General features: G+C 37.6%; 1 protein-coding gene across 3 annotated transcripts; it reads right to left on the bottom strand.

The window, feature by feature from the left end:
- Nucleotides 1-540,852: 540,852 nt before the first annotated feature.
- On the bottom strand, nt 540,853-1,083,502 carry CDH12 (cadherin 12). 3 transcript variants are annotated; one of them, XM_057396674.1, is made up of 13 exons: nt 1,083,020-1,083,500; nt 749,251-749,400; nt 689,575-689,987; nt 657,119-657,413; nt 612,390-612,509; nt 606,761-606,928; nt 587,948-588,135; nt 578,242-578,495; nt 557,943-558,079; nt 550,787-550,908; nt 549,150-549,267; nt 545,872-546,123; nt 540,854-542,059 (listed from the first exon to the last, which is right to left on the bottom strand). In XM_057396674.1, the coding sequence occupies exons 3-13, from the start codon at nt 689,800-689,802 to the stop codon at nt 541,560-541,562; spliced, it is 2,382 nt and encodes a 793-aa protein (XP_057252657.1). In that variant the 5' UTR covers nt 689,803-689,987; nt 749,251-749,400; nt 1,083,020-1,083,500; the 3' UTR covers nt 540,854-541,559. The 3 variants fall into 3 exon arrangements, with proteins under 3 accessions (XP_057252834.1, XP_057252657.1, XP_057252752.1); XM_057396769.1 differs by lacking the exon at nt 1,083,020-1,083,500 and adding an exon at nt 1,082,675-1,082,934; XM_057396851.1 differs by lacking the exons at nt 549,150-549,267; nt 550,787-550,908 and having other exon boundaries at nt 540,853-542,059; nt 1,083,020-1,083,502.
- Nucleotides 1,083,503-1,153,433: the final 69,931 nt, after the last annotated feature.

The following is a 1,153,433-nucleotide window of genomic DNA, read 5'->3' as shown; positions in this document are numbered from 1 at the left end:
TTTAGTCCACCTCACTATCTGCTTGTTTGGCCTGTACATCAACACCTTGTCGATGAGGATCGTATGGGAGACAGTATCAAAAGCCTTATGGAAATGCAGGTAGACAACATCCACTGCTCTCCTTTCATCTACCAGGACAGTCATTTCATTGTAGAAATTTAGACAACATCCACTACTCTCCTTTCATCTACCAGGACAGTCATTTCAGAGTAGAAATTTATCGTTAGTCAAGCATGATTTCCCCTTGGTGAAGCTTTACGTACTACTCATGATGATTTTGTCATCCTTAATGTGCCTGGAAATGGTACAAAGACTTGCTGCTCCATGACCTTCCCAAGGATCAAGGTGAGGCTGACTAGCCTGTAGTTCTCTGGGTCCTCCTTTTTTGCCCTTCTTGAAAATGGGGTTGTGACATTTTCTTTCCTCTAGCCTTCAGGCACTTCTCCCGTTACCATGATAGAACCAAAGATAAGTGACCATAGTTTTACAATGACATCAGCAAGCTCCGTCAGCACTTGTGGGTGCATCCTATCAGGGCCCATGGACATCTGTGTGTCCAGTTTGTCTAATTATTCCCTAACCTGATGCTCTTCTACCAAGGATATGTTTTGAGGTTTCAGGGGGGAAGGTATATGTCTTCTACCTTTTTAATATTTAAATAATTCTGGCATCCTTTTCTATATTCAAACACTTTAGGTAAAGGAATTCTACCTGCAACTTCTTACAGTGTAAGTATTGGCGGTAACACGCATGCTTTTTAACTACCAGAATTCCCTCCAGAATCTTAAGAATTGCTGAAAAAAATGGAGACTTGTTGATCTCTTTATGAAAACACTTATTTGCCTGAGACCCTATGCAGGCCAAGGCTGAATGCTTCAATATTATATTGCATATACCACCATTTCATGTGTGTATCTCTCTTGAACGAGAACTGCATCTTTCAAGGTAATTTCTCAAAGTATTTCCACTATTTTAAGTTCCTGAAGACAGCTCAGCAGAAAAAGGACTCTGTGCTCTTTACCATTAGTGCAGAGGTGGCAGAAACATTTGTTGTACTAATCACAATTCATTGTATTGCCTCTTTATAGATTTGGGAAAAAAAAATAGTACCATTGAGAGACTTGTACTGGCTTTCATGTTCCAGTGTTCATACAGTCATTTTTATGCCAGTGTCATTAGATCAGCTATTTCTCAGCTCACCGTAGGCTAGTCAAAACTTCTTTTCTTTGTCGTCCTTTACTGCAAGGATTCTTTTCACCTTTGTATCATTTACTTTAGATGCATGTCACATTGCTAATGACACAAAGCACAAATACAATATTCAAAGTTTTCGGGTGTTCATACATTACATCCTTTAACAGTCCCTTACCTTTAATTACTGTAATGCATCCTTTATAAAATAAGCAGGAGGCTTTTTTCTGGTTTCTCTCCATGCATTGCCATGCAGTTTAAATTTTGCATCCATCTTAAAGAGAAAAATAGTCTAGTGTACCCCAGCAAAATCTCAGTTTTCTTTAAGAGTAAATCACATGTGTTTTGTTACCTTTCATGTAGTAGTTCAGATGTCTTTATTTCCCCATCTTCCCAGGGTCTTGATCCAACCTCTTTATTCCATACATTTTTTTCTGGCTTTACCCTAATAAAACAGTGGTGAAAAGAATTCACATTTACATTACAGGGACATTTCTTTTACTTGTCATAGCCTGCTAGAAAAATGGAAATGTTTGTATCAGAATTTTGTTGTGGAAGTAATTTATTTGAAATAGGCACACTCTAAAATAAGATTTTCAATATAAAATTGCATCTTTTATTAGTGGTACTTAATCTGAGTAAATTTATGGCTTCTTAAAAGAACTTTTTAGAGGCACAAACCTTTTCATTCAGATCAGCAGATCATGGAAAAGATTTCATATGCGAGGATTCATAATCTCCACTCTACAGTTTAAGAAAATCCTGTATCTGAAATCAGAGGAAGTGACAGAAGTATTAAGTGTCTAAACATACTAGCAGAGTAGAGAAAAAAATGTTATTTCTGAATGTCTTATAAAATACGAAAGACTTTCTCTTTTGAACTCTTTCATGAGTTAATGAAAATATTGAAAAATGTTAAAAGTAAAGGTTAAAAAATGCTGGTTTTCCATAACATAGCTTTCAGACATTAGACAGATACCAGCTCTTTAATGGGGTAAGAGACCGAGTGAGAAAGACCAGTCAATTCCAGAATAATGAAAGAGCCCTTTACCTGTATTTTTACAATGAATGTGAAAAATTAATCAGAAAAAGTGAGAATTTATTTGTGCTATTGAGATGATGACAATTGTGTAAACTATTACAGTAATGGCAGTTTGCAATCACTTTTTTATATCTAGACAGATGCTTCTTCAAATGAGATATGAAAGGAACAGCATGGTGCTCAGATGAGGAAGAGTATGAATAATAATATACTTGCTAGAATACAGGAACCATTGCTGTGGTTGTGTATCTCAGAATTACTTATTCAGTATCTCCTACATTCTCAGGGAAAAATTTCTGTCTATAGAGAGTTCACCTTGAAATTGGATCAGAATAACAGCCTTAGAATTGAGCCCTGTTAAATGTTTGTCTAATTCTTTATGCATAAGGCAATAATATTATGCTAGTTTTTCAGAGAAGAAAACAAAGACAGAGTTGAGATAGCAACAGTGCACAAGCTCAAGTTTTATTCTGAAAAAAAAGTGAATATATTTTAATGTGTTTCAGTGGCAAATGTCCTAAAATTGAGAGTGATCTGTGAAGAAAATAAGGGATCTTTATTTTATGGAGAATAACTGACAAATATGTAACACTGACAATATTTACAAGAACTCCTGAACAAATGTATGTCTTTGTAAGTGGTATGGGAGAAGAAGGAAGAGTGAAAAAATGCTGCAGGGGAAGATATTCTGAAAACTGAGAATAATTTTGTAAACCAGACAGTTCTATACTTTGAACAGTGTTGTTACGATAGCAAGACTTGATATTAAAGTTTATTTGAGGAAAGGTCATTGGATAAGTATTATTTATATAGTCAGGTAATTTTTGCATTACCTATTACAAGCAGAGAGTATAGCAAATAGCCTGTAATCGAAAGACCTTGAGGATATAAAGGATTCTCTCTTAAAATAACAGACCAAGGAGGCAGAGTTCTGCTGGCATTCCTCACTGGAGTAAAATTGTTAAAGGACCAGTTTCTGTACAACTTGTATATACTCTCAAAGGCAGCAGTAGTTTCAGGATTCAGAATTTGAGAATCAGATATGATTTTTAAGAGAGAGAATTTGAGAGGTTTGTCGTCGTTGTTTAAGAAAAAGCCAAGCACGTGGAAATTTTCCTGTGGGCTTCTCTGATAGAATGAAGAACAGCCAAGCAATGCTGCAGTACTCCAGCCTGAAAAGGAAGAGGTACTTGACCTTTAAAAAGCATCATCTCCTGTATTAAGGTGAAGAAAAAATTCCTATTCACATTACCAAGACAAAACAAAATGAAACAAAAAGTAAAAAACAAAGGTACAGGTTCTTTCAGAACAAAACAGAATGTGATTAACAAAACTTTTATTCTCAGAATGAAAGTCATTTATAAGAATGATTGTATAATCATATTTAACATTTTCGTGTTATATACTCATTCTGTATTTCCAGTAGTTCTGGACTAGATTCAACTTCTTCCTCGGGAGCACTGAAAGAATCAAGAGTCATAGCTGCCATAAAAATGGGACATACATAGGTCCAGAATGCTAAATCAGCTAGAAGGGTGCATTATTACACCTTCCTTGTCCATCTTTTCTTGGCAACCATCAGAAACAACACAATTATACTTTCATGTCCCACCTCCCAGGTATCATCTCTTTCTGATACATAGGACCTCTTCAGGTCACTGAATTGTAGAATCATAGACTCAAAACCACAGCACTGCACAAGCTACTAAGAATGAGAAAAATGACTGCTACTGCTGAGCCCAGGACACATATGTATGCCCTGTTTTCAGTAAAATAAAGGAACTTTCAAAGCCATCTGAATGTATTACATAGTTTCTAGATATAATGTATCCTTTTCTTAGTTCACCTAAGTAGGATAAGACTTTTCACAGTATGTCTGTTCTTTGTTTCATCAGTAATAGCACCAGAATTCGTTAATAAATATGTTGGTGTTTATTTATAGAATGGTGGAGCTGAAGAGAGAAGCAGTAACCCGTTTTCCCAAACAAATACTGAAACAGTTTCTCACATTTTTTGTTCACATGTTGCAGAAAAGGAATATGAAATAGAAACTGGAGGCAAGACAAGTTTTAAGCATTCATAATACATTCATCCTCAGAAAAGAGGCAGGCAGAGGTTCAGCAGTATAAAGCTGGCTGAACCCCAGGGTACAGCCACTACACTGCAGACACAGAGGCATGGAGTATAGCAACAGCAGAGGCAGAGAAAAAAAATACATGAAAAGTCTAAACTGCTGAGTGTCCCAGAGATGACAGCAAGTTTGATGTGGCAGATACAACCTTTGCCTTGAAGCTGTTCAAAAGAGAAATGTCTAGCAGCCTCACATGGTTTTGCAAGCTGTTTGGAAGTACAAGTAGCTATTCAGCTAAATTCTCACCTAACTACAAGATGGCGGCAAAATGCATAGTCAGCACATCTTGTTGAGACAAAATATGATCAGAAGACATTCAGAAGGCTAAAGATACAATTTCCTCACACTAAAAACTTTGATTTTGATTACACATATTATTGTCATATTTGTGTACCCTCTTGATCTGTTGTGTGATACAAATTTCTGATAAAGCAGTGGAAAGATACATGCTTTCATGAAGATTAAATTTTAAAAAGTCACACTTGCTTTTTTTTCTCAAATAATTATTATTTTTATGTTGCCCCATGACATTAATGAGAATTTAGTTTGTTACTTATAAGAATTTTCTAGAAGACCAGAATAAGAAGGTAGAGAATTAAAATCTGTATGTGTCAGTAGTACTTCACTTCTGCCCACCTGCTAAAGTTTTACCAATCTAATTTATAAAGTTGATTAGTATTTACCTTTATAGCTGTCTGGATTTCAAATTAATACATCACACAAATCAGACCAATGTATTTAATACAGGAAGAATTAAAAACACAGCAGCATATATTTTGAATCTAATGTCTTGAAGCCAGCAGTCAATTTGTACCTCAGTATGTATTTTAAAAAAATACCTATTTTGCACATAATAATATATTTTAAAGATGTTTTTTAAATATGAAACATTTTTAAAATTAAGCATTATCTTGATTTAAATCAGAAAAAGTTGTAGGTGTTTGGCATCTGTCTAGTATGAGTATAAACTTTCAGATCATTTAATCATTAAAGTCTTTCAGGAATAAAATCAAATTTGCATAGGGATAAATCCTGAATATTATTTCCATCTTCTTGAGGAACAGCGTTCAAATATTGTTGATAATTTACTTGTTAAATATGATATGACTGCAAAAGACATGAGAGGAATTTGAAAGGAAAAAGGGGAGAAAAAAAGTATTAATTTATGTTATTGTGAGGAACTGACAAGGGGTTTCTTACAAAATCTAGATCAAACCAGGAGCATGTCATATTCAAATAATTCTTTTACTGTATCATGGAAAAAAACCAACCAAACAAAAAAAAAATAAAAAAAATGACACTGCACAGCCTGTTTAGATCTGGGAGTAGGCCAAGACTATCTAGGATCTATCTTCAGGTCAATACTTGAATCTGAATGACTTTCTTCCAAAATCTAAGTTTTATGTTTTCTGTACTTAGTAAATTTAAGAAGCTTATTTACCTTTAGACTTCCAGCTGTGAATAGAATCTTTCATTGTTGTTAAGATCATTCTCAACATGAACTTTTTCTGCTCAATATTGGGCATGTGTTTGAATGATAACCTAAATTTAATCTAAATGCCTACCTCAGTTTCTAGTATTTGATAAAACATGTAGTGAACTTCAGTGAACATCGTCATAGCAATGCAATAGCCAGACTGCTGAATAAAAAAAAAAAAAAAAAAAAAAAAATTAAGTAAGTTTTAAAAAAATCATTGAGCTTAAAGGTACCTTCAACTTTATGATTATAAAATGGGGGCTCTGTGTGTGTGTGTGTCTATCTGGAAAAAGGATTTTTTTTTTTCCTTCCTCTTTATCAGACTAGATGAGTATCATAGGATTGGAAATGAGTTATTTTTTTCATCCATTGAGAAGAGAAAATACAAATATTACAAATATTCATTTTCCAGTAACAGTCTGAGATTCTGTATTAATATTGTAGACAGAGTAAGACACACTAAAAAGAAGTTAAAAATATGCTTTCAGATTTCAGGGATATATTCTGAAATTGTAGGCAGTGTGTATTTGGTCAATAGACTTTTCTAGGAAAATTAAAATGATGGGTTTCTGTTTAAATCAATTGCAGAAATTATTGCGCTTTCAGAATGAAATTACTTTTTAAATTTAAGATCAAAGAAGGATGGAGAAGACTAACATTTATGGACAATGTTTCTAAGACATCAATTTCATCAACAATGCATTTCTGCTCACCTAGTACCCATGCTTTGGATCCACACTCACAGAGTTATTTTGCTGTAGATGAATTAGAATTTTCTTTTCAAAAACCTGTTCGTTTTTATTCATTGTGAAGAAGAATCCTGAAAATCTGACCATGACAAAACGACAAAACTCAGGCTTTGAGCTTGCAGATAAACTCCTCATGGCAAAGGCAGTCAGCAGCGTCCTGGGCTACCTTCAAAAGCATTGCCAGTAGGTGAAGGGAAGTGACCTTCCCCTCTACTCAGCACTTGTGAGGCACATCTGGCATAGTGGGTCCAGCTCTTATCTCCCCAGCACAAGAAAGATATGGGCATATTGCAGTAAGTCCAGAAAAGGGCCATAAAAATGACTAATGGATAGAGGCATCTGTCAGACTAGGAGAGGCTGAGAGAGCTGGGACTGTTCAGGCTGGAGAAAAGGTGCCTCTGGAATTGATGGAGTGTCAGTGTGTGTAAACACCTGAAGCATGGAAGTAAGGAACAAGGATCCAGACTCCTCTCAGTGGTGTCTTGTGATAAGACGAGTTTGTGCAATGGACACAAATTTTAAAATACAAGAAATTCCACTTAAATACGAGAAAAATCTCTTTTTATTGTAAGGACAATCCAGCACTAGAATAGATTTCCTGGAGGTTGTGGAGTTCTTGGGGATACTCAAAACCCTAATGGACACGGCCCTGAGAAACTTATGGCCTTAATAGACTTGGCCTTGCTTTGGGTAGGGGAGCTGCACTGGATGTCTTCTAGAGGTCTCTGTTGATCTCAATGACTATTATTCAGTTCTACAAACAATTCAAGTTTTAGTTTGAAGACTTGAGTAGGCTGACGGGAGGTTATCTTTCCAATGTGGCCAGTTTTATGACGTGACTGCTGGCATAGTAGTCTGCTCCAGTTTACCTGCCATATTTTACTCCTACCGTGGCAGCAAAAAGTCTTTCATGCCTGGACAGAGCAAGACCTCCTTGGTGCTGTGGATATGTGGGGTACTTTCAGTTGTTCTTTGATTCCTTTTCATTATTGTTCCAAAAATATCTTTCTTCTGCTGAGATTAACTTTTTTTTTATTGTTGTTAAAAATATTTCTTAAACGTATTTCTTGTTGTTTTGCTTGTGTTTAGTTACTAGTATGCTTATCATGTCCAGATTTTTGGTAGCATCTGGAAATGGGGTGTGTATCCTCTATTACTTCCTTTATTTGTTTTCATTTAGCATTCAGCTGACACATCTTTCCAACCTAATTTTCACTTAGTTCATTCTGGGCTACAACAAATGTGGTTTTTTGTGGCAACAACTAAAGGTTTTTCTCCTCTCCTTGGCCTTCGTATTTAACAGTTACACTCAAAAGTGAATCATGCTTCTGCTCATAAGTCAGACATACCTTTCTTGTAATGTTGCTTTTTTTTTTTTTTAGCTTCTGTACTTCTTTTGCATTGCAGTAAGTCGCTTCTTAATATAGCAGGATAGTGATTAATTCATACTTACAGGTTCTGTGAAATTATGATCATACTTTCACACAGTTTCTTTTGAAGGATAACTATGCCCATGTGTCCTTTTTTCAGTTCCTTTACACTTTTCTTGTTATGCTTGCTATTTTAAAAGTCATGTTTCTCTTCAGGACCTACAATACCATTTCTTTAGTTGTACACCTCATTATTTTTTTTCCCTCCTTCTTTGCAGAGATCTTTTTCTGTCTACATACTACTCAGTTTCTCATGGGGAAAGCCAATTACACCACACTGAATATTGGCAAGATAAAAACTCTTTTCTTACCCTGTGACTCTTTGTCTTCTCTACTGACTTAGTTAAGAACACTCAGGGTTTCTTTTGTATTTTAAGAGCATCAGCTGAAATCATATGGCAAATCTATGACAAATCTCTCTACAACTCGAAAGATGGCAAGACTTAACCTGTATGCTGTAGAAGTATATGCCTTGTGAAATGCCATTGTGTTATCTTTCATTAATATCCTGAGCATTACTTATGGCTGCATCTGTTCTCAAACATTACTGCAATGTCTTAAATTTTATTCTGAAGTAGAATTCCTTCAGTAACAAATGGAGCATGCTGCTGGATTTTTAATGCATAGTTCTGTTATTTAATAACTTTATTTTCAGTGAAAATAAAATGTTAAAGACAATCATGGTCTACACAGTACCTCAGACATCTTCATGGTTTTATTAGACCTTATCAGACTATTTATATCCTCAGATACCAAACTGATACCAGTTTTTCCAGCAGCAGGGAAGTTGGCTATGTTTGCATGGGGAAAAAATTTGCAATTATATCACTGATTATTGAGTTAAGGAGATGTGAGAGAACCTGTAATTCTGCAGTCCTACAAAGTAGCAGCACTAGAGTTATCCTTGGATCTTGAAAGGGAGTGGGAGGTGATCTCTGTGAAAGTTCTTCCTTTACAAGGAAGCATTATATTTATATAGATTTTTTTTTTAAAGTTAAAAACAAATGAAAGGGATTCTGTGATCCCTCCTGGGTTACCCACAGGTGACTGCAACCTGATAAAGCACATGTTAAGTGTCAACTATCAAAATCAATTGTTGGTAAACTGCTGTGTAAAATATCTGCATAAATTAGGTTCAGCTGTGCTTTCTAGGGCATCTATTTTACATTCTGTGGTTACATGTGTTGAAACATCATGAATACAGAAAACATAATTAAATACTAAAGCTGTAAATTTAAAAGCAAAAGGAACACTGAAATAAATTTAAAAGAAAACGGAAATTCATTGTAAATAATATCAAGTGATGCTAATTTTCTCAGAGGTATGTACAGCACAAGTTGGGATTGATTCTCAGTTCCTGTTTTCACTTGCCCTCCCCGTCGGATCAAGAGCAAAGGTCGCAAAGGTCACAAAGGGCACTGAGAGCAGTTGACATCAGTTTCCTACTCTAACTTTTGACGTTGAAAAAGCTTCATATTTGTATTCACATTCACATCCTTCCCTTACTGCAAATGTGTACTTTCTGTTAGAACTAAGGGGAGATACACATGCGCATCAAAGAGAGAGAATCTGTCTCTCAAGCCCAATTTGAAATAGGGCTATCTAGAAGACATATTCGCTAGATCTAGTTTCCCTCATGCATTATTCTTGCAGGTGACACTGTAACTACTGATTTTCTACCAGATAGGAAATCATTAACAGCTCATTTTCTAATTCATTTCCTGATTTGGATAATTCATTTCATTTTCATCCACCTCCTGCTTATCTCCCTTCTACTCAGAATGCTAATTTCCCTTTCAAATCAAGTTCTGCTGAAGTCAGCAAAGATCTAAACAAATTGATTTGTTTTAAACATGTGCTCCCCATAGAATCAAATCTGATTTTCCTGAAATGTCAAGACAGCTAACTTCTTTATCTATACATTTTCTAATGTGTATTTCATCTAAGACTTTTACTTCAATATATTTGCAGTATGCTAAGGTCACTGCTAGCCACAAACAAAAGTTTTGAGGTTTTTTTTTCATTTTTTTATTTATCTGTAACTACTGAAATATTTCCCCTTTTAAATTTTTAAAGTTGCTCAAGGAAATCTAAACTAGTATGATTTTCTTCCAGTTTGGATATATTTTCTTTTTAAGAAATTTGTTCATGTAATGCTCACTTCTTCCTACTAAACCAAAAGCCATAACTTGAACTCACTTTACAATGCAGAGAGGAGACATGCCTACATGCATTTTTTATTGATTTAGCAGAAGGGTTTTACACTACATTGCCAAATGATATTCTTTGGTATTAAAAAAAACAAAAGCCTCTAAAATGTCTTTATTAAAGGTATTGGTCAGCAAAGATGTTATTTATGGCGAACCTGGATTGTGACAAACTTAATTTACATTTAGTGGATGGTTTGGATTCTGGGCTTGATTCTGGTTTGTTTGGATTTGGGGTTTTTTTTGTTTGGTTGGTTGTTTGGTTGGTTTTGGGTTTTTTTTTTGTTTGCTTTTTTTTTTACCTTTCCCATTACTATTAGTGGCACCTGAAACTCTTTTCATCCAAGGTTTAATTTCAGCTGTATATGAGTGTTTTTTCTGCATTTGCTTTTTCAGTGACAATTTAAAATGCCCAGCACATTGCAGCTGAGCTGTAAGAGGAAATATCTATTCCTTAAACCTTCATATTTTACTATAAAGAAAAATGAATTTGCTTTTTTTTTCCAGTATTCTGCTAATAGCTTTACTGAAAGGAAACTGCCAAAAAAATTTGTTAAGATTAATCCTTAAATATCCACAGTGTTGGAATACCATGCCCTGTAGTCTTACTTTCTAAAATTAAATGGTCTGCTCTTGGCAAATTTAATCCTGTGTTTTGCCATTTTGGCATACTGACAACTAACATAACCTTCCAAAATAATGTTTGCATATACATGAATCTTGTCTGTATTTGTCTTCTGCTGCCAATAGCTATTGCTCCTCAAATTTACTTTCTCATTATTTTTGTCATTCGTTTTGTAGTCTTTAAGAAGTTCATTGTATTATGTTACTTGAGGAATTTCAGTGCATGTTACTTGAAGAATATCAGTGCTTGTAACTAACTGTGCATACCTCAAGTCAGTTTTTTTTATTGCCAGGTGTTTCAGTTTCTATTAATGAAATTCAGACACTTGCATATTGTATTCTAATTTGGACAAACAGCTGCCATTTCCAAACCCCCTTAGTAGTACTTTTCTCACAGTGTTTGTTTCTTAGTTTTCACATTGCAGCTTTTATCTGAGGTGTCTTGAAAACTTTCACAAGGCAAATATATGCTTACTAGCATGGCTGAAAACTATATTAAAACTATATGAATTTGTAGATTATCCTTGGTTTTCCTGGTAAAAAAAAAAAAAAATGTTTTTTTATTTATTCCTCTGTAGTAGAGGCAAAAAAACCTTGATTCCTTGTGGTCCTCATGCTCCTCCGCAGTCTGGTTATGATAAAAGTAAAGCAATCATAGTATTTTTAGAGAGACTAATATATATGCTTAGGATGTACCTGACATGTTGTAAATTAATACAAAGAAATTTTGAGTACTTATATATATATATATATACACACAAATAACTTATTTACAATTCCAAAATATATTTCAGCTTTAACATGAGAATTTTTATCTGCCTTCAAGCCATCCCCACAAGTTTTCTTGACTTAATCAGACTTTCTTTTTTTTTTTGTCGGCATCGATATTTAATAAATCCACATCAAATTGTCCATTCTTGAGAACATGTTGCAGCAAGAACTGTGGGTGTAAATGAGCATTGTGGTTTTTTTTCAAGTTCAAAGAAAAAGGAAAGCAAAAAAAAAAAAAGCTGACACAGCAGCAAAACCAGTTGGAAGGGTATACACAGAAGATTGCTCTTCATATTTGAAAACAGAAAAAGGTCTGAACTGCACTGCCCAGATATAGATTGGAATTTCATCAAAGTTCAATGTTACACTTACTGGTCATTGTAGGTAGAAGGAATAGTGCACCAGTACATAAGCTTCAGTTTTTATCTTGCATTTTGCTTGGAGAGTTTATCTTCGGCTTTTTAACATCCAAATTATTTGAACAATAACAAAAAGTTGGTACCCCCTTCTACAGGGTCTCCCTCTTTATTGCTTACATTTAATTTCCAGTGAATCGGTGTGTTTCCTCTAGCTTCATTAACAATTCCTTAAAATAATTGTTAAAGGCAGCTGTTTATCAGAAAGGTAGGTCCGCTTCCTCTGCTTGATTTTTTTAGAAAACAAATAGCATGATACAAAATTCTGCTTTGCTCACTCACTGAATATAGTGCCTAACACCAAAGACATTTAGCGGAGGAAGACAGTTTCAGGCTTTTCTCCTGAACCCGCAGAACCAGTCTTTTACATAATAGGATTTTACTGCAGTATTTCAAGGCACTACTATTTTTTCATTGTAGCCTGGAATTGATTTTTAAGAAAAATGCTATTATTTTGTTATTTATAGCAGTGACAGTAATAGGCCAGTAACCAAGGCATTACCAGTTTAAGCATAGAAGTTACTTGATCGTGATTCATTAATGAGGTTGTACCAGTCTCTAATCCCTTTAGGTGGTTATATTGCTCCCATTTCATTGTACTTCAGTATATTTGTAGTATTCACGAAATAATCCTCACAATATCAACCATGTCATGGAATGGTTACAATGTTATGTAGCAAAAAAAAAAGACTCAAGATGCAAAGAAATTGAGACTTCCCAAAGTCTTTCAGGCCTAAAGCAACCGCTGAATCTTTATTGGTTTTCTTCTTCTTTCCTACCCCAAGCATCAAAGCTGGCTAGGGACCTAAATATCCTTCAGATCTGATTAGCACCTTAATTTCTTCCATTAACACAAGACAACTAACACCTTAGACTCTATAGAGTGTTTGGACAAGCACAGATAGGAAAAGCCTCACGCTCACAGGCCCTTGTTCTCATGGGTGACTTCAACCACCCTGACATCTGTTGGAAGGATGGTATGGCCGAGCACAAGCAATCCAGGAGGTTCCTCTATTGTGTGGAAGACAACTTCCTGCTTCAAGTAATAGAGGAGCCGACAAGGAGAGGTGCCATGCTTGGCCTCGTGCTCACCAACAGGGAAGGGCTTGTTGGAAATGTGATGCTCAGAAGCAGCCTTGGATGCAGCGATCAAGAGATGGTCGAATTTGAGATCCTCAGGACAGTGAGAGAGCTCACTGCCCTGGACGTCAAGAGAGCAGGCTTTGGCCTCTTCCGGAAGGAAGGTTCCATGGGATATAGCCCTAGAGGGCAGGGGGCACAAGACTGTGGGTTGCTATTCAAGGATCACCTGCTACAAGGTGTTGCATCCCAACCAGGAGGAAGTGCAGCAGGAGGGCCAGGAGACCTCCATGGATGGATAAGGAGCTCCTGAGGAAAATTCAAATGAAAAAAGAGGCTTATAAAAGGCGGAAGCAAGGACAGGCGGCCTGGAAAGAGTACAGGGATATTGTCCAGGAAGCTAGGGACCAGGTTAGGAAAGCTAAGGCCCAGTTAGAATTAAACTTGGCTAGAGGTATTAAAGATAACAGGAAGGGATTCTACAGGTACATAGCAAATAAAAAACACACTAGGAGAATGTAGGCCCCCTCAGGAAGCTCTCGAGAGGTCTAGCTACACAGGATTTGGAGAAGGCTGAGGTTCTGCATGACTTCTTTGCCTTGGTCTTCACTGGCAAAGGCTCTGACCACACCACCTAAGTCTTGGAAGGCAGATGCAGGGACTGTGAGAGTGAAGATCTTGCGCCCACTGTAGGAGAGGATCTGGGTCAAGACCATTTTAAAAATCTGAACATGCACAAGTCCATGGGTCCTGATGAAATCCACCCGCGGGTCCTGAAGGAGCTGGTGAATAAAGTTGCTAAGCCACTGGCCATCATATTTGAGAAATCATGGCGGTTAGGTGAAGTTCCTGGTGACTGGAAAAAGGGAAATATAGCCCCCTTTTTCAAGAAGGGAAAATGGATGACACAGGGAATTACAGACCAGTCAGTCTCACCTCTGTGCCTGGCAAAATCTTGGAGCAGATTCTCCTGGAAGGCATGCTAAGGCACATGAAAATCCACAAGGTGCTTGGTGACAACCAGCATGGCTTCACTAAGGGGAAATCCTGCCTGACCAATTTGGTGGCCTTCTGTGATGGGGCTACGAAACTGATGGACAGGGGTAGAGCAGTTGATGTCATCTACCTGGACTTCTGTAAAGTGGTTGACACTGTCCCACACGACATCCTTGTCTCTAAATTGGAGAGACATCAATTTGATGGATGGAGCACTTGGTGAATAAAGAGCAGGCTGGATGGCTGCACGGAAATAGTTGTGGTCAATGGCTCAGTGACCGTCTGGAGACCAGTAACAAGTGGTGTCCCTCAGGGATTGGTGCTGGGACCAGTCTTGTTTAACATCTTCGTCACTGACATGGACAGTGGGATTGAGTGCGCCCTCACCAAGTTTGCTGATGACACCAAGCTGGGTGGTTCGGTTGATACCCTGGAGGGAAGGAATGCCATCCAGAGGGACCTCGACACGCTTGTGAGGTGGGCTGATGCTAATGTTATGAAGTTTAACCATGCCAAATGCAAGCTCCTACACCTGGGTGGGAGCAATCGCAGACACAGCTACAGGTTGGGCAGAGAAGAAATTCAGAGCAGCCCTGCGGAGAAGGACTTGGGGGGCTGCGGGAAGGTTGGGGAACGACCTGTTAGAGAGCAGTGTAGGGGAGAGGGACCTGGGGGTACTAGTGGACGACAGGATGACCATGAGCCAACACTGTGCCCTTGTGGCTAAGAAGGCCAATGGCATCCTGGGGTGTATTAGAAGGGCGGTGGTTAGTAGGTCGAGAGAGGTCCTCCTTCCCCTCTACTCTGCCCTGGTGAGACCGCATCTGGAGTATTGTGTCCAGTTCTGGGCCCCTCAGTTCAAGAAGGACAGGGAGCTGCTGGAGAGAGTCCAGCGCAGGGCAACAAAGATGATTAAGGGAGTGGAACATCTCCCTTATGAGGAAAGACTGAGGGAGCTGGGTCTCTATAGTTTGGAGAAGAGGAGACTGAGGGGTGACCTTATCAGTGTCTATAAATATATAAAGGGGGAGTGTCACGAGGACGGAGCCAGGCTCTACTCAGTGGCAAACAATGATAGGACAAGGGGTAATGGGTACAAACTGGAACACAAGAGGTTCCACTTAAACTTGAGAAGAAACTTCTTCTCAGTGAGGGTGACGGAACACTGGAACAGGCTGCCCAGGGAGGTTGTGGAGTCTCCTTCCCTGGAGACATTCAAAACCCGCCTGGATGCATTCCTGTGTAACATTATCTAGGTGTTCCTGCTCCGGCAGGGGGATTGGACTAGATGATCTTTTGAGGTCCCTTCCAATCTCTAACATACTGTGATACTGTGATACTGTGATACTGTGTTGGTTGATGAGAAACTTAACATGAGCTGGCAGTGTTCACTCGCAGCCCAGAACGCCAACCGTATCCTGGGCTGCATCAACAGCAGTGTGACCAGCAGGTCAAAGGAGGTGATCCTGCCCCTCGACTCTGCTCTTGTGAGACCTCACCTGGAGTATTGTGTGCAGTTCTGGTGCCCTCAACATAAAAAGGACATGGAACTCTTGGAACAAGTCCAGAGAAAGGCCACGAGGATGATCAGGGGGCTGCAGCACCTCCCATATGAAGATAGGCTGAGGAAGTTGGGGCTGGTCAGCTTGGAGAAGAGAAGGCTGCATGGAGACCTCATAGCAGCCTTCCAGTATCTGAAGGGGGGCTACAAGGATGATGGGGAGGAACTATTCATTAGGGACTGTAGTGATAGGACAAGGGGTAAAAGCTTCAAACTTAAACAGGGGAAGTTTAGGTTGGATATAAGGAAGAAATTCTTTCCTGTTAGGGTGGTGAGGCACTGGAATGGGTTGCCCAGGGAGGTTGTGAATGCTCCATCCATGGCAGTGTTGAAGGCCAGGTTGGACGAGGCCTTGGGTGATATTCTTTAGTGTGAGGTGTCCCTGCCCATGGCAGGGGGGTTGGAACTAGATGAACTTAAGGTCCCTTCCAACCCTAACTATTCTATGATTCTATGATTCTATGATTCTATGACTTGATTGCTCACTGCAAGGTCACAGTGTGTTTTTCCTTTGTATTCATCCCCCTGGTAGTGGAGTCTTTAAAACTGAAGAGAAAGTTTTCCCAGTGAGCTCCAGAGGGATAGCTGCTAAGAAGGAGCACTTTTTCCTAACCTGAGTGAGAAATAATGTGAAAAGGGACCAGTGGGTTGGCATTAAACTTGTTCAGCTTGCAGTGAACTTTTGCACCTATATATCACAAATTTATGTTTAAAAAATATGGCCATCATAAAGTACAGGAGAATACCTAGGTGAGACGATACCTGAAAGTCTGGGAAAATAATTATGTCTAAGCACACCTGAGGTGAAAAGCACCCAAATCTGAAGCATCAGTATAAATAAGGAGTCTAGAGACATTGACTGTGAGAGCAAAAGGGCCATGGCAGGTATGTCAAAGAGAATACCGAGTATTTTTTTTTTTTTTTTAATGAGCTTTAAATATATTTTGCTGTTGTACTTTGGGGAATGAATAATTGCATATTGATCTGTTCATCTCCCTTGTCCTTTTCTTCAGTAAAGTTTTGCTTTATTGAATCATTTGATTCAGTATATGTGAAATACGAGTATAGTGTTCTATTAAATTTTCTAGGCTTGCAGGTGAGAGCTTCAGCTAGAAATTGCTATGAAATAACCAGTAAAACCTGAAGATGGTCGCTACTAATTCAGGCTACAAAGGGCTACAAAGTTGTGTATCTCTTAAGTAGCCACTTTGTGACGGTGTTTTGTTTTTTTTTTAAGTTATGGCATAGATGAATTTGTCATGCCTCTGCTTCCTAAAATGATCAGCTAATAACAGCATCCACCAGAGCATCACAAAAGCATGTGCAGTATGTTTCCTTACTGTACAAAGACTTGATAAATGGATTTTACTCATGTTTTGTTCAGAAGAAGCTAGGTGTACCAGATCTGCCGTCTGTGATAAAGACTGTGAACATCACTATCATTTCATAGTCCAGTGCTGAAATGAGATCATTTTTCCTGGCTCTGCTGCAAACATTCCATTTCTGAAAAAAAAACAGGCAACTATCTTTGTGATTTATGAGTTGAATTAGTAATGTGTTAAGTAGTATTACTATATGCAACCATGTACTTTGTAGTTTCTGTGACAAGTATGCTACACCGTATTTGCTAGAGAGCTATGGACAACCCCTGACCAGCACTGCTTGCTAGAAGATAAACATGTCAAGGTCGATAAGGGACCTCTGACATTTGACTGCAGTCATTGACTGCTCATAGTAAGTGGCCCACACTTAGTATTTCTCTGCAAGTTTTGATTTGGCCTAGAGACAGAGAAAGAATGAATCTACATCAATTTTAACGGTTTCTGTAACCAGATTTTCTTCCCTAGATAGTATCTCTTTTCTGCTTGTAACCCAGGGAGAAGCAAGTTTTTCCAAGTAACCATCTTGCCTGCCAGCAGCTACAAAGGGAGAAAGCCGCCGCACATGTGCAACAAAATTGTTACAGTTTCAATTAGCTTTGATCAAAATCTCTGAGATACTTTTCTGAGATTGCAAGGGTAAATTTTCCATCTGCTTAATAACAATCCAGTGTAAATGGCAGGCACAGAAGGAGAAGCTACTATCTGCTAAGTGTGTCATCATTACACCAGTTATTCAATGTACAATAGATTCCTTTTTAACTCTACCAAAATTGCAATCAGCATTTGTTTGTGTTCAGTGTTAGAGAAATCTGTGCCTGAATGCAGAGATGGTTCTAAGTTAAAGAAAGTTTTCCAAGAGAATAATTCTTCGGCTTCATCAAGTTTTCCTTAACAGTCTGCCAACAAATGTTACGTCAGACTTGTTATTTCATTATGGCCAAGTCCAATCTAAGTTGACCTCTCAAGTGTTTCGTTTCGGTTTATGTTGTTTTTTTTTTTTTATTTCCCATCATCTTCAATTACATGGAATGAAATTTCAATAGAATTATGGTATTATGTATAAGGGTTGAAACTTGAAACTGAGTGGGCAGTGGCATTGTTACACAAGTAACAGCTACATTATGTTCCATTAATCCTCTCCAAATACTGTTTAAACTAACTTTATTTATCATATTGTATATTAACAGGTATTACAAATATTCCTTCTAAGTGAGAAGTTTTTTAAATTTATAAAAAGAGAAGGGAAATGGAAATTTGGAATATACACATCTCTCTGATACTAGCAATCCTTTTCCTCTGTATTTTCTCTATCTGATTAATTAATTAAGCAGCTCTTGATTCTAAGATGATAGCACTGATATCTCACATGGAGCATTATGGTAGATTGTGAAGAATACCTGGAAAATTGAATCAAGCAATTCAGAATACAGTTTAGTCACTAAGTGTCAACTCTTTCTTTGCTCCGAGTGTGGCTGCCAACCTATTATGATTTAATTGAATTTGCATTAAAAAAAAAAAAAAAACACAAAAAACATGTTTTGTATGGATAATTATTTGTCTGGAGCTTATTAATGGGCAGTTTGTTTTGGCTGCTTAATAATTAAAATTCAGTTTGTTGTGACTGAACACTGGAAACCTGAACTACAAAGTTACCCATATTTTAAAAGGGTGCTTAATCTTGGTCATATGCTTAAATTCTAGTTAAGAAAAATGAGAGTTAGGTATGCACAAGTAACACAGTGGTGGCTTTTCACTAGACAGCTAGGAATACTTTTACCCAATTTCTTCTTTAAAAACATACCACAACTGATAATATTTCTCATAAATCAGCATTATGCGTCACTTCCTGGGGATTTTGCTGTGTGATAGAAAAGACATTCTCAAGAGATCTGTTGAACTGTGGGGACAAAGAGTGTCAGAACAGCCACTAGCTTTCAATATGGGGATAATTATAGGCAATGAGTTATTAGAGGCAACATAGTATACCTCAAGCATATATGAGCGCAAGCTGGCAGCATGAAAACAGATTATCACAGAATTTTCCTAAGAAATTAAAATATACAATGCAGATTCCCAATGATCTTAAAGAGACAAATACCTGTGCAGGCATTGTTTGTGGTTTTGCTTTAGGTTATTAGATCTTGTGGTTATGTTTGAGGATAACTGACATAACAACTAATTCACAATGAGGTATATGTAGCCTTTTACATGACCACTAATCTACATGACAGCTCTGAGGTGTACAGTTGTCACCACACTTATGTGTTGGTCTTCATGGATTTATATGTCATAGGCCTCCACAAAACAGAATCTGTTGTTATATAAAAAGAGAAATATGAAGAGACTGATACAGTTAGTAATTTAAATGGCTATATTTACATGTTACTGTTAGCTCTAGGGGAGCTTTACTAGCACACTATTGTAAGAGCTGGTTTACAGAACTATGAATAGTGTACGTTGGTAGATTTTTCTAAATTGTTTTGAATTGGGTAGGAAATGGAAGAAAATGTGTAGGAAAAAACCCACACACATAGGCAGAGGAAAGTAGCAGAAAGATGGCTATCTGGAACAAGCACTGTATCAACATTTATCAATAAGATCTAAGCTGGAGGCTTATTTCTTGAACTTCTTATACAATGAATCAGTTTCCTGAAAATGATTACTTACATAACCTCAAATCTTATTATCATGCATCTTGTCAGTAGCATAAAATCTGTACCCATAGAATCATATAAAACCTCAATTCACAGTGTTCTGCCAGGCAATGAAGCTAAAATATCACAGGCAAAAGGTAGGAACTGAATGGTTTATGCAGCCTGGCAAGCACACTCCTCAGCCAAAAAGGGTCAAGTATTAACATTTTGGAATCTTTCCAAGGGCCTTGTTTGTATTATCCACAGAATAAGTCCACTGAAACCACACAATTTCTGTAGAATACTAACATTTAAGTTACAAATAAGAGAAGGCAGATTTCTGCCTGGATTCCCTTTACTACACTCCAGGTAATTATGTCACTGTTTTGACTGTGTTAACTGCTTAGGGACTTCAGCCTTACCTTGTTGAAGTGTTAGCTGTACCATGCTCTCTTCTGTCTTGCTCTAAGACTGTCTTTCATGTTTTAGACCAGCAGAACACTTCAATAGCCAATATTTTTAAGCTATTAAATATAGTATTTCTTCTTCCTATTTGATTTCTAATATTTAAACATGTAAAAAGGCAGAAATTTCAAAGGTTTTTGTCCAGTATTCAGAAAACTTGGTTGGTGACAAACCAAAATGTAATCGTTACAAAAAAAAAATCAAAAGCACCAAGCAGTAAGGATTCACAAATTGCATATATGGTTGGAAAGCATTTGCTGAATAATCGTCTTGTCTAATAGCTTTGAGCAAACAAATATTAAAGCCTGCTTTAGATAATCCATAAACATGAAACAGTAAGAGTATTCTTTACATGTGGCAATCTGCATCCAAGAACTAGGTGGGAAATACCATACAGGTAGGGCACACACAGGCAAATTTTTCACTGACTTCAAAATGTTTAATTGGGGATACCACATGTAGAGGTTAGAAGTATAATCACAAAGTCCATCTTTGGGTTGCCACAGCATGATGTGTTAAGCCAGCATCCATTTCTCATTAGGCAGCTGTCCTGGGTTCAGCAGTAGCAGTCATTTTTCTCCTTCTTGGTAGCTGGTGCAGTGCAGTGTTTTGACTTTTGGCTTGGGAACAGAGCTGATAACAATGATGTTTTGGTTTGGCCAAGGACTTTGTGAGCCTCATGCTCTGCCAGGGAGGAGGGGAAGCCAGGAGGAAGAAGAGACAGGACACCTGACCCAAGCTAGACAAAGAGGTATTCATACCACAGCATGTCATGCTCAGCATGTAACTGAGAGTTACTCAGAAGGGCTAGGATTGCAGAGTTGGAGGAGGTATCAGTAGGTGTTTGGTTAGGCTGGGGGGGGGGGGGGGTGGGGTGAGTTATCAGTCTGCTGGTGGTGAGGTGTTGTATTCTCTTCCCTTGTTATTTCCTTTATTATTATTATTATTGGTGGTAGCAGTAGTGATTTGTGTTATACCTTAGTTACTAAACTGTTCTTATCTCAACCCGTGGGAGTTGCATTCTTTTGATTCTCCTCTCTGTCCCTCCAGGAGTAGGGAGAGGGAAAGAAGGGGGGGCGTGAGTGAACAAGCTGTCTGTCTGGGTTTAAACCACGACAGCAGCTCATCCTGTCACGGTAGTTTTCCTTAACAAGAAATTTCTTACGCATGAATTTTCAAGATAGTATGTAGCTTTGCAGTCTTTTGGGCTTTCATTAACTCTAGTAAGAGACACACTGACAAAACGTATGTTTGCCTATGACTAGTGTACTTAAAGTGTCCTTAAAGAATACAACAGATTTCTGTGTACGTTTTGGTAAAGTTTCACCATGGGAATGTGTCCTGGGTTCAGCAGTAGCAGTCATGTTTCTCCTTTGTGGTAGCTGGTGCAGTGCTGTGTTTTGACTTCCAGCCTGGGAACAATGTTGGTGAAACCGATGTTTTCGGTTGTTGCTAAGTGATGTTTACCCTGACCAAGGACTTTGTGAGGCTCATGCTCTGCCAGGGAAGAGGGGAAGCTGTGAGGAAGCAGAGACAGGGCACTCGATTGTTGTCAGCCCAGCACCACTCACTGGGAGTGAGTGAACAAGTTGCCTGGCTGGGTTTAAACCACGACAGAATGTTATAACAGAAGGGTGCATCATATGGCAGATACAAACAGAAAAATTGCTTTGTGGCAACATCTATATATGAAATAATTTCATGTATGGTTAATTTTACTGAATGGCAGAGAAATTACAGTAAAAAAAAAGGAGTGCCCTCAATAAAGGTGATTTAATGAACAAACTACTGAATTCAGAGTCAGGATTCAGTTCTCTTTTTCAGGTTCTACTACAGACATGATCTTAGGGGAAGCAGTTTTAATCTGCTGTTTTACAACCATGAGATATCCTTTTTAGAGAGCACTTTTATTGTTCTTAGAAATGTACCTTGGGAGTATAAGCCAATTGGGAAGCAAAAAGAATTAGAAACTCATGTTCCATGATCAACATGTACAGAATAATGAAAAGGAAAGATAAAAGCCAACTGGTTTATGGCCTAATTTTAGTACGAAGGTGAGGGCTCACCTATGGGTAAAGCCACTATGTTTTACTTAAACTATAAATAACACTCACCCCACTGAAGGTAGTAGAATGTTAGCAAGATTACTTGTGTAACAGAAATTGCAAGAGACAAAATTGTGTTGAAAATAATGAAGTAAAATTTAAGGCATTATTTAACTATTTCATAATGCCATGTACCCTATTTTACTCCTCAAATCATTTCTAGGTTGTACATATGCAAGAAGATCTGTCTTCACCTTGGTCTTAGAAAGATATTCTTACCTTTGCTGATTGTGCAGTGGTCTCTGGTAAAGCAGTATTTGAAGTGATGTCATGGCACTTGTACCATCTTGGCTTCTGATGTTCTGCACAAATACACCAAGAAACGTGTCTTCTTGGCGCTGCTCTTGAATTTTTTTTTTCTTTTTATTTTTTTTCTTAAAACTAAACAACTTTGCTTTATCACCATCATTGCCATAAATATCAGACCAACAGGAACCCTTGGTGCTTTTATTTCCAGCCTGTGGAACATGGAATTCCTTCTAGTGGTTTACTGGGATGTGACATAGCACTTGAACAATTGCAGGAAAATCTTTTTTCTTTAAACCAGGTGTCACCACTGAAGTGATTTTAGAGGAGGAGCAGAAGAATAATAGGTTTGCAGGTTTCAAAATGCATGGAGACAATATAGGTATACATTTAAAGAAAAACAGTTCTGATTTTGACTAAATAAAAGGTTTAATGGAAATGTTCTTATACAGCTGATCTTCAAAGTGCCTGAGCAAAAATACCGGTGATATTCAGAGGCATTCTACTAAGCTAAGTTTTTCACTATGCTGTCCAGCTTCATTGAGCTGTGGAGCTAAAGGAATCTAAAGGAGCTACAACATCAACTGTAGAAGTAAAAGTGGAGAGATTCTGCAAAATATACTGTATATGTGAGATGTGTGTCAGACAGTGTGGCTCTGATCACACCACCCAGGTATTGGAAGGCAGACACAGACTGTGAGAATGAAGACCTTGGGCCCACTGTAGGAGAGCATCTGGTTTGTGACCATCTTAAGAACCTGAACATGCACAAATCCATGGGACCTGATGAAATCCGTCCATGGATCCTGAAGGAGATGGTAAATGAAGTGGCTAAGACACTGTTCATCATATTTGAAAAGTCATGGCAGTCAGGGGAAGTTCCCGATGACTGGAAAAAGGGAAATATAACCCCCATTTTCAAGAAGGGGAAAATGGATGACCCAGGGAATTACAGACCAGTCAGTCTCACCTCTGTGCCTGGCAAAGTCTTGGAGCAGATTCTCCTGGAGGGCATGCTAAGGCACATGAAAATCAATGTCAATGGTGACAGCCAGCATGGGTTCACTAAGGGGAAATCCTCCCTGACCAATTTGGTGGCCTTCTGTGATGGGGCTACGGAACTGATGGACAGGGGTAGAGCAGTTGATGGCATCTACCTGGACTTCTGTAAAGCATTTGACACTGTCCCACACAACATCCTTGTCTCTAAATTGGAGAGACATCAATTTGATAGGTGGACCATTTGGTGGATAAAGAACAGGCTGGGTGACCTCACATAAAGTGTTGTGGTCAATGGCTGAATGTCCAGCTGGAGACCAGTAACGAGTGGTGTTCCTCAGGGATTGGTGCTGGGACCAGTCTTGTTTAACATCTTCATCACTGACATGGACAGTGGGATTGAGTGAGCCCTCATCAAGTTTGCTGATGACACCAAGCTGTGTGGTTTGGTTGATACCCTGGAGGGAAGGAATGCCATCCAGAGGGACCTCGACACGCTTGTGAGGTGGGCTGATGCCAATGTTATGAAGTTTAACCATGCCAAGTGCAAGGTCCTACACCTGGGTTGGAGCAATCCCAGGCACAGCTACAGGTTGGGCAGAGAAGAGATTCAGAGCAGCCCTGTAGAGAAGGACTTGGGGGTGTTGGTTGATGAGAAACTTAACATGAGCTGGCAGTGTTCACTCGCAGCCCAGATAGCAAACCGTATCCTGGGCTGCATCAACAGCAGTGTGACCAGCAGGTCAAAGGAGGTGATCCTGCCCCTCTACTAGGCTCTCGTGAGACCTCACCTGGAGTATTGTGTGCAGTTCTGGGGTCCTCAACATAAAAAAGACATGTTTCTGTTGGAGCAAGTCCAGAGAAAGGCCACGAGGATGATCAGGGGACGCATCACCTCCCCTATGAAGACAGGCTGGGTGCATGGAGACCTCATAGCAGCCTTCCAGTATCTGAAGAGTCCCTGTAAGAGTGCTGGGGAGAGACTCTTCATTAGGGACTGTAGTGATAGGACAAGGGGTAATGGGTTAAAACTTACACAGGGGAAGTTTAGATTGGATATAAGGAAGAAATTCTTTCCTGTTAGGGTGGTGAGGCACTGGAATAGGTTGCCCAGGGAAGTTGTGAATGCTCCATCCCTGGCAGTGTTTAAGGCCAGGTTGGACAGAGCCTTGGGTGATACGGTTTAGCTTGAAGTGTCCCTGCCCATGGCAGGGATGTTGGAACTTGATGATCTTAAGGTCCTTTCCAGCCCTAGCTTTTCTATGTTTCTATGATTCTATAAAAACAGGTAGCAAAACTGTCACAGTAACTCTCCAGGTTCAATGTGGCATGGAGACAGACTACAGGCAGCCTTAAGAATTCATCTGAAATCTGTATTGTTACATACTTTGAACTTAGATATCAGACTGTGCATTCAGGTACATGTGGAAGGGAAGGCAGGATTAGTGATATTTTCTCCTCTGTTTTGTTGATAGTCTTCTGATCTTCCTACATTTTCTATACAGGCCGGGCGAAGTAGTCTTCAGGAGAGGATTTTATAAGGATCCTAGTCAGCAAATGAAAAGTTCAGAGACCACTAGTCACTGAAAGTATTCAGAGCTTCACTGAAATATCTCTTACCTCTTTCAGTCCCTCTAAGTTATTCTCAAGAAGTTTAAAGCCAGATGGCTATATTAGATTTTTGTTATTAAGTGAAATATAAGAACAACAGCCATTTAGAACAGGTATTTATTGACATTTAATTCCACCTTTTCCTGTAAACCATTCTTTCTAAATATTATATTAGTGTTATGTATGTTCTCAGACAGCCAGGAACCTACTTCCAGGTGCCAGTATTTTCTTCCTGCCCTTTCTGCTAAGAGCAGGTTTGTATTGACTGTTGCTTGTTGGTGTTATGTTTTGTTTTGTTTTGTTTTCTCTAAGAGGATATTATGTGATAAGAATATTTACAGTGATAATGTTATAAGTAACTTGGAAATGAAAATGTTTAAGTAAAATGAAGTACTGTGTGTATATTCAAAACACTGGTAATGTCAGCAAACTTTGATAAAGGTGGTGTGATTCTAGAGTAGCAGAATAAGAAAGGAAGTTTAAAGGTATGTATCTTTTCCTTTTATCAGCAGGCCTACTGAAACTCATTAAAAAAAGCACTATTTTGTCAATGTGTACTGATTTTGCTGATTAAAATAATAATACAGGGAATAATGTAGTTTACTCATAATAGTGGTATACTAAATTATATTTGTCGTGGTTTAAGCCCAGTCAGCCACGCAGCTCACTCTCTCACTCACTCCCCGTTCCTCCCCCACTGCTCCCAGAGGGATGGGGAGGAGAATCGAAAGAATGTGACTCCCACAGGTTGAGGTGAGAACAGTTCAGTAACTAAGGTATAACACAAATCACTGCTGCTACAACCAATAATAATAATGATAAGGGAAATAACAAGAGAACACAACCACTCACCACCTGCCAACCGATACCCAGCCCCATCGAGCAGTGATCTAGCCCTTCCGGGTAACTGCCCCCAGTTTACATCCTGGGCATGACGTGTTGTGGTATGGAATACCTCTTTGTCTAGCCTGGGTCAGGTGTCCTGTCTCTGCTTCATCCCAGCTTCCCCTCCTCCCTGGCAGAGCATGGGAAAGTCCTTGATCAGACTAAACATTACTAAGCAGCAACTAAAACCGGTGGTGTTATCAGCATTGTTCCCAGGCTGAAAGTCAAAACCACAGCACTGCACCAGCTACTAAGAAGGAGAAAAAATGACTGCTACTGCTGAACTCAGGACACTATTTTATAACAAGTTTCAAACATTTACAAAATTTTCAGTCTGCATACTTGGCTAAAAATATTTGGACATGTGTTGCGGTCTCCTCTTCCTACCCGTTTGGATTTCAGAGAGATAGCTGTTCTACAATGACAAACGCACTTTAAAACAATCTAAGTACATACCTGTAGCCATGATTTTATATTGCAAAGCTGGTTTGATAAATACTTTATTTTACAACCCTGGTGCTGTGAAGTGCCTGTGGCTGCCAAATCAGTGTGATCTCAGTGAATGAGTGTTAACTCCTGTTAAATGTGTGGTGTACGCTCTGCAGGCTATAAACAGAGCAGCACCTTATGGGTATTGTCCTGTGAGCATTAATACAGTATTTCAGCATTATGATTTTAGTAAGTCTCTGAGGGTAATTACAAGTTATTGAAATATCTTAGCCAATTAACAGGTAATAATCATAATTATTCAATGAACATCAACAGTTAATTGAAGTGTCATAAATTTATCTTTGATATTTCAAGAATCATCTTACGGATCTCAGGACCCAAAGAATGAGAGCAGCCTTCAGCTCACTTCCAGTAAGTTATACCACAGTTGTCATCACTGAACTTGATTTACTAAGGTTACCAGACATGACAGACTCACAGACCTGGAGCTCATAGTGCCAGAGTTCCCCACTGCTCTTCTACAGTTTTTTTCTAAGTTTGTTTCTTAATACATAGTTTTTAAACCAGTGATAACACTAGTTACAGTTTGATGGATTATGCTTTGAGGCTGCATTCATTAAATGACTGCTAAGTGCTGATTAAAATCTAACTAAGTTTCTTTTCCATAGCACTTAGGGATTAGTTTATGTTTTTCCACCTCTCACTTGCATATGAATAATTTTTAGAGCAAATACATTTTCACCACTGGCATTTGAAGAGTGACTTCCTGAATACTAATTGCTAATTCTGGTACCTAGCTAAAATATCTCTTAAAAGCTTCAACAGCAAAGAAGCTTTATGAACATCTGGCTTCCTGTCAGCCGGCAAATAATTTACTATACCACTAAGACCCTGAGCTTCCCTGGGTGGAAGAAATTGTACTAGAAATCAAACAGGTCTTGAAATGCTGGGTATTTCAAAGATATTTGTAACAAATTGCTTCCAGAAAAAATATTTACTAGTTAACTGAACATTTCAAATGCCCAATTCTGCCTTTTCTGCATCTGTGTAAATTAAAGTGTTACTAGCAAAGTAAAAATTAAATTTCATTATTTTTTCCTGTTTTTTTATATATTTATATATTTTGTGATGAAATTTTAGCAATAAAAGCAGCATAATGACAAAATATACTTTGAAGGACAGGAAAGTAATTGCAAATTGCCCCCCACCCCATAACTTACCGAAGTAGAGAAATAAATTTCAGTTATAATTTATAGTGGCACCTAAATATCCCAAATGAAATTAAATTCTCCCTGTAACATACTTACACAATCAGAACAAAAGGAAGTCTCTGCTGTGAAACATATTTTCAATTTAAATGAATGAGAGATTTATTTGTAGAGCTCAGAATAGGAAAAGACACCCTGTTCTGATAAAAGACGTGTCTGTGTATACATTTCAAACCCTGCAGGAAACAATTTCAGTTCAACATGTCAGGTCAGAAGTATTTCTTCATCTCAGAACTGCTGAGGACATAGCTTAAATGATTTGTCTACAAAGTTTACACAGTATCAAAACAATGAACAGTATCAAAACATACAAGTTTACACAGTATGAAAACAATGAATGAGCCTAGGTCTCCTGAGCACCTCTTCAGCATTTAGATATATTTTCTCCAAATAGATAACTTTTGTCTAACTGTATATTTTAGCTGTAAATTCCTAATTCAAATTCCTTTTAGAGTAGATCAAACAGAAATTGTTGTTTTCTTTTCTCCTCTGCATTTTAGAAATATGTGCAATGCCTTGAGCAGTGTCCACACAAACACGAAAACCTCTCTTTAAAGAGTTCCATGATCATGAAATACAAAAATTTTAAGAAGCATGTTTCACATGTAATATTTTACACCTAAGTTCTTTGTAATTGATCCTCATGCAGTATAGGAAGATGTTATCTGCTGCTGAATATGATACCTAGCTGCAATGACTCTTCAGTGCCAGTAATTTACTTGCTGGATTATGGGGCAGTTCAGTGATTTAATGTAGAGTTCTTTATAGGAGGATTCCTTGCTTCTGGGTTTTTCTTCAGTCAGCTCAATGGCTTTCTAAACTGTAGCAGACACTGTAGAGCCTTCTTGGTGCCTAGGAGGAGTGTCAGCCAAGACTGACCAGCCTGCAGAAGGCTGTGCTTGAAGGGAGGCTTTTAGATCTTCTGCAACTTTCTTTGACCAGCTGTGAGGCCAAGTGTCTCCGAACTTCAGACATTTGCCTCCAGATGGGAAACCCTTTTTTTACTTTGAAGTTTCATTAACTACATGGCAGAATTAGTATGGACAGCATCTACTTCATGTTTTTTTTTCCTATTGATTTTACAGAGAGACATTTGTAGTACCTCTAGGAAAATCTATTGCTTGAACCAAACTGCTTTTTTTTGTTCTTGGATTTTTATTTTTATTTTTTATTGTTGTGGTAGTTCTCTGTGTATGACTCTGAGAAAGATCACAGAATCATTAGGGTTGGAAGGGATCTCTGACCATCATCTAGTTCAATCCCCATGCCAAGGCAGGGCCACCTAGAGTAGGTCACACAGGAATATGTCCAGGTGGGTTTTGACTATCTCCAGAGAGGGAGATGCCACAGCCTCCCTGGACAGCTTGTTCCTGTGTTCTGCCACCCTCAATGTAAATAAGTTCTTCGTCATGTTGAGTGAAATGTGGAGTCATGTTGAGTGAAACTTCTCGTGTTTTAGTTCATGGCCATAGCTTCTTGTCCTGTCACTGGGCCACTGAAAAGAGTCTGGCACCATCCTACTGGCACCCGCCTTTGAGATATTTATATGCATTAATGAGATCCTCTATCAGTCTTCTCTTCTCTAGACTAAACAGGTGCAGCTCTCACAATCGCTCCTCATAAGAAACATGTTCCAGTGATAAATGGCATATCATAGTAACACAGCCTTTGTATATATACAACCAGACTGCTTGTATAACAGGAAATAGCAATTAGGCCCTTGGACTTCCCAAGAATGATTCTGACCAGTATGGATTTCCAAAGGACTCTGAAGATCTTAGGATAAGTCTAGTTTTCAGAGGTCTAACTAATTCCTGTGAGATTTCTGTGGAAAAAAAAATAGTGTATGGATGGTACTATCTAGACAGAAAATTAGTGAATCTCTGGCTAGTACAGTGTAAAACATGCAATCTAGTTCTAAATGAATTAATTTAGATGTAAAAAGCAGTAAGGCTGAAGTGGTTGTTAAATTAAATTGGTTCTTTCAAGAAATACCAAGGAGAGAAGGTTGCATGTCTCTGTGGCCATTACCTCGTAATATGAGATAGCACTCTGTGTGACCATACTAGATTAACTCCTTAAATACAGGTTTTGTTTCCAATTCTTTCCTACTACATTTATGCAGTTTGATTTTGAGGTTGTGCGAAATTCAGCTAATTGTGGGCCTTGTCCCTGGAATTTGTTTCCCTTTGCTATCAGTAAAAAAAACCCATCATTTTTTCTGAGAGAGATTTTGTCTTAGTGCTGGCGAGCCTTTAAGTTTCATCCCTTAGTTTCACAGTCTTCCATTTCATGCAAAAGCAATAAAACCCCCTTACATATAAGCCAATTTTACTTAATGGTGACTTCAGTTTACTCCAAATTAGTTCCATTCATTCAAGTATATTGTTTTCTATGACCTTCTTATTCTTAAATTTCCGTTGCTTATTAAAATAAGCTGAAATGGCATCCACAGTGGTGTTGCCATTAATTGTCTGGTAAAAAAATCTTGGAATCTTGGAAAGCATGTCTGATATTGGGCCATATTATTATTCAAGGCATTTCTTCTTGTAATTTCATCTGAGAATATAAAGATCTAAAAAATTACACAATTCTCAGGCTTATTGATAGTCAACACATTGTGTTGTTGTGGCTGCCTTTTAAACTTATCATGGCCCAATTCTATCTTAAAAACATTACCCTTGGTTTTTTTTTCCCTTCTGAAAATGAATGTATTATTCCATAATTTTTTTCTATTATGATTTTATTATTTGGTCTGATGACTTATTTATGATTTACTACTTGATGATACCTTGCAGCAGTTGTTCTATCTTTTTTATTACCCAGGATCCTGGTCTTAGCATTTACAAATTTAATTTACTTTTTTCTGATCATTGCATTCTATTTTCCAGCTAGTTTGAAGACCATTTCATTACCAGTGATATCACTTACCGCACTACTACAGACACCAAAATGACACATTGTTCATCTTCATTAGTTTTACAGTACATTTTTAGAGAACTATCCTGCTTAATATGGACTCAGCCACTGCTGTGACTCTTCTGAAGTATGTAATTTTTACCCTTTATCCCTTCCATTGGGAATCTGACAGTGAAGTTTGTTCTACTGTGCAGAAGTCTTGTTGGATTTTTTTCATACTTATGTTTTTTGTTCTCATTTCACTTTCACCTGTACATACTGGATTTTCTTCTGTCACCTGTATCTCTGTATGCCTAGGTGTCCACTGTTGATTGACAGTTCTTAATAGGTCACAGGGAGTCACATTTGAATCCTGATAGATAATGCTTTAATATGTCTGGAAAAAGTGGCTATCCTCCTGCTACCTAAAGCATTTATTTTTAGAAGTACACACAAGTATTACTTGATCTGTCTCCATATTAATGCCACTGTAGCTTCCATAGCAATGAGAGGGTGAGTATTAATTGTGCTGACAATAATAAAAGTTCCATACTTTGCTGAATTGTTTTACTACAGCCTTGCAAATTAATTCAGCATTATTGTAGGCAATGAGGAAAAGATACAAACCCTTATAATAATACAGCTCTTAACAAATTTTAAGGAACATTTGACAACACAGAGATTTTTTACATTCCCAGGGGCTTTTCAGAATGTAGCAGTCTTGGAGAGTCATGTAGGTTTTTGCAAAATCAGTGTCTAGTAACATTGGTATCTTAGCTGGAATTTGGCTGCAGGTTTGATAGGGAAGACATTTTGACTGGAATACAGATTTCCCTAAAGACATATTAATATAAGGAATAAAATTGCTTTTCAGCGCTTTACACTGTTATTTTTTTGGTTTGGTTGGGGTTTGGTTTTGGTTCAGTAGGATAAGTTCAATTAGAGCTACAACTACTGTACTCAACTGGTTTCACACTCTGGCAAATATAATTCTGTAATTATTGTTGTTAACTGATGTTTGTTACTTTTAGGGCTGAATAAGACTTTTTTAGTACTTTGCCTTCCTTCTAGAATGGTTGGTATTTTTATCATTGTCAAAACTAATAGATAGCTTTACAGATCAGTCATTCAGTCCTAATTGTCAGGCCTGAGAACAGTGCATACTGTGATTTTCCACAATAATCAGTTACAGTATTTAGATTAAGACATTATGTCCAGTTATCCTGCATACATTATTTCTGTTTAAAATAGCAAAAGATGGTGTAACACTCCAATTGCATTATTCTGCTCTTAAATTTCTGCTAATGAAGAGGTTTTCTTATGTAGCTTCCCAAATTCTTTGAATTTAAGTACTTAAATTAGGTAAGATTTGTGGGTTTGTATACTTTTTTTTTTCCCTGAAAGAATCATTATTCCACAATTTTCACACAGTACTTTTTTTTTTTTTTTTTAATTTTCACTCCTTAGCTATATACATGTTTCCTAAATAGCACTCTAGCACAAGAAATTGCCATGTCATTGTGTTTTGTAATGTTCTTTGTTTTCTTATATTGTGACATTTAGGTGCTAAGTAAATTATTCTCATTTGTATCATGAAAACTTGGTCTATTTCTGGTAGGAACCTTGAATTCCCATTAATTCCCTGATAACAGATGGGATCAACAGCATTCAGCCAAGACACGGTATGCACTACACAGTCCAGTTTTGTTGACGTAGAATCCATTACGTTGTTGAAAAAATATTTTAATAGCAAAAAAAACCCAAATATTGTACCAAACATAATTTTCCAAATTATGCAATTATGTTGTGGTTTCTTTCTTCTACTGTAATGAAATACTACAATATTCTGTGGGATATTCTGAACTTACAAATTGTGTTGGTCTAATTTTGATTTGGACAAACTATTTAATTTCAAATTGATAAATTTAGATATAATTTGAAAACAATATGGCGATTTGAAGTGGACATCCTAATTTCAAGTTGATGTTGACATGTTTAATTTTTTTTTTTTTTTTTACAAATATCTAAATCTGCTTTTTCCCTCGGAATAAAAATGGCAGTATTAGGCTTTTGATCCTGATTAATGGTGAAAACAGATACTGAAATAACTGAATATTCCTGGCAATGTAGATGCAATTTCCTGAATTTTTTCACATAATATCTTAAGAACATTTTTTTCTATTTTAGACAGAAATAAGCAGCTATGATGGACAAGAACAGGGAAAATAAGGAATCGTCAGGTCAAACTTGATTTCAATTATAACAGTGAAGGAGCTGAGTATGTAAGCAAAGAAACAGTCAGAAACATCTGTTGTAAAAGTCTACAGCCTAGATAAAATGAGCAGAGAAACAGAGGAAACTGTAGGTTTCCTTAGAAAGAGCTGCTGAACAGTGACGGCATTAGGGAGGGACCAATGTAACGAAGGAGACCTATTGCCTGAGAAAGTAAGAACCATCCACTGGAAGTGGGTGAGAGTCCATACTTGCAGTCTTTCTTTGATTATTGAATAAAAAGACAGAGCTGAAACCTGAAGAAAAAGCTGCACCTGTATTTTCCTGCACCGCCTTTTCCTGACAAAACAGAAATGAAAGTTCTGCATAGAATGGGTTACGGGGAAAAGCTCCCTAATAGTGTACAACCTTCTAAATTCTGGGCTTCAACTTGAACTCTGCTGTTCATAAGGCTGGAAACCTAAACTGACTATAGTGATAAAAATGGATGGGGATGATGGAATATGAAGCCTCATCAAAGTGAGTACTTTTTGAGACTACTATAGACTGAAAAAAAAAGACATTTTAGGTGCTTTTGTTGTCTGGTGTCTATAGACTCCAGGGTATCCATGTGTCAAAACAGCAGTCCACTGCTCTTAAAAGCACCTTACATGGAAAAGAGTTTTATCTTCACTGAAGGCAACTGGCAGGAGTAGCATTTCCACAGACAATACAAGTCAACTATAAAATTCACCACTGGTTTTAAATGAAAGACTATATTGCTCAATATCAAGAAATTGATATGTATGTGAGGGACTCCATTCACCACAGAAATGGTAGAAATGATGTAGTGTCTCTCAATCTGTTAATACTCAGGGCTAGAACAAAAGCGAACACAAAAGGTAATGGAAGAAGAGGTGTAAAGCGTAGAAAACTTGGGAAAGGAGCCTTAAAATGACAGAGGGTAGAAAAAAGCACTAAGACTTAATGGAAGCTAAAAAAGAAAATTAATGTATACCCATTAGTGATTAAAGCATGTGCAATCAGATAATAAGAAAATAATAGGAGCACTTCCTCTGACTGCTGGTGACATTACTTGGTTTTGATGACAATATGTAAAAAAAAGTATGAAGTACAAAGAGGATGGAGTCAAGGCAGCCTGAGGGAGAAGAAGTTGTATTCCTGTCTTTAAACTATTGATCAAATTAATTAATGCACCTGCTTTACATTCACTGTACATACTGGTTTTCTTTCTCAAGAAAGGTTTTTCTTTCTTTCTTAATTTTGTCATATAAACTAATATATGAAAAATAATTACATAAGTAAAATTTCATGAAAAGTAAAAGTTACTGCAAAATTGTAATAATATATAGCAGAACCGAACATTTTTTCCAAATAAGGATGTATTTCTACAAAATGAGAAATATTTTTCTTCTGTCTGGAAAGGAAGGAAGGATGAAAACCTTAAAATGAAGAGTAATGTAGTACTTAGAACACGTGCTAAGGATCTGAAATATCCAGGTTCAATCAAGAGACTTGAAACACAAAACATTCATGCAAGTTAACCATCTGAACAATGACTGTGAAGGGAAAAAGATCTCAGTTATTCTCTGTTTATTTCAGGAGAAAAGAACTAACAAAGCTCCAAAAGAGTGAAATGGAACTTACGTCATGTGTGAAAATTTACTTAAAGAAGGGAGCAATTAGCTAATACACTCTAGATACTGAAGAATTAAAACACGTACTTCACATTAATAGATATTTATGTTTTTTTTTAAAAAACAGAGAGGGACCATTAGACTCATGCTCACTTCTAGAAGTAATAAAACATACTGTCATGAGTCCTTTATATATTATTCAGGCAAAAATGAAAAGCTAAAATTTGTAAGCAATTTATTCATGCCTTTGGGGAACTAAAACAAATGAATGTAAATAGTCATTTTAAATGAGTTTTTGTCCTGCCTGACCTTTGCCAAAAAAACTTACTTAATAGTACCAACAGAGCTGATTATCAAATAAATTAGATTTGTCCAAATACAGTTGCAGAATTTTCAGTTCCATGTAATTATGAATATTAGATTCATTGTTAGTAGTGACTGGTAGTAGTAATGCTTAGTCTAAATCAAATCCTCTGTCTTGGGCAAATATGTGCCTTAAAAAGAGAATATTCCTGCTTTGCATTGTTTACAGTCTGAGACCTACATCACAGAAACACTTATGCAGGAGATTAACTTCAAGCTTCTGAGTAGTCCCACTGTTCATCTGATTTTGTGCTTGGTGTCAATGTAATCAAATATATTTATGCTTACAGAGTCTTGTTTTACAAGATAAGGGTCCACATAGACAGGACAGATAAAGAGCAAAGGGAGAAATGATGTTTTCCTCCTCATACAAACAGGAGGTTGAGAAACCACACAAGGCATTAGGTTAACTTTTTGGGAGAATAGTATTTCCAGTTAATTCTTGCAAATCAGAATTGGAATCCCAATGAAATTAGTGCATGTAGCAGCCTGCATTTGGTTTCTGTACTCAGGTTTCCTTTTCAAGCCTGAGGCAGAAAAAATGCCCTGTTCTGGCTTTGATACAGAGCTCGGACACCATATGATCAAGTACCTGGAATTCAAGGCACTCAAAAATCTTCTGGGTATGGCAGTGCAACTGTATCCTCAGGGAGCTGAGGAAAGAGACTGAGTCACGGCTTCACCAAAATGCTCCTGTTTCCTTTGTGTTCTGATGTTTAGAACCTGGAAATTCAGAGGCTGGTTTTAACTGTAGAATTCTACAGACAGTGCAATACACACAATAAAATAATTCTTCCTTGCAGGTGGTTTCTCTTTTTTTCCTATTGGATTTTTTTTTGTCGGTTGTTTGGTTTTTTTTGTTGTCTTTTTTTTGTTTGTTGTTTGGTTTTTTTTTGGGGGGGTAATCGTTTTGGGTTTTTTTTTGGTTGGTTGGTTATTTTGGGATTTATTTTGTTTTGTAGTTTTGTTTTTTTTTTGGGGGGGGGAGTGGTTGTTGTTGTGTTTTTTTTGTGAAAACCTTTACAAATTTTACACAAAAATGTACCAACTTAATAATGGTAAACCCTGGAGCTGAGAGGAATCTCAGGGCTCCAATATAGCCAGTGGAAATCAAATACTGAAAACTTTAGAAAATAATTGGATTTTTACCTAAAGACAAAACTTCCTTCTCAGACAAGATTAAATAGATTTTCTATCCTATTACACACAAGGGGGAATAAGAGGAAGCAGAAAAAAAAAACCTCTTCATGTCTGTTTTAATTGTCTGTAGTGAAGTTAGAAGACTGTGTTGCACATTGGAAGCAGTTTGGCCTTCGCAAAAAAAAAATATTGAAGCACACTTTAGATTAGGAACTGCGTTTCTGGTGGGCTGAGATTTCTTGAAATTACTCATTAGGAACTGTGGGTTCAGTGATGTCAAAGCTTTGAATGAAATGAAATAGCAATCCATTCTCTAGTCAGGAGGGCACTGAGTTCTAAATTCCATCCCAGTTGCAGTGCCCAGCTGTTGACTTGCTTCAGCCTTTTAGAAGCACTAAAGCACTAGAAGACTGCTGGCAAGAGCTCTAGGTGGAAATCGGACCATCCGAGTCTGCACCACAAACTAGATGATTGTGTCACAGCTGGTGATTAGCTCACTGTCAACACCCAGTGGCAAAGAGACAAAAATAAGCTCCCTGACAAAGGAGAAAGAGGATGGAAAGGATAAAGAAAGAAGATTTTCTTTCATTGTATGTGTGAAAGGAATATCACTGCCTGGAAGATACATCAGCGGGGATGTTATTTTGGGCCATTATGACCTTAAAAAGGTATATTAACTTTTCCATCATTGCAGATGATGTCATATTTGGCTCTCCTATCTGCATCTCATTAAGTACACACTCAAGGATAAGACAGAGGGAACAAAGAGGAATACTTTTGCTGTATTTCCTCTGTGTTTGATACTCCTATGGTGCAGGCATTGTGAGATTTGAGGAGCTCCAGAGAAATAAATTGTGACACATTTAACGTTAAGGATTAAAAGAAGTACTAGTGGCCAGTTCTGGTAATTTTCACATAGCCAAATCTGAACATTTTCTTTATCTTTTTCATTTTTCTTCCTTTTCCAGTGTTCTTCAGTCTTTGAAAGAATGTGAGTGACTTCTGAAATGTTCCAAAATATACTTGTGAAATTGTAGATCATAGAATGAACGGGATTGGAAGTTACTTCCAGCAGTCATCTGGTCTGACTCTTGTGGCCAAATCTGGGCCATCATAAAAAGATTTTGTCAGGGTCAGATGAGGCTTTTTACTTTTTTTTTTCTTTCTTTTTCTTTTTTTTTCTTTTTTCTTCTTAATAAAACTACATGTATTTCCTCCAGCCACAGAGTTCATAGTCTCAGTATATGAGAAGAAAAAGAGAAATACTGACTGATTAATATTATCAGCACAAAGTAACAGAGTGGCTTACCCTAAATGGGATACAAAGCTTTACATCATCAGTTTACAAGGGATTATTATGATTCATGTCAGTGTTTCTGAGGTTTGAAAAGGATCTCTGTCCCTTCTGAGATGAAATGTCGGAGGGCAAGAGTGGAGTATAATGAAGTTTAAATGAATATTAAGAGAACTCTTGGATTAACCCACCATTTTTTGTCAATACAGGATTATTCGTTATTCTTTCTTTTTTTTTTTTTTTTTTTTTTTTTTTTTTTTTTTTTTGTGGTTTAAATTTAAGAAATGAAAAGACGTCTTACATTTCTTTGGATGCTATGCCATAGCCCAAACCATCTTCGTCTTGGAAGATTTTTTTCTTTCTTAATTTTGTATTGTCTTAAATTCATTATTAGTTGCATGCTCCTTTTTCTTCCTGTGTCTCTCAGATATAGTCAATAGTCCAAACATAGGATCATACATTACATAGTAAAAGCAGGAAATTATCCATCATGCACTAGGGAAAGGGGTGGGGGAAAGCAGTTTTGTTTCACTCTTAGTCACAGCACTGACTCATATATTCTTTAAAAATCTCTTGCTTTGTGTGGAATATTCAAATCAGGTGGCTACTTCTTCAGATGTATTGAAACATCCAACAAGATGAAATTCTGTGTTTGAATGTAGCAGTACCATGACTTTTGCTTACTGCCTGATATTTATACATATGGCGAAAGAATGTTTTGGAGGAATGAATAGTTTTGGAGGAAATGTGCATTTTGAATGAAAGGTAGTAAGGCATGTTACTGCTGAAATACTGTATACTTATTTGTTGTTACCCACATATCTCAGTTCCAGCATCAAGAATGATGTAACAGAAAAGCTATTCTTTTCTGTGGTAATGTGATAAGAGTGTTAGGAAGGAGGTGGACAAATTAGCTTTATGAACTATCTGTAGGGCTGATCCGTTAGATGTAAATTAGGGCAACTGTCAGGAGGTTTCCTGTCATCTCATCTGTCATCCTAGTAGCTGAGAGAGGATAAGACACTGCAGGTTTAAGTGCTTTGCTTCTCATAGTAGGAAAATCAGTATTTCCTAATCTGCCATAGTCCATAGGCAACCATGCTGTGAAGTTGTCATACTGCATGCAATACAGTTTTTTTGGTCCTCTTCTTGGCTTTGGTTTTTTTGTCACTTTTTTTGGCTCTTGAGAGTAGCTTGTTACTCACAGTCTTTAAGACTGTGGAAGTTCCTGTTGTTTCTCTGTTGCTGCCAGGTTTGTTGAGCTTGGTATCTGCAGTCAGCTATGTCTGGTGGACTACTACTCTGCAGTAGTGGTGCAGTGCTAAATTGCAGCTTGCAGCCAAGTAACAGTGATAAATAGTGCCAGATAATAAGCTGTCTTTAAATTCTAAAAGAATAATTAGTAGAAAGATAAGCGTATCTGACAAGAAATTAAGGTTTGTTCTCAGCATCCATACGTACTTGTTCTTATTCACTTGTTAATGTTACCTCTTTGCACTGCTCTCTGGAAAAGAACAAAGAACACACATAGTGATGATTTATCAGTACACAGGCAGATTCTTTATTCATAAACTGTAGCATGGGTAGAAATAGGCCATTACACAAATAGTAGCAATATTTTACATACAGTCTTTAAGGAGCACCTGTAAGAATTGCATGTTACCCTGTAGACATAAATCACTCTTGTATTTATTTTTAAAGCCATTTCAGATGGAGAAACAAGATTAACTATTCACCAACCCATAGTAATAATTTAGATCTCTAGTAGAGGGTGGTAAGGCACTGGAACAGATTGCCCAAAGAAGTGGTAAATATTTCATCCCTGGCAGTGTTCAAGGCCAGGTTGGACAGAGCCTTGGGAGACATGGTCCAGTGAGGCATCCCTGCCCATGTCAGGGGGGTTGGACTAGATGGTCTTAAGGTCCTTTCCAATCCTAACTATTCTGTGATTCTATATCACAAATTGTTATGAGATCTGACTATCTTAGCGTTATCCTGCAGAAATCTGAGAAGTGTGGTGAGTTGACCCTGGCTGGACACCAGTTGCCCACCAGAGCTGTCCTCAATGGAACAGGAGAAATAAAACATAATGAAAAACTCACAGGTTGAGATAAGGACAGGGAGAGGTCATTCACCAATTGCTGTCATGGGCAATGCAAACTTGACTCAGGGAAATCTGTTTAGTTTATTACCAATCAAATTAGAGTAGGGTAACAGAAACAAACCCAAATCTTAAAACACTTTCCACCCACACCTTCCTTCTTCCTGGGCTAAATTTTCTCCTGATTTTCTCTACCTTCCTCCCCACTCCCAGCAGCACAGGGGGACAGGGAATGGGGGTTGCAGTCAGTTCATCACACGTTGTCTCTGCCACTCCTTCCTTCTTAGGGGGAAGGACTCCTCACACTCTCCCCTTGCACCAGTATGGGGTCCCTCCCACAGGAGACAACTCTCTAAAATTTCTCTGATGTGAGTCCTTCCCACAGGCTACAGTTCTTAGAAACATAGAATAGTTAGGTTTGGAAAGGACCTTAAGCTCATCTAGTTCCAATCCCCCCCGCTATGGGCAGAGATGCCTCACACTAGACCATGTCACCTAAGGCTCTATCCAGCCTTGCCTTGAACATTACCAGGGATGGAGCATTATTCATGAACTGCTCCAACATGGGTCCTTTCCATGGGGTGCATCTGCTCCACCATGAACCTCTATGGTGGATATCTGCTCCACCATGGGCTCCTCTCTCCATGGAGCCACAGGTTCTACAAGGAGCTTACTCCTGCTCAGGCTACCCACAGGGTCACAGCCTCCTTTGGGCATTCCTCTGATGTAGCGTGGGGATCTCCATGGGCTACAAGTTGCTATCTGCTCCTCCATGGACCTCCATGTGCTGCAGTGGCACAGCCTGTCACACCATGGTCTACACCACAGGCTGCAGGGGAACCTCTGCTCCAGCGCCTCAGCACCTCCTCCCCTCCTTCTGTACTGACCATGGTGCTTGGTGGAGCTGTTGCTCTCACATACTCTCACTCCTCACTCTGGCTGCAATTGCTGTTGCACGGCTTTTTTTTCCCTCCTCCTTAAATATGTTATCCCAGAGGTGCTACCACCATCACTGGTTGGCTCAGCTTTGGCCAACAGTGAGTTCAGCTTGGAGGCAGGTGGCATTTGCTCTTTCAGATACAGGGGAAACTTCTAGCATCTTTGTGTATGGTTATTGTTCTATGTTAAAATAAAATAATACATCAATAAATGCAGAGTTCCATGGTACAACTGCCTGATTTCTTAGAGCAGAAATTTGGTGTCCAGATGTAAGATGAATGAAAAATTAAAGTCCAGCACTGCCATGTTTGGAATAGAAAGTGATGGTTCATCTTGAACTCATCTGTTTAAATTCTTGTAAATTCTGTTGTAAAAAGATTATTTACATATATTCAGACTTACGCCTTTAAAACTAGAGCTCTATGTTTTATGACACTACATTTACAATGAGTTGATAATAATACCACATGGTCAGATGGAGAAGTCTCACTAAAGTATTTTGAAACACTAACAAAACCCAAAACCTTGAGATAGTTTTCACCAGTTTGAAGGAAGACTGGAAAAACAGTTTTAATTAAAATGAAAAATTCTGTACTGGAATAAGCAGTGGTTTTTGTATATCCATACAAATTAATCTCCAATCTGTTTCCATATTTCATATTTGGAAACTCTAACAATTCTCCTTTTTTCTTAGGGTTTTGGTTTTGTTATTTTTTTTAGTTTTACTGTACCTGATTATTTTCCCCTCATTATTAGACAGACAAGGCAGCTGATCAGACTTTCCAGTAGAAAGCAGTCATTCTAATTTGTCTAGAATTACTCTTTATATGTGTTCCAAAGAGTGTATATCCCATAGATCCCTTTCTTTCTTGCTTCTTCTTTTAAATGTGTATTTCTTACTTAAGTTTAAACTTTTGAAATGGCAAGTTGGAAATGCTTTCAGTAGAGATACAAGTTTTGAGATATTTATAGAATCATAGAATCATAGAATAGTTAAGGTTGCAAAGGACCTTAAGATCATCTAGTTCCAACCCCTCTGCCATAGGCAGAGACACCTCACACTAAACACCCAAGGCTCTGTCTGACCTGAACTTGAATTCTGCCAGGGATGGAGCATTCACAGCCTCCCTGGGCAGCCCATTCCAGTGCCTCACCACCCTTACAGTAAAGAACTTCCTCCTTATATCCAATCTAAACTTCCCCTGTTTAAGTTTGAACCCGTTACCCCTTGTCTTATCACTACAGTCCCTAATGAAGAGTCCCTCCCCAGCATCCCTACAGGCTCCCTTCAGATACTGGAAGGCTGCTATGAGGTCTCCATGAAGACGTCTCTTCTCCAGGCTGACCAGCCCCAACTTTCTCAGCCTATCTTCATATGGGAGGTGCTGCAGCCCCCTGATCATCCTCGTGGCCCTTCTCTGGACTTCTTCCAACAGTTCCATGTTCTTTTTATGTTGAGGACACCAGAACTGCACCCAGTACTCCAGGTGAGGTCTCACAAGAGCAAACTAAAGGGGCAGGATTACCTCCTTCAACCTGCTGGTCACACTGCTTTTGATGCAGCCCAGGATACGGTTGGCTTTCCGGGCTATGAGCACAACTGCCGGCTCATGTTCATTTTCTCATCAACCAACACCCCCAAGTCCTTCTCTGCAGAAGAATATTCTGGGCACAATATGCCCAGAATGAATCCCTATGCTTAGCTTAGAAGAATAGACTTACCCTTTCATTAAGGAATATTTTTATTGAACAATTAGTTTTATTTTATATGGGATAGCTAAAGTGCTCTTCCTCAGATTTTCAGGTCTTTCTTTTAGGCAGTGGAAAGGCACAATTTTAGCTAAAGGTGTTGATGCTTCAGTGACTTTTGAGCAAAAGTAGGCATTCTCATTACTCTGATTTACTTGCAAACAAAAAGCATGTAAAACTTCACTAAATGTGTTAGGATTTTAAACTGACTTATTTTAGAGGAACTTTATTATAATGGTATTTTATTATGCTTTTGACATTTATGTGCTGCTCTTTAAAAAATGCTGAACTGTGGCAACAGCTAGTGAAATTCTGTTATTATTTCTGAGCTATCTCTTAGGTTCCCCCATCCAAACACTTACAAATAAAGTTAGGAAGAGTGTGGTAGAGAAGTTCTTTCTCTCAAAGAAAAACCCAGAAGCATAAAAGTTGACATTTCTGGTACCTGAAAGACAGGGATGTCCAGGTGAGGCAGCAGCAATCAGGCTGGTGCTGACTAACACCAGGCAGTGGGGACAGTGTGGCTCTTGTGCCTTGGGCCAGGCCAAGGCTGAGGGCACTTTTCTTAGTGTTCACAAAGTTTTATTGTCATCTGCTTCTATCTTACAGACCCAAATTTCATGATTCGATTTTACAGCTCAGAGGAGTAAGAGTTCTGTGTATGCTCTGGTGCAAAGCCATCCAGGCTGGGCTAAACAACCTTTCCAAATGTCATACTATGCACTTTCTCATACAGTGTTCAAAATCACCTGAATTTATTTCTGTGTATGTTTACCATAAGGTAAATGTGTGTATACACCAGGTGTACACTTTAGCCATGATTAAGCCCAGTTCAAATTTAGTGAAAGTGATTTTGGAATGTCACCTGTTCCACTTAATTCAATATACAAAATGATATGAAAAAGAGAACAGCAGGTTTGAAGGGTAATTATAGAGCAGATAAGCTTTAAACAACAGGGTAGTCACTGCAGCCCATGATTTAGTCCCTTAATGAACAGCCTACAGGTTTCCATCTGAGTAGCTGTGGTTCGTATGCATTGTCTTTTCTTGATAGTGCTTGAAACTGGACTACAAAAAAGCACAGATTGTGCTTTTCCTAGAAGCAGATCTAGGTTTTCTAATTTGGAGGCCTGTAGGCATTTGTCACTTTTGGGAGCCCCATAAAGAATTAAAAGCAACATCGCTGCAGGCCTGTTTCCTCTTGAGTAATTTACCAGAACTGGAAATACTTGGCTGTTCTTCCTGGAACCTGTCCCACCTTTCCTCTTTGTATTCAAGTTGCATAGTACTTGAAGTAGAAACTAAAAACCTGTGTGCTTCCGTGTGAAATAAAAACCAGATGAGGAACCCTGCAAAGCATTTAGCCTTACAAAACCAGTGAACAGGTTAATACTATTGAAAATTATATTGACATGTACAACTGTGCAAGACTCTATTTTCACTGTATATAACGTGGTTGGTAGAATTTTAAATGTGTAAGAACAGATTTCCCAGGTAAATGAAGGCACTGAAAATACTGAAAGTGAATTGTTTTTGTGCATTACGGCCAATACACTTGCAAAAGGACTCTAATTTCTGCCAAGCTAATCATCTGTTAAGGACAGTATGTTTCTTTCACAACTTTGCTGCAAGGGAGAAACAGAATGTAATGTAATGTAATGTAATGTAATCAAGCTTGCCTAAACAGCCCTTCAGACATCACATGTATGTGCTAAGCATTCCTTAGAGCTACAATTCAGCCCTGTAAAATAAATAGGTATAAAAATAATGAAATTATTTTTGATTCACTTGAATTAAAAGTCTCAGGAAGCCAAGATGTGTATTTACCTCAATATTATATAAATAATATTCTATTATTGTTATTAAGGATTTATTTCTTTTTTGATCTTTCATTTTAAATACAATTACTCCCTGTTCACAGTTTAATTAGTCATTGCATACCCCTACATATTCCCAAATGAGGGTTCCTGTTATTGCTGTTGAATTGGTGCCAGAGTTCCTAGAGCATTTCCGACTTGAGACCCTAAACTTTACCTGAAATAAATAACACACTGTATTTCCACAAGTATAGTTATTGCTAAATTGATAAAACATTATATATGGTACTGTAAACATTTCAGACTAATTTGAATCCTGGTTCATATTCATAGTATCAAAATGAAATACCCACATGGTAGACTGATGGAACATAATAGATTGTAATAATGAGGATGAATAACTGCATTCTTTAGAGGACATACTGTATCAAAATAAACTAAATACATCTTTTATCGTAAGAACTCTGAATTAATTTTCTTTTTTGAAGGAATGCAACAATACTCTGAAAACATCCTCAAATACATAATAGTGCACTTCAACCTGGGAAATGGTGCTCAACTACTAGTCAATTAATATGCTGAGATCAAAGCCTTTTAATAAATTTACTGCAAATGGTTGCGTTACTTGTGTATGGGTCCATACCTCAAATGATTTTTGAGTAAATGCAAACAAACACACCATATATAAAGTATTGAGAATCAAAAATAACTCACAAGCTTATATATGGAGTTTGACTTTTTAACTGTCTTAATTGTTCAAGTGACACATGCCATCTTTGTTTCTCAACTCAGAATCTAATTCAGAAGGTGACTGGTATCCCAGCTATGTCTGTATTGTTAAGGCTGTGTTTATCTAAAGGTACTTGTACCTTTCTGATCTTCAGAACAGTTTAAACAGACACTAGAATATTAATAGCAAATATGAGCTTGTGTGAAATCATGAATTAGGTTCAGGGTATGTACATGTACATATTGTACATGTACAAGAACAACCGTGCAAGACTAATTATTTTCACATTTACCCTGTTAGAGGACAGAAAAATATTAGGGGCCTGTCCGAATGTTTGTATAAAAGCTAAACAACTTAAAAAAGAAGCTTAGAATCATACTATAATCATAATATAATCCATAATATAATCTATAATATAATCATAATATGATCCATAATATAATCATAAATAACTCTTCAGCATGCTGAGGAGTACTGGACATGGGAATGGAGCATACTCCTGAAACAGTACTGAAAAGACTAACATTTCCGATTATATAGTAATATCTGTCATCTCAAACAACATTTTTCATAGCTTCCATCAGTTTGGATTTATAGTACAGGAAGTCTGATATTCAAATGTAATCTAAGGTATCTTAATATGGGCTAATTATGGTTGTAAAATGTTTCAGTGCATTCAATTCTTCTTTTATTACATACAGTGTTTCACTATCTCATACTAAATTGTTGTCCTTTTGTATGAATTTGCAAGTTTTATTTAATTAGATTTTCTACAAAGTGGATGAAGATAGGTTTCTGTTACTGGAAAACCATTCTCTTTGATATTTTTCAATTAATAGCGAGTGAACTAATTAAGGGCTGGGACATTCTATGCTTGCTACAAATCTACACTGATTTAGTACCACTGACATGAAAGTTAATTTTCAAGTTCATATTGCAGAAGAAGAGTTTGCAATATATTTAATGGAAAAACAGTAACAGTACACTATCACAGCAGTATTACAGAGTTTTTTTCCCCTTTGGGTCTGACAGAATGTTGTTCATTAGCATGGTCTTATCAAAGTCAACAAGGAAGGCATTTTCACATAGTTCAACAAAATATGATTGGAGCTATTTTTCTGTCCTTCCTATGCTATTGTATGTAGGAGAGATTTCATCCCAGTTATATTGGCAATAAGAATTTTACAGCTGTCTTGAGGGCTGAAAAGGTGAAGTTTGCTATACAATTTACCATATCACATTTTGACACCTTTTAAAAATTATTTTCCAATAGAAATTAACTTAATTCAAGCCACTTTAACTATCTGGGAGGACGGGATTAGTATTTCTTTTTGCCAGTTTTTGTGTGACATGCTAAACATTTTAGTTTTGTTTTGTTTTTTTTTTTAGCTCTCTGTTGTTTGATCATGTAATTGTAACATGCACTGGAAAATATTCCTGTACAAATTCTGATACTTTTTATGTTCTTCCAGTAAGAAAACATCCATCATTTCATTCTAATTTCAGGTGTTTTCATGTGCAGTGTGAATATTTTCTTAATTTACTTGACTAAAATCTGCTACTGAAAGTTTTTTAACTCAAGTCCTACAGTTTGATGAAGTGCATCAGTCTCCTGGCGTAGATTTTTTATGCCCTCAGTACATTATGAATACAGATCTGTGGATGTCTGCTGTCTCTCTTGTTTTCTGAATACAACTGCATGACCAATTCTGAGTCTGGTAATAAAACAGAGACACTTCAACACAATAGAGAAGAGCAGCAAAATAGTACACCTAGAACTGCAGCTGGAGCAAATTTGTATAGCATCATAGATACAGGTGAAGAGCAGTAGTATATGCGACCGAATAAAAGCTGTATTGATGCTTCATAAATCTTATTCACAAAATTGCACATTGATACACTAGCAGAACTGAGAACAAAACTGCAAGGATGGCTTTGAAAGAAATAATGTGTGTTACCCAGCCTTCATGTTCTGTTGTATTGTGTGTAAAACAGTCAGTGGTGACCAATCCTCCAAAATGCCTGTTAGCTAAGAGACCAACAACACATCACTAAAATAAAAGGTTTTCTTTTTCCATTCACTTAAGAAGGAGCTGGGTCAAGCCCACAGTATCTAATGGATGAAGAATTCCATTTGAGCCAGAATGATGTCTAAGGCATACTCTGGAATGAGGATGTGTGCTATCTAACTGCTGCATAACATAACTATCATTTCTGTCTCTTCTGCTGGTACTCCTCACCAATATATGCTTCATGAAGTCTGTTGAGGTTCTGCTGGAATCTCATTGGATTGCAGTAATTTCAAAACCTGGCAACACAAGCCTTTCACTCTCTCTTTGCTACTGGGTTACTCCACTATTCTACTGTTCTCAGTTTTAAAGGTCAGTTTGCATCAGTTACGTTTAAATGGCATGTTAAGAATATTTTAATACTTTCTTCCCTTAGCTACTTTTACCTTTTTCCACTGTTACACAAAGAGGAGACAGACACGTTTCTATTCAAAACAGGTTTGTAATCTGTAGAAATACTTTGTTACTAGTGTTCATCTCTGAATATATGTGACATTCATAATCATTTCATGTCTTCTGTTTACATTAAATACTGTATACTAGAACTGTATTCAGTATAACAGAAAGTATCTGTACTCCTGATAAATATCAGACTTATGAATTTATGCCATGGAATGGAAAAGTGACTTGTCATGGTTTAACCAGGACTGTGACTCTTTGGAATTTTTCTCTTAGTGCTTGTAGTGCTGTCTGAGATTTTTCGCAAATGGGAATAAGTGGTCTTAAGGAAATGGTCAAGGAGTGATGAGGGAAAAAAAAACAAACAAAAAAAACAACAAAAACCCCACTGGCATTGCATGGGAATTTTCCTTCACTTCTGCAGTGTTCATTTCTCTGAAAACAATACAGGAAATGTGCTGAAAAACACAGTAAGTCTTTCTTTAAGTACTGTGATATTAAATGTGAAGATTTTTGTAACATTATCACCACACCAATGATGATCAATATTTTCTTCGAAGGTCTAGCTTTTGGACTCATTTAAGTATATGTATTATCCTTTGTTGAAGAAAAATACAACTTTTTAAATCTTTTTGCTAGCAGGCAGAGGCATGACCCAAAGCCTTTGACTCAAAGGCAACCTTGTGTTCCAAAAATTTTTCTGATTGAGAATGCTTCCTCTAAAAGAACAGATGATCAGACAGATGATCAGACAGGAAACTTTAATGATACTAAGTTAAGTTTGAATTAATGGGTATTTAAGAGACTATGGATCAAAGCTTCATCCAGAGGTGAACTGAGATGCCTCATATTGAAAAGCAATACACAGGATTAACACTTTGGTTTGTCAAAATATTTCTGACATCAATCAAGAAACAGTTATTCTAAAAACTTTGTTTCTGTGCTACCCAGGCACTGAATGAAATATTCTTTCCTGGGGATACACACAGGGTTAGTCTCGAGCAAAGATAATTAACTCCATTTGTTGAATGCATTTTCATTAGTCAGGCAGAACATGAATGGAACTGAACGGTAGAGTCTGAAGAACGTTGTATTTATTCAGGTAACAAATATATCCAAGAAATGAGTGCTCTAAGTGGAGAAAATCTTCTGAAACTTACTTTAATGTAGTCCATCTCTGCTCGTCTGTGGAGACTTATTTAATTAGCTGGTGGATTTAGCTTGCTTTTGATGTGTTTATTGAAAGTCTGTGAATCCTCTCCTTTTGAGATCAGTAGGCTATTGCTTCTCATTTAGCAATCAGCCTTTTGTGAATCCTAAGAAAAATCTGAAGGGTCATCCTATAGTATGAATAAATAATGCACTACAAAGCTGTAATTTAAGCACATTGTGTATTAAGAAAACCATGCTACCTCAGTACAAAGCTCAGAACTACAGTAATAGGACAAAAAACGGCTTCCTTACAGCTTTAGTATGCTTTTGTACATTCAACCTACAATAATCCATGAAGACATCATGTGTTCTGACACGATCTCCCTTTTACTACACATTGATAATTGCTATAAGACATGCAGGCATCTTTAGATTTGACCAGCTACTCTACATGCTTTCCTTTTCCTGGATAATACACCACTGTCATTTTACTGTAGCTGTTACTACCACTTCCTAATAAAGTAATTCCCCTGGCTATACTAAAAGCAGCATATTTTTAATATGTCAGAAAGTAATAGTAAACATGGAAAAAGTAATACCTCTTTAGTTGCTGAAGAATAAAACATAGGGCAAACAGGAGCAAAGGGTGGGGGATAGAGACCAATGTGTGCCTGTATGCAGAGTAAGCTCATATTCATCCTCTGATTTGCCAGTCCACAGATAGTAAAATTAGGAAAGTCATGGAATAAACAGACATATGACAAGGTCCTGTTCTACATCATCACTTTGAAAAATAACAGAGGCACGAAAGTTGACACATTTCTTTCTAGAGCAAGCCATAATTGTTCTCCTGTTTCACAGGCTACCTTATATTTTAGCAATGTGATCTGCTTGGACACACGTTGGTTAATACCACAGCTTATAACACTAACACTAAACCTCAGAAGGATGTGAAAGATAGGCTGGTGCTAATAATTGCCTCCTGAGGCCACAGAGAGGTGTTTGTTTGAGAGCTGATACCCTGGTAACCATATTTTAGAATTTAGGGGTTGTGTTAAAAATGTTCATATTCATGCAAAATTCCGTTAGGGCAACATAGATAATTTCCATGAAATAGACTAGTTTTTGGAAATAACAGACATTTCTATCAATATTACTAGCTTGAGGCTGGATCAGATTTAGGCATACAAAAATGGTAAAATACATTCTAGGGATCATTTTACTATATAAGTTTTGCTACCTTTCAGTCAAGAATCTTTGAGAAAAGTTATATATTATGTGTTTTTATTGCTGGGTGATATTAGATCTAGAAGTAGAATCACATTCTGTAATTTGCACATCTGCACTGGTACTCACTTCTGGCTAGTGTGAAACCCAGGAGTATCAAAGTTTGAAGGAAACTCCACTGTGACAGAACATTTTGATATCAGTATATTCCTCGGTGGATGGAAGCATTGTAGGTGCAGTAGGTGCAGTAAAGGAAACTTGAAGGATATTTTAGAGGCAGTAGCTGTTTAGAGAAAAGAAAAAAAAAGGATCCTCAGATATTTTTTAGTCACAGAATGTCTTGTTGCTCGTGTTGAAGCTGGTTGCACAATTGAAGTCTGTGAAAAAGGGTATGTTTGCATGTATATCTTCATATGGGTATCATTCAGTATGGCGTAGTTTAGTAGCTAGGTATCACTTAGAAGGGGAAAAAAGTACCAAAATCAAGGTCACTTTTACCAACAGGTAGTACACTGGGAAAATAAATTTTACCTTTTTTGCTTGCTTAACCTGTGATTCTCAGTTTTCATAGGATCTTTGTGAGATATGGAATATTATAATCTTAAAGCTTCAAGGAGCAAGGAAATGATTATGTCATTCAAGTCCTGAGAGGTAAGACATACTCTTACGTATCAGGGTTAACTCGGCACATGACAGATTCATCTTTTCTCTGTGGAATACTTTTACCCTTAGTTTTGTTTTGTTTCTGGGATTTGTGCTTTTTGGTATTTAAAAAAAAACAAAACTATTTTTCTTTTTTTTTTTATTTTTTAATAGATGATAGGGTCAAAAGTAATTAATTTCATTTCATGAAACTGCCAGAGGATTGCAGATGTTTTCCTTTAGAAGACATGGTAGAATAATTCTCTGCAAGCATCCTACTCAGTGCTTGTCAAGCCATACCTGAGTACTCTGTCCACTTCTGGTCTCACCATACTAAAAGACACAGACATATTGAAGAGAGTCAAAAGGAGGGCCGTGAAGATGATGAAAGCACTAGAGATCCTGTTCTTACAATGCATTTGCTGAAGACTGTGATAAGGATGATCAACACAGCATAACAGTCTAAAACCCTAATCTGTTGGGATAAAGACTACAGCAGCTTTCAAGGGTTAGCTGTCGCATGCATCATGGAATAGGCTATCACATTTATTTTTAAAAACCAATAAAATATTTCTTGATTATAATAAACATTTAATTTTAATATAGTGCTCTAATATAGTGTAACAGGACTTTAATGTTTTATATACATTCTATTAAGAACATTGCTTTGGTGGTTTGAGCTGTGGTTAAACATGATAAATGAGACACAATTTTATTGTGGTAAGATTTCCATGTCGTGCCCTTTGGAGAAACACAATAGTACAAGCTGACTTTTTATTTTATTTTTAGTATTTTTTTGCAAGTGTGGCTTTGTTTTCCACCAGCTTACAAAGCAACTGAGGTTTCAAGCAAGCAGAATTGCATTTCTGAGGTGCAAATATAGATAGATGTGCTAGCTAGCATCTTAAATAAATGTATTCATGAAATTTTGCAGCCCAGTAAACTTAATAACAGCCATTAAAAATTCTTAAGATTTTTTCTAATTAGAATATTTTTTTAATTTGAATTTGAACAAGAATACTTTCAAGATAGCTGTGACTAATGCTTCTGCAGCTAAAAATTTTATTAGTAAAACAACAGTAATTCTTAACACCTTAACATGAAACAAATAGATGCTAACAATTAAAAGCCTTGGCTCTTTTCCTTTGTAACACAAAACTGACATGGATTCAGGAAAGTTAATTTATTTTCCAAATAGAATTTGCTTGTCTAAAATAAAATTTCAAGTACATTTTACCAAATATCAGCTGCTGTGGTATATGCAGACATTTCTTCCACAGAACTAGGAAAATTCACATAATTTCAGTATAATAATCAGAAAAAGATGACCTTCGTTTATGCAATCAGAGTTTTCACAGCTTTGGCAAGCCAATAAAGCAGTAAAAGACAGGAAAGTTAAGCAGAAGAAAACAAATGTTAATAAAGGAAAAATAATTTTCAGTCAAAATGAAAACTAACAGACATTGTAGGAATACACATGAAATATGAGAGGAGGTTTATTTTTTATTACCCACATTTTTTGTCAGTGTTTTTCTAATGCATGCAATCTCTTTGCTTAAAAAAAAAAAAAAAAAATCCCAAAAATCACTTTGTGAGGTGCCTTTCACTTTCATTGTCTTTGTATGTCAGTAAAGCTCTGTATAGATTCTTCTGTATTTATTTTATCTCAGGAAGTGTGTGAATTAAAACATTCTTTGAGGATGAAGGTGGAAGGAAAGAGCAAACATAGGACAAATTCAGAGTCCTTCATTTAGTTTAATTTTTTAGAGACTTTTTAGTTGGTACTAAATATCTTAACATTGACAATTGAATTAAACAATCTCTCTGGAGAGTGCCCCTTTTAACTCTGCCTTCTTAACCACATGAATTGTATTTCCTTTACATGGCTACTCATACAGTAGTTAGGAGCTTATTACCATCTGCAGAATTTGAGAGAAAAATAGTTCAAGCAGAAGAGTGAGTCTTAAATGACAAGTTCCTGAGAATGACCTGTGATGTTTTCCTCAAATTATTCACAGATATATTTAGCAGACAAGTATCTTTTCTTCCTTCCCCTTTTCTCCCTCCCTCCTTCCCCTCCACCTCCAATAATAGACGTATTTTAAATATTTCAACTGGGAACTCCTTGGCTTTTGTTTCATTCATTCCTATTCCATTAATCTCATTCACTGACTTTGTTTCATTTCCTTCCTAGTGTTTGATCTGCTAAATTGTTTCTTCTGAGTGGGGTTGGCAACTACCTTTTGAGATTTTCCTCTTTTTCTGAGATCTTCTCAGAAATGAGAATTGTGATCGCTTGATTGTCTTATATTTCTTCCTTCTCTGTGCAAAGCTGTACGTAATGATACTCTGCTTAAATTACCCATAGACTGAAAATAATAGAAACACAGTAGTTAGTCATCTCAGCTGGAGTCACTGAAATCAGATGTGTGGGATGAATCAAGATTTTAGTTTTGTATTGAGGTTAATGCTTGATGTACAGCTGCTGAATATACTCTAAAAAAATCACCTGACTATTCTTCCATATTCTTTAAGGTGTTTCTGTTGGTTGGTTACTTGAGAAATAGACCATTTTGGAACAGGAAAGTGCAGTCATTAGAATTATTGGTTTAAATGTCTTAACAGAAAAAAACTAGGACAGGTTCTTCCAGGACAGGTGCTTGAACACTAGTTTCAATTTTTTTCCCTTTCGTTCCCTCTCATGTTTATTTGCCAGATGTCTGGTGGCAGGAGCTTCTTTCAGCATGAGAACCAGGCTGCAACGAGTGTCTTGTAGAAAACCCAAAGGTGGAGTCACAGATCCACACTCTAAATCTGAGCCAAAACTTCCTACTTGGGAGGAGCAAGATCTTGAGGAGTAAAGTGAGTGTTCTTGCTGTGCTTCCAAGTTTGACATGGTTTTTGTCCTGCTTCAGTTCTGTGTGAATCCTATAACCTTTTCCTGTTAAATGGAAACAATCACTTCCTGAGCCTATAGATTCAGAGATGTTCAGTTATTACATAAACTGGTAGATGGCTGAAATATAAGGATACAGAAATATTCAGACGTCAAATTCAATGTAACACATCAGAAGTAACGGGTGCCAAAGGAGAGATTTCTAGAACAATTAGAACAATTATAATGCTGTATATATATATAATATATATAGATATGAAATACAGAGATATTCATAGAATCATGGAATGGTTGGGTTGGAAGGAACCTTAGAGATCACCCAGTTCCAAACCCCTGCCATGGGCAGGGACACCTTATAGAATCATAGAATCATAGAATAGTTAGGGTTGGAAAGGACCTTAAGATCATCAAGTTCCAACCCCCATGCCATGGGCAGGGACACCTCACACTAAACCATATCACCCAAGACCTCATCCAACCTGGCCTTGAACACTGCCAGGAATGGAGCATTCACAGCTTCCCTGGGAAACCTATTCCAGTGCCTCATCACCCTAACAAGAAAAAATTTCCTCCTTATATCCAATCTAAACTTCCCCTGTTTAAGTTTTAACCCGTTACCCCTTGTCCTATCACTACAGCCCCTAATGAAGAGTTCCTCCCCAGCACCCCTGTAGGCCCCCTTCAGATACTGGAAGGCTGCTATGAGGTCTCCACGCAGCCTTCTCTTCTCCAGGCTGAACAACCCCAACTTCCTCAGCCTATCTTCTCAAAGCCCAATCTATCCTGGCCTTAAACACTTTAGGAATGGGGCATCAACAGCTTCTCTGGGCAACCTGTTCCAGTGTCTCACTACCCTCACAGGAAAGAATTTCTTCCTCATATCTAAACTAAATCTACCCTCTTTCAGTTTAAAGCCATTCCCCCTTGTGTGATCACTATGGCCTCTTGTAAAAAGTCCTATCTAGCTTTCCTGTAGGCCTGCTTAAGGTACAGGAAGGCTGCTGTGAAGTCTCCAAGGAGTCTTCTGCAGGCTGAGCTACCCAAACGCTCTCAGCCTGTCTTCATACGCGGTCCAGCTCTCTGATAATCTTCATGGCCTCCTCTGGATTTGGTCCAACAGCTCCATGTCCTTCTTATGTTCGGGCCCCAGAGCTGAATGCAGTACTGCAGGTGGGGTTTCACAAGAGTGGAGGGGGAGAATATCCTCTCTTGACCTGGTGGCCATGCTCTTTTTGATGTAGCCCAGTATATGGTTGGTTTCTGGGCTGTGAGTGCACACTGCCAGGTTATATTGAGCTTTTCATCAACCAACACCTCCAAGTCCTTCTCCTCAGGGCTGCTCTCAGTCCAGTCTCCACCCAGCCTGTATTTGTGCTTGGGATTGTCCTGACCCAGGTACAGGACCTTAGCTTTCTTGAACTTCATGAGGTTTCCACTGGCCCATCTCTCGAGCCTGTCCAGGTCCTTCTGGATGGCATCCCTACCCTTCTGTGTGTTGATTGTACCACACATCTTGGTGTTACCAGCAAACTTGCTGAGGGTGTGCTAGATCCCACTGTCCGTCTTGCCAACAAAGATGTTAATTATATTCCTGTTAGTAATGTTGGTTTAATTTTAAGACAAAGGAAGAAATCCTCCTAAAAACAAGTAATTGACTACTCATCAGTCTGCACATCTGTGGTTGGCAAACAGAAGATTCATTAACTAGCTTAGCCTTGGCTGTTAGGAATGAGGTGAATAAGACTCCTCTAACATGATAATTCTTTGGGATGAATAAATTTTAAGGAAGTCTTTTTCTGGTGTCTATTCTAGGAATTAACAATGTTGATGCTAAATAAAAAGTGTACTGGTCAGGCAAGTGCTGGTTGAGAGCAATGCACTGCTGTTAGCATGCGCTGAATGCCTCACACCAGGTGTGTATGAAGTCACTGCCTCCACCGTGCCTGTCTAGTAGGCTCTTGTCTCTTTGAAGCATTTTGGAAAATCACCCTTACCCTTCAGGGCCAATGTTTGTCTCCAACCCAGTGCTCATGAATGTTTGAGACATTATTTTTATCTTTTTTCAATCATTCCATTGATCCACAGTACACTAATGACTGTGAGAGTCAGACTGCGCAGTCAAGGGTGCTCTTCATGCTACATTGAGTTATTGTCAGAGGAAATAGATTTTAAAGCTGAGAGAAATCATTAGATCATTAACCTGTTTTCACAGTATATCAAAAGCATTATATTTCACCCAGTTATCCCCCTAAGAGATTTCATAGATTAAAGTTTGCTAAAAGGCAATGATTCTTTTGAAGGAAGCCCCACTGTTCTAGTTGTAAAGATCTTTTTAATACAGATAGCCTCTGCATGGTCCTATTCAGCTTTTCAGCTATGAAGACAATTTTTCATACTGCAATTTGGAAGTTCTAGTTCACACAGAGCATGCAGCCACAGATATTAATTAAAATCTGGGAGGACATTAATGAGTTGATATATTCTTTAAACTGCCAGTGGTCTTCTTGAAAATAGTATCTTGTAACTCACTTAGAAGTTGCAAAAAGTATTAATAGTTGAACATTTTCTCTATTATGTAGAATATCCCATTAAATTGTCATAATAGTTTCTTTGGCTGTTAAAGTATAAGCAGCTGGAACTTATGTTATTGTTACTAAGAGAAATTGAGATATTCATTCTGTTCATTCTCTGTTGCAACTACTTATATATAGGCTAAATAAGCTGTAATAATTTTTGTCTCTGACCACATTGGTAACAAGCAAGTAATATTAAACCATATGTTCACAGTTAGAATGTTCAAGAAGGGAGCTGCTTCTACCAGCAGTTTGTGCTTCAGCTGCACTTGTGCCATATTTTGCCACCTTGCTGGGTGAAGGAATGAGAAAATTTACATTTTTTCACATATAAAGAAGAGTCATGTGAAGATGGTGAACAGCTGAGTAAGCATATAGTTTAATGAGAACTTTTGGAGCTACCAGGAGCCATTGAAAAGGGAGAATAGCACAGATGAACCCAGCCACTTACCTCCAAAGTAACTGACATTAAATTGGCTAGGCCATATACCTTGAAACAGAAGCAAATAGGAAAAGACTGAATGATTTAGTCTAATGGCTTTTTTTCCTGTATGCCTTTCACAGAGAAGAAAATCATGACAGGGAGAAGTTGAATTCTGTACTTGTGGTTATAAATATAGCTTGCATTTTAAAAGTACTGACTAAGGCTGGAATCCTAACTCTGTAATTTTTAACACAGATTTTAAAAAGGATGTGTTTTCCAGTTTTTCTTCCTCCCAATGTCCTTCTCTCTGTCTTACCTGAAAACTCCATCATGTGGAACCCTACCACTGCGCCAGGGGGCTAACACGCATTCTGCTGCCATTTGAATTAATGAAGTTACAGAAGTTGTCAAGGTAATTTGTTTGTTGGTTTTGTTGTTTTGGGTTGTTTTTTGTTTTGTTATTTTTGCTTCAAGTGCAAGAAAGAGAAGGTGTGTTGATGAATATAAGCTTTCTGTTATTTTACCTTGGTGCACTCTTTTTCCAAATGGTTTCCATCCCACCTCTTCTTCTCTGTAGTTTTTAGCCAAGGCTCATTTTCCTCATCCCTGTAATTTCCAAGCTTTGGAAGTTTCATTCCACCTCCTCCAACTTCTTGACGATTTTTTTATGTACTCACATAGGCTAGTTTGAACACTTGCATATTTGACACATTTCCCTTTTCCCCAGTTCAATACAAGCTTTCCCTAAAATTTCTCATTTAATTATTCACTGATAGTCCTTCCCTACCTTTTTATGCTCCTTATTCTGGTCTCATTAAACAAATATTTCCTTCACTTCCTTTTTAATACCCAGGTACTTTGTACTGCAAGTACAGCTTTCAGCACTCTTCTGTTTCCCACTGATGGCTTCTGTTATAGCTTAAGACCTTTGCCTCAATCTACTCATGCCCTCTTTGTTTTAGCTGTAATTCATCCCAGTACATTTTTTGGCACGTACCTTAGGCTTGAGAGAAGAAAGCTTCCTTACTATTTGTTGAAGTATTTAGGCTATTCACAAAATATTACATTTCAGTGCTGCAAGGGAGATTCTAAGTGGTTCTGCCCTTGCACATGTATTTGTCTGGAAACTATGCAGGGGGATAGTGTGAAATACGGATAAATGCTGGATAAATTTATTTTAAAAAAACTCTTCACCTTTTTTATTCTGCTCCATGCTGCCTGACACTAGATTGGGGGGGGGGGGGGGGGAAGAAACTTTAAATTCTTATCTGCCCTCAAAATAAGGCAGAATGGATATACTGCAGTTTCTGTACAGAACATCTCATTTAATTCGTATTATGTGGAGGTGAAAATATAAGTTCTGTTTCAAGTGTATCTATAATAATGAAGTTATTTCATGGTAAGATATTTGGTTTATAGTGACTATATTCAATAGCATTTTCAGAGTTTCAAGTTTCTTGGGGATTCCTTTTTCTTTTCTTTGTTCCCTGTTAATTTAAGCATTGTAATTTATAAATTTATAACACCCAGAAAGCTGTATTTTTTTAATTATTTTTTATTTTTTAGTAATAGCATGTACTGGCACCAACTTATAAGAAATACGTAAAAGGCAAATTCTCACTTCATTATTTTCAGCTAGGTGTATAGCATACATTGTAACTTAGTACTTTCTTGTATGTTCTTCATTATGTTTTTTTTAATTTGTGAAAAGAATGGAAAGACCATGACAAAAGGTCTTTCTTAGGGACTAGAAATAAAGAACAGTATAAAAATTTGCTAAGTCTGGCTACCTTAGAAGTGGCTGATGGAAGTCAGAGGACAAAGTAACAAAAGGCGCAATTCATGCCTTAAACTGTGCAAGGCAAGTCAGAAAACAATCCCACTCCACCTGGACACCAGTTGCAACTCTGACTCTGAGAAAACATGAAATTCTCTCTCTTTTCCATGGATCACCTTTCTTGACATCATGAATCCACTCACTCCAGGTTTTCTCTTGTGCTAAATTAGTTTTGAAAACACAGACTAGACCAGGAAAAAAAAAAAGAATCCAAAAAAAAAAAATTTGGGTGGGGGAATTCCATTACAAGAAACAGCTTATGTAGCTTCTGTAGAAAGAGGACTTCTGAAACAGACAGGAACAATACTTTAAATAAAACCAATAGAATTATTCTACTGATTTCAGTCAGTATTGCAAGATAAATTGGTAACAAATAGAATTTACTTCTATTTAATACCTCTTCTTAAAATTTTACTATTGCTTCACTTACTTCAATTGTCACAAACACAGATTTTACTAATTTAATTTCAAAACGTTCTGAAGAACAAATTAAATTTTTTTTTTTTTTGCACCAACTGATCATGGCAGCTCAGTTTAAACATTCTAATTCCAAGAGAAGACTTTCTATAATATTCAAGGGTTATTTTACATCAGATGCTCTTTTGTGTGGCTGTCTAAATGACTTGCTGCTACTGTAATGTAGCAAGACATCCTTGAAGCTGAAGGCAAACAGTGAAGGCAACTTTAAGTTACCTTTTACTTTTTCTAATCCAGGGCTACTCTGCTGCTTTTGACATAGCAGAAAATCCTGGGAACTCATTCTATAATGCGTGCCTTGTGTGCCAATAAGCTGGCAGAAGTTCTGGAGTCACTCAGTACCTTTTTCAGACCCATCCATGTTAACAGCTCACCAGCTCTGCCTCTAGCCAGATGTTCAGATGCTCATTAGTGGGTTGCCTTGTGGCTGTTTTCCTCAGTGCCTGAACTAAGGAAATCCTCCCACAGTTAGAAATAAGACTTTGATAGATACTCTGCCTCACGGGTCTTTGGTGCAACGCTTAGGATAAGTTCAACTACTGAAATAAAATTCAATAAATCTAGGTATTTTTCAAAAATGTCTTTTTTGTTGTTGTTGTTGAGAGGTTCTAAAGGTCTTGCAATTCAGTTAGTTTTCACCTCTCACAAATACGTACCAATACCAAATATTGAAGTGGATATAGCCTCCAAATTATGAACTACTGCTAATTAACAGCTGTGCAGAAGTCATGATTCCATTTCAGAAGAGAAACAGCAAAAGCTCAACTGTATAGGGGCACAAAGTTTCAGTTCCAAATTACTTCAGTCTTTGTGTGCAACATGTCTTGGCGAAGTCAAACCATGATAGTATAGCTGAAAAGTTAGCTTCAGTTTGATGTGGGTATGCAACTCAGACACGATACATTTAGCCTGATGTATTAGTTGCTACAGTGTAGATATAGCCCTTGGTATGAAAAATGTGCTGTATTCAAGGTGTGGTGCAGAAAGAAAAAAAAATAATCCTGTTTGATACGTTAATTGAGGATAAAACATGCATGAAACCACTTGGATTTAGGAAGAAGTCTGTTAATACACAGAAATAGTGTCAATCTACATAGAATCATAGAAGCATTTAAGTTAAATAGGATATCCATGTCCTTTTTATATATATTTAAAAAATCTGAAAGAGAGAAAAATATGTAAAATTTCCTAATGTGAACTGGTTTAGTAATGGCTGTATTAAGTACATCAAAGGATATAGATTGATCTTTTTTGCTGTTGCTTAATTCACTCATTGTTTAGCGATGGCTGATTGCCAGTCCTACTCAGTAATTGTTACTGTTATTGCAGAATTACTGCAACTACAAAATCTTGGTTTTTAAAAATCTTTCTTACTATAAACAGGCTTTGAAGTGGATTCCTTAGCTAGAGTAAGTTGTGATACTTCATTGATTTCATTTGACTAGAGGTGACTTTTGCAACTCAAAACCAAGCCTATTCCATTTCAATAAAACACACCTAAAAGGAAAGAACGTGCCTGCTTTGACTGCATAATGACGCTATTGCTCCATGTATTTCTTTAGATAGAATACTGAATAACATAAAGTAATACTAAAAATTACTTATTTTCGGGAAAAAAGGTGTAAAGAAATTTTTATTATGTCTGGGTTTACTCTGTATTTGATAAGTAACTTCAAATCAGTAAGTTATTTTTGGCTAAAGAAAACCAACACAAATATTTCTTATAATTTGTTGTTTAGAGAACAGAGCAGAAACCATATGCCTTATAGCTTACAATGTTATCTTCCACTACAGGTCTGTAGCTGAGATTTCTTTGTCTTCTTTCTCCATAATGCTATACACTGCTATGCATGGCCTAACATTTAAGTTTTGCTTGCAGGTGTTTACAAGAAAGGCTTTAATGCTGGGCAAGTAGGTGAGGAAGCTGCTTTAACTGTGTATATGCTACATGCAGAACAGGCTGGCATGTCTGATTGAAAGCCCACAACATAACTAGTTGTGAGAGAGATACTGATCTGAAGAGTAGGTCTTGGCATGGTCAGGCTATGGAAAAAAAGGAGAATCTTCTGGCAATCCAGTCATCTGTGGGAATAAAAGACAGGATGTAGCATATGAGGACACAGCAGGATGACTTTCAGTTACACTTTCTGTTTCATAAGACTGGAGATGTGTTTTTGAAAAGGTTGTTCTTGCAGCTTTTTGTAAGAGCTGAGCCTGGTTCCATGAGCTCTCTCATGATTTTGTGGTGTGTTGGCTCTGAGGACAAGATCTCCACATTGTTCTGTCACAGAATTTCATTGTTAAACCTATCCTTTTGTAGGCGCTTTGAGTTTTTCTTTAATCTCTTGTCTTTTATTGCTCCATCCCTACTCTGGCATTGTATTGTCTGCTGTTATTTCTTTCCCATGAACTAAAAATTTACTTTCTTGAATGAAACAACAGGTATGGTTTTTCAAGCTGCGTTTAACTTGTAACTGCTAACAAGAGAACGTTTTCCTCTTCTCCACTTCGTTTTAGATAAAAAAAAATGTTTGATTAAAAAGAACTGTGAACATGAAAGGTTTTCCATCTCTAAATAAAAAGGGTCTGACAATACCTTTTGTATTTACCAACAGTAGTGCAATTTCTCAACCCTGTGTGACTGGTTTTGTTCCCTGTGGCAAAAGGAGAAGACTTGAACTCTGCATAGATTGCAGGGCTGAGCCTCATCTATTTCAGTGGCACTTTGTGGAATAATAAGGATCTTCATAAAAATGTGTTACAAAACTGAAATCTAAGTCGTGTACAAATCTGATTGAAAGAGCTAAACACAGGCTCCCTTCAGCACCCTTTGCAAGTGATGCTGCTACTGGTATTAGCTGACTTCTTGCTCTCTTAGATATGAAGTCAATATTCTGTCACTAATTATATCTAAAACCTGTGTTAGTTTAATCTGTAGGTGTGCTCAAACTGTGAGAAATGCCAAGGATAATAAGGCTAGCTATAATGTGTTTTATTGTGCCAAGAATGTTCTATTCAGAAGATGGAACACCTATATTTTATGTTGAGCAAAGGACGGCTGTCTCTGTCTTCTGTGCTGGACTTAGCTTGTGCTGTGGTTGTGTCAGGGTCTGGCTCTGTCTCAAGCTGTCTTTGGACAGTCATTGAGCTTTCAAGGATTGTCCTCATTCCTGACTTGATAACATTGCTTTTGCCTGAAGGTCACAGGGCTGTCATTGGAACATGTTGCTGTCACCATCAGTCGCTGCTTATCGTGCTCAGGTGCTGCAGGACAGTGCCCCAGCGGTGAAGGCACTTCCTGTGCTGTCACTGTTGGTTCCTGCCTCATCTTCTCTTGGAGCGCAGCCCCACTCTTGCTGCTCCTTGATGGAAGTTTTCAAAACCAGACTCTAATTGACTGCCTCTACAATTAAATTGTTAGCTAAAGGTCAAGCGAGTCAGTAACTGAAGCCGGTAAAGGCATGAACAACCAGTCAGTCTGTGACCTAGCTGAATTTCGTGATTTACACAATCTGTTCTTCCTGTTAATTGCCTGCCATTAGGGTGGTGCAGCATTGGGTTCAAGTGAAAGGCAGTGTTAGAGTCTAATACTCTCTGACTGGGTTCTTTTAGATATTCATATGCATGAAGGGTGTAAAGCTTAATATCAAATTTACTTATTTAAATATAGTCAATGTTACACATAATTTCTGATTTAGCAGAGTGATACAAAATGTAGTGAAAACACAAAAAATATAAGTTCATACTTAGAGAAATAGAGCAATTGCAATACAAAATTAAATGCCAATGTGATTCCCCTTACCAGCCTCTGTAACATGTTCATTGTCACAACGCTGGGCATCTCCACTAACCAGGAAGGAATCTGTGAGTTGAAGCCACCTCAAGCTTGTTGCTGTGTTTGAAGTTCTTCTGCTAGTTGTCTAGTTTTAATACTCCTTGGTGTCCTGGGCCACACATTCACTCAACGGCTGTGGTCAGTCATAGTCTGCGTTATTTCCTGAGCTTCATGTACACATCTCTGTCACAGGTGACACCCCATCTGGGATGGTGTGTTTGGTTTTGGACTCACCAGTACAATCCAGTGATGTTCTGGAGTGTTTGAAACACAAGGCAACTGAGATGGTTAGGGGGATTGAACACATGACGTGAAAGTAGAGACTGAGATGAATGGGCTTGTCTAGTTTCAAGAAGAAAAGGCAGAGAGGAAATTTTAAGTCTGACTACAATTACCCGTGGGGAGGACATGCTGAAGATGGGGTCAGAGTCTTTGTGGAGGTTCACAGTAGAAGGATGAGAGGCCACAAACACAGGCTGCAATGTGGAAAATGCCTGCTTGATGTAAGGAGATTGTTTTTTTACCATGAGGATGTTCAAATACTGGAAGAGGTGCCTCAGGAGTTTGTGTGATCTTCAGAACTCAATATGGCCCTAAGCCGCCTGTTCTAACTGGACCTGCTTTCCGAAAAGGCTTGGAGAATATAACATCTGGAGGTATCTTCCAACCTGCATGACTCTGATTCTGTTCCTTTTGTTTGAGAAATGTGACATGCCAGAGACTCTCTCAGTGGAATAAATTTACAAACAACAGTATTCTTGTAATAAAAAACTTTGACGAGGTAAAGTTAGAATTCTGCCTATTTGATAAATTGTGGGGTTTTTTTTAAGGCTTTTTAGCCTCAATAATTTCTCGTGAAACAGGGGGGAGGGATGTTCATCAGACACAAAAGCATTGAATATATACTATTTACAATTTGCAAAAATTGCAGGTTTTAGTAACAGTAAAACGTAATAAAAGCAAACTGCAAACTGAAGTCTCTGCATAAGGTGAAAATATTATGGGTTTCATCAAGAAGTGTCTTTTGCATCAGCCTCCATAAGCTCCTTATAATTTTACATCAACTAAATTTATTCTTCAGTTCTCCACTTAACTATATAAAAAATTTAGGTTTGTATGAAAAGATTTTACTTCCTATGTAGGAAAAAATGTGTAAACAGGTAGATTTTTATAGTGTTATACATCAGGAATGATGATGAAAGGAAACAACTTAGCATCATAGTTAGAAAGAAACAACCACTGGCAGTTTCTTGGACGGAGCCTTGGGCTACAGGGGCTAGTGTAAGGCGTCCCTGCCTGTGACGGGGGGGTGGAACTGGACGATCTTAAGGTCCTTTCCAATCCAAACTATTCTATGATTCTATTCAAAAGTAAATAACTTGTCACAGGAATAAATATTCTTCTGTTCACATAATGTACTCAATTTCTTGCTTGCATTGTATGAAAGATACTTGTATCAAATGCAGCTGTTTTACTATTCCAAGCATTTGTAAATACTGCAGTAACTAAGACAGAAATACTACATTTCCATGAGCAAACTCATAAATGAGACATCTAAAAAATTTTGTCTTGAGGTATTTTACAGCATTCTCCTAACAGCTCTATGAAATATAGGAGCAGTCACTTTCTTGGGAGAGGGAGTGTAGACTAGACAAAACATTAAGCAAATAACAGCTTTTGCACAATTACCTCTGCTGCGGTGTTTTGAATGTCTCATTATGTCAAGTGCAGTGATTTGCTGAACAAATATTTACACTGGCTTTTTCTATCTTTTTTGCTAATGACAGCATATTAGGTTCTGATTAGCTATTCTTCATTGTAACAGCTGTGAGATGTTCTACTTGCTCATTTTTTGTGTTTGAATGAGAAATAATGTTAGACCATGAACGATTAAGAAAAAAGTGCTTAATTTATGAGTCTTTGCATTTTCTTTTTCAGAAGAAAAGCTTCAGGCACCTTATGCAGAGTTTTTCTAATTTTTAGTTTTGAAAGCTACAAAAGAACAAACTGTTCAGCTAGATGTTCAAAGCTGAGTTATCAATACAACTGATATTTGTGCAGTTGTATTTCATTTGAAATCACAACTACTTTACTTAAGGCTTCCAGCACCTTACCAATCAAAACTTGGTGGTGTGGTAGAGTATTATATTTCTCTCTGTATGAAATATAATTTAATTATTTTAAATTGAAAACTCAGGGTTGTATTTGGTTTTTTGTTTTTTTGTTTTTTTTTTCCAGTAATACTTGCTTGGAACCACAGGAGTTTCAAGAGTCCTTAGCACTTACGATGACACTGTTCTGAAAAATTATTTATCAGTTGGCAGCTATCAAGAATTTTCTGTGGCCATAAATGACACCAGAGAATAAGCACTGAGTTATGCTCCTTAAAAGGTTCTTCATAATGGACAAAAAAGTAAGACAATACTTGTCTTTTAAGCTGATATGAAATACTGGGGGATCATTTTTTTACAAGTATTTATCACTGTTTTTTTTTTTTAACCTGGTAAGAAAATCAGTTTGCACAATGGTTTGTCAATTGCTAGAAGTATTTTGACAAAAAGAAGTTTTGGGTTCCAGAACCTGCAGGTCTGTATCACCTGTCTTAGTGCACTCACTATCTGTTTTCTTCCATTTGTCTCTTCAGCAACCTTTCACATATTTCAATACTATCATCATATTATCTGATGCATGTCCACCAGTGTCTTCACTGAGAAAGGCTACGCCATTGATTCTTTTTTTTCTTAGTTGCTGTTATGGGAAACATTAATTCTATTTTCAAATAAGTTTATCTTACTGAAAGTTTAGCATACAGAAATATTCACAGTATTATACCTGAGGATTTATTGAGATAAGGTCCTGTTTATTTTCCCAGTGTAGCTTCTGTCTTGGTTAGAACACTGTGGCAATGTTGACTTCAACTGATCTTATGTCTTGCTACCATTTATTACTTCTCTTTTTCCTGAACAGCTGCAGCCTAGTATATTGTTCCTTATTCTATAATTATGCAGCTGATGATTTCTGCTTGAATATAGTATTTTGCAGTTGGTCCTGATGAATTCTATCAGGTTTCTTCTCCTCAGAAATCTGAACACCCCCCCCCCCCCCCCCAAAAAAAAAAAAAAAAACAACAAAAAAACCTTCAAGGCTCATTTTTGAAGTCATATAATGGGGAACTAGGCCAAGGTGTTTTGCAATACACTGAGTATGGAGATGGACATGTCTTAATTTTCAAGAATACTTAGTACACTGTAACAAGTTCTATTGTCTTGGCAATGTTTATTCATATCACAGCTTGAGAAACTTTCCATTAGGTTATTTGCTTTACATTTCTAAAGAACATATGCACTTGATATTGTAACAGTGACTTGCATCCCCTTTTGCCTTGGTTGTAAAATCTATGAGATTCTGTGTGCTTTATACATGCTCATGTTGCATGCCGGTGGAACACCGGACAAGACTGCAGTCAGTTCAGAGGAGCTGCTCATTTGCTTTGTTTTCAGTTTGACATTAGAAATTACAAATGTTACATTAAAGTGTGTGTAGGAGGTGGTGTCTCTTTTCTGTAAATAAAATTTCTGTTTTACTGAGATCCTACTGATTTCGTCATTCTAGGCTTTTAGGTAGACATAAAGAAAAACTGTTTCCAAAGGTTTAATGTGTTACTTTTTAATTTGTCATAGCCACCTAACTGTAAAATATTCCCACACAGATTTGTAAGATGCTTCCTGGCCATGTACCTGCTAAATTTTACTTGCCAACCAAGTCTTTGCTATATGTGAAGTTTTTGATTGTCTGGTTGTGCCACAATTTCTTCCACAGTTGTCCAGTGTTAATGCTTAAGAAAAGATACTGTCTTTTGTTTCATGGCTTAAACTAATTTACGTTCAGTGTCTTCTATAGGTAGCCAGAAGCCTTGACAATTAATTAAAAAGGATTTCCTATTATACAACCTTCTAAGATAACTTGTTTTGGTTTTGAGATAATATTAAGCATACTTCCCAAACCTAATTCTGTTTTCTGGGCAGACTATTGGAGAGATTAAACATACACAAACTTGCATTGATCTAATAAATTTTTGTTAATTATGAAACTGGTTGTAATTATATGCTTAAACCCAAGTAATTTCAGTAAGACATGAGACATTCAAAATACAGTATGATCACCCAAGTCAAGTGTATCTATCTGTAAAAATACTCTATATCTGCTTTGTTCTCTCCTCAGTCGTGATTACTCTTAATACTGTTAATTTGGCATTTTCTCTATTTTTGCAGTGAACTATTTTTTTCCTCAAAACATCAGCAACTCTTTTACCCTTATATCTAGCACTAGTGTCAATTTAACTGAGCCTATTGCTTTATTTATTGCTCACCTTTATTAATACGAGGTTTTGTCAAGCCTCTTAAGCTTGGCACTGACCGACTATTTTTCACAGACAGTATTGAGCTGTGGTTATTTTAGGCTTGGTTAGGTGTAGTTTTTCAGGAAAGTTGCATAGTACTTTTTCTGTTCCTTGAACAGAGTTTCATCATTCATAAGACTCACAAGACTTAAGAGCATTTAGCCTCTGAAGTTTGTGTAGCTTCAAAAACTTCTATACAGCTAAAACTGGGTCTAAAGATCAAAATCAGATTCTTAAAAAACATTTAGAATGGGGAATGCGTTCTTAAGAAGAGTTCACCTACATAAGGGAACAGGCAGTTGGACATGATGATCCTTATGGGTCCCTTCCAACTCAAGATATTCAGTGATATCTGCAAGTACCTTGAAAATTAAGGTGCCAGGACTGTATTGAATTCCTTGCTTGGTATGCATATGGTACCTAATGCAATGAGATTTAGGTGTTACTTCAGCTGTCATTTTGGATTCTGGGGAAACAAATTCATTCTGTCCTTCTCATCTCCATCTCCAAGGTGTGTCAACTTCTCTCACCTCTTCCTATTTAATCCTCTCCCTGGCAACGTATTACACTTCAGCATGCATATTGTGTACATATCCCCTACACATAAGCAGACAGTAGTAGAAGTTCTGTTTGGAGCTAGCTGGAAGGCACTGTGTCAGTGTTCCCCTTGAGCATTACTGTCTGGCTACTGCCTCCTCACTCAGAATTAACTGCGGTTACAATACTCCCAATATAGCATAGAGTCAGACCTATTCTCTTCCAGACTTGTGTTATTTTAATATTGAATACATTCAAATTGACAGATGTGGATAGAAAAAGCTTGAGTCAGGCCACATATAGCTCTAGTCTGTAGCTGCACAGCTTCTCCACCCACAGCTGCTGTCAGTCAAAAGCCCTGGGTGGATGCAGCTCTTCAGGCAGTAGTGCACCATCACACTTAGATCTATTCTTGTCTGAAGACTGAATCTTTCTTTTTCTTTATGTCATATTGCAGAGTAACATTGTAGACTTCTAAGGGGTGGAGGACCATGGAAGGCTTCTGTCATGGTTTAAACCCAGTCAGGTAACTTGTTCACTCACTCCCCCCCTTCTTTCCCTCCCCCTACTCCCAGAGGGACGGAGAGGAGAATGGAAAAGAATGCAACTCCCACGGGTTGAGATAAGAACAGTTTAGTAACTAAGGTATAACACAAATCACTACTGCTACCACGAATGATAATAATGATAAAGGAAATAACAAGGGAACAGAATACAACACCTCACCACCAGCCGACTGATAACTTGCCCCCCTCAGCCCGACCAAGCACCGACCGATACCTCCTCCAACCCTGCAGTCTCCCAGCCCTTCCGGCTAACTCCCAGTTACATCCTGGGCATGACGTGCTGTGGTATGGAATACTTCTTTGGTCAGTTTGGGTCAGGTGTCCTGTCTCTGCTTCCTCCCGGCTTCCCCTCCTCCCTGGCAGAGCATGAGGCTCATAAAGTCCTTGGCCAAACCAAAACATCGCTATCAGCTCTGTTCCCAAGCCAAAAGTCAAAACACTGCACCGCACCAGCTACCAAGAAGGAGAAAAATGACTGCTACTGCTGAACCCAGGACAGCTTCTAAGTAAAACAGATTATTGATAGAATGTCTTTCCTGCCTGCAGAATGGAGAAAAGTAAATAACATGGCAAAGTAATGCCAGCAACAAAGTGCTGTTCCTCACTTTCTTATGCGTAATAGGCTGCAGGACTTTGGCACCGTTTAACTGAGATACAGTATTTTATTTATGTTCCTTCTCAGGTTAAATTAAGTGAACTGCTCAAATAAATTCTATGGACTCTATTTGAGAGATAGTACTTCATCAACTTTTCACCAACAGAGTTTAACAAACCAGAATAACGAATTAAGAACTTCTAGTATTTATGTGAAAGTAAACAGCCATGACAATAATGGTTGCATACTCTTCTTTTTACTCACTGGGAATGCTGCTGTCTGGGAGATGGAGGAATGGGACTGAAAAGCGTGTAGCACAGGTCTGCAAAGAAAACTTAAAAACACGTAATGAAAACCAAAACAAAACCTATATAAGAAAATTCAGTTGAGTAATGGTAGTTGCAAATATTTTAATAGTTAGCTTATAGTATATGTAAACCAGTGAAAAGTAAATGCAGTTTTATCTGAAAAGTCAGTTAATCGAAATGAAGATTTTGGAGCTTAGAGAAGATATACAAAGTTTTAATTGAAAACTAGGATTTGATAAAAGCTGAAAAATGGATTTATACCACATGTAGAAAAATGTTTTGTATCTTGCAAGATGTAAATTGCAACCTCATTCCATATTCTGAAATGCTTTGTGCTCACTCCATTCAGATGCTCTTATAACACATATTTTCGGATTCACCTTTCCTAAAGGACTGAGCTTAACACAAGTGTAGCAGTTTTCTTAGATGTATTTGGGATCATCAGAATCTAAAATTTTGCTAATGTTAAGTATATTGCACATACTAACCTGGTGAATATTCCTCTGGGTTTTTTGAGGGGAAAGCTCATCAAAATATACAGTATTTCTTATTTGCTACTTACACAGTTTAGTAGGGATAATCTTATCCTGGTTTCATTAAGCATACAAATACACATACCTGTGGTTTTTACCTGTAAAAGGAATTAGTCCAAGTAAGGGAAGTAACTTAAAAAAAAATGAATAATCCTCTAATAGCTGTATTTTTCTTTGGTCTTTAAGGATTAAATGACAAAATCCTTAATGAATAATTTAGTGAAATAGTGAGCAAGCTATATCCAGTACTAAGCAGATCTATATGAAATAGCGAAATTGTAAATAGCATTACGTAAATCATCTTCTTTTTATCTTTTTTTGCTCTTTTACACTAAAAGTACTGTAAGTATGAAAGACTAGTTTTGTGTAGTATATTTCATCTTAAAAAAAAAAAAAAAGAAGGCAGGAATGCAGAGATTTTTAAGGGAACACTTTCTTCCACTGCCAAGAACAGAAATTCATGGTATACAGTAGCAAATGATTATATGACAGCAATATAATATCAATACATAATATCAGTTGCTAGAGCTTTGTATTTGAAGATTTTTTTAAAGGTCTTAGGATCCAACTTTGAGTCAATCTTTAAAGCCTAGTGAGAAAGATTAACCTTCCATTTAGATCTTGAGAATTAAGAGTAACATTCTTGATTTAGTGTAGACTTCTCTTACTTACTCTGGCAGAGCAAATGCACTAGGAATCTTACTGTTGGAAACATGTAAACATTTTCCTGTGCTGCAAAGGAAGTACTAGTAAATTTATTTACCTTTTTAACAGGAACTTTTATGTGTTTTGGGACTTGTAGAGAATTTGTTTAGCAGCTGAAAGACTCAACACAGGCAAACACTAAATGTTTCAAAATCACTTAAAATTTAAACCCCCCTACTTTTCAGAGATTTTGTTTTTAAGTGAAGAAATTAATGATCTTTTTAAAAGAATGTGCGGAAAGATAGGCTAGTGATAGGGAAATAGTTGACAGGGAGTTTGATACAAGAAATCCTTTACTGAATTTGGAACATACTTTAATTTTGCAGACAGTGGATCAGGCTTTATTACTTTTACTGTACAATATCAAATGTATGTATGCAGACTCAGACACCCTCTAAGGGTGACTGAAAGATAGTCCTTTATGAAGGAAATATGGAGCTACTGGGTTGGTTGCACAAAATCATGGATTTTTATTTCACAATTTTCAGAACTGAGAAGATCAGAAGTTTACTTGTGATGAAGACACCATACTGACTACCCATGCAAGGCTTTTGCTACATTTTGTGAAATAGCCTACACCTGGACTTATTAATTTGATGTTGTAAAGACTAGATTATTATAAACATATTACTTGTAGTTAAGAGAGTGTTTAGAACCCCTTCTTCCAGTATCAACAGCCACCTTTCAGTCCAGAGCTGGACCTGGAACCCTGGGAGGTCTCAACTAGAATAAGTTCTCAAAAAAATAAAGTGACTGGTGCTCATATATTCCTTCTCTTTCATTTGAAACTTCTAGCTGAAGAAGTCAGGAGCACTAGGCTATCAAGTTCTTGATACAGAAGAGATAAGAAAGAGAGACAGCCTTCTTTTAATCTCTAGGAAATTAGAAAATAGATGCTGCCATCTCACTGGTGCTTCTTTAACTGTTCTGCTAGTGCTGACTCTCTAAGGAGAGATCCACAAGATGTTTCTGATTTTGCTCTGCCTAGTTGCAGCATCTTGTTGCTGACTCTTTTGCAAAGACCAGGATAGGATGATCTTTGTGCATTGTCACTAATGGTCCTGACATTCTCTGTTCTACATCCTCTTTCTCTTGCTCAGTGAATTGAGGTTCTTAGATGTCTTTCTGTACTCTGAGCCTTAGATGTCTTCATTGTGCTAGCTCTTTCTTATTATTATTCTGTGCTTTTGCATGGTTTACATATAAAATCCATGATATTTTTGCAGTTCAGTAGTCACAAAACAATGTCATAACAATAGAAAAAATCTCTACTTGCTGAATGTTGATTTAAGCAAACTAGCAATTTTCATAAACCAATTGCATGTTGATTTGGTGTAACAGGCTGCTGACATTTTCAAAGCACACAGAAGAGGAAGTGAGGGTGAGAGGAAGAAGGTATTTTGTTTTGTAACACAGCACGACAGGCATAAATTGTCTGTTACTCTTTGAGTGAGCTACTGACATAGTTGGTCACTGAAAACTTTGACCCTGAATCCAAATAATAAAAGCACTGACTTTGAAAGGAGCTAAGAATGTAAATATGTTTCATCTCATGAATACTCCTATTGATTTTGATGAGACTGTAGAAGTTCATGAAGTCCTGTGTGTGCATAAGCTTTAGAATCCAAGCCTGAGGCCAGAGATGATCTCATTTTACAATCTGAGATTCTGTAAGACAGCAAAGTACATACCTCACAATTCAGTTCACATTTAGCAAAGGCATTTTCTTTTTCTTTCCAGGCCTAGATTTTCGGTTTTGGCACAGATAGACTGCAAACTGGCACAGGTCAGGATTTTATCTTTGACAGAGAAATATGTTGTAAAGCAAACCGAAACAGCTCTTAGTCATTTCAATACAAATATGAAAAAGAGAATAAGTTGGAAAATTTCACTGTGCATGACCTAAACAGTTGATTATACCATTGCTAATACTACAGTCACCTCTTGTGGAATAAAAGGTATGAGAACATTTTGAAGTACTAGGCATTTCTAAAGTTGAACTAAGCTGTCTTACATCATTTCCTAATAGTTTAAGTGTCTGTGAAAGCAATTGCTCCAAAGTCTAAGGGAGTTAGACCACTTTTTGACCCTGTTAATTCACGATCTGTAACATATCCATCTACCGTGTTACTCAGCAATAGATGCTTAGGGATGTCTTGTCCTGTTCTTGAAGCATAAAATGTAAATGAGAGATGGGAGGCGCAGGACTCCTTGAACTTTCTCACCTGTAGAAAAAAAAACAAGGGACTTTGCATGTGTAAAAATTGTAAGTCACAGTCTGTAAGTCCAGCTTAATGTCTGGCAGGTCATATTTGTTTATAATACTTAAAACCATTGTAGTAAATCAGAAGAGGTAGATTACCTAACCATACCTCAAATTATAGTTCATGCGGCTGAGCTTTATTTCTTATTTTTTATTTTGCTGCATCAATATTGTAGTATTCTGTGCTTTTAGACTGTCAAAAATGTGGAAAGGGAAAACTGAGATACTTCTTGTGCATTTCATATGACTTTCTCTGATAGTTCACTATGTCTGTTTTCAGCATAAAGTAAGGTAACATGGAATTTGATGTGTATTTGGAGAACACAGCTGGGTAAGACTGCCAGTTGACTAACTGCAAATGTCAGCATGAATTTAATCTGGCCCTGGCAGTGTCTGGCTGAAGGGGGGAGGGGGGTGTGTGTGGTGGTGTGTTTCTCCTCTGTAGAGCTAAGAAATACTTAAGTTCCCTGCTACAAAAAAAGTCTCACATCCAACAGCATGTGATCATTAATGGCAATCAGAAGGTTCTTTAGCCAGAGCTCAACTAAAAGAAAAGTGTTTTCCTATGAGCAACTCAAATTCCTGATTTGCTTGCTTTTTTGACTGAAATAGCCTTATTCTGTTGATCTGAAAGTTTTTTGTATGTTTGTTTGGGATTTTTTCCTTATGAACAACATTTTAGTAAGAAGAGAGCACTGTAAAAGTTGGCAAAATTATGTGATTGAAGGGTAAGATTTTGATTTTTCAGAATTCTGTGGTTTTGTTTAATTGTCCATTAGATAAAAAAAAGACCTATTTCATTCTTAACGGACATTATTTACAAGTTGGAATGTAAATTCCTTCTATTTCTTTTATAATGCGAACTGTAAAGAAGTAGTTACCAAAGTCACGTACTTATTCCTCTTGTACTGAAACCTTGGATTACATTACTTGGAGAGGAACTCTTCATCAGCGATTGTAGCAATAGGACAAGGGGTAATGGGTTTAAACTGAAACAGGAGAAGTTCAAGTTAAAGATAAGGGAGTTTTTTACTGTGAGGGTGGTGAAGCACTGGAAGAGGTTGCCCAAAGACGTGGTAAATTCTTCAACTCTGGCAGTGTTCAAGGCCAGGTTGGACAGAGCCTTGGGTGATATGATGTAGTGTGAGGTGTCCCTGCCCATGGAAAGGAGGCTGGAGCTAGAGGATCATAAGGTCCTTTCCAACCCTAACTTTTTTGTGATTCGCCTTGGTATCCTTGTTTTGTTTAATTTCAGTGATTATCAGAGTTTTCAGGCAGCGTGGTGGAAAACTTTTAATGAACTGGTTTACCTCCTCTTTTTTGATATTGCTTTTGTTTTTGAAAACACTATTACCAGTTCATTTAGTGAGAATTGTTTTTTTTCAGTTTGACCTTGAATTAGCATGTTTCAAATTGGTGACTGAAAATTAATACCTTAATTCCATAAAAGTAAATTAAAATGCTACCACAAAGTTAAAGGAATACTGCATGCTTGAATTCAAATATTATTTTTTTGGGACCTAGTATTGAGAACTTGGGCATAGAATTTTTTCTGTTTGCTTTCAAGCACTTTCTGTAGATTTTTACAGAACTGGGAGTTAATTTCAAATTTGATAGGTAGTATTTTAGTCACACTTTCTATTATCACAAAACCTAACTGTGCATTTCAGTGGAGATCATAACCTTCTGCCATATGTTCTTTTGCTGCTATTTTTTGTTCAAATATTGCTACTCCCAGTCTGAACTGATTCCATGCAACCACTATGGGTTTAGTAGGGATAATTTTTGCTGGTCAAGATACACAGCAGAAAAAAACTTGTCTATATCATACCTATGCACTGCACTCCTTGATTTTAATATCTCAAGCACTTAGAAGTGTCTGAAGAGCGCATGCCAAATGTGTGTTAGGTATGGGGAGCTAGGAAAGAAACAGAAAGCAAATGGAAGAAGAAACTAATTTTTTTTTCAGAGTAGCAAAATAAAACAAAACCTCACATTTTACCAAAATAAAGATACAGCAATCTTATTGCTGAAAATATCAGTGTTTTGATGGAGGCATTGTACATCCTATAAAGGCATAACTAAAACTATTCTCGTGACATGCAGTTTCACAAGGAAGGATATTGGTGGGCGCAGACAGTAGACACAGACATGTGTATATTAATTGACCATCTCTTTCTGCTGAAGTAACATTAGGCAATTAAAAGATTAATTACAACAGAGAGGGATAATGTATTCAAAAGTCCTATAATTAGAGCACCACACTCATGCTGAATCTTTTGGATATGAATTGTTATGTAGCACAAAGGAATAGTTACAATAAGTAGAAGGCAGGCTGCTGACATTGTTGGAGATTAAAAATATCTAACATTTGACAATGGCCTTATTATAATATAAAAAAAAAGAGTGCACATGAATTATTTTGACTTCATGAAACCATTTTTTTAAAGTATTTCAAGTGTGTCCTTTTCACCCAGTGTACCACTCCTTACTGTGGACTTATGAACCATACCTTTGATTAGCTCTAGTTCTGTACTTTGGTTTAATAGACCTTATTAAGAAATAGTCAGCACCCAGAGAACATAAATTTGTAGGTGAACTTAGATGTGTAGTTCAGATTGGAGTTAGCCATCTTGTTTGTGTTTTACATGTTTTCTCTCCTGCATTATTTTTAACCCTTTTTGAAATACAACTTCTTTTTGTCAGAACGCTCATGTTTAGCATTTTCTTGTCAGCTTTTTTTTTTTGTTATTATTATTATCACTGCAGAATATCTGGGAAAACCATATAAAAAAATTTATACTGATGGATAGATTTTAGAACAATTAATAAGCTAAACCGCTTTTCATTTCCTAGGCTCAACTTTCACCCTTAAAATGGCTCATAACAGATCCACCATTGCATTTTCATAAATTTAGTTAAATCTGGATCTCTGGATGTGAATTAAACTCCATTTGTGGTGAAGTTCAGTACTGCTTTTGGCTGGGATAAGAGTTAGTTTTCTCCACATCAGCTGCTATGGTGCTGAGTTTTCAATTAGTGACTAAAACAGTGGTAATAACACAGGGATACATTGCTTACACAGAGTCAAGGCCTTTTCTGCTTCTCACCCCATCAGAGAGTAGGCTGGAGGTGCAAAGGAACCTGGGAGAGGGGACAGCTGGAACAGGTGACCCCAACTGACCAGAGGGATAGTCCATGCAATATGATGTCAAGCTCAGCAATATAAAGCTGGGAGGAGGAAGGCGAGGGGGTATGTTCAGAGTGATGACATTTGTCTTCGCATGTAACAGTTACGCATGATGGACCCCTACTTTCCTGATGATGGTGGAACACATGCCTGCCAATGGGAAGCAGTAAATAATTCCTTATTTTGCATTGCTTACGTGCATGGATTTTTCTTTCCCTATTAAACTGTCTTCATTTCAGCCCACAGTTTGTCTCATTGTTTACTCTTCCATCTTCTCACCCATTACACCAGTGGGGAGTGAGTAAGCAGCTGACAGGGACTCAGCTGCTGGGTGAGGTTAGGCCAAGACAAGTTCTAAATGAAAGATGAACGTTTCAGACTTTAACTTTAGTCAGAAAGGAAATCAATTCTATAGAACAAAACCGATATTCATTTTGCTATTTTTTCTGCTTTATATAACTTGAAAAATTACTCAACTTGGATAAAACAGCTTGTATCTACTACATCTGTTTGCTATCCATTTATATGTATTAACAAAACTTATTTTTAAACTAAATAGCATTCTTTTTTTAGAGAAATTAGTAATTTTATAATAAAATCTTTTCCTTTTCTTACAATCATGCATAGTAAGAGATAAGAACAACCTTAAGATTTCTGTATCGCTATTCAGGATAGCTGAGGAGCTTTATATTGAATCCAGTCTCTACAACTTCATAGTAGTCATTAAATGAACGCATACTGATGTCCTCTTTTTAGCTGTCAGTGGAAGTCAGTAAGTTCACAAACCATGCCTAAATGTCTTCTGAACTGTTCAGTAAATCCCTGTCACTGAATTATGCAGGTTTCTTTGGACACATAGCACATCAGAAGTGGTTGGTTACAGCTGTTGGATCAGCTAAACCAAAATTTAATAGCTTTGTATATTAATAGAAACTGCTCTTCTTACCCTGTTTTTTACATAACTGCATTATCATAATTTGTTCTTTTAAGCAGAAAGAAGATAAACTGTAAGTAGTGTTCATCTCAGATCGTAGTAACTTTATAATTACCCAAAAAATTAAAATAAGGACCTGCACTTCCTTTAGGTTCTGCATAGCCATTTTTTAAAATAAGCAGACTCAGCTTAACTGAAATTAAAGTTGAACCAATATTCCTTTAGGTTCAGCCCTTCTGCTGTCCCTGTAACATTAAACACAACTAATGACCACCTATGAACTTGTGGGTGTCTTGAAAATTTAGTTACGGATACAATTATCTTCAGCTCTGTTTAACTACATGTGTTCAAACCGCAATAGAATTAATTCGATTGAAAATTGTAACCAAGAAGTCTAGCTTAGTAGCAAATAATATCTAGATTCATGTTACCAATTGCATGAAGCAAATATGTGTTATCAGGCAAAACTCCTTCTCTTCAGTGTGCTAATCAGCGTTGTCACTGCCCTCTTCTGATTATTGGTGAGGAAAGACAGACCAGGTAATATTTAGCTAGAAATACTATCTGTGCAAGAACTCTTTGGTAATGTCAGTTTGTCTCACGTATATAGATAGCCACTGCATCTTTTGGCTGTTATGACCTGAGCTGTGGTCAAGTCACTGCATTGCTGGGAGCAACATTTACTAACTCTAGAAAGATGTAGCTGGTGAGCTTATACTTTTCACCCGTATTTCTTTCAAGTGTTTTCTAACTAGTCAGACTTGTTAGTGCTTCTCTTCTTCTTGTGCTTCCAGCAAACATCTGAAGTGCAGCATATCTTGTTTCTTTATTGTTTTTTTTTAAATGGAAATTTTCTTTTTATTAATGCTTTTTTTGGCTTACATTCACCCCTACTACCACACCCTTAATCTGAATAAGTGGCAAAGGAACCTAAGGATGAAAAACTGCTTTAAGTAGACTCTCAAATTTTTTATCTCTAGCTAGCAGTTCATAACAAAAAAAGAAAAAAGAATTTTTCTGAGTGATGGAAAATAAAATTTCAAAATCATTATTTCTTTTTAAAAACAAAAGAAGAGGGGAATCTCTACTCAGCTTCTTATTGGTACACTCAATACAGAAAATTAAGTGTATATTAAAAGCTAAACCTCTGAAATTCTGAAATCGTCTTTCAAAATCTGATAAATTTAATTGCCAAGGTTTTCAGCGTCAGATTACTTCCTCAGGGTGAACAAAAAAGATGTTTCAGAAGTTATGGAAACAGACTAATGAAGAAACTGGTCTGCACCTCAAAGTGCTTACTACTGCAGGCAAAATGTCTGCCCAGATACAGCAGTTTTATACCAATCTTTATTTATGAAGTTCTTTAGAATCTGGAATATAGACTCACAGGTCCTTTACATGGAAAACATTTGGGTTTTTTCTGCAATTGGAATGTTTTGTGTCATTCAGGATTGTATCCAGCTTGGTTGTACCATGGTCTAGACTTTCTTTGGCAGTGTATCCTGGAACTATGTACAGCATAAAAATAAAAATCGTGACTCAGTATAAATGTAAATTCCCTATAGTGGTGTACTGTGTTGAAGCATACTACGTTATTTTTATTATTCTCTTTGGCCTAATTTTGAGTCAGCAATCAGACTTCCCAGAGAGAGATAAAGTCCTAACCCCCATCCAAGAAAGCTTTCCATTCCCCATCTAAGATGCAAAAATGCAACCATTTTGCCATCTGGAAACCTGTTAATGACTTATACACCACTTGCATTACTGAACAACAGCATGATGCTGTTATTATGTCATTATATAAAGCAAAGTGGTTATTCTGTGTTATCTTCTATATTTAAAGGAAACTATTGTAAATATCCATGTACTACAGTTCAAATTGTTACTTGCTACAACCTGTCCATATGTCAGCTTAACAAAACACCTTATTAGCTGGTTTATCGAGGTCTGATTCAAGCCTGACTGGGAATCAATTAGCCTACTGTGAGTTTTGTTTAATTTCACCAAGTAACCTGTTTAGACGACATAATCAATTTTGGAGCTTTTCCCAGCAGATGCAGCATGGTCACTCAGAAAATATTGGGAGAAATCAGGAAAACCAGAAGATCAGATCTCTGCTTTTTTACTCTCTCTCTGTTTTGGGAACTGATTGCAATTTAGCTTTCAGGAGGGTAAACTAAGTATGTCTTCACACTTGGCATGAAGTAATTATTTCCAGTCTTCAAAGTAAAATGTTCAGGATTTTCTCAAACTAATTTATATTCCTCTGAGCCTAAATAAAATAACTGTAAGTAAAATGGCTTGTCGCAAGCTCCCTTGTGTTGCTGAAATGGCAGACAAAAAGTGAGAACTCAGACACTGTTAAGATGATAAATGTATATGTATGAAAATAGCCTACCACTTTATTTTTGTAACTTTAGGTTCCTCATATAATAGAGGATAATAACAAGAATTTTCACCTTTTTCAAAATCATGTATTATCTGTGTCGTGGTTTAAACCCAGTCAGGTAATTCGTTCGCTCACTTCCCCCCCTTTCTTGCCCTCCCCCTGCTCTCGGAGGGACGGAGAGGAGAATCAAAAAGAATGCAACTCCCACGGGTTGAGATAAGAACAGTTTAGTAACTAAGGTATAACACAAATCACTACTGCTACCACCAATGATAATAATGATAAAGGAAATAACAAGGAAAGAGAATACAACACCTCACCACCAGCCAACCGATAACTCGCCCCCCAAGCCCGACCAAGCTCCGACCGATACCTCCTCCAACCCTGCAGTGCACCAGCCCTTCCGGCTAACTCCCAGTTACATCCTGGGCATGACGTGCTGTGGTATGGAATACCTCTTTGGTCAGTTTGGGTCAGGTGTCCTGTCTCTGCTTCCTCCTGGCTTCCCCTCCCTCCTGGCAGAGCATGAGGCTCACAAAGTCCTTGGCCAAACCAAAACATCTCTATCAGCTCTGTTCCCGAGCCGAAAGTCAAAACACTGCACTGCACCAGCTACCAAGGAGGAGAAACATGACTGCTGCTGCTGAACCCAGGACAATCTGAAATAATATAAAATGTTTACAAGAAATAATTTACTTTTAAAAGTTAAGGATGAAAAGTTTGGGGATTTCATTCGCTGCTAGACTGAAAGGCATAATGCAAGACACATTTTGGTAAAGCAGTAAGTAGAGCTTTTAATTAAATCATGAAGTTAACATGTCTCGAGATTTTTTAAGTACTTTTTTTTTTCTCCTGTCTAAACTGATGCTTGAAAAGTAAAAGTAACATATCATATGGTATATCAATTTCAATACTTAAAGCTTTTCTCTTTCAAAGTTTTACTAAAAAGGTTTTTCTTTATGATGGAGGAGAAAAGAAATAGAGTGTGCAGAAACAACATTCTTAAAACTTTAAGAACTATGAGTTTCAATATTATATTTGATTTCTCTGCAAGGGTTGATTTTGGGCAGTATTTCTTCTTGAAATCAGTCTTCTTCCTCTCTGTTGTTCCTGATTTATAGGAAGCTACTGGGGGTAGCTAGTATATTTTGTCCCAGTTTTCCCAAAGTCAGACTAGAATTTGCAGCTTCATTGAAACTAAATGGTGGGGATGGTGGAGATCGTGGTGTTTGAGAGCAAGAAGTAATTTTGATACAGGGCACAAGATCCAGTATTAATCAGCATTATTTATATCCCTAACTAATCTTGCAGAATTCTCTGACCATGAAGGCATAACCTCTCAAGTTCCCATATAAGCATTTATTCTGCATTTTTAAAAACATCAAAAGTGTGACTTTGTTTTGTGCCTTTTTATTTTTTTTTTTAATATCTGTTCTTATCAGGGTACAAAGTGTGTATTTTTATGGCAAATTGACAGATGTCAGTTGTGCTTATGTGGATGGTTGGTTGGTTTGGTTGCCATGAAATGAAATGGAGTTTTTTTTGTTCTTTCAAGTCACACAATAGCTCATTCTAACAAAATGAAATGTATGAATTGGCAGATATTTTATATCTGTACTTTTTCTGTAAGTAAATCACTACCCAGAGACAGTTCAGATTAATTTCACTTTCACTTTAGACAAAGAAATTATTAATCTGAAAATTTTCTACCAATCCTGATTAGCACTGCACAATATTAGACTTCTGAAGTCCAAATATGCTAAGCTTGATTGCTTTGTTTCATACCTTTTGAATGACATACATTCACTGGGAACCTGCTGTGTACAAAGCATAGCAATCCCATTGTTTAGCAAGTCATGTTGCTGTTAACAAATGCTCCAAGTTCTTTGTACTTTGTTTTGATGTCCCACAGGGACCCCAGTGAGAATTTTGACTTTAATATTCAAAGCCCTTTATGGGACTAGACCATGCTATTTCAGACACCTGGATAATATTTTCCCTCAGGTTAACCCTGATTATCAGTGTGGCCTGAGAATAGAAAGGTAGAAAATTGCAGATAAGTTGTGATGATAGTCAGTTTTAGCCTTTCTTCTCTATTGTAATATCCAGTCTATTTTACTAAGCAGGCCTTGTGAAGGTTGAACAGTTTTCTGTGGTTATAGAGAATAAACGCACATTATTTGTTTGATTTTATGATATCCAGGTGGTATTCGCAGCATCCCTGACAAGCACCAGATTTTGACTAAAATTTGTCACAGTACAGGGGAAAGAAAAATGTGTTCTTAATCTGACTGCTTAGATATCCCGATATATTGTCTGGAAATCCAGGCAAGAATTCATTAATTTTGTCTTTTGTTGGGATATCAAACCTATTAGAAAAAAATAAAAAGTCAGCTGCATTCTCATGCATCAGATTTCCCTCTCTGTAACCTTTCAAGATGAGTCACAAATGGTTTTATTCTATATCATACTGGCATCTAACCTTTGTAAATTTGGACACTGGAGAGAATTAGAAAAACAAAAGTGTAAAAAGAGATTCAATCTTCCATTTTAAAATGTTATAATTTGAGAAAACAACAACTTATAAAGTTCAGAGTTGTGCTAGCTTACACCTCCCTTCACTTTTCTTATCTTTTAACCTTGATAATTGTTTATTCTTGTCTATATTAGCTGTTGATATTTCATACCTTTGATACCTTTTAAAATGCAGAATAAATGCTGTCCTGGGTTCAGCAGTAGCAGTCATGTTTCTCCTCCTTGGTAGCTGGTGCAGTGCAGTGTTTTGACTTTCGGCTTGGGAACAGAGCTGATAGAGAAGTTTTGGTTTGGCCAAGGACTTTGTGAGCCTCATGCTCTGCCAGGGAGGAGGGGAAGCCGGGAGGAAGCAGAGACAGGACACCTGACCCAAACTGACCAAAGAGGTATTCCATACCACAGCACGTCATGCCCAGGATGTAACTGGGAGTTAGCCGGAAGGGCTGGGAGACTGCAGGGTTGGAGGAGGTATCGGTCGGAGCTTGGTCGGGCTTGGGGGGCGAGTTATCGGTCAGCGGGTGGTGAGGTGTTGTATTCTGTTCCCTTGTTATTTCCTTTATCATTATTATCATTGGTGGTAGCAGTAGTGATTTGTGTTATACCTTAGTTACTAAACTGTTCTTATCTCAACCCGTGGGAGTTGCATTCTTTTGATTCTCCTCTCTGTCCCTCCGAGAGCAGGGGGAGGGCAAGAAAGGGGGGGAAGTGAGCGAACGAGTTACCTGACTGGGTTTAAACCACAACAAATGCTTATATGGGAACTTGAGAGATTATGTCTTCATGGTCAGAGAATTCCACAAGATTAGTCAGGAATATAAAGTCCTGCATGCTGGGTCATTTTGTGAGATGACTGCAGAAAAGAGTGTTTCAGTTGAAATACATGGAACTAACTTACTGCAGTGGGCTGTTTGGCCTCTTGCACAAAGAATTTGAGTAACAAATCTGGTAAACCTGATCACAGTAACAGAGATCTCTGTGGTTCTTCAGAACACTGGCTTCCTTAAGCAATGGGACATATTAATGTATATATTTAGCAAACTTTTTGTATTCTTGGAGGGTTTCTTTCAATAAGATATGTAAACAAATTGTTTTTTTTCCCCACTAAAGTTGCCAAAGTCTTCATTCCAAACCTCTGATTTCTTCATAGCTGATAGTGGGTGATAATTCAAGTTCACACGGATACCAAAAAATTTCAGCCATCAGAGTCTTGTCCTCCTTCTCCCTCTGATATATTTTGTGTAGAATGTCTTTCTACACAGTTTTAAGGCTTTTTACTGCTATGAAAACAAATATAGATACATAAGAATAGTATAATTAGAAAAATCATATTAGCTTACTTAAATCTCTCATGTCTATAGCTACTATTTTTGACATTTCAAAAGGAAGAATGCTAGTTACTCAAGCAATCTCTTCCAGGTAAATGCATGTAAGTAAGTGTCACATTCATAAATCAGAAGGGACCGGTTTGAATTTTGATTCTTTCCTTCTGCACGATGCAGGTCCATATATGTTGTGAGAATTTTAACAGATATGTATTTTGAAATTTTTCTGGATGGAAACGTCTGGAAAAGAGGAAGGAAGGGACCTGTAGTAGAAACAGTCAGGAAAAATATTTTTGCTCACTCTGCTTCCCACACCATTTCCTTAGAAGTCACTTTTTACTGCAGTTCTCATCTCAACAGACCTTTGTCTTGATTCAGGACAGAAAGCCTTGAATACAGCAGCTGATCTTAGGTACACGTATTTTGGATTATGAAAATTGTATTATGGGTGTTTATCAGTTGTGCTAGTGGTTAATAAATAAAGGCAATAAGGGACATAATGTTTTGTGACATTGAAAATTACTCTTACCATTTCCCAGAGTTTGTTTGCTTTCACATACTGCAATCTTTATACAGTAGTAGCAACTACTGTAGCAGACTGTATGCACTTTATGTAACAGAAATTGTGCCTGAAATCCCCCGAGGGAAATTCTGAGCAAGGCTGCACAGTATTTAAACCCTACTTTATGGGTGCAAGAAGAAGCAGAACTGCTAGACCCATATTGTTACTGCACTACTCCCCTTACAATTTATGTAGGCTAAAGAAACACAGATAATATGCAGTACATATCTTGGTTGCATGCACAGCTTTTGCTTTCACTATTAAGCTGCCTTTATCTCAGCGTGGAAGTTTGCTCACTTTTATCCTTCCCATTCCCATTTATCTGCCATCCCACTGAGGGGGAGTGAGCAAGGGGCTGATCTGCCAGCTGGTATTTGTTAACCCAGGGTGTTTGAATGGTAGTCAGTAAGTACCAAAGGGACAGCACATTATTTAGATATTAAAGAAAAAAAAAGTCAAGAAACAAAACCACCAAAAGTCTGTTGTAGTTTATAGGTGCTAATATGAGTATCTCCAAGACAAATACGTGCTCTGATAAAAGAAAATACACCTTCAGAATTCAGCAGAATTGTAATTTTTCCTAATAACAAAAGTATCACTCCTGATAACAAAAAATGTCACTTTTGGTTACTATTTTGCTTGGAAAATAAGGGAGGAACATAGGAAAGATAGAAAATACTTCCTTTTTCTTTTGATTTCATGCTTCCATTTTAAGCACATTAATCATCTCTCTGCCTGGTGCCATGGTCAGCACAATTAAAGTAAGCAGGTGGAAACAGCCCCCATCCAACTGAGATCAATTCCTTGGTGAGGGCCTTTGTAAACTTCATAGGTTCTTGTTGCAGTGTGGCACCTGTTTTTAAAGGTATCTTTGTTGCCTTCCAGCCATACTGCGGTTATCCTGTATTTCATTAAAAGTAAAATGGGTGAAAAAAAACAAGGGGCTGAGCAGATAGCTAGTGTTTTGGCTGAAGTTACATGCTTATTGCAGTGTTGGTGCCAAGCTTGGTTTTGGTTTGCTTTGTTTGTTGGGTTTTTTGTTCACTTATTTTGGGTTGGGTTTTTTTTGTGTGTGTGTGTTTGGTTTGGGTCTGTTTCAAACTGTTCAGATGTTGATTGCTGTTATGAACACGAGTCAGAGTTTGTCTGTACAGTGGACAAAGACCCACAATGTAGTCATCTTTTCCCTCTAAGTGTTTTCTTTTTCCTTTGCTTGAGACTTCTGTAGTTTTCATTCCAAAGTTTTATCCCTAAGGGAAGGCACAGTGATGAGAAGTGGAAAGAACTGGTGAAAGGTAATTTTATGCATGCATCATGCATCCCCTTCTACTATGAAATTTTCACTTTAGAATTCATTTGCAGTATCTTCTGCGATTCCTATAGAAGTGGCAAATGATGTATGAAATGAAACATTTTTGTTGACTGATTGTACCAAGTATTCAGATAATAACGTTATAGTCGTTGCTGAGGCATATTTATCTTACTTGCCGTAATACTTAATATTAAGGCAAGCTGTCAAAAGTTTACTTGGATCAAAAGAGTTAGAGAATGAGGGCAAGGGATTTTTAAGGCAAATAGACTATTCTAAGGAAAAGCAAAAGAAAAGAAAAGTATTGTCACTGAATAACCCAATTGTTAGACTTCATCTCGGAAGTAGGTCATCTTTCCTGAGGAAGGATGAGATTGCCCTTGAGATGGAGCAATGTAAGGTTAAGACAATGATTCAGGTGTTAAAACTACTTATTAGAAATACAGTGTGTTATGCGAAACAGAGGTTAGGGTCTATAATTAGGATTACAACAGAAACGGAGAATTCAAACTAGTTGAAGAGCTTTTCTCTTTTTTTCTTTTTTTTTTCTTTTCTATATGTATATGCACAGGTTATGTGAGTTTCTTTTCTGTTTCTTTTGGATTAGAGCCTTAAAAGTTTTTCTTCTGAAGTTCAGAGAGCTGCAGGGTCAAAGCAGCTTACTGACAAGAGGCTAGCTTTTCTTCATCAGCTTCCGGGAAGCACTAGGACTTAAAGACTTTATCAACAGTAGGTTTAAGATAATTTTTCTGGGGTGGTCTGTCTTTCTTACTGCTTTAAATGGTAACTTAAGAGTGGCAAAGTACTTTCTTCTAAAGGTTAGTGAACACACATACAAAACCATGTGAAATGTTGACATCTGCATTCAATTTTGTGATACAATCTGATCACTTGATCTACCCAGGTTTGCTTCTGTTTTCACAGCTGTCATGACTCATAAGTAGCGTTACTGCTGTTAAGTCCTTAACTTACTGGTCTTGTGTCCTCTGTTGCTCTTTTGACCTCCACACTTGAAACTGTCAGTACAGAGAACTGACAGGTTTTGCAGAACCGAAATCAAAGACATATTTCTCTTCTTCCTCACTATGATTATTTCTTCTCACTCTGCCTAAATCAGAGATTAGAAAAGGAGTCAGAACAAAGCGTGCATCAGTGCAATAAATAACTTATGGTGCAGCCACAGTTTTGTTGTCATTGCCTTTTTGCAGAGGCATTAGCTTTGTTTTGTAGGGGAGAATGCTGCTGCATTTAATATAGGAGTGGAAACACTGACCTCTGTGTTCTTTCTCTCTCTCCTGCAGACTTGCAATAAAACTTGGGTGGCTTCTTTGTTGTGTCTTTAAAGCAGCCAGCATATCTTACTGTGTTTTAATGGTGCTTAGAACACTTTCTGTGGAAATTGCCTACTTTGGTCTTTGAGTTCATGACTGATGGTCTTGTACGGAAAAGATCTAATCATAAGGAAGCAAATACTGTAAAATGGAGAAATGTGAGAATGTTCTCACTTTTCTTCAGGAAGGTCATTTTTATTATAGTAGTCTTTCTGCAAAATCTATATTTCTCATCCTATGTATTTTCTGGAATACTGGGGGTAAACTAAAATCTACCGTAGAAATCATGGCAGATAATCCAGGATTTCACAAGAAAGTGAAAAAAGGCGTAGACTCCCACCTTGATAGTTCTTAACCAGAATAGTCAGAAATGTAAAAAAAACCAGCCATCCAACAGAAAAAAACACCCCAACAAAACAAACAAAAAAAACCAACAAAACAAACAAAAAAACCCACCAAAAATCAAAACTCAAAATGTTGTAAATATTCAGCTGGTGGATGGACTTCTCTCTTGTAAATTAAAGAAAAAAGCACAAATTTTTAAACATAGAACAAGTACTCACCTTTTCAGGTGACCATGAGAATTTTTACTGTGGTAAAGACATTGTTTCTTAATACCTGAGAAGCAAGCATAACGAAAACAGTTTTTACTTTTCTTCTTTCTCCACAGCTTCCTCTCTTTTCATTTTAAGGTGTGTTTTTCCTGCTCTTCACCTCGTAATAGTTGATGTTTTACTTTGATAAACTTCATCTTATTAAGTGATAGTGTCTGGTACAGCCCCAGTAGCCCTCAACAAGACTCATTGGAAGCACAGAGCAGATCGAAAAGCAATTAGCATTCTGGCTTGTGATAATTATCCGCAGTATGGGAGGCTTATCCAAGATGTAGTTTCCACTGTGTCTAATAATAGGATTTTTTTTAACACTGATATATTTTCATGGACACACTAGTGCTCTCATTTCAATTCTGTCACTTAGCTCAGATAGGGGAAATAAACATCCCTCACACACTTTTTTCCCTTCATAAAGGAAAGTGCACTGCTGTTCTGACAACTTGTTGTGTCACCTAAAAGTCACCTTGAATCATGTTTTAATCAGCTGGAACAAGGTAACATCTCATTTATTTCTGCAGTTTCCTTGCTCTGCAATGCACTGATTGCAGAGACATAGAAATCCAAATTGAGCTCTGATTAAAATGGAATGAGGATGCAGATGCTGCCATTGGTTCAGAGGGGCACTCTGCTCTATGCTAGGAAAGGTCAAGGTGATTCAAGTTCCAATTAAACCAGAAAGATTTACTCTAGTTCAGGAAGATGTTGCATTGTAACAAAGTTTATGCTGTGACAGGTTGAATAATTCCTGAATCATTTCTCTTTGATCTATTAGTTTTTGTTACTACAAGAGCTTACTTAAAAACAAACTCAGTAATTTTTGCATACTGCAGCAGGACCCAATTCTATTCTTATAAAAACATTGTTTCTCAGACTTGGAAATCATGCATCACGTCCCAGATGTAGCTAGTACCGTAAAGAGTTTTGAGGGTTTGCTGAATTTTGATTTACTGTTGATTTCTAACATCTGGGTAAATAATTTTTTTATTCAAACACACTTTAATTTTAAGCTGTATCTAAAGGCGCAATGCATAAATCAATGGGTGGTTACCTAGATGTGCTAGAGGTGAGGCACCCATGTTGTTTTCAACTCCTAGCTAAATATAGCTAAAGGAAAAATGATTATAATAATAACCCATGTCGCACAGAGATTTTGAAAAGAGATACTGGTGGTTGAATTGCAATATACAGAAAACACACCTCATTTATACACTTCAGGCTATGTCTACTACAAGGCGATACTATATTGGTAATGTTTTACAATGGATGAAATTGCATATTAATTCAAGTGCACTCCTGTTAACCTGATGGCCACAAATACGAAAGAAACCACACAATGTTATTCTTAGCTGTAGAAATCGTGTTTTGAGATCTGGGAAAGAAGTTATGTCATATTATAGAGGCAGAAAGTGAAATAATACCAGGTGATTTTTAAATTTATTATCTAGAACCTTCCAGAAATAATAAATAAAAATAAAAATATTTTTTATTTATTTATTTTATTACAAATAAATAAAAAGCTGAGGTGTGAGCTAAAATAAACACTGATTATAGTTGGGGACTAAAAATATGTAATGTGAACACACTGGAAGAACATGGTTGTTATTTCTATTTTCTAATTTCTGGGGTTTACTGAGAGTATTGACAATACTGGCAATATTGTGATGGAATGTTTTCCTGAATTAGTGCTGTACAGCCTCCTTATTCTTACAACTGATATGTACAGCCTCAGTACAGTGCCTCACCCTTACACTGGAAGAGGCAATAAGAAAGGGAAGAAAAATAAACCTGAAACTGCTTCATAAACTGCTTATGAGATTGAGTATGATGACTTGTTAATAAGTAAAATGTGAGAGCAGCTTTCCATATGCAGACTGAAACTATTAAAGAATACTAAGCAGGAAGTTGTTAGGAGCAAAGAAAAGGTGCTGTAGAAGTTACCTGTTCGGATGGATTTTTTTTTAATTTTCTTCCTTACTGGCAATGCTACAGTGAGCCAGTTAAAGTCAGTGATTCCTGAAGGAAAGGGAGTTTGCATGCAGGGCCACAGAGAGTCACAGCATATTCCCAAGGGCTCTTTGCTCAGGGGGAATCATGTTTTTGTGGTGGTGTGGCAGTGTATAGACAGAGTAGCCCTTTGCACTCCTGCTCTTGAGGGGTGCAGGAAGACTGCTTAGGGGAAAAGCAAATGGAGATTTGATAATTTTACTTGCTGTAAGGGTACACCACAAAGATTTCCCATCCCCATTCTTTAAGGTCATGTGCCATTTTCTTTCTGAGAAGCTGGTAGTTCAAAGGTTCTGCCTTTCTGTATGACTTTACTTGGTTTACTTGACTATCTTAGCTTTTATAGCCTAGGTGTGGTGAGATCCCTGACTTAGGCTCACCCATATTTTCAGTCCTGGACAAAGACCATTAGTTGTTATTTAAACACAGCTGGCAACTAAGTGCCATGCAGCCCCTTGCTCACAACCCCCTCTGACCAGCTCCCTAGATGGGATGAGGGGAGAATCAAAAGCATGTAAAACCTGTGGGTTGAGATGAGAACAGTTTAATAACTAAAATGAAGTTAAATATAGTGATAATAGAAAGAACGCCAATAACAATAATGAAAAACAGAAAAGGAGAAATGGAAATTCAGAAAACACAAGTGATAAATCCATAATCTAAATACATAAATCCCCATACTAAATCCAAAACACAGCACTGTGCCAACTACTAGGAAGAAAATTAACTCTATCCTAGCTGAAAGTGGGACATTGTCCCTGACTTTTAAGAAGCAACAGTGTGAAAATGTAGGATGGCTCAGAGCACAGAAATGGAAGTAATTTTGTTTGAAAAGTTACATAAGATTTAGGATCACTCAACAAAATAAAAAAAAACGAAATCAAGAAGGGCTACCTTGGATGTGCAGAACTGCTAAGTTTATAGTGGCTGGTTTTGGTGCACTGTTTGTATTTGGATGCAACATAAAAGAAAAAAGGATGTTTAAATAAATGGGCAATAAATCTTTTAGGGGGTGGAGAGGCAGTGAAGTAAATTTACCTCCTGTAATATATAAAACAACCTATGAATGACTAATTCATTCTTCAAGAGATCAGTTCAAGTAAGATGGATAGATTTGAAGTATGTCTAACATCATACTTATACAAATTAAATAAAGGCTAATAAAAGTTCATCCTCATCTCACAAAATGATCACTTCCTAGGGCAAGGTTTTTTCGCTTATGTACATTGGCTAGATAGATTACGGGAAGGAGCTTAATCACCAATTATTCTCAAGTAGAAAACCATGAATTTTCTCCTCATTATGAAGTTCAAAAATACTAAATATCCTGAACTGTTTAACAGCTCAAGGAGATGTATGATGTGCTATCTCTGTAGATCAGATGAGAAACGTGGAAGGAGTAATGTTGTGTCGTGCATGTTCCCCTTGGTGTGCCTTTTGCAGCCCCAGTGTCCCTGGAACTGTAGGCTTTGTGGCTTTCTTAGTCTGAATAGGAGCTTGGAGTCCTTATGTCAAAGCTGCATTAGTTTCTTTTCTTTTGCTGGGTTTTAGCCATAGTACAGTCAAAGAGGGTCTGTCTCTATTTACAAATGGCAGGTGTCATGCTCCATTTTTGGATATATTGCCCCTTTGGTTTCCGGTAACACAAAAATGCATTTTAAAATATCTTCAAGCAGTGATACAGGAATTCAGAGTGACACTTCAAAAATAACCTTTCTAGAAAGAAAATAGGTTTTTAAGCCAAAGCATTGCATTGAAATCATTCTGGTCTTCAAAACATATGATACAAGGTTGTTGAATATTTGGTGAGTCAGTCAATAAATACCAATGTATCCTTGAGAGCAGCTACATCTTTGATGTGCTGTCACTTTGCAGGTGATTTTTTTTATTTGATATCTTTGCTTCTTGAAACTCATTGTATGCATTTGAAGAAAGAGTCTTCTGGTTATTAGCTGGAAACTGCCATATATTTTTTCATAGCCTTTGCTATCAGCAGATTAAACTCCCAGTAGAAATACTTTCGTCTGTTTATTCATATGTTCAGCTGGGATGCATTTATGTATGTATATGTATAGACATAGATTTATGTAAATATGTGTTTATGTGTTTGGGGTTTTATTCCATAGGAGAACATTTCTTTTCAAAACACTTGGTATCTCTGGTTTGTTTTCCTCAAAGATAAGGAGCACTGACTGAGGCCACCTTTAGACATACAAAGCTACTATTTCTTGTTATTTATAAAATAACAATCTGTAAAAGAATGCAAGGTATTTTAGTCTGACTATACAAATCATTGCAATAATTTTGAAATTATTATATGCAGATATCATGTTAATATACAGCTGAACTAGGGTATATTAACCTGAATAGTTAGTTAACATGACAAGCTCACATATTGCTTACTGACAGTCATGTCACTAAAACCACTTATGTGACTTACAGACGCTAAAGGAAAACATGTGTAACACTGGAGCAAAAATATCCTTTTTCTGAGTAATAATAGCATATTCAAATGATGATCTTTTCATTTTAAACTGAAAGTTCTTTTTTCTCAGTGTCAGCATTTTCAGCACTGAAATACAAATTTAGCAAATACAAAAGCAAGACAATCCAATGCTCATTAAATTGAATGGATATATTCTCACTGAATTTAGCAGAAAGCACTGAGCCTAAAATGGATAGAAAAAACAATTTATGGGAGCTAAAGTATAAGACAGAACCCTGGTTTCATGGAATGCAACTGGGGAGCTAATGATCAGTACTACAGCAATGGAAAAATTATTTCACTTCAGCTTCCCTTATTGTCACTAACCCAACAGTACGTGAGAAGGAGAAAGTTGTTTAAAGAACACCCTACTACCAACAAGCCTATAAATCCTGAACCACTTCTCTGAAAATTGCCTGGTCACAACACACAATTTTTTTTGACAAGGCAGGCTATAAATTTTTATGTTCCTATTAGCCATCTCTACATAGGTTAATCCATGTGAGTTGCAAGTGAAAGAATTTTCCTGGTTCCAGCTGGGGAAGAGACTTTGTAAAAAGGCACCTGATGTAAAGAGCTGCTGACTACTGAGGCTGTTTGTCTTCTAGGCTGAATGCAACTGAAACCAGAAATCAATACAGACAACAAAACTGTGTGAAAAGACTTTAGTGGAGTCTATGCAGTTCCAAAGGGAGACTCTGGTCCTTCCCTCAGTGATATATTAAGACTCTTGATGTAAATAGCGTTAAAGAAGCTTTGATAAATGCTTCCCTTGCCAAAGAAAAATAGAAGATTTAAATGCCAATATACTTGCTTTGTCTTTTCCTGGAGACATCCTTCTGGTGGTTGTTTTTTGTTTATTTCTTCATGAGAATCAAGACTAGCTAAAACAGCAGATAGTTGGGGTCAGTGGCAGAAGCTGAACAGTGAATGGGGATCACATTACATTGTATCACATATTTTTTAAAGGAAAGAGAAGAATACAAAATTGTATGAAGAATTAAGCTTTCCTCCTCCTCCCCCCTCCATTAAGAGGATTGCAGAGGGTGAAAAACTGCATTGGGATAAATAGTAAAAGACAGGACACAACCAAATGACTTCATTTTTCACCATGGAAGGTGAGCAGTTCTGAAACATTAAGTGTTGTCACAGAGGAGATGAATGCTGCATGTATGGTGTAGTAATTATTCTCTACTCTCTCAAACATTTCAAGTGAATTGAATCAGAGTCTTGATGCTTTTATGTGGAAGTAAATGGAAGTTCTGCCTTTGGCTTTGATTCAAGTTCCAGATGTTCACAAGATTTTTTCAATTTTCCCTCTAAAGAATTTCAAAAGCAACAGCTCAGTTTTTGGCTACAGAGTAAAGCAGTATTAAAAATGGCTCTTGTGTTAATATGTATGTGTATCAGCACATTTCTTTTCCCCACACAGACTGTTTTTACTGATACTTTCAACTTGGCTGAATGGAGTGAAAATATTTGGGTATAAACAGATGGTGTTAGCTGAGTGAGAACTACTTTCAAAGACAGTGTAATGTTAACAAACTGAATATTTCAGTATATTTACATTTTAAATGGAAATTGGATTAAAACTTGAATAAGAACTATTTTTAGGGTTGTGCAGCCCTTGATACTGCAGTGGCTGAAGTTTGTCAGTATCCCTTTCATGCCATTGCAGTACTGATTCTTTGTATCTATCTGTAGGTGCACATACATAATTACTTAAAACAATGACTAAAATTCTTAACAAGTAATGAAAATTCTGTTTCATCTTTAACTAATCATACTTGGAGATATTCCCTGCTCTGAGTGTTTACACCTTTAAAGAGACTGAGCATCTCTTAGGCTATAGAGAAAGCGAGAGGTTAAAAAGAATTTGTTCTAAAACAATTACAAAGTTATTACGTAAACTGGATTTATATTTCAGTTGTGAATGTCACATAAGCTTCATGCATTCCAGTGGCATTTATAGATCCAACTGACAGGTTTCATAAAGTCCTTCCAGACAAAAATAGATTAGGATTTCCTGTGGGTCCTCCTTAGTAGACTCGGATGTACAATTAGAAAGGTCAGAGCTCAGCTAAGACCTTAGGCAATGTTTGATATCTTGACACTAGAGGACAGAAGACATTCCTCTGAATGCAGAATGGCTACCTGGACTCTTCTGGAGAAAGTAGTTCAAACAGTAAACAGTTGCATAAAGATGCTTGAATTCAGAAAACTCAATTGCATTGTAACTCATTCCAAGTACAGAGTGAAAGAAAGGTTAGCAATTGTTTTAAAAAGCATATGTCAGTTCCTATGCAATGCTTGAAGGGTTAAACTCAGAAAGAGGTAGTAGTAGTTTTGTATTGTACCTTAGTTACTGGAGTGTGCTTATCTCAACCTATGGTATTTACATTCTTTCAATTCTCTTCCTCATCCCTCCGGGAGCTGGGGAGTGAGCAAGCTGCTACATGGTTCTGAGTTATCGGCTGGGCTTAAACTATGACAGGAGGGAAGATCATTTGGAAGGCTGAAGTTCTATTTTCACACAATAACATGAGTAAGTACATCACCCTACCCTGCACATTTAAAAGGGTGCTGGTAGCTGTACTCAAGCTCAGCAGCTGACAGTGTCAGCAAGATTCCTGATAGCAGGCAAAAGAAAAAATGTTTTTTCTCTATGCTGCTCAGGCAATGATGAAGGGCTACGTGTCTCTACAGACTTTGCTGACAACGGGTGACCAAGAAACTGCTGTCAAGGTGCCATAGATTCCACGGCAGTAGGTACTGACTCAGTAACAGCAGCAGTAAGACAACACCTCCAGCAGCAATTTACACAAGACCTTACTAAGAAACGAAGCTAGAATATCATATAAAAAAATGGCAGCTTTCTGTATTTCTACATTTTCTAGTGTCTGATCAAATCAAGATCTAATTTATCATTTTGTTTGATATTAGCCGTATAACCTATGCTAGTCGAATTTCTAAAATTCCAACTGGATAAATGAAGTTCTAAACTACTGTGACCAGTTCTATTCCAAAAACAAAAGGAGGAAGCAAGATATTCTGGGAATTATAAGCATTGATACGTATATATACATATGCAGGTTAAAACATAATTATTTTTTTTAATGCTTTAGAAATAAATGGTTTCATATAAATAATAGAAGAAAACCCGTCAAATTTTAGATATTGTATTGTAATAGCTAAGCTTACCAAAAAAGTAACAACAACAAAAAAAAGAAATTAAAATTGTATTTAAAATTAAATTCAATATCTGCACCAAAGGAAACACAAAGGAAAAGGTTTTTTCATACCCTGTCTCCAAATGTGAAAGTAACTTCAGAAAGTTTGTTTAGTTTGTTTGTTTTGCTTTCCTTTGTTTTTTCTCCTGTGGACTCCAGATGAAGGCCCACTTGGGGAAAGAAAAACAGAAGACAAAAACTCATCATATTCTCTGCTCACTCTAACTAACAAGTTCTTTCCCTGCTGTAGCTCAGACGATTCAAATTACATTAAAATAAGCCTTTCAATTACGCAGAGTTGTCTTAATATTAAAGATAGCACATTTTTTCAGAAACTCTGTGATTGGCAATTACTCCGCAATGCTATCTAAACAGAAAGCAGTATTTAGCTACAAATTGTTGGAGTGTGAGAGGGAGAGTTTGTCTTGAATATTTTTATCCCAGCCAAAACGGAAAGAGTACAGATACCTTCACAGACTGTTGTAGACATCGATCCTGGTAACTCTCACGGTAAATTGCAGCAAGAATTTTCAACCTTGGCTGATGAGAATTGCTTAATTTGAAAATAGGAAACTAAAAGCAATGCAGGTTCAGGAGAGAATATTAAGAAATGGACTACTGTTTAATCTGCTCTGTAGGAAAAGTGGGGAAGATACGCACAGCTTGTTCACTGCAGGCCTGATCCACTGGGATTTTTGCCTTTCATAGTTACACTCTGTTTGAAGAAGAGTTAGTAATCATGTTGCTTCAAGTCAGCTTTAGGAAAATGACAGGCAAAAATGAAAAATTAGTTGCATTAAGCTAACACCAACCCATGAGCTCAGAAAATGTGACTAATTTCTACCAAATCTTCTTATCGCCATAGAAACCCTTAAAATCACAGGAAAGACACCAGGCGGTGTGTTCAGTAAACGACACACAAAGCCTAAATTAAATGATGGCTAATAGTACTTGAACAAAACTGGACCTATGCTGCTCTTATCTGATAAGGCTACTCTACCCGGCGTCAACTAAAACTCATTAAGTGAGCACCAAATAACCATGGGACTGAGGTCAAAATGAAGAAATAGCTTATAGTTGAGTGTGCTAGTGGTTATTTCAGAAATTATGGATCTGGGATAATGCTGAGCTTTCCTGAAGGACTGTCTTTCTTGGACTTTGTTGTTTGGTTTTTTTTAATTTATATTTTTCAGCAGCTTTTTTATTCTTCACCTGCCCTAGCAGCTGGTTTTAGGGTGCATGGGTTAGTAAGGTGACTTATTTACTGAGTTTGCCTTTTTTTCTTAACAAAAGTTCTTTCAGGTCCTACTGGTAGCAGTGACGATACCTGGGCACATCAGACACTGTGACCCATATGACACTCCTGAGGAAGTTGCTGTTCTCTGGGTCTGGAGCAGCTAGGACTGCCTGGTGGAGGCAGCCGTCTCACTTGCGGGAAATGAGTGGTGGTGAGAGTTCTGAGTTGCTGGGTGGAAATTGCACTTGGGTCACAACAACTATGTGAAATACTACAGGCTTGGGAAAACCTATGAATGGCCATAGAGGCCAGGAGAGGGCTTTTTTTGACTGAAGACTGACAGACAGATGTCAGAGGTTAGGTGGGAATATCTATGAAACTCCAGGGAGAGGCTGGTGAACCACACTTCAGTCCCTGGTAATACCATGTGTTTGAATGGAACACTTATTGGACATATGAAGGTGATAGGGAATTGCTAGCATGAATTCACCAAGGGTAAATCAAGCTTGATTAATCTGACTGTCTTTTATGTTGAGATTATTATTTTCCACTCGTTCTATAGATGTAGGGGGAGGGGGGGCTGTTTTCTGCCCTAACGAGGAGAGTTTCTGGCCCTGTTTACCTGAGCATCTTTGTAGTCAAAGTAGGATCTTACAGTGTAGATTGGTGAGCTAATAGCTTGGTAGAGTGCTGGCAAGGTGGTTGACCCCAAAGAAAAGGGGTTAACAGTTTGTACTCGGAGGTCATTTGCAAGTGATGTTCTTCAGGGGTTTATCTTGAGGCCTATCCTCTTGTATTTTTTGATTCATATCCAGGACAAAGTGAGCAAATGCATCTTTATCAAATTTGTGTATGACAATAAAAACTGTGTAAAATTCCATTTTACAGTTGTTATGCTCCAGGGCAGGGGTCTAAATGACATCTCTGTGTGCATGAATAGTGCTAATAGTTAAGGTGTAAGCAGATTGATTTGGCTTGGGGACCAGTGCTATTCTTTATTACTCTCTGAAACTTACGACTTCCATGACAGGCTGTCCAACACATTTTATTTTGCAGAAATTCTGAAATGTACTTAAGGTAGCTGCTGATTACAAGCCCTTATGATTATGACTTCACGTGATGTTCATGGAGCATTTTTTTTGCTTTGATGTGTATTTTAGCTATATATACATATATATATACATGCACACACAAGTATGCATGGTTATCACCATAAATGATAATGATTTAGGGACATCTGCTAGAGTTGTTTTTTTTTTAACTGACAAATTAGCTCAGTTCTTTTCATTATAATGGTTCACTTTTCTTTCTAAAGGTATAGTGGAACACCTTATTTTTAAAACTGGTTTGCTGTATTTTTTACTTTGAGGGGGTATTTCCTGTGTATCAGTTCACTATCAGTCTGTATTTCCAGTTAACCATGCTGGTTTTAATCAATATTTGGCTAACTTGGGCTTGTTGCCCAAGGAATTGAATACAATGTAAAGCTCTCTGACCTAGTGTCCAGTGTGTGGTAGATTCGTATAGTGTAGTGCAACAACATGGATGTTAGATTAAATTCCAGAAACAGTAAAAAAATGCCAGCATGGCTAAGGATTCTTGCTCATTATTCTAGACCTTAAATGCTGTTCTGAAGTAACTATGTTGCTTTCAATTCTAAAGTGAGATAGTCATTTAATTACCATTGTGTTCACGCTATCAGTTTTCCATCAAGTAGATATGAGCTAAGCGTAGCAAAATAAAGCTGCTAGTTCTGTAGGGTTCCACAGTGATCTGACTTACATCAGAACACTGCAGAAATTTTGTTACAGATCTGAGAGCTGGGTTTCAATCGTAATAGTACTTGTCAAAATAACTCTGTGTAATTATCTCTGTAGAAAAAAAAAAGCTTTCTGCACAGTTAAAAATCCAAGTTGATGGCTATTGAAAGGGATTTAAAAAACTGCTTTTCATCCAGCTGTGTGAATTTTTCATTGCATTTTTAATGTCTTTGTTTACACAAATGCTCTTATAACTAAAATCACTTGCAAAAATGTAAATTAATAGTTAATACTCTTTGAAGCAAGCAGTAAAATGCATGCAATTATTTCTAATAACCTGTTCCATCTACACTTCTAGTCTGCCAAAAATCTGTTCCAGTTGTAGGGGAGGGCACTTGCCTTGATTTTTCCAAGTGCTCATCCCAGGTGTTTAATCTGTGGTTTTATGAATCAACTCCTGTACAAGATAGAGTATTGTGCTGTAAACTACAGTGATTAGGGGCCTGCAACAAATTAGTTGCCTCATTACAGATGCCTAGCATTATATGAGATGCCAAGGGTATCCAGCTAGGCTTCTAGACCTGGGCAAGAAGAGCCTACGTCTGCTACAGGCCCTGTAATATACCCGGCAGCCTGTGGCAATATAACTTCATCAGATGCTGTGCTGGTTTTTGGCTGGGATAGAGTTAATTTTTTTTCATAGTAGCTGGTATGGTGCTGTGTTTTGGATTTGTGACCAATTAATAACACAAGGATGTTTTATCCATTGCTGAGTAGTGCTTTTCTGTTTCTCACACTACTCCACCAGTGAGTAGGCTAGGGGTGCACAAGAAGTTGGGAGAGGACACAGCTGAGGCAGCTGACCCGAACTGACCAAAGGATATCCCACACTGTATGGTGTCATGCTCAGCAATAAAAGATAGGGAGGATGTTTAGAGTCCTGATATTTGTTGTTCCAGATTTCAAGGATTCCAGGTTGAGAGAAAAGCAACACAATAAAGAATCATAGCTAGTTTATTAAATACAGGGAAAATATAGATTTAACAAAAGATACAGTAAAAGTTATCTCTGATGTTTGGTTATCTTCCCAACCCCAAGGACCACATAATGATGATCAGGAAACCAGCTCTGAGAAACATCATCGCAGTGTGAGGTGGCAGGCTCAACCTTAGCAGGCGTCCCTGCAGAGGCAACGTTGACCTGGGTGGTATGCGGTTCTGCCTCCCTGCATCACCTGAGGCTTGGGCTTTTATAGTAGCAGAAATGCATGCTCATTCTGATGCAGTGGGCCAGCCTACATTGGAAGAAGGGGCCAGCTATATCTAGAAAAGTCTCCAAAGGTCAGGACTTTTCTGGGAAGGACCCAAAGCGGGACCTTCTGGGGACAATCTGTACTTTTCTATTTTTGTGTGTTCCACCACAGACCATTATCTAGTGTCACTGACTCACCCAGTAACTGCTATGTGTGATGGAGTCCTGCTTTCCTGAGGATGTCTGAACATCTGGTTGGTGATAATTCCTTGTTTTGGTTTGCTTGTGCACACAGGTTCTGCTTTCCCTATCATAGCATCTTTATCTCAACCTATGAGTTTTCTCACTGTTACCCTTCTCCTTCTTTCCCATCCCCCTGTGGGAAGAGTGAACAAGTGGCTGTGTGGGGCTGAGTTGCCTGCTGGGCTTAATCCACAATGAATTATGGTTTGACACTGAAATTAAACATTCATGCTCATGCACTGTGAAGCAGGTGGCTGTGCTCTAATGCACAATCCCAAGCAAAAGATTCCTTTCTTTCTGAAGACCCTAGAGAATATTCAAGGTTCACAGGCCAGGTTATATCCCCCTTGATGGATGGTTCTTAAAAATAACAAGAGTACACATTTAAAATCCAAAACACCTTTAATTACAGATATGAGACACCTAATCAAATTTGATATATAAGTATTAATTTTCCTTGTTGGCTGCATACAAATTATAAATTATAAGGAATAATTTATATCCATTTACTAGAATTTATTTGCTTCATTCTACCATACTTTATTTGGGTTCCAGTTCAGTTGAGAATTATGAGGATTACTTATGTGTACAAGAACTGCATGAAAATCATTGTGTGCAGAAACAGGACTGTTACAAACATCAGTACAATTTAAGGAAATAAAAATATGTGCTTCACGTACTCTTGTTCTGGAAACAACTCTTCTGTACTTCATTCTTTGTCCTTCTCCAATCCCAGAATATTAAGAGCATTATTTCTTCTTATTCTATGGTCAATTAGAGTTGAGGAGACAACGCTTAATTTAAAAAAGTCTCTCTACATGAATGTGTAAAACCAAATTCCACAGTGCAGGAGGGAGCAATGGAAAGAATGGACTGGGAAAAAAAAACAAACTAACAAAAAAACCAAAACATCTGTGGACTTTATGAGAATTGTATTAGGGGGGGGAGTAAATCTGGCACAAGTCAGAAGTTCTCTGGATGAGGGAGCCCTGGAAGTCTGGGCATAACCTAAAGTCAAGGGCAGAGACTAGGAGGGGTTGGGTGAAAGGGAGGGGAAAAGATGGATTTAATTCCTGTGTTGAACTATACATTTAATAAGGCTTCTCTGTGGGCTTTCACAGTCCTGGCAGGATCTTGTGTCAAGTCTGCCTTTTTTGTGTATGTGCATGGTTTATTAAAAACCTGAGGAAAGGGAAGAAGACATTTTTTGCTTTGGTCTTGCTGCAAGAGTGCAAGTATATCTGGGTGAACTTTGGTGTGGAGATGAGGCAGCAGAGGTGCTGACAGTGTTACACTAAAATCTGAGAGAGAAAGAAAAGAGGCAGACCCTGAAGCAGTCTGAGAAGAGGTAGGACCCTGTAACACCCTGTAAAAGAGACAGGGTTTCAGTCTCTGTTCACAGTCTGAGGAGATCAGAGGTCTCTGCTTCCAGCTCTCTTTTGTGACCTGGTTGAATCCAGGTGTTTGGTCTTTTTGACAGGATTTTCTGTGAAGATGATGGAAAAGCAGAAGGCCAGGCACACCTGTCTCCCAGACAAGGAAAAGAAGAGCAAATTTCTGCACATTCCTGGCCCCACACTAGATGCTTGCTCTGCTGCTACATGAGTTCTCAGGGCTGAGATGAGTAAAGGGATTATACATTGAGAACTAAAGCCCTGGAGCTGGGCTCCTGGGAAGGGGGATTCTGCAGTGTAACTCTCAGAGCTTTCTCTGTGGGTGAAATGTATTGAAAGGGAGAGAGGAGTGTGGTACTGTAACAAGGCTGCCTTGTTACTACCAAGGGAGGGGTGGAAAGTTTTTAAGTGTTCTTAATGCATAAACACTGCTGACTGCAGTATTACACAGTTAACTTTCCAAGTCAGAAGGTAGAACAAATCATTGATTACTGATCCTTTCTTGTATTAAAAACTGTAGACTATCAGGCTGTGAATGCATCAGTCATCACGTAACAAAGTATACGTACTTTAAATCCATGATTATGTACAAACCCAATCACTGCTTGTATGAAATCTCATCTTTAATTTAAGCTACTGTTTGTTAACCTGCATTATACCGTATACTTCCACTGTGTTGTGTTGCTTCAAATATCCACAGCCTCCCCTCCCAACCTCCAGCTCCTTTGCATTATTTTTCCCATGCTGTATATTTGACTTTATTTGCTTCTGAGGAACTGACAATTTTCTTGCTAGGGGGTCTTTCTGAAATGATTTTTATGCAGGACTCGCCTGTTTTCTAGGCTTGTATAACCTTGAGTATCTGGAACTGACTATGCCGGCTAAGATGGAAGTCCAGATGCTAGATCTAAATTTGGCTACACATATTAGAGGTTGCAGCTATCATTGTGTTGGTTTTCCTGCTACAAAATACAACTGGCAGCAGTGACCTGTGCATCTGTCTCTGTGTGTTTAAAGGTTCCCCCTGACTTCAGTATAAAGTTTGGAGCTTTGGCACATACAGCCTTTCAAAGCTGGCTGTTGTGAACCCAGCCACTCCTGAAAGAAACCAGCGTTCTAATAGCATCTTCCTCCTGCTGGTACTGGCATGAGCAGTACCAGAGGGCAGGTACTCTTTCCATCATTTGGTTGTTTATGTCCATTGTATTTAGTAGTGTCTGTAGGGTTACATGTGAAACTTTGTTGTCAGTAGTATGACTGCATCATTGTTTCTGGGCCTGGGTTAGTTAGGTTGAGGAGATCTAGAGAAAACTTGTAACAGAAGAAATTTTGAAGTAGATCTCATAGTATATAAACGTCTAAATTGATTCTGTCATTGTGCTGCAAGAGGTGGCAAAATTAGCCTAGTGTTTTTCTAGAGTGAAATCTGATTTTGGGGCTAGTACTTGCAGGCTTGCTAAAGATTTACATCTCTCCTGTCTAAAACGTACCATTACTGGAAGACAGGACTCACTCTGGAGTCTAATACATTAATAATATTCTTTTGTATTGTTATTACAGTAGGAGTTCTGTTCCCTCAAGCACAACAGAGATCAGCTGAGACCCATGAGACAGGCTTCAATTGTATCAAATTTCTCAACATTTACTGAAATAGTCTGCTTGCATCCTGAATCAGAGGAGTAGATTTTCCCAATGGACAACTGTTCCACATTCAGAGACAGTGTGTCTCCATGTCTGCATGTGGTTAAAACCAAAACCAACCCCATTGTGTCTTTCAATATGGCAATTAGGGAACATGAGTAAAATCAGGAGGAAAACCTTAAACAAAAAGAAAGTGTAGCTTTACAGTATGTTAAATGAAAATGTGCAGCTCCTTCCTGCAGAATATTGTGTTTTACTAAAAGTGAGGTCAGATAACTGGCCAAAATTTAAACCTATTTAATGTGGTGGTTTTCTGTATCTATCTTACTTCAAATCTCTTTATGCAAGGAGCCAGTATAATGAACCCTATTTCACAGGAGACCCTGAATCATGAAGAGATAAGTTCACCTGCTGAAATTATTTTTATTGCACCTCGTAATTATTCTCCTTCTCCAAATAAAACTCTTGAGAGTGCTGTTTTCAACACATTTTTGTGCTACCCACTCTTCTTACAACTCATAAGCAAGTGTTCGGTTTGTAATTCAGGAATACACAAGCCATACACAAACAAAAGGGAGTTTGGCCTAGCAACACTCAGTCTTACCCCAGCTGAATTTCAGGATGCTGGTTCCCTGTGTGGAATCCACATTCCTCAAGTCAGATGACAGTGGTTAAATCTGAAATATGAAGGGAGCCAGCCATAAGCTTCTGTGTCCAAGTCCTAAGGCGGTTGGAAGCTAGTTTATGATGTTAAGTTGGGTCCATCTCCTTGCTAATACCTCCTGTCTTCATCATAATGTCTCTTAATAGTGAGACATCAAACTTAGTCACTATACCACAGAGGCTGCCACCTGATGAGCTGCAACATTTGTGGTGCACCTGTAAAATTTAGCACTAAAGATGTCACATTAAGTCCTCAAGGATGGTATATCTTCTTTAATTCAATAGTGCAATGCATTATAAGAGAGTTTGTTCTTTGGTGTATTCATTTATATGTATGTAAGTTACAGGATGGTGACATTTAAATGGGCAGTCCTATCAAGTTAAAAAAAACCTGAAAGATTTCCTGATTTAAATTTCTGTTTTGCTTAGGGAAGATACTGGTCTTTCTACTGCTCCATAGCATATGCATATTGACAGTCAAAAACAATCCCTCAGTTATATTGCCCTGACAAGACAAAAGCCAACTATTTTTGTCAGTTAATAATTTAGATAATTCATCCCAATCTCCCAGTTGGAGAAATAGTCTAACAAGAATTTTAAAATGGCCTTATGCTGTCAAGCCATATTCTCACGCAGCCTATTATCTTTATAATAGTGGCCTCAAGCAGTTGCCAAGAGAATAGGAAAAGAGTGTAGTGATTATTCTCAATAGCTCTTGAATCAGGAAATATGAGAGTATGGGTAGTCTTTACCATTCTGAAAACAGTAATATTTTGAGTTAGTCATTAGTTCCCAGAGTTATCATCCAGGGATAAGAGGCTAAAAGGAAAATTGTTTTAAATTTGCATTTACTTGCTGAAAGTGAGATTTTGAAAGTGTTCACAAAAACATGAATTGGGAAATAGAAATGTTAAGTTGCTCTGAAAAACCTTAAGCTTTCAAACATGGTTTTGCTCTTTCCATGTCTTTTACTTTTTTTGGCTTAAATGATTCATTTTGGTTTAGGTGGGTAATTTCTTGCGTGAATAGCTATTAATAGTGTATAAAAACATGCTATTGATTGTATTACATTTGTGCTTAAAGGAAACAACTGAGAATCTGTTTGCACTACTCTCTGATATCAGCAAGATGGTTCCTGCTCCTCAAATATTTTCTAATCCAACTAGAAGTAATATAAACTGATGTTAAAATGACAACATAGAGTGTTTATGAAGCTTGAAATGCTAGAAATAATATAGTGTAAAATGTGCAATCATCTCAGCCTTCAGCTGATTCTTACAACCTTTGTCAAGTTGATTGGTTAATTTAGGTTTGAAGGAAGATGTTTGTTATATATTAAGATTCAGACCACTATTTTAGTGAACAAGTCAATAGATTTTGACTTCTTCAAAATTAGTTGTGAACTGAAGGTTTCATAGAACTATTTAATTGAATGTATCAGACAGAACAGTTTATTTCACTTCCCCTACATCCTACCACTTGCACTGGTGAGTCTCATGGAAAGCCTAAGTATGGCAGACTCTTAATGTGGACTCCTCTCATAGTCAGGCTCCACCATTACTATGACTCATGTAAACTGATACATCAGCCTGGGATTACTGCCATGCTTTGACATCAGCTATGGTTCTTCTGATCAGTTACATTTTGGCAGTCTTCAGATCTCCACTTAACTGAAGCAGATCCCTGATTTTAACTTGTCTTTGGAATGAAGTCCCATGGCTATGATACTAAAAAAATTAGAAAAACGTAATTGTTTTTATTGAGCCAAATCCTTAAAGAACCAAAGTTCAGTCGATGTGCATACATAAAACCTTAGTTTGCATTTGTTGCAGGCAGTCTACTTGGTCAGGGGTTTTGCCCAGAAGACTGTGTTTCTACCAAATGTCCTCAGTCACAACCCTGACAACTTGCCTTCAGATAACTTCTCTGGTTTCTAGAATTGGCTCAGGTTACTCCTATTTAATGAAGCATGTTAGCTCATACTCCCAGTATCCTTGTGAAGTCTTTCAGAATGTCAGGAGAACATTTTCTTAAGCTTTAGCTTTCCTGTCCTAGTGTAACAGATAGTCTGATTATTCTTAAATTGTTTCTCTTAAGTATGCAGATGCATCTTGGTTAAAGAAAGAGCCAACTGCTCAATTCACTTGGCAGACAGTGAGCTTCTGTCCTGAAAAGCCTTTCTTCTTTCCCACTAGGACATTATCTCTCGGTGGGAAATGTGTCTTAAACTTGCATGAGGCCTTTCATTCTACATCAGTCTGTTAAGTTTATTTAGTTTATAAATAGGATAAATATGTGTACCTACCGCTAGCTCTTGACAGAACACAGACATGGTTATAATTAATCACTCTGGGGTGGCAGTGGATTAAGGAATATTGATCCCTAATGTCCTTCTTAGAAGGAGTTATGTATGCATGGCATTGCCTGTTTGACTCTAAGTTTTATAATGAAAGGATTATAACATAAAATTACAGTTAGAGTTAATAAGGAAATTTTTGAGTGATAATGGACTCATCTCCTAAGGAGTAATACAGAATTATGTTTCTTGAGATATTTGAAAATAGGAAAAGCAGCTGACCTTTCCCATCTCTGACTCCTGTATTTCAAGCTTTGATTTCAAGCAGCCTCACTAAGCATTTGTCTTCAATATTTTTAATTGAGCAATGAATTTTTGCTGTTCAGTAGAACTTACTTTGCAGACAATACAGAAATGTTTAGGTTAAACAGTTTAATCATAATCCCTTCTGGTTGAAGGCATAATATATTCAATGTTCATATCCTGACTCAGGAGAGGCAGTTACGTGTAAAAAAGATAACTTTATTTCAAATATAAAAAGAGTCTCTGTGTTACGTTAATATTGTGGGCTTTTAATACTGCACTTATTTTTATTAGTGGCACCTTTAAAACCAGTTTCTGATAGGAATAGCCCTATAGTGTTTAATTTCTTCCAGCTGCAAGCTTTGTCATGGCAGAACTAACTCATTCTGAAAGTGTAAGGCATGAGAAAGTGATTGTTAAGAATTTTCTATTGCATGCTGTGGTTTGCCATTTAGCTAAAGAACATATATCTTTTAATCTCAGTGTTTAGATATTCTTATGCATTCTTTCTGGGTGGAAGTGCAGCCTTCACATTTACTCTTATGGCTTTGCTGTTCTTAATCTGTACATGCTGTGTTTCCTTAAATAGACAAAATAAGTTGTTTGCCTTACCTTATTGTCCTGTGTTCAGCAGTAGCAATCATTTTTCTCCTTCTTAGTAGCTGGTGCAGTGCTGTGGTTTTGACTTTCGGCCTGTGAACAGCTCTGGTAACACTGATAGTTTTAGTTACTGCTCAAATGTTTAGTCTGACCAAGGACTGAGACTCATGCTCTGCCAGGGAGGAAGGGAAGCTGGGATGAAGCAGAGACAGGACACCTGACCCAGGCTAGACAAAGAGGTATTCCATACCACAGCACGTCATACCCAGGATGTAAACTGGGGGCAGTTACCCGGAAGGGCTAGATCACTGCTCGATGGGGCTGGGTATCGGTTGGCAGGTGGTGAGTGGTTGTGTTCTCTTCCATTGTTATTTCCCTTATCATTATTATTATTGGTGGTAGCAGCAGTGATTTGTGTTATACCTTAGTTACTGGACTGTTCTTATCTCAACCCGTGGGAGTCACATTCTTTCGATTCTCCTCCCCATCCCTCCGGGAGCAGGGGGAGGAAAGTGGGGGAGGGGGTGAACTAGGACTGCGTGTCTGATTTACAACTGAGCTTAAACCATGACACTTATGAAGGAACTTTCATTCTCCCAAGGGCATCAGGCATACTCGGTTACGTCATTTTGAGTTAAAATCAAAATCTCTTAAAACACAGAAAAGTCTGTGGGCCTTAGCCTGAATTTGGGTAGGGGGGAAGAGGAAGGTAGAAGAAAAGGATGCTCATGATTTTCTATTTCCAATGAGACATGGAAATAAACAAAAAATAAACTTTTTAAGTTCAACATCCCTGCTGGAAGGATGGAAGGAGGAAGGAAAAAAAAAAAAGAAAGCACAACAATCACCTCTGTTCCACAGGAGCCATAAAATCCTGAGTGCCACTTTGGATTTGCTCCTTGAAAGACGTGTGTCTCTGTGGCAGTTCTGAAGCTTGAAAAGCTTTGTTCTCAGCTGGAGTGACAGACTTAGCTTTATTATTGATGTTCAAATACTTCATTGCAACTCAAGAAAATGATTCTTTAAGAAAGCTCATGGGGATTTGCTCTTTCTGAGAGGTGGATCAAAAATGGCAGCCACATGCAAATCTTCTCTCAAATTTCTATTGTTTAAAGTTTGAGCACTGTATAATTTAAAATCTATATAGGAAAACCCTGATGAACAATATATTTTGTCTTAAATGTGTCACAGATCAAGGAATATGAACATGCTTTACAGGAAGGAAAATAAATGATTCAAAGTATTTTGAGTTCCCTTACTGTAGCACTTGCATTGCATGTGTTTTATTTGAAACAATGTAATAAACTAATGGATGCTATATTGTGAAAATGCAAACAAAGCCTGCGTCCTTATAGCTGTCATTTAAAATTTTGAAATACAAGTGCAAGTTGCAGTCTTTTGTTTATTTTTTTGTCAGAGTATCTGTATACAGAAGAAAACAATGTTAACAGCTTTCACTATTCCTTTATAGTAAAACAGTAACAACCTTTCTTAATGCCTCACTGTGATGCATATTTGTAAAGTCCCTAAAACTCATGCATTTTAAGCAAACTCCTGGGCACAGGAGAGATGCGTGTGGACAAAGAAGTTGGGGGAGTTGTCTATTGGAAACCTTGTCGTTGCTCCCAGCTCTTGGTGTTTAAAACACTGAGTTCTTGTGCTTCCTTACTCTTTTGCAGATGATACACAGTTGCAAAGTACAAATAGTTATCGTGATTAAGAATACCGATCTTTACACTAGTTGAAAATTTAAACTTTATATTCTAACAGTGTTGTGTGTTCTAATTTCTATGGACCTGTCTGAAAATATACCCATAAATTTGTTTTCAGGTAATAAAGCTTATGAGGCTTTGACATTTGTTTTGTGATGTCTGTCCCTTAGGGAGTGGCTTGAGTGGGAAGACTGTATTTCTAAGAGATCTGACCACAATTTCTGAATTACCTGTATCCAAGCATATTAAAATAGACCATTGCACCAAAAAGTGTGAAACACTAGCATAACAAATTACATCGTGTAGCTGGCATTGCTTTATTTCAGTAAAATGTGGTTTAATCTGTATGTTTGCTCTTCAGTCATAAATGGCATGAATTTACTGAGACAAACAAAAATTCTGGTGGTTTCCTCAATAAATTTTCTAAAGGGAGGCTTTCTATTAAGCAATTATACATTTTAATCTGTGCTATGTTATGGTGTCTGTTTTCACACAGGCTTCAATTTTCTCTTTCACATCTCATTCTTCTGTTAGAGGCTAAAGAAGCACAGAGAAAAAAAAAAAACAAACCAACTTTCCTCAGGCTGTTACCAGACTTTTGAATATACCTGGGTTTTATTTTTTTCAATAAGAAGGCAAAATATTCTAAAGATATCAAATATTTTAATTTCATAGAATCAACTAGATTGGAAAAGACCTTTAAGATCATCAGGTCCAACCCTTACCCCAGGACTGCCAAGACCACTGCTAAACCCTGCCACTGATGGCCCCATCTACACTGTTTCTGAAAACTTCCAGGGATGGTGATTCCACCACTTCCCTGGGCAGCCTGTTCCAATACCTGATCATCCTCTGTCAAGAAATGTTTCCTAATATCCAATCTGAACCTCCCCGGTGCAGCTTGAGGCCATTACCTCTTGTCCTATCACTCATTACTTGGGAAAAGAAACCAACTCCCACCTCACTACAACTTCCTTTCAGGTAGGTGTAGACAGCGATAAGGTTTCCCCCTGAGCCTTCTCTTCTCTGGAATAAACCTCTCCAGTTCCCTTAGCTGTTTCTCATGACACCAGTATGAACTGGTGACTGCAATAAAGCTTTGAAAAGTTGATAAAGCTAAGATACTAGCTTATGTAAAAGTTGCAATTTAATTCACTAATATTTAAGTTATTTTCAAGTGCTGTATTAAATCTTTTTTTCTTAGTTCATTTGTCCCTAAAAAGTTAACAGGAAAGAGCTAGGAGTCAGGAATGAATTTTTGCACAAGAGTGAGCTGTTACCTAATTCAAGCATTAATGGCTCATGGTACACAGTATTTTAGGGAAAAAAAAATAAATCAAGGTATGATTTTAAATAACATTCTTAACTGATGTGTGTCCTGTTCTGTAATTCAGCTTGTATACGTGCCCTTACATATACATTTCAATTATACTTTCTTTCAACTTAAGATAATTATGATGAAAATTATGTATATGTAAAAACCAGCAGTCTAACTATTTTAGCTGTATCCAAAGTTGGGGGCTATTTTTAGCTATTTCAGGAAGTAAGCATCAACATGATAATTTTGAAAGAGGGTAGCTATAAGTAGATGTATCTTCTTAGCTGTTCTTGGGAGTATTTGCACATACTCTATTTTCCTTGCAGATCGTGAATGTTGTGAATTCATTATGCAAGCTCACTAACATAGAACAGCCTAATAAATTATGGTGTTAGTGATTGCTATCTTTAAAGCCCTGCTAATATTTTTTACTAGTTGCTTTTGAATCCACTGAACTTAAGCATTAAAAATCCCTGTACTGAGTGCTTCTTTTGGTTAAAACTGATTATTAATTGATATAACGTAAACCAAACCAAATCCATATTAATTAGGAATAAGTGTTTGTTGAGCCTCTGTGTTCATAGAATCATAGAACATTTTAGGTTGGAAAAGACATCTAAGGCCATCAAGTCCAACCATTAACTCAGCACTGCAAAGTCCAACACTAAACCATGTCCCTAAGTGCCATGTCTACAGGTCTTTCAAATACCTCCAGGCATGGTGACTCCAGCACTTCCCTGGGCAGCCTGTTCCAGTGCTTGACAACCCTGAAGAAAGCTTTCCTAATATCCAATCTAAACCTCTTCTGGCAAAACTTGAGGACATTTGCATTCACCCGATTGCTTGCTTTAGAAGATACCAGTCCCCATTTTGCTACATCCTCTTTTCCGGTAACTGTAGAGATCGACAAGGACTCTCAGTCTACTTTTCTCCAGGCTAACCCCAGCTCCCAAAGCTGCTTCTCATAAGACATGTGCTCCAGACCCTTCTCCAGCTTTGTTGCCCTTCTTTGAGCATGCTGCAGTACCTCAGTGTCTTTCTTGCCAAAAACTGAATGCAGTATTTGAGGTGGAGCTTCACCAGTGCTAAGTATACAGGGACCATCACTTCCTGAGTCCTATTCTATTTGCCACACTATTTCTGATACAAGCCAGGATGCTATTGCCCTTTTTGGCCACCTGGGCACACTGCTGGCTCCTATTCAGCCACCTATCAACCCAACACAGCCTCTGATGGCCCCAGGTATCACCCCTAGCCAGTGAAGTAAGCCCTCGGGGGCATCACCATCTGCACTCCCACGCAGCCTAGAGAAACCTGCAGGCACTGCTGCCTCTGAAGTCTCTGGGTATACACAGCCATCTCCCCCAGGCCAAGATCCTCCAGATGCTCACCAGTCCCTACGCTTCAGGCTCCTTTTACACAGCAATCCACCAGTCAGATAACAGCTAACATATGACCACCAACTGGGAAGGAGCCTAGCATCCATAAACCATCCATCCATCAAACCATCCATCCATCCATCCGGCCAGCCAGCCAGCCAGCCAGCAAACAAGCAAGCAAGCAAGCAAGCAATGGCATTTAACAAGCAAAAACCACTGGATTTTACACCTAAGATGGAATAATGGCAGGCAGCAGTATCAATTAGGAGAGGAGTGGCTGGAAAGCAGCCCTGCAGAAAGAGATCTGGGGATGTTGGTAGCCAAGAAGGCAAAAAGCACTCTGGGATGCATAAAACACAGTATAACCAGACAGTCAAAAGAGGCGATTATCCCACTGTATCCAGTTTTGGTGCTGCCTCAACTTGAGTACTGTGTGCATGTCTGGGCACCACAGTTTAAGAAGGATGTGAAGGTCCTCGAATGCATCCAGAGAAGGGCAGCAAGGATGATGAAAGAGCTTGGAAGGAAAGTCCTTTGTTGAGCAGCTAATTAGTCTATTTTGGAGAAAAGGAGATTGAGGGGAAACCTCATTGCCGGTTCCTGAGGAGGAGAAGGAGAGAGGTAGGTGCCAGGTGCCAAGCTCTTATCCCTGGTTATCCAGTGACAGGGTGTGTGGGAATTGCTTAAAGTGTTGTCCCAGATCCATAATTTCTGAAATAACCACTAGCACACTCAACTATAAGCTATTTCTTCATTTTGACCTCAGTCCCATGGTTATTTGGTGCTCACTTGCTCACTTAATGAGTTTTAGTTGACGCCGGGTAGAGTAGCCTTATCAGATAAGAGCAGCATAGGTCCAGTTGTGTTCAAGTACTATTAGCCATCATTTAATTTAGGCTTTGTGTGTCTTTTACTGAACACACCGCCTGGTGTCTTTCCTGTGATTTTAAGGGTTTCTATGGCGATAAGAAGATTTGGTAGAAATTAGTCACATTTTCTGAGCTCATGGGTTGGTGTTAGCTTAATGCAACTAATTTTTCATTTTTGCCTGTCATTTTCCTAAAGCTGACTTGAAGCAACATGATTACTAACTCTTCTTCAAACAGAGTGTAACTATGAAAGGCAAAAATCCCAGTGGATCAGGCCTGCAGTGAACAAGCTGTGCGTATCTTCCCCACTTTTCCTACAGAGCAGATTAAACAGTAGTCCATTTCTTAATATTCTCTCCTGAACCTGCATTGCTTTTAGTTTCCTATTTTCAAATTAAGCAATTCTCATCAGCCAAGGTTGAAAATTCTTGCTGCAATTTACCGTGAGAGTTACCAGGATCGACGTCTACAACAGTCTGTGAAGGTATCTGTACTCTTTCCGTTTTGGCTGGGATAAAAATATTCAAGACAAACTCTCCCTCTCACACTCCAACAATTTGTAGCTAAATACTGCTTTCTGTTTAGATAGCATTGCGGAGTAATTGCCAATCACAGAGTTTCTGAAAAAATGTGCTATCTTTAATATTAAGACAACTCTGCGTAATTGAAAGGCTTATTTTAATGTAATTTGAATCGTCTGAGCTACAGCAGGGAAAGAACTTGTTAGTTAGAGTGAGCAGAGAATATGATGAGTTTTTGTCTTCTGTTTTTCTTTCCCCAAGTGGGCCTTCATCTGGAGTCCATAGGAGAAAAAGCTAAAGCAACATAAACTTTCTCAGAAAAAGAGAGTGACACTCGGCTTGTTATAACCTTCTTTCAGGTAGTTTTCCACCTAGCAAACAGTACACCCATTCAAGTCATAAGCAGGAAGTTCCTCCAGGAGAATGCTGTGGGAGTGCTCTGTGATGGTTTAAGTAATGAATTTTAAATATTTTCAGTGTAACAAAACAAAATCATTTCATACTTCATAAGAGTGTTTGTCATGGGAAACAGCAACATAATGCCTGCACAGGGGATGATGATACCTTAATAAATTAGAGGGAGTTTATACTTTTTTCTTCTGCAAAAGGAAAAGCTCTATGGAAGGTTTATACTTGCAATATAAAGACTGATAAAAAGCATAATTTAGCCAGGCCTCTACAGCATGTGGGTTTCCTAAAGCAAGGAGTAGTTCTTCCTTTCTTCAGCTGACTGCTGTGCAGCATCTGAATCCTGCTAGAGGTCATTCAACATCAGTATCTGCAGCTGTAGCATTCATCATGAGTTTTACACTAGAATGAAGCAGATTTCATGCTATAACATGCATAATATCAGCAATGGATATTGAGCAACCTATGTTATCTTAACATATCTTGATACATTTTTTCCTTAAGCAAGATACTTACATAGAGATTTTTCTGATCAGATTTGAAGGAAGAAAAAGGAAAGACATTTCAGATGTTTGTCTTAAATTGCAAAGAACTAAAGCTGACCTTTTCTAAAGCTTTTCTTAAGTTTGTACTTTAAAAAATAATATTATTGCTCTAAATATTTGTTATACATAAATATTTTGAAGCAGGAATAGAGATATCTTCTCAACACTTCCATGGTTCCTTGTTTAAAAAAGAGAGGCACCCAAACATTAATTACCTAGTTCAATATTACGGGTTCAAGTACATGCTAACTTGCCAGAGCTTGTAGAATTACAACATACTAGCTGATCTATGACAACTACATATTTCAGGTATAAGATAAAGCATTCGGGCTCAAACCTTCTTCATAATAATAATTCCTACTGTATTGCATTTGTGTGGCAAGGTTTTGATGGAGGGGTCTCGAAGGAGTGGCTTCTGTGAGAAAACGCCAGAAGCTTCACCCATGTCTAATAGAGCCAGTGCTTGTTCCAAGATGGACCCACTGCTGGCTGGAGCTGAGCCCATCAGTAACTGTGATTTAAGAGTGGACAAAAACATTAGCTAGAAGAGAGGAGTGAGAATATATGAGAACAACAGCTCTGCAGACACCAAGGTCAGTGCAGAAAGAGGGGAGGAGGTGCTCCAGGCACCAGAGCTGAGATTTCCCTGCAGCCTGTGGTGCAGTCCATGGCGAGGCAGTCTGTGTCCCTGCAGCTCACATGCAGGTCCATGGTGGAGCAGATCTCCACCTGCAGCTCATGGAGGACCCCACACCACAGCAGGAGGGTATGTCTGAAGGAGGCTGTGGCCCTGTGGGAAGCTTGTGCTGAAACAGGCTCCTTGCAGGACCTGTAACCCCACAGAAGGGAGCCCACACTAGAGCATGTCTTCTGTCATGACCTGTGACCCTATGGAAAACACAAAGGATCAGTCCCTTCCCAAGCGACTGTACCCTGTGGAAGGGCCCCTCACCGGAGCAGTTTGTGAGGAACTATAGTCCATGGGAAGGACCCATACTGGAGAATTCTGTGAACGATTGTCTCCTGTGGGAGGGATCCCATGCTGGAACAGGGAAAGAGTGAGGAGGAAGGAATGGCAGAAACAATGTTTAATGAACTGACCACAACCCCCATTCCCCATCATCCTGTGCTACTGACAGGGAAGAATTAGAGAAAATCAGGAATAAGTTGAGCCTGGGAGTAAGGGAGGGTTAGGGAGAAGGTGGGTTAAGATTTGTTTATATTTTTCATTATCAGTCTGATTTGATTGGTAAAAAACTGGATTAATTACCCCAAGTTGGGTCATGTTCTGCTCATGACGGTAACTGGGGAGTGATTTCTCTCTGTTCTTATCTCAACCCAGAAAAGAGTAGTGAATAGAAAATTACTGATGGAGAAGAGTAGAGAACTTGAAGGAGACCTTGACAGTTGTGTTTCTGAACAAGCAGAGGGTTATGACATCAGTCCTTTACTCTGTGCTTGCCCCACGTAAAGAAGCACTTTGAAGGAAACCTCTTTTCGTCAAAATTTGTGTTTTAGGTGCTCATGGTTGCTATCATGACAACACCACATAGTGTTTTCTTCCAATGTATCTTAACACTTTAAAGCTCTACTTGGAGTTCTCTTGGAAAGTGGTAGCAGGATCATGCAGTGTTTTGATTAAGAAAATCCAACCATTGTCATAGGGTAGGACCAAAGGGGGAAGAAGGGGAATATTTGCCTGTTTTTCTGTTCTTCTGTGGGTTTTTTGTTTGTTTTTTTTTTGGAGGGGGGGGGATTTTTTTTTTCGAATTACTTAGTATGAGGTATGTCATATTTAATTCTGAAGATTCTTCAGAATATTAAATTGTATTGAATTTAATAGCATATCTTTGAAAGTGTTAAGTCCTTGGAGTTAATGTTTAAATTACATATTAACTTTGGAGCACAGTAGTGAGCATATATAATAATCATAAGTCCTTTAGACCTGTTATTATCTTTTACAAACATGGAAAGATATTTGTGAATTCAGTACAGAGCCTGAGTGCCTTCATTCATTTTGAGGTAGCTGTAGTTCTGTTGCGCTATATGCCTCTGTAAATCTTTACCATTTCTCTGATTTCTGTTCAACCACTTTGATTTTAAATTTCCACTGCTGTGCTCTGCGTCACTCCTTTCCCTAATTCATGGCAAGGGAGCAGTCAGCAAAAATGGAGCTTTCAAGTACTCAGTCAGTTTGCTCTGATACAGCTTCAATACAGCTAGCCAGGCTTGTGCAATGACATTGCTGTGCAGAAAGAAATTTGCAACCACCTATTCTCAGCAGCCATGAAGAATGTACTATCTCTTGGGATGTCTACAGTATCAACTGGAACAATAGCTAAACATAAAACCTTACAGTAATGCTGCTATGAGCAGGAACAAGAGGAAGATATTTGATTGTTAGGGCAGTGCAATTGAACAAACTTTTGCTATTTCATCTAAGAAATACATGGCAAACTGCTTTCAGTCCATAGCCTGCTCATTGGGCTTCACCAAGTTTCCATATATTAAATTAGTTCCAGTGTATTTTCATGCTTTAGTTCACTCCTTTAATTTGAAATTTAAATGTTCTATTCTTGTGTAGATTTTCTAAGAATAATAGTATAATCAGTAGATTTTCATATGAAATATACATGAGGTATTTTACTATTCAGTGGTGTTGGAGGTACTTGTAATTATCCAGTTGACTTTTGCTATAACAAGGCTATTTTCAGCTGATAGATAGTTAAGCTCTGCAAAGGAAAATGTCAACAGTCCTGCTATTCCAACTCTGCATTGTAATTAAAGATACTGAAATAACTGCCATTCCCTGATTTTGTATATTGTCTTGCATATCTGTTTTATAGTCTGCTTGTCAAAATTAGCAAAGCTGGAAAACTGGCTTTGAATAGTGTTCTGTGTTGCAGAAAGAGAAGTTGTTCTACCTGCTACAGTCATTATAAAGGCTCTCAGTGTAGAACCACTTGTGCAGTGGGTTTGAAGCAACTGGCATTATTTTTGAAAGAAGATGATATTCACTATTAACTAGAAAAATGGGATTCTGACTTTTGGTTTGTAATTATTCTTTGTTACAAATATTCTTATTCACTTAAAGATTTTTTAGTTTGATATTTCACTTCAGGGATGATTCATAATGAAAATATGTTGAACAAAAAAGTATCAAGAGGTTATGTTGTAAACTTTTACTCTACTGAAACTGAAATGAGGTAACATTGTATTTGTTTTTGCAGTCATATATGTGTGCGCTGCTTTTCACAGTAAGCAAAATGCCTTTGATTGCAGTTTGTGTGAGACGAGCTGGAATGCATGGGGTTCTGCCTGGGAACAGGTGATGAGCCAGCAGAGAACAGGTGGGTCAGGATTAAAGGGCAGACCAGCATTTGTAATTTTGCAAAACCACATGATTTGGAAGTAATACATGAGGCCTTCTTCACACAACTGGAAGAAACCTTGCATTTGGCAGCCTTATGAGGAACTTGTTGATCAAGGAGCTGATTGGGGAAGATACTCTGATGTATCTGGTATGTACAGGTAAGGAAGAACTGGTCAGCGATGTGAAGACCAGGGGTATCTTAGCTACTTGCAGTGAACATGAGATGGTGGAGCTTGGAATCCTGAGAGAAGGAAACCGAGCAAATAGCAGGGTCACAAACTTGAACTTTTGAAATTCTATCCAAAAGAGTATATTATATGCTGAAAAATGTTATGTAGGATAAAATATATATATTGAAAAACAAGTCATCAGAAGTAATCAAACAGTAATGGTTCTGTTATTTCTGTTTAGCTCACCTGTATACACACATTAATCTTACGATACACTTTTTTCATGTGCTTCTGGTCTCTTTCAGCTCACAAATTGGTATCTGAAAAGGAACGTGCGTGGGTTGCAGGGATAATTGTAAGTACTGCATTTTCTAATTCTGAAATATTTACATTCTTAACTTCAGATATTTACTGCTTTAACTAAACCCCTTTAAACATTAACTAGCAAAATACACAACTCAGTGAAAATTGATGGGTGTCATATATGGGTGCAAGATTCATATCTGCATAAAACATAGCACAAGTGGGTTGTTTTTTTTTTTCTCCAGAAAACAGTTGTGAGTAGGAACATAACTTTGGTCTCTCTTCTTCGATCTTTCTTTTCCAGGCTGAATTAACTTAAGGAGATGAAAAAGATGAATTAAGAGGTAGTTGCCTGTGGTTTTTTAGTACAGGATGAGTATGTTTAAGTGATTGTAAGTTATTGCTTGTTCTGTTTCTCTTCAAAATATTCTGTGCATACAGTCTGAAAATGTTTCAGTATGTAAGTGGCAGTTACATTATTTAGGTAGAAAATAAAACCAGCAGCAGCCATGGCATCCTATACCCATTTATATCTTAAGCTGGTTTTCCTGGCCTTGAGACAGTTCTGCTTGTAATCACAAATTCTGAGCTAGGAGAGATTCCAGCTGTGTTCTATGTTAGTGCAGTGGAATTAGATAGAGATGAAAACTACATTATAGGAAGAAGCCCAACACTTAAGAGACTTTTGCACCTGTAGTTTCTCAGAAGTTCTGCATTGATCTGGAACTTTAATTTGTACTGGGGCTTTCTTCCTTTTTTTATTCTTCTCTAGAAGCAGCATGTTTTCCATGGTATATGGAATCTATGGCCAAAAATTCTTTGTTTACAAACTTTTTCAGACTTTGCTAGCACTATGTATAATGTATGACTTTTCAGGATTTAAAATTGTATCCTTTAAACTACTCATATTCTTCTGTAATGGTCACTTAGAAAAGTTGGGGTTTGAGGCATACAAAATAGTATGCTGAGGAGTGTTCTTGGCAGAAAAGACTGCATTTCAGGTGAGACACTGCAATCCGTTACAAGCTTACAGGATGCTTGTGACACCCTAGTTTCTATGTCACAAGCATACCCATCGAAATACCCATTTCAAGGAAGAAAGTTTTGAAGAGACATTGGAATTAAGAGACAGTATTGAATAGACTGTTCATTGCAGAAAATCAGAGATTGCATCAAAGTGTCTTTCAAATGTCTGGAATGAAAAGCATTGTGTCCTTTACTTCTAAATGAAGGGGCTATTATTAGGACATAACAGACTTTTTTCAAGCTGGGTTCTTTCAGGAATGGTATGTAAATACTGGTATGGGGGAATGAACAGAGTCTGCGTTTTATTGTTACTGTTCTTATTGTAACAACCTTTTAGTAGGCTCTGAATAGTTGGTGAACCTTGTCTTCTAATTATCAAGTGTATAAAAGACAGGTTGCAGGGCATTCAAGTTGTTCTCTGTTGCTGTTTTCAAGTTGTTCTGAATTGCTGTGTGGAAATGGAAGGCAAGGATATTACTTCTCACTTTCTGATAGTCATCAGTGCTTCGTGCAACAGATTGGGTCTTCGGATATTGGCTATAACCATTAAGAAAAAAGTGGTTTTCACTGACTTGGAAGTTTCAGGAGATAATGAAATTTAAAAGAAGCTGTCTATGAAAAACACAAAAAGTAATGTGTGTCCAAGTGTTTTGATGAAACTTCTTCTGAAATACAAAGTAAGGCTTCTGGTCACCCAGGATTCACTACTTTTTTTGGGCACAATAACACCACATCACTTCACTGCATGCTCTGTTCAAAAAAACAGGCACAGATGTAGGTTACAGAGTACAGAACATGTATTTCTGACAGTTGCTAAAACTCTTAAATATTTATCCAGTGGTTTGTATTGTTGCCTTGTCAATCAACTAGTTCAAAGGAGTTCTTCTGGGAAAAGACATGAGAGAGGATCTGTCAGATGAGGAAACTGTCAAAAGAATGACACCATGGGGCCCTCTTATAATAAGGGCTATGTCTACATTTCAAAACAGGTAGCCTCTGTGATGTGTCCTGCATTTCTGATTGCCTGATTATCCAAGTGAGGCTTCTCTGTCATGCAGAAAAATTTCCTCTCTGCCCCAATCCTGTGCAAATAGGATGTGGGAATTCAGGTTACAAGGTGCTCTTTTGCATTTTCTTGATTCACTGATTATTTATATCTGCTATTGTTATATTTGCAAGCCTTAAACTGCAATTTCTGTGAAATGTTTAACCTGGTATTTTTTAGTATTGGTCCACATGTTAATCAATACCCATTTCAGTTGTCCCTTGTCAATACCAATATTATAAACCTGGAACATATATTCTAACAAAAGTTAATACTTGTGGTTCTGGGATTCATTCTGCAGTTTAGTAGCAAGGTTTTCTTCCCTCTGCCCTTTTCCAACAAAATGGAAGGTGATTCAGTTGGTCTAGGAGCTACTTTACAGGGCAGTACTATACCAGATCTCATTCCTTTTGCCTACTGCAGTCCTCCAACATGTACTGACAGACAACTGCTCTTTCAGCATCATGCCATAAAAATATATATGTCAAGTAGCTGGGTAGCCTTACCATTTTGGTGTTTTATAAAAGCATTTATAGGATGGATTTTTCAAAAGTGTCAGGCCCTTGAAGAGTTTATATAAGGCTCAGAACAGATGTGGCTGTTACTGCAGTCTACCTCAAGCTATCTTGGAGCGAAGAGTGGAATATCTGCCTTCACAAATCTACCTAATTCTCTGTAAGCAAAACAACCTCATGCTGAGAGTTGGAGTGGAGCTCTGAGCAATCTGAGTAGAAAATAAAAGCAACTGCAAAAAATAGCACATGCTAAAAATTGTCTTAAGGCAGCCTGGTCACATGGAAATACAGGGAAAGGAAATGTACAGGATGTGACTGATAAATCAAAAAATTTTTTAGTGTGTACTGAATTTGTAGTTTGCCTTTCTGTATCTGACAATATAAATACCAGAAGGAACAGTTGTGATGTAGAAGAAAAGAGCTAATTATTCCTTTTGGTTTCCTATGCGTGTTTCCTCTGTAAACTGATTTAATTTCACTTTAAACTCTTTCATATAATGAGACCAGCTATATGTCCTAGGAGAAGAGAGTGTGCAAGTGGGTTAGAAATGGAAGAATGGGGTTTCAAATGGGACTTCAAATAAGGGAGTTCTAAGACTAGCTGAATACAGGAAGTAAGCGAAAGATCTGCTGGAAACAGGGAAGACAATAATTGAAGAAGAAATCAAATATAATATTTGTGATTTTTTAGTAGTGTTGGAATAGATGTAGAGGATTCAAAAAAAGAATGAAATTTATAACCAATGTAAAAATGATTGAAGTGTGTATGTAGGATCAAAGAGATGAGTAAAGGCCAGGTGGGCAATACGTAAACTCAATTATACTTTAAAAGATTACATCCCATTAAAGCATCTTCTCAGTAATAGTTTGGTGTTGCCTATCTTAGGTTTCAGAAGAAGAGGAGCTGAATCACTCTTTTACTGTCCTCCTGCAAGAAGTTAGTCCCTTTTCTGGATAATCTTATCTTACTGATTCTTTTTCTTCTTAAAGAGTGTTTTGAAGAATAGAACTTCAAGGTTTTGATAGACTACATCTGAAAAGCAGCTGACATTTTTTCTGCATTACATATAATAAGATATGCCAAAAAGACTGATCGCAGATCTTTGAAGTTCTTTTCCATAGTTACTCCATTTTCAGGATAGTCTTGAAATCACAGAAAGTTTAGATAATATTTGGAAGAGAAGCAGGATCAGGTGAATATAAACAAGGTTTTCTTAGTAAGTTTTTGTACTTATTTATTCATTCCATTAAAACGACACCTCACAGGATATTAATTTTCAGTGTGAGCATGTTTCATTATACCTTAAAGGCCTAACTTGATATCTAGCCATGGGACATGACTATCACTATTGATTCCTGTTACTACAAGAACCAGACTGCTTCAGGTGAGAGAGCTGTGCTTTGTCTAAACAGTAAGGGAACAGTTTCAGTTTATGTTGCCTTCGTAGCAGCCTCTGGCAAATAGCAGATTTCCGGTATCAGTCTGTGCAAATGAATCAAAAAAAAGTTTTTAAATGTAACATGAGTCCTGAAGTTGCAGAATTAAAATTTACAAGTGAACACACTGAAAAAATCAGATGCCCACTGCACTTGTTTCTGAGGTTCAGATCAAACACATTATATAAATCATCTGTGTTGCTATATGGGCCATGTCTACCTTATATATATATGCATGCACACATACACATATGTACTAGGACGGATGTCGAAGCGACAAAGACGAGGTAAAACTGTGTACTTCAAATGAAATAAGAGTTTTACATCTTTTTGTAGTTACCCTGATAGACTGTAACAATGTGAAGGTGATATAGTAAGCTTGTTTTGAAAGAATAATAAGTTGTCTGTATCTGGTAATGTTGTATGTTAGTTGAAATTTAGATAATCTGAAACTTAATTGAATTTCTGAATTTACCATTGTCATATAGCCCAAATTTACTTATTTACGTTGCCACCTATTCTGTGATAACTGTGTCAGGAAAAAAAAAAAAAAAAATTAAATTACAGAGTATTTTTCATCAACAGGCAAAAAAGTTTTGACTTAGTAACCACTGTCAAGTGGCTTACTCAGCTACTGGAAAGCAGACTTCATTCAGCAATACTAAAATCATATTTCTTGGGTATCATTTGTTGTGATTGAAAATTGCAAGTAACTGGAAAAAATATACCAAGGTCTATGAAAAATCTTAAGATTGCAGATATCAGATATTTCTGCATGTGTATTCAGGTGACTTTGAATGAAACTCCTTTTTTTTATAGGTATGGTGAGAATTTTTGGTCCTAGTATGAGTGCAGTTTTCTCATCATCTTCCAAGAAGTCAACTTAATCATAGAATCATAGAATCATTAAGGTTGGAAAGGACCTTAAGATCATCTAGTTCCAACCCCCCCTGCCAGGGGCAGGGACACCTTACGCTAAATCATATCACCCAAGGCCTCGTCCAACCTGGCCTTGAACACTGCCAGGGATGGAGCATTCACAACCTCCCTGGGCAACCTATTCCAGTGCCTCACCAAATACAGCACTCTGGTGTTGAACATTGTTAAAGCAACAAATAGCTCCTTATAAACTCTTCCAGTTTGTGTATCTGTGTTTATAAATTCTCTCAAACTATTCTAATTCAGATGTTTGTTTGTTGTTTTTTTTTTTCCTTAGACCTCTGGGAATTCTGGAGAAAAATGCATCTTCACATTGCAATGCAGTCTTCATCTCTTGGGCAACCTGCAGACTGAACTGTATATTAAAAAGTGAGTATTTAGGGGTCTTATTTTCTGCATTGTTTTCATTTATAGGGTATCACAGATGTTGTGACACATAGTTAAATTCAGTTAGCTAAGCAGTGATTAATGACTTTCTGAGTTATCAGAAATGTGAAAAAGCTGAAAATACATTTTCTCCCTCTTTATCATTGAAGTGGTTTTATGACAAAACATCTCTCTCCCTTAGAATAAGAGAACATTTACTGTAACTGTGAAGTGAAACAAAGCTATAGGGAAAATTTTGATCTCTTTTAACATCTAACTTGGACTAAATTATAGTCTATTACCTTAGTTACTGGCAGATGGGGTTAGGGCAGAAATCAAATCCATTGAACAGAGAGCAAGATGCCTCCTGTGGAGATACACAACACAAATAAATGTGATATAGTCTTTTTTACAGTTTTATGTACAAAACTGTTAGAACTCTGAGCTAACTCAAGATCTTTTCTGAAAAATTTGAAATAGGTTGATGTGTCTAATATGTTTAGACTTAGTTTAGTTTTGGAGGTAGCCTCAGAAAATTAGTACTATAATTACAGTCATGTTCATGTGATTCAAAAGTAACATTTTAGAAACTTCACTAATGATTAGTGATTTAAATTTCAGTATATTTTCTTTTATTAAATATATTAAAACTTGAATTCCTCCTCACACAAAAAGAAGCTATTTCAGTATCATTTTATTTTAATTTTAAAATTAAATTTAATTTTTTAAATAAGCTTTTGAAATATGATGGGTTTTGAAGACTTAAAATGGTTTAAGATAAATTTTGAAATATTCTCTCATTAAAGTCCTTTCAAAACCATTACAAATGCTCATTGAAGCTTGCTGGCAAGTTTATGTCTCTTCTGCATGATTATTGTTTAATAAGGCAAGCTCTTGGCTGGTCACAGAACTTCAGTCATTCCATTTGCAGCTAAAGTGAATGGGAGCTAGGTTTCATCCCCAGAATCAGATTGGTACAGTTGATTATTCTCAGAATGCTGTTTTTGCTGTCCTCTTACTAGGCACCCAGGCAACCAAATTTTGCTTTTTTTTAGCACCTTTCAACAGGGTGTTACTTAGGCTCCCTAGAGTTCTTTTCACCTCCACAACTTCTACTGCTTACCTATTCTTAACTCAAAAAAGAGCATGATAATCGTCTTGGGAGAAAGTAGAAACATGAATGTACAAATCTGTTCACTAAGTTTGAACAGGGAATGCAATGCAGAAAGAAGTTGAGTATATGCCCTTTCATAATCATACTCAAATTTTCTTTGTCCAAACAAAGCTTTGTGGACTGAAATATGTAAAAAGCTTTGTGGACTGAAATATGTAAGTGTCATATATTCTGAAATTTACTACATGCAGTACTAAGCAGAAGCTAATGATTGTTGCTGAGAGACAAGCTATTATGGTTACAAGCGTAGAGAGGCTGGGAGGGAACCTGTCATTCTTCTGAATTTAACATCATGTTCCTTACTAAAAACTTTGATAAAGATTAGTTCTAATGACTTGTGTTTAGGAAATACTGTAGTCTTAATTTAAACATTGATGGACCTAGTTTGTTTCTTGTACTATAATCATGAAGCACAACAAGGGCTTCTGAGTACCAGTCCAAGATGATGCCACACGCCCTCAAGAGTAAAAAGCATGAGACCACAAAATGGTCAGTTACCATTTACTAAAGGAATAGAGCCTTGAGATCTGGGTAAAACTGGCTTTCAGACACAGCAAAGAGAACAAGACCTATGTCCAGCATATGTAAAATATGACTTAGCAAAAACAAAAAAGAAGGTAACAAGAAGATGGAAAGGTCAGTGACAGTCTCTAAAAGAACAGAAAGAAGGAAAAACAGGAAGATAAAGGGTTTTGCCACCCTGCCTCCCATCGCTGCTGATACAGCAGGTTCCCCAGTCGTGTTCAGTCAAGAAAGAGCACAGCTTTCTGGTTTGTCTCTTGTGGTATTTTTTTCCACTCTTACCTTTTGCTATCAAAGACTTAAGAATCACAAATAAAATTCTGTCTTTCACAATGTTACTGGGTGAAACAGATGACAGTTTAAAAGAGGAATTCCATGTGTGTTCTGCACTAGCCTTCCCCTGTGACAAGGTGATTGATACCACCACACCAAATCTGAGTAAACACAGATGAGAGTGTTTTACAGTTTTTCCCAGAAGCTATTTGCTACAGGTACAGGAAATGAGAATGTTCCTAACAAAGCTCTGAAAATAACGAATGTGTTCATTTTGGGGGATATTACAGGCCGATGATTTCAGTTTGTGAGACTCCTCACCTGTCATATACACATCCTAAAACCCAGACAAGCTAGAAGAACAATAACAAAGTGGTATTTGAAATCTTGAGAACGCTAAATCCTGGAAATGTATTTTTGTCAGATCTCTATAATACAATCCCATGAGGAAATAAGGGAAAAAAAACAAACCAATCTAATATTTATAGGGAGATGGGCAGGAGGATTATCAAGGTTATTTGGTAAGTTAAAGTTATTTCGTTATTTGTGAACCTGGAAAAAGTTTGAGTTTTCATTGTTAAGAGGTTTGAAGACTAAGTTAGTGGAATGATCTACCAGCCTTTTTAATTGGAGATATGGGAAGAAAGAAAAAGGTGAAAAATGGAAAAGTGTAATTATCCCAGCTTCTGACTTCCTGAAACTAACAGTAGATTAAAAAGCTTGTATATATAGCTAAGATAGGAATAAGTAGATTTTTCTTGTTTATACCCTTTGGGCAGAAATAATGGTTGTTCTTATTTTTGTTGAAATCATTGCAGAATTTAGATTTTATTCTGGCTCTGAAGTTCTGGGAAATATTCAGGAAAAAACAAGAGCTGGGCTATGCTGAATTTCTAGTATCCCTTGTGACTATGCGTTGAATGAAATTACAAATGAATGAAAATGGTAAAGGAAATAATCCATATAGTTAATTATGAGGGAAGGTTATCAACAGTAATATAGTCAAAGCTTAACAAGAGTCTAATAGATGCTTTGAAATTAGTATTGTAAAAGAAATTGCTTGTAATAAACCCTCTTACAGGCAGTGTTAATGGATTGCATTCACACAGAAGGGCTATTCAGAACAATTTGTATATCATAATACATGCACTTCTGTAGTTCAATGCAGAATACAAAATGAGTCCTAGCCAGCTGCTTTTCAATAATACTGTATTTAATGGCTCTGTTTATTATTCTGCTTCGACATTTTCTGTGATGCACTGCCTACCTGAATTGTAGTTGTTTCATCATTCATCCTGCAATCTTTAGGGAGGAGTCAAGGATCATGAAATGTATACAGTGACATGTATTGCTGCAAGAGATTTACAACTTTCTATTGCTGTAGAAGCCATTCAAACAGCAGAACCCGTTAGCCTGCTGGAGATGAGTGCTTATGCCACTAACAAATGGTGATGCAGAAGGCAATCTAGCATTTTAAACATCAAAATGTTTCCTTTTTTATTCTTCTACAAGATTGTCCAAAGCAAAAATCCTCAGCATCTTTCTACTAGTGGGTTCTGTGTTTTACAGATAGAATGCCAGAGGGCATGAGTGTTGGGAAGACTTATTAAGGACCACATTTGTGCCAAGTATGTATATAGGCTCTGGAGAGAGTTTGAGGGCTTGGCATTTTGAGTGACTTGCACTGTGAGGCTCCTTGGTTTGGTCATATAAATACACTATGACTGTGCAGGTCTCTCTGCTGATTTCATAAAGCCCAATAGGTGTATGCATTTTTACCGGTTCCGTGAAATATAGGCTTACATGCATGCTGGTGTTTGTATCAGTAATGTCATTAGCCCATAGAAGTGAAATTCATGTTGTTATTTCTGTTGAAATAATGTTGATGAGTTTTCCTCTCTTTTTTATGACCTTCAAAATTACACATGTAGCAGGATGCATCCAAGAAGGTTTTAGAAACAATAAAGACCATGGTTAGCTTCAGTATGCTCCCCCTCTCATAACACACATGTAGTTTGCTTCATCACCAGTGCAGTCACTTATTTTCATAAATTCTGTGTAAATTCAATCTCATTTTCTTACTAGCTTTAATGATAGCAGACTCTCAATTTATATGTCAGTCTATATAATCTGACTGGAACCACTAGCCTTTTTTGACCATGTATTTTTATGGTCCATTTTGGATCTAGATAACAGTCTAATTGTATTTAATCCTTTAATGACCATGCTTAGAACTGCCTAATATATGCATGAGCTTTTTATGATTATGGCTATTCTAAAACCACCAAAACCAAAAATAATATTTAAATATTTTCAGTGATTCAGAAAAGTCATCAGCTGGATAGAACACAAAATTCTGAAATAATCCATGTTCTTAAGCAAGACCTAGGAATGTGTGAAAATAACATGAATTTCATGTTGTGGTACCTGGGACTCTGTTAAACCTACTATAATTCTAAAATGTCAGGTGTTGGTGTCTTATGTAGAGACCTGTAATAGAAATTTTGGACTGATATGCATAGAGAAAGAAGGGGAATATCTAGTTGTGAGATCACCAGACAGCCAAGGTTTCAAGAATGGCTGGAATTTGATAGCACACTAGATTAGCAACACTGGGCAGCTCTTGTCACATGTTACTAGTGTCATTGTTAATCCTGACTAGACCACTGGATATATATTTCAGTGCTTCAGTACTGGCCAGGCCACTTGCCTTCATGTGTCTGCAGCCAAACTGCTGGCCAGACTACTTGGACTGAACTGCTTTGGTGGTTTCTGGTATGAATGAGGGCATGAATATGAGTGAATAAAACTGGGTTTGTATTAAAATAAACTCTTCTTTCCTCCTTTAAATTCTTACATTGAACTTTGCTACATCTTTTTCAGCATTACAGTATTTCTATGTATATAAAATGGCCTATGTCTTTAAGACTTTCTGCATCTAGATTTCTTTTTTTAATGATAAAGTCTCCATATCTGCAGAAGGCTCTTATGAATGACTGGATAGTTTGTGAATGTATTAAATTGCTCTCTTTCCTAGAGAGTCTTAAGTATTGATAGTTCTAAATTATTTCATATATCAGGGAATACATTAAATTTAATTGATAATAATCCTAAATATGTCAAAGTTGTGGTCTATCACAAGTCTGCATTTGGTGTTTTACAGGCATAGGAAAAGAAAGTATATGTTTTTGTTTACACTAAGGTGTTATTTTTGTTTGGCTTTTTGGTCCTGAATTACTAGTTAATGCTTTAAAGCTAATTAGTAGTGACTTATATATATATTTTCTATTAAAAAGCATGTGTATGTATGATGTACATATATGAGATATATATGTATATGATATACATATATATGTATATATACCATTATATGTATGTGTAAAAATACCTTTACACCATTATGAGAGAGCTCCCAATAGCTGTATTTTTTTCTAAATCTTTAATGCATGCAGATGACATAGTTAGAAAACACCTGTATGTGAGTGATGCAAAGTGCCAGCTGTACTAATGTGATCTAGAGAGAGCTACTCCCTTCTTCCCCCTCTTGTCTCTTTCCCAAATAATAATGTAGTTCACCTATGCCTTATTTTCCTTTTGAAACCCAGCCCCTGGAACTTGACCTCCTCCCTTCTGAGCCATTGCCTAATGTTCATCAACTGTCCTTGCAGGTGGTGTCCAGGGTAGATCTGGCCTTATCCTGGCTAATGCTGTCAGCTGGTAGGGGCTTGAACAAGGCCTTAGATGTTCCTGGAAGTGCACTCAGGAGTCTTCTTTCTGGTGAGACTTCCATGTGGCCTGACTCTTCTAGCCTATACTATGTTCTTTATTTCTCTATTAATTTTCCTGGTGTGGATGGTGTGCCTGCAGTGCACAAATCATTTCAGGGTCCATTTTAAAAAGTCCCCTTTCTTAAAATTTGTGTTGCTCTTCAGTTAATGTTGAGTGCGAACTGTGTGTACTCTACAGGCTTGTTCTGGCAGATCTGATTTCCTACTGATTGCTGAAAGAGGGCTCACTTATAGACACAGAGAAACTTGCCATCCATGTTGCTTATTGCTGGATTGGAAATTTGCTAAGATCTAGCTATTGCCTGATCTTGGAGAATTAGTAATAATCACATAAGGGAGCAGGCTTTGTGCTTATCTCTGTGTTATATTGCTCTAACAGTGAGTCCCAGGTTCTGGGCAAAGGAAAGAGAGGATCACCCTTCCTGAAGTTTATTTCTAAACATGGAAACTTTTGTTTCTTGCACATTGGTACAATTTTGGTATTTGTCAGGCTTTTCAGTGTGTGCTTAACCTAAGTGTCTTTGAATGTATTAGTCTGGAAATTTCCATGATATTGGGGCTTGCATATACAAAGAAATGCTTAAAAGGCTACAATAAAGACTTGGCACACTTAGTTGTTTTTAAAACAAAGTAATAAATATTTTTAGTCTTAACTTTACAATTAGGAAATAGCCAAGAGTCTGCTTTTCAATGTCCCTGAGCATGGTGGGGGATTAGAACTAGATTGTCTTTAAGCTCCCTTCCAGCTCAAAGTATCCTATGATTTTTTCTATATAGTTGGATACAGACTCCACATGGGATACTTAAACTTGATATGGGCACTGTGGTTGTGGCACGTCTTTGTAGGCATTTGTCTACTAGTCTGTCTGTATGTTTGGTCACCCACTGGTAGACAGAGAAATGAGTGTTGTCATGTGTTCATGGGGATCCCTTTGGTGGCAAGCAGTCCTAAATGAGGAACGCATTTGTGACTAATGAAGGCATTCTGTTGCCAAGTGCTTGTTATCCCTTGCAGGTCGTGCTCTCTCACTGGTGTATCCTTTCTGAGAAAGAAGACTGAAGAGGAGAAATGTGCTGTAAATACTCTCTTTGAGAGAACCTTGAGACTTCTAAACCGTGTTTTGAGGCTTTGCACTTTGAATTCCAAATCAAATTTTCCTATATCCCTCTCATAAATCTCTGTAATACTGTTCTTCTTACTTTTCCTCCTGAATCTACAGCTTCCTTAGGAGAATTTGAAAGTTCAGGTCTGCTTAAATCACAGGACTTTTTCACATTGATCTGATTTATACTTGTAAACATTAATTTCTGTTACCTATGTATTTATGTTGTTAATGTGCAGCTGGAGAGTTGAGAGTATATGCTACTAGGTGTGGAGGAAAATGACATTTTTTTTAATCAAGTTTGTCATACTAACAGTCATGGAAGAGTGTGTTACATGCTCTTTTCATGAAAAAAATGACATTTTCCTAAGGAAGACAGCACAGCTCCATTAAAAGCAGCAGAAATGTGCCCATTTTACTGAATGTTAATATTAGGACTATTTTGTCTGGCTGAGCTGTATCGGACTTCTACGATCATAAAGAATTAACAACTACAAAATAAAAAAATATTAACTAATTGATGAGCCAAGATATGTTTGGAACAGTGAGACTCGAGGTTGAGAATAGGTGTTAGATAGCAAGAAAAAGACTACTAGTTGGTCAGAACTCTGGTGCTGGTGTGAGTATGCTAGATGTGCTGCTTCATTCTCTCTTTCTTGGATGCATAAAGACACTGGATCAGTTTGCTGATCTTGCAAGAAATGCGACACCAATGTAATTAAATTATTCTTATCTTTAAACCAGTCTCTGTCTTGTTCTTAAGGTACTATGTTTAAAAATTTTCCCCCTTCCAAAGTATGGAGCAACTATACCTTCAGGTACATGAGCATTGACAACTCCCTAGTTTCTCCATTCTTTGCACAGGATTGTGCATTTAAGGGGAGTAACTAGCTTATATTCTTGAAAAAATTGGCCTTTGTTTAGGCAGCCAAGTAGATGAAGACCATATACTTAATATTAGACCACCACTTTAGAAAAAATACCATCCCAGTTAATTACTTCTACATGTATTTAGAAACGATTGCACAGCATGGCTCGCAAGCTGTGTAGGGAGAAAGATACACAGCTACCTTGTGGTCTAATCCTTGCCTCCTGATACCTAGAGTAATCTGGACAGGTGGCAATCAAAATTATTAAATAATTCCTACACTGTTTCCATTAAGAATTTTTTACTTGGAAGGGATGGGGAGGGAAGTAGATGAACAGATTTAAAAATAAATCCATAGTAGCATAATTGAAGTAAATGCTGCTAGTAGGTGTTTTCAGAATATTACTTCTTTCTAAATCTGGGAAATTATTTCTTTTATACAAAATGATGCCTGTAGATTTTCCTGGTAGAAGGAATCCCTTCATCCCCCCAAAAAAGGCAAACCACTTTTACCTTTAACAGCTGTATAGACTGCAAAGTGGTGCAACATTGGTAAGATGGATACATTAAAAAAATGAAAAGGTAAGAGCATGAAAATGCAGTGAGGGATAGTTGTATAATTTGATAATCCTTTGGTGAGTTTAAAAATATTAACTAAAAAGAGACTATAATCATAAGATGAAAAAGGAGATTTCTAGCAGAGAGAAAACATGTTCAACTTGTAGAGACAAGTGAAGTGGGATTACAGATGCTCAGCTGCATAAGGGCATAAATTAATGTTATTATGTTCTATTTGTTGGCTGAGAACTTCAGTAGCAGAGAAAGTTTTTGTATTGACTTCTAAAACAATGTGGAAAAGATCTGTGAATGAGATAAAGAGAAACTCGAGTACTTATGTGTATACTTTTTAAGTTTATTTTTACATTTATATTTTCAAAATTGGCCCAGAGGCCTGAGATTTATTATGTTTAAGCTTTTCTGACACTTAACCCAGAACGGTAGAACATTTAAACTACAATACCAAGAAAGCTACAGACACTTGAAAAAGTCTCTTTTTTAAGTGTCAATAGACTGAGAGCAACACAAGACCATAACTGTCCTTAGTAGCTGCCCCTGGGCCTACCCTTCACATTCTGCCTGTGGGTCCAGGACCCCACTGTACTTGAGTCAGGTGCATCCACCTTGTCAGAGCCATGCTGGAGATGTTCCTCTCTCAAGTTTTGTCTCTGGCTCTAGCTTCTGGATGAACCTTGGATCTATGGTGTAGCCTTGTTTCTAGTCATGCTTCTGGCCCCATCTTCTGACTGAACACACTGGCTGGACTATAGAACCAGTTCAGTGTTTTGGATTGTCTGGGACTGTCATTGCAGCCTGTTACCTGCACATTTCTCTGCCCACAACATTCAGATATTCATAGAATCATAGAACCAACCAGGCTGGAAAAGACCTTTAAGATATTGTGCTACTGTGTCCTGGCTAGTGAGGGCACTATACAAGTTGTGATCACCCATGCCTTCTACCTCATCCTCCCATATGGAGAAGTGCCATTCCCTGACATTTAAGTTCTAATGAATATTCTACCATTTTTATGTTTAATACATGTGCAACTTTTTGAGTGTATAGTCCCTGAATGTTTTGAGGTAATGTACCATACAGCAATAAAAAAAAAAAATAAAATCTATAACCTACTAGAAGATTTTATTTATTTAAGTGGTAAAAAATGAGGTATTTTTCTTTTTAATTATAGGCTGAGAATGTCAATATTAGGGAAGGCTTTTAATCCACAGCTGTTTGAAAAAGAATTGGGTATGAGATAATCAGTTGCCAGCTTGGTTTTGCAAAGCACAAGTCTTCCAAAATCTCTGATAGGGTTTTTCAAAAGAATTTTAGAAATAAATCTAAGGGAGGGAGAAGAATGTAGTTTAGATTTTATTAAAGGCTCATTAAAGTGTTACTTATTGTAATCTAAAAGGTCAAAAGTGTAAATGTTAATATTGGGATGGAGTATTTTTCAAAAGCTGACTAAAAGAAGAGATATTATTAGTCATATCAAGCTGAGCTTTGCAAGCTAAGCACTAGCAGTGATTTTACTGCAATCTTTGTTCAAATAATGATTATTGAACCTGATGCAAGCTGTCATGTAGACTTACAAATAGCATTTTTAAGAACTAAACTGTTTAGAGTGACATAAAAACATAGAATGTTTTGGGTTGGAAGGGCCCTTAAAGATTATCTTGTTCCAACCTCCCTGCTATGGGCAGAGACACCTTCCACTAAACCAGGATGCTCAAAATCCCATAAAACCTGACCTTGAACAGTTCTACTTATGGGGCATCCACAACTTCTTGGGGCAACTTTTTCCAGTGTCTCACCACCCTCACAGTAAAGAATTCATTCTTAATATCTATCTAACATAAAAAGTTCTATAAAGGATCAAGTATGGAATGAGACAATTTCAAAATATAAAGCCATTCATGTTGGCAGCATCGAAGAATGCAGCAAAAAAGAAGAACGAAAAAAGGTAAAGACTTTCTGGGGAATTAAATTCGTATTGTGCGTAACATGGTATGAAAGGTGTAGTTTGTGTTAAGTGAAGGAAGTACAGCTAAAGGAATTGCATTGAACATTAATTAGCTGCCATCTTCAAGATTGTTATGGATTTTATTGCTGAACTAGGTGTATGGCTTATGGTATGAGATGCAGAAGTGAAAAAAAGTGTGGATTCAGAGAAGCTAGAGTTGGGGGAAAAAATCTGAAATGTCTAAATAACAGTAAGTGCCTGTACATTGTCAGGTATTTGCAATTATACATTAAAAAAAAATATTTAGTTTGTGCTGAGCATGAAGAATAGTAGGCTGAAAGCCACCCTGTGCTTTCACCTTAACCTCAGCTGAGGCCTGAAGGAGATTATAGACTGTCTTGGTTTTGTTCTGTTTACAGGAATAGTAGCTTCTATGGAAGTGTTATGATGCAAGTGATGTGAGTTTTTTTCTAGAGAAAAATGATGAAATACCTCAGGTGTACTAAGTATATTTAACCTTTCACTAAGGAAGATGAAGAGCTGTCCTGGGTTCAGCAGTAGCAGTCATTTTTTCTCCCTCTTAGCAGCTGGTGCAGTGCTGTGGTTTTGACTCTCAGCCTGGGAACAGTTCTGATAACACTGAAGTTTTTAGTTACTGCTCAGTAATGTTTACTCTGACCAAGGACTTTCTGAATCTCATGCTCTGCCAGGGAGGAGGGGAAGCCAGAACAAGCAGAGACAGGACACCTGACCCAAAGTAGCCAAAGAGGTATTCCATACCACAGCACATCATGCCCAGTATATAAACTGGGGACAGTTACCCGGAAGGGTTAGATCACTGCTTGGTCGGGCTGGGTATCGGTTGGCGGGTAGTGAGCAGTTGTATTCTCTTCCCTTGTTGTTTCCCTTATCATTATTATTATTGGTGGTAGCAGCAGTGGTTTGTGTTATACCTTAGTTACTGGACTGTTCTTATCTCAACCCATAGGAGTTACATTCTTTCTATTTTCCACCCCATCCCTCCGGGAGTGGGTAGGAAGAGGGGGGGGGGTGGGACGGGGGGAGTGAGAGAAGGACTGCGTGGCTCTGAGTCATGGCTGGGCCTAAAGAATGACAAGAGTTTACTGAAATTAAGATCCTTTCTATTTGTAATTTTCAGTTTGCCTTCATAATTTCTCTTGCATTTTTTTCTGATTATAGAATCACTTGATGGAAAGAGTGAACTATCTCTGTAGGAATCGACAAATGTTTTCACCAAGTTGAGTGAATATATTTACAACCTGGCAAATATAGCACTGGCAATGATTAAGTGATATGTGTTTTAACTTCTTTGTTGAAGGATTAACCTGCAATGTCTTACAGAAAAGGTTAAATTCTGAATATTCAATGTCTTCCCTGTCTACTGAGGTAAAAATAGTAAAATCATGCATTTTGTTGGCATGTATTATTACTGAAACAGAGAAAAGAAATTTAACTGTATTATCTGCAGAAATTAATTCACTCAATGACTGACTTACTTTGGTGTTTCCTTTGGTCAATTACAAAACATTAAGAAGATATTAAATAAGAGATGGCATCAAAAAGTAACAATGGACTATTTTAAAAGGTTGAATTAACTAATTTTTTTTCTCCATTAGAAAGTGAGAAGATTAGTTCTTCAAAGTGTTTTTTTTTAATCCAGTGTTAAATATAAGATGAACGTTGCATTCATATTTAAGCAAGACAGGGCATTAATGGGCTTCCTATCTGTCCTGGGTTCAGCAGTAACAGTCATGTTTCTCCTTCGTGGTAGCTGGTGCAGTGCTGTGTTTTGACTTCCAGCCTGGGAACAGTGCTGGTGATACCGATGTTATTGGTTGTTGCTAAGTGATGTTTACCCTGACCAAGGACTTTGTGAGGCTCATGCTCTGCCAGGGAGGAGGGGAAGCTGGGAGAAAGCAGAGACAGGACTCCTGACCCAAGCTAGCCAAAGAGGTATTCCAGGGTTTAAACCACGGCAGTTCTGTTGCCCAACGTGGGGTTCAAGGGGTTGAGATAACGACAGATCTGTCCGGATTAATAGTCACTCGTCACAATGCTGATTTATTGGCTCTCAAGGTTGTTCCTCTTGATCTCACAGTTTCAGTATATCGTATCTTACTTCCATCCAGTATTTGCTGTATTAGTGTTTTTCAAGTGTGGGGCTTGGCCTAAGGTTTTTGTCTCATTGTACTTTATGGTAATGACTTGTAATACAATAGAATCATTGATCATGAAACTGGTCTGGCTTATGTTCCCAGTGTGGTCACCACCTTTATACTTTGGGAGGTATATAGTAGAACTGCTTAGCAATTACACATCTTTTTTCTCCTTCTCAGGTGCTCAACCTGTGAAGGAGACATCCTTTTACCCTCCCAGTCCTCCCCCCAGGCCATTTACATTTGAGAGTTTCAAAGTTTTTGAATGGCCTTTTAATGCTGTTGAGACTTGTTTGCTGATCGTGATGGGAATCACCATGCTAGCACGCATACAGAGTGTCGTGGCTTAAACCCTAGCCAGACAGCTTGTTCTCTCACTCCCAGTGGGTGGTGCCGGGCTGACAACAATCGAGGCCCCCTCCCCCCGCCCCCGGGGCTCTCCCCTTCCCCACTCTCGGAGGAACGGGGAGGAGGATCGAAAGAGTGCAACTCCCACAGGTTGAGACAAGAAGAGTCCAGCACCCAATGTATAACACAAATCACCCCCACTATTACCAATGACAACAGTGATAAGAGAAAATAACAAGGGAAGAAAATACAATACCACCAGCCAAGAAACGAGTCCCACCCGGAAGCCCCTGTCCTTCCGGGTAACTCCCAATTACCCCCCACCCTGGGTATGACGTGCTGTGGTATGGAATACCTCTTTGGCTAGCCTGGGTCAGGCGCCCTGTCTCTGCTTCCTCATGGCTTCCCCTCCTCCCTGGCAGAGCATGAGCCTCACAAAGTCCTTGGTCAGGGTAAACATCACTTAGCAACAACCAAAAACATTGGTTTCACCAGCACTGTTCCCAGGCTGGAAGTCAAAACACAGCACTGCACCAGCTACCACGAATGAGAAACATGACTGCTACTGCTGAACCCAGGACACTATCATATTTCTTTACTGTTTGGATCTTATTGGGTTGTCATGAACATGAAAATCCAGCCTGAAATTATAAAGGATATGAAAATAGATGATACAAATCAAATATGCTCGACATAACATGTCGGATTCCCTTTTTCTCCTGTTTCTGCTCTTGACCAAGCTAAGTTTGTCAGATGCAGTCTGGTTCTGGTCATCCACAACAGTGTCTGGCATAGTGTCAAATGGGAAGTAATGGATTAAACAGAAGAATCAGCACTCAATCACTGTGCAAGTGTCAGTTTGAAGAACTGGCTATATGACTCAACAAAGTTTTGCACCTAGAAGGAAACTAGTGAGGAAGGTTCCTAATGGATATTTTTAAAAATCTTACTCTTTGGGGAGTGTATGTTCAATTTAGAATATTCACAAAAGTAGAAATGGGCTAAAGATACCTGCAGGCACAAAGGTGAGAAGCTTTACCAAAGCAGGGAGAAAATAATATTAACTAGGAAGAACTGAATAGCCTGAAGAATTATGATAGTACAAGTAGCATAACATTGAGTACTGTAGCTGTTACAGAGAAATAACAAGAGTATTGGTTGCAGACCAGTACCTTGAGGTGTTTAATAAAGGGAAAAAATTATCTGGGTTCTTGCATACAGCATCATAGATGTAGGTCATCAACTCCATGCTACCATGAAAAGAGTAAGAATGCAGTCTTAGTCTTTTAAAATACTTATATAGATTTGGGGAATTATTAATACATTGAAGAAGTCATTAGAATATCTTGGTGTGGCAGGAAGGTCATGACCAATTTTTTTTGTGACATGAATTCATTAGAGATTCATAGAACATAAGTGTGTGCCTATATACATGCATATATGTATGTATGAATAAAAATCCTACTGGGCAAAGCCAGTAGTCCTGTTGCCCTGTGTTCTGGCTTCTATCAGAAGAATGAGATTAAAAATGCATATTTAGTTAACATATCAGACTGTGATTTGTCATAGCAATAATGTGTCAGACTATAAGGAAATGTCTGTCTTTCAATCTGTGGTGAAGGGTAGGGGAGTGAAATTCCAGAGATAAAAGCTGTTTAGCAAGGGGATAGCATGCGAGTAGGCAGGACTGGCCATGGACATTCTCGAAAAAGCTAGAAGGTATTTGATTAAGAGTACACTGCATTTCTGATGGAGTTTTCTGCTAAGAACCTGGAGGTAAGTGTCTTAACAAACATGGTGCCTGTAAAAGAAGAAATATGTTATGAATGCATTTGAGAGTGGTAGGTGGAATTGATTCTAGATGTTTTCTTCTGCTATAGTATCAATGCATATATGCATAAGTCTAGGGAAGAGCAGACAGGATTTAAATGGAGTTTCAGGTTTAAAAAGTCTAGTTTACACAGCCATCCAATCCCGTTATAGACAGAATGCAGGAACAGAGAGTGTCTGTGAAAACTGTTTTTCCTTGTGTCTGGACAAATTAAAATAGGCACTGTAGAAAGACAAGACAAAATAAAACAGCTGTTCAGAGACAGATTATCTGAGGTGAAATGGGAGTGTTTTTAAAACAATAGGAGTATACTCAGTATGCAAGTGAGGAAAAGAGGATATATGCAAGTGAGGAAAAGAGCATATATGCAAGTATAAAATGTGCCAGAAAAGGGAACCAGACCACATAAATAATAGCTGTACTGTTCATTTCTATGTGAACAAAATAGATTTCATCCAGTATAGTATCAACTTGGTTTTATATGTTAAGCAGTAGCATTATTCAGCATGTGAATCTTGCTTCTAGAATCTAGAGACATTTCCATTTCACGTGACATGAAAACTTACAAAGCCAAAGTCCTGGATTCAAAGAAATGACACTGTTGTATTAATTTTCAGCATTGCAAATAATTATTTTATAGACATTCCTCCTAAAAATAGCATTTATGCTTTATACTGTAAATAATAATAAAAAAAGTTGGTTTTGTTGAAAGGAGTATTTTAAACCTATATCTGTGTGAATATCTTGTGCTTTGTATTTCAAGTCACCACTTCCTTCTATGAAAAAATCTTGTGCCTTCTTTTCTTGATTATGCCCTATAATCCAATATTATATATAAGTGAAATTTTTGATCAAATAATTTGAGGTAGCTGCTTCAGGTCCATCCTTTTCATTAACTCAAAGATCATACATTGTCAATGAGGCAACTGCTTCAGCTTGCCTTGTTATGCTCAGCTCCCAGTTCTCTGGTCCTTAAAGAAGCAGCCTGCAATACCTGTTGCCCAATATTTTATGCAGAGGATGAGTTATAAGTTTATTCAGAATGGTTCTTTTATGATCCAAAGAAGGAAAATAAGCCATCCTGAGTGGTTGAATAGTCTCAAGTAGGACTAAGGAAGTTACTGGTAAATACAAAATACCTGAATTTGATGAACACTTGAATACTGCAGGCATAAGAAGCTCTGAGCTCAGTGTAATATAGCAGTGCAAGGAGATTCAGTTTCAGGAAAAAGGGTACTATCGGAGTCGAATCACCACCATAAAATTATCCAAGCAACTCAGAAATCAAGAGAGTACTAAAGCCTACACATCCTTGAGCTGGGATCCCAGAACTAGCTCTATGCAGGACTTGGCTTTCTGATACATCAAGAGAGCTTCAAAGTGATGTGTAGGGTACTCAAAGTCCCTTTAAAACTAACAAACAAGAAATCCTTAGGTTTTTACTTCTTAAGCAGTTGCTTTGCAGCTTTACGTAAAATATGGGGAAAGATTAGATAAATGTGTAAGTCTCCTGTGTGACACGTACAGCTATTGGAAAGAAAACGAGAGTCGAGTGAGATTTAAAAGGCTTATGGGAGTTAAGGGGAAGTTATTCTACAAGCTTATCAGGAGAAATATACCAAGATAAGGTGGCTTGATTGATAAATGGGGAATTAAATTAAAGATAAATAATTAAAAGACAAAAAAAAGCTGACTTCAGTTAACTATCTTTAATAAGAAGAAACAGCGACTGGATAATTAGAAAGTAATGAAATTTTCTAAAATAGCTATGAATAAGCAGATAGATTAAAGAATACTTGAAGATATTTGGAATATAAAAAGGTACCTTAGTGACAGTGATGTATATCTTGGAGCATTAAGGGAAAGAAAAACCTGCTCAAGTAGATTTCCGTTGATGTTAAGAGTTGACATCATTGATATTTGTCAGAATTATTTGAAGAAGATAAACTACAGAAAATTAGTTTTAGAACCTTGCAAGAACATTAGAAATCTAACAAAACCAGAGAAATACAGAAGTCTTTATGAAGACAGAAAAATATTACTTTATATAGAGGTCCAAATAAGCTAAAGTAATGAAAAAGAGGGAAGAATCATTTTTAGGTTAGAGATGCATACACAAAACTATTACTAAGGGGAAGTAAATGCAGTTACTTAGTACTTACTTCCCTGATCTTAAAGTAATACCTCTTGAAGTATTCTAAACTGTAAAAAAGAACAGTGAAAATGGGCTTATATTTGAAATAGAATAAATTTATCATCCAGCTAATGATAAATATATTTAATTTCAATTATGAAGGTTTTGGGTTTTGTTTTTTCTCATCACAATATATCGTTTGCATATACTAGGAATGGGAAATGTTTCCCACAGCCACTGTTTTTAGCAGGTTATTGGGAAATCTGTTCAGCTGGGGACTATCAAAATAGTTCATTTAATATTTTGGAGTTTCAGGAGCAAGAATAAATATGTTAATGGAATTCTGATAGGATAATAAACTTATGATGTTGAAATAGCAGTGATAACATTCACTTTTGGTTTTACGACCAAAACGAATTACCTGACTAGGTTTAAACCACGACAAAGATGTGACAGGAAAATCAACAGAATAGGAATGTGTTATAAAAACAAGCTAGTAAATTTTTTTTTTTTTTTTTAAGAAGAAAAAGAGGTGTTTTTTTTTCTGTAGGGTAAGAAAAAAAAAGAACTTAAACCGTAGTTTTCAAAACGCTGTGGTAATGTGGTGTCATGGTTTAAACCCTAGCCAAACAGCTTGTTCTCTCACTCCCAGTGAGTGGTGCCGGGCTGACAGCAATCGAGGCCCCCTCCCCCCGGGGCTCTCCCCTTCCCCGCTTCTGGAGGAATGGGGAGGAGGATCAAAAGAGTGCAACTCCTACAGGTTGAGGCAAGAACAGTCCAGCAACCAATGTACAACACAAATCACCACCGCTACTACCACCAACAACAATGATAAGAGAAAATAACAAGGGAAGAGAAAACAATACCACCGGCCAAGAAAAGAGTCCCACCCGGAAGCCCGTGTCCTTCCAGGTAACCCCCAGTTACCCCCCACCCCGGGCATGATGTGCTGTGGTATGGAATACCTCCTTGGCTAGCCTGGGTCAGGCTCCCTGTCTCTGCTTCCTCACAGCTTCCCCTCCTCCCTGGCAGAGCATGAGCTTCACAAAGTCCTTGGTCAGGGTAAACATCACTTAACAACAACCGAAAACATCGGTATCACCAGCACTGTTCCCAGGCTGGAAGTCAAAACACAGCACTGCACCAGCTACCACAAAGGAAAAACATGACTGCTACTGCTGAACCCAGGACATTATCCACCCCTTATTCCATACCATTCACGTCATGCTCAGATCCCACATTTTCAATACACCATCGCTCTCCCACATATACACATCCATATACACACAGACCAAGAGAAAAAGATCATTTTCTTAGTGCATGGACCAATCCCTGTAATGCTGCCGAGTCCATTCGGTCCATGATGTCAGGTTCCGTCTCTTGTAACAATCTTTCAGGGCAGGAAAGGCTGTGTGCAGTATTGGATCGTTGCATGCTGATGCTGGTCGTTCCTTTTCTGCGGAACTCATCCAGTTCTATCAAAGTTCATTCTCTGTTGGGATGATGGTTGGAGGGAAGTCAGGGCTAGTCGCTGGTGACCTGGAGACATCTAGTTGATGAGCTATGAAAGTATTACACAGCAGGCAACAGCATACTATTAAGTAGGTATACATCGGACTTCCCCATCTTCCCGCATTACCCACCCAGTATATCCAGGTCCCTGAGCAAAAGCAATCCCACAAGTGGGTTTGCCTTTACCTGAAGCAGGAATAACCCAGGCTGTCTTCCCCAGCAAATTCTTCATATGCACCACAGGAACTTTGTCCCCCTCTACAATATGTAAAAGTTCTGACTGACTGGGCTGGGCCAGCCCTCTTGAGAGATCCTCTAGTGTTGACCAACCAGGTGACCTTTGGCTTGAAAGTTCCCCCACCCATTGCTCTCAGTGTAGTTTTTAACAGCCCATTATACCATTTGATTTTCCCAGGGGCTGGTGCGTGGTAGGGGATGTGATATACCCACTCAATGCCATGCTCTTTGGCCCAAATATCTATAAGGTTATTCTGGAAATGAGTCCCATTGTCTGACTCAATTCTCTCTGGGGTGCCGTGTCGCCACAAAATCTGTTTCTCAAGGCCCTGGATAGTGTTCCGGGCAGTGGCATGGGGCACAGCGTATGTTTCCAGCCACCCGGTGGTTGCTTCCACCATGGTAAGCACATGGCGCTTGCCTTGGCGGGTTGGTGGCAGTGTGATATAGTCAATCTGCCAGGCCTCCCCGTATTTATACTTCAACCATCATTCTCCATACCAAAGAGGCTTTAACCGCTTGGCTTGTTTAATTGCAGCACATGTTTCACACTCATGAATAACCTGGGCAATAGTGTCCATTGTTAAGTCCACCCCTAGATCACGAGCCCATCTATATGTTGCATCTCTGCCCTGATGGCCTGAAGTGTCACGGGCCCACCGGGCCAAAAATAATTCACCTTTATGTTGCCAATCTAAGTCCATCTGAGCCACTTCAATCTTAGCCGCTTTATCCACTTGTTGGTTGTTCTGGTATTCCTCAGTGGCCCGACTCTTGGGTACATGGGCATCTACATGACGTACCTTCACCACCAGGTTCTGCACCCTGGCAGCAATATCTTTCCACAGTGCAGCAGCCCAGATGGGTTTACCTCTGCGTTGCCAGTTGCTCTGCTTCCATTGCTTCAACCACCCCCACAGGGCATTTGCCACCATCCATGAGTCAGTATAGAGGTAAAGTACTGGCCACTTTTCTCATTCAGCAATGTCCAGGGCCAGCTGGATGGCTTTCACCTCGGCAAACTGACTCGATTCACCCTCTCCTTCAGCAGTTTCTGCAACTTGTCGTCCAGGACTCTATATAGCTGCCTTCCATCTCCGATGCTTTCCCACAATACGGCAAGACCCATCAGTAAACAAGGCATACTGCTTTTCACTTTCTGACAGTTTATTAGATGGTGGGGCCTCTTCAGCATGCACCACCTCCTCCTCTGGTGACATTCCGAAATGTTTGCCCTCTGGCCAGTCCATGATGACTTCTAGAATGCCTGGACGACTGAGATTTCCTATTCGAGTTCGTTGTGTAATTAGTGCAGCCCATTTACTCCATGTAGCATCAGTTGCATGATGTGTAGAGGAGACCCTGCCTTTGAACATCCAGCCCAGCACGGGCAACCGGGGTGCCAGGAGGATCTGTGCTTCAGTGCCAATCACTTCTGAAGCAGCTCGAACCCCTTCACAGGCTGCCAGTATCTCTTTCTCAGTTGGGGTATAGCTGGCCTCAGATCCTTTGTATCCCCGACTCCAAAAGCCGAGGGGTCGACCTCGAGTCTCCCCTGGAGCTTTCTGCCAGAGGCTCCAGGTAGGACCATTCTCCCCAGCTGCAGCGTACAGTACATTTTTTACATCTGGTCCGGTCCGGACAGGTCCAAGGGCTACTGCATGAACTATCTCACATTTAATTTGCTCAAAGGCTTGTTGTTGCTCAGGGCCCTATTTAAAATCATTCTTCTTCCAGGTCACATGATAGAGAGGGCTTACAATTGAACTGTAATTTGGGACGTGCATTCTCCAGAACCCCACAGCACCCAAGAAAGCTTGCGTTTCTTTCTTATTAGTTGGTGGAGACATTGCTGTTATCTTGTTGATCACATCTGTGGGGATCTGTCTACGTCCATCTTGCCATTTGATTCCCAAAAATTGAATCTCCTCTGCAGGTCCCTTGACCTTACTCCGTTTTATGGCAAAACCGGCTTTCAGCAGGATTTGGATTATTTTCCTCCCTTTCTCAAAGACTTCTTCCGCTGTATTGCCCCACACAATAACATCATCAATGTATTGCAGGTGTTCTGGAGCTTGCCCCTGTTCCAGTGCAGTCTGGATCAGTCCATGGCAAATGGTAGGGCTGTGTTTCCACCCCTGGGGCAGTCGGTTCCAAGTGAACTGGACACCCCTCCTGTAAGCGGCGAGGAGAAGCAAGACACGCCAACCCAATATGGGTGATAAGTAAACTTCTCCTTTATTTGTGGCGCACTTCGCTTAAATCTGCGTGGTGTTTAGCCACGCCTACTAGTCAGAACAGTATTGGTTAGTTCTACACAGCTTCCTTCACATTCTCCTCCCACATACAATATCTGGTTACCTGTGAGGCCTACACCTTGCTTTGCTCGCACAAGGCCTCTAAGGCTCCATGGCCTTGCTCTTAGAGCCACTCTGCACCACCCTCTAAGTAAAAGCAAACTGTGGCCTGCACTCTGCTGCCAAAGGAATTGAGAAAAATGCATTGGCAATATCAATCGTGGCATACCACTTGGCTGCCTTGGACTCTAGTTCATACTGAAGGTCTAGCATGTCCGGTACGGCAGCACTCAATGGTGGTGTGACTTCATTCAGGCCACGATAGTCTACTGTTAGTCTCTATTCTCCATTAGACTTTCGCACTGGCCATATGGGGCTATTAAAGGGTGAGCGGGTCCTGCTGATCACTCCCTGACTCTCCAGTCTACGGATCAGCTGATGGATGGGAATCAGGGAGTCTCGGCTGGTGCGATATTGCCGCCGGTGCACTGTTGTGGTCGCAATTGGCACTTGTTGTTCTTCGACTTTCAGCAACCCCACAGCAGAAGGATCTTCTGAGAGACCAGGCAAGGTGGACAGCTGCTCAATTTCCTCAGTCTCCAAAGCAGCAATACCAAAAGCCCACCGGTACCCTTTTGGGTCTTTGAAGTACCCTCTCCTGAGGTAGTCTATGCCAAGGATGCATGGAGCTTCTGGACCAGTCAATAGGGTGCTTTTGCCATTCCCTCCCAGTCAGGCTGATTTCAGCCTCCAGCACAGTCAACTCTTGGGATCCTCCTGTCATTCCAGAAATATAGATGGGTTCCACCCCTTGACAGCTTGATGGCATCAGGGTACACTGTGCACCGGTTTCTACTAGAGCCTTATACTTCTGTGGGACTGATGTGCCAAGCCATCTGATCCACACAGTCCAGTAAATCCGATTGTCCCCTACCTCCACCTGGCTGGAGGCAGGGCCCCTCTAATGGTCATCACAGCGTTGGATGTGGTAAAAGGGATTATTCTTCATTATCACAGGAGCTGGAGTAAAATCGGCTCTTCCATTCCATCTGGGAAACTGCTCACCAGAGAGTGAAGCCGTAGCTCTCATGGGACGATCAGTCTTGGCCCTTGCTCCCCTCTTCAGTTCACTCACCCATTCCTTCAAAGCTGAAGTAGGTTTTCCATCCCACTTTGTCATGTCTTCTCTGTGATACCGCAGGTAAAACCATAGGGTACCCCATGGCGTATAGCTCCTGTATCTCCTCTCTTGAACAATAGGACACCTTTTGTCAATAGCTGAGACGTGTGTTGGTACACGTGAGGAGCTGGATAAATCAGATAGATTGTCCCTCAACTGTTTGAGGTCCTGGGGCAGTTTTTCCACAGCTGAGATGATGGAAGGGGTGAGATTGTCTTCGAACTCTCAGAGTTTATGAACAATTTCATCCACTGTTAGTGGTACTATGTCATTCCAGGTTACTGTTGCCAATGAATGGGCATAATATGACAGTGCATTCCGTGTAAGTTTTTGCCACATGGGTCATGTACATTCAACTTCATCTGGATCTATGGGTGTATCCCCGTTATTCAGCTTGATGTGATAGATCATCTCTACGATGGCTGATTCCCTCAGAGACTGGATGCCTTTGTCTATAGTAGTCCACTAGGCTGAACGACTCATAACATCGTCCTTGTATGGAAACCTTTCTTTCACAGCTGCCAAGAGCCGCCTCCAAAGACTGAGGGACTTTTTCTCTCTTGTAATTGTTTTGTCAATTCCCCCTTCTCTAGCAAGTGATCCCAGCTGCTTGGCTTCTGTACCTTCTAGTTCGTGACCATCGGCCCCATTGTCCCAGCATCAGAGTAACCAGGTGATGATGTGCTCCCCTGGTTGACAGGCAAAATCTTTTTGCATATTCCGCAGCTCGGTTGAGGTCCGAGGTCGAGAAGTTACCTCTTCTTCTTCTTCTTCGTCATGTGATGATGACTCCTGATCAGATGCTAGACCGGGTGGTGAATTCATTGTTTCTTCATCTCGCTTCACCTTTCTTGCCTCTTTTTTGCTTGTTCTCTTGCGTACAGGGGCAACCGATATTTGTATGAATTGGTCCTCTGGTTTGGCTGCAGTAATTATCACTGTGGTTTGAGTAGCAACTGTACTTTTTGCTTGGGGTGGTGTAGCTGCTGTGCCTGGAGCTGGAGTAGCTGCGCTGACAGTTGCTTTGCCCTCAGATCCACCGACATTCTTTTCCTTTTGAAGGTGCTGGATAGTGTTGAACAAGGCCCTGTAAGCATAGGCCAAGCCCCAGCACGTTGCCATGATTTGTCCATCTCTGGTATGGCCAGAATGACCACACACCTCATTTAAGTGTTTTACTAATTCTTCTGGATTTTGCAGTTGTTCAGTAGTGACATTCCAAAGTACTGGAGTGGCCCACTGACCTAGATACTTGCCCATACTATCCCACACACCCTGCCACTCATGGCTGTCCAGCCTCAGGGAAAATCTCTCGGTCCTCCTACATCGTCGTTTGACCCCAGACAAGACCCAAACCTGACTCTGCTTAACTCTTGAAATCAGTAGTGGGCAAAACACACTCTGTATGCGTGCTAGCATGGTGATTCCCATCAAGATCAGCAAACAAGTCTCAACAGCATTAAAAAGCCATTCAAAAACTTCGAAACTCTCAAATGTAAATGGCCTGGGGAGAGGACTAGGAGGGTAAAAGGATGTCTCCTTCACAGGTTGAGCACCTGAGAAGGAGAAAAAAGATGTATAATTGCTAAGCACTCCATCATATACCTCCCAAAGTATAAAGGTGGTGACCACACTGGGAACATAAGCCAGACCAGTTTCATGATCAATGATTCTATTGTATTACAAGTCATTACCATAAAGTACAATGAGACAAAAACCTTAGGCCAAGCCCCACACTTGAAAAACACTAATACAGCAAATACTGGATGGAAGTAAGATACGATATACTGAAACTGTGAGATCAAGAGGAACAACCTTGAGAGCCAATAAATCAGCATTGTGACGAGTGACTGTTAATCCGGACAGATCTGTCGTTATCTCAACCCCTCTTGCCCCACGTTGGGTGCCAAAAAGAACTGTCGTGGTTTAAACCCAGTCAGGCAATTTGTTCATTCACTCCCAATGAGTGGCGCCAGGCTGACAGCAATCGAGACCCCACCCCTGGCCCCCGGGGCTCTCCCCTTTCCCCGCTCCTGGAGGAAGGGGAAGAGGATCCAAAGAGTGCAACTCCCACAGGTTGAGACAAGAACAGTCCAGCAACCAATGTACAACACAAATCACCACCGCTACTACCAATGCCAACAATAATGAGAGAAAATAACAAAGGAAGAGAATACAATACCACCGGCCAAGAAAAGAGTCCCACCCGGAAGCCCCTGTCCTTCCGGTTAACTCCCAGTTACCCCCCACCCCGGGCATGACGTGCTGTGTTATGGAATACCTCTTTGGCTAGCCTGGGTCAGGAGCCCCGTTTCTGCTTCCTCCCGGCTTCCCTTCCTCCCGGCTTCCCTTCCTCCCTGGCAGAACATGAACCTCACAAAGTCCTTGGTCAGGGTAGACATCACTTAGCAACAACCGAAAACATCGATATCACCAGCACTGTTCCCAGGCTGGAAGTCAAAACACAGCACTGCACCAGGTACCACGAAGGAGAAACATGACTGCTACTGCTGAACCCAGGACATGTGGAAAATAGATTGCACATGAACATGCAACACAATTACCAGTATAATTTACTCAGTTTTACTGGATAACTACTCAATTATAATGATATCATCTCATCCAGCATAGGAATTTGACTATGGTACTAGTATTTATTGAATAATCCATTAGGTATTATGGTATAATAATATAGTTGTACTGAGGACTTTGCTATGATAAGTTTTTGGAATCATTAATATGCCCTACCCAGAAAATACAAAACTAGTATCTTCTCCCAGTTTCTTGGAAACCAAGCTTGTCCTTTCATATTTCACATGTTCTGTAGTAGCTTGAATTCTATTCAGAATCATCATGAGACAGATTAGATTAGAAATCTCAGGAAATGTAGTGCTCGTAATACTCTAGCGGTTAAACATGGGAATAATTTGAGGAAGAATATTAATTGGAAGCCTTAAAATAAGTTGCAGCATGGTAAGTTAATCAGATGTTTCCATCTCATCTCTGGAAACATCCACAATAATGATGTTCTGTACCTTTTAAAGACTTTCTGGTGGTTTAAAAGTCTATTTAGAAGACAGAAAGAAAACATGTCATGCGTAATCTATGCACAATCTTCATTTCACCACTGATACCCAAATACAGATAAATAGCATATTATCTTGCAAAAATCGTAAGTCCAGTAGAAATCATATTCTTTGTACAGTGTATTAGATGGCTACCAATTCTAGCTGAAGGACCACTTCTTCATAAATGTAATGACTTTGTTTATACAGAGCTTTTCATAATTAAATTAAATGAACACAGCCTTTCTTGTAGTTTAAGCAAGACTAGAAATGTTCTTGTGTGTTAAGAATTTAATGAGGACATACAGTCCAGGATACCTGCTCGTACTTTGTGAAATTCAGAACATTTAAATGCTCCTATCTAGGCACTAAGATCCTGGAGCTAAGAAATGGCATGAAATCCAAGAGAAAACACTCTCTTCTGAGCTACTTGAAAGGTTTTCCAGATAGCCTAGCTTCCATATTGTAAAAAACTGTATCTCAGGAACTTTTTTTCCCGTTTTTACATTTTTTCTGTTTACACACAAAGAAATGGTCAGAGTTTAGGTAGGAGGTTGTCGTTTTGTCATTTTACTAGTAAAATAAGTGTGTAGTCTGTTACTCAATGTTAGCATTATAGCTCTTAAGCTAGAATCTTTTGTGGTCTTTCATTACTATGTATATGTTTCTATGTACATATAATCTTTTTACAAGATTAAAATGAATGTGTTCATGCTGATGAGCTAAAAGAATTGGGAGCCAAAGTAATTTCACTGAGATTACATCTTCTGAGATTTTGTTTCCCAGAGCTCAATACAAATAAATGTTAGCTTCTTGTATTATCAGCGTCATGTGATAGTTCACCTTGCAAATCAATATTCATTTCGCACATAATTTTCCAGAAACATGTTTCTTGTAAATGGCGGCAGTTTTCTTAATGAAAGGGCATTTCCACGTTTGGGAAATAGAGACTATAGAATGTTGGGTGGTTTTTTTTTTGGTTTTTTTTTTTTCATGGATTTTAATGATAAAATTTTAAATGTCCCATTTTAAATCATGTGGCTCAGGAATTATCTGAAAATTACTCTCCCAATGGAATTTTCTTCTATTATAGAACAAATTCTTTTAGTTGAAACTTTCCATTCATAATATAATATTTTTAGACTGCTACTCACAGCAGTTCTTTCTGACAATATTTTGAATTGCACAATTGTTGTATTTCATGTCTATATGCTCCTAAAGGGCTATTATAATTTTTGTGTTTTTTTTAGATTTTGTGTTAATGCAACTATAGTAATTATAGCTATTATAAGGTTAAACCATAGCCATTTTGAAACCAAAACTGTGTCTAGCTAGTAGAATAATTAATAACTAAAGTCCCTTCACCTTCAGGACATAAATATGCCACTATATGTTCACTCCCCTGCCAAAAGACAACTTTGATTTCTTTTTTTTTTCTCTATTCTAGTTAGATTGTTTACACATTACTATTGAAGTTCTGAGTCTTGATATTGTATTCTATTTTACCAGTTCTCACAAGTTGGAGGGACAAATTTGGTCTAATTTAGTTACTGTATATTTGTCTTTGTAATCTTTTGATATGTAATCATCTGAACTGGAACTTTATCTCGGAATGTCTAAATCTCTTCTAAGGAACTTACTGTGTGTCATAGAACACTAGAATTCATACAACATATACAAAGCAGTTATCTGTTCTTCATCTGCAAAGCAACTTCAGAGATGCTTAGGTGAACTTCTTTGTTGCTCAGCAAATGATTACATCAATGCCTGACCATATTTCTTGGAGGTGAAGGGTAAAAGAACAAGAGTTAACAAACACAGGTAGCAGCAAGGGAAGTTCCCATTAGATATATAGAAGGAATTCTTCAATTAGGGTATTGGAATAGGTTGCTATGGAAGACAGTGGACTGCCCTTGGAGATGCTTAAAACTAGGCTGAACAAGGTCTTGAACAACCAAGAAATCAATTGTACTAGATGGCTTCCAGTAGTCCCTTGCAACCTAAATTATTCCAAGTTAAGAGAAATTTTAAGACTTTTATAGAGGGACATAATATTTACTTCCCTTGTTCTGGACTCACTCCTGTATCGTTCAAGCAGATTTTTTTCTCTCACTTGAACAAGAACATAATGAAAACCTTTCTTGACTTGAAATACATGGGATCTAATTAGCATAGGTACAGAGTAGTTACAGCTTCCACTGAGAATGAGAGCTGTGAGTAACCAATGATTCTGGAAAAAATCTCTACATTTTGAATTTAGAATTCAGTTCTTATGGCATTTAAATAATGTATTTTCAACTGAGTGCACGAAGACCCCATCTGTGAAGTGGGAATAATAATCCTTTCTTGCTTAATGGGTGTATTGTGAATATTAAACTCCTTAAATGACTATCAAGATACAACAATAAGCAGTACTATAGAAAAACCCAACAGGAAATTATTAATTCTATTCTTGGTCCTGCATTAGTATGGGAAGTAGTAGGGTCTGGCTGTACATATTGAATGATGCAAATACAAAATAAAATTGAATACTTGCCTTATTCCTTAAGCCGTTTTTAGCCTATAGGTGGAATCAGAAAGACAAGAGATGAGAAAAATACTACTTGAAATATTATATAACTTGCCTAAGATGCTACTTCCTAAATCTGAATTCTTCACTAGGTGCTTTTAAGCATAATAGAAGGTTTCCAGTGTAACAGGTATTTGTGGAAAATCAAATTAAGATGCTATTGCTCATAGTATGCTTGGGTAATTTAAGATTTAAACCCTTAATGCTATGAACACTCCAAAACTAGGTAATGCAAAGTTAAGTTAAAAGATAATTTTAAAAAGTAATCACATTGGATTAAAAAAAAATAATGTTTGGTATAGGCAGCTACCCAGTCTCAACTCTCTCCTGTGGTGGGACTCAAATTAAGGAATTTTGGTGCTTTTAAGCTCAGCTTCGGTTAACTTGAATTTACAGGTATAATCAAACACCTTTTGAGAACCAGCACTGAAGAAAAATTAAGCTTCTGTGCTTATTTTTACCAAATGCTTTCTCTGGAAATCCATTTCCTCAGTGTGGAGTATGCTGGCCTTAGAATCCTTGGCTAAGGCTCCATTAACTTACTGAGCAGTGCAAAGACTGACAGAAGCAAAATAATTACATCTGCTAAGGAATGCTACAGATGTTTCTAGGACCCCAGCAAGCAAGATAGAATACCCCAAAGCTGCTTGAGTTGTGCTGTTAACATCCAGAACAGAGAGGCTGCATAGAAATTGTGTGTTGGATGTCTTTCTTGGAGCAGCTTCACTCTTAAACTGCACTCAGGAGCTGTTTCGGAGAATGCTGGTAAACACAGAGCCTAAATCATACCAGGGAGTGCTCTAATAATCTACTAGTATAGACAGTTGCATTTCTATGTAGTTTTCCTCTTCTGGTCATAAACTTAACTGTTAAAAGCATCAAGATTTTAGCTGGCATAAACATTCACACATTTTGTCCAGCAATTAAAAGAAAGAATATGGGTATGTTGCACAATACAGAGCTGTACCAAGAATAGCTACTCAGAGCCAGATTCAGGGCTCTCATTGTAGAAGCAGTTGAGCTCTTTACAGCATGATATTCAAGTCTGGTGGGAGGCTTCCGGTTTTTAAATGGCTAATCAGTCCAGGCAGAGCTCTGTATCGCTGTCAATGCATGATGTATCTTAGGTATCTTTGGTGAGCCCTGCATTAAACCACAAGAGTCCCAACTTCTTGCAGTAGCCAGCAGAGAGAGACTAAGTATCTGAAGGTGGCACATTGCTGCAAATATGGAATAAGCGTGGTTTCTTCAGACTGGCCAGATTGCAAATGACATTAATTTGTTTAAGAAGTGCTTACACACTTTTCCAGGGGCTTAAAGATTATATTGCATCAGAAGAAATCTAACAGAATGGAGTGAAATGGAGGTTCCAGGAAGCAGAGAATCATTCCAGTTTGAATGAAATTCAGGGGCAGTGTAAGCAGGTGTAGGCACAGGCATAGTCATTGTGCTCTGCATTGGCTTTGAATCTGCTATTGAGAACAAAGGTGTTGGGATTGACAGAAGCTCTTCAGAAACGGAAACACAAACCAAATGAACAATTTTACAGCTTTTAAGGAAAATATACTTTCCTAATAACAGGTATTAGAACAGGTAATACTCAGAACTGATTTATGGATGGGCATGTAGGTATATGCCACAATACATCTGACTTGCAGCTGTGTGAGTGGGCAAATCATTTTACACCTCTCTCCCTTTTCCCTACTGTTTTTTTTTCTTGCTCATTTATGTAATAATGTCTCTTTAGAGTAAGGACTTTTCTCTTAGTGTGTACAATACCCAGTATAAATCTTAAAGCCTTTGAGGGGCTACCATACTACAAGTTAAGAAAGTAAATAATGTTGAGGCTTACGTGGTACATACAGTAACAGTGGGATGACTTTTTACAAGATAAGCTATGTTCACGTATGATACATATGCTCCATGTGTATTCACGTATATTTTCTAGAATCACCTATGTTGTATTCTGAAGAAGAAAGATATGTACATTCCTGTTTTTTTTTTTTTTTAAGAAAAAGCAAAATGTAAGCTCATACACATAACATGACCATCAAAAAGATGGATGCTTTGTTAGGTACAAGCAGATTTCTTTGTGAATCTTAGAATATTTATATCACATTCTCTTATCTTTTTCAATTTAGGTTTATGTTTCAACATTCAATGAATTCCTCTATTCTTCTGCCCCTATACATTTTGAAACTTGTTTTCACCAATTTGGCTAATACTCTCTGGAAAAATAGTGTGAATAAAACCACTGAAAATTCCACAATCTATTACAGTTTCAAGGTGAGAATATTTATATCTTCATGGACAAATACAGATATTTATAATGTGTGTTGATATTGATAGTTTCTTTGCAAAAGGTAATCCTTACGCCACCAGTTCAGTTTTAACATTACCTAAGTAATGTAACATATTACCTAAGGGTGAAGTGTTTGATTTTTTTTTAGTGGATTACACAGAGTAATGTAATAGTTCTTTGTAGCAGCATTCGTTTTGGGTTACATTTCGTTTTTATACTTATGTGTAGATTTTTGACACAAGAGAAATGCTTTTTAAGTTTTCAAATTCAGATTGAAACCTCTATATCTATTTATTTCTGGTAATCAACAGCTGAATTTGCAGTTTTCCATCTTCCTTCTGCCCTTTGCATGTTCTTATCTAATCTTGCATGAACTGATTCAAAATATTTTGAACTTTACCACAAATATTAGACATATCTTGATATATGTAGATTTGTTTTAAATGTTAATATGACAATTCAGGTCATAATTGTATAGTCCTATCTCCAAAGATACTAGTGCAACTAAACAAATCTGCTTGACATTTTAAAATGTTAACTGCTGTACGTTATTGTCCAGTGTAATGAATTAGCTTGCCAAGAAAATTTTTTGTTTGTTTATGTGAGAATAGGAGTGCATGAACGATAGTGTTTTACTGAAATTTACTATGTTGAGGGTTAATAATCAAAAATTGAATAATGTTAAAAGTTACAAACAAGACGTCATAGACAGAGTTGAAGATCTGAGCAAGAAAAACTGGTTGCATTATAGGGAAAAAATATGGAGCTTTGTTTGTTTTGGGTTTTTATTTTTTTTTGTTTGTGGTTTGTTTTTTTTTGCCTTCTAATACAACCTATAATTTTCTGTAAGTAAGAAATGCTGGAGTATAGCTTTTTGGAATTTCTCAAGGTTTTAGGTATTTTCTTTGTAGTCTGATTTTTTTTGAATCACAAATTATGTACCTGCCTCTTTTTGCTGGTACTATTCTTACGCATCCAGTGTTTCTGTGTTTTTAAGGTGTCTTCTTGTGAAGCTATGGCTCTAAAGTTACTTCTGTAAGTCTTCTTTAGGAGGTGTGATTATTTTTAATTGCTTCATAACACTGCTTTATTTCCTAATTTACTATCTATGAATACAACCAAAAGTTGTTCTTTGTTATCCTAAAACCATTTTTACCCAGGTCCCAAAGTTGTACTCCTAGAATCATTAGTAATTGTTAGTAATTGATCACCTACAATCAGTGTGTAAAGTTCTAGAGTGTCTAGTGTCATCTTCTGCTTGTACTTTTGAGTGGTACTATTAAAATTCCCAGCTGTGGATCCTCCAAGCAATTGTCTCCTGACAGAAGAACTATAATAGCCAAATCTATTTGTACATACAACGTCGTTCTAAGATCATTAATAGTTCAATCTAAGTGTCTACTAATCATGACAATATCAACGGTATGTTTTCAAAACCTATGTACACAAGTGTATGAAGATGTTTCTTTCTACCACACAAAAATTCAGCTGCCATGTAAAGCATCTGGAGATGGGGTAACCTGAGAGGATATGTTATGTATTATTAAAATTTAGGTGTCAGTACATCATATTGCATAGATTTGGGAAATAGTCTGAACAAGACTTTTGGTACAAACAGAAGTTAAATTAGGCATGATGGTTCCAATCTTTTGTTAACATATGGATAATTAAAATACACAGTTATGGGTAGAAATATAGCTCTATCCACCAGTAACTTTTTATGAAGAAGAGTTATCAAAGTGTGCTGTATGAACAGCACAAGATATCTGATTCATGACCTTATTTCTACAACACAAGTGAGTAGGCTACTTCTAGGATACCTGGACTGTGACAAATCTCAGTGGGCAGTTGAAAAAATCTGGGTTTTGTTCTATTTTACTGAGCATTTCAAAGTACAAAATCTGAATTTTATAATGACAATTTATATTTTCAGTGACAGTTCCTTATATCATACATAACCCTAGAGTATTTGGTAGGTAGAACCTGCAGGATCACTAAGATGTACAATTAATTGCTTGCATTTCACCTATCTGATATGATTAATATTTCTTCCCTAAGGAGAAAAGTTATTATTAAATAATTATTATCCATTAATAGAATTCACATTGTACAAAATACTTTTTAAGTAGAACAATATTTTTCTGCAAACGGATTTTGCAAGAGATTGGAGTTTTCATTGAGTAACTATGTTAGCATTTGTCAGTCTTGTGCATTGTACAACCAGAACTGTAGTCATTGACATTAAAATCATGAGTTTGGATTTATTTTTTTTATATCCACTCATTAATTTCTATCACATTCCATTTTTTTAATACAGCTTCATTTATCTTTGAATATCAATATCTTGCCTCCTGTCTGGTTTCACCATTCAGCAACAGTAAGTGGGTCTGATCACTTGTTTTCTTATGGTGCTGAATTACGCAGCTAAATCAAGGTGGAACTCCATGCCTGGGAAAACTCAAACAGTGCAAGCCTGGGAATTAACACCAGTGCATGCCATTTAAGTTCTCTACATAGAAGTTTATTTATGGCTTTCCTAGTGTTGTTCTCAAAATCTTCCCACTGAACATAAATCATATTTTAATATTCTTCTTTCTCCACATTAAAGAAACAGCTGTATTCATTATTCTCTGTTAGATGAATTTCAGCATTTGCCCCACTTCCACCTTACCATCCACTCTTCTTTTTTAATGTTATAAAGAATTTTATTGTAATCTGTATATTAGTTTTCTGCTAGAGAAGTTGCCTCCAAAACCTACATCTACCGAGTCTCTATTATACCTGTATTTCTTTCTCTGTTTCCCCAGCAATCTTTTTGGGGGTTTATTGTATGTTGGTTTTGTGGTTTTTTTTTCTGGTTTGTTTGTTCGTTTGTTTGTTTGTTTGGGTTTTTTAATAGTTGAGCATGTATCTGTGGGTTTTTTTCATTGTTTATTAATTTTTCCAGTGTTTGCTTTTTTTCTCTCCTCTTTAATTTATTACATGTTCATTCTCCTTTACTGATGTCTTGGGTTTGTTCTTTGGCAAGATTTTAGGTTATCTTTTAGGTTACCATGTCATGTAATATTCATTTTTTACAAATTCCGCTAGTATCATTTCTTCCTGCATCCTCTCTCTTTTTTCCCCTACGAGGTCTAATGTTTGTTTGCTTTAGTTATCCTTTCACTAGTCTTTCAATATCTGACCTTGTGTGATAAGAGTTCCAGTTGAATTCAATACCTTTGCTACTGGTTAGTGTAAGTAGGAATGACAAAGGTTTTAAGATAGGTATGGGTGCTGATCTCAAAGGAGGCTGCCCACATAAGGGCTTCAGCTACAGACTTTAAAAATCCTATTTAAAAAATCTTATTTATTGAATTTTAGTAGTGACATGGTAACTTCCTGGGAGAAATCATACTACTTCTGCTGGCTGACAGTGGTTTTCAGAAGAGTTATTTGAGTTACCTGCTTCTGGGTTGTTTTTTTGTAGGTGGTTTTGGTTGCTGATTGAGGGTTTTATGCAAATGGATTTTTACAAAGTTTTGAAAGAAATGGGTACTCAGTATAGTATATACAGGCATTTCATTCACAAATGCAACTGGTTTAGTCATAGTGTCATGAATTGAAGTACATGTTTCAGTCAGTGAAACACATTATAATTTCTGTGTAATTATATATATAGGTATAATTATATGCTTAAGTATCTTTTCCTGATTTTGATGTAAGGCACCATCTTACAATGGAAACTTTGTTACTTGTGTATCATATAGCTGATCTTGTAAATCAGTTTCTCTTTTGACAGACCTGAATATAATACGTTTTGAATAACATTTCATACATCTAAAGCTCTGATTATTCTTAAAATGCAAAGATTCATAAACTTAGGTATATCATACAGCAAAGTCCCTGTATGTCCCTATCATTAAAGCAAGAATGCTGAATTCTTTGTTTTGCATACTCTCTTGTACAGTGGAGACAATAAATTATGTTCTGTCTTTTAACATTTCCACATCTCATTTTTGCTCCTGACTGTCAAGCTAAATGAAATTTGCTATGATAAATGTTTTAGCTTCTTTCTTCATAAGTTAGTCCCAAATCTCTGACCAGATCTCTTACTGAGCCCTGGAGACTTATAACAATTATTGCTATCATATTTTCTTTCTGTCAGTTTGATCTATCCTCCCAGTTTGGGTAGAGTCTGCCTTTTTGGTCATTTTGTACAACAGATATTTCTGAATTGAGGAGCTACATTAGATATTATTTCTTTCTGTCTACTGTTCCTCTTGTCCAAACTGTGCATTGGGCTAAACTGTATCATTTACAAACAGCTTGCTGTCAAGGGCATCTCAGAGAGGCACCATGCCTGTTGGACTTCACATGCAGACTACCCACTGCAACTTATTGAGAACATGATACAAGTGACACTGGGTTAGACCAGACAATCAGTTTCTCAAGTGTTTTATCTCTATAATAGGGCCAAGCCTACCCAGTCCCAGTTGCTGTGAGGGTAGGAAACGTGAAAAGGGGTTGTTTCTGCAAACTTTTCTCCAAGGTGATTACTGTCACCAATACAATGCTGTCATTATCTTAGGAGATCCAAGACCAGCTGGAATTGAATCTGGTGAAGGAAGTGGAAGACAACATGGCCATCTTCCTTAAGTGCATCAACAGCAAAAGGAAAACCAGAGAATATCTGCTGCTTTGTTGGGCAGGGACCAGGGTGTTCAAGGACATGAAAAATGCCAGTTTGCTGTGTCTTGTTTTGCATCAGTCTGGAACAGTAAAAGTAGGCTTGATGGAAGAGTATCCAGTTAAGGAACATTAAAACAAATTGGACATGTATAAATTCATGGGATGTTCTAGGAAACATCCACAATGCCATCAGAGCTGACTGATACGATTGCAAGGCCACTCTCAATTATCTGAAAGGTCATGGCAATCATGAAGGGTTCCTTAGGACTGGAAGAAAACAAATTCCACTACAATCTTTAAGAAGGGCAAGAATGAGAATCTGGAGAATTACAGGCCAGTCAGGCACACCTCAGTCCCTAAAAGGGTGTGAAAAAAAGGTGATTGGGAGTAGTCAGCATGGATTTATAAAGGGGAAATCATGCTTAACCAATCTGACAGCTTTATTCAGGAATTTGTTTTAGTTTTCTTTATCTATAATTAGATCTGAGCTGTTAGTAATCCATTGATCTGACTGCTGGATTTCATTTACACTAGCTAAATCTTGGCTTTACATAAAGATGTTTTTTATTTTTTGCCTACAGCTGTGTTTTGAGTATAAATCCTTATAATAATTTCAGATTTCAGCAACCTGAACCATGTGTACTGAAAACCTCAGTTTCAGGATAGTGACCTTGTGAAGATAATATTCGTGTTCCAGAAAAAAACACTGCTTCCCATTTCTCAATTGGAAGCTTATTTCTAGGTCTCTACCAGCTTTTTGTACTGTAAGTGCTTTATAATTATAAGAGGAGAGGATCATTGTTCATTCGTGATTCTTGCCCTTGGTCTTCACATGGTACTGAATGCGTTTAATGAGTAAGTGTTCACTGACATTCCTAGTTCCAGTGGTAGCATGCTGTAAACTCAACCTGTCACTTCAAACCTCATTTGGTGCAGTGCAGTATTATGGTCTTGGCCCAGTTTTGTTATGAAACTGTTGCTAAGGCATGGGAAGGGATGTGAGCTAAAGCCATGTACAACAATAAAAAAAAAAAATACAGACAGGCCTGAAATCATTGAGACGGTGACAGCAGCTCAAGGATTTGAAAGAAAAGCTAAGAATGTACCAGAGTAAGGAGAAAAACAGTGAGCTCTAAGATGGCAATTTGACAAGAAGGAGAATTTGGCCCATACTGGGTAGCAGTGGAGGCCACCATACCCCAGTTTTATGGAATTGGCTGGCCACAAGGGACAGCGTATACGTCATAATACAGAGTTTTGTTGCATATGGTTATGATTCCTAATTGTCAGATATTGAAGCTACATCACTATCTTGATAACTAGTTGATCTTCCCCCCCCCAAACAGTGAATTCTATGAAAGAAACTACAGGAATCTTAAGTTCTCTGAACCACAAGCTAAATGTCCAAAAATCACATCTAGCTTACTCAGCTGATAGAACTCTGAAGGGTGTTATTGAAACCTATACCAGCTAGGGCTTTGATCTATCTTGCCTTATCTATATAGACCAGCCACCATACACTGATAAAAGACTCTCCCTCCTGTCTCATGTCTACATGGCAGTATGCAGTTTCATGACCCCTTGGTGCAGGAATTAGGCTCTAGTTTAAACATCTAATATTTACTCCATAGATATGTAAATTCATGCATTAATCCATGCACCTTCATGGAATCTTCTCCAACCACAGGGTATTTTTATTTTAATCCATGGCCTGGGCAAAAAGCACAGTCAAAAGAATGTATAATCCAAGGGGTCCATATTGTGAAGACTTAAGTATATGCTAGTAGTGGTCAGAAACTCAGACTGGTCAGGTGCGTGCATGCCACATTTTTTCCAGGCAATTCATTTCAAGTACTCACTACAATTAAGATTGCTGTTGTCTGTTACTGCAATGACTGCTTATTTTGCAACTAAAGAGCTACTCTTTGGAATTTGATCCAAATCTATCTCTTGGACTTCTAGCAGTCCAGCAGATATCCTCAGCTGCTGCAAACTCCAATAAATGATACACAGACAAATGACCTGACACTAATAGCTTGAGACTGGGGTATGGCTGGAATCACACTCTGCACATCAGAGTCTATCAAGGAGCATTATGTTTTCTCGCTCTAAAATCCATTTGGAATGACTAATTGTTTTGAATATGTACTGATAATGATTGATAGGGAATAGGAATTATTCACTGGCCAAATGTGTTGTTACTGAATGTCAATCCAGTAAGTGCTTTGAAACATGAAAGTGACCTGATTGTTCAGTCTTTTAAACACTGTCAACACAGCAATCTGTAACTCCCTAACAGATAAACATTGTTTAAATACATTTATTTGTGACACCAGCTAAATATTTCACTTGAATTTCAGTGATCATCTTCGAAGTGCCAGGATACTCATGCTTCCTCAAATTAGACAGTACCTCTTCCTGCCTAGTAAGGAAACCTTTATAATAGCAAAAATCAGTTTATCATGTTCATCTAGCAAAGCTAATCAAAGATAAGTCATTGGGGTTTTTCTTGATTTAAGTTCCTCAGAATCAAGTTATTCCACTTTTCTAGAATAATGAATTACGGCCTTTCAGTTGGTTTAGTAAGCAGTTTTTCAACCCCCTGACCTTCTAATACTTTGGGACCCTATTCTTTAGTAGCACATAGATATCCTTCCTTGTCAGCATAGTCTTTATAGTCTTTGCATTTATGGCCACATTTTGCTGCCATACTTTTCTCTGAATGCAGCATTCCTGTATTTATTATTTCTGCCAGACATTTTTTGTAATATTCAGTCTTTATGGTGATTTTCTTCAAAATGTTTAACATAACAATATACTCTTCTGACTTCTGTCAGATCAGGAAATTGACTTTGCTTCTTCCTGCACCAACCCCCCCCCCCCTCCCCCCCCAGTAATTAAAGTTATACTGCATTTTACTACATTACTGTATGTAATATTCAAAAGTAATTATTAGAATGGAGGTTGCAATTTAATTCTGACTATTCAGTTTATTTCAGAGGCTCTTGGAGAAAATAACTAAATGGAAAAAATGCAGAATTTCAATTGGAATATGAAGCCTCTTGAACATTCTCAGTGAATTTTATTTTCTTAATCTGAAATTTATATTGACCATTTTGTATTAGACGTTTAAAAAAAATTATATATACTTAAGAACTATAGGATGATACTGTATTTCCAGGTATTTATTGTCCGTTATTCATTATTATTTATCCTGTTAGCGTAAGTTATGTAATTGTCATGAAAGCTGTGTTTGTTGTTGTCAGCGAACAGCCAAGTTTAGAACCTCTTCTACTTAATTACTGGTATCTTTGTGTGTGTATTTGGTACAATTTAACTCCTTTTACAAAATGAGTCCTATCAGATTTTATGTTATAAACTAATGGAGAGAAGTTGACACTTGTCAGTTTTGCATAGACATTATGTTCAAAATGTGGTCTTGTGCCCTTTTATCATTCATTCACGTTAGGCAGTGCTTGAAATAAAACAATGTGCTAAATAGAGCTTGATTTTCAAGATTTAAAAATATATTTTTTTTAATATAAATACATCTGGGTTGTACATGGTTTTCAGTAATAAGATGAAAGGCAGCTAACAAAACAGTTCCTGAGTGTATCTTGATTTTAAGCTTTGTGGTTTGTTGGTTTCAAATATTTTATGTCAGTAAATCTAATTAATCATAATAGTGTATTAGAAAAATCACAGTATTATCAGTTTGTGAGGTTTAATATGTGTTATTGGTACAGAGATGAATGTATGTCATCATATATGTTCTATATTGATTATTTTTTGAATCCTCACTCTTACATACCCAGTTCTTGATAACTGCTTTAGGAAAGGTTAGTATCAGTATTGCCTTTAGAAGAAGTATAGCAAAACTCAGCATCAGTTGAAGAGGTAGTTGAAGATTGTAGACATGATCTGACTCTGTAAGGCAAAAAACATAATAAAAAAACTCAAGCAATCAAAAACCAGCAAACCAACCAAACTCCTGTTCTGGTAGCTGCTCTCAGTATGGCTTTGTCTGTATTTCCTTCCCAGCTCTGCCCTATGCTGATGTACTAGGGCGACAGACAGCCCAGACACCTCTAACTGGGTATCTCCAGCCAGAGACAGGGGTAACCTCAGAAATCACATACTTTGGGGAGCTTTTGCTACAGGCATTTTCACTGGGTCTTTCATGGCAGTGTGGCAACTTACGAGTTAGTCTCAGGCAAGTGCGTGCTGCAGTACTCTTGTTTGGTACATAGATATGTCTATTGCTATTTCAAAGCGTAATTTTGCTTTGAATTTTAAGTATCTTCTGGGAACTTGATTAATCTTACTCCTTCAGAAAATTAAATTTCTGAAGTATTAAAAGCATAAAGGCTGCATTTTAATAGAAAAATAAGATGCTTAAAACAGAAAGGTCATTTCAGCAGATTCCAGCCTGAATTCAGTGCAGAACAGGGAATATCACCAAAGTGCACTTGGATGATTTTTTCCTTCATCTGACCATGGGGATGGCAAAAATTGCTGTCTCATCTGTACAGGAAGGCTTGGCAGAAGCAGTCACTACAAGAAGCTGTGAGTTGGCCAGAGTTTCTCAATGAACTCTGTAAGATATTCTCTGTCCTGAGAATCATATACCTTACATGTATCCTGAGGAAAACCCAGCTCATTCTGTTTTGAATATCATTTGTTGAAAAGCACTTGAATAAGTTCAGGCTTTTCAGGCTTATTTGGCATGATCTTACAGAGAGAATTTTTTTTTTTTCTGAAAATGTTCTTTCCTAAATTAGGTTCCTAGGCTTGCCCTTTGTTCTTTCTCCCTCTATCCTTCTAGCTTTATTTAGTAAATAAATACTTGTTACGAGCTGTTAGCTGTGCAGGAGTATGCTCCAGATCTTAAAGATTTTTTCTTCTCCAAAACCCACAGCTTTATCTGCAGCAGTGACAGGAAGCTTGGGATGAGAGATGGAGACACTAGAGGTCTGAGAGTGTCATGTGCTCTGACATAGATTTTTGGGGGGATCTTGAGCAAATCTCTTATTTATCATATAATGAAGATTATTTTGAAGATTACCATATCTTACAGACAACAGTTTGAAAGTGGCACTCTTCTGTAGAGCTGAATGTCTCTGACCTGATAGTGATGTGCAAAAACATAAGCTAGAAATCCTTACTCAGATGCAGAGGTATGAACATATTCACACAAGCTGAGTTGTTGAGAAACTGGGCAGTGTGTACTACTTTAATCTCTGAAGCCTCAAACCAATCAAATTAATCCAGAGTTCCATAACATCTGAAGAAAATTACTTCTTGAATTAGAAGGCATTGCAGAAAAATACAAAACTGCAAATTTTTGTTCAAGTTATTGCAGGAGATACTTCATCACTAATTTACACATATATTAGATTTCTCCTTTGTTCCACTAACATTAAAAAAGATAATAACCTAATGTGAAACTAAAAATATATTTATTTTTATTAATATATTTTTATAATATATTGTGCTCGAGTAATACAGTGATGGGATGTTGCATTTTTTGTGCTATTTAATCAACAAAGCCTGCATTCAAAGTAAGAACCACCCTGAAACATATGTATTCATGAAAACGAACATGCAGTTTGCCACTGGTACTCAATAAAGGGCTATATTTTGCTTTTAATGGGGAGAGGGGTTACTGCTGAGCAGAACAAAAAACTTCCTGATGAAGTTTGAATTGGATTTGGATTTCTATTTCAAGGAAGCTGTAAAATAAAAATAAAATAATTTAGCATATTTTTTTCATAAGAGCAACTCAGTCTCCAAAAGTGGTATTATACCTATGGTGGATCCTATAAGCTGGAATCCTGTAATCCTTTCTTTACATAAAGTTTGCTACCTTTATCATAGTTTGATGTATTTATGAATATTTATATTCATAAACTTTAATTGTTGTGGTGTGGTGTTTTTTTTAATTTTCTTTTTTTGGTTACTTTGCTTTGGTTTGGGTTTTTTTTTTTAGGTAAATCCAATTTGCTATGCAGTTGAACAGTAATTTCTCTGAGATTTAGCAGGTTTAGAATATTTTCCTTAGCTGAACTTTTAATTTATATGGACAGTGCTGAAGAGAAAATTTTCAGGGGATCTGAGAGAATGTGGAAGAAAAAAGGCATATGAGGCTGATAACAGCCTGTTTGCTATAATTGCTCTTTATAGGCCTGTTCCAGATAATTCTTGTGAAATCCACACTGAATACAATTTAAAAAAATAAGTCATCACAAATTACAGTGCATTTAAAAATTTCCTGTGCTGCCTTCAGCAACAGAAATACTTTGTATAAAACGGGTTCTTTAAAACATGTCTCTGATTGATCATAATGTCATGATATGGATGAGATTAAGAACCAGCATCAAAACTTATGCAGACCTTTTATTTATAACTGAAGTTTTGTAAGGACCTATATAATTATTTGTTTTATTACTTTATTGTGTTCTTACCATATACCCTGTTGAGGCAGATAATCACTTGCTGATGTTAATAGTATATATCTTTTGAACTGGTTTAGTTACAAACAGCATAGCCAGCAGCATTAGTTTGAAGTTATTGTAAGTAGACTGTATTACTGGTTTCTGTATGTGCGTATAGATTTGTAGAGAAAGGAGACAAACTGTTACATCTGTGAAATGCTGACTGTATAAACAGCGTGGGTGTTGATAACATGAAAGACTAGGGAGAGATTTTTACTTACTTGTATTTCTTTCAGTCACCCTAGGCTGTGATACTGTGTTTGCAGGTAAAGATGTGCAGTAATGGGTTCTTTTCATTCAAAACGAGTTAAGATATATTGAACAGAAAGAAGTCTTGGGCTTGCTTGATGAGAAATGAAAGATTTCATGGTGCGTGACCAAATGTGGGGGGGAGAAGGATTAATTTTTGACTTGAAATAAAATATTGAATTTTTTTCAAATTTGTGTTTTACTTTTTTATCCTTTAAAGACTTATGTGATGTTGAACTAAAACAATTTTAGGATTGAATTTGAAACTTTTTGAAAAAATATATATGCAAAATTTCACAACAAATGTTTTTAATGTAGAATTCAACAAAAATGATTTAGTTAACTTTTCACATAGGTATGAAACTGCACATTTAACTAACAATGTATTTGCTAAGCCTTACTAAAAAAAGGAATTGTTCTCAGCAAGTGCAAGTCTCTTAGAGTGAAAGAAAAATAAAAAAAAATTCTCTTTTATTGTAGGAGATCACAGAACCATCCTAAATTCAGATAGAAGCTGGCAGAAGGGCTCTCATAGCTTTTTTTTAAGCAGAACACTTTACTGAGAATATTTCATTGGCAGCAGGTTTATATCCAGCATCCAGGTGCTGGCAAGCAGGAAGAACTGAAGCCACAGAGGTCACTGGGAAGCATGAGGACAGCCCTCCCTGTTGAGGTACAGGCTGCAGCTTGTCCATTGCAAAAAGACTTGAGCATGGAGGAGACTAGGGATCAGCTAGTTACAGCAGTTCAGCTTAGTTAAACATCTGAATCAATCATCTGTCCCTGAGTGGACCAGGAGGCCTTGCTCTGCAGCACCTCTTTGGAGACATTCAAAACGCACCTGGATGCACTCCTGTGTAACCTGCTCCAGACGGCCCTGCCTGGGCAAGGGGGTTGGAATGCATGATCTCCAGAGGTCCTTTCCAACCCTAACAGTTCTGTGATTGTTTAATACCTTCGCCAACACCATCTCCCAGAAGCTTTGGGCAGCTGTGACCACAGCTACGTGGGAGAGACAGGGGGCCTTGTGGGGACCTCTGCAGTGGCCTAGGAGCTGCATTGAGCCTCAGGCCCTTGCCTTAAACCTGAGGCTTGTCAGGTTGCTGCTGGCCTTGATTTTTTATCTTGCCCTCACTACCCAGGACTCACCTGCACTGTGGCCTGGTCCCCACAGCCTCAGCTGATGCTGGCTACCCCTCAGCTGATGCTGGTCCCCAGCCCCAGCTCTGGCCCTGCTCAGCTTGTTGGGTGGGACTGCAGCTCCAGAAAACAGGCTTCTTCTTACTGGAGATGTCAGATGAAAATCTAGCTCTGAATCAAGGGTCCATCCAAGTTACCAAGTATTCCCTCCAAAAGCTTAAAGGTGAGGGAATGGTAATTCCCAAGAGTTTACGATTTATTGCCACTTGTGATCCAAGCTGGGTCCAGTTCCTTAACCTCCCAAGGGTGCTGCAACTCAAGGAAAATTCGTGGTAGGAGGTTAGATGGATCTTTAGGCTGTCTGTACTAAGCATGCCTCTGGGAACAGTTGCACCACAACCATTTGTGTCTGGCTATTGAAAAATCAACGCTTTCTGAGGCAAGACCAGAAGATTCAAAATAGACATTCCCATTGAGAGGGCTGATGCCGATAGCCAGCACATTGGGGAGTATGTGATCTGAGCACACAATATAAGAAATGCTTGGGTTTTCTTCTCTGTTGTGGCACTGCATTTCAGTAAGAGAGAGCTAGTTTCTGTTTATGTTCTTGTGACATTGCATTATCATGTGTAATGCTATCATATCTGAAGTCCATCAATAGAATTCTTTTAATCTTGCCTTTCAAGCCTTTATAAGTTTTTTTCAAAGTAATGTGTAAACCAGTTCATCTAAAGGTTAGAGTATTAAGTGCTGGTTTTAATACACTTGAGAATACCTTTCCTTTTCCCATTTCACACGAGACAGGATAAATCTTCTCTGCTGTATTGCATAGTTTTACTGTGAAAATGCAAGTGGTGCTGAATTGTGTGCCTTATTACATCTTGAATAAACATGGGACGCTAGTACAGTAGCTATATATTACTGCTGACTTTGTAGCAGCTGAAACTGATAATTTATTATTAATATAGCAAACTGGAAAATAGATGTATTTACCAGCTATATGTGCAGGTTTTTTTTCAGCAAATAAATCATAGAATCATAGGATTGTTTGGGTTGGAGAAGACCCTTAAGATCATCAAGTCCAACAGTTAACCTAGCAGAATGTAAAGTAACTCCAGAATGTCTGCTTGCTAGTCTTAGGGGTTGCACCTACCTAAAAGACCTAGGTGAAAGCCCTGGGGGTGCTTTGTCGCAAATATTTTTATTAGAAAAGAAGACATATAACCTGTTAAATTCAATTATGTTTAAAATATAGGGGAGTACTAAAACAAATGGACAATACCAAACTGACAAGTAAGTACAGCCATGTGCTTGGTCAGTAAAACATTGTAAAAATCCAGAGGGATTTTCAGAATGTACTATGTAAAAATACCCAGAAGATAGAAAGTTTCAGCAAAGCATTCTTGCTTTGCATGGATTGCACCTTGCAAAATCCTTGAAAATCTCTATGTTTTTTCATTATGTTTATATACATTTTTAACTGTGACTGTAGCTGGTAGAAATTTACTGAAGTGACTTGACAAATTGGTATCTTATCAGAATAGACCGGTAACCTGAAATATAAGCATATATTCTCATATCATCAAACTATGAAACTAGACTTTTATTGTTGTACAGAAAGAGCCTTTATTCCTTCCATTTAGTCCAGGGATACTGAGATAATTTTGAAGTCTCTCTGAGCAGAAGATTGCCACAATTAAAGTTTTATCAATATAATTATTTATCAGCAGCAAGATGATTGTATGACTGATAAATCTGAGGATTGTCTTGACACAAGAAGTTATAATGAAATCAAACCAGATCAGACATATGGATTATAATAATAAATGTGTGACTGAGCTGCAAGGATTTATTATAAAATATTGTATGTTGACCATTTTGCTAGAGGCTTCTTACTTATTTCTTGAAATTTTGTCTCACCTTTAAGGAATGATTCAAATTATACTTCCCCCCACCCCCAAAAACAATAAAGTGAGGGAGGACTTGGATGAGAAACTGGAAACAATAGACAGTATTGGGAGAGAAATCTATAAACACAGAAAGTACAATTCAAATAATTAAAGGCTGGAAGAAAAAGATGTAAGAAAAGCAGCCGCAGGAACACTTACATAAATTTACAAGTAAGCTGCTTCATTTTGCATTCTCTTTTTTTCCTTTTGGGCATTCATTAAAAGAGCATGTCTCCCAGGCTTAATCAATTACAATGAATATGCTTTATTTTGGTCAAATAGTTTGTTCTCAGTACAGGCCTCTGTGTTGTTTCACTTGTTATAAGCCTTTAGGTAGAGGACCACTAATTAACCATGATTTTGAGTCCAATCGCCATCACTTTTTTTTTAAGGTGGTTTTTTTTTTTGGTCTATCTAGTAGTTCAACCATCAAGACCTTAATGTGAGAAATTGTGTTGAGTGTCTTCTTACAGGCAAGATAGTTGGCATACATGGCTTTCCCACGTCTACAATCTAGTAAATTTATAAAGAAGCATTATACCAACCTTTAGGAAGGCAGTTGAAGACCAGGATGCTTGTGGTAGCATTCTCTTAAATGTTTATATATAATAAATGTTTATTATATAACTCTGTGCTGTTTTGGAAACTGGCTGAGTGTCAGATTTTCAGTGCCTGGCTGTTGAAGGGGTGGTAAGCAAGACTGGGATGTTGTGTAATAAAGAAATCCTATGCAAAAGAGGTGAACTTAATTTGAATGAAGAACTAGGGCTTTTGAAGTTGAAAACTGTCTGGCTTTTATATAATTTTAAGGGCATGGTAAAGTCAGCAAGAGCGAAAGAGAGCATTATTCAGCACTGAGTATGTGTCGTTGATGAAATTGCAGGAATTCTGTATCCTTGAGCAAAGACATAACAATTCTGAATTCTTCAGTCTCTCTATAACAATAAGCATGATGAATTTATAGTCAATGTCCCTGTAGATTCATTCAAAGAAATCTCTGTATCTCTGCTCAGTTTCAAAAAGGGAAACTGCATGAAAAGAAAGATGAGCAAAATAATCCCTACAATGGCAGCTCTTATACTTCAGCATGAGAATCCCAAGTACAAATACAGTGACTCATAATGTCACTAATCACAATGAGTAATTTATTATAAGCAGCTACAGAGTATGTTGAGTATGTTAAAATAACATCTGCTACAAATAACTATGGATGGTGAGATCTGATCCACTCATATGCACAATGGAAGGGACTGAAAATTATCATTGATTTCTCGACTTCTGGAGGTCCTTTGCTGGTACAATTAGATCAAGACCTTTCATTACCCTCTCCACTTTGCTCCCCCCATCAAGGATGGGAGTAGGTGAGATCGGCTGCCTGGGATGTTTCGGACACTGAAAAGACTGTGTGAATAACATTGTATCCCTAAGATTGTGTAAAGTGCATTGCAACTTGTGATGTGCTGCAGAAGATTTTTATGAATTTAAATCTAATCATCTTTTGTCTAGAATGAAACCTTGTTTGTGAGGCAAGGGCCAACTGTGATGAATTGTGGAAAAATCTTTATGAGTCTCATTGAACAGATAAGAAAGTAGACTTCAATATAGATAAATGTAAAACGATGTTGATGGCAAAGAGTGTCGACAAACCTAACTTGCCATTTGAAATAGACAGCCAATCATTGCAGTCAGATGGCAGATTTCAGGAAGGAGTGAGCCTCAGAAATGTAAGTTTGCTCATCACTGGCAGTCACAAAAGAATTGTTAAGGCTTAATAGGAAGGCAATAGAGATCAGAGAAAATTGTTAAGCCACTGTAAAATTGCATGCTTTTCCAGATGTATACTTTGTACAGTTCTCCTTTATCATGAGAGAAAAGAAGGATGCAAAGCTTGAAAACTTAGGGAAGCATGGTAATGGTGATCAAAGATGCAGGAAAATCTTCCATCAAAGAAATAGCAGGCTAGGACTCTTCAGTCTTGAAAAGAGATGTCTAGGAAAGGATATAACAAAGAGGTTTATTGAGTTTTCATATGGGTTACATGAGAAGAGCAAAAAGGAATGATTATGCACTCTCTCTTCTGATATATGAACCTGGGTTATCAATTTATGTTAATGGGAGTCACATTTACAATAAATTAAGGGAAGCTTAAAATACTTCATATGTAATGAAGTATATACTTAAAATACTTCAATATAAAAAAAAATTCATGTATTGGTTATCCACCCATGGAACTGATAGCCACAGGACATTGTGGCTCCTAAAAATACAGAGACTTGAGACAAGACCAAAGCAATTACAAAACATTCTCTAGTGTGTTTTTGATTCCTGGCATTCAAATTAAATTGAATCATTTTAAAACAAGCTATATGTTTGTAACTCACTATTCAGACTGATTTGAGAACTGAGCTCTGATTTGAAATGTATAGTTGATTTTCAAAAAAGGAGTTGAAGTAGGCATTGAGAATAAACCTTTTCAAATATTTCTCTTTTGCAAACGACTTGTTACAGACTTTTGCAAATTATTAGAACGTTCTTGGGCAACCAAACAGAAACCAATCTTAAATTTCTTTTTGAGTGTGAGCTAAAAGAAAGCTCATGAAGCTTTCTTTCAAAAAGCAAAGATGCTTTTTTGAACTTTTAGCGTCATTGTAATCTAAATTTCAACACTGTTATTGAAACCATTGTTATTACCTATATCAATTACGTAACAAATGTGATGACATATTTCAATTTGGGTTTTACTTGGAAAAACACACATGTTCCAAAGTCTGCATTTTCTCCTTTATGCATATTGAGGTCTTTCTTGATCATTCTTTTCAAAGACAATAAAGTTGACAAAATTTTGAGTGAAAAGAAATGGATGAAATCAAATAAAATTGAAAAAAAGTTGAAGATCAACATGTGCAAGGGAAAACAAGCCAAAATGGATGCAAATTAAAGAAACAGGGTAACATGGATTGGACAGAGAGAGAAGTTTTGCTTGTTTATTTAATCCAAATGCTTCTTTTCCTCAAATAATTCCAAAATGAAGCTGTTGCTACCTTTTATGTGAAAAAAATATTCACTATGAGCCACAACAGCGCTTCTTAATTTAAGAGACTCTTCCAAGTTATATGATAAAGTTGTTCCAGTGTTTCAACATGTAATAATGTTAAGAATTTGTAGATTTAAATTGTATTCCTTCAAACATATTGTTTTATTTGGCAAACTCTCCTGATACTCATCTGCAAAGTTATTTTTTGCTTTCCCCTTCGTTACTGCTTGTGTGTTTTATCATCTGAGCTCAGTAATGATTTCATCTAGTCAAAAAATCCTTAAAAAAAACATACTTGAGGTAAAATAAAATCTTGAGTTTCAAGACTGTAGTTTGTTATTGTTTTGCTATTTGGTCTGCTAGTCAGAGTCTGCTGAGCCTGGAGAGAAATACTGTATGTGAGAGTGAATACCCGTGAGTAGATTGTGCTTTCTTTTTAATTCTGTTCTTGGTTCTGTCATTCTTTAAAGCGGAAAGCATATCTGATGCCTGGTTGAGATTGCTTGTTGAAGCTGGATATTCCTTATTCTCAGTCACTGAGTATTGGGAATTGGTCTGGTACTGGCTTGTAACAGTCATTGCTTGAGTTTTTATGTGTATGAAACATTAGTTCCTGGAACTGTAAAATCAGGATTCATCTGAGGGGTTTAGTTCCTGTCATATAAACTTGTTAAAACTGGTTGTTAAGGTTTCAGTCTGTGGTGGATTGACCTTGGCCCAATGCCAGGTGTCCACCAAGGTGCTCTATCATTTCTCTTTCTCAATCAGATGAGGGAAAAATATGACAAAAAGCTCATGGGTCGAGGTAAGGAGAGCAACAGATCACTTGCCAATTATCTTCATGAGCAAAACAGACTGGACTCAGGGAAATTAATATAATTTGTTGCCAGTGAAATCAGAGTGGGGTAGTAAGGAACAAACCCAAATCTTGAAACACCTTCCCCACCCCTCCCTTTTTCTCAGGTTCAACTCCACTCCCAATTTTCTTTACCTCCTCCCCTTAGGGGCATGGGAAATGAAAGTTGCATCACGCATTGTCCCTGCTGCTCCTTCCTCTGCTGCAGCACGGGGTCCCACCCATGGGAGACAGTTCTTCATGGTCCCTTCTGTGGGTGCAGTCCTTAAGGAGCAGACTGCTCCAGCATAGGCCCCCCACAAGGTCACAAGTCCTGCAGCAAACCCTCTCCAACGTGGGCTTCATGGAGCCGCAGGTTCTGCCAGGAGCTGCAGGTTCTGCCAGGAGCCTGCTCCAACACGGGTTTCCCATGGGGTCACAGCCTCCTTTGAGCATCCATCTGGTCCAACGGGGAGTCCACCACAGGCTGCAGGTGGATTTCTGCTCTGCTGTGGACTTCCATGGGCTGCAGGGGCAGAGCCTGACTCACCGTGGTCTGCACCATGGGCTGCAGGGAAATCTCATTCCTCTCTTCCACTGTTCCGCAGCAATTTTTTTCCACTAAAATACGTATTCCAGAGGTGCTACCACCATCACTGATGGACTCAGTCTTGGCTAGCAGTGGGTCTGTCTTGAAGCCAGCTGGCGTTGGCTCTATCAGATGCTGGGAAGCTTATAGCAGCTTCTCAGAAAAGCTGCCCGTGTAACCCCTTGCTGTCAAAATCTTGCCACACAAACCCAATATACACTCACAGAACATCTGTTGCTTACTGAAAGATTTTTGGTAGTTTTTTGGAGAAAGAGGTGAGGGTGGGGGAAGCAAAATCAATGAGGACACTGCCCTTTTGTGTCTTGGAAGACTTCTGCTTCATTTTTCTGGTTTCCTATGGCTTAACAGAAAGCTTGGATAAGGACACACAGGATCTGATGTGGTATTCTTTCACTCAAGTTTTTTGTTTATTTCAAGGGTATGCAAAGTAGTTACTGCTAATACATGTATGTCTGATAGTGGATATTTTTGCATGTAGTAATTTTGTAAGCATTTCCTATATTTTATAGCAAGAGTGTCCAGATTTAAAATAAAGTTTAACTTCCAAGGAGTAAAATGATGTTTTATTTTGGCATTAGATTTGATACATCCTCAGGGTTGCATGAACTCCCATATCCATATTAGATTTTGGAAGGTTTTTCTTACCTCTTATATAATTACGAATTTATGATGGTTATTTTGGTAAGCTTTAATAGCTGTATTAAAACTTAGCTGGTTGTATGTCCTGATTGTTCTTTTTGTCCTATGCATAGGGTTAGAAAATGCTGTTCTCCCATTTTACTCTCTTTAGAAGCTGCTCTGATTTATACTTGTTGATTTAAAAGTACAGGTAAAGGACACAGGCAATTTAGTAGGACCTAAAAACTTCCATTTCAGATATATGTGTTGAAGAACCAGACATACTGCCTCCGGTAACTGAGCTACAGAGTGTATCTGAGGTGTGACGTGTTTATGATTTTAACGCTCAGGTTGTCTGCTCTGTTCCATAGAGGCTATGGAGTTGCCTGCCTGTCCTACGCAAAGGAATACTTTCTTGATCCTGGTCAGTCCACGTGATCACAGCAGATGTTCAGGCCCCTGCAACTGACTTCCTAACGGGCATGTAAAGGAGCAGCTTCTTTCTCATTTTGATGCAAGTGGAAAATAGCAGTTTCTGGATCACCTGTGTCCTAACATCTCTAGCTACCTCTTTTCACCAAGCAGTACCATACTGGCTTCCTGTGAGCTGGAAGCAACAACAGTGACATGATGATCACCACTGCTCTCTCCTTATGCCTTTAACAACTTCAAAATTTATTCTTTTAACTTGTGGTTGAAGGAACTGACAGATGTCAGATATTTAATTTGGATTTAATTATTTTCATTACTTACTGCAGATATTGGTTGTAGAACATAGATTAGTTATTTCACCATGAGGTGGTAAAACTACACACTCTTCTATATAAAATAATGTGTCTATCTCTGGTTTGCAAAATTCTCTCAGCATTTTTAGCACATAGAAACCTTTATGTAACTTTTGGGGGATTAGGATGCCTATCATGTTTGCTCCTTTGAATTGTGAATGATTACTTTGTATATCACTGACTATTTTATGGAATTCTGTTTCATTTAGTGATGACTATACAGTTCAAATAAAATTTAACTGGATTAGGTTCCAGGTCTTGTGAATGTAATAGGTGAGATGGTCTTAGAATTTCCTCCTTCTGAACTTAGATCTAAATCAACTTTTTTAAAGTAATTAAAAGCTAAAGTGGACTAGTGCACTTCTCACTATCTCCTATGCCTCAGCACTGTGTACAGTGCTATGCAAACCAGCTCTCTATGCCTGATGCAGTCATTCCCTCTTGCAGTAGTTTGCTTCCCATCTTCAGCTGGATTGCATCCACTCTCAGTTTTCACTGCTTCAGCATGATCATTTATAAGCTTTATCAGATTGACTGGCTTAATTTTGAAGTGTTTCTTTTTTTGCTATTACTAAGAGTAGCTAGTAAAAGAACAGTAAAATGTAAATAATTTACACATTTTGATGAACAAGTTGCCTGAAGGTTAAAAGAAACTTCAGCATTTTCACTGTAGTGCTGTGACAACGAATCATTACTGATGCCCAGTGTGCCATAAGTCCCAGGTGCACAGCTTTCAAAAACAAGACACAAACTCAGCAGTGTTTTTTTCTCATTCATCAATTCTGTGAAGCCAAATTGGCTTCCTGGGACCCCCATGGCAATTTGCAAATGATGTATGAAATCAAATATTCCTACCTGTAGAGCACACAGGGAAAAGAAGAAAAAAACCCAGCTTTTTTATCAGTGCTCTGACATGCTATTTCAGTGATACTTGATATCCAGTCAGACACAGCCACACTAGTTCCAGATGCTGTGGAAAATATCATTTACAAAAATCTTGTGCATATTTTTCTTCTTCAGCTTTCCTGTTTGTTCTCTCAGGTCTGTTAACCTTGATAGTTTTGTCTTTTAGAAATCATACTTGTTCATGCAAGCTCATCTTGAGAGCTTTCAGAAATGTCGGAGTGTTTTTCCTCATTTTTTTCTAACTGATCCTGCTTTGGGGAAGTGTATGAACTGGATGACTTCTCAAGGTCCATTGCTTTCTCCTGTGATTCATTAAGATTACCCATGCATATTTTTACTCTGCTGGTTTGCTTATGTAGTATTTCATTCCCTAGATATTTACCAGCTCTGTCTGTAGGCAGAGTAAAAACCTTCCTTTGATGTTAATTTGCCTCATTTTCTACTCTTCTTTAATTTTAATAGTAAAATTCTAGCTCTTCCTTTCCATTTGAAATAGAATACTCAGTATAAAAGAGGCTTGCAATTGTATACTATCTCAGATTATGTAAAATTCTGCATATTATTAATCTCTTCTACTCTCTGTTTTGGTCACCCACATCAAAGACTACATGGTAGACAAATACATGATAAGTTTCTAATGGGTGTGTGGGGATTTCTTGTTTAATTTTGTTAATGCAATGGTACAGAGAGGAAATTTTCACATGGCAGATGTAATGTGAACCTTGAATAGTCGCTTGATTTTGCTCAACTAAAATTTAAGAGCACAAAGGTGATACATTAGCTGAGGGTCAGAAAATGGCATTAATAAAAGAGAGAAAAAAGGTTGTTGGGGGTCAGATCAAAGATCCATCCAGCCTACTAAACTGCGGTCATCAGACCTTATAGGACGAATGTCTAATAAGAAGAACAGGGCACATTATGTTTTTCATTTGAACAATTTTGAACTGGTTTTGGCTTACAAGACCTTTTGAAACAAATGGGCTTTCAGTGTATTTTGTTGCATGTATTCCATGCATTTTTTTTTTTTTATTGTTGCATGTATTCCCTGCAATTTTACAATTTACCATGGAGGCTCTGTAAACTTCTTGCGTTGTTTGAGCAACTGCCTCCTTTGCTCTGAATCTGGCTTATCCACATTTCATCTTATACCCCAGCTCTTATACTGGAAGAGACAGTGTGTAATTTCTCCATATCTACTGTTTCTGTCAGTTTGATTTTATAGTCTTCTGTTATCTCTATCTCTCTTTGCAAGATACAAGTCTTTTGAAGATGCCAAGGCAGTCTGTTGTTTCTCATACAGGAAGAGTCCAATGTCAGTGACCATTCTTATCAAGCAGCTCTGGACCTTTTACTGTCTTATTATTATTTGTTATTATTTCCTGTCTTATTATTATTTAGATTACTTAAATAGCATAATAATAATAATAATCTTGTTCTCTGTGCCTTTCTTAATAATTCCTAATGTTTCATTTGGGTTTTTGACTGCTAGTGAGCTTTTGATTTTGCAGAGCTATCATAATCCCACAATCCCCACCTAATCAGCTCAGGGCCCATAATTTCATTTGTAAATAATTTACATATGCACATTTCCCTTGCACTTCACTTTACATTTACTTATGCATATGCATTTCTGCTGCTGCTTTCTCTGTTTTGTATGAGTAAGACCTGTTTAAGTTGGATGGAATAAAGCAGAGAAATCATGAACCTGGATAGCTCGCTTATTTTTCTCTCCTCCTGTCAGACAGTTAGCTTCCCTAGGATATGAAAACACTGTTTTGTCTGCTAAGAACCCAGGACATGGACAGCAAACACATTTGTATAAAGAGTTGATGCTAAAACTTGAGGTTTGTTAGTTCCAAAATCACAAGCTTCAGACGCCTGAGCTAATGTTCTTCAATCAATTTTTTCCTGTCCTTGGCAAATCCACAGAGCAATCACGTACTACATAAAGTATACCAAGTATATCAAGTATTCTATAAACTATATAAAGCCTGGCTCTGGTAGTCATATATGCTTTAGGTATGCAGTATATATTTGGCTCACTGCTGCACCTGATGAACTGTCTTTTAATTACAGATTTATTTTCCTCATTACTATGTTTTTTATGTTTATATGTAGTATTAATGCCCTTGGTAAGATTTAATCAATTATTTCCTTCTTGATACATTATTTTACTCTTTTCCCCTAGTTTTATTTCTTTTCTCTTGGAATAGGTCAGCACTAATATTATCCAAGGAATTCTGTCCAATTTTGTTCAGAGTTTTATCACTGTCATTCTAGAATTTTGATTTTATTTTTTACAAGTTGGTCTGAAGAGTAGAAATCATTTAGGTATTCCTAATAGCTCACTATCAGTGCTTTTTTTAACGGATATTTACAGATTTCTTTGAAGCTACAGAAGGGTCTTAGTGGTGTTTACCACGTTATTAAATTTCTCAGTTGCCACAATTGTACGATGTCTTCAGGGAGGGGGAAAAGAATGATTTATCAAAGTCAGGTCTTATAGTCATTGATTGATTTTTAGTTTGGATATTATTAAAAATATACCTGTGTGAGGAAGTAGCTGCTGAGGTGTCTCATTCAAGTATCTCTTACCAAAAAACACATCTAGTGTAGCAGCTGGGCTCACCTCATGTAAGGTGTTCACAAGCTATTTATTATATCTATTGAACTTTTTTTAAAATGTATATTAAAGCCCTATTGCATGCAATTATTCATTTGTTTTCTCCCATTGCACTTCAGAAATTGGTTTAAAAGGTATTTCTTTAGAGGTCTGAATTTTCAGATTTCATTTCTTTGAAGAGCTGTGGATCAATCAGAACCCCCTTTCATCCAGCAGTGCACACACAACCTGTTTTAAATTAAGGAAAATAGTTTCATTTGCACAATGTTCTCTGTGTTATATTGTAAAGTCTTCATTAAACTTATTTCTTCCTCATTTTCTTGTACAAATGTATATCATTACAAAGGAATTTTGACTGGAAAGGACCTCAAGACTTCTCTATTCAAACCTCTCATGCAAAGCAGGGCTAGCTACAAGGTGAGCTCAAGTTGCTCAGGGCTTTATCTGCCTGAATCTTGAAAACCTCCAAGGATGGAGACTATGCAGCCTCTCTGGGCAGCCTACTCCACTTTCCTCAGGTGAAATTTCTTCTCTTATGTCCACACCTTACCAGCCATAGTCTTCTACCAAGTACTGCTGTGAAGATTCACCCTTGTTTGCACCTGCTTTTACCCCAGCCAGCTTGCACACAAAACAATACAACCATGTTTTCTTTGCTAGGCTTTTGCTGTTAATACAGCACTAGAAGCTTTTGTTGTGCTTACTGTTCCTTGCAAGTATGAACTCTAGGAGAGCCCTTTTCTAGGCTTTCTTTGTACCGTGTGTGTGTGGGGGCAGTTTTACTATAGTGCTCCCTTGTAGCTTGTTTGTGCTTCCCCCTCCTGTGTACTGCTTTTATGCAGTGAAACAGTCATGAGTTGCCTGTTAAAATTATCTGCTAATCTGTTTCTTTTCCTGGTTGTTGGGAGGGACTATTCTTGAGTTAGGAAGAGATTGCTGTCAATGGCCTGCCAGGTTTTACAAGCTCCTTTGCTCTCCAGAGATCCCTCTCATTGGATCAGTCCTACCAGTTTCTTGAATAAGGTAAATTCTTGATGTCTAAAGTCCAGGGTCTGTAGTCTGCCACTTGCTGCCTTCTCTTCTTTCCCCTGGGGATCTTGAACTCATCCATTTCATGGTCACAACAGCCAAAGCTGCCATTGATTATCTCCCCAGTCTGTCCTTGTTAGTGAATAGCAGATCCACTTGTGTATTCCCTTCAGTTACTTTTATCAAGGAGTTAGCCCTGACACCTTCCCAAAACCCTGCTCAATTGCTTGGGTCTAGCTGTGTTGCCACTCCAATAGATTGCAACAAGGTGAAAATGTCTCCTAAGAGTCAGTGTCTATGATTTAGACACCTTAAGTTGTTTAAAGACTTTTTATGCTTTCTTACCCTGATAGGTAGTCTCTACAATTTCCTACCATAATAACACCTTTACTGGCATTTCCTTTGATCCTGACCTAATTCTCTTTTGAGCCTGATCTTTATGGGAAAGGCTGGGGAGAATCTTTGAAAAAAAACATTATTAGTAGATTGACTAACTGCCATTTGTATAATTTGCAATCGGTCTTAAAGACTAGCCATGTCTTAACAGTTTGTAAATTTTGTGAATACTTTACAATGCCTGTAATCCTAAACCTCCTTCTAGCATGCTTGTGTCTGTTTACTAAGTAAAAATTTAATACTTGCATAGCCTGTCCCTAACTTGCTTTTAATGGAAACGCTGGAAAACTTAGTCAAAGCATCTGCTTAAAATTTTATGCCTGTTTAAATACTTTATTCCATGGAGGTCTTTATGTGATATACTCCTTTCCAACAGGACTTTTCTGCATTTCTCTTCCATGATTCCTCTTAAAAATTCAGAGAAAGAGACACAAAAGTCCAATTAGTGCAGCAAGAGGACACCTTCCATGTCCTCCTTTTTAAAAGAAGTAAAGAATCTTTACTTTGTAGGCAGGTAACACAAGTGACTCATGAACACATAGTAACGTGACTGAATTTTGTAATTATTATTACTAAAATTTTGATGATAGTCGGGAAGGTAGTTTGAAGCAGCACTGAGTAAAGTGTTTTCGCATTGCTGCTTGTGCAAGATTTTATTCATTTTCTCAACATTGCTAAATCCTCTAAATCACACAATACAGCACTCATCATGCCTTGTTATTACTATTTGAATTCATCAGCACTTTGTTATTCTTCACATTTTATTTTGTATTTTCTTGAAAATCTTCCCATAATTCAGGAGGTCACTTAACTACAGAGTGGGTTTTCACATGACATCTTGATCTTCTCTTACATACATGGGCTAATAACAGCGGTGGTAGACTTCCTTCATGGAACAGAAACAGCTAATTTATTTACAGTTGTAGGGTTTGTTTATAGCAGTGAATTAGCATTTTGTTCCATGCAGTGCAATTTAAATTCACTTTTCTGTAATTCTCCTTTTTATAGCTGCAAATAATTACTATGTGAAAAATGATCACATAGTAGAAAATTGTTAAATGAACAATCTCATTTTAAACATATTCATTTCATTAGATATCATTTATTTGAGAGGACTACACTGTGTTACTGTGCATACCCTGGGGCGCTAGAAATCCATTGGTGTAGGGGTTTTGCACAATCCATTTATTTAGTTTTGCCATGAATTTTAGCAGATCCTGGTGCTTCATAAGTATGTAAGCCATCTATTTAATGGGAATAATTTTATTGCCCAAGTGCCTTGGGTTTTAGTCACTCCATAACTGAGGAGATGAGAAGTGTAGACCTTCTGAACAGTCTTAACAGAACTGTAATACCAACAAATACATAGATGGATGTAATTAACTATTTCTTTGTCAGTTTTAGTGAAACTTTAGTCTCAAAATATGTCATATGAACATGAGTTGCATCCACCAAGAGGATTTTATTCTCAAAGATGGGTCTATATGAAAACAACCTTCTTACTCTTTGGAGGCAAGAGAGAGGGATAGCCAGGTAAATTACAGGTAGCAACCAAACTTTTTATGTATAACAACCCTTTTAACATATTTCTTCTTGACATCTTTTTAACATCTTTCTTCTGAACTGGTAGAAGGGGGTGTTATACTGTCAGTTTTGTGTGCTGCCCCCTTCACTAGTGCTTTCCTACACTTTCACAGTCCTTTAGGGATTTGACAGACGACATTGTAGGTGCCTTCTACTGGAGTATCTGAGCCCAAGGGACTGATTTCAAACATTTTCCTGCGTACACACCTGTAGCACAGGTTGCACTGCATATCAGCACTCCCATTTCAGTATCATTATTTCTGTTCCACAGGTGAGTTTATCTTGAGATACCTATTGAAATGGATTAAGTTCACAATTTGAGCTGAAATGAGGAAAAGGAGTGTTCCTATCTAAACATGACCTAATATTCTGAAGCATAGTAACAGTCAATGCAGGCATAATAGCTTGGCTGGTGTACCACTTCAGCAATAATGCAGAGTAAAAGTTGGCCACATAGCCAAAAGGTTTGCAGGGGTTTCGGTTGGGCATTGATGAAATCGGCTGGAAAAGAAGGCAATGAATTTATGAGGTAAACCTGTTACTAGTTTTTGTGGTTTAATCCCAGCCAGTAACTAGGCCCCACACAGCCACTTGCTCATTCCCCACCAGGTGAGCTGGGGGGAGAGAATCAGAAGATAAAATTGAGGGAACTCATGGGTTGGGATAAAGACGGTTTAATAAGTAAAGTATAAGCCACATACACAAGCAGAACAAAACAAAGAATTCATTCATTACTTCTCATCAGCAGACAGGTGTTCAGCCATCTCCAGGGAAGCAGGGCTCTATCATGTATAATGGTTATGTGGGAAGATGAACATCATCAGTCTGAATGTTCCCCCTCCTTGCTTCCCTCTGCCCTCCAGCTTCATGTGCTGAGCATGATGTCATATGGTGTCCTTTTGGTCAGCTGGGATTAGCTGTCCTGGCTGTGTCCCCTTGAGCTCCTTGTGCACCCCCAGCTGCTTGCTGTTGGGGGTAGAAGCAGAAAAGGTCTTCACTCTGTGTAAGCACTGCTCAGCAGTAAATAAAAATCCATGTATTATCAACACTGTTTCCAGCACAGATCAAAACCCTAGCACCATACCAGCTACCATGGTGAAAATTAACTCTATCTCAGCCAAAACCAGCACACTAGCATTGTCATGTTTCATGTTGTTTTACAGATATTATTAAGGAATCCTAACTCAGTGATACCACATTTCAATATCTTCCTGAGATATTAAGCCTGTATTTTTGTCTCTGCTGAGTCTTCTACTGTTCTTTGCAAAGTTCATACTTCTTGTCAAGAAAATGAGAAATGTTCTTTTAATGAGCCTACAAGGTCATGATCTTATTGTGAAGTTCCTTCTTTTTCTTAAAGACCAACTTCTTGTATACATATTTCTTTGTTGAAAGCCCAGTTGTGGCTTTGCATGTGTGGCTGCTTTGCAAATTAGCCATACTAATAAAGTGATAACATTGTTAACAAACCAGGAAATATAAAATTAAACAAGTATAGCAAATATGTCTAATAAGCAGAACAAAAGCTATTCCAATTTCTTCCTAATATCTGCTCGTAAATTTTATATCTGCTTTACAAAAGCAAGATTTGGGCTAAAATAATTGTTGCTATTTCTGTTAATTTTGCTAGAACAATGACCCCAAGAATTATGCAGAAGCTACAAGATATGAATCGTATCTTCATTTTAGAAAAATCTAAACATTTGTGTTTGGTTGTTTAGAGTTTTTTAATACCAAAGTATAATTTTTTTGAACAATATGTGTTCAACATAGCTATGTGTTTATTTTGGGGCATTACATAGAATATTTTGCAGCTTGTGCTACGTTTTTTTCAGACATGATGTTGAAAAAAGCCACATATTTTGAAATGGCCTACAGATTGGTTGTTAATGCTTGTCTGTATTCAAGCAACTCTAGAGTTAACTTCTTTTCCTTAGAATAATAGCATACTCCCTAGTTCCTCTTTCCCTTAGTAAGATGTGCTTAGGTTATCCATCATGCCTGAAAGAAACTGAAACCAGCTATTTTTTGTTTTGAATGCTAGGATAATCAGTTCAGTCACTCTTTTTCATTTTGGTACTGCATTTTTATAATATACTCAGTAAACAAGGATGTATGAAGAGGAGACAGACTTGAGGCATGTAATTCTATACTGTATTTTCTCACAGCAAATACAAAATAAAATTTTTTTTCAGCACTTGTTTTTTAATTTAAATTCTTCAATTAAAATTAATGATAATGCCCTATACTTCTAAAGTGCTTTATTTATTGATATACTCTTGATACATAACTTTTCATGTACAGTATTGAAGTTTCTCCAAGTTTAACACAGATATCATGTATGCTTTTGGAAGAGAATTTTAAAGTTTCAAGATTTTTTTAAGCTTTTGTTCTCTGAAATTACCACTATTCAGATTTTTGTGGTTGGGTTTTTTTAGGGGTTTACATTGGGGTTGTTTTGTGTTTGTTTTGGTTGGTTGGTTGGGGTTTCTTTATGTTTTCCTATAGCTCTGGTCTTTACTGTATCTTAGCATTTCCTTTTTCTTTCTTCTCCTTCAATTTGCTTCTCTAGGCAATTTAGAAACATGCCCTTGCTACAGATATATTCATTCAGGCTCATAACCCTTTGCAAGTTATTATAAATGTCTTGAATGTAATCATGAAAGCGTACAATAGACACATCCTATTTTCTTGTTTGTTAGGTTTGCTATGTGAAAAGCAGATACTTTTCTTTCATCCTGTTTCTGGTTTTAGTGTACTGTTGCAAAGATTAAAATAAAATAACACACACACCTCTCCCCAAACTTTCCAGAGTTCTAATTCCAGCTGTTCAGGGTCTTCTTTATGGAATCAGTGAGGTTACAACTTCTGATTTTGTTAAACTTCATCTTGAGTTTTTTTAATTTGCCTAAAAGGGAGTGTCATGTGATGGAACTCTGCTGTATTTCTTTGTATTTTCACATTTATTAAATTTGAATAACCTATGCCTTTTAAGCATAACATTAACCTTGTGATGTGATGTGGTGGAGTACCTGAATAAAAATATCCTTTTATATGAAAAATTAAAAGGAGAGCTTACAATCATAAACCAACTGTAACATATTTTTGAATTTCTATAGCAAAGCTTCTCATTATTGGATCCCTAGCTCTAAATCAGACTGAGCTATGCAGAAAATTTATTTTCACTCCATTCTGAGTGAGCTTGGTTCTCTTTTTTTAATGTTGCTATAGGCCAGTATCATTTGCAGGGGAGCATAAAGCACAGTGAGAGCTGAGTGAAACAAGATTTTACTTCCTGGATAATCTCCAGATTATCCTGGGCTCATTAGGCGGCTGGGAAGGTGCTCTCTGGGGGTGGATTGAATGTCTGACCTTCAAGACACATTCCTATTCTCTTCCCTTTGGGCATCAGCAAGGAACAATGGTTTAAGAGAAACACAAATAAACTCCTCTAAACCTGCCTTTGTTGAACTGGCATATGGGAACGTGGGAGATCATTTTAAGGCAGCCTGAGCAGGTTCTCTAGAAGTGTTTAAAGCAAGGTTTGATAAGAACAGTATTACATACACCTCCCTTGTTGAAATAGCAGATGAAGGAGTTTTACTTTCCCTGGTAAATGGAGGCATCCTATTTGTGTTTGACATTTTGTCAAAGCATGTGTTAACTACAGGCACAAAGTAAGTTGTGAATATGTTAAGGTTTAGCTTCTTGTATATCTACATATGCAGAAAAAATACTTTAAAATGTGTTTTTAAAGTACAAAAATATTTGCTAAAATAAACACGAAATATTTCTTCTGTTTGCAGTAGACTTGTTTTAATAGATTACAACAAATAACATGTCTTTATGGCTTTGAATATTTCTTGTTTGACAGTTGTTTACACATATCTTCATATTGTGTGCAGGCTTAAGATAGTCCTTTCAGGAAGTAGGAAGTTTTCAGAAGTTTGATTGTAGAGTTCTCACATATTTCTATAAACCAGAAACTAAAGAGCTGAAGATTTTTGTAATGCAGGTAGAGAAATCATATATAAACTAAAAGGAGCACGAGTCAAATGACACATCTGTCAGCAATTTAGTAAATGCTTAAACAATGTTGAAATATGGACTTATACTATGTTGCACTAAGATCTGTTAAAGGATCTTGAATGCTGAAGAGGTACTTAGTAAACCTGCAGAAAATATCGTGGAAGATCTTGGTGACAATCCTGGTTCATAGTCTATCCTTATATGCTGCTGACTGCACACTACCCATATTCCTCAAGTTCACAGCAATTAACAACACTCACTTATAGCTACTGATGTAGGTCACTTTTAAATTTTGGATATCAGGCTATGGTGATCACAACTTCCTCTTTTAGATTGCAGATGATATTTTATTAATTGATGTAAATTTTCAGAATTAGATTGACTTCAGAAAGTGATTTTCATTTTTCTGGAAGGAGAATTCGGTGTTCCTTTGAATTTTTTTTTTTTTTTTTTCTGCTTATAAATTACACGACATGGGGGAAGTAAGAGAATAGTCATATTGTTGCCAAATGCAAAATGTTGCATATTCTGTGATTGAGTCGTCAAACCTGAATATGTAACCTTTCTGCTAACCTAGCTTTCAATGATAATTATCTGATATACAGGTGAATCAGACTGTCTTAAAATAGAATTAATGAGCATTTCCATTGAGGGTGCAATCTACTAGATTATTAAAGAGCATCTGTGTTCTTTCAATTATGGTAATGTCACTGTTTTAAATAGTGTTTTACATTTCCTGATGGGAATGTAACTATACTCAGCATATGCTTATTAAGCCACTTAGCAAACATAGTTGTATTAATAAAACCCAAAGTGTGTCATTCCATTCTATATTCTCAAAACCTTCAAAATACAAGCTCCAAAAGCAGGAAATGAGTCTCAGATACAGTAGCAGCCTATTCAGGATAAGTCATGCCCAAGTACTGGCTGGGAAGTCTAGATGAGTGCTTTTCATGTTGTTTTTCACAGTGTATTCCCAAAGGATTCACAAACATTAGCCAAGGAGGACCACTGGTAAATGTATGTATAGATTTGCCTGTGTATGTGGAATTTCCAAAGGATCTATCTATTCATTAAAGGTTATTACAAAACTATGCGTTTTTTTTGGTTGCAGTTATATTTATTAGAGGTGAGCAGTACCTACAATAGTATATTATATTTTGAGGAGCAAGTGTTAACAGTTTCCCTTGACTTAGAAGATTTTGGAAGCAGCCTCAATATCTTGAAAGCCAGTGCTGTTTAAGAAGAAAGTTTGAGAGATCTGTCCCACCAGGCCTGGGCCTATGAGCAAATCCCTTTGGTAGTTGTTCCTATGGGACAGAAACCTATCTATGTCTTGTAAATGACAGGTAGAGCTCGGTGATGTTGGAGACTGAAAAGGAGGATGTAGTCTCTGGAGTAAAGAAAATAACCTACGTTTTTATATGGGACTTAGAGGCTATGAGGAAGAACTGCTCAATGAAACTGAAGAAAGGTCTTTGGGTGTCAATGATTCTGAGCCTAAGAGGAAGAAGACTGGTAATAAAGGAGAGCATGGGAGCTCTAGTGGCTAAAAGACAGAGTTGCTGTATAATATCTGGGGATCTACCCAAACTTTTGGTTTGCGTCCTTCTGAGACAAAGACCTGAACTATGTCGAAGGGTACCATCAATGGGCTGATGAAGTACTCCAGGAGCATACAGAAGATGTTTTTAATAATGTTGTCTTTGAAGTAAAATTACTATTTGCATAGTACATCTCTTCATGGCAGTCATCTTGCTCCTCAGTTAGAGGTGCAGCTGTAACGGAAAGAGACCAGCTGTGTCAGATTTGCAGGGCTAGGACTCTGTTATGATCCAGTAGGGAACTCCATGTCCTAAAGATCTGGGTATGCAAAGACAAAGTGGTTTGAGTTGTAGTTTACGAGGTATTTAGAAATGTTAAAAAAGGCTCACCAGATGTGTTTGGTTTGTGATTTGTTTTATAGTAAGCCGTTCTGCTACTGTCTGATGGTTGTCAGCTTAGTATAGAGGGCTATTGATATCACTGATATCTAGGACATGATGATACAGCAAAATAAGTATTTTATTTATTTATTTTAAGATAAGCATACCTGAATGGTACAAATTTGCTTTCAAATACCCTATAGTGGTGTTTATTTAAAAAAAAAAAACAAACAACAGCATGAAAAGTACAGCACTCAGGGGAGGCAGGTGGGATGTGGAGTCACAGCAACATGAAAATCTAGATGGTTATTCTGTATCTCCTTATGGAAGTTCAGCTACCCCTTTTTTATTGAAGATGTTTTCAGGAAGCAAGGAATTGTTTTACTGCTTTTGGAGTGTCACCGTAGCCTACAAAACTATGGAATATGTGCTAATTGTGTTCATTTCACTTTTGTGATGCTTATTAACAAAACAAACAAACAAACAAACAAAACAACAAACCCAACATGTAAGAACTTGGCAGTATAACTTGAAATGAGTTTCCTCTTCAATTTGTTAATTTCTTCTCACTCCTCCCCAGAGTTGAGTAGGCCAGGGATAAATCCTGCACTTAAAAGCCCCTTGGAATTCACAAAAGTTGTCTTTCTTCTGCTATGCTAAAAGGCATTCTGTGAATGTTGCTTAATATGTTGTCAGAATTCTTTTACAACTTCAGTGACTATTTTCCCACAATGATACATTGTTTCTCCTTCTTCCTCTCTATACAGTTTCCATAGGTCTAGAAAATTCAGTAGGTAAAAAACACCTCTTCTGCATTTCTTCACTTCCCAGGATTATGTCCTTTGCCCATCTGTTCCACTGTGTAAAAGAAATTCCAAATTAACTGAAATAGAAAAGAAAGGGTGGGTATAGCTGTACAATCTGTATAAGACCTTTATGTGAAAGGAAGAAATTTTTTTTCTCTTTAGGGATATTTCTCTCTCTCTGTGGTGGTTTTTATTGTTAATTGTTTGATTTTAATGATTCATTAATGTCTATTTTATGGAAACACAATAATGACTGCTACTCTGGGTATGAGAGGAGAAGGTTTTTTGAATCAGCACATCAAATTTGTAGGTTAGTAAAATTACAGAGGAAAGACTGTTAGAGTGGAAAAAAAGAAGTGTAGAATGTGTTGAATAGCAGAGATACAGCACCAAGTGAACAGAGTGCTTTTACTGAACTTGGAATGGGAATATAGATGCTATGCCAAAGAGAGAAGAGAGGAAAAATTAAAATTTGTCCAAAGTGGACAATGCTGTTGGAATATGATTCGTGCCTCTGAATAACTACAATTTAACAATAATATGGAATTTTACATGTTTTTGATAATGCCTGGTAGAGTTTCCTTTGTTTTCATTTTTCTAGTAAAAATGTTCTGGTTTTCTGATCTTTTGTACTTACTGGTTGTAGCTGTTATCAATAGTATTAGTAAGGTAACTGATTTAGTAAATACAGCAGTCCTAAGATAAAAAGGCCTTTAAGATCAATGGATTGGCCATGTTAGATGTTCAATGATTTGCAAGCGTTCAAACATCCAGTATTTCTCATCTTTCTGTCTAGTGATTCTTCTTGAAATACTGGGAAAATTGGTATGAGAGCTGGGCCAAGAAGTATGCCATCCCTAACTAACAAGGTAACAGTCCTGATGAAATTCAGGGCCACAAATCCTTTCAGAATAAGTAACATAAAATTGCTTTAACATTCAGGTTGCATTTGCACTAATTATAGCGGTTTAATTTTATATAGTTATTACTATTTTGTTGCACAGTAAAGCAAACAGAGCCTTGTTCTCCTGGATTAATACTTAGCAATATAAGTGAGGTATATGGTTAATAAAAAGTAACAACCAAATACATTGTTTAGATTTTTCATGGACTACTGGACATACATAATCTTTGAACCTGCAAGACAACATAATTTAGTATCTTCATTTTACAGCTGGTTGAATTAAAACATTGGGAAGTGACATTAGGGTTTTTTCATGAATTGCTTCACCCACAGAGTACTGGAAACAATAAATCACTTTTATTAGTGATAAAATACTGAAGTTTATTATAATCTCAAAAGCAGTTTTATGCAAGGAGAGTTTATCACTACAACTATTCTCTTACTGTATGATGATATAAACCAAGTTACAAAAATTAGAGAGGGCTGTTTAGAATGTTACAGAACCAAAAAAAAAAAAAAAAAAAAAAAAAAAATTAGTTCTTTTGCTGATATTCCCTTTTGCTGATCTTCCCTTTTGCTGATCACCCCTTCCCATGGTGACTATGAAATAGAACTCATTATGAGCAGTTCCTTGGGGCTAAAAGAACCTCATGTTGGAACAACTGAACAGGTAAAATGGACTTCCTCAACATTTGCAGGGCCACTAGCTTTGAATTGGGCTTAAAATCATTTATCAATGGGCTTTTTATTACAGAGTTTATTTGTGGATCTAATAATCTAATATTATGATTATTTTCTTATCATATTCTAAATAGAAAATAATCACTTTTATACTTTTTAAATCTTATTTTGCAAGCTAGCTTCATGACGTTAACAATGTTAAGCCAAGATTCCTTTTAGATGATCAAGTACAATACCTAAACCAAGTTTTTCCAAAAGGAAATGGTCTTTTTGAAATGTTTCTTCATGTTGTGGTAGTGATATTCTGAAGTAGGAATGATTTTGTATCTTCCTTTATCATCAAAAAAACCAAAAACCCAAACAAACAAATCAATCAGGAAGATATGATTTTCATGCATGATTTTTAATATTTGTTTTTAACTGCAGTGATATCATATTGTGTGTGTCTAGAAACTCATACATGCCATCTGCTATGTAGTCCGTACTGAAAACTATTTAATTCCTCTGGAGGCAAATAGTGTGAGAGTATTTATTTCATAGCATTCATATTAGGACAGGAAGAAATTTTAATAAATAAGGAAAGTCAGCATGGGAAAGGAATATAACAAGAAAAATGATGAATAAATGAGAAACTAAGAAATTAGGAAGGTTCATTTATTCATTGTATTCTGGAGAATGGAAAAATAAGGGGATGGTATCTATCTAGCTGTTTTTTATATGAAAAACAACTAATGCCACTCTCCAACACCATTAAGACTTTTTTCAATTGTAAAAATAGCTTCCACTGAATCTTGGTGTGTGTGACAAACAGATCTTGCTAGATCTCTATAGCAAAGTAAACAATTTCTAACTGTCAGACATCTTTTTGTATCTCCTATCCAATGTTAACTTATTTTTTTGTTGGATCATTGTTGTGTTCTGCTGCTTTTTTATTTTTGTTTTGAATACCAGCTCATCTTTGGACTGTCATAAATTGCCTGCAATGCTCTATCGCATCCAGTCACCTATGGAATGGATAGAATCTCTGAATGTTGGGCTGTGTCTGAATGTTGTTTAAGTGACACCTTACATGTTCCTATAAAGAAACATGGCTTAGTGTAGTGTTATGTTATGAAACTTCTTTTTTCAATACAACTGTGCATTTAATCTTCCTATAAGCTACATTACAATGGTTTAATTTTCAGTGCTTCAGTGCATAGTGAGAGCACTGACTGAAATAATACACTGGAAACTATGGTTGCTATTTCATTCATTTTGAGCTTTTGATAGGAATTAATATACATTCTCATTTTTCTGACATGTAAAATACTTGAGATGCATTTCAAGTTTAAATGCATGTAAGAAGCAGTAAAATAATAGTATCAAAAATTTGACAGAAAAGTAAAATACAAATAGATACATGGGCAACATTTATCTTAGGTTCTTCATGTATTACAAGAGTCAGGAAATTGTGCTGGGAAGTTGCTGGTAATGACTGGACTCTTATGAGAGATACAGTTCCACAAAGTCCCACAGTATCTTCTTTGCATCAAGTCCTGTTTCCCATGGTAAATAATACATCATTTTCTAATGACAGTGCAGTTGACAAGTTGCACGAGAAGAACCTCTTGAAGGAGTTAAAATTAGAAGTGATAGCCATGAAAGTTTTCTCAGGTGTGGAACTGACTGAAATCAACTCATCAATTCATCTCTTCTTTCTACTAACAGTCAATTCTGTAAAACAAATCTGCTCTGGGAGCAGAAGGGAAAACAAAGGTCACTGATGAGGTCACACTCCATCTTTTTACTTCTGTGATTATATCCACCACAACAGCATGCTCTCTGTGGAATGCAGAGGGTATGTGATCATTTTACTCTTATGCAGAAATAGACGGGTGTGTTTGTGGGGTTTCTCCATAAACCTGCTATTGGCCTTCCAGGAAAAGAAAAACATACTTGATATCATCATGAAGGAAGAAAGTTTCCTTTCTAAGACAAATGCAGAATGTTTGGTTTAGTTCAAAATGTGTCGTGTTTTGCTTCATTTTGTAAAGTATAACTCAAACTTGAAAATAAAGACTTAGAAGTAGGGAAAAGCTAACTGCTACAAATACATGTTGTCTATTCATCTGTCTAAATATGTAAATTTCTGTAAAACAAAAACCTACAAGCAATATGGATCCCAAAACATTTTCTTAAAATCTTTGTCTCCTTGAGGACTTTGAGCTTTAAGATCTTTTTCCGCTGATTTTCTCTTTTAGCTTCAAGCTGAAGAAATAAAAAAGTGTGGGGTCTATTTTAAACTAAGATAGGGAGAAAGAAACTCAAAGGAATATTATTTAAAATAATATCATTTAAATTTTGGCAGTAATTATGAGACTAGATTGTAGTTCATGTCATTGAAAACTATTCATCCTTAAAACTTAGTGTTAGCTGTTCCATAAATTATTGCTCAAACTGCATTATTGTCTTATGAAATAGAACAACCCTCCCCTTATTTTATTTTTCTCCTCAGGAACTCAGTAACCTATAAACCAGTGCCATACACTAGAACATTTATTGCATACTTTTTATATTCACTGTAAAGCGTTAGTTTCTTGAAAGAGTGAAATTTAATCTAAGACAACAGATTGACAAGAGGAACATAATAATTGGTAGATATTTTATGTTACACTGATCTTACTGTCTTGTAATGGAGGTCATTCCATTGCAAATTTCTTCAAAAGAACAAATCAGGGCTTTATCCTTTACTCCTGTGGAGATAAACTGTTCTTTGATACTATTACGAAATACAGAAGTATTCATATTTTTAAATGTAGATTATTCTCCTTTCCATCTCTGTATTGTTACAGACTTTGCCTGTTGTAAATGAAATATGAATATGGTTCACTAAATTAAAAAAATTGAGTGTGAACAACCTAACAGGAAGAGAAAGTCTTCCAGATTTTTCTCTCAAGTAAAATGTTGTTTTATTGAAATGAAATTTATGGTTTAAGATTCAAATTCATTTTCACTGTGGTCTGTCAAAGAACATTGTGGTTATATTATCATGTAATATCATTTGCATATACATTAAAAACTAAGACAGTAAGAAGCATAATGCTTACATGGCTTTAGGAGCTATATAATGGAAGTGCTGAGCAATTACACATCTTTTTTCTCCTTCTCAGGTTACCTCCGTTTCTCACCCCACCCCACCCCACCCCCATTCCTGTAAACACTGTGCTGGAGGCTGAAATCAACCTGACTGGGAGGGAATGGCAAAAGCACCCTATTGTGACTGGTCCAGAGGCTCCATGCATCCTCGGCATAGACTACCTCAAGAGAGGATACTTCAAAGAGCCAAAAGGGTACCAATGGGCTTTTGGTATTGCTTTTTTGGAGACAGAGGAAATTGAGCAGCTGTCTACCTTGACTAGTCTCTCAGAGGATCCTTCTGTTGTGGGGCTGCTGAAGGTTGAAGGGGGGTAAGAGAATGTCTCCTTCACAGGTTGACCACCGGAGATGGAGAAAAAAGATGTGTCATTGCTAAGCACTTCCACTATGTACTTACCAAAGTGTAAAGGTGGTGACCACACTGGGAACACAAGGCAGATAAGTTTCATGATCAATGATTATATTATAAGTCATTGCCATAAAGTACAATGAGAGAAGAACCTTAGCCCAAGCTCCCCCACTTGATAAACACTAACACAGCAAATACCAGCTGTAAGTAAGGTAGGATATACTGAAACTGTAAAATCAGGAACAACACCTTTGAGAGCCAATAAATCAGCATTGTGATGAGTGACTATTAATCCAAAACAATGAATGCTTATCACAAATATGATTAGACACACTCCTGTCAGATCTGTCATTATCTCAAAACTCCATACCCCACATTGGGCGCCAAAAAGACTTGTTGTGGTTTAAGCCCAGACCCTTAAATCAGCCATGCAGCCCTCTTGCTCACTCCACCCCTTTCTTCCCCCACCCTGCTCCTGGAGGGATGGGGAGGAGAATCGAAAGAATGTAACTCCCATGGTTTGAGATAAGAACAGCCCAGTAACTAAGGTATAACACAAAACTACTACTGCTACCACTAATAATAATAATGATAAGGGAAATAACAAGGGAAGAGAATACAATACCACCTGTTGATACCCAGCTCAACTGAGCAGTGAACTAGCCCTACTGGGTAACTCCCAGTTTACAGCCTGGACATGACATGCGGTGGTATGGAATACCTCTTTGGCTAGCCTGGGTCAGGAGCCCCATCTATGCTTCCTCCCGGCTTCCCCTCCTCCATGGCAGAGCATGGGACTCAGAAAATCCTTGGTCAGACTAAACATTTGAGCAGTAACTAAAAACATTGGTGTTTTCAGAGCTGTTCCCAGGCCAGAAGTCAAAATACACAGCACTGCGCCAGCTACTAAGAAGGAGAAAATATGACTGCTACTGCTGAATCCAGGACAACAGCTGAAGTAGAGGCAGAATTGTCACCACTGTCAGTATAACAAAGATGTTATGAACTGTGTTTTAGTTTAATTATTTTAGACAGTTTTAATCTATCTGTTCACTGTGCTTATTAGTGTGGTCATGTAGCTTACTTTTCTGTCTGAAAATTTGTTTAATTCTACCAAAAATTTACATCATAACAACCTGAGAATTTTTTATGCTAATAACAATCCACTATTGATTTAAGCAGAGGCCTTAGAGATTAATGTTCACTGAGGTAAAAATGAAACTGAAATAATTTTTTTGTACTTAGTCTCTGCAATGGCAGAAATATATTGTAGTTTTTGACAGAAACAAGTAAGGTTGGGGTAAACTGCATGTTGTTTGTTGTTTGGGGGTTTTCTTGTTGTTAAGAGTGTGTGTGTATGTGTGGTTGTCTCAGAAGGTGTTGGCGTCCTTTTGGCTTACATGATTAACAAGATTTTTGAGATTTTGTTCATGGTTTCTTTAGGAAAAGAAGAAATAATAGTGAAGGATTTCCCTTCTGCCTTCCCCACCTGCTTAAGTTTCTTGCAATAAAAAGGAGATAAGGTTTTCTGCAGTCTTGTATATAGTAGAAATTATGTAACAGGAGATAAACCCATGATGTGTATTTGCAAAACTCTTCCAGCATTTAATCCTTTTGGGGTTTTGTTTTTGTTTTTCATGGCCTAAGCTTGCTTCTAGCTTCCTGCTGTAAATGTGTGTGTATTTCTTTTCTCTCCATTTTTGTAGTTCTCATTAAATAGAGGGTCTGTTAAATGTTTATCGGCAGCTTTCCAGTTTGGCAGCTTCCCAGCTCAATAACTTTAGCAAAACTGATTTGTTGACTCTTTGTACAGGACTGCTGAAAACTACTGGCCAAAAATAATAGATGTCCAGTAATCAGCCAAAGTCATAGTATCGTTTCCTTCCCTGTGGTGGCCCATATCAGCTGGAGAAGATGCAAAGATGACTAATTATATATATATTGTTCAGATGTACTTCTGAAGAGAGAGTTGATCCTCTAAGCTGTTTTGTTTTTGGTTCCCAATGAATTTAGTGGGACTTGATCTCTCAGTGTTAAGTCCTTCTTATCAAACCTTAATTAAGCAATGCAAACTTCTGTCATCAAGGTGTGTACTTCTGTGATTGATGCAGGCATGAAATGCATCTGTAATTCTGTTGACAAATTCTCTGCAACTTAAAGTGTATTCTGCTTATGGATAAAGAATTTTAGTCTTGATTCCATGTTTGTACTCTTATTAACAGAAACCCAGACTGTCAGGTAGTAAACACATCCCCCCCCACAAAACCCCCTAAAAAACTATTCTGTTCCTCTAAAACTATTATAGTTGATGCATTTTTTTATTCAGGTTGCCAAACTTAGTAAACCAGGGATATTCTCCTTCCTCGTCTGGGACAAACTGATGGGGTCAGGTAACCTTCCTGCTAATCTTCAGACACTCTTTTGTGGACCCTGAGTGCAGTTCTGTGCCCACGTGTAATGGTGTAGCATGGCTATCAGCACTATCCTGAAAAAAAGCAATAAGCAGCAGCAGTATTTTCAGCATCAGTGCACTAAATTTGACTAGTATGTACTTGCAGAGGCTAAATGTCAGCTTCTAATACACCACCTTTCTTTTTTTCCTAGCGCCATATCTGTTGTAGATGTATCTGGTTTAGAGACATCTTAACAGATGAATTGAACATTACCCTCATATTCTATTGTGGTTAATGAATCTTGTCTAAGGGGGTATAAGCCATTGCTTTGCTGTTCTGGTCTTTTTATTCCCAAGGGAAAAATCCCATGCAATTCCCACATAGAATAACTTGGACTGGAATACTCTTTTGGGGCTTTTTGTTGGTTTTCATCCAGCAAAGTAAAAATTTTTTATCTCCCATCCTAAACTACTCAAGTTTAATTTTATTCCTGTTTCATTTTTGTAGTACACTAAGAATTTTGTATTAGGTGTCTACTTTTTGAAGGAAAAAATAGTAGAAAATGAGTTTATAGTGTCTGCAGCAGAACATGCACCTCTAAAACTAGTAGAAATACTGTAGCATCATTCATGTACGAAAAGGGTAAGTTATACACAAAGCACTACTTATAAGATCTAGTGATCTGGGAAGCAGAAATGTATAATTTAAACTTCTCTATATGCACCTAGTCATTACTAAAGTTTGTACTGTATGATAACATGCTGCAGCTTATCAAAAAAAAACAAACCCCACAACAAGAACAGTCTCCCCCAAATAAAAAGCAATGTAGAAATAAAGCACAACTTAACAAAAATTTCCTAATTTTAAAAATATTGCATAGTCTGAGTCTTAATATATACAAAAGGCTTCGACAAATTACATTATTGCTTTTTCTGCTCTATCGCAAATTGTGCTTCTGATATAACTCATAGCAACCATATGTTATCCATTACTTCTGAGCAAGATGACTGACAATTTAGGCATGCCCATAAAGCACCTTTAATGCATTCAAATGAACCTGTTTAAAATGTGCTTTTTTCTTTCTCATGTTTTGGTTGTTTTGAGCTGAACTAGCTGATGTTAAGGTGAGAAATAATTATGAGCAAAGTCTCATGGGGTCACTCAGAGAACTTAATTTGCACTGACTTTAGGACATGATGCCAGAAAAAAAAAAAAAAAAAAAGCCAAAGCACCAAAATCTAATGAGATTTGAACACTCTAATTAAATTTCCCAATCCAAATGGCTGATAAACAGCTGTTATTTTTGACACTGTTTAATGTAATTATTTTTCTTTTCTGTGTATTTTTCTATATCCCAGTGTGTCTTTCAAATTACCTTTTTGTTCAGTGCTGCCAATAATGCTTTTTGAGAGGAAAATGTTTAGGGTGGCTTTTCTCTTTTTCATGGGTAATGAAGCAATTAACCTGTGCTGCATCAGCCTTCAAACTTTTTAGTATAGGTTTTTCTTATCAGGTCTAGTAATTCACTTCTGTAGAACCTTGATCTATGTGTTTGATATTTTCAGTAAAATGGCAAGTCCATGTGGAAACAGATGCAGTGAAGCATCCAGTCTTGAACTTGACCTTTCTTTTATTCTTCTGGTTTGATAACATTTTTACAATACGAGAAACCGTTTTTAACTTAGCCAAAGTGACATTTTTACTTTTTCCATGTACAAGCAAAAGTAGAAATGTAGTTTCATTATGCCTTACTTTTCCCACTGTACTGTCTAGACTTTTTCAAATACCTTTTCATACTACCAAAAGGAAACAAACTTACCATTTTCTTCACTGCAGTACAGTCCATGTCCCTGTGCTGCTCCCAGGCAGGTTCAGCTGGAGTCAGTTGTCCAGAACTGTTTCTAATTGGGTTTTGTATATCTCTAAGCACGGTGACTCCACAACTTCTCTGTTCAAGTATTCAATCACAATCATAGCAAAAGGTGTGGAATGTTTTTTTTTTTGTTTTTTTGTTTGTTTGTTTGTTTTAAATATTTAGATGCAGTTCCCCATTATTTCAGTTTTTGACTATTACCTCTTGTCCTTTCACTGGATACCAATGAGAAGAGTTAGTTTCTCTTCTTTCTAGTAGATGACTGCTGAGAACACATGATGACTGCTGTTAAACAGGAACTGGCATTCAAATTACCATCAAGTGGTGAAGAGATTTCTAATTGCCTCAGCACACAGGAAAAGGGTGAGAACGAAGGCATGGGTGAAAAGCTTTTGTCAAAAGGAAAGTTATTCCAAAATGCCTTTCTAGTAACCAGAGAAGGTGACGCAGGGAGGTGGGAATTTGATGCAACATGCACCTGGGAGGGGTAGTCTTCCTCTTGGTCTAAATGTGCCATCTTCTCTCTGCTCCTGAGATGTGCCACAATGAACAAGGCAATTGAATGGCTTTTTTATGTCTATCCAAATGCACATCTGTATACACCTATCTCTTTGGATGCTGGCAAGAAGTGTTATTTTACTGGTGCGGCGTCCCCATTCCCTAAAAAGGGAGAGTAGCTGAATAACTGCGTCCATAAAGTGAATACCTTCTCTTCAGCCTCAGTAAATGTAGACATGGGTAATCCCAGAATCATAGAACAGTTAGGGTTGGAAAGGACCTTAAGGTCATCAAGTTCCAACCCCCCGGGCATGGGCAGGGACAACTCACACTAAACCATGCCAGCCAAGGCTACGTCCAACCTGGCCTTGAACAGAGCGTTCACAACTTCCTTGGCAACCAATTCCAGTGCCTCGCCATCTTCACAATAAAGAACTCCATCCTTATATCCAATCTAAACTTCCCCTGTTTAAGTTTTAACCCATCACCCTTTGTCCTATCACTATAGTCCCTAGTGAAGAGTCCATCCCCAGCATCATTATAGTCTCCCTTCAGACCCTGGAAGGCTGCTATGAGGTCTCCACGCAGCCTTCTCTTCTCCAGGCTGAACAGCCACAACTTTCTCAGCCTGTCTTTATACCGGAGGTGCTCCAGTCCCCTGATCATCCTCGTGGCACTTCTCTGGACTTGTTCCAACAGTTCCATGTCCTTTTTATGTTGAGGACACCAGAACTGCACACAATACTCCAAGTGAGGTCTTACAAGAGCAGAATAGAGGGGCAGGATCACCTCCTTTGACCTGCTGGTCACGCTCCTTTTGATGCAGCCCAGGATACGGTTGGCTTTCTGGGCTGCAAGCGCACACTGTTGGCTCATATTAAATTTCTCATTGGCCAATACCCCCAAGTCCTTCTCCGCAGGGCTGCTTTGAATCTCTTCCCTGCCCAACTTGTAGCTGTGCCTGGGATTGCTCCGACCCAGGTGTAGGACCTTGCACTTCTCATGGTTAAACCTCATGAGGCTGGCATCAGCCCACCTCACAAGTGTGTCAAGGTCCCTCTGGATGGCATTCCTTCCCTCCAGGGTATCAACCGAACCACACAGCTTGGTGTCATTGGCAAACTTGCTGAGGGCGCACTCAATCCCACTGTCCGTATTGCTGACAAAGATGTTGAACAAGACTGGTCCCAACACCAATCCCTGAGGGACACCACTCGTTACTGGTCTCCAGCTGGACATTGAGCCATTGACCACAACTTTTTGAGTGCAGTTATCCAGCCAGTTCTTTATCCACAGAGTGGTCCACCTATCAAATTGATGTCTCTCTAATTTAGAGACAAGGATATCGTGTGGGACAGTGTCGAATGCTTTGCACAATCCATGTAGACGACATCAGCTGCTCTACCCCTGTCCATCAGTTCTGTAGCCAATGAAGGGAAGGGAAGAATTAATCTTTAGAGCTATGGATTTGGGAGTTAGATAAAAAAAACAAGTTAGAAACACTAGATTAAGATGTATGTTACTCTTAATGTTTATTATGAGCCAATAAACTAATTAGCAACGATTGAACTTCTAGTTCCTACTGTCCAGTTCAGTAATTTCTGAATGACAAGTTCAAGCATGGCAGTATAAGTGAAGGGAGTTAATCCTACAAGATATGTTCCATTAATGTATAGAGTGATTACCTCTTATTGATAGCCCTGACTGGGCAATAAGAAATACTATTTTAAACAAACCAGGAAATCTAGCACCCTTTCTTCATGCTGATCCTACTCTTAAGCAATAGCCAGGATTCACTCCTTTCCTTACAGAGTTTAGTCTTCTTTCTCTATATATGAACATAATTTAAAAGAACCCAGGAAATTCCAATCTGAGAAAAAGACCTGGATCTGCAATCTGTATATGGAATACCATAAGGAAGTGTTGTAGATTAATTTGTGATATATAAATAATCATAATCTGTGGTACAAGTAATGTCTGTCATGTTCATGAATAAGGCATAATGTCCGAAGTGCTACCAGTGTTCCCTTTGGGCTTACGGGATGCATCAGCAACCATGAAAACCATGTGAGCCAGCAAAATTCAGTTCTAACTGCTTTAATCAGCAGGGTTAAAACACAGCCTGTGATATTCTCATTTACACAGTCTACAGGCTTTTGCAGTGAATATAAAATACTGATTCAGGGGCTGTGATGTTTCATTTTGCCGCAAAGACTTGTAAATACTTATGAGAGTAATCATTAATGCAGTAGTAAATTTGAAGATAGCGGACCTGTTTTTCTTTCAGAAACGTAGCAGTTTTATCATTCATTACAGTTACTGCATTATGCACATATCATCTGACTGTCTACTACTATAAATCACGTTTCGAACTGCCACTGCCTCCAAACAGGAACAAAACTACTCAGTAAAAAAGTACAAGTGACAGCATTTTGTATAAGTGCTAAATCCACATGCTTAAATATTAGACATGTACTTTATAGCATGTTGAATCTGTGCTTAAGTGAGCCACAAAAAGCCTATATGTCAAAGGCAATGTGAATTTCATGGAAAGAAATACAGGCAGAATGGAATCATCAGAATTACAGAATATGCTTAATAAGCTACTATTGACTTCTGATAGAAGATGTATTGAGATAAGAATTAAATGTCAATCGATGACAAAATTAGATTATCTCCTCCTTCAAAGAATGATGAATCTTGATTTTTCTTTTTCTTAAACCAGAATTAAAAAGAAGAAAAGCAATTCATTTTTCACTACTACAGTCATTCACATGGGCAAGGTAACTTTCCTTTTAAGTGCAAAGAAGCAGCTAATAAGCATTTTCTTCTTAAAATAAAACCATAATAAGTGAAGCAAACTGGAAGGTCATAAAAAGTTTTCTTTTTGCTACTGAGCAGAGACTGTCTAAACAGGCAGGTTGCATTTTATGTGATTATTTTCACCTCAAATTATTTTCATTATCTCATAAAATCATTTTGGCTAATATTAAACTATCTTAGCATCATCAATAGAAATTTTCCTATCAGAATCCTAAAATTTCTCAAAGATGTGAGAAGAAAAATAGATACTAACATGAACACTTTACATCTCAGAACTTTGAGAGAGCATCAATTTGCAGTAAATTTTACCTCTGCTGTTTGGAGATTGCACATTTTTATGCTGAATAAATTCAGAATTTTAAATCTTATGAACCTAGTTGTATGATGAGAACTAGCTTCACTATTTTCCATGCTTACCTGTTAGTCTTTGACAACATACTTTCTTTTTTTTTTTGTAGCGGTATTTTACTAATTATCTGTAAAGAGTGTTTCATTTCATCTGGGATAGTGTTATGTGTACAGCAATAAAATAGTAAATCGTAATAAGACATAGTTATGGCAAATCCTCAAATATTCTGGAAGCACATGTGAATGTATCAAAGTAAAGATTGTAGTTAGGTTCAGCTTCTTCCTCGTAAAAATTAGAAACAAAGGTACCTAGTCCCTTAATATAGTAAAAAGAACACTTTAGATAATTTTTTTTTCTAGGTAAGAACCATGCTTGTTATATTCTGAAATCTATTACAGAGTTCTAGTGGTGAGAATGGAGGAGCTAATAATCATAAGTTTTTGCCAGGAAGTTTGTCCAGAGTTGTGGCAGTGATACTGTATTTGTGTTCTGTGCTGTAAGGGACACTCTTACCCTGTGTTGCTCTGAAATACTCTATGAAATATCCCTGAGATCATGGAGAGCAATAGATTCTTTTGTGCTAAAAGGATAAATGAACTCCACAGAAAGAAACCTAAGGGGTACAACGCAGGGCAGAAGAAAGACTAGTGATGCATAGCTGAGAAATTAAAACTACTTTCACCTGTTGTGAGGGGGAATGAATTTTGAGGACAGGAAAAGGAGAAATGAGTTCTTCAAAAAATTGTCTGTATTGAAGTGTTAGTGTATATTTTCAAAACATATTTTGCATATCAGTAGAAGTATTTATTCTTATACTTTTTTCCTGACCAACTTCCTTTTTCTTTTTTTTTATCTCTAACAAAAGTTGGCAGGACCAACAGTCCTACATCTTAGGTATTCTTGCTTCAAATCCTCTGTTCCATTGCCAAATGTTTGAGGCTGGATTTTATATTTATTAAGCAGTTTTACTGTAGGAGGTGCATGCTTTTCGGTATTTATTCTTGAGCAATTCTGATACATTCATGTAAATGGATGTCACGTCGTCATGATGGGGTGTTATCTCTTACTGCTCTCTATAAGGATGACTTGGAAGCACTTGTAGACATATTTTTTTAATGTTTATTTTTTAGTATTTACCCGACATATTTCATGTTATATTTGATGTAAATCATAATGATTTATTGAATACCCACTCAATCTGCATGCTGTCAGGTTAGAACATTCTTGCAAATTGAATTCCAGTGCCTTAACTCCACTGACTGCTGTATACAGATTTCAGCTACTCTTAAGTTTCCTTAATGTAACGCCTGTTACATTAGTGCTTAGATTTGAAGTTGTGCATACAAACTGAATCTAGGTTTCTGGAAGTTACTTATGGCTGTTGTGATGAATAAGAGAATATTTTTCCTATGACATGCTTGAAGGCCTTGGCAGTCTTGCCCTGCACAGTTTTGGTATGCCAGCCAAAACCTTTATTCTCTCTAGAAGAGACCATGACAGTTCAGTGTGTTGAAAATACTATTTCCTAAATGTAAATAACCTAGAAGGAGATTTGGTATGTACAGGAAGGACAGAAGCTCAGCTAAAAGTTCATCATGTCTTTACTACTATTCAGCTAAGTTTATGCTAAACAGTGATATTTTTCATATTGCAAGGGGAATTCAACAAGCTTGTCGGCTTCCTTTCATTCACATTCATTGATCCAATAATGTAAATGCACACTTACAGTGTTTATATTTCTGCAGCCACTGCATTTATGTCCTGGGAAATGAGTTATTTTGCCCTACGCTCTTGTGAAGGCCTGCCAAGACCTCTGTAGTTGATGTTACAAAGGGGATTTTCACTGTGAAAGCATTCTTGCACTTTTTTGTAAATTTTACAAGTAACAAATTAATTATCTTAGTCTACTGCTTAGTTGTTGGGGTTTGAGTTTTTTTCCCAAGCTTACCTTTGTAGAAGGGACTTCAGATGGACAGGAGAAACCATATATGAACTGTGGATTTGAGAGAGAATTCTTCCTTTTTATGAACATACCAAACTCCAATAGATACCCACTTTGCTTCTGAAAACATCTTGATTTAACTTCATTCAGCTGAAGTGTCAGCTTAGAAATTTGTTAAGATATCTGGAAAAATCTAAGGTGCATAATGTTGTGTAGATAATTAACCAGTTATTTAAGACCGTTTTTTTGTGTTTAGGGAAGAAAAAAATGTTTATACGTGTGTTTCATTTCAATGAAGAACCCAGGCTTATTAAAACCTGTTGCTGCTGCTGAGCACTTTCATGTTGTTTGCAGAAACTGCATATCGGTTTATAGTAACAACTACAACAAAATCCAGCCCCAAATAATCAAAGAACAGATTAAAATCTACAAGTGTGAGAAAAGGAATGTGCTATAATTTGTCTTGCTTTTTTTTTTTTTTTTTTGGTTCTTGTATGCTTTTTGTTGTTGGTGTTGGGCTTTTTTTTTACATTTAGCCTTTGTTTTTTAAGTAGGTGATGGCTACTTTCCACCTTACCTCATTCTTTTTTCTTTAGCAATTTTTTCTTTTTTTAAGAAAAATAAACCAACAAACCCTGCAAATATGTGTTTAATTCCAGTAAAAAAGACACTTAATGTAGATGTTTAGTCCAATAAACCTGTGATATATCTGGCCACAGCTCTCTGGAGCTGCTTCTATTCATTTCTTAATAAATTAGCATCTCGCATAGGTTCTAACAGAGTTATGCCTGCTTAATTAGGTGTTAGACAGTTACAGATGTCACTCACAGCTCCTCATGTTTCTGGAAGATGAAACAGTAAAGTAAGCTGCAAGCTAATTAGAAATTCTTTATTGGGATTAGTCTTTGCCAGTCCACTATAAGGTAGGGAAAATGTTTTTTTTTGCAGCTATTCCAAAAATGCAGCCTAATGGTAACAAAGCTTGGGACAAAACCTTAAATTTAAGGTTCCTAGACTCTTTTCAGGGTTATTCCATTTGATATGATTTGATCTGATATGACCCCAGACTTTTCCAGTCATTACTACAAAGCTAGTGGCATGTCATGGACAGTGCAAAGCAATGATTCCTCTAATACTGGGGTTTGCCCATTGCCGAGGATACTAGATTGATAGATAAATAAGGTAATCGTTGTAATAATTTGCATGTTGCTGGTGGCTTAATTGACATTCCAGCTTGTAAATACAATACAGAATTGATTTGTGGCTTCCTCTTTTCTTGTGGGCTCTTTGATTAAATTAGAAATCAGTTTTCTTGTGACTACTCATTCATGCTCTGTAGCTGGGAGATGAGTGGTTTACACTCATTAGTGAAGACCTTCAGGGAGGAGTCTGAAGAGGAAGTCCAAATTAAGGGACAATATGCTGGGAGGCTGTGTATCCTCTCTTTCCAGGGATTTAAACAGTTTCCGTAGCAATACTACTTTCTATATTAGGAATGGGCAAAGAGGTTTAAGGACTCATGGTAGAGAAATTTTTTATAATATGGGGTCATAAGTTAAATTATTCAATGAACTAATTTAATAATATTTTATTCCAGCTTCAGGTAGGAGTATGACTATCTGAAGGGAGGTATTTTTGGTTTTATTTCGATTTTTTGTTTTTTTTTAAACTGCATGATGCTAAGGGTTGTAGTTCTGTATAACAAAACCATAGGAAAAACAGGTGACAAAGGAAGAGGACATCAAACATCATTAAGTGCCTTTTGTAATCAACCAGTGTCATTAGCAGAGAGATTTGTTTACATGAAAATATCTCCTGCTCTGGGAATTCTGCCATCCATGGGAATAACTTCTTTTCTGTAGTCTGAAAAGAATGTCTATGTAGATGCAAAAACATATTTCCTGTTCTGTGGCTGACCAACTGAAGACAGTATGTGGTGACTTTTTAAAGAGATCATGATTTTCAAAATGAGACAAAAATAGTTGGATTTGTGAAATTAGGTCTGGTTCTTACAAAAATCACATTGACTTATTGAACTTCTCCATAAAACCCTGAATTTAGTATAAACAAATCCCCTTAAGGCCTGTATTTTAAATTTAAATATAATTTAGAATGTTTAGCAGCAAAGTGTGCAAGTCCTTGAATAAATGAACTGCATTCAGAGGTTCTGTTGATTTTATTAATGTTTTCAATTTTTGAGTGATCTAAAAAACTGACACATTACAGGAATTTCACTGCTTTCAACGCTTTTTCTTATTTTAGGGGAAAGGGGAGGGAGCACAATATGTTTATGATAAATGCTAATAATTCTTTTTAATCTTCCATATAGGAAAAAACCCTTAAACTTTGTAAAAGCATTTTAAATGCCAGTGTCTTAATTGAATCACTTTAAAAAAAAATCTAATATTTCATTGTCCTTTTTGCAAAGAAAGACTAAGTTTAAGTGGGAATATTACCTACCCAGATTAGGACTTCAGAGGTTAGTACTGTATTTTAAAAGGATTTACACGTAAGATTCAGCAAACACCTAAATGTGTTTAGGAACAATATGATCTTATACCATTTATTGGAGTCTAAAAGCACTAGGAAACTCACAAATAAAGACATCCACAAAAAATCGCTTGTCCAGTTCAAATGACTTAGTCCTTAGATCTTGCAGAGAAATAGACTGAGTAGTTTGCTAAGTGGCAGATCATAGGGAGTCTGGATTGTCTGGTCTGTGACAACATGAAGATAGAGGATGTGTTTCTGAACCATATTCTGACTTTTCTTAGGCTTCCAGTGTCAGCGAATTCAGAAAACTCTGGATAAATAGCTCCAAGGATGAATTACAACCTATAAAGGCAAAAATAAAAGCTTGGAAAGGAGAGTGGGAGGTAAGTAACCCACTGGTCAGTAACTGAAATTATGTTTTGTAGGAGAAAACAAGCTAGAACAGATGAAATACAAGTTGGAGAAAATCTCGTCAAAGAGGCTGTGGTTTTACTGTGTTTCTATACTTTTTACTCATTATTTTTCTATCTTAAACTGCTACTGCTGTCTTTCGAAAACATAATCAGAAATTTGGAAATAAGTGCGAACAAATTTAAGAGGGTCTGATAGTTCTGGGATCTGAGCTTTAGAGATGTTTAAAGTATTTCTTCTGTATCTTCATTCAACACTTGCTGAAAACTGGTAGTTTATAGACACATGTGAAAAGGATTAAAAATAATTGTGAAGGATTGTGGAAAATCCAGGAAATAGGCTATCATGAGATTTAAAGCTTTGATCAAGCAATTCAATATGACAAACTTTACTTCCACCCCCACCCATTATTCACCATGTGTATGCAGTAGGAAGGGAAATGCCAGCTATTGTACAAAATCATAGCTTCAGTAAATGCACAGGCTTTAATGTGAATGCAATGAGTTTTCTCTGGTGGTGTTTGCACTTTGACTTCTGTCTGTTTAGTTAGTAACCCTTGGCATAGGCAATAGGGTTCAAGAAATTACTTTTCCACTTTCAGTTAGTAACGGCCTGGTGTTAAGTTTCTTAGGATGAATTGGGTGTTTAGTAACAAACTGCTCCTTGCAGTACACCAAACCAATAGTTCCTTGCATAGTGTATTTTATATTAGGAAATCTGAACAAGTACATGTGAAGCCATTTATCTAGATGCTGAAGCTTGGTTGAATGGCTTTGGGGGAGCGGGGCTGTCCCTCAGCCATATTTTTTAAGGGATTTCTAGCTAATGAGTACATTGGTTTAGGATAATATTTTTGACGTATAAGAGAAAAGTGATAGCACTTCGTCTTTTAGATTCACGCAGGTTACAATGCAGTGCTCAACCCAAAAGGGATATGTGAAGGACAGAGAATTTCCAATCCATGAAGTTCGTTTAACTAAGATTTACTGGTTAATCCCCATATTGCTAATTCAAGTATGCATATATATACACATAAATTACAACTACATATTAATGCTCAGTCCTATGTCTTTTCTTGATTGCTGTCATTGCTTTTCCTGCTTTGGGTAAGCAATTGTGTGGATATATATAGCACTAGCTCAGTATGGATGAGCAGTGATCCCTCCCCAGAAGCGGGTACCTGTGCTGCCTGAGGTATGAGGGGTCGGAAAGGCCCACAGATGCTGTGCTAAGCTCATGTGTTTTCCATCTTAGTTCAGGTAACAAGAGCTTGATTCGGGTCAGTTCACTTGAGCTGATTCAGTTCTGTTTCTGGTAATATTGGATGAATGAATGAATACCAGTTGTCCTTTGATTGTCACTTTATTCCCTTTTTACGTCTTAAGCATACTTCAGCCTTTGAGGATGTATGCCTTAATAACTGGTAATTAGTCATTGGGGGGTTGTTTACAGCCCTGTTTCTTCATGCCTGTACTTTCAAAGCCCCTGCTGTCACACCATCCTTCATGATGCATTTTTATTTCTCAGATCATACACATTTTATTCTACAAAGAACTTGTTACCACTGTTGATCAAATATACATTATGTGCACCTCACCTCATAAGCAAATAGCTGCCTCCCATCTGTATTGCATCAAATATAAGAAAATAACGATTCTGTTTCTCTAAATGAAGTAATCCTCAAAGTATGCTCTTGTTCTCTTAAGTGTGTAGTTAAGTGTGTAGCCAGGGTTTTCTTATTCTTTTGCTTTTGAGCAAAAAAGAAAGAAAGAAAGAGCTGAAATTTGCCAGACAGAGCAACACACGAAAACAATCCCTTTCTGTGTTTCTTTCCTATATTGCGCAGTATCTTTTCTTCCTACTGGTCTCACAAAACATTCCTCCCTCCCTTTTCAGTCATATTACTATGGTCAGCAGAGAATTAAAAGCCAAATAATTGTCTACAGCTAGGGAGACAGCAGTGTAACTTTGTAGGAAGTTGGGCTGAGGGACTCAGCTCATCTGCCTTCAATCTCCATCCCTGAGCTGTCCAAAGGCAACCCTGCAGCAGTAGGACTGGAACAGCCTGACAGTGCCCTGAAGTATGACGGTTCCTAATGACTACAGTGAAAGTAAATTGAATTACTAATCAGTTAAAATGCCAGAATCTATCCTTTAACATTTCAGATGGTTCTTCTGTCAATACAGAGTTTTATTAACTATTCTGAAACTACTTTGGTGGAAATTTTAAAATTCCAGTGCTTGTACTGACCTCAGCTGATAGAGCGTTAATTTTCTTCATAGCAGCTGCATTGGTGCCATGTTTTGTATTGGTGTCCAAAACAGCGTTGTTAACACAGGGATGTAAACACCATGAGTAGTGTATACAGAGTCAAGGCCTTTTCTGCCACTCACCCCACCCCACCAGGAAGTAGGCTAGGGGTGCACAAGAAGATGGGAGGGGACACAGCTGGGACAGCTGACCCCAGCCAACCAAAGGGGTAACCCACACTATATGATGTCATGCTCAGCAGTAAAAGCTGGTGGAGATGATGAGGCAATATGATCAGAGTTAAGCACTTGTCTTCCAAGCCACAGTTACACATGATGGTGTCCTACTATCCTTCCTGCAAGTGTCTAAACACCTGCCTGCCAATAGGTAGTGAATTAATTAATTCCTTATTTTAATTTGACTGTGTGTGCTGCTTTGCTTTTCCCACAAAAGTGCTTTTATCACAATTTAGGAGGCTTTTCATTATTACCCTTCCCATTCTCTGTTCAATCCTACTTGTGGAGGGGAGTGAGTGACTGGTAGGGTGGGACTCAGCTGCTTGCTGGGCTTAACTGAAACCAGTAGTACAGAATATAAAGGAGTAAAGAACAAATATCTCTATGTAAGTACGCATTAGACTGAAGTTGCCTTTTGCAATGTGCATAAGAAATAAAGCTGATATATTTTCCACACAGTAGTTGATAAAGAATCGCTGCTTTCTCCTCCTCTCTACAACACACTTTGTTTTTTTTTATTCAAGTGTGAAAAATATATCCTGCAATTTGCTCATTAATTACTCTAAAGTAGTCAAGAGTTTACAGATTAATTTTTTTGGCTATTACTTTCCCTTATACTTGACTTTGAGACAGGAGGCTTTGAAATCTTTAGCTGTGAGATTTGTCGAATACTAGTGAAACAAAGCATCTCGTTAAAAAAAAAATCTTTGCAGAAAAAGACATAAAATGTACTTTAATAAAGCATCCATGTTTTTCTGTATTTTTAAATCTCTAGTTAAACAGAATCCATTCATTTTTAAGGATAGCTGTTGAGGAGGTGAGGAGGAGAAGCAAACAAAATCCACAAAACCAGGAAAGTGAAACAAAGTGGATATGATGCTAAACTGCACTTTTCTTGGTGAAATTTACTTAAGATCTGAGAATTTTTTTTTCTGAATGTGCCTTCAGTGCTGCTATTCTACAGATTTCATTTCTCTTATTGTTTCCTCTGCTCTGTTCATATTACTTTATGCAAAATTCTGGCTATGAAGGTTAATAGAATTGCTCAATTGGTGATAACACTCGATCTCCAACTGCTTGTGGAACCTGAACAGTACTGAAATTAAACTATTAACATTGGCTTAATGCTTACCCCAGCAGTGGTCACATTTTTCCTAAGAGAAATAATCAGCAGAAGGACAAAATGGAGATTTATTTGCAGATTTAAAATGCTTACCTCTTGCAGATCTCATAGCCAGCAAAATTGAGGTCAAGTGGAAGAAACTGTGTTGCCCTCCAGTATTTCTTATTCCAGGTCTGAAATTTCTAAATTCCCTTTCGTGCTTGGGAGTTCCATCCCAGGAATCCAGCCCAGCTTTATGGATGAGTGAAAAGTCAGGGTCCTTGGGTACTGCTGCCTTAGGGGTAGTTACGTTTTCCTTTTGTATTAATTTGTACACCCTCTGAACAATGCTAAACAGGGCAGTTAAGACAGTGTCCACACTTCTACGTCTTCAATTCTTTCCTGAAAAAGTATTGGAGTTCTGCAGTAAATAATACTTCTCAAAGTACTTGTTCTTGTACACCTTATATCTCCCAGCTGGACACACATAGTGATAGTGAAAGGAAGGCAAAAATTACTGATGCAGAAATCAGTGCATTTTTTTTCTTTTCAATCTGAAGTTGTCAGGTCTCATTTAAAAAAAGAAAAGAAAACAAAACAAAACAAAAAAGAGCCCAAACAACCCCCTTACCCCAAAACAACAACATCAACAACCAAATCCCTGAATCCCTAAAATATTTGAGAGAAAATGTTGAATATTTGAAGAATGGTTTCACTGATGCTCTGGTACCAAGTATTTAACAGGGATATTCACTGTACTTCCTGTACTTGGAGTAAGACCTTTTACTTTTGGCTTTTATTCTGACAGTGAAATCCTGATCCAGACGGATAAAGTGACAAAGCTTCCATTAGCTTCACTAATGCAGAACTTTGCCAAATGAGTTTTCTGTTACTGTTAGTAATAGTGGTAGTAGCCTCTGCTAATTTTGTCAAGGTCTGTCAAGATCAGGTTCTGTGACACATCCAACTAATAATATTCAGGAAGTAGAGGCACGTAGGACATTCTTTAAAACAGTGACATGTGCTATGAAGGCTTTTATTCAATTCCCAACTCCATTAAATTAGAACAATAATACACATTTGTTTGGTACAGTGATTACATTCTTCATTGGCGACATGCAACTCCCTGTCTCTCTAGGCTCAGAATCATCACATAATCTTTCCAAAGACTCAGTATTATGGTGTGAAACCGTGTCAGTGCTTTTCCTATGTTCAGGCTACATTCTCTTTCCTAACTAGTTTAACTGTGTTTGTCAAATAAAAATCTATTTCTGCACTCGTGTGATATGGAAGTAAAATCTGTCCTTCAAAATGGAGAATTATTCTCATTCTCTATTAGCTACTGGAGTTCTTATAATAACTCTTAAAATGACTCACCTTTTTATACGCACTAACTGAAGGCAGTGCTATTCCAGGTGAGTATGACTTGTGAGACCAATTTTAAGAGTTGTTCATGTCTTTGAAATAAAAAACTGTTTTGTTGGTGTGTTTTTTCCTTTCAGTATTGATGTCATAATAAGAGGTAAAAAAAATGTACTTGAAGATACAATAATTAACTTGAAGTGGTAAATTATAAAAGAAGGAGTCTAAGCCTATATCTGTGTTTTGGATTAATATTTTCATGGTTGCTGTCGTGGTTTAAACCCAGTCAGGTAATTCGTTCGCTCACTTCCCCCCCTTTCTTGCCCTCCCCCTGCTCTCGGAGGGACGGAGAGGAGAATCAAAAGAATGCAACTCCCACGGGTTGAGATAAGAACAGTTTAGTAACTAAGGTACAACACAAATCACCACTGCCACCACCAATGACAACAATGACAAAGGAAACAACAAGGGAACAGAATACAACACCCCACCACCCGCTGACCGACAACCCGCCCCCCAAGCCCGACCAAGCTCCGACCGATACCTCCTCCAACCCTGCAGTCTCCCAGCCCTTCCGGCTAACTCCCAGTTACATCCTGGGCATGACGTGCTGTGGTATGGAATACCTCTTTGGTCAGTTTGGGTCAGGTGTCCTGTCTCTGCTTCCTCCTGGCTTGCCCTCCCCCCCGGCAGAGCGTGAGGCTCACAAAGTCCTTGGCCAAACCAAAACATCTCTATCAGCTCTGTTCCCGAGCCGAAAGTCAAAACACTGCACTGCACCAGCTACCAAGGAGGAGAAACATGACTGCTACTGCTGAACCCAGGACATTATCCACCCCTTATTCCATACCATTCATGTCATGCTCAGATCCCACATTTTCAATATACCATCACTCTTATCTCGGTGCACTCTTATCTTAGTGCATGGACCAGTCCCTATAAAGCTGCTGCGTCCATCTGGTCCATGTCAGGCTCCATCTCTTGTAACAGTCTTCCAGAGCAGGAGAGACTGTGTGCAGTGTTCACACTCGTGAATAACCTGGGCAATAGTGTCCATTGTTAAGTCCACCCCTCGATCATGAGTCCATCTCTGTGTTGCATCTCTGCTCTGGTGGCGTGAAGTGCCATGGGCCCACCAGGCTTAAAATAATTCACTGTCCCCTTAAGCAGTTTCTGCAGCTTGTTGCTGGGGACTCCATACAGCTGCCTTCCATCTCCGACGCTTCCAAAGCACTGGAGGGGCCCAGTGGACTAGATACTTGCCCATACTGTCCCACACACCCTGCCACTCATGACTCTCCAGCCTTGGGGAAAATCTCTTGGTCCCCCTATACTGTTGTCTAACCCCAGACAAGACCCAAACCTGACTCTGCTTAACTTTTGAGATCAGACAAAATGGTTGTGGGTAGAACACAGCCTGTGTGTGTGCCAACATGCTGATCCCCATCACAATCAGCAGGCAGGTCCCAAGGATACCCAAAGGCCATTCAGAGCCTTCAGAACTCTCAAACGATGCTGCTGTGCTTGTCACTGGGGCTGGTGTAGCTGCTGTGCTTGCCGGCTCTCCCACCACCGGCTTCTCTTTTCCTGAGTCCAGCTCTTCCTCCTCTGCCTTGCTGGGAAATGCTGCGTGGTCTCCTGCATCCTCCTGGGGCTCGGCGGGTGGCTGCCTGGGAATGCTCTCGGCCGTCGCGGGGCTCGGCTCGGCCGCGGGGCTCGGCTCCTCCGCGGGGCTCGGCTCTGCCGCGGGGCTCGGCTCCTCCGCCGCCTTATCCTGCTGCTCGGCAGCCGCTTCCTTCTGCTCCTCGACCGCCCCGGCCTCCTCCACCGGCAGCCGTCCCCTCGCGGCCTCCGGCCCCGCTCCCGCCGCCGCTTGGTCCCCGGGGCCGCTCTCCCGGGCCGCTTCAGCAGCCGCCGGCTCCCGGGGCCGCTCCCCCTCAGTTCCCCGCAGCCTCACGAAGATGGAGAGTAGGGTGAGGGCCAGGACGGTGAAGAGCAGCCGGACGGCCAGGTACAAGTCCACGGCCACGTCCGTCCCGCCCTGCTGCTGGAGGCCACCCGTATTACAAGCCATTGCCATAAAGCACAGTGAGACAAGAACCTTAGCCCAGGCCCCACACTTGATAAACACTATCACAGCAAATACCGGCTCTACGTAAGTTACAACGGTCTGAAGCTGTGAGATCAACAAGAACAACTCTGATACCCAATAAATCAGCATTGTGATGAGTGACTATTAATCCAGTCAGATCTGTCGTTATCTCAACCCTTCGTGCCCCACGTTGGGCGCCAAAAAGAACTGTCGTGGTTTAAACCCAGTCAGGTAATTCGTTCGCTCACTTCCCCCCCTTTCTTGCCCTCCCCCTGCTCTCGGAGGGACGGAGAGGAGAATCAAAAGAATGCAACTCCCACGGGTTGAGATAAGAACAGTTTAGTAACTAAGGTACAACACAAATCACCACTGCCACCACCAATGACAACAATGACAAAGGAAACAACAAGGGAACAGAATACAACACCCCACCACCCGCTGACCGACAACCCGCCCCCCAAGCCCGACCAAGCTCCGACCGATACCTCCTCCAACCCTGCAGTCTCCCAGCCCTTCCGGCTAACTCCCAGTTACATCCTGGGCATGACGTGCTGTGGTATGGAATACCTCTTTGGTCAGTTTGGGTCAGGTGTCCTGTCTCTGCTTCCTCCTGGCTTGCCCTCCCCCCTGGCAGAGCGTGAGGCTCACAAAGTCCTTGGCCAAACCAAAACATCTCTATCAGCTCTGTTCCCGAGCCGAAAGTCAAAACACTGCACTGCACCAGCTACCAAGGAGGAGAAACATGACTGCTACTGCTGAACCCAGGACAGTTGCTTTGTTTAAATTTCTACCACTTGCATTGAAGTTTATTTCATTACAACATCTCACTCCATAGTATGCCAAGATATATATTTTTCAAAATTTCTGTAGATGTCTATATAGACTGCATGAAATACATCTTGCAGGCCTCAACCCTTGAGATGACTTTTTGAAAGTATGAACGATTTTAGCAGACTATAAACTTTGGTTACTGATATGTGTGTGAGGAATTTTTCAGTTTTGGTCAGAATGATGCATCCATCTGACTATACTGCTTTGGTATTACCCTGTAATAGTCTTCTTGCTTTTGGATGGAACTGTGAATATAATAAATATGACATACATATAAATCATAAAAGCATTACTGTGCAGGACTTCAGTGTGTTCAAAATGCAAGTATTCCCTGTTTGATGCATTTTTCATTTCATGGTTAAAATGTTTCTCAGATAAAATGGTAGGTCTGCAGTGGTAACAGGTGATTGGAAATGTAGGCCTTCTGCTCTATCTGATAATGCACCCTAAAAACTGCATTAAAGTGTTCCATTTACATCAGTGAGACAACTAATATCAACAAGATTTATTTTGGAGCAGGTTTTGGTTGCCTACATAGTCTGAAGGATCACACCTCCAAAAATTTTCAGTTTCTGAACACCTTGACGGTGTTTGAATATTTCTGTGAGAATAATGCCATCTACTGAGTTATCCTGCAGAACATTTTGACATTGACCAAATAATGTCCTTTATGTGCTGTTGTAGTTGGGTCCTGGTTTGTGAAATATAAAAAGGGTTTTCAGGTTGCTCTGGAGTCTTATTTGCAATTTGTCTTCTTTCTCATAACACCCTCACTGGGTAAACTAACATTTTATTGACTGACAGGACATTGTGCAACTGTTGTAATTTTTTCATATTCAAAGTAAAAACTTTAATGTGGTCTCTGTATAAGACAAATGAGAATAAATTATTTATTTCTATCTGATAGAAATTCTAGTAGCCCTATATCTTTCTTTTTTTTGTAATTTGTCGACAATTCTGACTAGAATAAAATTAGATATAGAGTAGATATTTATCTTGCTACCTCAAGCAAAACTTTCATTAATGAATTATTACACTTTTCTCAGCTTCTCATAGGAATGGTATGTAGTATTGAGAGTAATTGTTATCAGGATTCAACAGCTGGTGTTCATGTCAGTAGCATCACCTAAAAATAGCATCTGATTTTCCAAAGGATGCCAGTCTGAAGAGAATTAGTGTTTCTTTCATATAGGTGCATTTTAGTAGTTAAGCATGAAATTGCATCTTCCAAAATGGAAGAAAGGAAATAGAAAGTAAAAACCAAATAATACTTACTTGAAGAAAGCCATTGCAAACAAATGAATGAGAGGATTTAAAGCAATTACTTTAATGCTGTTTTCTCTTTTTTTAACAAGATTGAACCACTGTTTTCTATTCCTATCTTTTAAAAATATAATCATTCCTTATGTGACTTCATTTAAGTGACTAATATAAAAATAGGGAGACGCTGGCACATAACTGCTAGATTGCTGTATTGAATCAAACTCATCTAATGAAACAGTGAGGAAAAAGATACAGTAGTAAGGAAAACAGAAATATGAGACATAGGAGAGCTGGAGTGGTGACATGAGGTTCATAAAAACGAGGCTTCAGAAAAGACATCACAAACCTTATTCTGTAATTGCAAAGTGTGCTGCCATAGTACCTCTAAAGCTGCAAAGTCAGCAGGAACAGCACATGGTGGATGAGTAAGCAAGCAGAAAACAAGCAGCATTGAAAATTTAATACAACATGCTTGAAAAAAAATTATTTACAAGAGACCTACAAGTGAGATGTGAATGGAAAACACAGTATTATGCTGGAGTTTGATATGAAAGGTGGAGAATTTCATGGTTTTATCGCAAGAAGAAATGCTAAGGGAGAGGTAAATGCAAGCTACCAACAAAATAATTGTTGTTGGACAGTGCCAGATTTTTGTTCATCTAATGGAAATTTTATATGCTTTGCCAGCATAAGAAAGTTCATTTTCTATAACAACTACTTTTACCCATCCCCTGTCCCCTGTGCTGCTGAGGGAGAGGTAGAGAAAATCAGCAGAAATTTAAGCCCAGGAAGAAGGGAGGGTTGGGGAAGGTGTTTTTAAGATTTGGTTTTATTTTTCATCATCCTACTCTGATGTTGACACAGTTTTGCCTGTGATAGTAATTGCTCAGTGATATCTTCCTGTCCTTATCTTGACCCATGAGATTTTTGTTACATTTTCTTTCTCCTGTCCAGCTGAGGAGGGTGAGCAATGGCGTGGCTTTGGTGGGCACCTGGTATACAGCCAGGGTCAACCCACAACAGTATGACACGATGTTCTGTAGGTAAATGCCAGGAGTCATATGTCTCCAATTAATGTGATGGATAGAGAGAAAAACTATAGAACAAAGTAGGATGTCTCTGAAAGAATAACAGTGTTCGAAATGTCTCACATGGATATTACTACTAAGCCAGATTTCTTTTTAACTTTTTTTCAAAAAGGAAGAGAGACTCTGGAACAAGACTGAATTGGTAACTTCAGTGCTTTTTGTTTGCACCATAAATCATCAAATATGGTTCAAGAAGAGGGTTTCAACCCTAAAAGGCTACAAAAGTAACAACCATTTTCTAATAGCATCTTCACTAGAATATTTCTAGGACAGAAAAGCAATTTTTCAGTACTGCTTGTGTTGGCTCTTTCAGGGCACTGGACAGTGCTTCTTGGCCCCTCTGTTCTTTGTAGTGAATTTTCATAGTCCTTTGCTCATTCTGTCCTACTTTGTAGCCAGAGGTGAAAATATTTTAACCATTATTTTTTCCATTCAAACTCTGTTCCCTAGTACAATTCTGTTCATATTCTATCCATTTATGTTCTCTAATGTTTCATTCTCAGCAGTCAGAATTAATTTTGTGACCATTGACCATCCAATATCCATTAGTCCCAGAGAGGAAATATAAAAAACACATAGGAGGCATTGATGCATCTATATAGGGAATATCTTCTTTGCAGACTCATCTGTGCTAATTAGTACCGGGATCGGAGTTTTCCTGTTAGCCTAACCTGAGTATAAGTATTCCCACAGCAAAGTCTTCTGTGTGCAGTTATCCCCAAATCAGGATATGGGTGTTCCCAGGGGAGCAAAGCCCTGCTGTTTTGTGCTGTGGTGCTCTGAGGTTTGTTCCTAAGAAGATGAATGAGCTGAGAGAATGTCTTGCCTTCTGAAAGGATTGTTAGAACAGTACTGGAGTACTCACCACATCTCTTTTGCATCTAAACACAGGGTATAGGCAAAACTAAAGGACAGAATAGGCTTAGTTCATACATATAGCTGGAAGCCAGTGTGCCTGGGGTCAAATAAACATATAGCAGAGTTGTTAAGAGGTAAAAATAAGGGTTGAGTGAAAAACAATTTTAAGACTAAAACCTAAATCTGTAGTAGATAAATATTTTTGGTTACCTACTTCATAACTTTGTTCTAGTCAAAACTATTAAAAGAACAAGTGCAACAATCAGAAATATGGCTAAGTAAATATATAATAATCTATTTTTATTGCCATATGCAACTGATGGTTATGGACAGCCTAATGAGTGTTGTTAACACTATTTGTATTTTTACATTTATAATAGGAGGGAAATTTCAGGGTAGCATCTAGTTAAAATTCATAGCTATTTGGAGCAGAAACAAATATGATAATGCTGATAGGCTAATTTATTGACTGGTGAGGTTTTTTAACATGTTGATAATAAGAGTACAAAATCCTTTTGGGTTAGTGTATTTTCCCTCAGAAGTTAGACAGAATAAGACATTAATCTAGCATCTTCAAATGAAGCTGCGGAATCACAGAATGGTTAAGGTTCAAAGAGACCTCTGGTGTTCACTTGGTCCAACTCCTTCCTTCTCAAGTAGGGCCACATAGACTGGGCTGTCCAGGATCATGTCCAGATGTCTCTTAAAGGACTGTCCAGTCAGTCTTCTAGAAGGGAGACCCTACAACCACCCTGGGCAACCTGTGCCAGTGCTCAGTTACCCTCACAGTAACAAAGCGTTTCCTGATGTTCAGAAAGAACCTGCTGTGTTTCAGTTCATGCTAATTGCTTCTAATCCTGGCTCTAGGCACCACTGAAAAGAGCCTGGTTCTGTACTCTTTGTGCCATCCCTTCAGGTATTTACACACATTGGTAAGATCCCTCCTGAGCCTTGCGTTCTCCAGGCTGAACTGTCCCAGCTCTTCCAGCCTTTCCTCATACAGGAGATGCTCCAGTCCATCACCTTCATGGCCCTTTGCTGCACTCTCTCCAGTATGTCCATGTCCCTTGTATACTGAAGAGCCCAGGATTGGACCCAACCCTCCAGGTGTGGCTTCACCAATGCTGAATAAAGGGGAAAGACAACCTCCCTCAACACCTGCTGGCAGCACTCTTACTCATGCAGCGCTCTTACTCATGCAGTGCATAACACCATCAGCCTTTGCCACCAGGGCATATTACTGATTCATGTTAAACTTGGGTGTCCAACAGGACCCCTATTCTTTCTCTGCCAAGCTGTTTTTCCATCTGGGCATCCCTAGTATATGCTGGTGTATGGGATGCTTCCTTCCCAGGTACTGGACTCCACACTTCACTTTGTTGAACTTCATGTGGTCCTTCTCAACCCATTTCTTCCCCTTGTTCAGGTCCGTCTGGATGGCAGCATGATCTTTTAACTTATCAGCCAGTTTTGCTATCAGCACAAATATAGTTAATGAAATGATACATACTAACTGAAGAGAATGATTGTTAAATCCAGGCAGCACACCCCTTGTGACTTGATGAGGATAAGGTATAAGGGCTTTCTTCTCATAATGATGAAAGAGGTCAGTAATCATACAATTAAATGCTTTCACTTATAGTAGAATAGGATATTATAGCCATTAGAAAAATTCATGTTTAACTGGAGCCTATATTAGGCACAAATTTTGTCGGAATCAGGAGTTGTCCATCTGAAGAAATGTGAGCAGAAATGAAGGAAGAAATAATACATGTGTAATGGAAAAAATTACATTGGTAAAAGTTTCCTGACAGGTCTCTTGATAATGAATAAAAAATGAGGTTTTGTATCATAAAAGGAAATGCCAGATAGGAGCTGCTAGTTATTATCTTATGAGAACAAACTATTGAAACTAACAGCTGGTGAGATGGTGAAAATATTTGCAGCACAGTGTTTTTAATGATGAAGGCAACAACTTTTAATCAAACTGTTTATCATTAAAAAAAAATAAATATCTGGGGGAGGGAGAAGCAAAACTGCCATGTTTCTACAGCTTCCTTGCAAATAATACAATACAGGTAACTTTTGCAGTTCACAGTGTAGGTATTAAACAGTCCCAGAAATCTGCACATGGCTTATGATCCAGTTTGAAATTGGCATGTTTGGTAACAGAAGGATTGCTGAGAGGCTTCTGTGCTTGACATGGGAGCTGCTGCTGACACGGACATGCTCTAGGCAGAGACTTGTATTCCTAAGCCCCCATATGTTTGGGCAGACTGGCTCCTAATGTGAGTATGAATATCTTCTCCTTAAATAGCAATGATCAGCCAGAAGACTTAATTATAAAGATTATGTCTTTGGGTTATTTGCAAATTAATTAAAAATGGGAAAGTTCCTTGCAAGCAAATGTCCAGCTAGTTTAGGATTCAACTTGACATTAGAAGGCAATGCAATTAAAGTCTAAAATAGTTTTGAAATTTGTTACCAAAACCTGACTATTACCTTCAGTATTTAATTTTATTCATGGCTTGCTGTTAGGTGCAGTATAAATAAGAACTGAATTTAAGTATATATTTTTGCAAATGTCATTTACTTGTGGATTTATACAGTAAGCAAACCTTACAACAGCTTAAAGTAAAACAAAGTGACTGATAAAAAGTTTATTTTTCTCTAACTAAAATTGCATTAAAAAAAACATTGTTTAAGAGAGGGCAGTTCAAGCATGGATATTCTGAAAATGATATATGGTGAATTTCTTTGGAATCACTAGTCATAAACAGGTATGCAAAATGTCACATTTTGGATTTTGTACCAAAGAAAGGCACTTTTTGCATGTATTTTCTAGGTTTAAGAGAAAAAGAAAAGAGTGGGTCTTGCCACTTGTCCTAGTCCATCTAAGAACATGACATCCTCAGACTGAGATAAGGGGAAAAGGGAAAAAAAAGGGGAAAGTAGGAGTGAAGAAAATATCTGGAAGGAGGAGAGCTCATGTCAATTACTAATTGTAAGTTTTACCTCAGTCTGCAAAATTCACAATAGAATAAATACTACAATACACATTCCATGTAGCTTATATATTGTATGCATTATCACATACACCATCATAATGTAGTATCATATCAACAAAATAGTGAAAATATAAATCTATTTACACAGGTTAGATTTTGTTATGGGGTTTATAGCTATATAAAAACCAAACACTAGAATAGTTTCTTCAAGTGCAAATGGTTTGCGTTTCTTAAGTGGTTCTTCATATCCTGTAACAGTTTATGGATTTTTCTTTACATATAAATCTTTTTTGTTTGTTTGCTTTTTCATGAAGTTGCTTTTTTTTTCCCTGATCCTTGAAATTTACTTAAGTTGCAGCCTTTAGTATTTACATCACAGAACCGTAGTTACTGGACGTGGTTCAAGACAGTATGTTCTTCGTTTTAACCCATCACTGCTGAATTTAAGAGTCTACATTTTGTATAAAAGTGATTGATGACGGAGAAAGGTCATCACAAAGGTTTAAAGAAGGAAGGGTGATAATATAATTGGCCTTTAAATGAGCTCATATTTTGGGATATTAAAACAAAAACCTGTCTTTAAGAGTTGGTCTCTGGAATCCTTTAAGGTTTCAGATATCAATATAGATGATCTTTGCTTAAGTAGGAAACAGCGTTTCTACTTCTGTAACTTGCTTCTGACTTCTTGTTTAAAGAAAGGGTCAAAAAGAAGTGTTTGTAACAATAAAATCTAGAATGATGCTAACAAGCCTCTTTCAGGCCCTGACAGGCAAATACTCTCAGTGCCTGTTTATTATAAATTCCAAACAGTGGAACCCTAATTGATTTTTATGCAGAAATCTCTCGGTAAGATTTCTGTGCACAAATCCTAGGTATGTGTTAACATGTAATTAATTTAACATTGAAGAGGCGAAACAACTTTGTTGTTGTTGTTATTGGTGCTTTTTTTTTTTTTTTTAATTGCTTCTGGTGATGGTTCTTCACCGTTAATTCAGCAAGCCACAAAGTCTTAGAGAAAGAGAACAAAGCTACCCAGTGCTCGTAGAAGTTATGTTTTATATTTCTGAATAATGCAGTGGTTTCTAAAGGAATAAAGATCTGTGTCTTTAAATAACGGTAGTCTGAAAGTAAGATTTCACTGTGGGTTTTATAGCTGCCAAATACCCTATAGCGAGTACTGTTATGTAATCTTAAAATCACCATTTGTGGCTAGCTGGTTTTCCCTAGGGGCATAGATAAACAGGTTTCTGTAATGCTTTCGTGTAGGAAAAACTGATAATCTTCGGATATAAAAGGAAATTTTTTTTTCTTTTAATCTCTAGAGATATAACGTCTGGGAAAGCTTCACCTATCTGTTGTACAGTTGTTTTTCAGAAGCCCATCAACTCTAAATAACCAGTCTGCATACAACGGTCTTTTATAAGTACAAGGTTTGAAAGTTGTTTCAACATACTAATGAACCCAATACTATGGCAGCTTTAGTTCATAGTGCCCATGAATGTCAGTAGGAAGAAATCCGAGCTACTAATTATTTTAACCTTTTTTTTTTTTAATAAGCTGTAAGCAGCATATTCATGAAATATATCAGATATCGTTCTATATCAAGCATAAAACTCCTCTGTAAAGGATGAAAACATCTTTTTGGTCTGTCACGTCTGTCTGGTCAATCTTGTAAGAGTACATGTACAAAACCTATGCCTTTCTTCTGCCTTTTATGCATCAGCAGACCTGAAAGTAGCTGAAAAGATATGGTCATGTAATATAAGGCATGGAAACTGGAAATTCCATGGAGTGTCTTTCTGCCATTTCCAAATAAATATATTTGAATTTCATACAAGCAAATGGGATGATCTTGAATTTTCGGAAACTGATTTATTGATACCTTTTACATAAGTTATTTTGGGGAAAAGATATTCAATCCCAATAAAGGATGAATAAATGGATACTTTTGATAAATAATAAAACTCTAGCAAGGAATGAGAAAAAGAAACGTGTTTATTTATGTCCAGGTGGGTTTGTCCTCTGTTGCTCCTATATCTTAAAATATACTTCCTTAGATTATACTTGCTGCATTCCGAAGCGGAAGGATGACAACTTTTTTGCAGTTATTACTTACTGATATTACTTAACATTGCCAATCCAGAATATATACTGGCGAAGGGAAAAAATATATTTTTGCCAGCTGCACAGCTGGATTGTCAGACTGTGTTTATAACAATTCTATTATAAAAATGTATATTTATATTACGGTAATGTCTGTCTGTTGACTTTCTTTTTTCTAATGGCTAGCTCATTATGATTCTGTTGGTTTTATTTGTAGTTGTTTTCTTCTCCCTAAATACCAGTTTTACCCCTTCTTTTGATTAATACATCACAGTTGTCTCCTTTTTATTGTGCTCTTCTTTTTCAATTTCAAAGAAGAAAATTATTCTGAGGGATAATCGACTCTGTCCAGTTTTGCTAGTGGAGAACATGAAGGAGCAGAAATGGGATAAATTGTTATCTCCTTCAGTGTAAACTAGAGGTTACCCTGAAGCTGAACAGAGCTCATCCTAGAAACCACACAGAAAAATATTGTATTTTTCATGTTGGGAACTCAGGGGAAATATAGGCTCATACTGTGCCAAATCCTTCTTCCAGAAAATGCATTTTTAAAAAATTAATTTCCATCTTGGTCAGAAACAGTGGAAAGCTAAGGTTTACCTTTATATTTATACTAATGGTCTTACCTCCTAAATATTGTACTTGAAACAGTTATGTTTCTGAGGTGATAAAGAAAATAACACTAACATTTGTCATGTTGGGGTTGGGGAAGAGGTAGTGCTTTCTGATCCTTTATACTTAAAGCTTAAAATCCACTTATTTTCATACTTCTATACTTGATAAATAATTAGGCTTAGTCCTCTTACAGTAACTGTTCCTGTTTCAGTGTAATGTACTTTGCTTTTTGGACTATAAGTATCAAATGATATATGAAACAGACAATAGCTACTAGGTTATAATTTATCTCACACTGTTACCACTAGTGTGCTTTTTAAGAACAGTATACAAAATTAGTAACAGCCAAAAATCAGAAATAGTCTTTCAGATCAAATTTCCACCTTACTTTCTCAAGAAGGTTTTGTGAGTGGAAGCAATTATAAGTAATCACAGGTCCACTGCATCAGCCTCCCCTAGGTTCCATATATGCCCCAAATAGAGCCTGGATGTGTAAAACCTACTGGAACAATAGTGTAGAGCTGCGTACATGTTGTAAGAACCAAATCTTAGTGGTATCCTGCTGGTGGTTGGGTCTCTCAATTGTACTATGCTCTATAACTCACCTAGATTTTTTCTTGGACTTGGGGGAAGAGTGAGTTTCCTTGAACAGAAACTGAGTGAACTAACATGCATGCAATATGTTTGATAATGAAACTGAGATTTGGGAGAGAACAGAAATAAAAAGTTATTTGATAGTGTACATGTAAAAAGAATATACCTTTTATATGCATAAAAAAGTCATTTGCCATATTTACTTATTCTTTTAAGGGGAAGAAATCAGAAACTGGTTGTTTGAAATCCAAGAATTATTAGAACTGGATGTAGCTATTTCCCACATGGTTGAAGATTTTGTGCCTCTCAAGTGATCAAACAGGGATTGTGGCAGATGTTATTAGATGAAAAAAAAAAAATAAATTCTGTAGAAGTGTATTTTGGGCCCATCATGAAGCTGTACTCACAATTTTAGTTTTGTGAAAAGCCATTAACTTAAATTTATTCTGCCACCTGCTCATTGGGAAGGTCTTAAAATCTTTCAGTAAACTTGTCTGTTTTTTTTCCCCCCTCAGTGATTATTCAGATGCTTAAATATTTTCCATCAAAAAAATTAAGAACTCTTCTTTTATTCCTGTTATTTGTTTGTTTTTTTTTTTAATGACAGAAAATATGAAAGGCTTTCATGAAATTACTGAAAGTAGATTCCATATAGCCAATAGAGTGAAATTTACTTTTGATATATTTAGACCTGACTTAAACGGTCTCCAAAGCATATCTAAGTGTTTATTCATCTTTTACTTTAGAAGTAATCTCCCAGTCATAAACTGAAGCAGGCAAAACTTCTACTAAATCCAGAAACTGCCTTTTTCACAGCCATTTGATAAAGTTTCTGGGTTGATTGTTTTCATTTTCACTGTTAAGAATTCAATTTCAGAAGACTGAAGCTCTCCTTGGAGCTATTTAAAAGATTGTCGGAAGTCTTTTGTGTTTCTAGTAAACCTGTGGCTTATTTTTCACTTGTATGATTGTTTTGCTTTCCAGATATATTTATATTTGTTAGGTCCATGTTGTAAATCAACTTGTTTCAAGGGGAGTTGTCATTATTTGAGGGCAGAATATTTCACTTCAGACAACTGCTTTATTCCCTGTTGACTATCACATTATTGGGTTTTCTGGGTTGTTATTGTTGTCTTTTTGGGGGTTGTATTTGTTGTTTTTTGTTTTAGTAAATATGTAATATTTAGCCCTCATCTGTTCTTCTTTTCATCTGTTATTGCCCCCTGTCAAATTCTGCCTTTCTGCGAGACCTAATACTCTCTCTTAATCCACTGTAACACTCACCATGTCTTCTTGAATTAAATACCTTTATTCTGCCAATCTTGTAACCTGTTCTTTCACACAGTGATGAACTTCTCTTCAATAATTTACAAATACTAGGTTTATTAAGATCAATCAGTTCTTTTACCTTCAGCTCTTCAGAGGCCTGCTAGAACAATTTTGGAGATTTTATACTGTACAGCTACAATACAGTTTTCTCTTTGGTGATATCTTGTTTAGTCATACACATTTTTCCTCAAGTGTTGTTTCTTCCATTGCACTAAAATGGATAATGCCAGCAGTGGCTAATTCTCCCAGTAAAGTCCCAGTGACTAGGTCACTAGGTCTTGAATAGTGAAGCTGTTGCAAAAATTTGAAAATATAGAAGCAAATGTTAAATTAGCATGCTTGCGATGTTTTCTTGAAACAACTGAGGAGTTTGAAATCGGTATTAATCCCACTACTTCCACCAGCTTCAGGGTCTACAAAGCATTGCAAAATTAGTGACATTCTGTGCTTGAACTAGATAGACTATCTGAAGTTGAGTGGATACAATTACTATATTTCTCTATAAAGCGTTACTGTGAAGAAACACTGTGGCATATAGCACCACATATAGGAGAAAAGGAAAAGCAAACTGCTTAAATTCAATGACCCAAATAAAATGTTAATTATAAAGGGATTCAATTTCTCTTTCCTAACAAAGACATTTCAACGAGTAGGTGATAAGTTCTTCCAAGGGCTATTCTTCTGACTCTATGGGATGTTATCTGAGAAGTGCAAGGAAGAGAATGTTTTTGATTTAGTTTGTTTAATGCTTTCACTTCAGTAGCCTAGGAAATGGTAAAACACATTATAAAGGGGGACTGTATTTATATATAGGTATGAATTTGCACTTGTGCAGATCAGCCACTTGTGTTTCTCTGGAATCTCATCCAGTTTGTATCTTTCTACTTTTATATGCACCCATAGAATGGTTAGGATTCAAAGCATGTTTTTTTTTAGGCATGGACTGTGGAGTCTGAGATGAAGAGAAGGAGTCACATTTTGGTGAGTCCAGTTGGAGCTGAGCTAAGCCGAGCCTGCCTTTAATGGAAATGGCTCCACTTACCTTTAGATGCAGTACTTTTTCCAGCAGCTCATATTCTCCCCCTTCACAGGGGAGACAGCAGCCTTTGAGGGCAATTGGCTAAGCCTTATATTTGCATTATTTGTTTATGCTGAACTCTCAGATCAATTGATTGCTTTAATTTTGCCCCACTGATATGTAACAACATATTTAATGCTTTGTTATACTGGATTATCATTTACAATTCCTTCTAAGCAAATCCATCTGAATATCAAGCTTGACCACATCAGCCAAACCTTCTAAGTACAGCAGCATTCCTGCCTCATCAGTGCTGCAAAAATTGTATGGGATTTTTGCTAGTATATCCAGTGTCTATCTAGCTTTGGTGTACAAGAAGAGCTATTAGCTGCATATAACAAGAAAATTAAGATATATGTCATAATCATCCCTTCCTTTAGCCTAAGAACATAAGCTTACCACAGGGGCACAGTAGAAAGCTCTGAATATGATCAGAGCTTTGCAGCTCAGGCTGACTCTTCTAGTTGATAAATAGTCCCTACATCCATCCTGTTGATCAGCATCACTAACTGAAAGCAAACCAGCAATGAATGGTGAAGAATTTTTAACTTAGGGATAAGTTAGGTTATCTCACTTTCTCATACTGCGTAGCACAGTGGTAGGACCTAGCCTTCGTTTAATGTCTATTGCTCCATACTGCTTTAGCTCTTTCTATCCATAATACTAGGCTTTCCCTGAAGCACCCCCCCATGGCTAAGGCGCTCAGCCCTGCCCTGTGGTGGGGCCATTGGAGCTGGCTGGAAGTGGCTGTGTTCGGCACCAGGCAGCACTGTCCGCTCCATACAGGGGATGACCGGGCAGCACCTCACTGCTGCTGACACGTATTCAGGTAAGCCCAGTACAAATTAATAATTTTACTTAGAAATACGAGTCCTATTTTATTCTTCTGTGAGACAGAGAAAAGGGTAGTGTGTTGTTTATAGAATGCTGTGTAACCTGTTGTTAACTAAATGCATTATCGTGTAACAGCTATGCAGTTCCCAAACATGCAGTGAGATGGTTCTCCAGGTGTTATTACTAGGAAGTATAGCTATAGATCACAGCAATAGATATAAGTTATCTTGGTCTGCTCATTTCGCATTTGAGGATTTACCAGATAGAAGTCTCAGAAGTCTAATTGTTTCTAAAAATTATCTGCTGATGGGAGTACAGTCATTAGCTGATATTCAAATATCCCTGATCCTCTTCAATATCAAAATATCTGCTTTACACTTTTGATTAAATTGCCTTGTCTAGCTTCACTTTTCAGCTGTTGGTTCTTAATATAACTCTTTTGTACCAACTCTGCTATAAAACTTCTATTCCCTTGGAGGTATTCCCCACTTGCAAACAAATTATATTTTTACTCTTTCTGACATGTTAAATAGATTGAAATCCTGAAAGACTATAAAGCATGTTCTTCAGTCCTTCAGTTATTCTTTTTACTATGATCTTGTTCTAGGCTACCAGCAAATTTTGAAAAATAATCCTGTCATCCTCCAAGATTCCTTTCTAATAACTTCTTGATTGAGTTTGATACTTCTTAATGTTTAAGGTAAATATTTAAACTGAGGGCAGATAGTCAAACTTAAGGTACTTTATAATGCAAACATTTTTGTTTGATGAATAGTGTTTCACAGTTGTCTTCTAAACAATCATCTTTGATATAGGGAGGTTGTTTTGTTAAAGTCTTTTGCTTTGTTTTTTTTTTGGGGGGGGGGGGTTGTTCGTGTTTTGGGTTTGCTTTTTGTGTTTTGTTTGTTGTTGTTGTTGTTTGGTTGTTTTTTCAATCTGCTGTTGTGAAATTATGCAGGAAGTGTAAAAAACTATCAAAAAAATCCCAGAACATGCCTCATCCTTCCCGCCCCCTCCCCGCCTCCCCCCCAACACTCCCTTACTGAAAAGTCCTCCATATCAACAGATTCTCCTGCTGGCATCATCTGTTATAAAAACAAGTAAAACTTCCTTGGTCATGCTGTAGTCTCTCAGCAATCTAGTGTACCTTACATAGTCTCCTAAATACTACATAGAATGGGGCTGCTCACTCCTGACAGTTTTGGTTTCACTTTGTATTGGTGATGTTTCCTCCCAGTACAAAAATAATGAGGTTGTTTCGGAAGTATGAGAGGCTCATATATAAGACGAAAAGGTAGAAGATGAAAGCTGATGTGTTCCAAAGTCACTATGTGAGCACCAGTTGATAGTAACTTAGCTGGCAACTTGCTGAGCTAAAGGAAATGTGTGTAGAATCATACAGTCATAGAATAGTTAGGGTTGGAAAGGACCTTAAGATCATCTAGTTACAACCCCCCTGCCACAGGCAGGGACACCTTATGCTAAATCATATCCCCCAAGGCCTCGTCCAACCTGGTCTTGAACACCGCCAGGGATGGAGCATTCACAACTTCCTTGGGCAACACATACCAGTGCTTCACCACCCTAACAGTAAAGAACTTCTTCCTTATATCCAATCTAAACTTCCTCTGTTTAAGTTTTAACCCATTACCCCTTGTCCTACCACTACAGTCCCTAAGGAAGAGTCCCTCCCCAGCATCCTTATAGGCCCCCTTCAGATACTGGAAGGCTGCTATGAGGTCTCCATGCAGCCTTCTCTTCTCCAGGCTAAACAGCCCCAACTTTCCCAGTCTGCCTTCATATGGGAGGTCCTCATGGCCCTCCTCTGGACTTGCTTCAAGAACTCCATGTCCTTCTTATGTTGAGGACAGCAGAACTGCACACAGTATTCCAAGTGAGGTCTCATGAGACCAAAAATCTTCTCTAGGTTCAAACTATCTGTTTGCAGACTGAGAAAATCAAGGCAATGTAAGGTTGTATGCAGAATATGTGTCAGAGGAGTTTGTAGATAGAATTATCTTTTAAATAAAGGCTTACATTCAGCAAGCATTGACAAGGTCACAGAAGGATTATTGACACTGCATAATATGAAGTCATTCTTCAGCTGCAAAGTTTTTGTAGGCTGGACAGCAAATAATTTCATGAAGATCCTTTGCAAATTCCTAAGCTGCTGTCTTGCATCTTCTTTTAAACTAAAATGCTGAGTAAATGCTGAATTGAAAAGTATTTTATGGTCTTTATGATAAATAAATTCTTTTATTTTTTACCTGTGACTTAAGTTGGATTTTCTGTTGCTTGGTGAATGGAGAGAATGTGTTAAGGAAAATAACATTGTTTCAGATGGTGATAAAATCAGTGTGCTTCACAAAAATTGCTTGCATGTACAAAGCCCTATATTTATGCAGGGGTGTCAGATAACTGTGCACATATTTACCAGTTTACATTAATGGCTGTGAAATTTTTGTAGTTATTTCTGGGTTCTGATGTTCACAGTGGGAGCACATACAATTTCAAGATTTATATTTTATCTCAAAGACTCAGGGTGACCTGGAAGATGCTGTCAATATATCTTCCACAATGCTCTCCACACTGCTGGAGCTGAGCAAAACACATTATGTACAAAGCATTTCTTGCAAAGCATAATCACTTTTTAAGAAGAAATGCTCTTTTGAGAAATGAATAAATAAATAAAGTGAGCAGAGAAAAGGATAGGCTTTACAAAGACTTTTAAACAAATTGTGCTGAGCATCACTTCAGTGGCAGAAAGTGTTAAAAAAGGCATTTGAGATTTATTTGATATCCTTTCATCCACTGATTTCCAGTACATAAAATAAATTGCAAAAATTTAAAAACAGATAAATTGGGTAGCACCATTGAATTTGAATAGATTTTGTTTGGTTGGTTTTGGGGTTAGGATGTGAGATTTTGGTTGGTTGTTGTTGTTGGAGAGGCAGTGATTTTGATGGTTGGGGGAAGGGGTTGAAAAAATCAGACTGAATGATGGCAGCCTCTCACTCTTCTGTGAGAGTGGATACTGATTGGGCGACTTTTCTGTGACCAGGAAACTGTGCACAGAAGAGTATCACCATACAAATGTCTCTTTTCAGAAGTGTGATTTGTCCTTGCTGAGCTACTTCGATGGTAATGATACTCACTTGTTGGGTTAAGATATAGAGAAAAGAAAGAATACTTGAGAGACTTCCAGAATGTAGAAATGACATTAGCAAATCCGTTATGTGACAAGGCACATTGCATTGAATGTTCTTTTCTTGCTCTTAGAGTGTGATTTCCCTCCTTTTTTAGAAAACTCAGCACTCTGAGGTTCACTGAAGAGAGATACAACAGAAAAAATTAACTCACCATCCAAAACATACACCTACCTGCCAGATGAAAACAAACAAGATGTGGGATAGGGAAGATACAGTCATTGGGAAACATCAGTGTGAATGCTGTTAAATTCAAGTATTTGAAGTAGATGTTTGGTGTATAACTTCATGACTTGGTAGCTTGCATCTTAAAATCCCTGACAGTACTGTGGAAAAGACAATAAAAATTATTAAGGGCAAGAAATTTAAAGATATTCAAGCCTGTGGTGATTTAACTAAATACTTAAACTTTTTGATAACACCTCAGAGCTTGTTTTTTATTGAATTCAATGGTAGGTTAAACTTGTAGGCTTCTCTCAAAATATTACTATAAACCTATTTCATCATTAAGTGCTTAACTGCTTTTAAAATCTGCCCCTATGCTGTTTCTCCTTTTTAAAGTATGTGGTAATGATACCCCTAAATATAGTATGCACTGCTATAGTGAAAATTCATAATAGCAGTACACTGTCACAGAAAGATATAAATAAAAGTGTTTTTTTTTCTGTGAAAGTTTGATATGTAATGGTGAATAAATAGGATAAATCACAGATTGGAAAAATGAGGGTGAATTAGCCAGCCAAATTGCTACTGGCATTTGAGGTTTTTTGGTCAGTTACTTACAACTAAAAAAACTTTCAAAATGGAGGTAGGAAAATTACATGAAATGTCATAGTTACACTTCCTTCAGGGAATTATGTTCTGAACTGTATTGGATATTGGCTCCCCCTGTGCATGGTTTGGGAAATCTCGATATACTGTTGTTCACTGAACGTATTACTGTAGGCCTGTAATATTTTCAAAATTATTGGGTTTACTTTCACAAGCAAGAGTTTGGAGATTGGATATCCAGTCATGCGCAACCCATTTTGAATTTGTAGTGATCTATGTTCTGCTTACTATAAATGGGAGTATACAAAGTTTCTCTTCTGTATGCAATAATAACGGAAAGCAAATACATCCCTGGCAGAAGAGCACTGCTTTCAATATACTCCTATTCCTCCCCCAGACAAACTAAGAAAGTAAATCATTCAACCCTGTCATAACCAAAAAGCAATGATACAGTCAGAGACCACTTTATAAGTTGTTTATGTTGGGGAATACCTTCTCTGAAATATGGTGATGAGCAGGGCACATCTGAGTTATTACTTCTTTCTATTTAAGACTGTTAATCACAGAAGTGTCAATACAAATCCTATATTTCTTGAGGCTCTATGCAAGTTTAATATGGTTAATACAATTGTCTGCATACCCAAGGCCAGTAAAACGCTTAAGCTTATTCTAAGTGTTCAGCAAGTCAGTAAATTCAAAGAAGTACCACTACTATTTGTGGCATATGATCTGTCATGCAGTGTCAATTTTCTGCGATCAGAAATGTTGTCCTTTGTCTTGGTAAGAAGTGGATACTACAGGGATGGACGGGAATACAGGGACTTGGAGCTTTCACATTTTCAGAATTTAAATAGCGTCACTGAATTTAAATGACTTGCTGGTGAGCATTGCGATAAGCTTATTTCTGTATGTAGGTTTCTTAAATTATTTTTACAGCCAAATTCTGCCTTAATGCTTGTCAAGCATCCCTCAAAACACTAATAAATTTTTAGGGCTTTAAAAAGCATATCATGGCTTCTTTTAACACATATATTCCTGGTATGAATAGTGCAATTAGAACTTTCTTAGAAGATGCTGGAAGGTGCATGTCTACTCCTAACACTCCTAAAACTAAGTAAAGTTTTGAAAGAATTCAAAATGCATAAATATTTTGTAAATTAAAAGCCACAATTTGCATACATACCTGAAATGCAGCACTACATTGAACATATGTAGATGCACAACATGTTCTTTAGAAATACAGAATCAGACAAGTTGTTCTGAAAGCTTGTGCATTTTTTTCATTATGTTCAAGCTCTGTTTTCTGTATCATTATAGTAGGTGAATAAAATTGTTCTCTATTAATAAACACAGAAAATCTGAACTTAAATCCTGTATAAAGCTTTTCCAGAAAAACAGACTCTTATTCTTTTGTTCAGTGAGATGATTATATGAGTTCATTTCATAGAAAACAATAGAAAAAACTTCTTAAGGAAAATACAAACCATCAAGTCTTTCCTCTAAATTTCTAAAACATATTTTGAAGGATGGGCTAATAAGTGTTTCCTCAGACAAGTTTGTCCGATGTTACAGATGGAAGCTGGAAAGTACATCTGTGGCATTTATAATAGAATCAGGTTTAAATTAGTACATATTTCACTTGTTTTCTTTTTAGGTTAGCAGGGAAATAGAAAATTAGTGGAACTCATTACCTATCTGAAGAGGGTGCATTTGGATTTTTATAGGGGAGGACAGACCACAGTTGTATTTTGTATTTTTTATTTTTTTTATGGAGTCCTGTTGAGTTACTTAATTAGAGCAGTAGAAAAGTCCATTAGCCTCTTTAGCCAAATCAGGGGGGATCTTGCTGCCATTACTTCAGAGGCAGACACCTCACCCTGCAAGTCTTCCATGGAAAATAATGGAAAGAAGTATAAAGCAACCTTTAAGCAACATCAAGCAGTACTTTAGATGTTAGGAATGAGTTAAATTCTCTAACCGTACTGCATTCAGTTATTCATTTTTACTAGAATAAATAAGAACAAAACCTGTTTCTTGTCAGTAAAGTTAAAAAAGGGGGGGTGAGGAGGTGGTGGTAAGAGAACCCAAAGCCTAATTTCTGTAGTTCCTCATGCTGCTTATTTCTTATTCATTGTGGTGTTTCATTACAGACATGATACTTAGTTTTTCTATATCTTTTTCACACTAACCATGATATTTTGATACTTTGTATTCAAACCTTAGCGATAGGACAAGGGGTAACGGGTTAAAACTTAAACAGGGGAAGTTTAGATTGGATATAAGGAGGAAGTTCTTTTCTGTTAGGGTGGTGAGGCACTGGAATGGGTTGCCCAGGGAGGTTGTGAATGCTCCATCCCTGGCAGTGGTCAAGACCAGGTTGGATGAGGCTTTGGGTGATATGGTTTAGTGTGAGGTGTCCCTGCCCATGGCAGGGGAGTTGGAACTAGATGATCTTAAGGTCCTTTCCAACCTTAACTATTCTATGATTCTACGATTCTATGATTCTATGATATTAACAATCTATATTTCACAGACAGAAGTATTTGTCTTATACACCAAACACTTCCTCCTCATACACATGCCTACATTTTATGATATGGTAAAAGATGAATTCATAGGGATTACTTTGTAGACCTTCCTATTTAAAATTTGAACTCCTGGTGCTGCATTCCTTGTTGGAAAGGAAATATGTGATGCCATTACCTAAAGCTATCCAGCATACTCTTTCCCATATACTTTTTCTGCATGAATACACAAATTTCATTGAGTTTTACTAAATCTTCTTCTAAATTGACTTTGTTAAATTGGTACAACTCTGGTTCTCCTGAATTAGAGTTCCTTATTTTAGCTTGTTAGAGAATTCAGTTAAATCAATATAATTCACTTATGCTGATTTAAGCATGTTAAATTGATGCAGTTCCCTGGTGTGTATTTTTTTTCCACTATTGAGAAGAAGTGTAGGGAAATTCATGTCATTTTTATGTATTCCATTCTTAAAATTATTTCTTTCACAGTTTTTGCTGGAAGAAATCCAGCTAAAGTGGGGAGTTGCCTTAAAATAAAGTAGGAAAGAGAAGACAACATTAATTATATTCATGTTTAACTGTGTAAAACAAGCCACTTTCTTAGGACTAGTGTACAGTTTTAGCCCATGTAAATTATGACTTAGAATTTGTCAGACAAGCTGCCCCCTCCTCACCCGCCCAAAAGAGCCCCAAAACCCGCAGAATGTCAGAAATCTTATCTAAGTCTGTTTTAGTAACTATATAGTTCTTCTTTGCTGATGTTAAATTTTGCTGTGGATTACACATGGCAGAGGCACTTACTGAATTATCTAGAATTTTGACATGAGATAAAATCACATGAAGGTATTCCATTTCTAGGGTTTTGATTATGAAAAGTATTCTTGACCCGAAAAAAAAAGGAAGATTTAAACAACCTGTGTGGCTTCAGTTCACCTGGGAATTTCGTCAATGGCAAGACTTGTTCTGAATAGCTGCAGAGTACATGCTCATAACCTGTATTTCAAAAGTAGGATAACTTTTTTCATAGCTGGATATGTGTATATTTTTCTAGTGAATTAATTTTAAGAATATTTAGATTTTAAAAAAATCAACAGCAAATTTAAGTGAACTCAAATTTTTGGCCTCTACTTCATGGTAAAATTAAGAAAAATAGGAAATTCCTTCATGGATTAGAACATAATAGTTTCTGCTTAACTTTTTCACTTTCTTTAGTGTACTTTTGATGGTCGCCTTTGAATATTTTCCATGGTTTCCTCCAGCTTTGGCAACCTATTGCGGAACAGATTTACAGGGGAAAAAGTTCATAGAATCATAGAATCATAGAATCATAGAATCATAGAATAGTTAGGGTTGGAAAGGACCTTAAGGTCATCTAGTTCTAACCCCCATGCCATGGGCAGGGACACCTCACACTAAACCATGTCACCCAAGGCTACATCCAACCTGGCCTTGAATGCCCCCAGGGATGGAGAATTCACAACTTCCCTGGGCAATCCATTCCAGTGCCTCACCACCCTAACAGGATGGTGAGGTCTTCCTTATATCCAATATAAGGTCTTCCTTATATCCAATCTAAACTTCCCCTGTTTAAGTTTGAACCCCTTACCCCTTGTCTTATCACTACAGTCTCTAATGAAGAGTCCCTCCCCAGCACCCCTACAGGCCCTCTTGAGATACTGGAAGGCTGCTATGATGTCTCCACACAGCCTTCTCTTCTCCAGGATGAACAGCCACAACTTTCTCAGCCTATCTTCATAGGGGAGGTGCTCCAGTTCCCTCATCATCCTTGTGGCCCTCCACTGGACTTGTTCCAACAGTTCCATGTCCTTTCTATGTTGAGGACACCAGAACTGTACACAATACTCTCCAAGTGAGGTCTCCTGAAGAGAAGTAGAGGGGCAGGATCACCTCCTTTAACCTGCTTATCATGCTCCTTTTATACAATAAACTTCCTGGAATTTCTTTGCTCTACAGTGACATTTAGATCATTAAAGCTGCCTTTGGGTACTTCCCAGTGGGCAAATCTGTTGTACTTGAAAACTGTGATCGTAGTGTTTCTGCATCACAATCCTGTATTATTACCCTTTGTCATGTTTAGACACTTCAGTGGAGAATGAATTGCAATTACAGTGATCTCTTTTTTTCTAAGAACTGATATATTTACTCTCCATTTAAGTGCCAGTCTCCCTGTAAGTAACTTCCCTTGGAGAAATTACTTTCAGCTTATAAACAGTAAAATAATGTTCTTTCTCAGTACTTCTGGGAAGATGTAAAAAACCCTTCATTTTGTGGTATTAATCAGAAAGAATGCATTCTGAAATCAAAGGAAAAGGCATAGGACTCACTCGTGAATATTCAGAAAGATTCTTTAGAAAATTAAATTCCCTTTAGTTGAAACTTTATGTTTCTATTCAGTTTTAGTAGGCTAATCTGTGTAAGTGCCATGAATAGACGAAGTTGGGATGACTCTCTGGTTAATTACCTACCTGTCATTTTCAAAAGGTTGTTGTTTTGTTTTTTGTTGAAGTTAAACATAGGGTGTTTTTCCAAGACTAGTACAATGCTGGACATACTAGGCCTTTCTTGACAGTTCAGAATTTCTGACATGTTTTTGCTGCTTGAACATAAAGCAGACTTGGCTGCGAGCTCTCCATCTTGAAGTAACTATGAGCTCCTTTCCATCCTAATGGAATAACTAGTCTTTACTATAGGTAAGTTGCTCTGTTTGGCCACAGCCTTTACACTCTCCCTGCTGTCTGAAGGGAGTCCCTTAAATTGTAGCATTTCATTGCTGTCTCATGTATTTATGACACACCTCACAGCTGACGCACTCTGTAAATTCCATTTTGTCATGGAACATCCTTCCCCTCCATCCCAAGAATATATGATAGCCATTCACTGGCTGTCACAGTGTGATCCATGAGAAATAAATCAAGATTTTCTGTGATTTCTTGATGCCAAATAGATATCTTAGCAGCAGTTGTTCCCATTAGCAGGTGGAACAATTAACACCTTTGCTGCAGTTCAGGATGGTAGATTTAGAAGAAAAGAAAGCAGTGCACCCTTCACCCCTCAGGAAAAAAACAGTGATTTCAGACATGCTTAGCATGTTGAAAATCATACTGCTTAAACTGCAGGAGGGTTATACTGACATTTTTATCAGATATCATGTGGGATAATGTTGCATGCAAGAAGGCACCCATGACACTTGTTTTGAGAGTCCACTATACTGCATCTGTTTTACTTCTGTCTGTCAAATTCTAATTGCAGAGAACAGAATTAAAGGAGCCTGAGGAATAGAAGGGTCAGGGGTATCAAAATCCATTTTGGTACCAGTATACTCAGAGGATAGAGAACATGATGAAGGAAGGTAGATCCAGGGACTGTGAGAATGAAGACCTTGCGCCCACTGTAGGAGAGGAACTGGTTCGAGACCATCTTAAAAATCTGAACGTGCACAAGTCCATGGGACCTGATGAAATCCTTCCACAGGTCCTAAAGGAGCTGGCAAATGAAGTTGTGAAGCCACTGGCCATGATATTTGAGAAATCATAGCAGTCAGGTGACATTCCTGACAACTGGAAAAAGGGAAATATAACCCCCATTTTCAAGAAGGGGAAAAAAGAGTGACCCAGGGAATTACAGACCAGCCAGTCTCACCTCTGTGCCTGGCAAAATCTTGGAGCAGATTCTCCTGGAAGGCATGCTAAGGCACATGAAAAACAACAAGGTGGTTGGTGACAGCCAGCATGGCTTCACTAAGGGGAAATCCTGCCTGACCAATTTGGTGGCCTTCTATGATGGGGCTATGGAACTGGTGGACAGGGGTAGAGCAGTTGATGTCATCTACCTGGACTTGTGTAAAGCTTTTGACACTGTCCCACGCAACATCCTTGTCTCTAAATTGGAGAGACATCAATTTGATAGGTGGACCACTCAGTGAATAAAGAACTGGCTGGATGGCCACATGACAGGAGTTGTGGTCAATGGCTCAGTGTCTGGCTGGAGACCGGTAACGAGTGGTGTCCCTCAGGGATCGGTGTTGGGACCAGTCTTGTTTAACATCTTTCTCGCTGACATGGACAGTGGGATTGAGTGCGCCCTCAGCAAGTTTGCCAATGGCACCAAGCTGTGTGGTTCGGTTGATACACTGGAGGGAAGGAATGCCATCCAGAGGGACCTTGACATGCTTGTGAGGTGGGCTGATGAAGTTTAACCATGGCAAGTGCAAGGTCCTACACCTGGGTCGAAGCAATCCCAGGCACAGCTACAGGTTGAGCAGTGAAGAGATTCAGAGCAGCCCTGCGGAGAAGGACTTGGGGGTGTTGGTCAATAAGAAAATGAACATGAGCCGGCAGTGTGCGCTTGCAGCCCAGAAAGCCAACCGTATCCTGGGCTGCATCAAAAGGAGCGTGACGAGCAGGTCAAAGGAGGTGATCCTGCCCACCTACTCTGCTCTCGTGAGACCTCACCTGGAGTACTGTGTGCAGTTCTGGTGTGTGTCATCAACATAAAAAGGACATGGAACTGTTGGAACAAGTCCAGAGGAGGGCCACGAGGATGATCAGGGGACTGGAGCACCTCCTGTATGAAGACAGGCTGAGAAAGTTGTGGCTGTTCATCCTGGAGAAGAGAAGGCTGCGTGGAGACCTCATAGCAGCCTTCCAGTATCTGAAGGGGACCCTTCATTAGGAATTGTAGTGGTAGGACAAGGGGTAATGGGTTCAAACTTAAACAGGGGAAGTTTAGATTGGATATAAGGAGGAAATTCTTTCCTGTTAGGGTGGTGAGGCACTGGAATGGGTTGCCCAGGGAGGTTGTGAATGCTCCATCCCTGGCAGTGGTCAAGACCAGGTTGGACGTAGCCTTGGGTGACATGGTTTAGTGTGAGGTGTCCCTGCCCGTGGCAGGGGGGTTGGAACTAGATGATCTTAAGGTCCTTTCCAACCCTAACTATTCTATGATCCTATGATGGGCAGAAATAAGACTTGAAAACCTCAGGTTTATTTCTTCTTCCAGCATATACTTGGAACATGATAAATTTATGTGCTGTGACTGTTGTCTCAATCAGTAGAATTCGTGATTAGAGTTTCGTGGAAGCCTTCATCTGCAAATTGCCATAAAATGAGCCCTTATGTTGGCAAAATTAAGATAGGTGCAAAGTTGTCTTGGCTCACCTCATATTTATCAGTCACAGCTCATAGTTGTCATGCATTTTAAGACTCTGATCAGGATCTAGGCATTCTGAATGTCTGGTGACATACTGTGAGTCTGGACCTAGTGTGGTTTGAGTCTTTCCTCTCTCCTCTTTTCTCCATCTGCCAGACTGATTCTAGAGGCTCTGTGGCATCTCTTAGGGTCTGGATTGCAGTTTCATCATCCGCTAATACCAAGGGGAAACTCCTCTGACCAGAGCATAGCTCTACATCCACTTTCTCAAGAGGTGATGCTTTTATTAGTGGATAGAATTTTCTCTTCTAATCTGTGCTTTAGGACGACTAAATTGGGAGGCTTTGAAAAGGGAAAAAGGCACCCAGGTTTTAATCACATATATTAGGTTTTGATACAGAAAATTAAAGCAGCTACATTCCTACCTCAGGATGACTTCTGAATACTCTAAGTCAATATACTGGGTGCATTATTCACCCATTATTCACCATGTGTCCAAATAGTGTAATATATTTCCTAGAGTATCTTCCTGTTTTCCATCAGCTTCTTGGAAACAAGTAGTGATTCATGTAATTATTGCCATGAAGTAATGAATGTCAGTGGCATTAACATGAAAAATAGAAATCTGAATAATATATCATGCTTGACTTTGGAGCTCTGTAACTTAAGGACTGAAGCAGTGAATTTGACATATTTCTGATTGCAAACCAAAAATTGGCAAAGAAATTTCACTTTCTCTATAGAATAAGAATGAAGCGTATCAGGACCTTGAGGGCTTAATGTGAGGGAAAAAATAAAAGTGAAAAGAATTGGTTTTGCAGCAAGTGTGGCTCATGCACAAAGCTTGCTTCACCCTCTGCACTGAACGAAGTGGTGAATCTTGGACTGGGAGTGGGAAGGAGGAATAACTAGGCTGTGTCCTAGTTGTGTCTTAGTGCAGGTACGCATAGGGCTGAATTGCATAGGTGTGTTGTTGCTTTTTCATGAACAAAGAGAAACATAATTCAAGTTAAAACCAAAACCAAACAACCCCCCCCACTATATTGTACTTTTACTAAGCTCAGAGTATGGTTACAAGCAATTGATGGCAAAGAGCTGATGTTCCAGGCTACATTTATTTCTGTGTCCATGTTCTTAGTTTAGTTGGAGATGCTTGCCTTAAGCCACTTGTGCTTTGGAACAGTTAAATAAGATGCTGAATAGAACTCAGGTGGGTTTTTAATGCTTTAACATCTAATTCCTGAACAACCTCACCAATTTGATTCACACCTCAGAAAATCTCTAGCTAACCAACGGCAAGTCCATGTGCTCTACTGCTGAATTCTCCCATGCTCCTGACATTTCCTGATATAAGGCATTTCTTTTCTGAAGGAGTGATGATTTTAAGCTGACTGGGCTGCTTAAGTGATGGGATAATTGATGCAGACTGTGGTTGCTCCAGGCAGGGAAGTCCATTTCCTTTTGTGAAATGCAAACTTATGCTGGTCATTATGCAAATAAAACTATAAAGGCTTAAGCTCCCTGCAGCTCTCGGTTCACAGAAGTTTATTAGGGAGTATGTCTGTCTGGCTTCCTTCATCTCCTACAAAGAGCTACCAAGCTGTCTTCTGCTGGGTTTATGTTTGCAGTCTCTGGGAACACAGCTGCCTGCTGGCAGTTGTTGTTGCTAAAGCAGCAGGGGTTTTTGAGAAGGGATTTTGACAAGCCTAATTGCTAAAAGTGTTGGGGCTGCATGCTGCCTAAGGTGGTCACAATATCCCTGCACTTTTTTCTTTTGTTTCGTTGTTATTTTTTGTCTCCCTTTTTAAAGGAAGAGCCTCCCTCTTCTAAGAAACTAATTGGAACTGTAATTTACAGTTCTGCTGCTCACTTACCATTATACTTGCAAGATAACTTTAAAATAAAAGTACCTAAATCCATTAATAAAATATTGGGAATTTAGAGTCCAAACCCCCTTATGCCAGGTCTCTGGCATCCTTCCTTGTAACTGCTGCTTAGTGGAGTGGGAGCTGCTTGTAGGAAAGGGAGAGATGCTGACATTTTTTTTGTCTTTTATCACACCATCTGCAGATTGCAGTAAGCAAGAAAAATACCTTGTCAGATAAGCCTAAAACTTATTTAACAGATTAGAATCTTTTCCAAAATAGCATATGTTAAATGCCAAACATGAATGAATGGTTATGAGCAAAAAGTAATACCTGGCTAATGTGATAAGATAAAATAAACAGAACCATTTTTCAAGTGGGGCTGAGAAGAAATACAGACTAAACCACTGCAAATGGGTAGTTTAGGCTATTACTTTCCATTTGGGATTTGTAATATCAAAAAAATTACATTTCCTCTTTCTGTTGGTTTCCTGAGTTAAAACCTGTTTTATCATGCTATGTAGACCATGCATGATAGGCCAGCTGGAGCAATAGTTCAGGATGGAAGAAGAATGTTGTTGTGGTTTAAACCCTAGCCAGACAGCTGGCTCACTCACTCCCAGTGAGTGGTACCGGGCTGACAGCAATAGAGCCCCCCCCCCCCATCCCGGGGCTCTGCCCTTCCCCGCTCCCGGAGGAATGGGGAGGAGGATCGAAAGAGTGCAACTCCCACAGGTTGAGACAAGAACAGTCCAGCAACCAATGTACAACACAAATCACCACCGCTACTACCAACGACAACAATGATAAGAGAAAATAACAAGGGAAGAGAATACGATACCACTGGCCGAGAAACGAGTTCCACCCGGAAGCCGGTGTCCTTCCGGGTAACTCCCAGTTACCCCCCACCCCGGGCATGACGTGCTGTGGTATGGAATACCTCCTTGGCTAGCCTGGGTCAGGCGCCCCGTCTCTGCTTCCTCCCGGCTTCCCCTCCTCCCTGGCAGAGCATGAGCCTCACAGAGTCTTTGGTCAAGGTAAACATCACTTAGCAACAACCAAAAACATCAGCTTCACCAACACTGTTCCCAGGCTGGAAGTCAAAACACAGCACTGCAACAGCTACCACGAATGAGAAACACGACTGCTACTGCTGAACCCAGGACAAATGTATAGATGGGTTTTACCTGAGGCACCAGGGAGGTGGTCTTTTATTCAGCAAATAGTCACAAAAGGTAAATCCACACAGCTAAAATAGCTGTAATAGGAAAGAACACCTTGGCCTTTTCTGGGCACTTTCTCTGTCAGAGTCTCCAAAGAGGGAGCTGGTGGATGCTGTTATTTATTAAACTTGTTGGTGCTCTGTGGAAGTTTCTCTTGATGAGTGAGGCTGTGCTGCTGGATTCCCTACAACTTCCTGGTAGTTTACTTGAGATACAAGTAGTTGGGGACATTGTTCTACACAGCAAATACAAGGATCTTTAATTGAGTGAAATGGGAATCTCTGCAGTGTCAAGCCATTGGAATACCATGGTGATATTAGATCTCAAAAATTTCTTTATGACGGTCATGGAAGCTAAAGCATTGTGGAATGATTAGTGGGAGGCATGCTTTACTGTTTTCTTATTGGTTTCTGTGGCTTTTTTTCCCTTTCCTTCTTAAGCCAGCCCTACAGCACAATATTCAGAAATATACAATAAAGACTGAGTGACTGACTGGATGTCCTAGATAAAACCCAGCAGGCAGCTAAGCATTGCATAGCCATTTGCACACTCGCTGCCCAGTGGGAGGGGAGAGGAAATTGAAAGGGGTTGATAAAGACACTTTAATAGGGAAAGCAAAAGCTGTGTGCTCAAGAGGAGCAAACTAAGGAATTCACCCGTTAGTTCCCATTGGCAGACAGGTGTTTAGCTTCTTCCAGGACAGCAGGGCTCCATCACACGTAATGATTACTTGGAAAGACAAACACCATAACTCTGAACATCCTTCTCTTCTTCCCTTTTCTTCCAATTTTTATTGCCTAGCACAATGTCCATATATTGCGGGATAGTCCTTGGTCAGCTGGGGTCAGCTGTCCCAGGATGTCTCCTCTCAACTTCTTGTGCACCCCCAGCCTACTCACTGGCAGAGCAGTGTGAGAAGCAAAAAAGACCTTGATACTCTGTAAACAATGGCTAAAACATCTCTGTGTTTAGCAGGCGCTATAAAGAAAATTAGCTCTATCCCAGCATAAAACAGTACACCAAACAAAAAAAAGATAAAAAATCTCAGAGAAAGATTTAATTCATCTTGTATGAAATCTTGTATGATGGGAACAAGACGGGCCTGATCTGTCAAGTGCACAAACAAGTTGCACAGCGAGCCATGTCCTGTAATTCAATAAATGACGGGGCTTGTCAGCGCTAGTTGGCCTGTGTCCCACTGTGCCTATTGAGAAGCTGTTTCAGAGCCTTACACCATCAATGATTGGGAGCTTTCTTCTAGTCACTGGCTTGATTTATTCAGAGCTTGTTCTTCTGCCAGCCTCTTTGTTTAGCTGAATTATCTCTTTTTCCCTGGTATTTGCATCCTGATTTATTTGCAGGGAATGGTTCTATTCCCTCTTGGCGTTTGGTGTGGTTAACCAAGCCAAGTTTCTTTAATTCATCTGTGTCAATATAAATTCAAGAAATATTAACATGTGTGACAGAATTACACTCAGCATTTTAAATAGGATTTTCCATCTAGCAGTCATATGGTCTTGGCAGATGTAGGTCTGCTAGAATAGTTTTGCTAGATATATCCAATGATTTTTTTCCTTTTGCATAACTGTATAACAGCTTCCAGGACTGACATAAGCAAAGTAGGCAATTGCCTTAGGCACCAAATTGCTGTGGCAATTAAATAGGCATGGCCTTCTGTTAATTTTGGCCTTTTTTGCCTACACTGTGAACAAACCTTGAGCTGAACGACTTCGTGATCAAGTTGCTTTCTATTTTTTGAGGAGCTTGGATAGAAAAGTCCGTGCTAGTTCCTAAGGATGTTATTAAATTCTGGCTGTTGTCTCTTCTTCCAGGCTCCACAATTGATAACTTGAGTCTTTTATATTAAGGTGCCTCTCAAACTTGGATCAGAAATGAATGCTTTTTTGCCTGTTTGGTGTGACAGTCATTTTGCATAGGAGGAACTTCTGTAGTTATCCACATAAATAGGTACATGTATGAGATATATGAATGGTATCAGACAAAACTCTCTGAGTTTGGTTGTCCTGCAACAAATCTAGGAAAAAATTGCCAGATGTCTTTTCCTCATGTTTTCCAGTTTTTGTTGCTTTGCTGCATTTTCTTAAGCTATGAATGGCAGTGTTTCTTTACTGTACTGTGATATTTCTTAATTTCATCATTGTATAAAAAAATTTAGTTTCTTTGTATTAAGTGGACATGGTGTAAAATAACACCACATTTATTTTAAGTCATAATGGGAAATGCACTTCTGTGGTAGTGACTGACTGTTGCAATTGAACAATATGACAGGGAAGGGGAGAATGTTAATAGAAAGGTAACTTTTGTATAAAGGTCACTTTCATGGTATACCAGAATTGAAGAGATTGGAGATCAGTCACAAAAACTATTTTCAAACTGGTAATTACAGTATTATATGGTCTTCAGCAGTACGCAAAATTATCTCAGGTGTTTGAATCATGCATATTTTTAATACAGAGATTGATACAGGATGCAAACTGCAGTGAAAAATGAATTCTGCAAGGAAGGATATCAAGCAGCTGTGAAATGTAAACCATATGGCTAACAAAAATATTTTTATTAAATGGAAACAAAAAAACTCAAGCAAGGTAAGTAAACTGTACTGGTACTTAATTCTTACAGCATAATTTTACCAACAGCATTTTGTTATGTTTTATTGAGTGGAAGCAACTGCCAGGTCAGCTAGTTCCTTTTTCTCTCCTGTAATAATTGGTACTCACTGTTCAAGGTTTTTTGAAGTCTTGATGGGGATAAGGCTGCATTTTAGCTTAGATGGCCTGGACGCTGTGCAAGCACTGTTTGGTAATAGCTAAAATGTTGTTATCAACACTGGTCTGGTCACAAGTCTAAAGCACAGTACCATACAGCCTAATACTGTATGTCCTACTTGACAGGAAATTCTTATGTTAAAGCCAGAGCTTTTCTTTTTTACAAAATGTTATTCTTTCTCTAGTCTTTGTATTGCAACACTGCTGCTACCATTTATCCTAGATATATTTAGAGAGGCATTAGAAGTGTATGTTACTGTAAACACAAAACTTCCTACTCTAATAGGAATACTTCTCAAACATTACACAACACATGCAAAACAACTGTGCTTTGGGCTTGCTTATTGATCCTACCCATTTGCCTTCCCTTTGCTTGCCTGTCATAAGTAGGCGCCTTTGCTTCTCAGCATCCTCTGCTCCAGGCTTCTTGGAGGTGAGGGGAGGTGTGATGGAATTTTCCTGCATTTTGGTCCTCAGCCAACACCCTTCCTGAGGAAAGGAAGCAATCTGTTTTAACTAAAAGATTGGGCAGCCTCCCTTGAATAAACATGAGGCTGAAAAACAGTAAAAACAGTTTGGAAGTCTGCCAGGACTGTCTCAAAGGAATAAAGTCTCAAAGCGGATATTCACCATGGGAGCTAACATTCTTCACCACAAGGCAGCTGGATGAGTGTTACTGAAGGTGTCCTCTAATGGGAGTGGTCCAAGAGACAATTTTTCCTGTGGGAGAGCTTTCTGGCAGGCTTCATGATAGGTACAGCTAACACAAAGCTTGAAACATTTTACTGCTTTTTAAGAAGACAGGGGAGAAACATGGGAGGCAGAAAGGTAGCTGAACAAGGAACAGAAAGGTTTTTTTGGGGTAACTGTGGTGTAAGTAGTTTAAGTATAGTTCTTCCATTTCTTCACCTGTATCCTTAACAAATATTTGTAACTTTTATTTGATGTAGATTTTATGGATGAATGCTTTTTGCATTTGATGTTAGCCATTTTTAAGTTACCGATGATTTAAGTAACTTGGTTAAAAGCAAGGTGTTCCCCATTTAAAGATGTGTCAAGTTTTTGCATGTGCTGCTTGAAGGAGTTTAACGTGCTCTCTAGCCGCCCACCATGGCGTCTGCCATATGAACCAGCTGCAGCCTCAGGGGCCAGAGGCAGCAGGAGTGCCCTCCAGTGGCTGCTGGTGACAGCTCAGAGCTTTCTGGTGTTGGGCAGGGTACGGGGAAATACGTTTAAACCCTGTGGGCTGCAGAAAGCTTGAAAGAGTCAGAGGGCATTGATGGATGTAAGAAATTTTTTTTCTCTGTATGCCTAGGGGGTTTTAAGTTACATATATCAAGAATTGTGAGGCACGCACATTTTATAGCAAGGAAGCACAGTTCAGTACTGCAGAATATGCATTCCTGGTAAAGATCCACCAGGGATGTATGCTGTAGCATGGGGTAAATATTCAGGGTTATTTTTTCATTTGGCTTTTTTATATATTATACATACTTTGAAATAAATTTACGGACTAATAGATTCTTATGCTAATGACTGCCACAGATTATTAGCTTGCTGGTAATAAATTCCTACTTAAAAAGGAAAAGCTTATTTTATTTTTTTCCTCCCCCAGATGACATGCTGTGCAGGTTATATAAATGAAAGGTTAAATTTAGAACTTTGAATTTAGATCACCTGTATGTGCATTATGAGCAAGTAAGATTATCTGAATAAATAAAATTCACATTTTATGAAAGGTCTTGGAGAAGTAATCGTTAGAGGCTAAATAGTAAAAGCAAAAATTTGGGAATGAGATGCTTTAATCCTATGCAGAAGGTCAGTCAGGATTAAACTCAAAGTCCTGTTTGGTTTTAAGAGCTATAATTCCTGTGGTTAATAGAATAGGAATTTGTGTTACATGCCTACATTATTCTGGACTTTGAGGGTTGTCCATTGCATGCCAATTAAAATGTCCTGTTTCAAGTACATCACCTTTTTTAAATATATAATTACAAACAACTTCTTAAAAGAGCATTCAAAAATATTCTTTATACTGTTTAATATAACTAATTGCAGTAATATCTAAACTATTTTCTTGAGTTCTTAGTTAATGTTCTAGAACACCCCATCCCTCTCAACTAATTTTGGGGTTTGCAGCTCAGAGGTCTGGACTACTTGCGTAAAATTTTTTCTGTGTAATTAAGAATATGTAATATGCTAAAAAAATACTAGAACCATATTCGCTTGTGAGAAGTCACTTTACCTCTTAGTATGCTTCTCTGCAGCTACAGATTTCTTGGCATAATGTTCCACCTACATGTGGTGCTAATAAATATATATCTAGAGAGAGGAACAAATGCACTGTGATTTATGAAGTAACAGAAAAATCCAACTGGTTTACAGTAATGTACATCTTGTCTTGGTTAATCAGAAATAGATTGTTTACATACCAATTACTTTCATTTTTTAAGTTAAAACCCAACCTTTTTGCTCCATGTCAAGGTGTAATACACACATGTTGGAATACATTAAATAAACCACTTCCTTAAAGATCTAATCCATCTGGTGACTAGAGAATAGTTTCTCTAATTCTCTAATATTCTGCAGGGCAATTGAGTGGAAAATGAAGGAGTCCCATGCCCTGATTTATCAGCCTGTTCATGCTTGATCCAGGGAAGTCCATAGCAGAGAAATCCACCCATAAATCACCAGTTTCTGGTGTTTGAACATTATATGCAGACTCCACACAAATTGCAAGTAAAATGTTTTAAAATGCAAACGTTTAGAAGTGTTCACATTTTGGTGGATATTTGTATGTATAAGCCTTTGTAAACATAAAACACTGAAATTTAAGAGGCTACATACACAGGTGATTTGCTTGAGATCCAAATTTGGGAAAATATATATTCTGGAAATCCGGGAAAAATTCATTACTACCAAAAATATTTATTATCTTTAGTGAAAGGTAGCCTATCAACCATTTCAGAGGAGAACTGAAACTTCACTGTAATCTTTTTTTGGTACCTTAAATCAGCTAGCTCTACTTCTTCCATTGCGACTGAATAGGAACCAACTTGTCACCAAGTAGTTTCACCATGTACCATAAAAAGCACATGTATATATGTCTTGCTTCCTTTCTTGATTAGTATATTAGATGTGCTGCTCATAGCAGCCCTTCTCTTTTCCCCCTTTCACTAGTACCTGGAGTTGGATTCAGAATGGTGTCTTAGCACCTGAGTTCCATCACAATCTTTTCTTTGCCAGTCTTCTGAACTTTCTGGGCCCAAGAAAGTACTGCTGTGGGAACGGCCCCTTGCTGACAATATGTAAAAAATATCAGGTTTAGAAATTGAAATGTCTGAGAGACAGGACTGATAATATTGAGCACTTTCTTGCCTGGGGAAGAGAAGGCTCAGAGGAAACCCTAGAGCAACCTTCCAGAGACTTCTTGTAAGAGCAAGTAGTGACAGGACAAGGTGGGGTAGATTTAGACTGGATATTAGGAAAAAGTTCTTTACTACAAGGATGGTGAAACACTGGAACAGGCACCCCAGGGAAGTTGTGGCTGCCTCATCCCTGGCATTGTTTAGGGCCAGGTGGATGGCCTAGTGGAAGCAACTTGGCCAACTGGAAGCAACTTGGTCTAGTGGAAGGTACCCCTGCCCATGATAAGGTGGCTGGAACTAGATGGTCTCTAAGGTGCCTTCCAACCCAAACCATTCAGTGATTCTATGATTTCAGCTGGACACATTGACTTATTGTGCTGTGCAGTGCAATGAAGTTGTCCTTAGCTGTTCACACCTGAGAAAAGCTTATCCTTCACACAGTTAGGAGGTTCACTGTGATCCTCAAGAAAACCTTCATTTGTTATGAATCAAGCTATTCATTATCCGTCTGGTGGTATCTAGTATAGAACGTAACATTTAGCTTTCAGATTAAAATATAGGGGGGAGGGGGGATGGGAGGATGGGAGGGCCTGAAACAATAAGAAGGTAAGTGAAGGACAACTGAAAATGAAAGCAAACACATCCTTCAGTGAGCTTGAAGAAATGTGCTGAGCTCTAAAGGATATCTGAAATTGTGTTTTGCCTTACCTAAAGAAGAGTTGTAGAAAACCCTGGCCAATGCTGATGTCTCTAATACTAACAGCCCTCCTAAACAGTGGAAGTTGCCTTAAAAAGCAACATCAAAATGAATGCTATGAAGGTTTTTAAGGTGGTTGCTGTAAAAGCGTGAAAATGTTTTCCCCAGGCTTTTTGGGTGGTAGATGAAATCCTTATTACATTAGAACATATATCAGAGCATTTAGCTTCAGCCTTGGTTGAGAAAGTGGGAATGTTCTGCTGCTTCTCCCATTTTGACACTTTTTGCTTGGGGCTGTTGCTATCTTCCTTGCTTCACTGGCAAGAAAGAAAAATAAGAAAAAAGATAGAAAGAGGAAAAGGAAAGAAAACCACCTCTGCTGCTGGCTTTTGGAGCCCTCTTTTCCCATCTGTTGCTTCTTCTAGAGGTGCATCACATTGCTGCATATTCTGCAGGAATATGCTCTGAATACTTGCTTTGGGTATGGCAATGTGTATTTCACTTGAATTCATTCCACAGCCATGTGTAAAGTGCTTATCTTTCATATTGATTGCTAATTTGCAAAAATGATCATAAATTATGATGAAAAAGGAACTGAAATGCCCTTTATACCATTTAGAAAATATTGGTACTAACCTGAGGTCATTCAGCTTTTTCCCCTTCCTTTTTATGAATCAGTCAACGTAAGGACACATTTGTGAACTAAAGCAGCAATGATGTAATTCATTACAAAACCCCTGAACTTCTGTGCATGTATGCCATCATCTCTGCTTTTCCAAGACTATTCCAATGACTCTTCTGCTAGATCACATTCTCCTTATAGGCAGCCTTACTGATTAATTTATAATTGTATATCAGGGTAAACTAGACAGACCTCCAAAAACTTACATTTGCCAAAAATCAAGAGATTTCCAAGATGAAGACATTTCCGAGGCCTTTACACTAGATGCTCACTCCAGTCCTAACATCCTTTATCCTTTTGTGACATGTGATTTTTTAATAACCTTCGTTTCACTGTAATAGTCTAGAGAAGTAAATCTAATGTCTCCTATTTTCTTCTGAAGAGTGAGCCGGCACAACAAATATTCTTATTCAGAATATTCCTTTTTAGTGATCATACTGCATGGTTGCTTTCATTTTCCCTTCCAGGCTTGACACAAGCAAAACTCTGTACAGTCTAGGTGAAGGTTCTTCCAGTCCTCTATCTTCACCCAGACATCCAGCTCAAGTCAAGACACCTGGGGGAAATCGTAAACAGCATGATTGTGTATAAGGTAAATATGGAATGATATTTCCACTGAAACTGAAGTCAGCAAAACAATCTGTGTGGTACAGGCTCTACCCAAGTAGGTATTTTCTGAATGAAGGAAATATGCCTGCAAATATATGATAAACATAGTACCGTTTGCTCCTTTTAGGAAGAGTAAATTTAGGATAATGCCTATGTAAAAAATAACATCAGCCTTGTAACTACAGCTTCTTGCAGAAGGAGAAGAGGCATTGGAAAGTCTGAGTGCTTCAACTGCTTTTAATTTTTGTTTGCATTTTTCAGGCCATTTTGCTTTCCTGTTGCTCTGACTGCATTTGTTTCTTCAGAGTATATCTTTTACTCTTGGTATTTCTGCTACTGCTTTTTGAAATAGCATGCTCTGAGAGTCCTTTTTTGGTTACCAATCCACTTCTTCTACTCTATTTTAATGTAAAACCAAGTTACATTCTTGATTTTCCCCTCCCATGTCATCTCTCATATCTTACCTTAAGTCACTTTGTGCAGTGAAATATATTAATAAGTTTTTGTCGTGCAATATGCACAATTTGTATTAATCTTCTTTTTTAAATCCCTTTTTTTTTTTAGTCTGTTTTATGCATTTTCTAACTCATCTTTGCTTAATTTGAATTTTAAATCTTCCAAGAAAGGACCTTGCCCTTTTATGATCTCTTTCAAGGATCATGTACAGTTAATAGTTTGTATGAATGTTTAAGAATAATAATATTCATGGAGAAGTATTTTTTAATAATAATGAAAGTTCTTCAGCTGCATGAATATTCTGTGATATTGCTGCTTTAAATGTTGACATTCAGGATCAAACTTCCTTAAATAATAGCCTTTTTTCCCCACTTCTCTGTATGACCAATACGGTGTCTAAATATATGTTAGGCATTGATTATAGTGTGCAATATGTGCAGGCAGACTCCTAAATCTGTGTGGTTGCTACGTACATAAATCTTGCTGAAACCTCTGTAGACAGAAAGGCTTATATGTGCATCGCAGGAGCCTGCAAATCAGGCACATAAATACCTGTCTACCTAGGAGTTTTCTTGCAAAATTATAGATACAGAAATGGAGGCTTGGATTAATCTGGCAGGCTGCAGTAGAGCTGTAAACAAGGAATTTGTATAGATGCTCTCTGAAGTAGGCATAATTTTTGCTCCTATCAAACTGCAGGTTGTGTATGAGCCATGTCAGACTAACCAGATTTGTGGAGAAGTTTAATCTGTTAAACAATTTAACATTTATTAGCAAGTTTATTTGACTCAACTGACAAAGAATTTTTCAGCCCAATAACTGACTAGTTTGGGGACTTTGGGAAGCATCACCTGTCCCTTCACTTTCCCTTCAGTCAGGCATCCATAACAGGACTTCCAGCTCCCCATTTTCTCTTCCGTCCAGGCAATGAGGCTGAAGGACACAGACTGTAACTGTCACCTTGCTTTTAAAGCTTTGATGTTACTGTCTTCAAAATGGCCATCTGTGTCAAATCCTGGTTCTGAGATCATTGGCTTCCAACCAGCTCATGGGGTAGTTGGGTTTATTACCATGTAAGCAAGCTGAAAAAAAGTGTTTTTCTGATTATATTTGCCATTGTTAGAAAAATTCATAGCATTTTTTACATCTGCTTTCATGACAAGTCAGATTTAAGTAGATGGAAGCACATACAGGGAACACTAACAGAAAGGATGCAGCAGAGACTGTAAACTGGTGAGGAAATGCTATGCAGTCTTGTAAAAATTATTTAAGGGAGACATTTTAGCAGTCTCAGAGAAAGTCATACTTCACACCTGCAGGTGCGCCAGCAGTCAGATTTTATGTTGATTGTCGGCTGTGAGCAGCACTGTCATTACCAGTAACTCAGTGTTTCTAGTATACAGCTCAGCCTCTTCAGTTTTGTCAGTGATTTTGAGCTGTGCTTAGGAGTAGCGTATGTGCCACTTCTCTATGTGTAGTTTTTGGCTTCCTTGCTCTAAGAAGAATCTGTTGGCACTGCCGTTAGTGTTGGGGGCGGGGGGCTGTACCTGTGTTAGCACTTAAATGTACTTTTGTTTACATAGACAGCTCTAATTTTTCACTTTATAAGATCAGTCTGTCAGATGGTTCTTTATCTGCCTCTATTTCTGCGAGAGCCCTTCCATGTTAAGTAGCACATTGAGCACATTGTTGAAATAACAACCTTATACTTCTTTTGACAAGTTTATATAATGTTTTCCTTTATACTTATTCTAAATGTATATTTTTAGGTGTTTAAACAATAGGTTATATAAATAACGCAAATGGTGTGTATGTGTTTTAGAAACATGCAAGCTCACACACATACAAGCATGTAGTTTTACATGGACTTAGTGTTGTCAGGCTGCCATTCCCATGGGCACTGTTGGTTACTGTTAGTGTCAGGTATTTCTTTAAAGAAACATATTCCATGAAGCTGTCAGTAAGATAAAGATAGCATTTTGCTTGTTCTTGCTTAAATAGCTTAAACTCAACTGCAAGCATTTACTGTAAAGAAACTGAAGTTCAGTGTTATGCTTCAACGCTGATAATGTATCTTCTGCATTTAATTCCTCTTGCAGTCTTAAGCCTTTTAAGACAGGGCTTTGATTACACGTCTAAAATCATAAGCGCTAACCTCCTTCCATTTCACATATGTTCATGTTAGCCACTATTCTCTGTAATTTAGAATTCTCTGTTAATCCTAGAGTACTCTTTTCAGAGCTCTTCTTCATTTACCACTCCTCTTAGTGTTGTCTCTGTAAATCAGTGTGCCGTTCAGTTCTGTTGTTCTCTGTCTGAGAATGAAATCCTGACCTCAGGGAAATCAATGGCAAAGTACATCAACTCCGATAAGCACAGAATTTCTTCCTACCAGTTCTATATCCTTCTGTCTCTTGATTTGACACACCGCATCCTTGTGTCAGGAGTGTAGAGTGGAACATTTATTGTTTGCCATTTGCTATCTGATTCCATGAAAACAGAGAAGTTGGATCAAATTTTATCATACAGTCGAAGTCAAGACAAATTACAGTCCTTTACAGAAAAAGAAGACAGCACAAATGACTCATTTTTTACATTAACCAAGCTTGAATGAAACTGGCCAACACCAACGCAAGTGCTTGCAGAGCCCAGGTAGCAAAGTTCACTTGCTTATTGTTTTTATCTTGCTATGATATCAAGACTCAGTTGTAAGTATGTATCTTTTCCATTCTTATGCTTGGTATTATTGACAGCTACTGCAAAAGATAAAGCTAGTATATGAGCATAGCTTGGAAAAACCCAAACATTTTAGCACACTTTATCAATAAAAAATATTGCAGCCTTTTTTGCGTGCCTTGCAAGCTCCAGAGAGACGTGCCATATTGTTAAGTGGTCTTGTGCAAGAAGAGTTTCTTCTTTTTATGGACAGAGGTTTTTGAAGAGATATTTTCATAGTAAGATGAAAATAGGACAACGTGCTTCATTAGAAAAGGATTGATATATTCTTCATTACTAATTGAAATTCTTAGTGTGATGAGATTCCCCCCCCCCCCCAAAGAAGCTGTTTCAATGAGACTTAGTTTTTGGAATAAAGTACTGCTCAACCTAAGCAGCAATTCAGACCAGTGTCAAAGTCTGGCCCATAATTGCTGTTTGCAAGGAAGAAAAACTAGCCTTACATTTGTAGTTTTGAAAGAAAAGTACAGATTTTCAATATTCTGTAATATTTTTTTGTTATATTTCCTGATGTATGTCATGATGTATCACTTTGGAGATGTTTCCCTAAATTTCTTATATGATTCAGACCAAGTATTTTTTTACATTGATTTCTTCTAACTTCCTCATGTATAATAAAACTTAAAAAAAAAAAAAGAAAAAAAACCTCAGCCCTTCTATGCAACATAACAACAGCAAAAATTTATTGCTTCTTTATTATTGTTATCACTTAGTGTTACTTCTCTTTAGAATTGAAAAGGGTAAGTTATATGACTGGATTTAATTAGAGGTTCTTTGTAGTTATTAGAATGATTAAAGATATAAGGTTAAAAGAAGATATACTTTCATGAATTTTAACCAGCATTTCTGTGAGTTATTTTATACATAGGTAGATTTCTCATTTCTTGTATTTTCAACCTGAAGAGAGAGAATATGTATATTTCTCATATGTATAAGTGTGTGTGCTATGTGTCTGTATCTACCTATCTGTTGATCTGGCTGCTTTGTTTGCATTCTTTCTGCAGTCCAGGACACCTGCAAAAACCACCTGCACCTTGCAGGCATCTAATAACTTATAATGATACTCTGTTGAAGACCTGATTGCCTGTATGTAGTTGCTGTTGCTGTTCCTCAGAATGTTTCAGGCTGTAATTACTTGAAAATTAACTCTTATTGCAATGTTTGTATGTGTGTGCGTGTGCATGCTTGCTCACGTGTGCTTGCCATGAGATTTGACCTACAGCCACATAATGATTAGTAACTAAGTATGATCTTTATCTAGCTCAGCAGCTGTTCAAAATAGCTATGACAGAAGGGTGTGATGAATTACAATTTGCTTTCTTGACTGCTAATATCCGTTTTATATAAAATCATCTGTTAGCTGCATCCATAAAAATGTTGATTTTTTCTTAGATTTTCTCTAACATGAATTGTCTAATTTTCCATAGAAAACAGTCATGATAGAATTGCTCAAAAAAAAATATTCAAATATGTGTCCATTGTAATGTCTTATTTACAACAAAATCTTCACATTGTTTCAGAATCATGATACTTTTGGATGGGAAAAAAAAAAAAAAGTTAAGCATCTGATGGTTTCCAGTGAGAGAGTTGTCTGTCTCTGTTTACGAAATGGTTAGATGAATTCCATCAAGCAGTCACTGACATCATCAGTTGCTACAGTTACTGAAGACTGTTTTTTGTCTTGTTCTTTGAATATCTTGAAAAGAAGAAGACTGCACAAATGCTTTTTTGTGCTTTACCACTTCATAGTTTAGAAAAAAAATAGAATCAAAGAATCATAGAATGGTTTGGGCTGGAAAGGACCTTAAGATCATCTAGTTCCAATCCCCCCTGCCATGGGCAGGGACACCTCACACTAGACCAGGTTGCTATAAGGAGGTTAAACAGCAGTGGATGCCATATTGATACTTAGTGTATACCACTAGTGAAAGGGCTTCGGCTGGACTGAATCACAACCCTTTGAAACCAGCAATTTAGACAGCTGTCAGTCCTTCCCCTCATTGTCCATATATCTGGATTGTACTTTATCAGTTTGTCATGATGTTTAAAACATAAGTGGGAGTGCTACTGGGTGCATCTCATGAGGTCCCACTGCCCTATGTCCAGTTTGTTTAAATGTACCCTAGAGAGATGCTGCATCCCTGAAGGTAGATCTTACTTGCTCCAGACTTCTCACAGGTCTCAGGCACCTGGGATTCCTGAAGGTCAGTCTTTCAGGTGACAGATTGAAGCACCTTAGTCTTTTTCCATATCCTTTGTCACCAGACACCCTGCTTCATTCAGCAGGTGGCCTCTCTTTTCTCTGATCTTCCTTTTGCTGCTGATATATCCATAGACACCCTTCTTGTTGCCCTTCATGTCTGTAGTCCAGTTCAGCTCCACATGGGCTTTGTTTTCCTAACCCCATCCCTGCATGCTCAGACAGCATCTTTGTATTTCTCCTGGGTTACCCTACCCTGCTTCCATCTCTTGTACAATTCCTTTCCATGTTTGATCTTGGACGGGAGTTCCTTATTCACCCCTTATTTACTTTAGAGACAGGTATCTGCAGATAGGTATTCTGAACTCCTCTTTTTCATTTTATTTTTTTTTATCAGTTATGTGGAGCTCACTGCCTATAGCTACACTGATTATACAGACATTTAATGCTGTCTCTGACTAAAACACAACCACACTTCTCCCATCTACTCATACTACTCTGATTAGGATTACCTTTGGCAACCTAGAGGATTATCCATGCTTTATCTGTATGGACTCTTGGGCAGAATCTTGTCACACATGCAGTATTAATCTGGAAAGAAAGAATCTAAGAATTTTCTGGGTATTGAGTCATTCATGCCATTATAATGCATAGTATAATTCATTGAGCTGCTGGTCTATGAAATAAATTTTGAGTGTTACATTTTACATAGATCCTTATGTGTTGCCCATCCCATGAGCTTTAGGGAGCAGATCAGGATCATTCTCCTTGCACTGAGTGGAGCTCACACCAAGGTGTAATGTGTAGATATGTCAGTATTGTAATGTGTGTTAGTATTGTAATATGAACGTCCTTGAATGTGTCCAGAGGAGGGCAACAAAGCTGGTAAAAGGGCTGAAAGGAATGTCCTGTGAGGAGTAGCTGAGGACTTTTGGCTTGTCTAGTTTGAAAAAAAAGAGCCTGAGGGGCAACCTCATTGATCTCCACAGCTTCCTGAGGAGGGGAAGAGGAGACGGAGGTGCTGAGCTCTTCTTCCTGGTATCCACTGATATGACGCATGTGAGCAGTTCAAAGCTGAGCCAGCGGAGGTTTAGAGTGGACATATTAGGAAGTATTTCTTTATGAAGAGGGTCGTCAAACCCTGGAACAGATTTCCTAGGAGGTGGTTGAGGCCCCAAGCTTGCTTTAAGCCTGCTTTAAGTTTTGGTCATTCCTGAATCAAGAATCATAAAATGGCTTGGGTTGGAAGGGACTTTAAAATCACCTAGTTCCAAATCCCCTGTCACTAGAACAGGTTGCTCAAGGCCCTGTCCAACCTGGCCTTGAACACTGACAGGGATGGGGCATCCACAGCTTCTCTGGGCAACATGTTCCAGTGTCTCACCATCCTCATAGTAAAGAAATTCTTCCTAATATCTAATCTAAATATCCCCTGTTTCAGTTTAAAACCAGTTCCCTTTGTTCTAAGGCTATATACCCTTGTAAAAAGTCCCTCTCCAGATTTCTTGCAGGCCCCTTTTAAGTACTGGAAGTGCCTGAAGTGCAAATTGCCTGAAGGGGTCACACAGTTTGACTAGATGATCATTGTAGGTACCTTCCAACTGAGATTATTCTGTTCTATTCCTTTCCATTCTATTCTATGTAAAGGGGGATTTATAATTGTCAACATACTGAATCAGAACATGATACAAAATATACAGTATACTGGTTTTGTGGAGGTACAGTCCAGACTCAGTTATTCCATCCATAAATTGTTTATAGAAAGGATAAATACAAGAGCCAACTGTGATAGTTACTTGTCCAGTGTCTTGTGGTTTGCACAGTGCAAACAATACAGTTGTAGGTGATGCTGATACCTGAATTTTAGCCGTGAGAGTAAGGGATGTACTATCTCATCCTGTAGCTGCTGTGGCTACCTTTAGGGCTCTTGGGACACATACAAGACCAGGAAAATATTTTCCTCACTGCAATTTGCTGGACAAAAAGGATGGATTAGGAGGGGGTGCAAAGTTTCGGATTTTCCTCCTCTTACCATTTGATACAAAGACAGCACTAGGATTTTAGAAAATAGTTCATAGTATGCCATCACATAAATTGAGTTGTTGGAGACATTGCTACAGTCTGATTTCCATGAAGGTGGGATGGCTTTAGGCCAGTTCTGGATAGAAGATTCTCCTGGAGAGTGGGTAATATAATATTTCCCTATTTCCAGACAGCATTAATCAAGTATAACTATAAAAATATGTCCCTTAAAACCACATACTGATTGTTGATGATAATTACAACATTTCTTTCTAATTGGAACTATGGCTAAGCACCAGAAGGAGAATTTGGCAATACTAAATAAGTGATGTAATGTTGTGTATCATGCTTCTTCATGAACAGATTTATCTGATGCTTATTTACATCTAAACTGGAAATGCATTTTGCAAATGTTTTAGTAGATTCATCTATTATAAGTTGGTAAAACAAATTTATTGCCATGGAAACAATTTATTTATTTATTTTTTAATAAGGGCTAATTTAAAGTAATCTGATAAAAATAATTAAGGATGAGGAGACTTCAGGTAGCATACTCAGCAGGAATACCTTTGTGCTGTTTAGTAGTTCGCAGACCCTTCAGTGGCTAACTTGATAGTTCAGGTGTTGTGTACTGTGTGTTTCATGCTGTGCATCTTTGGGAACTGAAATATTTGCCCATGTCACTGAACCAACAGAGATGGATTTTTCTCATTAACTGAATCCCAATTAGGTAATCATTGTAGACTTTTGAAATGGATCTGTATATTTGATGTGTATTATTCATTCCACCTAAGAAAACCTGTTAGCTAATCATATTTTAATGACCTAGGAGACTTTGAGAAAACTGTAATTAATATTCAGAAAGTAGTCTGCATTTTGTTCTGCCATGTTCAGTTTAATTAAAGGAAACAAACTGAAAAACAGAACAGTAACTTTGGTTAAACATTTAAAAAAAGGTTTTCAATTCTTAGTGGAGAAAGTTATTTCAATAAAAAGAAAGTAGTTTTCTCAAGAATTGAATGAATAATTTTGTGGTTTATATGTTTGTTTTTTTTTAACTCGGTTCCAAAGTGGTTAAGTTAAAGGATTAGAAAAAGTCATATAATTTTCATTCAGCTTGTAAGAAAAGGATTTATGATTATTTGGAGTTTAACAAAGAATTAGTTTTCTTTCACATGAGTTTTTCTTGATATTGTGAAAGATACTTTTGATACATGGTGTACACTCTAAATGTCTATTTACAGAGCAGCTGTTCCTTGTACCTTGTATTACCGTGGGTTTCTACTACTCTGTTGGAGCCCATCTGCACTTTACTGTACAATACAATAGAGAGACTCAACCTGTGGTCTCTTGACATGAACTGTGCCTGTAATTGGAAGTTAACCACAGCATTATGCTGTGCCTTAGTTAATTAACTGTATGACTGGCAGGTATAACTAGGCGAAGACTGGCTCTGTGCCAGTGGCATTATGTTGTTATAGGAATCAGATGCAGTATTTTCCCAGTTCACTGTACTATGTAAACTTCTCCAAGATGAATTGGTCTTAGCAGTTAGGTTCTTAGGGTCTAATCTGTGTTTCACTATGCAGTGCAGAAATTACTAAGAGGGCAGTTTAATGTTGAAGATCCTGAATACTCAGTGGAGTTAGAATGATGATCTGACTTTAGCTGATGTACATATAAAACATGACAACTGTTAGGTATCCAATATATACTTCTATAATTTTAAATTTGTCAGATTACAGAACCACTCAGAAAAAATTCCACCCAATACCTGACCTCATTTCTGACCATGAAATTAGTTGAAATACCAGGAGGAAATATATTTTAGCTAATTCTAGACTGCTGAGGGCTCTTATTCTGACACTCCTTCCACAAAAGCAAGCAGTGGTCACTGAGGAAGACCATTCATTAAGAGAACATGGAAACTTAAAAATAAAATAAATAAAAATTATGGGGGGTTGTGTTTTGTTGTTTTTTTTTAACAGCATGTGGTACCTCATGACTCAGAGTTCATCATAAAGAATTCATCCAAGGAAGGATAACTTCCAGTTACTTCCATTAGGATAATTAGGATGATTTTTCCTTTCAGAAAAACCTGTATAGAAAGCTTGCTTAAAACTTTTTGCCTGCTGAGACCATCATTTCTTGGCCTTCGTTTGAAGAATAGTCTCATGCCGTATCTAGTAAGACATTGACAGTCTTTGTTTTCATTGTTTCTGATTTGACCTACAACATTTGCAAGCTGTAATAAAAACTGAACTAGTCTGATGCTAAATCAAATTCCAAGGTCACAAATCACAGGTGTATCTGATGCCATAGTCAATCAATACTTTAACTTATGTAATGCCTATGTGTTCTGGGAACTCTTGTAGTCATCAAAGGAAGAAACAGTGTTAGCTGTGAAGTGATCTACAGCTTAAATTAATCTGGCCTCTAGTATTGGAATTTGAGACATTTTTTACTAAAATACTGCTCTCTCGGTTTTGGGGAGTTTTTTAATCTTGTTTAGAAATGTTGCTATTTGTAATGACAATTCTTAAAAAAGTTCTTAGTCAAAGAAAAGAGCCAGCTGCCTTGCAACTTCCTAGTTATCTGCCATTTTTGACCTAGAATATTTGCTGATGTAATTCACATCTCAAACAGGGGGCTTACATACTGGCATATTGACGTTACACAGGTCTTGTTCATAGCGAGCAATGTGTTTGGTTGTCGGTTTAAGTTAATGCGCTTGATGACAGTATCTTACATATAGGTGAGTTTCATCCAAGGGCCACATCTTTAAAACTTTCAATGATGTAAATTCTTTAATAGTGTTATTTCCTGAAAGCAAACATAAAGTTTATTTTTACTCTGTCATCAGTAACTGGTTTGGGAGTCTCAGCTCAGATCTGCATAAGTATGGAAAAGCCTAACATATACTGAGATTTCCAAAAGGTGCTGAAATAGCTTAAAACTGTGTAGCTATGCTTTAAGTCTGCTTCCTAAGATCTCCTGTAATAATCTCCCATGTATATAAATTTCAGTATTTGCCTTTTTTCTTTGTTCTATAATCTTGAATGTGCTAGTTTGTGTATTACTTTCCTGTCCCTGTTTTACAAATCATAACTTTTAGCTGTTATTCTTATTTGATTGAAGGTAATCTCTTTCATAATGTATTAGATATTCTCTAGGTTTCCCTTGTTAGTTAACTTACCAAATAAACAGAACTAGAAATACGCTCCGATTCTTATTTCCTCATCATAAGCAAAAATTTGAGTATTTCAAGATATATTTTTCCAGGAGATTTGATGAAGTTTTTCTTGAGTGTTTCACTTTAACTCATACATTTTCCTCATGTCACATTCAAGAGGGTCCCAGTGGGTGACTTTCTGAGTGGTGTGAAATACTTCAAAACCTGATTAGAGAAAGCATGTGTGAAACGCAGTAAAAAATAGGGGTTTTTTTGAGATACCAAAAGCACTTTCATACATTCATGTTGGCTAGAGATGCTTCAGACAATACCTTTGTCTTGGGGGCATTCTGCTAACTTGTCTTCTAAAAATGTATGTACTCAAATGGATTTATTACTTTCTGTAACTTTACTTACATTCTTTCCACTAGATATTCAAGGTGCATTGATAGCATACCAAAATTATAAAATAAATGTTTTTTTTTGGTTTTGAGATGAGTTTTGTACTGTATCCAAAATCCATTTTAAGTTTCCCTGCAGATAAAGCTGAGGGGAAAGGAAAGGTGAAACAAAACATAGGAAGATTAGACCTCAGTCCCCTGAGGTGATTGCTTAACTTATGTGTGTGTGTAATTCTTGTTGTCTTACTTCAGAAAGTACACAAAACCTAAGAGCCTAAAATCTGACATCAAAGAAATTTCACTTCATATATTTTCAGATAGTAACTTCAGGATACTTTGAAATAACCAGAAATCAACCAGTCTCAGGATACAGCTCCAGGCATTGTACCTCTTTCAGACTGACTAAGAAACTATATCACTGCTAAAAACATCTCCTGTGTTTTCACTGACATTCAAAATCTGGGAGTGAGAAAAGTTATGCTTTCAACTATCCTACAAAGTAAATAAACTATTATTAGGTACATTTAATGGCTTCCAGTTGCTAGCATGGTTGAAATGAGGAACTGAATTCTCAAAAAATAATATTCAAGAGAATTTTGGGAGTATAAACTAACTATATATTGTCAATATAATTGTATGATGACATTTTAAAAAAAAAATGTTGAAGTGTCCAATTTCGTAACAGCTTAACCGAGTCTGTAGAAAATAACTTTATTTCTTTTCCTTTTATTTCTGTGCAGCATATAGATTGTGAATGACTTACTTGTTTGGTTCTCATTAGTAGTTTTGTTTACACATTTGATCTTATTTTCCATTACTGTGATTTGAGAATTGAGAAGAAGGTGTGACTAGATTTGATTCCCAAGATTATGTAAACTCATTGCCTTTAATGGAAAATCTTTATCATGCAGGTATCTTTAACTGTGTGTATAAACCCTAGATGAAAATAGAAATGCTTTCTCTCACAGATTATCTAAAAGCAACTTTCTGATCATCATTCATACTCCCATTTGATGAGGTGAAGAAAACTTGGAAATGAAAGACTTTTTGAAAACAGCATATGTGCATGTACTATAATTTAAAACAAACAAACAAACAAAACCCCCAGTGCTTAAAAATTCTTCCCAGCTGTCATATCTGACAGGGTGCAAATGAAGATTGGAACAATGTTTATTCATTTGTTTTCCCCTGGTGACAGATAAACCCTTGAAGGGGAAGAACTGAGAAACTATGCTGAAGGCTCTCTAATGTTTTTGTAGCTGCAGAGTCAAGTAGTTATAGACATTTGAGCAGCCTTTCCTTCCATTTAAGGCTTTACCTTGATCACTGATCTTGAGATTTGCTTGAATATCGTAATATTCTATTACACCTCTGCATGCTACATTAAGGCTTATGTTATTAAAAGGCTGCACTGAATCATCAAACATGGTAATACTTGAGAGAGCACCTCTCTATTATATAATACTGTGGGAGGCTGGCCTCTGCAATTATAAGAATCTGACCACTTGGAGGAGAACATCTTTAAATGCATGTGTACAGACAAGCAACATAATGGTATAGATTTCAGGGTTCAGTGCTATTGCCTAGTAAAAGACATCCCTAACTGCTGCTGTCATATCACACAGGGCTAATTTTTTATTCACTTCCAGAAAGAGGAACAGCTAGCTATAGCAAGGTGTATACTGTGCTTTTGTTGCTAAAATACAGGGAAAGCTTTCAGAACATTTTTTCCTGTTTACCTATTTGATAAGTTAAATATGTGATTCTTAAAGGACAAGTTCAGGAGAGCTGAAGATAGAAGTACAATTGCCTGAGGAAGGTGCAGGAGGGGAAGGGCAACCAAACCAGAAAGGCACTTCACATACATAATGGAGTGTAGAAAAGTGGGAGTTTGTAGTTGCCTCACAAAAATGGTTCTAAGATGACTTAAAGAGTTCTCAGGAATTGGTACTTAACTGTAATGTTGTTCAAAATTAACAAAAAACAAACAGTTGTGAAAGTTTTCCGATCTTTATACTGGTAATTAGTTGCACTGCAAAGATACAGAGATTCATTTCTGAGCTAATGTCACAAATGGTGTAAAAAAAATAAAAAATATGGTCAGTGCTTGAAAAAAACAGGAGTTGAAGAATGGATTTGTGAATCCCCAGAAGCTCCCGAGTATCCAATACATCAACAAGCACCTAAATGTGTAACCAGAATTATGCAAATGCTGAGGAATCAGGAGTTAACTTTGTCTACTTTACCTTTTAACATTTTATTATTTTTTAGTTTTTTTTTTAGAGGGATGACAACAGACTTCTCCAAAATACTAATACCGTATATTCAACATTATAGTTGGGTAAGAAAAAAAAAAAAAAGCAGATATGCTGGCAATCTGATTCTAGTCCTGCTGACTTTTAAATTACTTGGGATAGTTAAGTTGGAACACAGACATTATTCACTTTAAGTAACGATACCTTGTGAAACTTAATTTTAGTTATTTCTAATGGTAACTGAGGAAATAAATCCTAAGCCATCAGTTTACTAGCAACTTTGCCAATTTTCATTTTGTTAGCAAGCATTAACCAGGGTATTTTCTTTATTTCATAGTCTGAATCAAGTAATGAACAAAAAAGAACAATCAGAGAAAGGGGAAGGGAAAATAAGAGACTGCAAACTACCTCTGAGCTTTTCTCCATTCCACAGTCCTTGACTCCAATGGGAATTTGATATAATATTCTATTAAGATCCTGAAGGAGGAAAATGAGGGCCATATTTTGAACCAGCTCTGATTTTAGATGGTTGCAGAAAAAAGAGAGGTGTTATGAAAATCCGTTCAAATAGAGGACTTCTAGGCAGGGAAGCATCTGAAAATGTTCATTATCATAACTTTATCATCTTTGATCATGGTAAATAGGTATAGACCATAAAGCATAAATCATAATCTGTTAGTAGGTGCAGGGAGAGGCTGAAATGAACTTCTCTGATGTACTATATAATGAAATTATATTTTTGTGACACATATGGCTTTAGAGCATAATGGCACATGAAAGGTAATGATTTATGAGTATCATGCTAGGCATTTTCTAAAGGTTAGCTCATTTAAAGATCATACTTTTGCACAAAGCCTCTTGCAATGAAGTTGCATGTTCTGAATGGGAAAAATTCATTGTCAGATTGTCTTCATTGAGGTCCATGTTTTCTCTCTTTGGGATGCCACTTATAGTTACACCCTTTCTAAAAGGAACAGTCACTAGACACAGTAAAGTATTTGTTTCTACCCAGAGGTCCCTTCCAGCCTTAGTCATTTTCTAATTCTGCGATACCTATAGGCATGAAACTTTTTCCCACAAATCCATATGTCAAAAAGGCACCCCAGAGTTTATCCTAAACTTATATTTTATTCTGCTTTTGTGTTGGCTATATCATTATCTTATTCTGGGAGGCATTCAATGTTTGGATTTTTTATAGCTGTTTTTACTGTTGGAGCAAAAAAGCAGAGAAGGTATAAAACTAGCTAGACAACTCACTGTCAAAACACTTTGGCATTATGCAACGTACTGTTATATTTCTTTAGATCAGCAGTAGATGCCTTTATGAACCAAATATGATAAATAATTACAAAAATAAAATTACTTTGAAATTTTGTACCTTCTACCTTTCCTAAGTGTAAAGTTGGAGCATAAGAGAAATAGAACTATACTTCAGTAAGCAAATTATTCCTGCATCCTACATAAAAATTCTTGCTTTAATGGAGTTTAAGGTCCAGCATACATTCAGTCACTAGTAGACATATAGGTCATATGTAACTATGTGAGAAACTTATAAATTTATATACTTTGAGGGTTATAATTTGAAACTTTGAAGGCATGATTTGTATGTGTGATGTAGTCTGCATTTTTTTTGATTTTGGTGTATGCTACATGTTTTTGCTTGGATTGCCATTCAGTAGTCACTGTAGGCAAAAAGACCTGGGGCAGAATTAAGGTTAACTGTGATCCTCTGTTATTTTTTAAGCTGACCAGAAAAATGTTTCTAACATTGCTTTTTTTATTTGTTTGTTTGTTTTTTCTCAACGTGAACTGTTGGGTGAATGTGTCTGGAGCTGTGTTAAGAATGAACTGAGTAAGTTTTTATTATTTTGTTATAATTTTTCATCTTGTTATCTAGACCAGTTCAATATATTTTGTATGCTGGTATTGTCAGTGATAACCAGCACAAGTGCTGAATCATAGATGTTTGGAAGCATAACTGAAAGTTAATGATGGTTTATCCTTCACATAGACATGTTTTCTTCATGATAATTGCTTCATGACTCAAGAGCCTGAGTTTCTAGGAAAATCATGAAAAGTTATCCTAAAATAGTTGAAAGTATTGTGCTAGTTGAATCAGTCTGAACCATGTAGAGATAGTAAATAAAGAATTCAGAATGTTCTTCCTCATTTTTTGGTACTGACATGAACTGTATTATATATGTAAGTTTATTTTACATAAGTGATAGAAGGAAATGCATGAGAGAAGAAATGCTGACAGTGTTGGTAGATAGGGATTCTATTTTATTTTCTGCTTTTTGCGAATAATGTTTTTGGAAAGTATTATTCAGCAGTCCCAAGTTTTATATGGATTTTCTGTCTTGTATCAAATGATTGATGTTATTGCATTGATATGGGATATACAGATTTCCTCCACGTCTTCCAGACATGCATACATCTTTAGTTCCCCTGGGACATTTTTTTTTATGTGTGTACCTAAGCAGCTGTATACAGACATAGACTCCTCCCTCTACTCTATGAACCATTCAGACATGGGTCAGCACTCATGAAAGCTGAACAGCCACATACACATGCACTTTTCTTCCCACCTTGCAATGGCTGCTACTGCTGCTGATGTGAAAGGGGAGATAAGAGCTTGGGCTACTTCCCAACCTTTATCTTTGCCCAGCTTTTTCTTGTCTATACACTTGTTTGTCACTTGAAGAATTCCTCAGTACTACTTGGTGACCACAGAAGCTTACAGCCTTCTAAATAAAAAAAACCCACAATGCACAGCAATCCAATGCCACCCTCTTAAGTATGCCAGCAATTAATTTTACCAAAATTTCATGTCAAAAGATTGCTTTTATAGCCTCCTAGTCTCCTTATTCTTCCTTTACTGTTCAGGAACTTGTAAAATTCAATCTCAAAATGCTTTGCCTCTGAGCTTTTCAAGAATTAATACCCCATCTAAGCATACTAACTATGGTATCCTCCATTATCACCCATGAAGATTCCTAGTACAACTCACCTAATCATCGCATATCCTGGTGAGTAGCTATACATTATTTCAGCTTTTGTTTTATTAGCATGAAAAAAATAGATTGTTATAATGTCACCTTTTTCCTCTAATAAACCCAGAGGCAATTCTTCACACCAGCCTGGTTTAGATAAATCATTAGACACCTATAAAGAATTCCCTGTGAAACATTTTTAGTGCTTAGAAGATATATACACTTAGCTCTCCATCTCTGAAGACTTACCATTCCCCATTTCTGAAGACTTATCAGTACTTGCCTGTTAGAAACTAATTTGTTTCTTTTCAGGCCAGTGATAATGATCACCTGCAAAAGCAGAATCAACCAATATAGCCTCTCTCATCTTAGGACAAACATTCTTTTTGTTTTTATGTAAGGGCATGAAAGTACAGCTTGCACATTTACATTTCACCTCTTTGGTTTTTTTGGTTTTTTTTTTTAATCTACTAAGTAATCTACTTACTCCTGAAGGGTAATAATGTACTTTCCAGTAGCAATACTGCTTCTGAAATTTGTCGTTGCCAAAACTCCTTGTATTACGGTCACCTTTGAAAATAATAAATGGGGTAAGTCTCAAGGTCAGTTATTGAAGAATATCTTTGGTATCTCTTTCTCATAACCTACCTTTCAACATAACTATTTTGTGGGGTGTCTGGTTTTGGTTGTTGTTGGTTTGATGTTTGGGTTTTTTGTTTTAGAAAATTGCTTTGGTTTTGTTGTTTCTCTGTTTGTTGGGGGGTTTTGCTGTTGATCAATTATTTATTTGTTTACCAGCCCATGTCTGAAACTTCATCTTTTTTGCATTAAATAATTTCCCATGAGACATTTATATCAGAGGCCCTGCTCAGATTCAGATGGATTAGCATGGGTGTATTGCGTTTATCTGAGGAAAGTGATAAGGCAACAAAAGTAAATTCTCATGTTTGATAAATCCATGTTGATTTTAGTCCACTTCCCTCCATGTGCAAGTATCTTTTCTTTGTAATTTCATTCCTGAGTTGTTCTGAAGAAGAATCATGCTAGCTGTCTTGTAGTAGCTGAGGCATTTTGCTTTCATTTTTTTCCTCCATACTAACTTCTGGCAGTAAGAATAGAAGTAGGCTTCTTATTTGTTAGTCCTAGGTTACAACCAGAATTCTGGAATTATCCCAGTTTGTGAAGTTTATTTCCCTTTAATTTTGTCAAAATAAACTCTCACTTTGACATTTGATTTAGTCATTTCCATTACCCTATCTTTAGATAACTAAATTTATGATATTTTAGACTCCTTAGAAAAGTGCAGTTCAAATATGCTTATGGACATTTGTATTTCTGACTTTGATTTATGTAACTCATTGATCCATTATCCATATATTTATAGATATTTTCATAGAATCATAGAATGGCTTGGGTTTGAAGAGACCTTAAAATCATCTAGTTCTGACCTCCCTGCCATGAGCAGGTGCACCTTCCACTAGACCAGGTTGCCCAAGGCCCCATCCAACCTGGCCTCAAACACTGCCAGAGATGGAGCAGCCACGACTTCTCTAGGCAACATTTTCCAGTGTCTCAACATCCTCACAGTAAAGAATTTCTTCCTAATATCTAAATATCTAAACTCTTTCAGTTTAAAACTGTTCCCCTTTGTCCTACCACTACTTGTTCTTACAAGAAGTCCCTCTACAGCTTTTTTTTTTTTCTTTTGTAAGCTCCCTTTAGATACTGGAAGGCTGCTTTAAGGTCTCCCCTGGACCTTCTCCAGACTGAACAAGCCCAGTTCTCTAAGCCTGTCTTCTTAGGAGAGATGTTAATAATTCCCATTACATGCCTCCTAAAGTATAGAGGTGATGGCCACGCTGAGAACACATACCAGATCAGTTTCATGATCAGTAATTCTACTTTATTACAAGCTACTTTCATAAAGTACAATGAAACAAGAACCTTAGCCCAGGCCCCAAAGCCAATAAACACTAAACCAGCAAATGCTGAGCACAGGTAGTCTGTGACATAATGAAACTCAGACCAAGTGCAACAACTCTGAGAGGCAATAAATCAACATTGTGATGAATGACTTAATCCAAAACAGTGAATGCTTATCACAAATACAATTAGACACACTGTGGTCAGATCTGTCATTATCTCAACCATTCATGCCCCATGTGCACCAGAAAAATACTGTTGCGGTTTTAGGCCCAGCCAGTAACTCAGAACCATGCAGTTGCTTGCTCATACCCTTTCCCTGTCTCCTTTGGGTGGGATGGGGAGGAGAATCAAAAAAATGTAAACCCCATGGGTTAACAATCCAATAAATAAGTATAATACAAAATTACTTCTAATAATAATAATAGTAATGATAAGGGAATTAACAAAGGCAGAGAATATGAAACTAAGCAGGGAAAGGGGAAAAACCCACCAATAAACACAAGTGATGCACAATACAATTGCTCACCACCTGCCAACCGATACCCAGCACAACCTGAGCAGCAATCTGGGGCTTCTGGGTGACTCCTCCCATTTTGTATACTGGGCATGGCGTGCTGTGGCATGGAATACCCCTTTGGCAAGTTTGGGTCAGGTGTCCTGTCTCTTCTCCCTTCCAGCATTTTGTGCCCCTCCTCACTGGCAGAGCATGAGATAACTGAAAAGTCCTTGATCAGGGTAAGCACTACTTAGCAACAACTAAAACATCAGTGTGTTATCATCATTGTTCTCAGACTAAAGACAAAACACAGAACTGCACCAGCTACTAGGGAGAAAAAATAACTGTTACAGATGAACCCAGGACAGTATCCCCAGAAAGTGTTTTGTTTGTTTGTTTCTTTTTTTACCCAAGGGGAATATTATCTTTATTTAATCAATCATTTTTATGTATGCCACTATCTTTAATCTTGATTCAATTCCATCATTTCTAAACAGTGGATTCTTTCAGCTAGCTTTATCCCATTTATAAATGTCTGTCCTGGGTTCAGCAGTAGCAGTCATGTTTCTCCTTCTTGGTAGCTGGTGCAGTTCAGTGTTTTGACTTTCGGCCTGGGAACAGAACTGATAGCGATGTTTTGGTTTGGCCAAGGACTTTGTGAGCCTAATGCTCTGCCAGGGAGGAGGGGAATCCAGGAGGAAGCAGAGACAGGACACCTGACCCAAACTGACCAAAGAGGTATTCCATACCACAGCACGTCATGCCCAGGACGTAACTGGGAGTTAGCCGGAAGGGCTGGGAGATGGCAGGGTTGGAGGAGGTATTGGTCGGTGCTTGGTCAGGCTGAGGGGGGCAAGTTGTCGATTGGCTGGTGCTGAGGCGTTGTATTCTCTTCCCTTGTTATTTCCTTTATCATTGTTATTATTGGTGGTAGCAGTAGTGATTTGTGTTATACCTTAGTTACTAAACTGTTCTTGTCTCAACCCGTGGGAGTTGCATTCTTTTCTATTCTCCTCTCCGTCCCTCCGGGAGCAGGGGGAGGGCAAGAAAGGGGGGGAAGTGAGCAAACGAGTTACCTGACTGGGTTTAAACCATGACAATGTCTTGTTTTCTACTTCTATTATTCCTATAATGAATGGTTTCACATCTTTCACAACAATTTCTGAAAGCAATTGTTTACCAATGTTAGTAAACATCCATTTGAGTTGTTTCACTTTGGCCTCATCCTTGCTTTCAGCTGGGGTACAGTTAATTTACTGGCTCAAATTTCTTACAAAATTATGCCTATAAAGAAAATAGGGCTATCCTTTCTATTAAAGTTCCTTTCTCCATCTTCACATTCTTTTTCAGGGGATTTCTCTTCTGCTGTGCAGCTTTCAAATTTTAGTAGTCCTTCAAAATCTTCCTCTGCTCTAGCTGTGGAAGCTCTGGATTCTTTTGAATTCATTTGCCATTCAGACTCCATTTGGCATCTCTCTCCCTGTATGCTGCCCAGAATTTCACTCAAGAAATAGCACAGTCTTCAGCTGTAACTTCGGTTCTTCAGTGATATTTATCAAGTAGATAGATCAAGATCTGTGAAATTTATCAGGTAGTAGTTCCTGCAGCTTACAGTATCCACTTCAAGTTAATGTATTTATGATTTTATGATCTCAATGTAGTTATGATCTTCTTTCTTATTACTATTGCTGCAGTCTTCCTCATGTAATCTATAAGGTTAAAATGAAGAGGGGAAAAAAAAAAGACCCCACTCAGTCACACATTTCTGTGTAAATACATCTTCCTTGGAAGAAACAGTTGTGTAAATATGAAACACTGCTTTACCAGGTAGAAGGTTTTCTTATTAAGTTATCATTGCCTAATTTTTCTCTGAAGCGATAAATGTACGAAGCTTAAGAGTTTCACAAAATGGTATAAGTATTTATAAAAGCTTTTCAGCTTTTTTTTTTTTTTTAAAGCAGGCTGTTGTTAATATGTAATGTCTGCCATGCTGCTGTCTTAAGTTTCTTACTTGGCTTCAATCTTAGGCATTTGTCTAAGATTTAAAAATCTGTTAAATACTATACCCCATTTTCCTACAGTGATCATAATTACTCTGCCTTATCAGGTAAGTACTACTATCATGTTTCAGTATAGCAGAGAATATTATTGCTACTGCTATCAGCGATTCATTAGTTATCATTTTTAAGACACATGAATAGCTGCCAGTACTTTTTACACCTGCAGTGAGAACAGCAGATCATTTCAAGATACTTCCAGTACAACTGTTAAAAGCCTGTAACAATGAATTGATTTCTGAATACATTACTATAGCTGTAGCTTAATCACTGTGTCCGTAGGTACAGTGGAAAATCTGTTCTTGTAGTGTGCAACTCATATACGTACTCTCCGCATTGTGCCTTTTCACAGGGGGCTATAGAAAGGTCTTGTAGGAAATAAACAACACAACTTCAAATAAAGCAGCCTTGTCCTCCTACTTGTTATTTTGTATCAATGCCGCTGGTATTCCTTGTAATATAAGGACTTGCTGTTCTTAGGTACTTCTGATGCAGAATCACATCAATAATCTCTCTATGGAAATCTCTGTGTGTGCAAAAAAAAAAAAAAATAAAAATACCAGCAGGATTTTCTTTGTGCAGTATGCTACTTATTTTGCACAACTGGCATTTCTGTAAGACCAAAATGATGTCATTTAGCTGAAAATTTTTACTGTGATAGTTTTGCAGTTTCATGTGAGTTTTCTGGCTGCACTTTAGAATGTGAGTTGGTGATATTTTTATATATTCAATAGCATAAATCAATATATTGACACCAGAAAAGCAATTTTTTATCTTAATCCTGTTAGAGACAGCAACTAATTTGTCTGCCATGTGAAACTGATCCTTACTGTGACCATTTCCTAAATCAAGGGAAAAATTTTAAAGGATCTGTGTGCTCTAACTTAGGGGTTTAGATTCATGAACATAAGCAGCACTTCTTTTGCTTTTAAGAAAATATAATAGAAACTAGTGTCAACTTAGTATATTTCTTTATAAATCATGCAACTATTAAGGTATGTGTAGCTTTTATTTTTACCTTTTGCCTCCAATATACTGGGTAATTACAAGTAGTTTTGTGTCTTAAATGGTAGCAAGACAAAAACTTTATAATGCATTGTACTATTAAAGGTTGTGTGTGCAGACCATATATAATGCCTTATAATGCCTCCTCTAGTCTGTCTTCTAACCACTGATTTTATTATATAGACTGAAGATTTCCTCATATCTTTATTTTATATGATCATGCATTATTACACAAACGTTATTGGAACTGTATTGAAAGTATCATTACACAATTTTACTGTGTAGGAAAATAATGTTTATCTTTGTAGGCAAGCTGTTCACTCAGGATTTTATGCCAAGATTTTTATTAGATAATAGGCAACAAAATATTTGTATATTCTAATTTACAACCTGTGCCAAAGCCTATACTGCTCACCTCTCTGTGAACTGATATTAAGGCATCTTGGCCTGCCTGCCATGGAAGCCTAGCCAAACCTGTAAATTTATCAGGTTTCAGATAAAGTTTAGGTCCCAAATTAAATTTTAGATGGCAATTAAGACCTTTCTCCTGCCTACACTTACGTATATCTGGTGACTTCTCTGTGCATGAAGAGTCATGTGTACTCTTAAGTCAGACTGTTTGAATACATGCATTTTAATACATACTCAATCTTCCCCAGTAGCTGAGCAGAATGGACCACAAATTCTAATGGAAAGTCTTTGCCTATGATTCCTTCTAAAGAGGCCTTCAAAATATATGCATTTCAGAAAAACGGAGTGTAGGCTAGAAGGGCTTGCTTATTTCTGCTAAATTCATTTTTGCTCTCTGAAAAGGTGAGAAGGATGAGTCATAGTTCCTTCTATCCCACTCTGCAGTGGTGCAACAAACTGGACAACTTGAAAAGGGTTCTCACAATCTCTAATATTCTTCCCTAATGTTGGTATGTCTTTGAAGACAATTTTTCTCTATTTTTGTACATGAAGGACTTTGTGTAAGAAGGGAGTTCCTCCTTTCTCACTCAGCAGCTTTGACAGCTGATTGAGGAGCTCAAGTTGAGAAGTTCTGATTGCAAACTGGCAGAATTAGGTTAAGAGCTAAAAGGAATTTTGCAAGAGCTGATTTCAGACAAAAAATGATAAATTCTTTTCCTGTTTTCCCTGAATTGCTCTATGACAAAAATTAATGCCTTGCATGATAATCTCATGTATGTCATGGAGCACCTACAGGAGCCCCTGTATGTCTCCACACATTTTTTACTGTTAACATTCAGTTTTGCACACTTGTTGCATGGTACAGATTGACGAAATCAATGGCAGGAACTTTCCATAAAACCTTTATTTCTGTGATTTATTATTCATTCTTCATTTTAAAAATGACTGATCCTGTTCCTGCAGAATATACCTGCATTTATAGCTTTTCTGTACAGAAATGAAGAATTAGGTCTAATCTATACAAGGGTCTACAAATTTCTGTGGTGTGTACTTATAGAAGTAGAAAAGATTATTTGATCTTATTAAATCTTCTGTTAGAATTTGATATGTTTTGATCTTTGTGAGTTCTTAGATTTAACTGTTTCTGGAGGATCAGCTGAGAAACAGCATGTTTGATTTTTAAATATAGTAATTCATCAGGCAAGATAAGGAGTTGCATATCGCAAGACCATGTTTCAAGGCAGTTGCTTTTCACTCTTGGATACCAGTATTCAGACTATCAGTACAGCACAGGGGAGTAAGGGCAGGGATCTCAGCCCAGTTCCTTGTTGACAGAAAATAGTTTAATCCAATGGCAACACTAGCCATTTCTGCTGTATAGCTGAGTGCATGTATCAGGTGAGAACCAGAATTCAGAGTTTGTTATGTTAAAATGAGTTAAAACATGCAGAAACGTTGGAATTTTTTCACATGTTGTAATGGTTTCTGGGACCCTTAATGCTAAGGAAGTTACTATTACTTTACTTTTCTAAGTACACAGGATTTTTTTTTTTGGATTTTTTTTTTTTTTTTATATTCTGGATTAAAGGCTGTGCAGAGAGTTGAGCCTGACTGTCATTTGAAATTATTATTCAACTGAATTCAGTGCGAGCAGGATCACACCTTTCATGTCACCAGATATTGGTGACTGGAAAAGCTCAGAAAAGTATTTTTCTTAGGATGAAAGGAGCAGGGATAGTCTATGATATTTTGTATTGAAATTTCTATTACATCAGAATGACAGAGCACATGAAGTATTTCAAGGAGAAAAAGGAAGAAATATAATGTCAGGTAATACTGGATCTAAAAAAAAAAAAAAAAAGCCAAATACAAAATGTGCATGATATAAGGACACGTTGAAATCCTAAATTTTTCTGGAGTTTTAACGAATAGTTCTGTTAACAGTCTTTGTAAACTAAGTAAATCTTAGAATTTCTCATAAATCTCAGCTACTTCTAAAAAATTACTTTCTTTTGACAGCTATGTTACTGTAAAGGAATCATGTTGAATATATGCAATGTAATATTGGGATATAAACTTCAGAAAAAAAAAAAAAAGAGAGATAAGAGGATCCAGAAATATAATCTTCTTGTAATCCTGTATTAATCCGTTCTGTACTGCTAAGGTTTTTATTTGAGCGTGGAGCTCACAAAGACTCTGGCAGCAGCAAAAAAAAAAGAGAAAGAAAATGAAAAGTCTTCTGTATATAAATCCCCAGAGCTACACCTATGAAGAATTTTTGCAATCTGCAAAGAAAGGAACAGCCCCAGGAACTAATCTCTTATTGCATGGATTTCTCTTTTTGTCCTGACCTTGGCTCTTCCACAGCCCCACTAAGTGTGCCTCTGCCTCGTGACGAGTTCAACGCTATCACTGGCTCTCTGGGCATGCCTTTTCAGCACCAGCTTGCTGTTTAACTAATCCCTCACCGATATCACTCAAATGCTGAAAGGAGGTTTAGTTTCACTATCAGTTATACCTGCAGAGATGATGAATCAATTGATTTTGTAGCATGTAATGATAATGCTAATGTTTCATTATCAGTGGTGTGATTAGTGAACTTCACCTTAGGGTCTGATGTAAGCACAGTGTTTGCTTGGAGCTTCAGCCCACCTTAAAAGCTAAGAATGCCAAAAATATGTCTGCTTCCAGGCATTTCTCTACAAACTGGATTAAAGAAGGTTAGCAAGGGAGAAAAATCTGTTTTTTTTTCTTCTGGAGTTCAAATCAATAACAATTTCAATATCATAAATGAACTGAGAGTAAATCTCATAATGTGTAAAGCTGGGAAGCTGTTCCTAAGGGTAGGTAATAATCTGATTTTCACAGTCTGTCTCCCTCACCATTATGGACTGTAATGCTAAATACTACTAGTGGCATTATTTCTACTACTTTTATACACAAAGCATCTATTTATTAGACCAGATAATGCAAAAGCACATCTAGAAACTGAAATACATGAGTGGACAGCTTTGGTAACAGCTAGCTTTACAGCAGTACTAAATTTGGGGTACTGAGCATTTTTTTTGCATGCTTTACATTGCTTATTCACATTTGGTTTTCAGCATTTTTAGGTTTCCTTAAAAATACTTCTTGGATTATTTTTTCTCTCCGAGAAGGAAATAGTTCTTTCATCTATGGGAAAGCAGGCTGCTGCAGTTCTTGGGCCGCTCCTCCATCTTGTCAGGGCAGCCTGCCATCTTGAATTTTGCAAAGGAGCTGTGTTCACAAATCCCACATTTCCTGTGTGCTTAAGTTAACACCATCTCTCCATCCCCTCTTCTATTACTGTTTTTTACTCCTTCAAGAAGACAGAAGATGCAGAGAGATTCTGCTTGTATCAGGCTGTATTCTACTGTATTTCTGCCTTCACAAGTGACTGTTCTGCCAATCTACTAGGTAATATTGATCAGCTCAGAAATTCTTCATTTTCTATACCATGAACCACTGGTGGTATTTGCCACAGTACAATACTATGTGTGCCATCACGTGATGTCAAAACTATCAATTATAAAGGAATTTTTACATCCAAAACACTTATTAAATATGCAGATTTACATGTTACATTTTTGTGCCTTTCCTTGCTGTTGCTGGCAAGCTTTTATTTAAATGATCTCTGTGTTTGTTGATACTATTCTCTTATTAACACTCTGTGCTCCTCTTAATCTTTTACCATCAGGTTTTGATGTTTGCTCAAGAGCACTACGCTGCATTATTCTCCAGGCTTCACAGGTAAAGGCTGTGGAAGATTTCTCAGCTAATACTTTTCTCCTGTAGCCCTATTTTTTCAATTTGCTAAGAGCTGGCATTATACATTCAGGGTTTTGACATTTTTAGGGTAATTTTTCCTGCTGTACATTTTTAGAGCTTGGCAAACAATGCTGCATTTCTAAAATTATCCTTTTGCTGCTTGCTGTTCACTGACTGATCTTTTTGTTAGTTTTTTTAAGAACCTTTCTGTGTTTGATATTTGCATTTATTATCCTTTCTTTGGATCTTTTGTATTCTACAGTTTTCTTGGTTACTGGGGTTTAGCTGACCCTATGAATTTAGAACTTTAATGAATAAGTTAATCGTACTATGAACTTTATATATATTAGCAAGCAAACACATTATTTTCCAGAATTGAGTGATTGCTGTTGCATAGAATAGAAATGGGGTGCATAACTTGAATCACAAAACTTCTCCTAATCCTTGCTACACCTTATTCATGTAGACCTCACTGCATAAGAAAACAAAGTGTGGTCCTACAGCTGCAACACATTCTATGATCATGAACACTGGCAGCATTTTCTCATTTATCTAATTTTAGGAGGTCAGAAATTTCTGTGTGTTGATGGACTGTGTGTGATTCTTAGTTCAGTAGTATTACCTCATTTTGATAACTATTTTTTATAACTGCATTGTGTCCAGGACTACATTAAATATTTTAATTGCAGCAGACTTTAACAACAACAGCAAAAAAGATAAATAAATCCTTTAATATATTTCCTTGTCCAGCCTATTTCTAAAGATTACTAGCTTACATATCTCATTTGTACACAGCTCATTTTAGTTTTAAAATAATTATCCTTTATAAATGTTAGCAGAAATTGCAGTATCGTGAAAAAAAAAAAAGTAGTATGTATGCATAAAAGCTTGTTTTCATTCAGTTTCTGTTCATCTTCATCCCAACAATGACTTTATGAAACCAGTGACTTCATGAAACCAGTGACTTCTCATAAAGCAGTAGAGAAAACAGGCGTTCAAACAGATGGGCTTAATAAAGATTCCGCAGTATATCTGCCACAAATGGTTGAGCACAACTACTGAAGTAGGACTAAGATATGACTGAGAATGAAGAACTTCCAAATGCTTTGTGCTCTCAGTGAAGAAATTTTAGATTAAAAGACAAAGGTTGTGGTGTAAATGTACATAGATCAAATAGAACACATAATGGAACCTTGCTATATAAAAGGAAAAATCCACTTTCATCCAGAGTAATAAAATTGCAGTATGCTGCAGAGGGAAATTGGCAAAACTTGTATTGTTTTTTTTTAACTTAGTTCCCCTCCTAGTCGAGATACGGTTTCTGTCTTTTGACTCAAATGATTTTAAAAAGCCCAAATGATTTAGAGTTTCACAAAAAATAATGTTATTAAAGCTTTAAATTTTCATAAGTACTCCTTTTATGAATTTTTGTGCAAGGTGGAAAGAAGTTGCTCTTATCATCCATTCTCTGCTATAGACTTCTTTCTTCCCAATAGAGAACAGAAAAATTGAAAGAAATTTTTATAGCACTGTGTTTGGAAGGACACATCACTACAGATAAACAGTTACAGAATAAAAAAGTATCATAATGAATGTAGTATGTATTTTTTTACGTTACAACAACTTGCTGACAGAATTAAGTCTAAACTGTCTTGTTGCCTAAAACCTAGAGAAAGATGACATTCAGCTCATCTGCACACTCAGTATTGGCCATGTTCCTGATGCTTCATGGACTTCCATTGTGAGAGAATTTGAGGAGAATCGTCATGTACATTTAGTCTCTATATTTTGATGAAGAGTTCTTCACTTTCCAGGAGAATTGCAAAACCACACTTCAGTATACCCCTGACTTGATTTTGGTTCTAGGTAATATTAGGTAGGGTTTTGCTTTCTCTGTATTGAATTTTGAGATATAACTGGAAGTGTTGTCTTCTTCCAGAAAGACATTAATTCCCTTTGTCTGTGAAACTTCCATAATGGTCATATCTCCTTGAAAACTGGTAACAAGGTTTTGCATAGAGAAATAGGTTCCTAGTGAAACCCTGAATATTTTGGCCATGAATAATTTGTCAGATCCCCTTTTTTAGCTATTCCAGTGTTTTTGTTTAGAAACATTCAATTTAAGCATCTGATTTGAAAATTTTAACCGTTTTTAAAAATACATTCAGTATGAGACCTGTTATTTCCTCAGGTAGATTGTCTTTAAAAATTTAAATCTTCTGTTGATATGATACGTAACTGGCTAGTCTCAGTTCCCCAAATTAGTTTATTTTGGGAAGAACTTTTATTGACAAAAATTGTCAATTGTTGCAGTAAGGATGCTTTCGTAGAAAAGTCTGTTTGGTCTGTATTTTTAAATTAAGGTGTCTGCTGCCTATAAAACCTGAAGAAAAAAAAAAAAAAGAAAAGGGTATTCTTGCTCTGATCAAAGTCTCACGACCTTGTATTTCATGAAGTTCCGTGAATCTTGAATCTACATTTCCCTTTTCCCTTGTAGTTTAGCTGGTTTTTGGAGGCCATCTTGCTGAAAAGGGCTGTTGTGAAGAAGCCCCAGAAGCAGCTTTCTCTGCCTTCGCTTGGGCAGAGTGGCTAAGATCTGAGGCTCCCGAGCTTGTCCCCTATCTGAGCTAGACTGCAGTAATAATAATGCTGCCTTTGTACCCCATTTCATACCCCCTGATACTGATATGCATCCCAACCTGCTGACTTGGCTTTCTATTTTTTTTGGGCCTGCTTCATCGCTATGGACTTGCTGGGTGCTTGGTGGGCTCTCAGCTGCTCCTGATTCTGACTTGATTTCTTGGCTCCTTGTTCAGAAGGCTGCTGTCTTTTCCTCCTTTGTGACACTCAGCTCCCAGCTCACCTTCCTTTACAGGGCAATCTACCCTTGCTGCTTCCTGACAATGCTAAAGGAAAAAAATCATAGTACTCTCTAAATCTGCTGATCTGAATTACTTTGGGAAAGTTTCTGCTGTTTGTTACTGTCACCCAGTTACTGAATCTGTCCACTTGTAGTGACCTTGAAGCTGCACAAGCAAATACTTGCAGGTACTTATGTTCTCACTATTCCCTGCTTCCCCATCCATCATGAAAGTGCATGTTTCTTCACATTAATGGTTATTTGATTAGCAGCAAATTGAAGTTATCTGAATGATTTCTCAGTGGCAATGATTTAGCTATAGCTCAATGTTAACACTGGGGTGAAACACAGACAGATGGACCATAGAGGCTGCAGAGCTAGTTCTTGAAGAACGATTAGAAGGTACGATCGCTACACTCAACTTTCTGGTTCCTGTACTGGAATGCAGCAAATATATAGCTTAACTGTTTCAAATGCTGCCACCATTTTAGGATGCTGCATGCTTAATTTGGTAGTGGTCATTAAAAATTATACAGCTAGTCCAGTTGCCTTGATTCTCCTTGGAGGTTTTATTATCTGAATAATTGTGCAAGAAAATGTGCAATTAAAAAGGCATTTTTTTTTTCCATACTCTTGACTGATTTGAGTTTTCCTGAGTGAAGACACAATGTTACTTAAAAAGAACTCAACAAGAAAAACGAAAATTCATAAATAAAACATAGAGAGACAGCTTCATTCCCTCCAAACATGTCATCAGACATTTAAAATAACTGTCTTTGAGACAGGAGATATTTTAAGAAAAGTATGCATGTCTCCATTCTCAAGACATTAGATTTTAAATATTTTGTCTTTGCCATTAATATCTATTTTATATGTCTTCATAAAAGCTGTTTAAAACATTTATCGAATTGAAGGACAGGCAAATAACTTGTATTCATTCTACAAGCTAGAGTGACTATATGTGTTCATCTGCATAATACAGAAGCATTAAAAAACAAAATTAAGATTGTATAGCTATTAGTAACGGGTGAATACAGGACCAAAGTACTTACAGGCACTTTACAGAGGAAGAATTACTACATTCTTGAGCGTAGCTGAATGGAATAATAAAAGGGAGCTCTTGCTAGAATTATACCTACAAATAGTTCTCTTTACTGTCAGCTTATACTTACAGAAAAAAAAAAAAAAAGAAAAAAGAAGAAAATATCCAAAGAGGTTCACGCAGTGCAATATGAAACACAGCCAGATAAGGTCAGGATTGCTAGTGTTGAGTGATGAGACTGGTGCGAAAGCACTGGTCCTTGAAACCTTGTGTGATCATTATAAAAGCTGCACACAAATATACCAAAATCCTACCAGCTTTTGTTGCCAAAGGCAGGTGGGTAAGCAGGGCAGAGAGCAGGGCAACAAAGGAACCCCAAGAGAATTTTAGGAGGGAAGCAAAGGCCTTTTAAACAGAGAGGGGATGCTTTGAAAATCAGTTCTATTGAACACAGCAAAGCATGATTTATCACTGGCTTTTGTTACTTACTCCTGGGGTTGTCTGGTAATCCAACATTCCAAGAAAGAACTGCAGGTAAACTACAGAGAATCCCTCTGCTAGTTTTGCTAGCAGTGAAGGGCACAATTGTGACATAATACATGCAGAAAGATAACAGTACTGAAATCAAGATGATAGAAAGATTAATGTGTTAAACATTTCAAGTTACCACAGGATGAAGAGTAAATATGCCAAAAAGATAAATTTACTTAAATAAGTATGGTGAGCAACAGACTTAAAGTGTCTATTTAAACCTACGAGTAAGCAAGGAAGAATGGGAATACAGCATCAAGATCTGTACTAGCCCCGCTCTGAAGTTGCCTGGGAACCCACAGAAATGTGAAGCAGGGTCCATCTCTCTGTGGTAACTGCACCCTCTCTGTTCTATCATCAGCTTTCTGATTAACTCTGTTTTAAGATGCATGCTCCATGGTAAGTTCATGTGCCATAGTACACGTGATGTGAGTGAAATCATTCACAAATCTTACTTAATATCTCGAACTCAAAAGGTTGAGAGGAACATATTTCTGTGTTTTAAGGGTAGCATAGAAAATATCCAAGTATCTTTTCTTTTTAAATCTGAAAACCAGCTAATACACCCTGAAGACAGATATTAATATATCAATATGTCAGCTTTTGCTGAGGATAAACAGAATTATGAGAATAAACAGAATCAAATAGGTGAAAAAAAAGGTTCTGAAACTCAGACAAGTTATTAATACTGAAAAAAAAAAATGTCTGAAGCAGCTTACTGTATTTTTCACTTTCTTCTTACTTGTTTGACTTCACAGGACTAGGGAGAAAACATGAATTTATGTTCATTTTCCGAGGCCTTGCATTTGCTGATTATATTAAAGTGAACTAAGTAGCTTTAAGTTAGTGAACTATCTCTTGATCCTGAACTATTTAACTATACCCTGCTGTGTAAAATGACTAAACATAATTAAGTGTAAAACAAGTAAGTAGACATTTATTATTGTCGTGGTTTAAACCCAGTCAGGCAACTTGTTCACTCACTCCCAGTGAATGGTGCTGGGCTGACAACAGTCGAGGCACCCCCCCCCCCCACCGGGGCTCTCCCCTTCCCCGCTCCCGGAGGAACGGGGAGGAGGATCGAAAGGGTGCAACTCCTATGGGTTGAGACAAGAACAGTCCAGCAACCAATGCACAACACAAATCACCACCGCTACTACCAACTACAACAATGATAAAAGAACAAGGGAAGATAATACGATACCACCGGCCAAGAAACAAGTCCCACCCAGAAGCCTGTGTCCTTCTGGGTAACTCCCAGTTACCCCCCACCCCGGGCATGACGTGCTGTGGTATGGAATACCTCCTTGGCTAGCCTGGGTCAGGCGCCCCATCTCTGCTTCCTCCCGGCTTCCCCTCCTCCCTGGCAGAGCATGAGCCTCACAAAGTCCTTGGTCAGGGTAAACATCACTTAGCAACAACCGAAAACATCGGCTTCACCAACACTGTTCTCAGGCTGGAAGTCAAAACACAGCACTGCAACAGCTACCACAAAGGAGAAACATGACTGCTACTGCTGAACCCAGGACAATTATGTACTGATTGCTTTAGTCTGTATTGACTACAAAAGACTGAAACTGTTCTGGCATTGTGAAAAGTATGAAGGGATGGGTTGGTAAAAGGTTGTGTAAATGAATGTTATATTTTTTTTAAAAAGAAAAGGTCTTTTTAATGAAGAAAATGCTTTGATTGTACATATGACTCTTCAAACAAAGCCTGTGTTTTTCAGGTAATGGGCCCATGACCTCAAGCATTAAACACTGCTGCTTCTTTCTTTGGTTCCTCATATCTGCTTGCAGGTGTTACCTGTATTTGATTGTTTATGGAGAGAAAAAAAAACATATATGAACAAGAATACACATGCAGGGGTTATTTTTTGTTGAAGAGATATTGGTAATTGCTTTTGTTAGCCCTGGTTTTACACTGAGCTCTATACAAGGTATCATCTCATCAAAGCAAAGAAACTGAGAAGGAAATCTAATTTCTAAAGCTTGAGTGAGCAGTCATTTGCCTTTGAAGATTACTTACACCATAAAGTTTAGGTGCCAGTAATAGAGGCAGTGACTTAATTATAAATAAAGGGGGCAAATAGAATACTTCTCATTATAAATGTCACTGAGATGTGTTGTGAGTAGTACAGAACATCACATGCTTTTCATATACATGAACCCTTCTGGAGAGATTGCATCTGAAGAGCTGTCAAAGCTTAGGTAAATTCAAAGTCAATAGTTTTTGTCATAAACTCGGTAGCATTATTTTTCCATACTTAAATTTTCTGTGGAGAAATGTATGACGTCTTTATTGGACATAGGGAAAGTACTCTTTCTGATTGCAGCTTTTGACAGTGGTCTAAACTGAGTGGGCAAAGGGTAGCTGCATTTTGATGGTGAGCTTACACAGACATTAGATGATAAAGCTATCCAAAAATATTTGTTCTGAGTTAATTAAATTCAGGTACTTGGAAGAAGTTTATTTGCAAAATTTTAGGAGACTACCTTGCTCTAATAATACACATTTTGAAGAAATGGTCCTCAAATTGCCTCGTTCATTCAGCAGGTAAGTAACTACTTTTATCTGCCCATAGGGGAAGAGTAAGGAACAGGTCATGTAAGAAACTTGAGTGAGCCTGTTAGATGGGTGGCATGCTGTATCTGCCTAGCTTTTGGAGGAGAGCAGCAAGTAACATGGATCCTGCAACTGGGGCCACTACATGGGCTTTGGGTAGTCAGAGGTGCTTTTACTATGATGGCTGTCAGTAGGGCTGTGCTTAGGAGGAGAATGGTTCGGGGGTGGGAGGTAGGGGGTGAGTTTTAGGATGGGGAGGCCTATATAATAATTTACTATATATTTTTGTTGTATTTACTGAATAACGAGTGAACTTCAGATAAAATGTACCTCAGCCTACATAATGAGTTTCAAAACCACTGGTCACTCTTAAAGCTAAGGACTCAAATACATCAGTATGACTTAAACGTTCCAAAGACCAGAGAAGGGGGCAGGTTGATTAAATTTAGACTTTAGTAAGGGACAAATATTTGACTTTAAAGTTAGATTTTCAGTTTTCAAATTTCTTTAGGAAAATCACTTTGTTGGGACAGGGTATGATAATACATTTTGATTTAAAATGGACTTAATTTAGGTTTAATTTCTTTGATCATGTTTTTGGCTATTTAGAAAATCTGAACATAAGCTATAGTTAAACAGATGATTTAATCTCCTTGCTGAAGGAGATAGAGTTTCCATTGTTGCTCAGTCCAGACTCCTCTGATAGTGCTGCTGAAGACTTTGGGTAAAAATGAGATAATAATGGACGGATTGTTGAGATGCAGAGTGAGTTTCAGCATCCCCAGATAGATTGAGTTCCCCCTTGTTGTGACAATATGAAGTGACTGTCCTACCAAATTTATTGGTTCTGCAGTTAAAAAATGTTCCTCTCAATTCAAAAAAGTCATTATTGCTCCTTAGATAATTTTCCAAAAAACCCCACCATTTTTAGGATGGTCACTCCAAGACAAATAAAATAAAAAAGTAAATAGAGTAACCCTCCTTCCTTTGCTTTCCCTTCAGAATACTTTCCAGAAAATCACAAGAGGGTTTGTTTACCATTACAAATTGCATCTGTAGCAAAGACTAACAAAGGTATCTAGTAACATCAAAAATACCCAGAGTTTATTTTAAGTTTTTTTTTTTTTCCAGTTCTTCTCCCATTCTGCATTGAAGTGAGGTATTCAGTCACACTTTTTGACTTTCTGATTAACAGGTGAGATAGCTACTGTGTTCTCATTGATTTTGTTCTATGATGTTGGAGCCTGATTGAGAGGCTTACCTATTAGTTCCTTTTGTTTAGGCGCCTTGAAACCACAACCAGTCAACATAATTCAGACAGGATATTAAGCCTCAATACACGTGGTTAAATCAAAGTCTGGTCCTGATTTTGAGTATAGTATATACATTCATGTAGCAAATTGTAGGTGGACTTGCTTTGAACTCTTGTTAGTAAGGTGAAGTCTATTTCACCATAAAATCACTGTTGTATTATATTCATTACCTATAAACTTGCAAAATAATGATTTATTTTTCTAATTTAATTAGTTACGAGAGGCATAATTTTACTGATAAAATTTGAACATTTGGCTGTGCAATAACAAGGATTAGATTTTTTTTTTTTTAATTATGTTTTGCTAGCCAAAATTTGGCAGCTTCCTTTTGAGGTAATTTAAGTCACAGGTTCTTATACAGCCCTCTGAAGGCATTTAGTTACTGAATGTTAGGTATAGAGATATCTGAGTTATAGTACTAGCGGTCATTACTAGCTTGACTTTGATTTTGTTGTTGCTGACCTTGCTGTGTGAAAAAAAAAAATATACTGTATAACTACATATATGTACACTTGTGTGTATTCAAACATGAAACCTCTCCCTCTTCCATCAGTCTGCAGTAGTGGGGACAATCTACATTTTTGTATGTCTCTTGTGTGTGAGTATGTAAAACCAAATTTTCATGAAACAAAATTTAAATTCTATCTTCATCTAAAAAATATTATTCCTACTATTTCTTAAACATCCTTGACCTCAAAAAAACTCCATAATTGTTCTCTAATACTAAATGCTATGTTGACGTAAGATTTTTAAACAGTTTATTTTTTGTCAGAATATTCTAGCTCAGTGCATTTTCCAGCAGGTTTTCCTGACATATGACACTACAAGACCCAAAAGGAAAAGAAAACCTGGTGACTGCAACAGGAACACAGAAAAATAAGACAGGGGAAATTGTTAATTTGTGAGAGGGAGGTGGAAAATAAGTCACAAAGAAAAACAACAGCAGGAATTAGAAAGCTGTGGGAAGAGATCTGAAGGAAGAATCAGAGAAAGAACAGGCACCATGGCTAACATAATTTAAAAGAGAATTAATCTAGTTCACAAGCATCTAAATGCTTACTTAGAGATAATTCTGTAAGTGGCATATATTTTTGTTGGAAAGGAGTTAGTTTGTAAACTTTAGATTTAGATGAGGTATCCAGGAGGCAGCCAGCGGGCCAGAAGCATGGAAAATGTCTAGCATCATGTGAGATACTCATACCTCATGCCTTCCTTTATGTGGCTAGTGTCCCTACATTACAAGTGGTGAGAAGGGAGGCTTCATCCAGACTGTGATATAGAATAAGGATCTCCCTCTAGAAGTGCTCACCTCTTCAGTGACCAGAAATTGTCACTTGTCTTTCAGAGGTAGGCTGACTGAAGGCTGAAAATGTAATTCCAAGCTCTATCATACTGAAAGTGCTTAAGATCCATTACTATTCAGTGGATTTGGGCTAACACATTCTTTCTTTCTTACAAGGGTTTCTAGTAACTGGAGCATGATTCTAAGTGAAATAATTTGGAGAATTTATATACTTTGTAGGTATTTTAGCTATATCATAATGACTTTTTTGTCTATATTTCACTGGCGATCAACAATTACCTTCTAAGTTGTTATTTCAAGTAGTTTAGAACCACAGTAGCTCATCTGTGTCACCTTTTTTTAAGTGATTTATGGCAATTTGAGCAATGGTAAACTGATAAACTCATGGGAATTCTTACTAATCATGTACATCTTCAAGATCTCTGGCTGTGCTTGATAATGTCAGTGTTCCCTTTGGAGAAAGGTAAGCAGTCACATCTCACACATTCCTTACCCTGCAGGGCCCTACTGCTTAGTTGTATGAGCATACTGGTCTAGGTGAGAGAAGGCTGTGAGAGTGAATGGGTGATAAGTGTTCCAGGTAAGACTCCCTAAGGTGGGAATGTCCATGGCTAAGGGAGTGGGGGCGGACTGGGACTAAAACCCATGCAGGATGCAATACGTGTAGTTTCTGGGCATACTTAATGTGTCCTAGCCCTTTGCTGATTTACTAGATGCTGAAGTTTGGTTACTCTTTGAGACTAACGGAAGTAAGGTAGGGTGAAAGAAGAGGCAAGCTTGTATATGACTTGTGAGGCAATGTAACTGGTTGCATCTGGTCAGAAAGAATTCAACCAATATGAAATGACAACAAAAATTACATATTGATTTGTTAACAACAGTGATGTAGTAATCTTACTTGCTTTTAGAAGCAATATATGCAGCTTCATCCTTGCTCAGCTATATGACAACATAGATTATGCATATATATGTTCAAAAGATATTTTAAAAGTACGGTTAAATGGTTATGTGCCTAAAACTGCAGTGTATTTATTCAATCTCACAAGATGTGATCAGTGTTATATTGATAAATCAGTAAAATCTCTGTATTTACCTTTCTGTCTTCAATTACCCCATTACAGTGTGCACAGCCTACAGTCCCCTGTAGTGGATAAAGTAGTGTTTTTGATTTTCCACCTCATACATCCCACATTAAGAAAGGAGCTTCCTGTACTTACCTACGGAATATTACTCTGATTCACACACTGGACTTGGTGTTTATAAATTAGAAATTATATTCTCACATTTTATTGAGAGATCTTTATTTTTTTGCTCATGATCTTGAACTGTGTTCGCATGTCAGAGTCAGAGATCAACGAAGTGCAAAGTCAGGGCTTCAGAGGTGCTTCCAGTAATTTTGTCCTTGTGAAAGGATTCACCTCAAATTTCTATTACTAGGAATTTCTTGTATTTGCAGTATTGATGTACATACTGGCCCAGAGAGGATGACAGCAGATGTGAACTGCAGCTTCCTTTTCTGTTTCTGAATCTTTGCCTATTGCTAGAAAAAGAATTGTGTGTTGTGTTTGCAGTATATCAGACATTCAGAAATCTAGGAAAATAGTATCAATGAGTTGTTTAAAGCATTACTTTGCCTTGTGAATTTGGGCAATTGGTTTTGTTTGGATCTTATCGGGTTTGAGCAGGCTATCACTGAACAAAAGGAAAGAGCTGGAGGAATTCCAGTGGATGGCAGTGGCAAGTAAGGATAAAAGCTAGTTCTTCCTGTACACATCCAAGTTAAATTAAGGACTCTAGAAATGAATGATGGGTAAAACAATGAATCTTCTCTTAATTCTATTCACCAAATTTCTATTGTACTGAATTGTCTTTCTCAGTTTCAAACTGCAACCCTGTAATCTCCAACAACCCCTATTATGATATTGTCTCTTTTTTTTCTTTTTTTGAATTTAATTTAGTCTTCCTAACTTTTGATATACTTGATATAACAGCTAGTGCTGGTTTCCTGTTACAATGAAATTTTAAGCTTCTGCAAGGGTTTTAGATTTCCTAATGATTTTTCCTTATGACTTCTGTATTTTTATGTTATTTCCCCCACTCATCCTCATTTATTTTAGCACATCAAAAAATCCCTCTGGTCTTCACAAAGTATTCCTGATCCACTGTACCATAGCCTTTTTAATGGATTGCCCAAGGTCTGAAATGAATGCTACAACATTTCTCTGCATGTGGGTGGAGGATTTTGTGCTCTTGCAAAAACAGCAGGCAACTCACTTTTGAACCTGACTGATATAGTCATATCAATTTGTTGACTTATTTGTACCTGTATGTGGTTAGGTAAGGAATTCTAAACTGAGGTGATGAAGGCTCATGGACTCTGCATGTGAAGTGGTTGATTGCCTCATCTTCCATAAAGTTTACATCTCAGGTAGGGAACTAACCCTAGCTCAATAGCTCAGACTGAATCGAAGGTTTCATAAATTCAGTCTGAGAGAACACAGCTTCTTTTCCCCCCCTCATTAAACTAAGATAGATTTCCAAATTAAAGTAACTAGCCAGCAGCTAAATGTGGCTCTGAATCTATTTACTTTATAACAATAGGAGAAACCTCCTCTCCAGAGTCCTTTTTTTAGTTCATAAAATGTATTATATGCAATTATTAAAAAAAAAGAAAAATGAGACCAAATCTAGATTAGATGTAAACTTGCTTTGCCCTGATGAAGCAGGAAAGCAAATACTCAAAATAAGGTAACCTGATGTGACTGTTGATGAGGTTAGTTGGGATTCTCCACTTAGAAACATCTATGAAAAGTACTGAGGTACATTTTGGACTAGATTCTAATCTGAGGAATGAAGATGATTGTGTAATCATGGATGAAGAAGAGAAGGCTGTGTGGAGACCTCATAGCAGCCTTCCAGTATCTAAAGGGGGACTATAAGGATGCTGGGGATAGGCTATTCATTAGGGACTGTAGTGATAGCACAAGCGGTAATGGGTTAAAACTTATACAGGGGAAGTTTAGATTGGATATAAGGAAGAAGTTCTTTACTGTTAGGGTGGTGAGGCGCTGGAATGGGTTGCCCAGGGAAGTTGTGAATGCTCCATCCCTGGTGGTATTCAAGACCAGGTTGTACAGAGCCTTGGGTGACATGGTTTAGTGTGAGATGTCCCTGCCCATGGCAGGGGGGTTGGAACTGGATGATCTTAAGGTCCTTTCCAACCTTAACTATTCTATAATTCTATGATTCTATGCCTATCTAAGGCTACAGTTACCGTAACATTTTAAGTACCTTTAGGAAGCCTCTGTGATGGTCAATAGACCCTTTTGGTGTATGTCTCAAAACAACTCAACAGACAGAAGCAGCTGAGGGAGGCTGAGGCCTGTTGATGGTGGGCAGAGTGTTGGTGGTTGGGGGGAGAGCAGGGACCATGCTTCATGAAGGCAGGGGATGGTTTCCTGTGTTGTCTGCCCTGAGGCCCCAAGCATCAACTGACCCAGCAAGAACCCGGCCGGAGACAGCAGCACAGACCCTGCGGCTACCCAGCACCATGCTGTGCCCCTCAGGGGACAGCATGAACTGGCGCTGGGGCTCACCAAAGAACCCTAGCACTGGCTGGAACCTTCCAGAACAGCTTCCTGTGCGTGTGTGGCAGGAAATGAGTCTGCACCTGTGGGATGAGTCCAAGAGACCCTGACCCTATAAACAGGCAACCGGCTTGCAGCCAACTGCTGTGTTGTTTTAGCTGACTCTCTGAAGAGGTAAGGGTAAGAGTTGTGACTGCAAGGATGTCAACTCGGTGTCCGAGAGGACATTTGGGTCAATTGTTCAGGTGAGTAGCTCGAGAGAGGAGCCTTCAACACCGGAGCGGGGGGAGATCAGCGTCCAGGAGCCTCAACTCAGATCGACAAGAGCCACCGAGGGAGCCTCAAATCCTCAACAGGACCTTCCCAGGAGCCAGCAGCTCAGCTGACGAGAGCGAGCAGCTGACTCACACGGGGTGGAGCCAGGAGGAGCAGCACCAGCCCTGACTGGTTAAAAACCTGCCCCAGGGAGCGTGAGCGACCAGGAGCATGGCGAGGCAGTTTGCGCGGCAGTTCGAGTGGGATGGTGAGCACTTGTGGTATGATCAGGGCCCGGTCTGGGGGCTCTGCTCTGGCTGGCCCGGTGGTGGCTAGCGTAGGCACCCAGACAGAGCCGACGAGAGGGGAGGCTGCAGTGCAGAGCTCAGGGTGTGGAGAGTGCCTGCACTGGTCTGGTGAGGGGAGGGTGTCAAATGGGCAGGGCTGCAATCGGTGCTCCCTGGTGGAGGTCCTCCTGCAGCAGGTGGCTGAGCTGCGGGATGCTGTTAATAGACTGCGAGATGTCAGGGAAGCTGAGAGGAAGCAGGAATGCTTGCTCCTGGCCCAAACTGTGCAGGGGCCTCGAGCTTCACCTCTACCTCATGGAGGAAAGAAGGAGGTCGTTAACCTGGGAAGCTGGGAATTAGTGACAAAAAAAAAAAAAACAAAAAAACAAGGAAAAGGACAACCAAAAACAAGGGGCTTCCCCCTAAATCCCCTGTCCCCACACTGAACCACTTTGCTGTCCCACAGGGGGCTAATGGGGAAATGCACTCGAGCCAGAAACAGCCGGCTGATGCCCTGCTAAAGAAGATCTGTACTGGTGCTGGTAGGAAAAAGCGGCGGGTCGTAGTAGTAGGGGACTCTACACTGAAAGGGACAGAAGCACTCGTCTGTCAGCCTGACCCCGTCTCAAGGGAGGTGTGTTGCCTACCGGGGGCACAGATCAGGGATGTGACAGAGAGGCTGCCTGCTCTAGTAAGTCCCATGGACTATTACCCACTCCTGGTGAACATGTGGGTGCTAGGGATATAGATAGCAGTAGCCTGGGGAACATAAAGAAGGACTACAGAGCCCTGGGGGGGCTCTGGGGCTCAGGTGGTCTTTTCATCAATTCTCCAGAGTATAGGGGTTTGGGTGTCTTGAACACGGGACCCAAGCTTGTAGGCCAGGTCTAGTGGGGGCTCGTGGAGCTGGTCTGATGATAAAGAAGGGAAAGAGCAGTTTTGGTAGGAGGCTTGCCAGACTGGTCAAGGAGGCTTTAAACTAGATGTGCTGGGGGAGGGGGGCATCATTCCATCCCAACACACCCAGTCAGTTGCCAGAACCTATAATAAATGCTTGGAGCAATGCAAAGATATCCCAGCCGCTCCAGCCAATGAGCCGGCTTCAGTTGGAGCTCGGCTCAGATGCCTCTGTACAAATGCCCGTAGCATGGGTAAAAAACAAGAGGAATTAGAGATGTGTGCCCATGTACGGGGGTATGACATGATGGGCATCACAGAAACATGGTGGGATGGCTCCTATGACTGGAGTGTTGAAATGGAAGGTTACAGGCTCTTTAGGAAAGACAGGCCTGGCAGGCTGGTAGGGGAGTTGCCCTTTATGTTAGGGATAGGCTGGAGAGTATGGAACTCTGTCTGGGGACAGGTGAGCAGTCCACAGAGAGTTTGTGGGTCAGGGTTAAAGGGAATATAGCTATGGGAGACATTACTGTGGGGATCTGTTACAGACCACCTGATCAAGGAGAACCTGCGGATGAAGCACTCCATAGACAGATAGGAAAAGCCTCATGCTCACAGGCCCTTGTTCTCATGGGTGACTTCAACCACCCTGACATCTGTTGGAAGGACGGTACAGCCCGGCACAAGCAATCCAGGAGGTTCCTCGATTGTGTAGAAGACAACTTCCTTCTGCAAGTAATAGAGGAGCCGACAAGGAGAGGTGCCGTGCTTGACCTCGTGCTCACCAACAGGGAAGGGCTCGTTGGAAATGTGATGCTCCAGGTCAGCCTTGGATGCAGCGATCATGAGATGCTCGAATTTGAGGTCCTCAGGACAGTGAGAAGAGCGTGCAGCAAGCTCATTGTCCTGGACTTCAAAAGAACAGACTTTGGCCTCTTCAGGAACCTGCTTAGTAAGGTTCCATGGGATACAGCCCTAGAGGGCAGAGGGGCCCAAGACTGCTGGTTGATATTCAAAGATCACCTGCTGCAAGCTCAGGAGTGTTGCATCCCAACCAGAAGGAAGTGCAGCAGGAGGGCCAGGAGACCTCCTTGGATGGATAAGGAGGTCCTGAGGAAAATTCAATTGAAAAAAGAGGCTTATAATAAGTGGAAGCAAGGACAGGTGGCATGGGAAGAGTACAGGGATGTTGTCCAGGAAGCTAGGGACCAGGTTAGGAAAGCTAAGGCTCAGTTAGAATTAAACTTAGCTAGAGGTATTAAAGATAACAGGAAGGGATTCTACAGGTACATAGCAAATTAAAAACAGACTAGGGAGAATGTAGGCCCCCACAGGAAGCTCTCGGGAGAACTGGCTACCCTGGATTTGGAAAAGGCTGAGGTTCTGAATGACTTCTTTGCCTCAGTCTTCACTGGCAAAGGCTCTGACTGCACCACCCAAGTCTTGGAAGGCAGATACAGGGGCTGTGAGAATGAAGACCTTGTGCCCACTGTAGGAGAGGAACTGGTTTGGGACCATCTCAAAAATCTGAACGTGCACAAGTCCATGGGTCCTGATGAGATCCATCCACGGGTCCTGAAGGAGCTGGCAAATGAAGTTGTGAAGCCACTGGCCATGATATTTGAGGAATCATGGCAGTCAGGTGAAGTTCCCGGTGACTGGAAAAAGGGAAATATAACCCCCATTTTCAAGAAGGGGAAAATGGATGACCCAGGGAATTACAGACCAGTCAGTCTCACCTTTGTGCCTGCCAAAATCTTGGAGCAGATTCTCCTGGAAGGCATGCTAAGGCACATGAAAAACAACAAGGTGCTTGGTGACAGCCAGCATGGCTTCACTAAGGGGAAATCCTGCCTGACCAATTTGGTGGCCTTCTATGATGGGGCTACAGAACTGATGGACAGGGGTAGAGCAGTTGATGTCATCTACCTGGACTTGTGTAAAGCGTTTAGCACTGTCCCACACGACATCCTAAGTTGGAGAGACATCAGTTTGATAGGTGGACCACTGGAACTGGCTGGATGGCCGCACACAAAGAGTTGTGGTCAATGCCTCAATGTCCGGCTGGAGACTGGTAACGAGTGGCGTTCCTCAGGGATCGGTGTTGGGACTGGTCTTGTTCAGCATCTTTGTTGCTGACATGGACAGTGGGATTGAGTGCGCCCTCAGCAAGTTTGCCAATGGCACCAAGCTGTGTGGTTCGGTTGATATGCTGGAGGGAAGGAATGCCATCCAGAGGGACCTTGACACACTTGTGAGGTGGGCTGATGCCAGTCTTATGAAGTTTAACCGTGCCAAGTGCAAGGTCCTACACCTGGGTCGGAGCAATCCCAGGCACAGCTACAGGTTGAGCAGAGAAGAGATTCAGAGCTGCCCTGCGGAGAAGGACTTGGGGGTGTTCGTTGATGAGAAAATGAACATGAGCCAGCAGTGTGCGCTTGCAGCCCAGAAAGCCAACCGTATCCTGGGCTGCATCAAAAGGAGCGTGACCAGCAGGTCGAAGGAGGTGATCCTGCCCCTCTAGTCTGCTCTTGTGAGACCTCACCTGGAGTATTGTGTGCAGTTTTGGTGTGTGTCCTCAACATAAAAAGGACATGGAACTCTTGGAACAAGTCCAGAGAAAGGCCACGAGGATGATCAGGGGACTGGAGCGCGTCCAGACAGGTGCTGAGGAAGTCGGAGCTGTTCAGCCTGGAGATGAGAAGGCTGCGTGGTGACCTCATAGCAGCCTTCCAGTATCTGAAGGGGGCCTATAGGGATGCTGGGGAGGGACTCTTCATTAGAGACTGTAGTGACAGGACAAGGGGTAACAGGTTAAAACTTAAACAGGGGAAGTTTAGGTTGGATATAAGGAGGAAATTCTTTCCTGTTAGGGTGGTGAGGCACTGGAATAGGTTACCCAGGGAAGTTGTGAATGCTCCATCCCTGGCAGTGTTCAAGACCAGGTTGGACGAGGCCTTGGGTGATACGATTTAGCGTAATGCGTCCCTGCCCATGGCAGGGGGTTTGGAACTAGATGATCTTAAGGTCCTTTCCAACCCTAACGTTTCTATGATTCTATGATTCTATGTTACTATGTTACTGGATCCGCGGAATTGTGATCCTATTGCTTTGTTTTCTTCTTCCTTTCATTTCTCCTTTTGTCTTGTACTTCAGGTCTTTCATAAGAATTAAGAACTTGTCAAGATTTTTATTTCTGCTGGCACAGTTTTAGGGAACTTTATACTAAATTATTTGTTATTTTTGTTTTCAGTCTTTGCCGGGCCTGTTGTTTCTCCTGCAAATTGTGCAGTGTGGTAAAAGATCAGCTCCCCACACACCCACCAAGTGGGACAGGACAGTTTTCTTGATAAGACGTGCTTAAAATCTGTAGCTGTAAAGATTTTATGTGTGCCCCTAAAAGGTGCATATGTATTTTGTCTTTAGTGAGACAATGAAATGGCACTAAACAAATCAAGTGCTTCTTTTTCAGTGGTCTGTGTTAGAACTGAGCTGAGAGGGACAGAAAGAATACTCATTGCCTAAAACTTAAAAGGTAGTCAGGTCTTTATTGATACTTCTCAACTTTTTATTTTAAAGTTCATATGTATTGTGCTCACTGGCTTACCAGCGGTTTGCCTCTTGGATGTTTTACGATGTGTGCAGATGTGTTCCTTTATTAATACCAATATCTGAAAAAAAACAAACCTGAAAAAAGAGTGGTTTTGAAAGTCCTGAATGAACAAACTGTGCACTTCTGATGGCTTTTATTATGTAAAGGTAAGTAGGCTCAAGCTGCTTATAAAATTCTGGTGAGTTTTGTAAATTTCTAGTCTTGCCAGTGCTCCATTAGAGTTGCAGACTTGTGGAAAAGCTGCTTTTGGAAGAGCTCCCAGGAGGTCCCCTGCTCCAGTGCCCTGCTCAAAGCAGAGCTGCCCTCTGAAAGGGGTGGGTAGCGCAAGCAGGACCTTGCGTGGTTGTGCCGTGAGTCCTTGGGAGGGGAGCTCCAGGGCTTGTTGCCCTGCCCTGCTCCCCATTCGGAGGTACTGCAGACTCCACTGCAGGTGTGTTTGAAAGAAAAGCTTTATTTTGGGGAGAAAAATGTAAAATAATAAGGCTTTAGGTCTTTGAAATGTGTGTGTTTCATTAAGCATGCCTATACCAGTGCCTTGAGTTAACAAGATGTCAGAAAAATCCTGTTTATAAAAATACTATTGTTAGCAAGAACTGACTGAAATAGGTACAGCGTGTAATACTTAAAGCATCATTTTGGAATGATTTATTACTATCATTACTTGAGGACTCACATTGTAGAACTTTGTAAAAAAAAAAGTGTTTTAAGAGGAAGTTTTTCTGCTACATTGAAACTTGCAAATTACCATTATTCACCTATGATTTGTTGTCTGTAATTTTAAGCTTGTTGATTTATAATGCAGCCCCTTAAACAAATACAGGTTAACACAAGAACTGTGCTTTGAGCTCTGTGTGATAACAACATAAAGTTGGGAAATAGAGGTTTTACCAGCCTTTTTTTTTTTTAAATTGAAGTCTTTTCAGGTATATCTTGCCTGGCATTTTTTTTACTTCTGTCCCCTCAGATATTTTCCTAAGAGATGTCTGGATGCGTTGTCCCTTCCTATAAACTGTTAGAGTGGGAATGCATTTAAAAAAAAAGCAAAAAAAACCCAACCAACCAAGAAAAAAAAAACAAAACAGAACCCCAAAGAAAACCCAAAACCTCATAATGACTGTCTTTGATGAAAGGTCTTTCGGTACAAACATGCAAAAAAGGTTTCAACATTTCTAAATCTATGAAGTAAGAGAAAGAAACCAGGATTGTGCTGGTTCATTCATTTGGTATTGAGAAAGGTATATAATTTTATTTTTCAATGAATAATTTTGGTGCTTGTGCTTAAATAAAAAACTAGCTTTTTTAAAAATTATACAGTGTGATTAATAAATAGAATATAAAAAGATTGGAAGAGAGCTCAGGAGGTAACTCATTTTGCAGGGTGCTTGTTTACTATGTAACTGCCTCATTTTAAAGCACTGCTCACTTGGTGAAGTGCAAAACAAAAGAAAGTACAAAGCATGTTCTCAGTCATCAAAAGTTACCTCTGCCTAGGAACCAGAATACAGCAGATATTTCTGAACTCTCAATGTCTAGGAACGGTGCCTCTCTCTCTCCACTTTGTGTGTTTCTTGTTAAAAGGCTTGATTAAGGAACCAGGATCCGGTGTTTAGTCTGCAAACTCGGCCTACAATTTTTGTCTGTAAAGGTGTACTGCAGTTTAATTCCCTCTGTATGTCTTGATTGTTTTTACTTCAATCTCTCAAAGGCAGTACTTAATACAGTAATGACCTACTCTTTTATTTGACACTTTTTAAATGGTCTCTGAATTTCAGTATGTTAATCATTAAAAATACTAAAGTCTACAGTGTCTGCAAGGACCTGGCAATATAAAAGTGATGAAACATTCCCCCCCCCCCCCCCCCCCAAGATCAAGATATCTGCTTCAGAAGCTCATGAACACCTTTGATGACGTTTCCAAAGAAAATGAAAAGATGGGTAAAACAAGAGCAAAAAATTGGGTCTTCAGAGCAAAACTTAATGTGGTTTAATTCAGAGTATAGCCAAGTGAGTGAGCTGGGTGGGTTTCAGAAAATTTTCCATCTTGTTACTATTGTAAGCAATATTTACACATCTCATTTTATGGAGAACAGTACAATTTTTGCTTCACTGTCCTGCTCTCTTGAAGGGTAGTAGAGGCAGAATCTATGTATTTTTGTGGAAAACTCTTTCTATTTGCCTTGAAAAAATCTAAAAGGAATAATTTTCCTTATAAAATTCCAATAATTTTGGCGCCTCCTAAAGAATGGAGTAAAAAAAAACACTCTAGAGAGAAGTCATCGCTTGTTAGAACTGAATCTTCTTTTTTGTTTTGTGTTTTGGTTTTTGTTTGTTTCTTGGCTTTTGGTTTTGCTGGTTGGATTTTTTTTTGTGGGTTTTTTTGTTTGGGGTTTGTTGTTTTTGTTTTTGTTTTTTTAGTGTCTGCAGGTTTAGGCAGCCTTGTATTGAAAAAGGATCTTGGATAATTTGATGGGAAAAGTATGTGCAAGCTGGAAGTCTATTTTAACATTGGTTATAATAGGAAAGCAGTGAAAGAAGACTGATCTCTGTCTGACATAATCATTCAACATTCTGTTCTACTCATTTGTTAATTTCACAAAGAACCATGTTAAAAGATAACTGTCACGAAGAGGGGAGGAAACATATGTCCCAGTATAGATAAGCTCTTTTTCCTGAACCTGCACAGAATTTGGTTGCACAAATGCAACAGATGCTTCCCCTGACAGTAAGCCAAATTGACAATGACCTTGATGTTTTTTGTAAGGTAACATCTAATATAAGAATAGAATGTTCTTGAAGGTGATGGGCATAGTAACACAAACAGCATTTTGTCCCTGTCTCATGTGATTTTTCCAGTGTTCCTTTCTTGAGCACTTAAAAACTCTGTTTACCTTTATTTGATTTCTCACCAAATTCATCAGCTGCTAATGTGAATTTGCAGAGCAGTACACTAGTTACTTTTTATAAAACCAGTTAGACTTGGAGAGTACTCTCTATGTTTTTTTAGCCATTTGCACACAGATGTAGATCGCCCACAGGCGAAAAACACCACTTGCAGCCCTTGGGTGAGATTTTTAAGCATAGATTGTGGCAATTCTTAACAGGGGCAAGGGCATGTGCATTAGTTACTCTAAGCATCTAATTATAGTCCTGTGGCTTTCGGGAACTGAATCTCCCTTGAAGTCCTAAGGAGTCAGTGAGAAGAGGTAAATTTCACTAGAAAGGAAATGCAGGCCCTCTAAATTAGGGCCCACACTTCACATTAACTTCTACAGGAGTCCACTGTCTGGTGTTACTGGATTTTCTTTTCTCAGAAGAAAACTGCTTGACTACAGGTGTAGGGTACCATTTAGTATCTGAAAGTTATGTGGCCATTGGTAATTTAGTAGAAAACTGCTGTATGTATTTGATTCTCCATTTCCTCCTGCTTGTTTAGTTGACTTTGTGTTTACCTAGTGGAAACTCCTCTTACTTTAGACCTTTCCTCATAATAAGATACCCAGATGTAGTCTAAAGACAGAATTACTAGCTTTTGCCCATAGGAAATGGAAAACACTGTTATAGTTTTAATTTATTTTGTTATATTATACATACTACATCAACAAAATGTGTCAAAATTAGTCCAAGTGACGGTTTGAAAGTATATTATCATTGTAATTTTGGTACTTGCTCAGCTTTAACACAAGTTTGCAAGTACTTTTCTGTGTGATCTTTAAGTTCAGGTCCATGAACCAATTTCTGCAAGTAGTCAGTCAAGTGTACCTCTTGACAACTGGAATTAACCTTGGCAACAAAATGCTCAGCCTGAAAGGAAGTTTAAACCTGCTGAAGGCTGCTCATGTTGCTCCCCTGCTACATCTCCATCTTTGTCTTTTCAGTTAAGCTCTAAGAAATGGTAATTGTGGCACAGCGTGGCATCAGGTGAGGCTCATGTGAGCCCTTGGCCCTGCAGTCTTAATTCTCTCATTCTGGCAAGTGAGCGGTTGTTAGAATTACGTTGGATAAGGCTGCACCATACAGACAGTCAGTAGAAAGGAAAAATTGCCTGTGATACTTCCTCTCCTCTTCGTCATTCTTCTGAATTAAGTTACAGAATTTCTTGCAGCCTGAAGGCAGAAAGAGAGGTGCTGAGGACTCACTCTGCCCAGTTTATTATTGGGTGTTCAGTGCATGGGAGGAGGGAAACCTGGGATCTAGCCCTACAGGTATGACTCATAGTTTGTAACAGTAAGGATAGTCTCGCTGCCAGATAGTACTCCCATGCAACAGTATGCATGTAGGCTTAATTTATAATTATAGCTGTGATAAAAATACAGCAATGAAATCTGCCTCAGTGCATGTGAACATGGCATTGATGTATAGAGCTGCGCTGTCTCACTACTACAGCTATTGCTACATCTGTAGTATACGTATGAGCTAACATTGCATACTAGTGTAATTTCACTTAGAAATGCAAGTTCTTGTCTTCCCTTTAAAGTGATTACCACAGAACATTTCTCCAATTAAACACTGCTTTAGACAATAATGTGTTTTATTGTACTACTAAAAAAAATGTAAAGTTTAATTTATTAACAATTTAAATCAGCTTCTTCATATTCAAGTTTCTCTGTTTTTATAAAACAAAAATAAATAAACAGAACATTAAAAACATTAACCCAATATGCAGGTACTTTCTGGAGTGGCATTTGTATTAAGATTTTAATAATGGGACTGCATATACAACATGTATGCTATTATATATATGTATAATGTGCGTGTGTATACATATGCAATACATAAGGTGCACCCCTGTTAGAAGGGGGTAGTCTTGCCTTTTGAATAAATATTGTGCAAATGCTTGTAGTGAAAAACCGATTTGGTTATTTTGAAAAACCTCTTCATAAGTTACTAATTATGTGCATTCCTTGACATGCCACCATTAACGATGTTTTTCTTACAAGACCTTGAAATACCCTACTTACAAAGAGTATAAGCTTTCTTATGAAACAATTAAAGCTCACTTTTTCAAGGCTAGTGGAGTTTAACATCTCTTAATTCAAACTTTGTTGCTTATATTCACTTGATCCTTTAAAAAAAAAAAAGAAAAGACAGGATATTACTGTTTCCCCAGGAAAAAAAAAAAACAACAACTTGCTGTTAAATAACATTGCATGGGACAGCTCATCCATAGTTTCTAGTGGGGTTTGTTCTCTTGTCCTTTGTGCACTGTCTTCACAAGAAATAGCTCTGTTTTAGCTAGTTTTCACTTCAGAATAATGAGGTGAAAAATTCTGATCAGTAATTAGAATTGTATCTACTTTTGGACTGTGCAAGTTATTGCAGCAGTTTTATCCTATAAACAAGCTGATCAAACAGGTGGGCAAATATGCTCTGATACAGGTTTGTCTTGGTTTAAAGGTGTCTCTTAGCAAGCAGCTTTGCAAGAGAAAAGAAACTAAAATGAAATTATACAGTAGGATGTGTGTAGGTTTTCTTCCTAGCCATTTCTTCACTGTAGGCAATAATAATAGCAAGAACAAAGAAGTAACATGATTTTTTTAATAGGAAATATACAAGGGATTGTTACCCTTTGACTTTTTACTTTGTTACATTTGTCTTCTGCATATATGTTTTTAAAACAAACAACAAACAAACAGCATTTCCTGTAATCACAACCCTAGGAGAGTTTGAAGCAATAATAAAGTAAATGTTGTCTTGTATGATTGTTTCTATGGTAAGAAAAAAAATATTTCCTCAAATGGAAAACCGAATCATAGACTCATAGAACAGTTAGGGTTGGAAAGGACCTTAAGATCATCCAATTCCAACCCCCCTGCTGTGGGCAGGGACACCTCACACTAAACCATATCATCCAAGGCCTCGTCCAACCTGGTCTTGAACACTGCCAGGGATGGAGCATTCACAGCTTCCCTGGGTAACCCATTCCAGTGCCTCACCACCCTAACAGGAAAGAATTTATTCCTTATATCCAAACGAAACTTCCCCTGTTTAAGTTTTAACCCGTTACCCCTTGTCCTGTCACTAGGTCTCTAATGAAGAGTCCCTCCCTAGCATCCCTATAGGCCCCCTTTCAGATACTGGAAGGCTGCTATGAGGTCTCCACGCAGCCTTCTCATCTCCAGGCTGAACAGCTCCGACTTTCTCAGCCTATCTTCATAGGGGAAGTGCTCCAATCCCCTGATCATCCTCATGGCCCTTCTCTGGACTTGTTCCAATAGTTCCATGTCCTTTTTATGTTGAGGACACCAGAACTGCACACAATACTCCAAGTGAGGTCTCACAAGAGCAGAGTCGAGGGGCAGGATCACCTCCTTCGACCTGCTGGTCACGCTCCTTTTGATGCAGCCCAGGATATGGTTGGCTTTCTGGGCTGCAAGCACACACTACCTGCTCATGTTCATTTTCTCATCAACCAACACCCCCAAGTCCTCCTTCATCGGGCTGCTCTGAATCTCTTCTTTGCCCAACCTGTAGCTGTTCCTGGGATTGCTCCAACCCAGGTGTAGGACCTTGCACTTGTCATGGTTAAACTTCATAAGGTTGGCATCAGCCCACCTCACAAGCGTGTTGAGGTGCCTCTGGATGGCATTCCTTCCCTCCAGTGTATCAACCAAACCACACAGCTTGGTGTCATCGGCAAACTTGCTGAGGGCACACTCAATCACACTGTCCATGCTGCTGACAAAGATGCTGAACAAGACCAGTCCCAACACTGATCCCTGAGGGACACCACTTGTTACTGGTCTCCAGCCGGACATTGAGCCATTGACCACAACTCTTTGCATGCAGCCATCCAGCCAGTTCTCTATCCACTGAGTGGTCCACCTGTCAAATTGATTGAATTGTCAAATTGATAGAATAACTATTACCATGGGATTATGGTGAATATAATGCAATAATTGAAATCAGTTTATGCATTCCTCATAATACAACCCATCTGCAAGCAGAAGATTTCTTGATTTGTGTTAAAGAATCCTGTTTGTTTTTTAAAAAACATATTTCTCCCTTTTCTCATCTAACATGTTCGTAGTTGAGAGCAACACTTAACACATGATCATTGGATACACCAAACTCAGAACCTCTAACCAAACTAATCATGAGCACTATTTCTTTTTCCTGTCCCAGTCAGCATTGCAGATCTCATCAGCTCAGGTCAGTTATTACAGTGTGTTGTGTGGTGCGTAACAGAAGGATTAAAAAAAGACTATACCCACTGAAAAAGCAGTACGAAATATTGAAATGGCCTCTGTATAACACTGCAGCTTCTGCTGCTGAGTAGGCAGGCTGTGCTTCTGAATTAACTAGAATTTTACTGTGGTTGATGGCTTCATTTCTAGGTGTAATTAGTGGTGGTAATGGACATAAGAGAATATGGATGTAGAGAAGATCATTGTGACTAATGTTTACCCTAGGGAGCAGTTAATCCACTGTATTATTTCTTGTAGAAATGTTGCCTAGGAAATAGAAATACAAACTATTTCCTGCAGTAAGCATTTTGGTCTGCAGAATTGCTGGGGCTAGCTTACCAGAAGTGAATTTAGCTGTCATGGACCTGATAGGTTATAACTCCCTTATGCAGTCTAGTGGTAAAGTGAAGCAGGTAATAAAGTAAAATCAGGATCAGTGTGAATTGGGGTATCCACTCTGCATTCTGAAGCCTGAAGTTCAGTCAAAATAGATGTGTTAAAATATGGGCTAAAAAGGGTGGCATTGTTATTTTTATTGTTTCTCTACTGGTTTGGCATTACACTACTCTCTTCTATGCTTTCTGGTCTTGTTCAGGCTTCACTTCTCAATCAGTTCCTACCAGATTCCTCTGTTTCAGTGTAGCTCTGTGTCATTATTTCTAGGCCTTCGCTTCTAACAGCATTTGCAATCAGCTTTAAACAGCCATAGGCTTGGTTTCTGTTTTCCTAAATTCCCTCCCACTCACACACACAGTTACACTAATTCTTTCAACATTCTCCTCTGTGGACAGCCTCTGATTTGTACCGTTGTCTTCTCCTCTCCCTCTTAGCCCTGCTCAATACCTTGGTATGTGCGGGACCTAAGATGATGGGCCCTGATACAGAGCTGTCACACCAGTGTGCTGCAAAAGCCCTGTCATAAAACAGTTAGGCTAACGTCCAAGTAGATTCCAAGGAAACCCTGATTATCACTGTGGAGACAGTGTTCTCACGGGAGAATGGATTTTTGGTACATAAACTCTGAATAATCCTGAAAGATACAGCAAGGCCATGAGAGGCCCGAGGAAGCTTAAGCAAGCAAGATAAGAAGAAGCTGGAATTCACTGAGTTAATGAGAACTGTGGACTGTTGGCAAGCTTTCGAGGTCAAGTTCTCACACCTGTGCTTAACCAATTATGTGTTAGTCACTAAGGGTCTTCAAGACATGTACCAATCATAATATGACAAATCACTGTAAGTGCATGTAAGAAATAGTATATAAGGAGTTAAGGCTTTGTAATAAATTTGGCAATTGCTTGATCACATTGATCGTCTCTGCGTTGTCCATGACTCCCACGTAAACAAGTGGCGCCCGAACAGGGACTCTCCAATTGGTAACTCAACGAAGACGAGTTTGAAGGTCCGACAAAAAGGAGGGGGTGGAGAGCCGGCCGAAATTCAGCGCTGCCCCGGCACTGGGAAGTCAGACATCTGCAAAACTTCACGAATCTCGCCCTGATCAAGTGAGTGGCGGGGGAGGAGATGGAGCACTTGCTATCCAAAGAGGAACAGGCGGTGGTAAAGCTCCTCCAACACATTCTCTCTAAGAGAGGACTGCAATATGATAGTGCCACCTTGCAGGGGCTGTTAAAGTGGTCCCGTGATCGCGAGGTTAGTAAAGGGACCAAAGATGCACAGAAACACTCTACACTTTGGAGACCGGTGTCCGAGACTTTGAAAGAGATGAAATTGGAAAGGGTGGCGGTAGCTTCTGTATTTGCCGCCACAGCTCCAGAAGGGGCTGTATCCCCTAACCCACATCATAGTGCTGTGGCTATGAGTTTTGCACCTCCTATGGTACCTGGAACGGCGCTGAAAAAATCAACGCCCTGAGCCGATGAAAGCAAGAGCCAGGACCGCAGATGGCCACATACCGAACGAGAGACACCTGACAAGAAAGACATAGCTGCGAACAACAGAGACCCTGAGTTCGACCCAGGATCAGACTCCGAGTCCCCTGAATCCGAGCCAGATTTATATCCTCTGCTTCCAGACTCCAACACTTCATCTCCCGGGTCAGTCTGCTCAGCTCATCAGCAACTACTCACTGGCCTTGGAGATGCTCAGCTGCAACAATTGATGAAAAAGCTTGAAGCCCTCGAGACTGGGATTGAGACATCTCCATCAGTGCCACCACCTCATCCTCTGCAAAACCCCTTCCTTAAAGAAGTCAAACAGGGGGAGGGTGTGGGAGAGGTATCAGGGGGGCACAAATCCTGTGCCCTGTTGGCATGGGTTAATCAAAGATTATGCAGTTATTACTGGTGAATTTTCTGCAATGGGCCTCTCTGCATATCCTGTGTTTACTACACAGCAGGGGGCTAAAGAGTGGGAAGCTTTTGATCTCAAAATAGTTAAAGAGGCCTGACAAGCAGTGACCATGTATGGGTTAAAATCCTCTTATACTCAAGCTGTATATGTTATGATTTTTTTTGCAATTGACAGGAGACTTTAATGACTCCCCTGCTATAATACATGGTCAGGCATTAGGTTCAGGTTATATGACTAAAACTCTGGGTATTCTGGTCAAGTACAAGGATTTGGAAACCGGCATTTGGAAAGGTCCGGCAGAAGTAAAACTAACTGGTTGAGGTTATATGTGTGTAAATTACAGATTCCAGTTTGCGGCGGGTGCCAGCTCGATGGGTGAAACCCTGGAAAGAGTCAGCACCGCTCTAGGACACCCCCCTTGTCAGTGATTGAATGAATTGAAATTTGAGCTTGGGACATCTGTTTTATGGATGTTTTCAGTCCTCCTTAAAGTGAAGGGAGCAACCTTTTTTACAGTAAAGTAAAAAACAAACAACCAAACAAAAAAAACCCAAAACCCAAAAAAACACCACCCCCCCACCCCCCCGCCCCCATCTCCCAAACCTCCAGGGAAGCGAGACCAGCGCGGGATACAGACATACTGTGTGATTTTCCGCTGGTTGGAAGGTCTCTCATATGCTCTTATCAGGGGTATTGGGCATACTGTGACTGACCGTGGACTTGGGAGCCCATATACAACTCATTTGATACAGTCTCTCTGTGATACTCATGTACTAGAAATTGGTAAATATAAGTATGTCCACGTTTCTGTCGACCTTTGGAGACCTTTACAGATATTGCTAGCCACTTCTTCCAACATAGGCTGGCCACCTGTGTCAGAATGAGTGTGCATTTTGGTCAGTATAAAAGCCCAAGCCTCATGCACTGTGGGGGAGGCAGAGCCTCTGCAGGGAAGCCCGCTAAGGTTGAGCCTGCCACCTTGCACTGCGATGATGCTTCTTGGAGCTGGTTTCCTGTTAGTCTCCACAGGGTCCTTGTGCCATGTTCTGTACATGGAACTGTGTAGTGGGAGTAATGATTGTCTGGATTTTGTGCTTCAAGTATTGTAGTTGTGTGGCGTGTGCTTGTGGGATCCCATACGTGTGTGTGTTGAGGGCAGACAGTGTTCTGTGTATTTTTTTGTTGTTGGGTTCATGTAAAAGTTTTTAACGGGTAGCAGTTTAACATTTTGGGCAAGAAAGGGTTAATGCAAAAGTGCGGCTGCCGGCAGGTATTTATGGTTGCTGCTGAAGCAGGCAGGCAGCTGTAGCTGCTGCTGAAGCAGGGAGGCGTTTATGGCTGCTGCTGAGCAGCCTGGCGTTTGTAGCTGTGCAAAGCAGGGTGAGTGACTTTTGGGAAAAAAAAATAAAAAATAAAAATCTGCCCTCCGATTCAGCTCCCGGTGCTCCAAGGGCGGAATGGCCAGGATGGACGCCAGAGCCGAGGAGTGAAGGAAAGAAAAAACAAAAACAAAAACAAAAACAAAAAACCCAACCTCTCAAAGCCTAAAGAGCACCTGCAACACAGTGTGTGCATGGTAGGAGCCTTGCTTAGTATGTTTAAGGTAACCTGGGGGTGAATCCAAGACTTGGAGGAATAGATAGATCGGTTGAAACAAGAACTGCTAACTGAAAAAACAAGAGGAGTAGTGCAACCACAAGCTTTATGAGCCGTCACCTAAGCAGCATCAGGGTGGCAGAAAAAAAAAAAAAGGCAACGATGCAGCAAACTGCTCAACGGTTAACAATGCGCAGTTTAACCTGTCTACTTCTCAAGAACTGATAACCTGGAGGAGGGGGTATATTTGTGTCCTCCTGCCTACAGGTCCATGGCGACTGCCTGCAGAGTTTGTCAAGCCTTGCCATGGGCTGGACAGACAAATGGAAAAACCTGATGTCTCAGCTACAGGAGCTGACTGTGAATACCCCAAGCAGAATGAGACAGAGGAAGAGAAAAACAAATGACTGCAAAACATCACTTGGGGGCAACTGAAAACTAACATCCTGAATATGTGTGCTTGTAAAGTAGAGGCTGTGATTTTGTGTATAAAACCACCTGTATTTACTAGCCAGTTGCTAATGAGGAACTACACCTTGTATTGTATAGATTTGTCACTTGTAAAGGAGATGTTAGAGTATGGAAATTTGCAGTAGCTGCTAGAAAATGCTAAGGCAAAAGCTAAAAATATTCTAATACAATGGTAGTGTTATAAAGCAGGTGATGGAACAAATTAAGAGGGTGGGAGTATTCCAGTGGTAAGAAATTTCTCTGGCTAGTCCCTCGCTGCCATCAGCATCTTCAACATGCTGCTGCACCCTGTAATAGTTACTCTGCTAATGTAAATTTGTGTGTGCCTTGCTGTAGTAGCGACTTGTTACTGTATGAAGCAGGTGAAACTGTGCATTGACAACAAGGTGCAAGGACTGAGGCTGACTAAATGCCTGCTACCACAATCAAGGGCAAGACTGGGTTGGCCTCTGTGTTTGCCACCAAGAAGAACCTTTAGCTCCACTGTTGGCTGCAATCCAGCAGGTGTGAAGCAGGGGGGACACATGCCATGCCAGACCTTGATGTGAAGAGTGGCCTCCCCTGTTACCAGAGCCATACAGCAGAAAAAAGGGGCAGGCCCAGCAGCCTGTAGTTGGCATATGTTGGAGATATAATCTAGCCCAAATCCCCTGCTCAAGTAGGGTCATCCAAAACATATATAAAACAAAAAGGGGGAGATGTGGAGACAGTGTTCTCACAGGAGAATGCATAATTGGTACATAAACTGTGAATAATCCTGAAAGATACAGCAAGGCCATGAGAGGCCCAAAGAAGCTTAAGCAAGCAAGATAATAAGAAGCTGGAATTCACTGAGTTAATGAGAACTGTGGACTGTTGGCAAGCTTTCGAGGTCAAATTCTCACACCTGTGCTTAACCAATTATGTGTTAGTCACTAAGGGTCTTCAAGACATGTATCCAATCATAATATGCCAAATCACTGTAAGTGCATGTAAAAAATAGTATATAAGGAGTTAAGGCTTTGTAATAAATTTGGCAATCACTTGATCACATTGATCATCTCTGTGTTGTCCTTGACTCCCGCATCAACATATCACTCAGACACGGATTTGAGGGGAGGGGAGAGAAGTGAGGGAAGATAGCATGAACATCGTGCTTGTATTTTTAAAGTGTATGTCAGTAAGCTACTTTTTCAAACAGTGTCTAAAACTGAAAAAAGAAAAAAAGGGTGGATTATAAAAACAGTTTTTAAAATGAATGGATTTGAACTGCCATTTGTTTAAACAACCCAAAATTTAAGCCTTTTTCAGGAATGGGTAAAAAAAAAAACCCAACCCAACAACCTCTGTTGAATGGTTCCCTGTGTGGGAGGGTTGCGTAATACCCACTTAAGTAAATTGGTCATCAGATACTTCATTCCTTAGGGTATGTGGGCCCAGTGACTTGGAGGAGCATGGTAGTTTCATGGGAGAATATGTATGTTTTTATGCATAGCAGTGTAACTGATATAATTACAAGCCATACTACACTGTAATCTTTTGGGGTCATATGAGCATGTTTAACACAGTAGGAGCTAATGGCACACAGCTTGTGACAGAAAATTAATATAGATGGAAGAGTGGAATTCCTCTTTTCTAACTTTAGGTTTCCAGTATTTATAGAAAAATAATTTTAAGTTAGTGCAGGAAAAGATATTTTTGTGCCAGATTCATCTGACCTATTTTATCTGACTACTTTTATTATGATATTAATCATGTCCAAAGAGTTCTGAGTTTTCTGTCATTGTCATGGTGGAGAACCTCATCAGACAGCTCAGATGTATGTATCTATATTTTGTCAGATCAAATCATAATGACAAGGGAGAGAAAAACCTGAATTGGTTGAGTCTGTATTGAAATTATTCTTTCTTACTGGTGGAGGAATACCAGGGGGAAGAGTGGGAGGTGATGGACAGCAGTGACACAACTCAGAAGTGGAATTTTAGTGTTCCAGAGAAGGATTTAACAAACATAGCCCTCATGAACCAACCTTAAAGAAAACCCATCTACCTTCCCAAACCAGCGTTCTGTGGGCACCAAATTATCCTGCAAAGGCACCCTGTGTGAAATAGGATTCTGTCCTCAAATGAAGCAAGTTCAGCGGTTACATAGAGCGAGATGTTCATCAGAGTCCTCAAGGCCTCAGTAAAATAAAGACACCATCACGTGTAGCAAAAATGAATGCTTTACTTAATTAGAGCTGCTAAACAGGATGCACGTATCTTTTATTACTTGGAGTAGATTGTATTTATTGTGACTGACTTGCTAAGGGGTGAACTATCACTTTGCCATGGTGGGATGCAGTGGTGGATCCTGTACCCCATGAGAAATCTTGGGCAGCTGGGTTTACTTAACCTGTGAAGGAAAACTTATTATTGCCACTTTCCTACCCTGTAACCACTTGCTAGAACTTTCATTGAAGCTATTTTTTCACTTCGGTAACATGAGCTGTCTTGCTGAAGTAACTTTCTGGAGAGCATGGCTGACCAAGGAACAACTTAAAAGGCAGAGATGGTGTTAATGCCACTGCAGCTTAATTCCTTGTCATTTTCCATCTTTTCCTGCTGTTACTTCCCAGCTATTCTATTGAAAAAACGTTTGAAAGTCTCTGATATGCAAACAGCTCCCCTTGGTGACTCATAGGAGCTGGCAGAAAATACTTTAAGAGAAAAATAGTCAAATGTCTAAATCTACAAGACTAAAAATTACACCATGTCCCACTGGCTAAGTGCTAACACGCACTTTGCAGAGGATGAAGAGTCTTTTTCTCAACATATTTCAGAATTTCTCTTCGTTCCAGATGAGAGGGGAAAAAAGAATGTTTTCAGTTCATCACAAAGGAATATTCTCCTTATAAAAATGCTCAGTATGCTTTCAACATTGGAATTAATTTATTTGATTGTCTTATAACACAACATAATGTAAATTTAAAAATAGAATCATTCAAAGACAGAAAATACTAAGTTTCAAATGCCAAAATTCAACAGTGGAACGAAATGGGAACTTCTTGTCTGTTGGTCCAGAATGATGTTTTGGAATAAAATGATGCAGCACCAAGTAGCGTGTTTATTTCTAACTCAGCCATCTATATTGACAGAACAACGTCATACAAATTGTGACTTTCCTGTGCTCCAGAGCTGTATTAGGAAGGGTTAGAAATTATTTCATCCAAGAAGAGAGGAAGGTGGACTGTGTCTTTACTGTTCTAGTTCAAACAGGAAGTGCGTGCTAAACTTTAGTTTGTAATTCCCACTTCCTTAGGTAATGTGTAGAATTGAATAAATCTGGCAAGATTTGGCATTCACCTTAGTAGAATTTACTGTCACTGTCCTACTCTCTGTCCAATGACAGGGTATAATTTTATCTGAATGTCAATTTATTGTTTTGGCTAATTACAGTGTTTCACAGGAGTACTCAGTTCCTTTGCATACTAACAGGGTTCAGATACCAGATCAGATTGCTTAGCAGAATTTTTTTGTTAATTTGCTGATTCTGGGACTGAGATTCTGGCTCTGTAAAATAACGTTATTCTGGCAAATTTTCCAAGTTAAGTTGCAAAACCCAGCAAACATAATTATGGTCCAATAAGGGAAATTTAAAAAATTATTAAAAATGTAGGTTTCCTTAGTTACACAACCTATTATGGGAAGGGAAGAAGGAAAAAAGGTAGTTTCTGGTCCAGTAACCTATAAGAATAACTTTTTTTTTTTTTTAATCCCAAAAGCATTATTGTAGGATGTCTGTTTACAAGGTAAAACATGCTAGCGTTCCTTTTAAGGGATATACTTAGTTTGAAAAAAAAATAGTGCTTGTATTTGCTGTTTTAATTATATGGTGCTAAAATTTTAAGATGGGTATTATTATTCTGCTCCTTAGACATCAATGTCACTACAAAGCCAACTTTTAACCATAATCCCTTAAACCTGTTCATTGAGTGACTGGCATGAGAGAAAATCCTGTGTTTCTTCAACCACAGTAGTCTCAGTAATGGCTGAGTCCCAGGAAATGACAATTTTTAGTCAATTTTAGCATATTGTATAGGTATGTATGGGCTAGGTGGATTCTAGCTCTGTTTTATGAAGTACTAAAGCTTTCATTCTTCCATAGAGGAAAGACTACGTTATAATGGCTGGTACCAATCAAAACAGTTTTTTAGGTCTCCTCACTGGGGACAGAGATGGTTAGGAGAATGACATTACATATCTTCGGCATCTAACTATTGTTTCATTACCTTTTTATACAATGAATATTTAAAATGTCCATTCAAATGACAGTGTAACACATTTAATGAATGTCAAATGCAGCTTTTTTTCAATATAGTTAATATTTCAGACACTAGCACTGTAGTATTGTAGTCCATTTAAATATGATTTCATTCAAGATGAAATTGAGAAATTTGCATTTAAATGCACTGTAATAGAAAAACCTATCAATTTGATTCTGCATTCAGTTGCATGGCTGAAAAATCTTTCTAGAACTTCAGTGAACTCATACAAGTCTATCAGTGGAAATATCAATGCCTATCAGACCATAAGTGTTCTGACTTTCCTTTAATTGCAGTTTTTGGAGCTGGAATCATGTAATTAACCAAACACTTTGTAGTGACTATGGATTCTAAAATACGTTGTCAGCTGAAATCCTTGTCACTTTTTATATTTGGAGTGGTTACATTATGAAGTCATGTCATTGCCAACCACTTCATAAGCTCCTTACCAAACTTAAACATTTTCAAAATGTCAAAAGCTCTTCTTATTAGCAGTAATGAAGTTTCAAATGAAGTGAGTTTCAGAGACGGCAATCAACTGTTTCAAAATCATTGCAAACTGAAAGGAATTTGGCTTATGTCAGAGGCACTGTTACTATGAGATCTGTTAAAAAGAGTGTTTAGAAATAATAGAAACAATCTATTTCCCATTTTTATATCTTCAAGGGTGCTAATCATCAAACTAAACTTTAAAAATAGAATAGATTTAATTCTACCTTTAGTGTCCTGGAGAAATGAAGTCTGAAGTCAGTATTCAAAGAACTATCATAGCTTTCACTCAACAGAGCAAATAATGTAAATGTAGTTTAGTGAATAATATCAAGCCAGCTTTCATCTGTGAAGAGGTGTATTTCGCCTGCTTCAAGTTGAAAGTAGGACACAGATAAATTGAATGTCAAATGCACCCTGCTGCATTATCTTTATATTTGAAGAAACACAATTTCTTTCTTCTTTATTGTAACTGTGAAAAACTGTAAAATAAATTTAAGGAAAATGTGTTAGAGGATTGTAAAGTATACCTTTCTGCCTCAAGCTGCTGTTCAGCATACATTAATATGCTTAATAAAAAAACCTTGAGAATAGTCAGGAATGCCCATTAGCAGCATGTAAAGATTTTTTTTTTCATTTGCATTTACAATTTTCACAGTTGTAGGTGCTTAGTAATTTAGGGAAGAAAAAAAAGCTAATAAATTTTCAGTTTAAACCTCAGTTTAAAAATCTAGTTTAAAAACAGTTTAAAAACCTTAGCTAGAAAACCCGTAAAACATCTGGTATAGAGAATGCTGACTTCATAGGAGCTTCCTTGCTCTTCAAATGACACATTTCATGTATGTTTATAAAACAGAACAGATTCTTTGAAGGATAAAATTAATTTGTATTTTTGAATATTTTATATAGCAGTAGAAAAACAGACTTCTGGCCTTGGTTTCCTTAAGTAAACCAGAGTAAGGTCAAGCATAGAATAGGTTTGTGTTTAACAAGTCCTCCTCCATATGGGAATTCATGTCCAGTATTTATACTCCTAATTGCTATACACTATACTGTCCATTAAACCTGGGGTTTATTTTGGCTTTCAAAAGGAATTTTTTCATTATTTATCTGAAATAAGATTTAGTAGCTAGAACTACACGCACCTTCTGCTCTAGCATTTTGGGCAAGAATATGATAGATTATTTCTAACTCAAATTGCAAAGAAGAAAGATCTTTCTTGTTCTGCTGGAAATGTTGGCTATCACCATTACCTGCCCATCCTTTCCAATTTTGCTATACCAGATATTCTAAATGTTAAGTCTAAATCTGAGACAAAATTTTGATGTAAAAAGTCAAGTCTGCTAATAAGTCTTGATTTTACAGCCCATTTTTACCTTTTAAATAGTTTAATAGTACATTGTTTCCTCTTCAAAGAATGCTGAAGTTACAGAAATTATGATTATTCTTCATCTCAACATGTAAAATATGTGCATGGCATTCAAAGTAAACTATCAAAATGTGTTTCTAATGGTAGGTACTGGAGCATCCTTCTGAAGTTCACTAAAAGGAATTGAATTTCCTCTGATCTCCTTTCTGTAGTTTTCACTCAGTCTTTTATAAAACTGCTATTTTTAACTACAGTGAGAGATTATGAACCAAAGTAGGTGCTGCAATATCATTGCTCCTTTATTAGCCATAAATATTTATCAATACTTCTTCAGTACGTACACCTTAGAAATGTATCTCACAGCATGTTTTTGCTGCGTTTAGTACTGAACCACTTAAAGCCCATTGATCTTACACCTAGTGTTCAAAATAGAGCTGAAAGAATAGTAGTTCTCTTTTCATTTGGTGGGTGAATTGCAAAAGGAATTTGGTTCAAGTGGAACTAAACTATTTTTAGCATTATTTTTGACAAAATGGAAAAATACAACAGTGATTATTTTTCAGTCAACTTGAAGTTTTTATTCAAGTTGCCATATTAAATATGCAAAACCTATTAGCAAAAGAATAAAAAATGAAATGGAAAAAATATAACTTTAAAATGTAATGTTAAAAAGTTTATTTGAAATCTTTGATGTTTCCAAATGAGTATTTATTCTCTTTTAAAATCTCTTTTAAGGGTTTTCAGTTTTTCTGCCTAACAATGCTCAAAAAACATCTGTAATAATTAACATCTTATCAAATCTCCACCTTTTGGGAGAAACAACTCCCAGCTAGGACAGCTTTGAAACACTTATGTCAGGATCAGCTTCTCGTCCTGTGGAAGTTTGATCTTTGTACTCACTGAAGAGGAATTTATCTGAGATTTCAATGTTCTTTTGTGTGCCTGAAAAAAAATCACAAGGGTAATTTTCTTGGTAAGATTTAATCTCTAGGATTTCATTTAATGAAAGATAATAGAGAAAAATACTGAGAAATGGAATAAGCTGCAATCTATACAGAATTCTAAAAATACCCATAAAATAATCAAAGACCCACGTAAATGTTGCTGTAAGAACAATCATCATTACACCTGCTAATCGGTATTTTCTTCTAGGATTTACAATATTGTACGAATCTACCTTAGGATTCAAACTAAATTACAAATATTCCACAAAAAAAAATCCCATTCCCACATGATGTTTCCTGAGAATGATCTTTGGTTCTTCCACAGTGTTCAGGAATGCAAACCTCACCATTTTGGAGTAGGTAGAAGGGGAGCACACTGGATGGATAAGGATGTGCTGCACTGGGAGCAGCAGGTCCCACAGGCTTGCTAATGTTTGGAAGAAGTGACCATTAAAAAAAAAACCATAAAACCATTGATTCTAATATCCTGTTTAGTACCTGGCAGATTTCAGAAACAGTGCTTTTGAACAGGAAGTTAAGATTTTTTATTTTCTTTTTCCCATGTAAGAGCATGCTCCACTAATCCAAAAGACTATGAATTACTCAACATTACTTCATGGGATAAGTAGATAAATATTTTGAGTAATTGCTGTACTTTCCAAAGCTTTTCATCAAAATACTTCTTACTCATTTAATTTCTGATTTAACTTAGTAAATTTAAAGTTCTTAAAGTTTTATCTTAGCTTCCTAAACTGGCTTTTTTCCCTTCTCTGTGTGTGTGGGTACACATACATATTTTAGGTGGGTAGATACCAGCATGCTTAAACCAAGATGTCTCTGCCTGTGAGGAAATCTAGATCTCTGCAAGAAGTCCATGCAGTGATATGAGTCATCATGCCACATAACTCCCTGTAACCTTCCTTAAAGCTTAGATGTCATGCAGACTCTGCTGTAACTTCCAGATTTTTGACTTTTAACTCATATGCTGTCTTATTTCATTAGCAGTTTTGACTGTCATGATTTTTCTCTAGGGACCAGATTCTAGTTTGTTACTAATTCTGGTCTGTAAATCACATAAGATTTCTCTGTACTAGTTAATTTTATTTATACTCCTGTTGATGCCAGATAATCTAATCCTGTCAGAGGCTGAGAAAGTTGGGGCTGTTCAGCCTGGAGAAGAGAAGGCTGTGTGGAGACCACATAGCAACCTTCCAGTATCTGAAGGGAGGCTACAAGGATGCTGGGGAGGCACTCATCACTAGGGACTGTAGTGACAGGACAAGGGGTAATGAGTTAAAACTTAGGCAGGGAAAGTTTAGATTGGATATAAGGAAGAAGTTCTTTACTGTAAGGGTGGTGAGGCACTGGAATGGGTTGCCCAGGGAAGTTGTGAATGCTCCATTCCTGGCAGTGTTCAAGGCCAGGTTAGACAGAGACTTGGGTGGCATGGTTTAGTGTGAGGTGCCCCTGCCCATGGCAAGGGGTTTGGAACTAGGTGATCTTAAGGTCTTTTCCAGCCCTAACCATTCTATAGGTCTATGATTCTGTGATTAGTTAGGGATTGTAGTGATAGGACAAGGGGCAATGGGTTCAAACTTAAACAGGGGAAGTTTAGGTTAGATATAAGGAAGAAGTTCTGTACTGTGAGGCTGGTGAGGCACTGGAATAGGTTGCCCAGGGAAGCTGTGAATGCTCCATCCCTGGTGGTGTTCAAGGCCAGGTTGGACAGAGCCTTGGGTGACATGATCTAGTGTGAGGCGTCGCTGCCCACAGCAGGGAGGTTGGAACTATGTGATCTTAAGATCCTTTCCAACCCTAACCATTCTATGATTACATTTTATGATATATTTGAAGATCCACCTGAATCATAAAATAGTTTGGGTTGGAAGGGACCTTCAAAAGCTATCAAGTCCACCCCCTCTACAATGAGCAGGGACATCTTCAACTAGATAATGTTGCCCAGAACTGCATCCAGCCTGTTCTTGAATATCTTCAAGGATGGTAAGGTGTCCCTGCCCACAGAAGGGGGATTGGAACTAGATGATCTTAAGGTCCTTTCCAACACTAATTATTCTATGATTCTATGATTCTATGGTGCAACTGCCGCATCTCTGGGCAGCCTGTTCCAGTATTTCACCCTCGTTGTGAAGAATTTTTCCTTTCATTCAGCCTGAATCTCCCCTCTTTTAGTTTAGTACCATCACCCCTTGTTCTTCCAGAGGTTGCGTCTCTCCCCATCTTTTTTACAGGCCCCTTTTAAGAACAGAAAGACTGCAATAAGGTCTCCCTGGATTCTTCTCCAGGCTGAACCCCAACTCTTAGCCTTTCCTCAGGTTAACTGTTACATGGAGCAATAGCTGTTCCATGTGCAGTGGTCTTTCAGACAGGATCACTACAAACAATCAGGCCATCCAGCCTTATCACTTTACCTGCTTTGTTGACAAGATGACTTGGTTACTGGTTGTGGACGCAGTTGCCCAGGGCCATACAAGCACCTTGACTTGTGCTACTTAGCTGCAGATGAGCTCTTTGCCATTTTCATGGTGCTGCTTTTCTTTTCTGTGTGTCACTGGCTGGGTGTCTGAATGCAATAAGCAGAGTCTGAAGTGATGTGGGAACAGAAGTTAATTAATTCTTTCTTTTTAGGGCATGCAGAAAAGAAATTCTGTCACATCCTGAATTTGTTTTTAAGCAAGAAAATTTCTGTAGATAATGTTCAGAAATTATTTTTATGTGTCCATATATATGCCATTACTTGACAGCAGTGGTACCAGACCATCTAATCTTTTTCCATCTCTATAAAGCCTTTTAGGCTGGTGCGTTTTTCTAGTCTTTACATTTACATATGTTTTTCATCTTACATAACGATGAATTATTTGCATTGAATAACATGGAAAGCCATAGGGAGAATACTATGTAGATTCTAGTGTGGTGTGATTAAGGAAGTAATACTAATATATGTGTTTGTAACACTTTTGTTGTTTTCTTAAGTTTTAAAAATTATAATTCCTTTTCCAGAACACTAATGGAAAAGAACCAAAAAAATCAAATACTATCAAACTGTAAAAGTAGTTCCAAAGTTTTCAAAAATACTTGCAGAAGGATGTTTTTGGGTAGTGTTCTAGGAATTTGGAGTAGGACCTCTTATTTTCATTGCCTCTCTTGAAAAATGAGGCCAGAGTTTCCTTGAAACATTTTTGTTTTTCCTTTCCTGACATACTTTTTGGACTGTACTCCAGGTTTTAATTTTTAGGTAACTATACTTTGTGGTTTTTATGGAGTGGCAGTCTGCTGGATCTCTTCACATGTTTCTTTTTCTAGTGTAAAATGTGATGAGACACTGGATATATTTTCTTGCTGGGTAAAGACTAAAGGCTTTGGTTTATCTTTATATGTGTTTTATCAATCTTCTTCCTCAGATTAGTTATACCAAAGAATTTGTTCCTTTTCCCACTATCTCTTACTTCAGTTACTAACTGAATGTCTATGCATCACCTGAGAAGTGGACCTGGTTTAGTTCTGATCCTGGCTAGAATGATTTAATCTAGTGATCTTTCCAATAGCCTGTGCTTTTAGGTGTTTTTTAGGTGCTTTTTTCTCCTGTACTGTAAAGATTACAAAAACAATGTTGTTTGAAAAATACATCTTTTAACAGGCAAACCTTTCATAAGGACAATGACTTTATATATAGATGATGTTAATAATTGGACCCTTACTATTGAACATGGATCATCGGGAGCATGGTAAAAAAGTGCTTTCTTTCCTTGGTACAAATTCACAGCTTCAGATAACAAACCAAAATCATTCCATGCCATGAACTTTCACTAAGAATGAGCTAAAGTACAAAGCATGCTGCATAAGAATAAAATATTAAGAAAATCACGGTGCCTAAGTCACTCCTGTTTCTCATTTCCGAAGTTGTGATATACTTGGTTTTCATTGAAAAACAGCACTTGTGCATGTTCAAACACAACCTGTCTAGACAGTGCAGCTCATTTTGAGAGAAATAGATTGTTAAAGGTGTACCTGTCAATGTAATGCTATAAGATAAAACCTTGGGGATCCCTGGAAGCTTCTCCTGTGGGTGCTTCGTTGTACCAAAGAAAACATTTTGTTTACTTCTTCTCAAACACATCTCTATATTTTGAAGATTACCAAGCTGACAATATGACATGCTGCATTAATTCAAACTTCTGTTTACTGAAGAAACTAACACTACACATGTTTACAATGGTAAAAAAAAGGAGAAGGAGATAGTATTTCTGGTTATATGTCCCAAGCAAATTTGATTATTTCTAAACTAAGCATGTTACCATTTGTTTTTAAAATAGGTTCCTACAAAAGTGATGGATTCTAATGAAGCAATTTATTACTGGGATATGAAGTGTCTGATAAAGTCAGTTATGAAGTACATTCATGTCGTACTAATTTTGGCAGGAGTAAACTAATCAGTGTTTTTCGTAATCAGATTCTGCGGTTGCTGTTAAGATCAGCAAAACCCTTTTTTATTTATTTTTGTCAGACTTTTGTGCTTCCTAACATCACTGGATTTTGCAACAGAAAGTGTTCTCATGTTCTTTAAATTCCAGCCTCCAGAGAAGAGGGGAATAAATATAAAATATTGTGACACAAGATTTTACTGAATTCCATCTTGATTTTTCTTAAAACTGTGCCTGCAGAGGGTTCAACTAAGGCATTTTGGTAAGAGAACATGAGAAAAAAAAGCAGGGAATTAAAATAATTTGTAAGGATATGTAAGAATAGAAGTTATAAAATCATTAATTGTTCATGACTGATGGAAGGTAATACTTGCAAAATTATTCAGTGAGGAATACAGTCCATAGCATAAGTGATGGGGAAAGAAAATCTGTGCAGGAAAGTGAGAAAAAGTAACCCAGGCTAGTATTTCCAAATATTTAGACTTGTATTGTCTGTCTTGTATTGCATTGACTGTCTTTCAGGGTTCTCAGTAGCAGGCAGAGGCAAAAATAACTAGACAAAAGGTTGATTTCTTAACCACTTGTGACACTTCAGGAGGGAAACAGACATTCTCACTCTTTGTGTAGTACATTGCCAGGACAAGATGTATTTGAAAAGAGGGAAATGAATGAAACACTCTGAATCCCCAGAACTTCAATTCAGAGTAGCTGGTATGTTGATACTTTGAGAAATGAGGGGAGAGCAGCAGTGTGGTACTGTAGATATTGGGAAAACTGGGGATGTGGGGACTCAAGCAGCATTGTCACAAAGATGTGAAAAGATGTAGGGAAATGGTTTTCTCTGTTAGCTGTATTATAATAGGCAGCAGTTTCCATGTTACAACTAGACTATTTACATTTGCAAGTAAGTAATGTGTTCAGATTTTGTACCCTGTTGTGGTTTAAGCTCAGCCAGTAACTCAGAACCACACAGCCGCTTGCGCACTCCCCCTTCTTCTCCCTCCCAGCTCCTGGAGGGATGGGGAGGAGAGTCAAAAGAATGTAACTCCCACAGATTGAGATAAGAACAGTCCAGCAACTAAGGTGTAACAAAAAAACCACTACTGCTACCACCAATAATAATAATAAGGGAAATAACAAGGGAAGAGAATAAAACTGCTCCCCACAAACCGGCCGATACCCAGCTCAACCTGAGCAGTGATCTAGGCCTTCTGGGTGACTCCCCCTGATTTATATACTGGACATGACATGTTGTGACATAGAATACCCCTTTGGTTAGTTTGGGTCAGGTGTTCTGTCTCTGCTTCTTTCCAGCTTCCCCTCCTCCCTGGCGAAGCATGAGACTGGGAAAGTCCTTGGTTGGAGTAAACATTACTTAGCAACAACTAAAATCATCGGTGTTATCAGTGCTGTCCCCAGACTAAATTCGAAAACACAGCACTTCACCAGATACTAAGGAGGAGAAAAATGACTGCTACTGCTGAACCCAGGACACACACTAAAAAAAAAAAAAAATCTTTAAAAAGGTCAAGTTACAGTAGGATGTCTGGTAACATTCAGGTTTCTACAGCCAATGATTAGCAGTGGAAACACATGAATATCTTGTGAATTAAAGAGGTAGTGTTTCTGTGCAAGGACCTTGCACTAGTTCCTTGAAATGGTAGTCTCTCAAATGCACTTCAGTGAGCATATGTGTATGAAACATCTGTGATGTGACTATGAGATTTTTTCCATTGATGTTGTAATGAGAGAAAATAAGTAGAAAAGCTTTTTTTTTGCATTTGAACTCAGTAACAGATAACACTAAACCCTTTTTTGTCATCATTACCATAACTACAAAAGAATGCAGTACCTGTACATGAGAAGTTAAATGAATACCAGGTCAGGCTATTTGGAGTGGCAAGTATTTTGGCAGAACAAGATACTTCGAGGGCACAAATTTTGTATCTTACCCAGATTTTCTGCTTTCATAGGAACTTGATAAATATGTAGTTGTTTCTAAATAAAAAAATGACTATTCAAAGTGCCCACTCCCAGACTACCCTTTTCTTCTTTGGACATCAAAGTCCTCAACATATAAGTACCAGGATTTAGCAGATAATCTGACAACTTCAGAATATAAAAGTTTTTTGTCAGTGAAATCATGTATTTCAGATGCTGCTCATTGAGGATGTTTCATTTTTAAAATACAGCGGTCTAGTATAATTTGCTGGTTTTATTCAGTAGATAATGGATTGTGAAGAACAGCAGTGTTGTGGGAGAGGTGCTGTTTGCCTGTATATACCTGAGGTGGGGTGCTCTTAGTCTTCAACTCCACCCGATGCTTCCTAGGTGACATAATATCTCTTTACATTTGTCCTACCTTTGTTAAGAGGAATTTGCCTTTTCTGGTTTTGTTCCTCTGGGCACAGATAATTAAAGTGATCATTGGGGATTTTTACACAGCAGAAGTACAGGAGATCAAAGGATATCGGCTCACAGACTTCTGAAACGTTTGTATCACAGTATCACAGTATGCTAGAGATTGGAAGGGACCTCGAAAGATCATCTAGTCCAATCCCCCTGCCGGAGCAGGAACACCTAGATAAGGTTACACAGGAATGTGTCCAGGCATGTTTTGAATGTCTCCAGGGAAGGAGACTCCACAACCTCCCTGGGCAGCCTGTTCCAGTGTTCCACCACCCTCACTGAGAAGAAGTTTCTTGTCAAGTTTAAGTGGAACCTCTTGTGTTCCAGTTTGTACCCATTACCCCTTGTCCTATCATTGTTTGCCACTGAGTAGAGCCTGGCTCCATCCTCGTGACACTCCCCCTTTATATATTTATAGACACTAATAAGGTCACCCCTCAGTCTCCTCTTCTCCAAACTATAGAGACCTAGCTCCCTCAGTCTTTCCTCATAAGGGAGATGCTCCACTCCCTTAATCATCTTCGTTGCCCTGTGCTGGACTCTCTCCAGCAGCTCCCTGTCCTTCTTGAACTGAGGGGCCCAGAACTGGACACAATATTCCAGATGCGGTCTCACCAGGGCAGAGTAGAGGGGAAGGAGGACCTCTCTCGACCTACTAACCACCCCCTTCTAATACACTTCAGGATGCCATTGGCCTTCTTGGCCACAAGGGCACAGTGTTGGCTCATGGTCATCCTGTCGTCCACTAGGACCCCCAGGTCCCTCTCCCCTACACTGCTCTCTAACAGGTCGTTCCCCAACCTATACTGGAACCTGGGGTTGTTCCTGCCCAGATGCAGGACTCTACACTTCCCCTTGTTATATTTCATCAAGTTATTCCCTGCCCAACTCTCCAGCCTGTCCAGGTCTCGCTGGATGGCAGCACAGCCTTCTGGCGTGTCAGCCACTCCTCCCAGCTTAGTGTCATCAGCAAACTTGCTGATAGTACACTCAATTCCCTCATCTAAATCATTGATGAATATATTAAATAATACTGGTCCCAGTACTGACCCTTGAGGCACTCCACTAGTTACAGGCCTCCAACTAGACTCAGCCCCATAGACTACAACTCTCTGGCTTCTCTCCTTCAGCCAGTTCACAGTCCACCTCACTACCTGATCGTCCACACTTCCTCAATTTAGCTGTGAGGATGCTGTGGGAGACTGTGTCAAATGCTTTGCTGAAGTCAAGGTAGACCACATCCACCGCTCTGCCATCATCCATCCACCGTGTTATTTCCTCATAAAAGGCTAAGAGATTGGTCAAGCATGATTTCCCCTTGGTGAAGCCATGTTGACTGCCCCTCATAACCCTCTTATCCTTGATATGCCTTAAGATGGCACCAAGGATAAGGTGTTCCATCACTTTCCCAGGGATGGAGGTGAGGCTGACCGGTCTATAGTTACCCGGGTCCTCCTTCTTGCCCTTTTTGAAGACTGGAGTGACATTTGCTTTCCTCCAGTCCTCAGGCACCTCTCCCGTTTCCCAAGACTTGGTAAAGATGATGGAGAGTGGTCTAGCAATGACTTCCGCCAGTTCCCTCAGCACCCGCGGGTGCATCCCATCTGGACCCATGGATTTATGGATGTCCAGATTGCTCAACTGGTCTCTAACTCATTCCTCATCGACTAAGGCAAACCGCTCCGTTGACCTGACTTCATCTAAGGTCTCAGGGGTACAGGGCTCTTCAGGACTGCCTGCAGCAGAGTAGACAGAGACAAAGAAGGCATTCAGTAACTCTGCCATCTCTGTATCTTCTGTCACCAGGGCACCCATCCCGTTCATCAGTGGGCCTACATTGCCTCTGGTGTTAGTTTTGTCTGCCATGTATTTGAAAAAGCTCTTTTTGCTGTCCTTGACCCTTCTCGCCAGGTTTAATTCTAAGGAGGCCTTAGTCATCCTAGCTGCCTTCCTACATCCTCTAGCAGCAGCCTTATATTCCTCCCAAGTGGCCAGCCCCTCCTTCCATGACCTGTAAACTCTCCTCTTCCACTTGAGCATACCCAGCAGTTCCCTATTTAGCCACGCAGGTCTCCTGGCCCTCTTCCTTGACTTCCTACGTGTCGGGATGTTCCGATCTTGAGCTCGGAAAAAGCAATCCTTGAATGTCAACCAACTATCTTGGGCCCCTTTACCTTCAAGCAGCCTTGCCCATGGGATTTCCCCTAGCAATTGCTTGAAAAGGCCAAAGTTTGCCCTGCTAAAGTCCAGGGTTGCAATTCTACTTGCTCTTCTACTAGTCCTACCACACAAGATCCTGAATTCCACCATCTCATGGTCGCTGCAACCAAGGCAGCCCTCAACCCTTACTGCTTCGACCAGATCCACCTTGTTAGTGAGGATGAGATCCAGCAGCGCTCCTCCTGGTCGGCTCATCCACCATTTGCAGGAGGAAGTTATCATCCATACACTGGAGGAACCTCCTGGAAGAGGTAAGATGATTGTGCAAATACCACGTAGAAACTCTGAAGTCTGCCCAAGTGTTCTTGGATATTTGTTATCATGGAGCTCTAAAAAGACAGCTTACCATCTCTGGAGAAAACATGACCATCAGTTTCTGTTCAGTCATTTTATATGCTTCTCTAGACAAACAAGGCAACTCGCATCACCATTCCCTTCTTCTTGACATTATTAGTAAATATGTTTGCTCGTAGATCATGATTTTTTGTCTTGCATATGTGCAAATCAGAAGTAGCTCTACTGAAGTACAGCTATGTTAAACCCACATGATAAAATGAAATTCTCATTCTTTATCTGATGTCTTTCACCTGGTCTTCTGTCTTCTATTTTATTCCTTATCTTCATATGTTATGAAGAATGTTCTGTATTATTTTATTTTCTGCTGTCTTTTGTTAATAGCTGGTTCTTTTCTGCTTCTCCCACCTCTTCCCTTTCTCAAGCCTTGCTTCAGTAAATTAGATCTACATTTTTGCTATTTTATTTAGACATCTAAATCTCAAAACAAATCTGAGATAATCACTTGATAATCACTTGATCTTCTCTTTCAGAATTTCTGTAGAATGCTGTATCCACCAAGAAAAAAACAGCCAAGCAATAAACCAAACAATCAGAAAAATTAAAAATATGGTTATCATTCTTTCTGCTATATAATCAGGTCATGATGCCATGATTAGTGCTGCTAGATCTTCAGTAAAAATTTGATACTGATAGTTTGCCAGAATTTGTGTCATTTGTGTTGGAACAACCTGAAGATGAAATAAAGAGCTTATGTGATGCTCTCCTGGTGCTGCAAGAGTGACAATATCAGAAAGAGCCTGTCAGTGAAAAAGTAACCCAATAATATTTCTAACCAGATGGACCACTTTGTATGGTATCAACATTCAGAGCATGTGACCTCTCAGGCCTCTGAGGATACAGATGTGTCCAGTGACTCGTTCGTGGTGGCTTGATTCTTTGTAATGCATTTCTTCATGGTTCTTAATTGAAGTAGAGATTTGTCAAAATTTGGTATTTACATTAACTTAGGACTTCTATGCCTAAAAATCTTTTGTATGTATTCAAGGCATTGAAGATTTTCTCCTGGTAGATACATCTCTTGTAGGACTGTTCAAAACATTCTCAAGAAATCATATAATGGTTTGGGTTGGAAGGGACCCTAAAAATCATCTAGTTCCAATGCCCTTGTCATGGACAGGGACAACTTACACTAGGCCAGGTTGCTCAGAGCCCCATCCTGTCTGGTCTTGAACACTGCCAGGGATGAGGCAGCCACAATTTGTCTTACCACTTTCATACTGAAGAACTTTTTCCTAATATCTAATCTAAACCTCCCCTCTTTCCATTTAAAGTCATTACCCCTTGTCCTGTCCCTGCATACCCTTGTAAAAAGTCCCTCTCCACATTTCTTGTAGGCCCCCTTCAGGTACTAGAAGGCTGCTATAAGGTCTCCCAGGAGCTTTTTCTTCTCCAGGGTGAGTGAGCCAAGCTCTCTCAGCCTGTCATATCTCCAGCTCACATAAAAACAATCTCCATAGGTATTTTTGTTGTGTGAGTAATCAGAAAAGTTGAATTCTGAGGCTAGGAATGTGATGATTTTGTTTCCTCTAATCCTTTCCAATGTCATAGAATACAGATACAGGGGTTGAAGTACATAGAAGTGATACATTGCAGCAGAAACTGCATGCAAATATACCACTGTTCCCCACACAATAGATTCACACATGACAAACGTTTTTTGGCAGTGTCATTTAAAATAACGTGAACCCGCCTCCCCAAAAAAAACCTAACCCTTTGTGATTTAGAGTATCTTCATTTTGAGCAGTGTTTTTTTTTCCTTTCATAATGGACATTACCTGTTCAGCATGATTTGAGCTACTTTATTATTGGAGATTTTTGAAAAACAATAACAAGTCCATGTATGCTTAAGTCCTTCAAGTATGTTCCTTCAGAGAAGCTAGTCATCATTTATAGCTACGTTTGATTTCATGACAGGGAATAATTTATAATAATTGTATGCAAAAAATGCAGAACTGTAGCTAGGTGGAAATTCTTCCAAACCAGCAAAAAAATTATGCCAAACTTGGCTTCTCTTTTTGCAGAGAATCAAACCCAGTCATTTACACAAATTTCAGGGAAACTAAGGCCAACCCATATTTTGACATGGGCTGTAAAACCACCCACTGCTCTCATTGTATCACATGTCCTTGTTGCACTGAATCAGCAGCATCTCTTGTCACTCACTACAAAAAAGGTTTGCTGCTGCAGATATTTTTCAGCAGAACAAGGTATGAGTAAGCTAGAATGGGAGGCAGCCTTTGAAAACTTAAAATAGGAAAGAAAAGGGAAAGCAGTGAAAGAAACAAGTGAAGAATACAGAAGTGAAGGCACAGGGTGAGCTGGCGGGAAATAAAACTGCACATGGGTGGGAATGATTAATTTTCTGACAATTTATAAAAATAGGTAGTGAATCTGGGATGGAATCATAATTGAGCTGATGTAGGAAAATTCATGTATTCTTATGCATGTTATTTGTGAAGGAACATGGAGAGAAATGACTTAATTTCTGATATGGAGGCTCCCTGAGGCTAGTTTAACCTTTCCCATCTTTGTATAACACTTCTGTGCAAAATACTGAAAAAGACGAATCCAGAAGCAGTTATTCCATGTCACTCTGCTATTTTCCTGAGAAAATTTACAATTTTAGGAATAGTAACACAGATAAGTACTAAGGAAAATATTCTTGTGATTCTGTCTTTTAGGAGAGAAACTTCTTAGATTTTATTCTTAATAAGGGCCCAGAAGAGCCCATCTGAATATGTTTGAGACCTAGTCAAGGAATTACTATGTTAATTTGTGCAGTTTACTTTATCTTCTGCTGTTTCTTACCTATTCCTTAAATCAAAAAACTCAAGCTTTAAAGATCATTGTGTCCCATTGTTCTTCAGTGTTGCTGGCATGCTTTAATTATGTTGTTTTTAATTTGTTCCATGTTCAGTCCTCCCTGGCTTGAATGAGAACCCCACATGTAGTTTCATCAAAGGGCTATCAGAATCATAGCTGAATAAGTGATTACAGGAGAGTGGAAACAGTAGGGTGATAGAGGAATCAGCAGAGCCATGTCCAGGATTGAGTGCTACCTTAGATATAACACTGCAGCACCACATCAGGTGAACTTGTGCTACGGGTAGCTCAGTTGCAAGATCTGTCAGAAGATAGATATGCTTCTTACAGCCAATGAGGAGCACACCGGTCTTGTCTGTATATTCCTCTTTCCTCTTGCAACTCAGAAAGGATTTCATGACTGTGGTGAAAACATATTAGACCTTTATGTTATGCCAGAAGCAGATTGCACACCCAGGAGCAAGTGCTGAAGTCTATTACATAAAAGTATTGCATCCCTAAATTATATCATGGCAGCGATTGACCTTCATAGCTAGAACATAAAAATGGCTTTAATTTTAATATAGTGTGTTTTAAGGCATCTTGGGAGCCTACTCACAGTGAATGCTTCACTGTGAGCATTTTTTTGACAGTTTGTCTTCCTTTAGAGCTCTAAGGTTTTCTCTTTCATATTTCTCTAGCCTTTGTTACCACCGGTTTTATTCAAAGTATGTATGGGAAAGACAATCACGCCTTCTGAAAAAGAAAAATATGCAGTACCTTCAGTTAACTATGCCACACGATCCAGTTTGCTGTCAGTTTTTCTTTATTATGCATTTTTCATTGTACCTGTTACATTATTTTTTACCATTGATTCTAGATTAGGCAAAAATTTAAATGGCTGCTAGTTTAAGAATTTGATGAGTCCCATCTACTGCAGAATAACAAATATTTGCTTGAAGCTAAGTGTCTGTTAAGTGGTGTTGTGAAGCTGTCTTTGAGGCTGATCTCTTTGTTAGGTTTCTTTTAAATATTTGCTAAGAATTCAAGGACAAACAGTTCTTTTCATGCAGAAATTTAAGAAACTAAACTCAAATCCAGAATGAGCCAGTGCTGGATAGCAGATATATTGAAAAAAAAAAAGAAAAAGGGAATCTAATGGAAGCTCTTCAGTATCTTTTAAGTTCTTCATGGTGAAAGTTATGTCATGGTTTGAATGTTTCTCTTACAATGAGTTTACATAAAATTATGTATTTTGTGGGACTCTCAGCTTTATGGGATCAAAGACGTCTAAGTATTACATATATTATTTGAAAGAAATACTTTCATTTTTAAAAATAAAAAAACAACCCTATGGTGATCAGAACTGGCAACAAAAGATGTAAAGATATGTAGCAAGGGCAAGAAAACAGGAAAACTATGGCAATTTAACCTATAAAGGAAAAACACGAGTGTCAATATGAAAGTTTAACCAAGGACACTAGAAGGAATCTCATGGTTAACTTTAAAAATATTATACAAAAGTTTACAATTTATCATATTAATTTAAAATCCTTATAACCACTTTTTAAGGAATTCTTAGTTCATTACAGTTTGACTCTGTATGTACTTGCCAATGTCCATGAGTCCAGCCAAAGTTCATTTTATCTGGGTGCATGCTGCTTACATTGAAAAACCTGGGTTTAGGAGGTCAGTCATGCTCACAGACAAGGCCCAGCAAAACCAAAAACTTTTTCCAGTTCAGTACTGGCGGACTATTTTTATTCCTTACCGCAATATGTGCTGATACTCCATAAATCAGAGGTGATCAGTGTATGCATTTTGAGCTGTGTGCAGATCACACAGTGGAAATTTATCATGGAGTGGGCAGAGGGAACTAGGAAAGGAAAACCAAAGCTGCCAGAGTACTCTGAATTCAGAAGCCTCATCTTCCAGTGCAGCGTACAAGTTTACAGCTTTTTGCACCTATGGAGCTCCCTCAACACACTCTTTGAAGTGCCATCTCCTGCCAGATTGGTGAAGTATGCTGCACCCATTGTGTGATTCAGGCATATGGAGGTTTGGACCAGTGAGGGAGAGCAGGGATTGTGTTGTGACAATCTTACTACTGGGTAATTTCCTTATTGTGGGGAGATTGAGATGATGCTGTGTTTAGGGGAAGGTGGGTTTGTGACAATGAAGAGGATGTTCTGCGTGAAGATTATTGGCTGCAGAGAAGCCACTTCACCATGTTGTCCTAATGGGGAACTAGAAGCATGAGAGTGTGTGGAAGGGACAAGGGTTCATAAGAGCATTATTCTCGCAAGCAATTTGAAGATGTTAGGATAAGAAGAGTGAGGAGAGAAACTAAAGTTCTTAGCTTATTAATGAAAAGGCTGGTCTTTAATTCTGTCAGATAGCATATTTCTGTCTTCAGAACCTTTGAATGAAAGATGTCGGAAGATAAAAAAGGGTTTTGAGCATCCTTCTTTCATAGAGTTAAGCAGTGTCATGTGTATTGTTCATTCTGCCAGCGGCCAGTTATTACTAGGGGATGGAGCTTTTTAACGGCCAGCTACAGCAGCCATAAAGATGTGGTCTGTAGAACATACTGGAACTAGGAGAGTGCTGTTGGTTGGTGAAATTTGTTGTGAGGGAAAATTAAGAGATGGGGATAGACCAGAACCTGAGACATATGATGGATGGAAACTGACACTGAGATTTTATCTCATTGAAGACATACCATGGTGTAATGAGAGGGTAAAATACCTTTTATGCATTCAGAATAGTGCACAGTTTTAGTTCAAGGCTCCTATTAGGCAAAGCATCTCCACAAGATAGCATGTAAAGGTGTGCTTAAAGTACACATTCTGAATAATAATAGACGTAAACAGTGGGTTTTTTTGTTTGTTGGGTTTTGGTGTTTTGGTTTTTATTTGATTTTTGGTGTGGGTTTTTTGTTGTTTTTTTTCCTCCAATTATTATTTTTCCTGGAAAACAATCTAAAAATAGTCATACAGAAGGAAAGTGCTGATGTTTATGTAGTTACTTAGTTCAGAATTGGCATGCCTTATGGTATAATGGAGGTTTAAATGATGGGCATCTGCTGTACAGGTCCCACTGGGGGCAAATTCATAAGAAAGCATAGATTTCTGAATCCCTGTTATAGTAGGAGGGAGAACCTCTTCCTTTCACAGAGCTATCACCCTTTTTCTTTTAGAGGCAGCTGCCTTGGCTAGGAAACATTCTGGGTTTGAATAGGGTGAAAAAAATTGATGGTGGGCCTCAGAAGCCACCATGGCTTATAAGTGTGACTGTAAATCTCTCCTCTCTCTTCTGGTGCCTCTTCTTCTTCTGTTTAACAGACAGGTTTTCAGAAGAAAAATATGGTGTTTCTGAGCTGAAATACCATAATTGGAATGTACATATGAAAGAAAGACATCTTTTTTGATAAAGTGTTAGGTGGCTCTCCTGTAATCAATGAAACCCTATTTTTTTCATTCAGTTTAGACTGATTCAGGTAGAACAAAATACCTGTTTTTCAGTCCCCTGAGGTGTTGCTTTTTACTGAAAGGTCAAATGGCGGGATTTTTTTACTACTCTCTTGTGTTACTGCAGAGATGAAGATTAAGATGTTGTAAAAAGTATATTGTATACTGATTTTCTTAAACTACACATGCAATATGCTTATACTAGTATATGCAATTACAAAATGGTATGTAGTGTTGTACTCTGTATAACTTTTCTTTCCAACATCAGAATATATGAAATACATATTTCAACCTTGGACATACCTTAAGAATGTCTACAGCTGTATTTATTTTTAATTTAAATCACAGCCTATTTGGAAGATGTCAATCATGCAATTATATGTACATCTCATTAAGCAATAGTAGATACTATGCAGAAAAGGTTTTACTTTCGCAGCCTGTGGTTTTTATTGAGATAACAGATGGTAATTTGAGAAGGTTTTAGTTTCAGGAGTATTAGGTTTCATTTTTATAGCCATAATTACTTCTGTAAGTTACAGATAAGATACTTGAAATTTCAGATTGCTCTTTTTTTTCCTTTTAAAGGAATACTATGCACTGTTCATTGTTGTATGTAAACTGAAAGATACCCTGGGACTTGTTTATAACCATATACTTAAATCAGCCATCTATATACATCTAAACAAAACCTGTCACAACTAACATTTACTATGATAGTGGCAGTGGACTGCAAGTGGCATGCTGTTAGAAAGAAGGTAGCAGCTGTAGGGGATATGAGCTCAAGATGAAGATTGCAGGGCAAATTCACTATGCAATGTTCCATTTCTTATCAAAATTCTTACTAAATGAGGCTTATATCAGAAAAGTAGCACTATTTTATTATATGATTTTAGATGGATTATTAAAAATAACAAACAGCGGTAAAATCATGGAAGCTCTGATGGGACTGTGGCAAACATATTGCACAGCACACTCAGTTGTTCTGTTTCCCCAGTCATTTCAAGCAATAATGTGAACATGCAGGGGCAGCTCAGTCCCTTTCCAGCTTATCTGGCTTTCTTTTGATGGAAATCATGTTGTGAGGCAAGGTATGTAATAGTGCATGCATGTGTCTGCAGACACTAAGCCTTGATGCCACTGACATAGCTGGAGGGAAGTGGTCTTGAATCATTTGTTTTAGATTCATAACTAGAATTCATATCTGGAGCTACTATTCCTACTCTTGTAGAAGGAACTGGGGAGATGTGTGCAACTCTGACCTTGACTAAAAACAGTCAGGTGGCTGAACAATGGACCTCTTTTTTAACCTGTAAGTAATGACAGGTCTTGTTAATGGTGATAGGTATGCTAAGTATCTCACATTTAGGTTAAATGAAAGAAGCAATGAAACTCTACCTGGAGTAACATAGCTGAAAAAACAGAGCAAAAAGCTTCTCGTGGGGAGGGAGGGAGAAGGATTTCTGAGGAATGATAAAAAAATAGTAGTTCTAGCTTGTTTCTGTGTTTCCTGTATGTGCATATGAGGCAAATAATTAGAAAGTAAGCAAGCAGAGCCAGTCATTTGTGCCAAGAGGAAGTAAAGGTGAGATTTCTTAAGTCACAGGACTGTCTGGAGAAGTAGCCTTGGAAACCATATCCTGCTTGTTCATTCTCTTCAAGGAAGCAGGATTTCAATCTGCTTTTTATTAACAACTGAGAGAGCACCAAAAAGGAAATAACAGTAATACCCCTTCTTTTCCTGCTATCTCCAGACTAATTCCCACGAAAACAGTCCAGCAGGATGCTGGTAGGCTGGACAACACTAGCAAAGGATAAGCACTGGACAGCATTTCAGACTATGTTGCCAGGGCTTTGGTGCTCTTCACATAAAATTTGTGTTAATCTCTAACAGACATACTTATTTGACCATGTCAAATGACAGTTTATCATTTGTGTTCCAAAACACTATGACTCACCACAGAACAAGTTTGATTTTAGAATACTGCAAAGTTAATGCCCCATTACACAGTAAACTAATCCTATTATCTTGTTAGTATTTGCAATAAATCACATTTCATTACTCTGTTATGAAGCATCTGGTCTCAAGTCGAGAACTTTGTCATAGTGCAAATGTAAGGACTTTTAGAGCTATGTCACACACTGACATACCAAATGTCCTTGGTTTTTGTGCTGTTACAGTGAGGTATTAATCATCTGGGTGTCAGAGACGTCCATGGGCAAAATAAGAATTTGTTTGAATAATTCGGTGTAGTCTTGCCATAAACTGCATGGTAAAGGAGTGAGCCCTGAAGGATGTGACTAATTAGATGCTACTTCTCATCTAAATTAGAAAGCTTAAAGAAGAATAGTTGGTGTTAGTAAAGGCTAAGAAAATCTACAGTGCTGGCTTCTGTATACACTCTTGGGTTTGCTTTGGAAAGGAACTAAAGAGAATTGCCTTCCAAAACGGGAATTGTGAGGTATGCCAACAGACTTTGGGTAGGAAGGACTGAAAGTTAAGTGAAAACCTTTCTTGTTTGCTTGGATATTGATGACCAAAGTTTTAAGATTTTATGTTTTGTTTACATTATAATTTTTTGTTGGTCTGTGACAAAAATAAGAATAGTATGCATTAAATGAAGTAATTTGCATAGGGTTGAACAGAAGGCTGTCACATAGAGCCAGGGCAAGAAACAGATGGACTTAGATACCAGCTGTTTGTAGAGAACAGTAAGCTTGAGGAGAATGACTGTAAGTCTCTGACTGCTGGAGCACATTTTTCTCCAGTACTGTGGTGGTTCTGTTATGATTGGGTTAAGTAAGGATGCATATATTAGATTTTCTGATGGCAATCAGCATGAGGCTTTTAGACAGCCGATTTAATTTTGATGTTTATGAACGTTTCTTTTGTTAGCTCATGAAAATGGCCTGCTGGCTGTATAACCACTTGAATAACAGAGTCTTGTCAATCTTCATATCTTAAGCTAAAAGGCCATTTAATTTAAAATCAGTATAAGGTTTGGTTTTGCAGAGTAACGTTTGTTATGTTCATCAAGGGATTTCTTTATGTGTCACTGGATAGAAAAGTGTAAGACTTACTTGATGTTTTTTAATTTACCATACAAACGCCAGTTGTTACAATAGATGTTTCGGACAGCATCAGACACCAAGAAGAAAACTTAAATTCTGTGAAGTTAGATCTTCTGTTGTCATGGTTGACTTACTAAGAATATCTAATAATCAGCACTTGATCTCCTTAATATCCTCATCAAGAAACTCTTGCAGTCATTTCCTGTACTTCTTTTGTCCACATGGGGAGGGTAAGAACTGGCTATTCCTACTGAAAATTTGGAAATGCCATCATTCAGGGATAGAGTCCTTTGATATAACTAAATGCTTTATCTTAGAACATAAATTTGAAATGCCTGTCACTGCATTCTCAGTTTACATTGACTAACGCATGATTTTTTTTCTTTCTTATTTTAGAGAGCCTTTGTTAAGTCAAATAGCTAACATTTTGCCAGTGACCTTTCTTTTCTTGCTAACATCAGTTAAGGTATTGCTGTTGATCAAACTCCGAACCCTTTTGATTGAAGTTGAGTTCATTGAAACAAAAAATGAGCTAGACATGTGAAGAGCACAGCTTTTCCAAATTCCAGTAGTTATGCATCTGGGAGAAAGAAAAAGCAGCTGGTGAAATGGATTGTTCTCCATCACATTCAAAAGGAGAATAAAATTACTTCCCATCTCAGCCTTCCCAAAATGCATGAATGTTGTTTTCATTATGAAGTATTGAAAAATTAATTTTTACTCTATATTCCTTCCTATAACAAATAAACTTTCCTTTGTTGTTCCAGTTTTGTTCTTGACAACATTTCTGTAGTAATAGTCTGCATCTTCTGCATCATACATCACAAAACTTTGTAATTAATCTGGAAAGCTCTTTCCTCATATTTTGTTTGTAGCATTATTCCTTTTAATTAATATTTTAAAGAGCTCTTTAGTTAATGCAACATACCAATATAACCTAATTCACTTCATTGCAAAAGCTTCTAAAAATCTGTATCTGTGCAGTTTAGCAATCTTACAAAAAATATTACAGATTTCCTCAGTACTAATTACTTTCTGCACATCAGATTGGTCGCTGTAAATTGGCCTTGCTTTCCAAAGTTCCAAATGAGAAGCTATAAAAAGACAATATTAGGGACAACTGTGTCGAAGGATGGTTGCTGCCAGTATCTTGCCTCTCAATTCTCCTGGAAGCTATTTGTCTATGTAAATAATTCCCCCCTAATTGGAACGCCATCTGTTTGGTTAACCAGTGATTCGTCACTGTCAGTGTATATATTCATGCTTGGTATGTCTCAGCTCTTGTGATTATCTGTGGTGAAACAGGTATTCCAAGGAACCCGAACAAGATCAGACTTCAGTAAATGCTTCTCTTACCAGTAAGGAGCTGCATACCTCTGCAGACCAATGCGATTTTTGAGAATTCACTGAAACAATGGCTGAACAAATGAGAAATTCATGACAATATAGAAGTTCCCCTTTGCATTTGTTTACTGTATGTCGTGGTTTAAACCCAGTCAGGTAACTCATTCACTCACTCCCCCCCCTTCTTTCCCTCCCCCTACTCCGGAGGGACGGAGAGGAGAATCGAAAAGAATGCAACTCCCACAGGTTGAGATAAGAACAGTTTAGTAACTAAGGTATAACACAAATCACTACTGCTACCACCAATAATAATAATGATAAAGGAAATAACAAGGGAAGAGAATACATCACCTCACCACCAGCCAAGCGATAACTTGCCCCCCCCAACCCAACCAGGCACCGACTGATACCTCCTCCAACCCTGCAGACTCCCACCCCTTCCGGCTAATTTCCAGTTACATCCTGGGAATGACGTGCTGTGGTATGGAATACTTGTTTGGCTAGCTTGGGTCAGGTGTCCTGTCTCTTCTTCCTCCCGGCTTCCCCTCCTCCCTGGCAGAGCACTAGGCTCACAAAGTCCTTGACCCAAACAAAACATCATTGTTATCAGCTCTGTTCCCCAGCTGAAAGTCAAAACACTGCACTGCACCAGCTACCAAGAAGGAGAAAAATGACTGCTACTGCTGAACCCAGGACACTGTACTATGACCAGATAGGATGGAGTCTTGAGTGACATGGTCTAGTGTGTGGTGTGTCCCTTCCCGTGGCAGGGGGGGTTGGAACTAAATGATATTAATTAAGGTACTTTCCAACCCTAGCTATTCTATGATCCTATGACAACAGGCTCTTAAGTATAACTGTATGAAAAATGAGCCATTATAAAGGGCACTATATAGTGGTCTAGTGGCAGCCAAACATTCCTTGTAGTGATTTTGTTGGTTATGAACTGCTTGTCTTTGTTCTTGGTCCACTTTCACCATAAGTACCCACTTACCTCTTTGGTGCTGGAGCAATTTCCTGTCAGCATACCAATCGAAGATCATGCCTTACTTTTCCCCTTTCTTGCATAGCTAAAGCCAGAGAAACATCACAGAGAGGCAAACTTATTGGGCGAGTCCATGAACTTTTGGTAATGAACTGAAATCAGCTACAGGTTGGGCAGAGAAGAAACTCAGAGCAGCCCTGCAGTGAAGGACTTGGTGGTGTTGGTCAATGAGAAAATGAACATGAGCCAGCACTGTGCACCAGCAGCCCAGAAAGCCAACCATGTCCTGAGCTGCATCAAAGGAGCATGACCAGCAGGTCGAAGGAGGTGATCCTGCTTCTCTACTCTGCTCTTGTGAGACCTCACTTGGAGTATTGTGTACAGTCCTGGTGTCCTCAACATAAAATGGACATAGAACTGTTAGAACGAGTCCAGAGGAGGGCCACGAGGATGATCATGGGACTGGAGCACCTCCCGTATGAAGACAGGCTGAGGAAGTTGGGGCTGTTCAGCCTGGAGAAGAAAAGGCTGCGTGGAGACCTCATAGCAGCCTTCCAGTATCTGAAGGGGACTATAGGGATGCTGGGGATGGACTCTTCATTAGGGACTGTAGGAACAGAACAAGGGGTAATGGGTTAAAACTCAAACAGGGGAATTTTAGATTGGATATAAGGAAGAAGTTCTTTACTGTAAGGGTGGTGTGGCACTGGAATGGGTTGCCCAGGGAGATTGTGAATGCTCCATCCCTGGCAGTGTTCAAGGCCAGGTTGGATGGAGCCTTGGGTGAGATGGTTTAGTGTGAGGTGCCCCTGCCCGTGGCGGGGGGGTTGGAACTAGATGATCTTAAGGTCCTTGCCAACCCTAAATATTCTATAATTGTATGATTCTATGACTTCTTACATCCCACTGTTTGGCTTTCCTATGTGACCACACCAGCACATGCATGATCTGTTGATTTGGATTATCTTAAAAAAATCTGCAAAGCATCTCGTACCTTAAGTATGTACAAAAGACTGACCTCAGTGAACATTTCTGCAATTGCAAGAACAGTTCTGACTATTGATGGTGTCCTGTCTATGGATAACCAGATGTCTGATTTGTTTTGGAGTAGCAGCCACCTGGGGAGTCCTTAGGTTATTAATTAAATAATAATTGAAGTATGCAGGTAATACTTAACAATTTGTCTAGGCACAGCAGGAGCTACCTGGGAGAATCTCCAAGACTGTTAGTTAGCCAAATGTTTTCATGTAAAATGAGAAGGAATTCAGTTAATCTTGTCTCTTAAGGCAGTCTGTTGTTTCACCTGTGCAGAAAGTATCTGCGGAGCTCCTGGACCACCCAGGGAACTCATGAATAAATGCTGTGCACGTGCGCAGAAGCATGGCCCTGACACCCAGCCAAACCAAGTTATACCTATAGACAGCTGAATTCTTTTGTCACAGTTACAACATGAACTGTGCAGCTCTTGCCATATGGGGTTGAGTACCATGAAGGATTCTAAAATGATAATCTCTCCCCAAGAAGTTATTTTGTCTTCATTTCGCATTTGAAAGAATTTGGTTCCTTCTTCACCCCTGAAAAGCCTGGAGGTGACTCTGAATGTAGCTTTGAGGGTTCACTGCACTTTGTTTAGCATGTATATTTTGGTATTGTGAAGATCTGATTTACATCTTGCATCTATTATAATTCTGTTTAAAATCCTGAACTCTAAACTAGCCTGCAGTGCTGGGGCACATAAGAAGAAATTACAGGTTTGCCCATGCACAGATCTGCTAGAAATACTCTTCCAAAAGAAGGAAATGGTGTCAGTCACCATTAATTGAAACTGGCTGTGAGGTCCTGAGTTAGTACAAGGAGAAAAAAATCGCTTACCTTGAGCATAATTAATCATTGGAATGTGTTTCTCCGAGAGATTGTAAATTACAGAATCTGTGTCCTTGGAGATTTTCACAGCCTGACTAAAAATAGTCCTGGGCAACCTACTTTAATTCAGTGTTGACTGTACTCTGAGTGAAAGACTGGATGTGAGGACCTCTTGAAGTTCTTTCCAACTCATGTATTCTGTGATCCTATGGGTATTTGAGAACATAAACAACTGAAGCAAGGAGATAGCCATCTATAGATATGGAAGATTTTTTAATAGGCTATATCTAACTTTTTCCCTCTTCACTTATTTTTAAAATGGGAGCAAACATTTCTATGGATTCTCTGTTACAGCCATAATTGTCTGTTAACGAAAATATTCTATGCAACAGTTCTATCACTAGAGTGGAAGAATCGGTTTAGTCCTTTTTAAAGTACATTTCCACACTGTACACAATGTCATTTAGTTAAGACGAAAAATATAAATAAGAACATCTATCAAAAAGGACAGAAAAGGTCCATAGAAAATGACAATAATGCTGTGGAAAGGTCTGGCCTTTGTTTACTTTGCCTACTTCACTACAGCATCTTCTTCACAAGCAGTTTCCGTGTAATAGAGTTACTTCTGAAAAAAATTGGAATAACATTATGGTGAATCCGGTTCAAACAGGACTTTTTTATCTACTTTACAGGGCAGGATCAGGTTCATAAATCATAGCAACTCTGGTCCGAAGGGAAAAAGATTTTCCAAAGTCATGCATGTTTCTAACAGAATGAATTGCCTAAGGAAGGTATTTATGAAAACGGTAACCAAAAGTGTAAGCCAGGAAAAATCTTCTGGTGAAATTGGGGTAACATATCAAAGTGACAGAAATAAGACAGTAGGGTTTCTTTTAATCAGCGTGCTCTGTGTAATTAAATGTGGTGCAACCAAAGAATACTTTTACTGTAAAGAAATGAAAATACAGATGTGTTTCCATATTTGCAATCATGCATCTTTGGTAAGACTGAAAAATAAAATTACATGGAAGGGAAAAGTGTATTTTCTTAATTTTCTTCATTCTTACCCATTTTCTTCATGGGTAAATTATAAAGCCACAGCTTTGTTCATTGTGTGTTAGGACCAGTCAAAGCTCTTAGGACTTCACTGATTACAAAACAAAACAACTTAGAGAGGCAAATTACTATTTAATTTACCAGGCCATGTAAGTCAGAAGCAGAGCCAGGAATAGCTGGGAATATTCCTATGTATTTGCTAATGATGTTGCCATTCACAGACAATGTTCAGTGTGAAGTAAACAAAACTGGTGAAATACTTCACAGCTTTTGAAACCCAGCAACATACATGAAGAAAAAGGGATATCTTCAAAGCAATAAAAATGCTGTGCTTCAAATCATTGCTATTAAAAACTGAATAGTTCAATCCTGAGAGCTAAAAGGCTGTATGGTAGGATAGCAAGCACTGCAGCAGGTAGGTAAAATAGATGTCTGAATTTTTATAGCATGCAGTCTTGAAGCCAACACAATTACTGAGGGTGCTTTAAATATAGCTGCTTGAATTGATTCACATGCAGTGCAGAAAGTTGATTCATGTCATGAGTTAGCATGCGATATTCATGTATTTGCATCTTTGCTAAAACAAACAAACCAGCGAAAACATTTCTGTATTCAATACAAAGTCAGCTTTCATGAGATCCTTAGGTTGTAAACCACCTTGACATATGCTTGGCCCTGAAATGCCATCTGATTTCTGTGAACTTCTGATTATATTTTACTTCACATTCTTCTGTTCTTTCAAGGATGATCATTTAACCCTGTTTAAAATAATTTCAGTCAAAATTCAGAACAATTTTTTTCAAGGTATATCCCCAAGACAATAATAATTCAATCTGAAGACTGACAAAGGTTTAACTCCTTCCAATTTAGCTTGCTTACATCAAAGTCAATTGGCTTTCTGCATTGCTGGTAAGTAACCTTCTACTTTCTTAAATTTTACCCTTTGCAGCTATGTCTCTGTCTCATTTTCCCTCCATTGACTTGATTTATAATGGAAAAGAGAAGGGAGATATGCATCATTTTCATACTGATTCTTAGGTAGAAAAAGCAAATGTTTTAGTGCCATCTCCTAAGGGTTGAAGTCTTTCACCTTTATTTACCTCTCAGGTCTATTTGCTGAGTGAGATACCACCTGGGGGAAATAATGGTGAGAATGTGAGGTAATAGAGAGTATAAGGTAGAATAAGTCTGGGAAGCTGGTGACAGTGTTCTGTAATCTGACAGTTGGTTCAGAATACTGTTGTTTAAGAAAGACAAGACAGCAGTGATGGATGTCTTTGTTTAACATCTAGACGTGTGCTTTCTGCATATATTTATAAAGCTATTGACTTGAATTTAGGATATTATCAGCCTTTGGTTGCCTCAAAGGAAACTAAGTAGTTCCTGATGAAGAATTTTGAAGTTTATATCTCACTGGATTAAAAATGCCTTTGGGAATGCCCAGGAATGTAAAGCTGGTGTATCGCCTACTGTTTGTTCCTTGAAAGTTTCTTTGTAACTGAATAAATCCACCAGTTAGCATGCTTAATGCACAACTATAGTGCCTGGTGTCTTTGGATTACTATTTGCCAGGATTTTCATGGACTGAAGTTTTACAAGACTCATTTAAAAAAAAAAAAGAAACATCCTGGAATAAAACTTAAAGTTTCCCAAGTTTGAGCAGCAATATCTGCTATCAGATATTAACTTCATTAACTCTCTGCACTCCCTCTGGGGGTACTTGATGAATGCTCAAAGAACACTTTTATAGCTTTTAATTAAGAGATTTTTTCCCCATTAGAAAATTCTGTAATCAGGTTTGGAGCATTCTGCACTTGGCCTTGGACATAAGACAGGAAAAAAGTCAAACTTTGTGTCTTGCTTTGAAGACAGTGTGATCAGGTCTATCAGAAGCCCTAGGAAAGCTGAATTCCCAGTTGTATATGAGTATTAGTGGAGTTGAATATTTTAAAAAATCCACTTTGTGACAAAAGAAAGACTATAGGTTTTATATTATGTTTTGTATCACCATTGTGAATCACTGCAGCTTTTTGTTTTCACCTGTGCACTTCCCTCAGCAAGTTAATTATAGTACTCAATTCATTCATTTAGGTTGCTGTCTGACAGTTTTGTTTGTACCCAGATGTTTTAGTATTGGGATTTAGCAGGTAGGTTTTTATAGTTTCATCAAAAACTTGCTTTCTGAGTGAAACTGTCCTGGACAAAAGGACTCGAGCTGAATCCAGTTATGATCAGGATCTTCCCCATCATCTTCAGGGTAAAATGCTAATGTGATATATAGTACGATTTGAATCCACAAGGGAATCAGGATGCTTCTCACTTCTGACTACCTACTTGGAATCACCTTCCCTGCAAATACAGACTCAAGACAAAAAGCCATAAAAGTATCACATCACCACCTGAAGAATCAAATTCACCGTCTGGTCTGAGAAGTCTACTAGCAGGCTCAAGGAAATTGCCTACTAAACCTCGCTGGGTGTAGTAAAATCCAAAGCCCTGCATTATGTGATCTGTACTTAGACCCTAGTAGTAGAAGAAGTGTTGTTATAAATGGGGAAGAAAAAAAGCAGGAGAAAACCCAGCATGGTGATTTGTGTGCCTGATATGTCAGCTGATCTAAAAACATAGATTTCCTTGAATTATTCTGGCAGTAACATTTCACCATTTAAATCTCTGCTTTAAATCTGAAGATTTTTCTTTCTTAAAAGAACTTTCCGTTTTAGGGTGTCTATTAGTGTTGATTTTCTGCTTACTTGATTTAAATAATGTCATATCCATTTTCCTAATTTTCTTTGCATTGAATGTCTTATTGATGGGAAAAAGTCATGACTCATTTTAGTAGGATACCTGCAGGCTACAGTAATGCTTTTAAAACTTAAATCCGAGTTGAAGCATTTTAAAGCTATCAAACATACCCAGTGTCTTCAGTGTTGTCTGTTATTTCTCCTGTTAGTAACATTATGCTGACACATCATGCAAGAATGAGTTGGCTTCGGTTAAATAATTGAAACAAAATTTATTCTCACTAGTCAGCAAAACTTCATCTTAAATTTCATTTTTTAAAGAAATGTTATTTCACCCTCTGAAAGCAAGTTGGCTTTCACTAAGAAAGTCACATTGTAAGACAGTCTTTAAAAGCTTGTTTTTATTAACTGTCACATTCATCAGAAGAGAAGGTGCTTATTGAATGTGTTTCCACCATATGTTATGCCAGAGGCTTGTTGAATGTTTCGGAAGGGTGAGGTCTTGTTTACTTATTTAAGAAAGCTTATGTATATCCTCAAACACAGATCATAAAAAACATAGACAAGTTAAAAAGAGACTTGCTTCATTGTTTGGCACTTCACCAGCAATTATTTGTTAGGAAAGTCTGTGGTTCCTTAACATAGCAGCATTATTTTTTTTTTTCTTATGTTGCTGTGTGAAATAAAACAGAGAAAGCAAAAAATTACCAATGGACATTCAAACCCTTTATTGTAAGAATAAAAATTGCATATCACAATTCAGACCTTTATTAAAAGTGGCATCCAGAAGAAGTTGGTGAGATGAATTCCCTATGCAGTTTCTTGCTCCCATGTGCACCCTAATCTGGTTGAATATTACCATGCAGTCTTTTTAAACTAGTGTGGTGGCTTGTGACACCAAGTTGTGGAGATCAGACTTTAGAAGGCTCTTGATGATAATGCAGTTAAGACCACCCCAGCAGGGACTGAAGCTAGAACTCAACAACAAAATAAAGAGGGAAGAATATTAACTGTCCTGACAAAATTCTCCCTTCCTACATCCATTCCTCCCAGAATTAAATTTGGGATTTTTCCCTGATGTTCCAGTTTTTCACTCATCTCCAAAATTAATTTCTAAATTCCATGAATTTATCAACGTACCAGTATAAATACTTTGACCAGTCATGTCTGCAGCACACGAACCTTCTCTGTGGCTTTATGTGCCTCATTTTTTTCTACCTGACATTGTCCTCTGTGAAATTTTAAGATGCAGCTTGTTATTTACAATTGCCTGTCAGATTTTGTGTATTGGAACCATCTTGAATTGTTCTCCACCTGTGTATCTTCTGATACGGCTCTCTGTATCTGTATGGCCAAGTACAGATATGCAAACCTAAGTGAGGTGGTTCGTGTATTTCAGTATGATTATAATCTGTCACAGAGCTGCTTACCTTTTTTCCAGCATCTGTGCCTCTGCCGGGACAAGTTTTCACATCGGCAACTACTCTCTAACTGGGTCCTCAATACAGTCCATTTCCAGTCTGCCATTTATCACAAAATCAGGAAAAGAGAGTAGATTAAATGCAGCGCCCTGTCTTGGCTTATGGTTTATTCAGTTCATTGAACTGGTAAGTAATTCACTGTTGTGGTTTAAGCCCAGCCAGCAATCCAGATACCATGCAGCCGCTCGCTCACTCCCCCCCGCCTTCCTCCTCCCGTTCCCAGAGGGATGGGGAGGAGAATCGAAAGAATGTAACTCCCATGGGTTGACGTAAGAACAGTCCAGCAACTAAGGTATAACGGAAAACCACTACTGCTGCCACCAATAATAATAATGATAAGGGAAATAACAAGGGGAGAAAATACAACCCCTCACCACCCGCCAACTGATACCCAGCCTGACCTGAGCAGTGATCTAGCCCTTCCAGGTAACTACCCTCAGTTTATATACCGGGCATGATGTGCTGTGGTATGGAATACCTCTTTGATCAGTTTGGGTCAGGTGTCCTGTCTCTGCTTCCTCCCGGTTTCCCCTCCTCCCTGGCAGAGCATGAGACTCAGAAAGTCTTTGGTTGGAGTAAACATTACTTAGCAACAACTAAAATCATCAGTGTTATCAGCATCGTTCCCAGTCAAAAAGTCAAAAACACAGCAGTGCACCAGCTACTAAGGAGAAAAATGACTGCTACTGCTGAACCCAGGACATTCACACAGAAAAATCTTAGGGTAAAGCTGTATACTTTATGAGTCACCCTTCTGAGATTCCTTTAAAAATCCTTTCATCAGATCGCTTGCTTATGCTATTTTTGTCAAGAGACAACAGCAAAGTCTACATGTTCTATTGTATTCAGGCATAAAAAAATCCCAAAGTACAATCTAAGCACAGAAATGTGGCCTATGCAGACCTCCACATTCCCCAAAGCTTTACATTCTATTAATGTATGTAAATTCACATCACACATTAATGTATATAAATGCTTCCATCTTCTGGGAACATTTCATGAGATTAATTTTCAATATAAGGCAATATAGGAATGACATCAGCTTGAGGTTTAGGTTTTGGATTGTGGTTTTTTTTATTATAGAAGTTTATAATGAATCTTATTAAAAGTTTTGTTCTCATACAACCTTTATTATGCCCTTTTTTCTATGGTAAAATAATGCATAGGAATTCCCCTTCTATTATTGCCCTCCATGATCTGACCTTCAAATGTCAGACTTGCTGCTTTTTGATCATGCATATAATATGCACCTTGACTCACTTATGTGGAGCTATATCAGACAAAGGTCCTTTCATAATTCAAACTCTGGGTGAAGTAATTATATTATATTCATTATTTACACCAAAAGAGCAGGTATTTTAGTGAAACTTAGCATCTTTCTTATTGCTGTAAAATGAAAGTGACATACAAAAAAATGTAGTTTAAAGCACAAAAGAAAAAAGTAATATATGCTCCTTTCCATACACTAGTGGTTGTGCAAAATCATACTGGATTGTTTAGACACAAAAGTAATTGTCTTACAAGCACACGTCAGTGTTAGGCTGTATTGTATTTCATGCTAGATGTGTAGAACTGGTTCAATGACTGCATAATACACTCTTAGCAACATTAATCTCTCTAATTATTGCATGTTAACATAAAAAAAAAATCTTCCTTACATAATAATTTAACACCAATGTCTGCAAATTATTAAGCATCAATTGTCTTTTAATTTGCTTCCTTATCAGTGGCATTTCTCTGTACCAGTAGTCATTTTTTCATAACCCAGTTGGAAATGTTCATTTGCTCCCAGGGTCAATCAGCATAATGTTGTTTCAGATATTGAAAACTGGAAGACATTTAAGATAGATGGCTAACAAAGGAAGCTGATGTATAAAATCCATTTTTATGAGAAACTGGGTATTTTCAGGGCCAATGAAGTCTGTATAGAGCTCTCTAAATGAGGAAAATTCAAAAAGAGAGCTTTGGCAGCCTCATTTTTTTCTCTCATTTAGCTGTCTAGATCAGAAATTGCATATTTTATTGAAGCCAAATGGCTAACATAGACCTAATAGGCGTATGAATAAAACTCAGGTCTTGCAATGATTTAAATTTGTTAGAATTTGAATTATTGCTATTATTTGCCCCAGAATTTCTGTGCAAGTGAAATCTATTCCATGAAAGCTTGGAAGTTATGTTTTCTTTCATCAGGACGGAATGTTAAGAGCTTTCACAAGAAAGTACTGCCAAGGGGACAAAACAATGCCTTAAGGTATATGATCAGAGTTGCACTTTTTTCTTGCTGGCAGAAAAGGAAAGAAACAAAACTTTTCCAATTCCAGGTGCTGTGCTCAGAAGATTGACCACTTATTTTCTTGATAGAGAAATTGTACTTATTTCACTCTACATTTTTATACAACTTTACTATGGAAAATTTCTATCATCATGTAAAAGTTCTTGTGCATCACCATGCTTTGCATACTGCAATACCCAACAAATGAAATGACTAACCAGAAGATTTTTCTTTTTTTGTTTTTTTTTTTTTTTTAATTCAAAGAGGTTAAAAGATACGCTATATTGAGAACTGGAGTGCCCTGCGATAAGGCTACAGTGATGGGGTAGAAATACCAGTTTCTGAGTGATTTGAGGTCATTTCCATATGGGAAGGAATCTAATCTGTTCACCACAAGACAAAGGGATCATCTTTACTTGCCAATGGAACCAAGACATCCAGAATTCTTGGTATCTGAAGCATTGTGATATGCTTCAGAGAATCTCTTGCTGAGGATGACTGGAAGCAAAGGACTGAAATGAGCATCACACAATGGCCATTCACTACTCAGTATTCTCTGGTTTCAAGGTAACTAGCGTGGGACAGGATTTCACAACAAACTTCCAGCAGTATAGCCAACTGATGCAATGCGTATGTCCACTGAGGTGTAATACTCTCCTTCAACCTGCTTTGTCCCAGTATTTGTTGTTGTTGCTTTTTTTTCACCTGAAACTCTTCTATAGCCAGGAACTGTTATTAAAGTTGTTTTTTGCTTTCTCTCCCCACTTGCAATATGAACTTTTTTAAAAAGAAAAAGGCCAAATATTTGTTAAGAAGCTAATTTATTTTGAAAACATTGGGTATATTTTTTCATTTCTACAGTCTTTATTCTTCATTTTGTTAAACATTTTTCATTTACATCACTTCAGCTGATTATACGGTTGGATTAATGGGTTGCTTTAAGAATTATTGCTAGTTTTGTGACTGATTGATTCCTTTTTCTCTCAGGAAGGTAACTGTGACTCATTTTATCTGAATTTTTACCATTTCTTTTCAAACACTTGTGTGCACCTGTATCATAATAGACATGCTATTACTCAGTTTGTGGCATATTTATGCTTGGGGAGGACTATGATACCCCAGTGGTTTAAGAATTAATAAACTTGTAGGCAAGAAAGGATCTGTAATTAGTGCTTTTGTCAGAAAACTTCCTACTAGAAGGGTAACCTTAAGCAAAATGTGAGAGCAAGAGAGTCCAAATGTATATCCTTAAACTGCCATGAAGAACTCGACTGTATAAAAGCTTTTGTCCTTTCAAGGTACTGTTGCCAAGACATTTATTTCACCCTAAGCTGGAGAACTGAATGTTTGAATTAAGAGGTGGAGACTCATCTTCCACAATTTTCAAAATAATGTGTCTTGAAAAATGAGATTTAGCAATTTACTATGAAACCAGCTTGTGAAATTTAAAAATCATGTCTTACTTCCAACTATCATTGTGACCAGTTCAAATGTGGGTCTTCAACTGGCTTAATGAAGAGAAAACATAAAAAACCACAACAATTTTATGTAAAAGACAGACTTTTAGTGCAGTTGATACAGTTAATCCACAAAACCCTATTTTATTCACACTGTTTCTTAGGAGTTATTAATGGATGGAGAAGATAATTGAAATAACACATTGCTGTTCATTTTAGGAAGAGGGATGTGAATCACTGACCCTTGCACCTAGATAAAGCATGTGGATGCCTATTTCTCACTTGTAACACACTGGCTTGCCTTTTGCTCTGTGTCATTTGTCATAGCATTTTGCAAACAGCATTAGAAGGGTCGGATCTGTGCTACAGCTGCTAAATGGGGGGGCTGGCACCAGCAGGTCTAGAATTGTGCAGTAGCAAACAATGTATTTGAACACTGCCATTCACTTGGCCAGTGGAAGCAGCTACGTTATAAAAAGAAAAAAAAAAAATAAATTGAAGATGGCAGTGCTTCCACGTTTTTTACCACGGATTATAGTTTATATGCGTGTGTATGAACATATGAAAGGCCTGTACAAGGATCAATAAAAAAAAATCAAACCCAAATAAATAGTGTCTTTAGCCCTGCGAAAATAGTGTGTTTTAATTTCAGTAAACTGGTAATAAGTGTATTGCCTTACTAAGAACAAATAGATCTAAATCCAGTGAAAACACTGATGTTTTTCAAACACAAAACTGCCATCTTAGTTTTTTATGATATAATTCCACTATTTGCAGGGCAAAATGGATTAATACATAATACATGCAGATTCAGTTTGCATTACTAAACCTTTGGATTAAAGTGTTACTTCCCGGTTTTTAGCAGTGCTTTTTATCTGTCTGCAGGTAGATATTTGACGGGCAAAATGAAGGCAACTGGCACTGACATGCTGCTTTATGAGTATACTTTGTAGAATGAAAAAAAAAACAACAACAAGAAAGCTGTGAGTGGCTTTTTCTGGTATTTCTGCTATTATTTTCTGCTGATGTATTGCTCCACCTATGATAAACTGCAGGTTGCACCTTATTGGACTTTATCCTGGGACCTGTCATATCTGGGAGACCATTATGCAGCTTCCACTGCATGAAGATTACTCATGCGCCAGGAAGAGCAGACCTTTATGTATGAAATACCTGCAAAGAAAAAAGACACCACTGACAGGCTTATCATGAGAGAAGCAATACTTTTTAAGGTGCAAGGTGAAAGGCACATACAACATTTGCACTGAAAATACAAAATACTGTATTATTTTTAGCAGAAGTATGAGAGAAGGTTTACAGCTTCTGCACAGTCAGAAAATAGAGGTGTATTAAAAAACAGAATGTCTTGACCCATATGGAACCCTTGTGGGAGGATGCAGCCAGCCATGTCTGGGCAGCAGGGAGTGATGGGCCTCTCCAGGGACAGCAGCAGCATCAACAGCAGGAGGTGTGCACTGACCAAAGCCCGAAGTCACCAGGGTAAGGAGCTGCAGGAGGAGCTGACCAGGCTGTGTGCTATCAGGGAGGATGAATGCGTCATTGACAGCAACTTCACAGGAAACCTTGCAGAGGGAGGACCTGAGCCCTGTGATGCAGGGAAGGAGGGACAGATAAAGACCATGCTTGAATGAGTAATGGGTAGAGAGAGACTCATAGGATGGGAGAGGCTTGAAGGTTGTGACCTCTGGCAACAAAAGAAAAGTTCCTTATTTGCCCTCAGATCTGAATTCCCAGAACTGGTAGTAATCTGTGTAAGGGAGCAAGCTCCATTAAGGGGAACCTCAGAGCAAGCCGGTCCTGCACATAGCACTAGCACCAAGACTAAGTGATAGGTGGTGGTGGTTGGAGGTCCCCTCTTTCAGGGAGGGAAGCATCCCACATCTGATCAGACATGCTAGGTCACTCTTTGCCTGCCATTAGGTTTGTTGCTTGCAGAAGTTATGGACTGGGATATGTAGTGTGGTTCCAGAGAGACTGCCAAAGGTTTTCAAACTCCTGGGCTGCTTTTCATTTTGTCTGTCTGCATTGCTGCCTAGGGAGACCTGGAACAAACTAAGAGAAAGGGCTACAGAGGTCTGGAGGGAAAAGACATGGGAGGCCAACTGGTGTTCCCCTCAGTCCTACAACTGAAGAGACAGGTCTTGGGTAGGAGTGGATACACCCTGTGAGTTAAAAACTGTCTAGTGTGACAGGTAGTGCCTTGGCTTTTATCATCATAGGTGCCTCTCCAAGGAATGAAGACTGTTAGCAAGAGATAGAACCCATTTGACAGTGATGGTGTAAAAGCATCTTTGTCTGCTATCTTGCTTGTTTGTCAGAGGATTTTAAACCAGGTTCACAGAAAATGATGATGACAGTTTGCAGGTTAAGTGAAAAAATTGAGGTCAAGGGTGACAAGTACATGGGGCATGTGGGAGTAAAAGAACCTTTGGAAGGCATGAGATGGGTGTCAAAGAGTGCCTGTCAAGTTCCTGCACCCAAATGCATGTAGCCTGGGAAACCAGCAGGAGGAGAAAGTGCAGTGTGTGTGAATGCAGAATTGAGACATTATTGCAATAGCTGAGATGGGGACAGCTCATACGGCCGGAGCTCTGTGATGGATTGATGGATAGATCTTAAGAAAGCTTCTTAGGAAAGAGGCAAGTAGGGAAAAGGGGATGGGGTTGCCAGTATTGTAAGGAGCAGCTCAGATAAATGGAGATCTTCAGACAGGTGACAAACTTGTTGAGAGTCTGTGAGTCAGGATAAGAGAACAGAACAAGGGCAATATTGTAGTAAGAATTTGCTACAGACCACCTGATCAAGGTGAGCAAGTGAACAATGTCATCTTTAAGCAGCTTGAAGAAGTCTGGGGATCACAGACCCTTGTTCTTTGGGATACTCCTTGACATATCCTGGGAGGGCAATATGGTTAGACTCTTGTAATCCAGAAGGTTTCCGAAGGATATTGGGGACAACTTAATGCAAGCTTTAGATGGGCCAAACAGGAGTGGATGTGTTCTGTACCTGCTACCCACAAAAACATAAAACCAAACCAAGAACTGCTTAGAGATGAGATAAACAGGGAGAGCCATGGCTGCAGCAGCTAGGGAGTGAGGAAGTATAAGATGCTAAGGCCAGTGAGGAAAGCAAGTAGTACTGTACAGACCCTAGGAGTCTGAAGAGCAGATTTCAGCTTTTCAGGGAAATGGTCGATGGGACACGATGGGAGCAAAGGTGCTTAGGACTGGTGAGAGGTCTTTAAGAACAGCATTGTCCTAGTGCAAGAATTGTCCATCTCAATACTGAGGAAAATGAGTGGACTTGGAAAACTTGGCTAAGCAGGGAACACATAACTCAACTGTAATGCAAAAAGGATGTACACAGGAAGTGAATTGAGGACAGACAACAAGTAGGACTGTAACAGCATGTTGTGTAGGCATAGAGGAACACTGTCAGGAAAGCCAAGCTCAGCTGGAGATGATACTTGCAAGGAATCTAACATGAAGAGCATGTGCTACTACATTAGCAGTTAAAAAGAAAATGTAGGCCTACTACTGAGTGTTGTGAGTGATTAGTGACAACAGGTGAAGATAAGGCTCAGGTAGTCAGTGCCATCTTTGCCTTAGCCTTCACCTACAAGGCCTCCCAGGGCCTGTGTATGTATATACAAGGCTGAAGGAAAAGCATTACGAGCAGCATAAGAGGACTGGCTTGGAGAGCTCTTGAGAATTCTTGATCTATAAAACGATGAGAGGCATCATAGAACACCTAAAGAGCTTTATTCTTTCTTTTCACTATTCAGATTTGTAAATTCTGATTCATTCTTTTGATCTGTTCCACAATGAAATCTAAGGCAAACTCAGCCTGCAGCAGCATAGGAAATGAAGAGGCTGAGTGCAGCGCTTCATCTATTGCCCTTAAACAGAACAGAAAGTAAATGTACTAAAAAAAAAATGTGCTGGAATTCTTGACATAATTTAAGCAGAATTCCTGTTTATTCAAATAAATATGTTAGCTTTCCTTGGAAGTAGGATGCTGAGATAAGAGAGTGAATATAAAAAAATTTAAAGCACATCAGCATGCTGTGTTTTTCACTTCCCATGACAAGTTTTTGTACAGCATTAAGGCAAGCATTGGGCAGTTAAGTAATTTATTATTCTTGTCTTACATCACAAGGCTGTGGATGAGAAAAGGCTGGCTTTCTTAAGCCCTGAGCTTCTGATTTCCTGATTAAATAAAACAGGACCTTCAGATTTACTAATGTAAGCAATAGTTATGGCATTATATTATATTATTATATTGTTTAAATGATGACTGACATTTAGAGAAACTAGCAAGTTGTTGGCTTTCAAATTAGATAAGATTAGCTAGTATTAGCTAGAAATGCTTTCACATACTGACCTCCTAGCCCCGGGCACTGAACAAACCAAAACAAAAATTGTATTCCTGCTCTGAAAAGCTAGTAGGGAGAGGTAAATATAACAGGTATATATACACCTTGGAAAGTGAAAGAAAGCAATTCTATAACAAATTCATATCATGAGGGTTTTACGTAAATCACTAAATTGAGTTAAGAATCTGTCTGCTATAAATACATTGCAGCCTATTGGAAGTTTGTGTATTGGAAGTGTGTCATCTCATCCATATCCCTCCCACTACAACATTGATTCTACTTTTTTGACTAGTTTAAGCAACTGAAGTTTCATGGTCTTTCCAAAAAATGCTCAAATACTCTCTATTTGACCATATTTTTAAGCGTGGTATCTTGGGAGGGGGAGAGAGATCCTAATTTTACTATTCTGAGAATCACAGGATTATAGTAACTATCTGACTGCCTTTTGCAGGCTTTTTTTCAAAGATTATACAGCAAATGGAATTAATTTTACCAGCTATGTGTTGTTTTACTAGAAAACTACAGATTTTTTGTGATCTTGACCCTCTCTTGAACTACACACAATATCTGTAAACCACTGATAAAGATGTGTTGTTTAAAATTACTCTTACGTTACTTATTAATCCTCTGTATTTTCAGGGAAACACAAAACTATGCTGTAAATGTATATGTTTATTTGAAAATAAAAATGAAAAGCTTGGGAATTCTAATTTTAAGAGGATGCTGTTTTGAATCAAACTCTTTAATCCTGTTAACAGTTAAGTGTATAAATAAATGCTTAGGCCCTTGTAGGCCTACAGTGGCATGGAAACTGGGCTGTAATAGAAGGGGCAACAAATGCTCATTATGAAAATGCTAGAAGTGCCAGCTGAGGCAGAGCAGCACTTTACACAGTGCCTGATCTCCAGCAGTGACAGTGGGAAATACCATTTTGGTAAACTGCATGAGCCTGATTCCCAGCCATTCCCAGTGGCCTTGTACTTCCCAGTGCCCACAGTCAGGCATTATCACTCCCACTGGACATCTCATTCCTCTGAATAGGTGACTAGTGCCAAGCCTTGAGAATTGGCTTTTGAGCTAGTGCAAATACTATGCCCTGGTATTAAGGCAAATCATCTTTGGCATACATGAATATGTAATCTCAGTTGTGTTAATTTAGCTGAAAACTGGGGGTACAGGTACCAATTAATCAGTTCAGATATTCCTACATCGAGGATGGTACTGTCAGTTGGAAGAATAATAGGAGGTAATTATTGTCCATTAATATTTCTTAGGATCTGGGGTAAACTGTTTTAAGAGTACATACAATTGTTAATGTATTAGTATTTATCTCCCATAAACTTCATACTATTTTGTCTTATCAGCTGAGCAGAGTGAACAGACGTTCAGTCTTGGATTAATGGGAAAATGACATATAGGTGACACAATCCATAAAGAGGATTAGTTTTATTACTACAGATGATAAAATTATCTAAAAATGTAATAGTATGTAAAAGAGGTAAATAACTATATTGGCGTATGAATAAGATACTACTTAATAAAATATTTACATTGAAGGAAGTACAGAATTTTTTTCAGAAAAACCCTTCAAATGTATTCTCTCGTGTGAATAATACATTGTGATAAGACATTGAGGTCTTTTTCAAGACAGAGGTCACCTCAAGGTTACTTTGAAATCTTGTGGTTTTTACATCTTAGTTATGTGTATTTTATTGGTAAGTTTCATGTGAAGATTAATAATTATTTTGCAGTTTCATTTTTGGTATTATTTTGACCAAACCCATAATGGTCGATATGTTTTGAAACAATGACCAGATTAAAAGAAATTTTCATTGGCAGAAGTCTTGTGATTTCAAGGTCAGACAAATTTTAAACAAAAAAAAAAAACAAACCAGAAACAAATTAAACTATTTAGCTGGCAGAAAAATGTCTCAGGATTGCTGCTTTTAAAAAGCTTATTACAACCCAGTATTTTCCATTACATGTTTTCATGATGTAATCTAATTATAAGAAACAGATTTTCCAAGTCCACTGCGCCTCCCTCTGTGTCAGATTTCTATTTGCTGTATGAATAACCAAATGACAGAGGTTAATTTGCGAGCATAACTGAGCAACATGAACTAAGGATGAAAAATGCTTTCTTTATCATCATGAGGAAGACAAAATTTAATAGAGATCCATTGTTAAGTCATGATTCTGTATCACTTAGGTTATACTAAGGTGGCTGTGGAGAATTTCATTATGGAAACCAAACTGTTAGGTAGCAGAAGCAGTACAAAACAATCATCATCTAGAAAATAAATTCTTAGTCTCTTAAGTGACTGCTTCTTGCTGGTTTTAGTCTGGATTTTTGAAGTGAGTGGGCATTCAGCTATCTTCTATTATTCTGGTTTTTTTTTTAAGTCTCTATTTAGTGCTTATCTGCGATGTTAGCTCTATGAAAGTTCCCTTTCCCTTTCTCCCCTTTAATTCATTAAATTACCCAGAATAGGTAGAAGGTTTGGTCTTACTGCCTACAGTAAACCTACTGCATAATATAGGGATGATTGTTTGTTAGGATGATGCTGTGCATGTTTCTTGGCATCCTGTGGGAGAGCACACATCTAGGTTTCTTGGAATAAAGCAATAGCTAATGATGTTTTTTTTTTTCCCAGCCTCTTTTCTAGTTGCATTAGCCCAGCTGTAAAGCTTCAAGCACATTGATTTGTTTTGTGAGCAGTGCTGTAATTTCAGTGGTACCCATTTCAGCTGAGATCATCCTCAGTACCAGGCTGGTTTTAAAATGTTTTGATGATCAATCATTTGTTGGTTACAGTTACAGGCTGCTGTTTAATAGAGTGCATTTTATCTTATTTGTAGGCAATGGAAACCATATAGGTAGGCTTTAGCATTTTGCAGCTTTGTTCTTCCCTTAAAGGAAGTATTATCTATTAGCTCACATATTAGAAGGCAGTTCATTTCTTTATATGTGTATAGATGGGTTTAAAATTAGAATGTTGAGGGTTTAGAATTTTCTGTTTCACTGCTTCTTTTATAATCCATCACAATCTCCTGCTATTTTGTCCAATACCATTTTTTTCCTCTTGTTCTAAATATCTCAAGCAGTTGCTTTACCCAGTAATTTATTTTTCTCTGTGACCTTGCCTTTCTGCATTGATTGTGCCACTGGGACAGTAAACTGCTATCCACCCTGGAAAATTTGGATGTACAGAAAAAATAATTCATGAGAGCTGGATCTAGGCTGTGATTGTGAGGGTGGTAAAAAGTGTTAGCAGCAGCTGACCTTGGCTTAATCTCTGGAAGCTTCCTTTACAACTGATGCAGGAAAGAGGCACAGACACATACCTCCTAACACTCTCAAACCCATGGGCTCCGTCTCTGTCCTCATTCCTTTTCTCACTTCCAGGAAAGCACCTAAATTATTCCCGTGCTCCAAGGTGCATTTACAGACACCTCACTCACTGTACAGAGAGCTGGAGAGACTCCTGAAGTGGAGGGAGACCTTTCTCTCCATCTGCTTTTTGCTCTTGCAGAGGAGAAAAGCTGATCTCAGAGAGGCAATAGCCTCAGACTGCTCCACTTAAGCCCTAAAAGCTAAAGTATGTTTTTGGCCATCAGAAAAAAGAAAAAAAAAAAAAAAAAAAGGAAGTGTATTCTACTCCTGCATACAGTTTTTCCCCATCTTTCTTTCGTGTCTGAAGGAAGCAAAAAACACGTGTTAAATCTGTATTTAACCACCTGGGAGAAACTCTGTTTCTTACAGTCAAGATGCAATTAAGTAACCACTTCCCTACTGACACAGGCTTACATCTCTGGCTGCTTTCCTGAAACTCAAAGGAGCTCAGCTGTGTTTGATCTTCTAACCTTAGGACTTTTGATGAGCTATTCCTGTTAGCAGCACCTTTTATTTAGGTCTCTGTTTGCAGTAATTTCTCTTATATAGAAACACTTGCTGCAGGTCAAAGGAACCATACCACATATATGGAGCTAGGAATGTGTTGGTTGTTTTAAAGGAATAATTTTCTAATTAGGTACTGAAACTTTTTTGTAACTTGCATTGAAGTTCTGTCACAAAAACTGTCTTAAGGGATGAAAATTTGGGATTTTTATTTTTTTCAAGAATTTATGTTAAAATATATTGAAACCTGTCCTGTGGCCATGCTGGACTCCATGTACATGGTTTCAGCAGCTTTGCCATCCTGGCCTGCCTAGAACTTGGACCAAAGACTGCCTAAATAAAACAAAAGAGTGCTACTACCAGAGATAAGAAAGGCATGAACCACAGAGGCCATGGCAAAGCCTTTGCAAATACAAGCCACAGAAATCTGTTCAGAGAAAATAATTGATATAACTGACTTGGTTTGTCCAGATGAGAATGAAAATTAAAAAAAAAATCACCAATATGAATTTGTGGCTCATGAAGATGGACCGAGATAAACACATGGTTGGGTTTGGAAGCATTTTTTTTTTAGGAAAAAAAAAACCAAACAAACATTAAATACTGAGATTTAGTTTGTTCTCTGGGATTTAAATTCCTCATGCTTACTTTCAACTGAACTGGGGTTTTCCCTTAATGTTATGACTCAGGAGCTGGTACTTAAAAGATAAACCAAATGAAATGTGCCTTAGAAAATTTGAGACAGTTCTCATGTTGATGGTGAGTGAGAGTGAGCTAGACCCAGTTAGCCCTATCATCACATGTTCATGTCCTTACAGCTGAAGAAAACCATTAGGCTTAGCTCTACAGGTATTTTTGTTTTGTTCTTGCCACCAGTTCTAAAATCAGCTCTAGGAAGACCCTGTGGCTGCCTTTCCCAAATGTTCAGAAAAATAATTTGAGATACAGACTGGGATTGAAATTAATGGGAAAAATCTCACCCCTGTGCAACTTCACCCGGAGCCCTGTAGAAACAAACTGTAGCAACAGCAGTAGAGCTGCATACCTGCTCAGGTTTCTCTGCAGTGATCTTCAAGCCTGACAAATCTGGACTAGTAAAAATAAAAACAAAACAAAACCCAGAAACTCTGGTCTGTCCATGGGTTTTGATCTCTCTTGAGATATTGACAAACATAAGCACTTTATTGTAACAATTTTAAAATAATAGAGTTTTTAAATTGTGCTGCAGTTGTTTGTGCTCTGTCATGGGGAAGTTAAAGTTTAAATATCGGACTAAGCATAACACCACTCTGCTAGTAATATTGCTAGTGATACTGACCTTACATGTGAGTAATCATCACTAGAATCCATTTCACTTTTTCTGTTCTCTTACCCTGATGAAACAGCAAGCTAAACTGATAGTGATAACAATAATATCTATTCTTTCATTTAAATCACAATGAGAAGGGGATGCAACAGGCCAACACTACTGAAAATACTAATTGTAAACTGTTACCACCAGCCTGGTGTAAATGTAGGTAAACAAGAAGAGCTGTTGCCACTTTAACGTTTCTCTTCTGCCTTTCTAGAGAGGTATGTTGTCATGGCAGCAACTGAGTATTTTTGTCTAGTGTTCAACTGGTTGATACATGGGTCCAGGTGAAAACTTGAGTGAAATGGGAGTGGAGCTTGGCCTAGGTGATGTATGATGTACCTTACAGTCTGTTGGCTTCTGAGGGACATCAGCAGCCTCTGTGGTGCCGACAAATGGTAATGTAGTTTGCAGTCACTTGGGTGCCTAGTTACTTTGTCTGCAGTCAAAGAAGACTGACCTCACAGACAATGATGCGTTGTAAGAGCTCATGTACTAGGAGCTCAAGTCAGCCTGGGCATGCGGCCAGGGGAAGAGTAGGCTTCACAAATGCAGGCTTTAGTGAAAGATGGAGGGGTTGGCTTTGAAATTCTGGATTTTCGGTCTGAGGCTGGTTTCCCTTCTTTTTTCTCTCCAAGGTCCCAGGGAAAATGCTTTCTTAGTTTGTCTCCACCTAGCAGAAAGACTGAAATGTACTTGCAAGGAGGTTAGTGCTGTTTTGTGACCTAAAGGAACTGGCTTCTAAATCTACATTTCACATTGATGGTTGTAATGAAGGCTGAAGCACTGGCATGTAATTATCAGCATTGCTTAGTTTGTAGCATGTTAATGGGCATGATTTTTGACCAACTATCATTCTCACAATGCTTGGGCATGGTTTTGTGGACAGCATTAGTCAAAGATTGTTCTAAGGAAGCAGTATAAACTGGTCCACTTTGATGAGGGGATAGTTTAATCATTTTTACACAGGCTTGCCTGCTGCATGCATTTGTGGTTGGAGAATAGTCCTGTGCCTTTTTTACTTTCCTGTATGGATGTAGACTGTGGGCTTGATGTGGCAGGTCTGTGAGGATATAGAGGTTCAGACTTTTAAGACACATGGGTGAAAAAGAAAACTCAGTTGAAGCCCTCCAAACATTTCTGTAGCATTCACAGTGTCAGGATTTGATCAGGGAACCTGGATCAGCTCACATATGATGACATTTTCCAGTAATTAATAGATTTCCAGGCCTGATCGTTTGTCTGGAGTTGAAAGCAGTACCTTGCTTACTTGTGAGCCACACAAAAATGTTCAGGCTCTGTGTACTGCAGTCATTCCCCATGGTAAATGGAAGCTGAGCACTGAAATGTAAAGGAAAAAAAAAAATCTATCTATTGGATTAGTGTGACTGACCATCCAACATTTATATTAACGAATACTGACAAGTTGCTTTAACCCAAAGATCTGTTTGCTTTTAGGTAACTTGCAAATAGCGCAAACACATTTTAGGAGTGCAGTGGAGAAAAGAAATAATCTATTTTTGGATCTCTGATTCTTTGAACAGTTTTGCCAGTGCCATCTGTGGCTTGTGCATTGGGATTTCAAAACTCAGCAGTGCTGATAGGAGTAGCTTTCTTCTCTGTTGACCATCTGTCACAGGTGCAGGAACCAGAACACATATTATTATTTCTATAGATTAAAACTTCACTTGGACTGGCATGCTGGTTTATTACTGTCGGCTCGTGTCTATATTTGTGAACAAACTAGTTGAGCCAGCTTTTTTGCCTTTTTTTTTTTTGTGTGTGTGTGTGTGTATGTGACATTCAAAATTGAGTTTGTGGATATCAGTTGTGTCTCTGTAAAAGAAAAGGGAAAAAGTTCCATTAGGTACTCACTGAATTATGGAGCAGAAACTTTTGCAGGAAGAAGTCTAGAACAGCTTGTTTGTTCAGCTCAGCAACAGGGACAGCCTGCAGATGATTAGTTCCACTTGTGCCCGTATGTGTCATGCCAGTAAATACTGATTGTTCCAAAAGGTTTTGTGGGAGATGAGGCTAATTGAGCAAAAGTTAAGAACAAATGTATACTGTCTGTTTTAAAGTGTGTAAAAGACAAGGGGTCTGGTTCATGTTTGCATTACTGTTTTTAAAGGGAGCAAAGTTATGCAAATGCATGCAGAAGTCTCTCTAGAGTGTTATTGGTTATCATGTGTCACAGCTTTTCATTTTAATGAGGTGTCTCTTTAAGACAAGACTTAAGGTCTGGATTTCCAAAATGATTATATACTAGAGAAACCTTCAGAATGTGACAGATTATTTCACAGTGCTTTGAGGTTTCAAAATTGTGGATTTATTCCATAATGGGACTAAAATCAATTGTGTTCCAATGCTTTTATTAAAATGGATGGCTGGGAAGAATGGTTTTGTCACCCCTGTATGGGTCCACTACCAGTTACCACTTCAGACTATCATTCTCCATCTTTCCAGAACGTCCTGAATCAAAGCAGATAGGATTTCTTAGAGAAATGTTTCTTCTCATGATTGCTGTGGTACAGCAAGCAAACAACTGCTTTTTAAGTTGCCATTTCAGTTGTCACACAAACAGTCCAAGCTTAGGTATGTATGTAATTTCTAAAAATGCTTACAATGCACAGGCAGTGACTTGATTTTTAATCTTTTGATCAAGGCCTCACAATGCAGACTGAAATGCATAGAGTAGAATGTTCCATTTAAAAGCTTAATGGTTTTGTTAAGTACAACTACTACTATGCTGTTAACAATTAGTCTTTATCAAGGGCTGACATACTTCGTAGGAAGTGATTCTAACCTTTGGCTTTCCTCCCTAATTCTTGATAGTTACCATCACCTTTGCTGATAGGAGGATCTTGCTCTATCACATACTTTGGAGGATGTTTGCAGGGCAAGCAGGAGAGAATTATAACATGTTGCCTCTGAAAAAGTCTTTTATGCAGACATTACTTTGGATACTATCATCTTAAGAAATATGTTAAAAGCTGTTTTTTTTTTTACAGAGGAACCTTAGAGTTCTAAGTGTTTGTGTTCTCCTGCACCTTCCTTTAAGCAACAAAGTTGTCTTGTGTTACTCAAAATTTAGAAGAAAACATAGAGGTAATGTCCACTTAAGTTGGTGGATAGATGCATCAGATTGTTCAGAGATATATTCCTCTTCTTTCTCCATGAACCCAGCAGGAGGATTTAAGGACCAATAATAAGACTGGTAAAAGTCAACATTAATTATGTGATTGTGGGTCCCTTTCATTGCTGCCCTGGCTCAATGATGGGTTGCAAAAAAACTGATAGTTTTTTAATGAAGATGTGAAATATTAACAAATGGGTAAGTGGCCCCTGTAGCCCTGTTTAATCATATTTAAAAAAAAAAACAAAACAACAGAAAACAACAAGAAGCTGTAAATGATTACAAAGAAGAGTTATTAGGGTGAGAATAACTCAGAGAAATTCAGTGTTTATTTTATAAGAGAGAACTGGAGGCACTCATTCAGTCTAGAAGGAAAAATGAAAGCATGGGGAGTAAAACGTTGCTCATTTGAAAGTACAAAAAGTTGCCGAATGGGCCAGACACCTGGAAGAAAAATTACCTGTTGATTCCAAAGTACGACCCCTGGTGGAGAGCAAAGGGTTATCTGGAATATTTTTTAATACTATGTTGCATTGGTTTGTTTGTTTCTGACAGAAGAAATTGATGTTTTGTTTATTGTGGAATTTTTTAAAAGTGTGGGAAAAGTTTTCTAGAAGCTTTCTGGGACTTCTGCAAATTTTGTAAAAAAAAAAAAACCACACAAAAAAAACAACAAAACAACAAAAACATAGAGGTAATTCAACAAACACTTTTTTCCTGAGCCTTATCAGAAACCTGTTTCAGAAATGAGAGCTCAGTTTTAAATTCCCAGAAGGTTTTCCTCTCAGTTTCCCCATGTGTCTCTTCCTCAGTTGTGTTCAGTGTTTGGCCAAGAGACTTTCAGCAGAACTTTTCTATGTTAGGAGGCAAGATGACCACAGAGGAAGATAAGACTTTTTTGGTGAAGGGATACTTGACTGTGGGGCTCTCTTGTGTGAGAAATCAGATAAACATCCGTCTTTTATGATCTTAAAAGCATGAGATAAAACCCCGTTGGCACTCCTCTTACCCTCTGCTTAGTATGTGATTGAGTTCTAGGGAGAGTTCACAACTGTGTAGCAATGCAGAAGGGTAAAGCTGAAAAAACTAAAACTTCATACTCTGATGAAGACTAACATTTCTAACTATGATCCAAGATGCAGTGGTTGATGAAGTTATATATTACTCTGTTGTAACTGATATCTCTGAAATGTCTTTTTCTTTTTTTGCCATAAAATGAGTGAATTGATTCCAAATATTAAAAAATATGGTAATAACAATTATGCTTTCCCTCAGTATCAAAGCATCAAACTTTGTGTCCCCATTAGAGATTTAAGGCAGAATGTATTAAAATTTTTGCCTATTATAGCCTAATTAATCTGTTTGTCTGCCTGTGGCTATTGAGCAAGTTTCCTATTTTTATTGTGTCTAAATAATCATAGAATTGGTCTCAAGCTGGAAGAGATCTGTAAGGATCGTGCTCCTCGCACTACCTAAAAGTAAATCATATGATTAAGAGAGGTGTCCACATGCTCATTGAACTCTGACAAGCTTGGTCCCAATAAAAATTCCATCCCTTTTTATTTGTCCACATAGAATTGCTAAAGCAAATTATTGGCTTTACACCATGTCTGTACTCATGCTGAAAGTTATTTCCCTTCTTTCCTACACTGCCTATAGCCAATTCTAGAATGCCTTAAAAATGCCACTCATCCATCTACGCTTTCTTCAGAATATTGAGTTCAGTAATGAGTAAGATAAATCACACAAAGCTGTCAGCAGGGAAGGTGGCACTGCAACCTGCATCTCAGTAAAAAAACAGGTACTAATCAGACTGGTTGTTGAATTTCCTCCATCTCTCAAACGTAATAAGGTTGTTTTAAGGTTGTGGCACCCCAGCAAAACAGCTTAAAAAGAGCTTAGATGTCCATTGCTATTCCACAGAAGCAGTCTGCAAGATTTGACACTGTATTAAACATTAGTGAAATGAATCTTCTTTAAAAGAAAAAGCTCAGTTGTTTATGCTCTGGTTGAAGATTCTTTCTTTATCTGAATGAACGTAACTGTGTTGGGGGAAAAAAGCAATACACCTTCACTGTTAGCAAAATTACCCTATTTTTATTTATTGGGGGGAAGAGGGTGTGGATGATGATGGCACAAGAAAGGTGTTGAATTTCCCACACGTAGCTGCTAATGCGTAGCTCTAGAGATAGTCTAGTTACAATAAATAAACAAAAAGTAGTTATCTATTCCCAGCATACTTGTTGCTTTTTAGGGTTTGTTTTTGTTTTTGTTTTTTTAACAGAGGTTATAACTGCATGTACCTTCAGTGCTTTGAGTGCTAGCCTTCAGATTGGTCAGTTATTCCAGCTGTTGGAGAGGTAACAAAGACTGAGATCCCATGGGGGTTTGAAATTCTAAAGATTATGTTATTAGTTAGTGCAGAGGTCATGAATATCTTTAAGAGTACAGTGAACTTTATGCAACAGCCTCAGTGATTTCCATCATTACTTGAATTTAATTTGAAAAAGTACCTTTTGTTTTCCTTTATCCTTTCACTTTCCGTTCTTAATGTTGGTTTGACTCGTATCCAAGGGATACGTCGAAATTATAAAACCTCCCTGCAATATTGTGCCAGAGTTTGAGGATTCTGGATTGAGAGAAATAAGACACAGATAGAGAACTCACAACCTATATTAATATAGGAAAATATAGAGATATTAACAATAAAGGATATTTCTGAAGAATGGCTATCTTACCAACCCCAAGGACCCTGTGAGAATGATCAGGAAATCAGCTCTGAGAACCATCATCACAGTGCAAGGTAGTAGGCTCAGCCTTAGCAAGCGTCCCCACGGAGGCAACGTTGACCTGGGTGGTATGAGGTTCTGCCTTCTCGCACTGCACAAGGATTGGGCTTTTATACTAACAAAACTGCACACTCATTCTGACACTAGGCCAGCCTACATTGGAAAAAGTGGCCAGCTATATCTAGAAAGGTCTCAGCGTATCGGGACTTTTCTGGGGATTTCTAAATCGGGACCTTCCGGGGAGAATCTACCACAGACAAACAGTACTTTTCTATTTTTGTGTGTTCCACTATAGACCATTATCTAGTGTTACTGACACAGTTATGTTTGACAGAATTAATTGCATTTGAGAGAAAAATTGAACTCACAGTATACTTCCAAATTTTGGTAGCAGATAAATGCGTGGTTACTGATGCTTATTCCTTCCAAAGATGTACTTGGAGGTCACATCGCATATGGTTTTAATAAGTATGAATAGGAAATGCAAGAGGGAAATACTCCCGTTTACCCTATTGTAGCAATAATGAATTCAGCTGAGCATCGTTATCACTGAATAGTCCCAAACTATTTTCAGACAATACGTCCCAGTGCAGCACCTCTTTATACTTTTCAGACTTTGTTCAGTCTGATTGGTTAGCTTTCCAGTATTCCTACTACTATGTGTATGAACTGAATAAGCAGTCTGAGAACTGAAGGATTACATTGTAATTTAGGTTCTCATCTAGGAGCAGGATGTATGTGCTCAGTGATCTCTGCTGGGATCCTTTGGCTGAATCAATAAAGTGGTTTGCAACTATATTCTGCCACCTCTGAGTTGCTGTTACTTTCTGTAATGAGGTTTATGGGTTTGTTTAGGGTTTTTTTCTGAGTTACAAGAAAATGGTAAACTGATAAGTTATGCAATTTCCAAGGTTTATTAATGTACTTGCACTGCTCTAGCTACTCTTAGCTAACAGCTTCTGTGGTAGAATTAGTGTAGTCAACACCTATGTCTGATCTCTATCCATATTCTTTTTAAATTCCTGCAAATTACACATAACTTGGGATTGGCAACATGTTGTGCACAGGCCATCTGTGTGTTTGATGCACCATATTGGCTGTAAGATAAAATGAACTACAGCTATAAGAGAAACGGTATAGGGTACCTCTTTGTTCAGTTCAAACCATAGAAATTAACTGTGTTATTTATGCAACTTTTCAGGCCAAGCAAAAGATCCGTTTGTGTCCAGGATGGAGGTGTAACTCCGTTACAATGCTAGGCAGCCAACCTGCTATCACTCTTAATAATGGAAACAATTGTTTCCACGGTGGGAAATAGTTCAACTCAAAGAGCTTCTGCAAAACAGGCTAAAAAGAGTACAGGCTATTCATATGTGCAAGTCCAATAAAACAGAAGATTCAGCTGATTTGAGAATCAGCTCTCATCCTGTTTTCTGTGTTGCCCTTGTAGGATTAAGAACCTCCCCACTTAATCTGAGGAATAGCTCTGAAGAAGTAAAATTGTTCTAAAAAATTCTTCAGCTGGTTACTGTGCTGATACAGTGCATGAGGCAGTCACTTTCCATAACATCCATCCTTCACTAAAAATAGTTTCCCATCCAGAAATGCACTACTATGTAACAGTGTCTAACCATGAGAAAGTTGATGCTTCTGAAAAATCCAGTAGGTACTCACTGGAGTAGGAACTGTGTACAGCTCTTAAATACTGTAGGGGGGATAGGGAGAAGTAGTATCTTTGCATCAACATTTTCCACAGTAAATGCAGTGAGCTATTCAAAGAGTCATACAGTTTTCTACCCATCTCTCAAAGTCAGTTTTAGGCTATTTTTCTTTTTTTTTCTTTCATATGTGCAGGAAGCCATCGTGAATTGAAGAGTTAACATTAAGACAATCTATGTATCTGTCCAAAACCCTGGAGTAACAGGGAGATGCATTACGTATGGTTCTGTGTGGGCACAGAGAAGTCACTCCCTATGGATAAGTTCACCTTCTCCTTAATTCTGTATTAAAACATGTTTCTGTTTCTCTTTTGTCCTCTCTGGATATTTCCCTGCCTTCTGCCTTTACTCTTCTGGTCTTCAATTACAACCCTCTGCTCTAGTCTACTTACCCTTTGTGCTCAGTTTACCACTCTGCTGTTTTTTTCCTGTGAGATATTAGTTGAGTCAGCAGGAGATGAGGACTGTAAGGGAGAGCTTTGTAACTCCAATGGGAAGAGACAGAGTTTGTCTTACACCGTGGCAGTGAGGTGTGTGGCAGCCAAAGGGAACTGTGGTAGTATGCATGCACTAGGCATATCGAAACATTGTTGTGTGGGAAGTTGTTAGGGGCATTGGACAGGGTGGGCTGCTAGAGGTGAAAGAGCATGAATTCTGTTAATGTTGGTTGACATATGGCCGGCCAGCCAAAGGAAGTTATAATAGCTTCTTATCAGAAAAAAGAAAAATCCCTCTTGGTCAGGTGGAGCAGGTGGAGAGAGTAAGGGTTTGAAATACTACTCTAAATATTGTTTTGATTTTACAGAACTTATTAACTTTCAATATTAGGTCAATATTATGCCAAAGGGAAAAAGTGCACTCCTGGTAATTACTGTCCTATAAACCTAAATGCTAAAGTTAATGGGGAAGTGTTTAACAAGAAGTCAGTAAGAGCCTCAGGCAATATAAATTACTTCTTCTTAAATACGTGAATACTGGAAATTCAGAATGCCAAAATTCAGTGAATTTTCACACTTCAGGCGAATTGCTTGTCACATTACAGAAAGGGGCAGGAGACAGCTTGCGTTTGGACAAATACTTCTAAAAACAATGACTAAGAAAGAGATCTCAAATCACACTCAATTTATAACCCTTTCTATAATCCATTGCTTATTATGAGTGATCATTAATTAATAATCGACAAGGAAAACAAATTAATCAGTGTATTAACGTAATTATACAAAAGAGAGCATGCATATGTTGTTTGGATTTACACAAGATTGATGCATCTTTTGACATGTTTAATAAGAAGAAATATTACTGTTAAGGATTAAAATAATTCATCAGTAAATTATTAAGTGCATTATGTTTTATTTCAGAATACTTTAATACTTAATAAGCAAATTCTACATGCTATATGAAAATAAAACACCGAGGATGTTATATTTGTATGTTGAATTCTCTCAGTGTAGAACATAACCATTACATTAGGAAGCTTATTCCCCACTATGTCAGTTCTTATTCCTGTATTTCATTTCATGCTATTTAATAGCAAATTCACAGGCTATTTTTTGACTGATATTTTACATTCCATTTTATACAGCCTTTGGTAATGCACGGGGAGTAGACGTCTTCCATCTGACAGTAATTCTTTATTTAATTTTTAGAAAAGCTATACTGGAGGAAGATGATTTCCAGTCAAAAGGCGTTACCTTTGAAAATGTGTTGCAAGCAAAGTTTTACGTTTACTTTACATTTTCAGTTTAATTGTATTGTTTTTTTGGAGAGAATTAGCCATAGTCATGTTTTGTAGCTGATCACAGGTAATGTCCTGTGTTATGATCCATTTAGATCTCTCAACTTCATAGGACAGTGTATTCTGTAAATCAGACTTTATTTTATGAGCTCATTTAGCAGGACAACAAACATCACATCCAAGGGCTCAATTTCCTTTCTATAGTATAATGTGTGAATTCACTAATTCATTGCTTGATTCATGAGGTTTCTAATGCACAAGTTCTCCAACCCAGAACTTGCAACTCATGCACCTATAAGCAAAATAGTTACCTAGCTGACGGGGAGAGTGCTCATGCTTGTATGATATAAACCTGTTAGAATAAAGTTGCCCACAGAATTAAATTGTTATAAAACTCCAGGTAAAAAGATCTGCTCATTGAGACACATGTCAGAAAACTTAAGAGGCTGCTAGGAAGCTTTGTCTGTCAAAATTTTAAAGAAATCACCTATTGCCATCAACAAATTAAAAATCCTGTCATAATTACAAAAAGTGTAAGCAGTCATAAGGTAAAATACTTCTAGGCATTGATTTAGACAGATAATGTCATTCACTCTGTAGACTGCATAGGAAAGAAACTGGAGGTTCTGCTCTCCTTCAAGTTGTACTCAGACTAACTTATACTTTGGGGAGCCAAGAAGATGATGATAGCAGCTTTTTCTTCAGTTGAAAGAGTAAATGAAAATTAATTGAAGCCACAGATCTGATTTCCTCTCCCTATATACCTTTCCCCATATACCTTTCTTGCAGATGCTAAGCAATCCATTATCATACATGTTCTACATCAGTTTAATACACAATGTTGTCTAAGTGCCACAAATAATCAAGGAATAAGCAATATGCAGAGATAATCCCAGAGAAGACTCAAGATTTGTTTCTTAATAATGAAATCTGTGGGTTGGTTTTGGTGATGTGGCTTTTTTTGGTGGTTTCTGTATTTGAATAAGATGGCTATACAAGCAGGGGCTATAGAAGTAGGTGCATCCAGTAGGAAGGTAATTTGGTAAACATACAGCTCGTACTTCTGTTGCAGTGAAAGTCATCTCGATGTTATTACCACCCTAAGGAAGGAAACATGGTGGAAAAGATCTATAAATATACCACATTGGCCAAGGTTTACGCATAAGATTTGTGCTGAAGAAGGGAATTGACCACAGGTTCCTGGAGTTTCAGATACTCCTCTAGCTAGACAAATCATTTTTGCAGGCATCCTTTTCCTTTCTACAGTAAAAAGAAAGATGCATTAGTTATGTATGCTTTCCTAATTATCAGTAGAAACTTACAGGATTCATAGTAGTCACGTTAGTCATACAGGATAACACAGTGATACTTAATAACACCAAGTAGTTTAATTTAAACTACATAATTTCAGTTTCAAAAGTTCAGAATGAAAGATTTCATTTATAGCATTTAGTGGATTTGTATGCCTTTTTCGCAAATTTAAAGATAACTATAGTATTTATGAGTAGCTTCAGCTGTTGCCAGATTTCTTCTCACTTCATAGTCAATATTAGCAGTAGATCTACATTTCATTTTCTAGTACAGTAATCTACACCTGTATTTTTTTGCGCTGATCTTCAGCTGTTCATTTGGAAGAGAGTGTCCCTCAAAAACCAGCTTCAGAATCTACAAAATGCCACTGGTGTGCAGACAAGATTTAACAACCTGTGTCTGTCAGCATGGAATTCAAATGGACTGAAAATGCCAACAGCATTTTCAGCTGTTGGTGAAATGCCACAGCAGTTACTCTGCAGCAGTATGCTGAGGGCATTTGAAGGTATTTGTAATCAATTAGCAATATTTGCAATTTTTTGTTTTACAGATGAATTTTAAAGATCAATTTCTGTATCTGAAACACAAAATCTGTAAATCTGGACTCGGTACTTTTGTCATACATTGTAGTAGGTCTCAGACTTAATGTCTGAACAGGACTGCAGAGGAAATTATAACCTATTTTTCAAATAGATTTACAGATACTTGATACCTGCAGAAGTATGCTAAAGTTTCAAGTGCTGAGTTTCTGAACTCAGCCTCTGGATGAGCATATGCTCTGTTGCAGACGAACTTCCTGCTTTTTGCAACGAACTTCTTGCCCATTGCCCTTTGCCTTCTTGCCTCCCCAGTGCTCATTTCTTGCTCATTCTTGGCTTGTTACTTACACATAGGCATTCCCAATCACCATTACTTGTTCATGTTTCTCTTTAGCAGTCTTGATCTTTATCATCTTATTTGGTCTGCCTGTCTTAGTTCTTGGTTATGGGCCTGGGTTGAAAGCATTTGGAATAGCCGTTCCAGGAAAATTCTACCCGGAATCAACAAGTTCTCATGTTGTGTTAGAGAGCGGTCAGTTTAATCTGTGGGGATGCTCCTTACGCTGTGCAGTTGCAGATAGGAGCTGCAAAGAGACAGAGCATGCTCTATACAGATGGCACCTTTTGAGATCTGTAGAGGTTAGTACTTAAAGCGTAATACCCTGCTGAGATCATACCACATATTTCAGAGCTTTATATTGAACACAATTTTTTAGAGCTGGCAAGAAGCTTATCTTCTTCTGAAAAGGATTTGGCATGATACAAACAAATAGGCTTTTTTTTTTTTTCCCTCAGAATAAACACTTTCAATCCCATTTCCCACAAACAAAAATGTGACTTATCCAGCTGGCCACTGTGGACATCTGCAATAAAAATGGCTAAAGGGACAAGGATGTTAACAAAGAATTAAAGATCAGCATACAATGACAAATGTTTGGATATTCATCTACCACTTGTTTAAAGGGGGATCAAACTGCAGCTGTCTGACAATGCTTGTTAAAGAGAACATGCATGAGATGGGGGCAGCCAGTACCATAACACCAGAACAATTGTTTGAGCAGTCATTGTTCAGAAGCTAATACATTCAGGGAATTGGGATTTCCTTCTTTCAGTGTCTTTAATGTGCTGTTTGGATAAATGCAAAGTTGTGAATTTATGCTTTGTTACTGGAAACCTATGGCAGAACCAGACACAAACAAGGCCCTTCATGATCAAATTTCTGTTTTATTGAGAGTCTTTCTAGTTTATTAAATATCTCAATAGGCATTAGCTGTAGCAACAAAATCCAAGCAGTAGCAAAAAAAATCACATAATTCAGTACTTTCTTATATTTTATAATTTGCAAAAACAAGGCTTTAAGGAACCCATTAACACATAGGGTTCCTGTCCAAGTACAGAGTGTTGTTTCTGTAGCTGGTTGTCATATAGAACAGTGGTAATTTTTAAACATGCTACAATCATACAGAATTAGAAGAAGAGCTGTGAAGATTATGAAACATGGAAAACAAACAAAAGAAAGTTGTTACAGTTGACTGAATGTTTCATATTTAGTTTCTTTTTATATGTTGTTCCATTGACCACAGCCAGCAAGACATTCCACAAACACTACACCACCCCCTGCCTCTCAGTTTCTCATCAGTTAAGTTTTGTATCCCGGGGGGAAGAAGCTTTGAAAAAGCACAAAGTGCATTCTGTGAAAACTGTTAAACCCTTTACATATTCTTTTGATTACTCTGTAAATGTAGTTAAAGGGTCAAGAGGAAAATCCCAACTTTGCATAGCTTTCATTAGAATTTCTCTTTTTTGTGAACTGGCCTAATGGAATGGTTGGCTTTCTAAAGAGGTGTCTCTTGGTCACCAAAAGGAAAACAATAGTTATCAAAATAAATGTCAACTGGAGCCTTTCTCTTTAAAGATTTTAAACTAGACTATGTTTCATGTTTTATTCTTTCTGTAACGCTAAACATGGAAACCTTCAGTTTCAAAGTGAGATTTTGGTATTTCTTGCCAGGTTGCTGGAGGCTGTTTTGCCCCTCTTTATTCTCAAAGGTTGTCAGTTAGAACTTCTGTATGTTGCTGAGTGTACTGTGTACCATGTGGATGCAGCTGTTTGATGCTTCTGTAGTCTGCTATAGAGTAATCATCACTTTGAAAAGTGTCTGCTAACTTTGCTGCTTCCAGATAAAAAGCTGAGGTGCCAGGAGTTCATGAAGTCATATAACTTCAGTGTATTTCTAACAACTGTGCCAATGGATCTCATGTCCAGGAAGTTAACATTACTAGTGACAGGTTCATGCAGTGAGTCTAAAGTCAGTGCAATAATAAGCTTCTAACAAAAAAATCTGTGCAGGTGTTTACCATGTTGCATAACGATGTCGCTTTTTGATCCTTCGATGCCGGCTCTTCCTATCATTGTGAAGCAGAATTCACCAAGCATTGGATTGTTCACCCACTAATAGGGAATGTGAGCTGGGATTAGACCATCGTGAGACAGGTTAATTTTACCCTACTGATGATGAATTGTTGCAATAGTAATCCTACTCACAACATGTTGTGCTGTTGCGTCATTGGTCGCTCGAGATTGACCCAGGAAATGACAGTCTTGTTCAGAATGTGTGTGGGTTAAAGCCCTTCCTGAATCTTCGTTAGCAAAGACAGGTCCTCCTCACAGGAGAACGAAAACTCCTATCTTTAAACCCGGGCAGATGGAGCTCATCTGGCCTTGCAAGGTCTTCCATCCAAGAGAAGGACACTCTTACAAAACCTACGACCTGAGGACTTTGCTGTGTCATGGTTTAAACCAAGCCAGACAGCTCGTTCACTCACTCCCCCCCTTCTTTCCCTCCCCCTACTCCCAGAGGGACGGAGAGGAGAATCGAAAAGAATGCAACTCCCACGGGTTGAGATAAAAACAGTTTAGTAACTAAGGTATAACACAGATCACTAGTGCTACCACCAATAATAATAATGATAAAGGAAATAACAAGGGAAGAGAATACAACACCTCAGCACCAGCCGACCGATAACTTGCCCCCCCCCCAGCCCGACCAAGCATCGACCGATACCGTCTCCAACCTTGCAGTCTCTAACCCTTCTGGGTAACTCTCAGTTACATCCTGGGCATGACGTGCTGTGGTATGGAATACCTCCTTGGTCAGTTTGGGTCAGATGTCCTGCCTCTGTTTCCTCCCTGGCAGAGCATGAGGCTCACAAAGTCCTTGGCCAAACCAAAACATCATTGTTATCAGCTCTGTTCCCAGGCCAAAAGTCAAAACACAGCACTGCACCAGCTACGAAGAAGGAGAAAAATGACTGCTACTGCTTAACCCAGGACATGCTGTCACCATCCTAGCTAGCTAGGCTGTGGCTGTTAAACCTCAGGTGTAAAGGGTGGGGCCATTTCTGCTCAAGCTGCACCTCACCTAAAAAATCCACTGCGCAGGCTGGAAAGGCTCACTCTCACTTATCTGTATGGATGGGCAAGGGTAGAAAGAAGAGGTGACAAGGTGCATGGGAAGCTCAGATCCAACCTTGCATGCGGGCGGATCAGGACTTTGGTCACTTGAGATTGCTCAGGAGTTGACAGTCCTGGTTGGATACTTCCTGATTGCCCAAGCACCCCTTTTTCCAACCAGATTTGCATATCCCACATGCCCTTGATCATCGTGCTTGCAGTAAGTGTGGGTAAAGCCCTTCCCAAATCTTCGCTCACAAAGCCAAGCCATCAATCAATCATATAAGAATGAGAGTAAATACTGATTACATAGCTTGAAAACTCCTCTTGTATTTGCAAATCATCAATCAATACACTTGTCAATCCTCATTCAATAGATTTCCAGAAAACCTTGAACTTACTTGAGTGGTTACCCTCCCTGAAAGATAATGTGCTATAAAGGTCCATCATGGAAATATTTAAAAGAAAAACTTCCTTTCTCCTTTTTCTGCAGTCCATTATGAGGAAATGGACCTTGAAAGCATGGCATCTTGGAGCACTGTTACCCAGGTGAAACACTTGTTTTGTCCTGTGAAGATCCACAGTAGTTACAAAGATGGCAACTGGGTCAACTGTCAAATAATGTCATGGTAGTTGTTCATCCAAAATTCAATGGACATGAATACATATAATTATTCCAGTTTATCTTTCTGAGGACCATTTTGTGTATGAAGTGTAGTAAGCAAAATAACAGATTAAGCTATTTTTCACAAGCAAGCCTGACCCAGGAGAAGTCCTGTCTCTTCAAAACATTCAAAACATTTATTTTCAAAACAGCCTCTAAATTTATGTTTCTACCTTAGTGTCTCCACATAGGCTCATAATTATTTAATGCTCTTGCTGAAACCACTTGTAAGCAGTTTGAATGTTACACTCTGTATTTGTACACAAAATCAATTAGGTATCACTTCAGTATCTGATCTTTGAATTGGGAGACTGAATGTTTTGTGAAGTTGTCTGCTAATTTCCTCTGTGTAAAGCTGTACTTAAACTCTTGAGAGCCTTGAATATGAAGGCTTAGACCTGTGCACTAGGTGTCTTAGGTCCTTCCCAATTTCTGTAAGTTCTTAATGTTGGCTCTGCTTTTGTTAGAAATGTTGTAATTTTTTATTCCTTTTTCTTTCCAGGTTTCTACCTTTGGCATCTGAAAATCTCCTCTAGACAGAACTTGCAAAACTGTTCTGTTTTCCAGGGATATTGTGATGTGCAACATGCCAGTTTCCATTGATGGCTCAGTTTGTGTGAATATGCAGCAGCTGTGGCGCTTTCATCAACATTTGCTGTAAATTTGGAAATCCCAGAGATAAGCACCATCTGGCTATGTAAGGTACTCCCTCAAGCTGGGTGGTACCTAAGTAGGTCAGTCACTGTGGATACATGTAAGAAGATGTATGCTTTAGAAGGCATTGGTGTTACTGGAAAACAGCTAAATGGCTTGTGTTCAAGGCAGTCTTTTGTGCTACTAACTTAAGTACATGTTTAATTTTAAATGTGCTCTGGTTATCATTTAGTATGATGAATTAATACTTGCAAAAGTACTGATACTTGATGCTGAAGTAGGAAAACTATGGGAAAAGTTTAGCCTGAATGTAGGTTTGGGCTGAAAAGTGCTTTTCAAAAAAGGTGAATTGCATTAATTCATTAAATTAACTCATAGATGTCAATAATAATAATTAATTACAGTAGACTTGAAAAGACATCCTATGGTCAGGCTGAAGGTTTGTTGTTTCTTTTTTGTTTTAACATCACTGTAGTGCACTACATGGGAGTAGCAGATGCTATGCAGCTATTCCTTACCGTGCTCTGTCTGCTGTTTAAATGTGTTTATCAATAACTCACTGCATGGGTAACCAAAATATTTCTAACGTAGATCAGTTGATAGATGTTCTCATTAAGAAAAAGCTGCAGGCCATGTTATTAACATCATCTGCTTTCTTCTTTCTAGCATTACTAACTGCATTGTTTTGCTATGCATATGCATGTGTCTGGGAGAGAGGAAGGCTCTGCTCAGCAATTCCTTTTTATCAGTTCATGTTCGCGATGATTTGTCCCTCCCTTCTTTTCCTCTTTTAGTTTGTGATAGTGTAGCAGAATTCTAATTAAATTACATTTAGGACAGTAGCTCTAGACAGTGTTTGATAGAAAACTGTGTTAAAAGACAGTGTCCTTGAATACAATGATTTGCTGTGTCTCCTGGTGCTACTTAAATTGGAATACAAAGCTATAAGGCTAAATCTGGTTTCTTAAAGATGCTGAAGACAGTTAGATGAATGCTGATGTAAAAATTCTTAATGAATGCTTGCTCAAATTTCAGGCAGCTGGCTTTGTTACTGTGGGGTTTGTCTGGCTTTTTTTTTTTCTTTAATACAGAGGTTTTTGCTTTTCTTACCTTTTGTATCTACTGTATATGAGCATTTTTAAGAATGGCTGCATTATTTAAGAATGCATGTACTGCTATACATTCTAAAAAGGCTCATTATTTATTGTTGACTACTTTTGTAAACAATATTTAAGTCAACCAAGCCAGAAAACAAAACAATATCACTTTGCCCATAATGCATCCCCAGTAATGAGTACTGAACACTTAAGCTGTTAAGATCTAACCACCTGTACATTCTTTTGCAGTCAATACAGGCAGACCAAGTCTGTGTTGAGTACAGAGAAAGCCTGCAGAGAAATGAATTTGAAATGACCAGTTTGCAAGATATAAATTCAAAGTTGTTGTTCAGATTACTTTGTAGACAGGTTTTTGTAGCTCAAGAGAACAATAGCTAGAGATGTTCCACATCTCAGTATTAAAGCAATATGGCCACTTGACATTTTGGGATGGGGGGGTTTGGCAGAATCAGAAGTCTGCAAACAACTGAGGAGGAGGAGAGTGGAACACCGCATTCCAGATAATTTGAAAATCCACCAAGATTGGTGAGGGCTCGAACAACCTATTAAATTCAATTCCCTTTCTTAAAGAATGTTAGGCCTTAACTACTTCTTTGACCTGAAGGGAAGCTGAGATAAAACATAAAGGTTATAGGATATTTTGCTCTTTTTTTCTGGGTGCATCTCTGAAACACCAAACCTGCTGGAGTTTGTTAGGTAACTTTTTACATTTATAATCACATCAATAGTAATGAATGTTCCTGGTGAATTTCCTAAAAATTAATGATAAGCTATTTGAAAACATTTATTTGAAACTAACTGTCAGCTGACACAAAGGTGTTTAAAATATCCTTAAACCTAAGTCCTTTCTAAATAATTTAAATCCATAATCATAAAATCCAATGACTTTTGCTAGCTCTTGCTCCTCTAGCTCTTTGATTCTTATCAAGTCTCATTAAACCATTATAGTTGCTCAATCAATGTTGCATACTTAGGCTTAGCAATAAGACCTAATTCTGTGTTTTAGCAAAGTTCCAGCTTCATATTCTTAAGGCAAACAAGCACGCCTTATACTAAGGTTCTCTGGCACTGATTTAAATTGAGCTGGCTTCAACAGGCCAACATCCTTTAAACACGTGACTTCCTCTCAAGGAGCAATATAAAAAATTATGATAGAAAATAATTTATTTCTTTACCTTAAATTAAATTCAGGAAAAAAAAAAGAAGTTTGACATCTTGTTAGAGATCAGGTCAGGGTTTTAAAACAGTAGATTCTGACTTTTTCCTAAATCAGGGTAGCTGAACAGAAGATACAATATATGTGACATAAGTCAAAAATGCATATTGTTTTGCTGTACTTCTCACCCTGAGATACACCAATCAGCCTGTAGGAAGCACTAGTAACTCTGATAATATCTCCAGATCTTCTGATTAAAGCACTTTGCTACTATTTACAATTTCAAAATTGCCAGTAATGATAAAGCAGAAAGATAACAAGCTATGGATAAGGGGGCATATGGTTTTCTACAGATTTTTTCATTTATTTTGTATTTAAAACCTCAGCTCTGGAAATCATGTGAATCTATGCACATATTTCCCCACTTCACAGTGATGTGTTTCATTTGGAAGGCTGTGTTAGATGCGAGTTTCGTGTTGTAGTAGAACAAAGATTTAAAATACTCGCTATCTTTTGACATACTTTAAGGGAGAGGAAACACAACTGGTCCTCATGATCTGTCTGGTACAGCATGACCAGTTTTGTAGTCATATTCAGTGAAAATTTTTTAAGCTTATCAGCTGTACAAGCTACTCAAAATCTTGGAATTCATGATCAGATCATAAATGTAATAGCATGAAGCATGCAAATGAAATCTTTTTAGTTTCAGATATTAAATAAAAGTAACTTTTCCTGATCCCTGAAGATGAAATCCCTAGATAACCAACCTCCTCTATATTCCCGATAATGCTTTGCTGATAGCGGCCATTGCCTGTGGGAAGCAATAAACTCTCAAAAACTTCTGCATATGTTACTGATCTGCAGCCACTCTATCCTGCTTATGTGAAAGCAAATGGCAATAATAACTTCACTTGCAATTTTACACTGCAGATTTGTAACCTAGGCATACCAAGATTATGTAAATAACTTTCATTTTAAACATCTTGGATTTTAGCAGTAGTGTACATGAAAAGAAAGAGAACTGTCATGAGTGATATCAGCCCCAGGTTGTGCCAATTTACTGATCAGAGCTCTCCAGCTCAGCAGGGTTGAGAATCTCCAGTTCAGATCACTGTCTGCAGTTTCGATGAATGAGCTGTTGTCAGAATCAGTCATCATTCTGTCCAAATCACTGCAAAGCTGGAGACCTGGATGTGTGAAAAATCATCAGATTTTGTAGATGACAGATCTCTGTCCTTCTGTGCAGTCACTCTTGAGCGGGTTCAGTTTTTCTTACTTCGGCATAAAAATACACTCTTGATGGCATTGAAAGATGAAGTAATCACAAAATAAATTGTGCAATATTTTGGGATAAAGTAAATTTATTACTCTGCTTGTTGAATTGAGTTTCTTTACTATTTGGTCTGTTTTTTGGTTTTTTTTAATAATCAAAGAGGAAAGTAATCTTGGAGCCTACATCTCAAAAATCCAGTGAACAGCTCATGACCCTCTGGTTTGCTGTCTCATGACACCAACTATGTAGGGATAAATTCATAAAGGAACTTGAGCGTTACAGATTTCTGCAGTAGCTTCTAAGTTGTAGATTGCTTTTACCATAGTTGTGAGGTACTGCACATCCAGTATAATACTTTGGATCAGAGGTGGATGCATGAGCGCAAGTGCATTGATAGGGAAGCACAGTCAATGACGAATCTTGTAGAAACTAATATGTCTTAAATTCTATTCCTTTCTGCCATATAGTGCTCTTTCTTAATCTTCTAGGGAATGTCCTCTTGGGAATCAGAGCCTCCATCTTGTCATAAAACTGATACTTGGAGTTTACTTGTCTTCTTGTTTTATAAAGGAAGTACGTACTCACTTATAATGCTGCCACTTTGACTGTTTTTAGTAAATAGTTTGGAAGTTTGGGCATTTGATTATGATGTGTATGTGTCCTGGGTTCAGCAGTAGCAGTCATTTTTCCCCTTCTTGGTAGCTGGTGCAGTGCAGTGTTTTGACTTTCAGCCTGGGAACAGAGCTGATAGTAATGTTTTGGTTTGGCCAAGGACTTTGTGAGCCTCATGCTCTGCCAGGGAGGAGGGGAAGCCAGGAGGAAGCAGAGACAGGACACCTGACCCAAACTGACCAAAGAGGTATTCCATACCACAGCACGTCATGCCCAGGATGTAACTGGGAGTTAGCCGGAAGGGCTGGGAGTCTGCAGGGTTGGAGGAGGTATCGGTCGGTGCTTGGTCGGGCTGGGAGGGGCAAGTTATCGGTCAGCTGGTGGTGAGGTGTTGTATTCTCTTCCCTTGTTATTTCCTTTATCATTATTATCATTGGTGGTAGCAGTAGTGATTTGTGTTATACCTTAGTTACTAAACTGTTCTTATCTCAACCCGTGGGAGTTGCATTCTTTTTGACTCTCCTCTCTGTCCCTCTGGGAGCAGGGGGAGGGCAAGAAAGGGGGGGAAGTGAGCGAACGAATTACCTGACTGGGTTTAAACCACGACAGTATGGAATGAATATGTATTGGTTAACTTCTACAGATCATTTAGGCTCAAACAATAGGTAAGAACACCTTTCATTCTTTCTGTTGAAACCGCCTTCTGACCCTGAGAGATTTTCATAGAAGTAGCAAAGCTGTCAGGCTTGACACACCCTTTCTCACATAAGTTGTTTGGTTTTTTTTTCTAGTCTTCATGTAAATCACCCCAGAAGGCAAACATGACAAATCTTGAAGGAAGCTTATAAATCAATACTTCTCACGATATCTAATTTGTGAAGTTACACTACTATGCTTTATGCAGCCTGTATGTGGAGGAAAACAGCTTCACACTGCATGCCAAGATAAGCCTAATTAAGATATAAAATAAAATGTTAAGTGTTCTTGAGAATTATAAGAGAGGAAAAAGGAAATTACAGAATTCCCTGCACTGCAATGTGTTGCATTACTGCTGCAAAACAGGGTTTCTTTTCCCTATCTCTTGTGAGGGGCAAATTAGTTACTGTATGTCATTGCTTTCTTGGAAGAAGCAGGGGCATATCACAGCAGGTGGCTCTATGAGGTAGCCTTCTCTCCTATGAGAGCAAGAAATACTTAGAAGTGTTGGGACATTCCAGCTTGATACAACTTCCAGAGCTAGTAGCACAGCCTCACAAGCATACCAAGATGCTAGTTTAGGAGACTAAAAGGCTTTAAAGTTGAAATTTAAATCTTAATCATATGTTTTTGTTACTACATTATTGTAACTGTTTTATAAACACACATTTTCTTTAATCCTTTCATCTTGCCTCAGCCAATTCTTAGTAATCTGACAAACTGCGGAGACAGGAGCATCCATTATGGCACACTGTACTAAGGCAGCTGTGAGTGTGTACTGTGCACAGAGTTGTGGACTTCAAAAAAGCCTGTCAGGCAACTCACCGTTGTGCTGCTAAAGCCCTGTTATACATGAGCATGACATGCTTCCCAAATACAAGGTAGCTTTTGTCATTAGAAAGTCCTGTTGACTAGCTGAAAGGTAATATGAAAGGAGACTAAAACTTTAACTCTTCTGAAGCTACTAGCAAGCTGTTTTCCAGGTACAGCATATTTAAGATGACTTAAGGTCATTGGCCTGGAAAAAAAAAATTGTAAATGATCATGAGTTTTAAGCCTTGTGATTACTACACTTATGAGAAAGTGTTCACATCTTGCTTGACTGACTGTTTAGTATATTAGCCAAGGGCTGTTTAATGTATAGTAACTGAAAATTTATTCGGCAGAGACTGTAACAGCTCCCTGGTGAATGTGCTATCACAAGACTAGATAGATAGTCAAGATCACTCATGTGTGTCTGACCCTTTCAGTCCTTGAATCATTAATTCTTCTCTACAAAGTCAAGTAGCTTCAAGTCTCTTCCTCTCATCACGGTGTATGGTCATACCGTAGATTTTTTTTGTTGTAATGTATCTTGAATTCTTTTTTCGCATAGCAGAACTACGTTGTGTGGAGATATAATCTATTCTATTCTGTTCTCTTCTATTATTTACCTAAATTCTGGAGTCTAGCATACTTCACAGGAAATTTGAAACTGTGGTTGCAGTGGGGAGGTTGACTCATTGGAGCTGAAATGTTAATTAAGGTCAACATTTAAGTGCATGTGGGCTGTGGGTGTTGCCAGAGTTAGACATTTTGTGGAGTTGTAGTTGTGAATATTAAAATGGGCATTCCTGAAGTACCTAAAGAGTACTAGGCTGTACTTCAAGTCAGGATTTTGTTGTTTTTTTTTTTTTTTTATAATGGTCTCATTCCTTGGTCCTCAAAGTAGAAAAATGCCCGTTTTCCTAACATGAGAACATGTGAAATGCTGCTAAAAACAGTGCCAGCTGGTTTGAATCCCATTTTAATCCTGTTGGAATCAATAACAAGATTTCACTGAGTAGCATAACATAGGATGGATACAAAAGGAGCACATCCTTGCATACACAGTGTATAGTTCAGCTGAATTTCATTTATTTAGGACAAGGCTGAATGAAAAAAAAATCAATTTGTATAGATGGTTAGCTTCTACCTGGACTAAGGGAAAGCTCTTTTCTTTTGAGGACTGGTGTCCGTGTTAGTTTGCCCAAAGTATGGCTATGGTAATGGCATTAATTTTGTTAGAAATACATGTAGGAGTGGAAAAATGTAAGAGTTCAATGTTTTAATTGAATAAGTTTGAAATTTGGTTGAATAATTTCTTTTATGCCTGGACTCCTCATAAAATGAGTGTCTTAACACTTCAGCAGGTATGAAACATGCAGTTCAGAGGATATTAATGATTCTTGCCCCATTTTACATCATTTGCAGGACAATCATTTGCACCAAATGTAAAAGAAATATAAAAGTCTTGTCTTGGAAAGGACAAAGTGATAAAATAAAATGGCAGCTAGGATGAAAAGCAACAATAAACAACAAGCTGTCCATAGACTTTTAATACTGTTAACTCTTAAAGGTTTTTATTTTTCCTTTGGATGAAATTTCAAAGAAAATCTTCAACTGCTTTTCTTAAACCAAGTTCTCACTAATGTATTAGTGCAATCCTGTAAGAACAACCATTTTGATAGCAAACAAAGTAGTTGGAAGCTTTCATAAATTTTTACTACTTGACATGCCTATTTCATGTAAAAGAGCCTCTTACTAAACAGTACTTACTGAGAAATCACAAACTTTTAAGCTCTTATTTTAAAAGATTATGCATTTCTTTTCATACATGTTATTATAAAGTATAACAAAAAGGTTTAAAATAAATCACCTTGTTAATTTGTTACACTTACTGGATTTCATATCTTCAGTATAATGTTAATACTTCCACCGACTAGGAGTATTGAAGCTGTATGTTTGAATCAACTTTCCTGTTAAGGCAAGTCATTATAAACACAAAGTGAAATTGTTCCTCTTAAGTGTACAGCAGGAGAACTTCATAAAGGAGGATTATAGAGAGGGATTAAAAGGAGGTGCATTATTAAGAACTAAAAGCAAATGATTCTGATTAAAATTTCCTGTTCTAAGTGAAGGATTTAGTTATTAAGATTACATCCATATTTTCATACAGAACAAGGAGCAAGATGTATCATTTAGATACTACTCATTTAGATTCCATTTTTAAACAGTCTTATCTCCCTTCTTTTTCTTATTCATTGACTACTCTCTTTTACTCTATTTGGAAGGTCATGTGCAAAAGTCAGTATGCCAGAGATTTGGGTAGTTTCCCCCTTTTTTATGCCACATAATGAACCATATTCTCAGTGAAAATACATCAGTTTTGAGCTGTACTGTCAATACATTCTGGCTAAGGGGGACATAGGTTCAAGTTACCAATTCATCAAAATACCCATGTTCTTAACAAAATTCATACATTTTCCTAAGCTGATCATTCATTTTTACCAGGATTATTTCACCACACAGTCACATATTTCTTTAAAAACCTAGCAGAAATACTGCATTCTTCTGGTTATTAGGGTTGAACGAAAGAGAGGTTATATAGCAGTCATCTCTCAGAACAGCACCAACTCTACATCTGGTTCTGCGAGTTAAATTTTTTGTGATGGAGCCATTGGGAAGTGCCTTTTCACCTTATGAATCTAGAACTGGGGGATTGCAAGGAGATTTTGTATAACTCTATATATGTGCTCTGGTGTCTGTTCAGTGCAGACTGAGAAAACTTGAGATAAAACCTGGTTTTAATCCTAGAGTTGAGGTAACTGTATGTACTGAGGGGACTGTTCATCTTCACTAATTTTTAGTCTGTCTTTCCTTGTCCTGCAATTTGTTCTTAATGCTACAGTGGATTTTCACTGTTGTTTTCTTTCTAGCAATTTTGTCTTTTTATCACCTGATGGTACCCAGGCCTGATGGCTGCTCATTTTACTTTGTCTTCTATGGCTCTTTATCTACATTCTAAGAAAAGAAAAAAGACCCAAAACCCTCAGCCAAGGAACGGATTGACAGGCACTGCTGTTGTTGTCAGCCATTTTCAAACAGCACGGCAGGACAGCATTATTAGACTCAGGTTGACTGAAGTGGTTGTGCCTTACCATCAGTCATTTCTCAACCTCTCCATTTTTTTCTTTTCTGTTCCTTTATCAAAGACTGGTGGATAAGTGCAGCTCTATCATCTTCTCCCACTATGCTCTTGCAAAATAGCTTGACACGTGTTCACTGTCCTGCTACTTCTTTCTGCTTTTGCTGTGTACTGTGAAGGTTTCTGTCTTGGCTCTTTTATATTTTCTGCTTTTTTGGGTTCTAGTTTTATGTAATTTCTTTCTCCGTTTTTTTTTTTTTTTATAGCTTTGTGTAGCAGATGGCCCTTGTTAGTGCAAAAGGACATAGATACAGGTTTAATAAGAAAAGAAGAAGTTGGGGAAAAAGGGCAAACAAACAACTGACCTCTATTTCCCCCCAAACAACTCTCTCCTATTGCCCGCACATGCCAAAAACTCACTGAGCATAACTTACATGTGTAAGAAAGGCTGAACAATAAAAATGCAGGCCCATTACTGAGTGTTGTGGGTAACTTTGTGACAGCAGACCCAGATAAAAATGAGGTGCACCAGATGTTGTCTTTGCATCTTCACCAACAAGGTCTCAAGCCTCTGTGCTTAAGAGGCTGGACTCAAGGAAAGAGAACTACCAGTAGTGGGTGAGGATCGATTTGGGGATTAACTGCAAGGATTTGACCCACACATGTCTTTGGGACCCAATGGGCTTCATCCAGCATGCTGAGAAAGATGGCCAACATCCTTCAAAAACTGCTTTTATCATCTGATAGGTTGTGGAGATACGGAAGGGAGGCCAATGTCACACCTATCTTCAAAAAAGGCAAAACAATCAACCCATGGAGCTACAAGCTTGTTTTCTGACTTCAGTGTCTGTAGTGAGTCCACATGGAGCCCATTTCTGGGGCACAGGCAGAAGAAAATGATTGAAAACAATCTATTAACTGAAGGGTAATTCATGCCTCACCAAGCTGATTGTCATCTGTGATCAAATGATGAAATTGTGGGTCAGAGAAAACAGTGGCTTTTATTGGGACTTCAGCAAGGCTTTTTACATTATCTGTCACTCACTCTATTCTTGTATCTGAGTTGGATGCTGTGAACAGCTAAAAATCAGGTGGATGATCAGGCTCGGAGGAGTGTAGCTAACTGGAGTCTGGTCTCAGGCAGAATACAAGGTAAGTCTCTTGTAGGAGTGGTCCTGTTTAATCTGTTTTCAGCAGACTGGAAGAAGTAATGGAGAGCACTCTTTCTGAGTGCAGATTACATCAAACTGGGGCAGAGAAAGATAGTACTGTCAAGAACAGTGGTATCATGCAGAGGGATCTAGACAGGCTGTAGGAATGGGCCAGCAGGATCTTTGTGAAGTTCAACAAGAATTATGCCAAGTGTTGTCCCTGAAAGCACCAGCGCAGACCGTGCAAAAGCAGTGTCTTTTCATTACACCATGCCTACTGTGGGGGAAGGCTCTGATTTCAGGTAGGACTAACATATGCAGCATTGGAATAAAATGAAGTAATGGGCAGTCACACTAACAGAAGTGTGTCCCAGTTTTCATAATATAGTTTCAACCTACTTAAAATAAAATTTGATCTCAGACATAGCAGCTCTTAGAAAATATTGCCTAATAGGTACACATAAATAAGTTGAATTTGAAAGTATTTAATAAAAATAATACCTTTGTTAAACTCTACAGTTTGTAAAAATAAAAGTCTTGAAGAACTACTTTGAATTGGCTACTAAAAGCCTCAGTTCACCTGGCATACTGCTCTGTTTTTGTTATTTGAAGTGTTAAAAATAGGTTCAAATTCAAATTATTTTATGGCTTTTCATACAAAAGTGGTTTGAGGGACTGGATTTCGGACAGGAGCTCTCCTGAGTAAACATGAATGAACATTTGTTTCTTTACCAGTTAGGTACATAGAGTTAGAAGCTTGATGTAGAACAGTAAATTGTCATAGGGGGGAAAGGTCAGCATTAGAACCAGGTGCAAAAAGCTAGTGGAAGCACATTAACACTTCTCATACGTGTTAGAAACATTTCAACCCTTTCTGTGTAACTAGGACAGAAAAAAAAAAGCAGGACTTGTGTTTGTTGGGGGGGGCAGTGGGAAAAGAAATGTTTTTTCTGTTGCATCTCTGCTGCCACCTTATGCCACAGAGGCACACATCATGTTAACACACAGCACACATGCTTTAGATACACGAACATCTGGTATTTTGGTGAAAATCTATAAGCTCCATTGGAGCAAAACTCAAAAAAAAAAAAAACAAAACAACAAACCCAAACAATCCAAAACCAAAAACCCAGCCCCAAACTCAAAACCAAAACCAAATTAAAAAATCTCAAAACCAACCAACAAAAGAACCTTGAATAATTAATTTTTTTCTTCTAAGTAGATTGATATAAATGCATTTCAGTGGAATCTTAACTGATGTTCAGAATCTAGTATTACATTAAATTTACTCTTTAAAAAAATATTAAGGCTTAAAGGGTTAGCCTAGAAAGGAAGACCCAGACCATTTTTCATTGGTTTGTATCAAACTAAAGCTGACTTCCAAAAACTGTGGCTGATTCTGCAAAACTTGAAGAGGCAACATGGTATCCATTTCTTACTCTGCAAAATCATCATCCTGAGACCATACCATCCTGTAATAGCATTAAAACTTTATAGAATCACCAGAAAACTTACATCTCTTGAAGAGAATTGCTTTTGAAAGAAGTTAACAGTACAACACTGCACCATCTTCACTACACAATCCAGCTGATGGATTATGGAGTGCATCCGTATGCTAAAACACTGTGGGGTTACCTGGATTGTTGACCAGACAATGAAATAGTGAGGTAGTGGGTTACTTCTGGAACTGGAAAATGCTAGATCTTTCATCCTATCCAGTACCTAGTAGCATATACTACTATTTCCCCTTCTTGCCATCTTCCCTTACTCCTGACTGACACATTGCTCTAGGCTTAGTTGCAAAAGGGAAAAAAAGTAACTTCCAAGCTTATACCTGCAACATCAGTGAACAGGAACTGTTATAAATGGATTTTGGTGATCTGTGCTCATTTTTTTTATTCAGGAGTTGGCCTCCATGCTGCTCAAAGACATTAGAGTAAATGCTGTACCCTGTTTCTTGGCTCTTTAGTATGTACAGAGGACTAGGTCATAAATCTTCTCATCTATGGGCACTATTCTGTAAAGGAGATTGTATTTGTCTTCTACTATAGTCTGCAATTATTAAGAATTTAATTATACCAGAATTTTTGAATTTAAAATTATGTTTTAGAACCTTAAAGTAATGGCTTATAGCTTGGATACAGATGGCTTTTCAAATAGCTCCACTATAATTTATTTTTTTTTGTACCCTAGAGAACTTCTATTCTTAGAAGCATATTCAAAGCTTGACCATAAACAAGAAGCTAAATTATGTATTTGGTCGTTGCAAAGCTCTATTTAGACAGTAGAAGCCCTTAAGTCCTTCTCATGGCACCATCAGAATTTAGCAAATTGCAGCTTACCTAACACATTTGCAGCCGTTTACCACCTTTTCAGTTCTTGCAGCATACTTTTTCTGATGCCTCACAAAGGCTTCTTTTGTAGCTTAAATAGGATTTTCTGATTGAAAATGCTGTTACTGTCCTTAAAGATCATTCAGAGTTTGGTACCGTTCTTTGAAAGTCCCATTTCAACCATTAGAACTGGCTGCTCAAGGAAGCAGTTGAGTCAGCATCCCTAGAGGTGTTTAAAAGATGTGTAGATGTGCTTAGGGACATGGTTTAGTGGTAGACTTGGTCATATTAGGTTAACTGTTGGACTCCATGATATTAGTGGTCTTTTCCTACCTGAATGATTTTAGTACTCATCTGGGTTCTATTTCAACACACTTAAAGTCAGATATGATTCCAATCTCACAGGGTTGTTACATTCTGTTTTTGAAGAAACTCTGTCCTTACACCATGGACAGGGTCTTCCAGCCTCTGGTTTAATATGCAGCAGCTTCTGATACATTTCACTAGAGCAATTAAAAAACAAAAAGGGGGAGGGGGGATTTAAATGTGTCTGTAACATTATAACATTCAGAAATTCTTTTTTGTGCTCTTTCTGTCCTGCAGGGTAAGTGCTCTTACTTAATACTTAGTAACTGCTTAACAAGGCATGGGTGAAAAGGGCAGAGAAGTATCTGTAAAACATGCTGAAGAAGGCAACTAATAAGTGTGTAACAATCAGTGGCAAAGAAGCATCTATACAGTTTAGAGGCCTGTGCTGTGTCCTTCACTTGATCATATCAGTCCTTTCTGCAGTGCTTTAAAAATATGAACAGCACAAAACATAAGCTGGATGGCAGTGAGGAAGAATGGTTGATAACTTCGAGGTACTCAATCATTTTTAGTTATGGATTGTGGTTCCATTTCCACATTCCTGAATCCCCTTCTTGATCAGTGAGCAAGTGTTTTAGATATAGGTTATCAAGACTAAAAGTGCTGAACAAAACTGATGCTAATGCTGAAATGTTCTTTGAATATTGACAACAAAAAGACTAAGGGAGTCTCTGGTACTATGACAGCTGTTTGCTTGGAAGACTGTAAGTGAGCAAGTGGGTTAGTAGGCCTTTTAATCACATAGCTATAGTAACCAAACTGCTTAATGCAGATTTGCTTTCACTTAAATCAGACTTAACAGCGGTGAATATAATGGTTGTATATCACACTGCCATCTGGTGTCAAAATACTGAGAAAAAGAAAATTAAAGCCTGTTTTCTGAAGATGCATCTCCACATGAAAGAGCATTACAGATAGAGTGAACATGTCTAGGTGCATACAAGTTGATGGGACCCATGAATATTTCCAGTTTGTTTTTTATCTAGATCATACTTATATATGCTGCATTGCTTTTCCAAAATTTTTGGATTTTAGGATGCTGTATAACTTAGGACTTAATGTTCCTACTTTTATGTAATATGCCACAGCAGTTCTTGAAACGTTAGAGATTACTAATCATAAATTATTATAAATTGTGCAATAAAGATTGCATTTGATATTTCAAAAGCTTTCTTTGAAAGTAAAAAGGATTTCTTTTTTTTTCTTCTGCAGTGATGCTCACTGACAAAGCTGTATAAAGGACAAGGATTTCAAAATTCTTCTTAAAGTGGCTTTTTCTTTCATCATATTGGAGTCCTAATTCCCTGTTAATTTACATTAATGAGTCATTCCTGTGACACTGTTTGAAAATGTATACCTTGCAGGTAAGATAGTGTTGTGTCTGACTCAGTAAACTGACTTGCCTGCATCCCTCCCACCTTGACTTCATTATTGGTACTTCAGTGCATGTACAGCTGTGTCTTATACAAGTTGTAAGCAGAACCTAAAAATACATAATTGTGCACAGGGTACCTAGGAGTATGTGTGTGGCTATTTGTAATCTAATACCTTGCGCATCCTTGGGTGTTTGCGTTAAAATAGAGTCCTGTGGCAGTTTAGTTTACTGTTAAAACTGCTAAGACCAACTTGGATTGCTGTTCTTTTATAAACTAGTAATTGAGGCCATTCTTTCTTTTTTAAATATGTGCAATAGTAATATCTATACAGCATATGATAGTATAGAAGTTTTTAATGACTGCACGCTTAGGCTAGAAGAATAGTTGTGTGGATAGGCTAGAGGAAAGGATATGGAGAACTGGACCAAGTAAGAGCCTTCAACAACAGAAAACTTCTGAAAAAGAAAGTGCATCAACTTTTTCACATCCTCTGGGAAAAGTCTTGATGGTCTTAAACTGCAGAAGAGATTCAGGCCTGATATTAATAATAGCTTTTTAAATGGTAAGGATAGACAAGCACTGTAAGAGACTGGCAAAGGGACTGGGAATCTCTTTCTTTTAGATGTTATTTCAGACATACTGGACAAATATCTCACAAGCACTTTTGAGATACAGTTGATCTGCATTGGAGCAAAAGAAATGTACTGACTTGCTGAACTAGCTTCTTTAATCTTAAATTTTCTAGGCTTTTGTGATTCACAGATGTAAAAGAAAGCAGACAGAATAGTTGCTGATAAAGATTTACAGATTGTGTCAATCTTACCTTATGAATCATACTCTTCTAAGAGAGATCTAAAGAACCATTTGTGGTGGTAGTTACTGTCAACTGTCAACTGAACAGAGATGCTCAGTCTATATAGATTCGTATCATGGTGATCACCATCTGTGCACCTTCGGAAAGCCTGAAACATGTTCTCTAGCATTGTCAGTCTTACTCAGCTTGTTTTTACCTTCCTGCTTATGCCAAAGATGAAAAGAAAGAAAACCAAAAAGATTATGTAAAACTGAGTACTGTGCATTACCAGAGGGGCAGTTTGTTGTGTTGTATTCATGTGCTGTATTTGTTATAATTTTGAAATTAATTTAACCACTGAAACATAAAAACACTGGGGATTTAAGAAGACAGACCTGGTTGGGAAATCTGTGGTAAAGCAGAATTTCAGCAATAAGTGCTTCTTGGACACAACTGAAATGTTTCACAAAGCCAGACAGCTTTTAGCCTCCATCACTGTTTTCCCACTGGAAATTTGGTCAGAAACTCTATAATCTTCTAATGTTGTATGTTGACTAATCTGTTAGTGAATATTCCCATGAAATAAGGTTACCAGTGTTTCAGGCTTAGCAGCAAGAAACCCTGACATGTGAATGACCTAAAATTCAGTGTTTACTTGCTCCTTTTCATGGACTCAGCAGTCAATTTGGGAATAAAGTATGTGGCTGAACAGACTTCAAAGTGCATGACAACTGTGGTGTTCAAAATGCAAGTGCAAATGTTTAGTGGCTTTCACAGTATATAGGAACAGATATCAGATGAGCCCGGGGTTGGGGCTTCTTTGCTGTAGCTTATAGGAAAGGAGGTCTAAATCTGTTGTTACGCTTAACATTTAAATTATTACCACAGCAGGGAAGAAAAGCTTCAAATTTCGTGCATAGTGGTAATGTTCACTTTAATATGCACAAAGCCTTTCACAGATTTTTTTCCCTACTGAACATTTCCTTTCACTGCCATATGCACAGAACTACCTGTTCTGTAGTTATGTTGTGAGTTTCAAGTTGTGCCAGAAGGCAGAAGCACTCTGAATGATTTGCTCTCATTCTTAGCTTCACTTCTGTCTCCAAGCACCGTACGTAAATAACTACTTCTTAGCTTCTAGAACAGTATCTTTAATCCTTCTCAGTGTTTTTATGCCATCCACAGGTTTCTTCAAACTGTTGAATTCTTCAAATGCTTTTTCATATGAGGCTTGATGGCAGGAAGTCTTATTTTCAAATGTGCTTACATTATTTTTTATATTTATACACCACTTAAATAAATGTGGGGTTTGGTTTTTTTTTTGTAAATTGCTTATTATTTGTAAAATCCAGATCAGAGAAACTGATCACAATGGCATGAAAGCTTCAAGACCCCTGACATTTTCAGTATTATTTTTGTTTTAGTATTTCAGGGCAGAATAATTTTGTCGTGATTTATGATACAAAAAGTTTGTCTAAAATCTCTTTATCAGCAACTCTGTTAAAATAGTATTTTTTCTAGGGAAACAATTGTAAAACCTAATGTTTCAGGAAATACAACTTTTAAAGTGTAACCCAATAAATATTATAAATTTATCTATACTATGCACATATTAAATGCTATTTTTTTAAGAATAAATAGAAAAAGAAGAAGCCACTTTTTCTAACAAGATTATTGAGAATAATTTTGTTTTAAAGGGATATAATAAAGTTTTCTTGGTTTGCTTACCAAATACCCCACAGTCTGATTCTATACATGACAGACAAGTTGTGGTGACAAGATATAAGGTGGAAATATGGTATAAGGAGCTCAGAGATTTGTGACAACAGGATTACATGCATTTCTTGAAAATTATATGTTTTTTCAACCATTTCTCTGCTATGTGCAGTTAAGGAATCCACTGGTACCTTAGATGAGAATTCTGTATGTATGTGCTGTCAAGGACAAAACTTGTCTTTTTTAAAACCTTTTCAATGAGGTTCTTTGTGCTCCCTATAGATAAGGCAAGCCACTTAACACTGACAAAAATGTCACAGTGTACTTCTAGACATTAGTACAAATAAAGGAACACATGAAAATCAAAATACAAGAGATATTTAAAAGTACAAGTAGCTGACTCTTAGATGGCGATTAAGCTATATCTTAAATATTCAACTAAGGTATAGGAGGATATGAAATATGGTTGAAAAGCATTTTTACTGAGAGACAGTCTTCTCTACAAGCTGGACATAATCTGCCTTTGTTTGTTTGTTTTTCCTTGTGCTCCTCCAGACACATTAAATTTCATGGGAATTTGTGAATACTTCACTCATGGTTCAGCTAGAGATACAGGGACAACAAAAGCCTTTTTACATGAACAGAGAATTTGCATTAAATGTGCTGCACAGAGTATGGATGCAAGATGTATCTCCACTAAAACCAGAAACTGTGAATGCACAATAAAACCTACTGTAAACAGAATGGGAAGTTTTCTCTAAACTTTCACAGCACTTCTTTAAACCTCTTCTACTCAGAAATATGTGAATTTAATTCTACTGAACATTTCAATTTTTTACAAAATGTAATGCCATTCCTATCTGGTATCTGAGTGAAAAGTCTTTGAATTGACCTTGTTTCCCAGTAGACTTACGATAAGTTTTCCAGCCAAGAGAAATGGGAATTCAAAACTACAACTGCAGTTACGCAAATCTGTTGTATGCTAATCTGCTGTACAGATTGAATGAAATAATAAGTGAAGGACTGACCAATTCCTAGGGGTATTTTAGCTTTGAAAAGAGGCCAGCAGGGTGTTTATATACAGGATTGGCAAGGGAAAATGCAGAAGCATGTAGATTAATTGATTTGCCCAGGCAGCAGTGTGGTCCAGCGTATTAAGTTTGGACCTGGGCTTCAGAAGACGCCTTCTGTCTTACAGAGGTTTTGTGATACATAATTAGGGCTTGGAATTTGTTTAGAAAACAGTTTTCAGACATGCAGTTCAACCTCAGCAATAAATACATATCTATAGCTGAAGGACACAGGGAAGAAACATAGGCAATGGATTTTGTTAATTTTACATAATACAATTCTCCTAATTATTTGTGTATTGATCTGTTAGTTATGAGGGTCAATTAGGCATCGGGGTGATCTTTTTACATGGTGTATCCTCATAAGCACATACATATTTATTCATTTAATAAAAGGATAAACATTCTCTGAACTTGCAGTTCAGCTATGTAAGGACTATATTTTACCATTTTAAACATCATATTTCTCACAGAAGTGACAAGAATTCTCCAAAATAGAGAGAAAACATACAAAGAGAATACTATAAACTTCATTAAAGAAGCCAGTTTTTATGTACTGCTGCCAGTCCAAAGCTTTACCAGTTGAATCTCACTCAATCTTATGCACTTCACTGATGCTAAAGGACCTCAGAAATAGGAAACACCTTGCCTTTAGGATCACTGCTTTACTGAATTTTCAGATTTTTAAGTGTGAGGGTGATGAGAAGAATGGATGCATCCACTGAGAAATGTATCCATCTGCAATTCCCCACTACCAGAGTGCTTTCTTGGGCACACAGGCAGCTTCTAGTAGAAACATAACCTGAAGCATTCTGAGAGCTGCTCTAGCTTTCATTAGCCCATCAGTTTAATAGTCACCAGATGACTAAAATGATATGCAACCATATGCAAAATAATAGTGTAAGCAATAGAAGCAAGTGTTCTCTTGTCGAATGATTTTTGAAAGAGTTTTCAAGCTGCTCGTAGTCATGCAGTCTAACATACAAAGGAAACAAATTGCTGTATTACCTTTACATTATTTTGGTTTTGTTTTCTACATATTTCATGGAAAGTTTGGTACTTTGTAGGTCTTTTTGTCTTGCCTGACCTTAGGGTCTTTTGTTATGACAGTCTAGTTTAGGCAAGTTGAAAAACTTTGATATTTGCTTTGATATCTGTTAATAGAAATGTTGGATATCAAGGGTTGAGGAAGCAATTGCTGGATTATGAAGGCAGGGAAATATCTCCTTTAAATATAGTCATATTTATAAGTTGTTTTACATTTTAATTAATATTTTTGAGAATTGGGATAAGTGTCTTAAGTAAGTATTACAGAAAGAAAACTTCTATCTATTACCATGTATTTTTGAAAAATACTGGGAGCTAACTGCAAGTATTTTTGTAAATATAATACACTAAAAGGAAAACCTGCCTTTGCTGAATTTTATATAATTGGAAATTTAACAGTCTGCAATCTCCAGAGCCACTGCTACCCTCTAGTATCTCTTCTTGCCATTTTGTTGTTTTACTGTATAGTAATACACATGCCTGACTAATAATGTCATGTCCTATATTTATTCAAGGTGCTAAACTGATGAAATGATTGAAATGCTGTCTCAAATGGTCCTTGACATCTCACATATCCAGATTATGATTTGCATTTATTCCCATGGGATTTAGTGATCGCCTGTATCTGTATGCCCTTTGAGACTGATGTACTTTAGATCTCTTAAGTAAAAGGAGTCTGTGTGGGTTATGAACCACTTTATTCATAGCCCAGTGGGAATCCATAAAAATAATTTGACCTTCGCTGTCAGTTCATTGGCTCCTAAGTACAATTTTCTACGGCTTCCTTCCAGATCACAAGATATTTTGTCGGAAAATTAAAAAGTAAAAAAGCAATGAGTTTGAAACATTAGTTTAAAAATCACATTCTGATTCAGGGTTATAAATAATGTTCTGAAGTTCTCTATATCATAGGTGTGCTTGCCTTCTGCTGCAGCAGTCATCTACAAGTGTTTGATGAGGCAGTAAATTGAGGTAAACATGAAATCAGTAGTTTTCCATTTTATATTTTTAATTAATCCCTGACTTACTATTTCTGTCAATTTGGTTTCTGTTCGTCATGGCTGATTAAAGTAAGCTGGTCATAGAATCATAGAATCGTTAGGGTTGGAAAGGACCTTAAGATCATCTAGTTCCAATCCCCTGCCGTGGGCAGGGACACCTTACGCTAAATCATATCACCCAATGTTTAAGTTTTAACCTGTTATCCCTTGTCCTGTCACTACAGTCTCTAATGAAGATGGAATATCCTGTTTTGGCAAAGATTTGTTAGTACCTCCAGAGTCAGGAGGTACTATATACACCCATCTATACAGAGGTGGAATATTGCTATGAGTACTCTCTGTAAGTTTACAGATCAAGCTGTGTTACTGTTGTTGATTTGTGTTTTATTCTTAGACAAAGACCAGGGTTCTATGTTACCACCTTTTGGCTGCTTTTGATTAATTTTACAGCTATAATTTTGTCACAGAGCTAGCTAAGAATTTTCATGTTACTATGAAGTGAATATGAATTATGTTGACTAATATATATTGGTCTTCAGATAAAAAGAAATTTCTGTTTGGTTTTTCTTTTTCCATCTGAGGCTATGAGGAAAACTGGCTGATTAAGCACAGTCTGCTCAGAAATACTGGTGTGTCTCAGCATGTTTTCATTGATAAAATCCTTCCCATACACGTTCCTTAAATGTGTTGTTTGCTTTCTTTAAAAAAATGGCTATAGTGTAGCTTATACTCACAAGACCTATATGTCACAAAACCTGTTCTAAATCAGGATAAAAATAATTACATTAAACTAACAAAATCACTTTCTGAATTACTCGTACAACATGCTTTCATTTGTGTAAAAGTGTAGATGCTTGTTAGAAAGTTGGAAGCCATATGGATCCCAATAATGTGTAACACTTGCTCAAAAAAAAAATCATAATTTGCTTTGAGGTTAGATTTTTGTTCTTACTGTCAGCAGTTCTTACTGCACAGCAAAATTTAACTCGCTTGGGTACTTCATCATACCATATGAAGTGCATAGATTTGTACTGACCTCAGCATATATGAACTGTCTCCTCCAGATCTCTATGTTCAGTATCAGGAAATGTGTTATGAATTTAGGAGATTTTTATATTTTTTCTGGAAAGAATAATACCTCAGCTTTAGCTGGTACGAGAAGGGACTGATTCTTGCATCTATTTAGGTGATTTAGTGCTGCTGGTGTTGAACCAGTTCCTTTCAAACCCTGAAAAATTTTCCATGGTATCAACCAAAGGTGTATTTTTCCCTCTATTGCACCACATGGATTGCATCCTCGTTACATCACTGAGCATGTTGTTCTTCAGAGACAATGCAGAACTCACATTTTGTAGCATGATTACTGTCATATTTATAAAGGACTAATAATTATGTCTTCATTTGATTGTAACATCCATTACTACATAAGAATATATCCTAGATTTCTAATCTATCAACCCCTTAAAACCTGCAAAAAATGGATTTCATAGACTGTGAGCAGCCATCACTGTCCTGTTCATATAGAAACTGCTTCTGTGAGACTCCTATACAGTTATGCAGACATTGACAAATGATTTAGATAGGCAGATATGCAGAACTATCTATCTTCATTGACTCGGTAAATGTAGTATTACGTGGGGCTAAAGAGATTTGCCATCCTGATTTGTTGCAGGTTTGAGTGAAAAAAACACATAACATATGAAATCTGAGCACATAATTCACAATGTATATAGCTTGTTGCTTACCTAAAATGTGGGCTTGTGGGGTAGGGAGAAGCATTCTTTTCTAGACAGGGAAAAGTAGAAGGCAACTTTGTAAAATATTCTCTAACCCAACATATCAAGTTTTTTCTGTAATTACGTGTATCGCCTCATCTATAAAACAAGTTCTGTAGGCATTATTCTGTGCATTTTCTAAACTCATCAATACATTATTGATTTTCGTTGTCAAGTGATTCTGGAGCTAAGACTACAAGGAAGGTCAGGAGAGGAATCAAATTCTATTTGTAGCAGTGAGTTGGCTCTAAAATATACCCAAGAGGGTAACTTGAAGAACTCAATAGTCAAATCGTATTTTACAAATATTTTGTCTCTGTATCAATATCTCAATATTTCAAAAGTAGCTATCTAATGTGTTCTTGTTCTTTCCTTTCACACTTGCCTGTTTGTTTACTTCTGGGACTTATTTTAATGTACATATAAAGGCAAAGTACTAAGAACTAATGCTTTCCTTCACAATTTGTATGCATAGCTGTATTTGCTGTGTAGCAATACTTGGTATTGTAGTTAAAAGCAAAAGTACCCCTCAGTGTCTTTTCTGTCATGGTGTTTAACTAAAGCTAGTGCGATCCTTTCCTTGAAGCTTTCTACTGGAGTTCTCCACATTAGGCGTGCAGGCATGATTGCTGCCAGAGGGCTTTCATACACCAGCTGGGAGTTTGCTTTGAGAGCTGTGTCTCATTTATGTTTTGTATTTTCTTTCTATTTAAATTAACTTTCTCTTTAAGTAAACAACTCAAACTGTGTGATGCCATCTCTGCTGTTGTCTCTGATTTACTTAAAGCTCCTTTTACTTTCTGATTCTTAATCATAAATGTGGCTGTGTGTGTAAGTTTCCCTCAGGTCAGGTTCTGTCTGATAGGAGACCATAAGCTTCTTGCATTCCCTATAAGTATCTGTTTCTCTGTAGTACTGACTAGCACAAAGATTTTATACAGGAATTAGTTTTGCTGAGCAGCAGTTTGGAAGCCTAAGTTTTTCACCAAAACACATTTTTCTCCCTGCTGTGGTAGGTTAATCCCAGGCAAGAGCTAAGTATTTCACCTAGCTGCCCACTCACTCCCTCCACAGCAGAGCAGGGTGAGAGAATCAGAAGAGCAAAAGCTGAAAACTCATGGCTTAAGACAGGTGAAGGAAAGCTGCATACATAAGCAAAGCAAAATAAGGAATTAATTCATGGCTTCCCATTAGCAGGCAGGTGTCCAGCTACTCCCTGGGAAGCAGGGCCTCGGCATGTGTAGCAGTTGCTTGGGAAGACATACACATAACCATGAATATCCTCTCTCCCTCCTCATTTTCCTGAAACTTTATTGCTGATAATAATGTCATATGGTATGGAATATCCTTTTGGTATGTTCTAGTCAGCTGTCCTGACTCTTACCCTTTCCTGAACTTTTGCCTACCCCCCAGCCTACTCGTGGGGGGAGAGTGGGAGCAAGAGAAGCCTTGCCACTGTGCCACATTGTTCAGCCAAAACATTGGTGTGTTATTAACCCTGCTTTAGTCACAAATCCAAAGCACAACACCATACAGGTTGCTGTGAAGAAAATTGACTCCATCCCATCCAGACCCAGTACACTCTCCTTCAATTCTTAAAGTTTTTTGGGTATCATAGAGACTTCAAGAGACCACCTCATCTATGCCTTTGACAGTGGCATCTAACAGAAGACTTTTACCTTAAGACAACTTCTCCTTTCAAACTAATTTCAGCTGTGATAAAATGCGTCAGCAACATTAGAACATATCCAGATGAACCAATTGTGGTAAAAAAAGACAGAGCAAAGTGATGATGCATTGGGTAGCCTTTCCTTGACTGTCCCATCTTGAGACAAATAGGATTTATTTGGCAGTGAAGAAAGCAGTGAAGAAAGCCTTTCCTTGACTGTCCCATCTTGAGACAAATAGGATTTATTTGGCAGTGAAGAAAGCAGTAAGAATGTAGAGAAAGAAGAAAATATCATGGATGCAAAGGCTTCTTTAATAGAAGTGGTTTACCACATCCTTTTTGTGTTAAAATTCAGGACATCAAACAGTTTATATTTTTTCATTATTTAAAAGGTGTCTCTTTTTTTTCAGGCAAATCCAAGCAAGTATTCTCAGCAATATAAACTAGCTTATTTTACTAGAAAGATGCCTACAAACACAAGCCTAACTTTGGAGAATAACCGAGCAGTGCTTTTTATGTAAAGAAGCACCTGTGCTAGCATTTTAACTCTTAATGCAAGTGTGATTTGGAAACAAATCTCTTGTGAGCCAAAACTACCTGTGTTTTGGCTCATGTCATGGAGAACCCTGGAGAAGTTGAACTGAATTATTTTCAGATGAAGCTGAAGCAGAAGTAGTACTCGGGAAGCTCAGGTCATGCATCCAGCTGATAACCCACACTGGGACTGCTGGATTCAACTGTGTCTTCAGAGCAAAACTGCCTGCAATGTAGATGCTGCAAACATTGTGGCCTCAGCACCAGCTGTCTGGTATTACAATTCTGCTCTTGCTGTTCCACACAATGGGCTAATGTTGGCATAAGATACATTTACTTAAACCCCAAAAAACGTTATCTACACTGCAAATAAAGTTGCCTAAGCTAGCATAGAAAACCTGGTGCACTTTCCCAGAATTGTGCAGCCGTGTCAAGCTGTATCTGGGAAAATTAATAGTTTCCTCAACAGGATGCTGCATCCTAGCTAATTGCTACAACTCCTCAGTGCCACACAGATGCAGCTTCAGACTGCCTCAGACTGAAGAACCAGTTTGGTCTCAGATAAGATATAGTGGGATGGTACTGTGCTGATCAATTAAAAAGAACTCCTAGGTTTGCAAGTGGTGCTGATGAAAGGGCAAAGGAGAACCTCTGGTCTCTTCTTGAGTGGCAATACAGAACTTCACAAGGAACACCAGCATTTTTTAAAGAAACCACAATAGGCATACCTTTTCTTTTTTCTTTCTTTTTTTTTCAAAGTTGCTACTTGTACTCTTGTGCTCCTTATAAACTATTAGGAGAATTCTGCCATCTCATCCTTCCACAAAGCAGGAATATCTGAATTTAAAGCCAAGCAGCGTGCTACTATGGCATCAACTCAAAATATTTGATAAACTAGGAAAATAAACCCAAGCTTTCTGAAGCTTAATAAACTAGTTTTTTCCCATTGATAAATGTGGATTTTACTAGTTTTTATTTAAGGATCAACAGTGTAAGAGGACAAACAAACAGAGTAATGATAACTAATAGTGGAAGTGTAACACTGAATTTTTAAATGTCTTTTACTTTGGTGAAGCAACCTCTAAGTCAAATAGGTTTATTTTTCTTGCAGTCTCTCAGTAAATTTAATTAATGGTCTAATACTGTGAATAGTGATGTCCTTACTGTACCAGTAGGTCTGGTTTAAGCTGCACTCAGGTTGGTGTCATCTAGTTCTCAGTTGCTTCTCGCTCTCCTACACTCCTCTCATCTCCTGGATGCCTCCCTTGCCAAACATCAAGCATCTTTCTCCTCCCATCAGCCTTCCTGCAAGGTACTTTTTATAGCCTTTCCATACTACGAGCTCCTTCCGCTGTCCTTGAATTGCTTCACTCTCTGCACTTTGCCACTGCTTGCTGCCATCTGCAGCAGCTTTGCTAGCAATTTTTGTTTTCCGACAGTTGGAAAGCTGCATGTGGCAATGAAAACAAAACACTATCTGTTAAAGCACAGTAGGTCCTTTAGCAGCTCTCCTAGTTCTCCCTTTATGTGATGAGACATCTTTTGTTGTTGTTGGTTTGTTTTATTCCAGTCTAAATCAAATTCTGTCATTCCAGAGCTAGCAAACATTGCTTTTTCTCAGCATGACATCTTTCTCTAGGCATACTCAGGCATCATTAACCTACACTTCATACACTATCACAAATGCAGCATTTTCTCCAATCTAAAACACAATAAAGCAGCATGTGTAAAACAAAACCAGTTCTGTGGAGGCAGTGTTCTCACAGGAGAGAATAATCCTGAAAGATACAGCAAGGCCATGAGAGTCCCGAGGAAGCTTAAGCAAGCAAGATAAGAAGAAGCTGGAATTCACTCAGTTAATGAGAAGTGTGGACTGTTGGCAAGCTTTTGAGGTCAAGATCTCACACGTGTGCTTAACCAATTATATGTTAGTCACTAAGGGTCTTCAAGACATGTATCCAACCATAATATGCCAAATCACTGTAAGTGCCTGTAAGAAATAGTATATAAGGAGTTAAGGCCTTGTAATAAATTTGGCAATCGCTTGATCACATCGATCGTTTCTGCATTGTCCGTGACTCCCGCGTCAACAAGTGGCGCCCAAACAGGGACCCTCCAATAGGTAACTCGATGAAGACGAGTTTGAAGGTCCGACGAAAAGGAGGGGGCTGAGAGCCAGCTGAAATTCAGTGCTGCCCCCGCACTGGGAAGTCAGATGTCTGCAAAACTTTGGGAATCTTGCCCTGATCAGGTGAGCGGCCGGGAGGGAGATGGGGCACTTGCTATCCAAAGAGGAACAGGAGGTGATGGAGCTCCTCCAACACATTCTCTCTAAGAGAGGACTGCAATACGATAGTGCCGCCTTACAGAGGCTGTTAAAGTGGTCCCGTGATCGCGAGGTTAGTAAAGGGACCAAAGATGCACAGAAACACTCTACACTTTGGAGACCGGTGTCCGAGACTTTGAAAGAGATGAAATTGGAAAGGGTGGCGGTAGCTTCTGTATTTGCCGCCACAGCTCCAGAAGGGGCTGTCTCCCCTAACCCCCATCATAGTGCTGTGGCTATGACTTTTGCACCTCCTATGGTACCTGGAACGGCGCCGAAAAAATCAACGCCCCGAGCCGATGAAAGCAAGAGCCAGGACCGCAGATGGCCACATACCGAACGAGAGACACCTGACAAGAAAGACATAGCTGCGAACAACGGAGACCCTGAGTTCGACCCAGGATCAGACTCCGAGTCCCCTGAATCCGAGCCAGATTTATATCCTCTGCTTCCAGACTCCGACTCTTTGTCTCCCGGGTCAGTCTGCTCAACTCATCAGCAACTACTCACTGGCCTTGGAGATGCTCAGCTGCAACAATTGATGAAAAAGCTTGAAGCCCTCGAGACTGGGATTGAGACATCTCCATCGGTGCCACCACCTCATCCTCTGCAAAACCCCTTCCTTAAAGAAGTCAAACAGGGGGAGGGTGTGGGAGAGGTATCAGGGGGGCACAAATCCTGCGCCCTGTTGGCATGGGTTAATCAAAGATTATGCAGTTATTACTGGTGAATTTTCTGCAATGAGCCTCTCTGCATATCCTGTGTTTACTACACAGCAGGGGGGTAAAGAGTGGGAAGCTTTTGATCTCAAAATAGTTAAAGAGGCCTGACAAGCAGTGACCATGTATGGGTTAAAATCCTCTTATACTCAAGCTGTATATGTTATGATTTTTTTTGCAATTGACAGGAGACTTTAATACACAGTCAGGCATTAGGTTCAGGTTATATGACTAAAACTCTGGGTATTCTGGTCCAGTACAAGGATTTGGAAACCGGCATTTGGAAAGGTCCGGCAGAAGTAAAACTAACTGGTTGAGGTTATATGTGTGTAATTACATTCCAGTCTGTGGTGGGTGCCAGCTCGATGGGTGAAACCCTGGAAAGAGTCAGCACCGCTCCAGGACACCCCCCTTGTCAGTGATTGAATGAATTGAAATTTGAGCTTGGGACATGTTTTATGGATGTTTTCAGTCCTCCTTAAAGTGAAGGGAGCAACCTTTTTTACAGTAAAGTAAAAAACAAAAAAAACAAACCAACAAAAAAAAAAAACAAACAAAAAAAAACACCCCCCCCTCCCCTGAACCTCCAGGGAAGCAAGACCAGCGCGGGATACAGACATACTGTGTGATTTTCCGCTGGTGGGAAGGTCTCTCATATGCTCTTATCAGGGGTATTGGGCATACTGTGACGGACCGTGGACTCGGGAGCCCATATACAACTCATTTAATACAGTCTCTCTGTGATACTCATGTACTAGAAGTTGGTAAATTCACTGAGTTAATGAGAACTGTGGACTGTTGGCAAGCTTTCGAGGTCAAGTTCTCACACCTGTGCTTAACCAATTGTGTGTTAGTCACTAAGGGTCTTCAAGACATGTATCCAATCATAATATGCCGAATCACTGTAAGTGCCTGTAAGAAATAGTATATAAGGAGTTAAGGCTTTGTAATAAATTTGGCAATCACTTGATCACATTGATCGTCTCTGTGTTGTCCATGACTCCTGCATTAACATGGTTCCAGACTAGCAATTGGTCTTTTTATCTCCTATTTTCATCATCAGATACCATCCAAGAACACCAGGGTTTAGGCTCCTATAACCTCCAGAGTTACTGGAGAAAAGGCTGCTTTCATACTATAACTTAAACACCTGCTTTGCATGTGTTTAATGCACAAAACTTAACTACCGATTTTTTTCCATTAGCCAGAGTCAGATGCTTAAGTTTCAAGCCTAAACTTTTGGTGTTTTTTCCACCGCAACTAAATCCCCCTAAACCCTACCAGTAGTATTAAGTATGCAGTTTCATTTTCTGAGGGAAATACAATGAGAAAGGTGTAGTGGTGTAAAGACAAGGATCACCTCCTTCACCTCCTGCACATTGCAAAACCAGTCCTGAAAATGAAATCACATTTGAGCTCTCAGGGCAACAGAATGAAGAGAACATTTAATTGTAGATTCTTTTGTCCCCACTACAAGGACGGGAACATACCAATGTAGAATTCAGCAGTTGAAATACTACTGTTGGGATAAAGGGAATCCAGAGCACAGGAAAAAAAGGATGCCAGAGCTGAAGTTGAGGAGGCAGTGTATTATAGCTGCACTTAATGGTAGTTAACTAAGACACAGAAATTAAGGCGGGGAGAAAATGCTGCAAAAGCTTTAGCAGTTAAGTAGTACTTTTACTGTTAATCACAAGTTTAGTTAAATAATGACCACAGCCTGAACAATGCTCTGATGAAGTTACCTGTTACAAAGTGTATTCTTAAGTTATTTGTAAAGCATTGCATTACTTTGAGACTTGTTACGGTTTCAGTACAGCTGAAATTGTCACAGAATCATAGAATGGTTTAGGTTGGAAGGGACCTTGGAGATCTAGTTACAAGCCCCTTGCCATGTGGAGGAACACCTTCCACTAGACCAGCCTGCTCAAGGCACCATTGTGTTGGCCTTTGAACACTGCCAGAGATGGAGCAGCCATAGCTCCTCAGGTAAACCTGTTCCAGTGCCTCACCACCCTCCTAGTGAAGAATTTCTTCTTAGTATATAATCTCATTCTCCTTTCTCTCAGTTTAAAGCTGTTCCCCTTTGTCCTGTCACTGTATGCCCTTGTAAAAACTTCCTCTCTAGCTTTCTGTTGGTGGCTCCAGAACTGCATGCAGGACTCCAGGTGGGGTCGCAGGAGAGCAGAATAGAGGGGCAGGATCACCTCCTTCGACCTGCTTGCTGGTCATGGTCCTTTTGATGCAGCCCAGAACACAGCTGGCTTTCTGGGCTGCAAGCACACACTGCCGGCTCATACTAAGTCCTCCTCAACTTTAATGAAGTCCGAATGCTCTGTTGGATTCCTTTATGGAAGTGAACTTAAGTAAGAGAACAAAGCCAACATCCTTAGTTTGGATAAAAGCCCCAAATGTTTTATCTTAACATCTTCCATAGGTAGTGTATTTTTTAGATTATGTTTAACTGTCATGTATCTGTACTCTTATCCTACAGACAGTAATTTTGAAAATGTTGTGATAGAATGATACCACCATCCACTTTCAGCTCATATATTTAATCTTTTCTCCAAAAAATAACATAGCCAAGCATGTGTACGTAGGTTTATTTGAAATCTTCCAAAGCTACTTGGGTTTGCAGTCATCATGATGCACTCTCAAGAATCCCTGTTGTACCCTGCTTGTTCTTCCAAGGTTCATGTTTCAGTGTTAATGGATCTCCCTAGAGAAGCAGAAATATGATTCTGATCTTAAGAGCTATTTGTCATGACCGTTTCCATGCTTTTTCCAGTCCAGTCTTCCTACTGCAGAAACACCTCCTGTGATTTCTCAAGGCCCCTACAAGTAATTATTGTGGGAGATACAGAAGAGGGGAGTATTGGGGCAAGAAGTGAAGATCCTGGTAGAGCTGGATGGGCAGCAGGACATGAGTTTTCCTTGCAAGAGATGACTCAGAAAATGAGGATTTTGAAACGTTCCCATTTTCACTCTTGAGCTGACGTTTGCCAAAATTGCATCAGGATAATTTTCTTACTGTATGTAATTTGTATAATGTGCCTCAATCTCAAATATCTCCACTTACTTACATCCATTTTGATTAAACCTTTGAGCTCCTTGCAGCAAAGGACAATTGGAATTGCCACCACAGGTCAAACCGCTATTTCTGTCTGCAGTCAATACCAGCTGCTTCAGGGAAAGAAAAACACATGATAAACAATTATGGAATAACCTGCCCAAAGGCAAATCATCTTCTTAATCTTATCTGCCTGTGTGTGTGTTAATTGCAAAACTTAAAATGTAAAGACACTTGGCAAGATAGATGGGGGAGCAGGGAATTGCTAGGGAAGACTGATTTTATGACAGTAAGGGATCGGTAAAAACAGTCTTTAACATACATTTTAGTAGCAATTTACAACAATTTTCATATTAATAATGGTAAACAAAATATATAACTGGCCTTCCCTTCCCCATATCTGCCTGCATCTGAAGAAGGGCTCCTAGAATCACAAGAAGGTTTGTACATCCTGCTTTTACTATCTTTGGTTTTAGGATGTTCTAGCTTTCAAGATCAGAATTTTGCTAGGGGAAGGCTCTTTCCTACCCACATGAGGAGAGTGGAATCACATAACAAAACCTAATGTTTCAATTAATCTCATGTACACTTTGCTTGAATGAGAATGAGCACTCCAGACTATAATTCAGGACTGGATTTTTTTGAAAAGTAATTTCCAGTGACTCCACTCATGTTGAATAAATACTGTGGCAAGTACACCTGCCCTGACAAAGACCTGACAAAAGCCTGGGAAGATTTCCCACCTGCACAGCTCTTGTCCCACCTGCATGGTGGTGGTTGGCAAATGCAGAACAGACAAGGAAGTTTGGTCCTGAGCTCATGTGGGGTTATGTGAACATATTTGACCACAGCTCAGATTAAACCAGGGTATAAAAGCATCTCCGTGTCACAGAGCCATTTGGAGTTGGTCCTCCTCAGAGCAGTGGGCCTGCAGTCAGGGACTCTCCCCTTGGTTCAGGATGCTGTCCAAGGGAATTTATTGAGGTTGAGAGCCCTCCCTTTTAGTGAATGATTGCACACCTTGTATCAGTGGCTGTAAATTTTAAGAATCAGCAGTGCTGTGATGAATCCATGTGACATCCTGAATCTGTAGGTAATGCTAGTGGAGCTTTTATTGAATTTAAACAATAAATTGTTTAGCCTAAATTTATTGGTTCTATGACAAATATACAGAACAAGATTATAATGTATTACTTAACAAAATAACATGTTTTGCTCTGCACTAGCATTGTGTTTTTAAATCCAGTGTCTTTTAGTATTCTGTACTTGATGGCTTGGAGAAAGGGACCTCTGGAACAAAAGTAGCTGCCATATAGAAGCAATTTCAGCCTGAATAACCCCCACGATTGTAATGGCTTCTGTATAGAGATCATCTGAAGTCAGTGAAGCCTCATTTTTAAGAAACCAATACTAAGTCTAAACTTTTGTTTCTGTAATGTAATACAATAGAAACCAAGATGTCTGATGAATTTTAGGGTGTCCTACAGTGACAACATATGGCTCATACTTGCAAGTGCCTTTGTGCATTAACAGCTCTTTGTTTTTGTTGATAAGCTGTGACTCTCAAAGCTGCCTAGTAGATTTAATAGGAACTGGGCATCCAAATCTCACAGGTGGTTTTGGAAAAAAAATTCTGATGCTGAATATGCATCATAAATAGACGCCAAAGTGTTTTCACCTTGCCCAAGTGAAGAAAGCCCTTCAAAGGCACACAGACCTTGGCAACAACTAAACAGATCTTTTCCCAGTTGTGTAACTGGTGCAGCCAGCTATATGTTACCACAGGATTCACTTTGTATCAGATCTGGTTGGCAAAGCAAAATTTATTACTAACAGACAAAATATTTAATGTGCGGCTATCACTCTTTTCTTTCTGTTCTAGTTTCATTTGTGTCACACTGGAGAAAGACTACAAATTGATTAATTAGAGAAAACAGATAAAAAATGTGGGAAAAGAGATTATCAGCACTTCATGATTTTTGATTCTATATTGAACTTTCTCTGAAACTTTATAGAGCAAAGAATGATTGCTTGAGAGCTATGTTGTACTTTACAACAAGCAAATTCCACTCAGGGTCATCTACTGTTTTAATGTTCTTTCAACCTATTTTCAATTTGTAGAATCTTAAAATTTTATAATACAAAGATTTTTTGTTGCCATGGACTGCTGTATAACATTTGTGAATTTCCTTCTGGAATAACCAGCTGGAGACCCTTTAGCACTTTTTTGCAAAATCCTTCTTGTTGTGTTATGTGCAATTGCTTTAGATCGATTTCTACTACAGTCTTTTAAGCAGCTTTCAGTATTCTTGCTTCAGGTGCTTTGAATTAACTTTCAGGTATTTCAGACAATAGGGCATATAGACCAAAGACCAGAGACAAAAGATTACCAGGCTTCCTGGTGCATGGAAGCTTCATAAATCAAACTTTAGTAAATGTGTTTTGGAACTTCAGCATGAAGGAGACCATAATTTGCTCTCTTTCATTTAGCCTTCTGCCATCGTGGCGTTCAGGCTAGTTGGTCACTGAGCACTAGGTTATAGTATTAGCCATCTTCCAATCTTGCAGTCATTACAGCAGGGAATAGTGTGTTACAAAATTCTCTAATTTACAGAAGCCCCAAAAAGCACATATTTTAAATGGAACAACTGGCCACAGCACAACAAAATGAGTTTGCTGCAAGCCCTTCTATGAGCAGCTTATCACCTTTAGGGAATCAGAGGAAAGTTACTGATGTACAACCAAAGGAGTAGATGACATGAGAAGGAATACTTTGATTTGTTTGGGATGTGAAGAAGCTGTTGAAAGGCTATAAGCAGGTAAGAGGAATAGGGATAAAAAGTAAGAGCAGGATTTGCTCATGTCTGTATGCTTTCCAGCTGTGTCTGACTTCAGAGACTGACCTGAAAAGACTGACCTACTGAAATTCTGTTCTCAGCCAATTTTTATTTACTTTCCATGTCTTTGAAAAAATATTTTAATGACTGTGGTTACCTTCCTAACTGGACAGCATAAGAAACCTTTCTCTTTTATTAGTGCAATGTAATTAGTGTACTGATACATCTTGTACCTAAAATTTGGAAGAGACCTGTTGGTCATTTTGACCATCCTCAGCAGAAGCTTTTTTAACCCGTGTGTTCAAAGAATTGCTGCAGTTAAGCCCTTAGTATACAGTGAAGTTTTATCCATAGCTATCATTCTCATTAGCAGCAACTCGTTTCTCACATTCTGTTTACATTTTGCCATCTTAATTTAGTCCACTTCTCTTGCTTGTCATAATTGCTAAACTGTAAATACTTCCCCTCTCACTAAGCATTAATTTCACAGCAGTTATGCCATGAATGCAGTACTACAGATAATGTCATAAATTTAGTCATGTAGATATATAAACACAGTAAGAGACATTTTCTATTACAAAGAATTCACAGTGTAAAGAAAGCACCATTATGAGCACAATATAGGATCACAGGAGGATTACGTACTCTGTCTAAAAAAGACAGGAAATTGGTAGCATTTGGAATTAAAATGAATACCATCTCATGAATACCATCCTATTGTTTTGTTTTGTTTGCTCCTTATCCTTCTGTTAGCTAAGAAGCATATATTTGGCAGAGCAAAAACAGGTGTAGCAGAGCTTCACAGAAACTCCTGGCACTATCCTGGTGTTGTACATACTTCAGATTAGGCTCATTGGTTAAAGCGTTCATTCTTTCTGTGTAATTTAGCAATTTGAGCTCTCTGAAATATGGTGTTTTCATTTGAACTTGAAAAATGTCTGTATCTTTATGACAGTCTGATGATCATAAGACAATAAAATATCTTCAGTGCAGTAAGAAGAGCCATATAGAAACTGTACCTCTGAGCTTAATGATAGATTGTCTTTGTGTTCAGTATTCACACTTGTATTTGACTATTTTTATTGCCATGCCATATTTAAACAAATATATAATTCAATCCTTTTCATTTCTATAAACTTAGTAGATTAACATGAATGGTGTTTTAGGCAGGGATAAGAAGATATAGTCTATACTGTCCAAATTAGAACTAAGTAAACTGCTTACCTCAAATTATCCTTTGCTAAACCCCATTCTCAAAGAAAGTATAGTGTCTGTTTCCATAGCTGTACTTGATTACATTATATTTTTCAAAGAGCATTTGGTTCCCTTACTCGAAGATGAGCATCATTTTGCCACCATTTTCTACTCTCTTTGAATTACATAGTCTTACAGCTTTCTTCCAAGTGTTCTCTGCAGCTCCTCTAATTTTATTTTTAAATACTTCATGAAATATTTTATGAAAGTCTAAATCCCTGAAATTTCCACTTTTCTTGTAGGGCACTGATTCCAGGTTTTTGGAATCTAATCTTACCAAGCCTCTTTATCGTCCCGCCTACCTTTCTCATTTTAACAATGACAGTTATTTCCATGTAAAGGCAGGACAGTATAATGATGTAGCAGTTTACAGAGAAAACGTATTCTCCAAAATGACCAACTGGCACTAGCAAGGTTCAGCTTTGAGGATATACTCCTTACCTGTGTACACTTAGCATACCTCTTGGTAGGCTGAAGTATGATGGGTGTGTACCAGATCTGACAGGAACAGTTTTGATGAGTGGCAGTCTCTCATCTGGACATCAATATATGAGATTTCAGAAAACCTAACGAAAGTATGCATGAGAAGTCAGATCAATGCAAAAATAGTGAACATATGTAGTCACCTGCCACACTAGTGATCACTACACCTTTTCCTAGGTTAAAAAGTGGTGGATAACCGCCTATGAATCAATGTTTGGAGATTTCTGGTAAAGAAGACAGTCTTTTTATTGGCATGAAGTATAGCTGGGTTTTAAAAAAAAAAAAAAAAAGAAACAAAAAAACAACAAAATAAAACCCAACACATGAAGGAAGGATACTTAAAAATATGTTGAAAAAATGTAACATGCAAGTAGAATCATAGAATCATAGAATAATTAGTGTTGGAAAGGACCTTAAGATCATCTAGTTCCAACCTGTAATTCAACATCAGGAAACTCAGAGAAAGGAAAGCATCTCAAGTGTAGGTTTTAAACATAAAAGACCTGTTAACAACAGAAACTAGACAAGTTCCATGTCTTGGGCTATGTATTGGATCTGCAATTGCCCTACTTCATTTGTGTGTTTGAGTGCCATCTATTACAATGAACACACAAAAATAAAAGACTTAAACTCACTAATTTCCTGCAGATATGTTTTTTGTTTTTTGTTTTTTTTTGCAGGTGAAGGGCTATATGTCAGACTTCTAATAATTCACCTTACTTTGCCAGTAACTACGTTTTATTTGGATATCTCAGTTTGGAATTGGTCTCTTCTTTGATTTTTCTTACCTAAAAAAAACAGGAACAGATACAGTGTTTAGTGTTGGAAGGCCTTAATGCTCGAACAGAAATAGAAGTCAGTGTTAAGCATTATATTGGAGAAAACATCTCTATCTGAAGTACCTTCTTAAGGTTATCCTTACATTGGAATTTTCTGAAGACTTGCAAATGTTTTTAAAAAGGTGCAAACAAGTAGTATGGATCACCAGAGAAAATGAAAAATAAGGTGAACTTGGATCACATTAAATGAATTGTTTCTTTAGAGAGGGTGTTTTCAGTATTTGGAATGTGCTATCAGAGAAGATTGCAAATTTGAATGCAGAAGAGTGAACAGAGTTACAAAAGTGATGAGTAAGTTATTATCCGTAGTAACATTCAATTTTGTGCATGTAAGCAAGTAGTAATGAGATTTTGTAGTAAAGAATTTAAGTTGGTCACCCCATCTGTTAGTTGGACTCTTTCCTACTATGGAAAATTTCCTAGGTCCTCCTCTTTTTTCTTCCCAGCCTGTATTTTGAAGCAGTAGGTTATCCAGTACTTTCAAATGTGTACTGGACTTGATAGATCAGCAACTGCAGTTATATCCATGTGAGTGAAGAATCCATCTAATAAAGTATCAAAAAAAAAAAAAATTGTTTCTAAATCAGTTATGAACAAGAAAGCAAAAAGCTCCAGTTATGCTCCATTAGGCATTTAAAGTTTGAGGCTGGGCGATGAAAGTGTAATTTGCCACAGAGGGAACCCTGTGATCTCTAGTGCTTTTCTAGCAACATGCATGTAATCAGACTGTGTTTTTCACCGTTATTAGGTTCTAGTTTTGCCCTTTGCTTTGCTTGATACAACTTCCCTTGGGAGAATTCCAGAGTATTTTTATTGTGGATGTGTTATATATAGTTAAGATCTATATCTGAGATGCAAATTCTATTTCAAAAAGCCAATTAACTTTTGGGACAGATTTATTTCTTTGACACCAGCTTCTTGCATCTTCTAGGCAGACATTAAAATCTCATAAACTCAAGTGAAACTCATGGTTAAAGGCATTGTCATGAACAGAGGTTGAAAAATTTTTTCTTCAGCACTTCAGAACTGTTACTCACATAAATACGCCACAAACATCACAGATCCCATTTAAGCTCCCAACCATGGCATAAGACCTAGTTTTACCCTGATTCATATTACATAGCCAGCCAAGCCAACTGCTGGGACAGAACCAGGATATAGACTAGAGGAAAATTTGCCTTCTAGAAAGACTTTTTTGATCGCTGAGCCCATCTGAATGGCTTGTCTTTGTGATGGTCAATAGACCCTTTTTGCATGTGTCTCAGACCAATGCAACGCACAGAAGGAGCTGAGGGAGACTGAGCACCTGCTGATGGTGGGCAGTGTGTCTGTGGTTGGGGGTGGGGCAGAGCACACACTGCACTTCACGAAGGCGGGGGAGGGTTTCCCGTGTTGTGCTGAGGGCGTGAACATCAACTGCCCCGGCAAGAACCTGCCTGGAGACAGCGGCACAGCCCCTGCGGCTAGTCGACTCCATGACTAGTCGACTAGGAACGGAGGGTGGGGCTCACGGAAGACCCCTGGCACCGGCTGGAACCTTCCAGAACAGCTTCCGGTGCGTGTGCGTGCAGGAAATTAATCTGAGCTTGTAGGAGGTGTCTGAGAGACTTTGGCCCTATGGGCCGGCAACCAGCTGCTGTCAGCGATCTGCAGGGAGTCACTGCTAACAAAAAAAAGTTAACAACTGAAAGGGCTAAAACTTGCTGACAGAGAAGACATCGCGGGATCTATGGGGTGGTAAGCCTGTTGTTTTGTTTTCTTCTTTCTTTTCTTTCTCATTTTCTTCCTCTACTTTGGATCCTTTATAAGAATTTGATCTTGCCTAGACAGTTCCTACCACAAAAAGGAAGTTTATAATAAAATTGTTGTTTTTCCAAACTTTGGAGGGCCTGTGGTTTCTCCCGTGAACTGCACATTGTGAAAAGATCAGTTCCCCACACACCCACCCAGAAGGATGGGACAGCCTTACATCAACTCCCATCTGACACCTGTAGTGCCAGAATACAGAATATGCTGCTAGCTTGCAGGCTATTGAGGGAAAGAGAGGTAAAGGACATTACTGAATGAAAATCTGAGTGAAGGACTCAGTACACCTCTGAATTATGGCAGGTCTCTGAGCATATATGAGCATTTATGAGCATAAATGTGATTCATAAGGAGCATGCATATGCCCCCATTTATCTGATACTTAAGCCCTTTTTTTTCCCAAATTCATTATCAAAACCAAAAAGTAGCTCAGTGTTTCATGTTTCATAACAGCATTTTTATTTGAGAATTGTTTGAGGAACTGTTGGAAGATAATGCATTCTGTTCTAGTTAAGCTCTTTCTGCCCTCAGTTGTTTCCTGTGGTGATAGTAGGTCATGTTTCCTGGCGGCTATTTTCTGTCCAGCTCAACCAGTGAGCTCCTATTTTCTCTGAGTATCATTAGGTAAAGTGAGTGGAGCATGAATCAGAGACAGGGAATGTGTCAGGCAGAAAGAATTCCACAGCTTGATTCGAAGAAGAGAATAGTGATTGTCAGTGCATCTGCAACAAACCCAAAGCACGGCCATCTTACCTGCCTGCTACAGACATGAATGAGGTATAAATTCAAATCCTTTATTCAGGTTTTCATCCTAGGGGTGTGAATATAAATTTTTATTTTATGATACTTAACTGGGACTAGCCTATTTTTTTTTTTTTTTTTTAGCCAACAATGTTATGAAATTCTGTACACCTTAATGGTCATAGCGATTCAAGTAAAAGAAGGCATTTGGTAGTATTCGTGGCCACCCTGAATGGATTGTAGCTATCCTATCAGTTCACTTTAATTCCTTGGAAGGAAAAAGAAAAGTTCTTTGAATTGCTAGTTTATTGGATAAAACTTTATTTAGCTCTGGGATTCTAGAACAAGTTGAGTAACCCACAGCTTTTGGACTGCAGGCAGACCTCTTTTTGCTTCCATTATCTTCTCTCTGTTCAGCATAAATAACTAGCCCTTGATCAAACCAGATAATAAAAAACTGGTTACAGTTTTCTTGATAATTTAGTTTTTTTCAAGGCTAGGAATAGGAAATTGAAGTGCCAGATAGGAAATTGAAGCTTCAAAAAATGCGTTTTTAATATATGCTGTACTATGTAATCTTTCCTTCTGATTCTGTAATTGATTTTCTTAGGACATTCATTATGATCAATGTATTCACATTGCAGAAGTGAAGGTCTAGTTCAGCCTTGAAGCATGAATGAAGTTTTGCTTTCAGCCATGAAATACATCACTTGTTCTGATCCATGTAACATCACTTGTTCTGATCCATGTAACAAGTTTTGTTACTAGGTCTGTTGCAGAAGGGGCCAGTTCCTCAGTTTGCATTTCATTCTCGGTAGTAAAAGCCTGTAGCCGAGCAGTGGCAGTTTCAGTTTCCTTAAAACTACAATGTTTATTAATTAAGTGCTAAATTCAAAGTGTCTGTTGTTGATCATGTTCTTGCAATGGCTGTAGCAAACTATTCGTTAAGAGTATTTCTGATGGTTGCAATAAATCACAACGTAACAAGAGGTGTATATCTCCTGGTGCGTTAATTCACGGCAAGTTATTGTCTTGCTGCAGCTGGGTTGTGATTTGTCAAGCTGCAGTGCAGTGGACAGTGACTGTGACCTGTACATGCTGGTTTTCAGCTATTCTGCAGAAAGGTCAGCTAAAAACCAACAGCTGATGCTTGGAGATAACCAGTGTGGCCTTGCTGTCAAAAGGTCTGTAGTCTGACAAGAGCTACATGTACTTCTGAAATGGAGTAATTTGTTTTACTCATCTTGGTCTGTGCAGTGGAGTCCAAGGCTGGCTTTCTAGGAACATCGTAAGTCAAGTATTATTTGTAATGTACCTTGCCAGCATGGAGCCCCCCCAGATGAACATGCTTCACAGAAAGTAACCATTCATAAAGATTGTGGTTGTGGGTACTAGGTGATAAAGCATAGTCCCTTTTATGTATAAATGAATAATTAAGAAAAAAAAACAAACAAAAATTGTTAAATTAATGTATCTAAGGCCTTAAATGGGAAACTACTAGAATACTAACCTGATAAGTGAGTATACTCTCTCTGTGTTACACATGAATATATTACATAAAAACTCCTAGGGCCCTCACAAGTTAATGCCTGTTTAAAGAGTAGATCTGTTAATACTTACATCGCAGTGAAATGTATTTTAACTTGACGGGTTTACATTTCATTTTTTTTTTTAGAAAACATAAATGAATCTGATACTGACTTTGTGCAGAACAGAAAGGAAATTTGGAAGACCTCAAGGCAAAAGAGGGACAAATCTGCAGACAAGCCTAAGTGCTTATGAAATCTACCATCTTTTTAGCCAAGATTGTTCTTGGCACATCTGAAAACAAAGCCCAGTCACTTAAGTTCTTCCTTAAGTTGCACAATGCTAATTTTGGAATAATTAGAGTTTACTCCTTTTATTAATTCACCTACACAGAGATCCACATTAAGCTCAGAGCCCCCTTAGGGCAGCTAATGGATAAATACATGTGAAAGACTCCTTGCTGAGGTTCATGAGTCTGTACAGCACAGCAATGGTTTCTGGTCTCTCAGGTTCCAGACCAGTGTAGGTGGCACTTTCAAAGGCAGTAAAATCCTGCTACTTGAAGTGTTGGAGTTGGTCAAGGAAAACATTTAGATCTAAGCTTAGAAGAAGAGCAGCTAATTAATCCCATTTAATTATCCATGTGCTTACATGTGTGTTACATGTGGACATGTGTATGTGAACAGCTTTTTTGGATAAGGACTTTGCACTTGCGACAATATAAAGCCATGCAATTCTACAGGCTGTGCCCCTTGGAGCAGTCTCTGAATTCTGATAAACTTACTCCTCAGTTAGATATTTCTATCTGACTAGATAAAATTTGTTTCTGACGTTTCTATTATTTTCTTAATTAAGATAATGTTCTTTTTAAATGTTTTCTAATACTGATGTTCTGTGCTGCCTGTTCTTTCTTGTTGCTTCAAATGATACTCAAGTGAAAACAGTGTTCTTTCTCAGTAAGTGAAAACAGTGTTCTTTCTCAGTAAGTGTAAACAACTCCTGCATTACCCTGCTAATATTAATTTCATTGTTATGTTGCCTGAAGACACACATACTGGCTTATAAAACCAATGCTGCCAGAAAATACCTGCTATCTCTCCCTTGCAAATAAAAAGAAACAAAAACAAAACCTCGTCAAGTTTCCTCCATGGCTCATCTATTTTTCTCTCCCTAGACTGTTCTGTTTTGAAAAAAATCTAAAGTTAATAACTTTCCCTTGTTCCTTGCTTCCCATCATTCTACTTTTATTCATTAGACTCCATAGTGCTGGCTTGACTATTTCCACTAATTTATTATCATACTTGTCGCTTCAAGCTTATTTCCAGTTATCTGGTGAACATAAACCTTTTTCTTATACCTGGACTCTGAAGAAAGAAGAACTGAGAAGTCACAATATTGTGGCAAAAAATTCTTTTTGTTTTGGACTCTGCCAGTCCTGGAAAGCAAATAGACACAGAGCAGGAGGGCTCATTTTAAAGTGCTTTGGCTATTTAACCCCTGTCAGCACTGAGAAGAAAACTGAGGAAAGTCAAAGACACCTTTAACATACGGCTTTTGAATGTCAGTAAACATGTCTTCTAGTTAACTCTTCTCAGTTTCAGTACCTTGATATTTGGGTTGTGCAAATGGGGAAACATGACCTGTCGAAAGAAAATAGAAAACCTACTTTTCTGGAGTTTCACGTAAGGTCTTAAATATATCTGTACAGCCTGCCCTTGAACACCTTCTTGACCTTGAAACCTTCTTGAACACCTGATTTCTCTACAGTGGAAGCAAACTCCTGGTGTCAGGAGTCATGACTTTTTTTGTCGTGTTAGTTGTACAAAGTATGCATATTCTTGTTTTTGTAAAGCTGATTTTGGAATCACAATATGTAAAGGAAGGATAGTTGGCTTTTTTGGTGGATACCATCCATTTCTTTCCTAATTTCACAATTTTCAGGTCAGACTTACTTGTTAGTACTTTACATGACAGCCTGAAGACCTGTATCAGAGGCACAACAGAATGACAATACCTTTGCATCACCTTTAGATGATAAATTTTAATTAAAATTTATTGTCTTTTCTCATGAAGTTGTTTTCTGAAAGGATTCAGTGGTGATTTTACACCCTTATTCATTTTTTCTGAGAAATTTTACGTGTAGTTGCAACTGTAGGTAGTTGAGTATCTTTTTTGAAGTCCCAAGATTGTTTGAACAGGTTAGTTTTTCTGTGTTCTTTTCCTAGTATGATTTGGTATCAGAAGAAACCTTTTATTTGGTATTAAGTTTTGATATCTAAACTTGAAAGCTCATGAAAGGTGAGAGGCATTTGTACAATAAAGGTCACACATAAAGACAGGGAAGTAGTTTTCCATGTATGTCCATTTCTGTTGCATTCATTGATTAATAATACTGACTTAAGTGAAGGCTCTGTGAGGGCATCATTTAACTGACACTATTTGATTCACTTTGTTGTGAAATCTGGGCTGCATAATCCACTGATAGGGAGGACTACCTCTGACAAGCAGAAATTGTGATGCCAGTGGAAAGGGAGCTGGTAAAGACCCATGCTGACCTACTTGCAGCGTGGGTGTGCTTCTGTAGCATTTTTGGTGCCACTTTGGATGAGTAAAGCTTCAAGCTATTCCACTGCATATATTCGCAACGAAGAAATCATCAAGTGCAAATAATCGCATACTTTTGATTAAGACGTACATCATCTTTTGAGTTTAAAATTGGCTTAAACTGCTCAAAGAACTTCATTACACAAACAAGTGTGACTAAAGCACAGACAGTTTCCTGGGGATTAATAACTTTGCTAGCATTTTCTTGAGCTACTATAAAGACCAGTATCAGATAAAGAAAATACCCTTCCTGTCCTTAAGTAGTTCAGTTCTTCATCTTACCTTGTTGGCATTTTGTGCCGTTGCAATATTTCTTGCAATCAAATGTGAAAGTCTTCTCTGGTGTACAGTAAAAAGCTTCCTGTAAGTCTTGCAATGCCCATTTCAGAATAAAAGTAGCAATATTAAGCAGTCTGATCCTGGAAAAGTAATACCAAAAGAAATTAAAGCAGCTATAGAATACAAATTAGAGGGACTATCAGTTGCTACACACAGAGACCAGCTCAGGTTAGTTCACAATATAGCCTGCACTGTCAAGTATCTGCTTTGGGGGACCAGTTGTTCAGAGCAAGAAATCTTGTCTGTAGAAGCTGTGCTTGTGTACAGCAGGAGAATGGTAATTTTCCTTTTCAGAATGATGTCTTCTCAAAGTGATACCAAGTACTATGAGTAAAGCATGTTTGTCATGTGTCTGTTTTCTTGATTCAGCAAGTGGAAAATACTGAATGCTATCTGGATGCTGACCCAAGTAGTGAACATATGTGCATATGGAGACCTGCTTAGCATAATCTGCCACACACAACACCCACCAGTAATTCATGTCTTCTGAGCTACCTCAGAAGGCAATCCCTTTGGATTCCAAGAAGTGTAAGGTCATGAGCTTTTGTTGGATACAGTGAGGCATGAAGGGTAATTTTTGCATCTACTAGGAAAGCAAGAGAATATTCTGTTCCTCATTGCCTCACCTGTAGCAACAGAAAAGGACTGATTGAGCAAATATAGATGGCAGCAAAAGCTAAGACAAAAAAGGTATGTTGAGCCCAGTTTATGAGAGCAACATGTTTTGGAGAAAAAGGAAACAGAAGCTGGGGAGAGGATGATAACAATTTATAGCACTTGTCCATTTCCCCAGTGACGTTTCAGTTGGCCTCAGGTAGCCTTTTGCCTAGCAGCCATGCTTCTTGGTTTATACCCAACCAAATTTCCACAAATCCCATTTTTAGGGCTGCAGGTTATGTAGTCCATCCACCCTTCACTGTCTGGAACTTGTTACAAACATTTTTCTGCTTTTCATAATCAGTGAATGCTTACCCTAATCATAGAATCATAGAATAGTTAGGGTAGGAAAGGACCTTAAGATCATCTAGTTCCAACCCCCCGCCATGGGCAGGGACACCTCCAACTAAACCATGTCACCCAAGGCTCTGTCCAGCCTGGACTTAAACACAGCCAGGGATTCAGCATTCTCAAGTTCCCTGGGCAACCCATTCCAGTGCCTCACCACCCTTAACAGTAAAGAACTTCCTCCTTATATCCAACCTAAAATTCCCCTAAGTTTTAACCCATTACACCTTGTCCTTTCACTACAGTCCCTCACGGATAGTCTCTCCCCAACATTCTTACAGACAGCTTTCAGATACTGGAAGGCTGCTATGGGGTTTCCACACATCCTTCTCTTCTCCAGGCTGAACAGCCACAACTTTCTCAGCCTGTTTTCATATGGGAGGTGCTCCAGTCCCCTGATCATCCTCATGGCCCTCCTCTGGACTTGTTCCAACAGTTCTGTGTCCTTTTTATGTGGAGGACACCAGAACTGTACACAATACTCCAGGTAAGGTCTCATGAGAGCAAAGGGTCAGGATTACCTCCTTTGACCTTGTGAACATATGTGCAAATACAGGATAATAACGAATTCTGTCTTTGCCCTTCATAAACCAGCAAAACGTCACAGGGTGCTTCTGGGAGCTTAGCATTTGTCTAAAAGTGCAAATTAGTGAGATGGTGTAGGCAAGTTTCAGGAGAGTGATAAATGGCACAAGCTATAACTGTCTGAGAAAGCAAACATGCAGCTTATAGCTGGGCCCTTCAGAGCTTTCTGGTACAGTACTAGTATGTAAGTGTGGTCCTTGCTACATTGAGCTTCCCTTGTGCAAAGTGCTTTCCTGACTGATCAGTTCTTACCAAAAGATTCTTCATTCTGGGGCGATGCTGTGGGTAACTGCACACTTCCAGAGCACCTTAGAATACATTTTTATGGGTTGTCACTTTTCTCATTCCAGTAATAACGAGTTCACTGAATTCAGAATACACAGCGTGGTGTTCTATGGATAGAAACCTCTACGGAAGGTTAATGTGAGCACAAATTACAGGTATTAAAAGTAAGTTAATCATGTTTTATCAGTGTTTCAGTTAGCTTTAAAAGTTTATTTTGGCATGTAAGGGGTTGCTGGAAAATTAATTGGTGCTTCACAGCTTTCCTAACAAAAGACTGGTTCTTCTACAGCTATTAGTTCTCAGATTTTCTTCACAGAACACCATCACAGGTGCCTGCATCACTCTCCTGACTTAAAGAGAATGGTTTAAACATAAGTAGGCTCAGAGAGGATCTCATTTCACATTATACTCCCTAATCCTCTTAAAGTTGAGGCAGTGGTTGGAGAGGAAGGAAGAACAGTTTTTTCAGATCCCAAATACTTCTATTGTCTCTCCATCTCTTCTTCACTAGAAAATGTTTAGCTTGCCTTTGCCCCAAAAAGTCCCTGTAAGTTGATACCTGTATTTGTATAAAGGGATTTAAGTTGACAGCCATTCTTTGTGAAAATTATACAAAAATGTGTGCACCTTATTTTACTGATCTTTTGATCGAGACCACAAGAATAAAATGAGTCATGTTGGGGTCATGAGAGCTTGATGGATACTGGTGGGTTTGACTTCAAGGAATACTCTTTGTATTTACTTCACTTTAATAAATACCTGCAAAATGTAAGTATTTCAGGTGCTTTAAAAGAACTTCATGGAGGTCAACATGTTACATGACACAGGATGAAAGAATGAGATGGCAGGGGCAAAGATGGAGGCAAGAACCACAGGGTTGGGGTTTTTTCCCCATTTCTCTTTTTCTTTGCAATGAGTTTCTACTCTTTAATAGTTAGGTCGTTACTTTATTTCAGTATTTGTCAGTATCTTCTTTTCTCAGTAAAAGGGAAAAGTTGTCTGTTTCGCAACAGCCATTTAGCACCTGGCTCATTGAAAGACACTTCCCATCTGCCTGATGAGTATCTTACTTCCATTTAAGTTTTCACTGATATGGCATTGTCTTAAATACTTGAGGATATTGAAAGCCCATGCCTTGACAGCATTTTGTGATGGCTGGCAAGCAATTTGACTCTAGGAGTGATTTTTAAAAATATTGCTTTCAGGCAGCATGTGGACTATACTTTTCTGGAGTCTAAAAGTGTAGATACACCTTTGAAAGATGGTGCATCACAATCTGATCAGGTATTTAGTGGATGATGCATTAAATGAGCTAATTTGTTATTGGAGGACTAACCCTGTAATTCTAAAAGAAATTCAGCTTCCTGTGTTTCCTTTACATGGTGAGGGGTCCTCAAAATCAAAACTTCAGCAGCATGGTTCAAACCTAACTGCATTGGTGGCTCTGAGTTTTCTCCTTTTGGCACTAACCAATGCGTAGTGGTCTTGGTTTCTATGTGTAATACAATCAGAATTTTTTTTTTTCATGTAAAGGTGAAGTTCTGTTTTAACAAGAAATGCATAGTGAAATCAACCTAGTGAGTCAAAAATCTGATTTGAATTTTTAAAAACATTAGAATATTTGTGGCCTCAAGGAATGAATTAAGCTGCTCTATTTCGTATATTTAATAAGAATTTACTAATTTAGTGTAGTAAGTAAAGCAAATACTACTTCCCTTCCTCCCTTTTTCTTATGACAAGAGGTTGTGCCTATTAATTGTGACCTTAGTTTAAGCGATAGCTACCACCTGAGAGAGGTAATCCTGGAATAACAAAGGGACCTTACTTGAAACTTTCACCCTTATACCAAAAAGCCTGACAGTGCTACTTTTACATCCCAGGGAGACAAGGAGAGATTTCTAATTAGCTTATGTTGGGAGCTTCAAAGTCTAGTAAGTGCACTTTAGGGTAGTAGAGTGTCTTTCATGTGGTTTCTCAGGTGGCTTTGCATTTTTATATTCCAGAATGTCAGAGCAACTACACTATGCTCACACAGCATGTTCCAGATGTCAAACTAATGCCAAGTCCTAATTACGAGATTTTTGAGTTGATCTTATGTGACTGGATTTTTAAAGCACAACAGAGGTAACAGGGTACTGAAGTTCAGCAAGTCAGGTTCTGATGGTCAGGAAAGAGCAATGTAGATGGTCATTGTTGAAATATAATCTAGTTATAAAGTCTCTTCCTCTCATCAAGCATTCAGTGCATGTGCTGTTTACTCCAGAGCATAACACTTAAATATTCAGAGAATGTTATCTGCATAATTTATTCAGTTTTACATAATTTTCTGTATGATTTATGCTCACATTTTAGAAAAAAAGATTTCTTATGTATGTATGAAAATATTGAAGTGTTAAAGCAGTTTAGAATACTTTTGCTAGAGTATTAGTAATAGTTCCTGTAGCGATCTAATATGGTTAGTGTATCTGTAGACAATTTTAAGTTTTTCTGCATTACATATTCATAAGAAGAATGCAGAATATGCACAGGTTTTGTACCTCAGTTCAGCCTACCAACAGGAGCAAGATAAGCCTCTTTATGTATATGGTAACTGAACTGAAATCAACCTTTGGAGTTTCTTTGAAGTCTTCCTGGAACTGTGTCTACCCAGGAGGGATCTTCCTGAACACAGGCAAATGAACTGGATGCCGTACATTGGCAGTCTTCTAAATTGGCTCAAAAAGGTGTGGGATATCATCCTAATGTAGATAAGAGAAGAAAACTAGTGCCTAGAAATGTGCACTTAAGTGAATCAAAGTTTTAGTTGCTCATGAACCAGTAGAGCTGCTCTAAACTTTTATTAACGTCTCAAGGCAGAGAAGGCAGCTGTCATTCTCATTTTACAAAGCCAGAGGTACAGACAGCAGTGCACACTCTAAATGACCTGGCCAGATGCACAGAATTGGAAAAGCCAAGGTACTCTGACCTGATCACTCTTGCTTGTTATGCTTGGGATGACTGCAGGGAAAAGGAGGATTATATGCTACGGTAACTGTGATCACCTGTGCCAACAACAGTTGCATAGTGTGCCCTGCAGATCTCCTGACCTGCTACATCTGACTCTGTGGGATCACAAAGCAGTGAACAGGTCTGTGTCCTGGGACTGCATGCTCTGAGGAATCCAGCAAGAAGCTACGTTTTGCTACAACAGGGATGAGCTACAGCACTGCCTCTGCCATGTGGCCAGTGGTCTCCTCTCTCCTTGTGTGACTTGCTATGTAAGGTCTCACAGGCTGGTCCAGGAGATAAAGAGTCACCTGTGCATACTGTCAGTGCAAACACAGATAACAACAGCTAAGAATATCCAAGAAATCTGTATGTGTTGAGTGTTTAGACTAACAGTCCCCAAAAGACTTTGTTTTTAATATATGCTATAAGAAGTCTCAAACTTTGTCAAGCTGTGAAACAGCAGACAAGCTTTAATAACCATGTGCCTTATGAAGCACTGAGAAGAGGGAAAGCTTTTGTTTGTTTGACCAGAAAAATAGTCATCCTATCAAAAAATAAATGTAGGGACTGAGAATTTTTTTTCTTGCTGTGTTACCTTACTAAGTTGTCTGGATTTTGCCTGTCAGATTACAATGTTAAGAACTATGAACTGTGTGCAACTCCACATGATGAACTTAAAGTTCAGTGCGGGCCTGTTTGGTTCTTTCTTCATTACTCATGAATACAAGGCAGGACTGCAGGGGGAAGGACCAGTGTCCTTTGAAGTCTCTTGGCAGCAGGAGTGACAGCTTCAAAAGTCCTCTACTAATAACCTCAACACCCTAACTGCTACTCCACAACACTTTGTGGCCTTTGACCCCTCACAGTCATTTTGTCTTTATTTTTATGGTAAAGAATGAATGTCCTTCACACTGTGAGCTACATCTCAGAGGACAGCTTGGCTTATAACCAGTGGATACAAAAGAAAGAAACAACATTCCAAGACTCCAATATTCAAACCCCAAATTCTTTCCAGATAGGAAGAAATTTTTATTATTTTTTTTTAATAAAGTACATGTGCATTCAGGATGATAGGGAAATAGGGTTTATAATTCTAATTGTGTTGCAGTGATTCTCTGATAAGGAATATATTTGAAGTTATTCTGGTTCGTTTTGGGTCTGTGGGATTTTTTTTCTTTAAACTGTTGGCAAAACATCTATGTATTTGTCCTTACAATATGTAGGAAATGAGGTCCTGTATCTTTAACAGAAGATTCTACTCATACAGAACTGTGTCAAATGCATATCATACTCCTTAATGTTCAAAGGACAGACACTTGGTGAGGCTGAAGACAGTAAAATGAATAAACAGAAATTATAGCAAAATACTGTTTAGCTGGTGACAGTCCTTTTTTCCATGAGAAGTTTGTACTTTTTACGCTCTCACAACAGTCATCTGAGTTAGGAGCTGAACCAGAAATGTATGGAGTAGAAGATTCAAGAATAGCAACCCAAACCCAAAAATCAAAGCAAGAAAGAAACCAGCAGAAAACAACCCAACAAATTTTCTTCAGCTTGATATTAAGAGCTAAATATAAGTAAGCTGAAACTATCAAAGACTTAGCCTTAGGGGAGATACTATGTACTAAATAATGTTTTAGATTCACTTCTTCGATATTAACATCCAAGGCATCATTGTTATGCATTGCTAAATTATTCTAAAGGTATCAGTTAAGGTCAAGAGTGTCTGGGAATGGCTTTCAGATTCAGCAGCGTTTCCTTGCAACAAATGAACTGTAGCAAAACTGGTGGGATTTTTTTAAAGCTATTCAGATTTCAGGATTAGTAGTTGCTGCATAGATGACATTAATTTTTACTGAAGTGAAATACAGCTATGATACCAGATTTTCTGAAGACTTGGTAAAATTATACAGATAGAGATTTATCTTTGAAGTTTTTAGTTTTACTCATTTCATCACCCATTCATATTAGAAAATGCTTTTTTTTTCTTTTTTTTTTTTCCTTCTTTTTGTCTTTCTTTGAAAGCTTAAATTCCCATGTAGTGCTGCTTAAGGTAGAGGATGGATTTGAAACAGATTTTTGTTAAAGCATGTAATTGAAAGGTACATTATTTTTCTTTACATATGATTAGGGAAATACAGAATTTTTTTCCAGTTGTTTTCTCATTATTGTTTGCCAGCCATAATGTCACTGTTGCCTTAGTAGAGCGACAGTTACAGTTATTGCAAGTCTTCAAACTAAAGTTTCCACTGTTTTTGTAACAAGGGATCTCTTGATTTACTGCCTGGGAGAGATGTAGCTAGGTCTGACATGTCTTACCAGGCAGCATCACTTAACGGTGGCAGCTGGTTGGGTCACTGCATGTTGCTTCCATCCCTTATGTCAAGGACAGATAACCTAAATTAATTTAACCACAGTTCTGATGCTTGCCCATTATTTACTATCCACGTTGTACCATGTTCTAATTTTGGTTGTGAACATTGGAGTAGGTGTTAGCTGTAATGGCAGGTGTTTTTATTAGACATTTTAAGATATCTGAAATGTGAGTCACATCTTATTTCCTATTATTGATAGTTCTCTCCAACCTGCATTCTGTTCTGGTGAGTTATCTACATGCCCTTCTGTGGAACAGTGCTAAAAAGCAATAGTTTGAAAGCAAAAATGTATATTTTTACAGTCTGTTTCCACTGTGGTGTTTATCAGTTGTTCCATTTCAATGCCAAGATTCTAATTAAATAGTCTGATTTCGGTCACTGATAGTGGATATCAACCTTGCCAAGTAAAAATTTTTTTGCTATTGTCATCTGTATCCAGTATTCCCGATAACAAGCAAGAAGGTGTATAGTGGGACAACTGCTAAACAGTTAAAACACAGTTTGTGTCCTACAATGGTCATAATTTAGATTATAGGAGGGCATATTAAAGAAGAAAAACTAGAGATTTGTCCTGCAATATTTGTAAAATTAGTACAGCTTTGCACAGAGAAAAGAAAAATTATCTAGTCCATGAATTAATGGTTTGAATATAGTTTGTGAGGGTAAGTCATCAGGACACCTTTAAAAACAGTATTTTCAGAATTAGTTTGAGGAAGCTTCTCATTCATAAGTAGAGGCAATGGAAATACGAGATGTTGGAGACATGGGTGACGCTTGCTTGGTCTGCTATCACCCTCTGCCTCTTCCAACATGAAAGGAAGAATGTAGCACCAGGTCCTGGTTCTTAAAAATGCCTTGAAAATCAGCAATACCAGTGCAGTAAAACTGCAAAGAAATCAGAAACGGTAAGCCATTTATTTGATCCACATTTTTTAAATATTTGCAGCCTAAATAGAAAGCAAGCTATATGGAAAATAACAAGAGTAGTAACTATCAAAACGTCGTATTAGACACAAATAGGCTTCTGAAGTGTAATGAGAATGAAAAGGCTCAAGTCTTGAACACACTGCATTGCGTATTTTCAGTCAGGCCTAAAGTAAGTATCTGACAGTACTAAAGAAGGGAGATACCTATGTATCTATATAATCTATATCTATATCCATATCTATATCATCTATATGCATATTTATATATAATACATCCATTTATACATAGTTTTATGTATATATGTAAACCAGCCTTGCCATGATGCTAGCTTCTGGATTAGGTTATAGAAGGTGCCATGTACCATCATAGCAAACCTGTTTTTTTGTTGATATGATGCCAGACTGTGATGTCCTTATTTATATGATGACTAGAAATGGAATACTGTTACATTTTACGAATCAGCAGAATTACACTACTGAGGCCGAGTGATGGTATAGAAACTTGTTCAAAAACTTCATCTGAAATCTCCTTCCAATGGCTAATTTAAGTAGGAGGACTTCTATTAATAATTGTCAACGTGCACTGATAGAAAACAATTATGCTTTATAAAGACAGATTAGCAATGACAGTTACTAATTTGCCTTTAATGACTGTTTCAGACAGGAATTTGTTGTGCTGTAGATGTACTCCAGTTTTCTGTCTTACTTTAAAAACTATCTTGCTGTGCTCTTTGATGAAGATTAAGCTGTTCTTGGTCTTTCATTTTTTAGATAACAGCTGGCTGCCTCCTTCGGTGTTTTCCTGATTTTATACAATAGGTGTTTCTTTTTAACATTATAGATTATATTCTAATTTTAAATAACTGATTTTAGACAGTTTTCTATAGCAGAAAAACAACAGTACGTTCTGAAGTCCTGTGCAAGAATTTTGAAAAATCTAGTTTCAAAGTAGTATTCACAAAGTGGAAATTACCTGAAAATGGTAATTATTTCCTTATTCAGTGTGAATATTCCCTGAGCCTTTATTCAAAGCTGTGTATTAAACTATGTATTTAACTGTTTCTCTCCATTTTTGTGTTCTGTTCTGGCCCTGCGTCCTGTGTAGAGGGGGTTTCTGCTCTCCGGGGTGCCACCATCTTGGCTGGGAGCCTCAGCAGTGCCCTGCGGTGGGGCTGTTGGAGCCAGCTGGAAGCAGCTGTGTCCAGCACTGGGCAGCACCGGCCACTCTTCACAGGGGACACCCAAGCAGTGCCTCAGTACTGCTGGCGCTGACAGCACATGAGCGCCTTCACCCTGTAGGTAGGTGTGAGGTAATTCCTTCAGCATGGCCTCCAGTTCCAGTACTGGTGAATCCCTCCCAGGTCCTGCCAGTCCTGCCACCTCCAGGAGGGTAAATCTCCAGGAAGTAGGTTTATGGTGCTGAATATGATAGAAAATGGGTTGAAATCTTTTTCTCTGGTGCAGAATGTGTCAGTAACTGATGAAGTTTTTTTGGAAAAACCCTCTGTTCAGGGAATGGCACAGGTAAACCCTCACGTGTCTGCTCCAAATTCTCCACAGTAACATGTCTTGCTGTTTAATGTTCAGTATCTGTTCTGTACACACACTACTTTTCACAGCTGTTTCACTGGAACACCATGTGAGTCTCCATCTTTAAAGCTGAGTGGTGATACAATTGAAACCCAGGTATTTTAACTCATTTATCTGCTTGGATCTTTTTTTTTTTAACTTTTCTTTGAAGCATCTGCTGATGAGTATGTTCTTCCTGTCAGGACTGACCTTCCTTCCTGATACCTTCCCTTTAGTACTTCATGCTTTCTTCCCAGGAGTCACTAGGTTTTTGTCATTTACTTCCTGGAGAGAGTCAAAATGGCTTTTAATCATTTCTGAAATGGTTTCCAAAGCTGTCTCTCTCTGTGGATCTGCAGGGAAACGCACCAGGCAAAGCTGTCACGTCCCTGGAGTTTCGTCTTGTGGAAATGTTCATTAATGGTGGCAGCACAGGGAAAAGCCGACACTGTCATTATTTTTCTCTAATGTATCAAGGACAAACAAGATTATTGAATAAGTAAACATAATGCAAACCAAGAGCAAACTGAACAACACAGTAATCATCTCTCTCAAACATGCTTTTCCCTGTTATTTTTTCATTCTTACTGTAATGTTACACACCAGGGCACCAGTACACTCTGTAACATGTAAAGATTGATGTTAAACCATGCTCTCAAACCCACAAAGTTCCTGAAGTCTGCAGGAAGCCAGCCCTGCAATAGTCAGAAACCAAACAAAAAGAAATGGTAATTCTTCCAGTGTTCTTATTTTTGACCTAATTTTGAAGAGCATGTAAGTACATCATCACATTTAATAGAATTGTAGGTCTGTCTGATACTAACACTTAACCATACGCCTAAATAGTATTCTGAAATCAAGACAGTCTAAACACAGTGGACTGAATGAAAACCAGGTGAAAACAAATTTAGTCCTTACTAACTTTGTCAGGAAAACACTAATGCCTCACTTAAGCAGTGCTAAAAATGACATGTGGAATCTAAAAAGGTCTAAAATGCAGATCAGAGTAATTTCCACTACTTGGAAGGTACGCAGAACAAGCACATTGTTTTGGCTTGATGTTTACAGTCATGCCACAAAGAGAAATCTCTTCTGCTCATGATGCCATGATTATTTGTATTGTAAGGGGCTAGAAGGAAGTCATTAACCAGCTAGAGTTCTAATCAAAATGGATCAAAATCAGCTGTCTTATATTTTTTGTTATATGTTTCTGAAATTGTGAAGGCCAGCCCCTCAGTGAAAGTCACTATGTAAGCATATTCACTTTAAGTGCTAACGTAGCTTTAAGAAACAACAGCTGCTGCTGCATAAGCAAAGAATTTTTTCGTTATTTCAATTTATTGAGTTAATTAAAATAGACTATGAGTTCCTTAATAGCTGAAAATAACTAGGAATGCCTGTTTTCTTAATCTGCAATGTCTACATATAAGTAAGGTAAAATCGATGAATCTGAAAATCTTACAGGTACTTTTGTCTAGGAGCAGTCAATTTAATCCGCTCACTATAAAGACTACTTAATGTCAGTTTAAATTAATTTCAAAATATTTTGTGATAAATCTAAGTTTATGATTTATTTGGAACATCTGAGATTTTTTTTTTCTTTTATATGTATTTATATCATTAGTGAACCCTTAGGTTATCAGACAGAGTAGAAGTTGCTGCTTGATGAATTGTATTTTACAGTTGTCTTCAACTGTGTTTCCTACAGTTTCAAATTAAAATTACTCAAGTCAACACTTCCACTGTACTCCTCTGAGGCTCTTACTGCTTATTTCCTCCTCTCTGCTGTATAGGATTTTTTGATGTCTAGGCAATGAACAAAGCTGTGGGATAATTTGAATTAAAATAGACTTTCAAATATATGTACATTTATAAATCTACACGCACAGAAAAGCATTATATGTATGTATATATATGTATGTATTTCTGCATTTATCTAGATCTATATAAACTCACAGTTTGACTGTAGAACTATAAAGGCTCCAGATAAGTAGCTGAAACTATGTGAAGGTAGTAGAAAAGATGGTGTAGCCACAAAAAAAAAAGTAACCTGGCACAGATTACTTTTTTTTAGTGGCTACACCATCTTTTCTGATGTAAAAAGTATGTTAAATTGTAATCTTAAGTAGTCTGTTCACTGCAAAGAGATGTGTGCTGTTGTAGCAAGGTAAAAAATAAAGATCACAAATCTGCTATATAGAAAGGCACATGTAGTTTTTGCTTCTGTGTAACTAGTAAATGCCAGTAAGATGCACTCTGATTTGGAGCTTACCTAGAGTTGGTAATATGAGCAGAAACTAGTTCCTCATTTCCACTAAAATGCTTACTTAGAACATATACTGAGTAACTGATCTTAATGAGATAATGTATCTGATTTTACTTAAGGTGAAAATGTCTAGATTTTTTTTTTTCTCTTGATTCCTGACAGGGTAGAAAGCTGCCCTACAATTTTTTAACCTTTTTTTTTTTTTTTTTTTGGGGGGGGGGGGGGCAGGGGGGCCGGGGGGTGAAGGGAAAAAAAAAAAAAATTTCACTGTTTTTCTAGAAATTATTTCAAAACTGTCAAAGTATTCCCTTTCTGTTTAAATAAACTTGTTTATTTTAGATGTTAAGCTTAATGTTGGGGGAAGGTGTAGGAGTGTAAGAGAAACCTGAACTAGAAGTGTAGTACAAGAACAGTGACCTGAGCTGCATGTTGGGAAGTAGAGTTTTCAGCTGACTAAAATTTTAAAAGCATTACTTTTTGTTATCAAGTGGAATAAGAGTGTCTTCTAATAGTTCACATTCTCAAAGTATGTGAACTATTAAAATTAGTTTTATGGTGAAATACGGAAACAAATTATTTATGATTCTTTGCATATTTATGAGGAAGAATGTATTTGTCCATCATGTTGCTGAAGAAACATTTATGTGTTTAAATATTTAAATATTTTAGCTGAGTGTCTGGTGCCTCCTCCATTGTAGAATCAGTTTGGAAACATAGTATTTGACTTGTTACCTCCATAGAAAATAGAATTAGCAATAATGTTTTGCACCGCATGTTTGAAAGCAGTGGTTGTGGATTAGAAAGATAGTGGAACGTGCCCTGTTTCACATGCTAGTGAACATGTAAACAGGGGGCTCAGCTGCCTATGCCATGTTTCAAAGCATGGTTACTCAAGTTTGGTGTTTTAAGAGGCAAAGCATGTGTAGTTGCCACCTACTTTGCATGTTCTCATGCCCACCACTACATGGCTCCCTTATGGCAGACTCTACCATGAAGTTCTCTTGTGAATGAACTGTGAACTGTTGAATTTAAAAGAACACTCCAAGAACCTCACAAGTTATTTCCATATATGCTGATTTCACTAAATCTTTTCTTAAATTCTTTTAGCATTTTAAAAACACAGTTGAAAACCAAAATACCATGCGTACACAAGATATAGTGACTTCTGCCTTAAATCAGATTCTTAACTAGTCGAGTCTCTGAGTTGCTCAGAGCAGTTCAGATAAGATTCATCAAGGGCCTATCAAATGCTTGTTCAGCTCTAAGGGTGTAATTGTTGGTGATAGTGTGTTACACAGTTGCATCACAACAGTTATATGCACCTGCACTGTCTCTGATTTCTTTGCAGCTGGCAGTTTATTTGATGGTCACTTCACAGCTCCGATTCACTGCTTCTGTGCATATGGGATTGTGGCCATTTCTGATTTGTTTTATTCAGTGTGGTAGATCTAAGATATGGATGCCTCAAAGTGTTACAAAATTATTATGTTTTTCTTCCAGCATTTATAAATAAGGGATTTAACATTTCAGATAGCTGTAACACTTATGATCACTATATTTGAAGCAAACTAATGAGATTAGGTTGTGGAAATCAAGAAGCAAAAATTCATGCAGGGAATTACATCACAGGCAGTAGCTGGGCAGTTAGAACTTCTATATAATGCACATTACACTAACACTTCAAAGCACTTAGTTTAATTTTTTCTTACATTGAATTCCAATTAAAAATGGTACTTCAGAATATTTTTAGAAAGCTTTTTAAAAATCAGTGGATTTGCCCATGTCCAGATTTATGGACATAAAATTACTGAAGCTATTCATTAAAAAAAAATCATGCAAAGGAAAAAAGCTTCTTACGAGCTTTTGATTCCTCAAAGCACTGAGATATGCAGTTAACTTACTTCAGCTGAAACGGATGGAAATTTAGTACTTATGTAAGAACTGAAGGCAAAGACATGAACTGGGTGCCAGTGTAGACCCTCAGGCACTGCTGGTGGAATGAGTCCAAGTGCTTTGCTCAGCTGGCATCTAACAGAGTGAGGCCCCTTGAGAGGAAAACAGGATGATTCAATCTGTATCAGTTTTTTGAAAGTTAAGGATATCAGATTTTATTCTTCATTAACTGTTTCACTGGAAACAAAATAAACTTCACCATTTCAGAATCAAAGAATATTTTTCTCCTTAATAACTCATTTTACCAGATCTTACTAGGTTTTTCTTTTTTTTTTTGTGAGACATATAGTAAGAACATATGGAAATAGATAGGATTTTCATGGGCATGTGCTATTCATGTTTTGTACTGCTACATGAGAAATCTGCAGAGAAAGTAACATAGACTGAGCTGGTATGAACCCTTACATACACTAGTCTATGGGGCTGGATGGGATCCACTCAATGGTACTGAGGAAACTGGTGGAAGGGCTCACCAACTTTTTATCATATATCATCTCGGGCCTCTCATGGCCTTGCTGTATCTTTCAGGATTATTCAGAGTTTATGTACCAATTATCCATTCTCCTGTGAGAACACTGTCTCCACAGAGGTCTTTTCCTTGTATCAGTGCATGATAAAAGCAGTTCAGTATCCTGTCTTTCTGCACAACTAATAGTCAGATGCAGCACTGATTTTTTCTGCCATCATCTTCTGTGTCTATCCATACTCAGAGTGTCAGTGCCCTTACTGGACACATGCAGAAAGAATCCCATTGAATTGTTCATGTTGGATGCCGCATAGTTTGAGATACTATTCTTGTATTGCAGGAACTTCTAATGGTATTTTGTTGGCTGTTAATTTTTGATATATATATACAACAAGAATTTTAATCTATCCTTCATATATCAACTAGGAAAAAAGGGATAGGAAATTAAAATTCAAGTGTCTAATTAACAAAAATGTGAGTTCCAGATTAGTTCTGTTACAGTTACATTTGTGTTATATCACTACAGCAATTTTCTATTCTATTCTATTCTCTTTTAAATGGTGACTTTGAAATGGAATTGTACATTACTGTGGTGTATGTAAGTGTGAAGATCCAAGGGAAATTTAAACTTGTAAGTTGAACACTGAATTAGTATCTTAGGGGAAAACTAGAGTTCTCATGAACGGAGCTTGAATAATATCCATACTGTCAGCATTGGTGCGGGAGGGGAGGGTGAATTTTAAATAGGTGACCACTCACAAAGCTTAGTCAGTGTTTTTATTATTAACTTAATATATGCATTTATGTGTGTTCATTTATTGCCTTAGTTTAGCTGACGGCTCCAGTTTTAAAATGTTTACTTTAGCACACAGTGCTTTGCTAAATCTAAAAAAAGTACATTTTTTGCTCTGATGTATTCTGCAAATCGCATGAAATGACATCTGGTAGAGAATTGTTCTTGAGGATAACTGCCTCAAATTGCAATCTAAGGTAGTAATTCAAGATCACAATTGTATATCAGAATATTCTGTATAAAAGATGATGGAATCTCAGCAATCAGTAAAGTAAAGATTAAAGCCTTTTGACATGAAAATAATTAATTTCAGCTTTACAGCTCTTCGGGCTTCTCATGCGCAGTTCTCTATATTTCTACACATAGAATTCTAGGTTTGTGCATATATATATAATTCTAACTTGTGATTCTTCGGGCAAGCTCAGTATTAGTCAGCGGAGTTGTCCTGGCAGCCAAAAGGGAGAACTGTGTCCTGGGGAGTCTGTGACCCTATGGGAACCCCATGCTGGAGCAGGTTCCTGGCAGGGCCTGTGGCCCATGGAGAACGGAGCCCACGGTGGAGCAGGTTTGCTGCACTACTTGTGACCCCAAGGGGGACCCACGCTGGAGTGGTTCGTTCCTGCAAGACTGCATCCCCGTGGAAAGGACCCCACCCTGGAGCAGGGGAAGAATGCAGAAATGTAGGAGAGGCAGAGACACCATGGAATGAACTGACCACAGCCCACATTCTTCATTCAGCTCTGCTGCTCGGGGGAAGGAGATAGAAAAATCGGGAGTGAAATTTAGCTTGCAAGAAGGGAGAGGTGAGGGGAAGGTGTTTTTATTTCTCATTGCCCCACTCTGATTTCATTTGCAATAAATTAATTTCATAGAATCATAGAGTCACAGAATGTTTAAGGTTGGAGAAGACCTTAAGATCGTATAGTTCCAAACCCCCTGTCATGGGCAGGGACACCTCACACTAAACCATGTCACCCAAGGCTCCATCCAGACTGGCCTTGAATTCTGCCAGGGATGGAGCATTCAAAACTTCTTTGGGCAACCTATTTCAGTGCCTCACCACCCTCAAAGTAAAGGACTTCCTTCTTGTATCCAATCTAAACTTCCCCTCTTTAAGTTTTAACCCGTTACCCCTTGTCCTATCACTACAGTCCTTAATGAAAAGTCCCTCCCCAGCATCCCTATAGGTCCCCTTCAGATACTGGAAGGCTGCTATGAGGCCTCCACACAGCCTTCTCTTCTCCAGGCTGAACAGCCCCAGTTTTTTCAGCCTGCCTTCATTCAGGAGGTGCTCCAGTCCCCTTATCATCCTCGTGGCCCTCCTCTGGACTTGTTACAACAGTTCCATATCCTCCTTATTTTGAGGACACCAGAACTGCACAGAATACTGCGAGGTCTCACGAGGCAGAGCAGAGGGCAGGATCACCTCCTTCAACCTGCTTGTCATGCTCCTTTTGATGCAGCCCGGGATACGGTTGGCTTTCTGGGCTGTGAGCGCACACTGCTGGCTCATGTTCATTTTCTCATTGACCAACACCCCCAAGTCCTTCTCCACAGGGCTGCTCTGAATCTCTTCTTTGCCCAACCTGTACCTGTGCCTGGGGGTGCCCTGACCCACACTGAATCTGGTTTTCCTGTGGCGATAATTGATGAGTGATCTCTCCCTGTCCTTATCTGGACACATGAGCCATTCACCATATTTTTGTCTCCCACTGTCCAGCTGAGGAGAGAAGTGATAAAGTGGCTTTGGTTGGAACCTGGCAGCCACCCAGGATCAACCTGCCATACTAGTTCTCAGACTTTTAGATTTTTCTGTTTATATTTCTAATGATATTTAACCATATGTATGATTACTGTGAAGTCAAGGTACGTGCAGCTGCTTTAGAAATAAATGGGAGCTACAAGTATCCTGGCTAGGGTTGTTAAGGATAACAGGAAGGGATTCCATAGGTACGTAGCGAATAAAAAACAGACTAGGGACAATGTAGGCCCTCTCCGGAAGCTATCAGGAGAACTGGCTACACAGGACTTGGAGAAGGCTGAGGTTCTGAATGACTTCCTTGCCTCGGTCTTCACTGGCAAAAGCTCTGACCATACCAACCAAGTCTTGGAAGGCAGACACAGGAACTGTGAGAATGAAGACCTTGGGCCCACTGTAAGAAAGGATCTGGTTTGAGACCATCTTAAAAACCTGAACGTGCACAAGTCCATGGGTCCTGATGAAATCCATCCACGGGTCCTGAAGGAGCTGCCAAATGAAGTTGCTAAGCCACTGCCCAACGTATTTGAAAAATCATGGCAGTCAGGTGAAGTTCCCGATGACTGGAAAAAGGGAAATATAACCCCCATTTTCAACAAGGGGAAAATGGATGACCCGGGGAATTACAGACCAGTCAGTCTCACCTCTGTGCCTGGCAAAATCTTGGAGCAGAATCTCCTGGAAGGCATGCTAAGGCACATGAAAAACAAGGTGCTTGGTGACAGCCAGCATGGCTTCAGGAAGGGGAAATCCTGCCTGACCAATTTGGTGGCTTTTTATGATGGGGCTACAGAACTGATGGACAGGGGTAGAGCAGTTGATGTCATCTACCTGGACTTGTGCAAAGCGTTTGACACTGTCCCACATGACATCCTTGTCTCTAAATTGGAGCAACATCAATGTGATGGATGGACCACTCGGTGGATAAAGAACTGGCTGGATGGCCGCACACAAAGAGTTGTGGTCAATGGCTCAATGTCTAGCTGGAGACAAGTAACAAGGGGTGTCCCTCAGGGATTGGTGTCGGGACCGGTCTTTTTCATCATCTTCGTCACTGACACAGACAGTGGGATTGAGTACGCCCTCAGCAAGTTTGCCGATGACACCAAGCTGTGTGGTTTGGTTGATACCCTGGAGGGAAGGAATGCCATCCAGAGGGACCTCGACACGCTTGTGAGGTGGGCTGATGCCAGCCTTATGAAGTTTAACCATGCCAAGTACAAGGTCCTACACCTGGTCAGAGCAATCCCAGGCACAGCTACAGGTTGGGCAAAGATGAGGTTCAGAGCAGCCCTGCGGAGAATGACTTCAGGGTCTTGGTCAATGAGAAAATGAACATTCACTGGCTGCAGTGTGCTGGTTTTAGCAGAATATGAAAGCAGCTGGTATTTTGAAGAACTTCATAACAAAATGGAGCACATTATAAATATAACCAGATCGCTCAGATTGTGAGGACAACAGTTTTTTTAAGTAAAGAAGAAATTAGTTTATGGTTATTCCTTTGTCTTAGTTTTACTTCCTTTTTTTTTTTTTTTTTTTTTTGGTCTTCTTTTGTGCAGGTTTTCTGTACTATGTATGAAAAAGTATACACAGAAACAAAGATAAAGGAAAGATACGGCACTGTTATTACCGGAAGGCTCAGGAACTCAGCATTTTTATATACAATCAAGTTCTGGATACAGGACAGAACTGGATTGCATAGCACAGTCTCTGTCTTGACAGAACATAAGGTATGTCTGCCAGAGGATACAATTTAGCCCAGTAGCAAACTAATACAATTTTCAAACAGAACACTGTTAAACAATGCTCTTCCTGAATATGGCTTTCCCATAATAATACATTAAAATAATTTGAATTAATTACTCAGTATTTAATGTACTGTTTAAATAAACAATAAGGGCAATAATATCTTCATTAGTGTATTTCATCTTGTCAATGACCTTCACTAGTTTTCCAGGTCATTATTCATTTCCTTTTTATGTCAACTAATTCCCATGTACATTTATGCATTTGAGTTTAATTTTTACTAAGAAGAGAATGAAAAGTGTTGTCTCAGGGTTTTGGCAACAAGAATTTTTGTATCAGTAGTACACAGTTTACTATTAAATAATCAGTTTTGTCCATCTCAATAGCTAAGGATTACACGCAAATTTAATACTGAAGGAAGTGAATGGCAGTTGTCTTTAAGATATGCAGGCTCTTACACAAGTGTCATATATATCAATTATGGTTTTGGTGTTCTCACCTCTGAGATTCCCAGAACTGTCTTCTGATGATTTCAAGGAACACTATGTGATTTAATCTCCAAATATTTTTATAGTAAACTGCATAGCCAAAATACCACTGACTTCTAGCCATAACAGGTATTTCTAGAGAGCAGATGAAAAATGATTTTGCAGCTAAGATCTGGCTTATTTAAGGACAGAGTAGAACCAAAGAGCTGAACTTGTGCTACTAAGGAAATCTGCGTAGCTCCCCCTAAACTATCCTGCAGACAAAGCTTAAGCACTGACAATGGAAATAAATAGATGGAACACGTGGTGCCAAGAAACTGATAGTATATTCGCTGCCAAAATAACCAGCAAGCTTGAAGGTGGCCAGCCCTGTTCATTAAATCCTCTTGATCCCTGGAGAGCTACAGGTGCCTTGGTGGCATAGGGGAAAAAAAAAAAAAATCAGGAAGGAAATGTAATTATTTACATTTAGAAGAAAGTAAATAATACCCAAACTACCTAGCCAGTAATAGATGAGAAGGAAAACGGTTTGAACTTCTTTCATTAAAGACGTGAAAGAAAAGCACAGCCAGCCTTTGGAACTAAAGTGTAATTTTGTGGTGTTTCACGACACGGACTAGAGTTAATGAGGAGACTCAAATCCAACTTTATTACAACCAAGACCTTTTCATCCGCCTGTTTGGTACTTTCCCATCCAGCACAAACGTGCCACGTTCAATCTCATTGGCCCCTGTAAAAACCTCCAGGTAAATAGTCCAATCACAATGCTGCAGACCTTCTCACAACCCCCACACTGTCAACCAAGACTTCCACCACAACTGCATGCTGGCCCATCCCCCCAAAGCTTGTTTTTTCAACCTTTCCTGTCCTTCAGTGTTCCAGCTCATCTCCCCAGGGCTTGTCAAGCACCAAGGCCTCAGAGCTCATTCCCAAACTGTTTTTTGTACAAAACTTATTGGCTTCACTCCCCACATAATTTAGAAGAGACTATATTGTAAGAGGTTTGCAGTTTGGGGATGTTTCAAAGTCCCCAAGCACTCTGTGAACCACAGATGCCTGTGGTGAACTTTCCGCCCTGTCTGCTCTGGACAATTGTAAATTTCTGTTCTAGATACAGACTGCCTACAGTTGTTTCTGCAGTGAATGGGGGATCCAGTGGCCTCAGTCACGAGTGAGCTGCATTACACCCCATGTGGTTTCAGCCATGGAAGATTCAGGAATCTAACCTCTCACTCTTGGAATGATGCATAGCATTGCAGTGTGTCCTGGGTTCAGCAGTAGCAGTCATTTTTCTCCTTCTTGGTAGCTGGTGTAGTGCAGTGTTTTGACTTTCAGCTCGGGAACAGAGCTGATAGCTAAGTGATGTTTACCCTGACCAAGGACTCTGTGAGGCTCATGCTCTGCCAGGGAGGAGGGGAGGCCGGGAGGAAGCAGAGACAGGACACCTGACCCAAACTGACCAAAGAGGTATTCCATACCACAGCACGTCATGCCCAGGGATGTAACTGGGAGTTAGCAGGAAGGGCTGGGAGACTGCAGGGTTGGAGGAGGTATCGGTCGGTGCTTGGTCAGGCTGAGGGGGGCAAGTTATCGGTCGGCTGGTGCTGAGGTGTTGTATTCTCTTCCCTTGTTATTTCCTTTATCATTATTATCATTGGTGGTAGCAGTAGTGATTTGTGTTATACCTTAGTTACTAAACTGTTCTTATCTCAACCCGTGGGAGCTGCATTCTTTTCGATTCTCCTCTCCGTCCCTCCAGGAGCAGGGTGAGGGCAAGAAAGGGGGGGGAAGCGAGCAAACGAGTTACCTGACTGGGTTTAAACCACGATACAGTGGATCTAAAAAAGTCAAGAAAGGGTGATAATAATGCTGACACCACCTAGTTACGTGGGCTAAATATTGTGTACATTCCTGACTTCAGATTCATTCATAGGTGCATCTACCACTAATTATGTTTTAGTGGGTACTCTGGCTTTGCTCTTGTAAATGTGTTGGGCTTTTTTTCTTCATTTGCCTTTTTCTTTTTTTCCAGAATCCTTGCTTCTGCTTTTTTCCAGTTTATATATCCATAAATTTTCACTGTTGTCTAATATGGTGGACACAGTAAGAATGCAGAGATGGCCAATAATGCAATGATTTCTCCTGCACAAGTCAGGTTTCTCACTTGAAATTTGGTAACTTAGACTGTAATGGAGATACAGGATCCTATTATGTTAAGTAAAAAGACATTTAGCTTGTAAAGAGAAAATTTAAATTCTCATTTGACTTTTAGGCTGACCGTATTCACTGTAAGTTGCTATTTAATGATGGTGCAATGGTGACAATCCTTGAGAGAGGAATAAGACGGAGAGAGGAATTTTAGGCATATTGTTATGTGGCAGACAGCATCTAATACTTTTGAACTATCACTGCTCTCTTTCCTTACAAGGCCATAAATCTGTTTTATAGCTTGTATGTCTATGGTGGAAAGGGTTGAAAACATAACCATGACCACAGATGATAGAAATAGAGACTTAGAAGTCATTTCATGGGAAGGGACTCTTGCAACTCCGTAATTCACTTTGCACACAAGGAAACAAAAATTCTTTCAGACACCAGAGAACATAAATAACGTGGATTTCCTGGATTCAAAATTCAAATCACAGCTGGTTATGGGGGAATGGAGTGAATATGATTATTTTGTGTCACTGCCTACAGAAGCAATACTTAAAGAGTATTCTGTTTTTTAACTGTTAATATAAATGCTGTCAAGCATTAACACAAGCTTTCTTTTACCTCTCTCTTGATATTTGCCACCTTTTTATGGACTTGCTTGAAAGAATATGATCTCTGAAAGATGCCACATGTGACATTGACAGGCAGCTATTTGGAGTATGGCAGACAGCCAGTAAATCACTCAGTAGTGTTTCCTGTCCTTCCAGCTGTATCTTACAGAATCTACAGTTTCTGCCTTTGCAGTATTCTTCAATGTCAGAATTTATGTTCTCTTTAATGTGTGAAAGTAACAAAAAAAGGTACATATTCTCTTGCTAATTGATTTTTCTCTCAGTGCACAAATCCCAGCGTGTGTTAACAAGTCTCCCTCAGTCTTTCCAAGCAGTCTTGAGTGCAAAGCAGGTTTTTAGTTCTCTAGGAGGGGAAAAGAAAAAAAAGTTGTTTTACAAACCATGGCTTTGGGTCATTCATACTATTAGCAGTTTGTTCAAAATCTAAGGAAAACCTTCATATCAGAAATAAAATTTTCAGTTCTTGACAGAGCATAAACTGATAGAAAAATACATGTAACCTTTGCCTATTTTATGTACATTCATTTTTTTCAGCTGTATTTGGCAGTGAACCAACTCTTGTAAGAGAATGTGCTACAAAGACTGCATTAAATACCCTAGTAAAGCTTCCGTGTGTGATAAAATTTGTAATAAAACCTAGTCAGTACTACTTGTTCCGCCAAAGGGTTAGTCTAGCGTAGAAATTTCCTACATCAGTGGGTATACATGAACATCCAAGAAAAAAACAAGAAAAGGACAAGCGCATGTAATGCCTACTGTATGAATATTTGTATTATGACCACAGAAAATAATCTCATTAAAGAGCACTTTTGCAAGTTAACACCAATTATGCCCTCATATGCCATGGTGAAACCTGTTTTCAGAAGACACTGATCTTTGTCCCTCTGAAATTTCAGATACCTGTGGGATGTCTTAGATTGACTGGATGCACCCAATTTTAGAGGATCTTTATGCCATAACTTCATACTTAAATGTTAGGAATACAAATTATTATTATCTAAATATGCCAACGGCGAGGAGAAGCAAGACACGCCAACCCAACATGAGTGATAAACAAGCTTCTACTTTATTCATGTTGCACATCGCTTATATCCTCGTAGTGGAGGATATAAGCCTACTAGTCACAACAGCATTGGTTAGCTCTAAACGGTTTCATTTACATTCTCCTCCCACATCTGGTTTCTGGTTTCAAGGATCTTTCCCATTACATCAACCACAACTCAGTTCCTCGGTACTTCCCCAGAGCTCAAGGACAGTGTGTCCTTCAGCTTAAGTCACGTGCATGTGAGGCCTACACTTTGCTTTGCACGCACAAGGCCTCCAAGGATCCATGGCCTTGCTCTTGGAGCCATTCTGCAACATAAATATGAATGCATCTGAAACAAATGATGAATTTACATGTGGTGTGTAGGCCACAGAAAAGTTTGAGCTGTGGCTGTTAGTCTGACATATACTCTGTAACTGCCTAATTCTGGGTTGACTAAAACGCAAGTTATCATAGACTCTGTTGTTCCTCAAATACAATTTCACGTAGAACAGTACTAGTATGTGACAAAATACTAATTTCTGAGCATATTTTGTATGCAGTGTTCTCAAATCAATATTCTGAGCTCCAAATGGGATGTTTGTTTTCCCTTGCCTCACCTACAGATAGCATTAGTAAATATTTCTCATGTGCAAACTCAGATTTGTTACAGTGAGATACAGATTTGCTAATCCTCTTGCCTTTGCTACTTCAGGGGCACAAAGCATCATGCATATTTTCTGGCTGGCCAGAACCTCTGGCTACGTGAGGTTACTGATGCATCTCACTAAGGGCCTGCCAGCAGGCATAGGGAATGTGCACACCCAACATGTCCAGGACCCTAAAACAAATTTTAACTTGGGGGGGATTGATTTTGCATTCACTGTAGGAAATACATCAGCCTCATAGGTCCTGGGAAGATAGAGAAAGTCTCATTTGTTGGGTCAGTTTTACACTGTGGAAGCACTAAAGATTTTCAGAGAAGATGAAATTCAAAAAGGATGACAGCTCCTACTATTTGCAGCACACCTTCAAGAAAAACTAACAAAACCACCAATAGTAGAAAAACCCCTAATCAGATGACTACAAGTCCATAATTGCCTTTGGCAGAGAGTACGATAAGTCTAATCAACCACCTGTCATTGTCTAAGTTACCTTCAGGTGTTACCACTTAAAATGGTACAGATTCTTTTGTGAGCCCATCCACTTCCTGATTTAATCTGTGATGTGTTGCAGTATGGCAATAGGTTTCAAGAGTTTTTACCTGTAGTTGTAATGTGGGAAATCTGGACATGTTGCATTCAGTTACTAATTGCCAAGTATATTGTCTTAAAACAGCTAAAGAGTCCTTATGAGTATTTTCCAGAGATTAAATCATCTCCAAGTTTTTCTTCTGAGACTTCAGAAGCAAAACATTAAGCCAGATATTCACAACAAAATAAATATCTCTCTGTCTGGCATGAAAAGTGGAAATGGTCCCAAGGTGATATGCAACAACCCTCAGTAACAGTAAATGGAGTTACAGCTCCCTTTCGTCAGTTTTACCTGCAACTGTGGTTTAATTCTGTTTTGTCATTTTCAGCGCTGTTCAGTGTTTTGATTCAGATTTGTACAGGTTAATGTATTTAATATAATATGGTTTGAATGAAGGAAATACTTTCAACAGCATATTTTTAGAATCGGGCTTTAGGGAAGGGGGCATTCTGCTAGGGGAAGGGATTGACTTCAGCAGGGCTTCCCAGCAAGCCACTGGCAGGACAAGAAATAGGATCTTGGTCCCCTGGGGCTGTGCCTGCTGTTCAGTCCAGCAGCCTCCACAGCTGCTTTTTATAAGTAATAGTTGCAAAAAGCAGGGCCAGGAAAATGCCTTCATCATAAACCAAGAAACAAGATGTATTCAAATGCTTCCAGCAATTGTTGAGCCATTGATTCGCAGTCGTCTCTCAAAACACCAAGCATGATGAGCAGCAACTCATCTGTTCCTACAGTGAATATCTGCACAACACAGGCATTAGGCAGAGAAGGAACAGCCTAATTAAGAGGGTTTGTCCTGGCTTTAATGCAGCTTAAGAACAGCTGCTTGAAGTTGCCTTATTAGCCTGTGGATACCAGTAAAGATGCTTCTCTTCTTCAGAATGGATCTGTTCTGTGGCCTTTAGCAAATCAATAAATCTACTTAAATAGGATGGAAATACTCTTTTTTTGGGAGGTGGCTTGTGTAGGGTGTGCCAGCAAGTTATCGTCTGCCTGCTGTTACCTCCTAATCCAACAGAAGTTGTCAGCATTTAAAATGACGTATTGTGCTATTTGTAGCATTTTCTAAAAGGCTGCTTTGCCAGGTGCAACTCTGGTAGCACAGGGGCAGGAGCCACAGCTGCAAATGGATGGAAATCCAGAATTTTGTAGTGTCAGTAAGAGAGGATCACCAGATGGGAAATTTAGCAGGAAATCGCAGTGCCATTATGAATTTCCCACTCTACATTTCCAAGTGAAAACAAACACTTGAATTCTGAAAATTATGACATATTAAACAATTATTGTGAATTGCAGATAGCTGGCTCGGATGTACCTGAGGTTCTGGAATTACAGATTGCAAATTTAACAAGGCATTGTGACTTCCTTTTGCTACAGATATTAAGGGATCAGGGAAAAGTGCACAGAATCTCTGACAATTCCTTCCAACAGTATTGGGAAACCCAGACGAAGGTGTAGAGGGAATTAATACACAGAAGTTTGTTGATGTATTCTTCAGAATAACCCAAGCTACTGCTTCTGCCATCATCTATTCATGAAAAAAAATTATCCAGTAAATATTGAAGGTTTGTCCTCATTGCAGAGGAGTTGCACACAAGCATATAGATGCTGTAATAGATCAGTTAAATCACTGGAAAGTTTTCAATGTGTGAGGCATTCTGTCCTGCAGGCAAGTTGGGAAGGGGGAGGTAAGGGAGAGGAGGATGTTGAAAGTTACCTGTATCTGAAGTGGGAATAATCTGTCTTTTGAGGAATGATGAAAAATTTTCACAAAATGACAACTTCCTAGAACTTACTGGTGATAGTAGGCAAATTTGATCATCACCAAAAATCATATGTAACATATATTGATAGATCGTAGAATAATAGAATAGTTAGGGTTGGAAAGGACCTTAAGATCATCTAGTTCCAACCGCCCTGCCACAGGCAAGGACACCACACTAAAAGCCACCCTACTGCATGGGAAGACAGACAACATACTGTAGCATTAAATATTTACTCTTTCCATAAGGCTTTCTTTTGCATGTTTGTATGTGAATATTTCAAAGATTATGGAATTATACAGATATGTGCCAGGAAAACTTTTTGCATTCATATCTTATAGGGCAGTCACACAGCTAAATGCTCCCAGTTTTTCAAACTAATAAGTTTGAAAAGAGAATATTTTTATATCTGCAGTAATAATATTTTTTTAAGTATAACTCCTTAGGTCAGATTTTTAGTTTGCTGTATTAAGATCTCGATGTGATAGAAACAGTGAGGGTAGAAAATACTGGTTTTGTAATTTGCCAAAGGAGTGGAATAAGGATACATACCCAAACATTTTCTCATGTCTTCTGAGGATTTTTCTGACTTGGTCTGGTAACAGCCAAGTTTACTGAAGCTGCTTCAGTAAATATAATACTTAGTGATCAGCTACATGTTTCCTGGTCTTAGATCTACAGCATATTGAGTACTGACCTGAGTCCAGGTTTCCTTATTGTGCCATAGACTTCCTATGTCAGAGGCTGACTTTGGTTGTCTGATACCTTAAGAAGAATGTAGGAATTGACAGGATTTCCAGAAGTACCAGATCATAATTCAAGCTTAACCTATGTTAAGACCAAATCTGAAGGTACAGGTTGTGGTTGTGCTCCAAGTTTGGAGAGGTTTCAGCTGTAGAACAGATTTCTCTTTTACTTTGAAACTAGACTGTAAAGTGACAGTGTGGTGGTATAAGGAAAAGAAATTGTAAGTTTGGAATGGATCTGAAAGAAAAAATTTGATAAGTAGAAAAAAAATACAGTTTTTAGAATCTGACATCTTCTAGTGGAAATATGATATATTTATTTTTGTTTGGGTAGTCAATGATGCTGGAAAAATATGGAGAAGGAAAAAAAATGCTGGCTTTGTGATTAACTCTTCAGTTTTTCATATGGCTCCTTGAATTGCTTATATATCTTACTATTTTACTTCCCTATTGCCCATAACTGCTATGTGAAAAGGGGTAAACAAAATTATGCAGATTCATTTAGGAAAACTGCATTTTTCTTCTATAGAGAGTCTTCCTTAAGCAAAGTAATTTTCTTGAGTTTATACTTTGTGTATCAATATATACATTAAAAAATAGGGAAAAAAAAGGGGGGGGAAGGAAGGGTGGAAGTCTCCAAAGACAAACTATTTCTTCAGCATACAGATGAGGAGTAAAAACCAAGATATGCTTTTAATTGAGACATGTCGATAACATAAAGGAAACATATGTACTTAAAAATTTATGTTTTGTCAACAGGCAAGACAGGTAATAATAATGTTATATGGTGTTTTGAACATCAGCTAGGTGTTGGAACTAAGGAATGTAGGAGATCAACTTGAAATGGCTGGGCCAAATGAGGGAAACTGCAGGGGCTCTCTGCAGTCATTCAGGAGCTCAGATCTTTTGGATCCAAATGTTTACAGATGGATAAGAATCAGACAGGTCCTCCTGCATATCCAGGCACAGCCAATGCAGCTGCCTGAAAAAAAAAGCAGCCAAAGCAGAAAATGGATGGTCTGGCATTGTTTTGACAGCAGTCTGAGGGATGACTGTAGCACCTACCAAAACTTTTGCTCTTCTTGGTTTCAAAATTTTCATTACTGCACAAGGGCTATATTCAGGCACCATGAAAGTAAGTACAATGTTTGAAGTATGTGCAACGATGATTGTTCAGTTTCTGTGCCCTAGTCAAAGACTGCAGAAGGTTATTCTGTCCTCTAAAGTTGCTTAATTTGCCTATGATAGCATACCTGAAAAAACAGTATGCAACCACTAGCAAAGTTCAGTAGGCATCAGCACTTCCATTTCCAAGCCTTAAGATGTCATTCATCCTTATTACCACTATTAATCTGATTTATTATCTGGATCAATTTTATTTAAGACCAAGACTCTGAATGAGACATTATCACTTCAGAATGGCATTTTCTCAGAAAACACACTTCTAAAATAGGTCAGCTGGATTGAATCACAAAGAATTTGGCTTTTTTCCCTGCATAACTTACATAAAAAATGATTAGAAATGCCAGTTCTCGATTGTTAGAAAACAGTTCCATTCCAGACACAATCAATTCAAGTGCATGGTTAGGAATAATAAAACAGCAAAGGGCTGATAAATCTTTTTTTCTGTTTTATTCCATTCTTGCATTATTCCTATTCTTTTAGAGAATTTTGAAACTGAAGAGGACTGTTGTGACCATCTCATCCAACAAGCCACAGAATTACACTAACAAATTCTCATATCAGACCTGTAATTTCTGCCTGAGCAGAGTAGATGCCATTTAGCCAGACACTTAATCTTGTTTCAAACACTTCAAGTGATGGAATATCCCTCACAGTCACAGTAAATTACTCCAGCTGCTAGTCATTCACACTTATTTGAACTTTTCTAGAGCAACTTCCAGTATTTTGTTGTGTTTTTCCATGCTAAAATTTCATATCTTATCTTAAATTTGAATGTTTTTATAGGTGATAGGAAAGCTACGTCTGAACATATGTTTGATAAAATAGATAGCTTTAGGTCTTTTGTGTGTGTGGCCATTTTTTAGGCAACTAGTTCTATTTCTTGGGATTTTTTGTTACAGTATTCTAAAAACCAGCCTTATTTTAAATACCATTACAGTCACTGACTGTAAATCAATCCCCAAAAATGGCTGGATTTTATTTTCAAAATTTGGTCATAAATATCTCAAAAAAATGTTTGCTGCATTTCTGTGTACTCAGTTATATTAAAAAGAACAAATATTGCTAGGTATTTTTCTTGGTAGCTGCCATAGTAAGATTTCAAAGAGATAATAAGGATCTTATACTTTGTATTATTGAAAATACCAGTACTATTTCATTTATTATAATGCTGTCTTAAACAATAGCAAAGAGAGTATTTTTTTAATAAATAGGGTTACTTAACAAGATTAAAAGGAATAGGTATTTATTTATTACAAAGAAGTGCAACTCAATGGAATTCTATGATTTACATCTGCCTATGATATGACCTAGAGCTTTTCTTCTCAGTGAGCAAGGAGATACATTGAAACCCACTTTTTCAAAGCTGCTGGATTATCCTGCATTTAATAAAGAGTAGAAATCTTACAATTCAAAATAGAATTTTAGTTAATATAAGGGCTAAGCTGTTATAGATCTCAAAATTATTAAATACTTTTCCTGTTCTCAGTTTTGAAATTAAAATCGCTTTATCACTGATAATTCAATGCATATCATCTGATGATACAACTATCTAATCCATCTTAAAACAGCAACAAATAAAACTGAAAGTAAACCTGAACACTCAAATCAGCAAGAAGCTAGAATATGGCATTTATTTCCAGAAAAAAAAGAGACTTGTGTACATGTACATGTATTTTTAAAAGACTTCAACTTACACAGTACAAGTGTGCTCTAAACTTAAATGGACTAATGATTGTCTTTGGTTAGCCGATTAAGTGAGATCATTCTGTTTCCTATGTCCTGCTAAAGGCTTTTTATCTTTCTCAGGAAGGTCTTGAGTTCAACAGCATGGTTTATAGCTACCTGCATGCAAAACGGCTTGTTAGACAGAAGTCCCAGGCAGTTATGAAAGATGTGTCTCATAATTCCCCTTTTTTTTTACTGCAAATAAACTCTAACAAATATTTTAATGCTTTATATAAAGCATGCATGTGTATGTATAACATACATGCACATATTCTATGTACATGTACATGTATAGATAATCTTCCTAATGAAAAAGAAACTGTTGAACTCTCAGCCCCTCAGTGTGGGGAACATTCTTGAATGAAATTATTGCACAAAGGAGACAAACCTCACAATCTTTGAGCTGTAATCTTCACTGCAGTTTCATCCTGAAGATTGGGCCTTTATCTAGGATAAAGCATTAAAATCATATTAAATTACCAAGGACAATGATCTTGAGACAGTTCTGGACATGCAGAGAAGCAGAAACCATAGTTGTTTGAGAAAGTTTCTCAGTTTAGATTTTAGGTACTAGGTTGGAGCTTGGTTGGAGTTCTAGGACTTGTACTGAGACAATTTTATATCCTTCTGTGCGTATAAGTCTAGGACCTTTCACAGCTTTCACAGCTCGGGAGCATTACAACTGAGTCTTCATATATATCATAGTAGAATTTATGTAGATATTATGGATATTTTTCAATCCTAACATAACGTAAGGTGGCCAGATAAAAATTAGATTTTGCAGGAAATAAAAATTATCTGAAAATGCCAATTATATTAAAAATGTAGCCTTTAGACATAAGTGTATGTAAACTCTGTATATTGCATATACTTATGAAAAAATTACATTAAATTTGCATGAATGTTGTAGTTATGTAACATTAACCAGAATTTTTAAAATTAAGGTACTGAAATGGGTTATTTTGTTAACAGCTAATATATTTAGTTTCAGGCTTAAAGTCTTAGACATTTTTTATAGAGAGTTATACATTATGATTGACTACATCATTGGTTATTATTGGTATGATTTACTATTATTGGTTGTTTTGTCTTAAATTATGTACATGAATGTTATATTTAAGTATATGTATAAATGGGTGCATATATACATTATGTTATTATGTGTTTTACATTTCAGGTTATTGTATTTCATTGAAATGTATTATATATGATACACAATATATAGGTAGCATGTAATATGCAAATATTCTATATTCTAGTTGTATATTATAAAATTGCGTTATATTTTATGTAGGTTATATATTGTGCATACGTTATATTTGAATGTAAAAAAGTTTAAAAACTATGCAACATGATTTGTTTAATACTTAGATAACCACCAAAATATGGCTTTACCAATTAACCCCCCCCAAGTTATCACTTATGAAGAATAGTTGTTACAATGTTTTATGGAAAAATTCTAATACAGTGCTAATTAAAATCTAATTTCAAAACAATTTTCCAAATTTTATATGTTTTAAAGTTGAAACAAAAAATGCAAATGCTAATGCCCTTTGAAATTTTGAGTTCTAAAATCTTGATTTCATACCCTTAAGTTTTACAAAACAATTACATTTCCCTTTTACTCTTTCACCAAGTGCTCCAGGTTCCAATTTCCCCCCATTTTTTGCCAGTTTTGACCCTGAGAAGTGGTTGATCATGCATTTGCCCATGCACATCCAGAAAAAAAATCCAGGCTTCGTCTGGGCCAATCTAGATTTGTGACCGGTGGAGAATGACCTGGAAGATAACTGTTAATGTATTGCCTCCGGTAATTCGTTGGCACAGCCCCGTCTTTCGTCTCTGTGGAGCAACAGTGCCGTCTGATGGTCAACCAGTAGTTAACGTCAGGCAATTTTTTTAAATTTTTATTATATTTTTTTCGAGAAGTATTCAACTCCATTGCAGTTGATCTATAGGAAGGTACTGTCATAATAAAGCTGAGACTCCTGTGTGAATTGTTGCCCAGGGAAGTCCTTTTATTGAGGATTCATTTAAGTATTTTAGATAGCTGGAATTAAATATGTACTTACCTACTTCGGAAGTAAATAGCTTCTTTGGGAAAAGATTATGAATAAAAGGAAACTTCCTGTACCTGTGGTCTTACCTCTCCCATGACCCAAATGCTCTTCCTCTCCCCCTGTCCAAGGATGTACATATTAGATGAAATTAAAATAAAAAAGAAACATAAAAAAGAAAAAAACTTAGTTGTGTTGAGTCGCTGAGTCTTTAAATATTGTTCATGTGCATTCACTATGTGCACTGCTTGCAATTAATGGGAAAGTTTAGTCCCTTGTGAAAACCAATGCTTTCTAAATCATTCTAATTCCTTCCATTTCATTTTCTTCACTAAGCACACACAAAAAAAGGAAGAGAATAAATGTCTCCCTGTCTTTAAATTCAATTTCAGACATTTTACTTGATGAAATGTATATTTGCGTAAACATTTCTCACTGGGGATGGCATCTAAATTTGTACTGTAGAACTTGACAGCAGAGCTTTATAACCTTACATTCTACTCATTGATCTCTAGATGCTATGAACTAAGTAATTTCCTATTCATATTTAGCTTTAGTTGTAAACAGTATAAGGCTCTAAGCCTTATATACAGTGATTCAGTAGTATGAAAAAATACTGACAAGATACTGTTATTTGTCCGTGTGTCTGACCAGCAAAGTGCAGAGCTGAATGAATTTACATCTTCCATGGCAGCATTATTATAGACTGAAATGAGGTTTTATTTAACAACAAAATACTTTGCTATGTAAGAAGAATATGCCTAAAATACTTGAATGTTTGTATGGGTGGTGAGTAAAATCTAAAGCTGATGATATTCTAGCATATATCATAACAAAACAGGTAAATAAATATGTGCTCCTTCAGAAATACAGATAAGCATGGACCTTTGCCATCAGTGGTTGGTAAGGAGTATTCAGAGGGCTGAACCAATTTTCCAGTTTTATTATTAATGTGAGCTTCTCTTTACTATCTTTCTGTACTTCAGTGACTAAATATGTCTTTAATTTTATGATACCAACTTCTACAACTGAAAGCAGAAGGAGACATGCTTGTATCAGAAGCCTCGAAGTAGACAGAGAATGACATGCAACTAAGACTTACACAGCTTAAATCGTGTTTGTTGAAAATTGGAAATCATTGTCAAGGCACAGATCTAACATACCTTCTGAATCTGATGAATATAAAGAAAGGTGACACTTGTATTGCTCTAGGAAATATGCAGTGAAAAATTTTTACTCTCAAAAAGTATGCAAGATTGCATACTTTTTCATTAAACATAAATGGAGTTAATACATGGACATTTAAAGCCATATGAGAGATTTTGATTTTTATATTTTTCCTCAATAAAGTTGCTGTTCCTAACTATATCCAAGTTCACTGTGAGTTCCCATGTATAAATCCTTGTATAAATTCATGAAAGTTAATAAAAATATTGAATTTAAATTGAAGTTTTGCATAGGCTAATGAATATATGGATGACATAATAGCTTAGTTTTATTTGAATTTCAGACCTGCAGTAGTTTGCCACATTCCTTTGCCAAAACTCTTGACACATTTTATGCAGGAGCACCACATATGAAATTCAGATGCTGAAAAGCACAAATTTGGGGCTGTTCGGACCATGATTTGTTTTGTTTGTTATTGTTCCTCTTTCTATCAGACTTGTGATTGTAAAGACACATTGGTTTTGTTATTGAAAGCTTTCCATGAGACTTTACAACTTTGATATTGAGGTTATTTTCTAAAGAAGGAGTTACCAATATCTCCAGGTTTCAATTCAAACAAATTCTTCTAAAAAGTAAGCCTTCTAATGTGTTTGGCAGCACAGATTCTGTACAGATCCTTTCCCACTTGCATGTATGAGAGGTTATTCTCATATTCCAGGTGGACTGAAGACTCTGTAAAGTGCAGAGATGTGAAATAACTGTGGCCAAGATAACATCTCAATTTTGATAGAGCAGAGAGAATTATTAGGAAGAAATTCTTTACTGTGAGGGTGGTAAGACACTGGCACAGGTTGCCCAGAGAAGCTGTGACTGCCCCATCCCTGGAAGTGAAGCCAGGTTGGATGGGGCTGTGAGCAACCTGGTCTAGAAGGTGTCCTTGCCCATGGCAGGGCAGTTGGAACTAGATGATCTTTAAGGTCTCTTCCAACCGAAACAGTTCTATGATGATTCTATGATTTAGTGTCCTAATTTTTACAAACAGAATGAGTTACTATATTAAAAGCTATTTAGCTGCTTTGATGCAAACAAGTGGAATGGTACAGTTCCTACCTAAATATATCAACCATTAAATAACTCCCAGAGGGGACTTGTGGTTTTTGTTCACTCAGTAGCAGCAGTTTTACCATAGAGGGAATACTGAGAAGAACGATTGTCAGGATTTTCCTGACTCCATCACTGTAGAATGATTCAAGAAGTTCAAAACATTATTAGTTTGGTGTAAGCTAAATTGTCACAAAAAGGGTAGAGGAACATAACTTTCATTTGCACATAAGACTGGTCCCTTTCTAATTTGACTGTTTGGAAGCCACTTGATATTACTGATCAAAAACTGTTACTGCGCTGCAGATAGGCATTGTCTGTTATTCTATTTTTATAATTTTTTGTTGCAAACAGGTGAAGTGATTATCAATTAAACTCATGAGGTTTAAGAAACATCTGTGTTATAGGCATGACTCCCGTGGTATTACATATATTACAAGTTAAGATAGCCTTGTAAAAAATGTGAATGACTTGCAAAAGTATCTAAAATCAACAAAACTCAAGTGGATGGATTTACCAGGGATTTACTTGTAAGTATGTGCATAAATACAGGACTGTTTCCTTCAATTTGGGAAAGCTAACAGAAGTTTTTCTATTGATTACAATCTATCTTTAGCTGCATGAACCATCAGTGAGCAAACCAGGTGACACTTCCACTTAAATTTATCTGCAATGCAGAAGAGTGACTAATAAATGCAAATAAACAAGAAAGGATATCTGAAGTTCCCAAAAGAGAAGGGAACAAAGGAGAAAAAGGAAGACATGTCTGTGACTATGGTGATTAACTTATCCTAAGAGATACAAATGATCTATAACAATTCTGACAGTATTTATATTATTTGGCCAGAAAAATGTCTGCATCAAAGCCCTAGAAACAAATGTACTCACAGAGCTAATGTTGCTGCAGAGGGAATTATGGTAACAGTGCAGATACTGTATAGCTGGCCTTTTTAAGAGTTTAGTTTTCTATTTATGGCACATGATGTTCATCTATCTTGTCCAGAAAAAAAGCGACAGTGATAAGCTAAGCCACTACTTTTAGATGATCTGAGAGAAGACACAGTGACAATTTCTCATCTAATTCTCAGTTGCCATGACACTGTGAGCCCGAAATGTACTATCTATTGCAACTTATGTACAGGCCAGATTTGCAATAAAAATCTTTACACCTAAAAAGTCTCTCTGTTTCTGAGACATCCAGGTAAGTGCCCAGTTGTCTTTGAAAAATGTCTGACCATGAGCATTTTACAGAGAGTAGCTGCAGCATGATCACATCTGTCATTGAGTACAGAAAGCTGTTCTTTTGAAAGCCTGGACTTCTAAATTCACCCCAAATTCTTCTAATATGGCTCTGGAGCTTACAGTTGCAAGCTGTCTGGCATCTGATCAGAGTGGAGGAGGAATACACTAAGTGTGTGGTCCTACTGGATAAGATATCTGATATGAGAGGCAGAGAACATATAATGGCATCCACGTTTGCCCAATATGGTCCCTGCTCAGGTCAAGGGAAGATGAAAAGGGATGTTTCAGCCCTTGGTCAGGGTACAACCCCTCTGTAGCCTGCAGGTACTTTACTCTACAAACGAAATCTCCCACTGATCTAAATTAGCAAACATACTGTGGTTGTAGTGGATTTATGCTAGTTGATTTCATCTGAAAGACTGATATGAAACTTTCTTAAGAAAACACAATTTGCAACTTTTCAACAGATTTAATTCAATCTAAAATTCATCTTGTTCATGCTATCTATAACCTTTAAACAATCAATGGCTATACAATTTCAGTAATGACTCTTTCAAATTAGAATTATTGAAAAGGCTTACAAGTAGCGATAAACAGAGTAAGATGATATTGATTGGTCAGTGGAAGACATTGATTTGAACTCTAAACATGTATTATGTTAGAAGAATTGTATCACCGTATGTCTTTTTGCCGCTCACTGAGTCACCTGTAATCAGCTTCATGGCATTTATTTGATTATGGGTTTAATAAGATTTTAATAACTTGAGGAGATTTATGGCTGAGAAAAAGCAAAAGTCTGAAAAACATATGTAGAATGAAGGCACAAGTTTCTACAGGCTTTTTTGCATTTAGTAGATTGTGAATGCTTGTGACTTACAGAAGAAATATGCTTACCATATAAACATGCTTATACTATGCCTGTAAATGCTCTTTCTCAGTATAAAGTAAGTTGTCTACATTTATTTCATCTAGATATGATGTTCCATCCTTACTTTAGCCAAATAAGACAATTTTGTACTGACATTTGTGAAACATGTAGAGTATGTATGCCTATGCACATGCTGGGTGTGTATACCATTTCATAACTTGGAAATTACTAGAAATCTTCCAATTTCAGTCAAGAAAAACAGAATATTCTATCTAATCTGTATTTAGATATATTCTTATTAGATCAAGGGACACAATGACATAAAAAGAATAACTAAGGAGTCAGGGCTTCAGTAATGATAGGTACTGTCTAAACACAGAAGATGGTGCTCTCTGCATCAACGGTCGTTTCACCAGACAGGTGAAGACACAGAGTGACTAATGTTGCAGCAGAAATGGGTTGGTATATTCTTGGACTAACTTTAATTAGTAGGTAAGTAATGAAGGGGAAAACAGAGAAAGTTATGGTAAGAAGATTACGCATAAAGGATGTAATAATGTAGAGAATAAAAAGAGAATGAAAAGAAAAAATGAACAAACAGCAAGTCTGCACAGATTAGAGAAAATTCAGTAAAACTTAAGTTCTGCAAAAAGAAGATCAAAAGTTCCTGGAAGACTTAGAACCTTACCCATCATGTCTGCTACAGGAGTCTTTGCTTTGGCTGTTGTTCATCCCTTCTCTCATCAGCATGGATCTGTGTTGCTAATTCTGTACTTGTACCGCGTGCAAGTCTCTTAGCAATGTCAGTGGAAATGTCAAGCATGAAATGTGTTTAGTATATGCAACAGGTTTGTACTGAGAGGAAAATTTTGCCCTGGTTTTGTCTTCTGGCTTAACAGAGTTCTGACATTAGAAAAACATATGCAAAGCTGGACACTTGCAACAAAGTTCAAGTTGCGTCTTTGAAGGAGCTGATTATCATCTTGTACTGTCTGTTGAGAGTCAGACTAAATTCTGCTGAATTTAGTGCAATGACACCCAATGGACACATTTCTGACAGGGAGATTGAGCCCTTATGTCTGTCATTTGGCAGGATCTAAAACAGTTTAAAGGCATCACAGTTCTATTTTTTACTGGTCTCAGTAGGAGCTGAGCAATTTGCAAAATCCAGAAACTGGATGTAAATATCCAAATGACAGCTGGTGTTTTTGAAAAATGAGGTTACTTATTTAACTTACATAAAATCTGATGGCTGCAAAACTGTTTTGATGTAAGCTCAAAGTTTAACAGAACTGTACTAATAATACCTGGCAGCTCTATGTTATTCATCCTTTACACATCCATGAAGGATCATAGGGATTTTTTTACGTTTTTCCTGGTTTGCTTTATGCCAAATATACACCAGTCTAAATGCAGCATAATTTTGTAATATGCCTGCAACTTTGCATGTGTCCACTGAAAGAAATTCCATTCTGTTGCAAAACAATAAATTTTCTTTCAAAGTTCTCCCTCAGTTCTGGGAAGTGTAGTGAAGTGTTTGTCTTTTGAACTGATTTAGGAACATAACATGCAAAACTTTAATGTTTACACTTGCTACAACAAGATACAGAAGGGGCTGAAGGGTAAAAAAGAAACTGAACTACAAAGAAAATGTGGGCATTAATTTCATATGAAGACATGTTTTTTCTCATAAGGCTTCAAAATTTCATGTCAGCTTCATACAGAATTACTGCCAGTAAGAGTACAAACACATTGGTGTAAGTTTTATTGTTTGTCAGCATCTCTCACACATGTACTCACACATTCAGACAAATGTGCAAAAGGAGGAGGATAGCAGGGAATCTGTAGTGCCTGATTATTGTGTTTTCACATATATGTTTTTTGTATTTCTATTTTGAGAACATTCTTACACTAATGAAGGGTGTTACTCTTTCAAAATCCCAGATGTGAGAGCAATGCATGCCAATGACACTATTTCTGCTCTGATGGGTATTTGCAATGGCTGGACATGCAGGTGAGACATGAGAGGAACATGTCCTAGAAATACTGGGGACCACAAAATCCTGAGGGCAGAAACTAAGGAGGACCATGTACCTCACAAGAAAACCAAGATACATCTCGAATGAATGACAGTGGCGCAGGAACTGTAAACAAAATGCTAAAGAAACTTCCCTGAGGGCAGCTGGCGGAAAAGAAAAGGCAGCCATGAGAGTAGGACCCAGAAATATCCTCCCACACAGAGACTGGGCAGACACCAGATGAGAGGCAGTCAGGAGATGACTTGGTGAGGACCTTCCTCCATGCTCAAGAGCATCTCAGAGCCTCAGCCCTTGACCCCAGGCCTGCCCTAGCCATGGGCTGATCTGACCTAACCCACTGCCCTGGAACCGGTTTTGCCTGGGTATTGCCTGGCATGGTTCCCTCATGCTCAGCTCACTGGGGCATGCTGGGACTGTGCCCACCATGGCAAAGAGGGGAGGGAGGGCATGGACCCCCTGGCCTGCAGGTACCCACTGGTCCATGGTTTGTAGCCTGTGCTGGCCCCTAACCTGCCTGTGTACCTATCTGTCTGTCTGCCTGTCTATCATAAAGTAGCTACGCTCTTGTTCTTTTAAATGGCATTGTTTTCTTTGCCTATGAGTTTTCAAACAACTTCATATTTACTGTGAAAATTCCTCTGAATCTCCACATTTACCTGAATGCTGTAAAAAAATAATTATTCATCTGAGCTCTTACTTTGTAAAAGTTCTTACTGATATTCAGAAGTCATACTTTATTACTTTCCTGCTTCAAAAGCTTGACTCATCCAGTTATGGTCTTGAAGCTGTTCTTGATGGTCTGGGTGATCAGTTGTACAGAACTTTGGTAAACCAAGGCAGACTAACATCTGAAACCAGCAAACTGTTAATCCCGCACATGTTGTACATAAATTCAGAAGCTTTAATAAATCTGCTGCTGCCTTTTTAATATTTGCTAAAAATCTACTCAATATTTAAGGTTTGGCATGTTTTATGATTGCAGTTTTGTCATGGAAACCTCCTGTTTCCATGGAATTGTCTCCCAGAATCTAATCTTTTATTTAAATAAAAAATGTTGATATTTATTACATTTGGATATCTAGATACCTAGAGATTTCATCTGCATTAGTAAGCTTTCTTTCTCTTGGGCAATACAGATGCAGACAGCAAGAGATATGCTCATCTATGGCCAAAACATCCAAAAACCAACAGTGTATAAACAGACGCAGTGCTCTGTTCTGCAAATAGCTTGAAACAACAGCTCTGGAAGGTGCAATGAGTCCACTTTATAGCAATGGTATATTAAGTGTGAAATGGAAAGATGTAATCAAGAAAACTATAAACATTTCACTACTGCCTATGCAGTTTGGATCATAAAGTCAAGATACTAACTCAGACCCTACCTACAAAAATGTTATGAGATATAGAGAAATTTACCGTGGGCTGATGTCCAAATGCAAATTACTGCAGGTTAAATGTGGTCAAGAAAGCAGAGTAACAGTTTCTACATTATTTTGTAGCACATTAAGATGTATGGAAAACATTAAGTAAATCGAAATTAAAGCCATTTAATAACACAGGAATGTAAATGTTTTTAAATGTATTTGTAAAATAAATCGTTGGGAGATCTGCAAAGCCATAGAATGCCATATTTTCCCTCAGTAAGTTTTCCTTAATTTTAAAAAATAGTGAGTGTTCACAGTGGAATAAAGCACGATATGAAGGAAGTTCCTCCCCTTTTTCACCCCTCTTTCTCCATGTGAGTTATACAGTGCGTTACTCAGCTCTCAAGCTTGGTCTACGTGGACTAAAGAGTTAAAGCAGATGAATGTGAACTTGTGTGGATGGAAAAGTCTCTTGAAACAAAATGCCTTGGACTGGAGCTTGAATTCAGAATGTGCAAGATTAAGATTGAATGGATTGTGTTCATCCTAAGTGAGGTCCAAGCAATATCTTGGTTCAGATTGAAACACCTGAGGTTTTGTGCTGATTTATTGAAACACTAACTAGGTTTATGAGGAAGATTAATCTTCCTCCAGGCCTAGCAAACCTCTTTGTTAGTGAAGCTTGTTTTCTATTTTCGCAAAAGAGTACAGCCTTAAACAGAAATAACAAAACCCAAGTTGATCCACCACTCTGACAAAACACATAACAATGTAATCCCCAGTTGTTGAAGTATTTCATCATCTTGGATGACTTTTCTAATCACTCTGGTACAGTTGCCAGGGCCCTGAGGACACCCATAAGCCTTAATAACCCAGCCCAGCCTCACCTGGGGCCTCCACCTACACCCTCTGCCTATGGGCCTAGGAACCCTATCTCAGTGCAGGTGGGGGCCTTCAGTGCTTCCCTAAACTGAGTTGTAGGTACATTGGTCTCTAGCTGTGTCTATGGTTGTGCTGCCTGGAAGGATCTTGGACCTATGCTGTACGTAGCCTGATTCCAGCACTCTTTTCTGGTTGGGCCTCTCAGACCTGTACTGTAGCTCCAGTCGCTTCTGGCTCCATCTTATCTTGTTCTTGAATGGACCCCCTGGGTGGGTCCTGGGCTTTTTTTGCTGCTGCCACAACATTGGTGTCCTCTAACACTAGCATCTGATTCTGTGTGCTGATTAGGTACTGTGGGACAGCACTTAGTGGTGAGGGTACCACCTCTGCTGGGTAACTTTTCACTCTTGGCTCCCACTCTGTTGTGGGACAGTCACACTCTTTATGCTTCCTGGAAATTGTAGGAAATGGGTGAGACAGCTACTATGCTTTTGTTAAGAGTGTGTGGGGCATCGTGCACCACTGAATTTTGATGAAGGAATTAGGTGGAGGAGGGCCTCATCGGGCTGAAGAATGGAGTGTTTTGGTGTTCAACCTTACAAACAGGGTGACAGTTCTGTTATCTCTGCTAGCAAAGATGCCAAGGAGATCCTGAGTTTATTTCACACTTATAGGGCCTATTTAGGGATCACTCTTGGTATGCTGTTAAGTGCCAAAACTTGTCCTAAGTTTTCCTGGGGATTTGCGTCTCCGTTGAACAGGCTTACAGCATTAGTAATTATGCATGCAGTCTGTTTCTCACCATGTTTCTGTCATGACACCATATACTCCACTAGAGCACCTGTCTCAGGATTTGGAGGTGTGATTTTGCTATATTTTTACCAGTACTACTTCTTAAAAGGTAGTTTAGGAGCAGCCATGAGCACTGGCAATGAAAGGTTTGTGTCTGACTACTACCCCATCTCCATACCCTATGTGCAGGAAGCCTGCCCAGATTTGCTTGGCAAAACAATACATAAGTGTTGAAATTTCTGCTACACAAGTGATGGTCTGGAGACTGCTGACAGAACTAAAGGAAAATTCACAGATTGCTTTTTCTGACCTTCCCGGACAGTAAAGACCTTTAAATGTTTTAACATAATTAACAAACACAAAAAACACCTTGCACTTCTTTTGTAGTCTTGCCTTCATGCTACCTTAAGTACTAAAACCAAACATGAGGTAATTTAACCACAAGTCAGGAGAAAAAAAGCAAACAAACAGATTTTCTTTATAGAAAAATTTCAACATAAACTTGTGCCTGCAGTTTCATGTCTGAGACATTTCAGTGTGATGATTTGCATCTTAATGGCTTAGTCAAACTATTTTTAAGTTTATATAATTTCTCATTCATCTGAGCTACTTACTGAATATAAAATATCTGTGCAAATCATTATTGCTTTTATACATCTAGAGGAAGATTGGAGTCTGGTACGTTCTGAGGGGTTTTTAGGTCAGTTCTTCGCTGGGAAAGTGAAGAGTGGTTTTGAATTCTAGATACAGGATTTAAACTTAAGTTTTTGTTTGTTTTTTGGCTCTTTTATCACTTTGTCCTCCAGTAACAGGCTATTTTTTTATATATATGTCTGTACAGAAACAAGCTTCAAAGATCACAGAAAAAAATATTTTAGCAATATCTCAGAAGGTATCAACAGCAATTTTCTATTACTGGAAAGGGTGCTATAAAACAGATTTTTGCCTTGTGCCTGTTCTTCTCTGTCAGGGACAATTACATTAGTACTTCTTTATCCTCTAATGTACTCCTCACTGGTTCCTTCCTATCACTGGATCCATAAGACTTCGGGAGAGAGTTCTAACAAAATTTGTTTGGTTTTTTTTTTCAAATGAGCTGAAGTTCACAGTATTATTAAAAATGGCAAAGATACACCATTAGTATTTGTACTGAAAAACTAGGATAACCCAAATAAGCTCAGGATTAATTGTGCTAAATCATTTATCTGTACTAATGGAGATTGTTCATAGAAATAAAACTGGGCATATGGCAGGTAGCAGTTCTGTTGAGAAAAGGGAGGGGAAGATGTGGTAGTATCTTCATTTAGGAAACTGCAACTCAAAAATCTTGATTCAGCAAAGTATTTTAGTACTTTAGACCTTTCTTACAGCAATTTGGTTCATTGTTAGTGGTACTGTTAAGAAATATTTGGGCTAAGACTAGGAACACATTCCCAAATCTATGAAATAATTTTACCAGTGTCTTAAAAGAAACCTGTTGCAGCCTTAGAACTCAATTACTACCTCCTTATTGTGAATCTAATAGCATGATCTTCAATTAATTACTTTTATGGGTATTTAGATGGCAAAATCTTGGCCTTTTTACATGCATTCTGGCTTCCTAACTCTACAGTGATGGCAGGACTACAGATTCCAGTAGACAGGTGTATTTTTCTTTTTATCTGTGCTGTCTTTCAGCATTTGTACCAGAGTCAGTGTGTTTTCTGTTTCTGACTGAGAGCAAGTGATGACTCTAAGCTGTTAAAGTAGATCTGAAGTAAATTTAGTGGATATATGCTCTCCTAAGCCTATTGAGACACAGCAGAAGAACCAAGGCTCTATAAAATTATCTTCTTTTGTTAAGAAATAATCTGATATTCTAGTGAATAGGGAGACAAATTGTATTTTACTTGATCTGGACATACACAGCTATCTTAACGATGCTATTTAATTTTCACTGAAGGTTTTTAAAATAAAACTGTCATGGTTTGGGGTTTGTGTTTGAGGATTTTGCAACCTCGAAATGAAAGATGAGAGATAAAGAAACTCTGACAGAGAAATAATGTTGCTCTTAATGAGCATGATCCAGATGAGGCAAAAGTAATTACCTCATGCTATTGGTGGGTGAAATGAGGGGTATCAGTACACGTTAATAAAGAGATGTTAATTTCTACCTCCAGTATGATTATATGACTTATTTGGGCAATGTAAGGACCATACATGAACAGCATATCTTTCCAAAGTCAGCATTTAAAGGTGCCCTTCTACCACATCTTACTTTGGAACTATTCTTATTTTGTTGGACCTCGCAACTGACTCATTTTGAGAAAAATGTTACTTAACACATTGTTGTTTACAGTGAGATTTACTGGATAATATAGATATTTAGAAATATATTAGAAATTTTGTGAGTACAACTTCTGTTTCAGACTTTCACTTACTCTCAAAATATTTATATTGTATGTTGAAAGATACTTTTAATAGTGCTTAATAGATTTCAGTGGTATAAAATATCAGTTCTTCTCTCTGACTCGAAAGTATTAAAAACAAAACTGTGTTTAGAAATGTAATATCCTCAATTAAAATTAGGCTCATCATAAGCATTTTTTTTTGGCTTCACAGATGCTTACTGACAAAAGATTCTTTACTATTTTTTGTCTGAAAAGGTACTGATTATTAATGAACACATAGCATCAGTACCGAGAAAACCTTTTTGTTCAAGGGCATGTCTTTTTTACCAAATTGAACCGCACTAGTTATTAATAAATTGTTTCCTTTGCAAATACAAAGCCAAAGCAAAAGTAATGGGTCTTACTCAAAATCACAAAATCTTATGATAATTTTTTTTTGTCTCTTACCTTTATCAGCTGTATGTTTTCCTTATTCTGATAATTCTGGGGACAAAGCACTTGCTTCAGAATGCCCATAGGATCTCAGCCAAGTACTATGTCTCCCATGTCCCCATCTCCTCTGGTTGCAAACTTCTTTTGAACCACTTCCTTGCTGTCCTTGCCAAGTACTGAGCTCTTACCTCTTCTGGGATGTGGGAAGTGCTAACTTGTGCCTCCTGTTGAGAAAAGAGGGTTTTTCCCAACAAAGTCCTGGCTGTGATACCAGAGCAGTTCTCAGTGAGCTGGTGTTTGTGATCCAGCACCTGCAGCCATGCCACCTCCCTCTCAGGAGGTGAGCTCAGACTTTGGAGGCATGTGTTTCTGGGTTTGAGTAGCACTATGTTGCACCTGCATAAAGGAACCTCCTCAGGTATCTTCCAAGGTCCACCAGAGATACTGGGGTGGTGCTGCTGGTACTTCCTGCTGAGCTGCCAAGGAGGGTGGAGGAGGGGCTTCGTCCAGAAAATAGTGAAATAATGTAATTGTAATTCTCGTATGAGGGTTAGATAGCCAGTAAAGTAGAACTGTTAGATTAGGTAAAGGTTCGGGTTTTTTTTTGTTGTTTTTCTTTGTTGTTTTTTTTTCCTTTACTAGCAAAATCTAAGAGGTTTCCATATTCTCTGGCAATCTGCAGTGATAAATTCTCAGCCTGATTAGTGAGATCATTAAAACCTGCTCATTGCTAATGTGCAGAATAAGTAGACATGTAAATTCACCAGGTTAGAAGTGATTAATTGTCTCAGATATTAAGTAACGATTATTCTGCTTAAGGAAAATTATTGTCTTTAGAACTAGTTTTCCTCAAATGGCTGTTTTTATACATCTGGAAGGCAGTTATCACTTGAGGTAAGCCTGAGTGATAAAATGTAATAAATACATAGAAAGTGAGGCCTGAAATGTTATAAAAGAATGTATAAAGTACCTTAAAGATGTTGTTGCATTAAATTATGTTAAATAGATTTTCTAAGGGCTGACTGGACTATGATTCTTAATATAATTTAAGAGAACATTTTGAGACGAAACATGAAAGGTAATTTGTAATTTAAATTCAGATAATTCAAAGAGAAATAATTTCACAGAGCTTCTAAAAAGTTGAAAATTCATATCTTCCCTTTAAAAAGGGGAATTCAAATAAGTTCCCTCCTTCTGAAAATATTTATATATTTATAGGGGCATAGTTGTTTTGAAACATTGTAACATCATGGAATAATAATATTAAGACTATGCATTTAAAGGAAATAGAGAAATACTGGTTGATATTTTCCATGAAGTATAACAAATACAGCTTTTATTTACTGAAAATTCCCTTTAATAATATTTTCAGATATGTTTGGTTTAGGAGTCATGATTTCAAATCAAATTCAAGTGTGACAAATATTTTGTTTCAAGTATAAGTTCATTACTATATGTGAATATTTTACATAGGTGATGTTTAGACTAATTATTAATTAAATATAATTACTTTAAATAAGAGATGAAAAGCTCTTAAAATAAAGTAAAAATGGGGAAGCCAGGGAAAATGTTAAAGGATTTTGGCCAGTCAGAATGAACAGTATTATAAGACCATTGTGTGTAGAAAATTAATTTTAAAATCTTAAACTAGAAAATACTGAATATAAAGAACGTTAATTAGAAAATCTATACATAAGTAAATAATGGTTAATCCACAATTTCCTTACATGATTTGCACCTATAAAAGGGTATGTAACTATAACACAAAAGACAACTTAAGAAATATTTTAGATCAGGGTTTATTAATAACTACACTCAGAGTTATTAAGCAAAATTCTGTTAGTCACAGCATTTTGACAATATAAATATAAAATCCCACTAGTCCATGTATGCAAAATTACTCAAGTTTTTCTAGAGCCAAGAGGGAATATATTTGCAGTTCTCTGAGCAATCCGGTAGAAGAGGCGTGGTATTATCTCAGTTTGAAGAAGTTTCACTATGGAGGAAAGATCAACTTCATTCAAGAATCTCTACCTATATGAAGAGAGTCCTGGTGATAAACTAGCAAATGTTTCGTATGAAAGATTTTATTGCAAATTACATAAACAAGGTGTTGTATGAAGTGGTTAGTTGTCTTTATCCATAAATCAGTAGTTCTATTGATCTAACAAAGTCTGAAATGCACTCTCTTAGTTATATTCTCTAGCCACAGAATCATTTTGGAAGGGAACTTGAGGGCAAATGTAGATGTACATGAATTTTAAATCTGCTTGCTTTTACTTTCTTAATTTCCATTATTGGACATTTACCAATACATGTTTTGAGATGTCAGTGTGAAGGGAAAAATCCTATGTGTTGTTTACAAGGACTGACATTTAAAGAAATGGATATTTAAGTATCCACTTATGAATATGGTATTCCGAAGCTCACAGGCAAGGGTTATTGAATCCGGATATTGAGAAAACTGAAGTTTGAATGTTGGATCATTAATGTGAAACATACTGCATTAGTGATTATGTTGATTGGTGGCTATTACTGAAGTTCATTTTGTTGTCTGGTAATAATTGGGTAGTTACTTTAGGGTCAACAAACCCACAATAATCAAATGCTAAATGTGGAAAGTACCATGGGAAATTAGAAAAGAAAAGCTGGCTGAATTTTATTGGTAATTGTTAATATAGTTTCTGGGTTTTTTTTAAATTTCTCCAATTCAAGCCAGTAGATTTATTCCAGTCTAGTAATTTGTCTATTTGGTGCTTTTAGCATTTTACTTGGGAAGTGAAATTAATTTCTCCTAATGCAAATCATGTTAAAGTGACATGACCCAGTTCTCACAGATAAGTTTTTTTTTTATTAGAGGTGAAAGTGTGTGGTGGGGTGAAACTTTATTCAACCTATGGCACTGGTAGCTTAGGAAATGTTTTCTCTTCACAGAACTAATTTCTATTAGAAAATCCTTTCAGGTACTACCAAGTTTCCAGGGGAAAAATAATATAATGGAGGAAATTGAGACAAAACTTACGTGAAACAGCACCATCTTTTATATATACCAAAAAAAAAACTAGAAAAATCCAAACACAAACACTACTAAATCATATTGAGAACTCATTCTGGGGCTGTCGAGTTTGCCCTGGGGCTTCCAGTTTGCCCTGGGGCTTCCAGTTTGTCTTTTCAATAAGTCATAATTCCTGGGGTTGGAAGGGATGTCTGGAAGTCATCTAGTCCAACCACTTTCCTCAAGCAGGGTTATGTAGAGGAGGTTGCCCCAGACCATATCTACTCAAGTGTTGAGTATCTCCAAGGGACAGAAACTCCAAAACCTATCTGGGCAACCTGTTCCTGTGTTTGATCACTCCCACTGTAAGAAAGATTTCTTTTTTTTTCTTTTTTTTCTTTTTTTTTGATATAATTTCCTATATTTCTGTTTGTGCCCATTGTCTTGTAATAAAACCGATAGTGAAATTTGCAGAAATATGCAGAAAACAGAAAAAAAATGTTATTTTAGCAGTGTCATTGTCTATTATTTTTCATTCAATAGCTTGAATGAAAATTGAACTGTAAATTGAAGCTTGTTAAGAATGATTTCAGCATGGAACACATAGCTCTGTGTTTCAGGAAAATATCCACTTGCAGAAGCATTACTGTAACACTTCTCAGAGTCCCACAGTCACTTCAGTAAAATAAATGCCTTTTTTTGATGATTATTTTAGAGTCCACTGTCATGGTTTAAGCTCAGCCGGTAACTTCAACCATGACATCCACTCATGGCATAGGTTTTAAATACATTTGCCTAAAAGACCTTTATTTATAAGAAAACACCTTTCACATCCTGGAAATGTCAACTCTCAAGTGTCCTGTGGATCGATAACATTTTATTTTAGAGACATGTTTGTACATGGACTTTAACCTAGCGTGCCAGAACAAGATCTGCAGTAACTACACAATCTGTGAAAGGTCGAGAGAACAAATGCATAAGGTTCATGACAGAAGTGTGATGTTTATTTTAAATTTATTTGGTTATAAACTACGTGTTTACTTAAGTAACTAAGTTCTACTGTAAATTAAGTAATTCTTTAAACATATTCCTCCCAAAGAAAACTGGCAGTGTTTCTTCTCCCAGAGTTGACATTCTCAGTTCTGCCACCTGTTGCAGTCTCCATTGTGGCCATATCTGTCTGCTCAGAAGCACTTCTGCTTCCTTCTGCTAGCTTTGTATCCCACGCAAATTAAACTGGTATTCAGGTGAGCCATGTGGACCATGTAACTTGTGGGTCCCTGTGGCTCAGCCTCCTTGTTTCTTGTGGTGCAAAAGCAGCAACAGATTTATAAGGAAGTAGCATAGGTCCTGGCAGAACTTTTCTCCCAAGCAGTGAAACCTCATTTTAGATATACACAGCACAACTGGGCTTCTGTGTAACCTGCTCTAGAGGGCCCTGCCTTGACAAGGGGTTAGATTAGATGATCTCCAGAGGTCCCTTCCAACCTTAAGTGTATCATCTGTACTGCACAAACAAAATTGTTTCTGTAATCTTGGAGAATTTAGTATGGGCATCATTGTTACCCTCACTTCACCAGGGTCATCGTAGCTGATCTGACACTGTATGTGTTGTACAGCTCTTGCTCAAATTCAACAAAACTGGAATCTCTGGAGATAAGGCTGTTCATGTGTATAGTAGCCCCACGGCATGTTCAAAGCCACACCAGGCTTACTGCCTTCATGGGATGAGATCAAAGGCAGTGGTGTGCCCTGTGCCTCCATGGCAAAGTGTTTTCAAGGAACCTCCATGCAGTGACACTGGAGAAATTCTGAAATATACTCCCAGCAAGAAACAACCCAACTGCAAGATGACAATTGGAATAACTCTTGACTTGAATTTTGTTGTTGAGGAAAGACCAGGCTCAACAAGATGTTAAGATTTTATGAGTTCAATTTGCATAATGAGGTACAGCAGAGGTGACAGCATGCTCAGTGCACAGTGTGTGTTAAATTTTCAGTTATGCATGGCCAGAAACAACAATAGCTTCCTTTTAACAAGAAGTATTACTTATAAACCACGTTAGTGGAACAACGCCATTAATGTAAAACGAGCAGATAAAGCAGAAGCTACTTCAGCTGCCTCCCAGTTCTCATCCTGCTGATGCCTATACAGACAGCCCTTTAGCTTTGGTCCCGTGGTGGATGACACCTGGTTTATTGCTTTATTCTTCACTTAGATTCCACAGCCTGACCCATGCTACTGTAACAGGGCATAGCTCGTCAGTGTAAGCGGTGGTCTGTGGCACCCAGTGAGGCTTGGGTAGCGCAGACCAGTGAGCTCAGCAGTCTTTGCAATATTTGCTGTTTGAGGAGACTTTGCTGAGGAGAGGCCCAAGTGGAGGAGACCATGCCCTTGGGAGAAGGCCCAAGGCACAGCTCCTGGACAGCCTCACTGATAACATGCATCTGAGAGATTGTAAATGTGCAGGGTATAATTGTGACCTTAGCGATGGAGTATGCCTTTTTGGTTGGGAATTGCATTTTTAAGACATGGCAAAAAAATGCTTAAATCATGGAAACATCAGGGACTTAGAAAAGGCATCTTAAGATTTTATCTAGCCCTAAAAGTGACTAAGCCAGATAAATGTTAGGAGGTGAAGCATTCAATAACTTGAAATCCTTCTATTCATCAAAAGCCAATTGTATGTAAAACAACTATCACAGAATTGCAGTTCCTTTGCTGCAACTGTTGCCTCACCATGGATACCTTGAAGAAGTTTTACAGCTTGAATTTCACGTAGTATGCTTATTTTGTTGCTTAAATGTTCAGTAGGGAAAGAAAAAAACAAAGGGGGCTGTTCTGTCTAGTAAATGCTTCTGTAAATATAGTCACAATATTCCCCTGACATGACTTCAGGATAAAGTAATAATTGTGCCATTGTGTATGTTTATAAGGTTAATGTAATTCTGAACCCATGCAACCTTGGGGCAGCAGCAACTGTTTATATTTTTGTTGAGCAATGGGTAAGAGGTTTTCATTTCTCCCTTGATTATTTGATTTATCCAAGGATGGACTTCAGTGTTGGTTTTAAATCAATATTTGATTTTTTCTGGGTTTATGTGTACCTATGGTAGTCTGACCCTGCCTTGCACCCCCAATATCTCTTCTTGATTGGAAAAAAAACAGTGGTGATATGCTGCAGTGAGATTATTACCACTCACTAGTTTTATTGCACATTTTCTGACAGCTTTCCTCACCACAAAGTGAAGGGGAAACTAAGTCCTGAAGGGACTGCACAGAGCTAGTACCTCTCATAAGGAACTAACATTCTTAAATTACTGTAGTAAGAACTTAGTGTTCTTAGGCCCTAAACAGAATGATCATCTCATGATGATCTTCCTTTCTGGGGAAGGTTTATAAAATTACTGTTACTGGGTGAAGATGTTTAAAGTTGTTTCTTATTTTGAAGATGGAGCTGCAATTCTAATTGCCTAAGTAGTGTGGCTCTCCTCCTTTGTAAATTTATCTTTGTCTATATATATGTAAAAGAAGATCTATACATGTATCCTATCTGTATCTATATATATAAGAATATATGTATATATATTACTTTATATTGTTAGTCTAATATATTACTCATATATTCCTGTATATAAAGTAACCCTCAAAAATTATTTTACAATAAGAACAGTATTTAGTTATTGCTGTTGAATCACACCATTTGAGCCACAAATCTTTCTGTCTATATTTAATGATACAATATACTAGATTTAATTTAAACTTTGGAAGATAAAAATTCCACCTTGGCAAAGTGTGAGGGTTATGAATTACACTGAGGCATAAGTTACTTAGCAGAAAAAGAACCATGAAGAATCCACTGAATTTCTAATGAGAAAAAGTCAGCAGTACAAGTTCATTAATAATGATCATTACAGAAGGAAAGGGGACTTTGGACATCTGGATTAATATTTGAAATAGTAACAAGAATAATTTAGTCATGGAATAGAAGTCATACAAACACCTGCGCTCATAAATACAGTAGATAGATGCAAGAACAGTTGCTAGAATTAACATATCAAATGATTCAGTCTTGTGGAGAAAAAAAAAAATAATTGAAACTTTGTCTGGCTTTGATAGCTTTTATTTTCATGGTTCCTCCCCCATTCCCCTCTCCTTGTCCACCCAAGGTTAAAAGCTCTTAATATAGAAAATACAGGTCTGAAGAGATTCTGCTCCTAATGAGGCCTGACTTCGCTGTGTTTTCTAATTTTCCTTACCACTGCCAGGGTTCACTCAGTTTTGAACAGGGTATAGTATCCTACTCTTTTTTTCTCTTGATTTTCCTCGTGCTCCTTTCTGGCGCTTGGCAGCAGGTGTCACTCTCTGTGTAAGGCAAGAGATCAAGTGGAGGTAAAGAAAGGGGTTTTCTGTTCATGGGGCGATTTTGCTTCAGAATTTCACAAGTAACATGTTAGCATATAGCAGCATTAAAACATCACGTATGAGGCAAGGACAAAATAAAATACAAAATCAGGAAATATGTGGTGCCATTTCTTGAAAAACCTTCAAATGATAAAGCATGACATCATAATCTTAGAGTTTAATCCTAAATTCAGCTGTTGCTTGAAGTGGAATTGCCTACATATGTTTTTATATCCTATTGCTACTGAAAGACTAAATGCTGCAGGGAGTTACCTACTTTGACATCAAAATAAAAAGAAGTAACAATATTTCAGTATATTTGACTAAAACTACATAAAAAAATTGTTTTCTTTAGTGTGTCCCTCAGTTGTGTGCTTTTTACACAATAAAACCATTGAATTTTATATAGTTATTTTAAAAATAATTTTAGTCTTTGGTAAAAAGAGCCTTCAGCCTCATACTGTTTAGCAATTTTATAGTAAAAAGAAAGCAACTTCAAATAGCTTATTTGAAAGATATGAGAGTATTGCTTTTTTTCTTAGCTTGACTTAAATACTGAAGCTATAATAAAGCTTCCTTAGCTCTGATCATTATCACAGTGAAAAAAAATAGTATTGTTAATGGCAGAGTAATGAAGATTCTCAGTGCATTTTACAAAGAAATCTGCATAGATTTAAACCAAACAGCTTCCTAAGCACAGCTTGTTTTTTCTTTTTTTTCCTGATGAAAAACTGGTGTTGGAACACAGAAGACAAGCAGACTTGTCCTCTTAAATTTATGATTAATAAGAATTTAGAGCTCCTTAAAGACATTATTCTGGTTTGTAGAAACCTTTGGTCTAAGGGTATCCTCATACAATGTTTAATTTCTAAGTGTGTTTTGCTCTTGAGTAAAAGCAACTGGGATAACTGTTCCAAGTCTAGGTCATTTAATTATGTGGTAGAAATACAATGTAGTGTAATCCCAGAGCTCCTTTCTGTGCATGAGGAATGACTTTTCCCTCTTACCATTTTTTGAAACAGAAATGATAGTCTGTTTTTTCTTTTTGGTTTTGGTTTTTGGTTTTGTTTTTTGTTTCGTTTGTTTGTTTTTAAATCATCTACTCATCTGGAGTTTTGAATCTGTTTATTTTAAAAATCACTTCTCTGACAGCAGAGACCATTTTCAGGAATCTTTTGTTCATTTCTCACTGAACCATGATAACATGGAATAGTTTCTGAAGGAAAATGAATTCAGATGTCTTCAAAATACTGCTTCACATAAATTGGCAGGTAGCCTAGAATTACACTGGTGGCTTGTTAAAACACAGAATTCTGCTGTTGAAGAGAATTGTTCTGCAAATTTCTTAGTATCACAGGGAAATATTGCACTGTCCTTGCTGTGCTTCCTTTTCTGCAGAGGTTTGCACCCAAGTGAAAACAGGCTTCGCTATGTAGAGATATGAGTATATATGGTTTGTTTAAATGATCAGTGAAACTGAGAAGTATTTAGTTCAGCAGCACATTGGGAAATGTGTATTGTTTGGGGAATATAAAGAGTCAAAATTATTTTGTGGATAACTTTATCCTACCTGTATAATAGCTTTGTCTGTTTCTGGTGTGATTTTTTTTTTTTCTTTTCAACACATTTTTCCACACTGCCACATATGCTTTTCATCAGGGAAGAGTTTTGCTGTTTAATTGTATGTGGTTTCTTAAGTCCAGGTCAGTAGTGAGTGTTGCAGCAGCAGAAGATGATGAATGGGAAATTTTCTTCCATGTCACATGCAAAGCAGACAGCTGCATGATTTACGTGCATTGTACTGAAGAATGGCAATAGTTTAGGGGATGAGAGAGGCTAAAGACACTCCAGAGCTGTGGCTGGTTTTTGCCACTGGAGTTTTCTTCCTGAGTTCTCCAGAATAAAAGCAGTAGGATGTGTGTGCTTAAGGTCACTGACAACTTCAAATGAGGAGCTGCTGTATATTTGCCTGCCAAAGAAGCTGTTTATATGAGTGGAGATGCTTTGCTCCCTGTATAATACAGGGTAGAGCTGTCTCAGTTAGGAATCTAAAAAAGTCCTTATACCAAGAAGAAATAGCCAATGGTAAGTGTGAAGCATAAAATCATATCTAAGGTGAGACTGATTTACCTGTAGTTCCCTGGGTCGTCTTTTTTTCCCCTTTTAAAAATGAGGGTTGTATTTCTTCTTTTCCAGCAGAAACTTCAGCTGACCACCACAACTTTTCAAATATAAAAGAATCATGGAATCATAGAATAGTTAGGGTTGGAAAGGACCTTAAGTTCATCTAGTTCCAGCACCCCTGACATGGGCAGGGACACCTCACACTAAACCATGCCACCCAAGGCTCTGTCCAACCTGGCCTTGAACACCGCCAGGGATGGAGCATTCACAGCTTCCCTGGGCAACCTATTCCAGTGCCTCACCACCCTCACAGTAAAGAACCTCTTCCTTATATCCAACCTAAACTTCCCCTGTTTAAGTTTTAACCCATAATAGATACTGGCTTGGCAACTTCATCTGTCAGTTCCCTCAGGACCCGCACATGTCTTGTCAGGTTGCATGGGTTTGCGCACCTTCAGGTTCTTCAGATGACTTAGATGATCTCCAACCTCATCTTCTGCTACAGCAGGTGGTTCTTCATTCTCCCAGTTGCTGCCTTTGCCTTCTGTGACCTGAGGCAGTGTGGCTGGTGCTCTTGCCAGTGAAGACCAAATCAAAAAGGTTATTGAGTACTTTGTCTTCTCCATGTCCCAGGTGAGCAGGTCTTCTTTTTCCTTCCAGAAGGGGCCTTGTCTCCCTTTTATACCCCACGTATATAGAAGTTTTTCATAAAACTTATTTCATAAATTATTTTTTTTTAATTTTTCATGAAAATGTTTTTTTATGGAAAATTAAATTTTCTTTTAAAATACTCAGATAAAAGAGACAAGACTTTATGTAGTAGTATTGTAATTTTGAATTTCTTTCAGTGATACTGCTGCTTCCTGTGGCACTTACTACTGGCAGTCCAAAAATTCCTCAGATTGATACAATACTGAAAAATGCAAAAGTTTAGTTTATAATTTTAATTGACTGCCTTAAGGCATGTTTCTAGCTCTTTCCTTTTTGAGCCACCCTTCAGTGAGAAAAGAGAAAAAAAAAAAAGCCTAATTTTGTCCAATTTTGTCTGTACTGTCAACACACTAAATCTTGGGAGGGAGCATAGATTGAAATATTAAAATTGCATGCTTTAAATAGGATCATTGTATTCATTTTTTTTTCTTCAACAGATTTCATAGTTCTGTCATTTATAAATGTTTATTTTCCATTTAATTCAGGTCATGCTAAAGAAACCATACTAATATGACCTGTGAGATCACTTCCTAGTTTCAAGAAAATAGTCAAAGGTGCATGAAACGCACGAGCACTAAGTCCTCTTCTTTATCTTCACAGCTCAGTTTAGTAAACAAATTACTTCCCTTCAATGATCTTGCAGTGTGATTAAACCAATTTTCTTTCTTCTATAAGACAGAAGTGATTATATTGGATGGTTTTGTTTCCTGCAGCAAAGTAATTTTCTGCATGACCAGTGGTAATGTAATGTGGGAGATTTTAATAAAGGATAATTATTTTTAAAATTAAACTTTAAACAAAGTGCAGGTTGTAATAATACAGCAGAGAAGTTCATAAGATTATTGAGCTCATTTTAAAACTGTTAACATTGCAATGCACTCTTTCATGTTTCAAAGTAGCACAGCATTGCCAGAACAGCAAAGATTTTTCTACTTTTTCTCTCCTTCTTATTCCCCACTTTAGCCAAAGCTTCCTAAAACATGGATACAGGAGCACAATCCTATATTCTTCAACAGAAATCTAAATATTGTTGGAAGTTGTCCTGTTTTCAGCTGTAATAGTTAATTTTCTTCCTAGTAGCTGGTATAGTGCTGATAACGCACAGATGTTTTCAGCTGTTGCTAAAGTAGCTCTTACCTTGATCAAGGGCTTTTCAGTCTCATGCTCTGCCAGTGAGGAGGGGCATGAGAAACTGGGAGGGTGCAGAGACAGGACACCTGACCCAAACTAGCCAAAGGGGTATTCCATACAACAGCATGTCATGTGCAGTATATAAACTGAGGGGACTTACCCAGAAGGGATGCATCACTGCTTGTGTCAGGCTGGATATTAGTTAGTGGGTGGTGAGCAGTTTTGTGCATCATTTGTGTTTTCTGAGCTTTCATTTCCTCTCTTGTTGTTTCCTATTATTATTGTTACTGCTGGTATTCTTTCTATTATCACTATATTTTATTTTTAGTTATTAAACTGTTCTTATCTCAACCCATGGGGTTTACATTTGGTTCTCCTCATCCCACCCTGGGGAAGAGGTGAAGGTGAGGGTTTGAGCAAATGGCTGTGTGGTGCTGAGTTTCTGGCTAGGTCTAAACCATAAGTTGTTGATTTTTTTTTTTTTAATATAGTGTTAGAATAGTGTGAATGTCAGAAAACAAAATGTTCAAGTTCCAGCCAACTTTCTCATTTAAGTACATTGAGGCTTTGATTATGTACTTGAAGATTGGCATCATTTTGCACAGAGAAGCCCAAGGCTGTAGAGATGACATGCAGGAACTCTGCCAAGATCTTAGTCGGGCCATACATAGTTTCTCAAAGGGTCGAGTAATTTGGTTTTGTTTTGTTTGTGGTTTTTTTGTGTGTGTTTTGGTTTGTTTTGGTTTTTTCCTCTGTGTGAGGGTGGTGCAAATGCACTACAGTTAGCATTAGGTCTTTAGGATGATCTTTGACATCTGTTGTGACATCAGTGCTACTGAAGTTTCAGCCATTTTGTACATTCAGTAATTTCCAAAATATGCCCAGTTACTTTTTATTAGAAATGGAGAAAAAACAAGAAGACGTCTTTGATGGAAAAATGTAGTATTTTCCAATTTTGTGAGACTGTTCCAAACACGAGTCTACTGCAGGGTAACCTTCTCTCCTCTGGTTATTTAAGGTTTGGCAACTTTTACCACATAAAAGAAATCCTGTAAACAGAATATACACAACTGAAGAGTAAAAGCAATTATTTACCGGCTAATACACAGAGCAGATTGTCAGAACTAATGAGTTCCTAGGGCTCAGCCTAGTTAATGTGCCTATTAATATGCTCATAATGAGACTTTGCTGGCCAGTCTTAGCTTAGAAGGCATTGGCCTTTAGTGCTCCAGTATTCAATGTCAGTTAACGGTCAGTATTGCTGTTTTACTATGTTACAGTTTCCCGGTATGTATTTTTTTTTTTCTTGTCATTGTCTGCTCTTTTATAGCTGTAGTTTTCCTCTTGAATCCTTGAGCTGCTACTATCTCATCTCTGTCTTTGTTTTGCTTTCCTTATCTTTCATGACTCTAGCTTATATACTTTCTTATATATTTGTTTTCAAAGCCTAAGAATTTCAGTGGTAAATCTGATCCAAGGTCATGCAGCTTGATGCATCAGGTGTAAACATTGGATTGCAGACAGCTGAACTGCTAGGCTAAAGGATATATAGGGATTGATTCAGAAAAAAAAAAAAAGGTCAATGGAAGCATTTAATATGTGCAGCAAGACCATTTCTCTTGGTTCTGTTATTTAAAAAAAAAATGATGGAATGGTTGCAATATCTCAAAAACTCAGCATATAGCAGAAACAACAAATGGAATACTAAGGACTGAATTCTAGAAACCTAATGTCTAATTAGAACTCCTGTCAGCCAGCCATAATCCATGGTGCTAGAAATAATTAAAGCCTGCTTTGGGGCTCACCTCTTGGTGCATGTTTTCATTTGATTCAAGTCTGTGTGACAGCTGCCAGATTGGTCAGTACACTACCAATTTGGCTGGGAGTATTGGCATGTGTGATCTTTTACAGATTTAGCTGAAGATCAAAGGTTCTGGGGCCAGTGACAGACCTGTTCTGGTACAGATTTCATATTGGGAAGAAAGCCTTAAAATCTAGTCATAAAACCACTGAGTATTTTAAGGACAGAATTTGCTACTGATTTCATATTATCTTGAGCTTGTAAAGGTGGAATTGCTACTACTTTTGTTAATGGTTCTGATTATTCATGCTAAAATGCAGAGTAACTGCAATGGAACTTTGGACCCTTGAGCAGTTAATTTGGACAGAAAAGCATTTAACAGAGCATGGAAAATTCAAATCTTGCAAGAATCCCTTGGAATTTAAGGATACAGTCATGAGGAAGTTCAATTAAAATATTGGGAGATTTGGTTTTAAAATAAAAGTTAATTGGCTAGGTTTAACAATAGGAAACCAATGTTTAATTCATGCTTTATTACATTCTTTCAGTTGAGTAATTCTGTTTTAATTCTATTCTGTTCTTTTCCTTTGTTTCCCATAGGCAAATCAGAAATTTTGGAAATTGACAAATAAGAACATATTCAACTGGAATTTGTGAAACAACAGAGCAAAACATCACAATGATTTTGTCAAAAGTGGTGTAATTTGAGACAGAGAAACTAGCCAGTAAATGTTTTTACATATGGGACTCTGCACAAATGATTAGGTTGAGAGAACTGAAGTAAGGCACAGCATGCAGTTAGCCAACCAGGAGATGAGAATGTCCACGTTTTAAGACTGATGCAGATTGGCTCTACATCAGTCTCGTGTGTGCTGGGTTGGTTGACAGTGCTTTACAGAAGCCTGATTTGTATTAAGTGAATGCATTTCTAAAATCCAGGTAAGATTTTTTTGCTCTCTTCTTTTGCTCTCTTTAAAAGAACCAAAACAAAACAAACCCTAACAAAACCACAACAAAAGTGCCAAAAAAAAAAAACAAAACCAAAACACCCCCCTTCCCCCCCGAAAAAAAAGAATTAATAAAAAAATGACTTGTACTTCAGACTTCTCATTAATCCAGCTATTGATAAGAATGCATATAGCATAACACTATTAGATTATTGCTTCTAAATGAGACCTTGCATCATGAAGAATACTAGCCGTTACTTATGCCATGTAGTGTTTAAAATGGTCATTAACCATAACATTAATTAAAAACCAACCACATAACACCTCCACCCACAATTAATATACCTTTTAATGAAGTTGTTAACTTTAATTCACATTGTAACATTTTCTGAATTGGAAGTGCTGAAAATTTAGTGGACATATGTACCTATCTTTAAATGACTATTTCAGAATCTCATTACATATGATGATGGAACATCTGGAGTATGAAAGCAGGACTGGATTTTGTGGTTAGGGAAATGGTACGTTTAATATATTATTCAGAAGTTTAAATCGAGCCTTTTTTTCCTGTCATAGCTTGAAGGTAATATGGAGAAAAAGTAGCATCTTTCCCTGACAAATGAGTTAAACATAACCTGTAAAAGGCAAATTGAAAAAACAATTCCCCTGTTGTTGGTTGTTGCCAGATCATGTTGAGTGAGAAAATTTCAGAGTCCCAAAGAGCTACCTGATTTTTTATTTATTTATTTAGTTAGTTAGTTAGTTAGTTAAGAAACGGTATCAAAAACATTCCTGTCTCAGATTTTTAAAATTATTGGTCTGTTTGTTTCCTCAGACTTTGAACCTGACATTTTTATTACATGGAATTAAGAAATGGAACTCTTCTATGAATATTAGGTCACTGTCGGTTCACAGCTGTCTTTTATTCCAGTTCTTTATTTGCATCTGATGCAAGATTCTCCAAATAGGAGAAGGAGGAGTAGTGATAATAATATTTTATGTTTTCTTGAGAAAATAAAAGGCATGCAGTGGAAACATGAAAACTTTAAATTATGCCAGATTCTGTACTGCAAAGAATATCAATTTGTGAATATTTTGAGTCTTACAGTTGATGTATAATATTGGGAGCTTATAGCATATTTAAAGCACAAAAATTATTTATTTAAATTAAGTAAGGTGTTACTGAAGACTAATAATCAGTATCACAATAAGAGCTAGTGTAATGTTTTCTTACAGGATTACCTGTTCTAAACTTTAGTCATGAAACAGAATCACACATGTTATCCCAGCATTGTAATATATTAAAAGCCACTACCTTTTTCCAATTTATATTTCATAATTTTGTAGTGAAGAAATGCTAAACATTCCCTTAGTATTCTGCTCCAAAACTTCATGCCCTTAGCAGTATCTTCATATGAACACAGACGGACTGTGCCAGACCTATTTGTAGCTAGTCCATATTTTGTATCAGAAACTGGCCAGCACAATTTCAAAGTAACCACTGAAAACTTCAAAACAGGCAGGTGTGTGATAGTAGTGTCTCAGCCACGTGACATCTTATTTCAACATTTGCTAATTGGGGATAAAATGATAGAAAGTGCAGTGTAAAATCTAATAACCTTTCTAGTGGTTTTGTGACCAAGTTCTCTGATAATTCTGATTGTAAGTAGTTAAATCTGTCTGCAGCAGTCCCATTATCAAAGTGTTGGGGAGATTACAAGCATGTTGGAGTTGGAGTTTTCTCCCAGAATTTAAAGTACCAGTATAAAACAGGGGACAGCACTTTGATGCAACCAATCTGAACAAAGCAACAAAATATTTGTTTCATTTTCACAAGTTCTATACCGAGAGAAAGCCCTTTTGAAAGTTTAACGGAAGTATTAGTCCTTAAGTGATAATATGCAGCAGAAATACATAGAAGGAAAATGTGAAAATCACTTAGCAAGTGTCAAAACTATAATTTGTCCCTTCCTCTTGATAAATTGCATATAGTTTATCTACTCCACTGCTCTTATGCAGTATAAAGAGCAAAAGTTCAGGACATAACAGATTAGTGACACATTTGTAACAATATAAATGAGGAAGTTAGGAAATTTACATTACTGTAAGCTACAAGATGGATTAATGTAATTTCTGTTTGGAGCCTCAGATTTAATTCATTTTTCTAAGAGAAAATGCATTATTGGGAACATGTTTTGAGAGAGTTTTGGGGTTTGGTTATTTTAGGAGTGAATAATTGGAGATATTTATTATAAATAAAGCTTAATTCCATAAAATGTTGAAGAGTTTCCTAATGCAATATAGCTTTTCTTTGATAACAAGATGAAGTAATGTCAGTTCTGTGTCTAGATCTTGGAATATATGTGGAACAAAAGTATGAAAGTATAGGTAATAAAAGTTGCAAAGCTCTTAAACTACGTTTTATTTCCTTCGCTGTATTTACATCATTACTTTGATTGCTTTTCTGAAACTTTGATTTGAATGTTTTCTGTCTTAATCTTCTAAAATGATCAAATTAAATCAAAAACTTAAAAAACCAAAACAATAAGGTACAATAAAACAGTCACAGCACATTGCTGATATGTGTATGATAAACCCCAATTCAGGAGAGGATTTAAGAACAGATTTAAGTAACTTGCTAAATAGGAATAGATTTATATACGTGTGTAAATGTTATTTTCTCTCTTGATCTTCTAGTATACAGACCTGGATACTATTACTTCAAGTGTTTTGACAATCTTTATGATGAGTTTCTTGTGTAGCAAGAAGCACCAGAAATGAGAAAAAAATATAGTTCAGTGCTGTAAAAATTAATTCCTTTAACATATGAATACAGTTAAAATAGTGAAAGGGTCCTTAATTTAGGGAATTCATACCTGTGTAAAAGATATGAAATAAAATAACCTATCTGTGAGGAGAACTAGGTGCTTTCTTGGCCACTTCCTTATTATTTGTCTTTACCTTCCAGACCACAGCACTGTGCAGCCCTTGCCATAGCAGTTGCCTCTTGAAGGCAGCTCTAGTAGTGTAAGCCCATTTATATAAACACAAATGTTGTCTGCAAGAAGGGTGATTCTATAATTTCTGTGCTTTTATCAAATTGAAGGGTTCAACAATGTAATCAGACCATTATAACATATGACGGGCAAGGTCAAGAAGTCCATATATGGTATTTCACCAGAAATGAATGGACAAAGTAGTTTGTGGAGCTTTTCTCTTTCCTTCTGAGGAAAAGTTGAAACAACAACAGAAGCAGAGGTGAGATAGGGAAAGTGAATACTGTATGCAACATTAGATTCATTGTGCTATGTCCGCAGGCAGAGAATGAGGAGAATACTAGAACAATGTTTTTCATTGCCAAGATCTTGAGGTATTACAGCTATATGCATTTCTTACTTGTGAGTAGATTAATAGTAACCTTTCAATAATATATGGGTATGGGAAACCAGGTTTCTGAATGCCACTGAGTGTGTGTACCTTTCCATTGAACCTTTAAAAAATCTAGGTGGGTTTGGTTGGGTGTGGTTTTTTGATTTGTTGGTTGTTTTTTTTTTGGTGGTGTTTTGTGGTTTGTTTGGGTTTTTTGTTGTTTGTTTAGGGTTTTTTTTTTGTGTGTGTTTGGGTTTGTTTTTTTTGGGGGGTGGGGGTTGGGGTTTTTTGTTTGTTTTTTTTGGGGGGTTGTTTTTTTTTTTTTCATTAAAATGACAGATTCCTGTAGTTACTTTTGATACTCAAAAATATCTAGAAAGAACTGGAAAAGGAACATGAGTGCAATCATATACAAAAAGCCTAAATGGAAATTAATGTTTTAGTCTACATTTTTGTTTTCTTTTTTTTCCTAGATGAAATGCCAGATTTTCTTCTAAGTTTATCTTAAGTAAAAACAGTAGAAAAAGTCTTTTATATTATTATGTTGTATATTTACAATGGTATTTTTCTCCTTTGTCTGTATTACTAAAATGAACAGATAAACAACAACAAAAAAAAACCACAACCAAAACTGTAAGCACCCAGGTGTTTAAAGAATCTAAAGGTTTTTTTCCCAATCTGAATCAAAAATACTGTAAAATATTGTCTGTGTTTATGTTTTATAGCAGCCTTTCAACAAGCAGGGGAGTTGTACAATCTAAAATATCTGTATAATTCTCTGGTTCTGCTGGCGGTCTTAAGCAGAGATGCTGGTCACAGGAAAGATCGAAGATAATTTTTTTCTATAATTTGGACGGGAATAAAATGAGATCTTATGCTGGTGGCTTGTAGGTCTGATCATAAATGACAGTTTCTGAAGAAGTAATGTAAGGGAAGGCAAGACCTTGTCATATATTGTAAATATCTTTCCAGGTTTATCCCAATCATTGTTAAGAAGTTCACTGAAAAGTGGAATCCCTGACAACATCAAACTCTTGGAAGGGAGGAGACTGCTTTCGTGATAAAGATTTACTCAAAATGGCAGTGGTTTATCATTGTAGAGATCTTAGCTTATTTCTTCCTACCTATTTGCCTTCAAAAGGAAAAGAAATAGATCCAGCAATGCCTTTGGCAAAGGGTGCAGTACTTCTGCAACACTTCATCTGAAAGGAAGTTACTAAGAGTGAGAGAGAAAGGAAAGTGTAAGGGAAGGAAAAGGGGCAGACATTTTTCCACCATTCTTGAATGGTGCAAAAGGCACGATGGCTAAGCATCCTGGGACTGTGATTTCAGTACTGAAAAAGGAAAATAATGTGAATTCCTGGCAAAGGGAACTGATATGCATCACTGCCCTACTTTGTACGTTATTGTTCCTAGTGTAGTCTTTGGAATAAGTAAGGAGAAACAGTGTACCCCCTATCAATTTTTTTATCTTCTAGCTTTGAACAGGCAGGAATCAATGGGCAAGATTAGTGGATGCCTCTGGCTCAACTGTTCTACATTCTTTATTCTTCCTTCTGTGGCTGTATTTCAGCGTAGAGAGCCTTCAGCTAATCATAGAACTCCTGATTTTTTCAGTGTGTGGCGTTTTTGCTTAACTTAGGGTAGGTAATGAAACACAGCTTAGCAACACCAGGTGGTATCACCAGACTAATGATGATTTTGGCATGGGTGGCCAGATAAGTGGCCAGATACACCTTCAGCCATCTCTTTTCTTTATACTCAAGTATTCTATAACCAAAACAAACCTTTAAAAAAATCTTCTGACTGAGGATCTTAATTGCAATATTCAAAACATGGGCACATCATAGGTAAGTATTTATGCACATTTCCAGTTTTGACTTTATTCCTTTTCTAGTAATTCCTGAAACTTTTTTCCTATTTTTTAATTTTTTATTTTTTTTTTACTATAACTGAACTGTATTTGATGATCTTCATTCCTGATAAATGGTAATATTGAAATCCAGTCTTGATTTGGTTGTTGTCTTGGGTATAGGAGAGCAAAGAATTTGAGATTAATACCTCTCCCTCTTTCTCTCCATCTCCTCAGCCTTTTGTATCAGTCTCTTGAGTTTTGGTGACTAGCTGTCTAATAATCTTTTGACATTACTTGCACCCACCTACACCTCCACCTCTTTAGCAATGACAATTAACAAAACTTAAAATGCAGATAGCCTTGTCCCTTCCTGGGAATGACAAAAATAAAAGTGTTGTTCTGTGTATGGGAGGCAGGCAGGCAAGCTAAGACAACTTTAATTTTAAGGATCAATTTTAAATTTTTAAGGTGTATAATCTGTAGAAAGGGCATGACCTGTGGTTTGTTTAAAATGCCATTGAGATGCTAGAATACAGTGATACAGAAATATCAGCTGTAGAGATTGTGTAAGAAGAGATGCCCTTTAGACAGATTGTTGTGTTGCTTGTCTATGTGTGTGCTGATTTCTCCAAAGAATATTGGTATATAGCTGAGGCAAACCTTCCCTGATTATTCCCCCTCATATTCCTATTATACTTTATCTTTTTGCAACTTGTTAGAAATGCAAGTAATATTGCAGATAAACTCAATCTTTCATTTGCTATTTGAATGAATGAATTAACTTTTCTTCATAGATAGCTAAAATATGACTTATTAAGAAAATAGGTCATATTTTGAAAAGTAAAATTATTAATGGTTCAAATAGCATGAAAAGCAGAAGGAAAATGGTAATGAAATCTTGATGTTTCAATACTAGGAAAGAATAAAGCAAACTAAGCTTACAGGCATAAAACTGCTGCACTCAATCATTAGAAAAACATGCGTAGAAATTAAAAAAATAATTTGAGAAGTCAGGAGATAAAGAAAAAATATTTCTGTTGAGAGAATATTCTGTAAAATGCTAGTAATTAGAGTATTTGTGTTTGCAGGATTGGTGCATATTTTTCTCTCTTTAAATGCATACGAGTAGAGCAGCGGAAGTCCCCAAATTTGTGGCTTCTCCAGGAGAAGGTATTATGTGAAGAGATCATGAAATAGCAGGAAAAGCAGACCAAAAGCAGTGGAAAAGCTATAAGCTCATCAGTCTTTAAAGCAAGCTCTATTGCCATGTGGGTATAGTGCTTGTACAGGGGTAGGTGCACGCTGCGCTTCTGGGTCTGGCTGCTTGGACATTTGGACATAAGCAACCACTGCTTCATGGAGGAGCTGGCTGAGGAAATCACAAGAGGAGAAATAAGCTCAGATGGAGTTTCCTTTTAAAGACAGTCACATTGTGAGAGCAGCATAATATGATTAAGCATCTTACAAAAGCACCCCCCTCAAAAAAAATCCCAAAACAACCCATACACAAAAATATCCAACCACCCCCCCCCCAATCAAGCAAAAAAGCACCCCAACACCCCCCCCTACAGTACTCAGTTTTGAAAGGGGTAAAAGCTTACTAAAAGGAAGAAAAAGTAGGTAACTAAGAGTTGAGTCTTTGAGTGAGTTGGAGATTGGGGGATACTATCTGTGGTAGAGAAAGGCAGAAAATTAGAAGAGGCATCTGGCATGGCTAAAGAGTTGATGTTGGGGAGGGCCTTGACTGTACCATGGGGCTCTAATTGCCCTGAGCAATTGTGTTTGTACCTGCAGGGGCAGCCCCTGTGAGGGGAAAGCAAGTTTGAGGACAAAAACAGAAAGGCCACAAAACAAATACTAGGTGTTTTTTAAATACCTTATTAATAGTAGGCTTGCCAGGTAATATGTAAGGCCAATAGGTGATCAGGTCATAAAAGCATATGACAGTGAAGCCATGTCATATTAAACTAAATGCATTTTTTTTTGTTCATGTATACTTAATTCTGAGAGATATGGCCACATCTCACGTGTTTTTCTTATTAGTGATTTATGAGATTTGTCTTTTATAAAGTGTTTGTTGGGGAAGTTATGAAACAAAGTGATAAAATGATAAATAGAATCAGTACATGTAACCTTATAGCCCAATAAGTAAAGTACCTGCTGGTAACAGCTCTGACCACAGCTTTGACTGCAGAGCCTCAGCACTAACACTTGACAGGCTTGCTTTGAGCTTCCTTTAGAGCTCTATTTTACCTTATTTACCTGTAATATTGATTGTTTAAGTTTTATGTAATTTTGCATGATTCTAGCTTTGTACGATCATGTGCTGTAATGCTATTGTTATAATAAGTTATAATTTCTGTAGAGTGACAGTAATGATAACCCATTTTACACAGAATAACTACTTGTATATGATGACAGAATAAAAATGTAGCTTAGAGGGGTATAGGTGTCCACTGATAGCAGAAGTTTTGGAGATGTGGGCACATGATGAAACTAGAGGGCTGGGGCTATGAACAAATTATACTAGTCAATTACTGGCCACCAAAGGAGTACAGCACTGAAGAGGGAAAACTAGTTTTAGAGCTAAAAAAGGGACTAAAAAAGAAGTGTTTAGCATATGTAAAACCTGTCATATGCATTAAATCCAGACAAGTGGAAAAAAAAAAACAAAAACAAAACAATCAAGGCACAACACGTTTGAGTGTGTAAAGACAGGCCATGATAGATCATAAGAGAAGGACGATATAACACTATCAACATCAGAAATCTCCTAGCTGTTACAAGGGAAAACCAGCTCAATTCACTTAGCTGAATCTAAACTAGGATTAAAGTAATTCATAAAGTTCCTGCTGAGTTGTATTAACCAGCTATTATTAATTTATCTATTTGGGGTTTATATCTGCTGTACAACAGGTAAGGCAGGATACTAAGTATTTTTAATGGCAAAAAAAAAAAAATCTTCTGCAACTAAACTTCCAAAATTCTAACCACACATACTCTTCCTGCAGGACTGTAGGGTACAGGCTGGGTATTAGGTGTTCATGGCCTCCCATGTTGAGGCTGTACTTTTTAGCATAGACAGAGGTTATAATGCCAGCAAGATGAGTACTGCCATTTCTACTTTAAGGTAGAGTAGAAATTATTTGCCTTTATTATACTTTTTTTTTCTTCTGTATTTCTTAGGCGAACTTTTAATTTGTATTAATATGTAAATATTAATATTAATTGTTAATTATATATTTAATATGTACACAATTTACTTTATTTACATAAATTGCACTATTTAATACATACATAATTTACATATTAATTGATATGCAAATGTTAATAATTAAATTGTATTCCTATGTAAATATTTCCAAATTATTTGAAATTTCCTACATACTGTTTAATTTGACTGATGTTTGTCTTCCTCCTTAATGCCACCAGGGGCTGATGGTTCTCAGCCATAGCACTTAATGTGGTCAGTTTCAGACAAGCACACTCCTGACAGTTTTGTGCTTTTGATCTGCTTGCACATACTGTGTATACTCATTCTAATACTACTTATGTTGTCATTCAGTGCATTTGCTGAGGGTGGGTTGTGTGAGCATGCTCACACCAGTAAGAGATTCAGGATGCTGACAACTCACCATAGTAATACCCACATGTGTTCTTGAGGAGCATAAGGTTGGCGATTAACAACAGAGAAAGGGGTAGATACAGTGAAATCTGCTGTAAAGGAGCTTTCTAGTGTTACTGTTCAGAACAAGCAATACCTGGAGAGTCTGGAGATATTCTTATAAAGAGAATAATAAACTCTGTACAGATTGTTGCTAGTTTAAATATCTACATGCTTGTGGCTTTGCATGTAATGTGTGCTTTTTTTATCCCATGTAAATTACACTGGGTGTTTGATATGGCATCTCCAGCATACCACCATACCAATGGTGGAGATAGAATAGGTGTAATCTGAACGCATCACAGGACCAAAAGCTCTTTGAAAACACTTTGACCAAACTATTAAAGAAAAAAAAAATAGTGAATAAAATGGATAAATTCTTGTCTATGATGTATATAACATCTTCCCTGGAACTAGTTCACTTCTGGAAGACTGAACAGTAGAAGAAGTAATGCCAGTTTTCACACAGGGGGGCCCAGGAGAGATCAGTCAAGCAGGTAAGTGCACTGAGGAAATTAATTGAAAAAGGCACTATACTAAGCAGCCACAGATTGTCTATGAGTTTTGGGTGCTGATATGTAATTTCACTAAAAATGATGGTTTGACAACTTTATTACAGTCTTATGTAAATAATGATTAGTATTTTTTCTCATGCTTTGTTTCTTGTCTCAATACAAGTGCGTGTTAAACACGTAAGTGCTATTCGCCAGTGGGGGAGGGTGGGGGGAGGAAGGAGATCACTAGATCTTTCATTCCATATTGTGGCTAACACTCATTACTGACAATCATTTCCAATCAAATCTTAAAAATAATTTGTGTACTTCAGCAATTTAGGTCTATTCTAATTCACAGTTGGTGTGAAAGACCAAATATTCTTGAAATGTCATTTTGAAGACAAAATTAAAAAGACCTAATGAGCATTTTCTTTGGGCTCTCTAGAGGCAGCCTTCCAGACCTACTGCTCATATTAAACTGAGGACATGTAGGGACTTTGGTAGATTTCAGGCCATTGTCACAGAGCATCCTGCGCTTTATGAAAGCACTACCTATCTTCTGAGGAATGTACAGATACAAAACATCTCTCATTCTTCATATTTATCTCTCCCATCCTTGAGGAATTGTTGCATTGGCATATTTATGTATGAGTACAGTGCCCTTTCTTCAACAGAGACAATGAATCAATGAGAAATACATTGCATGTGCAACAACAGCTGTGCAGTACTTGTTTGTGGAAAAATGAGTTCCATTGGTTTGGATTCTCCCTGCTCCCAGAAGGTTCTGTTTATTCACAGCGCAGTTGTGGAGCACCTTCCAGCCTAGGAATTGCATGGCTGCCGCTGTAAGAGATTACAGGCTTTGTGACAATTTTGGCTAACTGCATGGGTCTCTGGACCTGCTGGGCTTTTTTTTTTTTTTTTAATTGACTTGGCCCGCTCACAGATTTGTTTTAGCTTGTTTAGCTGTAACAGCAACTATGTAATGACCAGATAACTATTAACTATTTGGTTTTGGGTTTGCTTAGTGTTGTGCTGTTGTGTGGAATAACAGCAATTGCTATTGTATGTCTGTAATTAATAGACAATAATTATAAATTGCTATTCCCTGTAAAATGAGACATATATAGCTCATAGAATAGACTTGCAGAGCAGAGGGATGCAGCTAATGTACAGGTAAGGGTATAGCAAAGAGCAAGTATCCAACCTAAGCAGCATATACCTTGGTAAATATGTGGAATTGCAAACCAGTGTAGGGGGATGAACAGCAAGGTGGAGCATATTAGCAAACTTTTAAAGTCACACAAAACATGCTAAAGTGACAAAGAAGTAACCGTCATTATCATACTCCCACTGTGGAAGGACTTGCCCTTGAAAACACTTTGAGTGTAACAAACTGATGGGAATTCAAGCAAACTGATAAGTAATTTGGATGCAACAAATTAGTAACAACAGTTGAATTTTGCACATAAAGTAGGATGTTGTTTTGTACTGCAGAAGCTGAGTTAAAAAGCCCCAATTATTCTAGAACATTAGAGGTCTTTTATTTTATTTTTCTTTTTAGATGTCCTATCAGCACAGAGCAGAAAGTTGGTACCGGGTATGAAGGACTGGATAGTAAAATCACATGAGGGAAGTTAAAAAATACTACTGGTTTTGGTTTGTTTGGGTTGTTTTTATTTGTTTTTGTTTGTTTGTTATAGGGGTTTCGGGGGGGGGGTGGTGGTTTGGTTATTTTTTTTTTGTTTGGGTTTTTCTTTTCCCAGTTTTGTTTGTGTAGTAACTTCTGCCATCTTGAAACATGAGTTAAACACCACTTGAAAAGTAGATTGTGCAGATTTTCACAGTGCTATTGTTTTGTGATATATGGCTAGAGGGGGAAAAACTGTAGACACTTCATCCACTCTTAACACAATAGTGTAGTGAAATAAAACTAGTTTGAATAACAAAGGATTTATTTTTATATTTGTAAATGTTTGGATTTGTAATATTTGCAATCTATACTTACCTCAGCATAACTTTCTGTAGAGAATCTTATCACTTTCACAAAATTGACCCTAAAGTTCACAGAATTTATGCAGTCAGTTATTTGAAATTACACAGATGAGTCAAATGCCTTCCTGACTGTATTGTTAAGGATCTATTCACATAACCCCCATGTGCTGTGAAGAACAAATTAGGGGTCTGAGAGCATGAGTTACCTAGAATTTAGCAGAATTCCAAAAAACCTGAAAATTGATGAACAATTCCACAGGAAATACTTTAAAAAGTATCTGCATCTAGGTTATACAGTTACTAGAATTTTAGAGATTTGAGCATCTTCATCAAGGTATTACCTACCGAGTTGTAGAGCTGCTTGATGCAGATCAGTCCACGATTCATACCTCATCACTAGCTGGACAACTAGAGGACTAATTGTGTGAGTTAATCAGGAAGTCATGATGGCAGTACCTTTTTTCACCCAGTTTATTGCATCAGAACCTGCCTCATCATCACTGTATTAGAGAGAGGTTGGAAAAACATTAGGTTAGGAGGCTTTCTCTGTCTCAGGATCCTTAGGCATTTGCTCCAGCGTCTTTGGTGATAAGAGCAGTAACATTGAGTGCACCCTCAACAAGTTTAATAACACAAAGCTGTGTGGTGCAGTTCATGTGCTGAAAGGATCTTGACAGGCTTGAGAGGTGGGCCAGTGAGTTTACTCATGAAGTTTAAAAAGGACAAGTGTAAAGTTCTGCATGTGAGTCAAGGCAATCCAAAGCACAAATACCGGCTGGGTGGAGAGTAGATTGAGAAAATCACCGAAGAAGGAGGATTTAGGGGTGTTGGGTAATGAGAAGCTCAACATGAGATGTCAGTGTGTGCTTGCAGCCCAGAAAGCCATCTGTATGCTGGGCTCCATCAAAAGGAGTGTGGCCAGCAGGCTGAGGGAATTGAACTCTGGATTTCTCAGCATAGGTGAGACAGACCTGTTGGAGCAAGTCTAGAGGAGGGCCACAGAGATGATCAGAGGGCTGGAGCACCTCCTCTGAAGAGAGGCTGAGAGAGCTGGGCTTCTTCAGCCTGGAGAAGAGACGGGTCTGGGAACACCTTATATAAGCCTTTCAATCCTTATAAGGGGCATCTAAGAAAGCTGTAGATGGACTTTTTAGAAGGGTGTGTAGTGTTAGAACAAGGGGGAATGACTTTAAACTAAAATGGGATAGGCTTAGACTAGATAATAGCAAGAAATTGTTTACTGTGAGAGCAGTTAAACACTGGAACAGAAATTGTGGCTGCTCCATACCCGGAAGTGTGCAAGGCCAGGTTTGAGGGGGCTTTGAGCAACCTGGTCTAGTGGAAGGTGTCCCTGCCTATGGAACTAGATGATATTTTTAGTTACTTTCAGCTTAAAATGTTCTATGATTTTCTGAATTAGTCATTCTCTAATCAGTACTTCCAGTGGAAATCAAAGGGCTTGGCTTTCGTTATACATGAGAACATGGATTTTTAACATTGGTATTAATCATGTCAACAAAGATTGCAGAGAGAATAGATGATGTAATAGAATAAATAGGGCAAGGGGGTTTTGGGATATACATCCTGGCATAACTTTAGAATGTTAGAACAATGCAGCTTTGAGTTCTGCTAACAACTGTTAACAAGATTAATTCTAACTGTGTATTTCCAGCTCCCTATTACCTCAGGTTTACTCAGCTGTATAGTGAGAGTCTAGGAGTCTAAAAGTATTAATGTACTGGTGATCCTGCAAGTTAATACCATGAAGCAAGAAAAAAAATGCTTAATGTTTGGCAGAAAGCAGCTGTTGTAGACTGACCGCAGCCCCTCCGTTCCACATCCCCATGCGTTGCTCAGAGGAAGGGAGGTAGAGAAGCAATATTGTGTCTTCATATTAATGAGACAAATTAAAAAATGCATGGTACTAAAAAGTATATTGTTATGCACCAGTGCTGAAAGAGGCCATTTGAGAATAATATATAAATACCTTGTCTACAGTGACAATAAATGTATGATTCCATTTGTGGATTTCCATGGAAACTACCTGGAAAATCATTGTTACTTTAATCAAGCAGCTTTTTTAGAGAAAACAAACAAACAAAACAAATAAAAAACACCCCGACTGACCAAACTCAAAACAAATCATAGAATCATAGAATAGTTAGGGTTGGAAAGGACCTTAAGATCATCTAGTTCCAACACCCCTGCCATGGGCAGGGACACTTCCCACTAAATGACTAAACCATGACACCCAAGGCTCTGTCTAACCTAGCCTTGAACACCGCCAGGGATGGAGCATTCACATCTTCCCTGGGCAACCCATTCCAGTGCCTCACCACCCTCACAGTAAAAGACTTCTTCCTTATATCCAATCTAAACTAAATTGTTGCTGTCTGCAGGTGATTTTACAGAATACAATTTAATGTTCTGGTTTCTGGGGTGCTAGTAAATATAAATAATGATTTATTACTATAATTCTGTCTCCATGGATTGAAACAGAGTTGCTTGCTCAGTCATTACTTTTCTTATTCCACTGGTATTTGCTGAAAGCGTGCCTGCACAAGTCTTTGTACCGATTCCTTAAAGTATCCTTAAGTGACTCTAAAAACACCATGTAGTGCAGTACGTTCTTGGAAACAAAAAATGTACATTTTTTTAGGGCTCCTGGACTTATTACAATAGAAAACTTTTGAGCGGTTCCAGTGACTCTCCTATTTCATGCTTGCACTTATAATTTTTGATGTATTGGGAGGATGGAGAAGAGCAAGGAAAGCACCCTGAACTAACAGACTCATTAGCAGTGTCTAGATATGGACAGAAGGGCTATGGGCTATGACAGAAGTGATTATTGGGGCATTGATTTTTAATAAAAACAATGCTTTCTCAGAGGAAGAGATACAAATAATGACAGTATTTTGCAACTTCTTGTTTACTAGTAGAGTGAGTGTCATTGGTATAGAACTGCTAGAGGATATGGTACTGCAGTACTTCCCAAGGCCGTAGGTGAGCTCCCCGCTAACTCAATGCATGCAAAAATGTCACTGTAAAGCAAAAGGTATATTTCTCTTCTGACCTCTGTGATATCAACTCTTAATCCAGATCACATATATCACCTAAGGCAGCATACCCTGTTAATCACCCTTTAAATATGATGGGGAATATCTGTGCTTATCGAAGCTTTTCAGTGTTCAATATTTAGATATGGTGGGTCAACTTTGGCTGGACTCCAGGTGCTCACCAAGCCTCCCTCTGTGCAACTGGACCAGCAGAGAAAAATTTGACAAAAGGTACATGGGTCAAGATACGGAGTTAAATACAGAAAGTTCTGTGTTAGCAGAGACCAAGGAAAGCTGTGCTAATCGCTGAAATACTTAGAATATGAAATTTCTTATTTCATCTTTCATTCACCCTCATAGTAAGTCATCCTTGACCTTGATCTTTAGGTTGTCCTAGCAGTTACACACTTCTTATTGGAGCCACATTCCAGAAGCTCTTAGCAAGCACTCATGAGAAGTTACTTTATTTGATAAAATACTTGTGACAGCTGGGAAGAAAATCCTCACTGCAACTGCAGATGTGGAACTCATGATGTGCTTCCATAATACAGTGCCTAATCTATTTGGTATGTGGAGCTTTCAGGATAGCATTTATGAGCCTTTTAGTCACTTGACACTTCATTAACTGTTTCCATCTTAAAGCTGATTACTATGCTGGTTTGTTTTTTGTTTCGTTTGGGGTTTTTTTGTTTGTTTGGGGTTTGTTTGTATTTTTTTTGTTTTGGTTGGATTTTTTGGGGGGGTGGGGTGGGGTTTTTGGGTGTTTTTTGTTTGTTTTTCTCTAAATATACCGTCCTTACACAACTCAATGACAAAGCTGGGGTATGTCGCTTCTTTTATACTTAATGAATATGTTATTGATTTCATGTTCTTGCCTTCCTTCTGGCTTTACAAGACAATCAAATATTGACACGATTTTTCTCTTACTGTGATCACATAACTTACTCCTCTGGTACAACATTTCCATTATGCTGAATTGCTGCCTTTAATAATGCGTTCTTGTTTCTTGTGCGCTAGCAGGGATCTTACACTGGGTAGTGCAATGACAATGCTTCCTTGCAGAATTTTACCATTAAGCTTTGTGGCTCTCATGATTTTTTAAAACTGTAACAGGGAGATTGTTTATGAAGCTAAACTATGGATTTGTGTATTTAATCTAGGAATAAATGAATATTGCATAACGAAGTCAAAAACTGTTGCTGTTGCTTACATGATCTGTATTAGATTTTGCATGATTCTTTTGCCCATAGATAACCTACTTACATCTGATGTAATTCCTAGTGTGTTGATTTTTTTTGTCAGTTTCCACATCACATTGCACGGTGCTGCAACACAAACCTGCAGATTCAATGATGAATTGAAAGAAGTTGGTGTCGGTAGCATTAGCATAATTTAAGAATTGTTCAACAGAGAGCGATAATGTTCTGTAAGATATAGAAAAAAGAGTTAACTTGATTTTGTGCTATAGAGTGAATATGATACATAAAATGACATTGAAAATGCTGCTTGTCAGTACATGTTGGGTCATTGTGAATAAAGCATATGGCCACTGCTAACTTGGGAGAAAACAAAACCAAACAAAACCTAAAACAAACAAAACCCCCCTCAACAACCCCTACCCCAAAACCGCAGCCAAAACCCCCCAAATACCTAACCCCACCAAGAAAACAAACTAAAGGCTTTCTTATACATACAAATTTAGCATCGATTTGCAATTTCCTACAGTACATTTTATTTAAATGTATTTTCTGTGTGGCTTCTTTTGTAAGATTTTAGTTTGTGACCTTGTTAGAAAATGGTCATCTTATCATCTTTAGGTTGTCTACTTTTTCAGTGGCTCTCCTGCCAAGCTCATGCTTTATGTCTCTGTTAGACTGACACGTGTTCTGCAGCTCATTTTAAAGTTCAGGTATTGTAGTCATCCAGACTGACATTTGCAGCACTGGGCCATAGCACTGAAATCTTTTGAGATTGGAGATGATGCATGTTTGGTTTGAGATTTGGCACTGCCTGTCTGTTTAGGCATCTAGTGATGGAATTTTGCAAAAGTAGGGAGCAGTTAGACTATCTAAAGCAAATGTTCAAGCCAAAGAGATACTTTAACCACCTGTCACTTGCTCTTCCTTTGAGATTATGTGAAACAAAACAGGTGGGCCTTTCATATTTACCTTAATCACTTAGCTTGACCACTCACCAAGAATTTCCTATTTTTGAACTCAACTCTAGAGTTGTGATGTTTCTGTTAGAACATAGTTCTTAACATCCATGAAGTTTTGCAGCAGGAATGTTGGACAAATATGTTAGACTGAATGTGATTTAAATTTGTAGGAAGCTTAAGGAGATTGAAATCCTGCATTTGGCTTAGCTGTATTGTACCCATAGACTCAGCTGTGCTTGTCACTACTGATCATACTAAAAAGTATCTGGGGGGTGAGCAGAGCTGAATTTGTGTTGCATGACTCAGATTGATCAAAAATGAAATGTGTCTACTTTGAGCTTCGTGAACAACTAGAAAAAGAGGAAGAGGTTCATAAAAATGCAGTGATTTGAAAAGTGCTTATGAACAGACTAACATTTATAGGGAAAAATTCACTTTGAAAGATAATTTTAATATGCTTATTGGATTTTTTTCCTGGGTGCATTGGGTTTTTTCTATATGTAAAAGAAAGTAGATGCTAAGCAAATGAAATGTCTGTTCTGCAATTTGCGATAATTTCTTTGATGTTATATTTTGCTGATTAACAATTCTCTATTCCACTTTATTTCCCTGCTCTACTTTCTCAACTTTTGTAAATGTGGAAGCCCAAATTATGTTCCTACTCATCTGAATTCATAATCTTCTAATTGTTCATATTTTCTTCATGACAGATGTGGTCTTACAATTTCCAGACAAGTACTTTTCCATTTGAAGTAAAGTAATCTCTCATGAAATTTGGACATGTAACAAAAAGAAAAAAAAAAAAAGTTACTATCTATTTCCATTTCCCTTCCTGAACCATAATGGACTACTAAAACATATATTTTGTAAGTTTCTTATAACATGAAGTGGGTCAAAATAATGTAACAATATTCTTGGGAATGATGCTTCTGGTCTTATAGCCAGCAACTGTATCTGTATTGTACGGTTCTGTGACATCAGCAGCCACCTCCTTGCTTCACTTGTGACATCAAACTGAAAAATCCGCTTGATTTTATTTCCTGCCAAGGCAGTGTGGAGAAATTAGGGGAAGAACAAATACCTTTTTTTTTTTCCTTAAAATTATTTTTCAGGGTTATGAACCATTTATCAGTCAAAGAAGTGGTAGTAATGGAGCTTGCCACAGCATTTGGAATATTAGAAATAGAATGGAAAAGAAAAATTGTAGTGTCAGTGTGACATAATACTGATCATGCACGTGAATTCATGTTCCTGTGTTTACTGACCTGGTTAACATAATATTATTTAAAGAAGAGACGTAACCCAGAACTGATTAAAAGGTGCAAAATCTGTATTATTTAATGGCATGCAACCTAAACCAGTCTGTGCAATGCAAGTAAAGATCATAGAATCATAGAATAGTTAGGGTTGGAAAGGAGCTTAAGATCATCTAGTTCCAACCCCCCTGCCATGGGCAGGGACAGCTCACACTAACCCACTAAACCACGCCACCCAATGTTTCGTCCAGCCTGGTCTTGAACGCCACCAGAGACAGAGCATTCACAACCTCCCTGAGCAACCCATTTCAGTGCCTCATCACCCTAACAGGAAAGAACTTCTTCCTTATATCCAATCTAAACTTTCCCTGGTTTTAATCTGAACCCGTTACCCCTTGTCCTATCACTACAGTCCCTAATGAAGAGTCCTTCTCCAGCATCCTTATAAGCTCCCTTCAGATACTGGAAGGCTGCTATGAGCTCTCCGTGCAGCCTTCTATTCTCCAGGCTGAACAGCCCAAACTCTCTCAGCCTATCTTCATACGGTAGGTGCTTCAGTCCCCTGATCATCATGATGTCCCTCCTCTGGACTTATTCCAGCAGTTTCATGTCCATTTTATGTTGAGGACACCAGAATGAGGTCTCACAAGAGCAGAGTAGAGAGGCAGGATCACCTTTGGCCTGCTGGTCACACTCCTTTTGATGCAGCCCAGGATATGGTTGGCTTTCTGGGCTGTGAGTGCACACTGAAGCCGGCTCATGTTCATTTTCTCATCAACCAACACCCCCAAGCCCTTCTTCACAGGGCTGCTCTGAACCTCTTCTCTGCCCAACCTGTAGCTGTACCTGGAATTGCTCCGATCCGGGTGTCAGACCTTGCACTTGTCATAGTTAAACTTCATAAGGCTGGCATCAGCCCACCTCACAAGCATGTCGAGGTCCCTCTGGATGGCATTCCTTCCCTCCAAGGTATCAAGCTTGGTGTCATCGGCAAACTTGCTGAGGGCTCACTCAATCCCACTGTCCATGTCAGCGACAAAGATGTTAAACAAGACCAGTCCCAACACCAATCCCTGAGGGACACCATTCCTTACTGGTCAGACATTGAGCCATTGACCACAACTCTTTGTGTGCGGCCATCCAGCCAGTTCTTTATCCACCAAGTGGTCCACCTACCAAATTGATGACTCTCCAATTTAGAGACAAGGATGTCATGTGGGACAGTGTCAAACGCTTTGCACAAGTCCAGGTAGATGACATCAACTGCTCTACCCCTGTCCATCAGTTCTGTAGCTCCATCATAGAAGGCCACCAAATTGGTCAGGCAGGAGTTCCCCTTCCTGAAGCCATGCTGGCTGTCACCAAGCACCTTGTTGATTTTCCTGTGCCTTAGCATGCCTTCCAGGAGAATCTGCTCCAAGATTTTGCCAGGCACAGAGGTGAGACTGACTGGTCTGTAATTCCCTGAGTCATCCATTTTCCTCTTCTTGAAAATGGGGGTTATATTTCCCTTTTTCCAGTCATCGGGAACTTCATCTGACTGCCATGATTTTTCAAATACGTTGGCCAGTGGCTTAGCAACTTCATTTGGCAGCTCCTTCAGGACCCGTGGATGGATTTCATCAGGTCCCATGGACTTGTGTGTGTTCAGGTTTTTAAGATGGTCTTGAACCAGATCCTCTCCTACAGTGGGCCTAGGGTCATCATTCTCACAGTCCCTGTGTCTGCCTTCCAAGACTTGGGTGGTGTGGTCAGAGCCTTTGCCAGTGAAGACGGAGGGAAAGGAGTCATTAAGAACCTCAGGCTTCTCCAAATCCAGGGTAGCCAGTTCTCCTGATAGCTTCCAGAGAGGGTCCATGCTGTCCCTAGTCTGTGTTCTATTTGCAATGCGCCTATAGAATCCCTTCCTGTTATCTTTAACATCCCTAGCCAAGTTTAATTCTAACTGGGCCTTAGCTTTCCTAACCTGGTCCCTAGCTTCCCAGACTTACTTTCTTGTAGTTACATACCTATCAATAAGGTTGTTTTGAAATATTTTGTCATTATGAGGATTTTAATGGATTCCTATTCATTCTTTTCAAGCATGCAATTAATTTGAAAGAAGAAAAAACTTATTCAGTGGTAGTCTCACTAATTAAAGCTCACAAAATACCCTTCAACCTTTACAGAGGTCTGTGTTCTTGCAGACCAGTGATTCATACAATAAAAAAAACATAGGTTTTGAAGGCTTTCACTAAATCAAACTATCCTAGACAGCCATCTAGAGAACCAAAAAAAGAAAGCAGGAGTATTTGTAACAATACTGTGAGCTTGTAACAGCACTCATTTTATTAGCTAGCTGACTCTGCATTGTACATAAACAAGTATTGTGGAAGACAGACTATGCTTTTTATCATTTCAGATAAAGCTTCACAGACCAAATTAAATGTATGCAAAAAATGGTATCATCATTTTGATTAACTCTTGGTAGCCTATTTGAAAGCAAAAAAGTTGATGTCATAACTGAGGCCATAAAGAAGAGAGAGCATATTTTCCCATTTTAAAATTTAATTGGAATGCACAGGTTGAATATTTCTATATATTTAAACATATGGTATTCCTTTTATTTTAAATATCTTGTAATTTAGACTTGAATAGATATATTTCTTCTGGAATACAGAAACCCCATTTATTTTCCATTAGCAGAATGAATTTCTGAATAATATATTCAGAATAATAAACAGTATCTCAAATAAGCATTAACATAATGCTTGGGTTTATTTTTTTAATAGCTGGATAGAATTTTCGTTGGTGTCTGATTTTAAAGGCATCTAAGTATTAAAACAGCACCTTTATTAACTGCAGTTGGTACTTTATTAACTTCTAAGAAATCATAAGGCCACAAGCACTCATAAGTCTACAAATACTGTTTACACTAGTAAGATGAGATGCTTTTCTAAAGTTATTTTTGTTTGGAAATGAAACTAAAAATACTTTCATACTCGTTCTAGTGATGAGGAACAGTCAAAGTAGTATCCATGTCAATACAATAGTACAGTTTTCAGATTATATGTGTACTTTTCTTCTGCCTTCCTCTGCAGGCACTGTTATGGACCTGTGTGATTTCCAAATATGCTATAAAACAGACCCTGTGAAAAGTATGTTCTTAACCTTAATAATCTTGTATTCTAGAAAAGGAAAATATTATATATCATTTGAGCCATCCATTTTATGTAAGTAACAACAGCTTGAAGGCTGAATTAATATATACCTGAAAGACAACGAAAGCTATGGGCAAGTAATTAACATGTATTTAGTCAATAAAAATGTAAGTAGTGATACGTTAAGTCCTATAACACTGACATCCTTTGGAAATAATCTGCATGATACATTTTCCACATTGAAACATGAAGCAGCATATGAATTTCTTATTGTAAAGATAATTTCCTTTTAATAGCAGCTAAAGCATACTATCCTGAATGTTTTTTATAATGTGGAACCTATGAATGTTTCTGAGAAGTCATAAACTTTCGGATAAACAGCATGATTCTGGGGGAGAGGGGGGGACTAAAAAGGGGAAGAATGAGTTAGAAAATTATTTCTTTCCCCATTTTCTTCAGGAAAACTTGTTTCAGGTGGTGCTGGTCTCTTTTATATATTTTTTTTTCCTTTGTTTTAATTTCTCAGAGAAATTGAAATTCAAAACACTGAACTAAAGGAGTCTTGCCAAGAGAATATAGGCTTTAAATATTTTACATAAATACTGATTTATATTTTTAGCAAAAAAGTTGTAAGATGTTGCAAACTTTTAAAGCTTCTGTAGATCATTAAAGAATCAACCCATGTGTGTCTCTTACGGGAAATTTTAAAGTCTAACAGATCTTTACAAATTAAAGTTTTTTTTAGAATTTGCATTGGAACAACTGGAAATAAAGTTTATAGTTGTGCGCAATGATGTGTTAAATGTGAAATGTCCCACTTTTTTAAAGTCTTTGTGCTGTAAAAACCTGAATTGCTATGATGGCTAAGTAAGATGACATATATAATCTGAAGTTTGTATTGTGTTGAAATAAGACCTTGTTTTGGTGGTAGATGTCCCCTTGATACCTATTTTCAAATCCAAGCACCTGTCTGTCTTAATTAAGTTTTCAATAGAAATCGAGGTGAAAGTTGCTCTGATACTTACCGAGTTCTGAAAACCTTTGGCTACTACACTGAACTTGTGCATACATTTTATAATTTTATAGTAGAATTCCATTGAAAATGCTAGCTATTTTTGATTAATGAATCTTTCCTTTTTTTTTTCTTTGTTCATTTTTAAATTTATGTTAATTTTTTCTCTGTTCTGAGAAAACTTGACTTAATTTTGACAAGAGCTCTTATCTTTCATTCACAGCATAGCAGTTAGTACTTATAGCTGCTACTCTATATCATTTTGAAACTACTTTGAGTTTGGTCAACAAAAAAAAATCTCCTTAACTTTAAGTATATAGATACTGCCATGAAATGTCCTTAGTCCTGAAATGAAGCCAGTATTTTAAATACTGTTCTGGGTCAAGATTAGAGAGATCACTTTGTGGTGTTAAAATGGCATGCTCCCAATTTTTTCACTAAAAAAAAAAAAAAACCGGCCCCCCCCCCTCAACATTCTGTGCCCTAGAATCTTCTTTTCAATTATGCTGTGAACTCCAGTCTCACACAGATTTTGATAACAAATTCAGTTAATTGAGCTAAAAAAAAGCTTTTCACAGCTTTAAATTAAATTTCAGCTGAGAGAGATTACTGTGAGTCCACTGTGAGTGGTGAGTACTTACTCAGAACCACAAATGAGAAAAAGCCTTTTTGTAAAATAGTCAAGGGATAGTTACATACTACAGTTAATGCTTCAGGTACTTAAAATACCAGAACAAGGACTTAATATTATCATTACCTTACTAATAAGTCCTTCAGCTATCTTGGTTATCTCTGTTGGATTCAGTGAATGATTTCGACATAAACGAGAAGCATATCTTTGAGAGACTAAACTAGTAATCTAGAAATTTCAGTTGAACACTGAAGTAGGCATGAGAGCTTACATTTCAAAGTCTGGCTTTCTGTGTGGCAGAGTGAATATGCAAGTTAAAACGGCCTTGTATACTTTAGATGAGCATTCTAACTACTGGACCATAAGGTTCTGGAGTATGAGGAAATGTATTAAAGTGTGTGTGAGGGGGTTTTTGTTCTGTGGTTGTTTTTTCTTTTAATTTTTTTTTTAATTATTTCATGAAGTTGAAAAGCTTTTATCCAAATGTATGTTGATATTTCAGTTATTTAGAGGAGGTGCAAGCAATTTCTTATCTAGCTTTAAAGCATAAATAATAAAATACTGGGGAGGTAGAAACCCCCTGAAACACTAAAAGGCCTTAACCACTGTATGATTTTCTGGAAAGCTTCTGTTCTGCACTTGGATCATTCTAAGGGATGTGACTCTACTATTTGAATTGCTTCTTTCTTTCAGGGCTTTAAGTCCTTTGTTAAAGCTGATGACATTTGCTATTTGTTTTCACATCTTTGACAAGTTCTTTAGGGATTATTCAGTCCAGAAGATCATGTCCTGCCCTTGATTGTAGATCACATATGTCAAGAAACTCTAGATCACATATGTCAAGAAATTATTTCCTGGCTCTATGTGCTTAATCCTAATTGTTTTCCAGCAGATACTAGGATGATTGAAGCCCTTATTGAACATCCTTCTTCTGTGTTCCTGATGAATAACGCAATCCATTTCAAAAGCCATTCATAGGAATAATTAAAGGTTCCCACAGTTACATCTTTGCAGCTATTATATATCTATTGGGCTATCAATGCACATTTATCTATTCTTTAATACAAAGTCTAGTAACTATGCTTTAAATGATCTCTGACCACAATTAATATCCTGTCTAAAGGAAATAATAGTAGTTGTGTAATTATTCATTCAGTTCAGTTTATTATGAATCATTCTAAACTCTTAGCAAAACCTGAAAGACCTGAATGAATGTTAATTGGTTGTCAGACCCATGAGCTTAAACAACTAACATTATAAAAGATAAATAGTAATTACTTGATATTTCAGCTGGTTTGAGACTGAACAGGCTAAAGCTTTTCAGGATAGTTTTTTTTCCAAAAATAAAAATAAAATAAGATGAACATTGTGGATCAAATGACAAAGAAAAGCTTATCTTTGATTTATGTCAGATATTTGATTCATTGGTCTGAGATTGTGATAATATTCTTTTACAACTTTTAAGATCAGAAGAAACTATACCTATGCCTGATTTGGTAATACATAGGAGATGATCCCCAAGAAAAATGTAGTTTGCATCGCATCTGTAACTTCCAAAAAAACATTGGTTTATTTTGGCAATAATTTAAAGGGATGCAGACACTGTCAAAATATTTCAGTGATGAGATGGTTTTGCCTCCATTTCTAGTCTAGAAACAAGCTAATTTCAATTTTTTGTGTGGGTTTGAAATTTAGGCTGTCTTTAAAATACATACTCTCTTTCTGAAGATTCATCCTTGGTTAAGTACTACTATTAGCTCTTTTCTTAATCTTTAATTTTTTTGGTTTTGGAGTAGCTAAACTGTTTCAATCATTCAGTTATCTGACTGCAGTGTTAGATTGCTAGGCATTTGTGCCACTTCTGTAAAGGAATCATTACTCTACATCTCTGCTTCGTACGTTTTATTTACTGTTTTTACAGGAAAACTTCAAAAGTCCTGAGAAGAGCGTTATCATAAACTACATAAACAACAAACAGTACAAATAAATGATGTTCCATAGTGTAAAAGATTATACTTGTATGAATTTCAGGTATTTTAAGGCTCAATGATTTCAAATTAATTTGCTGTAGGTGAAAAAGATAATCTAATTTATGTACAGGATTAAAGACTGGATAAAAATAAGCAAAATTAGTCTGGGAAGCACTGTATTCAGTAACAAACCCATCTTACTTGCAGATAAGTTTCACCATATGTATTCAATGTACCGCAGTATTCTCTGGGAAGATTTAGTTGATGTATGAGAAATGTGTATTCTGAATGAAAAACTCAGTTCCCACCTTAAAGCTTGTTGTTGTTTGTTGTATTCTTATCCCACTAACTCATAAGAAGTAATTACATTTATTATGTTATGGCATCATGAGCTCTTTTAAACTAAAATTACTATCATCTGCGCTCACACAACAGGTTTGATACCACATTAACCATTTGTTAGATATGTACCTGTTTGCCTGCTTTCTACTGCTTTTAACTTTTAATGATGAGAAAGCACGACCAAATTGAGTGACTTAAGTCACACAATCTTAAGCAGCAGGCAGAAGATAAGTGTTCTGTTTTCACACATGCATGTAAAAACATGTGCAAGCTCTGCATACTTACATACACATATATGCATGTGTGTGACAGTTATCCAAAATGTTGCTGATCAAAGCAACATTAGATTTTACAACAAATTTATGCTCGTTCTTCAGTAGATGAGAGGAATTGGCAGCCAGACACAGGAATATGCATTATTGTACTCAGTTATAACAAACTCAGTAAAGCATTGCATGCTGCAAATCATATTCTCATATATTAATGACCTGTTTTGTGAAAAAGTATGATAATTAACTTTAGATACTTGAGTTTTGAAACATTTCTCTTTTTCATTAAAAAAATGCAGAATTATAGAAAAAATCTTTTTGATCTTTCTAAAGCTGTCTTTAAAAATACTTTAATAATAAACATATATTTTGAAAGAGCATGTTTAGACCTGTTGTCTGCTTCAAAATTATAGAAACCAGTACATTATTTAATATTAACAACATACTGTCCTTTTCATCAAATGTGAGATACAGAAAAGACCAGAATATCCCTGGGCAACCCATTCCAGTGCCTCACCACCCTAACAGGAAAGAGTTTCTTCCTTATATCCAATCTAAACTTCCCCTGTTTAGGTTTTAGTCCATTACCTATCACTGCAGTCCCTAATGAAGAGTCCTTCCCCAGCATCCTTATAAGCCCCTTTCAGATACTGGAAGGCTGCTATGAGGTCTCCACGCAGCCTTCTCTTCTCCAGGCTGAACAGTTCAAACTCTCTCAGCCTATCTCCCTGCGGGAGGGGCTCCAGTCCCCTGATCATCCTGACGTCCCTCCTCTGGAGTTGTCCCAACAGTTCCATGTCCTTTTTATGTTGGGAACACCAGAACTGCACACAATAGTCCAAGTGAGACCATCGATGCATTTCCCGCATTATTCACTTATCAGGGACAAAGCAAAGGCACATAATTTACTGATAAAATTATGAACAAGCCTGTGGCAAGAGGTTGGAAATGAAGCTCACATCTCTGCATACTCTGCGTGCATGGTTCTATAAACCTGTGAAAGTTCTGCTGTCGATTTCTCTAATTTCTGAGTTAGGACTATCACCTTTAGAATCCCAGGCCTATATTTAGTAATAATTTTAGAATCATAGAATGGTTAGGGTTGGAAAGTGCTTTAAGATAATCAAGTTCCAACCCCCTTGCCATGGACAGGGGCGCCTCACACTAGTCCATGTTGCCCAAGGCTCTGTCCAATCTGGCCTTGAGCATTGCCATGGATGGAGCATTCACATCTTCTTTGGGCAACCTGTTCCAGTGCTTCACCACCCTCACGGTAAAGAACTAATTGCTATCTTAGATGCATATATAGAGGTAAGACTTGATAAAACCTGGGAAAAGTGGAATCCCAGAGATCTCAAAAGTAAGAAAACATCTTTGCGGAAATTAGGAACATAACGTAAAACTGAACATAATTGTCTATAGAGATCAGATGACCTAATGATCTATTTGTCAACGTGCTTAAGGTCATACAAGGAACTTGTTCCTGTAGCAGGCACTGAGAGTTGATCTTCTGTCCCCATCCCAAGTTGCAAGTAAAACAGTTCATCCTGGAGCTTAAATGATGGAGATGATCAGGAGTCAATGTAATCATAATCTCAGTGATACTTGTGGGAGACTTAACATATTGGTCTCTCTCTTTTCTTCCTCTTTTTACCAGCTAAATTTGCCCAGCTTTCTGCTGCTTTTCAGAGTAAGAGTGAGCATTCCTCTCTCATTTGTCTTTCAATTTTCTCTATATTTTCCTATCTTTTAAAAAGGCTTCCTCATTAAATCACTATGATGTAGCTATGTTTTTAAAAAATTTTTTTAAGAGCTCAGATATACTGTATAGGATTGGGATGGACATTCTTATTTTTCTTAAAATCATTAGTTATTTGCTGCTCGCTTGTGCCAGCATTCTGCTGCCCGAGTAGTTTGCACTTTTCATTGTACTATGAGGGTGTATTTTGAAAAGACAGAACCAAACAAATATATGATATATTTCAGCATTCAGCTTTTCTCAAGAGGTTTTTGTAAGACCTTAGGGTGAGATTTGGTAGTCCATTTTTGTGTCTTAGACTCTAAGAGGTTTATAGATGTTAATGTAAACAGAGCTTTAGTCAAAGAGGTAATGGCATATTGACATATACCTGTTCTTCTATGTGCAAATTATCTATGCAAAGTAAAGTATTTTTTATGGTTGATAACACCAATGTATTGTTTCCCTGAAGAAAACAATGTAAAACAAAACACCCTGCTGTGCATTCGATGATTGTTTAAGTATGCGTTTCCCACTTAACTCAATCAGTTTCTTAAAAAAAAAAAAAAAATTGTCAAAGGAGAACTTTTTTTTTTTAAATTGAGACATTTTAACTTTGAAAGGAAATCAGATGATAAGTATATATGGAGAATTGCACTGATCTTACAAAACACTGAGTTTAATATCCTGCTAAGACTCCATTATACTTTGTTCTTTATAAAACCTTCTTAAGAGGTGCTAGAAGAGAAATAAAAAGTGGGAAAGGTCTAATGCCTCCTTTGATGCAGGTAGTTAAAAATACGAAGCTGTTTTAGCAGTTTTAAAAGGTCATATTTTACAATTGTTACTAAAACATAGGCCTTTATGCAAAAGTGATTCTCATGGAGACCCCCAGAGTGATAATTTTGGACACAATAATGAAGACATTTAAATTCCTCTAACACCTTTAATCCTTTAATTTGATTTGCAACTATCAAATTTTCAAAGTCTCCGTAAGTCTCACTGTTGCAGGATCATACTGTTGATTTCTCTTTATTTTCTGTTCAGTGGGCAAATCATTGTCTGGATGAAATGTTCAGATTTTCATGATTCCGAGGCTTGAGAGTAACTATTTAGCAACTTACTGCATCTCCTTAGGGAAACCAGTGGGATGACACTAAAGTGGCAATTTTTAGTCATTTACATTTTAAAGACTTTAAGGTTAGGATTTTTAAGATTTAGATTAACCTTGCTCAGAGGGCATGAGTTTTCCAAGGTATAATCAATGTGACCCTGAGCTGTACAGCAATTTTTCTTCAAGTGCATTTTTCTTCTAATCTCAATTACAAAGATAGGTTAAGTTCATTGCCCTAGTGATTACTCTAGAATACTATTTAAATTACTGTTGCCAGTTTGGTAATGCATTCATGGGAAGACTACAGTCTGACAGGAAAAAAAATAATCCTTAAACTCGTCATGATAATAGCGCTAGAAAGAGTTCATGGAGTAGTAGAGAAAATAACTGAAGACAGCTAAGGTACAAAAGCAAAACTCATGCTTTGCTGTCTAGGACCCTGGACTACTTTATTAGTAGGCTTTGTTTTGCATTTTTTTGTGTGTCTTTAATTGATGGGTATACATTAACATGGCATTACTATCTTCCATGACTTACATATTTTCTGGATAAATTGTGTAATTGTTTTCAGTATTATTGAACACACAGCAATAGTTCACTTCTGACAAATACAATAAGGCTCTGATAGACTAGCCAAAGGCAGGGGAATCAGATTTTAATGCTTCCCAATATCCTTGGTGACTATACATTGCTTGTTGAAACATACATATATCAAAATAATGACCTACTCATATTAATGAATTGGCAACCAGTTTGACTACCTGATATTCTCCTCACTATATTTTCTTTTGGAAACTCAGGAATATTCTTGCTTCTAGCATGAGGAATTTGCTGATGGTAGCTTAGAATTTAACATATTCTGGTATTTCACCATGCATCAACTCAATTAAAATTTGTATGATTTGAAGAATGAAAGCCAAGTTTGTGTAATGATAAACACTGCTAATAAGGCTATAACATGGACAATTAAAGTACTTTCTCATTGAACTTTGTGATCTTTATGAATTTTATGGGAATTGCTCCACTCAGCATTTGAAGAAGATTCATCAATGCTGACATTTCCTCTAAAGATTATTAAAATCAGTTTGAAAATATTATCTAAAATTAATTTGAAGGCCGTGGTTTCAAGTGCATAAAAGACATCCACACTAGGTTTCAGATTTATTAGAAGCTGAAAATGGGGCAGTGGAGTATGTTCCCATGGGAGTAGTGTAGAGCCTTAGCTGCCACTTGAAATGCCTACACAAATCATGACTTGACCCTTACAAACCAGATTCATGTCTTCCTTTTCATAACCATAATCACCATTTTGCAGTTAGCTTCATGTTTAACCTCTGATATTACTTGTCACTTCTTTGGTTGGGAAGGTGGAATGCAAATTTTGAAATACAAATCAGCTTAATGGAAAGTTGCTCAGTGTATTGTGTTTATACTCTGCAATTGCATTCTGAAAAGAGAGTTTTATTGACCTTAGGGAATGGAAGTTAAAAATTGTTTCCACAGAAACTGAACTTACATTTTCTAGGAACCTTTAGATAAACCTTATGAGCCTTTGGTAACGTATTAGATGGGCACAGCTTTCTCATGTTTAAGCTTCATCATCTAGCTGAAGCACTTTGAAGCAGTCCTACAGATTTCTTTGGCAGGGAAAAATCAATTATGGTCTTGAATTATTAGCAGTTAGAAACTGATACATTGTCAGATAAATTCTGAGACATCCAAATAAGCAACTCTTTATTGAAAAGCCAGAAATACTCAGCAAACACGTTTCTAAATTTATTCCATTTGGAGCTTGCATTGCTTTTTTACATGATTGTGTCCAAGATAGGAAGATTATAAAATAGTGATTAAATCCAACTCAAATATATATAGTTGTGGGAAAACTACTTAGTTTTCTGTAAGCAGTTGAATATATTTTTAATATATATCAGTAAGTGTATGCTGGAGAAGTGATAAACTGATATGGGCAGAGTCCTAGGACATGGATGCTCAGCCTAAGTTCAGACAAGCTGTTACATCTGGAAAACAGTGGAGTTCTGTACAGATCACTGGGTCTCAGATTCCCCGTAGACCAAAGGTCTAATAGTGTCCACTTACTTCATTGGATATTTCATTTGACCTGTTTATTGGGTTTGTGTGGCAAGGTTTTGGTGGCAGGGGGATACATAGGTGATTTCTGTGAGAAGCTGCCAGAAGCTTCCCCTGTGTCTGATAGAGCCAATGCTAGCCAGCTCTAAGATGGACCTGCTGCTGGCCAAGGCCAAGCCCATCAGTGATGGTGATAGTGCCTCTGGGATAATGTAGCTAAGTGAGTGGGAGTGCAATTGCAGCTAGGGAGACAAGTGAGAACACATGTGAGAAACAGCACTGCAGACATCAAGGTCAGTGAAGAAAGAGAGGAGGAGGTGCTCAGGCACTGGAGCACAGATTCCTGTACAGCAATGATGTAAACCATAGTGAGGCAGGCTGTGCCTGTGCAGCCCATGGAGGTCCATGATGGAGCAGATACCTGCCTGCAGCCCATAGAAGACCCCACACCAGGTCAGGGGGATGCCCGAAGGAGGCTGTGACCCTGTGGAAAGCTCACGCTGGAGCAGGCTTCTGGAAGGATCTGTAGCCCATGGAGTGAGGAGCCCATGCTGGAGCGGGTTTTCTGGCAGAATTTGTGAACCTGCATGAGAGCCATGCTAGAATAGTCTGTTCCTGAAGTACTGCACCCCATGAAAGGGACCCATGCTGGAGCAGTTTATGAAGAACTGCAGCCCCTGGGAAGGGTTCAATTTGGAGAATTTTGTGGAGGGCTGTCTCCCGATGGAGGGACTCCACACTGGAGGAGGAGAAGAGTGTGAGAAGTCTTCCCCTAAGGAGGAAGGAGAAGCAGAGACAAGATGTGAAGAACTGAGTGTGACTCCCATTCCCCATTCCCCTGTGCCACTTGCAGGGAAGAGGTAGAGAAATAGGGAGTAAACTTAAGGGAAGAGAACTCAGGAAGAGGGAAGGGTTGGGGGGAAGATATTTCAAGATTTAGCTTTTATTTCTTGTTATCCTTCACTAATTGGATTGGTAATAAATTATTCTCTCTGAGCCAAGTCTGGTTTGCCCATTATAGTAATTAATGAGTGTTCTCTTCCTGATCTTCTCCCAACCCACAAAGCCTTTCATTATATTTTCTGTTCCCTCTCCAGCTTAGTAGGGCAAAGGATACAGTGGCTTTGGTGGGCATCTCTCATCCAGCCATGGTCAACCCACCACAACCTGTCTCAAAGCTCGAAATTGTACTGCTCTACTGCTTTTACTCCCAGAGTAAGCTTAACTATAAATTAGATTGATTTTTCTTTCTAAAATGGGTACACTATGATGAAATTATAGTGAGGAAGACACTGCGCTGTTCTGCACTATCATGTGATCAGGAGGAAGTCCTTTAGTGGAGAATACTTCAGCTTAGTGTTCCTGTAGTTGGTATAATACAGTCAATACACTTTTACCAACTAGGAGGGCTTTGGATCCCCTGTTTTTCATAAGAAGTTAGTTTTGTTGACATATTCTTAGTAGTGTTACTACAAAATAATTTTGTGGTCGATCATTATAGGAAATGTTTCATCTGAAAACTGATCATGAACCACGTTTCTAGCCAGTGTCAATCACTATAGCTCTGTTCAGAGGAGCTGCATCCCTACAAGCTAAAATAGAATACAGAAATAAATGCTCAAGGAAAGCACTAAATTACAGAATTATAGAATCATTTAGCTTGGAGAAGACCTTTGAGATCATTGAGTCCAACCATAGACCTAGCACTGGCAAGACCACCAATAAACTATGTCCTTGAGTGTCAGGTCTACATATCTTTAAAATGCCTTCAGGGATGGTGACTGAAATTAGGTACCATAGTTGTTGAAGCAGTATAAAGCAGTTTCACTTTCCAAAAAGCTTAAGCATTTTGAAATGGGTCATGTGAAAATTCAGGTTTGTACTTGTATCTTCTAAATAACATGTCATTCCATTTATTTCTGTGAGTTGTTCAAGATTATACCTAGAGCAAGCAGGAAAAAAAAAATTAACCCTTATATTTTATGGTGGGTTAAACATTACTTGTATGCCTTCAAGCAATTTACTTTAATTTCACACTACTATGTATTTCTGTAAATTTACAAAAACATATTATAGTGCTTGAAAGCTCATTCCCATTGGAGATGGGCTTTGGTGTGCGTTTCTTCTGAGATTTAGCCCAAATTTCTTCTTATGAGACGAAAATCTCATTTTCAGAAATATAGCTGTATCAAATAATGCTTTATCTCCATTCTTTGTTCATTTTTCTGCTGATTTTATCCTCACAGTTCTTCCCACAAATGTTAAAGTTCTGAATTCTGAAATGGCTGTATGCATTTTGCGATGATATAGTGATGCCATTCCAAACACAGTGGTTTTTATGTCACATAATGCTTGAAATTCATGTTTGTGTGCATCCCTTCATGTGATGGAGAGTGTCGCATATGCACAGAATGAACTATACTGGCATCCATTATTATGATGTATTATTTTTAGAGAACTGTTATGCTTGGCTGGACTAATGAGAATTTTGGGTTTGCTGATCACTGCATAAATAATATCAAGTGAGTCAGACTGCCCTGAAAAGTCCAGAGCCTGAATAACAGGATAGAACAAGAATAACGGGGTCCTATTATGTAGCTGTACACGTCACAGTGCAAAAACTTTGTGTATTTGTAAATCAAATGTGTGAGCATATTTAAGAAAAAAAGGCAGTAATTTCTTTTGTTTGTTTGTTGGTTTCTTGTTGAGACTGGAAAGAAGTTCTGTCCCATGAAAGCTATCTTCTGATGCTTTTTTAAATTTTTGTGCTCCAAAACCAGTTAGTGTCAGTTATGGATGTGGCTTGGTAGTTGTGGAGCCTGTATGAAGGATGGTGTCAGATGAATCACAGCAGCCTCTTTAGGTACAGCTCAGAATCAGCAAGTCCAGTATCAGCAGCATCAGCACCTGTTTCAAGCCCTGTCTCCTGCACCGGTTTTGGACTCACACTGTGGGTAGGTTTCGCTGCCAGCCTCTCTCCTGGCCAGCTTTGACTTATCCTCTCACCCCACCTGGGACTGTCACAGGTCCTGTCACCATGAGGCCAGCTGTGCTTCAGTGCTGTAGACGTTCACCCTGCCCATGATGGCCTTACCCTCCCTTTTTGAGCATGCCTGCTCTTGCTGCTCCCCAGCACAGCCCAGTGGAGGCAATTTGCTGTCACTGGGTAATGTCCCTTTTCTTCCTAGTGTCTGCTAGGTGATGGGCTTTACATGTACCCTGTCTGCTCTTCATTTGCTTTTCCACCCAGAAGTTGAACTTTGTGTTTGCTTCCTTTCCTCTGCTTTTCTTTCTGTCAGAAAATCATATACCGCTTATTTCTCTCAGAGCTTTCATCAAACACCACTTCTGGGATGTGTATCGTTCTTGTCTGCCAGTAGAAAAAGCCACTTTGATGGTGGATACTCCACTAATTTTGAGAATATAAGTGGTGTGTAAGAGTTACCACTGAGATGCTACAGAGTTGTCAATTTCCATAAGTAGGAAGCCTGAACCTTCAGATAACACATTAGTTTAATCTTGCATCTTAATACTGGCAGTAGGGCAGTCCTTCGCTAGCTAGCCCCAACAGTGTGTAAGGGGAAAGAGATGACTTGTAATGCCTGAAGCTGGTATAGGGCTTTCCCTACCTTTAGTTATATTCATAAGCTGTAGCATTGAATCTCACCCTTGTATTTTCTAAGGAAAAAGTCATTTGCTTGACGGGGACTTCTGGCTTTTAAAAAAAGATACCTTCATTTCCTGTTTCACTGTCATTTAACTGGGGAAAGACACAGCGTTCTTCTGTTACAAAACGGATTCCTAAACCTTTTTGAAAAAAATATTTGTTCCCATAATGAGTATGTAAGGCCCGTCTGTCCCTTTTTTAAACTGCACATATAAACTGTAAATTTTCTGTTTCACCAGTCAGCCACAAAACCACCTATTCTAGTTGACACAGATGATTTCAGTAAGTCTTTTAAAGGACCAAGTTCTCTTCCCCAAACCTCCCTCAGAAAACCTCAAAGCCTCACTGGCCCCAGTGCTTTTCTTCATGGGAAATGACAGAAGAAAAATATAATGAGAAAAGTGGAGAACTGAAGATTTGTGCATTTGTCAGCTATTCATTTTATTTTTTTCTAAGACAAGTAAAAGTAGTGATGGAAGATGCTACAAAGTCTTCTATTAGGCATTGAAACTATAAAAGAAAAAAAAAACAATTATGCATGTGGTATGAACTAGGGTAAGAATCAAAAAAAAAGCTGTATTTTTAGTCAAAATATTTCAGAAATGAAATATTTTTAGCAGTGTTTAGTGTAGAGGAGAGAATGAAAAATTCTACATTTGAGAATATTATTTGAGAACGTATTGAGAATATTCGCTATATGAAAAGCATAAATATTTACAGGGGGATATTTTAACTGTACAGCCACATGAAGTAATTAATGGCGACGTACCCAATTTGCTATCTAGTTTTTGATGGAGGAGAGTGTGTGGGTTTACATGTATGTGGATGTGTTTTTATAGGATGACTTTTTTCCTTTTCATGCTGAATTTCTGGCTAAGAAAATTCTACTAATTGCATTGCAGATGCAATTCTGTAGTGTGCCTGTGTCTCATGCACAGAAGCTTTGTGGTACCAGAAAGGGACACTATCACATCAAAGATACGTATTTTTACTCTTAGTGCCTAAATTCTGAAAGCCAAGGTAATAGACAAGGTAATAGTTATTTTTGCAACTGTGTGGTACCAATGCTCAAAAAAAGGGGGGGGGGGGGGGGAAGGGGAGGGCACAGTAGTTTTTGGGGAGTCCAAATAAAGATTTCTAGTAGAACTTCTTCTGAACTTTGACCAGACTTTAAAGTGCGTTATTGCAACAAAATATCAATTGAATTTTGAATTTGTAAATATATAGGAAGTATACTCTGAATAAAATACACTCCCCCCACATATTGACGATAGTATACTTCTTTCATCAAGAGATCCCTTATTTCATCAAAGGGTGGAGACTTGTTCAGTTTGCATTTGCTTTTGAAGTCTTAATTTACTAATTAGCAGTGCACAGCATGCTTCCCTATGCAATGACTAAAGCAAACAAGGACCTCCTCATCCACCAAAGAGTTTTATGTTGCTTCTTCATTGCATCTATTTATACTTTATTTCATGTTATTGGACATGAAAGATTAATTACTTAAAAAAAAAAATAATCTTCCAGCATGATTCCTTATCTTCCCAAGGAGATCCACACCAACAATAATTTGTCCTCTGTAATTTCAATTTCACAGAGTGAGAAGATGGTGGCTTCTTCAAAATTAGGGAAATATCCCATATAGGCTTCAGGAGTCAATACTAGTTCAGTTTTAAACGTGGGATGAATAATAGCGCCTCATGAGTGGAAAAGCACAATGAAGTTTAAAACAAACAGAACCCAGGTTTATGGTATATTAAAGTGCTAGATTCTGCTGTGGAATATGAAAGTGTAATGCATAGCAACTCCAGGTATTTAAACAGATAAATTCTGTATTTACTCTGTCAGTACTGTCAGCTGGATCTGACCCTGGGTTCCTTCATTATTATGTGTCACTGGCGATGAGATTTTCTAAAACACCATGATAAGAGCCTTTGGCTCAGCATGTACTGTGCATGTTTAAGGAACCTATAATTACATTTCTAAAAATGGAGTCTTTGCAATTCGGTACTATAATGTTTGTTTCTTTAGTGAATTTCACCTTGCAGCTTTCTGACAAAATAAAAAAAAAAAGATAAGAAATCCCAGTTGAGGTATAACTGAAGAAAACTGGATTCTGTAGTGGATTAACATTTATAGTATATATAAATGTAAATGATTTTGAAGTTGGTCAACATTTTCACATTCCTCGTGCTTAAATGTTGGAATGAGCATTAACTAGTTCAAATCCTTTCTTATCTTTTATGAACTTTTCCAAGCAGAAACCAGCAGAAATACCTCCTGACACATCCTAGAATCCTGTTAGATCCACAACTTATCCATCATAACCGTAAAACATTTTGCTCTTTTAAAATTTATTTTTTTTTAGTATAGTAACATTGCCAGCAACTTGCATAGTAACTAGAAACAACCTAGTAAAATCTATAAAAGCAGTCTTCCTTTCACTTTTTAACCCACAGGACTGTATTTGTACAAAAATCCTAGGTAGAATTGGAGACTGTGGGGAAAAAGTAACCAGAAAATCATCAGAGACACAGCATCCTTCTTACCAGTTGTCTTTGTAGACCAAGAGAGGGGAGGGAGAAATCATAGACCCAGAAACAAATGAAGGCATGTGAATGAAAATGTGAACTTAGGGCTGTAGTTAAAAGAATTCAAGGAATCTTGCTGTTTAATTAGCTAAGTGAAAATAGTGTGAAAAATGGCTGGATGGAACATCCGGAGAGCTCAGTGGTTAACATAAGGCTCTGCAGCATCAGCACTCTCTTTCAAAGTAGCTTATCAAAGGTTATAGCCTTTACACCAGTTTAAACCTTTATTTGATACCCCTACAGTGCACAAGATAAGCATGTTATCTTGACTTGAAAAAGACTACCTAATATAAAAGAATGTCACTGGCCGTAATTACACTGGAAGACAACCCTTTAATAGTAAATTACTGAGGAAATTGCTCGCATAATTTCCTTCTTCTGTGCCTTACAAAGAACGGGTGAGTTTGTAATGACTTTGCTTAATACTGGAAGCTTTGCCTCTTAATCTTGTTTTTGTGTTCTTAAGAAGGCAGAAAAGAATCATGGGACTTAGGTTGCATGTTCAGCATATTATCCTCTTTTTGCCTCTTTTCCTTTTTTTCTTTATGATTTATGGAAGATTGGCAAAGCTGTGCAGTATTGTTTCCATTTACTTCTGTATTTTCAGTAGGCAAGAATAAATTTAAACAAAAGGAAGCTCAGAGTAAATGGAAAATCACATTTAATACCTTGATGAGAAAGCACTGAGAGCCTTTATACCATGCCATAACAATTACCTTACAGAACAGCAGCTGTAGCATTCAGAATGACTAGCTTAGACTTTTGAAATGGTTACACTTATTTAAAGATAATAATTAAACAGATGACTGCTCTACAGAATAGTGCATCAGCCTCTTTTGATTTCATTCCTCCACAGAATCTCTAACAATAATACAAATGGAAAGTAATAAATCATAGTAAGTAAAAAAAAAAAAAGTCCTGGAAAAAGTCCTGTTTAATGGAAGAAACAAAGGGTTGGTTGAGGAAAATTACATTTTTTTAGAGAACTAGATAAAGAGAGAATTTACTATTCAGGGGCAGCTTTCATGACCTGCATACCCTCAGGAGCAACTTGTCTTCAAGAATGCTGTATGTGGAGAATTTCAGTGACGGACAGAGCTTGTGCTGATCTACAAGAAAAATACAAAATTGACATGAGCACAATTAGAGGTGCAATAGTTGCTCACTCCCCCCTTTTTCTGTTCATTTTTACAAATAATGAAGTAGGAAATACTGTAAAAAATGTATGTATACAGTTCAGTCACAATTTGTTCATGGTGTTGATGAATTTTTTTTTCAAACTGTGTGAGAATTTTTTGAATAATATATAAACCAGTGTAGACTACAACACTATATTTCTTGATGGTACAAGCATTATGTTTTTGTGGATATTGATAGTTGAATAAAGTTAAATACAGATTGTTAGGTATGTTGAGTCTGGAAACAGTGAGAAAACAAGATGTAACTAGCTGGGTATCAGAAATAGGTCAAAAAGTGGCAGATATCACTGGATGATGCTGCCCAGAGTGGTCGTGAAGTCATGTATATGTATCAAGTTACTCAAAACATGGCTGACACAGACCTGAAAAACCTTCTGTAGCTGACCTAGCTTATGCAGCAGGGTTTAACTAGGTTACCTCAAGAAGTCCCTTCCATGCTAAATGGTTCTGTGATTTTGTGCAAATAAATACAGAATACAAATGTGTACTGATTTTGTAAATCTGTTACATGAAGTACAGCTTTGACTTGTATTGTAAGAACTGTAAGCAGTTCTTTAAAAAAAAAAAAAAATCCTGCAGGGAATCATTGAAAGATATTAAATCATTTGACACAACTACCTGTGGCAAAAGTATTCCAAAAAGTCAGGTTTCCATCTCTTCTCTAACAGTGTGCTACTAGATTTTTGCTATTAGAACTTTGTAACTATAGGATCTTTCATTATCATTTACATAGTATGCTTAAGTCTATTCTGTGGAACAAGACTTTTTTATGGTGTTACAAGACAGTCTTTTGACCACAAGCACACACTATCAGTCAGATTGTAGTATTTCTCATCATCAGTTTTGCTTACGTATTTCTTGCAGAATCTTATGCTCTGGTGTTACTCAGTTTTTGTAACACTGATCTTTTTTCTCCTGGTACTTTTGTATTTGGATTCTCATTGTATGGTTGGGCCTTTGCTACCCTCTAGAAAAATGGAGTTGCTTTATTAAAAAAAAAAAAACAAACCAAAAACCTGTACTTTTCCTCAGAAGTCTTCCTTCTGTGTCATGCTTGAGCATACTATCCATATGTTTTAGTAAGAAACTATGTTGATACCTCTAACCTTGGAATGGCACACATTTTTTTCTTTTACAGTACTGATTTTCCTGCTAGGACAAAACAAGGGAAATGGATACTGGAAAAGATTAAGCTGTACTGGTCACTGGATTCTGACTCCAGTACCACAGAAAATAAGCTGAAACACAAGAATAGTGTACACCGCAGAACAAGAACATAATTTTTTTATATTTTAGATTTACTGCACTGTGCTTTATTAAGATAAATCTTACAGTCTGTAGTTGCATCAGCAGAACAGTGCTAAGAAAAACTTCCTTTATGTAGTTTGTATTTGCTTCTGAACAAATACAGACAGTGAATTTCTTGCAAAGTGTAGATTCCAGGTGCAATTCCATGAAGTTAATTTAAGAAAACTTCATTCTAGAACAATTTTTTGGATGCCTGGTTGCTGGCAGGATTATATTTATGTGATGGCTGACAAGAAAAAGAAGGGAATGGAATTCCTGGCAAGAAACAAATGCAGGTTCCAAATATTTAATAGGGCATTTTTAATGATCAGAGTGATGAGGATGTGTAGAAGTGAATTCCTGCCTACACAAATCCTGTAGGGTGCCAAGCAAAACAATTGTCCATGGCAGGACTAAACTGGAGCATTTATTATGTGTTATAGTATAGTCAAACATTGCATTTTGCATGAGAAAACAAAGGTAAAGATTGATAACTGTCATTTCTAAATAAAAGAGGGTATATTTAATTTTTTTTCTATAAACTGACGTTACCTGAAAAAAGAAGTGAGAAGCTGTAGTCTTAACTATGATGTTATTAGTCTACAGGTGTAATGTAATTTTGAAGTTGCATACTTCTTGTAAATGGCATAATATTTTTATTGTGATAGGATAATTTGGCTTTACATAGCTAAGAGGAAAAAGATTTGAGTGTTTTTCACCCCATTTGTAGTCCCCATTCCTTTTATTTTTATTTCTGTTGTTGAGAGCTGTTTTCATGTGGAGTGAAACTGCTGCTGTCATGAAACAATATTGTACATTTAATAACAGTCATTTAGACAGATTCATTCTTCTTGCTGAGCACAAATGGCTCAGCAGTGTCACTTCAGGACAGTGTATACTAAGGGCTGTACAGAATCACATCATACCTGATGGAGCAGAAAAGACTTTATGGAGGCAAACATCTACTACACTGTAGGGATTAGTTTAGTGTCTCACCAGCATCATTAGTCAATTCAGAGAGAGGAGGTAGATTCTAGGCCCAGTATCCTGCTGGTACATAATTTTGGAATTACTGGTCAAACTGAGAAAGGATTATTTGTGCAATGGTGTCATTTCTTGAAAATAAAGCTGAGAGAGATTCTTTTCAGGCCTATTTGGGGGATAAGCACAATTTAGTCTAAATAAAGGGATTTTGATTTACCTGAAGAAAGAAGCAATGATTCTGAGCACAGAATTTGTCTAGCTGATCAGGTCAATAATTAAAGTGTGCTCTAAAATCCTAGCTAGCCCTGCATTTCACCCACGTCATGTTTGAAGGGGCTAAGCTGAAGATGATGCTTATCCATTTGAATCAGAGGTCCAAATCCTGACACTGTGAGAGAGGCTGAAACTACTTTTCTCAACTATCATTATAGAGGAGAAAGCTAAGGAGAATAAGTCAAGTGCCTTTAAAACATTTTCATAGAGACGGGGTATATCCATAGAAAGAGAAAGCTGTGAGGTTTTTGGGCTTCACCTGTGGTTTGGTTGGCTTTAAATGATGCATTGAATTAATTCAAAAAGTATTCACCTAAGATTCCTTAGGAAATTCATTACAACCATTTGCAATATCAGAGTGTATCATTGTTTTTCAAAACAGTGTTACTAGAAATGCGTGGAAGTTTTTGATTGTTTGGATCTGGGTGTCTGTTTGGACTGCTTTCTTACTGTGATACGGAGGAAAATGTAAATGTGCAAGTACTCCATTTCTTCTAAAAAAGTGCTGACTGCAGTTATCACCAAATGCATCAAACTGAGCACTCTGCTACAGGACAATACTAAAACACCTTTTTTCAGAGATACAGGATGGCAAAAAAATAGCATTAGATGACAATATGCAATACTGAATAACTTGGTAACAATTTTAAACATAGAAGAAATGTTACAATACAGGTGAAGTTCACCCAGAGGAACTTTACACATTTGTTATTCACAGTACTCCTTTGCTTCTCTATGGGTGAGTTTCTAATGATTTAATAAGTAGATTATAGCATTTATCTTCCTGAAGCAGTTTGATCTTTATCAGATGCACTTTGTGAAAATTTAAAGTTCATAGCAAAGTAAAGCAAGTTCTTTTTGTTTCTGCTCAAAATTTGTAAATTCCTTGCAAAATTAATTTCTAAGAGTCCTGACAGGAAATTCTCTTCTTGGTGATTTATGGAAAAGATTTGCAAGGCAATAAGGTCTCACTGCAATGTGCAGTAATGAGGATGAGGAAAGACAACTGAAGACATATTTGGTTAACCTAAATAGAGAAATCAAAACGTTGTGTACCCAAAAGAATTGGCAGACAGAATACTTATAGAAAAAAAAAAAAAAAGCAAAACCAAAAAACAACCCAAAACCAACCCAAAACCTTTAATGATTCAAAGCAGCAGTGGTGTTAATGTCACACCTATAAAACAACAGAGTAAAAAAAAATGGGAAGAAAAGTCTCTTTTGCTTTGTCTTCCCTATTAGAATCTTAGAATCATAGAATAGTTAGGGTTCGAAAGGACCTTAAGTTCATATAGTTCCAGCACGCCCGCAATGGACAGGGACACCTCCCACTAAACCATGTCACCCAAGTCTCTGTCCAACCTGATCTTGAGCACTGCCAGGGATGGAGCATTCACAACCTCCCTGGGCAGCCTATTCCAGTGCCTTACCACCCTAACAGGAAAGAATTTCCTTCTTATATCCAACCTAAACTTCCCCTGTTTAAGTTTTAACCCGTTACCCCTTGTCCTGTCACTACAGTCTCTAATGAAGAGTCCCTCTCCAGCATCCCTATAGGCCCCCTTCAGATACTGGCAGGCTGCTATGTGATCTCCACGCAGCCTTCTCTTCTCCAGGCTGAACAACCCCAGCTTTCTCAGCCTGTCTTCATATAGAAGGTACTCGAGTCCCCTGATCATCCTCGTGGCCCTCCTCTGGACTTGTTCCAACAGTTCCATGTCCTTTTTATGTTGAGGGCACCGGAACTGCACACAATACTCCAGGTGAGGTCTCACAAGAGCAGAGTAAAGGGGCAGGATCACCTCCTTCAACCTGCTGGTCACGCTCCTTTTGATGCAGCCCAGGATACAGTTGGCTTCCTGAGCTGCAAGCGTACACTGAAGCCAGCTCATGTTCATTTTCTCATTGACCAGCACCCCCAAGTCCTTCTCCACAGGGCTGCTCTGACTCTCTTCTCTGCCCAACCTGTAGCTGTGCCTGGGATTGCTCTGACCCAGGTGTAGGACCTTGCACTTGTCATGGTTAAACTTGTAAGGTTGGCATCAGCCCGCCTCACAAGCGTGTCAAGGTCCCTCTGGATGGCATTCCTTCCCTCCAGCATATCAACCGAACCACACAGTTTGGTGTCATCGGCAAACTTGCTGAGGCATTTTTTGACCTGACTTAGAGCTGTGGTTAATTTCTGACAATTCTTGTGATGCAAAGTTACACAGTTCTCCCCACACTTCTGCTGTTTGAAAAAAAGCTAAGATGTGCAAGGAACCACAGGTGATACTTTTTGTTGCTTCCTGGAAGGGTCAAGTGGATGGGATAGTCCAAGCACAAGAGGAGCCTGAGTTTCCTAACTAACTGCGTAGGAAGTCTTACATTAGACTTCAGAAGTCATCACTACAAATGAAACCCCTGCAAATGCTGGTTAATATTTCATAAGTCAAAGTCCTAAGACAAACAAAATATTTCTTGCTGGGGGGTGATTTCTGCACTGCCCTTTATCTTATGCTTCAGACATATATACAAGATGAGTGTTTTGTTGTAGCACAGGCAAAAGTACCCATCTGTGTTTGACCTTGTATTCCTAGTGTGCAATAAACATTAATGGCTATGTTAAACGCTTTTACTCAGAGCACTTAAAATGTTACATACTCAAGTGTGACGTAGGGAGAGAGAAGAGGGGCTGAGAGCTGGTGGAAAAAAAACCAAAGCAAACCAACAAAAAACAGAGGGAGTTGTAAACTAGTTGAATTTGGGAGAGAATACATATGGCATGACTTCACAAAGTAATGTTCAACTGCAATTTTACTTCCCTGGTCTTATTTTATGAGCAAATTATATATTTTTTTTTTCCTCTTCTTTTTCTTCCTGATCCCTTTGTCTTTTGGGTTTTGCATTGTCATGTATACAGTGTACACAGGGAGCCTTCTTCATTCTCTTTCTGGCTGTGGATTTTTGGGCTCTGATATAACAATAACTTTTCAGAAAGCTTCCTTTATAGGAAGGGTGAGCTGCTCTGACTGCACAGTTTTATGTAGCAGTATTAATGACGATGATGGAGCAGCATACCAGTGCTCAGCCTAAGAAAGGATGAAGACTTTGAACTTGATTTGTTTTGCTTCCTTTTGCAGCCTGAGAATTTTATCTGGGACAAAGCTCACCCCTTGAGTTCTGGCCAGGTTTATTGAACAGCCTGTGGTGAGGAGTGGGAGGAGAAGGGTGGGAAGGAGATAGGGAACATGGGGTGTGTGAGAGAAAATGCAAAATGATTTATTTTGAACTTGCTGTTTCAAAATGAAGTCTCAATCACCGATTTGGTTAAATTAAAAATCAATCAAACAAACAAACAATCACCGATTTGGTTAAATTAAAAATCAATCAAACAAGCAAACATAAAAACAAACCAAGAATAAAAAATAAAAAAAAGCAAACCTCACAACCCCGAAAAAAAAAAAATCTAAACCCCAAACAGTCAACAATGAGAAAACAACATAAAAAGCCTTTTTTTTTGTTTCTTTTTTTTTTTTTTTATTTAGCTGCAGTGAAGAATGTTTACTTTGACTGAGAATTATGTTTGGAGGGGATGGGGTAATGCTGTTTCTGTAAATAAACAGATTCTTTAAATTTTTATCTACCCTAAATACTAATATTTTTCACTGTGTTTTCGTGCAGCAGAGAAATCAGCACATCAGTTATTTATGCAGCTCTACCTGCAAAATAAATTTTGTACTCCTAATGCTAAAAACCTCTCTCTTCCCTGAATATCACAGTGTAGTTATTCTCGGTAAATTGTATATTTTAGCTTAGATATAAATTATTGAGCTACATTGCTTAGACTTGCCAAAATTTTGTGCAATTAAAGTTTATCATCTGGTGAAACTGTCTTGAGTAATGTGGCTTTCAGATGAGATGCAGGGAGTGTGAGGTGCAAAGGTCTGGTTTTTGGTCAAAAGCAACATTTTCTTGCATTATCCTTAATAGAACTGTAGAACACACAACTGGTCGGGGTAGCAGCATTAAAAATAAAAGGCAGCATCTGCAATTTGTCTTGATAAGTCCTTTATATAAGTAAGGATATGAAATATCCTTTGGCTTGATTATGAAGTACAACACAAAGCTAGCAAGCTAGCTGTATTTATCATCATTCTAGTGACAAAATTAATTCAGAATGAGGGTGTGCCATAAACTTTCTCGCTAAATTATTTATAAAATAATATTAAAGGTGATTTTATTTCTGGTGCCATAACAGTATTTTTCATAGCAAGTTTCATCTACATAAATGAAATATTAAGCTTGAAGTCTGAAGCACAAGGGAGAGCCTTGCTTGGCTTCAGGCTCTTATCACTGTAATTACTAAAACTGTAAATTTCTATGAAACTACATAAATTCATATGGACACAAACTCTAGTAATTCAAGCTGGCAGTTTTACCCACCCAAGAATTGCTATTGAAGATTGTAGCCTTAAGACAGTTTCTGCACAGAGTTATCTCGTCATGCTAATTCCTACTGCTTTAATGATTTTGGATGGGGATAAAAAAATAATCACTTTCTCAGAGGGAATCTAGAAGACAGCTTATACAGCAGTCGATAGTTGATTTAACTGCACAGTTCATTGGTTGAACCATTGCCAGGAGTCCAGTCTAGTGCTGAATTAGCAGTAGTGAGGAATGACTGGCTCTGGTTTTCCCAAACTGTTGACTCTGGACCTGTCCATGTATCCAGAGGTAGCCTTGCCTACTGCTTCTTTCTCCTATGTGCTCCCTCAAGCAATTAGAATAATGCCCCAAGGGAAATGAGGCAGTGACCTAGCCCTTCCTTTTCTCCTGTATTTGCTGTTGTGTCCTGGGAGAATAGGGAAGAAATAGGTTTCTTTCTTGCACTTCTCTAATTCTGAATTTTTTAATTAGTTGTTTGTTTAGACTAACATTCTGTAAATGTAAAAGTAATTTTGATCTTACATTTTTTCTCTCTCCAGCTTTGCTGAATGTCTCAATGTGGTCTTCATTATTCAGCACTTTTTCAAGTGGAGTTGACCAAGTTATTGCTGGGAAAAGGCTGATTAATCCCTGAAGCAACAATGCAGTGCTTCCCAGCAGTCACATAAAAAACTGCAGACTGAAGGTTAGCTGGTAAATGGGATTAGGTCTTCTGTTATGGGGCCTGTAGATGTAGATGCCTCTAAGTTGTTGGTTTTCACAGCATCTTTCCCTTAGAAATTCAGTTTATTCTGTCAGAGGTCAATGAGTCCTGCTTCTTCTATTGAGAATAATTGAGTGCTACTTTCTTTAGCTTACATATGTGGCCCTGGGATATTAGTTAAGCAAACATCCAATTACATTGAAGTGTTAACAGTGAAATGCATAATGATTGGTTCAAATGTCAGCTAGAACTGAATTAAAACTTTTTTTATGGATACAATCTTCCATCTATACAAGGCAAATACCAGTATTTTTATCTTCTACTTTGTCAAATAACTACAGCTCTTGCTTAAAGGTCAAATCTTTGAAATTTGGAGTAGTTTACATGGAGCTGTCACCTCTCGTAGTACTTTATTAGAAGCAGTATACTAAATTCACTTAAGACCTTATACCCTTGTATGATATCATGCTGCCCTTAATGATATGTTTGCAAAATGCTGATAGGAATCTGGGTACAAGGGAGAAAAAATGCTTGTCATTCTTTAGGCTCATGTTCAAGTGGCACAGTCCTTCTCGTAAATTAGAACATCCCAAAAGGCAAGCTTTATCAGCTGTCAGTTATCTCCACAGGCTCTTCAAATAGATTGATGAAATGTGGGAGACCCCTACCTACATATTTTTTACTTTAATTATAGTCCCTAAACACTTTCTCTGGGGAAAGGTAAGGCATTTCCTTGTAAAACTCGCAAAGACTGTAATTAAGAAAGTGAGATCTTCAAAAGATTGTCCTGAGTCTAGGCCGGCAGCTGGCTCAAAAGAAATACTGGCATGAAGAATGATGCTAGAAAGTAATAGAGTTAAAAATGTGTTAGCTTGATTTGTTTGTCTCTATATTTGCAATTATGTTTGTCTAATAATTAACGTTAATAAATGATAAGAATATGTTGATCACAGTAGGAACAATTAAAATCCATATTACTTCCTTCAGTAACTTTAAAAAAAATATAATTATAGAACTGCTCTAAGATCTTTCAAAGATTTTTCCAAGCTGCAGAGGGCCATAGTAAGCAAACCACTAGATGACTCTTCTAAACCCAAAGATTTCAGGCTTGCTGATTTTTGTGTTTATTTTGATTATGTTGGTTATTTCACGATATCAGCAAAGAGTTAATAAATATGTCTAGTGTTGTCAACATGCCATACAATGATATGTGGTAGTGAAATTAATTTGAAACCTCCTAATATTTCATAGCTGTGCATTGGCTAAGAATGCGATCATGCTTCCATCTAGCATCTTGTTGAACCGTAACTATCAGCCTATTTACTAGAAAGATAAATTTATTCTCTTCCCAGGTGTTAAAAACTGTGATTTCCAAATAGGCATTACATGGTGATCAGTGGCCTCAATTAAATGTATTTGTCTCTGTTGCTTTAAGAACATGGCAGGAGGAACAGGAACTATTTAAAACAGAAGAAAACAATCCAGAAAATTACTTCATACATGCCTCTGCATATAGGCAATTATTTGTGGTTGAGCTGATAATGCCACATCAGTCTCCTCATGAAGATCTAATATTGACAAAAGTTTCTATACAGGAATGTATACAGAATCTCCTCTTAGGCATGCTGTGTAGCCAACATTTTCAGTTTGTCTTTTAGGAAAGCACCACATAGTATCAAAACCATTCCCTCTTCCCTGGAAAAAAAAACAAACCCACAACCTATACAGAGTAAAATCTGATTTTACTGTCTGTAGAGAGGTTTTAAACTCTGAAGACTGTGTTATTGCATCTATAAAATGCATATAACTATGATTTTAACTGGGGAAGAAGAAGACTGATAAATATACACCTGTTTAATAAGCTGATAGGTGCACTGATGGAATGTCTTAAATTCAGTAAGTGTTTAAAATTCTGCCTTATAAAAACGCAGTCTTTTAAAATTACAACACATGGTGCTTTGCTTAAGACCTGATATCACCAAGATCAGAAACTAAGCTACAGGATGGGATTTAGAATCACCATATAAGAGTTTAGAGACCTAAAGTGGCAATACTATCATTTGCTGAAAAGTTGGTTCTTAATGCCTACCTGAGGCCTGCATGATTAGCAAGGTTTGGAAGCAGTGTTACATCTTTGCAATTATTACTCCAGCTTATAAGAACTGTACAACTAACAGTGCCTGAAATAGGTCCATTCTTTTTCAATTAGCAAAATCAAAAGGAAATGATCCTCTGTAACTATTGCAAAAGGAGTAACTTACAAAGTTGATGTATTTCTAATGCTCTGAATGTTAATGGTAATACAGGTATGGATTTAAAATTAAATAAATTATGTCAAACCATTCTTTAAATGAAAACATTTCATTACACATATATGAGAACAGTACATGACCCGCAATTTTAAATGTGCTAGCTTCCTCTCACATAAAGAATGAAAGACAGTGCTGTAATAGATGTGTATGCACCTCTGGGCATTTTTAATACGTACTTCTGTCTGATTGTTCCTTTCATGTTTGAAAGAACCCGCTATTGTTAGCGGCGAGGAGAAGCAAGACACGCCAACCCAATATGGGTGATAAGCAAACTTCCACTTTATTTATGGCGCAGTTCACTTATATAGACATGGTATTTAGCCACGCCTACTAGTCACAACAGCATTGGTTAGTTCTACACAGCTTCCTTCACATTCTCCTCCCACATCTGGTTTCCGGTTACCTGTGAGACCTACCCCTTGCTTTGCTCGCACAAGGCCTCTAAGGATCCATGGCCTTGCTCTTAGAGCCATTCTGCACCAATTCCCCCCTTTTTCTTTTGTGCAAGCAAGACATTGTGGGTTATTCTGTTCACTTGTTTCATCACACAACTATAAGCAAGTCTAACAGCTACAATGATTAACATAACAATGATACATAAGCGCAGAGCTTCAAACAGCAGTGTATAAGTCAACCTGTAATGCCCCGTGAGGACAACCATTTAGTTATCCCTAGGTTATTGCTCACTTGTGATTGCTGGGTAAGCTGAGCCAGGGTTCTCAGCTGTGCGGGCATCGAATTAGAATGATCAGAGAGATTCATACAACACATTCCATCAAACTCTTCACATTTGTGTCCCTGTTCCAACAACAAAAAGTCTATAGCGGCTCTGTCCTGTAGTATTGCATGTTTCACAGAATCAACATCAAACAACAAATCAGAAATTGCCTTCGATGCAGTATTTGTCTGCTTAGCAACTCAGCAACCCAGTCTGTTTAGCTGAGCCAAGGCCCCGGCCGACGCCGTACCTGGAGCGAGGAAAGAAACTGTTATAATAGTGTCAGGTGATCAAAAACTTACATCAGATCTACAGTTAGCAGTAAAGCTATGTACAAAGCGTTTTAAGCACCTTAAACGGTGCTGTCATTGAAGTGTTAGGGGTCAACAGGGTCAGTCTTCCAATAGAACAAGGTCCCCTTTTCATTTTTGAGGGAATGCCAGGCCAGGCTTGATCGCCACAAATCGGAACATTCCGCTGAGCAACTTCAGGGGATGATTGGTAGAGCAGGAAGTGTTGCGGGAAGCATACCTGTACCACACGCTAGCGTTCCTATAATCTAAAGGACTAGAATTTACATTTGTCGCGGTACCATTCACTTTGGCTTAGGCGCTTGTTCAACTAAATGTTACACAGGCACCCATTCGCACGGCCCCTAATAATTCTACTCCCGAGGCTCATTTGGGGCAATAGGGGAATATGGTACCCAAGCGTCCCAATTGTTTGCTGTGCTGTTGAGGTTGGCAGTGCTACACACGACATGGCGGACGGGCAGGGCCAGTTGCCTATAGGAATACCAACCAAACATGTTGGAAACGGGTTACCAGGGGAAGGTAAGGCAAGGCAAATGGTGTTCTGCCCCTCAAGCTTAACCATCGTCGCCCACCCATTGTTCCTGGGCTGAGGAGGCAGACGGCTGGCCGTTTCCGGAGTCTTCGTTACTGTCAGGAAGAGCAGGGGAAGATAAGGACACTGTTTTGGTCCACTTAGCAGGGACCCATTGTGTACCTGTGGACATAAGCACACACATATAACCTCACCCCACGTACTTCACTTCTGCTGGGTCCTGCCATAGGCCCATGCTGGGATCATGGTACATGATCATCATGGGTGCCTTAGATTCGGACGCCGCGGCTCGGCCGTGCACTTGAGCAGGGGGAGAGTCCTGATCTGCAAAAATGCACAAGTAGTTCAAAACAAACAATGCCTTAGACAGTCTTTCTTGCATGTCGTGAACGTCACTGAACTTTTCAAGGTACCGTTTCAGGGTCTGGTGCGCGCGCTCAACTATGGCCTGTCCTGTTGGTGAATGGGGAATGCCAGTCACATGTTTGACTCCCCATTGTTGACAAAATTGGCGCATTCTCTCACCTACATAGGCAGGCCCATTGCCCGTTTTTATTTGCTGAGGCACTCCCATAACGGCAAAGCAGCTAGTTAGATGCCGTACTACATGGGAACCCTTTTCTCCTGTCTGGGCCGTGGCCCACAGGAATCTGCTATATGTGTCAATTGTGATGTGCACATACTTTAGGCATCCAAACTGCGGCACGTGTGTGACATCCATCTGCCATAATTCACAAGGGCCCAAGCCCCGATGGTTCACCCCAATTCCCAGCCCCGCTCCATGATGGCTACAGCTGGGGCAGGCCCTGACAATGCCTCTCGCTTCCTCCATTGTAATCTTAAATTGACAGAATAGTCCCTTGGCATTCTGGTGAAAAGTGTTGTGGGCCTCCCTGGCCTTTACGAAGTCGCTCAGGGGTGCAGCAATGGAAACTAATTGATCTGCTCTATCGTTGCCTTCCTCCAACCCCTGTGACCATTTATGACTCCGCATGTAGATGATGGCATAAGCACACTCCCGCTGATGAATGGCCGCCTGCAGCTGACGCAGCAGGTCAAACAACCGCCGGTTTTGACACTCTCTGAGCCGAGCATCCTCAATGAGCTGAACCACACCTGTGACGTACATAGAATCAGAGATTACATTTATTTCTGTGCGACTCCAGTTCAGAAAAGTCCAAACGACCGCCGCTAGCTCTAAAGTCTGCAGTGAGTCCTCTGCTTCCATGGCCAATATCTGCTGGTGCCATTTCTCATCCTGCATCCAGGTCGCCGCAGCACGTCGAGACTTCTTTCCAGCGTCTGTAAAAACCGTTACTGCATTGGCCAGCGGACGCTCACTCCGTTTTGGTATCTTGATCCATTCTTGCTGGCTGATCCAGCGCAAGGTGGTGGATTGCAGTTGTTCTACCTTAAGCTCCGCAGCCTGAGACAGCAAGCTGGCTTGTAACGCCTGTGAATGCTGGAGATACCACTCAAGATCCCGCCATTTTATCGGCAGGTAAATGGTTCTGGGTTCCTGGGCCATTAATTGCAAAGCCCTCATATGGCCCTTTTGGACCAACTCTGCTAAATTTTCTGTTTTCTGTTGAATAGTAGTTTTGGGCCGGACAGCAGTAAAAAGCCACTCCAATATCTTCACCTCCTCCCCCTTTTTCTTTTTGCACTGTGTCAGTGCACCCAAGAGCTGCTTAGGGCCTTGTAATATTGTAAGGTCTATGGGAAGGTCTGGGTCTCAACGATCAACCCATCTCTGTACGATTTGTGTGCTGATGCGCTGGATGGTTAGCCTCTGTTCCGACGTGGGTCGCACCGGCCGTGCTGGGTCGGTGCCTTGCAACAGGGGTCTCAAGGTGTCAATATCATTGTTTGAAATGCCCACGACGGGACGCAGCCATTGGATATCTCCAAGTAAGCGCTGTGCATCACGTAGGGTCGAAATTTGAATGTGAAGTTACAGTTTCTGTGGTCGTACTTGGCCCTCCATAATATGCCAACCTGAATATCTCCAGGCAGGGCTGCTCCAGTAGAATCTCTTGGTCCGCGGTGAAGGGTTGATTTTGGGCGAATCGTCCATATAATGATAAAGTAATGTTCCTGGCCATATTCAGTGAAGGGGCTGGAGCGCATTGGCCACAAACAGTTGACAGAGGGCAGGGATATTTTTCATGCCCTGTGGCAATACAGTCCATTCAAAACGGTGAAGAGGTGCTGCTTTATTTGGCATTGGCAAGGTGAAGGCAAATCGTGCAGTATCTAGTGGATGCAGCTTAATTGTGAAAAAACAGTCTTTAAGATCAATAACCAGCAGGTGCCAACCCTCTGGGAGCATAGCACAGTTGGGCAATCCTGGCTGCAAGGCACCCATCGCTTGTATCTGTGCATTCACAGCTCTCAAGTCCTGTAGCAGTCTGTATTTTCCTGATTTCTTTTTTTATAACAAAAATCGGCGTATTCCAGGGGCACATGGAAGGTCGTAGATGTCCCTGTTGTAATTGTTCCTGCACTAAAAGCTGCGCTTGCTCTAGACTTTCCTTCTTCAGCGGCTACTGCTCGACCCACACCGGAGTGTTAGTAGTCCATGTGAGCTGGATCGGGAAAGTCCATTGTGCAGCGACCGCTCCTAAAAATGTTGGTTAGTCAGCACCAGTCCCAGCTGGTCTAGCACATCTCGGCCGATTAGGGCATTCACCCCAGTGGGCAACGGCATGATGGTTACATAGGTAGAAGCAACCTGACCTTCGACGGCCAGCTGTATTAAATCAGAGCTACATTGCACAGAAGCAGTACCGCCAACGCCTCCAGCCCTGCCAAGGGTGGGGTGGCACTGCCACCAGTGTGGCCACTTGTCAGTGTTTATTATGGTGATATCGGCTCCAGTGTCCAGTAATGCTGGTGGGTTTAGATACTGATTCCCTCAAGACCATGTGGAGTCCACTACGGGTCTGGTGGTCATTGAGACAGTTAACATAACAAGGCCTCCCGTGGAGCCAAATCCTTGGGCCCCAAGCTTGGCCAATGAGCCAGTTTCTTGCATTGCAGCAGTTAATTGTGGCAAGGGGACTAGCTGGGCAATCTTGCTCCCTTCAGGGATATGAATCGGAGGAAATGACGTTTGAGCTACAATGCAAATTTCTCCAGTAAAGTCTGCATCAATCAGTCCAGGTAATATGAACATACCCTTCAGTCCACTGGAGGATCGCCCAAGCAGCAATACTCCATGGGCTTGTCCATTTATCATGAGTGGTCCCCGTACTGCTGTGGGGATCTTACACGGCCGTTGATCAATGAGGGTCGCACCTGCTGCGGTTGCCAGGCCCAAGCCGAGGCTCCCTCTAGTGGCGGGATGTAGGCCGGCTGCGGGCCGCAGCTCCCGGCTGATGGTGTCGCACTTGGTGCTGGCCACTGGGCGGCACCTGATGGTGTCGCAGCTGGCGCTGGCCACTGGGCGGTGGCCACAGCAGGGGCCGCAATTGTTATCTGCGCGCGGCGGCCATTCGCGCTCATCTGTCCGTTTCCCGAGCAGCTGCAAGCTTCTGTGCTGTGGCTGTTTCGGTGACAGTTAGAACAACAAACAGTCCTTCTACAGTTTCGTTTCAAATGTCTTCCGCCACATCTGAAGCAACGAAGCTGCGGCTTGCATTCACGTCTTGGTTGGGCCGGCACTACGTTGTTGGACCGGAGAGGACCCAGCGCTGCAAAAGCCTGTACCTGTGCCTGCGCTGCCTCCCTCTCTACCTAAGCTATCTCTTTTCCCATCTCTCTAACAGTTTCTACAAGTAGTGCCTGAGCTCCTACTGGCACCCTGCTCATGCGTTCTAACATAAGTTCTATGGTGGCATCTGCAGGTAGGGTAACTAAAATACCTTTTGTATAGGTGTTGCTATTTTCCATGACACACTGGTGCAGCAGCGGACCCCTCATATAATCTGGAGTATCCACTAAGCTGATGGCTGTGGTTAGTCTATCCACAAAATCAGCAAATGGTTCATCTTTTCCCTGTTTAATGGACATGTACGAGGGGGTGGGGGGCGCCGTGCGCACTCTCTGCATGGCTTCCCGGGCAGTACGCGTGGATTCCAGACGTCTGGCTCCATTTGCACTTGAATGTCTACACTAGCAAATCGCCCAGTTCCCATCAATTGTTCTGTTGTAACACCAAACAACGGGTCATTTTGACCTCTGGGCAGGTTTGATGATCTATCACAGAGCTGTTGCCAATGTGTCTGCCACAATAGCTGTTGCGCTTGTGTCATGATCATCCTAATTATTCCCTTAATATCTTCAGGGCATAAAACTGTACCGCTCCAATTATAACCTAACATCTGTTTAGTGGGCTCACCGTGCAATCCTGATTCGTTTACCGTACTTCGTAACTGAGTTAAAAATTTCTAATCTAGGGCATAATGGGTTCCCTGTGTTCCTCCCAGTCCATCTGATCCATACCGGACTGGGAAGGCTCGCAGGTCTTCTAGATCTCTTGCTAGGGCGTAATCTCTATTTTCTACTGCGTGTTTCAAAATGGCACCCCAATCGATCCGGCTCTGACACACCGCCCTCTTTCTTTCGGATTCCTTGACATTTATCATGCGTATGCCTTCTAACACACTCTCTCTGTCCTTTTCAAAGTCCCTACTGTTGGAATCCCTCTGCTTTTTGGAACTCGACTGGGGCAGTGGGGGAGCAGGGAGTTGCGCTTCCTCCCCTGCACCTTCTGATGAGGAAGGAGGGAGAAAGGGAAAGGGAGGGAGAAAAACCCTGCGCTCCGAGCACAGGGAGCGCCCCGCAGGTTGGGGGAAACGAGTTATAATCTTCCCCCGGCCTTAACCGACCGGGGACGTCTGTTCCTAGTTTCTCTGTTGCTACAGCGGCGATTTTCTTTTCTGCCTTGTATATTTTTATGCAATTTATTACTTCTCTCCAAGGCTTACCAAATTTCCTTGCTGTTTTATCATCATCAAGCATCGAGTTGAATAACTCATCACCAAACTTTCGCCACTCACTCTCCTCAAAAACTGTATTAGGATCTACAAAAAAATTAGGATCTACAAAAGCCTCCCCTACAGCCACTAGACCTGCTAGCTTCTTTAGAGTTTCAGGCTTAATTCCCCACTTTTCTAAAAAGCGTTGTAATAAGTCCAGGGCTACCTCTCGGTCCATTTTCATGGCCGGCCTTTTCCGGATTGTCTTCTTCTGGATCGTCCTGTAACCTCGGTCTCCGGATCGGCCTCCCGACGCAGCAGTGTCTGGTTCGCCCCAGCGGCGGACTCCTTTCGGTCAGTCCAAGCACCCGGGTCCGTCACGCCACCACAGCAGCATTGCCCGCGCTCCCCGGCCGCTGCCGCCGGCACCACTCACTCGCCGTTCCGGGTCCCTGATACTCAGGGCCCTCTATTCCAGGTCCCTGTCTACTGGGGCCCTGTATTCCGGGTCCCCATTAACTGGGGCCCTGTATTCTGGGTCCCTGCTAACCGGGGCCCTGTATTCCGGGTCCCCATTAACCGGGGCTCTGTATTCCAGGTCCCCATTAACTGGGGCCCTGTAATCCGGGTTCCCGCTAACCAGGGCCCTGTAATCCGGGTCCCCATTAATCGGAGCCCTGTGTCCCGGGTCCCCGGTAGCCGGGGCCCTGTAGTCCACGTCCCTGTTCGGGCGCCATTTGTTAGCGGCGAGGAGAAGCAAGACACGCCAACCCAATATGGGTGATAAGCAAACTTCCACTTTATTTATGGCGCAGTTCACTTATATAGGCATGGTATTTAGCCATGGTATTTAGCCACGTGGTATTTGGTATGGTATTTGGCATGGTATTTGGCATGGTATTTAGCCACGCCTACTAGTCACAACAGCATTGGTTAGTTCTACACAGCTTCCTTCACATTCTCCTCCCACATCCGGTTTCCGGTTACCTGTGAGACCTACTCCTTGCTTTGCTCACACAAGGCCTCTAAGGATCCATGGCCTTGCTCTTAGAGCCATTCTGCAACACACTATGGTGATTTAGGTCTGAGTCTGCAGAAAATGGCACCTTCTGAAGACTGTTGGAGTTAGTTTCACTAAATGGGAAATCAGTTCAAACAAACAAACAAAGTTAGAGTAAACTGTCTGTTTAGGTTTATAGCTCCTTAATCACAGAATTTCATTTTGATATTCATAGTGGTGGTTGGATACATCTAAAGTTGTGCTCCATCATGGCACTTGATTAACCCAACTGCACCCACAAATACTAATGTGCAATTTTTAAAGTTCAAAACTAGGTACCGAAAACTGAAGGAGAATGCCTCCTTCAAAGTGTATGGTAGTTTCTCTGTAAATTTTTATTTGCATGGAACATAAACCAGTTCATAAAAAATCGTACTACCTCTTTTGGCAGCCTAAAAATGGTGTAATAAACTATAACATAAAGTCAAAGTATGACAGCATAGTTGTGAGAGCAGGGACAAAGACCAGTATGTAAGAGCTGAATATTGTACTCAGACATGGCACTGAGACTAGACCAAGCCACCTAAAGAAGAGGCACAGAAGAAGTGAGATACAATATTTTATTACAAGTAACAATATAGTAGTAGGATAATATAATATTAATACTATACTACAGTATAATAGTCACAGAATGGAGAACAAAGACTGGAAGTGATGAGAGATACAAAGAAAGATACATGAGAAGAGTGTAATGAAACCAAAGATGAGGGACTGACTACTTTTTCTCAGAGGCTGATCATTTTCTGGTGAATGTATGCTCTTAACTAAGAAAATTTTCTGGAAAGAAATGCAAATTTCTAAGTAAGCATCCACATACATTTTTTATTTATTTATTTTTTTTTTCCCAAGCAGAAAGCTTGTTGTTGTAATTTATTTTGTTTATCCCCTCAACACCACACCCCACCCAGATCCTAGTGATGGTTACATATATTTTTAAAGCTACTTTTTGTCAAAGTGGAAGAAATTCTTATTGATTCTAGAAGATAATTTGACACAAGGACAAAAAAGGACATTTTTCACTGGAGCTATTTTGCACATAGCTGGAGGGAACCTGAACTAAAGCAAAAATGAGCATGAGTGTATTGCCTTTAACTAGTTTGCTGAATAACTCTGTTGGTCTTCAGTAAGAGAGATAGGAAAGTAGTTTTAGAAAAGAGTTGATAAAATGTCATACACATAGTAGGATATGCGAGATTTTGACATGGAGAGCAAACTCTAAAGGGGAAACGGATGAATAAAATGGGAGCCATGGGACCTAAGTAGTCTGATAGATAAGATGATGAAGTGACAGATATAGCAGAATACAAGGAAAGCCTTTGTCAGGCAGGCTATATTTGTAGGCTGTAATTCTGGCAGTGTAAAAGCTAGACTTTTATGTTTGGTTTAAAGGTATCCATTACATTGTGGAGCTTTGTCTAACAACTTGGAAAAGTATGTTTCTTAAGTAGTAGATTTGTGTTGAGGTCACCAAAGATTTCTGTGTGTATGAATCCTTGGGTTAGACAGGTAAATAGTCCGTATGAGTAATGCATATTGGGGGGAAGGGCAGTGAGCAATTATATTTTTAATTAAAAAATTCCTAACAAATAATTTGAACAATTTTAGCCTTCCTCTGAAACATGACAAGACTTGGGTTTAGTTCACGTTGTTTTTTTTGTGTGTTTACAGAATTGAATCTCATTCGCAGTAAAAAATAGGGATTGATTAGTAGGAAAAACAAACAAACAAAAAAGGATTTGAAAAGTATACTTCCACTGATGGGCAGCACAGTTTCACTTTGTTGATGTTTTTTATATGCTCTCTCACTGCAGTGGTTAGACCTTCCTAAAAATTAATATATTTTTCCTCCTTCCCCTGAGCTAGGAAGGTATTATTTTTCTCAGGTTGACATGAGAAGCAGTTTCTGAGAGATTTGTGTTACTGAACAGCTAACAAAATAGTGGATTGTCTGAATTTCATGGGTACCACTGCAGAACCAATAGCAGATTGGTAAGTGCAGTGAGGTGGGTGTACTATTGATACTCATAGTAGGAAGTAAAAATATGAAGGTTTTTTTTTAATATATATTTTATACTGATGGGGGAATTGCAACAGAGAGAGAACTGGCATTTCTTTTGGGTGGTATTGTTTAGCTGCTAATGAACTTTTAAAAATATCTCCAGAAATCTAGAATTATTCTGCTTATCTTTCAACACTGAACTGTGACACCTATGCTAGCCACCTGCTGACTCCATATTCCCACTATAATCAGTGAAGACACTTGGGCTAAGATGTGGGTACATTATTCACATATTCCTAAATACCTTTTTTTTCCTTCTTTTTTTTAAACAGACTTCTCTCGTATGTTATTAAAGTCTCCAGGTCATTATTCTTTTAGACACTCATTCTGGCATATTGATGAGATTGTTTTCCACTGAGAAAAAGCTTTCTTAGGGATTCATTAATTTCTAAGACAGATAGAGAATGAAACCGTTCTTGTTAAAGAAGGAGAAAAAGATAGAAATACTTGCTTGAATATAGTTTTATAACATAGCCATAACAGTTCTATTACATTTTTTAAGTATTTACTTTGGTGCAGCAAATAAAACATTATTTTTCTTCACACACAGTCATTTCTGATGCAGAAGATATAGATTAATTTAAAACTGCATATAAAATGGTGGTAATTCCAGCTGGTTTATATAACTGGATTCTTTCTGCCTAGAGAGTTCAAAAAATCTCTGTATTTCAATTTTGGCTTTTAATTCTTGTAGTTCCCTGTCCTTCATGTTAAAAAAGGCAGCTGGAAAGATTTTCTAACATTCTAAAATGGGTCAAAAGCTTGTCTTCCCCATATGTATCCATTGACTGCTGGTCCATTTTGCCTGGTCTCACAGTAACCAGTGAGACTTCTACAAGGGATTAGTTTCATGGTAATGATCAGTACTGTAAATGGAAATTAGTTAAGTTTTGTGAGATTGTGAGCTAATTTTTTGTCTGCTGTTTGCCATCCATTCATAGTTTCAGTTCAGTATTAATAAATTCCTACCTTTAACAATGTGATTTGGCTTGGAAAACTGGACAGATTATTGATGTGCCCAAAATGTTTATGTGAAAGCTATTCACAAAATCAAGCTAAAATGAAAGTTTTAGAAAAACTTTTCTTCCTCTTTGCTCTTACAAATCATTAATTACAGATACTATTACAGTAGCAGGGACCAACAACAACCATCTTTGCCTCTGTCATTGCAGGCTATTGATACATATTACTAGTAGCTACATGAAAAAACTCAGCTGGAAATCGGATCTGGAGAAGGATATACCAACTTGAGTGCCTTTTAGAAAGTACATAAAGCCTGTGCACTGATACATGCCCTGACTTCTCATTGGTTTCCAGGTAAATTCTTAGACAGCATTTTAAACACAAATCCATAATGAACCAGAACAAATTACACTCTAATGGCTTTTGACCCTTGCAGAAAACACTCAAAGCAACTTCATTCTCACAGTAAGAAAAGTTCCAGGATAAGTAAATTGCAGGATTTATTAACCTGACTTTCAAAATTTGAGCCCTCTGCAGTTACTTTTGCCAAATGAAGGTTCCAGAGACTATGTTTTTTTAATGTCTAGCATAGAAAACATGTTACATAGTAAGTAACCTTCAGGGACTGTGTTGCTGAACTTGGCAAATGTGGAATGAGTATGCTTGCACCTGGGGGGCTTTCTCAGAAAGTTTTATGAAAATAATTTGCATCTCTTAATGTAGTCTCTCCTTGAGTTCTATTTTACTAAGTGGTTTTTGTTTATTTTCCAATGTTCTAATGGATAGCGCAGAATAAAAACAAAACAAAAAAAACTCCTTAAAAAATTGAAAATATATAAATAAATCAGGAATGGAAATACTTAATCCTTTCGCTTACTTACAAATTATGTAGTATGAATGAGAATGAAGCAGGGTAAGAAAGGCACATGAAAATGTGAATTGAGATTAAGAAAATGCTGAAGATAAATGCATTTTGAGTTATTCAACAGAACCCCTTATTTATCTCTGAGTATTGATATTAGTGAAGATAAAGTGCAGTGCTGAGGAACTTTGAAAGGTCACAGATAAAATTTAAATTGCATCCATAATATAAAATTTTATATATTTATTGCTGAAATTTAGGCACAGATGTATTCAGAATTGATGTGCCTACAAAATCAGCCTTAAATCAAAAAGTACATTTGCATTGCTTCAGCAGTACTTGTCATGTAATTGCTCACCGATGTGGGAAAAGGCTTATATTTTTTTTGGCACAATTCACTGAACATTCAACTGCCAGCTATAGTAAATCAGCTCAAAATCCAAATTTGTGTAACTGCTGAGATCTAGATAGGAATAAAAAACTTTTACCTAAATAACCTCCTGGCAATGGGATGTTGTTTTCGGTTCATCAGGCTCCTAGCAAAACCACTGTGTCCACTGAAACTACTGAAAACCTCAGCCCATCTCACCCTCCCATGTGTTTGTGAAAAAAAAAGAAAAAAGTTTCAGAGACTTTGCAATGAATTTTGAAAGTAGTTGTCAGCCTTTCCCTGTTGCTTTTCAAGTAACAGTGAAAAAATACTCTGCAGTGGCACACTGCTGGTTTAGATTTTTTAATAATATACAGTGCTTTAAGATGCAAGTTAAATGACATAAAGTTGCTCATTTAAAAAAAAAAAATCCTATACTGGCAATATTACCAATACAAATATTTTAATTCTCTTGGAACTTGATCATATTCGTATTTCCTTAGTAGGAGTTACAGTGCACTTTAATTTTCCACTATTAACATACTAAAGAACACAGAATTTTGATGGTTTCTATGTCTTTTCCACAGAACTCAATAAACGTTAACATTTCAGCATAATAAAATAATGATTTAAAGACATTTTAAATGTCTTCACATGTTAATTCATTAATCTTAGGAAACATTCTGGAGGAACCTGCCACCATAAAAACCTTCAAAACCCTTTGTGTTGTTCTGCCCTTTTCAAAATTAATGAAAGTTTCCTGTAGGATTGCTAACATAACCCTGAAAAGCTCCTTCTATTCAGAATAATGAGGGCTGTCCATCAATTGCATTATAGTTTATAACTAAAAGTCTGTTATTTATGATTGAATAGGAAGACTATTCTAATTTAAAGTGCTGTTGTCATTGGGATTCTAGATTTGATCGGGGTCATGAGTGGTAAAAGCAAAAGAATCAGATGCATAAACAGTTGTATTTGCTATCATTGTTAAATAATAATGAGTCATGTTTAATTTGAAATCAAACCTAAGAATTTTTCTGTGCATTATTACTGGAATAAACTGATATCAGAAAGGGTTGTTTCAACATTTTGAAAAGCATGTTTGGCACAAAGAAGTTCTAGTCAAAGTTTACAATTTCTGTTCTGTGCCAAAGATTTATAGTCAAATGTCTGATTTCATTTAATGACACAAATTCATGCAACTAAATGTTTATAGTCAAATGTCTGATTTCATTTAATGACATAAATTCATGCAACTATTCTGAAAATATCAGGGTGTGCTGTTTCCAAAAGTTAATATATACTCGAGGATACCAGAAACATCTAATTACTGGCTCTTTTGGGCTGCCTAATCCCAATCATATTGAGATACACATACAGCAAGTTCTGGTCCAGAGGCTGTCAAGTTGGAAGTGAGAAGAGCTGCTGTTAGAAGTTGATGCACTTCTTGCCTGCTTCATTTATGTGTGCAATTGCACAGGAGTCTTCTAAGACACTGGTCCTACTGTGGGCATTAATTTTTACACTAACAAAAACTGGGTACTTGAGACAAGTTTTGAAACTCAGCTCTTCTATAAGTTGTGAACACTTATCAGGAGAAGCATTATACTAAATACAGGAACTGTGGAGAGCCATTGTCAGGTACTTCTGTTAATTTCTGTTTGTGAAGTGCAGTGTTAATATGCATTGCAGAGTGTTGTTTTGTTAGAATTCAAGCCTCTCTTTGAAGTCAGTGATAATGCTGAAAAGATCTGAGAGTCTGTTGATTTCTCCTTAGCTAGTATTTGATTGCTGAACCACTCTATTCTTGTTTCTGTCAAGTTTGGGCAGGCTGAAGTGACTTCATTATAGAAAGAACCATTAGCTCTGATGCTAGGATGACATAGAATCTACTAGGTTGGAAAAGACCTTTAAGATCAACAAGTCCTGCTGTAGATTATACAGTTAGGCTAAACACCTCACATGCTGACACCATGTTTTTTCAAATACTTGCAGATTTGCTGAATAGACCTTTTCCATAACAGAATTTGAAACTCTCAAGGCAAGTAAGTAAATGTCTACAACAAAAACTAATGCTGGCAAACCTTTGTTGAAAAGAGTAGAAGGAACAACTGATGTGAGTCAGTTGATTGTTGTTGCAAACTGAACAGGTTAAGAAATTGTACTGATACAGAATTTAGCATTGGTTGTGTTCATTCCTTTTAAATTGCAGTCTGAATTAAAATGACAGTTTGAGTCTTCTAGAATTCATGGTAATTTCACTGTTGAAAGTATGGTAATCTGAATTCCAGGTTTTGTTTCTGTGATCTAAAAAGAGATCTAAAAAAAAAACCAACAAAAAAAAAAGCCAACAGTGGACGTTACATTGTCCCCATTAATAGTAAAAAGAACTCAGTCAGAGAATCATAGAATCATAGAATCATTAGGGTTGGAAAGGACCTTAAGATCATCTAGTTCCAACCCCTCTGTCATGGGCAGGGATACCTCACACTAAACCATATCACCCAAGGCCTTGTCCAACCTGGTCTTGAACACTGCCAGGGACGGAGCATTCACAACCTCCCTGGGCAACCTATTCCAGTGCCTCACCACCCTAACAGGAAAGAATTTCCTCCTTATATCCAATCTAAACTTCCCCTGTTTAAGTTTGAACCCATTACTCCTTGTCCTGTCACTACAGTCCCTAATGAAGAGTCCCTCCCCAGCATCCCTATCCTTCAAGAAGATAGTAGTGTGGGTTTTCGCTTATTCTAGTGTTGCCTTGAAGAGGTTTGTTGACCTTCTTAGCTGCTTTGCTGAGTGAGAGAATCAAGTCCTTCCAGAAAATAACTCCTCTGTGTTTGCTTTATGTAAGGGCCATATACCATCTCCCAAACTGCATTGCACATGTTTAGGGTTTTTTTGTGTATGAAAGGACTGTCACACCTCATTTGAGGAATATATATATATGTGATATGTGATTTGTCTCAAAGACAAAAGGTAGATTGCTGATAAACAGCTGGTATTTTAAAGATGTGTCTATGTGTTCTGTTCACCTTTCTTCCCTCTAGCAGTCACCTTCAGCTATTTCTCAGAACAAACGAAACAGCTGAAAGCATTCTTCCTCTAATACAGAGCCTATCAAGCAAGAGGAGGGAGGAAAGGGCTAAAGCATATCTGACAGAGAGCAAAAGAGAATTCCAGTCCCTGTGACTAGTAGCATGAATATACTATGCCACAAAACAAAACTCATACTACTGTGTGTAGTAGTATGAGTTTACTATGCCTTATATGATGAGGATCGTACCAGTTGTGCATCAAGATTTGTAACAATTGCAGGTTTTTTGTGAGTGCTCAGTAAACTGTTGCAAAAATTTGAGTTAGTGGACAGATAAGAACTTAATTGCATACTGTAGAGGAAGAATTATTTATTGAGTTATTCCAAGACAGAATGATTTCATGATCCCCTTTAAGTGATCAAGCAGTACACGTGCTTATGCTTCAGAACAGACTGTTCGACTCCAATTTGCTGTAAAAGAGGAAATTTTTCTAGATAGGATGCTTTAAATAGGTTGGGGAAATAGAACCTTAGGTCTGGAAAATGAAACTAACTCTCATTGTAAATTAGCATTGGATTTCTGCTTATTTTCCAATCCATTTGCATGCCATTGCCTTAATTTCTTAGTGGTATAACAATTTTCAGCCAGTCATGCTAACTGAACCAGTCAGACATGGTAGCCTGTAAGAGGTGCTTTGCCTGACTTGAGTGAAAATACATGGTGATAGATTTCTTTGTGGTGTTAACAGAGGCTACATACCAGCAAATTTCCTAATTCCTTCTTACTCCCTTTCACCTCATTTTCACAGGGTAGCATATTTACGCTTTGAACATCACAGAAACGATTGATTTCGCACCAAAGCAGCAAACTAAGCAATCTCAATCGTAATACTGGAATGATTAATCCTATTAAAATTGCCAAATTAATAATGAAATAATTTCTTTAGATTTCCCCATATGCTTAGAAATCAACACATTGTTCATTAAAAAAAACACCCAAACTTCAGTCAATTTGCAATATTTATTAAAAATGCTTAGCATTTGGTTTTAAACTTCAGAATTTTAATTTGAAATGAAAATGTTACTAGATTTTGTTAAATACATTTTTAGAATAACTTCTTGATGACTGGGGGAAAGAAAGATCAACAAACTGTATAATACAGTGTGGTAAAGGAAACTAGACACTACCACATCCAGATGAGTAAAGTATTTTCCTATGTAGTGTTAAATATACCAATCTGACTGCAAAGTGAGAAAAAAACCAGAAACCTGGTGTTAGAATGGATTTTTATTGCCTAGATGTATAATATGCTTTATGATTTTTGTTTGCCTTTTCTAGGTTTAATGGGCTTTATGTTGAGTGTCACTAAAATATAATTGAATATCAGGTTTTCCTAGTATGCTGTACTTCATTTATTTAAGTGGCTTCTGTTTTGTTTGTATTATGAATCATATTAAAACTGTCTGAAATTATTTAAAGCCATGCTTGAGTAAGTTCATATATTTGTTTTAAACACATTCCAGTTGAAAGTATATTTCCTGTTCCAGAGACTAGAAATGTTGAAGTAGACTGCTGTATTTTAAAATGAAATCTCATAAATAATAATTAACATAATAAAATATACACGTTTCCAGTGAGAACTTGTTCTCTACCCCTGAACAGATTCTGCAACTCAAAATAACTATTATTTGCATACACACTGATTGTGTCAATGTAAACTAGGGATGTCTCTAGCAGAGTTTGTGGTGTTACATTACATGAAACACTTATGACATCAAAAGTTAAGCATTAAAAAAATTGTGTCAAAATGATGCAGGTTTAAAAAGAAAAAGATTGTTGAGTTTTGTTGTTCAAAACTATTTGTATATGTTAAGTTGGTAACTAGCGTATTCAGATGCCCTGTCACATACAGGGAAAACCCTATGATAGCTCATTAAAAATTGTTTACTGTTTTCTGATGGATTTTTCATAAAGATGTATTTTTTTTCTCCTAAATTTTTCTTCTCAAGCTCTTGGTGTCTGAGCATTGCAGAAGGAAGGCAGAAAACAGTTTCCTCTGCATATTTTTCAAAATGATTACCTGCAGTAGGCTCTTCACAAGTGCTTCTCATGCTATCAATAGAAAATAGACCAAAATTCTTTGGTTATGCTAAATATTGCTGATTCAGTATGTGCAGCTTAGGCAAAATGAACAGATATTGAGCACTTAGAAAAAGTTTTATGATGCTCTTTTATTGGATGGTTACAGAAAGCAACTTTGGGCCAGAAAAAAAGTCAGAGTAGTACTTCAAGGTTAGCTGTTGGACTAGGCATCTAGGTTTTCTATATGCTTCAGAAAGGTCAGAGCAGCCAATTTAGTAGCTAAACACTGAGAGGGAATCAGCAAGTACCTGACTAGACCTAGCTGGAGCATCTTCAAGTCCAAATCATAAGAAGCATTTAAAGACCAGCCTTGATTGATCAAGCCAAATCTTCTTGTAATATAAGTATTTCCTATTTTTTATTTCTTGAAGGAAGAAAAGCTCCTGGAAGGAATATATGAATGAAGGTTTGTTCTTTCTTAAGTCAGTGAAGAGGAATTTAGCAGTGGAAGAAGAACCCAGAGAGCAGAGTGCCTTGCGTGAAAGCCTAACCTTTCTTATTGAAGCATATTGATTATGTTTTCTGGGTTTGGCTTAATAAATCATGTACTCTTTCACACACAATTTTTACATAGCTTCAGCAGGTGGTGTGAGGGACACAATAGTGGCATCAATACTCTTTTGGGAGAACCAAGATGCTACTTTGCTGTAACCATTCTAGGTCATTAAAATATGAGTTCTTAAATTTTGTGTGTATGCTGTAACTGCTGATCTATTGCATAGGAGGGAATGAGTTTCTTGGCATTTGGAAAGATTTTTTTTTTTTTTATTTGTTTGGTTTATGTTTGCTTCTTTAATTTATTTCTGCAAGTAACTTTTGCAGCCTGTGTGATATATTAGGCCTGTTATGCTGACAATTTAGAAGAAGGATTTTCTTCTGCATTTCAGCAGGATGTAGCTGTGTTACTGACCACTGTCAAGTCTGAGGCAATCTGGCAATGTAAACTAGAAGAATCATGAAGTGCAAGAGGATTTTTAGGATTACAATGAATTCTGATTTATTCTGAAGTTGGCTTTCTACCTTAACCGAAAATTCTCCATAGAAAAGTTATCTTGGATAGTAAAGAAAGCCTACAAACAACTCCTCCTCCAAGAACTTGGCATGCTGTCTTGGCAGAGCACATTTTCAAATGCGTGTAAATGAGACCATGAATGGTGTATAGGTTTCTGAGAAGGTTTCAGATTACTTGTTCTTCATCACACCTTTGCAGGCTGTACTGGGTCTGGGTGGGAGGGAGTTAGCTTTCTTCATAGCAACCCACTGCATCTGTGACTAAACCAGCACTGATAACACACCAGTGTTTGGCTATTACTGAGCAGTTGGCTGAATTTTTCCCACTCTACCATTCCAGTAAGTAGGCTTGATGTACACAAGACATTAGGAAGGGACACAGCCAGGACAGCTTGACTCCAACTGACAAAAGGGTTATCTCACACTATATGATGTCATGCTTAGAAATAAAAATGGGTGGGAAGGATTTTCTTGGGAAGTAGTCATTGCTTGGAGACTGTCTTAGCATCAGTTTACTTGTAGGAGATAATGAGTCCATCTAGTGGTTTTGGTTTTTATTTCTCCCTTCACCTTCCTCCTCTCCTTCACTTATTAAACTGTCTACAGTTAGTGAGAGTGGCTGTGTGGTGCTTAGCTGCTGACTGGGGCCAACCCACCACTGAGGTTCTGGCAGTTTGCAGAACATGATGCTTGTTCATTTGGATATATCTTACGTAAATCCAAACTACAATTCTGTGCCTGTGCTGCTTTGTAATGTATTTTTTGGTTAGACGTTTCTACCATGTCAGTTCATCTGTAATCATATATGCAACAAGACCCATAACTGGAAGAGTAATGAATGCATAGGGGGATAAAGATCAAACTTCAAAGTAATCCGAAGAGGCTAAAGCAGCAGGGGTTAAAGGCAATGGGAACATTCTCAATAATATTAAATTTAATGACTTCACTGACTACATAGAAAATTAATTCCCAAGGACAAAATTGAAAATGTAACTATTTACAGCAGGGATGTTAATGCATATTTATTTCTGATCTCTCTTAATATGATACTATTTACTCACCATCCTCCCCATACACATTGATAGCTTCAGGAAAAGAAGTGGATCCATTTATGCTTTTTGAATTATACTTTTTGACAGAGGCATATAGTAGAAAATCATTCATGTGACTAGTAAATGCATAATATTCAACATGTGAGAACAATAAATAACCTCTAGCATTACAATAGATGGCAGGAGAGCAGTAGTCTGCACTCCTGAATAGTGGACTAACACTGCCCACTTGTGCAGACAATCACTACATTCCCATTCTCTTTCTTCATGTGTTCTCAGGACACAGAGAAGTAACAAGAACAGCTAATGAAGTGACATGCATGCAAAAGGTTATATGTATTGTAGAGTTCATCATCTTTATGCAGTAATAAAATAATGGGTTTTTTTTAAATATAGAGTATGCCAAACTGTATCATTAGCACTGACAGCACTGTTAGTGTCCCTATTAAAGACAAAAATGCATAAGTACTATTTAAATGTGTGCAGAATTGAAGGAAATATGGCAATTACAAGAATTAAAATCTAAGGGAAATAAAGCATTCTTGCATATATACATGTGATATATAATAAAAGAAAGAACTGGCTTTATCTATGCAATTTTGAAAATTAGAACTTAGGGAATGGTGATTTGAGGATCAACTATGTTTACAATAAAATCACAAGAAGAAAATCAGATTGGTCACACTGTGGTGGTAATCTTTTCTAGCACTATCATAAACTGATATCCCAGGAAAACATTTAGGAGCAGAACAGGTTATATGATTTGCCCAGATGCTAATCAAGCACTCTTCAGGGACTCCCTGAGCTAGATATGATTCTTCTGTCTTAAGTAACCCACAAATTATTAGTTTTTCATGAATTTGTCCAGTTTCTTTTTTTTAAATCTATGTAAACTCTGAGCCTCCATGACAATCTCAGCTACTCATTGTGTGAAGAACCTACCTCTGTTTTTTTTTTGTTCCTGACTCCTGCTAGTTTCATGTAATTCTCCTTTTCCTATTGGAAGTTACAGTAAATAATCTATTGTTCTCCAGATTATCCACATAATTTTATAGATTGCAATCCTATTCTTCCACTCCTATCTGAGCTGTCTCTCCAGAAGTCATAGTTACCATGCATATGTAGTTATGCATAGTAACAAATGCCATTGGGTTTACTAGAGTTTAGGAGCCCAAGTCCACAGAATGGTTTTAACATAAGTCAGAGTAGGTGTGGTTGGAAGACATCTCTGAGGATCTTCTAGTCCAACCTTCCTGCTACAGTAGTGTCAGAGCAGGTGTCTCAGGGACAAATCCAGCTGGGCTTTGAATATCTCCAAGGATGGCTACACCGTAACTTCTTGGGGCAACTTGACATCCTGACAGTAAAGAAGCGTTTTTCTTGTCTTTTGATGGAATGTGCTGCATTTCAGTCTGTGCCTTTGGCCTCTTGTCCGTCACTGGGCATCACTAAGAAAAGTCTGGCTCCATCTTTTTCCATCTATCAGATATTTATACACATTGACAGTCCTGAAAAGTGTTTTGAGTGGCACCATAGCAATGAAAATTAACAGAAAAAAAAATTATCTGGGGATTTGTGGAGACAGTGTTCTCACAGGAGAATGGATATTTGGTACATGAACTCTGAATAATCCTGAAAGATACACCAAGGCCATGAGAGGCCCAAGGAAGCTTAAGCAAGCAAGATAAGAAGAAGCTGGAATTCACTGAGTTAATGAGAACTGTGGACTGTTGGCAAGCTTTCGAGGTCAAGTTCTCACACCTGTGCTTGACCAATTGTGTGTTAGTCACTAAGGGTCTTCAAGACATGTATCCAATCATAATACGCCAAATCACTGTAAGTGCATGTAAGCAATAGGATCATAGAATCATAGAATCATAGAATCATTAGGGTTGGAAAGGACCTTAAGATCATCTAGTTCCAGCACCCCTGCAATGGGCAGGGACACCTTCCAATAAATCATGTCACCCAAGGCCTTGTCCAACCTGGCCTTGAACACTGCCAGGGATAGAGCATTCACAACCTCCCTGGGCAGCCTATTCCAGTGCCTCACCACCCTAACAGGAAAGAATTTCCTTCTTATATCCAACCTAAACTTCCCCTGTTTAAGTTTCAACCCATTACCCCTTGTCCTGTCACTACAGTCTCTAATGAAGAGTCCCTCTCCACCATCCCTATAGGCCCCCTTCAGATACTGGCAGGCTGCTATGTGATCTCCACGCAGCCTTCTCTTCTCCAGGCTGAACAACCCCAACTTTCTCAGCCTGTCTTCATACAGGACGTGCTCCAGTCCCCTGATCATCCTCGTGGCCCTTCTCTGGACTTGTTCCAACAGTTCCATGTCCTTTTTATGTTGAGGACACCAGAACTGCACACAATACTCCAGGTGAGGTCTCACAAGAGCAGAGTCGAGGGGCAGGATCACCTCCTTCGACCTGCTGGTCATGCTCCTTTTGATGCAGCCCAGGATATGGTTGGCTTTCTGGGCTGAAAGAGCACACTGACAGCTCATGTTCATTTTCTCATTGACCAACACCCCCAAGTCCTTCTCTGCAGGGCTGCTCTGAATCTCTTCTCTGCCCAACCTGTAGCTGTGCCTGGGATTGCTCCGACCCAGGTGTAGGACCTTGCACTTGGCATGGTTAAACCTCATGAGGTTGGCATTAGCCCACCTCACAAGTGTGTCAAGGTCCCTCTGGATGGCATTCCTTCCCTCCAGCATATCAACCGAACCACACAGCTTGGTGTCATCACCAAACTTGCTGAGCGTGCACTCAATCCCACTGTCCATGTCAGTGACAAAGATGTTGAACAAGACCGGTCCCAACACTGATCCCTGAGGGACGCCACTCGTTACTGGTCTCCAGCCGGACATTGAGCCATTGACCACAACTCCTGTCATGTGGCCATCTAGCCAGTTCTTTATCCACCAAGTGGTCCATCCATTCAATTGATGTCGCTCCAATTTAGAGACAAGGATGTCGTGGGGGACAGTGTCGAATGCTTTGCACAAGTCCAGGTAGATGACATCAACTGCTCTACCCCTGTCCATTAGCTCTGTAGCCCCATCATAGGCGGCCACCAAATTGGTCAGGCAGGATTTCCCCTTAGTGAAGCCATGCTGGCTGTCACCAAGCACCTTGTTGGTTTTCATGTGCCTTAGCATGCCTTCCAGGAGAATCTGCTCCAAGATTTTGCCAGGCACAGAGGTGAGACTGACTGGTCTGTTATTCCCCGGGTCATCCACTTTCCCCTTGTTGAAAATGGGGGTCATATTTCCCTTTTTCCAGTCATCGGAAACTTCACCTCACTGCCATGATTTCTGAAATATGATGGCCAGCGGCTATAAGGAGATAAGGCTTTGCAATAAACGGCTTTTGTCTGATCACATTGATCTCTGACTGAGTCCATAATTTTTATGCGGCACGGATTTTAGTTGAAAATTGAAGTTGAATAAGTTTATCAATTAAATAGACTATTAAAAAAAAAAAACTAATAAAAAAAAAAATCAAAACCCCCAAACCCAACAAATGGGAACTTGTCTTCATTTTGCTTAAAATACCAACTGTTGTGTTCTGACAACTTAGTTGGTTCTTGATTTAAATAAGAAGAGAAAAGGAATCAGGTTATTATAGATTTGCTGTTAATAGCAGGTTGTGAAAGGGTGTAATATAAACTTTGATTTTCGTTCATACTTAAATGTCACCTCAGCAGGGTTATTATTAAGGGTCATTTCATTATTTGTTTTTTAAGAAATTTAATAAGCTTAATAATATTTTTATACCCACAGGATTTGAATGTCTATGTCAATGATAATAACAGAAGTTATAAAATAACTGCAGAGGATTCACAACCCCAAATCTTAGGAAGTAAAATACAGTCACTAATGTCATATGAAATTCTTGTAGTCCAGGAGATTATTGTATTTTTTTTTTCTGTATTCATCTAATAGGGATTTGTTATTCCATAGCAACACAGTCCTAAGTTTCATTACAAGGACGGAGGTAAATCTAAAACTAATATAGCCTCTGAAGAACCACATTTTTTCTAGTGTGAAGGATCAGTTATGTTTGAATGGATATTTTAATCTTATTCTTAAGGAAGAATATTCTCTAGAAGAATAATATCAGTAATACATTGAGCCATTTATTTCTCTTTGCTTCATAATTAATTTTGCTTCCATAACCTAGACAAGTCTTCAGTAACTGTGATTTTATTTTGAACAGGAAAATTTAAAGTAAATTTATAAAACAAGTAAAAATCATGAAAGTAAAATATTCAAACACATAATTGTGCAAGAGACATCATCTACTGTCGTTATTTTCCACATCTTTCCTATTTGACTCAGTGACAATATTGCAGATCTGTGTTTCAAGAATAGCACCATTTCCAGATTTGTGTGGTAGCATTCTTAAATCAAAATACTTGCAATCTTTTATGTTCTGATCCCACAGAGAAATTGGCTGATATTTCCTAAGTAGCTGCATTTTCAGCTTTCTTGTGGGGGCAGGGAAAATGTTTTCCTTCTGTCCCAAAATTCCTTCCCAATCTTCTGTTACAGATTTTTCTTCAGTTCTGTATGTCCACAGTGTAAGCTCATCAGATATATTTCCACAGATATTTCACTTAGCTAAATGCTTTACATCCAGACTTTTAATTTCAGCACTCTTAGTGCCTGTTACAACTATATAACTTAAAATGTGGATTTGTTTGTGCCAGTGATGTTTCTAATGCCTTGAAGTGCAGAAGACATTTTGTAGAACGCCTTGTGATTTGCATGGGGGACACTTGAGACATCTAAGATGATGGTAGATACTAGTACATTGTTATCTTATATTTGGAAATTCAAACAGAAGTATTTGTCTCAATCCTATCCCTTCTGTGCCTTTAAAGCATTATTTTAGCTTCCTGTCTCTCTGATAGAACTTGAGGTTTATGGCTCTTTCCACAATTGAGAGAGATACATCCACAGCAGCATCTTGACTGTGCAAGGGTTTATAGATTCTTTTAAGACCTTGTGCTTAAAATCTTAAGTAGTTACCTGATAGAATTTACAAATTCACTAGGGATCCTTAATTCCATTGAGTTCATGACACCCCAGATGCCTTGACATATTTTAAATCTTGTCAATTTCATGTTTGTCTAATTACCTTTTATAAAATAAGGTGTTAACAACCTGACAAGAATCTTTCAGAAAGAGGGTGAGGGAACATGAAATTAAACACAAATTTCCTGGGGCCCAGGTTATGCATAAATGAAAATCACTTCTTTTCCATAGCTCTATAGAGCTGTTTATAAAAAATACCCATGTTAAGTTATAATTGTTTGATCACTTCTAAAGTATTGAAAGATTTTTATTATGATTTTATAGGAGAATTGCATTCTTTTTCTTCTTGAAGTTTATTGGTTATGTGATAGAAACATCTCAGTTACACAACTTTTTCAATTTGCTATAGAAAGAAATCCCCAATTCAATTTGTTGTAAATTTAACATAAAACTTACTCTCAAATATGGATTGTGAGTAGCAGCATGTTTAAGATCAGATTTTCTACCTATTTTGGAAGTCAGGCTCCCCCACAGACTGTCCTGCCTAGAGCAAATGCCAGCCTGTTCAAGAGACCTAATGTTCACCCAGTATCCTCTACAAACACACAACTTTCTCAAGAGCAAGCATGGCATGTGGTATCACAAAACAAACACTGCTGTCATGTATGTTGACTTTACTAGTGAAATACATGTAAAGGACTAATGCAGCTGCTAAGAGCACAGTTTTGCTACATCTATAAATGCACAGTGTCAGATGCTTATTTTAACTGTGACAGCAGGGTAGGAAGCATTGGTATGCATATGCTACATGAGGAAGCATTGCTAAGTACCTCCACAAGTGTGAATTTTGTATGAACCATCTGTATTGCAACCAGTAACATATATATATATATATTTTTTTTAGAGCTCTGTTTTAGGTGCACTCTGTTGTAAGGAGCTGCCTTTGCTATGCTGTCAAGATGTTAAAACATTAAATTAAAACATCAGCTTCCACATGAAAATTGCTATGCTGGTAAATGGCCTCTACCACTGCATCTGCTTCTCTGTGCTGTGAGCAGAGAGCTGTTGTTGACTTAGTTTTCTTTCAGGGAATATAGGATACCTTTTCTGATAATAAAACAAAAACAAAAACCACAAAGCTTTATTATTACCATATGCTGTGTCATCCTCAGGACTTTGCTGGTATAAGCTGTGCCAGTAGTACTTTTAATGCAGCCCTGTCTAACTGTACTGAATGACTTAAAATTTATTTAAACTATAACATCTTATAAAGTCTCATTGGGAGATTACTTCATACAACTTTGAAATACCTCTACATTTCCGCAAGACAGTAAAGGGAAGTTTGTGTATTTTAATATCAGGCTTGTGAGCTAGCTATATCTGATAGTTATTAATTCTTCAGCACTACAGAAAAGTAAGCTGTAGACCTGAGGTGAATAAAAGACTTCTGATTCATGAAAGACTTGAGCTGACCTTGACAGTGCCATTAATTATGAGTAAAGCTCAAGGAGATTGCATAGCACTGCTGAGATTTTAGAAGGAGAATATAAGGATATATGCACTTTATGGGACATTAAACATTGTCTTACAAAATGTGATTTAGATCATTAGAAGAAGTCACATGGAATAGTTTTACAAGTGATCTTCCATGGAATAATGCCTTGCACATATCTGTACATCTGTGACCTGTAAAACTGCATTAATGCATGGGTATGTACATAAAGTTTGGAAAAATGTGCTGTTTTATATTTTTATTCTGTCTCTGATAATACTTTCTCAAGACCAAAATTAATATGGTTTCCATCCTCAAAAGGCTTTCTAAAATGTCTGATGTGGTCTGACAGTGAAATACAGTGGTATGCTGAATTGTAGCAGATGGTCAGTTGAAAAATAACTATATCTATGGTACGTATGCCTATGGTACCTACATGGTAACAACCTAATTGCAAAGAAAAGTGGTATGTAGTTCTTTACATATACTTCTTTAGTGATACTTACAACAGGAAAAATGTTTTAGTACTAAAAATACCACAATACTCTTAAAAAACCCTCTCCATTTTATGTTCTAATAATAGTCTTAAAAGACTATGAAATTTTTCTTCACATACAGGAATAGCTGCTTTCATCTTTTTATTATTTTGGAAGAAATGTAATATTCGCATGAACATTTTAAATATTCACTGATGTATGCTAAGATCTTTTCCTTTAACTGGGCTTTACATCTTCAGGGTAAGCAATAGAATTTTAAATCTAAATTTTCAGTGAGATTTCGGAGGAAGATATATGGCGTCTTGACATAATGTTTTCTCCTTTTAAAAAAACAAAGATAACCCCCAAACAAACACAATGTACACCCCCCACCCCCACCTTCATTTTAGTTGTTAGATACACTCCAGGAAGTGATCTCCATTTTTGTCCTAAAAGAAGTCAGCATGTTGCTATTGCTTCTTGTCTTAAAGTTCTTCTCCAATTTACCATTCAATTTTGTAACACCATCACAGCAGACTCTTTACCACTTAAACAATAAAAGTTTCAATAGGCACTTTAGTGGAATTACGAAAAAGCTACCACTCTTCCACCATGATGCCAGAAAGCTATCTTCTTTCTAAGTCAGGTCAGTAAACTGTACCTTGTACGCCTGAGCTTGTCTCAGTGTAATTCCAGAGTAACAAAATAACAACAACAAAAAACTGTGTATATTGCAGGTTTTTTTCATTCCTTTGCAGATCAAACCAAAACTGACAGTATGATACGTGTAGGAACTTGCTGAAAACAGTGCTTTTATAATCAAACAAATCCTGTCCTATATAAAGCTTAGGTTTATCTTTCTAAATTGTGGTTGCTTTACTTTTTATTTCACTGTTGTAGTTGTACTTAAGTGACTTTGTCAGGGTTATAACTTTGTTCTTCTCCAAACATGTCTGCCAAGATCTTAAAGCGAGGTCCCCAGTCACTCAGATAGTCATAATCCTGATCTGCCTCGGTAGTAAGGGAGTTTATAGAACTGAGAGACTCTGCAACAGATCCATTTCCTTCATAAGCATAGGTTGCCAAGGAGTCATAAGGGGGTGCAGTTGGATCTACATCGTTTTCCTGTAGCCTTTGATTAATGAAATCCCTTATGTCTGTGTTATCTTCAACTAGTGGTCTATGACGTGAAAAACGCAAGGTGTCTGGTTTTATGTCCCTGCGTACTTTGTTATCTTCAATCACTTTGGGATTCCTCAGGGCACCTATGTCAAAAGCCTGGGTGTCCTCTTCTCCACCTCCTTCATCATCATAATGGATAACATTATCTCTGATGTCTTCTTTAGAGGTCATAAGGGTGTCCTTTTTCTTCTGCCTTCGTAGCGCTACATACAGTACCACGATGACTGTAACGAGAAAACGGAAGTTAAGACATGCACAGAAATAATTTGGTGCTCTGATGACATATCATTATCCTTCCTTTGAAAACTGCAAGCAATCAAAGGGTCATTTTTCCTTAGATGATATGGTCCTACTATTCTTTTAAAAATAGATGTGCTCTAGCCAATGAAAAGTCATTTGCTGTTTGATGTGTGAGTCTAACTTTCCTTACTGCTTGCTGTGCTGCCAAAGAAAGCAACAAATAATTTTCCTACTGGCCTGCTTTGCAGGCCAGTAGGATTGGACAGGCCTTCAGCTTTTTAGTTCAGAGACAGAGATGGGTTTTCCTTTTAAAATATCTACTACAGTAAAATAGAAAAAAATTCCCAAATTTCCACATTGCAGAGAAAAAAGCCCCACAGTATTAAAGAGGAAAAAAAAAAAGAATCTTTGAAATGGAGAAAAAACAATCCCACTTCAGCTTTTCATACACTTCTGTGTCTTCAGGGGTCTGCTTTGAAAAATCACACAGATATGGTTCTGGAGTGAAAAGGGGTCCAGGAGAGTTGGTTGATTTTCAAGCACCACCTTCTCCAAGCTCAACAGTGGTCCAACCCCATTAGCAGGAAATCAAGCAAAGACAGCAGAAAGCCTGCATAGATGAATAAGGAGCTCATGACTAAACTCAGAGGTAAAAAAATAAAAAAAGGTATATAAGAGGTGAAAACAAAGACAGGTGAGCCAGGAGGAATATACAGTGACTATCTGAACATACAGGGATGCACTCAGGAAAGTCAAAGCACATCTGGTGACGAATTTCACAGGGGAAAGGAAGGGCAAGAAAAAAGGCCTGTAGAAGTATGACAGCAACAAAAGAAGAAGTAAAGAAAACGTGGTTTCACTGCTGAATGTGGGAGGGGACCTGTTGACAAAGGACACAGAAAAGGCCAACCTACTCAGTGGCTTTTTTGCCTCTCTCTTTATTTGTAAGGTTGTCCTTCAGGAATCCCAGGTCCTGAGACCATAGGGAAAGTCTGGAAAGACTTATCCTTGGTGAAAGAGGATCAGGTTTGGGGAACTGGACACACAAGCACATGGAATCTGATGGGATGCACACAGGTGATGAGGCAGGTGGCTGATGTCACTGTGAGGCCGCTTGCAATAACAATTGAAAGGTGATGGGGACTGGGAGAAGTTTCTGAGAACTGGAGCAAGTGCCACTCCTGTCTTCAAGAAGGACAAGAATGGGCTAGGGAACTACAGAACAGTCAGCCTCACCTTGATTCTGAAGAAAATGATGTAGCAAATCATTCTAGAAACCACTTTCAAACATATTAAGAGCAAGAAGGAGATTATGAGTCATCGGCATGGATTTACAAACATGAAATTCTGCTTAACTCACCAGATAGATAGCCTTCTACAATGAGATGACTGGCAGATGAAGGCAGAAAAGTGCATTAATTTTATCCTAATTTCAGCAAAGCTACTACATGATCTTCAGAGGTGCTTTCCAACTGTGATTTTGTGATTCTATGTAACATAGAATTTTACATACTGGTTTTATTACAAATGGTAAATGAATGGCAATCAGCTTATGGGTTTCTTTCAATTTTTTGTTTTAGAGATATATTTTGTTGAATGCAAGATATGCTTGTAGTAAACTGGCCTTTTTGTTATTTTTAATTCCCTAGCTGCCTTTGGTAGAAATAACAGTGTTCTAAGTGCTGTTGGTAAAGTGACATAATAACGGATACAGGAGTTACAATGATTATAAATCCATTGTCAGACTTCTGTGGTCTAAAATAACCCCTGATTCTGGTAATACGTTGTCTGTCTTTTTCTGCAGAAATGAGCTCAACAAGAATGATTTCAGCTGCAATTTTAATGAATTTATGTCAGGCCAGGTTCACAGTAAGAAATTAAAATCCAAAAGCAGTTTTAAATTGATCAATGGAATAGTAATAAGAACATCTGGATGTAAGATAAGAACCATTCTCTTAGCTTATGTACAGCACTGGAGATCTCATTATTAATACATAAGTTTTTCTGGGTAATATTGCCAGGCTGATTGGAATGAAGGAGTTATTAAAGGTCCAAACCCTCTTTTCTAAATATAAACTCAGTAATTCAGTCTGGCATTCTGTGCAAATCAGGAATTAAAATATTTTCATTAGTTTTGTATATGCCAAGAGAATCAATCAGCAGCAGAGCTGGTAGGGAGTCCTTTGACTCAATTGTTTTTGATTGAATATGCTGGGTTTATACAATAAAATTGTATTTATTTCAACAAACCATTAGGGAAGTATAAACACAATTCTGTAGAAGGTCTCCACGGTCACCTAGCAAATGTGGGGGAAATTCAGACTTGCGAGTATTCCTGCTTCCCCAGATACTCTGCCATTTTATGTGATCTCTGCACCAAGAGAACCTAGCTCTCTGCTGCGTAGTTCATACTGTCCAGATCACTGGACACAAAGGTGGCAACTTGAAAGGCTTTCCATCAGCTATGTCTCTAGGGCTTCTAAGCACTTGGCTCTGTAACAGAGAGGTTAGACAACCTGGGAGTCCTGACTTATGACAGACTCTGACTTACCTTTTCTTGTGAAAATACATTAAAGCCTTATTCATAATGGAATTTCTTTGATGCTGAGGCTTACTCCTGACTGGTTTTACCCAGGAAACCCTTAAATGTAAAAAGAAGGTAGTCCCAAGGAATTATAGTAAAGAGGACAGCATTATTCTCACTTCTGAAAAACTGACCTAAGGTTGTTTTGTTTAAAATTTTTCAAAATTAGTGTATTTGTTATTAATTTCTATTCCATGGGAAGTATGAACAATTTGCCATTGTTCTGATTTGAAACATTTTTCTCACAACGTAAAATTTTTACACAGAACATAAATTCTGACTTTTACCCACTACTACTCAGAAGCTATTAATGTAACCCTGAGTCTCTGCTTATTTCCTTATGTGGTAAATTACTGTATCCTCCAAATGCAAATAGGTATTCATTTGTTATGATGTTCTAAGTCTGCAGCTGGTTTTGCCTAAGCATTAGACCTACACAAGCAGTATGAGATCTAGGAAACTCACTAGTATCAAGAAGCAGCATAGGCTAGCATCTGTAAGAATCAGCCTGCTTTCTGCAACCCACATTGTGCCTGCGTAAGGTACAAAGTTGGTTTTATTTTGTTATCAGCTCATTAAGGCTATATTACAAGTAGGGTGCATGTGAATATTGACTGCTTTGGGCATGCTGTGAATAAAGCAATATTTAAATATAACGTAGATCAAATGATTTACATCACAAATGACAATGCCACCTTATGAAATCCATGTCTGCCTGAAACTAAAGAGTTCCTGTAAAGTTTTACATGGATTTAGCCAGTCACATTCTACATTGCAATTATTTTCTCCTCTCTCATTTCTTTGTTCTTCTTTTACTCAAGTTGGAATGAAGAATTAAATAAAAGCCCTTACTAAGTCCCTACTGCTGTTACTGTTAGTAGGGCTTGCCTACCTTAGTAATAATCTGAAAATAGTAACCTTTCAAGAAAGGTATTCCAACAGAACTAACTTTCAGAGGAAAAATATAGTTTGGTTTCCACTGAAAACTGGTCCTTTTCATGCAGTGAGAAAAACGTAGGTGCTAGCAGATTCACGGTCATGGTTGGTGCTTTGGGATGCTTTTCTGGAAATGTAAAAGCATAAAAGTTCTCAGCAAGTGCCACACGTTTTCAATGGCTTTTGTTAAACAATAGATGAAACTAATAACAACAGAAACCAATTCAAAGGTGAATAAGCAGAGTAATACCTTCATACTGTTTCATGAGAACTAACCTAAAAGTATGACAATACACAACAAGATTGCAATCAGTGCTCCTGTGCTGAGGCCTACTGGTAAGAAGATTGCTTCCACATTGCAGGACTGGATGGTACCATCAGAATCGCATCTGCAAACATGGATAGTCAACGTGTTTGTGCTGCTCTGGACAGGGTAACTGCTATCTTCTATTACTATTGGAAGAAAGTACTGCTCTTGCTGCCTTCTGCTGTAACCATTTCTCCTGGTTTCAATCCCAGCTGTGTTGTCTGTAAAACATGACATAGTCATTACAGTATTTTTATTGTGTACTTCAATTCATCATTGTGTTTTGTATCACCTTGAGTAGTAGGCAGGTCTTCCATTTTTGTAACTCAGGGAATGACATACTTTATGTAATTGCCTTGTTTTATCATTACAGAAAGTATTGTATTCTGACTGGTAGAGCTATGTTTTGCAGAGCATTAAATAATATCGATTTATTGCAAATTTGTTAGCTTGACAGCTGAAATTGCAAAGGTGACATAAACCATAATTAAAAAAAAAAAAAGCATTACAGGTATTAGATTAAGAGGGATATTCAGTTTTATTTTTCTTCCTATCTCCTTATACTGCAAGTCTGTGGTCCAAAGGGCTTTGAGTGCTCATAGATTTAGAATCATGGCTCAATTAATTAATTTTCCTTTAAAACTCAAATAATATATCTTGATAAATGCAAACCTCCTTCAACTTTCCTGCCCCACTAAAAAAAAGTATAGAAACAAAGTGAGTAATTTATAATCAGTACATTTTACATCAATTAGTCATGTATGTGTTCAGAACTTCTAGAAGTTTTGTTCTGTCATTTCTTCCCAGTAAATATTCAGTTATTGTTGCATTTCTTGAATCAGGAAGGAAATGATGTGCAGGTTAAAAGAACTGCATTGAGAGTAAAACCAAAATGAAATTAGCAGGGAATTAATTAGCTGACAAATCTAAATGAAGGTAGCCTGCAGCAGTCACCATTTTGCCTTCTCACCCATGTTATTTGCTATATGTTTAGAAGACATCACTTCTTGTCAATGTTATATCTTTCATCTCTTCCTGGAATTCTGTTTCCTAGGTAGAAGGATTAAGGGCTCTCAATTCCAGCTCTTGTGTCCAGCTCTGATTAGGGGCAGTAAGAAGGAACTCTAAGTATCCCAAATCCGACAGATTATTATCAAACATCAATGAGAGAGCACTTAACTGACAAAATGCTTATTTCAGAAGTCTGCTTTTTATCAAATGCAAATATAGACATATCAAATTTAGAGATACTTAGTTTTGAAAAAGAAAAATGTCTCAAAATTGTTTGAATCAAATCAACTTTCATCTTCTGTTTTTTCTTTCTCTCTATGATTAATCATCTGCACTGTATAAAAAGTTTGGAAGTAATCCAGCTTAATCTTGTTTCTACTATTATGTCTATTTCTATTAATAGAACTTTTTTTTTTTCAAATTGCAATGTTGAAGATCACTTTAATACACATTACAATGCAACCAAGTGACTTTCCATTCTCCTTTGAGAGAATCAGATTGATCTTTAAAGTCTTTGACTTTGAAATACTTTATTGCTCTTCAATTGTTTCAGTTGTTTAAGGTCCTTTTGAAAACATGGACACAGGCATGTGTTTGAACTCTGCACAGAGCAGCCTGGAGCTGCAGCCTGAAGCTGAGACAGCATCTGGTTCTTCAACCTGTTGGCAATAAATTCATTTTCAGGATGTGCATGACAGTTTGGAGAGGAGGAAAGTTCTCTCTCTTACATGGGCAACTGAGTATGCTCAGCAGGGAAGCAGCCCTCTAGAGAGTACAGTGAGGCCAGCAATGCAAAAAGAGGAAGGTGAGTAGTTCAGCTGGAATCGCTCCATCTCTGCCAGGGCCTCACTGCTATTCACAGCTGATGGACTGGCCTCAGTGCTGCTGAAGGCATAGTCTAGAAACATAAAATTTCCCTGTGTTTGCGTTTACAGAGATTCCAAATAGTAACCTACAGTTTCTGTCTTGTTTCTGTCATCATTAAGTTCTACTCTGAAGAAATAAAGAACTTGGAAAAGTTTATTCTACTGGGTTAACTACAAACATATTACACCTGCTGTAATATCACACTACCCATGATTCTTAGCTGTATAGAATAGCACTGGTTATTAGGCTCCTGGACATGTTTAAAAATGCCACCTTTACTTGTAAAAGCATTAATTGTGAACACTGAACAAGACTGTTTCCTAAAAAAAAAAATAAAATTCCTTTCACAAAGTACCTGCTTGCTACTAACATAATTGCTAACTCAAAAAATAATTATATGTATTTTTTTAAAAAGGTTTCTATAGTGAAAACAGGGTTCTGTTATAACAGCTCTAATTTTGTAAATAGCTGACCTTCCACCTTTTTGGCAAACAAAAGGCCAATGATACTGAAAATACTGTACAGAGTTTCTGTTTGGATAGGTTTTTCTAATAGCTCTGTAAATCATCAAAAATGAAAAAGTCTTTTATGGTTGGAAAATCCGTCTTACTTGTGTTTCAATAGTGTACTTCTTATTGGCAAGTGTTAAGAAATGCTTTTAAGTATTTAACTTTTTAATTTTTAACATTTTAATTTTAAACATTTTAACATGTACCATGTATATAGGTACATACACATACAATTTTATTATTTTGTGTTTTGTCATTTATCAAATTCAAAAACCAAGGAAGATTAAGATTGTCAGCACAAAAATTGGTGGAAAAATCATAGTTGTTTGTTGAGTATATAAAATACAAATTATTAAGAGTGTTGTGGGATGTTATACTGCTGTGGGATGTTATACTGTTGTGGGATGTTATACTGCAGCAGCATTGTTCATATTCAGAACTAATTCTTCTGCAGGACTATGCATTCTCCAGAAAGACCACAGCTGGGTACTTTGAAAACAGTTAGCAAAGTAATAGTATTTAAACAAGGCAGAAATATTGCCTTGTTTAAAGGTATACCTGCATTGGCATATGAGTTCTTCCTGAGATACTGACTGATAAAAGGAAGAAAATAAAACAGGTAGCAATGTTTTTGCAGGCCTCTAGGGATATCTCAGCCTTTGGTGTTCTGACAATTCCTGTCCCCTAAAAATGAGAAAATGTTCAAGACCTGAATTTATATTAACATATGTCCTAGATAGTTTAACAACTAGAAATGTCATAAAAAAGTTAGTCTGTAGACATGACTGTAATATAAAGTAATCGTATCTGTCATTATAACCACAGCCTGCTGCTTTGAGAGATATGGGTAAGCAACTTACTTCTGTAGTCATGGACTGTGAAATTTGGCTTGTTGGAGGCCTCAGGTGACAGTCTGAAGGAAAACCTTTGCCCAGTTGGTGACAGATCTTTGTCTGCTGCAGTGATAATCTGTATCACCTGAAATCAGATTAAGATTAATTTTAATCCTGAAGTCAATTCACTCTTCTAAAAGTAGTAGTTTTATAGAAGTGCAAAGTCAACACCAAATGAAACAATGCAAATGAAATTCCAATGGATTACTCTCATTTTCCTAATATATTGGACAGTGGAGGCAAGAAGTCTGATAAAGTTTCCAGAGAAATCATGGTGTTTCAGAAAGTCTCACTTTGACATATCTGAAGGAAATAAAAATGATTTAAACTATATTCATAGCAGAAGTATTTAATATTTACTCTTTGTATCAGAAGACTAGAGACTGTTTTCAGGTGAATGATTATTTAAAAACAGTTCACTTTATCTGCTACTACTACTACTATCACTATTACGACTGGTACATGTTGTAGTGTTTCACAAAGCTTGTCTCTAATTTCACAGTTTGAAATGAAGTAGAGAGGGTTGAAAGGTCTGCACCATCTAGGCCTGAAGGAGCTTTTGAGTCTCAAAGTCCTATCTACTAGATTTCAGGTAAACACAGTGCAGTTAAAATATTTCATAGTAGGATTGCCAGTGAGTTTTTAAAAAAGGAAGGCATTTTTTCATTAAATAAACATCTAAATATCTGTAATTTTTGAAAGGTCACTGCTTGTCTCAGACTTCCCTGTAAAAAGTTCCCCTTTCTACTGTTAGTACCTATATAAAAAACTAAAGGTATCTGATAAACTAGAAGTTAAATTAGGTTGTATGGAAATTAGTTGAAACATAAGAAAAAAAAAAAAAGGAATATCACAGAAGTCATTGGGAAATCTGTAACAAAGGCAATAAAAATAATTGATTAGGTATTATATACATATAAAAAGAAGTCAATGATTACATAGTAGAGGCTGAATATGTTCCTTGCTTGGCTGCCAGTAGCTCTCAAAGTTGAGCAGTTGAAGTTACAAATCTTATCTCAGAACCACTACTGGCTGTTAATATGTATGATGGTTGGCCTTGGTGCTTTGCAGCACTGTATTTAATCACACAAATTTTGTGCAGGAGCACATGCCAACAGCTTCTGGGGACAGCTCTATTAATACTGGCATCACTGATGTTAATCACTCAGTTAATATTCTGAGTCTGAAAGAGGTTTTGCATGCTATGTATGTATTCGAAACCACTTATAAAAAACAAGCTTTCACAAGGACTGTCTGGGGTTGTGGGTTCTTTCCCTCAGAATAGGACACAGAAATGCATGTAGTTTATCCTGCTCCACTTATTCACTGCAATTTTACCCTTAAGTGTCCTTAAGGAAGGCATTCTTTCTCTTGACACAGATATTAAATGCACAGTAAAAGGTGGCTCAGATCCATATTATCTGGGTTAATAAAAATAAATGGACCATAATAGACCACAATAGACCACAAACAGGATTCTTTCCAAAAGGTGTTTCCAACACAGACATTTTGTTTGTAACAAGAATTCAACCCCCCGAATTTCTGGTATTATAAAAAATAATGACAGAAAAAGCAAAATAGCAAGCATCCCAAATTTCAAATACCTGTCCCATCTTGGCATTTTCACATACGGATGTCTCATACGGAACTGAAATTTCTGGAGGAAACTCATTGACATCCAGGATATTTATTATAACGTTGACTTTGCTGGTTAATTGCGGGTTACCTATAAATGATTTTTAGGAAAAACGCAGTAAGGAAGGCTATTTATGTTTTTTGTCGTCCCTAGTGTTCATGAGCTGCCATAAACTGTTTTTTATCCCAGTACTGTGCCTTCTAACAGCCCTTGACTTCCATTTATTTCTGATTTTTACTAATGAGAAATCAGAAGCAAACATCATTTTGTACCAGACTTTGACACATTACACTTCATGGGGTAAGGAATCAGTCAACATGATTATGTTTATTAGAGCATAAATCATAGAATTTGAATTATACTGTAAGTAAAGATGCAAAGTTTTCTTAGACCACTTTTCATGGAGTCTGGGGAAGACATTTCCAATGATTAAAACTGAATTGTGTTTTCCACAATGGAATGCAGAAAATCAGTACTTATTACTTAGCTGCTGTTTACATCTACAAGATATTAAGGAAGTAAGTGGAGCAAACCCATTTAGAAGATGGAGAAAAGTAAGATACAAAGATATAAAGAAAAATCTTGATGAAAGCCAGACAAAGTAAGTGGTGAATTTAGCAGTGAAATATGTAAAGCTAGCATTCAACTTGTGGCTAAACAATTAGGCTGTGTTATAACTGTTTTTTCTTTAACTGCTTAAGTATTTGCAATTAGCAAATACTTTTGTGCAAAAGAAATGCTAAAAACCAGTATACATTATTCTTCATTGTCCTAACAATACAGATAATCTTCACCACTGACTAGATGCATTTCATAAACAAGTTTATCTGCAAATGCAATGTATGAAGAAATTAGATATAAATTCAGTAAAAAGCAAACAAAATTCTCTTTTACTTTATGCTGAGACCTCTTGCAAGGTAGCAGATACATAAAAAAGCCAATTTAGCTAGTGAGTAAAAAGGATAATTATTTTACCTTTTTGCATTTAAGAAGAGTGGCAGCCACTATACAGTCAGCTATTCAAGAAATCTATGCTGTGAATGAGAGTGGTGTAGGAGCAGCAGCATAAGTGTCATGGTTAAGTGCAAATAACAGTTTTCTTAAATCTTCAGACATAAATCATAGAATTATAGAATGGTTTGGATTGGAATATACCCTAAAAATCATCTAGTTCCAAACCCCCTACCATAGGCAGGGACATCTTCCACTAGACCAGGTTCCTTAAAGCCTCATCCAACCTGGCCTTGAACATTTCCAGAAATGGGGCATCCACAGCTTCTCTGGGCAACCTGTTACAGTGTCTCACCACTCTCACAGTAAAGAATTTGTTCCTAATATCTAATCTAAATCTACCTTGTTCAAATTCAAGGCCATTCCCCCTTGTCCTATCCCTATATGTCCCTATAAAAAGCCTTTCTCCAGCATTCTTGTAGGCCCCCTTTAGGTACTGGAAGGCTGCTGTAAGGTCTCCTTGGAGCCTTCTCCAATAACCCTGACTCTCTCAGTTTGTCTTCACAGGAGACATGCTCCAGCTCTCTGAGCATCTTCATGGCCCTCAATGAATGATTCTTGAAATTTTTTGCATTAGCTGCTTACTTCATAGTTTGTATAAACCTTTGCATTTCTGTTGTTTGTAAATAACATAGCGAGGGGCAAAGTGTCTTCATGGTGACACTGTAGAAATTTTACATTATCTGTTGTTCTCTGGAACTGCTAAATGCAGGGTTTTCAAGAGGCTTCCCTTAAAGCCAAAAGGTTTCTGCCAATGATTTCCTAGTTAAGTAGGACCATCTACAAGTGGAAGTGTGTTTTAGCTTACAAGTAGTGGATAAACTGACCATCCTACAAACTCAGCTTGGAATCTAAAAAAAAGAAAAAAAAAAAAAAAAGCCACAAAATCCCACTACCCAAATCACATAGTATTTGTAGTTCTTTCCTATGAACATATCTAACTATAGTGAACATATCTAATAGTATCTCTTTGAATCCTCATTAATTTTCAACGGATCATCATCCCTATGTGCAGAATGTCTCTGAAGAAAGGCCTTGTGAAGTATGAATGAAGACAGAGTTTGGTCTAGCAGATGAGAATTAGGCAGTGATTCTTTAGAAGCCCAAAGAGCCAGAAGAGATCTGGATCACTTGCTCACAACTGAATTAATTACTTTTTATAATGAGAAACAAAAAAGTACCAAGAAGTTATTTTAGTCAGCAGAGAGCAGAACCTCAACTCTGAATATACAGGGATCAGAAAATCCTGGAGTAGGTCAAGTTCACTCAGTTATTTGCAGAAACAGTCTAACTTAAAAATTCCTTCCTAGCAGTGCTTGCTGCAAAGAACACAGCAACTCACATGCAGCAACTCAGGTTTTCATTTAGTTTTTCTGTGTTTATTTTAAGGTGCAACAGTGAACAACAGGAGTTAGGACACATTCCTCAAAAACATTACAGATTAATGCCTTGCCACAAAAGTATGTTAATTTATTTCCTTTTAGAAATATGTTAACAGTAAAAGAATGAACATATTCAAAATTTGTGCATGATGGACATAACAGATATTAGCTGATGATGATTTCTATTACACGTCATTTTTTTAGGAAGTATCTTACGTAAATTAGTTTTTCAGCTTTTTAGAACAGTGGGACTGTATTGAACAAAGGAATTTGACATTTTGCCTTTCCTCAAAATCATGAAGGGATGGCATGCTTTGGAAATACATATGAATGTGAGTATAATTTTTGCATTTATTTCTCAGTGAGGGTCTGCGATTTATTTTCTATGATTCTTTGAAAGATATATTAGAAGGCCAAAATCTCATTTGTAAGTATTTTAGCAAGGTAGAATTTTACATTTTATAAATGATTAGCAAAAATAAAATACGAAAGTAAACAGAATTACTAAAGCATAAGATGGACTTACTTCTGGATTTTAGTTTATGTTGTTAATTTTCTTTATGGTTTGCTTGATACCAGTTGAGCTACTCATGTATATAAAGGGAGACTACAAGGATATCGTGTACAGCTTCGAATTCATATATCATTACAAAGATCTGTAATACTTGATGTGAACAAAGATGAAGAATTGCACTTCAAATACTACTTTGAAGACTTGACCTCCATTTTTTTCTGGTTTTGTTTTGTTTGCTGTTTGTCTCAAAATTGTACCTTTTTGAGCCCTGTGAGCATAGTAGTAAACACATGCTGGTATCAGTAATAAGTCACTGAAAACATCTGCTCATGCCTTTTGAACAGGGATTACACAGATGAGAAGTTGTTAAATCATTAGCCTAGGAATTAAGAAACTGATTTCAGGTTTCTACCTGTAAGATACAAACAAATTAGTTATCTGCTTCTTTCCTCAACTTCCCTGTCTGTAAAGACGTCGACAACCTTGCTTTCTTCCTTTGCTCAAGTACCATCATCTGTTAATATCTTCATGGTTCAAGGATATTACAGTAGTAGAAAATATGTAAAATGCTTTGACTAGTAAACTTTTGAAAATCCAAGATATCTAAGAAAATAGATACTGACCATCAAGGAGAACTGGTGATTACTTAATCCCAGTTATGGTATGCAGAGGAACCCCAATTTGATATTTAAGATGAGGTTTCTTTAGTATTCACAAAATTTGGGCCTAGACTTAGAGAGCTGGTAAATTGGTTTCAACAGGAAGGATTATAGTTACATTTATTTTCAACTTTTAACTACTGCCATGAGAACAGGAAAGCAGAAATCAGATCTTATGCATCTTATATACTTCCTTTTTTTTGTAAGATGTAAAAAACATTCCCATATTAGCTAATTTAATAGCACAGTGGGGGACTTTCTGAGCCCTAGACTGAGATTTTTTGTACCATTATGTTCTTACAGCAGCCCTTGGCACAGTTTGGCCTGCGGCAACTAATGGTCTTGCAGACAATTCACATGCAATTGGTGGGTGTTAGTGTGGGTGAGGCATCACTCACAAAGAATCAATTTACATGTGGGCAATCTGTTTGGAAGGTAAGAGTGTTTAATGGCAGAGAAATAGCCTGCTCAGTGCCAGTTGGCCTTTGTGCTTGAAACAAATGCAAGACATTTGTTAATTTATTAGCTTGGACAGAGTCTGTGGGATCAAAAATATGCAGGACCAGAAACCATGGAGGATGCTAGGGTGTTGATTTACTCTGAGAAGGGAAAAATAACTCTACAATGAAATATAGTGAGGGAACAAAAAGAAGTATGGCAAAATAGGGAAGTGAAGTGGGGGAAAAAAAAATATGAGTGAACACATCCTGCCCTTGATCATGCACTTAGTTCTATATAAAGGCTGATTTTTTATTTCTCTGGGTGGGTAAGGGACCTTCTGCATTGAGCTGCCTTCACGTCTGTGTCATTATCTGCGTGTCAGAAGAACAATCATTCACCTCCCACTTAAAAAGATCTCTACTTTGGGACAGGCTTCTTAACAAGGGTGAAATAAAGTTATGGTGTCTTATGTTAAATATGACAGAAGGCTATCCATCACTTTATGCTGGGTATACGTCCAAGATGTTCTCAAGAGTCAGTTGTGCTGTTTTGTGTAGACAGATTCCCAGACAGTGTTTAGATCTGATGTTTTCCAGGGTTATAAATAAAGATCACAGTATAATGAGACATGGTCAGAGTTGGTCATTGCATGACTTGAGTACTTCCCATTATTACGGTTCCCTATATGTGGAATCAGCAGCTACTGTCCATCTGTAAGATATATTGTTTTATTTCTGGGTAACCAGGACGTCCTTGGTTGTGAGTGTGTAATTTGACACAATCAAGCCGAGGACAAGCAGATTTCATAATTAGCTGTTTGCTAAGGGTCCAAATTTTGCCTCTGTTCAAGCTGGCAACCTGTACCAGGCAACGTAGGCAGAGGCAGGATCTGGAATTTAGGGAAGAATAATCTTAGCATATACACATATATTTATATTTGAGATAAGTGCAGAACAAGGACACTGGACATGAAACCATTTACAAATTTCCAAATAATCAGGCTTTTGAACAAGACTTCCTTCCCTCCTCTTTCCCCCTCCATAAAAGGCAATGTCAGCAAAGGTAGTATCAAGTATCAGAATCATAGAATGATTTGGGTTGGAAAGGACTTGAAGATCATCTAGTTCCAGCCTCCTTGCCATGGGCAGGGACACCTTCCACTAGACCATATCACCCAAGGCTCTGTACAACCTGGCCTTGAATACTGCCAGGGATGGAGCATTTATGACTTGGCAGTTTGTTCCAGTGCTTCACCACCCTTACAGTAAAGAATTTCTTCCTCATATCTAACCTGAACTTTCCTTATTTAATCTTAAATCCATTAGCCCTTTTCCTAGTGCTACAGTCCCTTACAAAAAATCCCTCTCTGGCATCCTTATAGGCCCACTTCAGTTATTGGAAGGCTACTACATATCCAATGAGGTAATTCTCTGTTGCCTCATTTTTGAAATCTATTCCATTAAAAATTATAAATTCTGGTACTTTAGTGCTAATAATATTCAAATTTATCAGCATCTAAGAAAAGTCTAAATGGTACATCCATATCAACATTTACATATAGCACTTGCATGCTGCTACACTAGCTATCTAAACAGCATGCCATTTACAACATTGTTTGAAAAGTAAAGTGATTGTTCAAAAGTCATAATATTACTTTAAGACTTTAGTGGCTGTGACAAAAAAATGTAACACAAGCATCAACTGTGATTTATACGCGGTTTCATTTTGAAGCTACAGAAGAACCAAGAGGAACAATGACATAGAAGGCCCCAGGGCTAAGGCACAGACAAGGAGTCCATGTAAGCCTACTCATGACCTTGGCATCATTTTCCACATACAGGAGAATGATCGCAAAGCCAGTTTGGTTTTCTCTCTGATTTGATGGGGATAAAGCTGGCAGAGTTTTTTTATAATTGGTCGGTTCAAGAAAAGGTAATTTGCAGAATGACCATTAGGATCTGTTTAAAAGGTGAGGGGTTTTGTTGTTACTGTCTCACACTGAGAAAGCAAAAAAGTTTTTTAAACAACAAAGCTTAATAAAACTATGACTAGTTTCGAGTGTGTTTATTTTAAAGAGATAAGGGAATGGAGAGTTGAAATACTTAGGTAACAGTAGCATCTATTCCTGACGCAAGTTATGCAACTAATTGCAACACTGGGCCACTTTCCTTAGGTAATCATGTATATGGTAAGACACTCTTCAGCGCACTTTTTCTCTAATAAGAAGTGGCAGTTTCAGTGTTTCTACATCAGCACTAAACAAGTGAAATTTCTATTTTTATTTTTTTTAGCATAAATATTTCAAATATAATATTTTCCTGCTTCTGCAGCCCACTGACGTCAACAGAAAGACCTCTGTGGCTGTTAAGTGACCCTTTGAATACGAAGACTTGTATTCAAAAGGTGGTATATGTCTATGAGAGTTTCAGTTTGACATAATCATGAAAGAGGAATGCTACACAGAAGGATGGCAATGGAGAAAGCAGCTGCATAATACAGCAGCAGAAGGGAATTCTTACTTAAAAAAAGACCCTGAAACTACTTAGAAGACACAAATACAAGAAATGAAAAAAACAACCTCCATCACAAATCATACAGGAAAAGAAAACACGTAGTTAGTCTTAAAGTCTTGGGTAGAGAGAAAGCACGAGAGCAGAGATGCAGCACACAGACTTATTTGTTTAGGGCCTTAAAACTTGACTCAGTTTTAGTGTACTTTTTGTGTGGGAATTGAATGAGTCTTCAAATTCTTTCGCCTTCAAAAAGCAGATTGACAGACCTGTTATTTGACTAACCTAATTTCATATGGAATGAATTACAAAATCAGGAATCAAAATTGAAAGGCCTTTGTACAACTCCTCTTGCTCTTTTTTGCTGACAAAATGTTTTTCAGCTTCTGAAGGAGCTGTGCCTATATCAGCACTACTAGAAAAACTTTAAGGACTCTTTGAACATCAAACTTAGTTTCATAGTGAGTCTGGCAAAATGATATTTACTGAGCCTTCTTAAATAATCTTTCAGCTAGATATGTATTCTTCACAGTATATTTATGTCTGAGCATTACATTCTAAAAAAAAAAACACTTTAGCATATTAATTCAGTTTGTGTCATACTTACTAACTTTACTTGCAATTATAGAGAAATTGTATTGTGCTGTGCTTTCTCTATCCAGTAATTCATTAGTAGCAATGGTTCCTTCAGTAGCATCTATTGTAAAGTAGCTGTCTACATCATTCTTCCAATCGATGAAGTATCTGTATAGGAAAAATATTAAACAAAGTAGATGCAAATGTGCAAAGATTACTCATTTATCATAACAGTCTAGCTAGCTCAAGTTTTGTTTTTGTTTTTGTTTTTTTTCTTCCCAGCTATTACAATACTTGCAGGAAGAAGACAGTAAAGGGTGATTTGTTTATTTCTTTTTTTCAGTGTTGGAATGCTCAAGAGAAAATGGGATATAATAAAAATGTAGTACTTCCAGTGTTCAGACTTTTTGAAAACTGAGCTTCCAAGAAGCTGATGCACAGCTTCTGTGTCCCTAATTACTTATACAAGTCACTTTGGACAGCACTAGATAGGCTTAGAGGGAAAAGAGAAAGGTTACGTGCAATACTGCTAAAGGTATGAATAGCAATGAAGAATGGATCAGATCCAGTCTCTTTACACCCATTTGTAGCTGCAATAGGCTGGAAGTATCCTCACTGGGCTTGCAAAGAAGTGTTCTAGTGGATGTACACGGGCTGTTGGCACAGTCTACACAAAGGTCTCCCACCTGAAGGATGTTGGCAGAGCCACAGCATGGAAAATGGAGAAGAGTGCTCTTATACCCCCACATATATAGGAGGAATAAAAGGCTCTTTGCCTTTGGGAAGAATAGGCAACTTCCACTTTGACTGGAGCTGTGAGTAACAAGACTATACCACTGTTTTTTTTTAATTCTCCGAAGCCTTTGTTGTCAAGAATTATGACCACAGAACAGATTCAAACCTCAAAATGTGTACTTATTTGCTATTTTTCCCTAGCAAGCACGACAGCAGAGATGCACTTGTAAACATAGCTGCTTAAAAACAATCTGATAATTATTCCAAACCCATTTCCCTTAAATGCTGATTAATTTGAACGTCTGTTTTCACATTTGTTGCTACTGTTTGTAGTCATAATGGAATAATAATTTTGCTGATGCAGTGCCGCCAGCTAATAATTTCCTTTTCATTGTTAGTCTCTTCATACCTTGATGGTGCTTCTCAAAAGCTAGACAGGATAAAATTGAAAAAGCCATTTGTGAACAGTAGGCAATAAGAACAAAATTCAACAGCAGTACTTTTAGAAAATCATAAAGGCCAGAGGACCATTCCTATGACACTTCATTGCATGTAAATCACTAAGGATAAGATTAAAGGCTAGTATTTCCTCCTCTGATTAGTGTGATTTATGAAAATAATGTATAGGAAATGCAATGATAAATACTGTGTTTACTGCTGTAGAAGGAAGCAGTGGTAGAAAGGGATATATGGACTATTCCCAAAGAAAATATCTCAAATTGGGACTCAAGAATGCCAATAGCTCAGGAAGACTTGAGTAGTGAAAAAATCACAGATAAGGCACCATGCTCCTTTGGAGACACTTTGTCTAATCCAAATCACAAGAAAATCCTATCTGTAAAATAGGTAATTTCATCAATTGACAGCCATCATTACGAGTTCACTACTTCAGTTGAAAAGCCTCAGAAATTATTTGCAAAAGGCAGCATGTATCCTTTTACACAGCTGAGCAGCCACATTTCCTGAATACGATAATATCATCTACGCACATTTGTAATTTCAATCTCATTTTTCAAAATTTGGTTGACAATAGAAATTACAAATATATATAAGATATTTATTAGGAATATCATTACACTGAGATAATCTTTCAGGAATAGTAAAATTACTCTTTCAGGCTTTGTGTGTTTAATAATAATCATATATATGCCTTATCTATTTTACATATCCTACATTATATGTTATTTTATATATATAATAATTTAATAATAATTTCTTCCAAAATTAATTATGAAACCAGACACAAATAAATGGGATCAAAGCATGAGAAAGTAACTTTGGTTATCTTTCCCCTTTGGAAAATTAGCTTTGTCTAAGTACTCTACACACAGTATGAGACAGTGAAGAAACTACAGGACCTAGTTCAAAGCACACTCCTTCATCAGGAGGCTCTAAAACTGCAGAAAATATATTCAGTTTGAACACTGTTGTATTTGAAGTTGAGTTCAAGTATAAATATTTGCAGGATCAGAATCTCATAGTCTATCTGCAAGCATTCACGGAAGTGATTAACTACATGTACAAGCCCAGCATGTTTACTCCTAAACATAAGCTTCAGCAGGATCAAAGTCCACAATAAGGGTTGCAAGACTAGAAGGACTCCTGCTGATACTAATGGCAGAATTTTTCTTGGCTTTTATGGAAGTGGAATCTGTGGGAATTGAATAATTTGATAAAAAACAACTGTAGCATTTCTTCCAAATTCATTGTCTTTGCTTGCATTAGCACCGTGGAAACTATTATGTCAGCATTCTTAGCATTAGTTTTGAGGTTTGTTTTTTGCTTCTTGTTTTGTTTTGTTTTTAACTGTGGCTTTATCATAAAATATATCCCTTCATTCTCTTGCCATGTGCTGCACATATAGTAAAGTTTGGGTGGAACAGCCAGTCATTTCAGCTCCTCTCATCCTAAGAAGCAATATATTTGACTAGACTACAGAGAGAAGAGTAGGAGGAAGTGTTAGAGATGTATTGCCTAAAACACGTATTTACTGGAAAACTACAAACAAGCAGCTATTCTTTCTCCTTTCATTGGCTATGTGCAGTACTCAAGGAAATGTATCTGGCAGAAGATCCTTTTATAGACAGCATTTTTGGACATCATATTGCTCCCAGCTACTTCAGGAGTCTGTAAGGCTTAGTAGAAGACAGAATGGGACCCCATATGGCTGCTTTTCAAACAGGAATTTTAGGGATATCCCAATGGAAGATTGCTTTAGTTATAGGTTCTAAAAGAAATATAGTTTCTTCTTATAGCACTCTTTCATACAGTCTGATGCTCAATGTAAACAGCATAGCAATAGTTAGTATCTTTCCAAGGGCAATAGTATTGCCTGAGCTCTGTCTTTTACTTGCAAAAAATGTTTTCGAGGACAGAAGAAATGGGAAGAGTCTCCAACCAGAAAAATTAGTAACTTTCCAGAGATAAATCCAGGTACCTGGGACATAAAGCCTGCCATTTCTTGTTAGATTGTGACAAGAAGAGGAACATGGTTGAAATGCTGGTATTAGGACAGCTGTCTAGATCTTCTAGTCAAGGTCTAGCAGTTTGAAGAAACTGAGTTTGGTTTGTTTGACTGCTCAGAGTGTCTGCAAGACAGATCATGGGTAACTGCACTAATTCCAAAAAGGCAGCTCCATCCTTGAAAAGTTAGGGAAGAATTTACTTGTTGACATAGGACACAGCAGCATTCTTTTTCAGAAACACCTGAGCAGGCCTGTCTGGTAGTTCTGAGTACCAGGGCATTGATACAGTTCATATTCATTTAGAAGGAAGAAACTTTGAACTATATGTCTCCTTGAATTCTTCACAGCAGAGGACTGTATCCCAGATTATATTGTTGAAGGCAATTATATAATACTATATTGAAGGTGTGGCATAAGTGTGGAAGGATATATCTTTGCTAACATTGTCTGAACGTTCTCAAGAATAACTATTTGTACATCAAGTAGTATACAAGAGACAGAATGGAAATAGTTGGTTTATAAAATTATGACATTCAAGTCTGTAAGAGTCTCATCCAGAGCAATACAAAGACAAATTGCCCTTTTATGAGCTCCAAGAATAATTTTCATTCATGACTAAATGGCAAAGCTGTTGTGTAGCTCACAGGATCTCTCAGAGTACTCTCCCAAAAGACAGCTCATCTTTTGAAGAGCAGAAAACAATGGGGAAGACTGTGTTGACTTTAGCTGCAGCACAGAAAATAGCAGAGTGCTTGATGGAGCACTGTTGAATGCATGAGTGTCGTCAGATCACTCTTGTGAGGATAACAGGAACTCTGAGCCGCCAAGCAGAAAACTGTAATCACTTCAGGCTGTTATACCATGAATAAAAGAACTGGACAGCTGTCCTGCTGCTGCTATGGAAACGCGTGACAACATGCTCAGGAGGGAAGAAAGGTGGAAGGATGCCAAGTAGACTGTGAAACTCAGGACTTGGGGCGTTTTTTTTTGTCTTTAATATGTGGAGAGGAAGACTTCTGCCTAGCATGGATGGCCTTAGGAACACTGGGGATCCATCCTCACCAAAAGTTTATGAACCTTGACAAAGTATTTCTATGTTGTTATGTCTTGATAGTGACAGCAGTTGTGACACAATGCAGCAGAAATATAACACCATGTACCAAAAACAACATCTTTTTTTTTTCTTTCTTTCTTAGTTGATGCTTAAGCATAACACAGAGTATGCATCTGTGTGTGCCCATGCAATAGCCTTTTGTGGTGAGACAGAGACAGCCCAATGTATTTATTCTTGCCTGTACTCTCATGTAGCTGCTATATCCATCCATGCTGAGAAGCAGCATCCAGGCCTCAGACAAGCTGCTTTGACTTTGTTTTAGACTGAAAGGTGTCAGAGACTAATTGAAGGAGTAAAGTTGCAATACCTTGCCTATATATGCCTGTATGCACTCATAACTCCTACAAAGTAAAAGCACAAACAGCAACATTCTTGCACAGCCCTACCATACCACTGCCTGTGAGACACATGAAGGGACTCATGAATCTGGATTAAAAATATTTGCTTCCAGAAGTTTTCTTTCTGATACTGGACCTGAAAGATGAATAGATGGAACACTTCTTAACATGGTTAAACTGACCATCTGCAATGGAATAGGCAGTACTTAAAACTTGTTCATGATGTTACAGCCATGAAATTGAAGCCAGGAAATGAACAAAGTAAGACATGTTTGACTGTGCATTTTAGAGAAAGAGAAGATTGCTTTAAAGCTAGACTGGGAGGATTAAAGCCAAACAGCACAGAAGTAAAATTTTACAGGTTCAACCTTAAAGAAAGATAAAATACTGACAGTAGGTATGGTACAGTGATGGTAAGCACAAGGAGAAGAGCTCTAACCTTCCCAAACTGCTAAAAGGAACAGTGAAGAAAAGCTACTGTCTACAACCTTTGTCACTCTTCATTTAGTAACCAGAGAGGAGAATGATGGATCACGCCTCTAAAGATGTTATTAAGCTAAAGGCACTTAGACCAAATCTGCTCCTGCTGCAACAGTATACATATGTGTCCTGGGTTCAGCAGTAGCAGTCATGTTTCTCCTTTGTGGTAGCTGGTGCAGTGCTGTGTTTTGACTTCCAGCCTGGGAACAATGTTGGTGAAGCCGATGTTTTCGGTTGTTGCTAAGTGATGTTTACCCTGACCAAGGACTTTGTGAGGCTCATGCTCTGCCAGGGAGGAGGGGAAGCCGGGAGGAAGCAGAGACGGGGCGCCTGACCCGGGCTAGCCAAGGAGGTATTCCATACCACAGCATGTCATGCCCGGGGTGGGGGGTAACTGGGAGTTACCCGGAAGGACACGGGCTTCCAGGTGGGACTTGTTTCTTGGCCGGTGGTGTCGTATTCTCTTCCCTTGTTATTTTCCCTTATCATTGTCGTTGTCGGTGGTAGCGGTGGTGATTTGTGTTGTGCATTGGTTGCTGGACTGTTCTTGTCTCAACCTGTGGGAGTTGCACCCTTTCAATCCTCCTCCCCGTTCCTCCGGGAGCGGGGAAGGGGAGACCCCCAGGAAGGGGGGCCCTCGATTGCTGTCAGCCCGGCACCAAACACTGGGAGTGAGTGAACAAGATGGCTGGCTAGGGTTTAAACCACGACAATATGGAAAATTATTTTAAAGAGCAAAGCATGTTGTTTGGTTGGAACTGGCATGAAAATGGAAATGAATCATCCAATTCAGTGAGCAAACACTTTAACATTTAATTACTGGATTTCCTTTTTTTCTTCTGTTTCATTGTTCCACAGTAGGAAACAGTAATTGTGATCAGCCTCCTAAAAGAAAAAAAAAAACAAACAACAAACTCCAAACAAAACAACACCAATAAATAAATAAATTTAAAAAAAGAAAACACCAAAACCCCAAAAAAGCACACAACAAAGAAACAACCAAGCAAGCAACCAAAAAAAACTCCAAACAACACAAAAAATGAGGGAAGACATTCCTTCAATTTTTGTATTTGATAGTTTTCACACATAATCTATCCTACATCACCATAAGTATTCTCTTTGTATTTCAATTTCTATTGTAAAATTTTACCTTAAGCAGACCCAGGTGATGAATCTAAGAAAAAACAAACCACAGATTTTCTGTGTACACTCTGAATGAGTTGGCTGGCAACCCCAGTTTAGAAAACATCCAATTACTCCAACTACAGCTTGTCAAACCCAAGCTCTGGAATGAAGAATTTTAGATGTAAGAAAATTCCTGATGTGATGGGATAAAAAGAAGTATCATTTCTAAGAGAAACTATGATTTCAACTATGCTTTTCCAACCCACTAGTTTTTCCAATTTCAAGTGTGTACTTAATGCTTTTCGCTGTAACTGAAGCATATTGGAAGGAAGAAAGATCCTTCTTTTCACTTTCTGTAGTTTTTTTGACTCACTATTTAAGTTTAGTTAAAAAAACTAAACTGCTTTTTAAGTTCAGTTTCACTGAAGGTGCTCTTCCACTGGGTCACTGCATTCTTGCCCAGATGCTCTGAAAAGACCTCATGGATCCTCAGAGTAGTGGGAAGAGGAGAAGCTGCAGCTCTCAGATGTACTAAGGCACCTCTGGTGGTGCTAGTGTAACCCGGCAGACGCTTGAGGAGCTGGTTGTGATGCAGGTCTTGACTTAGGCAATTCAGTCAGCTGAAGTAAACGCAACATTCCTGATCCAGGCAGAATAGCTTGTGTATTTTAATGCTTGAAACTGGGTTAATATTACCTACTTGAGAGATTTCAGGTTGACTGCTTTGGGAGAATTGCTGCTGAAAGTAGTTCTGATGGTAAGGAGCAAATGAGCAATGCGCATGAAATGTTAATATACTTAAATTAGCTTCTCTGGACTAAGAATCTTAAATGATTAAGGGAATGAAAGAATTTACAGACTTTTTCTGCTTTGAGGGGGGAAAGATCATGAGAAGAAATGGGAACAACAAAAACAGTAAGACAAAGTTAACGCTGAACTTCAAAACGTGGAAAGGGTAATTGTCATGGTAAATTCTTTCTTTCTTGTAACTGAAGGCTACATCTTATATCATGTAAAATAAAAGATCAGTAGGCCAAGATCCTCATAGACAGCTAAGTGACCACCTTCAGAAGATATGGACGTAAATGATTCCTCTTTTTCTTATTAAATTACCTGGTGTCTCAGGGCAAGGAGGACCCTCGAGTTAAAAATGACAGTGGCAATATGAGTTCAGCACAACTGGAAACTAGGCATTTGAGGGTTAATGGCTTCTGGTCATTGTGCCTTTGTACAAAATAAACATTTCCTAAAGGAAAAAAAAAAAAACAAACCAACTTTCTGAAGAAGAAATAACTGTTTAATAGAGGTAATTTCTAGAAATATTTTAACTTGTCTCAGCTCACACTTTACTGATGTAAAGCACACTTCTTCCTAATCTGGGGCCTAGTGAGATAGAACACTGGTTTTGGGGAGAAAAATGTTACAAAGAAAGATGAGTAGCAATTTTATGTAACGTGATAGACCACTATTTGTGTACATGACCTTAAGTTGTGTTCACTTTAAGTTTTATTTAAATACTGAAGTGCAGGTAAATGAAATTCAGAGTTCATGCCAACTTGGGACAGTTAAATACCACACATCATATCAGAAATAACAGATGGGAATCTAAAAAAAGAAAAAGAAACATAAGTGATGAAAAAAGTGAGACATGATATTGGTCTACAGATAGCTGAAGGGCTTAACCCTGAGAAAGGAAAGTTATTTTGTTCAGCACAGAGAAGCAGAGGGGAAAATTTAAGATGGGGAAATTAATGTTAGCAAAATCCTACTGGCAGTGATGTATATTATGCTGCATGTAAGAGGAATGTTACTAGATCTGTCACTTGGTACTGCAAAGCTGGACCAGGTAAAGTAATAGAGACTGTGCAGCAAGAAAAATTCTAAAAAGATGGAATGAATAATCCTGTTAGTCCCTGTAATGCTAAACTGATACATAACGGGAAAGATGTTAATCACAGAATCATAGAATAGCTTGGGTCAGAAGGGACCTTCAAAAGTAATCTAGTTCAACCCCTTCCAATGAGAAGATTATACTCAATTACAAATCTGGTCTTAGATGCAGTTCCAAATATTTTAAAATATAAACATAGAAGCTGAGGTTTGCAAAAACATGCAAAAAAAATTGTGTCCTCCAAAATCCCATCCTGCCACTGAAGTTTCCTTCCTGCAAATCTCAAGATGATCCATTCACTGGGTTATCATTAAAAAAAAATCTTACCACCATATGTGCATACATACATATTTCAAACACTAGTTCTTTATTGTTCTTCTCAAATTCAGGTGCTGAAATCTTCTGCTGATTACTGGAAATATCTTCCATTCCAGCTAAGACTGAGGAATGATTGCCATAATTCTGCTGAAGGTGCAATCAAGCATTTGTAAAACCAGTTGCCTGTAAACCATGCACGCTTAGAGAAGCCATTAAGTTCAAACCAGTTGTGGTTTAAGCCCAGCTGGTAACTCAGAACCACACAGCCACTTGCTCTTTCCCTCCCTTCTTTCCTCCTGGCTCCTGGTGGGATGGGGAGAAGAACTGAAAGAATGTAAATCCCATGTGTTGAGATAAGAACAGTCCAGCAACTAAACTATAATACAAAACCACTATTAATACCACTAATAATAATAATTATAAGGGAAATATCAAGGGAAGAGAATATAAAACTAAAAAGGGGGAAAAAAAAACAAAAAATAACCAGCAGTGATGCACAATGCAATTGCTCACCACCTGCCAACCAAGACCCAGCCCATCCTGAGCAGTGATCTGGGCCTTCTGGGTGACTCCCCCCAGTGACACGTCGCTGGGCATGACTTGCTGTGGTATGGAATACCCCTTTTGCTACTTTGGATCAGGTGTGTGTTATCAGCATTGTTCTCAGACTAAGGTTGAAACACAGCACTGCACCAGCTGCTAATAAGGAGAAAAAATAGCTGTTACGGCTGAACCCAGTACAGAAGTATAATTAGATTTAACAAAACATTTTATTTTCCTGTGCTAAATGATACATTTGTCTGAGTTATCTGCTTTTAGGGCTAAATAGGATAGTTAGACTTCCAATGTCTTCCTCAGGGCTGCAGAACTGGAATCAGAATTAAGCTATTATAGTTTCTTTTTTCATACCTTCATTTCATTTAAAAATTACTCTTGATTCTGAGTCTCGTGGTTTTCTATTAACTTAAAAATGATGTCTCATGAGGTTTTACAAGAGCAGAAGTGGTAAATATCCTTTTTTATCCTCTGTGCAGCATGATAATGTGAAATAAGGTGTAATGTATTACTTGCCTAACAGTAGCACACAGTAGGCTTTGCATATCATTCATGTTGTCCTCTGTTAATACAACCTAAGGCTTCCTACTCTTATTTTTTAAGTGCCCTTTACACTCTACAACCCAGCAACAGCTGTGCTGTACGCATATAAAGTACATATAAAATATTAGATATATTTAATAAAATAAAAAATATTGAATATAAAACTCTGTTAATACCAGAAAGTTTTAGAAATAAATTTCTTAATATAATGAAAAGAAATAGGACCTCTCTTCTGAATGACCCCTAGTTTTAACACCCTGGGTTTGATACTGTGATATTCTGTTTGGAGGAAGAAAGTCCAGTCAAAATTATCTACTGTCACATAAAAGCATCATCTGATAGATTCATAGTAACAGCTATTATAAAAAAAAAATAATGCTAATAACAGCAAAACAACATTTGAAGTTTTGGTGTAAAATCTTCCTGTCATTAACCAAAAAATATAATGCATGAGGTAATGTTCCAGAGTGGCAGGCACTGTTCTGCTAGGTTACCATTCTTTGTTACTGTGTTTAAATAGTTTATTAAGCCACCTCCCTTAATGGGAACAGAAGCTTTCTGTAGCTTTGTTGAATATCTTCAGAACACGGAGGAGGCATTAGAAGTCAAATGAAAAGAAACTCTGACTGATCAGCTGTCAGATCTTATCCTTTGGGTAATCCTGTGGATACCAGTTGGATCCCAGAAGAACCCTATCCATGCAGATACACAATAATTCAATACTTAATGTTTTGTTTTGCTTTTATTTCAGGGGATACTAAGAATGAAGGAAAAAAAAACAACAAACAAACAAAACCCTTTAACAAACAAAATCCAGCCTGTATCTGAAATGTGGAAAGCAACCAGCACTGGCCTTCACTGCTATCTAACTTTTGCCATTAAATCTTAACATGTCTCCTACGTGCCCAGTCAGATGCAGTCACCGAAAGGCTTGAGCTGCTGTCCCAGGTGAAGCGGATGGTTTTACCATGACTTTTCTTTCATTATTGCACTCAAAATGCCATATTTCTTTATGATCGTGTAGAGATTTTTGAAGGTACTTAGCACTGAGGTAAAGCTGTTCTAATAGTCCAATCTGAATGTTTTTGAAAATCCCACTGATGTAATATTTCTAGTCTTTTAGTGTTGGGATAGCTTTGTATATGTAAAAATATTTTACTTAAAAAGCAGAGATTTTTTGGATTATTTTTATAGAAGCCTAAATAAGTTCTTGTACTTCCATGTCCACTTTTCAAAGGAGTTCAGCACTATAATTTCTAGGAATGATACCCTGTGAACTGTATTCCAGGCTTCCCAAAATGAATATTGTCTATACTGCATATCAGATGCAGGTGATACTTTAGAGAAGGGCAGGTGGAATTGCTACATGATGGGAGAAAGAACAAACACTTCTTGTCAGAATGTCCTGTGTATATTATTATTCATGCCTTTCATGTAACACATGATCTCCCATATGAAAAAATAGCACAGTTCGAGTTTTCTGCATACTATGTAACTGCATCCTCAGTCCTTCATACGTGGCTGCATGCTTCTATATTTTTAACCAGGAGGATGAAGGATTAGTGAATTTAGCAGTCAGTAGCTCACCTAATCTGGAATGAATACTATGAGTGCAAACAAATTACACTTTGCTCCTTTGGAGAAAATTGACCATTATGCAGAATTAATTGACAGGGAAGCAGTGGATGCAGACAGCCAGACTCTAACGAGTCAGAGTCAATCGGGGGAAGCTGTTAAACTTTTCATAAGCCTTATAAATCTTACATGAGAATTTTAGTAAAACACGCTAGGTAATAAAGGAAATAAAATGTGCTGAAGTTCAGTCTTCAGCCCTTCCAAACTGCCAGTTCTGCCTGTCTACAGATTACTGTGCTTCCTCCCCCCCTCTCCTTTTAAAGGTTTTGTTCATTTGCTTATCAAACGGATCAGTCAGCTCAATTGTCTGCTCTGCATTTATCATTACCAGGTAAGTATCTTATCAAAAGCCCTTGTCATTTAGAAAATGCACTGTTTTTATTCAGTTTTAACATAATTTTTCCTGCCTCATTGAGCAGGCAGAACTGCAAGACAACCAAGCAGACAGAAAGCTTTGTCCTGTAGTTTAATTAAGTCTCAGTGGTTCAGACTATGAGCAGCAGTAGAAGGCACGTTGGACTTAACCCCCTCACTCCAGGCTTAGCAGTCAATATTGCTATTGTGGGAAAGCAGCAGAGCACATTCTCTACCAGCACCACAAATTACAGGCCCTGAATACTACTTCACCCTGATTTTGAAGATGTACATTTGCCCTCTGTACTGCTGTCCATGGTCTGTTCTTTCTACCTTCATCCTGCCCATAGCATGAAGGACCCAGCACCCACATTCAGAGAAGCACCTACGCATTGGAGGATGCATCTCACATTCGGTGAAAAGGAGAGCATCCTTCTTTGTTGGTTTTAGATGGGGAAAGAGCGTGCTGGGATGGACATCTGAGCGTGTATCAGTATCTCTATCAGTGGGCAGAGTACGAAAAGGGAGCAAATGAGACTGAGTGAACCTCTTCCAACCCTTAAGAAAGTTTAGAAGGGGAAAACAGACGTGATGACTCCATCAAATATTCAGTCTCAACAGAAGTTGAAACTTATTTTGCACCTGGGTTTACCTGAAATAAACACCATGGGATAAGACAGAAAAGTTTCTTGGGCCTTTCTTCCCGTGCCTGTCCCAAAGTGCTTTGTCTTCTGATAAAGCACTAGGGCAATAAGGAGCAAAGCTGCTATAAAGGAGTGCTGGCCTAGTGGTACAAATTCAACAGGAATAATCTTTGACTGCTTTGCTTTTACATCATGTAAATATTAGCTCTGTTGTATATCTTTTGGATACTAAAATCTGGATAGATTTTCCAGATTTTTCCCCAGAAAAAAATCTAAAGTAAAATGCTGATGCTGAGATAAAGAAAAAGCAAATAACAGCAACCATGGTGACTCCAGAGAAAACTGCAGAATGTAGTGGAGGATTTTGGCTTGCTTAGATCATCAGCTAGGACTCACTTTGATTATCAGATGGATCCACAAGAAGGAACAGTCAAGTCAGGAACTGGAGGATGATTTGTTGCTTTGAACCTGGTTTGGTGAACCAGTAAGAGATTATTCAGGAGAACTGTGACACTATAGGAGCTGCTGCATTTTCCTTTTTCATTTCTCTTCCTCAATCATCTATGTGTATAAAGGAACCCAGAATCTGCAGAGATCAATATAAGTAAGTATGGAGTCACCTTTTCAAAGGTTTTACAAATTTCATGAGGCAAAAGTTGTTGGAGAAGCACTTTTTTTCTCTCCCTTTCATGCTGATAATCTGACCTGAGCCCCATCTTTTGCCTCTAAAATTAGTTCTCTTACCTGAGCTGGAATTTTTGTGCTGTGTTTCCTCCACACTATTTTCAGATTTACTGCCTAGATTAATGTGTTGTTACAAATCTGTAGACATATTATTTGCATGAATGATGACAGCAGTCTTTTTAATCATTGGTTTTTTGTTTGCACATACTGAAAATCAGCATTGCATTTATATTATCTTTGCTCCTTTTTCACATCCAGACATCTTAGATGATCCTGTGTCATAATTTGTCACACTCTGTTTCAGCTTAGAAAAGATGGAAGCTTCAGAATCAGTTTCAGAAGTTTCAGAAGTCGAAAGTGAACTGTGAAGGTGATCAAACCCCTTCTCAAGCAGGGCCACCTAAAGCCAGTTCCCCAGGACTGTGTCAAGATGGACTTTTTTATTATCTACAGAGGGAGACGCCTAGGCAATCTATGCCAGTGCTCAGTCACCCAGACAAAGTGTTTCCAGCTGTTCAATGGGAATCTCCTGTGTTTCAGTTTGTGTCTATTGCCTCTGGTCCTGTCAGTGATACACATCCTGATTTAATTAAAAATGACAAGGAGCTTGATTTTACAACTAGGAAGATGATTTCAGGTTTGACTTTGTGTACCACGGTGCAGAATAACCAACTAACATGTTTTCCTGTAGGACATAAGTTTTTCTTAGATGTTGTTTTTTAAGTCCTGACTATCTGCAATTCTCTGAGTATGAAGCCCTGAGAGATTCACAGATTGAGGTGATATGGCTGCAGCCATTAAACCCCTGCTTTAATCTTACAATTGCTTTCTAGAATGCTTGAGAAATCCATTTGTGGAGAAATGAGGAATAAGAGCCCTTGATCAGAAATCAGGAAGGCTATTATTTGAGCTAGAGTAAAATTACACTGTGTGCCTCTGGGATGCGAACTAGCTTTGTAAAATCACATCACCAGGTGGTTCAAGTGCAGTGAAGTAAACCAGAACTATAATGGTCATATTGTTCCTTTCCCCTCAGTCTGGCTTCTTAGCCAGTCTTAATTAATCTAAAAGCTTTCCCTGCCAAGTTATTCTTTTCTGCCTTGGAGCTGAATGCACATTTCTTGATTTTCAGCATCCACTTCCCTTACAAACAGGTCATTCCCTGAAGGGCATAGTACACAAACTTCCTGGACCTATACCTCTGTTTTAGTTCCAAACTCCTGATAGACATTTTACAACATATGCCAACTGAAGATCACCTGCTGTTTTTCACAGGCTTCAGTAAGTTGATGAATTACTGACTGTAAATAAAGGTTACTGGTGTCTCTTGATTTTAAACATTGTTTTCAGTTGTTTCTTACTTGCTGGACATAGTAAACACTATTTCATTTTTGCAAGTGCTTCCAGGAGTTGATCTAGGAAAATTTATGCATGTCAAATGACTTTCCCCTAGAGCAGGCTTTCTGACTTTGCCAGGAAGTACTCACCTTTGCTCCATGTTCCTGCTAGTCCTATGAAAACCCACACAGATGCAAAAGTCAGTCTACATGTACTCCACAATGACAAATAAGGGTTTTTCAGCTCAAGTCTTTGTCTGGTTCCAGGAAACATGCTGCAACATCACAGAGGGCTAATGAGTGACAAGTACGTTTACCTGGCCCACCAAAGAATGGTGTGTGATCCCTTCAGCCTTAATTCTGTAGATTTAAGATTAAGGTTAAAACAAAACAGCACTTTTGTTGTTGTTGTTGTTGTTGTGCTTTTTTCTGTTATTTTGTACTGGCTACTTGTAGTAGCTCCAAGCTGATCACTGTAACGAAAGTACCACAGTTCTTGAATTAATACAACCAAGTCACTTGTCAGCTGAGCTGGGCTATTGGTCTGCTTGTGTGCACATAATTCATTGCAAATGTGAAATGAAAAATATTAATTTAAACTACCATGAAGGGGATTACCATAATAACTTGTTATACACATCTTGCTTCACAGTAAAGGTAAGGTAGAAAAATATGGTCAGTTGCTGTGACACTGCTGAAGAGCAAGAATTCATTAAGCTGCAAGAAAACAGTCCTTTTTGAAAGACAGTTTATACATAGAAGAGGAAGATTTTTCTGCCTGGCGTTTGAAGAGAAGTCACCTTTCTATTCAGTTCCTTAAAACCACCCAGTTGCTGAGAAGCAAGCCAGCTTATTCAAACCTAGAGCAGTACATGGGATCAGTAGGGGAAGAACTTACAGACAGAGGACAATAGAGTGGAGGGATGTAATTGCCTAAGGTCATGAAGATGAAGTCTAGCAGCCAGAGAAGAAAACAAACAGAAGAGTCAGAATGTCAGGGAAAAGTAAAAGGAGGAAGTAAGAGTTTGTTACCCTACATAATTTCCAGCATTGCTGGGAGGTAGGTACATGGGGATGTCATTGTGTATATGGTAACTGAGTGGTCACTGAGCCAAATGAGACTGGGAATTAGGGAGGCTGGTGAGGAAAGATGAGATGTGTCAGCCAAATGTACCCTTTGGAATTCAGGGAAAATGCTGGGATAGAAACTCACTTTTTATAGTTCTAGAAAGATCAAAGTAACTGGAACAAAGAGAAAAGAATACATCAAACCACTGAGATCAAAAAAGATGTCTGTCATCATCAGAAGAAAGGAAAGCAATAGAGCTGAACACTATGAAGCTAATGGGATGTGGTTGAGGAAGAAAAAGGCAGAAACCAGCTGTGTGCAAAAGAAAGGTGGACTGTGAAAGAGGAGACTGGTGTTAAACTACCAGAGCTTAGGATATGTAAGAAAACAGCGAGCTAGGAGGAGGACTGAAAGAGATAGGAAGGGATATGCAACAGGAACTGAGAAGTACTGGTGCAGGGATTTGAATGGGTTAGCCTGGATAGATTAGAACTTGGAACAGAGGTCTTGAAAGTAGTTGAGGAGACTGGGACTTCAGTAAAAGGCAAGGGATGGAGTAGAGCTAAAATTGCAAAAGAAATGGATAGGAAGTAACAGAGCAAGAATTGTGCAAAACTCACCAAAGCAGCTAAAAAGGAACCAACATTTCTGAGGCCCACCATCTGTGCAAAACCAACTGGCAAAACATCTTGTTACCCTCCAGTGTGATAACATACACAGAAAAATAGCTGTCACTTAATCTGCTATTAAATAAAGAGTCTTGAGGTGTGGAAGTAGATGTTCCAGTCCTTCTATGTATGACTGTAAATTTACAGTATAAGATATATTTTGATATCAAAAGATGGGACTTTTTTTTTCTGAAGAAAAAAACAGATTCATAAAGTGAATGCACAAAAAAAGTCAAGCACTTTCCTGTTACATATCTAACATTAATTAATCTTGTCCGTGCTTTTACTTAAAGAGTTTAAGGATTCAGAAAGAAACCTATTATTTGTATTGTCTTAATTTTTACATGATAAATACGCATTGGGAATACAGAACCTATCTATGAAAGTTTCTGGATCACTGTGAACTAGTTCAGAAAACAAATAAGGATTTTTCTTTAGAAGCACATGCAAGGAACATAGTCTTGTCCTCACGATAGTGAGGGCATGATTGACCTGTGACTAGTACACATGACTTTTTTATTTCTTCCATATCATGGTTCCATGACACTGGACTTGGACAGTAAAATGCACAGCTTTCTTGCTTAGAGTGGTTCTTGTGATTCATAAGGCAAAACTTCTGAGTCAAGCAGGGAAGATCTGAAGGGCAGTGTTGTGACACAGAGTATGAAGCTCATTGTAATTGGAGTCGTATCTGGGATTCACATCAGGGACAATAATCCTTTCATGCTTTATACCAGAGGATCACCTACAAGGAAATCTTACAACTTCAAAGGTGTCAGTGCAAAGTTGTTGAACTTCACACACATTGTTAGATAAAGCTCACTATTCTAGAAGATCTTGCAGGTAACTCAGTCTTGCCATACATTTGCACTTCCTCGTAATTCAAACACACAGCTCTGTTTATAACATTCATGCTGTATGTACACATATAAAAGTGATTTTTAGGAAGTCCTAAAATTCCTTTTACCACAAATACAAGGATCTTTACTACAACCAATTGCATTTTTACAAATTACACACATTGTAATACCGGTGTTTGGTTGGCTTTTCTTTATTTCCTCACAGACACCTTGTAACCATCATAAACTAGGGAAGTCTGTGAAGAACATGAGATCATTGCTCTTTTCAGAAGTGCTTTGGGATGTTTAATGGCCACAAAGTACATAGGACTTCATCTTAACATTATGCTGAGCATTTCTTGCAGCATTATGGATAAAATGGGAATAGACAAAATAGCACTCCTGAGAGACATCAACTCCAGATTTAACACAGTTTGAAAATTAGGTGAACTGGGGTAATGTTCCAAAACAGCTTAGAAGCCAGTCACCCTTGCAGGTGCTGAATACCTGCGGCCCCTTTTCTCCTTGAGCTTAGTTTCCTGTTTCTTACTGAATGTGTTCTCTGTGCCCTTTCACTTCAAGTTCTCTAATAAATATATCTAACATAAATTCCATAAAATAAACCTTTTAAAATTCCTGACATGTCCAAAAGCTTGATTTCAGTAACAGGACAAAGAAAAAAATAAGATAATCCTCACCATTTTCAGCAGCTTCCAGAAAAATATTTTCTAAAAACCAGCTGAATCCAGTCTTCATTTTAGCTGTTATCTCCCCCTTCCTGATGTGACTAGCATAACAGAGCTAAAGTTTTTGTCTGATAACATGGATTCGGTTGCTGTGAGTAGTGATGCTTCCATTCATATGAAGTGTTCTAGCCTGCTTTGTTCTCAAAAGTTTTGCCTGCTGTTCCATACAGTGCAGATTTTATCCCAGTATCTATTATTTGGCAGATTGTTGATTTTATTGTTGTTGTAATGGACATCTTAATGTCCAAACTGCTCTAGGAAAACATTTCAGAAAAAACGAATGAATCTGTAGAGAAACTGTGCCATCCAGCAAATTGTATGGGCTGTTGCCTCCAAAGAACATTACTTGCTTTTCTATGTTTGTTTGGAGGGCATATTTACTCAGATGCTCAGACTTCTTCTTTGAAGCATAATGAAATTGATAGAGCATTCTTTGCATCTATGAGACAATCTAGATTTTAAACAAACAGCTGAAAGCATCACTTGTTAAGATACATTAAGGAGTTGTAATCACATGCAACTCTTTCAAACTAATTTATGCTTTCCTAACCTCTAGTCATGCACTCTTTTTTTTTTTTTTCCAGTTTAAGTATATAGAACTTATGAAATATCAAACAATAATACATTAGTAGCTAACAATTGCATATAATTTGTTTTTCTGCCTGGACTAGTCAGCATTTGGACACAGGTAGGTTCTTACAGAGAATAAAAGTATCATCAGATTGTTGATAAATTAGTAAGAACCTTATAACTGAATTCAGAGAGCTGGAAATCAAGCTGAATACAGAGAATTAAATATATCCTCAGGTAAACAAGAGCTGAGGAAGAGATTTCAGGACTGAAACATATAAAGTGATACAAGTAAGTGATCTAAGAAAGCTGGAAGAGACAGCTGTATGGGGAGGTTTCCAACTTAATCTTCTCAGTAGGTCAATTGGCTTACTGGAGCACATCCCTGTCCTTAAAGCAACTTATCTTCCTCCCAAGTCCACTGAATTCAGTGTGTGGCTTACTTGTGAGTAGAAACAGGTCCCTCTGAGAAATTCATAATACTGGGACATATCTCATGTGTTTCCCTGGGCAGGAACCAGATGAATTGGTTTATTAGAAGTGAGCCTGGGAGCACTGTTGATGTAAGGGGTCAGCAAGTAGATCAGTGAGACAAAACGGTAAGGGTATTTTATAAATAGATGGTCATTTAGACACCAAAGTACTGGTTTCATGGTTAAAAAAGATAGACATGAACACTTTAAAGTGGCTTATACTACTTATACTACTATAGTAAGTGCAGTCTGTGAAGAAATCATCATGAGACAATTTTTCTTGTGTAGTTGCAAATACAGGATCAGTAACCAGAGCCCTTGAGTCTCCTAGGAGAATTTGTGAAATAAAATAAAAAAAAACAACACTGAGGAGTGGTTATGCATTCAAATGATTCTGCTGTCATATGAAAAACTGCTCAACAATGTGATTAAAGGCTTGCTATCTGCTTGCAAGAAAATGTGGTTTTCAACAGAATATTGACTTCAGGAGGGCTATTTTCATAGGCTGCCACCAAGGAAAAGGTTTTCACGTCAATCTTTGTTAGCGAAGGTTTTGATCCTTTGTCAGGGAAAGAATGTGTCACAAATTCATGAACAAATATATTTTGGTATTAGAAATGAATGAAGAATGTACTGAAAAACAAGTAGTGAATGAAACATTAGTTATAGTTTTAAGCAAGAACTAACAGTGAATTGACAAAGCAGGAAATAAACAGTCACTGCTATATGTTAATTTTTTAAGTATTATTACAACATATCATCTAGCATGTTTATTTTGAGAATATAAGTACTGAGTCAAAATGCACATAATTAATAAACATGGATTAAAAAGTCCAATTGAATTACTAGTCAAAAATGCATGAATGTGTATGCACCTGGTAGACAGTAGCTGCATTTTTGTGTTCTGTCATGGTCCCATTTGATAAACAGTAATATTTAAAGACTGATGACTTCCTTTATGTCTACAATAATTTTCATGAAAGTCTGGGATAAAAATACTTTCTGAAGTCAGGTAGGTCCAACATGAGCTGGTACTGGAAGTGTGTGTAATGATTGCCTACATCTTAGACTGTGTCCACACAGGAGCTTCCTATTGGTACATGGGTAAGGTTCCCTTTGTAGTTTCTAATGTGACTGGAAATACATTTTTTATAACAGTTCCCCTCTCCCTTTTATTTCAGGAAAATAAGCTATACCAGTAACTAAGGGGTTTACTTGTGCTGAAGTCAGCTGAACACAATGATGCTGGTCAGCAATCACATCCTCACAGCTGTAGTCAAGACAGATGTAGCATTTATTTATCAAAAAATTGGTTCTTTGCCGTATGTAGACAGGAAGTGGTTCTTATGAAAGGGACAGTGCTCACTGTCACCCATTGAGATATAACACAGACATAACATGTGTAACTTCCTTTTTCAGTATTGCACTTCAAAGACACTTTTGTGGAAGCCCCAGACACCAGGTAAAACAATGTCTTTACTTCCTTAGTCTAAGCACTCCATCTCTGAAGTCCTGTCAGTGCGTAGTAACTTATATGATCTGTATGATAAGAAACTTCATGTATTTTTCCAGATAACCCACCCAAACAAGAATCTCTTTTCAGTATTTTTCAGACCATCAGTTAGCTGTCACAGTGACAGACTTGGAACATTTTATACCTTCTTACTCGGCTCTGAGCCACCAAGTCTCACTGTCAGCTTCACTTTGGGTTCTCTGAGAGTTACTGAAGGAGGAAAAGCTTTCTTACCTAACTGAGCTGCTGCCAGCATCAAGGTCTTGTGCTGTCACTGCACCTATAATGGTCCCCACAGGTGTATCCTCATAAACCTCCATTGTGTACATAGGCTTGCTGAAAACTGGAGGTTCATCCATGTCCAATACATTTATCTTCACAGTGGCAGTATCTTTGAATGGACCCACTGAGTGAAATCGATGGTCAAGATGGAGATTGGAGGCCTCAACTTTAAAAGTATAAGCCTTTTTTGTTTCAAAGTCTAATGGCTGTAGAAAGAATAAAAGCAAAACATCATATTTGACTAAAAATTAAACATTGCAAAATCACTTTGGTAGGATTAATCTGACACAACTTAAGATGCTTTCAGTGTAAACTTCAACTCCTTACCTAATTATCTAAACTTGTTCATCTCATGCTAAGGTGATTTCTGAAATAGGCTAGATGAATCATACTCAGGAAATGACAGTTTCTGCACATCAAAAAGAAATCAGGATGACTAACATAGATGTAAACAGTTCCATTGTAGATGTCTGAAGTTAACTAAGTGAGAGTCATCTTTTGCGAATGAGCTGTTGTGCCAGTTAGCCAGATATTTGCATTCGCAACTCCCAAGCACAGGCAATCAACTGTCTCTAGATGATCCAGTTCCTCAAAATAGAAGACTTCCATTTTTTTTAGCAGGGAAAGCTTTTAGAAGGTCATGACAGTGATGAAAACTAGCCTGAATAAAAACTCTGGTACATACCAGTGGGTCAAGCCAACCCTCAGGTATGGCTTGGAACTTCAAACTTGATCTGAAACAAGTATTTCCTGTAAAATGTCTATCTTATCAGTGAACTGCTATTCACACCATATAGTGGAGCTGCATGTACTTTAAAAATGCAGACTTTTACCCTGCCTTGTGATCCTAAGTGTAATTCATAAGGTCTTCAAGGTAGCATAGCACCTTTTGTATACCCATCTTGGTTTTTGATGTATATGCATCCTGCAATCGGATTGTTTTTCTGCAGGTTTCTGTCACTGTACATCAATTTAGTGCCTTTGGTTTTAGAAAGGTAATCATATCAAAAACCTTAATGCAGTCTTATTTAGTTGAAAAGACACTGAAGCTTTAATTTTAGTTAAAGGCCTTAGCTGCGTCGGCTTTCATGCTTTTAACGTTACTGAGTCTTTTCCTGATGTTTGGATAACAGTGGCACCTAGTGGTTTCTTCCTATAATAACTCTCAAGCTGGAAATTTTCTAACGGGAAAGGGTATGCTATCGGGAAAAAAGAGCAGGATCACAAGTGTATGAGCAAGGATATTTCAGCATCTGACTTCCCCCCACAGCCATCATTACCACAGTCTTTCCAGTCACTTGTCACAGCCAGGATAGATTTGAATTCTGCCATTTTCCGTCCTTATCACAACAGGACATAATTGGCCAGATGACTACCTGGCATAAACTAAAGTAACTCCATTAAAATCAATCAAGTTTCCTTGACTTACATTAGCTGAACAGATAGCATAATGATTTTAAATCCTTATGAAAGTCTTTATAATTTTAACAGACTAGATGGTCAGTCTTTTTTGAGCTAGGAATTTAAAATTAGCCACCTAAATCTATACGCCATTAAAATAAAAAAGCTTGAAAGTCAAGTGATTCTAACCAATCCACTACCACGTACAAACACCCTCCTACAGACAAAATTCCCAGTAAAAATCAGTATGACTTGCACCTTCATGGCTGGACTGACAGAAAGAATTAAAAACTAATGATGAGAAGAAACAGACAAAATTAAATGTGGAAGAACTTATGGCCCAGTGGTTAAACTCTAAGCTGTTGGCATCACTACAGATGGACATAATGCTTTGGTATCCAAATTGTTGACACGTTGTCTTCAGTTTCTATACTCCTCATGTTCACTGTTATACTTTGCCAAAAGCATCTTCCTCAGACAAACAAACAAACACAACCCAACATACAAACCATGCCACAAACTCTTCTCCAGCTAATTATATAAATTGTTAATATATTTTCAAGACTTATAGTAACAGGAAAAAACCTAGAGTTTGAAGAACCAGTCTGGAGTGGAAAAAAATGTAAGTACGAGGGGCTAAGCTAGACATAAATGGTTAATACAGAGAAAGCAAGAAATCTAAGCTCTCAATTAGGTAGTTATTCTGATGACTTGTATGTATCTTTCATACCCCAAAATTGTATTTAAACTGTTCACATTGGCTCCTGTGCTACAGAAGTATATTTGCAGATAGATGTACTAAAGGGAAGAGTCACAACCCATGCATTCCTTGAAGGCTGTTTTTCACTGAGTTACTTTCCAAGGCAGGAGTACCAGATCACAGTCCTTGGCCAGTGCCCAGTCGCAACTTTCAGGATACAAGGGGAACAGAGTGCTTGTTTGGAGATGGACAGCAAGGCATAAAACTTCAATCAATTTTGTGTATTGGTGTGTTCAGGCTAGCATATTTTACTGCACAGCTACCCAGAAGATGGATTAAGTGGCTGCATCACTTCACACACACACCCCCCCACCCCGCCCAGCATTATGGGACACTATGGTATATTTTTGAAAAGACAGTTTGACCTCAAGGAAGGAAATAATTTTTCCACTGTAATATCAGAGAAACCAGTTCTTTCTCTCTGCCTTTCTATGGGTCCGATAAGAAATATAGTTAGAGGTTAAACAATGTGTGGACAGTGCAAAGCACAGATGGCACTTAGCATTTGAAGAGACATGCAGAAAGTGCTGAGCCATCATCAGAGAAAGAAATCAGAGACAGACTCCCACAAAATGGTTAGAGTTAATGATCTTAAAGGTCTTTTCCAACCTAGCTGCTTCTGTGATTCTACGATTCTGTGAAAATAGCAGCATTTAGCCTTATAGCATATGAGAGGCTAAACTACAACTGAAAGGTCTGTGGAAAGATGGGAAATGTTGCAAGCAGTAAACCTAGGACTTAATTTCAAAAAGAAAAATATTTTGTACAACATATATAATGAAGCAAAAGGGTATGGTTTTGATGTATTGTGTTTATGGGCAGCCCAAGCTACAATATTCTAACTAGTTCTGGTCTTTGCAGTTTTAAACTGTTGAGCCATACGAATAGCTATCGATAGTGCTAAATTTTTGCATTTTTCTGATATGCCTGAAAACAGAAGAACTGAAAGTATGCCTAGCTCTTAGGCAAAACTTTTTTGATTTTTAGTTTTCAAGAGGTTAAAATAGCATTTCTTTGTATGTCTTTTTTTAGCAGACACCACTAAACTCTGTGAAGGAAATGAGTGATCCATACAATTTTTTTAGCTGCTTTTTTTTTCTTTTAAGACATATTTTGCTGTTACATAATGCATGTCTGACAGTGCTCAGTCATAATTTGGAGTGCTGGTAAGATAGCAGAATGTTTGGATTTTACAGAAAAAAAATATTGAAACCTGTTTCATTTAATCAGATTTTTAATGGAATGTCTTTTTAAAATAAATAAACAATGGAAATAAATATTTATTTCTTCTATAAAAATAATAATATTCATAAAACTAATTTTGAATAAAGTTGTTTTTTTAGTTTACAAAAGCTACAAGTTTTTCCATGTAAACAGCATTTTTGCTAATATTAAGGCAATCCTTATTAACTGTGAACTATTCAACAATTAGAGGAGTATTTCTAATTGATATTCTAAGTACTAGTGACAGAATAGATGTATTTTGCTCACTTACTGGTTCTTATCTGGCTTTCCCTGTGTTACGGTTACAAGCTGCTCTATATAGTTGCACAGTAAAGCACTATCAGCATATGTACAGCTATGTGCAGCAAAGGCATTCTACAAATCCCAAAATCGAATAACACATAATAACAAATCACTTTATCTTGCAACTCTGAAAGTATCTTGAATAGACATATTTATGGCTAGGAAAGCACATAAACAGCTCTCTGTTAGATATAATTGTATTTTGAAATACTACTGTTTCCCATATTTAAGATAGAAGCTAAGAAATGTTATTATATAGATGTATCTATCTAAATGAGATATCAGATGGATGGATGGATAGATAGATGATAGATAGATAGATAGATAGATAGATAGATAGATAGATAGATAGATAGACAGATAGATAGATAGATAGATAGATAGATGTAAAGCAGGGCAGAAGAGAGGCAAATAAAGAACTGGGGAAAAAAAATGGGCTGAAAGATACAATGAATTCAGCCATCCTGTCAGTTTGTTCTGCTTCACAAACAGTTAGAACAAGAAACTCCAGAAATTTCTGCTATTTATCCACACCAAAGAGATAGAACAGTATTGTTTGTGATACAGGTTTTCAGGATCCACACCTACAATGATGGAAAAGCCGTATTTGGGAATGAGATTGTAAGCCCCACTGCATAAGGATAGTTATGGATAGTAGCACTAGGTTGAGATGAAGCACATATTAACTTAATCTTTTCTTCACATTAGTGCTGTGCTGTTGTAGGTCAACTCTGCATCATACATGCCTGTTTCAAAACCTGGCAAGAGTTTCCCCTTGAAGATGAGTTGAGTGATTGTATATTTTGTGAAATATTGCCATAAGACTGTTTGCTGTGCATGACGTTTCAGTAAATACACTTCTGCACTGGATTTTAAATAGCACAAGGAAATAATTGGCATTGTAGAGCAGGCTGATTTATTAAAACAAGCTCCAAACCAACCAGGAGCATTCATTAGTTAAAGGTGAGAATGGACAGTAAAAACCAAAATTTATAGGCCAAGTCTACACTGAGTTCTGTAATTTGACCAAATCTGGTGAGTGTTTCAAGACTTGATGGGAAGTAGGCAAAATATACTTATGTTCTGTATCTGGAAGAGAGAAGAAGCTGACCAATGTCAGGATTCATACTCTCAAGCATCTCACCTCTTTCTGCAGGTACCTTTCACTGTTCCAGGAAAAAACAAACCCAACAGCTGTATCTGAAACTGTAGAGACGAAAGATACTCTCTTCTTCACTCTTCCTGTCATTCTCCTCTGTGGCTACCATGGTGGTCTTTAGGATTGCACCCGCACCCAGGTCACTACTTGATGCCTGTGCTGAAAGGCCTCATATAGCTTGCTCTTCTTCCTCAAAATGTAAGACCACAATTCCCACTTACATAAACTCCTGAGTTAGTTATGATTATATGCAGACAGTGCCTGTGCACACACCTGCAGAGGGTATTCCCTACCTCTGGAGAAAGAAGTGATGGGGTGAGCAGCCTGTTCAGCCTTGCTAATAAAGCAAGTAGTAGCCATAATGCAATTCTGGATAAGGCAGAGTCATGAATCTGCCTTACGCTCACTGTTGTGGTGTACAGATGCTGTCAGACTGCTCTTACATTATAGCAGTGAGCTACACATATAGCAGGCATGAGCAAGACACCTCAGTTTAGTCTGTAGTCAAACTCCTACATGCTGACTCCAATGAAAAGCTTTTTAAAAGTGTCCCCTGAAGTTATAAGAAAATACCTCCCTGCAGCTACTGGATCTGTTCATCATTCCCCCAGTTTCTGTTTTTATATCATCACTAAAGTTATTGTTTCTCATCATGCAGTGTCCTCCATGACATCCTGTAATTTGGTGGATACAGCTTTGTCACCTGTGTGACATGTGTACCAAAAACCAAGATCATAGAATCAGAGAATCATAGAATAGCTAGGGTTGGAAAGGACCCTAAGATCATCTAGTTCCAACCTCCCTGCCATGGGCAGGGACATGTCCCACTAAACCATATCACCCAGGGCTCCGTCCAACCTGGCCTTGAACACCGCCAGGGATGGAGCATTCACAACTTCCCTGGGCAACCCATTCCAGTGCAATTATTCCCTGCATTTCCACTGACACACATGGAGCAGCTCACACAGTATAGTGCAGCAGTATAGGATCATAACAGGTGCACCATAGAAACAGGGCTTTTTTCCTGGGTTTTAATGGCACTTTGCACAAATTTGTAAAGTAATCTCTGATCCAGACTTAATGTTTCAACCCTGCTCAATTTCTGGATTAGTTCATGCCAAGCCAATTAAAAGGCTTCTGCATAAAATAGGATTATCCTATAAACTCATTCTTAGTTTAATAAATTTTGTGCCAGCTATTCCGGGAAGCTCAGATCCTTTTGTTTTCTTTTTCTGTTGGGTGTGGTCATTAAAGATTCAGTTTCAATCAAGTTTCAAAAAAATCACAAGCTTGCCTGGAACTGACACACTTTCCTCTTGTACCTGGAAGCACTACTATGTGCTCTATGAGAGGCAATTAAACTCTGGTACAAAGGAGATGGTACTTTCTCTCACCCTGCTTCCAGTAGTTTACACTCAAGTTTCCTGAAGCATTCAGGTAGGATGGCAGATACTACATAATTATAAACACCAATAAACACTGTATTAAATAGCACTGGACAGGGGAAAATAATGGTCATTCCTTTCCTAATATAGTAGTATTTCTTACTCTTATGGAAAACTGAATCCAGCATTGTCCTGAAGTCAGACATTTCCCCCTCTTTTTATTAGTTTCCCCTCTTTGGGAGAGAGGAAGCTATTACAGTACTAACCACACAGTGGGGCTAAATGGCGTTTGGATCCTCTCTTTAGTAGAATATAAGAAAAGCTATTTAATTGTTAATATATGTAAATACCACAAAAGAAGTAGTAATCAAGTTTATGTTGGATGGTAGCATGAACATAAACTAGTACCCAAACCAGATCATTTAAGATGTGCACCTTGTCCGGCTGTAGCTGTTTATGCCCATTTGGTGTCTGAGAAGCAGAGAATGGCCTTTTACTTCCACCAATGCACTTAGTATGCTAAAAAAAAAAAAGCAATTTGGCTTGTGCAATTTTTTATCATCAAATGTATTTTTTACCAAAAAAAGATATTATGCAAGAAGGTTTCATTTTTCTCAATTTGGATAAAGAAAAATCTTCCTTTTTTTTTTCATAACAACTGAACAAAAAAAAAAGCATCTGTGCAGTGACCGACTGTTTCTAGCTGCAAGAAATTTTCCAGGAAAAATAAAAGCATGGCTTTGACATGTCTCAGCACTTAATTACTGCAGCACTTATGGCATCAGAATATCCTATGATACAGAAAAAGAGCAAACCGATTTTTAAAGCACATGGCACTTTTTATTAGTGGCTTTGACTATTAATTATTTATAATTCATAATTGAAAGTGTTGGTCCTATTCATTTACCAGCTTTGATTTAAAGAAGGACTTTAATGCATACCTAACCTTAATATTTGTATAATCCCATAATGTAACATCAGTGATTTGAACACCATGCAATGTAAAATTGCTACTCTGCAGGCAAACGAATGGTGCTGTTGCAGGCTTGTACAGTATGGCTAGCATGCATTAATAGGTGTCTACAGAATTGTGAATGTGCAGCATTTCTGGACTCTGAAAACTGCAACCCATGAAAATACATTTATATTATCATAGGCATAAAGGATATGAAAACTGTGTTGACAATATCACTAAGAATCCAGACTGCTCTTGTTTAACCTAGGATCCAGCAAGGAACTTGAATGGAAGGATTTTGGGTCATTCCAAAATGCCTTAAAACACTTGGTTTATATAAATCTTATGAATGGGACCTTTTCCCTCAGAAAAGTTTTGTGAAGTGCAAGATGTATGGTCTGTATAAAGGCACTCTTTTATGAAGGACCTGCATGTTGGGTTTAATCTTCTTTCCACAATCCTGCATAGAACAATGCTAGTATTCCCTGACCTTCACAGCCTGTCAAAGGCCCCTATGAAGAAGAAGATTAAAAAGGGATTAGGATTATATTTTTTCCCCTTCTGCTCAGTGACAGAGATCTATCATTTACATTAGGCAGCATTAAGTGATGTTCTGCTGCTGTTAAAATGTCCTAAACTTTCAGATATGCCCTATCTGAATGCAGCAAAATACAGGGACCAACTCTAAAGTATTTGGATATAGAATTAGTTGTGTGGTTTGGTTTTTATTTAATTAGTGGTTGAATTAGCTGTTATATAATTCCCCATACAGCAGTCTCAAAAGTGGCCAGGCATTTTGTGCTGATCCCAAGATAACGGCATCAAGTAGATTCGTATGTGAATCCTCTTTACCAGTAACAAATTTTACATGCATGCTCTTTGAATTGCCAATTTGAAAGTTTTGTCCATGCAGTCTAACATATATACACTTAACCACAAGTATGGAAAAGTTCCACTGCTGTGTATAAAAGCAAGCAGCACATCCGAGGCTTAGGACTAGCTGAGGGAGAACTGAATCCTACCAAAACCTATTCTCAATGCTCAAACATTATTTTTTCAATGGTTCCCACCCATTGTCATTTCTGACTGGCAGTGCATACAGAAGGGCACGCAGCTGCTCAGCCTGACAGTTCCAGGTGGTGCTCTTTTTGAGTCATCTGCATAAAAGGAAAAAGGTGATCAGAATAATTTTTAAAAATGAAGCAAATTTACAAATTCACATAAGGAGGAAACACTGCATTCAAACTTTTAGTCAGAAAAGAGGGGACGTGTGTGAAAAGTGCAAAGAGTTTGTGTCTCATCAAACTACTTCCTGTGGGTATTATCAATTACATCATATGTCATTAAAACTAGCAGAAGAGTGAGTGGCTTGATATCATCTGGTCCTTTAATACACCCATGGATAATTTACTGTTTCCCAGGTCAAGAGGCTGAAACCAGGAATTTCATTGTTAGAATGAATATAATGCAAATATACACCCATGGCTAGAGCCGGAGGAAATTTAAGTACCTAAATCCTAAATTTTATTGAAAATAAAGCTTTTCTATTCCTAAAGCTTGTCTTAATACACAGCACTTTCCTCCCTTGACCCTTGCAAAGTGTTCATCTCCTAGATGTGTTTATTTTACAAAAATTACACCTCCAAGAATAAGCTGGCCTTTCAAAATGAGTTGGTGGCTCAAACCTCTTTCTAATTAAAAAGTTGATCATTGGTGTACATGTGCATGCCTGGCCTCAGAAAAGAGCCATTAGTTAAAATGTGACAGCCCCTATTTTGTATCTATCTCTCCTACTGAGTGCTTTAATCACTAAATTCCAAATAACAGTTATCCTTTCCATCTTCAAAGTTCATAAATTCAGTAACCTTGAACTTATTCTCGTAAAATAAAGAAACATCAACAGCTGAGTTGCAGTGTGCTCCCTTGCATGAGTATCTGATAATCAGCTCTTTGAAACACTATCATCAGGAAACTGGAAGTAGGACATGTTGATTTGCAATCATTTGGAACTCCTCTACCCTAAGTAAAAACTCTTTTCTCCACAGTACTATACAACAGCTTCATTATTAAAATAAAACATTTTTTTTTTTCAAAAGAAAATTCTTATAAGTGAAAATGCAATAGATTATCTCAAACATAAAATATAGTTCTTTCATTCTATGCTCTGATCTGTGCATTTTTTCATGTGGTTTTAGGTGGAAAACTTCCCATGAAAGAGAAATTACACTTTCTTAACAGAGATAAGAATTACTTCTCTGCTGATATAACTGACATTATTTATGAAAAGTCATACCTGATAGTATATGAAATGAATCACTAAACTACAATTGCTTTTAAGACTAACATCACAGCCTTAGATTCTAATAAAGATAAAAACAACTGTGTGTTAACTATGAGGTTTAATTGCACAACATTTAATTCTCTTACCTATTTTCTCCCTTGGGTACAAACACTCCATCATTGCCACATACCTTTTTCAGTTTGATAACTCCTTCCTGGGTGGTCTCATCTGTTGTGATGTCAAACAAGTTCCCTCCGTCTCCTGGAACTATGTTATACTCAATTTGTGCATTTTGCCCAAAATCAGGGTCCACAGCTCTGATCCTTCCAATAGCAGAACCAACATGAGAGGACTCAGGCACTTTTAAATGGAAGATACCTGTGGCAAAGTGGTAGACAGTCATTCTTGGGATTTCTTAATAATTAACATAGTATGTCTGATTAAAACCATGGAGCCTGGGCAAAAGAAACAGATGTAATTAGTCCGATTAAAATTATGAGATCAAACCAACAAATGATTAGAAAAAGATATGCATGTTTTACCCAAGGATTTTCCCTGGTTTCTAAATTTGGTCCAGTGCAACTGTAAGGGCCTTATCATCTCTATCTCTTGAAATAGACATCTGTATTTCTATTTTTAATTTTACCCATATGGTTAATTCTTTTGAATTAAATTCTACTTGTAGACAGTACATGTTTATAAGCATTTTTCTCCTATGTTTAACAATTTTTAGTATCTGATTTTTTTATTTTGAGGAAAATATATCTAGGCATTTCACAGTAGTTAAAAGGCAAAATACAATGGAAAAAGGGTTTCCACCCCTTTCTGTAATACTCAGTATTATAATTAGATGTACAACTCCTTGTGGGGGAAGATAAAGAGTACTGTTTATATATTAGCCACCAGAGGGTGCTCCTACTAAAATTTCAGTGCTAACCATAAATTTCTAGCTCTTCAGAGTTTCATTTTCAGCTTATTTACCTTTAGTGGTAATAGAAGTTTAAAAATACCCCAACCAAACACAAAAAATACATGCTTTTAAAATAAACCTTACTACTCATATGTGAGGAAAAACTGATTTCATTCGGGGAAACAGCTATGTCAAAAAAAATCAAGGTATAATAGTTGAAATAGCTGGAAGAAAAGGTACAAAGTACTTTGAGTAAGCCTTCACTTTAACGACATCAGTAGCAATAGTGCTTAGTTTATACTGTGCCCTGACTTAATACACCGCTACTGAAGTGCCAGCCTTTCCTGTTCAGCTGCACCTCTTGCTGGAATTGTTACCTTGCCAATGAACACCATCATGACAAGTATTTGCAGTGAGCAGGTAGTGTTCACCTTAGTTCATGCAGCAGCCTTTGCTGTCAAAATCACCAGCTTTTGCAGCTGATTTCAGTGGACCCAGGATGTTTGATTTGCTTCATCCTGCCCTTCAGATAGCATTTGCTTCCTCTGTGATTTCATTTTCCTGGGATATTCTCCAACAGCTCTCATACAACAGCCCCTTTGGTGCAGGAAAACATTGGCAATGGCCTTTTCTGTTCCTCTACATGCGAACACATAGGAGGACATATATACTTCTTTTCCACTAGTACAGAGGACAGGCACCTGTGACTACTGGAAGGTGCATCAGCGGGATTTCTCTGAGATTTCTGCCTGGTAGCAGTTCAGTCCCTTTTCACAAAATGAGGCTCTGAGAAGTTGTGTATTGTGTAACAGCAGGATAGATGACTTTCACATCCAGCCCTTTGAATTAAACAGCAGACACCGTTGCCTGCCATTATCTCCTCACAATGCATGCTGTGTCAGCTTTTTCAGCTTTGCAATATATTGAGGTGAGAGAAAAAATGACATTAGTACTGCTGGATTAGGAGCAAACCTACCCTTTAGTGAGCTAGCAGTTCGGACTGTATAATTGTCTGATTGCCTCTGAAAAAAATCTGTTTTGTCTGCTTTCTCCCTCTTGTCAGCATGCAAATTGTACCTGAAGGCAAAACTTGCCTTCTCTCCACAGCATAGTTTAAGCCCTGATACCCAGGGCTTTTACAGACTCTTACATTGGATGACAGAAATCATTGCTGCAGTGTTTGCTCTTTACAGCCACAGTTTTAGTGAACGTAAAACGTAAAAGCATATGATAATGGAGTTTTACTTCTTTGGCTAGTTGATCTATTCTTAGTGAACTGAAGAGCACTCGAACTCATTAAAAAAAACATTTCTCTGTAAAACACTGTACCTTGCTGTAAAGCGTATGGGACTTAAATGGAATCAAAGAAACACTACATTACTCATTTCAGATTGTTTAGGCTTTTATCAGTTATTTCAATGACTTGGTATTTCATCGTTTCCAGAAATTCAACAGCAAAAAGATGGGGTCATTCAGATTAATTTGAAACTCTGAAGTAATCTTCAACTCTGCCAGAATCAGATCTCTGAAGATGTAGTATGTAATTACACTGCCATCATCCTCCTGTAATACTATTTTCAGAGCATATTGAAGCTGTTAATGGTGCTCATGTGCCAATATACTTTCAGAATAAAATAAATAAAACCAAATAATGTATATTGTTGCCAGCTCAGGGGAAAACTTCAAGAGAATATAATGTATGGCATGAAAACCACCTTTTTTTTTTTTTACCCCTTTTTTTTTTTTTTTACCCAAGGATATAATCATTGTAAAGAGGATATTTGAAATGATCAATACATGCTGTGCATGAAGTGCAACAAAAAGATAGTTTTGTACATTTTTATATTTCTGTTTCTAGAAGACATTATTTCTTGCTGTGGACTTGCTGTGACAGTTTAGCATTATTCAGTTTTTACTGTCTATTTTGCCTGTATACACTTATTACCTCCATTTGCTGTAGAAGTATACCAAAACAGGCCTGAGCAATAGCCTTTTGCTCCCAAAGGTCCTGAAAAACCTTGCTGTCTGCAGCTTCTAGGGAAGACAGAACAAGTAGCTCAGACAAACTTACACAGCAGATGGTTACGCTGCCCAAACAATTCTGTCAAATTCTGTAGACTGTCACATGGGACTTCTCTGCCTACAAAAATATTTTCTTCCACTTCCATTATCCTCTTTTAAATGTGTTTTCTAAGTTTGCTCCTGGCTTTTGTAAGAGATGAGTTACGTTGGATGTACCAAAGGAGCAAGCCCTTACTTCCCTCAGACTGCATTACAAAACTGGGCGCTGAAACTAGTTACCTTTTTGTTGATTTTACTCATGCATATTGCACGCAAGTCAGAATATTTTCACATATAGGAAAACCAGTAGCAATGCATATTGTCTAGACAAGATTTTTCACTCTGTTGTAAATGGAATTTTAAGGGGGGGGGGGGGAAAGAAGTTCTTTTTAAGGCCAAAAGTTATGTTCCAGTTGATATGCTTAACTTACACAACACTTCACACTTAAATTACACTTAAAATCAAACCCAAAATCCTAAACTAGAGAAAGCTAAGCTACAGTGGTTATGTAGCTTTTCATAAGCATTCAGGCATTCCCTTATAACACCTGCATAGTTTCTAAGTGACTCAAAATGTGAAAGTTCCTTGGAATTTCAGGTTCAGCAGCTTCGATGAGGACGATAAAAATAAATGAGTGATGGTGCTCTTGAAGCTTTTAGGCTGAAATGACTGATAGGACATTTTACTCAGCCCCAAAAGCTGAGTAATAAGCATTCAGGAAACTGAACTGGAGGTGAGCTAACATACTTCTTCTGAGTTTCTGAGACAAAGATGGTTCCAAAGCACATAGCAGGAAAAAAAAATCAGAGCTCAGTAAGTGACAGGTAATAGGGTAATCAGTCATATTGACTGAAATCCAGCACGCATTTACAATTTTTTTGACATGATTAGATTAGTTTCAGTTTTTGAGGCTTAAAAGCTGTTCTGGGGTTTTACTTAAAGAGCTGTTTGTTTTTTTTTTTTATTTTATTTCTCTACACCTTCAGTTCATGAGCATTTCATCTTTTACCAAAAAGGTTTTCAATTCTGATAAGAAGAAATGAAAATCATCATTACATCTCATCAGCAAAACAAGTATTAAGAAACAGCACAGGTTAGCATCTAAGGACTCAAGCTAAATGCATAATGGCCTTCAACAAAATAGCTGTAAATGCTATTTGAGCTTTTTTCTAATCTGTCACTATACAAGCACTATGTGTATGCAAGATTATGCTCTCCTGCTTTTTGTCTATATTTTTTTTAGTTGTCCTTGGCAGCTGCCAAAGTCTTGCATTTCTTTTTGATCTAAATCTAAGAAGGAAAAAAAAAAAAGATGTATGTATATGATTATATTCTTTTTATCTTAAATCACCAAGGCATTTCAGCTTTTATGCTGGCCAGGTTATAAGGACACTGATTTCTGTCCATTTAGGAAGAATCTAAAGACAACACTTCACATGTACTTGCTGGTGTTTTAACAGCAAGTTTATAGGCAAAAGAAAGGATAACATAAATACAAGCAGATACTTAGTATACTAAACCTGTTTGATCAGCTACAGCTAATCAGCCTAATAATTAGTGACATCTGAGGTACATGCTCCTAAAACTGGGAAGATGAGATTTAGCGCAGCAGCAATATATATTTTTGCCTCTCCCAGCTGCAACTCTGCCCTGCAGGGGGCTGAGACCTTGTGCAGTAAAGAGAAAGGCCAGGCCTTGTCACCATGTTTTCTGATGCAGGTCACGCATGACCTGGCATAGGCTGGTAAAACATCTCCCATCCTCAGACTCATTGCTCTGAGTTAGGGTTTATGGCCTCATCAGATAAAGCATAGCTATTCTTGAAAAAATCCTGTTTCTTTGCTGTGGATCCCAAAGTCCACACCTAGGAAGATCTACATCTCCCCAGACTGCAAAGATCCCAGATGTCCAAGGGTCCCCAGTTCTTTAACGAAAAATAAGAAGAAGCAAAACCACTTTTGAGTTTGATCTTGCCCAAGTTTAGGGTCATTCGTGTGATAGTGCTTCCCCAGAGCTGGCAGCTGCAGGGACAGAACTCTGTCAGCCCCTCAGGTCAGCTAGAAGACTGAATTTTCAAGGCCATCCTCTTTCTTCCTTCCCTAAAGGGTTAAAAAAAAGTTCATCATACCTTGTATAACTTTTGTATACTGAAAATCAGTTTAAGCAGTTGCTGGTTTTTTTTCCACTGATAAGCCATTGTCAGAATGCTTTCTCAAAATAAAGCCCCTCATTGCATGTCAGAGACTAATTCCACAGATTATAATCCACCTTGTTGGAACAAGGGTTCAGGAGATGGGAAATGCCATCTTATTTTCTCAGCTGAAGGTATTTGGACCCACAGCTTCTGTTGCCAAAGAATTCTGGGTGTAGCAAAGACAATAAAGAGTATTCTCTTTAACAACATAGTGTAGAAGTTATCCTAGCGACGATTGTTTAGAGCCACAGATACACAGATGTGTGTGTCCTAATACCTAGGCAACGATAATACTTAAACTTCTTCAAAGAATCTTAAATTTTCTTTTGTATGGTGGCACAGTTTTACTAGGAGGGGAAGAAAATGTTCATTTCTAGAACTTCATCAAGTTTATAATGAAGGGTTAGAGTTACTTTTTATCCTAGTAGCTGGCACAGTGCTGTGTTTTGGCTTTAGTCTGAGAATCATGTTGATAGCACAACGTTTTAGTTGTTGCTAAGTAGTGCTTACCTTGATCAAGGACTTTTCAGTCTCAAGCTCTGCCAGTGAGGAGGGGCACAAAGCCAGGAGGAAGCAGAGAAGAGGATACCCAAACTGAAACTAGCCATAGGGGTAATCCATACCACGGCACGTCATGCCCAGTATATAAACTGGGGGGAGTTACTGTAAGGGACTGATCACTGCTTGGGTCAGGCTAGGTATTGGTTGGTGGGTGGTGAGCAATTGTATCACGTATTACTTGTGTTTATTGTTTTTCCTTTCCTCTTTTAATTTTATTTTTTTCCCTTGTTATTTCCCCTTATCATTATTGTAATTATTATTATTAGCAGTAGTAGCATATTGTACATTAGTTATTAAACTGTTCTTACCTCAACCCACAGATTTTACATTCTTTTGATTCTACTCTCCAGCTTGCCCAGGGAAGGGAGGGGGGAGGAAGAAGGAAAACAGGGGTGAGCAAGCAGCTGCATGGTGCCAAGTTACTGGCTGGGCTTAAACCACAACAACAATTTCCTGAGTAACTACTCTAATTATCTTGTTATTACTGTATAAGAAAGATCCCACCATTATTACTTCCCCTTCCATTGGTGTTGCTATATAGAAAAATGGCGGCTAAATGCTCGTCTGTAAAAAGTCTGACTTTGTCAATGTGCTCTTGTCTTAGACAATATGCTTCCTGGACCTCTAATAGCTTATGTGGAAAACCAGTTCTAGACAATCAGCTTCATTATGCATCATGAACAATAAAGAACTGGTCTGTTAATATCCAGTCTACTGATTAAGAAACTATTACCAAACAAAAGAAGTAGCACAAAATCATAAGAAAAATCATTTTAAGTTGTATAGTCTAAACGCCTGAATGAAAGGTTTTTACATAAGTTATACAGTAGTTATAAGGAATTATCAAAGTGCAGCATGTCTTATGGATAGAATAAGGACACTTCACAGGAGAAAACGTCTTTCCTTTTTCAGAATCTCAGGCAGCATGTAATTGGCATTTATCAGGTAGGTCTATTGGTAATATTTTCGTGATCACCATCACCATGAAATAAATCAATACACTTATTCCCTCTATAAAATTCAAATTGCATGATATATGTGAAACATTAACATGAAGAAAAGTATATTGCCGAGAATGGGACACAGAGTTTGTAATGCTCTGCTTAACATCTCTGCTTCTTAAATATCTTGCAGGAGCTTTTTAACATTTTCTTTATTAGTCTGGTATAAAATGCAATAAGCAATTCATTTACTCTGTAGTATCTGGTCAAACCATTTACTTCTGGATCTAAGCCAAGTGCTCCAAATCATCTCTATTGGAAGAATCATTTTCCTCTCCAACAACAAAGGAAATTAGGTCCCTATCTTTAGTCCTCCAAGTCACACCTGAGTTACATCCCTAAAATCACCTAAACAAAACATACTCAACATTTTTATCGGTCAAAAGACTCCCTGTGAAGCTTTGATTTTTTGCATGTTTATTGGGTACATTTTATGATGTACATTTCTTTACCATGTTGGCACAGTCTAAAGCAGAAAATTATTATTTTTAAACACAAAAATTTTAAATCATCGAGTACAAGTGCATAATAGTTTACTGTTCTTTGTTGTAAGTTTTGGTTTACTGTATGCAGTTTACTTAAAATACTTGTGATTTAATGTGTGATATAGACTAAAAAATAATGATTCAATAGGATGCCAAATGGCTTCACAGTTGCAGACCCTTCTATACACCAAGCATGATCAACTTATCAAAAGTGATGTTTATGTGTTCTAATTTAAGTGTTTAAAGGTGAGATCTCTATATAAATACTACTAATTACAGATCCTTCTCTTGATCATGTTGGTGATCACATGTATAAGATCAAAAATTCCCGTGGAAGCCACTGAGAAAAAAAATATCATGAATTCAACAGCAAACCTGAGAGTTCCTCTAGCATATTTCTCTTTTTTTATATAGCTTTCTTCATGTGAAAATTCAACTAAACATGCATTTTGGACTCAGAGAAGGCAGTTTCAAAGCTGCTTGGTATCTGCAGCTTCTACTGCAGTCTGTAGGAACCTTTGGATTGTGGCAAGCACTTTCTGGGCATCCCATGTAATGCTTCTTCCAAGAGTGAAATAGTGTTGAAAATGTGACTACAGCTGTGGTTGTTAGGTATTTTTGGAAATCATGAGCCTAAACTATTGTGATTATAATTAATTATAATTAGAGAATTACGTATGGTCTGTTCCACTTTATGCTGCATTGTAGCCTCTAGATTTTCAAAAAAGCAAGCCCAGTATGGTCAGAAGCAGAAGGCTGTGGTGATTTCTTACTTAGAGAGAAGGCCTTGGGGAAAAAAGCAGACAGATGCTGCCAGAAATGACAGTGACGCAGTAAGTGACACTGTAGTCTGTGAGTCACTCTGCAACCGGTTCTCAAGGCATTGCAAGGCAACCCCATGCTGTTAAATCTGTAGCCCTAGTTACTCTTCAGTATCAGAGAGTAGGTGGAGATGCATGGTGCTTTTCAGCCATCCCAAGGTTACTGTGGATAATTTCATGCATCCAATCTAAATACTCTCTGTGTTTTGAATGAATATTTTCTTCATTGCTTTCCACAGAAAACACATTGGGGTAGAATGAATATCATGCATCCTGCCAAAGGTTGTTGAATTTCTATGAACCATATTTGTTTACACTTCTATACAGAAGACAGCAGGCGTAAAATAGAATTAATAAATTTTAGTAGTCTACCATAATGATAACAATGTGTTTAAAAATAATTGACCTATAAGTCTTGCTGTGATCAATTACCCCTTAAACCTGGTGATAGGGGAAAATAGATTGGATAAGGGCAGAATAACAATAGAATTTTATGACCAATAGATGATACTTAACTTCAAACCACTGTTGTGCTTATTTGTATTTCTTGGACTACTGCTTACTATGCAATCAGAGTATTACATTTTACCTAGTGACAAATTACCTATATCTTTTCATTGGTTATGGAAGTGTACCAAGAAATAGCTATATTTACTTCATGCTCTGCTTTGAAACTGAGGGTTCAGTCTCTCAGTTTAGAGTTTTAAAGAGGTTTTTGTTTCATCCAATCAGTATGCCAAAAAACCCTCTGAGGATAGTCTTTACTAGTTATGCATTCTTAAGACATTTTTAAAATCTATGTAAGTGTAGCAGACACAAATCTTACTAAGCATTTAGTGTTTTGAGAACCTCCGGTAACTGAGTATTTATCCCTCCAGTTTATTTATTTATTTTTTTGTTTTTCATTTTTTCAAAACAATATTCTTTAGTTGGGTTTTGGGCCACTGTTCAGTCTGAATCAAATGTTTCACTTTCAAGATATTTTATGATCAAGACCATGCAATAGTGACAGCTACCAAAAAAAAAACCCAAAACATTTCTAGGGAGCTTTTACTAAGATTACATCCACTTTTGGGAACAAATCAGCTCTTCCTGAAAGTGTTAAAAGAATTCTGATGCAAAAAAAAGGAATAATAAAAATATAAGAGAAAACTGGCATAAGTGTAAATAGAAACTTGCATAGATGTTGAATTTTATGTTAATTTCTTTGTGTTGCTCACAAACAAATAGTAACAGAAGCCTACTTAACTGTCAGCTACTGTCACCCAAGGTGGGCTGTATGGCCTGGATTGCAAAGCATAGGCTGAAAAGACCTGTGACTGTACTCTGTGGCCCAGAAATAGCCAGTATAGAATAGCCTATTTCCATGCTATTAAATTCTTTTACCCACACCAAAATAGGTCAGCTTCTTGGAAAGTGACTGCACAGAATAGATCCTGATTTATACTAACTTTTAAAAATTCCTGGAATTTGACTAAGAAAGCTTTACTTGGTCAAAAGTGTGGCCAGTCGATGTGCTAAAGCTAAGAGTATGGATGGTTTAAATGCCCAGGAACTTTCCACCATGTTTTCATGTCCTTCTTCAAGTCTTCAAAGCAAAACATGAACCATTGTATACCTTCTTTTATTCTATGTAAAAATGTCTCTAATTGCAGTGATTGAGTGATGGTGTAGAAAAAAAAGTAGAGAGGCTTTTTTATGACTCGCTGGCAAACATGCGCTGGTTGATGAGAAAATGAATATGAGCCAGCAGTGTGTGCTCGCAGCCCAGAAAGCCAACCATATCGTGGGCTGCATCAAAAGGAGCATGACCAGCAGGTCGAAGGTGATCCTGCCCCTCGACTCTGCTCTTGTGAGACCTCACCTGGAGTATTGTGTGCAGTTCTGGTGTCCTTAACATAAAAAGGACATGGAACTGTTGGAACAAGTCCAGAGAAGGGCCACGAGGATGATCAGGGGACTGGAGCACCTCCCATATGAAGATAGGCTGAGAAAGTAGGGGATGTTAAGCCTGGAGAAGGCTGCATGGAGACCTGATAGCAGCCTTCCAGTATCTGAAGGGGGCCTGTAGGGATGCTGGAGAGGGACTCTTCATTACGGACTGTAGTGACAGGACAAGGGGCAATGGGTTAAAACTTAAACAGGGGAAGTTCGGGTTAAATATAAGGAAGAAGTTCTTTCCTGTTAGGGTGGTGAGGCACTGGAATAGGTTGCCCAGGGAGGTTGTGAATGCTCCATGCCTGGCAGTGTTCAAGACCAGGCTGGACAAGGCTTTGGGTGACATGGTTTAGTGTGAGGTGTCCCTGCCCATGGCAGAGGGGTTGGAACTAGATGATCTTAAGGTCCTTTCCAACCCTAACTATTCTATGATTCTATGTAGCTAACTTGGGTCAAATAGAGACAGCACGCAAGGGTCACTAAGCTGTGTGACAGTGTAGTTGCAAGACAGAACTGTAAAAAGCTTACCTATCTGGGATGGTGAAGACTCATGATCTCAGTATAGTAAAATGTGGAGAGTCTCAGAGCTGGCAGTGAACCAACAAAGGATTGTTTTAGTAGTGTTCTTATTGGGAAGAACAAAACACTTGTGGAGGAGGAGAAGATGATGGCCACACTGTAGTTATATGATGAAAATGACATCAAGGACAAAGTTGCGTCTCTTTTGGGAGAAGGGAGACAGGAGTGCATGTTGAATGTAGGGATAGACAGGGTGAGGAGAAAAGAGAAGGCCAGAGAACGCGGAGGCAGAGATCCCTATGGTACAGAAGTGTGAGACCTAGAAGGAACCTGGATTAAAGAAGATTTACCCTAAGTCTTCCTATGATTCTGTAACAGCACAGAACGAATACTGGTCTGCTAGTATTTATTTACATAGTGATATGACTATTGTTTTTCTGGTGTTAAAGCTGTACTTAAGCAACTCACTAGTATTACGATCCAAAATTACAACGACCTCTGCATGGCTGCTGGTTTCATGATTGGCTTACAATTGCATGAGCAGGTTTCAGGAGTTTTTGCATTCCTGTCTTACATCACTCCTTGAAGTAGATGGTTAAAATAAAAATGTTCAACTCAAAAATACAGTTCTGTTTTACCCAAAACTCACAGGTAAATGGAAATCAGACTTCTTTAACATTTTCTGACATGAAAAGACTTAAGTTTGATTTACAAAACTAAGGTGGTGCTTTTTTCCATTTCTGTCTTATGGGCTAGACCAGGATTCAACCTTCCTTCCCTTTCTAATTCAAAGCAAGCTCTGACTGTCTCTTACCTAATCACTGCCTCCAGGCTAGTCTGCAATGAATCTGTCCCCCTGTCCTAAGTATCTCCCATTTGGTATAAAATAAGTAATTAGCTGCTGGAACTGAATGACGGCATCTTGTCTGCCAAGCACATTCTTTAATCAGTGAATGATGGACCCATTTTCATTCCGAGAGCCAATGAAGATACAACTGCTGTATACAAAGCACAACGCCTTTTAACAGGAGTACCAGGAGAAGCCATACTTCCCTTTCTAAATTGCAGTGGGTAGAATAACTTCCCAGAAAGCCAAGTAGACATGTAAAAATACTTAATTAGGCAGATCAGACCTCTGAGCCTTAATCCCAAGTAAGTTTTCTAGCAAGTCTTCCTCATTTTTTTTTTTACTTATTTTATCAGAACCTCTGCTTTCATAATTTTAATTTTTTAGGTTACTGAAAAGAATAATTTCTTTATTATACAGTCCTTATCTGTAGATGCCTATATTACTACTGGATGGGATCTGTGTTATATTCTTCTGAAATCTTTAAAACAGATACTATTATCTGAGGAACTGCTATGTCATAGCTCATTCATCCAAAGCAGTGAGTTAAAAGTTTTTTCTTTCTACCTCATATGGATCAGAACACCTTTTAATAGCACTCTGCATCCGAACCCAATTTTGCAATAAAATCTGAGCAAGACTGGTTCAAAGAAACGTGAATGGAATCAGTCACATTTAGTTTACTGAGTAAACAAAATTTATATCCTTTCATACAGTAAAACCTTTGCTAAATAGTGTGTGTACTCTGATGTACTACACTTCCCAGAATATTTAGATAAATAACTATGACAAGATTTTTAAATCTACGGAGGGGGTAGGCATAAGTATGTGTAGGCAGGCTATTCCAAGTTCAGCACTTGGCTGTCTTTTTGTCAAAATATTTCTACAGATGTTAGTACTTGAAAGGAAGCCTATTAAAATATGATATGAACCAATAAATAATCACTGATGCTATCTAAAGGATAATAATATGTAAACTCTATTCTTAATATCATAATTGTGAAATAGATAATAAATCTAAGTCATAGATCATCGAGATAATGGATCATCCAAATAGCACACAAAGGTTATAGAACAAAAAGAAAAAAGGGCTAGCTCTCTTTTCTAAAGGTCTTCTTTACTTGCACTGAAAGTCCTGAAATTGTGTCAGTGAAAGATAATATTTTTTTCCAGTTTCTGAATTGTCTGTTTTGTTGACTTTTTTATTTAAGATCATTGTTTCCTCTGCTGTCTCCAGTGGAAATATGAATACGTTCTGTGAAATGCACTGTAGTGGCCACTCCTGAAATCCAAATCCAGTTAGCTGCAAGTCTACAATATGGACAGGCAGATGATGTGCAAGGTCCTAGGAATGACTGTTCAACCTTGCCTTATTTAAGATGTCACTGCCAAAAGATGAATAGTTACATTTCTGTTTCCAAGCATGTCAGCATTTCTGGAAATTTGCATTGCTTTTTATGCAAAATAACTTGATGGATTTCAATGGTATGCTTCTGGAAAGACCAATGACAGCAAAATAATGTCCCCTGTTATGTCTAGGCACTGGTCTAGAGCCATCCAAGCATTTTAAATGTGGTTGCAAAACAGCCCCAAGATAATAGTTTCTAACCATCAGAGAGCCTCTTTTTTTAAAGCCAAGACATGCACAAGTAGACAAAATTCAAGTTTTAGGTCCAAACCTTAATGCATCTGTCTTCTATTAGAAACAGTTTTCAATCATTACCCTAAAATTCTCCCATGAGCTGGAAATTATGTGATAAAACATAGCTTTAGCCAAATAGTTCTTCTGAATGAAAAAAAAAAAGTAAATTCAGGGAGCATAACCTTAAAAATACATACCTTAAAAATAAACCCAACTTATTGCTGACTTCACAAGACACTTGAGAATCATCTTTTGCTTGCTAATATCAGAATAAAAAAAAGTATAAATTTTAAAATTCGATTGTATTTTTTTCTACACTAAGGCCTTACCCTCTAAAATGTATTTCTGCCATGTTAAAATAGAAAGGCATACTATTCCTTTGACTAAAATGATTCACATGTGAAATCACTTTCACAGGCACTCTGTCACTAGAGATCAAAAGAAAGAGACAGGAAAAAAATGAAGCACAATAACCTTACAAAATATGAATCAACCACTTCACTTACTTAGTTTGATTCCATAAAGCATAATTTATATTAAGTAATTATACAATTTCTGTCACTTAAATGTTGAAGCAAATATAACCCATTCACTCTTTCTTGCAGCTTACATCAATGGTTGGAAACAAGCCCGTTGTCCACAGAGCTAGCTCAGACCAGTCTAATGCTTGATGAGTTAAGTTTGACCACTAACTTCTAGGAAGGATAAGCACATCCTGCCTTTTTACTTAAAGAAATGTCTTTTTACTTAAGCAGCTCTTGTGTGCGTGAGCAGCTGAGAGAGAAAGGCCGTCAGTTCCCTTCTGGACCAGGATGCATGCCTACAGATAAACAGCTTTTATCCGCTCTTTTCTATTCAAATGCAATGTTGTATTAAACCAAATTTTCATTTAACTGCTTGAACATTGTTGCTCTGGAAGGAAATCGATGTACTTTTGCTTTTAGTCTTTGACTTATTTTTTCAGATTTTGGCAAGAATCAAACTTTGGTATGAAACATTCATTTTAATATTTATGAAAAATTTCTGTCTTTAACAAGGAAACATGCCTAGTAATGCAGAAAATCAGTGTACTAATGAAGAGTTAAGCAAGACATATGTGAAAAACTTTTGGAAATAAATTTCTACTAATAAAATAAATCCAGCTCATTATTCCTTCTAGCTATAAAGAAAATATCAATTTTCTGAAGTGCCTCATTTTTCAAAAATGTGGGCCAACAGATACCTGCAGGTTAAAGAACTCTGACAGAAATATATAGTGTTTAGAGGGTTCCCCTTTGTTACATTCCTCATTACTATGAGACATGCAAGGTGGGAGTTCCCCACTGAATATCTTCAAAAGCACAGGTTCTGAATAAAAAATTCCATGTTCAGCAGGATAGTCAGTGGTTTTTCATCACTGGATGCTTATATCCAATCCGAATCTGTCTGTCTCCTTAAAGGATCCTCAATGAGATGAAGGTGTTCCATGATATATTTTTTTGGCAAGCTTGTAATGTATTATTAATCAATGTAGCTTCTTCCAAGTATTAATAATATATGTTCTCCTACTTCTGCTGTGAAATCTTTTTTTTTTTTTTTTAGCTTGTTTAGCTGAATTCAGAAATAAACTTTATTCTGTGATCATTAACATCTTCTTATTTGATAAGGTAATCTATAGCATGGCATCTTTGGTATAAGCCTTTTGGGAAACTCGTCCTGAGTATGTGATGGTAAACACTTACCCTGCAGCAGTTAGTATTAAAGGACCTTCAGGCCCTCTTTTCAGTCTGCGCTTGGACTTCCTGGCTTTTTGACCAGCAATGAGTAATCTGATAGTGAAGGTCTCAACTCCCAGCAGCAGTGAGGGCTTATTAGATCTCCTCAGGCCTGAACTTGGAACTTACCTGGACCTGATTTTAAAGGCTTATTTTTGCTTAATTTAAAATTCCATACAATCATCCTTTTAGCTATAGTAGTCAAGCCAACGACAAAGTCCATTTTCTGGCAGGAAGTTACTCTGAATCATTGCAATGTTTTCCAAGAGCAAAACTGAAAAATACAGTTACTATAAGAAAAAAATTAATACTCAACTTTTTTTTCTGTCAATTATTTTTGTCTACTTATAATTAGCTTTTTGTCTCTGAATTTCAGGCCCACTATACATCATCTCACATACTGCTTAACGAAATGGGACTGGCTAAGTAAATCCCCATTGATCAGGATTTTTGCTTTTACTGTTTTGATTAAGTAGAAGTCCTTAGTTTACGAGAATATAAATCTGTAGCCTATAACACATCCCCTCGAAAAGAACATTTCAGGTCTGCCTTGACCAAACTTGTTCAGTACACTGGAGTCCCCATACTCACATTTTAGCTTGTAAGCCATGCTATATATTTATTATATTCAATATCAACACAAACCTCCAATATTATTCTGTTTTGTTGAAAGTCACTGCTCTAATTCAGTTTCTGTGGCATTTGATATAACAGAAAGAAAATGTTCTCAACTCTGTTAGCATCCAAAGCACAGGGCAAGCTTGGTCTCTGGTGATTTTTTTTGTTTTCTCCTTCATAGCAGCGACTGGGCAAAGATGTCATAACCACACTGCATGCATTAAATGAGACCTCAAGGCTACCTTTTTCAAAGAGGATGGTATGTTCCATGATTTCTCTGTGAATTTAAAACTGACTTGTGTATTTTTGCAACACCATAGTAATTGAAGGCATACAATGAAATAGAAAATAAGTAAGGCCTTTAACGGCAAGTAAAGTAAAATCTACAACTGAAAATTAGACATGGGAAAGAGAACTGGGCCCAAGGAATTTGCCAGAGCATTGAGTTTCTCAGTTTCCAGGCAGCTACATTATTTCCTCTGGCAGCTGTGGTACTCTTCCAGCAGCAGGGCTTCCAGCTGAAAGGAAGGAGCAGACTGCAGTGGTGGGCAGTTTAACAAGCACCAAGCATGAGAAAAGCGGGAATGCTGGTTCAAAGAGACCTTATGTGACAGTTTGCTTGTTGACCAGAACTGAGGTGTCTCACAAGCGTTTTGACAGGATGTCAGGAAACACAAGGAGGTGCTGGTGCCTGTAGGTCATCTGACAAAATAAGGCAAGACTGGGCAGAGGTCTTAGGCATGAAATCAAGACTGGTGAACTAAAGCTGAAGTTAAGGACATTCATAGTAGCATAATCTGAAATTGTGTCACTCTGTACGATTTGTGAGACAAAGATGGAAGGGCCTTTAAGTGCCTGTCTGAGAAAAAGGGTAAGGAGAAGAGTTGCACATTACTGGAAAGTAGGGGCACTTGCTAAATAATGGGTGTCCATAGAGAATATACAAAATTCATTTTGGCCATAGGAAAAAGAGGCTTCAGAAAGTTGAAGAATTTATCCATGGGATAAAAATTCAGGAAAATTATCAGGTGCTGGAAAGCATACAATTGAAAAATATGTAAAAGCACGCAGCTCAAATAAAGGATGCAGTCACCAGAATTCTGCATTCTTCACTGAAGGTGATGGTAGTCCAGCAGGAAATGCAGAAGTGGTAGATCATACAGAATCAAACTAGGGTCCTGTAAAGACCAGAAAGCAAGACACAATATAAAGCCAAGGGTTAAAATTTGAACTAGTATGGGTACCTTTAACGCCTAATGCTACACAAGAATATCAGCACGATAGGTATGTTCTGTGGGAGAGAAGAAAATCAGGCAGGCAGCACAGTAGCAAGGAGTAAAATACACAGTAAAGACAAAGCAAGTCTTATCAGTGAAGGAATAACTGTAGTTCTTAAAGGAAGCTCTAAGTCAAACCTAGAGAAGAGAACAGTATTAACAATAGCTAGCCAGGAAAAGTTCATTAGTTCTTGTAAACTTTACAGCAACAATAATGAGCTTAAATACAATATCTGTTCAGGAGCAGTAAGAGCCAAAAAAGAAAAAAAAATACCTAAAAATCAATATAAACTAGGGATAGTGCTAAAGAAAATCTGAATGTGATCACTGAGACAGTTAAACCACTGTCAGTGGTGGGGATACTAGCTAGGGACCCATTTTGAAGGGCCATAGCAAATGCACAGCACCCATTAAAAAACAAGTCTAAATGGGTAAACAACGTAGTTCATAAAAGCAAGAACACATCGTTCAAGGAGATTAAGTTGTGTCTTAAGGAGGGCAATAGAAAGAGCCATAAAATTTGCTTTAACTATAAAACCACAAGTAAAGAAGACAAAAAAAGAGTTTGAATAAATCTCTGGCAAACAAGCTAATAATAGTTGTTTTTTTAAAGACATTTGGAAGCAAAAGCCTGAGGGGAACTGTGTAAAGCCAACCCAAACTTGAGATACAGAAGTACTCAGAGAAGGTAAGATCACAAATGTTTAACTTCATGCATTTTTTTCTTTGTGTTCATTTAAAGTAGCTGGGGAGTTTTTCTTTCCTGGCACCCTTCTTTATGAGGGACTTATGAGAAGGATTAATTAGATATAGAAGCAGTTGTGGAATGAACAGACACAAGAGTAACAAATCATTGGGATTAGCTGTTACACATCCAAGAGCCTGAAGGATGAAATAAGTGAACAATGATACGCAATATTTTTCTTCAAACCGCTACGGCACAAGAAGGTTTGAAGGACCTAATATAACACTTATTTTTTCCTGCAAAGATTTCCAGGGAGCTCAAAGGAGGTAAGGATAGATATGACTAAGATGTGTGGAGCAAAACAGTAGGAGCAGCATTAATGGATGCACAGAGAATACCCTGCATTGAAAAAAATTCGACAGCGTTTTTACAAATAAAGGTCACATTTTGCAACACTTTCTGAATTCTATGTAGGGACAGATTCAAAACAAAAGAGGGGAAGCTGTTTGTTGTGCAATACATGATTAATCTGTTCACCTCATTAACATAGGATGTTGTGGACTTCAAAATTTTACGGAAGTTTCAAAGCAATAGGTAACTTGCTGTAAGAAAATACATTAATGTTTGTTAAATATGAAGATACAATCTGGGTTAATAATTATTAGAAACTGAGGAAATGTTCTGGAGTATTGTTTGGCCTATTCTTATGTATACCTTCTAGATGTCAATGTAAGAGACAAAAGGCAGGGCCAATGGATCTTTGTCTCAACATGGCCATTCTTACATGCCTGCAGAAATGCAATATATTTTTGTACTGAGGAAAAGAAGAATACTTATATTAGAAAAATCCATGAAGTTCAGGTGTAGTTTGGCACCTAAGGAGCATTTATAATACTTAAAGTTGGATTACAATTCATGTGCAAGAAAAGAGATACAAAGTAAAAAGCAGCCATGGTCTTGCTGCAAATTTACGCAAATATTCTAATATGAATTTGCCTTACTAACAACTTCCACCAGCTAATTGTTTTGGCATAGTTATCAAGGTTTATGCTTGATTAGTGTCTGCATTTCCAAGGGACAGAATATACAAAACTTCGGTAAATCTAACGGAGCAGTAAGTGACAATCCTGCTAATCATAAACAGACTATGAAACACTTTAAATTAGCATATTTCTGAAAAGCTTCACTTAAACTAATTGATATGTTAAAAATTGTCATTGGATGGTCACTATTTTGAGGCTATATATGTTTTCAAAGACAGATACAATCTTCCCAAGAAGTGTAAAAAATCTGTTCCTGATTATCATAACAACAATGCTCAGTGTGAGACAGTTCTGTCTTCAGTACCTGGAAGTCTTAGATTATAATGACTTTCCATCATTTGAAGGGTGTCATTCAGTTTCCCTTGACAAAAACAGTATTTACTATCTAATTTCTGAGGTCTAAAAGAAATGAACTCTTAGGTTCAGGCTGGTCCTGTGGAATGCTGATATATTTCCTCTTAAATCTTCAAAAGTCTTACTTTCAATTTGAGCTTTATATTATTTAAAAGAACAAGAGTGTATTCTAAGTTTTTTTTCATCAAATACTATTCTTCCTGGATCTCAATTCCTTTTCTAAAGAATTTTTCATATTAATACTTTCTGTCATGCTTAAAATTAAAATTAGTGCATTTGGAATACAACATACTCTTAGGAAATCTGGGCGGGTTGTCATTGACATCCGTGAGAGTAATGTTTACAGTGGTAGTACCAGCTAGTCCTCCCAGCTGTCCTCCCATGTCCTTGGCTTGAATTAGAACTTGATACTGTTCTTTCACTTCTCTGTCCATATTTGGCAAAGCTGTTCTTATTACACCTACAAAAAGGAACGGGAAAGAGAAAGAACAAGTAAACAAAGGGCTGTAATTGTCTATGATTACATTTTAATACTGGATCTCTTGGACCAAGAATCGAATTCTTCCTAAAAGATTCATAAGAAAGGAGCTCACACAGAAACATGCAAATCACTCAGGCTTTTCAAAAGTGTGTTTGTCAGCTATTCAACCATTCAAAATGAGTGCTGTGTCTTTTCAATCAATACATGATCTGCTGAAAGGGAATGGTGCATTTTTACTAGGGATGTGAATGGTGTGAGCATAGGTTTGCCACATCAGGACTGAAGAACGCTGTGTTATGCAGAGCAGGGCAATGTAGGAAAAGATACCAATGCATTTCAGAGACTGCATCTTCAATTGTTTCCATCCAGTCACTTGCCATTAGGCTACTGTAGGCCCAAGACAGTATCCTTTCGATACAAAATGAGGTCTTCATTAGAAGACTCTCCTTTACTTGAGAAAGTTTTCTTCATATAGCATGTAGATGCAATGAAAACCATAAAAGTTGCCTTAAAGAACAGCAATTAAAATATCATGGTATGTCATTACCCAAATGCATCTTAATCTTCAGTGATTTTGGATAGCTGATGTCTAAATAGGTATGTCATAATGTCCCTTCTGATATGTTAATAATGTAAATGATATAAGACAGACTTGCAGAGAGTGAGAGGGGATTAGCTGATAACATAAAAAGCTGCAAGTTTTGGACACTCAAGTCTTTCTCTTGAAAATAAATGTATAGGAGAAAATGCATTTCTTTCCTTGTCAAAATTTTACAAGTGCATATTATATTGCAAAATGCTATATATTTAGCAGTAATTTTCAGAAAATGGCTAGTTGCAGACTGGTACAGACAGCATGCACAATTGACAAATAATTGGATTTTATTTTTTTTTAAATTAAGCATGCTTCTCTTCTAAATTATTATTGAATTAGAAAATATTATTTTCTAGTATTAAACCATTCATATTTAAAAGCAGTCTTTTCCCCCGGAGATATAATGCGTCTGGAATTATAAGAAACAAACTTTAAGGGTCATTCTTTTCTTTATAGCTACTAACTGCTGCTGTGTTAACAAGAATAGGAACTGCTAGCTTATAATATTTGCTCAGAGTCTAGGAATAACGTGACCTAAATCTGCTATTTCTGGAACCTATTAAAAATTCCCATTGAATTGAACTGTATAACAATTTTTCTCCATTTGTGACACTGATAATGATAAAAACAACATTAACTATTATTTTCCACTTCAGTATGGCATGCACAGCTTGTTCTAGACAGAAATCTTGAATTTTAAAACTAAAAACTTGTTCATATTCATGTGATATTCATGGAAAAAAAAACAAAACAACAGAAAACTTTTTCTAAATAGGATAAACATTACTCGGTTTCCTCTTGAATCTCTTAATCCATATTTTAGCATTGTGAAAACTACATATTTCTCAGTATAATATCCTTGGTATGCTCATTCTAAGGAGAAAAGAGCTATGGGAATTAAAGACTTCCCTTGTTATACTATACAAAATAACAGTAAGAAGAAAAAAACTGAAAATGGGAAGATAGTAGGTTGTGAGCAGGAGATGCAGTTTTTCTGATTGTTCTACCTCTTTCAGGTACAACTGAGTGGCTTTCTCAGAAATATTCCATATGGTCTTCAGAAAATGAAGAATTTGCTTTCACTCTAGTAGTAAAATTCCCAATCACTCACTGCTTATTCCTGTCTTGAAGTATAAAGGCACTCTATACATTTTAATGCAAAAAACCTCTTTGTCTCCAGAAAAAAAAAAAAAAATCTATGAGAATAATTTTCATGTCTAGCAGTTCATAGGCAATTTTCTCTTTTCTACCTATTCTATTTCAAAAGTGCAGAAAGACCCCTGAAAATTATTATTCCTACGAAAATCACCAATTCATATTGGCAGGACAAAGGTGATTTAAAGATATCTAACCAGTAAACAAAACAAAACAAAACAATGGAGGCAAAAATCCCTGGGAAAGAAAGTACTACAGATCTTGGTATTCCAGCTTCAGCTTCATGAAAAATATCCAAAATTTAAACCAAAGGCTTATTATAATATAGAGGCCTTACGTGCATGTAATGGTGTTACGAGTGTTTTTAAATCCTTCTGCCTTAAGATTTACAGTAAAACTTGTTCAGCTCTAGAACTGAATAGATTCATTTGTGTTTTTTTTTCTCTTTTCAAATGTCATCAATAGCAAACATGAAGGAAAGTCTGGTCTCGACAAGGCTGCTGACAGTTGAAAATACTATATGTGAGACCTGGCCCAGAAGATATGTCTTGCAAAGCTATTAAGCCGTAATTCAACAGGAGATGATCCGCTTATGTGGAAGAGAAAATCCAAGTTCTGGGAAAAACTTCCTGAATAAAAATTAGTATCAATACTCCTGCTGATGCCAATCTGGATTTCAAGAATATAACCAACATTAGAATATGGACTAGACTACTGAGTTGAAGAAAAAATTGTAGACATTTAGACATAAATAAAATTATTGACTTCATAAACATATCAGAAAATAGAGAGTTTGTCAAAAAGATATTTTAGTAGCAGAACGACATACAGAGGAAACATAAGGGAGGTTATCTGTTTTAAAAGTTCTCTATGTTACAGAAAACTCACATGGAAATCAGAAGAGCAATTTCATAGCATTAAAAGGTAACCCTACATATAAGATTTGAGGCCTTAAAATGTGCAAGTCCAACAGCTGTTCCATAGGAGGGACTGTAATGCATTTTACTGCCCTGAAAGAGCAATAAAATCTAACTCTCTTGCTTCCACATTGTTTGCTCATGTTCAGCAAAGCACTGCAAAAAACTAGAAGGTCAGTAAAGAGAAGTAAACAGGCAGTTGTGACATCCAGACCCATAAAGGTTAAAAACTATTTTAAGTGTACTAGATTCATATCAGAGTAAATATTTATCACCTATCAGGAATGATTTGAGAAAGCATCATCAATCATAGAACACCAGGTTGGAAGGGACCTCAAAAATTTGGAGCAAGTTCAGAGGAAGGCCACGAGGATGGTAAGGGGGCTTGAGCGCCTCCCATATGAAGACAGGCTGAGAAAATTGGGTTGTTCAGCCTGAAGAAGACAAGGCCCTGTGGAGACCTCATAGCAGACTTCCAGTATCTGAAGATGGCCTACAAGGTTTGAGAGGGACTCTTCATTAGGGACTGTAGCCATAGGACAAAGGGTAATGGGTTTAAACTTTAACAGGGGAAATTTAGGTTGGATATAAGGAAGAAATTGTTTACTGGGAGAGTGGTGAGGCACTGGAATGGGTTGTCCCAAGGAAGTTTTGAATGCTCCATCCCTGGCAGTGTTCAAGGTCTGGCTAGATGGGGCCTTGAGCAACCTGGTCTAGTGGAAGGTGTCCTTGTCAAGGGGTTTGGAACTCGGTGTTCTTAAAGTCCCTTCCAAACTGAACCATTCTATGACTCTATGATCTGGTCCAACCTTTCTAGGCAAAACATGACCTAGATTAAATGTCCCAGCACCCTGTCCAGCTGAATTTTAAGTGTCCAGCATTGGGGAATCCACCATTTCCCTGGGGAGATTGATCCAATGGCTGATTCTTCTCACTGTGAAAAATTTTCCGCTTGTGTCCAGTTGGATTCTGCCCAGGAGTAACTCATGATATGATACAGCCAGTTAATGAGCCACAGGAAAAAAAAAAAGTTATTTTTCAAGTACTAACAGCTTTTTTTTTCTTTTTCTCTTTGGGAAATCTGTACTAGAACTGCAGTTGTGGCTCCAGTTTTTCTTGCCCTTGACTTCCTCCTCGTTCTTTACAAAACTGAAATAAAAAATTAAGTATAAAGGCAATTCCTTTTATTCCCCCAGACACTTGAAGAAGTCCCATTCCAGTTTGAAAAGTAAAATCTCTCACTGTGAATTGCAATACTATCTCCTGCTAAGCATGCGACAAAGTAATGTGCCCATTGGAGATAATGCACTAACAGCCTTGTGAGGCTCTCACTGCAAAGCTACTGCTTTACCAGGTATTGATTGAAGGCTTGGCTTCAGGAGCAAAGATTTGGGAAGGGCTTTACCCACCCTTTCTACAAGTACAATGACGAAGTGCATGTGGGATATGCAAATCTGTTGGAAAAAAGGGTGCTTAGGCAATCAGGAAGTGTCTGACAAGGACTGTCACTCCTGAGCAATCTCGAGCTACCCATGTGCTGGTCAACCTGCATGCAAGGCTGGATCTGCACCTTGTTGCCGCAGAAAAGATGTGGACTCAGTCAGAGATCAATATGATAGACAAAAGCCCTTTATTGCAAAGCCTTAACTCCTTATATACTATTTCTTACATGCACGTACAGTGATTTGGCATATTATGATTGGATACATGTCTTGAAGACCCTTAGTGACTAACACATAATTGGTTAAGCACAGGTGTGAGAACTTGACCTGGAAAGCTTGCCAACAGTCCACAGTTCTCATTAACTCCGTGAATTCCAGCTTCTTCTTATCTTGCTTGCTTAAGCTTCCTCAGGCCTCTCATGGCCTTGGTGTATCTTTCAGGATTATTCAGAGTTTATGTATCAATTATCCGTTCTCCCTTGAGAACACTGTCTCCACACCTTGTCACCTGCCTTTTCAACCCTCGCCTGTCCATACAGACAAGTGAGAGTAAGCCCTAAAGGCTCTTTAACACACAATCGAGCACTCAAGTACAGCTTCACTGAAAGGAAAAAATGTTTGCTGGAAGTGTCATATGGACAACTGTTCCTGTAACATAGGAGGATGACATAATGCATGGCATTCACAATGTAGGTTATTGGCTCCTTAAATGAATTACTAAATATATGAACAAGAGTGACATTTGGAAATACAGGACAAGATATCTAGTTAACATGTCTACCAACCTCCCAAATACCTTAGACTCTTTAAATGTATTATCCTTTTCTGCCCACACATCCAGTAATTACAAATAAACAACCACGCCCCAGGAAAAGAGGAGGGTAGAAGATGATTAGCTGTTCCACAGTCTCAAATGAGCTTCATATAGAAGAATAGTCATTGCAGAGAATTTCTGACTGTAAGTTCAGCAAGCAAAAATAGAAAAAAGAGTACAGACACTCAATCATCAGGAAAAAAAAAGCAAAAGTAGGATGCATGTAACATATACAGCTTTAGCTATAGAGAAATGGTAGAATAGATGGAAAAAAAAAGTATTCAATGTATACATATCTTTGATATTCCAGGACTGATTAGAGGAGCATGTTTCTTTTGTTTCTACAACAGATTGTAATTCATTCAAAAACTAGTAAATTATTCAAACTGAATGATGTGCAAAGTTACTCTAATGGCTTCTGGCCATATCAGCCCTTTACATATTAATTTCCTGATACTGCCCACATGAATCAAAATCAAAAGTTTAAAATTTCCACTGTTGCTGATAAACTATTTACCTGTCTTTGGATCAATTGAGAAATATGGTTGCCCCTGAAGAATGCTGTAAACCACTCTAGCACTGTTTCCATAAGTGGGATCATCAGCATCTGTCGCCTTTACTTGAAGCACATATGCTCCTGCAAAGAAACACAGGTAATCACACTTTCAGTATGGAGCAGTGATCAGGGATATTTCAGACACATTAGGAACACATGTTGCTAGTGGATTCTGTTGCAATTCTTGTTCCACTGGAAACAAGGTGAGAATAAATCAGTTGATTCTTCATCTCCATGCTAGCAGCCACCAGGGTAACAACCAAGGCATAATGGGAAGGAAAGGGGAAGCAGCCCACCACCAGAAGATACTATAAACATTTTATGATGCATGCACTATTTACAAAATCTTCTACCCAACACATACAGGGCGAGCTCTGGGGAAGTGAAATACTGGAATTTGAAAAGAAGTATACCCCACACTTTTGTGAAAAAAAAGTAGACAATTGAGAATACAAAGTACGTGGGCTGCATTTAGAACAAGTTTTTGGTCAAACAACTTCTGAATCTGCAAGTGGACCAATTTATAAGTACCTTAAGAAACTACTTTAGCAGTCTGATAAAAGGTGGAATTCACATTCCATTGAAGACTTGAGTCTTTTTGCCTTTCTAATACAGTTCAGTAGGAAACAGAAGTACTGTGGAAAAAGAAACTTCCCATGACACACTATTTTCAGCCATGGTTATAGACCAGACCTAGTGCAGTTTGCTTTATATTCTGACTTAAAGGGGACTGACCAAGCAAAAGACAGTAATTCACTGTAAATGGCAACAGTCTTGAAGAAACGTCCTTCTTATGGGTTCCTAAGCAATTTACCTGCATTTCCCCCCTGCCCCATAATAAAAATTTTACTCAACCTACAGTCTTTAGCAAAACAAACAGCCACATAGATAGGTTTTCCCATCAGCTTTGAAGAATTAAGCTTCCTATGATTTTCTGTGCAAATGAATGTTGGAATTCGCATAACCTAAATGAGAAGCTGCACAGGGAGGAGGGTTATCCCCACTGTTTTTGTTTTAAGGAATGTTCTGCATTTCGAGGTCATCTGACACTTTTTCAAGAATATACAACATATATTCTTCTTTTCAAGAAGATACAACAATACTGCAAGCACTTCAGGACTCCTACTTTTATGTAATGAAAACAGGCAAGTTTCAAAGGATGTTCACAGTCTAAAAATTAACCTTAATGGACTGCCAAATTTTATTTCTGGGAGTGCCTCATTGAGACATGCTCCACGTGAAAGGTCCTATGACATAGATAGGAAAGTAACTGATAGCAAAGGCAGCTGTTTGGGAGATTATTTTTTTTTTCAGTCCCTCTTTACCCCCTCCCACTGCCCCCCAATCTTCAAGAGATATTCTTTCTATCTCCTGAAGAAGACACACAAATATAAGTGTAATTTGACTAACAATAACTTTTTAAAGTCAATAAGCTGATCACGTTTTTAAGCTGAGGGCAAGTTTCATTAAAATAAACTTCTAAAAGAAAGAAAAGATTAGCAACGAATAAATGAATTAAAATAAACCACTGATATGGATTCTGTTAACTAAAAACCCAAGAGACCACTTTCTTGACTTTCTGGATGTGCAGGGTGAAGAATGGTATGCGTTAGAAAAGACAGAAGTCCAGGTTCAGTATAACAGTAGTGGAAGCAGTGCCTACTTACAAAATCGTTCAGCATTCCACTGTTTTGACCATACGCTGGTGAGTTTTGCTGCCTTCTGAAGCGCTGGAGCAAAGCATCAGACTCCCAGGTGCTGAGATCTGAACTGGAGCTGTATGACTGAGTGCTCTGGCTGACAAGTGTGCTACTTCAGGACTTGTTTAAGACAATAAACTGCACTTTTGCCAAAAAAAAAAAGAAAAAGAAAAGGTGGTGCTGTCAAATATTCCCAAGTACCCCTAGGACTAGGGCTCCTAGTCAGACAACTGGTTGCTCAGTTGCTACTTAAGGGAGCTGATTTTAGTTTGTCTTCTGAGTACTAATAGACCTGCTGGACTGAGATCAGAGGAGGGCCACGAAGATGATCAGAGGGCTGGAGCACCTTTCCTATGCAGACAGGCTGACAGAGTTGGGGCTGTTCTGCCTGGAGAAGAGAAGGCTCTAGGGATACCTCATAGCAGCCTTCCAGTAGCTAAAGGGGACTTAAAAGGAATGTGGAGAGGGACTTTTTACAAGGGCATGTGGGAAAGGCTTTAAACTAGAAGAGGATTAATTTAGCTTAGATGTAAGGAAAAAATTCTTTACTGTGAGGTTGGTGACACACTGGCACAGGGTGCCCTGAGAACCTGTGACTGCCCCATCCCTGGAAGTGTTCAAGTCCAGACTGGATGGCACTTTGAGCAGCCTGGCCTATAGCAGCAGGGCTGGAACTACATGATCCCTTTAAGGTCTCTTCCAGTCCAATCCAGTCTATGATTCTATGATTTATGACAGAATGCATGGATTGGCAACACTTCAGAACATGAGAAAATTTATGATGTATACTAAATTAGCACAAACTGAGAACTACTGACAGTATATTAATGAGCTTGAGTTCAAACAGATTTAGGTAAGAAATGCCAAACTCAGATATTCAAGCAACCTTAATTTTTCTTGTTATGGTGTAATTATTCACATATATTTAAGATGTCATGTAAGGTATTGAATGTGCTATTGGGTGTATTTTTAATAAGTAAAGTTGGTAATTTTTCATAAATTTAATCCATACAGTGTTTCAGGAGACTGAAGTAATGGATAGATACAGCAGTGAACATGTTTATCTCATTTTGCATATTCAAAGCAAAGTTTCTGTGTCTGGGAATGGATTTTGGAGCTCATTCCTTATTCCATCATTTGTATCTTAACCCCCCAGCAACAGCAGCATAATAGCAGTCATTTTCATTTTCAGTGCAGTGACCAGCTCCCCTACTTTCCAAAAGTGCTGTGACTAGCTAGCAGCTCCTGCTGTATCACCAGCAGAAGGAATTTTTTTACCAATACAAAGATCTGATGAAAGAGCATGAGCTAGAATTACTGCTTTCATGATGATACTTATGGCAGAGTTCATGTCACCTATTATTAGACTTCTACCATGTAGCCATCTACATTCACACCAGGCATCTGCAGATCATTCTGCAGCCACAGCCTGGGCACAGGCCACCTGGTAGCACTCGTCTGCTTGTGCCAGTGATGCAGAGGCAGATATGTGAAACACCACAGCTGGATCTATAGCTATGGTTAAGTTCTCACAGAAAAATGGGCACTGAAACGTGAAGGAAGCCTGATGGTCCCTGCATGTACTGATTATTAGCAGCCTGAACACATTAGGGCACTCAGGTATATGCTCCAGGTACATGCTCCAGGTAATTCAACCTTATTACAGAAAAGAAGGGAGAAATGTTGATTTATATAATAAGTTTTATTAAGGAAGACATTCAAAGTAATTTTAGCCTGATAAATAGCAAGTACTGAATATGAAAAATAATCCATTTCACAGTGACAGCAGTTTCAACTGTATTAATTCATCTGTCAGATCTTTTACAACTACCAGATAATATGTAAAGCTTATATTTTTATAAGAGGTCAGGCACATATTAATGTGCTTCCAGTCTTTTACTAACTTAAATATGTACTTAATGTTCTAAAAAGGTTTTATGAAATTGGTTTCTCATCCTTTCAATATTTTCAAGCATTGCTCATTGTATCTAACAAGCTTTCTATTTTATTGCAAAGCATAAAATCAATATATTTTTAAAAGTAGGCTCTGAAATCTAATTCTTTTTCCCAGGCAATAATACTGGGTTCTACAGCTATAAATCTTTAATGTACAAAGGTAGTGATGGAGGACCACACTTACTATAGCTCATGACATTGTAATTAAAACATGTACTTACATTACTACATGAGCTAATCCAATGAAAAAAAAATACAATTATTTTTTGTTGTTTGGAAATACCTTATATAATAGTCAGTATTTAAAAAGACATCTTTTTAATTTCTGATATGCAATCAACAAATATTTGATGTAAGGCATTAAAAAATGCAGAACAGAATTATGTGCTTTAGCTGATTTTTATGGTTTACAAATTAAAAATAAAGCTAAACCATTCACACAGCTCAAGGAAATGGTACAGAATTTTAATGAAGATTTTATTTTCTTTAAATGAATACAGACAGTATTGAAGACCAACATATTGTAAATAGTCATTTTAATCACAGCATACTGGCCTGAATTTTACTCTTCCTGAAGTCCAAAGGCAATCCAGCAATAACTGCAAATAGAATGGGGCCCAAGACCTCTAACTCATTGGCCAAACTGACTAAATAGCACTAAAACAGTCTCACAGTTTATATTAGAATGACTGAAGGGAAGTACAGGAAGCCTGTTTTTATACCATAATGAGAATGTTTATGAAGTAAGGATTTGACTTCCAGGTCTTCTGAGAAGAACCTGCTTTGAGGCTTTGAAAAGGCAAGAGAGAGCTGGATGGGAGCAGTAAGGTTTGGGGATAATTGAGAAGAGACACTGAAGTGAGAGGAGCAGGACTTTATTATAAGTGCTCCTCAGAGTCTGGCTGAAGCTTCTCTCCACTCTGTGTAGATCAGAGGTTCAGTCACAGCAGGTTGCTCAGGCCCTTGCCCATACAAATTGTAAATCTCCAGTGAGAGAGATCCCACAGTCTCTTAGGATGTTCCTATAGGATCCTGCCGAGAAGATTCCTGAACAAGCTCAGGTCACTTCTTTTGAAGTCCAGAACTGTGATCTTAGCTTTTGTCTTGTTCTTTTTTCTTTTTTTTTTTCCATATGGGAGGTTGTATGTGAATATGTATAGAATTTACTTTTTATAATGGACTATCTAGGCAGTTGCATCTACTCATGAGTAGTGAGTAAAGATCGGATAGCAGATACTGTGTCATAAGCTTTCTTATCCTTTTCCTTTTGTTTCCCCCTGCCCCAAGATGGTTTTCTTGTAGACTTAAAAGAGCTGTCATCATCTTGCTGTACACAAAACTACCAGTTGTATAATTTTGTGGTTTTGTCACTTTGCTGGGAGTTGTTGGTGATGAGTACTGGAAGGGACTGTCAAAGGTCATCAGACTGTTGTGCAATCGTTTTTTATATAGGCAGGAGGAAGGAAGGGCATAGTTGCTGGCATAGAAACTCACTCCTTGGCACAATATTCTTCTTAAACTATACCAAGATTAGCACTTTGGCAACTCAAACAATATTCATCCTCTTTTTAGAATTCAAGTAAAAACCTAATCAACACCTACCTTAGTCTTGTGTTTGGTTTTGGTTGTTTGGGTTTTTTTTGTTGTTGCTGGTTGGTTGGTTGGTTGGTTGTTTTTTTGTGTTTTGTTGTTGTTTGGTTTTTGTTTTTAGTTGTTTAGGGGTTGTTTTTTGTTTGTTTGCTTTATGAGGGAAAAAAAAAAAAGGGAAAAGTGAATTTATGGCTCACTGAAGCACTATATTGCAACTCAGATCAGGAGATCCCCCATCTCGGTAAATATTCCCCTGACCTGCCACTAGCAGTTTTAGCAAAGCTCCAATACTGGAAGAACATGTGCGTCTGTAAAGAGATGCTGACATTGCCCTTTTGGGGCTTACCTTTTATAGAAGAAACTACCTATAATATGTTTTGAAGATATACTCCTGAAGCTGATTCCCACAAAAGTAACGTAAGGAAGGCATATTTTATTTGGAAAAGCCAGTTTCCAGTTTATTTATTCATGGCTGTGCAGCCCTGATAATAACACATGCTTGCTGGCTCCATCAACATCTGGAATACTAGCCACAGTCAAGGAAGTACACTTTTCTACTGTTTTGCATTCCAGATGTCACACTGAATTTATATATTTTCCTCTCAGCTGCCAGAAGCAGCCATGTCCACAAAATCAATACTGCCATTCCCTGTTGCAATTAATGAAAAATGGCAGCTTTTTGCTAATACTTTTGCTGCACTCGCAGCTAAAAGCAGCTGTTGCAAGTTTTAGCATTTTATGCGTAATCCAACATATTTGTAATATTTCTAGAATAAAATTTGATTTACAGTGGCCATGATCCAAGGACTATGGAAGCTGGCTTTGTTAAGCTGAACTACACACTCTGATTTCATCTGGAAAACAGTGCTTTAAGCATTGACTTTTTTTTTCCTCTGGCAAATTGGAAGACATAGCATTATGAAGAAGAAAGATTTATTTGTTTCTTCTTACTTATGCCATAAACGCTTTATAAAGTAGAACTAGGGTTTTAGAAAGAGTCGGCTCATTTTATTGCCCACACTGTTTTTGTCTCTTGAAGTCTTTCTCCAAATTAATACATCCCTTTCTCCTGACCATCCCTGTCTCCCTGATGGATGATGACAGTAAACAGGGGAAGCCTACAGCTGTGGGTTTTTAAGATAATTATTTAGCTTGAAAATCAGCAAAGCAATTATTTTCTTTTCCCTTTTTTTTCTACCCTCATCTGTTGGGGTCAGCCAGAGTTAAGCCACTAAGGGCACACAATCTGGCTAAGCTAATAATGACTCTTTTAGAATTGAGTATTTATTTATCTTTATTAATTTAGGCTATTTATTTATTTATAAAGACAGCCAGATGCTTACATAGTCCCAAGGCTGTGATAATGTTTACAGAGGTTGCACTTCTGAAGAAAATGAGGATCTTGAAATAGCAGCTAATAGTCTATACCCAATACACACATGAAGGAGTAGCCTGGTAAAGCAACTGCTGGAAATAATGCACAAGGAGGGCAGCACAAGAACCAATTAGCAAATACTAAGCTTAATAGCCATTCATTTGAGAAATACACCTCTTGAGAGTGATTTTTCCTTTCTGTTTTCAAGTCTGGATTGTTTTCCTCTTACCAATATGACAGATGGTCCTCTCACATATATGAAATTTAGCAAATAGAAAAACTTAGCTTTTGCTTTTAGCACCTTGACAACTTGATAACTTTTCAGGCCATGACTCAACAGGGACTTGATTTTACCAGTATACTCACGACGGCTAGGATGTGGGAGATAAAAGTAACTGGTACACCCTCTATTCACAAGAGTTATTGTGGCAGTAACCCTAGATGTCTCTCTGCTGATTAAAGCATGCTTCTGTTGTTTAATTTGTTTTACAGGGAGGTGGTGTAAGTTGCATTAGAAGAACCTTTTTGATATCAAATGCTACGTCTGAATGAAAGAACTTTGCCAAAAACACTGCATTAAATTAGATGTGCCCTGGGAAGTAAATATTTTCTTCAGTGGAATTGTGAAGTAATAGATGTTAGCCATATCTAATGGGTTTAAGGAAAAAAGTCAAGCCCTGAATAATAGCACAAGGAACTATTTATTAATACACAAGGATTCATTTATTAATCTGTAAAGTGGTCTCAGTGTTATTAAAATATATTTTCAGATGCAAATGTTCAAAGAAAAGGCTAAATATTAAACTCAATTTGAATAAGGAAAGTGATATACTGGAACTGATTCCTAGCTTTTGAATACAAATGCAACTTGATGGTTGTCATGATGTTTAGCTGCACAGCACTTAGTAATATCAGCTATATGTCTTTCAACAACGTACCATCCTTCTAGTGCCAAATGAAAGGGTACCAAAGAAAGAAGCATTTTTAAGCAATTCAGGGAACAAATTTCATTTTTCTCTTGTAAGAGTTCCTGGAGGTTCTTAGAGGTGCGCCAGAGGTCTTGAAATTGCAACACATTCTCCACCCCACTTCTCTCCCCCCCCTCCCCCCCCCCCCAAAAAAAAGGTGGACATCACACAAAGAATTCAAGAGAAAATACATCTGAGTGCATTTCCATTATTTCACTCTGAAGTTCTCATGAGCTGGAATTTCACACATCAGTTCTTCAAATGTCAAATGATTTATTCAGAATGCAGTAATAATAAAACCTGAGCTTTATAGAGGAAATAGAAAGAAAAATTAGTGTGAAATAAATGTCATTCATACTGAATGCCAGTTAAAAGAACTTGGGTTTGATTCTCAGTAGATGTTTGGGTGGTATATGGAGGCTGGCTTGTTTCATTTATTTTTACCAGATGCTGGATCTGATTAGAAATAATTTAAGTCTATGTTCACCTATGTTTACCTGAGTAAAGTTCATTCTTGTGCCAGAATTTGGTGAAAAAATCATTTTAGTCTTGAATGACAGAAAGAAGGTTCTCAAGATATTTTTGGCCAATTATATTTTAATAGAATAATGCACTTGGGATAAAATATTAGTAACCAAATTTTAGTAACTAAATTTCATAGTAATCTAGTGACATTTCAAGGAAGAGATCTGGAAAAGTTGATAGCTAAGCATGTTCAAAGGGTTTTTTTCCTGCATCAAATCTCTTCCTACATACTTACACTGTTGTGGCTAAATCTTTCAAGAAGGATGCAGAGCAGTCCTCATGAACACTTTGTCCTTCATGGTTTTTTGTATCACCTTTGCATCTTTTATCCTACTTAAAATCTACAAATCTTTTGAGGGCAAACTTGGATTAGGCAGAGACATACTAGCATGCAAACATAATCTCAGAACATAACAGTGACTTTACACAATCTAGTATGCAATGTGTTACTCTGTGAAAGGTGATGATTTTTCTTTAATTATTCAATCAGAATACTGCTTTGAAGACTTTCCTGCTACTTCAAGACCAAAGCACTGAAGAATCCACATAACTCTATCCATTTGCATTAAAATTTAAAATGTCATCTGATGCATTCAGTGTATTCATTCGTAATTACTATACTATTCTACACAGCTTCCTACATCAGCACTCAACAACACTAACCTTCAACGGTAGTAGGAAACAGTAACCCCAGATACCTGTGACGGGGTTCTGACTATAGGGGCTTCAGAACTTGGAACAGCAGGGATGTCCCTAGGCCTGAAAAATGTTCCTCTTGTGCAAAGTCATTTTCAAGAATAAGAAAAATGGTAAAAGAGGCTTTCTTACTCCAAGTGACCTCAGGCTCATTGTCCATCACAAATGGTATTTCAGAAAAAAAAAGCTGGAAGAACTCCATCATTTGAAAACAGTCAGGATAACATGGCCCTAGTCTGACTCCTAGCAGTGATTGATTCAAACCCTGAAACACAGGCCATCATACGCTCTCCAAACATCTCTTACCTTTTACCACAATAGTTGGGCCTTCCTAAAACAAAGCTAAGAAATTAATTTCCCTTTCCACACGAACAGAGTAAGAAGTAATGAACTGAACATACAGCAAGGAAGTCAGAGGTTTTTCATGGATGAATGGAGACAGCTTGCACAGGGCTGACTGTGGTGACTCTTCTCCTCAGGTGGGCTGATCTCAGAAATCCCATCCCTCTTGTAAGAATGATCCAGCCACTTATAAAGGTACAAAATGTGGTGACCTTCAGATTTCCTTAATAATTCACAGCAGTTTAGTGGACTTTGCACAAGCAGCTGAATCATCCTTGCAGAAGAAACTCCTGAGAGAGATATATAACAAACAGCTGGCATCAGGAAATAGTGCAAGCATTCAAGGTAAAATGGTCAGACTTCAAGCAGAGACTTAAATACTATTGGTAAGCACACAATTAAATTTCTTTTATTATTTTAATAGAGGGATTGAAGTGTCAGTATCTTTGGAAGTTCCTGAGAACAGATTAGTAATTTGTTAGGCATGACACGTATGCGGTAGATCCTCATGAAAATGCATTAAGTGAATTTGAGATCCCTTCTAACCCTAGCTTTGTGATTCCATGCACTGTATTAAGATACCACTCCCTTTGGAATACTACTATGTCCTTGCTCTTGTGGCTAAGATAGAAGTGACTCTGTGTTAAATGCTTTAGCTCGGTGAAGTGGTAAACTTTTGAAGAAAATCTTTCAATTGTCCCTAATTACTATGCTTTGGTAAATATGTGAAGCACTCTTTAAGTGTGCAAACTGGATTATTTTGGGGTGAAGTTAAGATGGAAGATATACTGTAGGTGTGGCCTTGATCCAGGGCAGCTGTTAATGGGTAGGTTTTTAGTCCAAGGGGTCAAATGAGAGTTTATTTTCAAACCATGAGAGTAGATACACTCTGGATGTGAATTTCTCAGCACTCACTGCTTCATCACACAGCACTGTTTCTATTGCATCATACTACTGTTTAATATGACATACGTAGCCTTTATTCTTTGTACAGCATCAGGAGTAATACCTGTCCAATATTTTTTGGAGCTTTTAGATATACCATAAGAATACATAGGTATCATTATTATTTCACATAAGGAACAGTTGCAACTTCATTAGCAAAATTCTATAAGGTTTCAAATTAAGATAGAAAATGTTACGCTAACACTGATACTATTTAGCCAACTTAATAGCACTGAAAAGAGAATATTTTAATGATTAGGAGTGAGAAGAAATTCAAACTATAAGGTCATATTAAACATATGGAAGAAGTTTCAAACAGGCCCACTTGAAATCAGCTGTAAGCATGACTCTTCTGTCTCAAATATCTTACATTATAGCGACAACTCCCTTCTTTTCAAGTGTCTGCATTCTCTTTTTTCTCAAATCATATTGCAACCCTCTAGTGTACTAGTCTGATTTGTTATTGATCTGAACAGTAAATCCAATTTTGAATTTACTTCATAATTTGGATCAGTATAATGCTTTGACAATACAGTACCATTAAACAATACCTCAAGTGTCCTTCACAGCAGGCAAATACCTGGACTGTGTGCTGTCAGACTAGGGACTTACAACCAGTTTTCTTAAGAAAAACTCAATAAGCCAAAGAAAATGTCAGTGTTTTACTGGAGGAATGCACTTGCCATAGTAGGGAAGCCATAAATAGGACAATGTTCTTTACCAAAAGGTCACAGAAATATGTTTTTCACTCTTTTCTTCCTTACTGAGCATCAGGAAAGACTGTGACCTAAGCAGTAAGCTGGAACAGGGAGATCTTGTCTGTTCTTACTTCTATACCAGACTGTAGATTAGATTCTTTCTTAGAATCTTTCTTAGATTCTCCATGACACAAGCCTCCACACTTACACTGGTGGATGTTGTTCTAAGACAGTTCAATGCATGGAGATTTTTGGTGCTCCATAGTGTGGGGATAGTAGAGAGGTCTTCTATATATCACTGGTCATGACATAATAATATACATTATTTGGAAATGTAGCACTGGGCAGAACACCAGACTATCACAGTCTAAGACACATAAAGCAGCATATGGCATTTTTCAAATTCCTTGAAGTCATACCTTTGAAAGAATTATGGACTACAGTCAAGAAGCAGTCAAATGACAATCTCAAGAGCTGACAGAATTACAAAATATTGCTTACTTGGGACAATACTTTCTGATATTTTAGAAGGCATCTTGTAACTTACGGCTACACAAATACCTGATTTTCTTTCTGCTTGTTTGCCTTGTTAAAAACTGAAAGATAAAGTGTGGCTTATGGAACAAATCAAAAAAACCTCAGCAAAACCGTCATTTTAAGTGAATTTAATGCATTCCAATACATGCAAAATATTTGAGTATAGTAAGCAGGCAAAAGCAAGAGAGCCTTTGTTTCCAGGATAGCATGATGAGTAGAAGAAACACATATGTTGTGGGAGTTCTCAAATCAGTTGCCTTTTTGGACTGAGGAAGTTCAAATTTGAACTGATCACCTTTCTGGAAAAATTCATATGTGTGGCTACTTTTAATTTTTACTTTATTTATTTAATTATTCACAAGTTTGCCTGCCTTTTTTTCTAAGAAAGATTCCTGACTCTCATGAAATGTCACTCTTTTTTTTTACTTGCTCCTTCTCAGTTTCTTCTGGATGAGCACTCCTGATCAATGAAAATCTAAGTGTGTTTAGCAACATGGAACAAGTGAGCCTGAAAAAAAACCTTTTACCTACAATAACTAGAATAAGACCACTGCAGGCAGAGAAACAGAAAGATGAATTTTCTACATAAATTGGAATATAACATTAAAACCTTTCCCAGAATTGCTAAAGAGTTTCAAGATATCTGGAACTGAACTTTTAAGTAAATGAACTCTTCACTAAAACAAAAAAAAAAAAACCTTTGGTAACACTCTTGTCCTTTGTGACTCAGTTTTAACCTCTTAAAAGAGATTCAAGGCAGTGTTGTGATTCCAGAATAAACTAATACTGTGGAAAGTAAGAAACATAATGGAGGATATGGGGAGGAGGGAGGTTTGAAGTATGGGACAAAACCTCCTTGTCCTCTGCTTATAGAAGACTATTACTCTAAGATTACTCAATTTTAAATTTAGTATTGTTTTCACCAGTGTGTCCTAATTATGGGTGCTGAAGTTCCACTACTGAACTTCAGGCACTCAGGATTTCAATCTCAATACGAAAAGTTAATGTACCTGCCCATGCCAAAATGCAGATAGCCTTTGTTTATCAATTAAATCCTCATTCATCCTATATCTAAAAATAACTGCCTGAATCCTCATGGGATAATCTGTGCTATTTACTGTGTGGGCTGTAGCTGCAAAACTGCAAACTGGAATAATCTGGTGACAAGTTAGCCAGTGGTCCTGGGGTTATTCTAGATGATATTAAAGGCTGTATTCACATATGTGCCACTCTTCCCTTTATGTCAGAGGTAAGTCTAAAGCCCAGAGGTCCATTCTCAAACTCTTTCTCTTAGCCATGACTGGCAAACAACACTGTTCTCATATCAACTCAAAGAGTGTATCTTCTGGCAAAATGTATCCATGTTTCTTATCTTTTTCCTAATTAGGAATGTTTTGACTCAAGGTGTTCAGCACTTCCACCATAAAGCCCTGTTTGGGAAGAGAGAGACAGGTCTTCCAAATATAAGCAACAAAGCTCTCATTACCTAGGACAGCAAAAGAACATACATTCAGAAATCCCTGCTGTTTTGAAATTTGAAATCCAGCTAGCTCTATCTCCCTAGATAAAACCAGATGTACCCTGTCATGTTGATACTCCAGAGAAATAGGATTATAATTAAAATTTTCAAAGTGGATTTTGTGAGCTATTGATTGATTCTGAACAGCCTTTCTGGTGGAAATATTGACTTCAAACATTGCTTGAATGATTCTGCTAACATTCTTTTCTTCAAGTAACTGACTATGCAGACAATGCATTCTGTACCCCAAATGCATAACTGAACTCTGTGGGAACTCTTAAAATATAAAACATTCTGTCATCTGTCACAGATACATCTCATTATTAACACATAGAAGAAACTCTATTTCAAAATATTTTGGTCCCTTTTGCAGAGTGATGTGCCTTTGAGAAGCAACTTTAAACACAACATCTTTTTTTTAAAAAAAAAAAATGTTTAGGATCTAAATGATTTAAGTGTGTTTTCTTTTTACAGGAATGGCTTCTCTACCTTATGAGTTCAACTTGAAGATTTTTTGCACTTTCAAAAATGTGGCAGTCAGGGTTCTTTTACTAAATTCAGTTGAATCTGACTCAGAATACTTTCGAAAATTTTTAGAAATGTACCTCAGCCTGTAAGTGCATCCTGGGTGCTAGAGGAGACAAAAAAAAAAAAAAAAAAAGGAAAAGAAAGGACTTTTATGTCCTAAATCTAAACTTTTTTTTTATATAATTTTCTTCCCCAAGAGCCACAATCACATTTGTCAACTTCACTGAACCCTGAAACAAGATCCAAATTAGAGTGATAAGATTAGTAACAAGCCTCAGGCATAAGACAGCAGTTGCTTTTAGCATTCATTCTTGTTTTATTAACTATTAGAGACCTATGGCAAATGAGATCATTCTGAATCTCTGTAGTCCAGTTGAAGAGTCCTTATTCCTGTAGCAGAGTAACTTTTTGGTTTTTTTTTTTCTCTTCTTTTAACTCTGAAATTCCTCAGATAGAGTGAAACATGTGCATCTGCAAGTACACAATGCAGCTACAGGAAGAAGTGCTAAAATTTCCAGCATCTGAAAGCAGTAGGTTCTCAATTTTCTTCTCAAAATTATTAAGGCTTCTGGTCGTAGGACAAGTTACTGTCTAATAGAAAAGCCAAATTCCAAACAATACCAAAACAACACCAAAAACATACCAAAACTAACAAGTCTTCCATCCAGCTGCAAAAAGTATTCTCTCCTTCTTAGAGAACAGTGATACTTTATCTAGACTAATTGCAGGTCTTCTTGGCTGCTAAGAATCACAGAATCATAGAATAGGGTAGGAAAGGACCTTAAGACCATCTAGTTCCACTCCCCTGCCATGGGCAGGGACACCTTGCACTAAACCATGTCACAATTTTCAGATGCCTAAATCTTTGACTGTTGTATTCCCATTCCGATGGACTCCAGCTGGTGAGCCACACAGAGCAAAGTGGGTTTCTGTTCCAAATTCAACCAATTTAATCTGCACTCTTCAGTGTTTACTTACTATATTCACTTACCCCATCATTTCTCCTGCCATGTGCCCTACCATGCCTGTTCTTCTGCAACCATCTTGCTTCTCCACCTTCCTTTTTCCCCTGTGGGACTTCCACTCTCAAATCTTGCAAATGCCTGGCTTGATAACATCCCTGAAGCAGCTCCAGCTTTCTCTAGGTTTCTCTCCACAGAAAAAAAACCCACACTCTTTTACAGTCTGTATCCATCCCAGAAAGCAATGTTTCTGGAAGAAGCTGATACTCAGCTGCTCAGTCATTTTTCACCCTTTGACTCTAACCAGCCTACATCTTTTGTTTCCATTTTCCTTCTAATCGTATAGTGATATTTGAAATAAGTACTTTCATATTTCCATCTTGTTATCAATTGTGGGACAAATAAATTGAGATCATCTTTTCTGGAAATGTATTCCCTACCAAATAATTGACACTGATCCACAACTGTTTTTTTCCTGGCCTCATTGTACAACACACTTCATGTCAAGAGGCTGGCAAAAATGTATGCCACATCTAGCTAAAAAATACAGTATTTTATTGACAAATCTAAGCAGTGTTAAACCACTTCTAATTGTTTGGGTTTTAATTTATTCATTGCACTTTCTTTATGGGCTTCTATGGTTTTTTAATCATTGAAATTAAAAAAAAAAAAAAAAAAGACTAACAATAGTTTATGTGAATGGGAGATAATTGAGGAGAAATGTATAGAAAAAACGTGGAGAAAACAGGTTCATTCATTTCTCTGTTACTGCAGCTAACTATAATGGAGAATATGGTCTGGTTTTCTTAAAATTCTGCAAGTGTGTGAAGGCTGCATTGAAGGAGGGAGTGCACTCTTATTCATTTAGACCATCATTTAAAAATGTCTAATTTTCCTTTGCTGCTTTCAAAATGTTTCTATTACATGCTTGGGACTATTGGGGTTGCCAACAGCGACTGAATTTTCCACCAACAAATTACTGTCCTTAAGTAACCCTAAGTATGTTTTCACTGAAAACTCATAAGCACGTATCAGTTGTGGCTGTGGTCATACAAAGGAAAATCCTGCTTGGCTGTACTTATTCTTTTACATTGCCATGAACATAATTTGTTTATTTAGGATAAAGACACATTTTTTGGAAAGTCTTCTGGAATATTTTCCTCTACAGTATAATGAGGAAAATATGCATCTTAATTTTTAGAAAGCAATGGCTCCCAAACTTTCTTCTTATGGATGGCCATGCAGTAGCAAGGTATCATGTAGACATTCACATAGAATTTATTGTGCCAGCAATAACTGTAAGCAATAACTGTAAGCTTCCACAATGGACAATCTTGACATGTTGTTAGTCACTATTAACTTTTTTCTCCTCTTATGTAATTTTTACCACTTCTTCCAAAATACTCATCTTTAGATCCTCTAATTTATGATTGCAACTTCCATTAGACATTTTCCAAAGAGAGGATCCACCAGATGGTGCCATTCTCCTAGCAGGATACAGAATTTGGTACATGAAAGCTCTGAAATTCTTATTCATGGATATTGTTTAGTAATTGATGACTGATTTTTCAACATTTTTTCTACGCCCTATGCATTTATGAACACTATGCTGACTTTTATTTAACCAATCTTTAACCTAAATACCCTCTCTACAGATAAATGCAGTCAAACATGTTTCCAGATTTAGATGTTCTACTTTTGCATGTATAAATGCATAAAAATTGGACTTGTGGCATGAACATTATACATCTGTGTGTGCGTGTCTTCTGTTAATGAACTAAGAAAGTTAAATCTTGCCACATTTATAATTTGCATGATTTTATACTATATCAAATTTCTTGGGGGTTGGGGTTTAGGTTTTTTTTAACTGATGGTGCTAGTAAAAGGCCTTCATATGCAAACTACACAGTGTCAACTGTATATGGTTAATCACACAATTGTTAGAAAAGCATCCTGTAACAATTTCTCAGCTTTCACAGGCTAACAGTTCCCTAGTCAGAAAAAGAACAATATACAATCACTTCAAATTTTAAATTCTAAAAAACAAATCTAGTAAGAAAAATAACTCTTGCTAGTTCCTGGGTTTATGGGGATCAAGCCAAATCTGCTGAACCTGACTGAATTTTTTTCCAGCCCAATATTGGTTGCTACAATGGATTGCATTAGTACACTTCTAGAACAACTCTTGTCTTCTGAAATCCAACTAAAACAACAGGAGCCACAACGTTATTGAAAAATTGATACAGGAATTATAGTACTAATCCAAAATTATACAGAATCTGACTTCTACCTCCATCATGCTTGCTATCATTGACTGTGGTTATTTTCCATATCTCAGACTGTGGTAAATATGAATGCATTCAAAGAATATATATTTTTTTAAATTTGCCTTCAATGGACTGGTTGCTGCTCCTATACTATGATGAAAGAGCTGACTTATGCATCCATTATTCTTCTTTTCACTGAGGGAATGCATTTAACCATTGAACACTCGTAGTGCAAGAAGGGTTAAGCAGGAGCACAATTGAAGTGAGTCTTTGTCAACACAGAAAGAATGAGATGTCAGATACTTTGACTTAAAACTTATGGTCATTATGTTTGTCGTGGTTTAAACCCAGTCAGGTAACTCGTTAACTCCCCCCCCCCCCCCCTTTCCCTCCCCCTACTCCCGGAGGGAGAGAGAAGAGAATCGAAAAGAATGCAACTCCCACGGGTTGAGATAAGAACAGTTTAGTAACTAAGGTATAACACAAATCACTACTGCTACCACCAATAATAATAATGATAAAGGAAATAACAAGGGAAGAGAATACATCACCTCACCACCAGCCAACCGATAACTTGCCCCCCCAGCCCGACCAAGCTCTGACCCATACCTCCTCCAACCCCGCAGTCTCTAGCCCTTCTGGGTAACTCCCAGTTACATCCTGGGCATGACGTGCTGTGGTATGGAATACCAGGTCAGGTGTCCTGTCTTTGCTTCCTCCCAGCTTTCCCTCCTCCCTGGCAGAGCATGAGGCTCACAGTCCTTGGCAAAACCAAAACATCATTGTTATTAGCTCTTCCCAGGCCGAAAGTCAAAACACTGTGTCCTGGGTTCAGCAGTAGCAGTCATGTTTTTTCCTTTGTGTTAACTGGTGCAGTGCTGTGTTTTGACTTCTAGTTTTGAGAACAGCGTTGGTGAAGCCGATGTTTTCGGTTGTTGCTAAGTGATGTTTACCCTGACCAAGGACTTTGTGAGGCTCATGCTCTGCCAGGGAGGAGGGGAAGCTGTGAGGAAGCAGAGACGGGGCGCCTGACCCGGGCTAGCCGGGGAGGTATTCCATACCACAGCACGTCATGCCCGGGGTGGGGGGTAACTGGGAGTTGCCCGGAAGGACAGGGGCTTCCGGGTGGAACTCGTTTTCTTGGCCGGTGGTATCGTATTCTCTTCCCTTGTTATTTTCCCTTATCATTGTTTTAGCTGATAGTAGCGGTGGTGATTTGTTGCTGGACTGTTCTTGTCTCAACCCGTAGGAGTTGCACTCTCTCGATCCTCCTCCCCGTTCCTCCGGGAGCGGGGAAGGGGAGAGCCCCGGTGCAGGGAGGGGGGGGAGACGAACACGGACCTTGATTGTTGTCAGCTTGGCACCACTCACTGGGAGTGAGTGAACAAGTTACCTGACTGGGTTTAAACCACGACACACTGCACTGCACCAGCTACCAAGAAGGAGAAAAAATGACTGCTACTGCTGAACCCAGGACAATGATATTCTGAACCAGACTCTGAGATTACTTTGGTGCCCGTGCGTTAAAACAATCAACTCTTTTCAGAGTCCCTTAAGTAAGCAAAATTAAATTATGCAGTTTAGACCAAAATAAAGCCAGTAAAGTTACCTATTTTTGTCTTTTTTTCACCTGTGTGGCTGTTATTTGCTATGATTAATGAGTGATGTTTACAGGGATTGTGACACAAACCACTAAGGAATGCTTCTGACAACACACTACACAGACTGAGGAGTCCATACTGATGTTGATGAAGATCTGGAGGAGGATACATTTTTCAACAACATTGCAGGTAGGTATCTGCAGTTATATTTTATTTAATCTCTTCCCCCCCCCCCCAGTTTCTATACAATTTATGTTCTTACTTGGCTTTGACAGTGCATGGCCTTTAGAATGACATCATTCAAATGAGATCTCATTTTCCATCCTTTTCACTTCCTCATTATAATGCACTAAAAGGAGTGCTTGTATTCTTATCATTACAAGGAAATACTGAAATAAGTATGGAATACTTTCTCCATCTTGTTCTCTCACCCCCTAAGAAACTTGTGCTTTCCTGTCTGAAAAGCTATGGAATAAATTAAATTGTCCCTTTTTTTTTGTATAGCAAGCAAGAAAAGCTAGTCGCAGTAGGACAGAATTCCATATGTGCAAGCTCATAAAAGGAAAGAACTGAAAATTACAGGTGTGCTCTCATTATTACTGTTTAAGTCGAGTCATATGCTAGCTGGAAAAATGCTTCTAATCAGAACAAAGCTTTAGTTTGAAAACAGAAGCATGAAATGATGAGCTGTCAAAACCCCTGGTTCCTTACATATGAAAACCAGGAAGAGAATACACTCTACTGCTATCTATTAAACGACAGAGGGCTGTTCACCCTTTTTTTCTTTTTTTTTTTTTTTTTCAAGATAAAAAGTAACAAATAAAACTTCTCAGAGGCAACACCACTAAGGAACAATGCTTGACATAAATCCTGTAAAGCACACTGTCACCTTTGTGAATACAGTCCACTCCACCCATATTTGCAGAGTGCTAATTTAATTGTGTGTTAATAAAACAAGCAACTTAAAGATTTCTTCCTTTTGATAGAATTAAGTTTTTTCCATGGAAGCAACCCCTTTTCAGCAAACATGACTCCAAAGGTTCTGTCTAGAAAATTTTTTACAGACTCTCTGGGCTCAGTATTTAGTAAAGCCAAAGCTCATGCAATCATCTGTATAACTGATTATTGGCACAATTGCTTTGCTTTGCTTGGTGCACAGAAGAGAAAGCTATTGATTTGTCTTTGGAAGCTACTGGTATGTCATCATATGGCATATAGAAAGGCTTACCAAATCATATCTTCATGTAAGTATATTTAATGACACACATCCATCTATTTTAACCACATGGAAAAAAGAAAAAAAACACAAACAAACAAAAAACCAAACCCAAACAAAAAGGCTCTGTAAGAAACACCAGGACTGCAGAAAGGCTGGGAAGACATTTGTCCCTCCTTTTTGGTATGTATTTAAATCTAATTCCCAATTATTTCCATTCATTTCCCAGGGTTGAAGCTTTGTAACTGCTGAAAGGTAGCCATTAGCACCTTATTAGAGAGCCACTCTCTTGGGCGAAAAATAGGCAGCTGCTCAAGACAACAGAGCACAAGGAGTGACAGTCACGGCCAGTAACCTGCTACCCCCGCTGCCCCTTCGACCTTCAGTTTCCATCCTCTGGTGTTCCTGTGTGTGCTTTATCTGGTAACACCCCCTCCGGCCTTCAGAAAAATACAGGAATTCAGCTAGAAGGACATATAAAGCAGGTGCTACCTATGAACCAGCTAACTAAATAAAGCTTTATCAGATGTTATTCTTAAAACAAATGGGGAGATCTTTTCTTTTTTTCCCAGCTCTCTTCAGTCACTAACCAATAAACTAACTACTGTACAACTTAAACTTTGTATTAAAAATAGTTATACAATGAGTATGCTATAAGGTTTAATTTAAAAAGAATAAAGCAATTATAAGAGTATGAGTCTAATTTTATATTAAATTCAAAGATACTTTTCTTTACTCATGCACTTGATTTTATTTTTACTCTCTCTTTAATCTGTGCATACCTTTTATCGAATAGAAAGTAAATACGAAAGGACAATCCACCAAACATTGTGTGTCCTGTGCCCTTCTCACTGCTTACTTCATGTGCTAGGAAACGAATTTGTCCCAGAAATTTACTTGCAAATCCTTAGATTCTTAAGTCATTATATTAAAAAACATGTACCACTTCAGTTTCCTTTAATTATTTCACATTTGATTAAAACAATTCTTTAGGCAAAATTCTGTTCTCAGTTACACATATGCAGCCCCACTGAAGTCACTAATTACTGTTTAATCAAATAAACTTACTCTTAGGGAACTAAGATAAGAGTGAGAACAAGGGCAGGAAAAGAAAGGACTCAGAGCACAAAATAATAGGCAGACTGGCAAAGATAATTTACTAATACAGACATAACTGAGGCTGAATGTGAATATTCTCCTGTCCCTTCTCTGATTTTTTGAGTTAATATTCATTTAAGATCAGTGACATGTACATGTTTTGTCAGTTTCATTTAAAAGAAAAAGGCAAAATTTTGTTCAGTTATCATTACATTTATAAAGACCATGATAGCTTTCAAGTATTGTTATTTGTAGAATGTACTAAACGCTCTCAGAAAAGAGGGATGGAAGGTTAACTAAAACGCTAAAAAGGCCAAAATCCTAAATCCTTGAACTAAGCTATCAAAAATTGCCTAGTTAAGTCTATACAGCTTAATGCATACTACGTTGAGATGAATGAGAGCTTGGTTAGGTTGCAAAAGCAAAAAAGCCACAACACCAACGTAAACTACCCCAGGCAGAGAGCACACTGGTTTGATTAAATTACTTTTATTGTCCAAACTAGTTTCTTAATGTTGTCTTATACCACAGCCAAACAATCACTGCACCACCCTGCTGCCATCTGCTAGTAGGGTTAACAACACATACAATGCAAACAGTGCATCTTGCACAGCTGTGTTTCTGCTGTGGCACCCGGTAATAAGGTGTAGTGCCTTCAGCTGCTCCCCCTCAGGTACTTCCATACCCGCATTTATCACCTCCTCTAGGTCAGACCTTGCACAGCCAAGTTGCCAGAACATTGGCCGTGAGCTGTCTGCACCTGAACCCAGTGCAATGTTCCCCAGCCAAGCTTGAGAAACCTTCAGTAGATACTCAAGCCAAGACAGATTAATTTGCCACTAAAACATATGAGGGATGTTCATGTCACGCTTTCTGCTAGCTCAGACTTGTGAATGGTACTTCTGAGGCACAGACACATTTTAAATTACCATGATTATTTTTGCAGCAATTGCCTGATTATGGCCTTGAAAAAACATTCAAAAAATGCTATCAGAAGCACAACTGCATTGCTTGTCCAGTACATATTAAAACAATGCCAATTTACATAAAGTTTACTAAATTGGATATTCAGTGGTTAGCATCATGTCCCTGGCTTCACTGGATACTAAGATAGAAAACTTTAAAAAGCTTTTTGCTAAGCACACTGTAACTGTGTATAATAATAATTTTTTGCTAGTCATGGGTGAATTTCAAGAATTTCAGAGTTATGATTTCAATTAGATAAAGACTCGGGAGCCTGAAAGTTAAATCAATCTTTTTTCTAAATCTATTGAGTCTGTAAAAACAAATTTAAAAGCCCATGAGAGAAGACTAATATTTTGCATGCAATCAGCCAGGACAAACTGCAAAACACTCTTGCTTATGATTTCCCTGTATTTTTTATTCCACGCTCCATTAGAAAATGAGGTGAAGATACATATGAAAATGATCAGATAACGGAAAATAATTCCCAATCATCTTGAAGATTTTCATGAAGATTTTCAGACTTGGATTGATTCTAGAAATGTTTTAGATGAATGCATTTTCTTCACTGAGTAGGTTTGTCTTTACTTTTTAAATATTTATATGCTATTTATAATATTTTTATATTTTAAAACATATCTAAATACAACATAGTAACTAATGAAATTGCTTTTAAAGTGGCTGCATGTATCTTATCAGATAGTTACACCAACTCCATTCTAGTCAAATGATGAAAAAGCAGAAACAGTTCTTGTTTAAATTATAAAATCTAAGATGTGCAAATGATTTCCTGGTGGGTTTTGTTTGTTTGGTTGGTTGGTTTGGTTTTGTTTTGGTTTAAAGCTAAAGTTGCCATTTCCCTGCCATAGACCTCTTCTATTTCCTTGGTTTTCAGTCGGCTTCAGCATGACTAAGCAGAAGCTTAGTGGACACCCTGAATATTCACCAGTTAACCATCAGTGTAATTCTCTCTCAGACAAGATATTTTAAGATAACATAGTCTAAAAATCTTTCTTCCAAGGATGCCAAAACAGAGAGCAGTGTACAAGAAGAAACAGCAAGCCTCACATGGATTGTGAAAATCTATTATTATTCAAGCATCACACACATAATGACTGAATCACATTTTACTTATGTTTCTTGACAGAGAGGTTGTAAAGATGTGTTCAAAACCTCCTCAAGAAAAGCATTCTGGTTCACAGAGGCTGTCTTCAAAGTTTCAAATTTATTTTCAGGACCCAAGTTACATATTTAACTTTTAAAAATTTACAAATTTTTACATCATTCACTACTATGTCTGCAAAACAGCCATTTTGTGAACATTGCTTTTAATTAAATAAAATCATTTTATTCAAAAAATGACAATACAGTAGAAAGATGATAACCGATTTTGTTAAAGCATCAGTGACTACAGAATGCTGCACTGCAAACCCAAGAGGTTTAACATGAGCTTTTGTGATTTCTTTTTTCTTTTTTTTTTTTTTTAATTCTGTGTGAGATCAGGCTTAGAAAGGTGGAGGAATGATACAGGAACATTTTAATTAAAACTGTCATTGTCTTGAATGATGGGAAAACTACACCAACATTCATGGCAAATGAAACATGGAGTACAGTAGTGTGAACACAAAGGTCAAATTGCTGGGTAACTAGGTGTTCTGCCTCAAATTGCTGGGTAAGTAAGTATTCTGCATCAATATCTGCAGTGTCACATGTGACTAAACATTTAAAGTATGGCTCTACTGTGGAAAGCATCTGTCAGAAAATAAGTTTTTCTCACTCTAGAGATCTGTTTTTTTGTGTTTACTCATGTGACTGAAAACATCAGACTCTATTACGGCTAGCTGCATTCATCTGATCTGCAAGGCTGGCTACACAGACATGATTGAGTGTGCTTACTTACGCCTCTGGCAGCATGAACATAACTGTTAATTATTTATCAAGAACAAAATCTTAATTGCTGATAAAGATTCTGTATCAAAGCACATGTAAGCAGTTCTTTTCATGACAGCATTTGGGTAACATGAGTTGGATATGTCTAGGCTTCAGATTATATCAAGCACTGTGAACACTTAGTACTGTAGATTAAAGCAGCAATAAAATTTAGAGTGCTTTAGTTTGCCCCATATTTTAGAAATTCTGAACAAACATTTCAAATGCTCACTGTGAAGTAAAACGGAGAAAAAACGTTAAGAAAGACAAACTATGGGGAGTCAAAAGAAATCTTTTTTCCATATCCACCCCAAGATGGCAGGACATCTGCTCAGTGCCCACCATCTGGGTGTGTCTAATTACAGAGTGCCTGGAACAGCCTCTCAGAGAGCTATTACAGAAACAGATCCACAGTAGATAGTGGCTTCAATCCCTAAAGGCTGAAAGATAAGGCCAAAAGAACAAGGGGACCACTGAGCAATGGGAATATCCTATTGCCTCGTGTGGTAGTTTTGTACAGTGAAATGCTTCCAGAAGAGCTAAGTATTGCTTGCACTTGGAATTTACATGAAATCCAACAGGGAGTGATGATTACACAGACTACAAGTACAAAGCCAGTGAAACAACACACTGAGATGCAATAAACACACGCAGTCCCATACTGATACTTCTGATGCATCAGTTTAGACTGATGTATAATGGATTTTTTTCTTTTTTCTGGAAGGAAACTGTTTTTAGTTTTAATTTTTAAACTATTATTTTCATGTTTTAATATCACCTCCATTTCAAATCATATTCAGCTGAAATTTAACACAGAACTTACCTGTGTTCCAACACTGGCAAAAAAAAATCCTTTTAAAGATAATTTTCAGAGGTTAAATAAATTAAAAGTACTGCATCATGGGGGGGGACAGGATGGAGGGGGGGGGAGTTATCTTTCTCTTTTTCTAGCTTTTCTTTCCTGCAAAAGTATGATGCTTGTCTAGCATAGCACTTAGTGCTTTCCATAGACTGCAACACAACCCTCAGCATCTTTAGGCAACTCATATTGTTGAAAAACAGAAGCAACTTCAGTTCTACTGGAGATGCAATCATGTAAAACTGCTGTATGTCATAAAGCTCAATTCCTTTTTTACCTTTTGATACTGATCCTAGATCTCCTCCACTTTGTAATGCTTGCAACAGGGAAGAAAGAGTTGGCGTCTGGAGGAGCCACATTTGGGCCAGCCACGTACATGGCATGGATGGGCTCCTGGATTATGGCACAGTTACAGTCACAGAGCTGTGTGCTTCACTGCTGTCCTCAGAAGAGCCACTATCAGCCTTGCCATCTTGTTAAAATACAGTCATGCTTTTAAAAACTGTAACTGGTACAACATGTCACAAAGTTTATACCTGCTTTCCGAGCTATTCCAGTTACGTTTTGCTTACAAAACACCTGCCATTGCCTGGGTCTATCAGGCTGTGTTGTATGTCTCAGGTTCTTCACTCTGGCTAGCCTCCACTGTGCACAGTGGAGGGAACAACACATAAATGGAGCTGACTCTGGAGTCCTTAGCACTCTCATCCCCAAAGACGTCTGCTCTTTGGCCTCCACAACAGCCTATCTAGTGCCTTCAGCTGTCTGTGAATAGATGCTTCAGATGGTGTCAGCCTAAAAGGCTGACACCAGATATGTGCAGCTGAATAAAGTCATAGAATCATAGAACCAGGATCACAGAATAATTAGGGTTGGAAAGGACCTGAAGATCATCTAGTTCCACCCCCCCTGCCGTGGCCAGGGACACCTTATGCTAAATCATATCACCCAAGGCCTCGTCCTCTGTAAGCATCTGGAGGAGTTGTGGCCAGCTGCGCAGATCCCTTGGCCAGAGAATTGCTCACTTTGTTTTACTTGAATCTTCTGCACTTGAGCATTATAATTTTCCTGTATAAAAGGTGATCTGAATACAGTGTAACATAATCCACTGTGGAACTGTAAATATTAGTGATTAGTTTTTACCTAAGACAATGGTAATGTTAACTATATTCTTAGGAACAAAAATATATTTCTCCTTCAGGTTAGGCTAATTTCAATTAGAATTCAGTGCATATTCTCAGTATTATCACCTGCCTTGTACCGGCTCAGTGGTGTATTCAAGCATAGAAAGGTGTTTTGTCAGGTTCTTACTGGTAGCTTAATAAAACTGTGAATTAGTGAAAGACACTGTAGTGAGTAAATTTGAAGATGGCTGGAGATCAGTAGCCTCATCTCTAACCCTCCGGTGTTATCCTGGTGATCAGATCTCAGCAGTCTAATGACAAGCACAGGAACACATTATAAGCTGGCTGGGACCAGAGGCATGCAGACGAAATAGTGAGTGGCTTGCAAACCACTTATGCTGCACTTTCAGAATACTCAGGGCATGTGGAAAATTCTAAGCCTCGTCAGAAGGAAAAGAAACCCTACTTTCTCCACTCCTATTTGTCATGTGAAAGATTCTAAAAGTACTATGAGATGCCTATGCAACACCACTGCTGCCTTCCCCAATCCTAAAGTATTTAATATTAATGAACAATTTAACTATATTTACATAACTGCAGTTACACACCTTTTGCACACTAACATCTGGGATAAAAGGCTGTTTACACTTCTGCTGGGAACTCTACTGTTAAAAACATCTTGATATTCACAACAGACATTATGAAGCCTTCAAGCCAATGTCAGATCTTGTTCTTAGTACACAACTGAGTCTACAGAGAAGCTTGCAACAGCCATGTTGTAAAAAAAGAATCAATGTTCAGCTAAGATATGCATTCCAAATTCTAAAAAGACTTTACAATGCTTTTCAATGGTTTTTGAGCTTGGGAACATAATCCTAAACACTATTTAAATTTTGGAGTGTAGAAAAATCACTGAAAAACAGGTTCAGCTTAGTCAAAGGTATTTTCAATTTTCTGCTGAACAGTGTCACCAAAAACTTCTCAGAAATACTACTTGGCAAGGTGAAAGCATTTGGTTTTGCGACTTTCACATTTTGACTCCAAAATAAGTAATTTTTCTATGTGACTGGGTCAGTGAGCTAAAAAAAAAATTACTTGTCCAGAGCTACTTGCATGTTGTAACTCTTTTTAAGTCCATGTCACAAAATAAATATTAAAAGAAAGTTAAATAGTTTTTATATACATCTCTGACTTCCCAATAAGATTAGGTTCTGATGACTCTCCAGGGCAACAGCATATGTATTTCAAAACATAAGCACAGATTTGTGAAACAAGAAAATACAATGTCAGAGTGTGGTCCCCAGATGAAAAATGGACAAGAAAGGAAAATGAGATTTCTACTCATATGTTGAAGATCTGCTTTAGGAAAGGGTCCAGTGGCAAAAGTGAATATATTGTACATTACCAAGGTGTGACATGCTATTTCTTACTGTACAAATGTAAAATAGAGGCACAGTCAGCATCTTAGAACACCAAATGTATGAAAAAGGCATCCTTAAAGGTCATCAGCCTTTCATATGGCCTATGGGCCAAAAAACCCTAATGATGCTGAATGTTGTATGTCACCATAATGTGTAATTTTAAATTGCATTGTACTAAAATACAGGTGAGAAAAATATCCTTTAAGACAAAGAGCTCTGACAGCAAGTGCCTGACAACTGCGCAGGCTGGAAGGGTTTACTCTCACTTGTCTGTATGGACAGGCAAGGGTTGAAACGGCAGGTGACAACGTGCATGGGAAGCTGCAGATCCAACCTTGCGTGCAGGTGGACCAGGGCATGGGTCGCTCGAGATTGCCCCAGGATTTGACAGTCCTGGTTGGAAACTTCCTGATTGCCTAAGCAGCCTTTTTTTTTCCAACCAGATTTGCCTGTCCCACATGCCCTTGGTCATCGTGCTTGTAGTAAGTGTGGGTAAAGCCCTTTCCAAATCTTCACTCACAAAGCCAAGCCACCAATCAATTTCCCTTTTAAATATTATTAGCAGAATTTCCCTCAGCATTCTTAGTTTAATAAGCATTTAATCAGTGTGGGTCATCTGCTATTCTACATATAGTATGGATATTTTAGAAAAGTAGTAGTTAAAAATTAAAAGCTTCATGCTTTAAATCTATTTTAAAGAAGTATTTCAATATTCTTTAAATCGACACTAAGATAAAACAATACACTGTTTTGCAGAACTGGGCATAAGACCTGTGAGAATACCTGGGAATTTGCTGAAATGTGGAATTAATTTACAAAGAGAGTGGGAAAATTTTCAGAACTGATGTGGATATCTGTAAAAATAAAGATCATGGTAATTCTTCAGCCTAGTTGAACATAAGCTCTTGGGAACTTTTCCCGTGTATTTTCAGAATATATTGCTACATGAAATACTCCTCTTGGTTTTACAACAGCTATTCTCACAAAACTCTCTGGACTGAAAGAATCATATTCCTTCTAAAACTAAGATAAGCTTTTCAGAACATAGGATAAATAAATAAAAAAATAAATATATTTACTAATGGACATAGAAAAGATCATATGTCTCATGTAGAACTGAAGAAACACAATTGCAATTGCAAACAAAATTAAAAAATAAAATAAAATATGGGTCTGGGATTTCTGGCTGGACTCCATTTCTCATATTGCAGTACTACTTCACTGTCAAAAGGGAGTCCCTAAATGCGGATGGGAGATTAGGGGAGAAACAACCAGTGAGTAGAGTGAGGGTCTGTCCTGGGTTCAGCAGTAGCAGTCATTGCTTGGATTCATAAATCTAATCAGGAGCTTGAGTTTATCTATTTCTGCATGTGGGAATACACATTTGTGAATTTATGCCTTTTTATCTGAGCATTTAAAAGCTAATGTTGAAAAACACCTCTCAGAAAGCCTATGTGAATTTCTCACTTCACATCTACATGGTACACACAAATGCAGTATCCCTACCACTCCTGTACAAAAATTATATATATCCAAAACACCTTACTTTCCCAGATGTTTTGTCAGGCTTTTGAGCAGTTTCAGTGGGAGCTTTGCAGTGAAAGGAACCTGTGTCTTTTTCTGGGACTTCCTTTGGCATTTTCCTCCCTGTTCTGAGTTTCTCCTGCCACCCAGGGTGCCTCTCCCTCCTCCCTTCCCTGCTTCTTGAGTGCTGTCAAAAGATTACATTGCTCTAGCTGTGGCATTATAAGTTATTCTCTCTTCAGAGAAACTTATATCTGGGTAAAAGTCTGAGTAATAGGACAGATAAGAATTTCCACTCCTGAATCCTATTAAATTGCTCCCCAGCCCAATTTTCTGGGGTAAGCACAGCCTTGGATCCATCTAAAATATGAATGAAAGCTGGGCTTCAAGAAAAATATTTAAGAACATAACCACTCAGCAAATCACTGAGGCGTATGGTTACTTTAAAGAACCCTTTTAAAAGTACTAAAGCAAATGAAACCAAATAATTATAATAAAAGAAGGGGGTTTATTATTAGAGTGAATGAAGGATATATGGTAATATTGTAGGTACAGTTTCATTTCCTTTATGCATGGCCATTCCTTCACTGTGTTCTTATGTTCCTTTTCCATAACTGAAAAATTAGGGGCATAACTGGTAGCAAGAAAGCTCTGAGGAAAATCTAAGCTGTTACACATTAACTTTCCTTGCCTCCTCATTTTCCCAGCTGTAATGCAAGCAGAAAATATTTCTTTGCCTTCCCCTGCTATCACTGCACTATGGTCTGACAAATCTTTATCACAACATTTAAAACATTCCTTCTTTAAGAAGATTTTCTCTTATTGGAGAATTCTGTCACATCAACCGACTTAGTTAACACCAGTGACTACAACACAGCCTTCTCCTGATGTCAGTCAAGGTGTACATGGCTATATACACACTTCCCAGATATTTCACTTGTAATCTGTTTTTTAAAAATAAACACATTGAAAAATTATTATTGCCTTAATTACAATACCTGAACTTGGAATAAAACAGCAAGCAAAATGAGACACTGATGTGCAATACCATTCCTTTTTTAATTTTAATTTTAAGCTCTTGTAGCTTATTCAAAGGCTTCTTTAGTACCCCAATTTCATTGCCACGCACTATGTTCTTTAAACAAGACAGAAGACAAAAAAAGACTAGTACAACATGCAAATGAATTGTGAGCATAAGTACAGTTATTTCAATATTTGTATGGCACAGCTATGATATAAGAGATTCTAATTAAGGATGATACAAAATGCCAAACTGTTCTTCATGCTGTTGAAATTATCAAGGTAGAAACCTTGAATTCCTATCAGATAGGAGTCTGAATTATTTACTCATTTGAGTTATTCTAAGCCTGATCTGGGATTTTTTTTTCCCTATTTGCATTTTCCTCTCTATTTTGATGATCAAAATCACTTGAATTTGGAAACCAAATAAAAAGCAATGCTTTGTTTGGCACTACTGGACAAAATACCATCAACAAAACCAAAACCAACCAACCAAAGAGAACGAAAAGCAAGACTAAAGAAAGATAAAAATGGTAAAGACAGACCATATTTGACTGTTGTCCAGGCTGAAGTGCAGTTTCACCCTTCTTCAATTGTATTTAGGATTCTGTTCTAGAAATTTGCCTTTCTATGCCAGCTCCCACAACTTCTTTATGTTAATTCATAAATTCTAAAACCTGTGAGATAACAAGCCTTGACACAGATAAAATTCTGAACTTGTGAAATACTGAACCTAAAATTAAATGCGTGTAAGTATGGCCTACATATCTGGCCACTTACTGCTTAGCTCATACAAAAAAAAATGAGTTTTACATTTCTTAGGAAAGTATTTGCTTAATATTTGTTGTGTTATTGTTTTACAGGTGAATCTACATCTGTTAAAATCCAAACCCAAGCCTACATATCAACCACCTAAATTGTAAGTGAATCTAGGATTTCTTGTCTTTCCCCTGTAATTTCTAAATAATTTATAATCCAAGGTATTGATTCTGCCCAGAGATGACGAGTGGTAAGATCTGCAAAACAAAATTCTATCTTAATTCCAAATAAAATAAATTAAAAGGAAAACAAAAAAGAAAAATGTGGCCTATAAATTCACTATCAGACAGCTGGATCTTCATTTTAATCACTGAAATGAACTCAACTCTTTGCCTAGCCGGAAGTCGAATCACTTCACTAGAATTCTGCCTAGAGTTGCTCAGACTATTCCATCTTCAATGTTATTTCAAAATTAAAATCAGACAAAGTACTAGAACATATTATGTTGCTGACTTGCTGACTATCTTGATTATTTCCTGACTGATTTCTACAGGAAAAAAGCATGTCATACTTCCTGAAAATTTCAATAATAATAATAACAACAGCAACCTAATAATAAAATACCAAACCCTAAATGCCACTGCTTTGGACACACATACAGATAATTAACAGTCAGAGGAGATTTTCCAACTATAACAGCCTGTCAGCCTTTCAGGCTTTCATCGTTTGGAGGCCGCATACAGACCACTATTTACTGGATGACAATGTGGCACTCTTCAGCAATTGTAATTTACGTCTGACAGTCAAACCGTGAAGAACCACACAAGTAAGGTTTGTTAAGAAACTATCAAGTGGATTTTAATAATCCATACACAGTCCTTCCCACATACATAAAGACAGACAATATAGTTAACATCGCAACTCACCAAACTAACCATGTTCAGATTTTTTAATGAACATGAAACTCTTGCTCTGTTATTCACCAGTGAGCTGCTTCCCAGCTTTTTATTCCATATTTCTTTTATTCCTCAACTTATTCTTTTTTTCCTGACTCCTTCAAAAATATATTTAAATAATTCATTATTTTTTTTAAGGTGAATTTCCCCAAGTTCCCTTGCACATACACTCTCATCTGTTGTTTCTCAGTTCCAGTAACATATATACATCAAGAAGTAAGCTCGGCAGTGAATATTCCTTCTCATTTTTCACCATCTTCAAGACTACAGCTATAAACCAGAGAAGTAACATTACATGGTGCTCTTATGCAAAACGACTACAGTGCAGAGATACTGAGGGTGTGAATCATAAAAAGACCCACTGCAAATGCAATAAGCCCAGATTAATTTTTTTTTTTTTGCTACCTGGTATCACTTAGATGCCTAAGAACAAGATCCATACAACTGAGCTTATTAGTGAAAAGGTGCTGTAGCCTGCAAGGGACACCAGTGATAAAAATTGCTTCCTAGATGCCTTCTTTCTCAGAAGTTATTTAGTGGGGAAAAAGAATTTAAAACCTCTTCTGTGTTAACAGCTTAAACCAACCTTATTCTGACACAGTGTAGAAGCAGATGATATTCCCTCCTGAATGCCCAGTGGATGCATGAGATAGAAATTATTTTAAGTCACTATTCTATTATACAGTGGTTGAATCCTTGTTTGCTACCTCTTAAGTGAATGCTCAGACCATCACTCTCTTGAAAAAGGAGGAAGCTGATTTGTTTTATATAGGATCATTAAATATTCATCAGGCCAAAAAAAGGAAGAAGGGAGAAAGACTAAGAAAGTCTGTGGTGGTTAAAACATGAGGAGGTCGTATTTAAAAAAGGAAAGGATTAAAGCTGCATCTGCAGTATCTTGTGTGAGTTTTCTACTTAGCTCACTGCAAAATGAAAACATGCAACCTCTCCTCCAGCCATATTTTCTATGGGATGTAACTCTGAACTCTGAAAATGTCGCTAACTGGCTTCCAACAAAGAATTAAGTATATCTGCTTTATGATTTTTGACAGTGCTTAGGAATTAATTGGCATCTAGCTGCTCAGCAGTGTAAAACTCAGACAGTTCTATGCACAAGCAGATTGGGAACAGGTTTAGAAACCCATGGAACAATTTTGTAGAAATTTACTTTTTTCCAAATGCAGGCAGGTACTAAGATACTTCATTTGGAATCAGACAAATAAATCCATGTGAACATCTAACCCTGCACAGCATACCTCAAATCACCTACTGTAGTAATGCTGAATTTGATCTGCGTCTGATTTGGTTGAGCTCCACAAGACACTGCTCCAACTATCTGGCCAAATCACCAGTACATTTTGGTTCACGTTTATAATGTATGACAGTGAAATTTAGGTGCCTATACATCAGGCATGCTCAGCATTGCTTGAGGAACTTGACAGTACAGCTCAAGCTATTAAAAGCTGTTTCAGAGTTTAAAGACTGATTAGGGTTTTCAAAATCATTTATGTGCCCTACACTTAGTGATATCAAGGAAAAAAACCCACACCAAAACCACAAAACAACCACAAGATGCTTATAAGACTCTTCCAGTGCCAAGTTACCTTTACAAATCTGGCCTGAGAATCTGCTGATGAAAAACATTCACTAAAGGAGATCTTACTGGGAAGTTTAAAACCTCTGCTGTTGATAAGAGCAGTACCAACATGACACACACTGCGTCCACAAGTAAGTAAACACTCAAAGTGTGAAACACATTTGCAGTATGGGCAGGAAGGCTCATGTGGGCTTTAATGTAGTCAGTCTGTGTAACAGTAGAACTGGAAATGAACCATTAGGACATCCTTGCAAGGTAAGTTGAGAGTTAGTATCCCAAACTTCCTTGTACTATGCTGCCATAAAACCTATTCTGTCATCACTCTTACTGTCCCCTTGTGCTACCCGAAGTAAATTGATAAAGGTGGCTAAAATATAAAGCACCCAGACTGCAGTACAGGTATTATGGAACTGCCAAAAACTCAGTTCTACAGTAAATCATCAGGACATGCTGGTGCAGTTCTTATCCCATATCTTTCCTTTAAATCAGCAGTTCAGAGATATTGCTGTGCAGTGGCCCAGAGAAAGGATTCCTTCTTTACAACTTGCCAGTTCAATTACAAGCTTCATATGGATTTTGGAATCTAAGAAGCTGCTGCCTTGATGCCATCTTTTGATTCAGGCAGGCAGCATGACATCTGGGTGCCTTTCAGGTCATTTATGTAAGATTTTCTTCAGAAGGAAAGGCTAGAATTTTTGTATATTTGTTACAAAGAAAAGCTGATAACAGGAAGTGATTATCCAACATTTTATGTTGGAGTGATTCCTAGTACACCAGTGTTTGAAACTTTTTTGAATGGTTGTGGCAAATAAAAGCAGCAATTTACATATGTTCAACCACTGCCACCTCCTCCACAAATGTTAACAGTTCCCATCCTTATTCCCTCACCAGTATGACAAATAAAACTATCAAACACAGTTCTTTAATATACTATACTAAAGCTAATTTTTCTACTCAATTAGGGGAAGATTTAGCAACTGGATGATCTTTTGAAGGCACAAGGATCATCCACTCTATGAACAGCAAGGCATTATGTCCCACTGGATTATGTTCAGTGATTAATATTGGTTTAGGACTTAAAATCTGTGAACAGAAAATTCATTCAGAAACACAGACAAGAGCCATGAAACGATTCCAGGACTATCAAACATCTGCTGGGAACTGACAGGATTTGGTTTGTGTTCAGGCACAAGGTGATACGGAATGAAAGCAGCAAGAAAATGTGGATGAATTTGGAACTACTGAACCAGAGAATGGGGCTGATAATTTGAGCATCTGTGTCTACATCATCTCTTGCAAGACCATAAATTGCAGGCTTGAGCACTTGAACCTGCCCTTCAGGCATCTTTCTCATCTGAATTTTCTCAGGGCTGTTGGAAATATTGATTACTGTTGCCCTATCACTAAAAGGATGGCAGATGTAAAGGGGGCTCAGAGGCAAGCAGTGAAAGTGATTAATAAATGTAAAGTTTTCAACATAGAACTTCAAATATTTCATCTGTTTAATTTAGAAATAAGACAGAAAGATGTGGCATTATAGAGATGTAGTTAGGACTACACCAAAGCTAAATGATCTGTTCCTATTAATCTTTTATTTTCCAGACTGAAATAAAAAAAAAATGTTAAAAATAGGAAAAGGAAATGCTTTGTAGAATGACATGATCAATTTAGGGAATGTACAGTCACTACACCCAACAAAATGGGGATTAGAGAAGTATTTGGTATGGCTGTGAACCCAAACAACAATCCTTTTTAACAGAGTTAGAAAATAAATAAGTAAATCACGTGTGGATAAAACCTACTCCCAAATAGACTGTGACATGATAATCTCCCTAAATGTGTACTTAACTTTCTCCTAGCTTCTACTTCTGTTCAGGAGGAAGACAGAGACAGGAGGATAGACAGGCTTCTAAGGTGATGTTCCTACAATATGGGAACCCTAGCTGCATAATTATATTTCAGATAAATTGGGATAGTCTTTTAGATCAGAACAAATGGTAAAATTGATGCTTGCTGTAACAACGATACACATAGATGGAAGATGAAGGATACGATTGAGGAGATACTCTGTAGATTTCCTGACCTGGATTGGCTATTGGGATCCATATTATCCTTTAGCAGTTAGAATCTCTATCCCAAAACACTGTGCCAACCTCAGTGGGATGCGCAGAAGTCAACAAACTATTCTAGTGAAAATCATCAGCTGTGAACAATGGTGTACCAAGATGCAAATGATTAGTTGAATTACACCCCTGAAGGTTGCAACAACATTCTCTGTCAATGGCTGGTATGGTGTATCAGGCAGACCTTGATGGAGGTCCCCCTGCTGTATACTGCTTCCCTCCTCCTTCAAGGTTGCTCCATAGGAATACTCATACCTTGAGTGTCATTTATTTACTCATTAATATCCTTCAAGTTTCTTATGAAAATAAAAGGATGGTCCTGAGGTTTGCTAACATAAACAATAGCAGTCTCTCTAGCAGCGTCAATCTGAATCAAGTACAATACAGTATTAAAGGTGTTACATTTCTCTCCAGTAGCTCCTGAAATGAAATCTGAACACTCTGTAAAGCTTTTCCTCTTCCTCTGCTATCATTCTTTCACACCTGCCTGAAGTCAGCACACTCTCTACGTCCAGTCTTCACCTCTATAACCCTCAATGATTTAACTTTTACTGCTGGTTTCTGCACAAAAGGTGCCTAGGCATAAATGGCATAAGGATCTCTGGACTGTGGAATTTCGCTTTACTGGGATATTTCAAATAGTTTTGGCCTTTCACTTCATCCTGCTTCACTGCAGGAAAAAAAAAAAAGAATAAATAAAAATTTGCACACTCCAGAAAATAATATTGACACTGTTGAGTTTTTAGCAAAGAGAAAAGTTTGCTTCATTTCCATTGGTCTTCTTCCTACTTAGTTATGATCTGTTTAGCTTGCAGGCTGACTACCTTGTCCAGACAGCATGGCAACTGGCCTTGCCATCAGTTGCACAACAGAGAAATCAGGGAACAGTCAAACTCACCAGGTTCCCAGCTCCAGAACCTGGCCTATGGGTTCCCATCCCACCAGTGCTTGGCTTGTCAGGTTGATATAAAGAATGCTCCTCTACTAATCTGGGAACCACCTGTTTAATTTGCCAGTCACCAGCTAACCTGGGGGATGACTCAAAAAGCAGCCATCTGTTTTTTCATAAAACATTTTGACAGAGTTACATGTTTGCATCTTTCAGTTCTACAGAAACTTTGCAAAAATGGCTCTTGTGGAAAGGTTTCAACCCACTCTTTTGGGGACCCTGGTTGATCAAAGGATGGAGGGGAGGAACATCAGGCTCACCCTCCCATAAGGTCTTTAATGGTTCCTTAGAAAAAAATATATGGTGTATAGTATAGACATTGGGCTGATTGCCCATCCATGCTGTTCTTACTACAAATAAGACGAAACATTAAGTATCTAGGATTCATTAAATCCAAGGTTGAAAGAGAGATATACATACTAATTGGCTGACATGTCATTTAAAGATACTCTAGTATATGCTTTTCCTCATTCTGCAGATATTTTTATACCTCTGTTTTATGTAGATTTTCTTCTCCTAAGGTATTATTTTTATCCGTGGTGTCTTTTCTGTAGACTTTAAGCCTTATGGGATTCTCTAAATGGAGAATAAGTTGTCCTTAACAGAATATTTGCTATCAGTGATTTTTTTCTCTCTGCTCTTGTTAAGCTAGATTCTCATGAACACTTTTCTTATCACCCCAGGCCTTCCTAGGATTACATCTAATTTGCCACATGGAGTTATTTCTGCACACAGAATTAAAGCCCTTAATCATCTTTGGTTTAGTGACTCCCATTTGCTTAGCAATCTTGAGACTATTTTGCCTTCTGTTTTGTCCTCCTCTAGGGCTGATGATGACTTGGTTGATTCACGCAGTGACTGATCTCTTACACTAGTTAACTTAGTACAGAATATCACCCATGTTTGCTTTTATAATTTTGTTTTACTGTAGAGTTATACACAAAAATGGGGGAGAAGAACACTAAATATACACAGCCTGTCCATGCAAAATATCCATAAAAATCCATTTAAATTTTGGCTTGCTCTCATTACCTGCAGTGTCTTTATAAGAAGATGGCCAGTACATGATTACTTGTCTTGAATGAAAAGCTGCCTTGTGCCACTGAAACCTCACACTTTTTTTTTTTGTGAAAAATTCTAAATAGAACTGAGGTTATAAGGAAAAAAATAGCTCACTGGCTGGAAAGCAGCTTTAAAGAAAAATGATGTTCATAGGCATGCATAGACAGTAGCTTGAAAAGAAGCTTTTATAAAACATATTTAATATTTACAATCACACAGTGGCTAAGAACAGTAATACTTTTAAAATATGTTTAATATTTAAAACCATGTGGTGGCCAAAAGAACAGCTCTTGCTGGAAAGATTTTTATGTTCAGGGTCATTCTGTGGTAAGGATAAAGCAACTTCTTGTTAATTTTTAACATTTACAGCTGATCAGTGGCTACTAAAACAACTATCAATACCACATGTTTCATGATAAGAGATGCTATATGCCTGTATCAAAACAATTCCTATATCTCTCAATACTTCACAAAAATATGCCAATACCTTTCCTTTAGAAATAGTACCACTGACAATAAAACCAACAGATAATCCCAACAACTGTAATGCAATAATAGCACAATTAAAATTACTATAAAGCAAAACCAAATAACTTAATTTTAATAATGAAAGAATTGGTTGGTTAACCTAGCAGAGGGGTCTGCATCAAAAGACCTGGTTGTGATGAAATATAAAATGTTATTTGATATACACTACTATGATGGCTTTATCTGCTGTGACAGGGGATTTTAACTTTGCCCACTTCCGGTTAAACACAATAAAGTAGGCTTGGATATACATGAAGTAAGACTCAAATACTTTGCATGAATTCTGCACTAATACTGGTATTAGTGCAGAATACAGACATTTCTGCTAGCTGCTTTCACAGTCAGAAAGCAGCTATTCAGCATCTTGCATTTTTAACAGCAAAAGCTTCTCGGACATTTTGCTCTATGCATGTTTGTAGGGGCTTGTCTGTCACAGCTTTCATTCTATGCGAATTCTCCCAGATAGCAGTATGTGCCAGATTTGTTTTGCTGACAATTTCCAGCAGCCAGGGTGTAAGAAATGAAACTCACAGTGAGTATGACAATAGCCACAATCCTTTAACCAAGCTAGCCTTGAACCTCTGCATTGTTTTCTTCCTCCCTTTTGATCTAAAAGGGTTTTGTCTGTAAGGTTTTTCACAGTAGTAAAAACTGCCTAGGCTGCCTAGCGATCTACCATAACGTCAAGAAACACTTTTGTTTCAAAAGCTTTTATTTGCGACTTGTAATTTTCTGTCTACATCTCAGTGTTGTTTTTTTCCCATTTCTTGGTACACATACATGGTAAAAACTTTTTTACCAAAAGGCTAAGCTGTCATAAACTGTCTTTCCTGCTTCTCCTTCCTTAAAACTCACCTTTCTTTCCACTGGATATAAAACTTAGTTGGATGATCAGTACAGAAGCTGGCTTAGTTGCTTGTTGGATTTTGGGTTTGGTTTTTTTTGTTTGTTTTTTTTTTTTTACAATTAAAAAAAAAATCCAAAAGACAAAATCTGTAATTAATGAAGCAGATCTAAGTGAGAAACCACTGAAACTATGAAGGGTAAAATGCCATCTGACATAGCCACAAGACAGAGAACTGAAAGACAGTGTTGGAACATGAATTTTTTTGGAAAGTGGCCTGTATTACCTAGGGCACCAGGCAATGGATGAATCTGCACACTGTAATAAAGTACTAAATTAGAGGACATGTGGATACGACCTTGTAAGGGGGGAGTCAGTACAGTTTTGTGAAGGGAAGCCACTCTTCACAGAGACTGTTAACCTATTGGGTGAATCAGTAAGTATACAGATCTAGATTACTTGCACAGATTAACAGTTATCTAAATTTCCAAAAAGATTTCATCAAGGTTTCTAAGCAAATGCTTTACAAAAGAAGAATAAACAATAAAGAGAGAACAGCCTTTTCTATTATAATATCAAAATAAAAACAGAAATCAAATGGTAGGAATAAAGTGCCAGTCTTTACATGAAAGGTGGGTTGCCACTGGCATCTCACTTGGATCTGAACTCACAGGTTGCCAGTAAAAGAGTATATAAGCAGTTAATGAGTTGACAAAATGAAAGCTTGACTGCAGAATGTTACAGGGGTATCTTAATGTAACAAGTATCTGGGGATAGGGGATTTCACACTGATGAATACGAAGTAAGAGGCATGGGAAAAAACACCTTATCAGTACTTTCACAAAGGTGGGTTGTAGCTCAGTTCCCTATTAATTCTTCATCTTGTGATCACTGTGGAAAATTCTTCAAAGTTTTCATCTCAATGATCAACAGTGGACAAAAAAGGGAAAATGACTGACGGGATTTATTAGACAAGGAAAAGAGAATAAATAAGAATATTCAAGATATTTGTATATGGAATATGACATCCAATTCCCATCATTTTCTTTAAGGACTTGATAACACCAGAGAAAAGCATGGAGACCAGGGAGGAGCTGCAGGGCCTTCAGACAGGGGCTGGCAGATTATAATGCCAGTTACCTCTCCATGACCATGTGTAATACCATTCAAAAATGTCTGGCCTCTGCAGTTTCCCAAAGTAGTATCATCCACAACAGCCTGGGTACACCTCTGGAAGCCCTTAAAAATATACTGCCAGAAGCTAGGATTCTATACCAAGAGAAGGATCACTCTGTATTTGCTCCAATACTTTATAGTTCTTCCTTCCCTAGGCTCTGCTCGTTGTAAGCTTCAGGCTAAACTCAGGCACAGGGTACTAAGCTATGCCTCACCAAAGTGCAGGTTCCTACCCACCAGTTCATCAGGTTAGTTTTTTATATGTTCTAATCCTTTCACATAAAACAACATAGATATATATACTAAATATATGTTCCATTTGTGAATGCATATATATAAGACTTTAACAATGTTTAAATATAAGCCAATGTTTAAGTATAAACCCATTAAGTATTCACTTCAGAAGTAAAATTGCCATAAAATTTATAGAGACAATTTTATGCAGTCACTACCATGAGAACAAAATCCGTAACACTCTTCAAGTAGCTGCTTTGCGCCAAAGAGGATACTCAGTAAAAATAATCTGGTACCAACTTTCTAGTATCATTGACCATTTTAGCATTAAAATGTAGTGTTACAATTGAGGCAGTTTCAAATAGAATATTCAAGCCTAAACAGTACACAGCTATTTAATGAGAACTTTTTGCATTATTTGTTAATAACAAAAAAGGCAGAATAATTGCCATTGTGATCTGGAATTCGTAGATCCTTCCTGAGCAATGAAGAGTTAATCTAGTGGAAAAGGTATGAAATGAAATTACCTGGGAAAGAACATATGGAATCTATATGTTATGAAATTGATGGGTTTAGTACAGCCTTAGTTGCTGTACCCTTAGTTGCCTACCATAGAGGAATAATGGAAAGAATTTAGAAAATAATTAGGAGACTGTGACAGTAGAAATTACAAATTTGTCATGTGTGATACATATGATCAATTAAAATCAGCATAATCAGTAAAAAAATTAATGAGAAATGCAGATGAATTTCTGTGCATATTTTTACATACAAATATATAAAAATATATTATATTTCCTTGAATGTATGCTTAATGCTGGTATGCTCTTACTCTCAGTCATTTGGACTGATAGTTTTAATAAGGAGGTAACCTTGGTTTAAACTCATGATATGTATTTCCATGCTTACATGAACTATATTGCAACAGAAGCTAGCACAGCTGCCAGAAGCAACACCATTGATTAAACTATACTAAAGGACAACATATTTTGATAATATTAAATTGCAAATGGCAAAATTATAGCCCCCTTTTCAGTCCTCATGCATAAATTTCCATTTCTGGTTTGTTCTACATTTTGGAAATCTTATTGAATCAAGGCAATATTTTCAAATAAAAGTATTGATAAAACCAATCCAGTAGCAGAAAAAAATATATTAGAAGTCCAGTCCTTAAGGTTTTATAAGTCTCTTATTAGGCACAGGGTAACAGCATGGCAATCTCTGTTCTTAAAATATTAGTTCTATGTTGTAATCTGACACTACCTGCTGAGTTTCACTGCAGGCTATTTCACATCATTGCCTTTTCCCAGGTAATTACCACCATTAAGGATTCTGCACCCATTTGTTATATGAGCGATACACTGTCAACATTGGAGGTACCAATATCCAATACAGAAACTATGCACACTTGGAAAGTATCAGAAATAATGGGAATCATAGATGGGTCCAGTAGCCCGCATGTTACACCAGTTGGTAACCAAAGGGCTTCTCAAGAGAAGGACTTTTATACCTGTGATTGACTGTCCTCTCTGTCATAGATGAGCAGATTACAGAGCATGTATGAAAGGAGCAAGGCTAGATGGCCATTCCAGCCTTTGGCATAGAACAGGTAGGTGTCCCAGTTTGTAGTGGGCTTATATTAGAATTTTAGAGAACAGTAAACATCCTGCTAACATTTTATTCTTAGTAAAAAACATATGAAGGAATTTGGCTCCAAGCAAGGAATGCACCACCAAGTAAAAATGACAATCCTAAAATTATCTTTTTTTTTGAGAAAAATCTAAGACATGCATTACCATCATCTTTTTTAAAGAGTGGTATTGATTAAAGGGAAAACCAACCAAACTCCAGTGTACAGAAACTTGCAGAAGAAACTTCAATATAACCTCAAATTTCAATGGAAAAAAATTTCCACCTAAAATATGCATGGAAAATAACACAACAAAGTTCTTTGAAAATCTACATGAAAACCTTGGATATGACAGATATCTGTAAATAATATTTTTGTGCAGAAAGCCAGATATTGAGTATCCTACAAACTTCCATGTCTTTGTACCTTTTCTGGAAAAAAAAATTCATCAAAGTCCAGGATAAAGATGACACACAGTTTTCTTACAACTCTGTGACTGGAACTCAGAACCTGGGGATGAGTGCTATGGCATTTTTTCAGCCACCAAAGCTTCAGCAACAGAAATTAGAAGGCCAGAGATATTACAAAACCAAGAATACTACAGCCATGAAAATTTCTAAAATGTGTGTAAGGGGTCTGAAGTACACTTACCTTCCCAAGACTGTCCAGCCCCATGTAATCCTTTGTTATGGCTGCAGACTATGGTGCCTCAAGTGTGTTTTATACAATTCACTGTATTTCACTTTATCCCAAATGGAACATATACTGTGTGTTTGCAGTGGGTTTTAAGTCTTCAGGACTTTATTAGCTACTTAGCCGCCCTCTAGCTGCCTTTCAACATGAATTCTGCTGTTCAAATTTTGCTCCTTATTATTAATAGACTTAGAATAAACTAGGAAACAGAGTAAACCTTTGCATGTATCATGCAACAATAAAAGACAGCAAGTCACTAGTCAGAGAGGCTAGTCAGGCTCATAGAAATAACTAGGAATGGGGAAAAAAGGTCATGCTTTGGTGCATTTCCCACAATGGAAACAGTGTGAATGAGTGCAGTTCATAATAAATACTGTTGCAAAAATATAGGAAGTGAAGTTTAGGACATTTCGGAATTGGAAAGTGACAATTAGAAAATGAAAATGTAAAAAAATAGATGAGAGGAAGAGTTTATCAGGGTTTTTGCCTAAGCCAAGGCAACCATATGCTGCACCAGCTAAAAAATCAAAGTGATTTTCAATGTCAGCCTCAGGCAGTGGGAGGTCTAGGCATCTCTATAGGTGCAACTAAATGGTTGATGATGGGGAACAGTAGTTTTAGATCCTCTGAGAAATATGTGCTTACATAAGGTAGCAAAAGCATAGATAAGAGAGAGTAAGAGAGTGGAGAGACCTACATTAGAGAAGGCACAATTTCCTGGCACATTGCAGGCAACAGAAGGCATTTCTAGATATTTTTGCTGCAAGTAAACCAAAAGCAGAATTTTTTTATCATCTTTAGCAACCACTAATTGGAGTTTAGGCCTCCATTTAGGGCACTATTTCCTTGTCTTAACTTCTTCAATTAATTTTCATCCATCTTTGATTTTTCTTATAGAGGAAGATATAAACTCTTATGAATAAATCTTCTGCAGATAGTGATGTGACTGAATAAAGTGAAGATCAAGAGGATGCATTTTTGCCATGGCATCTACTGCTGTTTTTCTAAAGGAGAATAAACAGAAAAAGCATTTCTTTTAAGACATGTGCATGACACCGCATACTCGGTTGCATCTCATTTAGTCAATGCAACTCCCAGTCAATGTAAAAGCCACAATGCATGGCACACCTTGAAGAGAGTTTCCCATGAAATAAAACTGCTGTTAGCATTTTGTCTGCTACTGCATACACATATTTAAGAAATACGACAGGAAGATGGAGAGAAAGCAACAGAATGAGAATGATTGCATGTATCGTGTTCCGCTGTCTAAATAGCATTATTTGTTATTACTTTGCTCATTTCTCTCTGATCAAGTCTTTAAAACAATTGCACAAATAAACATACATTCACTGTTGGGAAAATTATATTCTGAACTTGCCACAGAAACAGATTTGAAAATATAATGAATGTTTGCCATCTATAAATAATATAACTGTAAGTGATATCACTGGGCATCTCTACAGGGGCAACAACAGTAGTGCACCTAAACGGTGAATTTATACATGAACCTCTGTGGGTGACTATAATGAACTCTTCTCTATATTTGCATGAGATTAACAAGATCATCTCTACATGTCTACTCATACCACTTTTTACCACATTCTACCACAAAATCGAAAATACTACCTCATTAATTCCATATAGCAACTTTTGTAGGTAGCTAGTTGCCTCCTGGATTATCTTTCAAAACATCACCATGTGAGCTGCATAGCTGGAAGTGCAACAGGATCCCTCTTCACATTTCAGAGCCAGAAAACTTCCAAAACTGTTGGCAACTACAGGGAGTATTATATGACTAATACTGGCTTGTGAAGTACTGGGAAAAGACAGCTTAGGAGAGAGAATGGCAATAAACTGAAGCTAGCACTGTGAAGTTAAAGACCTCCCAACCAAGAATGAATTAATTTCTGGTGCCCGCGGGGAAGCCCAACATGCCATCTGGCAGCAGGATACAAGCAGTGTGCTTGTGTTGCAAACACACTGCTCAGGACCACTGCCGAATCAGCCATCAGGCAGAGACCCAAAGGGCCAATTTAGTCTATTCTCCTGCTCCAAAGCAGGATCAGTGCTTTTTATGACTTTTCTGGCAAATGTCTATCATGTTGTGAAAATCTTCAAACAAAAACCTGTTCCAGTTTTTTTTCTTTTTCTTAAGGATCCAATGCACTCAGTATTTTCTTGGACATTAGGTTTTTGAGACCTTGAACTAGTCTTGCTGAGCCTCTCTGTCCTGTTCCTGCATTGTGGAGGGTCAGGTGAGGGAAATTGTTAACTTTCAGCACTCACAGCGTAGCAGGACTTCATAAAGAATTGTCCCCTAACTTACAATTAGGGGATCATGCACGTGCTGTAGGAATTTTACAGCCATGAAAAGATAAGAACAGTAAGTGGCAAGAGGCTGTTATACAATCTAATTCTGTACAGGAAACAGCCAACATAAAATAGAGAGGCGAATGCACTTCACCATGTGAAATAATATATGGGGGGTACACAGAACCCCTGGACATTAGCTTACCTGCATGAATATATATTTTTTTTTCTTCCTGTTCTCAGAGACTGTCACAGGCAAGAGAATGAGTTTCTATATAAACAAATAAAGCTAAACCAAAACTGGAATCTGTATATTTCTATGCACAGAGTGAGACATTTTGAATAGTAAGTTTTAGAAGTTATATTTTCATTTCATCCTTCTCTTTCTTTTCTCAGCAGGAAATGCACATTGAGATACTTAAGTAATATGCAATTAGTTATCAAGTGTTTAAAGCTTCTTACTCACCCACTGGAGACATTTCTGGGACACTGGCAACATAAGGCCCATCCAGAAACTTTGGCTCATTATCATTAATGTCCTGCACTTTGATGATGAATTCTGATTCTGGCTCTAGTGGTTTCTTGGTGTCAACATCCACAGCCTGAGCCCGGAGTGTGTAGAAAGGTTTTTCTTCTCGATCTAGGCTCCTTATGGCATGAATATCTCCTGTGGTCTCATCAATGGTAAAAACAGTGCCAGCACCATCTCCCGAAAGGGTATATTTTACAGTGCCCACTCCCTTGTCCAAGTCAGAATGAAGCTTGAGAACACAAAAACAAAAACCAAACCAAACAAACAAACAAAAAAAAAACAACAAAAAAAAAACAAAGAAAAAAGAGGAAAAGAACATTAATGGCTTTTTCTAGGTGGGAAGAAAATTATTGGGGTTTGTTTGTTTTTTTTCCTCTTACATAATAAAAGGTGCAATTTCATAAGTAGTCCTTAACTACCTCTATGTGCATGAAAACATTTGGATAGCATGCTATCTAATATTTTTACGCCCATCTAGTACCCAGCACACAGAGCATTTTAAAATCTTACCTACTTTTTCCCATGAATACTGTCCATTAATAAAACTGCAGTGAAGCAGGACTTTGGATTTGTTATAAAATGATATTTAAGACCTAGGATGGAAAACCACCAATAACCACATCAAACAAACATGAGGTGACATGAGAGACTGTCAAACGCTTTCATGGGTTTTGGCTTTCAATAAAGTAGAAGGGAAATATCCAATTTTCATTTCACAAACAAGAGCTTGAGAGAACCCTAAACTCAAATTCAAAGTAAAACCTGGTTTAAAAAAGACAATATACACTTCTTAATTACAGTAAATGCTAAACAGAACTAAAAGTACTACTTCTCACACAAATATTTGATCTGTCCTTTGTTTATATTATGTCCAAATATTTGTTTCTGTCCTTTCAGAGACAGTTACATGGCAATGTGAAGCTAGTATTTCTCTTCCTTATTGGAAGAATACAAAACTCAGTCATTTCTGCTTTACCTCAATTATTTCTGCCTCAAATACCAATATACACATTTTCAGGCTATTAGTACGTTAAATTTCTATTTCTAATTTGAAAAAAATACTTGAATATAAGTTCTTGGATGTTTTTTGTCCATTTGATCACTGTCTACACCGCTATAATGTGGCCTTAAACACTATTTCAAACGCAGGAGTTTTTGAAATCGTAATACAGTATGATGAACTTCTTTCTCAGGTGCCTTTATCTCTTTCATGCTCATCTTTTAAATATATCTGACATTTCTGAATAGATACTCAAGGTTACATCACTGATGCTGAAACAGTTTTTAAAATATTTGCCCACTTGTTCCACCTAATGAGGACCAGAGAGATCTCCTATAATGGACAGAGGCTGCAATGGAGTTTTTGAGACTGAATTCCCTTAAGCAGTAAAGTGATTATGGATATAGGCTTTATTTACATGATGTACTGCCCAAGGTGAAACATAATAGAGGAAACATAGGACATGAAAAGAGATTACATAGAAAATGAATTACTGAGAAACTAAATGGTTTTGGTAATGGGGCAAGAAGCTAAGCCCAGAGAAAGAGGTAAAGGCAACTATTAACATTTATAGCTATTGGCTTGAAATTGGAAATAGATCTTTGTGACTGTGGAAGAGGTCATGGTATGTGGGAAGGGCGAACACGAATGTAGTCTCTTCTTTGTCTACTTTTGTCTCAGTGAATGCACTAGATTCTGATCTTTCATTGAGCTGCCCCCTGCATGTGATTTATATTACCCCTCCAGTCTGAAGTTACAGCATTTTGCTACTCAGGTATTAGATATTTCCTTGCTTGCAAAATGAAAAGATAATGCATCCTAAGATAATTAATGTGTATTTCTTCCTCTTTGTCTCACAGGCTTCCTCCTGTTTCATTATACCTGCGCAGTTAAAATAGTATTTTCCTTCCATCATCATATAGAAGCATACAGACACACATGAAGTGGAAAAAAAAACTAAAATCAAAATTGTGATGATAAGAAAGTTCAAAGAAAAAATCTTAGAGATTTATAGGGGGAAAACACATAATTTTCTCGCTAGTATCCCTGTATTACATAAAATATGTTGGGCTTTATTGTGAAGTCTACTTTGTCCCATACTCCTGGAAGGAAGAATATCACAGAGCAAAACAACGTAGTTTTGAAGCAGGGATTTGTAAACAGGGAAGCTTGCCAAGAATATTGTCTGTACTGCCATCTCCTGTCATCCAATTTGGCAGTAAAGCTGAGATTGCTGAGTGTCTCTCTGGTTGCCAGCTGAAGGTTTTATGTTCAACTAGTGAAAAATCAGACTGCATTGCATGTGTTACCTGAGCACTTGGAGTATACTAGAGAGAAATAATTACAGTTGTTTGCCCTATTTGAGGAAAAAGGCAAAAATTATAACAAGAAAGCAGCAAAACAAGGGATCCAAACAGAAGGGGAGAGTGAAATACAAGGATAAGCACAAGCATAGCTTGTTTTTCAAATGCATTTGAGCAAAAAAGCTTTATAACTGGCAGCATTATCAATTCCACAGTTATAGATGTATTTACTGTGCTTCACAAATATCACTCAGCTAGTATAACCTAGGAACCATTCCATTAATTTAAGCAGAGTTATATTGTTTTGCAATAGAAGGGATCTGTCACATTAAACTAATTCATCAAATCCTGCTAATCTGCTGATTTCAATACAGGCTTCTTAGATGTAGTTGCTGGACAAAGGGCAAACGCATGCTTGTTTGTAACCCACATTGAGCCTTGCAATTTGTGGGACAACTCAACATTACAAAGTGTCTAATTACTGTAGGGTAACGGCTGACTGATTTAATTTAAAATAACAGAATTTTCCAACAATAAAAGGCAGACAATACTGATATTCAGATGCAAGGATGGAGAGTGAGAACCTAGCATTAGTTGGACTTGCAGAACACTAGAAAATTATCCTGACTTTCAATTTTACAGAAAGCAGTTTAGGCTAAAGAATAAGTGCTTGCTAGTGAGTCTCTGATTTATTTGTTACAAGCTTTATTGTACTGGAAGAAAACCTTTTTTTTTTTTCTTTTGTGCTGAAAAACATACATAAGATTTGTGAGAGAATAGTTTAATGACCAAGTATCCTGCAATAGTTTTGGGTTTGTGGCCTATTTCTCCTTCTTGCTTGTACCTATTTTCTAATCCTTGCTCCTCTGCGATTTGAGCAAAACTACAGGGCAATAGAAGAGGTGCTCAAATATTACCTCCCCCCCCCAGTGTGTTTACGTTTCAGAATTACTTGAATTTACTGCAAGAGAGTGGTACAAATGATTGCATTCAAAAAAACTACAGGCAACAGAAGAGGTGCTCAAATCTTACCACCCCCCCAGTGTGTTTACGTTTCAGAATTACTTGAATTTACTGCAAGGGAGTGGTACAAATGATTGTATTCACATGGATTTTTCTTACTGTTTTCTCTGGAAATCCTAAATATTAAAAATGCCAGAAAGGTTTGGAAATGTAATGTATTAATTTCTACTTTTTGCTAAAATCTGCAGTTATTCTTACTACTGAAGTAACACAAAATTTAGTGTCAGATCTTTGGGCAAATATGCCCCAAGTGTAAAGTTAATGATTTCTTGCAACAAACTCTTTTCGTTCAGGAAATTGTAAGTATTTTTTTATGATGGCAGATAAAGACATATCATCCCATAATTCTTGCTAATGTGTGCAAACAATAACACATATGGCAAAGGAAATGACTGATAAAAAAATAAAAGTATGAATAATGAGATGGAGACTATTGTGAAAAAAATTGCATAAATTTATGTAGAAATTATGGAAGTGTTTTTGAATCATATACAATACCATATGCCAAACTGAGACAGTCTACAAGTCCATGTCATCTAGCAATCTGCTTCAGAGGAGATGAAAAAGTTGGTAACAACACACAAGTACATCTGGAAGAAATGATTCAGTCCTTCAGGCTCCTATGCCCAATTCCTAATAAGCAGTATGATTATTCTTACTTTAACAGTAAATTAAGACCTTAATGCTTCAATAACTCAATTAATAAACTCCATGTCACTTCAAGAATTCATACATTTGTACAAAAGACTTGATGTTACATACGAAGCCACATGAAAGATCAAGAAATGCATTAGTTAATATACTTCAAGAATTGCTGTATACTCCTAGCTAAATTCAATATGGCAGTAGTATGGATCAAAAGTACTTGTTCCTCAGTGCTGATTTGCTCCTCAGTATGCTGTGCATCTTATCCTCAACTGTTAATCTTTTCTTAAACATGTCAATGACTTGCATTATTAAACTTACAACAATTTGGAAAATAAAATTTGTAAATTCACAGGCATGGGTAAAGAAATCAGAAGAATTTAACAAATTGTGAGATAGTCTAGCCTTAAGATGAAGTAATCACTATACCCTCACAGAGGATGCAAGAACACGGAATATGACATTCACTAACATTGCTGTGATGTTAATTTCACAGCAATACACATTTTGAAAAGTTGTTTTATGAACTGACTGATTTCCTTTCTGAATTTCTCATATATATACCACAAAAAAAAAAGAGAAAGTAAAAAAGTTGTAAACATCGAGGAATGTGTAACATCCCTAAATTAATATATTCACCCTGTGATATATTCTGAGATTCTAGGCTTTATTTCATTGCCAATTTCAAAGGCTGAAAAAAACTCCACAGTTCAATTTATTTATTGGTAGCAGATAAATTTAAATGCTGTACTGCAGTGCATAGCTGGGCTGAAAATGCTGCTAAATGTTCCAAGATATTAACCCTTCCTTACATGCACGTACTAGTTATCCATCTCAAATCTGTCTCTTTACATCATTTTTCATTATGCAATATATTTTAGGACCTTAGTCCATTATTTCCTCTGCCTGTTTCTACTTCCAGGTATCTCCACCTACTCTGTAGCCACCAGGTCTTCCCCCTATCCTTTCTTGGTTAAGGTGTGCAATACAAACTGAAAAGTAAAAATAGCCACTCAACTCAAGTATTGCCTAAGACTGTAAACAAGGGATGATGTTCTGAACTGAGGAAAGGAAAATACGTTGTTGTATGGAAAACATAGATACAAGCAGAACTATTTTGGCAATTCTCTACTAAAAAAATCCTGTGTGTTGGAACAGGGATGCCCATTACAGGAGAGGAGGGTGTAAATGAGCCTAGAGAAACCTTTGATACTAACCACCTAAGAAGACTTTCTAATTGGAACATCGCCCTTTTAAAAGACACTTACTCTACACATATTTTCTTTTGGCAAGAATTCTATGGTCTACACAGACTACACAGTTCCTCTAAAAACCTGATAATTAGATTTTAATGTATTGGTTTCATACAAACTTTTTTTTCCCTTCCCTCTAAAAATACATAAGAGCTGAAAAACTTTCCCAGATAAAAGGGGAGTGCATTTTTCAGACACAATTTAGGAAACTGAGTAATAAAACCACAATTGCTGCTAATCAAACCTAATCAAATATTTTTCTTTCCTCTCCTCTCCATAATAGCCCACACCCTCCTTCCCCCTCCATTTAAGGGCAAGGCAACATCAGCTCACGACACAGTGAACGTGTTTCTTGACCCTAAATATCTGGATTACCTAGGTCATCTTCTGAATAGTCAGCATACATTAATCAGGAAAGATTGCAGACTGAAGCTTGTGTTGGGAGGACTCAGTACACTACTACAAAATAGCTCAGTTGAGCAACAATCTGCAAAATAGGCATATGAAAAGAAGTAGCAACTAAAATCATAGAAACATAGAACCATAGAACCATTTAGGCTGGAAATGACCGTTAAAATCATCAAGTCCACCTGCAAAATCACAGAATCAACTAGACTGTAAAAGACCTTCAAGATGAAGTCCAACCATTACACCAGGACTGCCAAGACCGCCACTAACCAATACCACTGGGGGCCTCATCTACAGAGTTTTTGAATACTTCCAGGGGCGGTGATTCCATCACTTCCCTGGGCAGCATGCTCCAATACTTGATTACTCTCTGAAGAATTTTTTCCTAATATCCAATCTAAACATCCCCTGGCACAGCTTGAGGCCATTACATCTTGTTCTATTGCTTCTTACTTGGGACAAGAGACCAACCCCCACCTCACTACCACCTCCTTTCAGGTAGTTGTAGAGAGCGATAAGGTCACCTCTAAGCCCTCTCTTCTCCAGACTAAACAGCCCCAGCTCCCTCAGCCATTTGTCATCACACTTGTGCTCCAAACCCTTCACCAGCTTTGCTGCCCTTCTCTGGGCCTGCTCCAACACCTCAATGTCTCTCGTGTAGTGAGGGGCACAGAACTGAACACAGTATTCGAGGTGCAGTCTCACCAGTGCCAAATACAGGCGGATGACCACTGGCTGGGCCCTGCTGGCCACACTTTCTGATACAGGCCAGGATGCCGTTGGCCTTTTTGGCTGCCTGGGCACAAGCTGTCTCATGTTCAGCAGCCACCAACCAGCACTCCCAGAAAAATGATGAGGTAAAAAAAAAAAGAAAAAAGGAAGAAGAAAAGAATGATGGTTTTTAAAGGACATTTGGAAAAGATGGTTCTGTTTCCTTTTAAGACTAAAAATTATTTGCAATAGGAAGGGGTGTCTTTCTACTAGCTTTGTACAGGGCTTTTACAAGAAATTCCCATGAACAACTGGGCTTTCTAAGGGCTATTAAAATTTTAAACAATAAAAACATCAATTAAAAGATGTATACATATATAAAAATAAAAATATAAATATATTCATAAAAAATATACCAATATAAAAAATACTTATTTGAACTAGCAAGCTGTGCATATCTTATCACCATGGCTAATTTTCTCAGGGGTGTATTGCTATGGATTTTTTCCCTATGTTTAGTAAAATTTCTACTTCCAAGAACTGGCATTTTTCTGTCTAATTTTTTATAGAAATAGTAATAGAAAACAGGGTTCTGCCTTTTTCAGTATCTTTTGTACACTGTCCAAATTGGATTAGAGTACTTTCTTATTCAAGAGGAATTAAATAAAAAAGGTTTTCTACTCTTTTTCTAGTGATTCCTGTTTGGCAAATAAAGCTGAGCTTTATTTAAATTAAAACATCAATTATCCAATTGATAAATTAAATAAAACATTATCTCTTTCCATTATGGGGATTTAGTTTATGCATACTAAGACCAGACTTTTCCAATAATGACTGTGGTTGTCAGTTAGTAATATGATGGCAAGTAAGTCATTAGCAAGGAATAAAAACAGTACCTCACTTGGTCAGGTTCAAATGAATCCTTAATCCTATCATCACTGACTTGAGAGGTCAAGGATTGTTAATTTCCTAATTAATGAATAATTTTGTTGCATTATGCAGAATTCAACAATAACATGTAAAAACACATTCCAAAGTATATCTATTTTTCTTTCATGAAATTATATTGCACAACACAAGAGGGATGTGGACCTGCTCAAGTGAGACCAGAGGAGGGGCATGAAGCTGATCAGAGGGCCAGAGCACCTCTCCTTTGAGGACAGGGTAAGACAATTGGGTTGTTCAGGCTTGGGGGGGACCTTATAACAGTCTTCCAATACTTAAAGGGTGGCTGACAAGAAATCTGGACAGATATTTATTACAAAGGCATGTAGAAATAAGACAAGGGGAATGGCTTTAAGAAGAGAGAGGGTAGATGTAGATTAGATATTAGGAAATAATTATTTGCTGTGAGAGTGGTGAGACACTGGAACGTGTTGCCCAGAGAAGCTGTGGATGCCCCATCCCTGGAAGTGTTCAAGGCCAGGTTGGATGGGGCTTTGAACAACCTGGTCTAGTGGAAGGTGTCTCTGCCTGTAGAAGGGGGGTTGGAGTAGATGATCTTCTCCAACCCAAACCATTCTGTGATTCTATGATTTATGATAGAACAAATATTACTAATTAAAAAAAAGTACACCAGTAAAATAATGAAAGAATAAAAAATCAATAATATTTCATCATAACTTGATTATACAAAAAATTGTATATGTAAGTTACAAGTTGCATATATTTCTTATGATGACTTTTATATCACCATTTCAGCTAGAATTGATGCATACAGAAACTCTCTTAAACTTCAATGTAAGAATCAATATCAGAAGTCTTTTTTTTTAATTAAATTATTCTTACTCAACTTGGCTGGGTCGTGCCATGTACCTTCATGCACTGATGTGGTCTTTTCCTTTCTTTTCACTACTGTGTGCTTGATTCAGCTCTATGGTAAACTATCTGCTGGTTAAAAGGAGTCTGTGCAAGACATCACCTGTTACAAATGAGTGCATTTCAGCTGGCAGCAGTGGAGCTGGTTTGATTTACATCTGTGAAAGCACTGGTGCTCCCTCTGTTCCAGTGTCTGGCTATAGTCCCAGTAGGTAAGTGTGAGCATAGTGTTGATGCCTGAAACTGAGAAATGAGGGAAGAGAATTTGCCATAAACAGGGCTCTGGGCTTTCAGCAGCAGATACTTTTATTCCTTTTCAACGAAATACTTATTTTTTAATTTTAAAAACTAAATAAAATAGAGACAACATTACTATCAAATTCTACATTCTTGCTATTTAGTTGTGCAAGACCCACCAGACTCCCAATGGAATAATTAATTGAAATGGTAAGTATAGAGGGGTTGTGTTCTTTTTAGGTAGCATATACAATTGTAGTATTTCCTTTCTGAACCAGGAATCACTGTAAGAATATAAAAAAGACCTGCATCTCTCTGGATGCCACATACTAACAGTAAAACATTATTCTGCCTTATGTTCCCTGATGTATCCCTTCTACAACATATATAAAAGATCAATGCATGAAAATATGAATTATGCTGCATGAATAAATATAATAAAATATATACCAGGCATGTAGGAAGTCTTTACATGAGACATGTTGCAAGAAAATTTGTAAGCCACTTATTAGAGGAGAGTTTATAATTTCTAATGACTGCCTAATTATATTTACAAAGACAGTCTCTCTGAAGATCACAAGATAACCACTATTCAAAAAGTTGAGAACAGGCAGAAACTTTCTATTGCAAAGTGTCACTGAAATTCAGCTGTTGGCAATGTTAGATGTTTTCAGTCTAAAATCAGGTGGTTTTGAAGTGAAATGACAAATTATTTTTTTTTTTTTCAAGGCTGTGTGAACGGGATCCATTTTCTGTAGAATTATACTCCGTAGATGTCTTAAACTACAAGGTATAAAATCATGGCTTATTTTCATTCTTCTTTCTATGTTAACTACTTGGGCTTTACACAATAAATACCATTAGTGTCAGAGGACAAGTGCTTGAATACCAAATTCAACATGATCAATATATGAGATATTTCATCTCATCTAATGACATTATGGGCATTTTTTTCTTGATTTAATTACCCATGGAAACTATAGCTACAGCTGCTCAGTGGCATTACTTTTTTACTCTCACAGAAATTGCTCTACTGATGCCAGTGGGAATGCATTTCTGCAGGCTGTAGGATTAGCTATGAATATGTCATAGGGAAGACAGCATACTCTGCCATTCTGCTTCCAAAGATGGACAAAAAGACAGCTTCCTGCTGATGGCCACCACAGCAAATATGGGTTATGGAATGATATGCACTGCTAGAAGACACCATGGTTCTGAGCAGCTTCCCACACCTTCCTTCGGTGAGATTCACTTCACCACCCCAAATGTCTAGAGCTAATTGAATTCCTTTGGACTTCTTTTTATCATACTATCCCATTTAGTTAAAACTGTTGAATAACTGGCTTTTGTAAGCCTGGCTCTTCTGAAATTAATGATGGAAAAGTCATTTTTTCTTTATATCAGTATGTGCTTCAATTCTAGTATGATCTTGGGGGGGGGTTAGAGCAAAGGCCTATTAAATTCTGTTAGTGCTGATTAAATTTTCTTCTTTTTGATATTCCCCTTAATATATTTTTTCATTGCTTCAAATATTTTTCTTTAATGAATGCATTGCAAATTAATATAAAAACTCTCTTTCTCATGTATTTAAATTTAACATTACGTTAAAAACAAAAAACCTGTTCTGTAAATCACACTTGCTGTAAAGCACTGTCAGTTGTCTCTTTGCTTGATAATGACAACCTAGAACACATAGGCAATGACAGAATAGATTCTGCCTCAACCTGTCTATCACTATGACAAGGCATGCTATCATAAACTATTTGACCACTTCTCTTTTCTAAACAGGAAAAAAACCCTTAGTTTTTATCACAGAGGCAAAAAAAAAAAAAAAAAATCAGTTTTAACACACAGAAGGATAATTTTAAGGTATTTACAGGCACAGAATTTTATCAGTGATACAGAGTATCTATCTTCTGAATTTTTAATCTCTTTTTCTTATCTTCAGTTGGCCCTATAACCCCAGGCAAACAAGCATGCCACAACACAAAATAAAATGCAAAATAATCCAGCAGTCATGAATCAATAATGTTTAATGTGTATGAGTGATAGGAATAGAAGGTAGAGCAGAGAAGCTGAAAGACTTCGCAATTCCAAGAAAGAGCAATCGTGTGAATCAAGTTCCAGCTTCAAGATTCCCTCAGAACAATGCTTTTAAAGGCTGTACTAATGAAATCACCTTTTTACACAGCAACTGTTGATTTTCCTCAGGTTCCAGAATCAGTATAGGAAAGGGTTGTGGTGTACATATTTCTTTCATTTTGCTGAAACAGTACAGATAGATGACACATGACATAGTTTGCCTTTTCTTCTAGTTTGACTTACAGAAATATTTTTTTGAAGTTTTGCAAAAAAAATAAAAATAAAAATCTCTTTCAGTGGGGTCTTTTAATTAATTGACCTTTGGATGGGTGAAAACTAAGTTCTTAAGACAGGCAAAATGCCAAATAGAATTTGTTATTCAGGTTTGGATTACCTAAAACAAGCAGCATTTATATGGCACTATGCAGAACTGAATCAAATCATAGATATCCTACATATATGGTAAATTATGGATACATTCACATTTCACATATCATTAAGCTGCACTGGGTGCCTTCTTTTTAATAAAAGTGTCACACCTATGTACTAACAAGCAAAAGAAAATTATTTTCCACAGCTCAAGCCTAAATCATTTCTGCTCAAATGGAACAGTTTAATTATAAGTCTGAACAGCGATTGCCTCTGTTGGATTGTCTCTGCTGGATTGTCCCCGTGTAATTTTTTTTTTTTTTTAAGTGTGTTGAGTTTGGATGAAGTTATATTTTAGCTATAGCATTTATTTGCAAGATTTATTCATACTTTTAATGGATAAAGAAAAAATGTTCTTAAAAATCAATGGAAAATACAGTATAATAGATAAAGAAATTAAAAAGCTTTAAAATTTGGAACAGAAATGATTGTAAGATTGAAGTAAGACCATTTCCTACAGCTGTGGCTCTACTTATGTATTATACTGAAGAAATAAAAGAACAGCCACCTCTGCTGCTGCTGTTGGAGATGGAGAAGAACAAGAATGCATGGAGTCATTTTTACCCCAGAGACAGAGGGCAACAAGGTTATTGCTACAGAGACGTTGGGAGAAGGAAAAAGCAGGAAGTGAAGTAGAAGAGCTGTGTCTAGATGAGTTTATATGCCATCCCTTTTCTGAAAGAGTTGCTCCATGAAACAACAGAGGTGTTAATTTGTTCCTAATCCTTCTGCATATGGTTCTTCCAGAAGTCCTAGGGAAATGATTTACATGGGCAAAATCTCTCCAGGATCCAGGGAAACCTAATTCTATCATAAAGCTTAAATCTTGGCCTCGGAAAAGTCAATGGCAAAACTCCCATTGTCTCCAATTTTATTCAATAATAATTAGGACCTTGCAAGTACTAGTAGAGTACTCTCCTGCAGAGTAATAGCAGGGTACTCTCCTGCAGAGTGAGAGTAGACATGTTCTTTCATTTTTTTTTAATCCACACACTTTAGTAAGTTTTCTTTTCACTTTAAAGTTTTAACAAACAGTATCTTAAAATTAAAAAACAAAAATATTTTTTTTCTGAAGAAATCAATCACCATCTTTCCCTCCCTCTCTACCTCCTTTCCTCTCTTTGATCTTTCAGAACCTCAAATAATACTATTTGAAGGTTTCAAGATTCAAGAAATGGGATCAACTGAACAGTAAACTCAACTGAACTGATCAAATAATGCTTTTTGCAATTTTAACAATAAACCTTCATTTAGACAGAAATTACTGTGAAATCATTCCACTGGTGCAGGAGTTACTTGTTATGTGACAGGGGTTTTAGATTTTATCCTTTTATCAATGTACATTGAAGCAAGGCTTCTTAGGCTTCTTTCACTGACAAATGTTGCAGCTATTGATAGCTAAATTCACCTGGATTTGAAGTAGCTGTTAATTATGATCAAGGAAGTCATAGTCACAAAAGGAAGTATTTTCTAGTGTTTTTCTCAAAAAAAAAAAAAAAAAAAAAAAAATTCCTTTGGTTTGATAGATGATTTGCACATGTCCTTTTTGAACATAAAAACAGACTTAAATAATAATAAATTTATTGACTGGAGACCTTCTAAGCATCAAGCATCACCTATTTCCTTTGCTGTCTGCTTTCTTTCATGGATTTGCCTTACACGTCTCAAGTTCATCATCTTGGGACACTTGCTCCAAATATAGAAACCAGAACTGATAAACACATTTGTGCCTCTCTAAAAAGCCAATGTAAACACAAAAAGAAGATAAAGAAGAAATTTCTCCTTTGTTTTGACAAAAAAAAATTTACTCACTGAATAATAAAGAATCTCTACTGTGATCAAGGCACTTTAAGAAAACATACAATCTAGTGAGAGATAAATTTTAACTCTACCTGAAATACACATGTATAGAAACAACATATTTGTTAGAGATCACAGAACACTGGTAACTATTTCGAATCAGATTAATTAATCCAAACCTAATTAGCATCTGTTTGCTAATGAAATTCTTACTCTAGCAATATTTGCATCATAAGTTGAAATAAATTTAACAATAAAGGATAATATAGTCTAATTTCCATAGGACAATAAGTCAACTACTGCAAGAATTCAGTTCATTCAAGAAGGCAATATGTAAACAGAGTGATTTTGCTTAAACCAAATCAAAGTAACAGATAATTACTCTTATTGACTTAATTTGCCAAAAATGAGTAACCAAAACACAGTAGTTTTTTCTGTAGCTCATCTTTTTTGAGGGGAAAATACTCTGGATACACAAATTACTGAATCTGTGGAAAGCTAATGTTTCCAATTCTATTAACAATTTGATTACAAAAATACTTCTTTTCAATGCAAAGTTATTTGATAAAAAATCTCTTTTTTTTCAAGAATACCAGACATTGATTTATCTTCTGCAGAATTGTAATGTATAGATTCAATGCAGTGAAAACTTCCTTACAAGAGTATTCTCTTCTAAATGTTGCTTGAAATTTGTAATTGAAAAGTATTGCTTTCTAGCAGTAATGCAAGCTGTATTTTCCTATCTCAATCAGAAGGAAAGATCTGGGAAATACTTATAATGTGTGACTATACGAACATAGCAAGTGTAGCTTCTGAAAACAGTGTGTGCAAGCCACCTGTGGAAAGACATGCAAGGCTGTCCTCTGTAGTATTGCACTTTATGTATAGGGAATAACATGCAACTGCCAAAACCCATACCCACAGTAGGCACAATTCTATTTGTACCAGCCACATGCCCCATAGAGCTTGTTCTATTAAAGGAACGATGGGGAGTTTGACTCAATAACAACAGAAAAGGAAAAAGCTTTATGCCCAGAGCTTTCCATCCCTACCTTCACCTTCCCTACCTGCACAGGGAAATAGCCATTCTTGTTGAGCTGCTATGAGATCCAATTTAGAGCTATATCCTTTACTCTAAAACTAAGTCTTTTGAGAGGCTGTCTTAGGGCTATGAAAAGAATACAGTATTCATTTGTAGTGGGCCTTTTTAAGCTTTCAGAATAGATTCATCCCTTTCTGGCATCCAGCTGGCCTTGTTTTGAGTGCTGCAAAATATGCTTCGAAAAATCATCTAGCACAGACAAAAGAAAATATTTAAGAAAAAAAGCGCTTTTGATTTACTGTATGTCTGCCTTAAAAGTGCATATTTTTCATTTTAATGATACATTACAAGAAGCATGAATTGCTGTTGTGGGATGCCAAACACCTGTCACAATGAAATTTCATGCTACGAAATCATGAATAAACTATGTCCCAGAACACTTACAGCCTTATCAAGATGATGTTCTTCTGTGAAAAATCAACTGAATTCTGTATTTTTCATGTATATTTTTAAATAGATAAAATTAGTGAGATACCCCTGCTAAAATTCATATATAAATCAAGATTTCTTTGTTAATTTGTTCATTAATTTAATGACCTTTTTAGGCTGGGTTTAGCCAGAATGATTACCAAACCATTATAACACCAATCTCACATAAAATAGAAATAATCTTACAATTAGTTTGCTTTAAGCAATACTTCTAAGTAGTAGAGTTTTCATTACCGGAACAGCTGGTACGTGGAGCACCACTAATTTACTTTCTTCCTAATTTGATATACCAGCTGCACCTAGTAGCACTGTAGCATTTCTGACTTCCTGAAGCATCTATTTTGTAGTTAACTGTGTTAGTACTGTGGACCCCTGGTGACAGTTTTGGGGTTTCTGTGACTCCTTTATTAACAGCACTATGGAACTGACCACGGAGTATGGGATTCCTTGGGATTTTTCTTTTTCAGTAAAATTTCTAATCTTTATCATTGAAAATAATCCTACTAAAATTCATTCTTAAGTGTTATATGAATGTGAAATGGAATCCATATTTCAGAAGAGAAAATAGGAGAATGGGAAGGCCTCTCTTCATTCCACAAGTAAAAAATTGTTTTGTTCCTGCACATGAAAGAACCTCAGAAATGCTAATTAGCTTCCCCCTCAAAAAAAAATCTGATACATGCTTTCTCTACTGAAGCAAGTTTTCCCTCAAAACTTACTGTTTTCATTTTTAAGAAGGAGAAACAAGAAAAATTTTTGGAAGATGGGAAAATAAAATACAGAGTGGTTTTTCAACTTGCTCGTGATCTGTGAATGTCATGACTTTGACGGGCAGATGAACAGATGTTTCAGCAAGGCTAGGCTGTACAAAGCACAGCTAAGAAGAGGTACACGCCTATCTATAAAGAGGTTATAAAAGAGCAGTTATATATCTTAGATGAAGGATATTTCCTCCCATGACTGAAATGCAGTGTTCTAACATACATCCCTCCTCAGCACAGGAGCACAGAGATGCACCAGAACTACTGAGGGAAGGTTGTGTGGGGCTTCCAGATGACTTTCCTAAAGTACAAATAAATAATGGTTTTCCCAGTATTAATGACTATGGTCTGTGGGCTGACCCTGCTTCTACACCTACCTCTCTCCCACAGGAGAAGCACCTGTGTCGTGCTATGCTAGGGCAGCAGATACCAGCTCTTTCTCTTAGTCCACTAGAACTCCTACATTTCCAGTACTGCCTGGTGTGAAAAGGATGGAAAAACACTTTTTGCTGTAGACAGGAGAAGTAATAAACTAGTCATAGTAACAACAAATTAGCAGCACACACATATCAGCGCTGCAGAATTTGAGTAGCACTGTCAAAATCCTGGAGGTATTATGGACTTTGACATAGGAAAGTTAATGATGTTCAGGTTCCACAAACCCATGATCATATAAGAACTTCAGATGATAACTGTACATCAATTTACAGAGGGCATTATCCTGCTTACAGGAAGGGAAAAAGACAAACAAAGAGGATACAAAGTAGCTCAACGGTACAATTTGTAAACAAAATTCAGTGAAAATATAGGGACTCTAATAGCAGTACTCTATCTTTTAGCTGCCTTCCAGCACAACAGCAGCTGCAGATGAGCATAAGTTTGCTTTCCATTCAAGCTGCAGAGCCTCAAACAAAGATCAGAGAAGTGAAGCAGAATAATCTAACTTTATACAGCTTCAGTTTGTGAACACCTGACAAATGATCAATCCCAATAACTCAAGTTGACTCTGAAGAACAGCAGATGATCTCCACAGCACCAACTAAAGCAAACTTGTCCTCCTTCCACATGAAACTGCGCTAGTTCAATGAAGGTTTAAGGATTAAAGCACTAAAGGTCAAAACAGTGGAACCAGGAGGCCCATGAGAATAAAGTCTGGATCATTTATCAGCACAAAAAGTATACAATCAAATGAAGGATCCCCAGCTGCTGGTTTTACTCACACAAACATACACCCACATATTTTTCATATGCTAGTTTTAGTAGTTCTTTGCCTGATGAGACACGGAAGAGAAAAAAAGAAAAAAGATGAAACAAGAAAACAAACAGAAAAAGATGACCAAATGTGTAAATCATATGCATTACTAATGGATGTTGCAAAACAGCTAGCAAATGTTTCCGAATGAAAGAGCAAATGAATTTTACATAGCCAAGTATTTTAAAAAGATGCATTTTATGAGAATCTTAAAGGAAAAAATGTGGCATTTTAGACTGCATTCTGCATACAAGATTTCCCTATCGCAGATTGTTTATAATGTATGCATCCTTTCTTATCTCTTTCACATATAAAAAGTTTTGAAATATTAATTTTTATAGTTTAGAAAAAATGCAATTAATAATTTCATGAGCACTTATTCAGGAAAAAGTGCTGGCCTTCACATTAAAAAAGCATATAAAAAAATATGTAAGAGCATAAACCAATACTTAGAAAATTATTTCTGTTCTTCATAATTCCTTTTACCCTTTTCACATAAAATTTTTCTCTTGAAAAATTATTTTTTTTAGTTGTTATCTTTCATTATGGCAGTGAAAAAAGACTACTTAAATAGAACATATTTCCTAAACCAAATGCATTAAAAAATATTTTTTTTATTTCTTTGTCATGATTCTTACAACATTGCATTGCCTCCTTCATGCTTTGTCTTATCAATCAATTAGGATCAAATAAAAAATTATTAAAATAGAAATCTCTCAGTGACTTCAACATAAACTTGGTCCGTCTCAAAATTTTTATTCCTCTTTGTGTTTTCTTTTTTCACATTGCAAAAAGTAATGGCTGTGTTCTAACACATATAAGACAGAATTAACCAAAAGAGAAGGCATATGGGCAAATGTAAATTTACTCAGGCTTTATTTTTGACTTCTCCTGTAGACCTCAGATGGAGATCACAGACATACGAACACACATACATGTGTATACCAGACTCCATGAGTATAATTTGGGGGTTATTTGTTTAAAAAGTGATTCGACAGTACAGCAGGATATACACATGAGAATGCAATGGAAATTTTTTGCTCAGGGACCTCTCTTGCCTCTATACATTGGAAGCTTATTTCTTCTCACTCAACAGCCTGTCTCTGCTCTGATTTTGTGTAAACCATGCAAAGACTTATCTTTTAGTACCACGATTTCCAAGGATTTTAGGCTATGAGAGCTGTGCATTACAAGAATGAAAACATGACAAATATATGCATATAAATGGTATAAATATAAATCTTAATATAAATACTGCAAAGAGCTACTATAAAACTGAGATCCTACTCTCCTACATTATAGTACTATTCTGCATAATTTCTTCCTCACCTTTGGACACTTGATTGTATAAATCACTTCTACCCAGTTGCTCTTCTTAAAAGGACTGGAAATTTAACTAAAACTTAGGGAAATAGAGCTGACTAAACATGCCAGCACTCACCCAGCATTGGGTAGTTTCACCATATCTGTTTAGACATAAGCTGTATCTATGTTAGCAAGTAACGTGAACCAGTAAGAGTATATATGTAGAATGAAGCAGCTGATGCTGAGGAATGATGCCCACAGTAAATGCACCTCAGAGTTTTTTTGCTGTGGACAAGATCTCATCTGGTGCAATGGACTAAGTGCCAATTCATGTAGCGCATCCTCTTTGCTTATTTTTATCCAGAAGTGATCTAGTTTGTACTCTTCAAGACTTCTCCCAATGTGAACAAAAGTACAGTAAGTCTAAATGATCTGATTTGCGTCAAAAGTGCACTTTAGATCAGAATGAAAACTCTCATGGAGATCTGCCAGATAGCAGCTAATGCACAAATGCCATGATTCTGAAACAGAAACGGACAGAAATATTTAAGAAGGATAATATCCACTTCTTTATTTTGGAAGAATCAAAAAGATTTTCTTTTAGGAAAGGTCCAGTTTATTTTTTGGGCACACCAATAAATAGAAGTAAGCTTTAGTTTATGTTTGTATTGTAAACAAAGTCAATTTCTGTCTCTGTAAATATTCACAGCTCTCATCGGTTATAAAATTAGTGGTGGCATAACATGAAGTGAACTAGAATTTAACAGGAAAAAAAAAATTTACTTTAAAATCCCTGAATCTGAAGATCATTTTCTGAAAATTATTTGTGTTAATAAAGTCTGTCAGAATGTGTGGGCTATTGGCAGCATTTAAATAAATGTCACAATCATCTTTCTTTGAAGGCACTGTTTTAGACCCTTGTTCATCCTGTCCTTTAGTTTATAACACCCATGGATATTAAGACTATACATGGCTTTCAGCTATTCAAATACATTATCATGATACACTGTTGTCGTGGTTTAAACCCAGTCAGGTAATTCGTTCGCTCACTTCCCCCCCTTTCTTGCCCTCCCCCTGCTCCCGGCGGGACAGAGAGGAGAATCGAAAAGAATGCAACTCCCACGGGTTGAGATAAGAACAGTTTAGTAACTAAGGTATAACACAAATCACTACTGCTACCACCAATGATAATAATGATAAAGGAAATAACAAGGGAAGAGAATACAACACCTCAGCACCAGCCGACTGATAACTTGCCCCCCTCAGCCCAACCAAGCACCGACCGATACCTCCTCCAACCCTGCAGTCTCTCCAGCCCTTCCGGCTAACTCTCAGTTACATCCTGGGCATGACGTGCTGTGGTATGGAATAGCTCTTTGGTCAGTTTGGGTCAGGTGTCCTGTCTCTGCTTCCTCCTGGCTTCCCCTCCTCCCTGGCAGAGCATGAGGCTCACAAAGTCCTTGGCCAAACCAAAACATCGCTATCAGCTCTGTTCCCGAGCTGAAAGTCAAAACACTGCACTACACCAGCTACCAAGGAGGAGAAAAATGACTGCTACTGCTGAACCCAGGACAACTGTCAAAGGCTTTGCAAAGTCCCTGCATAATTTTACCTATATTTATCTTTGTAACCCATTTTTTTCCTGCACTTTGAGCTACGTTACTGGAAAGCAACACTGGGGATAAAATACTGAAGTAAATAATTTCAGCATATTTATCTAACTCACAACATACCAAATGTCCATCATTAACAAACATGGCAATAAAGCCCACACAAATACACAGGATGAGAGAATCTTTGATTCCTGCCTTGGAGATAATTGGCAGAAGAGTTGCAGGCTTTTTTTTCTCCCAAATAAGACCATTTTATATTTTTCCCAATAATACAAAATTATCTGTATAATATATAAAATGTGATCAAATTCAGCACAAATTTTTCATTATGTTGTATAGCCTACAGAAAAAGTAATGCCAATAGGCTATTATTTTTTACAAATTTTTTACCACTGATACTTGGAGATAACTAAAGAAAATGAGCAGCCTTTCAGAATTATTTAATACACAGAGGAAGCCATTACTTCAGAATCAGTCTCTGGGACTGGGCTCCCCAAAGAAACACGTTAACAATCTATTCCAAAGAACACAAGTGAAGAAGCATGAAGAATAATGCAGAAAGATTATTACAAGTACCGTTCTTTTGATTGCCTGTTTTCTCTGCTATTTTAATAATTTTGTCATCTAGTCTAATGATCCATGAATACAGTAGGCTAGCAGGGAATTGACAGCATTGCCCTTTTCTCCCCTTACATCTTTCCCTTGAGCTTACTTCACCTTGCAGTTACAAATTTGACATTATGAATGTCAAGACTAGGAAAGGACTTGGAAGCTAACTGTTTAATCTAAAGAGAATTGCAGTGGCTGGATGTAGAGGAATTTAATCAGTAATCCTTTATTTCATTTCCAGGTAGGCAGATCTGCCCAGCTCTCTCAGTTACTGTGTTATTCAGCATAGGCAGAACACCCTACTATTAAATTCTGACAAAATCAAAGTGTAGACTATTATTTATATTAAAAAAACACATTAAAAATCAGAAAGATGGACTTTTTAGTCTCGAGAGCTTAATTATGATTCTGATAATTACTCTGACAAGTAATTCAGTCTTTCGTGTGCTTCAACTCCCTTCTTATGGAAGTGAACTAATACTTTCTTGCCTCACGTAGCCGCTGCAAGGATAATCACTGCAACATTCTGATTCCTTAGTGAGGCACATAAAAGCACCTCTCTGAATCTCAGTATTTTATAGAGATGGCAAACACTGTAGAAGACAGAACAATTCATTTTTGTAGGATCAATTATAATTTCTTAAAACAAAGTTCCTCCAAACAAGAGAATAGGTTACATATTCTTTTCTTTTTTAAGTGACAATATATCTAATTTTACTGTTCTGTGTAATCAAATTATGCTGCAGTTGCCTTATCTGGCAGAATTTTAAATTCAGCTTGCTGAAGAAGGAATGATGTAGTTAAGTGCAGTTCAGAACCAGGCCTTATAATAGCTTTCAGACACGGCAAATGAAGCATTGCAATGAACATGTTAAAATAGCAAATAAAGTGAATCAATCTTCTGTGTATCCCACATGAATGAAGAACATTTCTGGTTCTGTCTTTTGTCATACAAAAAAGCCAAAACTATTGTTTCTGGCATAGATAACAACTGTGTTATTGCCCTTTAAATTTCTAAAAATACCAAATTAGTCTATCAGCATAGAAATTACTCAAAATAAATATTTTTTTTAATATGCCACAGTAAAGCATACCTTTACTAAAAAGAAATTCTCAGTAAAAGTGGTGTTTCAAGTTTTCAGCATCTCTATTACAGTTCTTAAACTGCACAAATGCTGTCTGCCAGAATTCATTAGGCCTACAGAGGAATCTCCTGATTCTGCAAACACTCATTGATTTTTTTTTTCTTGGACTCTACTACTGGCATCAGTTAGAATTAAGCTAGCAGCAGTTACCTGTTGTTGAGATGATACAACTGGATTTGAAAACCATGAGCTATTAACTGGCTTACATAGCAGTGCTGAAAAGTGTTCTCAGATTCTAGAAGATATACATTGCACTAATAAATTCAATAAGATTTTTTTCTTTGCTTGCTCTTTGATAGGTTATGCTTCAGTTCTCACAATAAGAAAAAAATCCTATTGTTAGAAAAATTCTACTGCCCTGCACCAGTTTTTAAATTGTAACCCTTAATTCACATGTGCCATAATACATAAATATCTATAGGCTGATGTTTTTTGACAGTTACTCTTTTTAACTATCCAAACATCTTGACACCCTGAAGAAAATATCTTTTGTTCATGCATTACAAAACATTAAAAAACCTTCACTCTATTCAGCACAGTAATTCTACATCAACACCAAGATTCAAGAGAAAAAAAAGACTCATAACCAGTTGAGGGCTTACTCAGATGTGACTGCTGAAAAGGAACATCATCAGAGAAATTTGGATAGAACAACCACTGATGAATGGCATAGTGTCATTGCCTGGGACTACTCACTGCCATAGTCACAGGGAGAAAAGGTTTTAATAATTAGAACACATTTATTGACATTATTCTCTAACATACGGGAACAGAAAATTCTCTGTCATCTTGCCTCACCTTAAGCTTCTTCAAAGGACAAGTGGAACGAAGCACCAGAAAAGCGCTTTTGAAGAGAAGAAAAATCAGAAGCCTGGAGCACACATCCCTGACAGGCCTAATTCTTATTCAGCCAGCACAGAAAACACCTACTCTGCTTCAATTTTTGTGCTATTCATTTTGTATATAAAGACTGTATGCAAACATATAAAGAACTCTGAAGGTTATTCAGTTTGAAAGACAAATGAGGATTTCTGCCACAGAAATAAAGCAGAAGGTATAACAAAAACTTCTTTCCATTTGTTTTTGCTTTTCAGCTTAACAGGTAGTCAGACTATCATGACATGATTTCAACTCTTATCCACTTTAAGGAGCAATTTTACTTTTGTGAAACAGATTGCAAAATATGATTTAAATGACCCGCATTTTCTAAGAATTAGATTTGTATAAAAAGATAAAACATCACAGCAAGAAGATACACGGAAATATTTGTGCTTCCTATCTGTCTGTCTTTGGCAGCCATGTTTGAGCGCAGGTACCACTACAGTTCAAGGGCTGTAAATGACAAGCTTGCCTGGGAGGTTTCATTGATAGAGTAAATGTTGAGGAACAAGTGGCAACCGAGAGAAAGAACTGCACAATAATGTTGGTGTAACAAAAATATATACTAGTACTGGTACATTTGAATAAGATTTATTTTTATGTAATATTATTTCCTAGGTTTCAGTCTTGTCACATTCAACTTTTTTTTTGTTAAGACTTTTTTTTGACTTTCATGCATGTTGGTTTTTTTGCAGGTTTTTCTTTCAGGTAGAAAAAATGTAATCTAATCTGTTTTACATATAAATTATTATGTAGCCAATACAAGGATCATTTATGAAAGCAGTTCCTTTCATTAGACTTCAGCCAACACATGCAGAAAATGTAAGCTTTTGGGTACACAAGGTTTATTTCAAATCAGAAAAGAAGCTGTGGAGTTCAAAATTAACAGCTCAGTTCATTGCTCAGAATTTAATTGTGTATGGAACAGACCCTCTGTAAGGAGTAAGGTAATTGTAGCTTTTGCAACAGAGTGGATGTCAGCTACAGGGAGAGAGAAAGAAGGATCAGAGGATGGTTACCTCTAGAGGGGAGGAGAGACAGTTGTTTACACCCTGTGGTACATAGAGTTGAGTGAGGGAAATAGCATGTGCCACAAAACCAGCACCTGCTTTTAGTCCATTGCTTTCCCTATCAGGTAAGAGTTACAAATTGTGGTTTGATACATATACTTAAGAAGCAAGCAGTTTTCACATCTTAGACCACTGGTTGTGTTTTATTAAAACAATGAATTTAAATGATGTAAGTATCCACTTTTTAACATCTGATGTTAAAATTTTAAGTAGAATTATGAAACAAATTTCATGATTTTAAATGTCTAAAACTTGTTGTTCTCATTTTTCCGCAAAGTGTATATATACCAAATCAGCATCCCCCCAAAATGACCAAAACCAACAAAAAAGTCCACATTGTGAAAAAATAGCTTATCTCATCGATATGAAATCCTGAGCTTTAAACTAGTTTGCTATCATTTAGCAATTCTTTCATTAATATTTTGTATAACTTGACTTTTCCTAGTGGGAATTTGCACTTTTTCTAACATGTTTGAGTGAGATTTTATGCTATCCCCTTATTTTTTAACACCTCATGTGCTGCAGTAATCATAAGTTTAATTCAGCTTCTGAACCTCCTTGTTACTTTGGTTTACACATTCTAACCCAAACAGAGGAAAGGCTAAAGGTATTTAATACTTTTCCATATTCTGCTGCCTTGTCATTTTCATGTAATTTCTTACTTGACACTCTGATGCTTTTCCAGACTGGAGATCTTGAAATCCCAACTACTATCAGTATTTTGCTTCTAATTTTCCTGCTATGAGCAACCTATATAAATCAATAAACAACTGAAGCCACTAGATCAGTAGGAAACATTGTAAATTGCTCATCTCTACCACTCATGGCAATAAAAATAGGTCTTTATATACCTTGTAAAATGATAAGTTTGCAAAAGTAAACATTAAATGGCGGTTTGACTTGCTCATGGGGGTTTTGTGTTTCCACGGTTCTACTTCCTTCTCAAACTTTCATGTGCAGCTGTCAAAACTGCTTTGTGTCTCACGTACTTTATGCAGTATACAGGATGCAAAGCTTTTAAAGTCATCACTTTTTTCACCAGCCAGACATGAGAGAGACAAAGGTCTCAACACAGCAAGATAAGAGGCCCAGAGTTCTGCCCCCAGTTCTGATTCCTCTTACACCTTTTTTCTTTTACCATTTCATTTCTCCTTGTCAATTTTCTTATCTGTAATAAATTGTGACAATGTTTTTACTTGAAAATGTGAATGATATAAACTCAGTCAGTTTAGTAAGCCAGGCTAAAATGATCATGCCTGATCATACTTTAAATTATTGTCTAAGGACCACTAAGGCAAGAATTTCACTGTGATGTCTGCTGACAGAGGTGGTTATACGAATTCCTGTGGGTTAAAGACAGATACACACAACAAGCTCATTTTTATAAATACTGTTTGGAAGATCTTTCATATTAAAATCATCCAGAAATGAGTAACCGTGATGTTCTGCATCACTGGAGTCAATTAACACATCACTAGCAGTGGGTCCTGAAACAACTCTTATCTCCTTGAAGATGGCACTGTGCAAATGTTTAATAGAAATTATATACAGGTCTCTCTTTAATATTGTTACTTCAGTTGTGAGCGTAGAATCTGATAAAACAGAAAAAGCATTATGACAGCTTTAAATAATACATTATTGTGACCCTCTTAGCAAAAATCCAGTAGAAATGCTATTTAAAAAAGTAATCAGATTAATCAGGGTGCAATTATGAACAGACACCTCAGTATTCTTTTCCCTCAAAAGGCAGTAGCTTTCAAATTCACTGCATGTATTTCTCTTCCTTTAATTTTATTCTTTCTTTCAACTTAACTCAGTGCTTGCGAATAACACAAAAATGACAGCCACAACACTAAAATTGTTTGTCTGAGAACAGGTTCTGTACAAGCAGTGCAAAATTTCCTGCACAGACTGCCCTGTCATCCAGGCACTCACCCAAGAGGGAAAATGTAAAATCGGAGTATGCATTCAGAAGGAGGTGTTGATTTAAGACTGATGGAAGTTCATCAATATTAATATCATTATATTAAAAGCTATCCATTATAAAATGAATAAATGAATTCTATGCTCATATTTCAGATGCAAAGGATAAATTATGAGTTTTCAAAAAAGCACTCTGTTCTGGTTACAGATATAGAGCTCTACTTCCCCCAAATCAGCACTGTTTCTGCCTTGATATATGAGGAAACCTTTGAAGGTGATGAGGCTTTCTCAGACTGAGTCAGATGAAAAATACCATGTTATTATATGCCCCCTGTTATGCCATAGGGCAGTCATGACTATTACATTTTTCAGCTGGTAAGGATCATAGCAAAAAAAGCAACTGTAGTAGCTTATATGTGAGCATATATAATGTAACAGAAGTTTAAAGAACAAAATCTTGCTAAACATGTAGGTTATTAAGTACCAAGATAATACCCAACAAACTGAGAATATTTAGTTCTTTGCACACTGGAAAGCAGGAGAGAAATGGCTATTACCTGGAAGAGGACTTTTAAATCTTTTCCTATGCATCCAGTCTTTGTCAGTACAGGTTGCCATATGCCTGTCTCTGAAAGCTTGAGGAAAACCAGCAAAAATCCCTACTAAGAGCAACTGTGCAGGCGTACAACACAAGAAAGATGCAATAAATTTACACACTAGGAACACAAATACACACATATAAAAATGGAAGCACGACACATGTATAACAAATAAAAAGTTTTGTTAGTATTATCTTGACAATAAAGAACCTATACTGTTCTCATCTATTTTGTTCTCTTGAACTTTCATTTATTATGCTGCCTCTGTATGTCACTATTTAAACTCTACAATAAAGAAAGGTTATGGAAACATCTATAATGTTCTGGTGGGGTTGCACCCCCTTGAGCCATCCCTGCATAAGTGCTATTAAAACTGTGACCTTACTAGTGGTTATAACCTGGGTTGAGACATGGCCATGCTTGAGATTCTGATATTTTGATGACTTCTGTCATCATTCAGTGAGGACCAAGCTTTGGCACAAAAAAAGAATAATGATGACTTCTGTCATCATTCAGTGAGGACCAAGCTTTGGCACAAAACAAGAATAATGAACTTTTTCATCCTAATTCACATATGTGCTGTTTTGCTGTCCTGGAGCGTCTCAGTACCAGGAAAACACATGAAGGACAGTAAAGTACATGAGCATGCCTTATTTCACAGCAAGCCTTCCAGCATCTCTTCAGTTTTCATGGGTTACATAGCAACACCATAACCCACTTTTTCTTTTTAGCCTGGGTCTTCTTACATGGATGTCTGCTAAAGGGGATTATCTTTTGTTTGGTAATCTGAGGTCGACGGAGCGGTTTGCCTTAGTCGATGAGGAATGGGTTAGAGACCAGTTGAGCAATCTGGACATCCATAAATCCATGGGTCCAGATGGGATGCACCCACGGGTGCTGAGGGAACTGGCGGAAGTCATTGCTAGACCACTCTCCATCATCTTTACCAAGTCTTGGGAAACGGGAGAGGTGCCTGAGGACTGGAGGAAAGCAAATGTCACTCCAGTCTTCAAAAAGGGCAAGAAGGAGGACACGGGTAACTATAGACTGGTCAGCCTCACCTCCATCCCTGGGAAAGTGATGGAACACCTTATCCTTGGTACCATCTTAAGGCATATCAAGGATAAGAAGGTTATGAGGGGCAGTCAACATGGCTTCACCAGGGGGAAATCATGTTTGACCAATCTCTTAGCCTTTTATGAGGAAATAACACGGTGGATGGATGATGGCAGAGCGGTGGATGTGGTCTAGCTTGACTTCAGCAAAGCATTTGACACAGTCTCCCACAGCATCCTCACGGCTAAAATGAGGAAGTGTGGACTGGATGATCAGGTAGTGAGGTGGACTGTGAACTGGCTGAAGGAGAGAAGCCAGAGAGTTGTAGTCTATGGGGCTGAGTCTAGTTGGAGGCCTGTAACTAGTGGAGTGCCTCAAGGGTCAGTACTGGGACCGGTATTATTTAATATATTCATCAATGATTTAGATGAGGGAATTGAGTGTACTATCAGCAAGTTTGCTGATGACACTAAGCTGGGAGGAGTGGCTGACACTCCAGAAGGCTGTGCTGCCATCCAGCGAGACCTGGACAGGCTGGAGAGTTGGGCAGGGAGTAACTTGATGAAATATAACAAGGGAAAGTGTAGAGTCCTGCATCTGGGCAGGAACAACCCCAGGTTCCAGTATAGGTTGGGGAACGACCTGTTAGAGAGCAGTGTAGGGGAGAGGGACCTGGGGGTCCTAGTGGACGACAGGATGACCATGAGCCAACACTGTGCCCTTGTGGCCAAGAAGGCCAATGGCATCCTGAGGTGTATTAGAAGGGGGGTGGTTAGTAGGTCGAGAGAGGTCCTCCTTCCCCTCTACTCTGCCCTGGTGAGACCGCATCTAGAATATTGTGTCCAGTTCTGGGCTCCTCAGTTCAAGAAGGACAGGGACCTGCTGGAGAGAGTCCAGTGCAGGGCAACGAAGATGATTAAGGGAGTGGAGCATCTCCCTTATGAGGAAAGACTGAGGGAGCTGGGTCTCTATAGTTTGGAGGAGACTGAGGGGTGACCTTATAAGTGTCTATAAATACATAAAGGGGGAGTGTCACGAGGATGGAGCCAGGCTCTACTCAGTGGCAAACAATGATAGGACAAGGGGTAATGGGTACAAACTGGAACACAAGAGGTTCCACTTAAACTTGAGAAGAAACTTCTTCTCAGTGAGGGTGACGGAACACTGGAACAGGCTGCCCAGGGAGGTCGTGGACTTGTACCTGGCCGTCCGGCTGCTCTTCACCGTCCTGGCCCTCACCCTACTCTCCATCTTCGTGAGGCTGCGGGGAGGTGAGGGGGAGCGGCCCCGGGAGCCGGCGGCAGCCGAACCGGCCCGGGAGAGCGGCCCCGGGGACCGAGCGGCGGCGGGAGCGGGGCCGGAGGCCGGGAGGGGACGGCTGCCGGTGGAGGAGGTCGGGGAGGTCGAGGAGCAAAAGGAAGCGGCTGCCGAGCAGCGGGAGAAGGCGGCGGAGGAGCCGAGCCCCGCGGCCGAGCCGAGCCCCGCGCCCGAGCCGAGCCCCGCGGAGGATCCGAGCCCCGCGGAGGAGCCCAGCTCCGCGACGGCGCCCAGCTCCGCGACGGCCGAGAGCATGCCCCGGAAGCCACCCGCCGAGCCCCAGGAGGATGCAGGAGACCACGCAGCATTTCCCAGCAAGGCAGAGGAGGAAGAGCTGGACTCAGGAAAAGAGAAGCTGGTGGTGGGAGAGCCGGCAAGCACAGCAGCTACACCAGCCCCAGTGACAAGTACAGCAGCATCGTTTGAGAGTGCTGAAGGTTTTGAATGGCCTTTGGGTACCCTTGGGACCTGCCTGCTGATTGTGATGGGGATCAGCATGTTGGCACACACACAGGCTGTGTTCTACCCACAACCATTTTGTCTGATCTCAAAAGTTAAGCAGAGTCAGGTTTGGGTCTTGTCTGGGGTTACACGACAATATAGGGGGACCAAGAGGTTTTCCCCAAGGCTGGAGAGTCATGAGTGGCAGGGTGTGTGTGACAGTATGGGCAAGTATCTAGTCCACTGGGCCCCTCCAGTGCTTTGGAAGCGTCGGAGATGGAAGGCAGCTGTATGGAGTCCCCAGCAACAAGCTGCAGAAACTGCTGAAGGGGACAGTGAATTATTTTGAGCCTGGTGGGCCCATGGCACTTCAGGCCATCAGAGCAGAGATGCAACATAGAGATGGACTCATGATCGAGGGGTGGACTTAGCAATGGACACTATTGCCCAGATTATTCACGAGTGTGAACACTGCACACAGTCTCTCCTGCTCTGAAAGACTGTTACAAGAGATGGAGCCTGACATGGACCAGATGGACTCAGCAGCTTTATAGGGACTGGTCCATGCACTAAGATAAGAGTGATGGTATATTGAAAATGTGGGATCTGAGCATGACGTGAATGGTATGGAATAAGGGGTGGATAATGTCCTGGGTTCAGCAGTAGCAGTCATTTTTTTCTCCTTCTTGGTAGCTAGTGTAGTGCAGTGTTTTGACTTTCAGCTCGGGAACAGAGCTGATAACAAGGATGTTTTGGTTTGGCCAAGGACTTTGTGAGCCTCATGCTCTGCCAGGGAGGAGGGGAAGCCGGGAGGAAGCAGAGACAGGACACCTGAACCAAACTGAACAAAGAGGTATTCCATACCACAGCACGTCATGCCCAGGATGTTACTGGGAGTTAGCTGGAAGGGGCTGGGGGACTGCAGGGTTGGAGGAGGTATCGGTCGGAGCTTGGTCAGGCTTGGGGGGCGAGTTATCGGTCAGCTGGTGGTGAGGTGTTGTATTCTCTTCCCTTGTTATTTCCTTTATCATTATTATCATTGGTGGTAGCAGTAGTGATTTGTGTTATACCTTAGTTACTAAACTGTTCTTATCTCAACCCATGGGAGTTGCATTCTTTTCGATTTTCCTCTCCACCCCTCCGGGAGCAGGGGGAGGGAAAGAAAGGGGGGGGAAGTGAGCGAACGAATTACCTGACTGGGTTTAAACTACGACAATATGTCAACATGAAGCACTATTTCAAGATCTCTCAGTGTTAGCTAGACTAATCCCTATCAGTTTCTAAACTATATTTTGATTTGCAACTTGACACTTCTTGAGATACTCTTCTAAAAGCAGACATAAAATGAATTAAGTGTATTGGCTGGTAACAGCTGACATTATTGCTGTAAATCTGTGTTCTCCTACAGGTGGCTTCCAAAATTAACTAGTCACCCCTAACTGTTTAGTGAAATTGTCAGCTGATTTAATAGACACATTAAACTCTTATTAACAAATTACTGTGACTTTAATAGGGCAGAAGTTATATAGGAGGAAGATTAAAATCCTGTGATTTCAGGTCAAATGAAATATCCTGCACTTTATAATATAATTTCTATTACTTTGCAATATAGCACAACAGTATAATAAAAATAATTACTTTGATAATATATGATTTTTGAATAAAGCTAATTTATGGCAAATATAAAACAAATTTATCAATAACTTAATTACACTTCATACCTTATAAAATTTCTGTAATATTTAAAAATTAAATAAGATCTAAAGATACTCATTTGCCACTGCTGACTGCATTTCAGTTGACAATGTTTTGAATTTATATTAAGTATGCCTTTCACTACCTGGATTTAAAAGACCACACTTTCGCTAAAGAACTTCTCTCCCCTTCAGCGCTTTACCTTCTATGAGAGCTTTGTGGAAAAAGAAGGGAAACACTAACCTCTCCATCTTGGGGGATTTTTTGTGGGGTTTCTGGTTGGGTTTTTGTTGTAGCTGGTTTGGGGTTTTTTGTTTGTTTGGGGATTTTGTTTGTTTGGCTGGTTTGGTTTGTTTTATTTTGTTGTTTGGTTGGGTTTGATTTTGGATTTTTTGGGGTGGTAGGTGGGTGGGTTTTTTTGAAGTGATTATGCAAAGAAGACTTATAAAAAAACTAGGAGGTTCTTTTTTCAAATATATTGAAGCAAATAGTTAATATAGATGAAATAAATTCTGATAAACATTGAAAGGATTCTTCACAGGTAATAAACATTGTTGGAAAAAGAAAGATCATCTGGAATGAACTGCGTTATTTTGTAAGCAGATTTTTTTACTTTATATCACTGATGTACTAATTAAACATCCTAATTTATCTGTCAGCACCAAAATACTTCCCTCTATCATTTTATTTATTAGGTGACAATGTTGTATGATATCTTGTCAATAAACATCACTATTGTGTGTGCTATACTGCAACTAGATCTTTCCTTATTTTACGAGAGTGTCTTTTCTGCAATTTGAAACAGGTCCAAAAAGTCTAAGATTTAAGAACATGCCAGGTAAATCTGTGATGTGATAAGTGTTATTCTTAATGGAAATATCCCATTAGTTCTGAAGTTGCTTATAAGTTTAAATTCAATGTATTGATAATAGTCAATTCTGTGCAAAATATTAATTTTGGCAGCTTACAACTGACTCTTAAATGACTAGTCAGACTACCTTAAAAGAATAAAGACCAATGAATCACAGTGGTGCAGCAATAACATTTCTGTCTTCTGAGGCAAAAAGCTCAGCAATCATGTTCCCTGTGCTACAGCACTGGATATGATTAGAGTCCCCATTTGCACCAGAATGAGGATATGTGTTAGAGAAAGTGGAATTTATATCAACCGGAGTCACAAAGATGCAGTTTTTCACTATGTGACCCACCATTCTTCAGACTTTAAAACAAACTTACTATCTTTGTAGTATACAGGTACTTCTTTGTAAATTGTTTTAACTAATATGTTTTATTGCTTAAAAAAAAATGCCTACACATGTTATACCCATGTACATTTTTGGCTGATTTGTAAAATCTAATGCACCACTTGTAGTCATTTTCTGTTTTAAGTATACATCCTTTACTCAGAATAGTTTCCTGGAAGGGTAGGAGGCAAAATTAATTTTCTGTTAACTTTATTTAGATTTAGAAGAAAACAAAGAAAAAAATAACCAACACAACCAAATTCCCAGCTTTTACATTTAGAAAAGTAAAAATGGTATTAAAAACTGAAGCATGATGCCTCATTTTTATGCTAGGAGAATTTGAACTTCACTGTTCAGGGAAGTAGCATTTGAGGACCTAGGAAATGAATTCCCAGTCTCTTATTTCACTGAGCAAGGACCTTTACTTAAGTAAAAAAATTTACACAGCATCCAATTATATCCTGTGTTATTTTTTTTCAGGTCTTGCTTTCAGCTTTCCTTTCTGTACACTCTATTATCTAAATTCACCTCTCCACACACCTCTCTAAAAGTTGGGTATCAAACCACTTACTCCCTATGACAGAAACAATGGTAATATAATGAAAGAAAAATTGCATAAATTCTCTGCATGTGTGAGAGTGCATAACTGTACACAAAGTATAAAAGCTATAAAGCAAGAGTGTGAATTATGAAGCAATAAAACATATTAGAAATACCTGAAAATTATCCGAACAATCAGAAATAAAAGTAAATGATACTGGGGCATATGATAATAGAGCAAAAAGCAGGTATCTTCATTACCTGGAAACTGTCATGGAGTAACCACACCAGTCACAGAAATGACTGTGCATTCTGGGCTAAGAATTCTGGCTTAAAGCTTATCTCTGCTCACTCTGACATTCATTGCTAAAAATCAAGTATGCTATTGAAGAAGATTCAATTAAAGCTAGTTGTAAATCACAAACTTATATCAGAACTACCAATGTTTGTTTTTTTTCCAAAACCAAAGATAAGGAAATATGACAAACATACTGTAGAAAGTAAACGTTAGAAACTTGTGCACTAAAAGTAATAATAACACCCATAGCGCCTAAATGAGAGCCTGAATGGTGAAGGGGATGAACTGAGGCAAACTACTGTCAGTTGGAGATTTGCCTCACTCAAAACAGGTACACATTTTCAGCACATTTTACTATTTCTCTGCTTCATTTCAACTTTCAAAGAAAAAGTAAAAGGTTACCTTTCCAACATACTGAGGTTCAGAGCCCATGTACTCCTCCAGCACAAAAAATTGATTCCACACCCAGCCTCGTTTGACTCGCTGGGCAAATGACCTCCTCCAAGGCACTGGGACATTTTCTCTTGCCTCTGGTTCTAATGTCTGTTGTGGTTGTGGATGCAGTGGTGTTAGGAGACCTCCATCAAACAGGACACAGAGAAGCAGGGATAAGCAGTTCCTTGTAAGCATTGGCAATGGCTTCCCTACAGCAAGTAATAAAAACTCCAGTACTTAATGCAGAGCAGAGGAATCCAGGTTTGAGGTGTCTGTGGCCTCCACCACGTAGCTTCTGATTTTATTGCGGAAATGCTAATGCAGGCATTAATCCTTCTGACGACAAGGTTTTTGTCACATTAAATTCCATCTAAAGGGACCTATAAAAGAGATTTACATGCAACATCAAATTACATAAAATTACATTGAAGCGTTCATCAAAATTCTCACACCAAGTTAGTTTATAGAGGCAAAGATTAGGAATTACATTTTTAAAAGAGATTGCTATTTTGTTTATAGCACTGAGCTGCTCTAGAACATTGTACAGTTTTTACAATAGGTCATTCTTGTTCTGCTTAGCATTACCTTTGTGTCTGAGGACAGGCCATTTGCCTTTGCTTCATGACCCAGTTATCAGACAAAACTGTTACTCACCAGTGATGTCAAAAATATTTACTCTGGGTTTACACAGAAAATATGGAGAAGAAGAATCTTCCATACTACTGTCCAGAGCAGAAATGCTTTGCTTGTTGTCTATGGGTTTTATTCTGGCAAAGAAACTTTCAGACAGGACCCTACCACGCTACAGAACTGCACTCAGTATTAATATATTTGGTATGTATTTCTATTAGCGGCTTTTTTTATTTAACAGTTCACATGACTTTTTGTGCTTCTCTCTTCAATGTATTCAATGGTATATCACATCAGGTTCACCCATTATTCAGTTCCAAGAATTCCAAACTCCTGTGTCTCTCGATCCACCATTGCAGTGTTCATGCCTAGTTTTTTTATGGCAAAATCGCAGCAACCATGAAACACAGAGAAAAAAAAAAAAAAGCAAACAAAGAATTCAGAGTATCCTTTTGAAATACCCAGTAACAGATACGAGCTGGAAATAAAAACCACATTAAAAAGCGGGATAGCCTGCACTGCTTCACAACCCCCAAAATCACGCTATATTCAATTTAACTACTATAGCATTGCTCTTTGCTGAGGAGGCTCTGTACATTACAATTCTCCCAGCAGAGCTCTGCCTCTGGCCATGTCTGTCAGTCAGGGAGCTTTTAAAATGTTATACAGCACCAAAAGTAATGCAAAGAGAGTGAAGGACTTCAGTGAAAGGAGAACAAGTCCCCTTTGGCTGGAAGGTTAGTAATAAAGTGCAAAATGCAGAGCACTTTAACCCCTTATCTGTCAGCCTCCTGGACTACCTTCCAGAATGCATGCTGCATAGTCAGGAAAGAGCAGTGCTAGTGCTTGCTTCATTCCCTATAGCTTCAAAAAGCTGATGAATGAGAGGGTCAGAGAATAATGGGAGGCTAATATGTGTTGCAGTACAGGATTGCAGTACAGATGCTCTCATCAGCTACAAAAAGGTTCACTGTGAAGAATTTTCTAATTTAAAGCTCAGCAGTTAGAAGGCTGGTAATTGAGAACCCAGCACTTTGGGACGCAAGAGAACCACTCCAGCTTGCTGCTGTGTAACACCAATGCAGCAGGAAACTGAGGCAAAGGGTCTCCCCTGCTGTGTCTCCTTCTGCAGCATTTTATTGCTGGCTTTGGAGGAAGCCTGGTGTCTGACAGAATATGCTTAATAGCACAGCTGGAACTTGTACAGCAATCCAAAGGATAAGACTGATACTTCTTCTAGTCTGTTTACTGTTTTGCTTTTTTTTTTTTTTTTTTTTTTAAGCTGTTAGTCTTCCAGCCAAGATGCCTAAACCTGTCCTGGTGCTTTTATATGGTCATAGGCTCATTAGACACTTAAATCTAGCACCCTTATATACCTCTGCCCAGAAAACTGATATAAGGGCTAGGAGATTAGGATTTAGAAATCCAATCAGAACAACTAGCCATAAGGGAGGTACAGTCTTTTCTTTTTTTTTTTAAGGAATTATTTCCTCTGATGCTTATGAAGGGATATAAAGTTTCTATATATATTAGTCCACATATGTTCCAGTAGGTGTCTAAAAAGTGGAACTTATTATTTGAACTTCAAATAATCTTGAGACACTGGCACAGGTTGCCCAGAGAAGTTGTGGCTGCCCCATCCATGGCAGTGTTCAAAGCCAGGCTGGATGGGACCTTGAGCAATCTGTTCTATTAGAAGGTGTCCCTGCACATGGCAGGGGGGCTGAACTAAGTGATCCTTAAGGTCCCCTCCAACCTCAACCATTCTACAATTCTATATCTAATAAGAGACTTGTGCACCCTCAATGCATCTCTTTCTCATACAATATGAAAGTACAGAAGGCCAGATTTTTCTTAGATCTTGCTTTTTTTCAAGATTAACTGCTGCTAATCACCTCTTCAGATTATCTTCTATAGATTTAAATACCACTATATATGACTTAATTAACCCATGAGGAGAGGTATAGAGGGAGTGCCTGTATGAATTTACCCCCAAACATCCTTTTACTGAGATTACATTTATTCATTTCCCAACTTGAAAAGGTGAAATGACTGGCAGCAAGCATGGACAATCTGTTAAATCACAATAATTAAGAAATCTTGATCCTATATACCCTGTCTGTGAAACTGCAGGCTTAGAAACTCATGAAATGCAAATGATGAATTAAATATTGCTACTATTTATTGAGAATAAATATGTATATTTATATATATATAAATATATATATATAATATAATATATATATTATATATATATTATATATAATATATAATATATATATTTATATATATATACACATATATATAAATATGTATATTTATATATACAATAAATATATGTATATATATTTATATATATATAAATATGTATTTATATGTACGGTATAAATGGTCCTCCTGCAAGACTTTTGATACTGACCTGGATTATACTGCCATTAACCTAAACAGCCCAAACAAAGGAATATTTTTAGTATAGCAAAACTGATGCATGCCAGTAATGATTCAGTAACGCTGAATGAAAGAGACCCATCATACTGGAGACACAAATCACCAAGCCTGGCACAACATGGCACAGACAATCCCTTTGGTCAGCTGGGGTCAGCTGTCCCAGCTGTGTCTCCTCCCAGTTTCTTGTTTACCCCCAGCCTACTCACTGGTGGGTGGTGTGAGAAGCAGAAAAGGTCTTGACTCTGTGTAAGCACTGCTCAGCAATACCTAAAACATCCCTGTGTTATCAACACTTCTTCCATCACACTTCCAAAACAAGGCACTGTACCAGCTACTATGAAGAAAATTAACCCTATCCCAGCCAAAACCAGTGCAAATCTGTATGAAGTGTCTACCTGGATCAGACAACAGGTGCACTACTGTCACATGCAGACAAGCAAGAAATGCTAAGCTCCATGAAGCACTCAAAACTGTCTTCAGTGAATGGAGGCAAATTGCTTACTGACAAAGTATCCATTACAGAATGACGGTAGGATCATTTCTGCGGCCACCTTAATCATAAATCTATAAGCACAGAGAATGCTTTTGATTATGTGAAACATAATATAACAGCTAATGTAAAGCAAGCATCTTACTACCCATAAAGAGGTTTGAAAAAACTTGGCAGTACTGTAAAATGGTTAATTCATACCAGATGGAAAGCCAGCTAAGATCTGTAACTGTGGACATGTTCTAACAGGTGACCATCTAACCTCACTTCTCTGAAATATCCTAAGAAAACACAACAACAGAAAAAATGTCTATGCTGTCAGCATCTACTAAAATTAACTGCTAAGGTATTTGAGATTATATATCTTGTGGTTAAAGGAACAGTATAAGGATATGGAAAACCTCAGTTCATGTCTCACCTTGATATGATTTCTTACTCTGACCTTTGATCAGCAAATCAGGCTGATATTCTCAAAGGTATTTAGTTAGAGAATTCCTGTTTGGTTAGAGTCTTGATGTCCATATTTCTCATGAATTTGATTTTCTTGAGCTTCATGACCTATCTACACACTTTGGAAATAACCTTTCCACCTTTTTTCCACCTTTTTTCCACCTTGTCTTTTTTTAGTTAGGGTAACACAAGTAACTCATTAAAATGGGGGTTAGGAGAGAACTTACAAGTAAACAGATTAGAAACCTCCAACTACCATGGAGAATAATTCTCAATCTCTCCACTGTACAAACTGGAAGAGTTTCAGCAGAGTGATTTAGCAAGTCCCACCTCAGATGCCACCAACTCCATTTGGCAAGGTAACATGCGGAATCCATGCCAGATAATTCTCAAGGAATGAAAAAATGTTTCTGAGCTCAAAGACAACACCTGACTTACTGAAATCTTTAACATGATACAAACCACTTACTTGTTTATCCCCCTTTGTGTGAGATACAGTAAGCCTTAGAAACCATCCTTGCTTATGCTCAGCCAGAAACTAAGCACCACACAGCCACTCACTCACTCCACCTCCCCAGCAGGACGGAGGATGGAAGAGAGCAGGAAGGGTAAAAATGGGAAAATTCGTGGGTTGACATAGTAACAGTTTAATAATTGAAATAAAAGATAATAATAATAACAATTATTGATAATAACAATGATATGTAATGAAAAGGAAAACTACAAAGAGAGAGAAATAAACCCCAAGAAAGATAAGTGATGCATATTAAAACAGTTGCTCACCACCAAATATTGCCCAACCAGTTGCCCAGCAGTTGTCCCCATGGCCAACCTTCCCCCTAGTTTATTGTTGAGCATGACTTTATATGGTATGGTTTATCACTTTCGTCATTTGGGATCAGCTTTCCTGGATGTGTCCCCTTCCAGCTTCCTTCCCACAGCCTATTTGCTGGCAGGGTGGTACGAGAATTAGAAAAGGCCTTGACTCTATGCAAGCACTGCTCAGCAATAACTGAAACATCCCTATTTTAAGCACAAATACAAAACATACCCCATGCTAGCTACTATGAAGAAAATTAAGTCTATCCCAGCCAAAATCAGTGCAGAAACCTATAATGGCTAAATATATAGGTTGGTCCCTCATGAATTTGAATGCCTGAAACTCTGAACTTCAGTGGTGTTTATAATGAGGAGAAACAGAAACACAATACCATATGTCAACCTCAAATATTCTGTAGTTTAATGATCAGACTAATCTGATAAAATGTGAGAAATATGGATAGAAAATGCACAAATGGAAGAAGAATCTTGGTATTTCTGGAAGATATACGTCATCATCTGGACAACTGTATTGACTGAACTACTGGACAACAAGCAGATGATTACCTTTCTCTTGTAATAAGGTGACTTTAGCTTTGTAATTCTATTACAAAAAACCCAAATCCTAACATTTTGTGTCAAATATTTAGCTTGATATAAAGTAATTAATTATACAACTTGGCATGAAAAATATGAGTTTGATTACGGCTATGATTTGGGGATTGGACTACCAAAGTTACTCCCTCTCTCTTAAATGGCTATTTGCAGAGCTGTATTTTCTATCCTGAGTTCAATTTCAATGTCAGTTATGTCTATAAATATCAGGAGTAATACTAATATGAATCTGGAATACTCTATTCTGTTTTTACTGGCATAAAACCAAAGTGAGATGAGAATAATGTCCCTGATGTTTGAGTATGACTTCCCTTGTAGCACATTCATTCGTAGGAAGGCTGCCACAAAGATATATTAAAGCACCAAAACCATGTGATATACTATACCAGTATCCAATAAACCTATTTATGAAGTACCTAACATTGGAGAGGAGTCTAATTATATTTGGCATTTCTAAGCACTACAATAATAAAGGTATTATAGCTCCACAGACATGCTTTAATAATTGGCTTTCCAGCATATAAAAAAGTGATTGCTTAAGAGAGTTTGGTAACATAACAAAATCAAAAGATGCATACTTAAAAAAAAAAAAAAAAAGCAAGCTAAAGAATGCTGAGGGTTGTAAAAAAAGTAATGAAAAAAAGCAATATAAAAATATTCAGTGTGAGTGCAAAACAATAAACTGGTCCTATATGCAACTATTTAAACATATTGTGTCAGCTTTGTCATCACTAGCAATAATTACACATGATCATTTGTAATTTAAGTGGGTGCCACTCGAGCCATCATTCTCTACGTGGCAAATTATCATGTCTGACTGTCGTGGTTTAAAACCAAGCAGAGGGCTCGTTCACTCACTCCCCCTGCCACTTCTTGACCTCCCCCTACTCCTGGAGGTACAGAGAGGAGAATTGAAACAAATGCAACTCCCACAGGTTGAGATAAGAACAGTTTAGTAACTAAGGTATAACACAAATCACTACTGCTACCACCAGTGATAATAATGATAAAAGAAAATAAGTCTTAAGAAAAAAAAAAAGACTGAAACTCTCATTATAAGTGGTGTCCCTCAGGGATCGGTGTTGGGACCAATCTTGTTCAACATCTTTGTCGCTGACATGGACAGTGGGATTGAGTGCACCCTCAGCAAGTTTGCCAATGACACCAAGCTGTGTGGTTCGGCTGATACGCTGGAGGGAAGGAATGCCATCCAGAGGGACCTTGACACACTTGTGAGGTGGGCTGATGCCAACCTCATGAGGTTTAACCATGCCAAGTGCAAGGTCCTGCACCTGGGTTGGAGCAATGAGCCAGCAGTGTGCACTTGCAGCCCAGAAAGCCAACCGTGTCGTGGGCTGCATCAAAAGGAGCGTGACCAGCAGATCGAAGGAGGTGAGTCTGCCCCTCTACTCTGCTCTTGTGAGACCTCACTTGGAGTACGGTGTGCAGTTCTGGTGTCCTCAACATAAAAAGGACATGGAACTGTTGGAACAAGTCCAGAGAAGGATGATCACGAGACCAGAGCACCTTCTGTATGAAGACAGGCTGAGAAAGTTGGGCTTGTTCAGCCTGGAGAAGAGAAGGCTGCTTGGAGACCTCATAGCAGCTTTCCAGTATCTGAAGGGGGCCTACAAGGATGCTGGGGAGGAACTCTTCATTAAAGACTGTAATGATAGGACAAGAGGTAATGGGCTAAAACTTAAACAGGGGAAGTTCGAGTTAAATATAAGGAAGAAATTCTTTACTGTGAGGGTGGCTACCCAAGGAAGTTGTGAACGCTCCATCCCTGGCGGTGTTCAAGGCCAGGCTGGACAGAACCCTGGGTGATATGGTTTAGTGGGAGGTGTCCCTGCCCACGTCAGGGGGTTGGGACTAGATGATCTTAAGGTCCTTTCCAACCCTAGCTAGTATATGATTCTATGATACTATAATGAAAATATGTAAGTCAATGCACAACGCCCCATGGTTCATTGAAGTCTTGAAAGTTAACTCAGGTAAAATTTTCCCTACAGGTTAAAAGTTAGTTTATTTTGGTGAGGCCAGTACTACGCTATAAGTACATAATGCAGCTCCACAGTTTAATCACCAGTTAAAATTTAGGAACAAAATACTTCAGAATGGCACAATTTTTCTTTACTTCAGGAAGATGATCAGATGATGAAGTCATGTCATCAATTCTATTTTTATTGTAACTTGTCATGTTATGTTGTTCTTGTCTCAGAAGAGTAATAAGGTGGATATGTGACTACTTTGTGAATGATCTAGAATCCTTATTTTTGATAAATTACAAACATTTTCATTTCTGGTAGGAATCTGTCAATGTCAGTGCAAAATCATGGACAATCAGGAAAGCATCCTTCATTCTGCTGCCCTTCAATGTTTTTTTTGAATGCATACATGAGATGGGGGAAAGGAGAGAAAGGCAAACAAACCAAAATATTTCAACAGATTAGGGATCTACTTAAGGGAAGAATTGACAAATCTCAGGCTGCAATACAAAAATATTTATAATTTTGTAAGTAACATGGGATACTGGAATGAATGTTCACGCATTTTAATACAATTTTGTTTTTCCCTAGGAGTATTTCTCTTTTTCCCTACTTGTCAAGAATGATATCAATTACTTCAGATGGGAAACATACTTTAGTTAAGATTATTAAAAGACTTCCTGCTATTGGTTAGACTTTGATTATAATAAGTTTGAAACAATTCATTATAGTTTGTTGACTACATAAATATGTTAAATTACAAAACTAACTTAAGGATAGACATTTAAAGATGAGTCCAGCAGGAATTTGTTTGCATGTTGTGTATATGATGACACAATTACTGCCTACTGCAAACTTGGCGTATAATCTTAGACAATCAAAATCAAAAATATGGGTCTCCTATTGCTAGTCATTGCAATTTAGATAAAATAGATTTAAACATCTCTATCTTCCTTATCAATAGTATTTAATATTCCTTTTCATAATAGATTATGGAAATCCATAGCTCAGTTTGTACTTTCAGCACATTTCTTACAACTTTGGTCTTCTGAAAGGTCAATGGAATTGTGCTACCAGTATTGTATTATGTAATTTCAGAGGATGGTGTTCTCCTCAGGAAAAAGTGATAGGCAGCAGTTTTTCCCTGCAAGGTTCAAACCATTAACCATGTGAATATTAACAGGTAGTTCCAGAGACAAAAGGAATGAGAGATAACCCCTCAATTTTCTTGAATGTGGGAACATTCAGCTCAGGCCTCTCAATACCCTGGAATCACCAAGCTTACACTGGGCTTGCTCCAATGCTCAATAATAAATAATTCTAGACAGAAATTTTCTTTTCACAACTCTTTTTGACTTGTTCTCATCATACCGACATATGCTGTTAGGGCCGGCAGCTGTAATGAAGCCAATGACTCTTTTCTGATCATTGATGAACTAACACAAAAAATCCTTCATGGGTTTTAAGACATCAGAAATAATAACTCCATCCTTTAAACCAGGTTTTTTTTTTTTTGGTTCGGTCTATCATTAGAGCATGAGAATACAGTCGTCACAGCAACTGAGGCACACTCTAGTTAAACTGACAACAGATATTTTAACTTGAGAGGACAGACATCTATAAATAACTCCACCTAAAGTAATCCCCATTTATGTTGTTTGTTGTTCAGAACCATATGTGTTTCATGAAAACTGACATATCAGAGCTGTATGTGAATAGCTAATCTTTCCTCAAGAAACCTTTCACTCAAGTAAAATCTTCCACTCTCCAGTCCATGTGTGTTCTGAGCCCAAGCCAGCAATTAAACTCAGAGCTGTTAAAAGCAACCACAAGGCATTTTGTGTAGTCTAAAAAAGATAAAACAACATTCTTGTCTGACTTTCATCTTTATAAATCCTTATGTCTCTTGTGTGTGATTGTTCATTTCCCAAATTCAAGACTAACAAATTGAGCAATTTTGTAACAGATGCCTGCTGTGAATTTCAGCAATTATGGCCCAATGCAGACAATGAATGAGGTGCGCAGGAGTAAATAGAGGGCTTATTTTGGTAACACTTACTACTTCAGCCTTATCTAAATCGTTCAGAGAAAAAAATGCAAATGTTATTAATTAAAATAATATTCCTTTCAGATTTTTTCTTACTATTCTAAATTTTAAATAAAAGGACAAAAAATAATATATCAGAAGGGAGACAGGTCCCCTCATCTGTGAAACACATACTCAGCAACATAAATTATTGCAGAGTTCCTCTTACTGACCCCTCTCTTCCCCATAAGGTACAAAACTGGGTCTCTACTAACTGCTGTGCATATATTTTCTAATTTCTGCCACAAAAGTGTCTGTTTTGGTTAAATAAATTAAACGCAAGTATTCTTTTGTTTCTGTTTTGTTGTTCATATATACGATCCACCTCCCAGCATTACAAAAATCTAGGAAACAGACAAAATGTGAAATGCAAAAGCTTGTTTACTATTTCAAAACCTTTTTTTTTTTTTTAAACTAAAATGTCCAAAAAGAGATAAAAGCCATTTTCAGGTAACACTGATTTAACTTAGAATAGAAACCATAGTCTTATTATGCATTTGCCATAACACCTTGCTTTGAATTATTTTAATAGTCAAACAAACCAAATTAAAATAAAGTACATATTTTCAAAATCTATTACACCAAATGTCCTTAGTCTTCACAAAAGGCAGTGGCTTGGTTTTGTTTTTGTTGTTTTTGTGTTTGCAATTTAAGTTTTCAGGTTACTTTTGTCAGAGCTCCATCCATGAAGTAAAAATTTATCTGTAGAGTGGGTAGATGGTTTATGATTTATATAACATAGTTCAAGACAGGTAATAAGCAGCTTGTTCATTGCTTTTTTTTTATAATAAGCATAAATTTATCTAGTTATTGCAGTTAGCAAAACTGTGGTTTAGACAAGAAATCAATAAAGCATTTTTAAGGTTATGCTCAGTGAAACAAAGTGCTGAAATCATCCCTTATGAAATTGCACCTCAGCTGAACTCACAAAGAACAGCATTATGGAGAGACGATAATGACATACCTGTGGTATTATAGATTGAAGCCAATCAATCAGATATATTGTAATTGCTAAAGGCACAGTCCTATTGTACTAAAAAAATACCTTTGCCTCAAGGTAGAAAGATTGACACATTTAGTATGGAGCAATCTAAATCAAATATGTCCCTAAAAATGAGTGAATTAACCTTACTAGAGGACACAGCCTAAAGAGATACACACATTTTTCCCACATAGAATGGAGTACTGAGCTAAATACTAAGCTAAAAGGAAGGCTAACAATCCGCACTGAAAAACTACAGAGGGAGCTACTGTTTTGGTGGAAATAAACATATATTTCCCTCAATGTAACTTCTGACGTGGTCAAGTGTTGCAGAATGACTCTAAGAGCAGGACCATAGAGTTCTGGAGGACTGTGCAAGCAAGGCAGGGGGTGGCCCCCACAGGTGGCCGGAGACCGGACCTGGGAGGAGAATGTGGAGGAAGCTGTGGGGGGGCTAACCAATACTGTTACGCCAAGAAGGAGTGGCTGAATACCACTCCTATATATGTGTGAACTGCATCACAAATAAACTAGAAGTTGCTTATCACCCATATTGGGTTGGCCTGTCTGCTTCTCCTCGCCGCTTACAGTCAAGTGTGACCCGTTGTGCAGTTCCACTCATTACAGAATTACAAAAACACAGAATGGTTGAGGCTGGGAGGAAGTCCATCTAGTACAACCCCCCAGCTCAATCATGGTCAGCTACAGCAGGCTGCCCAGGACCATGTCCAGTCATATTTTGAATTTCTCCACAGACAGAGACTCCACAGCATCTCAGGGCAACCTGTTCCAGTGGCCTGGACATTCTTGAAGTTTTTGATCCACCTCACTGTCTGCTTATCTCATCAGTACTTCATCAGCTTCTCTAAGAGGGTGTTTGCCAGCTGGTGCGAAAAGCCATTTTAAAGTCAAGGTAAATGACATCCACTGTTCTCCCCCCATCTACCAAGCTAGTCACGTCATTATAGAAGGCTACCAGCTCGATGAAGTACGATTTCTCCTTTGCAAATCCAGTGGCTGACTACTTTCAGCTACTTTCTTGTCTTCTGTGTGTTTAGAAATGGTTTCAAGAGCTTTCTAAGTTTCACAGGGATGTCAGTGATGCTGGCTGGCCTGTAGTTACCCAGATCTTCCTTGCCATTCTTGAAGATATAAAGTGACATTTGCTGCCTTCCAGCCCTTGGGAAACTCTCCTGATTACCATGACCTTTCAAAAATATCTGAGAGTGGCCTTGCAATAACATCAGCCAGCTCCCATAACATTCATAGATGTAACCCACCAGGCCCTGTGGACTTGTGTTCATCCGGATTGCTAAAGTGCTCCCAACCTGGTCCTCTTCCACTGTGGGAAAATCTTTCTTGCTCTATTTATTAGCAGCAAGTACTTCCTGGTTTTCTGGATTTGCAAAGCCTCACCCATGAGCATTATGACAAAGTCTTTTAATGAAGACAGTTCTTATTCAAACCACACCAGCACATGAGCCAAAATAAACTCTCGTTTGACAAACCATCTCCAAGAAAAGGAGTCTGAAAATCCCAAGGAATTTTAGGATGGTTATAGTTCAAGTTTCAAATAATTTCCAAATTTCTTCTTAACAAATGCATTAGGCTCTCTTTATTATTACTAATAATTGCATTTGTTAAAATGGGACCTCAAAATATAATTGAATGTTCTATGATTCTAAATAAAGTAGTCTGATTTTTCAGAGCCACTGTAGACTTCAAGTGCCTGGTGAAATCCTTAGAATGCTTTCAAGGAACAAGATACTTTCTCTATTCTATAGACTTACATATTAATAGCAATAAACATGCAGATACTTAATAGATATTAAGTGCACTAAATAAATGCTATTTGGAAGATACCATTTTAATGTAGCGAACAAAAAGATTAGCTCACCTATGTTATCTAAATTATTTATATTATTTTTTTTTCATATGAAGCTCTAAATTTTAAAGCTTTTGGGCCATACTTTATCATAAACATAATAAACATTGGTGACTGACTTTTTATCTCAATAATCTTCATATGTTAGTAAAAAACCTTGAGTTTGCGCAGTGAGCTTTATAAAACACATCTATAAATTAATTTGTCTCTAATGTTCTTTAAAAATATTCTCTCTTCCTACCTTTCCCTAACAGAAACAGTAAAATTATTTCTCATAATTTTATGACAGATTATTCAGAAATATAAAGTGAAAAATTAATTCATCATAAAATCAAATATTTGTTTTCCTAGGCCTAAGTAAGGTTTTAACAGCAATTGGTTATATGAAAGACAGTAAAAACTTATCTCTTAGAGAAATTCCAACTGAACTGCTTTTATGACTGTCTCACCTCAGCTAAAATTTTCTCTGATGTTAGAGCTTTTGAAATTCCTGGGAGGGTTTTATCCCCAGGAAGAGTCTTATTTTCCATTTCAAAAAGAACTAAAACAATTCTTTGTTTTTACTGCTTTTGATACACATACAATTTCTTATGGTTTGTGGCATTAAAGAGCATTAAAACCCAAACCTTGCAACTTAGAAATTGAATAAAGTTTTACTTTTGAGATGATGTCAGCCATTATTGGCTTTACTCCTACTTTGGTTCTGGCAGACAAAACGTGATGCAGAAAACTCCTGTGATCAACAGGACTTTTTCATTGATCCACCATTTGGAACTCTGCACACCTCAGTATCTGCTAAACCATCAGATGTGTTTCCACCCATTTACCTGCTAGCTTCATTCAAACACAGACAGGAATTGTCACAAAGGTCACCTGCTTGAGAGCCCAAACATACTTTGCACCTAAACCAGGGCAATCCCAAGCACATATACAGGCTTGAAAGATACTGGGTTGAGAGTAGCCCTGAGCAGAAGGACTTGGGGGTGTTGGTTGACAAGAAGCTCTACATGAGCTGGCAGGGTGCACTTATAGCCCAGAAAATCAACTGTACTGGGCTGCACCAAAAGAAGTGTTAATCAGCAGGTCAAGGGAAGTGATTCTCCTCCTTTACTCTGGTCTCATTAGACCCCACCTGGAGTACTGTGTGCAGTTCTGGGGCCACCAACATAAGAAAGATGTGGACCTTTTGAAACAAGTCCAGAGGAGGGCCATGAGGATTATCAGAGGACTTGAGCACCTCTACTAAGAAGACAGGATGAGACACCTGGGGTTGTTCAGCCTCAAGAAGTGAAGGCTCAGCGGAGACCTTACAGCAGTCTAAGAAGGCCTACAGGAAAGCTGGAAAGGAACTTTTAACAAGGGCATAGAGGGATAGGAAAAAGCAGAGAAGTTGTGGCTGCCCCATCCCTGGAACTGTTCAAAGTCAGAATGGAAGAGGCTTTGAGCAACCCAGTCTAGTGTAAGGTGCCCCTGCCCATGGAAGTTGTGGTGGAAGCAGAATTGTAGAATCATAGAATCATAAAATAGTTAGGGTTGGAAAGGACCTTAAGATCATCTAGTTCCAACCCCCCTTCCATGGGTAGGGACACCACACACTAAACCATGGGCTCATGACCCAAGTCTCTGTCCAACCTGGCCTTGAACAATGCCAGGGATGGAGCATTCACAACTTCCTTGGGCAGCCATTTTCAGTGCCTCACCACCCTCACAGGAAAGAACTTCTTTCTTATATTTAACCTGAACTTCCCCTGTTTAAGTTTTAACCCGTTAATCCTTGTCCTGTCACTACAGTCCCTAGTGAAGAGTCCATCCCCAGCATCCCTATAGGCCCCCTTCAGATACTGGAAGGCTGCTATGATGTCTCCACACAGCCTTCTCTTCTCCAGGCTGAACAGCCCCAACTTTCTCAGCCTGTCTTCATACAGGAGGTGCTCCAGTCCCCTGATCATCCTCGTGGCCCTCCTCTGGACTTATTCCAACAGTTCCATGTCCTTTTTATGTTGAGGACACCATGACTGCACACAGTACTCCAAGTGAGGTTTCACAAGAGCAGAGCAGAGGGGCAGACTCACCTCCTTCGACCTGGTCACACTCCTTTTGATGCAGCCCACGACACGGTTCGCTTTCTGGGCTGCAAGTGCACACTGCTGGCTCATGTTAAGCTTCTCATCAACCAACACCACCAAGTCATTCTCTGCAGGGCTGCTCTGAATCTCATCTTTGCCTAACCTGTAGCTGTGCCTGGGACTGCTCCAACCCAGGTGTAGGACCTTGCACTTGGCCTATAAAGTCCCTTCCAACCCAAAGTAGATGGCCTATAAAGTCCCTTCCAACCCAAATCATTCTATGATTCGATAATATTGGGGAAGAGAACTATACCTGTGCCATGGTTTAACTCCAGCCGGTAACCACGCAGCTGCTCGTTCACTCCTCCCATTCCTCCCCCCTGCTCCTGGGGGGATGTGGAGGAGAATCGAAAGAATATAACTCCCATGGGTTGAGATAAGAACAGTCCAGTAACTAAGGTATAACACAAAACCACTACTGCTACCACCAGTAATAAAGAAGGGAAGACTGAGAAAATGGGACTGTCTTGTTTATTAAAATGCCACAGCTACACCTGAATTAAAGAGGTCTACTTCAGAGGTGTGTGCAGAGTTCTTTGGAAAATCAGGACAAGTTTTTAGATATATATTATCACAGGGCACAATGTACCTTCTTACGATCAAACTGTATAGCAGCCTGGACTACATGACATGTTAAAACTTAGGGGTTTTAGTCGTGCAAGTACTGAAAAAAATTACACCATTGTCCGTGATGCTTTAGTTCACATGCTTGCTGTCTGTAGGGTCTTTAAAACAGAGAGACCAAACTGTGACCGATTTGATTCTGAAGAACACCGGAGTCTTTTCAAGTACTTGCAACACAACTAAGGCTTTTTTAAATTGACTTTCAGAGTTAACGTCCCCTCCAGCCTAAGGGAGGTAGCAAAGTTTCACTTCCCAGATGTCCCTGAGAAAATGTTTATTTTTCTCAGAGCAAAGCCAAAGCCAAGTATTACAAATTCTCCTACCAAGTTCTTATTGATCGTTTTTTTCTCCTGGGAAATCAAGGCAAAACCCTAAGGTCTCTAATTTTCTTCAACTTTTTTCAAAAATCAAATAATTCTCAAGTGTTCATATGATACAACCTCCCCAGAAAGCAGGACAAAGCTTTCATGACAACTATATTTGTTTTGGTCTTTAGTCCAGAAATTTTAGGACAATACCTTTTCCTTTATTTTGTTTTGTTTATATTTTCTATACATTTATACATAAATTCTAACACATACAAATGTATGCACAAATATTTGTATGTATGTCTCATAAGAGAAATGAAAGTGTATTCCTTACAGACATACCTAAGAGTGGTAAACTTTCAGAAAACCCTCCACATATAATGACTGATGACCAACATAAATTAATCTTCCTAATACAGTACAAAAATCCTTTCCACTCCCAAATTTAGGTAAAGAAGAAGCATTTCTGAAAGACACCACATGACTTCCTCAGATTTTTTTTTTTAAGGTGCAGATTTCCCTTCCTGTACTCAACAACAGAGTAGCTGTTCTCCACTGGAAAAAAAACAAACAAGCCCAAACCAAACCAAAACCCAAAACAAACACCAGAACAACACAAAGTAACCATCTTACATCTTCCACTTCCCACAAAGTGAAACAGTCCAGTGCCTAGATATGGAAATAAGAAAATGAAGTGATTCTTCCACTAAAGAAACCCCTGGTGTATTATTCCAAAAGAATATAATATCCCTGTAAAAAACTCAAATGCTCTTTCTATTATGTTGACTATTATTGTGTGCCAGTAACATTTATTTTGAAATTTAAAGCACTTACTGTAGCACATTTGCATTCCACACTTCATTTTTAAACTTGCTCTTCTCAAAACTGGAACTATAGCTTTAATTTTGACAAGGAAAAGAAATAAAATGAATCCTAATATGTCCCAGAAGCTTCCGGAGGTTATAGAGGGTGATGCAGGATGAAAAATGTGATGAAAATCTAAGACTCAATAGATAAATTGCAAACACTCACAATAGATGAGTGTTTTGCATTCTTGCTAAGTAAGCTATTAATGGAAGCAAAAGTCCTTGCTTATCAAATTCTTACCACAATACTCAGAAAATACAGCACAACTAAGAAGGCCAGAAAAATTTAAAGCTTTGAAAGTAGAATTGGATGCTTATTGATATTTAAAGATGAGAAATTTCAAAAGAAAACATGACAGAAGTAGAAAAAACGAGTAACAATTTTAAATGGCCAATCTTCTCATACACTCTTCTGTGCTATTTTCTCTTTCCTTCTACTAGTGCTTTAGTAAGGTTATTGTATTACTTCAATGAAAAATAAAACTAAAAATCCACCACTTTTAAAGGGAAGTTTGGTATATCTCCTTCATTGTATAAGAACAAGAGGAAATTTGCCTTTTAACACCCTTGTGGTAATGTAGCACTCAGTAGTGATGCAGTATAGAGTATTACTTTTGTTAACCATATGACTGTGCTAGATAGCTCCTGCTGCATACCAGGAGACATGTCTGCTGTTTCTCCAAATGGGAGCTGCCCAGAAAGCCCAAGATCTGTAACAATCTGACATGCCCCTTGAAGAAGACAGAAACTTTTTACATATAAAAAATCTCAGCCCTGAAAACAGCCCATCACCAGCTATGGTGGTGTCATCCTTGAATTCAGAAGATGGCAATTCCTAGGCAAAAATTAGCAGTAGAATCGCTTCTAGTAGAATCACAGCAAAGAAAGTTAAGTCTAACTGCTGTAGTGGACTCTCTCAACTAACCCAAAGGAAGTCCTCTTACAAGTAAACTTTAATCATTAGCATCAGGATTTTCGGATGCGGGGAAGAAGTACCTCCCACATGACACTGCATCTTAGTGTAGAGTGGAGAGTCTATGTCTGTACTGTGAAATTCTGGGAATCACTGGAAAAACTAAACTGATAGGTCTTCACAAAACTCAAAAAAGTTCTTTCTTTTTAATTTGTAGGAAATAGAGGCAAAGGAAAAAGAGAGGCATACATACAGAAGCAAAACTAATGAAATTAGATTCAGTGTAAAACATACTCTACCAGGTTTATATGAAGTAGAAAACTTTGCAAGGTGGAAAGCTCTTTTTTTTTGGCTGTCTAGATCTGAACTGTCCTTCAACTGTTTGTTGAAAAGTAAATATGACAGACTATTTATGTGAAACACTTCCTATCAGAAATAGTATTGTTTGTTAAACTAAGTTAAACCACATAAAACTAAAGGAAAATTATAAACAAAATGAGGAAATATTTTTTAAATTCTGTTCCCTCTCAGAGTTTTTCAGAACATTTTTTTCCCAGACGTTAAATACATTTAAAAACTAAAACATTTTGAAATTAAAACAGTCAACATTGACAAAAAAGTCTCAAATCCAAAACTTAAAAAAAAGGAAAAGAAATTACATTTTCATGTCATATAGTATTTTGAAATTTCATCTTTTCTTTGTAAATTGTAGTTTATTCCTAAAAGAAAGGATTTTTAATAAGAATAATAAATTAAAAAAAAAAACTATCATATTTTTTAATACAGTAGAGCATTCTAGGGTAAGATCTCATAAAGCCAGCATGATGCAGTGTTATAAAACAATTCTTTTCCATTTTATTTTAATAGCAGAAACTCTGCAAACCATTATGACAAAAATACCAGGAAACTACACACACACACACAACCCCGCCCCCCCGTGCCAAAAAATAGAACCCAAAACAACCAAAAAAAAGGAAAACAAACAAAAAAAAACCACCACCAAAACCTAAACCAAACCCACCAGGAAAACCACAACAAAGTACAGCAGTAGCCCTGTACTGTGTTGGAGTCACTGCTGTCATAAATTAAATGGAATACAGTCCAATTGGAGTTATCAGTTGTGGCAAGCAAAGGCAAAAGAGGAAGAAAGATTATAATGTGTCATTCAACAAAGTAAAGGCAGAAAATGATAAAAGCAATTCTGACAGGCTGAGGAAGTTGGGGCTGTTCAGCCTCCAGAAGAGGAGGCTGCGTGGAGACCTCATAGAAGCCTTCCAGTATCTGAAGGGGGGCTGTAGGGATGCTGGGGAGGGACTCTTCACTAGGGACTGTAGTGACAGGACAAGGGGTAATGGGTTCAAACTTAAACAGGGGAAGTTTAGGTTGGATATAAGAAGGAAATTCTTTCCTGTTAGGGTGGTGAGGCACTGGAATAGGTTGCCCAGGGAGGTTGTGAATGCTCCATCCCTGGCAGTGTTCAAGGCCAGGTTGGACGAGGCCTTGGGTGACATGATTTAGCGTAAGGTGTCCCTGCCCACGGCAGGGGGGTTGGAACTAGATGATCTTAAGGTCCTTTCCAACCCTAACTATTCTATGATTCTATGATTCTATGAATACAGAACACAACCCAAACATCTGCCTAGATGGGTTAACATGTCATATTAGCAGAGGTAAAATCTATCCCCACGTTGTCCAACAGCAATTCAGCAGCTACATGCATAAAAGGCTTAGCAGCAGAAAGAGTAACACAAAGAAGGCTACAGAATTCCTAGAACCTTACCAGAAGAGCAAGGACTCAGAGCTGTTTTTGAAACCAGCCTGTACTTATGTTCACATGATTGAATAATATAACACAGCAGCTCTAAATATTTCTCACCATAAAATGACAGTTTAATTTTATAAAATCAGCATAATTTTCATGTGCCAAATACTGAGTTGTCATGAAACAATTATTTGCATGATTTCCATCATGCTGTCAACCCAAAGTTTCTTGGAAAACCTTTATGCTTGCACCTGCTCTTAAGGCTGGCAAACCAGCCTTCGCGGGGCCAGGAACCTTGGCTTTGCTTTCTTCATCCACTTTTGTCACTTGCATTCTCTCATCTTCCCTCATTACATACCAGGACAGGACTTACTGTCCTGTCCTTTGAGTCAAAGGCCACTAAGTCCATTAAGTTTTCTGACTCACAAAATGACTGCCCCTTAAACCCTGGTGCTTCTGGTTTAAAAAAGGCAAACAATTAAGATAGTTAGGTTAAAGAGATTAAACTTAATTCTGTATAAAAATATAGTGAAAAAATGCTTAACAGATTTTAATCCTTACTGCATTTTAAATGTTGGTTTGCTTTTTGTTGTTTTGGGGGGTTGGGGGTTGTTTTTTGTTGTTGTTTTTGTTGTTTTTTTTTTACATATCTTACCCATATTCCCCTTCCTCCCACCTGTCTAAATTAAGAATATCATTCTGTATTTCATTCTTTATCCACTAAGGTAATATGTCATTACATTAATTTAAAGAAATGTAAAGAGCTGGAAAGTGTCAATTTCTGATATCAGTTTTATAGTGCAAGGAAAATCAGTCATGTTATTCTGTACTTAATATAGCCTTAGTGGAGACTAAAATCTGCCTCTATGTTCTTGTTCCATATTTTAAGTCTATTCTGTAGTCATTCACAAAACTTTCAATGATTAAAAAATACTTCCTTGGCTACTAACCAATAACTTCAAAGAATAATGAATAAAGTGCCAGCTTCATACACAAAAACCATTTAGTTCAAGTACTAGTGGAGTTGCATAAAATTACTTTGACTTTTTATACTGCTAAATGAATTCTGAATTTGGCCCCAAAGTTTATTTACCAGCTACAAGTTTTATAATGAACTAGATCTTTGAAGAAAATTATTAATAGTTTTGAAAGAAAAAAGGGAAGAAAGGAGATTTTGTATGTAAATGATCAATGTAAATGGATGAGAAGATTTTTATGTCCATTATGCCTACTCGTATAATTTTGTGATTGTTCTTTACATTATGGTGATGCACTCATCAAGTTTTAAACATTGAGTTGGCAGACTGCTTTCCACTTCAATCAAGACATAATCCACAAGTTCACAGATCCCATTATATCCTTATATTTTCCTTTTTATTAAATTAACCATCATCTGTTTGCAGATTATTATGGTTGCCTATTTCAGACTTCAAGATTTTACACTGGAATGCATAAAAGAGGCCGTTGCAGAACAAAGTACATGTACATACTGTAGGGATGATTTTGATCCTTAACTTCATTTTTGTTCCTGACAGACATATGTGACCAAATATTCATGTTGGAGGAGATTTTTTTTAAACTAACTAACTAACTAAATAAATAAATAAATAGAGTAGTAACATCCCTATAAGGAAGTTTAGCATTTCAGGGCTGCATAAATTACAAATTCCTTAGCAAGGTCTTCTCTTGACCTCATTCAGATTCCCTGAACAGAAGCTTGGCAGGATACTTGCACATCATCTTTACTCAGTAGAGAAAGACAAGCTTCTTAAGCACTGTCTAGGAAGAAAAGTGTGATCACTTACCCTGCAGTTGCCTACACTCCACTCATTCTGATTGTAACAATAAAGCAGATTTATGCTGTTGAATAGAAACTCCTTAAATAAGTTCTTCCCCCTACTTCAATCTCTCTTATCCAATAGTGCCTAAGGTTAAGGGTCTGATTTGACCTTACTGTATTGAGAATAACATCTTTTTTGCTGTCTACATAAATAAGCATGAGAATTATAGTATCTGTTCATACCTTCAAGTACTCAAACATTTTAACAATTTAATATAAAATAGTTATTGCTCTGTAATGCTGTTGGTACTCTGAAACATTTAAGTCAGTCAGAAAAGCATTTAGAGGTAATTTTTTCACAGTGTGTCACCCATGTTTTACTTCATTCTGTGAGCATCCTTTGATATCTGTATGCCTACTGGGATTCAGAAATCTTCTGTAAGATAATTTTACTCCAAAAAAGACTCACATGGTTATAAACAGCCTGCCACTGAGCTGACAGCAGACTTTTCATCAGTCGCAATTCTCTCTACCTCTATCTTCAGCATTTTCAGAAGTGCAAATTTGACCAGATCATGGTCAAAAATTACTATTTTGAGACTCTATGTGAGATAGCCAGATCTTTCCCTTAGGAAGAGCGGTACCTGTGACTACCATATGTCTCTCCAGAGAGCTGGTCTGAAAGGGCTGACCTTGTGCCTATTACCAGTTGAATGAGTAGAAGCCTGACAGTACACTTACCCATCACCATTAATATTCAGAGAAAGCTGGGCTCCTGGAGCACTAGCATGGATGAAGAACAAGATTAAAGATGGTTACAGAATTCCACGAGTTATTAGCTGTTAGACTGATGTAAACATGACTAATGGATAATGGAATTAGTTTGGCTGAGCAGAAATTACCCAGAGAAGCCTAACACTTCTCTTCCATCTCTTCATAGAGGAGGGAGGAGGTTAGGGAAAGTCTTTCATGTCACTTTGACAATGTGGTTGGGTTATGACACTGCTTGAAACAGAATCTTCTCTAGGAGGCATACATGCTTTTTGTCTTAGAACAGGTACTTTGGAGTTTGGAGGAAAATAAAATTAATGTGGGGAGTGGGACAAACTAAAGGAAAATGTTCCTGATCTCAAATCACTTTCTTATGGTCCCACCTTCTTCTGTAAATATATTTCAGTAACCACTGAGGATTTTTTTCTCTCAATTTGTGCTTTCATTTTGTAAAAAAAAAATATTTGTAGCCACTGTCTGTGGTTTTTGTAGCCACTGCATCTGTTTTCTGCTTTTTTTTTTCAGCAGGCTTTTTTTTTTTTTTCTGTAGCACTCGTTAAATCAATAAACAGAAACAGACCTGACACTGCACCGTTAAACAGGCACTAAGCAAACTGAATTTGGGAAACAAACTTGCACAATTTTTGCAGGCAGACTTGCCAGCAGGAACTGACAAGTGACTTTCTCTTGAGCAGACCTTTAGAGGAAAAAAAGAAAAAAATTTAAAAGGTTAAATATTCTGGATTTCAGGTACACTGATAGACATCTGGACAAGCATCAAGGACAAGCAAGGTATTGTTACAGATTTTTATCAGTGTAACTGACACAAAAATCTGTTTAAGTTTATTAAAGAGGCTAGAAACATAAAGTTGAAAAGTCTAGCATTCACACAGCCTGCAATAACACCACCAAAAAAAAAACAAAAAAAAAAGGGAAAAAAGAAAGAATCATCAGAGGCTAAACTGTAACTAACTCTCCCCCCCCCCCCCCCCCCATGTTTTCTGTTATGAAGAACAGACAGTGAGGATGGGCAAGCATCAGAAAAAAGCAGCATGGGGAAGACTGGATGCTAGTGAAAAATCTTTGCATTCAAATAAGTCATGAAGTCAATGGCATGTCAGTTGTCTATAATTGATCTCTGTGAGTTCATTAGCTCCCTTTGTTTCGCTAAAGTTGATCAAGAAAAAGGAAAAGGAGAAGACACCTTTGTGAAAACTATGCTGAAAAAAGCCCAACAAATAATTTACCCCATTTCCTTCCATTTTTGTCAAATGCATTTTAAGGCAATGATATGAATGACAAAACAAACCTTTGTGATCACAGGATCTCAAGGCGTTTTAAAATGGCATTTCAGAAGAAGAAAAAGTAGCTTGCAGGGAGGAAAAAAAGAATTGGTACACATCAGTTTCACCTGAATTAAACTCAAGTCCCTAATTTCCTAAAAAACGATAGCTGAGTTTTCTTATTCGTTATACTAGAAAGACTGAAAAACAGTAAACATACTCAGTGGTGAAAATTTCAGTAATTTAATCAAAGATTTCCGGCATATTTGCTTCAAGGATGTAATTGCAATTTGAATTCTGCGAATGTTTCTTATAAATCTAGAAATTTCCTACAGCTCCTTTTTCTGCATATGGTCACTGTAGATAACAGGTTCCAGGACATCCAGTACTCCTTCTATTCAGAACAGTGGGATGTAAGTACACAGTACCCTGGGTAAAGAGCGTATCATTCCTTTGGTCACTATGGATGATTTTTCTATATGGTGCTTTTGGTTCTGCTAATTTCTCTGTTCAAAAGCATGTGCTCAACCATTTCACAGGCTCATTTCTCAGCTCAGAAGCTGAAACACTGGAAACATCAGTACTGTCAGCTAGGGGAGAGACAAGCAAATATGTGGAGAGAAAAAAAGTTTAAAATATTCTTCTTTAAAAGAAATCTGTAAATCACAGCAACTTCAGCTTCATTTTTTGTCTTTCACACTATAGTCTTGGGCACCCAATACAAAAAATGATAAAGAAATTTTCTGCTATCTTTTCATTTGAGGAAACAAAAATGGATAACACTCCATTCAGTTTTGCTTTGGGAGAAAATGTACGTAGAATTGTTTTCATGTTCCACTTATGGAAGCAGTTAAACTCTCTTTTCTGTGTGGTATAATCTCCTTCCATGGACCTCGTCAATATGGTGTTTATAAAGAGTATGTGCGTAATATTCACCATATAAGTTTTTGGCAGAGCTTTCATTATAACGGAAGAGTTTGTGTCCCCTGCAGCTAACACAATATGTACCCTCTGGAAACAGTGACAAAAGTGAAATCCTACTGAAAGTTTTACAGCCACAATGTTAATAGATACTGTACTACTGCTACCCTGAACTCTGTTCCTGAACTTCTCAAGAAAAAAAAGTGACATAGCACGGTAACTGTAATGTGGGCAAACCAAGAAAATATACATTCCAACAAAATAAAAGTTGGTTTTCAACTTTTTCTGTTCTGTTACTGATGACAAATAACCCCACAAATAACGAACATTTTGTAAAACTAATAACTAATATAAAGAAAACACAAAGAGGTTTATAATATAGCAAGATCATTACAGCACAGTTTGATGGTGGTAAACATGAAGAACATCAAACTTTTTAAAGACTGAAGAAAATATATATTTGCTCCATAAAAAATCACTTTCATAATCTTCCAAAGACCAAAAAATAAATAGTGATACAAATAATACTAAGCAGTGTATATAGTAGGACTGTTCATTAATATACCCATATATACCATCTAAATAAATGCTTCAGAGTTTAGCACATGACTTCCTAAACATTAATGAAAAAAACATCCTCACAGATACTCACACATTATGAATAACAGCAACTATATTTCACAGAGAGAATCAAAGGTAGAGAGGTGATCTGAAAAAATCCACTGGTTAAAGCAACATAATATAGCAGAGCTATAAATCTTCAACAGTCACTTGGACCTTTTTGGCATTAAGTTATAGATTAAAAAAGGTTTGTACCTAAAAGGTTATGTAATTTTTAAAAACTGCATTCTGAGAATACAAAATTGGATTAATAGTTGACCCTGTTACTTAAGAACTACATGACCTGGCACAAGAAGTGCTATCCTCAGCTTCTGAGATCTCAGTTCGAAGATTGTCTTGTTGATGCCCTCATGATGCAGGAAATCACATGCACAGAGCTGGCAACATGTGTTTGGTTTTATGGTCTGTTATGCATACAACCTTGAAATGGCCCCACTTTATCAAAACTAAAGCATCTGAAACACCACCAGTTTCTTTAATAGATTGGAAGATCTCCAAGAGCAGGAACCAATGAGGTTTTGGTGAAGGAAAGCCATCCAGGAGGAAACAAACAAGCCACACACATACAAAAAAAAAAAAAAAGAAAAGAAAAAAAAAGAGGAAAATAGAAAGAAAAACTACACTTCAATTTTCCAGGGTGACTGCAAGATATAAAAACCACACAATTTATTTGTTGAGTTATAGTTTGTGGCTATTGCGTATTGTCTTTAAAGGAAAATTACTCTGTGCAGAAAAGAATTAGAAACTTGATTATTCGAGTGCACTATGTCACAAATACTATTCTCTAGGAAACCTCTGTTTATAACAACTACATTTTAATAGCACTATATGTTATTCACTGCTTTTGTTTAAAATATACTGTTCTTGTATCCTACAGAAGCTCACTGAAATATAACATTATTTTCAAGATGAATTGATAATATTTTTGTAGTAGTACTTATTCATGATAGTACACCATTACAATCTTGAATTTGATTTCTACACATTGATCAAAAATTGCTCTTCTTATTCAAATAACAAAAGATCTACACATTAAAGGTGCTTAAGCTGATCTTAAACTGTGCATACCTTAACTATCGATAACATTATCACTAGGAAGTATATACAGCTGAGAAAAAAAAATGGTTTGCAGGCATCAAAATGAATTTCTTGTACAAGAAGTTTACATCTACTCTTCTGATCTTTATGGTGCCATCTCTATGCAGATAAAATGGAGACTTACTCTATTATCTAGAGTAATCTAGATATCTCATCTAGTATGTTCTATTGTATACATATTGTATATGTACTACACTGTGTTTCAGAGACAAGGTTCAGTTTTGTCCTCCCCTTATGTTCATAACATCTTAGTGGTAAACAGTTACAAATACATTTTAAAATCATTTTAACTGAATCCAAGTTAAAGTAAAATGCATATATCCATCCTAGCTTTCAAAAGAACATTTTTTTTTTCTCTCTTTAACTCTACTACTTATATATGTGTTTGAAAGAAAGACTTGCTATATCCAGCTAAGGTTAAACCAGAATATTCTTTTTCATCTTCTTAAAACCAGATACCCCAAACAGCACTTTAAAGAGAGAAACTCTGCTTTACTACCTCCATCAAAAATCATCACCTTTTTGGTGAAATGTTACATTCCTATAGCCATACTCTCCCATTAAGTCTCCCAAAGCACACAGGCAGAATCAGTCTTACTCCTGGAAGATTACTGTATTTGCTACCTACACAGGAAATCAGCTGACTGTGCTTTGTGAATAAAATAAGTACTTGCCTGCTTCCTTAGATACGAGTGTTTTTTATATCCTGTGTTTCACTATCAATTAAAACACTACTAAAACACTACTAATTTTGTACATTTTCTCTTCTATATTAACAAACATCCCTGACAAATATTTCAATGTTATACAGATATGTAGCTCATTATTATAATTAAGATAAAATATGGTAGCAATTAATCATTCTCAGGTGATGGATCTTCAACGACGTTTTCTAAGCCACTGTCAACTTCTCATGAACCAACCTAGTTTTTACCTCTAAAATGATAAGCAGACCTGGATCTTTTGCCTTCATTAGTGTATGATTGCTATCACTGTCTCTTTATTTTTTGCATATATTATGCAGATTACTGACTCCTACAGAAGCCTACTGTCAATTTTTATTTTTTTACACAAGACCATCAGGACTTTACTGCATGATCTCAAACTGAAGTCAAAATAAATCTTTATTCTCATATTACTAAATGGAAAAGGCCATAGCAATATAGGAGTATGTGCTGATTTTTGGCTGGGGTAGTGTTAATTTTCTTTATAGTAGCTGGTATGGGGCTATGTCTTGGATTCCTGCTGGAAACAGTGTTGATAACACAGGGATGTTTTATTGCGGAGCAGTGCCTACACAGGGTCCTCACACCACCCTGCCAATCTTGGTTTTTATTTCTCTTTGTTATTTTCCTTTTCATTACATATGATATTCATTTCAATAATATTTTGTTTCAATTACAAAACTGTTCTTATTTCAACCCATTCTCAGTGTTATCTTTCCAACTCTCTTTTCTCCCATCCTGCTGTGCGTGAGAGGAGGAGTGAGTGAGTGGCTGTGCAGTGCTTAGTTGCTAGCTGGGTCTAAACCATGACAGAATGTGAGAGTAATATTTTCAGATGAAGAAGGTGGTGATTAAAATCCTACATTTTGAGCATTGCTTTTCTTGTCTGCTATCCATCAACCTTTCAAAGAACACAGGTTTGTATAATGTATTTTTATCTATCTGGGCATGCCCAGCACAGACACTAAATTAAGGTCATATTATCATAAAATGTTACTAGCTAGCATTTCCACCACCACCCCCCCTTTTTTTTTTTTTAATTGGGAGCCAGCTAGCTGCACACTTTCCATTACCAGCAGATGACAAAGCCCAGCAAATGGATTTCATCTTTCCTCATATTGCTCATGCTGTCCTAGAATGTGATTATTTCAGTTTTATTGGTAATCTGTCATTTTGCTAATCTAGTATATGACAGTACAGGACAGAAGCTGAAAACTCTGCATGACTCCTTCCTTGCAGGTTGTTGGATTTCTTTTTAAACCTCTGTGATTCTCTCTTGTGAATGGGATAAAGCAAAAAACTATATTTTGTTTTTCACCAAGTTACTAGTGGAAACGCTATTAACAGTTATTTTCAACAATCCTTAATATACTTTTATAAAAATATGTATTTATACATTCTCATGGATCATGCCTGAAATTCCTTTCTTGCTTTTAAAATGTTTCTTTTCAGCTTTTGTTCAAGTTTTAATTACCAAACTGAGGCTTCTCTTTGATGCCATTACTGCAAAATACCAGACACAATATCCGTGCAAATGTCCTGTTTGGCAGACAACCTGAATGCTTGTTTCTTAGAAAACTAATTCATAACTTGACCTCCCTAATTGAAACTTTCATTTCTCAGAATCCTTACTGAAAGTTACATTTTCTGTCCCATGTACCTTACAGAATCAAAAAACTGTTGGGTTTGGGTTGGTTTTTTTTTTCCCTGTATTTAACAATCCATGAATTCCAGAGATGGACTTAAATATCTTGAGATAAATTATTACATTTGATTTATTTGCTGTATTCTTCATTATTTTTTCATCTCCTTTACTGACTTCCTATTTTCCTATTTTCCCTGTTTTCTCTGGTTGTGTTTCATATAGTCAAAATTTTTAGCTCTTCCCAGTGCTGTTCAGAATCTCTAGTCATCCTCCTCCATTTTTTTCTTCCCTTCAGATTAAATGCCCAGTATGTTCTCTGTTACATAAAAAAGTTTGTTTTCCCTGAAGATATCCCATATGCGAAAGGGAACCCAAAAAGTAATCTGAGGATTTATTTTTTTTTTTCATAAAAGCATTGAAAAAGCATGTCTCCTAGAATTTCTTCTTCCTTAGTAGCAAAAAATCTTCCTTTTCCATATTTCTTTAACTATTTGCCTCTTTATAGATGGAAAGAATTCCATCATATTTTTGATTTGGAGAAACAGGTGATTAGGTAGTTGTTTGGGTGTTTTGTTTTTTTTTTTGTTTTGGTTTTATTTGATGTTTTTGTTGTTTGGGTTTTTTTGGGGTTTTGTTGTTTTGGTTTTTTTTTTTTAACAGGTTAAAAATATATACTTACTACAAGTCATCTGCTTAAGTATGGAATTTCACTTTTCCCCATGGAAAATTGAAAGCCCTTGTTGCATGAATCATAGGTAGGGTTGGAGTCTTGCTTTGACTTTGAAGTACTTCGTATCTCCTAAAATGTAATAGAAGCAGTCTCTTGACAATCCCAGGTCTTTTACTATGACGTTATTACAAGCAGTCATTCTTTCTCGAGTTTATTAAGTTACACATGTATTTCAGGTACTTTAATAGTATGGATAAAATTGTCAGTATATACAATGAATTTTGCCTTCTTACTTCCTTGTCTCCTTCTTGTAAGTATTTCACTATTTCTGATGTGGAAGTGCCTTCCCTATGCAGAAGTGTTTTCCTTATGCAGATAATCTATTCTTTTTCAGATGCAATACTGATCAGTTGCAGCTCAGCAGAATTTTTCTCTTGTCAAAGTTTTTCCCTTTTGCCAGCCTCTAAACACCACAATTCCTTGAGAATCAATAGTCTACTATATTGCTTCCATGTCTTTCCAGATAGGCTTGTATTTACTCATGTCTGTAGCCTAAATGCTAGGGTTTATTAGTTTCCAACTCTGAACTGTGTGTGCACTTCTGCTTCACGTATCTAGTCTGGAGTTGCTGTTAGTGTTCTGTTTGCTGGTTTCCTACTCAGCATTTTTACCTTTTGAGAAAAATATAACGGATCTCAGTCAGGTGCATATAACTTGATTATGTGCAAAATAGTCTGTAGGAGCAGACAATGAACTAGTGATAGAAATGTTTTTGAAATCTAAGCACAGCACTTCAGCAAGTGTATTTAATTAATTCCAGATAGTGTCTCAAAGTGTCTTGCTTATTTAACAATACATGGATGAAATAAAAAGGCTCAAATTTCAGTTCAAGGTGTACCATTTCTTTGATATGCATTGCTGAACTATATAGTCATGAACTGAATTACTCTTTTGGCCATTTTTCTTTTCATGTCTTCTGATGTTTTCCCCATCATCCATGTTAGATTCAGATGCAAAAATCCTCACACACAGACCTGCATATGGCTCAGGAAGCCATAAAGCCTTTTATGCTAATATTCAAGGATATACTTTTACTTGACCAGAAGACCAACTTCATAAGGCAAAAAATCAGGTCACACTCTCCCTCACATGATGGATATACAAATGATGCATCTGTTTATATGACTGTATGCACAGAAGTTACAGAATATGACATGATGTAATTACATCTATCTGATGCCATTGCCCAACCAAATGTGAACCTGCCACATGACAGACATGCTGCTAGTCATATGAGAGGTAAGATGCAAAAGAAGATTAAAGAAGACATAGGAGAAATGGCCAAAAGGGACAGACCACCGTGACAGTGAAATCAAGACTGATCACATCTAAGAGACTACCAAGTGAAGAGGGTCACAGCACCTGTTGGACGTGTGTATCCATACAGGGGGTATGCTTTGCTTTATAAGCTTAGTAAATATATGGGACATCCCATCATATACAATAATGTAGAGAAAAGCTAGCAAGAAGGAGAGGTAAGCATAAACAGCTCAGACTCGATTGGCAAAAAAAAAAAAAAAAAGTATATTATTACTTACATTTTGTAGAACATAAGTGATGATGACATTAAAATATATATGAATGAGAATACTAACATGAGAAGTAGCTAGGAAGTAGTCTGCATGTTTGTTTTGTTGCTTCCTGAGAGATTTTTAGTTAAATTTTGAAGGTAAAGAAATTGCTAAGAAAAAATAATTGGGGCTGCAGGCTTTGAGTTCTAAATTGTGCTCAGCATTACACAAAAAATAACTGTTTGCCAACAACAGGTACACATCAATAGCTCAGTTTTCACTGTTACTTATGGTGCTCACAAAAGGATTTAAGACCTGTCCTAACAAATAATCTCTTTTAACAGTAATACTAATCATAGAATCATAGAATCATAGAATCATAGAATCATAGAATAGTTAGGGTTGGAAAGGACCTTAAGATCATCTAGTTCCAACCCCCCTTCCATGGGTAGGGACACCTCACACTAAACCGTGTCACCAAAGGCTACGTCCAACCTGGGCTTGAACGCTGCCAGGGATAGAGCATTCACAACCGCCCTGGGAAAACCATTCCAGTGCCTCACCACCCTCACAGTAAAGAATTTCTTCCTTATATCCCACCAAAACCTCCCCTGTTTAAGCCTGAACCCATTACCCCTTGTCCTGTCACTACAGTCCCTAATGAAGAGCCCCTCCCCAGCATCCCTATAGGCCCCCTTCAGATACTGGAAGGCTGCTATGTGATCTCCACACAGCCTTCTCTTCTCCAGGCTGAACAGCCCCAACTTTCTCACCCTGTCTTCATACAGGACGTGCTCCAGCCCCCTGATCATCCTCGTGGCCCTTCTCTGGACTTGTTCCAACAGTTCCGTGTCCTTTTTATGTTGAGAACACCAGAACTGCACACAATATTCCAAGTGAGGTCTCACAAGAGCAGAGTAGGTGGGCAGGATCACCTCCTTCGACCTGCTGGTCACGCTCCTTTTGATGCAGCCCAGGAGATGGTTGGCTTTCTGGGCTGCAAGCGCACACTGCTGGCTCATGTTCATTTTCTCATCAACCAACACCCCCAAGTCCTTCTCTGCAGGGCTGCTCTGAATCTCATCTTTGCCTAACCTGTAGCTGTGCCTGGGATTGCTCCAACCCAGGTGTAGGACCTTGCACTTGGCATGGTTAAACTTCATGAGGTTGGCATCAGCCCAAGTGTGTTAAGGTCCCTCTGGATGGCATTCCTTCCCTCCAGGGTATCAACCGAACACACAGCTTGGTGTCATTGGCAAACTTGCTGAGGGCGCACTCAATCCCACTGTCCATGTCAGCAACAAAGATGTTGAACAAGACCGGTCCCAACACTGATCCCAGAGGGACACCACTCATTACTGGTCTCCAGCTGGACATTGAGCCATTGACCACAACTCTTTGTGTGCTGCCATCCAGTCGGTTCTTTATCCACCGAGTGGTCCATCCATCAAATTGATGTCTCTCCAATTTAGAGACAAGGATGCCATGAGGGACAGCGTCGAATGCTTTGCACAAGTCCAGGTAGATGACATCAACTGCTCTACCCCTGTCCATCAGTTCCGTAGCCCCATCATAGAAGGCCACCAAATTGGTCAGGCAGGATTTCCCCTTAGTGAAGCCATGCTGGCTGTCACCAAGCACCTTGTTGTTTTTCATGTGCCTTAGCATGCCTTCCAGGAGAATCTGCTCCAAGATTTTGCCAGTCACAGAGGTGAGATGGACTGGTCTATAATTCCCCGGGTCATCCATTTTCCTCTTCTTGAAAATGGAGGTTATATTTCCTTTTTTCCAGTCATCCGGAACTTCACCTGACTGCCATGATTTTTCAATATGCATGTACAAAACAGTTGTCTTATTAAGACACTAAAGACAAAGCTTTAGCAATCCACTTCTGATATCAAGTCACCATACGTAGCTAATTTGAATTTCTAATTCAATTTTTTCTGAATTCTAGTTTTTCTATTTTTTCTAATTTGCAAATACAGTGTGTAAAACTCTTACCCTCTTTGAACTGCATACCTCTTTAAGACCTGAAATTCCCTGCAAAGAAAATACAACAAAAAGGAAATACTGAAAAGGGTTGAGAAGGACAGAAAGCTACTGAATAGCTAAGTCTGGACCTGTGTTTTTTTTTTTTTATGTATTCATGTTGTTTTTTTCCCTTTACTTCAGAGACAGAGCTTATTAAATTAAATCTAAAAATGTGCAGCAATTCATTTAGTTAGCATTACATTTCCAGTTTTCTTAATTGGTCATCACAGTGCTATGCATCATCAACCTTCTACACTTTGGACCCTGGTTGTGTGACAGGAACTGAAAGAAATAATATGAAAATTATTTAAATATCTATTTAAATTGCTTGTGAATCTCTTTTTATATTACGAGATTTCATAAAATCATCAACGAAATGAAAAACATCATCTTCCTGGATTTTTTGCTTACTCAGCTGTAATTGCCAGAATCATGTCCCATTTCACTTTCTATTTTCTCAAAAAGGAGCAGTACTGGCTTCTGGTGTTCACCCAAGACACTCTCTTTGCTGATAAATGAAGCAGACAACAGAATATAACCAAACTATGTGACTGAACATTTTAGTGGCTGAGAAAGGAACCATAGTTCACACACAATTTTCTTCCTCCCTTCTACAAGAAGCTTCAAAAATTTACATTGAGCTCTTGAAATACATCAACCTCATTGCATTTTGGAGAAGCAGGAGGTGGGAACTTCAGAGCACTTCAAGGAAGCCTGGATCTGCTGCACTGAACTGCTCTGCTTCACATATACAGGGTACCTTATTTTTTAATGCTTTCTAGTTCACCTGATCCACAATCTAAACCTCATTTTGAAGACTCTATATATTCAAAGATATATACATGTATACTATATGTATTGTTATATTACATTAAATTATATTAATATATTTAATAATAATGAAAGCCAAATGTATCTATTGTATGTAGCCTAATTGTAGCTTCACTCAGGTGAGACCTGTAACTTCAAAAGAAGTAAAGAGAAAATGTCCTAGTGGACCTGAATTCTTGACAGCAATGGTTTTAATTTGGCTTCACTTTGGTTCATGTCATCACTACTGCTCTTTCTGGCTGTATATAGCTCTCTCAGAAGAACTATAGGGATCTGTCTAGGCAGTCTTAAAACCTAAAGTCAACTGTCACTCATTCTTCCCAGAGCCATGGATCTCTGGATTGCATCTGACACATATTTCTGTATTGAGGCTGTCATTATTGATAAGAGAAGTGCTGATAATTTTTTCTTCTGTATGGAAATACTGCCCTGGTGGAACACCCACTTTTCAGCATATCATAGAAAAACCTTCTGAGAAACAGAAAGACTTTGTTAACAGACAGAAAGAGACTCAACACACAAAACAATCCATCCAGCACTAACCAAGAGAGCAATATTGAAATTAGTATTAAAATTTCAGATTTATCAACCTAGCATCAGTAAAAGTCAGTTTAAAATCATGAGACTGCCTATTTACCTTCAAATCATACATACTTCAATAGTCTCTGAGAAAGTTAAGTGCAAAAGTATTTTGATAGTTTTCTGACTCTTTTTTTCCCCTGTTCTATGGTGTGGGATTCTTTTCTTTATAGCTCGTTTGGCATTTTTTGTTTGAGGGTTTGGGTTTTTTTGTACATTGTTGCATCAAACAAATCTCAGGTCCTTCTGGAATTTTATGCTTCATAGTATCGTTAACTTGATATTTTGATATTTTAACTGTCAAGTTTAATTTTATTGTGTACATTGGAGCAGTCTAACAGAGAGAAATCAAAATTAATTTTAAAAATTAAAAAAAAACAGCAAGAACAAAACGCTTTTATAAGAAGTAGATCTGTACTCTTGTGTTATGCAACCATTTGACCATGAATCTTGGAACACTTTAGCTTGAAATCCTTATTGAGCATTTGGACTTCAAAACAGAGCCGTAAGTCACCAAATATTTAATTACCCCTAGATTTACAGTGAAAGCTCAGTTTTGATCTATGTCATCTATGTCCCAACAAACTGGCCACTCTTCATGTTATCATGCTTCAGACACATGCTTCCACCATTGAAATAAAAGGTGTAAGAATATGTGGATTGCTGGTACAGGACTACAATAATTAATTTATAAACCAGAAGTGTCAGAGAATGCTTTGAAGAATGCAGATATGATGAACGGACATAAATCAGTGTGCTTAGCTTCTGATTCTGCAAAGTGCTTCTGACACAGCCCTAACTTCACACATGCAAGCAGTCCCATCGATCTGAGCCAGCCTCAGACCTGGCATGTTGCAGAATGACTCTAAGAGCAGAACCATAGAGTTCTGGAGGACTGTGCAAGCAAGGCAGGGGGTGGCCCCCACAGGTGGCCGGAGACCGGACCTGGGAGGAGAACGTGGAGGAAGCTGTGTGGGGCTAACCAATACTGTTATGCCAAGAAGGAGTGGTTGAATACCACTCCTATATATGTGTGAACTGCGTCACAAATAAAGTAGAAGTTGCTTATCACCCATATCGGGTTGGCCTGTCTGCTTCTCCTCGCCGCTAACACTGGCACAGCAGGGTGCACTGGAGGAGCTGGGTGCTGCCCCAAAAGCTCAAGCCTATCCCAGTTTTGTTGCCATTAGGGACAAGTCAGACCTGTGTGGTGTCATTAGCAGATGACCAGGGAATAGCAGGCCTAGAGACAACAGAATAATTGGTAAGAAATAAAAACACTTCTCTTATTTTGTCTCTCTCTCTGAAACACTGGAAAATTGTTAAGAAAATTCCCATGTAAGTAGAGTTTCCAGACACTGTCATAAATTGCTCCATTTTTCTGATAACCCACCGAAATAACTGAAATCAGTGCAAGAATTTAGCCATTTCAACAACAGAGTCAATTAGAAACCTAGCTTCAAGTTAAGAAATCACCCATAAGATTATTGCGAAGGTTCTGTATCACCTCTTTCATAAATTCATGTTCATTATATCCTAATACAGCTTTGAACTTTGTCTGAAGACTTCACATTTCCTTTCAAACTTTATATAACATTCTGGTATACAAAAGTTGTCTCGTCCACTTTTTTCAGCTGACATACCAAAGAATAAAATTATTAAGTACCTCATGTATAAATTCTGAGTACCTAAATGGAGGCAGTCCAAATTATATCACTTAAAAAGAACTAGGTATTAAAAATGACATCCTCACAATGAAGTACCTTTTAGACTTAGGAAAAGAAAGATATATTGGCTCCTAGACTGTGTGCCAATCACAAACCAAATTATCCTTCTCGATGCTATTTTTATATTTTTTTTTTTACATATATAAAGAGCTAAAGGCACAATGCTGCATGAAAAATAACCCTACCATTTAAAAAGCTCATCCTATTGCCAGTATTGAAGCAGCATGAAATTCAGCTTCTAATGAACACCTCTAACCTTAACCACATCTATGAAAAAATTTGCTTTGACTAAGTATAACTGAGAGGATAAAGCAGACTTACAGTGCAAGAAAAAAAGTAATCTTCAAAATAATAAGACCAAATGATCTAATTCCCTAAAAGTACTACCTATAAGAAGACTGAAGCTTATCTGCTTCTACGTGAGAAGAAGGGATTTATGATTCTGATTGCAGAATGGTAATGAAAGCATTAGTGTAAGATTAGGAAATGATAAAATTTCCACTGAATCTAAACCAGTGTATACTATATGCTTCAGTGTAGAAAAAAATATACCCAGAACCCCTGCCTTTAAAAATGCTTACTCTTATTTAAAAGTATAACCAATTACTAATCCTGTTACAATTCTTCATATTGATCTAAATATCCATCTTCATTTTAACACAACCAACCATAAATCCTGTATTCTTGAATTTTTCATATTCTTCAATGACATCTCACATTACTATGGATGCATAAGCAGACTACAAAACATTCTGCAACTCATCTTGTTCACAACATGTTCTTCTTGTACCAGCACAAATTCACAGATGATCCAGCATTTGTGAATGCATCCCTCATGTTCTATGTTAAAACATAATCAATTTACAATCTCCCACACGAACCTCTCTCATTCTGTTTTTGTGACCTTGTTTTCTCCTTATTAAAAAAAAAACTGCAAAAGCTACATTTTTGCCACGGATTTATTTTGGTCAACTAATGAAGCATGCATATTTGTTTTAAGAGATAAGATTGAGGGATGTAATTTAATAAATTATATGTGTAGCTGGACAGGGATCATATTTCTCTAGAATCTACACCAGGTTCACGGTTTTGCCTGACAAATTCCTGGAAGGAGATAGGTTGTCAGAGTATACAGACAATTGCTTGAGGAAAGAATTAGAATATGAGAAACAGCCTATAGAATCAAAAAGAAAAGTAAAATGTTAAATTCTAAATATATGGAGAGTGGTTTGGGATTTGCTTTGGTTTGAATTTTTGTTGTTGTGGGCTTTTTGATTTGTTTTGATTTTGTTAGTTTTTTTTTTTTTTTCAGCACAGCAGAATAAAAAGAATTTATGTTACTGGGGCACAAAGTGTCGTGTCCCATGCCTGGGAGTTCAGCAGCACAGAACACATCTCATTCCCAAAGCAAATGGAAGTACCACATATTTCTTGTTCATTTTAAATAATTCATCTTCTTTTTAATTTGTATGCCTTAATTACTTTGGCAACCTCCTTCTTCTGCCTCAAAAGTCAGAGACTGGCTAAACTTGTACAACAAAACTTTGTCACTCTTCTTTCTCTGTGTCATTCTAGTTCTTGCTAACCCTCAATTGCTTCAAGGATCAATGCTCTAAGCCACAACAAGGTCTGACACATTTGCAGGAAATACATATTACAAAACTTGCAATTTAAATCAATGCTTTTTTCTAACTAAAGACAAATTCCCCACCATGGTATTCACATGCCATGATGTGAGCACTTTCAAAAGCACTGAACACCTTCCAAAGTACTGAACTTCTTAAGAAGCTCCATTTTTCTTATGTTCGTACATTAAGAACTTTCTTTCAATGCACCACTAGAAGTAACTGGCTAAATTAATCTTTATTCATTTCAGATAGCCAGGAAAATATTTCCTGTTATGTGTGTATTTAAATTAAAATTACCTAAATGAAAAGCAATTTCTGTTCAGGAATTTATCTAACAATACTTATTGTTATATGCATTTGCATGTATGTGATGCCATTTTTAACTTTTCTCATTTTAACTTTTCTGATGCTTTACTACATAGGTCTTATTGAAAAAAAAAACAAACAACAAAACAATAAAACCCACCTGATTTTGCCACACACCTGGTCTGCTTGTACTTTTAACATGTAAAACAGACAAACAAAAAGCCCTAGTCATCTTCTGGTTTAACCTATTTCATACAAGGTTTCTTTTTTTTTGTCTTTCCTCTGGAAGAACACATTCTAAACTGCTATAGAAAAGCAAGTGATTAATTTCTGGCTTATGCACTATCAAAACAATTATTGACTGTGTTTCAAATCCACATGATTCACCTTTTACTGCCCAAAGGTGTTAACTTCATTTTATTAAGTGATTAAGATCGACAGCTACCTCCTCCAGTGACCTTGAACAGAACTGTCTCAAAGGCTCCCTTGCTGCTCAAACACATTACTTTTTTTGTGAGAGTTGGTGACTTTGTAAACTAATGCAAGACAAACAAAATAACTCCTTCCTTAACCTCCAAGACCACAAATCTTTAAAAAATTGTCTAGATGACCCTAGTGATGCTATATAATGAATTATATCTTTTCAAGTTACAGGCTAGGTTAAGTTAAAGGAAGTAGGGAATTGAAGAAATATCACTTCATCATACATCTTTTTCATCATGAATAATATGAAAGGCTTCGTTCCCTCATCGGCAAGTTCAGAGTATGTTAATTGCCAATTGACTGCATTTGTCCAGCACCCAGACTGAACTGTCACATGACTGTGGTATGTGCCGTGAAAATAAACCAAGCACAGATGATCATTATGGCTTACCATATGATCGCTTACTCCAAAGGTCTGGGATGTACCTGGCCTGCTCTAATGATTACGTATACATAGAAAAGAGACAGAGAAACACAGATTAACTCATAACAAATTTGTGTCCAGGTAATACATTTGGAGCCGGAAGCCAGAAGGTGATAGCAACCCAGGTACCAATATCCAGATGGCATTAGCTACTGAGAAAGTAATAGAAATTGCCTTGGATGATGTGGCCAATGAAGCCATTGCTGGCTTATGCCAACCAGCTATATCAGAAAGCAATAGCCAGCAAAAACATTAGCCCCTCAAGGAGAACATCCCTGCATAGAGATAAATATGTTTTAAATTATATGCCACTAAGCAGTGTGGCTCTGTCCCTGGGGTTTATCCTGTGATTTAGTTTTCCACTAGGATGCTAGGCTCAGGTGTCCAGTAGCGTACCCAGAGACCGTCCACATTAGAGGCCTAAAAGAGGAACAGATATCCACATGGTCGATTTTGGAGCCTCCCATTAAGGAATGTCTAGCCCAGAAGAGCTCATGAGCTTTCCAAGGTTTCCACTGCATCTAGAGTAGCCACCTAGGTACCAGCATTGACGAAATTCTGTGATTGGTATGATTCAGCAGTCAAGAATCAATCAACTCTTACTTAGCATTTTTTATAATTGAAACAATCTAGACCAGTCTCTCTCAGTGCTGCTTGTTTTAAAACCCTTGTATGCAGAGAAGAAACTCGAGGAATCAGTCCTTGCACTGTGCACTTCTTCCCCTTTCCCAGTGTAACTCAGGCTGTTAAGAATGCTAATGAAGCTCCTACTGTCTGATAACATATGCACAACACTATTTCTACAGTATCATACAAATATTTAAAATGTTTTGACAGACTGTGTTCTGAGAACACTTAGCTGAATATCAAATGACTAAAACACAGGAGTTCGTTAGATGACATTACAGCTTGTATGCTGTATATAGCAGAGGCACATGCTCAAATACAGTAAATGGTATTTATAGTTTGTAAAATTATGAAGATGGCATTAAGAGATTCAATGTAAATCAGATTTTTGCTGTTTTGGGAGGACAAAACTTTGTAGTATTATTGGTTTTGGTGTTTTTCTTATTTCTGTCTGAAAACACAAGCATATAAATCTAAATTTATTAGCAGATACTATAAAAAGCCAGTAGCATGTAATAAAAAAAACTATTTGCCTCCCAGCTGACAAGAAACAGGATATATTGTTTTATCTATTTACCACAGTAAGGCACAAGAAAAGGTGTATTATCGATCTTTCTCCCCTTTGATCTTTCTCTAAATTATTGAAACACTTAACACTGAATGTTTTGTTGCTGTTGAAGAAAATAAACCAAACTAAAGCTGAACAGTCAGCCTCAGAGGTCTGTTCTCCCATCCATGTGTGCACATACCCTCTATTAGCATTAATGAAAATTATCCATGCATATGGATGGGAGATCAGACCCTTCGTTTGTTTAGATGAGACCAATTTTAATCAGTGTGAACTAATGAATAATTTTGTAGTATGCTTGTGTGGTTGGGGAGTCAACACTTTTGAGGTTTTCAATTTACACCCCACAAGTGCCTGTGTAGGCTAAGAATTTTGAAACAGAAGAACATCAAAATATTAGTCAGGAATATATTCTCAGGCTACTTGTTCCCTGGTGTGAAGAAGAGGAGTCATAGTCACATAGAGTAACCTCCTAAAAGCAAACCAGGACAGTGACTGTTGAATGCCAGAAAAATTACTTCACATTGAAACCCTATCATCAAAAAAAAAAAAAAAAAAGAGGTCCTACAGCCATCATTGAGGTCTGTTGTAATAAATCATTGCTCTTGTTTATTAAACACAGGTCAGTAAACTTATATTCCTAGTGAAGCTTCAAAATTTGCATTAATTCCTAACCTCACAGCAACCTCACACTAAGCTCAACAAACAAGTTTATTCAAACAAAACAAGCAGGAAGAAAAAATATTTAAATGCATTACACAAATGAAGCCAAAACACACTGAACAAGGTAAGACCAAAGAGCAGCTCAGGGAAAACATGTGATACTCTGACCTCCATTTGAAAATGAGTTTCAGTCTCAAAACCAAAAGCCTGTCAGATATCTTTCCACTGCTCCGTTTTTTACCGGTAATCTTTTTCCTAAGTCAATTTCATCAATCCTGCTTCATAGAGATCAGACTTTTTTGAGATGCATAACTGTGAAGACATTGACTGTTTCCACAAATAAAAAGAATGCACAGACAGACACATTTAGAAACTTTTTCCCAGAGAAAAAACTCTAACCTCCCAAAATTGAATACGTATTTCTGTGGGTTAAGGACAAGAATTTGCACTTATAAAAATTTACCTATAAAAGAGACCAGTAGTGCAGATGATGTGATGATCCACCGCTGTGACTGGGCCTTTTTCTTACTCTTTCCTGCAAGCTTCACATTATTGGAGGTTTTAACCATCTATCTGACAAAGGTAACACTCAGTTTTTAAACAGCGTTGGCTATTCTTTCGTTTTCTAAGGTTCCATGTGAAACCATGAGTAACTTGTACAGATCATCTTAAATAAAGGTCTGTGTCACTTTGTAACACACCCCAAAATTAACCAGTCTAAAAACCACACAGGCAACTAAAAATGTACAAGAAGTTTAAAAAGTTCTAAAAATATTCTTGTGTTATGGCTTTTCTGCTTCTTTCCCAAGAAGAACAAAGAGCTTCTCCTACTGAATTCTGCACAAGGCCAGCAGAATCTAACCAGTAACTGACACAGATTCACAATGCTTCAGTTTCAAGAGATGATATTTTTTAGCCCATTGAGTGATGGAAAAGTGAGCTGTCCACCCAGAAATCTGCATTCTTCCATTCCACGACTTTGCATCACCCTCAATATCTCAGTGGGGAAGGGGAGAGAAATGATATAAACACACATGTAGGCATACTCTCTATGCTACATACATATAAAATGCCAGACACTTGGAGATTTGCAATTTAATATGATGTCTTAGAAGAATACACAAAAGGAATCATAAGCATGTGGTAAAAGGCATGTTAGAAAAGCAATTAATACAGGAATTTCACAGGAGGGTGCATTTTGTTCTTATATATACACACCTTTATTTTTAGATTTACTTCAAATGTACTATTCCACCAAAATAATAAAAAGCAAGATGAGAAAGGGAAGTACAGTATTGAGGTCCGGTTTTCATCCTGGTAAAGACTGAATAGCTTTTAAGGCAGATAACATTGCACCCCTATTTCTTCATGCAAAAATAGATTTTCTAAAGCCAATACAGAGATTCACATTAAAGTTTAAATACAAGTAATAAGAGATTTCCTCTGATACATCTATTTGGACTAAGATGTTTAAAACATACTGCAGAGTGTGGACACAGAAGACAACCATTGGAGAGTGGAGATAAACATTTGCATCAAAGATTATAATTGGTAAATTATTAGTACATGGTTATTATTATTACAGGTGTTTTCCAGAATATACAGAAGTATTAAAGATTGTTATAGGAGTTTTATAACTGAATAGTATTTTACCACTACCTAAATAAATGAAATATTTATAAGAATTTACGTACATAAGTCTGAGAGACTGACAGAAAAAACAAACTGTAGTGTGTAGTTACTAAAAGGACTCCATACCTTACCTTAACTGGAGATAAAGAACTCAAACTGTCAAATCTTTAAAAACCTATCCCAGTTGGATATCATGTTATATATTTGGCAAGTTAAATAAACTCTATCTCAGATAATTCCCAAACAAAAATGCACAAATTAAGTAATCTCATAGTCTCAAAGTAATTTCTACTATGTTTTTATTCTCTTTCCAAGTCCTGTCTCTGTTTCATATCCAATTCAGCACAACTGCACATTCTAACAAACTTCCCAAGCTAGAATTGTAGTATTCAAGATATATTCCTTCACACTCAAGCTGTATCATCAAATTATATCTATTTACACAGTACCTTTGGACTCAGTGAGAAGAACCTCATACAGAATTTGTTTATTTTTTGTTATTAAAGGGAGAACCATGAGGTGTAATTAATATCTCCTTCTTCAACAATACATTAGCAGTTACGTTGTTGTCATGCCTTAAGCCCAGACGGCAACCCAGAACCACGCAGCCACGCACTCACTCCCCTCCCTTTCTCCCTCAGCTCCCAAAGGGATGGGGAGGACAATCGAAAGAATGTTAACTCCCACCAGTTGAGATAAGAACAGTCCAGTAACTAAGGTATAACACAAAACCACTGCTGCTACCACCAATAATAATAATGATAAGGGAAATAACAAGGGAAGAGAAGTCCCACTCGAGCAGTGACCTAGCCCTTCTGGGTAGCTGCCCCCAGTTTATATACTGGGCATGATGTGCTGTGGTATGGAATACTTCTCTGGTTAGTTTGGGTCAGGTGTCCTGTCTCTGCTTCCTTCCAGCTTCCCCTCCTCCCTGCAGAGGATGAGACTCAGAAAGTCCTTGCTCAGAGTAAACATTACCAAGCAACAACTAAAAACATAGGTGTTATCAGAACTGTTCCCAGGCTGAAAGTCAAAAACACAGCACTGCACCAGTTCTTCGCTGCTGTTCTTCTACTAAGAAGGAAAAAAATGACTGCTACTTCTGAGCCCAGGAGAGTTGCAAAGTGTTGCAAAGTGCAAATATGTTGTTCAAGTGGTTAATGACTGAGATATGCTTTAGTTCTTCCTAGCTGCTGCATTAGCAGTTACAGAATCAGAGTCAGAAGGACAGACTAAGGGCTCAATACACCTCACAGAGAAGTCAGTAAGAAAACCAACTCACATCACTGGGACTTGAATTAGTCCTGTATATACAGAAGAAAATGCAGCTAGTAGTATAGTTCTTATGTTCAGTCTACAAATCAAACAGAATCCTTATGAGCATGAACAAGTTAGAACTAGCAGTAGGAATACTATGCGATTTATTCTGAAGTTAAGCTTAGTAACTCTTCAGTTAAGCTAGAAACTGAAGCAATACAATGAATAACAAGGATTTGTACTACTAAAACCAGATAAAGTTATGGCCTGCATGAGCATTATACACACCATTTGATATGCAATATAAGTAAATTATTTCTTTAAGTTACAAAAATGAATGTTTATAGGAAATGTGGAACAAACAGATTTATGTATTGTTATTTTTTATAAGACTCCTGAAGGTAAAAAAGGTCGCTTGCAATAACAGCTTCAGGTAATGAAATCAAATTAAATTATTAAAGTTGGTGCAGATACAATAGTACAGATAGAAGAGTCTTAACTTCATGTACAGAATGTTACAGAAGTATAAAAAAGAACCAAAAGTGTCCTTCATATTTTGCTTAGAACAACTATTATCCTTGATTTTTGTATGGGCAAGAATAGTGTCTGTTTCCTTATGTCTTCTGGAATGTAATATGTCTCAGAGAGAATAAGCACTGCAATTTTCTTCCTCTGTGAAACTGAACTGATGTAGTCTCAGGTCTGACTTGTTCCTGTCCTGAAGGAGACTGGAGAAAACTTAAATTTATCAAAGCAAAACTCCAAAGAGCATCTTCGTTATGGTATGGCATACAGGGTTTGCACTGTCTTCATCCTAGCCTGCTGGGTAAATCTCTACCTGACCTCTACTCTTTCTGTTCACCTTCCATATTTTAATACACATCACATAAGCATTACATGGCTACTGAACTTCAGTGCAGGACACTAAAATCAATTCCTTCTTAGTGATCACACTTTGTAGAAGTTGAAATTAATTGACATTAAAAAGTCTATTCTGATTAATACAGCAGCATATTGCTGTGGTTAACATAGTTTTGTTTTCACTGAAAAATTATGTTTTACATTAAAAGCTTCCTGCTGTCTAACACTATGCTTTCTGCATCAGTGTGCTGATGACTCAAGATTATTAGTGGAAAAATTCAACTACAGAGCAATACAACAAGACAATTGTAATAAAGACCACACACAGCCTCCTGATACCTTTACGGTTTCAAGAATCCATAGCTGTTTTCTTATGATGGCTTTTGCTTTAAAGGAATGATGGTGACACTGATGAACATAATATTGAGTGACATGCTGTCAAATTATACTACAAAGACAGCTCTTCCTGTGAAGAGTTAAGATTTGGTTCTGTTTTCTTTCCTTCTTGAAAAACAGAGTATTGGCTCTTGATCCAGTACCACTTAAATCAATATGACATGTTTCACTGGATCAAGATCCAATATTCTCTTTTTTCGGTATTATGTAAAATTGAATAGTTGCTCTAAAGTCAGTACAGTTAATAAACCTTACTTAAGGAACTGTCCTGGCAAACGTGTCATTGACATCATTGTGAATGGCTTTTAGTGATGACATATAAACAACATGTCCAGACACCTAGGCATATGACCTTTATAATTTCTTTCATTTACATGACAATAGCAATTCAACTTGAAGTAGCAGAAAATGCCGATGTAATTATATCAGACAGAAACTGGCAGTATCTGCTCTTATGGAAATTAATAACATTCTGAAATAATCTCACCGAAGTCACTTGATTTAGTTGGTATGTTTGAGATATGACATAGTGTATTTACTTGAGAGAAGAGTTTACACACTGCATGCAGTTTCAAGGTGCATGTTCAAACTGCAACTGCTAATATCACCTAGGCAGCCCTCATAGAGAAAGTCTTGAAAGAAATAACTATTTGAACATAACAGAGAAAAATGATGAGAGGGCCATCCTTTGGTTTTGGAACAAACAGTTTAAAGAAATACTATCTTACTTGAGGTAACCAGATTAAACGCTCTGTCTACTCCATTTTACCTCATTTGTTTTAGGTGAACATCAGCCTTTTATTGCAAAGAAAAATGTAAAATAGTTGATACACACTGAACATCCAGTGTTGGATTTTGAGACAAGATCAAACTTAGCATGATTTCTACCCGCAAATGTGGTGGCATTATTTATCTATAAGGCAAAGGATGTTCTACAGGGATGTGTGTGTTAGAGTTATTTTAGTCTGGTTTAAGTGTGACTGAGGCTCTACCATTGTTCTAGTATGCAAGATAAACAGCAGCAAAGGAAACATTATTTCCCTTTGCGATCAGAGGAACACAGGTTTGTTTCTTTCAGGCCCCAAGACAGCTTCAAAAAAGATGAACTAATTTTACAGACACTCTATTGCCCGTCATCTGCACGATTATGGATTAGACATTTTAAAAATTTGTTCTTACCATAGGCAAATGTCAAGTCATATTCAAAAAAATCACTGCTACCCACTTTTATTGTATTTCCAGCATTAGCAAAGGATAGAGGGGGAAATGAAAAAAAACTATTATTTCTAGTGCTTATTGCATGAATACTTCTGCTGTTTTAAAGGTGTTTGCAGACCCCATAAATGAGACTTGGTTCTCAGACATGACTTATAAACATTATTCTTACATCACAGCAACAACTTCCACTCTCCTTTATTTCCATGCATTCCAGAGAGTTAAACAAATGAGAGGGAAATTATTTCCTTTACTTAGGAGAGACTGAAATGTTTACTTTCAAAATCATTCATAACAAGCCCCTAATAATGATCTGCAGTCTGATCATCTGATGTTCAGTCACTTTCTGCCTTTTTGGGGTGACTGTGAGCACCATTTCCCAGGTGCTGTTTCTCTGCATTTGAGAGTCTATTTTCATCCCAAAAGGATTATCCCAGCTAGCTTGCATTTCTTCCTGTACTGTCATGTAAGATGTACTCTACACAGAATATGGAACATTGACCTTGAAAGGAAAGAGGGTTTGGGGAAATAATAAATCCCACAACCAAACCCATTCAACAGCCCAGACCAAGATCTAAGCTCTGTCAAAATGATTTCTTATTCCATTTTACTGAGGCAGTGCCATGCTTTATCACTTCTGAGTCCATGTCTACAGCTGAGGCAGCCCACTTGAATCAGTAAGTTGTTTAGTTAAAGTATACATGTGCTATTCACATTGTTGGTATGATTTCAAAGGAAAGAACATTTTGCAGGTGACATACAGCCACAACTACAACAGGAAGTTGAAATCCAAACCACTAAAGCACAGGTAAGTAATTGCTGTGTGTCTCACTGTGCTCCTTCTTTTCCCTATTTACAGAAATACTATAGTCAGACTTGTGACACTGGTGACTCAGTGGTGGAGGTGGCAGCTTTAGATCTTCCAAGAGCTTCTGTTGAAGTCTCAAAATCATTAATAAAATTGGTCAGCTAATCTTAGCTAAACCTAATGTACTACTAGTGTGTGAATCATTACATCACTGCACACATATTTATACACAAATATAATGTGGAGAAATGCTGAATTTGCCTTGTGACTATGAAATGCGCAGATGTTGAAACACCTGAAAAATTGTGACTATAAAAAGGGTGCTTTCCAAGTCACCAAAGTCCTTGGTTTACATCCATTAAAGTTTGCAATTCATTACACCTGTTCAGAAGTAGTTGTGTTTGTTCATAGTTTTTTTTATAGAGGTGGGTTGAGTTGCTTAGCTTCTTCTGTCCAGTCAGGGTCCTGCTTTAATAGGATTGATCAAGTATTGCCATAAAGGCATAGAAGCATAGACTTTTCCTTTTTTTAAACAAAAGGCCCTGCATTAAAGTGCAAACCATACCTAAAAGGGGCTATTTGCTCAAACAGCAAGGAAATCAAAGGCATTCTCTTCTTGTAATTTACAAATAAGGAAACCTGGATCCAGAAGGTTTGACATGCCCTGTAACTCTGTTTAATTTTATTTTAATATAATTGAAAATTTTTGTGAAGGCAATGTTGAAAGTTGAGTTCATTTTCTATTGTACTGCAGTACAGCACCAAACTATGCATTTCATGTAAATTAACATTATCTGACTACACTGAATCTAAACACTCCTCCATCTGTACTTTGTGAAATGTGAATAAATAAAAACTTGAAAGTAATGAAAATGAAGTTACTGACAGAAGATCCATAAAATTCAGAACTAGGTCAAAAGTGAATGCATTAGTGTTCCATATAATTCGGTCTTATTTGGTTGGACCTTTGTCTTTTGTTCTAGCTGCCAATTGATTATCTTTCGGTAAAGTTTACACATTACCATTAAATGTTAATAATGCATAAATATTAAACACACGATTGCAAAGTTAGCAACACTATTAATATTCTCAATCTCTGTAGGCGATAGTAGAAATTACTAAAATCAGTATCAACATTCAATCATAAAAATCCTGCCTTTTTGGAATTGACAGGAGCAAACAGTGGACAAGGTGCAACTGCCATCTCTTTCTACAGAACTGTAGAGAATGGGTAAACTGGTAAAAAAGAAAAGCCAACATAAGAAATTCCTTTTAATATTTTGTGATTTCCTGCCCTTTTATCTGTATGTAATACTCAAAATGTGCTGTAACCACCTTAAGACATTGTATATTCTGAACAGTTTAGTTGCATTTTGTTCTCTAGTTTGCTCAAGGAAAAAGAACAACAACAAAAAAGAAACAAAATCAACCCTCTGCAGCATTTAGGGGCAGAAATGTTGCTGCCAGATTCCCCACTGCAGATCCCTGTGAGGCAGGGCATTGTTAAAAAATCAGGCAAAGGCTTAAATGTGCATAGTTGCTGTAGATTTCAGTCCCACTAGGTGACAATAGCCAGCTAAAGTATACATGTGCAATACACTTTATACTCCCCCAAGTGTGCTAAATCATTGTGTTGGCTCAAATTTCTTTTTTAAGAGCTTTGTTCACTTCACAGCTGGTGAGTTGACACTTTCCATCACTCCACCATTTGGCAACAGATGCCTCTTACTTATGCACAGATGCTGAGTATCCACCCAACCCTAACATTAGCCTCGTGTTTTGAACTAATTGGGCCAACACAGTTGTAATTAAAATTTGAATAATTAGAAAACTAACATGATTACTTTCACAATTAATTCTTGTATTCTCTTTTGGCCTATCTTACATAGCTCTTATTTCTTTGGATCCTGTAAATGCATCAGAAAGGGGAATAAAACCAAATTTTTGCAAATAATATTAATGATGCTTTAATGGGCCAGTTGCACTCTGATTTTAGAGTTACAATATATGATTGGACTGATATTTCCTTTCATTCCATTTGCCCTTTAAATGTATCCTCCATGTATCCCTTTAAAACAACCACACAGGAAGAAAAACCATACACAAGAATGAAAATGAAAAAAAAAAAAAGTACGTGAATATATGTGGATCCAATGTAATACAAAGTATCTTTAAGATGAGCTGATCTGGCACATCCCATTATATTCCTCTGATTTGGTGTCTGTTTTAAAAAGATGGGTCCTGGGGCGTAACTCTTAAGCAAAGGAATACATCTAGCTGAGGGGAAAGGAAGAGTCTCTCAAGTGGGAAGTCTGTCCTGAGGAAGTGACAACTGTAGTACTTGCAAAGAACAGCAGATAGCCTGTTTTTATAGAGGACATAACTAAGAGAAAAAATCCTAGGAAATAAACAATTAAACAATTAAACAATTAAAATTTAATGTGATTAGGAAATAATTCAAAGCATGAGTGGTGTATGCTTTCATCATCCAAATTATGTAAGGACTCATGCTTTGGGTACTAAACTAATTTTAAGAAATTTTCAAGACTTATCTGACAGGAATACACAATATTAAGGTTTCCATCTATGCGTATGCTAACATAAATGACACTTTTTTTCTCAGATGCATTTGCTAACACATACACAAAAAACGAACTCTGTTATCTGCCAGCAAAAATCGCCACAAGTTCATTTTTCATTTTTTGGCATTAGAAAGACTGAGAACAATAGAGAAGAAACATTACAACTGTACAGGAATATTAGTGAAAAACATAATTTAGGAAATGGATATTCTCTTGATAGAAAGTAAAAGCTAAATCTTTTTCTATGGCATTCTAGAAAATCCTCACAGTTCTTGGCACAGTGCAGGAAGCCTTCATATTTTTGAGTTAAAGAGATCACTCTTAAAGGTAAGAATATTGTTTCATATGATATCTTTATAAACTAGTAGTCCTAATTGTGTGTTAAAAAGAAAGAAGAAGGAAAAAATTAAATACTTATTATCTGCTGTTGCAATAAAGCGCATCAAATTATGGGGAGGAGGGAGAAATTCTAATTTCTTACAGATACACTCTCTTCGATTTATGTATCCTAGTCTCCTCCAGGTGTTTAAATCATTATATATGTGCACAGATATTTAAACTTCTTTAAAGGCATTTCCACAACATATTTATCAGGCAATGCAAAGAAACAGAAACAGGGAAGGAGAATTGGTTCACAAACAGGTTCAAAGGAGAATACTACACATTAAATGGCAACAACCAGTAGCAGCTCAGCCTCCCTGGAGACAGCAGCAGCTCAGTTCCCCCAAGGCAGGAGAATGAGAAAAGGCTGTAATTACCAGCTACCGTTGTTGGTGAAAATAAATATACTGATTCCATATTCAAGAAGAAATATAGCCTCAATCCCTCTTTCTTAATCCGAACAACAAATGCTTCTGCTTATGGTTATTATAAGCCCCAGGGTTAATATCTGACATTAGGGCAATTTGTGTTCACAAGCCAATCTCCTGAAAAAGTTTGAGTTAGGTGTTTTCCAGACAGTGACTCAGTATTTCCTTAAGCTCAGAAAAGACAACATGATGCTAAAATGCTGTGGAGGGAAACATAACTCCCAGAAAGCAGGTATACCCTTAGTTTGCCAAGTATGGACAAAATGAAAAATAAAAGAAGGAAAATATCCTTTGACCTTTGTGTTGGCCAGATGGACCACTTTCCAAACATTGGGAAGACAAACCATTTTGCGGGCAACATGGGGGTAAAGGGAGACAAAGTTAAATATTAATTGGTAAAGGAATATCAGCAGAGAATAAAAATAATTTCAGTACTGTTAAAATTCAATTTGTCTGAGAGGAAAAGCTCAGAGAATGCTTACGGCATGACACAAGTAATCACATCCCCATCTAGTTTCAAATGGTCAGAACTCCTGTATTGTCCAACACCACTTCTTTGGCTTAATGACCACTCAGAGAAGGAACTTGTCCATTACTTAACATCCTGGCCACTGAATGACACTTCAACCCCAGACACAACAGTACAGTAGAAATCAACATGTAATAGCTCTGAGACTTCAGCTTTGTTAGACAGCCTGTGAAACTTCAAAGTTGCCATGAGTGCTTACTAAACCTACCTGATCAGTTAAATTTTCTAATTCTATCAATCATATCTAGTGTATGTCACAGCCATACCCTGATTCAGCTCCTCTTCAAGTCAGAGAAGGGTAAACTGATTCTTCATCCAGGTTTGACTGATATTAAATATTTTTTGCCTTTTCTGTAAAACAGATTTTGTTTGTTGCTTCTGTAGGTTTTTAACTGTAAGAAAATATACTGCACAGACTCCACAACTTCTTTTCATTGTGTGGTGAGTAAACATGAAATCCATTTTAATGAAATTAAAGTTAGGTTATAGCTTTACTGCAGTAGGGCTGCTTTCACAATACCTTCCATAAAACATGGACGGACAGATGAATAAGTTTATCTGATTATAAATATCTTGTCAATGATTACCAAATCACATTGGGTTTCACAGAGAGCTGCAGAATATTTACAATATTAGAATATCAAATTACAGCAGACATGTAATTAGTGGTGGACTTGGCAGTCCTGGGATAAAGGTTGGATTTGATGACCTTAAAGGTCTTTTCCAACCTAGCTGATTCTATGATTATATTCTCACATATATATATATATATATATATATATATATATATATATATAAAATCATACTTCAAGTGATTACTTAGAATTAGTTTCCTTTCTTATGGCTGTGTTTTGCTTCAGTATCTGATATTTACATTTTTGCATTCTAAAGAAAATAAGTGTCAAAACTCATATTTGTATTCCTAATAATTTTCAGAATTAAAATAAAGATTTAACAATGTTTTAAAACTAATTATGGGGAAAAAAAAAACCAAGCAACCAACTTAATTTAGGAAAAGCCCAGTGCCTCATTAGATATTTGGGAAAAAAATGAACGCTAGAATAATAATTTTTGATTACTAATATTTTCTTTTTGACAGAAGATATCCCTCTATTTTCCTCTATTATGTTTTGTATTATATCCTACTCATGACATTTATCTTAGTGTTATGGCGTTCTCTGCCTTTTCAAATGTTTGTCTTCAGGGGTATTGATGCTACTAAACAACATTATATTTGGTAGATCTGCATATCACTTATTTTTCCTGACAAGCTATTTAAAACATCTCATTTATGCCTTATGAATTGCGCTTAAGAAAATATATCTCTATATCCCCATGAAACCTAGACCATTCTGATCCAAGTTTTTTTCTTTGCAAGAAGTGCAGTTCTTATCTGGGGACATTATTGCTAAAGAGGTAGGAAGGAGACATTTGGCAATACAGCTACTATTGTTTACTTTTACTGGGGAGGGGGAAATTATCCTACCAGAAAATTTAGAAGAACTACTCCTAAAATGGCTAGTTTAACTATAGACATAAGTAGTATCAGACCATTATTCTTCAAAATTTAAATGTGAAACCAAGAAGGGCAGGAAAACCATGCAACACCGACAGATATAACCTTCTGCATTTGTATGTTTTATATTTTTAGATAGGACAAGACCTCTAGTTCTGCTTTCTTCATTAATCATTTTGCACAAGACATATAGACACAAAGTCAGAGGCAGAAAGTCAGAAGTTATATGCTAAAGTATGCTTTGAAATTATAATGAAGTATTTCTCTACCATGATATTTGTCTAAAGAAAACCTAAAGAACAGCTGGTAGAAGAGAAATGCATGATGCACCTAAATATTGCATTCAAACATTTCTGGGTAGATCAGTTTGTGGTTTGACTAGTACAGCCTTCACTGATAGAAAAAACCCAGGTAGGCTGCATGGTAATCAGCTCCACCTGTCCTTTATAAAAGGAGAAAAACAGTATCAAGTTAGATTTATTAAATCTCAGCTTTTAATTAAAATCATCATCTGTCACTAGGTATATGAACAACATGAATCCAGTTCTTACCTAGACTAAACAGAAGATGTGCATATATTTAGAAGTTCCACTAAAGATAAAATGAAAATATAGCATCTTGCCATTTTTACCTGAACTAGCATCCCCAGGCATGTATCACAGAAAGGGCTGGATACCCACCAGGCAATGAGAAAAGAATGGCAATTCTGGATGTTCAGCCTTTCAACCCCTCCATAGAACTTTAACAGAAACATTTAGAAAGATAGTGTGAGTTTCCTATTTGAAATATTTCTGCTCGTCGACTGCAAATGGGGGGTGGGAGGGGAAATGTTAATACAGTGAGCTGATTAAAAAAGACTGATCTTTAGAAAATATTTGTAAAAAATGCCAGTTATATCTTGGAAGATAATGCTCCAAGGAGTTCCAGGCAGTGCAAAAAAAAAAAAAAAAAAAAAAAAAATCTGACCAAATAAACAAATCAACCCACCCACTTTAAATAACACGCTTAGACAAAAATACTACCACAAGAGGAAAAAAGAAGTTTCTAATGTCTCTTGTGGATTTAGGTTTTTTTGGTTGTTTTTGGTTGTTTTTTATGTATTAAAAAAGTCCACCCAATGGCTCTTCTCTATTCTGCAATATACAATATGTCCTCTATTCACAACCTAGTATTACTCACATTTTTGGTTGTTGGAACTCAAATACGTCCTTGACAGATATATTTTGGCTCTCAGGGTAAAAAAGAATGACAGGTAATTGCTATGTACTATACTTCTGATGGGTAATTCAGAGTGTGGGATAGAAGCCCGTTGATGGACCTGAATTTAGTTGCTTACATATTCTGTGCACCAGACAAAGGCCATTTCCACTCCAAATAATAATAAAAGAGGGAAGGGGTGGGAATGACATGAGGAGACATGAGGACAAATGCAGAAGAAAGTGATGGGGCCTAAAAAATATTCAGCCAATTTATATGCAGTGAGGACCAAAAATTTGGGATAGAAGTCTTTACAGTGAATCACAAAACCATCAGAGAGAAATAATACACTTCAAAAAAGCATTTTAATTAGCAACTTGAGTGTTTTCCTTGTCAGCACTTAGCTTCTTAGTATCACCTCTTAATCTCTGTATTTATTCTAACATGCACTCTTTCAAACAGAAGCCAGGAATATCACATTTATCTCTTTATTTATTTGACATATGTGCTCCTTCAAGTAACAGTTCAGAGACAGAAGGGCCAAATTACCAAAAGATCTGTTCTATAGAAAACCTGAGTCCCAAGGTCTAGGAGGTCAGATTAAAACAAAACAACCAACCAACCAAAGAACAACCCACAGCTATTTAAAGATGAGAATATGAAATAGAGCCTTCTTCTGAAAGAAATGTACATCATATAAAATAGAAAAAGATCTTTGTTGAAAAGCACAGGGCTTCCTCCTCCTCCTGTCTTCTACCAGTGTAAATCAGGACTTCTGTAATACCTGCTTAGAGGTAGGGAAGTTAGATCTACACCAGTTATATTTATTTATGCCCTAAATTATTACTTAATTATTACTATTTACTTTAAAGTATTTTACTTTATTATTACTAATTATTATTTACCCTGAAAAAGAATAAAAACTGTTTCTTGTGACCGGGAATGAAATGAGTTTACATTCCATTTACCATTTTCAAGAGAAACAATTCAATATTTAAAATTATGGCAAACAAGTACCAAGATTACTATTAATATTTCAGGGAGAAATGAAAAGACAATTAACAAGCAAAGATACAACTTTCCTAAATGGAAATGAAATGGCTTTTCATTTTGTTGTATTATTAATACTTCAGTTTAGTGATTGAAATATTTCTTGAAGAGCTTGTACATGAAGCTTGTTGCAACCAAATCTGAGTGAATGAAATACGACAGAATGGCTTCATCATCAAATCTCAGCCTAAAGTACTGAGTAAAAGTCTGCTCAGACTGTTCAAGACTATGGAAATCTAGTCAAGAAATACTAGTTTTTAGCTTTTCTTCAAGCTACAAATATTCTTAGAAAACTTACTAAATTGTACTATCTGGTATAGCTGCTCTATTTAACAACTTTTTTTTTTCTTTGCAGTCTTTTCTTAAATAGGCAATATGGGATGGACTTTTTTTTTTTTTAGATTGTACATTGAGCCAAACATAAAACAAATACATGAAACTGTGTAACATGCACACACACAATCAGTATGTCAAGGACAGAATGCCAGGAAGGTTATTCTTAATACATGAATACATGTATTTTGTGATCTTCATATAGTCTTTTAAGAGAGTTGCTTAAACTGCCCTCTCAACTCCATACACAAAAGCGCTGTATATATACATAAATGGTCCAGGTGGACTGAAGAACATAAGAGAATGGTAAAGGAACTCAGAACCAGTTCAAACAAAGCCTTGTGGATGGTGGTTGATCTGCACAAGCCCCCCCCCCCCCCCCCCAAATCACTGTGAAATGAATAAATGGCCACAGACAACTGTTTAGCAAATGTATCTGCATTTACAATTACATTTAGAACTTGCTGTCAGCCTTCAGAGAAAAGGAGCCAAGAACCTATGTAATGCTTAGAGATTCTAAATGACCTAGGTCAAAAAAGCAGGATTTTGGGATTGATGCTGGAGTACACTGTAGATAAGGAAAGGTCAAAAGTCTCATCTGTTTTCTGGAAAAGGAATGGGTTTGAATCCTTATTTACCTTCACTGAAAAATAAATAAATAAATAAATAAATAAAAGAATTTCCAATTTTTTTTAACCAAGTCAGCCACAACTGTATTTGTAAGTGCATTTGGTGTGCTGGACATAGTATTAATGCAGTCAGTGAGTAAATGCATGCATGATAAGAATAATAAATCTGATCTATATTTGGAAATAAGAACTACCCATCCAAGTCATCTGCCTATTTATCATCTGCTTTGGAGACTGTTCTGAATATACTGTACTCTGGAAGTTGAAGGACAACATGATGCTGGTGCCTAAATATACAACTTCTAAACTTAAGTGGGTGACAGCACTTACTTTAAATCTCAGACCTATACATTTCTTATGAATGTCTCCATAAAGGTTTCCAGTCTGAGCTGTGATTTACAGGTCTGGGCCATTCAGCACAACAGCACAGAGACATACTTCAGCACCCAAAGACCCCAAATCATACTCTGCTTGGACACAGGACAGTAAACATGGTTTACATTATACATATGTCAACCAGTGCAGTTATTGCCTTAAAAAATATTGACAGCTGAGACATCTGCAGCAGAAAGATGTCCCTGCAGCCCCAGAACTGTCTGGTGTACATCAACGAGACTGATCTTTATCGGAAGACCCTCTTTCCCCTCAAAACTGAAGTGATACATTTATCAGAAACTGAACAACAGCTGCTCATAAAGTAATCTGACCACGACTCGTGATGCAATATCTTAGCTCCCATCTGGCTGGGAGAAAAAGAAGCCTCTTTAAATGACCCATTGCAATATCAGCCTTATAAAACATACGCGTTGAACTTCTGCTAAATACCAAGTCCAGTAATAAATATGGCGATGTAGGTTTGTATTTTACTTCAATATAGAAATTATATACAGGAAAGATTTTTTATTTTTCCACCTCAAACTACCAGGCTTCTAGGTTCAACAAAAAAGTAGACTAAAGCTTTCTTCCTCTCAAAACTCCTCTGCATCTTCAAAGCTTTGCTACAAAATTACCACCTCAAGAAATATTCGTCCAATGACACATGCCAAACCGATGCGTTCAATGACTTACATCTCTGCAAAACAAGTGGACCTTAGTGACAGTTTCTATTAATACAAAGGAAGATAAGGCTTGAAATTAATTCTTTAATACTGTGCTTTAGCAAGAACAATGGCATCCTGAGGTATTCAAGTTAAACCTTGCAGAGCTTTGTTTCCACGAATCAGTTAAGGGCATGTGATTTCTACAGTGTAGACACACACATAAGACTCGAAAAGTAGGAACAGAACTGGCTTTTACTGTGCTAGCTACTTTCTGTACACTGAGATACAGCCCCTGAGACAGAGGGTGTACAATTAAAAACAATTAAAAATACAGAAAAAGTGGATAAAGAGATGGTAGACTGTTGGAGCACAAATATTCCATTCATGGGTGTACTGGAGTGTTTTCAGAGGAGTTTTCATTTTCAATTAAAAAGAAAAATTTATATAGGTGAACAAAGTGAGAAACATGATGTCCTTGCAGCATCAAAGGAAGGGAGGGATGTGAAGCATTAAATAATGGTAAAGAAAAGGAGAGGAAGGAAGAGGAAGATTGCTGAGAGGAACAGTAAGTATAAGAAACACAAACCATTGGAAAGAAAAAGAAGCTATATGATGAGTGAGATGCTAATCAGAGGCACAAGAATAAGCGCCCAGGAAACAGGCTGAAAATAGGAGGAGGGATAACGAGTATGATGGGACACAATGGTCTTGCTAGGAAAGCAAGGATGTTAGCTCTCCAAGTCATGTTGATAACACAGGGCTTGAAAAGCCTCCCTTTTGGTAACAAGATTTCCCATATATCTTTGAAAAAAGAAACTGGGGAAACTCATTAACCCCTGATGCTTATTCTATCTTACTCTCACCCTATCCTCTTGAAATGAGGATACCTTATGTTATCTGTGTTATTAACCGTAGTCATTAACAGTTGTTGTCTTTTTCATATATCAGTATCACTGTTTTAGCAGGACTTTCCTTGCTACGGTTGGTTTTATGTCAGCTTTCAGAGAGCGCCCTTTGCTTTACCCCTTTCCAAATGTCAATTTAATGAATTTCTTTTAAAAGCTCAAACATTAAAGCATTAGCATCAAATGCTAATTTTCAATGGAGTTTGGCCAGACAGCAATTGTACACTTCTGTCAGTAGTAAGCAGACATTAATTTTGTTTTGCCTCAAGCTACACCAGCCTCATTCAAAGAACTTAAAATATCTGAAATATCTGAACTCTGCATACAGCCATATATTTAGTACTATTTGATACGACCTTAGATTACCAAAAAAAAAAAAAATAATAAAAGCCCAAGAGAGGGAACTGGGTTATACTGACATGTATCCCACTGCCTTCTTGTATAACCTCTTCCTATGTTTAATAAGTCTGAAAAGCTTCAGTGGGTCAGATGCCCCAAATTATTTGTTTAATGATGAATGATATTTCCCATGTTGCTGAGATCACTTTTGGACCGTTACTCCATATGAAGGAGCCCAAAACCCAACACTGGAAAAGATCAGAAAACGATTATAGTATTATTGTCTACCTTTACCAAAACATGAGGAAAACCTGCACTTCCCCATGTTTGGTGAACTGTGATCTCATAAACTCTTTGAGGCTAGCATACTGGAAAGTAAGTGCTCTTCACTTAGAAGCAGATAGAACATCTGATCTTGTAAAATAATAATAGATATGTAAGTGCATTTGTTAGACTTGTTTAGAAACCCCCAGACTCTTATGACAGTGTGATTAATTTATTTTTTACTTAAAGCATCAGCTTTGTGAGACAAAAAGGAAACAGAGCCATCACGTCTGATGATGTTTCTAGTCATTCTTTGTGAAAGACTGGAACAGAAGTTCCTGGTATCTGTATGTAACCTGGATGTCTGCAACTGCATAGGAATCGTTTACACTAGACATTTTTCTATGAAGCACATTAAGTTATTGTGTTTCGATTTTTTAATGAATACTTGGATGCATATTAATGAATACTAATTACCCTGAGAAATCATTGATTATTCATGAAGGATAAAAAGTGAAGGCATGTATAATGGAAGCTGATTTGTGCATTTAAACATGTCTACCGTGGTCAAGACTTGCATCTCTGGATGGAAGAAGCAAAAACCCTAGTAAATGTCATATCAATGTGACATAAAAAAACAAGTCATCCATACAGTACACCAAAATGGGGATCAGTGCCTGTAACTACTTCCATAGCCAGCTTCCTTTCCAAGAGAACAGTGGACATGTTGAGTCACTGCTATAAGAAACCATTCCTTTCAGAAGTAATTTTCAAGAATGAGAATACACTGATAGACACTTAAAACATTAGTACATTCCCCCAAAACCCAAGCTCATTTTCCCATATACACTTATGTTTTTGCGAGAAACACAACTTAGTATTTCTGACTGAAAAAAACTAATGGAATAAGTAACAAACCTGCAGGTAAACAACATTCCCCTGAATTGTTATTTCGGGGAGGAGTGGAGTGGGACAGGGGCTTGGGAGGTATTTTTTAATAAAAATACATATCTTCATATTGAGTTGCTGAGCTTTTAATGTAACATATACTACTATGAATTGTATTACCAACATTGAATGATAACCAGTAATAAAGATAATTAATAACAATAAACAGTACTGGCTGAAAACAGCAGTGCAATTACTTCACACTTTTATAAAGTGCCTAAGAGTTATACATCTGTTTAAGACAGCAAGATTTGAAATCGGTTAACTTTCCATTGATCTTTTCTCTCTGTTATGACAGATTTGTAAACACAATGTATTAATTTTTGTGAGTAATAAAGAGAACAGGGACATGTTCAATACAACAGATCTTAATTTGCTGCCAGCATTAAAAAGTTTGAGCTGTTTACTTGTTCCTTAATTACGTTCCCGGAGATCATAGTTATTAAGTGTGGACTTGACTGAGACTATCAAATTTAGTTCACTTTAGGAATTTTAGGACGGATCCGCTGTCAGTACAGTAGGTCATTAACTAACTCCAGGCTGCGTAAGCACCTCTGACTTTTTCCTTATTAATCATTTAATCTTTCAATTCAGCCTACCTCATCTACTCTCTCTCTTTTCTTTCCCGATATAAATCCTCGCACATCAGTCTATTTCTTTAGCTATGCTACATTTTCTATCACCCCATGCAAAATGCATCCTCTCCCCCTTCAAACACTACTTCCCCCTCCAGCATCTATGAATCTAATTTTCTTGCCAGTTGTATTGAACCAGCACCCCACTCACCCTTTTCCCCCACAGAACTGCTAATGCTGCGAAAGCAACTATCCAAACCCCACCAGACGCTGAGAATAACATTACACACGCCAGTCACAGCCCTCAGTCTGATGGCAACCTGGAAAGCTGCATGCATATTCTTGACTCACATTTCAAAAATCCCTTTCTGTGTCCTTTAAAAACACCTTAGGACTTTGAAGCCTTATGTCTGCAAGTTCCTGCTTGTGAAAGAATGACACTCCTTATTCAGAATGAAGTTTTACTGTGATGTACTTTTGCTTTTCAGCTGCTGTGCTTCCTCAAATAAATGTACCAAGCACAAAGGGGGAAAGTGCGCTCGCCTTTCCTCCTCCCTTCTGACACCCCTGCATGTTTCTGAGATTATTTTTTGTTCAAGCTTCAGAGAACCACCGAATCGGAAATAACTGCAGCCATTCATAAGAAGCTGCTTAAAACCTGAATCCCTCCAGAGAAGATTCCAGGCTGGGACACCTGCCTCTCTGCCCCCAGCCCTCTCCTGCTGCCGTGCTGCAGTGCAGGCTCTCACTTCACTCTGAACTTTCAATGCAGAAATTCGGCATGATGCAGTCAGCCAGATAAAGCAGCACTTACCTTAATTGAAATCTTTTCTCTTACAAAGCTGGAGCATCAGTCAAATCAAAAGCGATTTGGGGGTAATCTAAGTTTCAATCAACACCCTCTGGGTAGCTGCATACTGCTCTGCCTTTTTTTTTTCCCCGTTGATGTTGAACTCTTCACAGTCTAAAGGAGAGAGAGAGAAAGATAAGCTGAAATCCTCAGAGGCTCCTAGGGAGTGAGAGAAGAGGCACCAAAGCAATGTTTCTTAACATGAGATTCTCAGCAAGCGTGCTCAGGTCTGGCAGATCGCATGACTGCTGTGATAGGCTCTTGTCATGTCCCCCGAGCCGTGAGATGATCATTGACCTGATTAGCTCCGAACACTCCCTACATGCAGGGAAAGCACTGAGAGGATTGGTGGGTCGCGAGGGAATTGGGAAAGGCACCAGGGCCACTTGGGAATCTTCATTCTTCCAGACTAATGGATGTGCTGCAGCTGAGGCTGTAATTTGTGAGGAGGTTATGCACAATGTTAACCATCTGAGGACTTAAACAAATGTGCTTTTGCATGCTGTTTCTCAAGGTGCACCAGCATTCAACACAGGGTAGAGCTGAGTAATTAGACGCTGATGTAGCCGTTTCATAATACAAGGCTCACTCCATGAGATATTCTGTAAGCTGAGAGATAAAGTGGATTCATACATTTGTCTCTGACCCTGGAGACAATAGCAGTTAACAAGTAGAATAAGTGAAATTAGCATGGTGGGCTCATGTTAGCCCCCAGATGGCAATCAATCACCATAGAAAAAAAAAAGACAAGAACAACAAAACCCAAACAAACTAGAATTATTTAACAAGTGCATGTGGCAATTTAAATACAATGTAGAGAAAGAATGCCAAATTGCTACAGAAAGGACTCTTCAACATAGAGATAAAATCAGTAACAACACACAACAATACACGTTTTCTTCTGTGCTTGCAGTAGAGGGAAAAAAACAAGGAATGCATTTAAAGGACCTAATCTGCCTTTCAGTTATATTGATACAAATAAGTCTATTAAAAATTGCAGTTTAGATTTAGATGGGAAAAAAAAAAAGCGCTGAGTGAAGTGTATTTGTTATTTGTGTTTGGTTCTAGGGTATTATGAAAACTACACTTTTATGTACCAAGTATTCAAGCTTCTGTGGTCAAATAAGTTTAGCCAAAGTATGTCACCTTTTAGGAAGGACTATTCTCATCTGCTATTTTCCTGCTTCTTGGATGAGAATTATGGCCCTAGTCAGATTTATCCATGGAAATACCAGTCTGTGACTGAGAGGAGTTCACAGAATAACGCATTTAGTAACAGTAGTCTGATGCACCAATATAAAATAGATGAATTTTTATTTTGATATAAGAAGAAGATTTGGAAACTATAGTAGCAATGTTAGTTCATATGTAGTTGTCATGAGTTGCTCCGTGAATAGTGAAACAAAGATAACATGTACAAAATCCTTAATCATATTTATTTATTTGGGTCTGATTTTATCCAGTTTTCAGGTAAATTAGTCATAATGATATTTTATTAGGACAAGCAGTCAAGAAAGTAATTTTTAAGTTGTTAAGCAAATGGCAGAATATTTTCTGAATCACATCAGAAATCTTATTATTACAGAGAAAACAGTAGCATGTGACCCAGATCACTCAGAAGTAATGAGAAAAGTTTGAATCTCCAATGAGAAAAGTTTGAATCTCCAATTAATTTAACAAGACACAGAAGATTTCTCACCATAACTACAGTCACCCTAACTGTAGTGCCTGAGAAATAGACAGAAAATCTAAATGCCCCATACAGAGGCAATAGGAAGAGACCAGCTTTTCTACCCCATCAGTGGTAGCTATACAATTTTCATGATCCTCCTCTGGAAGTGCCTCTTTCTTCCCACTGATCAAAAGCCCCTCCATGTGCAAAATAAGATTGTCCTTGGCAATATTTCATATTCAGCAATTTTTTTTAGAATATAGATTATCTGTTAATATGATTTGTGGAATGCCTATCACCCAGGGAGTCCTGTTTCACCTGGGACTAATGGTAACAAAATAATAATCAAATAAGAAGGCTTTTAATTTCATTAATATGAAACATAACACATTCTTTAGCTTGACTAAATGGTTTTCATGTGTCAAGACTAAGGTGATTTGCTGCTACAGCCCTCACTAAAAAAGTGGTTGCTTTCCTTACCTATAAATTTGTACCACAGAATGGGCAACAAGTCATTACAACATTTATGATCTTACCTGTTCTGACATGGCATCCCTCATGAAACAGGTAAACCACAGACACACACTGTATTATTTATGATTTCAAATAAAATGAAAGAAATTAAACAAGAAAAGGACCTTATTAAGACAATTTCTTTGCCATTTGTGAAAGCTTCCAATATCATTCCAATATTTACTGCTGTGTTGTTTAGTTGAGTCCTAAATCACTAGCCCTGGAATTTTCAATACTTCTCTTAAAGTACTGTTCAAAAAATCTATGAGATCTCCATGTCAGGAATACTACTGCTGTTTACTAACCCCTTTTCAAATCTATTTCAATAGTTTTATAGTAAAAATTTCACTTGCATAAATATAAATTGTAATCTTTCTCACTTAATGTTCTGTCTTCTTAAGTTTTAAAAATCAACATTCATCAGAAGTTCATAGTATATAACTGCAACATTTTAATGGCTTGTCTCTGCAAGTAAGGGACTTAAAATTAAAACTAAACAGTGGGTCCACAAAAGGGACTGAAGCATGAAGTGACAAAACTTGAAGTGACAACATTATTTAAGTTTGTGCAGAAACAACTGGGACTTACTCTTGACTTAGACAACTGGGTAAGAAACTGGCACTTTAAATTCAGTGTTAACAGAATGAAAAATTAATTTGAATCATTCATAAATCTTGCTGCCTTTCTAAATGATAGCAGTGAAATCAGTTGTCTTGGGTCCTATTCCCAATCCCAAATAAAACTTAAAATTTTGAATTCAGTTTCTATCATCTAAATAAAAGGACAGAGGTTGTTCACAGCAAGGAGATCAGAAAAGCAATATGTCTTCAATAGGAGATAATATAATCAATTAAATAGATAAAAAAATAGACATCCTTCTTGGCTCATAATTCTGATACAAAGGTGACAGTACATTAAACTACCTTTTAAAAAAAGGGGGGCAGAAGAAAAAGGAATAATTTTCTATGCAATGCATAATTATTCTTTTGAATTCACTGTCACAAGCCATGACTGCAGCAAAGAATTAAAATATACATGTACAAAAATGGTACAGGCAGGAAAAAATTCTTTGTTGCAGGACTGCTCCTCATTGAGAAGTAAAAATATTACCCCATAGGAAAGAGAAGATACTAATCCCGTGAAAAAGTCCTCTGCCAACTAATGCCATTTAGTAGTAAAATTTAGACCTTTACAGTATTATTGCAAAAACCATGGTATTTTTACTGTCAAAGGTCATTAGCTACTCAAGCTTCATTAAAGGAATAACTTAGTTCATTTGGGGTATATTTTAACAAATAGCATTTTTAAAAGCGCTCTATTTCCCAAATTGGTCATTTGACCAGACTGACTGCCAAAATAAATACAGAAAACTGTAATAGTTCAAGTTTCCTAGTATTCACATACAGATCTTCAGTTTAGAGACACCAACTACTGCAGCACAATACTTCACCATGCATCAATGTAAATTCAGTACAGAATAAAAGGCCATAGAGTAAAATAAGACAAGTGATGGAATCACCTGGATGCTAATATACTCATGACTTTTCTACTTACTGACACCACACATACAGTCACCTCAGCTCTGCTGATGCTCAGGTACTCAGTGAACTAGAAATTAATTGTGTCTATACCCATAGATTCAACATACAGAATTATTCTTTTTCTATAGTTAAAAAAAATAAATCATCTGGCATAAAAAAATACTATACATGATGTACTGAGAATGTCAATTTGCTCAATTTTATTTTTTTTTTTATTAAGTAATTGACAAAAAGAGATAGATACTGTCTGCTTCATTTTGGCTGGAAAAACAGTAACTACAAATCGGGTGTGGGAATACTCTAAGACAGCAGCAAAACCTGCAGAATAAAAGACTTAGTTGAAGAGATTGAGTAAAAACATCTTTATCCTTCATGTCTCCAGAGAAAAACATAGAATCATAGAATAGTTAGGGTTGGAAAGGACCTTAAGATCATCAAGTTCCAACCACCCTGCCATGGACAGGGACACCTCGCGCTAAAACATGCCACCCAAGACTCCATCCAACCTGGCCATATAAATAATAAACTACTTAAAGACATTAAAAATTCTTTGAAGTAATAGAAAACCATTTGAACCATTTGAATTTTCACAACCATCAGTTTTTCTGCATTTTGGTAACCATTTTTTCCCCATGGCAGCCAAGGACAAATAGACTAGGTAACTCTAAGTACCTGGCAATTGCCATGCGCTGTAGCACTGATATTTTACTCTCATCCTCATTAATTTCAAAGCACAAGCTGAGCAGATTCAACTCTAAATTCTCATCTGGTTTACATCAGCATAGCTTCATTGACTGAAGTGGAAATGTACAGCAGATTTATGAATTAGTGAGTTCTCATGTAAAAGCAATACAATTTGTCATCAGTGAATATTACACCAGATTTCAAAGATCTAGCTTCCTGCAACATAATCCAATATTTTATTTTTTACATGGATCATTTTTTTTTCAAGCTTCTGGCTACGATGAGTACAGGCAACACAGGAGACCTGTTTGCATCTAACAAAAAGTGTAATCTTGAACATTCAGAGCTTTAGTTCAGTGCCTTGCTCAATAGGTTCTTGATGTTAAGGTAAAGATGTGATCTAGATGGAAGGAATCCACACTCAGTGGAAAGCTGCTCACTTCATCAGGCTTATTCTGGTAGCTCTAGGGGCTCAGACAACTCTGAAGCGCTCTTATCTGATCACTGTTCTCACTCCCAGTTTAGCAATAATAATCAGTACCATTTTTCTTAGCTCAAATTTCCAAAAATAAGGAAGGTAGTACAACATATTGCTTGAAGACATTTCTGATGATATTAAGCAATGTACAGTTTGCAGTTTGTTGTACACTTTTGTTCAGCTAGGGTGATAAGACTGAGACATTCCCGTATTAATGCTATTTCCGTAGAGGCATCCCCACAATGTTGAAGATATTTAGGAGGTACAGGTAACACTGTATTTAAGAAAAGATCCACAAAATGCATAAAAAAAACCAAATGCAAGTTTTAAAGCATCCTAATGCCATGGTGGAACAGTTCCAAAAACTTAATGATAGCGGGGAGACTGCTGGTGACAAAATACTCTATGATTCAGGTCTGGAAGGTATTAAAGAACCTTGTTCTTCCCAAGAGTATGAAACGTACAGGTAGAGAAGGTTTGGGAAATGTGGAAGGATAATATTTTAAAGGATGTATTCACATGTTGTAAAGAGAAAAGGGAAATAAAGGTAGAAAAAAAAGCTGTGAAATGGAAACAGGCCACCACTCTTTCGATTATGCCTCTTCAGATCTACTAACATCAGAGAAAAATATACTTTGTATCACAGAGAAATATAGTTCACATACAAGGACCAAGTAAACTATGGTTGCCCATAATTATGAGAATAGACAATTATTTGAATATATGTGCCTGCAGTACTATTTATTTACAGATACGTATTATAAAGGCAGCCTTGTTAAAACATGGAATCCAAATTCTGTTCAGTCTGTTTAGTATGTCTTTCTGTATTAATTAAAACCTCAAGACTACCAGAATGTACTCTACAGGACAGGAAATTTTATAGCTGAAGTTAGTTTATCTCCACTGAAAATTTCTATCAGCAATACAGTTCAAGTGAAAACAAGTTACACAGCTGGAACCGAGGGCATGGTTTTGTAGGGAAGCAAGACATGTAATTTCTGGTCTGGGTCTCTTTTTTGCTGGAAGCTACTGACCTCCTTTAGGCATAACAGCAAAAAAAGCAGTGCCCTGCAAGTTGCACCACAGGAGCAGTGTGGGAGAAAGAATGACTCAGGAACATCCTTCTAAAGTACAATTCCTCCCTCACATCCTTCTTTTTCAGGTGAAGGGAACAGTGTGATTTGTGGCATGACCTGTCTCAGCAGCAATTTACAACAACTTCCCAGTAAAATCTCTGTCTGTTCACTCCCATTTGCCACTGACTTGCTTTAGCATGCAGGACCTGGGGAGAGAGGATAGTACAGAAAGGAATGTGAAGGGATGCATGTAACCACATAAATACTTAATACCTATCCATTAGCCTCCTTGTTCCCATCTCTGAATAAGGAGGGGTTGCTTGTCCCCTTGAAGGGGACAAAACTGAACTGCAGTTTAGTCTTGGGATTCTCCCTGGCATTTTTATAGCTGAAGCCTGCTCTGCTACTTACTCAAACTAATACTATAAATCTAATACACTTTACAGGCCATGTTTTTGGCATCATAAACCATCACATCTGTTCATTTTTCAGGGGAACCACAGGGCTTTTATAATACCTAGAGAAAATCAGATCTTAGGAGGTGACAACATCTCTTTTTCTGATTTTTCAGACATTATTGGTTTCTGGAAAAGTTCAGAAAAATATAGTAACAAATGTAAACATTAATTAAACTGAACTTTCCAGCAATCCTAACTTGCATGTCTTTGACCAGTTTTTAGTCTTCTCAATTTCGGAAATTTGGTTTTGTTTCTCTTCTTGTTTGTTCTGTTTGCTGTTTAATTTTAGTTTTCCCCTTGACTGTTTTTCCTTACATCATGCCAATCTTCTCTTTTTCAGTTTGTCTGTCTAAGAGAAATCTTTTAATCTCCTTTTAAACTCTTCAAAAAATCTGCTTTTCCTCTTCAAATTATTTAAATGCAGTTGTTCTGTAAGCACAAGGAACATTCTGTTTCTTACCTTAATCTGCTCTCTTTCCACTTACTTTTTCTTACTAATGTACCTTATTACACAATTCCAGTACCACAAGCACTTCCTATCCTTCTTCTCCAAGGATTTTTCCCCATCTCTCTTAATGTTCCTCCTTTCTTGTTTCCTTTCCTCTGTTTTATCAGTCTTAGAAAAGTACCCTTCTGCCTTCTCTGGCAGTATTAGAATGGATAGGTATAGAAGGGTAAAATGGAGAATAACAGCTGCATTTTTTCCACATACATGTGAAAAAATCTCACCTAGGAAAAGGAATGAAGTGCTGACAAAACTGCTTTTAGCATCACATTCCCTCAACTACTGTTCAGGAGGAGCTGGAAACACTGTAAAGAAACACAACTGGAAAGTTTTTAATTCCTAGTTTTCCTTTTTTCTTCGTAGTCTGAAGCAAGTTGTCTCTCAGGTAATGGACACCAGCCCCTTGGCTGTAAAGGATGACTTCCTTCTGTACAGCAAACATAAAAGGTGGCTGTACTATAGAGAGTACCTGATACATTATTTTGATGCCAAGCCCTGAAAGAGTAGGCTGACAGGAACAGTAGCCAGGAAGACAAGCTTTTATTCATGGTCAGCTCTCTCCCTTGGTGGGTGACCATGCTGGTTAGCACTTAGGCTAGATTCTGCTGTGGGAATACTCACGCTACACCGCACTAAGCTGATGGTGGACAGGAGACTAAGGCAGTTTCCTCATCCAAGTCTTCTGAGAAGAGAAGAACTTTTGGAGCCTTTCAGGAATACAAGTAATTTAGTTCCTTCCGTGTGCCTAATGGCAAGCTCATTACTCCCAAAAGCACTGTACTGCATCCAAGTGTCTAATAGATAAGTGGCTTTCATGACATAAAGAAGCTATACCGTGTAATGTATATAGACCTTGGTTTTCAATACCAAGGAAAATAAAGATTTCAATCTAGTACACAGTCACTGATACTGATTAGCAGGACCAAGCCCTGTAGAATTTTCTGCTTGTACCACTCACATCATTAACCCTCCCTTCCAGTGCCCTCCTATAATAGACAGCACACTACATACCCCATTGCCTTGCTTATCCATAGTCTACAACAAAGTTTTGAAGAAAACTATTGCTTCCTTCTGCAGAGGTTTATGTTATTCCTTGTCTGCCTGGTTTTGATTCTATCCTGCATTTCAAAAACAACAGACCTTTGTGTTTATCAGGTTTCCTAAGATTTCCCTTGGATGATCAACAGAGATAGAAGAATGAAAAGGCAGTAATATTGTTGCACCCTGTAGGCATTACCTCCAATGGAATATTCACTGCCAACATTTTAAAACCTCAGAAGACACAAAATCAGATCATGATACAGAATGTGACAGTTCTAAACAGCAGGAAACTGAAGGCAGCAGGAGGTGAACTCAGCAAGACTCCAGCCTCCATAGCTCAGGTAGCCCAAGCAAAAGCCACGTCTCAACTGCAGGCCTTTCAGCCAGGGAAGCAGAGGGAATGGTCTGGCAACATAAACTTGGGCATCATATCCCACAGAGGGAATAAAGAAGCGGCATCTTAAACTCTACTTCACGGCAGCTTGCTGACAAAAAACTCTACAGAGCATGTTGGAACAGTGTCTTTAATATGGTCTTGCTGTGTAAACACACTGGAAGAGAACATGCTTCCACAAAGCACAGCCACTCTTTATCTCTTTTGCAGATTACACAGTTTGAGACAGGTGGCTAAATAATAAAATTTGGCTGCCAGTGGTTAAACGGAGTGGAATTCTCTAGCCATAAAAGACAGATGAATCATATGACACATTAAAAAAAAAAATTGTTCAGGTTAATAATTATGTCTTTTCTGGACAAGAAGTATCATTATATCATCATACTAATTTTTAGCCTCTCTTTCCCCAAAAAGAGAGAATATGGAGGAATAAAAGATGGCTTAATTATAGCACTAGAAAATTACCTCCCTCTTGGAGGGGGAGTTGAGATGATGGTCTTTTAAACAGAATACAAAGTTGAGACTGTAGGATATTACCTTAAAATAGTTGTTCTAAGTTACTCTCTCAGTTCCATTTGCATATGTAATAAGTAGTATGTCTAAAAGACATTCACGTATATGGAATGAGAGAAAAATATGGAAGCCAGAAGGTACAGGCCTTGCTTCTGAACTTCACAGAGCTGCATTTTCTCTCAGGATTGCAAGTTGTGATTTACATAAAAATGTGTAATATTAACACTGTCCATTAAAAATGGTGGGTAAGAAATGTAAACACTACGTTACTCATTCATGTTAATTTGTTTCTTTACAAGCACAGTCTGTGTTCAGCTATCTCCAGAACCATCTATACTGATTATTAATCTGTTTGCAGAAACCCAGCATCTTTTTTTTTGCCTTCCCTATTCATGAAGGCACTTCTGATAATAATAATAATTACACTACTTAGCCTTTATCTAGTGCTTCTCATCTTTCAAGTGCTTCACAAATATTAATTCACTAATTAATCTTTCCAATAACTCAGATTACTCCCATTTTACAGGTGGAGAAGCATTAGCAGAGAGGGCAAGTGAGCTGCCTGAGGCCATGGAGCATATAGAAGGGGAGAGGACTAAGAGGAAAGATGCTTATAACTAGAAATGGAGGCAGATGGAACAATTATGGTGATGGTTCAACAAATAATCATAAGATTATAGTGAAGAATTTAACACACCACCGGAAGGCAGGCAGTGCTAGCCCCACCATGTATTATATAGTTACTCAGTATGCCAAAGAATCCCCAGATAAAAAAATGAACTAACAAACAAAACATATTGTGCACTTTCACTTTATTTTTTTTTTTTAACACAACACACTCTGTTCTTAGATACTAGAAAATACACTTAGAAAGAAGAAAATTTTAATTTATTTGGCATCTCATTTGATGTAAGGCTACCTGCACTCAAAATCAGATCAACTAAATGCACAGACTGACCAGTACAAGCCGCATAAATTCAGTTACAATTTTTATGCCTGGTTCATTTTGTATCTAGGGAGGCTGACAGAAGGTCTGTAAGACTAGACCTAGATCCAGTTTTAGTTCAAACTGTATTCAACAAAATTGACTTGCCTCTTAAACCTTGTCTTTCCAAGTAAGTGCTGTTTAAACATCTAAGTAACCCGCTTAGGTTTTTGGTTTGGTTTCATGTTTGTGTTTTGGTTATTTTTCTTTTTAGTTTTACAATAAAAATCCTTCATCTAATCCACAACTCCCAAATGATTGCAAGAAAACACACACTTCTACATTAGGACTACAGGAGAATATGGGTTAATATTGTGGCACAGTACTGCTAGCAGGAAAACTTTTTCATTAAAGGAGTAAGAGATCTATTATTGCCCAGAATGTAGGACAGCGACTGGGAACATGAGATATGCAAGCAAAATCCACGAACTGAATGTCTGAGTGATCTAAGAACAAAAAAGTTTCTCTGTGTCACAGGTAATAGGAGCTTGGTTTTGGTTTGTGGTGGAGTCCCAGAAAGCATACTACACCAAATAGGAAAGTTCCCAGTGATTACAAAAGTATTCAAAGTACTTTATGTTCCATGCAGACTGAGAACAGACAACAAAAAACATTGAGACCTGCACAAAATCTACCACATATAAAAACAATCGGTTCGAGTTCAGAATACTTTTGCTCCTTTTTGCTTTCTGCTCCACTGATATAGTAAATGCTTGCTCCCGTTGTACTGTATGCAGACATTCACATTTTATTATACTGTATTGTGCTGATCAGTGAGTATAGAGATGAACAATCTATATAGAATCATACAATAGTTAGGGTTGGAAAGGACCTTAAGATCATCTAGTTCCAGCCCCCCTGACATGGGCAGGGACACCTCACACTAAACCATGCCACCCAAGGCTCTGCCCAACCTGGCCTTCAACACCGCCAGGGATGGAGCATTCACAACTTCCCTGGGCAACCCATTCCAGTGCCACACCACCCTCACAGTAAAGAACTTCTTCCTTATATCCAACCTAAACTTCCCCTGTTTAAGTTTTAACCCGTTACCCCTTGTCCTGTCACTACAGTCCCTAGTGAAGAGTCCCTCCCCAGCATCCCTATAGGCCCCCTTCAGATACTGGAAGGCTGCTATGAGGTCTCCACACAGCCTTCTCTTCTCCAGGCTGAACAGCCCCAACTTTCTCAGCCTATCTTCATAGGGGAGGTGCTCCAGTCCCCTGATCATCCTCATGGCCCTCCTCTGGACTTGTTCCAACAGTTCCATGTCCTTTTTATGTTGAGAACACCAGAACTGCACACAATACTCCAAGTGCAGTCTCACAAGAGCAGAGTAGAGAGGCAGGATCACCTCCTTTGACCTGCTGGTCACGCTCTTCTTGATGCAGCCCAGGATACAGTTGGCTTTCTGGGCTGCAAGCGCACACTGCTGGCTCATGTTCATTTCATCAACCAACACCCTCAAGTCCTTCTCTGCAGGGCTGCTCTGAATCTCTTCTCTGCCCAACCTGTAGCTGTGCCTGGGATTGCTCAGACCCAGCTGCATACTCTCCCATTCAAAACTCTCACTCTACACTGATATCCAAGAGTACAGAAAGCCCCGATAATAATGAAGGAGAGAGAGAAGGCATGCAAAAAAGCCCATTAATATCAATCCCTAAAGTAATACACGTTCTGCAAGGCTGAGTGCTGAAATGAGAGCTCCCATTCTCGTACCTTGTGCATTTCTCTTTCAAGTTATCCCCATGTTTGGACATGCCCTTAGAATGAAATTTATTTACCTACAGAATAGATACACTTGTTCAGGTTCTTAGAGCTTGATACACCAATTTTTTATCTTGGAAAAGTATCTGCTGTAACCAAGCTCTAAGAACTTGAGACAAAACTACTATTCAAAAAAAAAAAAGAAAAAATATCAAAAGGTATCTTTCTTTGCTTTGGTAACATTTTGAAAGTAAAGACCATAGTTTACTCTGAGTTCTGCATCTTCTTAAAATTAATTCTCTCTACAAAATTTATTTAAGACACATACTCAGGAAAAGTTGCAATGTAAATGACAAGGTGGAAGAAAGCCTTTATTCACACTACTTTAAGATTACCAACACAACTTTATCATGGCTTCAGCATTTTTAACCGTTGCAGATAGTACACATGCTTACCTAGCCAATCACTGACAACAGCAAGCAACTTACCACTTGTTATCTCGAATTTTGTAGAAGTGCGAAGGAAATTCTCTGGGAAGAGCTTTTACAGAATGTTATAATCAGAATGACCCTATTAGATTTGGAATTTAATCCAATAATTATTTTTTTTTTATTTTGCTCCTGTAATGTAATGGGGTTTATGTCATGACAAAAAATGATCACAGAACTTTTATAACAGATCACATACATTGGTACAGGACTGATGGGAAGGATGCTCAATAATGACATGAGAGTATCATGCCAAAAACAGATACTGCATTTTGCCTGTCAAGTTTATTTAGGTTTGCCTTGCTTAGGCCAGCCTGTTGGAGGTATGGGCAAGGCCACAGACCACTCTTACTGAAATTCAATCCACTGTGCAGAAAGGACTTCAGCAGACAGTTAAAGTCACAAATTAAACAGAGATCCTGGCTCAGCTGTGACATAGCTCAGCATGGAGGAGAAAATCCTTGTTTATGCAACAGAAATAAAAATGGCAAGCATAGGGACCAGAAGCTTTGAGATTCTTTCCAGATGAGTGTTATAGCTGCCAGGTTATGCATAAACAGCTGCAGCTTAATCTTGTGTTCCTTCAGTGTGTTTCAGTTCTAAAAGGAAGATATGGATTTTATTCACGTCTCCAGAACTATGTTTGGAGGCTGCTGAGCAAGGACAGAGCTTAGGAGTGCTGGTTATAGAAACTTCGTTCCTGTTCTAGGAGCCAAGTTCTTTTAAAGAATGATTATTATTTTATATAAATCTGTGTCAAAAACTAGGCAGTGCTATGCAGGTCAATGCTGTAAGTTAAATAAGTAGTTACCTGTGTAAGGCACATACTGTTTTTTAGATGCTGGGACCTACAGGTAAACTAGCTTTAAATATCAACTCATCTTTAATTAAAATTTGTTAATACAATCTGAATGTTGCTGATGCTAATATTTTGAAGCACTTAAGGTTATTCTAGGCTAAGCAGGAAAGTGTCAGTTTTCTTTCTCTAGCACTGTTTATGTTTGCATAGGCTTTAGCTTTGGTTTCTTCAACCAGGAAATGGTATGTAATTATTCTGAATGCATTCTTTTATTGCTTAATTAAAACTATAGAAAATGGTATAAAGTAAGCTCTCCCTATCACACTGACATTTGCACAGCAGCACATTTGCAATCAACTGAAAGCATATTTGTCCTACATCATTAATGATATAAAAGATACAAATTATTTATTTACAATGATATTAATAATAAAATATGAATTTGTTGAAGAAACCACTGTATTAGTAATAAATAATCCTGATCTGCATGAACATAATACCAGGATGAAATTGCTTTAATTTGGTGTAGAATTAATTAAATACAGACTTACACTCACAGAAAAAACTTCTACTGCCTCGTATACAGTGGCAAAATACACGTCTCAGAACAACCTCTAAGTAAGAGCCTGCACAAGAAGTGTGTTGTAATAATGGATTAATTTACTGTGCTGTATCATTGACCATTAATTCTGACAGTGTTATTTTTTCAGAGAAAAAGTTCCATATAAATAAAATACATGCAAAGTCCAGAATTCAAAACCAACACTCGAAAACAAAATGTCTGTATTTTACATTATTTACTTTCTAATTTGGGAAAATATGCATATGACTTTAATGATAAATCCATAGACATCACTTCTTCAAAAACCCAAATCTTCAAAACAGGGAAACAAAAAATAATAAAACAATGGCTATGGTGGGTCAGAAAAAAATCCTGCACCTGAGTATAACTATGGACCTAACACAATAGATTCATAAGCATTGTTGGCTACAACTGAAAATCTTTAAAGCAAGTATATGCTGTTCTTTCAACAGTATTTTACAGAATTTCAGTCTCCTAGTAATATACTTATGAAAGTGGTCTTTCTAAATAGTTGCACTGATTTTCAAGTGTTTGGGATTTCCAACTGTTTATGTCTACCTTTCCCTCAAGTTTTCTTCCTTTTTATCTAAAATTGCTCCGATGGTAAATTGTCTTCCTTTTTGCATTCATCTTTTTCCAAGCTGTTTCTTGAAGTGTACAGGAAAGCTATGACAACAGTGATGACATTCCTACCCTTGAATTTGTAGCACAATGCTGAGTGTTTCTATGCTCCATTCTCAATACTAATAGGCATATTTCCAGTCACTTTACTTCCACTTGGTATAATATGCATTAGCAATCTTTTCATGCAGGTCCCATACAACAAAGCTCAAGAGTATCACATTTTGTAAAACATCTGACACAAATATTCATATAACAGAATGTATGAGTGATTCCCTGAGCAGACAGGGAATGGTTGCAACTCACACAGACATATCTGAGTTAGTCCTAATTAGCTCAAATACTGGTAACGGCACAGCAGGGCACAAAGAGCTAGGCAAGCTAGCTGCCAAAATACATTCTTTACAGTATCACAATATCTTTACAGTAGCACAATATCTTTACAATATCACACCCAGCAAACAGCAAGGTTGAGACCAAAGAAACAATGCAGGACATACCATCCGCATCCATCAAAAAAATCCTCCCCAAGCTTTGACTTGTTTCACAATGGTCTCAAAGAAAGTTGCTCTAGTGAGTTAAGTGAGATTATTTACATTAAATGTGTAGGCCAATAGATTTATTAATTCCTTCAAGGGACTATCCTTATTTGTGCTAGTAAGAGCCAAAAATTTCAATGAACTCATTAAATTGCATTGTAACATTTCTAGGTCTGACTTCTAATGTCATAATGTTCATAACTATAGTTTGCTCAAATTATTAATGAATCATAACTCTTGAACTATTAAAAAGGGCATTGGTAATATATACATACATGTAATAAAAAAGAGAAATCCTTAATAAGTGTCATGGTTTAAACCCAGTCAGCCACACAGTTTCTACTCCCCCCCACCTCTTTCTTTCCTTCCCCGGTCCTCCCCCCTGCCCCCCCCCAACTCCCGGAGGGATTGGGAGGAGAATCAAAAGAATGTAACTCCCATGGGTTGAGATAAGAACAGTCCAGAAACTAAGGTATAACACAAATCACTACTGCTACCACCAATGATAATAATAAGAGAAATAACAAGGGAAGAGAATTCGATACCACCCGCCAAAATGAGCCCGACCCAGAAGAGAGCTAGTGCCTTTCCGGCTAACTCCCAGTTACCTCCCCAGGCATGACGTGCTGTGGTATGGAATACCTCTTTGGCTAGCTTGGGTCAGGTGTCCTGTCTTTGCTTCCTCCTGGCCTCCCCTCCTCCCTGGCAGAGCATGAGACTCACAAAGTCCTTGGTCAGAGTAAACATTACTTAGCAACAACTAAAAACACCGGTGTTATCAGCACTGTTCCCAGGCTGAAAGTCAAAACACAGCACTGCACCAGCTACTAAGAAGGAGAAAAATCAACTGCTACTGCTAAATCCAGGACAATAAGTCATGCTAAAACATGCAATATACATATATACACATAAATGGAATTATTCATAAGAAGAAAAGGTGGTGGTATACAATATCCTAAGCAAAACAAAAGTATTCAGAAGTTTTCAGAAGGTCTGCTTTGGTCCAAATGTATTAATTTTCATAACTAAGAGTCACATTGTAAAGAATGCTGCAACATTCGTATATGCCTTACAATATCATTAAAACTGCACAAGCCTCTCATGACTAATTTATTTCACTGAGATTGCACCATCATGATTAATAATCTAAGCTAGCCATTTAGGCTACTGATAGTCCGTTATTAGAGGAGAGTGTCAGGAAGTTTTCTTTCACCTGAACATAGATATCTTTCTCAAAATGAGATTTATTATTCCTGTCTAGCATCTAGCTCTTCTCTCTTCAATTATGAAAAGATCATAGACAATTTGCTAAGATCAGATGCCAAAATTTTAGACAGTTAATACAAGGTGAGCAGAATCCAGCCATTATTTGCCACCAGCTTCTTCTACTAGAAATGTGCAAAAAAACACTCCAAACCAAACCTAACCTAAAAAAAGATATATTCTGCTTTGCCTTTGTCAAGGTTTTACAGCTACATTCCTTAGCTTATCAAATAGACATTGCCAAAGTCTTATGAGCTAATATTATGCCACGGGACTTTAGTACAATAATGATCAGGAAATACACCCACAGTGAAAACTAACTTCAGCTAACCAAAACAATACCTGGTAAATAATTTTTTAAAAATGCAAAGCATAAGTATTCTTTGTTAAGATACAAAACACGTTTCAAACTATCAACATAGTCAGAAGACACCATTCAGTTAGATATAAATCTTTTACAGAGTCAAACTTCAGCATTAATTCTTAACTTAGTTAATGCTATCTAAGCATACAGTCAAACTTTTAAGTAAAGGGTTGCCTTCTATTATTTTCTCTTCAAAGAATTTTTTTTGTTTTTATGAAAGCAGTTTTACTCAGATCTTGATCATTTTGTGAATATTTTTTCTCTATGATTGATGCTGGTGGAAGGCATAGAAAATGAAGAATAAAATTGCATAAATTTACCTTCATATCTGAGGTATGGTGTCTTACGAGTGATTAAGCTTTTCTCATAGGTATGCTTTTGTTACAGGGTACATTTTCAATATAAGAAATTAGCCTTTTGGTCACTATTACTTCCACCTTTAGTTACCCATTAAGTCCTGCAATGGGGTAAACCAAAAGGTAGGATGGATATCAGTGTGAAGAGAACAGACATACTCTGGTTGAATTGCTGTGTTCCTTAACAAAGAAGAGGCTTATGCTGCAATACCACCACAGGATAAATCTGTTCATAAATGACCTACAAAACATAGCTGATGTGAAGATGAGACAATTTCAGGTTGAAACAGAACATAATTTTGATATCTTGAAAGCCTGAAATAAAACCGAATTTGTCTTGCATGCCAATATACTGGCAATTAAAGTAAATAAACATTTCCCACAATTTGACTGTTGAATAAATATCAAGTAGCTATTTAAATGAAACATAACATTTTGGAGCATCGATGAATTATATAAACATAGAAAAGTAATTTGAATTGAAGTCATTTCTACGTGTGGACTACGTACCTTCACTTTATACAGTCAGAGGGAAGAAAATCTGGCCTACAAATTCATTATTTTCTGTTGGCAATATGGAATATATAAATAGGGGAAAGAAATACCCCAGTTTTAGGTTTTTTTGTGTTTTGTTTTGTTTTAAAAGGCAAGTAACTCCTCTTGAATATTTCAATGAACACTAAGAAAAGAAGCAATACAGAACTTCTGTGTGAAATAACTGAAGCACATGGCATATTTCTTATTACTCAAGAGCTGAGAATGATGGGCAAGGCAAGGTAGCAAAGACAGGAAAAAAAGCTGTTTTAACAATATCTTGTCATTATCTTATTTTCTGAGCAAATTATCCATACCAGCTATGTGAAAAAGCAGTTGCAGAAAATAAGTTGCATACTTCACTTGTCAATATGTCAGCTGCCACCTTTTCTGAAACAACATAATTTTATTTTTATGCTATTTTGTAAAGTAAATATTGTAATACAAGAGGATTCGGGTTAAATGCAAATTTGCAAAAATAGAATCATAGAATCATAGAATAGTTAGGGTTGGAAAGGACCTTAAGATCATCTAGTTCCAACCCCCCTGACATGGGTAGGGACACCACACACTAAACCATGCCACCCAAGGCTCTGTCCAACCAGGCCTTCAACACTGCCATGGATGGAGCATTCACAGCTTCCCTGGGCAACCCATTCCAGTGCCACACCACCCTCACAGTAAAGAACTTCTTCCTTATATCCAATCTAAACTTCCCCTGTTTAAGTTTTAACCCGTTACCCCTTGTCCTGTCACTACAGTCCCTAATGAAGAGTCCCTCCCCAGCATCCCTATAGGCCCCCTTCAGAAACTGGAAGGCTGCTATGATGTCTCCACACAGCGTTCTCTTCTCCAGGCTGACCAGCCCCAACTTTCTCAGCCTATCTTCATAGGGGAGGTGCTCCAGTCCCCTGATCATCCTCATGGCCCTCCTCTGGACTTGTTCCAACAGTTCCATGTCCTTTTTATGTTGAGAACACCAGAACTGCACACAATACTCAAAGTGTAGTCTCACAAGAGCAGAGTAGAGAGGCAGGATCACCTCCTTTGACCTTCACGCTTCTTTTGATGCAGCCCAGGATACAGTTGGCTTTCTGGGCTGCAAGTGCACACTGCTGGCTCATGTGCATTTTATCCTCCAGCAACACTCCAAGTCCTTCTCCACAGGGCTGCTCTGAATCTCTTCTCTGCCCAACCTGTAGCTGTGCCTGGGATTGCTCCGACCCAGGTGCAGGACCTTGCACTTGGCATGGTTAAACTTCATAAGGTTGGCATCAGCGCATCTCACAAGCGTGTCAAAGTCCCTCTGGATGGCATTCATTCCCTCCAGTGTATCAACCAAACCACACAGCTTGGTGTCATAGACAAACTTGCTGAGGGTGCGCTCAATCCCACTGTCCATGTCAGAGACGAAGATGTTAAACAAGACCGGTCCCAACACCGATCCCTGAGGGACCCCACTTGTTACTGGTTTCCAGCTGGACGTTGAGCCATTGACCACAACTCTTTGTGTGCTGCCATCCAGCCAGTTCTTTATCCACTGAGTCGTCCATCCATCAAATTGATGTCTCTCCAGTTTAGAGACAAGGATGTTGTGTGGGACAGTGTTGAATGCTTTAGAGAAGTCCAGGTAGATGACGCCAACTGCTCTACCCCTGTCCATCAGTTCCATAGCCCCATCACAGAAGGCCACCAAATTGGTCAGGCAGGAGTTCCCCTTAGTGAAGCCATGCTGGCTGTCACCAAGCACCTTGATTTTCATGTGCTTTAGCATGCCTTCCAGGAGAATCTGCTCCAAGATTTTGCCAGGCACAGAGGTGAGACTGACTGGTCTGTAATTCCCTGGGTCATCCATTTTCCCCTTCTTGAAAATGGGGGTCATATTTCCCTTTTTCCAGTCATCGGGAACTTCACCTGACTGCCATGATTTTTCAAATATGATGGCCAGCGGCTTCGCAACTTCATTCACCAGCTCCTTCAGGACCCGCGGATGGATTTTATCAGGTCCCATGGACTTGTGCACGTTCAGATTTTTAAGATGGTCTCGAACCAGATCCTCTCCTACAGTGGGTGCAAGGTCTTCATTTTCACATTCCCTGCTTCTGCCTTCCAAGACTTGGGTGGTGTGGTCAGAGCCTTTGCCAGTGAAGACCGAGGCAAAGAAGCCATTCAGAACCTCAGCCTTCTCCAAATCCAGGGTAGCCAGTTCTCCTGATAGCCTCTGGAGAGGGCCTATGTTGTCCCTAGTCTGTCTTTTATTCACTACATACCTATAGAATCCCTTCCTGTTATCTTTCACATTCCTAGCCAAGTTTAATTCTAACTGGGCCTTAGCTTTCCTAACCTGGTCCCTAGCTTCCCGGACATCATCCCTGTACTCTTCCCAGGCAACCTGTCCTTGCTTCCACCTTTTATAAGCCTCTTTTTTCCTTTGAAATTTCCTCAGGAGCTCCTTATCCATGCAAGGAGGTTTCCTGGCCCTCCTGTTGCTCTTCCTTCTAGTTGGGATGCAACACTCTTGAGCTTGCAGCCGGGGATCCTTGAATATCAACCAACAGCCTTGGGCCCCCCTGTCCTCTAGGGCTATATCCCATGGAACCTTACTAAGCAGATTGCCGAAGAGGCCAAAGTCTGCTCTTTTGAAGTCCAGAGCAGTGAGCTTGCTGCACGCTCTTCTCACTGTCTTGAAGACCTCAAATTCTACCATCTCATGACTGCTGCATCCAAGGCTGCCCTGGAGAGTCACATTTCCAACGAGCCCTTCCCTGTTGGTGAGCATGAGGTCAAGCACAGCACCTCTCCCTGTCGGCTCCTCTATTACTTGCATTTACATTTGCAAAGATGTTTAAGAAACTGAAAAATAAAATCAGTTTAGCTTTTTGGTTGTTTTTTTGTGTCTTTTTTTTTCTTTCAGGGTTTCTTTTTAAAATAAATTCAAATTTTGGATGATTAATTAATTCCTAAGTAGGCATACTAGAAAATCAAAACAGTTTTCAGCTTCATTTCATTTAGGATTTTTTCCTTTATACCTGCGTTTTCTTGAAATAACAGAAAGAATTTCAATTACAAAGACCCATGGCTAAATTCTCCCTCACTTAAAGAAGGTCAGACTTTCACCTTTTGATGCTTATGTTATCTTTATATACCCTTCACTGTAAGCACTACGTAGTGAACAAATGAAGGCAGCGGAATTCAACAGAGATGGAATTAGCATTAACATTTCTTGCTATTGTTCAGCCCCAAAATCCAGTATGGTTATGTGGAAATAAAAAGGTTATAATGAGAGCAGAGTACAGAACAACATGAATTCATTCTCATAACAGTGATCATAATGTTAATGGGACATTGTGCAAACACAACCCACCACATTATAGTTAAAGGAATTTAATCTTATGTCCATTTCCAGTTGCAATTTAGTTTTCTACTTCCTATAATAAATTCACATATTATGTATAAATTCAAAAACACAGAGAAAACACTTCACACCAATCACTATCTCTAATCTCCCCATCTGTCACTGTGCAATGTGTAAAGCAACAGATATTTAATATCACATCTGTATATGGTCCAGTTCAATACCAGTAACTTCATTTCCTATTCGTAATCTTTCATTTCCATTTATATGAAGGCCATGAAGGTGATCAGGAATAGTCATCAGGGAGTCAACAACTGGAAGTCACGCTTAATTGGCTTGATAAAAGTCTGCGGTTAAATGACTGGCTTGACAGATGAAAGAAAAGCAGTGAATACTGTCTACCTTGACAATGGTAAGGCCACACCTGGAGCATTATTGTCCATTTCTGGGCTCCCCAGCAGAGAAGAAATATGGTGCTATTGGAGAGGATTCAGTGAAGGGCCACAAATATGATTAAGGGACTGGAGCATCTTTCTTATGCTCCATATGAGAAGAAGCTAAGAGAAATGAGACTGAAGGCTTAGGGAGACCTTGTTAATAAATACCTAGAGGGTGGGTGTAAAAAAGATGGAACCAGGCTCTTTTCAGTAGTGCCAACTGACAGGACCATAAGACAATGGTCACAAACAGATGGTTGCCTTTGAACACATTAAAAAAACCCACCTTTTTTAACTGTCAGAGTGATAGTACTAGCACAGGTTGCACAGAGAGGTTGTGGAGTCTCCACACTTGGAGGATGACCTTTGAAAGCCCCTTCCAACCCATAGTATTCTATGATTCTACATCCAAAAGCCATGTGGACATATACCTGGGCAACTGGCTATAGGTAGCCCTGCCTGAGAAGGCGATTGGCCTGGATGACCTGCAGAGGTTCCTTCCAACCTCAACCATTCTACAGTTCTATGAATTTGAAGTATTGATGACAAACAGTATCTTCATAAGTGTGACCTAACAAAATTGAGGATCACTATGCCAAAACGCTTTTATTTTGCTGATACATACCCAAAAAATTACATTCCATTTACTTCACTTAATGTTGATTTTGGCAGAACAAGGGACCTAAGGTTTTGGCTCTATGAAGACTGAGATTTAACAAGACCATTTCATACTGATATGGTCCCTTCCAACAAAGGAATGAACTAACTACCAGAAATAAAACTGCAAGGATGATTGCAAAAAAGCACACACAAAATGTACATTTATATACACACAGGTAATCCTATATAAATAATGTGATGTTTATATATGCATAAAGAAGGGGTTTCTTACAGGATTAAAATAGAGCAGGGTTGAAATACTAGAAGCAGGGCAAAGATTAATTGAAATTTGAAGATACTCCCAATTGTGGCCCAGGAACAATATCTGAATTACATCATTCAGTTTTGTGACTTTCTGCAGCAGCAAGAGATGACAACAGGACATTTTTAATAACACTGCAAAAAAGGCAAGCATAAAGCATTCAAATACAGCAATGGTTTAGGTCTCCAGGCAGCAATATAACTAAAACCCAGGACAAGATGCTATTTGAAAACACATTCAACATATTCCAAAACCATTATTTCTTAAAGCAAATACAATGTCTGTGCCAGTCTCCTGCAGTTTTACTGTGCTTTGTTATTAGATGTTTCAAAAAATTTTGTTCAGTAATCAAACCTCCAAAACGTATGTGCATCCTACAAATTCTAGCCATGTATAGTACAGGGATATTTGATTTGATACAATCTTTATTTGCTACAATACTCAATAACCTGTCAAATAGTCAGCATTAATCCTTTCTTTTGCTTTCTGGACTTTCTTAAAGGAAATCCACAGGGCAGCCAAAGAAGGGAGGTGGCCAAACTGAGCTCTGTAGTTCTCCAGTTATATCGCTATCAGCATCCCAGCCAGCAAATTCAAAGCTAGTTTTGGTTTATTTGTGAAGACATGAATTTGCATCTCTGAGATAAAAAGTTACTACAGATGCACTTTCCATACAAAGGCATGCCTCATTTTCTATATTCCACTTAGGTGGGCCCCAGAAGCAGTGACTTTTCCTTATTAGGCATCATGTTGTCTTACACTTATTTCACCTTTGGTGGATTCAACTGACTTGATGTTACTCTTAGTATTAACATTGCAGTTGGTTTCAATCTTGCATCTGTAAGCTACTTCCCGTGATGAGGGGACAGGTGAGCACCCTGTCATGTTATAGTGAAGTTAAGGTCCACTGATGATCCAGGCGGGGAAATGTCCTGACACTGTATTCCAAACTGTATGTTAAATGGAAACCTCTAATTAAAAAATATAGTAAACACTTGAAATTAACCTTTTAGCAGCCTCAAAAGATATGCCTATGCTATCAAATTAACCAGTGTCTGTGAACGTTCCTGGGCACTGAGCTCAATCATTCATACCACAGAATTACTAGAACAGTTTTTGGCACATTTGCAGCCTCAGTGTTTTCTTGCAAGCTATTTGTGTTTATGGCTTAGGAGGTAGCAAAGAACAATGAGTTTGCTTGAAACCATCTTGTTTTGGAAGCTAAAAACTAATCTTTGTAGTAAGTAGCAAATTTGCATGCTGTTTAAAATAAGAAATCCACCAGACAATGGAAGACTGACATTTAAAATACAAAGGAGAAACAAATAGTTTGTAACATTCACACCCTATGTCTTGCATGTATTGTCAGGCTGCTGAAGAGCACTTTACACTGTTCAGGCATTTTTTGCATTAATGATCTCCAGTTCTGAACTGGTCTTTCTAGAAGTAGACATTCTCAAAATATGATGTCTCAGGGCTGCCAATTCCTGCATTTATTTTCCATATAAATAAGTGCAGAGGTACCATTCAGTCTAAAGTTCAGCTCCCAGAATAGCTCATTTCCACAGTCAAATGAGGTAGGAGTGTTTTTTGTTCCTTTTTTTTTTCCTCCTGATTCACCAAAAATCTATTTTTTAGATGGCAAGTCCTGTGTCTGATAGTCATTTAGGGGAAAATGATTACAAAGATCAATTCTCTCTCTGTATTTTTTGTTGTCGTTGTTTGTTTTGACATCTTCAGAGAATGTTACCTACCTGTTAACTGCTATTATTACCGATTTCCACCCCATTAGTCAATAGACATGCCATGTAACATAATGAAACAAAAGCACAGAACCCTGCAATTGTTTAGTGTTTCAGTATGGCAGACAGTATTATGGAAAAAGATAAATTATTTTTAGATGACTAAGCACCAGACCCAACTCTCCTTAACATAGGTCAGCAAACTGCCACTGATAGCAATTGATTTTGGAGCTGATCCAAACCAAGTTAAGAATACAATGGAGTGTCAACAGCCAGGCTGTATTCACTTTTGGCTAAGTATTCTAGGATGGGAAATAACCAGATGCATCACTGAAACTATAGCTATCACTGAACTTTTGATTAACTTCTGGGTTTGCACTAAAAAGAGTTCCAATGCTATTTGTGCAACTTATCTATTTGGAAACACCGCTCTGTAAAAAAGACATTACTTATAGTTGGTTGATTACAGACATGCCCTTGACATTAGTAAATACTTAAAGTATATATGGTGGCACATTTCACTCCCCTTGCCCCCCTCCGTGGACCTCTCTGCTTTCCCAAGAATTCCTGTTAGGCCCCAGACTTTGCACAAGTTCAGGGAGTTGGACCACAGGGTGCTCCCTGGCTGTAGCAGGAAATCTGTTTGCCTGCCAAAGGTAGTGAGTGGCACACAGACTTCAAGATGGTTGGGCACTCCCCAGTCATACCAGGAGTGTTTTTGGGATGATCAGTCATTCCCTGACAACCTGGAACATAACTGTGTGCAAATGGTGAAAGTCACACAGAATTGAGGCCAGACTGAAAATTCACAAGTCAAATATCTTATGACTCTCTATATAGTGGTCCTAAGAAACAGACCCTTTGAGCTCTTCTGGGCCACAGTGGGCTGCAACCAGTACCTTTCTCTAAGTGGGATGCCTCTGAGAGCCCATAAACTCCCAAGTTTACAAAATCGGGGATCATCTATTCTGAAGTTCTTTCAATTGAAACACTTCAGTCTGAGTCAAGTATACCTAAAATAGTTAATTTTGAATCTGTTCATTAGTAAAGCTAATCTCCCTTGGCACTACTGTTTTTCCCAAAGGAAATAAGGTTTGTGAGTTTAATGCCTTTAACTTTTTAAAATGCAGTGAAGATCAAATGACCAGAAACATGCATAGAGAGAACTGAATTAAAAAAATCTTGTTTAAATAAACTCCTTAGAATGCAGGATTTCATTTTTGAAGTGTCCAGCCTTTCTGGACCCCTTTGTCCTTCAGTAATGTTTCCCAAGGAATTCTGCCAACCAGTGTCCTAAACAGGCCAAGGTCAGCTCTTCAGAAGTCTAAGGTAGAGGTTTTCCTGACCTTCTCCCTGACTTCTGCAAGGACTGAAAATTCAATCATTTTGTGATCTCTTTGCCCAAGATGGACTCCAAGCACCACCTCACCCACCAGCCCTCTGCTTGTGAACAGGAGATCCAGCCAGGCATCTCCCGTAGTTGGCACACCAACCAGCTGGGTCAGGAAGTTACATCCCATACCCTCTAAGCACCTCCTGGACTGCTGCTTCTCTGCTGTGTTGTACTTCAGCAGACTGGAAGATTGAAGTCCCCCATGAAAACAAGGGGGTAACAAGCGATCGTAAAACTTCTCTCAGTTGTCTGAATAACACTCCATCCTGGCTAGGAGGTCTATAACAGTCTCCTACAAGGATATAGAAACACAGAATCATAGAATAGTTAGGGTTGGAGAGGACCTTAAGCTCATCTAGTTCCAACCCCCATGCCATGGGCAAGGATGCCTCACACTGTATCATGTCGCCCAAGACTCTGTCTAACCTGGCCTTGAACACTGCTAGGGATGGAACACTTACTTATCACTTCATTGGGCAACCCATTCCAGTGCCTCGCCACCCTCACATTAAAGAACTTCTTCCTTATATCCAATCTAAACTTCCCCTGTTTAAGTTTTAACCCATTACCTTTCATCCTATCACTACAATCTCTGACAAAGAGTTCCTCTCCAGCATCCTCATCTTTTTAGGCCCTCTTCAGATATTGGAAGTCTGCTATGAGATCACCACATAGCCTTCTCCAGGCTGAACAGCCCCACCTTTCTTAACTTGTCTTCATACAGGAGGTGCTGCAGCCCCCTTATCATCCTCTGGACTTGCTTGGTTGGACATCTACTTGGTTGGCCTTCCCCCTGATCTTCACCCACAAACATTCAGCCTTCTCACTCACAACACAGAGTTCACTGCAGTACTCCAATCATGCAAATCATTACATGTTTCTGTAATGGCGATTTTGTCATGATTTCCCTGCTGCACAGGGAAATAGCTTCCAGCTCCTCATGTTTGCGGTCCATGCTGCGGGCACTGGCATAGATGCAACTAAGCTGCCCTGTGGATCTGGACTCCAACAGTGGCACACTACCCCATGGCTCATTTCTAGCGAGCCTGGTGTTATCCCTTCCACCTTCCAACCTAGTTTGAAGCCCTCTCTACGAGCCTGCTAGTTTCTGGGCTAGGTTTCCCTTCCCCCTTTAAGACAGGTGTACGCCTTTTGCTGCCAGCAGGCTTGGTGCCATGTAGACTGACCCATAGTCCAAAACCCCCAAACTCTGGCGCTGACACCAGTCCCAAGGCCAGGAATTAATTTGTGAGATTTTCTGATATAACTAATGTAATTTTTTTTGTGACTAGCAGGAGGGACTAGAAAACTGTTTGGGCCCCTGAACCCTGAACCAGTTGCCCCAAAGACATGAAGTCCTTCTTCAGTCCTGTCAGGCTTCTTGTTGAAGATATTTCCTCATTGCCAACCTGGAAGACTAATAAAAGATAGTAGCTGCAGGGCCATATCAGATGAGGGAGTTTTCTGGTGAAGCCCCTCACCCTGGCCGAGGAGGCAGCAGACTTCTCTGTGTCTGGTCAGGTAGACATACGGGGCCCTCTGTTCCTCTCAAGGTGGAGTCACCAATCACAACCACTCTTCTTTTTTTCCTAGTAGAGATGGTCATGGCATGAGACATTCTCTGACACTTCCATGGTGACTCTTCTAACCTGGATGATACAGTATCATCATCTTCCTCACTTTCCTGATGCTCAAGTACCAGGGCCTCAAATCTATTGTAGAAGGGGTACTTGGGAAGGTAACATGAGCTGGTGGCTTATATGCCATCTACTCTGAGGAGTAGCCTGTTTTCAACCTTCCCTGTCTCCTAGGTCCCCTCCATCTGCCTGATGGCAAGATCAAAACTTCAATCAGTTTTGTTTAACAATTGACAAGAATATTCCAACTAACAGAAAATATTGCTTAAAAAAATAAAATAAAAATAAAATAAATACTAGCAAAAGTGACTGTTATCATCCTTTGGATCCTATATGGTATCATTTTCCCTACCAGCCTAAAAGTAACACCTCTAACAGCAGACTGACGCTTCGGAGTCAAACTGCACCGTGAACAGCTGACTCCCCGTTCAGGCTCATTGCCTACCAAAATAACCAATCTTCTGTGGGAAACAGCCTGTTGGTAATTTTCATGAAATTCATGAGAGCATCACCTTAAACTTTATAAAAAAAAAAAAAATCCTCTTTCTATGCCCCCAGGGATATATGTATAGAGTAGTAGTTTCACAGCAACAGCTTTATTTCCAAATCCATTCCCATAATGTCAGGCAAATTGGTCCACTAAGCTTTCTAAAATCCTTTTCTTTGATGATATTCTCCTCCCACCTCATAACGTGGTTTAAAATATTTATCAAGACATGTAAAAAAAGCCTCCAACATTTCCAGTGTAAGAGAAATAATAGGAAGATTATATAAAATGTGAATTTTAAACCTGCTCTGCCCTCAGTTACATGATTACAACTTTATCCTATTTCAAGGTGGTTAAATCTTAATGACCAAAGTCACAATTTTTTCTGCAACATTTTCAACTGTACAGCTCCACAGAATCAAGTATTACAAAAATGATACAACTGCGAAAACCTATCTATAAATATAAATCCACTTAGATACATATTTCTTGAATTAAAATAACTTAAATGAGGCAGATATGGAAGAAGGTTAAGTGAAAGATAAATGTTTCCAATCTACACAGGTACATACTCTAGTCAGAGAAAAATTATTAACCAAAGTCTGTTCCAGAAGTTTTCAAAATTCATTTGTATTGTGTCTGCTTTGAAGCAAGACAAGGAGAGTCTACACCTGATGTGGAGTCATGGGGACTCTAGTAATTCTGAGTGCTACCTGCTACTAATTGCTCTAATCCTTTCTGTTCTGAAAGGAAAGGTAAAAATAAAATTAAGAAATAAACAAGGAACATACAGTGTAGATTTTGCCTCATGGATATTTCTTATCCTTCTGTTCTTGGTAAAACTTTGTTCTGAAATAGATGTGAACATCGAATTTTACTCATAATTTGGGCAGGATGGGGAGGAAAATCGAATGTAAACCTCATGGGTTGAGATAAGAACAGTCCAATAACTAAAGTATAATATAAAATGACTACTACTACTAAGAAGGGAAATAACAAGGGGAGAGAATATAAAAAGGGAAAGGAAAAAAGCAATAAACCCAAGTGATGCACAACACAACTGCTCAGCACTCACTGACCGATACCCAGCCCAGCCTGAGCAGTGATCTCTCGTTCCAGGTAACCCCTCCCCAGTTTATATACTGGGCATGACATGACATGGTGTGGAATACCCTTTTGACTAGCTTGAGTCAGGTGTCCTGTCCCTGTTTCTTCCCAGCTTCTTGTGCCCCTCCTCACTGGCACAGCATGAGAGACTGAAAAGTCCTTGATCAGGGTAAGCATTACTTAGCAACAATTAAAACATTGGTGTGTTACCAGCACTGTTCTCAGACTAAAACTGAAACACAGCACTCCATCAGCTACTAGGAAGGAGAAAAATATGTAACAGTTGAAACCAGGGCAGGGATGCAAGATGTCTGAATGCCACCTGGGAAACAAGACTTACCCTATAAAAGGAGTGGATCATTCTATTTTACCCCATATGTTAGTCAGCCTGAATACTCATAGTACAAAAACTTTGGGATCATGTTAATCTCCTCACTAAAGTACAGTTATATTTTTACTCTTACTGTAAATTCATAAAATTTTCAAAGTAACCACTGAAACCTTTACCGATTGTGCCTTTGAAACAAACCTGCAACAGCAAACGGAAAGCATTACAAGGATGTTAGCAGGAAGAGATGAAAGTACTAGCACTATGATCAACTGGGTTTTACTATACACAAGATGTAGGATTATCTTTGGTAGTTTGGAGCATCTTAGGATTCAACAGAAAGACACATTAGGCTAACAGAGCTATGGAAAGGCAGAGGATAAAATCAAAACCCTAAATAAATACAGTAGCTCCTTTTGCTTTTATCCTAAAAGTATTTGCAAAGTCTAGAGCATGACCACTGTACTCAAGCACAGATGAGAGGACAATGTGCATGTCTGAAGACTGAAGAGCAAGGATAGCAGCCCTTGAGCAATCTCAACGTTAAATACGAAGTTAAAGGTCTGCAGCTCTAAAAAGGATAAAGTCTTGGATATTTGCTATGAACAAAAAACAAATGAAAACTACCTCAAAACTCCGAAAAAGGAAAATACAGTTACATACATAAACAGTCCAAGTTCAAATAGTGAACTGGGATATTCAAGGACAATTACATGCAGATAGCGTATTCAGATGTGGGGTTTCATTTTAGATTCATGTCTCATTAACAGAAGGAATGAGTCCATACAACCTGTTCAAGTACCTGCTTCCCTCCCTGCTCTTACAATATGGTCACTGACTCTAATGTCTTCTTATTAAAAAAGAAATCTCTTTACCTGTCTATGGGAGACCTCACGTATGTCCATGAAAGATGATAAGAACTCTAGCTGTGGAATATGGCGTGTGGATATCTAACACAAGTGAACTCCTTATACACAAAGTTTATGGAATTCAGTATATTATATTCTCTATCTGGGTAAAAGGACAGTACATCTGCATTGAGTGCTGGACAGTGATTGAAGAGATGGATCCATCCATGATAAGAAAACAGAAAATATCGAAGACATGTAGAAATTCAAATAGATGTAAAGTTCACATAAATTGCATTCTTTGCTTTCCCACAGCTTGCAGATTGTATCAGGGTAACATTAACAGAGCCTCATCTAAGAGAATATTCTGAAGCCAAAGAAAGATCACATTGATCATATAATACAAGATGTATGCCAACCACAGTGCAAGCAGGCCAAGTAAAGATATATTAGCTCTTCAGTAAATCCATTTAAGCCTGGGTGTGCTTTAGATTTAACCCATGTCTGCACATCATTAGTCTGTGTATCCTTCCAGGAGGTCACACACAAAAAACAAATAACTAAAAGACATAAAGAAGTACTGACATAAAATATATTTAATGGGTTTTTTTTTTCTATCTCTTTAGTTTGTTATTTGCATCATATGGGACACCTTGACATTTAACTTCAGGTAGGCAAACAATTTTGAGAAACCCAATAAATGTAAGGGAATGTAAAAGAGGATAATTTTTAGAAACTCATCTTCTATGAGTTTTTTTAGAAAATATGCTATATTAAGCATGTATTTGACAGCTAATGGAAGTTTCCTCATAATATTAAAATCTCCTTGAACTCATATAGTTTCAAATGAGAACAAAGGAATTATTTGCTGGGTTCCACAATTCAATCCAGTGTCTTAGAAAAAGTGTCACTGTATTCTCCTCTGTGAAGAAGCAAGGGTGGAGGGGAGGCATTCCCTGCTAGTCAAAACATATGGAGCACTTCAACCTGGAATGGTAAATGGATTGGACTCCTTGAGTTCTAAGATCTAAGTAGCCCATGGTAAGAACCACTGAGTTTCTGCATATAACTATCTTAGAGATGGATCTGATTTTCAGGCAAATTCAGCCAAAGTGTAAGTACAGTCTTGATTTCACACTCATTTGTGGTGTCCAGCACTACCAGTCTGATCATAATTTAGGTAAAACTATCTCTAATGACAAAGAAGACGGAGCTCATCTCTGGGATGTGACATTCAAAGTAGTGTTACGAGAAAAGGAACGTGTTATATATACAGGGCCTAACAAATAGGTATTAGTCTAGTTGCAGTAACATAATACTTCCAATTAATACAAAAAACACCCAACTTTAAGCTACACCTATGTTCTCTCTTTATCTAGGTGCATATTTTACTTAAGTTTTTAGCTTCAGCCATGGCAACCAACCTCAAAACAAAGATATCCTAGCTTTTGTTTTTCCCATATTGAGATATGGTAATAAAAACCCAAACAAACCCAAAATCTAAACAGAGCAAAGTTATGCATTACAATGCTAACTACACCCATAGGACTGAAATGGTTCATCTTTCTGTTCTACCTATAGGAAAAAAGCAAACCAGCAGACAACAAAGGAAAAAAAACCAACCCTGCAGCCAAGGCTGCATTGGGGGCTGGAACTAGATGATGTTAATGTCCTTTCCAACCCTCACTATTTTATGATTCTAAGGCTGCTATGAATAGCTGTCTTTGTCGACCAACAAAAGCACCTCTTTGTGGAGGACTGATATTCCAGATAATTAGCTGGATATTTTTTAGGTGATATTAGGCGATATTCCAGCTAATTAGCAGCACTGTTGCTTTCTCAATACATTTTTGTGGTATGTTTTATGTATGACTTTACTATTAGGTAAAAATATTTGGTGTGCTTATGGAACTATTCAGTTATCTAATAGCCTTGTTTCTTACCCCTGGGTTCCATCTCTTAGAACAAACACATAAAACTTGGTATTTTAACTGGAAAAAAAATAATTAAATTAAAATCAAGCTCCTATATATAAACTTTCACCTGCTTTGCCTCTTCCCTTCAAAATAAATGTCTGTTTGAATGCATTAATTACAATCACCCCTTACAGGTTTACATTCTGGCTTAGGCAGTCAGTTCTACCTCACCTCATGGAAAGCTGCTTAAGTACAGAGACCACTTTGTCAAAAATCCTGGTTTTTAAAGCTTTTTTTCTCCTTGCATTTTGCTTTTCCTCCTTTTTACTGTGCTGTACTCCTATCTCCCCTTTGGATGTCACTTTTCCCAGAGGAAATAACCCTGAGAATAACCCTGTGCCAGAACCTCAGCTCCAGGGCTTTGGTTCCGAATGGTTTTAGAAAAAAAAACCAACAAAACCAAACAAAAAACAAACCAAAATTGATTCTCAATGTTTTTCCCAACCCCTTTACTCAGCTCAGCCCTGAGAACTCATGTAGCAGCAGAGCAGACATCTGGCGTGGAGTCAGAGGAGTGGGGGAATTTGCTCTCTCTTCCTTGTCTCCCCTACAGGTGTGCCTGCCTTCTGCTTTCACACTGTTTCACAAAAAAAAAAAAAAAAAAAAAAAACACCTGTCAAAAAGACCAAACACCTGGTCACAAACCAGAAAACTCTGATCTCAGACTATGACCAGAGGCTTGAAACCAAATTGCAGCTACCCCGGTATTTTGATCCCATGTTTTCTCAGGCTGGCTGTTTCCTTTCTCCCTCTACGGTTTTGGGCTGACAACATGAGCCACCAGCACCTCTGTTGCCTCCTCTCTACACAAAAGTTTGGCCAGCTGGTGTTACAGCCTGACAGCAAAGCCAAGACAAAAAACGTTTTTCCCCTTTTCTCAGGTTTTCAGTAAGCCTTCATCTTCTAAAGTGGCACTAAAAAATTAAAATTAAGAAAATAATTAAGAAAATTATTAAATTAAGAAAATAATTAAAAAAAAAAACCACACTGAAAAGATAGCACATAATCAGCTGGAACACTTGACACAAGCTCTGCCTTCTTAGTTTTCTGCTATCACTACTGGCCACCTTCAGAGATACATTTGCAGAGGGTAGCTCACTGTATCACAGTGCCTGGGACCACCAAGGTGTTTGCCCCCTTTTCCACCACTGGTCACAGGCATCAAGCTACCTTATCCTGCCCATGGTACTAACAGAGTGCTGCTGGCACACTGCTGATGTGCTCACAGTTTTTACAGTCCACCCTCTCAAATACAAAAGCCCAGCAATTACCATACAGTTGAAACTGTTGTAAAAGTCACACCCTTCCTACCATCTCCTATTCTCCACCCTTCCAGGGCTCTTGGGGTCCTGAAAATGGGCTACACCTGGCTTCCTCAGCTGGACAGGGTGCTGGAGCACCATGCTTTCCCGAGAAAGGCTGGACCAGCTGATCCTTAAGGACACTTTCAACCTGGTATTCTATGATTCCTCCAGAGGACCAGTGTGTGCACACACAGCAGGGCACATGCAGGTAGCAAGGGCTTTAGAGCAAATTCCTATGCTCAGCGCTTCAGCAGGGAGCACACAATGCCCATGATGGGGGTTTCTTCCTCTTAAGTCTTGGTCCCACTTCAGTTTATTTCCATACATTTCCTCAGCACAGCCCACACCACTGATGGAACTGTGTAGCTCTGGCTCTCCCAGAAGGGGTGAGTCACTCACCCTCAGGCAGTGGGTCTGCCAGTGCCACCCAGGCCAGCACAATGCCCCATTAGGCTTCTGTTAGTAATGGTAAGATGGCATTTCCTGGGCTTCAGGGTCTCTCTGTTGGCTAGCTGGCAGTAAGGTGCAGAGAGAGGAAAAAGAATAACAATGGTAGTTACAGGACTGGAGCAGAAAGAATGAATTAAAAAAATCTTTACTAAATGCCAGCAAGTGCATGTTTCTTTTCGTAACACCACTGTCCTTCCTTGGTTATATATGGATACACAGAAAATTTGGTCGTGTATTATGAAATACACTGCTATATTGTTAGAGTTCCTGCATTCTTCATCTGAGAATGTTTTTAATGACACAAACCCTTGCCACATTTTGTGTATGGAAGTCCTGTGGAGAGACAGTCCCATCATGTGATGAAAGGTGGTTTATGTCCTGCAGTCCTTATTTTTCTAAGTTTCCCACCCAGGTTTTCTTTGAGAAATGGGAAAGATGGAATTATGGAATTTTCTTTTTTTTTTTTTTTTTTTCCCTCTGCTGGACCAATAGAAGTCCAAAGATTTCATTTCCTTCTCATCATTGTGGAAACACAGTATGTTATGTCTAGAAACTTATTACTGTATAAAGCACAGGGCCACTTTCTCACAAGGTCTGCCTGATAGTGTACACAAAGAGTAAAGACCTAAGAGATTCATTAACTCCAAGGTCAACATGGAGAAAGAGGAATCTTAAGACTCTGCTATTCATTTATATTTTATATCTTTTTATCCTCTTCAAGGAGGATATCCAAATAATTGAAATAAGAACAGGTTCCTACACATGAAGCTGAAGATAATTTAAGATATGGATACCTGTGCATGACACTCAATCTTGCTCCTAGTCATTCACCTTTGCTGAGGTTAAATCATTTCCCCCCAAATCCCAGAAAAGTTGTAGACCATTGCCTGAACCCATTTCTTGATCCATTTTAATCATTTCTTCTGATCTATGTTAATTCCTGTCATGATGAATTTTTTAAAATCTCTTTTTAAAAACTCTTTTAAAAAAGTCATCATTCTGAGAATCAGAAGCACATATGAAATTTTAAACAATATATCTATTTCCTCAATCTCAATTAATTTTAACACTATACAGACAACAACACAAAATATTTCTGTTTCTTCCTTTTCCTATTTTAAAAAGAATAAAACACTTTAATTATGTAAAAAGGAACTTTAATGTTGAATGAAATATTACAATTACTAGTGGATTTTTTTCTCTAAATTTCTGTCGCTCTTGGTCACTTCAAGGAATGCTATTTTGCAAGAAGACATGAAATAAGCTATCACAGAAGCTGACCAAGGACATCAGAATACAGTTTCAGTTAAACAACAGGCCAGTCTACATGTGTTCACATCCTGGAATTTTTCTGCTGTTAGATAGCTCAGGTTTTATTAAGGAATTATGAGTATTTTAATATGCTATGCAAGAGCAGTCCAAATTCTCTCAGTTAAAAAAGTCAGAAGTACCTCAGACATACCATAGAACTATCATGTCACAAAAAAAACAACAAAAAAACAACAAAAAACCCAAACCTTTTAACAGATTAATGAAAGAAACTGAGCTGAAAAATCTGCCTCTGTACTGAAACCTTGTTTTTCAATATGACCTTAATACTCATCAAAGCACTTTAAAGATAAAAACCATGAGTAGAAAATAGGAAGGAAAAAAAGTCAGTGGAAGATCTCAAATTTTTTATTGAACTGACCCCAAGTTTAAAAAACAAACTGATAATGTATACGGGTTTATTTGTCTTTTAAACCTGACCAACTTAAGTGTACATTAAAAAAAAAAAAAAAAGAAAAAAAAAAGGAAAATAAAAGATCTTTTCACAAATAGATTTCTAAACCAGAAAGGCTATAATTTGTATAGTGAATTATTTTACTGTATGGTATTGAATTTTTTCTATTTCAGAATATTTTCTTAACTGAGCTATTTTTTTGTTTGTTTGTTTGTTTCTGGACTTTAGCAAGAAGACATGCTCAAATGCTTCAAGTTAATATTCAGCTTTCTTCAAAAAACATGAAACTCATTTCAAAGTGGAAACACAGTTATCCCAGTTCCAGTGTCAGTGAACATTAGGACATGCAATGACATTACTCTAGTTTACTTTTTACAGAAAATAGTACTGGGAAGAACTGTGGGTTGAGTAAGACTTGGTGTGATCAGAAACCAACTATATATGGTAATAATCCCTGAAAAATGTGTTAGAAAATTAAATAAACCACAAAGCTATTGATTATTGCAATCTGCTGTAGTGCCTTACGTGGCCTTGGTAACTGGCACGTATAGAATTCAACATATTAGAGCATGATCAGATTAATTATATCAGATGGTGCTGATTCTGGTAAGTGGTTGCTATCTCACTGCTTGGTACTATCATTTCAGTTCTCTTGGTTTTATTATTTACCTTTCCCCTCTCCATATCACTTAATGAAATGATCTAAGACAAAGACAAAAACCAAAGCAAAAACCATAAGAACCCCTCGTGCTGAGTGCAATGTATGTGCAAATAATACAAATCTGTTTTAGATAACAAGGTAATTAAAGTCTATCCCAAATTATCACAAAAACAACCCTTTTACAGTCAAATCAGTTTTCTGACCATAACTGCCCCTTAGTGTTCAAAGACAGTTTCCAAGGTTTTGCTTGGTTTTTTTGCTTGTGGTTAATCAATAAATATATATTACTGTGAACAAAGCACATTTTGAGAGGTTTTCACATGGTTTCTGGCTTAAATAGAAAAATATCTTTTTAATCACATCAATACAAAGCAAAATTTATGTTTATTAATACACTTAAAATATTTTTTACAGAATGCTTAATTTGTGTGTCAAGATTAAATCAAATTCACTATTTTTAAGTTTCATACATGCTGCTGACTAACATATACACTTCTCTGTACCTTTTTAAACAGGAATATAGCCTGAGGAACTAATCGTCCTCTAAGCCTTTCAAATAAGGCTGTTTGTGTGGATGACTTGCTTTGGAGGGAAATTTTTTTCTATGCATCAGTGTGTGTTGGTTAGCATTAGATGGTGAAAGGGTGGAGAAAAGCTGAATTGCAGAGTACAACAGCGTGATATGTAAGTGGAATTTATTTCACCAGGGCAATGGGTAACTGCAATTATTCACATGTATATCTTGCAAGATAAATTACATTTCTACACTTCAAACAAGATTTATCTCTTTACTATTATATATAAAAAGCCTACTTTAATTGTTAATTTTTTAATTCTTTATGTTTCATTCCAGCTCCATGCACCAACCAGAAGGGTATAAAATGTAATTCATTCCACAGCCAGCCAGACTCCTTCAACCAGAAATATCAAATTTAAAGTACTTATGAGCTATGAATTCTTTTGTAAGAATACATAAACATCCTATCATCTACTCTAGCAACTGACAGAAAGTTCTTGACATTAGACTGAAACATAAGACTAATGCTAAAATACGATTTCTTAGAAATCTGGTAGAAATTGGTTTTGAATGATATAGTTAAATCAGCTTTTTTTTTCTTTTTCTGATACTTTAATACTTTTGTTTAAACACAATATCATATTTGAGTCAAATCCTTGCTTCAAAAAGGCTTAATTTTAATTATTTTCTATTAAATTAAGTACTGTAATGTTTACTGCTGCTAATTCCATGCTGCTCTTTGAAGGTAGATGTGACTTTTGCTTTCTCTGTTCTGTGAGAATCCTACCCTAATAAGGTCTGCATTTCAAAAAGTAAAGATTAATCCATGCATTCACACATACAAACTATATTCCCAGCAGAACCTCAGGCCCTCCTGTTTTACAGAGAATCCTAGTGTCTCTTCCACATGATTTTCATAAGAGATTGTTCCCAAGACATTTGGCACGGCCATCCACACCACGTCAATTCAAGCAAAACCCATTTAACAGGGAGAGATTAGGTAAGATAGTTATAAGGTCCAATACACTTTTCATCAAATTATCAGATGCTTTCTTAGGCTGCTCCTAAGAAATTTCAAGAATCAATAAACGGCTGAACTGCTCCCTGTCCTTTCCTGTAGATCAACCCATATCCATAAAACATTACTCTGACAAGTCCTTCAAGTCTCAATCTCTCTTGGCAACAAAATAGCTATCCCAAAATAGGAACACTGATCAGATAATGTAGGCAGACACTGTAAAAAATATTATTCTTATGCCTCTTTAACACTGTTTATAAGCAGACCCATCTTCTTGCTTCCTTAAGCTTAAACAGAATCGGTAAATCATGGCAAGCAACTCAGTAAAACGGATATTGGCAAACAAAAGCAACAATAGATGTAAAAACACTTAGAACAACTTGCACCACCCATAGTCTTCTCTTAGATCACTTACTCTGGTAGAGATAGAAAGCAGATTAATATACTTTACATGCTTTAAGTTTTCTCCAGAATACCCCTAACCATAATGTAGCTGTGAACAACAAAGATGACACCTTAACTAAGCAGTGGCCTAGCCAAGCTGTGTCATGCAGCAGAGAAACAAAATGTAGATGATCCTGGTCTCTTCTATAAATATGATCTGCCATGGACAGCCACCCATCAAGTAAAGAACTAAAACATAGTTCAGACAACTGCTCAACTTCCTTTCTCATGACAAGGTAAATGTTAAGTCTTTGTTCTTGTTTGACTCAGAGGCAGCTTCTGTTACAAGATCAAGTTTTACCAGAATTCAGTACATACATTTACATATAACTTTGGAGACTGAATGATGATCCATGAAAGATGTACCTAATTTCCAAATATATTCCACAAAATGCATTTAAAATGTGTTAACATTAATTTTTTAAATTACATTTAAAGAAGCTGCTTCATTTTAAAGTGCTCAAAATCCTTCTTTGTAACACAACTTTTCCTTAGGTACCAAGCACAGGAAAACTCTATTCTGATGTCCCTTAATATACTGGATGGTCTTTCACATCCTCAGAACTCCTTTACAGCCACTCCGGAACATTTTGTGGTCAGTATGTCTCAGTTGCCCTCACTGAAGCTGTTCAGATAATTCTATTCATATAGCAAACCATTTTTGAGTAATTTAAAATCTGATGAACCATTATAAAAATGGATCTTTTTAAAAGCAAATCATTATATTTAATAATAACTGAAAAAAGAATCTGCTCTTCCATCATTATGTTTAATAACAATTGAAAAGATAATCTGATCTTGCGTCTCCCACAGAGTAGGGGACTGAAACTGTTCATTTTTCAATCAAAACACTACAACCTGGATTTCAGAAAAATTCTGTTAGAAATAAGTATGCTGGCATCAAAAGAATTGTGCATTTTCCAAGAAAAAAAAAAATATGCAAAGCACACAAATGTGTATTTATTAAAAAAAAAAAAAAGGGGGGGGGGGGGAGGAAAAGGTGAAGGAAGAGAGAGACCAGCTGTTTAACTGAATATTTATAAACTACTATAATATATGTTTCAACATATAAAAATTGGAACCTGTGCTTCAGAAACAGAGTTACAGTGTTTATTACACAGTACAGAGTTTATTACAGAACTATCTTAAAAATTTGTAATACTTCAGATCACAGAATTGAATGTGATGGATAAACACAGTAGTAGTATTTTGATGTCACGTCTAAAAAGCATTCACTCCGAACTAGTGAGTATTTATCCATCTCCTTCTTCATTATTTCCAGAGTAGACACTTAAAATAATTTACCATTGGTAAAGGAAAAATAAATAGTGTAAGCATCTTCATAAAATAAAGTGCATTTAAACAAGCATTAAGCTAGCTAAAAAGCACAGACTTGTCCTTTACATTGAAAAAAAATCAATTTCTGCAGGCTTCTGATCTAATTTAACATACAATGACCTATGGTGAGCTTTTGGGGATGATTTCTGAAACACCAGAGTGGCAAAGCACAAGCATTAACTAAAATCTTCTGAGAAGCAGCACTGTAATAAATGTTTATAATTAGGAGTACTGTTTTGCAATGAAAGAATTGATTGCAATCCAGTCTTATTTTAACAGTGCGATTTTTGTATGAGGTAAGAATTGACTTCCAAAGAAAGCTGGTTCTTTTTACTTAAGCATTTAAACCTTACTGTATTCTGGTATCAACTTAGATATGCAAGTGGGTCTTTTTCATAGCATGTCATATGTGATTTCAGTTACTTTGGGGAGATTCTTCTGCAAACACAATTAGTTCAGAGCATCTACGCAAGTAGTAACAACTTAACTTGAGTAAAATCTGAATTTCAGGTTTTTAAATTAAAGATACGTAGTGTATACTGGTAAAGGGGGGAGTACAAGAACAACATTGTTCTGGGATGTAGCTATCCACTTGGGACACTGAGCTAAAAATAAGGAGACTGGAATTACATTCCTAGTAAGAGTTTCTATGGAAGTCAAAGAAGGCACCTTGATGCATTCTGTATTGGAAGAATAAACTTCTCTTTTCACTTAAAAATAAAATAAAATAAAATTTCCCAAGTGAAACGTTCCCCCAAACCGTTTTTCAGTAAAAATCTATTTATTGATTTTATACTTCTGAAAAAATGATAAGGAACAAAACTTCCAAATTTTCTAATTATGAACCCACAGAAAAGAGGGACAGTCTACTAAATAGAGTGAACAACTGCACTGTGGCATCACAGGGTGAAAGTTTTGACAGAATTTCTAAGTTCATTAGATGCTAGAAAGACACAAAAAGTGTCCTCACACTTGGCAAGGGCTTTTTATGCCATGTAATATTTGGTTCCCTGAAGTAGGCACTTCTTAGTGAATTGACTGAGACATTATAACAAACCTAAACTGGAGCACTTTCCTCAGCATCCTAGGGAGCTTCTTGGAGTCAAAGTAGGGTGAACAAGCTTCTGAGTGCTTTTGAGTTTGCTGCCATTAATCCCCATTAGATTTGCACCGAAGAGCAACTCAAACAATATGCTGCTGAGCTGACAGAACATATCAAACTGCCTCAAGCAGAGAATTCAGTGGAGCTGAGGATACCATAAGATTGTACTTAAATGTTGTAGGATACTCACTTCCCAGACCAATGGAACCTTAAAGCTGTGATTTAAAAGATTTGTTAGCTGTGTTATCAACACAGAGTGATAGCAAGTAAGAAGAGTTCTTTTTTTTAACATTTAGTGGTCACTAAGGACAGAAAAAGCTCAAGAATTCCCCTTGTGTTCTGCTGTACAAGGCCAGAAGACCATGGAAACAGAAAACAAAGGAAATGATAGAAGATAAAGAAAGCATGCTAAAAAGAAGGTGTCAGGGAGGATACAAAAACAGTTTTTCTGAGTAGCTGCAAGACACCACAAAAAAAAATGGTACGAGTTGAATCTGATATAGTCTACAGGCTAAACAGACCAGAATTTTCTGAAGCCTATGCAGAAATACAAATATAGATGGATTGTCACCATGGCAAAACCAGTTTCACTCCTGACTACAGTAGAAACCGCAGATACAGGGAAAGAGCAAAAACCCAGCAAATAAGAGGATGTCTTGTAAACGTTAGGTTGTTGTGGCTATTCTCAGAGCAGTTCTTGCAGTATGCTTCATGTTTATACACTCCATCAGAGATACATATACTTCAAATGTACAGAGATCCCAGACAGCTAGATTTAGACACAAAAGCTAACCCACTTTGGAAAAAGATAGACCCATGTTGACATATAAACCAGTTTATCTTAATTACTGTATTTCTGGAAAAAAATATCGAGCTGATCCTCAAGACAAACCTCACATTACACCTTAAGTAAGGGCGTGGCTAATACATCTTTATTAAGTAATTATGGGCACTTGCTAGGAACCTTTATCAATTTTTTTATAAATTAAGTTTAAAAAGAAATAAAGTTATTGAATGGAAACATGAATGCAACACGTAACTGTTCTCAGTGAACAGTGTTTATATCTGAACTAAATGACATGCAATAAAATCTGTGAATCTTAAAAGAAAGCACCACAGGTGAAAACAAGCCTTCACCTTAAGCAAATAATTCAGGATCAGACATCTTTTATCTTTATGGGCAGCACTTCCCATGCCTCCTCCAGAAAAGGCAGAACAGGTTTTTTTTGAAGCATAGGTACAGTTTAGTACAGAGTAAGGTTGCATTCAAATTCTATTTTAAGTCATGTGGCAGTTAGCCAAAATAATTGCTTTTGTTCCCTTCTATAATCTTATATATTATGAAATGCATAATATGAAACAAAACTGAGTCTGGAAATACACAGTATTTCCCATAAATATTCATGTAGGATTATTTCCATGTATACTTTTAAAAATTTCAGCTGTCCAAATAATTTTCACCTTGGGTCATTCAAATAATTTTCACCTTGGGTCATTGCTATGGTAGCTTTGTATCCTTTTATGAATGCTTCATGCATCAATTGCTTACTGTTTTTTACCACTGCAATTATTTCTTTGGCTCCTCTGTTCACCATCTGCTATTTGGGAAATATTAGTTAACAGCAAGCAATACTCATACCTACTGTTTAACAAAATTATGTAACTGGATTATTATAGTTAAAGCTATGCCGATACTTCTGCAATAAATAGTATTTTTACAAACACTATTTGTCATATATTCCTCTGTGTCAGCATCAAGATTTCTATGGCCTTTCATTAGGAACAAACAACCTTCAACCTAAATTGCATATTATTGATTTTATATATAAATATATATATATATTCACAAGCATGCTGGAGGGCTTTATGATCCCTACAGCTGACATATCCCTTTGAAGGCTAATTCCGTTATAGAACATGCCCACTGATGCACACTGGCTTAAATGAATTATAGACATGAGCCATAATTTAGGACTCTCCTGCTGTGAAGGTGCAATATTCCAAAGGAAGCTTAAGCTCAAAATGGTACACCACCTTTGTAAAAATCACACAGCTTTGGTGAGCTGTGGCCAGACTGCCCTTGAGTGTCAGCATGAAACCTGGTTGAAAATCTCTGGGCTTTGTATGCTCAAAAATCTATACGTGGGTTCATCCCATCTGTACTTGCAGGCTCTGCGTGCACAGCAGGCCTATTATGATCTCCATGAGGACTCCTACTCATCTTGAACACATTAAAAAAAAAACAACTGAAAGCAGATATTTATAATCACTCTAGTTCTGTCAACATACAGCATTAAGTTGTACAAATGTAAATGTCAAATAAATGCTTGGCCCAAATGTAATTTTTTTCATTTTCTAAACTGATACATATTAATATTCCACAAGTACTGGGAAGATGATCCCTTGTACTACTGCAATGGGTTTAACGATATCCTTGACCTAATTCAGCAATTGACACTGCCAGCAAGGCTAATGCAGTTTATTATCTTTGTTTTAACTGAGAAAATTTTTGTCTTGAGAACAGAGTTGATCCAAATTATTAATTTCTAGTATTGAAGAAATATTTGCCAAGAATTCATCAAGGGGTTAACTTTCCTTCTAATGGAAATTTGCAGGCAATGGTTTGCTAGTAACAGCATGCCTTTGGAGAAATTTGTGCATCAGATAGAAAATTAAACAGAATTTTCAGCTCCTTAAGACAATGCAACCTTCTTCTTCTACAGTAAAAATCACCTCTGTGTACCTCTGAGATGTTATTATGGTGTCGTGTAATCAGATGTGAAGTGCGCCAGTCCAGCTGAAAATGTAATGTGTACTCTGCAATGTGGTCTGGGAAAACCTTTTTCAACTCACTCTCAGTCCTGAAAGCAAGAAGAGTGTTACAGTGGCTAATTCTGCAGTAATTCAATTGCCCTATTTTACTGCAATGTTTGTTTTAAGCCCCGTTTCAACTAAATAATAGCATATTGTTATTTTCATCACCAAGCTACCTTCCACTTATTCATCTGGAATTAAGTTTCTCCTTCATCTTCACTTTTCATATGATTCTATAATTCAATTTCACCCCAATCTCTTTCTACATTCATATTTTTTGAGAATACTTGCAATGCCATATGATTCAGAGTTTTGTTTGGAGAAGATTTATTTCCTCCTTCTTCTCCTATTTCTTAAAATCTGTATTTCCTCTTTTAAATCTTGTTTGGAAACTAATCTCACCAGGTTAAAGCAAGATCAGTGGACTTAAACTAGTAGAAACAGCACATTTCCCCTCATCACAACTCAAAAAACTGAACTATAATGCCTGATAAGGTGGCTGAATTATCACCTATCTTGGCCTCTGTCAGTTTGGTGAACTATTAAGATAATACACCATGATGAAAACTGTGATCAAGAGAGGAAAAAACACACAAACTTTTATATCACATTTGAGTTTCTAACCTCAATTCTGCCTTTTCATGATTTTACTAACTCCTAGGTCTTCCCAATTAGATTTTTTTTTTTTTCTCTATGCAGCAATAATATATTGAAGCATTTTAACAGCTACTGAAACTGCTGATCTTGTGATATTCTGTAAGCCCGGCAGAAAATCCCACAAAAAGTCAACAGTAGGAAGATATGTGTATTATGATATTAAATTATGAGATGGATGAATATATTTGTACTCCCTGGAATTCACTGACTTTTATGTTTTGAGCCTTTACATGACTTTTTCACATCTTCTGTCATTTCATTTGTCCAAGCCTTTTTAAATCATATTTTTTCACTTGGAGAAATGGTTGTGCTTTGCTTTTTGTATATTTTTATTTGGCATTTATTAGTATTGTAGGTCATGATAATAAAAATATTTAACTTTGTTCCCCGGAGAGCCAAAAGAAGTTTTAAATCTAGTTGAGAACATTTTCTAACATCCTGGCCCTTCCTCCTCTTTTCCAGTGCAGAGATATTAATTATATTCCTATACTTTATAACTGGTTTATTGGATAACCTGTTTGAATATCTTCTTTTCTGCCTCAATTTATTTATACGAAAAATGTGTTCACCATGTTTATTAACTATATTGGATATCACAATGTTGAAGCAGCATTATTACAGTATGCAAGTACACATTATACAGTAAGCAAGCAAACAGACTACAAATCTAACCACCTCTGGGAAAGTATTTGCAGAAGTTTAGATGCTTTTTCAAGACCATGAAAAATTCCAGAGGTCAGCAGGAACTGGGCTTTGCCCAGCCTTCTAAGCTGGTACATTGTTTTTGATATAAGAATCACAAATGCTGTCATGATTACACTTCAGGCTATTTTATTCCAAAACACCAAGCTACGGTATTGTTCTCAGTAAGAGGCAGCAAACTCCACTAATGGGATGCAGTCCTGAAAGTTTGTCATCACATATTCACAAATAACAAAACCCTATGATGTCTAGTTTTATTTTATTCGACGGTGAAGGTGCACGCTCAGTCTAAAATCTTTACTGACTATTGAGAGGCCTGAAAAATTAATGAATTTTACAATTAATCATTAATAAAATATAACATAACAACAAAATTATTTTAAATTGTAAAGACAATTAGGAAACTGAAATCTTGTGGGCTCTTCCTCCTTTGCAAGAGAAGGGAGAAAATTTAAATGATGTTTTTCTTGAACTACATTTTCTGTTATTTCAGAAAATTGTGTACTGTTTGCAAAACAGTCATTTGGGGTAAGATTACTAAATACTTTGGAGACAGCAAAGGCAGCAAGTGTATCTGAAATCAGCAAACACTGTTCTAATGCAGGTTGTAAACTGTGTGTTTGTACTGGAAAAAGAAGAGGTTTTAAAAATAGCAAAACATTAATAAAATTTACCTAACAAAATAGCTGGACACACTTCCAGTCAGAACAGGGCCTACATAATTGAAATATCTGAGATAATAGAAGACTACTTCAAGAGAAAAATAAATCAATAAAAAGTTAAGCATTATCAGAGTAGGAAAATAATTTGAGGTATGCCCTTCACTTAAAATAAGATCTGAGAGGCTCAGTCTTGCATTTAGTGCACTTAAAACCGAATGGAATTACTTCAAATTCAACAGTACGGCACTTGGGTTCAGTAGTGGTCTCAGGGACATGTGAGGGTTGAATGAAACTCAATTTTCTGATAATCATGCTTAGAGGACAATTTTCCATATACAAGTAAAGATTTCAAGATGCCATAAATATATATTTCAGGAAATTATTATTTAATCCGATATGGATATAAAAGTCATTATGCTTTTATTAACATAAACTTTGGGGTAGATGTTTGCTTACATACTATTGATGAATTTGCAGTTTTAAGAAAAGGTACAAAGGAGCATGTCTATTTGTCGACAAGAAACAGATGGCATTCTGTGTCCCTTTTGGTTTTCTTTTGTTTTTCTCTTTTATTTTTCCACAAAATGAGATCTATCATGTAAAGTGCAGGGAACACCCTGAAAAGCCACAAAGCCACATATACAGTTAATTAAAAAAAAAAAAACAAAAACACAAAGACAACACTTTCCTATAAAAAGTATCTGCTTGTGAAGCTAGAGTAACCACAGCGACAAACACTGCTTCGAATTCTGTAAAATGGAGTAACTCTTAGTAAAATCAACCATACAAATAAACCTTAAAAAAAAACCAAAACACCCAAAACAACATATAAAATACTGCATATATACATATGCAGTACATATACAAAAGAATTTCAGGGAGAATATCATAGTGCCATTGCACTCAGACTCTACCCTTAGTGATTCTAGTGTAATGCCTAAAAGCATGAAATTTGTTAACCCTATGTGAAAGCAACCAAGAAAAAAATTCAGCCAACTAATGCAGGGAGAGGTGCTAATACACTAATGTCTTATCAAATGCTTATTCGTATTTCTACGAAGTGTCTGCACTGAATATAACCTCAGTCAGGAAGCAAAACAAACGTTAGACTCCAATAACTGTAGTCAGAAGCTAATGCAAAACAGGAACAAGACTGAAAACCTTCCCCTACTCTCCAGGGGCAGAAAGGGCTGCTGTCCAAAGGAAGTGGAAAGCATGGATAGAGGGAGTGCAGGTGGTTGACATCATCCTATCTGGCATTAAGCAGGAATGACTGCCTAATTGAATAACCTTCTGCTGGCAAACAGACACTGTTCAAAACTGGGTGATACCACCCTCTTGCCCTTGCAGCAGGTGGCATTCAGTCAGATGGACAAACATCAGTGTAAAGCACACGACAGATACCAGCTGTAACTTCCATCTATTCAGACATCTGGGGAGCGAACTTTGACAATGCTGCTTGAGGGAGCAGAAAATGAGACGGTTTTTAATAGGCTAAAGACTGAATTTGGATTTTAACATTTAACTCCACAAGCCTAACCATTCCACATTTTCCAATTACACAAAAACTGACAAAAGATGTCAAAGACAAGTCTCCTCTTCCTAAAAGAGACTTGTATCTTTTAGCTCTGAATTAAAGAAAAAGGAACATACTGGTTTTTAGGGATATGACAGAAGTGAAAGAAAATGAATGGATGGTTGGAGGCTGAAGACTGTGAAGGCAAGGGGTCATTTCTACTGCTATGCGTGCTTCCTTTGTCATTTGTACAGATTGCTCAAATTCTTTGAGTGGCAGTCTCGTAGTAATACAGTACAAATAATACTATTTTTCCTCCTGCTTTTTATTTGTCCTACCTATTAGATATGCCCAGAGTGGGACAGAAACTCTTTTCTTATCTTCAGTAGCAGTTAGCCTAATAAAACCACAATAGCTTTGGGGTTTCAAAACATTATACTAGTATTGGTGCTATTAATAACTGAAATCCCCTACCAGAAGCCAAGCCTGTACTTTAAAATTCTCCAAGCACTTCAGAAAGTCCTTAACATTAATGCATTCTTAAATGACTGAGATTCAGGCATGTATTAAAGGTTTGGCTTCATGATGGGAAAGCTCAAATGCTTCTCTAAATTGCAGCAAAAGTCTGACAGAATACAACAATACCTGAAAACATAATGATCTATTTCCTACAAACATTCAACAAATTCAGAACACAGGTCTTGACAGGAAAAAAAGTAAAAAAAAAAAAAAAAAAAAAAAAAGCTTTAATTTTTAATTACAAATGCCAAGCACAGATGTGTAATTGATATAATGTAGTGTAGGCAGAGACTCATTTCAGATGAACAGGAGGGACAATAGGCAAGAACCCTTAAAGTGTTAACTAGCATGCTTGCTTCCTCAAATCCAAGGCCAAAACACTCCATCACAAGGTTCCAACTCTTCCTTCATGGACTGATAATTTTGCATGAGTTTGCAACTATAGTAAATGGGTCTGCCATGGAATGATTTCGGGTGAATTACAAGCACTCTGCTGAAAGTTATGTTCAGAGTGAATATCCAGACTGAATATTAAAAGTCATGAAGAGGGTAGTCCCAAAGATACAGTTCGGATGCCAAATGACATAATTCAGAAAGCTGCTCCTGGGAAACAATCCATAGTAATCTATTCCTGCAGGCCAAATGCCAGCATTACTGCTGGGAATTATGCCCAGGCAGTAGACTTCTTTACTGGCAGTATATTCCCAAGGACTAGTCTTCAGAAGGCAGGATTAATGACAGAAAGAGGCTACTACTTTTTAAATCACTGTTTTTTACACAAAAGAATTACCATGTGCTTGCAAATTAAAGACTTTGTAGCTTCCAGGATAGTAACTGGGGTTCCGTTATAACCCTCTAGAAACAGAGTGACAGGGTGAATTGATGATCTAGCAACATCACTTTGATAGCTCTTTACCTCTTCTAAAACCTTCTAGGTCCCTTTGCAAGGAAAACAGGGGAAAAACCTCCAACTTTAAACAACATCTCCCCTAAGGGAACTCATGGCAAGTTTCTAGATCTAAAGGCCTTGACACAATGAAAAGATTTTTAAGTACACAAATAACAGAGAAAAGCATGACAGAGGCAAACTTGCTAGAGAGGAACTCTCTCCCTGCAAGAACTGGGAGGCTCTGAGGAATCTACAATCCTAGAGAAGTGGTCACAAATGTAGGAATTCATGACAGTTTCTCTTTGGGAGCAAACCCCTTGATTGTTCTAACGCTGTTCAAACAACAAACACTGATTCCCTTGCCGACTTGCTCTTGAATTTGAAGCCAAATTTAGGTACTGTGGAAAACAAAATATTTATAAGAGTCAGCATGCTGATCTGATGACGACACTTCTGTTTCCAACACATCATAAAAAATATTAATCCTTTTAGCCTATTAACACCAAAATATGCTGGGCAAAGTCTGAGTTTTGTCACAGCTGTTTCTTACCAGTGCAGAATCTATGCGCATAAGCTGGAGGCTCAAGCACATGTTGACAAGTTCATAACTAAAGGTTCTGACAAAACACAGAACAAAGCATGCATATTTTCAGCACACAATCATAAAATCAACTAGGTTGGAAAAGACCTTTAAGATCATCAAGTCCACCTGTTACCCCATTTCAATAAAACTAATTGAATATCAACCCTCCTTTCCACCCCCACCTCCAATATATCAAATGCTACAGCAACACTTAACTTTACCTTCCAAATAACAATGTCAATTTTTGATCCAGATTCTCAAATCAGAGCTACAAAGATGTTCCAGAACAGTGCCCCTCAATCTGCTTGTATTAGTTAAAATAAATGTATTATTTTATAACTTAAATTGCACTGGCAGTACACCGTATCAGATTTTTTTTTTTTTTATTAATAGCTTATAGGGACAGATAATGTCCTGACTAACCACCAAATTAATTATATTTATGGAAAACCTGATGTTTATTAAAGAGACACCCATTAGTTTTATGGCATTATCCAGGACAGACAATCTGGCCGTTTTCTTTCCTCTGGCCGTTTTCTTTCCTCTTTAGATACGAAAAATGCAATGGATTACCCTGACTAGGCTGTGCCTAGCAAAGCGAGACACTCTTCAGCAGGTTACCCCTTTCCTCTCTTATAAGTGCAAAGGAGTCTTCTATGACCACGAATGCTCAAGGCCTAATTTTACATCTCAGAATACAGATGAAAATCTCAGTAAGGCTGCATCATATTGCTATGCAGATCATAGTATTATAATTGAGAGGGGAAATCAGTTTTGAAGAATACAAGATAGTAATTCTTCAAAATAAGTAAGCAATGTGTCAAAATAAAATGATCTGATGTCCTATAATACCCACTGTATCAGTATAATTTGAATATATGTATGATTGAATAATAAAACATTCTACTGTGAATGCATATTATATATTTATTATATATAAACTACACACCATATTCTGTTCTGTGTTTTCAGTGAAAAATAGGTGGCTTCAGGAAACTCAAGTTCCTCTGAAATGTCAGACTTCACACTACAGGACATAAATGAGCAAAAGAAAGCCGATCTAAAATATCATGCTTTGGAACTTTAAGCTTATTAATCAGGGAAAAAACAAACAAAAAAAGAAATAGTTGACAAGATGACAATGCCCTGCATGACAACAGTGAGCTTGACGTGGTGCTCAATAATCTATTAGAAATCAGAATTTATGATGCAGCAATTGAACCTGTTCAATTGTGGTGACATGAATTGTCCTGAGTGAATGGCATACTGTATTAATATTTTAGTTAAAATTGTATGGTTGGTTAATAAGCTGTAGTTCAGTTCTCAGTTGAGAATCATTGGCTGTTCAGTATAATTGGGTTATGAATAATGCTGCTCATAACAGAAAAAGCAGCCTCCCCTGAGATTCAGAGCAAACATGTCACTGGAGCAGAGGGAGTCTGCATTATTAATCCTTCCATGTTCAAATGCATGTCAGCAACCAACAGAGGTCAGTACATATCCCACAGCCTTATGCATATGCATGCATTATTAAGACTTTTTACTACTTCTACAACGCTTAATCACAATGTTAACCACAATAAGCTACTGGTATATCTTAAGAATGCCTAAAATAGTTGTAAAAATAAAAATCTCTCACTAATTTATATCTAGATTAAGGACTGACTTCACGAAGAAACAGGAGTGGCTCTTGAAAATAAAACATTAGCAGTAATGACAGCATTTCATAGGAATCTGTGTTTGATTAGCTAGACAAAATGACTATCCATGGACTTAAATGAATGGTCTGAGATTAAAAAATGTGGAGAGGACTCTCAGATTTTGTTCCTTGCTTGCTTGCCTAACTACCCAAACTGCTAATACGCACTATTACAATGAATCATACGATTGCTTCACATCCAGTATTTACTTAGTCTTGCTACACTTAGAAGTACTCTGGCACACTGGACCTTCCTGGGAATGTCTGGTATTTGAGAAGTCTTTGAAACCAGAAGTAATTTTCACTTAAACTGCAAAACAGTACCGTTTTTGAAAAACCCTGAATGTCACTCACAAGCAATTCTTCTTTCTGTACTAAAAAAAAAAACAAACAAAAACAAAAACCCCAAATTAAACCACAAACCAAAGCAAACCAAAACAAAAACAAACAAAACAAACCAAAACAACCTAGACTGTTTTGATCCCTTCTGTTATGTTTCATTGTAAGAAATGCATAGTCTTTAAATAAACCAATGACCACCTAGAGAAAAGAAGCTGTAATAGAACTGTTCACCAGCTGCCAATCACATTCCAGTAAAGCAAAGTTAGCAGTTTGGGGAAATGCAAACACTTAAATGTTTTAGCCTCCAGATCCTGTAGGTGAAAACTGTCCAGAACTGTGGCTACCTCTCCAAGCAAACAGTTTTGGTGCATTCTTTAATTTAAGAAAAGCCCACAGTCATAAAGCAGTGTGACCAGAAATGTCTCCAGAGACAAAACTGCAAAAGCTTAAATATACTATTAGTGTTTTCTGACACCACTGTGATTGTAAGCACAGGGAACACAAGTTCAAGAAGCAGATCTAATGCTGCTACATGGAGCAACAAAAATAATTTCCACTCTAAATTTATTTTGGTTACAATGTTATTTAATAAAATCAAGTACAGCTGAATCAATAACACACTCATCACCTACAACTGATACTGAAGTGACAAATATTATGCCTACACAAAGCACATGCAAGATTTCCCCTTCATGCCTGGAGCATTTGATACAAAGTAACGTTCTGGAGTTATAAATCCTGCATTAACACAGCACTGAATGACCTAACAGGGATTACTATTTCCAGACGACTTCTGCTCTGTGACCCAAGAGTTTAGAAACATGCTCAGGATTGTAAAAATCCATCTCAGTAGACACTCCAGAACTTACTGGTGTAGAAGCATTGTGCTGAGCTGCTCGACAAAGACTGCATTTAAATAAGAGGTTTAGTGCATTCTCCTACATATTTATCTCTTCACCACCCTGGCTGCAGAGGCTCAAAGGTGTACAGTGAAGCAGCCACTGATCTTTAGGCAGTTCCTTGGCAAGTCCAAACACTGACAGTATTAAGGATATGTTCTATAGCCATCTTTACATCATAAAATAGTAACTGAGGAAATTAAATTGCCAACTAATTTGATCAGATCAAAGCTAAAAGTGGCACTGCAGTCTTCCACGAGGTGACACATATGCGCATTACAAATTGTTTTTTTCAGCACTATGCTATGGCACTGGGTTAAACCCATATTCTCCAACAAAACAGAGGATAGAGACTAATTGCTACAGTCAACACTGCATTACTTGCTTTTATGCAGCTCCCTAGTAAGTACTATGACATTTGTATTGGCTTCACTTTAGTCCAGAATACCACTACATGTAAATATAGTATAAAATTTCATTTTTATTTTGTATTTTTAATAGGCAACTCTGGTATGACTGTTCTTTAAAAAACATGTCATGCAGATTTAGTGATACCAAAACTTTTTACCACTTTTAGTTATTCTCTGTATATTTTGTCCTAGGGGAAAAAAAAAAAAAAAAATCATCTCAGTATTAAAAAGCCTTTTCTAAATAAGGTCTTCATTTTTTTTTTAATTAAAAAAAAGTATGTTTTAAAAAGTATAAACTTCACACAAATATTTGGATTTGAGTAAAAAACTTGTTTTATTTGACATATAGTTGTTTAACATTTTGAAGAGTCTTCACTTCCTTAAACTATTTAGGTTTCTTCATATTTTCCAGTGTTGAGAAAACAATAAGAATCAGAAGACTGGTTAGCTGTTCAGCTTTTATTGGTCATATTTAGAAGGGTCCCAGACAGAGTAAGTGTATGTTTTGCTTATATTATTTATCAATGTTTCCTATGACATACCATTTCTGTTCATACAAAATATGAACCTTGGCAGACTTCATTAGATTGTATTTCTCTAATTTGCTTTGCTGTTCATAACCCCACTGAAATAAACTGTAATTCAGAAAGCATATAATACTATTACCTCTGTATTGTAACGTTTACATACCTCTTAACTAAAGGTAAAGATGATGGCAAGGTGATATTTAACCTCAGATTTGGATTCTGGATGCAAGTTCCATTCATGTTAAGAAAAAAATTTACCTGCATGATGCAAATTCCATTCATGTTAAGAAAGAGATTTACCTGCATATATAAGACAACACATAAGATTGCTATTGCTTATGATTAGTGATATGCAAATTAACATGTAGCACTGGCAGCTTTTATTTCTTTTAAAAATTGCAAAATGCTTAAAGACTTGTAGAATCTTCTTGTTTAGAAGGCTGGGGATGTCCTTTAATTATATAAGTGACAACAAATGCAATAATAATGTAAATAATAACAACTATATTTTAATAAACAATAACAATAATTCATCCCACACTTGATTCACAGAATAAAGAGGAAAACCCTAAGAATCACACATGATATACATTAATTTTGAGTAAAATGAGAGATATTCAGATTCTTAACCTGGGCAGTAAAATGAGTAAGCTAAACCTTGTTCAGAGTGGCAAATGGCTGAAAAGAGCTGTGTAGCTTGAGACTTGAAATCATGCATTTGTGCTATATTTTCAATGCTGCAGTGTTTATTACGTCCCCATTTTCATTTATCTATATACCGGAGACACTAATTATTCAGGTAACTACAGGATTTAAAACCTTCGGTGATACTGAAAAGCAATTACGTTTAAACGTTTGGTATAGCATTTAGTGCACATTTTTGCTGATCACGGTGAATACCTGTTCCAAAAGAATACTTTACTCACATGTCACCTACTATTCATATATTGTTTCAGTAACCATTACCAGGGCAAATTTATTCATTTGGCTAAAAGAGAGAATGACTCTTTCTCCAAGTTATACTTCAATAAATATTTCACACTGTGACAAGTCCTTCCCCCGCCTGAGAAGTAGCGCCCATGCAGCTGAGCAGTGCCTCTATCCACAGTACACATGACATTACCCCTAGAATCTGCTATAGGAACATTTTCATCATATGTGATATGTGGCATGGTACAAGTAAAATATTTGCTTTTCTGCTTAAACAGCCAAAGAACCTGCCCTATGAAGGAAGACTAAAGGGGTTAAAAGTTTTTTTCTCCCTGGAGAAGGGAAGGCTCAAGGGGACCTCTTTACAGTATTCCACTAAACAAAGGGCGGCTACAAAGAGGACAGAGGCTCTCGCTTCACAAGGAGCCAAATAGAGAAGATATGGGGCAACGGGTACAAGTTGCACCAGAAGAGGCTTTATCTCAATATAACAAAGAAATTTTTTACAACAATCATTCACTGGAACAACCTCCTCAGGGACATGTTGGATGCATCACTGGAAGTTTTCAAGATGTGATTAGAAAGGGTGCTAAATAGTATCATCTATGCTCTATTTTCCATCTTTCCCAGATGATCTTTCAAGGTCCCTTCCAACCTAGGCTGTTCCATGGTCCTATGATAGCTCTAACATATCACAGCAGTGGCTTCATGATCATAGAACTGCAAACACATTTTCCAATAAAAGTTTATCTATGAAGAAAGATATGATGAGTATCAAAGAAGGCTTACCGTTCCTCAGTGTAGGCATGAGCCCTGCTGTGCCTAGACCAGTACAAGAGATCATATACTTTCTTAATTTCATTTCTTAATTTCATATAGGATTTGAGAATGCTTAAAGTGGAGGAGTTTCAAACATTCTACATTCTTTTTTTTTCCCCAGTATTACCACATATAAATGTTACTTTCAGGCAACTTCTGATCCTACATTTCTCTTGAGGAATGATTATGCTGAATAACCAGGCTGCCCTTAGTTACCACTTATGACAGAGCAACATATCAAAACTAGCTTTAAATTAACTAGCCAGGATACCGTAAGCAAAGTAGACAACACAGAAATCAAAAGAAGGAATCAGACCTTCCTGAAACACTAATAAAAATCTTCTTTTGTGTAACCCACTGTCTGCCTGTGCAACCAGTACACAAGCTAATTACTTTAAATATACCTAATCAATCTAATTTTATCCTATAGCTTAGTCACAACAGTGACTGCAGGACAGAAATGCATACTATAGCACTTGCAGTTATAAGAAAATTGAATAGCATCCTTTAATGGTTTTACTCTAAAACAGTTAACAAAAGTTAGCATTAAAAGAGGACCACTTTGTATATTGAAGAACAGAAGTAACGCAGTCTTTGAATATAATAATAATAATCATAAAAAAAAAAACAAAACCACAAGACCTGTCCTGAATTTGAATGGAAAGAATCTGAAACTAAGTATAGACAGTTTATTTGAACTTAGAATTATACATTAGTAGCATTCCTTAAAAAAATCAGTCATGCCTGAAAATGTGTAGTGCAAACACTACAAATTATTTATTTCAACTTCACATATGAAATCAATTTCAGGTCTAAGAATCAGTGGGGGTTTGACAGAATTTTCATAATTGATACAGCTCATGCAAAATAAATCTTTACAACATGGCCATTAAATTCACTCAGATGAATTTGTTTTAATCTTTGCCAAAATCCATCAAAAGGAAACAGTGTATACAATATCAAAAACTAATAATACATAAAAAGGGAGAATTTCTTAAGAATATTCTTTCACGGATTCTATATTTCAGAGCACTGAAAGTAGCACCAATGAAATACACAAAAAAAAAAAATGAATATACCAAAAACATACATTTTGCTGCTGACACTGAATTTAGAGGAGATGGTAAAGAATATCAGAATAACCCCTTTCATCATATAACCTTGTATTCCCTCTGCCAATACAATACAGGTATCATGGTGCTGTTCATGGTTCTAACATTTTGATTACATGTAATCATTTGCAAATGTAAGGACTGTTATGATACCCACAGTGGAACTTAGATCATAGGATCATAGAATAGTTAGGGTTGGAAAGGACCTTAAGATCATCTACCTCCAATACCCCTGCCATGGGCAGGGACACCTCACACTAAACCATGCCACCCAAGGCTCTGTCCAACCTGACCTTGAACACTGCCAGGGATGGAGCATTCACAACTTCCCTGGGCAACCCATTCCAGTGCCTCACCACCCTCACAGTAAAGAACTTCTTCCTTATATCCAATCTGAACTTCCCCTGTTTAAGTTTTAAGCTGTTACCCCTTCTCCTGTCACTACAGTCCCCAATGAAGAGTACCTCCCCAACATCCTTACAGGCCCTCCTTCAGATACTAGAAGGCTGCTATGAGGTTTCTACACAGCCTTCTCTTCTCCAGGCTGAACAGCCCCAACTTTCTCACCCTGTCTTCATACAGGACGTGCTCCAGTCCCCTGATCGTCCTCGCGGCCCTCCTCTGGACTTGTTCCCACAGTTCCACATCGTTTTTATGTTGAGGACACCAGAACTGCACACAATACTCCAAGTGAGGTCTCACGAGAGCAGAGTAGAGGGGCAGGATCACCTCCTTTTACCTGCTGGTCATGCTACTTTTGATGCAGCCCAGGATACGGTTGGCTTTCTGGGCTGCAAGTGCACACTGCCAGCTCATATTAAGCTTCTCATCGACCAACACCCCTAAGTCCTTCTCTGCAGGGTTGCTCTGAATCTCTTCTCTGCCCTACCTGTAACTGTGCCTAAGATTGCTCCAACCAAGGTATAGGACCTTGCACTTGTCATGGCTAAACTTCATAAGGCTGGCATCAGTGCACCACACAAGTGTGTCAAGGTCCCTCTGGATGTCATTCCTTCCCTCCAGTGTATCAATCGAACCACACAGCCTGGTGCCATCAACAAACTTGTTGAGGGCGCACTCAATACCATTGTCCATGTCAGCAACAAAGATGTTGAACAAGACCGGTCCTAACACCAGTCTGTGAGGGACACCACTTGTTACTGGTCTCCAGCCGGACATTTAGCCATTGACCACAACTCTTTGTGTGCGGTCATCCAGCCAGTTCTTTATCCACCGAGTGGTCCATCTATCAAATTGATGCCTCTCCAATTTAGAGACAAGGATTTCATGTGGGACAGTATCAAATGCTTTGGACAAGTCCAGGTAGATGATACCAACTCCTCTACCCATGTCCATCAGTTCTGTAGCCCCATCATAGAAGGCCACCAAATTGGTCAGGCAGGAGTTCCCCTTAGTGAAGCCATGCTGGCTGTCACCAACCACCTTGTTGATTTTCATGTGCTTTAGCATGCCTTCCAGGAGAATCTGCTCCAAGATTTTGGCAGGCACAGAGGTGAGACTGACTGGTCTGTAATTCCCTGGGTCATCCATTTTCCTCTTCTTGAAAATGGGGGTTATATTTCCCTTTTTCCAGTCATTGGGAACTTCACCTGACTGCCATGATTTTTCAAATATGATGGCCAGCGGCTTCGCAAATTCATTCGCCAGCTCCTTCAGAACCCACGAATGGATTTCATCAGGTCCCATGGACTTGTGTACATTCAGGCTTTTAAGATGGTCTTGACCCAGATCCTCTCCTGCAGTGGGCCCAAGGTCTTCATTCTCACATTCCCTGCGTCTGCCTTCCAAGACTTGGGTGGTTTGGTCAGAGGCTTTTGTCAGTGAAGACCAAGGCAAAGAAGTCATTAAGAATCTCAGCCTTCTCCAAATCCTGTGTAGCCAGTTCTCCTGATAGCTTCCGGAGGGGGCCTATGTTGTCCCTTGTCTCTCCTTTATTTGCAATATACCTATAGAATCCCTTCCTGTTGTCTTTGACATCCCTAGCCAAGTTTAATTCTAACTGGGCCTTAGCTTTCCTAACCTGGTCCGTAGCTTCCCGGACAACATCCCTGTATTCTTCCCAGGCAACCTGTCCTTGCTTCCACCTTTTATAAGCCTCTTTTTTCCTTTGAATATTCTTCAGCAGCTCCTTATCCATCCAAGGAGGTTTCCTGGCCCTCCTGTTGCAATTCCTACTAGTTGGGATGCAACACTCCTGAGCTTGTAGCAGGTGATCCTTGAATATCAACCAATAGCCTTGGGCCCCCCTGTCCTCTAGGGCTATATCCCATGGAACCTTACTAACCAGATTGCTGAGGAGGCCAAAATCTGCTCTCTTGTAGTCCAGGGCAGTGAGCTTGCTTCATGCCCTTCTCATTGTCCTGAGGATCTCGAACTCGACCATCTCATGATTGCTACAATCAAGGCTGCCCCGGAGCATCACATTTCCAACAAGCCCTTCCCTGTTGGTGTGCATGAGGTCAAGCATGGCACCTCTCCTTGTCAGCTCCTCTATTACTTGCAGAAGGAAGTTGTCTTCTACACAATCGAGGAACCTCCTGCATTGCTTGTGCCGGGCCATACCGTCCCTCCAACAGATGTCAGGATGGTTGAAGTCCCCCATGAGGACAAGGGCCTGCGAGCATGAGGCTGTTCCTATCTGCTTATAAACTGCTTCATCCACAGAGTCCTCTTGAGCAGGCGGTCTGTAACAGGTCCCTACAGTAATGTCTCCCATAGCTGTTCTCCCTTTAACCCTGACCCACGAACTCTCTGTTGACTGCTCACCTGTCCCCAGACAGAATTCCATACTCTCCAGCCTACCCCTAATATAAATAGCAACTTCCCCACCCTGCCTGCCAGGCCTGTCATTTCTAAAGAGCCTGTAACCTTCCATTCCAACACTCCAGTCACAGGAGCCATTCCACCATGTTTCTGTGATGCTTATTATATCATACCCCCGTAGACATGCACATATCTCTAATTCCTCTTGTTTGTACCCCATGCTACGGTTGTTTGTATAGAGGCATCTGAGCTGAGCTCCAAACGAAACCAGTTTAGAGAAGCTGAAATAACTCTACATTGCTCTCATTATTTATTAAAAGTGCTGGCAATTGACTGGGAGTGTTGGGATGGAATGATGCCCCCCTCCCCCAACACATCTAGTTTAAAGCAGCTTTGACCAGTCTGGCAAGCCTCCTACCAAAACCAGTCCCGTTCTAACAGCCTCCAGTAGACCTGGCCTCCCAAATCGAGTCCCATGTCCTAAATACCCAAACCCCTGACTATGGCACCACCCTTCTAACCATTTATTAACATAGCTTATCAGCCTAACCTTTTTAAGGTCCTCCCCTTTACCCTGGAGAATTGATGAAAACACTATCTGAACTCCAGAGCCCCTAACCACCTCTCCCAGGGCTCTGTAGTCCCTCTTTATGTTCTCCAGACTACTTCTATCTATACCACTACCACCCACATGGACAACCAGAAGCAGGTAATAGTCAGTGGGACTTACTAGAGCAGGCAGCCTCTCTGCAACATCCCTGATTCAAGCCCCAGGTAGGCAACACACCTCCCTTGAGACTGGGTCTGACTGACTGTCCTGGGTTCAGCAGTAGCAGTCATTTTTCTCCTTCTTGGTAGCTGGTGCAGTGCAGTGTTTTGACTTTCGGCCTGGGAACAGAACTGATAGCGATGTTTTGGTTTGGCCAAGGACTTTGTGAGCCTCATGGTCTGCCAGGGAGGAGGGGAAGCCAGGAGGAAGCAGAGACAGGACACCTGACCCAAACTGACCAAAGAGGTATTCCATACCACCGTCCATACGTCATGCCCAGGATGTAACTGGGAGTGAGCCGGAAGGGCTGTGGGACTGCAGGGTTGGAGGAGGTATCGGTCGGAGCTTGGTCGGGCTTGGGGGGCGAGTTATCGGTCGGTTGGTGCTGAGGTGTTGTATTCTCTTCCCTTGTTATTTCCTTTATCATTATTATCATTGGTGGTAGCAGTAGTGATTTGTGTTATACCTTAGTTACTAAACTGTTCTTACCTGTGGGAGTTGCATTCTTTTCGATTCTCCTCTCCGACCCTCCGGGAGTAGGGGGAGGGAAAGAAGGGGGGGAGTGAGTGAATGAGTTACCTGACTGGGTTTAAACCACGACACTGACAGATGAGTGCCTCTTTGCCTTTCAAAGTAGAGTCCCCTACTACTACGACCCGCCACTTTTTCCTGGCAGCAGCAGTAGTGATCTGGTGCATCAGCCAGTTATTCATGTTGTGAGGTGTGTGTTTTCTCATTAGCTCCCCGCAGAACTGTGAAGCAGTTCCAGGTGGTGACATCAGATTTAGGAGGAAGCCCCTTGCTTTTAATTGTCCTCTTCCTCCTTTTTTTTTTATAGTATTTATCATCTTCAAAGTATGTGACAGACATCTCCAGTTAATTCTAGAGTCCTTTGATTCTGTTTAGAGAGCTATGGAGAGACAAATTCAGTACTGACTGTAAATGAGCCCACTGCTCTCAGCTTTATCGCCAGAGCTTGCCAGTTAACATGTTAATGTCCAATGTCAGAAAGATTATTTTTTGCTGATATCTACAGCAAGTGGATTTTATATGGCACATCCGAAAAATGATGGATAATTAAGTCTTGCAAAGCAATGAACCTTTGGTTTTTAATCCAGTAGATCTTGTAAGTGGACTAATTTTTCAAGCCTGTGAATGATCCTACTGACTTCAGCTTAGAAGCGTAAGCACAACTACAGATGTTTTACAGTTCTTTGAATGCAACACATTTTCAGGATGAGGTCGACTGTGAATACACAGCTGAGGACGAAGACACAGATTGTTTTGGCATCTACTTCTAAACTTGTTATTTTAGATCACGCTTTCTCTGTTAGCCACCCAAAAGGCAGCTTCCTAGTTAATTACCTTCCCTTTCTCCTATTTTACTGTGCATAAAGGCAGAAGGCATATATTTGAGATGCGCACAAAATCATAGCCTTACACTTTATTTTACACACCACATGTGCCAGCAACTATTACAACCTAATGGTGCTGAAAGGCTGCGATCATTATATATCTAGCAATGCACTCATCACTGCAGTGCTGTTGGAGTGGTTCACTGCTATATATCCACCTGTTCCAGAAGAAACGGAGTCCTGCTTCAAACCTGCTGGTTTTATATGTGAACTGAAACAAAGAAAGAATCGGCCCAGTAAATCAATATGCAAGTGAACCTTTTCTTAGAATGCTTCTTAGAAATCTTCTTTGAATAGATTGAGAAAAAATTATAAATTAATATACAATGATCCTCAGACACAGATACACCGAAGTAAACACACATTTGCAGCGTGCAGGAAGTTTCCCATGAATTTCACAGTTCCTAGGAAAACAAATGACTACGTAAGCTGTCCTTGTACCCAAAAAACCCTCCCTTCGGCAGCAAGCATCACATCATCCCCTTCCTCTTTTCTCTCTTTCCTCCATCTTCAATGGCAACAGTTTCCTTAGGATATTTAGAATTTTCTGACTTGAGCTACCCACCAGGTGGTGTCAGAATTCTGGGTGAAGGAAAAAAACACCGAAAGCTTTTCATCCATCATCGGCACTTTCTTTTAAACGCATATAATATAGGACATTCCAAGGAAGACTTACCATCACTAGAAGAGTGATGCTCCATCCTAATCACCATACAAGGGCACAATGTATCTTGCTCCCCTATGCAGCTTCTCATTCCCCATATCCTACATTTCTGTATTTCTTCCTTGAGTTAAGCCCTCTTATATTAAAAATCATCCTTGAAATTAATGTATTTTCTTTTTTGTTTGTTTTTTTTTCAAAATAAGGTATGATGGCTAAGAGTTTTCCCTTGACTTAACTCAAGCTCATCACCTTGTCCAGTTCCCATGCCCGTCTCTTTCTGCTGCATTATAGTTGTACACATAAGCCAGACGGGCAGCTGTGTGTAAGGAATGACAGATCTGCTTACCTCTATTAAACCTAAGTTGGGTATACTTGCCTTGGCATTTCTGGAAAAATAATGCCATGATGGAGGACAACAGAAAAAAAAGCATGAGGTTCATTCCCTCAGATATTTACCACAGGCTTTAGTGAGAACCCCTAGCTGAACCCCCTTTACTAGATCAGCTCCAGATGTTTAGTAGCCCTTCTGTTCATAGACTGTAGCTAGGAACTATAGGGTACAAGTGCTGAACACTCTAGAAACCAAACACATGTCACACCTCCATTCAGAGGATAACCTAATTTAAAGTTCAACCTGTTATTAACTGTGAAAATGTGAATCGTGAAAGGTGAAGACAGTAAATCAAAAGTTATGCAGGTTTGTATTTTATATTCATTCTTCATAGATTTCATAAATTAGACTCTTTATAGAATTACAGCACAAGGAAGTTTCATGGAAAAGCTAGAGCAGTCATTAAATTACTTCAATTCTAATTCAGAAACCCCTACATGAAGAAACACTAGAGGTGACAAATCTGTTAGGGAGAATTCCTTAAATAAGTAAGTAATATTCACTGGGTCTGATATGTCTCTAGTACAGATTTAATTTCCTAAGTTTCAGTGCAATTTTCAGTCCCTAATACACTGCAGGTTTGGTAAAGAAGTATTCCATGCCTAAAATAACACTGGTTATTTTAAAATAATCAATGCATCAGACAGATAGAGCAACCACAGCATGTTGAGCCTTGAAGAAAGAGGTTAGCCTAATGTTCTACAGCCCAAGGGAAGGACAGACGATATTTATAATACCCATGAATGTGAATAAGAACACTAAAGGTTATAAGGTTATTCCATTAACGGGATCCATCACTGGACAGCATGAAAATTGTATTAAGTTTCCGGGCAAAGTCTTGGGAGAATTGTAACAGGCCCATTGATGTTATTTTTGATTCTGCCTAAATTAAGTGAAGGGTTTACATTTAAAAGACTTTTATTTGGCCATAGATCAATATTCAATTGCACTTTTCAATTTACCCTGCCCTGTGTAATGCAAAAACTTTCTTGATGTGATGTATGGGAACATTTAATTAGTAAATGCTGTATAAGTAACATTGTCCTACAAATGTTTGTTTTATAAAAAGCAGCTGCAAGTCATGAACAAGTACAGCTTCTTAATAAAACCTTCAATTGAGAATTTTAAATTTCAAGATACATTAGTTTGCGAAGTTATCCTATGAAAAATACAAAGATGATTACAGTTTGTGTCTTCCAGCCTCCTCCCATCCAAAAATAATACAAGGTATGTCTCTGACATTTATATGGCAGATGGAGAAGAATTAAGAAGACAGCAGTAATACAATTTTATTATGATTATTGGTTTAAAAGTCAGTCTATAATATCTGGAGATCCAACCTCGTGAAGTTCAACAACGCAAAGTGCAAGGTCTTACACCTGGGCCGGGGCAATCCCAGGCACAGCTACAGGTTGGGCAGAGAAGTGATTCAGAGCAGCCCTGCAGAGAGGGAGCTTGCAGCCCAGAAAGCCAACCATATTCTGGGCTGCATCAAAAGGAGCATGACCAGCAGGTAAAAGGAGGTGATCCTGCCCACCTACTCTGCTCTTGTGAGACCTCACTTGGAGTACTGTGTATAGTTCTGGTGTCCTCAACATAAAAAGGACATGGAACTGTTTGAACAAGTCCAGAGAAGGGCCACGAGGATGATCAGGGGGATGGAGCACCTCCTGTATGAAGACAGGCTGAGAAAGTTGGGGCTGTTCAGCCTGGAGAAGGATGTGTGGAGACCTCATAGCAGCCTTCCAGTATCTGAAGGGGACCTACAAGTATGCCAGACAGAAACACTTAATTAGTGACTGTAGCGACTGGACAAGCGGTAATGGGTTTAAACTAAAACAGGGGAAGTTCATGTTGGATATAAGGAAGAAGTTCTTTACTGTGAGGGTGATAAGGCATTGGAACAGGCTGCCCAAAGTGGTAAATGCTCCATCCCTGGCAGTGTTCAAGGCCAGGCTGAACAGAGCCTTGGGTGACATGGTCCAGTGTGAGGTGTTCATGCCCATGTCAGGGCGGGTGGAACCAGATGATCCTATGGTCCTTTCGAACCCTAATCATTCTATGATTCCATTCTATGATTCTATTCCATGGTTCTATGATCCATATCAAGCTTGACTGCTCAGCCATAGTCTCTAACTAGCAAGAAATAGGAAGAAACAATCTGTCCATGAAAATGTTCCAGTCAGGTTTTCTGGAGACCAAAGTGAAGGTGGAAATCTCCTTTCTCTGTAGGTGTTTGCTCACTTGTAGTGTACTGGAATTCTGTTCTGAAGCAAAGTCTCCTGTTCTACTACACAATCTCCTGTGCAAGTCTACAACTGTGTCCAGGCAAGGTAGGTCTGAAAGAACACTCTTCAGAAGGAAAGAAACAGGAAAGCTGTTCTGGCAATTCTGCAATAGAAAGTTTAGGCAGAAGTCAGTGTGCTGCTTCTAGACGACAACAGCAGTAACTCTTATTACTGCTTCTTAGTTGTAGTGGAAAGCCCTATCCTCCTCCTTCCCTCAGCAGTAACTATCCACCATCCTTCCTATTCCAAACCCATCCTCCAGCAGGAGCAAAACATCATTTGAAAAGCATGTTCTTTTAGGAGATCGATGGCCAAAGGAGGCAATATGGCCACCACTACTAGGTCAGTTAAATTGACTCAGATAGTCCACTTATCTGAAATACCATGTATATAAAAAATAAAACAAAATAATAAAAAAAATTAAAAGTCTTAGTCTAATTCAGAAAACTAGGACTAAATAAAAAAATCTTAGCTGCAGGTTAATCTATTCTTCATATGGGTTGGACAGTTACAGAAAATCAATTAATTCTTTAAAATGTTGGAAAGATCCTCAATTCCAACAATAACCAGGCAGCTTGAAATTAAATACCATGCATGTTCACACTTATTATCCATTGAGAAGTAGAATTACACTCGCAGTACAACATGCAATACCTATACACTTTGTGGGGTAGGCAAGATCATTCTGAAATTATCACAAAGGCAGCACAGAAGAGACAAGTTATGAATCAGTCATTCCAGTCATTCTTAGTAGCCTTATTTCCCCCTGTGAGGCGAAAAGATGCTTTGCTCACTTTTGAACTAATCTAAGCAAAATCCTACTGAAGAGAAGGCAGCTTTGCAGTTGATATGCAAGGTAACTTTCTTTTTTTAAATACATGAAACTGGCTGTTAATGCTATATGGTCTTAATGTCAAATCTGCTGCAGTCTGTTTAATATAGGACTCTAATACTCAGAACTCTCTAAAAAAAAAAAAAAAAAAAAAAAACCAGAAAAAATAGAAAAATAGATAGCGTTTCAATGAAACTTGTAGATAAACTAAGATACCTACTGAGAATTTCCTGAAGGAAAGTAACCTTAAGATAGAGCAGGAATCTCTGCTTCCTCTGACCCTTTTTGTACCTGTAAGTCCAGGTGCACTTGGTGGAACAGCAAAAATGAGAGGCTATTGTCTTCTTGCATAATATTAAATTCTGCAAATTACTGTTTGGCTTCCAAAAAACAAATCAATTCTGAAGATGAAAAAAGTCCAAATTGTGCTTTCTTTGCTTTCTGATAGGTAAGACAAATACTGCTTTACCTGATCATGCAGTTTTTAAGACGTTCAATGCTTCATCAGCTTACTGTCCATGTTAAATACTGACTTCCCTATTTTCTCTTGGAACCCACTGCCCAGTCTCCCTGTACACCTCCACCTTTTTTCAGAAATATCAATGCTCTAGTCTTCTTAAATTTAGGAAATGTAGGATATCTGTAAAAATCATAATCTTTTGCTACTGAATATCTGTCGTGGTTTAAACCCAGTCAGGTAACTTGTTCACTCACTCCCAGTGAGTGGTGCCGAGCTGACAACAATCGAGGTCCGTGTGTCCCCCCCCCCCCCCCCGGGGTTCTCCCCCACTCCCGGAGGAACGGGGAGGAGGATCGAAAGAGTGCAACTCCCACGGGTTGAGACAAGAACAGTCCAGCAACCAATGTACAAAAAATCACCACCGCAACTATCAACTACAACAATGATAAGGGAAAATAACAAGGGAAGAGAATACGATACCACCGGCCAAGAAGACGAGTTCCACCCGGAAGCCCCGTGTCCTTCCGGGTAACTCCCAGTCACCCCCCACCCCGGCCATGACGTGCTGTGGTATGGAATACCTCCCTGGTTAGCCCGAGTCAGGCGCCCCATCTCTGCTTCCTCCCGGCTTCCCCTCCTCCCTGGCAGAGCATGAGCCTCACAAAGTCCTTGGTCAGGGTAAACATCACTTAGCAACAACTGAAAACATCAACTTCACCAACACTGTTCTCAGGTTGGAAGTCAAAACACAGCACTGCACCAGCTAGCACAAAGAAAAAAAAAAAAAAAAACAAACATGACTGCTACTGCTGAACCCAGGACATTATCACATTCACCTGCCAACATATTGGCATGCAAATTACACTAATCAGCATGCTGTTTTGTTTTGGTGTTGTTTTTTTTTTTATTTTGGCTATATCCAATAAATCAGACATTCAGTGGAGCAGACATGTATTTTCCTAGCTAGGCCATCCAGTTTGGTATTGAGACTAGAAAAAAACACATTCAAAGAGATTAAAAGAGGAAAAAATACATAGTACAATACCACAACCGAAGATGATAGGCAAGTGTCAAAATTAGCAAGGCTCTTAGATATAGTATGCAAAATCTACATCTCCAGGACAACTGATGTTTTATAAACATTTTAGGTATTTGACGGGCTCTTTCACACTACAGTAATTAAGAACTTGGTCTCATTTACTCCTCTGTGGATAAGGAGTACAAAAATATTAGAGTGCTTATAATCACTATTATTCCTTTGGTAAAGGCTTAAAATGCTCTAAGAAAACTGGAAGTATGAAGAACCAATTTTATTACGGCCAGTCTACACTGGAAGCACAAACAGAAGGCTGCATAAGGGACTATTAATTTCACAGCATTTCAGACACCTGAATTAACTAACTTAACCAGCTAATCTTATAGCAAAGTTAGACAGAGGTGTAAAAGCCTTCTAGTTTGAGAGCAGCGTTGGTGAAGCCGATGTTTTCGGTTGTTGCTAAGTGATGTTTACCCTGACCAAGGACTCTGTGAGGCTCATGCTCTGCCAGGGAGGAGGGGAAGCTGTGAGGAGGCAGAGACGGGGCGCCTGACCCGGGCTAGCCGGGGAGGTATTCCATACCACAGCACGTCATGCCCGGGGTGGGGGGTAACTGGGAGTTACCCGGAAGGACAGGAGCTTCCGGGTGGAACTCGTTTTCTTGGCCGGTGGTATCGTATTCTCTTCCCTTGTTATTTTCCCTTATCATTGTTTTAGCTGATAGTAGCGGTGGTGATTTGTTGCTGGACTGTTCTTGTCTCAACCCGTAGGAGTTGCACTCTCTCGATCCTCCTCCCCGTTCCTCTGGGAGCGGGAAAGGGGAGAGCCCCGGTGCAGGGGGGCGGGGGAGACGGACACGGACCTTGATTGTTGTCAGCTCGGCACCACTCACTGGGAGTGAGTGAACAAGTTACCTGACTGGGTTTAAACCACGACAGTTCTTTTTGGCGCCCAACGTGGGGCACGAGGGGTTGAGATAAGAACAGATCTGACTGGATTGATAGTCACTCGTCACAATGCTGATTTATTGGCTCTCAAGGTTTTTCCTCTTGATCTCACAGTTTCAGTATACCATATCTTACGTCCATCCGGTATTGGCTGTATTAGTGTTTTTCAAGTGTGGGGCTTGGGCTAAGGTTTTTATCCCATTGTACTTTATGGTAATGACTTGTAATACAATAGAATCATTGATCATGAAACTGATCTGGTTTATGTTCCCAGTGTGGTCACCACCTTTATACTTTGGGAGGTATATGATGGAGGTGCTTAGCAATTACACATCTTTTTTCTCCTTCTCAGGTGCTCAACCTGTGAAGGAGACATCCTTTTACCCTCCTAGTCGTCCCCCCAGACCATTTACATTTGAGAGTTTTGAATTTTTTAAATGGCCTTTTAATGCTGTTGAGACTTGTTTACTGATGGTGATGGGAATCACCATGCTAACACGCATACAGAGTGTGTTTTGCCCACTACTGATTTCAAGAGTTAAGCAGATTCAGGTTTGGGTCTTGTCTGGGGTCAAAAGACGATGTAGGAGGACCGAGAGATTTTCCCAGAGGCTGGACAGCCATGAGTGGCAGGGTGTGTGGGATAGTATGGGCAAGTATCTAGGTCAGTGGGCCCCTCCAGTATTTTGGAATTTCACTACCGAACAACTGCAAAATCCAGAAGAATTAGTAAAACACTTAAATGAGGTGTGTGGTCATTCTGGCCATACCAGAGATGGACAAATCACGGCAACGTGCTGGGGCTTGGCCTATGCTTACAGGGCCTTGTTCAACACTATCCAGCACCTTCAAAAGGAAAAGAATATCGGCGGATTTGAGGGCAAAGCGACAGTCGCTACTCAAACTTTGGCTGCAATGAACTGCGCAGCTACCCCAGTGGCAAGTACAGCAGCTGCTCAAACTTCAACTGCAACAGACAGCGCGGTTACCCCAGCTCCAAGCACGGTAGCTACACCACCCCCAGCAACAAGTACAGTCGCTACTCAAACCACAGTGATAATCACTGCAGCCAAACCAGAGGACCAATTCGTACCAATATCAGTTGCCCCTGTACGCAAGAGAACAAGCAAAAAGGAGGCAAAAAGGGTGAAGCGAGATGAAGAACCAATGAATTCACCACCCGGTCCAGAATCTGATCAGGAGTCATCATCACATGACGAAGAAGAAGAAGAAGAGGTAACTTCTCGACCTCGAACCTCAACCGAGCTGCGGAATATGCGAAAAGATTTTACCCGTCAACCAGGGGAGCACATCATCACCTGGTTACTCCGATGCTGGGACAATGGGGCCGATGGTCACGAACTAGAAGGTACAGAAGCCAAGCAGCTGGGATCACTTGCTAGAGAAGGGGGAATTGACAAAGCAATTGCAAGAGAGAAAAAGTCCCTCAGCCTTTGGAGGAGGCTCTTGGCAGCTGTGAAAGAAAGGTTTCCGTACAAGGACGATGTTACGAGTCGTTCGGCCAAGTGGACTACTATAGACAAAGGCATCCAGTCTCTGAGGGAATCGGCCATCGTAGAGATGATCTATCACATCAAGCCGAATAACGGGGATACACCTATAGATCCAGATGAAGTTGAATGTACACGACCCATGTGGCGAAAACTTACACGGAATGCACCGTCATCATATGCCCATTCATTGGCAACAGTGACCTGGAATGACATAGTACCACTAACAGTGGATGAAATGGTTCATAAACTCCGAGAGTTCGAAGACAATCTCACTCCTTCCATCATCTCAGCTGTGAAAAAACTGTCCCAGGACCTCGACAAATTGAGGGACGATGTATCTGATTTATCCAGCTCCTCACGTGTACCAACACACGTCTCAGCTATTAACAAAAGACGTCCTATTATTCAAGAGAGGAGCCATCTATATTTCTGGAGTAACAGGAGGATCCCAAGAGTTGACTGTGCTGGAGGCTGAAATCAGCCTGACTGGGAGGGAGTGGCAAAAGCACCCTATTGTGACTGGTCCAGAGGCTCCATGCATCCTCGGCATAGACTACCTCAAGAGAGGGTACTTCAAAGACCCAAAAGGGTACCGGTGGGCTTTTGGTATTGCTGCTTTGGAGACTGAGGAAATTGAGCAGCTGTCCACCTTGCCTGGTCTCTCAGAAGATCCCTCTGCTGTGGGGTTGCTGAAAGTTGAAGAACAACAAGTGCCAATTGCGACCACAACAGTGCACCGGCGGCAATATCGCACCAACCGAGACTCCCTGATTCCCATCCATCAGCTGATCCGTAGACTGGAGAGTCAGGGGGTGATCAGCAGGACCCGCTCACCCTTCAATAGCCCCATATGGCCAGTGCGAAAGTCTAATGGAGAATGGAGACTAACAGTAGACTATCGTGGCCTGAATGAAGTCACACCACCATTGAGTGCTGCCGTACCGGACATGCTAGAACTTCAGTATGAACTAGAGTCAAAGGCAGCCAAGTGGTATGCCACGATTGATATTGCCAATGCATTTTTCTCCATTCCTTTGGCAGCAGAGTGCAGGCCACAGTTTGCTTTTACTTGGAGGGGTGTCCAGTTCACTTGGAACCGACTGCCCCAGGGGTGGAAACACAGCCCTACCATTTGCCATGGACTGATCCAGACTGCACTGGAACAGGGGCAAGCTCCAGAACACCTGCAATACATTGATGACATTATTGTGTGGGGCGATACAGCGGAAGAAGTCTTTGAGAAAGGGAGGAAAATAATCCAAATCCTGCTGAAAGCCGGTTTTGCCATAAAACGGAGTAAGGTCAAGGGACCTGCACAGGAGATTCAATTTTTGGGAATAAAATGGCAAGATGGACGTAGACAGATCCCCACAGATGTGATCAACAAGATAACAGCAATGTCTCCACCAACTAATAAGAAAGAAACGCAAGCTTTCTTGGGTGCAGTGGGGTTCTGGAGAATGCACATCCCAAATTACAGTTCGATTGTAAGCCCTCTCTATCATGTGACCCGGAAGAAGAATGATTTTAAATGGGGCCCTGAGCAGCAACAAGCCTTTGAGCAAATTAAACGCGAGATAGTTCATGCAGTAGCCCTTGGACCTGTCCGGACCGGGCCAGATGTAAAAAATGTGCTGTACACTGCAGCTGGGGAGAACGGTCCTACCTGGAGCCTCTGGCAGAAAGCTCCAGGGGAGACTCGAGGTCGACCCCTCGGCTTTTGGAGTCGGGGATACAAAGGATCTGAGGCCAGCTATACCCCAACTGAGAAAGAGATACTGGCAGCCTATGAAGGGGTTCGAGCTGCTTCGGAAGTGATTGGCACTGAAGCACAGCTCCTCCTGGCACCCCGGCTGCCCGTGCTGGGCTGGATGTTCAAAGGCAGGGTCTCCTCTACACATCATGCAACTGATGCTACATGGAGTAAATGGGCTGCACTAATTACACAACGAACTCGAATAGGAAATCCCAGTCGTCCAGGCATTCTAGAAGTCATCATGGACTGGCCAGAGGGCAAAGATTTCGGAATGTCACCAGAGGAGGAGGTGGTGCGTGCTGAAGAGGCCCCACCATATAATAAACTGTCAGAAAGTGAAAAGCAGTATGCCTTGTTTACTGATGGCTCTTGCCGTATTGTGGGAAAGCATCGGAGATGGAAGGCAGCTGTATGGAGTCCTGGACGACAAGTTGCAGAAACTGCTGAAGGAGAGGGTGAATCGAGTCAATTTGCCGAGGTGAAAGCCATCCAGCTGGCCCTGGACATTGCTGAACGAGAAAAGTGGCCAGTACTTTATCTCTATACTGACTCATGGATGGTGGCAAATGCCCTGTGGGGGTGGTTGAAGCAATGGAAGCAGAGCAACTGGCAACGCAGAGGTAAACCCATCTGGGCTGCTGCACTGTGGAAAGATATTGCTGCCCGGGTGCAGAACCTGGTGGTGAAGGTACGTCATGTAGATGCCCATGTACCCAAGAGTCGGGCCACTGAGGAACACCAGAACAACCAACAAGTGGATAAAGCGGCTAAGATTGAAGTGGCTCAGATGGACTTAGATTGGCAACATAAAGGTGAATTATTTCTGGCCCGGTGGGCCCATGACACTTCAGGCCATCAGGGCAGAGATGCAACATATAGATGGGCCCGTGACCGAGGGGTGGACTTAACAATGGACACTATTGCCCAGGTTATTCATGAGTGTGAAACATGTGCTGCAATTAAACAAGCCAAGCGGTTAAAGCCTCTTTGGTATGGAGGACGATGGTTGAAGTATAAATATGGGGAGGCCTGGCAGATTGACTATATCACACTGCCACCAACCCGCCAAGGCAAGCGCCATGTGCTTACCATGGTGGAAGCAACCACCGGGTGGCTGGAAACATACGCTGTGCCCCATGCCACTGCCCGGAACACCATCCTGGGCCTTGAGAAACAGATTTTGTGGCGACACGGCACCCCAGAGAGAACTGAGTCAGACAATGGGACTCATTTCCGGAATAACCTTATAGATATTTGGGCCAAAGAGCATGGCATTGAGTGGGTATATCACATCCCCTACCATGCACCAGCCTCTGGGAAAATCGAACGGTACAATGGGCTGTTAAAAACTACACTGAGAGCGATGGGTGGGGGAACTTTCAAGCATTGGGATACACATTTACCAAAGGCCACCTGGTTGGTCAACACCAGAGGATCTGCCAACAGGGCTGGCCCAGCCCAGTCAGAACTTTTACATATTGTAGAGGGGGACAAAGTTCCCGTGGTGCATATGAAGAATTTGCTGGGGAAGACAGTCTGGGTTATTCCTGCTTCAGGTAAAGGCAAACCCACTCGTGGGATTGCTTTTGCTCAGGGACCTGGATATACTTGGTGGGTAATGCGGGAAGATGGGGAAGTCCGATGTATACCTCAAGGGGATTTGATTTTAGGGGAAAACTGTTGCCTGCTGTGTAATGCTTTTATAGCCCATCAACTAGATGTCTCCAGGTCACCAGCGACTGGCCCTGACTTCCCTCCAGCCATCATCCCAACAGAGAATGAACTTGGAACATCATGGACCGAATGGACTCGGCAGCATTATAGGGATTGGTCCATGCACTAAGAAAATGATTTTTTTCCTCTTGGTCTGTATGTATATGGATGTATATATGTGGGAGAGCGATGGTGTATTGAAAATGTGGGATCTGAGCACGACGTGAATGGTATGGAATAAGGGGTGGATAATGTCCTGGGTTCAGCAGTAGCAGTCATGTTTTTTTTTTTTTTTCCTTTGTGTTAACTGGTGCAGTGCTGTGTTTTGACTTCTAGTTTGAGAGCAGCGTTGGTGAAGCCGATGTTTTCGGTTGTTGCTAAGTGATGTTTACCCTGACCAAGGACTCTGTGAGGCTCATGCTCTGCCAGGGGAGGCAGAGACGGGAGGGGGAGGTATTCCATACCACAGCACGTCATGCTGGGGGGTGGGAGTTACCCGGAAGGACAGGAGAACTCGTTTTCTTGGCCGGTGGTATCGTATTCTCTTCCCTTGTTATTTTCCCTTATCATTGTTTTAGCTGATAGTAGCGGTGGTGATTTGTTGCTGGACTGTTCTTGTCTCAACCCGTAGGAGTTGCACTCTCTCGATCCTCCTCCCCGTTCCTCCGGGAGCGGGGAAGGGGAGAGCCCCGGTGCAGGGGGGGGGGGGGAGACGGACACGGACCTTGATTGTTGTCAGCTCGGCACCACTCACTGGGAGTGAGTGAACAAGTTACCTGACTGGGTTTAAACCACGACAGTTCTTTTTGGCGCCCAACGTGGGGCACGAGGGGTTGAGATAAGAACAGATCTGACTGGATTGATAGTCACTCGTCACAATGCTGATTTATTGGCTCTCAAGGTTTTTCCTCTTGATCTCACAGTTTCAGTATACCATATCTTACGTCCATCCGGTATTGGCTGTATTAGTGTTTTTCAAGTGTGGGGCTTGGGCTAAGTTTTTTATCCCATTGTACTTTATGGTAATGACTTGTAATACAATAGAATCATTGATCATGAAACTGATCTGGTTTATGTTCCCAGTGTGGTCACCACCTTTATACTTTGGGAGGTATATGATGGAGGTGCTTAGCAATTACACATCTTTTTTCTCCTTCTCAGGTGCTCAACCTGTGAAGGAGACATCCTTTTACCCTCCTAGTCGTCCCCCCAGACCATTTACAAGTTACCTGACTGGGTTTAAACCATGACAACATATTAGGGTTAGGGTTCTGTATTAGGATATTCTCTCCTTCTACAGCTATAATATTGAATTAGTGTTAGAAATTATTTAATAATCATAGGTCATCTGGAATATTAACATAATAGAAAAACATAATTACCTTCATTTCAACATAACACACTCTAAGCCAATGAGCTAACTTTTATCTTAAGGGTGAAGAAGCAAATGTCTTCTTTCAGAACAGCACCTTCCTGCAAAACTTTCTTGCAAATACGTCATCTTCTTTTAAGCAATAAGAAGAAGCAAATAGATTATTTTGAATTGAAAAGAAGTATTACTGCTTTATTTCCGATTTCTTTTTCTCATGTTTTCCAGTACTAAAAATTATCATTTTAGGCTGAAGGTTTAAATACATTGCAGCATTTCCATAACTGGCTAAGTACTTCACATTTTAATCTCCACTGGTTTCATAAATTCCATATACCTACATTAAACAATAAATATAGTCGGAGAGCACTTATTATAACTAATGGGACTTTGGCACCGATTTCTATACATTTTTCGTGATGACTCAAAGCAGTTCTGCATGTTTTACATCACAATACATATGTGATTATTAAAGCATTCAGTTTGAATAATGGTTAATTAAAGCTTTTTTAGTAGCCACTCATACTAAATTTACAGTGCTGATAAATCCCCAATGGTCTGGTTGTCCTTTGTTTTCTAATTATGCCAACCCTGTTCTCTTTTTATGAAAGTTATCAGGTTCCAGTAAATTAGTACCTATATTTTTATGACATGCAAATAGAACTAATAGTGTGCTGATGGATCCACTGAGCTTTACTTTGCTGTGGATGTTTACAAATGGTTTCACAAAATCGTTTTAAGAAGGGATTGTTTAGTGCCTGTGTAAACTCATTGTGTGCTGCTTAAGAAGTGTAATGATACAAATAACATTACTGTCTCATTAATCTGTGGCTAGGAAGTGAATTGGTTTTAAGGATTTAAGGATTTCAACAGACTGTATTTTTTTAAATGTACTTGAAGCATATTTATGTGCTGAATGTTTTCTTTTAGTAGTCTCTGCTGCTATGTTCTCTCTTCGTAAGTTAGCAGCATAACATTTAGCCTGTAAAGACAGGTTGTTTCTTTACCATCATCATTATTTTTTCTCTGTGCTTTATTTTATTATTCTCACGTTCCAAGCAACTAAGAAAAACATTTAAGCCTGTGCTGAGCCCTTGAGATCAGCTCAAAACATACTATTGGATTTAAAGGTAACTTATATCCATACCTAAAGTCAAACAAGCATTTCATTCTTATTAAGCAGAGAGAACATTTCCATAAATTTCACTATACTTCTCAATTACAGACTCTGGCTTTAAGAAAAATTACTGTCATTAAAGTCAGGTTGAAAACAAACTTGTGGAAATCACTTTGGCTTCTTCTGATAAACTGTTCCTTTGATTTTCCCTCATTTAGACATCTCTACTAATTTGAAAGGTTATTTGTTTGTTTTCCTGAATTTGGTCTTTGTTTATGAGATATTCTCTGAACAACATTCATCCAAAGTATGGGATCATTTAAAAACTGAAAAAAAAATTAAAAAATATGATGTCAGAAGGGAAAGAAACAGTACCGACGTTACAGTGAACTTCTAAACTGTTTCCTATATTAAGGATGTTCATGCACAGGTTTTCAGTTAAAATCAAATGCAATAGATAGTCAGAAAAAATGTCCTTTAAATGTACCAAATATTTGTCACTTGCGTTAAAGCAATGTTTCTTTCTAGAGCTGGGGGAAAAAATAAAAAAATAAAAAAATAAAAAGGTAAAGAAAATGCAAAACCACACTAGCACTGGAAGCATGCAAATGGAATACATAAAGGCCGTTCAAAAGCTTGGAGAATGCCTTCCGCTCTAACTGACCTTTTCCAGCTACTTGTGAAACAAATGGACTTAGTTCAGCTTTTGGTTTACCTACTTGTCTACTTAGGAGCAAGACTGTCTTCTACTGCATTGAAAAGACTGAGTTCTTTACTGGCTACATTAGAAAAGCTTCCTTAAAAATAAAAACTTGCTGTTATCCTCTTTTGCCTGATATTGTCAACTGCAATTAGTTCACATTCCAACAGAAGAATCCCTAATTCATCAAATTTGCTCCAACAATTTTTTAACCCCTCTCCTTTTGGTTGAAATTACACATGCAATTACTAAATCAATTCTAGCCTCAAATTCTTCCTGTTCTATGCAGTCAGCAAAAGTACTTGCAGAACCACTAATAACTACTATTTTATTTCTAATTTTACTGCTACTAATTCAATTTAGCTTGAATTTATTCACCCAGGTCTTCAACCAATGGAAAAGACCTTAAGCTCCAGTGAAATGATTTCAGTTACAGCAATCTCTAAACAAAACGAAAATCTTGTATGGGATTTTACCTATAATACCCTTTTTGGTTTTGTTTTTTTCTTTTTTTTTTTTCCTCTTCTCTGAGCCTAATGAAAATGAGATCTTCAAAATAAGGGAACAATAATTAAGCTTACAAGAGTTATACATAACTGAATTTGTATTATTTCATTTGCATATAAACCTGGTTTAAATCTATCAAAGCCTAAAACATTCATGTGTAAAATCATTTGCTTGGATTTGGGCTCATCTTTGATACACCAACACCAGGTTTTTCGACCATCCTACAATACAAGGAAAGTTGCAGAATCTCCTAGTTAGCACTTCTACTGGGCAAAACAGGATCCTGCTATGAAATCAACTCTAGAGGAGAAATTGTGCTTGCATCAACTCACAAACCTATTGGGAGTTCTCTGAAATACACAGGTAGTTTAGAATATATACTCATTTGATTTCACCATGCCACTTCATAAATCCATGGTGCATCTGCATCTTCAAAACTGCCTGCAGTTCTGACCCTCCCCTCCTTCTACATCTCAAGGGCTTGGAAATGAGCAAAGAAATGGAGTGCCTTCCCTACACTGAACGCTTGAGTGTGATGTCTGCAGCCTGGAAAAGGCTGAGAGTTCTGGTAAAATTTTATAAAATTAAGTAACAAAGAAGAAGAGGTGGATAGAGTTAGACTCCCTTTCAAAACAAGAACTAGGGATAATAGACTAAGCTAGGAGAAGGTGGACTCAAAACAGATGGTTGAATTGTAGAAGTTCTTCTCAAAGCATGTTTGATTGCCTGTGTTTCACAGGGGATCCAAAGGAGATCTGAAAAGTTCATGGAAGATGAATCCAGAACGTTTGCTAAATACCTAGATAAAATGTTCATACCAATAGTTGACAACCTGAAAATAGTTGAAGATTAGAAAGGCATAATATAAGAATACTATAGAATCATAAAATCATTTAGGTTGGAAAAGACCTATAAGACCACCAACTTCAATTGTAAACCTAACACTGGTAAACCCACCACTAAACCAGTGCCACATCTACATGTCCTTTAAATACCCTCAGGGATGGTGACTCTACGACTTACCTGGGCAGCATGTTCCAATGCTTACTTTTTTGGTGAAGAAATTATTCCTCATCTCCAATCTGAACCTCCAGTGCCCCAACTTGAGGCCATTTTCTCTTTTCCCATCACTATTTATTTGGGAAAAGAGACACCCACCTCCTTTCTCTCTCCACCCAGATAGCTGTAGAGAGTGATAAGGTCCCACCTGAGCCTCCTCGTCTCCGGCTAAACATCCCCAGTTCTCCCAGCCATTCCTTATCAGACTTGTGCTCTAGGCCCTTCAACAGCTTCATTGCCCTTTTTTGGATGCACTTCAGCACTTCTATGACTTTCTTGTAGTCCAGGCCCCAAAACTGAACACAGGATTCAAGGTGCAGCCTCACCAGTGCTGAGTACAGGTGGATGATCACTTCCTATACTCTTTTTTAGGCCTTAACATTTGATTAATGTCTAAGAGAGAATATTAGGTTACATGGATGTGAGATTGGACTTAATCTAGCCATTTGTATGGTTTACTCCATGAACCTAAACTAGCAATTCCCTACTTTTCTTCTATTCCAAATATTGCATGGGAAGAAGAAACATGAAAAAGTGCTAATATTCACTGCATTTTTTAATTGACTTTTTTTTGTTTTTGTTGTTATGGGTTAATTTCAGTCTACCAAAAAATCATTGCACTAACTCCCTCAATTTTTTGTGTTCAACTAAATAGAAAAATAGATTAAATCTATGGTGCACTTACTCCTCTTACAGTTCTCTTACGCCTTCAACACCGGAGCAGAGGGGAGATCAGCATTCAGAAGCCACAACTCAAAGCGACAAGAGCCACCGAGGCAGCTTCAAGCCCTCGCCAGGACCTGCCCAGGAGCCGGCAGCTCAGCTGACTCGAGCAGCTGACTCAAAGTGAGAGGAGCCAAGAGGAGCGGCACCAGCCCTGACTGGGTAAAAACCTGCCCCAGGGAGCGCGAGCGACCAGGAACTGTTATGACCAGGGCCCGGTCTGGGAGCCCTGCCCCGGCTGCCCCGGCGGTGGCCAGCGTAGGCACCCAGACAGAGCCGATGAGAGGTGAGACTGCAGCGCAGAGCTCGCAGTGCAGAGTGCCTGCGCTGGTCTTGTGAGGGAAAGGCGCACAATGGGCAGGGCTGCACTCGGTGCTCCCTGGTGGAGGTCCTCCTGCAGCAGGTGGCTGAGCTGCGGGATGCTATGAATAGGCTGCAGGATGTCAGGGAAGCTGAGAGGAAGCAGGAATGCTTGCTCCACGCCCAAACTGTGCAGGGGCCTCGAGCTTCACCTCTACCTCAGGGAGGAAAGAAGGAGGCTGTTAACCTGGGAATTAGTAACACAACAAAAAAAAAAAAAAAAAAAAAAAAAAAAAAAGGAGGAAGAGGGCAATTAAAAACAGGGGGATTCCTCCTGAATCTGTTGTCGCCGCCCAGAACCGCTTTCCTGTCCTGCAGGGGGCTCATAAGGAAGCACACTCTCACCAGAAGCAGCCGGCTGATGCACTGGTAAAGAAAATCTCTACTGGTGCTGGTAGGAAAAAGCAGTGGGTCGTAGTAGTAAGGGACTCTACATTGAAAGGGACAGAAGCACTCATCTGTCGGACTGACCCAGTCTCAAGGGAGGTGTGTTGCCTACCTGGGGCTTGAATCAGGGATGTTGCAGAGAGGCTGCCTGCTCTTGTAAGTCTCACAGACTATTACCCACTTCTAGTGATCCATGTGGGTGCTAGTGATATAGATAGTAGCAGCCTGGGGAACATAAAGAAGGACTACAGAGCACTGGGGGAGGTGGTTAGGAGTTCTGGAGCTCAGTTTGTCTCTTCGTCAGTTCTCCAGGATACAGGGGAGGACCTTAAAAAAGCTAGGAGGATTAGGCAGGTTAATAAATGGTTAGAAGGGTGGTGCCATAGTCAGGGGTTTGGGTATCTTGAACAAGGGACCCAAGGTTGTAGGCCAGGTCTACTGGGGGCTGCTGGAGCTTGTCAAGCAGTTTTGGTAGGAGGCTTGCCAGACTGGTCAAAGATGCTTTAAACTAGATGTGTTGGGGGAGGGGGGCATCATTCCATCCCAACACTCCCCAGTCAATTGCCAGCACCTATAATAAATGCTCGGAGCAATGTAGAGATATTCCAGCCACTCCAGCCAATGAGCCGGCTTCAGTTCGAGCTCAGCTTAGATGCCACTATACAAACGCTCGTAGCATGGGGAACAAACAAGAGGAGTTAGAGATGTGTGCACGTCTACGGGGGTATGATATAATAGGCATCACAGAAACATGGTGGAATGGCTCCTATGACTGGACTGCTGGAATGGAAGGTTACAGGCTCTTTAGAAATGACAGGCCTGGCAGGCAGGGTGGGGGAGTTGCTATTTATATTAGGGGTAGGCTGGAGAGTATGGAATTCTGTCTGGGGACAGGTGAGCAGTCAACAGAGAGTTCGTGGGTCAGGGTTAAAGGGAGAACAGCTATGGGAGACATTACTGTAGGGATCTGTTACAGACCGCCTGCTCAAGAGGACTCTGTGGATAAAGCACTTTATAAGCAGATAGGAACAGCCTCATGCTCGCAGGCCCTTGTCCTCATGGGGGACTTCAACCATCCTGATATCTATTGGAGGGACGGTATGGCCCGGCACAAGCAATGCAGGAGGTTCCTCGATTGTGTAGAAGACAACTTCCTTCTGCAAGTAATAGAGGAGCTGACAAGGAGAGGTGCCATGCTTGACCTCATGCACACCAACAGGGAAGGGCTTGTTGGAAATGTGATGCTCCAGGGCAGCCTTGGATGCAGCGATCACGAGACGGTCGAATTCGAGATCCTCATGACAGTAAGAAGAGCGTGTAGCAAGCTCACTTCCCTGGACTTCAAAAGAGCAGACTTTGGCCTCTTCAGGAACCTGCTTAGTAAGGTTCCATGGGATATAGCCCTAGAGGACAGGGGGGCCCAAGGCTATTGGTTGATATTCAAGGATCACCTGCTGCAAGCTCAGGAGTGTTACATCCCAACTAGAAGGAAGTGCAGCAGGAGGGCCAGGAAACCTCCTTGGATAGATAAGGAGCTGCTGAGAAAAATTCAAAGGAAAAAAGAGGCTTATAAAAGGTGGAAGCAAGGACAGGTTGCCTGGGAAGAATACAGGGATGTTGTCCGGGAAGCTAGGGACCAGGTTAGGAAAGCTAAGGCCCAGTTAGAATTAAACTTGGCTAGGGATGTCAAAGACAACAGGAAGGGATTCTATAGGTATATTGCAAATAAAGGAGAGACAAGGGACAACGTAGGCCCCCTCCAGAAGCTATCAGGAGAACTGGCTACACAGGATTTGGAGAAGGCTGAGGTTCTGAATGACTACTTTGCCTCTGTCTTCACTGACAAAAGTCTCTGACCTAACCACCCAAGTCTTGGAAGGCAGACGCAGGGAATGTGAGAATGAAGACCTTGGGCCCACTGCAGGAGAGGATCTGGGTCAAGACCATCTTAAAAGCCTGAATGTACACAAGTCCATGGGACCTGATGAAATCCATTCGTGGGTTCTGAAGGAGCTGGCGAATGAATTTGCGAAGCCGCTGGCCATCATATTTGAAAAATCATGGCAGTCAGGTGAAGTTCCCAATGACTGGAAAAAGGGAAATATAACCCCCATTTTCAAGAAGAGGAAAATGGATGACCCAGGGAATTACAGACCAGTCAGTCTCACCTCTGTGCCTGGCAAAATCTTGGAGCATATTCTCCTGGTTGGCATGCTAAGGCACATGAAAATCAAGGTGCTTGGTGACAGCCAGCATGGCTTCACTAAGGGGAAATCCTGCCTGACCAATTTGGTGGCCTTCTATGATGGGGCTACAGAACTGATGGACAGGGGTAGAGCAGTTGGCATCATCTACCTGGACTTGTGCAAAGGATTCAACACTATCCCACACAACATCCTTGTCTCTAAATTGGAGAGGTGTTGCAGAATGGCTCCAAGAGCAAGGCCATGGATTAGAGGCCTTAGAGGCCTTGTGCGAGCAAAGCAAAGTGTAGGCCTCACATGTAACCAGAAACCGGATGTGGGAGGAGAATGTAAAGGAAGCCGTGTAGAACTAACCAATGCTGTTGTGACTAGTAGGCATAGCTAACACCACGAGGATATAAGCAATGTGCGACATGAATAAAGTAGAAGCTTGCTTATCACCCATATTGTGTTGGCGTGTCTTGCTTCTCCTCGCCGTTGGCAGAGAGGCATCAACTTGATAAGTGGACCAGTCGGTGGATAAAGAACTGGCTGGATGACCGCACACAAACAGTTGTGGTCAATGGCTCAATGTCTGGCTGGAGACCAGTAACAAGTGGTGTCCCTCAAAGACTGGTGTTGGGCCCGGTTTTGTTCAACATCTTTGTTGCTGACATGGACAGTGGGATTGAGTGTGCCCTCAGCAAGTTTGCCAATGACACCAAGCTGTGTGGCTCGGTTGATACCCTGGCGGTAAGGAATTCCATCCAGAGCGACCTTGACACACTTGTGAGGTGGGCTGATGCCAACCTTATGAAGTTTAACCATGACAAGTGCAAGGTCCTATACCTGGGTTGGAGCAATCTCAGGCACAGCTACAGGTTGGGCAGAGAAGAGATTCAGAGCGGCCCTGCAGAGAAGGACTTGGGGGTGTTGATCGATGAGAAAATGAACATGAGCCGGCAGTGTGCGCTTGCAGCCCAGAAAGCCAACCATATTCTGGGCTGCATCAAAAGGAGCATGACCAGCAGGTTGAAGGAGGTGATCCTGCCCCTCTACTCTGCTCTTGTGAGACCTCACTTGTGTATAGTTCTGGTGTCCTCAACATAAAAAGGACATGGAACAAGTCCAGAGAAGGGCCACAAGGATGATCAGGGGGCTGGTGCACCTCCCACGTGAAGACAGGGTGAGAAAGTTGGGGCTGTTCAGCCTGGAGAAGAGAAGGCTGCATGGAGACCACATAGCAGCCTTCCAGTATCTGAAGGGGGCCTACAAGGATGCTGGGGAGGGACTCATCATTAGGGACTGTAGTGACAGGACAAGGGGTAATGGGTTCCAACTTAAGCAGGGGAAGTTTAGATTGGATATAAGGAAGAAATTATTTTCTGTTAGGGTGGTGAGGCACTGGAATGTGTTGCCCAGGGAAGCTGTGAATGCTCCATCCCTGGCAGTGTTCAAGGCCAGGGTTACGAAGCCTTGGGTGGCATGGTTTAGTGTGAGGTGTCCCTGCCCATGCAAGGGGGAGTGGATCTAGATGATCTTGAGGTCTTTTCCTACCCTAACTATTCTATGATTCTTATTTAATACAGCTTTGATTTTCCTTTTGAGTGCACAAATACTATCCAAAACATAAACAAAAAACAACAACAAAAGTGGCATTTCTTTCCCCCATGTCTTTCTATTTCTAACCAATTCTACAGCCATATATTTGTGATATATGTCAATCAGATAAATCTGCAATTGTTTCATCTTTTATGGGTTAGTTGTGGGGTGGAACGATGCTCAGATGTAGATCAATGCTGCATCTCTTTCCATTTGTTCTGTCCTATTCTGCAATGAATTAAAAAAAAAAAATCCCACTGGTCTCCTTTTTCATTTATTCATTTAATGTTCTTAACACTTCTCAAGCCTGTTGCTAAGAAGTGATCAAGAGAAGAAAAAACTACATATAGAAACTAAGTAAAAGTCTTTACTTTGGGGAAAATAAGATTTCAGCGTACCTTGCAATCTTTCCAGCTGGCATGAGATGTAATACATAGTACACTGCAACCCAGCTGTGTCCTTTACACCAGAGAGAGATTAGTTGCTCCATGCAGACTATAAACTACTACTAGCAACCTTATACAACAAGAACAGGCAGATCCACAGTCCAATTAAAGTGACTCAGTGCCAAATGCCTCCAGCCAGCCTTACAGCCAAGGGACAAAACCATAATTCTTCAGGTAAATACATTCCACTAAATGAGTCCTTTCATTTCGGGCAAATAAGAAGGGGAGCAAATGAGAGCACAAGAGACAGAAACTGGAACATAGCAGCAGCATAGCAATAGCAGCCCAAAACCGATGTAATTAGCTGTTGTTCTAGAAATTGCTAAGAAAGTCAGATCAAGCACTTTGCATTTGGAATTAATACCCAAGGCTACATCTTGGCAGGGGTCCAGAAGAACAAAGCAAGGAGTCTGAAGGGTGGAAAAGCACAGGCTATGTGAATGCTGCTTTCTATCCATGAGGTTAGTTAGACGCTAGGAAGACTTCCCTAGACAGCTTTGCTTAGTCTTACCTCCCAGAGATCAGTGAATACGTCTCAAATAGCAGCTCAAATGGTATTTATCTGCTGCTAGCCTTCTTTTAAAAGGTACTGCTCTCTACTTAAGACATTTGTGTAGGCACTGCACACATTTACGGCATGAACAACATCAACCAAATACCATTCACTAGCCAGATATCATCAAATGTCATTTATAAATCACAGAGGCAGACAGTTTTTCCTATCATGAAGACACAGGTAGCAATATAATTATATAACTTCACAAAATGACCAACTTATAGCTGAAGAACATTAGGCTTGTCTCCCTCTCCCTATCCATTCATGTTATAATACAAACCTGTTTCTGAGCAAACCTGTTTCTGAGCACCTTTGGCCTTTGATTTCAGAGGTGCCAACAGGAGAATCTGCTTAATTTTTACACAATGAACTTCCAGTATCTGTAGAGGGCCTAGAAGGATGCTGGGGTGGGACTCTTCACTAGGGACTGTAGTGGTAGGACAAGGGGTAATGGGTTCAAACTTAAACAGGGGAAGTTTAGATTGGATATAAGGAAGAAGTTCTTTAATGTGAGGGTGGTGAGGCACTGGAATCGGTTGCCCAAGGAAGTTGAGAATGCTCCATCCTTGGCATTCAAGGCTGGGTTGGACAGAGGCTTGGGTGACAGCGTTTAGTGCGAGGTGTCCCTGACCATGGCAGAGGGGTTGGAACTAGATGATCTTAAAGTCCTTTCCAACCCTAACTATTCTATGATTCCTTTAAAAGCCCATATCCAGACAGCAGGAGGATGGGTTTTGCTTTGTAGTTAGCATCCAGAAGAGCCCTGGGAGGAAGGGGAGACTACTCCTTCCTACAAGCAGCAATGGTGCCTAGGTGCCAGAGAGGTTCTCTGATGTGCAGGTGAGTTAGGGGCTCATGGGATTGTAACAATGCTGCCTTGGGAGAGTGCACAGTGGGGAAGAAAAAGTGATTTGCCTACATCCATGCCTCCAAAATGGGAGGTAGTATCCTTAGAGGGATCAATAGGATTCACTTGCACTTGTATCCAGTCTCAGAACTTGAGCTAATAACCAGCAAGTCTGGAGGACAAGAGAACAAAGACAAAGAAGGAAACATAAAAGTTTGCAAACCCGCTTAGCTTTCTGTAATGTTCTGAACAATCTGCTTTAAAAAGTTCATTCTTCTAGTCTCTGTTCTAATAAAACTGGCATTAGAGATTCAAAATATATTCAGTGTTTAGGGCATTATAAATTCAAGAATTACTCCAGTCCCACCAAACAGGCAATTAACAATATTTCAAAATATGGCCCAGAGCCTCCTGCTTTCAAACTGGCACTAAACACAAAGTCTTAAAATCCTGTGAGTTATGCTACCCCTGTGATACTCGGTTAGGGCTGAGACAGACTGCAATGAGAACCTCACAAAGAGGAAGTTTTTGCAAAAGGTATTTCTGAGACACAGTTGGAGTTTCTTTACTGAAAGAGTACGGACTAGCTTAAGTTGCATTTTTTGGCTTTTTAAACCCACAGGTAATACTTGGTAAATAAAAATTTTAAAGGTGGGTTTTCTTAAAAGGAGGAACAACCCATTAAACACATGTACGCACACACACAAATGCATGCTCATACAAGCCTCCTCCCACCAGCTGTCTACACCAGGTGAGAATTTCCCATTTGCCAGAAAACTTTTTTTTCATCTCTTTGTATATTTTACGAGTTCACACCATAAAAGACACAAAAGGATAATGAAAATATGGATCAGGAGGAATTTTCTGGAAAGAAGACAGGTTCCTCACTGCCTGGAAGCAGCTTATAAAAAAAAATTAGTTACTTTTCAGTAGTTCATGCTACATGTTATCTAGTGGTACACTTTCCCAACATGCCTGTCAGAGTTCAGCATTAATCATGACTGATAAAATAAGTAAATACAGGATCTAAAATGTAAGTAGGAATAGCAACAGCTGAGAACAGGCAATGAGTTTGTATATTAGTTTTCTTAAAAAAAAAAAGAAAAAAGAAAAAAGGTGTAAATGTTCTCCTTAAATTTCTATTCCAAAATAATTACTATATGAATTTTTATTTTCTAATTTTTTCCCTATATATTTACATATAGGACTCCCAAAATAAGAAAACTAAAGGCATTCATCCTTTTAGAAATCTGAGATTTGACTGAAAATTGACATGAACAGCAGCATATTCAGGAACTTTACAGAGTCATAGTGATAACATTATTTATTTTTACAAATGTTAGCGTAAACATCAGGAAATGAAGGCATAGAAGATAGTGTGAGATATGTTAACTATTATGGATTGTATATTTTGTCTAATAATGGTGTACAAGAAAGTATTTAAGATTACTAGGTTTCTATGGTGCCAATTTAGTTTGATCTAAAATTCATTTATTGTGAATGTCCATGGAGAATCTGCATTTTTATAAGCAATGTTGAGAACCATAATTTTCATCCAGCCCAAAACCACGTATATGTCATGTTTGACTATAGAGTTTCCTGTGAAAAATACATATGTGGAATTTTTCTAGTATTACTGGGACTGGTGACTGGAAGGCTAACCCTGTAATCACTACCTTGGATGACTGTAAAAAAATGCAAGTAGAAAACTCAAGGTGAGTTATTGCATCTTTGGTTCTCAAAGAAGAAATAACTTGGAGTTCAACAATGAGGAAGAGGTATCCATTAATATTCATCTAAAATAGATAAATTATTTTAAAAGTCCCAGGTATACAGAACCCAGTAATCATCCCAAATGTTATTTAATATAATAAGGAAAAACACATATTGAAATACTCTCTTTAAAACATCCAAATATTAAATCTTTATTGGCATCCCTAGACTATTAGGCTGCAATTAGAAAAATCTGTAAAAAAGAAAATAAACCAAAACAAACAAAAAAACCCACCCAAAACCCACAGAATCAAAACCAACTATCTCTAGCAGACAGAAGATCAGAAGTAATTTTTTTTTTTTTAGCCAAGCCATTTGGCTGAGAGTTTTCTTAATATTCAATAACTGATGTGAAGAAATACAAGTTTCATTTCAGTGCCTGGTCTACTACAAAGGAAATGTCATTTGACTACCTAGATTATAAAATGCTATTCTCTCTTGAATGGTGAATTTATGCTTGTAGTAAAGTATGGACTACCAGATGTTTACTTATGGTCAACAAAGTTTGTCACTAAATTTTCAAAGTTTAGAATGAAAAGTGATTTAAAATATGAGATAATTAATTCATTGTGAACTAACAAACACAAAGAAGGAAAGAAAAGCCACAGTGCTATTTGTATACTCACTTTTCATAGAATGTAGTTTCTAATTAAGCATTGAAACCTCCAAACAGCACATTCAACTTCTGAGAATCATGTATATTTTGCAGTATTTTGTGATACACAGGAATCATACCAAAAAAAACTGTTCATCATTTATGAAGCATATACATTCAATATATTATAGTAAAATGACTTGCCTCCAGTTAGTTTGGCCAACAGGGTACCTACTCAGTTAAAAGATACCACGGGCTAAACTACCAAAGCCAACAATCCAGTGGACACACAGGCTTTCTAGGGATTTCTGAAGATAAATACTAGGGAAATCTTATTAAAAAAGGAGAAAGCTAAACATTAGCAACAATATATGACAGAGACTTGCCATTTTCCATTCTTCCAGGCAAAGTCAGGAGTAAATGTTGTTAAATGGCTATAAAGCCATCTACCAACCATGCAAACACATGCATGTTCTTAAACCCAGTGAGGACTAATTACAGTAATCAATCTGAATGCGGGCAGTGTGTTGTGTAAATAGGTCTAAAAGATTTATCGGGGAAAACATTACCTACTATCTATATGTAGTAAGAAAAAATAAATAATATGGAGGTTGCCTAGATAGGCTGATATTAACTGCTTTTGCTTTTACTTTTACTCTTCCATCTAGTTACTTAAGATTCACGGTGCCTGAGAGGAGAAACAGAACCACAATGCTCATAAATAAATGCTGTATTTCAGTGCTATCAAGGCTAGGACACAAACCAAAAGATTTTGTACAGCAAGATGCTAAACAGTAACTTTTCTTCATGCCACCATTCCAGGACAAGTAACACAATTAAGAGGGGAAGTTTCCTTCATATTTTTTAATGGGAATAAGTATCTGATTATAAAACTAGTAATTATGAAAGGATCTATCTGTGTTCTCAAGCAACCAAATCTACCAGCACTTAAAACTCAATTATATCATGTATTAATATTTCATAAATTAAATTCCATAAGATATACTTGGGCAAACAGAGTAACTAAATTAAAATTTGATTTATAATTAAAAACTTATCAATCATTTCAAGAATATTAGCACAACCCCCACCACATATTTGCTACTGTAGTCTCCTCAGAATTGTAGCACAAATTGTCAGGCAGTAGTATTAGTTATCGGTTCTGTGTAGTTTGTGGCAGAGAGCATTTCTAACAGATCAGCAACAACAATGATTTAATACATTAATGATAACTGTACTACACCAGAAAACTACAAATACATGAAGTAGCATTAAATTTCAGAATTAAAGAGATCTCAAAAGTTAAATAGGTTTGTATTCTAGTAAGTTGAACATGATCATCAAAGGAAAAGTCAGGATAAAAAAGGGAAGAAAGACTGAGACATTAAAAGACAAGAAATATTTTATAATAGTATGTAATTACGTACCCATCAGGTCACAATGGGACTGTCTGAAAGCACTGCAGGAGGCTTTCCACAGAGTTAAAAAGTTCAAAAGCCATGCGAATTCAAAATAAGGCTATTTTTTTTCCCTTAAAGTTATAAAGTTAACAATACAGACATATTAGGCTAATATAAGTTCCTCATTTGGTTATGGTTATGCTGTTACAAGTTCAGATGATATTGTAGTATTTACAAACAGATTATGCACACTACAAAAAACTACTTTCATTTTCTGTCAATACTGCCTTAAGGGTTATTAATTCATAGATAGAGTACAGTATGTTCAATTAAGCAAAAGTTTTAGTAAATCTGGAGATAAGCTGAAGAGTTAGCTATTTGTCAAAGTGACTTACTGGATTACAGTTCACAATATCTTGTTCATGTAATTTTATACAGATAAATATACCCTACTTTACCAAAAAGTATTAGTCTATACTGTAATAACAAGTACTTCCTCACCAACAAGATTCCTATACTTACAGAAAGCACTCCTGTAAAATGGAGGTCATTACATTCTGCTTCTGGTACAAGGATCACTGATACTACATATTAAACCTAAGTTAATTAAAACTCTGCCTTTCTCAAAATGTGAAACTTGGAAGAATTTTGATTAGCATTAACAAACTCAAGTATTTTGCAATTAGCTTATGAAAGTAACACTGCTTATAGACTAAAAAACCTGTGAAGACCAAAGTCCTAAGCATTTTTTCCTGTTTATTCTTTTGAGCTCACTGAGAGGAAGAAAGAAATCAAATATATTCTTCATTCAAAAATATTTACATTAGCAACTCCTCTTATGACAAATGGAGATGTGTCTGTTGAATGGTTTTACTCAGCAGTTCCTACCTAACTTCTTGCACAGGATGTCTCTTAGCAACTACTCTATTGCTCATCCATAATCATTTCATGTTCTTTGTGACATAATTAGAAAACTGTGGGTTGCAGCAGCAGTAGAGGACCTCAGGCCTTCAAGCATATGACATAAAGGTGCAAGTTACATATGTTCATTTATATGAAGGTACTGAAGTCTGATGAAGAAAATTATTTTCCAGCATAGCAGCTAGGGGTCAAAATACACTAATCACCAATTTTCAAAGTCTGCATTATCATATTAATGCAAATCCTTATTTCCATAGTAATGCAGATCCTTAAGTTGCTGCATGTGCAACTTTAGTGCAGAAGGACAGTAGAAACATGAAAGCACTCTCTGGTAGATAACATTTGTCTGTCTCCTTCAACAATGCCTTCTTAATGTCCTATCAATCATTTGTGGCATTTCACATGTGCCACTCTTTTTAAACAAGGTCAATAGTACTATTTCTTCATTATATTATCAAAGTTCAAGATAGCCTTCTTAAATAAAAATGTGTATGCAGGGGATATTCAGAGTACACATGATGGAGCCCTGCTTTCCTGGAGACGGCTGAACATCTGCCTGCCAATGGGAAGTGGGAAATGAATTCCTTTGTTTGCCTTGGCTGTGTCTGTGGCTTTTGCTTTACCTATTAAACTGTCTTTTATATCAACCCAGGAGTTTTCTCACTTTTACCTTTCCAATTTTCTCCCTCATCCCACCAGGGGAAAGTGAGTGAGCAGCTAGGTGGTGCTTAGTTACTGGCTGGGGTTGAACCATGACAGGCACACTCCAGGGTGCCGAGTATCTCCAGTTATCAGCAAGCATATCTCAGTGTTGAGTAGATTCCAGTGGTTTCATGGAGAATCCTGAATAATACACTTTTTACACCTGGTGCATCAAAAAAAAAATCTCATTATATCCCATTATTGTAATGGGGAACAGAATGCCAAGAACATATTAACTACAGTACCAATAATGAATATAATGCATAATGCAGTGAGTAGTTTGCATTTCAACTGCTTTGCATAATTCTCATAAGGCTAACCATAAAATTATCTGGCTGCACTTTTAAAAAATTGTTTTACTTAGTCTCTCTCTTTTCTGCATAATTTTGCAATTCTAATTAATTCCTGAGTTTTATACAAAATAATGACAAACTTTTTAAAGTAGTATATTAGGAAGCTACATTAAAATCTTTAACTACATCTAGTACTGAGTTTCTTAAAAATATTACAGTCTATGACCTGAAGAAAATGAAATGGCAAGCACTGCTATACATCTTCATATGGCAACATATGAAAGAAAATGGAAACCAAGTACATTTAAAATACTGTATTCTGGTCACTCATGAATGACTTTAAAGCACTTCAAATGTTGACATTTAAAAAACAAAGTAATATAACTATGAAAAAGGACACATTATTTCCTAAATTAGAACTGTTCATGCAAGGAGTGTGAAATGGGCTAATCTTGTTTGAATGTTTGGTTTGCCTCAGCTGGAGGGGAGAAAGAAAAAAAAGGTGAAACAGCACATTGAAAAGATGCATGCACTGATCTTATTAGACAGTGATTTTCATTCCTCAGACACACATGACTCAGAAGTCTTTCTGAATCATGGCAATGTTGTAGGGAAAATTAAAGACAAAAATAAAATTCAGTATCAAATATACTCACTACTTGGGCTATCACCATACCTATTAAATAAATAGCATTAAAGATCACATCAAATGGATGAATTGCAGTAAAAATAAGACCCTATTTAATTTGTTATGCACCATTAATCAAGACTAAACAATTCAGCATGCAAATGTTTGGGCCTTCTTCAGATTTTGTAGAGGTCATAATAAAACCCACAGAGTTTGTAACAGAGGAAGGGACTAATTACAACTCCCAGAAAGAGTTTCATATCTGAAAAATAAGGGTACTAACTGTTCCTGAAGAGAAATCTGAATGTGTTTCAAATTTTTTTTTCCTAATTCCATATAGCAAGTAATGCTTTCTAAGACTCTGTCAAATGGTAAATAAACACTGCCAGAAAATAAAGAGGGGTCAATGGTTGTGTCAATCATTAGAGTGGTACATCCTTTTACATTGCAAAAGTCGACTTCAGTGCAGTCCAAGCATTACAGCTGTCATGCCCAATAAACAAACCTGAATACTACTAGTGGAATGAGGTCGTTGTGCTCACTTTACACAAAAGCAAGAGCTCTCTGATTATATAATAAAATTCTGTATTCAGCTACCTTAGCAGTGGATTTTCTATGATCTGTAATGAAGGAATGACTTTGTGTATTTTGCACATCTATCTTAGTCTACACACTATTGATTTCAGTCAGCTGAGTTGCAAAGCATGAAGACTGAACTCTGCACCTAAAATAATCATCCTTAAGAAGTATAGGAGTAAAAAAAAAACAACCCTGCATTTCTGCATTACAGGTATCTGGTTTACAACCTGGCAAATCATGTCTACTTTTGGTGATTGTGAGAGACTAATAGGCAAATTCTGTCATAGAACATTCATGATATTTATTAGATGGTGAATGCAAACACAAATTTTTGCTCAGTGAGATGAATTAGTCATTTGAAAGAGATCATCTTCCAAATTGCCTTTCTGTCCTCAGCTGTGTGACTTTAAAATGGTTGCTGTTCATATTTCAGTTAAAGACTATTTTTCATGGCTTAATGTAGCCCCCTAAATGACTTTTACAAGCAAACAAACAGTAACTATGTGGACAGGAGTGCATTCTGTAATGCAAACTCTACTATGTATTCAAGAGGGAAAAGTGAGAAACCTGTTTATTTTTCCAAGATGTGACTAAATTTGAAGTATTTATCAGATTCAGCCTGCCAAGTTCAATATACAAGTTTACTCTGGTAGAGACACAAAAAAGAATTCTTGATATATCAGTGCAAAGTAATCTTTTGATTGTACCTCATTTTCATCTGGTATTCATCAAAACAACTGAAGCAATCTCATTTGATGACAGCAGATAAAATGGCTAGGAGTTTGCTTCTTCCTAGTATATCAGTAAAGAGGGAAGTACTGGATCCTGGACTTCTCTTCCTCCTCTCTTCATCCTCCATCCAATGTATACTGTATTTGCAGTGATGTAGTAGATAAATAACATTGCTTTTATTATTTTACAAGTTAAACTCTTTAAAGATTTCTATTTCTTACCTCCTTTTATTGTAAAATACTTCCATTTTCTTACCAAAATTTATGTTATTATTCTGAGCTCACCCTCTATTGTGTTTTCCTTCAGTAGTAGGATCATCATTTTCATACTGCCACTGTTGATATCGCTACAGTTCAATGTAGTTTATGAAAAGACGCTGATAGTTATTTCACAACTGTTTTACATCTATAGCCTCTTTTGTAGGTATACTGCAATGTGTCTTTCAAACCTCTTTCTTCACAAGTTTAAAATTTCTAGTATACTTTGTTTGCTTGTTTTCTGTATCAAAATGCTGCATTTATACTTTTATGATTTTCCTTTCTGATATGTTTTCTTTCCTTGTTCTTATTCTACAATTGATTCTGTTCTCTACATTTCACATTAATCTAGAATTTATCTATTCTTAGCTTGACTTTGAACTGTCTTGTCTGAATGTGCTCAGTTTTTTACCTTTTTCAGCTGCTATATTATAATGCATATAATGTGCTAATGCAGTTGCCCAGTTCACGGGGTCTTAACTTCCCCTACCTTCTAAAGCTAGGATATTCAGTATGTTAAAAAGTGATGAATTTCCTTGCTGTCATTCTATGGGGTATGATGAAAATAGAGAAAAGAGGTTCCTAATGGCAGTGAGAACAGTGACATTCACTGAGGAAAACCCAAACAATTGCACAAAAGTAGAGGGATATAGCAATCCTCTGTTTTATTTTTACATGTACAAGTTCCTTTTCTGAATTACAAGATTTTTCTCACAGAGTTCTGCTAGATTCTTTCCACAGGTGTCTCTGTGAGATGTGCTATGCTATTTTGGACCAAGAACTCCAATATTTTGTCTTCAGCTTCAACAAGATCACAAATGCTTTGAAAAGAATAAGAAATATATCAAAAATGTATGGTATTAGTCCTTCTCACCTCTCAACAGATAATGGCATAAGGATTGCATCCAAAATATTGCATTTAATGGATATCATGGGAACCATACTTCATGAAATTGGCTTTTCCCTTCTAAATCACTGCATGCTTTTGGTTTTATCATTTGCCTGACAATTTAACTAGTGGCCTTTTACTTTTGCTTGTTTGTTTGCTTGCTTAACAAAAAAGCATTGAATAACCTGTTTACTTATCTCCTTCATTTAGCTTAAGTAACACATAAAGCATAAAATCAAGCTCTTAGCATGAGCTGGACAGAAGCATATTAAAAAAAGGTTAGAAATTAAACAATCTGTGCTCACATAAAGCACAGTCAGAATTACTTTTTTAAAGACTAATAGCCAATAAAGATATTTATACTTTTGACTATTTGACCAAAGTCCTCATACTTGCTGGGCAATATGTTATAATCAGAGGTCATAATGAATTTCTAACCAATTACTGCATACATGAATAAAACTGTAAACTAAAATCCTTATAAGCTGACTGCCATTTGTGAGAAAAGACATTATGGTTGCGCAAGCAAATTCCTTTGTATCAAACTCTTCTGAAAAGTGTTTTGCAAGTTATCTATTTCAGGTTCAGCTGTTTCTCTTACTTGCTGAGAGACAATTATTGGCATAATATTGCAGTATTTTAAATATGAGTTTTCAAAATGCAAATAAGGAAAGAATAAACAGCTATTTATGATGAAAATTCCTAAGAACTTTTTTAAAAAAAACCATAAAGACAAAAAAATATAATTTCTGATCAAGAAAACAAACCTGCCCAGCGATAAATGGCCAAAGTAGCAGTGAGGAGAATGGAGAAGGGATACTACTAAGCCAGAATATTTTTTTAATATAAATTCTACCCAACTACACAAACAGTGTAGCAGATAGGAAGAAGCAGACCCCACTTAAAGGAATATTACTGCTTCATATGAAATAATTACTTTTTTTATTCCATGGAAAATTCTATCATCCCCAGTCTAAAGTCTTAAAGTTTGGCTCATAAAGTCAAGACAGGACTTGCTCTTTCATCACAGTAAGGATGTTTATTGAACTCCAGAATCCAAATCTTGCATGCTTCTAGTCACTTGCAGGTTTCTAGTCACTCAGCAACCAATCCATCATCTTTATTCCAGTTACAAAGTTTTATAACCTTTCCATCTTTAACTAAAGTTTTCTATCCTTTAATTATGCTTCTGTGCTGCGAAATAAACCAGGAGCTGCAGGAACCCCCTACACAACCCTCCAGCTTAAAACACTTAGAACTTGTATATCAAGTACTTGATGCCCAGTACAGCTGCTGGCAGAGAAATTGGCTCCGATCTTACCTCCCACGTCTCCTGTAGCACAACCGCTTCCGCTGGGTAGTTGTTTATTTCTCTTTCCCTTTCATATCCCTGACCTTTTTTCTAATGTGTTGAGTTGAGTTTGGAGTCACAGTGATGAATGAGATGTGATGATGAGAATCATAGTGAGGGTGCAGTGTGCAGGGCTGTTTCTCAGGCACCATAGTAGCAGAGAGAGAAGGGAGGAAGTGGAAATCTGACAGGTTTAGCTTGCTGACAGCCCATGTTTATAGGCTCTGTAAAGAATACAGATGAGACAGAGGAAAGGCAGAGACGACAATGACATAATAAATCTTAGCCACAGTGTTTTCAGCCTGAAAAAGTAAAGAAATAAAATCAAGTTTGGGATGCTGTTAATGGTTAGGCTGTCACAGAAATGAACCTCTTCACTGTCTGCATCTCTGGATGAGATTAGTAGATACACTAGACTCCTCTGTACAGTACTTCTGCTATCTGCACAGAAAATTGCAGCCCTCTCTCCCCTTTGACAACAAAATACTTTGGGTAATGAGTTAGGCATTCTAGGCGATATATCGGTATACATTTCACCAATACACTTTAAAATACCTAAAACTGAGAAACTTTATTTAATGCTTGGAAATATTTTTAATATTAAATATATATATATATATAATTTTATTTTTTAAGTGAAAAGAGAAGTGGTAAGAATAAGGATCAGCCTTCGTTCTGAAAGCAGCAGTCAACTCCTCTGCTGTTTCAAACACCATGTCTGTTCGACTACAGTGGAGCTACGACAGTTTGTAACATGTGAGGCTCTTGCCTCTAGTTTTCATTAGGGAAAAATTCCAAGTAAACTTGGAGTACAAACTATGAAGTAAAGAATTCAAGACTTTAGCTAAGATCAACTTTTTAAACATTTAGATTTCCCTCCACCAAAATCCCAAATACACTAAAAATTTCCTTCTCTCTTTTGACTATATCCAGCATGAATACAACTTGTGTCATACAATCTGATCATCCACCCTACCTCCAACATGCAGAACTTGCAGACAGGCTTTTTCAGAGCTGCTCTCATTTCTCAAGTTCCACTTATTCCTACAAGAGTTGCAACTTTTAACAATTCCCACTTTTGAAAAAATAAGACCAAGAATGTAAACTATCATTGCAAAATACTTTCATTGTTTTTAAACCAGTCATTATCATCATCCAACCACAAAAGATTGTCAAAGCTCCTGGTTTTGATGCAAAGTTCCTTCCTTGTCAGAAGCTAAAAAGTCTGTATTAATTTTCATTCATCTCAGTCCAGTGCTAGGAATGGGATATACAATAATCATCTTCCTGCCCTTTGCAAATTAGCTTATTATTGAATGTAATAAAGAGAAGGCTACTGTTATACCCAAGTGCACTAATAAAAGAGGCCAAAGAGCACATCGTACACTGCAATTTATACAGAAGAAAGACACTGAAACATGCATGTTTTTTCCACTCTCTTCCAATAGTAACATCTTCTTTCAGGCTTTCATGCCTTTACTAACTTATTTTTCAATTGGGGGCTGGTTTTGTCTCCAAAATTATGCATGTTATTTTACAGGTCTAATCTACACAAGGTTGGCTTACCTGTCCATCAGCATGCAAAAGTGAAAACAGTGCAACCTTAGTTTTATAGTGTGAAAGGCAAAAGCAGAGGGGGCAAACAGTATTCCTTCCTCTAACCAACCATTAGACCAAGACACCCTTGTTGAGACAGGACCATGTGCTAAATTTATACAAAGAAAAATTCATAGAAAGGGCAAGTTTTCATGAAAACCAGACTTCTTTAAGGCATGTTAAAAAACCCCACAAGAATAAGCACTAACCATTTTTGAGAGAGAGAATTATTCTCTTCCTAAACTTGGGGAGGAAAACTTTCATCTTAGGATCCCAAATAATTATGTAGGCCTCTCAACAGCCAGTTGAGCTGGCTAGTAAAGTATTGTTTTCATAACATATATTACTATTTTTTTAACTTGCAGAATTAAGCAAGTTGAAGTCATTTGTCCAATATCTCCTAGAAAGACAAGAATCACAGTGTAGAAACTGATTTCCAATCACCTGATCTAATTCTGAAATGATGCTGCATTACATGTGTCTGCTACTTCATAACCGCTTGCCCTGAACCACTTAATGCTGTATTAAATAATGCATACTTAGCTCCTTTATGTTTATAAAGAATAATGTTCTTTTAGTCTTTCTAGTTAAACAATGACAACACAACAAAAAGGAAATTATCAAGAAGAAACTACATTTATTGTAATTATTTCCTTTGGCACATTTTTAAAATGCTATCTAATTTTCACCCATAAAAGAAGGATGATATGAAAAAGAAAACAGTAAAAAAAAAAGTTACATAAATAGAAATAATAATATAAATGTATTAACTAAAAAAAGAAAAACAAGACAAAAACAAGAAAAAAAAAAAACAAACCACAACCGAACCCACAAAACAAACAACAAACACCCAGGATTAATCAGTGTACGTATCTGGTACTCACCAGGGAACCAAGCTTTCATCTGTTCTCTTGAAACTACACCAATTAACACAGACTTTTTTCATGGTAGTCCAAATTTTCATGTACATCTACAGCTGAAAATTGTAAATTTGACAAACTAAACTCCAAGATTTCACTGCCTGTACTGATCCTTATAAACAGATTACCTAAACTAATCTCAGAATCAGTCTTCTTTAAAGGGGAAAGAAGACAACAATTTTTTACAACTATTCCTGCATGGTTTTAATTCTAGATCTCCTGATCTGCTAGCTCTCCATTAGTCTCGTGTGTCTCTTTAAAATAGAGTGCCTCAAAACAAACACAGTAGTGCTCACAAAGGGATGAGAAGTGTATGCTTCCTACCAAATCATGATTATTTTTACAAGCATATACATCTTCCTACCATTTTCTTGGGAGTACAAAAACAAATAACCTAACCTCTACTGCCAGAAATCCTTATGTTTTGTTCTTTCCTTTTCAAAAATTTCTCTCTAGGGGTATAGCTCAACAGTGAGAAAAAAATTGTGGTAGAAACATAAAGTGTCTACTCACCCAAAGTCAAGCTATCATCTCAGCTGTGGATGCTGACATTAAGTATTATATTCAGTTAAAGACAGAATGAGTTAGACTGCTGCCTAATAGGGCTATTTGTCAGTGGAAACGTTTCATCCCAGATCTGGGGACTACTTCTGTTCTTCTGAAAATAAGATTTTCACTTTTTCCACACTTTTGCCTAAATAAACCTTTCTTAGTCACTTCTCGATGTATCTATTATATTTATTTATTACAACTTAGTTATTTGCAACTGCTTCTTCATTTTGTCTGGTCTGTGTTAATTCCCACCTTACCAAGTAGGATTTTAAATCTTAACACTAGAAGTATTATTTATAAAATCAATGACTAGGGATGGCTCTGTCTGAGGTTTAGAGTACCTGGCAGTTCCACTTCAAAATCACACAATCACAGTTTGAGGGGAACTCTGGAGATCATCTAAGTCCAACCCTCCTGTCAAAGCAGGCCCACCTACAGCAGGTTACACAAGAATGTGTCCAGGTGGATTTTGAATGTCTCCAGAGAGGGAGATACCACAACCCTTCTGGGCAGCCTGTTCCAGTGCTCTGTTACCCTCAACATAAAGAAGTTCTTCTTCCTGTTGAGGTGAAACTTCTTGTGTTTTAGTTTATGGCCACTGCTCCTTGTCCTGTTGCTGGGCACTACTGTAAAGTGTCTGTCACCTCCTCCTGACACCATCCTTTGAGATATTTGCATTCATTAATGAGATTCCCTCTTAGTCTTCTTTTCTCTAGACTAAACAGGCCCAGCTCCCATAATCTCTCCTCGTAAGAGAGATGTTCCAGACCCCTGAACATCCTTGTGACCTTCTATTGGACCCTGTCCATTAGCTCCTTGTCTTTCATGTGCTGAGGAGCCCAGAACTAGACACTACTCCAGATTTGGCCTTGGCAGGGCTGAGTAGAGGTGGAGGATCACCTTGCTTGACCTGCTGGCCACATGTCTCCTGATGTACTCAAGGATACCATTGGTCCTCCTGGCTGCAAAGGATCCTTCTCAGCTGAGCTGCTTTCTAGTAAGTCATTCACCAGTCCCCAGCCTGTACTGGTACTTTGGGTTCTTCCTCCCCAAGTGCAGCTCCTTCCACTTGCTCTTATTGAAACTCATTAGGTTTCTTTCCACCCAATTCTCCAGCTTATCAAGGTACAAATAAATGGCACAGCCTCCAGGTGTATCAGCCACTCCCCCAGCTTTGTATCATCAACAAACTTGTTGAGGGTGCACTTTGAGCCCTTCATCCAGGCCATTGATAAACAAGTCAAATGGGACCAGACCCAGTACTGATCCCTGGGGAACACCACTGACTACAGGCCTCCAACTGGATTCTACTTGGCTGATCACAACCCTCTGAACTCTGCCATTCAGCCAGTTCTCAACCCACCTCACTGTTCATTCATCTAACCTACGTGTCTTAAGCTTACCCATGAGGACTTTATGGGAGACAGTGTCCATAGAGGATGGCAAAGAAGCCTACTTGAGTGAAGTTAGCTGAACTAGCATGTTATTTTCTTAACAGGGAGTTAGACCTAGCATAAGCTAACTTCAGGAAACTTGCTGTGTAAAACCTTCCTCTGCTTTAACAAATGATTAAGAGAAGAAATGAGTGAATTCAGGCAGAGATCAGATTGGAATCTTTGTCACTAATTTATAATGGAAAATCTACCAAACCTCAGTAGCTAATTAAGACCTAAAAATTAATCATTTTCTTGGACATGCTGCATGTCAGAAAAATTGCAAGATCAATGCTAACACCAAGCTCAGAGTGCAATCAATGGAAATGATATCTGTGTCATGGAGGACCTCATTCCAGTATTTAAGAAGAATCAAAGGGTCAGTTTGCCCATAAATTGGCTTATTTACACCACCCATTCAGCATGGAGGGATGAGCAATTGAATCTGGGAACCTAAATGCTGTGGTGCATACTATACAGGTAGCAAATTCAGCTCCTATCCTACTTCCTGCACAGATGTCTCAGGCCTGTAGCAGTACCATATTTCACGGAGAAATTTTCATTTTTTTATTTTTACAAAGCCCCCCCCCCCCCCAAAAAAAAAGCGTATTGGAAAAGTGCCAGTCAGTTGTCTTCTGATGATGCTTCTGTTGCATCACCAGAATTCTTCTCTTGTGCAGTTCAAGCAGTCTCTTGGATGGACAGCCTGTGGAAGGTGTGTGTTGGTGTGACTGGATCCTCTTCTCCAGCCTTCTACTCCTAGATACTCAGGAAATTTCTCATTTGTACCAGGGAATTAGGCTGTAGATGGAAATAAGAGAGGTCTGAGGGGAAGTTAGCCAACCTCCCTGAGGCCTTCCTCTTTTCACTACCAAACAACACGGGCTAAATCTGGCTCCAAGAAGGGACATAATTATATAATCAAAGAAGCTTTGTGACAGTAATTGCTTTTTTTAGAACATCACTCTGTGTTCAAGTTGGTCAAACACACAGTTCTTTTTGCCCATATTTTCAAGCAGCTGGAGTTTACTAAATAAGCAGCACAACTGTTACCAAATCATACATGGTTCTGCTGAAATACAGTTTCCAAGCAGAGACTCAAAAAAGAATTCACAGCTAACAGAACAGCATCTAAACAACTCAGTGAGAGCTCAAGACAAAGCTAAAAATAATCAAGCACAAATCACACCCTTTTTCCACAATGGTCTAAGCTTTGATTTCACTGCAGACCTGATGTAGCCAGTTTTCCTGTGAAAAATCTCTTAGCAGTGTCAAGGAAAGGAACAGTCTGCCCCCATGAAAGATGCGCTGATGGGGGACTAGTACACAAGGGCTCAGTATGAAAGCTCTGTATGAAAGATCTTCAAATGAATAAGGATATCCTCAAAAGGGGTTCAGAATTAAATAGTTAATCAAAAGGTCATAAAGATAGTAAGAATATCCTCATCCTACTAGGAGGGCACATCAGGGGAAGAGTAGGAAGTGTATATAGGAATGCTATTTGACTTTCTGAGGCATTTCGTAGTCTGGTGAGATGATGCATGATTCACCCAGGGAATAAGATTTAGTTATGGAGAAAAAAATGCTAGGAGTTATCGTCACAGAAAACTGGCATATTTTATTTGCATGAGTCTGTAGCTCCCTTTGGTTTTAGCAAATATTTGGTTTGGGTTTTTCTGTCTAAATTCCCTAAGATCAAAGCACAGTATTTTTTGGACTAGCTGTAGTTTGGAAAAAGAGAAATCTTTGTCTTCCAACTTTGTTTTAAGACAGTTCACCAAATTCTCTCTTGTTTTTCCCATGCATCTTAACAGTCTGACATACAGAATACAGGTATAGAGAAGTATGTAAGAAATCTACCAGCTTCTGAAAGGTCACACAAAGAGGAGCTTGCTGGGGAGATTTAGTTCATGTTGCTAAGACCTGACCTGGTAGTCCTTTTAGTGCAAGATCTAATATTGTTATCACAAAAAAGAAGATTTGGGGTATGAAATTTATTTGCAGTGCTTTACTTGTTAAACACATTACCAGCTCTCACAGATGAAAGAGAATCTGAACTCAAGTCTTGGCATGAAAAACAGTGTTGGAGCTCATTAAATCAGCTTGAATTATATAGCAGGATAGCATCCCTGTTGGAAAATCCGAATTTGGTGTCATCAACTTTCTTAAAATAAAGTGCTAATGATTCCTTTTATGAACTTCTAGCATATGAAATGAACTTAGACAATCTGTTTTTTCAAGAACTGAAGAAATAATTTCAAATATATAAAAAGAATAAAACTTAGATAGCAACCTTCTTTTTTTCCATTCCATTGTTTAATCACTGATTTTCACATTTTTAAATGAATTTTAAGATAGTACAGTAATATTTGCCTAAATACATATGACAATCTTCAGAGTGAAGTCTCAGTAAGTCAGACTTCAATCAGTAAACATTTGCCTGCATGACATCAATTGCTCTACCCCTGTCCATCAGTTCTGTAGCCCCATCATAGAAGGCCACCAAATTGGTCAGGCAGGAGTTCCCCTTAGTGAAGCCATGCTGGCTGTCACCAACCACCTTGTTGATTTTCATGTGCTTTAGCATGCCTTCCAGGAGAATCTGCTCCAAGATTTTGGCAGGCACAGAGGTGAGACTGACTGGTCTGTAATTCCCTGGGTCATCCATTTTCCTCTTCTTGAAAATGGGGGTTATATTTCCCTTTTTCCAGTCATCGGGAACTTCACCTGACTGCTATTATTTTTCAAATATGATAGACATTGGCTTAGTAACTTCATTTGCCAGCTGCTTCTATGATGGGGCTACAGAACTGATAGACAGGGGTAGAGCAGTTGATGTCATCTACCTGGACTTGTGCAAAGCATTTGACACTGTCCCACATGACATCCTTGTCTCTAAATTGGAGCGACATCAATTTGATGGATGGACCACTTGGTGTATAAAGAACTGGCTGGATGGCCGCATGCAAAGAGTTGGCCCCTCTACTCTGCTCTTGTGAGACCTCACCTGGAGTATTGTGTGCAGTTCTGGTGTCCTCAACATAGGAAGGACGTGGAAATGTTGGAACAAGTCCAGTGAAGGGCCACGAGGATGATCAGGGTACTGGAGCACCTCCCGTATGAGACAGGCTGAGGAAATTGGAGCTGTTCAGCCTGGAGAAGAGAAGGCTGCATGGAGACCTCATAGCAGCCTGCCAGTATCTGAAGGGGGGCTTTAGGGATGCTGGGAAGGGACTCTTCATTAGGGACTGTAGTGATAGGACAAGGGGTAACGGGTTAAAACTTAAACAGGGGAAGTTTAGGTTGGATATAAGAAGGAAGTTCTTTCCTGTTAGGGTGGTGAGGCACTGGAATAGGTTGCCCAGGGAGGTTGTGAATGCTCCATCCCTGGCAGTGTTCAAGGCCAGGTTGGACGAGGCCTTGGGTGATATGGTTTAGCGTAAGATGTCCCTGCCCACGGCAGGGGGGTTGGAACTAGATGATCTTAAGGTCCTTTCCAACCCTAACAATTCTATGATTCTATGATTCTATGATTTCATCAGATCCCACGGATTTGTGTACGTTCAGGGTTTTAAGATGGTCTTGAACTAGGTCCTCTCCTACAGTGAGCCCAAGGTCTTCATTCTCACAGTCCCTGCATCTGCCTTCCAAGACTTGGGTGGTGCAGTCAGAGCCTTTTGTCAGTGAAAACCGAGGCAAAGAAGTCATTCAGCTATATTAGTAAAAGGCATACCTAAGTCTATTATTAACCCAGAGCTTTGTTATTATGGCAACTGTCTCACATAAGCTTAAAACACAGTATGTAATATTACACACCATAGATATGAAATAATTTTGTAACATAACTAGCCTCCATGCCATTTAAGAGTCTAGAGCAAGAAATGAGTGTAAAGGTAAAGAAGAATTCCTTCCCATTGGAGTTTTCATGTAGATTCCACAAAGTTCATAGAAAATATATTGGTTACTACAAGTTTTTTTCCTCCTGAAACAGAGCAAATGTAAAATGTCCAGGTTTATATCATGAAATCTCATACTATTTTTGATTTATTTTTTTTTTTTAACCTACTTAAAGTGGATGGTCCTAAGGATTTGGCCAGATCTTTATATATTCAAACTTAATTAATGAGAAATGCCATGGATGCAAACATTAACTCACTAAGCAGTGTGAGTAATTCTGGAAGAGCAGATGGAAGTAGGTAGATCAGTTTTGCTAAGCAAAGCAATGTTTTTATGCAGCTGGGAAAAATTTCATACATTGTAGGAATAATTAAATGTCTAAATTGCAATACTGTTTTACATTGGGTACTCACTGTTTTAGCCATTTTTACTTATAAATTTAAGAGTTCTCTGTGTAAATTGCTGATACTTATGCACATGTCATCCTCTGAATATCTGGAGAGAAAGACAAGATTGCACTGTTCTCCAGAAAGTAGCTATGAAAAGCCATGAGTACTTCTTATCTTTTCTTATTTGAATCTGTTTCTTCTACCAGTTCCTAAACCTCCTATTATATCCCCTCTTCTATACAGATACAAAGCAAAATCGAAACTCTTTTTTCATACTTCCATTATCTGGTTTCTTTTATGACAAAGTCAGTCTCCTGATATTCTATAGTCACCTCACTTACTGCCCACATGCCTGTTATCAACTGAGGTATCTCATGGGTGAAACAACTTCTAAAAATCTCTAGAAAAACCTTTATAGATCACTCCAACCTAAACAGAGAATTTTACACAAAATGCCTTCCCCAGACATAAGTGATGGCACACAAGCAAACCCTTGAGATTTTACATACACACACACAAAAAAAAAACAAAACAAACAACCCCACATACCCCTCTCAAAACAAAACAAAACAAAAAAACAAGCCCCAAACCAAACCCAAAATCACAACACTAGAAGTCTTTAATTTACTCTGTATGATTTTTAATCCTTCATTGATGGTGTTAAAGAAAGCACAGCATTTTCACCTGATAGCTCCAAAATAGAAAATAAACTTTTTTGATCACATTTTTGATCACCAGGATATATTTGTCACTACAATACCTCCTGCTTGATCATGGGGCACAGAATAGATTTTTATTTTCATTTCTCCTTAGAATTAAGAAAAAGCAAAGCATGACTATGTATCTTAAAGGTGAGACAAAACCCAAGAAGATGAACAAAATGACATATTTGGGGGATTTGTGACCATTAAAACCAGAAAACTTTTTCAAAAAAAGAACTACAAATGAAACTTCCTGGTGCATGAACCAAGGGATATTGCTGCCAAGTTGCCATTACTCCTTCCAAACTCTTGAACTGGGTCTATGATGGATGAGTGGAAAATGGAAATATTGCTCAGACTGCCGGTCAAACTTTTGTCAATAATTAGGCAGTCAGACTGTAGCTCAACTGCATGCCAGAGTCTAAAATCTCACCTTTATTCTGCAACTGTCTAGCTGCAGAATAAAGCATGTTTAATATTTTCATCAACAACCTGGATGAGGGAACTGAATGTACCCTTAGCAAGTTTGCTGATGATACTAAACTGGGAGGAGTGGCTGACACACCAGAGGGCTGTGTTGCCATTCAGCGAGACCTGGACAGGCTGGAGAGTTGGGCGGAGAGGAACTTGATGAAATTCAACAAGGACAAGTGTAGAGTCTTGCATCTGGGGAAGAACAACCCCATGTATCAGTACAGGTTGGGGGCTGACCTGCTGGACAGTAGTGAAGGGGAAAGGGAAGGGGAGAGAGTCCAGCGCAGGGCAACAAAGATGATTAAGGGAGTGGAGCATCTCCCTTATGAGGAAAGACTGAGGGAGCTGGGTCTCTATAGTTTGGAGAAGAGGAGACTGAGGGGTGACCTTGTAAGTGTCTATAAATATACAAAGGGGGAGTGTCACGAGGGTGGAGCCAGGCGCTACTCAGTGGCAAACAATGATAGGACAAGGGGTAATGGGTACAAACTGGAACACAAGAGGTTCCACTTAAACTTGAGAAGAAACTTCTTCTCAGTGAGGGTGACGGAACACTGGAACAGGCTGCCCAGGGAGGTTGTGGAGTCTCCTTCCCTGGAGACATTCAAAACCCGCCTGGACACATTCCTGTGTAACCTTATCTAGGTGTTCCTGCTCTGGCAGGGGGATTGGACTAGATGATCTTTCGAGGTCCCTTCCAATCTCTAGCATACTGTGATACTGTGTGATACTGTGACCTGGGGGTCCTGGTGGATAGGAGGATGACCATGAGCCAGCAATGTGCCCTTGTGGCCAAGAAGGCCAATGGCATCCTAGGGTGCCTTAGAAAGGGTGTGGTTAGTAGGTCAAGAGAGGTTCTCCTCCCCCTCTACTCTGCCTTAGTGAGGCCGCATCTGGAATATTGTGTCCAGTTCTGGGCCCCACAGTTCAAGAAGGACAGGGAATTGCTTGAAAGAGTCCAGCACAGAGCTACAAAGATGATTAAGGGAATGGAACATCTCTCTTATGAGGAGAGGCTGAGGGAGCTGGGTCTCTTTAGCTTGGAGAAGAGGAGACTGAGGGGTGACCTCATCAATGTTTACAAATATGTAAAGGGTGAGTGTCAGGATGATGGAGCTAGGTTTTTTTCAGTGATGTCCAGTGATAGGACAAGGGGCAATGGGTGTAAACTGGAGCATAGGATGTTCCATGTGAACATCAGGAAAAATTTCTTTACTGTGAGAGTGACAGAGCACTGGAACAGGTTGGCCAGATGGTTGTGGAGTCTCCTACGTTGGAGATATTCAAGGCCCGCCTGGACAAGTTCCTGTGTGATGTACTGTAGGTTACCCTGCTCTTGCAGGAGGGTTGGACTAGATGATCTTTTGAGGTCCCTTCCAACCCTTAGGATTCTGTGATTCTGTGCAAAGCCTATGCTCCTAACCATTCAATCAAGCCTTGAGAAAGGAAACATCTCATTATTCAAGTACTTCCCTCCCTAAGCAGTATTTATGCTTCATGTACCTCATATACAGCGAAACACAGTATTCTTAGATGTACAGATTGTGTATGTTTAATTCAGAAAATGACATATTTGAGCAGGATGTACATTTCTGGGATACCTACAGGGCATTTAGAGAATCAAATACTTAACTGTAAATCCATCTGGATAGACTACTAAAAGAAATTAAAACCACAGCATGTTCTGGCACTTACTTAGAGGTCAGTGGATGAGTGAGCCTCAAATCAATTAAAATTTGGTGAGCTGTAATGTTCAAACCATCAGCACTTAAACATTCAGGAAAGCGTCTGCATTACAGGAAAGTTATAATTCAGCCACCACTTGTCAAGTCTGATAAATGGCCACCCCTTTTGGCTTACTGTGTTACCACAGTCTATAGCTAACATTACCAGACTAAAAACTGATAAAGGCTATGACCTACACAGAAGAAAAAGGTAACATGCACTTCTTTGTATAAAGTAACGAAGAGATAGCAATCGTTGACATATTTTGCACATTATATACAGAGAGGAGTATACCATTATTTCTTAACTATATAAATAATTATCAGTGAGTAAATGAATTATGTTTTTAGAACTCTATGTATACTGTTTTAACAGCTCGTTATGACTTCAGTCTCATTCATCTAGTTTTATGGTATGTGAAAAATGATGTAGTTGCATCTTATTAAATTAAATTAGACACATGCAGCTTAAGCAATTGCTGTAATTACTCTGTAATTTCTAAAATACATATAATAGGAATACAAGAATGATATAAAGCTCATTTTTATGTAAACAGGGTAATTAATACAGAAATCTCAAACTCTCCTGACTGTCAAAACCAATATGCTTACAAACTTTTGGAAGGGCTGGCAAGTGCCTTCAAAGACTTTAGAAGGAATTGGGTAAGCAACTTTCACCATTATAAATATATGCATAAAACATGCAAATGAAATTCAATAGGTATTACATAACAAACACTCTAGGATATGAAGCCATGATTCACCATTTGTTTTTTCTCTGGGTAACAAAGACTAATTGTGACTGTGCTCAGTTGAATTGGAAAAAAGCCATCAATCTCATTATTAGAATGCAAAACGTGGGTGGTGGCTCCCATCACATCTATCCTTGTATTTCATGGCCTGTTCTTCCTTCACACTCCTACCACTCACACTTCAAGATGGACAAAATTTTGAAGTAAGGCTGCTAAATCTAGAGTCTGAGTTACTACTGACTTCCTCAATAGTTGCCTCTTCTTTCTCAGAGGCAACACCATCACTGTTTTCAGCAGTGTTGCATCAACATAAAATGTCTAAGGCAATAGGAAGTCAAACCTTTACCATGTATTACAAGGCAAATGGCAGTCATTTAAAGGCAATTTGGGTACTAAGGTGTCATGGTTTAACCCCAGCCAGAAACTAAGTACCACACAGCCACTCCCTTACTGTCTCCCCCTTTTTTCTCCCCACTGGGATAGGGAGAATCAGAAAAAAGTGAAACAAATGGGTTGAGATAAAAACAGTTTAATAATTGAAATAAAGTAAACATAGTAATAATAGGAAAAAGAGAGGGGAATAAAACTCAAGAAAAAACAAGTGATGCTCAATACAACTGCTCACCACCTGTTGACCAATACCCAGCCCATCACTTAGCAGAGATGGGCCCCTTCCAGGTAACTACCTTCAGTTTATATACTAGCCATGATGTGCTTTGGAATGGAATATCCCTTTGGCTATTTTGGGTTAGGTGTCCTGTCTGTGTTCCCTCCCAGCTTCTTGTCCCCCTCTTCACTGGCAGAGTGTAAGAGACTGAGAAGTTCTTGACCAGGGTAAGTGCTACTTAGTGACAACTAAAACATTGGTGTGTTATCACCATTGTTCTCAGACTAATGCCAAAACACAGCACTGCACCAGCTACTAGGAAAAAAAATAACTCTATCCCAGCTGAAACCAGGACATAAAGCAAAAAAAACTATTAAGACAATGAAGGATGTGAAGGGAACAATATACAAACCTCTTCTGCATTTTATATTGGCATTTGCATACAAATACTGTATGTGTTCATTTGCATGAACACTGGTTAAGCTATTGCAATTGAAGCCCCACTTGTTACTTAGTCAACCATATTACTGAGAGTTAAATGTGGAAATATGGAGATTATCCTGAATCTAAACTTTTTCTTTGTTAGTTTTCAGTATGTCTTATCCAGGAATCAAGCACATCAGAATGTGGGGGTTTGTTTGTTTTGTTTTTTTTTTTTTTTTCCCAGCCACTTTTTTTTTCCTCTGAAGCTTCTTTATTAGCAGCAGAAGGGACATTCACAACAAGAATTATTTATTTGTTAAATAAATAAATATCAAATGTTGGATTTCCATGTAAATTCCAAGAATTCATGTGTATGAATAAATTTTCCTCGAGCAAACTGCACAGAAACTGGAACTAGTTAGAGAACAGCCTGACATTCTACATTTCTACATCTCAAGGAGTGATAGATAAACTGTACAGATGAAATAAAATTTGTGACACTTTCTACAAAAATGTCTCTAAAGAGGAAGAAATTTCAGAAACCTGTAAAAGATATTTCCTGATTTATCACTGTCACTGCTCTGTTCCAGGAAAAGTCCTTCATAATCACCCTTTCCTCATGATTTGGTGGAAACTGAAAATCTTAATTTTTAAATTATTATTTTTACTTGCTCTGTTTCAGTTCAGAAGAGTGTCCTTCACAAGCACATCTCTTATTTACAAGCACTGTGCGCTGCAGTACAATAGGTGTAAACCAAATAGATAAAATAATAATCTTTATCATGATTTTACAGATGTAAAATGTGTAACACAGGGAAAGATTAACCAAAAAACTTGTAAAAACTCATACAAAATATCTCTGGTAGAGCCTAAACCAAGCTAATCAAATTACAAGCCAGTGCCTTAAATATAATGTGAAAGAGAACCTTCAAAAGGCTCACTGTTAGTGTTCCAGCTGTAATGCACAGGATCTCTACTGTATAAATGTTGATCATCATTGCCTTCTTACTTGATTTCCAAATTCAACTACATATTTTCTGAGAAAAGAGACAGAAAAATCAAGACAATCATCTGCTTATATCTGCAGTCATTCTATCCACCTACTCCATTAAAATCCTACATAAGATGCTGTGACAGTTTCCAAAAAATACCCAGACTTTGTAATGCAGTACATACAACATAACGCTATTTTCAAGGAGGTTTAAGGTTAAAATCTGAAAATAACACTAAATAACTACATAGCACTTTCTATTTACTGATCTGGAAAAAGGAAGTTAAGTGTAATTATATCTGTAATTCAGAATAATGAGGAAGTGATTCATCCAAAGCCCAGGAGAAAGTGAAAGAGTATCCCACTCTAATGCCCTCTTCAATGAACAAAGACACCTCCCTGTAAAAACAAGGAAAGATTTGCTGTGATGGACAAGTGATAATTACCTGAATGGGAACAATCTACTTTTACCTGAAACCTCTAGTGCTTTTGTTCTTTATCGATATGCCATCACACTCACTGTCAACTGAAATAACTTCTGACTTGCTTCCAGCACAGGACAAAAGTGCAAAAAGTTGTCAGAGAAACAAAACAAAACAAAACAAACAAAAAAAAAAAAAAAAAAAAAAAAAAAAGAAAAAAAAAGAAGTTAATAGATGAAACCATCAGCACTGAAAATAATACTTCTTTTTCTGGATGGTTCTTGTTAATTCAGTTCTACCTGACTACTAAACAATGGTTAAATCCTAAGGAAGAAGCTTGTCAGCACTTGCAGGCTACCTGAGGGTTATACAAGAGTACTTATCTGAGCACACAAGACAAATCCCTCAGTCTGCTTGCTTTCTACAGTATTTTTATTTTTTTCCTGTTTTCCAGAAGAGATGAAGATGACAGATTATTTGAGATTCCATGTATTCTGCCATGTAACAAAACTATTAGAAAATCTTAATTTAAACTTAATCTGCATAACTGAGCAACTTTAGAATCCTGTCTCGGAGTGTGGAACAGCGGGACAGACTGGCAGAAATTCACATTAGAGAAAGACATCAGTATTTTGTTTTGTTACTTTTGGCAAAGGCTTTGCACATGTTTCTTGTTGGTGGGTTTGGTTTTTTTTGTTGTTTTTTTTTGTTTTTTTTCCTTTTTAATGCCAGCTCTACTTGAATGGGCAGCAAAGCACAGGGGTATTACGTGGTTTTCCTGGGAAGATTTCCTGAGAAAAATTGTGTGCAGTTCTGGTGTCCTCAACATAAAACGGACATGGAGCAGCTGGAGTAATTCCAGAGGAGGTCCATGAGGATGAGCAGGGGGCTGAAGCATCTCTGTATGAAGACAGGCTGAGAAAGTTGGGGTTGTTCAGCCTGGGGAAGAGAAGGCTGTGTGGAGACCTCATAGCAGCCTTCCAGTATCTGAAGGGGGCCTATAAGGATGCTGGGGAGAGACTTTTCATTAGGGACTGTAGTGACAGGACAACAGGGAAGGTGTTCAAACTTAAACAGGGGAAGTTCAGGTTAGATATAAGGAGGACGTTCTTTACTGTGAGAGTGGTGAGGCACTGGAAGACTTTGCCCAAAGAAGTAGTAAATGCTCCATCCCTGGCAATGTTCAAGGCCAGGTTGGACTTGTCCCTGCCCATGGACAGAGGTGATTGGAACAAGATGACTTTAAGGTCCTTTCCAATCCTAACTATTCTATGATTTTATGATTCCTTAAAAAAAAAAATAAAATAAAAAAAATATAAAACAAACAAACAAAAAAAAACCCCACACAAAAAAACAAAACCAAAACCAAAACCAAAGCTCAAACTACACTGATAACTGCTTAATGGAAATTGCTTTCCTTTAAAGAAAACACACTGGTAACTGTTTAATGTAAATTGCTCAATACTGAGCAATACAGAAACATAGTTGACTGGCTATGAACATCTATAGCCAGTGGGCTTAAATTCACCTTCCATACCATAACAAGAAAGGGTATGTACACAGAACCACAGCTGGATTTTAAACAAATGACAATCCATTGAAGTGCTTGTATTCGCAAAACACTATAAACTTCTCATAGATTTCAGACAGCCTGAGGGCAAACAAGGTCGCTTGTCAATTTATAGCCTAGTTTATACCTATAAAGGTGTCGTGAGTCTCTAAGACTCAAATGAATGTCCATTTCCTTTATGCTACACTTGGGCTTTTGATACCCATGTCCTCCAGGCAGGTTATTGTTGTCTGAGACTCATTAACATAGCAAGACAGAAATTGTAAGTGATGGACTGTGAGATGTTACTTCCATTTTAGGATTCTATGAGGTAGTTTCATTAAGGTCTTTGTGCCATTAATTCTGTGGTACTCCTAATAGAAAATAGTACAGTACAGACAACTGATGTTGAGCAGTGAGGGCAATTCCAAACACAGTAGTAAAGAAGAGGAATCTAAGGGAAGAACAAGTTTAGTGTTAACATTTACAGGTAGCTTGCCATCTATTCACATTCATTCAGTACTATTATTCTCTTGTGCCTGTATCCTACAGTTACATTTCAAATGCTGCTTCTTATTTCAGTATTTTCAAAACAAAATATGGTTCATGTTCTTTTTCCTCCTCCAAAACATAGGCGATTTCAAATGTTATTTGTTAGTACATTTCTTGCTCTATTCATTAGGCCTCTCACTGCTGCAAAATCATCTAGAGAGCAGGCTTCATTTGTGGAACAGAAATAGTCAACAAGTACTGTTTCAAGAAACTGAACACCCTCCACATTATGCCAGGTTTCCTTTTACTTTATAGCCAGCTGAGAAGAACACAATCAGTAGGAACCATAAGACTCCTGAAGGAATTCATAAAGAGTAGAATACATTAAAACTCCAGCAAAACATTTACTGACTGTAGAATCCAAATTTGCTGAATGACTCCCACCAATTTCAATGGATTTTAAGTATGCCCTCTAAATATCCTCTTTAAGCAAGATCAGAAATCCTATCAAAACTTACATGTTTACTCACTTGTGTCTCCAGAAGTCTTGTAGATCTAGGTTTTGGAAGAGAATATTCAATTGAGGTTTCTAAGAGCTAAATATCACTCTAGCCATTAGGGAACTTACAGCAGGGGAGCTATCAATATTCTTTAAGGACAGAACATACGTATTTAAAGACAAACTCAAGACTTAGCAAAAGGAACTTTTTACTTCCTGGTATAAAAAGAAAAATGAAGGTTGTAAGAGAAGCCATCTGTCCAATCTCCTGCTAAAGCATGGCTAACTTCAAAGAGTTATCCCTCTGGGAGCTGGGGGAGGAAGGGAGGGCTGCGTGGTTCTGGGATTAAACGCCGACAATGACTAAGCTTTTTTTTTTTTTTGTAATTTTTTTTTTTTTTGGTAAAAAAAGTAGGGGAGAGAGAATTGTAAGTGGAAGTAAAGAATGTTTTGACAGTAAAAATTGAAAAAAAAGGATTAAATAAACACAAAATACATGGCAAACCCCCAGCTGTTTGATTTTTTTGCTTTTTTTTCCCCTTCTCTCTTCCTAATGAATTTTACACAATAAATAAATAAATAATTTCTGCAATGCTTTTGATCAAACACAACATCTTCTGCTGTTTAAGAAATGACAAAACACACACTATTAAGCACATGTTGAGTCTAACTCCTTGTTTAGCCTTCTCACAGCCATTTAGCCTTCTCACAGCCACTTTCTCCTAAGACAGTACAGGAAGTATGTGAGTTATGGATACAATAACTCATTACGTACTCAGAATTCTTCCCTTGGCAACAATTCTCTCCGCTACTGAGATTGCAATCAATGCTTTTGTATCATAGAAGATGTAGAAGGGGTGCCATGGATCAGACAGCTCTTTCCTGATTGTTTTCAAAACTGTCTCTGAAGCAGGAAGAGTTCATTCTTATAGCAAGTGAGGTTAAAATTTATCAATTTCAGATTTGGCAAGACAGTTTACAAGCCAAAGGCTTTCTCTCATGTTCACTCAGGGGTCTCAAGGTATTTGTTCTCCATTCACCCTGTGTCTGGAAATTGCACTTGTCTCAGCCTAGAGCTCTGTCCCTGCACAAAGCATGTGCATGAAAAGTGCCACTAGGAGAAATGAACTTTATTTGCTGAAAAAGTATTCCTATATCATAGAAATTATAGAATAACTTAGGTCAGAAGAAACCTTTAAAGGTCATTTAGCCCAACCCCCCTGCGATGAACAGGATCTTCAACTAGATCAGGTTGATCAGAGCTCATCCAACCTGACCTTGAACGTTTCCAAGCCTTCAACATCTAGCACTTCTCTGGGCAACCTGTTCCAGTGTTTCACCACCCTCATGATAATTATTTTTTTCTTATATCTAGCCTAAACCTCTCCTCTTTTAGCTTAAAACCATTACCCCTTGTCCTATCACTACAGACCCTACTAAAAAGTTTGTTTCCATCTTTCTTATAAGCCCCCTTTAAGTACTGAAAGGCAACTGAGATGTTATCTCCCTGGAGCCTTCTCTTCTCCAGGCTGAACAACCCAAATCTCTCAGCCTGTCCTGGTAGTAGAGAAGTTCCATCCCACCAACCATTTCTGTGGCCTCTTCTGGACCTGCTACAAGAGGTTCATGTCTTTCCTGTGCTGAGTGTGCCCTATCGGAGGCTTCTACCACTTGCTAAGGAAAACTAATCACATTTTTGTTCAACTGACTATCATGCACTGCATGTTTAAAGACACTGCTCAAGAACACAGACAAATTGTCACAGGATAACATTACTGGATAAGAAAAAAAGAACTTTTATGTTCTTGCTTAAAATCTGCTCTTGATTCACACTGCTGTAGCAACCATGCCACTCACAACCATCAAAATAAATCTCATGTATCAAGGTAATGACCAAACCCTAGGTTGATATATAACATGCTACAGTATCTTGAGAAATGAATAACACATCATTCTGCAAAAAATATACATGTAGCAGCAGAAGCTTGAATGCATAAAAATACAAGAATCTTAGTCTAATAGCTGTGTATGTGGGAATTTTTCTCCAGAAAAAAAAAAACACGAACACTGACAAATTTATGTTAAGAGCTAGCTCCCTCTTCCTTTTAAACAAAATCAAATTAATAAATAAAAACACAACAGACTTTTCTCCTATTTCTACAAATTAATATGCTAGTTTTGCTAAGATTTGTTTATGAAGCTTTCCTATATCTCCAAATGGCATCATATTGGTAAAGAAATTAAAAATTCCTCTAAATAGGATAATTTCTTATGTATGTTAACATTACCTACATGAGAATATTCTTTGGAGTTTCCAGGTGTCAGCACAACTACCTTATCTTCAGTTCCTGATGTTTTCTGTTCTCATATGTGTTGAACTGTAGAACCAAATAAGCACTTTCAGGGGAAAATATTTTCTCCACTTTTGAGTGTGCTCACACAAAAGTAGGACAGACAGCATGATCCATAATTGCCCTGAGTAGGAGGGAAAAGAGGGGGCAACTAGCAGTGATGAAAGGGGAACTGAAATGTGTGAAAATACAGGCCATGCTGGGAAGCACAAAATCCTGGCAGCCAGTCACTAGATGCAGCAATTGGAGAAGGGAACAGGCAAGTTCAGGGATAGTGTCAATATTTCTGAGTGGAATTTTTGTTTGTTTAAATATTTTAAGAAGTCAAAAGTTAGAAATACAGAAACACAAGCTACTTTTAAAACAATGACTGAAGTCACTTTAAGAAAATGTATTCATGTGACATTATAAATATACATCAATTAAAAGACACATAATTTAAACATATAACTTTACGTGTATCTTACACAATCCGCTCAGATATCCTTGGTTTCTCTTCTGATCTTCACAGTGTTGTTCCCTTATGAAGAAAACTGAATAGGTTGTTTTACAAGAGATTGGAAAGCAAGGGAATCTGCGGCTGCTCATATAAATTGGTATCTGACACCAGATATTTCACTAAGAAAGTACACAAAAGGAGAGATGGTGTTTGCTGCTTTTTTTTTTTCAGTTTTCTTTGGGGGGGGGGGGGGGGGGGGGATAAATTTGGCTACTTTGTCCATTGGAAAGCCTTTATATAGCTCAGTAAACAATCAGGGAGAAACTTTATTGTGCCTGAATCAATAGACATTAATGCAGTGCATTTCTATCTCCTACACAAACATCTTGGCTGGAATAACTTCCATCCAGAACTTCTTTCTCCCCTTCCTTTCATTCCTGGTTCACACTAACATCCTCTCTTTTCTTGTTTGAATGTTTACATGCAATTAAGGATTTTCTCCTATACTTATCAGCAGTGTTTGATCTAAATTACAAGAACCACCAACATACAGCCCTGGGTCATTCAGAAAGTCTCATTAGCTTGTTGATTATCCTCAGCATTTTTGAAAGAGGGTTTCATTACCATGCAAATAGAAATACCTTCTTTTAGACAGACTAATGTTTAGTGTTCTAGGAATTATGTCATGCAACAATTAAACTCATCAAAAGGTATGCAGCAAATGAAATTCATATTGTACAGACTGGCTATTATTGCCACAAAGGATAAGTGGGGAAAACAAAGTTTACTGTCATTTCTAAGTTGCCACTCTTTTAAGTAAAATATAGCTTAAAAGCTCAAATTCAGGCCACCCAACAAAAAGACAGCACAAAGCTATTCATTTGGAATCACTTGTTTGCATGCATGAATTTTGCTATTAACAGTAACACACTACTAGAAGACTGGACCACAGTTTGTTTTGGTCCTTCAGGAATAAAGGTCAGGTCTAAGCTAGAAAAACAGAGAAATGAATTGTCAATCCACTGAGAATGTCTCAACACAGAGGAAGTATCAGCTGACAAGTTGACACAGTCAACTCCTAGACTGGTATGATATTTAAACAACCTACTTTATGTAGACTTTAATTGGGCTTTTCTGTTGTATGCTCTGAAATGCTGTGTTAACTCATCCTTGAGCATTTAGGGACCACAGTCTTTTAATTTACGTGCTTAGATTATAGATCTGCCTTTTCCCTTTCTACTTTTAAAGCATCAAACCCTCTGACTGAGTAGTAGGTCACAAAAGAAAGGGAAACCTTTTCCACAGTGTCACAGCACTGTCACGCCCCAGCCTCACCTTCACATCAGCAACTCAGTGGTGCTCTTGGGTTGCAGCTATCTATGCACAATCTGTGTTCCTAAGAAAATGTTCTCATTTTGTTGCACTGGGAACCTGGCAACAGCAAATCAAATTTGCTGCCTGTTTTTAGCAGCATTCCTGTTCCTCCTGTGCTGTGCTCTCACTGCTTGGCTTGGCCCTTACCTCAGTGGTCCCTATAGCTGCGGCGTACAGCTGCTGAACACTTGAACCTTCCCTCCTTCAAGCCCCTCCTTTCTGGGCTACCTCCATCTCCACATCCCTTAGGAACATTTATCTGACTTTTTTATTCTTTTATGGTTATCACAAAGAAATGTGTTGTACCATATGATAGTATAGAAATCATTCTGTTTGCAGGAAAAAAAAAAAGTAAAACCTTTAAAATAAAATAAGCAATAGATGTTCACAGCTTGAACATGAACAAGGTAAAAAAAAAAAAATCAATTCTATGCTGGTAGTACGTGTGAATATATGATAATTTCCAATCAACACAGAGCTGCAGATTTTTGGGCATAAAACCTTTTTAGGCCCTGGATTACTTTAAACAATCAATGCTGATATCCCGTATTGAGTAAGACAGACAGCTAGCCAAGCAGTTTAGTCAGTCATTCAGTTCTGCACTTACTTGATTACCAGAAGGATGCAGAGTGATCTCCCAGACACACAACATTAACCTTCAATCAATAACCACTTTAATGGTAGATGGACTCCTTTCTTCAGGCCTCTTCCAGCTGCGTTACCATGGAATTGCTATTTGGATAATGATTAATATGCTCAATACATCAAAGATTAATTCCTGTTTACACTGGAAGATGCTGCATTACGTATTTCCATACCACAGTCTCTGTCCTTTAGTCATAGACCTTGACAATGACAGGGTTTTGATTACTTTCAGAATAGTCTCCCTGATGAACAGGGATTTTATACTTGTGATAATCAGTAAAGCAGAAAATGTTTAAAATGTTGTGTTTCTAAGGCACCTACGTATTCTCTGAACTCTGAGTTGCTAGAAACAGTGCTAGGGGCAGATGAATAATAGAAATGCAGATGCTAAGCCTTTCCCCTCCCACCCTTTTTTTTTTTCTGTTTCAAATGTAACCAAGATTAAGAAAGTACTTTAAGAAAGGGAGGTGTTCAGGTAGAAATATAACTTTGTTCTTAGCTTATCTTTGTTGAAATACAGTGAAAACTCATAGTCAGCTAGCAATTATTTGAATTATTTAGTAAACAAATATCCAGTTCTTAGAAAGACACCAGATTTAGAAATATCGATTAATAGATGTGTGCATTTTAATGACAGTATAATACACATAACATATGATTAAGTTATGTTGCCAAATTTAGGAAATCTTAGGAACTAGTGGAATGCCTTCCCACTAAGCATTTGTAGGGTTAGGATCTGCTTGACATTCTCTCTAAAATCTTATTTACCCTCCACTGGGAGGGAAAAAAAGAACAGCATTAGCAATATTTTTTCTTACGTTGAACTAAAATAGCAATCCGACTTATTAGACATGAAATTAGAAGACTATAAGTATTAGACAAGGTATTTAGAAGACTATAACATTTTCCCATTTGTAAATCAACAGGTAACTCATTTGAAAAATCTCTCATTTTTAAGAAAATTCTTGCTAAAACATATATCTAATAGTACATTAAGCTCATGTACTAATTATCTGCCTAAGGCATCAGGGCTACACACTTAAATGCCAAATTGAAGCAACGGGATGCTTGGTCCTTCTGACAGTGACCCTACTTCTTTCAGCCCAGCCCAGTCTCACAGATGACAAGAGATGATTTGTTTTGGAATTTATTTTAAAAATCAACAGACTCAAATCCCTTTGAGCTGAGAGGAATCTTATTTACATAATGACACTACAAGTATATTTTTCAGGTAAAGCACTGAAGCAGAATGGTTAGTCTGGTCTGAATAATAAGCATGCTGCCTGGAAGTATCTGATGGCCAGCAATACAGAAATATTCAGAATCTTTAATTTGCTAAACTATACATTCAAGGTTCTTTGTTAGGAAATGGACACTGTATTTTCTAATCAACACTTTTGTCTTAATTACACAACTGTCTGCCTAACAAGGATTATACAGGAATGAAAATCTGCACTTGTTAATAGATTTGTGCATAAAAGGCCAGAATTTGCGAAATTGTGATTCACAACTGAGTAATACTTGAAAAGTATTTCCTGATTGTTATTATTTGTGAAGAAATATCTTTCTTATTGAAAACCAGCTATGCCTATATAAATGTTTTTAACAAGTACATAAAAATCCTCTCTGAATTTAAACATATTTTCAATCAATAATTGATGCAGGCAGAAGATGGCAAATTGGAATTTAGGTTTTCACCTGCATTCATCATTGGAACTTTTAATTCTCACAGTGTATTTTGATCTTTTCTGTGATCCATTTACCTCCATCAGGGAAGATTCACTGCTAATATCAGGGCATGACAGTCCAGTAGGAGTCCATTACCAAAGAGCTAGTGATGCTGGTTGTAAAGAAATCAAACTGCAGTGCAGCATTCTTCCCCTATCATTAGCTTGCAGGCAGTACCTTAATGAAATGAGGAGAACTGACAGAGACAGATGAGAACTTAGTGTGACAACTGCTTTTAGAGGCAGGCTGAGCCAAAACAATTTGATGCAAGCAATATATATGATCAATAATAACTCCTAGGTTTGCACATTCCATTATGTACAAGTCTGTGTGGCCCTACTTCCCCTTCTCCCTATCCCCCCCCTCCCCAATTAAAAATGTTTCAGATTAGTGGTAATGAACAACTGTAGCAGATTCATTTTTGGAAGAAAACTGCCAGTGCCACCCTGGTGCATCTTTTGTGCATGTTCTGTAAACTTTAACATTAAAGAAAGATGCTTAAGGTGCTCTTATTTGCAACACACATTGGCAAGTCCAGTTCAATAAAGGCTATTAGCAGAGTGAAAAAGATATTGAAATCTCCTTGATACTTCCATGAAAGAATGAGTACAGTAGAAGTATTAAATAAAAAGAGTTTTGTGTAGTGCTCACAGGCTTAGTAAAGTCACTGGATCAAACAGGAGCTGAGGTAAACTGAATTTATCATATCAGCATCTAGCAGTGTAAGTAGAAAGTGTTATGCAATGTCACATTGCAAAATGCAAACTCTTACCTATTTGGCAACCACCCCACAGAATACATTTCAACGTCACTACTTTAGGACAGCAGTTTTTTGCCAAATGTCAGCTTGAACTAGCTCTGCTTATTACATTTTGGGTACATCAGCAGTTTTAGTAAACTCCAAACAATTCAGAAAAACAATTCTGGCAAATCTAGGGGGACACATCCTATTTTTGGAAGGAGTCAACCATTTACCACATGGCAGTATGTAATTTTGAATTTCATATTCCTGAAAATACATGTATCACAAAAGGACATTCCAAATTAATTTAATGAAATTGTACAATGCTTAGACTCTCTAAAATATCTTCCACTATGTCCACTGTCAAAACATATTGTTAGTGAGATGCATTTGACAAACATTTTGATGTTGTACCATCTGTATAGTCAGCTGATCAAAACATTTCACATCACAGAAAGAACAAGGTAAGAGTCTCTGTATGTCCTCCATTTCTCCTTTATCTTTCTTTAGACAAGTCAGGAATTCTTTCTTCATGCAATCAACCATGGCTAATTAGATACACTGGTAAATAAAATATTTTTCTGATCTGCTGTAAATGCATTCAGTTTCACAATAATTTTCCTCTCAGTAAGTTAATAACAGAATTGCTATATTCTTTATTGCAATGTAGACCAGTTATTGGATCATGTAGGCAAAAAACCCTACTGAGATTACTCAATTTTATAATCTATTTTAGGCTTAGATATGTAATGGAAAGTTGACATGGAAATCAATAATTAACCTGTTTATATTTGACCCACATATATAAAGGTATAGCAAAGCAAAACAATCTTTTACAGTTCTAGTTTTGAAAGGGAAGAATAAAAAATTCATACATCTAAAAATGGCATAAACAGATAAGAGGGTTTTTTTGTTGTTTTTTTGTTTGCTTGTTTGTTTTAAAAGTCTTTGTGAGGACAAAATAAATCATTACTTTTTTATCTTAGGACTGGATTTTAAATGACAACCAGCAATCAGTGAAATTGCTCAGGCTAAGTCCATGCCAGGTTACAAACTTGCATTCTAATGCATATCATAAGATCTTTAAAACTGAAACATTTTCATAGCTCTAGTCTGAAAATAACATCCACAATAGCTGACCTCAAGATCTGAATCAATTATAATCTATCCAGGTTTATATGCTGATCATCAACAATAATTATTTTATCTTAAAGGCAGGCTTACTTACTTTATTTTAATATTAAAGGATAGTTCATAGGAATATTAGTGCAGTTCTGATAAAAACAGCAGCAGCCTGTCTATGACATCTTTGTCTCTTAGATTTCCTGGTTGCAGGATATGCAGATTGCTGATGTCTTCAGTCTTTAATGGACAGGAAAATATAAACCAGTTTTTAACTCTTTTCAGCTTCCCTGAGGTAGCTAGAGCCATTTGTGTTAAATACAAAAATAAAAGTAATAGCATTGGCAGTGTTTACTGTCTCTGCACTATTTTAACCTATGGCAAGATTAATATGTTCTCAGTCACAGACCTCAAAATGAATGTGGAAAGGAGAAACAATTAACTTGAAATATTTTAATATGGTCTTGCAAGCAAAAACCACAAAACCAAGAACAAGAAAATGGTATTCTGCACACACACACACACATATATATATGTATGAATATTTGCATGAGCTATTTGGAAAAAAAGAATTTTTTTATAACTGCAGATGACACAAAGTCACTGGGCATGTTAATTCAAAGAAGAGGACATTTTACAAAACAGTAAATGCTAAACTGCATGCATTTCAGACACATACATTCATATATCACTTGGTATATGCTGTAGATAAAAATCCAGAATACATGTCATACTGGTGGAGAAAAAGAGTACTCTAAAACTGTCTTGGAAGGATTTAAGGGTGGGTATCAGATGATTATTGCTTACAGTATAACGAAGCAATTGAAAAAAGAACTTGATCTCAGGTGTACATGAGTAAAGGGAAGATCTGCAAAAACTCCAGGTGAAAAATGACCTATAAAAAGCTATCTGAAAGACTGCTTATACGACAATATGGTCATTTCTGCAGATACACCTTACAAGGTGATGAAGCACTAGAAACATCCCAAGAAAGGTCCAAGGGGATTATTTGAGGTATGGGAAACTTGTTACATAGTGAAATACTAAGAAAACCCATCCTACTTTGTGTAATAAGAGAGATTTTGACCTACAGGTACGTGGTTTGGGACAAATATTACTAAAAAGAGGTCCTTTAAACCAGGTGATAAATTCATAAGCATAAACAAGCATAAGCTGAAAATGGGAAAACTAGAGCTAAGAATGTTATTCTTATTTTGACATAATTTCAGCCTCTTTTGACTTCAGCATCAGTGAGCTCTGATCTCCATTTTAATTGATTTCAAAGTCTCTGAAAAGTTTTAATAGATTTCTCCTCATTTTTTTTCCTATTCGTTATTTAGTTGGAAAAAAATAATTATAACTCCTTACAGAGTTATACATCCAATATTACACTGGATTGTTTCTGTCAGAGAATGCAATTTAGATTTGAATAGTTAACATTTATGTCACCTAGCATACTTCGGATGAGTTAAGCATCATTAGATTGAAATTTCTGCAATTTCACATCTCTCTTATTTTTTCTTTAATTGACTGATATCACATTTATCACCTAAGCTGTAAAGAGCAGATCAACCTGCAGAAAATGCCAGGTCCTTCAAGAAATAGCCACAAATGTCAGATTTTTAAATTTGGATCTCAGTATGAACTTCTCTGCAGCTCAGAACTGCTTGTAAGATGATGTGGTTTAATTCACCATTAGCAAAAATATCACTCTGGAATTAGCAAATTACTAATAAAGATGACAAAAGATGGCTGTAGTATGGGACACAGCGTATTCTGGAAGAGGCAAAATGCTACTTACACACAACAGTACAAAGTTCAGAAAGGGTCTGGTCTCATAACAAGTATAAATATGTTTAGTACAGCTCTTCTCACCAAAGCAGCCAGCCCATGATCAAAACTGATAAAATTCTGAGAGTGGGATCCTTCTGCAGTGGGCAGGTTAAAGAGCACAGCAGCCAGCATTCTTCAACAGTTATCTCAGGTTCTCACTGACTACAAACAGCTATCTGGAGAATTTACAGCTCTGAATTCCCAACGGGATAGAAGGCTGAGTAAATGGCAAAGATATAAATGCATACTTCTACCAGGAGCAATCATGAATTCTGACCCTAATGGATCATTTATGAAATGATTGATATTAAATACTCTCCAGTGGTGTATGCCAAGCATGTAATATATACCTAAACACTGATTTCTAATCAGAAAAGATTTGCAATTTTAAATCTCTTATTTTGTGAAACTGCATGCTGGTAACAATCACAGGTAGACAGTTACTCTTATCCAAACACACAGCTATATAGAACATTACACGGTTTCTTTAAATGTAACTATATTTTGTTTGAACAGTTGATAGGTTTGGTTGACTTTCTTCTCTGACGACAAGGACTGGCTGCTGATATGACCTGTTGAATCAAGTGATATCTCACCACATAGTGACCACAGTAGGATGGTCTTTACTATTAGGTTCAGGATATGAACAACAATAACATGAACAGCAGTTACTGTGCATTATTTCAAAAGCAAAATTTGAAAGATCAGCAATTTTCCTACTAATGGAATGACTTTTTGTGTGAGTTGTAAAAAGTGTGAAGAAATAATGCAATGTTTTACATTAGCAATAAAGTATTTTACATGGAAATTCCTAAGCAATTTTCCCTGCAAAATAGTGCTTAAAAGAAAAAAAAAAAGACAAAAAACCAAAAACCAAACCAAACAAAAATAATATCCAACCAAAACACACACAAAAACCCCCAAAACAAACAAGAAAACAACAAAAAAAACACACAGAAAAAAAAAACAACCAACTGAACAAGAAAAACAAACAAACAAAAACCCACAAAAAACAAACAGTTGCTGGGAAAATGGTGAAAGTGAGCGGGACCTTCATTTGAAAGTAGAAACAGCTGTATACAAGGTGGTAGAGCAAGCAACATTGTAACAGGCTCTGTCGCATAAATAGTAATTTTATTCATATTCGCCTTGAATGAGATTACCTATCTGCCTAATATAACTGTTTCAAAGATTTGAGGGTAAAAATAAAGAAGCAATCTTTGGGCCAGCAAGTCCTTGACCTATCTCCACCTGTATCACTATGATGTTTACTTACGCTATTCCATCACTACATATCTCCAGAACTGATAATACAGTTTAGAAATAAAGTAGTTGAAAGCAGAGAAAAATGGCAGAACAATGCCAGTTTTACTTATATTAACACCCTTCTTGCTGTTACCTTTAGGCAAAACAAAATATCCCATTTTTTTAATGGTGTATTGTAAATTCCTTCCCTATTTCTCAGACCATTCCTAATAAAAGCACTGTCACCTCCACACTTCCAGAATCCAGTAATAAAAATTTTGCAGATTATGAGCTGTGCCTTGAAATCATAATTTAAAACCTTTTTTTTTTCTCTCTTTTTCATAAATGTAACACTACAGAACTAAAGATGTGGATAAATGATTGCTATTTCCTAATTTGGCTAATAACAAATTACATATTTGAGTGGTCTTTTTCCATAAAGTTTTGCTCATACGTGCCAACCCCCAACCCCCCCCCCCAAAAAAAACCCACCAAAAAAAAAAAGGGTTCCCCTAAATTATTTTGCTGATGTTATTATTTAAGGTTTACCTGAAATCTCCATCTTTCGCACTGCTTTACTCAGTGAAAATTAGGTAAGTAGTTACTTAAAAAAGTATAATGTTTCTTAATATAACACATTCTAAAGCTTGAAAAATGTGCAGAACTGCACCCTAACTAAATATTTCACATAGACTCTCCTTTCATTAGTATTATTTCTTTTTATGACTGTATGACTTCTTCCCCATTTTATGATGCACGATGCCAGTGTATAGCTCACAACTGCTTTCCTGATCAAGTCAGAATTCTGCAAATCCCATGCCTCATGTTGAACACATTCACCAGCCTGACTTATAAGATAATAGCACTTCAAAATTCTCCCTATAGCACAACTTAGCCCTCATTCATTTTCTAATGCAGATGTTTCTTTAGGAGTTATTTAAAGGTTAGTTCACTATTCATAATACATTGGTGCTTGAGGCTTGTTGACTTTGTTTTTAAGTTTAGTTAATAACTGGTAGCATTTATGAAAAAAATAAGATAATGAAAAAAAGAATTTCCTCTCTGCCATACTGTTATTCCTTCTTTCCACGCCTATTGCATAGATTTGTTGAAAAAAACTGCTGGAAAGGCTTGAAGACAGACAGGGAAAGATATGTGAAGAAACCAATAATGAATACGCAACTGGAAATGAGACAAACTTACCTTTAAGTAACTTGGAAAGAAAGCTATAGAACAGAAAGAGCAGCCTTTCACATCAGCGTAAGCTCTGACATTCTGTTAAGGATAGTGCCTATCTAGCCTGGTCTCAGACTGTAATTTGTAGGCAATTTGCTACTGAATGTGCAGAAAAGGATTCAAGATTTTATTTTTGTCATATTTCACAAAAAAAACCCACAACAAATCCAAACCAAAACAACAACAAAAAAAAAGCCAACAAAAAAAAAAGCCAACAAAAATTTTCCATGTCAGAGATTGTAATAGCTGCCATAGAACCACTATTGACTGCAAAGGAGAATATAGGTTTGTTCTATGGAACAAACTCATGCTACACAGCATGCAGAAAAGTTGAAGATCTAGTAGATGAATTTATCTTTAAATGAAGAGAGCAAAAATACCTAAGTCAGTGACTGAGTACTAAAATTTTTGCTAGGTCTCAGGTTCCTTTGAATTTTAAACAGAAAATAAACCAACAACCCACTAATTGAGAACACCGCTAGAAACAAATTATGGGGAGATACCACTGATCACAAAAAAATAATCACTTTGTATTTTTTTTTTTTTAAACAAAAGCAAAAGCCACTGATGGCATGGATTAATAAAATAAAGGAAGCAGATGTGATACATTGGTGAGAAGAAGTCTAATCACATTTAATTTTCTAGAAAGAAACAAGTATTAATTTGTCTCTTGCATTTAAGTGGCTGTAGCACATGAGGTTTTGCCATTCAGATAACAGCTAGTTAAGAATGTCAACTGTTTGAAGTTGCATCATCTTTTTCTACAAAATAAGTGACTGGGTTGTTTTAAACCCTTAATGACGTACTTATCACAGTCTGCCTTGGCAGAGGCTTTATCTTCTCAGTATTTGCATGGTGGAAGCACTAAATCTGAACTGCAGCTATTAGCACCATCAAAGAGTGAATGTAGACTGAATGTTTAATTTTTGTGCTACAGTACTATTTCTGAGCCAAAACTCTTGTCTGAGATATAAAGCGTTGCTTTAATGACTCTTCACAAGATTGTAATTTCATTAATTCAATGTTGCCGTCTTCACCCCCTCTTTGCACCCCAGCTAGGTATGCTATCTTACAGTGTCTCCCCACTTGCATCCTAAGTTTGGGGAGGGAAACTGCCTCTTCCTGCTAGTTTGATCACAGTGCTTACTATCAGTTAGCTGTTACATATCCTACCACTAGCATCGATGTGTCTTGCTAGAAAGACTTGCCTGACTGACTCCCAGGTCAATGGTCTGTCTTCAACGACAGTCTCACCCTGAGCTACCTGTCCTGTTAATAAACATCCTACCCAGAAACCACTGGATTTAATTTACCTTTTTTGTTCTTAGGTATTTGCTGGACAAAAATTAAGTTTTTATAGTTGAGTTGGCCAAGCAGATACAGAATATATTCAGTCAATGTTTGTTGTGTTGTTTTTTTTTAAAAAGAAAATGGAATTTGCTGATTTGTTTGCACAGCTTGGGTGACATAAGCAGTCAGATTATGCACACAGCATTATTTCTGACCCTTAGTTTCTCTCTAATCCTAAAATCCAATTTGTTTTATGAGTGTCCTGATACACGGCACAGGAGAAAACACTTCAGAGGGAAACAAGGAGTACCTGGACAATTTAAAAACACATTTTATTTTCTGTCCTTTTGTCCATGTAAAAGACACACAACACAGCTTTAAAGATTGTTTCAGAAAAGGGAGACAACAAATATTAATCAGCTGTTTCAGAACAAAGTATGAATGGTTAGCTATTTCTGTTTCTCTTTTTAGAAGCTGCAAATTACATGAGAACTTTCTTATCATTTCTATAACCGAGAGTTTCAGTAGATATGGATAGGCATAAATGCTTTAAATTTTAATGCAAAGGACAGCATTTCTCAATCTCAACCACTATTTTTTGTTAAGCCCTGCCCATGAATTGATCCTCAAAACTTTGTTTTCCACAGGGCTTTGGGAAGTCCAAAGCACTGTATTGGGTCCTGACGATCTATTCCATTTCCTTCAAAGATACTTACTCATATTTAAGAATTTGTCTTGAGAAAATTTTAAGTTAAAAAATCCTTTCTGTTTTTCTGCCACTGAATACTGATAATCATATACAAGGATAAACTATTATGGTACAAATATTCTCTTTTTAATGCTAATAAATAGATTTTAGATAGAAGTAATTCTACTGTACAAAATCTATCGCACATAGTGAATAATTTAAGTATAGTTGAAAAACAAGTGCATGCACACAAGAAGCACATGCACACCTTTTTCTGTTGATCAAGAACTGTATCTATGGCACTAATACTATTTCTTTATAATTGTATTCTAGTCAGAATCAATTTTGTTTGGCACTTCAAAAATATGGAGAAAATGGCAGCTGCCAACACAAAAATTTAGTGGTTGAAAATACAGCATTATAGGGTAAGGTTTTTAAGTTATTCAAGATTCTTACTGGCTTCCAAAAGAGGTTACCAATCTTAGGATTGCCATGAAACTTTATTTTTAGCTTTACTTACATTTTTATTAGAAACATTAGCTAGTCTAGAAAGTGATGATATAATCATGCCGTAAAGGTTAGTAAATTCATTCTGATTACAGCTCACTTACAAATGCTATGTATTTACATAAAACACTGAAATAATCTAAGCACTAATGTGCTTCTTTAGCTATGATGCTCAACTGGTATAACTACGGAAACCTACTAAGCACATAACATACATGTGCTTAATACAGTATTAATAAGTACTGCCCACATATTTTTTTCCTACGTTCCAACCTTATTCGTTAACTTTGGGATTACTACATGCAGCCAGTTTCAAAAATTGAAATATACATATGTACATATATATACATGAATAAATAAGGTAAAAATCATAACAGGTTGCTCTGTGAAGCTTTCCCATGAAAAAATAAGCACTGCTTGAAGAGATTTACAAATCTAATTTACCTTTATGTTAGTTACAACAGTATGTTTTTTTCAGAGCTACCACCTGCAATGGTTTTACATCAATTGTTATATAATTAATGTGTCTGACCTGAGCTTCAGGAATACTGGGAGATTTGCCTATTCACTCTCTCTGTACTTTGCAAAATGAAGTACTTTTAAACTGAAAACAGTTACCAGTTTTAAACATTCTGTGCTTAATGAGCAAAAGTCTACCTCTGAAGTGAATTCTAACAAACCAATACTTAAAGTCAGAAAATACAATCACAAAGTTGTAATTCAGAACAAATATATGTGATTACAAATTGTCCAGCACCCTATGAAATTGTTCTATTTCTAAACAAGGCTTTCTTAGAAAAGCATGACTGGTGAGAAAATTCATTTTCTTACATACTATTGAGGCAAAGCAGGAAGTTTACTGTTGTCTAGTCAGTGTTGCAAATGTGCTTTCAGTTACTGTAAATCAAACCTCATTTTTTCTCCCCCTCCCACAGTTCTCTCTATGAACAAAACCCAAGATAATTTGTATTTTCATATTTTGCAAATTAAGGTTTTCATTAAAAATCGCATGAATTAGATTTTTGCTCATTTTTGTATACTGTGACCTCAATTTCACTTAAAACATTTCATGCATTGTTGCACAAAGTACAAATAAACCAGCGAATTCATCTTTGTGAGACTGCGAAGACAATTCACTTACAATGAGAAAAAGAAATTTCACTTCTCTTTTACATTTAAATTCTGAATGCGTGGAATCCAATACAATCATTTCACTTAATTCTCGACTTCTCATCTCTTTAACTAAATATATATATATTAATATATTAATAATTCTTTCTGCAAGAGTGTGTGTATATAAACATGGTCACTAGCTAAATTATACCTGAAGGCAGAAAACTACACCAGAATACAATAAATGACCCCATCAAAGAAGAAACTAATGCATTGAAAACAAACTTATCCCCACATGTCAGCATAGACTGTCTTAGGGATAGCTAGACCTTTAGTTTTCTACTGTATCAATCTGTGTCATTAAAATTAACTGAAAGCATCGAGTATACACATTAAAAAGCTGTAATAACAACATGAGTGAGGAGAGCACTGCATCATTTTTTTTTCCTCTCTAGGTTTGTGTATCAGTATGTGCATGAGGGTTGTCTTTACTTTCGCACACCCCCCCCCCCCTTACTTCCTGGAGTAGTTATAACTTAACCCATGAGTCCTGAACAATGCCTTATAAGCTAGAAAGGATCTGTCTGGGTCCCTTAGCCTAAAAGCAAATGGTTGTAACATATATATGATGGCCTTTTAAGAGAATGTAATATTAACATTTACTAACATGTAATGCATAATAACCATACTGCTAGAATCAGATGATATTCACTTAAAAGTTTAACAAGAACTCAAGGAAAGAAAAAAATAATACTAATTACGATGTATAATCTCTCACTGAAAATCACTTCTTACCTGGAAGTGAAGGAGCTGAATGTGGATGTTAGTTTATAAAAAGGTTCCAAAAGGATTTCTTTCAGAAAAAAAGACAAAAGACAGACGAAAGAATTGTGGGTATCTGGGTGAGTACTGCCTACTGAGGAAGGGACAACAGTGCTTCCTGTTATAGAAACCAATGCTGCAAGACTTTTGGAGTCGCCTGACTTTTCAACACATTTGGACAAAAGACTGACAAAGTTTGTGTGTCTTCTTTTGATTTCTAAAAAGCTTTTTGATAAAGATCCTTATCTCAGGCTTTTAAGAAAACTAAGCAGCTACAGCATGGACTATTTAAAAAAGTGAATTAGGAGTGCAGAAGTCAAGAGGTATTTCACACAATGGATGGTAGTCATCAGTGGAATTCCTTCAGAGCCTGTGCTCAGACCAGTTCTGTCACCTGTGCTGTCTGACATAAATAATGTGGACAAGAGGCAAGTAGTGAGGTGACGATGCTTGTTTCCTGATGACGTTATTTAAGAGACTAAAGACAACTGCACAGAACTGCTGAAGGATCTTAGAGGCCCAGATAACAGAAGGACAAAATCAGATGTGAAAGTCATTTATATTAATCTAAAATGATTAATATAAAGTTGCACATGGGGAAAAAGAAATCTACTTCCACAAATGAAACGACAAACTCTAATTTATCAACAGGAGGAAGGGGTTGCTGTGCAGACAGTTTCATTATGAGACATACAGGTATTTGATAGCAAAAAAGCAAATAACTGCTAGCAAATCACAAATCTGGAGTAAAAGAATAGAGGGAAAAAATGAGAGAGAACATCATCCTGCCATGGTGTAAATTTATGTTCACCCACATATTACAGACAAAAAAACAAACAAACAAACAAAAAACCACCACCAAACAAAAACAACAAACCACAACTAGACTAGTGGTCATTAGTAAAGTACTAGGAGCCAGACTCAAAGTAAACATGAAGTGCTGAAGATAACTGTGAATTGAAAAAGGTGTGTATGTGTATATATATTCAAAGGTTATTAGGCAGCCAAATCACTTAACAACAACTCCTGGTGTCCAAAAATATTTGGAGAATGGAAAAAGTACCCACTTTCCTTCTTCTCACTGTTCCTTTACTATCTGCTTAGATCCATGTTCAAGATGCAGTATTGTTAGACTCTTAACTGAAGCACTACAGCTTGTGTAAACCACACCCTTAGACCCCTGCTCCTGTGTTTATACTCTGCCTTTTTCCCATTTGTTGAGACTTATGACATCTGGGACACAGATACAGGAGAATTAAAATTATACTAACATTGCAAATGCTGAGAAAAAACAGAAGTTTGTTGCTAGGATAGATTTGATCTGTAATTTAAAAAAAAAAATAAAAAAATAGGAGATTTGTTGTATGCCAGCCCAGACTATTTAATTTTTATTTTTACTCTAATATGAGATATAAACAACCAGCATGACACATAATTTCTCATGTATCTTCTTTCAATCTTGAAATAAATTGCAAGGAAGTTATAAAGCAATTTAATAGCCTTATTTTGAAATAGTTTGTTCCACCAAAGAAACTGTTAGAATATAAAATAGCATTATGATTTTGCTCAGAAGATACACTTTCATGCATTTCCATGTTTCCTGAGATTTTAATAGCCAGCAAACTCCACATAAAGCATATGAAGGTAATATTTACAAATGCTTTGCAGTGAAACTAGTTCTGAGTTCACTTTTTCCATTATGAAAAAAAAAATACCTGTAAGTAAAAGAAAGGTTTCAATTCTGAATGCAGAGCACAAGTAAGCTGAAATATAAGTCTCTGGATGAACAGCACTTAAAAAATATTAGAATCCAGAACCAGAGAAAAAAAGACAGCAAGGCTTTGAAATATTGAATCGCTATTGATTGGTTTCTACACTTCTCTGAATTAATTTTCAGTGGATTTTCCTGGAGAGTATGTGCAGGATATTTTGTGTTTGTTTTTTTGATTTAGCATCAGTCACACAGCTAGCCTGCAACTATATTCTGGTAACTTCTGATTTACACAGGCCTATTTCAAGAAGATTCTATTTCTCTCTATCTTCATGCTTCTAGTTCAGCTTCTTCACTCAGACTACAGCCAGTGAAATATTTTGAAATATTCTCTCCTACTCTTTTTCATTTTTCTTTTTAGTTGTTTTGCATGATTACAGAAGAAAAATAACTATTTTTGTGAGCCTTTCTTTAAAAGGCATAATTTCAGCATCAAAAACTAAAACAAACAAACAAACAAACAAACAAAACCAAAACCCAGGCTTTGAAAAATTTCAAATGTTTGGCATTGTGTAAAGGTAATAATTGGGTAAGACGATTCTATCATGGTATACTGAAAGCAGGGCTGGGGGGAAACTGGAGGGAGAAAAATGGGCTTTACTGCAAGAAGTAAACAGACTGATGTTGCCAATACACCAATGACTCTGAGGTACTTGTAGATAATGGAAAACAAAATTTCTCTAACTGGGTGTATTTGACCAAGGATGACATTGCACGCTGTTTTTTTGCTGATTACTTAGCACTTATAAAAATATGTTCATGGTTCTAGGTGACTGTGTTACATGGTAAAACTGTTATCTCTCCATGCCCATGTCCTCCTACCCACTTACCAGATAACTAGGAAATAGGCCTTTCTTAAAAAATATATAACCAGATACAGAGTTGAAAAGTGGAGAGAATGAACAATGAGACTAAACAGTAGCTTGGGATGGGTGTGCGTGTGTGTGTGTGAGAAATACAGCTCCACGCCATGATTTCCAGGTAAGAAACTAGTGGAATAACTCTGCTAGAGATTACTAGTTTAATCTACCCTGGATGCAACACCCTGCTGTTGTGAAAAGGAGATTGAGGAGGAGGAAAGGTTAGTGAATGAATGTGTCTCTGTAAATAAAAGCAACCATAGAAATAAAGTAAAATACTTGCAAAAGCACTAGACTTAAGACCCCAGTGTGAATTCAGAGCTCATCAGAGGTACGTGGAAAGTAAATGCTTTTGTCATCTTTCCCCCCCATCAAGCAATGCCAAACCTAGCCACAGTGTATATTACTACTGCAGCTGTTTAGAGCTGGATTGTCACTGATATGATGAACCAGCTATTCAAATGCAACGTGTGTGGCAACATAACCATCTGTTAAAAGCACCAGGTGGTGCATAAGCTTTAACAAAATGTACAGACAATAATTTCTCCTGTCTGGGGTCTTTTTTTCCTGATGTCAGGGTTCCTCGAGCAAAAGCAGCATACGTTTGACATTTAGTGCACCAAGGTTAATTAGTTCTACAATTTTTAATAAAATGGAAATAGAAAAAAAGAACCCAAACCACCTAGTACCAAGCACCTATTTATTACTCGCACGATTTCAGTAAAATACATCTTGAATAATCTCCTTTTGTCTCCTTATCTGTTATTTTACTGATTATACTTTCAACCTTGGCAACAAACTACATTTCAAAGTGTGAATGCCCTTGCACCACTGTATTACAAATCCTGTAACAGTATCACCTACTATAAAAGTAGACTGCCTAAACTGCCAGAATTCCTGGCAGGGTGATGGTAAGAAATTACAATTCCTCAAAACACAAAACAAACACCTTTTATTTTTATCTTAATGTATTGTTGAATCATGAATGTCAAACATTATCAACACGTGTTAATAAGATATCCAATTGCTTTGCAAAGTTCTCTTTTAGAGATCATGCAATGTAACCATCCAGCTTCTAACAATGGTGACAATGTTTCTGCTAAACAATTTCTAGACAATTTATTTTTTCTAATCACACAAATGTCTTCTGAATGTCAGTATTTTTGAATCATTGTGAATAATGATTTTCATTATTCTTTTTTCAAAAAGATTTTTTTTTTCTATGAAAACAAAATACCTCCTGATGAACTCTATAAACATCTATAATTTTCAGGAGCTTAAGAGATTAATGGGTACTTGGTAAACTAAGATGAGAATTCAACCAGTGAGCCTATCTATATATATATAAAAAAACAAACCAAAACAAAAAAAAAAGAAAAAAAAAACCACAAAACAACAACAACAAAACACCAAGAAAAAAAACCCACAACCTAAAAGCCCTCACACACAAAACCCCCCACAGCCCATACTCACACACAAAAAACCCCACAAACCACACTGTCCTAGGAGTCTGCAAGTGGCAAGTGTGTGACATGTCTACAAAGATTAATGCTTTTTTTAGATTAAAATGCTGAATTGCTCCTTCTTCCAAATTCTCTAGTAAGTTCTGCACTCATTAATTTACCATTTCTGAGGTTTCTGCATTTTCTATGCTAGCCATCAACATCACTATTATTATTACTCTACTGATTAAGTGCTCTAATTATGGATCGGCACCACTGTGTTAATTAGATGATGAATAAACACAGGAAGTGTTATTCCATCACTCAGGATGTTCTCTTTCCAAATCACTGAATGTGGTCTTTGTTCTGGTTGAAAGTTAAAGCAGGCAAGGCTGAACTATGACATATACCTTTATTTTCAGTGTAACTATTTCTAGCTCTGAAGCTTTATCCAATAACAACAGTGGGTAGTATTAGGCCTTAGACGTCTACTGGCAGGTTTATTAACGAATTAAAAAGACAAAAGAATTTGTGAAGTTTTATAGACCAAACCCCTGATTTGTACAAATAAGGTATTTTATAAAAAGTAATTTTCAAGAGATCAGCAGGTCAATTAATTTCTTACTGCAGCTCGGGCTTAACTGCTGGGGACTTATTTTTTGTTAAAATGTACGTGCACTTAACTGTCACACTGTAAAGCAATAATCTGATTTAAAACTCATGTAATTAATGAATTCATTAATTATGTTCTTAGTAATTATAAAAACATCAAGTATTTTACTGAATATCTTACTATTATCCCTCTAGCATTTGGGAAGGTTTATTTCTTCAGAAAGAAAATTGTTATGAACTTGAATAGATGCACAATATTTAAATAATTAAGAGCTCATCAGTAGTAACTTGGAAGATTCTCTGAAGAGGTTTTGGTGATATAAGATACAGCACAGATGTATAAACCACTCAGTATGAACAAGTGCCTGTATAATTTTTTTGTTCTCATTTTTGTGGTTTCTATTCCCCCATCACCTACAGGCTTGCTGGAATTGTATATACAATTTACTGCTTATTCAACAACAGAGCTGATGGAAGACAAAATGAACATTTAATGTGAAGGTGCCTCAACTACAACACAGCTTTTCTCAGTAAGACTGCCCCAACTGTCAATTAATTCCAGTATCACCATGAAAAGCACTATCAAAAGTTATAGGTCCCTGTAATGCAACATTCTAGATGGGTCCTAATTCTGCTGTGATACCTCTAGCTTTCTTCCAAAAGGTAAGTTATATTATATTTCCTTATACACAGAGACAACCGGAAGATTTAAATGTAAATTGTAATTATAAATTGTGATTATGCTACTTTACATTTTCATTTTGTTGTGTCTATTTTAAATTTAAACCAATGTTTACCATACTCTATCACATCTACTTTACTTTATTAGTTTCAGGGTTGAAACAGAAGATACTGGGCACCAAATAGATGACCTAGTGTCTCCACTGAAGGCATGTATATTAAATACACTATTGAAATTAGTCTTTCAGCATGATTCTTTGAAATATTTGTCAGATTGATATTTTATATTCCCATTACTTGTCTTCATTACATCCGTGTGGTTGATTGACTTTTGCCAATTGCCAGACCCCTCTCCAGCCGCTCTCTCACTCCCCCTCCTCAATAGGACAGGGGAAGAAAACAAGATCAGTTTGTGGGTCAAGATGAAGACAGGGAGATCACTTACCAATTACAATCATGTGCAAAACTGTCCCAATTTAATTTTTTGCCCATTAAAATAGAGTTGGATGGTGAGAAACTAAGACAAATGCTGAAATACTTCTTCCCCATCAACCCCTATCCCCAGGCTCTCTTTAACTTCCAACTCCTCCACCCCCGAGTAACACGGGGGGGGGGGGGGGGGGGGTGGCTTGTGGCTCCTTCCTCCTCATGCTTTTCCCTGCTCCAGTGTGGGGCCATCCCTCAAAGCTGACATGGCCAACATGGTCCAGCATGGGCCAACCCTCGCCACTCCTCACAGAGACCACCCCTACAGTTCTCCACTGCGCTGCTAACAGCTGAGCACCATAAAGTTAGGGGGGCCACAGCATTTGGCTGTCTGTGCTGGTACCTTGTGTCTCAGGAAGACTTCACTAATAAGCAAGTCTCCTGAAATTAATATTCCTATGCCATAATAATCCTTCAGACAATGAAAAATATCTAGGACCACAAAATTATCACCTTTAGGATTATGCACATAATCAGATTCCCCTGTATTCTCTCAATTCTCTCAGAAAATCACAATTAAGAATAAATGCATTAGTCTTCAATATATAAACTGAGAGCATATAGAATGCATGCCATTTATGCTTATTGTGTTAATTCTTGGCTTACTATAACAAAGAATGTAATAAAAAAAAAATTGCTAAAAATGCTTTTCTTTTTCCTTCTACAATTCTTAATACCGAATGTCTTTTTTTTTAAACACGTTATTAACAGATGAAGGCACTGATTTGCTGCTTATCTTCAGAACAAAAAGGCACATGGATCAAATCAGAGTATAGAATAAAATTTTAAGATCATAGCAGGGTTTGTTCCACTTCTGCGCCACTGACCAGATCTCTTCAACTTTATGCTGCTTCTCCTCATGCCTGGTGCCTCTGTTAAGTAGGATCAATTCAGAAAGAGCAGTTTAACAGACAGGGTAGATTTATTTTAATAGGACTTGAACAAGGATGATGATAGTTTACCTGCACAAAGATGCTTTACTGAACTGAGAGCCTATAACATAAACTCAGCTTGTGCAGAATGTTTTTTACTACACATGAGTGTGTGAGGTAGTAATGATAATTCTTTAGTTTTATTTTCTATCTCACAAAATGCAGAACATATTTTCCTACTTACTACAATTAAATGGTTGCATAAGAAAATTGCTTGAAAAAGTATTTTGTCATTAGAATTTTGTTAAATTTCTTTGAACAGTTTCTGAAGAACATATTAAAAATACCATTTGGAAATCTACATTCTATTTCCAAAACTGAAGGCTAATTGTAACAATCTCTAAGATGTATTTTAGAGCATGTGCAATGTTTAATAATGTATACCTATAATATACGCATATGCGTATGCAATACCTATTTAATTACTTCTACTTTGTCTTGTACATTCTAATTCAATCTCATGTCTTTCTATGCCAGATTCACAGTTCTGAGAACTGGATTTTGGCAGTAGCATACTGAGCTAGATAGAATTCTAGTCTTGTTTGTCCATAGAGAAATTACACTACTTAAATCACTTCCCCTGCCCACTCCCCCATCCCTCCAAGAGTTGCATCCAAAAGTTTAGGTGCATGTCAGTATAAGTATTTCTTATGGACCTCAACATGCATCTTTTAATACTAAAAGCGACTAAATAATGTCTTATATGCTTCTATATATCAGCATCAATAATCCCTGAACACAGCTTAAGAACCTCAGGGAGCTCCTAAAGGTAAGAATCAGATAAAAAATAATAATAAAGATGCAGAGGTATGAATATGGTCAGAATTAGCCCTTGGGTCTGGATAAACCACAGTTTTTAACAGAAGGTAATTTCTAACATGAAGATAATCAAATTAAGATACTATTTTTGAGAAACAGTCATAACACCTCAGCTCTGTATTTTTTCCCAAAATAGGACTGAGACAGATATTTGTGAAGATACTTAGCCTGAAATTACATGTGTAAAGGAAAACCAGTATTGTCCACAGGACTTTGCTTTTATGGTGAAAATATAATTCTTGTACTATAGATCTAAGTTTATCTTCAGTGCTTCCTCTTTCTCTATACCACAGACAACCTTAAGGAAATTCTATTACCAAGTGTCTGATGTATCCAGGTAATAGCAGCATTTTACAGTATCTAGACCTGCACAAAATGAGATCATTAACTTCATTGCTGTAATTATTACCTGTATTTTAACTGCACCCTTAGCAATAGAATTAAATTCTTATCTGTTCCAGGTACTGCATCTGAGAAAGTGGAAGGTCCCCAATGGAAAATAGTTCTGTCACTAAAGGCTGAAATGTTCCTTGTAATTTAGTTCCTTCTGCTGACTTATCTTCTCAGAAGTGTAAAGTAACTTTTTAGCAATGACACTATACCACTTTGTAAAGGCACTAAGAAAGTCCATACAAGGTATCTTTCCCAGCCTGCACCTGGCAGACATGAGTCAACTCCAGGACAATACCACTCCATTGATACCATATGGCAGAAGTGATTCAGTAAAATTTGAGATGGGACTCCGAAACAACAAACACCATGCTGACCTTGCTGTATTGAGATTTTGTTGGGGATTTTTACATAAGGGTTGTTCATTGTTTGATGGCCTTATCATCAGAAGAGAACATACCAGGTCCCCTATTTCAGAAAAAATACATCAACACTGATACGTTGAAATGCTACTGGTTTGAGGGGTTTTGTTTTTTTTTTGTTTTTTTTTTTTTTTTTTGTTTGTTTTTTTTTTTTTTTTTTTTTTTTTTTTTTTTTTTTTTTTTTTTTTTTTTTGGGTGGGGGAGTGGGATGTTTTTTGGTTTGTTTTGGGTCGGTGTTTTTTTATCTCCTTACAAAAAAAAAAATAACCCCCCCCCCAAAAACAAAAAACAACAACAAAACAAAAAAAACCCACAAAAACAACAAAAAAAAACCCACCACCAAAACCCAACCACCAAACATCTACTTAGCATGCTGGTACGTACCATGGAGTTTTACATCCAGAATATCCTGCTACTAGGAAAATAAAAACTTTTTGAACCACACCCATATTTCTCATATAACTTCAACAGAACTTACACCCCTTTTCTTTTTCTAAGAAATGCTGTGTACATGAAACTCAAACCACAGGTAGTATATGAGTGAAATCAGTAGAGCTATGCTAGTTAAGAGTGGGCTAATGGACCACTGTTCCAAAAAGCTCTCCTCTTATTATCAGCCAACTTTTAGAAAGCACCTAGACACCAATTACAACACATGCTTTAATAGGTGAATTTAAAATAAGGAACAACTATGTGACTTATGCAGAAATTACGCAGACAATTCAATGAAAAACTAGTATTGGTGGCTGTTTGATCTATACATAATTCAAGTTAGATCCTGTGGGGAAAATTACATTTTGTCCAGCAAACAAATATATAAGCCACATAAAGGTAGTTCTGTGGCATCATTATAGATTTTGCTTACTAAGCACAAGCAAAATTATAAAGTACAATACAGCTATGAATGCTGGTATTATTTGAAGACTCAAATATGCATAGCTGTGACTGGCACACAGTGCACTGTAATTCAAAGATGGTTTATAAGGAAGTGTGGTTTTTGTTACCTGATTTTGATCATTAGAGACAGGAAGATGCTAGATTCATTTATACAAAACGCCTTATTGATTAGCTAAAAAAAGGAACATACCAATTCCCCAAAACTAAGAAGTTAATGCAAGTCCTGAAGGAATCAAGAACAGAAGAACAAATTTCTATAACCAGTGTCCTTATACTACTATGATATTAAGTGTGAAAAGATAGTACTGTAGTCTCACAAAGCCTACATGGTAATAGGATGCTTCAAAGAAATACTTAATTTCCTCCTAAAAATATTTATAATTGCTTATTAAGCCATCTAGCTTCTTTTGATGTACTGTCAAAAGATGACAGCTTCTTTACTTTTCCTGAAAAAAAACCCCACAACTTTCAGTTTTGTGACTTGTTTGCATAGATACTAATTCATCTGCAGTAAGGAGAAGTAATTATGTCCTTGGCCTTTTTTAGACTGCTTCTGCGGCAGATAGTATTCATATTAGCTGTATCAGAAGGGATGCAATACTGGACCTATTGGTCACTGGCATAAGCGGTAAACTAATTGGTGATGTCAAGATTTGAGGCAGCCTGAGCTGCAGTGATCATGCACTGGTGCAGTTTGCACCTGAGAAATATATGTCAGATGGAGTCAGGACCCTGGATTTTAGGAAAGCAAAATTTCAGCTGTTCAAGGAGTTAGTTTATGGAACCTCCTGGGAAATTTCCTGCAGGAATAAGGAAACAGAATAGAGCTGGCAGATCTTTAAGGATGCTCTCCATAAGGCACAAAGGCTCTTGGTCCCTAGCTGTAAGAAATAAGAAAAGGAAGAAGAGACCAGCATGGATAAGAAAAGGAAAGAAGAGACCAGACCTGCTGGTTAAGCTAAAGGGCAAGAAAATAATACACAGGCAGTGGAAGCAGGGACAGGTATCCTGGGAAGAGTAAAGGGACGCTTCTCAGCTTTGTAGGGATGGGGTCAGGAAGGCCAAGGCCTGGCTGGAGCTCAGCTTGGCAAGGGATGCAAAGTGTATAACAACAAGCATACGTCCACCAGAAAAGGAAGGCTGAAGAAAGCGTACTCTCCCTGATAAACACAATGGGCAAACTGTTAACAACAGCAAAGAGAAGGCTGAGGTACTCAACTTTTTTTGCCTCAGTCTTTACTGGCAACTTTTCCCACACATCTCAAGTGGATGAAGCACAAGGGAAGGACTGAGGGAGTAAAGTTGCTGCCGCTGTAAGATTAGTTTCATGACCATGTGAAGAACCTGAACATACATAAGTCTATGGGACCTTATGAGATGCATCCCAGAGTCTTAAGGAAAAGTCCTGACGTAGCTGCCAAGCCTCCGTCCATGATATTTGAAAGCCACAGCAGTCAGGTAAAGTCCTCAGTGACTGGTAAAAGGGAAACACTGCACTCATTTTAAAAAGAGTAGAAAGGAGGACTATGGGAACTACCGACCTGTCTTCCTCTCTTCTCTCCTCTGCTTCTGAGGAAATCATGGAACAGATCCACCTAGAAGCTACGCTAAGGCATATGGAGGACAGGGAGGTGATTTGAGACAGCCAGGGCAAGGGCAAGTCCTGTCTGACCAATCTAGTGGCCTTTTACAATGAATGGAGTGACTGCATCAGTAGACAAGGAAAGATCTATGGACATTATCCATTTGGATTTCTGTAAGGCCTTTGACACTGTCCTCCAAAACATCCTTCTCTCTAAATTGGAGAGATATGGATTTGATAGGTGCACCATTCAATGGATGAGGAATTGGCTGGATGGCTGCATCCAGAGGATAGTGGTCAATGGCTCAGTGTTCAGATGGACATCTGTGACAAGTGGTGTCCCTCATGGGTTTGTACTGGGACCGGTACAGTGGGATTGAGTGCATTCTCTGCAAGTTTGTGCCTGAGGTACGGGATGCCATCGGGAGGGACCAGGAAAAGCTAAAGAAGAATAGACTAAATTGCTCCAATTAGAAGGCCCCTAGAACAATGATCTAGTCCTACTCTCTAACCGTATCAGACTGACCAAAAGTTAAAACACATTATTACGGACATTGCTCAAACGCCTCTTCAAGACTAATAGGCTTGGGGTATTGCCCACCTCTCCCTCTTGGCAAAGAAATGCCCCCTAATGTCAAGTCTAAACCTATCCTGGCACAGCTTTGAACCATTTCCACACATCCTATAACTAGATACTCATTGCTGCAGAGGGCAATGAGCTTGTCCCTCAGCCTCCTTGTCTCCAAACTAGACAAGCCCAAAGTCCTTAGCTGTTCCCCACAGGACATTCCTTCCAGCTCTTTTACCACCTTTGTTACCTTTTTCTGGACATGTTCAAGGACCTTCACAATCCTACACAGCTCTAAACTCTGAGAAGTAGTGACATATGTATTCATCCAGTATCAAAAATACTATGTATGTGTATAAGCTCATTTCCATTATATGGCTTTATCTTCAGTTTCAGAACAATTTCTGATACAGAAAATAGCACTCTCTAACATTTAACATATCCAATTAACTATTCAGTAAGATGTCAACATGGGTATTGAACCCATTGAAACAATTGATCATTTTACCAGACACAAACTTAAAGATGAATATTCTGAATGTAAGCCCAAACTGTGACGTTAAAGCACTCTGAAACATCCCAGGGAGAAATTTGCAATGCAAACTTCCTCATGTATGGTACTTCATGTAAAGATAATACCCTGTCTTCACTATAATATCAATTTAAGTGGCACAGCTTGCTTTCACATCTGCAGCTGCCCTGACATATGTCAATTAAAGAGAAAATTAAGCAAGACCATAATCTTTGCTATGACTCCCTTTATACAGGTTACATATCAATAGGAAGGAACAGAGACAGCAATCCCTTGCCGAGCTGTAAGTTGCATTATGTGCCCCTCTAATTTATTATTCCTTTGACTATGACCCAGGAAACCAATATATTTGCTTGAATTAACATTATTTTTTTTTTCAGAATTACAAAGCACTTAATTCACACAAGTATCATTATAAAGTGGCTGATTTGCTACAAATCTACGGCTGCTGACGCTACATATAGTTAAACTACTACGCAGTATTTTATTCCATATAAGTCATAAAATTGATTATAAAGAAAAGTTTCCTCCGACAGAAATAACCCTTACTTCCAGTGTCATGAAATGGCTCAAAAAATAAAGTAAAAGATTTTCCATGGAATTTAATTAAAGTTTTCGGTTCTAAAATGTTTTACTATAAATCTAAGTTGGCCTGAAAGACAGAGAAGCCCTTAGCAAGGTTAAAGGGCCATAAGAGCTTATCAGCCAGGAATAACAAAGGGCTTTCTCACTCTTATGTCAGTGAACTGAAACCTGAAAATCTTGCATATTTCAAGCTACTGAGTTCCCAAATAATGAACTATTTTAATTGAGACTTGGTGCTTTTCTCCCCTACCATTCTTACCTCAATATATTCTTCCTCAGCTGTAATCAGATGCATTTAAACTTCAGCTTCTGAGTAAGGTCAAAGAATTCTCCTACTTAGGTGCCATAAAGAGTCCTTACTATGAATTTTCAACAAATTTCTTATTCAACCTGCAAAAGAGCCCATGTATTTTAAATTTGAATTCTGAATCATTCCTCAAAGTGACTCATATCTGACATGAGCAAGCTGAGATAAGCTAAGAAGAGCCACAGACTGGAGTAGGAAAACTGCCAAGGATCATGCTTCCATCAGTATGAACACAGAACACACTTATTATAATGCCTACTTTAATGCTTCTGGTAGGGGTAGCTCACTCACAAGGCTGTTTAAAGGGCATTAGAGATCAATTTCTTCTTTTTGCCAATCACATGAGGCTTGGAACAGAACTGTTTTGTTAAATAATTTTCTGTATATCTGACTTGAAGCAAAGAGAAATCTTAGCTCTTACAACTGTCATGCTATTAGTCTTCAAACGTAGTTTGTACAGTAAGGAACAGTTGCCATTGAACTGCGCCCAAACTCATTCTTAATTAAAAGCCAAATAACAGTTCCCCAAACACTACATCCTTGCTATCACAGTATCTAGGTTTCTGCATTATTTCAATCTTTTGACCTCTTTTATTTAATCTCTCATGGACTTCTTTTCTCCAGAGCCTTGACATGTGAAAAAGAAAACTCTTGTATGGGGCTTGAAGAGCTCTATCTTCTTGTTTCCTTTGCCAAACCTCATCTCCTGAAAGCACCAAAAAGACAGTCTGGCACCCTGTTCTTTGATTCTTCATTATAGCATCAGACACTCCCTAAAATAGCAGTAGATCTTCCTCGTGAAGGTCTTCCTTCTGCGTGCCCTTCTCACGCTTTCTTTCTTTCCTATTACCTGATCTGAAAGGACAGCTGGAATATGACATCCAGAGCAAAAGAAATCTTAGGCTGGAAGAGAAAAACAATTGAGAACATGACGAAGGGATGACTCCTATTCTGTAGAAACCTGACCTCTGTTCTTTAAGAATGTGAAACCTTTATTCTGTTGTTCCCCAATCTCCGAGGGATTAATATACCTAAAAATAACCAGGTAACTAAGGGTTAATAGAAAATATAGCTACTGCTTAACAGCTTTAAATTTTATTGTTCATAGCTATTTACAGTATGCTTCTTCGGAAGCTCAAATGAATATTTTACTTTCCTAGAGGTTTCATCTTTACATTAATTCACCATTATTGATTTTTCTTCTCATGTTTCTTGTGAAGACAGTCACAAGACCTTGCTTCATTACATTCTTATTACTGCTTCAAAGTCACTAATTACAGGCTTTGGTTTCAGTTTCAATTTATATATTTTACTAACACACCAACATTATCTTGGGGTCTTTAGCTACTGTCTTCTTCCATTTTTAAGTAAAGGTACACAAATACAAATACACATATAAACATTACATATTTATGCATATTAACATACAATAAGGAGAAAAAAAAATATAGCCATGGACAGAAACAGCCATGCAACTTAGGGACACAGCTTATAATGCATTTGTTCAACTACTTTTTCAATTCAGCTATAACATGTTTCCTCAGAAAGTTTGAGTCTCTCTACATATGCAAGCATGCAAAGCTACTTCAAAAGACCCACTTAATCTAAAAAGATCTATTTTAAACAAAGTTTGCAGCATTAGGACTATATTACTAAATCTAACAGAGTAGGTAACTTATATTTTTATATTTCATAGAATCATAGAATAGTTAGGGTTGGAAAGGACCTTAGGATCATTTAGTTCCAACCTCCTACCATGAGCAGGGACACCTCACACTGAACCGTGTCACCCAAAGCTCTGTCCCACCTGGCTTTGAACACCGCCAGGGATGGAGCATTTGCAACTTCCCTGGGCAACCCATTCCAGTGCCTCACCACCCTCACAGTAAAGAACTTCCTTATATCCAATCTAAACTTCCCCTGTTTAAGTTTGAACTCATTACCCCTTGTCCTGCCACTACAGTCCCTACTCGTCCCTACTCTATTCATAATCTTTGTCAGCTTCATTGGCAGGTTTTTAATTTCTTAAAAGCACTATGGAATGTGAAGTGCATATGCTTAGCTGAGTCCTGGAAAGTAGAAGTTAAAATGTCATCATGGTCATAGGTGTTGATCACTTTTAACAGTGAGTTTCACCAAATTAATTTGAATTTAGTGAAGAATACTGCTAATGATCCATGCTGCTTTCCCAAAGATGTGTGTTGGCACTTAACTGCTAAAAGACAAGCCACAAAAATTACAAAAAGTTCAGTCAGCAAAGTAATCAAACTGATTTTTCATATGCATAAATCTATTAAGTAAGACAACGCCATTTTACATTGGTGCTTTTCATCATAGTATTGCACAACATAGGCAGCCTCTAGGGAGCTGCATCTATTTCAGTAAGCAGTTTCATTTTCAGCATAATTTGCCATATTATTGCGTCTTTAAATTTAGTCAATCCATTCATTTGTTCACATAATTAATTCTGATTTATTTTGAAGCTCTTATCTTGCAGTTCTTTCATTTTTTCATCTTTTACTCGTAACTTGCTGAAGATCACATTAGATCTTCAGATACTTCGAAAATTATCTAAAACCTACACACTGAACATAAGAAGCAGAAGTTTTTCTGGGGGAAGAGGGTTTTGTTTGTTTATTACAATGAAACAACAAGCTCCAATTTTTGTTTAAGGCTACTGGTAAGGACAATGTGATCCTGCCCCTCTACTCTGCTCTTGTGAGACCTCACCTGGAGTATTATGTGCAGTTCTGGTGCCCTCAACATAAAAAGGACATGGAACTGTTGGAACAAGTCCAGAGAAGGGCCATGAGGATGATCAGGGGACTGGAGCACCTCCCGTATGAAGACAGGCTGAGGAAGTTGGGGCTGTTCAGCCTGGAGAAGAGAAGGCTGCATGGAGACCTCATAGCAGCCTTCCAGTATCTGAAGGGGGCTTATAAGGATGCTGGAGAGGGACCCTTCATTAGAGACTGCAGTGACAGGACAAGGGGTAACCAGTTAAAACTTAGACAGGGGAAGTTTAGGTTGGATATAAGAAGGAAATTCTTTCCTGTTAGGGTGGTGAGGCACTGGAATAGGTTGCCCAGGGAGGTTGTGAATGCTCCAACCCTGGCAGTGTTCAAGACCAGGTTGGCCAAGGCCTTGGGTGATATGATTTAGCGTAAGCAGGGGGGTTGGAACTAGATTCTATGATTCTATGAATGTTGCGAAGGAATTCGAGACAGTTATTTCCTATGTAAAAAGCCTAGACTCTTCAATGGCTTGTATGTCCCTTCCCTTCCCCTATGAGCCTTCCTCCTGGCTCCTTCTTCCCCCCCATTGCTTCAACTGTACTGGACCACATAGTGCCTACCTTCATCCAAAGACTCCTTGAGATGAGAGCATGTACTCACATATAAAGAAAGAGCTCTACACAACTATAGCAATGATGCCAACTCTCATTTAGACTCATTGTCTCAAGAAAGAACAGTAGCACTCTCCCTTTCACACATACATCATACTAATGGATAAAGAATCTGCATGAAACATGGTAAAGATAGCTTTAATATATTTTGCCTGAGAAGTTTCAGTCCAGCAGCAGATTGTCTCATACCCAGGCTACAGGTTATACTACAAGAGAGCTTTCAAGTATTGTATTATTTTATATTCTGCAAAACAACAGAACTTAATTTATCCTCCAACAGAGTAGCGCAGAAAAAGCAAGACCTAGCAAAGCACTTAGAGTAATGGAGATCTGTCTTCTAAACTGTACTCTAAGGACTGTGTGGTTAATAATATAAAATATTTGGTGAAATACTGGACTTGACATGAGAAATACCTACTCTGTATTTCTCTAAGCTTCTGTGAGAATTAGCAGAAAATCTCAGAAAGGGAAAAAAAAAATCAGTTTGTCTGTGCAACTATGTGTGCAGCTGTAGATAGCAAGCAGTACCAGTTGTCTACTTTTTAAATATCTGTTCTGAAAATACTTTCATGCAAAGATTGTACGGAATAAAAATTCAATTTAAAATTCTATTACCAATTGCTTTCATATAATTTTACTTCCAGACTTTCACAATTCAGTGAAGTCTCTTTATGCCTAAACTGGCTCAGTGAGCTGCAGAATTACTTTCTTTGAGACCAGATTTTGACAACCAGAAAGCCATTCTCATAAAAGGTAACAATATACACACAGCAGACCTCCCCCTCCACCTTTAACAGACACTCTACACTTCTACATAACGTTTTGCTAAACAGCACCACCCTTTTGCAATTCTTTTTTATTAGTGTATAACATGACACAGATTTCAAAAGTCGAGACTTTTACATTTCCCTTTTACGCCCAGCATATGTGCACTTGTTATTTGGTAAGTCTTTAATCATTTAACAGTAGAGCATCTTTCAACTCAGTCCAGAACACATAACCAGGTCATACCCCACACTGAATTTAAAGTGACAGTGATACATTTCTTCCAGTATCAATATACAGGGCTTTTATAGTCACTTTCCAACCAAAACCTCCTTCTGCACTTCCCCTTTTTGGCCACATTAAAATAAACGAAAAAGTATTTTCCCCAAAATGCTTTCACTGCAATGACTTTTTAATGAGGCTATTGTCAAATTATGGCTTAAGAATCACTGATTTTAAAATCTATTCCTCTCTTCCTTTTGCTTATAAAATACAGCTTCCAACACTTGTGGGAAGGACCTCAAAACTCTTCAGGAAAGTGTCATAATTTTTTTTGTCACATAAATATGGAAAAGCAGTAAATTACTACTGCAGCACAAAGCAGTATAACTGCTAGTGAAACTTTTTTGTGGTGTAGAACACCTTAAAAAATGCCATCATTAAAAGAAAACCAAAATCCCCAAACACAAAACAAGGCAAAACAGATTTATCGAACGCTGCACTAAAATAAAAACAAAACATGAGATTGTATTTATGATTTTATCCCTCCGGTACACCCTGGATTGTCTGTTTTATGATTGTAACCCATACATGGAAAGTGGCATAACAAAAAGAATTACACTGACAGAAAATGCTTGTTGTACAAAGGCAACGGCATGTTTTAATGAAAAGATTCTGTATTACGCAGATTCTGTATTAAGCAGATCATGGCTTTGAAACACGTACCAACGCAGTTCCTTCTGGTAGAGTCTAGAAGTTCATGCATGGAAGCATTACTAGACCTTTTTTTAAATTTTCATCCAGGTTCAGAGAGCACTAAGGAAAGCAGGGCTGCAACTCTTGCTTTTTCTGTGCTGTGATGCTTGCTTTTTTTTTAAGCTACAGAGGAAACTAGGGAGTATTTTCAAAGTCAGGCAATAGAAGAGGAAAATAAGGTTTCCTCTGGAATTCATTATAGGATAAGGGTTTCAGAGAAAAACACCAGAAAATGATATGGGGGTCTCCTCTGGATATAGCAGAAAATACTACTTATAATCTAAAGAACGTTGTTAGAACACAAGAACAAAAATTCTACTAGAGTTTCCTTTTTCTGAGCCATCTTTATTTTCCGGTTTTAGACACTTGAGTATACTTGAAACATACGTAGAATGGAACATATTCTACAGACTAATCCTTGGCTGGACAGCTAGTTCTACATCTAGGGTTCCAACTTATGGAATCACAGTATCTTCTTCAAGTTGCAAGAACTGCCAGGGAGAGATGTAAGCTACATATTGGACATAAGCAAGAGCATCTTTGCCAGCAACCTCAAAGTGATAAAGCTTTTTATCTAGCTTCATCCAGGATGCAGATCAAAGCCTATATGTAAATTGATTTATGGAGGTAAGGGCAATTAAAGTGGCTGTTAATGACCATCTGAAGCACCCATGCACTAATTTGCAAACAAATAGGAGAAAGTGGAGGCAGTTGCAGAGCTAGGCCCTCACTTAAGCTGGAACACATTCAAAGCATATTATGTATATATTAAGAGAGTCAAAACTCACTGGAGTTGAAGTTGGCAAGGAAAGGAAAAAACAAGATGAACTTTTACAGGTGTATCAGTAGGAGATGACAAGGAAACTGTGGAGACCTTCTGCAGAATGGGACAGATGACCCTGACACAGAAAAGGATGAGATGCTTTCTTTGCCTCAGACTTTCCTGCAAAACTCATATCTTGCAGATCCCTATGTCCAATGGTAGAGTTTTGGGGGAGAGAATTATTTTCCTCAGCTAAGAAGCTTCAGGTTAGAGACAATTTACCTAAGTCTGATATAAATAAATCCCTGGGACTGGATATGCAAGCGACTTTCAAGAAGGCTGAATAAAGAAGTCCATGTCACAGGAAGGTTGCACTCTACCATCCTTAAAAAGTTGTCATAAATGCAGGAGCTCCCCAGTGATAGACGAAAGGTAGTGAACACCATGCTGAACTTCAGAAAATGCATGAGGAATAATCTTGGAAGCTTCAGGCTTCTTGGGCTCCCTCAGTCTCCTTGGAAAACTAAGGAGTAATGCTCATGAAAACCACTTCTGGAAATGTGAATCCATGCTGGCTAGTATCAAGGTGAATTGTGCTTGACCAAGGTAATTGCCTTTCACAATAATATTACCAGCTTTGAAGAGGAAGAGGGAAGCAGTGACATCATCTGCCTTAACAAGGTTTTCAACAGGGATTGTCATAACATCTTTTGAAGTTACCCTGCTTCAAGCAGGAGGTTGGACTAGTGACCTCCAGAGGCATCTTCCTACTTTGATCTTTTTATGAATCTGTCAAACAAAAGCAAATTTAAATTATATGCAGATATAAATTAAAACCACGTGATACCATATATACTTGCATACTTCAGCTGTTACTTAAATACAAAAGGGAAATCTTAATTGTATTTCCAAGATTCTTTATGGAAGCACTTTCTATAGTCAGCCTCATGGCATCTACGTTTACTTATGAGTCAAGATGACTTTATCCTGTCCTTTTAGCAGGTTCAAAATACTGACTGCATATTCTGGAACTTACTGTCGCCACATACTGAGAAAAAAATACAGTGACTGTAACCTACTTATTATTGACACGATTTTAGTTCATCAGCTTCTCTCTTTATATGGGTCTTGGCATTAACTCTGATGATAAAGCCATTGGAAAGAAAAAGAATTTCATACATCATAGGTTGACTAGAGATTATCTTGCATTATTTAGCAGTAATTGTAACAAAGCTTATCACACTTGGTGTAATAGTAGCTTTTCGACTCCTCATAGTGGACAGACAAGTTAAAAAGTAACATAAACACATCATACAAAAACTTCTCCCATAGCTTTAAGAAACACTTGAAGATATTATTACAATGTGCAACTACAGAAGCTTGCTGCTATAAAAATCCATGAAAGTGCAGCATAATAATATAATAATACCCACAGTTAACTACAGAGATCATTACTTAAGTCTCTGTCACCAAATAATGCTTCAGGGTTGAACAAAAAATGCCATTCACAACCAATATATGTGATCTTGAAACCTGTGCAAGTACTTTTTTATAACCAATTGCCAAAAAATATCTTTGAATTAGAGGATATATTTCAATTCCTTCAATGTATATCAAAACAATAACCCTGTGCTGACACACATCCACCCTCCCTTTCACCCATGCCCATCATCCAGGAAGCCACAGGGCCCTGCAGTATGCTTACACATGGAAAGAAAAATGTTGATTATTTATGTATTAAAGTCCTAAGAGCAAAACAATACTAACAAATACATGGGAAATTTAGGCATCATACTTCTAAGACGGTACAACTATAACAAAGTTGATAAACTGATTAGAAATGCTACTTGTCTAAAATACACCACAGCAAAAAAATGAGACCAGAAAGATTTCACACAGTAGCCCTATCAGCTGTCAAAACTGTACGTCATGTTTTAAGTTTAAGGAACAAGATTATCTTCGATTAATAACACTGTCGTGGTTTAAGCTCAGTCATAAATCACTCCTCCTCCCTTTCCTCCCCCCTCCCCCGCTCCTGGAGGGATGGGGAGGAGAATCAAAAGAATGCAACTCCCATGGGTTGAGATAAGAAAAGAACAGTCCAGTAACTAAGGCTCCACTGCCAGCCACGCCCTCCCGGCCTCCTGGTCCCCGGGGCAGCTCTCCCAGGCTGGTTCGGCAGCCAGTGGCTCCCAGGGATGCGCCCCCTCGGCTCCCAGCAGCCTCATGAAGATGGAGGTGAGGACGAGGGCCAAGACGGTGAAGAGCAGCCGGACGGCCAGGTACAAGTCCACGGCCACGTCCGTCCCACCCTGCTGCTGGAGCCCGCCCGTATTACAAGGCATTACCATAAAGTACAGTGAGGCAAGAACCTTAGCCCAGGCCCCACACTTGATAAACACTAACACAGCAAATACCGGCTCTAAGTAAGGTACGACATGCTGAAACTGTGAGATCAAGAGAAACAACTTTGAGAGCCGATAAATCAGCATTGTGACAAGTGACTATTAATTCAAAACAATGAATGCTTAACACAAATATGATTAGACACACTCTGGTCAGATCTGTCGTTATCTCAACCCTTTGCACCTCACATTGGGAGCCAAAAGGAACTGTCCTGGTTTAATCTTAGTCATAAGTCAGCCACGCAGTCCTCACTCACTCCCACTGCCCCTTCTTCCCCCTGCTCCTGGAGGGATGGGGAGAAGAATCGAAAGAATGTAACTCCCACGGGTTGAGTTAAGAACAGCCCAGTAACTAAGGTATAACACAAATCACTGCTGCTACCACCAATAATAATAATGTTAAAGGAAATAACAAGGGAAGAGAATACAATACCACTTGCCAATCAATATCCAACCCGACCGAGCAGTGAACCAGCCCTTCTAGGTAACTCTCAGTTTCTATACTGTGCATGACGTGCTGTGGTATGGAATACCTCTTTGGCTAGTTTGGGTCAGGTGTCCTGTCTCTGCTTCCTCTGGCTTCCCCTCCTCCCTGGCAGAGCATGAGACTCAGAAAGTCCTTGGTCAGACTAAACATTTGTCCAGTAACTAAAAACATTGGTGTTATCAGTGCTGTTCCCAGGTTTAAAGTCAAAAACACAGTGCTGCACCAGCTACTAAGAAGGAGAAAAAAATGACTGCTACTGCTGAACCCAGGGCAAACACTCAAAAAAAAAAAAAAAAAAAAAGTGTTAACCGAGGGACTGTCTTCAAAACTTGAAAATTCACAAAGTTTGTATATAGATCATCTGTAAAAGCACTGCGAGAGATTCGGAGAAATGTGCACAGATTATTCAGAAGTCCAGTGTTATGAAGGCATGTGACATCTATCCTCAAATCCTACCTATCTTAATTTCTTGAAACTTGTACAATTTCATTATCTCCATTGCCACCAAAAATGAATCAGTAACAAAAATACTTTCTTTCCGTAAACAGAGTTGAATGCCCTACAATTTTTTTTTTAAATGTAATGAAGTATATTGACGTAAATCAGCATTTTTCATGAACTCAGCTGTGATACATTGAAGCATCTTATAATTGATCTGTACATGTACAGGAGTAGTGCATATTAGAGAAAAATATGCAATAATGTAAAAAGAGTCCTCCTTCTCTAAAGCTTATAGTAAAGAATTGGAATTGCAGGCTATATTATTGCTTCACTTTCATCCCAGGGCATAATATCCCACTTTCATCCACAGAGGTCTGTTACTCATAACCAACAGCTTATCATGTAGGTAGGCACAACTTTTCCCAGAGCTTGCATGTTTATTCCAAAAATATTTTAAGCTTCTTATTGATCCAACAGGTGGGATCCAGAAATAGAGCCGACATCTATTGCACTGCACATTTAATATGTGCTTTTTTCATTTAGATTTCTGTACAGAACTTCCTCATCAGAGTATTGGCACTTTCACATAATTAAGTACTTACCTTTTAAAGCCCACTCTTTGCTTCAGTCAAAAAACAACTCTCACACCTCACAGAAAATGACTGCAGCAGTGAGGTGCTTTATATCTTGTTACTTGTACTTAGTACCTCACTAGTCCATTTGTTATTTGCAGCAAAGGAAGTGCTGGGATAATTGAATGCTGTTGTAGCATATAGCACTTCTATATATTTTGCTTTTCAATTTCTTCACCTTCCATTTATTTCATTAATCAGTCATTACATTGTTGTATGAGTCCTCCTGAAAGATCATGGCACAGTGGAAGAACACATGACTCATACAGACTTCAAAAAGATTAATTTTCTACTGGGACCACTTTCACTTGCTTAAGACTCTCCCTCCCATTCTGATCTGCAATACTGGAATTTTGTATTACTTCTGAACCTAAACATTTTACTCCTATCCCAAATTCAAGACACAATGACATTTTGTACTAGGCATTTCCACCTAAGGTATTACAGAGTTTCAATATTTCTTTTCTTTCTTTTACTACTTTTAAACAAAAAATAAAAAGCTTTTGGGTTGGTCTGTCTGAGCTTTCTATTGAGAGGTAGTGCCAAGGGGAAGTATCAGAGAATTTCTCTCACTAGCAATACCCCAAAACCTCACAGAGAGATTATTCTTCACTTCTCTCAAAGATCTACAGCAGTGGCAAGCACACACTTCGTCAGCATGGTACAGATATTTCAGCTTTCAGAAAGAAACAGCACGCCCTCAAATAATGAAAACACAGCAACCAATAAGAGGAAACATTTACTACTAAATTAAGTGCTCTTTTCAGCATAGAAGAGCTTATGCAAATCACCATATGTCAGGTGAAGCTAAGCAAGCTTCAGGTAATAATATTTCATTGTACTCTGCTTGTCTAGCTCATAAAGTCAACAAGCCCATCTGATCTCTATATCTAAGTTATGGGATACAAAATTAATTGTGGATTTCAAAGTTCTTGGTAGGTAAGATGACAACCAAAATCAATCCAAACTAGCATACTTAATGGCTCATTAATATGTTCAATTTCCTGTGACATACTTGTTACCACACTGTCAATTACCTTAGTTGCAAAGTTCATAGATTGCATAACATAGTATTTTATAGAATAATATGGAATCTAGTTGAGAGCCACTACCATGTTTATTAATAGACACAAATCAATGTAAAATGCTACTTAAATTAGATGTATGATAAAAATGTCTAACTCTGATTTGTAACACAAACTCAACAGAAAAAAGATACAAGAGACTTCAGTAAAAAATGGGAATTCTCTAGTTTGGTCTAATAAGGATGTCCTTCATGGACATTAGATAAAGCAATTAGAATAGAAAGTGTCTGTGAAGCTCTCCCTACTGACTGTATTTATGTAATACTGTCAACAGTGAAGGCAAAAATTCAGATAGTGAGATCTAAATCACAGATTATTTACACTAAAATACAATTATTGACTCTTTGAACAATAAGAAAGTCAATCAAAACACATTTCTCTTTTAGCGTCATCAGACATTAAGCACAAGTCATCACCCCATAGGCAGTTTCCTAATGCACAGATATAGGCAAAGTGGCAACTGTCCTTTAGCATAGAAATATTCAGGTATTTTCTTAGTGCAAACTTGTATTTTCACAGAGAAATTGAGACATCTTGTTTCAGGCACACATCCATTATGCTTGCTAACAGTCATCCAAAGAAATATTAAAACTAACTAAGCTAAAATAGTATTTTAGCTTTTTCCCTGTTGTCCCTTTGTCACCTGATCAAATGATTGAAGTACCAGTGTAATCCATGTAGTTACAATTAAGAGTTTTAATTGCTCCTAATCAGTTCACAACAGGGTCTCTGAGATACGACTAAAAGCAAAAGATACACCACAACTGTGGAGAAAAATAGTGCACACACACACACACACAAAAACCCCACAAAAAACAAACCAAAAAATGTAGAGGACATACTACTTAATAAAATTTAATACTATTTAATAAAATTAATTTTTTTTTTTTTTTTTTATCCTGCTCTAAAATTACTTGGTTCACATGACTCAGTCTACACATAAGATTATATGTATGCTTTAGGGACCATTCAGGCTAAAACTGAGGTTCAACCTGTAGAATAATTTGTCAACCTTCACTATATAGCAAAGAGGCTATTCCCTTGTAATTCACTTCACTTAAATCCTTTAACCTTTCAAGAATTAGAGCCTTCAGCCTCATCTCCATATAGGCTGACTAGCCACCTACCCTAAATCTCATTTCTCTGCCTTGTCTGCACTCCAGCACAAAAAAAACAAAAAATAAAAAAAACCCACCACACAAAAAACCACACACACACACAAAAAAACCAAACAAAAAACACCCAAGGGTCCTGAAAACAAGTGTCACAAACCCCAACTTCAGACAATGCTGTTACCCTGCCTGCATGGTGGAAATTGAACAGTTCTGATTCTGAAACATGCAAAATGAACAGGAGTCCCTGCTACTGGATCGGTCATGAGCTGACTTTTCAGTCTGTAGAAAGGAGTAGGTAATTTCTGTATTGAATTTTCACTGTAACACAAGGTTGTCCAGAGAAAGAACAATTCATGCCACAGTACTACTTTACCTAAACCACAAGCGAATCACAAAGAAAAAGGTGTGGTTTTGTCTCAAGTGGCCTTGCTCACAGTGTACCAGGGCAGCACAGTCCAGAAGACAAGGGAGTGTGCTGCGTCAGGAGGGTTATATGATGCAGCACACGGAGAGAAGAGACTGCACTTCTTATGCTGACTCTGTTCCTCAGGCTGTAAATAAGTATACAGAGTAGACTATTGGAACTTTCACATATAGCTCTTTATGTGAGAAAACAGAGGATGAACTCTTACAACTACAGCTGCTATTTCTGGTTCAGATAATCAAACTTCAAAAAATGATAATGTCTACCTTTTCACTCTTCTAATGAGCTGCAAAATAAATAGCATCATGTGTTTTATTAGAAGCATTTAAACATATACACTGTGAATGTTAGACTTTGGGCTGCTGTAATTTAAAGAAGATGGTGTGTTTTGTACAAAAGACGTGTAAAAACGTACTGTTACACTTTAACATGACTTGACATAAATCTTGCAGAGAAAAGTAGTGAAACCGACAGCTGAGTCGGTCTTTGAACAAATTCTGACATACTCACTGTCTGATGGGTTCTTTTTAAAAATCACCTCCCAGTTTTACAGCAAACAATAGAGGCTTGAGGTCAGGAAAGCTTTAAATCATTTCAGAATAGTTTATGCATGCACAATATGAATGTGCACTAAATGAATATATTCAAATGTTCTCTTTTCTGCTCTCAGAAATCACTGTGTTTTGCACAGCTTTCTTAAATGCTTCTAATAGTGAAGAAGACCTCATGCTTCTATACAGTCTATTTCAGTGGTATTTTTACCATGCGATTTTTAAATTTTTTGTAATCATAGTCTTTCTTGCTAAAAAGTAAGAAAGCATTTAACTCATTTAATTCTTGCCCGACTTCTGAATCTGGGCAACAGGTTATTTTCCCTTTTTTCAGCAGCTTAGCACACCAAATAAATGAAGATTTCTCATTTTTTCCATTTTTTTTTCTTTTGACTTTAAAGTCATACTTATTCAAAGGTTCTCTCATGTTACATGTAATTATTTGTTTGGTTTTTTTTTTTGCTTGGTTTGTTTTTTTTTTTGTTGTGTTTTTGTGGGTTTCTTTGTTTGTTTATTTGTTTTAGCCAATAAGGTAGGTTGCTCTTTTTTGGAAGTTCTTCATGTTTTAGTCTATGTATAATGACCAAAACATTATAAAAGTATTGCTGAAGCTGAATAGAGTTGAAAAACTGCCTCCCAAACTATACACAGAATCACAGAATAACTCAGATGCTGATGAGATACCAGGATAGAGCGGGGTAAACTGTGAGGTCAGACCAGCATGCTCAGGTCTTTATCCAATCTGGTCTTGAGTATCTCCAAGAACGGAAACTAAACAGCCTCTAGGGGAAACCTATTCCACTGTTTGACTGTCCCCAGAGTTAAGCAGTTTTTCCTTATATCCAGTCTGAATCCCACTTATTTTGGTTTACTCTTGCCTTTCATTAATCCCAATCACTCCTGTGAAAAGGCCAACTCCATCTTCTTGGTAACCCACTTGGTGATAAGGGCAAGATGCTGTTACATCCTCCCAAAGCAGGCTCTTTTACAGGCTGACCAAGGGCTCTCCTCACAGGACTGAAGATATTTTGTTTTGTTTTGTATCACTGATATAAATGATAGCTATTGTTTTTTTTTTTTTCAAAATTGATCAAAATACCTTGATTTTAGGAATGATTCATGCATACTGTGCAAATTGTTACAGTCTCTCTGTTCTTAATTTCCCCATGTAGTAGATTTTTTAATAGATTATACTTCATGTTAGAGGTGACAGATATTCCTGATCTTGTAAAATAAGGACTTTGTTTCACAGAATTTTGTACACTTTTTTCTCCATGAAATTTGATCAAAATTTTAATAGCATGTTGCATGTACCCAGTGGACTGTAACAATCTGAAATTCTCCTTCACCATCCTGAAGATAAATATTTAATTAATTCTTAAAATGTGTTACAATTGAAGCCTCAGCTCAATTCCTTCCAAAATTCATACTTACATGAGTAGTATCTCTCAGCACTGCGAGTTCAGTGCTGGCTTACCAATGCGAATAAAGGATTGTAGAACCTACACAGAGGCTCCCTATGCTTACTACTAATGTCCAAATAGGATAAATAAATGCATTTTTAGCTCCCATTACTAAACATTTTCCCTAGGTAAGAATAGTTTGCTGAAAAAAGAACCCCAAACTTTATAGACTTCCATACACCCAAACTAACAGGATATTGAAATATCTGTATTAGCCTCTCTGGACCTTAATGGACACATAGGTTCTGAACCTAGAAGCTGACAGCACGAAGAGTAGGATAAAATACTCAAACTGATCTTGGCTGACTTCCATGATTTAGTAACAGTTCCATGTTCAGAGCATATGCAACCAGCACAGCAAAGCAGTATTACCAGATACAAATTGTTCCTTCATTACCTGACAAAAAAAGACAACATTTCAATAGCAAGTATGAAGAAACTGCATCAGTGCAGCCTCTTATTAATAAAATGACAGTCTCCTTGGAGATGAAAAAAAAAAAGTGTAAAATACACACTGAATCCTGCTTTATTCTTGATAGCATTTATCTAAACATGGGATTAAGACTGAGGAGAACCTGTGCTGGTTTTGACTGAACCAAGCACTGAGTAATGCAAGTGCTTCACACTGCAAAGAGATTAAAATTTTTCAACTGAATTCCACTAACTCCTTGAACACCTTCTCAAGACAGCAAGCTTGATATTTTGGTTCTTATCACTGTATGGATCTCATATTTTTATCCTGTAAATCTCACTGTTATTTCACACTCTATTGTTTCTGAAGGCATGTTTGCTGCAGTGAATGGAATGCAAGCAGATGCTCACATAATAAATACAGTGCAGCATCATATAAAGACACTCAGTAAGAAATTGGAGACAAATTGTTATGACAGCCCAGTGCTACCCCACTGCTAATAAGTCTTTTTCATCAAAACTAATTAGTTTTGCTATGGTGCTGTATTGGTAAGATAGCAGTATAAACTGCTTCCAAGCACAGCAGCCCATGACTCTCGAGGACTGTGAACTGCTTTCTGAAATAGTTGAGACTTAAATAGATTTTAATTTTCTAGTTCTGCTTTTACCTTTTGGGTTGCTTTGTTTTGTTTTCCATCTAAGATCTACTGATTCATCCTGGGCTTTAAAGACACCAACATTCAGAATATAAAGATCTAGTAGTAATCCTAATACTTCTACGCAAATCTTCATCGCTTAAAAAAACAAACAAAAAACCCCCAAAGAAACACAATCCCCCCCCCCCAAAAAAAAACCACCACCAAAACCCCATGAACAAATAAACAAAAACCCCCATCACCCTATTTTTCGTAACTTAAGCTTCACTCCAGAAGAAACCTAACAGGTCCAGAGCATTCCACTTTCCTTGCGAACTTTCTTAAGCAATTTCTTCAAATAGCTATTTCTGTGGCACTGCAACAACTTGCCACTTTCTATTGTCTGTTTCAGGTGAAGAAAAATATTGCATACATCTAGCTTAATTTAACTCTTTCATTTCAACCATGTGAAGCAAATTTTGAATTTCCTTATGCACATGGATTAACTACCTTGGATTAGTTTTAGACTCCATTTTAGGAAGTCACAATTCAATCAGGTATAGCCTATGAAACTTGAATATTTGTTCAGCCAGCTTTTTAAAAAAGGTAAAAATTGACCCATACTCAGAAAATTAGCATCTTTCTTAATTATCTCAAGTTGGCACTAAAATCTAAAGAATCTCAAACCAATAACTAGTTTTGAAAGGCGCATGTATTTGTGCATGAGGATATTACAAAACCTGTCTCAGCTGTGCAGCTGAAACAAGTACTTGATCATCTTGCTTTCTTAAAATAGCATGTTGTCTGTCGTACACAGTACAATATATATAATACTTTATCAAAAACAATTAAGACATTTACATTAGACCAAATTAACACTCAAATAAAGAACAGCTTTTGCTAGTTCACTAAATAGCCAGCTTTCTCTTTCACTGTTTTACTTTAATGGCTTCCATGAATCATGGACACTTCACCAGTGATCCATTCCAGGATTCATGAATGCAATCTGATGTGTTTTATGAGGATGAAAAACTGTGCATGTAGCTTTCATTTATGGTATGAAAAATACTGATGGGAAAGATCATCTTCAAGTTTACAAGAAACCATAGAAAGAAAAAAGTCTAAGCACAAATAGTATCCAAGCCCAGTTTAGTTTCATAGCAACTGCATCATTCTTGCCTAGCATGATAGATGTATTAGTAAATTCTGTCTCCCTGCATCCTGTTTCTTCTTCTAGATTTCAAGAATAATCAAACATTCCAATGGTATATTAGAAATTAAATGAACTTTCATATAATCCAAGTCAGGAAACAAGCAGAGAATAACAGTCAAATTAGAAGAAAATCACCACAGAAAAACTGCCCCAGTACAGACTTCATGAGATTATCAGAAGATACAGATATTCTGAAGAGATGACAAAGTCTTGCCTGAGGCCTGTAAAATTTTACAGCATTGTTTATAAGTAGCTATCAAGTTGTCTGGCCTGAAGCAGTTGACAAACCAATATTCCAGTGCTTGTGATCTTCTGTCAGCACCAAGGAAGCCCTCTCTGGAAGACTCTCTGTATATAATGACTGAATATAAAGATCATAGTTTAATGCCTGTCTGTAGACAATCCAAAGGTTTGAATTACCCAGAAGCTTCCAGCTATACAGGCACATCTTTATTTTTCTTTTTTTTTTTTTTTATTTTTTAAAAAATTTAAAATTCTAAGACAAATAAGGCAATTACGATGTGGGTGAATTCTATCTTTCACTTAAAGTTGCTTAATGATATCTGTATTCTGTATGATAGCAATGATTACATGCCCAAAGAACATACAAGGGAAAAATATATTTTGAAGGACATCTCTCTCTGGAATATCTTTCTTTAAAATTAGAGGAATTCTGTTCAGAGTTACATTAACTTTAAATCTGAGTAATATATACTATTCCTTAGATTTGTTTGTTCTTTTTTTTTGTTTTTTATTGTTCAGGTCTTTTTTGGGGGGGGGGGGAGGTGGGGGGGTTGCTTTTTTTTTTTTCCATAAGAAGACTAGAAGAGCATAGTCTCCCAGCTCATAACAGAAGAGCTGGTTCAGCAACACAACCTTTTTTCGCAACTGCAGCCTTTTAATCCACTTACCAATGCCATTAGAAACATTTTGTCAAATTACAAAGGGACATGAAATGAAGGAAATAATGAAACAAGCACATCATTAATTCCACAGAATGTATTAAGATCTGAAAATAAAAATCAGTAAACAAATCAACAACCAAAAAAAGGGGAAAGAAAATTCCCATTAATCATACTAACTACCAAAAAGTCACCATTTATATTCCAACTTGCAGAGCTGTTTTCAAGACTATTGGGTCATACATACCTACTTTCACATTTTAAAAAGTCTAGTAGATATGAAATCTTATTATTTTCAAAAGCTTGACTGCTCTGAGGTGTTGAAGCCAGACATTCAAAGCACTGAACCTTATCAAAATACCATTGAAGACTACAAAGCCAGACCACACACAGATTAATTTGGTTTATAGTGCTGATCTATGCAATGGAATCAATTTTTAGAGGCTTTAAAGTTTTTTTCTCTTCTTAAACAAGAAAATTGAAATAAGGTTTTTTTATAACTTTCATAATGTTTTTTTAAACATTTAGTACACTTGCTTTCAAAATAGCCATACTTTCTTTAAAGTTATTACTTATAGGTCCCAAAGGAATAATGCATAGACACCCTTTTTCCCATTCCATCATTGAAGACAGATTATTCAAATCTTGCAGTTCCAGTGCAGAATTCTGGATGCAAAGGTCTTCAAGCAGCTGCACTCTGGAATAATGATAATGGAATGGGCTTGTGAATTAATAATTAATTTTCTAAATTAACATTGTATACATACGTGAGCCTCCCTAAATACATGTCAGAGCTTGGAAATAACTGACAAAATAAATATTTTAAAACAAACAAAAGAGACAACTCCAATGACTACAGGTTTATTAAAGACTTTCTTGAAAATGCCCAAAAGGAAACAAGAAGGAGCAACGGTCACGAAAGGTATCAGTTATTTGTAGCTGAGAGGACAGTTCATAAGGGCACTTAGAAGAAAAGTCCAAGATGCAGAAATAGAGTCATGTTAAGGATAACGACAGCATGACTCAGTATAAGGGCAATAAAGAAATGGAAAAGGCAGCAACAGATAATGTTACACTTTGTTTCTTAAGCCTACTAGCCAAATATCATTAACTAATTTAGTCCTTTCAGAATTGACGAGTGATCTTCATTTGTTGTTTTCATACCAACTTTGCATACGCTCTGTACAGTTTTGTCTAGACCATATTATAGAATCATAGAATAGATAGGGTTGGAAAGAACCTTAAGATATATTATGTGAGACCTTATAAGAAATCTTATTAACCATATGGTAGGTGGTATCTACTATTTTACTATAGCCACAAGTTCAATAATCCTGTTGCAAACAGATACAGTTTGTTCCTGGAAAATTCATATATAATGCTACTCTTTTTGCCACCTAGATTATAAATAGTTTGTTTTTCCCTGGAATTACTCTAAAGATGATTAATTTATAACTCTCTGTTTCCTCTTTTTGCATTCTGTACTATTTTTGCTACTCAAATTTCTTGTACTTCATCTTGCTCATGTTCTGTGAAATCTCTGAGATACATTTAAGGTAATAAGTCTGAGAAAGATTCAATTGGCTCTATAAGTAACCTGGAATAAGTTTCACCACATACCTACAACATGAAAATAATAACTAAGTGATCTATATAATCTGAAACCTCATACAATAGTCACTGGTGTTAACTGATATCCACCTAATCACAGATAAAGACTGAATGAAGAAATAACAACACTGATCAGTAAACAGAGGTGACTGGTTTTCTTCTCCACACCACTTTCTTCTATTAAAAACATTTACTCAAAGTACTACCAATTCTTCTAAATTTTTATTACTTCTGAATTTATGTTACTTAGCATCTTATTAATTATCTAAGTTCACTGAAATATCCTTCCAGGAAGTAACTATTTTTAATTCTCCTGTTTTGCTTCTCCTCAACTCTGCTGCTTCATGAACAGCCTCACTCTTATTTCCACATTCTCCTTCATTTCCTCTCCATTAGTTTGGATAGAACCTGCAAGAACCCTGCACCCTTCTGCTTTCTTTGTAATACATATTGAAAACTGATCATCATGGTCAGTGATGCAGTATACGAATCTGCTGAACAGTATTTTCCCATATTACTTCCCCAATAGTAAAGTCTAGGATTTGGAGTTACATACCATATTAAATATACCTCTATCTATCTGTCTATCTATCTATCTATCTATCTATCTATCTATCTATCTATCTATCTATCTATCTATCTATCTATCTATCTATCTACCTAATCTATCTATCTATCTATATAAAGACAACATCTTGCTTCCCTAATTTTCTTAGTTTGCTAGATTACAAATGGATCTCCTCATGAAATTATCCCACACTCTTTCAAATATCTTTTTTCAAATATTCAGTCCCTCTACACTGGCATTCTGAGTATGGAAGCAAAATATTTTTGATACAGTGGTGGATAAGTTAGTATTTATTTATAGGTATACTGGCAACATTTCTATAACAGACAGATAAATTCAGGCTTTACAGTGCTTATTTAACAGATTGAATTTGTGGGGGCTTTTTTTTTGGTGGGTTTTTGGTGGGATTTTTTTTTTTTTATTATGAGGTTGTTCTTTAATCACAGTGAGTAGTTAAGTCAGATATTATCACACCTGATAAAGCAGCTGAAATCCAGCAAGGCAAAGGGTTGTTCAGGTTTCCACCATTTTACAACGGAAAAGAGGGCTTTTTTGTGTTGTGTCTATTAGGCAATGCTTTCAAACATATTAAAAAATATGAATGTCAAGAACAAATCAGGGCTTAGAAACAAATTATTGTTTGGCTCAGAAACAAACAATGGGCTCAGTCAAGAATCAATCTTTTTTTTGTTTTGGTTTTTTTTGGGGGGGGGATTGGGGGCTTTGTTTTTTTTTTTCCTTCTTTTGTGGAAAATGTGAATTATTCCTTTAACAGTAGGAATTATTTTTAAATCAGTTTTAAAACAGTTTTCTGCCCCTTCTGAAAAGGTAGGTGCAACTGCTAATTGAGAGAAGCTTTTTAAAAAGTTGAAACCCTTTATCCCTGAACAAAGATTACATGCACAGTAAATTGTAATCCTTGGCTTTGCAATATTGCTTTATGAGGTTAAGAAGATGAATGTTCATTGCTTTTAATCCTTACTGTGATTTACGAGGCTCTGGGTATTCTTCCCCCAGAGCATGTACAACTGTGCGGTTATTCTGCCTCCTGCTTAAATTATAGAGACATCTGCAAAGTAAATTATGGATTGTTGTCCCACAACTAAGTAGTCTCTTCATTGCTCCTGTAGTATTTATCTGATACAACAAAAGGATTCCCCCTTTCTTGCTTATCACTCTTGCTTTCCCAGGCTGGATTATATTATGATGACCTAGATTACTGCCCATATAAGCTTACCTAACTCATACGAAAGCTGAGCCTATACACAGTATAAACATACACTGTGCATCTAAAATAGTTCAATCTGTGGAGCTTATATTGTAACATTGAGAATTAGATCACTTATGCTGTTTGAAATTTTAAGACAGATTTTTAACTATGCATATAATTTTCTAATCTTGAGGTCTAAAGCTTTATTCCGTAATATATGCAGTGAGAATATAAACTCATTATCAAGTCACAGGCCAAGTATGTGACAGTTCATCTTTGTCCACACAGGTGTTCTCCGGAAGTATTCTACTGAGTGCTGATCCCATCAAGTTTCAGATAAAATTTAACAAAAATCATTCCACATTACTTGTTCTCTATTATCCCTCTCATTACAGCTTCATACTGCCCTGAAACAATATGCAATTTCAATTACAATCCAGGTGTCAAAAAACCAAAAGACAAACTCAAACATTTTGAAGGCAACATGCATTGTGATATATAACCCAACAAAGCTTTTTACAAAGCAGAAGTGATAGCCACATTCCAAGTTCCTTTTTATGGGAAAAATATATCTTGAATGTTCAAGTATTTAAGTAAGATACATCACACAGCTATCAAAATGCTACCCCATGTAAAAGACACTGTCTTTTTTTATCAGCCACACAACTGAGGAGCATTAAAGTACATTATCCTTTGAAATCAAGCATTACATAAAACTGAATTTTAGTAGAACAATATCTTAGTATAAAGAAAATATCAGGTGGTTTGGTGGTTGTTTTTTTTTTGGGGGGGGACTGTGTTTTTTTTTTTTCTTTTATTTTTTTAATATACAGGCTTTGATTTTATTTTCAACTCAAATTAAAACCACAACCAGCCTTAAACAACTTTCCACAGCTATTGCCTTTTCTATATAATTTCATCAGAACAGCATCTAGATTATCTTCACTCTACATCTGCCTATGAGTGTTCATAGGAAGCATTTCTCAAAGCTGTGATACACACAGTATTACTGAATTTAATCAGTCTATGTCACCTATACTTTTTTCTCCACTGTACAATGCTTCATAGAGCAAACTGCTAAAAAAAAAAAAAATAAAAGAAAAAAAAAAGTACACAAAACCCAACAAAAAAAAAAATAACATCTCCCCCCTAAAAAAAAAAAACACCAAAATCAAAACAACCTAAAACACCTACCTCCCAAAAACTCAACAATCTTTGCCATCTTCTGGAGACTGTGTGTCAAACTCATTAGGCTTTTACCTCAAATTACGTTATAATTAACTTCAAGGTTATAAAATTCATACCTGCCTCTAACCAGTTTGGGTTTGGGTTTTGTTTTTTTTTGCCTTCCTCAACATTAGAGTCTTGCCAAGAATATAATAAAAGCAGTTAACTGTAGATTCCATAAGCAACATGAAGAAAATACGGTATTAATAAACATGAGGGAGCCTATGACATTGTTTTTTACCCCTGTGAAAGAGTTCTGCTAAGGTACGCCTTTGAAATGAGACTGATACCATTTGACAAAAACAACACCCTGCAATTACAAGAAAAAAGCATCGTAAAAATAAAGCTCAGAAAGAGAAAATTATTTTTTGTCCTTTAAGAGGTACAAAACAGACTGTAAAAGTACTTCTGTTTTCTGCAAACTACATATAAATTGAAATAGCCTGAAAAAAGTGACATATAGCACAGGCCTTTGTAAACAGTCAGTCAGTAGTAGCGTGATCTTCAGATTTTATCAAGTATTTTTGTTGAGACATGCAGCAAAGACAATAGATTCCTGATTTCCTCAGTTCAGTTTCATGGTTCTAAAACTAATTTGTGTTTAATACATAAATAACAAAATAACAAAATAAATAATAAAAAGGTTAGAATGGAAGCCATTAGATTTAACACAATGATTTGACCACAATTATTACTAAGTTTCCTGAAGATGACAGACATCTAGAGAGTTTTTAAAAAGTCTACCTATGAATATGGTGCCACATCTTCCAAGACAAGTTCAGACCTTAGCTGGCCTTGTTTATCTCAATCCTCAACTGACTGAGTCACAATGGTCTGGAAGGAAAAAAAAAAATAAAATAAAACCAACAAAACTAAAAAAAACATACAAGATGCAAATTGTCATGATCAACAGTTGGTTCTCACGAAAATAAAATAAAAAAAAAAATTAACGAGGGGGGAAATAAAAAATAAAATGTAGCTCACCACACAGAACTTTTTTGTCTCTGGTGTGAACTGTGAAGTATGGAACAGAACACAGATACCCCTTAAAGATGACAGATCCCACTGAGCAAACAACCAGAATTAAACTGCTCACATTCCTCATAGATGTCTAAAACTTGTGGGATTTTTACTGCCAGTAGGCATTACTGCAGAACATTATATTATAGCTCTGATTTGTATGCACTGCCTTGGCTGGGTTTCCTTTGTGTCAGCTATCATTCATCACAGCGTGAAAATACACATACAAAGATTTCTTTGAAAAGGATGGAGGAATGATAATATGAGCTAGGGACATATCATAAAATGCTTTGTTCTTTTCAGAATGGTTTTGCAGCCAATTTTGTCACTACCATAATGGTATAAACCAGTATCATATATGGTGGTGAGACGGCAATGTCTCTCATAAGTGCATATTTTATAATTTACAAAAGCAACTTCCATAATGAGTACATCCTGATCTGGCTCCTATGACAGCTCTAAGACATGTCCTTATTTGAACCTTGATGTAATGTTTAGATCATGGGGAGGTGGGGGGGTGGGGAAAAACCAAACAAAAAAAATTTGTTAGAAAATGTTTTCTATGACTTCAATAGGACTAAGATTTGGAGCCTTCTATTTTTTGTTTAAAAGGTAGAATAACATAAAACATTAAAGCATTTACTTTTGAGCTGCGGGGTCACACAGGCATTATTACTATACATAAATAAGGCAAACATTCACCTGTGTCTTCTGTGCCCGAGGTGAGTATTCTAACCATTGCATGCAGGGACAAGGCAATGTTTTTACCAACAGGAAAATCCAAATTGTATTGGTAGGAGAAAGCAAGGATTTACTGTGAGGGTGGCGAGGCACTGGAATGGGGTGCCCAAGGAAGTTGTGAATGCTCCATTCCTGGTAGTGTCCAAGGCCAAGTTGGACACAGCTTTGGATGACATGGTTTAGTGGGAGGTGTCCCTGCCCATGGCAAGGGGGTTGGAACTAGATGACTTTAAGGTCCTTTCCCACCCTAACTATTCTATTATTTTATGATTCTATGATTCTGCATTGGAATTTCTGAATGCAGATATACAAAGAGAGAAACGAATACGAGGGAAAGCAAAATGGAAATTGAAAAACAAGGGGGTGCAAACCTAAGACTGAAGGAATATTGAGATGGCATCCAGATTTAAAAAACAAAAAAAAGAAACAAAAAAACCCCACAACTATAAAAAAAAAAAAAACTCAAGGGAAGATAAACAGCTAAGATGCAGAGTATCTATTTGCATTCTTTCATATCCCAGGTGGTGTTCTTATACAAGATAAGGGGCTATTGAAGAAAGACAATACCCACTTTGTGCCAAAACATTAGATTACATTAAATTAAGGTTTTAGTAACTTATAAACACAGAAGTTGAAGATGAATTATGCCTCTAAAGGGGAACAAGCCATTTATACAGACATTAATAACCCCAATCTCCATATTTCAAGTAAACATTAAACCAAAAGCTAATAGAATACTACAACATAAATTGTATGTTTTTAAATACATAACCTCTTTTGCAGCATTTCCACTCACCCATCTTCAACTGGGTAAAGGTACTGAAAGTGGTTCTGTATTGGGAAGCTACAATATCTTCTTTGGAGAAAAAAATAAACTAATCACAGCATTTATTTCAACTTCAGTGAAAAGAGTAATTATTCAATAATTCTTTGCATTTAATTTTTAAATTATTACTACCATTCAACCACAAATTTGTTACGGCCAAGTCATTTTATTAACTCAGAATAAATTCACTGTAGGAGTGACTGGCTCAAATTCAAATGGTACTATTGAAACACTCAGACCAGATGGACACGGTGATCTCTTCTACCCTTTTAATTCATCACATTTGAGGGAGGCAGCACCAGAACCAAACCTACCTACTTAACAGAAGAATTCTTTTTACCTTAAGGCAAGCAGGATATGAATCCCACTCTTTAGCATGAATCTCTAAGCTTAGCAAACCAACCACATTTACTCCTTTTTAAGAATGTACTTGTAGCCCTTACTTTAAAAAAACTAGTATATCTACTGAAAAAAAACACCCGCACTCTAACAACAACGAACACACACACACATGACAAAAAAATGCCAAAAAACATACACACACAAACCACCACAAAAACCACTCCAAACCAAACAAATCACAACCAAACACCAAAAAACTCCACAGTCCAAGGAAAGAAGAATCCCAACACTGTACATCCTTTTTGTGTCTTGGAAACTACTTAACAGAAAATAGAAAATCCAAACCCACCCAATCTGTTCTTTCTCAGTGTTAGTTCTTCCTATTATTGAGTTGGATTTTATAATAACACTATTAACTTCATAGATGGATAATGCTTGGTATCTGTTAAAAACATCAACTGAAACATGTATTTAGAACTACTCACACTGCAGGAGTCTGGACTATGCTGATGTAGAAATAAATTGGGACATCAGAAAATGAAGAGGGAAAGGGTGGAAGAGAATCAAGCTTTTTGAGTTTAGCACTGAAAGTTCCCATTTCCTTAAAAATATTGTTAACACATGGGTAACAGCCCTAGTTATTTATTGCTTCATGCCTCTAACCATAAACATTAGCAACATGAAAGAAATCACAATGACTCATTGCAAATGGGGACTGTAAACTTTATCGATTTTTTCTCAGTTGCATTGATTAAATTTGAAAAATCTTTTCTGCAAATGCCCAGTTTACTCAGCTGGAGGAAAAGTACAGCATGAGAACTATAATATACAGTTTGGATTAATCACTTAGCCTGAGGAGACCGACTGGGAACTGTAGTGCCTTTTGAGCACATTGGAACATACTCACAACTCACACAGAAGTTTTTGAATACAAATATAAAACACAGCTAAAGCTGCCAGGATTGTTATCATTCATGAAACTGCAGGAAGTACCAAGTGATACAGAATGCACATATTTGGTGAAATACCATTCACTTTGATTTACAGATACTTTTCAAGGTATAATATTTAACTGGTAGTCATCTAACTTGTACTACAGGAATTTATGGTTCCTTACTCTCTTTTGGTTTTCTATGTGGACTAATTTCACAGCACTTTTCTGTCTGTGCCCCTTTGCCCCTGCCTGGGGAGAGGTGGATCACAACCGCAGATGGAGGTGACTGTTCCATCTTGGAGACATTTGTGAAGTTCACATGCAGGATTACTTTTCACATTCTGTTCACACTGAAATCTATTCTTCCCAAACACAAGGTTTTCATGCAAGATATAAATCTGGGCCTGTCACACACATACTAGGTCATTTAGAAAGAAGTTGATCATAGACTGAAAGGCTTTTCTAAACCTCATTTTCCCCTGTACTTTTCAATATTCTTAGTTTTAAATTTTACTGAACCAGCTTATTAACAGAAATTTGGCAGTCAAAACATCCTGGAAAACCAAGAATGCCATGCAATTTTTAACTTCTCTTCAAAACTATAATAGCCAATTTTGTAAATAACAGCATTTCCACCTCAGCTTATTTGATAAATATGCTCTCAAACACAATTATGCAACAATGTACAGCTAACACTGCTTTCATGTTTACTCATTCACAAATCAACATTAAACCAAGCAGCACTAACTCTGCTGAAGTCTGAGATTCCTGTGACAGAATCCAGTAATAAAGTTTCCACATATTACAGCACTGCAGGGTAAGTCTTTGCATCCACCCCTGCATTTTCCTGTTTCTTCTGTGGGCAGTAGATGGAGGCTGTTTCTTGTCATCGCTGGCAGTCTGAGCAAGATGTTAGAACAACCGTGTATGTCATAAAATAATCATATTTGTTCACTCTTTTAGCACTTTGTATTTTACAAAAACACATCTGAGAGGATTCAAAAAGATGCTATACAAATCCAGCGGACTGCAGCTCCTCTCCTTCCTCACCTCCCAAAATAGTTGTGAGGGGAGAAAGTGAAGATGTTTCCTTACCCTTTTCTTCCCTAAACTCTTGACAATGGGAGTAGCTATTTTTGCAATGAAAGTACCAGTTCACTAGGAACTAGGATGAAACCAATCAGCCATTTCACATGGCAATTGCACTGCTATCAGAGAGTAACGATTTTCAGTCAGTATTGGCTTGACTTGAATCTGAACTACCAGCTCAAAGGTCAAAAGCTTTCTAACCAATTATCAATCTCCTGGTCCATCCAGCCTCCTCTATTATCTTGATTTCCTTTTGAAGATTAATGCTGTTGCTAAAGTTTAATCAAATAAGCCTTTGACTCTGACATTTACTTCCATCCTACAGCTGCTTCTTCAGAGAGATGAGCCAAGAAAACCATAATAAAATTACTACTATAAATATCACCTAAAATTAAATATTGACTGTTCAAGATTTATTTAGGAATTAAGACAAAGAGCCCTGTCACTACACTGAGTAATATTCTATGGTCACTTAAACATCTGAATTTTTTCTTAATTTTCAGGCAGAAATTCACGTAGCTTCAAACATCCACAGCCAAATACAGCATATAAAAGTGTCTTATTGATTAGATATTTAATATTTTCAAAGAATCATTGGAATACATATAAAGAAGCTACAGCTGGCCTTTTGAATATAATCTTGTGGACTCTCGCATAAAGATGTCATTTAGTACAAGGATAAGGATGACAGAATTAGCCAAGATCATTCTGGACTGACTTGTTGTATTACTATATCCAGATCCAGAATATCATGATTTCTTTAGTCAGTTTTTGGTCTTCATCATCCCCTTTCATATTACATATATGCCTGTCGTGGTTTAAACCCAGTCAGGTAATTCGTTCACTCACTTCCCCCCCTTTCTTGAGAATGCAACTCCCAAAAAGTGGGACCTTGAGCAAGGTTTTGGCTCCCTCAGGGCTTGCTCAGCATGCTTACACCTTGACAGCCTTGCTTTTAGGGCGCCTGACCCGGGCTAGCCGGGGAGGTATTCCCCAAAAAAAACTGTCGTGGTTTAAACCCAGTCAGGTAATTCGTTCACTCACTTCCCCCCCTTTCTTGCCCTCCCCCTGCTCCCGGAGGGACGGAGAGGAGAATCGAAAAGAATGCAACTCCCACGGGTTGAGATAAGAACAGTTTAGTAACTAAGGTATAACACAGATCACTACTGCTACCACCAATGATAATAATGATAAAGGAAATAACAAGGGAAGAGAATACAACACCTCAGCACCAGCCGACCGATAACTCGCCCCCCAAGCCCGACCAAGCACCGACCGATACCTCCTCCAACCCTGCAGTCTCCCAGCCCTTCCGGCTAACTCCCAGTTACATCCTGGGCATGACGTGCTGTGGTATGGAATACCTCTTTGGTCAGTTTGGGTCAGGTGTCCTGTCTCTGCTTCCTCCTGGCTTCCCCTCCTCCCTGGCAGAGCATGAGCCTCACAAAGTCCTTGGCCAAACCAAAACATCTCTATCAGTTCTGTTCCCAGGCCGAAAGTCAAAACACTGCACTGCACCAGCTACCAAGAAGAAGAAACATGACTGCTACTGCTGAACCCAGGACAATGCCTCATGAGTAATGAGAAGTTCCTTTTAAAGTTCTACTGGGGAAAAAGCAAAAAGCAAAAAGCAAAGAAGAATCTTCAGATTATTTCTAAAGATGCCTTGTTTACTTCTCTGAATAGATCACCACAGCCAAAATATTTTTAAGTGTTTTGATTTTGGAATAGGCTTCAGAACAGTTGTGCTGATGGCATTTTTGAGGAATGACAGAGAACTGATGAAGAATTTACTATACAAATTCTACTGTGAAATGATGCCATATGTCTACTTCATTAATGGCTGTGGGAACATAATTTGTCTAAGTGGGAAACAAATGGGTATTTCCTTAGTCTCTCCCCTTTCCTTGCCTACACACCTACTCACACACACTCATGAGTACATAGAGACATATCTAATTTCTTTCTACTACGTAACAATATTTATTACATATTTTTAAATTTAGCACTTTTATCTTTACTATTTTCTTTCAATTAGATTTACTAAAAATATTTACTTGATAAAATTATTAGAAATTTGAAAGTTAAAAAAAAATAAATAAATCTTGCCTTTGCTTTCACCCTAACAGTATTTCCACGGGCTATGTAAAAATTAGATAGCATTAAAAGAAATGCAATATACTGAAACCATATTTTCTCATTTGATATAGGACATTACTATGCTTTTACTAGACTTATTATTTTAGCATAACAGATTCAAGCTAAATTCATAAGGTAGCCATTACCTAGCACATTCAAATACTTTCCACCCCAATTTATTTTCACATTAACAGTAGCAAACACCATTTGAAAACAGGAAGACAATTTAATTCTTTACCACCCTCAGAGCTATTCAAAAGAACTTTGAATGAATGAGCGGACTGCTTCAGTTTCAGTGGGGCAGACGAAGCCATCTGCTCTTGGAGAAGAAATTAAACATTACCTGTAAAATGACAACTTTGTGTTGTGTTTTGCAAAATTCCAGGATTTGAGATAATTTTTACTAACACTCTGTAGCTTGAGATATCCAGAATTGCTTGCTTACTTTTGAAAACCTCTGCCAAACTATAGCAGATTTTTTATTATGTTGCATTTCACTTCTATTTCGCAGAAGCCACAGAATTTCTTTGATATTATCAGAGCCCAGGGGCTTTCCCCAGCAGTGCATTTGAAACTTTCCAAATGTTCCAAGTTGTTTGTATATGGTATAGTCTGTCCACTTATGGGTCTTAGATAAGACTCCAGCATTTTAAGTTACCAGTGCAATAAGCTACAAAGCTGTAGCCATGGGTAGTGGTACAAACAACCAACCTGGGCTCAAAACTTTTTTACTATTTTATTTTTTATTTTTTTAAGAAAAACTGATGATGTTAATCATAGCTACAGAAAGTCACTGTTGCTCTAGCAGGCATTGCAGGAACGAGGTAGGTAGCTAAGTTTCATAGTGCATCTGTAACTCATGAAATTAATCTGATGTAAGGTGTTGAGTATAGCTGTAAACACTTGGTATGTCCAGGAACAGAATGAGGCAGAGTATAATACAGTTTTGACACACTGATCATCATAAAAAAATCATCATTCACTGATTTAATAATGTTTTTGCCTGATCCTAAAAATAGGGAACTCTGCCAAAAGCGTGACAGCTCCTATTCAATAGCTTTGCACAATTGCAAATACCACCAGATATTTTCATTCGTTTATAAGGTTATGTAATAACTTTACAAATTTAGCAATTTCTCAATGAATACATAAAATTAAATAATTGAGTAGTATTAAAAAAAAAGGCTAAAAAGGTCATTAAAAAAAAATAATAAAATTAATTCACTGTCCAAAGTACTTGGTTGTCAGTTATGGCTTGTAACTAGGCTAAATTTTCTTTCTTTCATCTCTGTGAGAACTGTGTATAGTGCTTCTACTAAACATAATGACAGTATTAATAGCATTTCATTCTGCCATTACATGCACAGCTTCTTTGACTAGGGGTGCTAGGCCTCTACTTAACTGGCTTCCCCAACAGATGCTCCAGCTTAAAATTTTTATGTGGTTGCTTTTGGCAAGTAGAATTTCAAACAGAGTAACATGTTCTGGTAAGTTTATTTTTGAAATTCTTTCTGAAAATGAGGTAGCAAAGCCACCAGAAACTAGCTGTTGACGTCCTGCTGTTCTTACCTGGATATTGATTGCAGTGTCCCTTTATAATTACTCTGTGCTATCACCTCTGGTCAAAAGATGGTTAATATGAGGTTTTAAAAAATTCTAGCCTATATATAATTTTTCAAAATTATGCTCTAGTTAAAGCTCAATTTTTTCAGTAAAAGCTATAGATTCTTAAAGGAATCAGTCTACTGGTTGGTTGGAGCAGCTCAGGACAAGCAGGTTTTCTAACATCAGAACAGCAAATTAAAAAAAATACTGTGCTCACCAACCAGAGCAGGTGAACAATTGCAGACCTAAATAGCTAATGACTATGATTTCTAGGTTTTAAAAGACTAAGTTTTCATCTAAAAAAATATGAAACCATAAATACAAGAAATTGTATATCAAAAGATTTTAAATTTTGACAGCTGATACTGGCTGTTCTGTAGTCAAATTTGATTTGAAAAATGCATCACTAACTTTCATAGCTTGAAATTTCACATTCACAAGCAAAGTCCACATTACTTAGTATCAGTGATTCACAATGTGCTGCTTTAGAGTTAAGTATTGTAGTAATTTAAAGTAAAAATGCTGTAGTGTGCAAATAAAAACTAAGCCCAAGATACCAATGCAATACACACTTTTTACATGTAGTGCCATGGGCAAGTATGGGATCTTATTTTGAAGGGACTGTACACCAAAGTTATGTGGATTTCTGTCCAAAATCCAGCAGACAAAAGGAAGCAAGGAACCAAACCTATGCAGACTCAATACCTAAATCTGGTCTCAAAAATACAACCTCCTCTTAACCAGTAGGAATGACAACTACGAGAAGGACAGTAGTTTAATAATTAACTACATGTTCCATACTCCATTCTTGGCAGATTGTGGATGACTATGTACATATGTACCATGTACAGGAAAAGAAGAGAGAAAACACTGAGTCTACCCCACTCAAGTATATCACTGAAAAGTGTTCCCTCCCTGAAGTTGTTATATTATAAACAAAAACAACAACAACAATCTCTTATGATGTGATGCAATGACAATAAACATGCAGTTTGAATAGTTAAAAGCCAGGTTCAGAGTATCATCTGCAGTATTAGCTGTCAATATAAAAGAAAAAAAATCTAACAAATCCTCCCCAAAACATCCAATGCCTAAGTAGACTAACAGAAATCAAGCAAAAAAGTACACCTCATAATCTGCTCATTTCTTTCAGATTAGTTCCTTCTGTTCTAGGGTTTATTAAATACAACATTGCTAAAACCACCTGTGAAGATAAAAATCCTTTGCAACTATTCCAACAAGCTAATGGGATTTAGAAGTCATCGCACAGTTGCATGGAACAGCCAAGTGTCCTCTGGAGGATCTGAAAAAGTAGCAGCAGAAGTCTATTTAACTGTGTTGGCATCACATTAGCTGTGATGCCAACAACCACAGCTACACAGATGTAGCAGAACAGGAATACGTACAATCCTACATGCAAGCCTCCTTTTGTCTGCCTTCCTTCTCCAACTATATAAAAAATGTAGTGGCAATGAAGGGCTTTCTGCGGATGATCTTCTGTATAAGGTGAATTTCACCCTTGATGTCTATTTTAATTCAAAACATATTAAATAAAGATAACGAAATTCCAAGTTGTCTGGTTGGGGTTTCTTTTGAGACGGCAAAAAAAAACAAAACACCCCACATTTATGTAAATTTACCATAATGCAAAAAAGTTTTATTTTTCATTGTTTTCTTTCTTATAAATTAAGTGTAATTCAAGTGTTCTGATTACAGGCTATTACTATTTACACTGACATAGAAATAACTAAGCAGTCAGAAACTATGTGCAACAACAGAATAGTTTTGCTTTGAATTTTATAGAATATTCTTATTAATCTGAACTATAAAAGACCTCATTACTTGCTTGAAATTAATGATTTTAATCCATAAAGTTAATGGAGCCTTATATATCATTCATATTTCTATATATGCTTTCACATGAAGTTCCTAACATATAAAGCCATGAAAATGTTGGGAACAATTTAGGAAGAGGTATCTATATTACCTCCCTCCTATGAAACAATTTTCTCAATGAGATTATAAAATGCAGCAAAGGTAAAACAGTAGCATATTACCTTGTTATTGTCAATTCAAGAGCACACCTGGAGATTCAGATGGTTGGGAAAGCCCACAGTTGTGGTAAGTGCTGTGTCCTAGTACAATTTTGCGACAAGCATAGCGGTAGTTTTACATACGAATATACCCACTGCAGAGCATGAAAACTTTATGATTCACTTAACTACCAAACACTGGAGATGTATGGGGGGGGAGGGGGGGGGCGGGAAGAAATTCTGGAGCAGAGGTAATGGTCTTGTTTCTCACCAGAGTAAGAGCCACAGTCCTTTTATGCCTGCACAAGTCACTGAAATGAGAATAATTTTGCTTAATCCACCTGGAACAGTAGGAACAAACAAACAAAGCAAATCACACCCTTCTCTGTTTTCCTAGTTCACTGAAGCAAGCACCACTGTAATAGCATTGTCTGAGACTAGGAAGTCAAACTGAAGTGTTTAATGAGACACTAGGCATGTCTTGCAGTTCTATTGAAAAGTGGCTACCTATCCAAGTTTCCTCTTGGTTTGCAGTGATGCACTCATTAACAATGCTCACAGCACCCTTGATAGGGGGACAAGGTGATGGTCCTTTAATGTTTTTCTTTTCAGGAGTATGGGTCTGAGACAGAACAAAAAAAAAAAGGAAAATAACATTACTTCCAATTCCTTATTCTGTGCAATGATATATTCTGTTCTGTAAAATCAAACCTCTCACCCAGACTGAAAGGAGCAGCAATGCACTTCGGCAACTAGTTCCATCACTAATGATGAACACATCACAAGCCACAAACAATGCATTTTGGCCAGCCATAGGTTAGCAACTGTTAATTATCTGGGAACTCCACTGAAGTTTCTAGCTGTTGTTCCCAGCTAGAAGCAAGTTGCAAGCCTAACTTTCACATCAAAGGGATTCATAAAGAACCCTACACAACTTACACTACAGGTAACCGAATGCCTGGCCTGTAAGGCAGCTGCTTCATCCTTGGTGACTGGGAATCCTCAAGCACTTGACCTGCAGGCTCCTTCTTGATTCACTGAAGTGATTTTAAAGATATTATTTGTACTTCTTTACTAATAACTTTAAGTGCAGAGCAAGCATAAATTCCATTCTTCTTCAGTTAAGCTACCTGTCAATCTTTTAATCTTGTTATTAGTGTACAAATATGAAACTTTTATAGTAATTTAACTGCAGAATGTGCATTCCCACCCTCCTGTTTCACCTGCTCACAGAAAAAGCAATAGCTGCTCATTTTATTTCACTATAAACCTTCTGACCATTAGGGTTCTATCCTGCCCGTTAATCTATCACAATGGCCGAAGTTTGGTTCTAGGTAGCCTAATTTACATACTCATGTCATCCTGTTGCAGTTGTCCATTAAGTCTGTTTTTTCTATGGAGCATTCTGTTTACAAACTAAGTCCAAGTCCTAGAACTCCCGATAATAGCTACATACAAATTTCTGCCATTTCACAATCAGAAGGAACAAAGTTAGTGGGCTGGATTTCAATCTAAATGTTGTAATTTTGTCTCACTGTATTCTTAACATATCAGAATTTCCTGTTAGAAGTTAACAGGAAGAGATAGGAAGTCACTGATGTCTATGATACTTTTTCTATGAGATCAGCTTTGAGAAAAAAGGATGGCTATCTTTTTTTTTTTTTTTTTTTTAAATCATCATGTGAAGGAATGAATGCTTACTTTAAACCCCCACAAACCTCTAGAAATCACCTGGATTTATTTATTTATTTTAATCCTTTCACTCTTATTAATGGAAATGATTTTTAGAAGTACATTATGGCAAAATTATACAATGAGTTTTTTCTTAGTATATTTACTAAGATCACATTCATTAAGAAAGTAATAGCCAGTGCTTCATGTGCTAGACTATTTTCCATTTAGCAAGGATTTAATTTGCCTACACTCTTTTCTAGCCAACTCTGATTATTTTTAACTGATTTCTTCTTCTATTTTAGTTCAGAATCAGGACGATAATGAAAGCCTGAGACTGTTTGAAGCCTCTGCCATTATGCTGAATGCAACTGATATATCAGAATGGCCAGGGACAGCCACAACTGGTGGGAGAGGATCATACTTCCACCACACTCTCATCAGACCTGGCCAGTAGCATTCAGGCACTACAGGAGGGCTCTTGGTCTCTAGACAGTTCCTGGGGCAATTCCTAGTGTTGGGCACCAGGTAAAGGAATGGGCAAGACTTATTCACTCAACACTCCTGGGCTACCACTGACCTGAGTTAGTTTGTCTGTTCAGTGACAAGGATGCTATTAATTAATGAAAACTGAAATATTATCACTACTTTTGTTGGCACACTGATATGACAACTCTTGAGAGAACCTGCTAATTTTTGAAAAGGCGTTCAGGAAATTCAGCATAAACAAAAAGTAATTATCACAAAATATTCTTTTGGATACGCATTTCTTCAGATACAAATGAGGCTGCTAAGTCATGATCCCACTGACAGTTCATTGTTTCAAATTCAAAATCCTCTGTTCATATCAAACAGAGTTCAGGTACATATTAGATTAACACCCAAATGCCACCATCTGTAAGAATTTGGTTGGCATTTATTACAATTTATATCTTCCTATTCAAGTTGGATTTGCCCCCTACCTATAAGTTACTGTGCAAAAGACTCCCCAGAAATCCCCATTTCCCTAGGACTACATTGATTCTAATAGCCACTATCCAGGAGAGCAATGTGTAACAGAAACAGCAGGGCTGAAAAAGAAGATTAGAAACGTTTCTAACCCTAACATTAAAAAAAAAAAAAAAAAAAAAGGGGGGGGTTGGGGTGAAGGGAAGGGAAGGAGGAAGGAGAGGGCTGCAAATAAAATTTCTGGGAAAACTGCCAAAGCTTTGTAAAGCTGCACTACCAGGTGGGACATTATATTGTATCATAGGGAAAACTGTCAATCTAACACTTGATATCATTGTTCTCTCACACCATGAAGTGAAATTTTGGAAGGGTTAACAGGTAAGTTAGCAGCAATTAATCCTTGTGTCAGGGAAAGCTTTAGCTGAAAGATTTGTTAGTGGCTAGTAAAAACACTTACTTGAAGTCTGTAAAAAACACACACAACTACTGAATTCCTGAAGGACTGGTGAGGATGGATAGTGTATGTGTATTTCTTTTGCATTCTCTTGGCAAACCACCAAGTAATTTTAGGAGCCACTGAAAGTGCATGAAAAATTGGGTTGAAATATATCTAAACAATAACCTAGCAATTTTACACACATTTGTTACAAGAATGATTGACATAAGAAGGTTTAGTTTAACAAACTTTTCTCTCGTTGGATTTTTAATCTTTGAGTACTGAAAGTACAAAATTATAATTTCAAATGTAGTTTTGAATTAAAGTTTTTCATAGTATAAGATCAACAAGCCTTTTCATACACAAGATATATTGAAGAATATAACAACCTAACATTAATTCAAAACACTAACTTATGTTGCTCCAATTCTTAGTTTCCATTTTTTTTTTCTTTTTCAAATAAGTGTATTTTAGGCAACTCTCCCCCAGCCCCCCCAAAAAATTCCCCAAACAAACAAACAAACAAAAAACAAAGCAGAAACAAAACAAAAAAAACACACCACTTTCTGGGTATAGAGATGCTTAATTTTTTTTGTATTATTGGAGTAGATAAGTTATGAACTAATTTAATCATTCGAGCAAGCATCATGGAAGAAATTAAAGTTATTAGATGCTATAATGTTTTTCATTTTTGTGAAACTGAGATTTATAACTGCTAAAGTACAGATCACCTGACTATCTTGTCTTATTTTAATGGGAATTTTATTAAGAGTTTAAGGCAATCAGTTCTGTTTGTTTATTTAAAACTAAAAGTAACAAGGACACATTAAAGGTTAAGATCTGTTACTGTGGTTTTCAGATTACCTGGAGATAGTTTCTTCTTACTCAAAGAGCTATAGCTTACAACAACAGCAGCATCACATTCATTCCTAAAAACTTATATTCATACACCCCTTCCTAGGTTTCCTAATTATTAAAGGAGGAGCATCCATCTAGTAATCTAAATTAAAACATAGACATGGATTCAGTTATGCTTGTTCAAGGAACCATCACTTGACATTCAGAGGCAAGGAAAGAACAGGAAAAATGCAGCAGCAGATTCCACTGTAGCCACAGCGGGATCTTGCATTGGTATTCTGAAGGGAAGCATTAATGTCGCAATGTTACAGGAACTATCATGGTTGCAGGCCAAAGGAGTAAATTAAAACAGTATTATACGTGTTTTCACATTTTTACAAGCCAAGTAACATTGAGATTAGTTTCTTTTTTGGCATCACATTTTTACAAGTCTGATGCTGTGTTTAAACCAAGTAGTCCTCATGCCTTTGCTACTCAATGTCAGAAGCACAAACCATACATACAGCTTTGTCTCCAAAGCTTTCCAGATACAAAGAAAGTCCATGAAGTTTACACATATGATAATAATTTCTTGGAGAAGGGTTTAAAAGCCAGCTCCACAATAGCTATTCAGTGATCTTCCATTTATTTTTCCCCTCATAATGACTGGCTCCCTTAAAGCTCTGATCAGCTCTCTTTCCTTATCTAAAATGATGAAATATGGCTACCATATGTAAGTGTCTCTTGGCATGTGGGATGAGATCTAATAACATGCTCTAGTAGAAAAAAACAAATACTTCAATTTTGTCAGGGAAACTTGTAAGGAAGACAGTGGGAAAAAGTATGTATTCAACATGTAGACATTTTGCTACAAAATATCCAATGACAGTGTAAGTGAAGGTCTCCTTAAATCTCAGATCAGCCTCACTTGACTTACACATGGATGAAACTTGTACCAGTTTTGCTCTGATCAAGAACAGCAGCTTGCTATGTGTTCAAAAGGAATAATTTCCTGCTGTCATACAAAATAGGAACTGTAACCAAAATTTTGCTGTAGTATTTTCATAGAATCATGGAATGGTTTGGGTTGGAAGGGACCTTAAAGATCTCCTAGTTCCAACCCTCTGCCATGGGGGGGGACCCCTTCCACTAGACCAGGTTGCTCAAAGCACCATCCAACCTGTCCTTGGAACACTTCCAGGAATGTTTCATAGTATAGCAAAGAAAGTGAAAAGATAATGATTTTAAAATAAATTATCAAGTGATCTATAAAAAGATGAAGAATCAGGATAAAAATTCTGATTCCTCATGGAAAATAATTATCTCTTGTGATGAAAAAGATCTGTTTGCCTTATGATCCTAGTATATGGCAACCTGAGAGGGGATTACCTGCCACTGTTCCCAAGCGATGTACTGAGAAGTCCCTTATGAATATAGACAGAAAATATTTTTCTTCCCTACAGTCTATCACATATCCAACCAGTATGAAAGGAGGAGCAGAAGAGCATAAAGAACTAACACAGAAACACACACACCTAATTAAGATAAAATTTTGAGATACATATGCATAGAGTAGGGACACTTTAATGATCTGGACTAAACTGGAATTACAGTCCTTGAAATGAATCAAACATAAAAGAACTCCGATAAGAAAAGGATGGTACAAATTCCTTGTACCTTTCTGCCATCTACTGGTACAAATGGATAGCACTTGAAGTTTGCTGCTAGAACTTCAACAGAAAGCGGTCTCTACATTTAAAACCGATACATAATAATACATATTAATTCACTAGAAACTGCTACATCCATAAAACCAGCTCTTCCTCTGCTTCAAGACTTAGATGCAAACATATCAATCTACCTTGAATACCTGTACCCGGGTCAGATTCTTGGGAATTTGCTGAAATTACTAAACTGAAGAATCCAAATTGTACTGGGTGAATGAAAAGACACCCCACCCCCCCACACACTTCTGTGGAGCACCAGTAGTAAGATTAAAGATCTGAGTGTCTCTTTGTAGTCAAAACACACAAATAAAAGTTCATTGTTGAGTCCCCTGTCTGGAGAAATGCCCTTCAGTTAAGGGACTGCTTGGGGTGGGGGGGAAGAGACAAACCAAAACCATGCACACACCCACACACACACAAGCAAATACCGCAGATATTTTACAATGTGAGTTTTAAAAATGGTAAAATAAAGTTGAGGCTTTTAAAGATATTTAAATTTAAAAAGATTCTAAATCTTGAGGAATTTAGAAGGCTGTAGTCGAACAGTAAACTTACGTTCTCTGGGTCACATGCACTCGTCTGTGCATGTTCCCATTCACTTCATTCAGCCTTGAGGTCTATGTCAGCAACCAATAAAGAACACTTAACTGCTTAAAAAGATTAAGTAAGCTCGCTCTTCATGGAATTGTTCTTTGTTCAAGATTAAGCTAACAGCAGCAACACCCAGGAGTCACAAAGAAGATGCAGCTGAACAGAGACAAGCACTGTAAACAGCCATCTAATCTGTCTCCAGATTCAAAAGAGCATCGGAAAATTCGTCTAAGCTAACTATGCTTGTCTGCCTTTGAAATCTTGAAGTAAATTGTATTCTCAGCAAATTTAGAAGAAGCCACTTGGCTGGTTAACACTAGAGGACCTAACCTGGCCCTGCCCACACAAAGACCCTATGGACTCTGGAAGGAGATAACATAACCATAGCCCACAAGTGGAACTGACTGGGTTGCTAATGGGTGGACATTTATACTACGTATATTACACAATAACAGCAAGAGCCTCGCAAAGCATGGCTTGAATTTCATGCCTTTGTATGCTTTCCTGATTGTGTATCATAGAACCATAGAATAGTTCAGATTGGAGGAAAATATCAGCGCTTAGCATAGTCTTGGAATGTTTTTGCTTTCCTAAACTGGATTTGACACTGCAAAAATTAAGACTAAAAAACTGGACAGAGTAGAACACATTAGGTCATCTCAGAATTTAAGACCACCAAGATTTAATCTTCTATTATGCAAGATCCTACTGTTCACTATGTAACAATCCAATTGGTGGTAGTACTTTAAAGCCACGTTGCTGTTCTGGTTCAGTTCTGCTCCTTTATCATAAGTTCTTTACGCATCTTGATTAGAAGCATCCTGAGGGGTGGGATTTCATAGCAGTGAGACTCAGTTAACTTCCAGTTACCATTCATATGTTCATTTTCAATATGTTATTTTTCAATAACTACTTGCAAGAGAAGTACTTGACCAAGCAAGGGAATATAGTTGCAAGTCTTAAGAAACCCACGTTCTGTCATGGTCTGAAGTCTTTATCAGCATTGAGTAGCTGGACATTCAGGCCATTCAGTTACATGTACAACTATATAGTTAATTATTACACAGTCTCCATGCAATAATCACTGTCAAGATAGCTCAGCATACAACTCTAGACAGCCATCTAGACAAATTTGAGCAAATTAGATCTCCAATTATGAACTCATTTTTCTCATGCAATCACGTATCTGATAGGATTCTGAAGTTCTGTCTCCTCTGCATACCTTTCTCGAAATACCTGTAAACACTGTAAACAATATGCAACAGCAGAACTTCAAAGCTTATTTAGTACAATCACATTTTACCACAGTCTTTATTCAGTCTACTGGATCTGAAGCTGTGTTTAGCATTAAGAAACTGCATCTGGAGTTAACCTCTTAAAAGCATAAACCAAAACTATCAATATGAATAAAAACTAATTGCATCTCAGTTTGGGGGTTTTGTTTTCCAGTAGTAACTCTTATATTAAGGGCTATGAGCAAAGTATATCTGTTCCTACTTTGGATCTCTGACCTCAGAGTTGTTAATTTTAAGCAGCTGTTAGGGTGTAAGTATGGAGGCAAAATACCTCTTAGAAAGACAGTCTGGCTTCAGTGCTAGTCACTGGAAAGTCACCAGTTAGAGCTTTTGATATATCCTCAGCCTTTGTCTCACTGGCTGGGACAGTCTGCTTATACAAACATCTCAGTTTTGCTTTGCTGATGTTGCAACGGCATTACCAAAATCAGTGTTCATATGGATAGTACTGCTTACGTTACATAACCACACTAACTAGCTTTGCTTGTAGCAATGCCTCTAGATAAGAGGTAGGTTAATTTCCTATGGTTCAACTGTACTTATGCTCAATAGCAGTGTTACAACTGGCAAAAAAAAAAGTGCTGCGGAAGCTGGAGATGCCCTGCACAGCTCAGTCCTCACTGCCTTCCACCTAAATTAATTAGCAAGGCCTAAAACCTTACTAATGGAATGGTGTATGTTGCCCTAGGGATACATCTATTTGTCTCAAATATATCAGATTCACAGAATCTAAATACCTTTCAGATTGAAAGCCTAACAACTTGTAAATATATTTTCCCCCTTCAAACATAGAGGTGGAATATACAGGAATTCAAAATTAAATAAGAAACTTTAATGCAGACAGACTAGAAAAATCTTTTCAGTTGCCATGTTGTCCTCTGAAGGAAGGGACTGAACTCTGATCATAGCCTAAAATCAGAACTGTATTTTCACAGGATATGCACGTTTCTATAATGAAACTATTGTTAAAGCATGTTCTTCTACCTTCATTTATATACTGTGTAGCTTGGTTTCAGCAAGTTATGACACAGACATTCAACCTGCAGTGGAAAGATAATGACAGGCCATGAAACATCATAAGATAGTCTGTACGTATTGTTAAAATTGAGCATCACATAAGAACATGCACGTTTTTTCAAACATTTGCCTATATCTGCCAGCAGGCATAATAGACTCTGTTTTCAAGTATTCTATATATATATATATATATATATATATATATATATATATATATATATATATATATATATAAAAAATTATAGGATGCACTTATATCAGTAAAATGAGCTTTGTTGAATAAAAGATGTATAGTGTCCTATAAGGCCAAAGCATTTACTGTTTTTTCTTTTGGAAGAGCGTTTCCTATAAGAAAGACTTGCTAGAAAGGGTAAGCTATGCCAAATCACTTTCCATTATGACAATGTTACCTCCAACTTCTGGGAGTAACAATGGAAAAGTCTTTTGATTTGTTGGTCTGTTATCTATTTCGCAAGCTGTGAAGGGCAGTATCTTTTTTTCTGTTTTTTTGTTTTTTTTTTTGAAAGGGTGCACGTTTACAGGAATTGCTGAGCTTCTGTATTGTGTTAGGAGGGACCTGCTGGATGGGTGGAAAGACAGCCTTGGGAGCAAGTGAGGGTGCTCAGCTGGGGAAAGCTTTCTGGAGTGCAATATAAGACAGGCAGAAACACAGCACACAAGAAACTTGCAGAAACTATGCATGCTGGGAGGCTCCTGAGAAGACACAGGGAACAAATGTAACCCCAAATTACAAAGGCAAACAAAGCGATTCTCCTGAGAATCTAGGGATGGCTGTGTGAAGAACTGGAAACCACATGAAGAGCAAGACCATGGGGAAAAAACCCTTCTCTACAAGGGCAGAATAAGTAGGGAGACACTGATTACTGATTTCAGTTGCTTTTGCTTACAACTATCACAAGCTGAACATTAATTTCTTTGAAATGCTACACCTTGCTCTAGCTGGTATTCTATTAAACCTCAGTAGGAAGCCTTTCAGTATTTTCAGTGCATTTATTTGAAAGAAAAGGCACAGGCAGATATACTCCAAGATTCTGACAGAACTGGACCTTGTCAAAAATACATACATAGAGTAGCAATTAATATTTGCTAAAACTCATGGCCACAGAAAAGTCAACTTTTCATTTGTATCCTACAACAGCATGGCACAATCCAAGTCCACAGATACTGCTACTAATGGAGTACTTGCAAGATAAATTCACCTGATCTTCATCAGTGTCAAAACAGACACTTAAATCTGACACAGAATTACCTGTAAAAGAGAACATACAGAACAGCAGTATTCCTTGCTAACAAAACTAAGTAAATACTTAGGGATATTTTTAAAGGTAGGTTTGTTTTCAATATTTTAATACAATCACAGTCCTAAGATGAAAGAAACTACCCAATGTAGAAAGTTAGTAATTTCCAAGTATGAAGACTTTTCACCCACCAATTACATAAAAGGGCTAGCAGCAGCATAAGCTTCCAGAGGTACCACAGTGAGGAAACTCCAAACTAGGAATGTTGTACAGCCTACTTGTTTAGAGACCATATTTTTCAGAGAGGGGAAGACTCAAGGCTTTTTCTTCTCAGACTGTCTTCACAGTTCTGCAGCAGGGAACATATTTTCAAACTTTTCTCCTCAGCTGTAGACATCAGAAGGATGCTCTTTTTAAATGAAACCTAAGATTGTTCTGTTCCTTAATTTCAGAAGCCAGGGTTTTAGAAAAACATGCCAAATCTTACAATTAAAATCATCAGGTATGATGACCTCTGCAATACCTAAGACCCAAAGAAGCTATTTTTAAAATTTTTTAAATTTTTAAAAAGGGGAAGCTATTTCCTTCTTTGTATCACCTTTTCAGAGTTGTTACAACTCAAGTGTTTAGACCAGCTAAACTGTATAAGAGACTATTAAAATTAAAGGTGAAAGCTTCATTTTGGAAGTCCAACTCCAAATAAGTAGTTTCAACAAACATACATTCCTTTAACAAGTATGACAGAAACAAGTGCTCACCAACAGCATAAGCTTTTAAAGACTAAGGAATATATGCACAATATGTGAGTGCCATGGTTGTTATCTCACAGTCCTTCCAGACCTTTTTAATGTTCTTCCTTTCACATGATTGCTTAGACCCAGAAATTTTCAAAAGGGATCAATCTTTCGGAAACCTTTCAGAAGATGTCATCTCTCTGTTATGAAAATAACCTCTCACAGACCCTCAGACTAAGGAATAAGTGCATCTCTCCACCAGCATCAAACATTCCACAGGCGCTGATGATGTGCTGCTGTGTCTCACCGCCACTGTCCTCCCGGAAGCCTAAAACACTCAATGTCCACTCACAGAGAGACATGGGAAAAGTGGGCATAAACACTGAGGAACAGGAGCAAATGTAAGCAAGTGCTTGTGTAACCATTTTAAAGGTAGCTTTAATGAGGCTTTTCTATATTTATTTTGGACTGCAAGTATTAGTATTACGAATAGTATAGTAATAACTGGGGTTTATATGTAGACTTGATTACAATTGCAGCTAAGCCAGTAGTAAAATGTCTTGGCTGTAAGTGTGTATCTGTGGTGTATTTCCATTTGAACTTAATGTTTTGAATGGAAGAGTGAGGCACCTGCAGTACGTTCACTGTCCCAACAAAAGGGCTGTGAGCCGTTAATCAAGTCAAACACCAATTCCACTATCGCACTTCCAAGCATCAAAAAATTGAGAAAGAATTTTCAACTCTCAGATTTTTATGTTTAACCTTTTTTTACACTTGCACATACACAAACTGTCAGTAAACAACTTTCCTGAAGTTTTGCTAATGTAATTCACAGCTCCTAAAACCATGTGTTGAGACTAACAATAAGTAAGCTTGAACTTCACATTGGCAGAATTTAACATTTCAATTTCCACCATTGTGAAGTATCAGTATCACTAAAATTTCTATTTATATTCTGTTGTCCTTTTTTTAATAATAAATAAATAAACAAATAAAAAGGCGATAAACACTATGAATGTAGAAGACTGCAACTGTCACTCTTCTCAGGGGGCTTCCTGGCTGGTACATTACCACAGAGATCAAGTGATGTTGAGCTAAACGTATTAGCTTTAGTTCTAATGAGAATCCCACTGTTAAATACTGTGTTACTGTTTCTGAGTTCATAGGTCTAATAATGACATTTTTTGCACATGGATGACTAGCTGATTTGTGAACTCAATTTTCTACCAACTACAGCGGAGGATTTACTGTACTAAATTAGTAGCATCTTGTACTGCCATTCATATTCTTCAGCTACAGCACACCTCCTTTTAATTCACTTGGAAACTATATCACAGATTGATTAAAACATGGAAATCAGAAAAAAAAAAGTAAAATACAAACAAGTACATATTAGAGAATAAGATATCAACAGTATATCCAAGACTGTAAGAGAAGTAACTAGGAAATATAAAGCTAATTGTCATTAATCTAATAGTTACACCAGTTAAGAAATAAACTACAGATGTGCCTTCTGAAGAGAGAGACAAATGGTTATAGAATTGAATCAGAACATATGGGAGAACAAATGGTTTGAGGAACACTGCGAGAAGTTCATATTCACCTAAAAGATTCAGATCAAATAACAGCCTAGGCAAGTGGGGACAATCATTACTTGAGAGGATTAACTGAAGATTACATGAAAGAATGAGATACTCTTATTTAAGTTTTCAGTGTTTTCTGCCTGTATGCCAATGCCAATCCTCATACACCAGAAAGGCCAGGTACTCATTAAGAATAGTCTGGGTCATGGCATACAAAGAGCTATTCTTTCTGGATTGCATTGGTGGCACTATTTTGTCATAAAATTGAGGAGCTGAAGTCTTTCTTAATAGTGTCACGTTATCAGACAGTTACTGAGTGATGTAAAATCCACAGATGCCACTCTTGAGTATTTCTTCATAAATTCCCCAATTCCAGCTGATATTGCATTAAGACAGGGTAGGAATGATCCATCACAACTTCCTAGATTTTCTATTTTTCCTTTGTATACTACGTGTTATATAGTTGCTGAAAGCCTAGCGAGTAGCTATTTTTTAATAATACCATCTGAATTTATCAAAATCAAGGAGTAGGCAAGTGAACTCAGACAACTTCTTTCACAAAGTTCAAATTACAGAAATGTCTGGAGCATTTACCAGTATTGCTGGTCTCCTCTAACATTAATCAATTTTCAGTTATTTGTGAGTTATTTGTGAGAATGTGCAAGTGTTGACAAGGATGACAATTTACAGACAACATGTAAGTTTATGTCTGCTTGCAAACAAGAGAAGGGCTCTGTCTCCTATGCGTTTGTAGAAGCTGCCAACAGCAGCTATGTTTTCCTGAGTCCTTATTACAAGACAGGCAGACCTTCTACCTTTACAGTAAGTCAGACTTTCATTTCACAGGCATTCATTTGCAGCAGTTAAGCAGAAGAGGAAGATGTTGGTTTTGTAGAAAGCTTGATATTACAAACATGCAATACATAAAAAATAAATAAATAATAAAAAAAGGCATTTCACAGGATACTACAGCTAGCTGGGCTGAAAGCTATATCAATCTCGGGCAAAGAAGGCTACCACTCATTTTCTGGGGAAAAAAAGAAAACAAGTGCAATGTTGAGGCATACAGGCCAATCACTGAGCCCTGAAGTGATGTTAAGCAAGAGAAACTCCTGAACATCATTGTAAGAATCTGCCTGACACAAGAGAGGCCATAGTAAGAAATTAATAAAAATTACATGTAGCACCATGAGGAACATCTGGGTTTCACAAACTATACAAGGGGGAGTTACAGAAGAAACAGACACACTTCATGGATAGCTGAACAAGGAGCAGTACAAATCTTTTTGGAAGCAAAGTCTTTCTAAGCCAACATAACTTTGGTAAACGTCAAGACTATGATGAGTCTGAGATTACTTTAGGTAGCACTAGAAATGCCAAAATGGGGAATGGATGTAGCAACATTGCCCCTACAGCAAAAACAGAAACTTGGAGTGGATTGTTTTATCCACAAGGAGTCAGAGATGAAAAAGAGAGGCATCAAGATGTATCAGAAGTAGCATGAACAGCAAGGACAAAAGAAGGGATGAAAGTAGATGGTTGAATGCAAGCAGATGCAATTTCAGTGCCTGAAGATGGCAGTTTCTCCCATGTTCTTATTAAACTGTATTCCAAACTCTCTTCATGAGTGTATTGTCTACAGTAGCAAATTTCAAGCTTGACTAGACAGCAAGGAAATGAAGACTACAGAGATTTTAGGTCAGAAGCTGAATATGGTGTGAATATAGGTCAAAGGAAAGCTACCAGAGATATCCCTGTGTGTGATTTTGAGCCTGTTTAGCCAGTAAGAGAAAAGGATCGGGCCATGTACAGCTCATGCTTATGTGAGTGCTGTTTGTCAGCATGTGGTGGCTGAACAGCTAGAGATGATGTTCTCCTGTTTATATTGATCATCTTATGGGCAGCCATGCTCACAATATGTGTGCAGGGGTATATACACTGATGTATCAGGAATAATGGGAACAGGAAAAAGCAATAGCCTGGCATTTTGCATGGATGGGAGGACCACCTCTGACTCTAGCAGAGCAGGAAGGAGAATTCCCATCAGTCCCAAAGTCCTCTGTTCTTCTCTTGACATGCATAAGAAACAAAACAATTCTGAGCTATATAGGGTATTTATTAAATTTATGCTCACATTGTAATCTATGGTATTTAACTTCACTTAAATACTTTTTGCATTCAGGTGTCTCACAGGTACATAACTTGCCCTGTTAACCTATCAAACAAATGATAAAAAACTCCAAAGAGCAGTTACTGGGGCTCTTCATAAAACAAGAACTTGATTTTTTTTCTTCTTTAAACTGATTACCCAGCTTTTGAAGGATTGCAGTAAGTTTGGCTTTTATAGATTATTAACCTGTCTTACTTTCATTTCATTGATAACCCATTACATCACAGTAACATAACTGCTGATCACACACACTTCATGCAGAACCCTGTCACCTCTGGCCTGCAAGTAAAGAAATGGATGCAGGTAGCCTTGTGAATGCTTTTCACTTACGAGTAACAGCTGCTCAGAAGTGTGGTAAATTGAAACACCGAGTTACTGCCCTGACCAACACACAACACTCCCATGAATGCCGGTACAAACACTCCAGGGGCAGGTACTGACAAGAAATCTGTTTTATCCTGCCATAACTCCAACTACTGATACACATAGCAAAGGGAACTCATACCACCTTTCATGGACTTGATGCTGGTGTTTCAGCCATTAAACTAATGACTCGAACTATAGTATCTATTACTTTGGCAGCTTTAAAACAAAATGTATCTATTCTGTTTCAAATAGCTCTTCTCAGTTGGACCTATTAAAAGAAAGCTGACATTTCAACAGTCCTGTAATGAATTGTTTTTTTTCAGAGTGATACTAAGTTTTCAGGGTCCTTTTGTTTTCTGAATTTCAAGTTCGTTTAGTACTGTTTCCCCACAAGGGGATCATCACAGTTATGCCTTTGAGAACTATATACAGGTTTTTATACCTCCACTCATTTCCTTAAGTAATACAGCAACAGAAACATCATTAGGGAAATTAAGCTATATACACACACCCCCAGAACAGAGAAAGATGCAACATGTAATTTTTTACCAAAAGTTTGTATTGCATTGTGACAGCTGCCATATTTACACTGAATAAAAGAAATGGTCTTGCATTTCATATAAAGAAAATGCATTTGTTAGAGAATAATGGCAATAGGTGTATTACTGACTTGTATTACTGAACAGTATTGGTGGATGATCTATTTCCAGTTGCACATGCATTTATTTCTCTAGCAGCGACACAGGAGACTAACTGGTTATCTACTGGGGAAAAAAAAAAAAAAATTAAAAACCAGATTTAAATCTATCGTAATGAATGTAAGTTGGAAATGAAAAGAGCTGTGGTAAAAGAACACAAAAATTAGCAGAGTCATCTAATAACAGTTTGACATTTGCAAAACATATGAACTTACAGTACTCATCAATATGCTCCATCCTTATATCCATATTCATCCAACTTCCATTGGAAAAGAACAAAACAGCAGACTTATCTGTGAACTTTTGTTTGAATCAACCTCATCCTTATACTACATCTCACTGCTAACAACCATATAAATAATAACAATTGAGTAACATTTTGTAACCCCATGTCCTGGGTTCAACAGTAGCAGTCATTTTTCTCCTTCTTAGTAGCTGGTGCAGTGCAGTGTTTTGACTTTCAGCTCAGGAACAGAGCTGCTAACAATGATGTTTTGGTTTGGTCAAGGACTTTGTGAGCCTCATGCTCTGCCAGGGAGGAGGGGAAGCCAGGAGGAAGCAGAGACAGGACACCTAACCCAAACTGACCAAAGAGGTATTCCATACCACAGCACGTCATGCCCAGGATGTAACTGGGAGTTACCCAGAAGGGGTAGTAGACTGCGGGGTTGGAGGAGGTATCAGTCGGTGCTTGGTTGGGTTGGGGGGGGTGAGTTATCAGTTGGCTGGTGGTGAGGTGATGTATTCTCTTCCCTTGTTATTTCCTTTATCATTGTTATTATTGGTAGTAGCAGTAGTGATTTGTGGTATACCTTAGTTACTAAACTGTTCTTATCTCAACCCATGGGAGTTGCATTCTTTTCGATTCTCCTCTCCATCCCTCCAGTAGTAGGGGGAGGGAAAGAAGGGGGGGGAAGTGAATGAACGAGTTACCTGACTGGGTTTAAACCATGACACCCCAACCTTCCATTATATGTAAGAGCATTATACTATGCAGAAAAGTGACATTACTCTACATCCCTATTACACAGACTAAGTAGCAGACTGAAAGTCCTTTACAGTCTAAATTTACTTCTCCAGTTTCTAGTTATGATTTCCACTATTTTTTTTATTATTTTTGCAGTTTTGCATGAAGGAATCCTATTAAACTTACTCTTACCTCATGCACCTAAACCTCTAAATAAGCTAAAATATCTAATATTTATCTGCCACACAGAAGGCAAAACACAGACTCATTTCTGAAACGTGAAAGCTATTTGCTACATGCTGCAAATGGGAATCCACCAGGATGAAAAGTGCTGCTAAAGCATTATAAATATATTACAAATAAACATGTTCTATTAAAAAATAGTATCAGGAAATGATTCAGTTGATAAATCTAATCCGTAAAAGCCAAGACATAGGAAGCACTGACCAGTCGTTGACAACAGAAATTACAACAGATGGTGCCCCCACCTCATTTGTTTTGTTACATTTTCCTTTCCTTACAAGAAAATAACGGTCAACTTATTATTTAGAAATGTATTTTGATATAGTGAATGCCAGTTTTCATACTGTAGTTCTACTCCTAGAGGAATTCTCTTCTAGATAATTTTAATTCCTCATTTTGATCCTATGAATGCTACAAAAATCTGCCAATACAATCAAGCAATTTTAAGATGTCTCAAGTTAGGCATGAAAATACATCCAGCATGGAGGGAACCAATACTCAGTATCATCTGATTTTAGTAGCCCAGTAACTGTTAAAAATTAAATGAAAATTCCAGATACATGCCAGTATTTACATTGCAGACTGGTTTCTGAATGATAGGTAAAAGCTTCTTTTTTTCTTCTTTCTGATATTATTTGGCTACCTTTATGTCAGACTTGACTGCAGCTTATATGATAAAAAGACATCATTTCCACACATGCAAAGGAGCTCAGAGCAACACTCGGAGGAGTAGGAGCCAGAACCCAAATAATACCCAGCCCAAGCTGCTCCCAGGCCCACCCCAGGAGCCACCAGCCCATCAAAGGCCCACCTCCACAAGCCTAGAGGAATATAGGGATGCACAAACACAGGCCGGAACCCATAATGAAGACTCCCAGAAAACAAACACCTTCTCTGGGCCCCTTCCAGCCTCACTGCCCACACAGTAAACCCACCACTGTGAGTCAATGGAGCAGCTCTGAAGATGGATGGAGGTAGGGAATCACTGCTTAGGTGTGGGGGACACATTATAGAATGCAGGGAAGAGCATTTCTGGGATCCCATGATACTTATTATTGCATATTTAGGGGAAGAAGAGGGGTGGAACAGATCAATGTGGTTTGAGAAAGAACAAATGCGGGAAAGTAGAGTGATGAGGGATGAAAATGGCTGTTCAGTATGCTTGCCTGGCTATGTTCTGCCTCTGATCAGTCTGTGCCCTCTTCTTACTACACTGTATTTCTCCCTTTTTACTGGGTGAAGGACTCTATCTGTGTTCATGGGAGGAGGAAAGGGAGGTAGCTCTCCAACTAGAGTGAGACCATCAGACCTACATGCCCTTGGTGCCAGAAAACAAGTGCAGGTGCGCAAATGCCAAGATCAAGCCAGACCAGCCAGAGAGCAGGTGAAGTGGCCTGGCAGACATGCGACAGAGGATAAGGAGATGGGTATGTGTTCATGCCTCAAAGAGCAAGACCATGGTAGAAGTTGGGTATTGGGGACCCCAGGGAAGTCCTGGACAGCTGCGGGAGAGACCCTGGGGGACTCCAGGGTCAAGACCCACTTCACAGAATCAGCTAGGCTGGAAAAGACCTTTAAGATCATCAAGTCCTACCATTACACCAGGACTGCCAAAACCACCACTAAGCCATGTCACAGAGGGCCTCATCTACATGGTTTCTGAACACTTCCAGGAACGGCAATTCCACCACTTTCCTGGGCAGCCTGTTCCAATGCCTAATCACCCTCTCCGTGAAAGAGATTTTTCCTAATATCCAATCTAACCCTACCCTTATGCAGCTTGAGACCATTACCTGTATCTGCTAGTACTGAGGTTTTACAAAACTTTTGACCCTTTGAGCTTCTAGAAACCAGAAGAGTTCTTGTCCTGGTTTCAGCTGTAACAGTTATTTTTCTTCCCAGTAGCTGGTGCATTGCTGTGTTTTTGCTTCAGTCTGAGAATAACACTGATAACACACCAATGTTTCAGCTGTTGCTAAGTAAGTGCTCAACCTCAGCAAGGACTTTTAAGTCTCTCATGCTCCGCCAGGGAGGAGAGGTACAGGAAGCCAGGGGAGAGCAGAGACAGGACAGCTGTCCCAAACTATCCAAAGGGGCATTGCATACCACAATGCATCATGCCCAATACATAAAGTCAGGGGCGTTACCTGGGAGGGACCAATCACTGCTCAGGTTGGGCTGGGTATTGGTCCATGCGTGGTGAGCAATTGTATTGTTTTCTGAGCTTTCATTTCTTCTCTTGTTGTTTCCTATTATTATTATTATTATTATTGTTGGTATTCTTTCTATTAACACTATATTTTACTTTATTTTAGTTATTAAACTGTTCTTATCTCAATGCACGGGATTTACATTCTTTCAATTCTCTTCCCTGCCCTGGGGGCGTGTGGTTCAGAGTGAGGAAAGGGAGGGATAAGTGAGCTAATGCATGGTACTTACCTACCATCTGGGTTTAAACTACAACATACCCAAACAATGGGCCAGACTGAATTCTATAGTAAAATAACCATTTAAGTAATGAATAACTTTATAAATGTAGTAGGAAAACAGAGGCATTATGAATTCACTGGGCTGCCATCTTCAAAGCAGCCCATGAATTGAACACTAGAATTAATATAGTAAGGTATTTAAATGAACCTGCCTCATGCATTTGAAGACCTGATTAACTAAAACCAGAGTTTCCTCCCTCCAGCTATCTTTCAGTGGTATGTCACCCCTCTCTCCATTAGGGAGGACAAGACATACCAAGCTGTAGAAGAGGGCACTGGGACCAGAGCAGGGGCAGAGCCTGGCTGGCTGTATAACTGTATTAATAATCCCAGGCCATTTTTTGCAAAATGTCAGCAAGTACTGTAGAGCAGTAAGCTTTAAAACTCTGTCTTAATTAGAATACATTTAACTCAGATGTTGCTACTAGCAATACAGTAACACTACTGTGGTAACCTTTCCTGTCAAGGTTACTATCGCCTCTTTCAAAATTTAACATTTATTGATTCCTTGAACACCTACATTATTCTGGAATATATAAATCATATGCAAATGTTGTACTTAATTGAGTAATCCAGAAGCAGAAAATAACTTTTCTGCAAACAGATTTATTTTTCTATGCAATTCCTTTCCTCTGGACGTTAATTTTATCTGGCGAAAACAGACTGAAAAATCCACTAATGAGTTCTATTAAGCAACAGATATTTAAAAATATTTATATTATATTAAAATAGTTAATAATACTGGGTTTGGTTTCTGGTGTTTTTTTTTGTTTTTTTTTAGTGGGATTGAGATTAACATACTGTTATACTTCATATTGTTACACTGCTTTTCTTTCTCTTAAATGGTCTGAATGCTTTAATATATCTGAATGGGCAATCTTTCAGACTGCCTCCAGCACCTGTATTTCACATATACTTCCTAGAGCTGCTGAGAGAAACGACAAAGACAGATGCTTTTTCCCATGTAGGACATTCAAACAAGCAGCTGAAGAGGTCAGAAGGAGGTCAGGTTTAAATGCCTTACCCATTTATCTCTTAGAGTTACAACAGGTAAAACAACCTTTGTGCATAGCATACTGTCAGCAGTTATCCATCTTCTACCAACTTCTTTCCTGTAAGCAAGTGATTAAAATTTTTACAAATTAAACCCCAGAAATGTCTTTTTTTTTTTGGTATGAACTTGCATTAAAAAGAGTGGACATCGGATGTGTGCTGCTTCCTGACTTCTCTACATGCAACAGCAGATCAACAATAAATGCATCTTTAAACCTTCTTTCAAAATTGTGGACTTGGATTGGGCATTTCAATAAGCACGGTATTACACCCATGAAACTTCATACAGTACATAATATTATTTTCCCCTTTTTTTCCCTGTGCCATCTAAGATTTCAATTTTCCTCCCTCCCATTCCTACCTTCCTCCCTTTTTGACTAGACAGCTTAAAGGAGGAGTCATATCTGCATCTCAGCCCCAGCAAGTACTAACTGCCTGTTTGGCACACCCACAGGGGTATGGCCACCCAACTGCATTTTCTCCAGTGGTGAAAGGCAGGCTATGCTCTGCCTGCCTTCCCTCAGTGTGAACAGACAAGCAGACTCCTCTTCTACTACTGAATTCCATAAGACTTCCTTCATCACCTTCAGGCTTCTATTGCCTAACAAATTTCGGAGGAACTGGCCAAAGCATTAAAAAGTTATCACAGGTAACTGACATAGACGCTGACTGTATCAGGAAGCCAGTAAATCACTTAAAAGTATGCTGAAAAAGAATTTCCTTTTACATATAATCACACACACACACACGAATGCTCTTGAACTGGATTTTCATTAGTTCTAGAAATGGTGAGATTGGTTATTTCCTTCAGGCTTTTTTTTTTTTTTTGTCATGTTGTACTGTTAAATATCCATAGGCCACAAAGATCATTCACCTCTGACAGGCTTTTTCTTCCAAAGTGCATGTGTCACTGATTATAGTCTAGCTCATGTACAATCAAAGCTCCATCAATTCTTACTGTAACTAAGGTTATATGGATCAATTACTAGATTAGTTCCAGGGTTATAATCCTATCATTAAAGTCAGAGAATGATTCATGGAATTAACAGATACTGCGTAGGTAACACTTCAGCCCGAACTGCCTTGAATGCTTTTCTCCCAGCATCAGTGTAGTGAGTGCATCCCAAGTTTTCTTGAAACTAGTTCAGCAAATTTAGTGCTGTAAGAAATAATGGTCCCATTCTGGATTCAGGGTTTGGCTATGCAACCACAAAAAATATATTGTTTTCATACTGGTTTAGCTCATTTACTGTGTTCCAGCTGTTTTGTTCCCTTGTATTCAGATCACAGTAGCATTACGGGTCATTTCATTGGCTGGCAATGCATCTTCAAAATACACATATAAATATGCTGCTGTAATTATAACACAAAAATATATAAGTACTAGTATGGTTCACTGCACAAACCGTACATATTTTGTCATTTCCCATTATCTCTTTTAAATTGTGACTTCCTATGGAGCGAACAGGTTTACTGATAGAAAACAACTCAGGGCGAGATGCAGTCACCAAAAGCAGTAAGCACAAAACACTGAAAAATAAATCTAGTTAACATAATTTTTAAAGGCAGAGAAACATAGGAAAATAAACCTTCATAAAGAATAGAACATGTATGAAGAATAGTATGAAACTCTCCATTTGATGTTAAACTATGTTAATGTTTTTTCCTCTTTCCTGCTTAGAAGTATATCAAGTACTTCAACATCTTTTTACTGTGCTACAAGTCACCCACATTAAGGAGACTTTACATTTTAATGCATATCTCTCCATCTTGCACCTGTTTTACTTAAAAGGATAAATGACTCTACGAGTTGCTTACAACACAATCAAAAGAAATCTCCAAAGTCCATCTCCCAAATGCAATTTTATGTGTCTCCTTCAAACATGACTGTTTTTTCTATATAGTCTTTATTCTGTCTTTAAAGCCACTTACAGTAAATGAATGATAAAATTAGATAATCTTTATCTAACAATAATTATTTTTCAACTTGAAGATGTGTCCAATGTAATCACCAATACTAACACTACTGTAAGAGTATTCAAAAGGCTATCACCTGACATTTCATGGCTCAAGGAAGCTGCATGTATTGCATGGGATTAAACAGCATACACCCAATTCAGAAAATTGAAACACTGTACAGATAAATCTTTTTCAATTAGTTTCATTTAGCCAATCTATGCTTACCTGGACTACTACTGATTTCTTAAACTGAAAGGTTGCATATGCAGGTTATTTCGGCAGTAATACACAACACCTTCAGAAACTTAAAACCATGTAGTCATTTTAATTTGCCGTTTCTTTTGTCAGAGCCTATATTAATTTCATAAAATCTTATCACTCATTATAAACCCTGGGTTACAGCAAAGTAGAGTCAAAATAATCAACAGTGGCAGGACAAAGCAAAATAAAAAATAATGGCCCCAGTCACTATATTTTGACTTCAGCTGAGGCAGATGGCACAGACTAGAAGAAACACTGAACTCAGGAAAGATCATGAGACTGATCATTAATTCTTTGCTAGTTTTGTATCTAATGCCACAGGGCAGAGACAAATAATATCCTCTGAAGGAATGTCTGGTACTTACAAAAGCTGTTCATTGAGTACAAGAGGGGCAGTGTCACCTGAGAACGCTTTTTCCTTTCAGCCTTCTTCCCTTAGACCCTGGTCTTGCTGACTGCTCCAAAACAACAGATCAAAGCAGCTATGGGTAGCTGATGAAATGTGGGGTAATACAAATATCTCAGAGCAGCAGCATGTAGGTTTAGGCCTGACACCAACTGGAAAAGCATGTAAACACAATTTTAAAATAAGTGAAAGATTAAGAAGCCACGGCTTTGGAAGTATTACTCACACTTCTACATCCATGCAGTGTTTGCTACCAGACACTTCTCCTGCTGTACTGGCATAAGGTACTAAAATGAAAGAAAGAAAAAAGTTAGCTGATTGCTCCCTCTGGTTTAGCAAGAGTATCACAACCTGCTCATCTACAAGTTTCTCCACGCAACTGTTCACACTTTTGCATCCGAGACAAGAAATCCAACCAACCAACGTCCTGCATCTGGGTCTTACCTACATGATAAGCTAAAGTCAGTAGGGCAGCAAGAGCTAGTTTGTACCACTTCAGCTTCCCATCTTAGCTGAACTCAGAGGTCTTATCTGGAGAAGGACAGCCAAAAGGACAAGTCTTCCTACTGTAAGGATGATGGAACAGCTGTTACTACAACACCTGTGACTTGAGAGGAAGCTTACAAACAGAACTTAGATTAGACATGAACATTTAGGCTACCAACACCAGGTGAGAGGGAAATTCCACATAAATGGCCAGAGCAAGACAAAGCATCTTCCCTCAGGAAACCCAGAATATTGCTATCATATCTCCAAAGGATCAGCATCCAACCAGCCAGTTTGGGGAAACAGGAATATGGTGAGAAAGAGGAAGCACAGTTCATGTCAGGATACTTCTTATAGGCATAAACCGTTCACCCTATCCACAGGAACTTTAACATAACCCAACAGCAGAACTTAGTACAATTTCCTAAATCTCTCATATCAGACAGCCAACACCATAGTCCAGTATACAGAGATTTCTTGCCCTGCAGGACCACAGATGCATAAAACAGCAAACAGATTGAGAGATGGCCCAAATTTTGCTTTTTAAAACTGTTAATCCCAACGATACTCCAAGCTACATAGCATAGATTTAAACTGTCTTCTGTTTTTAATAATGACTAATATCAACTAATGAGCAAGAAGTAAATAGTAAGTTAAATCGTCAGTTCTCTTGTTTGAATTGTTACACCTAGAAAAAGATTTTTAACTTTTTTTCCCAAACAAACAGGAGGATGCGGAAATGGTTGTCTTGACAAGGGAAAAAGAGGCACAATGTATATGCACATATCTGTGCATATATACACACACATGTATAAGTATAGCTAGCACATTGTTCAGAAATTGCTTTATGACTTTACGATAGTGCAAGGTAATAATCTGTCACAGCTAAATAAAAATCAATTTTTTTTCTGAGCATTTATGTGGATGCATAGAATAGGCAGCCACTGCACTGTGCTGCTACGCTTAAGAGACCAGCCCTGCTACATTGTTCAGCCATATAAGTTCATTCTTAGAAAGAGTAATTTATATGACACTGAAAAGACTGACGCTGAACCAGTGTATAGGACTGTACTGCTCTCTGGACAAGAGTGAAGAGGGAACACAGTAACACTGAGCTACTTTTGAAAGTGATGAGGGTGCTTATGAGAGAGAGCAAAACTAGATTTAGCACTCCTTTATTAGGTACTCAATCCTTTCACTTTGCTATGTAGTTTCCTACAGAGAGTTTTTTTCCCTGTTGCTCAGAGCTCTTCCTTAGCCTTTAACAAATCATCCATCACAACTGGCCAAATATTTAATCCTATGGGTACCCCAGCATACAATGTTTACAGTGTATGCTGGTATGATGTAGCCCATCTCCTCAGCTTGTAAATTCAGCAAAAAAGTAGTCATCCTCTTATATCATTCTGTCAGCATTTTACAAGTCCAGTATATCATATGCAACAAATGAGGCTTTAATATATACATAATATATATTATGCACTCACATTTAAAAATAAAAGTGTAAATGCACATGCACATGTAAGCATCCAGTTAGGATACCTGACAGGCAACAAATCCTTTTCATGCCACTTATTCAGACTCCAATTATTCAGGAATATTACCAATACCACTATCACAACAAATGAAGGCGGGGGTATTGTGGCAACTATAGTTTTGTGTTGATATGAGTGCAAATATGCCTTTCTTATCCTTTTACCACCAGGAACAACAGAGCTGGCTACAGTCACTCAAGCTATATACCACCCTGTTCAAGTGGTATAGCTCCGTACTACAGCCCCAGGATAACCAACTACTCTGAACTACTAGCTATACATTATATATATATATATTTAATCACATTCATATGGCAAATGTAGAGACCCATTTATTGTGTTTTGTTTGTTGTTTGTTTGTTCCCCCTCCTCCTGGATGAATCAAGGAACTGGTGGGCCCTTTATCAAGTCAAAAGATTTTTGATAAAAGACGGTCTTTTGGATCTTTTCTATTGAAGCCATAGCATGGAAAATATGGAAAACTGCTTATTGGAAAGCCAAATGTAATAAATGAGTGATGAAGTCTGTCACAAATATGATACTCATACTTTAATACATCCTAGTTATGTTAGCATACCAAAGATATATTGGGTATATGCCTTAAGTATGTCATGACAAGCTTTGTATGCGTCTTATAATATCTGGTCTATGACCAGAAGTGATAGAACTCAGGGATGGAGGGGGGATGTTTTTATTATAAATCTGACTATGAATTGAAGGCCAGGATCCTGGTACAAACATCAGCATCAAGGAACATGTTTTCTTCACTTATGAGGAGCATTTAACTACTCTATTACAGTATCTTTCAGCATTTTGTAATCATCTATTAGGTTCTTCTTTCAATTTTTCTTGAGAACCATTAAAAAAGAAGATTAGTTTGCCTTCTGGTTTCCATACAATAGAAAAATGACTTACCAAAGCTATTTCCTACTGTAAGGAGCACCTTTTGTATGAAGATAGGCTGAGAAAGTTGGGGCTGTTCAGCCTGGAGAAGAGAAGGCTGCGTGGAGACCTCATAGCAACCTTCCAGTATCTGAAGGGGACCTATAGGGATGCTGAGGAGGGACTCTTCACTAGGGAATGTAGTGATAGGACAAGGGGTAACGGGTTCAAACTTAAACAGGGGAAGTTTAGATTGGATATAAGGAGGAAATTCTTTCCTGTTAGGGTGGTGAGGGACTGGAGTAGGTTGCCAAGGGAAGTTGTGAATGCTCCATCCCTGGCGGTTTTCAAGACCAGCTTGGACGAGGCCTTGGGTGACATGGTTTAGTGTGAGGTGTCCCTGCCCATGGGAGGGGGGTTGGAACCAGATGATCTTAAGGTCCCTTCCAACCGTAACTATTCTGTGATTCTATGTTTTTAATCTAGTCTTCACTGGCAGTTTTTAGCAAATCCACATATGCTCCTAGGAAGCCACTCACAAGAAAAACTGGTATTTTCAACAAAAATAAACAAAAAACCAAGACGCCAACATCTTAAGGGTCTGCTCTGCATAACATTTAAGAAAAGGAAACAAACAAACAAAAAAACCCTAAGTGTATTAGGTGAACATCGATCACATGATTTTGAAGATCAGCAGTTACTTCTAGCTTGATTTCTGTCAAGATTGCAAACAAATTTACACAACTTGCTCTGAAGCATCTTCCTCACTAACAGACCTGAAAAAAAACACCAACTCTAAAGCAGTCTTTTTAAATGTTAAGACAGGGAAGAATGTTTTCTTTAGTTGATGATAAAATTTTGATGCAGAGCTGTACGTTTAACAACAATTTTGCAAGACTGTCATGAAGCATGTAGACACACATACTGAAAATGTCAGAGAATTTGAGTTTTCCTTCCAAAATGAAACACACGGCATTTAATTTTACCTAGTTCACATCTTGAAACAAGCATATAAACTCTTTGGGAAAAAAAAAAAAATTGGTAAAATTCCTTCTCATGTTATAAGACAAGTATAAAGACACTACTTTTAGTAAGGCTTATGTTCTTGTGCATATTACAAGCACCTGTAGGCGGGTAAGACAGGCATGTCACCATCACCACTGACCATGCAAATTAGCAGAATTTCTTTCCTGTGTTAAGGTTAATCTCAATTCCTATTATTATGCAGAAACAGGAGTATTTAAATTCTGGCTACGAAAAGATTAATTATTTTCCAGTTATTTCTGTTCATTTCCCCAGCTACCAGATTTTGTGTTTACTGCTACTCAATTACTTCATAAACAGAAAATTCAAAACACTTCCTTATTGTGATGATGAAATACTACTTATCCTCACTGTTACACTTCACAAAGCAATGCTTTTGTCTCTTCATAATTATTAGAAGTTTCACAATAATTACATAACTTCAGTGAACACTGAAGAAGTCAGTTTAATTCCTTTATTTTCTCTTTTCTGCAGATGACAGAATTCCATGTCTTGAACTTTGACCTGCATAGTTGAATATGTAATACTGCCTACATAAACAATTAAATATGATGAAAAATTCCTCTTTAATTTTCTCCATTGTATAAAGTTTTCCCACCTCAAGAATCAACTGTATTAGTTACTACAGAGATTAAGAGAACAAGTAATAATAAAAAAATAAATATTTACTCACCTGTTTCGACAACTTTTTTGTTGGTGGTGGTCTTTGGTTGGTTTTGGGTTTTGTTTTTTGTCTTTTTTTTTTTTTTTTTAATTCACATAGGATTCTCAACATTTTTCTTTACATCAAAAACAAGAATAAGTGAAAACACTGTAGCTTCCTCAAGTCCAAAATACACTGATCAATCTAATGCTACAGAGTTTCTTCTATTATACCATGCAGACATTTGTGGATTTCAAATCAGTTTCATAAGCTTTACTTTAAAACTTTATTTCTTTTAATTTTAATTAGCACCATAAGGACTATAAATGTCACTTGAACAGTCAGAAAACTAACAGTAAGTGTAGAATAAAACTTAGCATTTTGCAAGGTAACATGATCCAGCACAACTGCCAGTAGCAAGAATCTCTCAAACAAAAAATAGGACAGTTTCCAAATATCTTCCTGGGTGGAATAAAAAAATAACCAAACAAAAAAAAAAATGGAACAAAAGCACACACACACACAACCCCCCCCCCCAAAAAAAACAAAACAAACAAAAAAAAAAACACACAAAAAAAAAACCAAACTACAAGATTGAAAGCACCTCAAAATCCAAATCCTTGAATAGTTTCTACAGCCCTAAAACCTAGAAAGCAGCTGAAGTTGCTGGAGTAACAGTATTCCTAAACTAGCTCTGTAGTTTTGAGTTTTAGCTTCCTCCTTGCTCCACTTGACCCTGAACTTGACCACCATGCTCTACATACTTAGTTGTTTTTTTTGCATCATAGATAAGTATTGCTAATTAATAGTTGCATCTTTATGAAAAGTTGAAGATTATTTCAATCTTGTTTTATGTGAGCAGCAAGAAAACATGAAACCATGACTATACACAGAAATTCAACCATTTATTCTAGGTTTTATTACAAGTTCCTCTTGCGGTTCCTTTTACATTTCTCTTGTATTTGCCTCTCTACAACAGGTGAAGACAGACATATGCCATAAGAATAAAGTCTTGATAGGGCGAGACAGAAAAACTGAAGCAGATCATATGGCTAAAATTATGAAAAAGGCTGTACAGGTACAGAAACATACAGATAAAACCAATCTTGCTTCTCTTTTTCTCCCTCTCCCTTGAAACCTAATGTCAGGTCATCTACACTGAAAGTTTTAGCAAAACTACAGTAAAATTACTGCAGGATTTCAAAATTAGGCCTCTGTGAAAGGCAAAGTATTAGAAGAGATCCTGTGGGATTAAAAGTCTTAAATATTTCTCTTTCCAGTTCTAACAACAACATCTCATTTAGCCTCAAAATAAGAAAACTTACAAGTTAAAGATTGAAGGTAAATTACCAAAATCTCTTGCGAATGCTTTTTGTCTTTCAGAAGTCTAAGGTAGGTGAGAATTGTCATTTAACAGTGGTTATGTAAAAATCAGCTGACTCCCTGATAAAGGATAGGAATTTCACAAGTAATTTTCCCACCACTTAATGATTTATAATTACTGGTGGGCAGAAGTTCCAAATTAAATATAATTAATAAGAAGAATGAGGCATATTAGCATAAATGCAACTGTTAAAAGAAGTCAATATGAATGCAGGGATTTATGAAAAAGTAAATGCAAAATGAAAACAATTTAATAAGTGGATTTAACAAGTGAGGATTTTATCACTGAAAATCATGAACAGAATATATGACTCAACAACCACTAGAGAACTGCAATTCAGATTAAAACAGTTGCTTTGCATATAAAATTTTATTTTTTAGCAAATTGCTAGAGTAATAAACTGTCCTTTTAATCCCAAATATATCATAATTGTCACATTATAATTATCCTTATTGTTTAGGGCTCAAGAAGGTTCAGAGAAATTATATTGACATGAAATTTGTTGGCTGAGCTGGTAAGACAAAATTCCAAAACTAATATATATCAAGTCTTCTTCCTAAACAATTATTTCTGCCTTGGAATGAGTTTCTTTTATGGTAACAGATTAAATGTATTGCAGGTAGCAAACTAAAAGGGGCAAACACCCTCAAAAGTAGCAAGAAGAGCTTTCTTGCTGATTATATCTATTATGAACAAGGTCTTTAAATAACACTGGCTTTAGCATATTCTACAGAACATTACTGATGAATATTAGTCCATATTCTTTAGCAAAGCAATTAAAAAGGTCAGGAATAATCTCATTTTTTGTTGGATTCCTAAAGCAAAGAACTTCAACTTACCCTCTGATTAAATCCTAGATAACTTTTCCATGAGCTTGAAGTAATTTTAAACAATTATTTCGAAGTATGAATATAAGTTGTCGTGGTTTAAGCTCAGCCAGTAACTCAGAACAATGTAGCCGCTTGCTCACTCCGCCCCCTCTCCCCCCTTCTTCCCCCCTGCTCCTAGAGGAATGGGGAGAAGAATCAAAAGAATATAACTCCCATGGGTTGAGGTAAGAACAGTCCAGTAACTAAGGTATAACACAAACCTACTACTGCCACCAATAATAATAATGATAAGGGAAGTAACAAGGGAAGAGAATTCAATCGTTCACCACCTGCCAACCAATACCCAGCCCTACCTGAGCGGTGATCTAACCCTTCCGGGTAACTGCCCCCAGTTTATATACTGTGCATGATGTGCTGTGGTATGGAATACCTCTTTGGCTAGTTTGGGTCAGGTGTCCTGTCTGTGCTTCCTTCCGGCTTCACCTCCTCCCTGGCAGAGCATGAGACTCAGAAAGTCCTTGGTCAGAGTAAACATTACTGAGCAGCAACTAAAAACATTGGTGTTATCAGCGCTGTTCCCAGGCCAAAAGTCAAAAACACAGCACTGCACCAGCTACTAAGAAGGAGAAAAACGACTGCTACTGCTGAACCCAGGACATAAGTTCAAGAGCAGATGCATCATATCCCTAAAGATGTAATTCAACCCAAACAGAAACTTGCCAAGTGCTTTTTCTTTTTTTTTTCTTTCCTGGAGAGAAAAAAGAACTCAGGATATATTCTTACTGTATTTAACATCTGAGGTACAAATAAAAGTTTTTGGTTTTGGGTTGTTTTTTTGTTTTTGTTTTTGTTTTTTTGTTTTTTGTAGTGATGAAAAAAATGTCAAAGATGCAGTTTATACAAGCCAGTATCATTTTGTTCTTGGTAAAGTAGCTGTGAAAGTCAATGATAACATTCCTAAAGCCAAAAAGAGGGTTTTTTTGTTTTTTTTAAAACAATGTGCATTTTAGCCAAAATACCCACACATCAGACATCAGGTTGATCAAAGAATTTATTGTGCTCTAATCTGGAGTACATCACGTTTTTTCCTCCTTTCATCTGAAGTAGTGCACAGTGGTTAATTCCAAAGAAACAATTCTGACCTTATTGTCTGAGCCATCATGGCAAATTTTATATTCCCAAGATACTAACATGGAAACATGTTTACACTTCAGTCTGAGTCAGTGGTCTGACCTGGCAGCAAGGAATGCCAGAAGCATCATGGCCTGTGTTAACAGGAGTGCAGCCAGAAGGCTGAGAGGAGGATTACTTCCCTCTATTCAATCCTGGCAAGATGCTTAGAACACTGTGGCCAGTTTTGGACTCTCAGTACAAAACAAGGCAGATGTTGAACAACTAAGTCAAGCTCAGTAAGGGGACTAAGTCAAGCTCGCCTTGTGGGAAGAAGCTCTTGCCAGAGGTAGACAGTTGGGAGACGAGTGACAATGATCATGAATTGAAAAAAAAAAAAAAGACTGGGGATAATTAAGCAGTGGAACAAGTTCACACCTAGGATACTGAGTTAATTCATCATAAAAACAAAGGCAAGTTTAATCTGGATCAATAATTCAATCTTCATTTTTGATATCTATTTCAGTTCCAAATTTCAAAGTATGCCCTGAACCTGAGTCACACTTACACATTCTTCTACAAATTGAACATAATTTGACCATCATAAGAAAGCATAAATACTAACTTAGGTGCTCATTTTCAACTCCGGAATCATGAAAATTTATAGGCAATTTTGCAGTTAAATTAAGTGGACATTCATTTAGACTGGAGCTCAACAGAACCATATACTAATACAAGACCCAATTAGCTCATCTAACTCTCTTTAGACTTCTGGTTTAAAAACAAACAAACAAAAACAAACAAAAAAAACTCAAATGAACAAAACCCAAAACAAACAAAAAAAACCCTACACAAAAAAAAACCACCCCCCCCCCCAAAAAAAAACCACAAAAACCTGCAAAGAATTAGCCCACATGCAGATATGAGTAGGAGCAAGAATGGGATGACTTATGATTTCATGTAAACATCTTTATCAATTAACAAAGATGGGACCCTCTCAGCAGGCAAACAAGGAGGTTTGGCAACCTGACTGTGAAGCTCTAAGTTAAATGAACCAGTCTTAGAGGTTAACTGAGAGAAAGTCATTATTACATGGAAAATCTATAAGGAGGACACTGAATACTTAAAATTGTCTAATAATGCCTGCTTTATTGGTAAGAGACAACTGCTACCAGATGAAACACGTCAATATTATATTTTTTCATTTTACCGCATAAGATTTTTCTGCAGTATGAGCGATCAGTGCCAGATTCATCTAAGGCTACTGATATAAGAAACCCCAAATCCAATTTCTTCCAGTTTCTATTGTGTGGGTTGAAATTGAGTAGTAACCTTATTCTCACTTACAGTCAAAATAAAATATTGGGAGTTAGTTATATGTTAAGAAAGCAGCTGACAGTAAATCTCCCTAAAGCTGTAGCTAACACCTCATCCTGACACTAACTAGACAGAGATGTCATAGATTTCAGCAACTAAACAGCACAATAGATTTGTGAGAAGCAGCACTGATTTGTCAGGAAGTCAAAAAGTTATCTATTGTACCTCACTAGTGACTATAGAAAAAAAAAAAAAATCCAAAATAACATTGTAGAAAAGCAAAACAAAATACAAAATGAGCCAACCCCCCCAAAAACCACCCCCACCACCCCTCACCCCTCCCACAATTTACTGCTATATCAGGCAGAAAGCAAGTGTGAGAATAGATACTTTTTCTAAAAGATGCTTTCTCTTTTTTAGCATAAGACTCAGTTTTGTTCTCTGCCTTCAGTTTAGTTCTGTATTTTTCTGTATATGCATCCACTGTTTATAATGCTCATAATCTCATAATCCTCATTTATTTCCATGGAATACCCTCTTCTCACCTTATATATACTTGGAATATGTTCTTCATTATCGTATGCCTATTTCTTGCCCTTTGACAAGCAAGAGCTTTTTCTTAGTTACATGTAATTGTTATTCTAGGTATCTCTTCAGCTTGGAAACTTAAGGTTGTTTTCTTAATGCATTGTTATGACCATACTTCTGAAAAACATTAGAAAAAAGTTTGAACTTCTAACAGCTCGTTTATTTCCTCTTTCCAGGTAGACTGGTTTAGAGCCTATCACAACATTAGTTTCATTTCTTTGCTGTTCATTATGTTTACAGACCACAGACTGTTGTATGGAAACACAAAGAAAAAGAGAGAAGCAAAAAAATTTCAACATTTTCCAAAAACTGTTTTCATGTCAGAATTAGTATCTAGCTTTGAGAAAGCAGATATATCAGCAAAACAGAGGAGTGATTCTTATGTGATTTGTTTCCAATAAAATCATTACAAGAACTTTCAAAACACAACCAATCCTAAGAATGAATCACTTGAAAAAAATCATGGTTTCTTGTTGCATGCTGTATCAACTGGTTTGTTGGAACATTTCATTGATTAAGTAATGGTTCCCAGGAGTTTGCTATCAATTTTCTGAACTATTTAGCTATTTTTTAGAAGTACACCAAGTGCAATAGAGACAGAAAGTGATCAGACCATTATAATGGGCTACCCTGTTAGTAATGCACTATGAAAGCCATCATTACAAACAGATTTATGCAATGTATGAGAAAATAAACTTATACTAATGCTTCACTGGGGAAAATTTCTAGCAGCCCATTATGAGAATTGCTGGTTCTTCATGGTACCTCTTGAAAGCCATTAGACAGGTAGCAATTTTGAAACTAGGCACTCAACAATATCAATGCATTTCTGAAAACCTAGGTTTTACTGAAAATTCTATAAAGTGTTAGAGGAAAATTATGGAAGAAACAGGTGGCTGCTTAAGTCTCCAGTAAGGCTCAGACCAAAAGATAAAAGCACTGTGTTTTTATTTAAGCCTTCCTTGGAAAACAATCATTGTCTGAATAGCAGTAGAAAGATCTTCCAATTTGTAGCCAAGTACCTTAAGAAAACCATAATTTCTCCTGCTGACATCCTCCACAACCTTGAAATGGACAACATTTCTGAAGGAACTATACATAAGAAATCCATATTTTAACTACTTGTGTGTTATTTTAATATGCTTGCCTGGTTTCTAAATGCAGAATAAAGCTATAAGAACTTGTATATGTTTTACTTTGTGCAACTTAAACACCAACCTTCTCAGCAGATGAGTTGCTATTGCTTATCAACTGACCTTGCAACATGATTAGATTATCTATTTTTCAAATGATAAAAAACCATCAACAACGTAATTCAGAAACATGTTTTGCTGCTGGGAAAGATATGAAAGAAACAGGCAGAAAAAGACTCTTCTCTTTCACAATGCACTATGTGCACATGTGTCCAAATAAAGATATTATTTGTGATCCATTAATTGACTCTAAGAATCATAAAATCATAGATTAGTTAGGGTTGGAAAGGACCTTAAGATCATCTAGCTCCAACCCCTCTGACATGGGCAGGGACACCTCACACTAAACCATGTCACCCAAGGCTTTGTCCAACCTGACCTTGAACACCGCCAGGGATGGAGCATTCACAACTTCACTGGGCGACACATTCCAGTGCCTCACCACCCTCACAGTAAAGAACTTCTTCCTTATATCCAATCTAAACCTCCTCTGTTAATTTTTAACCTATTACCCCTTGTCCTGTCACTACAGTCCCTAATGAAGAGTCCCTCTCCAGCATCCTTACAGGTCTCCTTCAGATACTGGAAGGCTCCTATGAGGTCTCCACGCAGCCTTCTCTTCTCCAGGCTGAACAGCCCCCAACTTTCTCAGCCTATCTTCATACAGGAGGTGCTCCAGTCCGCTGATCATCCTCGTGGCCCTTCTCTGGACTTGTGCCAACAGTTCCATGTCCTTTTTATGTTGAGGACATCAGAACTGCACACAATACTCCAGGTGAGGTCTCACAGGAGCAGAGTAAAGGGGCAGGATCACCTCCTTAGACCTGCTGGTCACACTCCTTTTGATGCAGCCCAGGATACGGTTGGCTTTCTGGGCTGCGAGCACACACTGCCGGCTCATGTTAAGTTTCTCATCAACCAACTTTTTTCTCCTTCTTCCTTTTTTTTTTTCTTCTGAAAACTTTAATAATAATGAAATATAGTTTTAGTGCATTGTTGGATATGCAATACAGTAATTTGGTATTTCTTCAATAATTAGCTCCTAATGCACAACGTATCTGTCAGACGGCTGGAGCACCTGCCCTACAAAGACAAGCTGAGACAGTTGGGGTTGTTCAGCCTGAAGAAGAGAAGGCTCTGGGGACACCTTATTGAGGCCTTTCAATATAGTAGGGGCACTTGTATGACAAACTGAGAGAGACTTTTTACCAAGGCCTAAAGTAATAGGACAAGGGGCAACAGTTTTAAACTGAGAGAGTATAGATTTAGGGTAGCTTTAGATTGGATGTAAGAAAGAAAAAAAAACATTGTGTTGGGAGTTTTGGGTATTTTCTTTTTTGGGGATTTATTTGTTTTAGACAATAAGGGTGGTGAGACACTGGAACATGTTGACCAGAGAAATCCTGGATGCCCCATCATAGGAAATGCTCAGTATCGAGCTGGGCACAGCTTTGAGCAACTTCATCTAGTTAAAAGTCCCTGTTCATGGCAGGAGGATTGAACTACCTGATCTTTGAAAGGTACCTTCGAAGAGAAACTATTCCATTTTAACCATTCTAGCTTAACTCCTTTTTTTCTTATGCAGCTTTTGTCAATATTTCTGTAGAGTACTCTACAGTGTGACCCTGAAGCATTTCCTGACCTCCTTCAGGTAACGGTGATGGAATTTTCATTCTACAGCTAGAGAATGAGACCAGTACACCCGTAAGCCAGTCTGCTACTTAAAAAAAAAAACAAAAACAAACAAAAAAACCCAATAAAACAAAAAGAAAAAGAACAACCAAAACGAAAAACCACATTAGGCATGTCTTAAATGGACTAACCCATTATGAAATGCAGCTGATAACATGGTTATGAGAAAAAGAATAACCTTGTCCTTGATCTGAATATCATTCACCAGTTATCAACATATCCAATAACATGACGAGCTGTACCTTATCTACATAGAATTGTTCCTTTGTCAAAAATAACAACGTAAGACTAAACCAGCCAAGTCTAACTAGATACCTTATGTAAAAAAAAATTAAAAATAATAATCTCAAAGTGGTATTCATTTTTTTCTCAGGTACAAGAAATCTTAATAAATTCCACAGGGAAACAGGAAAACCTATTCTAATTCATGGTATGGAATAAAATATTTTTTTAAACAAAATGCATCAATAGTCATGGCAGGGGAAAATTTATCTGTATAATAACTGCTAGGAAAGGCTGGACAACTCCGAGATGATCCTGTCCAATTCTGTACATTCCCTAGCACTAAAGCAGATTTAGATACCCTACATACTTGAATTTTGCTAACCCTAATAAAACAAGTTTTTTCATGAACTGATGTGAATCTTATCATCACATGGAGAGAGCTCCTTTGTAAGACTAATTCATATCCAAACACAACATTGCTTTGCTAGTCTTTTTGTTTACCTCTGGGAAGGCAGAAATATTTCTGTTTCTCCAGCACTTACTGTAAGTAGCAAACACTGGCACAACTGCAACTGTCCCTCATAGTCATAGCATAGCTTATTTATGAAAGCAAATGCTAGTGCTGGAAACATGAGCTATGCTGAATTACAAGCCATTCAGTGCATAAAACATACAGGGGACGGGGAATGGTGCCCTGGATATTACGCAGGTAATAGTGAAAACTACTTTAACATCTAAGACTCAGAATGTTTTAAAAAAAACCCAATATATTTATTTTTACAAGATAGAAGCGAAGGCAAATAGTGAAGAATTAGAAAGCTGCACAGCAGGTATGAGATGTGCTCTCTCAGCAGAAAGGGAAAAAGCTGTTGAGACTATTTAATTTGCTATAACCTCCATACAAGAATCAAAGCAGAAAGCAACCTAACACACATACATGTTTTTATAATCTATCATTATAGCTTGTAATTACATACTTTGTACTACATGCTTTCCTATGCTGTTATCTTTGAAGTACATTAACACTTGATTATTGAATTAGTGTGCTACAGTGCATAGCTAATCCAAGATTTTAAATGATAAAACACATAAATGCTGCAAGTGGCTACTGGAATATGCAAGTGCAATGCATTTCAGGTTTGAATGACTGAGCAGCGAGACTGACAACCTGGCCTTTTGAGATCTCTTCCAGACATCTCTTTCTACAGCACTCTCAGTTCCTTATTATAGGTATGACTATCAAAATAAGTTTTTGAAAACTTTTTCAAAGTATTTAATAAGATAAAAGAAAAAACAAGAAGGTGTTTTAAAGGGGTATAATACTAAGTTGAAGAAAGTGTGGCTTGATTTAAGTGATTTCCAGAAAATTTTAACAGACTCTCTAAATGTCATAATAATATTCTCTGTAAAATACAGTGCTGTGAAATTTTACAACTTCCAATTTTTATAATGGCTGGAACATGTTCAGAAGGCACCATTTCAGCCTAACTGATGTTATCAAAGATGGAATTTATTCTTACTCATTTAATATTTGGAAGATGGCAGCACTGCCTTCTTATAAGCTGAGATCCTGACAAAGCTGCATCTACACATAAAACTGCTAATAGAAGTTACAACCACAGCCATGGGTACATCTATTATATCTAATAGATAGCAAAACTTTGTCAGATCCATTTTTAATACAGTAGCTTAGTCAAATGCAGGAAATGGTTTCTACTGGGTGGACTAGTTGTCTAGTCATATAAAAACAAGTTTTGAACCCATCACTGAAAGGCACTTTGGTGAAGCTAAACTCAATTAATTAAACAACTTCAAACCACAATCTGACAACTTTCTAAAAATAAGGCAACGGCAATATAAATATCAAGTTGAGTAAACATAACTGCCAGTGTACCACATGGGTAGTCACAGATTATTCATTTACAAGCTAAAATGCTAACAAGACAACCTATAAAGGTGGTGAAATAATGGCTAATTTGCAGTCAGTTCATCTTGAAAGTTATGCTTTGCTTCCATAAAGTTGTCGAAAAAGAAATGGCCATAAAAATCCTTTGATCTGAACATTGAGCTCTTTGCTCATCTCATTTTCCAACACCCATCACCACACCTCATCCCTGCTTGTTGACAAATTTTTATAAGACAGTTAAGAAGAAATCCATTTGTAAGATCCTACCAGAATATATGAATATTAAAATTATATCAAATCTCCAACTTTTTGTTAACATGAGACTGTAAAACATTGAAGAGGTACTAAATCCAGGAGGTTCCTCAACTGTGTAGAAGACAACTTCCTTCTGCAAGTAATAGAGGAGCCGACAGGAGAGGTGCCATGCTTGACCTCATGCACACCAACAGGGAAGGGCTCGTTGGAAATGTGATGCTCCAGGCAGCCTTAGATGCACCTATTATGAGATGGTCGAATTTGAGATCCTCAGGACAGTGAGAAGAGCGTACAGCAAGCTCACTGCCCTGGACTTCAAAAGAACAGACTTTGGGCTCTTCAGGAACCTGCTTCGTAAGGTTCCATGGGATACAGCCCTAGAGGGCAGGGGGGCCCAAGACTCTTGGTTGATATTCAAGGATCACCTGCTACAAGCTCAGGAGTGTTGCATCCCAACCAGAAGGAAGTGCAGCAGAAGGTCCAGGAAACCTCCTTGGATGGATAAGGAGCTGCTGAGGAAAATTCAATTGAAAAAAGAGGCTTATAATAAGTGGAAGCAAGGACAGGTGGCATGGAAAGAATACAGGGAAGTTGTCCGGGAAGCTAGGGACCAGGTTAGGAAAGCTAAGGCCCAGTTAGAATTAAACTTGGCTAGGGATGTCAAAGATAACAGGAAGGGATTCTATAGGAACATTGCAAATAAAAGACAAACTAGGGAAAAGGTGGCCTCTCTCCGGAACCCATCAGGAAAACTGGCTATCCTGGATTTGGAGAAGGCTGAGGTTCTGAATGACTTCTTTGCCTCGGTCTTCACTGGCAAAGGCTCTGACTGCACCACCCAAGTCTTGGAAGGCAGATGCAGGGACTGTGAGAATGAAGACCTTCCGCCCACTGTAGGAGAGGAGCTGGTTTGAGACCATCTTAAAAATCTGAACATGCACAAGTCCATGGGTCCTGATGAGATCCATCCGTGGGTCCTGAAGGAGCTGGCAAATGAAGTTGTGAAGCCACTGGCCATGATATTTGAGAAATCATGGCAGTCAGGTGAAGTTCCTGACGACTGAAAAAAGGGAAATAAAACCCCCATTTTCAAGAAGGGGAAAATGGATGACTTGGGGAATTACAGACCAGTCAGTCTCACCTCTGTGCCTGGCAAAATCTTGGAGCAGATTCTCCTGGAAGGCATGCTAAGGCACATGTAAATCAACAAGGTGGTTGGTGACAGCCAGCATGGCTTCACTAAGGGGAACTCCTGCCTGACCAATTTGGTGGCCTTCTATGATGGGGCTACAGAACTGATGGACAGGGGTAGAGCAGTTGATGTCATCTACCTGGACTTGTGCAAAGCATTCAACACTGTCCCACATGACATCCTTGTCTCTAAATTGGAGAGATATCAATTTGATGGATGGACCACTCGGTGGATAAAGAACTGGCTGGATGGCCGCACACAGAGTTGTGGTCAATGGCCGAATGTCCGGCTGGAGACCAGTAACAAGTGGTGTCCCTCAGGGATCGGTGTTGGGACCAGTCTTGTTTAACATCTTTGTTGCTGACATGGACAGTGGAATTGAGTGCGCCCTCAGCAAGTTTGCCGATGACACCAAGCTGTGTGGTTTGGTTGATACCCTGGAGGTAAGGAATTCCATCTAGAGCGACCTTGACATGCTTGCGAGGTGGGCTGATGCCAACCTCATGAAGTCTAACCATGCCAAGTGCAAGGTCCTACACCTGGGTCGGAGCAATCCCAGGCACAGCTACAAGTTGGGCAGAGAAGAGATTCAGAGCAGCCCTGTGGAGAAGGACTTGGGGGTGTTGGTTGATGAGAAAATGAACAGGAGCAGGCAGTGTACGCTTGCAGCCCAGAAAGCCAACCGTATCCTGGGCTGCATCAAAAGGAGCGTGACCAGCAGGTCAAAGGAGGTGATCCTGCCCCTCTAGTCTGCTCTCGTGAGACCTCACCTGGAGTATTGTGTGCAGTTCTGGTGTCCTCAACATAAAAAGGACATGGAACTGTTGGAACAAGTCCAGAGAAGGGCCACAAGGATGATCAGGGGACTGGAGCACCTCCATGTGAAGACAGGCTGAGGAAGTTGTGGCTGTTCAGCCTGGAGAAGAGAAGGCTGAGTGGAGACCTCGTAGAAGCCTTCCAGTATCTGAAGGGGGCCTATAGGGATGCTGGAGAGGGACTCTTCATTAGCGACTGTAGTGATAGGACAAGGGGTAACGGGTTCAAACTTAAACAGGGGAAGTTTAGATTGGATGTAAGGAGGAAATTCTTTCCTGTTAGGGTGGTGAGGGACTGGAATAGGTTGCCCAAGGAGGTTGTGAATGCTCCATCCCTGGCAGCGTTCAAGACCAGGTTGGACAGAGCCTTGAGTGATATGGTTTAGTGTGAGGTGTCCCTGCCCATGGCAGGGGGGTTGGAACTAGATGATCTTAAGGTCCTTTCCAACCCTAACTATTCTGTGATTCTATGATTTTATGGTTCTAAATTTTATCACCTGTGAGGAATTTAAATAGGATAACAAGTAGGTATTCTAACAGTTCTTCTCCCCCCCTTGGTAAAAATTCTAGAGTACGTCTTAGAAGACGAAACCTGGGAAGCATAATTATACAGATTATTTTATTCAGATAAAGGCTGGTTTTCCTCAAAACTTTCACTATGGCTTATCACATTAATAGTGAGATGGAGATACAGTTTGAACAGAGGCAGTTCCATGCATCCTCAAAATTACCAAAATGCGTATCTAAGAGTCACGGCACCAACCAGCGAAACCTTTGCATCTCTGCTTCCCCCAAAATGGCTAAATCTGAATACTGAGGCTCGGCACCTAAAGGACTTCTGGCAAGCATTTTCAAGTATTTCCTTTGGCTTACACTTACCTTCTTATAAAATTATGAGCTTCCTTGTGGGTTCACCAAGCTATAGGTAAATTCTTACACCCATCCCAAGGAGACATGAGAAAACGAGAAGACAGTTCAGTGACTACAGTTAAAATATCCTGATAGCACACCTGGTTTAGCTTTGCTGAATCTAGAAGCATCTTCTTTAAAAAAAAAAAAAAAAAAATATTGCATTAGGCAAAAGGGCATTTAACTAATGAGCTTCTTTGCAAGTGACTATCACCCTATCACTGACCTCAGAGACCTAATACAACACAAGAAGACAAATTCCGTCTGCAGGGCATACACCCACATGCTGTATTTCCCCAATCAGTTGACACCTTTCAGAAAGACCTGAATTCCCTAATAAAAAACATCTATTCCTCTCTTACAGCCTACAAAACTTTATCTTGCTCAAACAGTGACAGGCAGTTTTGTGCACTAGAGACTGATCCCTTGTAAGCTCTGAAATCACAAGGTCGTCTAAACTCGTTTTCCTGCTGACATTATCCCAAGCAACACTTCTCCATAAAACGATACTGTTATGTCAGAGTAACTCAACAACTAGGGAAAAAACAGCATGACCTTGTAAATAACCACCATGACAGATAGCTGGGGAAGAGTAAAGAGAACACTGCGCATTTAATTCCTCTTTTCCATACTCATCTGCGAAAGACAACAAATTGTCAGCTATTTCAGATGAGAGCCTGCTACAGTTTGAGTCTTCTGAATAACAACCATTGAAAACAGAAGGATCACTTATGGAGACTATCTTAAGGACAAAACAAAGGCAAAAACCCATCAAAAAATTCTCAGGAAAACAATCTAACAGTAAGTTATAATTATTTCAACTCGAAACATCTTCCTCTCTGGAGACTTGCACATATTGTAACTGGGTAACAGTAATTCTCCATTAAAACTAAGAACTAGTAAACATAGCCTATTACTCATAAGATATTATACTTCATTCATTATTGCTAGGTTGTATGATAAAGCTAATCTGCAGACCCACAAAGGCGCTCAGACACAGCAGCAGGAGCGGAAGCCCAAATAATCCCCTGCTCAAGCTGCTCCCAGGCCCATCCCAGGAGCCACCAGCCCCTCCAAAGCCCATCTCCACAAGCCCAGAGGAACACAGGGATGCACAAACACAGGCCAGAACCCAAATTGAGGACACCCAAGGTACAAACACCCTCTCTCGGTGCCTCCCAGAGCTGTCCAAACAGAGCCTCCATCTCATTGCCCAGGCATGAAACCCACAACAGAGTCAGCAGCAGCAGCTTTATAGATCACTTTCCAGACCAGAAAGGTTGCTGCCCAGGGGACACACTGTAGGAAGCAGGGAAAAGCAGTCCAGGCTCACAGGACTTATTATGGGATGTTTAGGGGAGGAACCTAAGATGGGAAAAGCCAAGTTGTGTAGGAAAAAGAATGGGAAAATAGAGTGGTAAGGGGATGTAAAAGCCTGGTCATATGTAAATAGTTGGCTCGTCAGGACACTTACCTGGCCATGCCCTGTGCCAGAACTGTGTAGCCTGCCCTATCTTATTAAACTTTCTATCTCTGTCATGGGTGAGAAAACCATGCTGTGTGCACATACATGTATGGGAGCATGAGTGCAGCATTTGGGGTTGGCAAGCCCATGTGTCTGTGGTGCCAGTGACAGAAGCAAGTATGGGTACTGGAGCAAGGTTGTGATCATTAACAAAGATCAACCCAGATTATCTGTGAGTGGATGAAGTGATCTGGGAACAAGGAGATAAGGGCAGCTTTTAGTTGTGAGGCCACCTGTGTGTCTCTAGGAGCAAAAGCAGTGGGGAGTCAGCTCTGGAACCAGGGCAGTCCTGCCCAGCTGAGAGCAGGGGAAAGATGTGTGTGTACATGTGTACACACATCAGCAGTCTATACCAGCAACTGGAATAGGGCTGAAGCTTCAGGAAGCTTGCATGTCTAGGTCCCAGCAATCAGCAAGATGGGGATCCAGGGACAGTTACTGGAAAAACTGAGCAGACCCAGCTGCTGGAGGGATCCTGTACATATGCATACACATATGTTCTCATCAATGGACTTCCAACCTGTCCAGGAAGAAAGGGAAGCAGGAAGAGACAATTAGAGCTCTGACCCTCTGTCTGACCTGTGTGGCTGACCATGGATATATAATGTATCCTTTATGTGTGCATGCCTGTAGGAGTACTTCTTCATCCTCACTCCTAGCTGCACCTGGTGATGTGGATCTGTGGCAGCCTCACCTCTCCAGCTGTTGGATCCTGCATGAAATGTTTTCCTCTAACAGTTTTCAGTTGCTCTCTTTGTGATTACGACATATCTCATTAACTTCATGATAAAAATTTGGATGCTTTGCAGAAGTCCATCATATTTAGAAATCTGAAGGAAAATACTCTGTCACTGTACAGCGCTTGCGTTAAAGTCCAAGGATTGCTGGATCCCACCACCAGAAAGAATGCACTGCAGTTATTGCTTTTTCATAAAAACACTGCTCAGTGCACATTATGCTAAAGGTATGATGTGTACTTTGGCTAGTAACATGCCGAGTTAATTTTGGTTTACTCTTTTACTTTGCAGACCAGATATCATTTCTTTAACAATAAAATTACATACTCCCACACTTTAATATACTTGCAATATTAAAGTACAGACACCTGTTCTCAGTTAGTCTGAAGATTACTCAATTAGTCTGAAGATTACTCAATTTAAAAGTAGCAATTTCTAGTGAAACAAAGTTGTCATTACTTAATACAAGGACAAATACATTATTAGGTAAAAAAATATCTGAAATCACAAGCAGGTTGGGAAGTTTTTACCATCTAGCATCATAGACTACAACAGTATATACCAGAAGAAATTCATCCTAATATGACCAACAAATAAAGGGAAAAGGAAACGCTATCATCCCGAAGTCAGGGATTTTTCCCAAGATTTTGTCCAGAGTGAAAAGGCAAAGCATTTCTGCTCTGAAGAACCAATTAAAGATATCCATATGTGGCACTTCATAAAAGTACATAACATCCTTACCAAGATAACATGCAATATTAACTTGATTCCCTAGGTTTTGTGTATGTGTTCTCACTTGAGAAAGCATGAGTAAGAAGCTCAGTAGACATGGGCTTAGAAGAATTCTACATAACAGAAGCAACTTTTTACTGTGTACATTTACAACAGTATCTGGCATGAGGGAAGTGAGATGATGGTTGTGGCTTGAAGACTTAGCTCTAGTTCTAACAACACTAACAGTCTTGAAGATCTGAACTTTCAGCTACCTATTGCTACTTTCAGCTTTGATTTCCAAAATTATTTCACCCTAACTGAAAATACTGACATCTTCCCAAGATCATTCTACACCTTTCAAATAATATTTAGTAAATAATGTATAAAGCTTTATACCAATTAATCAAGGGCTAAGATGCACCAAAACTGCTCTTTGCCATGCATCATAATGTTGTGAATGGATCTTGTTTTAGCTATTGAACAACATACTACCGATGTAAGAATATGTTTACTGATGTAGATGCTTATATCAGCAGAAACACCACAGACAGAGCTACATGAAAGGAGTAGTAAAGTACTTCTAGCAATTTCTAGTACTAGCTACAAGAGATTAAAGATACTCTTAGCAGTACCTAGAGCACCTTTGCTTCCATCATTGTTCAGCAGCATGGGAAATAAAGATTCCTGTGTTAGCTACATCTATAATCACATATTTAAGTAGACATATAATAATCTCAGACGCTCAAGCCACTGTGAAGAAGTGATATGAATCCTTCCTAATAATTTTTTTTTTTGCTTCACTATAAGATAGTGATGGAAGACTGCTTATCTGATATCTTTAAATGGTCTCTGAAGCATTCCTGTTGCTGAACTGTGAGTAAGAAGTGTTTGCAAGAACAGTGAGAACAGGCTTTAAGCCTAATGGATGGTTTGGTATGTCACATCCCTGTGTCCTCCAAACCTTCTCCTTCCCTCCCCCCAACAACAGAGGTAATTTTGTTTCAGAACTGAGGAAATTTCCAGGGCACTGTTATAAGCTAGTAGTGTAGACATCATCTTAGTGTTAAGCTGGACAGCAACAGGGAATGATCAAGACCACCTCCAAATGCATTCTGGGTTGCAGCAAGAGCAGGTATTTCTTCAGGATGACTTTTAGGATAAGAAATACTCAGTTGCCTTCAGGATAGGGAAGGTAGGGTGGGGTAGGAGTGGGACTCGTGCCCCTAGGGACTCCCAGATCCCAGGGAGTGGTAATTCAACACTTTGGGAGAGTATTCTCCCTACCTCTCACCCTCCCAGAAGGGTTCCTAGAAGTTAACTATTAATAGATACATACAGATGGATGGATGAAAGTGCTCTAACCAGAGATGAAATACAATACCAGCAGCAAGTAGTCTCAACAAATCTAACAATAAAGCAGAAGAAAAAAATTATAAAAAATTTCAAAACTCCACAAAATTTTTAGATGCATGCCTGTACACTCAGAAGGCCTTCTAATAGCAATAACTATCTATACACCAAGTAGCAATATATTTCCCTGCTTCTATTGACCTATTTTAGAATAAATTCCTGACTTGAAAGGACTTGCCCACTATGTTATCAGCGAGCAGCAGCAGAGGCTGTATATACAGGAGCCTCTCAGATACTCTGCTGTGTTCAAGGTACAAATTCCTGCTGATGCTGCTTCCGGTGTTATCAGGTGTGCTGGTATTGACTGGGGTAGAATTGTTTTTTTCCTTAGTAGCTAGTACAGAGCTGTATTTTGGATTTGTGCTGAAAACAGTGTTGGTAAACATTTTAGTTATTGCTGAGCAGTGCTTACACAGAGTCAAGGCCTTTACTGCTGCTCACACCAGCCCTCAGTGAGTAGGCCGGTGGTGCACAAGAAGTTGAGATGGGACACAGCCAGGACAGCTGACCCAACTTACCAGAAGGATATTCCACACCATAGAATGTTTCACTCAGCATATAAAGCCATGGGGAAAGAAGGAGGAAGGGGGCTGTTCAGAGGGATGACATTTGTCTACTCAAGTAACCAGGACATGTGAGGCAGCCCTGGTCTCCTGGAAATGACTGAACACCTGCCTGCTGATGAGAAATGGGGAACGAATTCCTTGTTTTGCTTTGCTTGCAACACACAGCTTTTGCTTTCCCTATTAAATTGTCTTTATCTCAACCCACCAGTTTTCTCACTTTTACACTTATATGTGTCCCCCCCCAATCCCACTGGGTAGGGGAAGAAGCGAGCAAGCAGCTGCGTGGTGTTCAGTTGCTGGCTGGGGTTAAACTACAACAGGCATGACAATTTCCTATTTTTACAGTAGCTAATTACAGTCCAGTCCAGTGATTCTGAAACATGGCCAACTGAATCTTGGCATTTGGTTCAGTCATAACCTTGCTGCCAGAGTGCACCACTGGAATGGGATTCATCCAATAAAACATTTATCTGAAATGTTTCAGATGCGCCCATAACACTTTCTGAAAAAACAGCTTTTTTTTTTTCTTTATATTCAGTCCTTCAGAGATTTCTTGAAGCATGGGAGCTTTTTACCAGCTCTTTTCCCATTAATTCTCTCTATTAAACTGCTTGTTCAACTGAGCTTCTTTGTGTATTTTGATAGAGAAGCATTTGTTCTTTGTAAATTTTTTTCAAATAATTTTATCTGTATGTTGGCAGGAACGCATCTTGAGAAAAGCAGGGGAGCGAAAAATCCACTTCCCTAGTAAATAATTTTTTACATATGCTCTAATAAATGAAGCAACAGTCATTCTTTTTATATGTTAACAAACCAAATACACTTCCAGGAGAAAATATTATTGTGGTCAGATTTTTTTAGCAGGGCCTTTAGAGACAAAACAAGGGGTAACTGTTTTAATCTAAAACAGGATAGATTCAGGCAACATATAAGCAAGAATTTTTTTTATTATGAGGGTGGTGAAACACTGGCGCAAGTTGCCCAGAGAATAGTAAATGCCCTATATCTGGAAACATTAAGCATCAGGTTGGATGTGGCTCTGAGCAACCTGCTCTAGTTGAAGATGTTCCTGCTTATTGTAGGGGGTGGGACAAGATTAAAGGTCCCTTCCAAACACACCATTCTATGATTCTTTGACTTTCAATACACTGACTTGATTTGAGCAGTCTGTTAATTCACTTCCATAGTTTCTTAAACTTTTGTTTGTAGTTCAAAGTACATGCTCATAGCTAAAATTGCTATTTATGAAGAACAGAAAGTGATACTAGAAACCACTGAAAAACATCCAGTTTGCTTTTTAGTTAAACCCATATCTTACTCTATTAATGCTGCAAGGGTCCCGCAGTTAATGTGAAACTAGTATGTTTCTGTAGACCTCAAATACACTTTGGGACTCAGTCATTAGGTTGTCCTCAGTTGCCACACTGGGAGATGCAACTGCTTCTTCCCATATTCATCTCTAGCATATATCGCCACACCACACTCCCCGAGCATTTTAGAATCCATTGTGAGTTTATTTCCACAGCAATATCGCATATTCTCTCACAATGGGAAGAATAATATTTTCTCTACTAAACAGATTGGAAACCAAGATACTAGAGAGCTAAAAGACTTACCCAGGACCACTTGGGAAATTTGTGGCACAGAAAGGAACTAAGTCTAGGTACTTAACCTAGGTTTCTAGCTAACATATTATATAATGAATATTAATGAAGTACACAAGACCCCAAATGGTACAACATAAAAGAACAAAGTATTTTCATAAATCTAATGTTTGGGTGTTTTCAGTAACAAGACCTAACATTTTAGAAGAGATGGGTCAGAAAGTTAAGATTATCATACTTCAAAGAAGAGCTAGTTACCATGCCAGAAGTCTAAGTTTAGACACAATAGACAAGGATGCTGGAAGTATTGCTAGGTCCTTCACTCTGGTCACCCTACAGGACAATGCCACGGTGACTCCAAACATAGTAATTCTTGTTAAACTTTAAACTGGACCTCATTAGAGAGAGAGAAAAAAAAATAAAAGCATTTGTGTAAACATTTCAATGCCTTAATTTTTCTCTGCTGAATTTTTCCACAAGTCTAGCACATACTTCCAAGCTTTAAGTTGTAATGTCTCATACTTTTACCACACCAGGCAATACAGAACACAGTAGAAGAATAAATAGCTTACAAGAACACATGATTTATTACACAGAAATCATTAATGAAGTAAGAAACAAAAAATATTAAAGGATAAAAATAAAAAGAAAAAAAATAATTTCCAGAACAGGAAGTTTGCTATTTTTGTGAGGAAAAAGAAACCAAAACATAACAACCAACCAAAAACCTTTAAAACACTAAAATCAAACCAAAATAAATTACAATTTAAGAATGGTTTTTGCCTCTAAAGAGGTTATTGCAGTCCAGGCACGTTACTGACAACAGTATGCTACTATAATGGCTTAGTATACATTTCTATCTTTGTACGAGATTTAAAAGCAAAGTTTTATAGGAGGATTAAAAAAGCTAGTTATAGATATTTTGCAAGAGAATACTGTAAAAAAAGTACTTTTGTATTAATAACACACTCCCCAAAGCCCTGAAAAGTAGCAAACACAAGCTATTACAAACACCTCCAAACCAGAATTATGGGCACTGCAATCTCAGTCTCTTATGACACAGAGTATTGGGGAAAAATAACAGCTATGGGAGAAGAACTTGTTGCTGGAGAGTGAGCTGAGGCTTTGCAAGTTACAAACTAATCAGAGTAATTCCCAGACAACATGCTGTGATATTTGCATTGTCTGCTGGTTATTATGATTTATTGGTAAAATGTGACATGGACACAGCAGTACAGTGGAATCACACTGTGACAGTTATAGTAATCCCATTACCCAGCTTTTGCTTTGTCAACCAAAACCATTGTTTTCCTTTTCTCAAAGCACACAGGACAAGATAATAAAAACACCCTCCAGGTGTTTGAATCCATAGCTTTGTGTAGTTTCTGCTCTTCGAGTTTCCTTCTTCTATTTTTTAAAAAGAGTGCTTCAGAAAATCCACCATCTAAAGAGTGCCCTAGAAGCAGACATGATAGTGAAATCCTTAATAAAGCTAGAGTAGTAGGTATTTTTCCCATTGCATTTTCTACACACTCTCTGACTATAAGGGCACTTCTTTTGACCCAACATACATGATAACTGCTCATGTTTTACCATCTATTTAGGTTTTTATTAGTGAAAAAAAACAGGATTCATCTTTAACAGGCTAAGCTTTATTTGACTTTTTTCTCATCATCACAAGATGAAGGTGACCTCCACAGGCTTTCAGGTAGGCTGACATCAGATATTCTTAAGAGTGGAGATGCTGGTGTTTTTTAATAGGTTTACTAGAATTGAAGAATTTTACAATAACAATCTGAAGGTGGGAGACTGTAACACTATATATATGCAAATAACCATTAACATGGTAGTAGTACTGCAGACCTTCATTCATGTTCAGGGGTTTGCTTGTATCAGTCACTGAAGAGTCAGGAGATAAACAACAGCAATAAAAAAAAAACAAAACAACACAACTTTATACCAAGAAAGCTTAAAAATTACAAAGCTGATGGAAAATAAAGAGATTATCATGTTTTGGGTTTCTTTTTTACAATGTTTCTAACTTGTTGCCATTATAACCACTACATTCTATTAATCTGAATACACGTTCTTAGAGATGTAAAGACCACTGGATACAGAATTGGTCCCAAGCAAGCTTTGGCAGTTACCTTTAGCAGCACTCTGTTCGCAGGAATAGCCCTGGAAGCTGTATCTACCCCAAACTTTATGGGCCAAGATCCACAAGAAGTGCTAAACCAAAGGAGACAAATAGCTTTCCCTTATCTCTGTAATTAACCAGGTGTTCATCACATACAGATTGGTGCTTTGCCCATCCTCAGGCAATCACCATGCCACTGGAGATCAACAAATACCATCAGAAATAAGATGACATTTGTATCCTTTCACTGGAAGGATGTAACCAAGCATTTAGGAAACATGAACTGAAGCCTATAAGAGAAACTGCAAAATATGAACTCATGAAATACTATATGGTGTAACTGTAATTAAGAAAAAAATGAATTTAAATTACCAACTAAGTTCTGCCAAGAATGCTTGTAAGTTACAATTAGTGGAAGGGAGATCCTACAAGGCTTCATGCTTTATGCATTTTACTATGTGAAGAAAAAGCCACAGACAGCTAAGTCCTCAGGCAAAAAAGAAGACTGACTGCTCTGAGGGATTTTAGTGAACAGAACAGTTCTGGCAGTCAATCATAACTGTATCAGATATATCAGTATGGCTGCAGAAATCAGTACTGAAGGGGAAAAAAAAAAAAAAAAGGACAACTGCAGTCAGAACAGGCTATGGCCATCATATACAGGGCTACAGTTCGTGCACCATCAGTAGAAGATATACTCTGCTTCACACTTACATATAGACTTTCCTTGTGGAAATGGGGATGCCACTTCCATTTGTAAGTACACAAACATTATAGACTTGAAAACTATTTCCATTTGTGAGGGGGAAAAAAAAAAAAAGGAATAAAAAATTGGCCACAACACTTCAGACACTGTAATTTTAACGGCATGTTCATATTCCAAATCCTTATCTGCTGCCACAGCGTGGGGTGCTGCCTTTTATTTTTTATTTTTGAGACAGACAGTCACAGCTCTTAAATCACTACCTATAAAAAGCACCTTTCAGATATAAGCATAAAGATTCTCTGAAAAGGAAAGTGCTTACAAAACATACTTGCAGTAAACCTATCTCTAACCATACCTGCAGCCCCTCACATTTCTGTGCATGAGCACACGCTCTCCATTCACGCAGTCTGGGGCGAATGCTTGAAAAAGACTCCTGAATACAGCAGACTCCAGATGTTTCAGACTGGTGCATGGGCACATAGTGAGGCTATTCAGTTTCACAGCAAGAAAAAAAAAAAATACAGTAAATTACCTTGCCAGGACATCAAAGCGTGCAGATTAGTGTTCTTCTTCCATAATCATCAGATGATTAAAGAGCATTTTCCTCATTAAAACCTCTTACAAGGGATCACCATTATCCAACTCTTCAATTACTCATTAAGCTACATATAGGTTTTTACTTCTCTAACTGCAATTTGATACAAGCTCTTTAGTCATAAAATGCTTTTTAAGAAGAAAAAAAGGGTTTTATAACCTACTGAGTAAAAATATTGTTTTCATTGAAGAGACCTTAAAATCAAAGCTGCATAATTGCAATGCGAGTTGTTTTTAAAACAGACCAACAGCCCAGAAGAAAAACCTGACCAAAGCAAACAAACCACCTTACAAGGGGCAGAAGTTAAGCACAGCAACCTAAATCCCCCTCTCTAGCTGCTTGCAGCCGGCAGTAGTGTCATAAAGGAGTAATACGAGTTCAACTACATCCTCTCTCACTAACGTAGAAGCTCTCAAACATAATATAAACAAATCTGAAAGAAGGAAATATTCTTATAACCAAAAAAAAAAAAAAAGGAAAACAAAACCAACAAAAACATACTGAGACACACGATACAGCTTACACAAAGCACACGGGACAGGGAACAACACCAACTGCTGTACTGGTGGTGGCAGGGTACCTGCTTGGGCTTCCACTGTGAGGAGCCGAGGGCGCTGCCCGATGCCGGACACAGCCGGTCCCAGCCGGCTCCAACGGCCCCACAGCAGAGCAGAGCTGAGCCCCTCAGCCACAGGCGGGCGCCTCGGGGAAAGCCGGGGTAAGGAAGGGCAAACGGCGCCCGGCAGCCAGGGCTGAGGGGAACCGGGTGAGAAACAGCCCTGCGAGCCCCGAGGGCAGAGCGGGAGGAGGGCAGGAGGGGCTCCGGGCGCCAGGGAGAGATGCCCCTGCGGCACCGGGAGGGACACCAGTGGCGTGGCGGATTCCCTGCAGCCCTTTTCCAGGCTGCAAAAGAAAAGAGTGTAAGGAGGAGGGAGCAGCAGAGAGAAGCCGCTATAGACTAACCACAATCCCCCACGTTCTCCCGCAGTGCTACCACGGGAGGAGTAGAAGGCCCTGGAGTGGTTGAGCTCAGGAAAGGTCAGAGATAGTGTCTCTTTTTTTTTTTTTTTTTAAAGTTTGTTTCTTGCTACTCAAATCTATTTTGATTGCCAATAAATGACTTTTCTCTAAGTCAGGTCTGTTTTGCCCCTGATGGTAACCCATAAAGTGATTCCCATCTGTCTCAACCCACAAGCTTTTTCACCTTACTGTCTCCTGGAGGGGAGATGAGACCCACCCAGTATTTACCCACCACAACGGGACATTCAGATGCATATCACTGTTACAATCCAAAACATGTCTTTTTTTTTTTTTTTTTTCCCCTTCAGAAGTGTAGGACAGAATAAAGATATTCTGACATAGCATAATGCCTTGGGCATAGCTAGGAATCCTAACTTTCAAGAGTTCTGGTCCATATACATGAAACATATATGCCCTCATACCCAAACATATACTCTGGTCCATATACATAAATTCCCCTCATACCCAAATTATTTGCCTTTGGTTGCAGTTAATTTCCTTTTTGACACTACTCAGGAACTGAATATTAATATGGAATTAATATGTTTATCTGTATACACACAAATCAGATTAAATATAATTGAGACAAAGACATCTTAATCAAAACCATTAAGTTAAGGCATTTATTTCCAGCAGAAGACTCTGTGCGATACAGGTATGTTAACTTCTTAAGCACGAGTACTGGTGAAAGGGTATTTGTGGTAGAGCAATGTGAACCACTTCAGCTGAAACCAAGCTGAAATACTAACTCTACAAATAAACACATTTGCTTTTGCTTAAAAAAGCCCAACCCACCACTTCAAGATTAATTTTCAAAAATTCCTTTGCAGATAAAGTTTTATTAAGTAGCCAGTGTGGAAGTGCTGTTGAGTCAGTGTGCAATATTATTTTCAGCTATGCACATGAATGAGGCTATATATGACAGAAGCTGTTAAGTAAATCAGATCGTTTACATTGCTCCTTTGTATTAAGATATTAAAATTTTGGCCTTCCACTTAATTACCTTCCATTTCATCTTTATTTCACCACATTCACACTGCATTTAATTTTCCAAATGGATAGGTACTCTATCTGCACAATTACCTATAATGTGCAAAGACCAGGCACATTAGAAAGAAATTGCTGAAGATAGTTTTCCAGAGTGTAGGCTCACCACATTTCTACAATAGAACGCTAAGCTTTCCATTGTAAGTTTCAGATGCTGGCCAGTAACACTACTTTTCCCAAGTACCTGTTATGAACATGCATAGTAGTGTTCAAATCACTAGTTTAAAACCATGACTCAATATCAGACAAAAGTTTTATCTACAGGAAAAGAGGGTTAAGGATAGGGTGATAATCAGGAAAAAGTTGAGAACAGGATGCAGTATCAAACAAACAATAATAAACAAACAAACAAAAAAAAACCTGAAAAGAAATCTGCAGAATGTCCTTACAGGGATACTTCAGCTGCTAGCAAGCAGTGGGGAAAATAATAAGGCAATACCTATTTTTAAATAATGTTGCTAAAAAAGAACCTAGAATTTATATCCTGGTGAGATTTGTACCATTACTGAGTAAACTGATAGAGAATCTAATTAAAGATAGGATGGCAGAACAGTTGAATAAATATAACTTGATAGACTCTAGCCAGCATGGCTCCAGTAAGGGGAGGAGGAGGACGGGGGAAAGAAATCTCTCTTCTTTAACCCAGCAGAAGTACAAACACACACAAACAGGGAAAGGGGAGTAGATGAAGGTGGGCTTAATTAACTTTAGTTTTTAAAAAAAAACAAACCTATAATTAGATCTCTCCTAAAGGAGTATTAATTTTTTAATTACATATAAGGATATTAATTATTTACCTTTATGTCACCAGCTGTGTACTAGGTAGTTTCCTATGGGGCAAATGTCTTTATTCAGAAACTAATTAAACAATCGGAAATAAATTCGTAAGTTATTCCTCAAAACAGCTACAGATATTTCTAAGTAGAAAAATCTCATGGGGCTATCTTGTTAATGATTTGGAAAAGGAAATAGCTAGCAAATTGACATTTCCCGGTGACACCACGCTGTTTCTGCTATAAAACAAGCAATATGTCGGCAGATAAAAATGTAGCTTGACTATTATGAAGTGTGTGTGAAGATGCTCCCACTGCACAGAGAATTAGAAACCCTCAGATTCATTCTTGAATTCCTCACAAGAGGAAGGGGTTTGGTTTTGTTTTAAACAAAAGACTTAGAGTTCACTGTAGAGAACTTGATGAAGTTAGGTGTTGGATATTAGGCATGCAAGCAGAATGCTTGGGTACATTGAAAAGGTTAGTTCTACAGAGTCAACCTAGAAGAAACAAACAAATATGAGCAAAAAGTGTCAGAACAACTGTCTGGTATTTTCAAAACCATAAATGAAATTTAAGGACCATTCTTATTAACATATGGAAGCTATGGCAACTAGGCATCCAATGAATTGGAATCTTGATATTTTATCTATTCTACATAATGACTAGAACTTAACTCTTCTCCTTCCTATATATGGTCAGACATGCATCATATCAGAGGACACAGCCAAATGGCTTATTATTGCTAGCTCTGGCAGTTTACCAAACTTAATCTAGCTCAGATATGTCCAAAATAGATTATTATGACTGCAGGAAGACAGAGAAGAGGTCTGGAGAAAAGAGAAAGCCATTTGTTGGCCTTAGAATGTTTCCCTACCAGAAATAATAAACATTTTAACTGCACATATGGCTACATTTTAAAACCTAATGCTTGCAAGTACTGAAGCAGAAACAAAGAGCATTCTTCCAAAACTTCTGTAGAGATTGGCAAGGTGAAACACAGGGAAGAAACTACTGGGTCAAGTCTCCAAATAACATACCAATGTTGCACTACCAACCCAGTAGTTCGGGTATCAGTGCAATTCCTGTCTTCTACATCCACCAAGAAAAGCAGGAAAACAGCAGAGACTAGCCAATTATGTTTTGGGGTAGTGAGGAAGTAAAACCCTCCAGAACAGCTACAAGACTAATCAAATTTGAAGAAATAACCAGCCAACAGGTAGAAACACCAGCTAAGGTTACCAGAACATAGTTCTGGTTATGCATAGACCACAAACACGTTCAACAAATACGGATTTCCGAGCACCTCCCATCCTATGTAGGCAACACCCTGCAAAGAGCTTGACAACACTGAGCAGCCAGCAGCCTGGGCTGTCAAGCTTGGCTCTGGTACCCTGCTGCACCTTCACATCTGTTCTTTGAATAACTGCATCTGCATTTCACACAGCACTCACTGGGATGCTGCCCTTTGTTCAGACCTCAGCAAGATCCCCTTTCACAATTCCTAAGCTGCCATTCCCCATGATCTTACCAAGTCACAGGAGCTCCTCTTCAAACCTCCCCCTAGCTCTTGTCCAGTCACTGGGAGCTTAAGAAGGAGGAATGGGAGGTGGAATCTACTCTTGTCATCAGGTTCCTGGGCATGCATGTCTCTGGATACCTGTGGGATCCCGGGGTACTGCTGGGGAAGCACTGCTTGTTCCCCCTTCAGTTTATTTAGTCCAAGTTTCTGTTGTTTTGAGACTCACCTCCATCCTTCTTTGTGTCTCAATTTTTGTTTTTTATTTTTAATTTACTTACAAGGAAGGTCTCTGATTGAGAGGATTAGAGGTTCAAGCCACCTGCAAAACCAGAGAAAAACTAACCAAACAAATGCATAGGAATAAACAAGTAAAGGGCAAGTAAACAGTGAAAATCTAAGAAATAAGGGAGAGGAGCTTGGCACATCTAGCTTAAAAGACAGACTTGCTCTAGAAAGCACATCAGAATTGTGATGAAATTAAGACAAAAAAAACCAGGATAAACAAGTTCCCAGAAAAGCTAAAACAGTCCATGCTGGAAATGAAGCAGTGTTGTATGTTCAAACAAGCTTGGAACTGAATTAAGATTTAAAAAGCTATCTGTGTCAACAATTAGCACTAGATAACATACAGAAAAATTCAATACCAAAATAGAATAATTAGGGAATTGGGTCTTCAGTACCAATTGCCTAAAGGTTGTCAGGGAGTTCCCAAACATTCACAGATCTACATTTCCCTGCATGTTTGTGCTCTCTGGGCAAACTACATTGGCTTCGTATATGCCTTCAGCAAGTATCAGTGGTCCTTAGGTATCTTTCTGGTCCCTTCTCCATTCCCTAACCTGGTTCCTGGTTATACCTCATTCAGATTATACTTCCCTCCTCCCCGTTCCCCCCTGCCCCCCTCAACCCCCCTTTTTCCTCACATTTTCTCTTCAGAAGTAAGTGCTTCTTGGGTTTCTGGGACTTTTTATTTTCTTTACCTGGTAGAATCCATCCAGTCTGAACGAAGAACCCAGCAGGTATATCAAAGCATATACTATGTGCTCAATAAAACAGACTTGAAAATGCTCCTTACTGAGATACGTTAACCTACAGTTTCTGGACCTTTAAATGAGAGTCAGGGTCTTCATTTTAGTGTTTGATAGCTCGTGAAGAACTTATGATTTTGTCTAATCATTCTGTGCAGTTATACTCTGCTCTGACATGATGACTGCTGGCAAGAAGATACCACAGTTTGTGTTTTGCATGACAAATACTTCTTTCAATTTGTTCTGTACCTGTTGTTGGATTTTATTTAATTTTTTAAAGTATCCCTCATTCCCGTATCATGAGTGTCCTGGGTTCAGCAGTAGCAGTCATGTTTTTCCTTTGTGTTAACTGGTGCAGTGCTGTGTTTTGACTTCCAGCTTGAGAACAGTGTTGGTGAAGCCGATGTTTTCGGTTGTTGCTAAGTGATGTTTACACTGACCAAGGACTCTGTGAGGCTCATGCTCTGCCAGGGAGGAGGGGAAGCTGTGAGGAAGCAGAGACGGGGCGCCTGACCCGGGCTAGCCGGGGAGGTATTCCATACCACAGCACGTCATGCCCGGGGTGAGGGGTAACTGGGAGTTACCCGGAAGGACAGGGGCTTCCGGGTGGAACTCGCTTTCTTGGCCGGTGGTATCGGTGGTATCGTATTCTCTTCCCTTGTTATTTTCCCTTATCATTGTTTTAGCTGATAGTAGCGGTGGTGATTTGTTGCTGGACTGTTCTTGTCTCAATCCGTAGGAGCTGCACTCTCTCGATCCTCCTCCCCGTTCCTCCAGGAGCGGGGAAGGGGAGAGCCCCGGTGCGGGGGCGGGGAGGAGACGGACACGGACCTTGATTGTTGTCAGCTCGGCACCACTCACTGGGAGTGAGTGAACAAGTTACCTGACTGGGTTTAAACCACGACAATGAGACATGAAAAATGAATATGAAGCAATTAATTTATGGTCATTCATCATTCTATAATCCACTAGAACATTTTTCCCTTCAACAAGATAAAGATTTGGTTACTTGATCATTCCGCATACTGAGGTGATTGAAAAATCTCCAATTATCTTTGCTGTTGCTGTCAATAGCTAGGGGATTGAATGATGAATTTCAGTGGCAAACACCAACTTCTTTATTTTGTTCACAGGAGGGAGAAGAGTAGTTTTAAACTCCAGTTAGATACAAGCTGACATTCTCAACCAAACAGCTAGCTCAAGTTAGCCAACACAAGTAAACAGTATATTATTTTGCAGTGGAAATCTCCAGAAAGCAAATTCCTCTGTTGTTCTGAATATGCTTTTAAGAGTTCTCTTTTAAAGGATCACAGTAGATACATTTTCATCTTTGTTTCAAAAAATACAATTTTTAAAACCCAATTTTTATATAATTAAACCCACTTTAGCCAAGTAAACTCACTTTAGCTATACAACAATCATGCTTTATATATAAGCAGTATAATTTCAAACAATTTGTAGTTTACCATATAGATTAAGTAACTTCCAGATGCAAACTTTGTTACCAACAAGATTTAGGAACAGAATAATGAAAGATTAACTGAATTGTCCTATACCACAACAAGGCTCAGATGAGCTGAAACCAGCCATCAGGTCTCATTTTTTCCCACTATTGCCCCAATTTCATATAAAAAGTCAACTTAAAGTTGGGTTTTTTTTGTTCTTACAAAACCACATTGATTTGTCTGGGAAGTAACATGTAGGATTTAGTAACATTGGGGGGGGGGGGGTGTGTTGTGGTTTTTTGGTTTGTTTTTTTATAAACCAGTGAACTGAATTCAGTTTAATGATTCAAAACATCTTCAGTATAAGAACATAATAAAATTCTAACCATCAAGCTGTTTTGTTTTACTTAATATTGAAATTTTATTATTTTTAACAGAACAGTCAGTTTGCATATTCAAAAGCCTGTTACTCTGTAACATTTCAAAAGCTAGACTAAGTGATGGGGGAGAGGGGCCTTCTTGATTGCTAATTTTACAGGAACCAAAGTAACATTTATTACAGAAGACAAATGGGAAGGAAAACTCTGGGTGGAGAAAGAAGTGTGTGTCAAAAGTTTACAAAACACCAAATGAGATAACCAAATAGAGGAACTAAAAAGAACAGATCTAAAAAGCTCCAGCACTTCCTGAAAGCATCCACAGCCTAAAGAATACAACCATCTCTTTTGTGTCTCCTTCCAAATTATGAAGTTGTTTCACTGTTAAATCACTAGATAATTCTAGAGAAGGAAAAAAAAAAAAAAAAAAAGCAGCTTGCATAAGGAGAGTGAAGTCTAATCCCCACACCACCAAAACAAATCCATGCTGATAGAATAAAATTGTAAAGAGGACTGCTTTCTAACTACTCTCACTCCCCTAGTTACCTTTCCCTGATCCTGAGCAGGGTAAACAGGCATGTTAAAAAATTTCAATACTACTTTGTCACTTTTGATATATTCTAGATCCTCTTCAAAATTGTTCACTTTCATGGTAATAAAATAGAAGCTTTATAAATTTTCTTTGTTCAATGCAGTGCTTATTCCTTCATATATGCAACCAGTTAAACCCCACACTGAATGGAAGGAAGATTCAAGTGTTTTTAGTGGGGCTGCAAAATCTGTAGAAAGCACGTCTGCAGTACTCCCTGGAGTGGAATACAGAATACTGAATGCAGCCATTCAACAGCAACCATAATGAAAGGCCTATAGCTCTAACAGCATCATATTCTGATTATGCAACATCACACAATACAACCGTAGTTAAGGGTGCAGCTGATCTAACCACATGCTGGGACACTGAAAATGTATCAGCATCAGCAGGATTTAATATCTTTTATTTTGGAAGTGTTATAATTCTGTCACAGCATGCTATACATCAAAGCCACCCCAAGGAACAGTTTTTTTCCCCACCCCTTGCATTTCTCTGGAATCTATTCAATAAAAAAAAGATTAAATCTTTTGAAAGCATTAAGAAAGCACAGCTATAAGAACACATACTATCTTCTAATGCTCTGATGTTATAGAAAAATTGAGACACACAACAAAATAATCTGAACAATTGTCTAGAAATATAAGCCAAACTGTGTATTTTAGCTCAGACAAGCCTATGAAAAATTATGTATATCTAAACCTATAGCTTCCTGTAATGTTAAAGTGCAGAAGATTAATATTGGAGCATGTACTGGAATTGCACTACAAGCCGCTCAAGAGAAGCTCTTAGTGGCTCTCCTGAAAGAGCCACGTATTGAACATAAAAGTCAAATCAGCAGGAAAGCCATAAAGCTTAAAGATAATGAAGACAGGTGTTGTCTCAAACGTGGGTTAGCCAGCTAGGTGGCCAGTTTAATTAACAGTTAATGGCTCACATACATGCCTCTGCTTCCTTCTGCATTCACAAAACATTTGAAGATGTGACTTGTTACCTATTTCAAGCTACACTTCTAGGCTCCACAAAACACAAGAAAACCCTGTATTTATCCCCTGGAGTTCTGTGGTTGTTGTTTTTAGGTTTTTTTTTGGTACAAACTGTGTGTGGTTAAGGTGATGAAAACTTAGAATATCTAATTAAATTATGTCTCTTATCCTCCCTAATTACCTCTTTATGATCATTCTTTTACACGTATTACTCAGCAGGGATGGAATAGAGTAAACATTTAACAAAACACCCATTTCTGTTTATGGACAATTCTACAGCTTAGTTCCTATCACTTACTAACTTAGCTGTCTGTATCAAAGCCCAATTGACTGTATAATTGGATCAGACACTCCAAGGATAACATAAATTAAGTAACAAAACTAAATCCCAGCATAAGAGCTTAAAAAATTTATTGGGCACAAGCAAGAAAATTCATGTACTACTAATTATCCATAACTGCCTAGAAAAGATGTTGCTTCTAAAAGACAAAGAAAAGAAAAAGGAGGAGAGGGCAGAGGATGGGAATCAAATCCACACTGATCAGAAGGAGAGCAATGATATTTGACAATATCTGCCTCAACAATTGTTTGGAAATAAAGTAATCATTTTACATCCTTTCTAGTAGTGATTTCCTCTCCCCCTCTCCCCGCCCCACCCCCCAAAAATAATTTTTTGTGTGCTTGCACTAACTTTCCCTTCTTTCCTTCCCAAAGACCAGAAAGACAGCATGATAATAATTATCATCCAACTTCCTAAAATTTTTATACAGGTTTAGGGTCTCAGACATTTTCTATATAGTCAATTTCATTTTTATAAAGTATGTATGATAGGTTACATGTTTTAGATTTGGTTTATCCTACAAATTCTCATCTGCACCTCAAGTCTTCAGCTTGGGAAAAAAAAAAAAAGAGAAATAATCTAGATAAATCAGACTCACTCATGTGAGCAGAACTTAATACCCTGCAGGACTAAGCTGTTGTTAATGGTATTTAACACACTTGTGAGAGGGCCAGTTCTCTTTCAGTAGCATTCCAGATTCATACAATTTGCTTATGTGACTAGCAATAGAATATGAACTGTTTTGTTTGTAACTGTGTAACATAAAACAGAATTAACAATCAAAGCAAATAATTAGTTAACAAGATTTTCACATGATATCATCAGGAAGCAAAGTCATTTTAATTTCTTTAATTACCATCTAAGTTTTAAGGAGGCTTTGAATTAAGAACAGTAGTCTTTTGACCCGAGATGATTCTGACAGTTTCACAAGGGACAGCACATGGATAAAAAAAGTTCCAAGATGTGCCAGTGTTAACATAAGCTACATACACATTTAAGAATTCAGTGATACATGAACACGAGAGAAGCAATAAAAAAATACAAACACAGTAACCTGGATGTGTTTTTATCAGTTGAAATTAAATAAAAAAAAAAACAGAACATAGCATATCTATATTATATCCAACATTATGGGTTTGAGTAGGGTTTGGTTTTCTTTTTTTCTAAATGAGTGTGTGTGGGGGGAAAATATTGGTTTTGATACATTCTTGCAGGTACTGAAGGCACACCAGAAGAAGCAACTGTGAAATTATTTGAAGGAACCCCCAATGCATTTCTCACTCAGCATGCCAAAGTTTTAGAACATCAGTTTTTCTTTGTGAACTGCCTTTTTGGAATCACACAATGAAGTCTAAAACTATGCATACAACAGAAGCCTTAATTTTCAGAAGAGATTGAAATTTCTTCTAGAATATCTACAAGGCTGACATGAAAGCATTTCCTGGAATTAAGCTAAAAAAGCCAAGAAAGTGAGTGAATACATCAGGCATGAAAGAAGCTATCCTTATAGGTACATGCTTGATATCCAAAATCCCATCCTATTAATGTTGTCAAACTACTAACTTTATACAGATTTTCTTTAAGAAAGGCATTACTAATCAAGTCACTTAAGCATACCTTTAACTTTGAAATCAATAGGATTTAATCAAACACTTAAATATTCAGTTGAATTATCATTTCTTCCTGACAAGAATCCCATGTAGGCTGTTGAAACAGAGAAACTAGAGTCCTTGCATTAAATCTTGGGGGTTTAGTATTCTCTTAAACAAAAAGGTTGTGTTTTGTTTTTTTTTATAAATACAGTCTTTTACAAACAAATAGTCAAACAAACTTAACAGTAGTAGCCTTCAGGACTGATACTAAATGTGGTGTTCAGTCTCCATGAAAGGAATAATGCTAAACAGATCTAAAGTCTATTGGAACTACATTCAATTCTGCTAATAAAAAAAAAAAAAAAAAGCCACTGAAATAATATACCCATGAAAATTACAGTAATTATCTGAGGCCTGCACTTTTTAATCATTTTTATAATAATTAAATAGAAACAGATGAAAGAACCTGTTGCTAGCAGGAATCTCAATAGAATTAATACCATGAACACAACTAACAACCATCTCATGAATTAAACATTTTCCGAATCCGCTTTGCTCATAGTCTTCAACCAGAAACTTAAAAAATCAAATTCTCAAGGAAATCCTTCCTAAGCTCTCCTTCAAACCTGCTAAACAAAACCAGCTTCATTCAGGCTGCTAAGCAATACCATTTTGATTACTCTGAAACAGTTCTCTGTTAGGAAACTCACACCAAAACCTCAGTCACACAGAAACCAAGGGACCCCAAGTTCTCCCAGCAGCACAACTACTATACAAGACAAACTATACAAGACAAACAAACAATTTTAGAAACAATTACATAGAGCTTATCTCCACCATCCCAAATCACCACAGAAGCGTTCAGAAAAATCCAGGAATTCCCCACAACTGTCTCTGCCAGCTTAAAACCACCTGCTTTCCAGTTCTTCATGCAGTGTTACTTTACATATTACTCCCAGATGTTTTCCTCTCTGCAGGTTAAAAGAACAGGCAAGAAATAATTACTTTCCCCTGACCTAGCACATCAGGTGAAATGTTTTAATTCACTAGTCTCTGTGGTGAAAGCTTTCTGCTATGCTTACTCCACCTGATTTTCAGTAAAAGGTACTCAAGAAAAGAGTTACACTTTAAACTGGCACTTTAAATTGCATACTTTACCCTGGTTCTCTGTGGTGTTGTCTGCAAGAATTCAGTTAAGATGAAAAAACAGTGGCAAAGTATTTTGAAAGTAAAAATATGCTGCTTTTTTTTTTTTTTTTTGTGGGGTGGGAGTGAAGCAACATGAGGGATAAAAACTTGGTTAAAAGCAAAACCAAAATAATCGCCTTGATTAGTCTGCAGATTATGCTAAGGAAAAACTGACTTTGGATGAAGTCCATATCACAGTTTCTTTTGGCTAAATAAAGGAAAGCAGTATTTATGGTAGAATGGAATAAAATAAGATCAGTTGGTGTAACAATATAAATTAGATAGGTCAACATCTGTTAGAAATAGCTCCTTTTCAACCGCCTCTAAAGAAAAAAAAAATCAGAGAAAGCTTAAATAAACAATACCTGATGTCACTGTCTGTGTGAAGTTATAATACCTAATAAAATACAATATTCTGTGCTTTCTGTGTGTTATAGCTACACTACATGTAAAATAGAGTAAAATGGGACAACATATCAAAGAAAGGGTATCACTCAAGATTGCTTTGCATCTTCTTTATTGTTCTCCACACACGTTGTGCTTGAGTTGTGGATATAATACCTACCACTGTTAAAATAGACATTGATTCTTCCAATTAGGACAGTACAATAAGGACAACCTTAGTACACATATATATGTATAGAAAGCATTATAATAGTCATGTTACACTGAAGATCTATAAAGTCTGTTCTGCTTAAATGTGCCCCATTACAATATCTCTAATTGTGGTCATTTAAGAGACTAAACCAAGAGATAAATCAAGAAATAAAGAGTTTGCTTGTGTGCTGGGATAGAGTTCATTTTCTCCATAGTAGCTGGCATGGCCTACGTCTTGGATTTGTGCTGGAAACAGTGTTGACAACACAGGGATGTTTTAGTTACAATGAGCAGTACCTACACAGAGTCAAGACCTTTTTTGCTTTCACACCACCCCACCAGCGAGTAGGCTGGGGTTAAACAAGAAATTTGGAGGGTACACGGCTGGGACAGCTGACCCCAACTGACCAAAGGGATATCCCATGCCATAAGGCAGCATGCTCAGCAAAGAAAGCTGGGGGGAGAAAGAAGTGGGGAACTTTCAGAGTGATGGTGTTTCTCTTTCCAAGTAACCGTTATGCACTATGGAGCCCTGCTTTCCTGGAAATGGCTGAACACCTGCCTGATGAGCAGTGCTAAATGAATTGCTTGTTTTGCTTTGCTTGTGTGTGCAGCTTTGGGTTTCCCTATTAAACTGTCTTCATCTGAACCCACCAGTTTTCTTACTTACGCTCTTTGGAGTCTCTCCTCCATTCCACTGGGGGAAAGCAAGCAGCTAAAGACCAAATCCCCTGTGACAATGGTCCACCTCCATGAGGGCTTCAGTATGGATGCAGGTGTGATTTTCACATCCTATGCTCCTGCAAAAATTCACCTCTCATTATCTTCTCTCTTCTCTATGCCACACCAAATAATTTTGGTTCCCAAGAAATACATTTGATCTAATGGATTAGTTGGGCAGTAGAAAACCTGTAACTGCACCATTGTCTCAATGTTTACAGTCTACAGGTAGAATTCTCACTGAATGAGATAAGCAGCATTTTACTCTCACCATTAGCAAATAAGTGGAAAGGCTGCTTCAGGCTATTGTCAACTTTGTGTAAATTAAGTAAGTCCTGAAGCCATCATAGAGGCCCTTAGAGCACTTATGCAGTTTATGTGTGATAAATGTCACCACTATACACAAGCAGGAGTTTTTATTTCACTTTTGTACAACTAATAAGCTCAGCAGTAATTTACCAAGGAAAATATTTCTTTGTACTTGAATAAAAACCACAAGATTTAGGCTTACTGTACCTTAAAAATTGATGTCATCATCTTCTCTGGTTTGTAATACAAATGGAAGAATATTGCAATTAATAAAAAACACAATATAATAATTATAAGAAAGTGGTATATTTGCAAATACATGACCATATCAAAGTAATCCAGAAAATACGTAGCTCTAAGCTTAGTCATATTTTTCCTGCTATTGTTGTGGTTGGACCTCTTATTAGGCTGCTTAGCACTAACTGAAATTTTAAAAGGTCTCTCCACTTCAGGTGACTGTGTCTCTTCTGAGGACCATAAGTACTTGTTTTCTCTGTTGGGTAGAGAAAATAAGGAAATGAATGACAATTCCTGGTGGCTGAAACAGTTCAAGTAGCAAGTTAGTTCTCATATCAAAACCTTGAAGAAGGCTCAGAGTCCCTGGTATATTCTTAAAGGTTTAAAAAGATAGAAAATGCTGAAATGGTTCAGATGATGGTTTTCACCTGAGGACACAGGCAAGTACTAACTTAGGGACTAGTAAACATGAGAATGGATTACAGCTTCTCTGTTTAAAAGTTGAATAAACCAATGTTTGTGTGAAGTCTTATTGTTATAATAACAAACACCTTGAAAGTTTTTGTTTCAAAAGTTTTGATTTTGAGTTCTTCTAAATATTTTGAGTGTTCTGCAGTATTTTCTCAGGGTCTTTTTGAAACACTGTGCTTGTGATAGTATTATAGGACTGTTGTAAAACATGAAGTTACAGCTTCTGATCACAGGACTGAAGGTAGTGAGTTGAAATCAAGTATTTTGTTATTTTGTGACCTATGTTCATGCCTATACCTGTCTCATAAGTGGATTTCATTACAGCTGTCTGAAGGTTTTCCCTAAGTTTTTTTTGTACAGCAAAAAGGTCACTTCTGAGTGAATGAAAATTCCCAGGAAAAAAAAAAAATGCAAATCTGAAAATCATTCTAACTATTCTTCAGTTAAACAGTCGTAATAAGAAGATCTGCCATCTTTGCATCTGCCATCAATACATGAATTAATAAATCACTATTTCAGAAGATGTGGATGAAGGTCTCTGTGCTTTATTCCCAATTTCGGTAAGCTGTACCTTATTTCATATCTTTACCAGTGACCTCTAAGCAGGAATAAATAACTGTTAGAATGTGAAAAGTATGGAAATTATTTTTGTAGTTTCACCTTTAGCAATGCTCATCTAAAACTGATGGAATGTAATCCTCCTTTAGCGGAATGAAAATGAATACTGAATTGGATTTATAGAACTACTTCAGAAATATAAAGAAACAAATTTTTATTGGGCCTGCAAATCAAATGCTGAAAAATGTGGCTGCATATTGCTCAGATTAGCAGCTAATCAGTATCATTTGTGAGAAGGAGAGGAAAGTATAAGGAAATTCCAGATAAGTGACGGAAAGAGCAGATTAATGTTCTGCCTACCTGGAATTATCTTTTAGATTATGCTACCAAGTGGAGGAAACCAGAACTCTGCTTTCACCTTGAGGGCAGCACAGAAAGTAAGCATGACAGTTTTCCTACTCCGTTTTGCCAATGCGTCTTGCGCGAGGGCAAGTGTGCAATAAGCTGTTAAATTCAGTTTGTAGTCTTCTAGATAGTTGACTGAAGTGACAATTCTGATGCATGTACCATAAGATGTGATCAATAGCTTTTCATTAGAAGTACTATGTTCATGGAATCAACAGAATAACTACTCATGTACACAGTACCAACGTTCAGACAACAGAAGTCAGATAGAAAAAACATACTAGCAAAAAAAATTAAATACAGTTTTCCTGAAGTTAGGGGGTAAAATATTTGCAGTCTATAAGTTCACATGCATTTCAAGTTTCAAACTTGGCAAGAACTATGATTTTGATAAACTTTTATATACTATACATTATACCTTTCTGAAGTATAATTATCCATTTCTACATTTGCGATAATATGCATTTCTCTAATTGTTCAGGTTTGTAATTTTATATTAAAATATGGTGAAACAAGGAGTTAAATAAAGTTCTCTGTACAAGTATTTGAAATGCATGGTATGTTATTCAGAATTTGGTTGTTGTCTACTGTTGCAGAAGAAGTAAAGCTTATTTTAATTTTGTGCTCTTTCTAAGCTAAGGAAAATGAAGCTGTAAATGTACATTTATTTTGATCTAATGAATGTCAAACTCATATCTACATAGAAAATCAACAGTGCTGAATTTGTGCTGGATGACAGGTACAGAAATATGTCAAATTGCTACCTAGGTACTGGATTTTAAGAAATACTTTCTAGGATTGTCCATCTCTCTTTCCAGCTGATAAAATGTTCTGTTTATTCTAGCATTTCAGCTATTCACAGAAACTCTGTTTATGCGTATTTATTCTTGTTCCTGGGTGGGATAGTATGATAGATGGAAATATGAATGCGGTTTTGATGATTTAAGCCAAAATCTCCAGCCTGGAGTCTCATACAGACATTTTAAAGCTAAAGGATTTCTCCTAACATTATAGGGCTATTAAACTATATAGGAATTAATCTGAGTATAAGCTGTTCAAAGAATAATTGTGATTTGACCACATATACAAATAAAGCAATGTTTCTTGACATTGTTGTGATAGTCAATTTGAAAGTATGACAGTACATAAAGGAAATAAGAATGCTTAACTTCTTTCCTATTTCAGAAATCTCATCCTCAATGGAACTGAGAAACCTATTCCTTTTTGAACTAAATGAATTAAATTCTGTAATGCAAACTCTGCAGAGTTTAGTGACCTGGACCCAAGCTGCTCTTGACACAATATTTATAACTTTTCATAAAAGCTTAAATCACTGCTTTTATTTATTCTGTATTTGACAATATGGCTTTAAATGTTTACAAAGTAAAAAAAAAAAACAAACAAACCCACAAATGAACAAACAAAAACCCCAAACAACAGGAAAAACCTTCGAGTGTATATATTCTTATGGGATATAAATAAAATCAGAAATCTATAGAATTAGAAGATATTAATCTCCTTACTGTTATAATGGAACCACAAAGATAAATCAAGGTTTGAGTGAAACTGAAGAACAGTTCTCAGAATACGTGATAGGATATAGGTAATAATGAAAGTTTAAATGTCAATATGATAGACAGAAAGAGAAGAAGCAGCTCTTGAACTCACTAACCTTGAACGTATAAGATTCACCTTCAAAACCAGCTTGTCTACAGGAAAAAGTATGACCGAGTAAAACAGGATTTGAATTTAAAGTAGATTATGTATTATTGAACAAGTATCCTTACAGATAGCTTTGCTACAGAACAACCAGTGATTTTTTGTTTCTTTATTTTTTAATTTATTTTCTTATTCCACAGTAGAATGAGATAAATCAGAATGGTCATTCTTTCTCTAGAATGAGAATATGTGAACTCATCTACAGTGGCTTTTTCCATGCTGATCGACCTTGACTTCCTCATGGGAAACATATTTTGGGCCACAACTTTTGCCTGTCTTTTCATGTCCAGGGAAACAGATGGCTCCCTCCGCTGAGGCAGCAAAACTAACTCTAGTTACCAAGCTGCTCTTTAGAGGAAGAAGTCTCATCTGAGGCAAAGATGTGATGCCTGGTTGAGGTTATTTAACTTGATTCTATAATATTTACTTTCACCAGGTTTTCATAGCCCTTGGTCACAGTAACTTAATTTTTTTTCTGTGTAAAGGAACTGAATTGATGGTTACAATAGCAGGACACAATACAGCAACTGCAACTGAAGTTACAGTAGTATATATCTTGTAGCTAAATATTTTGATCTACACATTAAAAAAATAACTTTCTGCTCCTCTTCCCTTGAAGTCTAGCATCTTTGTTTCTTCTATTCCTACTTTCTCCCCCAAATCTCAGAAGCAAACAAGCATAGATTGGAGAAAATTAAGATGTTACCCCAGGTCATTGCTGGAACACCTCTGCAATTATCAGATACTGAATTTTTCAAAAATGTCTAGTAACTCATTTCAAGCAATAGCATTTATCAGAGCTATACTGAATATTTCAAAGCCACCTTGTGGTGTAAAATATTTCATATTACTTCCTCAGAATGCCGTCATAAGGACTTGAAACGTTTTTGAGCATAGACTTTCAGACCTGCAAAACTTTAAATTGATTAATATCAGCACAGAAGTACAAGAAGGAAAAAAAAGAAACAAACCAAAAAATCCCCAAAACTTCCCTCAAAACCAACCAACCAAAAAAACAAACAAAAAAAAAAACAGAAACCCTTTTTTTTTTTTAATTTTTTTTTTTTTTTTTTTTAGCTATAGCTGATTTTGAAAGAAGACTCTGTGTTGTGATATGTAGTGGCTCTGTGCTGACCAATCAAATCCTTTTGTATTCAGATTTAAGTATATACATATGAGCCCAGACCTTTAGTTATGGTCAACTGGTGTAATTCCTTCAAAATCTGTGTGCTGTACTTAATCAAACTAAATAATTCAGGCACAGTACACCTTCCTTTCTTCTTGCTTTATATACACCCTGAACAGAGATGAGGTTTTCAGAAATTATTGTTAAAAAGAAGGTTGGAGTTTGCATAATCAGGCCTTATTTACACGTAAAACATGTTTCCTTGCTTACTGATTAGGGGAAAGGTTTAACAAACAGAATAAACAGGATTTACTATATTTTTCCCCACAAAACTCTAGACAGGAGTGTTCTAAGCACTTTTTGTTTCAATTTGGAGGCTGTAATGAATTTTTTATTATCTTTTTTTTTAATTCCATGTAGGTTTGTTCTTGCGGATAAAATGATCTGTTTTTCTCTGAGCTATGGTGAGATTGCCATCCCTTAAACAGACAACACTTACTGGAAATTAAACCTCTACTAATGTATTATAATTATGACTTCAGAGTAATTTGTTGCTCCAGCAGGGAGGCAGAGCTAATCTGATGGCAACGTTCATTCTGTGGAGTGGTTAATATTTCTTCTATGCTGAATATCCACATAATGGATCTAGCCTGAGGCTGATTAATGATCTTGGTGCTGGAACAGTGATTTGTAGCTAAATCAGCTCGCACTGAAAGAGATTCAGTGTTACTTCAGTCAATACTGTTAAATAAGTGTAAATACTGACTTTAGTTAGCACAAATGTAATCTCGTAAGTCATGAGAGAGGCCATAAACTGAAGTAAATAAGGGAACCTCTGCCATTAATGCATTTCATTTGTACATGGAACAAATGGAAAAAAAACAAACAAATTGAAAAAAAATCACCCAACATTCCTGTGTTCCCTGCACAAAAATCAAAATCTGTGGCACTACTTCATTGAACTTCCATTTCCTAAACAATATAAAAGGGAAACTGAGCAGTATGATGAAAGAAATTCTTCCTTTATGGACAGAAATATGGAGTTTAAGACTAAGTTCAGTAAGGAGTTAAAATCTAAGCAAAACAGAAGTAGAACTTAGAAGGCCTAGAAGAAGTATGGAGACAGACTTTTTAGAAGGCATGTAGTGACAGGACATCGGGGAATAGATTTAAACTGAAAGAGGGGAGAATTAGATTGGACATTAGGAAAAAATTCTTTACTGTGAAGGTGGTGACACATTGGCACAGACTGCCCAGAGAAGTTGTGGCTGCCACATCCCTGGCAGTGTTGAAGGCCAGCTTGAATGGGGCTTTGGGCACCCTGGTCTAGTGGAAGGTATCCCTGCCCGTGTCAGGGGGGTTGGAACTGGCTTATCTTAAGGTTTCTTCCAACCCAAACTATTCTATGATTCTATGATATGGTTCTATGTTTTGAGACCACTGGGTCACCCTTTTTCCTTGTAAACTCAACATGTTTTAGAATACAGATGTAACACTACATCACAATGTGAATTAACTATAATTAGATTCCATGGATATGGATATAAATATAAGAGAAAAGGAAATGATGGTCACTCCAACCACATTTCTGAAGAGATTCTTTTCATTTATACAACTTCTTGAAAAACAACTTTTTTTTTTTGAGGGGAAAAATAATCAAAGTTTAAATACGTTGATTACATTTGTTTAGTTGCTGCCTATAATAGCCTTAAAATTAAGATATTGTACTCTGAGTTAAAATGAGAATTTACATTTTACTTGAATTAATATAATTTTCTTCTTAGGGAACCCAAATATTTCAGGCTGTAATTTTGGATTATTAATGTATTTCCCAGGTCTTTTCATTTTCAGTTTTTTTCTTGAAAGAGGAGACAAAGAAGATGAGAGAGAAAGAAAGGTGAAGTGGGGCTCCCTTCCATCTGTTGGAAAGCAACAGATGCATTAAAAAATGTTATTCATTTCAGACAATGCTACAAAAAAATAGTGAACAGAAATAGGCTCAAATTCTTTTTAAAGTATGCATTTATATGTTTTTCCATTCTTAATTTCAGTCTGCTGGAAAATTTTCTGAACATCTTTAAGCAAATTTCCTTATAGAGTGGTATGACCATAATGAGATGGATAACAGGCAATCAGGTGTCAGTCCATGAAGGGCAGACACCACTGCAGCAGATGAAATCTCAGTCTGAATTTGATGAAGGTCCAATGGATTCTCTGAGGAATAACTCCCTGTATTTTTTTCTTTTCTTCTTTTTCTGATAATGCCTAGGTGTCTGGGGAGCCCCTGCCATGTCCCAGGGCAGTGGGGAGCCCAGACCTGCTGAGCACCCAAGAAGCCACCTCCCCCTCTGTCCACTTCCCTTTTTGATTTCTCCCTTCATACCCAGTCCTGCACTTCAGCCTCCAGTCTGAGCAACAGGTGCCACACAGTGTTCCTGAAGGTTTCTCAACATTACTAACTGAGCCCTTTTTAAAACATTACATAAAATTGCCTTTTCCTATTTTCTCAAACCCTCCTCTGAAGCAAGAGAACAGCAGTAGTCCTTGGGGACAACTCTGTGCAGTTCATCCATATGTAAAATTAATTTGGATCATTTCAGTACCTGAGAAATTGTATTGGCAGAAAACTCCAGATTGCGTTAAGGCCGAGTATTGTTATAATTGAAAATCTTCAATTAGACAGCTGCACCAAAGCACAGAGACACAACAGAGGCAGTGAAGCATTTGTGGAAAGTCTGATTTGTTAGACAACCCATGTGTAAAACAATCAGTTCCAAACCTTGAGGCCTTTGGGGGTCACTGATTGTCACACAGTCAATAAATTTTAATATATAAATACTTCAGTGGGAAGAACAGTTTATGAGATCTGAGGGACGGACACTATCATCATCACCCAACAGCTATGCTTGCTTTGCTGTCTGAGACAACCTTTATTACCTTAAAGCTTGGTTCTTGTACTTCAGATTCACTAAGAGATCTAAAGATAGATACAGTTCTTGGCTCTCTAAAGACAGATTCAGTTCTTGGCTCAAATTCTGGCTTTTATTTTTAGGCTATTTTGTTAGATTTTTTTTAACTTGCTCACATTTCTTAGAAACATAAATAATTTTAATTTTCAAATTCAAACTAGCAAACCGAATCAGTCAGCTTGTAAAACCACAAAACAATGTGACAATAACACACGAATCTTCTAGTCTCTATCATTATCATCTTTGCTAATCAAATGACATTTCTGTATGTGGAAGCACCTTATACTTCCATATTCAGAGACTTGCCAGACGTGTCAACCAGTGAGTTCTTAGCTATTAATATGTGAACATATAGTAGAAGAAATTAAATATAGCAACTTTCAACAAGATGAACCAACAAGAAAATACATAAATACAACTGAGAAAGAGAGAGTTAAAGGGCCTTGGCAGAGGCTAATACATGGAAGAGTTAAGAATTTTCTGAGAAGAATGCTAGTATGTGGCTTTCTGTTATGTATATACAGATGAATAAAAAGTTCAGTTCACACCAATTCCAGTTATGTTGCTTTCTTTACTTCTTAGTTACTTTCTGGAGTAACTTACAAGCATTCGTAGTAGTAGGATTCACTGAAGTCTGGGATCACACGAAAGAAACAAATTCCTTTCCCAGAGCTCTGTTTGCACATAAAGCTGTCCTCAGCTTCTTAACTCAACTCTATTTGTAAGTAAAATCAAGTTTCAGGTTTTGTATCATATGCCTGGATAAAAACTGCAAACCAAAAAACCAAAACAAAACCCTGATGTTTTGAATATCTGATGTATTTTCTCTCTCCTTTCTAAAAGTGTTCTATTTTCATTAACATATCTGCTGTTATATACAAGTATTTAGCATTAAATATATTTTTTAAACTCTTTCTCTATTGATTACATAGTTCATCTTCTATAAGCATGAAATTAAGTCCGTCTTTTAAGAAATCTGTAGTCTTGTAGCAAAGAAAATATTTCCATCACTGGTTAACAATGCACTAATGCCATAATAGGTCTGCAAGGCCTCAGGATCAGGGCCTGTCTGGGTTTGTCTGGGCTTTCTCAGCTCTCCCAAGATCTTCATTTTAGGTTGTTTTGCTGTATTAGCAGTCATCAAGCAGTCAGATGATTATTGCCTTATTTATTTCTGTTTTGCTTAGCTGTAGGAAACTGCATGTTGTGTCTATTGTAATGGTTTTTTATATATATTGGTAGGCAGTAAGTAGTGATAGTATGCAATTTATTTAGAATGAACTGCCACATTAGAATAACAACGTGATGGAGTACAGGCATACAATGATAACAGAAACCTTGCGAGTGTGAGCACAGCATAAAACCAGAAGCTGTGAACAACTGTTCAATGAGCATTACAGGCCAAAATCAGAATGTAACCTTGGGAGATGGGCAAAACCAGCTTCGGGGTAACAGAGCAAAGAAGAAACACCCAACACCTTCAGAAAATACCATATACAGTCATTTCAGATGCAACGTGTCCACCAAAGGGGCAAAGTAGGGTGTAGTTGCTCACAAGAGGTATCCAAGTAACACCCATTTTTCAAAAAGGGCAGGATAACCATAAGGGACTACAAATAGGCACAACATCCTCCTGAGCACACAGGAAGTGTGGCAAGACAAAAGGAAACAAGCAGAATGAGGAGTAGAGACTCACTCTCAAGCTCAACCACCTAAACCTTGGCGACAAAGAGCCACCAATGCTCAATATACTGCAACAGCACAAACTATTAAATGCTTACAGCTAGTTTAATATGTAAATGTTAATAATGTATATGTAGTGATGATTAATAATCCCAGAGTTCTGAAGGACCTAGTGGATGTCATAGCAGGATGTCTCTTGATCATCTGTCAAAGGTCCCGGGAGCCTGGGGAGGTCCCTGCTGACTAGAAGCTAACCGAAGTTATTCCAATTTACAAAAAGGGTGTGAGGGAAGACCTAGGGAACTACAGACCTCTTAGTCTAACCTATGCTCCTGGAAAAAATATAGAGATACTGCATACTAATGAAAGACATACAAAGAATAATGCAATAATCAGGCACAGCCAACATGGTTTCACAAAGGGAAAGTCCTGTTTCACTAGGCTGATACCCTTCCATGATAGGGTCACTTGCCTAGTGGATGCCTTCCTGGCAGTGGATGTAGTTTTTCTAGATTTTAGTAAGGCTAGAAATTCCACCTGTATTCATCTTCTTTGGTTGTGATTGTTCCCAAAATACTGCTGAGAAAGAATAATTTCACAGCCTAGGAAAGCTAATGAACTACAATTTGGCTGACTTCTATAATTTAGTCTTAATATTGATATAGGGTCAGGTCATTAACAGGATTAGAGCTAATACTTTGTGTTAGCCCTGAATTGCTTCCTGAGTAATTGGTGAATTCAGTAATAGAGAGTGGTTAAACTATCATAGCACTTTGTAGGGAATATCACTATTGGGTACACATTATAGTGAAACCCATCATAGAGTGATACATATTTCTGTGGCACTCCTTTCCACATGAAACTGAATAGCAGATTACACTAAATTGTCAGAAAGAAAAGATTCAAGGTGTAAATGGACTAAGTGCATACTCTTTCTAGTTGGTTTAAAGCCAGGCACAGGTTTTGTAAACAGAAAAAGCAATTTTCTGATAGAAAACAAGTTTTGACTGCTGCATTAAAGGCAACACCCCTGTGGAATTAAATTATCAGTATGCTCATCTAGTAGCACAGTCTCAGTGCACATTTACTAATATGAATTTCGCAGAATTGTAGAATCACAGAATGGTTTGGATTAGAAAGGATCTTAAGACCCTCTATTTCCACCCCCCCCCCCCCCCCCCGCCATGGGAAGGGACACCTTCCAATAGTCCAGGTTGCTCAAGACCCTATTCATCCTGGCCTTGAAAAATTTCTAGGCTAAGAGACACTGATTTTGATTTCTGCTTGCTTAAATAAATAACTACTTACAAAACTGTTCAGTTATTTTGCTGCAGACTTTGAAAGCCTTCATTTCCAGTACTGAAACCAAGTTGACCAGAAGTATGAAGCACCAAGGAATAGTTCAATTATAGTAATAATTTTTAAAGTTTTAAGTTAGATATTAGAAAATGGAGCAGTAGCACTTTAGTAACTATGATTTAGCTTGTCATTTCTAGAAAAATCTTAATTCAAATCATGTATCCTCCAGAATATGTTTTCAAGTAAGCCTTTCCCCATTGTTGGACAAATTGTAGTTGGTTGGTGTCAGTGGGGAAAAAAAGTCACAAAAAATTTCTAGTACAGAAATGTTTTTTTCTCGGTGACAAAAACTTCTGGGCTTATATCCAGATGCGCTCTCTCCATCCAGGAGGAGAGATAAGACAGAGAGAAAAGCATGATGATAGCAAAGCAGCAATAATAATGACCTGTGATGTGTGGCTAGTAATGGCCTCTGTTGTTTGTGTTTGTTTTTTCTTTGATATGCTCTTCTCCTTGAGAGCAAGTAGTGTATTTTGCTCGAGAAATATATGAGATGTGCATTGAAGTGAAAGATAATACAGTGAATTGACTTGCGAAGTAGTGATGCGGATATGAATGAGGTGTGAGCACTTGAATTTCCCTTTGAGTAAAAGAAGCCAAAATTGAAAGGAAAGGAAAAAGAAGATTTGGATGTTTTATTAAGAAGCTTCCTTTCACAGATGAGACAATGCAGTAAGTCCATGTTGCACAATCCAGATACCTGTTTCTTAGCTGGCCTTGGGTTTTTCCATTATTTGATCATAGAATGGATTTTTCAGTTAAAACTATGTAATACAGCCTCTTTTCAAGACAACAAACAATCCTAATTTACTTCAAAATAATATTAAGACTGAAAAAGCATAAAATTTTAAAAGATGAACTGTTATTTTCCACCTTGCACAAACTATGACATTATCACATAAAGCCATTTTCCACAAAGCCCCTGTCTCAGCCAGTGAATGTGATATGTACTTTCATGTAGAGAAACATACATCGTTTTCTTACTATTCCTTCAAAGTTTCATGAGATAATGAAACACTGATATCAATACGTCTGTAGTGTGACATGGACATAGAATTTAATTTTACAACTGTGAAAACAAGGACAAGATTGTCAGAAGTATCTAGTAAGTATCATCAACTGTATGATTTTTTCAGAACACTTCTCATAATAACCTTGAAAGTTTAAAACACAGCTCTGGTTAACTCCAGGTTTTATTTGTCAGGGCTTCCGTGTATCAGTCAATTTAACTATTCAGAAATGAATGATACCCAGTTAAAAGTCCCATTCAACTGAATTTTTCACAATCAGACAAGGAACCAGTGACTGGGACAGACAGAAAATACATTTGCTTATGATGGCTTTAAAAATCCATCTTTCACCATCTCAGGCAAATGTACTGAAATGCCATAATAAACTCCCTAACCTGCTTCATGAATCTGACTAATCTCTAAAGAAGACTATAAAATTAAATGCAAAATACAGTCCAATAACAAAGAACATTTAAACTTAACCTGAAATAAATGCACAAAACAAACACAGAAGCAAGTGAGCAACTGTATTTCTATGATATTTTTCCAGAAGTTAAAAAATTGTAGTGACTAACTTTTTATATTTATATTTACAGATTGATTCAGGCTGGAAGGGATGTCAAGAAGGGTCAGATATGGAGTCAGAACAGGTTGCTTAGAGGTTTATCCAGTTGTGTCTTGAAAAACTCCAAGGATGAAGAAATTCATAATAAAAATTAAGAATTTCATACATAGAAATGCTATATATGAAGGATTTTAGACACCGTGTCTTCCAAGTTCAAAATACAAACATTTGGTGGGAAAGAATCTGACTGCAAATGAAGTAATAATATATGAAGAGAAAGGGCTCTTTGGATGACTTACAACATGAGCAAGATGTCTTATACATTTGCATAGATGTTGCACACAAAGAGCGAGTAACTTGTTTTTGATGTCCACTGGGGAGAGAACGTTAAGTAACAATTTTAAATTAAAGCCTCAAATTTGATTAGACATTAGTAAAACCTTTAACTGTAAAGACAGTTAAGCACTAAATTAGATTGAGGCTGTGAGAGTTCCATCACTGGAGGTATTTACCCAGATTTGAAATAACTGTCAGGAACAGTTGGGGGAAGAGGATGAAAAAGATAGTTCCTTTGGGGATTATTCTTTCATATTTGCCATATAATGTAAGATTTTTTTTTTCTTTGATGCCCCTTAGGAAACTAATTACTTTACATGTTGCATGTTGTGAAATTTATGTTATTCTACTAGAAGAGAAACCCCATTCGACATGGAATCATAGAACAATTAGGAAAGGACCTCAAACCCCCTTCCATGGGTAGGGACATCCTCCACTGGACCAGGCTGCTCAAAGCCCTGTCCTGCCTGGCCTTGAACGCTGCCGTGGATGGAACATTCACAACTTCCTTGGGCAGCCTGTCCCAGTGCCTCACCACTCTCACAGGAAAGAACTTCTTCCTTTTACTGAACATCCTGAGACTCATTTTTCTAGATGCTGCAAAAATAGGAAACAGCCACGTCCCAAACATTTCCTTGAATAAAAAGGGAAAATAAGCAGGATACATTTGAGCAGAACATTAAAAAAGGCCATAGCTAATACAAAAATGTTAGTGTTAGAAGAACAAGGTTACCTCTGTTAGCTAGGTTTGATGACTTCAAAAGGTTCTTATTAACAAGTGGCAAAGGTATTCATGAATTCATGTACAAGCCATCTGTCTCATGGTTATTACCAAGCTAATTTGCAGTCTTGTAAGCAATTTCATGAGATAATCCAAAGACTAAATAGGCTTGGGGAATTGCCCCTCAAGGTTGTTCATACCTTGGGGGGGGAGGCGGGGAGGGGACTAGGAAAAAAAAACATTTTCACTGCTGCTTGTGCCACACTTAATTTAAATAAAGGATTTACAGGGTTGTCACTGTGCAGCCCTTCATGAAGAAAAAGTTTGCATTAATGACAATTCTGAACTATTCCAACTATAGGGCTGCTTTTTAAAGCTCTCTTTGATAAGAAAAATACAGGGAAATGTTATGGACAATTAGGAAGCAATGAAGACCATATCATTGCAGCTGATGAAAAATCATACTGAATAGCATTGCAATATATTGAGTCTGAATGTTAATCTGCTAGACTATTGTTTTTTTTCCCAGTTTGGATATATTTTATGTAGCAACTCCATTAATAATCCAAAAGAAGGCATGAACAGTACATTTATTATAGGTGTTCCCATCACTGGAGCGAACAGGCACATTATGAAAAAGCATCTAGAGAGGAGAGGGATCAAGAGAGGAAACAGTCTGATTCACTGAGAAAACATATAGTCCTAGAAATGTGTGTGGGGAAAATATTCCCTTCTCTCCACAATGACATGCATCTGCGTCATACTTTCTGAACAGATGGGACAACCCTCATAAGTTATCAAAAGTCACTGAAGTTGGACTTTTGTTGACCCAAAAGCATACTGGCGGGAATCACTCCCTCTATGGATCTGCCAGCCAAGTGGCAGTTCAAGTGCAAAGTACATTTGCCCTAAAATGCATCTCTCCAACTATTTCAAGTCTCATATATGCTTCTCAGACTAAATGGAATGTTAGGGTTAGTAAGAGGCATGAACTAGGTGAACAACCCATTTATGAAGTAACAGGGCTCACACTCAAAAGCTATACTTTTCTAAGGTTTCTAAAGCTATGATTTTTTAACACAATTAAAACCAGTTTTTTTTTGGTTTGTTTGGTGGTTTGTTTCTTTTTAATGTCCAAAGCACCAGAACAAACTCCACTCAAATATCATATTTTTTTCCAGTCACACTGGTAATGTCAGTCATCCATGCTTCGTTACATGACATGAAGGCCTGCAGCTTATGGCTGCTCTAAAACAACATGCTCAGAAGAGAGATGTAAGACCAAGATACAACCTCCCATTATATCTGACATTCATCTGTGCACTTAACTGTAATCATGCTCCTACAGAGTCACAATCTTTTGAAAATGGAAAATGGTTCTAACATCAGAATTGAGACAGCCATCCATTGCCAAGACATACTATCATGAATTATGCATCGTGTATCTCATTTGCTTCAGAAAGACATTGTGTAAATCAAAGCTGTGTACCCAGTACACAGACATGAAGCTCTAACCAAGTATTATGCTACCAGATGGTTTAGGTTTGTTCCTTAAAAAATTACTCCACATATAAGTACAGCACAGAATCTGGAAAGAATAACTCTACAGAAAACCTCAGACAGCTCTCTCTCTCTCTCCCCTTATCTTTTGATTGCATTTATCTCAAGATTTGAGAGGTCTTACTTTAAAGGAGCTAGAACTTTATTCTTTAAAAGTGTTTAAATACAACTATTTAGCAAAACTGAATTTGAAAGCCTAGAAAACAGATTTATCAGTAGGAAGAAAACACAGCAGGATTTTATTAAAGAACTCTTAAAATGCTGCAAATTATTATATTCACTTTTAATTATAAGGGAAGGATGTTAAAAAAACTGTTTAATATCAACCAAATAGAACTGAACCCTTGAACACTATGTACACTGCAGCAGTAGCCTCTGCAGCCTGTATCTCAAATGGCTGCTCAACTAAGCATAATGAGAATGAACTAAGGATAACTGCCAGAAGCAGGATTTACTTTTCTGTTTGATATATATATGGGTTTCTTCTGCTTACCTCCTAATAACATTTGCAATTGACTCACTACAGAGAGAGGATGTTACAAGCCTGTTGTGTCAAGTTCTTTACAGAGAAGCTGTAAGAACCCCCGGGAAGTAAAGATTAGGTCACAACAAAGGAATTCTTTTAGCCACAAAATGTGTCTTGTGAGGATCTGTCTAGCGAAAGAACTGGAATGACATGCTGTACTGGGTAGACATATATTATGTAATACTGTATAATCCTTTCTATATAGGAATCAAGTTTCACAAAAAATCTAGTTTAGTTTGGTTTTGTTTTGGGGTTTTTTGTTGTTTGAATTTTGGGTTTTGATGGGTTGTTTTGTTTGTTTGTTTTGGTTGTGGTTTTGGTTTTGTTTGGTTTTTTTTTTTAAGTTTTAAATCTTTTAGTTCCAGGCTGAATATTCTCAAAGTCTGTGAATGTATATGTGTTTGCTGTTGGGCCAGTAATGTTTTTTATCTTTCCTCCTTCTGTTCACTCCCATCTAACTGTGAAGCTATAAAGGAAAACCTTTCCAGGCACTGTCTACACTTAAGTCCATTTGATAAACAAGTATTGACAATAACTAGATGTTGGCCTCTTACATTGTGGGCTTTTCTTTTTGTTCTCAGTACTCCCCATGCTGTGATTCAGGTACCAGGGAGCCAGATGTGAATGCAGTACTCTACTAAGAAGTGTAGATGCAGTACTCTACCAAGAAGTGTAAATGCAATAGTGTAGAATAAAGGTGAAGAAAGGAGGGAGTTAGAGGTTTAGGTAGCAAAAGATCAGCTAAAGAGTTGGGGTAAAGGGCAAGAAACAGCATATATAATCAACAGCACATGTTCTTGCAGAAATCCATGAAGTGTTAGAGTGTGTAATCCTAAAGTGCAAAATCTATTAGCTAAATTCCCTCCTGGCTACCTGAATGTGACCTATTCAGAGGTCAGCCTCCGTAACAGCCTAGACTGATGGATGCAGAAAGGAAAGCTTATTTTTGCTTCTAATGGTCTGAACCCTTTGGTGACTCTAAATGTGAATCAGCTTAATTTTCTGAAAGTATTACTGATTGCTCAGAGGTTTGAGTATTCTTTTTCTTGTTTGTTTTCTGTATACAAACTAATGTGCAACAGTACACTGGGACTTCAAAGGTTTTTATATTTGGCATAGAGAAGGCAGGGAATCCCAGAAGTGAGATGCTCTGTGCAGCCTGAATTCAGCCATCTTGTGCACAAACATAGTAAAACAGTCTTTTAAAGAATAATCATATATTATCTGTCAGACACAAATGTGCCTACTTTTGAAAGCCTGATTTCCGTGGGAAATCTCAGGCAATTCTGAGACATGAAGGAAAAAGTATAGAGTAGCAATTTAAAATAGCTGCCTAACCCTTTGTTGTTGGAAACTTTTGAGTGCATACTTCGGCTGCTTGTATACATTTTTCATGCAGGTGGATAGTTTTTTGTAAAGAAGTCTAAGAAGAGGATGTTCCCAGGCAGCTATCCACTTATTTCTTTTCCTTCTACTAATACTCCTCCAGTCATCAAGTGGGTAGTGTCCATATATCATTTTGAACAAAAGCAAGTAAGTGACTAATAAAATTCCAAGTTTCTTATCTTTTATTACGCTGAATGGGGATACAAGCACCATGTGCCCTTCCCTGAGAATAAATGCCATCACAGTTATTACTAATTATAGATACCATCACTGCCTCTGGAGAGACTTTATTCTTTTCCAAGGCTTTTGTTTGTTTGTTTGTTTGTTTGTGTTGTTCTCTTTACATTTGCTGGTTTTAATTTAAAGCCCACATAAACTTAGTCTGGCTCCTGCTGGCTTTGCTTTTAAATGAACCGCTGAATTATCAGTAACACAGAAGGACAAGATAGGGGATACAGACCTCTCAATTGCATTGATATATAGTTTAATAACAAGGTATCACCTCTCCTAAATGAGACCTCCTATTGTTAATAAAAATGGAAGTTTGTCTTTCATTTCAAGCCATCCAAACAGGCTCGATGATATATTAAAAAATGCAAAGGATAAAACTGAATTACGGAAATATGACGATACTAGTTTCTGCAGCCTTATTCCTTTGTATATGAATTATTCCTTCTTGCCTGGTGTCACACTGGTATTTCAGGAAGAGAGCCAAGAATGAAGCTTTGCCTTTGGCACAAGGCAGAGTGCAATTCACAGAAAAACACTTTTTGTCCCATATCCCCCCTTCGCATACTTCCATGGTTCAACACACTGCTCTCCTGATACCCATCTTCTTCCACCTGACAGACCTTTTAGGTAGCCTGTGCAGATCTCAGTCTTTTGAATTAATGCTATACGGTAGCAACACTATACTGAAAAGCTCTGTCAGCCAGCCAACAGATGAAGCCTGCCAAATCATTTACTCTAGTATAAATAATGGCTTGCAACACAGGCAGAGAACTTCTTATCCTCAGAACTTCCAAATAAGTTTCCTGTCCTTTAAAAGTATAATCTGGAGTTATTGATGGTGCAGACATATTCATAGATTTAACCAAAACAACAACAACAAAACAAAAACAAAAAAAAAACCAAAACACCCCCCCCCCCCCCCCCCCCCCCCCCCCCCAAAAAAAAAAAACAACAACACAGAAAACCCCCAAAAAAGCCAACAACAAACGAACCAAACTGCCACAGAATAAATTAGACTTCAGCTGGGCTAATTAGAAATTGGGGGAATAGGGAGGTGTGCATTAAAGATCTCTGCAAAAAATTATCTGTAGAACTCTGACATATGAAAATCAATATCAGTTGAAATAATACTTAGAGCTACTGCATATGGGACACAACTGGATCCTGCAATCTATTTAGCATATGGCACTAGAAAAGTATTTCCTTATAATGGAGTTGATAATAAAAATATTAACATTTTTATTTTCAGAGATAAGTATTACTTTTTGGACAAAAAGATGTAGTCTCGACGGACTTGCATTTTGGAAGACACTGGAATTTGGCCTGGTTTAAAAATCACTTGCCAAGACCCCTAAGGAATGCAAAATTTGGGGATAAATAATGCTCAAATTTTTATTTTTATTTTTTTTTTTTATCCTTAGTGTATCAGTAAAATTTTTGTCTTGGAAATTTCTTTCAAAAGAAGTAAGCCTGAAGTGAATAGGAAACATGGAGTATATTATCCCCAGCAGTTAAATTTTAGCAATACTAAACACAAATGAAAGCCAAGACTTATTGGAAGAGCTAATGCAGAATTAACTACTCATACTCCAGTTACTACTGTGACTTACAAACCAGCTAGTACTATGACAAAAATATATAAATAAGTTTGTTTGTGGTTTGACATCACAGTTAAGAATGTAGTTGAGAAAAAAAAAGATACAACATAGGAAGCAAATGAGCAGAGATAATACCACCTTGCAGAAGAGAAATAAAAGGTATAGAATAGTAACCTAGACCCTTTCTAGCAGGGTTCAATGGTGGAAGCACTCTGCTTTTGCAACAAGAATGCCTGCACATCGCATTAGATAGGAATTTGACTTCAGATCAAATTCAAATTTGCTATCAAAATTTGGTTTCAGCAACAGCCTTGTCCACTGACTTGTATTTTGTTCATAAATCAGTCTGAAATTAAAAAATATGCTTTTTACTTCTTTAAAAATGAAAAATTCAAAATGTCAACAGTAGGTGGCTAACCTTTCCAATGAATTATTGAATTTCAGTAGGGTAGAGCTGTATTTTCAAACAATAAACCTGCGTACTTTTTCCTGTCTTATGTCAGATCACTCTATTGGCAAAAGAAAGATCTTTTGTATTGGTACTGTTGGAGGGAAAGTCATAATTTTAGATATCTTGGTCTGGTAACATACTGACCAGTTCCACAGAGCTATAGATTGCCTTTTATTCCCTGAAACCTCCAAGCAGCTTGTAGGATTGAGGCCATAAATGACATTTGAAAGTGTTTTTTATTGTTCCTTTACATTCATTATATTTCTTTATGTCCTGCCATTTGTGTGCACTGCTCATTTCAAGCATACATTTTCAATGCAGAAGATTCTATCAGCAGCAGCAGATGTGAAAGTAATGACAGGCTGAAAAATGATCTGGAGGCTGATTTCTGATTTTGGAAAGTACTTTATTTGGCTCAGAACAAATTTGGTTGTTTAGAAGACCTGCATCATAATCATACACATTTTCAACTTCTAGGAAAGGAAAAAAAAAACCCAAACAAAACAAAACTTTTGCCTACAAACTGATTACATGGCCAAACTAAACCCTCTAGGTCACTGTAATACAAAATGTGTAAGAAGAAGTACACTTACGAGAAGAATGCTAGTAGAAATATAAAAGGATCCAGAGGCAGTAAAGGTAAAACAAAGTAAGTGAGGGAAACATAAGGGGAGAAGAAGAATAGAAAATACAGACAATAATCAAGACGTAGGAGTACTAAATTTCTTAAGTTTGTAAAAAGAGATAGTGTGAGAGAGGACAGAGTACAGCAGTCCTGTGCATATGTTCACTTTCCTCATAGGCCATAACAAGAACCTTAACTTTCAGAGAGTAGGGAATACTTACTCTGACCAGCTGTGGAAAACTTTCCCAGAAATCTCTGACATTCATGAAAGTTTTGCATTGCTTCCCACTGAAGACTGTCATTTTCCCTCACCCCCATTCCAGAGCTCTTCATTTTGTCTTCTAACCCTTTCTTCCCTTTTCACCTACATCCAAAACTTATCTAATTAAGTAGGTTCTTATGTTTGTCCTGGTTGCAACACAATCTGCGTTTTCCAAATATGTAGGGGATTTGGATACTAACATCTTAAAATATGGAAAGAAATGTTAGCCTTGCGAGTAGAATAGAGAAAGCAACATGGAATTTAGTGAGAAACAAGAAGTCCTATCCCCTAGGCATTCAATTGCTTGCTAATCCCCTCAGAAATGACTCATATAACAAAACTTGTTATATTCCATTGTTATAATTACTGTATTTTGAAAAAGCAAAATGTATCACTTCCTGGCCTCCAGAACTTTTTCAGGGTTCATAAATAAAAACAGTGCAAACAGTCTTACTTTTTTGTGTACAGGCTGAAGATTAATTTCTCCATGTGTACATAATTCACATCATACAAGAGCTAAGATAACTTATCAAGGACAAGAACAACCTGTTGAATCAGAAAAAAATTGCCTTGTCCTTGACATGAAATTTGTTTGGTATCTTTTCTCAGGTTTTACTAATCATACAAAGAGCCTCAGGTATTCAGAATCTTTTCTTATATTTTCTGTTGTCCAGGAGTTGCATTTGTTGCTTCAGTCTGCCTCAGCCACCTGACTGGGTTGCTAATCCGCTAATGACTGCCTTGTACTATCTTACCTTTTTCCGCCCCAGGACAGTGCCTGTGATACAAAAGGACTACTGGGCCTAACCAAGCCTAAAAATACTGCAGTATTTTAGCAGCTTCCCTGATTCTGTTCCACTAAGCTGGCATCTTCGGAAGCCTTTGTTATAATTCCCACATGCTGCACAGCTATACAGGCATTGCATGGCTTAACCCCAAACTGAAGGAGATGAGAACAAGCTCAACTCAAAGCACTTTCAGGACCTCTAATACCACACTAAAGCTGAAAATAGGCAAGAATGCAACTGCACTCTCCACTTGCTAGGAGAAAAGGCTAAGAGGCACGAAAGAAATGAGACTCATTGGGAAGGAAGACACTGAATCTAACTGCGGGAAAGGAAGTTACAGATGTTCAGGCTCTAATGGAGCTCCTAAGTAGTGGAAAAGAGCTAAATGAAATGAGGCAGAGAGCAGAGCTGGAATAATGTGAACATAAAAATGGCTGTAATGGCTCATGTGAAAGGTCTGTGTAGCCTGAAATCCTGAGAAGGGCAGGTAACAGCACTTTTGGAAGGAGCATAAGAAACAGCATAGAAAATGCTAATTCCTCAAGAGAAGCAATTAAATATTTAAGAATATGCCTGAAAGAGAGATTGTGTCTGGATGACGTTTGTTCCTGATCAGTGCTCTGTGGCTACTAAACATACTTTTAGCCTTGATAACGTTCTGGGGCAATCAGAGCTACTTTTAATCTTGCACCTTTAAAAACCTCAACCTGTTTTGTTTGCTTTAAGCCTGCCTAAAACTATCATTGCATGTTCCCTTATTCTTTCATGGTGGGAAACACTGAAAAGCGGTTTCATTCTCCACTTCCTTATACCATTGTGTTTTGGTATTTAGGGACATACAAATATTTTGCTGAAATATTTCAGGAAGATCTTCCAAATAGCTGGGTTTCTTACTTTTACAGAAGGAAAGACATTGTAAAAAGAGAAAGAAGTTCCAGATCTTTCAAAAGGGTATTTTGATAAAGCTTGTTTGACAGAAAAACAGTTTAGCAGGTAAGGACTAATTCTTTTTCTACTGATGGGTCTAGGGTATTTATTTTGGACTCATTGTACCCTGTCATTCACCATTAATTTGTTACTGGGTTTACACAAAGCTCAAAGATCAGGCCAAGCTTATAATAATCACTCATTTTTGCAATGTCTTATTATATTTTCCTTTTATCTTTCAGCAGGTAAATGTGCTTAGTTTTCAAAAACAGATTTATTAGTCCCCTGTAATTACTCACTCTATGCACTCCATTACTGTTACTACCAGCTAAAATGATTGGGAGATAACACTTCCAATAAAAGAAATGCTTTCTTTTAATATAAACTTAAAATAAACATTATAAAATACATCTTTCTAGAGACAATTTTAGAAGGACTTCTGAATTGTTTCAGAATATATAGTCTCTGCCAAACTGGGTATTTTTCATCAAATACCTGTAAGTTTTCTCTTAGATTTTCTTAAAAATATTGAAAGATACAAGCATTCTTCTACAGAGAAATTTTAAATGGGGGCATTTGTATGTCTAATATAACTCCAAAATGGCTCATCTTGAAATGTACAAAGTGCATTCACCAACTGGATCTTATGAGAGGATAAGATATATGAAAAGTTGTGTTATAAATTCTCTTTCATGTTTTTAGCTTTTATTTTTAAAGGTTTTCATCTCATCGTAAAAGCTGTAGCTAAAATAATATAATCATGTCATGTAATTATGTTTCTCTATCAAATTTTCTCTGAGAAAATTGCTTGTTGTAACAGCTAGAGATATGGTAAGTGTGCATAATATTTAAATGTCAGCAAATTCCTCCATACCTGTTTTACCATGCCTTTTGTTAGACGCTGGCAAAATATCTTTAGGGCAACTCTTTCTTTAGAAGCTAAAGACATAAATGATTAGTATAAATGATTACTGGCATGGTGGGAGGGATTAATTCCTGTTGCCAAATAAAAGCCTTTGCTAATAGATAAAACCCTGGCAATCAAACAAAAGATTAAAGCACATCTAATGTGTTAAACTCTGAACTGTTTCCTGCCAGGAGGAATGCAAAGCACTGTTAGCTGGGGAATGTGCTGTATTTCCTGGAATACCTCCACGATAGTCTGAATTTCTATTTTCCATGGCATCAGTAGAACCTGAATACAAATGAACACTACTTATTTGTGTACATAATTCTGCTTTTGACAGGAACATCAAATATCTGTATTTAACCTTTACTCAAATTCCTAGACGTTTCATTAGAAGGTTTTTGCCTGAGTAATATCCAAACAGAATTTTTCTTATTGACTCTATGGACTAAAAAAATATGCCATATCAAAAGAAAAAACAGCAGGAATATCAATAAGTGAACTATTAACTTGCCCAATAAGTATTAGAAGTAGCCATATTTTTTGTCTACTCTGAGCACCAAAGAACACAGGTCTAAACATTTACTTTAATATTAAGGAATCTTGGGTTTACTTTGCATAATTCTTTAGGCCAAAATTAATTATCTGTTTTTTAGAAGTGCTGACAGAGGTTTAAAGTAATATTCATAATTTGGGATACTTTTAATTTTTGTTTTAAGAATAATTGAAATGTATTCCTTAAGAAAATCTAAATTCTTCTAAGTTTGTCAGAAACGCAGATAACAGTATTATGAAATGCTTGTATAACTGTTCACCTTTATTGTAAATATGACTACTTAAAACTTTCATTATACTAGAACCTAAAAATTAAGACCACATCCTTCTGTAAAAGGTAAACATATGATAAATGACAAATTAGACTGGAAAATCTGTATTTTTGGTCTTTCTGAGGCTGGAGAGTTAATTCTTATTTACATATTTATTAATTTAAGACATTGCATGTATTTTCTGTTGCAGTCACTTTCAGCATGCTATGTAAGCCAATCTTGGTAAAAATTACTTACAGGCACACTTGAATAGTTTGGACCTTTGGTTTCATTGAGAGTCAGGGAAGAAGACAGGTGATCCCAGGCTATGTCTCCTATGTATAACTTAGGTCTTGAATTTGCCCTCACCCAGCCCACACTTTGCAGTGCTGCAGATTTCTTTGAACTATGGCTCTAGTCTGGCTTTTGCTGAAAAATCAGCTGAATCATACTGTAGGGAAGCTGTGGCACAGCAGGAGACTGATAAAGATGTATTTCACTAGATCTCATTAGATCCCTTTTTACAGATGACCATCTTCCACTTCCTCAAATATTGTGCTATTTCCTTATAATGAAGATATTCTCTAGTTTCATATTTTCTTGAGAAAATGGTTCCTTGATGTTTCAAAAGCCTAAAGAAACACACAAATTGCAATGTAAAGAACACAAAGACTGAATTAAGTTGAAGGTTCACAAATACTTTACATTTTTTTTTAGGAGTTTCATCCTGAGTTAAAAGGATTATCAGTGCTATGGGAACACCACAATTCAGAGCTGGATTTTTACCAGTACATTGAGATGATCATTGTGTTATAATGGAATACATCTTCCATTCCATTCAGAAACTTCTTTGAAGTTTGTGAAGAGGAGCACCACCACATAACAACCTTGCATTGTTTTATTTGAGACTTCCATCTCCTACAATTTAAACAGATAGCTCTGTGTTATGCTGCCCCTAAATCTCTGCATGCTCAATGAATGGCTGTGCACTATGATACAGAGATTTTATTTAATTTTTTTTAAGTTACTACTGGCTTTATCAACCTGTATTGCTGCAGTTGGGAAACCATGTGCAGATGCAGAGCACTCTCTTGCTGTGATTGTGTTGCACCATTGATTTTTGACTATCTGCAGAGCAGTCTCTCGCAGTGATTGTGTTGCACCTTTGATTTTTGACTATCTTTACATAAATTCATGATAAATTTTTTTAAATGGTGGCAGTGGTATTTTGAAAAGGATCAGATTAAACAATGTACTGCTAAAAAGACATGTATTTCCTGGTGATTTTCATTAAACAAGGCTGTGGATGCAGATACCCTTAACTTACCAAAATAAGATGTAGTTATACTCTACTAAAAAATACCTCCTGTATTCTCTTTACTGTACTTCTGGAGGCCAGTTCAGGGTCACAGGTAGTAGTCACTGTGCCACATACTGTAGCTGAATGTGAAAGGTACTTTTGTATTTCTGAGGAATCGCTCTTTCTAAATTGTTCCCACCAGGAGCCATCTATTGATTGATCACTCTCAGCAAAACAATTATAAAGACTATTTCAAATTATCTCAAATGCAGAAAAGCATGCTGAAAGTATAAACCCAAGAAGATCCTTCTATACTCATTATCTACTGCTTAAGGCAACCAGAAATCTTAAAAGTGAGAGCTGTAGGCCACTGCTTGTAACTATATTACTCTTCAACTACAAGATCCTTGCAGGTAGACTTTTTTTTTTTTTCATGTGAAGGCTACTATTGGTAGCCACAATAGTTAAATTTGCTTACATTTGCTATTCTAATCCTGTGTTTCTATTCTTATAGGGATTGAACTTTGATCTTTCTGGATTATATTGTTCAAATGATGCCTTGCCTAAGTTTAGTCATTCACATACACAAAAGTATTTAAAAAAAACAAGCTATGTATTACTGTTTGTAATTTGTTGTTTAAACTGTTTCAGCAGCTATGAGACTGGAACAGAAAATGTCACATCCATAGAAGGAAGTATCTTTACAGTTTTTATCTATAATATCGTAACAGTACAACTGTCACTTCTTTGTCACTCTAGAGCTACCCAAAGAAGAAATATTTTGTGTTTCACAAGATTATTTAGGAGTGTCCTGGTTTTTGCTGGGGTATAATAATTTCTTTTCTTAGTAGCTGGTAGTGCTGTATTTAGATTGCTGAATTCAAATTAACAAAAAACAACAGTAAATGAGGCACTCTTACAGAACTGGACGAATATACTTCATTGTACAGGAACATTCAGCTTTAGTCATTTGTTCAGACATTATAGTGAGCATGTATTTCTATTTAAAAAAAAATAGGGATTAATACTTTATTGTCATGGCAGGTTCTGTGGTTTGGTGTTGTGTTTTTTTTAATATTTCTTTGTATTTTTTAATATTTCTTTGTATTAAGATATTTATAGCCACAGACTTTTCTGTATAGTCTTCAAGCACTGCTCCAAACACAGACAAAAGTGGTAACTAAGGACTCACAAACATGTTTTTTTTCCTGATTCTGCAGAAGCTTCATCTCTTGCTGCTGTCTTGTTTCAAGGGCAGATTTCATGCTGGGGCTGTCCAAGCTGCATGGAGCAGCCAGTGGCTCTGAGACAGGGACCTGCTTGCTGCTCATCCTGCCTTCACCTCCTGTGCCAAGCAGGGACACAGAGTGTGACACAGACACTCTGTAAGGAAATTTAAGGGATGCTGGAGAGGGACTCTTCATTAGAGACTGGAGTGACAGGACAAGGGGTAATGGGTTCAAACTTAAACAGGAAGTTTAGGTTGGATATAAGAAGGAAATTCTTTCCTGTTAGGGTGGTGAGGCACTGGAATAGGTTGCCCAGGGAGGTTGTGAATGCTCCATCCCTGGCAGTGTTCAAGACCAGGTTGGACGAGGCCTTGGGTGATATGATTTAGCGTAAGGTGTCGCTGCCCACGGCAGGGGGGTTGGAACTAGATGATCTTAAGGTCCTTTCCAACCCTAACGATTCTATGATTCTATGAAATCTCAGGTTTTGTTAGCTGGTACAGAGTAGTAGAAATAAAAAGGCTCCTCTACCGCCTTTCGTTCCAGCACAGGGGTACACCAGAGGCACCTGATACACAAACCAAATACTTGCAAAAGATTAGAACATTTTCTTGCCGTTACAGGACATACGTTATGTATACTTCATAATAGTTAGATTTACAGAATTGTAACATCTGTCTCTTTACCCTCCACCTGTGATAACTAGACATCAGACAACATTGATGCTTGAGATTTGTTTTCACCTCCTCTAATTTCTTTAACTATGCCAAGAAACTGCAGGTGTTTCTCTGGTTCCTCTGTTCTCATTTCTACTGAGATAAAACAATCATCTGAATTTAACTTAATGTGGTAATTTTCCTGAAGGTCATGACTGGCTATTGCTCACACCTACCACCAGAAATGTCTCTTTCAGATGATGCTGAACAAAGACTGCACTGCAAGACTTGTTTTACACAAAGATGCAAGTGCTGGGAAACCACCTTTAAGGTCTTCCTTTAGCAGAAGTGGATCAAAGAGAGAAGTTACCTGTGCCACAAGCTGTTTTTGTTGTTTTATTTTAAAGCTTCTCTCTTGGTGAGGAAAATACCTATGCATTCAGTGGCTCTGTTAGCAGAGTACTCCAAGAGGCAATATTTTCTCTTTTATTTAATCTGGCTGGGTGCAGAGATTGAAGTCTGGAGCTGCCATTGGAACATGACAAGCTCTGGAGAGGGGATTTAAAACTCAGCTTGCCTAATACATAACTCTAGTCTGAAAGTGACTTGGATGAGGCACGTTTGCTTGAAGAAAAATAACAATGTTAAAGATTCAATATTCATACTTGAAAGAACCTTATAATAGTATAGCTTAGACAAATGCTTTTACAAAAATGCTGATACAAAGCCAAGAATGAGTGCTGCCAGAATTTAAAACTTGTTTAGTAATTCAAGTTTTATAAATTCTTCTTGCTGTGCAGCATCAATCACAGAATAACCGGATAACCCCTACTTGCAGTCATATGTCGTTGTGCCAATCCCTCATTTTGTCTTTAGAATGACATCCTTCTTGGCAGTCTAAGTGATTTCTATGGTAGATGTGGTAGCATAGTAATAAAGGAAAACCACTTCCGATGTTGGAAACCTAGCTGTTCCACAGATATGGGCATACAGAATGAAGACGCATTTTAAGTATACACTACAAAAGTAACTATATCCTCTTTCTATAAACATCCAAATCTGAGATGGAAAACATCCACTAAATAGTCCCTCTTCTCAGCAAGTCCGAGAAAGATTGATCTCTGCAGGTATTTTAAGTTTTGCAGTCTTTAAAGACTGCAAAGTACTTTGTACTTACTACTTCTAGGGGGAAAAAAAGATTTTATTTAAACAGAATTACAATTATGTTTGCAATTAAATGCCTATCTTTTCCCTTTAGTTGTTTCTTTCCCTATTATTTAATTGAACTGTTATAATAACTGCATATAAATAATTCTAATCAATCCAAGTAACATAGCAGGATGTGGCCACACTTGTATCGCATTTCTAATGGTCTATTACTGTCATTACTAATGTTGCCACTGTACAAAAAGCCCAGCATTACATTAGTCTTTCTGCTGCTTTTGCCTGATGGGCTCACGGAAATGTAGCTGTTCCCTGTGATGACAGCGAGCCTTGTTCTTTCCATTGTTACTGCCTTCCAGCTGACAGTGAGTGTGCTGGTTTGTTTTCCTCTATTAACTGCTTCTCTTCCCAGGATGACTTTATTTTGATTTGTCCATGTTTGAATATCATTTAGTTTCCTATTCCTCTTTTTTTTTGACTAAAATGCAGATTCCATTGATAAACTCTTTATTCTCTCTTCCAGACAGTCTATAATGGCATGAGATATTTCTGCTAGAGCATTGCTGGTGTTTTTATGTTTCTTGTATATCTAACTTCTTTTAGGCATTTCTGTAGAAAGTGGCCTTTTTTTTCCACATGACTGTGAATTTTTTCAGGCAAGATATGGAGAAGTCTAATTTTATTTATTCTAATACGTTATATGAGCATCAGATATTTGCTTAAATCGTCAAGATACTGAAAAGAGTCAGCTTTAACTGACTAATCTTGACAAATGTCAGTTCCTCAATTTTAAGACTATGGCTTTCCCTTGTTTTTTTGCTTGTTTACAGGAATATTCAAAGGCAAACAACGTTGTCCTCCATAACTTTAAGGTCATCTGGAAATGACATTCTTCTGTTGATCTCAGTACTGTATGGGAAGACAGTTCTTAGAGTGGAAACTCAACACAATTAGGCACATTTATTTGGAAATCGGTAGTTTGAAAACAAACTACATTCTTAGAGAACTGATGTAAGTTATGTACAGGAAATCAGAAAACAGCATTTGGATTTAAGAATTTCTATTTATCTTCCTCTGTAGTATCATTTAAAGCATATTCCAATGATTGGTTAAAAGATGACAATTGACTAAATTGCTGCTATAAGGTCTGCCTACAAAGAAAAAGCTCAAGCTTCTAGCTGAGTCAATACAAAAGCAAGGAAGAGAAAAACAATTATGTTCACATGCCATCAGTGCTGATAAACATCTGATCTGACTCTACCATTTTCTGTTGAAAAATTCTCTCCTCAAGGGAAGTGGGAAAAAAGGTAAAATGCTTTCTCTTGCTGCTTTGACTTTTACTTACAATTGAGTTTCCATCTTCAGTAAGTGTCAGAAACAGTTTTCAAAAGTCAGTGTTTACAAAGATTATGCTTTATTTATTTGTTTTTCTCTCTATTGTTAATTTTTTTGTTTTATCTTCTTGGAACATATTTTAAAACTGACTGGATGACACTTTATGCTAGTATATTTTCTCTTTGAAGTTATTAGTAATTCATCAGTTACTAATACTGCTTTTTTGTTATGGAAATTTCCTTATTTTAAGTAAAGGAAAAACAACTGTACCATTCATGTAGCCCGATTCCAAAAACCAGTACTATTTTTAGTTCCCAATCCTGCAAGAATTTATGCAAGCCTACAGAAACATATGTTAAACAGAAATGAATAGGATGAACCTCTGTGGTCAAAAATACTAAAGACTTTGAATCAAAATATTGTGTGATTTTTAAAAAAATTAATCTTTGAAAAATGTGGCTCTTAACCAGAATGCAGTTCAAACTGTACAAGTTCTTTTACTTAAATCATCATTACCCCTGATAACTGTACAGTTTCATGGCTATAAGAAATAAAACCCCTTAGTAGGTACACATGGAGGGGTTTCCTTTAATATCATCAATAACTTAAAGCAAAAAGGCATTGTTGGTGATTCACATTCTGAAAGATAAAGGAAGTTAAAGATCAACTGAAAATTGAAGCAAATTCTGTATTTGTTTTCTTCATGAAACTGTAATGGTTCTAATGATACAACAAAAGAAAGCCTTTATTAGGTGTTAAGCTCAAAATACTTTCACAGACAAACTGGAAGGCTCAATTATTACTTTGTTTTTTGAATATCCAGGATATAACCATAGTCACCAGTATTAAGAAAAGCTATGCTAATGATTTTGCTGAATACAGACTGCTGAAAAAAAAACTTTATATTTAAAAATACAATTAAAGCACAAATTCTCTGAAAAACAGCAGTTTTAATTAATGAGCTTATGATTCCAGTTCTGCTTCAATGAATACTAGGCATAGCTCCAATGGAGCTGAACTTCTCTAAAACATGATTAGGAAATCAGAATTCACAAAAGGGGTGCTTACTAAGCAGTAAATAAAAACTCAGCAGAAAACAGCAGGAACATCATGATTTGGCCACTATTTACTTTTCCTATACTTTTTAAATGGGCAAAAGTCTCTAGTACTTACAGATGAAGTTGCAGGAAGCTTTATAAATAATGACCATAAAACCTCTTAAATTCTTGTCCTGACACATGCAGATAACTTATTAGTGTCAAGACATACTGAGAATGAGTTGGCTGAAAAGAACAGACCTCCAGCAGATTATACGTTAATCTGCAAAGCTGTATTTTAGAAAGCAAAAGCAGTTATCTAATTGACCTGCTGTAACTTATTCTTGTAATTAATAATACAGACAAATGTTCACTAGTTACCACTGAATCGCATTGATACAAGGGTGGTTTCATACATTTCATAATACAAAGATCTATTAAAAATGGGAAAAGCAGCAACAGCCAAGCTGTGCTACTAGATATCTGAAAGTTTAGAATAGTCTAATACATTTTAAATAATAAACTACTTTTTTCTTTTCCCCTTATAATAATTGTCTATAATATTTCCACTTTCTTCTTCCCTCATATACTGCATGGTGTTTTGGTTGCCTGAAAGAAAAGTCTCCTTTTCTTTCATATTAGGATTAATAAGATTCAACTGTAGCAAGGTAGCTTTGGGAATTGGTTATTTATTCAACAAAAAGTGCTTTTTTGAGAAAAGAGCTGTTGGAATCTAGGAGAATAAATAATTCAAGATAGTTCTCTTCCTTTTTGATTCAATACTCATGTGTATATATCTCATCCATAAGAAATTCCACATGCTTCTTCAACCAACTTCACATTGACATTGCTGTATTTAACCCTTTCATCTTTATTCTGTGAGGCAAATCAGGGACATCCTGCGAAGACAATAAGCATTTCTAAGACTGCTAGCTTATTTGAGAAGGCAGAAAGAAAGAATGCTCACTGATGAGAGGAACTTGAAAGTCTATGAATACTAAAGATGCTAACAATAAATGAAAAGTTTTATGTTGATGTTACTAGAAAGAACATTTTTGATATTTATCTTAAGCATTTTATGCAAATCTTGAAAAAATAATTTCCTGTAGCATGGTTTGAAAATCTTAAAGCACATCTTTTTTTTCTATTAAATTATGCAGAAGAAGGAAGGATTTTCAACATTTTTAACCTAACAAGACAGACCTTTTCATTTCAGGAATTCCGCAACAAGTGCGGATCAGTGCCTAAGAACCTAATCTTTGCTCTTGAGGTTATGATGCGTACATAGGAATAGATAATAATAAGTATTAAGGAAAACCCATTGGAACATTTAAATTGTAATCTGTCTGTACACTGCAACACCTCCCTGAGAAGCATAGTGTCACATATAACACAGAGCCCAGAGATAACACAAAAGACCATCTGTAAGCTTTGAACAGATCTAGCCTTTGAATACTTGAACTTATCTTGGTCTTAACATTTTTAAAGCTCAAAACAAGTGCAGCTTGAACAAACAATACTGGAGCAGGAACAAATTCAAGACTGGGATATTCAGATCCCTCTGAAGTTGATATTTTGTTCACTGCTATTTAAAAGCAGTTATCATTACCTTGTGTTTTAAGGGAAAAGTTTTTTTGCATACATAATTAATTACATGCCAATATTATTTCTCAAATTAAGTTCCCTACAAACATAAAACCTGACTGCGCATGGAATACAATGGGACTATTAAAGTTGGAAGGCACCTACAATGATTATCTAGTCCAACTGCCTGACCAGTTCAGGGCTGACCGAAAGTTAAAGCATGTTATTAAGGGCATTGTCCAAAAGCCTATTCATCACTGATAGACTTAGGACATCGACCACCTCCATAGGAAGCCTGTTCCAGTGTTTGACCAGCCTCTACGTAAAGAAATGCTTCCTAACAGGAAGCCTGAACCTCCTGCGATGCTATTTGGAATCATTTCCATACGTCCTATCAATGGACACCAGGAAGAAGAGCTCAGCACCTCCCTCTCCACTTCCCCTCCTTAGGAAGCTGCAGAAAAGAGCCTCCTTGTCTCCAAACCAGGCCAACCCAAAGATCCTTAGCCATTCCTCCTAGGACATTTTTTCCAACCCTTTCACCAGCTTTGTTGCCCTTCCCTGGTTGTATTCAAGGGCCTTCATATCCTTCTTAAATTGTGGGGTCCATAACTATGTACAATGTTAAAGTAAGGCCACACCAATGCAGAATACAGTGGGATAATCACCTCTTTTGACTGGCTGGTTTATGCTGTGTTTGTTACACCTCAGGGTGTGGTCTGCCCTCTTGGCTGCTAGGGCACATGGCAGATTCACACTTACCCTGCTTCTGACCAGTATCTCCAGTCACCTTTCTGCAGGGCTGCTCTCCAGCCACTCCTAATTTATATTTGTCCCCTTTATTACTCTGTCGTAGGTGCATAATCTGGCATTTCAATTTGGTAAATTTCATCCCACTGATCACTGCCCAATGCTCCAACCTATCTAGATCCTTCTGCAAGGCTTCCTGTCCCTCTAAAGAGTCAACAGCACCTCCCAGCACAGTATCGTCAGCAAACTTGCTAATTCAATTCCTGCATCCAGATCATTCATAAATATATTGAACAGAACCGTCCCTAGAACTGAAACCTGAGGAACATTTGTGGTGACCAGTCACCAGCCAGATTTAGCCCTACTCACCACAACCCTTTGAGCTCTGCCTTTCTGCCAGTTCTTCAGCCAGTGCATCAAGAACCCCTTCATCTCACAGGTGGAAAACTTGTCCAGAAGGATGCTGTGAGGGACAGTATCAAAAACCTTACTAAAATCTAGAAAAAACTACATCCATTGTCTTCCCTTCATCCAGTAGGCAAGTGACCCTGTCATAGAAAGATATCAACTTAGTGAAACAGGACTTTCCCTTTGTGAAACCATGCTGACTGTATCTGATTATTGCATTATTCTTTATATGTCTTTCATTAGTATGTAATATAATCATCTCCATAATTTTTCCAGGAACTGAGATTAGACTAACAGTTTTGTAGTTCCCCAGGTCTTTGCTCATGCCCTTTTTGTAAACTGGAGTAACATTGGCTAGCAGATTAATTTTATTTCATCAAGGTAGCAGGAAATGGTTCAGTGTTCTGTGTGGGAAATACTCTGTTTTAGGTGGGTGAAAGGAAGTGAAGAAGAAAGGAGGAAGTGAGAAAGAAAAAGAGAAAGGCAGAAAGAAGATAAAATCCGATAAAACTGTATCAACCATGCACTACAGATAGAACTTCACATTTCCTGAACTAGCTTTCAGGATTGTTATATACTGTCTGTCCCAAAGGTATCATACACCTAAACAGAACTGGAGTTTCAATGAATAAGGCTAATGAAAAGCACAGATTTAATGATCCTGTACTTACACCTGGGTAAACAAAGAATATCAGTCTAGAGTGCTGTCAGCTTGGTATGCTTTGTGAGCAATAAAATTATAACCAAACTATTATTAAAAACAGACTTCTTCCATTCAATAATCACTTGCTATGAAGACTAAAGACCTAAATGGAAAGTAAAATACATATTTCATGGTTTCTCACATGCCTGTAAATCCCCCCATAAACATAAGCTTATGAAATATAACCAAGATTAGAAGTAACTTTGTAAAAAGAGGTAACAAGACTTACATGTGAAGAAAATTACAGACTAGTGGAAACTATAGACAAATATTTTTTGAAAAACAAAACTTAAAAGTTTCTATCAATCACAGGTTCCTTATAGAATCATAGAATAGTTAGGGTTGGAAAGGACCTTAAGATCATCTAGTTCCAACCCCCCTGCCATGGGCAGGGACACCTCACACTAAACCATATCACTCAAGGCTCTGTCCAACCTGGTCTTGAACGCTGCCAGGGATGGAGCATTCACAACCTCCTTGGGCAACCTATTCCAGTCCCTCACCACCCTAACAGGAAAGAATTTCCTCCTTACATCCAATCTAAACTTCCCCTGTTTAAGTTTTAACCCGCTACCCCTTGTCCTATCACTACAGTCGCTAATGAAGAGTCCCTCCCCAGCATCCCTATAGGCCCCCTTCAGATACTGGAAGGCTGCTATGAGGTCTCCATGCAGCCTTCTCTTCTCCAGGCTGAACAGCCACAACTTCCTCAGCCTATCTTCACACAGAAGGTGGTCCAGTCCCCTGATCACCCTCGTGGTCCTCCTCTGGACTTGTTCCAACAGTTCCATGTCCTTTTTATGATGAGGACACCAGAACTGCACACAATACTCCAGGTGAGGTCTCACAAGAGGAGAGTCGAGGGGCAGGATCACCTCCTTTGACCTGCTGGTCATGCTCCTTTTGATGCAGCCCAGGATACGGTTGGCTTTCTGGGCTGCAAGCGCACACTGCCTGCTCATGTTCATTTTCTCATCAACCAACACCCCCAGTTCCTTCTCCGCAGGGCTACTCTGAATCTCTTCTCTGCCGAACCTCTAGCTGTGGCTGGGATTGCTCTGACCCAGGTGTAGGACCTTGCACTTGGCATGGTTAGACTTCATGAGGTTGGCATCAGCCCACCTCACAAGTGTGTCAAGGTCCCTCTGGATGGCATTCATTCCCTCCAGTGTATCAACCGAACCACACAGCTTGGTGTCATTGGCAAACTTGCTGAGGGCACACTCAATCCCACTGTCCATGTCAGCAACAAAGATGTTGAACAAGACCGGTCCCAACACCGATCCCTGAGGGACACCACTTGTTACTGGTCTCCAGCCGGACACTGAGCCACTGACCACAACTCTTTGTGTGCAGCCAGCCAGTTCTTTATCCACCGAGTGGTCCATCCATCAAATTGATGTCTCTCCAAATTAGAGACAAGGATGTCATGTGGGACAGTGTTGAATGCTTTACACAAGTCCAGGTAGATGACATCAGCTGCTCTACCCCTGTCCATCAGTTCTGTAGCCTCATCATAGAAGGCCACCAAATTGGTCAGGCAGGAATTCCCCTTAGTGAAGCCATGCTGGCTGTCACCAAGCACCTTGTTGATTTACATGTGCCTTAGCATGCCTTCCAGGAGAATCTGCTCCAAGATTTTGCCAGGCACAGAGGTGAGACTGACTGGTCTGTAATTCCCTGGGTCATCCGTTTTCCCCTTCTTGAAAATGGGGGTTATATTTCCCTTTTTCCACTTGTCAGGAGCTTCACCTGACTGCCATGATTTCTCAAATATCATGGCCAGTGGCTTCACAACTTCATTTGCCAGCTCCTTCAGGACCCGCGGATGGATCTCATCAGGACCCATGGACTTGTGCATGTTCAGATTTTTAAGATGGTCTCAAACCAGATCCTCTCCTACAGTGGGCCTAGGGTCTTGATTCTCACAGTCCCTGCATCTGCCTTCCAAGACTTGGGTGGTGCAGTCAGAGCCTTTGCCAGTGAAGACTGAGGCAAAGAAGTCATTCAGAACCTCAGCCTTCTCCAAATCCCGTGTAGCCAGCTCTCCCGAGAGCCTCCTGAAGGGGCCTACGTTCTCCCTAGTCTGTTTTTTATTTGCAATGTACCTGTAGAATCCCTTCCTGTTATCCTTAATACCTCTAGCTAATTTTAATTCTAACTGGGCCTTAGCTTTCCTAACCTGGTCCCTAGCTTCCCGGACAACATCCCTGTATTCTTTCCATGCCACCTGTCCTTGCTTCCACTTATTATAAGCCTCTTTTTTCATTTGAATTTTCCTCAGCAGCTCCTTATCCATGCAGGGAGATTTCCTGGCCCTCCTGCTGCACTTCCTTCTAGTTGGGATGCAACATTCCTGAGCTTGTAGCAGGTGATCCTTGAATATCAACCAACAGCCTTGGGCCCCCCTGCCCTCTAGGGCTGTATCCCATGGAACCTTACTAAGTAGGTTCCTGAAGAGGCCAAAGTCTGTTCTTTTGAAGTCCAGGGCAGTGACCTTGCTGCACGCTCTTCTCACTGTCCTGAGGATCTCAAATTCAACCATCTTGTGATCGCTGCATCCAAGGCTGCCCTGGAGCATCACATTTCCAACGATCCCCTCCCTGTTGGTGAGCATGAGGTCAAGCATGGCACCTCTCCTTGTTGGCTCCTCTATTACTTGCAGAAGGAAGTTGTCTTCTACACAATCGAGGAACCTCCTGGATTGCTTGTGCCGGGCCGTACCGTCCTTCCAACAGATGTCAGGGTGGTTGAAGTCATCCATGAGAACAAGGGCCTGTGAGCGTGAGGCTTTTCCTATCTGTCTATGGAGTGCTTCATCCACAGGTTCTCCTTGATCAGGCGGTCTGTAACAGATCCCCACAGTAATGTCTCCCATAGCTATATTCCCTTTAACCCTGACCCACAAACTCTCTGTGGACTGCTCACTGTCCCCAGACAGAGTTCCATACTCTCCAGCCTATCCCTAACATAAAGGGCAACTCCCCCTCCCCGCCTGCCAGGCCTGTTTTTTCTAAAAAGCCTGTAACCTTCCATTCCAACACTCCAGTCACAGGAGCCATCCCATCATCTAAGACTACTGAAGGAAAAAAATAAAATATACATTCAACCATAACAACACTCACACGTTTGTGTAAACATAAAAGCAAAGCAAACTTTTCCAAATAAGTGAAAAGTTTGTTCACATGGATGATATATTAAAAACATTAGGTTAACTCATAAAGCTATGTGCTGGGGGGGGGGGGCAGGGGGAGGGAGGAGGGAGGGAAGGAGATAGAAATTACAAGGAGGCAATAATTAGAGGTTTCAGAATGTAACTAAAGCTTCTGAAGACAATGTACCAACCTCATTCACTTCCAAATACATCCCATTTTCGTAACTGCAAGTATAATTCTGTGGTAATGTTTGCTTGGTGAGCCTTCCATTTATCTCTAGATGGTCAAATATTCACCTGCAGTTTCTCTGTTCCTACACCAAGAAGGGTCCCAATATCCTCCATCTGGTATTCCTCTTTCCCTTGTGAACTGTGAATTAGCTTAGAAAAGGTCTGCTTGGGAACTGAGGGACCTAACAAAGTACAAATACTACTGGCTCATGTTCAGTTTCTCAACAACCAACACCCCCAAGTCCTTCTCTGCAGGGCTGCTCTGAAAGTCTTCTCCACCCAGCCTATAGCTGTGCAAGGGATTGCCCCAACCCAGGTGTAGGACCTTGCACTTGGCTTGGCTGAACTTCATGAGGCTGGCATGATCCCACCTCTCAAGTGTGTCAAGGTCCCCCAACAAAGATGCTGAACAAGACCGGTCCCAACAGCAACCCCTGAGGGACACGACTCATTATGCATCTCCAGTTTGACATTGAGCCATTGACCGCAATGGGAAGAGTAAGTAATTAAGTAATCTTTAAAAACACTGTCAATGTCTGTTAGGAACCTAATAATTTCCATCTTTCATTCTTTTTCTGTGATTTAGATGCAAGTTTGTTTTTCATGAATACCAACTACTTACAACTTCAATTATTTTTTTGTAGAGTTATGGGTGATAATTATTTCAGAAACTCATTGTGCTTCCATTAGGAGCCAGGGGAAAAAAAAATAAAATAGATGAGATACCTAAATTTATCCAGCCATTATAGAAAAACTGGCTTGGGATAAAGTATGCCTGAGAGAGAAACATTAATTTCTTTTTTTCACTATGATTATATTTTAACTTTATATTGATGATATTTGGGGAAGAAACAAGTAAATAAGGAAAACTCTGGTATATGTTTTAATACTTGAAAGATTTACGGTAATGTTAGGTTGACTGCATTTTCTTAGATTCCAACTTACTTTATCAGGTTGTCCTGGGTTCAGTATTAGCAGCCATTTTTTCTCCTTCTTAGTAGCTGGTGCAGTGCTGTGTTTTTGACTTTCAGCCTGGGAACAGCGCTGATAACACCAATGTTTTTAATTGCTGCTCAGTAATGTTTACTCTGACCATGGACTTTTTGAGCCTCATGCTCTGCCAGGGAGGAGGGGAAGCCAGGAGGAAGCAGAGACAGGACACCTGACCCAAACTAAAAGAGGTATTCCATACCACAGCATGTCATGCCCAGGATGTAAACTGGGGGCAGTTACTTGGAAGGGCTAGATCACTGCTTGGTCTGGCTGGGTATTGGTCAGCAGGTGGTGAGCAGTTGTACTCTCTTCCCTTGTTATTTCCCTTATCATTATAATTACTGGTGGCAGCAGTAGTGGTTTGTGTTATACCTTAGTTACTGGGCTGTTCTTATCTCAGCCCATGGGAGTTACATTCTTTTGATTCTCCTCCCCATTCCTCCAGGAGCAGGGGGAGGAAGAGGGGGAGTGAGAGAGCAGCTGCGTGGTTCTGATTTATGGCTGGGCTTAAACCACGACATAGGTAGCCCAAATTTTCAGATACTTCTGGAATTTGAAAGAGAACACTTATATGGCAATCTATGCCATGATGATTTGATTCTTGAGTTTCTATTTTTGGAAAATTTATGTTTTAAATATACAACTCTAGGACATGACAAGGTAGGATAAAATTCTTGAATTCCATTATATGTATCCTGGCTACTGAGTTTTTATTAATACTTACTAATTATTCTATAATGCTTAAATACCTTAGCAGCAGATCTCACCAGAAAAAAAATCATCTTCCCTAGAGTCAGAATTAGTCTGTTGCAGTCCTGACTGATTAAAATTGGGCTGTTAATTCCTGTCAACAGAATACACTTAACATTAAAAAAAAAAAAAAAGTAGAATTATAGAATCCAGGAAGGGAGTTCTGGAAAAGATGCCACATAAATGTGTCCTTAAACTTCCATTCCACTAATAAAACTGTGCCCTACTAATTCAGACAGAGAAAAGCAAAAGGTCAGAAAGATTTAAAAGTCATAAAAATGTATTAATTACCAGAGCATTAGGCCATCTGTCGTGAAGCAAGAGTTTGTCCTCAGCAATGGACTCAGCTATATCAATAGTGTAACTGCTGTTCTATAGTGCCGTGTTAGTTTAGCTCCTCCTGGAGCAGATATTTAGTTGAAACTCAGACTGGCAGAGTACATGGCTCCCTGTTGTTAATTGGTCTTTAGAGACTGTTAATAAGTATGCCAGTCTCAAAACAACAACAACAAAAAAAAAAAAGGAAAGAAAAGAAAATAATAAGGTCACCCTGTCATTGCATTAATAAGCACCAATAAAAAAGTGCCATTTAAAAAAAAAAAGTCTATGTGGCACTGTTTTTGGACACAGGCTTGAACAGAAGCATGGCATAGCAGTTGATCATGTACCACTGTACCACTAAGGCAGGTGGCATAGAGATCGTCTGATCAAAAACAAAAGTCTTTATTTTTCCCTTCTTCAGTGAAAAATATACTTTCCAAGATCAGGTTAAAAGCCACAATTTAGGATGTGTAAAAAATAATGCACTGTAAAATGTCAAAATGCCTGAAGAACATGGATGAGAGAAATAAAGCAAGAAGCAACCTGTGACAGAGTTCAAATCCCCTTCAAAGAAGGTGCTAGTTAGAAACATCTTTCAGTACAAGCAATCAGCTGAATTTTCTGCAACAAATTATTTAAACTTGGGAAAGAAAAATGTTTATCAATGACTTCAAAATACAAGACACAAGAAACAAAAATCTAATATGCAGTTAATACATTTTACCTTTTAAAACACCCCTTGTAAACTATCAGCCACTATTCATTAAACACTAAATAATTTCTTAGATTATGATAGACTAAGAAAGTTAGGGCTGTTCAGCCTGAAGAAAAGAAGGCTACGTGGTGACCTCATAGCAGTCTTCCAATATCTAAAGGGGGCTTACAAGGATGCTGGATAGGGACTCTACATCAGGGACTGTAGTGAAAGGACAAGGGGCAATGGCTTCAAACTTAAAATAGGGGAGATTTAGATTACCTAGAAGGAAGAAATTCTTTTCTTTACTGTGAAAGTGGCAGGGCACTGGGACAGGCTTCCCAAAGAAGCCGTGAATGTTCCATCCCTGGCAGTGTTCAAGGACAGGCTGGGTGCCCCTGCCCGTGGCAGGGGGTTTGGAACTAGATGATCTTAAGGTCCTTTTCAGCCCAAACCATTCTGATTCTATGATCATAGAAAAAGACCTTAAATAACACTCTCACTCTGATATGATTTTACATTTTTTAAAAGTAGCAAATTTTTTCCTATTATAATAGCGTAGTTTTTTGTTTTTTTTTTTTTTAAAGAAAAAGGAAAAAGGAAGAGGTCCAGAGTAAATATATGTTGTCAATAGTAACTCTTACAAAAGAAATATGTTTGCATACAGGATCTTACTTTCCATCTCTTTGGAAGTGACATTAATAATACAATCTCATATACAGTTCCCCTTGTATTTATGATCAAGATACTTAATATCCATATCTAGGAATCTAAGCCTATGATTGGCTTTGTCTTCATAGTATTTTTTACCAGGAAGAGTATTCAGGGAATAAAATTAATGGAAGATTTCTCTCTTCTAATCAACCTTCTCTTTATTCATGGTGCAAGAATATTGTGAATACTAAGAATACTCATCTGCAAACTCTGTGAAATAACCGACCTAGTCATTTAGCTCATAAAAAGCTTATAAAAAAAGGTCCTGAGTGTAAGTTTCCATTAGATGACTATTTACATCATTATGCTTTTAGATACTCAGCAACAGGAATTAACTGAAACTGCCTGTGTCTAAAAGTACAACAACCTACCCTACAGCTCTGTATTATTAAAACAAAAAAATCTGGAATATACAAGCCCAGGACTGATATCAAAGCCTGCAGGAAGACAATTTGATATAATCTGGTGTAATAAACTTTAAAACAGAGGGAAAGAAGATGATATTGTAGAATTGCACTGTATAATTGCCTTTGCCTTTACTGATTTATAGGAGTCACTTCCTCCCTGAGACATGACGCTGGAAGAACATGATAATTCACATATTCATGTCTTTGGTTGCTTGTTTTACAAAATAAAGTGTTCAGGCTAATTAAATAAGCCTCTGCTTTAAGGTAAATCTCAGTTCTCCTTCAATAAATACAGGCATGAAAAGCTTCCACATAAATACCCATTGCTGAGTTGTGAACTTGTACGTATCACCTTGAGGTCCATTACATAGGCTTGGAAGTTCAGCTTTTAGATTTCTATACTGCTTTAAGGGTTCGTATACTTTTATTTGCTGTCATAAAATTGTATCTAGAAGTTAAGTTAGTTTTTGTGGTGTTTGAGGTTTTTTTTTTATTGCACAGAACTATAATTGTGAACTGTGTTTCAGACCATTGCGCTCTGCAATTTTGGGTGCTGTCTGCCTAAAAGAAACAAGGCCACAGGAGTACACTCTCAAAGACCAGAAGGACTGATACAGGAAAAGAAGGCAACAACACATTTTTCAAATCTATAGAAGAATGTTTGTTTTGCATATTTCTTGCAGTCCTTTTTCCAAGTGACCCAGACTAGGGTCACTGTCACTCACGGTTAATGAACCTCATAATGATTAATGACTCTCTCAATATTTCCACTAGTCGCAAGCTTTGTTAACATTCCAACATCAACATTAATAAGTGATAATTCAAAATTCGACATTAACTTTCTACTTCGGTGTGCTTTATGCATGAGGAAGCACAAACTGCCATGACTAGGTAGAGGATGTAAGTAAAAGCATTGCTAAAAACTAAGCTTGAATTTTTCCTGTAAGAAATCTGAAATGTATTTACCATTTAAATGCTTCTTCTGTTAAGCATCAGGATGTTATGAATATACATTCATGAAGACTCATTAAACACTCAAACTTTGTTAACTAAAAGTTAACAAAAAGTTTTAGTTAACTCTGTTAACTAAAAGAAATAATGAGATATATTCAGGAATGCAGTAAGCCTAATGCTAATTTTGCTCTTTAAAGTGAGTTCATGGATTTTTTAATTAGTTTCTACAGGATGTGGTTAAGGTAAAGGATTTCTATTATAAGGTAACACAGTGGACTAATTCAAAAAGTTGTATTCCAACTACTAACATAAATTCTTATTTTTCTGAATAGAAACAAAGAAAGAAGCATATTTCAAATACCTCTTTTCTATGTTTAGACAGAACTGAGTGCATGAAAATTCTACATGACCTCTTACTGGAAAAAAAGACTAAATAAATGAGGGGCTTTTTCCTCATCTGACATGTTTCTCAGAATGCAAATAATTTTTACAGCTCTTTAGTGACCATCTTTGTAAATTGCTTAGATATCTTTTTGAAGAAATTCATCAAAGAACAGCTGGGTATCATTCCTGTTATTTTTATTATGGGAACAGACAACGGGCAGTAAAGCATATTGTCAGGGAGCTGGGAGCAAATTTAAGTCTGAAATAAGAATGGCATTTCAGAAATACTCTCAGGAGATGATGTTTAAAGGTGGGGTTTTTTATGTGATATCTAAAAGATTTTGTATTTCCAAATTGTTCATGGCTATGGCACAAAAAAAAAAAAAAAAAAAGAGAGAGGAAAGTGAAATTGTCAGATAATTTATATGACATATTGAGAGAGACCAAAAAAATGAAATGAGCATAAAATATCTTTGGAGTAGTTGTAAGCACTTTTTTTTGTGAGGATTCTGATGAGTACTTTGGGGTTTTTGCAATCAGAGTTATTTTGTCAAGAAAGACAGCAAGTCTGAGAGAGGGAAAAAAGAAAAGATAGAGATATTATGTAAATTACTAGATACTGTAAGAAAGCAGAGTTTTGTTTTTAACTATGACTATTCACTGCATTCCCCTTCTGCACATATGCTGAAGACAGAGATCCAGAATAACAGAAAACCAAGTTTATGTTCAAAAAAATGTAAGGTATTTGTTTGCTAAAACCCACAATATCTCAGGATAAGATTCATAATACATCTTCCATAGAAAATAATAATCCATATTTATAAAACTTGTTCTTTCAGAATTAGTTTCCTATTTAACATATAAAAAAAATGAGTTTGAATGATTTATCAAAAAATAAATATGCAATGGGTTTACAGTACAATATATCAGTGCTATCAAAATCTGTGTAGTAGAAAGCTATTAGTTAGGTCTGCTGTTCAGTCACATCCATGTCACAGCCAAACATGGGCTGCATGAAGTCAATATACTAGATTTTTTTTCACTGAGAGCTTCTGTAGTAGATGTATTAACTTCTGGGGCAGAATAACTAGGAAAACCTTGCTAAGTGCACTTGGAAAAGAAAATCATATAGTCGCACAATTCCACTTTTTCTGTGTTCATAAAATTTTTATATATATTATTTTACTATTCAGGAAAATGCATTATCTTAATGAAAATGTATTTGTTAATACAATTGAGACCTTGTATAAAAATTCATACTTGAAGCATACAAATGGGTATAAAATAATAGCATTCTAATTTGTCTTGTAACTTCATGAATTCTCATAGTCCTCTGAGTGGATGAAAATCAGAGAATAATCATGCCCAATATGTTTCAAGTATTATTTCTATTTCCATACTGAAGGCTAACAAACATGCTTTCTCCATTGAAATCACAGCTATTCAAGAGCAGAATTTGCCTCATGTTACATCACATTTTATAGAAATGATGCTAGGATAAGCAGTAGGGTGACGGGAGTTGGATGTGGGGTGGGGAAACCTGAATGAGGAAAAGAGGCAGCCACAATAGCAAATAAAGTGGCAGGAAGCTGGATAGCAAGTTCACTATGCAAAAGTATCCAATACATCATTGTCAAGGTATTTTGCCTGATGTATTTCCCTCACCACCTAGTATTTCAGCCGTTGCCATCTCAGTTTTTGACTGTTGTGGGCACCTTAAATACATTTTTCAACCTCTGATTCAGTAGAGAGTTGCTGCATGAAAGCAATTTTTTTGATTAAAATACTTTATCCAAAATCTTACATTAGATAAAAACTATAATCCTTCTTCCAAGTTAGATCAAGATATCTTTTCAAGTAGCAACTTCAGCACCAGAAATCAGGCAAAGCTTTCTGAAGCTGAAAATATCTGGGAAAGGATTAAAAAATATTTAGTATGAAAAGTGCCAAGTCCTGCTCAATAAGCTCCTCATTAATAATTAAATATTTTTAAATACTCCTTTTTTTTAAAAGTAACTTTGGAAAAAGGTGTTTAATGTAAGGAGAAAGTTTTTTCTATGGATTCTGCCTTCATCATAGCCCTATCCCACCTTGTCAAATAATAAAAATTATTTTCAGACACATAAAATCACAGTTTAGAAACCTGACTGTGTAACATATAAAATCTAAAACATTTAAAGACACATTTTTTTAAAAAGCAAATTTTTGAAAATCCAGCTTGGACTGACTCGATTTAAGTATTTAAAAATCATTAATTCTGTCTATATATGCTCATTATTTGCTAGTATGTTAGGCAAATTTCTACAAAGCTGTCTTCTTTTTCAGTTATTAATAATGCTCAGTGGTTTGAGTTTTATAAATATGAGAAGAATCCTACATAAAATTTGAGCTGGATTAAGGAGCTCACAAATTCTTGAGTAATATTTCTTCCTAAGGAAACTCATACATAGGAAATACAGTCACAGCTCACTTTGGGATTTCTCTGTATAACCATGCAGTATTTTCATTCTTGGCCTAGTCTTACATCACTATTTTCTATCCTATCTGCAATGAAGGTTTACAGCCCTCTATCTCTGGACATATTAAATCAAAGTACACCCTCTGATGCAAAATTATGACCTTGAAGTTTGCTTTCTAGTCCCCTTTCTTATGAACCCAGAAAGTTGGAAGAAAGAGATATTCCCTCTAGGTGGTACTAAATGAAGTAAATTTTGATGTCTTCCCATCTTATGAATTACCTATCACAGCAGACAAATCCCATTCATTCACTATAATTAGTACTTGCAAGGTGAGGCGACTACCTTGTATTATCATGTAGTACTACAGCAGGAATTAAAGAGAGGAGGGGAAAGGAAATTCTCCCAGCAGAGCTCAACATGGCAGACTGCACAAATCAATTTTAATTAATCCTGCCTCTTTAAATCTGCCTGCTCTTTTAGGAAGATTGCTATCTGCATCACTATGGCAAGATAATTAACAAAAGCACTGCAGGGCACTGATAGTGCTAGCATCCAATTTACTTGGCAACATCTTGGTTTTGTGTGGTTAGAAGGTCCATTGCATTAGGAGTGGGATTTGTGTTCTATCTTCATGTAAAAAATACTTATCTTTTATCAAGGAACACCTTGTAAGGTTTTAATTATATGGCTTCAAGAAAGAATTAATGACAGACAACTTCTGAAAAACAATTTCAGTGTTACAAGGCAGACACTGTTTCAGTGTAAGATTACTGACAATGAAAACCTAGTGTCAGTGCTATGAAGTTCATCCTGGGAGGCATAAGCTTACAAAGCATTGTTTTGTTCCAGTTTATTTTTCATGCTACTTGGCACACATTTCAAGCCTCCTACTGTAAAGATCTGACTTTTCAGAAACAGTATCTGTTACATTGCATTGCTTCTTTTCCTAGTAAAGCAGTTAATGGAGTGGTACAATATATAAATCATATATAATAATAATATATACACCAGTAACAAAAAAAATGAGATTACTAACAGTAAGTGTACTGATCTAACATTGAGGTGTTTGCCCTAAAAAAATACTCAAAGTAGCACCTGTCCTTCAGAAACAGCAAAGCAATTAAATACAGATTAATGAACTTTAAAATATTGTTTGAAAGTGTCATTAAAAAACAGATTACCAGTCTGGGTCGTGTGTGTGTGTGTGTGTCTGTGTGTATACATACATAGATATATATATGTAATCTATCTCTTAGAGTAGCATTTCAGGGTAATTGAAGTAGTTTCGTATGATTTATTTTTGGGTTAAAATAAAAAATGTGGATCACATCATACAAAGCATTTATCTGGTACAAATTCAATCTGCTATTTAAAAAATTCTGAAAAAAAAATTGTCAAAGTAGGTGTCATCTGTCTTCTACAGTTATATTAAATGAAAATTGAAATTTCCATGCTAGTTAATTCAAGAGAAACATTACTGCTTGTTCATGGGTAATCCAGGTCAAACATCTACTCATATTTCGCTGTGTGCACTGTTAGTGGTCATACAAACATGGTGTTAGAACACAAACTGTTTGCAACAATAACAGCATTGTTATTTCCACTTAAATAACAATAAAACATTACATATACTTTCAAGTGGCTTCATTCAGATCTCTTGCTCAATGCTGTAAGTGCTTTGACATATAAGTAGTGCTTTCAGACTGAAACTGGTATGTTTTACTCTGATAAATCAGGATCTCTTTATGTACTAGGTATAGGTGTCAAGGTTTTGGTAGCGGGGGACCACCAGAGTGGCTCCTCTTAGAAGAAACTGCAGCTGCTGTGTGCTGGAAACAGCTGTTTGCAGTCTGATGGAGTAGATTTATCCAGAAAGACTGAAGCCTGTGGAGAAAACCCACTCTGGAGCAGGAGAAAAGTGTGAGAACAGAGGCGATGCAGAGAGAAAATTGCTACATACTGAGGGTAGCATTTCTCCCTTCTCCATCCTTCCCAGTGCTGGTTGGGAAGGTCTTGGGAGTGAAGGAGTGAAGTTGGGCATGAGAAAGGGGCGAGAAAATGTATTGTTTTTATATTTGCCTTTTGTTTCTCACCAGTTTAATTTCCTTAAATTGGCAATAAGTTAATTTTCCCCAAATGGATTCTGTTTTGTCTGTAACAGTAACTAGTAAGTAATCTATCTCAACTCATGGGCTTTCTCATTTTACTTTTTCCCTCTATCCTGCAAAGGAACAGGAGTGGGTGAGCAGCTTGGGTGGGCTTTTAGCTGTTAGCCAAGCCTAACGTACCACACCTTTACAAGAACTACATAAATTTCATGCGTATTTATCTTTACAGCTGCACCTTACAGAAAAGCTAGTTTTGCATTTTTCATTTCCTTTTTCTTATAAACTAGCTGGACAATAACATTTTAATTGTATAAATCTTTTGTTTAAAAAAATCCCCAAACCCCAAAAGCAAAAAAAAAAACAAAAAACCCAAACCCTACTATGTTGCTAGATCATTCCACTTTTTTCATTTAAACTGTTAACTCCAGTGGGTGAAAATATGAATTCAGAATATTTTCAGTTCCCCAGAAATTCTATAGTTCTGCTTACAAGGATGATGTACAGAAGAACTTGATGACTCTGCCACAAGAAAATATTCCTGTTTCAGCAGCTACCTCAGTGAACCATGAGTAGGTCCATAAAAAGAAGTAGTCAGAGAGATCTGTCATGAAACACTGCATACAAAAGCTAAACACTGGAGACAGCAAAGTACGGTATTTGACTTATGCTGGGGCCAAATGATATGACTTGCAGAACATTTTGTTTTGCTCTTTCATCTAGGTTCCTTTACCTATAACTCCAGCATATTTAAAATTAAAACAAAAACACACAAACAATAAAATACAATTTAAAAAAAAAAGGTGAGAAGTCCAGAGGAGGGCCATGAGGATGATCAAGGGACTGGAGTACCTCCCACAGGCTGGGAAAGTTGGAGCTGTTCAGCCTGGAGAAGAGAAGGCTGCATGGAGACCTCATAGCAGCCTTCCAAGTATCTGAAGGGGGGCTATAGGGAAGCTGGGGATGGACTATTCATTAGGGACTGTAGTGACAGGACAAGAGGTAACAGGTTAAAACTTAAACAGGGGAAGTTTAGATCAGATTTAAGGAAGAAATTCTTCCCTGTTAGGGTGGTGAGGCACTGGAATGGCTTGCCCAGTGAGGTTGTGAATGCTCCATCCCTGGTGGTGTTCAAGGACAGGTTGAACAAAGCCTTGGGTGATATGGTTTAGTGTGAGGTGTCCCTGCCCATGTCAGGGGGGCTGGAACTAGATGATCTTAAGGTCCTTTCCAACACTAACTGTTCTATGATTCTATGAATCTAAGTTTTCTATCAGAACATCTAATTGCATTCTTTTGCTATAGAAGATTCAGAGTAATTCTGAGGCCAAACCAAGCAGCTTCTGTCTGTCCTACACACAAGAAGTAAAATTCGAAAGCACATAGACTAAGATCAAAATGTTTGTGTACATCAGGAGTGATACAATCAAGCAAAACCAAAGAAAACCTTAATTCACTTTGGAAAACATTAGACACATGTCTATTCTACTAAATTAAACAATGCCAAGGAGCATTCCTGTGCATTATCTGTCCTGCTGAATCATCATAATAGTTCCCCTGCAAGTCTGCATAGGCTAGGCAACACTTTCTCAAGCAGTTTCTTGAGATGGAACAGAAGACATGGAACACATATTAACACACACTAAGGACCATTACCAAAAGCAGTTTGCCTGTGGCCACTCTACTTTGGTGGCTAAAAAACCAAGGATGTGGACCGTTCCATGCAGCACAATGGAACTGCACTGTGTTTTTAAATTTTACAGGCATAGATGCACACACTCCAATTACCATTTTCACATCCGCAATGAATGTGATTGTGGTTTATTCTACAGCTGACACTTCATGAAATGCCCTCATTTCAGGAAGACCAATACCAGAATAGGGGCTCTTGATGACAGCGGGTTCTATCAAACCAACATGAACCACACAGGTGGGAAAAGATCACCAATAATAATAAAGATTAAAGGGACTCTTTAACAGATGTTGGAGATACTATTGCAAAAATAAAATACAGCTTTAAGTCATCTGCACCATAGAACACAAAGAAAACAATAAACAACACAGTAAAAAGAAACACTCTGGGATAGTATTTGGAACCAAATTAGTTATATTTTATTGCAGTGTTTGAAATGTGTGGCTGTTGTTTTGGGTTTGTATCATTTTAATCTTTAAATAAGTGGTGAGACTTCAGGCTATGTTATTATTCATTTCCAACTGTATGTATCAGCATTTTACTTTCCCTCCAGACACACTGAAGTCAACAAGAGTTTCCTATTGATGTTCCTAAGTGCTACAGCAAATACTAAAATTTCAAGTTACTCCTAACATCCTTCCATGAAGTTAATTGAAAATGGTCACTTGTAAAAGATTTTATGTAATTTTTCAGCTCATCTACTGTATACAAAACCATTAAATATTTCAGGTATTTAAGTCTGTTCCTTGTGAGTGTAGATTATAATTGCTTAATCATGAGAGAAGAATGTTCCAAAGATAATTCATGAAGTCTTGAAGACACTAGTGCTCTCTCCATCATTACAATTGGCATTCATTCTTCTGCATTTCAGATATTAGTGGGCAAGAAAAACTTCCATGCAAAGTAAAAGTGGGAGGCTTATGAGCACCACTTAAGCTTTGCCTAAATGGACATGTTTCACTTAGCGGTAATTAATGACAAATTCCTCTTTCTCTGACTGCAGTGGTGTTTGGCACTGGGGTTGCTTGCTATGAAGCACAGCAACTGCAGTTATGATAGTTTTACTGCTTCATGGAAACTAGCTGAAGAGAAAGTGGATATTCTGATTGACACAAAACTGAATATGATCCAACAAGTTATTATGAATAAAGCAAATAGCACATTAAATTACATTATGAGCACAATGGCCAGCAGACCATTTATCCCACTCAGCGACGGTGAAGCCAAACCTGGAATATTGTGACCAGTTTTGTGCCCCACAGTTGAAAAAGTCAATCTACTGCTCATGACTTTCAAGAGAGGCTGAGGGAGCTGGCCTGTTTAATCTGGAAAAGTCAAGGTAAAGAGGCAAGAGCAAATTACAAGTACTTGAAGGGAATTTACAAAGATGACTGAGCCTAACTCTATCCAGCACTGGCAGAAAACCAAGGTGAAGTGGGTAAAATTAGCAGCCTGAGAGATTCGCATTAGTTTTTTATTACCAAATATCTAAAAAATATCTAAAAAATAGGAAGATACTGCAGCTCTAGAACAGGTCGCCTAGGGAAGCAGCGTAGATTCCATCACTGGCAACTTCCAAGACTTTGTTAGACAAAGCCATAGCTATTGGTGATAGTCCTGCTGAGAGCAGCAGTTTGGATGGCTTCTAGTGGTGCTTTTAATCACCACTTCTATAACAAACTCCAAAAATGATATGTAGAACATTTAAAAGTTAGACCAGATGTCCAGTCATTGAATCTGGGGGTTCCTTTGATAGAGGGTGGTCCCTCTTGTCAAAGAAACAGAAAGCTACTAAGGAAAATCATCATCTTGATCTTCTCTCTTTCTTACCCATTCTTTGAACTTCTTTTAAGAATACTCTAAGTTGTATAGTTAAAAGTCTCTAGTAGCTCTTCCTAATCATTATTCAGCTTATCCTATCACAGAGAAACTAATCTGGAACTTCAATTTTATGTATACATAACTATTATTATAAATGTTTTTCTCCTCACTACACAAAGAGCAGCTGTGTCTCATATACTACTGAATACAACATCCAAAAGGAAGAGAAACAATATTTCTCTTTGAAGTTCAGTTCCTTGAGAAAGAAGCGCTACTGGCCAAACTTCAAAGAGAAACTGCCCTTCCCACCTGGGTGTAGCACTTCAGAGAGAGCTAATTTACCTCTCTAGTGAAAGGCAGGCCTCTCAGCAGCCTAGCTGCTTAAGAAATTATGTAGCTGGTGGACTCCAGAGTTAGGTGACAATTTTCTTTGAAGTTTGGCTGCTCATCTCATTAGCATTTCAGACATGTTGAAATGATTTACTTTCCATATTGATTTCATGTAGAAAGATAAATGGTAGTTCACAACTTAGCTCTTAAAGTTGTAGCACAACTTTAAAAGGCTTTGAAATTCTTGGATGGCATCATGGAGGTTTTTTGATGTATGTGGTAGAAGCACCAATTTTTTGCATTTTTCAATACTTGGACTGCCATCCACAAGTGACAACATAAACATCTGTCAAACAGAAGTGGACAGAAACTATTTGTATAAAGTGAAGTGTCTTAATCCTAACAACTCTGATTCTATAGCGATGATGATGAAAAAATCCAATGCTTCTTTGAAATATATAAGCATTAAAATTTGCCCAGTATCATTAATTTGTTTAAAGTAGCTGGCAGTTTGTACGTTATTCTATCTATGTACTTTACTATAACTACTATACTAACTTTACTATAAAGTACTATGTACTTTATTATAAGTAAAGAAAAGGTCAGACATGCTAGAATTCTGCTGTGTAACAGTTTCCTAAGTGGAATATTTTTCCAAGATGCATTATATATTTTTTACAATTGACTTTCACAGAAATTAAAGGGCATAGCTCATATGGTCTTGAAATAACCAACAAATGAGGGCTTGAAATAACCAACAAATGTCTTCAACCCATGAGACACCTGGCAACCTGTAAGTTGTATAGTTATTTATATAGGATTCAGCACTGAGTTTTCATTTTTCTATAACTACAATTTTCATTTAAGGGTATTTTTATTATGTGTCTCTCAAACAAGCCCTACAGGCTTGAAAAGCTTAAGATATCTCTTAAAGGACATCTTTAAAAGAAGAGCCCTGGAGATTTAAGTGAAGTGTTCAGAAATTCAATGAATGAAGGACTAGCTTGAACATCTCATCTTGCTGACTGAGACTTCCACTCCTCAAATTATCAGAACTCTGATCTTATAAACTAGAATCTTGGCACAAGATAAATGTTCATATGACATATATATACTGACTTCAATCTACATCTTAGAAATACTTGTACTGGTGGAGTTTAGAGAAAGAAGAAGAAAAGAAAAATAAAAGGAAAATGTAGTTCAGTGGCTTAAAAGATAGGGAAATTGCAGTTGCTAGTAAAAAAATCAAAACAGGGAAAATTATGCTTCAGATAGAGAACTTTCACTTTATTGTGAATGATGAAAAATATGTGAAGAACTGGAAAAGCAATGAAAAGAGAAAGCAGAGCTAAGCTGCAAGGAAAGGAAGAAGTAGGATTCAAATATAATAGAGACAGGGAATACAAATTAAAAGATTTTTAAAACAACATACAGTGAATGAAAAAAATTACAATGGCAGTAAAATAGCGTTTTTCCTATTCTATCCTTTTAGCACTAAGATGGTTTTAATTTTATGTAGTACAAAGTAATCTTAAGAGAAAAACTGTTTTAAAAAGATAGTTTAAATAAATTAATTGATGCTTAAAGAGCCATATGGTAATCATATTAAGACACTTCAGGGCATGTTTCATTAGTCTATTAATACAAACTTCAGGTGGTAAAAGCAGTCAGCCATATAATGCACCTGAATTGTATATTAACTGCCAAATAAAACACACTCTGTTGAGTTTCAGCACCTTACCGTTGTAGCAAGTACACATAGCTAAGTGTACAAACACAGTTTTTTTTACAAGACACCTCTAAACACTACAGCAACACTGCACAAGGCAAAGCGTTAGCTAAAAAAAATGTTTCCTCAAGAAATAAGGATGTGTAGGTTTATTCAGCAGCAAGGTCATAAAGACAGTAAAATCATTTCATACCTTATTTGGTCTAAAAGGTATAAATAAGGGTAGCTCTTCAAAAGATTCTTGGTGTTTATATATTTTTCGGATTAGGGATTTAGAAGGTCCTGAGAAGAACTGCATTTCCTTAAAATAAGAAATAACAAGATCTAAAGATTGGATGCCAGGAGCAATGCAGCTGCTCCCAACTGATGGGCCAGAAGGCTAAGGCCAGGTGAGAGGCCGAGTGTCAAGAACTGTGGCCACATGAACAAGTACCCTCTGCCTTGCACCAATCAGTCTAGTGAGCAACCACAATATATCAGCCCTGGAGACATGGAAGTACCAGCATAGCACAGAGTGGTCTTGGGAGACTGGAGTGAAAGGACAGAGAGCCAGATTAGAAAACCAGAAATAACAAATAATTTCTTGTCCTGGGTTCAGCAGTAGCAGTCATTTTTCTCCTTCTTAGTAGCTGGTGCAGTGCTGTTTTTTTGACTTTTTTTAATTTCTAGAAGAATTCTGACCATTCTATAATCATATGTTTGGTTTAAAGTTGCAGTTTCTTGCTATCACTTTGGTTTTAATGTCATTTGCAAAATTTTAACAAGGAAGACCCACAAACCATCACGCTCATCTCAATTTATCATAGATGATTATATGCTTCCTACACTTTGCAAAATGTTCATGTACTATAGTAATGTAATGTCCTTTTTCCTTACAAAACTTAAATGAGAAAGGGAAGTAAATTCCTGGATTCCAAACAGGTAAGTAACAGTCAAACAGGCACTTCAATCAATTTTAAAAAATCTGATTAATTTAATTCCATTTAGATTATTTAGTTGAAATTTCAGCTTCAAAATTATTCAGCCAACACAATGATTTTAATTTCTATTGTTTTGACCGTCTCTTGGAAAAAGAATTGGTGAAACGCAAACCAAGTTATTAGAGAATTATTACTTTTTTTTCTGGTTTCCACAGGAAGTTTGCTTCATAAGTGATATGTTAAAAATTTAAATCTTTTTTAAATTTGATACAATAATTTAAAAAATGCTAACAATTAAGTGGAATTCCCATGAACTAATGTAATAGTTACTATCTGCGCTAGTATTTGTCAAAAGATATCCCGCAATATCAAAGCTATCACATTTTCTCCTTATAAACAGAAACTATAGTACATTTACCAACTGTAACTATGTGATATCTGTCACTAAATAAATTGTAAAAATTCAGTCACCTAATGGGTCTTAGAAAAAACAATGTGACTACTGGGCATTGAAAGCACCCTACTAACCCCCGTCTATTTTTGTGTTGACAGATCTAAAATCCTGAGCATCACTGCTGTCTGGGCAAATGAATTCTGCTAGTAAATGCCTTGTTTAAAAGAGGTGAGGAAAAGTTCACAACAGAGAAATTCATGTATACAGAATTCCAGAATTTACAGAAAGCACATATGCCTCAGGAAGTCACTGAACTCAACCATGAGGGTGGAGCAGCATGCGCCCCAGGAGCTGACACCAGAACCAACACTGTCTTATCATCTTCATCAGTGATCTAAGCAATGGATACAAGTTTGAAAGACATATAATACTGGGAAGAGTTGATAAACCAGAGGGTCATGATGCCATTCAGAGGAACCTCGATGGGCTGGACACATGGGCTGACAGCCATAATTGCTCATATTACTCTTCTACAGTTGTTGCACTTGAAGAGAGAAAGAGAGATGTGTAATGTATGTGAACACATGGATGCATATATATGTTCTAATTTACACACTGTACATCAATATGCATACCATATATACACATATATGTGCATGTAAATTATGCCTACATGTATATGTGCACACACTTAAATTAGATTACACTAGATTAGACACACTGATTAATACTAGTTCTGTCAGGCTTTTTTATTTCCTTCATGTAGCCAGATAACAGTCTTGTGAAACAGTTTAATTTTGAAAACGAATATAATAAATGAACTACATCCATTTCCTTAAAGAGATCATAGTAAACAAATAAGCATCAGTACTAACGACAAATTATTTGTATCCAATTTATCTGAAATTGGCAAATTATAAGTGCTAACACACTAAAGCTGAATATACTGAGCATTGTCACTTAGTGCCCTAATAAAGTATACACTGAAATTGCTTCTATACCTCAGGTGCTCCTATTTTCACTGCATTATGTGTATCTGCAAGTCTTGAGTCTAAATTCAGTGCTTCCTGTGTCTCTATGTTTCAGTATTTCTCCTGCCTTGGCTCGCAGCCATACCCTTTTATAACAGTTAAATGATGAGGAACTTCTGATGAGAAAATATTTAAATGAGGGAAGTATCCTTGGAACATCTAGCAAATTGTGCTGGTAATTCAGCTGAAGGAACATCTTGTAAACTGTACTGTACTTCCAACAGCTGAGTGTGGGGAAGCACCATGCTAAAGCAAATAACATCCTTCAGATAAACTTTTGCCAATTCTACACAGAAAAGCTTGCAGGGCATTTTCCCTGATTACATAAACCAGAATACTCCAGACAAAATCTATCTCACTTGGAATAATTATATTTCTCTTAATATAAACATCAAATCCCTTTTAATAGTTTAAAATAGGAAGTGCATGGAGGAAGGGGAGGCGTGAGCGAGCGGCTGCGTGGCTCTGAGTTATTGGCTGAGTTTAAACCATGGCAGTACATTATTTTTGACAGGCTATTTTAAGTGCTGGAAAATCACATCATTTCCATGTAGACGCAGTTCATGCAAGTTGATTGAATAAGCTCATAGTGCAATTTGTGAAACTGCAAGATTCTTTGATGGGAAAGAAGAAAATTCAACATAGGATTAGATTATCAGTGGCTCTATTAAGCAAGTTTTTGGGGTTTTTTTGCATGTACAGAGATTTTAATCTCATTTAGAAACTAGATGTGCAGTATTTTCACCACACCCATCCTTGCAAATCTTGAAAACATTTCAATACAAGTCCAAAATGCCAGAAATACAAAAAATCCTAAACACAATAATTAACAAAATAATTTAGAAGTAATTTATTTTTTATTGACAGTTGTTTCCTCTTTGGTACTCTTTAGTATCCACTCAGAATATCTGCTTTATCTACATAGATCACATGAAGCATTTGGCATCTTTGTAAAGAATGAATACAGCTATTCTGTAAAGAAAAACTATAGATTTGAAATTCTTCTGTGAATCATGATGTAGGGGTTTCAGAGCATTTCTGAATTCTTCAGTGTGTCAGTAACATTGTATAATTGCCTTGTTTATACAAGGAACTAATGAAACTCCTTTTATCTGGAAGAAACTCCTACATTTTAAAAAAGTGGAAGTCTCTTTCCACCCTACTAAGTAGAACTCACCCACCCAGATAAGACAAGAGACAAAACTTCTAGATTAAATATTGATTCATGTTTAAGTAAGATTTTAGTCTGGAGTCAGAAACTCTTTGTTGTATTTCAAAGTATTCCGTTTTGAGATGCAGGAGGCTTCCAGCATTTTTTGAAAGGTTAGTGGAGAATTCTATAGTTTCTTCTTGCCTACACTTTCTCACTGCTTTAGGCAGAATAGAAAAGCAGGGCTGTCATATGAATATAAACTGTACTACTGGCTGTCTTCTCTAATGAAGAAGAAGATCCAGAAAAATAAAAGCGTTTCGCTCCAGGCTAACCTATGAACCTTTTTTTTTTTCTGTCAATTTAGATTCTTCTTAGTTAAAAGAGATAGAACACTAAAATGAACCTGAAATATTGTGCAGTTCTTGGAAAGGGAATTTTAATACTGTTTTTACTTCCTACTCTTTTGTTAAAATTTCTCTTCATTCTGTCCATTGCTTTCTACAGGACATATATGTCACTTCTAAAATGATCTCCTGTCTCAACTGAAAATCGCATTATGTGTGGATATATAAGAACACCCTTTTAAATGTCTCAGATTACATGGATGCAAACTTGCATTCAAATATTTATTGTATTGCTGAAGTAATTGTTGATATGATCAGAGATACACAATTCACTTACACATAAATCAGATAAAGGCTTACCAAGCCTATTACCAGAGCCTTGAGTTTGAAAGCCAGCACTAGGTTGCCAGCTGCCATCTGAGCTCATCACAAAAGTTTTAAAAATTCTGCACCACCCAGGGACCAAGTTCAGATCCTCCCAGATCATCAGGCCTTATGGTTTCTCAGTATGGGACTAAACAAATACAATTCTCAGTTGTGACTAACCTGGTTCATTTTCATCAGTCTAGCAATCAGCACACTGGGATCCTGAAATACTATTGTATCTTTGAGAAAGGATAAATTGTTAAATGGATAAAATCTCAGTAGATAACACGCTTTAATCACTGGTGTCTAACAGAGCAATGTTGCCATCCTGAACTGGCTTAATAATTTTCTGACCAATTTCCATTTTAAAGGCTATTCCATTTACAGTCTGCTAGTGTTTCAGCTTTCTTGCTTTCAAAATCATTGCAGGACATATGTAATTTGGAGAAATTTAATATTTTACCTTATTATTTGTGCATTGTTTTCATCCTTACAGAAGTTGTTTATATATATCTTGTACCTACTTAAAATCTTTGCCACTGAATCCAACATCGTCACACTGGGTCCCCATTTTCTCTTTACAGTATTACATTTTACTATTTACAGTATTACTATTTACTATTACATCATAAATTTTAAAATCCCTTGTTCTTTTGAGATTCTTTATTTTTGTAGCTTTTCCCCACTTACCCCAAAGTATTTCCTCTTCTTAGAGCTTTTCTAATGTTTTTCTAAGCCACTATTGTACTTCTTTGTCATATTTAGAATCACAGAATGGTTTGGGTTGGAAAGCACCTTGAGATCATCTAGTTCTAACCTTCCTGCCATGGGCAGGAACACTTTCCACTAGACTATGCTGCTAAAAGCCCCATCCAAGCTGGCCTTGAACACTGTCAGGGATGGAGCATTCACAACTTGCTTGGGCAGCCTGTCCCAGTGCCTCACCAACCTCACAGTAAAGAACTTCTTCCTTATATCTAACCTAAATCTCTCCTGTTTAAATTTGATCATGTTACCCCTTGTCCTGTCACTACAGTCCCTGATGAAGAGTCCCTCTCTGCGGTTTTGTAGGCCCCCTTCAGATCATTCATTGCTGGCGCTGGCAGCCAACTGATAGGGTTGGGATGGACCAGTGCCTGCCCCCCCCCCCCCCCCGCCAAATCTAGTTTAAAGCCATCTTCACCAGCCTGGCAAGTCTATGCCCAAAGATGCTCTTTGCCCTTCCTTGTAGACCTCATCAGCCTCCAGCAGACCAGGCTTCCCAAAGTGGTCTAAGTAACCAAAATCCTGACTACAGCAGCACCTCTCTAACCATTTGTTAACCTGCATCATTCACCTAGCCATTTCAAGGCCCTATCCTTTAACCTGCAGGAGTAACAAAAAAACAGTCTAAGCTCTGGCTCCCCTTACCTCCTTTTCCACAGCTCTGTAGTCTTTCTTAATGCTCCCTAGACTGCTGCTGGCTATACCATCGGGACACACATGGGCCACTGGAAGTGGGAAACAGTCAGTGGGACTTAGACTGGGCAGCCTCTTGGCAACATCCCTTATCTGAGCGCCTGGTGGGCAACACACCTCCCTTGAGAATGGGTAAGGCTGACAGATGGGTGCCTCTGTGCCTTTCAAAGTACCTATTACTATCACCAGCCACCTTTTCTTGGAATCAATGGTGACTATCTTCTTTATTGCTGGGGCAACTGGCTTTTTCATCAGGTTTTGGAGGAAGCCCCTTGTTTTTGTTTGTCCTCTTCCTCCTCCTTTTGTTGGCTTTTTGAGTTCACAGCTCCCTTGATTAAATGCCCTCCATCTTTTCCGTGTGTGCGAGGGGGAGGTTTGTGGCCTCTGCACAGTTACAAAATTACATCTGGTACTGTTCTCTCACCTGTGCTCTTGCATACTTATACTTTTTTTTTTTTTTAGTTTTGAAAGCCCACAATTCTACATATTCTGCAATGATACAAACGGTCCTGCAGACATTAGCAGCCTGTTGGCATTATTACCCTCCACAAAAATTGTTCTTAATGTTAACAGTAGATTTTCTAAAACTGGGAGGTGATTCTATCTCAATCAAAGGCAATAGGTGAGAGAGTCATTTTACTCTGTTTTTTTTGAAGTCTAAATTAATCAAAACTCTTAAGTGCTTGCTTTAAATTAGAACATACTTTAATGTTCAAAGTGCTTTGCTGAGATGAGCTATATAAGCCGACTGCTGTGCTTGGTGGCACTGGTTTTTCTCACTCCTCTCTCTTGGTTTCTTGAATAACTGACTTATCTGAATAGATTCAGTGTTGTTACCGGTAGTTATCTTGTCTGTAGAGATAAATATACACACAGGAGCATGAAAGAAACTGCACTGTTTCAGGTAAGATATATCCATCTGCTTTGTCTACCAGTACCTCATGCAGCAGGCTGACCTCAGGCAGAGTTTGAGTTCTCATGCAGTGGCTTGAAAAAGGGTGTGCCATTGAAAATCCAAGAAGGAGACACTACATAATCATGAAAAAATGAAACTACAATCATAGAATCATTGAAGTTTGGGTTGTAAAGGACCCTCAAAGGTCATCTATTCCAGACACCCTGCAATGAGCACATCTTCAATTAGATCAGGTTGCCCAAAACCACACCCTGTCTAGCTTGGAATGTCTTCAGGGATGGCACATCTACCACCTCTCTGGGCAACCTGTTTCAGTATTTCACCACCCTCATTGTAAAGAACTTTTTCCTCACATCCAGCCTGAATCTCCCCTCTTTTAGATTAAAACCATTACCCCTTGTCCTCTTGCAACAGGCCCTGCTAAATAGTCTCTCCCCATCATTTTTATAGGCCCCTTTTTAAGAAATGAAAAGCTATAATAAAGTCTCTCTGGAGTCTCCTCCAGGCTGAACAGCCCCAAATCTCTCAGTGTTTCATTTGTATTAACTCTATCAAATGCAAAGCACTGAATCATAGAATGGTTTGAGTTGGAAGGGACCTTAAAGATTATCCAGTTCTAACCCCCCTGCCACAGGCAAAGACACCTTCCTCTAGGCCAGGTCGGTCAGTCCCAACCTGGGTCTTAAACACTTCCAGGCATGAGGCCTCCACAGCTTCTCTGGGCAACCTCTGCCAGTGCCCTACCACCCTCAAAGTAAAAGATTTCTTCCTAACATATAACGTAAATCTTTCACCACTTGCTCTTACAAAAAGTTCCTCTCCAGCTTTCTTATAGCCCCATTTCAGATGCTGAAAGCTGCTATAAGGTATCTCCAAAGCCTTCTCCAGAGGATACAAAATTTCAGTTTCAATGAAATTGATCATGTTCTCTTTTTCCTAAACATACCAAATAAGATCTTGATATTTCCTTGATATGAAGATAAATATGGTAATTGCCTTCATATTGCATAAGTAAGGACCTATGTAGCAATAAAAAAACATTCCTCATAAAATTTAATTCATATAAATTATAGAATAACCTCTATGGGGAAACAGATGTGCCTGGTTAAACTAAAATATATTTGTATACAACTATCAGTTATGTACAAATCTGATAATTTCTCTGCATTATTTGATAATTTAAGAAAAGTTCTGCCTTAAATGCAAGGACTGGACTAGCCCATTTAAAATGTGATTTTGAGGATTCTCACACAAATGTAGTAAGAGTCATTAAGAGAAACTGAATATTTGTAAAACTTTGCTTGACAATAAAAACTGGATCCTGAGGCTCAGTGGGAAGTGGGCAATAGCTCTTAAACCAGTCATGGCAATGTGGACTGTTTCCCTACAGCATACAAAGGGCTCTCATGTCTCCCCATTTAGCCATGTAACTCTCTAGTAATCACTTCACTCTGAGTGAGTGATATCAGACAGATATCCAGCTTTCCCTAAGGCGTTTGAATAAATATTTTTTACTCTCTCTTATTCTTGCTAGAAAATTAATTAACTACAGTCAGAATGGAAGTCGGATGTTACAAAGCAAAATAAAAGTGGGTTCTTAATAGTGTGTAAGGATGAACTGAACACATAAAAAGCCATCTATAATGTGAATCCCTTTCCAAGAAATTCCCCCCCCCCCAAAAAAAAAAAAAGAAAATCTTTATTTAATATTAAGGATTATGAATGAAATTACATAAATTATTACTGGTTATATTTTCATCAAACTAAGTAAGACAATTCTTACTTTTTTGATATATTACAGATGCTGGTTACATGTCTTGTTTTCTTCAAAACAAGTTGTATCAGAAATGTAAGTTTTGACATTCATGCTAATCCAACTTCAAATTCTCTTTCATTCCTCTTTACATCAAAGAGGATACATAATGTGTGCTAGAGAATGAGACAGTCACAGCAGAAGCAGTTTTTAAAACACCTATATATTTCTTTTTATTTTTTTTTTTAGGAAAAATCTTTGTAAATCACCTTAATTTGCTCTTGACAGGTAGAGTTAGGAAAACTAGAGTGTGAAAGTAAGGAGAAAATACAGACTTACATTTTAGAAACTCATCTGGGACTCAAAACATCTAGGTTCAGTGGGACAGGAAATTTATTTTCAGTACCTCATCCTGTAACAGTTCTTTTCTTACAATATAAAATGAACACACTGGTAGTTGTGAATCCATACGCAGCATTCCAGGATGGATGCATAAAAAGGAAGAAAGATAAAGTCCCAGGGGTGACCAATGTGAAATATGACACCACACTTCTCCTATTTTATCTTGGGAAACATACTTGCTTCCAGGTTGTTTGAAGTATTTAAATGTTCAACTTTGCAAGGTCTAAGAGATTTAGTAAACCATCTCCTTTTAGTCACCTGCTCACTAATGAGCAAAATTTAATGCAAAATCTATTTTTTTTTATTAGCTAGATTAAAAAAATAAAATAGGGAAAAGAGAATGTGGCTAAAGTCCACTGCACCATTAAAGAACCAGAAGATCACAATCCACCAGGATGACAAAGGTCTAAATACAAAAGAGAAGCCTATAAGGAAAGATGCGGCCTGGGAAACTATTATTTAAAATCAAGGCAGTTCAAGCCCTGACAGTGTCAGATAGGAAGTGCTGTCTACCTGTCTGTGTCTGACTCACATTTCCTCCCAGGCAGGAAGTGACTGTGGCAGACTGATGAAGAAAGAGCTGAAGTAATCAGAACTGCAAGCTTTTACCAAACCAGTTAAACCAGTTAGGCCCACCAGCCACATCAGTTTTTATGTTACTCGACTTCCAGCCAGTCATTAAAGAATAATAGGCCCAGAGAATTAGTAGGCTTTTATTTGAATCCAGACATCAGTGATCTAAGTGTTGAAAGTCATGTAATGCAGAAGAAAGATTAATTATCTTCAAAAACGCATCACTTCTTTTGCAATGCTTCAACACTCACCTATGTGAACAGCAGTACTCTATATCTCAAAAGAATGTTGCATTAATTCATTAGAGAGTGTCAATAGCTAAAACTATAATAACCAGGGCTGCGTGAATACCAAAGCCTGAGAGAGACTAGAGTGAATGCATTCTCTCCCTGGCTCATGCATCATGCCACCTGCATATGCTCTAGTTGCAAAGCAAAGCACTGTACCTGAGGGCTGTATGAATTTAAGGTTAGAAAAGACTTAGGAGGATGCTATCACAGAGAGTTTACAAGTGACTTCATAATAATAAAAATTATTCTGTAACAAATGGGAGAGATGGGGGATGGAAGAGTAAAGGAATAATGTAACAACACAAAGTATCGATGACCTATACGGGAAATCATTATTGTGCAGTTAAGTTGAACTTCAGAAAAGCATGTAAGGTTTACATATGGAAAAAAAAAAAAAATGAAAAGTTATAGACACCTTTGTTGAAACTACTGAGTAGTCTGTTGTAGAAAATCTTTTAGAGCTAATGCATTCATGAGAGATTCAGAAACATTAATTTCATGTCTGACACAATATTTAATGGGCTTGATTTTAATACCCCCAATTTATGTAAGACTGTAAGTCACATCAGATAAGAAAACAAAAATTTGCTAATATTTTACATGCTATAAGATTTTTGTGTAAGACATAACTTCACAACCTAGTGGTTTCACTGTGCAAAATGAATGTTATTTATATTCCTATGTATCAGCCAATATTAAGACACTCAAGCCTACGTTTCTGAAGAAGGGAAAGCAGCTACACTAGAAGTCTAAAGTTTCTCCTTGGTTTTAGATTCTTTGAAAATATCATGTTTAGATGCTGATTTTAACCAACCTACTCATGGCTGTTAAAAGTAAGATGCAACTAAAATCATGCCCCGAATAAAAAAAAAAAATCACTTTTGGTTTTCCAGTTTCCATTTGATTTTCAGTAATTTTAGACAGTCATTTAACCCTCATTTTTCCTTCTTATTAAAGTATTTTAAACATTTAGTACAACATTGACACATTTATAGCTGCAATGTTAAAATGCACATAAAATTAAGGAGATTCAGAGAGGAAATAATCTTAAAACCTGTTACCACACATGGTATTTGATATTTACTGTATCAGATTTTATTATTTTATTTACTGGTTTATTGTACTGTTGTCTTGGGTCTCTGCTATCATTGTAACTTTCCATTCTCTGTCTGACAATAAATGAACATTAGTTCTATCAGATAAAGTTGTTAAAACCCCCAAAACAGCAACACCACCACAAAAACCAATGTCTGGAAGCTGATGTTAGCTGAATGTAACCTGCAAATAAAGCGCACACTTGTTTTCATAACAGCAGCAATTAGCCACTGGATCCATTAGCTGAGCATTGCAGAGAACTATCCAAAATAGGAATCTGTAAATCCAGAATGGTGTTTGAATAGAAATAGTAATTAATCTGAGGAAGTAATTCATTCCAGGTTGCTTGTGAACTCAGATCGGACCAGCTGATCAGAATAGTTCTTTCTGTCCTTTATGTCTAATAATATGAGTTTCTTAGCCACTTCCTCACTGCCCCTAAGGTTGTGACACAGTAGTTCTGGTATCAATAGCCATTGGAAAACTCTTATTTCTAAGGTCAACTTCTAAATTAGCTGTGGCAACACTGTGGAGCAGGCCCCCTCCTGTTACTTTTTGGGAACTTTTGCTTCTGCATTGGTATATTAGCAAGTACCAGGAAAGAAGGGATGGGTGTTTGTTAGCATACCATTTCTGGGCTTTGCCCAACCTGAGGCTCATTTTGATTTGTGGTGAAGTTTTCCCTTATTTCACCCTTTCTCATCTTACTTTCTACTGAGTCTAAATTTTCAGCTAAGGCTTTCTGAAATAACTGAGGCGGAGAAGCTTATCTTTCCTATGGTAAGAATACACTGAATGCTACATCCTGATGGGAGTTCAAGTTGAATTTAGCATTACTTTGACTACATAGCTCTTGCATGCACTGTATGAATATACTTCCCCTTGGCAGGCAGACAGGTGAGAATATGGAAATGAAAATACGTAAGTATTAACTTCATTAATACAGGGGAAATGTATTAGTGACACCAGTTGTACTCTTCGTTATTGCAATAAAAAAAAAGTGATGGAAGAAAATTAACTTGATGGTGTATGTGGTATAAATACCTCAGAATAATTACTGAAAAGATACTTAGGCACCATTTCTGGAGAATGTGTGGATTTGTAAAACATTTAAATGACAGGAATAAAGCAAGAAGGATGACTATACAAATGAAAGCAACAGTTACCGTATTCCAGAAAAATGCTTTTTTGTAAACCACTAAAAGGGAGGTATTTTGTTGATTAACAGTCAGTAGAGTGATAATGATTCCAAAACTCTGCCAGCATCTCACACTCCATGTTTCTATTGAAGCTGGTATGCTGCAAATTGTACAAAACACCACGTTTCTCTCCATCTAGTTTTTGAAAGATCTCTTAACTGAAGCACTGTGAAGGATAATTAAAAATTGCAAATATTTTCTTAGAAACAGTAAAATCATTTTCTATTCCTTTTCATGGCAGTATAACTTTCAAACAACTCTGATTTTAAAATATACATAATCAGTAGGGCGGGCAGAGAATGAGTCTGGTTCTATAGCTTTTTCATCATTTAAAGGTATGAGAACTGAGAACTTGCCTTCAAGGCAAACCAGGATTTTTTTCTAAAAGAACTGATTCATACATTCATCCTCCCCAGAAAATTCAGGTTTAATAAACTAGCATAAATTAATCAATTTAATAAATCTGTGGTTTCTATCAAAAGACTCAGCATACTCTACATTTGAAGACAAGCATAAACTGTACATAATGATGGGGAATGCCACTGGAGAAGACAGGTACTGAAAAGTAAGACGTTTTAAAAAAGAATATATGGTAATCAGGAAGAGCATGAGATGAGAAGAAAAATATCCCTATAGCTTTCCAGCATTACCATGTACAGCACATATTCTAGCCCGAAAAATTACCAAGAGCATGCAAACACAGTAAATGTTAGCAAAAAGAGTTAGTGAAGAAATACAGAGTTCTAAGCTAGCAGTCCTAAAAGCCAAGGAAGTTAATACATTTTGGTGAATTTCTAAAATATTATTGAAATTATCTCTATGTCCAATAATGAAAAATGTATACCATTTCTCAGGAGATTTCATTTAAAAAATTGCTACATCTTAGTCAAAATAGTAAATGTAGATCTAAATTAATTCATAACTGTCCACATAATTGCCTTCCACAGTTAGCTGGAAAAGAATTCAGAAAATCACAAAAAATCTTCCACCCACTAATTTTCATACTCATCCCAGAGGAAAAAGAAAAAAAAAAAAAGTACTATTTTGATTCTCTTGATATCACATAGATCACATAGCCTAATTCTTTGGTCATAGCTTAATCTTTAAGAAATACTTGAATCTAATAACTTGTCCTCTGAAAGGACTAAACAAATATTACTCTCGGGAATCTTATGATGCTTTCCCCAGATTCCTTAGGGAAAAGAAAGTGATAGTGTTTACGATTATTGTAAAGGACACAGGTTCAATTTCTGTAGTAGGCAGATGCGCTGAAATTCAATATGCATAGTATAACATTAGTCCAGATAGCTCTGTTGGCTGAAGAAACCACCTTCACACAATTCTGTCTTACTGAAATATATGAAATGGATTGTGGATCAGACAAGATCTTAGAGAACTAACTCTGTATTTGTTTCTTTCTTTAAATTTCAATCTAATATAACCTAGTTTTAAGTGTTAGGAGGTTAAAAGAGAGTTCAATTACAAGAATGGATGAGGACAGCATAACAACAGACTGTTCTCTTGATTTTAAGGGGAACCATCTCTGTCCAGAGATGATTTTCAGCACTTTAATCTGTGTTTCAGTTCAGCTATCACTGACCTTTCACACCATACGCCCTGGTGCAACAACATGCTGTAAAAGAACAAGCAGAACTGGCACATTAATCACATTACCCACTGTTAAGATTCATCTTGTAAGGAAGAAGATATAAGAGGAACTGGAAATTAGTTTTAAAAAGAGATAAACAGGTTAAACAGTATATCAGAAACACAAGTGATACAGAAAAGACAAAGATTTAAAAAAAAATCAGATAACATAGTGAGATGCTATAAAACAAGACAGACTATTGTCCTGGGTTCAGCAGTAGCAGTCATTTTTCTCCTCCTTGGTAGCTGGTGCAGTGCTGTGTTTTGACTTTTGGCTCGGGAACAGAGCTGATAACAATGATGTTTTCGTTTGGCCAAGGACTTAGTGAGCCTCATGCTCTGCCAGGGAGGAGGGGAAACCGGGAGGAAGCAGAGGCAGGACACCTGACCCAAACTAGCCAAAGAGGTATTCCATACCACAGCACGTCATGCCCAGGACGTAACTGGGAGTTAGCCGGAAGGGCTGGGAGACTGCAGGGTTGGAAGAGGTATTGGTCAGAGCTTGGTCGGGCTGGGGGGGGGGGTGAGTTAACAGTTGGCTGGTGGTGAGATGTTGCATTCTCTTCCCTTGTTATTTCCTTTATCATTACTATTATTGGTGGTAGCAGTAGTGATTTGTGTTACACCTTAGTTACTAAACTGTTCTTATCTCAACCCGTGGGAGTTTCATTCTTTTCGATTCTCCTCTCCATCCCTCCGGGAGTAGGGGGAGGGAAAGAAGGGGGGGAGTGAGTGAACAAGTTACCTGACTGGGTTTAAACCACGACAACTATGATTCACACAAATCTTTGCCTTTGAGGAAGTCATGCTATTTACCTTTGTTTACAAAGATAATACAGTGGGGCTTATGTCCTCTTCTTAAACAACAATAAATTAGATCCACTTTACTGAGCTGTAGAGAAATCCTTCCTAATAGCCCTTTATTAAGTTATAATATTTTATTACATCAGGGATCTTTGATATTTCTTCATATGGTCAATAGGAATCATTTTTGTTTATGTTTCATCAACAGATGTATATTGAGCATGTTACTTTCTAGCAGCACTTCCACAATACAGTTTTAAGGGAATAATTCAGTATATACTTCAATTTTTTGGTTCCTTAATGGCTGGAAAGTTCACATTATGTATAATTTCTTCTAAAGTAATTGAAATAGTCAGTGTGTAATCTAATAGTAAGGCAACTTGGTAAGATTTTTTTATTATTTTTATGTAAAAAAAAGAAAGAATGTTCCAGTTTTTCCCTATCTGCACGTCTATAAAGATCTTTGTGCATCTTTAGTTCAACACAGTTGCAGAAAATCTTGCATTTATAAAGTCTGACACTACATTTCCAGTATAATCAAACTGGTTGCACTTCACATGAATACCATACAAATTGTAGTATAATTTAATAAGGTGTGATCACTCAAGTGAATGTCAATATCTAACCTTGTCATAGGACACTGTACCTAACCATGATCTCTGGAATACCTATGATCCAGATGTCATTAGAAGGAAAGGAGAGGCACATACATTCATAAGCACAGAACCAAGCAAAATTAAATGAATAAATAACTGAAAGTTTAACTTATTTGTTATTGTATTGCCAAAGAAAACTATTGAAACAACCATGTATAAGTTAATCCTAACTTTAAAAATGTCCTTCTTGTGTTTTAAAAGTCAAAATGCCCTTATGCTAACTAGGGAAAAAAAAAAAAAAAAGAGTTTTATAGTATTCCTTTTCAGTTCTTCTACATCTTTGGTACCTTTAGTGGCTGCTGATAGTTCCAACAACATAACTTTCATTTCAATAGAAGCATTCTTGCAGTGTTTGAAAAGGTGTAAACTTACATTTCAAAATGCATATCTAAGGATTAATTAGGTGTACAGTTGCCGTAAGCCACTGACATTATAAGTGCATATACCTGAGAAGTTAGACAACAATTGGAAGCTGTTGGTAACTGCTCTTTTATTACAAATAACATACTCTGAACTTTATTAATATTGAAATATTTCAGTGTATTCTGTCATGGCTTAAGCCCAGCTGTTAACTCAGCACCATGCAGCTACTTGCTCACCCCCTGCTTACCCTCACTCTGGGTGGGATGGGGAAGAAAACTGAAAGAATAAACCCCATGAGTTAAGAACACTCCAATAACTAAAGTATAATATAAAACTACTGCTACTAATGATAATGATAAGGGAAATAACAAGGGAGAGAATATAAACCTAAAAAGGGAAAGAAAAAACACAATAAACACAGATGACGCACAATGCAATTGTGCACCACCTGCTGACCGATACCCAGCCAAACCCAAGCAGTGACTGGCCCCTTCTGGGTAACTCCCCCTAGTTTATATACTGGGCATGATGTGCTGTGGCATGGAATACCCCTTTGGGTTGTGTCCTGTCTCTGCTCTCTCCCAGCTTCTTGTGCCCATCCTCGCTGGCAGAGCATGAGAGACTGAAAAGTCCCTGATAAGGGTAAGTGCTACTTAGAAACCACTAAAACATCAGTGTGTTATCAACACTGTTCTCAGACTAAAGCAAAAACACAGCACTGCACCAGCTAGTAGAAAGGAGAAAAAAATAGCTGTTACAGCTAAAACCAGAACAATTCCATCTCCAATTCTATTCAACCAGGAAGCCATCTGTGGCAACAGTAAAATTTCTGATGTATTATTCTAACATAACAGAACTTAATAAGCATACTTCAAACAAATTATTTCTGTTAATTTATAATGTTGCACAGTGTAGAAATATTCAATATGAAAAAGAAGGTATTTTGCTGGGACAGTATCTGTGAAGTTCAGGTATCTTCAACCTCCAACTACATGTAAGCTATTATCAGAACACGTAAGATGGGCATGTTGATTTGGGCTGGTTGAACATAAGGCTGTGGAGTGCTATCATTGTCAAAATATTTACTGCCAGAGAAATCACTTCAAAAAGCTTGACGAACAAGCTGCTAAGAAGTTTGCAGAGTTTTCTGCTTTCATTCAAGTCAAAATACTATCAGTGAGATTGATGCCAATTACAGCAAAAACTGAAATTTTATCTGCAACCAGAAAGCACAGATGTTTTTATTATACTTTTCCATGAAGTATTTCTAGTTTTCAAGTAATTTTGGTTTTGTATGAATATGTACATAGATTTTAATTATGTTCATACTTAATTACAAATGACCTGGGTACTCCCACTTCTGATTCTCCGGGTTCTTGTGAGTTAACAGCATGCCTCAGGATTTTTTAAATCAACCTCACAAAAACACACAAGCATTGAGAGTTTTGAAGAAGGTCACTGACGAGCTGATGTGTCACTGACGAGCTGTTGTGTCACTGACAAGCTGATGTGTGTACAGAAGATAGGTGCTTTGAATAATACAGTTGAGCAGTTCCCTCATTATAGGAGGACTAGGAAATTATGAGAGTAGTTACTTTGGAGAACATGGTTAGGTCAAATAAAATATCCATCTACATCAGTTTCCCATCTCCTCCAGTGACCAACAAAGTGCCCGGGGAGCAAGTGGAAGAATATGGCAAACATCTAGTGATTTTTCCTCAGAAATATTCTTCCACCTCCCACCCTTAACAATTTGTACATAAGGCCTGCCCTGAGTCAGATCTGAGGCAGTACTATTACTAAATCTTAAGATTATTTTCTGTTGCAACAGAAGAGCAGTTAGAAAATTCTTGCTTGTAAACCTGCTCCACAGGTCAAGAAATGATTTGTTTTCCTTTCTCCATAGTTTTATCTACAATGAGCTATACATGAAACGTATGAGGACTGACAGTATTTCATACAGAAAACCTGTGAGTAATGAGTGTATACACATACTAACTAAAATATTTATGGTTGATTTTTTTTTTTCCTTTAAAAACTTGAGTGTCCTAATCAGGAAACTGAAATAGTGTCATCTGATTTATGCATTCAGCAAACATTACAAGGAATAAATAGTAAAAGTGAAAAAACTGACTGAATCTTCTACAGATTAACCGAATGACAAACACTTTTTTTGGTCCAGGTGTTTATATTATCACAAACATGGCAGACAGTTAATACAGTTGAAGAATTCCCAACTGTCCCACGAATCATACACAGAGTGAAAAATTGAAGCTGAATGTAGCTTTATTGGCAGTGCAGTAAATAAACAAGGTCTATTGGGTAACTAAGATTGCACATATAATAATAACTTCAAATTTCTTTTCAGTTTAGATCGTCTTACTAATTATAAAGGTTATATCAATATAAGTGAATTAACATACATACTTAGCTACCTGATTTATGTCCTAGAATATCATAGCTGCATCTCTAAGCAGGATATCTTATTGACTTCAAAGGCATTTGGCACAGACCTGCAACTCACTGATAAGATCAGACAAAAAGCATCTTTTTGTATATTTAGGGTTTGGGGGGGGCAGTTGTGTGTGGTTTTTTGTTTTTAATGAAGATAAATAATTTGAATCTGGAGTAACTATTCCATGTCAATATTCACAGGAAATAGAAACTATTGAGCACAAATGGCCAAAAACCAAGGTGCTTCAAAGGAACAGTGAAATTATAGAATAATTTTGGACTTAAACAGATCTTTCAAAAATGTTAGCACAGAAGGATAGCAACATTGGATCTGAAGAACTTTTATAGAAAAAATGTTGCTTCAGCACTAAAAAAGTTCAGCACTATAGACGGGTCCCATATAACTCTGCCACTTGTTTCCTTCCATTGCTCAGTACAGGCAGTATGTTCTAGTCAGAGAATCATAGAATAGTTAGGGCGGGAAAGGACCTTAAGATCATCTAGTTCCAACCCCCCTGCCACGGGCAGGGACACCTCACACTAAACCATATCACCCAAGGCTCTGTCCAACATGGCTTTGAACACCGCCAGGGATGGAGCATTCACAGCTTCCTTGGGCAACCCATTCCAGTGCCTCACCACCCTCACAGTAAATCCTTGCTTTCTCCTACCAATACAATTCAGATTTTCCTGTTGGTGCAAGCATTGCCTTGTCCCTGCATGCAATGGTTAGAATACTCACCTTGGACACAGAAGACACAAGTGAATATTTGCCTTATTCAACTAGATTTAATCTGTTCATTTTATATAGTAAAAATGCCTGTGACCCCACAGCTCAAAAGTAAATGCTTTAATTTCTACCTTTTAAATATAACTAAATATTACCTCTTGTAAAAAAATACTTTTTTTCTGACATTTATGATTATCCCTTGCAAGTCTCATATTTCAGAAGATTTTGATGCAAATGGAAATCCCTGCTCCGCCCAGCGGAACTGAGATTTCAGCCTGTGACTTGTTTATCAGAGGTGAACATTTTGGTTACTGCATATGACTCTATGATTCCATATGTACAGACATATACACACATCTTATGCTGTAACACTCAGACTACCCTACAGCTCACAATGCCTCCTGAGAAATTCCTTGTTAAAATACAATAGGGTATTTTTGAGGGGGAAAAAAAAACAACCCAAACCAAACAAAAAAACCTACCTAAACTACACCAGCAATTTTTACTGGAAGTATTCTGTTATTACAAGTATTTTCTACCAAATGAAAGATTCTGTTATGCAAGCATGGAAAAGAAGAGCTTCTTAAGCACAGAATAAAAGGATTCTGGCCATGACATTATATTGTTCTAATAAAAATATCTTCTCAGTTCAGCCACTCTGTTGAAAATTCCAATATTATTCACACTTTAGACATCCATAAAACAATTAAGCTCATTCTAATTATTTTACATGCTAAATATTTATTTTTTTTTTGTAACAGCTAAGAGGAAATTAATGTTTTCTGGACACTGCCTCTGCCTTGGCATTTAGAGGATTATTTTTAATTGTCATTGCTTTTCCTTTTCCTTAATAAGATGACTCCTTTAAAACCAGTATTTATATGTGTGATTAGAGAGTTACTACATAGGGCAAACACCATCCTACTGAAGTTTTCTTTTAGCATTACAGTGACCTCAACTTTATAATTCACAATGGAGTTAGGGCAGAGTCTTTGGGACAATTGAAAGTGCCTTTAATTGTCTTTATTGTCTTTAATGCCTCCACCATGAAGTAATCTAGTTGCAAGAATTTAGCAGAATTAAAGCTTTTGCTCGAGTGGACCAAATCAGTGAGCAAGTTATTTATTCAAAAAATCCGCTCACATGTGTGAATGGCTCACCTGTTCAAAGGCTATTGGAAAGTCCACTTCAAGATCTGCTATCACTATCCCTTATAACAAAAGCTAAGTAAACAAACACACACACACAATTCCAGCTGTTAAAGGTGCCACATATTTATCTTTGACATACTTTTTATGGTTTTAGGCAAAGTTTTGATTTTGACAAAATTATAAATGGCTTGCTGTATTTTAAAATTTTAAAGCTGAAATTGTCTTTACTACAAAAGAAAAGATGTCTTTGAAATTTTTGTATGCTACATGAATTCTTGAAACATTGCAAAAAGACCAGTTTGTTCAAGCTACTGTATACTACAAGTTCCCTGTTTCCCAATATGCTCCAAGCTCATTCATGATGTGGTGGCCCCAATCTTGGCATACTTAAAGCTTATTAAAACTTATTAAAGCTTATATAAAACTTATTAAAACCCATTTTTACTGTTGCTGCTCTTGAATGTTGTAGTTGAGAAGACAATGTTAATTAATTTTTAATATAAGAGTCAATAACATTCACTAGCATTATAGTCTGAAAATTAAGCTAGTACTGACTTTAATGCTGGTCCTTACTGTATCAGGAAGTAATGCAATTTGGTCTGAGCAGGAAAAAGAACCTCTTAGTTGCCCTTCAGCTATAACCCAAACAAATTCTCTAACAAATTCTCTGAAAAACTCTCTCTCACTAGTGAACTGTCAGTTTATTACATTTCAAATCTGTTTACTTCTATCAAATTTATTGCAGCTTTCACTGAAGTAAGAATGAATGGTATTCTTACAGAGAGAAGTACTTTCCAAATATCATACCTCCTAGCACTGTGAAAAAGCTGTCTGAAATGTTAGAGATTTAAAGTGGTGTGGTAAAGTGTTAGCTGGTCTTCAATACATATACAAACAATAGGTCCAGTTTCTAATTGGACTGCTTAAAATTAGGCCCTTAAACAGCTATTTTGGAGCTTTTGGGAGATTTTAAAGCGCTTAGAAATCATCTGAACTCAATATTTTTGTTTGCTGATACCAGAGCATAATTTCGTATCAGCTGTATATTCAGACACTTCATGCTACTTGAAATTAGGACAGTTACTGCCAAGAATCTGTGACAGTAAAAACTTAGTGCAGGTGCCCCAAAACCGTCTTAGCAATTTCTGCAGTTGAGGAAACAATTTATTCTGCTTTCCATGCTCATCTTCTTCCTCATTATTGGATGAACCCTCATTAGTGTCTCTTTGCCTTACTTCTACCTGTCCTATATATGGGTTCATCTTGAACAATACACACCACATCAAAAATTAGGAAGCGCTGCTCTATCTAGCGGGGAAACTGACACAGATCTTTAGGAAAGGAGGGAAAAGTTTGCTTATGTTAAAGAGAAAGCTGGGGGAAAGTTCTCAGAATAGGTCACAAGGGGGAAAATGTAAGAAATTGAAAATAATACTGAACAATTAGCATTTATATTAAGTCAGTTCTCAGAGTCTGGGCATCATAAACAATATGTTCACAGAAAAAAAAGTGAGATTCAGAGATGTGGCCATAAACCCAGTAGCAGAGTTTCACTGCTGATTCCGACGTTACATATTTAATAAGCCAAAGCCTGGTGGACTAAGATTGATCAATGGACACACCATGTATTAGCTGCCACTTGAAATTCTTTCACAGCTTTGCAATTGGTGTGCAAGTATCAGTGAATAAAATGTCATATATTGCTGTATGAATAATTGTCTGACAATTGTTTTTAGACAGTTCTGTAGTGTAATTATCCCTCTTCTTTGGCATCCTTCCAAGGAAGACCTAGAAAAGCGATATGTGCAAGTTTAAGAGGCAGGAACATTCATATGTTTTAGCATCTTAATGAAAGGGTATATGAACATTGTATCTCACCTTTGTTATCTCTGTGGGAAAGATTTAAGCTAATCTCAAGAAATTCTTTATATACCCTCTTTCATGAAAGTTCCCTTGTTTTGTGGATTCACTAAGTTGTTATGGGCTGTACTCTAGGACTGATGGATGACCTACAAGACAGACAACTCCTTATACTGGGAAAAACAATATAAAAGCACAGTGAAACAAAGCACTGCTTGGTTGCCTGATGAAAATTTTTGATTTCCCTGTTTTAAAGAGTAATATTCAATGTAAAAATTACCTAAGATTGATTTTCCTGTCATTTACACCTTCCCAAATTGAAACCTTACTTTGTTAAAGCCATCAGATGACATTACTGAAAAAAAACAACCCACGAATAAACACAAAATCAAACTCTTTATGCTCAGACATCAAAAAGATTTCAAAGCCATGACCTCTAATAATGTTAAACATAAGTGGACATTTAGCAGCAATTATTTCAAGGTAACTGAAAATTCAGATAAGGTGATCCAATGGATTTAAAAATAACACATAAGACTAAAAAAAAAAAAAAAAAAGGGACAGATTTGTAGATGTTTTTTCCCCCCTCTGATTTTGTAATGCCACTGAGCAGTGGTAACATTTATCTGCCCAGCAGAGTGCCCCATGTATTTTAATTCATCTCTTCCCAAGTAACAATATAAAATATGTTATAGCTCTATGGCAAATTGAGTACCAGTTCTATTACTTCAGTTTAGCAATCTACAAATTCTAAACTCCGAAATGCTAAATAACATGGTAGGCACATATCAATAGCACAGAGCATGACAAATAACTGAATACTTACCCTGCAAATTAACTGTATTATAAACACTCCTAAATGTGGGGGAAAAAAAACAATCTTACACATGTAAATCCATACAACAGATTTCATCTGCCTGTGAGGAATTGTAGTAGTTAATTATACTGTTTGTATAAGGAAAGAATTTTATTTAACATATTTATGGCCTGTAAATGAACACCAGCTACCAGTTTCTTTTATGTAACTTTGGTTTCTGATCTGATATTTTATTTACAAAGCCTTGCTCCAGAAATGGGAGGAATTCTTAATAACTGTGTGGTAAATTGCCTTAAAATGGTTTTATTGTAATTGTTTTACTATTATTTATTGTTAAAAGTGGGTTTTTTTGGCTTTTTTTTTTTTACCAGAGACAATATTGCCCAAATGTACTGAGTGAATGTGTGCAAAGGTGACTGTTCATTGGACTAAAATGCATCTTAGCTCTTCCTATAACAAGTTCAGTAATAACTGATAGTTAAAGCCCAAATATGCAACACTGCAGAAAAAAAAAACAAACCAGAAAAACAACCAACTAACCAACCAACCAAAAAAAAAAAAAACAACACCAAAACCCCCCAAACTAGCAAGTTTAGAACCATTAGAATGACCTGAATGGAAATTGAAGACTGAGAAAAATAAAAAGATACTGACAATTTTCTCCATTTTCCATTTGTTCCGCTCACTGAGGCTCGCACCCCCACGTGAACTGAGGGAACAGCACAGAAGTAGCACTTCTGCTAGTTGTTTGTTACATCTCTGCCCATCTTTATTCCACTGCTGAACTTTCAGGTGCAAAGCTTCAAGGGGCATGCAGTCAAATGCTGTTTTAAGGACAGCCATGGCACAGAATTTCCTAACTAAAATATTATGCAAGCAGAAGCACCCTCCCAATTACTCTCTAACTGCTGCACCATCTGCTCTGTTTCATAGCTACCCTTTTTCTCAGCACTTGCCCCCCCCCCCCCCCCCCCCCCAAAGAAAAATATTATGCTAAATATGATAACAAGTACCAAAGACAGAATTTCATTTTGCTTAGTGCTAATAAAATAACTTTCTTAGTATGCTTTTTAACTACCTGCACATTTGTACGGCAGCACTTAACTGGATTACCTATGAAAGCCTTACTCTGTTTCAGAGAGCATAACCCTGTCATGTATAAAATGAAAAATTTGGGTATGATGGAATAAGGAAGATGATCTTAAATGTACTACTTATAGAAGAAATGTATAATGCTTTTTTAGGAGTTAGGCTGGTCTAATTAAATCCAACATATAATGAATTATATCAATATAAAATGGAAAGAGAAACCTGTTAGTATAGAAAAAGTGCTTTTGGGAGAAATTAAATGGTCTACTAAGGGAAGGTGGAAATAACTATGCTAATTATAAATACAAAAAGGTACAGGGAAATATCAGTATACCTTTTCTGTGTTTTGCCTTGGATTCTGGAATTTCCAAAATTTGACTTTGTAAATTAATTTGTCATTGTGACTGATTTATGAACTCCATTTCTTGTATGCAATGACCACTGTGGCAAATTCCCAGAACCTTTTTTAGCCTTCCCTGTGTTCTAACCCATTTTTGTTTCACCTTTTATCCAGACAGGCAGGAAATGGCATGAACTGTGGCTGCCTTTGACTAAGCGTAAATGGAGTGGTCAGCTGGCTGTCCCTAGCTTTTGAGCAAGCCAAACAGAACAAGATCCTAGCTGTTGGAACACCCAGTGAACTGAGCTTGGAGGCTGCATGCTGCCTCTAAATCTACTTTTTCTCCCACTTTTAAGAAATTATTTTGTTTTTATATCTACCCCTTTGTAAAACTGCTTTGAAGATGTTAGGTAAGCTCAAACATATCAGGGGAATGCACAGATGAATATACAAAGACAAAACAGATGCATAAATCTCATTTTCTAAGGAATCTAAGCGTACTTTTTTAAGAAACAACACTGACTTCACAGTAGGAATTTGAATTCATTAAGGAAGAAGATATAAAAATTACATTGAGTTTGTAATCGAATTCCAGCATATCACTGGTGCTTAAATCCTTCAGATCATTAATGTCTGAGTTATTTCAACAGTGTAAAGATTACTGGATAGTTTTGTTCTGCAGAGAGCACCTCAGTATTTCCTTTTCATATACCAACTTTCTGTTTCCTAACCAAATCATTTGCTTTATAGGACTGCATGTTCTTGGAAGTTTTAAGAAGTCAGCAAGTCAAGTCTCCCTAAGGTGGTGGAAGACATTCACTTCTGAAAGAATGCTTAGAACAATGTTTGGGTCTCAGAGGACAAATCCAATGCTCTTTCAATTTATCAAGACCAGAAAAAGCCACCATGTTGAAGATTGTGATTCATTGTTTTACTGTTCAAAGATAGTGGGCTGAACTTAAACTGCCAACAGGGAAATTATTGTAGGGAAATTATGTGTAGCCCCAATTACAGCCAAGGTTTTTACAGTATTAGGAGTACAATTGCAGCTAATACAGTCAGCACCAAAACAGTTAATGCTTTTCCAAGGCTATTGGCTTTCACTTAACATATTTCAAAAGATATAGGGAGATGGCATCCCTGGCAAAGCTGTTGTTTTAGTTTGTCACAAGACAGAGCAGCACCTGGAGAGCATTCAAAAGTTACCGTCAAACAGGATAAATGCAGAGCCTGTAAGTCTGACAGAAATAAGTACCTCAACAAATAAAATACTGCACATATTTAAAAGACTGCTGAGATGTCTCAATCTGTGTGGAAATTTTAAACACATGAGTTTCCCTTAACAACGTTTTATAAAAAATATCTTATCTTGCCAAGGTCAAACAGGAGGTGCCTGAATTGAACAAATGCAATAAAAACAATTCTGTACCTTTTAGAAAACAGACAAAGAGTATAGGTAGGAGGCTGTCATATTTTTCCTATTTTGGTTGCCTAATTATTCAACTGCCTCAACAACAACAGAAAATTCTTAGCAAAGTTATTTCTTTAGTGTTGAAGGAGACATCATAATATGTAATACTTCAAAAGTAATCCGAATTAAGATTCAGCTTTGAGAAATAAAATCCTATCAAAACTTTTGCAGAAATCCATTTATATTGATTATATATATATCCTAGGAGTTTCCACACTGCTCCGTTAATTAATTTTCTCACAGATCTGTCTGTACTATACAGAGATTTTCTTATATTTACAAAGATGGAGGGATATTGGATGAGTCTTCACATCTCAATTCCATGGCACAATGTGTATTGCTACAAAGTAGGGAAATAAAAACAGAGGTGCAATCAAATAGCAAAGACATCTACCGAGGTACAAATGTGATGCAAATTCAGATCACTACAAAAATATTCCAGCTCTTTTTGTGCTACATAAAGCCTTAGGCTTCTTTCTCTGCATCTGATGCTTTTGAGAACTATTTTTTGCTGCAGATGTGACACAGCTTTCTTGTTATGAAGCAGAAGGCCCCTTAAATCTAATATGGAAGCACTACTGAGCTACATTACCTCTTTCAAATGAGAGAAGGGAAAAATACATGTAGACCAGAACAGGTGGAAATTATTAAAAGAAAAAAAGAAAGAAAAAGAAAGAAAAAAACACAATTAAAAAAAAAACAAACAACAGTTTAGAAGGAAAAAAAAAAGCAGGATAATAAGGACACTATCTGAATGCTGGGGTCACACATGCTAGAGAAGATGCCCTGCATGTCATGGACAAGATCTGCCTCGAAAAGAACACAAGAAACAATCCCATTGCAGAAATAAACAGACAAATACACAGTTTTCTGCCATTTTCAGTGATTATTTGATGATAATAGGTGACTGAATTGGTCATTTTTATGCAGTTTGAATCAGTAAGAACCAAAGGTACATGATACAGCTTTCCACATTGCACCTGCTTAATTACAAGCTACAGAATCAAAGGGAATAAGTTTGTTGCTTGAGCCTGCAGTCAGCCACATAAGGTGCTCTTGAGTGCAGCTGTACTACAAGGAAATAAGCACTATTCAACGAATTAGTTATTTTTTAAGTCATAACCTGAAAAGTTTTTGCACTGTGACACTGTGAGATTACAGATCTTTCTTCATATATCCCTGATTCTCGCTATGCACCTTTTTTTTTTCTTTTTTGAAGCCCTTTGTATCTACACTAACAGAGGCAGAAATAAATGCAACCAAAACACATCCCCTTGGTTAGAAATTCTTAACAAAAAAAAAAAAAAAAGTATGAAGAGGGGGTTAAATTGTACCTTTTGTCCATTCCATTTTTTCAGACCACAACTATTCCCACTTCTCACAGAAAATACTGAATCATCTGCAAAGATTCTGAAGATAAATTTTACACCAGCTAATCTTGCAAAAGGTAACACATCTGACATTTAAGGGGACCAAGGTTTAAAGTCTCTACTTGGCCCAATTCAGAAAAGAAATCCAACCTGCCCCTGCAAGCACCCGATGCACTACTGAGTAATTTAAAATTCTGGTCTCTATCAATCGTCTTTTAATTTTTTATAACAATTTAAATAACTTCCTTGGAGAGACACAGGCTATAATACTATGGAAGTGAAGTTACTTACTTAAAATGAGAGCTGAGTTGATGCCAAGGCAAATAGGGATTTAAATTGCATTTTCTTACATCCCAAAGCATTTCTTAACCACTACACTAAATTCTGCTTTGACATCTTTCTTCCTATCTCTCTTTCCCTCCACCGTGGGCATACAAAACAGAGAATCATAGAGTCATAGAATAGTTAGGGTTGGAAAGGACCTTAAGATCATCTAGTTCCAATCCCCCTGCTATGGGCAAGGACACCTCACAGTAAACCATGTCACCCAAGGCTCTGTCCAACCTGGCCTTGAACAATGCCAGGGATGGAACATTCACAACCCTGCTACCACTTGTCCTGTCATTAGAGTCCCTAATGAAGAGTCCCTCTCCAGCATTCGTGTAAGCCCCCTTCAGATACTGGAAGGCTGCTATGAGGTCTCCATGCAGCCTTCTCTTCTCCAGGCTGAACAGCTCCAACCTTCTCAGCCTGTCTTCATATGGGAGGTGCTCCAGTTCCCTGATCACCCCCGTGGTCCTCCTCTGGACTTGTTCCAACAGTTCCATGTCCTTTTTATGTTGAGGACACCAGAACTGCACACAATACTCCAGGTGAGGTCTCACAAGAGCAGAGTAGAGGGGCAGGATCACCTCCTTCGACCTGCTGGTCACGATCCTTTTGATTCAGCCCAGGATACGGTTGGCTTTCTGGCCTGCGAGTGCATACTGCTGGCTCACATTCAGTGTCTCAACAACCAACATCCCCAAGTCCTTCTCCACAGGGCTGCTCTGAATCTCTTCTCCAATCAGCCTATAGCTGTGGCTGGGATTGCCCCAACCCAGGTGTAGGACCTTGCACTTGGCATGGTTAAACTTCATAAGGTTGGCATCAGCCCACCTCACAAGTGTGTCAAGGTCCCTCTGGATGGCATTCATTCCCTCAAGCGTATCTACTGAACCACACAGCTTGGTGTCATTGGCAAACATGCTGAGGGCACACTCAATCCCACTGTCCATGTCAGCAACAAAGATGTTGAACAAGACTGGTCCCAACACCAATCCCTGAGGGACACCACTTGTTACTGGTCTCCAGCTGGACACTGAGCTACTGACCACAACTCTTTGTGTGCAGCCATCCAGCCAGTTCTTTATCCACTGAGTGGTCCATCCATCAAATTGATGTCTCTCCAAATTAGAGACAAGGATGTCATGTGGGACAGTGTTGAATGCTTTACACAAGTCCAGGTAGATGACATCAGCTGCTCTACCCCTGTCCATCAGTTCTGTAGCCCCATCATAGAAGGCCACCAAATTGGTCAGGCAGGAATTCCCCTTAGTGAAGCCATGCTGGCTGTCACCAAGCACCTTGTTGATTTTCATGTGCCTTAGCATGCCTTCCAGGAGAATCTGCTCCAAGATTTTGCCAGGCACAGAGGTGAGACTGACTGGTCTGTAATTCCCTGGGTCATCCGTTTTCCCCTTCTTGAAAATGGGGGTTATATTTCCCTTTTTCCAGTTGTCAGGAACTTCACCTGACTGCCATGATTTCTCAAATATGATGGACAGCGGCTTCACAACTTCATTCACCAGCTCCTTCAGGACCCACGGATGGATCTCATCAGGACCCATGGACTTGTGCATGTTCTGATTTTTAAGATGGTCTCGAACCAGTTCCTCTCCTACAGTGGGCCTAGGGTCTTCATTCTCAGAGTCTTTGCATCTGCCTTCCAAGACTTGAGTGGTGCGGTCAGAGCCTTTGCCAGTGAAGACTGAGGCAAAGAAGTCATTCAGAACCTCAGCCTTCTCCAAATCCAGGGTATCCAGTTCTCCCCATAGCTTCCAGAGGGGGCGCACGTTGTCCCTAGTCTTTTATTTGCAATGTTCCTATAGAATCCCTTCCTGTTATCTTTAACATCCCTAGCCAAGTTTAATTCTAACTGGGCCTTAGCTTTGCTAACATGGTCCCTAGCTTCCCAGAGAACATCCCTGTACTCTTCCCAGGCTGCCTGTCCTTGCTTCCACTTATTATAAGCCTCTTTTTTCATCTGAATTTTCCTCAGGAGCTCCTTATCCATCCAAGGAGGTTTCCTGGCCCTCCTGTTGCAATTCCTACTAGTTGAGATGCAACACTCCTGAGCTTGTAGCAGGTGATCCTTGAATATCTTGAGACCCACTGTCCTCTAGGGCTATATCCCATGGAACTTTACTAAGCAGGTTCCTGAAGAGCTCAAAGTCTACTCTCCTGAATTCCAGGGCAGTAAACTTGCTGCATGCTCTTCTCACTGTCCTGAGGATCTCAAACTCAACCATGTCATGATCGCAAACATCTTGAAGCAATGACAGTACCTCAGAAGAACTAACTATGAGTAATCAGAATTTTCCCTTGCATCACATGCACCTGTGTTTGCCTGCATAGTTATCAGATTCCCATAAATAAATAAATATACTAGTTTTGCATGTGCATGAATATATCGTAGGGATACAAGTAAAGTCGATGTCATCCTTGCAAGAAAACAATGTGTACAAAATAAGGAAAATTTCATTTCTCTGTGTCCTGTCCTCTTCCCCTAATATATGTGCATGAAAACACAGACCAGAAATGCAGGTAGTATAAACACACAAGGAACATCACAGCATAACCAAACTGATAAAACAAAACTGACTTAGGAAAAATCTACGTAAAATTAAATTTTGTACTCCACATTTAAACTCTGCAATAAAGCTGTATCAACCTCAGAGCTGTGTTATTATCACCATTCATTTAGCCCATTTGATGTGTTTTGATGTTAAGTAAAGTATGCAGAATGCATGTACACAAGCCAAAACCAAAATAAGTGCACTGGTCTCAGGTGCAGTATTGATCTACTCTGGTATTCAGAATCAGAATGTGCGTAAATACCACATATTGAAAAGAACATCCTCTGCTATTTCACAGGAGAAGCATTTCATTTGTTGTATTAAATTGCTAATCTGACAGCTTGCAGAGTAATGTTTACAGTATTTTAAAGTTCATCTTGTTTCCTTGTTCTGTTGTGCCATTTTGGCAGTGAGAGGTAATTCAAGCTTTCCTTTTATCCGACTGTAATGGCAGTGCAGTAAATTGTATCTGAGTTTATTTTAGCCAATCAGAAACCCTGATTAGTTGTAGTCTAATTAAGGAATAATGAATGAGGAAGTGACAAATTTCCTCTTCCTCATTTATTTTTGTAATTAAATTGCATACTGTGCATCAATCAAATAATCTACATTATTAGAATTTGAAACTTCTTTTGTAACCCATGTGTTGCTTTTGTGGCAGGAACATTTATCAGGCTTTATGACCAGCTGTCAAGAAATCATAAGGTACCGGCATTAAGCTATCTATCTGATAAATGTCCTTAAGGAAAGACAGAAAATAATCAGCTGTAGCTGTTGCAAGAATACCAGAATAGTGCAGTGGTTCCACTAGGTGTAGCAGAGGGTCAGAGCTTACTGTTAGATAATTAGTCAGGTTGTCAGCCAACAACTAAGGCCTAGTACCTCTACCAAGCTCTTAAACTTCTACAGCTTAGTCTGAAGTGTCACTTGTCCTTCTGTAAGTCTTGATTTGATAGAATGAATACTGCATAAATTAGAGGTGAAAACCTCTATAAAGAAGATGGATAAACACAGCTTTACCCATTATTAAGTTTACAAGCCATAGATAAAACATACCTTAGGGGCTGAAATCTTATGCACAAAATGTGGAGTTAGGAAGTAGTGAAAAAGACAGTTTAGGAATGTTCAAAATACAAGAATTTGCTTTTGAAGGCTTTCAGATTTTCAGAGGAAAAAACACAAAAAACACAAAACCAAAGTAAATTACAATTTTAACCAAAATACTCATTTGGAATATCTCCCTGATGTCATATGGTAGGGGGAGTTAAAGATTTATACTATCTTTCTCTTCCTTTAATGGGTCTTCTATTTGCTTCTATTTACTGTAGTGTCAAAAATAAGCTGATTCACATAAGTTAATTTATATTACTTACATCATTAGCTGCGTAGCCTCTTACATTACATTAAAAAAAAAAAGTAAATTAAAGTAAAATGATATAGTGACAGCAGTCATCAGAAAACCACTACTGCTACTGAAATATGGCCAAATTTTTCTCTTATCCATTCCTTTTCAAGATACCATGGTAACAAGTTTTTCTTGTTAAATTATATCTGAAGCAGAAATTAAGAGTGTCCTTGTAATTTGGAATGAACTGGACAAGAAAGACCCATATTGTAATTCTAAACTAAGTTCACAGAAGTTTGAAAAGTACTTTCTTTATAGAGGTAAAAAACATGATATAAAGCAAATTCCAGGAGAAGCTGTGAGAGGAAGTTTGGGTTTTTTTTCTGTCAAGTGTTCTCTCTCACAGTGTATCTAATGATCTTCTTAATACTCATGACAGGGCTAAATTTATGTTTCTATGGGTATTTAGGTAAGACATAAGCAAGAAGTGGTTGATAGCTTCCAAACAAAAAGCTTTTCACTTGACATAAAAAGAACCATTTTCTACATGGCATTGCTTCTCCTCTAGGTTCAGTCTCTATATGAGAGTTTAACTTAAGTCCTAAAGAAAGATCTAGACTCTTAGCTCCTATTCAAGAATTAGAATGCAACAGAAGGAAGTTATGGCCCTTAAATCCTCTTGAGGATTTTAGTTTTCCATTTAAAATATCAAGACATAAACAAGAATCCTAACTCTATCCTCTCAAAGATGATGAAGAGAATAATTACTTAAGTACGTATTCTCACTGCATATTTTCATATACCAAATAAAATAGGTCACAAATTCCTATGTAGATATTTTGTCATGGTGAAATTCACAATTTCTTCTTTCCGGGAATGGATTCCACTAGTCTATATGCAAAACAGCAACAGAACCAACAATTTCTTTCAGGCCATCTTTTTCACCGCACTGTTTTCAGTTTAAAAATATAAGGACGTAGTGGTACAAAAATGTCACAACAAAATGGAAAAATCCCATGGGTTTTTTTGCACTGTACCTGGCAGACAACTTAATCTACAATTCTCAGCATTACCAGAAACTTTGAAATCTTAAAATGTTAAGCCTTTATGTTTCATTACAAAAATTATTCTGCTGTAAAATTACTATGTAATAGTTACAACTACGGTTATGTTTGAATGACAATATTTGCTTTGCTTACAAAAAGTGCCCATTGTTCATGTTTTCCCTGGTATTAGTCTGCAGTGTTTGAAAGATAGGTCACTGTATTCAGAATATGAACTAATTCTGAATGTTTCTTAGATATGATCAAAACATCAGAAATTTTTGGTACATTTATCACTGGAAATGAGAGCTAGGAAGGAGGGAGCAAGACCTTTGATTTTGGTTTTGCAAATGGTAGGTTTGAATATCCTTTCAAATTTCAGTAAGCCCTATATGCTTAAGGAGGAAAAACACCTGAGAGATGTAAGATTACATGACTTCAAGCTTCCGAACACAGGAATACAATATTGAACCTCAAAAATCATTATACTGTTGATGCAAGAGAAGGGAAAAGTAGGAAAACCTTTTTCTATTAATGCTTCAGGCAACTACCACAAGGGACTTGCGAGTCCTAAATTTGCTGCTACTCTCAGCAAATAAAAATACACAAAGCTTTTCAGACTTTTAAGGCAGTAAACATTTCAAAAGCCATTTTTCACTGTTTTACTGTGCGTAGATACCACTAAGCAGCTGGGAAATCTAATTTAGGTTTGAAATCTACTTACAGTTTTGAGATCCTTGGCACTATTTCTGGGGGAGTCCTTGTATAATGCTTTTAGACTAGAATAAAAATATTACATAATGAAAGCCAAATATATAGTAAGGTAATGAAATCACACATTTATTGTAAGTGCCCATCTTTTCCCCTTATTCCATGCCTAGCAGGTCAACACAGCAATATTATTTTAATCATATAAAATTCTATTTCTAATGTCTGATTTAAGCAACCAACCACCTCCACAGTATTAGAACTACTTAGGAAATGTAGGGGTTTTGTGTAGGTGGATGAGAAATTAAGTCAAAAGGGTTTTTAAAAAAAGCGTGGTTTTAGGTATTTCATCACTACTTGACAGTGTTGACTGTGGTTGTATTTGTTATTGTCTAGAAGCAGAGAAAGTGGGAAAAAGCAATGTTAACAAGTGGTTTCCATTTGGATTTTTCACTACCAGTGCTTTTCCTTAGAAGACTCTGTGAACTATGTGCAACTCTTCTCTCCCCTTAGCAACAGAAGCTATTGGAGAACGTTTAGATTCATCTATGACAGAGCTTAATTCACTTGAATATTATTATTTCTTACAGGGATTTCTTCTTTATCAAGGTTACATGTGTAGCTGGTAGAAAACAAAGTTCGTTTTGTTTTTTTTTTTTTATTTCCCCAGGTCTTATATCTCTGATTAAGAAAATATAAGGAAACTATTCCTCTGCCTAGTCATATTTTAGCTGTAATATATATTAACTAGGACTGGTTTATGTTTAGGAAGGTTTAGTGCTAGTGAGGTTTATGACAGATTTATTGGAAATGTATAACAAGATTCAGTGTTTGCCAGCAGCCGGACCAGTGAGCAGCCTCATGGTCACTGAGTATAAATGCAGTGGTAGCCAAGGAAACCTAGATCATCCCTCAAAATCAGAAGTAAAAATAAATGTAAGAGCATTTTACTAGCATTTACAAGCACATTCAAAATTTCGCTTCTTATCACTTACACTGCTGAGTTGTTGCTCCTAAGGACAATCCTTCAGAATAAATAACAGTATTACAGTAATGGAAGAAGAAATTATTATGTTGGTACTTGTAGTGTATCCACAACTAGAAAACATGTCCTTTTTCTCCACTTCCCAATGTAGCTACCAGCCTGAGTCCCTCCTGTGAGACTGCTACAGTCAGTTCAAAAGTATTGATATGTTTCCTTCCTGCTGGAAATTGCTTCACCTTCATGTTAGAGACTCAAGCTGAGAGGAAAAAAAAAATCATAAGGCACTTGACTTGCAAATAATCTCTCACAGCAGGTCAGGGTCAGCTAACTTTCCTTGCCAAAAAAAGAAAAAAGTGAGAAGCAAGAGGCAGGGAGAGACAGATCTGATTTCTGCTAATGTCCAGCCCGTCTGCTCAGCCAGATGGCCAACTGAATCACAAGAGGAAGGTGTCACAGTCACAGAGAAACCTGAGCCTTTCGTGATTTATCATACTCTAGCTAAAATAATAATTCAACAGCAGCCAACAGAACCCTAAAGGCTTTGTGTACTGGCATGCCAAGCTTTCCTGTAATCACTGTGATATCTCCAGGAACAAGGGGTGGCATGAATCATTATTTAGATGTGATAACATGACCCCTACAAACATTGGGGGATAATGGGCAAGTCTGCACTCTGCAAATCGAATCACACCATGATCCATCATTAACCTAAGTGAGTTATTGCTTTATTGAAGTAGCCCTGTAGACAAATAGGTCACAGTCTATTTAAAAGCCAAGAGATTTGTTAATGCTCTATGGACTTACATTCTATTAGAACATTCAGCCTGATAATAATTGAGACTGTAAATATGCTTTTAATGATAGGTAGGAAAAAAAGGAAGAACTTCAGATTTACAGGAATAATTTTAGAATGTTCCACTGAAACATTCTTATTTACACATATAGAGAAAAGTATGCTTATATGTGTCTCAAGTTTAATCTTAAGGAAGAGTGACTAATTTCAAATTGTTTTATTCCTCACAAACTTTTATAGTGCAAGATCTTGGGACTGTGTGAAAATTAACACACTTCCAGTTAATATGAATCAGCGCTACATGACAAATTAATATTGCCCTTCAGAATTCAGCTTAGGAGGTTTTCAACATTTAGCCATTTAATTGCTACTTTAGGAACTCTGGATTTTGCATAGACATAAGTTCAGGAGTTAATACCAGTTCTGCACTGTTTCATCTGGATAATAGGACTGAGCTTCAGAATCATTTAAGACAAACCGGTCAAAAGATTTCTCCCTTTTACTGCACCCTGGCAGCTTTATTCAATTGTGGTTGCAACCAGGAATTGTGGGCACCATCCTTCAAGACTGCTAATCATAAATGAAGGAATTATATTCCTCCTAAGTTTCCTGAAATAAAGTTTAAATCAATATTATTTTTTTCCCAAAAAAAAACAATTTTTATTGTTACTGATATGAAGCTTATAGCAATTCTTTGCAAAAAGGTGAATAATAAATGAATCTATTACACAAATCACTATACACTAACAAACCAGTTTTGCCTGACAAAGGTAATAATGGGCTTAACAGCTGACAAGAAGACATTTTCTCCAGGAACTGCATAGGTAATTTGGGAGGGGCATATGCAGCAGAACTTGCTAAATAGTGGAGAAACTGGTAATCCCTACACCTGAAAGCACTTTTACTTGCTACTAGGAAGCACAGCTGGTTTGCTTCCACTTCCTTCACTTTCACCTTGCAAAATTAAAAAAAATATCTATGACTACCTCCTGTATGACTCTGTTATACAGCTGCTCTCAGTATATGTAGTGTTTTAAAGGAATCTGTCTTGCACTTTTTGTAAGTTCCAGGGCATCTACACAGAATAACTTTGATTACATTTCTAAGATGTATCACAATAACTTACTAAATATTACTATACATGCTGTTTTGTTAATTTCTTTGTTGGGGCATATTTTGCTTTTCACGTATTCAAACTGTATACTTATCTCCTTCATATTTCCTCAAGACCCTTTGAGACTTCTACCTGCTGAACTGAAATTCACAATGGCATACTGCTTTTACTGGCAAGAGCCTGAGTATAAAGGTAGTCTTTTTTTTTTTTTATCTTCCAGTCATGGTTTCAGGAAGGATAGATATTCATGCTTAAACAACTCAGTTCACTCTACAGCTCTGGAACCAAACCCAGAGAAATAGTTTTCCTGTGCATAATAATGAAGTCCCCATTAACCACATACAGCTTTACTTAAGTGTCTAACATACAGTAAAACTGCTGTATTAGATGGTTCTCTGACTCTGAATTCTGTCTTACACCTGTATTTCTGGAACCTACCTGTGATCAAATATGATTTTCTATAACATTTAAATAGCATGCCAATATTAAAAGGCAGAAATTGTTTACCCTTAAACAGTTAGGACTGTATGCAGGCCACACTGATGAGTTTTCCTGATGTCTATTTGATTTAGTAATTGAACAAAAATGCATTCTCCTAGTGTAAGGAGGCAGCTGATAAATTAGAGAAGAGCATACAGAAATCAACTGCTTATGACAAAACTTAGAAATACAGGACAAAAAAGGCTGCTATCTATTCTTTGATCACCATCTCTCTCTGTCACAGCCAAGCAGCAAATGATGCTGATACTTTGTCTCCTGGGCTATCTGGATGAGTACCCAGAACTTTAGCAAAAATTTGTTGTTGGATTTTTTTGTTTGTTTGGTTTGGTTGTTGTTTTTTTCCCATGGTGGTTTTGTTTCTTTGCTTTGGTTTTCTTGGTAGGGGTTTTATTCTGTGACTGGTTTTTGGATAGATTGAATTAGTCTCTACTCCTACCGCTGAGAACAGATGCCATGTTTCCCAGAAAAAAAATAAAGACTGAACAGCAATATTTCTATATGGTACATTTTCTGTAGATCTCACTCCTGTTTATATACACCCATTTATATACACCAGATATCCATCTGTATATGCAGTCAAGAACAATCTCTGGCCAACTTTGCTGCCAGTTTTCATGTGTTAGCAGAGTTCAGCTACTTCAACAAGTAAAAACGTTTCAGGATACAAAGACACAGCATGATAGTCTTTTGAAGTTTCACACAGTAAAATGGATTCTCACTAAGTGGTATGTAGTTGGATGTGTTTGTCTTTTAACAGATACTTGACAGACCATCTAGAAACAGGCACTGTCCTACCTATTTCTTTCTGCCTAGTTTAGGTGGTTATTGTATGTCTTATGCACCAGAGTGATATCCCTTTCTATAAGCACACATATTAAATTAAGTCCTTCAAACATCACATGCATTTTAGTCACACAACAGCTTTTTTTAGACACACAGACTTGCTTTTTCATTCATCTCTCTGCCTCTGTGTGAAATTTCTTCTTCTGACAGCAGGCTAAAAGCATGGATTTAGGCCTGAAGTAGATGATTACCTTCAGTGGTTAGAGAGAAACTATACATGATGGGAAGGTCAAAACTTTGACCTAAAATACAGCTTATAAATTTAGGAAGGGGAAAGACAGGTGGTAAGAAAACGGGAGGCTGCTTCATTTTCCTATAACAGCCAAACCAGGGGCAGATGTCAGACAGCAAAAATTTAGTAGGAGAATATGTTCTGACAAATGACACCTGAAGGAAAACGGTTAGACCCAGGTAACTGCTGGCTGTTGGTCCATTTCCAAGGAAATCCACAGTGCAGTTTCATGACTTTCTTAAATAGCACTAACCACAGATCTCAAAAGGAGCTTTACCAGCAGGTATGCAAGAGCATAGCAACAACATGGCAGCCATACTCTCTGCCTGGTTAAATGTCTGCTATTTGCCAATAACAAGCAGTACTACCTTTGTGACTGAGAGCTTCCAGTCAAGGTTAAGCCAGCTTTATTCCTGCTCTGTGCTCCCAAAGAGGGAAGGATCAACCAAAACTGAAGCCAATTTCTACAGGAATAAACAATTACTACTGGAATGCAACAAGAAAGGTGTTGATGAATCAAGTCTCTTGTACATGTTCAATGAGCTGTCTCTTCAGTGAATCACCCAGCTTTTTTTCTCTGACAAGGAACAGAATCAGGATTCTTTCCATCAATGCCAGGAAAGTCAAAACAAAGAGGTTGCATCTACCTTTAGCCAGGTTTATTTTCTCTTTTTCTATTTAAGTATTTCAAACCAAGAATGGATTTTAATACTATCATCATTTTCCTATCTACCATAATTATTTTTAATATGCAGCTCAATCCATCAGATCATAAACACATTCTCCATGTTACTTTGAAGTGTTTTCCTTTAGGTGAAGTAATTTTCAAGGTTCATCTCTAATTTGATGCAAGTCCCATCATATTTCATGCTGTTCTCAAAGTTTGCAGTGGTTTAAGACATAAAGTGACGTTGGGAGCTAAAATATAATAAGCACAGTTTATATCTAAATTTTGTTGTAGATAGTAAGAATCAATGTACTGAGACAAAACACAAGAAACAATGCAAAGCCAAACAAAATGTGAAGCAAAATATTTGTTACAAGATTTCAGAAAAGTATATAGCTATATCAAGCTATGACAAAGTTCACTTGATCTGTCAGGGAAATGCAACCCCTCCCTGGTACTTGGCAAAGCAGCTACTTCAGAATCCTTTACAATGGGTTTCATTGGATAAAAGAAAACAAATCAATCAGTAGAACAATAAATAGCAATGAAATTAGGAAAGGAGATCCAATAAAACAAAGTGCCCAAAACTGTGTTTTACTCGTTTCATTTGATAGCAATACTGGCTTTTCAGTAAAGAGAAATGATAAATATAGTATATCTCAGGAAAAAAAGTACTTTCTTTAGCAGAGAGCTTCGTAAAACCTTGCTGGTGGATATAGGAATTATCTCTTAATATCAGGCAGACTCTTAAGTGGCATCCTAAACAGAGACAAACTTAGCCATCTTAAATTCAGGTCTCTGAACAGCAATTTGTATTAATGAGGGATGACCGGATATGCACTCCTTTACCCTAGTTTCTACTCTGTGGAATCTAATAGTATCACAATACAAAATAACAAAAGTGAAAATACACCCCAACATGACTTCCACTACTGTCACATGACCACTTGTAGTTACATACAGCTCCTAAGTGTAGGCCAGTAAAAGTGAATATACTGAAGAAAATAACGTATCACAGACCCTACTCCTCCTCTCCCCATCTAAAACTTCCTTAAAAGTGAAATCTAGAGTGGAAAAGAAGGGGCAGGAGGGGGGACTGTTTTGGCATAAGATGTTATGTTGCAGTTCATCTAGTGAACAGTCAGTTGCCTAAGAAAAAGCATAAATCACATTATTTTTTCATAGCACTGTTATAAAACATAAAACTTCAAACAACATCCCTTCCTAGTAGCATTTGCCTATTAAGTCGCTGTTGCCACCATGCACCATAATTCATTTCCTTGCGACACCTGAAACTCAGTGCGCTATACAATCTCAAATTACATTCACCTTTTAAATGTCTCATAAATATGTCTGTTTCAAGGGTCTGTATAAACACATCCAAACTTTTGTATACATACAGATTCTTTAAGTGGAGCATCTACTTTTTAGTAATTCATTTTTGTGAGTGATTTAAAAGCAGAACAGTATTCAGCTTCATATAACAATTTTCACAATTAAGATCCCTGAAAGTGCTTTGCAAATGAATAGCCAACCAATATACTTACGCTGTAGGTAAATACATGTGGTTTGAAGTGGAGCAGATAAAAGCAGAAGTATTAGCTTCTTCTCTTAACACAGGAGTAGAAAAGTCACATTTAAAGTAAGATAAATCAAAGACACTGTGGAATCAGCATTAATTTTGTCTTGTTCTGTGTTTCTCTTCTGCTTCTTTTTGTTAACAGTGTTTAATTTACAGGTTTAAACCTATCAGCTGTCAGAAATGAATGACAATGTGAAAATAAGATTAAAATGTGGCTGGTTTACTCTGCAGCATACTGAGAAAAGTATCAGTGTATTTTCTTACTTCAAATGACATATATTAGATCTTCCAGAAATATTTTTCATTATGTATTTACACTAAAATTTAATTGGCCATGTTTCTTTTCTAGACTTTCACAAAATGATAATTCTGCTGGAGTTGTTCAACAATTTGATTATCTTTACTTTTTTATTTACATAGTTCAGCATATACACAAACACACATATCACTGTCAATATTATGAAAAATATTGAGGAAACAGTTTGGTGTTTCTAAAAGAAGCAAATAGAATTGCTTAATAGAAATACATATAAGTGATCATTTTTCAGAACCTCACAGCTGTGAATTAGACAACTAATCAAAAATGCAGGTTGCCATCACAAAATTATTTCACACTACACTCACATCTATACTAGTAACTATGTTATGTGGTATTGAAATATAAGCAATAGAGGCAAAGCTTTTCTCAAATTTTTAATATTGTTATTTAAAGATTGATAGACATTGTTAGAATCAGAAGCAGAATTCATGACCAAAATTCAGGTTTTAAGGTAAATATATCCAAACTTAAAACATATTCTGTTTCTTCATTGTAACAGCTTCAGGTAATTAGATTCAGAAAATAAGAACAGAGATGCAAAGGTCACATGCACTATTCTTATGATCTTTAAAAGCATAAAGATAAGCATAAGCAATATGTTCAAGAGCAAAAGGTATGATGTCCCCTTGGACAGACACTGTCATCTTCAGAATGATGTATGTGGCAAAAATCTTTTAATATACATTCAAGAAAGCCAGTATTTATGATAAGTTATGCCTAACAAGAACGAAGTGTTCCAAATAATAATGAGTCAATTAACTCATAGGAAACTATTAGCATTGAATTAGTTTTATAGTAGGCTGTAAAGAAAAGACCCACTCTTTACCAATGAGGTGGCTGCATGTCCTTCTGTGGTTGTACGTACAGCAGATACAAGTCCACGTACTCACCCCCTTGCCTGTGTGCTTCATTACAGAAAGACAGGGCAAGTTTTACCCTGACTTTATCCTCTCTGTCTTCCTGTAACACTGTGCACATGTGAATAGTTTATAAAGGGTGATGTGTGACTAATAGTTTCTTTGAGCATGTTAAAGACAATTCATCTGAGCTCTGGATGACTGTAAGAATGTTTGAAAATTTGATAATGATGTTTTGAACAGATACACTCTCTAATTCTGTGATAACTGATCATAATTAATTCAACAAAATGAATTAATTAAACACAACTTCTAAACCTTTTATAAAGCATTTATAACCACACCTTTAAGATAATGTTATAATAGTATCCAGACAAAATCAACAGACAGAAGCATCATGTGATTTTCATATTACACAGGTGTCAACAATTTCTGAAACATTCTTATGCAGAAAAGTATTTAAAATAATTTCAATACTGAAAAAGCTGTCAGCCTAAAAATTACTTAAGGAAACTCAATTTAGGAATTTGTTAGCCTATAAAATTTTTAAATCATCTCAATCACTGCTATTGAAATAATGGGATATTTAAGGTTGAAAGCAAGCAAAATAAGCATTTGTTTTCTGAATACTGATTACTAGTCATCTTTTACTTCAGAAGAACAAAACTCCAACTGATGGGTAGAAAATGAGAAATTGTATCTAGGAAGGCAACCATAACATTTATATTTGCTGTTCTGTTATCTATTCTATATTGTATGTCACTGCAGCAGAAATAGTATTTCTTCTTCTCTATTCAGAAAAAAGAAAAAAAAATACAAAGTATCAAAAGTATTTTAAGGGAATTCTTTCTACCTATCCTGAATAGAAAGGAAATTGTTGAAGATTATATTATCTCATCATATTATCTCTATGTGTTATAACATTCAGCACAGCAGGTAAAAAAATACCATAGAACTGACATTAAGAGCTGTTGGGGGTGGGGGGGGTAAGGGGGGAGAGAGAGAGAAGGAAAGGGGAAGCAAATTAATCCAAATAAAGTGAACTTGAGGAAAAATGTCATATATATGATAGATGTGAGAAAGGCGAATAAATTACTTTTTAAAGAAGTCTTTTCAAACTAAAGCCTTTTCTTTCTTGCTTCCCCCCCAAAACGATCTGTTTTCTCTACCATCTCTAATAGGGACCCCAGCCTGAGCAAACAGCAACATCAGGTAATAAGTTTGATCACACAAGATGAAACCTTTGGTCGGTGTGCTGGTATGTTCTGGACCACTCAAATCAGTTTGGCAATTAACTGCTTCTGACTTCTGCAATGTAACCATCTGGCTTTCAGATCTGGGAAAATATTCTGCAAGAAGCCTTGAAACCTCTTAAAAACATGCTGTGATCAATGAAAGGTTTAATGATATGTTCAAGAGGATCCAAATAAAGATTTCTGAATTTCCTAAAAGCATGGTTTCATGGAAACATTTTTATCCCGATTTATTTTGTATTTGAAATGCAGTCACATACACAGCAAAAGGTACATTACCATAAGACCTACTTATTATTCCTGAATTGTTAAGCTTTTTGTGATTTATATTTGAACTTCAAAACAGAGAAAAAATTACCAGTAACCTCAACTGCTCATTGATATTATTCACCAATAAAATAGTCTGCCTTCCTGTTTAGCTCTATACAGATAGTTGCAGATACAGAAAAAAAAAAAAATAATCAGGCATCACTCACTCGGTGCACACAGAAATTAACACAAAGTCCATCACAACGACAATGCATTTTAAGAGGAATATTTAAAATGCAAGAAACATGTATCCTTCTTAATCTAGACTAAATAGTTGGAATTTAATACCAAACCCACAATGGCATTCACATTAAAAAATTATGTGAAATATTTATCAAGATAAGTACCTTCACATATTTCTGTTAGAGGCACACTTGCAGCATGATTTTATAATTCAGGGCTAAACTCACCATTAAAACGTTTGTTATAAAGATTACATATGTTCTACTGCTCATCACATGATGAGAAGTAGAATTCTAATTTGTAGAAGATCAATTTGAAACATTACAATAATAAATCACAGCTTTCATTTGAAAATCTTGCATGTCAGGGCTAAATTTTATTTCTCACCATTAAATTATTCCTGCAGTGCCCTTTTTTTTTGTTTTTCTTTTCAGGAGGAGGCTGCTCAGATACTTTCATAGTTGCTTCAAGTCCAATTCACTTCTTTCTTTTAATTGAACCCTACCACTTTAAAAGCCAATGCTGCAGATATTCACCCCATCCCATCCCCATATTCCTGCTTCCTCTCACACACATAAGACTGACTGCTTAGGAAATAAATAAAGAAATATGGCAAATACATTTTCAGCCCCACAGGTTTCAGCCCATCGCTTCTTTATTTTCTCTTTCAACTGGAACAGGTGCCCAATTTGGCAGGATGTAGTGGCACTGATCTCACTACCCCCCCAGGTCAGCAGCTTCACCCGTACCTGTGCATTTCGGAGCCGCTGCCCGACCTGGCAGAGTGCTGGACGTCTGCACAGCGGGGAGGGAAAGGTGCAGCTTCTTCCTCTCCCTTCGCTGCCCCCTCTTCCTTTAGGCACTGCGGACTTACACACTTTGTTTAGAACTTATTGAAGTTCTGCGATTCCAAACCGGGATGAGCAGGAAGAGGCTGCTGATCCAGACGGCCAGGTTTCTCGCGTGTGCCCCGCGGCTCCTCCGTGGAGCCAGCATCATGTCGTGCAGTGCTTCAGGGCCCCACACCACAGCCCCAGCCACCGCCATGCAATCCCAATTCTCCTCCTTCCCCTCCCCAGAAAAGGCAGCCTTACCTGCTACATGAAGCTGCAGCAGCCTCAGCGAGATCAGCAGCAGCAACAGCAGTATGCACAGCAGCAATACCTCTTTCTCTGAATCACTGTAGCAACAAACTGCCCTTTCTCGTGTTCCCCTTCATTCACAAAGGATCTCGCAGGCAAGAAAGACAGGTAGAAACCGCTTTCTTACTGGAAGAGGTTGGCTCCCTTCTCAGAAACGACTGAATCCCTCTCTGTGGTTCCCTACACATTAACTCTTCAGATCAGTACTGCTCCTCAGCAGCAGCTTGAGCTGAACTGCAGCTGAGAGAGACTAGCCAATTGGTATTGAGGATTCCCTTTTTGTAACCCCCTCCCACAAACATATACAGTGTGCATTTGAAATTTTGTTAGTTGTGAAAAGTAGTTTTAACCCCTTGCTTAAAACCCACCCTATGCATTTGGAGCTCCAGATAAGCTGTCATTTTCTTTTTGCACTAAGAAAAACTCTGACCAAAATATCCCCACCTGGATTTTTTAAAGCTGGGTAACGTTCAGTGAGAAAACTAAAATATCTCAAACTGCTATCAGCTGACTGGGAAGATGATGTGTTTGCAATCTAGTAGATACAGCGTATGACAAAACCAACCAAACAAAAAAACCGAGAGCAACTACACCAACCTGTCATACAGATATAATTCTTGCCCCCCCCCCCCCTTGTATTTCTGAGCACAAAATATGTCTGTACTACAATCAAACAAGAAAAAAGAACTTAAATAGTGGCATACACAGGCTCACGCAGTCACAATTACATGCCTAGAGAAGAGATTTTTCTTTGTGCCAGTGCTGAAATTTATTTAATGGATAAGGCTTTTTAATTTTATCAAAGATGTTGAATGCTGTGCATCTGAAGAAATAACTTTACTGTTAAACTCTCACAATAAATATGCCACCTTCTTGTTTTTGGTTGTTTTTTATTTGCAGGAAAGAACTGCTGTATAATAGGCTAGGTCTGTGTCCTGGGTTTAGCAGTAGCAGTCAATTTTTCTCCTTGGTAACTGGTGCAGCACTGTGCTTTGACTTCCAGCCTGGGATGGGGAGGAGGATCGAAAGAGTGCAACTCCCACAGATTGAGACAAGAACAGTCCAGCAACCAATGTACAACACAAATCACCACTGCTACCACCAATGACAACAATGATAAGAGAAAATAACAAGGGAAGAGAATACAATACCACCCACCGAGAAACGAGTTCGACCCAGAAGCCCCTGTCCTTCCGGGTAACTCCCAGTTACCCCCCAGGGCATGATGTGCTGTGGTATGGAATACCTCTTTGGCTAGCCTGGGTCAGGTGTCCTGTCTCTGCTTCCTCCCAGCTTCCCCTCCTCCCCGGCAGAGCATGAGCCTCACAAAGTCCTTGGTCAGAGTAAGCATCACTTAGCAACAACTGAAAACATCGGTATTATCAGCACTGTTCCCAGGCTGGAAGTCAAAACACAGCGCTGTACCAGCTACCAAGAAGGAGAAAAATTGACTGCTACTGCTAAACCCAGGACAGTATGAGAGCCTGTCTTTCTAACTTTAAAGCAAAAGGTATGCTACGTGCATTACTACAAAATAAAACATTTAAAAAGGACTTACATTAAATTTTGATCAAACTGGAAAAGATATAGAAATACAGAGGTAAGCCAGCCATGTAACCTTAATGCTGCCCCCTCAACATGGACAATGCAATCTTCATAGCATTTAAATATCCTAAAGTTTGTACTTGCAAATTAGATAGTCTGCCTAGTAAAACATTTCGTTTTCCTCAATATAGCTTATAAGAGTGCAATGCTATATATAAGGTAATAGTTGACAAAGTCAGGCAAATGAATTACAGATACATGAGTGGTTTCTAGAGTGTCAGCCAGCAACTTCATTAATTTTAGTCAAATAGGGAAACACAGCTAACTACACTGAAACACAAAGCAGCTATCACACAGTAGATGAGGCCTTCACCTCTGTCCATTCATCTTCACATGGCCAAAGCTGAAAATAAGTACCTCCTTCTGCATTACAAAGACAGTTCAGAAAGGTATAGCTTCTGGCTCATGGGCCATTTGCATCCTGTTAGGATAATTCATATGACCTGTAAGCTTAGTTTCAGCAGGTCTCTTTTCCAAAAGTAACTTGTGGAAGAAGGTACCGTGTACTGAGCTGTTCTGGTAGTGGCTGCAAAACCATTTTAAAACAGCTGTAAAACCATTCCCTCTCTGACTCTCAGAGTGATGCCAGTTCTGAGCATGGTACCTCCAACAGAAAAATCTGCCTGGTCCTAATTTTATCACTGAACAAGCCTGGGAAAGTGACTATCAGTCTGCCCATGTGTGCTTTCAGATAAAGCCAGAGGGCATGCTGCAGAAAGTAGTAAGTATGCAGGATACATGCTGTAAGAAATAAACAGTATGCAGAATACCTAAAACATATCAACATTGTAAAGTCCAGAAGAACAAAACCCACTGCCAAATTGATTGTTCTACACAGACATACACACAGCCAACTACACTGTGAAAAAAGCCTTTTATTGCTGTCTAGTTGCAGGAGATAGGCAGGTTTTCCAGTATGGCTGAAAATCAAAGAACGACAGATGTTAAGGCTAAGCTATAACAAGCTAAGATTCGCTATCTTTGCCTATACTAAACACTTTCTGACAACTGGACACAAACTCTATGTAGCTCTGATACTTACTGACTTTGCATTAACTATAATCACATTTCTAGGATTACGTGAAAAGAGGGTGGGCGTCTCCTCTCTCAGAGATCTTGGAACCTACCATATAGCTAAAGAAGCCTGACAAAACCAAAACCTCCTCACAGCGAGTACCAACACCATCAAGAAGAAATACTCTAATAACAGTCATAGGGGAATGATCTCCAAAGTTGTTCAGCCCTCTCAGTCCAGCCACAATCTTGTCCAATAGTTTTTTCTTATCTCTTACAAATACATATACTAAATTAAAGAAGACAATGCATGGTTAACACTAATAATACATGAGCTTTTTATCAAAGTCCAGCTTCCTCAAAAAGGGCAGTTACTATGTTGCACATGAAAAAGCTGACAGTTAACCAGAAACAAACAAACAAACAATAAAACCCATGGCTGAGAGCTGTTTATACAGATTACCAAAGGCATTTGGTTGTCCTCTCACAGTGTTCTTCAAAAAGGTAACTAATGGAGTCCTATCTTGGCATGGAGAAAGCCATGCATGTCATGACAGATTCAAGTAGCTCTTAGGGACTTAATAAATTGAACAATTTATTTCCCTGTCCATCATGTGAATAAGCCATGAAAATGTCCTCAAGTCCCCGTACTTTAGAAGTGTAGTGACTGAAGAAGAGTTTATGATATTCTATACTTCCAAGCACATCATCAGCAAGCATAATTTTCATTGTAGCTAATCCTATTAATTGGTGATAAGGAAAACGTTATTTAATTTTCTTTATGATAACACAGAGGTGGCTTTAAAATGTTCATTCTTTCTAGGTATTTCCTTAAAATGGAAAATATCAATAATAAAGCTCATAAAACTGTCTGAAAAACCACTGAAACATTTAAAAGCTTGCTTTAAAATATTTTTTTAGCTTGATAGTTTAATTCAAAGTTTGCCAATTGAAAGTTCAAAAGAAATCCTAAAAAAACGGATCAGTATCATTTACATAGAAACACACAAGTCTTTGCAAAGCCACAAAGTTAAATTGCTAATTTTATGCTCCAAATTTTCTCTACTTAGCTGTCATAAAAAGTGTATGTGTGTTTTCAAATTCCATTTGATTCAAAAACATAAAAAACCCCACCAACACTGAAGTGTGAATAGTTCATTTCTTAGCCTCACTCTAAGGTGGAGATGGGGCTACTTTACTTAGGAAAGAACACTCATTAAACTTGAAAATGGTCCACAATAGAACTGAGGAAAATGCATCCAGAAGAACAGGATCTCCTCCTTTTTGAAAACGTCCTTGCATGTCAATAGAAGTAATCATGAGTGAATTCTGCCCCTGTAAATTATTTAAATACTGCTCTGGTTAACCTCTTGCTTTCTTTTGCTAAACGCTCAGTCTTCCTAGGATCCTTTGAAGACCTGTGTTAAGAAGACGCAGGATGGACAAATACCCATTACGGGGTCTAAAAGAAATACTTCCCACTCTAGACAAAATACAGTCTGAGGCTTTTAGCCTTACAGCTTAATGGAAGCATTTATGTGAATAACTGAGTTTATTTATGCAGAGACTTATTCACCTGACTTGTAGGTGACAGAAATTAAGGTTTAGCAATTTCTATGGAGAATCCACTCATCTACAGTGTCAAGCTAGGCCCAAACACTGACTATTATAGGCAAAAAAGATCTCAGATTTCACTGGTGAGCCTTCTAAATCAATTATATATTTACATATATAAGATCATGCAAACAGTCTTTGCCTGAGATTTTCCTTTCTTTGTGGGGCAACCTTATTTTAGACAAGATTAGGAGAGAACTTACTTTTATTGGTATACTTACTAGCAACCTTCATGATGTGTAATTTCTGAAACTTCTGCAATTAGACCTACTTAAATTTAAATCAGTACATTACATTAATAAAGTTCTAACCTACCTCTCAAGTGTTGACCTTTCTTGTTCATCCGTCACTCATGTAATCATCAGACTTCTGCTTTTACTGGAGTTACTATTGCACATTGTTATGGTGACACCTAGAGAAACCAACCAGAGATCCAGCATTACTGTAGGTAAGATTGCAGACAAAGTCAGAGAGAAAGGTGTCACTTTCCAGCTGATGTCCAATCTGTCCCTAGAAACCTCCAGGGACAGAGAATTCACAGTCTCAACCAATGTCCTCAACATTTTAGCTAGGTTTACAAGTGAAAAATTTTGCAGGTGATTAACTTAAAACTGTCTGGTTGAATTCTAAGTCCTCTGGGCTTTGCTTTACATACACTGCAGGTTTAGTATAATGTGGATTATTCTCTTCCTTTTTGCTATGATATTTCATATCATGCAGATATGCATATGAAATATAGATATATCATGTCTAACAATCCCCAGCCTTCCAGTTCTCTTCACAAGACTTTTTGCTTGCTGGATTCTGATCATTCTTTTTGCTCTGCTCTTTTCTCTATGCAACATATTTCCTGTTTACTAAAATTAAATGCCTAATACTGCATACTACACGGCTGCTCTGCTCAGTGCTGGTGAGGAACATCCTGAGGATTATTAGGTATGTAAAGCCTTCAAGCTTGAGCATTGCCTTTATGCAGGGCCAGTGCTATTCTTTTCTCTGTCATGCTGTTATTCTAATAATCAGTCTCTTCTCCAAATAACTTGCATTTTAAATAAAAAATGAGACAAAATTCTTGGATGCAATCAGTGCAGCAGCACACTACGAATGTAGTTGTCCAGGCATGACTGTTTATTAGTCATTGGTGTCACAGGAAATGAGAGACAAAACAGTATGCAATAGTGTTTGTAGAAGGCATTTTGAACTTCTCATAATTCTTACTACATCCTTCCTCAAAGCTTTCATCTTGCCATTGTCATTGTCACTTTGTCTCTGCCAAACTGCCTACTTTCCGCAATGTCTGAAAGTCCACAAACTATAGGTTTTTTTATCTGCCTACCCACTAGATTTTTAAGACACAAAACCTAACCTGCATCACAATTAATTTGTAAACTATTTAATTTAAAATATCTATTTACTTTTTTTCAACTTTGTAATTTATACCGTTTCTTGGAATGTGTTCTGTGGATTTGTTGATTTTTTACTCTTGTATTTTAGAAATGATATAAGCACTGGTAAGAAAGGGAGAGTAGATTTCACCAGCTGAATCATTTTCTTTGCTGGTGATTCCAGCACTAGGTCCCACTTTGCCTGGTCTATTGCTGAAAACACAAATCAAAGCATCAGGACACTCTTCCTGAATCCTTCTATTGAGACTTATCTCCATATAATACCCGCCTACTAATACAGTTAGTTTTGCTCTCTATCACCATCATCATCAACACACATAAATGACTACTCATCTAATTTTTTGGTAAAACAGTCATGTTCTAATGCATTCAATAAGCCAGAAACAATCATATAGCTAAATCATACAGTTATGATGTTTGTCAAATTGTTGTTAGCTAAAGTCATTCATCAACACTCTCTATGTATGAACTTACTTAGTAGCAGTAGTACCAAATGGGTTAAGAACATCAGAGGGACTGCAAAGACTATTGTAGTTTTTAAGAAATATGAACAAAGTTATGTCAGTAGCATAGATGAGAACTATGTAGTTATCACAGAAAGGAAATCAGCCCTAAGGTACATATGTGGTATTTAATAAAATAGTTAATAATTTTTTTTTAGCATCTACATGGACTTTGATTTAAAATAATGTATTAGATTGACTTACACTTCCTAAATATAAGTTTTCCATATTATGCATTTTGACAGTATTGTTGAAACTGTTGTGCTTGAGCAAGTTATCATTGTTTTCTTCTGGGTTAAGTACATCTCCATAAATTGTTATCACTAAACCTAGAATCTTGCAATCTTTTTCACAGGAGTGCAATTGTAAATACATACATATTAATGTCATCCAATTTTAGTCATTTCTTATTTTACTGCATCCCTAACAAGACAGTGAATTTATTTCACTGAGAGGTAAATTTATTTTCCTGCAACTCAGAAACTCTTTGCAAATCCCAGTACAATACCTCTCTAAACAATAGACATTATCTTTAAAACAATGTTGCATTTTTGTTATTTTAATTTCTAAGGCAACTGTTGAAAAGATATTGCTGTGGATTTTATGTACTTACCTAGATAATACATACAGGCAAAGATACAACTAATTTCTCTCAAGAAACACAATAAACTCAACTGTTTCCAAATAAAAAGCAGTTATTTACACTTGTTAAAGTGTGAGCCCGTGTAGGCTATGATTGCACCTATGTACTTAAGAGCCTTCATCTCCATTGCGTTCAATGCTAGTACTTCACACTTGAATAACGATTTTATATGCGTAGATCTTAAATTAGTTTTCATAACAGCAGCAGCAGCAGAACTATTTTCACAAGGCATTAAAAAAGAAAAAAAAAGAAAATCAAGGAAATTCTTTCTATTGACAAAGTATATTTAAGTGTTAAAATACCGAACCAGAAGGAACAGGGAGGCAGAGAATCAACCCTCTGATTTATCACTGTGTAGATCTCCTTAAAAAATTCATAGCATGTACTTGTTTGCAAGTCCTCTAAAAAAGAGCAGCATGAATTTCATATGTGCTTATCTAGTGTTTTAGTATCTGCTGATGAAACTGGATGCAATTATTATGACCTCAAAAATCAACACACTGTTTTACAAGTTTCTTGCAACTTTTAACAAGTCCCCTCATTTGCATATCTTGGTACACTAATGTGTGAAATGCGAATACAGACACTTTCATCGAGATAAGAACTATTCTGAGAGAAGACATGTTTCATAGTTAAGTATTAGGTACAGGGGCACTGAAAGGTGCCACATAATTCCCAACCAACCGAATTCTTTTCCCTGGCAGTCAACTTGGTAAAAACCAATTGAGCCTGAGCATATCTGCACTGGGATGAAGTGCTGCCTAGTGGTATTCTGGCATTCTGTTCAAAGGGCAGCAATTTCAAATGAATTCCTACTTCCTCTAGTTTATTCACATCCAGTTTATGCTCTAACATCAGTCAGCCTGAACAGGAGAGTGCCCTACACTTTACTTCCATGGTATACCTCTACATCACCCTGAAATTCATTACCCTCTCTTCCTAAGGCTTTTGGAAGTGGCAAGATTTATTAGTTACTGAATAAGTGAATACAGTGCATAGCATAGTAGTATTTCATTCGGTATTCTCCACAAACATGCCTGAGAAACATCAAGGGACCTCCAACCCCTGTGTTCACAAAACATGCTAGCAGTCTGCAAAGCATCTATTAGTTGGAAATTATTTCTTTGATTCTGTACCTTGTTGACTACTGATGTACATAAGCTAGTGCATCCATCTATCTTGCTGAAAATTCGCTACTACTGCTAGATAAAAAAAAGGTAGTAGATTGGAAGTAAAAGCAAAATTCACAAGTGGTCTTTCACAGTCCCTGACAAAAATAAATAATGAATATTTATAAGGCTTAGAACAGACCCAAATTAATATTACAGAAAGCAGGAATGGAAACAATTATCTACTGTTCAGCTTAAACTGTGTGCTTATAGTATCTCAGTAAGTGCAGATTGTTTTCTCTAAACATACATATCTACATTTTGAAAATGCTTTATGGAATTTGTTTCAATAACCTTTCAATGTAAATTTTGTACATTTACATAGAACATTTACTCCAGCTTACAAGTGCATTAGAAGAAAAGCACTGAAAAATAAAATGGAACAAAAATTCTGCAAATGTCTTATACAGACATGGTATAGATGAATGTTGCAACATGAAAAATACATCTGTCTATAGAAGATCACTGAAAGTACTATTATGAGCCACAGATAGGAAACTACACATTTTTTTAGTTCTGCATATGACTAAGAAAGCAAAAATACACATGGGATTCTCTTTGTTTCCAAAATGCTACATGCTGTCCTTCTCACCCTTGTTCTTTCTTTCTCCACACATACTAAAGAAACAGAAGAAACAATCTGCTGCCTGTCTCACACACTAGGAAATAGTCTTCCATACTATTTTTTAATTGAAAGTGGGATTTTTTAATTTTTTTTTTTAATTTCTCATATTTTTCAGCAGTTTACCTGTTTGAATACAAATGAGGGAGGCTTCATTCAGGACAAAAATTTAATCCCCAGGGCAAATAAAATAAAACAAAACTAAAGGGAATGGAAAGCAATACCATTTAAAATGCAGAAATATGTATCAGTTTTGCTTCTTTACTTAGAAAGCTTTGATTTTGATTGCACTACAACTGCAAAACATTAAGAATAACTCAACTAAATCAAGTGTATAGAGCTGAATAGAGTACACTTTTGATCTTTAAAAGGCAATTTACATTAAATCATAATACATATATAAGCCTACAAACTACAATGTACTACAGCACATAAGTGACGTCTTTTAATTAACTACTTATCTTAAAACCGTTTATAAGTTGCTGTTACATCCAAAGCATAATTTCCTGTCCTTAAGTCTTACATTGCAATTTTCATGCTCTCTACTTATTCTAAGTAAGTATGCGAGAAAAAAATCCTCATTAAATTAGATATCTAAGACAAAATCCTACTGTCGTGATGCTCTTAGTGTTTTAATGAAGTTTGAGGCTGAGAAAAATCTGGAGAATATAGTTGACAGAAATTCTTAGATATATCCTTCTCGTAAAACGTGTATAATTTGTGATATCATGCTGATTTGGGGCTTTCACTATGCACTTCACAGGATTTGGAGATACACAATAAAATAAAAATGCCTATCAAGATTTGGATGAGCAATACCATCCTGAAAAAATGATGGCAGCTGAAGAAGCAAGACTTATGTCTCTCTGCAGAAAGAGGGTAGATTCTGCTACACACCTAGTCCAAGATGCACATAAAGGCTCACTAGGGACTATATATCAATCAGATATCCTTTATTTCTAAGACAGAAGAAGTACAGTAGCTCTTGAGCAGGTTCTGGTTTTGTTTTATTACTCTCAGTAGAAGTATGTCTTTAACTTTGAAAAATGGAAGCATAAAGAAGCTATTATCAATATGAATAAGCTAACAACACCACTGCAAGCATGTAGTAAACAGGCATAAATGGATATACAAACAGTAAAATTACACATAAATCTCACATAGAAGGATTTTAAAAACTTTTGATTTAGGTAAGCAGCGGTGCCTCTTCAAACTATCAAAACTATTAATCGCCAGAAAAATACTCAGCTACTGAAAGAATCTCTTCCTCTGTACTCACTGCCTCTCTTTTAGGACTGCAAAGAAAACTACCCTACTCCTCAAAAAGAAAGGATTAAAAGGGGTATTCTGGCATAGAGCTTTTCTATACAAGAAATGGCAGAAGTATTTTGGAAATATCTTGCTGGCTAGAGATGTGAGACAGACACATTCCAAAAATATTTGACTGAATATAAAAAAAAACATGGAGAGAAAACAACAGCAGATGTCATAAGCCTGACCATCAATGAATAAAATAATACTAACTTAAGATGGACAGAATGCATGTCCATTGGTATCCCACTGAAATTACTGCAGAAGAGAACACTTACATCAGATTATTTACCTCCACAGGAATTTGTTTCAGAACTGAACACTCAATAAAACAGTACATTTGATTTCTCCTATATAATAAAAAATGATGGGATTTTCTGCTATTCCTAGGCTCCACAGTTAGTACAGCTGATTAGGCAACTAGAAGTGATATGCAAATGAATCTATTCAACTCCTACCATATGCCAAAACCAGCTCAAAAATTAAAACCTGAAAGATATGCTCAGATTTTAGAGATGATCCAGACAGAACTATATGAAGAAAGTAAATAGTTCGGTATATTTGCATCAAAAAAGAAACATCCAGTGATTCCTGTCTGACTTTAAAGATGAGCCTGAATCAGTAAAAATGCTAAAACATAACCTTATGGGAATTCAGAGATTTTCTTCTTTAATGGTCTGACATGATATTTATGTCTCTCAAGATGATAATTTCGTATGCCAGGCAAACCAAAAATACCACAACAAAGTTGCATTTGTCTTCTGCTTTCTATATTGCCACCATATGACCTTGCCTTTATAAAGATATTTAGTAACATGCAAGGCAGAAAACTCTACATTCTATAGCACATTGGTCCTTATGTCAAAAACCCACATAGCACATACATTGCCAACAGACAGCTACTGTTGGCAAGACTATGATATTTCACCTACTCTGTAGTATATATACAACCACATTTTAACTAAGGTGGAGATTTTTCATCTTTTTTTCTCCCTTACTGGTCACCGAGAAAATAGTATATATAGCATATGTCAAAGTAGAAAGGTACTTTTTTTTTCAAATTCTCTGCAAAATTATTTATTTTCTTTCCACTTGAACGTAAACATTTGCATTTAAGTATTTCTCCTTTGTTACCTCAGTAGTATGATCTCATTTCTAAAACTTTCAAAAAGCACACTTTAAATTTTCAGTGGCTCTTCAGAAACTTTTCATGAGATATTGCTTTAGGCCACTCTTGAAGAGTATTTGTATTAAGAATATGGAAACTGTCTGCAAGCTGAATTTCCTCAGGCTTATTTGCTGCCTTTCTTTGTAATTACACATGCAACAAAAATAATAAACTTCTTGAAGGAGGGTTTCAGCAACCTACGACGTGGGTAGGCAACTTCCTGATCTAGGCACTCAGTAACCCAGTTTGATTGTAATTCAGTTTGGTTATGAGCCAAAACTACAATCTGATAGCTCTTTGGTAAAAAGGCTGCAAGTTATTTTCAGAGATGAGCTGAGAGATATTAGCTTTCTGAAAAAAAAACCAAACAAACAAAAAAGTAAAAGTATTTTTTTAAGTAAAAAAATTAAAATATTTGACAAATAGTAGGCATCTTAAAGATATTTTCAGATTTTAACAAATACCCTTGATTAAAGAGTAGCATTAAGCAACATTTACAGTCAATCCAGGAGTTTGATTTTTTTTAAAATAGGAAGTTAGCTTTCCGAAGAAGGTATATTTCAGGTACTGAGTAAAGAATTATTCTTCTCTTAGCCAAATACCATTCTTGACTACAAGTGACATAAAACAGTGATATCCCCAGTGAAAACCTGAAAAATGTATAAACTATGGGATCCTGTGAAATGAGATACTGTATTAATTAAGAATACAGAATGATTGTAAGACATCACTGATGTAAAAAATCTGTATGAAATTATAGTAATGAAAGAAAATACCCAAATAAATTGTGATGCATTGATGATACAACTCATTAAGTAATGGTGTCCAAGGAGATTGGAGCTCTGGAGCTAGAAATCCACACCCCAAACATGTCCAGATATGTATTTAAACTAAGCACAGCAACACAGAAGTTTTCCTTTGGGGTTGAAACAAAAAGAAAATACTTCTTCCTTGCAGTTTTCTCACAGCTGCTATTTTTCATATTCTTCCATTAAAAGAGTTCAGCGTAATTAAATTAAAAAGAATTCAAATAATTGTCTAAATTTTGCAGCCAGTGTCACCACTTGTAGCCTTCAAGGGCTGGCAGATGTAGTAGCACAGTTTCTCTTTCATTTGTGGCACGTTGCCTACAATTATTACTACCTAGGAAGAAGTGTTACATGTTAGTTGTTTACATCAGAAAGTGACAGTCTCTGCAGCAGAGATAAAATCATCTTTTTCAGTGCTCAGCCTGATAAGCCTGGGGGCAACAGCTGCTGTCACTTCAGCTGTTTGTCTTTAAACGTGTACTTTTTAGTATCTCAAGATGCCATTTCTTCTTCAAGCAGAGCCCAAAGCTCACAAAGTCATCTTCCAGTGTAAAGAATATAAATTCCTAACTGGTACTAAACTAAATAATCACCAGCATGCTTCATCTGGAGGTAGATGCTAATGTATCTTATCTAAACAGCAGTCAGTCACTTTCTATGTTTTAGGGTGCTGGAGTGTTATCGTGCATTATCTGTTTCTAGCTAAAAAAAGGAGAAAAAAACGAAAATGTAATTTTAAAATACACAAAGCCTATGATTAACTTTTCTACCATAAACAGAAAATCTCTTTCATGTGTCATATATGAATACACAGATAACTTCCTTATTTCACGTCCAAGCAGCTGCTTTCATATTCCTGAAGGAGGAAAGAATTTTCACCATCCATCTCTCCTCACTGCTAATTATCAGTTCATTTGAATTGAATCTCCCCTGAGGAACATCTAGAATTAATTAGAACTGATCGAATAGCACAAACTGTAAATTGTTGATGCTTTAGCAAATATATCTTATCAGTTAGTTCCATAATAGTGGTAGTTTTGTTTGCAAATACTTGGACAGCTACCATTTTATTTATAAAAAATGCTGATGAGTGCTGAAGGGCTTGTGAATTTTTGCATAAATTTTGAATAATTTCCATGTTAGTGATGCATTAGATATTATTCCTTATTCATTATTCCACAACAGTTATTTTCTTCTAAGATTTTAGGCCATCTTATGACTGAGCAAATACAATGCCATGTGATTTAAGCAACAAATCACATACCAGGAATACTGAAGAGCAAATAATAAAAGACATAGCTGCATCAAAATCTCACAAAGAAACTTATGGGTGGCATTTTCACATTTCACAGTCATTAATGTTGCAGGTAACACACTGTCAGGAACAACAGGATGTTCAGTAGACTCCCAAGTATTGTTCCTTCCTATTACGTACAGCATTTATAGGTGTATCATGTAATGTGCTGTGCCTATATACACACATAAAGAGACTTTGGCTTTTGAGGGGCATAAGTTTTGGGCAAATAGTGTAACTGTGCATAATGCTGTGCAGGAGTGCACAGTCTGACCTACAACAGGTAAATAAATAGCTAATAATGGTGGTAGTGACAAGTAGACAGCTAGTAAATGCATGCAGAGAGGATGGTGTTGTTGCCACTATAATAATAAACTTTTCTTTAAAATTCAGAACCAATTCATAAACAATGCTTGGGAGCCTTTCAGCTAGCACAGATATTCACAAATATTAAATATTAAGATTTCAGATGCGTTGTTAGAGTTCTCTGTCTTTTCTACAAGACAATGTGGATGACAGAAACCAGTTCATGAAGATTCTTTCGTTGTACTCAAGATGTACAGCTATTCAAAACACACGGGATCTATAACTGCCTACAGGCAGACAAGCCCCCACTGGAAGCTACAGCAGAAAGATATTGCAGCATTATTTATTTAAACTGACCTTTGCTTTCCTCAGTCACAGCCCCAGTGGACATGGTGTGAAGGAGTGTCCGAACAACGTCCTTCCTCCTCCCCTGCCTTGACTTGCTTGCTCCCTTTCTCTCATGGATCACACCACCAGGTGGCTTCTGGAAGCAACCATTATGATTTCACTTGCTAAATAATAAAACAATAAATTTGGGGACTCATATAAATTATAGTCTCTGCTGGCTGGAACAAATGGACCAGAAAAGGAGGGAGGTAACAATGTTCTGGCAAACCATAGATTAGTGTCATCAGACTGTTCAAACTTCATCTGTTCTGTGTGCTGCAGGGGTTAAAAAAATTGCAAGCTAAGACAGTAATATCATCATACTGTGTTAAAGACACCTATTAGTCATGTCCCAGGCAAATAGGGATTTATGACTTTCTTCCAAATATGCCTGCTGTTCATAAAAGGCAGAGATATATGACTCAAAAATAACACTGAGACAGGAATAATTTTACACTTCACTTTCCAACATTGACTTTCCTCCAGAACTTACAGCAAAATCTCCATGTTTTATGAATAGGTTTCTGCCAATACTATAGATTTATTGCTATAGCTTCCAAATCAGGTGAATTTCTTAGTCAAATAGAATAATATTAGAGAAGAAAGATACATGTAGATATTTGTTTTCTAAAAATCTGTACACTGAGACTAGAATTACCTAATTACCTAATCTACACTAACTATTCTATGATTCTATGAGTTTTGGACAACATGTTTTCGTGTGTGGTGTCCCTGCCCATGGAAGAGGGGTTGGAACTGGATGATCTTAAGGTCCTTTCTAACCCAAACTATTCTATGATTATATGATTCTAATTACGTAGAATCACAGAATCAGTTATTTTGGAAAAGAATTTTAGGATTAGCAAGTCCAACCGTTAACGTACCATTGCCACGTCCACCACTAAATACGTCTCCAAGTGCCACACCTATACAACTTTTAAATACCTCCAGGGATGGTGATGCCACCACTACCCTGAGCAGCCTGTTCTAGTGCTTGACAACCCTTTCATTGAAGACATCTTTCTTACTATCCAATCTAAACCTCCTCTGGTGCAACTTGAGGCAGTTTCCTCTTGTCCTATTGCTTGTTACCAGCAAGGTCTCCCCTGAGCCTCCTTTTCTCCAGACTAAACAACCCCGGTTTCCTCAGGCACTCATAATATTTGCGTTCTAGGCCCTTCACCAGATTTGTTGCTCTTCTTTGGATGAGCTCCAGCACCTCAGTATCTTTCTTTTAGTGAGGGCCCGAAACTGAACACAATATTAAAGGTATAACCTCACCAGTGCCAATTACAGGGGAACAATCACTCCCTTAGTCCTGCTGTCCACATTGTTTCTGATACAATGTCACATAGCCTGTGTAATGGACTCATTTAAAATTTCCATTTTGTTGAAAGAGCCTGCTACTACAGTTCAAATACATTCCTGGGACTTTTCCCTAATGAGTTTCCCAAATTCTCATTCTGGTTTGGTTCTCATGGAGGAATGTGCATTTTAAGAGTAAAATTAAAAAAGTAGATGTAGTTAGAGATACATACCTGCTGATTAGGTCTGTGATATAACAAAACACGGATAAATGCTCTTTCACCAAATTGCTGTAATCAGGCTGCAGTACCTGCAATGAGATCCCCATAGTAGCATCTGGCCACTGGAAACCTGGGCAGAGTGCTGAGAGCACAGGGGGTCATCCTCTAACTGCTACATCAGCCTTGGTCTGCTTCTCGTGCAGAGGGCACACACATACACCCACACTCATTCACCGGAACCGTTATTTTCTTAGTAGATCATTAGTATGGCAACCAACAGAGACCCTTCTTCTGAAGTTCAGTTACATTTGATTCAGCTCACACATTTAAGAGGGGCTTTTCTCTTTTTTACAAATCACAAGTTTATTACTGCTTCACCTTCTATTAAAGACAATGGTCTTTTGGTTTTAGATGCCATAAATGATGAATTTCATGGGTCTTCTCCTTCCTCAGGAACACTTTTCAGACCCTCTTTTTAATGAGCACCAACTACCCATGAGGGGAACACAACCACACAACTGTGCCCAGCTGACCTCTTGTCTGTACAGTGCACTTGATGAATGTGGGTAACTGCTATTCTGAGAACTAAAAATATTACTATATGATACAATTTGGGGAAGTTTACTATTATGTCCATAAATCAACACTGTGTTATTCATTATTTCTCCCTCTTAAACAACAGTTCTCCTTAAAGAATGTCACTTGTGCAGTTAAGAAGCAGAAATACCATGTTAAGTGATAAACCACAGAAAGGTGGAGGAAAGAGATAAAGTAATACTCAGAAAGTTCTCACAGGGTGGCTTAGAGATTAGATTTTTGCATATTTTCATATTTCCTAGTCAAGGTCTTTGATTGATGTACATTAGCACAGCTCTTAGGATTAAGAGAATACCTGTACTAGCAATTGTTTTATGCAAGATGAACCTAGCTATTTTGGTGAACTAATGCCAAAAATAATCCTCACCAATGACAGTGTTTCACAGATCTATACCAGTTTTAGCCCACAATGAAGGCTAAAAATGGGTGAAAGGACAGAGATTTGCCTTAGAAATCAAATGAAAAACATAATGACATAGTTTACTATTACTGTGCTGATTGTCCAAACTGCCACAAGATCAAGTCACTCAAACTGCCATCAGGTACACAGCTAAATGCAATATACAGTCAAAGCTGAAGCCTGATGAAGAGCAATGTTCCTACCACTTTGGTTTCCTTCTGCTGGAATCTCCGTTGGTGTCTGCCAGCATAATTTGTGCGCAATGCTCTTACACAAAATCCTGCATAGTATTTTGCACTTAGACTTATTTAAAATGCATCTATACTTAGAGAACAGCAGAGTGTTAACTACAGTTATTATGACATAAAAATGTGACAAAAGCTGTCTGGCTTGCCCTAGTGCATGCAGTGGAGATCGTTATGGGCTATGTGATGGGGAAGCACATAGATCTTCACTTTAAAGGTCCATGTCTGTGGCCTTGTTGGTGCTCAACAGCCTGCACTGCCCTCTCAGCCTCGCCTGGCCCAGCCCAGTGAGAAGGAGCCAGGAAAGGCCTTGGGAGGGCCTGGAGCTGGAGCTGCCCCATTGCCCCAGACCTCAGCACCAGCCATGGCCCTCCATGCTCCAACAGCCTGTCTCCTTGTGGCACCCACTTCATCACAGTCACCACTGCCTCCCTGGACATTACCAGGCAATGGACCCTTAGCCACAGCCATGACTGGCTTGCTGGAGCACGATAAGACTGTGCCTGCTGGGGAGGGGAGAGAAGAGCATGGCCCTACCAGCCTGCAGGCAGCCACCAGCCCGTGGCCCTCACTTGCTCCTGATGCTCCTGGAGAAGTTTTCTTCCCCCAGTAAGTTTATATTTCACCAACTACTCACCCAAGTTAAAAACATCCGATTTTTCACAGTAAAGAAACAGTATGTGGTGAATCCTCTGTGAGCTTGTCATCGTATCTGCAATTTACTCACTAGCACCCTTTCAAACCAGTCCTTGACAAGACTGAAGGTTTAGCAAACACAACCGGCTTGGGTATGCCCATGGGCTGCTCATAATTTTGTAGCTACAAACCTCTCCTCCCTGGCATCTGAGCCTCCTGGCTGTGACTAGCATGGAGGCCAACATACTTCCATAAAAAAATCAAGAATTAAATTTTAAATTCCCTCATCCACAACCAGACAGAATAATGTGGCACTCTGCTTGCATTTTAATCTGTGCTAATTTAGTCACATACTTGTTATCACAACATTAGTAGTCGCTGACATTTGGAATCAATGCTTTACACGCAAAATCTTAAAATTGTCCTAAAAAGTAATGAAAACAAGCATGGCTTGGGGGTTCTGCAGATTTCTTTTTGAAAATGAAAAAAAAACAACAAACCCAAATGCAAACTCAGGATACATTTTAGTTGTATTTTTTTTAATTGGTCATCTGGCGCATCTGAGCCTGAAAGTAATTTTAAAGCTAGCAACTTATTTTCCTGGAAAATAACCAATCTGAAAATCTGAAAATTCCCCAGAATCATGATTCTAGGAGGTGGGATATGGTTTATAGAAAATATCAAGAGAGCACCACCACCATGTTTTAGTGGTGGACTTGGCAGTCCTGGGGCAAAGGTTGGACTTGATGATCTTAAAGGTGTTTTCCAACCTAGTTGATTCTGTGATTACCCTGGAAATGCATCAATAGAAATTTTTTGCAATTTTTTTGTAACCTTCTTATCTAGAACCATCTTTCACAGTCATTGATGGAAGATACAAAAATCTCCTGGTCAAGCAATGTGAAGAAGCATGGGAGGACGCTCAAATTGTACATACTTCTACTCTAGCTCTAGTCCTCAAGGAATATGAATGTAAAATGTCTCAGTGTGACAAACTAAGTTTCTGCAACTGCACTACATGATGAACTTTAAACATTTATTTAAAACCTCTTCAGTCTCTGCTTTTCAGAAACCACAGTAGAGCGTTGTGGTCTATAAATTCAACAAATTCTGCAACTAGCCATTACAGAAGACGAAATGGAGTGTGTTTCCCCCATACTATTTAGGAACCCAGTTGCTGAATGCTTTTTTTCCTTCCTACACCTTATTTGTTACTCTTCAAATCTGCTATTTGCATTTACAGGACTCTAGTCATGCCCTGCAAATAACAATTTAACTGATTCCATGGATTGACATATTGTAGCAAATAATCCGGTTAGATCAAGGAGTCCAAATATTACATTATTTGGCTATCTTCTAAATGTTCTTTTATTTTTTTATTACTCAGAATTTTCTTCTGTAAGTACACAGGAACCCTGAAACATTGTTCTGTGCCTCCTCCAACCATCTCCACCCTTGATAGGAGTCTCCCAGGTCTCTCAGTCTATCTAGTGAAGCTACTGTGTAATGTTATAAAGTGTTATGAGCTATTAACAACCCAACTAACAAAGCTATTCAGCTTTCCATCTTCTCCCCAGTACTATCTGCCATTATCTGGTTTTCCTTCCATACTTTTTGTAGGTATTTTTGATGGTGCAAATTGGGATAAAGATAATTTTTGAAAAGTACTGAGAAGAAAAGGGAGAGAGATGAAGATTTCTAGAAAAATCCCATACTGGACATACAAATGGAATAAAAGAAAAAAAAGGAAAAAAAAAAGAAAAAAGAAAAGAAAAGGAAAAAGAAAAAAAAAAGAAAAGAAAAAAGAAAAGAAAAGAAAAGAAAAGAAAAGAAAAGAAAAGAAAAGAAAAGAAAAGAAAAGAAAAGAAAAGAAAAGAAAAGAAAAGAAAAGAAAAGAAAAGAAAAGAAAAGAAAAGAAAAGAAAAGAAAAGAAAAGAAAAGAAAAGAAAAGAAAAGAAAAGTAGTTTGCCTGTTGCCTGCCTGAAAGGCTTTTATCCAACCAATTTTCTCACTGCAGGGGAAATTGGCATGCACTTCCCTGCAAGTTGTTGGAGCCCACGTACTCTGATGGTCAGCCCCTGGCTGGCTGCCAGCTTGTCTCTGCCTATTCTAGGGAAGCTGGAAATACAGAAACTTTGGGAAGAGGGTTAAGACTGAGAACTCCCATTCACCTTTTACCTGACAGTTAAAAAATGAATTTAAAAAATATACTTTTATTAAAATTAGCAACAGAAGTGTCTGCTGGAAGAAAATCTTATCGGTTTTAAGTTGTTTGAGGCTTATTAATGACTTCAGAGATAAATGATGCGTGGATTTATTTTTTTAGAAGAAGAAGAAAATTACATCTGTTCAGGTAAATAAAAACATATTTAATGCTATTTTGCATATGGATTCAATTTAATATGATAAATTTAACATGTGCATTACCCTGAATCTACTGCCAGGTCCCATATATTATATTCAGAAAAGTAATACATGAATGTTTAAATGTTATTAAAATAGAACAATGTTTTTTTTAAAGAACAGTGTTCCCTAAAGTTATATCTTAATAGTTCCTCAATTTGTGCCTATTGTGTCAGGGCTGTAGCCATTAATTTGTCTGAACTTTTATTTGTTTTATTAATTAAGATAGCTATAACACACATGGCTTTCTTTCCCTTTTGCCAATATGACTCCCTAAAGTAACTTTTGGTTGGCTATTCTGAATGACTTAATTAATTAATGAAATAAATGTGCAAAGAACAAATAAAAACTTTAGGAAATGGTTGCTCACTGACCAAGTTTTGCTTACTCTTCTGATTTCCCATCAGTGAGGTGTGAAAGAGTTCCAAGAGGCAGAGCAGATAGAGTGTAAAGAAATACAGTGTCTGATACGGTGCATGTGGAAAGGTTAGTAGTTTTTCAATTGTGAATGGATTAAAGAAAGTGTTGGCAATCAGTGGCTTCAGTCACTGCTTTGACATATCAAGAAACCCGTCACTTAGCCTTCACATAAAATCTGGAAAGCAGCAGCTGTGCCTAGCTTATCCCAGTGTGCTGTCCCCTATTTGATTTTTCAGGTCACAAACAGTTTCTCTGTATTGAACTTCAGATATTGACTATGCAAACAGACAATGAATATAAGCACACTTACCAGTAAAACATGAAGTATGTTATGCTTTAAAATGCCTTTTTTTCTGCCATTGTCTTCAAGTTGAGAGGCTGCCTTAGTGGGGTTGAATACATGCATGCTTTGTATTAAGCTTCCTCCAGTTAATGCATGTTGCTATTCAACATTTGGTCCTCCAGACAGAACTGAGTGGCAGAGATAGCTCAGTGAGACTGCTGCTGTGCTGAGTTCCTTATGATTATTCTTGCTTATCCTCACAGCTCATATGCACTACTGCTTGCCATAGCACCAGTCTGTGTATGTGCTGACTTAAGCGAACGTTTTTAGGTTCTGTCCAGTTTTTACTTTCCATTGAGCCCATGTTGGCGTGCTGTGGAAATAGCTGTTCAAACTGCTATCTTTCACTCCTTTCCACTGAGGCTTCTATCAAGTCCATACCAACACTTACTATGTTGGCTGCACTCTCTTTGCTTGATTCCTGAGGTTTGTTCGCATGCTATGATGCTCCCAGTATCTGTTGTACCCTTTTATCATTCTTAATAATAACTCTTAAGCAGATTTTCTCTTTTGAAGCTGTTTTAAACAGAGTTCAGCTAAAACTTGCAAATGTCAGTATGTTGACAGTCACATATTGAGTACATTATACCAGGAATCTGTTAAAACCTCTTGGGATTTTAACCTATGCAGCTTTATGATTTGTGGCCTAGCTTCCCAGGAAATAGATAATGAATCTGTGTTACTGTGGCTTACCAAGCATCAGCTGAGCTACCTTTTGTATACACTGTATGTTCTCAGCTTACAACAAATGTGAATAACATGATTTATCTGAACTCTTTTACTATGGGTTCAGCTATGCCATATATGAACTGTGTAGATAAATGCTCTTAGTTCAGTTCATGCCATATTTTGACTGCAAGCATGAACATATAACAATAAATATTTGCCACCATATTCACATTAGTGAAGGGGAAGGGGAGGAAATAGTTGAGCAAAAGCCCCCTTGATTGGAGAAAGAGAAACTCACCAGCCAATTCGGCTACATTCCTTGGTGACTGCTGCACAGAACCAGGTGTTAGGGGCTTGCCTTTCTCTTTGTTCACCATGTTTCAAAGTCTCGTTAGGATGACTGAAATTCCTTGGAGAGAGAGGGGAAACTCTCTGTAAAGGAACTGAACTTTTTGGTCTACTCTGGGAAAGCAAGTGCAAGGAGTACACCAGGGAAGAGCCACGTCACCATTCTTGTCAGTCTGCAGCACAACCACAACTGTTGCTAAGTGTACTGCAGCTCAGATTTACAGCTCGAACCTGAACCTCAGTTTTTCTGCCAGGATGGCACACAATAAAAGATGCAAGAAAACTGCTGTTATTCCTTCTGTAAGGGTATTTCTTTCTATGTATATATTTTTATTATTGTGGTTCCATGAGCCATACATGATATTATTGCAAGTACCCAACACATAAGATGTATGTTAATGTATCACACATAAATAAGCAATGATTATATGAAATGTAATCTAGAATGAGGATTTTAAGATCTCCTGTCTGGTCACTACAGTCTTGGTTTATGAATGGTACTCGCAATTTCATACAGAATTTGCCCAAGGCCAATGCAAGAAGAATCTCGTCTCCATTCATCTGCTGTCTAGACAGGCATACTTCTAAAGCTGTACAACCTGTTTCAAGGTTTCCGTTCTGATGACTATCAACTTTGTTTGAAAAGAAGTGCAGTGAACTTCAGTGATGTTAACAGCAAGCATAACATTATTTCAAACATTTTCTGAGATTTTAATAGAATAGTCTTTTATCATGCAAGATGATCAATAAACATCAGCACCAATGAGGCAGTTACGTTAATGTTTAGCTTGAAACAAGTTCCAGCATATAATGAACATTACTAAAGGAGTCAAAATAAAGCTTCTGCAAGACACTGAGGGGCTTGCTTTGTTTTGTTTTGCTGGTTGGTTGGTTGTTTTTTGGGGGGGCAGTGCTGTGGGGGGGTTTGTTTTTTTTTTTTTTTTTCGTATTTTTTAATGAGTCTTTTGCAGGGTCATGAATTTAGCACTAGCAAACTCAGAATTTCCTCCTAGTATACATATTTCTATAGTAACACTCACTTTGGAAATAACATAATACGTATTTTTAATCCAAAGATTAAGTGACAATTTAAATACATATAAGTCTATGTTTGCTTAAGAGAAGCCTTGTAAAAGTAATGAAAACCTTCATGAGATTCTAAACCATATTTATCTGTTACTACTACCATATAGGCACAGGATGATAAAACTAGGATCGTAATTTACCCACGTAAAAATGTCAAATTAAATCTCAGTTGTGTGCAGCAAGGTAAAGAAAATTGTCTTTACTTTTGTTTCTGCAAAATTTTAACCCTATCTAAAGAAAAAAATAATCATTAGCAGCAGTTCTGAAAATAGTTATAGAATCAAAACAGTTCTTATAACTAACTTATTTTAGAAAGCTACAGAAATATTAAGAATTCTCATTTATTTTCCTCATCTATGTTAAAAAGTAATTTGTTTCATCAGTCTTTTATTAACATGCATTTATTTTGTTTCAACTAGAAAACAATAATAATGCATTAACACAATTTAAGCCCAATATAACAACTGATTCATTTTATTGTAAGAATTTGTCATTCTTTGTTTCTCTATCAATAAAACTGAAAGCTCCCTAAATTTCCAGAATAAATGTATCACACATCCAGCTTCTAGTGATAACTGGGCTGTCGATGAAGTCCTTCCTTATGTCCATTTGACTGTAAAATTAATCCAATCAGTATTGTAAGTTTCATTTAGCTTCAGCAGGCAAGTATTTGAATAGGTATTCAAAAAGTTACTTTGGTAATTAATTTAGGTGCCATCAGATTCTAAGCAGAAACTCTTCTTTTTCTCAAGAAATAGAAAAGGAGTTTCCATAAATGTAGTAAATGCAGCAATGATAGTGGTATTTTTACAGTGCTTGGGTTGACAGAGATTCACTTAAGGCAGATTTGGAGCAGCAGATATATTTTTTAATAAAATACCATTCTCTGACTCATCATTCATAATCATTTAAAAATGAGAAATTCATAGATTTAGTTACTCACTATGTTTTAACCCAGGAGGTCACAGACCCCACCTACTAAATCTCATAAATAGACTTTTCACACAGGACCTTTTTCATATACTGCATGTAGACTTTTTTCCTATGTATGATATTCTACTTGAACCTTTTGTTTGCCAGGAAAACTGCCTAATAGAAATTATTATGGAGGGAGAAATCTTACAAGCTTTATAACATTCTGCTCCTTTGACCTTTGGGCAACCCGTTCCAGTGCCTCACCACCCTTACAGTAAAGAACTTCCTCCTTATATCTAACCTAAACTTTCCCTGTTTAAGTTTGAACCCATTGCCCCATATCCTATCACTACAGTCCCTAGTGAAGAGTCTCTCCCCAGCAGCTTTATAGGCCCCCTTCAGATACTGGAAGGCTGCTATGAGGTCTCCACGCAGCCTTCTCCAGGCTGAACAGCCCCGACTTTCTCAGCCTATCTTCATATGGGAGGTGCTTCAGTCCCCTGATCATCCTCATGGCCCTCCTCTGGACTTGTTCCAACAGTTCTATGTCCTTAAGTTGAGGACACCAGAACTGCACACAATCTTCCCAGGAAAACTACATAATATCCCTGTGCTTTGCTGCCCCTTCAAGTAGAGCTGTCATTACAAATTTAAAAAAAAAAAAAAACAAACCAAAAACAACAAACAACAAAATATGTGTCCAAGGCACTTAAACACAACAGTGATGACCAAAAGAAAAACCTATCAGATATGTGCTGGTCCACTGTAGTAGCTCTATACACCTTATCTACCTCAGGCTTCAAAGCTTAACAAAGCCATCCATGTTTTTCCTCCAGAAGAGGAACATTACACTGGAGAAGACTAGTTCAGAATGTAGCAAGTATTACACACTAACCTCCTTCCTGACTGCTAGCAGTGTAAAGCCTCACAAAGACAAGTGGACAACTCTAACAAGAGCTTTTAAACCAGAAATGGCATATACTGCATGTATACACACACACACATTTATACAAATCCATACAGATGTAAAAAAAAAAAAAGGTATTTTTATATCCTTGCACATGCAGTTTGCCTTAATTTAAAGGTACAGCACCACCTGCTGTTAGCATATATCATTAAACGTAAGTACTGCTTTCACGCAGTCTAGTTTATTGCAGTTGATATTTCTTGGAAGCCTGTGCTGTCTACAGGTATTCTGGTAGTATCACTAAGGTTAGGATGTCAGTGTAAATTGAGCCAGAAAAGTTTTTGAGTTTTCCCCAATTAAATTTTTTCTATTTTTCTGTTTGGATAAGACAGAAATGAAGGCAGTGAACAAACTCTTGCTAATATATTGTGTATGAGATTTAACTTGGTCTTGTGAATGATTAGCAATACTGTAATTTGCCTCATGAATGCAAAAAAAAAAAAATTGTTCCAAATTTAGATAAGGTCTTACCAAAAGGAGAATTTTCAACATGTTTTCATATGGAAAGCAAACAAATGTTTCTAGAGAAATTTGTCTTATATGCTCTTAAAAATACTGTTTGTAAATATTTACTTATTAGACTAATAACTTTGACATCTTCTACGACAGAATGCCTGTCACTTCAAAATTACTCCACTTTTTAAAGACTACAATTAAAAATATATTAATTGCTAATGCAAGATACACACATTTCTTAATACATAAATACCCATTACGTAATGGGAATAAAATTTCACTGATATACTTTAGATTACCATTGTTGAAGTGTCAGTCTGTTATCTGGGTTGTGATCTTTACATAACAGGATTATTGTTTTATTATGTTTGCATAGTGACTCCTACAATGGGACGCTGGCCTGGCCTCAGTTTCATACCAGGAAAGAAAAGTACACCCAATAATAATCAAGAAATGACCAGCTCTATTAATCAACCTTTCCTAAAGTTTCTAAATCCAGTCTTCACATCAGCTTTGTAAACGCTGGCAAGTAAACCCAAAGAAAACATAAACTTCCCATCCCCATTTAGTATACTGGAATATCACTTAACTTTTCAAACCAGCTAGAAAGATGATAATTGAATACACTGATAAACCAAAAGCTAGCCAAATAACATCTCTGAATTAACATCAACTATTGTTATTTTGTTGTTTTTTTCAAGATTCTAGCTAAAATTTCAGATCAGTAAAGTCAGTTAATTTTGCCAGGTTCGCACTGGAAGAAATTTAAACTCCCTCGGTACTGATGTAGTACCCAATAACCCAAACTGTACCAAGGGCTTTTGGCTGGAATCCTGAAAATTTCCACTTAAGGATGCATATATTTGATTATCAGCGTATTTTAACTATATCTTTTTTAGTGACCTCCTGTTTTCCCAGTCATTTAGGATTACTACCATCATTGCCATCAGCAAATGTAATAAAGCCCACTGGAGTTGCAAGTATGGCATTCTTTGTGTGTGTGCTCAGTGTGAGAGAGAATTGGCAGGATACAAGCTGACCTGTGCCAACACCATTATTAATTGTTCAGGTACTATTAGTAGCTCCAGGCTACAGAAAAATAATTTACTTAGGAAAACAGTAGGGACTTTTTACAAAACCTTACAAGCTGAACAGCCATTTTTAGCTCTAAATACAGAAAGACAGTAGTTTCCAGGGAATAAAGCATATTAATCTCCAAGTAGCAATTTATTACCTAGTGCTTTGTTAGTATCCTTTGTTAGCATATTTTGTGGAATTGTATTCATTACTCTGTGCATTTTAAAATCTGTTAATTTTTACTGATTGTTATGCTAAGTATCCATATATTTTCCTCCTTGGAAACTGAGGGCTGCACTAGAGAAGTTAGAATCATAGAATAGTTAGGGTGGGAAAGGACCTTAAGATTATCTAGTTCCAACGCCCTGCCATGGGTAGGGACACCTCACACTAAACCATGTCACCCAAGGCTCTCTCTAACCTGCCCTTGAACACCGCCAGGGATGAAGCATTCACAACTTCCCTGGGCAACCCATTTGAGTGCCTCACCACCCTTACAGGAAAGAATTTCTTCCTTATATCCAATCTAAACTTCCCCCATTTAAGTTTTAACCCATTACCCCTTGTCCTGTCACTACAGTCCCTAATGAAGAATCTCTCCCCAGCAGCTTTATAGGCCCCCTTCAGATACTGGAAGGCTGCTATGAGGTCTCCACACAGCCTTCTCTTCTCCAGGCTGAACAGCCCCAACTTTCTCAGCCTGTCTTCATACGGGAGGTGCTCCAGTCCCCTGATCATCCTCGTGGCCCTTCTCTGGACTTGTTCCAACAGTTCCATGTCCTTTTTATGTTGAGGACACCAGAACTGCACACAATACTCCAGGTGAGGTCTCACAAGAGCACAGTAGAGGGGCAGGATCACCTCCTTCGACCTGCTGGTCACGCTCCTTTTGATGCAGCCCAGGATACAGTTGGCTTTCTGGGCTGCAAGCACACACTGCTGGCTCACGTTCATTTTCTCATTGACCAACACCCCCAAGTCCTTTTCTGCAGGGCTGCTCTGAATCTCTTCTCTGCCCAACCTGTAGCTGTGCCTGGGATTGCTCCTACCCAGGTGTAGGACCTTGCACTTGGCATCATAAGGTTGGCATCAGCCCATCTCACAAGCGTTTCAAGGTCCCTCTGGATGGCATTCCCTCCCTCCAGCGGTATCCATTCCCTCCAGTGAAAGTTCCTGAACACTGCAATCAAAGATAACTGTAGAACCTCTGGAGATACCAGCCATACAACAGGTTTAATTTAGAACCTTTCTCATAATTTAGAAACTTGACAGCTATGAATCAGACGTGCACATAAAGTGAAGCAATAACTAAATCTTAATTAATCCATGTAGAAGTCGACAAATATTTCTGGCTGAGTAAAATAAGGATAAATATAATAATGTCAAATACTATGAATTCTGATGTTCAGATCAATATATTTTAGATTTTAACTAAAAATGTTTTCTTTTTCAAACAATTATTGAGTAGTGGGCGGGGTGGTTAGGTAACTTCAAAATGAAACATAGCATCTTGTTTCGTATTTAAAACAACTGATACAGTAATCCCCAATAATTCTGGATTCCTATAGTTCAGATACCAAACCAGATTGTGTCATTCAGATAAATCTGGTCTGTTTCAATAGTGTCACTCTCTTGTAGTATTATGAAAATTTGGTGCAAATACATATAATTGATGATACCCTGAAAAACACAGTCGGGCCAAGAAGTTAAGACTCTGTAGGAATATGGTCAAGAAACAAATGCAGCTACAATGAGGTACTATAGAATCTAAGGTATTTGGAGATTAATGCTGAAAACCAATATTCTGCTTCTGGTCAACAAGTCAGACCAAAACATGATTTAAACAGATACTCTAGTGGTTAATCAAGATTTTTACCTAAAACTGGGTTTAAATTATTAGCTGTAGCCATTGACAGTTTTTCTGAGGAGATAAGAAGACTAAAAGATCTGGAGTCATCAGGTTACCAGCAAAATGCATAAAAATGCATACTTTTTTTCTAGAGCACATACTTATGCAACAAACACGTCTTCACCTTTCCCCAGTGCAGAATCTTCCCCATTTAAACAGCAGCTCCATCAAGTCTTTGATGTGGCTGCTGCCATAAACTGCATACAAAATTGTACCATTGTCACATTTAAGAGGTGGGTCCAAACAATATTTAATACATATGAAGAGTTATGAACCTTTTTCTTTAGTTAATTTTGTAAGGCTGTGTTTTAATTCAGCTTGTCTTTTATTATGAACCTAGTTATAGCAATATAAGAACAGTAGGTGACATCAAAGAGACCATATCAGATCATTTGGGAATACTATACTACAAAAAGGAAATGCTTTAATAATAGTCATCACCTAGCAATACAAAAAAGAAAAGAAACATATTTCTGGAAGATCTAGAGATCAGGATATCTTAAAAAATAAGATTTCTTTCTAGTTTTACACTGGATGAACTTAGACAATTGCTGGTTTTCTTTTGGTTTATACGTAGGTCTACATATAGAAAGGGATCAATATGTGTTACCATTTTTCAAGTATCAAATAGCCATGATAGAGGTGGCGGGGGGGGGGGGGGGGAGGGAAGAGAGGACAATGTTATCTTAAGGTTTTTAGCTTATTTTCCAGAGAAAAGTATATTAAAATAAATTTTAAGCCCCTCTAAAATTTGGATGGCAATTCAAATTAAATTTCACCTCCAGACTTTCCAGGAATAATTTTCAGTATTTTGGCTGTTTAAAAACAAACCCATTTTCCATGTATAAATAAGAACCTTTTTAAAAGATGCAGGTCAGGATTCAGCCTTCCTAGTTAACTCCCTGTGATTGTATAATTGGTTCGTCTCCCAGTACTGAGCTGCTAATCAAATTTCAGTAGTAACCAAATCCTCAGAACAGAATTTTAGTACATAAGGTTTCATTTACCAAATTCTCTTTGTGTTTGTTTGCCTGTTGCAGCTCTGGAGGTTTCCCCACTTTTGATCTGGTTTTCTTTTCTTTTTTTTTTTTTTTTTTCTTTTAGGGTTGGAGATTGAAGAGAAAAAGAGAAAAAACATCCAGATATCCCATTCTTCATGCTACATAATTATTTCTAGAACTAGCTCTTTCTCACGTAAAAGTGGGATCTATTTTTATGGTCACTGCTGGTTTTAGAACACAAGATTAATAACCCTGTAACTACCTTATGGCTGATGACAACCCTATTTTCTGAATCAATTAAAGAAAAAACAATGTAAAAAAGGTTTGTGTAGTAGAGCAACTGTAATGAAGCTTCTATTGGATTATATTCTTCAATTTTTTCTGCTATTACTTCTTTTTAGATTTTTTTCAGTTTTGTATCTACAAAGTCAACTGTGTCGCTAAATATCTTCTTCTTCACAAATAAGGCAATTCTTTCATGAAAATCATCTACAGCATTAGTTTGCAAAGTCCACAAAAGAAATTGTGCCAAAAGTATTAAAATAGACACTTCCAGAGCTATGAAATCTAGTTGTGTATTTTAATACATAGTAAGTATTCCTTAAGAAATCCATCTGAGCCTATGTATTAATGAAAGGCAGAACTGGGAGGAAGACACCCTGTCTTCTGAAAGAGCACACAGAAATGAAAAACTGTAAATTGCAAAGCTGTTAAGGTAAATTTTTAAAATATTTTAGCTTTTTTTCAAAAGCGTAACCACCTCAAGTATAAGAGAGAGAAAAGGATGGAATAAATGCCTATGATTTATTACATAGGAAGAAATAAAAGAAGCAGAAACCTGATGATAAGTATGTCAGGCTTATAGCTAAGAATAGTTACTTTTCTGGATAGCTTTACTCTATCTAATCAAGTCTTTGTTGGTGTTCTGAAAAGTGCAATTATGGGTCTTTTTCAAAAGACACATTCCTCCTTCAGCACTTTGTACATAGATACACCAGACCCAAATAAATATAAATTGCATTAGGAATTACACTTTAAAAGCAGGACCTTCAAAACAGCAAGAGAAATAAGTGACAGTGACTTGTTGCCAAATATATTTCAAAGCATAAAACTGGACTGCAAGAATTCATGTTAACTTGTCAAAAACCACATTATTTTTTAGCTTCTTAAACTCAGCAGTTTTACCAGTCTTCAGACATTAACAACTGCTCACAGAGCAACTGCATTTTATTAACCATTTATTTGCTGGGCAAGTAAAATTCAAGAGAATTATCATTCTTGGAGATCTTATGCACACTAACAAACACTAACTGTTATTAGTGATTATAGCCTGGTTGTGTATCACTACAAGCTTTTTTCTGACAGTCCCTATCACCATCAATTATTAACCTTAATTTGTCACAATTTTGTATTATAAGGAGTGTTATTCTGTAAACTGTTAGTCCTTTGTGAGCACCAGCACCTACCAGTAGCATGTAACCCTGCTGAGGGGTCCTCCTTATGCTGTTGGCACATTACCCTGAGCAAGTCAAGTTGAATCACCCTCCAATCCAGCAGGACTGGTTATAATGGGTTGCTCACAGACTGGTCGGGCACAAGGGTCTTGGCTTTCCTGGGGTGCTGATAGACAGATGAAACACTAGAGGTTGAGAAAATCTTCCCCCTTTCACGACAACTGTATTTGGCTTTAAAGGAGAACAATGTTGGTAGCACACCGATGTTTTCGTTGTTGCTAAGTCGCACTTACCCTGATCAAGGACTTTTTTAGTATGTCATGCTCTGCCAGTGAGGAGGGGCACAAGAAGCTGGGAGGGAGCAGAGACAGGACACCTGACCCAAACTAGCCAAATGGGTATTCTATACCACAGCACGTCATGGCCAGTATATAAACTGGGAGGAGTTGGACTGGAGGGGCCAATCGCTGCTTGGGGATGGGCTGGCTTTGGTTGGCAGGTGGTGAGCCATGAAAATTGTGTGCATCACTTATGTTTCTTGGATATTATTCCTCATTCTCTTTTCCCTTTTCATTACAATAATTACTAATGCTATTATTATTATATTTTACTTTATTTCAATTATAAAACTTCATATCTCAACCAGTGGCATTTTTACCTTTTTCCAGCTCTCCTCCCCATACCACCAGGGTGGGGAAGGGGTGAATGAGCAACTGCATGGAACTTAGTTGCCAGCTAGGGTTAAACCACAACAAATACCATCTCTATGAATAATTCAGCAGAAAGGAACCTAAACTACTATAGATTTATCTAGATGCTACTGTTTATTTATCTAGATGTTGCAATAATACTCTTTTTTTTTTTTTAGACTTCCCTCACACAAGTTCCTCCAAAAAATTTGTATGTAATTTTGTTAAATAACAAATTGCAATTGAGCTCATTACTTAATGTCATGTAATTGTAATTTCTAATTGGCATTAGGCTGTCTGAAGCAAGGTTTAGTTTTTTTTTTTGTTGTTTTTTTCTCCATATTTTTGCATATCTGTATAAATATCTGTAAATTAATAATTCAAACCCTAAACTTGTGCAACCATCTAAACTTTCAAGAAACATGATATGCCTTCTATTTCATGCAAATAAAATGCAATTTATGGAGTTCTGTTTAAAATTCCTTTTAAATATGAACATTTAGAGAATGTTTAAAAATATATTTTCAGAGATTTTTCTGTCCTCTGTTGACTCTTAGACAAAGTACATATTTAATCTAGGTACCAGGGGAGAAAGTCATCTGGAAAATACAGGCTATTATGTTTTATAAAATGTTAAGTGGTAATATTTAAATAGGGAAAAAAAGTTTTTTTTCTGCCATGGGATATTAATACTTTATATTTTTCTTACATTTGGAGAGATTTCCAACCTACACTTGCTCTGCAAAACCCTGAGTATCGTGGCAGTAGAAAATAACAAGCATGGTGACAATGGTTCCACTTGAGTGGCTTTGAATTATCAAATGCATTAAAAACCTATTAATTCTTATGGATTCTGCCTAAATATCGGTTGTCATCCACTAATAAAGAAAACAACGGCAATATGGATTAGATGTCAGTTTGCAAATTTCCGAAGAAAGCAACTGTTTTCTGTGTGTGAAATGATTCAACCTTTGGAGTGAATAACGCTCAGTGCTAGAGAGTTGAGGTGTTTTAGAAAATAAATATTGACTGTTAAAATGTGGACTTTAAGAAAATAATTTAATGTACTTTATGAGCAAAGAAATCAGGATAAAATAAATCTTTGACACTCCTGGAAGCCGCTAAACATCCTCCCTAAGCTATAAAATGTTTGGGATGAAGTAATACAAGGATGAGCTTTCTTCTTTCTTCCAAATTATTAAAGGAACCTGTGCATACAATCTGAATGTCTGCATGCCTCAAAGACTGAGAGCAAGACAGAATGAATACTGAGAAAATCTATCAAATACTGGTTTTTCCAGTCTCCAAAATAATGAATACTCCTTTTGACCAACATTAAGTGGCTGTGCACTAGTAATTTTATTACTCTTTTTGAGACAAGCTGAAGTTCTGAAAAATGTTACAGGCACCTGCTATGTTGTTCTTCTTGCTATCATCTTTCTATTTCTTTCCAGAACACTGAATCACTGCATTTGTATACACCAACTATTTTAAATTTTCCAGGAATTATAGGTGTTTTGAAAGTGGCTGCATACATAATAAAGACATTAAGCTACATAATTAGGCTAAAATTTTGTTGCCATTTAGACCTAAGGCAGATAGGTATTTCCAAAAGTCTTTTATGAAAGTAAAAAGTAAACTCAAAATAATTTAATAATATTGTGACTCTTTCAGCAACATTGCTGTACTATCTAGGTATAGAATCCAATATCTCCACTGTTGTCCTTTTTAATCATAATCTTACACCTGTGGGGTAGAGGAACATGAAAAACTTATCCTTGTGCCCTGAGAATCACTGATTTTCATCTTCCATCTTCCTCTCAATCCATTTCTGAAGATTTTCTGAATTTGGAAAAATGTAAGAAATCAGGCTCACTATTTTAACACATTAAAGACAAGTGTTCAATTCATTAAAATGCTGGTAACAACTTGAGACCTCTCAACTGTTTTTTTTAAATTGCGGCAACAAGAAATATGATAGTTCTTGATCTGAGTATAAAGGTAACTGTTCCAAAATTACTTTCTTGTTTTGTTGTGTTTTGTTTTTTTTTGGGGGGGGGGCGGGTGGGGATGTTTTTGTTTTTTTTTTTTTTGTTTGTTTGTTTTTGTTGTTGTTGTTTTTTGGTTTTTTTTTTAATTTGGTTTGGTTTTGGTGTTTGTTTTTGTTTGGGGTTTCCCCTTCCCCCCCCCCAAAACCAAACCAAATACCTGTCTACTCTGCTGAGGTGTACAGATCATAATGGCTATACATATGTTCATATAAAATAAATGGGTGTATGTATCTGCCACACACTGGAACATTGTTATTAGTCTGTCCATAACAGGAACGTTGTATTCAAAGGAAGTATAAATTGTCAGCTTTATTCTTAGTCCAAGTTCTGTCAACATCTAACATTTAGTTTAGAGAATTTTATTATAAGAGATGTTCTCAATTTCTTCTGTCATGCAGCTTTTTAATTAGATCTCAAATTAGTAAGCATACTTAATCTCTCACTCAGTATTCCGCAGGCTGATAATGGCTGTGTTACACTGTGATTAAAATGTCTCAAAAGTTGTTTTGGGCTTTTTTTTAAGTCTTCAGGCTGGAAACCTTTTGGCAATGCCTTTAGAAACATGGACTGCTTCCTGATTCCATTTTCTTTTCCATTTATTTTCTTCGGTTTATAAAATATGAAAACTATCTCTATTCCCTCAGTATATGAGCAATGAAAACAGTACATTTAATAGTGGGTTTTGAATGCTGACATAAAACCAGTTTGCAGGACTTGACTAACAAACACAGCTATTCCAAACAACAGTTACTTCAAACTTCTCTTCCTTACTTGCTCAGACACCAAAATGCAGAATAATATATGGTGCTTATAAGCAACGAAGATAGGCAGAAGAACCAGGCTATACCAAACTAAGGAGGAATGAGTTGCACACTGAGAGGTTGTTTTACTCTTAAAGTTTCCCCCACTTCTGATTTTCATTGAAAACTGTGTGCTGTTTTTGCATATAAACCCACTAGTAGTTAAAAGAAAAAAGATGTTCTCAGATGAATTATGGATGATGGCTTTAACTTAAATCTGTCTTTATTTAACTTCTAATAAAAATCTGTAATAAACATTCATTTTCATGAAAAGCTGCCTTTTATTCTATTTATAAATCCATTAATTAAGCTGCCTAAAGTTTTTAGCAATTAGTCACAGATAGCTGAACAGGGAAAAAAACAAATAAACACCACCACCACCCTTCATCTGTGAATCATGTGAGTTTTCACTTATGAGTAAACTATCAGGATAGGACACAGTCCTGTTCAGAGAACTCTACTGACTGAGCTTGATACTGTACAAAAAGAGACTGTAAATGGTCTTAACAGAAATTTCAAATTTAGCAATTTATGGAATGGGATATTCAAGGAAGCAATGAAACTACAGGAATCCCTGTGGCAGGCAAATGCACATATCAACCATTTAGACCTGCAACTTCATGCAGGCAACACATAACAAGAAAATCTGAAGTAACATTTGAAGGGAAAAAAATTAAAAGCTGCTCATATGTTTGTAGGTAGGCTGCTGGGCAGCAATAGAATAAACCTGGTTGTGCTTATCTGAGAAGCATGGTGGAAGCTGTCAGCATTAGGCTGGTGTCTGAAGCAGTACTCTTGATGCTGAATTACAGATTACAGGGGGGGTGGAAGATGGACTTTCCGACCTCAAGACAAGAGGCTTGTTTAATTTATCACAAAAAGAACACGAACCAGTGAGTGGACAGACAGAAAAGAGTAACATGATAAAATCTGAATGCCTATGAAGTTATATAGTATTAACACTCAATGGATAAAATGCAGCAAAATTGTATTTGTCTAGGCAAGAGATGAACTTCTAAAAGTGACTGATAGATAAGCTATAATTCTGGTATGTAAGGCTCTGTCTCATTTTCTCTGATAACAATGAATAACTGTCACATTTCCAAACTTTCTGTAATGGGTGGAGCTGGAATGGTATTAACTTCCACCATAGTAGTCCTCAGTGCTGTGCTTTGCATTTGTAGCCAGAACGGTGTTGATAACACGCTGATATTTTGGTATTGCTAAGCAGTGCTCACACAGTATCAAAGTTGTTTCTCTAACCCCTCCTTAGAGGCCAGTAGGCTAGGGATCAGCAGGTGAGAGGGAAGACAGCCAGGACAGCAGATCCAAACTGACTAAAGGAATATTCCATACACTATGATATCATGCTCAGCAATAAAAGTCAAGCAAAACGAGACATGGAAGGGAAGGAGTGGCAGATGGGCATTTGATACAGGGAAATCTGTCTTCCAAAGCAAGCTTTACTGAAGCACTGCTTCCCAGGAAGTGGCTGGACACTGTCAGCTGATGGGAAATAGAGAATAGATCTTTTTGCTCTGCTTTGTTTCATTTCAACTGTGTGTGCTTTGCTTTCCTTCAGCCTTCAAACCGCCTTTATCTGGATCATAAGATTTTCATCTTATTTTCTGTCCCCATCCCAAATGACACAGGGGATGACAGGGCACCTGGCATTCAGCTAAGGTCAACCTGCCACATTTTCATTGCTCTGCTTTCTTATTTAATAATTACTTTGGGAGAAAAAAATGGTCTTTCATCAACAATGACAGCTTTAAGAATCACTCTTCTAAATTTCTCAAATCTCTCTTTTTTTGCAGGGATGCTTGTTTTCCCCACTAGCATATTTATAAGCAACCTAATTTGCCTTTTTGGATCACTTATTAGAATCATTCTGGAATAATGATTCTTGAAGATCAAATTTTGAAAGAAGAGAAAGTGTTACTGTGGGTGTGCCACTGCAAGTGATTAGAAAGCCCTGTAGTGGAAGAGCAGAACACCAAAGAGCTCTTTCCTCAGATGCTACCCAAGGAATTGGCTGGTTTACCTGGCTAGGCGTTATTAAGTTAGAAAATGGAACGTCTGCTGAGTCAAAAAGACCCAAAGATGACCCAAAACATGATTAGGAATGAGCCAGATCTCACAAACTCTTACCAGGTAAGGAGACACAGACACGGGATTGTAAGTTCACTAAATTCAAGTCTAAATGTTCAGCTGGAGATTTCAGCTGGACAACATAGAATATGAATTTCAAGAGAAAACCTCCAATGAATAAAAATTCATATGTAATTCTGTCCTTCACTGTCTTTTTATCTTTATCATTATGAATCATTCAAAAGCCAGAGGAAGGAATGACAGAGCAAGACTGATAGTTTCACAGACATTTGCAAGAGAAAAAGAGAATATTGGAAGTTGAAAGATCAGAGGGGTAGTTCTGACATAGTAAGATAATCAAATATATTACAGAAAAGAAAATTCATGTATATACTCAGGATTGATTTTCCAGTCTGTTTCATACAAAAGTAATTCACTTCAAAAATAAAATCTGGTTATACCAGGCCTTTTAGAATCTGGTATATCTTGTATGGCACATGTCAAATAGCACTACAGTACATCCTACAAACATATCAAGGCAACTCAATGAATTGTTGCATTATAGTGCCCAAAATAATCTCATTGAAGCCACACTTCAAAAGCAATGTATATAATTTCATTGTGGAAATTATGTCTGGCAAAGATTAGATCACCCTGGTGATCATAAAAGGATGCAATTTTTAATCTATTCCTTATAACAGTACATATGCAGGTCTGACAGAGAGTAAGAACTGTGAGACAATATACAAGACCATGTAATACAGATTATAGTTCTTTAGACCTATCCAAGTCAAATCTCAGAAACCAGTAATCCTTCACTGCTCAATAAAACACTTGGTTTATTTGACAGACCTAGTTTGTGTCTTAAGGAAAAAAAAAAAAATTAAAATCCTATATACAGTGATGCCAGACTTATTGTGCCCCTACCTGATTCTTGGATAGAAGAGCTATTTAAATCTTCATACATCTAACCTTAGGTTGCATACCTTCTCTGGATAACTTCATGTATCTGACAATTTCTTCCTCTCTCCAATACTCTCATGTCATTTTGATTGGAGATTGTCTGTACCTAATACAAGTATTTGGTTCTCCTTTGGCTTACTCCTGCAAAAATATTTGAGGACAGAAATCACCTCACACTAAACCATGTCACCCAAGGCTCTGTCCAACCTGGCCTTGAACACAACCAGGGATGGAGCATTTAAAACTTCGCTGGGCAACCATTCCAGTGCCTCACCACCCTTACAGCAAAGAACTTCCTCCTTATATCCAGTCTAAACTTTCCCTGTTTAAGTCTTAACCCATTAAAACTTAGTCAGTGAAGAAGCAAACAAATAATGTCAATTACAATTCTTTCTGAAAACAAGTGTGTGAAGACATATCAACATGCACAGGTTCTTGAACATTATATAAAAGGAAAAATACTGAAAGTATTTCTTCAAAGCCTATTTGTTGTTTTCAGAGAAGTTTCTTCCAATTCCATTATTTTTTAGGCTTCATTTTGATTCAGATTAGTCTGACTTGATCTGCTACTTTTGGGATTTAATGTATGGGATTATCTTCTACTGCCACAGTTGCCATCATTATAGAAAAGTAACCTGGTATTTGAAAAGTATGCTGTTAAAACATAGACAATTTTGGAAGTGCGCTTTTGATCCATTTTATGTAGGAATTCTAATAGCCTTATATCATAAAAAAAAAAAAACCAAAGGAACAACAGTCCGTAACAAAATAAAAACGGTACTTCTGGAGCCTTATGTTTCCTTTAGGATGCAATGTATTTGCATTAACACAAGTCATGATTGGAAACTGATGTTGTATTTTGTTCTGAGGCTTGAATTAGAAGTGAAAAATTGTTTTGCACTATAGAAATTATGCCAGAGTGAATGACTCACTTTTTATTTTTTCTTTTTTATGTTGCACAGCTTTATGTCATGTCATAACATATCACAAGCTGTGGCTGACAAATAAGATAAAATACTATGCCAGTACAGCAGCCACAGAACACTCTAACCCAAGAGCATCAATTACAACGTAAATGTACTGCAATGACAAGCACAATTATAATGAAAACATCAAAGATGCACTAAGTAAGTGATATTATTTCCTTAGCTACTTTGATAATACTCAAGAGTTTTGGTAAACATATTTATTATTATATTTTTATATATTTTAATGGTTTTGTATTTTCCTTCATGATACAAATACTGGCATCTGCCACACAGATTAAATAATTAGTATGCAGAATCCTGTAGTGTTCTCTTTCTTACTTTCTTTTCATGAAGTATTTTATTTTGGCTGGGTTTCAATTTTTTACATAGAATCATTGATATGCAAGACTTCTATGTTGTAAATGACTTGTGAAAGTCATACAGACCAGCATTATGCTTTAAGAAACTCCACTTAGAAACAGGTTGTTTAGGGCCTTGTCCTGTTCTCTTTTGAGTATCTCCATGACAGAGATACATCAACATCTAAGGGCCATCTGTGCCAGTGTCACACCACACTCAGGGTGAATTATTTTCCACTTAGTATCTAACAAAAGTTTACCAAGTTCCAGCTTAGTTTTCTTATCTCTTGCCCTACTGCTGTGCACCTTATGTAGCAGTCTGGCTCTGTTTTCTCTCTACCCTCACATCAGCTACCTCTATATAGCAACATCTCCCTCCAGCCTTCCCTTCTTTAGACTGAACAAACCCTCTCTTTCTGCTCCTCCTATCATGCTTCAGCCCTCTTACCATGGTGGCTCTAACAGCGTATCACTGACAGTTTTGTATTATGAAGCACAAAAGTGGACATTGAACTCCAGATATGGTGTTATAAATGCCAGAGGGAAAGAACAGCTTCCCATGATATTCTGGATATTTGATAATACATCCCAAGATGCAGCTGCATTTCTTCACTGCAAGGGTACACTGCTGCCATTTTTTAATATGCAAACTATGTTATTGTGTGCATATGTTAAAGAAAGCACAACCAAAGAAGCGCCCTCATTTCTAAATCATGTTATCTGTTTAGATAAAACAGTTAATAGTCTTATAATAGTCTAACTCCTGTGGGAGTACATTTCTCTCCCAGAGCAGCTCTTCCTCCTACACAACTGAGTGTTAGCATAGCTAATCTATGCTGAAAATACTCTTATCCCATGTAGTTTCAGACCATTCATACAGCAAGCTAACATCTGCTATAAAAGCACCAGAACGAGGTCAACAATGAACGATGCACAAATTTCACAGCTAGTAAGTATTTAGAACAAACGAGCAAAAGAATTTTGTTCTGTTTAAAACTCTGTCCTGTTATGCACCACTGTAATGCACTTCTCCCAGCATGTAGCATATTCGCCTAGTAAAATGCATTGGGCAAAATGGGTATTGGTGACTTACCTGAATGAAAGTATAGCTTTGTTCAAAGCTCCATGATAGCAGCATGAAAACCACACAGATAAAGCCACTGATGAGATGTCACAATAGCAGCAGGGAACTGAGTGAGCCACAAATGACACACACATTCTCGGGATGGTTTTTTGTGTCTCTAGTTTGTGTTGCTAGGAAAGAGATGGCAAATTATTGATCATATGATGATGAATATTGACAGACACAGGAATAAGCAAGTATAACTGTATGAGCTATACTCTCAGGGCATAACAGAACAGTCTACAGATAAAGATGAGATAAAGAACAGCTTATTACACTGAAAAGGAATCAGAAAATAGTCTTAAAGTTGCTGCTGAGAGTTGCTAAGGGAAAAGACCTAGCTGCTGTATAACCCTGTTTCACCAAATATCATTGAAGGAAACTAGAAGACAGGATCAAGACACATATTTTAAGATGAAAGCTCTGCCAAAGCAAGAAACACTGATTTTATAAGACGTACAAAGAACTTTTAAAAAGAGATGATAAACCCAGAATTCCATGGCTGTTTGCTTACAAACTCTGCTCTCTCACATTTTCCTTTCTGCTGCTTCACCCTCCGGACTCCTCTGTTGTGTTCCTTACCTTACCGTGTTATCTTCCAAATAAATAAAAGCCATGGTGATAAAATAATTTCAGTACTTGCAACAGTTTTCTACTATTTCACTTTGCATCTGACTTACCTACTAAAAGTGTAAGAGTTGGGTTTTGGTCTATGTTTCATTGGTCGGTTTGGTTTTGGGTTGTTTTTGCTTGGCTGGTTTGTGGTTTTTGCTTTTTTAATCTTTCATTAAATACTTTTAAAATGTCTGGTTTAGTTTATTTTGGAAAACTGAATACTTATATAAAGATTATAAATTTTTTAGCACACTGGCCAGAAATATTATGTTTGCAGTATGGGCTGTGTGATATGTGGTTTGTAGAATTAATTTTATTAATATTATATATCATATAAAATATCATAGTTTATGTAGGGTTTACTTCAAAGCATGAAAAATAAATCCTTTTTTTCATCCTTGGGTTTTCTTTTCTTGGTAATTGTGAAAGTTCTAAAGTATGCATTTCTAAATAAGCAGAAAGGACAAAGTTGTTGTTACGCTTTTAGCTTCAAAAATAAAATACTATTTTGTGAATACTTATGTCCCTGAGTGACAGCTCAGCATGCTCTCATCCATGCACACTCTTTCTGAAATATGGTTTCTACTCTGAGGTGACATATTCACTATCTGCAAAGATACAGAACATCTATTTAAGTATTCCTCACTGATTCCTCTCAAAATCACATTCTAGGATTCTGCAGTATTCACTTGTGATGCAAGACACCTGACAGTCAAGATTCTGAGAATAACAGTAGTTGGGGATGATATTCTATATGCATCTGCACAATTATTTAGAAATCTGACATCTAGAAAAAGTTATTTTAAAATAATATCATGAAGCTTAAATTAGCAAATATATTAAAAAGGACTGTGCTAAATTGAAACTTCAAAAATGACAACAGAAAACTCTTCTAGGTTTCCACAACCATTCAGAGTATATTTCTACAAGCCAATCTAAATTTTAAATAATCACAAGTGGCACTACAAGTGGCATCTCTATTATGCCTGTCAGATGCTCTTCAATGTGATCAAGAGGGCCATTCAAATTTATAGAAGACATTTTTCACCAGACTATTCGGAAACTGTATCTTACTTGAACCTTCTGACAGGACAAAGGAGAACAACCCTGAATAAAAGAAAACCTTCCAAAGGTCTGATTCTGACTGCCAGTGGCCAGCATACTAAAGATTTCCACGGGTAATAGGTTACTTCTCTGAGATCATGATTTTTATGCAACTTTCATAGAATGATACGCATGTGATTAATAAATAATCTAATCTGGGGAAGGAAAATGTCACAGTAATTTCAACTGTTGTCAAATTATACCAAATTTCAGAAGACAAATGCTATGATTAGCAGATGAAATAAGATGACGCTGGTTTACAAGCAATACTCTATGGGAGAAGCAAGGAATTAGTGAATATTGTTCTATTGAACAAACATGTGTGTATACTGCTGGAGTGCTAGAGAATATTGTTTCAGAATTTGTGGTCACTGACCATTTCATCCAAAACATACAAGATTATCTCTAGCACATGTGGATATGCAATATCTCATATGGTCTGTGGGGCAAGCATCATGCATTTTTATAAGTTCTCTGAAATTCCTACCAATTCAAAGAGTAAACCTTGCAAAATAATAAGCATTTCTGAGAACTTTTTGATACAAAATTTCAACACTTTTCTTCCATCTTTGAAAAAAAATATCCTAACTAGCTGTGCAATGAATAGTGTTATCTAAACAGGACAGCTGTCATGGCTCAACATAATGTCCAAATTTTCAAGAGACATAATTAAGACCAGCAGCTCTGTGTAATAAGATCTCCTGTTAGTAAGAACTTGAATCAGCTGCTCTGCCTATAGTAGGCCTACTTCACTTCTCTTTACAGCCTTTTCATACTGCTCCAAGCAAGTTTTACGTATGTTGCCAGTGATGGCCATAGATGTTCTATGTAGAGTTGTTAATATGCTAGGGTTGGTCTTTCTTTAGCTCAACAGATACCTGGAAGAATGCAATGTTTCATTTTGTAGGAATCCCCTGGACAGTCATATCCTCACACTACAAAGAGAACCAAACCTTTAGGCAAGAAACTGCCCAATTGGCTCTGATCAACAAAACTTCAAGGCTTCAGGTTCTTCTCCAGGAACTCTCCCTCACTAGGCAATGTTCAGAACACATCTACATTAACAAAGTTTCATGCTAGTGAACTGAGATAATTGCAAATGCGGGCATACAACATACAGAAAGGATTCTGTGACATCCTGTGGCATTGTTAAAAGCTGAACAACTCTTAAATGAGCTTAGCACTTCTGAAACTCACGTTCACTCTGATGCAACTCAGGAGAGCATTCTGCCTGTTATTTCCTTAATATCTTCTAGTCCTTCTAGACTACCATGAACATGTTACCAATAGAACACTTCGTCTATAATAGACAAGTTTCTGTATTAGAAATCAGAAGCCAAGAGAGTTATAAATGTTTCAGATAACAACTGATTTAATCATTCAAGGTCTCCCAGGACAAAATTCTAATATGAAGAGCAGTCTTTTAAATACCTTTTCTGGTGTACCGTGAATATGGTAACAACAAAAATTCCCTAAGCATTTCCAGGCATATGCAGTGCTGGAGAGGTAATGCGTATATCATGCCATGCTCCAGAAGCAGCAACAGGTTCACACCATAATGTCACTCACAATAATGGTATATCTATCTGGCAGCTTTAGTAATTATGAATGAAGAAATGAATAATGCTGAATTTCTCTACGTATTGTCTGTAAGGCTTTATGTAGAACAGTTTTATTTCAAAATAAAGTAATAAAAATTGTGTCACAGACTCACTTATAAGGTCAAAATACTGCTGTATACCTTGATATTGAATAATTATCTTAGTACTCTTTCTTTTTTAAAAAAGATGTGGATACATCACCTTTTCTAACACTTAAGGTTCATGTTCACATGCAGATGACATAATTTCTCAGGTCATTGTTTGGCTTACAAGACAGGTATTAGCTTGCCTATACTTAATCTTGCATGTTCATTTCCAGTATTTGGATCCATTTTTGGGTTATTGTAATTTCTTTTTAACTTCATACATACAGGATGAAACTTTCCATGGGTGGTAGATACCTCCTCATATGCTGCTTCAGGGATTTGTTTTTTAAAGTAGAAACAAAAAGAAACTATTACTATAATTAAAGAAATCATAGAATGGTTTGGGTTGGAAAAGATCTTAAAGATCGCCTAATTCCAACCCCCCTGCCACGAGCGGGGATACCTTGAAGTAAACCCAAGGTTGTCAAAGCTCGCTGCTACTTACACTTTGTTGTTCTTGTTTTGCTTTGTCTCAATTGCTTCACTGAAGCTCCAGAAGCTTGAAATTTAGCACACAGTTATCAGTTTGTCAGGTATGTACCCTTTGCCATTCCTCTGGAAAACAGTACCAAAGAGGAGTGTTTCTGCAGTAGACCCCTGCTAAGGCTCTCCCTCTGCAGATTGCCTGCATGGAGCTTGTTTTGTTCACCTTGCTTCTCTGCATACACCAAGAAAGAGACGTGTTTCAGAAATTATCGCTCTGGCAGCAACAGCCAGTATTAGGAAAGTATGCATCGTTAATCCCATTGCAATGTGAACAGAAGCTGAGACCCTCATGATCCCTCCCCCTCTCCCAGGTTCTGCTGTGCTCTCTTGCCTTCTTTCTCACATCAACCTGGGTGCCCCACTGCCAGCCAAAAGTTTTTTAGCAATGTTTGCTTTCAGCAAACCCATGAGTATCTGTGCCAACGCCAGCAGGAATGGGAACTATATGACCACACATCCAGATAGAGTGGGAAAGCAAGAATACTGATTTAGAGCTGTCATGAGATTGCACTCTCTCTTTTCATGTTTCTTGTGCTTCCACCTCTTGAAAACCAACTCAACCAGGATGAAAGGGGGACACAAAAATAAATGTAAGAGGTGGTGGAAGCAGTCTATAAATAACGGTACTCCTAGACACGAAAGGATCTGACTCTAGAGTAGAAATTGTGATCAGGGAGCATCAGTGTTTCTCACCTAGCTCAGCAGTTGTCAATCTCATAAGTTTCTCATAGATTTTAGACTGGCCTAACTTTCCAAATGCGTAATTTTCTGACCTGTTTTTAGAACACATACAAAAAAAAAAGGTCACAAAACTCAGAATTGCAAATTTTAAGAGTCTAGGATTAAAACTGCCTGTCTAATTCTAATGGTTCAATCTTAAGATTCAGTAGTCAATTCTCTGCAGATTTTTCCTGTCTCCATACACAGAGTAGGCCACCTTCATGAAACAAAACAATGACTGCATGCTAAGATATTTATTTACAGTGGGAAGATGCTGATAAAAAAACCTCCTATAAAACAGAAAACAGAGACATTATAGCAAGGCGAAGTTACACTTTGTGTTGGAGAATTCGGTGCCGTCTTTTCTTTCAAAATTCGTGTGCAAGATTAAACCTTTTTGCCCAGTGATACTTTGCATTACTGGCCATCATTTTGATGTTGCATTTTGGTAAATAAACAAAATACAGAATTTATTGACAGAGTATTGGCAAATACCCATAGCTATCACTTAAGTGGCTCAAAGTTATTAAATGTTATTCAAAATGGTAAATTACTGGGGGGGGGGGGGGGGGGGGTGGCGGGAGAGGTATTGTCATTTCAGATTAAGATTCAAAATCAGTGGATGCTTTGAATGATTTTTACCATGTCTTGTTCTATTTCTTCATCTGTCAAATACATATAATATTTCTTGCCTCTCCTGGGGAGGAATTTTCATGATGATTTTTCTGAAGAAAATTCTACCTGTTATTCCACTGGCAGTTCAACAGAGATGGTTTAAAGTAAAATGTGGTATGCCAGTAGAGAATGAATGATGACATATAATTAAATTGAATTCCAAATGCCTCTTAGAACTTTGTTCTTTTTACTAAGTCATGATTCCTGTAGAAAAAAAAAAACGGTACTTGTGGATCTTTCTGCATGTGCATTCCTATGATAAAAGCCAGATTACCTGAAGTAATTTCTCATCTGCTAAAACATCCGAGTATTTGAATTATATATGCTAATACTTGATAATTTATGTATGTCTGAGCTCGTTAGAGTTAAATGAAACACATACTTCTCTGTGTTGGATATTTGTTGTTTTTCTTCTTCAGGGTATTATTAATTCCTGTTCCAAATAACTTCCATTGCTCTTTTCTGAACCCAAATCCATTTTATGAATAGCGTTCTGTTAGGTTACTATAAAGAAATTAAGAGAACAACCCAGTTGCAATAGAAGTTTTGAGGTTAAAAATTTTTATTGCTTCTCTAATTCATAGCACTGGTGAAAACAGCTAAAAATCACAATTGCCTATTTTGGTATAAGTGATATTAAACCGCTTTGTCAATATGCAATCTGATTTCAACTTTATGCCTTTCAGTATTATTTCTCTTTACATTTCTTCCAACCCTTTGGGTTATTTTTTTTGTTATTGTTGCTTTAACCAGATGTAAAATGTTTCCACATTTTGAATCAATGCCTATACTCTTCACTCACTAATTTTCTTTCATTTTTTTTACCTGGTGGAGACCTGGCTTGTGATTTCACAGGTGAGATATGTTATACATTTTGAAACACTCCAAAAACCCAATAGTTAATAGTTTAAACTTCTGTTCACATTTTCAACAAGATTCATGAGGTTTAAAAGAAAGGACAGTTAGATCTTGTCTGTCCCATCTGCCTGAAAAAAAAAATATTGTGAGTATTAAAAGAACAGCAGGAATCTGAGTTCTTTGCTGCTTAAAAATACCTGGTACTGGATGGGTTCCAAGCTACCTGCAGCTGGAAAAAGGAGCAGACACAGAAAATGCTCCAGAAGTAAAGTATCTTCTACTTTCATTCATGCAATGAGGAAAAGTCAGCAGCCCAATATTCAGTAATGGAGCAATGAAAAGAATGTTAGTTTATTTTCTCAAAACCAGCAGACACTGAACAGTCACCTGTTTTGTGTTCTCTATGTATATGTTGGTCTTAGAAATCAAACAGAGCATCAATCGTTAGCTCTTATCTGGGGAAATTTTAACATGTCCATAATATTATCATCTGCATACTGTAACTGCATTCAATCTGAGTGCTCAGCACATGTCTCCAAAAGCATGTGTAAATACTTACATCATTTCTCAGAGCTCCTGCATGGAAAACACCATATAAATCTTACAAATTTCTCTATGGAATCTGCTGAGAACATTAGCCAAGTTAACACAGCGATATGATTTTCAAATGTCAAAAAAGCTTTAAAAATGAATTTTCATTTCCATTTTCAATATTTTTATAGTCTATATACATAGTGGGTATGTGTTCATATATACACAATCATAGACTAACACTTCCAAATCAATGAAAAAAATCAATCATTTTTATATCCATATATTGGTTACAGTTTTCTCAGACAAGGATAACGAGTAAACTACATTTAGAAAATACAAAGAAATCAGTAAGTATTTCACTGATATCAGATAAAAAGAAATTGTGTATTTCATGCTGGGCTTCAGGTGAAGAAGCTAATAAATATGCATGTGTATGCAAAACAGTTTATGCTACCAGCAACTTCAGCAGAACCTCAAAAGGGTTTAATTTTTAAGTTCCTTGTTTTGATCTGCTTTTGTTTTCCCCAAATATTCACTTTTGCAGTAAAAAACAGCATGGGTCATTCCTGAAATAACATTTTAAAATTTAAAGCCAAATACTTTAGTAAGATCATCCCTTACCCATGGAAAAGGTCTAACCATGCTCCTTCCCAATACACTAAAAATATTCAAAAATTACTAATTTTAAACTTCAAATCTAGTGTGTAAATTTCTCCAAGATTGCAACATTGAATTGTCTAATAAAATGTTACTAGTGACACAATAAGCACACCAAATACAGCAACTGACAAGCTAATCCAGTAAAAATGAGAGAACCTCTGAATGCAAAAAAATAACAAAATCTAATTTATTTTCTCTCACTTCAATTGCAACAGGATTGGAAGAAAATCAGGCTAAAAGAACAGAGGCAGGCTTGCAGAATTAGAGCTTGTGGAATCATGTGGCTAGCCAGAAAGAGCTTAAAATGTCACCATATCAGAGCATTGATACGTAATACTGGTTCAAGTGTAAATTGTAGTTCTCGACACAAAGAAGGCAACAAGTCTGTTCTAGACTAGAGGATAATTAAGAAATGATTTATTTCCATGAATCATTTCCAGCTGTGGTGTATCTCCCACTGCCCTGCATAAGCCTAGGCGAGAGTTTCCCCAAGGAGCAATCCTTCAGGCACAGCGGAACAAGATGCATAGCAGCTAGCATGGAGCCACTGCTGTGCAGCACAAAGCTGGCATGCTTAGCCCCATAACACAGCTGTTGAGATGTTTGCAACATAGTCTGTGTCCAGCAGGAACCCTGCCCATTCACCATCCCTTGATCCCTCGGGTCCAAACACGGGACAAAACCATAAACTTTCCATACAATACCAAGAAAAAAACCCCAAACAAAACGAGTCTCTGGAAAAAAGTTTTTGTCCTTTAAAGCATTTCTTTAATGTAGTGCAATATTGAAACAAATTTTAAATAAAGACATTGCTTTTGAGGCAACAATGTCATATGACTGGCTGGATGCCTGCCAGCTTTATGAATCTAAGCCTTTAAAAGGTGTTTTTTGTTCTGATGATGATTTGATTCAATCTTTAAAAAAAGCGTACCTGCCTGCTTAAAATCAACAACAACAAGATTAACAGTAAAGATTTTTTTTGTGAGGAGTGTGAAAGAAGAAAGCTTATTTATAATCAAAGAAAGAGAAACTGGAGGGTTAAGAGGTCAATCAAGTTTACCAAGGAACTAAAATTTAAGGCATACAGAAAGCTGATGCTGAAAGAGCAAAAGGCATGCTTGTCTGAAACAATAAACATGAGAATTACCACTAAAAATCTATTTAATCTTGAAATTATTTTCCCGTCATTTAACTGCATTTAATTGACTAGACTAAATTTGTCTTGATCTATGATATTGATCACCTGTTTCTGGAAATGCTAACAATCTCCTCTGAGGAAGATAAAATCCCTAAGTAATGTCCTGTAATTCCTACTAGATGTTAGACTGTTGAAAAGCTCTAAGGAAGCTAACTTTGGATATGAAGCTTATGATCAAGTCACTTGTATTCTTTCCAAGATGGATTTTACTCTCCAGTAGAGCTTCATTGCCATAAACTATCATATGGGTGGTTCTGTGCATAGCTTAAGTTTGCATGTTCTGTTCTCAGAAACCTTCAAGTCTATTGTTAACCTAAGGGCAAGGAATAAACATGAAATGCATTATTTTATTTTCCAGGCAGCCATTATATTTGAACTTCACAATTTTTGAACTTCTCCATTCAGCTCCTGTGTATTAACATACCTAGCATAACATCATCAGTTAATCTCTGGTAGAAATAATATAGAGGTTTTACACATTTCCACACACGTTTAATAGTACATAAAATAACTGTTATGCAGTTCTTGACAAATGACCTGTGTATCCATATACTGGAGGGAGAAGTTTGGAGGCTGTGTGCCTTTGTTATTAGTAGCTGAAAAAAAGAGTTGTTATTTTGCGTATTTTTAAAGAGACGAGTTATGTGATTTCACCTCTTCTCTGACAAATTGCCGAAAGTAAATTACCAAGTCTTACAAACTGCTAGCATAAACAAATAGGTAATAGTTTTTTTACCACAGCAGTCAACTGAATGAGAAGTACAGGCTTCTCTCACTGCCCTGTATTGTCCATTATCCTCCAAGCAATACTGTTTCCCTCATAAACCAGGGAACAACCAGTTTACAGAAATTTATCTTTGAAGGATGTTTAGAGTTTGTTGGTAGATTCAGAGGATGTAAAAGCTGATCTTATGTACTAATTTGGCAGCAACACCTCAGAAACTGAACAGCAACCTGCTTGCTTTCCATGCAGTAAATAGGCTTATTTGAAAAATGGTGTTTACACAAAACAATATACTGCCAGCTTTAGAAATTTAATTTTTTTTTTTTTTTTTGTCTGGCTACAGTCTATTCAAAATGGCATTTTATCATTCAGTTAACTGAACAAATTTTTTTTAAGAATCCACAAACACTTCAATAAACAGGATACTTTGTATTTAGGGGTAATTGAACTGAAATGTTTTAGAATTCACAACTCAGATGGCAGAAAAAGTAGAGAAAGATGCAGTATTCAGAGAAAAGCTTCTAAATCAGTGGCAGTATGAGCCAATTTTAACAGGATATGACTGCCACACAAGTTCAGTTTCTGGCCTATACAGAACTAAGAGCTGGTCCAGCTATTCTACATCAGTTGTACAGATCACTCTAACACTTATATTTCTTCTAATACAAAAAGAACATAACCAAATTATATAATCCTTATGAAATATGTAATAAATGTATTTAAAAATCTTCTGAAAAAAGTTTCTGAACAAAATCCTCGTATGCGCATAGAAGAACAGATCACTAAGCTACTCATACAAACGTACAAGCCTGCACAGGATGTGCTGCACAAGCCAAGCAGACCAGAGAGGAGCACAAGCTGTAGTATTGTAATCCCCCTTGATGCGTGTGTTACTTTTCCATGGGAAACTTTTCCTATGTGTGAAGAGATTTTGAGAGAACAGTAAATACCATCTAAGGAGTAGAAAGCAATTATATGTTGGATAATTAAAATAAGATAGCTAGGCTTAATAAATTAGGATAAGCCCTAGTATGGTGGCCTCCACTACCGATGCCCCATGAGTCTTTGCTGACTTTTTCTTATCTATTTAAACTTTTCTTATTTCACATATCTTTAACCCATGTGTTTACTCTCACCTCAATGAGCTTCACGTGAGTTTCTGAGCTTAACCAAATGAACCTGCTGCACCACATATATTCCTCACGGTGTTGGCCCAGCTAGTGCTATTCAGCATGCATTTGGCCACTTTACTTCAGAAACAGCCAGCTCTGGATGTTGCTGCACAGGGAGAGCTGGCAAGGGAGATGTAAAATTTTCATCAGACAGGATCATCAGAGCAACAGGGTGATCTCATTACCTTTTATAACATTCGGAATACAAAGACCTTCTAAAACAAAACAAAACAGAAAAAAAAATTACATCCTTCTAGTCCTTTCAGAGAGAATTATGACAATTTAAGAAGGAAATCATGTCACTTGACCGCTACAAGTAGTAAATTAGAAATGCTTTGGCACAGAACTAGTTTAATACCTGAAGTCATACACCCAAAATGAGGCTCAATTATAAGAGTCCTCACACTTTCGGACTATTCTCATTTCTAATTCCTTTATGGAAAGGCCTTCTACTTGTATGGGACATCTATAGAAAACTTTACCCAGGCCGTACCCTACTACTGGCAATGCAGAAGACATTGTGTTGTTCCCTTTGTACAAGAATGGAAATACTGTACTTATCATATAGAGCAGTTTTGAAAGAGCAGGGTGGCTCCAGCTTACAATAGCTTTGTTCAGTTCAGCACCCTCATCCTGCACAGAAGTTCACAAACAATGGCCCATTATAGCTGACTAATCAACACAAATCTGGCACAAGAAGCAACAGGGTAATCTAAGATACTGATTTGTTAGCTTTGGCGTGTTCTACCTTTTGGTCCTCAGTGCCAAATCAAGTCTGATATAGCTACTGTTTTTCTGACAAAATCAGAATCTAAAGTCACATTATGCCACATTATCATATTTTGATATAGCAATTGCATATCAACATTTCACTTCATGATGTTTCACCTCATTCAAGAATAGTCAAACTAGATACCCACCCTTTGAATAATGACACAAGAAAACAGTGACAATAAGATTAGTGAATGTATATCAAACCAATCAGGCTTTAACCTCATCCAATAACCTTATGTGTTACGGATTAAAATTTTCTCTGAAGCACAGATATGAAATATTTTTTCTCCAATTGAAAGTAAGAAATATAAGGAGTTTCAGGTAATAAAAAATGGTATCAAATATTCAGCCATAGTAGAAAAGAACACCTGTGTAGAAAATATCCCATTTAATCATTAAACAGCAAACTATAGTGAAAGTGAACATAACATAAAATTCCATAAGCTAACATGTCATCATTGAAGTCTCACCAAAAATTACTATTATCTTAAATGTTAGCTTTCAACGTCTATTAAAAAGATATTTTTATTTTTTTTCATCCACAGAGTCACCTGCCAATACAGTTTCCTGAGTTACGACAAGTCATTTGTCACTCCAGAGGGAAAAATGTTATTTGAAATAAATGACAATACTCAGATGCATTTGAAAAAAATATTTTTCCCATTGTGGAAACAAAAAGCTGCTCAGTCTTAAGAAAGGTTCTTCATAACTTTCCCATACACGACAGCAAAATAAAAAAAAAAAAATCAACTTCTAAAAGCAGCCTTCCAAGAAGCACACCAAAAAACCAGCAAATTGATTTTTGGGAAGATGCATGAGTTTATAATACTCCAGCAGGCCTTGGTCACCCTGGCCACATAGCCTTTTCTTGAACAAACATGCAAATACACATGCAACCCCCTGCCCACGTTCAATGTCTGTGAGCACAGTTTCCCATCAAAGTAGTTGTTGAGGTAAACCAAAGCCACAAACAAAACAGTGGAGGTTACTGCAGCATGCATCTTTCTAGTTGGCAAGCAGCCACAATACATCCCATAGGATCAATATGTAGACATATTAATAAGGTGATAAGATAAAGCCCTGCTGGTGCTCTGTCCCTCTTTTGTGAGTCCTGGGAAGATTTCATCATACCCCTCTTTTCACTAAAGATTAAGCTGACTGAAAAGGTAAATATACTGTAATAATAAAAAATAATAAATAATAATATAATAAATAAGAAAAGTAAAAATAAAAATATTATAAATGTATTCATTTACAATTCAATCCTTTAAATAGGACATAGAGCCTACAGGAAAAACAGTGTTACATGAATTTCCTTAAATGTCCCACTTAATGAACAAAGTGAAAAACAAGTATCGCATATACGCGAAAAGATTCTGTTCTTTAAACTCTTAAATATTCCAAGGTTTAGTTTAATTCATTTTAGCAATTGTAATTATTGCGTTTTTGGGGGGTTTATTAAACTCTTCTTTAATTAATGTCTTATTCTCTGTGTTATGAAGCTTCAACACCAGAGACTCACAGATGAAGTTTTCCAAAAGGGAAACTCCATAAAGGACCTTTCAGTTGCAAAATGGCTGCTACCTCACACTCTTCTCAATGTGATTGAATACTGGCAGTATAAGACATCCAAGTATCTCCTTACTTTTATTCCTCAGGGGAAACACAAAGAGGCAGAGGGTTTTCTGGAAGGTGTCAGTTTATTTCTGTGCCACTGAGAGCAGTGAGATGCAGCATCCATTTCGGAAGGAAACCACTGCACACTTCTTGGAACAGAAACTTCATGTAATTCCTCTAAAGATAGCTAAATTAAGTTGCGAATGTCTTACAGCCCAGTGCAGCCATATAAATAAAAACATTTATTTTCAGTCATTCTTCATTGCACCCAACTCTACTGAACACTTTTTCCACCAAGATTGTTTAACACTTAGAAATACTGCCAAGTATCGTGTGCATATAGAAAGAAACAGGGTTTGGCTGCTTCACTCTCACATTACATCATTTTGTCATATGGTTCCTATAGTAGTTTGGCACCTCCGGGTTCCAGAAGTGTTATTTCCTTAACCCACCTATCTCACATGTCCACATTAACATCAACTCCCTCCCTGCACACCAGTGCACATCTACAGCCATGAAAGACTTTTTTTAGCCCTTCCCAGCTCCTGGGATGGTAACTTTAAAATATTCCTCCCTCCTCTCTTCTTTCTTCCCATTGCTGTTAGAGTGCTAAATAAGAACAGATGAGCTAGAGGAAAAGGATAGAGATATCAATGTATATTATAACTATAATAAAAAGGAATACACAGTGGTTTTGTGAGAGATGATATGGTTGTGGAAGAAAAACGAGGATCTGACAGGAAAGAGGTATAGAGATGTTGGACAACATACTTTAGCTACTTTAATGCTATTCTGGCAAAACAAAATAGCTGTGAATGCTGATGACTATAATCTACTTAATCTGCACTACTTGGCATTGTAAAGCAAAACAAAGTTAATGCTAAAACTGCCATGAAGTTGACACACAAGTTAATCATTTAACATCAGGATTTAGTAAATTAGGTTTCCACTGCCTTCAAGTAAACTTCACTGTGGCTTAGTAAGTCTGGTGGTTTGAAGAGGACAGAAAATCAGGAGTTCCTGAGCACACCAATCACAAACTCACGTATTTCTAACAGCAAGTCTTGTCCATGATACTACTCACTCTTCTTTTACAGGCAACTCCATAGCTAGTTACTCTTCCAGGGAGAGACTTTTTCAAAAATCTAAAATTACCCAATATGTATTTCTCAAGAATGGTGAAATACATTTCAGGAAAAGCCTTTATTTTCTATATTTTAATAGCATCTAAAAGCTCCCAACTAGAGTAACAGTTTAAGCACTCTACAACCACACAACAAAAGGCAGCCGCAATATAATATTCTTTTTAAAATTTAGACAAATAAGACATATTTAAGAAAGATAACATTATACTTATTTTGCACAGTGAACTGTGTCACCAGCACACTGGCTTACATAGGTTACACAGTAGTTTGAGGCATTAGAGAACAAACGAATGGAACAGAAACCAGTATCTGCTGATTCCCAGTATACTGTCTTAACCAAACCCCAAGGTTTATACCCTCTAAAACTAGATTTTTGGTTTCTTTAAGTAAAAGAAATGAGTACCCAAAGCTATATCATTATTGCACTAATTATAAAAAACATAAATTATTTTATGTATTATACTTTTTTCACTGCTTATGCCCTTTAACATCCTACTTTCATAATGGTTGGTTTTCATTAATTTTAACACATGCAAATATAATTACATGAAATGCATAACATTGGCAGAAAATGTATAGAAACAAATTTTATGTTACCAATTATTTTTTCATAGATTCTCTTGGAATCATATTTTAATTAAGAATAAGAATTAAATAAATTAAATTAGCTTTAATACATGGTTCTGCTGATAGAAACTAAGCTATTTATTCATTCAGCCTCAATATGTATTTCTCATATTCGTCACATACATATCTTCCTGCCATGTGGTCATTCTCTTCCAGGAAAAGGTTTTAAAAAAAAAAAATAAAATTCTTACAAGAACAAAATTATTTTGCTCAGTAATGGACTTCCCCTAGTCATTGCTTTTTCACTAACTCTGTAATTGTTTGCTTTATCACACATTCATTTACACAGCTAATACATACTCAGTTATCTGAAGAAAACAACCACTAATGCTGCCCATTAGTGTCTATAGTATTTTAAGAGGAACATTAATTCACTCATGGTTTTCCTTTCGTTCGGAAGAAACTCTGTCAAAGACTTTTACCTAGTGTTCAATACCTTGATTTACTTCCTGAGGATCATATCGACAGTGGGCATATCAGACATTTTGGTAGTTCCTATTACAAAGAGCTTTAACATCAATATCTCTTGGCTGCTTGAATTTATTTATTTTTGGGGTGAGGATTCCTGTCATACATAATGATCAATATAGAATCATAGAATAATTACGGTTGGAAAGGACCTTAAGATCATCTAGTCCCAACCTCCCTGCCGTGGGCAGGGACACCTTACGCTAAGTCATATCACCCAAGGCCTCGTCCAACCTCGTCTTGAACACTGCCAGGGATGGAGCATTCACAACTTCCCTGGGCAAACTATTCCGTATACTTCTTATAGGTTTTCACTGCAGAATTACTGCATGACATTTATATTTCATTTAAAGCAGTGCAATAAACTGCAAAATGACAAGAAAGAAAATTAATATTTTCCTCAATGACACAATGCCAACAAAATTTCTGTTTACGAATGAAAGAAAATAGATCAATAGAAAATTAAAACTTCAAACATAGGTGTTATATACAAATAGAATCCAAAATTGTTGTTACTGAATGGACAATGGACTTCACCTGCTCTCTCTTCCTTTAGTTGGGAAAAGATTTATAACTTATGGGGAAAGCTGGGTCACAGAACTAGGGAGAGTGCTAAAAAAAACCTCAACATCCATGCTGTGACCTGTTAACTACCATAGCACACAAAGCGGTGCAATTGCAAGATGAACAGTGCATTAATGAGAACTGCAGGGCTACGTCAAAGATCATAAATTCCTGCCTTTGCCAACAATTCTTGTTTATTTTACTGTTATAACAACTCTAAGTTCTGTTCTGATTCAGAGAAAACTCCAGGAACAAACTTGCCAACAAAGTTTTCAAGCTGATAAGCAGGTATTCTTTATTGCAGCACCAGGAGACATAGGGGACAGCTCCTCCTAACGTGTGTTTCTCTATTGCTACACAAGCTGCTCTTATATAGCCACTGGGCATACATACATATTCATGAGGCTACGTATGGATTACATTATTTTCCAGAAAGTTCCCCACATGCGTACAAAATTGTGGTGATGGTCTCTGAGGGTCGTTTATTTCTTCCAACAATATTCATCACTTCTGGCAGCCTTTGAAGCATGCGCAGTAGATGCTTATACCAGCTTAATTGGTTCATTAGCACCACAGACATCATAATCCTCCTGTCCTCCTACTTACCAGTTAGTTTAACTATAACCCATCCTGGACACCTGCGATTCCCAGATACTCCTTATCCTTGCATCCTGTTCTTCTACACTGTTTTTCTTAAAACTACGTCAACTATAATGATTTATCTTGTACAAGAATTCTCAGTATGTTCTCTAGCTGTACTCTATTTTTTTCCTATGTATCATGCACCTCAGTAATTTTCCATTGCTACTGTTACAAAGCCATCAAATTTAACATTACTTAAAACTGATTCTAAAGGCTTATATACTCCATTTTGTAATTTTGTGCCCCCCCCCAGTTCATGGAAATAGTCCATTAAAACACTTTTCAGACTGGCAGTGAAGAAATTATACTTTGTAGTTCAGATTGTCCATTTTTGATGACTTTTTAAATAATTGCTTCACGTTAGAAATTTTTCAAGCTGTTGATTATTACCTGGTTATTATTCTGTTTGACATTTGAGAATTGTTTTGCTTGTGTTCTGTATTTTCATCTTTCTATTAAATCAATGCATTAGTCCCATCAGCTTCGGCTACTTAAAGATTCTTAACCATGGGATTTTCTGATCCCTCTCCTTCTAAGAATTTGTTTGACCTAATGACAAATTCTCCTTTGTATGTTTATTGCACATTTCTTGCCACCCTGGGGCAAGAGAGAAATATTCCACAAGGCTGGTTGTGCCTGGCTGCAAATTTATTGTCTGAGGAGATGAGGAAAGAGGGCATACATAAAGGACAACACATTGTTTTACTCACACAGGAAAATGGTGTTTGAAATACGATAGATGCTATCTTACAGAAAAAAAAAAAAAGTTAATTTTGTGAGTGGACCATCCCAGCTACCTATTACATTTGATAGAATATGCCATTCTATTTTCTTCCTAGTTGAATTGCCATGGCTAATGGTGGTGGCTCTATCAATTTCATAGTTCCTCAGAAACTGTATTTCCCACCCCCCCTACTATTCCAGTGTAAGTGCCTATGAAAGCTGACATCAGCAAGTCATCTCAGTAATTAGGAAGGATTCACATTTTCCTTCTTTAGTCATCTCTGCATTTCCCTTCTTTGGGTAACTAATTGCAAGCTATTCTCAATGATTTTTTAGTACTGCGGAAAGTCTACATTAGCCCCACCACTCAAAATTTCACTTTCCCCATTATATTCTATTAGGATCTGATTAACTGTTTTTCTGTCTGGTCTGAAGACATATGCAGTGAAAACTGGCATTCTGTCTGCTTCCTAATTATTTTCATATCAGACATCTAGGTTCAGGAGAGCATTTTAAAAACTGCTAATAAGGTCCTGCATGATTCCTTATCAAGATAACCAAGCTTTTCATAGGTATCAAAATCTGTTATACTGAGTCATTAAATTCCTGAATCTGGGTTTTAAATGTCAAGCTGGACATGGAAAATTTTTGCCTTAATGACCTACTACTAACCTCTGTCTTGGGTTCAGCAGTAGCAGTTATTTTTGTCCTTAGTGGCTGGTGCAGGGCTGTGTTTTCGACTTTGGTCTGAGAACAATGCTGATAACGCACAGATGTTTTTAGTGGTTGCTAAGTAATGTTTACTCTGACCAAGGACTTTTCAGTCTCATGCTCTGACAGGGAGGAGGGGAAGCTGGGAGGAAGCAGAGACAGGACACCTGACCCAAACTAGCCAAAGGGGCATTCCATACCACAGTACATCATGCCCAGTATATAAACTAGGGGCAGTTACCCGGAGAGACTACATCACTGCTCAGGTCAGACTGGGTATTGGTTGGTGGGTGGTGAGCAATTGTATACTCTTCCTGTTATTTCCCTTATCATTATTATTATTGGTGGTAGCAGTAGTGGGTTTGTGTTATACCTTAGTTACTGGGCTGTTCTTATCTCAACCCATGGGAGTTACATTCTTTTGATTCTCCTCCCCATCCCTCCAAGAGTGGGAGGAGGAAGAAACGGAAGGAGTGAGAGAACAGCTGCGTGGTTCTTAGTTACTGACTGCGCTTAAACCATGACACCTCTTACAGTAGTTTTCATATGTGTACGAATAGATAAATGTAAATCAAGAATAATTGAAGTTAATTTAAATCACATGGTGCCTGAAATGTGGCTTACTGCATGAAGCAGAGCCTCAGCTAACGCGAAGCATTTCTGCATTTTAGTTGATCCAGCAAGTTTGACAGAACAAATCTACTTCTTAAATTGTTGAATAAGAGCTACTTCGTTTCACTGGATGCAGAGGAAGGACTCAGGAGATGCTGATTTTATATCCACTCTACTATAGGCTTTACAAGTTACCAAGAATATTCAATAACTATTCTCTGTATCTCAGTTTTCCAATATATGAAATAAAATTCTACTGACTTCATGATATAGTATTGTGAGATCTACTGCTAAAAAGAGAACTAACAGAGCTGGGTAAAAATCATGATGCGTTCGTACAGTTTCGAAATTCTCATCCACATTTCTGATACCACATCAGCTCACTCATCTGCAGACTTGTTTATTTTCCTCAATAATTACTTCAAATGCATTTATTGCATTTCAGGCCTCAGTTCCAGCAATACAAAAATGTTTTATTAATACTTTTACTTCTTGGTTTTATTTGTGAATGTTGCAATTCATGAAAACCTTTTAAATAGCATAAATACATAAACTAATATTTCGCATGTGTCTTAAAAACAAATCCATGTACTCTGATGGAATATGAATTAGAGCAATTTTTTATTTGCACTCAACTATTACTAATTTTTTATCGTATCTGACATACATCTAGAAATGCTGATATGTTTTTATAGCAAAATGCAAGCATTTCATAACGTTATTAATCACTTACTCACAGAACTTCAGCTAGTAAATTTTCCACATCCACCTATTTGAGAAAATATCAATCTGTTCTTGAACATACTGTGAAATATCAGGGGTTTGGTACTGAAGCTTTAGAAAGGAAATATTCTCATTTTCAGTGATTGTGTTTGAAAAGAGTTTATAAGCAATTTTTAGGTAGGGATAGGTAGGAGAACAATTCTTCAGAAAAACCTGTGGTTAATAACTGCAGTAAAATTCACACACTTCAAATTCAATTTGAAATAGTCTTTGAGGAAGAAAGACTTTAATCTAGATAAAGTGAAGTGGCTTATAAAAATGCCTTCGCTCAATTACCTTAATTACTGGAGTTAGTGGCCCATATAGTAAATCAAGAAATAAATGGTTTCTATATATATTTTTCATTTTATGAAAATTAACAACAAACAGAGGGATCCAACAAATATAGTTTTCTAAAACAATTAGAATGAAATAAAATTCTATGATGAAAAGTCACCTTTACTGTGAAATCAATAGGCCAATGGACTGAATCATTTAGTCACTGAAGATGAAGGTTTTTTTTTCATCTTACTATTTTCTGGATTACATCTCACAGGTGGCTAACATCAGTCCCTTTCCTCCTCCCTATACACAGTAGCTCAATGCTCAGAAAAGTTTAACAGCTAAACATACAGCTATTTAGAAATAAGAATCTAAAATAATAAAAATTTTCTTAATACCTCCATTGTTTACCAATGGTATTCCCCTTCTACGTTGAAACGAATATCCCTTGAAATGTTCTTAATTTAAATTTAAAAATGCCACTGCTACCTCTAAGCTCACTTGTTGCATGAAATGGTTCCTTTTTAAAAAAAAAAAAATTAAAAAAATGTCTTGAGGAGTATGTTTGGGGATGCATTCAATCATCAGTGAGATACAGAGTATCTCAGTAAAAGTAAGAATAGAGAAGAAACTTAAAATAGCAACAGGCTTTCTCAGAAAATTGGTCTGGTTGATACAAAAATGATGAATCGCCTCTAGGAGGTAGAGTTTGTGCAGAAAGAGATTATTCAAATCATATTATATTTCTAACTTCAGTTAGAGAATTTTTTCTCATCCTGCTTTGGAAAACATAGACACAGACTCCAGAAAAGTAAAATAACATGTTCCAGGTAGAATCACTGCATCTCAGTCTCCTCTGGATAGGCAATTTTTGTCTTGAAAGTTAGGGTTTCTAAGACAGCTAGCTAAATGACAACTAGAAAGAGAAATAATGTCCATAGAGCTTGTGCTGGTAGGAAATTTCAATCAGCCTACTAGTGAAAGAGGATAGGCAAAAATCTTCAGGTATTTTCATTTATATTAATTGACATCAAGAAACCAGCAGTTAATATGTATGTATAAAAGTTCTACATTCTCTCATCAATACAAAGCTTTCCTACTTCTATCAAAGAGGAAAACTGGGCATAAGAAGTACGTTTGTGCGTGAATTTTAGAAATGAGCGAGTTTGTGGTTTTTTTTTTAATCTCAACTGCTTTTAAAGAAAGCCAAAGCAGCTTCTATTTTGTCACCAGTAAATTCTGTTTTCTATGAAAATTATAATTTCTCAGCTGTAACTCAGCTAGAAGCCTCTGAATCTCACAAGCTATGCATGACAGAAAACTGACAAGCAATGAAATGTATGAATCAGACTAAAAGCAGTGGTCTTTTCTGAGAATGCAAGACTTATTTTAGTTACCACAGTCAAAACTTAAAACCCCAGCTAACAGAAGTTATGACAAACATTACACAGGACTTCTTGAGACAGATTTTAAAAAATACCACAGCAATGGCGTGAAACTGCCCTTTTTTGTTGTTAGGATGACTATCAGAGTGACACAAATTGCCAACTTCACTATGTTCATTGGAAAACTAAACAGCTGTTCAATCTTCATCTCTGTGGAGGCAGTATTAGAGCAGCATAAAGGTATCAAAACAGACATCTGTTCAACTACACATACATCTATCTTGGAGTACTGCTAATTTTTGTTTTTCCAAATAAATCCTCATTTAAGGATGTCAAATACATTGAAAAATGCAAATTTAAAATTAAAAAGAAAGGGGGGGGGGGGGCGGAACCCACTACAAAACAAACCTCTATAAGGTATTGAAGTACTACATGAATTTCACAGAGAAAAACAGAGCCAAGAATAGAGTGATTTGCCCAGGCTCAAAGAACATATTAAAAACAGAGCCCAGGCTAGCAGTTTGTAATCCAACTGCTCAAGCTGAGATGTTAGCCCCAAGGAAGTCTGTCAATGTTTACTGACTGCACCCCCGGGGAGAGAACTTCACATAGAAACATTTACCCCAGCCACTAGAGAGAACATTGCCTCTCTCTGCTTACTCCGCAGTTTAATTCCAGAAAAAGTTGCAAGACAATATTAAAGTACAGCTGCTATGTGAGAACATTTTGAAAGAAACAGGAGAAAACTAGGTTTACTGTTCTTCCCTAAAACCTTGCATCTCAGAAAAATATCAAATTTATATAGCTTATGCAAACATACTTGTATATGTATCACATTAATTCAGGGAAAACAGGGTTTTAGAAAAGAATATTTCCATCTATCATTTGTTGAATACAAAGATCATAAACTAGGGTACGCAAGCACAGAAATTACAAAAATTACAAAATATCAGTTCAAATTAGAACTACATAAACATGACCTATAGAACTGTGTAATTGAGCAAACATTTTTAATAAACATCCAGATTTGAATACAAATGTTATGCTTAAATTACCCTACATAATCTCTGAGTAAAACCGGTTAATTTGTTCATGACAAATATCAGTCACATAGTAAAGTGAAAAAAATCGAGTAAAGAAGTTTAACCTTTATGACTGTAATTAAGAATAGATGCTAGTATTAGGGCTTTTTTAAAACTAGGTGTTTATTGAGAAATAAGAGGTATAAGATAGCACATTTAAACACTAAAATTAATGTTAGCAAACCAATTGTAACACAGGCCTAAGAAGTCCAGATTTTTTTATTCAGTTTTAGATCCAAAGTAGGAGACTGCCTAAGCTGCTGGAATTTAACTGTTTAAGCCTGTCAAAGGTGCTTATGCCTCTTAAAGATAATCAGAATTAGCATCAGCAATATTTTCATTGCTGTTGAATTACTTCATTCTTGACAAAGACTCATGTTGCAAATCAAGATTTAGACGTGGTTAGAAAGAATCCTCTATGTCTGACAATTTTATTACCATATTTAAGGAAAGTGTACCAAATTCTTTGACCTCCTGGATAAGGTCTTAGACAGGCTGCCCTTAACTAAGTAAAAGCATGGTTGACTGCCAGGTACAACACTTTAAATTTGCTATGCTATCTTAAAGTATTTAAATTACTTAGGCATAGTGCTGCAGCATTTCTGATCAGTCTCCATTCTGTAACTAGTGTAATTTATTGGTATTTTTTCTTGAGCTCCTATCAACCAAGTGCAATTGTGATTTATTAGTTTGCCATAAATACTCAGCTGTGCTACCAATTCAGGATTCATTTAAGGTTTGGAAGAAAACTGCACAAATTTCTTCTAGTCCTTCCTTTGTCCTTAATGCTGTACTTGTTTCAGGAAGAGCAGATATGAAACATTCTGAGCTATAAAGATGTTTTAAATCTTTTATTTAGCATGGCTAATATTACTGTTGACTTCTTGGGTAGCAGTAGCAGCTGATCAAACTGAAGAAAGAAATACTTTGGAAGGAAATATCTACCTCTGAGAAAAAAAGCCGAATTCAGACCAAATATAGGGTTATTTCAAATACCCTCTTCTGCCATTTTCTGCCTCTCAGTCTCAAGGAGCAATGATGTAACTGTACTTTGAGCATTTGCTCTACAATCACACATCATCTTTTGCAGGCAAGATATCTTTTGCAGACCACAGACGAAAAATGAAAAGCACATTAAGACTCAAGCTGCAGCAACACAGATACAAACAGCCATTGACTGCATTTTGCTGTCTGCTTTTTCATGCAAGAGAAAGAAGAGAAAACAAAGGAGTCACATGGTTTATGAGGCAATTTCTGAAACTGAGGCTTTTAAAAAAGCAAACAAGAAAAAATGCCTATGGCTTTGGATGGAGGGGAAAAAAGAAAAATCACTTAAACGGCTCCGAGAGTGGAAGGAATACATTTAATGAAATGCAGCAGATGGAGAGCAGAATAACATCTCGAGTTAATTTATTTTTAAAGTATACAATGAGTTTTCGGATATAATTGAATTAAAGAGTCAGAGCAAGAAATAACCTTTTCCTTGTTCCATATATTGTTCTCACAAAAACAAGCATAGCAAGTTGTCTGAGATTTTTAGAAATATCAGCCTAAATTTTTTTTACTTAATGGTTCTAATATGCTGGTTGATGAACATGTCTAAGTGTGACTGGCCCTTTTACTGCAACCAGGTGCCTAGAAGATTAGGCATCATAATACAATGTTTGTCATGAAGGTGTACCAGTTGTGTGATTCAGCAACAGTTGCATGTGAAATGTTTCCTCTGCTTTGTAAGATGTGCTTTAGCACCTGACCTCTTCAAAAGATTCATTAATAAAAGCCTGTGCTACAGTGACCTATAATGAATCGCTCATTCATATCCTTAGTGTGAAATTTCACACTGATAACTAAGAGATACCCTATGTACAGGACAGTCTTTAGTAATCTGCTTGCATATCCTTAGCTTTCAAGACATCTGTGGTCCAAGAACATTTTTGAGCCCATGTTATGAAACAACTTATTTTAAATAGGGCAATAATGGAAAATAAGGAAACAGTTATGAATTCCAACACTAAACAGGGTTAAGATCCAAACAATATCTAGTTCTACTACCTTAAGCACCCTGAAACCCCTGAATCATACTTCATCCATGAAGAACAAGTTACAGGTGTAAAGGTGAGGAAAACTTACAAACTTATGAAAAATAATGACAATGCACAAAATGCACATTAATGAGAGAATTAAAACCTTTGCATTAGTGCCACACTAGACTAGGTTTGATAAAAGTACACTAACAGAAGAGAGAAGGAAAATATCAGGCAAGTATGAGCTGAAACAAAAATGAGAGCTCCCAAAATTTTTGTAAAATAGTGACATGCTTTTTCTCCTCTATTGTCAGCTTCAGACTTGGATGAATTATGAGAGAATGCACCAAACTGAATGAAACAAAGACAAAATGGATAATCTTTAAACACCCTAAGCATACCTGTGGCAGGGGAAAGTTAAAATATCACTTCTACATTATGGAAATGCTGGTAAGAGGGACCACCCTGCCTCTATCAAACAGATCCCAAAAGAGAACACACTTTTCTCACATTTGCTTTTATTCTAAAATGGACTTTTCAAGACTAAGACATCTTACAGGAATTTTGAATTAGCTTATTTAAGATAATGTTTTACTGAGGGCTGGAACAAGCCAGGTCCTCAGACTAAGTGTTTGGAGAGGTTTATTAAGGGGTGGTCTACAATATGAGACTTTCAAAACATCAAAGCAGCTGGCATTTGGACAGTGCACAAACAACATTATACAGCATCAGTGTAACTGCTACATCTACTTTGTGATGGGTAGGAGATCAGGCACACTGACATAATGTTTTAGTTAAGATACTGATTTACACTCAAGCTCTTTGATGAAAATTTACTGTGGGAAAAATTTAGAGCTGAGATATACACGGCTATGTCTGGAAAGATAGGTAAATTTTACTGAACTTAAATCAGAGCTTTTAAAATCTATTAACAGATTTTATCCTTCTCTACAGTGGGGACAAAATCAAAATTATATCCCAAGAGACTCTTGTAAAACTGCTCATACCAATACCAGTACTATCTCCGCCCAGGCTTTTTCCTTGATTTTTAACCTACTCCCACTCAAGTTTAGTCTTCCTTACTGAGAAGGGGCTCTCTGAACCTGCACCCCACCATCAAGTTGCTGTTTTTTTGGGTTTTCCCTTTCTGGTAAAGACCACTTCCCTCTCCGCAGTTCCACGGCAGAGTATACATAAAAATTTACAATACAAAGTCTGAGTCAAGGGATTTGCGCAGAAGTCACATCCTGGCCGTGCTTGAAGCTACTAGTTAACATTCAATTTCATTACTTCTTAAGAACAATAGGTGCAGTATAACCATATATAGAAATTGTAGCAATTTGTAAACTTACATACATGACTGAAAATATTTGTCACGTGTTTATGTGAAACATTTTCTGTGTAAATCATATTTTTAATCTACTTAGAAATGATATACAGTCTGATAAAGTGGACTGTAGCAAGAGGATCACATTATACAATCCTCCTCAGAAGAGGGAAAATAATTATACTTCTGTCAGCTCTTTAATGCATTTGCATATTCAGCTATCAATTATAACATCTGAAAGTTATGCTCCAGGCCAGATTATCCAAAAGAATTAAAATCTGCATACAGCACTGGCAGCCTAGAACTGAAACAAAACTCAATATGGAAAAGGAGCGTATTACTATCTCTCCCGGTTATTGTTTGGTAACCTCTCTGAAAAGGCTTGGCTAAGAAGTCACTAAGGAGTTCATTATTTTGTAAGCTGTTACAGCACAATAAGCTCTAACTTGGCACCTTCAAGGGCAGGAGGTTACTGGGACTAGGCTAGTTCTTTCACACAGAAACACACACTCCCTGTGCCTTTTTTTTTTTTCTGCAAGAGATTTTGTGATATCAGGTGTGCAGCAGAATCTATTCATAACCTATTCATCATATCTTCTGACGGCAGGTAACTTGCTACTACATGCTTCACTTTCCTTTCCTTGCTACAGACTGGCAGCTTCTGCACACTTTTCATTGTGCAGGTGCTCTCTTTTGGCAGACTTGTTCAGATAATAGAGCAATCCAATCAAAACATCACTGGGAACCCTTGACAGAGCATTTGCTGCTTTAGAAACATTTGCACTCACCATATGGCAAGGGCAGCTTGAGCTATGAAACTGTGATAATTTTGGGTTTTACTCAGTGAGGGCATCTGAGATTTATGATGGCCAAAATTCATTAAGTGCTGACAAAGCCATCCAAATGTTTAAAGCAACGTTGTAGGGTAGTTCCAGAGCTGAGTAAAGGAAAGGCATCTGTTTTTCACTGCTATTCATACAAGGACATACCTCTTTCACTAACCGTTTTGTACCTTATAACCACAAACCTATATTAAAGTGAGGCAGCAGTTTTCCACAGCAATGGAACAAAATATAACAGCTTACAATACTAGTCATATTGTTTGCATTTTCTGTTCAACATTTTCAGTAATGTACTTAGCAAAATATGAAAAAGAATGATAACAGGACAGTCATGACAATCAGATTGCTTCTTTCACATTTTAAAGGCACTAGAGTTCTTAAATATACTGCATTTTTCAATTTAAAACCAGAAGAGGTTAATTTCAGTATACTGTAATTTTTAAGATCAGCATCTTTTGTATATTCCTTCACATGGAAAGTATAGATAATACCTTATATAATTTACTATTATTGATAACTCACCATAATAAGATCTCACCATAAGTAGTTGGAAAATACGCACCAGCATGTTACCAAGAATCAATTAAAAATCCTCACAGATAATTGTTTATTTATCTGTATACCAGATCTCATGGCAATAACATTTTTACATGATCGTGTTTCAATGGCAACAGCAACTTGCATTCCCATTTGCTCTTCAGCCAAGAAGAAGACCTTTAGTCTTCCCCTATGGATACCAGGTTGCTCACTAGTCTGGTGTTCAATGTTTTTGTTTTTTTGGTTTGTTTTTTTTTTTTTTACTTCAATGGAAAAGATTCCATTAACAGAAAAAAATTATTTCATATAATAATGAAAAAAGTAGGGGCAAACACCCATTATTCGCAGTTTATTACTGGGGGGAGGCAGGAGGGAAGGGGGAAGGCAAAAAAAAATTAGAAATGAAGCAGCTGTTCATGACGATGCCAATGGTTTAACCATGAGTTATGCACACCCCAAACACAAGATACTCTTTTGTTGCTTTCATGATTTCTTCTCATGCTTTATTTTTGTAATTCATAATTAATAGCTTAGACATTAATTGTTCCCTTTTACTTGTAAGATTTACATTATTCTATACAATAGTGTGTAAATTAAACAGTTCTTGTTAGTGACTGCTTCACTTTCCGTTTCCAATAATTAATTTTATGTCAAATGACTAATTATCAGACCAGAGTTTCTTCATTTAAAACATTTTTTGAGATCTCATTTAATAAGTGAAAGAACAAACCCGTGTTACATATGCTCATGCTTCCTAAGAGACCCAAAGACTAAAACCCACCTACTTGAAAAACTACCTCAAAAGATAGACTTGAGAGACCATATTTTCTTCCTCTACTGACCTGAGTAACATTTGAACAACTTTGTTTCTGCCTAGACCATCCCACACTGGAAAAGTTTATGGCACTAGAAATAAGTAGAGTGCCCTGTTACAAAAGCTTCTATAAGCCAAAAGGAAAAGTCCAGTCATGGAACATGGGGTGGGAGTGATGTCTGTTTTGTTTGATCTCTAAGCCAACAGCAGGACAGCTCTATAATGCTCTAAAAACCCCAATAAAACCAACCAAACAAAAATTCCTGGATGTCTGTCTTTCCCTAGCAGGCCAATGATCATATCTGCAGCCTGGAACAGAAGCTAGATTTACTGACATTTAAAACTTAACAATGATCTCTTCTCCACTGATGAATAAAATGTAAAAAATTACAGGCAATTAAAAAGCTCTGCTTCCTACCACTTGTGGTGGGCTCTCTGTCCATAAGGATGCTTCTCCATTTTGCTGTCTTCAAGTGCTAGAATTGTGCTAGACTACTCCAAAGTCGCACAGTGCCTAGTAACATCTCTGACAGGCTTTGGGAATCTGTACTGCACGAGCATGATCCTGGGGACTGACAGTCCTGAAGTGCCATCCTGGTACGGTGTTAGGTAGCTGTGTTTAGATGACCAAATTCCAAAACTAGGAATCAGGGAAGGAAAATACTATAGCAGTACAGACTACAGATTATATTTTCATGAACTCCACAATGTTGATGCAAAGTATTACAGCAACGCAGTAATTGGCTTCAGCAATCCAGCTTTCTGTTGACATGTAGAATAAGATAGTGAAACATGGGTTGCTCTTATTCAAACTCACCTTTGGCCATAATCTTTATATAACCCTACTGTCTTTCCTTCCTCATGTAGAAAAAAAACAATCCATTTTCTAATGTTATCAGGATTTTATGAGCTACAGAGTTTTATTTGCTAAACAATTAAGTCTGGGGAAAAAAAAAACAAACCAAACAACAAAACCAAACCAAACCATAACACTCAAAAAGACACATTCTATTTATATATCTAGGGGGAACGTTCCATAGATTTTATATACACAAACTACTACAAAGCAGTACTTGCAAGCTAGAAAGTGTTATTAAAAAAAATAAATAAATTCTCTAGTTGTTCTGCAATACAAAGATCTGTAAGAGTGGGGAAAAAAACCTACAGCAACATATACAAGCTGACTGTGAGAGATTAGTTGGTTACAGATTTGTCACACAAAAGCATTTGCTGTTTACTTTCAAAGACACATTTATTCAAATGGCTGGAGACAAACTTCTTTTAAAATATTGCCAAGTTACCTGAACACATCTAAATACTTCAGCACTTGCAGGTCAATTTACCTGTTCAAGATTTATTTAGATGTAACAGTATGAGAATACAAAAGCAATTTTCAAAAGCTAAAGCAAAATCCCCATATTTTTAAACATGAAAATATACTTTAAAAGCAGCAGGGAGAGGGGATACACTCTCTAGTCAGATAACTTTTCTCTTTCCACATTTTAGATAAAAGTTACCTTACTTTGTATTTTAAATACTGTTATCCTATTTTATTGTATGCCGAGAAAAAAAACTTGTTTGTAAACTGAGGTTTTAATGGACTCTGATTTTGCAAAAATCACATTTCCAAATGAGGGAAATCCTCAAATCCCCATTTCCATGTGAAATCTTTTTGACATATTAAGATGATTTTTTTCAACTATTTGTTGCCATACTACTTCCTCAGAGTAGCTGGACTTATTTCACAACAGCCTTCACATGTACTTTTGATCATTGCTATTACCAGACAATATCCATGGGATATTTAGACAGGTAGTAAAACCAGTAAAAAATACTTTCTCATGACTTTTCTTTAAATTCTGTCATAAAGGTATCTTAAGTGCAATTTTATAAGGATAATTTAATGCTTGAAATACTCAGATGACTCAGAATTCTACATTCCAATCATCTTCAACATAAATATATTTTAAAATTCTGAAGTTACTTCCAGATAGCCAAGATACCTAGTACCCTCAGTATAAGCAGGTAGAAGTGCTGTAATTGAATGCATTTGTCCTTTTGGACTACTCTAGCTGTAAAATGAAGCATATGCATTAAGTGCTTTGCTTAAGGGGACCATTAATTCCTTACAGTGCTTTGAATGACGTACATGAACAGAGTGCACTTTGAACAAATTGTGGTCACGCATAACACAGCGAAGATTAATGTCTACAGAAATGGAGGTTGTATGCTTTCCCAATGAGACGGATCATTTCACTATATTCACAGCTCAAGTATATGATCAACATACAGAACACGAGTTCAGAATTTAACCTATATTAGAAAGAAAGGATATGCACACTCAGTTTTAAATGCCTGAAATAAGGGACAGAAAAATTTAAGCGCTTCCACAGCATTACAGAGGTGCCCTGCCTGTGTGAGTTTCCTTCTCAAAATCATTCATCCGTTTGGAGGTCTTTTTGCTAGCTATTCATTACAGAAAGAGCCTGTGTCTTGCATTAAGACTCCTGAAGTTAGACTGCTAAAAGGCAATGAGCAAACACTACCATAGTCTCTGATATCCTTAAACTTGAAAAGCTGATTTTGATATTAATCTTTCTTAACTTTGTTCACCTCCATTAATTGTATTCAAGTGGAAAAGAGCACTCCCATGGTTTACCTTCTTGTCTCTCCATCTTAAAAATAGCATTCTTTTATTCAGTCCTGCAAGCTGCAGGATTTTATCTAAACAGAATCCACAGCCACCTCTATGGCTCCTTATTAAAAGTGGACAATTTTACAAAGCCCCAGTCATTATGGCACACTAGAGTCTAAGCACTACTGAAACTGAATAGAAATTAGGTGTTTAACTAATCTTGAGTCCTCTCTATTTACAAACTAATATAATAGTGCTTTAGGTTTAACCTGCATAATTCTATCTAAACATTAGGAATCACTTGAGCATATAGATCAAGCCTTGTTTCTGCTGCTCCTGAAGGTAATGCATTAGCTCTGCTAAGGAACATGTAAAGAAATTGAGCTGCCTAATAGGCTGACCTCTGGCTCTACCTAGATCAAACTGAAGTCTATCTGATCTATCTAAACAGAAGCCAAGTTTACTCTGATGTGTCCAAATGCTGTTGGACACAGCTGCATACAAGGATTTGAAGTAGTTTTTCATTTCAGAAGGAATATGCATTTACAGACTAATTTTAAGCACAAGTCTTCATCCCATTACTAAAAACATGTATCACTACAAAATTGCAATACAAGAAGGAAGTACATGAAAGTGTCAGTGACATTTGGATCTCCTACAACTACTTTAAAGTGCTTATAATTGAAAGCTACAGGAATCAAGACATCCAAAAGCAACACTTCGACCAAAATCACAGTTAGAGAAGGAAAATATAATGCAGACAGAATGACATAAGGAGGTATGGGCACACTGAAACAAAAACAGGTAATGAAACTCTCCTAAAACCCATCTTTTTTAATACATTTTATGGGGGGGGGGGGGGGGGCTTTTTCCATTTTGACATTAGACTAGATGCTTAAGGGATTTTTGGGGGTGACATTTCTGAAGCAATTCCTCTCTGGTCATGAACATTC

The sequence above is a fragment of the Pezoporus wallicus genome, unplaced genomic scaffold, assembly GCF_028554395.1.
Source record: "Pezoporus wallicus isolate ANWC-B61680 ecotype Strahan unplaced genomic scaffold, APGP_CSIRO_Pwel_v1 contig_7204, whole genome shotgun sequence".
In the NCBI taxonomy this organism is placed as follows: domain Eukaryota; kingdom Metazoa; phylum Chordata; class Aves; order Psittaciformes; family Psittacidae; genus Pezoporus; species Pezoporus wallicus.
This window is presented reverse-complemented; position numbering and strand designations above follow the sequence as displayed.

Bases quoted from the DNA above. Each gene is read 5' to 3' on its own strand.
- CDH12 (XM_057396674.1), bottom strand. From the start codon at position 689,802: ATGCTTACAAGGAACTGCTTATCCCTGCTTCTCTGTGTCCTGTTTGAT. The intron at 588,136-606,760 runs GTATGTTGTATT...ACTTTGCCACAG, and splicing joins CCCGCCCAGATTTCCTAAGA to GTATCTTCCATTTAAAAGTG. The intron at 550,909-557,942 runs GTAAGTATGACA...AATCATTTATAG, and splicing joins TATAATTGCAAGTAAAGTTA to GTAACCCGCAATTAACCAGC.